We start from the raw sequence: 1,153,433 nt of genomic DNA, 5'->3' as shown, positions 1-1,153,433 counted from the left end.
TAAGATAGTGAAATAAATGTGAAACAAATTCATAAATTCCTCCCATGCAAAATTCTATGTAATGACAGAAAGATATACGTGTATAAAGAATAAATAGTAAGAAAAAAAAAAACCCACTCACAGACCAGATTAGTGGTTTCCTAGGACTGAGCAGATAGTGGGGAGTGACTGCTAATGATACAGGGTTTCTTCTGGGGATGATAATGTTTCAAACTTAGATTGTAGTGATAGTTACACAAACCTGTGAATATACTAAATAATGTTTAGTTGGACATTTCAAGTAGGTGAATTGCATGGTATGAAATTACATCTCTTATAATAAAGCTGTTAACAGATGTGTATTGTAATCTCTAAAGTAACAATGAAAGAAAAATTAAAAATTGAATAAATACAAACTAAGAGAAGGGGTAAAATAAAATAATAAAAAATTTAATTAACCCAAAAGAAAACATGAAAGGAGGTTAAAAAGGATAAAGAACATATTCAACAAATAGGAAAAAAAAATTAGATGGTAGATTTGAGCCCAAATACACTGCACTTACATGAACGTAAATAGACTAACAACTCCCTTTAAAAGAGAGACTGTCTAAGTAAATTAAAAATAATCTACTTATTTATTGCCTATACAATATCCACCTTCATTATAAGGACACAGAAGAGTTGTAAGTAAGCAGGAAAAGACAGGCTATGCTGTTACCGACTGAATTGTGTCCCCTCAAATTCATATGGTAGAGTCCTACCCCCCACTACCTCAGAATGTGACTGTATTTGCAGACAGGACTTTACAAGAGTTAAAATGAGGCCATCAGGGTTAGCCCTAATCCAATCTGCTGGTGTCCTTAAAACAGGGGTCCCCAACCCCTGGGGACTGATACTGGTCCGGGGGCTGTTAGGAACCGGACAGCATAGCAGGAGGTGAGTGGCAGGTGAGGTGAGCGAAGCTTCATCTGCCTCTCCCCATCAGTCCCCATTGCTTGCATTACCGCCTGAACCTTCTCCCCCACCCCCCCACTCCATCCGTGGAAAAATTGTCTTCCACGAAACTTGTCCCTGGTGCCAAAAAGGTTGGGGACCACTGCCTTTAAAGAAGAGGAGATTGGGATTACAAGAGACACCAAGGATGTGCATTCACAGAGAAAAGGCCATGTGAGGGTACAGCAAGAAGGCAGTCATCTACAAGCTGAGGAGAGAGGCCTCAGGAGTAAACAAACCTGCCGACACCTTCATCTTGGACTTCCTGCCTCCAGAACTGTGAGGAAGTAAGTTTCTGTTGTTTAAGCCACCCAGTCTGTGGTATTCTGTTATGGTAGCCTTATCAAACTAATATACTAATGATAACAAAAAACAGTTGTTATAGCTCTAATAATATTAGACAAAGTAGAATTATCAATATTTGGAATGAAAAAAGGTACATAAATACATGGTACTGCAGATAAAAGAATCATGAAAAACTTTATGCCAAGAAGTTTGAAATTTTAAGTAAAATGGACAAACTCCTAGAAAAACACATACTACCGGTACTGACACAAGAAGATATAGAAAATATGACTTGTCCTATATCTACTAAAGAAACTAAATTATAATTTGAAACTTTCTCATAAAGAAAATTTCAGGCTCAGATGACCTCATCAGTGAATTTTCAAGTATTTAAGGAAGAAATAATATTACTCCAATGAAAAGCTTTTACAGAGAAAATAAAAAGAGAGATCATTTTCCAACTCATTTTATGAGGCCAGTATAATTGTGACAACAAAACTTGGCAAGGACATCATGAATAAAGAAAATTCCAGATCAGTCTCTCTCATAAATACAGAAAAAAGATCTACGCAAAATATTAGCAAAGCAAATCCATTGATATATAGAAAGGATGATCCATTTTGACCAAGTCTGGTTTATTCCAGGAATACAAGGTTGATTTAAAATTTGACAGTCAAATGATGTAATTCACACATTAACAGAATAAAGAAGAAAACTCATATGATCATCTTAATAGATGGAGAAAAAGCATTTGATAAAATTCAACATCCACTCTTGATTAAAAAAAAAAGAAACTCTTAATAAACTAGGAATATAAGGGAACCCTGTTAATCTGATAAAGAGTAAAAATTAACCAACCAAACAAATAAGAAAAGACACAGCAAATATATTTAATATATAAATATAAAATATATTTAATGGAGAAATATTGAAAGCTTTCCTCTTTAAATCAGGAACAAGACAAAAATATCTGCTATCACATCAGCCAACATTATACTGGAAGCCCTAGCTGCATAATAAGGCCAGAAAGAAAAAAAAGATACAAGGATTGGAATAAAAGAAATAAAACTATCATCATCCACAGATGACATGATTGCACATGCAGAATCCAAAAGAATCTACAGACAAACCATTAAATTGCTAGATATCAGATCAACATACAATACAAAAATATCCATTGTATTTTCATACACTAGAAATAAAAAATTAGAGAACACAAAATTTTAAATGATTATTTTAATATATATTTATAAATATAACATATATATTTATTTATAATATGAAAAAAATCAAATATCCAGGAAAAAAAACTAGCAAAATATGTGGAAGACTACACAGAAAAATACAAAACATTACTTAGAGGAATTAGAGAAGACCTAAATAAATAGAGGGATACACCATATTCATGGGTTGGTAGGTTCAATGTTGTAAACATACCAATTCTTCCACAATTGATACAACTCTAATTAAAAAGAAGGCTTTTTGTGGAAATTGACAAGGTGAAGGATAGGAGAGATAATTCTGAAGATGAATGTTGGAGGGCAAAGCTACTTGATAACAAGGTTCACTATAAAGCTACCATGATTCAGACAGTGTGGTATTTACAAAAAGATATGCCGATAAAACATAATAGAGAGTTCAGAAACAGACCTCCAGAGATTTATGATAAAATACCTAGGAAAAAAACCTAGGAATAAACCTAGCTGAGGAGGTAAAAGAGGGGATGCACCTATGTTCATAGCAGCACTACTTACAATAGCCAAGACATGGAAACAACCTAAATGTCCATCAACAGATGAATGGATAAAGAAGATGTGGTATATATGTGTGTGTGTATACATATATATGTAAATACACACACACACACACACACATATACACACACTGGAATATTACTCAACCATCAAAAAGAATGAAATAATGCCTTTGGCAGCAACATGGATGGACCTAGAGATTATCACACTAAGTGAAGTAAGTCAGAAAGAGAAAGACATATACCATATGATATCACTTATATGTGGAATCTAAAATACGATACAAATCAACATAACTATGAAAAAACAGACTCACAGATATAGAGAACAGACTTGTGGTTGTCATGGGGGAGGTGGTAGGGAAGGGACAGAATGGGAGTTTGGGATTAGCTGAGGCAAACTATTATATATAGGATGGATAAACAACAAGGTCCTACTGTATAGCACAGGGATCTACATTCAATATCCTGTGACAAACCATAATGGAAAAAAATATGAAAAAGTATATATATATATAACTGAGTCACTTTGCTGTACAGAAGAAATTAACAGGACATTGTAAAGCAACTATACTTTAACAAAATTAAAGAAAAAGAGGAGATGCAATTTAAAATAGGGTGGTCAGGGAAGGCCTTGCTTAGAGGGACAGTGTATGCTACACAATGGGAAGTCTTATATCATAGAGATGTCAGTTCTCCCACAAATAAATATGCAAATTCAAGGCCTTCCCAACCACAACGTCGAAAGACATTTCATGGAACTTGACAATTTGGCCCTAAGTTTCATATTGAAAAGGAAAAAATGCAAGAGAAAATAACTGAGATGACTTTGAAAAGGAAGAAAAGGCTGGGATTTTCCTAACACCATCAAAACATATTGTAAAGTTATAGTAATTAAAATGGTGTGACACTGGTCCACAAATTAGAAAATAGACTAATGGAATAAAACAAAGAGTAAACAGAAATGTGGCATGTTAAATAAGTGGGGGGAAAAGACCTAATTTCCTGCTTCTTAACTAAGTTCTCTAAATATTTGTAGTTTTCCATCAAGTCTCTTGGTTTCTCCCCAAAGAGATAATTTTTTGCTTCTTTACCAATTGTTATGCCTTCGGTTGGTTTCTCTTATCTAACAGCATTGACTAACACCGCCAATACCAGGTTAAATAATAATGGTGATTGTATTCACCCTGACTTTAGTGGGTGTGCCTTTGGTGTTTGCCATTAAATAAGATGGTAGCCTGGGGCCTGGGGTATCTCTAGTCTATATCTCTGTCTCTATCTTTATCTGTTTGTACTTTGCAAGTCTCATGCACTGCTCCATGCCAAGATTAGGTGCCCTCTGAAATTCCTTCCAATTTTAAGATTCAATTATTCTATATGTACATGTAAATTAGATTTAATTTTTTTTTTTTTTTTTAGTGAATGTTTCTCTCTGAAAGATTTTACAGCTCTCAAACAGAAAGCAAATGTCCTCATTCTGTGCCTCACATTTAGACTGACTGCCAGCAAGTAGAAAGCTTCTTGAATGAGGTGAGTTTAGAAAAAAGTGGAAGTAGCAAAAGTGCAGGAAATGGAATACAATTCTGACCGTTGCCAACCAGAGCCCCCTGCTTTCAGGACCACCACCCAGTGTCACTTCATCCTACTCAAGACACTTCACGCTGTGTTCAGAAATCACACGTATGGTTTACCTCTAGCAACAGGAATTATGCAGCAAGGACCCAACTGACTCCTATTCATACAATGACAACCTGAAAACACCCATGCCAGCGCCTTGCTTCTACCATTCAATAACCAACCATCTATATTTGGAAGAAGGCCACCACTGACAGCACAATTCAGAAGAAGCAAAGAGATTTTTTTTAAATTTTTTATTTATTTATTTTTGGCTGCGTTGGGTTTTCATTGCTGCGCACGGGCTTTCTCTAGTTGTGGCGAGCAGGGGCTGCTCTTTGTTGTGGTGCGCGGTCTTCTCATTGTGGTCGCTTCCCTTGCTGCAGAGCACGGGCTCTAGGTGTGCGAGCTTCAGTAGTTGTGGCGCATGGGCTTAGTTGCTCTGCGGCATGTGGGATCCTCCCCGACCAGGGCTCGAACCCATGTCTGCTGCATTGGCAGGCGCATTCTTAACCACTGCACCGCCAGGGAAATCCCGAAGCAAAGATATTGATGCTAGGTTTTGTGTTGTGTTTCAGGGTTCTGTTTGATCTCCTGAGTTCTATGTTCTGAGGGTTCACCAGGTGTTTTTCTCAGAAACACTGCTATGTTTCGCACTCTTTGATAATCACGTTATCCAGCTGGCACCTTGCTAGCATTTTACTCTTGGGTTGGTATGTGTCTACCAAAATCCAACTTTGGTTGCTTTGCTTCTTCCCAGTTTGGTTTCTAGCAGCCACACCCTTCCTCACAGTAGAGTGTGGAATCCTATGCTCAATTTAATATTGTATTTAAATACGGTATATTTAAAATGAATCACTTCTTTTCATATAGAGTTATGCCTTTCTCTCCGCCCTTCTCTCTCACGAGTCTGGGCTTTGAGGGTTTGTTAGGTGTTTGCTAGACCATAACACCTAACTCAGGGGCGGGGGTGGGAACTCTGGCTTGGCCCTCCTGTGGGTACACCAAGAGGCTCTGAACAACCACCAGTAGGAAGTCAGGCTTCCTATTTGTGCTTATCCATGATTACTTGTCACACAGTACTTTTCCTCAGTTCATTTGGATGTGGAACCTGGCATGAGGAGTCCCTCTTGCCACACTGCCATCTCTAAATGCTTATTGGTTGTTAAGAAGCTCCCTTTTCCGGAAGGAAAATACATGTATTTTGTGATCCTGGAAGATCCCATCTATTGAAGCCTTGAACTTCGTAACAGAAGAGAGAGACCTGAGAGGGCGTTAGTGACAAAACGACAATATGAAACACATTTTTAATCTTCTCTACACTTAGTCTTTGCAACCTTTCTTTAGACTGATCCTGTCACTTAGGGTGAATGTTTTAATTAAACTGATACTTCAAACAGCCAGTGGCCCCGAGGCTTAAAGCAATTGTAAGGAATAAAATACTGCCAAAGAGCCCAACCCCATTTTCTAAGGTACCCTCTTGTGGGACCCCTCCTGCCTGCCTTCCCTGGGCCGGAGGCAGTTGGCTCTGACCCAGAGGTGGGCATTGCAGCCACCCCTTGTCGCTCTGAGTGCTTTGGCCAACCCTGACTGTTGGTTGACAGTTCCTGACCTGTGCATCCCAGGGGGATCTTGATTTAAGCAGCTTCTACTTCTTCATTTTGATGATGGTTATAATATGACCTTAGCTCAGATTCAGCTAAACAGGAAGTCTAAAATCTTATATTTGAAGACAGGCTGGGTGAACAATCATCAGAGATGTTGTAGACTAGATAGCAGGGTTGGACTAGACCAGCGATAAACTGGTTTTTTAGACACTGGGCTTTCCATGCAAGGAATTCAGAGATGACCTTGGGGTAAAGGGACACTAATAAATAGTAATGGGGAACGATAATACAAAGTACTCACGGTCCTCCCTGTTGATGACAACCATTCACTCAGCAAGTTTTTAGAGTTATCTACAAATGGTCTACTTACAAATATAAGATAAATTTTAAAAAAGAAACAAGAAAGAAAAGACAAGAAAGCAAGTCCCTCCAGATATAATGATGTCCTTTGAAATGGCAGTTTTAGGGAAAAGGATCCTGTTGGGAATGTCCTCAGTTAATCTATGAACTTAGCTTAGGGCCACACTGGCTTCAGAAGTCTAAAGATGAGACACCAAGCCTTGATAAATCTCTGACCTACTCCCTTGTCTTGAGACCAACCATGGACCCATTTCTTTACCTTAGAACAGTAAAATAGATCCCAACAGAACAAACATGGAAGAGAAACTGAAATCCATAAACCATTCAATAGGAGAGAAACTTCTAGAAATTTCCTAAGGAAAAGTCATGTTTCACTCACAGTCTACTAGGAAGTAACAACTCTAGAAATAGGTAGCAAGTCCAGCTCAGGAGGCCACTCTGAAATCCTTATATCTGTAATTCTTTGATCCCACCCTACATGGGGCTTCCTGAGAGCCTAGGATTCCTTTGCCTGGGTTCATATGCTTCCTGCAGTCTGACCTGAGCATCTCTGCTGTAGCTCCCGAGAGGCCAATGTTTCTACTTCGTAGCTTTACTGAGTGGGCTCAGGCTGACATCTCCATGGTCCTGAGAGTCTTTTCTTCCATGGAGGCTTCACTTTCAACTGCCTATAGCATCTGATCTCTTCTGGAGGAATTTGTGAGGTGTCTCTTATTTTTATAATAATTTTACACTATAGTCACTTATTCACGTAGGAAAAAAAAGAGTACAGCATTATTATACATGAAAACCTTTGGAAATCAGTAACAGCGAGGGTCTGAAGATCAGAACAGTAAGTAATGACTCCTCTCAGAATCCGTTTTCTAACCCACCACTTAGCTGGATCCCCGTGTACTTTATTAGTTAACCATTTGTAACAACCTGTTCAACACCTACCTTCCCCATGAAGCTGCAAGCTCCATGATGGCAAAGCCTTTGTCTGTTTCATTCATCACTATATTCCCTAGCAGAATACCAGGCACATTGTAGATGATCAGTATATGTCTGTTGATCAATTGACCAGTGTTGGACTAATTGCTTAGTATTTTAGGTCTTTTAGTTTTTTCATCTATAAAATCAGTGGATAAATTAAATCATCCTCAAAGTCCTTACCAGATGGAACTAATTTGTATCATGATTTGTGAAGTGCACTGATGTCTGCTACTTACTGTGAAATGCATTAAAAACATAAGATTTTTTTGAATCTCATGCATTGTTGAATGCATAGAGGAATGGATAGATATGGGATAAAGCAAGCATAATACAATGTTAATTGTAGAATATAGGTAGTGAGTATACGGATGTTCACTGCCAGTTACTTCAACTTTCTATGTAGTTATAAAGTTTTTCATAATAAAATGTTTGGGAAAAAAATGGGGGGTTCAGAATAGCCTAAAACATGGACTTTGGTAGGAAAAAAAGCTGAAGAAAGTAATTCAATATAAAAGTCATCAACAAGGGTTCAAGATTAGAAAAAGAACAAAGAGACAAAATAGATGTACACATTTTAATAGACTTGTGTGAACTTGCAAAAAACTTATGTAAGTAGTAGAGGCAATACGTGTTCGGTAAGAGTTTAGAGGAGAGAGAGCAATCATGGGGGACTACCAAGATGGGCAGAAAGTGCTTCAAGGACTAGGTGATATCTCAGCAGGGCCTTGAAGGTTATGCATAATTTGAATGGGTAATGAGTTTAAGGAGGAATTTTTAAGGGGCTGAGGACAGCTGAAAATGATAAAGTGAGCATATGTGCGGAGCAAGAAAACAAGCAAGGACAGTGAATTTCACATTGGCTTAGCTGCAACTAAATAGGGAAAGTTAAGGTTGGAAAGTAATGATGATAAATAAAATTTATTAGGATCTTCTGTATATATTTGAGGTACCTGCACACAGCACTTTCCATGCATTCTCTCATTTAATTCTCACAACAAACATATAAAGTATTACAATTACAATAGTTGCTAGTAAGGAAACTAAGGTTTAGAGAAGTATATAGTCATTTGCCCAAGGTCACAGCTAACAAGCAGTAGAACCAGATTTGTCTGACCCCAAAGCCCAAATACCTAACCATTAGACATACTGCCTCCCTGGTAAAGTGAGGCTAGACTCTAGGGGGGCCTTAAATACCAAGGTAAAAAGTTTGGGCTCTACTCCCTAAGCCTGGAGATCCACTGAAAGATTTTTGATGATCAGAGATTTTTTTAAAGAAAATTGGCAGAAATAGGCAAGAGATTGAAGCTAGGAAGCCCAATTAGGGAGCTGTCACAATAAGGTGTGAATAAAAGCCCTAATCCAGAATAATTGCTATGGGGACAGAATAAAGGAATAAGAAGTCTTTAAGAAGAAATAATCTACTGACCTCTTCCTACTAATATTATATTGAACTATATTGAGACATTCACTGTTTTGGTATCAAATATTCAAGTTAAAAGTATCTTTAGATCCCACATGTTGTTTTGTATTAGCCCGGTGAGACTCCAAAGACAAATAAGCAGCCCAAATGTCACTGCAGTCCACTTGCCAAGCCACTCAGGCCTCCGGGATGGTTTGAGGGTCTTCAGAGTGTTGATAGGTTGATAGGCTTGTCTGAGCTGCCCACAGGGATCCTTTGGGCCTACTCTTGCAATTCTCTATCACTACTGATGGGCTCCAGAATGGATCCAAGAGGTCCAAACCTGGTTGTCCCATCAGTAATCTGATAGGGCTAATCTCTCTTCCCCAAGAACTGGATCTAGAGCAACTAGGGTTGGTTAGGCTGCCACTTAACCTGATCCACTGGGAGGGCTGTGGCTTTCTGCTGTGAGCTGCCTAGCGGAGTTAGCTGAAGGGTGGGAATTCTTATCAAAAGAGATGTGTGTGCATATGCAGGCGGATGAAAATGCCCAGGGAGGTGGTGTTCCCTGGGGAGCATCTGTTTACATGTGGGTTGGGGTCCCTGAAACAGCTCTCTGGTGTTCCCTCCTCCCCTGTCTCTCCAGTATTTCCCTGACAAAGTGACATGCTGGGGAGTACAGACCATGAAACAAGAGAAGAAAAGACTCCTGAGAATATAGACCAGTGGACAGGCACAAATATGTGTGTGTGTGTGTGTGCATGTGTGTGTGTGTGTGTGTGTGACTATATCAATAGCCAAGATGGAAAGCAAGTTCTCAGACAGTGAGAGGGTGTTGAATAAGAGGAGGGTCTACCAGAGGGAATGAAGAATTGCATTATTTTCCCACATGTTTACAACCAACAGGCTTTGAAGTCCAAGGAGATTTGCAGGAAGAAGAGTACTATTCAAGTATGAGCCCAAAGCTCAGACACTCAGAAGTCACTTATAATGAGGGTTAGTTAGGCTCAGGGGACTATTGTCAGAATCTAACAAATTGAGAGATGAATCAGTGCTTTATAAACTGTAAAGTGCCTTTAAATTACGAGGTGCTATATAAACTGTAAAATACTACACAAATGTAAGGGAGAATGATGACAATTATTTGGAGAGAAGAACATTTTTCTGAATGTAGTCTGTGACTTGAGAATTAGACAGTAAGAAAAATTTTTAAACAAACAACAGAATTTGCCTGTTGAAATGTATCTTCTCTCTTTCAGAATCAATAATCTTGATGGGGCTTGACATTTATTTCAAAGAGAAACTACTCAAAACATATGAGACTCCTTTTCTGGGATTAATTTCCTTCAGAACCAGCTTACAATCCACACAAAATTATCTCATTAATTTATAGTCACACTGTGTTTTGAACCTTACATATTATCTAGCTTAATCATTAGAGCTGACTCCAAAAGAATTTTAAGTGTTTTTTAAAAAATCAAAATTCACTCTCTAAAGCAATGATTCTTAATCTTTTGTGTGTGTGTGTTGAGGACCTGCCAAAATGCACAATGCACAGGACAGTTTGCATGGGAATTTCTAGATCCCAAGGTAAAGAACTCTTGATCTTCCAAGAGTTATAGAAATTCAAATTTGAGGGCTACAGATCTGAGGGCAATTATTTTCTGAACATAAGCAGCAGGTTTGTTGGAATAAATGTTTAGCCTCCCAAAGGAATTGGTTGAAGGAAACCACACCACTGTAGGAATGATCATATGGTATGAGTGTTTAAAAATTAGTCCGTTAGAGTCATATGGGGTTTGTGTCGTCATTTCTGTAGCTGCAGTGGTTTTTGCCGTGTGTGTGTGTGTGTGTGTGTGTGTGTGTGTTTGTGTTCATTGCTAGTAGGATGTTTAGGCAGCAGCATTTGCCTCCCCAGGTGTCTACCCTCAACTCAATTTAACCAACTCAACCTGAAAGAGCCATAGCCCTAGGAAAAGGAATCAGATGGGCTGAAATTGCCCTTGAGGCCCACCTGGTTACAGGAGAGGAAGAAAGGCATGATTGGCATTTGTGTAGCCGCTCTCGGAGGAGTCCTGCCCAAGCGGGTTTGGAGCTTACACTGCTGTTGTCTTTTTGAGACGGTGGGGATATCTTCTGATCCTCTCACATGCCAACCACTGTTAGAAACAGACTTTAGGTGAATTAGCTAATTTAACTCTTAACCTCCTCAGAAAGTTAGTATTGTTCTCATAGATGAGAAAACCAAGACACAGGAAAGCTAAGGGTCTTATAATCAAAGTCAATTAGCTAACAATTAGCAAAGCAAGCATTTAAACTCAGAACTCCTTCTGCTGCCCAACACTGACTCTTCCATTTCTTCCCAGCCTCTGGGAAATGTTGTCATGAGCTCTGCCCTCCGTGGGGGCCCCTGGAAATGAAAGCCATTCACTTATCTCACCAAGGACACTGTCCCGAAAGGCCTGCCCATCAGACACCTGGGACTAAGGCTCATTTGCTTCGATTACTAACTTCCTTCCTGACCTTGGCAAGCTCCTTAAGTTATCTGGGTTTTCTCATCTGTAAAATGCGAGGATAGAACCAGATGAAACTTCCAGCTGAAAAATTCAGTGACTGAATTCTGTGCGTTCACCCCATTCCCTGCAGCTGGCAGGCCTCCCGATCCTGTGGGCTGCTCACAGCTCCCCACTGGGTGCCACCTTCTCTGACCGCCCAGCTAGAAGGATGCTCCACTCCAACCACATGTACAGCTGCTGTCCACTTTACACTTACTTGGCTTATCTTTTCCATTTTAACTTCCATATCTTATCTGAATTCCTCAAATATTTTTGCTTATTTCTTTAACTCTTATGTAGTACTCCAATGTATGAATAAACCAATTTATGTTTTAATTCCTCCACGAGAGACAGTGGTTGTTTCCATTTTTCACTAACAATGCTGTGACTAACATTCTTTTAGTTGCCTCCTTGAGTACTTGTGCAAGAGGTTCTCCAGAATGAATGTCTAGAAATGGAATTGCTGAGTCATAGGGTTTGTGTATTAGGTACTGCCAAATTGTCCACTGAAGTGCCAGTACCGACAAACGTTCCCACTTGCAATGTGTACGAGTTCTGTTTCTCACATCCTCACCAATCCTATCAAGCTTCACATCTTTCCAAACTAGCATTTTGACTGCATTTGCCTTATGACACTCAGCACTTTCTACTTTATATCTGTTTATATGCTACCTCCCCTACTGGCTGTAAACTTTGTGAGGGCAGAATCCTTGCTTAATTCATTTTTATATTCGTCCCACAGAATTTATTGAGCTTAGTAAGTACACAATAGAGTTATGAACAGATAAATGATAAGCAAACTGAATTCATTTTGACCCAAGGAGATGGGGATTCCACGATGGCAGGGATAAAGTGTCTATCTCTATTCATCTGGGGTGAGGATGTGGGTAGGGAATCCCCATCAGCTGCAGTGATGGTTGCACAGTGGTCAGAACTGGCTGACAGACCAAAGGTTTCAAGATCTATAGAGGACTCTCTCCAACCTTTGGAGAGCCCAGCTTTAGAAAATTTTTTTATCATGGTATTCATCAGCTATTTATTGATTGTTGGGAGTAGCAAATTTCCCAGTCTCTGGGACCATCTTTTTATATACCAAGAGTGATGTTTCTGAATGGAACTCCCCCACCTCTGGCTCCACCCCATTACTAAGGGTTGGATAGAATCCATGTGTCCTTTGGACTAGGAAGCTGCATGACCTATGGTAAATGCCTCCCCCTTTTGACACCCCAGCAGTTCCAGGCTGACTCATTTTCTAAATAAGCCACTGTGGCTTTTGGTCTGACATCACATGTGGAAGAATGAGTAATTTTTCAAGAACCAGAGTTATATTCGATCAGAATAAGATACATTGTGTATGTTACTCATGGTTCTAGGACAAGGGGTCAACACTGGTAACAAGTACCCTAACCTTCTCCCACCCCTCCTTTCCCTGGGGCCAAGGGATAGAGAAAAGGCGAAGGAGAGGTGGTATGGATGTGAAGAATTTTTGTGTACATCTCTAATTTTGTTATCACATTATGTACAGTTTAATAAAATTGTCTTGTTGCCTCTGCTAGATTAAATAAAAGTAATATAGCAAAGTAGGCAAGGCCATGGGGCTCCGCTGCTTGGGTTCAAATCCCAGCTCCACCACATACCAGTTGGGTGACCTTGGGCAAGTTATTGACTCTTGATTTGCTTCCATTTCCTCATTTGTAAAATAATAATAAAATAATAATAGTGCCTATAATGTAGGGTTGTTGCGAGGAATAAATGAACTGATATACATGGATCACTTAGGATTGTGCCTGGAACTTAGTATGCACTATGGAAATATTAGTCAATATTTCCTTGAATCCATCACAATGTTTATGCTCATGTTAAATGCTCAATAAATGCTTTTTGATGAAATGAATTCATCTTATTAAAACATATTTGGAACTGGGAGATAGAAGTGACTACAAGTGGTAGACTCTTGGTTGGAAATGGAAGGAACCATAAAGATCAATTCCCTTGAGCACAGGTATTACCTGCCTTGCCCCGCTTTTGTTTTGTTGGTTGTTTGTTCCCCAGTTATGTGCACTGTGGTGGGATAAGGGCTGCCCCCACCAGGTGTCACTTAATGGAGGTTCTACCTGCTGTTTTTTAAGTGTAGGAAAAAGGCACAAGTCTACATCCTCCAACCCTGGAAGCATGGGCTGAGTTAGAAAGGAGACCCTGGCACCAGAGAACTTCATTCTCTGACTTCTCAGCACCTACTGCTTGTGAGGAGTTAGCAAGACAGCAGCATTAGGATGGGTGTTATTTTGTTGAGTTGTTAGTAGGATGGGAACACGTGTAGGAAATTATTTAGATAAGATGTTAATATCAATGCAGACATGGTATGCATTCTCACAGCATTTGTGGTTTTTTTGGAACATACTCCTGAGTACCGAGAGTCACGAAGAAGCCATGGAGAAATCCCTCGAAACCCGCCCTCTGTCACAGACTTCTTCAGGATGCCGGGGGAGTGGCGGACCCCATTCGTGAGAGCAGGCCCATCCTGCCTCATTGGCACCTCCGTGTGGGTTTTAGGTGAGGAGACTGATGGGCCAGACAAGTACCTCCAACTGGGCCACTACAGAAGCAAGGATGCTATGCTTATTCGAAAGGCTCCACGTTCAGTACAACTGGTAGAACTGCTGAGTTACCAGGGCGGTGTCAGGAAGCGCAGCCTGGGGGGCATCTACAGGACAGCCGTATTCTCAACCACTTGCAAAGACAGTCACACACACACCGACACAAACAGCTTCACCCTCCTGGGTTTTTCCCTTCCCTATACTCACGCGCACACACACGCGCATGCCTCACGTACACTCTCTCAGTCAAAAGGGTGGCCTAGGGGAGACCTCATGGCTGAATCAAATGCTGGTTAATGCTGCTGCTTTTATTACACCAAAGGTCTTAACATTTATTTGGAGAGGAACACAAAACTTGGCATACTGGCATGCATTCTCTACAGCACAGTTTCGGAGGAGCTCAAGATCACTGCGCCCCACACAGGAGAACGGCGCCGGAGGTGGCAGGGGGACTGTAGGTCCTTGATCTCTCCGGTCAGCAGACTACAGGTGCTTCACTACCACAGCAACTGAGGAATCGTCTGTGCTGGGCAGGTGTGTTTTCAACAGCTAAACAGGTGTGGCAAGGGATCCAGGTGTGGGTGAGTCCCTAACACTTAGAGCCGAGAGTTATTTTGGGGTAAGTATATTCTCCCCAAACAGGTAGCACTGACTACAGGGGGGCATGCTTAGCACTGCATCTGAGCTCGGTTAAGCAACCAGGTGTCCTCAGTGAAGGGAATCCTGGTTTCAAAGAAAGAATAAGACATGATGGCACTATCACAATAAGGCCACTAAAGTCACAGCGAACGAGGATCTCAGAGGAAGCTCTCACGACTACAGGAAAGCAGCTCTATCCTCTCTGACATCAGGTGCCCCTCACTGGGTAGGCGGCTGCTCTGAGACCTTCACCTGGTCCTTTCTGAGCTGCACCACATCACTGAGCACAACAGAGCAGAGGAGGGGGCCACACACGTCAAGGTCATGGGACATCACCACCAAGTGTGGCTGACTGTTGTTGGCAAACGCCTTGGATGCCTTTCCCGGTTGGGCCGGGTGCCCCTGTGTGTCTGGAGAGCTAATCTGAAAAGAGGCTGGCAAAGGACTTCCTCAAGCTCCGGATGGTCTCTGCCTTGGCTTCATCCTCACTGGCTGAAGACCGGAAGAAGGAGGACTCAGAGAAGCTGAAGGCATTTGTCAGGGACTGCGACTTGCTTGAAGATAAAAACCAGAGAGAACGTGAGAGGGTGGTGTTCCCAGTGAGGCAGGGAAGGACGGTGACACGAGGATACACGACCGGAACGCCCACTCCCACCCCAGGGAGACTGGGTGACAGAGGAGAAAGCCAGCGTGGGGCATGCTAGCGGCCCCTGGGAGGTCCCTGTGCTCTTTTCTTCACCTGCAGTGCTGCTCAAACGGGAAAGGATGGAGGCAGCGTGGGAGAGAGGGAGAAGGGGGAAAGAGAGAAGAGAAGGAAGGAGAAGGGAAAGAGGAAGAAGGGGTGGCTCAAGGCTCTTTCTTTTACTTAATGCGAAAGGGCCCACAGGCTAAATTTCAGAGCCCCAACTTGGTGAGAACTAATCCAGGAATCTCACACCCTTCCCCTTGGATGAAATGTAGCAACCAGGGGCCGGTGGACTCTTGTGCTCTCTTTCTCATCAACTGTCCAGTAGTAGAGCCAGCATCGGAAGACCTGGGTCAAAGTCTTGGTCCCGCCTCTCACTCACTCTTGACCTTAGGAAGCCACGTGCCTCTCTGAGACTCGGTTTCTTGTTTCGTTTCTTAATTGTGTTATGTAGATGTCTGGTAAAATGATCTCTAGGCCTTTTCAGCTCTTTCTTTTTTGCTTTTTTCTCTGATTCCAAAAGAGCCTTTTGTCTTGGCACGAACTCTAACAACTCTATTTACCGTCCTTACAATGGGCGTAATCGCCCTGGCAGCCTTCCTCAGAGGAGCCTAATGTGAGGTCTGTGAGTTTCAGGGTGTCCAGGGGCAACAGAGATACACATCAGGCCTACACAAGGTTACTGGGTAGTTTTCTAATGAAAAACCCCAAACTGCACACATTTTAGGGACCAATTTTTCCCTTGAGACACTAGTGAGTCAGAGAGAAAAACCATGAAGGCAAGAAGGTGGAGGGGAGGCCAGGCCCAACACTGCAGGAGAGGACACGTGGTCTGGCGTCTCCATGGCCGTCTTCTCTCCTTCTTGACTTCTGCTTGTCTCCTTCCTGCTGGTTCCTGGCTCCAGAACTCCTCTCCTGGTATCTCAGCTCTCCCAGCCCTCCCCTGAACTTGGACACAGCCCCAGAAACTCCCTTCTGCATGGGCATGAGCCTGTCTCTTCTCCCGCAGTGGCTGAACAGGTGCCCTGCCTTTCACTGGGCCTGGGATGAGCCCCAACATGCTGGCCTCTGGGAGCGGGGACTCCTCGGCATGCACAGGCCGAGGGCACAGGTACAAGCCTCCCGCTTGTCATCAGAGGCTGGCTCGATTCAACAGCTTCAGCCCAAAGGCAGTGACAGCCCACAGATCTGTCCTCAGACTGGGGCCAGAGTTGGCTCAAGAGAAGGTAGGCGAGATTAAAAAGTCAGCTGAAGAAAACGACTGGGTTGAGGGGAGGTTGTGAGGCAGGCGAGACATGAAATGTACCCTTGGCCAGAGCTGCGGAGCAAGGCCGGGGGACGGCCCTCCCATCATACAGGACTGGAAGACCCAGAGAAGGTGGTCATCCGGACCACCCGAGCCCTCATCCCGGCTCTGCCGCTAACTAGCAGAAGGGCTTTGACAAAATCAGATCTCTCTCAGCAGTGTTTTCTCATCTGTGTAGTGACTAGAGATGATCTCTGAGTGGCTCATTTGAGCCCCAAACTCCACAGCTCCCTGTTCTCTGTCCCTGAGAGTTTCATCTCTTTACTGAGATGCACTCACGGAACGCTTCCAATCCCCCAGGCTGCAGCTGTCCGTGCTGACAGTCATGACAGAGGTCTGTGGTTGGGGACCTTGAAGAGAGCCGTCTCTGGTTCTGGGGGAGGGTGGAGCTGAGCACCCAGGTGCTGTCCCTACCAAGTGCAGCTATACTGTTTCCTAGGGGCCCTCAGTTCTGCCCTCTGAAGCAGGATAGTGTGACAGGGGTCTCTAGGGTTACTGTTGGGAATGAGGGAACCCAGGAGGATGGAGTTCCTCAGGGTCTCTATATGGGCCTCTGCTCTGATGACCACACCAGAACCCAACCTCCTTCTGACAAAGTTGAAGGTAGAAAGTTAGAATGGATGTAACTACTTCCCCCTTTTCCTTCTGGGCAGACTTGCTGATTGGCACACCCTAAACTGTGAGTCAGAGGCAGAAAAGAGAATTAAATTTTTTTTTTTTTTTAAGAAAGAGAAAGACACATATACACACAGAGAAAAGGAATGGAAAAAAGAGTGGGAGAGAGGATTAAAAAAAAAAAAAACAACGCAAACCCTAAGCTCGTACAAGAATGGGAGGGGGGTAGTAACTGCCTTACTGCCACTCCCCAGGAAGAAAGGGGAGGGTTTGAGCTTCTAGCTAGACCTTAAGACTTTCACTTCCCTCTTTCTTGCCCTCCCCAATCAACCCAACCATGCCCCCCACAAAAAAACCCACCAAAACCCAAACCCCCAAAAAACCCCACAAAAATATCTTTAGGAGGAGGTCTGATTGAAGGTGCTTCCTAGCAGCTCTGGAGCCCAAGGCCTGAGAGGAGGGGCAGGAAGAGGGGAGGGGAAGGCGCTGCTGAGTCGTCTCTTACTTGAGCTGTGGGTGAGGCTGGGGCTTCTGTGGTGGAGCAGCCGGGGGTGGCTGGACCTCTGCCAGGGAGCTGCTGCTGGAGGGTGCATCTCCGTGGGTGGTGGGGCCGCCCGGCCGCTGAGGAGCCGAGAAGGAGGAAGAGGAGGAGGAGGAGGAAGAAGAGGAAGGTGGCAGTGATGGTCCAGGGGGGAGCCGGCGTGGACGCAGCACCTTGCCTGGGGGTTGCATTCCTTGGGGTTGCCCAGGGCCCCCTAGGTTCAGTACAAGAAAAACTTCATAATTTAACCATATCAGAGGGTTTCCTTATTAGAATCTACGTCTCAAAGGGTGTGGTTATTTAATTACCAAAGGATAAGCTCTATGGCAAGAAGCCACCCGAGGCTCTGAAGGGCTCCAGAGCGGGTCCCTGGCTACCCTCAGACATTGCCACTACGAGCTCCTCCTCAGACTCACAGCGACTCAGTCACAACAGAGGGCAGAGCACGGGGGAGAAACCATGGGATGAGCGGCCCCCATCAGAGGTGAGCTCTCTTACGGAAGGCCCCCAGACCACAGGGACCACCCCTCTCCCCCAGAGGTTCCTCAGGTACAGGCCAACCTGGCCCACGGTGTACTAGGAGGTCTCAAGTTCCACACGGCAGACACGGTACAGGGCACTGGAAAGAGCCCTGGTCTGGGGGTCAGAAAACCCAAGACATAGTCTATCAGCAACTCCCTGAGCAAGTCAGCAAACTTCTCTGGACCTCGGTGTTTACAACCATAAAACTGTTAAAAATTAAGACCTAGTCTTAGTTATCTTTCAAGATAGTAGTGTTTCAAAGATGACAATGGACAAGAAAGTTCTTCAAAAAGTATTCTGTGCCTCATGATCATCGATGATCACTGACTTACATTGTTTTTTTGGAGTTGGCCTTAGTCTGTCCCGCTCCACGCCTGCATGTCTGATTGCCGTACCCCCAGCAGGGCTTCCTTTCAGCATTAACTCATGCCCATGACTAGGACCTTTCATGTCCAGTTGCCTCTTAGTACCATCCTCAGGGGCTCCAGTCCCTCCCAGGTGTATGTGGTGAAATCCTCCAGAAATCCAAGTCCCATTCTCTCCCTGGAGATGTTGTGAGCACCATTTGGCAAAGAAGAGGCCCCCCCAAAAGGACCAGGATCCCCTTCTCCCAGCATGAGACAGAAAACCATCTGGTGACCTGGAGATCTCATTTCTCAGTCTCAATCCCAGAGTCCACGTTCACGTGCCCACTGGGAGGCGTGGGCTTACAGAAACGCCAGGACACCTGTACCCTCTGGAGAGGCAGAACTGTATGTCTATACCATAGTACATCCATGATTGTAAGCCAGTTTCCCCTCTACACGGCATGGACTCCACTTTATCATCAATGACCAATTAATACCAGGGTGAGTTACACATAAATAAGGAAATAAGTAAATTAATGGAATTTTGCATGTTGAAGAAGTTCTAAGTTCAAATCAGGTAACTAGTGAAGATGATAGATTAGCAGAGCATTTCATATTAACCAGTTTTTGCCTTTTCCAAAGTTTGACATCATTTGTATCTGCATTTTCTTGTAAAGTACTGCAGGTTGATAGCTCAGCTTCTTGTACCAGAAACCTGAGTGCTTTCCCAACTGTACAGAGATGCTTGAATAGCCAGAAACTTTACAACTTAACACTGAAGACAGATATAACTTTTCCTTTATTGCACATTAAGCTGTACAAGAGTCACAAAAGAGAGGTACTTCAATCACACTTCCAGCATTGGCTGAGGTTCTCCCAGCTGGATTGGTACAAAAAAAGGCGACAACATCAGAAAAGAAATGGGTACAAAACACCTGAACGGCAATCCTATACTGTGACACGGATGCCCCAGGCCACAGAGTTGTCCTTAGCATGCTGCCTGAGGGCAGAGGACAGTCAGGGTGTGCTGTCTGCTTGTGTTTGGCACTGGGAGGGAGCCCTAGTCCCTTTCTCCCTCACCTGACAGACCGTGGCTGACACCACCCTGGAGCCTGACTAAATTCAAACGGCAACTTCGTATTTGTGGCTCACAAATGTCACATGAAAAGCACCTGAATGTTCACACTGATCACATGCAAAGAAGCAACACCACCGTCAGCTCACCGCTTGGACAAAAATAAATTAAAAAAATAAAATGTATTCCTCCATTCTGGGAAATGTTTCTTTATTCCTTTCTATCATTTCATCAGATTGGGAGGTATTTACGGACCTGATTCTTATGCAACCCACCTGGAAGTGCTTAACTGCATATATATGTATATATTTACAACAGACCGACTACCATCGGCATCTACATCGTCTAAGGGAGGAATCGCGGACAAGAACATTCACACTCAGTGCATTTCCCTGTAGCTCAGAATTTGCCAGCAATCAAGACAGAAACCAGGGCACGTGCCCCTTGACACAGAAATCATGTAACACACCACTAACACCAGTTATTCCTCAAACCTGGCAATCCACAGAGGTGACATGTCAGTACAGAAGTGAGAGGGAATGCAAAAGTAGAGCTAGAAGCACTTCTTCTAAAAGGCAAACTGCTGGCGTGAACTCCCACAGCCCATGGTGCTAGAGGAGGCCACTTGGTGCCCGATCCTGGCCTGGCCAGGACACGGCAAGATGAGGCACTGACCCGAGGCCTGGTCTGGTAACTGCCTCATCCCTGCCCAGGAGCTGCATGTCGGAGGAAAGAGGACAAACGGGTGAGGGCTCTTTAAGAGCCACCGCTGTGGAACCACAGCCCCAAACACACAAGCTAAAATCTGAGACAGTCCCTCTCAGGAAAGATAAAGCTCTTCATTCTCTGGACTCTGGAGGGCTTTTGGAACAGCTGACAACTAAAGCAGGTGCCCACCTCAGAGTTCTGGAGGCAGTGTACCCACTCGAGGGAAACGGGACAGTTTCGATTCGCTCCCGTGTCGTGATGCCTCAGGAGAGGCCAAGAGAAGAATGGTTGAATCCTTCCCAGACTTTCAGTAGCTCCCTGCATTCTATGTCCCAAGTTGCTAAAGAATCATCTCTGTATACAGTAAGCTTTGGGGAAAACGAAGCAGCCTCAGTTCCACAGAAGCGCACAGATGGCCAATGCAGAAACGGCAAAGTAGAAACAACTTAGAGGGACTAAGATGAACACAGGGAAAGTACTCACAAGTTCACTTTGATATTGCACATCAGCGGCCCCATTTTTTTTTTTTTTTTTTGTCTAATCTCATAGCTAATTAGTTAATAATAAAACGAAGGGTACACTGGAATGTCAAATACAGAACACATTCCTGGAAATAGCTTATTCTTTATATTTCATGTCATCACTAAAAACACAAGAGCTCTACAGGCACGGCCAGCCTATTCACATAAACTCAAATGCACCAAATTTTAGCAAATGGAGAAAAAGATGGATGCCTTCAGATTCAACGGATGAAGCTACGGAAATCAGACCTCGAAAATCTCTTAAACTTCTATCTATTTACCCTAGTCATGCAGAAAGGAAGCAAAAAGCACAGTTCATTGAAGATCCCAAGCACACTCATGGAGGTAAGCAGGGGGTGGGGGGCGGTTTATCTGAGTCTGGGGGGAGAAGGAGGGGAGTTGGGTTTTATTTTTGTGGTCTTTGTTTCTCCCCTGTCCACCCCCCCCAGTCCTATTTCACCCCACATTATGTAATTAAAATATACTATCAAACCACCCAGAAGCTAGTCACACTGAACTTGGGAGAGGCACAATTCTTTTGTACACTGTTGACAAACAGCCCTGGAGTCACAAGGTATACAGAGAAACATAAGTGAGCGTTACAAGCACGAACAGGAACAGGTAAACAACCAGACAGAGGCGCTGACACTGCATAGGAAAAACACAGTCCAGTCAGCCTTGAAAAAACGCAGAAATGGCACCAATGGGAGGGTCTGTTGCTCCCCTCCCCGCTTTCCTTTCTTTCCTTGTTTGTTTTTGGCTTAAAATTTCTGCTTTGAAAAATTAACTACCAATCGCTTTAAGAAGCTTGGACTTGTTTTGGCCCTACTGCAATGCCATTACAGTCGAGAATATACTGTAAACAACCTTGGGGGGCTGGCCGCTGAGGTGGGGTCTTGCTCGAGTCCGGATCCTTAAGTGTTCCACTCTGGAAGACAAAAATGCAAAAGAGATAAAAACAAAACTCCAAGCAGATTCCAAAGAGAAACCCTGTGGCTCTGTGGCATGGCTGCAGAGGGATCCGGTGGGATCCAGCAGGATCTGGCCCAGGGGTTTCTGCTGTTCCGGAAACGCCTTAAAGGGATTCTCAGCCTCTGGGTCATTGCCGGGGCCGAAGTGTACGCAGTCTGGGGCTCAGAGCCACTCTGACAGGAGTGTCTGACACCTCCTTACCCTCTTTTCATTTCACTCCCTTGCAGACACTCTTTCTAGAAGCTTTGAGACTTCCAACAGCATCTGGTTTCTTCTCTGGGGGCTGCCCAAGGTCCAGCTCCCCTGGTACTCACAGGCCCAGCTTCCTGAGGAAGGATCAACACCTAACTCCCGAGAGAGTGGCTGGAGTGCCAGCGGGGGCTGCACCAGGTGACTAGCCTAGACTTGGCTCACTTCTCCTGTGGAGTTAACCCTGGGGTGGGATCAGCTCTGGGGCTGACTCAGGGGTCAGAGCCACTCTTTGGGCTGGGCTGGAACTCCCACAGGGAGGGACTTGAAGGAGGGGGCAGTCTTTTGTTTCCCAGGACCCTCCTTAAGCAGAGGGAAGGAGTAAGATGTTAATGTTTGTAAAAGTGCTCAAGGCCAAGCTGTTTTTCCCTCTCAAACAGCATAATTGCATTTTACCCAACAACATGGCTCTACTCCCAGGCTTCCTCTCCTCCCAGCTGTGATTCTGATTATGCCCCGACAGGATCAAAGATGCACGTGACTTCAGTTTGTCTAACATTTGTACCAAAGGCAGTGAGCATTTGGAGCTTGAATTTGGCAAGGGGGAAACGCTCTATGAAGCCTGGGGGCTGCCGAGTGTGCAGATGGTGATGTCAAAGAGGGAGATTCGGAGGCAAGGCTGTGAGAGGCTCAGCGTGTCTTCAGCACACCCCACTTCCTCTTTCACTGCTCCTCTCCCTTGTGACAGGCCCCCCAGCCCTACTCCCACATTAAAACTGTTCCCCATTCCCATGGGCCTCCGATCTGGCCTTCAGGCCCTTTTTCAGCTCCACTACCGGGAGAGCAGAAGTGCTACCCTCTCCAGTATTATGGTCTGTTAATGACAGCACTGCCTAAAATTGTTCTACCAAGAGGATTTCAGATAGGAGGAGGCAGGGGGCCTTTGAAATGTCCTTGGTGCCACTGCATCAGAGGGTGCCCATTCCGTCTACAATCCCGACCTCTCACAGATCACAGCAAGAACACCCACACTTCCTTTCCTTTCTTCCAAGGACTTTCATGGGATCCACGAGGTGGGTCTGAACCCCAGCAATGAAACACTCACACCCAATAAGCCAGCTAGAGCCCACACCATCCAGTCAGCAATCAAGACCCATCAGTTTTTCCTTCTTGGCATCTAAGATTCGCCATCTCTTCTTGACCAGCTCTGGTCAGGCCTGTATCATTTCCTGTTTAGACTACTAGAATAGTCTCTCAAATCTTTAGTCTCTTCTCCAATCGATGTTCTGGATACCTATTATCCTCTGAAACCCCTTCTCTAACTGTATCAGTTTACTGCTCTAAATAATTTATAGCTAACACTATATAGTGCTGGGTAACATGATGGACAACTTTATGCAGTATTTCCCTTAAACCTCACAACAGCTCTACGGGGTATCAACATCCCTAATTTTTAGATAAGGAAACTGAGGGCCAACTAAGCAGGTAATTTGCCCAGGGTCATACAGAGGCAACTGGCAGGTGAGCCCAGGCAGTTTGACCTTCTCTTCCCATTGCCCACTGGATGACGTCCACATTCTTCAGGCTGACACCAGAAACTTGCTTCAGCATGGCTGGACTGGCCCTTCTAGCCTCTCCCCCTCATGTTCTAAACTTACCTGACCCTTTACTGTTTATTCTCTAGTCTAGGCCACTCCAATGTTTATGCTAAGTACCCTCCAGAAATACCTTTTCTCCTTTTCTACCAATCCAACCCAACATATCCTGGAGGTCTAAGTCAAATTCTACCTCATCCATGAAATCTCTCCTCTAATTGCCCCTTTCAATTCTGATCTCCTCTCTGAAATCCTGTAATAGCACTTAATAGACTGTCTCGTTTTCCTGAAGACTCCAGATGATGCTTCTAGGGCGGCTGCCAGATCCTTGAGGGCATGCGCTGTGAGTCTTCATCTTCTCATGAATTCCTAACAATTACAGTGCCCATTTTTTTCCAAAGAAAAGTTGGGATATATGGTCTGATATGGTAACTATTTATTAAAAAGGTAAAAATACTTAAAATTGGGAGTATTTTGGAAAAATTTAAGACTATCGCCATTTTACCAATGTCATCAAGCACAGGACTGAGCACATAAGAGGTCTTTAATAAATGCTTATTAGATAAATGACTGTGCAACAACAGTGAAGTCCAAAACGGAGTAGAGTATAAATAAGTCTTTTATGAGAAAAACGTTGTTAAACCATAGATGTTAAACCACACTGTATCTGATATCGACTCTGATTAGCAGCTCTGAAAATGCTCAGGTTAGCGATTTAAACATGAGGCCTGCTACATGTGCCTGCATATTAGGTGCAGAAGGGAAAGTCAAAACAAGTCTCGAAGAAGCAGAAATTGTTTCCTTTTCTTACATCAAGCCTGAGTAATCCAGTCATGGTAGGGATACTTCAGTTCCAAGAGTTCTTTCCCATTGTGAGCTCTTCTTTCTCTTGGCCTGGCTGCCAACTGGAAGAGAAGTCTGCAGGATGGTGTTTGGTAATGGGCGCACAGGATACCAGGGCTGCCTTTTTACCCAAGCTGGGTGTCAACCCCACCCAACACACACACACACACACACACACACACACTGCTGTTGGGTCTCCAATAGTAAGTCTTTAAGATTGGGCAGCAGAGTGACTGAGGAATTTGGGCTTTGGGGTTAGGAAGACGGTGGGTTAAATCTAAATCTCCCACTTACTAGCTTTGTGACATCGGGCAAGTCATTTTCCCCCCTGTACCTGCCTTTCTTCAAATGGTTTCAATGATATAAAGTGAGGTTGCCTATTTATCTACCTACCTACCTGCCTACCTATCTATCGAGACATCTATTGAGATATCTATAAGTACCTGTTCCTGGCAGGTGCTACAAAAGATACGACAGATGATGGTAATGGTGATGCTGACGGGGCCTTTTCCTCTGAAGCTTTGTTGCTTCTTAGGTGTCACTCTCATAATGGAATAACCCCTTATACAGTTTGTGGAGCCACTAGGGGCACTTGCCAGTCCCCTCCCCCAGGGCCTCACCTTGTACCACTGACAGCTGCCAATGATTCACCTCAGACATTGATCAAGAGCAGCTTAAGATGCTCTCCTCCCAGAGAACTGTTATTTTCAGAGACGGTTATGGAAGACCATAGGGCACAAGGGCAGAAGAAGGGCCAGTGGGCAAAAGCTCCAAAAGGTAGACTTTCACTTACAGGAAGAACTTCCTATAGTAAAAACAGTGGGAGAGGCTGTCTTGGGAGATGCCTATGCTCGTGCAGGGGCTAGAGAATTGCCTGACAAAGATACAGTAGGGAATGTACCTTTATTGAATATGAGATAGATTAGATGAACACTACAGTTTATCTTCCAACTCTGAGAACCTATGAGTCCAGGGAAAACTTTAAAAATCCCACAGATTAAGCGCTGATGGGGAAACTCACAGCATGAGCTGATAGGGGTAGTCATACCATGAAGCCTGGTCCTGGCTCTCCTCAGCCTCAGAAATACACAAACGAGACACCCAAGGATGAACCGAGCCCAAAAGTTCCCTTCCAAAAGCTTCATGGGGAGAGCTCCCAGAAACTTCCTTTGCACTGGAGCCTGGGAATGTGCCTTGGCCACCCTTGTCTGGCGCCTAGGGAGCTTCTCCTGCTCCCGCCCCCTGGAGCTTGTGGACTGAAGACTTCCCAGGGGTTATGGGAGCCAGGAGAGTCCCCCAGGACTGTCCCTTGCCAGGCTGAGACTCTCTGGCCCTGCCTACAAGCCTTCTGTCTGCTGGGGCTGGGGGCCTATTCCCTATGGGGTTTGGCTACCATGGAATCTGTCTCCAGTCACCAAGAGCCGCCTGGGATGCCGCATTCCACAGAAGTCTGGCCACTCTGGCGTCACTGCCAAAGTCTGGCCTGTAGCCAGCCCACAGCAGGAACTCAGGGCCACACTGAGCTGCAGCATTTCCCTCAGGAAGCTGAGTTGACTCAAACAGGTAAGAATGTGAGGTCCAATGCTTGTGCCCAGCTGCACACAAAAAAGGAGAATAAATGGCCTTAGAGCGGCATAAGGAAAACCCCCAAACAACCCTGGGCTTAGAGAAAGACGACAGGCTCAGAGGGTGTCAGCTTGTAATGCTGCTGCCAAAAATGTGATGCAGCTGGAGGTGCATCAGTGTCCCAGCGAGGGGAGGTCACAGGTCCGCTGCTCTTGTGGCTGAGAAGCCTCACAAGAGAGCACTGCGATCATCAGTGCTGGGTACCTTTTTTAAGGTGGACACCAGTGGAATAAAACGGGTACATGGAGCGGAGAGGATGGTGAAAAGTGTGAAATGGCATCTTTCCTCATGGGACTTTGGGCAAGTTACTTAATCTCTGAGTCTCAGTTTCCCAAATGAGCCAAGTCTAAGGATTAAATGCGGTAACTGGGGAAGCCTCCAGGATTGAATAGAAGATCAAAGTTAGTCAAATGTAAATCTGATCAAGGTCAAGGGCTGGTGTGGGTAGTAGTGAGCCTCCTGGCATTAGTGTTTAAGCAGGGCCTGGACAAACTGTCAGAGATGCTGTGGATGGGCTCGTGCAGTCGCAGGCAGGCGACTTCTACAGGCTCTTCTGGCTCTGGGCTTCCATTAAGTCCTTCCTACATTTTTCGGTTCTTTAGGTGTCTGAGGTATGAGACAAGCCCTCCTTAGCTGTGGAGTCTGGAGCCCAGCAAGAACCCCCGGAGGTGTCCTGCAGGCACAGGCTTTCAGGAGAGTGTGCTGGGGCTCCCCATCCAAGCCGACTGGGCTCGGGTCCCGCTGTGCTGAGGCCACTGGCCTTAGTGACCAGGGAAGCCAGGGAGAGTGGAGCAGGAGAGAGCTGGTGAAGCACGGGTGCCTCCAGGTTGGGAGGTTCAGCGCGGGGCTGTATGAGGAGGAGGGCGAGGGTTCCCCCCCACGCAGCACAAGGGCCAGCTCTCTCCATTCTTACCATCCGTATGCTCTGGTGGAGCATCAAAAGGGCACAGTGCAGGTTGCTGCAGAGCGTTCTTGGAACTGGGGACCAGAAGATCCAGCTTTCCTGCGTATAAGCTGTGTGACCTTGGACAAATCATTGACATTCTCTTTGCTGATATGTAAAACAGAGTCAGAAATACCAGCTCAAACCGTCTCACGTAAAGGTTGTGAGGCTCAAAATAATGGCTGTGCTTTGTAAGTCATAAAGTGCCAGGTAAAGTAATGATATGAGCATCATTACTATTATTTGAATAATAATAAATATCAATCCAAAGGAATGACGCTTTAATGGTAGGATTTCATGCATCAGTGGAGAAGATATTGTTGGGTGGTTTCCTGTCACCTGGTGCACAGTAGTTTAGGGTGGGCGGGGTAGGGTGTGGACTCTGGGCTAAGCTATGCCATGCCCTCTGTATATCACTGACTTGTTCCAGCGAGGTCCCTGAAGATGCAGAAAAGTCACTTCAAAAGCAGTAAATGTCAGCTCTTGAGCTGACTGGAAAGGAAATCACGGGTCTGGGCGAGAAACCAAGTCCATGGTTGAGAGTTTGCGGGGTTTTGCCAAAGACACCTTTAATTTGCCATCCTGTGGCTTTCAGCAGACAAGCTGGGAAAGAGGAGCTCCTATCTGAGGTCCCAGCAGGCTGGAAAGCTGAGGAAGGAAAGACATTGACTCAACTCTTGAGAGTTGCTGGCCTGAGTCCAGCTGCCCCACCATGGAGGAAAGCCTGTGCTTGCTCAGCATATCTGAGACAGGAAATTGAGAAAGGGTCTCAGGGTCTGGCCCCAGGAAAGAGGCCAGGCCAAGCGCCTCGCCGGACACGCCACAGAGCTATTCTGATCAGCTCCCCAGGCCCCACTCCCCCGGTCCAGGACCCCAGGGGGAATGAGGCAGCGGGAAGGAATGTGGTCGGGAGGCTGTAGGTTCAGCCAGAGCAAAGGGGACAGTATGTTTTCAGGCACCTTGGGACCTTTCTGGGATCACTCCTGCAGTCCCCAGTGCCCAACTGCCTTCTTCTGAAAGGGTATAAAAGGCACCCAAGGATGAGCTCCTCCTCCTTTTGTGAGGGGAATTGCTGCTCCAAGGGCAGAGCTCATCGGATTGGAGCCCTCCCATAATCAGTGATTTCCTAACGACACAAGAAATGTCCTGTGGGGCGGTCCATGAGACCTGTGGGGACCCAGAGGGCCAGGTCACCCGAGGTCAGAATGTCAGCTACAAGTGATTAAAGATGTCCCTTAAAAGTTATGACAGCCCCAAAATAGTCAGTTTCCCTGAATAGTCTGTTAAGGGACCTGGTCACTACTGACTTTATCTGAACCTGCCTCAAATCTCACATTTTCAGCTTATACTCACAGGGGAACAAATTCCCTAACGCAGTCCAGCTGTGGGAAGCAGGAAGGCCTTTCTTTGAAATTTACTTCTTCTAAACTGAATGAAGCCCTCTTATAGTCCCGTGTTTGGGATCTGAGTTGTGTTTCCTCCTTAACTGCATGGCCCTTTAGACTCCATTGAAACCCCTTCTCAATCTTGGTCTCCTTGTACTCAAGAGACTTCATCTTTATGAGCCCTCTGTAGCTAGAAAGACCTGGCTGGAAAGGTTTTTGAGTATCTCTTTAGACCAGAGAGCCAGTGAAAAAGGACTTGCATAATGCCCCGGCAGAGGCCAGAGGTTATCAGGCCTCAGTCCTTCAATTCGGAACACTCATCACTGCCTTTCCCAGTTCTGTGGCTAGCACACGGCCTGGATCACAGCATCTTAGATCTGGAAGGAGATTTTTAAAAGTTGCCTGTTCCAACAGCCCTAGCCCCCAGCCCAGCCTTTCACAATGTGCCTGACAAGTGGCTTGGAAATCAGCAGTGACGTGGCAGCCACATACCGCTTTCCCGAGCAGCCATTTCCTCTCTTAGCATCAGAGACTTTGCTCACGTCTTCCAGTAGGTTTGCCTTTGGCACCAGTTCTGCCCCATGACAGCTGTTGGAGAGCTGAAGATACTGAGTCATGGGCTCCTTGAGACTACTGCTGCTTCACGGCAGTCCCTTTAACTTTTACTCATAGAACAGATCTGCCAAATGCCCCAACCTCTAGGTCTCTCTCCTCCGAGCACCGTCCAGTTAGAGTTCGTCCTTGTTGTGCTGTGACCCTCAGACTGGAAGCAACATGGGAGGTGTGCTCTGATCCGCTCAAGATCGGGGAGGAGCCTCATCTTCCTCCTGGACACAGTATGTGTATTAATGTCTCCAAAGGCTGAATCTTAGAATCACTCCTCATGGGTCTAACCCATAGCCAAAGAGAAAGCCCATGGTGTCCGAAATCCCTTCATTAGCAATTCAGCCCTTTGGCTCTGGAAGATTTTACAGGAAAATAAAAAGGGAACCATGTAATGGGAAATGAAAACAGACTAGCCACATGAAGAGCCCTAGGACACCACCTCTGCAGGCATGACCTGAAAGCTCTGTCCACCTGCAGTTCTCTCCCTGGTTCCCGGGAGTCTCAGGAGTAGCACCTCTCCAGAGCCCCAGGATGTAAGGCCCAGCTCAGATTCCAGACGACAGAGCCCAGGATCAGTGAGTGTGATGGAGAGGGGAGAGCAGGCCTACAGGGAGGAGGTTCTGTAGGTAAATAGCCTAGAGGCTTTGGCCACCACTGGCCACCAGGTGTCACTGCCACCTTGAGAACAGTATCCTAAGGCACTCCAGAGTAGAGGGTCCTTTGCCGTGGCCAACTCTCAGGGCAGCCCTAAAGCCGGCAGGCCAGCCAGGCTGAGGCCAAGCTGTCATCAGCCAGATAAGGCTTTGCCGCTTACCCCCTCCCTGCTCTCAGAGACTTAGCGCCTCTTACACCCTCAGAACTGGGCACAGCAGGTGGCCTGGGCCCAGCCCCATAACTTTGCTCTCTGTTTTCTATAATCAAGCCACTTTGGTCTAGGCGGTTGGCTGACAACAAGGTAAGGGAGGCCCTCTGCTCACCTCCCCTGTCCCTAACCTCCTTTAGGCTCTCTTTTAGAGTCAAAGAAATGAAAGCTTTAACGGGGGAGCTGTAGGCAAGGATAGAGAGGGAGAAAGAGAGAAAGGTAGACAAATGTCTAGTCATAAGTCTGTCCTGGTCTTGACCTAGAATACTGGGCAAGAAGCAGCATCTAGGGCTTGTGACTCAGGCCAGAAGCTCTCGCAGCCTGAGCTGCCAGAGCCACAGAAGACAGAGGCCAGCAAGAGGGGCCTGACTGTGAGGAGTGGAATGTGAGTTAGTGGCAGCACCTGAGGGCTCAGTTCGCCATTCAAAGTCCTGGCTGGGACCTAGGTAACGGGCTTTGGTTTACATCTCTTCCATTCGCACTCTACTAAAATTGTTCATAGAATCCCGACACCAACTCCAATATGCTGCTAGGGCTGTTAAAGACACTTATTCCAACTGGGAACTCGTCCAACAAATATGTATTGCGATGGCAAATCAAGAGAGGGGTAGGTGGGAGTGGTTTATCACTGTTGTTTATATAGAATTGCTGTCACATGGTGACAATAAAAAGCAGACAGATTAGTTTTGTTATTGTTGTTCGACTTTTCTACCCACAATTGACTGTACCTGGGCAGACCATGCCCCCACCCCTCCTTAGTGTACCCAGGGTACATCCAGTGGCTGCCAGGGGCTGGCTACTCTGCCAGACCTGAGGGACACAGCAGTGAACAAGCCCTACTCTTGAGGCGCCGACATTCTAGTGGAAGAGACAAAGAAACACAGATGAGAATGATCGTGGCTGATAGCAAGTGATGTGCAGAGAATTAAAGAAGGGAGGGGTGGTAGCCAGTGACTAGGTGGCAACTTTGGATTGGAGGGTTTAGGAAATATGTTATACAATCATGAAAGAGCCAGCCATGCAAAAATATGGGAAGCGCACTTCAGAGAGAGGACACAGCTAATGCAAAGGCCTCACCAGCATGGCGAGGGCACAGTGAGCTAGGATGGTATGAGGGCACTGCATTTATCACTGTGGCCTTAAGTTTATTAACTAATTTTAAGCACATACTTTGGGGTAGGCCTGTGCTAGTCAGTGAAAACACAGACAAATAAGGCTTGAAAGTATCTGAGAGACATTTGCTAAATTAATTTAATTATGTATGTAGTAAAGAATTTGGCGGGGCTTCCCTGGTGGCGCAGTGGTTGAGAGTCTGCCTGCCAGTGCAGGGGACACGGGTTCGAGCCCTGGTCTGGGAAGATCCCACATGCCGCGGAGCAACTGGGCCCGTGAGCCACAATTACTGAGCCTGCGCGTCTGGAGCTTGTGCTCCGCAGCAAGAGAGGCCACGATAGTGAGAGGCCCGCGCACCGCGATGAAGAGTGGCCCCCGCTTGCCACAACTAGAGAAAGCCCTCGCACAGAAACGAAAACCCAACACAGCCATAAATAAACAAATAAATAAATTAAAAAAAAAAAAAAAAAAAAAAAGACAATGTGAGAAAGGAGAAAAAAAAAAAAAAAAAAAAAAGAATTTGGCCTTGCCCAAAGAGAGATCTGGCCTTTACTCACAACCCCCTCCCCCCTTGGAAAGTAGCCTCTAAACTCTTGGAATTTCCTGAGTGACAGGAGTGTCTCTGTTATTCAAGGTGGGGGCCCCTTAGCCCACCTGATGGTGCATGATAATGAGGTGACTCATGGTGGGCCCCTCAGGCCCCTTGGTATTAGACTGACCTCCAGGGAGGGGAAAGTTGGAGACTGAGTTCAAGGAGGTGATCAATCAATCAAGCAAGCCTACAAGATGAAACCCCAACAAAAACTCTGAACACTGAAATTCAGGTGAGCTTCCCTGGTTGGCAACACTCCATGTGCCTTATCACATATGGATGCCAGAGGATAATGCATCTTAAGGACAAAAGAAGCTTTGTGTTTGGGACCCTCCCAGACTCTGCCTTATGCATCCTTCTTTCACTTATTTTTGACCTGTATCCTTTCCCATAATACACCTGTGAGTATAATAGCTTTCAAGGAGTTCTGTGAGTTCTTCCAGAGAATTATTGAACCCGAGGGTGGTTTGGGGAACTATCTGAACTTCCTGCTGCTGTCAGGAGTGAGGGTAGTCTTGTGGAGGACTTAAGGGCCTTTAGACTTTGCAGCTGGGCTGACTCCAGGTATCATGTGACCTTAGAATTGAAAGGGATCTAAAGATCATCTAATCCAATTCCATTTTATAGGTGAGGAAACAGGTCTAGAGATGGGAACTGACTTACCCACAGTCACGTGATGTCATGGCAGAGTGAGACTAGCCCCTGAGTGTCTTGACTCCCAGCGTGGTGTGCTTTCCACAGTTTTATAGTTTCTGTTGTAACTTCAAATGTGAAGCTCAGCAGAGAAAAACTTACCCTGAAGCCACACTGGCTTTGCTACAAGGAAGTTTTGCAGGTGTGCCTATATTTAGGGAAGCTCATTCCCTACCAGGTTTCCTGCCTTGACTCTGACATATTTCTCTTTAAAATATTTGAGTTGAAATATTTAATGTTTACAAAGTAAGGGGGTTATATGAAAGAAGAATCAATGCTTTCATTGGGTGAAAACACTTTTTTTGGTAAATTCTTTCTTTGTTATTGAACTTCTATCATTTTCATATTATCTAAATTTTATTGTTAGAAGAGATCTTAGCGATTTTTTTTGTTCAACCCTTCATTATACATGCAAAGATGCTGGGGCAGAGAAATAGAAAGAAATCTACCAAGGTGACCTGGTGAGTCAGTGGCAAGGACAGGCTGAACTCAGGTCTCCTGACTTTCAGCATAGCCTTCATTCAAGTCAGGATGATTTCCCTTTAGGAGGCCAAGACAGTGTTGCACACATTTATAAAAGTACTTAAGCAACCCTCACAGAATCCCAGAGAAGCCCATTTTTGTTTATCTTGCCTGGGCAGCATCAGGCTCTCTTACTCTGTCATAAATTCTTTAAGCAGCTACCAGATATTCTCTGTATTTCTCAGTGGGTAAGGGGGGAAGGGGGCTCTTGTCACTTTTCCTCTAGAGCAGGAATGAACATCAATCTGCCAATCCCATCACTGAGACAGTGTGGACTAAAAGGCAAGACTAGGACTCAAACACCTTGATTCCATCAGATTTACAAAATCATAAAATCTACTGCGGGCCTCATATTATTTTAACCGGGAAAATCTTTTTATCACCTCTAGTTAAGTACAATATTTAAATAATGGGCTTGTATCTCTAACAAGCAACTAAGGTGTGTTCTCCTAATTACCCTACCTAATTATCTAGTGACTACATTCCTGAAGCACAGGAACAGATTCTTGCACTTGGTCAGAGGCCCCCAGAGCGTGAGCCACCTATAGAAGGTGTGAAACAAACACAAGAGCTAATCTATGGTAACATCCCGCCACATGGGGCCACTCCCAACTTAGATACCCAAAGACAGCACAGATGTTTCTATGTTTCTATGCTATGATTCTGTGATGTTCAAATGATGAGAAGATAAATGTGGGCTATTTTGCTTCTATACTAAATAATCCAGACTATTTTATCTTGTTTTTTTTTTTTTTTTTTTTTTGCCCTCTCCCCCTCCTTTTCTTCTTTCTTACTGAAAGATTTCAAGAATCCAATTACTTGGCTTCTGATTGCAGTATAATCCCAGCACTGATCTTTAGAAAAGGGAGTGATGATCTCAAAGCCTAAGGCTGTAGGGAACCCACACCCAGAGGCTGCTTACGTAACAAGACAGGTAGCCTTTACTGAGCATTTACCACGTGCTATGCCATGTGTTAGGTTCTTTACTTCATCTGATCCTTGTAACAACCCTAGAAAATAAGGGCTGTTGTTTAGATCTCTCCTGAGCCACAGATACGGTCATCGTTCAAGGTCACAAAGCCAGTAAATGGAGGGTCCAGGATTCAAATTTGGATAGTTCCTGCTTCAAAGCCCACATTCTGAATCACTATCCTATTCCACCTCCCTAACTGAAGTAGGATCTCGAAAGCAAGATTGCTGAGAGATTTTCATTATAAGGGATAAAACCTGAGCCCTGGAAAGGGTAGTAACTTCCCCCCAGAGTCACACAGCTGTTTAGGGGAAGAGCTAGTCTAGGACTCAGTTCTTGGATTCATTGTCCCAAGTTCTTACTACTCTATTATATGGTGGAGAGACGAGTTTGGCGACATTTTTGAAAAATGAGCTACCTCCTAGATGACTGTCTTTAGCCCACTATAGTGCCACAGGGCCTGAGGTTTCACAAAAACCTCAGTGTGGATTTCCCACTAGACCTGCAGCTGGAATACTGTCACTGTGAATGTGACTACCCGGAGTCACACACCACAGTCAACTGGAGAAAGCTGCCTCGTCTCCCTTAGGAAGGAAAGCAAAACTCGAATATGAGTTTTACCTTGTCACTCCCGCTCAGAATGAGGGACCTGACTCTCCCCTCTCTCCAGACTAGGAGATTTCTCAGAATCACCCTTGTTTCTCTACAAATGCGGCAGACCTCTCAGGCAGTGAACAGCTAATGAGAGATCTGATCCAGCCCTTCCTCAGATACCTCCCAGTTTAAAAGTCCCAGGGGAAACAGGTTCTGGTTCCCTGGAGTCTTCAAGTTCAGAGGGAAGGGATCCAGTACTCCATCTCTGGACAGTTCTATAGCTGATCCTGCAGCTTGCTAATGAGAAGGTTTCTATAAGGAGTGGTAGAAGATAATCAGGTGTCCAAAGGGGAGGGAAGGGAAAGAGAGGGAGAAGGAAAAGACTACATAAAGCCCATGCAGGCCTGTAGGTATCTGACCTCTGCTCCATCCTAGAGCCACCAGTCTAGAGCAGTGGGCTTGGCAATGGTTCTTGGCTCTCCTCTGTCTCTTCCCTGCTTACCTGTGGCTGCTGAGTGGTTAAGGGTCTCTGAGGAGACAGGACAGGGGTCCTGGACAGCAGCTGGTTCATCTTGCTGATGGCCAGGTCGGTGATGAGCTGCCTGTCCTCCACTTGGTGTTCCCCCATCAGCGGCATACTACAGTCCATGACCTGGTGGAGGAAGTGGCCCAGATTAGGAAAGGGACTGGAAACATCCAAGGCCTGGTACAGTCTTTCAGAATGAGCAGGACTTAAGCCAGCAGAGAGAGGTTGGGGTGAAGTTGGTGCTTTTGTCTTCGGCTGGAAGCATGTTCCTTTGCATATATTGGCCTTTATCCCCTTCTCCTGCAAGCCTTTGCCTTGGGCCTCCCCCAGACTTCACCCATGCCAGGGCTCAGTGAGACTTCAGTCTGGTGGCTGAAGGTGGTGGGGAGAAAGAGAGAGCAAGGAGAGAGGATGCCTTCTCTTTTCACCACCCATCCAATTTTTCCCGTACCTCAAGGTCCAGATCAGTATTTTCCTCCTTTAGGGAGTGTCTGCTTGCCCAGGATCATAGACTCTGTAGTCCAACTCTCTCATTCATGGATAAGAAAACTGAGGCCCACCGAGAGGCAGAAGGTATGACCATCCAGAAGTTATATGCCAAGCAGACTATGTAGTAGATGCCGAAGCCCACTTTGGGCTCCTGACATGAATCCTCTGCAAATACCACCAATTCTTGGCAAGGAGACTCTCCTGCTCCTGGGAAGACTGTATGGGAATGTGTGTGAAAGACCATATGGCCACTGACTCTCCCTTTAATACAGGAAAAGTGTCAGCAAAATTGTGCCAGAGGCTCAGGCTGAGTCAAGTGTCTCCAGGCTCCGAGAAGGGCTACGGAGAACCTCCTGCACCCGGGAGACCTGAGTTCTAGTCCAGGCCGAGACATCGATTCACTGCGTAGCCTTGGGCACATGTTCATGGCATTAGGCCTCAGTTGCTTCACTGGCAAAATGAGCAGACTGGACCAAATGATTCCCAAGACCAGCTTCCTGAGACCAAGAATGGCAAAACCACTAAAGTCTTCCCAGAGGAGTGGCAGGCTAGGACCCAGGAACCCAAGTCTGGCATCTCTTACCAATGGTGTGGGTCAGCCTAGCTGGTTAGAAATAACATCTCCCACTGGCAGGTGTGTTTTTGCTATGCATACCCCCTGGCTGTGTCATCTGGAAACCTTCCCAGGGCTCAGGAGACTCTAACATAAATGCAGTCCGTGCTGCCCATGTAGGTCTCAAGCCAAAAGCCCGGCCTCCAGCCTCGGGGGTTGTCTCGTACTGAGATACTGTGTGGGCCAGACTCACCTCAAAAATGTAGTCTTTCCCATCTTTGCCATGTACAGCTTTGACAGCACAGATGTCCAGGCCACCAAACATCTCAGAGCAGGTGTCTACCCACAGCTTGTACCTGGAGGGGAGGGGAAGGTGTCCCGAGGCTGGGGCATTAGTCCCATGCTCTCCTTGCTGTCTCTACCTCTCCCAGCCCCCGCCCCATCCTTCCCGCCCTCCACCACCATCAAATACACTGCCTTGTCTACAGGGCCCTCCTGCTTTGCTTTCCAGATCCTACCTACCTTCCCAAGCTCAGAGCAGGTCTCACCTACTCCAGGTGGCCTTCCTTGGCCATGCCAGCCCACAGTAACTCCTCCTTTCCTGGACCTTCTATGGCATGTCCAGTCTTTATCTCCACAATTCAGCACATAACCCATTCCTGCCTGATCTTGTTAACTGGGTGCTTGGGCCTTTGTGTTCCATCTGTCCGGCCTGATCAGAGGCTCCCTTTGGGCAGGGCTCATTTCTTACACCTCCTCATCTACAGAGGCCTCCCCTTACTTACCTGTCTGACATGGCGATCTGTTCCAGCATTGCAGAGCCAGTGTTTGTCTTCCAGTTCCCTGAGATCGACGTCCTCCTACAACAAGGTCCCGCCAGGACAGGACAGACAGTGAGCCGGGCCAGCAAGAGGAGGGCTCACCGCCACTTTCCCCACCTGCTTCTCCCGCAAATAGCCGGGGGCCTGTCTGCTGAGCCTGGAGCCTGGCTGCGTCTGCCAACCCCCGCCTGCAATGCCCTCCTTTCTACACGAGTCCCACCCAGACTGCTCTGGCTCCACGGGGCCTTCACTGATCCTTTCAACCGGATGAGCGCTTGCTCTCTTTAGAACACCTAGGGGACTCGGCCTGCACCTCACTTAAAATCCTGCGTCTACTTTTTACTTTAGTTATTTGAGCTTAGTCTTCTGTCCACAAGTCTATTAATCACTTGAGGGTATATATTTTGTCTTGTATTCCCAGCAGCCTACCCACTTGGTATCTGGGCTGAGTTGGTATATACAAACTGAATTCTATTGATCCTGGAAATACCCTCAGGGTTCCTGTGAATATCTCCCCGTGGCTTCCTTACTAGCTCACTTATTCATTCAGTAGTTAATTTTGAGGGCCTACAGTATCAGCAACATGACTCTCGACAAGTCAGTTAACCTCTTCAGGCTTAGGCTGCCTCATCCATCACATGGAGCTGATGGAATCAAGTCCCCAACCCCTTCTCTTCCGTGCCCTCTGCGCCCTCCCTCCAAGAGCATGTGTTAGAGTCAACTAGTCTTGGACTAAATAGGAGGCAGGTGACCTGGTTTCTGGTTCTGGATTTGCTCTTGACTGGCTGGATGACCTTGGGTGAATCACTTCACCTCTCTGCGCCTCCCTTATCCCTATGTAAACACAGGGTTGTCATGAGGACCAACTGATACAGTTTTAAATAAACTGTAAAATACCAAAAATATGGCTTTTAAATTATTAGTCTTTGCTCAGACATAGTCAAGAGGAAGGGGATGGCCTAGGGGACAGAAAAGCCCTGCTCAACTACTGACAGAGCCCTTCACCTGCTGTCTTTATCACTCACTATGACTGAAGACTGGATGATGTGCTTCTCTGCTCAGCAGTTCTCAGGAGTATTCTCTCAGAGATCTGATTTCAGACACTGAGAAGCCGAGACACACGGCTGGTACTTCAGAGCCCGAGCCAGCCCAGTGAGCCGACCAATATGGTAGAAACAACCCCTCACATTTGTATAGTACTGACTACCTTCCAAGGTTCTTCCTTTCCCAAATCCCTCGCCAGAGCCTCACTGCAACCACCCTGTTTTGAGTAGGCTGCGATTCTTGCCCCCATTTTACAGACAAGGAGATTAAGACGCAGAAAGGTTAGAGGACTTGTCCAGGATTGTATATCTAGTCAAAGTGGATACAAGATAAAAACTCAGGACTCTTGGTTCCTTCATTGTGCTGCGCTTTTCCCTACACCCCACTACCTAGTTCAGAAAAGACAAACAACTGACAGCTGAGTGGCTTGCAAAATATGAATAGAAACACAAAGGCAGATCATAGTAAAAATAATGCTGTCTTCCTAACACTGGTGGTTCACAGGTGTGTTCCTGTGGTGACGCTGGACTCCTCAAGGACAGGGGCAGAGAGTCCCTCACTTCCATGTCCCCAGCACAAGGCCACGGTACATAATAGGGTCTCAGAAACTTTGAGTAATAATAATGTCCCTTATACTTTACACCTTTCTCTAACAACGGGATGCAGGGCGCAGATCCGTGCAGGCTACCTGGAGCATGTGGGAGCAGAGGGGAAACTGAGAAGCCGTTTAGGGAGGCTCACAGGTCATCCGACCTCCACAGAGGGACCCACATTATTGCCTGCTGACAGCGCAGCAGGAGCAGCGCATTCTTCCCACCAACCGTGGCTGTCTCTAGGTCTCTAGGTCTCTAGGGTGAGGGCTGGGGGAGAAGGGAAGAATCTCAAACCTTATCTTGACTACTGCCAAGTCAATTCCTTCTTCTGAGAGCAAGAGAATGGCCAAAACTTTGGGGAAGAGGAGCTGAGAGGGCCTAAACATTCCCTCAAATAACTGACGGTCCCTTGCAAATAAAAAAGTAAGTAAATGGTCATCATCAAAAAATCTACCAACAATAAATGCTGGAGAGGGTGTGGAGAAAAGGGAACCCTCCTGCACTGTTGGTGGGAATGTAAATTGATACAGCCACTATGGAGAACAGTATGGAGGTTCTTTAAAAAACTAAAAATAGAACTACCAGACGACCCAGCAATCCCACTCCTGGGCATATACCCTGAGAAAACCATCATTCAAAGAGTCATGTACCACAATGTTCATGGCAGCACTATTTACAATAGCCAGGTCATGAAAGCAACCTAAATGTCCATCGACAGATGAATGGATAAAGAAGATGTGGCACATATACATAATGGAATATTACTCAGTCATAAAAAGAAATGAAATTGAGTTCTTTGTAGTGAGGTGGATGGACCTACAGTCTGTCATACAGAGTGAAGTAAGTCAGAAAGAGAAAAACAAATACCGTATGCTAACATATATATGGAATCTAAAAAAAAAAAAAGGTTCTGAAGAACCTAGGGGCAGGACAGGAATAAAGATGCAGACATAGAGAAGGACTTGAGGACATGGGGAGGGGGAAGGGTAAGCTGGGACGAAGTGAGAGAGTGGCATGGACTTATATATATTACCAAATGTAAAATAGATAGCTAGTGGGAAGCAGCTGCATAGCACAGGAAGATCAGCTCAGTGCTTTGTGACCACCAAGAGAGGTGGGATAGGGAGGGGGGGGAGGGAGACGCAAGAGGGAAGAGATATGGGGATATATGTATATGTATAGTTGATTCACTTTGTTATAAAGCAGAAACTAGCACACCATTGTAAAGCAATTATACTTCAATAAAGATGTTAAAAAAAAAAAAGGTAAGTAAATGTTTTCTAAAGCTGCTCCAGTCACCCACCCCTCATCAATGGTTGGGGATTCTTTTTTTTTAAAATGTTGATTCTGGCCATTTAATTAATTAATTTATTTACTTTAAAAATATTTATTTATTTATTTGGGTGTGTCAGGCACGAGGGATGTTTGTTGCAGCATGCGGCATCTTTCTTTGCAGCATGTGGGCTTCTCTCCTGCTGTGGCGTGTGGGCTCAGTAGTTGTGGTGCGTGGGCTTAGTTGCCCCGCGGCATGTGGGATCTTAGTTCCCTGACCAGGGATCAAACCCGTGTCCCTCCCTGCATTGGAAGGCAGATTCTTAACCACTGGACCACCAGGGAAGTCCCCTATTTTTTTTGGCTGCGCTTTGCGGCATGCAGGATCTTAATTCCCTCACCAAGGATAGAGCCTGTGCCCCGTGCAGTGGAAGCACGGAGTCTTAACCACTGGACTGCCAGGGAAGTCCCTGACTCTCTTATCTTATGCTTCATTTAAATTGTTTTCAGAAACCCCAACCTTTAAAAATGTGGTGTCTCTTTTTAAGGATGAAGACATTCTTGCTCCACTGTCATAACTGTTTTGAATTTATTTAGGGGATTTTAAAATTAAAGGATAGGATACCTGCTTTCCTAGGTGCCGAAGTCATCAATTTTTCTGCTTCTTTTAGCTAGTTTTTATAATGGTCTTTTAAATTATCCTGTCTTACATTGTGCATAATTTTAAAGCAACCTTAAATTCCTTTCTGAAGCAGAAAGGCTTTAAATAAAAAATTATAACTGTATGCTAACGCATATATATGGAATCAAAAAAAAAAATGGTACTGATGAACCTAGTTGCAGGGCCGGAATAAAGAGGTAGACATAGAGAATGGACTTGAGGACATGGGGTGGGAGGGCGAAGCAAGACATATACCCTACCGAATGTAAAATAGTTGGCTGGTGGGAAGCAGCAGCATAGCACAGGGAGATCAGCTCAGTGCTTTGTGATGACCTAGAGGGGTGGGATAGGGAGGGTGGGAGGGAGGCTCAAGAGGAGGAGGATATGGGGAAGTGTATGCATATGACTGATTCGCTTTGTTGTGCAACAGAAACTAACACAGTATTGTGAAGCAATTATACTCCAATAAAGGTTTACTAAAAAAAAAATTATAAACTTAAAAAAGTAGGAATCGGGTGAATAAAGGTAAAAAAGATTCTGTGCTTCAGTTCTTCACAAGGGCTCTTCCCTGCATACTTATTGGGGGCTACTACACGCCTGCTACTGTACAAGGAAGCAGGGCCACAGAGATGACTCCGGTTCCGCCCAGAGAGCTCAGAGGAGCGTGGTACAAATACCCAACGTGTGAAAAGCCCTCAACTAGAAGTGTGCGAAGGGTTACAAGAAGGGAGTGCAGGGAAGGGACTCCTAACTAACTCCAGGGGTGGGGAGTATACACACTAAAAGGAAAGATGAAGGAAGAAAAATGAAAATAGATGGTGAGAGAGGGAAGCTGCTCAACCCTGACGTCTGCTCAAGTCCTGAGTGGCAAAGATCAAATTCATATATTGTAATGTTCTCTCTTTGTAAAGAAGAACACTACCTTAACATTTTTTACAGTGTGAAGTTAATATTTCCAAAATTGGACTTGTAAGCCATTTTTATTCTTATGTATTTTATGGAAGATCAGGTAGTCTTGAAATCTTTTCTTTTTCTAAATTGTATTGGAGGAAACCTTTACCTTTCCATTCTGGCAAATGGACACAGTTACATGGAGAAATCATCTATTCTCATAACCACTAGGCTTTTAATGTTCTGTAGTGTTTGCAAGGCTATATCGCTACGTCAGGAGTTTTTAACTTTTTCTGTGCTCTGGCCGCCTAGTGAAGCCTATGGATTCCTTTCAATGTGTAAAATATATAAGACGTGTGAATGTAAAATAAACTACACAGGACAACAAAGGAACTCAATTATTTAAAATAATTTACCAGAAGAGTTATCAAAAATAACAAACAAATCTCAGATTAGTAAAAAATATGTTTCTTCATAAATAACAAATGTATTCACAGGTGTGAATGCAGTGGCAAGTCTAACTACCATGATTCTTAAATAGTGATAAAAGTAACTGGAATTTAGAGAGATCTGTCACAAGTGTATGTGAAACAAAAGCCTCTGTGATGACCATTAGTGACAAATCACACGTGCTGCTGCTGATACTCCAGTCTGCTCATAACTGAGGAGAACGTCAGATTCCACTTAGAGGCTAAAATGAAAATAAATACTCATTTTATTTCTCATCTTAGTTCAGGAACCCCTTCTCTGCCTTGAAAGGAAGCCAGGCTAAGACTCCCTTGACTTGAATGGCGCCCTCTCTCTGTTCTCTGCCTTGTGGGCCAGAGGAGGCTAAACTGAGAGGTGGCTACTACCTGGAGGCCGAGAGTCTCCCCAGAGCTGAGGAGACAGCGAAGAGCATCTTTGGGGACCCCACCCCCACTCACATGTAAGCCTTGTAGTTGTTGCCTATCTTCTGGACCCGGATGTCATACTTGGCGTCAATGAAAGGCTCTGCTGTGGCGTAGGTCTGGGTGAGGGCCACCACGCTAGCAATGTCCTGGAAATCGTAGTGGTTTTCCACTTTGACCTAATGTTGGAGGAAGGCAGAGAGGGAGAAAGGGACACATACACACACACACACACACACACACTGAGAGTCACAAGAGCCCTGAGCCCCCAAACCCATCAAGATGTTTCCATCCAGATGCAGACCTGAGTGCCACATCTCCCTAGGAAGTCCCTACTCTTGAGCTTCCCTTCCCAGGGCTCAGGAGCCACATTTGCTGCAAAGAACACAGGGACCAGTCAGGTGGCCTGCACTCTGCTTGCTGCAAGAGGACCGTTTGGGTAACACTCATGGCTTCAGAGGGGCCAAATGGTCTTCTCCTTGAAAAGAAGTCATCAGCAACAGAGGCAGAAGAATAGTCCACAACCAGGCTCTCTGAAAAGTGCCCTTTTTGGCCTCAACCCCAGAGCACAGCAGCCCCAGCCTTACCTTGCCCATGCCCGAGTGAGCATGGCCGATCTTTACCACCACAGGGAACGTGGGCAGAGTCAGCTGAAAGCAGAGGAGAAAGGAATGAATTGGTCAGAGTGTACATGTGGAATCTTACAAATATTTTTCCTGGGAACACCCTTGGAAGGGGTCTTTAAAGAACTAGTGCAACCTACTTGCCTCACAAATTAAAAAACTGAGGCCCATAGGGTGACAGTGACTTGCTTAAGGTCACAGCATATTAGTAGCAGAACTATAAGGACCCTGCTCTCCGACTTGGTACTCTCTACATCTTTAAAACTTATTGCTTCATCCTTCATGTGTCCAGCTTTCCTGTACTGAACCTGGCTTTTCTCCCCTCTTTCACACTCTCTTCCTTGCTCACCAACACCCCAAACTCACCACCAAACACAGCTTAGTATGCGAAGGCCCATTTCTGCCCAGCTTGGGGTTTGGAAGAGAGCTGACATAAGAATTCAACATGTTTATCACTCAAAAGAGATCCTTAAGAGAGTAAACATTACCTTGAGGTAGCCGTATTTTACCAGAGGAACTATGAAAACTTAAAAGAAGAACTACCCTCCAAAGGCAGGATTTCAAGCTGTTACAAAATGGCGATGGAAGAAATAACATGGTGGAGGGGAAAGAGCGCTGGACCAGACGTCAGGAGACTGGCATCCCAGTCTCTCTGCAAGTCCCTTTACCTCCCTGGGCCTCAGCCTTCACGTCTGCCGAGTGAAGAGCCTGGACTGGATGCTTTTGAGATCCCGTGCAATAACACCTCAGACTCTATCTTGGTCGGGTGTTGCATGAAGAACCAACCTGGACACCAGATCTCATCCTTCTCAGTCAGGCTCAGCTCTCTTTCAGTTTCCTTCTTTTCAAACATCACCACCACATCAAGATGAAAACATGTCTTTCAAAGGGAATAATGTTGACTCTGAAGAAAAGTCAGATTCCCATGGGAATCCTGAATGTGTGACCAGATACTGGGAGTACCTGACCGGAGGATTTCAGTGTTTCTGGCTGAGGCCAGTTGAGACTGGGGCAAAATCATGTAGTTCAATCCTACTTTACGGAGCAGGAAGTGAGGCCCAGAGAGGCAAAGGTTGCCAAGCTACCTAGTGACAGAATCAGTACCCAGCCTGCTACCTTCTGGTGGAACACTGTGTGGAAACATCCTACGACAATAATCCCATGGGTTTCTTTCTGTTTGGAGGCTCGGAGCACTATGCCTTCTGTCGAACAGTGGACAGGACTCCAGTCCCTGGCCCCAAGTGCTTTGCTTCTTTGTTTTCTAAGCTGCCCCACCCTCTATAACAAGATGTAGTCTCTCAGCTGAGTAGGGGCCTGAGACAGGAACCAGGGTGGCCTAGGGTCTGGAGAGAGCTTTGAGAACCCAGGTTTGCCCTAAGTGATGGGCTACCCCGTGCTTTGAGCCCCCAGCAAGAGCACGGTCCTCAGCCATCTGCAGAGTCTGAGCTCTGGGCACGGGAAAGCGTTTCTAAAGCACTGGCTGCTTTCTCGGACATCTCTCCCCACCCCCCAGCCGACAGAGCCAAGACACACACACACACCCCAACTTTCTCTGTCCTATTCCATTACTGTTTGCTGTTGCTTTGGAGCCTCATAAATAGGGCATTGAAAACACTTCCTGCAGCTGAAAGAAGAAGCCCTGAGTAGCTCGTCTCATTCCCAGCGTGCAGCTCAGCAAGAGATCCGTCCTTCTCTGTCACTGTCTCTTTTGCCTGTTGTAATTCCGTCTGCCTCTCTCTGACTCCGCCTGTCTCTTCCTGTTTGTGCCTCTCTACACTCTTGTCCTTTCTGCCTGAATCACAGTCGCTTGGTCTCTGTGTACCGGTGCATTTGTCTTTGTTGCCCTGTCTTTCAGTCCTTACATCATCCCCTTTCCCAGCCCTCCCTCTACTTCCAGAAGGCTCAGGCAAGGAAATAGAGACTAGGAGACTCTCCTGGCTTCCCTCTTCATCTTGCTGAGCCTGCCACTGAGCCCGCCGGCCAGGAGGGCCGCTGGTCCCGCAGCCGCGGATGGCCTACAGCCAAAGGAGGGCGGAGCCCATCGGGGCGGGACTGGCCCTAGGTCCACCTCATAAAGCCAGGGGCGAGGGGCGCGACGAGTTCTGGAGAAGCCCTGGAGGGGCTGCTTGGTCCGACAGTCCCCAGAGGCTGAGTCAGGGCGCTGCCGTGACATGCCTTGGAGCCCCCGGACCGCGCCGAGCTGGGCGCTGCTGCTGCGGTTGCTGGCGCTGCTACGGCCGCCGGGGCTGGGCGAGGCGTGCAGCTGCGCCCCCGCACACCCCCAGCGGCACGTCTGCCACTCGGCGCTAGGTGAGTCCGGGGGAGCCCTCGAGGTCCAAGGCAGGGGGTGGCTGTGTGGGGTCGAGGCGGGCCCAGCGGCAGACCCGGAGTCTGGAGGGAAGGGGAGGGGCTCCAATCCCGCACCAGTTGCCTCCTGCTGGGGCCCCGTGGGTCGGGCAGGGCCGGCGCCACAGCCACCTTGCAAGCGCTGCGACCCGCAGACTTGCGAGGAAACAGGCAGCGTAAAGGGCCTCCGCAGCGACCCCCTCTCCCCTGCCTACTGCCGTTACGGGGCGGGGGGGGGGGGTCACTGAACAACAAGTCTCCGGAACTCTCCGGGGATTATTCTGATCTACTGGATGGGGGGAGGGAAAGCCAGGGGCCAGGGACTTGCGCTTTCATTATAAACATCCTTGGGTGTCCAAGCTTATAACTGAGGTTGTCACCACGCCCTGACCTCAACACACACCTTTTGCCCTCTCTCTCCCTCTGCCTGGAATGCCCTTCCTTGAAACCCTTAAATTCCTGGCAAACTCCTATTCATCCTTCAAGATCTTACTCAGGTGTCTCCTCTTCTCTGAAGGCTTCCTGACTCCTTGGTGCTACCACAGCACCTCTGTGCTCCTACCATGCTGTGCTGTTGGTCTTTCTAAGGGTGTTCTCCACCACACCAAGAGTTCTGCAGGATGCGGACCCTGTCTTAATCATGTCTGTGGGTCTAGTATCCAGCGTTAGGCCAGGCACAGAGGAGGAACTCATAAACAGGTTTTGATTAATACCCAAGTGGCAAGAGATGAACTACCTCTGTGCAGGGTCAGGACATTTATTAATTCACTAAACATTTACCAATATCAACTCGGTCAGTCTCTCTCTGAGGCCTTGGGCTACAGCAGTAGATGACCACACACCAACTGCCCTCAAGTGGCTCCTCCTTCCTCCTCTACCTGCCGCACACCTCCACCCCACTGCACCCTGGGCTGTGGAGAACCAGACTTCCCAAACCAGCAGGTAAAGTGCAGGACCCAACAGGCCCGAGGGTTTTGGAACTTCCAGTAGCTGCAGAGGAGATTCCCTCACATGCAGCATTCTCCCCATAACCCACCAAGACCTAAACCCAGAATTCCCCTGCAAAATTCTCCAGGGGCGCCACGTCATCCAGATCCCAGATGGACTGCTCCCACGTGTTGCTGCAAGTTCCCTCTTTTCTCTTCCTATGCAGCGATCCGGGCCAAAATCTCCAGTGAGAAGGTAGTTCCTGCCAGTGCAAACCCTGCTGACACTCAAAAAATGATCCGGTATGAAATCAAACAGATAAAGGTACATGGGGACAGGCCAGGGCATTTACCCCCTTGGGCTGTTAGAAGGAGTGGGGTCTGTGATCTGGGAGGGGTGGGGCTGGTAGGTGAGGCGGCCTGGCTCAGCGGTGTTGGGGTACAGATGCTCAAGTGCAGGGGATGACATGTAGGCAACAGGACCACAGGAGCCAAGGGACAGTGCAGGACAGGCCCTCAGCGCTTGTGCATAGGGCTGCTAGAGGCACCTCCCTTCCCACTGGAATCAACCAAGGTTTAGATTGTTTTAGAGAGGAAAGACCCAGTTGGGCCATCTGTGTGCAACAAATCCTGAACTAGACTTTCGCTTAATTTTTTTAGATTAAGAAAAAGTTTTTCCTGTTAAGATATAAAGTACACTCACTGACCCAGTACTGCTCTTTTGTAAATGCTTTCAGATGTTCAAAGGGTTTGAGAAAGTCAACAATATTCAGTATATCTATACACCTTTTGATTCCTCCCTCTGTGGGGTGAAACTAGAAGCTAACAGCCAGAAGCAGTATCTCCTGACTGGTAAGTTAAAGACCAGCAAGCGGCCCTAAGAGTCTCTGCCCTGGACTTCCCTGGTGGCGCAGTGGTTAAGAATCCGCCTGCCAGTGCAGGGGACACGGGTTCGAGCCCTGGTCCGGGAAGATCCCACGTGCTGCGGAGCAACTAAGCCCGTGCGCCACAACTACTGAGCCCGTATGCTGCAACTACTGAAGCCTGTGTGCTGAGAGCCTGTGCTCCGCAATGAGAAGCCCGTGCACCGCAACGAAGAGTAGCCCCCACTCGCTGCAAATAGAGAAAGCCCGTGCGTAGCAACGAAGACCCAACGCAGACAAAAATTAAAAGATAAATAAATAAATAAATAAATTTATTAAAAAAAAAAAAAAAAGAGTCTCTGCCCTAAGGAAGGCAGTCAAGGAGGAGCCAGGGCTGACCCTGGGTAGTGAGCTGAGCCAGGTGGCATTTTCTTGGCATAAAACAGAGCTGTGTTACGAAGAGGCAGCCTAGGTCGGGAGGAGCCTTGGTAATGTCCCTTTCAGTGCAAGAGTCCTCGCTGCCATTGCCTTGCTAGTTCACAGGTTGCTCTCCCAGCCTAGGGCAACTGGTTCCATTTCCAAACAGCTTTAATTGGTATAAGATTTTTGGTATCTTGAGCCAAATTCTGCTATTCTGAAACTCTCCCTTATGGGTTCAGCTCTGCCCTCTATTCTACAATGACCCTTCAGAGGGCTGAGGACGATAGATACATGCACTCTAGCTCCAGGTCTACTGGCTGTGGTTCCCAGACCCCTTCCTGCCCTGGCCACCTTCAATGGGATATAGCCTGTCCCTGTCCCTCCCCAGCACAGGACCCCGAACTGGACACCACACTGCAGGGGAGGTCTTAGTTACACAGAGTAAAGGAGGATTGTGCGTTTGCAAACTCCCCCTGCAATACACACATAATAGTCACTGTAGCCTACAATTGTATTAGCTTTAGACAGCCACGACAGGTCATACTCTTGGCTCGTGGCTGACTCACATCCAAGGCCCTATTCTGGGGGTGCAGTAAAGCACAGGCACTAACAGGAGCCTTGACTCTAACGTGATTCTGTCTCCATGACCTTGGGCCCAGGCAGATCCCTCATACTGAACTGGCTGGGATAGAACAGTTAAAGAACCTCACAAGAATATAATCCATAAGTGAATGAATGCAACACTGAATTATTTTGCAGTTCAGGGAAAGGTATTTGTGTGGTTGTAAACAGTTAGGGAAGCTTCATTGTGTAAGAGGGATCTGAATTGGCCCTAAAGGATGAAAAATATTTAGAAAGAAGGCCAGGAAGAGAAAAACATAGCAGGTGGGGAGGACAGGAGGAGGAATTCCACTATCTGTCCATCCCCTTAGCAATGAATGACCACCTACTCACTGCCTGGCCTGGGGCAGGAGAGTGGAGACTCAGTAACAAGTTGCAGTCCTCAAAGAGCTCACAGTTCAAACTTCTGAGAAGTCACAGGCATTGGAGGCCACACTGGTAGGGGCCCCCAGCTCTGAGCATGTGCGGATCGGGGCGCCTCTGGGTGGGAGAGGCAAAGGCAGAGGCAGGGCATGCCCCTGAGCCCTCCAGGTCCCAGGACTAGCCAACGAGGCCACCTCCTTCCGGAGCACCTGCCCTCTGCCTGCCTAGCCCTCTCCTAGGTACGGTGGTGCATCAGGGGAAGCAGGAAATGTGCTGGCTGCCCTCACAGAGGTCAAGTCTAAAGGAAGGTGGGGTTAGGTGACGAAGCACAGGCGCACTGAAAAGTCATCAGTGGCGCCTGCAGGAGAAGGCACAAGCTCTTCTGCCTAACACTGAATGCCCTCTGTGACCAGACCCTGCTGACCTCTCCAGCCTTGCCTCCTGCCACTTCAGTGACCGTTCCCAGCCCCTCGCTTCCCCTAGAGCTGAATGAAACTACTTGTGGTTGCAGTAGGTATACTGCTGAGCTACGCCCCTCTGTCCCAACATCCAGAAGTTCTTCCCCACTTGTCTGGCAAGTGAACTCCTACCCATCCCTTCAAGGCCCAACGCAAGCATCATCTGCTCTTAGACACCCTTCTTGCCCCCAGCCCTTCCACAGACAGAGATAGTTGTTCTTTCCTTTGTTCTTATACTGCATCTTGTATATAATCACACAACAGTGTCATTTTTGCCTACTTATCTGTCTTCCTTACTAGTTTTTAAGCTCCTTGGGGGCAGAGATCCCGTCATATTTATTTCTGTATTCCTGGTACCAGGTCATAGTAGTTGCTCAGTCAGTAAATGACTGAGCGACTGAAGTTCTAAGAGAGGTGTGGGCTAGCGGGGTCAGGGATGGCTTTGCGGACGAGATAGTACTAAAAAGGGTCTTTGGAGATAGGAAAGAGTTTGATAAGTAAAGAAGGGGAAGGGGAAAGACTCACCAAGATAGGTATCACTGGGGCAAGAGACTGGCCTGTGTAGATACTGGGAAGGGTTGGAAAGGGTTGAAAAGGAAGAAAGACCTACTATCTATTGAACATCTTCTGTGGGCCCACAACTGTGCTGGGAACTTCACAGACATTCTCTCATTTAATCCTGCCAATCACCTCATTATTCTCATCTTTCAGCAGAGAAGTTACGTGGCTTTCTTAAGGTCACATACTAGTAAATGATAGAAAAGAAGGGGGTTCCACCAAGATTCTGACTTAAAGCCCACATCCCTCTGTCTACACCATGCTAACGTAAAGGCCTTCACCCCACAATTCTCCCTCATACAAACATCATCTGGTAACAGCTTTGATATAAAGACAATAGAGGTATTTCTGGTTCCTTCATTGAGCCCCATATCACCACTGCCACCAAAAGATATTGAAGAGGCTGTGATTTGGGGCTCCTTCAAGAATCCGGGCTCCTGGAGCTCCATGAGCAGATTCCTTATGCTAAGCTCTCCTCTATCTCCCCTTGAAGGTCAGATCCTCAGTGATGGGAAAGTCTTCATCCATCTGTGCAACTACATCGAGCCCTGGGAGAACCTGTCCTTTTTGCAGAGAGAAAGTCTGAATCACCACTACCATCTGAACTGTGGCTGCCAAGTAAGGAATGTCCATTTCCAAGGTCTTTTGGGGGTGGGGGAAGGGTCTTGAGCCGTGCAGCCTCACCTTTCATGTATTCCTTCCTTCATGCATGCATGATCTATTCACTTGCTGTACTATACTTGAGATCTGCGATGGACCAGGCATCGTATGAAGCTGGGGATGGGAAAGCGAGATGGCCCATAGTCCCTGATCTCAGAGTACTTACATTTTAGCTGGGAAGGCAGCCATCATATTAGGCAGACTGGGATAACACACTACCATTTAAAGAGAGTCTACTCTTTTTGCCAGGACCTGTAATCGTTAATTTATTTAAAATATTTAATTTAGTCTTTAAAACAAATCTTTGAAGACTTAAGATTTCCATATTAAGGTGAAGAAATTAATGCTGTGGGAAGTGAAGTGACTTGCTTAAGGTCAGTGGTAGAGTAAGGACCTTCAGGTCTTTCTGACTCCAGAGATGCCATTAAGGAGGCAATACTATAATATATACATGCAGAGCACAGGGGGAAGGAGAACTAAGGGAGAAATTTGGAGACTAGGAAAGGCTTCATAAGGGAGGGGGCGTTTGAGTTAGGCTGTAGGAGAACATGTAGGAGTCTGAAAGGCAATAATGGAAAAAGGACATCCTACTCACTTTGACGTTGTGTGGCTATGGCTCTAGATCACCACCTGCTATACGGTGCCCTGTACCATCTCGGCTCCCAACGAGTGCCTCTGGACAGACTGGCTATTGGAACGGAAGCTCTATGGGTACCAGGCCCGGCATTATGTCTGCGTGAAGCATGTTGATGGCGCCTGCAGCTGGTACCAGGGACGCCTGCCCCTCAGGAAGGAGTTTGTTGATATCATCGAGCCCTAGGAGGGACCACCACATACCTTCAAGAATCCTGAAAACCAAGTCATTTTCCTTCCCTCAGAGCTCTGGCTGTCACCACCTGCCTCATCACTGCCAGACAATGGGAAATAACAAGTGGATGGTCTGGCCAGCATTAGGGCAGGGATGGGGCATATTGCAGCTTGTGTCCAAGACCCCAGTCCAGAACCTGTCAAGGGCTAGGGAAAGTAGCATGACTTTTCTCTCCTGTCCTCAGCCCTTCATCCCTGCCTCCCAAACCCTTTTAGCTGAGCTGGTATTTGTTATTGATTCTGGCTTAGTTTCTTTTCCAAAGCTAGGACTATTCCTTTTTCTCCCCAGATAAATGTGCTTTCTTTTTGTCTTAACTGATCTGACAGGGGAGAGATGGTGACTATTATACATATGAGATGGTGTGGCAGCCTTGTGATGTACAAGAACAGAAGGTGGGTTGACAGTATGATAAACAGGCTGATTTGGAGAAATGAAAAGAACAACATCCTTTGGCTGTGTATCCTCTACTCCTCCTGTCTCAACTCATTCTGATCCTCTGATACACTTTCATCTGTTTGGGGGAGTGACTTGGGGACACGGAATCATCCAGTGTGAAGCCTACAATGGCCTAACCTCCCTCCATGTGCTGTAATCCCCTCTTATCTTGCTAATTGGGCCAGAAGGCCTGGCCCAATTAGCAAGATAAGAACAGACTTGGGTATTGTCTCTCTAGGTTAACTATACTTAATGCCCTCAACTGATGTCCAAAAGGCTTCTCCTCTGTCTCTTTTAGAAAGTCCTTCTCTACTAGATTACTAATGTTTTCATTCCTACTTCAAAACTTTTTTTTAAGCTAAAAAAAGCCTTTCTCTTATAGAGTTGAAATTCCCACTTAGCTTTTGACACCTCAGAGAGATCTTAGGGGTCCTCTCTTGAAGGCAAATATCAGGATAGAGGACGGGAGAAAAGTAACACAAGGGCCCTTGGGGCAAAAGGATGGTAGATGAGGAATACACTTTGCACGTGTTGCAGTTTTTTTCAGTGGTCAGCCTGCTAGATGCTGCAGCAGGAAAAAGCCAGCTTTGAGAGCCCCTTCAGTCTTCAGCTCAGTCCCCTCTTGGACTCCCTGAAATCGCCAAGCACAGACCCCTAGGGTTCCTCAGCCTCTACAAGGCTTCCTGACTTGTCCTAAAAGAGAAAGCCCTGATGAGGGTCTCAAGGATTTATTAAACACAAGGGCTTAAGGTTCCAGGGCCTCTCCTGGGGAAGCTCTGACAAAAATGAAGGAGGCAGTTCTTTTCGAGGCCCAGGGCTGTTATTCATCTTCCGTGCGTGGCTTGCTAATAAGCTGGGCCACGCACAAAATGCCAGGACCAGGCTCCTCATTCACAGAAATGGTGCAAACGGAGATTCCTTCTGGAGGTCTCTGTCCCAGAGCACCAGACTTGGAAAGCTATGGCAGAGAGAGTCTCCACTGGTGGGTTAAGGAGGACCACCAACTGACCATGCAGGCCTGGGGCAGAGTACGTGGGGCCAGAGAAGAAGAAGGAGGTTAAGCCCCAGGTCACCACGAGGGAAAAACATTAGTAACAGCCTCTGTACCAACCATCCATCCCATTTATCTGCTCCTTCTGCCACCCTAAGATGGCCTCAGAGAAGGCACAGTGCAACCCTAGTCTTATCGAAATTTGGAGGAAGCCAAGGGAATGGAAGGGTCTGATGAATAATAACAGGAACAACACCTTACATCTGAAGGGCACTTCACACTCTTCACAGACTATTATGTAAAGAATTCTCACTTAAATTATGCAAGTACCATATTAAATGTCCTGGCCAGGAATAATTATGCCCACTTGCCTTTCGCATTGGGAGACTGACATGCAGTGAGGGAATGCAACCATCCCTGACTTGTGGTGCGGCTGGGCTAGGACCCCAAGCAGCTGGATCTTCTGATTGTTGATCCATGGGTTTGTTGCTTGATAAAATGCCCTTGTTTCTGCTCTTTCCTACGCTGTCTCCAGGGTTTGGAGACAAAGGGCTGTCAGCTAAAACCCAGCCACCCTGACTTCACAAAGCAGGTCTGCAGTTCAACCTCAACAGAGTCTCTGGGGTTGGGAGGCTAAGGCCCTCTTCAGAGCCCCATAGTCACCACGTGGCTAAGCTCAGAGTGCGAAAAGCAGAGAGACTGAAGCCCGCACTCAGTCACCTACCATTTCTTTGTGGTTGGGGTAGTATGTCTGCTCAATGAGTGGGAACTTTTCTCCTCCCAGTGTCTTGTAGACGGCCACCAGCTGGGCAAACTGCAAAAGAGAAGCAAAGGTTTCGGTTTACCTAAACAGCTCTGGAACAGACAGACAAAATGTCAATCCAACAAATATTTGTCTGTCAATCAAACAATTATTTATTGAGTATTTGCTCACTGACGACTTTGTGCAAAGCGCTCTGAGGATATAAAAGAGGTGTCCCATTCCTATTCTCCAGGAACGTATGCTTTAGTTGGGGAAGGGAGAGAGTGAGCTAACATTCATTCAGTGCCTACTCAATTTTAATGATATTTCATTTAATCCTCATATCAAATTGATGAACTAGGTTCTTTATCATCTTCATTTTACATATGAAGCTCAGGGAGGGTAGGAAACTTGCCTAAAGTCACAGAGCTGCAAAGAGCTTGTAAAGCTGGGATTGAAATTTGGGTCTCTAACTCTAAACACCTTCGTCTCTAGAGATGGCAAGTGATGAAGCTGGATAGCTAACGTGGGGCCCAGTCTCGGAAGTTCAAATGCCAAGCAAAGGAATGGTAGCTTTTTCCTGTAGGGAGAATGGAGTCATGGAATGCAGGAGAGACAGATCCAGTCTTCTAGGACGTACTACTCATCTACGAACTGAACTCACTGGACCTTCACCTATGAGAAGCCAGAACAGCTCCATGGTGAAGAGATGAAGTACACATACTTAAGTGTCAGGGTTTGCCTTTGGCAAACATGTAGCACCCCTTGGTGCCCCCTGCCCCCCACACTTTATAAGTGAAGAAACTGAGGCCCAGAGAGGTCACTTGCCCAAGGTCACACAGTAGTTGAGCCAGATTCATAGCCAGGCTCCTTTATTCCTAACCCATAACTCTCCCTACTCCTTGACATAGCAGCCTTTCAGGCTCTAAAGAGATCACGCTCTTCCCACAGGAAACTTTCCAGTTCCGCCCACTCACACACAAGCTCCCCACATCCACCCCAGTGTCCTGGCAGCAGGGGTAATCCAGCTGCTTCTCTCTAGTGCTACTGGGTTCACGCTCTAAGCCACTGATATCTGGAACTGCTAGTAGGAAAAGTTGCCAGATCAAATCTACCTTCTATTTATTAGAGAAAGGAAAGCTAGAACATTTTTCAAAAGCTCGGGTCCTGTTTTTGATCAGGGATGTTAGCGCATGAGTCAGTGCGGGGAGACGATAAAAGCCAGAACTGGGTTGTTAGACAACTACAGTCTTCTGATTCTTCTTGTTCTGCTCGAACTTGCTAGGTGTCCTTAGGCAAATGATTTCTCCTCTCCAGGCCTCCTTTTCTTCATATATAAAAAGAGAGAACTGAATTTGATCAGTTCCTCAAACTTTTTACCACAAAAGAACATCTTTTTTATTACATTTCCTCCCAAACTCCATGATCAAACTGTTGTTTAAGTGATCATCTGCTGTGGTCCTTTTGTGAGTAGAGATAGAATCTGTTATTCTTGAAATGCTGAAAAACACTGGAATTTCTGGGTCACTTCCCTTAGTCACACGCAGTTGGTGACTCTAGATCTCTAAGGCCTCCTCCAGGGCTGCAAGTATGATCGATGGACTCTCAAGGTCCAAAGATTTTATTATTGTCAGAGACTTGAGAGAGTCTCTAGGCCAGACATCTCATTTTACAAATGAGGAGACTGAGGCTACAGAAGCAAAGGGAAGCGCAGGCTCCCACATCATGCCTGGACTTGGGGCTGCACTGGGACAGCGCCCAGATCTCCTCCTGCCCAGTGCATTCTCCACTGTACCCTGCTGTCCTCGCCATTCTCTGGTTCTTCAACCTTCTCTGACTGTCAAGACCACCCCTCAGACCTTTCCTGCCTTCTCTGATTCTCTCCACCACCTCATCTGACCTTTAAGTCCTGCCTGCCCACCTTGGCCTGGCTGGACTCCTGCTCTGTGTCTGGATACCTGCCTGAGCTCCCAAGGCTCTCCAGCCTCCCGGGAGAGCTGATACCAGCCCTGCCTCACAACCTCTGTCCTGCTGCAGCCCACGTCCTGGCATGGCACCAAGGCATGTGGGGCCCTATCTTCCCAGCACGTGGGATTGTTAAACAGACACCACACCGATGCCAAGAAGGCCCACGGCAGGTTCTCAGAGTCCCAGCACAGCCAAGACTAAAATGGCAGCCAGTTCCCGGGCACTAGCTGGGTCTCTGGGAGCTCATGCTACCCTCCTCCACCTCCTGCAGTCCCTTCTGCTCAAAGTACTGGGCTTGGCATCTAACCCCTGCCTCCTTGGAAACTTAGACTCAGTCACAAGCACACAGTCACCAAGTAAACAAAAGGAATATCCGATAAGGGTTATTTCCACTATGCCTAGACAAAAGAATGGATTTGGGAGCTGGGGGTGGTATTGGCAATGAATAGGAAGATAATGTTCAATATAACCACTTATCCAGTGTATCAGGAAAGACTTCTTGGATGAAATGGGATTTCAAGATCAGTCTGAATTTAATATGTTATCCTTATCCCTCCTGGAAATAAAATGCTTTAATTCAACTCATGTGCATCTGTCTCTAAAAACACCCAGAGTGACCGGATTTTCAGATAAATTTGCAGCAATATGGGATGGTGGCATTCTTGCACTCTCTGGAATGCTACTTTCATTGGTAGGTCTACTTCTGCTTCCAAAATCCCAGTGTGCCTGCCCTGATCAATTTATGAGATAGTGGATATGCTCAGAGACACTGTGATAGAGACAAGGTAGAGCCTTTCCCAATCCAGCCGAGGCCTCTCCTCACACCAAGAGCAGCCACAATAAAGAAATTTAGAAAATACGCACCAAAGTCATCATCTCAGAGGGACCCTCCCCTCACAGTCACCAAATTTGTTCATTCGCATTAACAGACAGAGAACGATATATAAAATGCCAGCAGTGTGGTGGCTGCTTAGTGAAAACGAAGGGAGAACTTGGTGTCTTGCCAGGGGGCCCCCCGCTGTTCTCACGCGATGCCAACGGCAATGTGCTGGATTGTGAACGGGTGAGAATGTGAACCCTCACCAGATCCCAAATCCCAGGAGGGGCAAAGCCCCAGGCACAGGCTTTCTGATCTGCCCCTCCCTGGCCTCTGGCACAGTTTTGGAACGTAAAGCAGGGAATTAGTTTCTTTCAGATCCCCAATACTAGGGGACTGTAACACCAGGCTGGCAAGCTGGTGGAAGGTACTATGATTATTCCTAGTTTACAGACAAAGAAACCAGAGCACAGAGAGGTTCAGTCAGAAGGCTGATTAGTGAGGGCGCCCAGAAAAAAAGCTGGTAATAGCAGAATCGCCCTGTGTGGCTATGAGGGAGCCAAATTCTAACAGGTATTGAAGGGGCGAGGGCGGAAAGGGCTAGGACATGAGTGCAGTAGGAAAGGTCATGTGACTAAGGGGAAACCTGGTGAAGGCCTCATATATGCTCTTCTGTGATTAGCAACTCATTCAAATCATACAATTCCTGTAGCCTGTTTCTGCACAACTTTAGGACTCCGGATCCTCAGGCCAGACAGAGGGAAAGGCTGAACAAGTGGCAACTACAGCAGCTCCCAGATCTTTCTACTCCTTGCTCATTGGTCTTTCTCTCACACTGTCAGGTCTCCCTAGCTTCCAATGGAACAGGAAAACTGAGTTCAGGTGTAAAAGTAGAGATGATGGATCCATTTAGTTAAAAAACACCCCCTCCAGCCCCCTGAGTCTGGGAGCTTGGGGTCTGGGAACTTCACAATCAGCCACCAGTGCCATGACCCTTGGCAAGCCAGTATGTGAGACCTGAAATGATTTTTGAAAAACAAGAAGAGGAGGATGTGATTAAGGGCAGGTGTTTCCTTCCAAGAGGACCAGCCTGGAGCAGCAAAGTTATAGGAACTGGATCCCCCAGCTGTCAGAGGGGAGGCCAGAGAAGCCCAGGACCATCACAGGCCACTTTCCCTCCTAGCGTCACTCTTCTCTCTGCTCAAACGTTTCTACTGCCTCCAAGACTTCCAGACTAGCCAAGGAGGAGAACACCAGACCAGCTTCTTCCTCACATGATAACCCAATTTATGCGAGAGAGAGTGTCATCTAGAGAAATCCTTGCCCTGAAACTTTGGTAAGTTACTTAATCCTTTCTGGGTCTCATTTCTCTGTAATAAGTGATAATAATGATAATAACTTCCTTGTAAGGTTATTGTGAGGATTAAATGAAGTTAATGTAGGAAAATCTCAGATGATGGCATCACATAGTAAGTGGTTTTATACTCTTTACCTTCCTTCTTTAATTTTCACATCTCTACGTGAAGGGGGGAGAGCTGATGATCTCTAAGGGCAGTTCCCGCACATATAAGTGTCTGATTGATATATGTGTGGATGAATCTCATTTTAAGGTTGTTCACACACTTGGTAGGACTCTGACACGAACATCCCTCTGAGCTGGACCATCCCCTTGGTCCCCACTGGCCTCAGGCCTTTCCAATGGGTAGACCTTTCACAGACAAGAAACTGGTATTTTTATTGCTGTATCCTATGGCTAAGGGCAGAGCCTACAGACCTGTAAGGGCGTCTTCACAGAATCTTTGGTGTGACTTCGCTGTGAGGCCAAAGGTCCACTCTGCAGCAAAGGCGGCCCAGCCCGTGATGACAAAGTCCTACTGTGAGAGCCTACCCTACCCTGTGTCCCAGCTGAAGCTCCTCCCACATCTTCTCAGCTGGCACCTACTGCACCTGGATCACCAGTGGTCCTCCTAGGGACTGGGAGATAAGAGGACCAGGGTCCTACCCTTTTACCTGGCGGAAGGGTAACTCACTCACCACCCACGGCTTGTCACAGAAGTTGTAAATGGATTCCAGGGAGTTGATGCTGGGGAGGCCTGCATACTGCATGCCAATGATCAGGTGGCGGAAGTCCTCATTCTCTGCCATGCCAAACGCATGCTGCCGGATGAGCACAAAGTCTGGTCGAAAGGACCTGGTAAGAACGTAGAAGTCTGCCATCAACCAGAACCTCAGGTCATACATCCTCTTGTCTCCCATCTCCAAAGACCAAGACAGGGAAGGAGTCTTAGGGGTTACCTGAGCCAAGCCCCTCATTTTATCATTACTATTCTTTTATGGACTAGGAAATGAGGTATTATGTTTGGCACTTCTCAAAGGAGATTTGAACAGATTTCTGAAATTCTCTTATTCTTCTGGGTTAAGCATTGTCTTTTTCTAAGGTGCAAAAGCCCTCAGGAGGGAAGAAACACTTTAGACCCTCACACCTCAGGTCAACAAGAATTTTCCCTGTCCCTATGGGGCACGACAAGAGCTGAAGCTCCTGTGGCTCCAGAGTTGGTACCCCAAGGGGGTCCCAGCAGACTCCGAAGACAACACACTTGGCTGACTTCACTGCCCAGCCGTGTAGATCCCTGATCTCAGCATCCTGCTCTGACTCTTTAAAGCTGCTCCTTAAAATAGGCAGTGCCCTCATCAGGTCCCCTGGTGAGCAAGGGTCCAGGCTGGCTGAGGACAGATACCAGACGTCCCCATGTTATTCTTCCAAAGAGGATGCTAGGGAGGGGTGCAAATACTTTTTGCAGAACTGAGGTTGAGCAACTGGCTACAGGAAGCACTGAGAGTACACAGTGTTCCCACGCATGGGAAGGCTCCTTGCGTTTCACCTCTAGCCAGCAGAGCTGCCAGCCCCAGCTGCTCCACAGGACCAGGGCCCCCATCTTCATGCCCTGATTCCAGAGGAACCCCACCTTCCTGGAGAGTCAGTTCTGTGGCAGCATCTGCTCTCAAGGCTCTAGGCCTTGGCCATTTCACACATGTGTAATGACCTACCCGGTTCCCTTCCCAGGCACCCAACCAATCCCCACCTACAGCTCCAGCCCCACCTGGGCTCAGAGATCAGTCTTTTAAAGTGGGGGTGGAAGGACCTCTCCTCAGTCACTCGGGGGAGCTAGCATCAAGTCAGGTGGCATGTGCTCTGACCTCCTTGTGCCCTAGTTCTGGGAAACTGGCTCCGGCTGTATGCCTGAGACCAAACCTTATATCCCAGTTACACGCACTGAGCTCTAGGCTTGCGGTCAGCTACTGAGTCCCCACACTGCAACTGGAAGGGCCTGCCTTATTTTTGCCAGATCCCTCCCAGCACCCTGACATGGGCCTTCCTGTCACCACCCGCTTGCGTCATGCATCCCTGTGATTCAGTCCATTTGCAGTTGGAGGAGCCCACCATTCTCTCTAGAAGGAGCTTCCTGAGCTCACCCCCACGTGGACAGACGTCTCTTTTTCTGTCCTCCTCAGTCTCCAGGATGGATGAGCTCACATTTCCTGACTTGAGGCTCCAGACACCTGAGTTCTGCCTTCCCTGTCACGGGCCCAGGTCCTGTTGGACACTGGCGGCCTCAGTGTCAGGGTAGCATAGACTGAGTTAGGGAAAAGGGTGAAGTGAACACTCTTCCTGGAGCAATACCCTGATGTCTGAAAACCTGAAGCCACACTGTGCCCCAGGGAAGAAGAAAACTGTGGGAACCTTTCTCCCTCATCTGGAATCCTCATCACTTCCCGCACAGAACTGTTGTGTTACAATTGATGATGTCTGTAAGTCACCCAGCACCCCACCTGGCATGTAAGTGCTTTGTAATTGCAAATTTTCTTCCACCCACAATGTCCCTTCCCACCCCAGGCTTTCCTATCAGACTTATGAGTTCCCAGGAATTTGGAATACAGAAAGAACACAGGGCTGGGAGTTAAGAGAATTCACATAGAACACAGGGCTCTGCTACCAACTTACTGAGGGAATCTAAGCAAATCAATGTAAAAAAGGAGGCTGAACCAGAGCAGAGGTTTCCAAACTTTTTTTAAAAAGCAATGGAACCCTGTTTTCCAGGGGAAATATATTCAGAGATAAAAGCCCAGAGCTGCACTGGCTGAGGTAGGGCCGGAGTCTTGGAACACCTCTTACAGTTACCGCTCAGAGAGCTCTGAGCCCATGGAGCTTTCTCTACCATTGGCCTACGACCTCCCTAAAGGCAGGAGCTGGCTTCCTCTGCCTTCCTCTACCACTGCCGCACAGCACACATCATCAACTTCTGTACACTATACATAGCAATGCTATCCCACTGCAGGCCAGAGATGGTAACTGTGGTGACAGTGACAGTGACCCAGAGGACAGAAAGGACCTTACCGGACAACCTTTGTGCCATTCCGGAGCACCTGCATATCCACAGCATAGGTCCCATCTGCATGGGCCACCAGGTTGAGCTCTGAAAATTCTGCCTGGAAAATAACAGGAGGAGATTAAGAGCGTAGATTTCATGCTATGTGTTTTTTACTATGATAAAAAATGAATAAATAAAAATAACCGTGGGGGAATAAGCCCACAGTCCTGATTCTGCGAGGCCCTCCGCAGAGCAGCAACAGCATCCCTTCCACCAAACATTTATTTACCGTTTGCAAAGCATTTTCCCAAACTGATCTCAACTAACTCTCACAGCTACTCTACGAGGCAGGAGGGGCAGAGATAATTATCCTTATTTACCAAAGGAGCAGTTAAGTGACTTTTCTGGACAAACAAAACTTATTGTTGGCAGAGACAGGAGCAAAACTCAGGCCTTCAGACTCCCCACCCAGCATCCTTTGTGCTGCCTCTACAGAGCGGGAATGCAAACTGGGGCAAACATGCCCTTTATCAATTTCAACATAAATGCATTAAGTTTTAGTTTAGGCAACTGGGTTTTTAGTTCTGCTCCGGCCCAACTAGCTGCATAAGATGTTCAGGCAAGTTACTTGTTCTCTCTGGGTGGACAGTTTCTCCCATCTATAAAATGGGAATAATTTTTTTATCAACCTTGCCTATCTAATAAGTTATTTTAAGAACTGAATGCAACAATGGATAGGAAAGGTACTCTGTAAATCACAGCACACCATGTAAGGAATGATGAGTAACTTCTATCATTACATAGAAAATACATGCATTGTTTAAACTGGACATCCCCCTATCCACTCGAATAGACCTAATCTCTATTTATCATGAAGCAAAGGGTACAGGAAGATAAAAAATGAGTCTTTCAGGACTTCACTGCATTAAGACCAGGAGGTGTTCTTTTCTAAGTTCTCTTTGAAGTGTAGCCTCAGGCGCAGAGGAGGCACCACTGGAGGCCACACACCTGAATGGCAGATGTGTGCCTACCCAGCAAGACCATGCCACCAGCAATATGTAGGTGTGGCCATGTCCTAGGAAGACATTCCTCTAAAGTGTTCCTCAGCCTGAGAACCCTGCACCCCCAGAGGGCCCCAAGAGCCACGCTGCTTGCCTCTCTACGGACACCAGAGCCATGAAGAGAAATCAGCGAAGTTGAAAGATGCAGCCTTCAGGACCATGTCTCATAGAAAAGTCCTGGAAAGGGCTGGGGGAGGAGATGGAGAGCCTAGAAGCTAGTGATGGACACTTATCTCCACTTGGCAGAACTAAATGGTTCATTCTGGAATGTCAAGAGGGGCCAACAATGATGCAGATGTAACCCTGGGCTCCAGGCTGGTTACCTGTTCCACTTTGATATCATAATCTCCAAGGACTTTTTTGCCCCGAAAGCACTTGGCCCTGGAAAAAAGGGAAAAAAAACCCACACAAATTAGTTCTGTACAGGTGTTTGCGGTCAGAAATTCACTCTCACAAAGACGAGGACCATGGCAGACAGAATCCCAAAATGCGAGTCAAGAGACCTGGGTCAGGGTTAGACCCTAAGTCTGCTATTGGATCACCATGAGACAGCCTCAGGCAAACCACGGCCTCCCCTCTATAAAATAAACCGAAAGGCCTTTCACTCTCAGGCATTGTGATTTTTTTTTTTTAAATTGGGGAATGTGCAGCCATTGCTTTTTTTTTTTTTTTAAACTTTTTGGGTTTTATTTATTTATTTATTTATTTATGGCTGTGTTGGGTCTTCGTTTCTGTGCGAGGGCTTTCTCTAGTTGCGGCAAGTGGGGGCTGCTCTTCATCGCGGTGCGCGGGCCTCTCATTATCGTGGCCTCTCTTGTTGCAGAGCACCGGCTCCAGATGCGCAGGTTCAGTAGTTGTGGCTCACGGGCCTAGTTGCTCCGCGGCATGTGGGATCTTCCCAGACCAGGGCTCGAACCCGTGTGCCCTGCATTGGCAGGCAGATTCTCAACCACTGCGCCACCAGGGAAGCCCAGGCATTGTGATTTTATGATAACATCCTTGGTCTTTCTGCTACAAAAGGAGTCTAGAACTAGCAATTTCCCTAATGTTACTCCTGGTAAAGACTAGGTCAACTTTATACATCCCTATAGTTTCCTTATCTTCCCCCATCTTGCGTTTCACTCTGATTTTCTAGTTGGTTTCCACCCTTGGAATTTTAGTTTCTAAGGAAACTGTTATTATTTTACCTCTTCATACCCATACTTCCAAAAAGGATTTGAGACAATAATTTAAAAAGCAAATATATCCAACAAAACAAGGATTAAAGGACAATCAATGAATGAAGGAGAGTTAATTATACCAGAAAAAAAGCAGGGGGCAGGGGGAGAGGCTGAGGAAAGCTTCTATAATTGAACACAAAACCTATCCTGTGTTTCTGAGCAGTCAAGAGAATGAGTCAAGCCTAGATACACTGTACTTATTATCTTCCCGTTTTGTCACGGAGCTGGAGGAACCTCACATTACAGCTGCTGGTAAGGGGACTGTTTATGCTTATATTTATAGCCATTGCTACGTTGCTCTTCACCTCCCCTTCCTCTCATAAGAGTTTCTTATCTGCCTTTATAGGCTGCTTCTCTATCTGTAAAAAGGACCTGTCCACATGCTACCTAGGTTGGGCTTGCTTTCCCAGTGCTTGAAATTTCAAATTAGTTATGTTTCACTGGAGGTTTTCTAAAAGTCCCTCTCCAAAACAAAGGGATAAACTAACATTTATTGGGCATCATGTTCTAGGAATTATGTGCTAGTTGCTTTCAAGAACGTCTCATTTAGTCCTCATAACAACTTATGAGATAGGGAGAAAGGCATTCATTTTCGAGATGAGGAAACAAAGACTCGGGATGAAAATGGAACATTCAAGGTCATACGGCAAGTTAGTGACGGAACCAATATTCACACCCAAGTCTGAGTCCAGAGTCTTTGGCGCTGCACAGCACTGTCTCCCTCTGCTCATTCATTCTCGCCATCCTTATTCCCACCATTACAAAAACTGACTTGTCATGTATGCTGCGTTGCATGTGTCTTTTCCCATTTTCTTTCTTCTGTGCAAAAGGGACTTGATGTTGTGAGCACTAGTTCCACTACAAATACTTCCTACACCAGTTCCTGTGAACTACCCAGGACGAGGCCAGGCTATTTCCTTTCCGATCTGGTTCTGGAACAGTCTGTTCTAGGAAGTTGTCATTTGTCCTATCCAAGTCCCTGGCTCCCCTCAAATTGCTCCTCAGAGGCATTCAGCCGTCCTGGAGCTGGATCGCTGAAGTCCATCCCCCTACCTCTGCCCCAGTTCCTTACTAAGCTTCATCAGCCTGCTTCCGGAGCCCTGTTCAACACACAGCTCAGCAAGCCCCTTGGGCAAGGGGCCTGTAGCACATCCCATCCCTTTTAGGGTTCCACCTTACTCATGGGTTTAAGTAATAGTCTATGCATGGCACTATCACTGCTCTGCAGATCTTGAGGACTCCGTAGGTCTTCGTCCACGACTATAAACAGAAGGAACTGGAGTAAATGATCCAAGAGGTTCCTTCCCTGTGTTGGTGAGGTGTGCCTACCTTGTTACCAGCAATGCTTTTCTGATGCTTCCTCCCATCTTCCTGTCTCAAAATAGCTCTCCTTCTGTGAGGTAAGTCTCAGCAGCATTAACGATAACCTCTCATTCTGTATGATGCCTTGCGTTTTCAAAGCACATTCTTACCTTATTTGTTCCTTACGACTCTGTGAAGCAGCCAGGACAGACAGTGCTGTCCATTTAACCAATGGGGAAAGAAACCCAGAGCAGCTAAACAATATGCTCAAATCACAGAGAAGTTCATAGGAGCTAAGCTTAGAACTAAGAGCTTATGTCTAGGTACTTAGATGCTGCCAAGGTTTTTAATTCACTCATTTATTTTGTGGGTTTTGAACACTGATATTGAAGTATAAATATAGATTCTGTCTGCATTTATCTGTCACTTTCTGCACCTGCCCATTGACCAAGTTGGCTAATGATACTGTTTTCAGGCCTTCTGCCCACCCCCAACTCTCTAATTATCTTAATGCCTTTTCCTTAAGGTAATCTGTCCTCTTGGAAATCTTAGTTTGTGTTTCCTGGCTCTGGGTGACGGACCTCTCTTGGCTGAGCCACAGTCTTATAGAAAAGGAGCCAAGATGGCAGGTGATAGAGCACAGAGTCTTCTTCTGGAGAATGAGAACATTCTCCCAGGTATTTTCATGAAAAATTTTGTAACTTACAAGCAAGTGACAGAATTACTTCCTGATCCTAAGAGAGCACTGTTAGGAAGCAGTGTGCTAGAATTCAGAGGGGTTCTGGATCACAGGGCTCTGGAATCACAGTCTGCACGGGAATCCTAGCTGTACACTTTCTTGGTTGTGTGACCGCAGGCAAGTGGCTTAAAAAAAAAAGTATGTCACATGGTTAAACCAATAAATCTAACTATCTTCAAAAGAATAAGATGGATAAGATGAAAAATACATTTTTCCTTTCCCATTTCTCTTTCATCACACACACTCCCCATTATCAGTTGCAAGCATATCCTTCCAGTGTGGGGAAATTGTGTGCATATATCTGCATACATATATGTTTCAAACATACATATGGCATCATGCTATATAAACTCTTCTTTTTTGAACCTTAATTTTTTGTTGCACTTAAAAATATACCAGTCCTTTGGGTAGGGTAGACATTTTAAAATATTAATTCTTCCCAATCCATGAACACGGGATATCTTTCCATTTACTACTTTATAATAACTTTGTATAGAATATAACCTATAAAAATATTGAATTACTATGTTGTGTGCATGAAACTAATATTGTAAGTCAGCTCTACTGCAATTTAAAAAATACATCTTAGTGATATGCTTTCAGCACATACTGATAGACGTCTTTCTTTGTAATAGTTGCATGAAATTCCATTTGAAGGTCATACAGTAATTTAACCAATATTTACTGGTGATATGGAGGTTCCTTAAAAAACTAAAAATAGAACTACCATATGACCCAGCAATCCCACTACTGGGCATATACCTGAGAAAACCATAATTCAAAAAGAGTCATGTACCACAATGTTCACTACAGCTCTATTTACAATAGCCAGGACATGGAAGCAACCTAAGTGTTCATCAACAGATGAATGGATAAAGAAGGTGTGGCACATATATACAATGGAATATTACTCAGCCATAAAAAGAAACAAAATTGAGTTATTTGTAGTGAGGTGGATGGACCTAGAGTCTGTCATACAGGGTGAAGTAAGTCAGAAAGAGAAAAACAAATACCATATGCTAACACATATATATGGACTCTAAAAAACAAACAAAAAAAGGTCATGAAGAACCTAGGGGCAAGACGGGAATAAAGACGCAGACCTACTAGAGAATGGACTTGAGGATACAGGGAGGGGGAGGGTAAGCTGGGACGAAGTGAGAGAGTAGCAGGACATATATACACCACCAAATGTAAAATAGATAGCTAGTGGGAAGCAGCCGCATAGCACAGGGAGATCAGCTCGGTGCTTTTTGACCACCTAGAGGGGTGGGATAGGGAGGGTGGGGGGGAGGGAGCCGCAAGAGGGAAGAGATATGGGGATATATGTATATGTATAACTGATTCACTTTGTTATAAAGCAGAAACTAACACATCATTGTAAAGCAGTTATACTCCAATAAAGATGTTAAAAAAAAACAAACAAAAAAAGTATAGGGACTTCCCCGGTGGTCCAGTGGTTAAGAATCCACCTTCCAACGCAGGGGACACGGGATCGACCCTGGCCGGGGAACTAAGATCCCACATGCCACGGGGCAACTGAACCCGGGCACCTGAACTAGAGAGCCTGCGTGCCGCAAACTACAGAGCCCACGCCCCCTGGAGCCTGCACGCCATAACTAGAGAGAAGCCTGAGCACCACAATGAAGAGCCCGCATGCTGCAACAAAAGATCCTGCACGCCTCAACAAAGATCGCGTGTGCCGCAGCTAAGACCCGACACAGCCATAAATAAATAATAAATAAATAAATCTTGAAAAAAAAAAAATTTACTGGTGAGTGTTTAGATTTCCAGTGTTTGGATTGTTTTTGCTATTACAAACAGAGCTACAATGGCTTACATTTAAGAATATATTCATAAGATAAATTATTTTTTCCAGCTTTATTATATTATAACTGACAAACAAAATTGTAATATTTTAAGTGTACACCATGATGATTTCATACATGTATACTTTGTGAAATGGGATAAGCACAGATTAATTACCACACCCATCACCTCACATTACTAACTTTTGTGTGTGTGTGTGTGTGTTGTGTGCGTGTGTGTGGTGAGAACACTTCAGATCTACTCTCTTATTAGCAAATTTCAAGCATACAATACAGTATCATCCACTACAGTCACCACATTGTACATTAGAAGGATAAATAATTTATTGCAGAATTGCTGGTGTAAGGAAGAGTTTTTACTGATATCAGCACACTGCCCCCCCACCCAAGAAAAAGATCATTATATCACTCTCCCCAGTGTTTGAAAGTTTGGGAAAGTCACTTCCCTTAGTTACCCCCCCCCCCACAATCCCTTGCTTAAGCTGGGCACAGAGAAGGTGCTCAGTAAGGACTTTCCGACTGCCAGTCTTGCCAAATCAATCCAAATTCACCCCCTGGTGCTCAGTCTAAACAGAAACCAACATGTACATCCTTGAAGCACAGACTAAAAATATCCATGGTGCGTGTGTTGTCAATTTCCCCCTATTGTAACATTTTCTTAACAAGCCTACCAGCTGAGGATCTTTGTGAGTTTAATGGCTTGCCCAGGCAATGAACCACCTCCCCTTACTGCTAAAATGAGTAGAGGCTTCTAGGTTTAACTCGTCTTACTCAAGGCACAGAATACCCTCAGGAATTCCCATCCTCTTGCAAACTAGGGCTCATGAGGATGAGGAGACATCATCAGAGACTTCTCTGCTAAGGCTGCCTCAAAACTTGGCCCAACCTTGCTAAGCCCAGCTTAAATACTCCCTCTTTATGCATGGGGAAATGGAGAAAGGTCTAGAATTAGGAACCAGGGGAACTGAGTTCAGGCCTAGTTCTACCACTTCTCAGCTGTGTGACTTTGGGCAAGTAACAGCCTCTCTGAGCCTCAGTTTCATCATGTATAAAATAGGGCTAATAATGATTTTAATAATAATAGCTAACATTCACTACGTACTAACCACTATCTTAAGTATTCTATGTATCTTACCTCATTTAATAATACCTGACTCACAGGTTGCTGTGAAGACTTAATGAAGCCAGATAAGAATAAATGACATGAAAGTGTTTTGGAAACTCTTAAATATTATGCAAATATAAAGTACTATTAGCAAAATGCAACAAACATTCATGTACCAGGTATTATTGCTGTTTTACTATGACCAGAGCCAACATGCCTTCTTCCTCTTCTGAACTTGCATCCCATTTATTGTCTACTCATGATATTTGGCTTATAGCATCATCATCTGATACCACCTTTCAAACTCAGTTGTCTAATAATCTGTGATACCCCTCCCCCACACCAGCCTCAGATCACTGGATTATGTAAGAATACTTAAGAGCAAGGAGTATCCATATGAGCCCTGGATTTTCCATCATTTTGGATTTAAAATATTGATTATGTCCTACTGTCATATTACATGCTCTGAGCTAAGGCTTGTACAAATATAATCAACATATCTATAAATTTCCAACTAATTCCCTAAACTGTGTACTTATTCACAATCAGGGCTTGCTTACTGACTGGAGATGTTAGGAGTGATGGTGCTGGCTGGACAGATGTAGAAAACCAGAAGAGGCCACCCTCAAGACTGAGTGGACTGAGTGTGTCTCTGCAGGCCCAGCCGTCTTCTCCTTTCTTCTTGCAGGTGCACGTCCCAGGGTGTCATGTTCTTTCTTCTCTCTTCTTCCCCACATGAAAATCTGTTCTCAATCTCCATCCACACCGGAACTAAAGGACCTAAAAACAGCCTAGAGTGTAAATCCTCCCTGGGTGCCTGAGGCTCGCACAGGGATCAAAACCTCAAGCTAGAAGATGAAAGCACTAACAATGCACCTAGTAAATGCCTAGCACTGGTTAGAGATAAATGTCCAGACAAGGTGCTTAGTTTCTGGGTCTTATTGTCTATAACTCAGGCCCTATTCTTTTGGTCAAGCATCTCAAGGCATCAAGAAATTAGAAAATAAACTAGAAATAGTAGAGGAATCTATTCCCTACCCTACACTCAAAGGGTAAATCAGGCCTGCCGGTCTTGGAGAGAGTTTGTGAGCGCCTGCTGCCACCCCCTGGCAGGATGTGTACTGCAGACACACCGTAGTCCTAGCTCACTCACCCACTGAGCTGACTCCACTGGCTGAGTGACAGCCCTCCAGGTGCTTATTTGCTGCTCTGACAAACCATGCCTGAAAATTCACTATTTCTCCTAAAAAGTGTGTGTCCACATACCCCAAGCTAGACAGTTGGCTTTTTGCCATCTGTAGAAAGAAAGGATGTGATTTATCAATAAATTCAGCAACAATTTCCTGAACACCCAGTGGTAGGTGCTGGAAATGTAAAAATGCATTAGTAGGTGCCAAGTAGAGAAAGCACAGTCTAGAAAGGGAGACCAATATACATGTCGGTAATTGCTAAGGACCCTTTCAACTCTTAAGATTTATAGCTAATATTCACATTCCCACCTTTCAATCTTTTCCTTTAAAAAAAGAATTTAATGCACACGACTAAAACAACAGCAACAAAAGTTTCATCTAGCTCAGAAAGATGTTCAGTGAAAAGTAAGTTTCCTCTACCTTCATGAAGCTCACAGGTTAGTGGTGGGCAGAAGCATAAATAAAAGGTCATAATACAGGGTATAAGCTGTAGCAGGGGTGTGGACAAGGCACTGTGGGAACCCAAAGGAGGGAGTTCTCTGCCTGGAGGAGTCTGGGAAGGCTCCAGGGACGCAGCTGAGTCTTAAAGAATGAGGAGGAATTTGCCACACAAGAAGCAGAGAGCAGAATTGAAAGGCACAGAGGCTGCCTGAGCACAGAGCGCTGCAGCGGCCCAGCTGACTGGGGGAAGGGCACGCAGGCTGAGCAGCAAGAGCCGAGGCTCCTGAGAAAGGGAAGCGATGGACTGTCAACTTCACATGTCAGGCTGAGTAGTTGGGACGTTATGGCTAGCTTCCAAAAGATTTTTTTAAAACTTTTTATTATGAAAAATTCTATCCTCAGTAATCAACATTTTGCCAGTCTTTTTCATTTATCACCCTCACTGTTGTTGTTAGGACTATCGTTTGATTGTTTTAAAGCAAATCCCAGATATCATGTTATTTCTCGTGTAGAATTTTAAGTAATATCTCTAACTGGTAATGCCTTAAAATTTTTCTTTACTGTGGCAAAATATATATAACAAAATTTGCCATTTTAACCATTTTCAAGTGTACAATTCAGTGGCATTTAGTGCATTCACAATGTTGTGCAACCAACATCGCTACTTCCAAAACTTTTTCATCATCCAAAACAGAAACTCTGTGGCCATTAGGCAGTAACTGCCCATTCCCCACCATGTCCACCCCCCAGTCCCTGGTAACCTCTAATTTACTTTCTCTTTATGGATTTGCCTATCCCAGGGTAATGACTTTTTAATAATAATTATTATTTAATAATTAATAATAACTTAAAACATCTTTACTGAGTCTATATTCAAGTTTTCCCAACTGTCTCCCAAAACACTGTCAAAGATTTTAAGCAAAGAGGTGACATGATCAGATGTGCCTAAGATCTGATAGGCCACGTTGTCTGGGACACAGAAGAGATGGCAGGGAGCCAACCAGGGCTTGAGATCATTTGGGAAGCTGGTGCAGTAATTAGACTTCAGGACTTGCTGTTTTCCCGGTGTATGGCAAACCAACAGCTACTGTCCAACACTCATCAGGCAACTCAATTGATCATTTGATTGATTAGGGCTCGGAATTTAGAAGCTAGCTGGGAAACGACAGTGATAGAAAGTGGCATAGGACAGACACCTCATATAGATGTTCTGGAACAAAGCCATAAATGAGACGTAAAATAGGCAGGCCTTACATTGGTAAAGGGGCTCTTAACTCAAATTTGGATTTGTAATCTAATTCATAAACCATAAAACTTTCCTTTAGGGCTTCTCTGGTGGCACAGTGGTTGAGAGTATGCCTGCCAATGCAGGGGACACGGGTTCAAGCCCTGGTCTGGGAAGATCCCACATGCCGCGGAGCAACTGGGCCCGTGAGCCACAACTACTGAGCCTGCGCGTCTGGAGCCTGTGCTCCGCAACAAGAGAGGCCGCGATAGTGAGAGGCCCGCGCACCACGATGAAGAGTGGCCCCCGCTTGGCGCAACTAGAAAAAGCCCTCGCACAGAAACGAAGACCCAACACAGCCATAAATAAATAAATAAACAAACAAAATTAAAACAAAACAAAACAAAAACTTTCTTTTAGTACATGGAGAAATGCTTGTTATAGATAACTGGTTTAGGAATAAGATACAAAGCATAGGAAGAAGGGAACAGTTTTCTGGATAAAAGCAACGTTCTGTGGCTGGTCCTTGATATTATTAATTCAGTGATTAAGTAGTTAAATCAAATTCTCTGCTACTTCTTAGATAGAAAGCAAGCTGCATGGCGTCTTAGTTAACATTCATATAAATGATCTGGAAAAGAGTGCATGGGGAAATTGCCAAGTTTGCAGATGGCATTCAGCACTTCCAGGGATTAAAATGCCAAGTTGATTAGATATAAAGTGAAAGAAGATGTGGACGTGGGCAGAAAAGTGGCAGAGGAGTTTTAATGTGACTAAGTGTAAGAAAACATATTATATTCAATGGGAAATGACTTTACCAGGGGATCATGAGTGTTCAACTACAATCCAAAAAAGAACCTGAAATAACAGAAAATTGTTTCCTTGAGATATTAGTCCTGTGAGATGTAACAGAAAAACACAAAAAGACTGAGAGAGTGAAAGGTGAAAAATAATGTTGATTAGCATCAGAAAGTTTATTGGAAACTCAACATAAAGGGTTTCTTATACTCTGAACTCATCTTGTACAAGTCATAGTACTTTCATATTTGTGATACAGCATTATCATGTCCACTTGTCTAAACACAAATGACATGATGAAAGTAGAAATGGCCCAGAGAAAAACAGAACAAAATAAAAAGGTTCTGATTTTAGGAGAGGCTGATATAATGAGTCTTCTTCAGTCTGTAAAGGTAAAGATCCAACGGGGACAGAAGGGTGTAAAGGAGGGAAAGAGAACTTGAGAGACTACATACTACACACATTATTCATCCCAGATAACCAAATTAATCTCACAATATTTCATGCCTTACAGGAACGTCATTTCAATGTTACTGGTTTTATAGGAAAAGGAAGCTCAGATAAATTAAGTGACTTGCTTAAAAGTAGCAGTGAGTAGGTGGCAGAGCTAGTAAAATTAAATTTCAGCACTTCTGATGATCAAGTTTAGAAATCGTATATTTTAGATGGGAACTGTCTCTACTCATTTTTGCAGCCTCAATGCCTGTCTTACTCTTCAACACACAGTAGATGCTAAGAAAATGTTTATGGAGTTATTAAAATGAATACAGCTAGACATTTGGAGGTTAATATCAGAGAGAGTAACCATGCTCAATCTGATAGAGTCCTGGGCTTGTAGATCTCTGAGGATACCTACTTAGTCCTTCTCTGGAGTTTATAAAATTCCCTCAAGTGATCTGCAGAAGGGCTTCAACAGACTTAGATGGCAGATGAGACCCCTTAAGAAAAACAGCAATCTCAAAGTTCTGAAAATGACTAATTACTGAGTAAACACACCAGCTGTGACTTCAGTTGGGAACAGCAAATCACTTTTTCTGAGCAGATTTTCTGAAGATCTCTATTTTGGGGAATAATTAAATGATGCAGTATCACAAGATAACAAGATTATCAAACACAGAAAAAAAAAAAAAGAATCCTGTAACTCAGGAGAACACATGATGGGAAGATTAGATGCATTTGTCTGTAATTATAGTGGAGCTACAGAACAGAATGCTTTGGAGTCATGGGACAGATTCACTTTCCATGACTGGCTTATAAAATTAAATCAGGCTGATTTGATATTAGAGTAAAGTAGGTCAGTATTAAAGTTTGCTTTGGAGAAATATCAAGCAAGTATAATTTTTGAAAGATATGGATTTCTTTTATACCAGAAAAACAGGGATCCTAGCATTGACAAATGTCTAGGTTTAATTCCACTGCCAGGTCACAAATCATACCCATAATCACCACTACCATCAAAGCCATCCATCTCTAGATACACAGAAATGTCCTCTATGATCTGACCCCATCCTTCTATTCTAATCTCTCACTGTTTCCCTCCTGCAAGACTGCTGCAGAGTCTGTGTGAATTAGAAAAAGGCATTCCTTCCTCCAGGTGGACACTCCTACACCAGGGTTCTTGGCTTGGCAAGCAGAGTGTGGGTCTGCATTTCACCCCGACTTGTCTCCTCAGTCAAATGCCCTTGTGCGGTGAACAACCTGAACAAGCATACGCAGGCACCCTGTCCTACTAGCATTCAGACACTGAATGGTACTACTAGGTCAAACTGCCATTCAGACACTGTTTCCCAACTATCTCTTGTCAAACTACTGCTTCTGTGTATTGGTCCATTTAGAAATCACCCTTTTCTATGGAAACAACCTAAATGTCCATTGACGAACAAATGGATAAAGAAAATGTGATATATACATACGATGGAATATTGTTCAGCCATAAAAAAAAGGGAAATACTGCCATTTGTAGCAACACGGATCAACCTGGAGGACATTATGCTAAGTGAAATAAGTCAGACACAGAATGATAAATACTGCATGACCTCATATGTGGAATCTAAAATAGTCAAACTCAGAAGCAGAGAATAGAATGGTAGTTGTCAGGGGCTGGAGGAGGGGGAAATGAAGAGATGTTGATCAAAGAATCCAAAGTTTCAGTTATGCAAGCTGAATGAGTTTTGGAGATCTGATGTATATGGCATGATAGTTAACAATACTGTATGGTAAACTTGAAATGTGCTGAGTTCTCACAGAAGAAGGAGAAGGAGAAGAAGAAGAGGAAGGAGGGGAAGAGGAGGAAGAAGAGGAAGGGGAAGAGGGAGGGGGAGGGGAAGAGGGAGGGGAAGGGGACGGGGAAAGAGAAGGGGAAGGAGAAGAAGAAGGAAAAGCAGAAGAAGGAGAAGAATAAGGTAATCTCAAAGGCTTTGTTTTTCTTATTACATTTGCTTGTGTGGTAAATCACACTGATTGATATTCAAATGTTACATGAAACGTGAGTTCCTGGGATGAACTCCACTGGGCCATGATGCATGATCCTTTTTATATATCATGGGATCCAATTTGCTAAAATGCTGTTAAGAACTGTTGCAACTATGTTTATTGGGGATTTTGGTTTGTGGTTTTCTATTCTTATGGTGTCTTCGGTTTGGTGTCAAAAGTAATAATTTTGGCTTCACGGAAGGAGTTGGGAAGTAAGAAATTTTGTGGAACTTGTATTATCTCTACTATAAATGTTTGAGAGAGTTCATCTGTGAAGCGATCATAGGTTTTCTACTTTGGGTCCAGGAATTAATCTTACTTTATCATATAATGTGCTTTCTAATACTTAATTAGATTCTATTAGTTAATATGTGACAAAGAATGAATGCATCTAGATTTTTAAGTGCACTGGGACATATATTGTTTTCTTATTGCTCTTATCCAAATCATTGTCAAGGTTATTCTAGCCTCAAGAAAATTGGATGGAGAGTCTTCCATTTTCTTTTCTGGTACAAATTTTATGAATTATTTTAGCAAGTATCCTCAAGCTTATTAAAGTAACATTTAAAAAAGAAATCACCTCTCTCCTCATTTTTAAAGGTCCCAAACAAGTTCTGCCTCCCTTTTGAAATCTTCCCTGTCCTCCCCTCTGTGGTGGTTTCTCCTTCCTCTGAAAGCTTAGTCTGAAACCTATTCACTTGTCATTTTAAATAGACTCAGCTTAGTATCATCTGCTGATTTTCTTTATTTGTGCCTCTTCCTCCCTACCGTATCACCCTCTGAGGGTGCACACTGTCTTATACTTCCTTCCGAGTCCCCCACTACTCACCCTCACGCTCACCACTGCCTTATACAGAGCATACCTGGGATAGTTCATTTTATGTGTAAACTTGAGAGGGCCACAGGTGTCCAGATATTTGCCTAAACATTATTCTGGGTGTGTCTGTGAAGGTGTTTCTGGATGAGATTAACATTTGAATCAGGACTGAGTAAAGCAGATCGCCCTCCCCAATGTGAGCGGGCCTCATCCAATCCACCGAAGGCCTGACTAGAACAAAAAGGTGGAGTAAGGGAGAATTTACTCTCTCTGTCTTTGAACTGAGACATCAGTCTTCTGCCTTTAGTCTCAGACTGAAAGATATAGCATTCCTGGTCCTCAGGCCTTCAGAATTGGACTGGAACTATACCTTCGGCTCTCTTGGGTCTCCAGTTTGCCAAGAGATCTTAGAACTTCTCAGCCTCTATAAATGCGTGAGTCAATTCCTCATGATAAATCTCTTTCTCTCTCTTTCTATATATATCTATAATCTTATCTCTCTCTCTTGCTCTCTCTCTCTATATCTATATAAATAGATATATACAGAAAGAATATATATAATCTATTATCTATTATCTATATGTTATCTATGTGTTATCTATATATAGATAATAGATGGATGGATATAGATATAGAGCTCCTCGACTGCTATAACAAAATACCACAGACTGGATGCTTAAACAGCAGACATTTATTTCTAACAGTTCTAGAGGCTGACCAGTCCAGATCAAGGTGCTGGCCTGGTAAGACTCTTCCTGGCTTGCGGACTGCCACCTTCTTGCTGTGTTTTCACATGGTCGAGAAAGAGAAAGAGCTCTGGTCTCTCTTCCTCTTCTTATAAGGACACTAATTCCATCACTGGGTCACTACCCTCATGACCTCATCGAAACCTAATTACCTCCCAAAGGCCCCACCTCCAAATACCATCACACTGGGAGTTAGAGTTTCAACATATGAATTGGTAGGGGGGCGGGGGGTGGAGACACACAAACATTCACCCCATAACAGCACCATTAATAAAGACCTATTGCTTGATTCCTGGCAGAGGACACCCACTCAACCTGGGACTTGAGGGAATGAGGAACCACAATACATAAAAGAGTATCACAAGAATACACAATAGTATATGTTCCACAAATGCCAAAAACAAATAGCCATTTACCTCCTTTCAGGTGGGATATACACTCCCTGAATCAAAAGGAAGAAAGAGAACCTTCTCCACCATGTCACATAGAAACGAGTCAGTTATTCAAGCCAACTCAGAAACTTTGCATTTTAATCAATTGCTGAGTGGCATGGCACAGTGGAAAGAACATGGATTTTAGGGTCAGACTAACCTGGGTTTAAATCTCAGGTCACCAACTTACTACCTAAACTTGGGCTCTTTACCTCTCTGTATTTGCATCTGTAAGATAAGGATAATACCCATTTCTAAAGTTTGTTAGATTCAAATGACGCTGCCTTTACCATACTCCTCAAACATGCTAAACGCACCATCTCTTCTGGGCTTTTGCACTTGCTGTCAGATACTTCCTTCCCCTGGATCTTTGCATGTCCTGCTCCTTCTCACTAATTGAGTCTCAGCTCAAACATTACTTCCTCAGTTTTTTTCTGACTACCTGAGCTAGGTAGTCCCCACCCCTCCCAATCATTCTCTTTATATAATCTTCATAGATATCATCTTTATTTCAAAATTACCTTGACTATGTATTATTCATTTCCCCAACCAAAATGTAAGTTCTCTGAGAGGAGAGACCTTGCTGTTGTGATAACTGCTGTGTCAATCCCGTGTCCAGCTCTATTATAATGCCTGGTACATATTAGGTGCCCAATAATATTTGTTGAAAGAATTAATGAGTATATAAATGTGTATCTGGTATATAAATGTGTATCTAGCACAGCACCCATTCACACATTTCAGATTCTTTTCTTCCCCCTTTTTATGTAAAAATCACTGGGTTAAACAATGTGCCTGTGTGAGTCCTTTGAAATGGAGAGCACTTCAACAAAATGAATTCACTGAATGCTGATCAGGCATTTATAAATGTAGACAGAAATACGGTCATTTATTTCCATGTGCAATGAGACTATCCCCCATCTTAATGTTCTATTTTAGGTACAAATCAACATACCAGTTATTGAAGTGTTTATAGATTTTACTCTCATATGAGACGTTAATAACATAATATTCCCTCAGCCTTCTGAGAGGGAAGATTTTGCTTAGAGGTCTTTTATTTATAAGGAAACAGAGGCCCAGAGAGAGGAAACACTTGATAGTTCAAGGTCAAACACCTAGTCAGAGGCAGGTGCATTCTACCATGCTGCCTCCTTACAGCAAGAACTGCAAGTCTTCCAAAAATTGAATAACAGTGGAATTCAAAGACAGAGATCCCTAAATGATATTATAGGATGTGGAAATTGAGGATTTGATTTCCATTTGGAGTGCTTGTGAGATCAAGTATGATAAAGTAGATAAACAGCTAAGCATTACAGAAGCATAAGAAATTTTTTATTTTTATTACTTTGCTGATGCATTGATTCTGTTTGTGATACTGCATCACCAGGGCATGGTTCATACAGCAAATTGCTGGAAGGAAATAAGAAAAGAGCTCTCCCCTCATTCTGCTCTCATTAGCAAAGGAGACTTGACCGTCTTTTCCCAGTCCAAGTGCAAACTGCCATGACTGGTATTATCAGCCTACTCACCACCATGGCTGGGCAGAAACATCCTCGTACCTCAAGGCAACAACACTCTGGATTTCCAAATCCAAACCCAAGTGGCACATTCCATTCTATAATTTTCCAACTGGCACCAATTCAGAGGGAGATATTATTCACCAGAATAGGCACTAACAACTGAATTTTGGCAGGTTGGGAGACGAACACATGCCACAGGCTCCCAGATACACCCAGGTTTAGCAACATGGTACCAAATGTGTTCTGAATGGAAAAATGGACCTTAGATGCTATACTCTCATTTTTATAGGTGAAAAAACTGAGGCTTAAGGGGAAAAGTGGCCCAAGGTCATGAGGTGGTAACCCTCATCTCTTCTCAACAGTGCTCTTTTCGTTACACCAAGTTGAGCTCACAGTGGATCTGGATTGAAGCTCATGCCTTAGAAAATCGAAGCACAAAGATATATGGTACTGACCTGGTTCTATTCTCCTCAGTGAATTTGTCTATCCTCTCAACCACCTCTAATGAGCCATTGAGGATACATGGTCCTCACATTCAACAAGCCCAAAGAATAATTTTAAAAACCAACCCAAACTGATTTGCCTGAAAACCTGGTTAATTTTATCCTTAGTGTCTCCATATATTCCTTTGAAATAGAGTTTACTATCCAGTGTTTTTATAATGAAATATATTCTATCAACCTTTAAAAATATTCTCATCATTTATTCATTCAACAAAGATTCATTAGAGTAGGTACCTACTATTTTCCCAGCAGTATGCAAAGCACTGGGTGGAGGGTAGGAGAAGGAAAGACTATACACCTCACCCAGTTCTGCCACAAAGAATAAAAATAGTGTTAACAGAAGTACAGGAGATTATTTATCCCAGAGTTCAGGTATCAAAATTATATCAACTACAGTAAAATTGATAACAGCTAATATTTATTAAGTACTTAGTAAGCACTAGTTACTGTGCTGACTTTAAACACCTTATTCAATTAATCCTCACATCAGTCATACAAGCCAGTTAGCATTATCTCCTAATCTTACAGATAAGATAACTAAGGCACAGAGAGACTAATTAACTTGTTCAAGGTCATACAACTACTGAGTGGTGGATTCAGGATCTGAGACCATGCAAACTGACTCCAGAGCAGATCTTATTCATCACTTCACACTACTTCTGAAATATGGAATTATTCAAAAAATTTTAAAAGGGGATTCATATTTTAATACTCACACAGGACAGTAAAGACGACCAATACCTTTAGATACAGTTTGGTAGATTTCTCACTAATAATCAACCACTATAAATATTAATCCTCTTCTTTTCTCCCATAGTGGCTTTCAGAAGAAAAATCTTTTCTTCATCAGGCTCCTAAATAACTCTCCAACTTTTGAAATTAAAGTTTTCAGTTTCTTTTTAATTAAGACATACAGACTTTTAAAATTTCTTTATTTCTTTTATCACACCTTACATGATAAAACATCTCTTCACAATTCCTTGTGCTCTGTGGGGATTTGTTGTTTGATGGACATAGAGATTCAGTTTTGCAAGATGAAGAGAGTTCTGGAGATTGGCTGCACAACAATGTGAATGTACTTAACACTACTGAACATTAAAAATGGTTAAGATGGTAAATTTTACGTTATGTGTGTTTTACCACAATTAAAAATAAAAATTTCTTGTGCTCTTTTAGAGTTAGAATATGTAAACTTCAAAGATATTGTTAACTTAGAACAGATAAGGTCCCAGACATTCTACATATATGATTTTCTGTTTGTGTTACAGTACAGAGAAAGGAGTGATAAATTTTGATTATAGGGTAAATAATAGAAATTTTGTGTAGCTTAGGAATTCATCTGAATTGCATTTTCTTCATATGCAATTGATAAAATTTAACCACATGGTTTCTTTCTTTTTTAAATTGAAGTATAGTTGATTTACAATGTTATATTAGTTTCAGGTGTACAACATAGTGATTCAATATTTTTATAGGTTATACTCTGTTTAAAGTTATAAGACATTGGTTATATTCCCTGTGCTGTACATTACACCTTTGTATCTTATTTATTTTACACCTAGTAGTTTGTACCTTTTAATCCCCTTCCCCTACCTTGCCCCTGCCTTAACCACATGGTTTCTAAAGGCATTTTTAGATTCTGACAGTCTGGGAGTTAAACAGTTAGTAGGATTTCAATATGTGATGTGGAAAGGACACTTCAAAAAGAAAAGTGGCTTAAACAGAAGTATCGCAGCATGAAAGTATAATTCACAAAGCCCTGCTAAGTGGTGGTGCAGTTATGGTATAACATAGGATATACATATGGCAGAGGGGGAGTGAGGATAAGGTTGAAAGGTAGGACGGAGCCAGTTCCTTGCTTCCTGGTTTGCCAATAACTAGGAGAGGGGCCTCTGAAGACCTGTGAAGCCAATAATTTGGAATCTTGAGAATGATGAAACAGAAACCTTAACAAGTACTCTCTTGAAGACAGATTTCTACTTGAATGTTGTTTATTTCCCGGGTTCTTGATTTTGTACTTTGGGGATTTTTTTTCTAAGATAAAGCTGAAATCCTGAGGCCAAAAGTAGCTTCCCCCTTTGCGTCAACAATTCTGATATGTGGCGATGTTCATTTGAATGGCTTAGAGACTTAATAGTCTGTCTCTCTAACATTCACGTGTAGGAAACTTAAAACTAGGTCATCAAATCCCAACTCCCATCCCAATGCAAGAATCTACACTATAATGTTCATAACAAGGGGTCATCAGAAAAATTACTATTTTTCAGGTTTTTCTGTTTTTTGTTTTTTTCATTTTCAGACAGCTGATGGGACAAAATTTGAGGGCTTTATTACACATTTTATTTCTATCCTTGGTGTGGTTACCATTAACTTTTTTTTTTTAAACATGCACACTTTAATTACCAAGTATAAATTTAATCAGTAGCTCTACTGTCCTCCCAAGTTTTAGTATGTTTTAAGACTGATCACTCCTCTTTTCTCTTTACTCCCTTGCCATGTCACATATTACTGCCCAGTATCTTAATTTCACCTTGTTTTTATACTCCCTAAATTAATCATTATTTTTGTTGTTATTCTGTAAAGTCAAGTTTTTTCTGTTTTTGTTTGTTTTAGATTTACTCACATGTTTACCAATTTCTCTAGTCTCTATTGCTTTTTTCATGTCACTATTTCCTTTTGGATTCAATTTCTTGCTTCTTGAAGAATATCTGTTTTTAGCAGTCCTTTCAGAAATGATCTCTGAGATGTAAATTTGATGCCTCTATCTGTCTAAAATTGTCTCTATTTGACCCTTGCTCTTGAATAAAGGTTTACCTAGGTGGAAAATTCTAGATTGGGTGCGATTTCTTTTTTTCTCTCAGCTTTTGAGGGCATTATTCTTTTGTTTATTTTGCCACTGTTCTTGGTTTAATTGTGATTTCTTGTAGGGTATCTCTTTTATCTTTGGATGCTCTTAAGACCTACTTTTTTTTTTAAATTGTGTAATTTTAATTAATTAATTTATTTATTTATTCATGTAATATCTTTATTGGAGTATAATTGCTTTACAATGTTCTGTTAGTTTCTGCTGTATAACAAAGTGAATCAGCTATATGTATACATATATCCCCATATCCCCCTCTCTTGAGCCTCCCTCCCGCCCTCCCTATCCCACCCCTCTAGGTTGTCACAGAGCACCGAGCTGATCTCCCTGTGCTATGCAGCAGCTTCCCACTAGCCATCCATTTTACATTTGGTAGTGTATACATGTTAAGACCTACTTTTAATCTTTGCTGCTATGCAGTTTCACTACAGTATGTCTAGAAGTGGCCTTCTTTTAATTTATCCTTTGGAACTCAGTGTGCTTCCTAATTGAGGTCTTTCATCAATTTTGGAAAAATTTCAACCATTACCTCTGAGTATTGTCTTTTTCCATTCTTTCTATTCTCTCCTTCTAGAACTATTACTAAACATGTATTGAGGATAGTATTCTCATTCTATCCTCCATGTCTCTTAACTTTGCTTTCATAGTTTTCTTTTGTCTCCTTGAGAGGCATCATGGGTCATTTCCGCCTTATCTTCCAGTTCATCCATTTTTCTCTTCAGCAGTGTCTCATCTCCTGTTTAAACAGCCCATTATGTTTTTTAATTTCGATGACTATGTTTTTTTATTTCTGAAAGCTCTATTTGTCATATCTACCTTGTATTATTCATAGTATCCAGTTCTAAACTCATGTTTTTAGCTCTTTATTTGTTCTTAATCATTTAAAAATATTAATTTTACAGATTTTTAAAAATCATCTCATAGTTTTAGATCTTTTATCATCTTAAGAGGGTTTTGCGGTTTCTTCTGCGAGGCACCTCAGGTGGGTATCACTGGCTGGGTATACTTTTTATGTTAATTAATCAGTTTGCAGGACCTCAGACCACACAGGGAGTAGAAATCTAAACTCCGAACCCACCTGAAGATAGACCTATCATTCTGAATTCTGAGAGAGAGACTTTTTTCTTTCCAGAGACTAGGCTAAGACAACTTTCTTGTGTCCATGTATTAATGAGAAGATTTTTTTTTCTAACTACCATGTTACTGAAAGTCCCATCTCACTTGTGGGTTTCAGCTTTAATGCCTGTCTTGTGAAGACTCAAGTCTTCATTTTCTCTTCCTGTGTGGGTATTTAAATCCAAGTCCCAAGATTACCAAGACAGATAATCCCAAGAGGCCTGATACAACATCATCTTACAGACTTACTGCTCAGTCTGTCTTTATTTTCAGCCTCTGGAGAGTCCCTTACTTTCTTGCAAGTTCAGTTATGCATTAGAATGTTGTTACTTTTTATTCAGAGCTGTTAGGAGTTTAGTGGTAGAAGATTTTCAGGTTATTGAGTCCAAATTACTGTTGGAAAAAGAAGTAAGACTGTTCTCTTTTTCTGAGCTTCAGATAAGAAGCTCAAAAGCATACTTCAATTCAGCAAACATTTACTGGTCACTTATTGTGATGATTAAATTTTTACGTGTCAACTTGGCTAGGCTATGGTGCCCTGCTGTTTGGTTAAACACTACTTTAGAAGTCAGGTACAAATAGATAAAATATAGCATGTAAGTACCCAGATACAGATAGGTGTATTCTATTATGTGACTAGCCTGACTTAGCTTGGAGGCGTCAGGGAAGTCATCTTGGAAGAAGTGATGCCTGAGCCCATCCTAAATTTAAATCGGACTTAGCTAGGCAAAGTGAAATAAAAATTAAAGCAGGGGGGCTTCCCTGGTGGCGCAGTGGTTAGGAATCCGCCTGCCAATGCAGGGGACACGGGTTCGAGCCCTGGTCTGGGAAGATCCCACATGCCGCGGAGCAACTAGGCCCGTGAGCCACAATTACTGAGCCTGCGCGTCTGGAGCCTGTGCTCCGCAACGGGAGAGGCCGTGACAGTGAGAGGCCCGTGCACCGCGATGAAGAGTGGCCCCCGCTCGCCGCAACTGGAAAAAGCCCTTGCACAGAAACGAAGACCCAACACAGCCAAAAATAAATTAATTAATTAAAAAAAAAAAAGTAATACATGTTCTAAGATCGTCTCAATGGATGTTATGGAATGAACAAACTTCAAAATGAGGATATTGGAGCAAATAGATCACCAAGAAACACTCTAATTAAAAAAAAAAAAAAAAATTAAAGCAGGGATTCTGGGCAACCGGACAGCATTAGCAAAGGTAAGGAAGTGAGAAATAACATGGTGCAAAGTTGCAGTATATAAAATATGAGGCAGGGAATGATGGGAGACGGGGCTAAAAAGTTATAACACTGCAACAGAGGGAGAGAGAATAAGCGTGGAAGTTTTTGAAAAAGACTTCTTGAAGTGGTGTTTAAGCTTACTCTGGAGAAATGAGTAATATTTTAATAGGTGAAGATGAGGAGGAAGGGTAGAAAACATAGTACTCTGGGAGAAAACGCAGGATGCGTGAAGGGGACTCTGGGAAATAAGAATACAGAGGTAGATTATGGCTAGACTACGGAGAGCTTTGAATGACTGATGACTCCCAGAGTAGACGCTTAGATGTATTCCCTCAGGTAGTGGCTAGAGGCCTGTGGAAAACAGAAGCTAATCAGGAAATTGTGGTTATAAACACCCACCACCTCCAAGGGCCTGGAAGACCCTGAAAGACACACCTGGCCATGGCATTCAGCTGCCTCTGAAAGACACAGCCAGACTAGCCAAGGGACAGGAAACATCTGTGCCACCCTGACCTGTCTGAATCTGCTCTCTCCCCTAACCTTGGCACTATAAAAACTGGGAACAGAACAAAGGCTAAGGCAAGCCCCAGCCTGGGTTCTAGAGAAAAACAATAACAAGAGGAGGGCCAACCTGATTTACTAGCAGAGAAGAAGAGGTGGACCCTGTCAGGTCTCATCAAGGAGAATATAATAAAAGACCCATTGTTATTGTTTTCTCCCCCTGTGAAATGACTCTCTAAACGGTAAATTGTGGTGGAACGAGCACTGACCTGGAAAGGAAACCCGGGTGCTAGTCCAGATCCTGTCACTAGCTTGCTGTGTGGATTAGGCAAGTTGTTTTACTTCTCTGGGTCTCTGTTTCTCCATTTGTATTGTGAGGGAGTTGAACTAGACTAGTGGAGTTATGCGGACCCCAGACTATCTCTGGGAACCCTAACCCCATTTCAACTAAAGCAGATGCACTTTAACCAGTTTTATATATAATGAGTTCTGCCTAAAGCTTTGTTTGAAAAAGAAAATTCAACTACTTAACAAAATATAAGACCCTTGGATTTGAATCTTTAAGACCCTCTCTGACTTCAGTGGTCTATGAATTTGTGGTTTCATGATAAGCTGTTGTTAGGGAGCTCCCACCTTAACGTCTATTTTATCTGATATGAGTATTGCTACTCCAGCTTTCTTTTGATTTCCATTTGCATGGAATATCTTTTTCCATCCCCTCACTTTCAGTCTGTATGTGTCCCTAGGTCTGAAGCGGGTCTCTTGTAGACAGCAAATATATGGGTCTTGTTTTTGTGTCCATTCAGTGAGCTTGTGTCTTTTGGTTGGAGCATTTAATCCATTTACATTTAAGGTAATTATCAATATGTATGTTCCTATTACCATTTTCTTATTTATTTATTTATTTATTTATGGCTGTGTTGGGTCTTCGTTTCTGTACGAGGGCTTTCTCTAGTTGCGGCAAGTGGGGGCCACTCTTCATCGCAGTGCGCAGGCCTCTCATTATCGCGGCCTCTCTTGTTGCGGAGCACAGGCTCCAGACGCGCAGGCTCAGTAATTGTGGCTCACGGGCCTAGTTGCTCCGCGGCATGTGGGATCTTCCCAGACCAGGGCTCGAACCCGTGTCCCCTGCATTGGCAGGCAGATTCTCAACCACTGCACCACCAGGGAAGCCCTATTACCATTTTCTTAATTGTTATGGATTTGTTTTTGTAGGTCTTTTTCTTCTCTTGTGTTTCTCACTTAGAGAAGTTCCTTTACCATTTGTTGTAGAGCTGGTTTGGTGGTGCTGAATTCTCTTAGCTTTTGCTTGTCTGTAAAGCTTTTGATTTCTCCATCAAATCTGAATGAGATCCTTGCTGGGTAGAGTAATCTTGGTTGTAGGTTCTTCCCTTTCATCACTTTAAATATATCGTGCCACTCCCTTCTGGCTTGTAGAGTTTCTGCTGAGAAATCAGCTGTTAACCTTATGGGAGGGAGTTCCCTTGTATGTTATTTGTCGTTTTTCCCTTGTTGCTTTCAATAATTTTTCTTTGTCTTTAATTTTTGTCAATTTGATTGCTATGTGTTCGGCATGTTTCTCCTTGGGTTTATCCTGCCTGGGACTCTCTGTGCTTCCTGGACTTGGGTGGCTATTTCCTTTCCCGTGTTAGGGAAGTTTTCGACTATAATCTCTTCAAATATTTTCTCAGGTCCTTTCTCTCTCTCTTTTCCTTCTGGGACCCCTATAATGAGAATGTTGTTGTGTTTAATGTTGTCCCAGAGGTCTCTTAGGCTGTCTTCATTTCTTTTCATTCTTTTTTCTTTATTATGTTCCACGGCACTGAATTCCACCATTCTGTCTTGCAGGTCACTTATCCGTTCTTCTGCCTCAGTTATTCTGCTATTGATTCCTTCTACTGTATTTTTCATTTCAGTTATTGTATTGTTCATATCTCTGTTTGTTTGTTCTTTAATTGTTCTAGGTGCTTTTTCTTTAATTCTTCTAGGTCTTTGTTAAACATTTCTTGCAACTTCTCGATCTTTGCCTCCATCTTTTTCTGAGGTCCTGGATCATCTTCACTATCATTATTCTGAATTCTTTTTCTGGAACCTTGCCTATCTCCACTTCATTTAGTTGTTTTTCTGGGGTTTTATCTTGTTCCTTCATCTGGTACAAAGTCCTCTGCCTTTTCATTTTGTCTGTCTTTTTGTGAATGTGGTTTTCCTTCCACAGGCTGCAGAATTGTAGTTCTTGTTTCTGCTGTCTGCCCTCTGGAAGGGCAAGTTTCTTGGGGGGCATATGTAGAGGAGAGACTCTGGGTGACAACATAGAAGGAGTCACAGGCTGACACAGGAGTTAGGGTTAATAGAAAGTTGGTTTGCTAGCTTGGAGCCTCGTAAGTGAATTCCTGCTACATTCATCTTATCTTTCATTTGCCTTTATCTCATTATGTCCGTCTTATGAAGCTGAAGAGAAGGTGGGTAGGAGAGGGGGCTCAAAGAGGAACTAATAGATTTCCAAATTTGGTTTCCTTCCCTCCCTAAACTTTTTATTATGAAGAATTTCAAACATACAGCAAAATTGAGAGTTGAAAGAATTTTATAGAGAACTTACCACCTAGACTCTACCATTAACATTATACCATACTTGCTTTATGACGTATCTGCCTAGCTGTCTATATCTCTGCCTATCCATTAACCCATCTTATTTTTTTGATCAGTGTCAAAGTAAATTCAAACATCTGTACACTTCCTCCTAAATACTTCAGCATGCATATCATTAACTAAGTTTAATACTTGATTCTTTTCTTTTTTTGGTATAAAATTTACACACAATGAAATGCCTAAGTATTAAGTGCATTTGCTGAGTTTTTATAAGAACACATGTTTCTGTAACCCAAACCCCTATAAACATATAGAATATTACTGTCACCTCACAAAACCTCTTCATACCCTCTTCCTGTCAATTCCCATCCCAACACTCCTGGAGGCTATCAGTGATATGATTTTTTCCATAATAGATTAGTTTGTCTCTTCTAGAACTTCATATAAATGAAATAAGATAGTAAGCCTTCTTTTTACTCAGCATAATCTCTTAAAGATTATTTGTGTTGCTCTATGCATCAATAATGTTTTCCTTTTTGTTGCTGAGTAATATTCCGGTATATGAATATAAGAGTTTGTTTGTTTAGTCTCCTTAAATGGGATATTTCCAGTTTGGAGCTTTATGAATAAAGATGCTATGAACATTCTTGTATGAGTCTTTTTTGTGAACATACATTGGTTTCATTTTTTGTTTTACTGCATACTGACCCTAACCACAGAATTGTCAAGGTCATAAGAAAGGTCTCTCAAGTTCATAAGAAAACTACTGTGTCCCAAAAGTTCTAACGACTACAGGAAAAATATGAAGGAATTAGAGTTCAATCAAAAGAGTGTTGGATCTCTAGGGAGAAGACCTCAGCTCTAATTAAGTTTATGTGAGCCTTCAATAAACCATTAAACTTGCTGAGAGCCTCAGTGTCCTTATCTGTAAAATGAGATATTATTTTGAGCCACCTTGTTATTAAAAGAATAATGAACCACCTTGTTATTAAAAGAAAAATGAGCCACTTTGTTACTAAAAGAATAAAATTAGATGTAAAAGCACTTTGCAAATTTCTTTTGTAAAAACAAAAGAAATATGTTACACTGTTTCTCACACTGGGATAATGTGTACTCCCAGTGAAGTGAAATCATATAATGCAATGGGTAATATTTTTTTAAAAGCAGGGAGGGAAGTAATTCACAGATATGATCTTATATTTAAGAAACTTTAAAGAATCCACCAAAAAATTAGACATAATAAATGAATTCAGCAAAGTCAAAGAATATAAGATAAGCATGCAAGATCAGTTGTATTTCTATACACTAGCAATGAACAATCTGAAAAGGAAATTAAGGAAAGTCCATTTATAAAACCATCAAGAAAAATAAAATACTTAGGAATGAATTTAACCAAGGAGGTGCATGCTTGTACCTCTTAAAACTATAAAACATTGCTAAAAGAAATTAAAGATGACCTAAATAAATGGAAAGACATAATATTAAGATGGCGATACTCTCCTAAATGTTCTACAGATTCAACACAATCCCTACTGAAAACCTAACGGCCTTTTGTCAGAAATGCAAAAGCTGATCCAAATTGTCAGATGGAATTTCAAGGTACCACAAATAGCTAAAACAATATTGCAAAAGAAGAACAAAATTGGAGGACTCACACTCCAACTTACTACAAAGTCACAGTAATCAAGATAGTGTGGTACTGACATAAGGACAGACATACATATCAATGCAGTAAAATGGATAGTCCAGAAATAAACCCAAATATTTATGGCTAATTGATTTTAGACAATGGTGCCAAGACTAGTCAATGGGGGAAAGAATAGCCTTTTCAATAAATGGTGCTGAGACAGCTGGATATCCACATGTAAAAGAGTAAAGTTGGACCTTTACCTCAGACTGTATACAAAATTAACTCAAAATGGATCATAGCCTTAAGTGTAAGATATAAAATTATAAAACTGTTAAAAGAAAACATAGAGATAAATATTCATGATGTTGGATTAGGCAATATTTTTTTAGATATGTACCAAAAGCATAAGTAACCAAAGAAAAAATAAATTTGACTTCATGAAGAACTTTTGTGCATCAAAGGACACCATCAAGGAAGTGAAAGACAACCCACGGAATGAAAGAGAATATTTGCAAACATATACCTGCTAAGTACCAGATTACATAAAGAACTTTTACAACAAAACAACAGAAAGACAACCCATTCTTTTAAATGGGCAAAGGACTTGAATAGACATTTCTCCAAAGAACACGTATAAATGGCCAACAAGCATATGAAAAGATGTTCGACATCATTAGTCATTAGAGGAATGCAAATCAAAACCACAATGAACTATTTCTTCATACCCACTAGGATGGCTGTAATAAAAAAAGAGAGACAATAGCAAGTGTTGGCAAGCATGTGGAGAAATGGAAACTCTCGTATATTGCTGATGGGAAGGTAAAATGGTGCTGCCACTTTGGAAAACATTTTGGCAGTTCCTCACAAAATTAAACATAGAGTTACCATATGACTCAGTAATTCCACTCCTTGGTATACACCCAAAAGAATTGAAAACAGGTGTTCAAAAAAATCTTTTACATGAATGTTCATAGCAACACTATTTTCCATAGGAAGAAGATGGAAACAGCTCCAAAGTTCATCAACCAATGAATGAATAAACAAAATGTGGTATACCCATACAATGGAATATTATTCAGCCATTAAAAGGAATGAAGTACTGATACATACTACAACACAAATGAACCTTGAAAACATGCTAAGTGAAAGAAATCAGACACAAAAGACCACACTGGAGGATTTCATTTACATTAAATATACAGAATAAGCAAATCCACAGAAACAGAAAGCAGATTAATGGTTGTCAGGGTTAGGAAATGGAGAGCAAATGCTCAATGGGTACAGGGTTTCCTTTTGGGGTGATGAAAATGTTCTGGAGCTAGATGGTGGCGATGATTGCACAACATTGTGAATGTCAAGGATTCTCTGATTCTTCAGCAGGGAACAGTAGTCAATATCCTCAGAGATGAATGGTTCAATGCAGTGAACTGATGGGTAAAGAGTTCCAGATTTCCCTTCCTTAAAAAAAAAAAGCCCACTAACTAGGACCATTTGGTAGGTTGGTAGAGTGGGCAATATATTGACAACAAAAGCAAATTCAAAGCTTTTGAGTCAGAATTCCCATTTAAGATAAAGAAGAGGAAGATCTAAAAAGGAAGACGGCCTAAAAGATGAAGACCACTTTCTCTGAGCTGTTCTACAGGACTGCTTAGGAATTGCCAGTTCTTTAAAAGTTCATTTAGGGTTGTCTAAGGACCTGAAGAGGATCTGTACGGGACGATGATAATAACAACAATGGCAACTAACACTGACTGAGCATCATAATGTACCAGGTACCATGCTAAGTATATACACACCACAACTTATTAGGTAAGTGTTATAAATATTGCCATTTTAAAAAGGAAAAAACCAGAAGTTTCATCAAATTAACTTGCCTTAGCTTACTCAGCTAGTAAATGATAGGAGCCAGGATACAAATTCATACCTGAATTTCTCCCAGGCTTGAGTCCTTAATCTATATACTCTGTGGCCTCTCACAGAAAGCCCAGATAGGCAGAGTTCCCTCCTCTCATCCTACATTTACCTCAAACCCTTGAGGGGAGTCATCTGTAAAGATGGGTCTTATTCTCTTCCCTACAGAGAAAAGAGCTGGTATCAGGGAAAAAAATCAAGAAGTTTGGCAGTGGGGAAGGAAGGAAAGGAGAGATGAAAAGATAACTAACTGACCACTTAGCAAATGTCAGGTACTTATGTATTTCCTTTTATCAATACATTAAAGCAAAAATATCTTTACTGGTTTTCTGATACCACATAATTATCATAAAAAGTTCAAATAAAAAAGAGAAAGTAAAAAAATTTCTCAATCTCATTTCCCAAAGGCAAACTCGAATTGCTGTGATGAACATAATACAACATAATATAATAAACACTTGTACTTTGATTTACGTAATCTTCATAATCCTGAAGATAGGTAGCATTGTCTTCATTTTAGAGATCAGATAACAAGCCTAGAGAGATTAAATACCTTATCCAAGATGACATAGCTCAAAACCAGGAAGTGTGGTAACTTCAAAGTCCAGGTCCTTTTCACTGCTGTGCCTCTGGCAGCTGTATCTTCTGTGCCTGTTTCCTGCCTTACACTTCTCCAAGTCCCCAGACCTCCAATCGTGTTCCAATACTGCCTCCACTCTATTCCATTTCCTATAAAATACTCCCTTAATTTCTGATAATGGCACTTTCTGATAAGACAAAGCAAGGATAAAAAATCTTCAGCATGTATAAGAAATAGGTATTTAGGGATGGAATTACAGGCTACAAGCAGGAGCAACCTGCAAACCTCATTGAGTCTTTATGGCTTTTTTCAATTGAACAGCCCAATATTGAGAATAGGTATTTGAGTTTTCTCCATATGAACTCTTTCCCCCCTACTTTCCATCTATTTCCTCCCTCTTTCTCTTTTAAGTAGATGGTCAGGAAAAGCTCTGGGAGAATTGGCTCCTAAATGGATTGTATCTTAAAAAACACCCAATCAAACAAACAAAAAACCAAAAATAAAAAAACCGACTAATGTGTGAAGAATGCAAGTCCCCACTTGTGACATGCATTCCTATAGTGCAGACGTTAGAAAAGAACATGGCGGGGCTTCCCTGGTGGCGCAGTGGTTGAGAATCTGCCTGCCAATGCAGGGGACAGAGGTTCAAGCCCTAGTCTGGGAAGATCCCACATGCCGCAGAGCTACTAGGCCTGTGAGCCACAATTGCTGAGTCTGCGCGTCTGGAGCCTGTGCTCCGCAACAAGAGAGGCCGCGATAGTGAGAGGCCCGCGTACCGCGATGAAGAGTGGCCCCCGCTTGCCACACCTAGAGAACGTCCTCGCACAGAAACGAAGACCCAACACAGCCATAAATAAATAAATAAATAAATAAAATTTAAAAAGAAAAGAAAAGAAAAGAACATGGCTGGAGCCTTATAACTTAGTAAGAGTTTTTTTTTTTTTTAATAAATTTATTAATTTATTTAATTTTGGCTGCGTTGGGTCTTCGTTGCCGCGCACAGGCCCCCTCCAACTGCGGCGAGCGGGGGCCACTCTTCGTTGTGGTGCGCAGGCCTCTCACTGCAGTGGCCTCTACTGCCGTGGAGCATGGGCTCTAGGCACGTGGGCCTCAGCAGTTGTGGCACGCGGGCTCAGTACTTGTGGCGCATGGGCCCAGCTGCTCTGTGGCATGTGGGATCCTCCCAGACCAGGGCTCGAACCCGTGTCCCCTGCATTGGCAGGCGGACTCCCAACCACCGCACCACCAGGGAAGTCCCATTAGTAAGAGTTTTTACTCCTGAAGGGAGAAGGGAAGATAAGAAGCCTTTACTTAAAACAGGGACTCTGCACACAAAAAGAATGGAACTAGAGTTGAAAAGAGCTATTTTATGACATTCTTTAAAAAACAAACAAACAAACTCCAGTGTATTCTTTAAGTCAAAGCCCTCTTCTCACTCCTACCCCCAAACTGAAGCCCAGTCAATGTTAAAGTTATGGTCATCTTTAGCAAAAAAGGTCTTATGGCTCACAGTTGCTAGGTGAGCTTATCAGTTTGCTAAGAACTGCATTATAGTAAGAAAAGCACAGAAGTGGGAGACAAGACATCTGAATAGTTTTCATCCAAGCTTTGCCACCAACTCACTATCCTAGGTAAGTCTCTTCAACCCTCCAGAGCCTCAGATTCTCCAGCTGTAATATGGTAGTTCAACCAAATGACGTCTAAAGCTACTTGTAATAAAAGTACTCTATAATGCTCCTTAGAGTTGGTCTTAGTTTCTTAGATTATAAAAAATCAGCCTTTCCCAAACTGTTTTCTATGAAATTTATTGGGTGTTCAGTGGCAGGGCTTCTGTAGTCAAATGATTTTAGAAAATGTTGGGTTAAAATCCATCCTGCACTGAAAAGTCAGAGATGATGAATAAGTCATATTGTTCCTCCTTACATGGTATTCTTTGAAATACAGTATTGTATTCCAGAAGCCTCCACATGAGTCATCTCAAATAGGAATGACCTCTCTGGATGACCATTAGCAGCTGAGCTAAGCAGAAAATTACATTACCCAGTCTGATTACAGTGACATCATTACACAGACAAGCTCTCTGATGGGATAAGTATCCACTAATCTATTTTTTGAACAGATTATCAATAAGGGCTGAGCAAATGTCATTAAATTGCAACAATAATACCCATCACTCAAAACTACAGGTTAAAAAGCTACTCAAGCAGGAAGGAAAACATTAACATTAGATAGTCCCAGGGTAATAGACTTTCAAATCCAAAGATAAACTTGTCCTGGAACCTACTGTTGGCATCCATCTGGATACCAGGAGGAAATGGTTAATCCCTCTGATACCTAACTTCAAGTATTTCTTTCTTCACTTGGAATACTTCTGCTGGGTATCTGGAATCAAAATGTATAAGGCACAGGGCTTCCCTGGTGGCACAGTGGTTAAGAATCCGCCTGCCAATGCAGGGGACACGGGTTCGAGCCCTGGTCCAGGAAGATCCCACATGCCGTGGAGCAGCTAAGCCGGGGTGCCACAACTACTGAGCCTGCGCTCTAGAGCCTGCGAGCCACAACTACTGAAGCCCGCGTGCTTAGAGCCCGTGCTCCGCAACAAGAGAAGCCACCGCAGTGAGAAGCCCGTGCACCGCAACGAAGAGTAGCCCCCGCTCGCCAAAACTAGAGAAAGCCTGCCTGCAGCAACGAAGACCCAAGGCAGCCAAAATAAATTAATTAATTAAAAAAAAAGGATAAAGCACAGAGTTATGTGAAATAGTATGTTTGAAAAATATAGAAGATATTTATGTGAAAAAGCAGTTTGCAAAATTTTGCTTTTAAAGCAGCAATTAAAAAATAACTAGGAGACTCTATCTGTACTCTATCATTTTATTAAAACTACAAAAAAACTACAAACTGAACTACACATGATTTTAGAAAAATATACCATGCTACATAATAATCAGAATAGTGTTCATAGCCCTGAATTATACAATTAGTTATTCATTCTTTCATTAATTCATCTAAATATTTGCTAAAACTATAGTATAAATCATACACTATGTCAGACACTAGGGATTTAAACATGAATAAGATTATACATCTCATACATAACCTCTAACATTAATTTTTAGTCACTGATGATGTAAATATCAGTATTTACTAACTGTTATTATGTGCAAGGACTCCTAAGAGTTCTCAAGACTCTTAGGACCTAGTAAATGAGATAAAATATACATACAAATGCGGTAGGCATAATTCTAAGATGGCCCCATTCCCGCCCTAATCCCAGGATTGTTGAATATGATGGATTTTATTCCCATGAACAGCTGACTTTAACAGAGGGAGTTTATTCAGGTGGGCCTAACCTAATCACACGAGCTCTTTAAAAGCACAGTTTTCCCCAGCTTGTGGCAGTAGAAGAAGTCAGAGGTTTGAAGCACAATTAAGATTTGATGTGCCACTGCTGGGTTGAAGATTGAGAAGGCCACATGTTAAGGAATGCAAGTGGACACTAGGAACTGAGAGTGGCCCCTGGCTGACAGCTAGCAAGGAAACAGGGATCTCTCAGTCCTATAACTGCAAGGAAATGAATTCTGCCAACAAGAGTGAGACTGGAAGCAGATTTCTCTAGACGAGAACCCAGCCCAGCCAACGCCTTTATTTTGACTTTATAGTACTCTATGCAGAGAATCTAGCTACCCTGTCAGACTACTGACCTACAGAACTGTGAGCTAATAAATGGATGTTGTTATGCAGCAACAGAAAACTAACACAACAAACTATTACCATAGGAATTGTATGAGTTCAGAGTGTCTGCTAAGGTGGCAAGGTTGGTCTGGAATAATACATAGCTTCCCTTCAAGCTAGGCTAGAAAAATTTCCCTGTACTATAACAGAGTCCATGTGTTCTCCAAAAATCTTGAGAGAAAATTTTCAAGTGTCACTATATGAATTCTACAGCTAAAGGACTTTGAGAATATTATGGATTGTTTCATTAGGAGGCTTCTGATGCTTTCCTTCTTCATGGAGCACCAGATTTGCCTTAGAGCAAGGCTGTTTTCTCATAAGTCAGTTCTCTTTCCTCTCCTGGGCTACCCAGGACCAAACCCCCTGGAAAGCATGGATCTTCTTTCTCCCTCTTTCCCTTCTATTTTCTCATTCAAATGCTTTTTAGATGACCACTTCATGCCAAACACTGTGCATAGATAAAAGACTGCAGTGACTCAGAGGAGGTGGAGGTTACTTCTGGCTATAAGGGGGTGGGGTATATTGGAAAGGCCAAAAATTACTTTACCAGGCTTTTGCATACGCAAAGAAGTCGAAATTCAGGAGTCAAGAATGCTGAAAGAAGGGTTCTGCCCCAGAATTCCAAAATCTCTATTCCTCTCATTCTAGTGACTGGATGCAAAGCCCTTGCCTAACACTGCAGCTGCTGCATGAGTTGGCATTCTCCTAATTTAAACCTGATGAACAGATGAAATCAGATTGCTCATACAATTCAATTTTGTTGTCAAAGACACAAGCAGTTCCCTCTCAATTCATGGCAGGGCTTGAAAATTTAAAATATAGATGAGTTTCACAGGGATGATCAAGGCTTCAGAAACAGTGATTACATGTATTGTGCTCACTTAGTGCTAGCAGTGCTCAAAATAAATCAAAGATTTAGAAGGAAAATCTTTTGAAGCCCATCTTATCTATAATACACCTATCTGTACCACCAATCTCTTCCTTCTTAGTTATTTTAAGTTTTGTTTTGTTTTGAAAACTGTTTCATACGTGCTTAAGAAGGATGTATAGTGACCCTGGAACCATGTGGGGGGTTACGGGCACCAATCCTTCCACTCCCCAGCTCAGTGGAAACTGCGAATAACAGTCAGCCCTCCTAACCGAATCCGAGGTTCCACATCTGAGGATTCAACCAACCACGGTAGTACTTGTGTAGTACTGTAGTAAGTACTTATCGAAAAAAATCTGTGTGTAAGTGGACCTGCACAGTTCAAACTCGTGTTGTTTAAGGGTCAACTATATATTCTCTAATTGTTGGGTGCAGGATCTGTATATGTGCCTATTAGATCATGCAAATATGTTGTTCAAGTGTTCTATATCTTTACTGCTTTTTTGATGCTTGACCTTCAAATAATTAAGAAAGATGTAGTAAAACCTCTTAGCAAATATACTGCATTATACATTTCTCCCTGTGGTCCTATCAATTTTGCTTTATATATTTTGAGGTCATTTTAGTATTATTAAATCTTCTTAGTTGAACCTTTTTGCCTTAAAATATGTTTTATCTGATATTAATATGAATATACTAACATTCTTTTTTTTACTTTCTAAACAGTTTTATTGAGGTACTATTGCTCCCCTAACATTCTTTTGTTTTTGTTTTTGTTTTGATAGTAGCCCTCTAATGGATGTGAGGTGATACCTCATTGCAGTTTTTAACAAAAAAATTTTTTTTAATTTAAAAAAAAATTTAAAAAATTTTTTATTTCCCCTAGCATTCTTATCTTTAGTGTTTGTCTGGTATATCTTTTTGATATTTTTATTTTCATGACCTTATGTTTTGGGTGTTTCTTGTAAAAAGGATATAGTTGAATTATCTTAAAATCCTATTTGATAAACTCTCTCTTTTAACTGGTTAATTTTGGCCACTGACATTTATTGGAATTACTGTTATGTTTCAACTCAACTGTGTTTTGTTTTGTTTTTTTTTTTCAACTGTGTTTTTTATTTGCCTTGTACGTCTTTTTTTTCTCTTTTCCTGCCTCCTTCTTTCTTAATTTGTTAATTTTCTGAGTCAAGTTTTCTGAGTCCTGTGCTGATTTGGAAGTTATATACATGCTAATTCTTTTTTTAGTGATTATTCTTGAAATTATATTGTTGACTTTAAGTACATTTGAAGTTAATTGATATCATAATCTCCATCCCAACAATTCATGGACGTTGGAAGAGTGCTTCTCAATTTTTAGTGTACATATGAATCATTTGGGGAGTGTTAAAATGCAGATTCCAATTAAGTGTGAGGTAAGCCTTGCATTCTGCATTTCTAAGCTCCCAAGTGATGCAATACCACGGAGAAACACAACCTTAGAATACTTCAATTATCCCCCTTTAGTCTGACATGCTATTGTTGTCTGGGATTTTGTCTTTTTTTTTTTTTTAATATTTATTTATTTATTTGTTTGCGCTGGGTCTTGGTTGCAGCAAGTGGGGTCCTTAGTTGTGGCTTGCTGGCTCCTTAGTTGTGGCATGTGAACTCTTAGTTGTGGCATGCATGTGGGATCTAGTTCCCTGACCAAGGATCAAACCCAGGCCCCCTGCATTGGGAGCGTGGAGTCTTAACCACTGTGCCACCAGGGAAGTCCCTTTAATTGTCTTTTTTAAATTCCATGATTATACATTATTTTTTTACAATGTTCAGTTAGACTTACAGAGAAAAGTTTATTCATTTCTTTGCTCACCTCTCTTTCTTACATCTCAGACTTTCCTTATGGGATTTTTGCTTTCTTTATTCCTGAAGTTCCTTAAACAAAGCTCTGCTAGATGGTTCACTCTCATTCTTGAAAGACAGACTACCTGAGTTTGGATCCCTGTTCTGTTAGTTACTAATTGTAGACTTAAGGAAATTGACCTCACTTCTCTGGTTCTCAGTTTCCTCATCTGTAAAATGAGGATAATAATAGCATTTACTTCAGAGAGTTGTCGTGAGGAGTCAATGAATTAATATAAAGCTCTTATAACTGTATTTCACACGTTGTAAATTCTAAATAAGTATTAGTCATTATTGGTACATAATTCTAAATTGTCAGTTATATTCTCTCATCACTTTGGAAATACCATTTCAGTTCTTCTGGCTCTTATTATCACTTTTGAGAAGTCTATTATCTGTATCAACTAGGATAGGCTAGGTTTTGCTTCAGTAATAAACAATCCCCCAAGCTCTGTGGCTTAACACAACAAAAGTTTATTTCGTGCTCACACTATGTTTTCTACACAAGTTACAGAAGGTCCTGTCCCTCACAGTCACCCAGGGACTCAGGCTTTTAAAGGTTCTGTCTTGGCACATGCTTCTGTAATAGCTTATACAGGAAAAATGAAAGTGCTGACTCACATACAGGTCCTTCAGGGAGTGACATCATTTTTATTCATATTTCATTCATCAAAGAAAGTCACATGCTACACTTAACTTCAAGGAATAGAGAACTGCAATCCTACTATATGGCCCAAAGAAAGAAATGAAGTATTTGTAAAGACGTTGCTGCCTACAAGTCTAACTGTAGTTCTTTTATCACTTAAATTCTGGTTGTTTCAAAGATATTCTCTTTTTCTTTAATATTCTACTTTCACTACAATGTGTATAGGTGTAAGATTTTGGGTTTTTTGTTTGTTTGTTTTTTAGTATTTAAAAAAAATCCTGTTTTGTGATTCCTCTGCAGATTTTTTTTATCAGCTCAAATTCTTACTATTATCTTTTTGGATAATGCCTCTCTTTTATCTCTTCATGCCTGGGACATCAATTTAGATGTATTTTAGATCTTTAATTCTATTCTCCATATCACATAGCTTCTCTTTCATATTTTCCATCTCCTTGTCTGTGTCCTTTATTTTAGGCAATTTCTTTAGATCAACATTCTAAATCATTAATTTTCTTCACAGCTGTATTTAATCAGCTATTCAATCCAATCCATTTTTTTTTCCACTGACGGTTTGTCTATTCTGTTTAACTCTCATACTGCATTATTTAACTTTTCAAATCACTATTGCATGTCTCAGTTGAGTTCAGCATGTGTTTACTAAGAGTCTACTATGGGCCAGACTGACATCTGCTCTCTCCCTACCACTCTTGTGAAGTATCTAAAACACAAACACAGAACCTTGAAGCCTTATTATTTTTCTTTTTACAAAAATTTTATATTGGAGTATATTTGATTTACAATGTCGTGTTAGTTTCAGGTGTACAGCAAATTGATTTAGTTATACATATACATATATCTATTCTTTTTCAGATTCTTTTCCAATATAGATTATTACAGAGTATTGAGTAGAGTTCCCTGTGCTATACAGTAGGTCCTTGTTGATTATCTATTTTATATATAGTAGTGTGTATATGTTAATCGCAACCCCCTTCCCTCCCCTTTGGTAACCCTAAGTTTGTTTTCTAAGTCTGTGAGTCTGTTTCTGTTTTGTAAATAAGTTCACTTGTATCATTTTTTTAGATTCCACATAGGAGTGATATCATATGGTATTTGTCTTTCTCTGTCTGACTTACTTCACTTAGTATGATAATCTCTAGATCCACCCATGTTGCTGCAAATGGCATTATTTCATTCTTTTTTATGGCTGAGTAATATTCCATTCTATGTATGTACCACACCTTCTTTATCCATTCATCTGTCAATGGATCAATCCAATATATTGAGTTTTTTTTCAATGATAAGAATTTTTATTTCTAAAAGTTCTATTTGGATTTTTTTCCAAATCTTTCTGGTAATGTCTTATTATATTTCCTTAAACATGTCTTTCGTAAAGATTTTACTTTCTTTACTTGAAATTTCTAATATCTGAAATCCTTGGGAGTCTGAATTGGATGTTTGTTATTTATGATTGTCTCACTCATGGTGCCTTGCTTCCTCGTATGTTTAGTAATCTTTGATTGTGAGCTCATATTTGGTTGAACTTAATCTGTGGAAATCCTGAAAACCTAAATTAAGGATGTTTTCCTCCAAAAGAGGCTTTACATTTATAGCTTTCAGGAGTTGGGGAGGAGGAGGGGAGTGTGTGACCAATCTTACCATTTTAGCTTCCTTTGAGATACTATCTTAATGTGAGTCAGCAGTAAAGTTTCAGGGTCAGCATCCACCTTTCAGAGGACAGAAGGTTTAGTCTGTGCATCCCAGTGTTGATATTAGCATTCTTCCCAAGGGTAATCCAACTTTCAGGTTCATTTATTGCTTGCACTCAAATTTAGCTTGCATTCACTTTTAAATTTTTTCTTTCAATTTTTAAAAATTATTTTTTAATTGACATAACACTGATTTATAACATTATATGTTTCATGTGTATAGCATTATATTTCTATTTCTGTATACCTACTACACGCTCACCATCAAAAATTTATTTTCCATTTGTCACCATACAGTTGCTCCTCTTTACCCCTTATGCCTTTCCCCCCACCCTTCCACTATGGTAACCACTACTCTGTTCTCTGTATCTATGTGTTTTTGTCGGTTTGTTCATTTGTTTTCTTTTGCTTGTTTTATTAGTTTTTTATATTCTATATGTGAGTGAAATCATGCAGTTTTTGTCTTTCTCCATTCGACTTTTTTCACTTAGCATAATACTTTAAGGTCCATCCATGTTGTCACAAATGGCAAGAGTTCATCGTTCTTATGGCTGAATAGTATTCAACTGTGTGTGTGTGTGTGTGCGTGTGTGCATGTGTGTGACATCTTCTTTGTCATCTGTCAATGGGCACTTAGATTGTTTTCATATCTTGGATATCATGAATAATGCCACTGATGAACATGTGGGTGCAGATATCTTTTTGGATTAGTGTTTTCATAGTCTTTGCATGAATACCCAGAAGTGGGATAGCTGGATCATATGGTAGTCAGATTCTTTATTTTTTGAGGAATCTCCACATTGTCTTCCATTGTAGCTGCACTGATTTACATTCCCACCAACAGCGTATGAGGGTTCCTTTTTTTCCACATCCTTACCAACACTTGTTATTTATTGCCGTTTTTGATAATAGCCATTCTGACAGGTGGGAGGTGATATCTCATTGTTGTTTTGATTTGCACTTTCCTAATAATTAGTGATATTTTATGTCTTTTCATGTGCCTGTTGGTGATCTGTATATCTTCTTTGGAAAAATATCTATTCAGCTCTTCTACCCATTTTAAAATTGGGTGGTTTTTGTTGTTGAGTTGTAAGAATTCTTTATATTTTTGAGGTATTAATCTCTTATCAGATATATCATCTGATATCTTCTCCAGTTTCATAGGCTGTCTTTTATTGATGGTTTTCTTTGCTGTGCAGAAGCTTTTCAGTTTGAAATAATCCCATTTGTTTATTTTTGCTTTTGTTTCCCTTGCCTGAGGAGACATATCTAGAAAGATATTGCTAAGACTAATGTTAAAGAGCATACTGCCTATGTTTTCTTTTATGAGTTTTATGGTTTCAGGTCTTATATTCAAGTCTTTGATCCATTTTGAGCTAACTGTTGTGTATGGTGTGAGACAGTGGTCTTGTTTTTTTGTTTGTTTCTTTTTTATTTTTATTTTTTTGCATGTGACTGTCCAGTTTTCCCAATGCCATTTATTGAAGAGCCTATACTTTCTTGATTGTCTGTTCTTTGCTCCTTTGTAGTAAATTATTTGCCCATAGATGCATGAGTTTATTTCTGGGCTCTCAATTCTGTTCCATTGATATGTATCTGTTTCTGCTGGTACCATGCTGTTTTGATTACTATGGCTTTGTAGTATAGTTTGAAATCAGGGAGTATAATACCTCCAGCTTTGTTATTTTTTTTTCTCAGGACTGCTTTGGATATTCAGGGTCTTTGTGGTTCCATATAAATTTTAGAATTTTTTGTTCTATTTCTGTGACAATGTCTTTGGGATTCTGACAGGGATTGCATTGAATCTGTAGATTGCTTTAGGTAATAAGGACATTTTGACAATGTTAACTCTTCCAATCCATGAGCATGGAATATCTTTACATTTATTTGTGTCTTCTTCAATATTTTTGAACAATGTCTTATAGTTTTCAGTGTAATGTTCTTTCACTTCCTTGATAAATTTATTCCTAAATATTTTATTCTTTTCATTGCAGTTGTAAGTAGGATTGATTTCTTAATTTTTCTTTCTGCTAGCTCACTGTTAACATATAGGAATGTAACAGATTTCTGTATATTGGTTTTGTATTCATCAACATTATTCATTTATTATTTCTAATAGTTTTTTTGGTAGAATCTTGAGGGTTTTCTACATATAAAATCATGTCATCCGCAAATAGTGACAATTTTACCTCTTCCTTTCCAACTTGGATTCCTTTCCTTTCTTTTTGTTGCACAATTACTCTGTCTAGGGCTTCCTATGTTGAACAGGAGTAGTGAGAGTGAACATCCTTGTCTCGTTCCTGATCTTAGAGGGATAGCTTTCAATATTTCACCATTGAGTATGATGTTTGCTGTGGGTTTGTCATACATGGCTTTTATTATGTTGAGGTACATCCCTTCTATACTCACTTTATGAGAGTTTTTATCATAAATGGGTGTTGAATCTTGTCAAATTCTTTTTCTGCATCTACTGACATGATCAATAACAAGATGAAAGTTTTTATCCTTCATCTTGTTAACGTGGGGTATCACGTTGATTGATTTGCAGATGCTGAATCATTCTTGTGTCCCTGGAATAAATCCCACTTACCCATGGTGTATGATCTTTTGGATGTTTTGTTGAATTCAGTTTGCTAATATTTTGTTAAGCATTTTTATATCTATGTTCATCAGAGATAGTGGCCTGTAATTTTCTTATTTGTGTTGACTTTGTCTGGTTTTGGTATCAGGGTGATGTTTGCCTCATGAAATGAGTTAGGAATTGTTCCATTCTCTTTAATTTTTTGGAATAGTTTGAGAAGGCTAGGTATTAAATATTCTTTGAACGTTTGGTAGAATTCACCTGGGAAGCAGTCTGGTCCTGGACTTTTGTTTTTTGGGGAGTTTTTTTTTTTTTTTTAATTTATTTTTGGCTGTGTTGGGTCTCTGTTGCTGCGCACAGGCTTTCTCTAGTTGCGGCAAGTGGGGGCTACTCTTCGCTGCGGTGCATGGGCTTCTCATTGCAGTGGCAATTCTCATTGCCGAACACGGGCTCTAGGCACACGGGCTTCAGTAGTTGTGGCACACAGGCTCAGTCATTGTAGCTCACGGGCTTAGTTGTGGCTCGTGGGCTTAGTTGCTCTGTGGCATGTGGAATCTTGCTGGACCAGGGATTGAACCCGTGTCCCCTGCATTGGCAGGAGGATTCTTAACCACTGCGCCACCAGGGAAGTCCTTTAGGGAGCTTTTTGATTACTGTTTCAATCTCTGTGCTAGTGATTGGTCTTTTTGGATTTTCTATTCCTTCCTGATTGGGTCTTGGAAGGTTGTATGATTCTAAAAATTTGTTCATTTCTTGTAGGTTGTCCAATTTGTTGGTGTATAGCTGTTCATAATATTCTCCTATAATCCTTTCTATTTCTGTGGTATATGTTGTTATTTCTTCTCTTTCATTTCTGATTTTTCTCTTTTTTTCTTAGTGAATAGCCGTTGGTCTTATATTCAGGTCTTTGTTTTTTCCTGAATCTTTTTTTTTTTTTTTTTTTTGGCTGCGTTGGGTCTTTGTTGTTGGGCATGGGCTTTCTCTAGTTGCGGTGAGCAGGAGCTACTCTTCGCTGCAGTGCACAGGCTTCTCACTGTGGTGGCTTCTCTTGTTGCGGAGCACGGGCTCTAGGCATGTGGGCTTCAGTAGTTGTGGCATGTGGGCTCATTAGTTGTGGCTCGCAGGCTCTAGAGCACAGGCTCAGTAGTTGTGGCACACAAGCTTAGTTGCTCCACGGCATGTGGGATCTTCCTGGACTAGGGATTGAACCTGTATCCTCTGCATTGGCAGGCGGATTCTTAACCACTGCACCACCAGGGAAGTCCCTTATATTCAGGTCTTATATTCAAGTCTTTTATCCATTTTGAGTTAATTGTTGTGTATGGTGTGAGACAGTGGTCTTGTTTGTTTGATTGTTTCTTTTTTCTTGGTGAATCTTGCCAATGGTTTGTCAGTTTTGTTGATCTTTTCAAAGAACCAGATTTTAGTTTCATTGATCTTTTCTACTGTTCTTTTAATCTCTATTTCATTTATTTCTGCTCTGATCTTTATTATTTCCTTCCTTCTACAATTTGGTCTTTGTTCTTTCATTTCTAGTCCCTTTAGGTGTAAGATTAGATTGTTTATTTGAGATTTTTCTAGTTTCTTGAGGTGGATCTGTATTGCTATAAACTGCCCTCTTAGTACCATTTCTTCTGTATCCCATTGATTTTGCTATGTCATATTTTCATTTGTCTTCAGGTAATTTTTAAACTTCTCCTTTGATTTCTTTGTTGACCCAGGAGTTATTCATTGGCATGTTTTTCAGTCTCCACAGATATGTGATTTTTCCAGTTTTCTTCTTGTGGTTGATTTCTAATTTCATTCCACAGCTCTTTTTCTTTTTCCCAATTCAGTTTGCACTCACTTTATTTTTTCCTTTAAAAAAAAAAATTCATGGAGGGATATGAAGAAGGGGAGTTTAGAGACTTCCATTATGTTTTTGAGGGCCTAGCAATGATTAAAAATGATATTTTAACTGTAGATTATCAAGGACCTAGTTATATAATGGGAAGAATCTTTAAAATCTCCTGTAACATGCTGGAAGTTATTACAGTAAAAAGTCTTCCACATCCCCCACCACTGTCCCATCTATCTGGGTCCCATCCCCAAAGTCAACAAATGTTTTCAGCTTCTTTGCCTCTTTCCAGAGATATTCTATGCTTATGTAAGTAATTGAATTTATAATTTTTCCTCTTTTTATGCAAATGGTAACAGACTGTATATACTCTTTGTACTTCATCTCTTTTTAAATTTAAAAAGATATCTTAGAAATTGTTCCATATCAGTACATAAAGAGCTTCTTCATCTTCTTTATGGCTTCATTTTATCCCATTTTATGGGCCATCTAAAATCTCACCTGTTTCCTCAATGCTCTTTACTCCATCAGAACAATGTCCTCATAAGACTTTTTATCTACTTGTTGGTCATGTGTTTATGTTCTTTAGAGAAACGTCTATTCAAATCCTTTGAACATTTTTTTCATTGCATTGACTTTTCATTTTCAAATTTTAAGAGTTCTTTTCATATTCTATTTATTAGATGCTTATCAGATAAATAATTTGTAAATATTTTCTCTCATTCGGTGGGTTGTCTTTTCACTTTATTGATAGGGTCCTGTGAAGCACAAACATTTTTAATCTTGATGAAAGTTTATCAAATTTTTTCCTTTATTGCTTGTGCTTTTAGTATTGTATCTAAAAAACACAGACTGTCTAATCCAAGGTCACAAAGACTAACATGTATAGTTTCTTCTAAGAGTCTTATAGTTTTTAGCTTTTATACTTGAGTCCCTGACCATTCTGAGTTAGTTTTTCATATAGTGTGAGGCAGAGGTCCAATCTAGTTCTTTTGCATGTGGATATTTAGTTGTGCTAGCATCATTTATTGACCATACTCTTCTTTCCCCCATTGAATTGTCTTTGCATCCTTGTTGAAAATCAACTGACCATAGATGTATGGGTTTAGTTTCTGGGCAATCAATTCTATTTCATTGATCCATATGTCTGTCTAATGTCAGTTCCACACTGTTTTGATCTCAGTAGCTTTGTAATCAAGCTTTGAAGCAACTTTTGAAATCAGGAATTGTGATTCCTCCAACTGTCCTTTTTAAAATTGTTTTGGCTATTCTGGGTCCCTCAAATTTCCATATGATATTAAAATCAGCTTCTTAATTCCTTTAAAAAAGCCAGATGGAATTTGGATATGGATTGCATTGAATCCAAAGACTGATATGAAGAGTAATGCCATCTTAACAATGTCTTCCAATCCATGAGCATGTAATGAATTTCCATTTATTTAGATCTTTAATTTCTTTCAACAGTGTTTTGTAGTTTTCAGTGTTCAAGTCTTGCACTTTTGTTAAATTTATTCTGGAGTATTTTATCACTTTTGATGCTGTTATAAATGAAACTGTTCTCTAAATTTCATTTTCAGATTATTCATTGCTAGCATATAAAAACACAACTGAATTTTTCCTCTCCAACCTGGATGCCTTTTCTTTCTTTTTCTTGCCTAATTGCCCCAGCTAGAAATTCCAGTAAAAAGTTGAGTAGAAAATGGTGAGAGTGGACATCCTTATTGTGTTCCTGATCTTAGGAAAGCTTTCATTCTTTCACCATTAGTATGAGGTTAGCTGTGTGTGTGGTTTTTTTTTAATAGATTCCCTTTATCAGGTTGTAGAAATTCCCTTTGATTCCTACATTGTTGAGTGTTTTTATCTTGAAAAGGTGTTGGATTTTGTCAAATGCTTTTTCTGTGTCTACTGAGATAATCATGTGGGGTTTTTTCTTTTATTCTATTAATATGATATATTACATTGGCTGATTTTTTTCAATGTTGAACCAACCTTACATTCCTGGGATATATCCCGTTTGGTCATGATGTATAATCCTTTTTATATAGTGCTAAATTCAATTTGCTATTATTTTGCTGAGCATGTTTGTGTGTATATATACATTCATTAGGAATATTGGTCTGTAGTTTTCTTTTCTTGTAATGTGTTATCTGGGTTTGGTATCAGGGTAATATTGGCCTCATGAATTGAGTTAGAAAATGTTCCCTTCTCATATTTTTTGAAAGAGTTTGTGAAGAATCAGTGTTAATTCTTTTTTAAATGTCTGCTAGAAATCACCAGTGAAGCTATCTGGTCCTGGCTTTACTTTGTTGGATTTGAAATTATTATTGTTAATTCAATCTCTAATTTTACGGGTCTCTTTAGATATTTCATTTCTTCTTGAGTCAGTTTCAGCACTCTGTCTTTCCCAGAATTTGTCCATTTCTAACTAGGTTATCTATTATATTGGCATATAATTCCCCCATAACCCTTTTTATTTCTCTCAGATCAACAGTAATGTCCCCTTTTTCATTCTTGATTTTAGTCATGAGTCTTCTATCTTTTGTTTTCCTTGGTCAGTCTAGCTAAAGATTTGTCAATTTTATTGATCTTTCTGAAGAACCAACTTGTGGTTTCAATAATTTTTCTCTATTGTTTTTCTATTCTCTATTTCATTTCTTTCCACTCTAATCTTCATTTTCTTCCTTCTGCTTGCTTTGGATTTAGTTTGCTCTTCTTTTCTAGTTTTTTAAAGTCAGAGGTTAGGTTACTGATTTAAAATCATCCTTTTTAAATATAGGTGTGCATAGCCATAAATTTCCCTCTAAGCACTGTTTTAACTACATCCCATAAATTCTGGTACACTGTGTTTTTTGTTTTCATTAATCTTAAAGTAATTTCTAATTTCCGTTGTGATTTCTGCTTTAACTCATTGGTTATTTTAAAATGTGTTGTTTAATTTCCACATATTTGTGAATTTCTTAGATTTCCTTCTGTTATTGATTTCTAATTTCATTTCACTGCAGTTGAAGAACATGTTGAAAATCATACATGTATGATTTAAACCTTTAAAATTTACCGAGACTTGCTTTATGAACTAACTTATGGTCTATCTTCATTAATGGTTAATGTGTATTTGAGAAAAACAGACATTCAGCTATCCTTGGGCAAAGTGTTCTACAGGTTTCTGTTAGGTTTCTGGTTTCTGGAATCATTCAAGTCCTGTGTTTCCTTATTGATCTGTTCAGATGATATATTCATTTTTTTTAACATCTTTATTAGAGTATAATAGCTTTACAATGGTGTGTTAGTTTCTGCTTTATAATGATTTATTCATTTTTGAAAGTGAAGTACTGAAGTCCTCAAGTATTACTGTTGACTTGTCAATTTCTCCCTTCAATTCTGTCTGTTTCATTTTTTTTTCAGTCTCTGTATATGTAGGTGCATATATATTTATAATTACATTTTATTGACAGAAAAACCTTTAATCTATATATAATGTCGTTCTTTGTCTTACTAGAGATCTAGTAACAATTTTTGTCTAAAGTCTATTTCATCTATTAGTATAGCCACTCCAGCTCTCATTTGGTTACTATTTGCATGGTATGTATTTTTCATGGTTTTAACTTTTAACCTATATGTGACTTTGAATCTAAAGTCTATCTCTTGTAGACCGCGTATAGTTGAATCACGGTTTTTTTTTTAATTCATTCTGAAATTATCTGCCTCTTGATTGGAGTGTTTAATCTATTAATGCTTAATGTAATTACTGTTAAAATAGGATTTGCATCTGCCATTTTCTTACTTGTTTTCTCTATACCTTATGTATTTTTTGTCCCTTTATTCCTTCATTATTATCTTCTTTTATGCAAAATACGTACTGTCTACTGTACCATTTTAATACCCTTGTCATTTCTTTTACTTTAAAAAAAATATTTTCTTAGTCATTGCCCAGGGGTTTACAATTAACATCTTAATTTGTAAATCTTGTTTGGATTAATATCAACTTATTGCAATAGTATATAGAAACTTTGCTCCTATATAGCTCCATTCTTTTCCCCCAATCCTTTGTGCTGTTATTATCATACAAAGTATATCTTTATACATTATATGCTCATCAACACAAATTTATAAGTATTGCTAGCAATAAATTCTGTCATTTTTGTTTATCTGGGAATACCTTATTTTCTCCATTTTTGAAGAATAATGTTGGATATTGAGTTCTTGATTCACATTCTTTCTTTTAATATTTTGAATGTGTCATCCCACTGCCTTCTGACCTTCATCATTTCTGATGAAAAATAAGCTGTTAATCTTTTTAATGACCCCTTATAAACTGATGAGTCACTTCTCTTTTGCCACTTTCAAGATTGTCTTTGGGTTTGGCTTTCAACAATTGGATTATGATGTGTCAAGGTGTAGATCTCTTTTAAGAGTTTACCCTACTTGGAATTTTTTGAGCTTCTTGAATGTATAAATTCCTGTATTTCTTCAAATTTGAGTTTTCTGGCTTTATTTCTTCAAACATTCTTTCTGTTCCTTTTTCTCTCACCTTTAAGAATGCCCATTATGTTTACGTTGGTACACTTGTTGATGCTCCACAAGACTCTGAGGCTCTGTTCATTTTTCTTCTTTCTTTTTAATTTCTGTTCCCCAGACTGTATAACTTCAACTGACCAATCTTCAAGTTCAGTTCCCTAGACTGTATAATTTCAATTGACCAATCTTCAAGTTCACTGATTTATGCTTGCTTAAATCTGCCATCGAACCTCTCTAGTGAATTTTTCATTTCAGTTACTGTACTTTTAAGCTGCAGAATTTCTTTATATGTGTATACACAGACACATGGCGTGCACACACATTTTCTATCTTTTTTTTATTCCCTATTTGGGGAGACATCATCCTCATATTTTCCTTTAATTCTTTATACATAATTAGCTTTAGTTATTTAACCATATTTAGGGCTTCCCTGATGGCGCAGTGGTTAAGAATCTGCCTGCCAATGCAGGGGTCACGGGTTCAAGCCCTGGTCCGGGAAGATCCCACATGCCGTGTGCACCACAACTACTGAGGCTGCGTGCCACAACTACTGAAGCCCGTGCACCTAGAGCCCATGCTCCACAACAAGAGAAGCCACTGCAATGAGAAGCCCGCACCCTGCAATGAAGAGTAGCCCCCACTAGCTGCAACCAGAGAAAAGCCTGTGCGCAGCAACGAAGACCCAACACAGCCAAAAATAAATAGATAAATAAAACAAAAATTAATTTAAAAAATATTTAAAATAGCTGACTAAAGTGTTTGTCTGTTAAATGTCCCACAACTGGGGTTCTTCAAGGATAGTTTCTATTGAGTGCTTTTTTTCTCCCCCTGCGTATGGCCCATACTTTTCTGCTTATTTGCATGTCTTGCAAGTTTTTTTTGAAAAGCAGACATTTTAAATAATATAATGTGGCAACTCTAGAAATCAGAATCTCTCATGTCTCCAGGGTTAGTTGTTGTTGCTGCTGCTGTTTTCTTCTGTTTGTTTGTTTAGTGATTTTGATGAACAATATCTGTACTCTTTGTTTTGTGTGGCCAGTGAAGTCACTGTTTGGTTAGCTTAGTGGTCTCCTAATGATTGGAGATTTCCTTAAATGCCTGGAACCAATAAGTCTCCTAGTCTTTGCTGAGGGTCTGTGTGTTTTGGGGAAGGACTTCAAAACTCAGCCAGTCTGTTTACAACTCTGATCTAGTCTATACATCCTGTTTGTACTAAGCCTCATGTCAGCTAGAGGTGAGAGATTAGGGCCTTCTCAGGTATTTCTGGTACATGAACGCAGCCCTGCATATGTGCATGGCCTTCTAGATTCCCAGAAATGTGTCAGAGCTTTTCAAAGTCCTTTATGGACATCTCATTCCTGAACTTTCCCTTTTAAGTTTGTTTCACCTCAAGCAGCCATGATGTTAAACTGCCACTGATTGCTTTTAACAAATGCCCCCAGGGAGAAGGCTTTTCTCACTGGGCAATTTTCCAATCAGGCAAGCCTTGCAAGTGAAGTCTTACAGGGAACCATAAGACAAGTCAAATAATGACAATTCTCTGGGAATAGGGCTTTGAAGGAACTCCATCCTCATTCTGTCCATCCAGTGGCTGACAGTCTGCTGGTTTTAATGGTGATTGTAGGCTACTGGTTTTTAAGGCTACAGTGGAGCTGGGGAGTGAGGATTGGAATAGGGCAAGTTACAACACCACAAGGCTTTCTGTTCTTATTGAGATTTAGCCATTTCTTAAATGCTCTCTGGATTGCTGCAGGCCTTTAGTTAATTTCCATAGTTTTGACAAAGTTGATTCTGACAATTTTTGCCACTACTCTCACTGCTTTTATGGAGAGGATTGTCAGAGGTCTTCACTCCATCATTCTCACTGAGGCAACTCTTAACTTCCTTCCTGACTTGGGCACTTCTTCTTAACTTGACCCACTCTTCACCTTTCTTTATTCCTGTTTCATCAGAGTCTCCATCTTCTAGTGCACAATTTCTTTCCTCTTGGATCTAGAGTCACTGTGCACTTTTATGAGACATTTCCAAGTCATTCTCTGATGTATTCTTACACCTATGGGCATTTTCTCTTCCTAAATACCCTCTTCCTGTTACGGCACACAGATTCATTCTTTATGATCTAGTTCAAATATCAACTCCTCTGTTAGGTCCTCCTCACTCCATTTAGCCATGAACCAAATCATTCATTCCTGCCCCTTCTCCTATAGCCCTCTTTACATGCATCTATTATAGCTAATGTTTAATGTATCCTATCTCCTTTACTAGACTGCAAATCTTTTAGAACAGATACTATACCTTATTCATCTTTGTACACTTAAAATCTAATACAGAGAAGGTATTGAGAAAATATGTTTTGAACTGATTCTCAGTAAAGAAGTCATCACTCCACTGGTAGTAAGAACCAACTTCATCAAAGGCACTGAGCCCTCAGACCTAAGCTGAAGCTGATGATCACAACTGAATTTTATAACACAAATCTAATAGCAGAAGTCTTATAATTAACAGAATAAACAGAAAAGCCGTGTACCTTCTTTTTATTTAACTTTGAGAAAATGTCACTTGGAATCAGATTAGTGAGAATGTCCTTCTGGTGCTCTGGACACCTGGGTTCTCTTCCAAGCCACCCCCTGACCTGCTGTAGGATTCTGAAGAAGCCAAAAAGAATCTGCCCTTTAATGTGAAAGTGATTAATTTCATCTTTAACTCGTACATGCTCAATCATATTTATATTTTTAAGGGTTCTCTTTCCCTGCTGTATGGAGAAAGCATTACAAGAAGACAAGTAGGAAGTAGGAAGAGTAGATAGGAGGCTACTTCAAAAGTCTAGTTGAAAACTGATAGTGACCTGGACCAAAGTGAAATGAGGTGATGTGAGAAATTCTGGAGACAGAACATATTTGATCTGGTGTTAGATTAGATGTCAAGAATGAGGGAGAAAGAGTCAAAGCTCATCCCAAAGTTTTAGCTTGAATGATTAGATGGTGGTATTATTTATTAAGATGGGAAAAAAAGTGTTGAGGAAGAGACAGGTTTCAAGGGGAAAATATTTAAGGGCTCTGTTTTGGACATGAATATAAGACATGTAAATGGAGATGCCATGCAGATAATTGAAACTCAAAGGACAGGTCTTAACAGAGATAAAAATTTGGAAGTTATAAGATCAAGATAGTATAAAATCTACAGCATTGGTTGAGATAACCTAAGAAAATAATTTACAGAGCCTGAGGAATGCCAACATTTAGGGATCAGGTAGAGTGGGAATAACTAGGAAAGGTACTCCAAAAGAACAGCCACTGGGGTAGGGGAAGGAAAGAGGGAATGGCCAGCTGTGCTGAATGCTGCTGACAGGGCAAGTTCAATGAGGAGAGCGAAATGCCCACTAAATTTGTCCAGTTAGGAGTGCTGGTCCTTATAAAACAGTCATTTTAGTGCAGTGGAAGGGGATGGTGCAGAAGCCAGACTGTACTGAGTTGAAGAGTAAATGGAAGGTGAGAAAGAGAAGACATCATGAACAGACAAATTGCTTGAAATGTTTTTTCCCCTTGGCTTCAGTGACACTGTACTTTCCTGATTCTCCAACCTATCTGGCTGCCTTTTTTTTCAGTCATCTTTGCTGGGTTATCCTCTACTTACCTTTAAATGTTGAAGTTGGGGCTTCCCTGGTGGTGCACTGGTTGAGAGTCCGCCTGCCAAGGCAGGGGACACTGGTTCAAGCCCTTGTCTGGGAAGATTCCACGTGCCGCGGAGCAACTGGGCCCGTGAGCCACAACTGCTGAGCCTGCGCGTTTGGAGCATGTGCTCCGCAACAAGAGAGGCCGCGATAGTGAGAGGCCCGTGCACCGCGATGAAGAGTGGCCCCCGCTTGCCGCAACTGGAGAAAGCCCTCGCACAGAAACGAAGACCCAACGCACCCAAAAATAAATAAAGAAATAAATTTAAATGTTGAAGTTGTTCAGAATTTAGGTCATCTAATTCTGTTCTCTCTCTTCCACCTAAGGGCTTCAGTTATCACATGTATGCTAGTAACTCCCAGATTCTATTCTGTATCTTTGTCTCAGACCTCTCTGAGCTCTAGAATTGCATATTCAATTGCCTATTCAAGATCTCAAAATTAAACTCAATATTCCCCTTCCACACCTGTTTTTCTTCCAGTGTGCCAGATTCTCTGTAAATTATATCATTATCTTCTCAGTAGTTCAAGATAGACACCTGGGAGTCATGCTTCATTTTTTCTCTCCCTGTGTACCACACTAATCCAATAGGAAGTCCTGTTCATTCTACCTTCAAATATGTCTCCTTTATAGACTGTCTACAGGCCAAACATCCAAAGGCTCTTTATTACATTATCTTTCTCCTTAAGGTTCACAAATACCCAGTAGGGTAGGTATCATCCCCATCTTGAAACTGAAGCTCAGAAAGGTTAAGTAACTTACTGTGATAACACAAAAAGTAAATGGCAGAGAAGAGTGATTTAATACTAAATACTCTGACTCCACACTACCTCTGACTCCCACTACTCAACCTCTCTGAGGCCAAGTCTCTTCAGGAGTAAAATGGACCTAATATTTCCAATCTTTAGGCTATTATAAAATTTTTCAAATGAACTATAAGGTACATATACCTAGTACTGGGTATCCATTCAATAAATGTTAAGTTCCTTTACAGTCTTTTACTCCTTCCTCTATATGTTTTTTTCCCCTGGGGCCAATTCAGCAATGTTAGGATTACAGAGATGAACAAAGATTGCTCCTGACTTCAAGAAGCAAATAATTTAAGGAGACAAAATGAACATGAATAAAACAATGAGATAATAATATAAGACAGTAGATAACTAATCATTACATTGCATTGCAGAGGCTTCTTATAAAATTTCAGAGAAAGGAGAAAGGGCAGTTGGGGGAAGGGGATTGGAGTGGGCTTTTGGAAAGGTCTATTAGAACAGTTAGGATATATAGTAAGGATATCAACAAAGAGGGGCAGGACACTCAGAAAAAAAAGATACTGACGTGGAAATGAGAACAATACGCTCAGGGTCAATGATGAGAGCAAACGGATTTCAGCAAAAGGTACTTATTTTTCCCCACATCGAAGTATTTTTACTACCAAGTTTCCTTGAAACGATTTAAGTTCCCAATGGAACAAAGGAAAATTTGGGCCTATTATTAAGACCAAATGTCCTGGCAGGCAGAGCCATCATTAAACTGTCTACCCGCCTTCCCAGGGAATAGGAACAAGCCCTAGACTCTAACCCACATGAGATAAAAATAACTCACATGCTGGGGTATGCTTTGAGAATAAAATCACACTGTCAAAATGGGTCTAATGAAGTCAATCACCTTTTCCTAGCTTTCATCTCTCAATTGACACCAACAAACATCACCATTCCTATGTCCAAAGTATCCTTGGATAAAAACCCAGAGAGACCACCAATACTAATATACCCGCTACATCTGGGGTTTGGATTAAGAAGTTTTAATTCTCCAGAGCCTGTTCAATAAACCAATTTGGCTTCTATGACAATGAAATGTGATACATAATTTGTTCCACCATTCAGCAGAGCTTCTGGACAATGGCATCATAGAATATTAGAGCTGGAAAGAAACTTAACGATTACTTTGGTCTTATTTTACTAATGAAGACACAGAGGCTCAAAGGGGATAAGTGATAAGTTCAAGGTCAAAGGGACCCTGCAGGAGAGAAGGTCATCAGGATGGCCAACAGACCTTGGAGAAGGAGAGTCACATAGGGCCCCTGGTGAGAACAGTAATGAAAATGGGGGAAAAGTAAAAATATTATAGAGCTACTCGCAGAGCTCCAGTGGTTCTTTGGTACTGATGAAGAAACGTAAAAGATTATTCTGAAGTCACCTCAGATTCTGGCCCAACAATCCCTTTCCCTAACTCCCCATAAGCTGCTGCCTTATATTTGATGGTCAAGCCCTCTGTTCCAGTAATCAGCAAGCAGAGATGTTGAGTCATGGGCAAAATATAGAGGCTAGACCACTGTTAAGTTCCCACTAAATCTTGATGTTTCATTATTTTGACAGAAGTAAATACATAGCATAAATAATACCCATAATCCAATTTAAGTTTTTAAAAAATCCCCCCAAATTAAGTACAAAATAAGAGCCCTGTGACAAATCAAAAGGCATGGCTACAAGTCCTAGTTCTTCTGCTTACATAGGAAGTGATCTCAGATAAGTCACCTTCCCTGTGTAGGGTCTCCCTTATAAAATAAGGACGAGATCAGCTGAGCTGTGAGGATCACAAAACAGACCTTGAATATGAAAGCTCTTTGAAAGGAATAAAGTGTTTCCTCAATAAGAAGAAAGAAGCAAGGAAAAAAACATTTAAGTGTTTAAATGCCAAGCGCTAAGTGCTAAGTGCTATGCTGGGTACTTACACATATCTTACTTAATTTTCACAACAACCTTAAAGAGGGGGTAGGGATCATCTCTGAATAAAGCCATGGAAGTTCACAGAAGTTAGATATCTTGCCAAGGCCTCATAACACATAAATAGAACTCAAGTTTCTTTGCTTTTGGTTTTTGCATAGAGATAGATTTTTTTTTTAAATCCAAAACCCAGTCCTTGTCCTGTTACATCATGCTGCCTCTCAAAAATACTGTAACCATCATACCTCCTCTCCATACCCACCCAGCTGAAATAATCAAACTTGCCCATACATATCACAGTAAACAGTTTGGGAAACATTAACATTAAAAGTTATCACTCAGCCTAAACTGTCAAAATATTTCTGAAAGAAGGTTAGGCCAAAGTTGTCATCTCCTCTTAGTCCCACGCCCCTTAAATTGGAATAATGTGTCCAAAGTACATATCTCCACAGAATGTGCATAGAGATTCTTCCTGCAGTACCAATTTTACACAATGATTTTTGGGCAGAAAGGTGGTTATTTTTTAAAATCCTACTTTTTTTGAGTATATACTGGTAATAAATTCAATATAAAAATATAAACTTAAATGAAAGTCCTCATCAATGTCTCCTCTGAAGATAAACTACTAAAGACAGTTTAATGTTTATCGTTATTCCAAACTTAACCTTTCTATCTACCAAGATTATGAGGGGAAGAGACAGAGGAAATAAGTTTTTAATTTTCTTTTCCCTAAAAATAATTTAAAACACAATGTTGATATTTAAAATATATATATATTATGGAATAGATTTTTAAAATTTTACTTGACCTTGCCTTAATATAACATTTAAAATATATATCTATCACTCAACTTGAAGTAAACTGTTTAGTGCTATACTGTTCCCCTCTCCCACAAAACCTTGCGGTTCATCTTCCTCTGTCATTTGGGATATCGGTGGAGGAAAAGTTAGAAAAGCACTACCTGGCCAGTCGGTCAGGGGTGCAATCAGATACAGCACCTTGACTTCAACTAGGCCAAAGTACAATTGTAAGTAAAGCTCCATTTTCAGGATCTTGGCCAGGAACATCCTGCTATCCCTGCTGTCACCCCACATGACCTTCTGTCCAGAGGCTTCCAGCTCTGGTCCCTTATTTCTGAGTTGCTAAGTTGCAGTTAATAAAACTTGAAACATAGTCCAACTATCTTATTTTACAGCTGAAGATCCTGAGGCACAGAGAAGTAAACTCAGTAGCTCAAGGACTTATTGATAAGTATGTGGCAGAGCCAGGACTTAAGTCCTCAGACTCTCAATTCAATATTCGTTCTGCCCCATTGTGTCATCTTTCTTTTTGAGTCCTCTAACTCACATGAACTCACTGTTTGTATTTAACGCTTCCATGTGACCTTGGGTATGTCCTGTTTCAGTTACGTGGTCATAAAGTCTACCCCAAACCTGGCAAGTGCTGCCTAGCTATTCAGAGACAAGCTAGAGTTTCCTCATGGTCCTTTATAAATAACAACACATTTGCAATAAAATGGCTTAAGCTTTCTGAAGGCCACAGCCAGAGACTTCCTTTCTTCATCAGTTCTGGGTAAAGATCTCTTAAGGAGCTGTTGATTTTATAACCCATAAGGACCAAGGGGCCCGTCAAAAGGACAAAAAAAAGTTCGGGAATACATTCGCTAGTGTCAAAGATATGTGTCCCCTGGAGGCCAAGTCTAGGCAGAAGTTTTCTTTAAATGCAGTTAGTCTATTTCCTGGTAATCACAGCCTAGAGTGCTTTCAGGCTACCTAGTGCTTATTAAATTCTCTAATCTAACTACCTCACACTATAGATAAGAAAACTAAACACCAGAAGTGACTGCGCAGAACTACAGAACTTGTCTGGAACCAAGGCAAGATCCAGGACTCTTGAATCCAGCCCAGGATTTCCTCCTGTCCCCCACTGATCTTCATGTAACAAGCAACTGCTAGGACACCTTGTCTACCTCTCTACACCCTCTACCACTCTCCAACTATTTCCCCCTAATTCCCCTGGACACCTCATGCCCTTAGGCTTCCTATAGGCTGCAGCTGTGTTGTAACACAATTCACCCAGGATTGCTCTAAAATCTATGATCCCTTCTAGATTCTCATCCGATTCACTGTCTAGGAGGAAAGAATCTGATTAATTTGCATATGGATTTAATGGATTACACTTCCCAGAGGCATCTGCAGAGTACAAGAGAACAGCAATTAACAAAAAGAGAATAAAACTCTTTAAAATTTTGAAAGGCTCTTCACAAAATAATGGAGTAGTCTGAATGACATCAACAGACATAATTAAGAAAATTAGAAATGAGAAGATATTATAGGGAAGCAGCATTCACCTTAACATTATAGATAATATTCAAAGTGACCCAGGGGGGAATTCCCTGGCGGCCCAGTGGTTAGGACTCTGCCCTTTCACTACCAAGGCCCCAGGTTCAGTCCCTGGTGGGGGAACTAAGATCCCACAAGACTCGCAGCACGATCAAAAAAACAAAACAAAAACAAATAAACAAAACCCCCAAACAAACAAAAAACCAAGGTGACCCAACGGATTATCTCAAGGGGCAGAAATAAACTCAAGGAATAGTTTTAATTAAAACCTGATGATTGGGCTTCCCTGGTGGCGCAGTGGTTGAGAATCTGCCTGCCAATGCAGGGGACACGGGTTCGAGCCCTGGTCTGGGAAGATCCCACATGCCGCGGAGCAAGTAGGCCCGTGAGCCACAATTACTGAGCCTGCGCGTCTGGAGCCTGTGCTCCGCAACAAGAGAGGCCGCGATAGTGAGAGGCCCGCGCACTGTGATGAAGAGTGGCCCCCACTTGCCACAACTAGAGAAAGCCCTCACACAGAAACGAAGACCCACCCAACACAGCCATAAATAAATAAATAAATACTTTAAAAAAAAAAAAGAGAGAAACAGGAAGTTGTTTTAAAAAAAAAATAAAATAAAATAAAACCTGATGATTACCTAATAGGGATGCCATAAATAGGATTTCTGAATTACATCAGTGAGGAGAGACATCTCTGGACAAAGGACGATCCCAGTGCTCTCCTTTGCCCCACTCCAACCCATGAAAAATATTACACAGCCTCTACGGATTTCTTGCTCCCTAGCTTTGGTCATTTTCTACTTGGTTGAGTATTGGCAACACATGGGGGTAAAATTCAGATGTTGTAGTAATTCTGCTAAGTAGATGGAGGGGTTAGGTTTTCCTCACCCCCAATGGGCTCCTATTTCCAGACAGATTAAAACTAGCAGATGGCTGGGCTCTGCACCATCCTAACCAGAGACCACTGGTGGAACAGATGATGAAGGGTCATCTTCACTGGGAGCAGCAGCCCACCTATAGGCTCTTTATGCTCAGGGAGAGTCACGACAGTTCACAGAAACAGAAGTTATAGGGACATAAAGAGTTCCAGAAAAATACAGCACTTCTAGTATTTTCTGAGTGTTTTCCTAAACCTGAAGACTTTCCAAATCTAAGGGGGAATTGTTGGGGGAAAAAATAAACATTTCTATTGTCCTTAGCTCTCCCCTTGAATTTTCCCATTCCTCAATGCCCCAGTTCCACCAACCAGGTGTAAGATGCTAAACTCAAACTTTAGTCTGCAAGATTTGTTAGCACCAACGGCACAGGTGGTGAGACTCTTAGTCACAAGGATTCTAGGTGAAAAATGGAGATGTGTCCAAAAGACATAATTAAGAACAGGAATGGTTAGACATTATACGTAAGTAGATATTTACCTCAATATCATCAAGAACTTTGTAACCATCAAAGTAATCCAACAGACTCCCTCAAGGTGGCAGAGATAAGAGAGCTAGGCAGAACCTTCGAGATCAAAAACTTCAAGTCCTTTCTAAACAGATAAGAAAAATTAGGGAGACAAGTCAAGCGTTAAGTCAAGCACTAAGTCAGTCAAAATTCAGGTCTTTTGATTTCTAATCCAGTGCCATTCCCCAGTATAATAAGGGACTAACACATGGAACAAAGAACCTACAAAATAACATATATTATGGGACTATAAAAGTCCCAGAATTGTAGAGCAGCAATATATATCTGCTGTAGGATATATCTCCTACAAAATGTCTCATGGAGGTTTCTATCCAATTTACTTGTAAATACCTTTCATTAACAAGTTAATATTTATCTCCTAAGTTAGCCTATTTCACCTTCTGACAGCACTTTTTAAAAGTCTTCCTAATATCATACAGAAAAGAGTTAACATAGCAGGTCTGAGACTGCTATACTGAGAAATGCCTGCTTGCAAGGTTGGCCCTTGGCTGGCATCTAGGAACCTGGATTTCAGGAGGATATCAACATTCTCAGAATTCATAAGAATGGATCACTGTGCCTAAACTGTTAGTACAAACAATGTGGTTTATGCTGAACACTTGCTTTCCTTCTAGGGGCCTAGGATTATGTATGTGCTAAGCAGAGGGTGCCCATGTGACCAGGCCCAGTAAAACCTTTGGGCACTGAGTCTCTAACGAGCTCTCTTGGAAGACAACATTTCACATTTGGCACAACATGTGCTGTAGGAATTAAGTATATCCTGGGTGACTCCACCAAGGAGGACTCTGGGAAGCTTGCACATACTTTCCTCCAGTCTTCATCTGTGCACCTTCTCCCTTAGCTGATAACTGCTTTGTATCCTTTTGCTATAATACATCTTCGCTGTGAGTATGACTATACGCTGAGGCCTGGGAATCTTCCCTCCTAGCAAATCACCAAAACTGGGGGTGGTCTTGGGGACACCTGACACATAGATGGAGCGTAATTCTCCCTTCCTTAGTTTCTGTCCATTGGTTCTTCAGTTCTACACCTTAGAACAAATGCTAAAGTTAATGACAAACCAGGAAGCATATCAAGAAAGAACAGCATGAGCTATAGGAAAGCTTGCTAGAGGAAATAATACTTGTGTCGGGCCTTGAAGAAAGAGTGGCATACAGATAGGTGGAAAATAAATTACAAATCAATCCATTTAGACAGTCGGGCAAGCACTCTGACATAGTATAAGGCTGGGGATTGGTGGGGGAGGGGCATATTTGGTGGCAGAAGGATGGGTGAGATGGCTACTGAAAAAATACATCTCAGATTCTCACCCTCTAATTTTTGAGCACTGTTAGAAAATCATCAATTCAATTGCAGAACATTTCCTAACCCAGAAATGTACAGAACATATTCTTTGGGTCTATTACAAAGGATGGATCGATCACTACTAAATTTTCTTCTCAAGTATTCTTTCAGTACACTTGCGATTTGCATAGGTAACAAAGGTAAATTAAGGGAAGAAGCTAAAAGCTCAAATGTCTAAAATGAACAATTAGATAATGTGCACTAAAATAAGGTATGCTAAAAAAGCAAATCATCTTTCAGTTACATTTTTATTGTAGAAATGCAAAATATCTGGAACAATAGCTCATTCCTTCAGAAACCAACAGAAGGTTATATTACATATTCCATTTTCCTTTCAAGTAGTTCTTTTTGTGATTTGATATTATGGACATACTTATGGCATTGCATTAGAAAAGACAATTGTGTGTGCTTAAATAAAAGGCAGCTTTTCACTTGTTTATTCAATGAGCATTCATCAAGCATCTACATGCCAAGTACTACCAGGCTAACAGTACAGATTAACCTTTGACTAAACTTCGTTGTTTGTTGTCTAAAAATGCTCTAAAATCCAGATATGATAAATCCTCTCATCAGTGAACATACACTAACAGGTGATGCTATTTACTTTCTTCATACTATTTACAATTTAATTCTTTCCTCTAAACTATCCGTCTTCAAATTCTTATAGTTGAACAATTTTCTTCCACCACAGTTAGGATAGCAAAAACCCTAAAACACCTTATTCCAATTTTGTTTGAAATCTGTAGCCAGGTTTGGAGGTTATTCTTACATGAATTTTCCTGAGAGTGAATTCATCTCTCCCTGGGCTATAAGGATGATGCCAGTTTGTTTCCAGAGCAGTGTAAAGGGAGGTTCGAGGACTTTGTAATGACACAGATATAGGTTCAAAATACAGCTCTACTACTAAGGAACCATGTGACACTAGACAAGTTACTAAACCTTTCTTAGCCTTGGCAGGAAATAATACTTACCCAATAGGATTGTTGTGAGGATTAATCAATACAGGTAAAACACTTGGCAGAGTGCCTGGCACCTAGTAATCACTATTAGCAATATTCCCTTGAAATTATTTTTTTCTTCAGTCTCACTCCTCATGGTGATCATGTTATCAGACTAAAAAATTGGTACACATGGTCTGATTTTTTAAAAATGCTATTTCTAGGTTCAAAAAGCAACCTGAGAAATGTATTTTACATGCCCAAACACTGGATTTTGCCTAACATTTTCATGGCTCATGGGATAAGGAGACTATTTGAAATCAGTACTGAGAAAATTTGAGAGCTATGGTAACACAGGCACTTATCAACTCACACTGGGATTCCTTCATTTGCCTCCTTACGAGCCTGCTTTTTCCCACCATGGAAGGCAGCATAGCATAATGAGAAAAGCATGAACTTCAGAATGTCAGACACGTATTCTAGTCCTGGCTCTACCCAGTTATGTGACTTGAGCTTGTTACTACTTTAGTGGCTGTCTATAGCTGAGAAGGTGAGGGGTGACAGGATGGCTGCTAATGGGTACACAGTTTCTTTTAGGGGTAATGAAAATATTCTAAAATTGATTATGGTGATGGCTGCACAACTCTGTGGACATACTAGAAACCACTGAAATGTACAGTTTAAATAGGGTGTTTTTTTTTTTTTTTTAAACATCTTTATTGAAGTATAATTGCCTTACAATAGTGTGTTAGCTTCTGCTTTATAACAAAGTGAATCAGTTATACATATACAATATGTTCCCATTTCTCTTCCCTCTTGCATCTCCCTCCCTCCCACCCTCCCCATCCCACCCCTCTAGGTGGTCACAAAGCACCGAGCTGATCTCCCTGTGCTATGCGGCTGCTTCCCACTAGCTATCTATTTTACATTTGGTAGTGTATATATGTCCATGACACTCTCTTACCCTGTCACATCTCACCCCACCCCCTCCCCATATCCTCAAGTCCATTCTCTAGTAGGTCTGTGTCTTTATTCCCGTCTTGCCACTAGGTTCTTCATGGCCTTTTTTTTTTTTTTTTCCTTAGATTCCGTATATATGTGTTAGCGGGTGTTTTTTTTTTAAGAGAAAAAAAAATAGTATCACTGAAAAAAAAATAGGAAGGTTAGAAGAAAAGTCGAGGAAATCTTCCTAAAAATACATTTAAAAAAAACCTCAGAGATGGAAACGAGAAGAGAAAAAAATTAAGAAATTAGCTGATTGGTTCACAAGGTTCAACATCCAAATAACAGTAGTTCCAGAGAGACCAGAAAAATATGGGTTGGAAATGAACAATGAAATAATTCAAGAAAATGTCACAGAATCGAAGGACTTGTTTTCCAGATTGAAAGGGCTCCAGAGAGCCCAGCACAACGAATGAAGATAGATTCTTACATGAAGGTTCAGCATTATAAATTTCAGAAGAGCAAGCCGAAGAGAAAATTCTTAAAACATTCAGGGAAGAAGGTGGGAACAGATCACATACAAAAGATCAGGAATCAAAGTGACTTTGAACTTTCCAGGAACAATACTGGAATCCAGAAAATAACTGAGCAATGCCTTCAACATTCTAAGGGAAAATGACTTCCAACCTAAAATTCTAAAGTCAGCTAACTATCAATTAAGTACAAGGGTAGTATAAAGATATTTTCAGACATGAAAAGTGGAAATTTAAATGTTTCTATAAAGAGAGAGAGAGATCAAGTACATGCCAAAAAAGCTTATTACACTTCAGTTCATTCAAACTTTAATTTAAAAAATTTAGGGGAGACCTTCAACATGGCAGAGGAGTAAGACATGGGGATCGCCTTCCTCCCCGTAAATACAGCAAAAATACATCTATATGTGGAACAGCTCCTACAGAACACCTACTGAATGCTGGCAGAAGACCTCAGACTTCCCAAAAGGCAAGAAAATCCCCACTTACCTGGGTAGGGCAAAAGAAAAAAGAAAAAACAGCAACAAAAGAATAGGGACGGGATCTGCACCTCTGGGAGGGAGCTGTGAAGGAGGAAAAGTTTCCACACACTAGAGAGACCCTTCACTGGCAGAGACGGGAGGTGGGTTGGGGGAAGCCTTGGAGCCACAGAGGAGAGTGCAGCAACAGGGGTGCAGAGGGCAAAGCAGAGAGATTTCCGCACAGAGGATCAGTGCAGACCAGCACTCACCAACCTGAGAGGCTTGTCTGCTCACCTGCCAGGGCAGGTGGGGGCTGGGAGCTGAGGCTCGGGCTTCGGAGGTCAGACCCCAGGGAGAGGACTGGGGTTGCCTGTGTGAAGACAGCCTGAAGGGGGCTAGTGCGCCACAGCTAGCCAGGAGGGAGTCCAGGAAAAAGTCTGGACCTGCCAGAGAGGCAAGAGACCTTTGTTTCGGGGTGCACGAGGAGAGGGGATTCCTTCCCAGTGTGCCCACAGAAGGCAGAGCACTGCCTAAACGAGCTTCAGAGACGGGTGCAAGCCACGGCTATCAGCTCAGACCCCAGAGACAGGCATGAACCGCTAACTCTGCGGCCGCTGCCACCAAGAATCCTGTGTGCAAGCACAGGTCACTATCCACACCCCCCCCGGGGAGGCTGTGCAGCCCGCCACTGCCAGGGTCCCGTGATCGAGGGCCAACTACCCCGGGAGAACACACGGCGTGCCTCAGGCTGGTGCAACATCAGTCCAGCCTCTGCCGCCGCAGGTTCCCCTCACATTGCAATTATGACTACCGTACCCCTCCCTCCCCCCAGCCTGAGTGAGCAACAGAGCTCTAATCAGCTGCTGCTTTAACTCCCTCCTGTCTGGGCGGGTAACAGACTCCTGAGGGTGGCCTACATGCAGAGACGGGGCCAAAACCAAAGCTGAACCCCAGGAGCTGTGTGAACAAAGAAGAGAAAGGGAAATTTCTCCGTGCAGCCTCAGGAGCAGCAGATTAAATCCCCACAATCAACTTGATAAACTCTGCATCCAAAGAATACCTGAATAGACAACAAATATTCCCAAAATTGAGGTGGTGGACTTTGGGAGCAACTGTGGACTTGGGGTTTGCTTTCTGTGTCTAAGTTGTTTCTGGTTTTATGTTTATCTTAGTTTAGTATTTAGTGTTTATTATAATTGGTGGATTTGTTTATTGGTTTGGTTGCTCTCTTACTTTTTTATATATATATTTTTTTTTCTCCTTTTTTCTTTTTCTGAGTATGTATGTGTATGCTTCTTTGTGTGATTTTGTCTGTATAGGTTTGCTTTTACCATTTCTCCTAGGGTTCTGTCTGTTCATTTTTTTGTTTTTGTTTTTGTTTCTTCTTTCTCCCTTTTCTTCTGAGCTGTGTGGCTGGCAGGGTCTTGGTGCTCCGGCCGGGTGTCAGGTCGAGCCTCCAAGGTGGGAGGGCCGAGTCCAGGACATTGGACCTCCAGAAACCTCCTGGCCCCATGTAATATCAATCAGTGAGAGCTCTCCCGGAGATCTTCGTCTCAACACTAAGACCCAGCTCCACCCAATGGCCAGCAAGCTCCAGGGCTGGATGCCCCATGCCAAACAACTAGCAAGACAGGAACACAACACCACCAATTAGCAGAGAGGCTGCCTAAAGTAATATTAACTTCACAGACACTCCAAAACACACCACTGGACGTGGCCCTGCCCACCAGGAGGACAAGATACAGCCCCACCCAGCAGAACAGAGGCACCAGTCCCCTCCACCAGGAAGCCTACACAAGCTACTGAACCAATCTGACCCACTGGGGGAAGACACCAAAAATAACGGTAACTACGAACCTGCAGCCTGAGAAAAGGAGACCTCAAACACAGTAAGTTAAATAAAATGAGAAAACATGGAAATATGCAGCAGATGAAAGAGCAAGGTAAAAACCCACCAGACCAAACAAATGAAGAGGAAACAGGCAGTCTACCTGAAAAAGAATTCAGAGTAATGATAGTAAAGACGACCCAAAATGTTGGAAATAGAATGGAGAAAATACAAGAAACATATAACAAGGACCGAGAATAACTAAAGAACAAACAATGATGAACAACACAATAAATGAAATTAAAAATATGCTAGAAGGAATCAATAGCAGAATAACTGAGGCAGAAGAACGGATAAGTGACCTGGAAGATAAAACAGGGGAAATAACTGCCACAGAGCAGAATAAAGAAAAAAGAATGAAAAGAATTGAGGACAGTCTCAGAGACCTCTGGGACAACATTAAACGTACCAACATTCAAATTACAGGGGTCTCAGAAGGAGAAGAGAAAAAGAAAGGGTCTGAGAAAATATTTGAAGAGATTATAGTTGAAAACTTCCCTAACATGGGAAAGTAAAGAGTCATCCAAGTCCAGGAAGCCCAGAGAGTCCCATACAGGATAAATCCAAGAAGAAACACACCAGGACAGATATTAATCAAACTAGCAAAAATTAAATTCAAAGAAAAAATATTAAAAACAGCAAGGGAAGAGCAACAAATAATATACAAGGGAAACCCCATGAAGTTAACAGCTGAACTTTCAGCAGAAACTCTGCAAGCCAGAAGGGAGTGGCATGATATATTTAAAGTGATGAAAGGGAGAAACCTACAACCAACATTACTCTACCCAGCAAGGATCTCATTAAGATTTGATGGAGAAATTAAAACATTTACAGACAAGCAAAAGTTAAGAGAGTTCAGCACCACCAAAACCAGCTTTACAACAAATGCTAAAGGAACTTCTCTAGGCAGGAAACACAAGAGAAAGAAAAGACCTACAAAAACAAATCCAAAACAATTCAGAAAATGGTAATAGGAACATTCATATCAATAATTACCTTAAATGTAAATGGATTAAATGCTCCAACCAAAAGACACAGGCTCGCTGAATGGACACAAAAACAAGACCCATATATATGCTGTCTACAAGAGACCCACTTCAGACCTAGGGACACATACAGACTGAAAGTGAGGGGATGGAAAAAGATATTCCATGCAAATGGAAATCAAAAGAAAGCTGGAGTACCAATTCTCATATCAGACAAAATAGACTTTAAAATAAAGACTATTACAGGAGACAAAGAAGGACACTACATAATGATCAAGGGATCAATCCAAGAAGAAGATATAACAACTGTAAATATTTATGCACACAACATAGGAGCACCTCAATACATAAGGCAAATGCTAACAGCCATAAAAGGGGAAATTGACAGTAACACAATAATAGTAGGGGACTTTAACACCCCATTTTCACCAATGGACAGATCATCCAAAATGAAAATAAATAAGGAAACACAAGCTTTAAGAGACACATTAGACCAGATAGACTTAATTGATATTTACAGGACACTCCAACCAAAAACAACAGAATACACTTTCTTCTCAGGTGCTCATGGAACATTCTCCAGGACAGATCATATCTTGGTTCACAAATCAAGACTCAGTAAATTCAAGAAAGTTGAAATTGTATCAAGTATCTTTTCCGACCACAACGTTATGAGATTAGATATCAATTACAGGAAAATAACTGTAAAAAATACAAACACGTGGAGGCTAAACAATACACTACTTAACAACCAAGAGATCAGTGAAGAAATCAAAGAGGAAATAAAAAAATATCTAGAAACAAATGACAATGAAAACACGACCCAACACCTATGGGATGCAGCAAAAGTAGTTCTAAGAGGGAAGTTTATAGCAATACAATCCTACCGCAAGAAACAAGAAACATCTCAAATAAACAACCTAACCTTATACCTAAAGCAATTAGAGAAAGAAGAACAAAGAAACCCCAAAATAAGCAGAAGGAAAGAAATCATAAAGATCAGATCAGAAATAAATGAAAAAGAAATGAAGAAACAATAGCAAAGATCAATAAAACTAAAAGCTGGTTGTTTGAGAAGATAAACAAAATTGATAAACCGTTAGCCAGACTCATCACGAAAAAAAGGGAGAAGATTCAAATCAAGAGAATTAGAAATGAAAAAGGAGAAGTAACAACTGACACTGCAGAAATACAAAGGATCATGAGAGATTACTACAAGCAACTCTATGCCAATAATATGGACAACCTGGAAGAAATGGACAAATTCTTAGAAAAGTACAACCTTCCAAGACTGAACCAGGAAGAAACAGAAAATATGAACAGACCAATCACAAGCACTGAAATGGAAACTGTGATTAAAAAATCTTCCAACAAACAAAAGTCCAGGACCAGATGGCTTCACAGGTGATTTCTATCAAACATTTAGAGAAGAGCTAACACCTATCCTTCTCATACTCTTCCAAAATATAGCAGAGGAAGGAACACTCCCAAACTCATTCTATGAGGCCACCCTCACCCTGATACCAAAACCAGACAAGGATGTAACAAAAAAAGAAAACTGCAGACCAATATCACTGATGAATATAGATGCAAAAATCCTCAACAAAATACTAGCAAACAGAATCCAACAACACATTAAAAGGATCATACACCATGATCGAATGGGGTTTATCCCAGGAATGCAAGGATTCTTCAGTGTACACGAATCAATCAATGTGATACACCATATTAACAAATTGAAGGATAAAAACCGTATGATCATCTCAAGAGATGCAGAAAAAGCTTTTGACAAAATTCAACACCCATTTATGATAAAAACTCCCCAGAAAGTGGGCATAGAGGGAACCTACCTCAACATAATAAAGGCCATATATGACAAACCCACAGCCAACATCATTCTCAATGGTGAAAAACCGAAGCCATTTCCTCTAAGATCAGGAACAAGACAAGGTTGTCCACTCTCACCATTCTTATTCAACATAGTCCTGAAAGTTTTAGTCACAGCAGTCAGACGAAAAAGAAATAAAAGGAATCCAAACTGGAAAAGAAGAAGTAAAACTGTCACTGTTGGCAGATGACATAATACTATACATAGAGAATCCTAAATATGCTACCAGAAGACTACTACAGCTAATCAATGAATTTGGTAAAGTAGCAGGATACAAAAATTAATGCACAGAAATCTCTTGCATTGCTATACACGAATGATGAAAAATCTGAAAGAGAAATTAAGGAAACACTTCCATTTACCACTGCAAGAAAAAGAATAAAATACCTAGGAATAAACCTACCTAGGGAGACAAAAGACCTGTATGCAGAAAACTATAAGACACTGATGAAAGAAATTAAAGATGATACAAACAAATGGAGAGATATACCATGTTCTTGGATTGGTAATATCAACATTGTGAAAATGACTATACTATCCAAAGCAGTCTACAGATTCAATGCAATCCCTACCATCAAACTACCAATGGCATTTTTCACAGAACTAGAACAAAAAATTTCAAAATTTGTATAGAAACACAGAAGACCCTGAATAGCCAAAGCAATCTTGAGAAAGAAAAACAGAGCTGGAGGAATCAGGCTCCCTGACTTCAGACTATACTACAAAGCTACAGTAATCAAGACAGTATGGTACTGGCACAAAAACAGAAATACAGATCAATGGAACACGATAGAAAGCCCAGAGATAAACCCATGCACATATGGTCACCTTATGTTTGATAAAGGAGGCAAGAATATACAGTGGAGAAAAGACAGCCTCTTCAATAAGTGGTGCTGGGAAAGCTGGACAGCTACATGTAAAAGAATGAAATTAGAACACTCCCTAACACCATACACAAAAAGAAACTCAAAATGGATTAAAGACCTAAATGTAAGGCCAGACACTATAAAACTCTTAGAGGAAAACATAGGCAGAACACTCTATGACATAAATCACAGCAAGATCCTTTTTGACCCACCTCCTAGAGAAATGGAAATACAAACAAAAATAAACAAATGGGACCTAATGAAACTTAAAAGCTTTTGCACAGCAAAGGAAACCATAAACAAGATGAAAAGACAACCCTCAGAATGGGAGAAAATATTTGCAAATGAAGCAACTGACAAAGGATTAATCTCCAAAATATACAAGCAACTCATGCAGCTCAATATCAAAAAAACAAACAACCCAATAAAAAATGGGCTGAAGGCCTAAACAGACATTTCTCCAAAGAAGATATACAGATTGCCAACAAACACATGAAAGGATGCTCAACATCACTAATCATTAGAGAAATGCAAATCAAAACCACAATGAGGTATCACCTCACACTGGTCAGAATAGCCATCATCAAAAATCTACAAACAATAAATGCTGGAGAGGGTGTGGAGAAAAGGGAACCCTTCTTCACTGTTGGCGGGAATGTAAATTAATACAGCCACGATGGAGAACAGTATGGAGGTTTCTTAAAAAACTAAAAATAGAACTACCATATGACCCAGCAATCCCACTAATGGGTATATATACCCAGAGAAAACCATAATTCAAAAAGACACATGTACCACAGTGTTCATTGCAGCACTATTTACTATAGCCAGGACATGGAAGCAACCTAAGTGTCCATCGACAGATGAATGGATAAAGAAGATGTGGCATATATATATGTACAATGGAATATTACTCAGCCATAAAAAGAAACGAAATTGAGTTATTTGTAGTGAGGTGGATGGACCTAGAGTCTGTCATACAGGGTGAAGTAAGTCAGAAAGAGAAAAACAAATACCGTATGCTAACAAATATATATGGAATCTAAAAAAAAAAAAAAAAGGTTCTTATGAACCTAGGGGCAGGACATGAATAAAGATGCAGACATAGAGAATGGACTTGAGGACACGGGGAGGGGGAAGCGTAAGCTGGGATGAAGTGAGAGAGTAGCACAGACATATATACACTACCAAATGTAAAACAGATAGCTAGTGGGAGGCAGCTGCATAGCACAGGGAGATCAGCTCAGTGCTTTGTGACCACCTAGAGGGGTGGGATAGGGAGGGTGGGAGGGAGGTGCAAGAGGGAGGGGATACGGGGATATATGTACACATATAGCTGATTCACTTTCTTATACAGCAGAAACTAACACAACATTATAAAGCAATTATACTCCAATAAAGATGTTAACAATTTTTTTAAAAATAAAATAAAATCGTGATATTGTTAAATTCTAAAAAAAAATATTTATAGAATGCTTGAAAGGTGAAGACATGAAGACAGAATAAGTTCAAGGATTTTCTTCTAGGAAAGGAACAGGAAATTGGGTGGTAGCTATATGCAGTATGGGAGTCAAGGAAGTTTTTGTTTGTTTGTTTGTTTTAAGATAAGTTGAGTCTAGAGCCTTTATATACTGATGGAAATGATTCAGTAGAGAGGAAAAAAATGATGCTACTTGGAATGCCCCTTCCATCAGCTCTATGAGGTCTCTTTTATAGCAGCATAAAGCTTCCAAAGGAGCTAAGTAGATACCCTCTAAATCTCTGACAATCCTCTGAATATATCAGCACCAACTGCAATCAGATCCTTAGGCTGGACCTGTGTGACTTCATATAAACCTTCCTGTGTACAGCTGCAAAGGCTCTGAAGTGAATCTATCTGGGAGGTAATACTGCTCATAGTGCCTAAAGCACTAGAGGCAATCATTACAAATAATCTGGGAGAAAATCTTGATTCTTTCAGTGCTCTGGGCTCAAGCTATGAATGTGACTGTGATTCTTGAAACTTTTATCACCCATCAGGAGCTCCAAGCAAAGCCTATCATCTTCAACCAAATACTTAAGCCATACAAGCCCTGGAATGTTAGCTCTGCAAAGGACTGCAAGAATCATCTTGTCCAGCTCCTCAGGGTGAAGATGAAGAATCTAAAGACCTGAGAGGTATAGTGATTTTCCTAAGGTTAAAAGAAGGTTAAAAAAAAGAATTCTGTAAAATGATTTGGGACCAATAATGTTGGGATTAGATTAAAAAACAACTTTATTGTTTCAAAAATAAAAATCAGAGGCAGAGCCAGAACCAGAACTTAGAACTCTTAAGTTTGATTCTCTTACATGTCCTCCTATCTGCCTTTCATCAATGATAACACCTTCGTATACTTGCTATCTCCTCCCTGAATGCCTGACAATCCTATATTACTACATCAATGTATACTACAGAGGTTACAGTAACTCAGCTGATAAATGGGCCAAACAGAACATCAATGATACTGGCACAAGTGCAGCCACTTACTTGCCAAGGCCCTACAGAAGGCCCCAGGATATGTGCAAACAGTTTACAATGCCTGCAGCATAGAAAAGTCTGCACTCTTTAGTGTTATGTGAAATAAATGTACCTTCTCATCTTTTACTAAGAATGACTGTGATATCAACTTGAAAATATAAATAACAATGACTCTGCACACAGAAACAGTGCCTGGAAAAATGTTTAATTAAAAAAAAAATTAGGGCTTCCCTGGTGGCGCAGTGGTTGAGAATCTGCCTGCCAATGCAGGGGACACGCGTTCGAGCCCTGGTCTGGGAAGATCCCACATGCCGCGGAGCAACCAGGCCCGTGAGCCACAACTACTGAGCCTGTGCGTCTGGAGCCTGTGCTCCGCAACAAGAGAGGCCACGATAATGAGAGGCCCGCGCACCGCGATGAAGAGTGGTCCCCACTTGCTGCAACTAGAGAAAGCCCTCGCACAGAAACGAAGACCCAACACAGCCAAAAATAAATAAATAAATAAATAAATAAACCCCCCCCAAAAAAGAAAAAAAAATTATTAATATCCTAACAGGTATTCAGCCCTGTGTAAAATGCTCTGCAAGATATGAGACGAAAGACAATTTCTGCCGTCAGAGACTTTCACAAAGTGGGATGAGACTGACATACATGATTATTTTATATCAGGAAATGACCTTAGAAATCGTATGAGACAGTTCTTTCATATTGCAAGTGGGGAAATGGAAGCTAGGAAATGCAAATGACTAGTTAATGTCCCAGATCACATGAGAACCCAAGTCTACTGACTTTCTAATTACTGTCCTTATCATACCAGCTATAACCACACACCCACAAGTAATTTTAATGTTTAAATCCTTTTACAAAGGATTTAAGAGTGCTTCCTAACATACATACAATAGAGGAGAATGAAAAATAAATTACTGATGGTGTTAAGCAAGGAAAATTGCAGCAGCAGAAAATAATGAAGCCAGGAGGAAGAACAGTTCAGATGCATGCCCTAAGATCCTACATACAGTTGCGAGTGATGGACAATAAACTTGGCACTCTGTTTCTGTAAAATAAAGCAATGAGCAAAAATCAATGACTTGTAGCATCATTAAATGAAAACAAATCTGTTAGTTGGAAATCTATGGCAGGTGGATTCTTAACCACTGTGCCACCAGGGAAGCCCACCCTAGGTGTTTTTGATGTAGGTAGTCAGACTACCACACTTTGAGAAACCACGCTCTGAAATGATCAAAACTAACAATATATTTATATAATTATTTTTAGTTTTTAAATTTTAACACGCTTTTAAAATTAAAAAACCAACTCAATTTACATGCTTATTTTAAGTATTTTCATAAACTCTTACCTGATTGTCTTATAGTAACAATAAAGGCATGCCAAGGGAATGGAAAAGCAGAACAACAGAGAGAGTAGAAGAGATCAGTTCCCTGTAAGCTAAGAGTACAAATAAAGTTATCAACAGATAAAATGCTAAGAGAAATAAATCTAAGTCAAAATTAAATATAAAACAAACTTTCTAAAATCAAGCTGCAGCCAGAAAAATAACAGTTTGAATCCTGGTCAATCTACAGGCAAGTCTAATCCAACTTTATACAGTGTTCAGGGCTAAAATCAACACAAAATATTAAAAATAAAATCTCTCCTGATACATATATTTCTATATGTTTAAGACTGTTCTGGTACTGTTCAGCTACTGGACTAAATTTGAAACTCATTCCAAATTTCAAATATCTTTTTTTTCATGTTTCACTAGAAAATTCCCCTAAAAACAGGAGATTTAAAGGTAACACTGTATGATACTTACGATACTTATGTTATCTTCTTAGAAATATCTTTTTTTTTCTGTTAGAATGAATAATATAACTGGTCTTTCTGTATCATAGATCATCTGGAGAAAGAGAATTTAACATACATGTTTCCATAAAATTTTTCATATACATGAAACACACAACTTTTCAGAAGGGTGACTAATTTAAGGATAGATACTGTAGACACTGAATTTAGAGAGAAATCAGTGTACCACCCACACTTCTGCTTGCCAATAGCAGTCAATGAGAAAAGTAGAAGTAATATGTACTTTGGAACCAGGTCAAGTTTGGGCTTTAATTTCTACTCTGCTACTCACTACCATGAGTAAGTTATTTAACCTCTATAACACTCGGTAAAACAGGGATAGTCGGTTTTGAATATTAAGATATTATCTGTGAGGACTTCCCTGGTGGCGCAGTGGTTGGGATTCCGCCTGCCAGCGTGGGGGACGCGGGTTCGAGCCCTGGGCCGGGGGGATCCCACATGCCGCGAAGCAACTAGGCCTGTGCGCCACGGCTGCTGAGCCTGCGCTCTGGAGCCCGCGAGCCACAACTACTGAAGCCCACGTGCCTGGAGCCTGTGTCCCGCAGCAAGGAGAGGCCACCGCAGTGAGAGGCCGCGCGCGCCGCCACGAAGAGTGGCCCCCCCCTCGCCGCAACTGGAGAGAGCCCATGCGCGGCAACGAAGGCCCAACGCAGCCAATAAATAAATAAATTTATAAAAAAAAAAAAAGATATTATCTGTGAAACGCCCTAGCACAGAGCTCAGCATATAGTAAAAAAAAAAAAAAAATGTTTTTATAAAGCTCCCTTCTTTTCTCCTCTGTGCCCACTAATCCTCTTGTTCATTAGCTCAGACCACAGAAAACATTCTTTTCTTTAAACTTTATATTGTAAAATAAAACAAAGGGACAGAAAGTCACACCAAAAAATGTATTGCTTAATGAGTTTAATGAGTTGTTAAAGGTAAACACTCATGTATTCACCATCCAGGTTAAGAAACAGAATTTTGCCTGCTATCCCAGCAGCTCCCACAGTCCCCTGTCCCAAACTTAGACTCCTCCCTTCCCCTAAAAGTAATCTCTATCCTGACTTTTATAATGATCGCTCCATTATGTTTGCAACCAAGTATACATTCTTAGACACTATAGTTTACAGCTGCCCATTTGAAAAAAACAAAAACAAAAACAAAAACTTTATGTGTCTTCTAAATCCCTTTTAATCCACAGGTTTCCCCCTTCATCTGTTTTTTTTCCCCCTTATGGCTGCTATGTTGAAGAACTTGGAGCCCTGGACATAAAGGCAGAATTTTCCGAGAGGAAGATAAACGTGTTCCTTGGGCCTCTGTGTTCCCTGCAAATTGGCAGCTGGATCCAGAGGCTTGATCAGACTCATGTTAGGTCCCTTTATGTTCTTTTATCAGGAGCTCATAATGTCTGCAGTCTCTCTTTTTGTGATGTTAACAGCTGTTGGTGGTCAATGCCTAGTTACATTAATTCACTAGGAGTTGCAGAATAGAAATATTCTAATTGTCTTTTTTTTTTTTTTTTGTAAAAACTTACTTGTCTCTAGGTGCCAGCAACCAATAAATAAAAAATGAAATTCAAAGAATAATGCCGTTTACAATAGCATCAAAAGAACCACCAAACACCCAGGGATAAAGGCAATGAAATATGTGAAAGGCTTCCACACTGAAAAACCACATAATGAAATTTAGAGAAGTTAGAGAAGCAACAAATAAATGGTGGGATACATCATGTTTATGAACTAGAAGATTCATAATTGCAAAGATGTCATTTCTCCCAAAATTGGTCTGCAGAGCCAACACAATCACAAAATCCCAGAAGGTCTTTTCTGTGTGTATGGTAATCCATGCTTTTTTCTGTATTTCTTTTTTCCTTTCAGTTTATTCTTTTCATTTCCTAACTTCATAAAATGGACACTTAGGGCATTCACTTTAAAGTTTTCTTACCTAATTTATGTATTTAAGATTTAAATTTTCTTCAAAACTCTACCTTTGCTTTATCCCTCAAATACTGCTGTGTAATGTTTTCACTGTCATTCAGTTCTAGGTATTTTAAATTTGTGTTACTTATTTAGCAGTATGCTTTTTAAAAAATTTTTATTTTATATTGGACTATAGTTGATTAACAATGTTGTGTTAGTTTCAGGTGTACAGCAAAGTGATTCAGCTATACGTATACATGTATCTATTCCTTTTCTTTTTAAAATTTTTTAATTATTAAAAAATTTTTTATTTTATATTGGAGTATAGTTGATTAACAACATTGTGTTAGTTTCAGGTGTACAGCAAAGTGATTCAGCTATAGATATACATCTATCTATTCTTTTTCTTTTTTTAATTTTTAAATTATTTTAAAAATTTTTATTTTATATTGGATTATAGTTGATTAACAATGTTGTGTTAGTTTCAGGTATACAGCAAAGTGATTCGGTTATACATATACATGTATCTATTCTTTTTCAAATTCTTTTCCCATTTAGGTTATTACAGAATACTGAGCGGAGTACTCTGTGCTCTACAGTAGGCTAACAGTATGCTTTTAAATTTTCAAAATACATGGGGAATTTAAAAAATTTATCATTTTGTATTAACTTCTAATTTCATTGTGTTGTAGTCGAAGATCATTCTTTATAATTTCTATTTTTGAAATCTGTTAATGTGTTCTCTAGGACTTGTTCATATTAATTTTTATAAATGTTCCATGTAAATATATCCTTAAATTGTTTGATATAAAAATCTATATAATCTAAAGTTCAAGCATCAAGCTTTTTATTTTTTAATTCTGCCTTCTTAACCTATCAACATTAAACTTCTCAAAGTAATACGAGATGGCAGAAGACAGAGCGATAATTTTCTAAATTTGGGGGAAAAATTACTATTTTCAATCTAGAATTCTGTATTCTAGTAAACTGTAAACCAAATGTATGAGTAGAATAACATTTTTGAACATGCAATTCTCAGAAGATTCATCTCTTAGGCACTCTTTCTTAAAAACCTCCTGGAAGATGTGTTCCTGTAGAATGAGGGAATAAAAGTAAAGCAAAAAAGAAAAAAGTGGGATCCATGAAACAGTAGCTACTCCCCAGGAGAGCAGTTAAAAAAAAAAAACTCCCAAGATGCAATAGGCCTAGGTAGCAAATAGTACAGATTGAAACAGAATAGAGGGTTCTGGGAGGGAGATCTCCAGACAGGGGATGGGAGAGGAGAGTATCAGTAGATTTTTCAGATATTGTTAGCAACTGATTATATTAGACACATATCTGAGGCCAACTAGCTACATTCCCTGAGTCTCTGACTCCTCCCACAACTTCCAGATTCAGACAAGGTGTCACACTACAGAAGGTAGGATCTTGCTTCCCTCTAAATTGCCAAAGACACATCTGATGATGCAACCAGGAAAGGGGAGGTTATTCTTCATGTGGAAAATTATAACCAATGGGAAACAGAAAACAGAGGGAAGTCAATAGACAAAATCTCTTTCCCTCTTTCTAACAGACTATTCTAACAATTTTCAGTACAGCCCATATGGAAATGTCCTGAGTGGGTGAGTAGGTGAACCTGTCAAATGACCAGCTGTTATCTCTTTACGGCTTGTTGTTAAGCAGTAGCCAGTGCAGTAATGCATCACCTTGCATTTGCTTCCCATTCTTGCTGCCTCATTTCCCCTTACCCTCACTCTTGCTGCCCTGGTATTGCACCTCTCAGTCAGCATTTAATGCTCACCTCAAGCTCTGTTTACTAGAGAACATGGACCAAGTTACAGGTGTATGATGAATTCTGATGAAACAGTATGAAAATTTAAAACTTAGATTTATAAAATTTATTCAAGGAAAAAAACATCAGAATACTGTTAACTCTAGAAAAAAAGGTGTACGGGAAGCATTACAATCAGAGTACGATATATCATCTAGCTCTGCAGAAAACAATATTTACGTAATTATAATAATGTAAACACTGATCACTGATATAAGTACAAATTGTGGAATAATTAAATTTGATGGATGGAGAGTAGACGGGGAGTGTGAGAGCTAAGTTTACCTCTACCAGGTAATGAGAAAAAACTATCACTCATCAGAATCCTATTCCCAGCTCTAAGGTACTTTAATGTGTGATCTTGTACAAATTGTCTAATTTACGTTGGTCTTGGTCTCTTCATTTATCAAATGGGAATAACATCTGCCAGGCCTTTTGCAGCACAACTATTGTAAAAGTAAAATGAAACAATGTGTATGGAAGGTGTTGAGAAACAGAAAGGTCATCTTTCAGAAGAGGCATGGGAACCAGCAGCAAGTTCAAAGCAGCATTTTGGGGTCAAAGGAAGAGAAGAGGGATATGAGTCCAAATTCCCTAACCTACCACTTCTTTGAAGGCTAAACTGCAGGGGCAAAGCTAAGAATTTCAAGAATGCTATGATCCTTTGCATTAAAAAAAATTCCCTTAGAAGTAGAAAGACATGACCAGGCCTGGCTCCTATGGGTAATCTAGATTAAAACAATCTCCTAGCTTGTTTTCTGGCCTCTAATCTCTCTTCCCACTAATCTCTCTAGCTAGCTTCACATTCCCAACCTAACTCTTTACCACCTTATCCACGGATCAGGGACCTATAATGGCTCCAGATCCCTCAATTTAGGTTCTATCTTCTCTTCAAAAAATTGTATTCGTTTCTTTGGTCCACTCTGATTTTTCTTGCCCTCTTCTAACAGTTCAACTTAATTTTTTTTCTTGAACGTATAACCAACAATTAACTCTTAACACTTGATTAAGTTCTACACTGTCTTTACAAATCTTGACTCCCTCAGACACTCCCACATGAGTTCTGGAGAACAGCAAACATGTCTTTTACTTCTCTTAAGTGCTAAGGACAGTTCTAATCGGTGGTAGGTATAAAAAAACCAAAAATGAATGGAATAGAAGTTGCTTAATCTCTTTAAGATTCTATTTCTCTTCTCTAAAATGTAGATAACACTTTACAGAGATGTTTAAAAATGATATATGTGAAAGACTAGCACAATGTCTAGCATGTATCTAGCATTCACAAATGTTTGCTAAATCTAAATACTAAAATGTGTATAATACCTATCTTATATGATTGGTGGGAGGATTAAATAAGGATGTGTCAACAATTTTAAAACCAAAACACCTGTCAAAGGCAAAGAATTATCGTCATTAAAAAGAACAACATAAAGAAACAGAATGGAAGAGGAAACTAGCAGAAAGCCAGCCCAGAGGCAGTAACCCACATGGGAAATATATAGTGGATTTAATAAGATTTCTGGCCTCCAAAAAACTTCTCTCTGGGAGAAGCTGAATGAATACCTGAGAAAGTTTTTGCCTGAAGAAGTGAGATCCTAACACATAAGGCCAGATGCTGTTCCAGAGTGTGCTTCAAAGGATGTTCTCTGCAATTGATCCATTTAAGGTAGATTCCCTCTGGTCCAGAGAAGATCTCTGGTAAAGAATTTCCAAGTGGGCTAATGCAAGAACAAGCCTCAATGTACAGTTTCAGAGCTCTGAGACATACTTAATGTTGAAGAATAGCTCAGAACTAAAAGTAATCCGTAAAATAAAGGAGGCAGACCAAAGGTAAGACCCTTCAGCTCTGCCATTTGGGTATTTATTTGTACCAGGAAAACTTACTGGGGCTGCAGCAGTGTGAAGAACAGACCACCACCACCCAGAACTAGAAGCCCAGCAGCAGCTCTGGAGAAGAAATTATCAGAGCTTGTGCCTCTTGCAGAGATGTAGAACAATGTAGCAACTCATCTCTCAGCACAATACCCTCTGCTTATGTTCCAATTAAAAATATATATATATCCATTAAAAGCCACCAAGAGAATCTAAAGAAACTGACACTATATATCCCTTTGCCTCCGTCCTATGAGGCCATCTTAAATCCCTGTCCATCCAGAAAACTATATTTTTTTGCTAAAAATATTGTGTAGGATTTATTACTTCTTTTATTCTTATAATCTGAACTGCTTTTATTAAGAAGACACTTAAAGACAGGTAGATCCATCATCACACACGAAGCACTGGTCTGTCACTCAAAAGACTTGGATTCTTGTCCAGTCTTTTCTAATGACTTGCTGTGCTCTCTTTGACAAGGCACTTGTCCTTTTGCTATTCTCGTTCTGGGTCTCTGTTTTCTCTATATTTAAAATGAAGAAGTTAGATGAGGTGACCCCAAAGATCTTTCCAAGTCTACAAACCTACAAAATCAGTCCAAACTGGAGCCATCATTGTCAAGGAATCTACACTAAATGAAGGGAATAACTTCAGGATCTGCTCACATTCTAAGATTCTTGCAGAGAATTATAATCATTGACAGCCTAAGGACTGGTTTGTTGCTTGGATCTCCTGCCTGCTTGGAGCTCTCCAGGGTACTGATTCCATCTCTGGCTGGTATCTGCTCTCCCAATCCTCTGGATACAAGCATGTTTCCAAATCCATCAACCACCCAGGCAGAGGTGTGGCACAAACATATGCGCTGCCCAATGGATATATAAATAAACAAAAGAGAAGAATTTCGTAACAGAAAACATCACAGGACGCAAAACAAAATTAGTTCCAAACCATGGTTTTCATTCAACATGTTCTAGCCACTTTACACGAAGTACTGTACCATTTCCTATACATCACCCAAGCCGTCTATAGCACTCTGGTACTAGACTTGAACCCAGATCTCTCAAGCTTCAATCTAATGTTCTTCTCACAATTCCTCTCTGCTTCTCTTTTGAGCCCCAATGTTAAATTTCCCAAAGTTATGCTAAACCAGTAAGAATTCAGACTATCTTATATACCATACACCTAGCACAATGTCCTGACATACCCTAAGTCTTCAATAAGTTTTTGTTAAATGAATGATAAAGATGGGGCCATGAACATTTCTAAACTTCAAGTGCCTCCAGTCTCATCTGCATATTCATAAACCCTGACAATACCTTCTTATATAGAACTCAAAAAGATGGGCACACAAGCTCCCAGAGCTTAAGTCTGCATGTAATAGCAAAATTAGTAAACCAGCTGACTTAATGACCAAAAGTAGACACTACTATGTTGATTGCTGCAATTCTAGTATAGTGATTATGAACAGGGGTATGGAATTGGACAACCTTGGCTTTGAACCCCAGCTATCACTTAGAAGCTGCATGACTTGGGCATATCACTTACCTAAGCCTTACTTATCTGTAAAATAGGGGAAACATAGTTTATACCCTCATAAGACTGCTGAAAGGATTAAATGAAATACTGTATTAAAACACTAAGTAGGCACTTCCTTAGACTGTCCTATTTACTGTGTAACTGGCACAATGCCTGGCACACAATTAATGCTCAATAAATGTTAGCTATCATCATCATCTTTATAACAAATCACCAGATTCTATAACTAAAATGAAGACTTTTCGTTATATGTGAAAAACAGTCTCAAAACAATGCAAAAAAATTGTAGTTAAAAAATAATGAAAAAAAATAATGAAATCTCATACTATCCTCATGGGAAAGTAAAAACAATGCAAATATTGATTGCCTCATTTTAAAAAGGCACAGAGAGGCTAAATCTTTCACTTGGGATCACAGAAAATGCTCAGTCCACTAGAGACAAATAATGGGCATTTTGCCTGTAAGTCAGAAGCAAAAGGCTGCAATACACAAAGTGTGTAAACTGTATGTAATAAGGTACCTAGGAAACTAAAGTATTCTTATACCAAGAGTTACTTGCTAATTTATTGAACCTCCTTAAATCTGAATGCCTTACCGCAAAAAGCATGTTAATAGCTCTCTTCAAATTAAAGAGAACATTCACATGCTGCCTCCGTAACACCCTACCACAATCAAATGAGAAAGGCATCAGAACTTACCCTCCTATTTTACAAATGAAAGCAATCTATGTCTTCACAAATCCTCCAAATGATTCTGATGCAGACTAAAGTTTGAGAACCACTACCTCAGTCCATTGCTCCTTTCCTATCTTCTTCTGCCTCTTGATTCCATGACCTAGTATTTCAATAACCTATATTTCCTTTGCTTTTCATCGTTTCTACTTGGTAAAACCTCAAAAACCCCTGATAAGCTCAATTACACACCTTCTCCAAATATGTCCCCAAGTTGCTGAGGAATGCCAAAACACACAACAGTGCAGAAAGGCACCTCAACAAGGCCTTTGACTGTCGATAAATCATGCGTTTGTATGGTCAAAAGACAATGGTGATTTCAAATCTTATTCATTCCCTTCAAATAGCACCCCTTCCTTCTTCCTTCTCAGTAGATGACCTAGCCTCCTACTTAACAAAGAAAATAGAATCCACCAGATGGATACATCCTCAACTTCCCACCATTCAATCTACACAACTTTCTGTATCTTCCCTCCATCCCTCTGTATAGTCTCCTCTATCCCTTCTGTTAAAATAATAAGTCAGGTGGCCCTCCTCTAATCTAAGACCAAAACCACCTGTTAGCTGGACCTCATTTCCCCTTTCTCTTAAAGGAAACTCACATTTATAAATTACTCTTCTCTCCCATCCAAGTACTAACCAGGCCCAACCCTGCTGAGCTTCCAAGATTGGACAAGATCGGGCAGGGCGCCTTCATGGTGGAACTATATTCAGTATCTTGTTATAACCTATATTGGAAAATAATCTGAAAAAGAATATATATATGTATAACAATCACTTTGCTGTACACCTAAAACTAACACAACATTGTATATCAACTATACTTCAACTAAAAAAAAAAAAGGTCTGGGCAAAAAACAAAAAAATTACTCTTCTCTCTCCATATTATTTACCTTTTCCTTAGGTTAATTATGCCACATAATTGGTACCTTAGTATTTACACATGCAGTCATGAAAAAAAGAATAAGGTAGTTCTTTCTGTCCTCATAGTCACAGAATACAATATGCTTTCCTGAAGTTCAAACCCATATACCTAACTGCCCATAGTCATCCCCTACTTGGACGTCTCATAAGCACTTGAAACACAGTCAAACACATGTCTAAAATAACACTCATCTTCTCGCTCTAAAATCTGTTTCTTCAGGCTCCTCCAGTGTTCCTCATCTCAGTAAATGGCCCAGGATCTACGCAGGTGCCCAATCAGACACCTATCAGACATACTTTGCTACCTCCCTCTCCTTCATCTCACATCCAATTAATCATCAAGACCTGATAATCTTATCTAGCAAGTATTTCTTATATTATTCCACCTCCTTTCATCTCCACTGCCACTATCTTTGTCCAAGCCACCATCATCTCTCACCTGGGCTTCTCAAAGCATTTTAATGGTTTCCCAGCATCCACATTTCCCCTCCTCCAATCCAGTCCCCACTAGATAGCAGCTAGGACAGTCATTTCAAAAGGAACATCTATCATGGCTCTCCTCTGTGAAAACTCTTACAGCATCCCATTTCTATTAGAATCAAGTGCAAACGCCTTAACAAAGCCTATAAGCCTCTGCATGATCTAGCCTCTGCTTACTCCAGTTTCATTTCACACCACCTTCCCCCTCCCTGCATTCCAGTCACACAGGGATGTGTTTCTTCAAACTAACTAGGCTCTTTCCCTTTCCCAGATGTTTTTTCCCCTCAGAACATTTTCCTCATTATTTCCCTAGCCAACTCCCGTTCACCCTTCAAGTCTCAATTTAAATGTAACATCCTCAATGAAAAATTTTCCAACTCCTCAGATTCAGTCAAGCCAATTTTAATCCCCCTTGTCCCAATTTAACAGATTTATTCATTCAATAAATATTTATTAAGCACCTAAACTGTATCAGTTGCTGTGCTAGGTGTAGAGACTATAATTGTGACGAATACTGACAGTCTCTCTCCTGATTAAATTTGTATACTAGTGGAAAATATAATCATTAAACAAATCATTATTTAATTACAACCGCAATAAATACTACTGAGGAGAAGTACAAGGGTGCTTTGAGAATGAATGTCTGGTAAATAGGGGAAGGAATTCAAATCCAGATCTTTTGAGTCCAAATTCTATGCTTTTTCCCTGCTATGCTATGCTATAAATAGAAGCTTCATTTTTATTTCTAAGCAAACTGATTTTAACTTTTTTCTTAACTCCAACAGATTCAAAGTTTATATCGTTCTGGGAGGCAGCTCTGAGCTCCCCTCCACTCAACATGGCAGTACTAACTCCACAGGGCCCACAAATCAGTTCCCCAGGAACACTGTTCTGGAGACTATAGTTGGGTGGGGAGTAAATAACACACAAAACATGTTACAATACAGTGCAGGGCTCTGTGCAGAGGACTATGGGAACACAAAGATGGAAAGACTAATGTTGTTTGGGCAATAACCTAAGTGAAAGTACTCTGTAAAATGTAAAACATTACTCAAATGATTGTTATTAGTGCTGGTGGTCTCCCTAAGTAACGTAATCCTCCAAGGACAAAAAAAAAACCAAAACCCCACCCACTCAAATAGAAAAATAGCATAGCCACTTAACCCAGGAAAAAAACGTGAAATATATTTCTCCTCATTCATTCTTAGCATCTCATTTTAAATCACTTAAAATACAAAACTCTTATTTGCAGTAAAGGGAAAATTAATTTATGCATTTTGCTTTTTATTTACTCTCTTTTATTGCATCAGAAAAATCTTAAAATGCTGAAAGTCCTAATTTATTATAATCATATCTCAGTCATTAAGCAGTCACTGAAGTTAAAATTAAAAAGAAAAAACACTAAAATACTAAATGTAGTAAACGCCCTCTAAATTTCATTTTTAGCACAGATTTTGTTACACCACAAGTACCGCCCCCTGGTAGTGGTACAGTGGAATGACACCGGCTGGAAAGGGGACTGTGACTCTAGATTACGAGGAGCCCAGGCTGGGAGCCCCCAGACCACATAACCTTTAAGGCATACAATTACAGATTTTTAATTATTCTGGCTCTGCCACTTCTTAGCTGCATGACCTGGGGGTACATTTCTTAACCTGTTAATCTTCAATCTCCTCACTCATAAAATAGGAATGATATATACACCTGAAACACTGTAAATCAACTATACTTCAATTTTAAAAAATAGGAATGATAATTGTACCTATTTTATAGGGTAACTGTGAGAATTAGTCACAGATGGTCTCCAAATTATGATGGTTTCACAATTTTTTGATTTTACGATGGTGCAAGAACAATACACATTCAGTAGAAACCATACATCGAATTCTGAATTTTGATCTTTTCCCAGGCTAGCGACAGGTAGGATGCTCTCCCACGATGCTGGGCAGCAGTAACGAGCCACAGCTCCCAAAACCAGTCAGCGACAGGAACACGAGAGTAAACAAATGATGCACTTACAACCATTCTGTACCTAGAGACCATTCTGTTTTTCACTTTCAGTATAGTATTCAATTACATAAGATATTCAACACTTTATTATAAAATAGGCTTTGTGTGACATGATTTTGCTCAACTGTAGGCTAACGTAAGTGTTCTAAGGACATTTATGGCAGGCTAGGCTGTGATGTTTAGTAGGTTAGGTGTATTAAATGCATTTTCAGCTTACAATATTTTCAACTTACCACAAGTTTATCGAGATGTAACCCCATCATAAGTTGAGGAAGATCTTTAATATATGTAAAGAAATTAGCACAGTGGATAGCACACAACTAGTACTCAATAAACATTTGCTCTATTATTCTTACTATCTCTTTCAGCTCTAAAGTCCCATGAATTCCATATGCCTAATGCCATAAAGTACAATAAAATATAGAAAACTTGTTTATAGGTATTGTTCTTATTCCCCAATAGCAGAAATATCTGTAGTTCATGACAAGAACCACAACCAGGTAGACTTATAGTTAAAAGGGATGCCAAATGCTCATCTAGAAACCTCAGTGCCTCCAAGTATTTCCATAAAACTAGATGATCATGACTCAAGATAAAGAGAGTCCTCCTATTTTGAGGGGCTCTAATGTTTAACCAAATGTCTTCATTAGACTCCAAATATCTCATACCAATTCGCCTAGTTCTCTCCTCTGAAAGAATGGAAAAACCATTGCTCCGAATTGTTTCGACAGAGCAAGATAATTATAGACAGTTACTAAGTTTTCAGTCATATTTCTGGAACACTTTACTTTTCCACAAAGATCTCATTTCAAATCTTTCAGTACCCTAATTATTCATGTAGTGGGAAAGACAGAATGAAATACAATGTTCCACCAGGAATGTGAACAAGTTTGACTTACAGAAGAATTCTCATTATTTTTTGCCTTTGCTCACATCATTCATGTTCATGCCTTACCTCTCTTCTCATCTGAATCCTACCTATCCTCTACAGTCAAAATTATACTTCTCTTCTGACCCTCTGATTTCATTCCACCATTTGACTTTGTGAGTTGAACAAGACAGCTATCAGCATCAGCACCCTAAAAGGGGAAACTAAAACTCAGAGGCTAAAATATGTGGTCAAGTTTACAGACATAAGTGACAATGCTATCATTTTATAAATCCACTGAAATATCAGTAGTCAGATTTAACAACAGGGAAACACAACTTAGTAGCACCAAGAACATCCAGACCACCAACCTGGGTTATTCCAATGGAAAAAAATCTAGTTTATTTCAAACAGGTATCAACATAGAAGTAAATCTACCTCTTAATGAGCCCAGTGTACTCATTTTAAAAATACTAAAATAAAGGCTCAGAAAAGCTTGTTTGTTTTTTAATAAATTTATTTATTTATTTATTTTTGGCTGTGTTGGGTCTTCGTTGCTGCGTGTGGGCTTTCTCTAGTTGCAGCAAGCGGCGGCTACTCTTCGTTGTGGTGTGCGGGCTTCTCACTGCGGTGGCTTCTCCTATTGTGGAGCACAGGCTCTAGGCGCGTGGGCTTCAGTAGTTGTGTCACGTAGGCTTCAGTAGTTGTGGCTCCTGGGCTCTAGAGCACAGGCTCAGTAGTTGTGGTGCACAGGCGTAGCTGCTCCGTGCCATGTGGGATCTTCCCGGACCAGGGCTCGAACCCGTGTCCCCTGCATTGGCAGGCGGATCCTTAACCACTGCGTCACCAGGGAAGTCCTGAAAAGCTTGTTTAAAGTCACCTTTTCAGGTGACTTGCAAAAGTAAACTAGGCAAAAACAAAATTACTAATTTACATATATGAAAAGTCCAGGTTTTGAGTTCAACAGATTTTAGGAGTTCAGAGGATCTGGTTGCTTTTCATCTCTGTTTGGCTTCATTCCCAGGCAGAACTTCTCCGGAGGACCCCAGTCTTACATCTTCCCAGGTTCATATCCAATATAAAAAGAATACATACTTTCTCTAAAAAAAATTGATCAAAAGTCAGTCATAGATCCAAATTGAGATTGCTGCTCATTCCTAAATCAATCTCCATGATCAGAAAAATATAATGCTCTAATTAGCAAGGCATGAATCACATGTCCATCCTTGAAGCCAGGGATGAAGTGGGCTCTGCCCAAAGCACAAGACCTGAGTTCTAGGGAGAAGATGGCTCTCCAGAGGAAAATCTGGGCATTGGTATTAAAAGAAGGGGAAATGGACACTGGAAGGCAAAAACAACAGAAGTCCACTATAATCATATAACTAATTACACTCATATCTGGGACCAGAACTTGCACTGTGACCCCCATGTCAGTGTTCTTTCTCTCATGCTACGTTACTCCCCTAGAAGAAGAAACTATAAAAGAGGATCTCGGCTTCCCTGGTGGCACAGTGGTTGAGAGTATGCCTGCCAATGCAGGGGACACGGGTTCGAGCCCTGGTCTGGGAAGATCCCACATGCCACGGAGCAACTAGGCCCGTGAGCCACAACTACTGAGCCTGCGCGTCTGGAGCCTGTGCTCCGCAACAAGAGAGGCCGCGATAGTGAGAGGCCCGCGCACCGCGATGAAGAGTGGACCCCGCTTGCCACAACTAGAGAAAGCCCTCGCACAGAAACGAAGACCCAACACAGCCAAAAATAAATAAATAATTAATTAATTAAAAAAAAAAAAAGATCTCAACCACCTCTAAGCCTTGAATTATCTGAAGCTTAAAATGTTGTGCTTTGCTTCTTAAAAGCTATTTTCATGAAAAGACAGCTTCACAAAACTCTCCAGGAAATAAGTCTGCTCCATATGGAGAGTTTCAGCATCAGTTTTCAAGGTGATCTTGGCCTTATGATCTACTTCACATCTATACCTGGCAGGACCAGCCATCTAAAATAGAGGATAACCTATAAGGTTGAATATTAGGGGAATCAAAAGGCTCCCAACCCAGACCTCTACATCAATACTTGTTAATATTTTTAAAAATTCTACCACCAAATTCAACTGGATTTGGAAGGCCTATCAGGCTACCAGTTTTCCTAGAAAAATACAGACATCCTAGGAAGTAAAACACCATTAATCTACTCACTCAACCAACATTTAATGAATGTGAAGCAAAAAACTAGGCATTTTGGGTATTAGAATGGGCAAGAAAAACCCTTCTTTTAGAGAAATTTGTAGTTTGGGAGGCAGGCATCTAACATGATTATAACATTGTGAAAATGTTATGATAGACCTCTTATAAACTTATTTAGAATACAGCATAGCAACACTTCAGAACAGAATTAAATGAGAGTCAGCAGACAACAAGGCCCAGAGAGGGTATGACGTACACAAGGATAATAACGTCACTGAAAAGTAAGATAGGAAGAAACCAAAGATGAACTTTGCCTTCCAAAAGTTGGCACTGGAACCTGAAAACTGGGGAAGAGGGAGAAGAGGAAAACAGAAATCCAACTAACAATTAATTAGTAGATGTTATGAGTAAGGATTCCCAGTAGGTAATACGGAAGATATAAAAAGGAACAAGACAAGATCCTCATCCTCAAGAAGCTGACAATGTACCTGGGAGAGTAAGACACAGGCAGAAATCACATAATAAAATATAGACTATGATAAGCGTAATAAAATTCAGTAGATAAACGGTTATGGAGTTTCAGATGAAAGAGAGAGAAAGAGAAAGAGAGAGAGAAAATTATTAGGTAAAGAGGAATCTAGGAAAGTTTCATGAAGGCTGAGTGAATATGTAGGTAAAGATGTTGGGGGAGAGAGGCTAAAAGTCAGGCCCAGAAGAAAGGTCATATGAGACTTCCGGCCCTCTTTTGACTAATCCACCATTCACATCTTTAACTAATCTAGTAGGGACAGACCATCACAATTCAGTGCCCAGTCACTGTGAGGACCACAAAGTAAGTTCCTCAGGCAACCAACAGAAGAAGAAAGTATTGATATATAGCTGAAAACAGAATGATAGAATATTTTTGAAACATGAGTTTTCTATTTTACCTTTCTGAATCTTATTTTTCTGATCATAAAATATGGATAAATAACCCCTACCTGCATAAAGCTGTTGAGAGATAAAGTAAAATAACATATTATAGTACCTAGAACAAGGCTGGTATATAAGAGACTTTTGGTAATCATTTTTTCTTCCCTTCTGTATTAGTTTCCTAAGGCTGCTGTAACAAATCAGCACAAACATCATTGCTTAAAACAGTCAAAATTTATTCTCTCACAGTTTTGGAGGCTAGAAATCTGAAATCAAGGTGTTGGCAGGGCTATGTTCCCTCTGAAAGCTGCAGGGGACCATCGGTTCCTTGCTCCTTCCAGCTTCTAGTGGCTATCAGCAATCCTTGCTGTTCCCTGGCGTGTAGCTACCTAGCGCCAATCTCTGCCTCTAACTTCACATGGGCTTTACGTCCCTGTTCCTCTCTGTGTCCTCTCTTCTCCTTATAAGGACACCAGTCATTGAATTTAGAGCCCACCCTAAATCTAGGATGATTTCATCTCAAAGTCCTTAACTAATCACTTCTGCAAAGATCTTACTTCCAAAAAAGGTCACATTCTGAGGTGATGGGTAGATATGAGGGACACTATTCAACCCACTACACCTTCCTTCTTCAGATCCACTTGAGTCTGAAACATTCATAACATCTTTTATAACTGTCTAGTTCACAGGAAGACAGTACTTTTTCATTGCACTCCCAGCATATTTCCATGGTATTGAATAACAATGTCTACAAATCCCTTAAAGAAAACTGGGATTTTAAGAAAACCTGAGGTAAGTCGGCATTTTCAACAGAACTAAAAACTTGGACTCCAGTTCTGTCTACCAGTTAGCAACTGTGAGACCTTGGACAAATTATATCAAGTCTTTTTTTTTTTTTTTTAGTAGTAAGTTATTTTTATTCCTTTTAGTTCACCTTCTTACCCTCTAAAAGTAATACACAATTAAAGAATTTATGAAAATTAAAAAGCTGAAAATAAATCACCTGTAATCCCTAAACAAAGCTTATTTTAACAGTCTTTTAATGTATTTTTCTTATTTTTTTTCTAAGTATGATTGTATTTTTACCAATGCAATAATACTAAATGTGTGATTTTTTTGTTTGTTTGTTTTTTGTTTTTGTTTTTTCGGAGTATAATTGCTTTACAGTGCTGTGTTAGTTTCTGCTGTACAATGAAGTGAATCAGCTATATGTATACATATCTCCCCTCCCTCCTGGACCTCCCTCCCCACCCCCATCCCACCCATCTAGGTTGTCACAGAGCACCGAGCTGAGCTTCATCTCTTTAAGAGTCAATTTCTTCATCTTTAAATGGGACTATCACAAAATTTCTGGAAGAATTAAGTGAGATGATAAATGTAAAAGCATTTGTAAACTCTAAAATAATATACAAACACTAGTTATTACTTACAAAACTTTCAGTGTTTAATAATTTAACAAAATGTACTGACATGTGCCCAGCGCCACCTTAAATACCATGGGGAAGAGGAGGAAACATGGTCCATAACTTCAAAGGGCTCATAGTCCAACACTAACATACAAATAACCATTATGAAACAATTTATCACTACATTATTTAGAAATTACTATATATGGTTGATAGAGCACAAAAGACGGTGATCGATGCTAGCTTGAAGGAGGAAGAAATTGAGCTAAGACTTACAGGACAGGTAGGTAGGTTTTAGCTAGAGCAGAAGGCCATATATAACACATTTCAAAGCCAGACAGCATGCCTAGACTTGATGCAGAGCGGCAGCTACTGGAGCTTACCTGAATGGAGAGTGCCATGATGAAAGTAGGCTTTCAGGGAAAAAAGCCTGGCAGCATTTGTAGTCTAAATTGGCAGGGGAGAGACTAAAGGCAAGAACACCAACTAAAAGGCTGTGGCCCTAATGCAGCACATGTTCATCTTCACTGGTTGCTAAAATCGTGACTGGCAGCAAGATCTGTCATTTCCGGAAAGCTGTTTACATCTTAGGCAATAATTCTAAGTCTTTCCCAGGGTTTTTTCCTATGCTGACCTCACTAAACCAATCATGGACTATATAGAAGCTTCCAATTCACATTTCTCATAATCTCCAGGCAGAAAAGAAGCTTGGAGAACACACAGGCAATCCAATTCAATGTAAATATCCTCCCTAAAGCAACATGGATTGAGGGAGTCATCCACCGGGAGTTAACAGCCTCTGTTTAAACACTTCAATCTAAGAAATGTCCATTCCACCAAAGCCACTGTCCCTGCAAACAACAGAGGTCAGATATCAATACTCAGCTCCTTGCCCAAACACTTGGTCTGCCTGAGTCCTGGGCAGCTCTTCGTCCAGGAAGGTTAGAGTTTGCCACTGCTAGAGTCGAAGGAGAAATAACATGATCCTGCAGCTTTTGACAGAGATTCAAGCCATCCCCAATAGTGGCTGCCTGCAAGGAGGCAGGTCTGAGTCAGTCTGTCAGGCTGTGAAATCCTCACTCCATCTGCTCCGAGGGAGCTGTCTGCCAAGTTTGGTGCCTGGACACATGAGCTCCCACTCCCACACCTACCACTTTCTCCCCTGAGAAACAGAAACAAAATCTGTTTCAAAGCTTCATTTTCTTCTCCTCTTCCCAAAGCTTAGCTCTAGGAAATTACCTTTTACTTATAAGTCATGGAAGCGAAGAGAGAAACATATATTCCCCTAATAACTCTAAATGGGCAAGATCACTATAACACGACATATATTAAGCAAAGGCTGCCTGGCATTAGTTCCTTGCTGGGACTTGATTCTCTTCCTTTATTTTTCCACCTGTTTTTCTTTCATGTCCCCCTTTTTTGAAGAGATATTGGATATATTTTAAAATGTGATATACAGAGAAGTTATAAAGCCTACTAATAAAAAGAACACTCATGGATCTACCACTCATTTTAAGAAATAGAACCTACCAATACCATTAAAGCTCTTTACCATACCCTCCTGCCTCACCTTGGCTTCCATCGGAAGTAATCACTATGCAGAATTTTGTGTTAACCATTTTTCTCTCATATTCATCAGAACTAGATTAATTTGCTAATACGAAGACCTCCTACCGCCAACTTTTCCACTCTAAAGTCTACTTTCACTGCCTTTTCTGTCTGCAACTACACACTTGCCAGGCAATCTCTCATTAAATTCCAATCATCTTTGGAAGCTGAATCCCCATGAAATACTAATTCATGGTAATCCAGCTGTTGAACACCCAGGGAATCTCTGCTCCCCAAACACGGGCACAAATCTCCCAAATCATCAACTGGTGTCCCAAATCGGCATACTTTATACTTAATCATTCCATCCTTTATTATTATTAACCAAGTATACAATAAGGATTCCAGGCTCCCCCAACACCAATGCCCATCTGGTTAATGTGGGCATTGCTAGAGGCCCAGAACATCACTGTACAGCTTACATGTCATCCACACTACAACACTAACTACTTACAGGCAGGAAAAGTGTCTTCTTTAACCCTGAGGCTTAAAGATGGTTTTCATTTAAGGGTTAAGGCCTGATCCTATCTGATATCAAAAAAGGGTGGCCATACAACCAAGAAAAACTTGTATTTCTTTCTATGCCCAGCCCTTCACCTTATATAAGATCTCTAGCCTATGATTATACCCACGATGGGTCCAGTTCTGTTATTACATACATAAAAGTAGCTTTATAACTTATAACACACCTTCAAAAAACCGGCTGCTTCATCTGGCTATTTGGCTCTGCCTTACTTCTTTTCCTTGCAGTATCAATCCCCATTTAAGAGAAGATAAGTGCTAAACCAAAACAAAAATTTTTTTTGCCTCTTTGTTTTCTCATCTGCAAGACAGGGACACCACTACCTAGAAGTTTAAATAAGAGCGCATATGTAAGGCCTTTAGCATGGTAGCAGCACACAGCAGTTGGTAAAATGTGAGGCACCTTCTATTTCTCTCTGTATAATGTCAGATCTATTAAAAACACTTTGCAAAAAGCTCCAGCTACAAACAGTATGCTAACAAACCAAATCTAGCAATATATAAAAAGAATTATATATAGCCAATATTTTATAATAATTATAAATGGAATACAGTTTTAAAAATTTTGAATCACTTTGTTGTATATCTGAAATTTACATAATATTGTACATCAACTAGACCTCAATTAAAAAAAAAAACACCTCAGGGGGAAAAACGGATTATATATGATGACTAAGTGAGATTCATGCCAGCAACGCAAGGTTGGTTCAACACATAAATATCAATATAATACACAATATTAATAAAGGACAAAAACCACATGATCATAGACACAGACAAAGCATTTAACAAAACCCAATACATTTTCATCATAAAAAACTCTCAGCAACCTAGGAATCAAAAGGAAATTCCTCAACTTGATAAAAGGCATCTATGAAAAAAACCACAGTTAACATTATACTAATGGTGAAAGACTGAAAGTTTTCCCCCAAAGACCAGGAATAAGACAAAGATGTCTGCTCTCTCCACTTTTACTAAGCATTGTACTAGAGATTTTAGCCAGGACAATTAGGCAAGAAAAAGAAATAAAAGGCTTCCAGATTGGAAAGGAAGAGGTAAAACTACTGCTATCTGTAGATGACATGATCTTGCATATAAAAAATTCTAAGGAATACACATATACACACACATTCTATTAGAGCTAATAAACGAGTTCGGCAAGGTTGCACGATACACAAATATAAAAAAATCAGTCGTATTTCCATATACTAGTAATGACTAATTAAAAAATTAAGAAAGCAACTCCATTTATAACAGCATCAAAAAGAATAAAATTATTGGTAACAAACGTTTAAAGGAAGACTACTGAAAACTACAAAACATTATTGAAAGAAGCTAAAGAAGATCAAAACAAATGGAAAGACAGCAGTGTTCATGGACTGGAAGACTTAAAAATGCCAATATTCTTCAAATTAATCTGCAGATTCAACGCAATCCCTATCAAATTCCCCATTGCCTTTTTAAAAGAAATTAACAGGGAATTCCCTGGCGGCGCAGTGGTTAGGACTCAGCGCTTTCACTGCCAGGCCCCAGGTTCAATCCCTGGTCAGGGAACTGAGCTCCCACAAGCCACATGGCACAGTCAAAAAAAATAAAAATAAAAATAAATAAAAGACAAACTGACCCTAAAATCCATAAGAAAATTCAATGAACCAAGAATAGCCAAAAATCTTAGAAAAGAACAAAAAGAACAAAGTTGGAGGACTCACGCTTGCCAATTTCAAAGCTTACTACAAAGCTACAGTAATGAAGACTGTGGTAGTGGTATAAGGATAGACAGTAGATCACTGGAATCCATCTCATCAACAGAATAGAACTGAAAATCCAAAAATGAATCCATAATTCTATAATGAGTTGATTTTTCAACAAGGGTGCCAAAACAATTCAATGGGGAGAGAAGAGTCTTTTTCAATGAATGTGCCAGGAAATATAGATATCCACATGTATAAGAATGAAGTGGGACTCCTACCTTATACCATAAAATTTATACTTATAAAAATTAATGCAGAATGGATCAAAGACCTAACTGTAAGAGATAAAACTATAAAACTCTTAGAAGAAAACAGATGACTTTGAATTAGGCAATGATTTCCTAGACATAAACCAAAAGCACAAGCAACAGAAAAAATAGATAAACTGGACTTTATCAAAGTTTTAAAATTTTGCTTGTGCTTCAAAAAACACTATCAAAAGTAAAAAGATAACCCACTGAGTGGGAGAAAATATTTGCAAATCATATTCTGGTAAGGTACTTATAACTAGAACATATAAAGAAAACTCTTACAACTCACCAACAAAAAGACTCAAACCAACCCAATTAACCCAATTAAAAATAAGAAAGTATTTCAATAGGCATTTCTCCATATAAGATATACAAATAGTCAATAATCACATGAAAAGATGCTCAGCATCATTAATCATTAGGGAAATGCAAATAAATAACATAATGAGATACCACTTTATACACACTAAGATGGCTAGAATAATAATTTTTTAAAGTACAATAACAATGTTTTCGAGGATGTGGAAAAAAAATGGAACCATCACGGGACGTCCCTGGTGGCGCAGTGGTTAAGAATCCGCCTGCCAATGCCGGGGACACGGGTTCAAGCTCTGGTCCAGGAAGATCCCACATGCCACGGAGCAACTAAACCCGTGTGCCGCAGCTACTGAGCCTGCGCTCTAGAGCCCGCGAGCCACAACTACTGAGCCGGTGTGCCACAACTACTGAAGCCCACATGCCTGGAGCCCATGCTGCAACAAGAGAAGCCACGGCAATGAGACGCCAGCGCACTGCAATAAGACACCTGCGCACCGCAGTGAAGAGTAGCCCCCCCTCACCGCAACTAGAGAAAGCCTGCGTGCAGCAACAAAGACCCAACACAGCCATAAATAAATAAATAAATAAATTTATTTTTTTTAAAAAGTGGAACCATCATACATTACTGGTGGGAATGTAAAATGGCACAGCAAAAAATAAATAAATAAATAAAAATAAAAAATAAAATGGCGCAGCAGCTTTGGAAAACTGTTTGGCAGTCCCTCAAAAAGTTAAACATAGAGTTACTCCTATTCCACTCCTGGGTATATACATAAGAAAACTGAAGGGGGAAGGGTAAGATGTGACAAAGAGAGAGAGTGGCATGGACATATATACACTACCAAATGTAAAATAGATAGCTAGTGGGAAGCAACTGCATAGCACAGGGAGATCAGCTTGGTGCTTCGTGACCACCTAGAGGTGCGGGATAGGGAGGGCGGGAGTGAGGGAGATGCAAGAGGGAAGAGATATGGGAACATATGTATATGTATAACTGATTCACTTTGTTATAAAGCAGAAACTAACACACCATTGTAAAGCAATTACACTCCAATAAAGATGTTAAAAAAAAAAAAAAGAAAACTGAAAACATGTTCACATAACAACTTGTACACAAATGTTCATAGCAGCATTATTCATAATAGCACAGAAGTGGAAAAAACCCAAATATCCATCAACTGATGAATGGATAAATAAAATACGGTACATCCATACAATGGAATATTACAAAAAGGAATAGAGGAATAAAATTCCATAAAAAAGAACTAAGTACTACTAAGTGCTATTTACTTAGTTCTTTCTTATGTCCATGCTACAATGCGGATAAACCTTGAAAACATTATGTTAAGAGAAAGAAGCTGGACACAGAAGAAGAAAAAGTCACATGTTATATAATTCCATTTATATCCAATGTCTAGAATAGGCAAATCCATAGAGACAAAAAGTAGATAATCAGTTGCCTGGGGCTGGGGGAAGGGGGTTTGGGGAATGACTGCTAATGGGTATGGGGTTTCTTTTTGGAGTGATGAAGACAGTATGGAATTAGATAGTGGTGATGGTTATGCAATCTCATAAGTATACTAAAAACCAATGAATTGTACACTTCAGAACGGTGAATTTTATGGCATGCAAATTATATCTCAGTGTTTAAAAAAAGCCCCAGCTATGTATCATATCACTCTCTTGCTTCCTACTCTGCCTCACACCTGGATATTATCTAAACTTACCACTGGCCACAGCATAATGTGTTTCATTCCCAAAGTGAGGAAAGTACTAGAATTGCTTTAACTCTTTACACTCTATACTTTATAAGGCTACTCTTCTGATTAGCCTTTAGTGTTGATTCTCCAAAGTCTCTTTTCTGGCTCTAATGCCTAAAGGTCCCCCACCTATAATTTTTCCATTGAGCTACAAAATTGCTATGACTCTATTAGCAGAATTATTCTGCTTTCAGAGTCATGAAATGGACAAAACATGAGTTTTGAATTCAGACAAAGATTCAAATCCTCACTTACCACTTTCCAGCTATATGCAACTTTGGGGAAGTTACTTAACTATCTTTTCATATGTAAAATGGTGATAACAGCTCTTTTAAGGTGTAAGGAGTCAATGAGGTAATGTATGTGAAGTGCCTGCTCATAGTGACTTTTCAGTCAATGTCAGCTCACTCCTTCTCGCTATTTTGTAAAATGGATGAAGCTGACAATGGCGCCAACTGGGCAGATACTGTGCCCCAATCTGAAACCTGTCCTCAACCAGGATAGGACTCATGGGATATAGGGACATCTCAAGGGCACAAACGAGAAAAAGAGGGCAAATGGGTGAGACACCCTTCATACATGTTTAACTGGGAACCTGATTCCTAACCTAATGCAATTCATAGGCTCATTATTATCAGGCTCTGAGGCTCTCTAGGCAGGGAGACGAGTGTTTGACAGGAGAATGAAAAGCCACGCTGCTCCAATTACCACGAATGTAATACATTACAAATAAACATACGTTTCCAGGGACAGAATGAGGAGATCCATTATGGAGAAGAGCTGGGAAGTTGGAGCCACAAGCCTGACTCTAATTTTTCACACAGGAGGTAAAATTACAATCTTCCACTTCCACCCCTGATGATGAGTTTAAATGGAAAGGACACCACTGAGTTTATCACAGTGTGGAAAGTCACTGCCCAGCAGCAGAGCCTCCCCCACCCCCTACCCTTTCGTTTCACACAAGTATTACACATATATATCCAGCACTCTGAGCCAATTAAGAAGAAGAAATTAATGTAGACCCAGGCCACCAAGGTTCCCTCTATTCAAAGTCACTTCTGAGTATGTGAGCATCACTGCTGCCAGAGCTCCTATGCAGAAACACTGCTGTGTGGATCAGGGATCCTGAGTCTAAAGGAGCCCCAAATGAATGAAGCAGGGCTAATTCAAATGATACTTACACTTCTTCATTAGCCCTCAAATGTTCAAGTCCCTTTACAAAGAGGCCTCGTCGCCTAGCTTTCCTCCTTCTTTCCCTTTCCATCATATACAATATCTATACCAAGAACACAATATTTCCAAAATAGCAATGTTTTTTCATGTCTTCCTGCCTTATTTCTCTACCTGAAATGCCTTATCTCCCCAATCTCCTAATCCACCTAGTGAAACTCTACTCTTCCTTTAAGTCCAGCTTAGATGCCTCCTCTTTGGTGAATCCTTCCCCAACCTCCTACCCTAGGCAAAATTCATTATACCCCCTCCATTCCCTCACAGTGGTCAGAGGAAAGCATGACCACAGAGGAAAGAGGAAACCTTGTATACATATTTTTTAAAAATGTAAAGGGTGAAAATTTTGCTCGTTTCAGTTTTGTCACTCATTATCTTTCATAAGGTTTTCACAAAGTGATACACTGACTTAGTAGATATCACCTAGTCTAGTGTATTTCAAGCATGTACTTGTCATATAATCTTTCACTTTAAAATCTCAGGAGGAAGCTCAATACATACACAACAAATAAAACCAGAGCTGCTCTGTTTATAATAATATACAGAGGATTCAAAGTATCTTCTGCTTGAGTCTTCCCACAGTAAACCTTAAGGACGGCCCACATAACCACTAACCCCAGTCCAATGCCCTCTTTCTACAAATTAGAAAACCCGTGACTTCCCTGGTGGTGCAGTGGTTAAGAATCCACCTGCCAATGCAGGGGACATGGGTTCGAGCCCTGGTCCGGGGAGATCCCATATGCCGAGGAGCAAGTAAGCCCATGCGCCACAACTACTGAGCCTGCGCTCTAGAGCCCACGGGCCACAACTACTGAAGCCCGCGCGCCTAGAGCCCGTGCTCCGCAACAAGAGAAGCCACTTCAATGAGAAGCCCCCACCTGTCGCAACCAGAGAAAGCCTGCACACAGCAACGTAGACCCAATGCAGCCAAAAATATAAAATAAATTTTAAAAATAAATAATAGAGGAAAACAACCTTGACAAATTGACAAATTATAAAAAAAAAAAAAAAAAAAAGCAAAAAAAACCCCGGGTCAAGAGCAGGTAGATGTGATATTCAAAAGCATACAATTTAGTATTAGGGTCAGGACCTAGGTCTCCTGCCTTCTAGCTCTTTCTATGATATGTCATTCCTGTCTTCCTAGTCTTGAGGGGGAAAAAAGCTACAGGAAGAAAGCTGGTAAGAGAGAGAAATAAGAGGCTTGGCTAGGGTTAAAAATTCCATGGGAGCTTCTTCCATCATCCTGCCAGCTGGAGCAGAGGGTGTGCCAGTATAATATCTACCTTGAGACAGTCTTAATGATCGGCTGCTAAGTGATTCAGTGGGGAAGCAGAGAGGGCACAAGGCGGGGGAGGTGCCTGGTTGGGAGGCTGCTGTTTACAGGGTCAGCTAAGTACTAAGTCTCAGAAGGGGACTACCTATATGATGGGACTTCAGGGTCCCCAAGAAGAGCCTCCTCTATCCACCAAAAAACCGAAAACACCTCACTGACAAACTGCAGTTTTATGTGATGTCATTGTTTGGATTCAAGCAGATCTAGATTGGATTCTAGACAGCAAATATGAGCTGCCGAACCTGTGAGTCTCAGTTTTCTGGCCTGTAAAATCAATATGATAACACTGATCACACAGTTTACATGAGTATTATCTTGATTAAATGAGACAATGTAAGTAAAAGCACCTAGGCAGTATCTAGTATGTGTCAGGCCTTCAATAACCAGTACAGTCGGCCCTCTGTATCTGAGATTCTGCATCTGCAGATTCAACCAACGGGGGATCAAAAATATTTTGGAAAAAAATTCCAGAAATTTCCAAAAAGCAAAACTTGAATTTGCCATGCAGCAGCTATTTACATAGCATTTATATTGTGCTAGGTATTATACGTAATCTAGAGATGATTTAAGGTATACAGAAGGATGTGCATAGGTTATATGTAAATACTTCACCTTTTTATACAAGGGAGTTGAGCATCCATGGATTTTGCTGGGGGGGAGAGGGGGCTGGAACCAATCCCCTGTGGATACAGAGGGAAGAATGTAGTTCTTTTCTTCCTTTATGCTAGATATAGCCCTCTCTGTTCAAGTTTCTTATAACATAAAAGCCTTTGACATTTAAAATACTACAATACTGAGTTATTATGGACTGAATCTTTTTGTCCCTTGCCAAAATCCATATGTTGAAGCCCTAATCCTTAATGTGATAGTATTTGGAGGTGGGGAGTTTGGGAGGTAATCAGATTTAGATAAGCTTGTAAGGATGGAGCCCCTATGATGGAATTGGTGCCCTCATAAGGAGTTGAAGAGACCAGAGCTCTCTCTCTCTCTGCCATGTGAGAATAAGGAAAGACGGCATCTACAAGCCAGGCAGAGGACTTTCAACAGAACTTGATCATGCTGGCATCCTGATCTGGGAGTTTTAGCCTCCAGAACTGTTAGAAATAAGTAATTGTTCATTAAGCCACCCAGCCTATGGTATTTATTATAGCAGCCCAACCTAACTAAGACACAAGTATTGGTGAGGAACTCTTAAACTCTGCTAACAGCAGTGTAAGCTGGTAAACTCTGTAAAACTCTATAAAGTATTTGGTAGTATCTACTAAAGCTGAACTTGCATATGCCCTATAACCCAGCAGATTCTACTCCTGGGTAGGAAACAAGAGCTTATATTCACCGGAAGACATGTAAAGGAACTGTTCATAGCAGCATTATTCATAGTTGTTCCCAAACTGGGAACAACTTAAGCATCCATCAACAGCAGAATGCATAAATAAATTGTGATATATTCATACAATGAAATACAAATGAGCACTGAAAAAGAATGAACTAATGCTCCGTACCAGAAAACAGAAAAATCTCATAAACGTGATGTCAAACAAAAGAAGCCAGACATAAAAGAGTTTGTACTGCATGATTCTATTTATAGAAAGCTCAAAACCAGGCAAAATTAACATATATTGAAGGAAGCCAAAATAGTGGTTACCTGTTGAGGAAGGACAAATAATGACCGAAGCGGGTTATAAGCTTAGCAGGTGCTGGATATGTTGTATATCTCGACTTGGGTCATACTTTATACTTTGTAAACACTCATTGAACTATTAGTATTTGTGCACTTTTATACTTCAACTTTTAAAAAGTTTACAGGGAAAACAAACCTCTGGGAGATATAACAGACTGAAGGTCATAAGGTCCCAGAGCTCCTTCAGCCTGGGACTATACTCTCTGACATCCTTGTATCCACTCCTTCTTTTCCACGGCCATGGTCCTATTAGAAGCCTCCAGTCTCTCATAGATGGAAAACCAAAACATGCCTCTAAATTGGTCTCCAGCCCTGCCCAAGTTCTTCCTCCTCCCCATTTTCTACAGTGTCCCCAGATAAACCTTACTAAGCACGGCATTGATCAAATCACTCCCCTGTTCCAAAACCTTCACTATTCCCCACTGACTACCTCTGAGTTTTGCATTCAAGGTTGTCCTTATTGGATCCTAATCTACTATTCCAGGATCAGCTCATGATTCCTCCATATCTTAACCCACTGCCTCAATCAAATCACTTACTGCCTCTGAACACGGCCCATGCTTTTGCCATGTTCATGTTGTTTTTACTCTTCTTTTTGCTGTGCTTCATTCTCTAGGAAAAGGACTTGGGCAGAAAGAAACTAATCATTTGGTAAAGTGATAAAAAGCTTAACAAAGTCTATTCAATCCCTAAAGCTACCCAACCACATCCTCCATCCTCCCTCACTATTTCCTTGGGGGGAAAATAATACTTTAGAAACTTCTATTTCATCTTCAAATGATAAAGATTGACTGCAAAATATGAAGACTAAATCTAGCTCCTGGCAAAAAATAAAAGTAACTTTATCCCTCTGCTCCTTGGTTACCTACATGATGGTGATGATAACAATGATTTTTTTATTCACATAGCACTTTACAGTTTACAAAGCACTTTTATAACCTACTTTATTTAAATAAAGTCTCACAACAACCCTGGAAAGTATGCATTCTCATCCACATTTACACATAAGGACACCAAAGCTCAGGTGACCACTAAGATTACATTCCTGTTCTCATATTCCTGGGATTCTCTGCAATAGATGAGGTTTATTCTTGACAACTTCCTACTACTCTTCTGAGCATCTCTCTCACCCCCTCTCCACTCCTCCATCACCAGGTATCTATTTTTTATTCCACCCCTATAGAGTATTGCTCTCGTATTGTGGTTATTTATAATCTCCGATATGTTGCCTGAGACCACCACGGCATTGATGGTATTTATAAATCCTAGAAGTATTTATAAATTCCAGGAGGTATCCTTTACAGGTATTTATAAATTCCTAGAGGCCTCCAAGATTAGAAAGTCATTGAGAACCAAAGAATGAATTTTAAATGGTGAAGATGTGAGAATGATATTTAGAGAAGGAGACTGTCCCAAGAAAGTCATATTCCTTCAACAATTTTTTGAGGCCTATTATTGGCCAGGCTGCTAAATGCTGAGTCAAAGAGTAAAACATGGCCCTTGCCCTGAAGGAATTCACAGCCCAGTACAGACCCCACAGGTGTCAGTCCTACACAGAGTACTGACTCTAGCTCAAAGAATCTGACCCTTAACGCCACAATCACAGAAGTTTTTTGTCAAATTAGAGCAAATCCCCAAGAAGACAGTCTACGCACTGTTATCCATTCCTCTTCATTGACAATGAATATCCCATTCAAAATCAAGCTGTCAAGTTAGCAAATCAACCAGTAAAATGCCAAAAAACCAGAGCAATCATTTCACATAATATATTTATAAACAAACATTAGGGAAAACATTCAACTCATCTGTACTCGTAGAAATACATGGTAAAATAGCCAAATACTGCTTTTATACCTATTATATTAACACTTAAAAAGATAATATTGTATGCTGAAAAGTGAAGTGAATATAGTTGATGGACTGCAAACTGAAAAAACCTTTTACAGGAAGCAATATAGCAGTATCTATCAAAAGCTACATATATCATCATAATTTTTTTTTTAAGCAACCCTCAGAAAGGCATAGCCCCAGTGTCCCAAAGGCTTTCGAAGTGTCAGTGATCAATGTGTCCTGCAATTCTCATTAATTCTGGAAACTAATTGCGTTCTTCATTTAGGTTTGCGCCAAGAGATCCAACGTTAAGAGTCGTATTATCATAATCTTTGATCAAATAGTTCATTTCCTGAAAACTGAGAACGCCTATGGTATTACTACGTAATAATGTTGAAAAATTGGAAGTCAACAGTTCTCTAATAGAAACATAATTGAATAAATCATGGTACAACAGTTATTAAAATACATAATAATTATTAAGACTATATTACAATATGTAAACATTATTTACAAGTAGAAAAAACAAAATATGAAATTATAGCTAGATAACAATCACAATTATGTAAAAATATGCCTGCCTTTGGACAAATATTGGAAGAGAACATAAAAATGTGGCAGCAGCTGCTCTATTGCTATGGTGAAATTATGAGACAAACATGTTCTATTTAAAACTTCGTTTAATCATGTTGATATAATAATAAATCATCCTTCATTACACTGCTTGTTTAATTGACTATCTTCCCAAATAAACCATAAGCTTTGTGAAGACAGAACAACGTCTCTTGTGTTCAGCATTATAGCACTAGTTCCCATGGAATACTTCATGAAAGAATTAATGAGATAAATGGGAAACCTCAAAATAATCCCCAAGAAGGAGAAAGGAAGTAGACCAGTAAAAACAAACAAAAGGTGGGAATTCCCTGGCAGTCCAGTGGTTAGGACTTTGCGCTTTCACTGCCGAGGGCCCGGGGTTCCATCCCTGGTCGGGGAACTAAGATCCCACATGCTCGAGGCCAAAAAACCCAAAACAAAACAAAAGGCTGATCTCTATGCCTGTTTTTAAGCTCTAACTATGGGAAAAACCAAATCAACTCATTGAAGAATCTCTGGGAAGTCTTTCTTCCCTCAAGGCCACCGCCCAGACCTTTGCTCTTGAAGGGTCTGGAGAAAGGCACAGGGTTCTGCTAAGTAGACACAGCAGCAGGGTGCTTCCACGATATTCAGGGAACATGTGGAGTCAGAAGGGACAGGAGCTTCAGGTTCTTTCTCTACCCCAAACTCACTGCCCTTTGACTCCCAGAATCTTGCAAATAACTATAGCTAGAATTAACGGGAAGAGGGAGGGGGATGTAGCGAGAGGGACCGGCTATGTGGGAAAAAAAATAAGGGCAGAAAAAAATTGATCGGCGGGGAACAGTCTTTTTAGTAGGAACTTAAGTCTGATGCCACCCAGAGCTCTGGCTAAGAAATAAATTTCCAGGTACAAAAGGAAAATAAGAAGCTTTAAAGGAATTGAGCTCTGGAGTGAAAATCCCCTCTCCTGACAACTTAAAATCAGTCTGAAATACACCAGAGGCACCAGAAGGACTCTAAGTCATCAGAGTATTACAAGCATTAACAAAAAACACATAGGGAAAGGAGACAATCTTTAAGTTATTTTTCAACCAACCTACGCAGCACCTGTCACAGACCACACAGGCACTTTCCAGCTTAAGCAATTTCTTATCTGTTCTTGGTGCTTTGAGGCAAAGGGATCATAATTGATTAATGCAGAGCTCAGAAAGTTTAGCTGCACAGAGAAAAGGGGCACTGAGTAAGGAGAAAAGGGTACAGAGAAAGAAGAATCTAAATTTTACATACAGCTCTACCTATTTCATGTTGTAATTCTAAGCAAACCACACTCTCTTTGAGCCTTGGTTTCCTAATCAAAACAGGCAACTATACCAACTTACCTCACAAGGTTAAGGTGACAATTAAATGAGATGACACATGCAAGTCGAAGTATATAATAAATTATAAAGTTTTACTTAAACATGTGACCTAACTACAGAATCACATATGCTACAGTTTCCTTCCAGGATGAAAGTTCAGTTCAGTGCATTTTTCAACCTGATCTGACTGTATACGTCATCTGGTGGCTACAGGAAAATCAATCTCATCCCCCTTTGCCAAGTTTTTTCTTTTAAAGAGTAGACTTTTCATGTGGGTGCAGGGCAATAAAGAATGATTCTCTTTGTCCCCCAATCTTAATGCTAAAACTGCACTATTCATTACTTAGGGTCAGAGAAGATTTTTTATTTTCCAGCTTCTTCTATGAAAATGCAAAAACTTGTGAAAAGGGATTGCCAACAGCCATTAACAACTCACACTGAGCAAAGATTAACTCAGCCTGCTGAAAACAAAAAGCTAGGAAATAAGGATGCCAACAACAATTTGGTCAATTCCCAGGAACCTCTGGATTTCAAGAAGGTTCCAACCACCAACCACCAAAATTTCCCCCCAATTCCCATATTGCAGCATCTAAAAATCTCTCAGACTATTTCTTACACTGAAAAACAAGACCTCATGTCCCAATTTTGTTTTAGAAAATATGTTCACCTCTGGAATGGGTCCCAGGTCACAGGAGTCCATGGACACAAAGTGAAAGGCATCAGTGGGGGGAGAAGACACAGAAAAGTGAAAAAACAAAATTCACCATTTCCACAGCTCTGACTAGAATCAGCAGCCCTGATACTAGGGAAAAACCTATTTTCTCCCCTAAATTTTTACTCCTAATTAACTAGAAAAACTTCCCATGACAATACTTAAGAGGAAATTAAGTGGGGAATTCCTCCTCTTATCTACACTCAGTCCCACCTGTTGCTACAGTTTCAGTCCATATATATTTAAATCTGTTGTGTATGTTACAGTTTGCAATCTGACCTCACAACAATCCTATGAAGAAAGTAGGGCAGCTTTTATTACTCCAATTTTAAGGATGAGGAAACTGAGATTCAGAGAAGAATAGAAGCTTGCTATGGCTGAATTAAACCCAGACCTTCTGACTCCCAATCTCCTATGCTGTCCAAAACACCACGATGTTTCTTGAGGTCTTTTGGCTCCAGTCTTGCCAGAGAAGATAAATACCAGTCCCATCCTTCCTGTGACCACCTTCCATGGCTCTGTTCACTGGCTTTTTGTGTCAAATCTAGCAGTTTCTGCAAGAGAATCCCAAGGTAGCACTAAAGGGAAATCATTAAGCTAAACACCCATGGAAAACAAAGTTTAATAAATGGCTGGAAGAGCTAATATTATTGTTCACTTAATACAAGCTTCCAACTAAATTAGCTCACCATCTAGCTCTATGGCACCTGCAACTCAGTCTAGGAAGCCCACAGCAAAACACAGAAGATCCAAAGGCAGAGACCTGGGTGGGAGTCCTGACTCTGTCACTTCCTGACTATGTGACCTTGGGTAACCTCCCCATCTTAATTCCTTCATATGTAAATGAAAATAACATTAATTACTGCCCCACAAATACTGTTGTATGGAGGATTAAATGAGACAATGGATGTGACAGTGCTCAAAGTATAAAGTTTCTACAAACAAGCCATCTCAAAAACATCTTCCCCCAAGACTGTTTCAAAACATTAGTAATCAGTGTTTTCTAAACTATGTGCAACAAACTACTCCAACCAAAATGAAGGAATATTCATCTAGGCTTGTCCTATTTTTCAAATTTACTTTTAGTGTCATAGAAACCTGTCTACAAATGACTTTACTTGACTTGAAGGCTCCTATAAAGACTCATATGGTAAGCTGTTGCCTCAAAGTTGCTATGAAAATCTGCTTGTCATGGTGGAACTTTTATTGAACATTTCCCAGGTCCCAGTCACATTAGGCATTTTGAGAGTTTATGTCAATTGATTCTCATAAGAATGAGAAATACTTTATCTCCTCTTTATAGATGAAGAAACTGAAGTTCACAAAGAACAAGAAATTGCTCGAGGTAAAACAGGTGTCCGTGTCACTGAGGAAAAGAAACACCAAGGTGTTTAGTGGCAAGGAGAAATTTGGAACACTGTTACCTAGTGATTATAGAGCATGGTGGATAAGCGCGTGGTCTCGGAGCTGCACTACCTGGATTCAAATCCTGAATTCACTATGCGTTTCCTCATTTGCAAAATTAGGTTAATAATAGTAATCTATTTCATAACTCAGTAAATCAGTTAATACATCTACTTGGAACACCTACCTATCACACTGTATACTCGACACATTAGATATTATTGCCATCATTTCTCCCACCCCGCTTATCCAAACCTCACTCCCTCTTTTCCCTGCCCTGAAACCTGTGTGCTGACTAGCCTAAAGCTCCCTTACACACATTTTACTCACTGTTGTTTATGATTTTGCTCTTTCTCTTCCTTTTAACTGAAATGCCTCTCTCCTTCCTCACCAATCTAAATCTCCCTCAGCCTTGAAAGCCTAGCTCAGACCTAGCCCCTTCTGTGAAATATTTTCTGACTTCACCAGCCCACAGTGATTTCTTCTTTCTCTGAACAACTCTTTATACTGTCAAACTATCTAACCTTTAGAAATCACTTGATTTCTAAAGTGGTTTCTAAAGGACTCTGAAGATAAATGATTTAGCTCAAATCCCTAATTTTTGAAATAGAAAAAGAGGCTTAAAGAGTTAAACTGCCTACGGTGACACAAAAAGTTACACGGCAGAGTAGAGGCTTGACCCAGATATTTTAAATGTTTGCGATGCTCTTACCACTAGACAATGCTAATTTTGCCTGCCTTGAGATTCCCTACAAGTTCTCAAAAGTGAAAGCATGTATTATATAATTGTCTGATTCCAAGTATTTCACTTACTTTGTAGCCTTCATGGAAACTAACACACTGGAGTTAGTAGCTCTTTGCTAACTGATTAGAGATCAATCTTTCACTGCTGCCCTTTTGCCCCGCAGTTAAAATGTTAGTAAACATAGGACTCTATAGAACTTAAATTCTCATCATCAGCAGTTGCCCCGCAGTTAAAATGTTAGTAAACATAGGACTCTATAGAACTTAAATTCTCATCATCAGCTATTCCTCAGGGGGTAACAAGGACTGCAGAGGGAATTATATCCATATGTGTCCCTGAGTCACATCACAGGGTCCAACAAGAACAACAAAAAACTCATTCTATATCACTGAAACCTGGAAGTATAAAAGAAAACAGTTTTCAGCTGTGCTACTATTAATATTAGGGCCCTCTAAGGATTCAAGTCCACAATAGAGAAAAGGGACTTCAATTTCCCCCCCGCAAGGCCCAAGCCTCTTTTTGTAGGATTAAATCGGGCTAAAGTTACTGCATAAAGTTGTTAGACCCCTTGAGTGGAGAAATAGATGAGAGGTATATATCCTGGAAAGGGATTAAAGCTGTGTTTGGGAGGAGTGGAATGGAAGAATGGTCCTAGGCAGAAAGAAAAAAGAAAGAACAGACTCTAAAATCTGAGAAAGGCTCCAGTAAACAAAGACATCTTAGTGCCTAGGCTGAGAGAGGGGAAGAAGCAGAGAGCACAATAGCTGTTCTCCAGAAAGGAAGGAAGTGCAAGCGTGGGGTGTTCATGCACATCAGAAAAGGGCAAGCTGGAGAGCTTAATAGCTATTTAATATTTGGAAAGCGACTACTTTTATGAGTCTGCTTTTTCATCATTTGAAGATAAAATGAGACATTGGGTGTGAATATGTTGTGCAAACTGTACAACACAGTGCACATGCCAGGGATCAGGAAATAAATGCTGTTAGCCAACACTTCAACATATGTATACAAAAGTTCTTAGAGCTATCAGGGAGAGAGGAATTCAACCACAAGTCCACAATTCCCATTACTGAGTAGGAAACATACACAGTGGGTATTACAGGATTAGCCCCTTTTTTTCAGGATACCACATGGTAGCAACACTGTAAGAAAGGGGTACTGAATGGAGAGTACTCGAAGATGAGCTTTTCATCCAAGGACATGTTTAGCCATGTACTGACCTATGCCTCCCCTTCCAAAGATTTACAAACATTACCACATAGAATAAATCATAGAGCTAAAGCTTTTGAAAGAAAATGGCACAAAAACTGTAACATGGAAATAATGTAGTGCTGTAAAGGATCTTAGAGAATGTTTCAATCCTCTCATTTGACAGAGTTTAGAAAATCAAACTCCAAAGAGGCAAAGTGGTTTATCAAAGAATACACAGTGGCACATTTTTAATGGTACAAACATTTCTAACCGCAACATCTTCATTCCTCTCTGCTCCCACAGCATCCTATGCATACTAATTACCATACTGTACTAAAATCCTATTTAAATGTCTGTCCTCTCCCCTGCTGGACTGGAAGATCCCAGGGGACAAGGCCTATGCCCAACTTAACCTTATATCCCCAGCACCTGGCTTGTGTTTAGATGCTCCACTGCACTGAACATATTCCAGTTAAAACTGTTTTGTAAATTTGAGGGGAAGGTAGGCAATTCTGGAAAACTTGCTAATTAGGCCTCCATTACATTTTGCTTAGCAAGATATTGAAAAGGCTAATGTTACCATAGACCTGAACTTGGGTACAGAAAGACAGTAAGCAATCTTAGGCAGACAGGGACACTAAGGTAAAAATGGGTCCCTGAAAGCAAGGTCATCATAGTAGCGCAGTCCTACTAACTTTATTATATATTGTTGGAGTTTGATGACTAGGTCTCTAATTAAGAGTCTCCTTCAACCATTTTACAATGACCTTTGTTGAAACAACAATAACACAAATAAGACAGTGAAACTGCTAGTGGGGATATAGTGCAATATGCTCATGTGGTTCTTTTTTAAGCACTTACAACTCCACAGTGACTCTTTAAAAGCAGCAGACACAAACAGAATTTTCAAAGAGAAAAAAGGTTAAATTTAAAGAATCTACTCATAGAGTAACTTAAGAGTCAGAAGATGCAAATTCTGGTTTCCATTCTCTCACTAACTTCTTATTTGACTTTGGGCACATTGTTCCATTTCTCTGGGCTTAGAAGAAAGACTGAAGTTCTAGATCCTAGTTCTGAGTAAATTTGAACAAGCCACTCTGCTTCTTCAGAACAAGATTTCCCCCATTTATGGGACTTCCCTGCTGGCGCAGTCGTTAAGAATCCACCTGCCAATGCAGGGGACACGGGTTCGAGCCCTGGTCCTGGAAGATCCCACATGCCGCGGAGCAACTAAGCTCCTGCACCACAACTACTGAGCCTGTGTGCCACAACTACTGAAGCCCGCACACCTAGAGCCTGTGCTCCACAACAAGAGAAGCCACCGCAATGAGAAGTCTGCACACCAAAACGAAGAGTAGCCCCCGCTCTCCGCAACTAGAGAAAGCCCGTGTGCAGCAACAAAGACCCATCGCAGCCAAAAAAATAAATAAATAAATTTATTTTAAAAATTTCCCCCATTTATAAAGTAACCCGGATTATCTTCCAGCTCTAATAACCTAGAATTCTAAGCTATAAGCTACTGTTGCTATGAACAATGAAATTCAATGTAATCAGTATGTTTGTGTTAGAAACAGGACATGTAGATAAAATATTTGGCAGAGAGAAGCCTCAAACCTCACTGGAGCTTTTCCCCCAAGTTTCAATTCAAATATTTTTCTAGAACTACACACAAGCACTGGTCCAGACTTCTGTACTTCCCCTATTCTTAATGAAATGCCCAAAGACTGACCAGAAAAGAATGGGAACCGGCGCTTCCCAGATAATGCATCAATCGAGTCTCTTGGTTGTCTCCCTCTTTCCTACCAGTGCACTTTCCTTATACCATCCACTGTCTGGACTGAGCCAACCTATCCCTTTTGATTTAAATTCTTCAAGGCTCAGTTCAAATCTCACTACTTCCATGAAGCATTCCCTTCCCATTCTAGCCCACATCCATCTCTCCCTCTTTTAAACGTCTACAGTACAATACACTGTTGTGGTAGGGATTAAATGATATTTGTAAAGAACTCGGTACCACATGTGACATATAGCAGTTACTCAAAAAGTGATAGTACTTGGTGTTGTTGCTACATCTCTAGCACTAATCACATACCCTTTAGTTCAGTGCATCTTAAATTTAATGTGCATGTGAATCACCTGGAGATCTTATTCAAATGCAAAGTGTGATTCAGTAGGCGTCAGGTGGGACCCGATAATCTGCATTTCAAAAAGCTCCTGGTTGATGCCTATTCTGCTGATCCAAGGACCACAGTTCAAATACAAGGGGAAGTTTTTAGTAAACTTTTTTTTAACGTATTTATCTTGTCTATCCAGCCAGATGGAAAGATCTTAGAAGAGAGATACTATGTCTCATTTTTCTTAGCATATATACTCTATACAGAGGTGTTCAATAAACATCTGTGGACTTATCAAATCTGCAATCTCTAGGTACTCTAGATAATCTCTAGAATGCCTGTAATACTGATTTTCAAATTCAAACATTGAGACATTCGAGGTTGAAAAAGCTCACTTGGTCACTGGAATTGGAATCACTGGAACAGAGAAAGGGGAGAATCTGAGAGAAAACTTACCTTATAACCAGTGAGAAGGTAAAACACAGAAAAAACAACATATACAAATGGACGCTTGTTCCTTGTTTAAGCACAAAGATTGTTAAAATGCAATCTTAACTGCACTTCTAATTTAGGTACGAACCTTGAAAGAAGACATGCATTTTCAGGCATATATATATATATATATATATTTTAAAACTAGTAATAATTAACTAAAAAGGTATATAATGAACTTGATATCACGTTTTAGTGGAACAGAAATATTTTTCAGTGATCCATTAATGTGCAATTAACCTAAAGATCTCAGGCAACCAATGAAAACACATTTCAAGCAAAAGAAAGAGAGAAACACCCTCCGATTTTCCCATCAACCTGGCCAGTGATAAGATCCCCAGATTCCATTGCCCACAGTTACACTACAGAAATTCAAAAGAATCTGCTGTGTATCAAGGCTGCTCTGAGAGGCTGCCTATTTTAAGCCCTCCTTTAAATCTCCAATTATTTAAATAGTTGTTAAAACCCTCCGTATTTTAGCATTCCATAATTCAAATGGGACCAATATTCTTAAATTTTACTGGGAGGCTATACTCTGACTTCCTATTCAAGTACCAGGAAAATAATATCGGGCATGTATGACACCTGCTCACAGAATACTATCTAGGTAGCTTAAACTGTGAGACAAATCTATTAAAATCAGTCTTTAGAGCAAAAAGCACCTTTTTAAGTCACTGAGCTTGTCATAAACAGGCATCTGCGCCTTAACTCATAGAGACCTTTCAATAAAACCACTCACCAATATTTAACTGAGATATTTTTAACAAATACAGACACCTTAAGACAGACTCTGCAAAATTCTGAGAACTGCCATTAAGCACAGAAACACAGAAGCACAGAACTGCTGTCAAGCACTAGACTCAAACTGGGTTTATGAGTTTTAATAAATCCATGTTATTACTTTAGAGAAAATCAGAAAACAGCTGGGAGTCAGCCTACAGGAAAGTGGCTTCTATTTCTTCCATCAGAAGTCTAGTCTCCTGGGCAAGGCAAGTTCTGTGGTTCATGCCAGGCAGGCAGTCTTCCTCGAGAATAATACTATCCAAGGAGAGTTTCAAATCCCAAGACACTGAAGCAGTTATAAACACATACCCATACAAATGAGTGTCTTCCTACCTGCGGGTACCTAACTAGTAATTACACCCAAAACAAACGCCTTCAGCAGGAAAGGAGATCAGGACCAGGTATAGGAGGGTCAGATTCTTGCATAAAAAATGAAGCACCAATTTCATTCTCATTTCTCCCCTCCTTTTCCTGGTCTTTCTTCAAGACTCATCCTTTGTGAAGCTTTCTCCAATAACTCTGACCCTCACTCTCAATAACTCTAATCACTTCATTTATTGAAAGCCTGAAACACCAGTCTCAACTAATTATTCTAGATTCCTTTTTGTTAACTGTTTCAAGTTTTCATTTTGTCTCCCAAATTTGAGTGAGTTCTCTGTAAGGCCAGTACACTGCCTAGCCCCTAGAGGGGGCCAATTATTAATATTGCTAATAATATAATAATAATAATGAGGCAATATAACATAAGGGAGTGGCAAAAGTGGAGTCAAATAGGCCTAAGTTCAAATTCTGGTTCTACCATTTGACTGTGAACACATTACTTATTTTCTCTAAGCCTCAGTTTGGTGGTGAAAATTCAACAAGATATATATTAGTGCACCTAGTACAGGGTTTGGCATATAACAGATGCTCAATAAAGCTTAGCTACCTTCACTTCCCACTTAATAAGCACTTGTTGATTTGAACTGAGTTAGAGTAATTCTCCTAGGGGACTGCCAATGGCACCATCATATACTCTCTTACTTTCCCCATTACACTCTTGCGTGTGCCTGTGTCATTTCCTTACAAAGGTCCCTTCAGGTTTTCTACTCTGCTGTCCTAAGAAAAAGCCAACTACACAAGTCAGCAGGAGGGCATCTCCACATCTACATCTCACTTTTATCACAGCCACGCCAGCACTCTCTCCGTCCGGGTCTCCCAGTGAGAAAATGATAGAGAGAGAAAACCAGGGAAGCAGCCAGAAGAGGAAATGGAGATAAACAGCTCTGTGGTCCCTCTGTGCCTCCCTCTTGGGAGGAAAGACTTAGGTCTAGTCTCCAACCCCAACTCTTGTGAGGAAAAAAAAAAAAAACCCTTGCCATGTTCCAGAAGAAAAAGCAACCCCTTTTCCTCACCTCTTCACTTCTTCAAGCCCTTCACCAGTCAATTCCACTATCACCTCCCACCCTAACCATCCCCTGGGTCAACTTCCTCCTCCATAAAACAAAGCCTCTTTTAACTAATTTGTCTTAAATAGACCTCATTCATGCTTTTATCGACTAGAGGTCACATATTCCCTCAGCCTTCACCATTCCAAGTTGGAATATCCCTTAAAAAAAAAAAAGAAGAATTTTTTAAGTTTCCCATCTTCTGCATTAAGGCACATCTCTTTTTATTTGTGTCCCTTTAATGATCCAGAATATTGAATGATGCAGAATACCTCGGTCATCATTCTTCCAGCTGGAAAAAGCCACCATCACTTCCACCCCAAAACACATACTCCCCCACCCCCCAAAATTTTTTTTAATCCACAAATTGGGGATTTGGAAAACCACAAGAATATTTGGGGCTGCAGAAAATACAAGAATTGTATTATTCTTAAACGAGTTCACCACGCTGCACGGGAACAAGTCCATGTACACCTGGGCTCCCACACCTGTGATATGATCAACTTTGATGTCAGTACTGACACCAGCCTTAATCGGACCAGGTGAAAAAATACCCCCTCGCCCTCTCCCTTCCCCGCCCCCAAATACCCATCTCCATTCCTGATTCGCCCCGGGGCCCATAAAGCAGAACCTTTCTTATTGGCCTTAATGTCCCTCGGAGGATCTGGGACCCTTTTCACCTCAGCTTTGATGTATCGAGGCAGAAAAGTCTGTTCCCTCCACCCCTCCCTCAAAAAAAAAAAAAAAAAGACTATTTCTTAAGACTCTTCCCTGTTGGATAGTAGCTCCAGCATTTATGTGTTGGGGGATTTGAGTCAACTGAGGGGCTATTTTACCGCAGGCTTCACCTTTCCAGGCTGACCAGTGCCTCCCCCCGCCCTCGACACACACACGCTCGCTGGACCCCCTCTCCTCGCGGCGGGACCCCAGACCCTCCTTTTCGTTGCTCTGACACCTCCCTGGGAGCCGGAGCATCCTCGGAGCGGCCCCGAGCCCCGGGCGGCGGCGGCCGGGCACCTACCAGTCGGTGTGCGGCTCGTCGACGACCAGCAGCACCTTGGCCTTCCTGGCGGCGGCGGGCGCGGGCGCGGGCGCGTCCACCAGCCCGGCCGAGGCTGCCGTTTGCTTCACCGCCTGGGAGAGCGAGCTGAAGAAGCTGCTGCCCACCGACGGCGCCGGGGCCGGCTGCGGCGCGGGCTGCGGCGCGGGCGCCGGGGCGGGCGGCGGCCTCCGCTCGGGGCCCGGCGAGGCGACCGGGGGCTTAGACGAGGCCGAGGCCGCGCCCGGGCCGGGGGGCGGCGGCTGCTGGGGCTCCGGCCGCTGCAGGTCAGTCATGTAGCCATTGGGCAGGTTGGCGATGAAGCTGCTGTCGGACAGCCGGCGCCGCAGGAAGTTCATCATCTGGCTTGAGGGGCTGAGGGCGCGCGGGGCGGCGGAGCCGGGAGGCGCTGAGGGCGAGACGGAAGCGGCGGCGGGGGCTGAGGCGGCTGAGGCGGCTGAGGCTTGGTGCGCGGCGCGCGAGCCAAGCAGACAGCCACGGCCGACTGGGCTGGGCGGGCGGGGAGGTGCGAGGCTCAGAGCCAGGGAGAGGGCGGAGCCGGGGGCGGGGCCACGGGTTGTCCCGCCCCGCGCCGCAGAGCCGGCGCCGCCCCAGACTCGCAGTGGGTGCCGCCGGCTGTGAGCAGCGGGCCTAAGGGGGCTGAGGGCGCGCGGTCTGGGGAGGACCAGGCCTCCTGCGACCTGAGCGTGGCTCTCTGGGGAGGGCGTGGAAGCTAGTCCTGCTCCCCAAGAATAGGGACAAGGGAGCCCAGAGCCCCTACCACCTTTTTGATTGGGGGAGAAAAGAACCGTGTCCCACCCGAGATGGAGGAGAGGGAAACTGTCCCCACTCCCTTTGGAGGAAAGAAAGGTGTCAACCTCCCCACCCTGAGGTGTGAAAGAATCCATTCCCCTCGCGCGCGCGGACATGCACACACACACACACACACACACACACACACACACGCTGTAGTGAGAAATAAAAGAACCACTTTCTTTCCCAAAGCTGAATGAAAGGTGCCATCCTCCCAACCCCCAGGTGAGGGAGGAAGGGATAATCCGCCCCCACTAACACACACACACACACACACACACACACACACACACACACACACCCTATGGTGAGATGAAAAAGAACTATCCCTTCCTCAGTGCTGGGAGAGAAAGACATCCCCCTACCCTAAGGTGACAAGACAAGACCTAGTGGGGAAGCGAAGGGTCACCTCCTCTACTTTGGGGAGAAAGGGGGTGGGAGACAGACTTTCTCCACCTGCCTTGGAAGGATGTGTGGGATGCACATTCAGCACCTGCACCTCAGGGATGGCTCACCTCAGAGCACCTACTCCTCTCCCCCATCTCTTGCACAAGAGAGAGGAAACATGTGCAAGTCTGGAGATCCCCCCCTGCAGGACCCCTGAGTGGGATATCTAAGGCTCCCCCACCCCTTCTGCGTCCTTGCTTACAGGCATTGGTGCATCCTACGTAGTATCAAGAAGGTCACGTCTTCAAGATCTTTCTGTTTGTTTTTTCCAGTTCATTCATTGGCCAGATCTGCCTCGACCTCCATGAAGGCTTTCTGATTACCACCTTCCCATGGGCACTCCCTGAATCTTGTATGCCCCCTGAACCTTTGTTTTCACCTCTCAGGAGATATGCTTTTAATCCCTATGTTGAATTGGAGCAGGACGCAGCAGATATACCTTACATTCAGACCACTCTGCGTGATATGTGACCTTGGGCAAATCAGCCCTCTGAGCTTCTTTTCTGGGCTAGTAAAAGGAGATAATACTTTTCAAAGTTGTTACACAGAGTAAGTGAGATCATGTATGTAAAGCACCTGGCACACAGTAGGTATTCTAGTAGTGGTGGCAAGATTCTTATTCGTATTGGAACTAGTTCTCAGTAAGTATTTATTGGGCTGAATGGAATCAATGAGCAGCTTGTCACTAATGGTGGCAGGCAGTTCTTGCTTCCTACATCCCAGCTGGCACTCAGCTTGGGAGCTGGAGATGCACAATCCAGCCCTGAGCCAGAGACCCAGTGATGTCCGAGAGGTCTTGGGTCAACTATAGTAATGCAGTGGTCCTCCCATCTCCCATGTCCCAGGCATGGTTAGAGCTGGATAGACTGACATGAATGGAAAGTATCCTGTGTTTGCGAGTTCACCATCTATGTGGGCTAGAGGGGGAGAGTAGGGAGGACAGACAAAGAAACAATCACCACAATAAGATGGGCGGGGTGTTTTAGGAGCACCAGAGAGCGAGGGATTCATTCTGCCTGTGAGGCTTAGGGATGGCTTCTCAGAAGACGTGATATTTGAGATGGGTCTTGAGGCACCTGAAAGGGTTTACAAGCAGAGAAGAGGGAAAGCACTCAGACAGAGAAGGCCTGCAGGAATGTTCCTTGATGACTCCTCCAGGAAGCCTCCCCTCAATCCTCCAGGGTGGGCTGTTTCAACGCCTGTGCTTGGTTTCGTCATAGCCCCTGAAGAAATGATAATAAAATATTCTGGTGACTAGAATATAAGCTTTTCAAGGATGGGATTGTGTCTCAGTCATCTTTGGACCCCAACACCAAGCACAGTGCCTGATACATAGCAAGGACTCTGCTGTTTGAGAATCCAGCTCTACTCTTACCCAACTCAGTTCTTGTGTCTATTGGAGAATAAAACTGATGTCACTAATAATTTAAGTAAATAAACTCAGTTTAATGTATTAAACTGAGTATTTTTTAGAAAATGAGAGGAATCTTTTCCAAAGGCATGAATCTCTACTGATGAGATTTCAGACACTGTATCACTTTAAGTTTTTTGAATGAGTGGGTTGTCTTTTTTTATATATATTTCACAAATTCCCCCTAACAATTAAGCTTGTAGTGCACGTATAATATTTAAAAATCAACCAATTAACAAACATGTTTTGAGTACCTAATACACACAGGGCATCATGCTAGGCACTGGAGGGTAAAGGAGATTCAAGGATGAAGAAAATCCAAGTTCTGCCCATAAGAAGATGACTCAGAAACACGTGAACACATAATTAGCAATAGCAGAGCATCTGTGTGTGACCAGAAAGTGGAGCAGGCAGTGAGGGTTAAAGGAGCCAGAGGAAGAAGAGATCTCTGGGGTAGGAGGAGATTTCACAGGAGCGGTAGAGCCCAGGCCATGTAAAATGGGTGGAATTCAGATAACCAGGACAGCATAGGGGAGACAGTCAAGACGGAAGAGATGGCAAGAGCAAAGTCAGGGAAATGGGATTGGATAAGTCATAAGAATGTATAGATCTACTCCTTGAAGGCAAAGACCTTCCCTGTATTATCACTATACTCCTTAAGCCTTAGAATAGCACCTGGCATGTAGAATGCACTCAAATATTTGTAAGAGGGGCTCCGAGAGGCTGTACTTGTGTGTGTGTTTATTTTGTTGGTGTCTATCCAGCTATATTTTTAGACGGCAAGAACCTCACAGTGAGGAATTCTGTCTGCTGCTTCTCTCAGAAAGATCTGCAAAGCCTGATGTAACATTCAACACACAGGAAGTATCCCAGTCTTGGGTGCTAGATCAGAACGTTCCCAGAGAACTGCTTACCTATAGATTTCTTCACTGATACAATGGAGGCCCACAAGACCATTAAAAATATTTATCAAATATTCCACTAATTTATAAGTATTTTCTGGTTGGTTTTAGTAAGAATATTACTCTTATGGAAGAACAGAATATTTTCTTATGATTGGGCATGGGTGGTTATTAATCACTTGAATATAATCAGAAGATTTTCATTAGTTGGCACAAATGTAAATCACATCCGATTAAAACAATATCCTCCGTGTTCCACTGAGTCCTTGCCAATAAGTGTCTGCAGCGTGCAAAGACACTGTATTATAAATGGGCTTGGGTTTTTAATAAGCTGTAATGAAAATCTTTCCCGTATCCTTACCTGTGGATCTAGGTTCCAGATGCAAGGAGAATATAGCCCTCTTCATCTATCTTATATCCTGCCTTTTCTCTGGAATTGAAGAGGGAGCAGGATTGGGAAATGCTATAAAATATAAAATTCTGGTGCAGTTAGGGCCTTTTCTACCTATCTCCCTCTGAGACCAACCAGCCGTTCCCCATCTCCAGGTAGAAGGCATTTCTCCCAGAACAATCAGTGAAGAAGGGGGGACGGGGGATCTCTCCCATCTTTCTTTTTTTTTTTTTTTTAACATCTTTATTGGAGTATAATTGCTTTACAATGGTGTCTTAGTTTCTGCTGTATAACAAAATGAATCAGCTATACATATACATATCTCCCCATATCCCCTCCCTCTCACATCTCCCTCCCACCCTCCCTATCCCACCCGTCTAGGTGGTCGCAAAGCACCGAGCTGATCTCCCTGTGCTAATCATTCAGTGACTGACTAAGCCCTGACTGACTATTCTGATTCTGACTATCAGAATTTCGGAAGTCTCTTCTAGTTCTGGAAGCCTGGCACTCTTTGAGGTCCTTCCTTGTGTAATCTTTATCTTCCCACTGAATTGTAAACACAAGTAAACATCTGGCGACTGCAGATGAAAGAATCCTGCTAAACTCAGGAACCAATTTAAATGCTTTACCGCCCCTCTGATTTCTCTCTTCCCCTTGAGCAACAGTGCGGCAGAGAAGGCTCACAGGGAGCCAGACTGGGTACAGGTCGGAGGAGCAATTGAAGTGCCTTCTGCAGGCAGAGCTCAAAAACAGAGCTTAAAGGGAAACCTCGGCACACTGTCTTGGTTCCTCCCAAACAAGGAAGTTTGCTGGAACATGCCACCCTTGGCCCTTGCTCATGCCTCAGGATCAGAGACCCCATTCAGACCCAGCTGCCCTAAAAAGAAGTAGAAAGACTTTGGGATTGAGGAACTGTGGGTTCTCGTCCTGGCTCCATCACTCATTGGCTTTGCAGATTTTCAACAAGTTGCTCGGCTCCCTGGGCCTCTTATGTAAACCGGCAGGATTAGATCTTCCTCGGGCCTCTCATGAGATAATATGAGACCACTTTGAAGGTGACAAAGTTTTACTGGAAGAGGCATCATTATTGCTCCCATACTATCTTGTTACCTGCCGTTTGGAGAACCCAGATGAATTGAGGGTTTGCCATCTCTATTCAGGTGGGCCTCGGTGACCATCAGCCCTGGGGATGCCCTCCTCCTCCACCTCTGCACAGAAGACGGCTACGTCCCGAACTTTGAATTCTCTGAATGTGGCACATCAGCTGGGCCACTTTGCTATACTTACGAGTCACACAAATATAAGTTCAACTCCTAAATCTGCCTAGTGGTAACTGCGTCACTCTGAACAAGTCACGTTCAGCCTCAGTTTCCTGAGCTGTAAAAGAATGGCGATAATTATCATAACGACCTGGAAGGACTATTTCAAGGGCTAAATAAGATCAAGTATATGAGTGTATTTTATCAGCCATAAAGCACTGTGCAAATGTTAGCTATTAATATTTCTGATGCCAGGGGAATCACAGAACTTGCCAGTAGCACAACTAAATAAAAAAAGGACTCTCCTCATACATACGTATCCCCACGTTACACACCCAAGAGAATTCATAGAAGGCACGTGGTCGACCTCTGCCACTACTCCCAGGCTTAGTCATACCTGCCCAAAATAAATGCAACAACCACTTCAACTATTGGCTTCTACCTTTCTGGATAACCTTGAGAAGGCACTTCACTTCTGTCTCCAGGCTTCCATTTCCTGTCCTGGAAGATGAGGGAGAGGGAGCTAAGCTGGGCGATCCTCAAGGTCTGGTGTTGTGGGATTCTCTGGGTGGGGCCCCTCAGGGAGAAATAAGCACCTGACGTCACCAGGCTGAGCCAGGGAACACAGGGGAAAACACTGAATGCTGGCAGATGGCTTTAGGAAGAGAGAGAAGCCGGGGCGCCCAGAAGAAACACAGGTGGCATGAATTCTAATTCCAATACCCCTGACTTAAGGGAGTCAGAGATGGTGCCCTTGCCAAGTCTCCATTTCTCTGACAGTACTGGGGACATCATAATAACTACAACTGATTAGTTGCTGACCAGATGCCAGAAACTGCCCACGTGTCATCTCATTTAATCTCCCACAAGAGAGGTGTTAAATATCCCCCTTTTCCCAATGAAGCAATTAGACTTCAGAGAGGATACACCAACTAACATGAGATCTTCGAACTAAAAAGTTACAGAGCTAGAAGTCAGGTCTCGTTGTCTGCAAAGCCCATGAAATTCTGCATTAGGGTATACTGACAGCCCCTTTAGAAAGGTGCCATCCATCAGCAGCTTGCCTAATAAACACATTTATTGGAAGCCATGGAAAATATAATATGCCCCCTGGACCCTCCTCAGCTTCCCTGCCATCTCCCTTTGCCCAGATTCCTGCAGACACAGGAGGCTTGGAATCCTGTATAAACATTCCTGCCCCAGCAACAAGCTAGCCTCAAGCAAGAAGAATCTAGCTGATGAGACACTCCTCCCCCCATGCACCCCACTCCTACTCCCACCAAGCTTGGACCACAGCTCCCCACAGAGCAGCTCTGGCCTCTTGTGGGATGCTGGTGTATTGGCTGTTGCCATGGTGATAGAGGAACATTTCTGTCATGCACGCAGGAGCAGCACAGAGTGGGTTTCCCTGCCTGGGAAGCTCAGAGGATTCATCAGAGGTTGCTTTTTAGCAGCATTTGCACACCACTTCCCAGATAAGTAAAAGAGCATCCCTTCCACTTAGCATTTAATCCCACCGCAGGGAAGGAGCTGAGCTTTCTGTACCAAGTCGGTGCAGAAGGCAACCCCTTCCTTCTACCTCTGGTACAGTTCCTCTTCAGGGAGGTGCCTTCCAGGTGGTAGGAAGAGATATTTACAAGATGCCAGTAAATGAGCTGTTTACAGAAACAGTGGGCAGCCCTTGACTCCCCATCCTGCTCGACCACGCCCAGACTGTGGATCAATTAGATCTTTAGTGTCAGACCCATGCAGGTTTATCCTCTGCCTCAGCCACCTATTAGCAAGGCAGCCTCATACAATTTCTTTAATGAGACTCAGTTTATTTATCTGTAAAGTGGGGTTAACCATTTTTTGCAGAGTCATTGAAGAATATCGAGATCATGTAAAAATACTGCCCAGTACAGTGTCTGGCACATGGTAAGTGCATATTCATGATAGCAGTTATTTTTTCAAAAGAAATGTAATGAAACTTATGTTCTGATTTGGAGACAGACTAATATTTGAATCCCTGGCTCACCACTTAATAGCTCAAGAGCTATGTAATATTCTGCAGTCAATTTTTTTTTGAGTCTCCCATTTCCTGAAGAGGTCAGGATGAGATTCATAGACTCAGACTCTATGTGAAGATTTTATTTAGAAGGTATGGTTATAATATCTCTGCTGAGAACCTGAGGATCTGGGCTAAAAAGAAAAAGACATCTTCTCTTTTGGTGAAATGGCATGAGGCATTGATGGCATTACTCCTTAACGTAAATATCCATACACTGAGAAGAACCTTTCCCACCTCCAACACATTGTATGAGTTCCTGCATGGCTGTCCCCCAGGGAAAGGTTCCTCGGTGGCAGGGCCAGCTCGGAGCAGATGGCCCCATTTCTTCTTCTCTTGAAAACAGCCAGCTCCAGGGACTGGAGAAAAAGAGAGTCATAGTTCAAGGTCAAACACTTGACTGTCGTTTTAATGAGTGTGATTCAGCCTGAAAGTCCATCAGTACTCTCTCTCCATCCCCTCCCCTTCACCCTGCACATCTGCAGGACTCTGCCAGCACTAGAGGCCCTCTCGAGGGCTGAAGACACCTGGCTGGCTTGCCTGTCTCCTGTTCCTGATCAGGAGTGGGTCAGTATTCCTATTTCTTTGTTTTTATCTTCTCCCTACACTGCCACTGTCAAGAGAATGTCTTTTCTCATCTCCAAAAGAGCATCTGGTCCATTTGAAGCAGACTAGCAGTAGGCTCTCTGCCAGCACCCTCATTTCTTGGAAGATGGAAGGCATCCCCCATCCAATTATCTAAAAGTCCCTTTGCCTGGTGATTCAGCCAACCCCTCCAACAAGAGCCAGCCCTGGGTGTCCTAAAGTCACCTTGAACAGACTGATTGTAATTCAGTGCTTCACACGTTGCTTTGAATTCTTACAGCAACTCTACAAGGTAGGAATCACATGCTCATTTAAACAAATGAGGAAACAGAGGCTCAGAGAGGGGAAGGGACTTCCCCAAGGTCATACAGCCTGTCACAGAAGAGCTGAGATGCAAACTCTAATTTCCAGCTCTAGGAGGAAGTGTTGAACACTCACTTGCCACTTGCTTTTCTTACAAGCCATAGTGAATGCTTTGGAAAGTCCTAGAGTTTAGAGAGCGTGGCAGCTGAGGGTTCCAGAAAATCAGCCCCCGTGTCATCCCTAGTGTGCCCCCAAGCCTTTGCTCAAGCTTTTCTCTCTGCTTGGGATACCCTTCCCCATGCCTTGTAGCGTGGCATGGTGGAGCAACCACAGGCTTTGCAATAGACAGAGCTCTTTTGGAATCCTGTCTGTACCACTTGCAGCTTTATGATCTCAGACAATTTATCCAATCTCTCTGAGGTTTTCTTCCTCTGTAAAGCAGGGCTGTCTACCTCATAGTATTGTCATGAGGATTCTCGCAGAAAGGGCCTGCCTAGCATGGTACCTGGCAGTTAGCAGGTGCTAGTGACTATAACCAGCCCTTCCCAATGAGCTCAGGCACCTCCATCTCTGTGAAGTCCTCCCTGACTGCAACTCCTGTCTCCATGCCCTAACATTCATTCATTTTTTTCTTCTTTCTTCATTCAACAAATATTTGAAATACATAAATAACTCAATCATAGTACTCAGCACACCATACTGTAATTATCGGGTCATCATGCTCTGTTTCCCTCATTAGACTGGGATCTTTCTGAGGGCAAGGATTTCAACTGAGTCATTTCTGAATCCTGAATGCCTAGGCCAGGGCCTGGCAGGAGAAAGGAAGGGGAAAAGAAAGAAAAAGGAAAGAATAAAAGGAAAGACAGAAGGAAAAGGAAACAAGGCACAGGACTGCTTATGACAACCTGCTCCCCCAAAACGCCTCGTCTCCGTATCCAGGCAGACAGGAAAGGCACCTGGTCCCCCCCAGCCTCCTCTGAGAACGCATCCCGATTCCTCCATTGACAGGAGCCAACAACTAGATGAGAATATCAAGGACCGCCAGAGTAGGAGGCCTCCAATGAGCCTCGCATTGAGAGTGGAGCCGGTGGGAAGGCGCAGCTGCAGAAAGGAAAATTCCGTCTGTGCCGCCGCTGGGGACAGAGTGCCATCCCAGGCCTGGTAACGGCGCGTGCGGGCTGCGAGCCGCGCCCCGCGCCCCGCCCACCTCCGGCCCCGGCAGCTGCAGCCCTGGCGCTCGCTCAGCCCGGCGGGCGGGGGAGGCATCTACCGTCTCAGCCGGAAGGCTGGAGGCTCGCCCGTGTCGGCTGGCGCGAGTGGAGTGTGCTGAGCCCCAGAGCGGGAGCTGGGAGCCCCAACCCTTGGGCAAAAGCATCAGGGAGGGGAGAGGAGAGGAGAGGAGTGGAGGGTCCTCTTCTCCCTGCTCCCCAGACAGTTTCCCTGCCCACCACCAGATGGGCAGGGGGGACTTCTAAAAAATTCCATTCTAATCCCACCCCCCTTTCTCCGCAAAGGGTCAAGCCACTTGGTATCCGTGATTCTCCACACCACCTGACTAGCTCATCTCCTGGTCTTCCTTGAATGGCTCTGCAGCCATATTCACCTTCTTTCTGGTCCCCAAACAAGGCATGCTCTGTCATACCTCTGGGCCTTTCTGATGCTGTTTCCTCTTCCAGGAATGCCCTCTGCCCATGCTTCGCTGTGTGGGGTCAGTTTCCCAGAGGCAGACCCTGAGACTAGGATTTGAGCACAAACAGTTTGCTTAAGAGGTGACCTAGGAAGCACCATTGGGGACATGGACGAGCAGGACCAGGAAGGGAAGGAAGCCAGGAAAATGTGCATTAGGGAGCAAGTTATCCCTTTGAGCAGCTGGGGCCCAATCCCACGGAGCAACGCTGGTAGATAGTGTAGAACACATCTCGGAGCTGTCCCACTCAATGGGTGAGAAACTAGGGCATTTATCCACCAAATTCCATTCCAGATTGGTTGAGTACTGCTCCTGGGAGCATTAACTACCACCACCCCCCCTCCCCCACGCCCTGGCATCCTGCCCTGTGCAAGAGCCAGGCCCATCCCACCAACAGTGCTAGCTCTCAAGTAGAGCCTTACAGGGCACTAGTACCGTCTGCTACTCTTGCCAAACTAGCTAACTACTCCTTATCTTTTAAGGCCTAGCTCAAAAGCCAATACCTCTAATCCCAAATAAATTCCACAGCCCCCTCCTCTGCGTTCCCATGGCATGTTGAACACAAGTCTATTGAATATTTGTCCTTATTCATTATAGTGATTTTCTGCCTATCTTCCCCACTGGATGGCAGGCTCCTCTAGGGCAGGATTTGTGACTTTATTCATTTCTGTGTCCTCAACTCCCAGCACAAGATGGCACATAGATAATAGGTGCTCATTAAATATTAGTGATGGTCAAGAATGCTAACGAATATTGACGAGTTGCAATACCAGCACAAGATTCAGTTTCTCTGGGAGGATGCCTGACACCCTATCGCCTTTTGTGATTTGAGAAAAAAATAAAGTCTCATCTTAAAAAGTATAATACTGAATGCTGCCTCAGTTTCCTCAAGTTGATCAACTGTCAGGACACCAAAGATAAGTCTATCCAAAGAGTCTCAGACTGAAGCAACATAAGCTTTACTTTGCCATCTTCTGCCCTGGTGTAGACGGACACCCCACAGAGGATAAAAAGGCATTGGATTCATACAGATTTGTAGTTGTTTATGACATGCATAACATCATCAACCTATTTTAGTATACATGGCACCCATCCTAGAGGTGCTTAGCTGTATGGATAGGGCATTCCTCCTGCCAGAACCCTCAGACACCATCTTTATCCCAAGGGGTCTGGGTCTTGCCTGCAGGCTGATGGCAGGAACTGGAACCCAAGTCAAGTCAGATGTGAAGTTTCCCAAAACAACTTGAGGCAATACTGCCAGAGTGGAGTATTGTTGTCAGTTATTCCAACAATGTTGGAATATTGTTGGAAGTATTGTTGTTACAATTGTTGCCAAAACAATATCCAGTTAGGAAATATGAGGGAAGGGAAAAAATATTTATAATAGCAATAAAAAAGATACATTATCCATCAGTAAACCTAACAAGATGTATGCAAATTCTATTTGAAAAAAAATTAACATTACTGAGGGACATCAAAGAACACTTAAAAAAAGAAAGGTATCTCTTTTTCTTGGGTAGGAAGACTCAACTCCTAAAGATGTCACTTCTCCCTAAATTAATCTGTAAATTTAATGCAATTCCAATAGAAAAAATACCAACAGATTTTGGGGTGGCAGGGGTGGGGAGGGAACTAGACAAATGGATTCTGAAATTCACATGGAAAAATAAACAATCAGGAATAGCTAGGTGAATTCTGAAAAGGAAGAGCAGAAAGAGAGGGACTGACTCTCCCAGATATTAAAACATGGTATTAAGCTGCAGTAATTTAAACAGTGTGGTACTTGGGCATGGAGAGACAAATAGATCAATAACATAAAGCTCAGAAATAAACCTAAATATGTCGAGAGATCTAGTATAGAATAAATATGGCATTTCAAATCAGTGAGGAACTAGATTATTCAATAAATATTGTTGGAATGACTGGTTTGCTATTATGGGAAAAACTTAAATTGGATCCATATCTCACTCATTACAGCAAAAAATTTACAGCAAAAACCCATAACAGTAATAGAAGAAAAAGTAGGGAACTTTGTTTTATAAACTTGGGGTAATTAATAGCTGTCTAAGAATGACATACCCCACTCATAAAATATAAAAATTGACAAACTCGACTGCCATAATGTTTCTCCATGGAAAAAACCTTTGCATTTTTAAAAGGCAAAAGACAAACTGGGAAAAATATTGGCAATTCATACCACAGGCATAGGACTAATTCCCTTAATATATTAAAAGCTTCTATGTATCAATAAGGAAAAAAATCCAATAATTCTAAAGCAAAATAGGTAATAGACATGAAAGAAAGAAAATACAAATGACTTCTAAACTTCATCATAATAAGAGACTGGGTAACAGGGAAATACCTGGATGCTCTTTTGTATCTCTAAATTTTGTACCATTTGGCTATATTACCCAGTTTTGTTTTTTTTTTAAAGCACCCAAGCTCAAAAAAAAAAAAGAAAAGAACAAACAAAAATTATTTTAAAATAATAATAAGATTCTGGGTACTAGCTGAAAGGACCACTGTGGACATCAAAGTCATACGTGGGAAAACAAGTAATAAAGTTGATAACTGAGGACTTTAAAATTAGAAGCAAGGGTGGGGGAGTATAGTGGGGTGATCAATCACACAAGCTTTGGTGTTCAAGTTCCAGATCTGTTTTGTCCTAGCTGTGTGACTTTGGCAATTAACTTCATTCTATGATCATCAATTTTCTCATCTGTGAAATGGGAACAATCGTAGATTTTCTGAGGTTCAAAGAGGATATGCACAAAAAATGCTTAGGGCAATGTCTGATATACAGTAAATGCATGAAGGGCACCTTGCGTGTGCTAGAAAAGAGTGGGTGTCACAGCTTAGTGGCTGAGCAGGATAGGTACAGAGTCCTAGATCTCTGACTCCCTCAACTTGTCCCCTGTCAGGCTATGTCTGTACTCCGCCGACAGTCACAAAGTCACCTCCTTTTATCTCAGAAGATCCATGAGAAACAAATACCCCATATCCTCTTCTGTAGTTATTTCCTTTATTTCCCAAAGCCTCTGATACCCAAGAATTACAGATTTCTGTTGACATACACAGGGCTCTCCGGCCCTGAGTTCTCCTGGAAAATTCCATTAAGGCTCCAGATGTACTAATCTATAATTGTGGCTCAATTCAGCTCGTGGTAAGATTTCAATGTGTGCATTTTGCACTGTGCCTCGACCATTCCACCCTGGGACTTTTCAATAAGACCATCCCACGCACTCATCATATTCCTGCCAGACCTTAAAAGCAAGGTATAAAGGGTGGCTGGTACGTCAGGCAATCCCACAATGCCAGTCGATCCCTACTGCTATCTGATCCCAACCCTCCGCAATCGATCTGCCTCCCAGATCTGAACCCCCGGCTCCATTTCCGGATTTCAGTCCCTGCCTCTGGCCCCTTCCAGATTTTTGTATCTTGTGCCTCCCCTGGCATTTAGACCTCTGGGCTCCTAAACTGTTTATTATTTGCATAGCCATTATAGTAGTTAAGGCCTGTACCTTTGTTCCCCCATTAAGGGGAATCCAGATACAGCTGGCAGAATTGGGAAGAAGATACAAGTTTGCCTCTAATTCCTTCCTACTCCTATTTCAGGGACCTTGGCCCAGCCTTAATGATGCTAGTCTCTTCTGGGCACTTTCCATAAAGCTTCTCTTTGAGTTGACTCATCAGTACCCTTACGACACCAGCCAATAAGGTTTAAGAATGAGTCTTCCCAACCCCTTTTGCCATGGACTTTCCAAAGAGTTCTGAAAACCTGCAATGCCTCCAAGACCCTGTGGAAATTTTTTTTTTTTATGGTTGTGCTGGGTCTTCGTTTCTGTGCGAGGGCTTTCTCTAGTTGTGGCAAGCGGGGGCCACACTTCATCGCGGTGCGCGGGCCTCTCATTGTCACGGCCTCTCTTGTTGCGGAGCACAGTCTCCAGACGCGCAGGCTCAGTAATTGTGGCTCACAGGCCTAGTTGTTCCGCGGCATGTGAGATCCTCCCAGACCAGGGCTCGAACCCGTGTGCCCTGCATTGGCAGGCAGATTCTCAACCACTGCGCCACCAGGGAAGCCCGAAATTTTTTATTGTATTATCATCTGGCATCCTCTTCCCCAACCTTTTCTTGGGAAATTTTCCCCCATAATCCATCCACATGGCTGCCATGTTTTCACATGACTCACTCTCTTGACTATAGTTAATTGGTTTACCTGACTCAGGCCAAGCCAATTGGTCTTTCTCTGGGAGATTAAAAAAAAAAAAAAAAAACTGGATTAAAGAATAATAACTAGTCTTTATGGTGGTAGGAACTCTAAGGTGAAATGCAAGACTTACCCAAACTCTTTTTATTACTTATGTCAGTTCAAGTCTTCTGAAAAGCTTGTACCAAGTGGGATTCGACATAGAAGAGATTTCTTAGGGAAACACCTGTGAAGGATAAAGGGGAGCAAGCAGGAGTAGGAGAGGGAGAGCCTGGATTGCAATGCAGGTCTGACACCTGTGAAAGGAGAGAGAGAAGGAAAGAGGACTGATTAGGAAAGTCTCAGACTACAGCACAGTTCTAAGAAAGTTTGGGCCAGGCCTATGGGGAGTCACCAAGCCAACATTGCCCAGTAGAGGAACAGACCAGCATTAGACACCCACCTGCTCAGTTACTGCCTGGAAACTGTCTGGGGGAAATGTGGCCTCAGCAAAATGCTATTGTGGGTCCAGAGGTACACAGCAAGGCCTCTCAGTCACCCCTGCTCCCCACGACAGGCTCTCTTGAAGGCGTCTGTTCCTCCAGTCCTCCGAGGGGCAGACACTAGAACAGGATTAAATGTTCAAGGAGTTTATTAGGCAAGTCATCTCTGAGAGAATAGGGGAAAGGAGCCAGGGAAGGCTGGGAGGATCATCAGACTGCCTTGCAAGTCTGACTCCAGGGGAAGGACAGAGGAAGGTAGCATCCTAGACCGCCATGCAGTCCAGGGAAGATGTGCTAAGCTGTAGGAAAGTCCTCAAGCCATATCAGTCATCAAGGGATTCTGGTTTTCCAGGAATGGGCCTGCCTTAGTATCCTTAACACACTCTCTCCCTGGCTTGGAGCAGCTCATGAAAAGGTCTGTCACTGCTTCCCAAGCTGAGTCACATCCTAAGGTAACTGTGTTAAGAAGGATTTCACCGTGGGATTAATTGGGGGAAATTCCTAAACATTAACATCTTTTACTAGGTTCCTCAGAGTCACCCTCTTCCCAATCTGTGTCATCGGTGAAAAAGCACTCATTATCTCTGCTTTAAAACCTGAAGTTCTCTTTCAATGTGTTCTTTAAAGTTATGCTCTGATAAGCTCGGATCTATAACTGAAAGCTCTCTGGCTGGAAAAAAAAAATTTGGTAACAACTTCCCAGCTAGCTGTCAGAAAATGTGGTAATTGGAGAAAAAATGAGTTTGAGGCATCGGTGCAATCACACCATTACGTAAACTGTTTCTTTCTCCTTCTGCTTCACCCAGAGGTGAGAAAGGACCCTTCCAGGAAAAGGACCTTGGCAGAGATTTCTGTGGTCAAACAAGAATTTGAAGAAGGAGAACTGAGGCTGCTCCACTAATGATCACAAGCAGGAGAGGGATATGAACCAGAGGAGCCACTGGGGATTGAGAAGTCTCTAGAAGGATGTTTAATGTCAACCTTCTTTGAAGCCCATCCAGCATGGAGAAGCTGTAGGAGGATTTAATGCTAGGAGAGATTCAGAGTGTTGCAAAAACACGTCTATGCCACAGCCAAATCAGTTCTCAGTTCTGACCCTTCCTTGCTTGCCCCACCTGACAGCAACTCTTAAAAGTAAAGCCGGGTGGGAGTAGGGGTGAGGCAACTTGCTCAGGGTCACAAGAACAAGGAAGCGTCTGATTCCGGCCCTTTGTAGCTAAGCTCCACATCTGCATTGGATCTGTAAGTGATCTTAGTGAGAGAAATCAGGTCTGCTCAGTGTCATCTTTATCCCCATTCAAAACAAAAATTTCTCATGAACCCCGCGTGTCCCCTTTCGTCTAAATCAGTTCTTCCGCAAAATACTTAGATTTGTCATCCAGACCCTCAGAGCTGCACCACCCCAACCGCCTTTTTTTCATGTTTTTCCTTATTTCTCTTTTGCTTGCCCCAAGACTCATGTCAGTCTGTTCCTATTCTCTCTCCTGGTTCCCTCTCTCCAATTAAAATCTGCTCTCAGGAAAGGGTGCACACATCCACATCGGAATGCTTGAGCAACTGCATTTTAACAAAAATATGAGAATGGCTTAAGTGAGAGGAATTAATACTTCATGGTAGAACCTCAGATACCATCTAATGGGGAGGGGAATCATATCTTGGGGAAAACAAAGTCTTCCCAGGGCTCTTAAAGTCACACCAATAGGGAACCACCTATCCATTATAAACAGATCAATTTCACCAACTTTATAGATTTGGGTCCATTTCATTAAAAGGCAGTTGGTACATTAGAAACCACACTGGACAAAGAATCATCCGAACTTTGCTTTCCTCATATGTAAGCACTGGAGGTTGTATCTTACAACCTCTGCTTGACATGCTAGAATTCAGTGGTGGATTTTTAAGGATCATGGCTCTGTAAACAGTCAGACCTGGATTAGGGTGTCATGTCTGTCACTTACCATCTGGGAGAACTTGGCAAGTCACTAAACCTCGCTAAGCCTTATTTTCCCCATCTATATAATGGGAATTAAAAGTACCTACCTCAGAGTATTGTGAAGAATTCAACAAATCGTGTGATACATGAGAGGGCTCAATAAATATTAGTTATTATAATCATTGCCTCTCCTTAAAGGGTGATCAACTCTTCCTCAGTCAGCAGTCTGTCACTTGATATTGGATATTCTTTCAATAAAGCTTGAGGATGAACTTTCCTTTAGTTTTAGTGAATTCTCTAACCTAACTTCAGAGAGAAATTTATGTCCAAAACAACCGGAAGTCTATGGAGAAGAAGGAAAATAGTTCCTTTCTTAAACAAATGGAGCTCTAATATTCTAATTTTTCACCCTAGCATTTATGTCACTCAAATTAATTGGGTTCAGTATTGAAAGAAGCACATTATCCTCCTTATATTTCCATAATCAGCTGCCTGGAAAGTATTTTTAAAGAGAAATCAGTATGTCACACCTGGTCAGTGTTATAACATGATTAGTACTTTAATTAACAAGGGGGCAGGAAAATATCACATTTTATTAAGTCTTCTTGGGAATAAAGTTGGATTCTAGCAGCTCAAAACTTTGCAATAATTCAGCACGGCCCACACCCAAGAAACTATTCAACAGAAAAGTATACATATATTTTATTCATCAAAATTTAAAACGTTTAAAATACCTCCTTACTTACCTGAGCTCCTTACACTATCATTGATTTCTTTTCCATCTCTTCCCTTTAAGGCACAAGTAAATGCAGTTTCTTTATAAGAAATAAAGATCAGCAAAAAGAAAAGAAAATCCCCCAATCCAGCCATGCCTGAAGCCAGTGTTATTCCTCGAGCCAATGGATTTCATTTAAGTCAGCTAGAGGCCCATCTCTTATCACTGACTTCCTAGACTGACACAGGCAAGAAGCATAGCTGGGGAATCCAGGAAGTCATTCTCTTTCTTACTTTCTCTTTCTCCAAAGGCCCATTCATCTCTGTTTCTTTCCCTGTGTCTGCCTCATTCTTTTCTGCCTTTGTGTGTATATGACCATTAAGGACCACCCGCTCTCTCCCTAGTTTACATGTCTTCATTTTGAGTGACCAACGGAGACTATCAAGCATCCAAATCCAATCCCCAAATTTCTGGGAGAGAGAATCTGAGTCACCCAGCTAGGATCAGCTGTCCAATCCTGATCCAGACAGCTAAGGCTTAGGGGGCTATGGCAATTTACGTAACTTTCTGGGACCTCAGTTTCTTCATCAGTAAAATGAGGATAATAGTAGTACCTCCTTGTAAGTTTACTGGGGGGACTAAATGAGATCACACTTGAAGTTCTAAGCATAGTACCTGGTGTGTAATAAATGTAAGCCATGAAAATGCTGTTTCATTGGTAATGCTGTTGCTGCTCTGTCCTTGGTCTCCTTAGATACTGCCTGAAGTCGTGGTGGTGCTGAGGCTGCAGGGGGTGATGGAGATCTCAGCTGTGGATATGAGAAGGATTTGAGGCAGGAAGCCAGACAGGCGATTACAGTGGTACAGCATTCCACCCAGGAGGCAGCCTCTGAGTATGCTGAGTGAGAGAGAATTCTTGAAATTCGGCCAAAACTCTCCTCTCTCCAGCCTAGAGAAGCTCATTGAAATAAGCTCTTCTCCCCAAACTGATGCTGCTGCCTTTTGAGACATTCTCAATCAGCTCAGCCCTATCACCTGGTTTTCCCTTGGGCTTGTCTACACTAACAAGCAGATTAAAGAATTCACACAGACTCGCAACGGTAGCGTTTGAAGCACTATCTCATTGAATCCTCACAACAACCCCCGAGATAGGTATCACTGTCATTCCTTTCTCATAAATGAGAACACAGAGGCTCAAAGGGGTTTCGTAGCTTGGCCATACCGTAAGTGTACAATTCAGTGGGTTTTAGTATATTCACAAAATCGTGCAACCATCACTACTATCTAATTCCAGAACATTTTTATCATCTGTAAACCCTTTTCTGATCCTTTCTCTCCAGACAGTAGTTTTGGGTGACGGGTGGGCTTTAGTTCCTCGTTTTGCTTTGCCCCTGTAGCTAGGGTGACCCCCCCTCATCCTGATTTGTCTGGGACCTTGCTAGCTTAATACTGAAAGCCCCACATCCCAGGAACCCCCTTAATGCTGGGTGTTCACCTTACCTGTAGGATACATTGTCAATGTCATGCCTGTAACCCTTACCACTGGGTGTGTACCAGCTGCCTTTCCACTGCCAGTTCCTGCATCTCTTTGTCTAATGGCTTTCTCCAAAGCCTTGGAAGTCTGCTCTGCTCACAACCGCAGGACGGAATTAAACCCTGCCATACAAGAGTGGCCCTGATGGCAACTGGAATATCAGTACCCCAGCTCTGTCACCTCTTGGGTGGGGTACCTCAGAAGGTGAGAGTTTTACACTTGCTCCCCATAGTTTCCCCAGCAAGATCAGCTCCGTTCACCCACAACGGTAGCTGGCTGGATAACGTGCCCTTATTGACTGCCTCCCCTTGTTTGTTTCACTTCTCCATTCTTTTTTTTTTTTTTTTTGATATATTTATTTATGTATTTATTTATTTTATTTTTGGCTGCGTTGGGTCTTTGTCACTGTACGCGGGCTTTCTCTAGTTGCGGTGAGTGGGGGCTACTCTTCGTTGTGGTGCGCAGGCTTCTCATTGCGGTGGCTTCTCTTGTTGCAGAGCACAGGCTCTAGGCACGTGGGCTTCAGTAGTTGTGGCTCGCAGGCTCAGTAGTTGTGGCTCCCGGGCTCTACAGCACAGGCTCAGTAGTTGTGGTGCATGGGCTTAGTTGCTCCGCGGCACGTAAGATCTTCCTGGACCAGGGCTCAAACCCGTGTCCCCTGCATTGGCAGGCGGATTCTTAACCACTGCGCCACCAAGGAAGCCCACATTTCTCCATTCTTGAATCTTTATCTCAGGGTCTGCTTGTGGTCAAATCCAGACTAAGACACCTCCCCTTCCCAAATCTTTGAAATAGACAACTAACGCTTTCTCAAACATACATAAAGTGTTATGCCAGTGGAAATTCCAGTCCCTTCTGCTAACCAGATTTGCTGCCCATAAAGCACCCCCCCCTAATATAGGAATTCTGGAACTGCCGCCACTTTGCGGGACAGATCTTGATAACCCCCGCCCTGCAATACACACAATCCCTTACCTGGAGCTCAGCCCACCTTCAGCCTTTAAATTCCTCCTTGGGGACCAGGGAAGGCCTGCTCCAAAGCAGGAAACTTTCTAGTCATTGTTGGCCCGGGCTCCATCCAATGGCACAGAAGCAGACCAACATTTTTTATTCCTATTTATTTTCAATGTCAGGTCCTCTTGGCAGGCAAGATCATGCCCCTGCCTATCAGTCATGAGGGCTGTCTGAACCTTTTGAGAAAAATGGATCATAAACTAACTGCAGTGTAAGTGCAGAGCAGAGGAAAGCAGAATTACAAATGCAGGAAGCTAGAGCAAAGAGACCCCAGGGATCAATGCGATCTGACGGGAGCCACAAGGAAAGGACCCTCTCCCAAGCCCACCACCCAAGGTCTGTTCCCACAAACCTACCTGACCTGTGTGTGAGATCCCACTGTTAGAAAGTTGTGCCAGATGGTATTTTCCAAAGACAGCTACACCAGTACATGTCCATCCCACGTGTTCTCCTTATAATGTGACATTGACATTCCTGCATTGAGAAGTGGGTGGACCTTTGGTACTGCCTCAGCCAGTGGGATGAGGCAGAAGTGACACTGCACGAACTCCAAGACTAGATCATAAAAGGCAATGAGTTCTGTCTGACTCTCTTTTGGGTTACGTGCCCCGGGAACTCAGTTACCGTGTTGAGAGGAAGTTCAGGCCACATGGAGAGGCCATGAGGGGGGGGGGGGGTTCCAGATAACAGCCAGCCCCAGCCACCAGACTTGTGAGTGAATAAGTCCTCCTTCTGCCCTCAGCCTTTGAGTCCTGCAGCAGAGGACCAAGACATCGTGGAACAGTCAAGACTTCACCTTTCTGCCCTGGCTGGGTTCCTGACTCACAGAGCTTATGAGAGATGATAAATGATTGTTGTTGCATCAAGCCACCAGGTCTTAGGGTAATTTTTTATATAGCAATAGATTACAAATATAGGAATGAACCCTCAGTTGCAGTAGAGAGCACTCTAAGTGCAGACACACCCAGACGGAGAAACATCTAGCCCTAGGTATAGTCATTCACACTTCAGTATGAATCACCCATACTTGGCACCACCATCCCAACGAGAAAAGAGACAGAATTAAAAGTCTTAGGAAATGAGAGAGAGGACCTGGGAAACTGAAGAGGCAGAAATGGATATGGGTTATTTTGTAGAAAGAGATCTGGACTTAAAGCCAGACAGGACTGTGTTCTAGTCCTAATCACGCCCCTTCCTGACAGAATTTCCTCTGAGGTACGGAACGGGCTCTGCCACTTTTTAGCTATGTGACTTGGGCACAGCCTCAGCTTTCTCATTTGTAAATCATTCACAGCAATACCTACCTGTCTCTCAAGATTGCTGGGAAAAGCAACTAAGACAGTTGTTATGAAGACAACTTGTTTATGTAATTGAGAAAGCTGCAGGATGTGGTGGACCAAGCAGGACTCAGCAGATCTGGGCTCTAGTCCAGGCTTTGCCAGTAACCCACTCTGCAAGCCTTGGCAAACTCACTCCCCTCTGCACTGTAGTCCCCACAAAGCTCATGCCAATGTAATACTCACCTGTAGACCCAAGCACCCCTGGTGCAAGAAAGCCTACAGCCATCAGTGCCAGCAGAAAGTTGCAGAGTCTCAGTCACCAGTCCAGGTAACAAGGAAAGGTCAAGGTTAAATCAAGGTCAAAGCAGGGTCAATCTAGCAGAGTGAGAAGCCAGTTACAAACAGGGTTAAAGGGGTCCAAAGTGAGTCCCATTGTCGAAAGATACCTTTCCAGCCCTGAGAATGAGATGCAACCAGGGACGCAGCTGATAACTAGTCACAGGACCATCCACCGCCGTATAAAATGTTATTTAGGAGCTTAAACTCTGCAGCCAGCACACCTGAGTTCCAAATTCCAGCCTTACTGTCGATTAACTATAGCGATCGTGGGCGTGTTATTAACCATTCTATGCCTCAGTTTCATCCACTGTAAAATGGAGGTGATAATTACTTACAGCACCCTGTTGATGGGGTTATTGAGAAGATTACATGGACACGTGCAGTAAGAGTTCTTTCACACCTGGGAAGCTGGCCCTCAGTGAGGCAATTCTGGCTCATGTTTCCTAAACTGAAGAAAATGGTTATAGGGCAATCTTAGGAGGTAAATTCACAGGTCCTTCAACATAAAATCACATGTCCCCCTCCACTCCCACTAAAATCAGTTTTCAATGCTCTCTTGATCCTTCTGACTATACCAAAGAGAAAGTGTCAGCTTGGTGCAAGTAAATCTTAACACCTCTCTGGCTCCTACTAATTTGCTAATCCCCCTCCAACAAAGTAAAGTGCAGGGCCTGTAGCTCAGAGCCTTCCCAGGCAACAGCGTCTAGCTACAATTCAATAATATTTTGCTTCTGTCATATTTATTTTTACAGTTAATTTCTTTTTACTTGAGTGATTCTGGTTTTACACTTATAGTCATGATTTAAAGTTCTCTTTTAAAGTAAACGTATTTTTTAAGTAAGTCTTTTTTTTTTTTAAGTTTAATTTTTATTTATTTATTTATTTATTTATGGCTGTGTTGGGTCTTCGTTTCTGTGCGAGGGCGTTCTCTAGTTGCGGCAAGTTGGGGCCACTCTTCATCGTGGTGCGCGGGCCTCTCATTATCGCGGCCTCTCGTGTTGCGGAGCACAGGCTCCAGACGCGCAGGCTCAGTAATTGTGGCTCACAAGCCTAGTTGCTCCGCGGCATGTGGGATCTTCCCAGACCAGGGCTCGAACCCGTGTCCCCTGCATTGGCAGGCAGATTCTCAACCACTGCGCCACCAGGGAAGCCCCTAAGTAAGTCTTTTTTGATATTAAACATTATGGTATATATGGTTCTTCGATATGGAAAATAATCATGCAGGTGGGAAACGTGGTATCAGGTTGCATGGGCAGACATGGCATCTGCAGGGAGCTACATGGATCTACTGACAGCTAAAGTACATGTCCTAGTCCTAAGTTGCGTCCCCAGACACCCCGGTTTTGTTTCCAGGACCCCAGAGACTCACGCTGCTCTCCAGTCCTTCCAAATGCTGCCAGAATGTAAATTGGTACAAACTCTGGATAATTTGGCAAGTGTATCCTCTATACATCGGCAAATCCGTTGTTAGGAATTTAATAAAATAACCAGAGATATGCCCAAAGATACATGGTTGCGAATATTTGTGGTCACATTATCTATGACAGGGAAAAATTGGAAATCATCTAAAAGGCCAACAATAGGGGACTGGCTTTGCAAATTACAGTATTTTCACAAAATGGACTGATCTAAAAATAGTAATATGACAAACACTCTGCACAAGGTAGATGTTATTATTATTAACTCCACTTTACAGATGGAAAAACTCAAGCACAGAGAGGTTAATTATCTTGCCCAAGGTCACAGAGCTAGTAAGTGGTAGAGCTGACATTTGAACACAGGCCACCTAGATCCAGAGTCCATGTTCTTAACCGCTAGGTTGTAGTCCTGTCATTGAAGCTGACATTGTAGACGAACATTTATTGCCATGGGAAATTGTTCCCTCAATGTATCGGTAAGAGAAAAACAGATGGGAAAAAAACAATCTGGAACATACACCATATGTCAAAAGAGGTTATTTCTGGTTGGTGGAATTATTTTATTTTTGTTGTTTGGTTTGTTTGTTTTTTTAATTTATTTATTTTATTTATTTATGTTTGGCTATGTTGGGTCTTCGTTGCTGCATGTGGGCTTTCTCTAGTTGCGGCGAGTGGAGGCTACTCTTCGTTTCGGCGCACGGGCTTACTGCGGTGGCTACTCTTGTTGCAGAGCGCGGGCTCTAGGCACGCGGGCTCCAGTAGTTGTGGCTCACGGGCTCTAGAGCGCAGGCTCAGTAGTTGTGGCGCACGGGCTTAGTTGCTCGGCGGCATGTGGGATCTTCCAGGACCAGGGATTGAACCCGTGTCCCCTGCATTGGCAGGTGGATTCTTAACCACTGCGCCACCAGGGAATTCTGTTTGGTTTGTTTTTATGTGTGTTTTCCAGGTTTTCTGTTCCGAATGCCTATTACCTTCATAATAGAAATGAAACATGAAAATATGACTTTTCTCCTCAGTTCTCCCATTCCTTTCTGCTTCTAAAGACAAGACAATTGGTTCTTCATGATGACAATAAAAATGACAATGATGATAATAATAGCCAACATTTACTTTTCTTTTAGTATGCTAAAGGAATGACAAGCACAATTTCATTTAACTCATCACTGCCACTTCCTGTGTACGGCCTCCCAGTCTGTGCACTGCACAACTCCGGGGAGTACCACTCATATATCATCTACATTATGGACTGAGCTGTGAATGGTGCTTCTGGGAGCCATGCGACAAGGCCACCCTGTCAACAACCCTCAGGGGTAGGTACTCTGATCATCTCCATCTGATACAAGAAGAAATTGAGGCACAAAAAAATGCTAATTAACTTGCCCCATATCACCCAGCTAGTGAGTGGAACCGGTATTGAAACTCAGGCAGTCTGGCTTCAGGATCTGGTCTCTTTTTCTTTTTGGCTATGAGGCTTGTGGGATCTTAGTTCCCCGACCAGGGATCGAACATGGGCCCTAGGCAGTGAAAGCACGGAGTCCCAACCACTGGACCGCCAGGGAATTCCCTGGTCTCTTATTTTTAATCGCAGAGGGAAGGTAGGGCATGACAAAGAAGATACAGTAAAATCTGGACATCTAGACAAAGATTACAGATCCAACAGGACATTGTGGCAACATGAAGAGAGCACTGGTGTGAGAGGGAGGACGTTGACATTCTGTCCCTTGCTCTGTCCCCACCTAGCTAGTGACCTTAGCAACTTAGCAAAGTTCCTTTTTTTTTTTTTTTTTTTTCTTGCTCTGGGCTCAGCTTCCCCATGTGTAAACTGAAGGAATTAGATCTTTAAGATCTCTTGCAGCTCTGAGTGTCTGCAATTACAGATGGCATCCCAATATGGGCCCAGAGCCGTGGCCTCCCACTCAGCACAGCCATTCTCCCACCTGCTCAGGGAAGCATCTCTCAAGCTGACCTACTTTGTGTATGGGGGAGAGAAGGGCAGAGAGGAGGCCTAAGGCAGGGGCGAAAAACCAAAGGTTTGCCCTCCTGAGCAGCCAGGCTCCTCTCCAGCTGCTAATGATTCAGTCAGGGCCCCCTCAGAGGCTTCTGGGGCCTCTCTCCCTGCTCCGCAGAAGGCAGCAGGCTTAAAATATCTGACAGGGTGGCAAAGCTGTTTTAATGCATTGCTTTTAGTTTTTAATCATGCTGGTGATTCACCAGGGTATTTCTCTGACTTTCCAAACATGCTTTGTTAAAGTCATTCTAGCAGGATCTTTAGAATGTTTTATTAAACAAAAAACCAAGGTGCAGAACAGTGTGTATAAGGTGAGAAAAATTGTTTAGATATACAGTTGTGTCTGTTTGTGAAGGGAGAAAGAATGAATAACTCTGGGAGGAAACAAGAGAGATTGGTAACCATTCACCTCCCAGGAGGGAAACCAGGTGGGTTGGGGGAGGGGCGGAGGTAGGAAGGAGACTTTATGCCTTTTACACGTGGATGTATTATTACCTAGACAATTTCCCATCTCAACAGTGTTTAGTTCTGACTTCTCTTCTTCAAAGATATTCCTGGCTGTATTAGTTTGCTAGGCTGCCATAACAAAGTACAGTAGACTGGGTGCCTTAAACAATGGAAATGTATTTTCCGATACATTCTAGAGGCTAGAAGTGCAAGATCAAGGTGTCTGAAGGGTTGGTTTCTCCTGAAGCCTCTCCACTTGGCTTGTAGATGGCTGTCTTCTCCCTTTGTCCTCACCTGGTCTTCCCTCTGTGCATGTCTGGATCCTAATCTCGTCTTATAAGGACACCAGTCATGTTGGATTAGGGCCCACCCATACAACCTGATTTTAATTTAATTACCTCTTCAAAGATCGTATCTCCAAATACAGTCAGTTTCTGAGGGCTGGGAGTCAGGACTTCAACACATGAATTTTGGAGGCTGCAACTCAGCCCATAACCCTGCCCTACACCAATGAACTCACCCCTTCAGACCAGTGGCCTCTGAGGAACGAGTACAGGTTCTTATATTCATCCAACTTTAATTGAGCATCTCTTGAGAGGGAAGCAATGTTTTAGGGTTGGAGGTGATATCCAACTGAGTTAGATTTGACTCTGGCCAGAAATAAATAGGAAAATGAGAAAGTGCAAGACTAAAAATCAGAAGACCTGATCATCCAATCCCAGCTCCCCCTCTTACGAGCTGAGTTAGTCTGGACACGGCTTTTAGCCACCATTTTTATCAACAAGGGCAGGTTGTAATACATACCTCAAAGGGTTGGGGAGAGGATTAAAGGAGAAAAGACAGGTAAAATACCTTGTCTATAGTACTTGTTCCAGGTACAGTGCTTGTTCACCTCAGCTCCTCCCTGGGTTGGGGCTCGGGGAGCAGGGTCCACACCCTTTCATCCTTATGGCCCTGGAGTGGAGCAGTGAACAGCGGGGTGCTGGCTGGACGGCTTTGCCGGAGCAGCAGCCCAGATGGATATGTGAGGCCATGTGAATATACCCCAGAGGGACTTTCAGAAATATCATAGAGGCTGCCTTTAAAAGCAGTTTTTCAAAATGAAAAAATTTGAGTATTAATGTTAATACGACCTCCTTAGGAATCACAGGCTGATGAAGCCCAGGAAGATTTGAGCTATATTTGGAACTTCTGTCTTTCATGCCACACAGATCTCCCCAGGATAACAGGAAGCACATAAGATTTGTAGTGGACATTTGCTATTTTGATCTGCCAAGCACAGATCCTTCTTCCTCTGGTAACAGAATTCCACTGTTCTTTTGGGGAACCACCCTCCAACATTCCCAGTCCATGTGGTTTAGACCAGCAGACCACATCTCCAGCTCCAGGAAGGAGCACATGACTCAGGCCTGCCATCGAGAGTTCTACGTTCTCTGGTTAACCGTGGCTGACTCGGCAACTAGCACGTGACCCCAACTGGGCAAATCAGCAATTCCTGGGAGTTTGACAGGCTCTGTCAGGAAAGAAGTGCTCTTTTCACTAGGGTTGCTAAACTAAAACTTCTAATGACCATTTTGCCACCACCTGGGGAAAGTCTGCCTGAGATCCTGGTGACATTGTTTGAACTCCTGGATTTAGCCTTGCCGGAATCCAGCACAACCCTGAACCTCATGTTGATGTGAGCCAATAAACTTTCCTCATTTCTTAAATCAGTTTGACTCGGGGTTCTGTCACTTATCAACCAAAAAAATGGCACGTACAGGATTAGTTCTCGGTAACATCTTTCCATGTGTAACTTTGATCCTCTCTTTGCGGGCTTAGAACTATTCATTACTAGAAATCAATTCATCAAACAACTTGCATGTAAACTCCCTCTGGAGTTTACAGACACCTTTCACAAATCAAGGGGTATGTGTGAAAAGAGATATTGGAGATGGGGAGGAGATAAAATGAGAGCTGACTGGTAACTACACCTGCCAGCTGGATCCAGATTGCTGACTCTGGCCCAACCAGCACACTTGGCTACAAGGTGGCTGATTCTGTGCTCTGGGCCAGCCGCGTGCTGAAGCTGGCTTGTACCCGCTAACAAGAGGATTTGTTAAATAACTGGGAATTTTGCAGCTGGTTTTAAACCACTGGTAGTTTGAAATTGGCCATGGTGAGAGTATTTATACCATGGATATCACCAAACACTAAAAATTAAGTTAATTTTTTCCCCTTGGAGAGTTTGTTTATCAACAAACCACAGGCTTTGGCCTTGATTCAACAGGTCTGAAAATGGCCCATAAGAATGAGGGCTAAACAGCAAAGATAACCAAAATTTATATTCCACTTCACAGCACTTTCTCACCCAAAACCTCATGTTGCCCCTCTAGCAATGCTGTAAAGTAGAAATTATTATTCACATCCTACAAGTAAGGAATCCAAGGCCTGGAGAAATGTCTTCCTTGTGGTCAGATGGCACAGCTAAGAAATAAACTCAGGTCTTTGGACCCCATGCCTAATGTTGTTTCCCTGACATCCCAGTAGGAGGTGACTGAAGCATCAAAACAGGGTCTAAACAAGTAATTTTGTCACTGGGTATGGAAAGGCTGTTTCCAAAAAAAAGAGCTTTTTAACAATGTATTTCTGAACAGAGGTGACCAATTAGCAAGGCAGTTGCCCGGAGATTAGCAATAATACTACATATTCAATCTTCTAAGAAAACACAGCATCACTTCTAATAAATTATATAGCTCACATTTGTACAGAATATTTGGTTGGTTTATAAAACCCTTTCAAGTATGTTGCCTCTGTAGATCAACTCCTTTAAAATATTCAGAAACTTAGGCCCTGCGTGGCATACTGATTAACCTAAAACTAACCATCAACACTCTTCTCCCTTAACTGCCTCCACTAAAACATCTGGAAAAAAGGAATATTTACTTTTTCAGCCTCCCTTAGAGACCTACAGACATGTGATCTAGTTCTGGCTATTGAGACTTAAGCAAAAGTCGTCCTTCCTGATAAAAAGTATTGCCTTTGCCCCTCTTCATCCTGTCTCAAACAAGGACATGATAATGGTACTGCAGCAGCCATTTTGTAACCATGAGGTGACAAGACAAAAAGCCAAGCAGAGCAGAAATAGAGCAAAAGTATGGGTCCTTGATGGCATTATTGAGTCTGCACCAGGCTGCTTCCTCTGAATCTTTTATAATGGGAGAAAAACAAACCATTGTCATTTGACTATTCTGCTACCTACAGTGGAAACATTCCTAATATAACTAGAAATTCTACTTCTAGGAATTTATCATAAAGATCATCTATAATAGAGGCAAACTGGAGTCTCAATGTGCAACAATAGGAAGTTGATGAAACATAACACAGGGTGGCTATATAATGTATACTATTCAGTTATTGAAAATTATATTGCAGGCAAGAGATTCTTAAACTTGTGTTCTTAAACAACTAACCCTAAATACATACAGACATTAAATACATACAGACATTTTGTGTGGATGCAGATATGCATTTTTCTAGGTACATAATTATTTTCAGATTCTCAAAGCTTTCAAAAAAAAGTTTAAGTATCACTATTTCAAATTAATATTTGTAGACATGGAAAAATGTTCACAATATATTGGGGGGACAGAAATTGACAAAACAGCATGTTCAATATTCTTCCATACTGGAAAAAATTACATATATATTATAAATGCAGTATGCATGGTGGTGAGCTGAAATTTACAGAATACATACTTGTGAGCCCCCCCCAAAAAAACCCACAAACTTTATTTCTGTAAACTTAGCTTAGCCTACTATCCCACATTCTTGCTGATTACAGAAAACTTAATCTTGCAATTCAAAGTAACTCAGACACTTCCTGATTTAAGATGGTCAGTTCAAGATCCTTCCAATTTCTTCCTCCTCCCCTGCTTCTCTAGTTCTTCCATGGACAGATGCATTGTCCTGGAATCCAGAGGAGTGGCATCTGGTCCTATGTTACCCTCTGTTCTTCCCTTGGCCTCTGCAGTTCATCTTTTCTGGTCCCCATCATGAAGCTCTGGCATCTGCTACTAATGTCTGTGGTCTTGTCCTCACTGTTAGTTGAGAAATCTATGCACTCCTGATCTACCTGGTCCCAATTTATTCCCAGCCCGTTTAGTACCCTTCACAGGGGTCCATGGGGACCGTTCTTAGATGCTTTCCCACATCTGAAATGATGCCCTCAGCCTCACCACCCCCACCCAAGCAATGGCTGCTTTGCCCCTCAAGGTACCAGGTTTGACATGGACTTTAATGGACTCACATCCTGGGAAGAGAGACTCAAGTGCCTCCTGTTTGCTGGTTCTCCCTAAACTTATTTAGGATTCCTAAGGCCCACTCCCAGTCTCAGGTGTGGGGCAGAACTCTGAGCCCCTTCTCAGAACCGAGGTAATGTGTCAGCTCTGATCTCATCCTTCCAATGTTCCCTTTTCTCTCCAGATATTCCAACTCTTATCTCTTTCTTCAGACCTGCATTCTTCTTCACTCTGGGGTTTATCTTCCAAACACAGTGCTCTGAGGCTCCCAGGTTTGCTCTTTTATATACAAAGCCAGGCTATTGCAAATCCGAAGATAAACTTTTTGTTTTCTCTCAAAATCCTGGCTCTTGTGAAGCAAAAGTACTCTCTGGCTTCCAAACTTTTGTCCCTGCTGTAAGTTTTCAAGTCACCCTAGGGGTAGCCAAGAATTTGGCTTTTCGTTTTTGTAACTCTTCATTGTCCCTCATGGGTAGTGCCTGAAAAATGCCCAGATGGTGAGTGTAGAACACAAGGTACAAGGTAGCATGTGTTAGGAGGAAACTTCTTAATGTCTCAAATTATTTTCCTGATGCATATGCATCGGAAAAGACCTGAAAAGATGCAAACTGAGATGTCATCATTTATGATCCCTGGATGATGAGAGTATATTAATGTAATAGTTATGATGGAAGTTACAGAAAACCCAACTAACAGTGGCTTAAAATAACAAGGGTTTATTCTTCTCACAAGATAAGAAGTCTGGAGGTGGGCATCTGCTGGCATTGGCTCGGCAGCCCAACACTGTCAGGGCCAGCATCTGTAGTGTTCCCTCGGCCTTTCTCCATGGTCTCAAGATGGTTGCAACACCACACGTTACATCCCACATTCAAAAGGGAGAAGGGATGGCATGAGCCCCATCTGTTCCTCTGAGCCAGAAAAGCCAAAGCCTTACACTTTCATCTCATTGGCCAGAAATGGGTCACATGGCCACCCCAGCTGCAAGGGAAGCTGGGAAGACCCCAGGGACCAGTTGGCATGGGTTTAGCCAGCTGATGGTGCCTACCACAAGGGATAGCTACAGTCTTTTTTCTTCTTGCTTCTCTGTGTCTCCTAATTTTTCCACTATTGACAAATATTACATTTATAGTAAGTGCAATATTTATTTATTTATTATTATTTTTTAAAAGAATGAGAATTTTTTTAATTTTTATTTTATTTTTGGCTGTGCTGGGTCTTCGTTGCTGCACATGGGTTTTCTCTAGTTGCGGCGGACGGGGGCTATTCTTCGCTGCAGTACGCGGGCTTCTCATTGCGGTGGCTTCTTGTCACAGAGCACGGGCTCTAGGCATGCAGGCTCAGTAGTTGTGGCTTGTGGGCTTAGTTGCTCCGCGGTGTGCAGGATCTTCCTGGACCAGGTATCGAACCGAACCTGTGTCTCCTGCATTGGCAGGTGGATTCTTAACCACTGTGCCACCAGGGAAGTCCCAATACGTGCAATATTTAATTAAACAAATAGACAATGCTTAGAAACCAAATACATTGCCTCATTTGATCCTCCCAACACCTTGCCCTGGATAATCTTACCCTTGTTTCAGGAAAAAGTGAAGATCAGAAGTAAAATGACTTCCAAAGTCACACAGCAAATGATTGATAACACTGAAGAAAGAAAGCAGGTATCCAGACTCCAAATCCTCTGATTTTTCTCTACACCAACTTGCTGCTAAAGATCAGGAAGCTTATAAATGAAACTTCACAGTTACAGTTACACTGAGAGAGAGGCGAGTAGAGATTAGTGAAGCACAGCACAAAAGGCCTATTCCCCACGTTTCAAGCAATGTCCCGTAAGGCCCCTCCTGACCGTCCAAGCCTCTCCACCTCCTCCTGCCTCCTCTGTCCTCAGCCCTCCCTCCTCACACTCTCCGCCCAGCCTTTCCCACCTGCCACCCCCAGCAGAGTGTCACCCAGTGGAAGTGTGCCAGCTGTGCCTTCAGGTACTCCTGAGTCTGAGTCCCCGTTCCACCAATTAACTACCCAACTTGAGCAAGTTGCTTAACTCTCTGGGTCCCCAATTCTTCATCTGCTAAATGAAATAGTATTACTTGTCTCATAGGACTAATTTGTTAATTTTACGTAACAACATAAGTGAAAGCTTCTTGGGTGGTATCAGACGCTTAGTACATGCTCAATTAATGCCAACATTAGTAATTATTGTCATAATATGGAAGCTCAACGACATTTGAAATCTCAGCCTATAATCCTGCATTATTATGAACTAGGGCAAACATATGCCAGAGCAGAAGGTCATCAACTGTGCTGTCTGTCAACAAAGCAGTCACTTGTACGTGTCACTTAGGATTAAAGCAAGTGGATTTAGGAGCCGACTTTGAGGACCCACTCAGTTTGCTGAGTGGAGGAATTCTTAGTAGCACATAGTTTTGAGCAGAGATGGTTGAAATCATGGCTCTCACACTTATCAGCTGTGACCTGGGTCAAGTGACCTACAGTCTCTGTGCCACAGTTTGCTCATTTAGAAAGTGGGGATAATAATAGTATTTACCTTTAAGGGTTGTTGTGAGGATTCAAGGAGTTAAAATATGTAAAGCACCTAGAAGAGTGCCTGACATATCAGATCAAATGTGTTACATAACTCTACTATTAATGCTATTATTATATCATATTGAACACCTGCTATGAGCCCAAGGTCATGAGTGAAGACAGGATTTAACCTCAGCACTCTCTGAGCCTGAATCAGCACTTTTAACCCCTAACCAGCCTTCATCCATCATCTCTAATTTCCTCCCCTCCCCCATTGCTTCCCCTTCCCTTCACAATCCAACCCTTCCCTTGTGTTCCTAGGATACAGGTCCTTGTCTCCTCTTTATCCATTCTTGCCACCTTTTATCTCTACTTCTCCTTCTCCACCTCTTTCCCCCTGTGACAAGCCTGGAGCTGAGGACAGACTATAACACCAGCTATATCAGAGACCCAACTCCACTGCCTTAAACACATTTTTATTTTCTCTTCTCTTTCTCTTACATAAAAGAAGTCTGGAAATGGGTAGTTCAGGGCAGTTGTGATAGCTCAGTCATCAAGCTGTGTTGCTTATCTAATGGCTTCCATCATCAAACTCACCTCATGGTGACAAGAGTGATGCTGCATTTCTAGCCATCACATCTATACTCCAAGTAGTAGGAAGGGGTAAGATTATAAGAGGTAACCTTGTTGACTCAGCACAGTCAACATCCTGGAAAGAGCTTTCCTTGAAGTCCCACTTAAGTACTGTCATCTGGCCATTCTTATCTTCAGGGGAGACTGAGAAATACAGTTTTTCATGTGGGCACATTGTTACTCCCAACAGAGAACTGTTATTAAGGAAAAGAAGGAAAATTGTAACTGGGTAAGTAGCTAGCTCTCACTGATATCCTATCTTCAGAAAGAAGAAAAGGAGACTGGATGTTGGGTAGACAGTTAACCATCTCTACTGCTCCATCCTTAGAATTCCTTCCAAGGAGAGTACTGTGCGTGGTTGGGAACGATTCTCTGATGAACCACTTAGACACATGATAAGACACCCAGGAAGCATGGTCCAAAAATTATGGGTCCCTAACTCATCTTTCAGGAAAGAGGTTCAGATTAATTCTGGCCTTTGTTCTGCTGAATGGAGATGTGAGTTTGAATCGAGAGCCGTTTTGCTTGGACAACAGAGAGACTAAATACTGCCAAGAGGACTCATTTGTTTTCATTCTTAACACACAACAACATTCAGCCTCTTCTCTAAATATCTTTTTAGCAAATATTTGAAGACTAATGGTTTGAGGGATACCAAATTATTAACCTGCCTGGGATAGACATTACTTGTGCTCACCGGGTTCTGGTTTTCCTTTTCCTCTTTCTGAGTGCACAGGGAGACTACACTCTTGCAACTCTACAGGGCCATGTGGCTAGTTCTGGCCGGCAGGCTTCAGCAGAGGTGACATATGTCACTTCCAGGGCTAAGCACCCAAGAGCTGATGTGAGTTCTCTTTGCTTCTCTCACCCCACATCCTGGTCAGTGCAGAGGTCTTGGGTTGAGATGGTGGAGCCACAAAACTGAAGCAGCCTAGGGCACGTGGAGGACGCTGCCCTAGGGGTTTGTAGGGGGGTCCCAGTGAACTCTGACCAACCAAGAAACAAATTTTTCATAATAGCTGAAAAGTATAACTGTTTCTTTCTGTGTAAGATGTAGACACTCATTCAGAGCGTGCACAAAACAGCTAGTATCATGTCACATAATAGTTACCCTCAATGTATGACAAAAACAAAAAGAGCTTTATTTTCTCACTTAATCGTGACGATAATCCCTTGAGGATTAGAACTCCGTGTTTCCCTTGGGACTTCCCTGGTGGTCCAGCGGTTAAGAGTCCGCCTTCCAATACAGGGGATGCGGTTCGATCCCTGGTTGGGGAACTAAGATCCCACATGCTGCGGAGCAACTAAGCCCGCGCGCCTCAACTAGAGTGAAGCTCGCATGCCATGATGAAGAGCCTGCGTGCCACAATTGAGACCCGACGCAGCCAAAAATAAATTAAAAAAAAAAACAACTCAGTGTTTCCCAAACGTGCCTGGTTATAAGAACCACCAGGAGGGAACATGGTATAATTATAGATTCACAAACTCTCGCCCTGGACATTCTGATCCAGTGGGACTGAGGTAAGGCCTAATGATTCTGTATTTTCATCAGGTGTTCCGAGGACTCTTGTGAGCAGGTAAGTTCGAGAAACACAGCGGGTGTTACTATTACTTTACTGATAAGAAAAGCGAGTTTTGGATGAGTGCATCTTCTGAGCATTGTAATGGGCAGGAGAATCACCTGGGGATTCTGATTCAGTAGGCCTGGGTTGGGGCCTGGGGTCCAGGAGTGCTAGCAAGTTCCCAGGGGATGTCCGCACCGCAGCCTGAGGACCACACCTAGCGGAAGGGCGAGCCTGGAGGGTGAACTCACTGGTCCTCAGGCAGCTGATCTTTGGTGTCAACTAAAAATGCTGATGCCCGAGTCCTGCCCCCACAGATTCCGATGTAATTAGTAGGGGTGTGGCCTGGACATTGGAATTTTTTTTTTTTTTTTAAAGGGAACCCTATTTATTTATTTGGCTGTGTTGGGTCTTCGTTTCTGTGCAAGGGCTTTCTCTAGTTGCGGCGAGCGGGGGCCACTCTTCATCGCAGTGCGCGGGCCTCTCACTGTTGCGGCCTCTCTTGTTGCGGAGCACAGGCTCCAGACGCGCAGGCTCAGTAGTTGTGGCTCACGGGCCCAGTTGCTCCGCGGCATGTGGATCTTCCCAGACCAGGGCTCGAACCCGTGTCCCCTGCATTGGCAGACAGATTCTCAACCACTGTGCCACCAGGGAAGCCCCTGGAATTTTTAAAACCTCCCCAGATGATTCTACTCTACAGCAAAGTTGGAGAACCATCGGTTTAGGTAAGTCATATAGTTTGAGTTCACAGAGCTAATAAATGGCCAAGCCATTTTTTTTCTTTTTTTAAAATTGAAGTATTGTTAATTTACAATGTTGTGTTAATTTCTGCTATAGAGCAAAGTGATTCAGTTATACATATATGCATTCTTTTTTATTTTCTTTTCCATTATGGTTTATCACAGGATATTGAATATAGTTCCCTCTGCTCTACAGCAGGACCTTGTTGTTTATCCATCCTATACATACTAGTTTGTATCTGCTAATCCTATCCTATATATGCTAGTTTGTATCCCAGTACTTCTGTCCCCCACCCCCCTCCCCCTTGGCAACCACAGTTCTGTTCTCTACGTCTATGAGTCTGTTTCTGTTTCGTAGATAAGTTCATTTGTGTCCTTTTTTAGATTCCGCATATAAGTGATGTCATATGATATCCATCCACGTTGCTGCAAACGCAAGCTAAGTATCTTGTGAGAAGAGTATACAAAATGGTAACTGATATTATTACTAATATTATTATTATGGGGGGGACCCTAGAAGTATGGCACAAAAAGGTAGCATAAGGCTGGGGTCAGAATCTGTAATTGGCCAGCACCAAGTGGGCCAGGCCAGCGGTTCGAGCAGCCTACAGTCTAGGCACGAGCTCCCTGCCTTGACTCTCCCAGCTGCAGGCAGACAAACGTGGGCGTGGGCCACCCCCTCTCTTGCTGGCAACCCTCCAAATGGCATGAGCAGCTGCTGAGGCCTGAGCTCACCTCACACCCACACTGACAGCTTTTTGAAGATGGAGACAAAAGCCAGGCTGCCCTGGCCCCGAAATGAGAGGCACGATCCATCAGCCTTGAGAAAAGGGCAGCAGCCCCTAACTCAATTTCTTACCAATTATCCCAGCAAAACGTCTCCAAGGGACAGATGTCCATGGCCTGATTAACTATAACGCCAGACCACCAGAGACAGACAAATATTCCAACCACAAAATTCATTTGGAAGACTCAAATAGAGAAGGGATGTCAAAAGAGACTGACTGTAATTTCAGAAGCCGTGAGTGGTACCACTTGACATGAATAATAACAAATAAAAGCTACCATTTATCGAGGGCCCGCCGTGCGCCAGACTCCAGGCTAGGTACTCTCCATGCATTATCTCATTTAATCCTCACCACCGTGCTATCAAATAGGTACTCTTGGACCCTCTGAATAGGCAAGGAGATTCAAGTTCACAAGCCCCAAGTTCACACAGCTAGTAAGTGACAGAGCTGTGGTTTGAAGGTTTAAACCCCACCCTAGCTCTTACCCACTTTATATTTTCCTTCTCACTCTGTGTAGCTGGGCCTCATAGATCACTGTCTACTTTGGCCTTTAAACAAAGAAAGAAATATTCTTTCTCTGATTCTGCATCGTAATAATTATTCACCTCCACTAAGCCGTGGCGACACAGAGCCCAGCTGTTCCTTGTACCCATATCCATCTCTCCAAGTGCCTGCTCTCCAGCGAGGAGAGGGACTGGCTCTGCGATCCTGCAGGGCCCCAAAGGAGGGACGAATATACTCGGCTTTGCAGGGCGCCAGTAACAGAGCAAGTGAGGTTGTTCTGAGTCCTTGTCTTTAGTTTTTCATCAGAGCTTTCTGCTGTTTTAATTTGCCCCAGGGATCTGGAAAGACAAGCCCTCTGTTCTAAAGGCTTCATGCAGAAACAACTACAGGTGTGGTCATTTAATTTCCTGTCTTTAAAAAAAAGAAAAAAGGATCCAGTGACATTTTGAACCAGCTGGCAGAATTTTGTTCTGAAGAGCAGGATCGTTGCTAGTTCTTATTTTATGCTCTGCACCGCAGGGCATACCATGGTCCTCTGTCCTCTATCAAGGTGATTCCGGGATACAGCGTTATCTACCCCCCTATCTGAACTCTGAAGCCTGAAAACCCTTTCACAGGGGGACAAAAGCTTTTCTTCCATTAGAGACCAGGGTGACAGGCAGATGGCCAGGAGAAAGGCAAGGTGAGGGCTTTCCAGCCTATCTGCAAGCAAAGACCTAGAATCACCAGGAATCAGGCCCTTTGGCAACTCACAACCAGGAATGCCTTGGGAGGGCAACTGTAGGCAAAAAGCTGGGAGCAGTCTTCAATCGTAGGCTTTTAGCTAGCTGACAAATTAGTGAACAAAGAATCTGAATTCTTTTCTTCTTTTTCTTTTCCTTTTTTTTCTTTTAACTTGCGCGCTAATGAGGAAACCTCTTCCTTCAAAGTTCAGAGCTAGCTAACAAGCTAGGGAATAAATGGACTCCATGGTGGATTTCAAGCTCTTTTGTTGGCTCGGATTCAACTTGGTTTGGAAACTATTTAGCTAGCAAGCATGCAAGCAAATAATTTGAGGGACCATCTTGATTTTTTATCATTTTGGCTACAAAACCCAAACACAGATCCTTCACCAGTTCTTTCCCTAGCTATCAGCAGGCTTAGGTTCCACTATCATTATTATTGGAATAAAGTACCCAGTATTGATAGAGGACTTACCATTTGCCAGAGACGGTTTTGAAGGGTTTACAGGTCTTAACTGATTTGCCTCTTTTCATTCCAATTTACATGTGAAGAAACTGAGACACAGACACTAGTATCTTCTCCAAGGACACAGACAATAAGAGGCCAACTAGTCTGATTTCTGAGCCCACACTCTTTAATATTTTAAATTGTGAACATTTTATAGAAGGATAACAGACAGAGATCAAGAAACAGAATATGGTCAGACCCAAGTGACTTCCTGCTCAGTTCCAATCCCTTCCTGCCACCCCAAGGTAACTACTATCCTGATTTAATACCATGAATCACTTTGCCCGTTTTGAACTTTATATAAATCTAAGTATACAATATGTAACTTTTCATGTTTATCTTCTTTCATTCCTCATAATTGTGAGATTCACAATTGCCTCTCTATCCCATTCTGTCAGTCTGTCCGTCCTTGGGCCAATACCACACTGTCCTAATTACTATAGTTTTTCAGTGCATCTTCACATCTGATAGTAACAAAAAGCTATAATAATTAAGACAGCTTTATTCTTCTTCAAAATTGTTTTGGCTATTCTTAGCTCTTTGCCAAGCTTGTCAATCTCCACCAAAATACTTGTTGGGATTTTTTTTTTTTTTTGTCGTCGGGATTGCATTAAAATTATGAATAAATGTGGTGAGAATTGTCATCTTCACAACAGAGAGTCTTTTGAATGAAATATCCTTTCATTTTTTTTAAGATGTTCTTTTTCTCAGTAATGTTTTGTAGGGTTTAAGGTATTATACATCTTTCATTCAATTTATTCCTAGGTATTTGATGTCTTTTATGTCATTATATATAGATTTTAAAAATTTTTCCTTTTTGATTTGTTTGTTGTTAGCATTTAGAAATAAAATGATTTTTGTACATGGACCTTGTATCCAGTGACCTTGCTAAATTCACTTATTAATTTAATCATTTTGTGTAGATTCTTTAGAATTTTTCACATACACAATTATAATATCTACAAATGTTCACATTTTTGCTGCTTCCTTTCCAGTAACTATGGCTCGTATTAATCTTTCTTCCTTCAGAGCTCATTACCTAAGTACTATGCTAGAACCCAAATCGCCATGCAGAACAACAGAGCTCTCTGTAGAACCTGCTTTCCTCTCAAGTTAAACATTCCTGGGAACCCACAGCAGGTATTCTTTTCTTGGGTTCACTTACCAAGTTAAGAATGCTTTGTGCCCCAAAGGACAGAAAACCTGATCTTTGTGGCATAAGCAAATAGGAGAGTGTTTTGTTTTCTTTTGTTTTGCCTGAACCATTTATGGAGATTCTAAATAAATGGCTGCTGCAGCTCCAGCCATCAAATCACATTCCCGGCAGGAAGTAAAAGGAAAGGGACCAGGGCACCTCGTGTTTATATCCTGAATACTTTCTCAGAAGTATCCAGAGCGGATTGCCCCTTAGGTTGCATTGACCAGAACTAGGGCACATGGTCATTCCTTAACTTCAAGGGAACCTGGGAAGGTGGGGTATGGACTTATTAGAAATCCATCATCTGGGCCAGATTCACTGCCTCTTTGAACAAGATGTTAGTTCAGCTGGCAAAGAGGAAATGGTTTTGGCTAGACAACTAGCCACGTCCACTACAACTTGAATAGACTCACCTCCACCGTAACAGGCTTCCACGTGCCCTCTCTCCCTATCTCCCCTCTTCTGCACGACACCATCTCCTCCCACAACTGAAGCCTCCAGGTGGTCAAGCTGCCCTGTGTGTAGCAGCCAAGTGGAGCGAATGCTTCTCGCCTCCTTTCCCGCTACCCTCTGTTTGAATTGTCACAGAGTAGTGCTGGTCATGCTCAAAACGTTATAGAATTGTGAGTAAAACAGATTGCTTACAATCCTCTCCTTTGCAAGGACCTCGACACAGGTGTCTGGGGCTGAGCCAAAGCTGAGTGGGAACCACCATGCGTGCACATGGCCCCATGTGAAGATCGGAATTTGCTGGCCAGCCAAGCTCCTTATGCTAGGCGCCCTCTCCCCTTAGGATGAGCTCTTTCCCAGGAGGCACTGGCCTTCAAGTGAGCCAGGATTCTGATCTGAATCCCCTCTCAGGCTTGAGCTGGAACCCGGGCTACTCACATAAGTGAGCTAAAAACTAGGAAACCCTTTTGGCTTTGGAGCACTTTTGAGCGTGGATGACAAAGCAGTTTTGCATTTTTTTTAGCAAGCTGGCTAGTCAAAAAACCTGGGTCTGGACCCAATCCTGGTAGTAATTGGCAAATTAGTCTCAGGCAATTCCAAGCCCCTCTCTGGGCCTCGGTGCCCCCCTGAAAACATAAGAGAGCTAGCTGGACCAAACGGCCTCTCATATTCGACCCACCTCAGCTCTTCAAGCCCACCCGATGAGAATGTGCTAGGGCAGTAGTCCCCAACTGGTCCCTGGTGCCGGTCCCTGGCACCAGGGACCAGTTTCATGGAAGACAATTTTTCCACGGGGTAAGGGGGAAGGTTCAGGTGGTAATACGAGCGATGGGGAGTGATGGGGAGTGATGGAGAGTGATGGGGAGTGATGGGGAGTGGCAGATGAAGCTTTGCTCACTGGCCCGCCACTCACTTCCTGCCGAGCGGCCAGGTTCCTAAGAAGCCTGAGGGTTAGGGACCCCTGTGCTAGGGGAATGCCCCGTGAGCCCTCAGTATTTGTCCCTCAGTGTTTGTCGGCTTAGACCACGAGTACCCTAAGAGGATTCCAATACCATCCCACGTTAAAGATGGGGAAACTGTGCGGCTCAAAGGTGAGGCAAACTGTCAAGATGGCACAGTTAGTAAGCAGTGATCAGGGTTTGAACCCAGATCTATCTGACTCCCTTCCAGGCTCCAGATCACAGCAGGTGGCCTCTACGATACTGGTCCCACACCCCCTGGGAATGGGGCCTCTGGAGCCACTGTGCAAAGCCTCGGCTGCAGGGAAGATTCTCTTGCTTCTGGGTGAGTTGAAAGAGCTCCCAGGTGAGGGGCAGGGCTGTCATCTGCCCACCCATCCTTCCTGTGCATCAGCTGCCTACATGATTACAATTCTCCGCTAAGCCTTCGGCTTTTCTCTGCTTTCCCCTACCATAGGCTTCTTATTTCATGATTTCCATATAAATGATTTCCTGGGAATTGTCATTCCCTACAGTGCTCAGCTGCTACAGAAATCAGATTGCCCAAATCTACAGTTAGGTTGAACAGAGGAGGTAAACGTACCCTTAGCTCTAAGGATGCAGGACTGAGCCAGTAGGCAGCCTCCGCACGTGCACCATGTCATTCGCCCTCCATACATGCATCCCTGGACCAGCCACGCAGGCGGGCTGCAAAGACCCTCGCATGTGTGCATGCTCTTCCCAGAGTCTCCACGGGAGCCCGTATGCACTCCAACAATTCCACCTTGAAAAGTTTTTGTGAGAACTTATGTCATATTTGTTGAGCTGCCTCAGTTTTCCCCAAAGCAATCAACCTTTGGGAGGACGAAAGGCAAAAAAGCAAATGGGAGTTTTTGGTTTCTGGATCATTCTCTGAGGCAAAGGCAGCCAAGACTGCAAACTTCTGAACTCTCCACCAGCTGCTTACCACTACAGGTTCCTGAGGGATGGCTGTGGAAATCTCAGCAGTACCCGCTCCTCGTTACCTTCTTGTCTCCTATTCTAATAAGCGTGGAACAGAAAGGACCCCTTTTCCCCCTTTTTGCCTGAAGCTCTCAGCAAGTGCTTCTCAAAGTCTCCTTGGTGAAGGACCACTTCCTCCAATCTGTCATGGATAGATAATTTTATAAAATACAATAAAAGTGAACTACTAGAAAAAAAGTAAGGAAAAAACATGCAAATAAAAGCCTAAATGTTTTATTATTAGATTCAATAGATTTGATAAAATTACTGTGCCAAATTGCTACAAATTTTTTTTGAACACTTACTCTCAATTTCATTTCTTACCTTGTTGCAGACCAGTTTCAGACAGCCCACAGATCAGCCCTGGTCCGTGGACCGTAATTGAATAGCACTTGTCAGACCACTGAGGGGCAAATAGGTGGCATAAGTGCCCTCAGTCTCCTATCCCACAACTACAGCAGACACTGCTAACTGATCACAACATTCGTTCTTGAATGCAATCCCAGACTCCTTCTCTTTCACCTACTCCCAAAATCAGACTGAGGGTGCAAAAGGAAAACTATTTGCTATCCCTGGTTCGCTTTTTCCAGCCCCACGTTCTGATCCTGGATCATCTGACTCTGTGCAGAGCCGCTGTCCTGAGTCATCCACTCCACCCCTCTTTGCCACTCTCTCCAACACGGATAGGTCTTCCAAGGGGCCAGAGCTTGCCTGCAGAGGAGACAGCCCAGCACTGGATTCACTGGAAAGGAGAGAGAGCAGTGCAATCCTGAAATTTCAAGGAAAGAAAAATCTAAGGATGTTTTCCCCGCAACCAGTGCTTTTAATGATCTCTTTACACCCCCCCAGCAGTATGTACTAATCACATGCTCTGAATCTAGAGACGCCATCTGTGGAGCACCTGCAATGGATCAGACCTTATTTTAGGTGGTTACTTTTGCTGTCTCAATTCAAAACACCCGTATGAAATAGCCATTATTTTATCCCCATTTTAACAGAGGATGAAACTCAGAGAGAGAGTGACTGCTCAAAGTCACGGAGCTGTGAGTGATAGAGCTTGGAGTTCAAGGAGGTCTGTCTCATTCCAAGGTCTGTGTTTTGATTCACTTTACCTTCTCATCTCCATCCAGACCCAGTTTCGGAGTCGGGGAAGACGAGCTTGAGCTCCCTCTAGAGGTGACACTATGCAATCCACCGTCTTCTCCAGAAGCTACCACCAGGCAGGAGAGGCAGCACTTCCCCTCCCCACCCCTAGGCGGCAGTGGAGGGCAGACTGAGGCGCAGCCCCAAACCCAGCGTTTTATCTTAAAGACCATGTATGAACGTGTATTGAGGAACTGCAGTGTCCACTCTCACAGTCCATGGGCGTTGCTAAGGCAGTTAATTGGACATTGTTCATTTGCTTCTCTGGGTCCTGGAATCTTGACATTTTAAGGTGGGAGGCTACAGAATGTCCACCCAAAAAAAAACTGATGGAATGAGTCAGTCAGTATGTAAAATAGATAGCTAGTGGGAGATCAGCTCGGTGCTTTGTGACCACCTAGAGGGGTGGGATAGGGAGGGTGGGAGGGAGACGCAAGAGGGAGGGGATATGGGGATATATGTATACGTATAGCTGATTCACTTTGTTATACAGCAGAAACTAACACACTATTGTAAAGCAATTATACTCCAATAAATATGTTAAAAAAAAAAAAAAAAAAGCATTGGCTGGAGAATTCACCCATCTGGCCTCCTAGACAACTGCGGAAATAAATAAAACCAAATAAGAAAATGGGGATAACAACTGCTACTATTTATTGAGCTCCATATGCTGAGCTCCGTGATAAGCATATATGTATTCCAAAATACATATATTCCAAAACTTCAAACAACATTCCTTTGCCATTTCTTCATGAAGGAAAAATTTTCATACTTTGGGAGAGTGATTTTTCACCAGACTCTAAAGTCATTTGATATACATGCCGTTGAATTAGGTGGGTGATGGAACCAAATAACGGCTTTTTTTGGATCCAAAATGAAATGATGACTATAGAGTAATATAATCAATTTCCTGTGGGTCTCAGAAACTAGCTCTTAAGACTGCTAGAGACGGGGCTCTGGAAGATTTTGAGTAGTGGCAGCCTTCCAAAAAAATATTTGTAGTCAAGGTGACTTCTTTTTCCCTTTTCAAAAAAAGCAACGTTTATTTGTTTTCTGAATTGCAAAGGCTATTTAACTTTACTGTAGAAAGTAGAAAATAGAAAAGATTAAAAACAAAAACATAAATTATTTGTAATGTCCTGTTATTGTTTTGTTGTTTCCAATTTTGTTGCTATTAAAATTATGATGCAGTAATATTCTCCTATTCATCTACTTTTTGCACATCTCTGATTATTTCCTTCATACAAATTTTTAGACGTAGACTCTCTGGATCAAAGAGGATGTATATTTTTGAAACTTTCGAAATTCATTGCCAAGTTGGTAAGTGAAAATGTTATCTTATTTTAAGATGAATGTTTTAATTATTAATAAGATGGAATTTTTAATAGGTTTATTTGTATTTGTTCTTTTATGTGTTGCCCATTTATAACTTTGGCTTATTTTCTTATTGAAGTATTTAGCTTTTCCTTTTTTCTTTTTTGGAAGGAATGCTTATCCGGTGAGGAGCCAACCCTTTGTGTCTCTTGTTGCTTTCCCTAATTTGTCACTTGCTTTTCAATCTTTAATGATTTTTTAGCATCCTGGTTTTTACTTTCATGTAGTCAAATACATATTGATAGATCTTTTTCTATGTGTTATCTGTCTTTGCTAGTATACTTTAAAAGCCTTTTCCTAAATGGAGGTAAATATTCATTAAGGAGATTGCTTTGCAGGGAACAATATGGTTTTGGATGTATAAACACCGGTATATTGTTTTTAAAGTCTTGGTGCTTTATAGTCACACTTCTTAATGTATTCATTCAATCATGTTTTTCAACCAACATCAGATGAATACCTCTATTTTCCAGGCTCTATGCCTATAGTTGGGTCATATATTTTCACAGATCATGAAAATATTTTCACGGATCACCTGACCTCACTCTACTTTGGCTGAAGCCAAACTTGGCAACCCATGAGGCACAGGAAGAAAAAAGCAGGGTCGCTCTCCTCAGTCTCCTGTCCTTGACCTCAGTATGTCCCTTAGATTCAGTGCTTCTTGGAGTTCTAGTCTAGGTCTTCTTTTCCTCTCACTCCTTACAAGGTCCCTAGATGATCACCTCCGATGACTGTGGGGTCACCCTCCTGAACATCAGGATATATGTTACCTTCATCAACACCCGTGGGTCCCACAGGCACCTCAAACTCAACTCATCATCTTACCCACAATCCTCACTCGCCTGTTCAGCTCAGTAATGGCCCCACTGTCTACTCAAAGTTCAAGCCAGCAACCTGGGCTCACCCTTCATTCCTAACCTCTGTTTTCTAACCAATCACCAAATCCTGACAATTCTACCTCCTGTCATATTTCATCTCCACCCCCTTCTTTCCAAACCCACTACCATGACCTTACGCTGGGCCCTCTCATCTTGCACCTGCATGATGTCCCAGCCTCCTAACTAAACTCCATGCGTCCCGTCTGGTCCCCTTCCAGCCCACCTTCCACATGGCAACCAAAATGATTATTCTAAAGAGCAGCTCCGACCACAACACGTCCCTCCTTCAGTTGGTTCTCCCTGGCCTCAGGATAAAGTCCATGCTCCTTAGCTGGCCCTACAAAACCCCCTGTGATGTGGCCCCTGCCTGACCTCTCTAAACTCATCTGCCGTATTCCTTGCCCTCCGCCCTTCCTCATTCCGACTACATAAACTACTCACAGATCCCTGAATGTACCAAACTTTTTGTTGCCTCTAGCGCTCTTCACATGCTGTTCCCTCTGCTTGGACCTTTTCCTCCCGCATCTCCACCTGGCTAACTCCCATTTTTCCACAGGGCTCAGTTTAGATATCACTTTCTCTGAGAAGCCTTATGTGAAATCCACCTCCATGTCCAATGACTTACATACCCCTCCTCTCTGCTCCCACAGTCTCCCTCCTTACTTACCTTAAATACAGTACCACAATGGCCTGTTTACTGGTTTGCCTTCCTCTCTAGACTGTGGCATAGCTGCATGGGTTATACATTGCACAACTCACAAGAGACAATGATGTAGAGAGCGGCCCCTGAAGTTATGCAGCATCTGGCAGTCCTACCTGTGACCCCTTGAGGAGGACTCTCTCTGTTCACTCTCGTATAACACATGTGCTCGGAAAATAATTGTTGAATTGATGGATGGAGAGATGGATGATGAATGGGTTGATGGACGGATAGGTAGATACAGAGCTTCCTCCTTGGTCTCCATGTCTGCTGGCCAATGAAAGTTCACATCTTTATCCTTGTCGCCTCCCATCTGCTCTGCTCACCTCTAACCAATTCACCTTCTCACCAAGCTTCCAAGCAAAACCTTATTTATGGGGTTTAGTCCTTATATTGCTTAAAATCAAGACTCATTGCTCTTTAGTTGCCACCCCAACTCCTGAGTCTCCTGAAGGTTTAATCAGGAGTGACTGATGACCTAGGGTTATGTGGGTTTTTGTCTTTGACATTATGAAAATTAACTAGCCTGTCTGCTGTGTTTCCTAAGGCATAGAAGATTTAAAGAGAAAACAACTCAAATGCTCCTTCCTCCCCCACCCCTTTTCCCACTGTTTAAAGAGAAATTTCCTTTGGAAAATTACAGAGTTGTTTTTTTTTCCCTGCATCCTAAGGAAGGAAAAAAAAAACTTTATAAGAATTATAACCAAAGGACTGTGCCTAGGAAATATGTGAAGGTATACTATGCAGATATACCAACTGAAATAAGCCAGACTCAAAAGGCCAAATATTATATAATTCCATTTATATGACATTCTTGCAATGGCAAAACTGTAAGTTCAGAAAACAGATTAGTAGTTGCCGGGAGTTGAGGGGCTGGGGAATTTGGGGGCGGGGCAGGGATAGAACTGTTCCATATCTTGATTGTGTTGGTGATTATACAACTGTATACATTTGTCAAAACTTGCAGAACTGTACACTAGACAGGATGAATTTTACTGTAAGTAAATTATACTTTAAGTTTTAAAAATGAAAAAGGTTGTAACATCCAGAGACCATTAACACCATGTAAATGTGAAGAATGCAGAAGGCAATGTATGGTAAATTTAATTCTGTTCATTTCTATTCAGTTTCTACCTCTGGAAATCCACTGAGAACGTCATTTTTTCTCACCCTTTACTCCCCCCCCTTTTCTCAAACAAAAACAGACTTAGGTTTGAAACTCACTTTGCTACTTCCCAGTACACGAATCCTGGACAAATCACTCAACCTCACTGAGTCTCATTTCGGGGTTTCCTTATCTTTAGACCAGGAAAAATCGTATCCATCTTTGAGAGGGTTTCTGTGAGTGCAAAAAAAAAGATGATGTAAATTCAGGCAGGTACAGTGTCCTGGGATAACCCGTAGGATAGGTGAAGTGCCATTCCATCCACCCATCCATCCACCCATTCATCCATCCATCCATCCATCCATCCATCCACCCATTCATCCATCCATCCATCCATCCTCTACTGATCACTTAGGGATTAAGGAGAAAAAGGACCAGTGAATTCACTTTGTTAAGGGTCTACTGGTACTGTAGACCAAACACTTTCATTTAAAATTTCTCATTTAATCCTCCCAATCTCATGATGAATCTCAGATTCAGAATATCAGGCTGCATCCCCAGGAAAAGGAGTCAAAAGGATGCAAATTTTTCTGAGTCCACCCACTCCTTCCCCAGCTGTCAGAAATTCTGTTTTTCAAATGTCATCTCCTTTGGGCCTCACAACAACCCTACAGGGCACCCAATCTCATCCCATCTTATAGCTGTGGAAACTGAGTCGTTGTCTGTCCCTTGCCCAAGAACACATGAGGCTAGTGAGTGACTTTCTTCTACAGCTCCAGTCCAGCTCTTGTCACTGCTAACTGGTCCTGGTCATGTTGCCAAGCATGGCAGCCACCCTCTTTTGCCAGGCGAACACCTGGGCTGTGTGTGATGCAGTGCACGGTCAGGGCACATAGGAGGAGAGGTTATCACTGCCCTGAGGGGTGGGAGACACTTGGGAGTTAAAACCACCCTGACAGGTAAAGAGTCTTCATAGTATGCGGGCTTTTCCATTATTCAGAGTGTGACCCTGTACCTATTACTTCCACCTTTGGAATCCCCATGGCCTCCTCTGTTAAATGAGATTGTATCATGCATACCTGTCAGAGTGTGATGGGGATTTAATGAGATACGTATGTGAAATCACCTGGCACGGAGATGGTCCATAGTAGCTGCTCAATAAAATGTAGCATTTCTCTCCCTTCCTTTTCGCAGTCCCTGCCCTCCCAAAGCTTAATCCCCCTGTGAGCAAGTAGTGATGATATTTATGGCTCGTTTATGTGCAATGGTGGAGGGGAACTCAAATCAGCAGCACCTGTTAATATGATTAGAATGGAATGGAATCATCTTAGACTTGGAAGAAGAAATCTAAGGAGACAAGTTTATGGGGTTACACATGGATGTTGGGCATTCAGATCAAGGCCTCTACCCTCCATGTGAGAAGGATCAGGAGTGTCCTTCCTTAGATGTGGAAAGGGGAGTAGTTGCTGTAGTTACCATGTGCCCTGGACAACGCAGTTGGATGGGACCCAGCCAAGTCTTGGGGCCCAGGTGGGCATTACTCCTGCAGGACCCTGCTGGGTGCTGTTGAAGGAGGTCTTCACTCCTCACCAGCAAGACAGCAGAGCCCTTAAAACAGAGGCTGGGAAGCCCCAGGGCTCCTGCTGGCAGCTGAGGGCGAGCATTCACGCAGGTAGAAGCTGGATGGTGGGCAGAGCCTGGCTCAGCGCCTCTCCATGGGGTCCTTTCAGGCCCACACCCACAGACTCCCCACCTCCTCATGCCCTGTCTGTCTCTCTCCTCCTCTCTAGCACAGAGAGTCATTCTGTAGTTCTGAGGACAGGAGGCCTTGGTCAAGAGGCCTTAAATTTTTCTCTCAAATGTATTGAATATGCCCTGAGTTCTTTTCATTCTCTTGAAAGTCTAGGCTTTGGGGACTCAAAACCCAGGAGCTCAAAACGCTCTTTCCTCCGCCAACGTATCCCCTCCCTGGGATAATCTGTCCCAGAATAATCTAACCCACCCCTCAAAGTGATTAGCAGTAAATGCATCACTAGGAAATTTGTTGCAGGTACAAGTTCTGGGGCCTCACCCCTGACGTACAAGTGGGCATCTCGGGGTGGGGGGGAGGGTACCGCTCAGTAATCTGCTGGAACATCCCTCTAGGCTTTGCTGACACAAGATACAGTTTGAAAAGTATTGCTTAGCTGATGGCTCAGAGCCGAGGTGAAGTGGGTTGGGAAGGAGTCGAGGAGGAAATAAAAATACTAAGAGGAACCAAAGCAGTTATTATTTTAAATATGTTCTTCTCTTATAATAATGGCTAATAATTGTATTTGTAACGACTAAGGCACTTGACTGCTTACTGTGTACCAAGCACTAAAGCAAGCGCCTGACCTGCGTTGCTCACAACATCCTTGTGAGGTAGGCACGCTCGTAATTCCCATTTTCCAGATAAGGAAACTGAGGCTTAGAGAGACGATTAGGACTTTGCCTTTGGTTATATAGGAAGTAGTGGGGTCAACATTGGGATCTTGTGTGTGTGGGTGAACAAAATGAATGAAGGAGATCGAAAGGTACAAACTTCCAGATATAAGATGAATGAGTCCTAGAGCTGTAATGTACAACTAGACTAGAGTTCATAATACTGGTGACTAGAGTTCACAATGCTGTGTATTATATTTGAAAGCTGCTAAGAGAGTAGATCTTAATGGTCCTCATCACAAGGAACAAAACTGTGTAACTTTGTGTGGTGATGGATATCAACTAAACTTCTTCGGGTAATCATTTTGCAATACATACATATATGAAATGATTATGTCATACACCTAAAACTAATGTGATGTTATATATCAATTAGATTGCAATAAAAAAGATGAGGATCATGTAAATATTCAAGAGCTCCATTTGAGCCCTAACTTAAAAATATCAGATTACAAAACAGTCACTAGTATGGAAAGTAGCATTACAGATGACTTTTATTTTCTTCTTTCTAATTTTCTATATTTTCCACATCTCTCCATGAACATGTGTTGCTTTTTAATCAGAAAAAGCGTTGCTCTTTAAAAACAAAAAAAACAATTTGTACCCTATGGTCCCTTATTGGTAAAAGAAAACCCATAAGACATATAATTATATATAAATGCACATATGTATTTACATAAATAGATATATTGATAGTTATTTATTCATAAAAGACTAGAAGGCTCGCATAAAATGTTAGCAGTGATTATCTCTGTGTGGTAGGCATCTAAATGATTGTAATTTTCTTCTATTTGCTGCTCAGTATTCTTGTATAATAAACATAAATTACTTTTGTAATTGGAAAGAAAAATATCTTAAAAAGTCAAAAGGCTTTTTTTTTTTTTTTTTGGCGCTTTGGGTCTTCATTGCTGCCCATGGGCTTTCTCTAGCTGCGGCGAGCGGGGGCTACTCTTCGTTGCGGTGCATGGGCTTCTCATTGCGGTGGCTTCTCTTGCTGTGGAGCACGGGCTCTAGGCACGCGGGCTTCAGTAGTTGTGACACGTGGGCTCAGTAGTTGTGGCGCACAGGCTTAGTTGCTCCGCGGCATGTGGGATCTTCCCGGACCAGGGCTTGAACCCGTGCCCCCTGCATTAGCAGGCGGATTCTTAACCACAGTGCCACCAGGGAAGCCCTACTCTCTGTTTTTATGAGCTTGGCTTTTTTAGATTACACATACAAGTGATATCATACAGTATTTGTCTTTCTCTGTTTGACTTATCTCACTTAGCGTAATGTCCTCAAAGTCCATCTGTGTCATTGCAAATGGCAGGATTTTCCTTTTTCCATTGTGTGTAATATATATAAACAGCATCATCTTTATCCATTCATCTGTTGACAGGCACTTAAGCTGTTTTCATATCCTGGCTATTGTGAATAAAGCTGCAATAAACATGGAGGTGCATCTGTATCTTCAATATCCTGTTCTAATTTTCTTTGGTGTATATCCAGAAGTGGAACGGCTGGATCCTTACTAGCAGATCTTGTTTCTGTCCAGGGGATTTACTTCTCCCCCAGGGAAGGGGGAAGCTGATACCACCCTCAGCTCTAGGAGACCATGTAGGAGATGAGACAATCCACCTTGCCGGTGATTGGCTCAGGTACCCAGGCTCAAGCCAATCAGTGCATGCTGTTCTCTCATCAACTGTTATTGGTCCAGGGGTGGGCATGTGACCCAGTCAGGATGAAAGGAATAAGGAGGGTGAAGAGAGTTTTGATCTGTCCCACCAGAGGTGGAGTGAGGAAGCATGCTGGTCCAGTTGATACCAGCAACCATCTTGAAACCAAGAAGCCAAGCTAGAGGAGGCTAGAACCTAGAGGAGAAGAGAAAAATAGAACGAGAGCACTGTTCTGTACCTGAAGCCTACTTAACCCCTGAATTTATTTTAAGCTACTTTGTATCCAGACCTGTTATGTGTAGAGAAAGAAGCCAAATGGATACACCTCTCAAAGCATAAGGGTGGGAGCAGAAATTGTTTGTTTGCTAATCCTGTGGCCACCCTCTTACCCCAAGGGTTCTACAGATAAAGAAATAGAGTTACACTTAATAAATGCAGTTTGTGATAGAAGTTATTTCAAGTTTCCACAGGGTGTGGCTGTAGTACATTATAAATTTTAATTTTTACATTTTATATTTTGTATTTTATAGTACATTTTAATTCTAATTTTTTTCGCTGTTTTAAGACCCAGGGTCCAGCCAGTGCTTGGCACACACACACACTCATAAAATATGTGTTGAATGAATACATCACAAGAAACTCATAAAAATGGGTCCTTAGTGGTGAGAGGGTTGGGAAGTTATTTAACCACTGTAAACACAGAAACATTGTATGCTTTAGGTTAAATAAGACAGTGTACCTAAAATGCCTAGCACAGGATCTGGCACCTAGTAAATAAATGAGAACTGACATTAAGATTATTGGAGTCAACTAAGCCAGTCCATCTTGAAGGTTCCTTTTTTTTTTTTTTTTTTTTTTTTAAACTTAACTTGCAACTCTCACATTGTGCTTTTTTTTTTTTTTTTTTAATTTTATAGCTACTTTATTTATTTATTTATTTATTTTTGGCTGTGTTGGGTCTTCGGTTCGTGCGAGGGCTTTCTCCAGTTACGGCAAGTGGGGGCCACTCTTCATCGCGGTGCGGGGACCGCTCTTCATCGCGTTGCACGGGCCTTTCACCATCGCGGCCCCTCCCGTTGCGGGGCACAGGCTCCAGACGCGCAGGCTCAGCAGTTGTGGCTCACGGGCCCAGCCGCTCCGCGGCATGTGGGATCCTCCCAGACCAGGGCCCGAACCCGTGTCCCCTGCATTAGCAGGCAGATTCTCAACCACTGCGCCACCAGGGAAGCCCGAAGGTTCCTTTTAAATTTAATTATGTTGTTGTTCTAGGACATACAGTATAGTGACTAAGAATGTAGCCTTCATTCATAATTTTCTAAAACCAGAAACAATCTAATCCAAATTCCATCAGCAGGGGAATGGATAAACAAATTGTGGTATAGCCATATAACAGGATACTACTCAGCAATAAAAAGGAACAAGATACTCATACATACACAACATGAATGAATCTCAAAAGTATTAATGTCAAGTGAAAGAAGCAAGAGACAAAAAACTACATTCCATGTGATTCTGTTTTTTAGCATTACGTAACATTCTCAAAAAGACAAAACTATAGAGACAGAAACCATATCAGACATTGCCAAGAGCTGGGGATATGAGTAGGAAATTAACTAGAAAGGAGTATGGTGGAGCTTTCTGGAGTGATGGAAATATTCTATATATTATTTGCAGTGGTGGTTAAACAATCATATATTTATCACAACTCACTGAACAGTACACCCAAAAAAAGTGACTTTTACTATAATTGTATCATACCTCAATAAACCTGGCTTTAAAAAAAAAGTAACATGCAGACTGTTTGTACAGACTGAATTCACACAGACTTGGTTTCATATCCTGGCTTCATCACTTTCTGTGTAACTTCAAAGATGTTTCCTTAATCTCTTGGGGCCTAAGTTCACCACCTAAATAATATCAGAGGAGATTTTGTTCTGGGTAAGATGGAGTAGACACATTCTACCCTCTCTCACTCACTGAATACAGCTATAAAACTTAGGCATGATGATTGGCACAGATATTTGAGGTCTCTGAAAAGTAAATACTAGCAGTCAAATTAGGAAAGAAGACTAGAATTCGAAGTACCACTACACTGAAATATAACTTTTTTTTTTTTAATTTATTTATTTATTTATGGCTGTGTTGGGTCTTCGTTGCTGTGCGAGGGCTTTCTCTAGTTGTGGCGAGCGGGGGCCACTCCTCATCGCGGTGCGCGGGTCTCTCACTATCACGGCCTCTCTTGTTGCAGAGCACAGGCTCCAGACGCGCAGGCTCAGTAGTTGTGGCTCACGGGCCTAGTTGCTCCACGGCATGTGGGATCTTCCCAGACCAGAGCTCGAACCCGTGTCCCCTGCCCTGGCAGGCAGATTCTCAACCACTGCGCCACCAGGGAAGCCCCAACTTTTTTTTTAACTCCAATATCTCCCAGCGTGGTCTCAGTATAGCCTCAGCCTGCAAGTGGACATCCACGTGGACAGGGAGAAGTCCTCTAGTTATGGTTCTGGGAGCAGGATAAGGGTGTCCTGGTGTTCAGAGAAAGTGAGGGAAATCTCCTGGGGGTTTTAACTTCCTTTTTTTTCCCTTTTTCTCAGCTCCTGTGTATTCATCCCCAAGCAATTGCATGGCAGTGGCAGTGATGTCATTGGCAAAAGGGACTCACAGGTGCTTAAAATTCTGAGAGGGGAAAATTCCTCTCTGATTATAGCAGAAGTGGTCCCAAAGAGGTGGGGCAAACTTGTTTATTTTTCTCTTTCTTGATCCCAGATATGGGCAGTAGAACAGGATAAATAAATCCCCAGCTTTCTGACTAAGGGCCAGAAAATATTTAAAGTGTTAAAAGAAAGAAACTACAAAAGAAAACTGAATAAACGGAGACACTGACATACCATGTTAATGGATCAGAAGATCCAACATAATAAAGAAGTCAATTCTTCCCATACTGTTCTATGGATTTAACATAATCCCAGTAAAAATCCCACTGGGATTTTTGAAGAAAAAAAAAAAAAAAAAAGACAAGCTGATTCTAAAATATAGGGAAAGGCAAAAGAACTAGACTACAAACCAATTTTGAAAAAGAAGAATAAAATTGAAGAAAACACACTATCCAATTTTTTAATTATTATTTTATTTATTTTATTTTATTATTTTGGCCGTGCTGCGCGGCATTCAGGATCTTAGTTCCCCGACCAGGGATCAAACCGATGCCCCCTGCAGTGAAAGCACCTCCAGCGAAGTCCCCAGTTTTAAAATATTGTAAATCTCCATTAATCAAGACAACTTTTTAGTGGTACTAGAGAAGGAACAGACATATAGATCAATGGAACAAAAAAGAGTGTCCAGAGATACACATAAAATATAACCAATTGATTTTTCACAAAAGTGCAAAGGCAACTCAGTGGAGAAATGACAATCTTTTCAACAATCGGTGCTGGGTAAATTATATATCCATCTTTTTCAGATTCTTTTTCATTATAGGTTATTACAAGATATTGAATATAGTTCCCTGCACTATACAGTAGGTTCTTGCTGTTTATCTATCTTATATATAGCAGTGTGTATCTTTTAATCCCAAATTCCTAATTTATCCCTCCCCCTTTCCCCTTTGGTAACCATTAAGTTTGTTTTCTATGTCAGTGAGTCTATTTCTGTTTTGTAAATAAGTTCATTTGTATCATTTTTTAAGATTCCACATATAAGCGATATCATATGGTATTTATATTTCTCTTTCTGACTTATTTCACTTATTATGATAATCTCTAGGTCCATCCATGTTGCTGCACATGGCATTATTTCATTATTTTTTATGGCTGAGTAGTATTCCATTGTATATATATACCACATCTTCTTTATTCATTCATCTGTCAGTGGACATTTAGGTTGCTTCCATGTCTTGACTACACCGTGCATATTAATATATTAATGCTCTGAGAAATCCCACAGCAAAGAAATCTATTTACCTCTACTTAATCTGATTTCCCAAACTTAGGTGACTATGGAATTTTTTTTCAAATAACTCCAAATAATAATTCAATGAAACCCACTTTGAGACATGCTGCTCTACACCAAATCCAGATTGCAGACTTTGCTGGCTAGAGATAGACTAGGTATATAGTAATGAATTCTTTCTTCTCTAACTGGGTTCTTTGCCAATTCAATTTCTCCCAAAATTCAGGGCCAGTTTTACAAAGAGATAAAGTAGACAGTTGCTGACTTGCTTGAAATTCAGGGACAGTATATGATGATGATGATGATGATGATAATAATAATGGCAAATGCATACATAGTAGTCACTACATGTCAAGTATTTTTCTAAGCACTTTATGTATGTTAACGAGTTTAGTCATTGTGACAACCCAGTGAAGTAAGCACGACTATTATCCCCATTTTATACATGTGAAAACTGAGGCACAGAGCTACTTGCCCAAGGTCACACAGATAATATGTGGCTGAGCTAGGATTCAAACCAGGCAGTCTGGATCCAGGGTCCATACTCTTGACCACTGTATTATACTACCTCTCAGATGAGACACCTGTTCTGTTCCCTGAAATTCTACTATTATTCATTCATTTCTTTAGTACTTTAAGAGTGTGATCTTCCAGAACTTCATTGGAAAACACAGTGCCAAGAAGCTTTCCCAGAAACCTTGAAGAGCTGTCTTACCACAGGTATGGTACAGACCATCTCTGTATTTTACTGTACTTGGTTTGTATACATGTCTATGACGTTCTCAATTGCAGAAATTTTGTTTCAGGCACTGTGCTAGGTACTAAAGGATAGAAATATGAATAAGATATGGCCCCTGACCTTGGAGAGTCCCCAAGCCTTTTATAACTCTTCCTTTTTTTTTTAATTAATTAATTAATTTTTTATATTGTTTTTGGCTGTGTTGGGTCTTCGTTTCTGTGTGAGGGCTTTCTCTAGCCGTGGCAAGTGGGGGCCACTCTTCATCGCGGCGCGCGGGCCTCTCACTATCGCGGCCTCTCTTGTTGTGGAGCACAGGCTCCAGACGCGCAGGCTCAGTAGTTGTGGCTCATGGACCTAGTTGCTCCGTGGCATGTGGGATCTTCCCAGACCAGGGCTCGAACCCGTGTCCCCTGCATTAGCAGGCAGATTCTCAACCACTGCGCCACCAGGGAAGCCCTATAACTCTTCTTGATGGACACATTTCGTATTTAAGACCAGGGCTGGAGAGCTATAAGCAAAGAGTTACATGTGGGCATGGAGGACAGAACAGTTACTTCTGATTAGAAGGGGGTGATATTTGAACTGAGGGTAAAGGAAGAGGAAGATTTCAATGGGAGAATGAATGAATGAATGAATCCCTTGGGAAAATAAATGGTTTGTGTTATTTTTATGGTACAAGAGGAAAAGAATTAGATTTGGCACCGTATTGGGACTTCAAGCAAATGACTTCATTTTTCTACACTTCAATTTATCCATCTGTAAAATTGGACTAGTAACCACTAATTTCCCAGGATTTGTTTTAAGAATTAAATAAAACCATGTCTGGAAAAGTTCTTTGTGTGAAATGCTAAGTGCCATAAAGATATTAGGTATACTTATGCTTCTTAATCCCTCTTGTACATTGTCTCTTCAGAATCCAATACGACAGAGAACATTTTCTGAGAGCTTGCTCTGTGGCAGGCACTTTCTGGATACTATTTTATTGGCTGTCCCAACGATGCTAAAAGGTAGGTATTATTCGTATGCCCATCCTACAAATGAGGAAAAGAAGGCACAGAGATCTTCAGCTGTCTTACTCAAGGTCACACAGCTATTAACTCCTGGGGCCCTGATTCAAACTCAGGTGGTCTCTCAGCGCCCCGATGAGAGACTAAAAATGTATTAAAGATGCTCTCAATCTGGCCCAGTTTTGACACGTCCTTCAGCTGAGAATGGACAGATGTGGCAGGTGACCCACCTCTGATGAGACAGATCCAGACCTTTCTCCTTTACGTCCATCAGCAGGTCAACTGAAAATATGGTTAATTGTAAGGATCACAGAACCTGAAGTTTCTTTTCCCAAACACTTTATGCCTTTTACTTAAACACTGATTAGAAGAAAAACTAAGGCATAAAAGTTTTAGAGATTTCACAGGATTTTTCAGAAAATGGAATAGGTGAACATTCTCCTGGTGAAACCTAGCCTGACAAGGTCATTGTTAAGGAGCACAAAGCCAACAGCGGGATAAGTCAGGAAAATGAGATCCAACATGCAGTCAAATCAAGTGGTATTTATCTATATTTTAAAATGGCTCTCTAATGTTTTTATTTCATTGGTATGAGAGTTCCAATAGAACCCTAAAGTGATTATATAGAACACTAGAGCTTTTTAATAGCTTCTAACTTAGCAAGCTACGGTAATTTAAAAGGAAGTGGATGAGCTGCTAGGAGCAGGGAGAATTCTGATGAAGAATACAAATGTGTTCTTGCTACATTGCTTCTGCCTCTTTCTGGGGAGAGGCGAAATGCACACAGGAACGTGATGGAACTTTCCAGTTGGTGCTTTTGCATTATCAGGAAAGAAAGTGTTTATGAAAATGAAAATTACTGATAATTACGTGTGAAAGCCTGCAAGGGAAAAAAATGGAGAAACGTTGCAGAATCTTTATTTATATCCAGGGCTGAACTCCATTGGTGGGAGTGGAAATTGGTACAATTTTTTGGAGGAGACTTTAGCAACGTCCTGACACTTTGACCCAGCAAGTCCCCTTCTAGGAATCTCCTTTTTAGCAATACTTGCATATATTCCAAAGCTCTATGTAAAAGGATGTTCACTGTAGCATTGTTTGCATGTACAAAAAAATGGCAATAATCTATATCCATCAACATGAAAATGTTTAAACAAATGATGGCATATCCATATTTTAGAAAATTTTGCTAATAAATGGAATGAGATAGATCTATATATTCTGATATGGAAAGGTGTCCCTGATATTTTAAATGAAAAAAAGCAAATTGCAAAAGAGTATCTATCATATGCTTCCATTTTAAAATGTTTTTAATGTTCATATATTCATAGAAAAATATGTGGAGGAATATGTACCAAAGATTACCAGTGGTGATCTCTGGGGGATGGTATCCATATTTTTGTAATGTTTACATTTTTATGAGTATGGATTACTTTTGCAAAGAGAGGGGGGAAAAAAAAGCTGAATTATTTCCTCAAGGGAAGAAAGAAAAAAAAGAAAAGAAATATGCCGGCAGAGATTTATTCACTACCTTTAGGTGAAAGGTTTCAGTGTAATTCCACGGTGAGTGCATCTCAGATTCTGGCCATCGGGGCAAGGGTAGTGTTTAGTCAGAATGAACCAAAATGCCTGTGTTCCCAGAGGGAGACTGAGCCGCACTGTGTCTCCCTTCTGCCATCCTCTTTCTGGCCTTGTGGTGGCCATGGCAGCTGCTCCTCAACCTTGGTTGATGGAGTAAAACCAGCTGGTTTCCCATGCCCTTCCCTTGCCTCACAAGCTGCCCACTTTAGAAGGCTCTGAAACAAGGTGGTAAAGAGCTCGGCCTTTGGAGCTCAGGAGCCCTGGGTTCAAACCCTGACTTTGCCACACTCCTAACTGTGGGATTGGGGAAATCTGCTTCTCCTCTTAGGTGGTCTGTTTCCTCTTGTGAAAAATGATAGTCTAAGAGAACCTGCCTCAGGGGTCTTTGGAATGAAAAGAATAGATAAGTATAGAGAATGCTTGGAATAGAAAATAAACAATTGTCACTTATTATTATTGTCCTATTGATTGATCCTTCCTTGGTAGAATCTCCCATCTGTCTTCTGCTTGATAATCTCCTACCCATCCTTTAAGGCCTGGCTCAAATGCCATCACTGCAAAATCTCCTCTGGTCTCTCCCTGCACCTCCAGAACTGATTGACGCTCCCTCATCATAGGTCCTGCAGGGCACTGGGTACCCAGCTTCACCACCGCACGTTATATTCTGGGTTTGCTTGTCTGTCTCCTCCATAGACCCTGAGTGCCTGCAAAGCAGCATTCCTAGTCATCTTGATCCTCAGCACTAACCTCAGAGTTTGAATTCCAATAATCATTTTTCAAATTGAATTAATCCCATCCCTGCCTCTATCACCCCAGGCCAGGCAACTTAATTCACAATGAAACTATGGTAACAGCTTCCTAACTGGTCTCCCTGCCTCTCTTTCCCCACTCTGATCCAGGCTAACATTTGAGCCTGACAGGTCCCTGCTCAAAACCCTTCAAGGACCGAGTGGAATTGTAGGACATGGAGCCAGATTCTTCATTCCAGTTTTGCCACAGGCTGATGTGATCCCAAGCACATTGCTTTCTCTAACGCTTAGCTGCTTCATCTGTAAAATGAAGGCAATCACTTCCTCCCACAAGGCAGTAGAGGGAACTCAATGAAAAATGCATGTGAGTGCATCACCGTTACCCAAGTTTAGCTATTACTACTTCTGTTATTGTTGAGAGGACATGATCATCAGGGAAGAAGGGAAGAGTATCTGAAAAGTCTCTGTCTGGGGACTCAGACTACATGCTGAATGGCCCTGTGACCTGGAGCAAGTTTCTCTAGTTATACACAAAGAGGTGAGCTCTTCACCTGGGGTCCCGTTTCCACCAGAAACTGCATTTAAGGTGCCCTTTTGTGAGCCCAGTCCCCCAAACGAAGGGGCAAATACTCCTCCCCATCCTTAAGATTAAATACAAATATCAGAGAACTTTGGTGCCGGCTTTTTGTTATTGTTGTTGTTGTTTTTGTTTTTACCATTTATGGAACACTTTCATACCCATTATCGGATTTGAAAAGGGGTTTAATGGGAAGAAGACACAGCAAACTCTTAACAGTAATAATCTCTGGATGGTGGGATTGGGGGTGATTTTAATCTTATTTGTGTTTTCCTAAACCTTCAAAATCTTCTGCAGTTTTGGAGCTGCATAGAGACATGGTTACACACGTTGCGAATGCAGTAAATGCCACTGAATAGTAAAGCGTACAATTTTAGGTTATATGAATTTCACCTCATCAAAAAGATCGTCTGCAATACTACACGCATGATTTCCTAGTCACTTATTAAAATGTGGTTTGAGGCGAGAACAAAAAAGAATTATTAAGGTTCAAAAGCAGTTCAATCAGCTGTTACTTTCCCCCACTCATGCCCAGGTCACCGTCCCAGGCTGCCAGCCTGCAGTGCGATCCTCCGACCACCAGGGGTCTCTGCGAAGGCCTCGCGTCCCCGCTCGCGCGCGAGCGCCTGCTCTTACTCTTGCGCCTTCGGAGCACGTGTGCGTGTAGGAGGCGTGGCCCGGGGTGGGCGCTAGACCAGCCTGACCGACGCCCACTCGGTTCCCTGCCGGGTGCCTACCGGCCTCGTGTCTGACTGGTCTGCAGCCCCGAGTCCTTGCCGGCTTCTCCACTCCCCGCCCCCGGCTCCAGCCTTCTCCCTTCTGGGCCGGTCTCCGGCTTCCATCTCCCACCCTGAGCGGGTACTCGTTCCCCGCCTGCTGTCCTCCAAGGGTCCCTGTCTGAGCCCCGGCCCCATGGCTCTTCAGGCTTTGCAGAGCTCGGGGGTGGCCTTTCGCAAGATCCTGTCTCACTTCCCCGAGGAGCTGAGCCTGGCTTTCGCCTACGGCTCGGGGGTGTACCGCCAGGCGGGGCCCAGCTCAGACCAGAAGGTGAGCCCGGGCCGGCCCCACGCTGGGAATGTTCTCACGAGTTCCCTTTGCCTTCGGTCCCTCCAGAGCCCTAGAGCTGCCTGTCTGCTCTGCGCACTCCACGTATCAACTGGCAAAGTACAAACCGTACAGAAGTGCTCCTAGTAGAACGACAGCGTGAGCTGAGTTTTGAAGATACGTAGGAGTCAGCTTAGGTCTAGAGCGGGAGGTGCAATCATGCGGAGGGAAGAGCTAATGCGGGGACAAGATGGAAGAAAGGAAAAGAAATATTTGCCAGGAGCTAGTTCAGTGTTCCTAGCCTTGGCTGAACATTGGAGTTTTCTGGGAAGTTTAAAAAAATACTGATATCTGGGTTCCAGCTGCGGAGATTGAGATTTAATTGGTCTGAGATGAGCCTGGGCTTCAGGAATTTTTAAAACTTCCCAGGTGATTCTACTACGCAGCCAAGCTTGAGAATCACGTCTCTGGCTGTAGGAGAAAATACAAAATGATTCTCCTGACTTCGGGAAGCTGACGGACTGATTGTAGGGTCAGGGGATGTGCAGTGACGTTAACTAACAGCAGAAGTTAGTGATGACCAGTATATTTGCCCCTGCTCAGGACATTTAACAAGAGTCTGTTTAGGGCTAGGCATTGTTCTCTTCGGAGTTGGCTGAGCACAACAGTAGTGAGGGTACAGTTTTCCTTGTGATTGCAGGTTTTTTTTTTTTTTCTTCTGCAAATGGAAAAAAAACTGCTTCCAAGGTGGCGACAAGATTCAAGACATAGCAGACAAGTGGCAGGCAGATATTTTTCATTTAAATGAGGCTTTTAATTGACTTTGATACAGCTTTTGAACTCTTGCTGAATTAATGTAAAAGGAGCAGGAGTCTAGATAGAGATGTTTTCTGTCTGTGCAACTCGTGTTCTGGACTGGGTTTCTTTAATAAATGAAGGAAATGGTAGTGTGCAGTTTGCAGTAGGGCCTCGTGGATTTGGACACCTGGCTGTAATATGTCTTTCAGTTAACCTTCGTCTGTTCGCTTCCTGGTGAGGCCATCTGTACTGTTGCTTGGATTTCCTGTTTCCCACCTATACTAGTATTTAAGTAATAGTTTTCCCTAAATTGACAGCATATGAGAAATTACAGATTTGGGGCATATAGTTTGGGCAACCTAATTGTAGTTTGCAATAGGCTAGTTATTTTCTTGTAACATACATTAACATAAATTTTTAAAAAATATGTCCACCCCAACTCTTAAGTATCACCACTGATTTGTGGATCACACTGTGGGAAACTCAGAACAGGCCTTGGCCTCCTGATTCTATAGCCGCCTCTTCATTTTCCTGTGTAGATTTTCCGTTGAGCAGACCTGGAATTCCCTCCAAGAAAAGGTCCTTCTTTTTCCCTCACCCTCATTCCCTACAAGTTAACAAGTAAACTCCAGCACCTAAGTCTCTCCCAGATGGGCCCCTGCCCTCAGTGCCTTAGTGACAGTTAGCCTCATGTGGTGTTCCATCCTTTAGTCTCTCCTCCTCCCTTTCTACTGCAGGAACATTTCTTAGCGTGGCAACCAGCCTCCCTCTCTGGTCCCATCTCCCGCCACTCCCCTGCCTACGTCCCATTCCAGTCCTGCCGGCTCTCATCTCCACAAGAGTGTTTTCCTCTAACAGTACTCCCTCCCTTCCTCAGGCCTCCTAGTACTTCACCAAGCCCACTTAACTCTTGCACATTCTTTTAAGACTCAGACTTATCGGAGTCTGGAAGAATATGAACCTGTAGGAAAATTCCTCCTTCTCTGACCCCATTCTGTGTGAAATTAGTGCATTTTGTGTTCTCCTACCAAGTCCTTTTGCTAGCAACCTGTCTATTCTCCCCAGTAGACTTTGAGGCCTTTACCTCTATCCCAGGACCTATCAGAGCTCATCGTAGGTGCTCAGTGAGTGGTTGGCGAATGGGTGAGAGTTAAAATAACATTTCCCTTTACATAACGCTTTATAGAGCTTGTCCATATGGTGTTATTTGATCTAGGAGAAAAGTAGAGCATGTTTAACTAGATTTAGGTGAAAGACAGTGTAGCATAGTGGTCCAGCACAGAATTTGGAACCAGATTATGTCTGTCACTCATTAGCCATGTGTCCTTGGGCAAGGAAATTACTCTGTGCCTTGGTTTCCTTTCCTATGAAAATGGGATAATGACAGTACCTACCTTGTAGGATTGTTATGAGGCTAAAAAGAGTTACTATAGGTATAATATATAAAGTGTTTAAAAGAGGTCTGGAACATCACTTCAATAAGTGTTACTGTTATTATGTGCGTTGACAAAAACGAAGCTCAGATTGGTTCCAGAGACTTGCTTAAGTTTCTGATGACAACCCTGGGTCTGCTGTTAATCACAGCAGCATAGAGTCTTGGAGCTTTCCGCTCTGCCTAGGTGCTTTTCTAGGAATTAAAACTAAAATTATTCTCTTTCCTTCTCCTCCCAGAATGCCATGCTGGACTTCGTGTTCACTGTTGATGACCCTGTTGCATGGCATTCAAAAAACCTGAAGAAAAATTGGAACCATTACTCTTTCCTAAAAGTTTTGGGGCCCAGGTTTATCACCACTGTCCAGAATAACTACGGCGCCGGGGTTTACTACAACCCATTGATCATGTGTGATGGGAGGGTAAGTGACAGCGGGCCTTTGTCTTACTTGGGTGGTTATTAATCTGTGTTAATAGAATACCAGCTAAATAAATGTGTTCTTACAGTTAGGAAATGTTCACACTTTTGCTGGATGAAGGTGGTGAATGTGACTGTTTTTATTTTTTGCCTTTGGCCAAATTTTTTCTGGTTCTCAAATTTTAGTGTGCATCAAAATCACCTGGAGTGCCTTTAGGACACACAGATGGCTGGGTCCCACCCCCAGAGTTCCTGATTCAGTAGGTCTGGGGTAGGGTTTGAGGATTTGCATTTTTTAAAAACTGAGCGGTAATTGTCATATAACATTGTAGTAGTTTTAGGTGTGCAACGTAATGATTTGATATTTATATATATATAGTGAGGTGATCACCACAATAAGTCTAGGTCACATCCATCACCACATGTATTTACAATTTTTTTTTTTCTGGTGATGAGAACTTTTAAGGTTTACTCTCTTAGCAACAAAGATTTGCATTTCTAACAAGCTTTCAAGTGTTGCTGATGCTACTGGCCTGAAACAAACTTTGAGAACCACTGGTCTGGGCAGTGGGAGGAATAGGCAGGCCCACTGTGGATCAGGGTGGAAATTAATCTTATCTACATACAGAGGGGCAGACACTCCCAGAAAGAAGTTGGAAGTGAAGAGGGTATCCTAGGAGAGGGTTTCATAGGTAGATGGGAGCATGTGGTGCCTCTTGTTGCCATCGGGTGGGTGGAATTTGATGAGGGGTATTGGAGAGCAGGTGAGAACCCAGATCCCAGCAGAGGGTTGTGTGACAGCAGGAACCCTGCCCAGCCGTCTTTCATATGGAGGGCCCAGGCTCTAAAAGGGCTTCCAGGAACTAGGCAGGACCCCAGTCTGAGAGGACCAATGGGGAACTGAGTCAGACGCCTCCTAGAGGTCAGCTGGGCTGAGGATGACTTGCTGTGCCAGCTTTGCTCCCTGCTGCTGATGGCTTAGAGCAGTCATCCTTTGATGTACAGACGAGTCACCTGAGGCTCTTTTTGAAATGCAGATTCTGATTCAGTTGGTCTGGACTGGAGCCTGATATTCTGCATCTGGTGATGCTGGTGCTACTGGTCAATGGACCACACTTTGAAGGGCAGGAGGTTGGAGTACTGACTTGAGAAGGATTTTGAAGACCTATCTGAACGTGGCAGGAATGAGTGCTGTGATTGATTGGTGACATCTTTGGGCCATACATTTACTTTTCTGGTCAAGGTCCCATCCGACACCACCTGTGGTTTGCAGCTGAGGAAACCAAGGTTCAGAGAGAGGAAATGACCTCCCTAGTTATTTAGTGACAGACCCATTACCTCTCAGCTGTTACGCGCCTGCAGCAAGAAGGGCTGTCTGCAATACTATGGCCAGAGTGGAGGGAAGAAGGTTATTCAGCCCAACCTTGCACATCCACTCTAGTCCTGCCGGACGCGTAGCTTTGTTCTTTCTCCGTATTAACATTATGCTGAGCCGATCTCTAATTAGTAGTTTCAAATCATATTACAAGCTCCAGTAACCCAACGTTTGGGCATAATTATGTGCCAAAGGGACTGTACTTTTTAATTGAAATTCTTTAGCTACTTTTTAGATATTTGCAGCCTGAGAAGGCTGTTTGGGTACTGAAGTTCAATGAAGTGAGTCTGAAGATATTTGTTGAAGCAAATGGGATTTCATAACCTGGAACAACTGCATTCAGGGTTTGTGTGAATTACTATTGAAATGAGCTTGACCATAATTCCATGTGTTCAGCACTGATAAAGAGGTTTTATTTTTGAATGTTGCTTTGTGATTGTAAAAGTGTTTGAAATAGTCTATAGTGAAAGAGAAATTCACCATGTAAAGGATGTCAGTGAAAACGTTAAAGAAAATTTCTTGTGCTTTGTAATGAAACAAACATTGGAAGCCCAGACTGAAATTCAGGGACCTAGTTTAACTCTGCTATCTGTGGTGCCATCTTGGGCACATCATTTATTCTCTCTGAGCTTCAGGTTTCTTATTTCTCAAATGAGAAACGTGAACTATATTATCACTTCTCGAAGTGTCTGTGGTGAAGGACCAGTTTTTTTATTTCCAGTCCACTGAGAACCAGTACCAGACAGCCTCTAAGAGCCACTCTGCCTCTAACGTCACAAGAGCCTGAGTTAAAACAGTGGTCACTTCACCTTGAATACCTGAGGAAACACACAGTCTTGGAAACTAATCCTTTGCAAAAGATTTTGTGGAGATGTGTATTTTTACAAGGTAGGCAGTTTGAGTGGCTTTGGAAATCAAGCTTCTGCTCTGGTCAGAAATTTATTTTATTTCTTTATGTTTTGTACTTGCATAAGGATCAGTGTGGTATTTTGCTATTTTTCATGCCCATTTCTTTTCTTTTCCAGCTTATCAAATATGGCATCATTAGCACTAGTGTTTTGATTGAAGATCTCCTCACCTGGAATAACTTATACATTGCTGGACGACTCCAAAAACCGGTGAGTGAGTGTTTTATTAGGGATGCCTGTCCTCTCTGAACCTCACCTTCCTTTGATCTTTGTGACTGCGATGACATAGAAATGAGTTTCACACTCCTTTCCCTCCCTACAGAATTTGTTGCCAACCAGTATCCAGGTATTTCCTACCCTGCTCCCTCCCTCCCTCTCAAGATTCTCCAGTTGTCTGAATGGATCAGGTTCAGGGTCAGTCCGTTTGGCCGGGGAGGATGGCAGAAGAGGTGTCCAGTGCCTTGGTGGAGCCTCTGTCAGCCTCCCTAGATCGCCGCCTCTTCTGGAATGCAAGGGCCATGGGGCACTGTTTGTCCAGTGATTTGTCCCAACAGTGCCTGGGACGATGCCTGGCATGTAGTATGCATTCAGCAAATATTTGTTGAATAAATGAATGAGACAGGTCATCATTCTGAGGCGAGTGGACTCTGATCCCCTTTATTCTCCTCCTCAGGCCCTACCCTCGTTTGGGGCGTTGCTGGAGGAGGCTGTAGGGGCAGGCTTCTCCTCCGGCTTTACTAGAAATGGAAACAAACAGAAAACAGGAAAAAAGTCGAGTGGACTTGAACTTTTTTTTTTTTTTTTAAATATTGATTGATTGATTGATTGATTGCTATGTTGGGTCTTCGTTTCTGTGCGAGGGCTTTCTCTAGTTGCGGCAAGTGGGGGCCACTCTTCATCGCGGTGCGCGGGCCTCTCACTATCGTGGCCTCTCTTGTTGCGGAGCACAGGCTCCAGACGCGCAGGCTCAGTAGTTGTGGCTCACGGGCCTAGTTGCTCTGTGGCATGTGGGATCTTCCCAGACCAGGGCTCGAACCCGTGTCCCCTGCATTAGCAGGCAGATTCTCAACCACTGCGCCACCAGGGAAGCCCGGACTTGAACTTTTGACTCGCATTCGCAAATATCAGGTTTCTTCTTTTTTGCAGTTGTAGAGTCTGTTTTCTGAGAAGGGGTATTTTCGTAGTTTAAGAACTATTTGAGGATTTCCCTGGTGGTCCAGTGGTAAAGAATTCACTTTCCAATGAAGGGGACTCAGGTTTGATCCCTGATCGGGGAACTAAGATCCCACATGCCGCAGGGCAACTAAGCCCGCGTGCCACAACTGTTGAGCTCGCACGCCTCAACAAGAGAGCCCGCGTGCTGCAAACTACAGAGTCCACACGCTCTGGAGCCCGCGCTCCACAACTAGAGAGAGAAAACCCGCATGCCACAACTAGAGAGAAGCCTGCACGCTGCAATGAAAGATCCTGCATGCCGCAGTGAGGATCCCACGTGCCACAACTAAGACCCAGTGCAGCCAAAAAAATTTAAAAAATAAAATTTAAAAAAAAAAAAAAGAACTATTCGCAGTTGTCACAGTTGCTAATCTCCCAGCAAGGAAGAATTTTCTCTGTGCTGTCAGAGGGTCTTAGGTCCCAAAGAGCGTTCAGGAATTATTCCCAAATGCCTCTCATGGGTGACTATGCTGCTTCTTTTTTGTCAGCTATGGCAAGAAATTAGAGAAGTTTACACAGTCCTAGCTTACTTGGTTGTGTCATAAAATCTGTTGATATATGTGGGAGGTTCAGATTCTCTTGCCTTGTATCTGGGCTTAAAGTTTAACAGTGCAGGTCATTAAGACATACAGAAGCATTTGATCAGGGTGATAGTTAAATGGGTACATCCATGTGTAAAAATTTGTCAAGCCGTGCTGATTAGATTTGTTTGCTTTACTGTACAGTATATAATTTTTACTTCAGTAAAAACACGTTTTAAGTCTGGAAACAATAGGCTTACTGATTTAATTTCATATTTATGTAGATGAATTTCTCATTTCTAGGCTGGATAACTAGTAAGCCTCATAATTAAGCAAATAAATGTAATTGGAAATTTGTAGATATTCCTTTTCTTTCCAAGTTTCTTTTTAAATATACAAAATATGTAGTTTGATGGGAAGATTAATGAACGTGGAATTAGAAGCCTTGGGCCTTATTCATTCCTGCTACTTATTAGCTGTTTATGTGATCTTAGGCAAGTTGTTTTACCTTTCTGAACCTCAGGTAGTTTCTCTGTAGAATGGGAATAGCAATCCTTGCCCTGCCTACTTCACAAAGGTGTTGAAAATTGGAAGCAGAATGGTAATGCTGGAAAGGACACAGGTGTTTTAGAATCAGACAGAACTGGGGTTTGGGTCCCAGCTCTGACACTCCCCAGCTGTGTGACCCTGCACCAGTGACTTAATCTCCGTGGGCCTTGTGACACCCTCACCTGGGGACAAGGCCAGTGACACCGACCTCAAAAGGTGTTTGAGAAATGCCTAGATCTAAAATGTCCGGCATCTAGTAGACACTCAGGAAACAATCTTTCTCTTCTCTCTGTCCTCACCTGTCTCAGAGTTATTTTGAGATAAAATGAGATATTGAATGTGAAAATGTTATATTATTCTCTGTACTATGTTTTGTGCTTGGAATAGTTCAAGTTTTTTTAGAAATAGGCTGTAGAAAACTATAATGCCATGAAATCTCAGAATGTAAGCACTGGAAATGACTTCACATTTCATCTAAATGTCATGTATCCTACAAAAATAAAAACATCAATTCAAGGCAAGTAGTGACAGCTGCACTCAGATCATACAAAACTGCATTTCTCAGCTAACTTGGAGAAGAAAATGTTCTTTATAACAGTGACTGCCCCTCAGACTTATTAAGAAGCTTCTAGCACAAGAAAATTAAACAATCTTAAAAACCGTTTGAGGTGTTGAACATGACACGATTTTGAAAAATCAAAAATCATAAATGGGTGAATTAACTCTTCCACCCACACCTGCCTCCAGTTTCCCTTTCCCACAGAAATCACTGTTAACTGGAGAATTCTTAGGATAACTATCTTTAAACTAACTATTTTTACCTCTAGGTGGCAGCAAATATTAATCAAACTCTATGAAACAAATCCGATGAAAAGAAAGGGTTGGTAGCATTTTGGACAAAAATAATGGGTGACTATCTTAAGAAAGAATTGTGAGAATGAGTGTGAATTTTTTGTTTTTATGTGTTTTAAAACGAGTTACATTAAATTATATTGTCTAAAGCTCTAAAATTATCTTCCATATTGCAAATAGAGTAGAATTTCTCAGTCACTAGCAATTTAAGTCTTTAAAAGGAATATGCAGAGGATATATGGGGACTCTCTGTACTTTCCATTTGGTTTTGCTGTGAACCTTAACCTGCTCTAAAACATAAAGTTTACTATCAAAAAAATATATAAAGGAGTACTTTGATTAAAAAGATGGCTATTTCTGGAAAAAGTTGAGTGCAAATTAAATTTCTACCATACTTTACCATTACCTTACCTCATAATTGAGGAGATAACCCATTTTTAATTCTAGTGCAGCTTTAAGTTTGAGTTATTTACCAAGCAGTTTCCCAAGTCAAGAAACATGAAAAGTATTTAATAGAGCCTTGTTGTGGCCAATCTTTTTTTAAGTCAGAAGAAGTCTAAAGTAGTATTTTCACTTCTCTAATTTATTTAATGTAAGTTGGATTTTTGTATTTCATGTTGTTTTGTATTTCATGTATAGATAATATGGCTTGAATTTTTAAAGCATTCACATTGGCAAACAATGGTATTTTGCCACCTTGTTAAGAGGATTTTAATTTATTTTAATGTATTCATTCCAATATACTTTCTCTTTTACTTGCTAGTCATATAGCTTTTTATAACAGGTTTACTGAGATATAATCACATACCATATAATTCAGCGCTTTAAAGTGTACAATTCAGTGGTTGTTAGTATATTCACAGTTTGCAAGCATCACCATGTTGTAACTTTGTTGATTTACTTTTTTGTAGATAGTAAAATCCCAGTGGTATAAAAGGTCCCTGAATGGGACTTGGAAAGCCTGGCTTACTAGTCTTGGCTCTGCCCGGCTGAGATCAAATCTTTGGACTTCTAGCCTTGGAAATGAAAAGATTAAGCCATTCATTTACTTATTCAACAGACAACTAAGTTTTTTTCTCTGTGCATGCCAAAAGAATTTTTTTTAAAAACCACCACATTGCTAGCCTCAAGAGCCCATAGTCCAACAGGTAGATGATAAGGTTTTTTTTAATCCAGCTCAAATGTTCACTGTTTCTTTTTGGTCCTTAAGCAAAAATTAGCCTTTCTGTTCATTTGGAATGGAAAACTACTTCAGGAAGTGTCATTTGGTTAATGGTCGAGTATTTGAACACGAGGTAGGACTGTGTTCTTTGTGACTATAACTTCACTCTTTGCAATTCAAGCTCTGTCTCCATGTGACTATTATAGAGGAGACCACATGTGACTTTCTCTTTTTTTCTATCTTGAAAGGTACTCACAAATCTCTCAAGTTGGGCTTTTGAAAGTCCCTTCAAGTGTTGCCCCTTCCTCTCTCCAGTAAAGATTTTCCCCTTGGCAGTAGTGCTAATGCTATATCTGTGGTTCAGTTCGGGGCATTCCCAGTAAGATACAAACAGCTATTCACAAATCTGAGGACTTTCTTTTTTTCCCAGGCCTCTCTGGCAGTGTCCCAAGAGTTCACTGGCTTTTCACTCTGAACAACAAATAACAGTGCTTCTGAGACAAGTTCCTAGTTCACCTTACACTGGAGAACCAGATCAGCACAGTAGCAGAGTCTTCTGAATTGACATTTTTCCTTTGAGTAAGGATGCTTTTATTTTCACTCTCTTAACCTTAAGTAGCAAACAGACTGCCTTTTTTTTTTTTTTTTTTTAACAACCTTACGTAGACACTTTCTTGGAGAACGAGGGTATTTCATTGAAAAGGAAAATTTCCCCAAACTTACTCTTTCCTTTGCATCTTTGTTAGTATCTCAAAATAGCTTCTATTTTCATTGAGTTTCTGTAAAAAGTCCCCCCCCCCCACACACACACACACAAAAGAGGGTGAAGAATTATTGAGCAGGACCTGGTGAATGAGGATGAAGAATAGGAATTTGGAAGTAAACAGGCTTCACAGGCTCACTTCACGAATCCTGGGTCCTGGTACGGTGTGCCACTGTTCCTCGTGGGGAGATCTTTTAACCCTCTGGGCCTCAGTTTCCCCGTTAGTGAGATGAGGAGGTTGCCCTCCTAGATCCTTGATTCTGTATAGAGTATAAGGCTTGGGAACGTTATTCAAGGAATAGACATAGGAATTCTTATAGGACCTTAAATTTTGTTTTAATCATCTTTCAAAATTAAAAGTTAACAAGAACAGAATGCATGAGGATAACTCAAAATATTTAGAGCTGGATTTGCCAAGTACAAGGGTGTTACCCTGATTTTTGCCATCAACTCATTATGCAACCTTGGGCAGATCATGCTTCTGGACTGCTCCTTGCTTTGACTATCTGCAGGTGTTCGCAATAGTACTGAACTCACCCAAGTGCTGCAAGGCTTAATTCAGGGCCATTAAGTCCTTGTAATTAAGAGGCAGGAGGCAGTAGTATGGAATTAAGTAGCTTACCTATCACATGAGAGGTTAGTACGTTATAAATATTCCCTTAAAAAAAAGTAGGGACAAAAGGTAAAAGACAGATTTTAGGTTCTTAAGCCAGATTTATAAAATAGGTATGTTTTCTAATATTGCTTTTCACAATTAATAAAAAAAATTAGAGAAGAAACTGTACTTGGGGATATACATCATTCCTGTCTTTCCTTGCTATCTAATAAAATTTTAGTTTGGAGTTTCTCATACTGTATGTGTCTTTTATGTGCCATCTGAATTTTGTCAGAAATTATCTATATTTGATAAATAAAAGGCAATTTAAGCCCTACTTTCTAGAACACGAGAAAAATGTGGTGACAGCACTAAATGATTTAGAGATGGTGGTTACATTTCAGATACATGCGTGTCCTTATTAGGGATTTCTAGACCCTTTGCTTGTTGAGAAAATCAATCAGAAGCAACATGATAGTTTAAGATTATGTCAGGAGTGCAAATTGGCACAATCGCTACAAAGAGCGATTTGGCAATTCTAGTTCAAAGTAAATATACACCTTAGAGCAGTGGTTCTCAAAATGTGGACCCTGAACCAGCAGCATCAACATTACTTGGGAACCTGTTAGAAATGTACATTTTCAGGCCTCATCCAGGCCTACTGAGTCAGAAACACTGGAGGATGGGCCTGATAATATGTGGTTGTTTTTTTTTTTTTTGGCTGCGTTGTGTCTTTGTTGCTGTGCACAGGCTTTCTCTAGTTGCAGTGCACGGGCCTCTCACTGCGGTGGCTTCTCGTTTTGGAGCACGGGTTCTAGGCGCGCGGGCTTCAGTAGTTGCGGCATGTGGGCTCTGGAGCGCAGGCTCAGTATTTGTGGCACACAGGCTTAGTTGCTCCGTGGCATGTGGGATCTTCCCGGACCAGGGATCAAACCCATGTCCCTTGCATTGGCAGGCAGATTCTTAACTACTGCGCCACCAGGGAAGTCCCATAATATGTGGTTTAACAAGCCCTGCAGGAGATTATGATGCTTACTAAAGGTGAGAACCCCTGGCTCAGAGAAACGCTTGCGTTGTGCACCAAGAAACACACAAGGAATCTCACTTCAGCTGCGGCTTCAGATGAAACATCTCATTTAATCTTCCCAGCAACCTTATAAGCATTCCTTATAAGGAATGATGCCCATAGTCACAGAGCTAGTAAGAGATGGAGCTAGGACTTGAACACATTCTCTTACCTGCAGTGCAGTCTTTAAAACCAATCAGAACACACTGGAGCAAATTGTATCTTGATGGATTGGGAGAAGTCTGCAGTCTTTAAAACGAATCAGAACACACTGGAGCAATTTGTATCTTGATGGGAGAAGTCAAAGACAGCAGATTCTACTACAGCTAATTTTCTTTCCCTTTTCCTTAGTCACATTCAAAATCAGCTCAAAATAGAGCATGACCTGCTTAGGTTATGTATGGTTAAGAACAGAGGTGAGTTCTAAATAAAGAAGTAAAATGCCTTTGTCCACCATAAAATTAAGTGAAGAACAATGAGATTAAAAAATAAAAAAATACTAAATTTCCCAAAGGTCATTTATTCCATTTTGTGCTGACTTCTTTTTCAAAACTCACGTTGAGTTTCCTCATTTACGAACAATATTTGTTTTTCTTTCCTATGTCACGAGTTCTCTGATTTGGACTTAAAACAGGAGACTCCGGAATTGCTTATTAGAATAATATTTCATGTCAACTGGCCTAATACTCAAAGATCTTCAGGGCTAAGTGTTTAGGACAGTTTCAGTGTATGTATAAACACATAGATTGGGCAATACTCCACTTCTGGAATTTTTCTTCTGAATGTTCTGCTTTTTCCAGGTGAAAATCGTAGCAATGAATGAGAATGTCACTCTCAGGTCAGCCCTGGATAAAAATCTGAAGAGTGCTGTGACTGCTGCTTTCCTCATGCTCCCCGAAAGCTTTTCTGAGGAAGACCTGTTTATAGAGATTGCCAGACTCTCATATTCAGGTCAGTAGGCTTCATGCCCGTACTTTCTACAGGAAGGAGATTCGCTGTTGGAAGACTGTGCAGGCCAGACACCCCGCCCCTCGCCCTGCCCTGGAGCTGCAGCAGCTGAGGCTTGAATCCCACCACCTCTTTGAAGGTCGCTGCAGGAGTTCTTTGATTTGCCTCCTTGCCCCCAGGGTCTCTTCCTTTCCACATCTCTACGTAGGATAACCTTTTTGTTGTTGTTATTGTTCAATTTTATTTTGAAACAATTTCAAAGGTACAGAGAAGTTTCAGTAATGATCCAGAAAACTGCCATATGCCCTTTCCCCAGAAATGTTTCGCCACACTTGTTTTATCATTTTGTATCCGTGGTTTTCAAAAGCTAGTGAGCAGCAGAATCCTCTGGAGGGCTTGTTAGAACAGACAAGACAGCTGATCTGGGAGGTCTGGGATGGGGCCCAAGAATCTGTATTTCTGGCAAGTTGCTGGTGATGCTGATGCCCCTCCCAAAGGGATCCCACCTTGAGAACCACTGCTCCCTCTGTATGTGTAAATACGCCATATTATATATTTTTTTCTGAACTATTAGAGAGTAGGTCACAGATATCACGTCCCCTTTAGGCCAGATACTTCAGTACATGTTTCCTAAGAACACGGACATTCTCTTACATAACCACAGTACAGTCACCAAATTCAGGAAATTTAACATCAGTACAGTACTTCCATCAAATTGATGATCCTTATTCCAAATGTTGTCAGTTGTCCCAATAATGTCCTTTATACTATTTTTTTCCTTCAAGTACATGATCCAGTCAAGGATCGTATATTGTACTTAGATGCCATGTCTCTTTTATCTTTTAATTTGTAATGTTTCCTCAGCCTTTCTTTGTCTTGCATGACATTCACATATTTGAAGTCTGCAGACCAGTGATGTTGGTGCCCTGACAAGCAGCCTTTTCTCCTTTCTAAGCGAACTCTGGGGAGACTTTTGAAGGTGAGGCAAATACGCTGCTTCTTACCAAACTTGCCCTCCTAGTGTGAGTTTCCACTGATGGTCCGTGCTTGAGCCAGTCTTCACTATGATGGGCACAAAGTGGAGACTTGCCCACTCCGTCTTGCCTCGCATTAAGGAGAGCTTGCCCTCCTTCCCCATTCATCTCTTTATTTATCTCACTATTAACTTCCTTTCCCCTTAAACCAGTTGTGCTCCTCAGAGATGTCAGGGCGCAGGGGAGGCCGAGAGGGCGGAGCCCGACCCCTCACCGCAGCCCACTGATCTTTTTAATGTGTTAAGGGTCCATGTAAAACTCCGTTTACAAAAAAGTAGCCTGCTACTTAAAAAATAGTTTGAAAACCACTATCTTAAATAAATATCCACTTTCCCAACTTTTAAGTATGAGTCAAAGAACTCTATACCCAAAAAATTGCAAAGGCAGTTGACTCATTTTCTGAATCCCTGTACAGATAAGATTTCATGGAAACGCAATGCTGAAAGAGACCTGAAAGGTCTTGTTCTTCAGTCTTTTTCCCAAAATGTGTGTGCTGTGACCACAGCTGTCATTGCAGCATGGCCGAGAAAGGAGGTGACATAACCTTGGTCTTGGTTGCTTCCAGCTTCTCATGGCAAAGGCAGGGGAGCAAGCGTGGCGTGGCTGCCTCCAGGATGAACATGTGGGGAGGGCCTCTGGGTACCTCCCTCCCCACGCTCCCCTGTGAGACAAGGGGGACCAGAAGCCTTTTGTCGACTTTGTGGGAGAAGATGCGGAGCCGTTCTCTGCTCTGCCCACGTTGTCAGGATCAGCATAGTGTTAGGTGGATTCCAGTTCTCTGTAAATTCAGAACACTGACTAAAGACGTTTATTGAATCTTGTAACTGCTCCCACCTATTTGCAGACTTCAAGTCAGCATTCAAGCTGCTCTCAGTCTTGAGCTGAGTGTTGCTCTGCCTCCTGGAAGGACTGTGTCTCATGCTCCTGGTTTCTCCTGTTGTTCAGTAAACACTTGCTGATTCATAGCAGTATCCTCCTCTGTTTCGCTTCTTCTATAATATTTATTAAGGGCTGCTGTATAGAGACGCTGTTCCAGACACAGATAAGGAGGTCAAAGTAGGTAGATAGATAGTAGGTAGGTGGATGGATCATTTGTTCCTATATTCCATTACTGAATCCTCGTACTACAGCCCTGTTTGTTCAACAAATGTGTGTTGTGTTGTGTGTCTTCCCTGTGGCACACACTGTGGTAGGCCTGGGTGCACACTAGCAAGCGTGACGCGACTGAAACTCCTCGTGGAGTTTCCGGTCTTTTAGGGAGAGGCAGACAGTAAAGAAGCAATAAGGCAGTTTCAGATCACGCTAAGTGCCATGAAGAGAAGAAAGTATATCAGGCTGAGGGTAAGGCTGTCTCGCAGTGGGTAGTCCGGGAAGGCACTCTGAGGTGATGACATGGAGCGTAGGTGGAAATAGTGACAAGGAGCCGGCCCTGGGCTGTTGGGGGAAGAGCTGGCGGAGGAAGCGGGCTGCTCCCCACAGCCGGGTCTCGCGCCTCACTGTGTCTGACTCCAGCCCCTCAGCCTCCGGTCACTTCCATTTCTCATCTCGCCGCCTCCTGTTATTTGTAATTGCTTAACCCAGATTTGGATCTGAGAATTTGGCCAAGTAGCCTACATTACTCATTTCAAAGAGGTTGGCTTCTTTTTCCCGCAAAACTTAGGACACAATACTTGGCAAATTCTCTCCAGAGGGACTAATTCCACAACTGTGTAGTCCCTACCTTGTGAATGAGACATTTTCCAAAAAGTCTTCTGTAAGCCAGTTGTTTAGACTGGGGATATATTTTCCCATTGAAACAACATTGTATATGATGGTTGTTCCAGCCAGGACACAGTATAATTAATGCTTACCTACCCCATAATATGATGGAACTATACTAGGAGAGTGCAGATGGGGAAGGATCTAGGCCCTGCAGGCAGGTGTCCTTCATAGGTATGAGAGTTGCCCCAGGCGATGTGTTGAAAGGCAAGCTTTTCTACCTGCCTTTCTTAGGCTTCTGAGAACCCAGTATCCTTGAATTGATCAGATTCTATCCCTTGGGCAAACTACCTAAACCTCCCAAGCCCTCAGAATATTCCAGACTTCAAATTACCCACCAATCTATTTTTATTTCCAACTTAGACATTTATTTTCCACCTGGTTCCAGTTGAGAGAGAGAATATGTTGTCCCTAACCTGTGAAATTCAACATTTCTCCCAGGCAGGGTCGGGAGGGACACAGAAAAAACAGTGTCTCCGTGTTATTGGACACGTTCCTGCCAGTAACTACTGGCAGAGGCAAGATCTGTCAGTATTGCTAGTAGTAATAATAACCCCTATATTTTATGCAGTATTTAAGGATCACTTTAACTGCCCTGGGGTCAGTATTTATGGCATTATTGTTATAAATGATGGTGAGAAAGGAGTAGGTGGATGATGAGAGCCTGTAAAATTGGGGAGGAGAAAGCTTTCTCATCCTTCAGTTATTCTTAGAAGTCAGCATTTAAGTATCAGAAAAGGAAAACCAAATGAACTTTAAAGGGCCACCTTGAACATTCTTATGGAAGTACAAACTATTAAAATGACTAATTTTAGGTAATGATCCTGGTTTAACATTTATCAAGTGAATCAGTGTCGCATAACTTATGAAGAACTAAAGCTACAGTTTCTGCTGTAAAGAACTGCACATTAATAAACATATACAGTCATGGTGAGTCAATGGTAGATTTAAAAAACAGCCCATGTGGAAAAGGCAGGGGAGTGTGAAAAGCATGGCTTGTTTAGGGAAGAAGGAGCAGATTGACGTGACTCAGGTCCATGGCTTACGGCAGGAGAAAGTCACATTTTTTATTGTGTACCAGGAATGACTCTCAATACTTTTGATCTAATAACTAGCTTAATCCTCACCACAACCCTTTGACTGGGTGCTCTATTATTGTCGCCATTTAATAGGTGAGAAAACCAAGGCCCAAGTCTGTCTCAGGTCACTTGTCTGGTAGATTAGTAGGTGGTGGAGCTGGAATCTTAGCCCACACTCTTAACCATTTAAATTCACTGCCTCTCTGGTATTTTGGAGAAGAGGTTAGGCCGGGGTTGGGCAGGGCATTGAATACAAAGTGAAGAGGTGGGAATTTGACAAGCAATACACAACTAAGAGCCACAGAAGTTTTCAAGCATTGAAAGTTGGTCCAAGATTTGTTGTTGTGGAAAGATAATTTTGCCAGCAGTGTGCAGGAGGGAAAGAGACTAAAAACAGGAAAGTTTTTTCATTCAGCATATAATTAGGGGAGTCTTCTCTGCCCGGCGCCCTTGTAAGCTCTGTGGATGAAGGAAATAAACAAGGCAGGCACGGTCCCTGCCCTCGTGGGGCTTTCTTTGTAGTTAAAAAAACAGCAAACACGTGGCAGCACAGACTAGGGGAGGAAGGAGAACGTTACTTTAGCGTAACCAGGGAAGGCCTCTCCCAAGGTGACGCTGGAACTGAGCACCAGCCTCTGAGGACCTGTGAGCAGAGCCCGGGTGAGAGCTGACCAGGCAGAGAGGAGTCTGTGGGAAGGATAGTTAGGACCGAGTCTGTGTCAGTTGCCCTGTATCCTTGGCCTCCGGAACTCTGCCGTGGCTCATGGCAGGCATCTGTGCATGTGTGTTGGGTGGATGGACAGAGCCCAGCAAGTCTGGATGGTGATGAGGGCTCGAACTAGGGCAGTGCCTCAGAGATGTGAACAGTTTCACGTGAAAATAATCAAGGTCAAACCATTAACTGCTTCAATTAAGTATTCTATTGATATTTAGTACTTTGCTTTTTTTTTTTTTTCCTAAATCATAATATTACTTCATGGAAGGGAGCATTAGTAAAGTGTTAAAGACCCAGTCAGACTCCTGGGTTCACATCTTAGCTGTAACCTTAATTAACTTTCTGCCTCCTTGTGACTCAGTTTCTTTTAAAAAAAAAAAAAAGAAGTTCTCTCTAAAAAAGTTCTCTCTAAAAAAGGTTTTTATAGGGATTAAATTAAATCATACATGTAAAGTGCTTAGCCCAGTGCCTGGCACATAGTAAATGCTCAGTAAATGTTAGCCCTTATTATTCTGGATACATGTTTGCTTGTATTAACACAGCCACTTAGAAAGGGCAAGACTACAGTCAGACCTGAGTTTGAACACCAGCCTCGTGGAGGTGCTGGAACCTTTCTGAGCCTGTTTTCTTCTTTGTAAAACAGAAATAACTATCTCATAAAAAGGTTTTCAATGAGATAATATTTATAAAAGCCCCCAGCTTCATACCTCATTGATGGTTGGGGCTCAAAAAGTGACTGCTATTATTATTTATTACTATTATTGTGTACTATTGCTGGCTACAGAGGTTTTCCTCAGGCTGAGACACCTTTATTTGCTCGATCATTCAGTGATTGGTGGGCGCTCAGCCTGCCTCCGTCCATCATTGTTTTATTAATGACACTGCTGCGAATCACTCTGGCCAAATTACTTTGGTATGGAAGGGGGCAGAGTTGGAAGTTGTCTAACTTCCTTGGACACATTCTCCAAATTGGAATTATGTTGTCAGTTATAATAATCATAGAACTTGTTGCATGTTGACAAATAATGCCTGTTTAAGTGAGCAGAGTACTTAAATCAGGTGGATTCACTTGGCCCTTTACAGTTCTTAGGAAACAAAAAACACCTTCAAGCACTGTCAGTAAGAGAGATAATGGGTTTGTTTTGATGCCAGATTGTCTGAACGCAGTCTCAGCTGCTTCTAGGAATAAGACAAAGCAGTGAGGAAGTGCCAGTTGAGAGATTCTTGGAGAAAAAAATTAGAAATGGGTGCCCGAACTCTAAAGTGTGAGTAAACATCCCCATTTCTGGATCCTGGTCAAAGCCAGTAAAGAAACATTTTCTCTGGGGTGAGAGTGTTAAGATTTATTCCATGACAGTCACACCATCTGTGACCTTGCAAGCAGTGTCATTGAATGACTTGCATGTTAGGGATTGACTCTTTGAATAATTTGGAAGCATACTTCTCCAGGCTTGGCAAGCTTGAGCTTTTGCTGAAGCCTCACTTGGAACTCTTTTTACTCAGTCACTTGCTAATTTCTGAGCATGCAACACTCCTGAAGGGATATTAATCACCAGTCATATCTAATGTTTCTGGATTACTTACTGTGTGTCAGGTATTGTTGTAAGTGCTTTGCATGTATTAACTCATTTAATCCTGGAAACTTGTAAACTAACAACTACTGCTGCTTCCATTTTACATTTGAGGATACCGAAACCCAGAGAAGTAAGTAGCTTGTCCTGGGTCATATAGCTTCTAGTCCTGAGCTTGGATTAGAACACAGCCACTCTGGTTCCAGAACCATTTCTCTTAGCCCTTCACTGCTCTACAAAGTGTCTGTGAGGCATGTGTCATTCCTGGTTTACACCTGGGACACTCTTCCCCAGGGCCCCTTGTGTCTCGCTCCCCATTTCCGGTGAGCTTTTTCAGCTTGTGTTTTCTTCGGTGCACTTTCCATCATCTGAAGTACTGTTCATTTGTTGGGATTCTTGTCTCTGGTCCTTGTTCTACCACTAGGATGCTGAGGGCAGACGTTCTTGCCTGCTTTGCTTACTGTCCTCCAGGGCTTACAGTGGTACCTGACGTGTACTAGGTGCTCAGTAAATACTTGATGAATGAATGCATGGATGGTTGTGACATTGGTTCCTTCCCGAACCAGTATCATAAATCTGATTCCTCCCCGTCCCTCCCTGCACCTCTCTGTTATGTGTTCTCTAAAGGAAGAGAAAATTTTATTTATTGATTGATTTATTGATTTATTTATTTTAAATAAATTTATTTATTTATTATTGGCTGTGTTGGGTCTTCGTTGTTGGGTCTTCGTTGCTGCGTGCAGGCTTTCTCTAGTTGCGGTGAGCGGGGGCTACTCTTCATTGCGGTGCGCGGGCTTCTCATTGCGGTGGCTTCTCTTGTTGTGGAGCACAGGCTCTAGGTGCACGGGCTTCACTAGCTGTGGCACGCAGGCTTCAGTAGTTGTGACTCACAGGCTGTAGAGTGCAGGCTCAATAGTTGTGACGCATGGACTTAGTTGCTCCGTGGCACGTGGGATCTTCCCGGACCAGGGCTCGAACCCGTGTCCCCTGCATTGGCAGGTGGATTCTTAACCATTGTGCCACCAGGGAAGTCCCAAAAAATTTATATATGATTCAAATTTATATCACTGAGTACATCAGCTATTTATTCTTATCTCATTCTCTTCCACGTGCAGTGATGGTATGTTTTCTGCAGCCATGGAGGTATTTTGGGGATGTATTTCGAATGATGTGTTAGGCTACCTCCTAGAAATACTGCCTTAGTCATCTTTTTTAAAATAAGAATTATTTTGTCCACATGCAAAAGAATGAAGTTGGACCCCCTAACATACACCCTACACAAAATGAACTCAAAATGAATCATGGATATAAGAGCTAAAACTGTAAGACTTTTAGAAGAGTCACTTTGGGTTATGCAGTGGTTTCTTAGGTATACACCAAAAGCACAAGCAACAAAAGAAGAAATAGATAAATAGGACTATATAAAAATTAAACTTCTGTGCTGCAAACGAAACTGTCAAGAAAGTGAAAAGGCAACCAACAAAATGGGAGAAAATACTTACAAATTATGTATCTGATAAGGGACTAAGTATCCAGAATGTATGAAGAATTCTTAGAATGCAGTAAAAAGACAAATAACCTAATATAGAAATGGGCAAAGGACATTTTTTCAAAGAAAGTATACAAATAGCAAATAAGCACATGAAAAGATGCTCAGCATCATTCGTCATTAGGGAAATGTCAAACAAACCATAGAGACCCTGTTTCATACCCACTACAATGGCTACAATCAAAACGACAGATGAGAACGGGTGCTTACGAGGATGTGGAGAAGCTGAAACCCTCATACATTGCTGGTAGCATGTAAAATGGCACAGCCGCTTTGGAAAAACAGTTTGGCAGTCCCTCAAAATATTAAACTTAGAGTAACTATATGACCCAACAGTTCTACTCCTGGGTATCTACCCAAGAGAGATGAAAACATATATCCAGACAAAAAGTCATACACAAATGGTCATAGCAGCGTTATTCATAAAAAATGGCCAAAAAGTAAAAACAACCCAAATACCCATCAACTGAGAGATGGATAAATAAAATGTGGTACATCCATCCAGTGGAATATTATTTAGTCATAAACAGGAATAAGTACTGATAAGTGCTACAACATGATGAACTTTGAAAACATTATGCTAATCATAAGAGACCATAAGTTGTGCAATTCCACTTATATAAAATGTCCAGGATAGGCAAATCTATAGAGACAGAAAGCAGATTAGTCTTTACCTGGGGCTGGGGGTGGATGGGTGGAGGGAGAGTGACTGTTGGTACAGGGTTTCTTTTAGGGAGGCTGAAATGGTCTAAAATTAGATGGTTGCATAGCCCTGTAAATATACTAAAAAGCATGGAATTATGTACTTGACATAGATGAATTGTATGGTATGTGAATTACATCTCAAAAAAAAAAAAAAACTGTTTAAAGTGAGTATTACTTTGCCATGTCGACTTCCAGTTTGGTCTCCTATTCCTGAACACTTTCACGTTGGGAGTCCCACGTTGTAACCTGCACTGAAATGCTCTGTTTTCATGTCACTTGCCGCCTGGGCAGAGCCTGTATCTTTGTATCACCAGAGTCCAGCATGGCTCCTGGCACTTAGAAACCACCCAGATATTTATTGAACTGAGATGACAGCAGTAATGCAGTTAGTCTAAGAGGGGTAAGTTACCCAGTCAGTATCTTAAAAACTCAGGGCTTCCTGCACCCTCTATCCTTGCCCTTCCCATATACACGTCGTCACAACAATATCTGCTTCACTATTTACAAAGCATTTTCTAATACCTTAATCATTTGAACCTAAAAGCAATTTTGTGAGGTTAGTATGACTATTACAGACATTTTGCAGAGGAGGAAACTGATTCAGAAAGGTTAAGTAACTCAACCGCAGCCACCCTGGGACATTGCCAGACTTGAGAGCCGGGGCCTTTCCACTCACATCCCTACCTTTGTAATAACGTCCCTGACCGCTGCGGACATGCTGGAATCATAGAGCAGGCCAGCTACAGATGGGTTATAAGCCTCTGAGTTTGTCTTATTTCAGATCAAGGAGAGGTTACCCTTTTGGTTACCCATTGAATTAGACTGGCAGTTCTCTGGCTTGAGCAGTTAAGAGTTAAACCCACCAGTAGAGGCATAAAATAAAAGTCAGCAGTCAGTTTTTCTCAGTCCCTGTATTTTGTTGTAAACATGTATCTGCAGGTAAGAAAAATTGATTCTTATGATCAGATGCTGGTTCATGCTGTGCTCACGATTTTATTCATTTTGTTCTGAAGCAGCGGGTAATAAGCCCATTTGCTTGCTGTTCCCCATGGCTGAGCCGGTTCTGCTGCACAGCAGTTGGAGAAATTCAGTTCAGCAGACATTTATTGATGTGCCTTCATGTGCCAGGCAGCGCGTGAGGAGCTGGGGGTTCAGGGACAAATAAGCTTCAGTCCTCGTTCTCAGAAAGTCCATAGTATTTTCCAGCTCCTTTCATCATGGCATGCAGTTGTTCTTTGGGGAGGATTTGGATTTGTATACCCATACATTTTGGTAACGTACAGTCCCTCTCTGAGAAAGTTACTATCTAAAATATAAGAACTTTTTGTTTGTGGAATGTACAGGGGAGAAGAAATGGCACAAATATTTAGAACTCAACAGTGATGCAATTTGATCTTTCACTTCTGAGCCAGCCTGTTAGATTCAGAGTTTGATGACATTTCATCCCTTCAGAGATTAATAGAAAACATTTATAGGCTCTGAATAAAAGCGTAAGGATTTACACAATTGAAAGTTAACCCAGCTGCCTCTCCATTCACATTTGCTGAGACATCATGTCTGTGCTTCTGTGAACTTATTTTAAAATGCTAGAAGTAGTGTGCCAACATTACAGAAGTGAGGGAAATGGAGGAAAATTACAGAGTGAAGTAAAACTAGTACCTAAGACATCACTGCCCTGATACTAAGAGGTGGCTGGGCCTTGGGCAAGCTGTCTTTGCAACTCCATCTCCTCATCATTGAAATTGAGAACAATTAGTACCCTCTTTTTTTAAAAAATTTATTTATGTATTTATTTTTGGCTGTGTTGGGTCTTCATTGCCGTGCACAGGCTTTCTCTGGTTGCGGCGAGCGGGGGCTACTCTTCATTGCGGTGCACAGGCTTCTCATCGCTGTGGCTTCTCTCGTTGCGGAGCATGGGCTCTAGGCTCGTGGGCTTCAGTAGTTGTAGCACGTGGGCTCAGTAGTTGTGGCTCACAGGCTCTAGAGCGCAGGCTCAGTAGTTGTGGCGCACGGGCTTAGCTGCTCCGAGGCATGTGGGTTCTTCCCAGACCAGGGCTTGAATACGTGTCCCCGGCTCTGATAGGCAGATTCTTAACCACTGTGCCACCAGGGAAGTCCCAATCAGTACCTTCTTTACGAGGCTTTGCCAGCCCTGAGCGAGACAGCCAGTGTGAAGCACAGGCCATTAAAAAGCCCACAATAAATGTGTATCTTATTAGAGCAAACGTAACCATTTTAAAATAGTCCTTTTGTCTTCTTTTTCCTGTTTTTCTACAGTTGTTTCCTTCTTGTACTTTTGTATCCTGGTTTCTTAGCTGCACATTATTACATGGTCATTTTCCATCTCACAGTGTGTTGTTCCTGTAATTTTTAGTGGTTGCACCCTGCTCCGTGGTAGGTGTGGGTGCACCGTTCCCCTGTCTTGGGGCATTTGGTTGCTGCGAGGATTTCAGTGTTATAAATAGTGCTTCAGTGAACAGTTGTGTGTGTGGAATGTATTCAGTTGCTTCTTGGGAAACCTCAGGCGGGTTCCATCATCCCTGTGTCTCTGTTGCCTTCGTGCTAGATCGGGATAGGGCAGCATCCACCTGAGAGGACAGGTGCGTGGACAAATGAGGTAATATGACAAAGCAGACGCTCAGTGAACTTTGCCTCCTAACCTCTGTTTGGGTTTGTTGCTTGGGGCTTCCTCTCCAGAGATGAGGTTTCATCATTCACCGCTTCCAGAAGTATGTTAGCAGTTTATAAAGTCAAAAGCATTATGTGAAAGAACCAATTTCTCTACACCCTCACTAGCAGTCGTCCCAGGGTTTAACTATGTAACTCTCTTCCCTTTAAAATAATAGTGAAAAAACAGTCTCGTCTGTATTTGAGCAGCTTGTTAGGACAGGACTCACTTGAGCTCACTGCCCTAACCAGTCCCGACCTCATCTCACAAAGGTCGGGTTCCAGAGGCTGTTTGTAAGGCTTTTTCCAAAGCTTATAGTCCTCACATGCTTTCTACCAAATTGTAGTGTAAGTTGGTCCTTTGAAGCTTAAAAATCCAGTGTATTTTATTCCTTACTGAAGTATATACTTACTATTGGATGTCTTTTTATTTTTCCAAACAGACCAGTAGTTTGCTCCAGAAGATCTGCTGTGGCTGGTCATAATTTTGATGATTCCCTTCCCTGCTCCCAAGAAAAGAAATCGGTGAGGGTAACCACATGTCCTGGTTTGCCCAGTTTATACTTGTCCTGATGACTTTGCATTTCCCACTTCACCCTCAAAAGTGACCTAGTTTGGATGATAAGTTACATTGTCACCCTCCCCCCAGGGGATTCCTCAGCAGCTGAGGTATCTGCCTGCTCTTTCCACCTCACTCCTCCACCAGACGACTTTCTATCTGCCCAGCAAAGGGTTCAGCCACATGGCTTTCTCCAAGCTTCCCCAGAGGGTCCTCACGTGTGCCCAGCCTCTTCTGAGTTAACATTAGCCCAATAGGCGTTCACACAAGTTTTCCCATTTCCTCACTCTTTTGCCCCCATATCTTGCTGATGGTCGCCAGTGGCATGGGCAGGGTAGGGCACTTTAAGTTTGCTTCAAAAGTTGTTCTTTGTCCTTTGGAATTAGTATTTTGCAGCTCAGTTCATCCCACAGGCAAATGTAAGGTTCCTCATTTCTCACCACTTGCAATTTTTTTTAACTTTAAACTGAGCGTAGTCTTTTTTTTTTTAAACTAAATTTCATACTTTTTTTCCAGATGCTTTGGCATCATATAGAGGCAGCCTTTGGTGCTTTATTTTTTAATTGAAGTATAATTGACACAGTATTATATTAGTTTCAGTGTACAACACAGTGATTTTATATTTTTATAAATTACAAAATGATCACCATGGTAAGTCTAGTTATCGTCTGTCACCATACGTAGTTATTACAACGTTACTGACTATATTCCCTATGCTGTATATTACATCCCTGTGACATTTCTTTTATAACTGGAAGTTTATACTTCTTAATCTCTCTCACCTATCTCACTCATCTCTCTACCCCCGTCCCCTTTGGCAACCATACGTTTGTTCTCTGTATCTGTGAGTCTGTTTCAGTTTTGTTGTTTGTTTTGTTTTTTAGTTTCCACATATAAGTGAAATCATACAGTATTTGTCTTTCTCTGACTTATTTTGCTTAGCATAATACCCTATAGGTCAATCCATGTTGTCGCAAATGGCAAGATTTCCTTCTTTTTTTATGGCTAATATTCCATTGTGTGTGTGTGTGTGTGTGTGTGTGTGTATGTGTGTATGTGTGTGTGTGTATATATATATATATATATATATATATATATATATATCCCATCTTCTTTATCCATCCATCCATCAGTGGGCACTTAGGTTGCTTCCATATCTTGGCAGTTGTAAATAATTCTGCAGTGAACATAGAAGTGCATATATCTTTTCAAATTAGTGTTTTGTTTTCTTTGGGAAAATACCCAGAAGTGGGATTCCTGGATCATACAGTAGTTCTATTTTTAATTTTTTGAGGAACCTTCATACTGTTTTCTGTAGTGGCTGTACTAATTTACATTCCTGAATGAGGGTTCCCTTTTTTCCACATCCTTGCCAACACTTGTTACTTGTAGTCTTTTTGATGATAGCCATTCTGACAGGTGTAAGGTGGTATCTCATTGTGGCTTTATTTTGCATTTGCCTAATGATTAGTGATTTGAGCATCTCTTCATGTGTCTATTGGCCATCTGTATAAAACTTCTTTGGAAAAATGTCTATTCAGATCTGCTGCCCATTTTTTTTTTTAATTTTTATTTATTTGTTTATTTATTTATGGCTTGTGCTGGGTCCTCGTTTCTGTGCGAGGGCTTTCTCCAGTTGCGGCAAGCGGAGGCCACTCCTCATCGCGGTGCGTGGGCCTCTCACTATCGCGGCCTCTCTCGTTGCGGAGCACAGGCTCCAGACGTGCAGGCTCAGTAATTGTGGCTCACGGGCCCAGCTGCTCCGCAGCATGTGGGATCCTCCCAGACCAGGGCTCGAACCCATGTCCCCTGCACTGGCAGGCAGACTCCCAACCACTGCGCCACCAGGGAAGCCCCTGCTGCCCATTTTTTAATCAGGTTGTTTGGGTTTTTTTTGTTGTTGAGTTGTATAAGTTGCACATATCATTTGCAAGTATCTTCTCCCATTAAATAGACTGCTATTTTGTTGATCGTTTCCTTCGCTGTGCAAAAGCTTTTTAGTTCGATGTAGTCCCATTTGTTTATTTTTGCTTTTATGTCCCTTGCCTGAGGAGACAAAGCCCCCCAAAATATTGCTAAGACTGGTATTAAAGCTCATACTGACAGAGTTTTATGGTTTCAGGTCTTACTTTTAAGTCTTTAATCCATTTTGAGTTTATTTTTGTATGTGGTGTGAGAAAGAAGTCCAGTTTCATTCTTTTGCATGTAGCTATCCAGTTTTCCAATACCATTTATTTATTTATTTTAATTTTATTTATTTATTTATTTATTTATTTATTTATTTATTTTTGGCTGTGTTGGGTCTTTGTTGCTGGGCATGGGCTTTCTCTAGTTGCAGTGGGCGGGGACTACTCTTCATTGCAGTGCGCGGGCTTCTCACTGTGGTGGCTTCTCTTGTTGTGGAGCACAGGCTCTAGGCATGCGGGCTTCAGTAGTTGTGGCACTTGGGCTCAGTAGTTGTGGCTCGCGGGCTCTAGAGCACTGTCTCAGTAGTTGTGGTGTATGGGCTCAGTAGCTGTGGTGCACGGGCTTAGTTGCTCCGCAGCATGTGGGATCTTCCCAGACCAGGGCTCGAACCCGTGTCCCCTGCGTTGGCAGGTGGATTCTTAACCACTGCGCCACGAGGGAAGCCCTCCAATACCATTTATTGAAGAGACTGTCTTTTCCCCATGGTATATTCTTGCCTTCTTTGTCATAGATTAATTGAACGTATAAGTGCGGGTCTATTTCTGCACTCTCTGTTCTGTTCCTTTGATCTATGTGTCTGTTTTTGTGCCAGTGCCATACTGTTTTAATTTCTGTAGCTTTGTAGTGTAATTGGAAATCAGGAAGCATGATACCTCCAGCTTTGTTCTTCTTTCTCAAGGTTGCTTTGGCTTTTTGGGGTCTTTTGTGTTTCCATATAAATTTTAGAATTATTCATTCTAGTTCTGTGAAAAATGCCACTGGTACTTTGATAGGGATTGCACTGAATCTGTAGGTTGCCTTGGGTAGTATGGTCATTTTAACAATATTAACTCTTCCAATCAATGAGCATGGTTTATCTTTCCGTTTGTTTGTGTAGTCTTCAGTTTATTTCATCAATGTCTTATAGTTTTCTGAGTACAAGTCCTTTACCTCCTTGGTTAGATTTATTCCTAGGTATTTTATTCTTTTTGATGGCAGTGTAAATGGGATTGTTTTCTTAATTTATCTTTCTGATATTTCATTGTTAGTATATAGAAATGCAACAGATTTCTGTATATTAATTTTGTATCCTTCAACTTTAGTCAATTCATTTGTTCTAATAGTTTTTTTTGGTGGCATCTTTAGGATTTTCTATGTGTAGTATCATGTCATCTGCAAACACTGACCGTAAAAGAAGTTTTACTTCTTCCTTTCTAATTTGGATTCCCTTTACCTCTTTTTCTTGTCTGATTGCTGTGGCTAGGACTTCCAATGCCAGGTTGAATCAAAGTGGCGACTGTGGGCATCCTTGTCTTATTCCTGATCTTAGAGGAAATGCTTTCAGCTTTTCACCATTGAGTATGATGTTGGCTGTATGTTTATCATATATGTCCTTTATTATGTTGAGTGTATTTCCTCTATACCTACTTTGTTGAGAGTTTTGATCATAAATGGATGTTGAATTTTGTCAAAAACTTTTTCTGCATCAATTGAGATGATCATATGATTTTTATTTTTCAATTTGTTAATCTGGTATATCACATTGATTAATTTGCAGATATTGAACCATTGTTGCATCCCTAGGATAAATCCCACTTGATCATGGTGTGTGATCCTTTTAGTATATTGTTAAATTCGATTTGGTGATATTTTGTTGAGGATTTTTACATCTAAGTTTATCATTGATATTGGCCTGTATTTTTCTTTTCTTTTCTTTTTTTTGTGGCATGTTTGTCTGGTTTTGGTATCAGGGTGATGCTTCCTGCTTGTGTGGTTTGGCATCAGGGTGATGCTGGATGTTTCCCAATCTTGGAGGAGTGGCCTTATGTAGGAGATGTCCTATGGGTCCCAGCAGCACTCCCTTCTGGTCACCAGGACTATATAGGGGTGCCCCCTGTATGGGCCACATGGGCCCTTCTCTTGTGGTGGGGCTGACTTCTTTGGGCATGCTCATAGGCAGGGCTGGTCCCTGCCAGTTAGCTGCCAGGCCCTGCCTGTGTGGTGGCCACTGGCCTGCTGGTGGTTGGGGCTTGTCCAAGGGTGATTGGATGTAGGACCTGGGGCTGGTTCTGACCCAGTAGTGAGCAGGCCTGGTGCTAATAGGCTAGAGGGAGGACTCCAAGATGTCACTTGCCAGCACCAGTGTCCTCATGGAAGAATTAGCTCCTCAGAATGGCCGCCATCAGTGTCTGTGTCCCCAGGAGTCCCAGTTGCCTCTTGGCTTCTCTAGAAGATCAGCAAGTTCACCACTTGCAATTTTTTAAATTATATCAGCTTTAAAGTTTATCTTAAATGTAAACCTTGCCCTTATCAAATATAATAAGGTTATTTATATTCATAAAGCGCCTCAAAAGCCCTCATGCAAACAGCAAGCAGGGCCAAGCTGAGTAAGCAGTACCAAGGACACAGCTATGGTGAGGCACACGACCCCATCTCTGTGATTGGTCACAGACAGAGTTTTGTTCACAAGATGAAAGTTTATAAATACAGAAGCTTCTGCATTGGAAAAGCAAACACATATTAACCTCTCAGTGGTGACTACCTTTTGTACTTAGGTAACTATATTTTAACTGGCTAAAGGGCTTTGTGATTTGAGAGGCTCTCTTTCCCCCCAAACATGTGCCTGTGTTTCTGGGGTACTGTGTTCACGGTTTTAAGGTGGAAAAGCAAGTGTTTTGAATGAGAGATCCTGCCAGGTTGAACTAGTGCAGTGTCAGCTGGGGGACTGTAGTTCACAGGTCAGAATGTGAATTCGCAGTGGAAAATTTGTTTTTCTGTTTGTTTTAACCAGGTGACTTTCGGATGGTGGTCGGAGAGGATAAGGCAAAAGTGTTGAATATTGTGAAGCCCAACATAGCCCACTTTCGTGAGCTCTATGGCAGCATTTTACAGGAGAATCCCCAAGTGGTGTATAAAATCCAGCAAGGCAGCCTGGAGGTAAACTATCTGTGGGAAATCCTGTGGATTTATGTTCTTCCATATATTTGAAATAAGGCTAAAAGGTACACAAATGACTAGTAAGTGACTAGTAATAAGAGTCTGCCTTTGGAGAAGGGGACCAAGGGCTGACATGAGGCAGGGGGTGGGGACTGGTCTTCACCATGTGTCTTTTTTGCCATTTGAAGTTCTTACTATGTATGTTAATTATTAATCAAAAATGAGTGAAAATCAACTCTGAAATTACCTTCTTTCCATCCCCAAGCCCATCTGCCTCCCCAGAGGTAGCCTTATTAACAGTTTGGCATGTTTTCTTCCAGATCTTGTTGCATGTACTTTTGTATGTATTTGTACATATACACATGTATGAAGCAGTTTGGTCTTTTTTGTTTGGTTTTATTTTACATAAATGTATTCATACCAGTTATTCTGAAGCTTGTTTTTTCCCCACTTGTTATATGTATCATGTCTTGGAACTTTTCTTTTGATACATCAAACAAAACTTTCTTTCAAGGCATTCTTCAAATTATTAAATTTTTTGAAAAGAAAAATCAAAGAGCCTTTCCTTTGAGAAAAATAATTTGCATTTAAGATTTTTTAAACTATAGAATTCATAGTTTTTTATCTTTAAGATAAGGAACACTATTTTACTTTTTAAATGCTCTTCCTCTTCCACATAATAGGGGCAATTAATATTATGTTGAATGACAAATTAATGGCATTTCTAGAACTGAAAGGGAACTTTTAAAAAGTAGGAATTATTTTAAATGTAATATTGGAGAATAACATGAATGCCCAGAATACCCACCACTCAGGTTAACAGATTTTGCCATGTTTGCTTTAGATTGAGGTGTTTTGTTTTTAATTTTTACTTTTCTCAAAGTAATGCATGCATATTGTTTAAAAACCAAGTGGCACCCCAAGGTTTGTAACAAAAAGCAGCAGTTCCCTGCTGTACACTTTCCTACTTGTCTGTGCTACTTCCCAGAGCAACTGCTTTTGTCTCCTTCACTGATTCTTCTTATGTTTACCTCCATATTTCTAAGTAATATGATTTGATTGTTATTATTGATTTTTTTCAATTTGTACTTTATTTTTGTCATCTTTCTATGGAAAATGAGGATTTTTTACTCTCTTATGCACTGCAATCAACCCACATACATTCTCTCTCTCTCTTTCTCTCTCTCCTCCTCTCCCCCCCCTCCCCTCCACCGCTTATGCTCCATGTATAGTTATTACATAATTTTGGGTTAGGGTAATAGTCGATATTTACTTTATTATGACAACTGACTTTCTTCATTGCTAAGTTATACTACTATGAAATTTCCTTTCCTGTACAACTTTCTTTTTCTTGGAGTTAATCACTGTCTCATTTCTTTCACTTGCTTAGTTTCTACGTACCTGTAACTAATTCACCCTCAAATTCTGCTACAAATCTGTAAAACATCTCCCACTGTAGACAGACACATCAGGTGTGTTCTCTGTTTCTTGCTTTTCTCGGGGACGTTCTTCCTGTAGCCCTGTGTCCCCTGTTCCTTTCGGGGCTGGTTGTGTTCTAGGCTTGATGCACAGCTCTTCTCCTGAAACTTGCTTTCATTAATACCAGAGAATTTCTTCCCCTCTCCTTTGCTAGTTTTTGGTTTTCTGGATCTTTTCCTCTTTCACGGTTTACACTTTAATTTTGATGAAGTATACCTTTTAGTACTTCCTAACATAGGTTGTGAAGGAGGTAAATTTTTTGAGACCATGTACATCTGAAAATTGTACCCTCACACTGATTGATAGTTTGAGCTAGATATCAAATTCTAGGCTGGAAGTAATTTTCCCTCAGAAGTTTTAATTCATAGCTTCATTTATTCTAGCTTCTAGTGTTGCAGTCAAAAGTCCAGCACTAGAGACTGTCATACAGAGTGAAGTAAGTCAGAAAGAGAAAACCAAATATCATATATTAACGCATGTTTGTGGAACCTAGAAAAATGGTACAGATGAACCGGTTTGCAGGGCAGAAGTTGAGACACAGATGTAGAGAACAAACGTATGGATACCAAGGGGGGAAAACCGTGGTGGGGTGGGGATGGTGGTGTGCTGAATTGGGCGATTGGGATTGACTTGTATACACTGATGTGTATAAAACTGAAGATTAATAAGAACCTGCAGTATAAACAAACAAACAAACAAACAAACAAACAAAACACAACTAATACTAAACTTTCTTTGGGTTATTTGTATGGAAATATGTTAATATAAATGTTTCAGACATTACATGAAATTTCTAAAAATCTTATATGTTCTGGTATAATGTTATAAGTCATAATTCTACTTATTACTTTGAATTGTATATCTCAGAAATAAATAAATTTCCTTCTCAAGTGCATTATTATGAACTTTCATCAAATCTTTAACCGTGGTCATTTTTAAGTCTTTTGTCATTTACAGACAGTTCTGGGTGTACTCTGATGCTTTTGCAAAAATGTTCCTATAAAAGGGTTTCATCTTCAAGGAATTCATGGAAAAGACTCTGACTAGTACAGGTTTCTGGTAACTGACTATACTGCTGAACTGAATGAATAAGCATTTTTAGAGCTCTAATGGAAAACTGATGAATTCATAAAAGTGCTAGCAAAAGATCAAGACTGAAAAAAGAAATTAATTACATGGGACTGAGTGAACTGATGAGGATGATTATAATTTTTGTGACTTTCTGTTTGAAATAAAAAAAAAAAAAGTCCAACACTATTCAGATTCCCTATCCTTTGGCTGTGACCTTTTTTATCTCTCTGACAGTATTTAGGATCTTTTCCTTTTTTCCAGTATTCTTAAATTTCATGATGATTTGCCTTTGTCTTTGTGTATATGTTTTTCATTTATTTTTTAATTATTATTATTTTTTTGGCTGCACCACGCAGCTTATGGGATCTTAGTTCCCCAACCAGGGATCAAACCCTTGCCCCCTGCAGTGGAAGTGTGGAGTCCTAACTGCTGGAATGCCAGGGAATTCACATGTTTTTCATTTATTACTCTGGCATTTCATGAGCCTCTTTTGGAAATTCACGAGCTTCAATTCTAGGAAATTTTCTTTTATCATTTCTGTAATGAAATTTTCTTTTATAATTTCTTCATATCCATTTTCTTAGTTTGTTCTTTCTAGAATTCCTGTTAGTTGGTTGTTGGACCTCCTTGTTCGATTGTTTCTTTCCCTCATTCCTGTTTCTTCGGGTTTTTGTTCTGTTTTCCAGAAGAATTTTTTGAATTGATCTTCTAACACTTCTGTTGAATTTTTAATTTCCTCCGAATGTTCTTTTTTATAGCATCCTGTTCTTGTTGTATGAATGCATTATCTTTCCTCATCTCTTTAATGATCCTTATTATAATTTTTGAAGTTTTTTCTTGCTCTCTATATTGTCTCTGTTTGTCTTAGTTCCTTTCTTTCTATGGATTCACTCTCATCTGTTGTGTTAGAAGCTTTTCTCAAATGTTTGCACATCCTTTGTGGCCTGTTTTTTAAAGAGCAAGGCAGTTTAAAAAATGCAGACTGGGAGTTCTTTGTGATGGATAGAGCTTGTCAGCTGGTGAGCTTCACTGTAGGATTTGGGACAAGGACTTGGCTGTTTCATTGGAGGACCCCAACTTTCAGTATCTGTAGAATTTCTCCAGAGAGACATCATCTACTCTCTGGTTAGAGGCTAGGGAAAGATAATGTGTCTAGCTGACAACTTTTAGAACTGAGCAAGGGAAAAGAGCTGGGAATTTCCTTTAACTGTGAAAATAAACTTCCAAATCCCTCAGTATGGCCTCTGAAAGCCTGGATGGTCTATCTAGGTTCTACTGGCTTCTTGTTGTGGGGAAATGCACAAGAATAAGATTAGTGAGCTGAGCTTCAGTTCCCAGAGCTGCATCTAATCTTAAAGCTGCCACTGATACCCAACTTCTCCCTCCTCTGCTGCCCATTCCAAATTCCCCTCACCCTTTCTAGCATTTCGGCTGGTCTAGGTGAGGTGGCTCAGACCCTCATCCCTGAGGAGTCTGAGACCTGGGTCACCATGCTCATCTTGGACTGTAGCTACTGCACTTTCCATTTACCATCAAAGTTGGGCAAGAGGTAGTAAGAGATGTGTACCAGCAGCCCTACCTCCTGATGGTCAGGTTTAATTATTTCTACCAGTATGGTGATTCATTTCTTTGTCTTCTGGACTTCTTGTCTGCCTGGGATTCTAAAGTGATTGGACTGCAGTTATAGCTTTAAGTTGTTTTTTTTTTTTTAATTAGTTATCCATTTTATACATATTAGTGTATATATGTCAATCCCAATGTCCCAATTCATCACACCACCATCACCCCCCTGTGACTTTCCCCCTTGGTATCCATACTTTTGTTCTCTACATCTGTGTCTCTATTTCTGCCGTGCAAACCGGTTCATCTGTGCCATTTTTCTAGGTTCCATATATATGCGTTAATATACGATATTTGTTTTTCTCTTTCTGACTTACTTCACTCTGTATGACAGTCTCTAGGTCCATCCACGTCTCTACAAATGACCCAAGTTTGTTCCTTTTTATGGCTGAGTAACATTCCATTGTATATATGTACCACATCTTCTTTATCCATTCGTCTGTTGATGGGCATTTAGGTTGCTTCCATGACCTGGCTATTGTAAATAGTGCTGTAGTGAACATTGAGGTGCATGTGTCTTTTTGAATTACGGTTTTCTCTGGGTATATGCCCAGGAGTGGGATGGCTGGTTCATATGGTAATTTTATTTTTAGTTTTTTAAGTAACCTCCATACTGTTCTCCATAGTGGCTGTATCAATTTACATTCCCACCAACAGTGCAAGAGGGTTCCCTTTTCTCCACACCCTCTCCAGCATTTGTTGTTTGTAGATTTTCTGATGATGCCCATTCTAACTGGTGTGAGGTGATACCTCATTGTAGTTTTGATTTGCATTTCTCTAATAATTAGTGATGTTGAGCAGCTTTGCATGTGCTTCTTGGCCATCTGTATGTCTTCTTTGGAGAAATGTCTATTTAGGTCTTCTACCCATTTTTTATTGGGTTGTTTGTTTTTTTAATATTGAACTGCATGAGCTGTTTATGTATTTTGAAGATTAATGCTTTGTCTGTTGATTCGTTTGCAAATATTTTCTCCCATTCTGAGGGTTGTCTTTTTGTCTTGTTTATGTTTTCCTTTGCTGTGCAAAAGCTTTGAAGTTTAATTAGGTCCCATTTGTTTATTTTTGGTTTTATTTCCATTACTCTAGGAGGTGGGTCAAAAAAGATCTTGCACTGATTTATGTCAAACAGTGTTCTTCCTATGTTTTCCTCTAAGAGTTTTATAGTGTCTGGTCTTACATTTAGGTCTCTAATCCATTTTGAGTTTATTTTTGTGTATGGTGTTAGGGAGTGTTCTAATTTCATTCTTTTACATGGAGCTGTCCAGTTTTCCCAGCACCACTTATTGAAGAGACTGTCTTTTCTCCATTGTATATCCTTACCTCCTTTGTCATAGATTAGTTGACCATAGGTGCATGGGTTCATCTCTGGGCTTTCTATCCTGTTCCATTGATCTATATTTCTGTTTTTGTTCCAGTACCATATTGTCTTGATTACTGTAGCTTTGTCTTATAATCTGAAGTCAGGGAGTCTGATTCCTCCAGCTCTGTTTTTTTCCCTCAAGACTGCTTTGGCTATTCAGGATCTTCTGTGTCTCCATAGGAATTTTAAGATTTTTTTGTTCTAGTTCTGTAAAAAATGCCATTGGTAATTTGATAGGGATTACACTGAATCTGTAGATTGCTTTGGGTAGTATAGTCATTTTCACAGTATTGATTCTTCCAATCCAAGAACATGGTATATCTATCCAACTGTTTGTATCATCTTTAATTTCTTTCATCAGTGTCTTATAGATTTCTGCATACAGGTCTTTTGTCTCCCTAGGTAGGTTTATTCCTAGGTATTTTATTCTTTTTGTTGCAGTGGTAAATGGGAGTGTTTCCTTAATTTCTCTTTCAGATTTTTCATCATTAGTATATAGGAATGCAAGAGATTTCTGTGCATTAATTTTGTATCCTGCAACTTTATCAAATTCACTGATGAGCTCTGGTAGTTTCCTGGTGGCATCTTTAGGATTCTCTATGTGTAGTATCATGTCATCTGCAAACAGTGACAGTTTTACTTCTTCTTTTCCAATTTGTATTCCTTTTATTTCTTTTTTCTTCTCTGATTGCCGTGGCTAGGACTTCCAAAACTATGGTGAATAAGAGTGGCGAGAGTGGATATCCTTGGCTTGTTCCTGATCTTAGAGGAAATGCTTTCAGTTTTTCACCATTGAGAATGATGTTTGCTGTGGGTTTGTCGTATATGGCCTTTACTATGTTGAGGTAGGTTCCCTCTGTGCACAGTTTCTGGAGGGTTTTTATCAAAAATGGGTGTTGAATTTTCTCAAAAGCTTTTTCTGCATCTATTGAGATGATCATATAGTTTTTATTCTTCAATTTGTTAATATGGTGTATCACATTGATTGATTTGCGTATATTGAAGAATCTTTGCATCCCTGGGATAAATCCCACTTGATCATGGTGTATGATCCTTTTAATGTGTTGTTGGATTCTGTTTGCTAGTATTTTGTTGAGGATTTTTGCATCTATATTCATCAGTGATATTGGTTGGTAGTTTTCTTTTTTTGTAGTATCTTTCTCTGGTTTTGGTATCAGGGTGATGGTGACCTCATAGAATGAGTTTGGGAGTGTTCCTTCCTCTGCAATTTTTTGGAAGAGTTTAAGAAGGATGGGTGTTAGCTCTTCTCTACATGTTTGATGGAATTCACCTGTGAAGCCATCTGGTCCTGGACTTTTGTTTCTTGGAAGATTTTTAATCACAGTTTCAATTTCATTACTTGTGATTGGTCTGTTCATATTTTCTATTTCTTTCTGGTTCAGTCTTTCAAGGTTATACCTTTCAAAGAATTTGTCCGTTTCTTCCAGATTGTCCGTTTTATTCGCATAGAGTTGTTTGTAGTAGTCTCTTAGGATGCTTTGTATTTCTGCGGTGTCCATTGTAACTTCTCCTTTTTCATTTCTAATTTTATTGACTTGAGTCCTCTTCCTCTTTTTCTTGATGAGTCTAGCCAATGGTTTATCAATTTTGTTTATCTTCTCAAAGAACCAGCTTTTAGTTTTATTGATCTTTGCTATTGTTTTCTTTGTTTCTATTTCATTTATTTCTGCTCTGATCTTTATGATTTCTTCCTTCTACTAACTTTGGGTTTTGTTCGTTCTTCTTTCTCTAGTTCCTTTAGGTGTAAGGTTAGATTGTTTATTTGAGATTTTTCTTGTTTCTTGAGGTAGGCTTGTATTGCTATAAACGTCCCTCTTAGAACTGCTTTTGCTGCATCCCATAGATTTTGGATCGTCGTGTTTTCGTTGTCATTTATCTCTAGGTTTTTTTTTATTTCCTTTTTTATTTCTTCAGTGATCTCTTGGTTATTTAATAATGTATTGTTTAGCCTCCATGTGTTTGTGTTTTTTACGTTTTTTTCCCTGTAATTGATTTCTAATCTCATAGCGTTGTGGTCAGAAAACATGCTTCATATGATTTCAAATTTCTTAGATTTACTGAGGCTTGATTTGTGACCCAAGATGCGATCTATCCTGGAGAATGTTCCATGTGCACTTGAGAAGGAAGTGTAATCTGCTGTTTTTGGATGGAGTGTCCTATAAATATCAATTAAATCTGTCTGGTCTATTATGTCATTTAAAGCTTGTGTTTCCTTACTAATTTTCTGTTTGGATGATCTGTCCATTGGTGTAAGTGAGGTGTTAAAGTCCCCCACTATTATTGTGTTACTGTCGATTTCCTCTTTTATAGCTGTTAGCAGTTGCCTTATGTTGAGGTGCTCTTATGTTGGGTGTATATATGTTTATAGTTGTTATATTCTCCTCTTGGATTGATCCCTTGATCATTATGTAATGTCCTTCCTTGTGTCTTGTAACAGTCTTTATTTTAACATCTAGTTTATCTGATACAAGTATTGCTACTCCAGCTTTCTTTTGATTTCCATTTGCATGGATATCTTTTTCCATCCCCTCACTTTCAGTCTGTATGTGTCCCTAGGTCTGAAGTGGGTCTCTTGTAGACAGCATATATATTGGTCTTGTTTTTGTATCCCTTCAGCGAGCCTGTGTCTTTTGGTTGGACCATTTAATCCATTCACGTTTAAGGTAATTATCGATATGTATGTTCCTGTTACCATTTTCTTAATTGTTTTGAGTTTGTTTGTGTAGGTCCTTTTCTTCTCTTGTGTTTCCACTTAGAGAAGTTCCTTTAGCATTTGTTGTAGAGCTGGATTGGTGGTGTTGAATTCTCTTAGCTTTTGCTTATCTGTAAAGCTTTTGATTTTTCCGTCAAATCTGAATGAGATCCTTGCCAGGTAGAGTAACCGTGGTTGTAAGTTCTTCCCTTTCATCACTTTAAATATATCATGCCACTCCCTCTGGCATGTAGAGTTTCTGCTGAGAAATCAGCTGTTAACCTTAGAGTTCCCTTGTATGTTATTTGTCATTTTTCCCTTATTGATTTCAGTAATTTTTCTTTGTCTTTAATTTTTGTCAGTTTGATTACTGCGTGTCTCAGTGTGTTTCTCCTTGGGTTTATCCTTCCTGGGACTCTCTGCACTTCTTGGACTTGGATGGCTATTTCCTTTCCCATGTTAGGGAAGTTTTCAACTATAATCTCTTAAAATATTTTCTCAGGTCTTTTCTCTCTCTCTTCTCCTTCTGGGACCCCTATAATGCAAATGTTGTTGCGTTTAATGTTGTCCCAGTGGTCTCTTAGGCTGTCTCCAGTTCTTTTCATTCTTTTTTCTTTATTCTGTTCTGCGGCAGTGAACTCCACCATTCTGTCTTCCAGATCACTTATCCATTCTTCTGCCTCAGTTATTCTGCTATTGATTCCTTCTAGTGTATTTTTCATTTCAGTTATTGTATTGTTCATTTCTGTTTGTTTGTTCTTTAATTCTTTTAGGTGTTTGTTCTTTAATTCTTCTAGGTCTTTGTTAAACATTTCTTGCGTCTTCTCGATCTTTGCCTTCATTCTTTTTCTGAGGTCCTGGATCATCTTCACTATCGTTATTCTGAATTCTTTTTCTGGAAGGTTTCCTATCTCCACTTCATTTAGTTGTTTTTCTGGGGTTTTATCTTGTTGCTTCATCTGGTACATAGCCCTCTGCCTTTTCATCTTGTCTGTCTTTCTGTGAATGTGGTTTTTGTTCTACAGGCTGCAGGAATGTAGTTCTTGTTGCTTCTGCTGTCTGCCCTCTCATAGCTTTAAGTTTAATAGGATGCTTACTGTGTCCTCTGGGAGAAGCATTTCTTCTTTGGAAACTAGGATCTCTAGACCCACAGTCCTAAAGGTTTTGAGATGGGAAGCACAGATTGCCCAGGTGGTCCCTGGGAATGACAGTAAGCAAGGCTGTTTCTCCTTTTACCCTGTGGTTCCCAGACTCATGTAGTCTAGCAGTTGGGAACATAGTACTCTATAACGGCCATTAATTTAGGGCATATACTGTGCCCCACTATCACAGGGTATCATCTCTAAGCTATTGCTCAGCTCTTCTTCAAAGCTCTTTCATTGGGTTTTTCAACAGTGACACTATTGACATTTTAGGCTGAATAATTCTTTGTTGTGGGGGCCAAAAATGTCCCCTTTTTGAGAACTACTGCTCTCCCAGGCTGGCAGCTCTGGCTCACTGTGTGGTAGGAACAGTGGAGCCGTGATCCTGTGCCCGTCCTGCACCACTGCACCTCCTTTGCTCTAACGTGGGTCCCATAATTATGTTGCATGGTACAGCCATGCCAGTGAATCACACATTCTATGAGCCCTGTACAGTAGCCCTGTATTGGCTGAATCCTGTGGGCAGGAAAGGCATGCCCACGCTCAGAATATGAGTCACTTCCAGGCAAGATGAGTTGCTGCCCGTTCCCAGGTGGAAGGGATCCAGTGTAGTCAACTTATCACCAAGTGGCTGGTTAGTCTCAGGAGATGGTCGTGTTTTGAGGATCTCAGTGTTGGCCTCTGTTGCTGTCAGGATAGACTTTCAACCGCAGCAGTGGCTCAGTCAGCCTTGGTGAGTAGAAGCCCCTGATATTGGATCTAGGCAGAGCCTCTCTCCCCACCGCCCACTACTCCTGCTACAAGCCATTATGCCATCACTGAGATGACAGTGGCTGTTGAATCAACTGGCTAAATTGTTCTTTTGGTTGTTGTTGCTTCTGTGTTGGATGCTCTCTGAAGGAAGCATTAACGTACAATACAAAGATCTTCATACTTTGTGTCCCCTCCCATAGGTCCATCCACATACCTCTTCCCCCAAATCCTGTCTTCCACCTTCTAATGTTTTTCCTTTTAGGTCCCTAACCAACCAATGAACCATTGTCCACTCTTTGAGTCTTTATATATTCTTATCTTGGGCCACTTTTTCCATGTAAAGTGGGTAACCAGGTGTGCCACCTGCAGCTTACTCATTGGGACGATAGCCCCTCATCAGTGTCTTCCAGGGCTATCCCTGGGTGCGGCTGTAATGCATCATTCTCACCCCGTACATACTACAAGCCAAATCATCCATGAAGCAAGCTCAGCCTTTATCCTCCTCCTTGTAGCCATGTGCATGAGCCAGTGGAGAAGTAGAACATTATGTGCTGGTGCAACAGTGGAAATTATGGGGTTCTGGGTTTCCCGTTTGTGCAGCTGACTTGTGCCCTCTGGCTTTGCTCACGTCCAATGCTGGTGTATCTCTTATATCCTACAGTGGATTTCTCTTGAGCTTCCTGACATTATGACTTGGTGAATCTGGCAGATCCCAGTTCATAATGGGCAGTTCTTGATACATGGTCATTTGATGTCCCATGGTTAGAAGCTCCATCTCTGCCAGGGTGTAGCATCTAGGAGCTGATTTCAAATGGTGTGTGGTTCTTCACTACAGATGGCGTGGCCTTGCTCCAGAACCGTAGCAGTCTACATTGTGATCTCCTACTGGGAGCCCACCATAACTTCCCACGGCTTCTGTGTACACCGAGGATACCTTTAGTACCATAGTTTACAGGAAGGTGTGGCCCACGTGGTGGAGGGCTGCTTCCCCTGCTGCCTGTATCCGTTGCAGAGCTCGTTTTTGCTCTGGCCCCTCACAGACCTGGCATCCTTTTATATCACTGGGTAAATGGCTCTGAGCATTATTCCCAAGTGTGGAATATGCTGCCTCTAGAACCTGAAGAGGCCTATCAGGCAGTGTGCTTCTTTCTTAGTGGTGAGAGGTACGAGATGCCGTAAGTTGATCTTTACTTTGGAGAGGATGTCCCAGAGTGCTCCAGACCACTTGACCCCTAAAAACCTCCCTGATGCGGTGGGCTCCTCAAAATTCATGAGGTTTCTCTTTTACCCTCTGGGGTGCGTGTATCTACCAAGGCCTCCATTGTACTTGCCCTTTAGTGGTCACCAGGTGATAGTAGCAACATGTCATTGATGTAGTGGACCAGTGAGATTATACAGAATATCCAAATAGTCTGGTTTTCTTTGAATATCTTATGACAGAGGGTGGGGGAGTTCACGTAGCCCTGAGGCAGGTCACAAGGTGTACTCTTGTCTGTCCTGTGTGAATGTGAGCTGTTTCTGATCCTGCTTCCGCTATGGATGGCAGAGAGTGCATTCGCCAGGCCTGTGGCCCCATCCAGGCACCTGAGGTTCTGTTGATGCGCTTCAGCAGACTTACCACATCTGGCACAGCCGATACAACGGGGCTTCTACTTGGTTGAGTTTGTGGTGGTCTGCTACAATCTGCCAGAATCCATTTGGATTTTGTGAAGACCAGACTCAATGGAGATATGATGGGACCATCAGCTCTAGTATTAGTCAGGGTTCTCCAGAGAAACAGGACCCATAGGATATATAGAGAAAGATTTATTTTAGGGAATTAACTTGCAGAGTTGTGAGGGTTGGCAAGTTTGAAATTTGCAGGGCAAGCCAGCAGGCCAGAGACCCAGGGAAGAGCGTGTTGTACTCTTGAGTCCGAGGGCAAGCTGGAGGCAGACTTCCGACTTCCTCAGGAAACTTTAGTCTTTTTTCACAAGGCCTTCAACTGACTGGATGAGGCCCATCCGTATTAACGGGGGTCATCTGCTACTCAGAGTCTACTGACCTAAAAAGATACCTTTACAGTAACATCTGGACTAACGTTTAACCAAGCAACTGGGCCCTGTAGCCTAGCCAAGTTGACATACAAAATTAAACATCACACCCCTGCATCCTTCAGGTCTATAGGTGGCATTAATCTCTGCCATTCCTCCTGTGATGTGGTTTTGTTTTTTCATTGCTCTTTTGGCCAGGGGGTGAGAACGGCAGCTTCAGAGGCTTCCATTTGGCCTTCTACACTGTGATAGCTCCAAAATGCTGTCTGAGAATGTGCTTTCTAGGACCACTCTTGGTACCAATTGTGTAGGATCAGGATTGGGGAGATTAGAAACAAAGACTTCATCTGATCCTGTGATGCCACAATGGAGCTCGATGGCCCTTCCTAGCTCTCCGCACTTGGGGCAGAGAGGCCAGGTCTTTGTACTCCTGCATTTTCCAGTCTTTGGATACAGGCAGCTCCCTTTGCCTGAGGACAGTTCTGGGAGGGACTCTGAGAGAGGGCGTCAGCCAACTTTCCCAGCAGCTAGCAGAATGAGTACCTTGCCCCCAAAGCCAGGATCTGGTCGATACAACACAGCATCCACTATCATATGACCATATCTGCTTTTTTAAAACATCAGCCTTATTGAGATATAATTTACATAGCATACAATTCGGTGGTTTTTAGTCTATTTACAGAGTTGTGCAACCATCAGCACAATCTAGTTTTACAACATTTTCATCACAAAAAGAAACCCCATTCCCAGTAGCAGTACCTAGCTTCCCCTCCCGCCAGGCAGCCACTAATCTACTTTCTGACTCCGTGGATTTGCCTATTCTAGACACTTCCTGTAAATGGAATCATAGAACATGTGGTCTTTTCCATGTCTGCTTTTAAAATGCAATTTGACTCATAATTTAACTGAATGCTTTCACTTTTGTGTTTTAATGAGAATTAAAGAGTAAGGATAATTAGAATTTTGCAATTTATTTGAACATGTCACCTAATATTTTGTCTTTAAACACATGCTTTCAAACAAAAACTCCAGTGCATTCTTTTCTTCAAGAGAAAGCAGTGGCAAATACTGTTTTCTAATTCCTCGTATTACTCAGCCATTTTGGCATCTCTAAAATTCCTGGAAGTTTCATAGGTAAATCCTTGAAATATAAGATCCTAGTGACCTAATCTCAATACTTGGCCCCAAAATATGAGTCTATAAATGTCATTTCTAGCATATTTTACAGAAATATTCACATTTTTTGTCATTTATCTAGCCAAAGCTAAGTAGAGGTTGAATCCTGTGAATTTAGGACCATCTCAATGATAAATATGAAATATTTAGGTTAAAAAAACTTCACCTTGGGGCTTCCCTGGTGGCGCAGTGGTTGAGAATCCGCCTGCCAATGCAGGGGGCACGGGTTAGAGCCCTGGTCTGGGAAGATCCCACATGCCGCGGAGCAACTGGGCCCGTGAGCCACAATTACTGAGCCTGCGCGTCTGGAGCCTGTGCTCCGCAACAAGAGAGGCCGCGATAGTGAGAGGCCCGCGCACCGCGATGAAGAGTGGCCCCCACTTGCCACACCTAGAGAAAGCCCTTACACAGAAACAAAGACCCAACACAGCCAAAAATAAGAAAATAAATTAATTAATTAAAAAAAAAAAAAAAAAAAACTTCACCTTATTGGAGCCACTAAATAATAGCATTTTCTTCTTTTTTGCATAGATTTTATAGATAAAACTAGAAAATCTAGACATTGGCATATACTCAGTAAATATTTGTTGAATGAAAAAAATGGTAGAATGAAAGAATTCTAATTATTAAGAAAGTTGGTCATATCTGGAAAATCCAAATCTAAAATTTAATACATTCATTTATCTAATTTTTTTTCTTACTGTTCTCTTAAAGTTACAACCTAAACATTTGTTAAAAGAATACAAGACAGATTCTTACTGGGAGAATAATGTGATGAGCTGCCGAGGGCAGTGGTACTGGTTTTCACCTTGGCAGGCAGTCGATGTTTACATGATTTTGGAAAAATTTAGTTCCATGACGTAAAATATATTAGACTAGGAGTTAGGGAAGCTGGGTGTGGGCTTAGCTCTATGGATAACTTTTGATTCACAGGTTTCCAAGTAAAGTCTAATGCATAGTTTTATATATGTTTTATTTCTGTATTTTTCTTTAAATTTGATGTATTTTAGAATACACTGGGAACAGAAACCCTTGGTATAACTTACTGCTATTTAAGAAATAATGACAACTAAGTTTTATTGGTGCAGTTATTCATCCTCTTATTCAACCGATGTTTTTTGAGTACCTACTATGTGCCAGGGGATTAAAAGTAAATAAAGATTAGTCTCTGTCATCAGTTTATTCCTACAGTTTATGAAATACAGCATGGTACATAAAAGGCCCTACAGACAGGAGACACAAATTTAGATCCCACTCTGATTGGCTGCATGTTACTGGCTATGTTACTTTGTGCCCCTGTGTTTAAAATGAGTACTTGGGGAACTTCCCTGGTGGCGCAGAGGTTAAGAATCCGCCTGCCAATGCAGGGGACACGGGTTCGAGCCCCCGTCTGGGAAGATCCCACATGCCGTGGAGCATCTAAGCCTGGGCACCACAACTACTGAGCCTGCACTCTAGACCCCGTGAGCCACAACTGCAGAGCCCACATGTCACAACTACTGAAGCCCGGGCTCCTAGAGCCCGTGCTCCACAACAAGAGAAGCCACCGCAATGAGAAGCCCACACACCACAACAAAGAGTAGCCTCCGCTCGCTGCAACTAGAGAGCTCCCGCGCGCAGCAACGAAGACCCAATGCAGCCAAAAATAAATAAATAAATAAGTAAAATTTAAATAAATAAAGAAAAGAAAATGAGTACTTGGATGTGCCGGTGTGTCAATGAATCTTAGCTGAAGCTTTATTTTCTTTAACTACTGGATTTAGAACAAATAGAAATTTTAAAACTGAGAGTCAAAAATTGATTATTGAAAGAGATTTCTATTCCTAAGTACAAATAGAATATCATAGGAAAAGAATTCACTTGTTCGAAGGAACTTAGAATCCTTAACACCTAGGCACTCAGTTTCAGAAAGGAGAAAGTGTCTTTAGCACGCTGCCTAGTCTACTAGGCGTGAGTTCATATATGTTAGTGTGGTTTTAAGGAGAAGCCATGTGCTTTGAATATTTATAGAATTCAAAGCACTTTCCATAGACATCATCTTTTTTTTTTCCTTAGATCGATAAAAGCCCAGAAGGACAGTTCACTCAGCTAATGACATTGCCCAAAACCTTACAGCAGCAAATAAATCATATTATGGACCCTCCTGGAAAAAACAGAGATGTGGAAGAAACTTTATTACAAGTGGCTCATGACCCCGACTGTGGAGACGTGGTGCGTCTAGGTACGTGCATGAATCTGACGGGGAGGAAGTGTTGGCCGGAGGGGGTCGGGGGGAGCAAACTTTGTTTGTGGCTGAGACGGGTTCTCTCTTCTTTCTTGCCTAGTGAGATAGAGAGATTTCCTCTCAGAATAAGAAAGCACTAACAGTCTGGGGGTTTTCCCAACCTAAATTCTTGTTTGTTTGAAGTAGGGTGCTGAAAGTACTTCTATTTTCAGATCCCTGGGTCCTAAATCACTGACAGAGAGGGAAACAATGATTCTTTTGGTCCCAAGGGCATAACTTTTAGAAGTTATTTCAAAGACATGTGTTTGTTCTTCATGGTGGTCTGAGGAGGATGGAGACTGGTGACATTTTTAATGCTTTTATAACATCAAGAACACCACTCTCCTCGGCCGACGCCCCCTCCATGTGGCTCCTGTGCGCACAGTAGGTCTGCTCCAACACGGCCCATGTTCCTCACGTCATCCCCAATGTGGGCCAAAAATCAGCCTGATCTTCAGAGACTTGCTGCCTTTTGAGGTGTTATAGGTAATTTACAAGGTCAGTCAGTAAGTAAGGAAATCATGAAATTGGAAATGATGCCCTCCCTCAGATGAGCACACCGTTTACCGTTGAGTAGGTGTTTGCTGAGCTTCCCCAGGGAGCAGCCCGGCCACCTGGCAGGATGCGAGTCACCGTGACGGTGTCGCGTGAAGAGACCTGCCCGGCGGGCAGAGCGGAGCATGTGCCTAGGGCGCCGGGTACCTCTTCTGAAGATACATGTGGAGGCGTGTCTTTTCTGGTCGTGGTGTGAGTTCTTCTGCCTTTCTGAGGGCCTGAAGGATTGTCCCGCTGTCCTCACCGAGGAGTCCTCTGAGTGATTTCAGAATAAGTTTTCCTCCTAGGCAGAAACATTTGGTGTTTTTTTTCCCCAATCTTTTCACATCTTGGAATTGAGAACCAGCAGACTTAAGCAGATTTTAAAGTGAAAAAAATGACCTTCGAGCGTCACCTAACCCACTGGTTGTAAGATGAGGCATCCCAGGCCCAGAGTGGGGTGGTCATTTGCTTGTGTTCACACAGCTGGTCAGCGACACAGCTGGTCGTTGACACAGCTGGCAGCTCCAGTCTCCTGGACCTCGATCCTGATACTCTTTTCACTGTCACTCTGACACCAGAGATAGATTTGCTGGTTTTATTGGATAGCTGGAAAGAATATTTAGTTTCAAGTTTTAAAAGTGTTAGGATGACTCACATCTGGCTTTTTTGGCATCGTTATTGTTTTTTTCTCACAGGGCTCTCAGCAATCGTGAGACCTTCCAGTATGAGACAGAGCACCAAAGGCATTTTCACTGCTGGTAAGAATTGTTAAAAATCCACACTTAACGTACCTGCTGGATTGAGCAGCCTCAGTGCTCCTGGTTAAAATGTAAAGCTTTATCTGTATCTGCAAGTACTTGTGAAATGCTGAATTTTGATGGTCATAACCTAGGACACAGCAGTAACGTATAGACAGGCAGACAGTGCTGTAATCCGGAGTCTGAGGTGCTGCTGGGAGGATTTGCTGCCACTCTGCGTTTTCCCACTTACTCCTTATGTGCAGGTTTCCCCTTGCGTTTTTATATCTATAGGAGTTACACATGATATTGTTGCAAAAACAGCAGTACCTTGCCCTCCCCCCGCCCAATGTTCCTCTCCAGAGACAACCACTGCTGACTCTCCTGGTGGGTTATTTTTGTTTTCACTGCTGTTTCTCTGGATAATGAGCTTATATTGCTGCTTCTCTCCTTTTAATTTTAGGCATCATCTGTGGACTTCTCACTCTAGCAGATTAGAATTCAACTGCCCCCTCCCATCGCGTGCGCGCGCGCACACACGCACACACGCGCACGCACACACACACACACACCCACCCATCCCTCTGTGTTCCAAATATGGTTGTGCCGTAGCTTTAGCGAAGCCAATCTTGAATTTCCATTGTCTGACTGTATTACTGTGATTCATAGCTGAGCCACGTGATACACTTTTCCTTGCCTGCACAGCTTTCTTTTCCCACAGAGGCTGTCGTCACCTGTCTCATGTGAGGAACCCTGTTTCCTGTATCTGGTGTCTTTGATTTTTGTGGCACACAGCCTCATTTTGGTGAGGCACACCATCCAGGAACTTCGTGGGAAAGGGTGCAGGGGAGGCAGATTTGGAGCCCATGTGTGGCCAAGTGTATCTTTAGTCCACCCTCATGCCTGACTGAGACTTAGGCTGGAGATGATTAGAAATAGTTGTCCTTTAGAATTTTGATACCGTTGCTCCGATTATCTTCTCACTTCTAGGATTGCTGTCGAAGTCCAAAGCCGTTCTGATTCTTAATCCTTTGTGTATGTTCTTTCTGGAAGCCTTTTAGGCCTTCTTTTAACCCCAGGGCTCTGAAGTTTCTCAGTGGTGTGTTTCGATGTGAGTCTGTTTTTATCTGTTACACTGAATACTCAATTGCCCTTCAGTTTGGAAACTCAGAGTATAAGAATATAGGAAAAATTTATTGTATTCGTTCCTCCCATCTGTTTTCTCTCTTCTCTTTCTGGAACTCCTTTTATTCAAACATTGGACCTCCTAGACTGGTCCTTTGGTTTTCTTTCTTTCGTATCCTTTTTTTGATCTCTTTGTCCTTTTGCTTTGCTTTCTCCACTTTAGTTTCCATTGAGTTGTTTTATTTTTGTTATTTTAATTTCTAGGAGCTCTTTTCCTTTTTTGTTCTCTGAATATTCCTTTTTTTTTTTTTTAATTTAAAACATCCTGTTCTTGTGTTATGGGCTTAAACATTTGAACATATCTTTGGATATTGCCAAGTTGCCAAAGTGGTTTATCATTTTATCATCCCACTAGGAGTAAACGAAAGTTCTTGTTTCTCCCCATTCTTTCCAATGCTTGGTATTGTCTGATGACGGACTTTTCCAGTTCAGTCTCTCTTTATGCAGCTGTCTACTGAGCATCCCTTCTGTGCTCGCCACGCAGGATACAGGATGAACCCTGTACCATCCTGCCTTCAGGGGCTTCGTCATCTAGAAGGGGAGACAGACACATAAATAGAAGTTTGCAGCGCTAGGGATAAATGGCATAGAGGGAACCTGAAGAAGGGAGTGGTCTTTCAGCCTGATTCTGATGCCTGGGTTGAGATTGCCAGGGAGCTGCACGATCACACCTCTTAACGCCTCGCTCCGGCTGCCTGGGGATACAGCCAAGTGTTGCCGTCCTGAATCTTTGGAAAGATTCAGCCCGTCAACAAAGGTTTAGTAGCACGTGTGCCAAATCTACTCAGCTGAAGATTGTCCTACCACTCAGGGGTGCATAGCTTTGCATTTCCAATTAAGATATTTATTTAATCTGTTCTCTTGCTGATTTATCCTGGCAAGGCTGAAGATGAGGTGCTTTTGTTTGCTTGGGTGGCTCAGGCTATTAATCTGTGTTCTGCATGATTGCAGCTCCCTTACCATAATCCTCCTTGGGTGAGGCTGGATGCTTTGGCTTTTTTAATTTTTGGCTTCCTGTACTATAAGCAACTACTAGATTTATTGATTTTTTTTTTTAGTTGTGATAATGGTGGTGTTATGGGGTTAAAACATCATTTTCTTGTAGAAATACATACTAAAATATTTACAGATGAAATGACAGGATGTCTAAGAATTGCTTCAAAAGAAAACATGTTGGAGGGAAGTGGGTAAGGGGGGGATGACTCAAGATTGGCTGTGAGTTGATACGTTGTTGACGCTGGTGAAGATACATGGGAACATATTATGCTGTTCTTTTATAAGCTTGAATTCATCTCTAATAAAAGGTTTTTAAAAATCCACCCTCATCATCTCTTTTTTTTTTTTTTTTTAATCTATTTTTGGCTGCGTTGGGTCTTCATTGCTGCATGTGGGCTTTCTCTAGTTGCGGCGAGCAGGGGCTACTCTTCTGTTACGGTGCGTGGGCTTCTCAATGTGGTGGCTTCTCCTTTTGCGGAGCACGGGCTCTAGGTGTGCGGGCTTCAGTAGTTGTGGCACGCGGGCTCAGTAGTTGTGGTGCATGGGCTTAGTTGCTCCACGACATGTGGGATCTTCCTGGACCAGGGCTCAAACCCATGTCCCCTGCATTGGCAGGCGGATTCTTAACCACTGCGCCACCAAGGAAGTTCCATCCACCCTCATCATCTCTTGACACGTCAACGTGAAATGGATCTTTGGTCCTCTTTCCTCTTGTTCTTCCTGGTTGCCAGCAGAGGGCAGTGGGTATCATCTCATGGAACCCTCAGCCCAGATTTCCTTGTGGCGGAGGAGTGCCCAGTGCTGCCTCCTCTGAGTGCTCACTGCTTTTCTCCCTTCCCCTCTAAAGATGCCTCATTGGATTGTGGAACCAGAGTGACAGAATGTCAGCAGCCTGCCCTGAGGTTGCAGGAATTGTGGAAGGTGATACGCATTCCTTCAGATTCGCTGGGTTTGCTTACCCTGTGCTCTGGCTTCTCTGGTTTATGGTGGTTGAGGGCTATGATGAAGGTGGCCCAGGCCAAGGGCAGGGGTTTGTGAGCCTCAGAGATTAGGGTTCGAACTGCAGCTTAACTACTGTGACTTGGGTAAGTTACCTGATTTTTCTTAGTTTTAATTTCATAGGGATAATTATGCCTGCCTCACTGGGTTGTGAAAATTATATCTTAAGACATGTAAGAGCACCAGCGCTGTGCCTGGTCTTTCCTCTTTGGTATCATTACCTAAAAGCTCCCTGACATCTCTTTAGAACATGCCTCCTTGCATTTTCCTATTCAACGAGCAGTAGCCCCGTCACTAGGTCTCCAGCTGGAGTAAACTAGCAACCGTAGGCCCTGAGTGGCTGGTTTACTCTTTCTCTGTCCTCTGACTTCACAGCAAGCTTCAGAACCTCTCTCCTCCTGTGCGCTGCTCCTTAGAAGTCCTCTGGAGGTGGTCATAATTGCTGTTGTTGTGCCTGGCTTGTGCTGGGTGCATCTTCCTGAAATCTCCCAAGTTCTGCCTCTGGTCAGGTTTTCAGCCAGCTGATATATCTATCACCTGCAGGGTGAGAAAACCCCAGGTTATTTGGTTGCACTTTTCCTCCTTTGTAGCCCTTATCATTCCTCCCCTCTGCAACCAGCCACTCGTAGTGGGGGTAAAAAGGAGGGGTCTCCTTAGCTAGTGAATAACTTTTATATTCAAATATTGTTAAATTCAGAGAGAGCGAAGCTAAGATTGTGATAAGAAGGCCTTGGCTCAAGGTCGTAGTTCATGTCTTTGCTCTGTAACCTTGGTATGTTAACAGCCCTTCTTCCTTGAAGTGGAGGGGATACTAATACCCAACTCGTGTCATGTTGTGAGAGTGTCCAGTATGTACCCGGTACCTAGTAGGTGCTTTATAAACTTGAGTGAGTCTAGATCTAAGTATCAGTCTCTTCCTGGAAGAGACGGAAGCCAGGCTCTGTGTCAGCCCGAAGGGTTGCCCTTTCTAATGAACTGTGCTGGGTGACACGGCAGGTGTCCTCATGTGGTCTGACGCTCCGTCTGTGTTAGTTTCCCGAAACTCCCCTACCATCAGGTATACCCATGTTCCAAGGTGAGTACAGAACTACTTCCAAAACCAAGCACTGCTTTCCCTTTAGCCTGGGAGTTGGTTCTTGGGAAGACAGTACTGACTGCTTCGACTGTGCTGTCACTGGAGCAGCCGGTTTTTATCAGGGTCTCGGGGCAGCAGCTGCAGCCAGGCAGCTCGGGGGAGCAGGAGACTGTTCAGCCTCCGGGCCCCTGCCTGCGCCGCCCTGCAGGGCAGCCGCACACGGCGTCACGGCTCAGCCCGGCCAAGCGAGCAGCATGTTCGGATCAGCCACAGCTGTTTATGTGTCTAACCTGAATGAGTAGAGAGGAGTGGAACTATTTGCATCTTTGGGGGACGGCGGGGGGGAGCTTGGGGAGAAATGGGTCAGGGGCTTAGCAGTTAGACTGAGAAGCAAGCAGGAGCCAGACAGGGGAAGGCCTGTAAAAGCCTGAAGGGGAATCCAGAGTTTCACTGAGGGGAGAGGGAAGCCGCTGAAGGATTGTCGCAGACTGCTGTAGCGAGAGGATAGAGAGCAGCTTGGAGGGAGATGACGCAGTTGCTTGGGAAACTGATCAGCTATGGCTGCAGCCCGCCAGGCGAGGAGGCCTGGCCGCCCTGACTCAGGGTTTTGCAGGAGAGGCAGAGGAGAGATGCAGGCAGTACTTGGAAGGTGCATCCCCAGGTCTTGGTGATGGGAGGGATTCGGGCAGTGAAGCAGAGAGGAGCCAGAGAAGCTCCCAGGTTTCTGGCTTGGGGAGCGGAGACGGAGGTGCCCTTCCTGGAGGTGAGGGAACGTGGGGGAGGATGACAAGTTTAATCTTTGAAATCTTGCTTTATTTTTCCCCACCTGACTTTCTGGTCAATCAGAATTAACTTTGGGGTCAAATACCTATTTACCTTTGTAGCTTCAAAAGATTCAACTTTAACAAGACAGGTTTACTCTTCTTTCTAAAAAGATTCCGGCATGCCTCGGTTGGTCCTTACCAGCCCTTTCTTGAAAGTGATAGAATGGATCATTGATTATCCTCTCCTTCTCATCTCTTATAACTGAAACATTTTATCCCCATTTTTTGGTACCTACATGTTTCAATAAGAAGAACACATGATAATAAAGATTTTTCTGGTGATGTATTTATCATTTAAACCTGAAAGTTTTGAAAGTAAAACTGCCTCAGAAGAGATTTTCTTTGTAGATGTAGCTAAGTGTGGTTGGAAATTAATTCAAACTATGTTTGGGGCTTGCTGATTTTCTCTCCTAAAAATCTGAAATATAGGATTATGGGAAGGTAGAGACCTCTCACAACCTGGTCTCATCTCTGCCTCACATTGTTTCCTGGAGAATTTTGTCTGTCACTGGACCTATCAGTTTAAGGTCACACAGGGAATTCATAGTCTTACATATGTAGTGATTTTGCTGTAGGTAACATGAAACATGCTAGAAATCAACAGAAGAAAAACCTTAGGAGCCAGTATATTAGAGTAGATTTCCGTTTGCTTCCAAAACAAAATCCTGACTTTGGATACTAATCAGTGTTCATAACGACCAGCTTTAGGTAAATAAGGATCTGCCTAAACAGGATGTCACTGAGGAGATGTTTGCACCTTTATCCACTGGGGAAGGAGCAAAGTCAACAATGATGGTTCTTAGAGTACAGTTTCTCTCTTAGCAGGCTGTCTTCCTTCAAGATGCATTCTAAATGCAGACTTCCTAAATCACCATCCTCTTCTTTAGAAAGGAAGCAGAAACCGAACAAAAGCTCAGTGTCAGCCAAGTAGAAGTCTGTGGATTATAAACTCTGTGAGGGCAGAGACCAGGACTGTTGTTCATACCGGTGCCCCCAGCAACTAGCTCCATGTCCCGTATGTGTTGGTGCCCGAGAAATGCCTGTTCAGTGTATTTCAGTGACTGAATAAATGGAAGATTCTGAATTTTCTGGTAGTAGGGAAAGTCTCCATATATACAGAAAAGTACACAAATCCTAAATTTGGTGAATTTTCACAAAGTGAACAGACTCGTGAACCCAGTGCCCAGATGAAGGACTAGAATAGGGCCAGTTCCTCCAGAACCCCACTGTGCCCCCATCCAGTCACTGCTCCTCTGAGGGTACCTACTGTCCTGACCTCTAATGCCACGCTTCTGTTTTGCCCATTTTTGAACTTTGTGTAAATACGTACTTTGTCATGTCTTTCACTCCTTGTAACAGCAGTGAGATTCCTCGTGGTGTTGGGAGTGGTCCCTTTATTCTCATTGCAACTCATCCATCGTCTGACTAGAGCACGGTTCATCAATTCTACTGTTGATGATTTCCCGGGTTGTTTCCAGTTTGGGGCTATTTCAAAGAGTCCTGCTCTGCATGTTTTGGTACCTGTCTTCGAGTGAGCGTAGGTATGCATTTCTGTTAGGTTTTTAGTTACGGGTGGAATTACTGTATCATAAAGTGTGTGAATGTCCAGCTGTGGTAGATACTACCTAACAAGTGTCTAGGTTACACTCCAAGCAGCAGAGTTCCTGCTGCAGTACCTCCGTGACCAGTGCTTGATAGTAGGTCTTTTTGTTTTTAGGCTCTCTCGTAGGTGAGTAGACGTATCATATTGGAGTTTTAACTTACACTTACTTTCCTGATGACCAATAAAGTTGAGCATTTGTTCACATGCTTACATGGATATCCTCTTTTGTGAAGTGCCTATTCTACTTTTGCTCATTTTTCTTTTGAATTGTCTGCCTTTTTTTTGTTTTTTTTACACTGAAATCTCTGTATAGTGTGGATACGGGTGCTTCGTTGGACAAGTGGAATGCAAAAGTCCCCCACTCTGGGGCTTGTCGTCTCACTCTCTTAATGGTGTCTTTTGATGAAAAGTTCTTAATCTTACTTACTCCAGTTTATCAGTTTTGTCCTGTAAGGTTAGCAGCTTTTTGTGTCCTGTTTAGGAAATATTGCCTACTCCAAGTTCGTGAAGTTTAGTCCTCCACCTTTGTTGCAACTAGAATATTAAGGCAGGATCCTTCCTTCTAATCTCTTGGTTCTTAACCTTTTGAAAATCCTGGCTCCCAGTGAGACTCTGACTAAAACTCTGGGCCCTCTGCACAGACGTGCACACGTGCGCACACTCAGCAAACCTCCCTGCAGCTTCAGGAAGTTCTCAGACTGAGGCCTGTCTGTGGGCCCCTCGTTGGAGAACCCGTAACCTAGTCCAGCCTGTCAGCTTGCAGATGAGGAAGTCGATGCCCAGAGACGGGGAGTCTCCCTGTCCCCAGCGGGGACTAACATCCTGCTCTCCTGACTCCCATTCCAGTGCCCTCCCCATATCAGTCCCCTGCTGCAGCCATCCTGAGAATATGTCTATGGCAAAGCTGTCGAAGGGAGAGACTTTTTAATTAAGGGAGGTTTCTATCCACTAGCAGCAAAAAATGGCTCCACGATGCCGCTCGTGGACTGTGGTGTATTTACCTTAAACGTTAAGCTCCCCGGAGTCTGTGAGGAAGGTTTGTGAAGCTGAGCTGGGACTCATTACGGTCGATGCCTCTTCCTCTCGCTGTGACTCAGTGCCCTGGGGTTGCCGTGTTGAGCCTTACTGTGTGCAGCTACCTTGGTATCTTGATCGGTTCTGCCTGGAATTTTAAAAAGCACCTTACGTAATAAGATTCCAGTCCCAGTGCTCGAGTGGGTGAGGTTTACCAGAGTGGTTGCTCCAGGGAGAAAATTAAAAGGGGTGGAGGCAGGAAAAGGAGCTCTGAGTTTCTTGACGAGTCTCGGTTTGCAGGAGTCAGTCAGTGGACAAGCGAGGCCACAGCTTCTAGAAGCATTCACTAATGACTTTATCGGTACCCTGCCTTTTTACCTGCCGCTGCCTGCAGTGGCCTTGTAAAAGGTCCTAAGTGCATGAGGCGGCCTACAGGTAACATGATCAGGTATTTTTGAGAGCGCTTACGCGCCAGTGCTCAGAACCTCCGGAACCGGTCCTGTTATACCTCGTGAGCGGTGCCCACACTACATGTCACACCTGCAGCGCAGACCACGGTCTGGATCCCAGGGTGAAAAAGACTGTTCGGATCTTTGGGCCACACCCTGAAACACAGACTGAATGATCTCATCCTCAACACAAAGGAGGTCAAGCCCGTAACACCATCTGCAAATAGGATCCTGTGAGATCTGACAGACAGCAGCACCCCGCTTAGTCCATGCCGTCGGACTTCTTTCCCGTAAACCCCCCGAGAACCTCTCCTCTCGTTTCATCAGGCACTTGTGACTCAGTAGATGGGGTGCTGGAAGGGCAGGTGTCTGAACAAGGTGCATCTGTTCTGTCACTGCAGGTGTTTACTGAGCACCTGCTGTGTGCCGGGTGCTGCACTAGGTGATGGGGAACCCGGGATGAATAGGACAAGGTCCCTGTCCTCAAGGAGCTCCCGGGGTAGGCGGAGGGACAGGAGAGCACTGTGCAGTGTGGTGAGTGCTGAGCTGGGCGTCAGCACAGGTGCCGTGGGACCAGGAGGAACAGTGTCTGAATTGGCTGGGGAGCCCGGTGCTTCCAGAGGAAAAATCTGAACGGGATCTCGGCGTCTACCAGGCAGGGCGTGATGGGAACGCCCTTCACCGCGGGCAGACCGGCGTCACACGCAGGGACGTGGCAGCAGTGCGCTGGGGGTGGTTGGGAGGCATCGGGGGCTAGAAAGGGGGCCAAGGACGCTCACTTACATACGACGTCTTGTCTTTGCCTTCCTTTCTCCTCCTTTTTCAAAGAGCTGCTAAATTCAAAGGTTGCAGCATGCTCCTATCTGAAAGGACTCCCTTACCGCAGAAGCTTGGGTGCCTTTGGCATCCGTATCACTGCTTCAGCAGATGCGGAAATCAGTCTTTTCCCTCCCGTTGATCACGATGGCCCCCAGGGTCTCCTGGACCCCCAGTCAGCCCATCGCTGTTCTACTGCAAGGATGAGTCTGATCCGAATACCACAGGACCTCCACTGAGCATCCACTCAGTAAGCCTCAGTGTTCTTACTCGCTCTTCTTTTCTCTTTTAGGCCTGAAGAAATCAGTGATGTATAGTTCTCTAAAACTGCATAAAATGTGGAAAGGATGGCTGAGAAAAACATCCTGATTTTGCTTGCTTTTATCTGTGTTACGTGTAGCTGAATAAAATGATCCTTTTTGACAGAACACCGTCTGTTACTCTGACCTATTTGGTTGAATTTGAAGATATCTTGGTGTGCATGATACTGTACTGGATTTTGGAAATGTATGCATCAGACATTTATCCGGGGGGAACCAATACCTTTGAGGACTCAGCGTGAGAAGAGTCCTCTTTACACACAGCACCATCTGGGCCCTGCTTTCCTGAGAGCTTCGGCTGTGGTCTGTTTGGCACACGAGGGTCGGAGGTCTGAGAGGTGGTGCCTGTGCTGCGGACCGGCAGCCCCGTGCTAGGGCTGGAGGTTTGGCTCTGTCTGCCTCGGCTCCATCCGCTCACTCGGTTTTCTGCAGTGAGAGCTCCAGTCAGCATCTTCCTGGATCTGGGTGTTTAACATTTCTCCTTGTTCTCCATGAGGGTGTGTGGCGGTGACTCAAGTGAGGAACGTGCAACAGACCGGTGCAGAGCTTTCCCATGTAACAGGAGTGTTTGGGGAGCAGGAAATGACAAAGCACTCATTAGCTCAAAGAACTGGGAAGTCAGAGGTTGGTGGGCTTCAGAGTTGGTTTGATTCAGGGGGTTAACAGACCAATTTCCCTCCTTTCTCCATCCTTTGCCACGTTGACATCACACTAAGGCCAGCTCTCCTCTTAACTCTGAGACCCCTGACAACAGCCTCAAGGGCTGTGTGCACCCCCATCTGCATCTGGGGAGACAGAGGGAGTTCCTTTCAGAAGCCCTCTTAGAAAAGCAAGGGAACTCCAGCAGTTCCCAGCAAGCCTCTGTCTGGATTCCTGGGCCCTCATGGGTAACTTGCCCATCCCTGCACCAGGAATGGCCAGGGGAAACCAGGCCAAGGAGCTTGGACCTGAGCCTGCCTCCCCTCCAGCTCATGGGCTGCAGGAGGAGCCGACAGACGGATGGAAATGGGGGTATGGGGGGGAGGCAGCATCTGTCCCCTCGCCCGGCGCATCGTCTCTTCAGTTCAATCTCAGGCTTTGTCTTTCTTTTCTCAGATTGTCTCTACCTCACCCTGTTTCCATTGCCCAGTGCTCTAGTGCACACCCTTAGGTTCTTTTGAAAATTTGAACAATAGTTTTCTACCAATTTTTTCTACCTTTGGGTTCAGCTCATTCCAACCCAAAAGAGCTCAGGCTTAAGATATGACCAAACTGGGTTGAATCTTCACTCCACTACTGACTAGCTGTGTGACTTTGGGCAAGTTATTTAGTGTCTCTGAACAGTTTTACCATCTCTGAAAAGGGAATAACACTACAGACCTCCTTGGGCTGTAGTGAAGGTCCTGCAAGCCAAGTGTCCTATGTACTAGGACACTGCCTGGTAGCATTCAGTAAATGTCACTTCTGTCATTACTTTCTATTATTGTTTTTGTTACTGTTTTCTTCTGCAAGTGTTTTTGTTTTGTTGGGTCAGGTTCTTCCTCAAGAAGCTAAAATGATTCCCCACTGCTTATGGGATAAAATAAGTATTTCTCATCAGCCTTGGTCAGTTGGGCTGCCGTAACAGATACCACACATTGGTTGGCTTATAAAGAGCAGAAATTGATATTTCACAGTTCTGGGGCCTGGAAGTCTGAGACCAGGGTTGCTGATATGGCCGGTTTCTGGTGAGAGCTTCTTCCTAGTTGCAGAGGCCTGTTTTCCCAGTGTCTCCTCTCACAGTGGAGCCAGCAGACCAAAAGCAAGGTCTCATGTTTCTTCTTTTAAGGATACTAATCCCATTCATGAGGGTTCCACCCTCATGACCATGTTACCTGCCAAAGGCCCCACCTCTGAGCATCATCACATTGGGGGTGGGGGCGGTGAGAGAATTCTGAGGGGACACAAACATTCAATCCATAACAAGCCTATTCAAGACCTGTAAGCTGCAAAATTGGTTCAAGATGGTGGAGTAGAAGAACGTGTGCTCACTCCCTCTCGCGAGAGCACCAGAATCACAACTAACTGCTGAACAGTCATCTACAGGAAGACACTGGAACTCACCAAAAAAGATACCCCACATCCAAAGACAAAGGAGAACCGCAGTGAGATGGTAGGAGGGGCGCAATCACAATAAAATCAAATCCCATAACCGCTGGGTGGTGACTCACAAACTGGAGAACACTTATACCACAGAAGTCCACCCACTGGAGTGAAGGTTCTGAGCCCCACATCAGGCTTCGCAACCTGGGGTTCCAGCAACGGGAGGAGGAATTCCTAGAGAATCAGACTTTGAAGGCTAGCGGGATTTGATTGCAGGACTTCGACAGGACTGGGGGAAACAGAGACTCCCCTCTTGGAGGGCACACACAAAGTAGTGTGTGCATCGGGACCCAGGGGAGGGAGCAGTGACACCATAGGAGTCTGAACCAACCTACCAGCTAGTGTTGGAGGGTCTCCTGCAGAGGCGGGGGGTGGCTGTGTATCACCGTGGGGACAAGGACACTGGCAGCAGAAGCTCTGGGAAGTACTCCTTGGCATGAGCCCTCCCGGACTCGAGTCTGCCATTAGCCCCACCAAAGAGCCTGTAGCCTCCAGTGCTGAGTCACCTCAGGCCAAACAACCAACAGGGAGGGAATGCAGCCCCACCCATCAGCAGACAAGTGGATTAAAGTTTTACTGAGCTCTGGCCACCACCAGTCCCTCCCATCAGGAAGCTTGCACAAGCCTCTTAGATAGCCTTATCCACCAGAGGGCAGACCACAAAAGCAAGAAGAACTAGAATCCTGCAGCCTGTGAATGAAAACCACATTCACAGAGAGACAGACAAAATGAAAAGGTGGAGGACTATGTACCAGATGAAGCAACAAGATAAAACCCCAGAAAAACAACTAAATGAAGTGGAGATAGGAAACCTTCCAGAAAAAGAATTCAGAATAATGATAGTGAAGATGATCCAGGACCTCGGAAAAAGAATGGAGGCAAAGATTGAGAACATGCAAGAAATGTTTAACAAAGACCTGGAAGAATTACAGAACAAACACCTAGAAGAATTAAAGAACAAACAAACAGAGATAAACAATACAATAACTGAAATGAAAAATACACTAGAAGGGATCAATAGAATAACTGAGGCAGAAGAACAGGTAAGTGACTTGGAAGACAGAATGGTGGAATTCACTGCCATGGAACAGTATAAAGAAAAAAGAATGAAAAGAAATGAAGACAGCCTAAGAGACCTTGGGGACAGCATTGAACGCACCAACATTCTCATTATTGGGGTCCCAGAAGGAGAAGAGAGAGAGAGAAAGGACCTGAGAAAATATTTGAAGAGGTTATAGTCGAAAACTTCCCTAACATGGGAAAGGAAATAGCCACCCAAGTCCAGGAAATTCAGAGAGTCCCAGGCAGGATAAACCCAAGGAGAAACACACCAAGACACATAGTAATCAAACTGACAAAGAAAAATTATTAAAAGCAACAAGGGAAAAATGACAGACAACATACATGGGAACTCTCATAAGGCTAACAGCTGATTTCTCAGCAGAAACTCTACAAGCCAGAAGGGAGTGGCATGATATACTTAAAGTGATGAAAGGGAACAACTTACAACCAGGATTACTCTACCCGGCAAGAATCTCATTCAGATTTGACGGAAAATTCAAAAGCTTTACAGATAAACAAAAGCTAAGAGAATTCAGCACCACCAAACCAGCTCTACAACAAATGCTAAAGGAATCTCTCTAAGTGGGAAACACAAGAGAAGAAAAGGACCTACACAAACAAACTCAAAACAATTAGAAAATGGTAATAAGAACATACATATCAATAATTACCTTAAACGTGAATGGATTAAATGCTCCAACTAAAAGACACAGGCTCACTGAATGGATATAAAAACAAGACCCATATATATGCTGTCTACAAGAGACCCACTTCAGACCTAGGGATACATACAGACTGAAAGTGAGGGGATGGAAAAAGATATTCCATGCAAATGGAAATCAAAAGAAAGCTGGAGTAGCAATACTCATATCAGATAAAATAGATGTTAAAATAAAGAATGTTACAAAAGACACTACATAATTATCAAGGGATCGATCCAAGAAGAAGATATAACAATTATAAATATTATATGCACCCAACATAGGAGCACCTCAATACATAAGGCAACTGCTAACAGCTATAAAAGAGGAAATCGACAGTGACACAATAATAGTGGGGGACTTTAACACCTCACTTACACCAATGGACAGGTCATCCAGACAGAAAATAAATAAGGAAACACAAGCTTTAAATGACACAATAGACCAGATAGATTTAATTGATATTTATAGGACATTCCATCCAAAAACAGCAGATTACACTTCTCAAGTACACACGGAACATTCTCCAGGATAGATCACATCTTGGGTCACAAATCAAGCCTCAGTAAATTTAAGGAAATTGAAATCATATCAAGCATCTTTTCTGACCACAATGCTATGAGATTAGAAATAAATTACAGGGGAAAAAAATGTAAAAAACACAAATATATGGAGGCTAAACAATACGCTACTAAATAACCAAGAGATCACTGAAGAAATCTAAGAGGAAATCAAAAAATACCTCAAGACAAATGACAATGAAAACATGATGATCCAAAACCTGTGGGATGCAGCAAAAGCAGTTCTAAGAGGGAAGTTTATAGCATTACAGTGCTACCTCAAGAAAAAGAAAAATCTCAAATAAACAATCTAACCTTACACCTAAAAAACTACAGAAAGAAGAACAAACAAAACCCAAAGATAGTAGAAGGTAAGAAATCATAAAGATCAGAGCAGAAATCAATGAAATAGAAACAAAGAAAAAAATAGCAAAGATCAATAAAACTAAAAGCCGGTTCTTTGAGAAGATATACAAAATTGATAAACCTTTAGCCAGACTCATCAAGAAAAAGAGAGGACTGAAATCAATAAAATTAGAAATGAAAAAGGAGATGTTACAATGGACACCGCAGAAATACAAAGCATCCTAAGATTCTACTACAAGCAACTCTATGCAAATAAAATGGACAACCTGGAAGAAATGGACAAATTCTTAGAAAGGTATAACCTTGCAAGACTGAACCAGAAAGAAATAGAAAATCTGAACAGACCAATCACAAGTAATGAAATTGAAACTGTGATTAAAAATCTTCCAACAAACAAAAGTCCAGGACCAGATGGCTGCACAGGTGAATTCCATCAAACATTTAGAGAAGGGCTAACTAACACCCATCCTTCTCAAACTCTTCCAACAAATTGCAGAGGAAGGAACACTCCCAAACTCATTCTACAAGGCCACCATCACCCTGATACCAAAACCAGACAAAGATACTACAAAAAAAGAAAATTACAGACCAGTATTACTGATGAATATAGATGCAAAAATCCTCAACAAAATACTAGCAAACAGAATCCAACAACACATTAAAAGGATCATACACCATGATCAAGTGGGATTTATCCCAGGGATGCAAGGATTCTTCAATATACGCAAATCAATAAGTGTGATACACCGTATTAACAAACTGAAGAATAAAAACCATATGATCATCTCAATAGATGCGGAAAAAGCTTTTGAGAAAATTGAACACCCATTTATGATAAAAACTCTCCAGAAAGTGGGCATAGAGGGAACCTACCTCAACATAATAAAGGCCATGTATGACAAACCCACAGCAAACATCATTCTCAATGGTGAAAAACTGAAAGCATTTCCTCTAAGATCAGGAACAACAGAAGGATGTCCACTCTCACCACTCTTATTCAACATAGTTTTGGAAGTCCTAGCCACGGCAATCAGAGAAGAAAAAGAAATAAAAGGAATACAAATTGGAAAAGAAGAAGTAAAACTGTCACTGTTTGCAGATGACATGATACTATACATACAGAATCCTAAAGATGCCACCAGAAAACTAATAGAGCTAATCAGTGAATTTGGTAAAGTTGCAGGGTACAAAATTAATGCACAGAAATGTCTTGCATTCCTAGGGACTTCCCTGGTGGTGCAGTGGTTAAGAATCCGCCTGCCAATGCAGGGGACATGGGTTCGATCCCTGGTCTGGGAAGATCCCACATGCCACAGAGCAATTAAGCCTGTGTGCCACAACTACTGAGCCTGCACTCTAGAGCCCGCGAGCCACAACTACTGAGCCCACGTGCCTAGAGCCCGTGCTCCGCAACAAGAGAAGCCAACGCCATGAGAAGCACGCGCACCACAACACAGAGTAGCCCCCACTCGCCACAACTAGAGAAAGACTGCGCACAGCAACGAAGACCCAACACAGCCAAAACTAAATAAATAAATGTATTTAAAATAAATAAATAAATAAAAAAAATCTCTTGCATTCCTATACACTAACAATGAAAGATCAGAAAGAGAAATTAAGGAAACAATCCCATTCACCATTGCAACAAAAAGAATAAAATATCCAGGAATAAATTTACCTAAGGAGGTAAAAGACCTGTACTCAGAAAACTGTAAGACACTTATGAAAGAAATCAAAGATGGCACAAACAGATGGAGAGATATACCATGTTCTTGGATTGGAAGAATCAATATTGTGAAAATGACTATACTCCCCAAAGCAATCTACAGATTCAATGCAATCCCTATCAAATTACCAATGGCATTTTTTACAGAACTAGAACAAAAAATCTTAAAATTTGTATGGAGACACAAAAAACCCCGAATAGCCAAAGCAGTCTTGAGGGAAAAAAATGAAGCTGGAGGAATCAGACTCCCTGACTTCAGACTACACTACAAAGCTACAGTAATCAAGACAATATGGTACTGGCACAAAAACAGAAATATAGATCAATGGAACAGGATAGAAAGCCCAGAGATGAACCCACACACCCATGGTCAACTAATCTATGACAAAGGAGACAAGGATATACAATGGAGAAAAGACAGTGTGTTTAATAAGTGGTGCTGGGAAAACTGGACAGCTCCATGTAAAAGAATGAACTTAGAACACTCCCTAACACCATACACAAAAATAAACTCAAAATGGATTAAAGACCTAAATGTAAGACCGGATACTATAAAACTCTTAGAGGAAAGCATAGGAAGAGCACTGTTTGACATAAATCACAGCAAGATCTTTTTTGACCCACCTCCTAGAGTAATGGAAATAAAAACAAAAATAAACAATTGGGACCTAATGAAACTTAAAAGCTTCTGCACAGCAAAGGAAACTATAAACCAGACAAAAAGACAACCCTCAGAATGGGAGAAAATATTTGCAAATGAATCAACAGACAAAGGATTAATCTCCAAAATATATAAACAGCTCATGCAACTCAATATTAAAAAAACAACCCAATTAAAAAATGGTCAGCTGACCTAAATAGACATTTCTCCAAAGAAGACATACAGATGGCCAAGAGGCACATGAAAACTGCTCAACATCACTAATTATTAGAGAAATGCAAATCAAAACTACGAGGTATCACCTCACACCAGTTAGGATGGCCATCATCAGAAAATCTACAAACAACAAATGCTGGAGAGGGTGTGGAGAAAAGGGAACCCTCTTGCACTGTTGGTGGGAATGTAAATCGATATAACCACTATGGAGAACAGTATGGAGCTTCCTTAAAAAACTAAAAATAAAATTACTGTATGACCCAGCAATCCCACTACTGGGCATATACCCAGAGAATACCATAAGTCAAAAAGACACATGCGCCCCAATGTTCATTGCAGCACTATTTACAATAGCCAGGTCATGGAAGCAACCTAAATACCCATCAACAGATGAATGGATAAAGAAGATGTGGTACATATATACAGTGGAATATTACCAGCCATAAAAAGGAATGAAATTGGATCATTTGTAGAGACGTGGCTGGACCTAGAGACTGTCATACAGAGTGAAGTAAGTCAGAAATAGAAAAACAAATATCGTATATTAATGCATATATGTAGAATCTAGAAAAATGATACAGATGAACTGGTTCGCAAGGCAGTAATAGAGGTACAGATGTAGAGAACAAACGTATGGACACTAAGGGGGGAAAGCAGGGGTGGGGGCCTGGGGGGGGTGGGATGAATTGGGAGCTTGGGATTGACATATATACAGTAATATGTATAAAATAGATAACTAATAAGAACCTCCTGTATTAAAAAATAATAAAATAAAAAAATTTTTAAAAGCCCTATAAGCTGGCTTTATTTTAACTTTAACTTGTTCCCCCTGTATCTAATATAGCCTTTTATGTCCCCAACTAGTTTAGACAGTAAATACTCAGAAGAGCACAGAATATCAGGGTCATTTTCCAGTGTGGGAATACCTGAGGCCCCAAGAGAGAAAATGACAGCTGAGGGTCAGAATGCACATGAGCATCGTGACTGAGGCTTGACGCAGGCCTGCAGACTCCCTGGTCTGGTGCCTTTTCCTACACACCCCGTAGCTTTCATAATTGATGAATGCTTGAGTCTTTGTGTTCCACTTCTCCTAGATGTATTCTTATCTTCCTTTTCCTCAATGCATTTTGAAGTATAGATATCTAAGTTGGGAGTCATCAAACAGGTATATAAGGATGAGGGCTGAGACTTCCTCTGAGGAAAAAGGAATTCTATGGCAGGAAGTAGCTCTTCTCGAACTCCAGAAGACCCAAAAAATAAATGTACTTGAGAGTCAGACTTCCTTCCAGCCATGTTCTTGGGCAAGTTATTTAACCTTTCTGTGCTTCAGTTTCTGTGCTGTGAGGTAGGTACACTCATACCTCTCTGGCAGGGCTGGTATTAGAATTAAATGAGGAAACATATGTTCAGCACCTAGCATGGTTCTTGGCACATGATAATAGTTCATGTTTCTACAAGTCACTCTACTATTCAATTCAGATAGTGAGTTTGGATAGCTAGGGATAGCCTGCATATATCCGTCAGGAAAAGAGAAACAGTCCTGGGTATATCAAACAGAGGGGATTTTATCAAGGGAATTAGTTACAAAAGAGAGAAGGAGGAAGGGATGACTCCCAAGGATCAGCAAGCGGCTAACATCCCAGGGCTGCAATCTCCAAGCTGACCTGCTTGCTGTGAACCAGAGATGCTGCCTGTGGTGGTTTCAAAATATGTTTGCAAATTCTTTGGCCGTCTTCCCATCAGTAGGTGGACTCTTAATTCTCCTTCCCTGAATATGGGCTGGCCTCAGTGACTTGTTTCTAACAGATAGAATGCAGCAGATGAGATACCCTGACTTACAAGATGAGGTCCTAAAATGTGGCACACCTTCCCCTTGCCTCTCAGGACACTCGCTCTTAGAGCCCAGCCGCCATGTTGTGAGGAAGCCCAGGCCACACGGAGAGGACGTATAACTGCTCTGGCCAACAGCACCAGCTGCCAGACAAGTGAGTGTGTGACCGCGACCAAGCATGAGACCCCAAGCCGGGACCACCAGTCAAACTCCCAGAACTCTGAGGGGGAATCACAAAATGATTATTGTTAAAAGTTACTAAGTTTGGGGGAGGCTTGTTATGCAGCATTAGATAATTGGCCCAATGCCCCTGCCACTGCGGGAGCTGCTAAAGCGGTCCCACCACTGCCCAGAGGCCACAGGGGACCACGAATGTTGGAGGCAAACCCGGGAACTTCGCTCTTCCCTCACCCTCCAACCTCCTGCCACCGTCTCCAACTGGCAAAACCTGATAGAAAGTCACCAGGTAAGAAAGCCTGAGAAAGGTAGTTTACATTCCAGAGTGGAGTGCAAAGAATAGGCGTGTGTCTGGGTCCTACCAGATAAAAACTGCCACGTCCACTCCAGTGACGGCATCCATGCACACCATTTAATCCATATGTGACCTTCCCACGGTAACAGCAGCACCCCCAGCTCCACCGACACCAGGCACTATCCTTGGTACAAAAGAAAATGCTCTTGCTTTCTGGCGGAAAAGAACATTATATCCATCTCTGGGTGATGCTAATTCCTCTTGCAATCACAGTGTCACCTGACTGTCGTGTAACCTAGAAACTAACCTGTGAAGTTCAGCACCGCTTCTTACAGAAAATAACAGAGGAGAATAAAGGGGGTTAAAAATACATACGAGCCGGTCAGTGAGTGAGTGTGTGTACTACACATTATCAAGCAAGGAAGAAAACACACCCATCTCATTTTCCTGAACTGGTCAGGGTGTCACAGCAGACACGTCCAGCATCTTTCATCACCCGTTCCGTGTTTCTGCTGTCCTACGGGGGTGACCCAATCTTCCTTCCTGCAGGACCTGCATCCTTAGTGGTCCTGTCTTTATTGGGTCGTTCTAGGCTTTTATTAACTTTCACTGTTGAACATGGTTCCAAGTTTTGTATGTTGAGTAGTGAGAATTTGATAATGCTTACTGTGCTAAGGACTGTTTCTTGCATTAACTCATTTACCCTCACGGCAACCCTATAAGGTCGGTACAATTACTATCCTACAAATGAGGAAACTGAGGCTCAGAGAGGTTAAATAATTTACCCAAAGTCACACAGCTAGTTAAGCGGTAGAGCCAAGATCCACACACACGTTTGAATAGTCTGAATCCAGTCTCAGTGCCCGTAACCACTGTGCTTATCCAGAGCTGGGCACACAGAAGGTACACGGTCAACGGTAGCTGTTATCATTCACGTTGCTTCCATTTGACTAATACTTGACTTGTGGGGAAGCTTTTACTCTCTGCCCTATAAAAATGACTAGTTGACTAAATAAAGCCTAAATAAAGAAACCTCCCTGATATCTGGCTAGAATTCCTTGAAACACTCTTTGAGAATTCACAACTGTCTAATGCAAAGCCTGATTCCCAAAGCAGCGTCCCCTAGAATTGAGTCATGGCTTCCGGTCATAACATGTCTCTTTCTCAGCCGGGCAACCTCAGAAAAAGTTTGGGACTTGGTGACCCAAGACTCATGAGCAAATCCCAGGTGAGCTCTGCCCCAGACCAGCCGGGAGACATTGGGCCTACCTGAGGGTGGCAATGGCTGAGCTTGCTCATGTGGTTGCAGGAGGAGCAGTCTTTGGGGGATGGGAGAAAAAATGGCAAGGGTACAAGTACAGGGCAGTGCGGCACTGGAGGGCTGCCTCTGCACACTGCGTGTGCCCACATGATCCCCAGGCGAGCGTCGGGAGAGCCGCGTGCTGAGAGGCCTTCTGTACTCTGTCACGTGAGCAGAACTCCTTACAAGTAAGAGGTAGTCCTGTCGTTCCTAAGGTGTCTCCATGGCCACAGTCCTGGGTTGCGGCTCCAGCTGAATCGTGGATTCCTGCTCCACTGAGGTACTGTGTGGCCCTGTGTCTCCCCCCTGAGCCCTGCCCTCCAGGACCCCTGGAGCTGGTGGTCCCCTAACTACCAGAACACCCTCAGTGAACAGAAAGAAGCGGGAGTATGAATTTGATCAGACTCACTGTATCTGACTAAGAGAAGATGCTCGTCGACCCAGGCACTCTGTCTGGTCCTGACCAAAAAGTTCCCGAGTTCATCTAACCCACGGAAATGCCCACTGCCAACCTGTGCTGAGGAGCAAGTGGGTCCAGTGGCACAGGTACCAGTGAGTGTGCAAGTCCTTTAAATTAATGGAGGATGGAACGGAACAGGGAAATGACCCAACATTTACCAAAGGCCTGTGAACACCAGGGGTCATACATAAACCGCTTCCTTTAATCCTTACCCTGCTTCAACAGCATCCATGTGATTCCTGTTTTTTTTTTTTTTACAACCAAGGAAACTCAGGGTTAAAGAGGTTTCATAGCGGGCCCACCACCCCGCAGCTAGTACGTGGCAAGGCTGGGGTTTGCATTCGGGTCTGTCCGACTCAGAAGTCCACTTGCGGTTCGGCATCACACCCCACTTTGGGCCTTGCCTGCAAGAGGTGGGTAATTCTCTCCAAGTTCATCCAGATGATCTCTCCTGTGATTATTTTCAGGCATCACTAGCCATGGGACTAAAGTCGTCTGGTTTAGTTTCTCCTACACTATTTCTATTTCTTCTGAGACCAAGTGGAATGATAAAAACATTCCTTCCTAGAATGAGCTCCTTCTGGAGAGACGATGCATGAAATGTCAGAGTCGCTGGGGAGCCTAGAGACCGTTTACCCTCCCTCACTGTCCAGGTGGGATGAGGAGGTCCCAGACAGGTTGCAGCTTCCAAGGCCACATGTATTTGTTGACAGCCTGGGCTAAAACCTGCAGCTTTTACATCCCACTTAATCCCCCTTTCACTTCAGCCTGCTCTTCTACCCACCCAGCAGGTAGGTCAATTATAACAGCACCTGGGGTTTTAGTAGCTTTTAGGAGATCAAGAAGAACAAAATCTCTAGGCTCATATTCTTTTCAAAAATTACAGGACACCCCACCTAAATGTAACTCCTAACTCTAACTTGAGTTTCATTATCCTCAACCCCTTCCTATATGACTGACCAACTATAATGTTTGGGCTACAGATAAAAGAAAGTCTTTCCCTGGAATTCCAGGTTACCATGGGTTACGTGGAAGTATTATACATCAGGGACTGTAGCAGGTGGAAAAGCAGGAAAAGGCTAAAGGCTCTCAAGAGAATTGAATTCAACTGATAGTAATTCAATGTTGCTTAGCGATGTGGGGCTGGGGGGAGATGGAATCCCGCCCTCCGTAAGATTAGCAAGTAGGGAGGACAGAGTTCATCCTCATATCATAATACAAGATGAGAAGGGATCAATGCCATGAAGAGAAGTTCATGAATTAATTGACTTAGTACTTAACAAATGTTTAATAAATGCTAAGTACATGTCAACCCAACTCTAAGGATCTTGCAATGCAGAAAAGTAGTCAGGTCAGTAAATTGTGAATTATGTTTGTCTGATAAATGCTGAATTATAGGGGTCACTATAGGCTGCTGTGAAGATATATAAAAGTAAAGGCAAGTATTGTTCGAGTCCTCCCAGTGTGTCAGGCGCTATTCTCAGCATTCTCTCTGTGTTTATTCGGATAAAAGCCCTGAGTGAAGTCATCACCATGCATTTAGGGAACTAAAGTTAGCTCAAGAGCAATAAAATGTCAGGCTGATTCCGTACAGAAGTGAGGCTGGAGAGATGACTGAAGCCAGATCATGAAAGGTCTTACAAGGCCTGTTAGTGTATTAATCATTATCCCCAGAGCAATGAAGAGCCAGCAGGGATTTTGAGCTGGAGAGTGGAAAGCGATTTTCATTTTATGGAAATGATTATGGCCTCAGCATGGAGAATGGATCTGAAGGGACAGGACTCCGATCGTCCAGTGGAGAGACAATGGTGGTCTAGGGCACAGTCACCAAGAATGGACCCAGAGAGACAACTTCAACTGATGTTTAGGAAGCAGACTCAGTACAGCTTGATGGTTGAATATGGAGAAGGTGGTGTCAAGGTTCTGGCTGGGGCAACCAGGAGAATGGGGTGCTGTTTCCCAAGTCGGGGATTCAGGAGGAGGAGGAGCAGATTTTGGGGTGGCATGAGGACGGTGATAAATTCAGGTCCTGGCATGCTGAGTTCGGAAAGAAAACCAGGAGGAGAACAAGGCATCAAGTCATACAGGGGATAGTGAGGAAGTGTTCAATGGTATTCCTGTTCCCATGAATGATCAGTGTTTCCTCCTTGGAGTGCCTGCCCTATGGGAGGATTAATTTTCTTCCCCCATAGACATCAGATTTAGCCTTATGACTTGTTTTGGCCAATGAAGTGAGAATGGAAGAGACACATGTCACTTCTGGACAGAAAAGGAGTCAGCCCAGAGTCTATCCTGTCTTGTTTCCCCCTGCCATAGGACTGGCAGTGTTCCAGGGAGAGGCAGCACCAACAGTCTTGGTCACAGAGTGAAGAAAACGTGGAGCAGAGCCACAGCTGACCCACGATGCACTCTTAGCATGAGTGGAAAACAAACATTTGTGGTTGTAGCCTCTGAGATTTGGGAAATACTTGTTACTGCAATATAACCTAGCCTATCCTGACTGACAAAGTGGGAAAGGTCACACTCAATTGGGAGGGTCAAAAAAGCTGAACCCTTACCTCACACCATACCAAAATTAACTCAAATGGATCAAAGCCTAAGTGTAACAGCAAAAAATATATAACTCTTAGAAGAAAACATGAGTAAAGCATAACCTTGAATTAGTCAACGGTTTCTTAGACATAACACCAAAAGCACAAGCAACAAAAGAAAAAAATATACTAGACATCATCAAAATTTTAAACTTTTGTGCTTCAACGGACACCATCAAGAAAGTGAAAAGACAACCCACAGAATGGGAGAAAATATTTGCAAATCATATATTGGGGAAGGTCCTTGTACCTAGGATATATAAAGAACTATTTAATTCAATAATAAGAAGACAGCTATATTTTAAAATGGGCAAAGGATCTGAATAGACATTTTCCCAAAGAAGATAAACAGCCAATAAGCACATGAAAAGATGCTCGACATCATTAGTCATCAGGAAAATGCAAATCAAACCACAATGAGCTACCACTTTACACCCACTAGGGTGGCCCAAATCAAAAAAAAAGAAAATGGCAAGCATTGGTGAAGATGTGGAGAATCAGAACCCTCAGCCACTGATTGTGGGAATTGAGGGTGCAGCTGCTGTGGAAAACCATCTGGCACTTCCTCAAATGGTGAAACAGTTACCACATCATCCAACAACCCCACTTTAAGCTATGCACCCAAGAGAAATGAAAACAGATGCCCAAACAAAAACGTGTATGTAAATACTCAACAGCACCGTGATCCACAATAGCCAAGAAGTGGAAACATCCCAGTGTCCATCATGATGAGTGGATAAAGAAAATGTGGTATATCCCTTACAATGGAATATTACTCAGCAATAGGAAAGAATGAAGTGCTGACACATGCTGCAACGTGCGTGCACCTTGAGCACATTATGCTCAGGGGAAGAAGCCACACACAAAAGACCCCATATTGTGTGACTCAGTGTCTGTTGAATACCCAGAATAGACAAATGTATAGAGAAAGTAGGTGAGTGGTTACCTGAGGCCGGAGGTGGGTCATCGAGGGGGCTTGGGAATGACAGCTAAGAGATGAGGGGTTTCTTTTTGGGTTATTGAAAATGTTCTAAAACTGATCGTGGTTATGGTTGCAGAACTCTGTGAATACACTAAAAACCATTGAATTGTACTTAAGTTCAGTGGTTTAAGTGCATTAAACAGTGAATTGTATGGTATGTGAATTATATCTCAATAAAACTTTTAAAAATAGAAGAAAGGTCTTATGGAGAAGTCCCTTGAGATGGCCTTAGAGGAATGGTGGGAGTTAAGGAGTTGACAGGGAACAGCAAGTAGGGCTTTAATTTTTTTGCCTGAGAATTTAGAGTTTAGTTTTAGGGTCTCAAACCAGGGCTGCCTCTCATCTCTAAGCCAAGCTAGACCTTAGGATGCAGGGACAACTCAGAGGAGGTCCTACTCCGTTTGGCTGCCCTCCAGTGCAATGCCGAGAAATGCCTGGGTACGTTGCTTCCAGCCCTCTGCTGGAGAGTAGGACTCCTCAGCCTGCCCCAGAGCCGGTGGTGCTCTCAGAAGAGCTGCTGGGACCTTCGACTTGAGTATCTACACGCCTCACATGTGAGGCAGCAGTGCCGAAACGGGGGGCCCATCGTGATGTCCGATGACATCCAGTCTTACCACAGTCGCATACTGAGTGGCAAGTTTCTCAATGTCTTATAGAAATTAGAGAAGTAAGTACGATTCCTGAGACTGGAGGGACTTCTAAGAGGGGATTTGCAGTGATGACGTATTTTCCTCATTTGCTGCAGAGATGTAGCTAATCATCCTGCAAGAGGCCCACAGACCTCCATGTCCTTGGGCAACTATGGCAGGCAAAAGTCTCAGTCTGTTGATAGAGTCGTTTCCCTCGAGAAGGACGATGTAGCACTGAGGATGTAAGTCGTAGGCGGGTTCCCTGGGAAACAGACTCTGAGAAGGGGATTGGCCTGCAGGAGGTTTATCAGAGAGTGGAGGAGGAACAGCCCCTGGAAGAAAGCGAGGGCAGCGAGGGCAGGCAGAGGGAGAAGCTGGGCTGGGATGCAGCTTTGATAGCGGCCTCCGCTGGTCCTCCAGGGAAGCTCTGGGGCCGCGTGGCCTTGCAGAGTACTCCCAGATTGGAGCACGGCAGCCGGGTCTGTGTTCCAAGGCAACAACGCTTTTCAGAACAGTTTCTTTCCTTTTCAGTTGTCTGGAACAACTCTCTTCCAGATCTTTTCAGCTATAACACCTCAGAGCCCCTGTAATATAGAACAAACATTCAAATATTGGCTGTTTATATGTTAACACTTTTTTTAGCCGTTTTCTCCAAAGATCTCACAGACCTGTGCAGTCCAGCATGGTGGCCACTAGACATGTGGCCATAGAGCCCTTGACATATGACCGCTCCAAAGTGAGATGTGATGTGAGTGTAGAATTTATGCCAGATTTCGAAGACTTAGCATGAAAAAAAGAATGTAGGATGGCTCATGAATAATTTTTAATATTGATTGTATATTGAGATGATAATATTTTGGATACCTTGGCTAAATATATCATTAATGCTAGTATTAATACTAATTTCACCTGTTCCTTTTTACTTTTTTAAGTTTTTTTTTTTTTTTGATATGGACCATTTTAAAAGTCTTTATTGAATTTGTTACAATATTGCTTCTGTTTTCTGTTTTGGTTTTTTGGCCATGAGGCATGTGGGATCTTAGCTCCCCGACCAGGGATTGAACCCACACCCCCTACATTGGAAGGTGAAGTGTTAACCACTGGACCGCCAGGGAAGTCCCTACTTTTTTTGTTTTCATGTGCCACTGAACAGTTTAAAATTGTGGCTTCCACGATGTCTCCCCTGGGCAGTGCTCCCCTGGACCTTTTCGGACAGTCTGTACCTTGGTTTCTTTCTGAAGTGCGATGAAGACTGTTCTCTCTTCATGGGATGCCCGGTAAGAACTCTATTCCTTTCTTCTAGTCACGCATGCCTTGCCCATGGAAGCTCTCACAAAAGTTTGTTGAGGAAAATGATGAAGCAGAAACATCCCACTTTGTTTGACTTCCCTCTTTTAGATGTTCCTGTGCCATTTTATCAGCTTCATCACAGATGGGAAAGAAGAAAGATTGTGGGTGTGTCGAGGGTGTGTAAAAGAAAGAGTAGCTTATTAGGACATCGTGATGTCATTCACAGAAAGCAGATTATACAAACACAATGGCCACTCTTTGTGCAGAGTCTTAACAGCTATATACATGTCTCTGAATCCTTTTTCACGGGCATTATCTAACTTAAGCCTCATAACAGTGCTGTGAGACATATATTTTTATTATTCTCATTTTGCAGGTGAGGGAACTCATCTCTCCAAACTCTGGTTTATATTACCTGCCTGGCCCTGTGGGATCTGAGGTTTTGACACCCTGTTCCTTGGCCAATTACATATTTTTATATTGAAAACTTAATTGAAACCAAATGAGTAAGGTTCCAATGTATGCTTTAGTCCAAAAACCTTGATTGAAAATTTTAATCAAATGCATTTACATTGTGATTTAAATATTTATTTAGACTTGATTCCATCCCTGGTATAGGAGATTCCATTTCAGTTTTTCTTTTGTAACTATACTCTAGTTGTTTAACATAACCTTATTATGCATCCTTCATAACTCAAAGATAATTTTAAGGTTTCCTTTTTGGGAGGACCAGATGCTGAAAGCAGTTTGTTTTTCAAATTTTGGAGCTCTTCCAGAATCCAATGCTAATCGAAGCACATAACTGTGAATTCACTGGGAGGTGACCTATTTCCAAGTCAGCAGGTCAGGGAGGGGCTTGGGTAATATTTTCATTATTTTTATTAAGAGTACAGCCACAGCCACCACAAATGTAGAGCTGTCAGTGGTTTTATTTAACTAGAACAACAAACATATGTTTCCCAGATATCTTTATTCAAGACAAAAGAAACAGATTTTCTTCCAACAAAAGAATGAAAGTTTTAGAAATGTTTAACTCATTTATAAATGTAAAATACATTTATTTTTAAAATATGCAATAAGCATATTTTATGATGTTTCTATCAGAATATTTTTACGCTTTATTTTTAAATATATTTTTATGTTTCCATCAGGTTTGCGTGTGAACCATAAACTACATGATTATTTTACTCGATTACGTACGTACATACGATTATGTAGGGAACACTTCTCAGTTTCTCTTTCCTTTTTACTCACAGAACAGAAGAGAAAGCGTTTCTACTTTCCAATTCCCAAATGATATTTCCACATAGTATTAATTTATCTAAAGGAAATACATATTCCTTCTATGCTTATTGCTGTTAGAAGCTTAATTATCGACTCAGAAAGTGCGTGGTTTAACGGGAAAGGTGTGACCTCTGGGGGTCGTTAGACTGGGGTTCAAATCCCAACCCTGCTGCTTGTCAGCTGAGAGGCCCCAAGAGGTCATTCATCCTCTAAAAAGTTGGGTTTCCTCGTCTGGAAAATGGGGATAATGCCTACTTTGCAAGGGTTGGCATGAAGCTCAAATTAAATGACTGTGGTAGTATTTTATCCACTGTAAAGCTGATGTATAATATCCTCTCTGATGGCCTGCGGTGATGAGGAGGCAGAGTGGTATAACGGACAGAGCTCAGAACCTGAAGATGGAGGGGAAGGAAGGCAACATTGCTGCTGCTCTCCTCCCCTTCACATAAATTGTATCATTTTCCTACAATAACCCTGCCAGGTGGATGTTAATATTCCCATTTTGCACTCTGTTCTTCTCACTATACCTCTTAGATTTAAGTTCAAGTTTCCATTATACCAATTACTATGTAGCCTTGGGGACAACATTTATTCTAAGTCTCAGGGTTTGTTTGTTTTTTAATTAATTGATTGCTTAATTAATTAATTAATTTGGCTGTGTCGGGACTTAATTGCTGCATGCGGGATATTTAGTTGTGGCATTCGGATTCTTAGTTGCGGCATGCGGACTCTTAGTTGTGGCATGCGGGATCTAGTTCCCCTACCAAGGATCGAACCTGGGCCCCCTGCCTTGGGAGTGCAGAGTCCTACCCACTGGACCACCAGGGAAGTCCCGTCAGGGTTTTTTTTTTTAATCTGTAAAACTGTAGTGATATTAATCCTGACATCACATAGTAGCACCGCAACTGCTTTTTTAGAGATGCCCAAACCCTTTTTAGAGCTAGATTAACTATAAATACAAAAGTAAATGTTCAAATGCTTACCTTTAGGATCCAGTGGGATAATATGCATCGTAACACCTCGCTTTCAGTAGGAGTTCAGTAAAAGTCTGGATCTGTACTAAGATTCCTGCACCAGCACGCTGGCTTGACTTTATTTTAAGACTTCTCAGCACACACGTCTCTTAAAATTTGTAGCAGTTTACATAGTGGAGATGGGACTGCAGAACGATTAGACCCTGGCCACCTTCCTGAAACAGCAATGCTGTCCTGAGAAACATAGTTGAAGGGTGAGTTGTGCACGTAGATGTCAGAAATCGCCAGGACAGCAGCAGGGAATGTGATCCTGGGGGCGCTGGTGAGCAGGGCTCCAAGGCCTGCAGCGAATGTCGGAGGTCAGCAAGAGGAAAAGTGTTCTGGCTCGTGGCCTGAGCCTCAAAGGGAGAGAGGTGAGGTCCGAGGGCAGCTGTGGGAGTCAGGAGATGGCGGGCTCCACCGCCTGGGCCTGTGGCGCGTGGTCCCTTCATGGCAAGTGCCCCCCTTCTGTCCGTGGTCCCGCTACTCCATCCGTGCTAACCCCGCCAGCTAGTCAACAGCCACCCTGGATCTCAGTGACTGCTCTTGTTGGCAGGGTGGAGGGCCTGCCTGTGTCAGTCTGCTTTGATAGAGAACTTTCCAGGTGCACATTTAAAGGGAAAGGACATCTTCTGACTCCCAGGGAAGAGAAGCAGACACCTCGCAGGGCTGGGTTTTCTAAGGTGCTGAGAGAGCTCTCCCTCACTCTGTTCGTCCAGGAAGTTTTCCTGCCCGTAAATTGCACCTTCATGGAGTCAGAACCAGGGTGCTCAAACCTGTTTTCAGTCGCAGAGCACCTGGAAGTCAGCTTCCTTTGCAGAAGATGATGAAACACCTGCATTTCTATGTCTCATACGAACCATGATTTAGCTGAGAATACGTTGATGTACTTAGCATCTAGTTGGGTCAGAAATGTTCTGCTTGATTAAACTTGCACACTGATGTGCCTCAAGCAGACTGGTTCATGAAGGAGACAAGCTGCTGAGGCTCCAGACGGGTTTCCTCAGGATCCAGTTTCCAAGAGTCTCCAGTACATTCATTTCATTTCCAGTATTCATTTTCCAAGAGGTTTGGGTGTTCTGCTACTATTTGACAGTAGTCATCAAAGAAAAATACTGGGAGAAAAACTTAAAATTGACCAAGTACTAGTCATTAGCTTTTTTTTTTTTTTTTTTAGCAAATCAAAAAGGAAAAAAATAATTATATTTGGGGGACTTTGCAGTCAGAAAGACCCGGGTTCAAATTAAGAGTATTAGCTGTGGGACGGTGGACAGGTTAGTCAATCTCTTGGAACCTGCTTCCTCTTCTAAAATGGAGACGATACCTACTTGGCAGGATTATTCTCAAGATTAGCATTAGTGTCTGTAAAGCCCCCGGCACAGCACCTGCCCCATAGTAGGAAGCTTAATAAACACCAGGCATTGTTAATACTATTGGTGTGGGAACACCTCATTTTGCCCCTGGAACACCAGTGTTCCGTAAGCCTGAGATGGAAAAGGCCTGGAGATGATTGGATTGTATCCCGCATCCCACAGGGGAGGCAACAGAGACTCAGAGAGGAGCCCAAAAATCACACAGCAAGTTTGCAGCACATCAGGGGTAGAATCCCAACCTCAACGGCTTCCCTGCCACGTTGTGCTGTTCCCTTCTGCAAACCCAGAGCCTTTCTAAAATGCCCCACACACTGTCCCTTGAGGCCACCGGCTGTTTTGCCTGCGTTCTCTTCTCCTCTGGTCGCCGCCTGCCAAGGGCAGAGGATGTGCAGTGACTCCCCTGGTGAGCCCGGCCCCAGCCCCTGTTGTGTTAAAGCAAACAGTCCTCTCCCAGCTGGGCCGACACGTTCGTGCTTCTCGTCCTGTTCATTGCTCCCGCTGTGGCTTTGCTCTGTTGGAGAATTTGTCAAGGAAGCTGCCTGCCCCAGCACCAGGGCACAGCTGGAGACGCTGCAGGCATGGCTGCTGGAGCAGGGAAAGCCCCGGGGGCTCAGCCGGCCTGGGCTGCCCGCCTCGGGGCTGCAGAGAGCAGGTTTGGGCAGGGAGAGGGGGACTGGGAGTGGAGGGGGACCTGTCGGCACTTGCCTGCAAGTCTCCAGGGAGAGAGAGGGTGAGACACCTGGGACGGGGGAGGCAGAAGCAACACAACGGAACCCAGGTACACCTTAGGGACCATGCAGAGATATCACTATCTTGAACACCATCTTTATTATTTAAAACAGGAACCCGATGCTTTAAAATGTGTTGGTTGGTGGCTTTCCTCCCCCACCCCACTCCCTGTTCCTTTTTTAGGTTCACGGCTCAGCAGCCGTGCCTGGCCCACCAGTCACCTTCCTGAACTTCTATTATGTCACCAGCAGCCAATCAGAGAGACTGGTGAGTGTGCGATTCCAGTGTTACTGCCTAGGTTGACTTAATCCCGGCCAAGAGCAAAGAAGCTTGACAGTTTTCATCAGCAGGCCGAGCCTTTTAAACGGATTTTTGAAAAGCCTGCCTATTTTTTTAGGGCCACTTACAAACTTTCTCTGTGTCTCCACCCCAGGCTTATGGATGAGCCCTCCACACACCGAGGTAGAAAGCCGGCTTACAAAGCCTGCAGCAGACACTGAAATAAACAGGCACCTGCTTCCAACTATGCAGCTCCCGGCTCTGGTCCAGGACCACCTGTGCGTCCCACCTCTGGGTTCCAGGGGGTGCCCTGAACAAATTCTTCTCTAAATTACCTGGAATCAAGCCTTCCTGTCCCAGACCAAGTTATGCTTCACCAGGACTTTCTACCTTGTTATCCAGGCTCCTTCTTCCCAGACTGTGGTTCCTTGGCAGGATGGTCCCTGATTTAGGCTCCATATCTCCCACGTGGCTAACACAGGGGCCGGCAGAGAACTCCAGTGGCCTGAAGGAATGGTGTGCTTTGGCAGAGCCTCGGAGTTCTGCCTTGCCTCGTACCAAATGCTGGCTGAGGGTTGGATGGGGCTGGGAGGCAGAGTTCCACTCTCCAGCCCAGCCCATGTTGAGGACCTGACTCTTCTGGCACTCTGAAGGTAGCATCTGCCTCACCTAAAACTTCCCTTGTGGAAAAACAAAAAATAACATGCAGAGGAATCCCCATAACGTTATCAGCTGATTTTTCAGTGGAAACTCTGCAGGCCAGAAGGTAGTGGCAGGATACACTTAAAGTGATGAAAGAGAAAAACCTACAACCAAGATTACTCTACCCAGCAAGGATCTCATTCAGATTCGACAGAGAAGTCAAAAGCTTTTCAGACAAACAAAACCTGAGAGAATTCAGCACCACCAAACCAGCTTTACAACAAATGCTAAAGAAACTTCTCTAAGCAGGAAACACAAGAGAAGAAAAAGACCCACAAAAACAAACCCAAAACAATTAAGAAAATGGTCATAGGAACATACATATCGATATTAACCTTGAATGTAAATGGATTAAATGCCCCAACCAAAAGACACAGATTGGCTGAATGGATACAAAAACAAAACCCATATATATGCTGTCTACAAGAGACCCACTTAAGACCTAGGGACACATACAGACTGAAAGTGAAGGGATGGAAAAAGATATTCCATGCAAATGAAATCAAAAGAAAGCTGGAGTAGCAATACTCATATCAGGTAAAATAGACTTTAAAATAAAGACTGTTACAAGAGATAAGGAGGGACACTACATAATGATCAAAGGGTCAATCCAAGAAGAAGATAATAACAATTATAAATAAACACCCAACATAGGAGCACCTCAATACATAAGGCAAATGCTAACAGCCATGAAAGGAGAAATCGACAGTAACACAATAATAGTAGGCAACTTTAACACCCCACTTACACCAATGGACAGATCATCCAAACAGAAAATAAGTAAGGAAACACAAGCTTTACATGACACAATAGACCAGATAGATCTAAATAATATTTATAGAACATTCCACCCAAAAGTGGCAGAATACACTTTCTTCTCAAGTGCACATGGAACATTCTCCAGGATAGATCACATCTTGGGTCACAATCAAGCCTCGGAAAATTTAAGAAAATTGAAATCGTATCAAGCATCTTTTCTGACCACAACGCTATGAGATTGGAAATCAATTACAGGAAAAAACTGTAAAAAACACAAATACCTGGAGGCTAAACAGTGCGCTACTAAATAACCAAGAGATCACTGAAGAAATCAAAGAAGAAATAAAAGAATACATAGAAACAAATGACAACGAATACACGAAGACCCAAAACCTATGGGTTGCAGCAAAAGCAGTTCTAAGAGGGAAGTTTACAGCAATTCAATCTCACCTCAAGAAACAAGAAAAATCTCAATCTAACCCTACAGTTAAAACAGGTAGAGAAAGAAGAACAAAGAAAACCCAAAGTCAGTAGAAGGAAAGAAATCAAAGATCAGAGCAGAAATAAATGAAATAGAAATGAAGAAAACAATAGCAAAGATCAATAAAACTAAAAGCTGGTTCTTTGAGAAGATAAACCAAATTGATAAACCCTTAGCCAGACTCATCAAGAAAAAAAGGGAGAGGATGCAAATCAATAAAATTAGAAATGAAGAAGGAGAAATCACATCTGACACTGCAGAAATCCAAAGGATTAGAAGAGACTACTACAAACAACTATATGCCAATAAAATGGACAACCACGAAGAAATGGACAAATTCTTGGAAAGGCACAATTTTCCAAGACCGAACCAGGAAGAATTAGAAAATATAAACAGACCTATCACAGGTAATGAAATTGAAACCATAATTAAAAATTTTCCAACAAACAAAAGTCCAGGACCAGATGGCTTCACAGGCAAATTCTATCAAACATTTAGAGAAGACCTAACAACCATCCTTCTCAAACTCTTCCAAAAAATTGCAGAGGGAGAAACACTCCCAAATTCATTCTATGAAGCCACCATCACCCTGATACCAAAACCAGAAAAAGATATCACAAAAAAAGAAAATTATAGATCAATATCACTGATGAACATAGATGCAAAAATGCTGAACAAAATACTGGCAAACAGAATCCAACAGCACATTAAAAGGATCGTACACGATGATCAAGTGGGATTTATCCCAAGGATGCAAGGATTCTTCAATATACGCAAATCAATCAATGAGATACACCACATTAACAAATTAAGGAATAAAAACCATATGATCATCTCAATAGATGCAGGAAAACTTTTGACAAAATTCAACACCCATTTATGATAAAAACTCTCCAGAAAATGGGCATAGAGGGAACGTACCTCAACATATAAAGGCCCTATATGACAAACCCACAGCAAGCATCATACTCAATGGTGAAAAACTGAAAGCATTTCCACTAGGATCAGGAACAAGACAAGGATGTCCACTCTCACCACTCTTATTCAACATAGTTTTGGAAGTCTTAGCCACAGCAATCAGAGAAGAAAAAGAAATAAAAGGATACAAATTGGAAAAGAAGAAGTAAAATTGTCACTGTTTGCCAATGACATGATACTATACATAGAGAATCCTAAAGATGCCACTAGAAAACTACTAGAACTAATCAATGAATTTGGTAAGATTACAGGATACAAAATTAATGCACAGAAATCTCTGGCATTCCTATACACCAACAACGAAAAATCAGAGAAATTAAGGAAACACTCCCATTTACTACTGCAACAAGAAGAATAAAATACCTAGGAATAAACCTGCCTAAGGAGGCGAAAGACTTGTACTCAGAAAACTGTAAAATGCTGATGAAAGAAATCAAAGATGACATAAACAGTTGGAGATATATACCATGTTCTTGGATTGGAAGAATCAATATTGTGAAAATGACTATACTACCCAAAGCAATCTACAGATTCACTGCAATTCCTATCAAACTACCAATGGCATTCTTCACAGAATTAGAGCAAAAAATCTTACAATTCGTATGGAAACACAAAAGACCTGAATAGCCAAAGCAATCTTGAGAAAGAAAAATGGAGTTGGAGGAATCAGGCTCCCCGACTTCAAACTATACCACAAAGCTACAGTAATCAAGACAGTATGGTACTGGCACAAAAACAGAAATATAGATCAATGGTACAGGATAGAATGCCCAGAGATAAACCCACGCATATATGGTCAACTAATTTACGACAAAGGAGGTAAGGATATACAATGGAGAAAAGACAGTCTGTTCAATAAGTGGTGCTGGGAAAACTGGACAGCTACATGTAAAAGAATAAAAGTAGAACACCTAACACTATAACCAAAAATAAACTCAAAATGGATTAAAGACTTAAATGTAAGACCAGACACTATAAAACTTTTAGAGGAAAACATAGGAAGAACACTGTTTGACATAAACCACAGCAAGATCTTTTTTGACCCACCTCCTAGGTAACAGAAATAAAAACAAAAATAAACAAATGGGACTTAATTAAACTTAAAAGCTTTTGCACAGCAAAGGAAACCATCAACAAGACAAAAAGACAACACTCAGAGTTGGATAAAATATTTGCAAATGAAACAACAGACAAAGGATTAATCTCCAAAATATACAAACAGCTCATGGAGCTCAATATCAAAAAAACAAACAATCCTGTTAAAAAATGGGCAGAAGACCTAAATAGACATTTCACCGAGGAAGACATATAGATGGCCAAGAGGAACATGAAAAGATGCTCAACATCAGTAATTATTAGAGAAATAGACATCAAAACTACAGTGAGGTATCACCTCACACCAGTCAGAATGGCTATTATCAAAAAAGCTAGAAACAATAAATGCTGGAAAGGGTGTGGTGAAAAGGGAACCCTCCTACACTGTTGGTGGGAATGTAAATTGATACAACCACTATGGAAAACAGTATGGAGGTTCTGTAAAAAACTAAAACTAGAACTACCATATGACCCAGCAATCCCACTACTGGGCATATACCCTGAGAAAACCATAATTCAAAAAGAGACATGCACCCCAGTGTTCATTGCAACAGTATTTACAATAGCCAGGACAAGGAACCAACCTAAATGTCCATCGACAGATGAATGGATAAAGAAGATGTGGCACATATATACAATGGAATATTACTCAGCCATAAAAAGAAACAAAATTGAGTTATTTGTAGTGAGGTGGATGGACCTAGAGACTGTCATACCTAGTGAAGTAAGTCATAAAGAGAAAAACAAATTCCGTATGCTAACGCATATATATGGAATCTAAAAAAAAAAAAAAAATGGTACTGATGAACCTAGTTAGAGGGCAGGAATAAAGAGGTAGACGTAGAGAATGGACTTGAGGATATAGGGTGGGAGAGCAAAGCTGGGGCGAAGTGAGAGTAGCATCGACATATATACACTACCGAATGTAAAATAGTTGGCTGGTGGGAAGCAGCAGCATAGCACAGGGAGATCAGCTTTGTGCTTTGCGATGACCTAGAGGAGTGGGATAGGGAGGATGGGAGGGAGGCTCAAGAGGGAGGGGATTTGGGGACATGTGTATGCATATGCTGATTCTCTTTGTTGTGCCACAGAAGCTAACACAGTATTGTGAGCAATTATACTCCAATAAAGATCTATTAAAACAAAAACAAAAACTTCCCTAGTTTGGTTTTGATTTTCACCACCAATAAGAGAACTTCTGGATAGTCAGGGGCCTACTTACTTTCATTCTTCCCTTGGCCTAATCTAGCAGTCAGTAAACCGTGCAAATAGACTCTGCCTTGTTTTGTAAATGAGCTGTATTTGGACACAGCCAGGCTTATACATGTAAGTATTGTCTATGGCTGCTTTCACGCTACAATAGTGGAGCTGAGAAGCTGGGATGAAGATCATATTTTGTCAAGGCAAAAAATGTTTACTATTTGACCCTTTAGAGAGTTTGCCAGCCTCTTAAATCATCTACCTGACTGCCCCACACTGATCACTTAAGCCTCAGATTCAATCACACCATTCTTCTGCTTTAAAAAAATCTCCAAATTTACACTGTGTAGACAGAAGCTCCTTTGTGCGGCTCTACACAGCCCGGCCCTCACTCCCTTCCATCTTGACTTTGCACCCTCCGCCTCTGCTCATGATCAGCCCTGATGTCATGCCTTTGTCCAGCCTAGAACACCCTTCCGCTTTCTCCATCTGCCAAGCCTCTAGACATCCTTTAACACCAAATTCAAATGTCATCTCCCCTATGCACCCTTCCTAGATGCTTAGCAGAATTAATTGCTCCCTGCTCTGTGCTCCCATGCCTCTTTGGACAGACAACCGCCACTGTCTTGACCATATGGGATGGCAGTGGTGTCTTTCTGTGCTTGTCTCCCCCACTAGACAGTGAGCTACTAGCGATCAGGGATCTTGTCTCATTGGCTTTCTGCCCCTGCCAGGGACGAAGATGAATCATCTGGATGATATGTTAAGTCAGAAGCAGACCTTTATAAAAGTGCCAGGAACCTGACTGCAACATCTTATCCATGCCACCTCTCATGATTGACGGTAGGGTTTTTTCTTATCTCTGTACCTCCTGGTAGCTGGAATATCATAGGTGCTCAGAAAATGTCTCAATAGTGAGTGTGTAAGTACATATATTTTTTTTCTTCTATTGCAACATCAAAATGCAGTAAACACATTGTTACATTCCCTTTATCATCAAGTACCTTCAGGACTTTTAAAAGTAGCCTATCTCCACCCAAAGATATACAAATGGGCAATAAGCACATTAAAAGATGCTCGGTATTATTAGTCATTAAGAAAATGCAAATCAAAACTACAATGAGATACTTCACACCCACTCGGATGGCCATAATCAAAAAGACAGATAAGCGTTGGTGAGAATGTGGAGTAATTAGAAGCCTCATACACTGCTGGTGGGAGTGAAACATGGTACAGATGCTGTAGAAAACAGTCTGGCAGTTCCATCGAGTTACCAAATGACCCAGTAAATGTGCCTCCACACAAAAACACACACAACAGTATTCACAGCAGCATTATTCATAATAGCAAAGAACTAGAAATGACATAAATGTCCATCGACTGATAAATGGATACATAAAATTTGTATCCCATGCAATGAAATATTATTCAGCCTTAAAAAGGAATGAAATTCTAGTATGTTCTATGAGATGGATGACCCTTGAAACATTAAGCTAAGTGAAAGAAGCCAATCACAAAAGGCCACATAGCATATGATTGCATTTATATGAAATGTCCAGAAAAGGCAAATCCACAGAGACAGAAAGTTGATTAGTAGTGGCCTAGGTTTAGTGGGGATGGAGGTGGGGGAAGAGATGAGCAGTAACTGCTAATGGGCCGGGAATTTCTTTTTGGGTTGATAAAAATGTTCTGGAATTAGATAGTGGTGATAGTTGTACCAGTTTGTGAATATAATAAAATAATTGAACTGTACACTTTAAATGGGCTTATTTCATGGTAATGGATTATAACTGCACTGTGAGTTATAATCCATTATATAACTGGATTATATAATGTGTGTGTGTGTGTGTGTGTGTGTGTGTGTGTGTGTTTTAAGTACTCTACATTGAATAGAGCTAAAATTGGTGAATTCTATCAATATCCAAATTGTACTATAATTTTTTTCATTGTACTATAGTTGATGTACAATATTATATAATTTCAAGTGTACAATATAGTGATTCACAATTTTTAAAGTTATGCTCCATTTATAGTTATTATAAAATTGGCTGTATTCCCTCTATTGTACAATATGTCATTGTAGCTAATTTTATTTAATTTTTATCTTTTGGCCATGCCGCATAACATGTAGGATCGTAGTTCCCCGACCAGGGATCGAACCTGCGCCCCCTGCAGTGCGAGCGTGGAGTCCTAACCAGTGGACCGCCAGGGAAGTCCCTAATTTTATACATAGTAGTTTGTACCTCTGAATCCCCTACACCCATGTTGCCCCTCCCTACTTCCCTCTCCTCACTAGTAACTGCTAATTTGTTCTCTATATCTGTGAGTCTGTTTCTTTTTTATTATATTCATTTGTATTTTTTAGATTAAGGGATATCATACAGTATTTGTCTTTCTCTGTCTGACTTATTTCACTTAGCATAATACCCTCCAAGTCCATCCATGCTCTTGCAAGTGGCAAGATTTCATTCTTTCTTATGGCTGAGTAATATTCCATTTTGTGTGTGTGTGTGTGTGTGTGTGTGTGTGTCACATCTTCTTTATGCATTCATCTGTTGATGGACACTTAGGTTGCTTCCATATCTTGGCAACTGTAAATAATGCTGCAGTGAACATTGGGGTGCATGTATCCTTTTGAACCAAGTTTTTCTTCAGATATCTGCCCAGGAGTGGGATTGCTGGGTCACACGGTAGCTCTATTTTCCGTTTTCAGGTACATGTATCTTTTCGATTTAGCATTCTTGTTTCCTTCAGATATATGCCCAGGAGTGGAATTACTGGGTAGTTCTATTTTTAGTTTTCTGAGTAACATTCATACTGTTTCCACAGTGACTGCACTGATTTACTGTCCCTCCAATGGTGTATGAGGGTTCCCTTTTCTCCACATCCTCATCAACATTTGTTGTTTGTGTTCTTTTTGATGATAACTATTCTGGCTGATGTGTGGTGATCTCTCACTGTGGTTTGGATTTGCATTTTCCTGGTGATTAGTGATGTTGAGCATCTTTTTATGTGTCTGTTGGCCATGTGCATCTCCTCTTTGGAAAAATGTCTATTCAGATCTTCTGCCCATTTTTTAATCAGGTTGTTTGTTTTTTTGATGTTGAGTTGTATGAGCTGTGTATATGTTTTGGATGTTAACCCCTTATCAGTCATATCATTTGCAAATATTTTCTCCCATTCTGTAGAGTGTCTTTTCATTTTGTGGATGGTTTCCTTTGCTGTACAAAGGCTTTTAAGTTTAATTAGGTACCATTTGCTTATTTTTGCTTTTGTTTCCTTTGCTTTAGGAGACGGATCCAAAAAAAATATTGCTATGATTTGTGTCAAAGAGTGTTCTGCCTGTGTTTTCCTTTAGGAGTTTTATGGTTTCTGGTCTTACTTTTCGGTCTTTAATCCACTTTGAGTTTATTTTTGTATATGGTGTTAGAGCATGTTCTAATTTCATTCTTTTATATGTAGCTGTCCAGTTTTTCCAGCATCACTTACTGAAGAGATTGTCTTTTCTCCATTGAATATTCTTGCCTCCTTTGTCATAGATTAATTGATCATATGTGTGTGGGTTCATTTATGGGTTTCTTATCCTGTTCTATTGATCTATATGTCTGTTTCTGTGCCAGTGCCATACTGTTTTGATCACTGTAGCTTTGTAATGTAGTCTGAAGTCAGGGAGCATTATTCCTCCAGCTATGTTGTTCTTTCTCAAGATTGTTTTGGCTATTCAAGGTCTTTTGAAATCGAGACTCAAAGAAGTTAAGAAACGTATCCAAAGCCACAGAGCTACAAGAGGTAAAGACAGGATTCCAAACCAGGTCACCTCTGGGTTTCAGATTCTCATGAAACCCCACATTAAATATTAAGTATGTATGATACACACACACACACACACACACACACACACACACATTCATGCACACACACACACAGAAGTATATGAGCTGAGTTGAGTTACAGCTGACTGTTCGATGTAGGATCATAGTTTGTAGATATGTAAACATTTGTCAATGATTTTGTGGTTTTCTTTTCACCTTTTGGAGTCAATAAACATTTTTGGTGCATCCAACACTTTGGTCAGCTCTTGAAAAATTCATAGTGTCAATGAACTGGGCCTGTGGTTTCCAAAAGTAAAAGATGCCACGAAATAGCAACATCATTTAAAGAACAGGGACATGCTGCTCCTGGAAAAATTCTTATTTGGGGAGGAAAGGAACAGGAAAGAGATTGAGTATGTTTTTAAATTATATTTTGTATTTTTAGATCACTGTAAATTCCATGCAGTTGTAATAAATAAAAGAGAGAGATCCATGTGCCTTTTATCCAGTTTCTCCCAGTGGTAACACCTTGCAAAACTATAGTACAAACTAGAACAAATAATTTAAAAATGCAATCATACGCTATGTGGCCTTTTGTGATTGGCTTCTTTCACTTAGCTTAATGATTTCATTATCTGTGTAAAGAAAATTGCAGTATCTGCTCCATAGAGGTGTTGTGAAAGTTAAAATTACATGAATAACTAATTCATGTAAAAGACTCAGTAGATTACATGCCCCATAGTAAGGAAGTTATTATGATGATGATGTTACACAGGACAGTGATTTACTCACTGTTGACCCTGATGGATATTTGTAGGTCACTGGGGCTGATGATAAAAGCCCTGAGCCCAGGAGGTCCTTGGGTCCACTTGACAATGGCTTTGTACTTAAGCAGAGCCAGAGTGACGGCTTCTATTGTCAGCTCTGCTGGAGGAACAGTTGAAGCAGGAGAACAATGACCTGGTTATAGTGGAGGCTCCAGCTGACATTATTTTAAATGAAAGCTACAAAAACAGTGTGGAAAACCCACAGGAGGGGTAGAGCCAGCTAAGGTTTGCATCCTGAGGTCAGCTGGTAGTTGATCGAGTCACAAAGCATTTCATACAAATCATGATCTGACAACGACTGTATTTTCCTTGCTAAAACACAGGATACCTATTTTTTTAAAGTTATTTTTAGAAATCTGTGTGATTTGTGGTGTCTGACCTATGAAAAGGCTTGCGTAGAACTTAAATCAAATGTGGTTATACATTTACTCAGTCATCTTCATTAAAAAAGTAAGATTATGTGCCGTGGGACCTCCTTGCCAAGCCTGAGCTTTAAGGTTGTGTCACCTTTGGGATCACAGTTTGGGACAGCTCTGAAAACATGTGTCAGGGGCTGGCACCTCACTGAGCACTGAGGACGCAGAACAGCAACTCTGGCACTCACAGTACCATACGTATAAAATGTAAAAGGCAAACAACGATAAAGCAAAACAAAACAATACAAAATACAAAAAGAGATCTTTAACAAATAAAAATCAGTGATTCTGTGAATGTTTTATCCTATTAGTCAAAGATAATGTTGAAACAAAAATGATTATGAAGGTCATATTCATGTTTCTGGCACTTGAAAAGTATTGTTCTAGAAAAACAAAAGAACAGTAGAAATGCACTGATAAAGTAGGCAATACAAAGATTAGATATGAAAAGATCTGGGCTGTGTTACAGGTTCTGCCACTTACCTACTGTGCAACTTTAGCCAAGTCACTTAACCTCTCTGAGCTTCATTTTCCTCATCGGTAAAAAATGAACAATACTCACCTCACTGGTTTGGTGTGAAACTAAGTAAGAGAAATTGAACCTTACTCAAATATAAGCAACATTATGGGAAGTTATAGCAAATGTTCTCAGTTGTGGGCTGTTTACAGATAACCAGGACCACAGAATTGTATTATTTCTAAATGTGTTTGTTTTTCAGGTTTTAGGCCAAAATTAGAGTACGAAGTAAAAATTCCAGGGCAATAGAAGGAGACCACTGCATGAAACTAATTTATAAAATTTTCCTGTTTTGTTTTTCAAGAGATTTAGGACCTTCAGTTGATAAAAGAAAAATTTGTGTCTCCTCTGGGAGGCCAAATGCTCATCAACTAATAGTGAGTGTCTGAAGTGCTGGGAAAGGAGGGGTCATGCATCAAGGTCTGGGCTATAAGAGAGAGTCTGACCAATTGTAATGTTTGCTCTGCGCATGGGAAGGGCAGGATAGGTAAGAATTAGGCGTTCACTGACCTTGCATTTCTAAGGAGAGGGATACAGTGTTAGCTTAGGGAAGAAAAAACAAAGGAGGATTATGATAAATCTACAAGATAGCAATGGGAGTCTAACATTAAGTCACTCAACAAACATCAACTGAGCACCTGTTTTGTGCCAGTTGTTTATTCCTCAGTGTTCTAGACAAGAGGCCTTGGAGTCAGTAGACTGAAGTTCAAATCCTGGCTCTGCTACTTGACCTATGGCTTTGGGCAAGCTGCGGAGTCAGCCGTGTAAACGCTTTTAATACCAGGTAGCTAGCGGGCTAACAGAAGTGTGTGCAGAGGACCTGGGAGGCTTCTGCTTGAGGTGGTGTCATCAGGTCATGCTTTGAGGCTTTCCGCTGCTCCAAATATATGAAATGACAGAAAAAGTATGAAAAGAGAGAGAAAAAACATAGCCACATTAAAAGACATAATAAATATCTCTGTGGAGCATAAATGGAACACAGCGAGTGACAAATGGGCCAGCAGGGCTCTGGGTGGGAAAGCGGGCAGAGGTGACCAGGAATCGGCCTTTTGTGTAGTGACAGGAGAGGCAGGGGCACGAAGCAAGGGGAAGGGCCGGGCTCAAGCTCCCTGGGGAAGGGTGTCCTCTTTGTTCACGCACGTGCACACACACACGTGCACACACACATACACCCAGGAAGGGAGGCTAAGAAATCCGCAGCTCTCTGGACGTGTGGCTTGTGAAGGTGTGCTCCCTGGGAGACGGAGAGGCCAAGACCTGGGCGGCCTTTCCAGGGACTTGTGCTTGGATTGGCATTTCCCCTGTGTGGGTGGAGAGCCCAATGTGGACACCCAAGGCACCAACATGACACTTGATTCTGGACTAGGAGCCCGAGGGGCTGGATGGAGGCCACCAGAAACCTGGACAGGGAAGAAGGAAGGAGAAAAGCAGAGAGACCGGGCCGGGGGCGGGGGGTCAGGAGGGGAAATGCGGCCTCAGGATGAGCATGCAAACCAGAATCCCAAAGTCTATAAGGAAAATCAATGCTAAGACACAGAGCCAAAGAAAATATATTTCTTTACTTCGGGAAGCTTCCTGGGAGGGCAGCAACTCGCCCATCCAGAATGACTGAAGTTGTGTGTTATGGAAATATTATTAGGTCCATCAACTTGTGGGTTTTCTACTGAGGAATGTTTTCTTAAACCTGATTTATAGAATTTGGTTTTAGTCTAGCTACTTAACCCTGGAGAGAGGAAGAGCTGGGCTGGGGTGGTGGGAGTGAACATTTATTGAGTCACACACTGCCCTTGTTTTCCATACACTTCTCATTAATCTCCACACCAACTCTGGATGTTGAGTGTTTTGATCCCCGTGTTACGAACTGAGGCTCCAAAAGGTTAAAGGACTTCAAATTTTCCCTGGAGCCCAGGAGGTGGTGAGGCGGGAATTTGAACCCATGTCTGCCTGTTCCAATGCTCTTTCCACTTCAAAATACTGTGTCACATTTTGTTTGTATTTCTGGTGCCTAGCACAGTGGTTGGCACATGAAACATGCCTAATAAGTGTTGGCCCAAAGAATGGAAGCCCCGTTGATCAACCCATAGGTTTCTAAACGGGCAATCAGTCCTTCTCCTGAGTAGTACAGACAGGAGCTGATTAATACCAAGCACAGGGACTTCCCTGGTGGCGCAGTGGTTAAGAATCCGCCTGCCAATGCAGGGGACACGGGTTTGAGCCCTGGTCCGGGAAGATCCCACATGCTGCAGAGCAACTAAGCCCGTGCACCACAACTACTGAGCCTGCGCTCTAGAGCCCACAAGCCACAACTACTGAGCCCGTGAGTCACAACTACTGAAGCCCGCGCACCTAGAGCCCGTGCTCTGCAACAAGAGAAGCCACCGCAATGAGAAGCCCGTGCACCGCAACGAAGAGTAGCCCCTGCTCGCCACAACTAGAGAAAGATCGCGCGCAGCAACGAAGACCCAAAGCAGCCAAAAATAAAATTAATTAATTAATAAATAATAAAATTTAAAAAAAAATAGATAATACCAAGCACAGGCTGGTGAATCCCTGATGGATATCTTTTATGAGAAAGACGAAAAGTAGTTGCTGTTCCATCATTACACTCTGTAATCTCACCAAATCTTGCTAATCCTCACTCTTAAATCTCTCTCAAACCATTCACTCCTCTTCACGCCCACCACCTCCATCCCAGCCCGAGACACCCCGGTTTCCCACCTCCACGGCCGCAGTGGCCTCTCACCTGCCTGCCCTCTTCTCCCTTCCGTCCATCCCACACTGCCGAGACGGTGGGATGCTTAAAACCCTTGAATGTCTTCATCACCCTTAAAAAACGAAAAGCCCTGAAACCGTTCATGCCTTAACCTGGCCTACGGAGTCCTGTACAATCTGCTGTTACCCGGTGTCCTCTTCGCCTTACAGCGCCCTCCCTCTGGCTCTCTACCCTTCAGGCAACTGGAATTGTCTCCGTTCCTTGGACGTGCTGTCTCCTGCCTTCGTACGTGCTGTTCTTCCCTCACTTTACCTGCCTCGCTCCTACTCTACCCCAGCCTCAGTTAGACATCGACTCTGCGGGGCAGCATCCTTTGTCCTCCCAGGACTGAGTGGGGACCTGTGTTGTGCACGCCCAGGGCTCTCTGTTCACCTCCTTTAGAAACTCCTAATACAACTCTGTTTCTTAAATGTCCCCCTTCCCACCTTGACTCAGTTACTAGCCCACGGGGACTGTCCCATCCTTATTCACCATCATCTCCTGAGCACCTTCTCGGTGAATGGGCATGAAACTCTCCATGAATACATGTTTGTCTGCATGGATGATTTTCACACCGCGCTGAAGAAGTGGTGACACGCCAAGTGATTGAAGGGAAGTGACACAGAATTGCTGCTAAATCGCAGAATCAGAGCAAAGATTAAACAACCCTGTGATTTACTTCTGAGTGACTTTTAGCTGGGGAGCTACTGATGGTCTGAAGAATAAGTTTAAAAGCATTGTCGTTTTGCTCTCTGCAGCTGGCGGTTAATCAAGCCCCAGTGGGGCCCGATTCCCACGAGGGGAATAAACAAGGTGACATCATGGTGACACACTCCCGAGGGACTGTGCAAGTTGTCCGCGCTGTTTGCTGGTTGCAAGAGTCTGTGCCTGCTCTCTTGGGCTGCTCATCATCTTTGTATGGCTTCTGACTCTGTAGGTCTCCAGGGATGGGTGACAAACTTCATCTCCCGGTTCCTTTGCCCTCCTCGTGACCCTCAGGATCTAGCCCGCCCTTCTGTGGTGGTGGCCTCCACTGCACATGCAGAGTTCCAGGAAAACAGTGCCTCTGTACACAGGCTTTCAAACCCTAAGCACACTCGGTATTGCCCCTCCCCTGAATTTCAGCATAACAGCTAACATCAAGGTGTGTAAATCTTACCCACTTATTCCCTCTCTCATTTGATTGTGGGTCTTATGCTCCTTGAAGAAAAAAGATAAACTGAAGAGTGTGGGGTTCCGCATGTTATATCTACAAACAGATTCTGCTCACGGTCTGGACAAGTCATCTCATCTCCTATGCTTCAGTTCTTCTCTGAAAAACTGGATAATAATAGTTCATAGGGTGTTTGCAGAAGTTAATTAAATTAATACATGTTCAGAGTTATAACAATTCCCAGGAAGTAAGTAATCACTAAGAGCTAACTATTTCTATTACTATTATTGTTATATTGTAATTTTCATGAGAGGAAATGTGGTCTATTTATAAGGATACGGGCTTTGGAATCCAGAAGACTGGCTTTCTATCTTGACTCTCTCAATTACTGGCTGTGTGACTTCAGGGAAGTTATTTAACTTAGAGCCTCAACTTGGTCAGAGTAGGATAGAGATTAATACTACTGACCCCCAACAGTCATTGTGAATATTAACTGAGGGACTGTCTAGAAAACACCTGGTGAAGGTCAGACACAGAGTAGACACCTAGTAAGTGATAGCTCCTGCATGTTACTCTGCATGGAAAATACATCATTTCCAATACATAATAAATGAAAATTGCACACGTTAACCTGTAAAGGGAGGTCAAGGAAGAAGGGAAAGGCAGTGCTCTGAGACACTGTAGGTAGCATCCCACAGACTAGCTGTTCGGTGACTCTAGAATTAGGACCAACATTTTATTGAGTGCCTCGAGGGCAAGAAAGAGAGCTAACATTTACTGAACACCTACAATGTGCCAGGCACTTTAAATAAGTGCATTTGAGCCTCAGAAAGACCCACAAGGAAGGGTTTGTCTAGTTTCCTGGTAATAAGACAGACAAAATGCTTGCTAAGGTCTCACACTGAGTAAACAGTGTAGCTGGAGCTCTAATCCGGGACTGTGTGATGCGCAAACATGGCTTTCCTCCCCCTTACGTAATACTCAGACATGCAATGGCAGTCGTAAGGATGAGCAGAGCATAGCCAGGAGATGGGCAGGGGTGAAGTCGTTGCAGGTATGAGAACAGCGCACAGGAGAAGCAAGAGCCGCAGAGGCTCACAGGAGGGTCCGAGTCCTTTCCAGGAAGGTAACAGAGGAGGTGGGAGAGGTGTGTGGGAGGAGGGCGGCCGCGGAGCATCCTGCGCGGCGGCGACCCCTTCACGGTGAGAGGAGGACACAGGATCCAGCAGCTGTAGTGCTGGCCAGCGAGGGCACATCGGTCACAGGGCCACGCAAAGTGGTCCTTCTCTTCAGGTTCAAGCTGAATGTTCCCACCCGACGGTACCCAGAGCGCTCAGGGGCCTCCCATGCTTGTCCTGTCCAGATGCCTTTTCCCATCTCCTTGACCCGCCTGTGTCCTCAAAACCTAGATAGCGACCCTCTTTGCATATCTCGAGTCTCTGTGATGTTATGCTGGGTCTCTCCCTCTACCCTGAATCCCATCCTCAAGGCTTCCTTTTGTTATCCTGGCTTAGGCATCTGCCAAGGTCAAGAAGAACAGGGCTGGGGGGTGGGGGGAGGGAGAAAAAGTAGATCCCACCATACACTGGGAGGAATTCGGACTTTTCCAGGTTCATCCCCAGCAGACTTACACTTTAGCAAGTTCAGAGAGAAGAACGTAGTTGAGGGGACAGGACTGGGGGAGGGGGACGATGCGGGGCGACTGCAGCTGCCCAGGGAGAGCTGTGGCCCTCTGGTTTAGGACTGCCATTAGGCAGGATAGTGAGGAAAAGAGAGATCTGAGACATAGTCACGAGGTTAGAATAAATCGGTAATTGGCTGTGGAGGTGAGAGAGAGGGAGGGACTCAGGAGGACCCTCTGGTTTCTAGGTGGTTGTCTGGGTAGCAGGGAGCGTTGTTACCTGCTGGGGATACGGGGGTGGAGCCGATTGAAGGGGAGGCTACCGAGGACCTTGCACAAGTTTGAGGGGCCTCTGGGCTGGATGGGGGGTCCAGCTGCATCTGACACATGAGCACGAGACCCAGGAGAGGTCTTGATGGCCAACTGAGAGCAATCAAGATCCCCCCACCTCCCTGGGTAGAATGAGAAAAACAAGGGGCAGGGAGAGAAGCTGGGAGAACAGCAAAGCTTAAGAGGCAGGTGGAGAGAAAGCAGCTCTCAGAAAACCCAGAGATGCACAAGAATACGGGGAGTATATGAGGCTTCCCGCTGCTTTGAGAGTAAGTCTGAACTCCTTACTGCTGCCCACAGGGCCCTGCCTCCTTGATCTCCTGCCTCCTGCCCCTCCTGCCTGGATGAACACCCGACCTTCCTCTTTCCTCCGGTGCACCAAGCTCATTCCTGTCTTGGGTCTGTCCTTCTGACCTTCCCCACCTTCCGGGGCAGCCATTTATTAAACCACTTTATTGAGGTATGATTGACATGCAAAAAAGCTGTGCGGATTTAATGTACACAACTCAGTGGGTTTGGGGATAAGTATACACCTGTGAAACCATCCCCCATCAAGGCTATAAACGTATCCATCACCTCCCCATTATTATCATTGGGTTCCTCCGCCCCCCTTAATTAGTAGTATTTTGCGTGTGTGTGTGTGTGTGTGTGTGTGTGTGTGTGTGTGTGGTAAGCACACTGAACATAAGATCTATCCTCTCAGCAAATTTTAGGTATGCAATATGATACTGTTAGCTCCAGGCACTATGCTGTATAACAGATCACCAGAAATTATTTATCCTGCCTAACTGCAGTCTGTACCCTTTGATCATCACCTCATTTTCTCCCTCACCAGCCCCTGGTAACCACCACTCTACTCTTTCCTTCCATGAGTTTGACTATTTCAGATTCCTCATGTCACTGGAATCCTACATTATTTGTCTTTGTCTGGCTTATTTCACTTAGCGCAGTGTCCTCTAGGTTCATGCATCTTGGCACAAAAGGCAGGATTTCCTTCTTTTTTTAAGGCTGAACAATATTCCATTGTATATATGTGCATATATCCATTTGTCCATCGATGGACCCTTAGTTTGCTTCCATGCCTTGGCTGGTGTGAATCATGCAGGGCAGACACTCTCGACCATCCTGTCTCAGGTAGCTCTTTTTATTCCTACTCACTTCATCCTGAGTTACTTCCTTTCTAGCTCGTAGCACCATCTGAAATCTCTGGAACAGAAGTAATTATTTGTCTCTTTTCCCATCCCCCATTAAGACATAAGCTCCATAAAGACGTGAGCTTGTCTGCCTTGTTCGTCTCCAGATGCTCGGCACCTACCTGAGCGCCTGGCACCTAGTGCACACTCAGTACATACCTGCAGAGAGAATGAACGGACCGGCAGGGGTGATGTCACAGCAGCCTAGGGCGGTGGTTCTCCATCAGGGCTGCTTGCATCAAAGTCACCCATGAGGTTTTGTAAACGTGCAGATGTCTGTCCCCTGCCCCAACCTCATACCTGTGAAATCTGGATCCCCTGGGCATGGGTAATGTAAAATTCTCCACTTTGATGTACTCTGCTGACAGCCAGGTCGGGGAACCTGTAGAGTAGAGAATTTCAAGGATCAACAGTGCCAAATGCAGCAGGGAGTTTCATGGGTCTAAGAACTGAACAATGTCCAGACTTGACATGTTTTAGGGTTAAGCCAGTCAGTTCAAAGTATGGAGGAAGCTACTCAGGAGGGAATGTACCCCCATCTTCTCCTACCACCCATGTGGTTTAGAGGGTCTGACCCCCTCCTCCTCCAGAGCAGGCACTTACTGGTCACAGCGATGGGCTTGGCTTCTGCAGTGTACAGCTCAGGGCTGGACACAGCCAAGGACTTCCAAGAGGATGCTTGCTCGGGCTCCTGAGTAAGTCTCTTCTGGAAACTCCTGGAAAAGACTCTTCCTCTTCCTCTGGATGTTGTGGTGTGAGAGTGTGGGACCTGGACCTGCAGTAGCCATTTCACTGCCACAGAAGCAGAGAAGCTCGGAGCCTGCAGATAAACTAGGTCCCCCGGGAAGGGAGAGCTGAGGGAGGGAGAAACCGGGCCCTGTCTGGAGCCCGTCCCCTCCGAAGCTTCGGTTCCACGACTCAGTACACTAGAGGGAGCCTGACCGAGCCAACCAGGATGTCAGCCTGCACGTGTGCTGAGTTGACAGTGAACCAGGCCTTTGTTGTTTTTGTTGTTGTTGTTTTATAAATTTATTTATTTTATTTATTTTTGGCTGCGTTGGGTCTTCGTTGCTGTGCATGGGCTTTCTGTAGTTGCAGCGAGCGGGGGCTACTCTTCATTGCGGTGTGCAGGCTTCTTATTGCGGTGGCTTCTCTTGTTGCAGAGCATGGGCTCTAGGCACGCGGGCTTCAGTAGTTGTGGCTCGAGGGCTCTAGAGCGCAGGCTCAGTAGTTGTGGCTCAGGGGCTTAGTTGCTCCGTGGCATGTGGGATCTTCCCGGACCAGGGCTTGAACCCGTGTCCCCTGCGTTGGCAGGCGGATTCTTAACCACTTTGCCACCAGGGAAGCCCAACCAGGCCTTTGTTGATGCGCAGACCCTTCAACAGACTTTCTTGAAGCAGGATAGGAATCTAAGCCGTGGGCTTCAGTCAGCAGAGTGACATGAGCAATCACAACACCCATCACAATCTGTCCATATTTTTAGAGGGTTAGAACATGGGTCTAAAGGGTTGGAAGCCTAACATAGCCTGATTCTGGGAAGTAGATCTTTTACATCCGATACAGGGAAAGCTATTTAGAAATAGACACTCTGTGAAGACTTTTATCTTGTGGTCACACAGCAACGCCAAGATGTTCCAAGATCCAGGACGGCCTCAGTAGTCTTCACAACCAAAGTCAAGTCTTGCCATCTTTAGAAACCAACATGGGAACAAGCAGAACCAACAGGTCTCAAGCTACTGTGGGTGTGAATGAACATTCCCTTTTGCTTCATGGCCCGAAAGCTGTACATCTGTCTTGGATTGTACATTGTGTCTGTGCTTTGATCCACAGTAACTTCTCATGTTATGGAATTGATTTGCATTGAACACCACTGTACATAAAAAGAAATACGTGTCTGAAAAAGAAAGCAACCTGCCAGCAGACCTGACCAACAGTAGTAACACTGGACTGTTTGTCCTATGTAGGTTGGAGTTGCACAGAATTCAGGGGCTCTCCTGGGGACCCTCATCATTGTAAAGCAAAGGAAATGGGCTTTGGTGGCAGGACCCACAGCATATGACCATAGGATTCCAGTTTCGGGGTTTGTGGTCAAAGGAGTATGGACTTTGGAGACAGATTTAAGTTCAAACCCTAGTTCCACCACAAGTAAGTTATTTAACAACTGGAAACATGAGTGCAGTCAAATCTACTTCTTGGGTATTGAGGATCAAATGGTAATAGATATCATTTGAAGGTGCCTTGCAGGCCCCCTCTGGGCTCTCAGACTTTTCATGGTAACAAAATAGTGGCCACAGTTTCAAATGTCAGGCTCTCCACCATACCATCCAGATGACCCCTCTGGATCCTCTTCTCCCCCTTCAAAGAGAAAACTCTGGAAAGTGTCAGTTTTTGCTTCTTTTCTTTCTCTATCGTTTTACTGCTGCGTTATAAGAGTACCCAAAACATTTATAACATTAATGTGAGACATTCTAATTACTTTGAGGCTGAAAAGTGAGATCTAATGTTTGAAACATAGATACTGAGTACACTTTCTCATCTGCGTCCTCCTAACATTCTTTCAACTTTATCGATGTAAAATTTAGATCTGTTTTAGGTGCACGCCTCAAGGACTTTTGACAAATGTATGCACATATGTAACCACCAATAAAGTATAAATGATTTCTACCACTCCAGAAAGTTCCGTCATGCCTCTTTGCAGTCAATCCCTCCTCAGCTCTATCGCAGGCAACCACTGACTGCATCTCCATCACCATAGATTAGATGTGTCTTTTCTAGAATTTCATAGAGATGAAGTCACACATGTAGTCCTTTGTATCTGGTTTCTTTTTTTCACCATAATGTTTTTGAGATTCATCCCTGCTGTTGCATGTATCAGTAGGTTATTCCTTTTATTGCTAAGAAGTAATCCATTGTGTCAATCTATCTCAATTTGTTTATCTTTTTACCTATTGAGGGACATTTAATTTTTATTATTAAAAAGTTTTAATAGTTTTTTGCAGTTTTTTACTATTATAAGTAAAGCTGCTCTGACGTTTGTGTGCAAGTCTTTTTGTAACATTTCATTTCTCTTGGGTATCTATCTAGCAGTAGAATCACAGAGTCATGTGATAAGTATATGTTTAAATTTTTAAATGTTTATAAAATGTGCCCAACAGTGTATGAGAGTTCCAGTTGCTTCACAGTCTTTGCCAGCACTTGATACTCTTTTAGCCATTCTAGTGGAAATGAAGTGGTAACATTGTGGTTTGTTACTAACCTTTTAAAAAATTTGTGGAAAAATACATATAGCGTAAAGTTTACCATCTTAACCATTTTTAAGTGTACAGTTCAGTGACATTAAGTACATTCACATTATTGTGCAACCGTCACCACCATCCATCTCTAGAACTCTTTTCGTCTTGCAAAACTGAAACTCTGCCCCCATTAAATACTATCTCCTCATTCCCCCTCCCCCCAGCCCTTGGCAATCACCAGTTTACTTTCTGTCTTTATGAATTTGACTAGTACTCTAGGTACCTCGTATAGTGGGGTTGTACAGTGTTTGTCCTTTTGTGACTGACTTATTTCACTTCGCATAATGTCCTCAAGGTTTCTCCATGTTGTAGCATGTGTCAGAATTGCCTTCCTTTCAGTTCTTTAGGGTAAATATCCAAAAGTGGGATTGCAGGATCATATGATAGTTATATTTTAAAATTTTGAGTAATCACCATACTGTTTTCCATAGAGGCTGCACCATTTTACATTCCCAGTGTCAGTGTACAAGGGTTCCAATTCCTCCACATCCTCACCAACACTTGTTTTCTGTCTTCTGGGTTTTTTTTTTTTCTTCTTCTTTTTTAAAAAAACAGCTATCCTAATGGGTGTGAGGTGTAGCTCGCTGTGATTTTGATTTTCATTTCCTCAGTGATTAGTAGTGTTGAGCATCTTTTCATGTGCTTATTCACCACTTGTATGTCTTCTTTGGAGAAATGTCTATTCAAGTCCTTGGCCAATTTTTTTTTTAATAAATTTATTTATTTTGTTTTTATCTTTGGCTGCGTTGGGTCTTCGTTGCTGCACGCGGGCTTTCTCTAGTTGCGGTGAGCGGAGGCTACTCTTTGTCACGGTGCGCGGGCTTCTCATTGCGGTGGCTTCTCTTGTTGCGGAGCACGGGCTCTAGGCGTGCGGGCTTCAGTAGTTGTGGCACGCGGGCTCTAGAGCACAGGCTCAGTAGTTGTGGCGCACGGGCTTAGTTGCTCTGCAGCGTGTGTGATCTTCCCGGACCGGGGCTCGAACCCGTGTCCCCTGAATTGGCAGGCGGATTCTTAACCACTGTGCCACCAGGCAAGTTCCCCTTGACTAGTTTTTAAAATTGGGATGTTGGTTTTCTGTTGTTGTCGCCACTGACTTTTCAACTGTCCTTCTCTTAGTGGTGTTATTCCATTTTATAGATGAGGAAACTTTAGTTCAGAGGGGCAAAGTGACCATAATAGTACTAGTCACAGGCATTGTTCTTATCTCATCAAAGATAAAGATGAGCAATCATTTGAATAATCATTTGAAGATTGATTGAACATATACTAAGGGCAATAGAAGTGTGACACAGGCTGGAGATACCAGTTTACAGTTCCTGGAGGGAGACAGATAAGTAAACAGGCAATGTTAGTACAGTGTGACAAGCACCGTAATAGGGGAAGTACGTGCCACTCTGAATATTTGGGAACCTGGAGGGAGTTTAGTAGAGCTGGAGCACTAAGTTTAGGAGTGGCTAGCAGTGAGGCTAGGGAGGGGGATTGGTTACAGCTCTTAATCGCAAATAACAGAATCCACTCAAGCTTATTTAAGCCGAAAATAAATTTGTAAAAGAATATTAGAAATTTGCAAGAGGCCCAGAGGGTGGGGCTTGGAGGCTACAGGACCAGAAACAATGCCCAAACCACCCCACGGGACTTTCAGCAAAGACCCCACTGCCACAGCCCAGCTGGTACAGTCACTGAAGCTCACCAGCTGCAGTGACGTGGACACCCAGCCCCACCCGCGCTGCCCCCAAAGCCGGTTGCCTCTGCTCTCATCCTCATCTTAACGTGATTCCCTGGAGTGCCTGCTTCCTCGCACTGCTCACTTGTGAACAAAACCTTGCATGGCTGTGTCTGGTGGACAGAACTTGCTCCCCAGATGCAAGTTGGGAAAATGAGTTTTTCTGGCTGTGTCTTCAGTGCGCAGGACTCTAAAGGAGGGAATTCCCCAGTCACAGAAAGGGTTCACCAACAGCGGGCAGGTTCACACAAACAAACACTTGTGCAGGAACGTTCACAGCAACTTTGTTTGTAGCAGCCAATAACTGGAGAGAGTCCAGATGTCCTTCAACATGTGAATGGTTAAACAAACTCTGTTCCGTCCACACCGTGGAGTATTCCTCAGCAGTAAAAGGAATGGGCTATTAATACACACAGCAGCTTGGATGGTTCTCCAGGGAATCATGCTGAGTGCAAGAAGCCAGTACCCAAGGGCTGCATGCTGTGTGTGATGGAAGTATGACAAATAGGCTGCAAAGCTGCAAATCCAGCCTCGAGGCAATCAGGGAAGGCTCCACCAAGAAAGAGATCTTTTGAAGAAATGCTCGTAGAGGGAACTGCACTGCAGGTACCAAGGCCTAAAAGGGCCTGTCAAGTTTAAGACAGAGAGGAAAGTCTAATGGTGTTGGAGCATAAGAGTGTTTTAGGAATGTTAGAAGAAAAGGCTAGAGAAATGGGCTGGGACCAGAACAGGAAGAGCCTTGAATGCCATGCTAAGTCTGGACTTGTTTCTATAAAGCAGCAATTCTCAGACCATAGCATGCTTCAGGATCATCCGGGGGGCTTGTTAAAATGCAGATTGCTGGGCCCCACTGCCAGAGTTTCTGACTGAGTCTGTCTGGGATGGGGCCTGAGAATTTGCGTTTGTCTCTGCTGATGAGGGGACCCCATTTGGAGAACCACAGGTGTAACGAATAGGAGATAGACGTTTTCAAGCAGGGGAATAATGAGATCAGTCTTTTTAGAAAGGTCTTCAATGGAATTAACCTGGGGACTGAGTGACTTCCTGCAGTGTAAATCCCTCACATGATCCACACAGATGGTATTAAAAGCAATGGGCTAGGTGTTGAGAAAATTCGGGTTCCAGTTCTGTCTCTGTGACTAGCTGGCTGTCTGAACTGGGGCAAATATGTTAACCAATCTGAATGTCAATTACGATGCCAATAACAATAATTACTAACATTTATTGAATAGTTACGTAATCATCTTGTGAACTACAGCTGTTCTAAGAGATAGGTATTATTGTTCTGTTTTACAGGTGAGAAAATTAAGACTCAAAGGAGTTAACTTGCCCAGGATTCCAAGACTATTAAAGGGTGGGGTTAGGATTCAAAACTAGGATTTTTTTTAAACTCTAAAGCTTGTGCTCCTAACTACTTTGTCATGATTTCTGAAACTGAGGTTTACAAATGTAGTCTTAGGAAGTTATGAGTTTCCTATGAGAATTTTTAAACTCTAGTATTTTTTATGTTAATCTTTAAAAATTTGATATAAACAAATACTGGGTCATCTGGATGACCTTTCTAGCTGGTTTCAGGCCCTGCATTTGCATATGTGTTTACAGTGGCATTTAAGCGGAGTAGAATCATTGTAATTGTCCCAGCCAAAGCCAAAGGAACATCAGTGGTCCTCAGTAGTGAATGATGTGCCCATGCAAAATAAAGAGCCAAGGACCCCAGGACAAGCTGGATGAATGAGGCGTTCATGGTGGTTTGAATGGAGAAAAGTCAGGAGAGTTAAGTCGCCAAGGGGCCCACGGTAGTAAGAAAATACAAACACATGAGCCCAGAGGTGAGTTCCACATTCACACTGCTAACATATTTAGTTTCACAGAACAACATCATCTGTCGTATTAAGTTAATGCTGTTAATTTCAACATTGCTGATTTAGTGGCATTGCCTATATTTAGCTTGCAAATACGTTTGTGTTTTATAATTGCTTAAAAGCTACAAGCCAGGGAATTCCCTGGCGGTCCAGTCGTTAGGATTTAGCACTTTCACTGCCGAGGGTCCGGGTTCAACCCCTGATCAGGGAACTAAGATCCCACAAGCAGCACAGTGTGGCCAAAAAAAAAAAAAAAAAAAAACTACAAGCCTTTTAAAAAGGTACAAATCCTAAGAGTTCTCATCACAAGGAAAAAGTTTTTTTTTTCCTGTTTCTTTAACGTTGTTTCTGTATGAGACGACGGATGTTCAACATGTACTGTGGTCATCATTTCATGATGTATGTCACTCAAATCTGTGCTGTACACCTTGAACTTATACATATAGGTCAATGATATCTCAGTGAGACTGGAAGAAAAAAAAAGCTGCAAGCCTCTAAGGGACTTACGTTGAGTTTTATGGTGTCCATATTCGAGTGACATGAGAACAAAAACAATAAAAGTGAACTCTGGGAGTCCAGGGAATTTTTGTTCATGAATGGGGGTCTGCAGATGACTTAAGAGTAGGCCAGGGTTCTGGGTTGTAGTCAACAGAAAAGGTCTCTGGTTAACATAAGCAGAGAGAGAGGTTATAAGGTGGGTATTGGGTGACCAAAGAATAGATGGGAGGCTAGAGATGCAGACTCAGAATGTGGTCAGGAGCTCGGGAAGGGAAGAAGCCCTGGCTGTCCCGGCACTGCGTTCACCACTTCAGCCCGGGCACTGGTGTCCCAGGACTCTTGACACGGCTGCCACCACCAAGCCTTCAAATCACTGTCTCAAGCATGAAGAACCCCGGCGGGAACATCCAGTTGGCTGAGCCTTGCTCATTCCCCTACCTCCTGGCTGCCAGGGAGGGACCACGTGGCCCCCTTTGGTTTCTGTAGACCCAGCCAATGGAGAGTTTCCCCCAAATAGGATAAAACTCTAGACGCTGGGGAACCAAAACCCAGTCCAGTGTACACACTCCACTGTGGGTCAGAGAAAACGGGCCCAGTTCTAGGGATGTCAGCGTTAAATAAGACCACCTCAGGAGCATCCGCTAGAAAGCCCTGCCCACATGTTTGCAGTTACTGCCTGCAGCGGCAGTGTCCTGCCAGGTCCCACCAAGATCAAGAGCACAGATAAAACGCCCAGCCTCCACCGTGGCTATTTTGGTTTCACGGCCTCACTGCAGTGGGCAGATCAGGAGGGAACCATGCACAGTAATTGAACAGAGAAAACAGAAAATTTTTTTCTTCCTGGAAAAAATTTTTTCTCATTTAAATCAGCTTCTTCTGATGTTTATAAAAACAAGCCAACAAAAGGCCTCTAGCTCAGATTTTGGAGCTGAAATTCAGAAAACATAGTATTTATCATCGCAGCACTTTTCTGTTCCCGTCCTCCTGGGCTGATCACACAACTGGTTTTGCTGGGAGCAGGAGCGCTGGGGGGTGTTTGTCCGGGTCTCTGATGGCGCTGGCTTCAAACACTCCCCTGCAGCGCTTCACATGTGGCTGCAATTAACTGTGCAGCAAACCTGCTGCAGGAGGAGAGATTGTGTGTCTTATACTTCGCAGTAGGAAACTGTGACCCTTTCTCATTTTGGTCGCAAATCCTCCACTTTGAAGGTGTTTCATTTGGGGAACTGCACAGGAAGTCCTTGATTGTGTGTTACTTTTTTTGCAAAGATTTCTGCACCCGGAAATAGTGTTTTTCTCCCTCCTTCTCCAGTTACATGAAGGTGTTGGGGGGGAAAAAGCCTGTTTTGGCTACTGCATGACCTGCCTCCTGCCCACCTCTCTGACCTCATCGCTACCAGTCTTCCCCTCCCACCCCTCTCCAGCTACACTGGCCTCCTGGCTGGTTTCAAAACATGCCAGGCCCTCTTCTGCCTCTGGGTCTTTGCACCTGCTTGGTCCTTGCTTTGGCACATCCTCCCCCCTTAGAGACACACGATTTGCTCCCTCAACTTCCTTCCAGTTTCTACTCACGTATTTCTTACTATAGAAGTCCTCCTGCTTCTAGTATTTTCTTACTCACCCTGCCCTGTTTCTCTTCAGTGTACCTGACGCCCTATACTTACTTCTTTATTTGTTTATTATCTATCTTCTCCTACTAGAATCAATCTTCATGAGGCAGAGACTATGTCTTCTTCCTTGCTAATCACTAGTGGTCAGCACATAATAGACACTCAATAAAGTGTTGGATGAGTGAATGCATGTAATAGTAAAAGCTATCATTTCATGCGTAGTGGAATTATAAACATTATCTCTAAGGAGGAGTGAATTTATGCTGATGTAGTTAGTGCATTGAGGATCAAGGGCAATGGGGGACCCGTACCAGTATCAGAAGGCACCAGGAAAAGGGGAAATGCAATATTTAAATCTTCACTCTTGACACCTCCTTTGCTGTCCTGACTCATATACCCAACTGCCTTTCCAACAGTCCCTTTTGGATATCTCAGAGGCAGCTCACACTACATACGTCCAAAGTGGAAGTCTTAATTCCTCCTGCTCCCAGTATAAATCTCCTCCTTCCCGAAGTTCCCATTTCACTTAATGCCCACCTTTCACCTTGCTCATGCCAAAAGCCAAGGAGTCATCTTGGGTACCTTGCTTTCCTCCAACCCCTACGTGCAATCCACCAAAAAGTCTGCCAACTCTGCCATGACAGAAATGGCCAGCTGGACGCAAATCTGTGTCCCCTTTCCACAGTGTAGGACCATTGATGGGAAGTAGTTGCCCAAACAGGGACTACATTTCCTAGCTCCTGTCATTTGGGTGAAGTCACGTGACTAGCTCTCATCAAGAGATATAAGTGGAACGATCTGTGCCACAGCAGGCCCACGTGTCCTTCTCCATCTGTCTGCTGGATGAAGAGGATCCTCAAAGGATTCTGGGGCCCCAGGGGTTGGCAGAGTCACAAGATGAGGATCCTGGGTCCCCGAGTCACCACTTGGAGGAGAGCCACTTGCTCTTCTAGAACTGCTCACTGTTTGGACTTTATGTCAAAAACCACCAAGTTTTTGGGGTCATTCGGTTCAGGAGCTGGCGTTACCTTAACTAGTACATCTATCTCCAAACTATACCTCAGATCTGTCCACTTGTCTTCATTAGTCTCTTATTTTATTTGGAACCTCCATCCTCTCTCATGAGAAAGATTGCAGAAGTCCCCTAACTTATCTCCTTCCTCTATCCCTGCCAGCTATAGACTGAATGCTTATGCCCTCTCCCCCAGTTCATATGTGGAGACCTACTCCCCAGTGTGATGGCATTTGGAGGTAGGGCCTTAGGGAGGTGATCAGGTCATGAGAGCGGAGCCTTCATTAATGGGATTAGTGCTCTTATATGAGACTCCAGATAGCTCCCCTGCCCCTTCTGCCATGTGAGGGTACACCAAAAAGATGCCCATCTAAGAACAGAGAAGCCAGGCCTCGCCAGACACCAAATATGCCAGTGCCTTGACCTTGGACTTGCCAGGCTCCAGAACTGTGAGAAATAAACGTTTGTCATTTAAGCCACCCGGTCTATGGTATTTGTGTTATAGCAGCCCGGAAGGACTAAGACCACCCCCCCCCCCCCACCCCCGATAGTCTATTCTCTACACAGCCATCAGAGAGACCTTTTAAGAACCCAAATCATGTCACCCCCTCAAATAGCTTCCCTTTGCATGTAGAATAAAGTCTGAACTCCTTCCCATAGCCAGTCCACTGCCCCAGCTTTATCTCAAACCTCTCTTCTCCCCCGTTTATTATGGTCCAGCCACCCTGGCCTTCACTCAGTTCTTCAAACACAGCAGACTTGCTCCTGCCCCAGAGCCTTTGCACTTGCTAATCCTTCTGCTTGGAAATCTTTCCCCCAGATCGTGGCATGACTGGTTCCTTGTCATCATTCAGGTCTCAACTCAAACACTACCTCCTCATAGGAGTCCTCCCTGATCACACTGTCAGATTGATGCCACTCTGCTGCCACAACGGGTCATTCTCTATTTCATTCCCTGTTGTATTTTCTTCATTGATCTTATCACTATTTTAAATGATCTCTTTTAAGTTAACTTACATGACTTAAACCATGTTTCCTGGCTAATCATGTCTCTCCCACCTCCTCCCCAGCACCCCTCCATTAGAGCATTAGCTCCGCGGGAGCAGGACCTTGTCTGAGTTATTGGCAGTTGAATCTTCAATATCTAGAACAGTAAGACAGAAGGTGCTCTAGATCGAAGGAAGAAAGGGAGGGAAGGAGGGAAAAAGCGGGGCGGGGGCGGGGCGTGGAAGGGAGAGAGGAAGAATTGCCCTAATCAGATCAAGGACCCTCACAGCACAACCCCAGGGTCCACACAAAGTTGCTGGAGAGGAGGAGTGAGCTGGGGAGAGGCAGAGGGAAGGCGGCTGGGCAGCCCTTCTGAAGCAGCCTCCAAGGTACAGAAACGGCATCACCTACCATCCCAGGCCATCAGCTTCCCATTCTTTGGGAAGCTCTCTCCCCCTTTGGAAGGAAAAAAAAAAACCCACATACCTTTGCCCTTCCTTTTTCTCTCTGTACAGAAACCTTATCTATTTTGGACCCAAACCCACTTTCCCTGCTGCCAGTAAGCACTGGAAAGGTTATAGTGCCTCCTTGTCTGTGTGATTCAGAAGGCTATGAAGCTGTAACTGTAGTATAAAGAAGACGTGGTTTGTCCAAGGTAACTAATTATTTATCAATATATCTCAAATTCTTCAAGAAGTTTTGTACGTTATGATGCCCTAAATACTAACACAGTCAGCTTACTGGGTATTCCAGGGCTGCCTGCAGTGGGGTCACATTGGACTTTGAAATGGGACCCACTTCTATTGATTATGCGACTGTTCCAATGTATACAAACACTTTTTTAAAAAAATACGAGCTAATACAAATTCATCAGTCTAAGCAAGGTTGACCTGGATTTTAAAGCTGTCCTAAGTAATCAGCTGTAGGGTCAATCAGACGAATGATGAAGTGGAAGAAAAAGAAGCCATTAAAGAATTTTAATACTTTTTAAAGTACTTAATAATTTTAAAAGCCCTGTCTTTTTTGTCACTTAGGGCTTTTTCTTTTTCTTTTTTTCCCCAGTTTTACTGAGATGTAATTAACATACAGCACTGAATAAGTTTCAGGTGTACAGCAGAAGGACTTGACTTACGTATATTGTGAAACGATTTCCACAAGTTTAGTTAACATCCATCATCTCAAATAGATTTTTAAAAAGGAAAAAAAATGTGTTTTTTTGACTCAGGATGAGAAGTCTTAGGATTTACTCTCCTGACAGCTTTCAAATACTCTATACAGCAGTGTTAATTATATGGATCACGCTGTGTGCGTTACATCCCTAGTACTCATGTACCTTACAACTGGAAGTCTGGACCTTTTGACCCCCTTCACCCCATTCCCCCTCCCCCCCACCCACCTCTGGTAACCACACATCTGATCTCTTTTTTATGAGTTTGGTTCCTTTCTTTTCTTTTCTTTTTTTTTTAAGATTCCACATATAAGGGAGATCATACAATATTTGTCTTTCTCTGTATCTGTCTGTCAGTATTCGTCTTATAAGCACCTTTCTAAGTGGGAATCATCCCTGTTATATAGTTGAGAAAATGAAAGTTTGAGCAGGGTCCACGTTTGTGCCCGGTGTCATGCAGCTAGAAAATGGTGGAACCAAGGTTTGAACTCTGGTCTGTCTGATGCTGAAGTCTCAGCCATTCTCATGTGCCAAGGGCTTCTCCATCCTTTGACAAACAATGTCAGAAATGATGTTAAGACCCTACTAAATTCCATTTCCACATGGTAGCCCACAGGGAATGGGAAACCGGGAGGAGATACTTCCCTTCAGAATTGAAGTGTTGGTCTAGGAGTGTAGATTCAGTGATTTATTTAGGGATTATCAAAGGGGTCTTTTCTGGGTGAACTGAATGATATTGTTGAAAGATTATTGAATGAGGAGTCAGGCCAGATGGTTTGAATCCTGGTTTGGCACTGCTCAAGTAGTTGCACTAAGGCAAATGTTCTACCTGCTCTGAGCCCCCATTTCCTCATCCGCCAATTGGGGTCATCAGTGCTCCCTCACAGGATCACACTGCATTAAATAAGAATGCGCAGCACAGCACAGTGCCTTGCACGTGGTTGGCACCCAATATGCTGATCTCCTTCCTTCCCTGTTTACTTTCTTCTTGCCTGTGTACAGCATATGCTTGTACGAGTTGATGCCAAAGCAGCAATTGGAGCCAAGAGAGACATGGCAATCTTGGTTTGAAGAATTTCTTTCTGAGGTGTGTGTGTCCACCCTCAGAAGAAAAACCCATGCTTATTTTTGGTGAAGTTCCCCAGCTCAAACCATTCTCCATCTGAGAGGTAGGTAGTTAACTGTGGCCAAACTCTAGCCGGCCTTGAATCCAGCATCTGCAACATTCTTTTCTATGGAAAATGGCTCTTCTTACCTCCCGCCCCAGCCCACCAAAGTCTGTGTCTAAGAAAGACAACAAGAATAGATTGCCAGGCGCAATCATCCTTACAGTATTCGAAGGAAAATTCCTTGTGCGAGGACAAAGCCAATCTTTGGACCAGTGTTGAACATCACTTAGAGATCCGAGGTCTGAGCAATTGTTCTGGCCATAAATCTGGTCTTGCTTAAGGGGACTCATTCAGATCCATGCTGTGAAAAGAGCTGACATTCAGAAAAAAGCTCACCACTGACTCCTTGACAGGTTTCAGATGGTACGTTCCGCTGGAACAGAGCCCTCGAGCAAGGCTCTCCATGGAATTCGACATGGGGCTGGAGGCTCAGGTTACTACCACTCCAGCGGCCCCACCATGGGATTCCATCCAGGTGTGTGGGGGGTAAAATCCCTGTTGGGTCATGGTGGAGGTGAGGCTCACTTCTGCGCTCTGAGATGGAAAAGAAGAAAGGGGACTGAGTGCTTATTTCCTGTCTGGCACTGTTAGAGGCCTTCATATACATCTGCCTAGAAATTTTGCAAATGTTTTAACCATTCACAGCTCTGTTATTTACCACGTTGTGATCCTGTGACCATATCTCTGAAATCTGGGCACTAGAGGACTTGGCAAGCAGCTCTGGGTTTGAATTCTGACTGCCCACCCAGGAATGATAGCTCAATGAGGGCAATGTGTTCACTGCTGTAGCCAGCCTCCTAGCACATAGGAGGGCCTCCATACTTATTTGTTAAGTTGAATTACCCTGGGCCTGCTTACTTAGCCTCTCTAAAGCTTCTGTTTCCTCGACAATAAAAGTAGGAAAAATAAAACCTAGATCATAGGATTTTTAAATTATGCTTTAAATTGTGAGGTTGTTGTAGATTCATATGCGATTGTCAGAAATAATACAGAGAGATCCCATATATCCTTTACCCCACCAGTAACATCTTGCAAAACGACAGCACTATGTCACAACCAGGATGTTGACATTGATCAATCCATTGATTTTGTAGGATTTCCCTTCTAGGACTTTTATGTGGATTCATTGCAATTATGCAGGCATAATGTTTAGCAAAGTGCACGAGTACTGTAAACATTTAACAAAGGCAGCTAATATCCTTCTAGGAGACAATATGATGTAGACCAGTGCTGCTCAAAACATAACGTGAATATGAATCATCTGGGGGGCTTGTTGACGTGCAGATTCTAATTCAGTAGGCCTGAGTGGGCCTGAGAGTGTGCATTACTAGCAAGTTCCCAGGGGGTGTCTGCTGTGGCTGACAGGCTAAACACGTGGACTCCAGAATCAGACTGCCAGGGCTCAATTCTAATTGTGCCCTTGTTATCTTTAAGACCTCGGACAAGTTATTTAACCTCTCAATGCTTCAGTTTCTTTATTTGCTTCATAGGGGTATTTACAGTCCCTACCTCACAGGGCTGTTGTGAGGCTTAATTGTCTTAAAGCACTTAGTGCCTGGGCCTTAGTAAGTGCTCATTAAGTGTTAGGTATCATTATTATCTTAGATTATTTCTTATTCTGTACTCTCTCACTGAAATAAGACCACTTGGGTTTTTCCACTAGTTACTTTGGCCCCCAGAAAAGTAGAAATTCACCTGTTCTCTATGAGAAAAGAGAGAAGTTATTGCTAGAAGGTATTTGTAGAGCTCTTCTAGATCAAAAATGGCAAACATCTGATTCACCAGTTCCTATTCCCCACGCACAGCAGACATTACTAATCAATCTTGACATTCTTTTTTCATTGAACCTCAACAATAGCTTCAGAGGCCTTCTTAAGGGATGGCTCCAGGCACAGCTGGTGCTCAAGATGAAACCTGTGTGCCGAAAGTGATCTGGTCTAAGCTCCTCCCAGAAGTGGAGGCTTAGCCCCAGGGCTGCAAACTGACGTCCAAGGCTCACACTGTTACCCGGAGACTGAGTGTGAACTAGAACCCACATCTGTGCTCTCTGCGGAACGAGTTGGAGTGAAGAAAGCGAGAAAGGAAGACCAGGAGAGATTCACAAGAGCACGTTAGAAGCAAAGGGATACAGGTAGAGAAAGACTTTCTTCATAGACAGGTTAGTGCATCTAGAAGAACAATAAGAGTCCCTGTGCACTGCGACCATTTCAGATTGGCAGCCATTGGGGTTTCCCTTATGACCCCCATGGAGTATGACATGGGAGGACACCCTGAAAAATGAACTACTTATCGGGAATGTGGTGTGGAAAAGAAAACTGTCTTTACACTACTAACTGGGGGGGGGGGGCCTTAAAAAACCAAAAGGAGCAAATGGAAAGGCAAAGACCTTATTCCCACTTAACTGAACTCCTGAGGGCTTTTCCATGTGTGAGTTATATCTGTCTTGATGGGGCAGCCGTGCGCTCCACCCTGTAATTCTGCCTCTCCCTGCTCTCAGTTTTCATCACTGGACCGCGCTTGACTTCACAGACCGTCGTGGACCCAGGACTTCAAGGTAGATCAGATTGTGGCCATTTTTGTAGATTGGTAGAAAGACATGAATCAGATCTTCTCTTTGAGCAGTTTGAATGATGAAGGTATGAAAGGAGTGAGTTACTGGTGGGGGCAAAAGCCAAAAGGGGGAGTAGGGGCAGTAATAAGGGAGCCAAAGTGATGAGGAGGCTCCTTGGTAGGTAAATGAGGAAGAATTGAACTGCGAGGAGGCCCAGGGAAATGGAGAGGGAGTCTGGGTAACGACTTTGTGGCCCGTGGGGGAGGCAGAACCGTGGTTCCCAGAGCAGCCTTTTCCTGCACTTTCTTCTCCTTTTAATTAATATGGAAAATTTCAAGTCTATGCAAGATTAGACAGAACAGGGACTTCCCTGGCAGTCCAGGCTTCCACTGCAGGGGGCGTGGGTTCCATCCCCGGTGCGTCGGTCGGGGAACTAGGATCCTGCATGCTGCCGGGCTTAAAAAAAAGAAACGAGTAGACAGAATAGTATAACCCCCCGCCCCCATACCCATCCCTCCGCTTCAATCGTGATCAACTCAGGGCCCATCTTTTTTCTTCTCTATCTCCACTCACTCACCTTCTCGATTATTTTTATTTATTTTAAATAAACTTCTGGTGCACTTATAAAATCCTTGCTTTGAAACACATTCTTATCAGTGGTCCATGCACAGCCTGCCTTATTATCTTTTTTAGTTACTTACTTAGTTTTTTTGTTTGTTTGTTTTTCAATTTAGAAGTTTGCCCGATTTTTTCTTTTACCTCCTTAAATATATTTTTTATTATGGTAAAATATACATAACATAAAATTTACTATTTTAACCATTTTAAGTGTGTAGTTCAGTGGCATTCACACTGTTGTGCAACTATCACTTAAGTAGTTAATTTTAATAGTGAACCCGTGAACCCGTCAACCAAAAACTAAGACTTTGACAATGACCTACATCTAACCAATGGTTCCCTCCCATCCACCCCGTGCAGTTCCCCTCCCCAGGTAACCATCATTCTGAATTCTCTCATCATCCTTCCCTTACTTCTTTTTTACATAGTTTTATTGCAGGTGCATGTACTACCACAATTATTTTTCATGCTATTTGTAACATTACAAATAGGATACTATGCTGCGTGTAATCTTTGCGGACTTGCTTTTTTCACTCACTATTGTCAAGATTCCTCTCTATTGCTGCAGGCCTCTGTGTAAGTCACTCGTTTAGGCTGCTGTCTACATTCCCTTGTGTGGACAGTCCGTGTCTGACACATTCCACCTCCAGCACACTTCTGTCTTGACAGCATACCTTCCTTTTCTTACGGTAGCTTGAGCGTGTCTCTCATCTGCTTGATCAAGACATTCAGACTGAAACCACCCTGGTTAGATGTGGCCACGGAGAAGTCACACTAATGCTGATGTAAGGGAAGCAGCGAGATTAATCCTTGGAAAGGTTGAAGACTGGTCACATCCATGAGAAAAGGCCCTCTGTCCCCATGATTTATCTGCAGAGTAAGGCTCACTCTAAGCAGTGATGGAAATTAAAGAGGCAGCTTTAGGACCTCCACCCTGACCCCAAATGGAAATCATTTTGCAGTACACAAATGGCAGAGCTGTCATACAGATCAAATGAGATAATGATATGTGGGGACACTTTGTAAACCCCAGAGCCGTTTTATAAATGTGCAGTTGCATGGTGATTGTTATCATTACTCATTTGCATTATCTGGACAAGTCATTTTCCTGTCCCTCCATGATTACGGTGGCTGTCTGCTTATACAGTGCCCCAGCAAGACTGGGTTTAAGGGAGGTAGAGAGAAGGGGAGAGAGGTGAATGTTCACCAGATATTCTGTCTGGTCTTTAGTCCCTGCAACGGCTCTTCAAGTTAAGAACTGTCTCTGTTTTACAGATGAGAAAACTGGGCTTGATAACATGCCCAAAGTTATAACTTTGGGCATGTTATAACTTCATAACTGACAGAGGTGGGGTTTGATTCAAATTCAGGTTTATTCAAATCCCAAGCCCTTCCTCTATTGTCACACTTCCCGAAATCTGCCCCAGCAATCCTCACCCTTTCCTCATTCCACGTCCTAATCTGGCAGGATGAAACCTCCTCTCTATGATCTTTCTCAGGATTTTTTTCCCCTAGTCTGAGACTATTGATGAACTAAAATGGAGTCTAAGTAAAAATCTCTTTGGGAAGACTGGGAGCCTTCCCGAGCTTTAATCTGTGCACTTTAATCTGGGAACCAGGAAAGCAGGCGTGGTTATGCTTGGGTCAACTTGTCACCTGGGTCATCCTATCTCCATTGGCCCTGTGTGGACAGCAGGAGAGTGTATTTCACAGGGGGCCGCAAGACCGTGCCTCGGGTTCAGGCAATGCCTCTCCGCGGTTTAGGTAAACCTAATCTCGCTGTAAAATGGAACTATCTATACCTGTCCTGCTCCCCAACCCGGGGCTAAGATCAAATGAGATAACAGGCTGTGACCCGATATAATTGGATGAGGTAATAGATAGGAAAACAGTTTGAAAACTGCAAAGCATTTCCCCCCAGCATTAATGTAAGCCGGTATTTGTTTCTGTTATCCTTCCATCTCAGCAGAGCCATCTCCCAGGGAAAGCCCTATAGCAGGAGCCCCTAATAATGACTGAGGTTTGAGAACAGCCAGAAGGCAAGCAACATGAAGCCATTTCAAGCAAACCAGAGGAAGTCCAGTCCCTGACTATTTATTTTATGAAGTTAGCGGCTGGATACGTTAAGCAAATGTTTTCTTAATTGTGGCAGTATGGGAGAACAATGGGGCAAGGGCTGCCGGGGACCAGGGAGAATCAGGCCTCCACCCCTCCTACCCACACCCCGAAATCTCCAGAGAATGACAGGAAAAAATTAAAGACAGGGCTTTTCTTTTCGTGGTCACATGTCTACGCTGCTGCTGTAATAAGAACCTGCACCGATTAGAAATGTTTCGCCCCCTCCTCTCCGCCCCTTCCCGGGCACGTTCCGGAGCAGACCGGGCTGTGGACTCCGGGAGTGTGCCAGACACAGCAAACACCGGTGTGTGAGCGGCTGGAGGGGGCTCTTTCCACCCCGAACTCTCTGCCTTCCTCCTCGGTTCCCTCCCTTCCACACTGACTTCATTTACTAGGACTTCCTCCTCCGGGCGAGGGAGGGGGAGGAAAGACGCTGCCGTGCGCCTGTGGGGTGTGTGTGGAGTGCGGGGTGTAAAATGCTGTAATGAGAGGCAGCCGAGCGGCGTCTGAGAGCCCTGGACTGCAGCAGCCGTTCTGATCGCGGTGGCACCTGAGCGCTCACCTCCCCAAGCAAGTGCGACCTGTCCCTTCAGGTGCGTGTGTGGTCGCCGGCCTGTCGGGCAGAGCGGCTGGGGGTGTGCGGGTCACGAGAGGGCGAACCAGTGCCCCAGGTCGGCGGCCCGTGGAGCGTGGAGCCCGGGAAGCGGGAAGCGCCGGCGTGCGCGGCGCTCCGGCGGCTGAGCGGGCGTGGACGCCGACCCCCGGGCGCCTTCCCTGGGCAGCTGAGCGAGCCGGTCTGCGTGATAGGCGGGGACGCGTGCGGGTCTGGAGCCGAGGGCGGCGGAGGTGCCGCAGGTCCGGCGCGAATGCGCGGGCACTTGGCCGGCTGCGTGGCGGTTTAGGGGCAGGGAGGTTAAGGGACAGCGGGTAAGGGATTGGGTCGACTGTGGTCGTCGTGGTCACGTGTGCTGTGTCCACCGGATGCGAGAGCCTACTGTGTGCGTGCGGGGGGGGCGGGGAGGCGTGCTGGCCCGCAGCTGCGAGCCCCTGGGCGCGCACGAGAGGTTCGTTTATGTTCGTGCGTGTGCACCAAAGCTGTGTTCCCGCTGCCTGGGCCTCTGGGGTCCGGTCCGGTGTGTGTCAGAGGCTGGTACACACCGCGTGCGCCGGGTCCACGCGCTCCCCCGGGTCGAGCGCAGCCCGGGCCCCCTGCGGACGTTGGCCGCCCGAGCGCGTCTGCATCCGTTGGGTGGGTGCGAGCTGCCGCCAGGCGCGGGGCGGGTGGGGGAGGGGAAATGAGCCTCCCCCGGGCGCGCGAGGCCCCGCCCCCGCCTCCCCGCTGGCTCACCTGGGCCCGGCCCCCACCTGCTGGGCCGGAGGGGCGGGCCAGGGGGCGTGGCCCGGCGGAGCCCGGCGGAGCCCGGGAGAGGGCGGGCGGCGCCTCATTCCAGGGATTCCTCGCGCTCCCGCGCTCGCGTCCGCCGCGGAGCCGGCTCGGCGCGCGCCGCCCGTGTGTGCGTGTGGGTGTGCGGAGCGGCGGGGGTCGGTGCGGGAGCGCGGGCGCGAGGGCGCCTGCGCGTCGGCGCGCCCCCGGAGTGCGCCCGGTCCCGCGCGCCCCGTTGTCCCGCCCCTGTCCCCAGCGGGGCCGGCCGGCCCGAGGCGGGCGCGCCCAGAGCCGCCCGGCGGTGAGTGCGGGAGAAGGGGGCAGGGCGAGGGCTGGCTTGCGGGGAGCTCAGGGGTGGACTGGCTCGGAGCGGGACGGGGGCGTCCTCCTGGAAGGACGGACGAGGCGGCTTGTTCTTGCGGGGCAACTTGAGGCTCCTGGTGGGAACCGAAGCGCCAGGACTCCCGGAGGGAGAGGTCTAGCGTCTGGAGTGGAAGCTGTCCTGGGAGTCGGCGGCGAGGGGCCGGGCGGGGGGGCCCGCGGCCTGTAGCCCCTTGGTCGTGGCCAGCGGCAAAGGACGGCTGTGGTGCGGGACCGCGGGATATGGCAGAGGATGGGCAGCTGGGATCGGCTCTTTCCACTCTGTATCCTTCCTGCCCCCTTTCCAAAACAAAACGGCACACTCTTCCTGCAGTGAGTGCAGGCCTCGCCGCAAAGCAAAGGTCTTGCCCTTTTGGGTTTTGCTTAAAGTCTCCTTTAATTTATCGCCCTAGACCTTTAAATCTCTTAGGTTAGGATGACAGCACTGTTGGGGCCGCTGGTCTTTATGCGCTTTAGTTGGCATGTGTTCGTCTGTTCAAGCCAGCTGACTTAAAAAAATCGGTTTCACTTTGATCATTGGTGCTGTGTGTTTGCTAGTCGTTATTTCCTTCTCTGCGGTTAATAAGAACCAGCAGCCTGGGGGGAGGGGGTGGAGGCGGCTCTTCTAGTTTTTACCAGCGGTTGGTTGCCCCCTCTATTTGAAAGGTACTGTCTCCTGTAGAGTTTATCTTTCTTTTACAAACCCAAGCCTACTTTGACGAAAATGAAGGCTCTCATTTGTTTCCTCTGAACTTTCTCGAAGACAAAGGCAACAAATGTTAATTTTCCTATTAGTATTTGAAGGTCAGTTTTGCGTTCCATTTTAGCATACCAAACTTTTAACTCTATGCACTAGCCTCCCAGTCCGCAGACTTGCAATGTTCATTGTTTCCTGCTTGCAGCTGATGAAGTCTGCGCATGAGCGTGAGGGGAGTAGCGTGGGTCGTTTAAAGAGCGCTTAGGGGTCAGCGCCTCAAGGCTGTACTGGGGGCGCGATCTTGGAACAAGTTATTTATCATCTATCTCTAAATCTCCGTGCTCTCATTTAAATAATGGGTTTAGGAATACTCAGAAGTTTGTTGTCTTGTACTCAAGACAGTTTGTGTGTGTGTGTGTGTGTGTGTGTGTGTGTGTTTTCTGTGTGTTTCCTGATGCATCTGGCTGAAAAGTCATCTCCGTCCTGGTAGAAATGAGGTAAACCCCTCAATTTGTTGTTTGACTTTGGCAACATTTTAATCCCAGGCTAATTTCCCCCGCCACGGTTTTTTCACACTTCTGGGCAGCCTGCCTTTGCTTTCCATTTGGAAGGGAATGCAAACTAATTTTTATGTTGACCAAAACACAATACAATTAAGAAGATAATTCTGCTATAAATAACCATGAACTACATTCCAAAACTGTGAATGTTGTAGTAAAAACAGCTCTGGCTTATTTCTGGAGACACGAGTTCAAGTCCTATCCCTGTCACCTACTAAGTTTGTGACCAGAAAAAGTTACTTCTAGTTAACATTTGTGCTTTATTTTCCTCTGTAAGAGGGTGATAAAATCTGTTCTGATACATCACAGAGTTAATTACAGGGAATAGTGTGCTTTGAAAAGTATTTTGTGTTATGTTATTTATAAAAGTCTTTGAAGACTTGAAAGAGCTTCATAAAACACAGTTGTCACCACTTTTCCCACCCGATTTAGAACTATGACTTTACATTAAGATTTTAACACTTCTTACAAAACGATAATTATGAGATGAAAACTTTCCCTTTCAAATGGTCTGTTTGACAAGAGTTCTGCAGTGTGAAATTCCTTTTAACTCCTTAGGGAGTCAGCCTTGTCATCAACCTCTTGTGGTTGCCCAAACAAATCCAAAGGAAGATTTTACTTTGTGTTTCTTCCAGGTATCTCTCCTGGATAGTTTTGTTGTGCAACTTTTAGTTGGCCTTAATAAAATAATAAGTCATATAACCATACTCAAAGTTGCTTTGCTTTGCAACTTTGAGTATGACTTAATAAAATAATGAGTTGTCATAAGTTTAGGAGGTAATAGTCAAATACATTGGGAAAATTCTAATATAACTAAAATGATGACACTATGCGGCAATTTTAACATATCAAGTTGTCTCTTCATTGCTTGTGTTAGACAAGCTGTTGCAGTTATGGGAACCTGGTGAAAGGGGTTTTTTTTTTTTTTTTTTTTTTTTTGGTTAAGAAGTTTCTGTAAGGTATGTTGACTGAGGCTCGTTTGTGATTCTTTTAGGGAGCCTCTCTGAAGTTAATCAAGTCTATATGTGGGAGCTTAAGAGAAGAGACAAGGGGATGATATCAATCAGTCTCTAGGCATTTAGGATCTGTCCACGTTAAAACAACAAACAAAAAACCCAACAACTTAGAAATCAGACTGCCAAATCTTGATACTATAAACTGCCAAGGTGGGGAAGGAAGGAGTGTATGCATGAAGTGCTGAAATCAGAAAAATTCTTTCAACCTGGGCTACACCGTAGTAGCTCTTTTGCAAAAGAAGAAACCCTTGTAGAATGTGCTTTCAGTATCTCAGGCCTCAGGTCTTATAACCAGATACGTCAATCCTCATTGTTTGTGGATTCCTGTATTTGTGAATTTGTCTCCTCACTAAAATTTATTTGTATCTCCAAATCAGTACTTGGGGCAGTTTCTTCCTAGGCACAGTGGTTCAGTACTCACTAATTTAGAGGTCTCAGAGGCTTTATAGAATATAATGACTGCAAATGATGAGAATTTACCATATTTAATGATGCCGATAATGAAAGAGCTTCCTAGTGATGCAACGTGTCATGGGTTAGAAGACTTTTCTAGGCTACTGATAGGCTGGGAGTTGAGATTTTGGTACAGTGGGGAGCTCGACCTGGGTATTATGGGAAGTTTGCCAACTTGGGCTGTGATGCAGGTCCCTGTGTGTCATTCTTGGGTGTAACAGGTCCCTAAGAGGACCTGGCGCCTCAGTACTTCTGAATAGGAGATTCTAAGTATCCAAGTAAAATAAATGGCAAGAACAAGCATATCCAGAGTAAACTAGAAATGCCAGGGAGTTTCTTTTATTTCCTATGAGGTGCTGTAGGAGGCCGAGGTATTGAAAATGAAGAGACAGGTTCACAATAGCCTAAATATGAGAAAGAAAAGGATAGTTCATTGTTTGTTTGACAACCATGTTGAAAAATCGTGGCAATTGGTGGTCTGCTCAAAAAGTCCAGATTTGAATTTTATTTTCCCTCTTTGGACAGAGTGGTGGTGTCAGTGTGGGCCCACATACAGGCACTTTCCAGGGGGCACTTCAGGGAGATGGATGAACTTCAGCCAGCAGTAAGAATGTTACACCAGCGTTGGGCAGCCTCACATAAAGGACATGAAATACGCTATAACCTGAGTTTGGTTTTGCAGCTTTAAGTCTATACAGGTGACCCCGACAGGCACACGATTGCTTTCGTACAGTCCGTGTGTTTGCACAGCTGACACTGATGCCAGACTGTGTTACAGTAATTAAGGATTGTACTTACTGTGTGGTAGCACCGTTGGGCAGCTTCTGTTGCCAGGGTCATCAAGATGACTAAATGTCACATCCCTGCAGTCCCCACCTCGGGGGGAGGGGGTTGCTGAGGAGGCCCATAGAGCCTTGGGCCATTTTAGCCTCAGAAAACCTAAGGTGGTTGAGTTGAGCATTTGTGCAAGGATTTCATCCAGACTGGTACTCGTTTTTCCGCCCAGCTAACTCTGTGTTGATGTGATGGGAGGTGGAGATGAGCAGGAGACAGAGCTAAGTTGATGGCAGGCACCTGAGGTTACCTTGTTCCTGATACCTGATGTGTCCCACCGGTGGGGAAAGAGACGGATGGCTGCCTAGCCTATAGACCTGCCCTATTGAGGGTTCACGGAGGGGCGAGGGGCGTTAAACCCTTACGGGAAGGGTACACACCCTGTACTAACTTACTGAATTCTTTAGTTTTCTAGGATGGGGCTGGGGGGTGGGGTGGGGGAGGAATTGCCAACACAGCTGGCTCTCATCCTGGGACTTATGCTTGAGGTTGACAAGCACCTGAAAGAAGCCTAACAAGGCGTTTTACACAGATATATTTTTAATTCTCTGGAAATAAGCATAGAACATGTAGATGTGTTGTTCAGATTTCAGACATTTGGCCTTCAAATGAATTTTCAGAAATGATTATGTGTAGAAATAAGGAATTGGATATAAGGGGAAGTCAGGCAAGTCCTTCTGACCTTGTACCTGGTAGGATGCTTCAAATTACAGCAAGACAGGTCTATAATTCATGTCTGGCACATGTCTCGATAAGGAAAGCTAGACAAGCAAAGGGTCCAGACCATTGAAGGAGTATTTTGAATAAGAACTGGTTTCTATTTAGGAGTGTGACATACAATTTAAGGTTGTGAGAAATACAAACAACACGGTGAAAGTTTTCAAATACCATTCATTGAACCTTCGGAGTTATCCCCTGGAGTGTAATAGCAGGTTGTCTTGAACATGACTAAGTAGGAACCATCCTTCCTGAATGCTGAACTGGCTCTTGGAGCTTGAAGTCCTCAGGGCTGATATTAATTCCTTTGTGCCCGGGGCCCCGGGGATCCTATGGCATTGCTGCCTGTGTTGTCTGCCCCAGTCTCACCAACCAACTTGGTGTGAGAATCTTCTTACCTGCCTTGGTTACTGTTCCTGTGACTCTGTGCCGCGCTCTTTTCAAAGAAAGTGAAACATGTCCTGGTTTTTGTGTTCCTAGGAGAGGAGGGTTTGTCTTCCTTTGCTTTCTTTAGAAATTATCAGATTATTGCTTCATCTGTATCTCAAGGTGTAGGGGAAAGAGCACAGGGCTAGAAGTCTAGCTGGAAGGTATTCTTTATTTTTGGGGTTTTTTCTTAGATAAGCTAAAAAATTGCTTTCCTCCAAAAGGTCTGTATGAAAATCAGCTGAAAAATAGTTAAAATAGCGTTGGATGGTGAGTCAGGCGACTTGGATTCTAGAGTTAGCTTCTTCAGTAAGTCACTTATATTCTTGGCACCTTGCTTTTTCATCTGTAGAAAAATATAATAATCCTATCTGTGAGGATCAGTAAGCTAATGTATGTGAGTGTGTCACTAGAAGCATAGGCCGCACAGCTGTAAGGTGGCAGAATGTGAGTGTATTTCTCACTTGAGTTGATTGGGCATTGTCAGTTACGTTGTATCATTTAATCCACAAGCCAAGCTCGTGACCTTGGGAAGCAGGCACCGTTGTTACCATTTTCTTTAGGTGCGAACTTGTGCCCAGAGGGGTTAAATGGGCCCCGCGATTGGTGTCAGGCATTTAGAGCAAAGTCTAGAGCATCATCGGCTGTCCGCGATGATTGATTGAATGAGTTCAACGTATTAAAATAGGGCTCAGACTTAGGTTTTCTGATGCTCAAGTCCCAGCTCTGCTGATTTAACAGATGGTAAAGTGCGAGAAGAAAAAAGGGTTACACCAATGAGAGAGGTTTTGAGCAAGAAGAACAGAGGGATGACCTGAGAATTGGATGGATGTTAACAGGGACAATCTGTGTGTGTTGCGGGAAGTTAGTGGGGCATCAGTTGGACACGCTGTGGAGAAGGAACAGCCAGGAGGTTAATTCACGTCTACTTGATGTGCCTGAAGCTATGCTTGTGCGTGGCCACCAGAATCTGGTGACGATTGGGTATGAAATTTCATTTCACTTAACCTCATTGAGACTCACAGCTAGCCACATCGGCCACAGAGTGATCCGCATTTGGTGTAAGTTGCTCAGGGCAGGGGGTTCATGTTTTCTTTTCTGCAAAGTCTCTATGTAGTGTTTGCCAGACATAGGAGATACCCAGTGAAAGCCTCTGAATTCCTGATGGCCCCAAGGGCCACACACCCCCTGCCATAGTGAGATACTTCATACTGTAGGCTTGTCCTACAGTTATATTTCTTAGCTGAGGCCAAGTTAGATTAGCTCAGGAAGTGGTCCTGATAGAGTGATGGGACAGGGCCAGCAGGAATTAGGGATACTGAAGAGTGTGCCTCTGGGAGTTGGATGTGCCATCAGGATCCCAGGATAGTGATATCTTCCTGTTTCAGGTTTTTGGTCAAGTGACAGTGTGGCAGGGACATCAGGAGGTTTGAATGGGCCTCTCCCAGCCTCCACTGGTTTCTACCTCTGGCCAAGACTCGCACTCTTTCCTAAATTACACTGTAGTTGGGTCAGCATTACTGGAGGAGCTGTGTGCAGTGAGCCAAGCTTGGTGCTGTAGTTTTCACCTTGGAAATCTCCTTGGAACACTTCTATGACGTATCTTAAAATTCTGTTCCCTGGCCTGAAAAAAACAAAACAAGACTAATACACCCCATAATTCTATTCCCAAGATAGAAGTTCATGTCCTCTTGTTGATCAAAAAAAAAAAAAAAGACGGTCCTTTGTGGAAGTCTAGAATAATGGTGTTCAAATTTAGAGCTGAGCTTTTCATTAGCACCGAATATCCCTAAAATGTAGTAGCTTTATCACCGATACCTATTATTCCCTAATTCTCACTCTTAAGCTATTTGGAAGAATGTATTATCGGGGATAAGGGAGCTTCAGGAAAGGAATATGGGCTGGCAGAGAAAATACCGACCATTGCCTGGAAAAAAAAAACAAACCCAAAAAACAAAATATGTGTTCTCTTCACCATGAGTTATGTTCATGATTGACAGCAACCACGAAAAAAAGATGAATGGATAGACCAGAGACGGCTTGCAGTGCAGTAGAACCCTTGCAGATGAACTTGATGTCTTTTTCCAGAAGCACGTTCCTCTCCCTTTTATGGGGTTATTATGTTCCAGGTGTCAGCGTTTCAAGTGATTATGTTTTCGGTGATCACGATATTGTAAAAACTGTCACGCTGATGGGAACACATCACCGGCTTTACTTAGATTGATTTTCCAGATGCCGTGTAATCTTTTGCAAAAGCTCATAGATGATTTATGGTTCATAAAGGATATAAAATAAACCAGACATGTCGCTCCCCTGTTTAAAACCACTCAGACCATTCAAGGACTTTTCACTGACTAAAGAATAAGATCTCAGCTTTGTCACACCCTGCAGAGAACGCATGATCCGGCCCGTGCCCACTTCCCCGCCTCGCCCAGTCCTCTCCCTGTGGTCATGGGAGCTCCCCGCGTCCACAGGGCCAGCTTGGTCTCCCCCCCACGTCCCCCTTTACAAGCCCAGTTCCTCTCATCCTTTAGGTCTCTCATCTCAGAGGAATCTTCTCTGTCTCAAGTAGTGGCCAGTGCCATTTTTCTAGTATGTTTACCAGCATTTGCAGTTTATTTAATATGTTTGCCTTTGTTTGGACACATAATTATTATTATTTTTTTAAATAAATTTATTTATTTTATTTATTTTTGGCTGTGTCGGGTCTTTGTTGCTGTGCATGGATTTTCCCTAGTTGCGGCAAGCGGGGGCTACTCTGCGTTGTAGTATGCGGGCTTCTCATTGTGGTGGCTTCTCTTGTTGCGGAGCACGGCTCTAGGTGCGCGGGCTTCAGTAGTTGTGGCACGTGGGCTCAGTAGTTGTGGCTCATGGGCTCTAGAGCGCAGGCTCAGTAGTTGTGGCGCACAACTATGTTGTGGCTTAGTTGCTCCGCGGCATGTGGGATCTTCCCAGACCAGGGAGCGAACCTGTGTCCCCCGCATTGGCAGGCGGATGCCTAACCACTGCGCCACCAGGGAAGTCCCAGGCATGTAATTATTTTAATACATATAAAGCCCATTCACTTCTGACACCCTATGAGGGAGGTAACATCAACATCCCCATTTTACAGATGAGGAAGCAGACACACAGACAAAGTCAGTTCCCAGGTCACACAGGTAGGAAGTGGCTGTGCTCATTCAAGCTCACACGGTTAGTGTCCAGAGACCCCCCTCTTAAACCACCGTGATGCTCATTTCCCTCTCAGCAGACTGTGACCCTCCATCAAATACTATGACCGTAGTTTTTTCCCACATGTTACTCACATGTCTCACATGTTTTATTGGGTTTCTTGGACTGCGGATATTGTACAAGATGTAAAATTCAGAGGTTTTTTTTTTTTTTCTTTTTTACTGTCATCTTCCACCTTTATTTGCTTAGGCCTTTTGTGGCTAAGTAATGCCTGGTCCCTGGTCCTCCTCTCCCACCTGTATCACTGTACCCGCTCTTGTGGTCCTAATCTCACACCTGGTTCCTACAGAAGCCTCCTAGCTGATCCGCGTGACTCCTGACTTCATCCCTGCAGGTCAAACCATCCTCCCCACACCTGCTAAACTAAAACATCCTTGACATCACCTCCCCAGCCTGCTCAGGGACTCACCACTGCCCGTTGCCTGCTCCAGTAAGTGGACACCGGTCCGGCCAGCCTTGCGCTGTCCCCTGAGCTCACCCACATCGTGCTCCCCGCACTTAGCAGCTGCAAGCGTCCTCGATCCTGCCTGGGTGGGTCTCAGTCTCCCTCCCGGGCTCTCATACCTGCCGCTGTGCCTTCCCTCAGGCTGTGGACCCAACAGGACTGTACATGTAAGGGTCAGACAGGGTACTTGCACCCAGGAAATACTCAGACCGTGTGATCCAGGTGAGTAGGAGAGGTCAGAGAGTAGAGACTGCCCAGGGGAGAGGAATGGGGAGGAAACCTTTGAAGTGGCTTTTTAAAACACACACACACACACACACACCAAACTGAGAAAAAAATGCATGTTCATGAGGTGAACACTTTAGCTGACACTGATCTCTCTTTTATAACACACTACTCATTTCAGTGTTAAATTATATTTTGTCTTTTACTGTGCTCTTAAATTTGTCTATTGTTATCCCATGCCATATACTTTAGGTTCACGAACAAGGTCGTAGTTCCTTAAAAGCAGGGATCATGTCTTCTATTCCTCTGTGACCTCTCCCGAATACTTTGCTGAACTCAATAATTGTGTAATAAAAATTGGTCACATTAATAAGGTTGCAGCAGATGGCAGTTGCCTCATAGAGGAACCTTAAACACCTAATCTCTTATCTACCTACTTTGAATCTAAGTTGCTTGGAGTGAGTGAACTTAAATAATCTTCCACATGCTAGAATTCTGGGTCTACTTTTGTGTCATTTGGTATTTTTATGCTTTGATCTTTTGCTTCTATGCACATACTTTGCATAAGAGGCACATGTTAACATGTATCTTTTTGGGTTTAGAATTTTGAAAGCATTGTCCTTCAACTTAATGAGGCAATTAATTTAAGGAATTGTGAGTCCAAATACTGCTAAAGCAGGCATTTACTTAAAATAAAAGACTTTAAAGTCAGGGACTTCCCTGGTGGCACAGTGGTAAAGAATCCGCCTGCCAATGCAGAGGACACGGGTTCAAGCCCTGGTCTGGGAAGATCCCACATGCCACGGAGCAGGTAAGCCCGTGCGCCACAACTACTGAGCCCTGTGTTCGAGAGCCCGTGAGCCGCAACTACTGAGCCCACGTGCTGCAACTACTGAAGCCTATGTGCTCTAGGGCCCGCGTGCTGTAACTACTGAAGCTCGCACGCCTAGAGCCCATGCTCCACACAAGAGAAGCCACTGCAGTGAGAAGCCTGAGCACCGTATTGAAGAGTAGCCCCAGCTCGCCACAGCTAGAGAAAGCCCGCGCGTAGCAATGAAGACCCGATGCAGCCAAAAAAAAAGACTTTAATCTCAAATCTTGCCTGAATAGGAAACTGGCTTGTGTGACGAGAATGTAACTGAGTTCTTGTGAGTTCAGCAAACCTTTTCCTGTCAGTCTGTCCCAAACTTTTGTTTTCTATGCCTTTGAACAAGTTCCCAAATCCTTACTGTCGGGAGGTGATCTTTTCTAGCTTACAAGGAAGACAAGGATCATGAATGTCGTTCATTTTTCTCTCCTATGCCTCTGATTTTACTCACCTCCTCCTTGTCTCTGAAAAAGAAGAAATTTACTGTTTGCTTTACAACCTCACTGTCCTCCCTGTCACTCGGCGTCCTCTTGGACTCTCCTCTGACACCTTGAGACCTCCCAAGCTCCATCACTTCTGTCTGTGTTTTCTCTTATCCCCGCTGCCCCCGACACACGCCCCTCATTACTTCCTGCCCGCTGTATCCCTGTATCTTTCAGGTTGTCCCCTGCCTTTGGCTTGCTATTCTGTAGGCTGCGACTACAGGGCCCTACCAGGATAACTTCCCTGGAACACATCAATGGCCAAGGTATTGCTCGCCTCAGAGATTTCAGTGGCTCCTTAATGCGGACAAAATCCAGCCCAAATCCCGTTGAGGCCCTCGGTCCTCCCATGCTGTGGCGCCGGTCCAAGTTTCCATCCTCGTCACTTCCTGTCCCCACATTGCTTGTCTTCTGGCTGATTTGTGCAGCTTGTTCTTGAATGGATTCTGCTTCTGTTCTTCCCTTGTGTGCTTTTGCATTTATTCTTCAGAGGCTCAGCTCGTCTTCTGTTTTCTCCACAGAGCCTTTCAGAATTCATTGATATTTCTATGGGATTTTGTTTATAGCACTCTTTTGGCACTGAGCACATTTTGCCTTAATGCATGATTTCCAAGTGTCCCCTAAGAGGTGTTTCAGGTTAAAAGAAAGGCCAATGAAGTTTGAGAGACTTCAAGTATATAGAGCTGCCCTCCCTACTGCCTCTGCCCCTGCAGAAGGCACAGCAGCCTATCAAAAGCACAGGAAGGAAGAGAAACTGCTTAATTTGGTTTATTCCAGTGTTTTCCCAACTTATTTATCATAGAAAAAATTTTTTCTTACAAAATATGAACATCCAGTGCAACACTTGGGGAAAACACTGCCTTAAACTAGATTTCTTGCAGGCATGTCTACTGTATAAATTGAAAGCTCTTTGAAGGCAACTGTTGGGCTCTGTTTATTTTTCCTGCCTTAGTACATAGTAGATAATGTTTGTTGAATGAAATCACATTGCAAGATCAAGAGCTGATGTTTCTTTGGAGGCCTGAGGTATGAATATTGTAAAGTAAAGCTGGTCTGCTATGTCTTGTAACTGGCACATGCATAGTAGGTACTCAGTAAAGGCTGAAGAATGCTGAGTAAATGCTGAGCATCTCTAAAGAGTGCACTTAAAGTGTTTTCTCTCAGTTGTTGAACTAATAGGGTGTGTCTCTTTTCCTAATAACTGTGTGTGCGTGCACGCATGTGTGCGTGTATATATTTAAATAATCCAAAAAAGGAAAACTGGGTAAAAGGAGCCTGATTCTCTAGGTTTTCCACCATCTTTAACTCTTTTTCAGTGTTTGCTTTTATAGGTGTGCTGTAATTTAAGAAAACAGAATTAAAAATAAAAATCCAGGTTTTATAAAAAAAAAAAAAACGTCGGTGTTAGGTGGTGGTGACAGCGATAAAACATGACATTTAGAAATAAAGATTCCTATTGGACTCAAAATACCATTTAACTCACCAGTGGAATTCACACACTTTTCATGAGTACATTGCCTATTTTAAGCTACACAGTTTTGCAGAGTCTCAGCTAAGGAGGCAAAAGGACAGAATGGTTCAATCTTAGTAATTTTTGTTAAAACTAATAAACCAGCAACAACGACAACTACCACCACAATCTCAGACTGGTATAATGCTGTGTTCATAGAGTAGCCTTTGTTCTGAGAACTGTTTTTTACTGGGTATGTCTGGACAGGCATGTTGTTACGTACGCACATAAACATTTATAAGCACGAATAACATGGGCATGAATATTCACAATATCCCTTCTTTCAGTTCTGACTTGAGCTGCTTCCTGGAATTGGCAAGGTTTGGCTGAGTAGACAGAATGGAATTTAACCCCTTTCTCTATCTGTTCCTGAACCACGTCCGTTGGATCTCGTCACAGGCTGGGAAGACTTTCATCTTCAGCATTGTGATTTGCATTTGGTGGAGGCGTCATTCTAATGGTTAACTGCCAAAATTCTAAAAAAAGTCTTTGGAATTCCATTTAAATTCTTTTTTTCTCTCTTTTTTTTCCTTCTGGGCTCCAACCAGGAATGGAGACGCCATTGGATGTCTTGTCAAGGGCAGCATCCCTGGTGCATGCTGACGATGAAAAACGTAAGTCAGGAATCCATTTTAAGTGGGTTTTTTTTCACCTATACCCCCTTGTCTCCTGGAGTATAAGAAAATCACGTGTTTTTCCACATGGTTTTGTGGCTATAGGCTGTTAATTTTGGTTGTTTTCTTCAGAGGTAACAGCTTGGCATCCTAATTTTGGTTTTCGAGTGCCAGAACATGTAAGTCTTCTGTTATCTTTGGATGCTAGGGCTTGAGCTGTAAACTCAGCAAGTTCTTTTCCTCCGCAGCTTACTCTAGCGGGATCTGGAGTGGAGATACTCCTTATGTGTCTCTAGAAGTTTAGATAAATAGGTGTTTGTTGATAGACTAATTGAGCAGCAGAGAACTAGAGATGCGAAAAATCATCCAAGATCATTCATGTCATTGGAAGTGTGCATATAACGGGAAATAGTCGTGCAAATTCCATTTGCATAGCTAAAAGAGAACAAATACTGGGGGGAGAGCGCGCGCTAGTGTGGTGGGGAAGGGGCACAAGAAGAGAGAACACTGACATTGGAAGGTCATTTGCCACTGTGTGAAAGTGATTTTCCTGCTCGTCCTAAGGTATATTTGTTTTTAAATGTTACTGTTCACAGTTGATATTTGCAAGAATGACTGTTTTCTGTGGAAGCAAGGTTGAGTGTTCTTTTGTAAGCACTAAAATGCTACTGACAGAAGATTTGGTGAGATTGAGCTTTTATACATGGTAAGTTCTTGAAGATGAGCAACTTTCCAGTTTAGTTCTTAATAAATTGGCAGCTGAAGTGCCTGTTCCTTAAGATGTAAGGTCTGCCTTTCTACTAGCTGGTAGGACTTCTATTTGTCTAAGGCTCAGTTTCCTCATTAGTAACCCGGAAATAATAGTTGCTACTTACAAAACATATGTGAAGATTAACTGGACTTTGTGTGTACAGTACTTACCTTAACTGTCAACTCCTGGGGCGACTGCCTTGCCCTGTTCTCTCTAGGCACCTTGTTGGCCCTCTGGTAGGACTTTCTCCAGTCCCTTATGTCATCCCTGTGCCTGCGGCTTCCTCTCTTCCCCCACTACCACCACTCACACAATATCATCTTTAGATGACTGACTGAATGAAATAGCCATTGAAGTTTTTTTTTCCCCAACCTCTTTTGTAATTTACATTTATTTAGCTTATGATTGTTGGGAAGTATAATTATCCTTTCCTAAGGAAACTGAAGCTCAGGGATGTGAAGTGTCATTCCCAGGGACATTGAGCTCGGGAGAGGCAGCTCAGGTTGTAGGCTTTTATTGAAACAACAAGAAACTCCTTTATACCTCTAAGATTGCAGTAAGCGTTACTGACTTGAGTAGCTAGTTACAGATTTCGTTAAACATTAATATAGCTAATTTAGAAGTTTTTTATGTAAGACAGTATTTTGAATTTCTCTGTTTTATAATGCCCACATTTAGTTAGGATCAGTAAAACAAAATCGTGTTTGTATAAATGAAAAATAAGTAATGACCTCAGGGTAGCTTTTTGTGTCCTGAGTGAAGAGAGTAAAAGTTTCTCCTCTTTTTCTGCTGCCTTCTCAGGTTCTCTCCTGGAGCCCAGCTTCAGGATCAGTCTGCTCAGGTTGGAAGCCTGAATAGTTACCAATTCAGTGAGCAGTGATTGAAGGCTTATGGAAAAAGGGGTCTTTCTGGGGGGGCAAGTGGCAGTCCTGCCTTCATGGAGCTTATGAACTGATGTATGCATTGACTCTTGCAGCTGTAAAATGTATGTCGGGAGACTGGGTGTACTTGTGACATAGATGCAGGGCCTCCGTGGAGCCTACAGTTTGAGAGAGCTGTTTTTCATAGAAACAGAACGATACTGCCAAGGGAGAGAGGAATTCTTACTTTCCTCCTGCGTTGAACACAGTATTAGCGTTTTACAGAGGAAGGATATATACATATGTAAGGTCAAAGTGATCACAGGGTAGACTTTATTCTGAACTCCAATTCATTTAGGAATGGGCTGGCATGATTCTGGAATCCCTCTATAATGGTTTCAGCATCTCAGGATCATTTTTTACATTTAAAGAAAAGTAAAAAAAAAATAAAATAAAATAAAGCCCAAAGATGTCTGTAATCATTAACACGGAGGCGACATTTTTGAGAAACTGTTTCACTGTGGTGCTCTGTGTACCACCCAAAGAACAGAACCCAAGAACCAGGGATTCACCATATTTTCTATTACCTAACAATGTAAGAATGTGAAAATTCAGGCAGTTTATAGACAAAGTTGAACATTAAGTTCACAGCCTTTCGGTAGATTTTTCAGACCTACTTGTGCTTGTTCAGCCTGATTCAGCTTTCTCTGCCCTAGATTAATTCTATTTTAGCTTTTGTTGAAAATTGCTCTTATACTTCACGTTCTCCTCAACTTTAAAAAAGTCTTGTGTATGTAATCTGATTTGGGTGTCTTATTACAAACAGAAAAATGTTCTACGACTTGAGATCAGTTTTCCAACTTGTGTTGGTGACCTAAATGGTTCTCTTTCCTTTTGCTCCTGGAGAACCAGTAACTGAGGCATTTTTGAAGATGCTATTGTTTTAGCATTTGGAGGAGAACAGTGTCTGTTAGGAACTGAGTATTTAATACCTGATAGCCTTAAGGCTTCATTATGTCTACCAGCAAAGAATCAAAGAAATATCTCAATAGTACGCTGCAGAGCTGAAGTCAATAGTGAAATGGTGGTTTTGTAGTAACACAATAGCCACTTATCTGGATGGCCTAGAAGGAATACACTTACTTAAAATAATCATTCCACTGCTCATGAGACATTGATTTAATCAGCATCCCGGGTAATCCTGGAAGGTACTTAATGAAAATACAACATGAGATGGCCGATTTTCCATGTGCTTGAGGAATCTCTCCTTTCAGGGATCATTAATACTGGTGCTGGGAAGACCTTAACCTTTGTCCAAGTCTATTTTTTAGGAGTCAAAATGGAACAGAATTTGTGGACAGGACACGTAGGCACCTACGTTTATAACGTCACCTGGGTGTGTCTTTAACGTGATACTGCACTTCATCATGATATGTACAGAATGTTTTCTTTTTGGTAATTTTGTTCTTATATCTTCTAAGTTCCTGTATCTGCTGACTTCCTTACTTAGGCTGAAATAGTTTTAAGAAGCATGTAGCTTTGTTTTTGAGGATTTTGGTGGAGGGGGTAGTGCTTTTGATCTGGTCTAACGATTATGTGTGTGATCAGAACAAGCTGGGTAAGGTCGGCGTGAGTGACACAGAGCAGCAGGGGAAGAAGGCGGCTTTTGCAGTGTTGCTGTTGCATCTGCTCCTAGAAATTCACAAACTCCTTGTTTGGTGAAGGTCACTGAATGTTGAGTAACTGATGAAGCATAAATTAACCATCATTCTCCAGGGAAAGCATTCCTAGGAGCATAAGCTCTAGTTATTATGGGGGCCAATGCCTCAGATGTGTGGAACATTTTCATGTGTATAGGTTGTGTTCTGTTTTGCCTTAAAAAGGGAAGAAAGAAACCTATATGCTTCATTATAACATAAAGATGAGCTGCGCTCACATACTGTCTTCTCAGATGGACTTCTGTCCTCCTAGATCACCATCACTTCATGCCAGCCTCCTCATCAATCAGGTCACTGTGTGTATAGGTTACGGTGCTTTAGCCACTTTCCTGTGACCAGGGCTGCTCCTGATTTTTTTTTCCCATTCTCTCCTTCCCTCTTATTCTCTTGCCTTTCCTCTCAGCACCTGACACAGTGGCTTTCAAACATTTTGGCCATGGCCCAGCGTAAAAAAGCATTTACCTTGTGACCTTTGTACTCATATTGACATAATTGATACAAAAGCTTCATGAAACAATTCCTACCCTGGCTTTGTACAGTGTAGCTTGATTTGCCTGTATTTCTTTGCGTTTTACTTTGTCCAAATAAAAGTTGGGTCATGACTCATTAAGTTGACTTTAGGATCCACAAATGAATTGGGACCTGCAGGTGAAAAAAACATGATTTGGTTTATGTATCTCTTTCATTGGGTAAACTTGCTTCTGGCTCCTGCATGTATGTACTGGGGAGATTTGACTAACCCGTGGGGCATGAAGGTACAGTGAGCCAGGGTATTCAGATGAGCTGGAATCCATCGGTGGCTGGACAGGGGTGACGTCCTCACATTGTTCTCGGCCAAGAGCAGTGGAGGACTTGGCATACCCACTGGGAGCAAACAGGACTGCCCCGTTAGAGGCAGTTCCTCTCTGTCCTAAGCCTGTATTGTTCCTGATTTTTAGAGTCAGTGCTCAAGAAAATGGTCACTCCCCTTTGGTTAAACCTACTTAGGTCCCTCTTGCTTCCAAAAGGGTGTTCCATTGAGACTGCCTAACAGACACTGATGGAGAGCCTACCGATCGGATCCTTTGCAGCCTAATTTGATGGCTCCGGTCACTGCATTTATGATTTTTATCCTTTATATCCTAACACCTGTAGAGAGATCATGTATCCAAGACAGGGGCTCACCGTGGCAGTGATTCCCAGAGAGAGGAGGAAGGAGTATTTGTAAGCATTTTGCAAACGCCTACCCAGGTGATTCTGATGTTCGGTCCCTTCCCCCAGATGTGAGTTACTGAGTCCCTGGTCTAATAATACTCCTTCGGGAGTTCTGGATCTGCGTCTTTAAGAAGGAGGGGCTAGAACTTCTAGGTATGAGACGCTGTAATTCTTTGGCTATCATAATCCTTTAACCAGGTTGTTTATATTTTGTTCCATTTCCTTCTCTCTCTCTCTCCCTCTCTCTCTAAATATATATATATGTATAATATATATGTATGTATGTATATATGTATGTAGTGTATGTGTATGTATACACGTATACACACATATATATGTGGATTATTTTTACTGAAACATTTGAGAGTAAATGGGAGATATCATGCCTCTTTACTCCTAAATACTTAAGTATGTATTTCCTATGAATAAGAACGTTCTGTTGCATAACCACAGTTCGGTTCTTTATTACAGTGTTACTTAAAAATGTGTAAGCAGAACACTGGGCATAAAATGTTTATGCTTACAGTTCTTTTACAGCTGCATAGCCAGGATATGAACTTATCATTTAAATGTAGCCCGTAAAAGTTAACCATAATCCAATAGATGATGATCTGCTACGGCTGAATTCTGTCCCCCTGGCGTATGGTGCCACTCCTGCTGCGCTGCGCTTGATTCTTTTAACGTCACCGTGCCTGTACTGCCATGTGTCCTTTGACGCAATTTCCCCACCATTTTTATCTGTGCAAACTCTTGTAAAATATGTCATTGCATGCGTTATGGTGACATAAACTGGTTTTCTTTTAGTGCAAATACCTCAATCTCATACTAGGTCTGTTTCTGTATTTTTCTCATTAGACCAGAAAAAAAAATGCAAACACAGTCACCAAAATCATGTGCCAACACTTGGTTATATTTATAGTAGGTGTCTGATACAGGATATACTTACGTTCGATTTTTTAAAAAAGATTCTCAGTGAAATAACAGCACAAGTGAAAACTCCTTCCAGATCCCTCAGCATTTGCCTGTGGACCTCAGTTTAAGGGTTACTGTGTTATCTCATTCAGTTCTCACAACAACCCGACACAGGAGGCACTATAATTAGTCCCATTTTATGACCAAGGAAACAGAGATGTACAGCACTGAAATAATTTGCCTAAGGATGCTTAGCTGGTCATGGCGGTGCTGAGGTTTGAACTCAGCAGCCTGACTCTGAAGCCTAAGCCCTCATTCATCTGCTCTGTGCGTCCTCAGGTGGGAGGCCATTGAAGACATGGTTGCAGATTAAAAACAAGCAAAACTGTATATGCCCCCTCCACTAATAAGTCAGCAAGGAGGTTTTCATTTGGAAAAGGTTTCCCAACCAGTGAAACAGCATTTCCTAGGTATGAAGTAGCCGTCATCAGCCACATGTGGAGGACGGGTGTCAGCACATGTGCAGGGGCTGCCCGGACTCCCCTCACGCGTGCCGGTGGCTCAGCTGCCTGCCGCCCCAGAACCTCTCTTCACCCTGAGCTTTCTTGTCCTGTAAGCACCTCAGTGGACACAAGGAGAGGCTCTCGGCTCTGACGACACGGGCTGCTTACAGAGTAACAAGATCCCTCATTGCCAGAGTGCCCAGGCAGAGATGAGGTGACAGCTGTTCAGAGGCGGTGAGGAAGGGAATAGGCATTGGGTGAGTGGCTGGGCTTGAGGACCTAAGGTTCTGTGGGTCGGTGTTAGACCCCAGACCTGTTCACGGCAAGGGTTCTGCACTATTCTGCTTCGTATTCCACGCGTGGACCATTTGGTGCATCTGATCAGCCTTTAATCAACATCTGTAGGTAATAAAGTAACTGCTGGAGTGAAAGGCTCATCTCTAAGGAATTAATTTATTGAACACTAGCAAAAATGACCCACTCTAATTATCACTGTTACTACTAATAACATACAAATTCAAAGGAGTACTGATTCCCTCTTGATAATACTTCATAGTTTGCAAAACATTTTCATTTGATTCTTATAACAAGAACCTTTGCAGTAGGCTGAGTGGGAGGCGTCAGAGAAAAAATGAAGCTTTAAGACTTTGGATGCCTAAGTCAAGATTAAAGTTTAAAAAAAAACTTGAGGTGCTTCCCCCACCCGCCCCAGTATCTTGATGTGCCATCGCATGCTACGATCATCAGAATAGCAATTAATAACTGAGTGTCAGCTGTTGCTGGGTAGTGCAGAGTCCTCCAGGCGAGGAACTCACAGGTCCTGGGGAGCTGTCTTCTTCTCTGGCTTAATGTTCCCAAGACTCCTTTTGATTTTCAAAATAAGGAGACTGAATTTACTGCCTTTTCTAAAGGTTGGAGTCACTAATAATTTGTTTTCTGCATTCAGTTATTTACCTTTCATGAACAATGGCATTGAAAAGATCATTGCCCAGTAGCCCATTTTACTTTAAAAAGCTTCAGAAAACATAAGGCGGGATAGTATTATGTGCTTATTTAAGACACTCTCTAGGTGTGGTCAGATGCTTTCATCACCGTTTGCTTCCCAGGGTAGGCACCTGGCATCTAATCAGAAGGGCTACCCCCCAGAGACAGCTACTACAAATGTCTCTGCTATTTTTGTAGTTTTATATCAGATCAAATTAGCATATTAAATGTTAGAAATGGATCTCACTGGTGAAAATAATGGCTTGTTAATTAGCATAATGGATGTTGGAACTAGATTCTTCCACTGAATAGCTCTTTAGACACTTGAGGATGGTTTATTATTTCCTTTCAATGAATATTTTTCAGTCTTTAGAAATCCCTGCTTTCCTTTAATACACATAAAAATGTTTTGAACTGTTTTAACGTCATTCGCAATTCAATTAAAAATATCAGTCAAAAATCCTTGGCTGATAAACCCACGCACATATGGTCACCTTATTTTTGACACAGGAGGAAAGAATATACAATGGAGAAAAGACAGCCTTTTCAATAAGTGGTGCTGGGAAAACTGGACAGCTACATGTAAAAGAATGAAATTAGAACACTCCCTAACACCATACACAAAAAGAAACTCAAAATGGATTAAAGACCTAAATGTAAGGCCAGACACTATAAAACTCTTAGAGGAAAACATAGGCAGAACACTCTATGACATACGTCACAGCAAGATCCTTTTTGACCCACCTCCTAGAGAAATGGAAATAAAAACAAAAATAAACAAATGGGACCTAATGAAACTTAAAAGCTTTTGCACAGCAAAGGAAACCATAAACAAGATGAAAAGACAACCCTCAGAATGGGAGAAAATATTTGCAAGCGAAGCAACTGACCAAGGATTAATCTCCAGAATTTACAAGCAGCTCATGCAGCTCAATATCAAAAACAAACAACCCAATCCAAAAATGGGCAGAAGACCTAAATATAGACATTTCTCCAAGGAAGATATACAGATTGCCAACAAACACATGAAAGGATGCTCAACATCACGAATCATTAGAGAAATGCAAACCAAAACTACAATGAGGTATCACCTCACACCAGTCAGAATGGCCATCATCAAAAAATCTACAAACAGTAAATGCTGGAGAGGGTATAGAGAAAAGGGAACCCTCTTGCTCTGTTGGTGGGAATGTAAATTGATGCAACCACTATGGAGAACATTATGGAGGTTCCATAAAAAACTAAAAATAGAACTACCATATGACCCAGCAATCCCACTCCTGGGCCTATGCCCTGAGAAAACCATAATTCAAAAAGAGTCATGTACCACAATGTTCATTGCAGCTCTATTTACAGTAGGCAGGACATGGAAGCAACTTAAGTGTCCATCGACAGATGAATGGATAAAGAAAGTGTGGCACATATATACAATGGAATATTACTCAGCCATAAAAAGAAACAAAATTGAGTTATTTGTAGTGAGGTGGATGGACCTAGAGTCTGTCCTACAGAGTGAAGTAAGTCAGAAAGAGAAAAACAAATACCGTATGCTAACACATATATATGGAATCTAAAAAAAAAAAAAAGGTTATGAAGAACCTAGGGGCAGGACAAGAATAAAGACGCAGATGTAGAGAATGGACTTGAGGACACGGGGAGGGGGAAGGGTAAGCTGGGACCAAGTGAGGAGTGGCATGGATATATATACACTACCAAACGTAAAATAGCTAGTGGGAAGCAGCCGCGTAGCACAGGGAGATCAGCTCCGTGCTTTGTGACCACCTAGAGGGGTGGGATAAGGAGGGTGGGAGGGAGACGCAAGAGGGAGGGGATATGGGGATATATGTATACGTATAGCTGATGCACTTTGTTATAAAGCAAACTAACACACCATTGTAAAGCAATTATACTCCAATAAAGATGTTAAAAAAAAAAGAAAAGAATCTTTGGCTGAAGTACTTACCTTTTTTCATTTGATACATACCTTTCTCCACATTCCTCCCTCCCCATCCTCTCCTCCCCTCCCTGCATCTTGAGAAAATCCTTGCCCTCCCTAATCAGTATCTTGTCCAGACACCCCCAGCACAAGGACCGTTCTTTGTTGGATGTCTTCCAAACCATCATTTGAAGTTGCTGTCTTCACCCACCCTGGCTCATCAGTCTCCCTCCTGTAAGATGGAACATTCACACCTGAACAGTGATCTGTGTGTGTGATCTGGGTACAGTGAACTGAGGACCACCACCAACCTTGTCTTAGTCATGAGTCCTTGGGGGTGAAGGGACAGAGGGAGCCGGGTGGGTTGGTGACAGGTGCCTGAAGCGGCCAAGTGTGAGATTGCAGGGTGCAGGGACCCCTGGAGAACAGAAACTCTTCCTCCTTTTCAGGGGGCGGCCCCCACCCAGCTCCAGCCACTGCTGTGCCAGAGCTGGCTCACGGGAGCCACTTGTGCGGGTCTCCTCCCAACCTTGAATCACGTTGGGAGCTTGAAATCAGCCCTGGTGGGAGTATTTACACCAGATCCTGGCTTTTTTGTTTTCCCTCCTTACAGAGCCAGTTGTTACCACTGGCTCCAGCTGACTACTTTTACATGTGAATGTGGAGCTCTGATTGTTCAAGACACGATGAAGGCTGGATTTTTATATAAAATTTCTAGATACTTAAAGTTCCATGTGAGGCCAACAGTAGTTCCTTTGCCAAGATGGAACCTATAAGTATCTATCTAGTATGTGCTTTCTAGTCTAGTCCCAATACTTCTATTAATACAACCTAAAAGAACAGATTTTTAAAAAAATCTCAGAAATAACTAATTTTCTTGTCAACTGCATTATTATGAACTTTCATCAAATCTTTAACCGTGGTAATTTTTAAGTCTTTTGTCATTTACAGACAGTTCTGGGTGTACTCTGATGCTTTTGCAAATATGTTCCTATAAAAGGGTTTCATCTTCAAGAAATTCATGGAAAAGACTCTGACAAGTACAGGTTTCTGGTAACTGTGCTGCTGAACTGAATGAATAAGCATTTTCAGAACTCTAATGAAAAACTGACGAACTCATAAAAGTGCTAACAAAAGATCAAGATGAAAAAAAAATTAATTACATGGGACTGAGTGAACTGATGAGGATGAGTATAATTTTTGTGACTTTCTGTTTGAATTAAAAAAAAAAAATCCCACAAGGACTCAGAGGCAAAGAATATACAAATCGATTTTCACTGCAAAGTAAAGGAGCTGTTACAGTGGAGGATTACTGGACTGAATGTCAATATTATGACATAGTATGAGTGTGTTTCATGTTTGGTAATTGCAATCATTGTTGCTTTTGTTGTGGTCATCCATGTACAATGCTTGGTGTCAGTCTGTTTATCTCTTGTAAAAATAAAATACAGTCTGTGTGTGTGGAAAAAAAAAAAAGCAACTTCCGTCAGCTTCTCTCCCCTCCCCCTTTGTAGTTGTGAATTCCTATAGCAATTCTTTAAGAGCTGGAAAAGGTGATATTTAATATTGAAACATCGCCAAGTATCTATCATGATCTCAGTGTGGACATGAATCTGGGTATGTGTGTATTTCTCCTTCCATTCAGATTGTTTATTTTTAAAAGACAAAAGGCCACATCTTTTCTTCATCTTCTTTTGTTTTCTTAAAGATTTATGTTACACAGTTATGAAATGCTTGTTGACTTGGCATTGTATGTGGATATAATTTGTAGAAGCAATAAGTGTGGGATTTACACTTTTAGAGAAATCAAATTCAGTTTGAAAAATCAAACTGTTACTTCCTCAGTGGCTTTTTGATTTATTGTAACTGCTTTTTATTGGATCAAACTCTTGATTCCTTGTAAATGAAATGAGTACATCTTCTTTCCATTTGAAATCGGGGGAAGTTACCATTTCTTTCTCTAGGACTGCCTTTTTCCTCAGACTTTACATACATGTGTTTTTTTTCTCCCTCTGAAAAATACTGCTTAAAAGTCCCTTCTCTCATGAAACTTACCTCGTTTAACTGGGCTGTAGTCACTTCTTAAATGAACCAGACAAGGCAGAAATCCGTTTTGTTCACCGGTAAGCAGGGGTTGAGAAGAATGATTTTTTTCAGTTCCCCAGCAAAGTGCTAGCTTAGGGTGCTTTGAATAAAACATTTTAAATTACAAAGGAATGTTTCATTCAGGAATTCAGGGGGACATACTGGATGTTTGGAGTAAAATGACAGCCTGAACACACGCATCAGGCTCCCCTCTTAACGAAAATCCTTTAAAATAAGAAAGTACACTATACATTTAAAAAAAAAAAATCTGTAACACTGCGGAAAACTAGCAAGGGTGCCTACCTTCGTTAGACTAAAAGTTATAAAGAATTCCTGGAAAACTGAAAACAGATGGGATTAGATTGACAAAAGAAAACAAAAACAAAAGTAAAAAATCATAACCCCAAACACAGGTGCAAAGCTGAATTAAAAGCAGAACTTACAGTGACTAACACCTGCCAGTGGGAAGGGGCCCCGGAGCAAAATTCAGGAAAATAAAGTATTCCATTTATAACAGTGATCCCCTGGCTAAGAACTGACTGTGTTCACAAAAAGTCAACATCCTGTTTGGGAGGGTTCCTCAAGTAGGTTTAGGGACCTGAGAGAGAAGCAGAGTAGAGTTTAAGATCACCATGGGCACCCACAGCAAAAAGGGTGCTGGGGAAGGAAGTCTGAGCCTTCTAATAGGCAGTATGTACTAAAATCCTTCACACTAGAGGCAAGACTTTCTTATTTTGGCGGGTCTGTGTACTTGTCTCCCAACCTGCCTGCTGCTTGTTCCTCACTCCTATACCCTAAGGCAAAGCCCATCATCAGACGCTTCCTGTACTCTTTACGTAGAGCCCTACAGTTGAGCCTCCCCAAGGAGAGACCTCATACTAGAGAGGAAACAGGCATTAGTTGCCCTTGTGGATCAACCCAGTCTTTTATTCTTAAGTATGAATGAATATCAAGGGATCATCAGACATTTGAGGAAAACAAATAGGATGAAAGAGAAGAACCTGAGTCAGAAGACTCTGGGGAATATGGGAGAAGTAAAAACATGTTAGATCTTCAAAGAGATTTGACAGTATGAATATATTAAATAAAAGTACCCTGCTATGAAGAAAAAGATCATTTAGAACAACAAAGTTTATGGAGATTAAAGCTATGATTATTGAATTTAAAAGATTAAGGAAGATCAGCTTGAGAATTGAATGGATATGATTGAAGACAAAATTAGGGGTTTGGAAGATAGGCAACAAAATGTTGCAGAATTTTACAGAGATATTAGGATCTTATACATCTGCCAGATTGAAGTTCTGGTGGGATGAGGCCAAAGCAGTACTGAGAAGAGGATGCATTTATTAGGAAAATAGGAAATAAGTGAGTCAAATGGACAACCAAAACAACAACAACAACAATAATAATAACAAAAGTAGAAAGAAAAATTTATATCTGCTTTTATCTTTATAAATGAAAATGAAAATAAACCAGCAAACCCAAACGGTAAAACCCCAAACTGTGTTTTTTTAAGTATAGTTTATTTACAATGTTGTGTCAGTTTCAAAGGTATATACTGCAAGTGATTCAGTTATATACTGAATATGTTTGTTATTATTAGAAAACTAGCCATCCTTTAAAAGAAACAGCCTTGTAGAGGTTTATGTATTTCGGAAACATTTAGAGAAGTCAAACTAAGACCAGTGAACAATAAAATTCAAAAAATGTAGAGTCTGTAAGCTCCTGGGCTCTGTGATAAAGAGTCCAACTAAAGAAATTTGATCTAGACGGTTCTAATATAATTCTTCCTCTGGTGAAAGCAGTGAGGGGATTTACAGGATTTCATTCATTCAAAAAATATTATTGAGGGCCAAGTTTGTGCAGAGAACCATGCTAGATTTGAACAGAACACATTAAAATGTGTAAGACTCAACATTTGCTTGAAAGCTAGCAAAGGATAGATGTTAATAAACAATTGTGTTAGTTTTCACTTGCTACTGTGATAATCACTGCAAACTTAGCAGCTCAAAGTCCCACCTGTTTATTTTATTGTTCCCTTGATCTTAATTTGGTTTCTCTAAATCTTCCTGAATTAAGCAATTTTTGTTTTGACTGTAGTACTGTAGGTCTACTTTTCCTTGTTATTTTCCTTCTCTCTGAGCTTTCAGAAGAATTTCAGAGATAAATCGCAAGAAGCTACTTTACCTTTGTGTGACTAGACCATTAAAAAAATCTTTCTGTATTAAATTTTAAACTTTTTTTCCTCTAAAAATGGGTCAGTCTGGTTACCAAGGAGGTGGCCTTTTAGATAATTCAGTGTGAGGGCAGGCCCTGCTTGCCTTTGTCCACATCACTTTTTTGTGTGTTGTGTAAATATACACTTCATGAGCAAAAGGAAAGCCTTGTTAATATTTGTATCATAACTGAGCATATGCTCCATCAGCAGCATTTTAACCAGAGTAAATTATTCTTGAGACTTGTTGAAAACCCAGCTGCACTAATTGTAGAAGACTAGATATTATTCACCTATTTTTCAAGAGTAATGAATTAAAATATAAAATAATTGTTAATTGTACTTGAAGTATATGCATAGAGCATATTTAGAGAGTGAGTCAAATTTTGTTTTCTTCTGTGGGATTGGGTATTTTTCATGGTATTGAACCTGAATTTCAGTTGAGATGTATGGAAGTCTCATTATTTGATATTCCCATTTCATATGTGTGGCGCAGGTAATTTTATAAATTAATATCCTAGTATTAATAGCATGAAGGAATAGCATGGTGAAAGGTTATCAGTTAGAAGATAACCAATGAGTAAAGGAATTGTTTACATCTTGGAGGAGAGGAAAGGGTTTAAAAACGTTTAGTTTTACATTTAATTTGAATATTACTGGTTAATTTTGGCTGTCAAACCTCAAAACCATAGTGTCCTAGTTGAGGATTCTCAACCCCCTAAATTTTGCCTGTGGAGATTGGGATGGGATATTTCTATAATAAGAATGAAACTTGGTTTTTCTTTTATTAGATTTGTTTGTAAATATAATGATATTTATGTGCTGTGATGTTTTCAAGCGAGACCAGTGAGCTACTACTAAATATTTTACAGCGCAATGTTGTGAAGTGCCAGCATTTGGTTTTGGCATTTGATGTATGTTATCCTACTGAAATAATTGATACACAAAAATTTTACGTAATGCTTTGTAATAGATGCCAATGCTGCTGATTGTGTGCCCCCTGGCAGCTCTCAGCCAATGGGAGCCTCCCTCCCAAGGTCATGCCCCTTCCCCGGTGCAGCCTGCAGGCAGTGACTGGTGGGTAAGGGGTGTAAAGGTCCAGCCAGCCCTCTTGCCCTGACTCCGAAGGTCGCTGTGGCCCTTGTGACTGCATTGAAGGCCAACTTCTCCCTCTCTGACTTCTTCCCTTACCCCACGGGGATGATCCTGAGAGAACCCCCCAGCAAACTTCCTGCACACTCTCTCCTCTCAGTCTGCTTTCTGGGGAACTCACCTTGCAGCAGACCTCTACTTCCCTTTGAGGACTTCTGTGCAAACAGATGCTAATTTAGGACCATTAACAGATGCTAATTTAGGACTTTTCTATATAGATAGGACTTTGATTATATCCTCTTGTTCTTATATCCTCTAATGCAGAGATACCCTAGCAATGTTCCTGACGTTTGCCTCTCTATCCTCTGCTTGGATGTAAGAGTTTATTACTTCACTGCATTGTCAGTTGTTAAACACTTTGAGGAGCTAGGGCAGTTTTATTATTGAGTGGAAATCTACATTGCTATAACTTTCACTCCTTGGACACATTTCTACTCCCAGCTACTTAGAACATTTAATCCTTGGAATTGTTTGTTTCCATCCTTGCAGTATTTGAAGAAAATTATCACATTCCCTTTAAGTTTTCTTTCTAATCCTGAGATGCCTCGTTTCTCACTTATTTCGTATATGATGTGCTTCCTTTCTTTTTTCCCCAGCTTTATTGAGGTATGATTGACAAAAGTTGTATCGGGACTTCCCTGGCAGTCCAGCGGTTAAGACGCCACACTTCTAATGCAGGGGGCGTGGGTTTGATCCCTGGTCAGGGAACTAAGATCCCACATGCTGCGCGGCCAGAAAAGTTTTTTTAAAAGTTGTTTATTTACTTGAGGTGTACAGCATCATGGTTTGATATACGTATACATTGTGAAATGATGACCACGATCAAGTTAATTAACACATCCATCACCTCACATTGTTACCAGTTTTGGGTTTGTTTGGTTTTTTTTTTGGTGGAGTGAACACTCAAGATCTACTGTTAGCAAATTTCAGGTATATAATACAGTATTATTAACTTTAGTCACCATGTTGTGCATTAGATCCTCAGAACTTATTCATCTTTATAACTGAAATTTGTACCCTTTGACCAACATTTCCCCATTCCCTAACCCCCAACCCCTGGCATCTACTTTTTCTGTTTTTTGTTTCTGTGTGTTCAACTTTTTTATTTTTATTTTCTATTATTTACTTATTTATTTTTCTTCTGGTTTTATTGAGATATAATTGACATGTAGCACTGTATAAGTTTAAGGTGTACAGCATGAGGATTTGACTCACATACGTCACGAAATGATGATCACATAGGTTTCGTAAACATCCATCACCTCATGTAGATACAAAAGGAAAGAAGAAAAATTTTTTTTCCTTGTGATGAGAACTCTTAGGATTTAGTCTTTTAACAACTTGCATACGTAACATGCAGCAGTGTTAATTATATTCCTCATGTTGTACATTACATCCCTAGTACTTATTTGTCTTATAATTGGAAGTTTGTACCTTTTGACCAGCTTCATCCAATTCCTCCGACCCCGACCCCACCCCCGCCTCTGGTAATCACAAATCTGCTCTCTTTTTCTGTGAGTTTATTTATTTGTTTTTGAAGTATAATTGACCTATAACACCGTGTTAGTTCCTGGTGCACAACATAGTGGTTTGATATTTCTATACATTACAAAATGATCACCACGATAAGTCTAGTTACCATCTGTCACCGTACAAAGATATCACATTTTTATTGACTCTGCTCCCCACACTGTACATTTCATACCTGTTTCTCATTTATTTTGTAATTGAAAGTTTGTACCTCTTTTTTTTTGATTGAGATATAGTTGATGTATAATATTATGTAAAGTTCAGGTGTACAACATAATGATTCACAATTTTTTAAGGTTATATTCCATTTTTAATTATTATAAAATATTGGCTATATTCCCTGCATTGTACAATATATCCTTAATGCTTATTTATTTTATACATAGTTTGTGCCTCTTAATCTCCCTCACCTATTTCTCTCATTCCCTACCCCACCCTTGCCGGCAATCACCTGTTTGTTCTCTGTATCTATGACTCTGTTTCTCTTGTTATGTTTGTTCATTTGTTCTGTTTTTCAGATTCCACATGTAAGTGAGATCATATGGTATTTGTCTTTCCCTGTCTGGCTTATTTCAGTTAGCATAAGGTCCTCCAGCTTCATCATGTTGTTGCGAATGGCAGGATTTCCGTCTTTCTTGTGACTGAATAATATTCATATATATATTTATATAAATATATAATATCTCATTTTCTTACATTAATATATATTCATATATTCTCACTATTTCTCACAGTAATATCTACAAATATAATGTATATTAACATATAAATGTCTTACATTTTTCACATTGATATCATATATATTATATATACACGCACATATATATCACATTTTCTTTATCCATGCATCTGTTGAGCGACATTTAGGTTGTTTCCGTATCTTGGCTATTGTGGATAATGCTGCATTGAACATGGCAGTGTAGCTATCTCTTTGAGATACTGATCATTTCATTTGGGTATATACCCAGCAGCGGAATTGCTGGCTCATATGGTAGTTCTATTTTTAATTTTGGGGGGAACTTGCATACTGTTTTCCGTAGTAGCTGCACCAATTTACATTCCTATCAACAGTTCGCAAGTGTTCCCTTTTCTCCACACCCTTGCCAACACTTGTTATCTCACCTTTTTGATAATAGTCATCCTAACGGGTGACATCTCTCTGTGGTTTTGATTTGCATTTCCCTGATGATACAAAGGTGTAGTTGAGCACCTTTTTATATACCTGTTGACCATTCATATGTCTTCTTTGGAAAAATGTCTATTCACCTCCTTTGCCCATTTTTAAATTTCGTTGTTGTTGGTGGTTTTTTTTTTTTTTGCTGTTGCGTATTGAGTATTACAATACTAAATATTAACCCCTTTATATAAAGGGAATTATATAATATTAACCCCCGATATTAACTCATAATATTAACCCCTTACTAGATACATAGTTTGACATTTTTTTTCTATTCCATGGGTTGCCTTTTTATTTTGTTGATTGTTTCCTTTGTTCTGCAGAAGCTTTTTAGTTTGATGTAGACTCAGTTGTTTATTTTTGCTTTTGTTGTGTGTCCTTTGCATGTCATATCCAAAAAACTCATTGCCAAGACCACCGTCAAGGAGCTTATCCTTTATGTTTTCTTCTAGGAATTTTGTGGTTTTAGGTCTTAACTTAAGTCTTTAATCCATTTGGAGTTGATTTTTGTATATGGTATAAGGGTCCAGTTTCATTCTTTTGAATGTGGATATCCAGTTTTCCCAGCATTGTTATTGAAGAGACTGTCCCTTCCGCATTGTGTATCCTTGGCAGTCTTGTGATAGATTAGTTGAACTGTATTTGCATGGGTTTATTTCTGGGTTCTCGATTCTGTTCCACTGGTCCTTGTGTCTGTTTTTATGCCAATACTATACTGTCTTTATTATTCTAGTTTGTAATATAGTTTGAAATGAGGAAGTGTGATGCCTCCAACTTTGTTCTTCTTTCTCAAGATTGCTTTGGCTCTTCAGGGTTCCATATAAAATTTAGGATTGTTTGTTTTATTTCTGTGAAAAACGCCAATGGAATTTTAATAGAGATTGCTTTGAATCTATGGATTGCTCTGGATAGTATGGACATTTTAATAATGTTAATTCTTCCAATCCATGAATATGAGACATCTTTCCATTCATTTGTGTTGTCAATTTCTTTTATCCATGTCTTACAGTTTTCAGTGTACAGATCTTTTACCTCCTTGGTTAAATTTCTAAACCCCTTATCATTCTTAATTATATTCCAGCTTGTCTTTATTTTAAAATGTGGTTCAGACCAGGCCTTGTCATGGTATTACATTTTCCATATATGCTGTTACCCCATTTGAGAACCTTTGCACAACCTGCTGTCTCTGCTTGAAATACTCTCCTCCCCCATCTGAGTTGCTGGCTCCTCCTTCACCGTCAGTCTTCACCTTGAACGTCCCCAGGGCCGCAGTTTGACTTTCATGAGCCTGAGGCACGTTTGCTCTTGTAGGCGCCTGCCTTCATCAAAAATGTTTTAAAAATTATATTTTACAACTGCTTTGGTATAAAGATGAATATATTGATATTATACATTAAAACATACTCTTCAACCTAATGGTTCATTTTTTCCTTCTGATTTTGAAAACAATTAAACCATTCTCATGGGCGACCCCTGCTCTGCCACATGATGCTACGGTGCGTAACGTATTTACCTCTGTAACCTCAGTGTGTAGAGCAGAGCCAAGCTCATGAATGAATGAAGAAAGATACCCTGGGCTCCAAGTAAAGAATTCTCTGACCAGAGTACATGAGAATTGTATATTTTTAAAATGTTTCAACCCGTATTAAGTTTTTATTATCTACCTAATACCTGCTCATTGTGGAAAGTCTGATAAATTCAGAAAAGTAGGAAGAAAAAACTCATAATCCCACCATCCAGAACATCACGTGTCTCTTCTGCTTTGTTTCTTCTCATCAGTTTTCTGTGCCTGCTTTCTTGTTTCATACGATCACTGTTAGATGCTGGATGCACTCTTTTTTTTTTTTTTTTTTAAAGAGGTTTATTGCATAATGCGTACAATCTATGGGTATTTATAAGATGGGACTTGACTAACAAAGGTGAAATGGGAAGCTTAGATGGTTAAAGAGGTCTCCCTAAAGACATGATATTTTTTATTTATTTATTTATTTATTTATTTATTATTTATGGCTGTGTTGGGTCTTCGTTTCTGCGCGAGGGCTTTCTCTAGTTGTGGCAAGTGGGGGCCACTCTTCATCGCGGTGCGCGGGCCTCTCATTATCGCGGCCTCTCTTGTTGCAGAGCACAGGCTCCAGACGCGCAGGCTCAGTAGTTGTGGCTCACGGGCCCAGCCGCTCCGCGGCATGTGGGATCTTCCCAGACCAGGGCTCGAACCCGTGTCCCCTGCATTAGCAGGCAGATTCTCAACCACTGCGCCACCAGGGAAGCCCTGGATGCACTCTTTAATATCCCTTTCCACTTAACATAATGTAATCATTTTTTAACGTGAGGAAATGTTCCCAAATGCTTTAACGGTTGTATAATATGCCATCCAGTGCATAGGCCAAAACAGATGCTCCTTTATTGTTGGAGTTTAAAGTTATTTCTAATTTTTCCCTTTTATACATAATACTGCAGTGAATGTCATTTATTCAGGCAGCTTCTTCTTCCCTTTTCCCCCCTTTTTAGGGTTATTTCTTTATGGTGAGTTCCCAAACATGAATTACTGGGTCCAAGAATGCATGTATGCTGTTATCACTACTTCTATCCTGGCTGTCCTGGGGTCTTTTCTTTTTCTTGTTTTCTTTCTTTTTTTTTTTTAACTTTTCCCTGGCTCCTATCTTTAACACATAGAGCTGAATTTTCAGTTAAATGAATTTTTAATGGGTGGAATTAATACTTTGCTATTTATAGTTTATTGTTTCACACGTTTTAGCTTATTATTTCCAAGTAGGTATATAATTTTGAAGGTAGGATTTCATATTCTCAATATTTCATTGTGTCCAGCACAGTATAGAATTCATAGTGGGTCCTTAGTTTCGGTTGATTGGTTGAGAAAAAGAGAATTTTAAAAGGGGACCTAATGCTGGGGAAAGATGACACAGTTTTATTGCTGTCAGATCAGATTGTCAGTTCTAGACATATGAGTTTGGAATTTATTCTAGTAATAAGAATAATAGTAATAATTGACTCCATGGGACTGGATCATCTCTGAAGGAGAGGAAACCACAGCAGCTGAGAACAAGGCAGGGGACCGAGCCCTGGGGAGGGGAGGAGGGCTGCTGCCCTCTACTGAACACCTGCTGTAATGGTGTGAGCATTTCCACGTTTAATTCCCACCCATCCATCCATTCGTCCAACAAATACTTATTGAAAGCTTATGAAGTGTCCGATGTCGTGCAAAGTAGTGAGATGGAGAGTATTGTCTCCGCCTGGCAAAGATTGGGAGATATGGGGTGAGAAACCAGAGTTGACTGACTCCACAGTGCATATCCTTTCCACTGGGCTGTTTCAGTGTAGATGGAGATTATTAAATTGACTATTAGGAGTTCACCATGCAAGTTTTTTTTTTTTTTTTATAATAAACATGTGTATACTTTTTTTTAAAAATTAATTAATTAATTTTTGGCTGTGTTGGGTCTTCGTTTCTGTGCGAGGACTTTCTCTAGTTGCGGCGAGCGGGGGCCGCTCTTCATCGCGGTGCGCAGGCCTCTCACTATCACGGCCTCTCTTGTTGCGGAGCACAGGCTCCAGACGCGCAGGCTCAGTAGTTGTGGCTCACGGGCCCAGCCGCTCCGCGGCATGTGGCATCCTCCCAGACCAGGGATCGAACCCGTGTCCCATGCATTGGCAGGCAGACTCTCAATCACTGCACCACCAGGGAAGCCCCTGATGTGAGTCTTTACGGAGCCTCTATTCTTGAGAACTACCATCTGAGAACAGTGGCTTTCATTGAAGCAAGCCCATAGAATTGTTGATTTAAATTGTAAACAATATGACTTCAACGTTAAGCGAAATTTTAAAAAATGACTGCCTGTGTATTCTCTCCTTTGTGTTCGCATATATTCTACTCATTATAGCACTAAAAAAATTTGCAGTCTATTTTTTTTTTTTGGATTCTAGCAAATCATATGCATAGTCACTGATGGGAGTACAGATTAGCAGACTGTTCATACTTATTAATTCAGTAGTTCTGCTTCTAGGAATTTATCCTAAGAAAATAATCTGAGGCTTACACAATGATGCTTATGGTGGTATCACATGATATAGAAAACAACCTAAATATTTAACAGTAAAACTATACATGCGGTATGACACTAATTCTGCCAGAAATGTGTCTCACGTAGGTAAAAACTCGTGTCAGTTTTAGCTGTAGTTATCTTTTGATCCATAATATTGGAGATGCAGTAAGCCCCTTGTATCTGGAAACTCATTCCTGGGGAAATTTCTTACATAATTTCATTGGTAATTCTTCTTATCTCTGTTTTTTTTTTTTTTCTTCTTTTCTCCTTCTGGCAGTTTTATTTTTCAGATGTTGGGCTTCCTGGACTGGTCTTCTCATTTTTCCACCCCGTTCTCCCTTTTTTCCTTCTTAACTTTTTATTTTACTTTCTGGAAGACGTTTCTCAACTTTATTTTCCAATTCTTCTATTACTTTTAAAACTTCTGCTATCATGTTTTTAGTTGCTAGAGCTCTTTTGAAAAATCACACCCTCTTTCAGGGCTGCTATATCTCTGAGGCAATTGATAGAGTATTTTTAAAAGTTTTCCTTCTTGCATAGTCTTCGTGTCCTTGGGACGCTTTTGGGGTTTGATTTGGCCTCTATCTTCCATCTTAGTGGCTTTCCTAAGATAAATACCTGCATGTCTACTCATGGTTAAGGTCAGAGAAGAAATCACAGAGTTGAATAAAAGGTGAGGGGTGGCGGCTTGTACTCTGAGCCCCACTGTAGAGGGACCTCTGGGGGCCACCTGTCTGTTAGGAGAACCTGCAGTCTCAATATAGTGGGTCTTTCATCTTGGGCTGGTCATGTCTCAGAGCTTCCCAGAGTTTAGAAGTCTGGCTGCTGGCATTGTGGAAGCCAAGAGGGGGATGTGTAATCAGCCTGCCAAGTGAACTTGGCTAGGTGCTCAGCTAGCACAAAACTGTGTCGTTTTATACCCGACCCCTTGTTCGCTATCCCTTTACTCTGCATTTTTAAAGACAGCTTTATTGAGATACTTAGATTGATGTACCATACAATCGACCAATTTAAAGTGTACAGTTCGATGGTGTTAGAATGTTCCCAGGTAGTATATTTGTAGCTTTGTGTAAATATGCTTTTTTCTTTTTTTAAGTTGAAACATATTTGACATATAACATTGTGTAAATTTAAAGTATACAACACGTTTAATACATTTATATATTGTGATATGATGGCCATTGTAGTGACGGCACCTCTATCACATCACATAAATACCATTTCTTTTTTCGTGATGGGAATAATTAAGATCTAGACTCTTAGCAATATTGTATTATGATACAGTATTGTCTGTATTCACCATACTGTGCACTAGATCTCTAGGACTTACTATCTACTCGTTGCAAGTTTGCACCCCGAAACACCATCTCTCCTATCCCCCCATCCCAACCCCTGGTAACCACTATTTTACTTTCTGTTTTTATGAGTTTGCCTTTTTTAGATTCCACAGGTAAGTGAATCCTGCATTTCTTTTTAGAGCACTTATTTCTTCCTGATATTATCTTATGTACTTGTGCACTGTCTGTGTCCCTCACTGGAATGCTAGCTCCTCAAGGGCTGGGACTTTGTTCACTGCCAAGGCCCGGCATCTACAACAGCACCTGGTCTGTGGAGGCTCTCAACAGTGTATGTTATCGCGTGGAGTTCTGCTTGGAAGGCTTGTATGGGCTTCCTTCCCTTTCCAAACCCCTCTGTACTCTCAGCTTTTGTCAATGATTGCGAGACTGCTTGTTGAAGTAGAAAAACATTGAACTAATGATGGTGTTTTGGACTAAATATGTTTCAGAGACCTGTTTCACTTCTTGCTCTGGCAATAACTGTGTTATTTATTTTATCTTTTTTGTATTCCCTTTTTCTTAATGGGACTAATACCTGCTCTGCCTGCTTCCCATGAGTTGATCTTGTGAAAGTGCTTTTAAAAAGTATACAGTGCTGTTGTAACTCAGGGCATTTAAAAATTAGGAACAAATTTGTTGACTAATTTTCAAGCCCTTAACTTTGGAAAGTTGGCCATTGTTACCATTGTCTATTACCATTGTTAATGGTAATAGAATAGCCTTGAAGGCAATTAGAACAAGTAATGTACAAGCTGAGTTCATGAATAATAGTGGAGTCTCTTTGGGGATTAGGGCAGGCGATGGAGGGAATATTGTGATAATACAATATTAGGAAGGTGATAATACAATATGGGTAGAGAATATGATGTTTATGTTCTGGGTATTTAAAAAAAAACTCTTAAGTGGCCAAATTTGTGTAGTTAACTTAGTGACAGCTGGCTAAGGAGACAGTGCCGTGTTGCTCCTGAGAGCCAGCCGCAGTGCTGTTTGTTTTCAACCTGAGGTTAATTCACGTGAACTTGAAAATGTGCACTTTTTTTTCTTTTTTTAAAATGGGATATAGGTAAATGGGATTCCAAGATTCCTTCTTTCCAAACTAATAATTATTATTTGGAATTGAACTCCCTGTTGAGTGACACTTACTAATACATATTGGTCAGTAAGCAGGAACCGGGAGCCTAAAGGCAGGTGTTGGTCCTCAGCTTGGTTTTTTCAGGCCTGGGAGATGGAGGGGTCGGTTGCTAATGCTTGAAACTGGTCATTCTTCTCCATCCCAACCTTTTCCTGTCCCCGCCCAGGGCTTTTCTCTTTCCCTTGGCTGAACCTCAACTCATGGCTTATTATCTGTCATTGATCCACACACAGCTCAGCTCTGATTAATCTATTTATCACACTTCATCCTCATTTTCCATCCATTCCCCATAAACAGCCATCCTAGTTTGCTCAGTGTTTGTGTCCATGTGCTGCAACTTTCTTCTCTTTTTTCCCTTTTCTCTTTTGAGTCATTAATTCAACAAATATGTGTTGAGCATCCGTCCTGTGCTTGGCACTCTTTTGGGTACCGGGACCCAGCAGCAAACACCCCCAAACCCTGTCCTCGTGGAGTTACATGGACTGTCTTCCATCTGGGATGCCTCTTTTAATTGCCTCCAGTGTAAAGTAAAAGTATGTAATGAAACAATCCATGAATAAAGTTTATTGGTCTTTGTTCATATTTTAAAAAGTTAATTGCATGTGATAAATTTTTCTGAAAAATTAAGCTTTAATTCTTTGACTTACGAATGATCCTTTGTTGACTTTTTTTTTTTTTGTCCTGCTTGGGTCAACGGTACTCAATAAGGAAGGATTTCTCTACTCTGGGTAATATGCTATCAAACAGCATTGTCACAACCTCCACCCTGATCAGTCAGCAGAATCAACTTTGAGGCAAGAGCCTCCACCGGAAAAAAAAAATTATGATTTGCTGAAGGCTCTGATGATGCTTAGTACTTTTAGCAATAAAGTATTTTTAATTGAGGTCTGTACACTGATTTTTTAGGCATAATGCTATTGCACACTTAGTACACTACAATATAGTGTAAATATAACTTTTATGTGCACTGGGACGCCGAAAAAATTGTGTGACTCACTTTATCGCAACATTCCATTTATTGTGGCGGTCTGTAACCAAACCTGCATTATCTCCAAGGCATGCCTGTACTATTCTTTCTGTGCATTATTTATTTGCATTTATCAATACTATTATTTTATTAAGAATCTTCAAGATTGTTGGCATAATTAAGATTGGTCTACAATTTTGTCGTTGTTTGCTGTCGTTCACTTAACTTTTTTTCAACATTTAGAATTGATGTTATGTTTGCCACACAAAATGAATAAGAAACTGTTACTTTTTGTAAATCATTCAGGAATAATAAAACAGTTTTCATGGTAAATAAAGAAAGAAAGAAAGAAAGATTTCCTCCCTCTACTGAATAGTGGAGATTTGCTGTGAAACCTGGCCTGGTAGAATAGATGAGAGAGTACTTGCTGTTGTAAATTCAGTTGTAGGAGTAGTGGCCTGAGAATTCACCATGATGTTTGCCCTTTCTTTTCCCATTAAGGTAAAGCGCTCTGCATTCTCTTTTTATTCATTTTATAGAATTTTTTATCGGTAACTTCTTAAGTAAATGTTTATAAATAGAGAGCTTTTATTTCTCATAATTGGCTGTCTCTGCAGGTCTGTAGATTATTAGAAAGTGCACAAATGAAGATGCTAGGGGACTTGGTTTCCATAGCAGTGTGGCTTTGAACCTGTTTGCTTCTCTGTGGTCTCACCGGTAAAAGGAAGGGGCTGCAGGAGGCTGTTTGCAAGGGTCTTGCTCTGCTAAGAAATTTAGCACAGCCTCAGCAAGGGAGCGATGATAGAGGTCAGGATGCAGATGACACTTCCTTGCAAAAGTTTGACAGGTGATGTTTGTACAAACTTTGACTTGGAAACCCACAGCTGTGCTGGAAAATTCATGGGGAAATATGAAAAATTTGCCAGGATATTGAATGAGAATGAAGATGTTTTTAAAAATAAGAAAATAACAGGACAGTAAAATTTACAACAGGAAGAAAAAAACACTAAGTAGAAGCATATGTTTTCTTATTGAGCTATTTTATTTTTTTTTGAAATCCCCTTCTCTCTCTCTTTTTTTTTTTTGTCTGTGCTGTGTCTTCACTGTTGCACGCGGGCTTTCTCTAGTTGCGGTGAGCGGGGGCTACTCTTCGTTGCGGTGCGCGGGCTTCTCATTGCGGTGGCTTCTCTGCTGCTGAGCATGGGCTCTAGGTGTGCGGGCTTCATTATTTGTGGCCTGAGGGCTCAGTAGTTGTGACTCAAGGGCTCTAGAGCACAGGCTCAGTAGCTGTGGCACACGGGCTTAGTTGCTCCGCGACATGTGGGATCTTCCCGGACCAGGGCTCGAACCCGTGTCCCCAGCATTGGCAGGTGGATTCTTAACCACTGCGCCACCAGGGCAGTCCCTTCTTGAGCTATTTTAATGCTGAGAATACAGTTTTAGAAAATCAAGTTACTGCCTGGATGCCTGAAAGATCTTTGCATCCTAAATTCCTTTGAAGTTGACCTTCTAACTTAAATTCTAGTTGTGTAGCATCTTTGCTCAGCAAAGAGGACCTTTCCATGGGATGATGATTTGAAGCAATTACAAACATTGAGAAAGTACAAAAGTTCTTGTTGGTTTCCTGATTCCGTAACTCTGCTGCATGATACTGTGTGCCACTGGGAATCTTAAAGAATTTAGAGCAATAGGGAGAGGTTGGTAAAAAGGTTCCAGCTTTCAGCTATGAGATGAATAAGGTCTGAACATGTGATGTGAAGCGTGGTGACTATAGTTGATAACTCTGTATTGTATAATCGAAATTTGCTAAGAGAGTAGAACTTAAATGTCCTCATTAAAAAAAAAAGATATGTGAGGTGATGGATGTGTTAATTAGCTGCATGGGGAGGATCCTTTCACCATGTACATGTATATCAAATCACCACTGTGTACACTTTAAATATCTATTTTATATGTCAGTTATACCTCAGTAAAGTTGAAATAGAAATAAATAAATGAAAGAATTTAGAAAACTTGCCAGGAAAGAAATCTTTCTCTGTTTTGCAGGAGATAAGCAAATGGCAAAAGGGGTTTCATATACGTGGCAAACAAGAACAGGGATTTGGCAATTTTGCGACACAGTTTAATGCCATGGTAGAGCAGGAAGTGAAAATTGAAAGAAGGATGAAGTTAATAAAAAAAATAATAGGGACTTCCCTGGTGGTCCAGTGGTTAAGACTCCACATTCGCAATGCAGGGGGCCCAGGTTCAATCCCTGGTCAGGGAACTAGATCACACATGCATGCTGCAACTAAGACCCGGCATAGCCAAATAAATAAATAAATATTTAAAAAAATTTTTTTAAAAAGTAATCGGATTGGTGAGTATCAAGAACTTTGCCAGAATTTTAGGCAAATATCCTATTCTTTTTAAAAAAAATGCTAGGCATTTTGCAAACCTATTTTTAAGAGGCATGTGGCTGGGATCCTGGGCTCTGAGCCAGGGTCTGGCTGCATAGAATTTTCCCAGTTGAAGTTTAAAAAAAAAAAAAATGCATTTTTAGATTACATATTTTCAGAATGCATCTGTTTAGGAAGCTTGTTACTGTGTAGAGTATGTTCTCTATCTCTTTACACCTCCGGCGTGGTCCATGGTGTCACCTGGGAGCTTATTAGAAACGCAGCATCACGGCCTTCATAACAGGGCTACTGATGGAGAGACTGCATCATGACCACTTCCCTGAGTGAGTCCTGTGCACGCTCAAATTTGAGAAGCACAGCTTTACACCAGGGTAAAATGTTCTCTTTACTTCCACCTTTTCTTTCTTTTTGGGGGGAGCAGGAGAGGAAACTCAACCATTTTTTTTTTCCCAGCATGAGGTATAATTGGCCAAAGTGTGTATATTTAAAGTGTACAGCGTGATGATTTGATATCTGTATACTTTGTGAAATGATGACCACAATTAAGTTAATTAATACATCCATCACCTCACTTAGTTACCACTTAAAATTTTTTTTTTTTTACATATTCTTATTGACCTGGCAAAATGGTATTGCAATGGTTTTCTTAAAAAAAAAAGTTTGATATGTTCATGTGAATGTCTCATTACTTCATAGAAACACTATTTGTGCTTGAGGCCAGATTGTAATCTTAAGGACAGGGGCTCTTGCCACGATTATTATCTCTCCTCCGCACAGGGCAGGGGCTCATTAATATCCATGATGGTCTCTCCGTCAGGGGGCTCCAGGGACAGTAAGTTTTATTTATATTTATTTTTGTCTAAAAAAGAAAGTGAGCTTTACTAATATGAAATATAGATATTGATGACATTACTTATATGTACTTTTTAAATGAATATACGTATTTGGGGTGTGAATGTTGGACATTTTTAATGATGGGTCACTTGATGAAATCAAATCCAGGTACTAACCATGAGTCTGCATCCTGAAAGGGACCATGGGATTCAGGTAAATTAACATGTTCTCTGTTAACAGAGATGAGGATATTTGAAAATGATAGCATTTTAAATGGGAAGGAACCCAGGCTTTCCTTATTTTCATATAAAGAAACTGAGACCCAAACAGTAGAAGTACTTTCCTAAGGTTATAATACTGGGGACTGGGACAGAAGTTTTCCAGCCTATACTTCAGTTTTCTTTCCATTGTTCCTTTGGCTCCTGAATGTCTCCGAGGGAACCTAGGGGTTACGTGCCGGTGCCTCAGATGCCCAGTTGTGGACGGAAGGAGGAAGGGCGATAGGAGGGGTGTCAGGTAGCCTTTCTCTAATCTGAACACTTTTACTTTATCTGCTTTAGAAACAGGCTCTCGCTTTTGCACATAGTTCATTCCTGAAAACTCGTCTTAACAGACTTACCTGCTGGAAGAGGGATTCTGTTTTCCTATTTAGTTTTAAAGATGCATGCCAGAATTGATATATTCAAAAGAATGTTATTCTAAACATTACTCTAGAATAAAAAATATTACAGTGATACTGTCACTGTTTAAGACATTTTTTGAGTTGCCTTGGGAAAGAGTTTATAAAATGCACCAAAATAATCGATTTTATTAATATGTGAGCTCTGTTTTGTAATTGCAGTTGTATTACCTGTCTTAGCCACCCCTTTCATTCACACCACTTATATATATGTATAGTTATATTGATTAAAGAAATTTTTACACCACTTATATTTAAATGATTAGGTATTTCTTAAAATTCTAATTGTGCCTTCAAAGGACATTTTCCATCAGTTAAATGAATGCCATTAAAAAGGAAGGTCATAGTAAGGATTTCCAAAGCATTTTGAACAAAGAAAATTCTGTCTCTGATTTGCTTTTTAGAAAACATTTAATTAAATGCCTATTTATTCCAAGCCATGTGCTAGGTGCCATGGCTACAAAGATGAATCATATTTGATCCTGCCCTTGAGGTGCACGCTGCCTCGTGAAGGAGAAAGAGATGTTTAAATACAAATCACAATTTAGGGATGACGCCCTTGCTGTGTTGGAGGATAATTGGAAGCCCAGAGAAAGGAGGGATTGTTTCAGCCTGATTGGTATTGAGTCAAGGACAGGGCGTAGGGTCGGTGGAAGCGACTTTGTTAATGACCAAGTGGGGAAGAAATTCTAGGTAGCAGAAACCGCGTGAACCTGGCATCAAGTCGATACAATGCATGGGTGTGTTTGGAGAAGGCTGGGTAAGGTCGCCTGACTAGAACACGCAGGTGATGGGGTTGATGGGAATTGAGTCCTGAGAGCAGATCCCCCCACTGGAAGGTAAGCTGTGTGGGAGCAGGGACCTCGGTTGCCTCCTTGCTACCTGCCAACGTGCCTGGTGTGTAGCAGCGCGTCAACATGTGTCTATTGATTTAATGGGAAGGTTGTTGCAATTAAATTATGAAGACACTTCACTTTTTGCTAAGGTGTTTGGACTTTATCCTGTGGCCATTTGAAGGTTTTTTGTGAGGCATATGACATGTTGAGGTGTGTTTTCAAAATGTAACTCCGCCAGCGGGATAGATGGGGTAGAATTGTCCTTCTCCAGTGTTTTACCTAAAGAGCGGGTCTGATGGAGCGGGTCTGATGCAGCGGGTCTGGGGAGGCCCCATTAATTTGCATTCCTGACAAGTTGCCAGGTGGCGCTGATCCTGCTGGTAGCCTCACTTTTAGTAGCAAGGGGAGAACGGATGGGATCGTTGCAGTAAGGAAGTTTCCAGGAGCCACAGTGAGCACGACCCATTTAGAAATAGTGGTTACTCTAAAAGACTGTCTTTGGGATTTAGAGGAGGAGAGTGCAGCTGTTTTGATGTTTAAAATTCTGTCTGCCTTCAAAATACTACTCTTGAGTTTGGTTTGTTTGTCTGTCTGTCTGTCTACATGTGGAAGAAATGGATTGTTTCCTGTGGCTTAAAGATAGGAAGTTGAGGCTCTCACGAAATGTGTCAGGCAGGTTCCCTAGTTGTAAGGAACCTTTGCTAATTGCAGAATGAAGAAAACACAACCAAAGTGATAACGATATTTAGAGAGTTCTAAAGGAAGTGACTTTAAGAAAGTTTTTTGAGTTGGCTTTGATGTTTGGTCACTTTCCATTGTCTTCTATACATTTGTTTGTGATACAACGAATTAAATATTTGTGGCCCTTCTATGTGCAAAGTCTGTATACCGGTACTAGGCAGAAGTTACAGAAAGTGAATCAGTAGGTCCTGAATGATTGTGTAGTGTAGCAGGGAATATAAAGCAATCAGATTAATGAAAACCTGTGTGTGTGTATGTGTGTGTTATATAGATATATAAATAGATCTGTCACTTTTTACTTTTATGTCAGGTCAAAAGTAACATGAACCATAAAAAGAAGACAGATAACATGTTATGTAAATTCAGAGGAAAGATAAGGAACGATTATCAGGAGACTCACTGATCTCATTTTGCTCCTTGTTAGTCATTGAATGAAGCCCAAGATGTGGTGCCTGTCACTCAAAATCTCACTCCCCTGGCTTTAGCCAAAGAGAACAGTGAAGATTAGATGCTCAGTTTAGGACTTTGTGAATTTGAGAGGCTGCAGGGTACTAAGACGTGTCAAGGATGCAGCGTGAAGTAGGAAACTGTGGCCCAAAGAGAGTCAGGCTGGAGTTGCACAATTTGTGTGCCCTCCACTTTGAAGGGATTGTTGCGCGAAGTGATTACAATTGCTGAGTGAAAGACTGTGGAGACAGGAAGAAACAGACGAGGATAGATCTTTGGAAGAGATCAGCTTCTGGTGTGTCAAGTGAGGAAGTGGGATCAGGGAAGGACTCGGGAAGGCACGGGTACCGGGAAGGCACGGGTACCGCAGGAGAGCATCGCAGAGGCTGCGAGGGGAATTTCATCAAGGAGGGGGTCAGCAGTCTTTACTGCACAGAGAGGTTCAGCAGTCTTTACTGCACAGAGACGTTAAGAAGACAGTGAGAATTAAAGAATATGTTGTTAGTGATTTATGAGAATAAATAAATTTCTCATAAATGTATATGAATCTCTACAAACAATAGAGTGGGAATAAGTAGAAGTATAGTAGCTTAACGTTTTGTAAGTGACTAGTATTGCAGTGAATTTCTTTTGTAGGTTTGGTGTTACGGAGCCTTAGAAACTGTAGGTTTATAGTTCCCTGTTGATGACCTTTTATAGCTTGCCGGGTCTCCTTGGCTCTGGATTCCAAACCTGTTCTCAGTGTGAGTAGTAGTCATACCCAAATATATGTTTTTGAAAATCTTATATGGAGGCCAAAAAGCTTAGAGTCACTCTTGACTCTGTTTCTCTCACAAACTGTCTGCCCACAAATTCTGTTGGGCCTGCCTTCTGATAAATTCCACATCTGACCTCATTCCACTGCCACTGTTGCTGCCAGCCTAGTCCGCAGACACTCAGATCTTTTTTCTTTAACTGAGCTGTAGTTGATGTACAGCATTATGTAAGTTACAGGTGTACAACATAGTGATTCACACTTTTTAAAGGTCATAGTCCATTTGTAGTTGTTATAAATATTGGCTGTATTCCCTGTGTTGTACAATATATCCCTGTAGCATTTTTTAAAATTAATTAATTAATTTATTTATGGCTGTGTTGGGTCTTCGTTTCTGTGCGAGGGCTTTCTCTAGTTGCGGCAAGTGGGGGCCACTCTTCATCGCGGTGCGCGGGCCTCTCACTATCGCGGCCTCTCTTGTTGCGGAGCACAGGCTCCAGATGCGCAGGCTCAGCAGTTGTGGCTCACGGGCCTAGTTGCTCCGTGGCATGTGGGATCTTCCCAGACCAGGGCTCGAACCCGCGTCCCCTGCATTGGCAGGCAGATTCTCAACCGTTGCGCCACCAGGGAAGCCCATGTAGCATATTTTATACCTAATTGTTTGTACCCCTTATTCCCCTACCCCTATTTCACCCCTCCCCCTTCCCACTGGTAACCACTAGTTTATTCTCTGTATCTGTGAGTCTGCTTCTTTTTGGTTATATTCACTAGATTGTTGTATTTTTTTAGATTCCACATATATGTGATATTATACAGTATTTGTCTTTCTCTTTCTAGCTTATTTCACTTAGCATTATACCCTCCAGGTCCATCCATGTTGTTGCAAATAGCAACATTTCATTCTTTTTCATGGCCGAGTAGTATTCCTCTGTGTGTGTGTGTGTGTGTGTGTGTGTGTGTGTGTGTGTGTGTGTCTCACAGCTTCTTTATCCATTTGTCTATTGATGGATACTTAGGTTGCTTCCATATTCTGGCATTTGTAAATAATGCTGCTGTGAACATTGGGGTACATGTATCTTTTTGAATTAGTTTTTATTTTTTGTTTTTTTTCCAGATAAATACCCAGGAGTGGAATTGCTGGGTCATATGGTAGTTCTGTTTTTAGTTTTTTGAGAAACACTCATTTCTTTTTTTTTTTTTTTTTTTAATATTTATTTATTTATTTATTTGGCTGCATTGGGTCTTAGTTGCGGCACAAGGGATCTTCGCTGTGGCATGAGAACTCTTAGTTGCAGCATGTGGGATCTAGGTCCCTGACCAGGGATTGAACCCAGGCCCCCTGCCTTGGAAGTGTGGAGTCTTAGTCACTGGACCACCAGGGAAGTCCTGAGAGACACTCATTTCTTGCTTGGATTATTGCAGAAGCTTCCCAGCTGCTATCACTACTTCTAAGCTTTTTCCCTTTCAGCCTATTCTTAACTAGAATAGTGATCCTTTAAAAATGTAAATCAGATGACATTGGGCTGTTCAGGGTGGTATGGCCATAGACTAAAAATGTAAATCTGATTATGTCACTCCTCTGTTCAGAAACCTTCCAGTGGCTTTCCATCTCATGCAGAGATAAGAGCTGATGTTCTTATACAACCTCTAAGCTAAGCTGACCTCCTTACGGTTCCTGGAAAGCTTGCCCCCTCTCCGGCCTCAGGGCCTTTGCACTTGCTGGTCCCTCAGATATCCTCCTGGACTGCATCCTCCCTTCCCTCACTCAGATGCACCTTCCCAGAACAGCCTTTCTTGTCCCCTGCCTCCCCCCTGCCATTATCTGTGACTTGACTGCACTTTTATGCTTTATTTATCTTGTTTCTCTCTCACTTCATTACAGTGTATGATCCATGAGAGCAGGGATTTTTTTTTTTAACAGTTTGAGGAATGTCCTTCATATTTTATTTTTTTAATTATTATTTTCATTGAAGTATAGTTGATTTACAATATTGTGTTAGTTTCGGGTGTATAGCATAGTGATTCATTTTGTTTTGGTTTGTTTTTGCAGGTTATATTCCATTGTAGGTTAGTGCAAGACATTAGGTATAGCTCCCTGTGCCATACAGTAAATCCTCGTTGCTTATCTGTTTTGTGTATAGTAGTTTGTATCTGTTAATCCCATACTCCTAATTTGTTCCTCCATCCCTTCCTCTCCCCTTAGGTAACCATAAGTTTGTTTTCTATGTCTGTGAGTCTGTTTCTCTTTTGAATATAGATTCATTTGTATTATTTTTTAGATTTCACATATAAGTGATATCATATAGTGTTTGTCTTTCTCTGTCTAACTTATTTCACTAAGCATAATATTCTCCAGGTACATCCATGTTGCTGCGAATGACATCATTTCATTCTTTTTGGTGGCTAATATTCCATTGTATATATATACCACATCTTAAGCCAGTCGTCTGTTGATAGGCACTTGAGGTGCTTCCGTGTCCTGGCTGTTGTCAATAGTGAGAGCAGGGATTTCCATCTTGTTCTGTTCACTGTAGAATCTCCAGTGCCTGGGACAGTGCCTGGCCCGGGGTAGGCAATCAGTGACACGTGCGGACTGCAGGAATGCCGTCTCTTCCTCCCCTCACTGCTGGTGCCTGGGTGGGTTGGGTGGGCGGGATGTGCATGGGCAGGACGGGGCTGCTTTCCTGGGGCAGCATCCTGAGTTCCTCCCCCCTCTGCAGCTGCTCAGCCAGCGCTTCCTGCCCGCATAGAAGTTACTCATCCTCCAGGCTGCAGGCTGGCAGCGTGCTGTAAATTGGCTTTGGCAAAGTTACAGGTAGATGAAGGCATGTTGGGATTTGAATACGGTGGAATTTTAGAGTAGATGAGGACATTCAGATGTCTTTCATTTTGGTAGGCAGTGTTTGGAACTTTATTTTGGAATTAATCATACGTATTAAAAAAGGTAAGGGGAGACATTCAAGAAAACCTCCAATAGTGGCCACAAAGGGCCTGCATCCTGAAAGAAATGCAGGAAGAGGCTGCCCGGCTTTGAGGATAACAGAATGGGAACGTACTTTGGCTAATTGGGGCTGTGGCTATTTTGTTGTTTGGGGTCAGTTTTGTTTTCTGAGCGAGAATTCTATGGATTGCGGGGATCTGCGGCTGTATAGATTGAACATGGAAGAAGCACACTTTGGAAAGATCTCAAGGATTGATGTTTATTCTCTTCCACTTATTTCTGGTGAGACCTGTGTTGTTTTTGAGGAAATTGCTCCTGTCATAACCCTTGACAAACCTGTCTCTATCTCCTAAGTCTAGACCAGTGTCTCTTTTATGTGGGAAGCGTTTCACCTCTGGGCGTATCAGAAACCCCTGCAGGAGTTTTTTACCAACGACACTGTGTGCGTGTGTGTGTGCGTGTGTGTGTGTGTGTGTGTGTGTATGTGTATACATGTATGTCTTCAGAGATTTTAATACAATACACTTCTGTATCTTCTAGGTAAGAGACAAATGACAGAAAAGAAACCAATATTAGGGATTTAAAAATACGATTACAAGTTTATTGTCATTTGCTTCTTGCTCATTCACTGAAAATTAGAAGATATATAAAAAACAATCAAAGAAACCACCTGAAGTCCTCCCTCCTGCTCACAAGATAACTTGCTATTAGTTTTGGTGTGCAGGCTTCAAACATTTTCCTGTACAAGTGTATAATATATCACAAAAATAGAATAATATCTAATGTAATAATATTTATATGTTGTTAGCTAGGTATACAATTATATACACTGTTTATGAAACAAAAATGGAATCATACGTATATAAACAAAACTGGGGTTAACACCATAGATATTGCCTGCTTTTTTTCACTTAGAATTATTGTGAACATTTTTCCATATCACTAAATATAGATCTACGTTATCATTTTAAATGACTACATTATATAGATGTATTCATTAGTTTATAAGTTCAGGTCATTTTCAGTTTTTTTTCAATTATAACAATGCTATTATGAATATTTTTGTGTATAGACATTTCTGTGTTTATTATATATGTGTTTTTTAATGGCAGTTTGCTAGATATCTGATAGGTATAATCGTTTTTCTTTAAATAAAATACTAAGACATGTGGTCACACACTTTTTTTCTCTGATTTGTGAAGATGTTACCTAAGTATTAACAATAAGATAGAGAAATCTAGTTATATTTAGCTGTACTTTAAAAGAATTGCGAATACTGGAAAAAAATACATGAAGTTGGAATTGTCGTAGAAACTTGGGAGAGATGGTTACTAGTTATTAGTATGTGTTGGCTTAAGCCCATTACCTGCTTTATATGCAGCCCTGGGCTAAGGTAATTCATCTTCCCAGTGATGACCTGCTTCAAGCATTCCAGTATGTCAAAGGGAGGCTGAGTTATCTTGTATAGTTATGGTTCTACAGGTGCTTTGATCTGAGTGTTTATTAAGGTATTTGTTCTGTGATTGTCTTACAAGTAATTGAAAATTAATTATTTACACTTGGTAGCTTTCAGTTAGCCAGAGCATTTACTTAATACTCTTGTTTCTCCCAAACTTCAAATAAATAGGAGTTTACTGAAATTTCTTCTTATATTAAAACTACACAGTATAGGTAAGTCTGTGTATGTCTGTGTTATTGAGTCTAGATGTTTAGGTAATTTAAATTGACAAGAAGTTAAAATGTTTATCTTGATGAGATAACACTAATTTTTAAGGAATCTATTTCTAAACATTACACCATAGATTTACTTGGCAGAATTCCACAAGCAAACAGAATTTCAATTATGAGGTAACTTAGTCTCTGGATTCTGATGCATATGAGTTCTCTGTTCAGACAGGTCCTACCAGTTCTGATTTTTCTCAAACACACTTTAAAAACTTACCTAGTAAATAATATCAATGCCATGTGGGTTTTTTGTTTGTTTTGATTTTGCTTTGTTTTGGTTTATTTCAGTTGCTCCTGGGAGCAAGGGACAAAGGAATCTAAAGGAGAGAATTAAGGGGATGTAATAAAAAACTAAAGAATCACTAGTAAAGAAGTGTCAGATCACAGGAAGCAATAATCCCATTCTACCGGCCAGTTCTCTTCTGAAATATTGTGTTCAGTTGTGCACTATTTTTTTTTCTTTGCTTTTTTTTTTTTTTTTTTAAAGTTTAGTGGTATTTTTATGGAGGAATTTTTTTTAATTGATTAATTAATTTATTTTGGCTGTGTTGGGTCTCCCTTTTCTGTGTGAGGGCTTTCTCTAGTTGCAGTGAGTGGGGGCCACTCTTCATCGCCGTGCGCGGGCCTCACTGTCGCGGCCTCTCTTGTTGCGAAGCACAGGCTCCAGACGTGCAGGCTCAGTAGTTGTGGCTCACGGGCCTAGTTGCTCCGTGGCATGTGGGACCTTCCCAGACCAGGGCTCGAACCCATGTCCCCTGCATTGGCAGGCAGATTCTCAACCACTGCGCCACCAGGGAAGCCCTGTGCACTATTTTTAAAAGAATGTCACTAACAATCTAAACTCGCATGAGGAAGGAAATTAAATGGAATGATGTAGGGTTAAGGCTATGAAATCCTTTTTCTTCTCCAGAATTGAGAGAAGAGCCAGCTGCTAAATGACAATTATCCTCATTTTAGATGAAGGATTAGGCTTATCAGTGTTGCTCCAGTGGACTCCACTAGGATCTGTGGGCAGAAATTCTAGGAGTTGATTTTAGTTCCCTGAAAATAAGAACTGTCTAACATGAAGAGCGGTCCAGCAATGAAATAACAGGCTCCCAGGTGAGAGTGAGCCCAGAGCTGGAGCTGAAAGGGACCACCATCTACAGGTCTTCTGTACAGTGATTTTTTTTTTTTTAATTCAAACAACCGAGCTGATTTTGATAAGATCAGAAAAGCGATAGCACACTTAATGTTACATGTTGATGGGGAAATTCAGATTCTAAACATATAAAGAGAAATATAATCTCCCTAGACAAACAAATAAGTAGACCATCATATTTAAAGTAGAATCTCATAAGATTGCTTTGTTCAAGTCAGGCAGTCTCAATTTTATGATGACAGATATCAAATAAGTATAAATCAGTAAACCATCTTCACTTCAGCCTGGCTTACCCTTAGTGTCCTCAAGATAGCTGACTTGTAAATACTCTTCCACTTCTATCCTTTTCTATAAAACAAGATATAATGGCTAGCCAAGTGTTTTGTATAATTTTTTAATCAAAAGGATTTTATTTGATATCGTCAGAGAAGATATAAGGAAAGACATAGTAATATCAAAAGAAAAAGAATGATGAAACCATACTAATTCACATCTGCCTTTTGTACAATGATTTCTTGAACTCTGGTGAGGAGGTGAAATTTAGACAGCCCATATAGGTCCCTTCTAATTCTGAAATGTTAGGATTTTATACATTGGCTAGTGAAATGCCCAAACCAAATGCTTAGTCATAAAAGTCTATTTCCTGTCATTTAGTTAAAAAAATTTAAATGCTTTTCTATTGAAACTTCTGGTGGCTCTGCAGCTGCTTTCTGCAATGACACAATTACTTACTTGAGCCTGGGTTGTGTCCTGGTGCTATAAACATTCTTCTCCAATCCAAAAATTTCTTTTTTAAAAAAAAATTTTAATACCTTTATTAAGGTACCTGAGGATGTACATTACAAAAGAGAATATCTCAGTGTAAGAATTCTATCATTGCATTAATTTAAGTAACAATGAAAATTCACAGTTAATTTCTAAGAAGTTGATGATGTAAAGATAGTGCTGACTGAAAAGCTGAATATAAAAAGATAATTTCTGTAATTTATTCAAATGGTATATTCACCTAAAGGCATAAAGACGTATTTACTAGGTGATTCATCACAGCAATGTGTATAGAAACAAAAAATATTATAGTGAATAATATTCCTCAATATGTATTATTGGTGCTTTTAAATTTTGGAAAGAACAATTAACATGAAATCTACTCTCTTAACAGATTTTTAAATGCACGCTATAGTATTATTCACTATAGGTACAGTGTTGAACAGCAGATCTGTAGAACTTGCTCACTTTAGGTAGCTCAGACTTTATACCTTCAGACAGCAACTTCCAATCTCCCCCGGCCCCTGGCAACCACCATTCTACTCTGGGTTTCCATGAGTTTGCCTGTTTTAGAGTCCTCGTCTCAGTGGAATCGTGCAGTTTTTGTCCTGTGACTGGCTGACTTCACTGAGCATAATGTCCTCCAGGTTCAGCCATGGTGTCGCATATGGCAGGATTTCCTGCTTTTAAAAGGCTGAATAGTATTCCATTTGCAGGTATATACCACATTTTCTTATTGTGCAAAGAAATAGAAGGGAACCGTCTAGGATGAAAACTGGAAACCATTTATGCATTAAGATGATGGTATTCTGGGTGAATTTTTACTTTTTGTGTATCAAGTTGCTAATTATACAATGTTTCAAAAGTTATATATATAGTATATAATGTATTTTATAGTTACTCTAGGATTAAGGATTTAAGGATTATTAAGGATTCCCCCCACCCCACCCCACCAAGGCAAATATGAAGTTGGGTAGTACAGGTTCCTAAGTGTAGGACTTTTGAACTATTCAGGAAGTTTGAAACAGCATGATTAGATTGCTGTGTGCTCGGGTGTCATGGGTAACCTGTTACCAGATAGTCTCAGTTACTCACTTCCAGGTCTCCAGCTCTGGTCCCAGATTCTCTTAGCTGCCATTGATGCCAGCTCCGAGGTTAAAGTAGGCACAGAGCTGTAGACTTAAAAAGGACACTTTTGGTCCAGTTCCTTTATTTAGTCGATGGGAGTGCTGAGCTTCGGAAAGAGGAGGTGACCGCCTAGGACCGCAGACTTGAGACCAGAAGCCAGGTCTGCAGACTCCTCACTGTGTGCTCTTCATTACTTCACTGTGCAGACGTGGTAAATTGGACTCTGGCTGCCTTCCTTCTAGGGGATGGTCTATGTCCAACTACTGTTCTTTTTGGAGCTGTTTGGGTGGAATTTATACCTGAAATGAAATGGAAAAAGAAATGGCAAATGTATTCTCTTACATTACAGTTCAACATTGAGACATTAAATCCATCATTTTGCTGGTCTCAGAAATAATATGTAAAGAAATAGTGTGTAATATTAGAACTGTCCAAATTCTTTATCATATGCAACAACAGAATTCCTTTTATCAAGTTCTGCTAATTTAATTTTGAAACCTGAGGAGAGAGGTGGGAGAATAACAGCTAGAGAGGAGGGCAGGGGCCAGATCAGAAGAGACCATGAAGGCCTTGGAAGAAGTTTGGGTTTTTATTCTAAACACAGTAGGAAGCCATTGGAAGGTCTCAGTCAGAGAAGGAGCACATTTAATTCTTTAAAGATTTCAGCTTCTCACTAAAGGACTCATAAATGGAGGGGGCGGAGTCAAGATGGGGTACTAGGAGGACGCGGAATTCGCGTCTCCTCACAACTAGGGCACCTACCAGGCACCGGCGGGGGACCATGGACACCTAACGGGACGGGAGGAACCCCAGCCACTGGTTGTTTCAATTATAGTTATATTTTTCCTTATATATTTTTTATCTTTCTAATTTTATTTTGTTTTTTATTCTTTGATATTGTACTGCTCCATTTTTTCTTTCTTTCTTCCCCCCCTTTTTTTTTTTTAAACCGCGCCACGAAACTTGCGGGATCTTGGTTCCCAGGCCGGAGGTCGGGCCTGAGCTCCTGTGGTGGGAGCTCAGAGTCCAAACTGCTGGACTAACAGAGAACCTCAGACCCCAGGGAATATCAGTCGGACTGAGGCCTCCCGGAGGTCCTCATCTCGGCACCAAGACCCAGCTCTATCCAGCTGTTTGCAAACTCCAGTGCTGGACGTCTCAGGCCAAACAACCAGCAAGGCAGGAATACAGCACCACCCATCAGAAAATAATTTTGAAACCTGAGAATTGAGTTGGATGAATTGGTTGTGATTTTCACTTCATTTTTCTTTTGCTTCTTTCTCTCCCAACTTATTTTGTATCCTGGACTGATCTTTAAACATTGTTTTTACTGTATTACTCCCTCCCTTTCCTCAAAACGAACCCATGGGACTCTTCACTGCTGTGCGTTACTGCACAAAGTCGAATTTGATTTCTCTCTGATTTATTGCTGGTCCTCAACCTCTGGCTGACTTTATCTTTTCAGTTATATTTTCTATTACTTTCCTCTCCCCCAAGCCCTTTGCTTCAGTAGACTCATGACTCGTGTCATTTTGATTGCCTGAACACCTTATCTTCTGCTCTTTTGCTTACCCAACCTTTACTTGTCCCCTCTTTAAAACTTCCTAAGTACTCTGAGTGACCCCTAATAACCTTTGCTTCTGTATTTCTTAAAAAAAAAAACTTTATTTACCAGTTTTTGTTATAAAATGTGCTTTTAAAAAGAGATTCAGGAAAGAGAAAAACAAATACTGTATGCTAACACATATATGTGGAATCTAAAAAAAAAAAAGGTTCTGATGAACCTAGGGGCAGGACAGGAATAAAGACACAGACACAGAGAATGGACTTGAGGACACGGGGAGGGGGAAGGGTAAGCTGGGATGAAGTGAGAGAGTGGCACTGACATATACACACTACCAGATGTAAAATAGATAGCTAGTGGGAAGCAGCTGCATGGCACAGGGAGATCAGCTCAGAGCTTTGCGACCACCTAGAGGAGTGGGATAAGGAGGGTGGGAGGGAGACGCAATAGGGAGTGGATGTGGAGATCTACGTATGCATATAGCTGATTCACTTTGTTATACAGGAGAAACTAACACAACACTGTAAAGCAATTATACTCCAATAAAGATGTTAAAAAAAAAAAAAAAGAGATTCAGGCAGTGAAGAAAATCCCTCTTATCTCAAATTCCTAGTTCTTCTGAGGTAACCACTGTTAAGTTTCCTTTGTAGCCTTCTCATGTTTTTTGCTCATGGTCACAAAATGGCTGCCTTATCTCTAGGCATCACATTTGCATTAAGACAGTAAGTCAGGGAAGGGAGAAAAAAATGGTGTCATGACCCATATCTGAATTTTTTTTTTTAAAGCAAGAGCTTTCCCAGAAGCCCAAAGCAGACTTCTGTTTATGTCTCACTGGCCAGGTCTGTGTTACATGGCTATTCCTGGCTATAAGAAACTCTGGTATACAGAGTATGTATTTAGTTTTCTCAGTCCCTCCAGTGGAGGTAATAAGGAAGAGAAGGGAGTTGGGAGTGTATTTTGAATGAGCCACCAGATTGTGTCTACCACACATAAAATGTTAATTTTATATTGGATTTTGATAAGTTAATTTTACAACAAGTCATTTTGCTATATTCTCTTATTGTTTTGAATAACTTTTCAGCTGTTTCTCTTTTGTCTTTGTGGTATGTTATTTTAAAAATATGAAAAACTTTCCTTTTTCTATTTTAGTATTAAAAAACTCTTATATGAAGAAGCTTACGATGTAGATAATGGAAAACTCAATCAAAATGAGTTTAAAGACAAAAAGAATTTATTAATTCACTTAGCGGGACAGTGTGAAGGTAGGGTGGGCTTCAGGTGCAGTTTGATTAAAAGGATCCGGTGTTTTCAGGTTCTGGCTTAATTTCTCTGTGATTTTCTTGGTATGTGGCTTTGTCCTTGGCTGACCTCCTTTGTAGTAGCAGAATGGTTGCACCCTGTTCACCAGAGAAGAATGTCTCTTCTGATAGCTCTCCTAGGCTTCTTTCCAGAAAGTCTACAGAAAACATGGACAAGGTGTCTGTTCATCCTTGAACCAATCCCGGTGATTTCCTGAAGCCTGCCTGTCCTTCATAGACTGAATTGAGTTTTCATCAATGTCTCTGTTTCTTTTATTGTTTTTAATGTGGTATCCATTTCTATCGTAGCCTAATTCTTCTTTTCTATTTCTTCCCTGAACTTTGCTAGCTCTCTTCATTTCCCCTTGTTGTCTTACTGTTTCCTCTTTGAGCTCTTACTTCAAAGAGGTTACGCCTTTTTTTTTTAATCTCATAGAGAAACGTTGGTTCATAAAATTCAAATTCTTTGCAGCATGATTTCTCTGGTGTGTTTTCTTTAACTGGTTGTTATTTGTAACTGTCCTTTCTTTTATCTTGCACATTACTTGCATCATTCAGTGATGGTTCCTTTCTCGTTATTTCTCAGTTTTAAATGAGATTGTTCTTTCCTTTCTCGTTATTTCTCAGTTTTAAATGAGATTGTTCTTTCCTTTCTCATTATTTCTCAGTTTTAAATGAGATTGTTCTTTCCGGGGTAGCAATTTGCTGCATGATGTGTTTGGAGTGCAGGGGCTACAGGCAGCTGCCTCAGAGTACTTGCTTAGCAGCACTCCATCCTGAGGGTCCTTCTCTCCGGTATGGCAGGAATTTTGGCTGTGAAATCAGTGTGCTCAGGTCCTTCTCACTTAGTGTCCGAAGAGAAACAAGCAGGGTATATGTGTCCATTTTTGGGAAGACTGTAGTGTGTGATCATGTTGCTGTTTGGTGCCACTTCTGCCCTGAGGAAGTGAAGTGTGCGGTGGTCTGGTCGCCCTTTGGTGTTCTGCGTTTTCCTTGATTTGTGGGAGCAAAGCTGAAATGCAAGTTCAGTTAACATAATGCTTAAAAGTCTTCTCTTAGGATCCCACAGTTACTTAATTTTTAATTCTGAGAACTAAATTCAAATGGTTTTCCACTGGCATTTCGTATACCCAAGTCCCCAAAGAAATATATATATATTTTAAAACTGTAACATTAATCAAACAAAAAACCCTAGTGGGATAGAGATGTGCTGACGAGTGCCAGGTAAAACTCAGATTTTGAAATTGGCATATTTCACAACTTGAAGAACAAAGGAAAGTATTTGCATAGTAAATAGAAATTCAGTAGAAGGAGGAGAATTTGGCAATTATGGGGTGTCTGCTAGTACTAGCACTGTGCTGAGTGTTTCAGACTAAGCAGAGGACCCCAGGAAGCTCTTGGTCTATAGGGGAGGTAAAGCCATTTGAGACCAGAGCAGGCTGTGTTTAGTGCCCTGCTAAGAGTGCTGGCATCCAAGGAGAGGATCTGCCTTTTGGGGGTGCCAGCATCATCCCCATTTTCCGAAGATGGAGAACTAGACCAGAGAGGTTAAGTTATATGCCTCGACTCACAGAGCTAGTTCGTAGCAGAACCAAGATTGGAACCTACTTCTGACTAACTCCTGGCCTCCAGGACTACACATTTCAAATATTTCTATCATTTAATTTACCTTTGTCCACAGTAATCAAAATTCACTTCATATGCCTCTGGAATAATTGATCAGTTATATCAAATATTTACTTTTGTTTGTGTCTAACGAAGTACTCAACCCCGCCTTGGAATGCTGTTCTTTTAAGGGCCCAGACAAATGCCACTTTCTTCATGAAGCTCACCCCTAAGTCCCTTCAGAAAATAGGATTTCTCCCTCCTCTGCCTTCTGTTTTTGTTTGTGGTTCCTGTGGTCTGTCGTCAATTATGAGCTCTTCAGGGACAGGGACCGTGTTGGCTTCATCTTTGGACCCCATCCTGTTCTAGGCCAGTGAAGTGGTACCTGGGTTAACATGGCACCCTGTCCGTACTGTTTATTGGGTGTCTTGCATGCCATATGTCTAGGGTTCTGAAGACAAGTGCATACTTCTTGGAGGCATGAAAATTGTATCTGTGTTGGGTTTAAATTCTAGATGTTTACCTCTCTGCTGACCCTGGACAGGATAAATTTGTGTCTGAGGCTTGGCAATAAGAGGTATGTATGGGGAGCATCGCTAGGTGCCTCTGCCTCTGGGGCTCAGCGTCACCCTTTTAGCAGTAGTAATAATAATAAACTCTGGGTGGTACATTTTGTGTAGTGCCTTCTATCAACAGCCAAATAGCAAACCTTCTGGGTCTTGAAAATATTTCCACATTCATGTACTAAGTGCACACTGTAGGCATTTAAACATTTTATAAGTGCCTATGGGGCAAGTTACTCAGATGCTCTTTTCATTCAGTGAGTTTACGAGTGAAAATTGAGGGCATGATTTTTCTCTTTCATGAAGAATAGCGGGCCACGTGCCAGATGAATAAGAGGAAAGGTCCAGAGAGAGTTCATGTATTCTTTTTCCTCTGTGGCCTTTCCAGTTTATTAAAACTGGCAGCCGATTCTTTCATTAATCATGACATTAAGACAGCAAACACACTGCGATGCTCTGTCAGAAGATGATTGGAAGGTTCGCTTCGGTAAGAGGAAGAAGGGGACTTCCCTGGTGGTCCAGTGGTAAAGAATCCACCTTCCAGTGCAGGGCACAGGGGTTCGGTCCCTGATAGGGGAACTAAGATCCCACATGCCGCAGGGTAACTGAGCCTGCCCACCACAACTACTGAGCTTGCACACCTCAACGAGAGAGCCTGTGAGCCACAACTACAGAGCCCACGCGCCCTGGAACCCGTGAGCCACAACTAGAGAGAGAAACCCACACGTCACAACTAGAGAGAAGCCCACATGCCGCAACGAAACATCCTGCATGCCGCAACTAAGACCCAGCGCAGCCAAAAATAAATAAAATAAACAAATAAATAATAAATACATCTTAAAAAAAAAAAAAAGAGGAAGGAGGCTTCTGTTTTGCGTGTCAGCCCTCCAGAGGAAAGCGTGTCAGTTACCTTTCCTTGGTGGTTGCAGGTCAAACTAGAAGTGGTTCACAATGAGGTATCACCTCACACTGGGCAGAATGGGTATCATCAAAAAATCTACAAACGATAAATGCTGGAGAGGGTGTGGAGAGAAGGGAACCCTCTTGCACTGTTGGTGGGAATGTAAATTGATACAGCCACTATGGAGAACAGTATAGAGGTTCCTTAAAAAACTAAAAATAGAACTACCATACGACCCAGCAATCCCACTACTGGGCATATACCCTGAGAAAACCATAATTCAGAAAGATAGGTACTTCCCTCGTGGTGCAGTGGTTAGGAATCCACCTGCCTATGCTGGGGACACGGGTTTGATCCCTGGTCCAGGAAGATCCCACATGCCGCGGGGCAACTAAGCCCGTGTGCCGCAACTACTGAGCCTGCACTCTATATAGCCCGTGGTCTGCAACAAGAGAAGCCACTGCAATGAGAAGCCCACGCACCACAACTAAGAGTAGCCCCTGCTCGCTGCAACTAGAGAAAGCCTGCGCACAGAAATGAAGACCCAATGCAGCCAAAAATAAGTAAATAAATAATAATAAATAAATAATTAATTTATTTTTTAAAAAAAGAAAGATACATGTACCACAATGTTCATTGCAGCACTATTTACAATAGCCAGGACATGGAAGCAACCTAAATGTCCATCAACAGATGAATGGATAAAGAAGATGTGGCACATATATACAATGGAATATTTCTCAGCCATAAAAAGGAACGAAATTGAGTTATTTGTAGTGAGGTGTATGGACCTAGAGTCTGTCATACAGAGTGAAGTAAGTCAGAAGGAGAAAAACAAATACTGTATGCTAACACATATATATGGAATCTAAGAAAACAGTACTGATGAACCTAGTGACAGGGCAGGAATAAAGACGCAGATGTAGAGAATGGACTTGAGGACCCAGGGGAAGGGGAAGCTGGGACGAAGTGAGAGAGTAGCAGGACATATATACACTACCAAATGTAAAATGATGGCTAGTGGGAAGCAGCCGCATAGCACAGGGAGATCAGCTCGATGCTTTGTGACGACCTAGAGGGGTGGGATAGGGAGGGTGGGAGGGAGGCTCAAGAGGGAGGGCATATGAAGCTATATGTCTACATATAGCTGATTCACTTTGTTGTACAGCAGAAACTAAGACAACATTGTAAAGCAACTATACTCTAATAAAGATGTGAAAAAAACAAAAAAGAACCCCAAAAAACTAGAAGTGGTTCAGCGTGTGCTCCAAGCCGTTTGTACCTTTAGCACGTCTGCAAATAAAGTAAGGCCATTTGGTTGTTGCTTTGGGGAGTAGACACCACTAAGTGTGCAGGTGCAGTGCGGTTCTTTCTCGTGTTTCCCTCTCTCTTTTTAAAACTTGTTTTACTGGGGAAATGGGGAAGAGAGAGAGAGCAGGAAGAAGCATTTACTTAGATGCAGTGTAAATTGGCATTACTGCAACGAGGGTCATAATTTTCTTCTTGGCAGCTCGTAGCTCAGGGCTGGTAGCACAGATATCCTGTCGCGGTGATCCTTGAATAACCGGACTGTCACAGAACACCGATAGGCATTCAGAAGTAATAGGATTATACCTGACACTTTAATGGGTGAAGTGGTCAGGCTCCGTAACCCTCTCGTAACTAGCCTCACCTAGAACTAGAGACAACTGGTAATTTTAGTTTTTCTCATTCTTTTTTTGGAGAGAAAAGCCAGATTTCTTCTAGGTAGCCTCAGTGTTCTCCCCAAAGAAATGTAAAACGGGCACGTGGAGGCCTCTCACAGTCACTGTTGCTGAAAATGACCTAAACAATATTCTTCATGTCTATTGTGATAAAAAATGTCTCTCTCTAGTTCTCTGTCTCTTTTTGGCCCTGGAGGGACAGCTCTAATTCACTCTTCACATCCCTTCAGTAACAAAAACCAAAGAGAAACTCATTAGCTCATCCAGAAACAACCATCTCTAAATAATAATCACCGTCATTTATTATATAAAATATGAAACTATTGAGATTGCAAATGAAAGTGGCAGCCTGCAGTTGGATGGGGGTGAGGGGCAAAAGGGAAGAGAGGAATTGTCCAGAACCTGAGAATTTTAGGGCTGATTCTGATACGATAGAGGAAGAGGAGAGAAGAGTGTGTCTGTGAAGCCGGGTGGACGGGAGAGGGGAGGCGAGGCCTGGGGAGGGTGTGGTAACCGTGGTGCATCTTGTGTTCCACCAGCAGAGTAACTCGTGTCGAGTACTAGACCCTGTTTTTAATGCCGTCTTCAGGATGTGCTTTTGTTTCATTTAAGTGATGGATGAGTAGTTCATGTGATTTTTGAATATTTGACAGCTTGTAGGGTAAGAATGCTAAATTTAACTGAGCATGCATTATGATCATATTTTTAAAGTTTAAAAAAAAAAAAAAAAGGTGTGTGCAGATACCTTCACAGGTCCCCTGCCGGCTTGAATTACTGAAATGCCTCAGGACTGCTGGCCTCTCCTTTCAGAAAGCCACGTACTATGGCCTTATTAAGCTGAAGGAAAGGGCTACTAAGACCTTTGTTCCCGCTTCTTTTTTATGGATGTTGTTTCTGTTTGAGGTTCTTGGGGTGGGGCAGGGTGGGGCAGTCTCCTTGTCTGAACAGGCCCCGCTTCTCCTCATGGGATACAGAGAAAGCCTCGTCTTAAGGAAGAATGGTGGCCGTCGTTCCCTACATTTGTGCGCACTTTGTGGTTATGGACCGCTGTGATAGCCGGGTCTGTGCTGGGCAGGGGAGGTTCGATCTACCCCTTTTGCAGATGAGGAAACTGAGGCCGGGAGGTAGATTTCCTTGATCACCATCCCTTGATCGTGGGTCCGAGCAGGATAGGACCCTGGTGGTTCTGACTCTGGGTCTGGTGCTCTCTTGTGCTGGGAAACCAGCGTGAGGTGCTGAGAGCTCAGGAAACTGGGATTCCTGACCCCCTCAGCTTCTAGCTTCTTTTTCCTCCTTTGGGGGAGGGGAGCCACCGCTGGCTGCACCTGTAAGTGGCCATGGTCACCTGCAGCCCTTTCCTGCTCAGGTTAGTCCCAGGCCCTCCTCTCTCCTTCCCTAGGGTCTGACTCCCTCCCCAGGGCTGTGGTTCCTGTTACTGGGGCCACAGTCGTTGGTAGTTGGCGCTTCCCTGGGAGGCTGGGATGTCGCCCGTCTGCTAAGCCTACTTGGAAACCTAGTTCCGCAGAGCCCCCCAGCTGTCCACGCGCTCTCTGCCCGACTCCCCTAGACTCCATCCAGAACTCGGGGCGTCCCAGCCTTCCTGGCTTTCCTCCAGGCCCAGCTTAGGTTCTAAAGTCCTTCCTTCTCATTTTTTCTTTCAACAAATCTTCATTCATCACCTACCGGGTGCCAGGCATTGTGTCAGGTGCTGGGGAAGCAGTGATACGGGAGCTGGGGGGAGGTGGGCATCAATCAGAGGCGCACATGTGCCACTAAGTCCTCTGATGGGAGGTTCCTGGTGCCGCGAGTCACTAAAAACTCACCACCATCAGCCGTTACTGGACACGCGCTGGCGACCCTGCTCTGCTCCTCCAGTGAGTGCTCTGTCTCCTTCCCAGGACCCCTCACACCACAAATCCTACCCACGTGGGGATAAGCAGGAATCCTGGTGCGTACATTTCTGGTGTTAGTACAGTTGAGTATTGATAGTTTATAAAGCTCTAGTCCTATTCTGGCTACAGAGCGTTGGTAGTTAAAAGAGAGGCTGAGAATGTAAAGCATTCCCTTCCGTGTAAAGCAAGATTGGAGCTGTGCGAATTCGAAGGAGGGGATCACTTCCTCGTGGGGAGGAAGTTGAGCTGTTTCTTAGGTGGGCTTATGTCACCCCCTGGTACTGCCCATGGGTAGCTCACTGGGATGCCCTTGAGCTCTGGAAGGGGTGGAAGGGCTGGAAGGCAGGGGGTACGAAATTCAGTTCAGAATCCCCAGTGCAGTGGTCTGATACTCAGGGGTGGGGAGTGTGTCAGAATTACCTGGGGAGCTGTTTCCAAACTGGTCTGAGTATAGTCGTTTCCTGGGTATAAGTTCAAAATATGTCTTTCCGGGCCCCCCCGGGCCCCACCCCACCCCAGCTTTGCTCAATCAACTGCCAGGTCCGGGGCCTGGCATCCGTGGCTTTCAAGGCTTCCTGGGTGATTCTAATGCACAGCCAGGGTTGTAAACCTCTCTTTCAGTGAATGGATTTCTGGTGAGCCTATGATTGCAATGTCCTCACTATCAGAAGCGTCAGTAAATAACATCCAGAGGATGACGACAAGGCCATGCTGGCAAATCCATCCTTGGAAAAATTGAATTGTTTGTGTTGTGAAAAGAATTTGATGGTATTGACCTTTATTCGATTTAATCGAACATCTTCAACCAAAACATCTAATTCTGTTTTATGTTACTAAAATATACTTGACTAGGTGAAAAAAATAAAATAAAATCTGAACCATCTGCTTGCTTTTTGAAGACCCTTTCTTCCCTCTTTGGTGTTTCTAGGTCAGTAATTAATCCAGGAAACTTTAAATGTCTACTCCTATAGGCACTGGGGCATATACAAAGAAAAGTAAGGCACAGATCTAACTTTAAAGAGATCACAGTGTGGTGAAGAAGATGAATTTGTTGAAAAAGTTTAGGGTACAGTTCTTACAGGTGCTTGTTGACTTAACATTGCAGATGATCTCGTTTTCATACCTAGTTTTTATTCAGCTGCTTTTTGCAAATCTGGAGTGAAACTCGCCCCCTTGCAAGATAAATCATTGTAGACTTTAAAAACTCTTCTTATTTTTGGTTAAAAGTAAGACCCTGGGTGGAGTGGAAAATCACAGCTTCAGATCCCAGTTCTACACTCTTTGTGTGAGTTTGGACAAGCTTCTCAGCCTGATATGTTTCCTCATTTATAAAATGGTGAGAGTACCTCCCAGCATTGTTGTGAGGATTTAACAAGAAACAAGATACCTGAGAGAACCTGGCGCTCTGCCATGTGCCACGCCCAGCACGTAGTAAGTATCCTTTGTCTTTCTGTTCCTTCAGCTTGAGGAAATTGAAGACAGTAGGAAATTGACCTCTTGAGCTGTACCGGCCATCGATTACATTGATCACATGACTAAGGGGGATGAGTCTAACAACGGTCCGCTTAGATCATGGTTTCTTGGCAGCAGCATTACTGCCGTTTTGGTCCCGAAAATTCTTCGCTCAGGGAGGCTGTCCTGTGCATTGTAGTGTCTTTGGCAACATCCCTGGCCTCCATCCACTAGATGCCCGTGGTACCGCCAAGTTGTGACAACCAGACATTGCCAAAGGTCCCCTGGGTTGAGGGAAGCAAAATGGTTCTGTTTGAGAGCCAGTGGATTAGACCCTTACCCCACTGTTCTGTGTGGTGAATCCTATCCCTCTGCCTCTTATGAGCATTTAAATGTTTTTACTCTCGGTCAGAGAAGTGTGAAGTAAAACCACAGCGAGGCTGCTCTGTACCTACCCATGTAGTAGGAATGAAAAGATGAAAAAGTGCTGGCAAGGGCATGCAGCAACCTAAAATCCCATACACGGCTGGCAGGAGTATAATTGGTACAAATACTTTGGAAAACTATTTGACAGTATCTACTCAAGCTGAATGTATACTCGCTCTATGACAAATACTTTGGAAACTATTTGAGTATCTACTCAAGCTGAATGTATGCTCACTCTGTGACCTAACGTATCTACTCAAGCTGAATGTATGCAGCAGAAATGCAGTCCGTGCTCACCAAAGACAGAGACTAGAATATTTGTAGCAGCGCTATTTATAATATCCTCCAGATAGAAACTACCTAAATATCCATCAGCTGTAGAATGAAGTGTGGTCCATTAGAGCAATGGAATACTATACAGCCATGAAAAGGAATGATTTTCACCTTCACTTAAAAATAAGGATAACATTCATAAACATAATGTTGAATGCAAGAATCCAGTCACATAAAGTTACATACCATATGATTCTATTTGTATTAAGTGGTCAAACTAATCTAATGCTCTTAAAAGTTAGGATAGTAGTTACCTCATGAGGGTAGTTACTGGAAGGGGGCACAGGTTGGGAGGAAGCATTAAAATTCTATTAAAAAACAGGTGTGTTGTCTGTTTTCTAGACTGGATCCTAGTTGGTGGGAAGGGTGATTCTGGAGGTAGAAAAATGGTGCCTAATGAATGAAATACTGTGAAGGCAAATTGAACTGCTAGGTGAAGATTGAATCAGAAATTGGGACTGTCAGTTCAGTGACCTTGACCTTCAGATGTTAAATATTTAGGACTTTTCCTCCATTGGACTTCTCCTGTTTTTACCATGGCAGTAAGTGCTAGCCAACCTGGTAAGAATACGTCTGTGGATAATTATAATTGGTGAGAATGTGAATATCAGAATAATATTTTATTTATGAAGGTTCTTTGAATGGGATTTACTGAACTAAATTGTCTGCAATAATGAAAACCACTAAAATAATCGTTTTTGTTAATAAGGAAACATTTGTTTCAAGCATATAAGGCACTAGTTTAAAACTAGTAAGTTATAGTGTTTTGCAAGAGATTTCTCCTTTCTTGGGAATGCTAATTAATTATATTCCCTTCCCCAGTACTGATTTATTCTGATTTATTTAAAACATCAATCCTAGTCTGAACTTTTAAATGCTATTTTTATCTTAAATTCATGTTAGTAAAGCAGATTTCCTATTCACTCATTTGATATCAAGTGAATTGGTTTTGTTAGGATATTTTAAATTTTTGCAAAGTTTAATGAGAATGGAACTGTTTGTTAAAAGATACTCGCTGTGACTTTTTTTTGTTGTTGTTGCTGTTTGTTTATTTATTTATTTATGGCTCTGTTGGGTCTTTGTTTCTGGGCAAGGGCTTTCTCTAGTTGCGGCAAGTGGGGGCCACTCTTCATCGCAGTGCGCGGGCTTCTCATTATCGCGGCCTCTCTCGTTGCGGATGCGGAGCACAGGCTCCAGACGCGCAGACTCAGCAGTTGTGGCTCACGGGCCCAGTTGCTCCGCGGTATGTGGGATCTTCCCAGACCAGGGCTCGAACCCGTGTCCCCTGCATTGGCAGGCAGATTCTCAACCACTGCGCCACCAGGGAATTCTCTTCACTGTGACTTTTTAAGTTAAATAAGAGGCTAACTGTGTTTGAACTCAGGTGAGAAATTAGGCAATTTGCTTTCCCGAAGTTGTCTTTGCAATTTAAAATTCACCCTTAGAGGGTGCTGTTGTATTGAAAGTTTAAATCTTTGCTTTGAAGAACCATTTTAAGTTTTTTAAAAAGTACATATATCTGTGTTAAAATCCCATTATATTACAGTACATAATCTAGTCATACTTAATAGAAGTTGAGAGTGTTTTAGCTTAGAAATGTTACTATTTTATAAACAATAAAAGTCAAGATATACAGCTTAATGGCATTTGCTTTTGTGAAAAAATTGACAAAATACTGTCTATTTTTCATCGTCATTTCAGTGTGAGCAACTCCAAGTTAGAGAAATAAGCAATGTTTTGTGATATGTTTAGGAATTCTTTCCTTGAGAGAAAATGTAAAAAACACAGAGAACTTAATAGATATTCAGGTTTACATCCTTGATACTTGAGGCATTTGAAAATTGTTTTGTTTTGGTGTCTTCTTTAATTCAACAGCTACACTGTTGAAGACCTACTGTGTGCAAAACAGTCTTTATAATCAGGTAGGGGAGAGATGCATAAATCATCTCGTAGTCTGCCTTGTTTTAGAATTAAGTGCAGTGTAAACCTAAAATACAGTGGACTCGTAAAGAGATTAATCCTAGCTAATGGGGTTCTTGTGAAAGGTGGGATTTTAGCTGAGCTTTTGAAGAGCCACAGAACTTTGCATTCTAAACAATATTTAAAAGAAAAAGTTTCGTTCCTTAAGTCTTCTTTCTTACCACTCAGTGCTAAGTTTGTTTTCACTTAAACCCTCTTCTATGCTTTCCTTCTCTTACAACCTTGTCTTAGTAATTAAGATAATATAAAAAAGTGAGAGTGCCTTGACCAATGAAGTATTTAACAAACATTATCATCACCATTGTTACTGTTGCTGTTCATATTATACTGAAGAATGTGCCCGTAGATTGCAGTGGGGTCTAGAGATGCTCTTAAACATGGCACTTTTGCACATCCAACTTTTTGGTTAGTTGATAATGTAGATCAAGTTACAGTCAGACTTAACTTTCTTCCTTTGGTAGGGTTTTTGATTATTAGTCACATATAAGGTTAAAGTGATTTGAAAAAATAAATGTGTGGTAAGGAGAAAAATAAACTTAAAAATGAAAGCATTAGTTAAATACATTGGTTACTTAGCATCCTGGAAAGAAGAGGGCAATTGAATCCATTGCGGGGGGACCAAGTAGCCCTGTAGGGTTATTTACATTTCCTGGTGTCTGTGAAAAAATAATTGTTAGACTTAACATTAAAATATTCCTTGCTTGGTAAGTGTGCTAATGAAAGCATTTTATTTTATTTCTTTATTTAAATTTTATTTATTTATGTATTTATTTGTGGCTGCGTTGGGTCTTTGTTGCCACATGCGGGCTTTCTCTAGTTGTGGCGAGCAGGGGCTACTCTTCGTTGCAGTGCGTGGGCTTCTCATTGCGGTGGCTTCTCTTGTTGCAGAGCACGGGCTCTAGGCGTGTGGGCTTCAGTAGTTGTGGCACAGGGGCTCAGTAGTTGTGGTGCACGGGCTTAGTTGCTCTGCGGCATGTGGGATCTTCCCGGACCAGGGCTCGAACCCGTGTCCCCTGCGTTGGCAGTTGGATTCTTTTTTTTTTTTTTTTTTAATGTAAAAAGTCTTAGTTTATTAACTCTCTCATGAAAAATCTGCACAATCACCACAGACACAGTCACTGCAGAGTCTTTATTCCTTCCGTTGTCCAATCTCCAGCTCACTTCTTTTTGCCAGCACCAGCATTGGCCTTTGCAGTCCCCCTGACTTTCTTCATTCTGTTCTTGCGTTCCTTTCGCTGTTTTCTCGAGGTCTTTTTCTTCTCATACAGGCCATGTCTTGCAAGCCTGTGTTTGGGCTCATTCTTCTTTGCGTAATCCAAGGAATCATAAATCATGCCAAAGCCAGTTGTCTTGCCACCACCAAAATGGGTTCGGAATCCGAACACAAAGATGACATCTGGTGTGGTCTTGTACATTTTGGCTAGTTTTTCCCGAACTTCTGTCTTAGGTACTGTTGCCTTCCCAGGATGAAGGACATCGATGACCATTTGTTTCCGCTGAAGTAGTCGGTTGGTCATGAACTTCCTTGTCCGGATAGTTACCGTGTCGTTCATAATGGCGGCTGATCTTCAAGCAGCCAGGAAGGAAAAGAGCGGCAGTTGGATTCTTAACCACTGCACCACCAGGGAAGTCCCAGCATTTTATCTTTTAATAAGTGTCTCGAGAGTGATTTTGATCATTTGGCTTTTATGAAGCAGCTCACAGTTTTGCTGATTCTATTCTAAACTGGTAGTCAACTCTCTAGCAAGTAGAACCGTTTAACCTAGTAATTAGCCTGGGCTTCCTACTGTCATCATTTTGCCATCATTATTCCACAAAGATGTTGAGACGCTGCCATAATGAACATTTATGGAGCCCTTATTTTATACTGTGGGGAGCTTTATACCAAGAACTGAAGCTTAGTTTTCCTTTTCTCCAAAGCTTATGGTCTAGTTCGGGGTATTGTTACTAATACATGAAATAATTAGTAAATAATAGAAGAGAAAAGCATATGCATACATGTCTACATTCTCTGAAAGTTTAAAGTACAGGGAGCTTCTCCTTGTAGGCTGTTTTCCTTAGCCCCCAGTTTTACTGAGATATAATTGACATACACCGCCATATTGTAGACTGTTCTTTAGGACAGATACCTCATTATAAACATCTTTAAATCTTACAGAGTTCTAAATAAATGTTTGGAATTTTTAAATCTTTAGCTGTTAAATCTAAATGAAAAGGACATATCACGGTGTTCAAAAATTAGATATAAATGATCCATTGCTTATGTCTCACCAGGGCATATTTTCTCGTATGTCCCTGCTTTTTAAAAAGTGAGGACCTTCCTTCACCCTCACATTGATTATATAAGGAATATAGTCTTTGCAGGTAAATTAGAAACACAGGAAAATATAAAAAATGCCCACCCCTCCAAGATAGGCACTGGTAACATTTTGGTATGCTTTCCAATCATTTATTTATTTTTATTTATTTTTTTCCTTTTTTTTTCTTGTTTTTTTTTTAAAAATTAATTTTTATTGGAGTATAGTTGCTTTACAATGCTGTGCTAGTTTCTGCTCTACAGCAAAGTGAATCAACTATAGCTATACATATATCCCCTCTTTTTTGGATTTCCTTCCCATTTAGGTCACCACAGAGCATTGAGTAGAGTTCCCTGTGCTGTACAATAGGTTCTCATCAGTAATCTATTTTATACACAGTGGTGTATATATGTCAATCCCAATCTCCCAGTTCATCCCACCCTCCCCTTCCAACCCTGGTATCCATATGTCCATTCTCTAAGTCTGTGTCTCTATTTCTGCTTTGCAGATAAGTTCATCTGTATCATTTTTCTAGATTCCACATATAAGAGGTATTACACACTATTTGTTTTTCTCTTTCTGACTTACTTCACTCTGTATGACAGTCTCTAGGTCCATCCACGTCTCTGCAAATTGCACAGTTTCGTTCCTTTTTATGGCTGAGTAATATTCCATTGTATGTATGTACCACATCTTCTTTATCCATTCTTCTATTGATGGACATTTAGGTTGCTTCCATGTCCTGTCTACTGTAAATGGTGCTGCAGTGAACATTGAGGTGCGCATGTATCTTTCTGAATTATTGTTTTCTCTAGTACAGTCTTTTAAATACATGTGTGTGTATATTATTTTCTGCATATGTGTGTATACTTATAAATACATAAGCAAAATTGGTGTTTAGTGTACATACTATTTTTATATTTTTTATTTGCTTGTTTTCATTTAACATATGTAGTTCCATTAGCATATGTTTTGAGTATATCATTTTCTCCTGTCATTATATTTTTTAGAAGGAATTATAATGGTTGCATACTATTCTGTCATTGATATACCACAGTTTTCATGCATTCCTTATTTTTGGACTTTTAGGTTTTCAAATTTTCATTATTATAAATAGAAGCATGATAAGCATCTTTATGTAATTCTTTGACCAAATCTTATTATTTTCTTAAGACAGAGTTCTAGAACTAGAGTCCAGAGCAAGGAAAGGATGTGAACATTTTCAACACTACAGACAGCTTGATGCGTATGTTGACTACTTTGTAGAAAGGCATTGACTGCTTACACTTTTACTAGCAGTGACACAAATTCCAATGGCAGCTCACCTCACCAGCATTAAATAAGATTGAAATGCTTTCTCTTTTTGTTAATTTGGCAGGTAGAGAATCAGTTAATTTTTTTTAATTTGTATTTTTACTATTTTTAATGAGGTTGAATAGGCTTGTTTTTAAGAAAAAAAATTTAAAGTGTATTTATTTTATCTTTTTTTTTTTTTTTTTTTTTTTTTTTTTAAATATTTATTTATTTATTTATTTATTTATGGCTGTGTTGGGTCTTCGTTTCTGTGCGAGGGCTTTCTCCAGTTGCGGCAAGTGGGGGCCACTCTTCATCGCGGTGCGCGGGCCTCTCGCTATCGCGGCCTCTCTTGTTGCGGAGCACAGGCTCCAGACGCGCAGGCTCAGTAGTTGTGGCTCACGGGCCCAGTCGCTCCGCGGCATGTGGGATCTTCCCAGACCAGGGCTCGAACCCGTGTCCCCTGCATTGGCAGGCAGATTCTCAACCGCTGCGCCACCAGGGAAGCCCCTTTTATCTTTTATTTGTTTATATTTTTGGCCGTGCTGCGTGGCTTGCGGGATCTTCCCCGCGACCAGGGCTCGAACTTGTGCCCCCTGCAGTGGAAGCATGGAGTCTTAACCACTGAACCGCCAGGGAAGTCCCTCGAATAGGCTTTTTAAAACTGTATTGGCCATTTGTTTCTCATGTTCTTTGCTCATTTAAAAATAATTTAGATTAAGTTTTTTCTTATTTTCTATTTTTTAATGTTTATATACCAAGAACATTCATCCTTCATCCACCATAGTATATGTCACAAATATATTCTTCCATTTTGTGTTTTGCCTCTCTACCTGGTTTTGGTGTTTTCAGATGTACAAAACATAAAATTTGTATATTCAGTCAAATTCTACAGTAGTTTCCTCTGTGACTTCTTTCTTTGATTTAATTCTTTTTCAGGCTTAGAAAGTGTTTCCCTATTCCAAATTAGATAGTCTGAACATTTTCTTACAGTTTTTAAAGTTTTTACTATATGACAATATCTGTTTCACTTTTCTTATTCTCTTCCCAGTTCCACCCCAGAAATGTTCTTTGCTTTATGTTTTATTTATTTATTTTATTTTATTGAAGTAGAGTTGATTTACAATGTTGTGTTAGTTTCAGGTGTACAGCAAAGTGATTCAGTTATATGTGTACATATATATATGTATATATATGATTCTTCTTCAGGTTCTTTCCCATATAGGTTATTACAAAATATCAAGTATAGTTTCCTATGCTATACAGTAGCTTTATGTTTTAAATATCTGATAGATCAAATTTCTTCATCCAAAAAAACCCAACTTTCTTCCTGATTTTTTTTTTTTTTTTTTTTTTGGTGGATAAAATTTAGAACCATCCTTCCAGTTTCCTTAAGAAGAATCCTGTTGGTAGTTTAATTATGACAATGTTAGTCTGTGAATGAGCTTGAGAAGCACTGACATTTTCCAGCGCTTGGATTTTTTCAGTGGATATGTTGACCATAATCTGAAGCCTGATCAGAATCTAGATGAGTTTCCCTCAGATGTGAGGACTTGTGTCCCCAGAAGATGCTGACAGAATCCAGTAGGAGAGACATTGAGTTAGATAATCTGGTATGTGCTGGGAGCAGGGAGGGGGAGATGGAGAGTCTACCTTTGAGGTGTTTTCATCTTAGAGATTTTATTCAACAGGAATTTATTGATGGCCTACCATGTGCCAGGCTCCTGCCAGACCAACCCTGCAGAGGTACAGAAGGCACAGCCCTTGCTCCTAAAGCCTAGATGTGCCTAGGATGGAAGCATGTCTGTGGGCAAATGATGGCAGAGGCCTGGGAGTGAGGACTCAGAAGGACGGGGGTCCCACAGGACAAAGGAGACGTGTGCCAAGTCCTGAGGGAAGAATGAGTGTTTGCTGGGAGAGGGGCTGGAAGAGTCTTGCACAAAGAGGGAATGTGTGCACTGAGACGTGAAATAATTTGGTTTTCGAGAGTAACTGTAGGTAGTTCACTGCTTGAAGCGGAAGGTGGACGGTGTGGGGAGCTGTGATGGGATAGGTCCAGCCGCAGGAACTGGCTACCCCGTGGAGTCGGCGGGTGTGGCCGCCACCCTTCAGGGCGGGGCTTCTCAGACTGTCTGCCTGGAAGATTTACAGGACCTAAGATGACTCTGTCAAATTGCTATCAACGTTTCTACCTGTTCACTCTCCTGGTCTGTAGCTCTAAGCAGGACCACAGTAGCGTCCAGATCAGTGGGAAACACGCGGTGGGGGCTGGGGATTTTATTTTCCTACAGCTCATTGCAAACACAGGTCAAGGTGTACCTGTGGGCCTGTGTCCACATGGGTGGTTGCCTCTTGGAGACTGAAAACTACATTGTAAGTGACACTGAGTCATTAAAGGGAAGTTACTAAATATTTTACTCCTATCGTTACCACTGGATTGTTTGGATCTGGTTAAATCACTGTACTTTAAAAAGAAAACTTTCCTTCTCAAAATAAGTTGTGTAAAATGAAGTATCTGAAGGCAGGTGATTTTTTTCCCTCTGAGATAAAAGCAGTGGTTCTCAATCTTGGGCGCATGTTAGAATCGCCTGGGACTCTTTAAAATCAATCCCAACACTGGGCCCCACCCCTTCAGATTATTTTGAGGTGCACCCACAGCCTTAGGATTTTTAAAAACTCCACACTGATTCCAAGGTGCAGCCAGCTTTCTCCCGTATGGGGTGTGCTAATGACTCATAACGTTTTCTGATTGAGAAATTACGTCAAAGAATGTAGCACAGTAATTGTTCTCCACAACCAACTGGGTAATTGAATTTGAACCAAAACTATCAGTTGAACTTGAATCTGTACCCAAAGATATTAAGATTAAGTACAATAATATATATTAGATGCTGTAAGAGTTTTCTTCTGACCCTCCCCGTCAGGTACCATCAAGTACTTTAATTACAAGTGATGGTGTACATACCTTTCAGTATAGCTTATTCGGATTCTAGAACATGTAATCTAGCATTAATAAATAGCCTTGTAAATTAAAGCTTGTGAAATCTCGATTTTTCTATTGCCTCCTTCACCTGCTGCTATGCCAGTTACTACTATTGCAGCAGGGACGGCAGCAGTATTGGCTGTTGTATTTATCTCCAAATAGGATTCAATTAGAACAACTTGTCATGAACATGCCTGTTACCCAAAGTGCAACTGCTAATCTTTTAACATATAAGCCCTTGAAATTATTTATCCAGTTCTTATTTTAGGGTATTACAATGTCAAGTCTTGGTCTACAGTATAGCACACCCCTTGGTATTTCCTAAATCTCCAAATAGCATACAATAGTATTAGTATAGAAACACCTCCTGTGGTGAATTACTAGTCTATTCATGGTGCCAAAAGCTAGGCGCCATCTCCAAAGAGAAAACTATTTTTTTCCCTTTATTTTGCTAGCGTGTTCTTCATGTGCTGAAGATTCTGAACTTTCAGTGATTTACTGATTCAGTAAATAGCTTTTGGGCACCACTTGTGCTGGATATTGGAGGTGTGAAGTTTAAGGCCCAAGTCCTTACAATAAGGCGTGACGTGGCGGCATGCTACTCTGTTAGCCTCTAATACACAGATGGAACAGCTTTCCTATGTGCAAAATGAAAATAATTTTATCCCTCCCACCCATCGTGTCAGGTAGGCTTTGTGTTTTGGATATGTAGTCTTACCTCCTTAAACTCTCTCTCTTTCTCTTTCTCTCTTCCTGTTTCTCCTTATCTTTCTCTCTCCCTCTTCCCCTCCTTATTTTTTAGAAGGTTATAAGGGAATAAAACACTCTAAAAGTAGTTCTACCAACTATTTTGGGAGCCATATACCATTATTTAATTCCTCTGAGCCCCAGTTTCTGCTGCTGTAAAAAGGTGATACCATCCCTGCCCTGTTTATGTGAGTTGTTATGAGAATTATGAGAGAAGTTATATGTAACATGACATCGAAATTTTAAATATACAGTTAAAGTGTAAATGGACCTTGTAAAACGACTTTTAAAAGAGAAGGAAGGAAAGAAAAGAAAAGAAATATGTGGTATATGTACCACAGCAAAGCACTTTGGGTTTCTGAAACCCAAAAGTGAAGCTACACCGGAGTTAAATTCCATGGAAGTTTGCTTCCATGATGGATTTTTGACTTTGTACTCAGCTCCTGAAAAAGCGACTTCCTGGGTTTTCTCTTCCCTCCTCCGGTTTTGCAGCGGCAGGGCTGCTTCCTGTCAAGAGCCGCTCTGCCCCGGCCCCTCCTGCAGACTCTCCACCTCCTCCTCCTCTTTCTTTCAAACACTTTAGTACATTTAGAGCCTGATCTTGTGCAGAAAACATCCCTGACATGTGAAGAGCCCCGGGGATTCAGTGAGCATGCTCCGCGCTCCCTCCCGCTGGGAAGAGGAAGCTCGTCCACATACGAGTCATTCCAGGCATAGTCGGCGTGTCAGCGCAGTGAACTCGCAGCGGGCTGTGAGCGGCGCGAGCGCGGCTTTGTCCTAGGAAATGGGCTTCGGGTTTTCCTTCCTTGCTCCTTTCTTACGTCGAAGAAAGACCCGTAAAGACTTCTGAAACGATTTTTTAAATGCTCGATTGAGGATCCAGGACGTATACCGTCTGCCCACGAACCCTTGAAGGGTTTTCTGCAAGTTCGATTTTGTGTGCGTCTTTTTTTTTTTTTTACTTTTACTTTGTTTTGATCCGAGGCCGGGCCTCCGTCTTTGTGAAGTTTAAGAGAAGAGCCAGGAGCTGCTCAGCACTAGTTGATTTTGGAAACGTACTTTTTCGGGGCGAAAGCAAAGAGCTGGTTTTCTGTGCTAGCCCAATAAATGCTATTTATGAAGATGGACCTGTTGAACTACCAGTACTTGGACAAGATGAACAGCAATATCGGGATTCTGTGCTATGAAGGTAGATGTTCCCTTCTAGAAACTGCTACCCTATTGCTTTGGTCAAGGCCACTCCTCCTTTCCGGTTCTGATTGCCTTCTGTGCATTTTGTTCTCTTTCTTGAGGCTTTAGGGTGCTTTGAAAGGCAAGCGGTTCTTAGGTACTGTTTTCAGTACAAAGTTTGTTGTTTGTATCTTAGCCTTCAGGGGTTACAGTGGAGAGGGCGGGGGCGGGGAGGTGGTAAAATATACATTGTTAAAAGTTTGCTTTATGCTTGCAGCATACTAACTCCTCACATTTTAAAGTCTTTTAAATTGTATTTCTTTTTTGATTTCTGTTGGTGTTTTCTTTAGTGGAGGAACTTCTGGACCCAAGTAAAAAGTTAAACATGCCGGGTTTTCTCTCTCTCACTCTCTTTTTTTTTTTTTGCTTTGATACTTATTTTAAACATACACTATCTACATACAGTATTCCTGTTGTAGTCTAACAGCCAACAAGAGCTTTGGATTTTCATGTAGAGGGGAACAGAAAGTTACAGTGCGTTTTTGTGTTCAAGAGCGATTGTCCCAAACAATGAAGAATTTTTCTATTCAGTTTGGGGGCCTGGAAGGGCACCCATGTCACAGAGCACAGACTGGCTCTTTGTCTGATTTCCCATTTCCTGTACAGCTCTGGGAGAGTTCTGACATTGAAGGATGTTCCCTCCACACTCCTGTCCCTTGTGGAAGTGATTGCACAACCCACCAACCAGAAAGCTAAATTAAAAAAAAAAAAAAAAAAGAGCTCTGAAATCTTATCATTTATTACCTCCTACTAAACCATGAGGTATTTCCCCACTGCCCTGTAGTATTTCAAGCTGTCTCTGTTAGTAGTAAGAAGAGAAAAGGGAATTTCTTAATCCAACATTATCTACGTGCGATTTGAAAAAGTGGTAATGGTCTGAGTCTGAGTAGCCGGAGACACATCTCCGGGGGAATTCAGCTTGGCAGGGGAAGTGTTTTTTGTTGTAACCACATACAAATCAAGGAGACATATCCCTTCTGATTCAGCAGGAGAAGTTTCCATGTCTCTGCCTATAGTGAACTGAACATTGCTCTAGAAAAAGAAAACATGGAAGAAACTTGGGAGGGTGAGCTGATCCACTTGTATTTTTCGTGTAAAAACTTTAGCCCTGTTGCCCAAGCAGTCAAAAACTTACCCTTTCCCCTTCAAGGAAAAATCTCATTCTTATTGTTTTTTATGTAACTTTGTGGATAAGAATCTCATATTTAAAGTAGTCTTTCTTTTTTTCTTTTTTAAATTCTACTTGTTCCAGGAATGCGAATTTTGGTGAATTGCTTTCTTTGAATCTGCTGCTTTAGGTATCATCCTGCTTCTAAAGTCACTCATTTAAAAGGCAGACTTTTTTTTTTTTTAACATCTTTATTGGAGTATAATTGCTTTACAATGTTGTGTTGGTTTCTGCTGTACAACAAAGTGAATCAGCTAGATGTATCCATATACTCCTATATCCCCTGCCTCTCGAGCCTCCCTCCACCCTCCCTATCCCACCCCTCTAAGTGTCATAAAGCACCGAACTGATCTCCCTGTGCTGTGCAGCTGCTTCCCACTAGCTATCTATTTTACATTTGGTAGTGTGTATATGTCCATGCCACTCTCTCACTTCATCCCAGCTTCCCCTTCCCGCCCCCCCTGTGTCCTCAAGTCCCTTTTAGAGTGGTCTAAGCAGCAAGCCACCAGGCGTGTTTCCTGTGAAATTAACACTGCAGTTAGTTTAAAAGAATTTTTTTTCAGTGAACAAGAAACTGAAAACTTTTAAGGCACTTTCTGTTGGATTGTCTTTGTCATTGAGTAATAAGATATTTTCAAAATAAAGCATAATAATCAGCCTGAGAGAAGAATATAGGGATTATTAGGAAATGGATACCACATTAATTTTTTATGTCTGCAGCTGGTGAGGAAAAGCTTACGGAAAGCTTGTCCAGGTTGATCTGTTGTTTAGTAGGTACCATACACAAGAGTGGTCTTCTAGGCTCCCTCCTTAATTGGGAGGAAGAAACTTTGATTCTGAAAGTTGAGTAGATGTGTGGGATGATGTGTGTCTGTTTGGTTTAAACATCTGCTGCTATTTTCCTTATTATGAAAGTTAACATTATTTTAACACCAAAATAAATACACTGGAAATGAAGAAAAGCACAGCAAAATCTGAGTGGTGTTTATAGTGGGTTGTTTATGTCCTAGTGGTTTTCTCAGTGTAAACATTGCACACATCTGCTCTGAACTCAAAAGGGTGTTTAGAAGATGGGCATAAATCTTAGATGGGATTTTTTTGGGGGGGGGGGTAAGAAAAGTTGGAATAGTTATTGTTCCTTTTAAGTCCAGCACTTTGAGAATATTCGTATTAAATCTATCAGCTCACCAGCATTCCAGGGAAGTTATTTGGAAAATGGAATGTACAGTTGGTGGGCAGTGTTTGATTTCACTTAGGGCCCAGGCATGTTTCACGTGTCTTAAAAATAAGGGACAAAATAATTGTATGAATTTTTAGTTTTAAGAAGGTGAGATGTTGACGGTTAATTATTCTCTAGGTTAGTTGTACTGTTTTCCTTATTTGTGTTAGAGCTCTACTCCACAAAATAAACCATGTGTCTGCACCATCTTTCCTCAACCTCTCTAGCAACTTATACACAAACAGGTCTTTTTTAGCCGATTATCTCATAGCATACAAGGTCTTCCTAAAACCCCACATTTAAGGTAGACTCCAGATGGCTTAGATATGGACTCTCTGCTTGGTGTCTGCTCCTGACTTTCACCATAGAAATCCACAAGCATAATTGAAAAGAGAATTAAGGGAAAAAAATGAACCACAAATAGATTTGGGGTGGGGACCTGTTGGGATAGGAGAAGATGATTGGCAAAGGGCAGGAAGAATCTGCATTTGGCTAACTCATGGAAACTAATTACCTTCATTGGTGATAAGCCAATTAGCAGAACTCTGCTTGGGTATTAATATGTCTTTTCAAAAATCTCTGGTTTATTACTGAAATTCTCAACAGTTAGCCAGTCCATCATTCATCACCCTTCCTACTGTATGTTCAAATTATACCCACTTGAATCCCAGTTTTGCCTCTATCTCCTTGAAAAGGAGCCTTCATTTTTTCCCCTCTGAACTCCTGAGAATGCGCCACTGGTAGACCGAAAGCCTCATGAAGGCGGGGCTTTGTCTTGGTCGCTGTATCCCTGAGTCCTGGCACAGTGCCTGGTGTGGCTCTCAGGAAGTGGTGGACTGAGAAATCAATGAAATCTCTCTGTCGGCAGCTGTGGTCGCTACTGTATAATTTAGCACTTAATTTTATACTGTCTCATGTTCTCTAATTATCTAATTATTGCAGAGCTATCCAGGGCCTTAGATATAGCTAATACATTTGCCTTGTTTTTGCCAAGAAAACTGAGACCTAGAGAGGTGAATTGTCCATCCAAGTTTATTCAGAAAGTTTGTAACAGAATTGAATTGAGGAACAAAGTGGTCTCAGTTAGTCTGTGATTCTTCTATACCATACCACCTCTCCAAAATTATTTGATGTCTTGCCTCCTTAATTAATCATCACCTCCTTGATGTTAGGGGCCACGCTGTGTCCCGGGGACCTTCACAGCCCGCAGCACAGGGACAGCATCTTGGATCACGATGCACAGTTGAGTCTGACCTGGATTCTTCTTTGCTCTGAAACCAGTTGTTGGTCTAGGTTCCCAAACTGTTGTGATAATCAGGGAAGATGGTGATCAGGGCTCTAGGCAAGGAGCATGGTCGGAATTCGCCTTCCTTGCTCCTCTGGCACGTAGCTTTGCTTAACTTTGTTCTGACTGCAGGGGAGGAGGCCCTGCGTAGATGCCAGTCACAGAGAGTTTCCTCAAGGGACCAGGGAGCTGGTTCGACCATGGACTTTTCTCAAGATGGCTGATGGTTCTATTTACATAATTACTTAGTGCTGAAAACTTAGGTCCTAATAAATGTACTCACGGTTGGCTGTGGCTTTAAGCTCCTGTTAGTGATACTTTAATTATGGGTTAAGAGCCATTAAGGTGTAATTTGGTAGAAGAATTCTCCCCTTTTAGTTTAATGGTATGATTTATATTGGGAGAAAGGAAGAATAGATTGTATCTTCAGATCTTCTGAAAGCTTAAGAGAAGAGTGTTATAGGTTCCTGGACTTTTAGGGCTGATCATTGTTTCAGAACTTAATTATCACTTGTTTCATCACAGGCTACATATACATTAATTTTCTGGAATTGAAAGGAAAATGTACACAACAAGGGTGGTTGAGTGGAGTGAGACCCTGCTAGGGATGTGAGCAAGGCCCATGCCTGGCTGACAGATTTCTTTTGTTTTCTGCCAGTTTAACCAGCAGCAGTTTAATGGAGTCCTGGTTTCATTGTTCTTTGTCTAATGAGCTCAGAGGCATCAGGAAACTTAGGAGTGTCGGTACTAGTGAGTTGAAAAGGGCACAGAGCAGAGCCGTTTTGTACTGGCTGTATTCTGTCCCCAGCCCCGAGCACCAAGTGACCAGCTCTTCACCCAGGGGTGGGGTAGAATATCTGTAGCTGTTTTGCTGTGGAAATTCATTTTACTGTAGCTTTTAATTTGTAGGAGAGGGTCGGGAGTGAGGGGGAAGGGGGGAAGGAGAGATGGAGAGAGGGGGAGAGGGGGTGAGAGGAGGAGAGGTTGGGAGGAGCTTGGTTAATAAAACAAGCCCAGGTGAACCCAAGAGCTCTCCTGCGAGGACCTGGCCAGTTTGTATTCCTTCTATCTACAGTTTGGGAGGGAAGGTGTGATTATCCTCTCCTTCCTTCCGGCTCCCCTCCCTTGTTTCTCTACCCTTTTCTGGAAGGATTATTTTACTTGGCTGTTTCTTGGAACCTACACCAGCTTTGTTTTGGAAGGCGGATTTCTCTTCCTTCCTTCCTCCTTACTTCCCTATTGTCCACAGGGCCTTCAATTCCTAGGGTGTTTGGATTCGTTGCTGTGAAGGAAGAGTATTTTAAAAACACACCGTAAGATATGAAGAAATTCCCCCTCTGCATATGAGAAGATTCAGTACCTCTCCTTAATAGTTTGGTTCTGCTTTATTGTGAGGATGTTGCAGAAAACTGGGCTTTGTTGTGAAGAAATTAGATCCAGATTTAGCACTTCTGCATGTACACAAAGATATAAAATCAGTCTTACCAGGGATTGTTTCTGACTGTATCTGTTTTATCTCTCTGTATCTGCACATTTATTCCGTGACTGTTTATATTTAGTGGTATCTATGTATATACTGGGCTCCTTGGAGCTGAGCTCCAGCCTTGCTCAGCAGTGTCAGTTTGTCTTACAAAATAGCCCCTCTCCCTTTTATTTTTTAATGAACTCATATATCAGCGCCACCCCCCCCACCCCCCGCCCCGGCCCAAAAAAAACTTCAACCACTTTATTTTAAAAGCAGAGTCTGAAATTTTTATTTTCTCTCTTTTGCTTTCTTTCTCTCTACCTTCCTGAATGTTACATGTTCTACTAAGTTCTAAGGGATTATTGCCAGTTTGCTTTCTTATCTTGCCTTTTCTGCATTCTCTTTCTTAGAATTCTGTAGATTGTTTTAATTTCATGGTATTGTATACAGGATATGTTTTAATCCTAACAATGTGAATCACTGCTAGTTGAAAGAATGTTTATTTATGCTAAATAAAATAGAAAATCCATTCTGAAAGTTGTCTTTAATTTGTGGCTATTTATATGATCTTTTCTGAACTCTTAACATTTCACCCATCTGTTTGCAAAGAAGTCTGTAAACATAACAAACTGAAAAATATTTAGTAAGTGATTGGAGAAGACTCAGTACTGTGCTTTTGTAACCCAGTATCCATTCTCTTAAACATGTATGGAATGCCTCTGCTCTGCTAAGGAATGTGTTAGGTCTTGGGTTGATCTTTCTCTGTCTGTGTGTGTCTGTCTCTCTCTGTGTGTCTCTGTCTCTTAACATTTTTTATTATGAAACATATCATATAGACATAGAAGTACATAAAACATATGTGTAATTTATAGTTAAAAAATAATCAACCTTGTAATCATCACCAGGTGAAGAAGTATTCAATCGCCTCCTTCAAGTATTCTCTCCCAGTCAGAATTCCTCCCGACCCCAAGAGGGCGTCGCAGTTGTAACTTGCTTTTCTTTATACGTTTACTACCTATGTGTGCCATTCTAGACAAATTAGCTTAATTTTGTCTGGTGGGTTTTTTTTGTATTTTTGTTTTTTTTTTAAAGCCCTATATAATTGGAATTGTCCTGTAAGTCTTCTCTGTGTCTTGTTTATGAGATCTTTTAAAGTAGTGGCCACGTCCTAAGAGGTTGTCTTCTCCATATGAAGCCTCCTTCTCGGGTTGGGGGCGGGGCCAGGGGCGGCTTCACCCTGGAACTTTCGCAGATGTCCCAGCCTCCCTTTTCACTCACCCGCTGCTCCCCTGTTAACAGACGTGGTGTTGCTTTGGTCTGAACTTTTTTTTCAGTCAGTATTTTGGTCACAGTCTTCACCACTGTTAAAGCCCACCAGCATCCATGTGTAATGGAAAATTGTGTGTTAGAAAAATTCTGCCCAGCACAGATGTAGAGAACAAACGTATGGACACCAAGGGGGGAAAGTGGCGGGGGGTGGTGAGGGGGTGGGATGAATTGGGAGATTGGAATTGACATGTATACACTGATGTGTATAAAATGGATAACTAATAACAACCTGCTGTATAAAAAAATAAATAAAATAAAATTCAAAAAAAAAATTCTGCCCAGTTTCGGAGAGCGCAGAACTGGGGGTGGGTGGGGGGATGCTTCTGGAGATACATAGGTTAATTAGGGTCTGAACAGAAACTTTAGTTGTGCATTAATGAGCAATTTGCTTAAAGGCTGAGGCTTGTTACAAGTCAACTTTGTCTCAGCGCCAGGTTTCTTTGGAGGGTAATCCAGGGACTTTTAGATATACAGAAAAAGCTAAAGTTGTTTGTTCCAGTACTCAAACAATACTCTACATTGTATAGAGGTGGCTGCTGGAGAGCAACAAAGAGCTGAAACAATAGTCGGCCTTATGCACCATCTAAAATGATGAATGAAGGATCATCCGTATGTATCGCTCTTGGTATTTATTTTATATCTGTTTTGCGTGAAAAGAGTTGCCTGTTAATGCTTCTTGGCTAATGATTAGATTTTAATAGAGTGAATTCCCGAATTTAATGGTTTGATGCAGATGCTTTCTGCTGAGCAGTTTCGCACGGTGTTCACACTCGCTCACCTTCTGCTGGACAGAGCCTGTGCCGTTTCCCTGTTAACAGTCGAGGGAGTGATGAGTGCAGATTTCTGCATGTTTTCCCCCCTTTGAAAACAAACACATCTTCCATGATGTGGCAGCCCTATTAAAGTGACAAGGGATTAATTTAAAATTTTATTTCATTGTCGGCGGCTTCCTCCTGTACCCATTTTCTCCCTTTCTTACTGTGCGTGTCCTTTTCAACTATTGTTTTTTTGATGAGCAACTGATAAACTATTGGCTGACCCCACAGAGAACCCGTGTTTTATTTCCTTGCTGAAAAGCCCTGACCTCTTTGCCAGTGCTTAAAATCACCCAGGAGAGTGATTTGGGTAGCTTTTTAAAGAAATATGTAATAGCAGCTATAGTACCAGGCTTGAAATTCTATTGAGTGGAGGGTAAAAGGGATGGAAAATAGTAGTCATTCTCGGTGTGAAACCTATGTAAAGTTTTGTAACATGGCCCCACTGAATTCCCAATTGGGAACAATTACCACCAATTTCTGGAGATGATGATGGAGCCCTTTTTCTGTTAGAGGCTTTATTTCAATACAGAGAGGGAAGCGGTAGAGTGAAGTAGAATTCCAGGACTAACAGCAGACATCAAATATTGCTCTTAGTGTCCAATAATAAATATAACACATAAAATATATATATAATGTATATATATATAAAAATATACTTTTACATATTCTATATATATAAATATATAAAATATACACACATGTGTATACCATACATGGTTTTATATTTTGTTTGACAGAGAGAGAGAATGAGAGAGCGCCTTCTTGTAGAGTTGGAAGGATCCTTATGTACCATTTAAGGAGAGAATAGCGGAACCACCACATCTCCGTGGCTTTCCTGCCTGCAGGCTGTTCAGAATCTGACTCCATCCTTCTCTCCTTTCCCCTCGGCTCAGTGAAAGGCTGGTTCTTCCATTTATGCTCACAGGTCCCTACCCTGTGGCCTCAGGGACTTAGCAGTGATTGGTTTCTTTTCTGATTTCCTTTCTTCCTCTCTTGGGTCTTTCTCTTCATCATGTGCTTACTACGCACAAGTCTCTCCCAACTTTAAAACAAAAACTAACCCATCCCTAAACCTTGTGTTCCCTTTTTACCTATTAGATCTCTTTTCCTTGCCGTCCAGGTTATCAGAAGAAGGTCAGTGTTCTCTGTTTACCGTCTGTCCATTTGCTCCTCATTCCACTGTGATCTGATTTCTGTTCCCACGACTCCATTGAAATTGCTTTGGACAAGGTCACTAAATGATACCCTCGTGGCACGTTCAGTGGACACTTTTTAGTCCTTAGTTGAGTCTCTGCCTGTGGTGCTGACTCCTTCCAAATTCTTAAAATTCTTACATCCCTTGGCTCAAAGGCTTATCGGATCCCCACTCCATCGTGAATGAGGTGCTGTGTGCCGCATCAACAGGGGCTTTATGTGCTCCTGGGGGTGGGTAGGAGGGTATATAAGAGGGAGGCAGGCTGATAAACATTTGTTCTTAGCTTGAGAACAGATTGGAAGGCAAGAGGAGAAATAGGAGAGGACGTGACTGTGCAGTGCTTTGGGCAAGAGGTGGCGGAAACCCAAGTCACGGCGGTGGTAGTGAAGAAGGAGAAGGGGGTAGGTCTTAGAGATGTTTGGAGAGAAGACGGAAGGGCGTGGTTCTGGATGGGAGCAGGGGAAGAGGCGGATGACGGAGAGGGCAGTGAGGCTGCTTCCCCAGCTTCCGGCTTGTCCGCGTGGAGGGACGGTGCTGCCGTTTGCAGAGGCGGGAAACACGGGGAGAAGACTGGCTTCTGTGGTGAGATTGTGAGTTTCATGAGTTTAGTTTCGGGTATGTTGAGTTTGAAGGATCTTTGGAATTTCAAAGGAGAGATAAGTATTAGAAAGTTGAGTATATGGGTCTAGAGCTCAGAGAAGTGGCCGCTGCCGGAGATAGTAATTTGGAATAGAGAATAAGAATGGTCACCTAGGAACAAAGACTAGAATAAGAAGTTGAAGAGGTCCTAGGAACTCTTCTCTTAGTCAGGTCTCCATGGGTTTTCTTCATTATCACTAAAATAACCGCATCACTGACCCCACCTCTCATCACGTTCCCTCTGGGCCTTGGTCTGTAACGTCACGGGAGTGTCATTCCTCACGTACCCCTCCGGCCTCATCCTCCAGTACTCCATCGCCCACGTCATGTCTCCCATCGCTCCTTCACCCGCACCTGTGGTCCAGACACACCCGACTCCTTCCTTCCGGTGAGCCGTGGCCTCTTCCTGAAATTCCACCTGTTCTTTTTCATGACTCCTGTTAGCCTCTCCCTCACGGGCAGAGGCTTCTTCTGGAAAGTGACCCTCTTCACCCCTACCTTCTTGGCAGGGTTAGGTGTTGTGTTTGTGTCTGCATGGCCTGCCACGTGTGCTTCTGTCAGAGCATTTGTACTCACCTGTCTGCCTTGCTGTAAGCTCTGGGAGGGCCAGGCCTTTGTCTTTCGTCTCTGTTCTTAGCATCAAGCACCGTGGTGTCTGCTTATGGGTGAATCCGCTCCACTGTCTTTTCATTAAGGATAAAGAGACACTGGAATTGTGTGACTAGCCCAGGGATGCTCAGTCAGTTGAGAACACAAGGGAGTTTGTTAATTCTTAGGATGTTCTTAGAGGGGGGACAGAGAGGCAGGAAAAGGAGGCGTGTGAAGGTGGGGGGGGGCACTCTTTAAGGCTCAGTGTCTGTAGAGAAACATTTTGAAGTGGGCTGGTTGCTTAGAAATAACTGCCCCTACTCATCTGTTTTTTGTTTTGTTTTGTTTTTAATAGAAGGGGGACAGCCCACTGGGGAGACACATCAATCTCATCATTTTATTTTTATATTTATTTATTTGTTTGTTTGTTTTTGGCTGTGTTGGGTCTCTGTTGCTGTGCACAGGCTTTCTCTAGTTGCAATGAGCGGGGGCTACTCTTTGTTGCGGTGCTTGGGCTTCTCATTGCTGCGGTACGCGGGCTTCTCATTGCGGTGGCTTCTCTTGTTGTGGAGCACGGGCTCTAGGTGCGCGGGCTTCAGTAGTTGTGGCGCATGGGCTCAGTAGTTGTGGCACGTGGGCTCAGTAGTTGTGGCGCACGGGCTTAGTTGCTCTGCGGCATGTGGGATCTTCCCGGACCAGGGCTCGAACCCGTGTCCCCTGCATTGGCAGGTGGATTCTTAACCACTGCGCCACCAGGGAAGCCCCTCATCTTGTTTTCTAATCACTTGCCTTTAGTCTATGAAGTGAACTGATCATTTATGGGAAAATATTTAATACCTGTTATTATATATATATAATGCCAGGCACTGTTGTATGTGCTGGGGATGTAGATATCAACAAAATAGACAGCAGGATCCCTGAGTTTTTGGAGCTTAACAGCGAAGATGGGAGGCAAACAATGAAGATGTAAATAAAGAAAGAAGGTAATTACAGATTATGAAAAGTGTTATTATTACAGGTTGCTGTGTCTTAGCTGACTTACTGTTTACAGTAGTTTTATCCATTCTCAAAAAGTGACTGCTTTCAGTTCCAAGCTTTGAGTGGATGATTTCCCTTATTGTCTTGTGAAGGACTTAAACGTATGTTGAGGAAACTTGAAAAAAGTTTCCTTTGGAATCTTAGAAGTGTGGAGTCTCCTACTTGGTTTATTCACTGTAATCAGAGTCAGACTGCCTTGCTCCATCGTACCTGTCTGTTATATTGGGAACTAGTGTTTATTGCAGTCTTATCAACTTAAAAAAACCCAAGATAGTCAAATGGTTCATTTGGGTCCTAATAGGAATAAAATATATATTTAGAATTTACAAATTCAGTGAATTAAGAAAAAAAAAAGCCCAGGAAATCAATGGATTAGTTGTATGTTCTTTTTAAACTACTCTAGTCAGACCTTAAAAGATATTGCCCTGTCTGGGATAGATCCTACAACAACCCAAAGGAATTTTTATTGTGAGCTCTTATTTCGTGATAACAGAGTATTTGCTGAGGGCTAGACAAAAAGTCAATCTTGGACTTAATGTGGATAATGGACTGGAGTGTCCCACCTGTTTGGTTTTCTTTTTTCTTTTGTTTGCATTGAGACATAATTAATTACGGTGAAATATTAAGGGCATGGGTTCATGAATTTTCCTCCTGTGTTTTTACTTTTTGTAACCACTACCCAGATCAAGACATAGCACGTTTTCATCACCACAGAAAGTTCCTTCATGCCTCCTTGCTCGGCAGTCCCCATCCCGCAGCGGTACTGTGACCACTGATGTGACTCAGTCGTCATAAATTAGTGTTGCCTGCTCTTGGGCTTCATGTCAGTAGAATCATTTGATTCCCACTTCTTGTGCTTGGCATAATATTTCTGAGATTGGTCCACGTTGTTGCCCAGATAAGTAGTTTGTTCTTTTGGATTGCCCTGCTATAGTCTGTCATACGAGTATATCACAGTTTGCTTCTCTGTTCTCAGGTTGATGGACATTTGTCTTGTTTCCAGGTTTTAACCATTGTGAATAAAGATGCTCTAAACAGTTGTTTTACTGTGGTAAAAGTATACCATAACATTTGTTATTTTAGCCGTTTTTAGGGTGCAGGTCAGTGGTATTCAGTCTATTCACTTTGTGGTGCAGCCTCCGAACATTTTTATACAGGCCTTTTTGTGGACATATGTGCTCCTTTCTCTTGGATAAATACTCATGGGTGGAATTGCTGGGTCATTGGGTAAGCTGAACTTTTTTTAGAAACTGCTTAACTGTTTTCCAAAGTGGTTGTACCATCTGACACTCCCACCAGCAGCACCTAAGGGCTCCGGGAACTCTATGTCCTCACTAGTACGTGGTGTCGCCGGTCTTAAATTTTAGCCCTGCTGGGGGTTTATCGTTGGGCAATATCCAGGTGTTTTTCACTGTTAACTTATAATCCATTACTTATTGGAATACCTACTGTGACACTGCTGATTGGTATGATGTGCCAAAATACATAGTCTCTGCTTTGGATGAGTTGATGGCCTCAGTTAGAGGCTGGAATATGTATGTTTGTTGTCTAATTGCAGGGCAGAGGTAGTGATTTTGGTATTGTTCAAAGGAGGGGTTGTTTTTCCAAGTGGGTAAATCCAAAGCCATGGAAACCAGCAGGCAGCCAGATTGAGAGATGTGAACAAACACCAACGTGGCACAGAGGACTCTTTTTTTTGGGAACACTTTCCTGTAGTATAGTGTTGCTTTGCTTTAGTTCATGTTGGGTAATGATTCATCCACCCACTGGCCTGTTAAAACAAAGCTCAGGGATTAAGCTCTCTCAGCTCCAGTTTGATTTATCTCCTGGTTTGCCTACCATTCCCTCTTTAGGTTCTTTTAATCTGTGCCCCCGCCCCCCCGCCGCCTTTAGAATGCCCTCCACGCTCCGTTCCAGCAACATGAATTGTATAGATCCTTCAGCCTCCATTTATAAAACTTTACCTGAAACTTTTTATAGGCAGGAATAGTACTGTAACCTGTTAAATTCTCAATTCCTGGCAAGATGCCTTGTTGTCTTTCAATGTGTGATGATGTTTATATCCTGTTCTTTTGAGCTTCTGTAGAGTTTACAGTCTGTATTATTCATTTAGCAGTTATATCACCTTGTATTTTGTTATCTTTAATGTAAATACAGCGTGACATTGAAAGCAAACAAATGTAACAGCTCCCATCTAAATAAGTAAGGTGCTGAAGCTTGTCTTCAAAATAGTTACCCTGGAAAATTACACACTTAACACTGTGATGATCTCATTCCCAGAACACTGCTGGTGATTTAGAAGTTGCCTTCATGGTCTGAGGTACATTCTTTTGAATATTTTAAACAGTTACCGGTAATTAAATGTATACATTAGATACTTGTAGAGGACTTACTCTCTGCCAGGCTCAGTTCTGTGTAAGTGTGCCTATGACATGATGAGCTGGGTTTTCCTGTCATTCCAAAGCCAGTTCCACAAGTGGAGTTTGAAAATATATTTTAATCAGTGACAGTTTTCTTTGGAATAAGTAGGTTCAAGTCATTCCAGAATGACTGCCTTGAAAATGACAACACTCATTTGCATGCTTACCAATAATTTTTAAAATTCAGTTTTATTGGTGTGTGTGTGTTTGTGTGTGTGTGTGTGTGTGTGTGTGTGTACACATACGCAAGGCAAGGAGTCTACTATCTTTTGTGTATCCCGCTGCTAGTAAGTAGCACATCTTGTTGTGACGTGGCAGACACTAAGTGAATGCGTGGTGATTTGAGATCACAGAGCCCTTATTGTAGAGGGCTGAGATAATTTGGCTGTTACGTGAGGTAGACTGACAATCTCTGGCTTTATCTGTGTACTGTTCAGCTTTGCTCACTCATTTGTATGTTTGTGAAGTTCTAGCAACATGTTCTTCAGCTCACTTTATAGAAGATTTGAATGCTGCCTAGTTTGCCTGTGAGGGATTTTCTGTAGAATGACTCCCCCATTCCCATCGCTGATGGGGGATAATCACAGCTTATAGTGGCCACAATGGTGTCTAGAGTGCAGTTCAGGGAGTGGTTGGTGCACCTTAAAATACTTATTGCTGCCTTTAAAGGTTTTGAAATCTTCAGCTGTGCTAGGTCTTATGTGTCATGAGAAAAAAAAAAAAAAAAAAAAAATCAAGTTCCTGCCCTTCCCAGGGCTTATCTTTTAAGTAACAAGAGGAGAGTGAGAGAAACTCTGGTGACATGAGTGACACTGAGACACATATATGCCCACACAGGGACTCATGTTGTTTTGATTTTGTGGTGTGTATGTGTTTGTAGTGTGTTTTGCACAGTTTATTTCTTTGGGTTTAGAAACTTTCCCTTTTGTGTTTGATTCATCTCACTTTGGTTACATTGCAGCCATGATGGTTGATGGACTAATTCTGCTAATGCGCAGGGTTTATCTTGAGAATCTTGGAAAGATAAGGCGCCACCATATTTACTGTCTTCCATGTTGGCTCTGTTTCTGCTATAGCTTTTTAAAGATGATAGGTTTTTTCTTTAATCTAGTGTTTTTTAACAGCTTTACTGAGATATAATTTGCGTATCATAAAATTCTCCCATTTAAAGTGTATACAGCTCAGTGGTTTTTTGTATATTCACAGAATTGTGCAACCATCACCACGATCTAAGATTAGAACATTTTCATCAGTGTCAAAAGAAATCTTGTTCCCATTGGCAGTCCCTCGCCATTCCTTCTCTTCCTCCCAGGCCCTGGTAACTACTAGTTTACTTTCTGTCTCTATAGAGCTGCATATTCTGGATATTTCATATAAATGGAATCATATAATATATGGTTTTTTGTGACTGGCTTCTTGCACTTAGCATAATGAAAGGCTCACTCATGCTGTAGCAGGTGTCACTACTTCATTCTTTTCTATGGCTGAATAATAGTCCCTTGTATGGATAAATCACATTTTATTTTTCCAAACGTTAATGTTTTTTAAGAAGCAGTAATAGCTCCTGGATAAAGGTTAGGCTGAATAGTTATACAGACTATGATGTCTTCTTCAGCCCTGAAAAGCAGAAGAAAAACAAACCATTTTGTTTGCTCATCTGCACTTGAACCCCAGCAAAATGTCATGGTCACAATCCTATGGTATAACCCCCTGGAGCAGTAGCATGGTTTATTTTCAGTATCTGAGTGATAATTTCTGCTCGCAGGTAGACTGACAGTCTCTGCCTTTGTCTTTATTCTATTCAGTTTTGGTCACTCACTTATACATTGCACAGATGGCTCTAGAGGAAGATGGTAAATTCTTTGCTGTCAAGTAATTTGCACTTTAGATGTGGTGATTTATATACACACATCTCAGTGTGTGTGTGTGTTTATGTATGGCAGTGAAATTGGAGTTTCTATGTTAGACCTCTAATTTTACATGGATGTCTATCGATAGATATGTATGTATATTTAGAACATTTCTATTATATATAAAGTTAAAAAATATATATATCTGTACATATGTACCCAGATAGATAGATAGATAGGTAGGTAGGTAGAAGGAAGGTCTTTGGCATTTCAAAGACTTCAGAACCAAAATGTCATTCAGCCTAAGCCGTAATGGATTATCAACTAAGTGTTCGGTAGTTCTGTTCTCAGTTATCGTGGGGTTAGATAAGATAGACTGCTGAATGCTAGCAGTCCTACCTAGGAGGCCCACTCATAGGATAAAAGAAATGTGCTACTGACATTCACACGTTAAGTCCTGCATACTGTGTTTAATGATGTCACCTGGTTATTCAATTTATTTGTGCTTTTTAATAAACTTCATATATCTAGACATTTGCAGGTTTCTTTAAAAGAAAAACAACAACCTTGTAATCAGATCTCTGCAAGATAACTTCTAGTATAAGTGTTTCCCTCGGTACAGATTCTCTTTGAATTTTTGTTAAAAAGCTTTCACATATTTAAAATATCTAAAAAGGTTCTGTACTTTGTGTCTCTGACATTCACGGAAACATCACCTCTTGTTAAAGCCTTCCATAGATGTTGCAGTCTTTGTGATTATTCCCTTTTAGAGTGTTCTAATATGAGTCCAACTGGTATAAAAAAGATTTCTGAATGCTTAGGATACTGATAGGACTTTCTCACTCATGTGAGCTTTTTGGATGTCTAAATGATGGCTACCCTGACAGATATTTCCTGACATTCATTTTACTTACAGGATTTCTCTCACGTGGTTTCTATGTTGTACAATAAAGTATGACTTATGGGAAAAAAAGAAAGAAATGTGTGGCCGCAGGTCAGGAGCCATCCCTCTGTCATGAAGTAGCGTTGGAAAAGCAATCTGGGACAACAGAAAGAGCCTCTGGCACTTCTGAATTTTGGGAGACAGAAACCTTTAGAAGTTAGCATGAGATTCTTTGTAAATTAGTTTATTTCTTATTTTATGAATATCCCCAGCATGAAATGAGATGTCTTAAAAGGCAGATCTGGCAAAGGGCGTTTTGATCTCCTCCTCTGACGCCACTTACCCCGGGCTGTTCTTAACTCAGCCCGCAGCTTGCCCGGGAGTGAGCACCGTGGCCTGGAGTTAATCCTGGGAGCCAGCTGGGCGCACGCTGGCACCGTCCTGCTCAGCGAGCTGAGACTGGTGTCTGCAGTTAGAGTACAAGTTCCTCTGCTTCCCTGCCCCTCTCAGTTTTCTAGGCTTGGAGAAATTTACAAATCAGTAGCCGTGGACTCCGGCTGCAAAGCTTTTATCGAACATCTCACGGTCCTAATTCAAAGCTTTTGGGGGAATGAGTTGTTTTATTATGTAAAAGACATGTAGGAACTATATGGCAGTATAAGCATTACAGGGAATATAGGGCAGCAGATGGTGAACCCATGTTCCTTATGGGGAAATTGAGGTATTGGTGAGGGTCCCCTCGCTAAGGTTCTGACCTCTAAAGAGGTGAACATTTAAAATAATTAGGTAGAGAAGTATCAATACATCATTGTTTGAAAACACGGTCTCCTAAAGGTGGTTTTTAGGTATTTGACCTGTTACCGTTGGCTGGAGGAACCAGGACGGCCTAAGTCTTGCTCTCTGTACCCCTGGTTCTTCGGGCATTTCCTGATCAGATGCTTGAGCCTTGAGATACTCAGTCATCAGTTCTCCTTTCCACCAACCGCATCACTGTACAAACACCCCTTAGGCAGTTGGAAATGTTTGATCAGAATATTGATCGATCATAGTATTGATCAGTTTTGAAAGTGGAAGAGGCACAAGAGAAGATACCCGCTAGCGTGCATGGGAACGTCTGGGGGGCATGCTTAATGACAGATTTTGAGGGTCCCTGGACCCACTGGGACTGGGTTCGGGCCTAGGAATATGCATTTTAAACAAGCATCTCAGGGGATTCTGATATAGGTGGTCCGGGGACCACACTTTGAAAAACATTGTACAAAGTGGTGAGTAGGAGCAGCTGAATGAGAGACAATATGGAAAATTCCCCCAATTGATGAACGTAAACTGAGAACCACTTTTGCTTTAAGTAGGAGCTTGGTGTAGATCATGATCAGACTTAACCAAAAGTTAATTTACTCCCAAATTTTCAGGAATACATTTGTCACATGAAGTCAGTTTCACCTGATAAATATTCAGCATCAGCATCTTACAGAAAACCCCGAGAGAAAGAATGTAATTTTTCCTTAGTATACAACACCTTTTTTTATTTTTGGCTGCGTTGGGTCTTCGTTGCTGCGCACGGGCTTTTCTCTGGTTGCGGTGAGCAGGGGCTACTCTTCGTTGCATTGCATGGGCTTCTCACTGCGGTGGCTTCTCTTTTTGCGGAGCGTGGGCTCTAGGCGCACGGACTTCAGTAGTTGCAGCACGTGGGCTCAGTAGTTGCGGCACACGGGCCCTAGAGCCTGTGGGTTCAGTAGTTGCGGCACGTGGGCTCAGTAGTTGTGGTGCATGGGCTTAGTTGCTCCGTGGCATGTGGGATCTTCCTGGACCAGAGATCGAACCCGTGTCCCCTGCATTGGCAGGTGGATTCTTAACCACTGCGCCACCAGGGAAGTCCCTACAACACCTATTTTAAACTTTTTACTAAAATAAGATCCTTTGCTGCTTCTGCTTCATAGATCCTTCCTCTTATTCCTCCCAAGCAAGTCCCCGGTGCCTTGACAGTGTCCCGGTAGACGATCTGTGGTCTCAGTGGGGTACCCTGATAATGTGTGGGTGAATGTGGAAGCAAGGATTTGGATGTGAATGAGTTGGCATCCCTTTCTCCATCTCGGTTTATCACCTCTGGGCTTTCAGCCACCTTTGGGATTCATAATAGGTCTAACGTGAGAATCTTCAGTGAATGTCCATCCGCCTTTGGCAAGAGAGGTTGAAGCATTAGCCATTTAAGTTATTTGCCGAAATACCGAGTGCTTATGTTAATTGGGTCATCAAAGACTGAACATCCCTGAATGAGTATAAGAAAGAAAATGCAAGTCTTTCAGGCCTCAGTTCTCAAGGCAACAGATGGAAACCTCTCAATTACATGAGCTCACATCTGTCCCTCTGATTTGACTGGGTCTGTGCCACAATGTGCTATGGAATTAGTGATTCTGTAATCCCTGGAAAGCACGGTTGAAGTGAGATTGACAAAGAGCTAGACCCTCAAGGTTAATGGCACAGGGAGAACAAGAAGCCTGGAGAACGAATAGCGAAATACAAATGTCAGTGGTTGCAAACTGCTCATCCATGTAATTTGCTGGAAGTTAGTATAGTCTAGTAGACCCCAAATTAAAATGTTTCAGTATTGCTTTGTTTCTTCATTAGTCTAATTCCCATTGACCTTATGTCAAGGCTAAAACAATTTAGAAGCACGCTAGCATGGGAACAGTTTTAATGACTATTGTCAGCATGGTTTTAAAGAAAATAGGTTGGCAAAACACATGTAGGTTCTTAAATCTATTAATAGTGTGAAATTTTATTTCTTTGTTTTGTTAAACCATTAAAATAAGGCTTTGGGAGATGGATTGAATTTCTGAAATGCCAGAATGTCCATGGTGAATATCACTGTTATTTATTATTTAGGAGTTTGCTACCCAGGTGTATGCAGTGGGTATTTAGCAATGGATGGGGCCTCATTCTACATAGGCCGGCCTATCAAGAAACGGGATGGCAAGATAGTGGCTTTTAGGAGAGCATTTGTAATAAAATTTGCATACCTTATAAAAGAGGTAAGAGTACGGATCAGATTTTTGTTCCTATGCCTGAAGGACACAGATAAGGGGAAAAATAGATTTGAATAAAAAGACTGAATCAGAGGACATTTTTACAAATCAAATATCTGATAGGGGACTTGTGTGTAGAAGATATAAAAAAAACTCTGACACCTCAACTTTAAGAAGATATACAGATGGCCAATAGGCACATGAAAAGATGCTCAACATCATTAGTCATTAGGAAATTGCAAATCAAGACTACAGTGAGATACAACGTCATACGCACTAAAATGGCTAAAATAAAAAAAGACAATGACGTGTTGGTGAGGATCTGGAGAAGCTGGAACCCTCCTGTGTTACTGGTAGGAATTTAAAATGGTACAAGCCCCTTTGGAAAGCAGTTTGGCATTTTTCTCAAAATGTTAAACACAGAGTTGCCATTAGACCCAGCAGTTCCATTCCTAGGTGTATAGCCAAGAGGACTGAAAACATAGCCTCACAAAAATCTGTCCACGAACATCCACAGCAGCATTATTTATAATAGCCAAAAAGTAGAATCAATCCAAATGCCCGTCACCTGATAAATGGATAACTAGAATGTGGTATATCTCATATGATGGAATATTATTTGGCAGTAAAAACGAATGTATTGACGTATATCATGGATGAACCTTGAAAACACTATGCTAAGTAAAAGAAGTCTGACACACCAGACTACACGTGTGATTCTGTTTCTATGAAATATGTCCTGAATAGGCAGATCTATAGAGATAGAAAGTAGGTGCATGGTTGCCAGAGAGTAGGGGTCGGGGACAGCGTGGGGAGTGGCTGCTAAGGGGTGTGAGTTTCTTTCTGGGGGGATGAACTATTCTGCCCTCAGACTGTGGTGATTGTTGTACGACCCTATGAAGACACTAAAACACATTGAATCGGGCACTTTATTTAATTAATTAATTAATTTTTAAACGTCTTTATTGGAGTATAATTGCTTTACAACAGTGTGTTAGTTTCTGCTTTATAACAAAGTGAGTCAGTTATACATATACATATGTCCCCACATCTCTTCCCTCTTGCGTCTCCCTCCCACCGGAATCAGGCACTTTAAATGGGTGAATTTTATGGTATATGAATTGTATTTCAGTAAAGCTCTTGTAAAATTTGGAGATTTGAAGTGGAGAATATTGTTTGTTAGTTTTACTCCATTCATTTGATTCTTAGCAAAGTTCTACATGTGTGCATTTGCTCACATGAAAATAGTTTGCGAAGTACCGTTGGCTTGATTATGAGCCTCACTGATGGCACCTGTAGTCTGTGCAGTGGGTGTCTGAGAGCTAGGCTTTGTGTCTGGTGCTAAGAGACCTTCCCTGCCGAACACGATACAGCTTTTCTCAAGGAGCTGACAGTCAAGTATCGTGCTTTCTTTATAATCACTACTAGCTATCTTATAAAGCAACAAATCAGTGCCATGCATGTTGTAAATTAAGATAATCTTTACAGAGAATAAATTGTGTGTTTGTCAGGGCCGGGTGTTTGGAGGCTGGAGGTGAGGAGAGGAGGGGATGGAATTCCAGGGGAAGCACTTGACAAGGACAGGTGTGCAGATGGCCATGTGTCCATGTGAGTGTGCTGCTTTCCGGCTCGAGCCTAGCCGTTTGCTCCACGTGGCCTGCGGGATGAAGTCCACACTCTTTGCTGAGTGTGGCCAGTGAAACTGGCCGCTCCAGAACTTCCATGCAGGGCCGCTTCTGTGGGGGCAGTCTGATTGAAAGTGGGCGGAGGGAGGGCTCACGGACCTGATTGGCGCCCGCCTGCATAGCAAAATAAGTTTTTACTCACAGTCATTGATTTGAGGGGGCCTTGGAGATGCTAAAACCTTTGGACGGCCCAAGTCCAAGCTGTCCCCCCTACACCACTGTCTGTGGGGCTTTCTTTTCTCTGCCTTGTCCTCTCCTGTGCTTTCACCCGGCCCTGTGCGCTCCAGCAGCTCAGGGGTGCCATGCTGTTTCCCACCACCCTGTGCCCACCGGCAAACTCCTACTCATCCTTCAACACCCAGCTGGAGTGCACTTGGATCCACTAAGCCTCTCCAAAGGCCTGTGACGTTGGCCAAGTTGCCAAGCCACTTTTTGCTTCCATTTTCTCTTCTGAAAGATAAGACTAATAATAGTACCTACTCCATAGGTAATTAGGAAGATGAAATGAAATTCGTCCACATAAAGCTGTTAGAATACCTCTTGGCCCCAAGGAAATACTCCTGAATGTTTACCCATCCTCCTGATGATTCATTTCAGGCAGAGCGGGTGGCAGGCTCCCTCCTCTGCTTCCTGGGCACTAACATGCAAGTCCTTTACTAACAGTAAATTACAGGGGAAAACCTGTAAATTCCCTGAAAAGTCTGCAGTATGGCCACAGCTGTACAGGTAAGGCTGTTCCCTGTGTTAAAGGGGTTGGGTGGTGGGGTTCACAGTCACCTGTTTTAATAGTCACTCCAGAGAGTCTGTCTGAGGAAGGAGATTCGATTAAGTGACTTAAGGGCCCCTGAGAATGTAAGACCTTTCCTGCCCACAGGAGCTTCTGTCTGCCCAGGTGCCTGGTGTGGGTAGAGGGAGCGGTTGGGGTGAGCTGAGGGGGACTGTGGTGGAGCCAGAAATGGACCTGGTGTCCCTGCTCTTCCTCCACAGCCCATCGTGGCTCTAGACCAGCTCTGCTCCCACCCGAGGTCCTCGAGCAAGTCTGGGGGGCCCTCTGCCTCAAGGCACTAAGGATCCTTCATTAAACTCCTGGGGAAACCAGACTTCCTGCTACGGCCAAGATCTCTCAAAATTAAGATTTATTTCAGGACACACCTCAGGGGCATAAGGAAAAACTGTTTAAATATAATTGTACACCGCTTTAGACGTGCCAACTTCTTCAGCAGTCCTTGAACCTTGTTACATTTAAAACTTTTCATCTTTGCAAGTGCGGACCTGATGTACGTCACTTGATGTTTTGGGTTTACCTGCGCCCCTGTACATGCAGGAGGAAAACATTTGAAATTGTGTACGTTGTTGTGGTTCTACTGTGCATAACCGATCCCAGGTATCTGGCCCTCGGGAGGCCACCTCGTGTCCCTCGAAGCCGCCTGCCCTCGGGGCCCAGCCTCTCGCTGTTTGCGCACCTGAGCTCAGCTGCCCCTTTGAAGTGGAGGGCAGGCCTTTCATCTGCCTTCATTTTCACTTAAGGACAGCCCAGCCTTTGATCCGCTTCATTTTCCTCTTTCTTTTGCTTCTTAATGAGTCACTTGGAGGTGAGGAGAGACCTGAAGTATGGGCCCCCAAAGGCCACAACTTCTTAAGCACAATGGTTGTTTGACCTTCATATCTTAAGCAAACATGCCCCAGGGCGTCAGCCCTCCTTGGCCTCCCATTGATAAAATCCGATCACGGGGATAATGTAAACTTAAAAGGAGAGGTCGGGGTGGGGAGGGGAGCGAGAAGTAGAAGGAAAATGTCAACAGCACACGCCCCCAACATTTGAAGTTGTTTCATTTGGGGGACTTCCCCGCCTTCACACTGAGCAGCAAGTGGGCGTTTAGGGTTTTGGAAACATTAAATTCTACGTGCCGGTGACATATTTGTTTTCAGATGTACTTTTAGGACTTTTTAGATTAGTATCTAACAGTCTCTTTTCTTGGAACTTGGTGAAGATACAACAAGTTCTCCTTGGTTGGATATAATTTTTATAAGCATCTTATAATATTTCATAAGGAAATCAAAGATTTCCAATTAATATGAAAACCTAGGGGACAGATCTGCAGTAGTCCCTTCGAAAGCAGCTCTCACATTCCCATATTCTTTGGTTGTGCTGCACACCATGGCTATGCATTTTTCTTAATATGAAATAAAAATATGTTTCGACATTAAATACTCTTTTCTATATATGAAATTAGCGTGTGTGCCTCTCCAGTAAATCTCCAATAAGTGTTTTAGTGCTGTCTCAAGCTGGTCAGTATACTTTTAGACTTCAGTTTCAGTAGTCTCTTCGTTTTCAGTTGGGGAATGCAAACATCTTTTAATAATAGCTTATGCAAACTATAACTATTGAAATAAGTTTGCACGTAAAAGGACTCCAAAATATACTGGGTACTGTGAAAAAACCAACGTAACTGTATGTTAGCTTGGCATCAATTTATGAATGATGGTATGTGATAATTTTTTTAGGATTGGTTTATTTTAACACAGGGTAAGTTTCATATGAGTCTGTTTTAAATTACCATTACAAATTTTTCTTTTATAAATATGCATTATTATTTGAGGTGTTTGATAGTTGTTCTTCACAACTCAGTTGTTACCCAGAAAATATCTATTGAATGACTGTCAGTTAATCATGGGTAATCGGAAGATGTTAGCACAATCCCTGCCACTAAAACACTGGACATCAATATTATTTTACTTCAAGAAAATTTGGTATACTGATTTTTTTTCCTCCAACAATAAAAATAATCTTATTAGAATATTAAAAGTGTCCACTGACAGTGGATGTAGAAGGTTAATTAAACTTTGTTAGATCAACCTGTGGAACTTAACATATGGAGTTATACTGCTAACTCAATCTTTATTTTCCCTCTTATATGTTGATAAGTCAGAAAAAATGTAGCTCTCTGGCTTTTTCAATTCATTTTAGTTTCTCAGCTTATAAAGAAGCAAAGATCAGCGTGAGTGTTGGGGGAGTGATTAGGAAGAAGATGGGGGTGGCCTGTTTTGAAAAGATCAGGTGAAGGTACAGGCTGAAACACTGTCCAGTTCTCTGACCGTCCCTTAAAATGCCCCTTGGACCGGCCTCTTCTTCCCCCTCATGGGAATGAACATGGTGCCCCGCCCCACATGCATTGCTGCCCTGTCCCCTGGCTCAGGTGTGTCCATCCGAGCAATTCAGCGTCATCAGACCACCCTTCTCTGAAGCTCTTCTTCAGCTGTGTCGGCACTCACACTGGCTCCGTTCCGTTGTCTGCCATCTGGTCTGAACTCTGCCTGTGCTCAGAGCCCTTTATTATCTGACCCATCGACCTATTTAGCCTTAACTCTTTTTTTTTTTTTTTTTTTAATTTTTATTTATTATTTATTTATTATGTTTATTTTTGGCTGTGTTGGGTCTTCGTTTCTGTGCAAGGGCTTTCTCCAGTTGCGGCGAGTGGGGGCCACTCTTCATCGCGGTGCGCGGGCCTGTCACCATCGCGGCCTCTCCTGTTGCGGAGCACAGGCTCCAGACGCGCAGGCTCAGTAATTGTGGCTCACGGGCCTAGTTGCTCCGCGGCATGTGGGATCTTCCCAGACCAGGGCTCGAACCCGTGTCCCCTGCACCGGCAGGCAGACTCTCAACCACTGCGCCACCAGGGAAGCCCTAGCCTTAACTCTTAACCAACAGAAGAAACGAGCCCTTTGTTCCACTTAGATCGATCTCACACACACGTGAGGACGCCGTCCCTGCTTTCTGCCTTTATGTGTGTAGCTGTCCCCACCTGGAATGCCCATTCTCACCATTTCCAAGTGTCCAAATCCTACCTGTTTTTCCAATTCCACTCCTGGCTAGATTATTAGAGCTAGAATTGGTATCTTCCTCATCTAAAATGTTCATAGCTTCTCTATTTTTCTTTTTACATGTAATGAGTTTATTTCTGTCTTGAAATTAATATTTGAAAACTTTCTCCATTTTAATTCCTCATATGGTGATTATTGATAGAAATTACGTAAGCAAAAGTTCTTTGTGGTCCTCGGTAGTTTTTTTTTGGTAACAGCTTTATTGAGATATGATTCGTATACCATACAGTTCACCCACGTAAAGAGCATCTCTTTTGTTTTGGCATTTACGTTCTTCCTTATGATTATTTATCACCGTGACTTAACACTCCTACTAGAACTGTGGTTCGTGAGGCGAAGACCAGATCTCAGACATTCTTGTGTTCCCCTTAATGCTGGGCATAGTGCTACAAACATACCAGGCACTGAAATGCCTTTGAATGATCCACGTTTCCTCTCTTCTTCTGCCAGTTCTAAATTCCATACCTTCTTTAGGTGGGGACTAGATTCAGCAATTAGCAGGTAGCCTTTAACATAAGGGCTGTTACGTCAATTTCCAGGGCGATTCGGCAGGGATGCTCGTTTCACTTAACTATCATTTGGGGATGAGGACTATCTCAAGAAGAGAACTTGGGTGGCAGCTTTCAGAGCAAAGGATAATGCACTAGGGTTTGCCCCTCGAACTTGCCAGGTGATGGGGAGACGGAAGAGTGTTCGCAGCCTGAGTGAACAGCATGAGCGATGTAGCTTGGGAGGAGTTAGTTTGACGGGAAAGAGGGGGGTGAGGCCAGAGGGATGGGCTGTGGAGGTCTCCACCACCAGGCTGAGAACTGTTAGACTTTATTTTAGCAATCGAATCCATCAGGGACTTTAAACTCTCATGGTGGAAGGCTGGGTGACCATGTTGAAGGACTTTCTGCCAAGGTATGAGGTGATGTGAGAGGGATAATTGAGAGGATGAAGTTAGTGCCAGTAGTTTTATTTGCCCGAACTGTACAGGCTCCTAACACAGCATTATGTTTGTTGAATGCCTAGTGTATTTCAGGAAGTGCATAAGCCAGTCCCTGATCATGTCAGGTGTTTTCTTATATTTTTCTTTCAGTGTCTTTTATGTAAAAATACTGCGTGTCCCATGTCAGACCTGTGCCGATTTGTAATCAGCGGGAGGGGGGTGCCATGTTTTTTTTAATCCAGCTTAACTCTAGTCTCTTGCAGAATAAAAGTTGCTTAATAAATGAGCAAGAGATTGAGAGGGAGTGACAAGATGCTCACCCCCATATTACTATGAAAGGGAAAAGATTATTTTTTTAGGATAGAGAAATTCTGTGGGCATCACTGTAACCAAGTACTCAAGTTTAGTGGCACCTGCAGTGGGACACACGTGGCATCAGATGCCTTTGATGTGATGCCACGTGCTGTGCACATCACCTCTCGTATTCTTGCCGAAAATGTTCACCTCGAATCGAATCATGAGGAAGTGATCAGATCACCAAAAATTGTAGGGAAGTTAATTGGTCTGGATTATTTAAATACACCAATGTCATGGAAGAGGAAGAAAGATAGAAAAAGTTCCTTTAGGAAATTAAAGAGATGCAGCTATGCAGCTGCTTCCCACTAGCTATCTGTTTTAAATTTGGTAGTGTATATATGTCAATGCCACTCTCTCACTTTGTCCCAGCTTACCCTTCCCCCTCCCCACGTCCTCAAGTCCATTCTCTACGTCTGCGTCTTTATTCCTGTCCTGCCCCTAGTTTCATCAGAACCATTTTTTTTAAAATTCCATATATATATATATATGTGTTAGCATATGCTGTTTATTTTTCTCTTTCTGACTTACTTCACTCTGTATGACAGACTCTAGGTCCATCCACCTCACTACAAATAACTCAATTTCATTTCTTTTTATGGCTGAGTAATATTCTATTGTATATATCTGCCACATCTTCTTTATCCATTCATCTGTCGATGGACACTTAGGTTGCTTCCATGTCCTGGCTATTGTAAATAGAGCTGCAATGAACATTGTGGTACACGTCTCTTTTTGAATTATGGCTTTCTCAGGGTATATGCCCAGTAGTGGGATTGCTGGGTCACACAGTAGCATGCTTTGTGACCACCTAGAGGGGTGGGATAGGGAAGGTGGGAGGGAGACGCAAGAGGAAGGGGATATGGTGGTATATGTATACATATAGCTGATTTACTTTGTTATACAGCAGAAACTAACACAACATTGTAAAGCAATTATACTCCAGTAAAGGTGTTTAAAAAAAAAAAAGAGAAACTGATGAAAGAAATTAAAGACGATACAAACAGATGGGGGATATACCATGTTCTTGGATTGGAAGAATCAACATTGTAAAAATGACTATACTGCCCAAAGCAATCTACAGATTCAATGTAATCCCTATCAAACTACCACTGGCATTTTTCACAGAACTAGAACAAAAAATTTCAGTTTGTATGGAAACATAAAAGACCCTGAATAGCCGAAGCAATCTTGAGAAAAAAAAAACGAACTGGAGGAATCAGGCTCCCTGAGTTCAGACTATACTACAAAGCTACAGTAATCAAGACAATATGGTACTGGCACAAAAACAGGTATATAGATCAATGGAGCAAGATAGAAAACCCAGAGATAAACCCGTGCACATATGGTCACCTTATCTTTGATGAAGGAGGCAAGAATATAGAATATACAATGGAGAAAAGACAGCCTCTTCAATAAGTGGTGCTGGGAAAACTGGATAGCTACATGTAAAGGAATGAAATTAGAACACTCACTAACACCATACACAAAAAGAAACTGAAAATGGATTAAAGACCTAAATGTAAGGCCAGACACTATAAAACTCTTAGAGGAAAACATAGGCAGAACACTCTATGACATACATCACAGCAAGATCCTTTTTGACCCACCTCCTAGAGAAATGGAAATAAAAACAGAAATAAACAAACGGGACCTAATGAAACTTAAAAGATTTGCAGAGCAAAGGAAACCATAAACAAGATGAAAAGACAACCCTCAGAATGGGAGAAAATATTTGCAAACGAAGCAACTGACAAAGGATTAATCTCCAAAATATATAAGCAACTCATGCAACTCAGTACCAAAAAAACAAACAACCCAATCCAAAAATGGGCAGAAGACCTAAATAGACATTTCTCCAAAGAAGACATACAGATGGCTAAGAAGCACATGCAAAGCTGCTCAACATCACTAATTTTTAGAGAAATGCAAATCAAAACCACAATGAGGTATCACCTCACACCAGTCAGAATGGCCATCATCAAAAAATCTACAAACAGTAAATGCTGGGGAGGGTGTGGAGAAATGGGAACACTCTTGCGCTGTTGGTGGGAATGTAAATTGATACAGCCACTATGGAGAACAGTATGGAGGTTCCTTAAAAAACTACAAATAGAACTACCATACAACCCAGTAATCCCACTACTAGGCATAAACCCTGAGAAAACCATACTTCAGAAAGAGACATGTACCACAATGTTCATTGCAACACTATTTACAATAATCAGGACTTGGAAGCAACCTAAGTGTCCATCAACAGATGAATGGATAAAGAAGATGTGGCACATATATACAATGGAATATTACTCAGCCGTAAAAAGAAATGAAATTGAGTTATTTGTAGTGAGGTGGATGGACCTAGAGTCTGTCATACAGAGTGAAGTAAGTCAGAAAGAGAAAAACAAATACCGTATGCTAACGCATATATGTGGAATCTAAAAAAAGTTCTGATGGACCTAGGGACAGGACAGGAATAAAGATGCAGACGTAGAGAATGGACTTAAGGTCATGGGGAGGGGGAAGGGTAAGCTGGGATGAAGTGAGATAGTGGCATTGGGATATATACACTACCAAATGTAAAATAGATAGCTAGTGGGAAGCAGCTGCATAGCACAGGGAGGCCAGCTTTGTGCTTTGCGACCACCTAGAGGGGTGGGATAGGGAGGGGGGGAGGGAGACGCAAGAGGGAGGAGATATGGGGATATATGTATACATATAGCTGATCCACTTTGTTACGCAGCAGAAAGTAACACAACATTGTAAAGCAATTATACTCCAATAAAGATGTTTTTAAAAAAATATTCCACAAATGAAAAAAAAATAAAATAAAGAGATGCAGCGACTTCATCGACCAATGTGTGATTCTTGATTGGATCCTGGATTCTCTCCACTACCTCCCCCCAAAAGAGATAGTTCAGTTGAGGAAATTTGAACTTGGATTGGATATTAGATAATGATGATATATCAACTTTAACTTTCTTGGGTGTGATGACGGTTCTGTGTCTGTGAAGGAGAGTGCCTTCACTAGTAGAAGACACTTGAAGTATTTGGGGTATGATATGATGCCTGCAAGGTACCTTAAAAATTATAGCAATTATAGTTTAAAAGGTGCATGTGTGTAGACAGACGGAATGAATCAAGGGGAAGGGAATGGGATGTTCACTTATTAAACTTTTCGGTAGCTTTAAAATTATTTTAAGAATTGGAAAAAATAAACTTATGTACTTGGGCACTTGGCTCTTTGAGTGATAAGGCTGACAAAATCCTGCTTTAACTGGCTCCTTTTACCAGTCTTCACGGTGATGAGGCCCTTGGATCACGTGTGTGCCTGAGTGCCCAGTGCTGCTTTCACTCTCAGTATTGTGGAGTCTTTGAACTTTGTGTCCTATTTTAATCCTTGGAAAAATCACTCTGGCTTCTGAAACCAGCCCACTGAGCAGCAATAAGTAATACAGTGGGTTGCTGCCTCTGTGTGGGTTGGCAGAATGGCTTTCTGAGATGTCGGACTTAGGATGTTTGTCATGTCCCAGCGACCTGCCGGCTTCCACGCTGGAAGGGGTTTGGAGCTGACGTGAGATTCCGTGTTTGGGGTAGGCTGGCCCATCTGTGGCCTTCAGGAGTTCATATGCCAGTTTATGTATGAATTCTGAGTTGGTTCCTGGGAGCCTCATCTTATTCCTCCAGGTCTGGACTAGAATATATTGCAGAGAACAAGACTGCCTGTCTGTCTCTGGAGAGACAGCAGCAAACACGGTGGTATGGCTCAAAAATCTGTAGTTTGGGAGCTGGAGCCGGGCAGACTCCAGCCGGTGGTGTCAGAAGAGGTGCTCCTGGGCGGCAGGCCGCCTTGCGATTGCATGTTGAAAGTGGAGATGACTGAATTGGTCAGGAGGAATTCTAGTGGGGGGAAAGGCATCTGGAAACAAGCGAACGAGGGGAGCCTGTGTGTGTTGGGGGAGGGGGAGCCTGTGGGGGGGGAGGGGCACTAGAGCACCTGGCACTGTGCCAAGTGTCCTGTTTAACCCTTAAGATAGATCTGGGCCTCCATGTGGGTTCACGTGGTCCTTTTCACACACGTGGAAACAGTCACAGGCAGTCAGGTAGCTGCCCCGAGATCTCCCACTGGCTCTTGGTGGAGCAGGTTTGGAAGGTCACTGACCTGTGCTCCCGGCACTGTGTCTGATTTTTGACTAGTTGGTGGAACTTGTGCATGTGCTAACCTCTCGTGAACAGTGGGAGCGACCCTGGAGAAGTTCCTTTGCCCCCATCATTTCATCCTCTGGATGGGAGTCGTATCAAAGGATGGAATTGAACAGATGGTATAGTAACAGATGGCCCGTGCAGGGCTGGGAACTTCCTGGAAGTTTTCACTGGTTCTCACAAAAAAAGCTCTCAAGGTAGATGAAGAAATAGAGGCTTAAGAGAGACGAAGAGACTTTGCCAAGATCACACCTTTGATCCCAAAGCCCACCACGTCTCTCTGCACTGGGCCAGCATGGTCGGGGACACAGAAACGAGTCACGGGGCCACACTCTGACCACACGCAGGTGGGATAAAGAGGAGTGGGACCCAGGCAAGCTTGAGAGTAGCCAGGGTGTGAGAAGTCCATTCTAGAGGGTCAGTGTGATGGGAGGTCAGAGGAAGGAAAGATTAGTTTTCCAGTCTCTCCTTCCACTCCCCAAACTCTCTCTCTTTTTCCTCCTTCAGTGGTCAGTGACTGATTCTTAGGTTCAACCCTCCCAGGGCCCCCGGCCCTGGTCATACCCTCTAGAATTCCCTTAAATTTAAGAGTGTTTTGACAGTGCTGATACTAGCCTGTTACCTTAGATGTTTAACCTGTTGCATGCCAAAGGGCTGGAAGAGGGAGTTGCTTAGGGTATTTTTACCTACTTATACAATACATTGAAGAGGTGGTACCTTCCCCAGGTGGCTCTCCTCTTGAAGAGGTTAGGACAGCCTCTTTCTTGCTTCACGTCATTCAGCGATTCCTTCTGTAAGCTCTACTCGAAAGAAAGTCGAGTCCCCAGCAGAGTGCCTGATTCCAATACCACCTGCAGACACTTTGCTGTCATAATTCTCCTCTTTTTTATTAACAGAAACATGTTACAAAAGTAGATTTGCTAATAAACATAGTGAAGAATTTCTGGCGGGCTTAGAGAGTCTTTTCCATTAAGGAGGGTTCTGTGCACTTGGCATCCAAGGTACTTGGACTGCTCTTATCTCCTTGGGGTTCACAGGTCATGTGTCAGTGCTGGGGCCTCAGACAGGGACATGTGAGGGCGTGTGACTCACTGTACTGATGTTCTAATATCCAGACAGACACCATACAGTAAACGTAGGGCTTGTACTTTGAGGCTCAGCTTCTCTGATTTACTCTGAACCCTCTGCAGCTCCCATCAGAGCCACAGTCTGGGGTTCGAGGACCAAGAACAGAAGCCGGTGTGGTTACTAGGTCTGGCTCAGGAAACCAGGGATGCGAACGGGTGTTCAATCCTATTAAATCCCAGTTATGATTTATGAAGCCAAAACCCACCCTAACACTGAGATCTGTGGCTCTTCAGCCTGATTATCTCACTGTTAGGTACCTGAAATTTTCTTTAAGCTGAGATGATATATATGTGGTATCTATGTATAGATGATACAGATAGTAAGATTAATTTGAGTTCTCTTACTTTGTGATAATTTCACCCAGGTTAGTATTACATAATCTATGAAGATACAGTTCAGGTATAAAGTGAACTCAGTAGGGTCAATGAGATTGCACGGATTTTTTTTTAAACCCTTAGCACAACACAGTTATTTTAAATGATGTAGAACTTGCTAATTCAATGAATAGCAACATATGGATGCGAATATAACAATTTTTAATTTACTTTAAAATATTTTCAGTTAGTGCTTTTTGATATCAGGTTAACCTTTCTCTTCACCTTATTAAAACATCTTAGTGTGTATTTAGAATGGATATTGGGAATTTTAGGCATCTTACCATTTCTTTGGGATTATCTTTTTACCCTTTCTCCTCTTGCCCCTGGAGAATTACAGGTGTTTAAAACCATTAGGAACTGTCTACACTGTCCACCCCTGGCACACCGGCAGCTTCGGCACTGCCTGGGAGCAGCCTGGGTGAGACCCCCGCCTGGTCTCCTGGACCCTCCGCTTCACCTGTGCTTTCCAGAGGGAGCCCTGGTCTCTCCTGTGCGTTTGTTCTCGCCGAGACACAGCCTGAGTCTCTCTGCACTTTTCCTGGTACTGAGCCAGGAGTCCCCTTGCTTTCTGTGCCAGCCCATTGGTCTCCTCCCCTCCTGGGCAGGTTCTAATCCGGAAGTGGCCTCCAGGCATTAAATTGCTTCCATTTCTCCACTTATATGAGGTACCTAGAATAGTCAAACTCATAGAGTCGGAAAGTACATTGGTAGATGCCTGGTGCCGGGGGTTGGGGGTGGGGAATGGGGAGTTAGTGTTTAATGGGGACAGAGTTTCAGTTTAGGAAGGTGAAAAATTCAGGAGATGGATGATGGTGAGAGCTGCACAACAATGTGAATGCACTTAGTGCCACTGAACTCTACAGTTAAATAAGGTTAAAATAGTATGTTTTATATTATGTGACTTTTACCACAATAAAAAAACATTAAAAAAAAATTACTTCCATCTCGACCAGTCCCACTAGATTAGGTCAGTCAGGATAGACCAAGCGGTGGAAGTTGTTTGGTCCCAAAGTGAAGAGCTTTATCCTTTGTGTCAGACCCAAGTTTCAGCCCTATCCCTGCCTTCCCTGCTTCTTCCCTTTCTTCCCTCCTTATGTTAGTTAGCTGGGGCTGTGGGATCAAAGTACCCCAGACTGGGGGCTTACACAGCAGGCATCTATTCTCACAGTTTTGGAGGCTGGACTTTGAGATCAAGGTGTCGGCAGGGTTGGTTTCTCCTGAGGCCCCTCCTCTTGGCTCGTAGATGTCCGTCTTCATGTTTCCATGGTCTTTCCTCTGTGTGTGTACTTGTCTGTGTCCTAATCTCCTCTTATAAGGACACCGGTCCTGTTGGATTGGGGCCCACCCATAGGACCCTATCTCTACATACAGTCACATTCTGAGTACTGGGGTTAGGATTGCAACATATGAATTTGGGGGGCACAGTTCAGCCCATAAGTCCCCCTTCCCGCCCTCACCCTGCATCCCTCCTCGTCCTCTCCCTTCCCTTCCACTCTCTTTCCTACTTCCTCCCTTCAAGTGTCTTCTTCCCACTACTTTTCCTTAACCTGTAAAGCATCCTGCATAGCTAGAAAGATATGAAAGCTGGGAAATTGAAATGCCAGGTTTCTCCTTCCAGCCCTTCTATTAATCAGTTTTGTGACTTGAGCTATTCACCCATTATTATTATTTTTTTTAATATTTATTTATTTTGCTGTGTTGGGTCTTAGTTGTGGCACGCAGGCTCTTTGTTGCCCCACGGCATGTGGGATCTTAGTTACCCGACTAGGGGTCAAATTGGCATCCTCTGTGTTGCAAGATGGATTCTCACCCACTGGACCACCAGGGAAGTCCCTTCACCCATTCTTTTTTTTTTTTAAAAGGCTGAGGCTTTTTATTTATTTATTTATTTTTGGCTGTGTTGGGTCTTCGTTTCTGTGCGAGGGCTTTCTCTAGTTGCGGCGAGCGGGCCTCTCACTATCGCGGCCTCTCTTGTTGCGGAGCACAGGCTCCAGATCCACAGGCTCAGTAATTGTGGCTCACGGGCCCAGTTGCTCCACGGCATGTGGGATCTTCCCAGACCAGGGCTCGAACCCGTGTCCCCTGCACTGGCAGGCAGACTCCCAACCACTGCGCCACCAGGGAAGCCCCCTTTCACCCATTCTTGAAACATTAATTTCCTTGGTTGCAGGATGAGAGTTATTCTTCCTCTCTTCCCTTATAGGACTATAGTCAGGAAAACCCAGAATACCAGCTCAGATTTTTAAATGCTTTTAAAATAAAATATGCTGATATAAGATAGACGAAAGCTCTGACAAAGTGTAATGTCTACAAGATTATCTGGAGTACTTGAAATTCTAATTAAAACAGTGTGTGTTTCAATTCCACAAATTTTACTGTGGTGTTGTTATCCTTAATTATATTATTAGCAGTGAGTCATACAGGTTGTGGTTGTTTTGTTTTTTTTCTCTCTCTCAACAATCTCATTGCTCTAAAGAAAAGGTGAGAGCTGCTCAAACCAAGCTCAGGGCTCCCCTGAGCCCCCTGACCCTGGCTGACTGGACAAGAGTGACCTTTAGCTGAGGTTTGGCCTCCAGATGTACGATCGGGCTGCAGGTTTAGAGCCGTGAGTCTAGGGTGACAGTGGGGAGGGCACTTGGTGGGGCACCCCGAGCGGAGGTGGGAGGGGGCTCCGTCACTGAGTTGTAGAGTCCATGAAATCCTTGTGCCGCTGGCAGACGCTACGTCACATCTTTTATCTCTGCTGGCTCTCCTGGGTTTCATCGTATTGCCTAACAGCCTTCCTTTGAAAAAAGTCAAGAGTAGCCACAAGTTGTACTGTTTGAAAGAGGTTGACTTCTCTGTCTTCTCCCCAGCTGCTGGTCCGTGAGACAAAGAAGTATTCTTTGAAAGAAAATGAATAGGCCCCGGCTGCCTGCCGGGGCTTGTGAGATGGGAGATGGGTTGTGAAATGTAGAGTGCGTTTGTTTTATCAGGTGCTCCCTTGCCAGCAGGGTGATGTCAGTCTGTCGCCGTGGGCTGTGGTCAGACAAGAGGCGGATCCCATTGCTGGGCAGCTGGCTTGGGGGACTGAGCCGTGGTTTTACTTCTTTGGTTTAGGTTTAGAAACAATAAAAGGGGTGAGGAGGAGAGTAGAACATAAAATCTTGGACACAGCAGAGATTTAAATTGTGGCAGAAAACTCTCCGTTGGGCAAGGCATAGAGATTTTTGTGAAAAATCCTTAGAAGTTATAGCAGGAGACCCCTTAGTATAGCTGTCCCTTCCCCTTTCCCATAAACACAGACATTGTCATTTCAGCCTTGTGCTGTCTACCTCCATAAAACGACAATACATGCCCTTATTTTGATTAATTTCCCCCGAGTCATGCCCACCTCAAGTGCAGCCACAAATCCCTGTCTGGCCTTTGGCCCACAGAGCTGGTGGAGGCGTTGTGACGGGGGTTGAGCCGGGCTCTGACGCGGCCCCTGCTTTGTCCCGGGACCCGTCCGTCCCTCTGAAACCGGATCAGTTGTCTCCTCTCCGTGGTGAAGGTCTTAGTCTCCGCCATTCAGCTCAGTAAAAGTCAAGTCTGCTCTCTGTGGACCACATTGCATTTATCTCAGGCTTCAGTTGACTAAGGACAACTTTCTCGTAGCATTGGAATAAGTAAATGAAGCTGGGACACTGGGGCTGAGAAGGGTGCTTGGTTTTTAACTAAATCTCCTTCAATTATGAGGGGAACTGTTAGTCAGGAGTTCTTAGTTGAACCAGCTTTTGCTCCCACCATGTCAAGGGTGTCCTGTAAAAGTTCACTATTTCTCTATCAACCACCTTTGGAAGATGTACCTTATGGAGAATGTAGATTTGAGAAGCAAAGGTAGGCCTTCAAGATGAGCTAATGGAACCACTGAATTTTACAAATGAAGAAATCAAGGCTGAAGAGACAGGTGCTGTTTTGAAGGCCCTCCAGTCAGGTTCTGTATTGGGTCCAGTCTAAGATGAACCACTGTGTCATGTCCGCCAAAGGAAAACAGTCCTATCAAAATATGCCATTTGATGGGAGACAAACTTCAGTTTTAGCTGTGTTATAATGTAGGAAATAAGGAGTCTTAGAAGCTTTTAAATATGGCAAGAATGAGATTCTGAAACGAGGCTACAGATTCCTGGGTCTCATCCCTCTGCCTTGGTCTCTCTTCTCCTACTCCATTTCTGACTTTGAAAGCAGGATTTTCCTTCTAATATTTCAGCAGAATCATTATATAGCACATCATAAAGCTAAGTGGTTTTCTCTCTTTTAAACTTTTTTAAATTGAAATTAATATATGCTGATTCTTGTGAAATCTTGGGCCCAGATCCTTGCTCATCTTCAAAATTGGGAGAAACATTTAAGGAATATTTTTGATCCATATACTAGAACAGCTACCATGACTAAAAACAGCAATTAAGTAAATTTTTTGTATCCATTAGGCATTGTTCTCCAGCATCCCATACCTGGATTAGATTATCTTCTGTTTAAAAGGCCAAATACATTTTAAAAGTTGAGCTTCTTTAGTTATAATTGTAACTTAAAAAAAAAAAGTTAAATTGACAATTGTAGCTAAGCCAACTCGAGAAACTTAAAATACTGGGTTCCTCAGTTCAAACTCCCTCCTGTTGTTTGTTCTTGACAAAGAAAGATCATTTCTCCTTTTTCAATTACCAAACCATTGTGAGATTTAGAATACACATGAGCACAAAAGAAAGAAGTCTTTTATACACCAAGATAAGTTCCTTTTGGTGTGTATTTTTTTTCCTTCCCTGCTTGTGGTCAGGGTCTGTATAAGTTTCATCATTTGTTTTTCTGACAGCACTTTGCACAGCCTTCGGCATGTAATAGACACTCAAACACAATCTGATTAAAAGCTGAGCTGGAGCTTAATAGGACTCTGATGAATCCAAGTGCCTACATAACCTCAAGCACTTATGCTTTGATTTGTTTTAACTTGATAAATATTTAGAAAATTATCTGACTGACAGAGATATAGGTATAATAACAAAAGGTTTATTTTTATTTCAGGGAAAATTAATGGATGCTTGTTCTTATTTAACAGTTAATTGTGGAAAAACCTGAGAGAGAAAAGGATCTCGTAATACTGGGATCTTCTTTCATCTACTTATAAATACAGCTTTATTGAAATATAATTCACATTACCATGCAATTCACCCATTTAAAGTATACAATTCAGTGGATTTTAGTGTATTCACAGAGCTATGCAACCTTCACCACAATAAATTTTAGAGCATTTTCTTATCACCCCCAAGAGAAACCCTGCCCCCAGTAGCAGCCATGTCTCACCCCTCACTTCTCCCAGCCCCCAGCAACCACTAATCTACTTTCTGTCTCTATGCATTTGCCTTTCCTGGACGTTCCATAAAATGGAACCCGATGGCATGTGGGCTTTTGTGTTGGCTTCTTTCACTCAGCATACTGTTTTCTAGGTCCATCCATGTCGTAGCATGAACCAGTACTTCATTCCTTCTTGTAGCTGAATAACATTCCATCGTATGGATATACCACATTTTTTATATCTGTTCATTGTTGATGGATATTTGGGTTTGGGGCTATAATGAATAATGTTGCTATGAACATTCATGTATAAGTTTTATGTGAGTATATGTTTTCATTTCTTTTGGATATATACCTGGGAGAGTAGTTGCTGGGTCTGTGTTTAACCATTTGAGGAACTGCCCCAAGTGGTTTTCCCCAGCACCTGCACATTTCACATTTGCTCCAGGAAGACACAAGGGTTCTAATCTCTCCACACCCTCATCAACACTTGTCCTCTGTCTTTTCATCCTAGCCCTCCTAGTGGCTGCGAGGTGGTGTCTCATTGTGGTTCTGTTTTGTGTTTCCCTGATGTCTAGTGATGTTGAAGATCTTTCCTTGTGCTTCTTGGCCATTCTCTTCTTTGGAGCAAGTTCTTGTCAGATACTTTCCTATTTTTAAATCGGGTTATCTTTCTATTGTTGAGTTGTAAGAGTTCTTTATATGAATATATCCTTAAATAGATCTTTAAAAATTCCTTATTCTACGTTATCTTTTATCTTTAACATACCTCAAAACTCTATAACCTGGGCACCCCTTGCCTCATTTACTCATTGTCAGTGTATACTAACCATCTGCTGCATGGAATATATTGTGCTCTGTGTTCTAAGGATAGAAAATGAATAAAATGTCCCTTACTTCAAGGGGCACAGAACAAAGTGGGAAGGGAAGGGCCATAGTGATACATTTCTGTGGGTATTCAGGAAAAGAGATGACTTTCAGATTGAGGAATCAAGGAAGGCAACCTGACGGAGGTGGCATTTTAAGTGGCCTTTGCAGAATGTGTAGGATTCAACACAAGAAGATTAGGGGAAGAACCTGAGTAAAGATCTTTAGTTCTCTGTGGAATGGTGACTCGTCTAGTTTAACTTTTAGGGCTGAAATTTTCAGAGCTTAGAAAGAGGAATACTAGGAACACAGATCGGAAACATAGCTGGGACCAGATGTTGACTTTGAATGCTGAAGCAGTCTGGATAGTGTTTTATCAGTAATTGGCAAGCTCCTGGCTGTTTGGGTAAGGATGGGGTGATGTGCTCACAACGGAGCCTTGGAAGGCTGTGTCTACAGAAGGTGTAGGATGAATTGGGGGTGGGGTGATTGAAGGCAGCACTGCTGTGTTTCTCTCTTGGAAACTGACAGACACATGCATTGAAGACAAGAAGGAACTCCTGGGAAAATTATTTAATCTTGTGGTTTCCAAATTTATTTGACCATGGATTCACTTTTTTTTTTTTTTTTTTTTTACATATAAGATCTGAGGTACGTACTTTGGGTTTTGATGTCTTAGTTCAGTATTTCACAAGTAATAATTTCATAGTAAATGTTGGTTGATTGGTTACTTAATTGATTACAGGATTGTGGACCATAGAATTGGGTCTGAAGGAATATGAAATATTAGCTAGTCCGTCCCCTGGTTGGATAGAGGCCCGGAGGGGGGAAGTGCGTGCCCATATTTGCCTGTTTCTAAATAAAGGGAGGGTATCCCACAGGTGCCTTGACTCCCAGATCAAATGTACTCCTCGGGCTTCTCTGTTGGCGCAGTGGATAAGAATCTGCCCTCCAGTGCAGGGGACACAGGTTCGAGCCCTGGTCCGGAAAGATCCCACATGCCACAGAGCAAACTAAGCCTGTGAGCCACAACTACTGAGCCTACGCTCTAGAGCCCGTGAGCCACAGCTACTGAAGCCCGCGCGCCTAGAGCCTGTGCTCCGCAACAAGAGAAGCCACCGCAATGAGAAGCCCACGCACCACAACGAAGAGTAGCCCCCACTCGCCGCAACTAGAGAAAGCCCACGTGCAGCAACAAAGACTCAATGCGGCCAAAAATAAATTAAAATAAATAATTTTTTAAAATGTACTCCTCAGTTTTACTAAAATAATTTTAACCTTGTTTTGCTACGTACACACTGACAACAGCAAATCCTGCTCTACGATACCCCGTGTTGGGCCAGGGCCCTCTCCAGGGGGGCCCGGAGATGAATGAAGGCGTGTAACTGAGCAGACCTGCCTGCCCTTCTAACAGTAGCTCTTTTCCTTATGCCCCTGGTTCCTTTGTGCTGAGCCATGTGTGGGGCTTGCACAGTGTTTAGGAGGAGGTGTTAGCCTGATAGGCAGAGGGCATGGTTCTTGCTACCGTTAGCCTGTTCATGTGTGACCCTGAGTAGGTGACTCCATCTGTCACACCAGGGAATCCAGCACTCACGGCATGCATGTCCCCATCATCTCTAGAGGAGCCCCCCCTCCCCCCAGGGGAGGAGGACCACCTGTGGTTCCTTCGTGGGTCCTTGACCCGCCAGGTTACCAACCTCCAGTGTTTTCAAAGGATTCCTGTGGACTTTCTCTGCCAGACACCAGCAATTCAGTCTTAAGATAAGCAGTGCCTCCATTTGATGAACTTAAATGCAAACAAGCCCAAGAACTTGTACGAGGATGGAAACTGGGGAGGGAAGCAGGAACGTTATCCTTATCCCAAGAGGTTTGCTCTTCACGTAACAGTGATTGCTTGTGTAATCAGTGACTCTTCCTTTTTTGGGGTGATTCGACTCCGTTGATGTGGTGGCGATTTTCCATGGCAACTGTCATTGCCACACATCTGGCATCCGATGAAATGGCTCCCAAAGCCCAGGGGTCCACACAGAGTTCCCCTCATCCCACTGATCCTGCCAAGGATGTGCAGGAACACTGAGTGGGGGGTGTGCTGGCGCTGTGCCTCGTGGATGAGGCTTGATTTGCAGTTGTTGGGTTTCTCAGGGTATCACCAGGGCTCCTCCAGAAGTTAACCGGCTTACTGATGCTCTGTGGGGAAGGAGAGAATGAGAAGGAGGGGCAGATTTAGAAAGGGTATTTTCTAATTTATTAAGGTACAAATATTAGCACTGCTGTTTGTTTGTTTGTTTAAACCAAAAATGACTTAATAGGAAGTAGAGGTCAACCAAAATCCTACTGAGTTTCTGAGTGTAGCAGGCCAGCATAGGGCTTGTTTTTTAGGTGTTTCATTTAAAATGGAAAGTTCCAGTTTGCTTTGGGGCCAGAATCCTTAAAAGAAATCCTGACTGGAGGTGTATTATGGGTGACTGTATATTTGCTAGTTTATACCTTGCTGACTAAATTGGCAAAATTTTTATTTTTCCTGGTAAACATTAAGAAGGCATTTTTCCCTCCTTTCCCTAACAAAATCGTATTTGTCGTAAGTGTGTGAAGCAAACTGCTGGTAAAACTGTCCATGCATTCTGTGACGATATGAAAATTAGTGGTGGCAAACAAAGATTTCCTTTCTTAGGTACCACAGGCCTCAGATGAAGTCGACTTTATCCTAATGTGACTCTCAGATTGTGACCAAGTGGAAACAAAATTGGTCAGGCCTTAGAGACCAATATGGAAAGCACAACAAACAGGTTATTATTTGTGAAAATTTTAGGTACTCACCGCCCCCCCATGACTTAGAAAGCTTGATGTTTTTTTCTCTTAAAGTAACTATTACTCTTGCTTATAAATTTTAGAAAGTATATAACCATTCTTGTAATGAAAGGTTATGCTTATTTTAATTCATAACAAGGCACAAAGTTATCTCTTCGCACAAAGCCTTTCTAAAACGGGAATGAAAAACAGCAGGATGTCGAATCAGATCAAAATGTGAACTCTGATGTGTCTGACTTTGAAAATATTTTGAGAACAGCACATGTGCATTAAGCTGGTGACAAATTATCCACAGAAACTTAGTGCTGATAATAATCATATTTTTAACATGCCATTTTTAGTGTATCGTAAGAAAAAAATATGTATTTCCCATTAAACAATGTATTTTTGTTTGTTTTAACGTTGGGGGCAAACATGTGAACTATTAACCCATAAATTTTCCTCATTCTTAAAAGAAGTAACATACCAAAGACATAATAAAAGTGTAACACGCAAGAAAAGTGAGTTAAGTGGTTTAATGAACCCACGGTTAGGTCATCATACTGTTATAGGTATGCAGTTGAATACCCACAAATCAAAAGACCTCTGTTGTTTTCGGTTAACTTTTGAGATGGTTTATGGTTGATACTCCCTCTGTCCCCAGTTACTTTATTGCAACTTTTTATTTTAAACTCTCCCCTAAAAAGTTACTGAAGAAATGGTAGGTATGTGACGTGATGGAGGTGTTAGCTCTGGTGGTAACGTTTTGCAATATATAAGTGTATCACATCAACACGTTGTTCATCTTAAACTGACACAGTGATATATGTCAGTGATATCTCAATAACGCTGGGGGAGAAAAGAGCGACTGTGCTGGGAAACCATGTTTATGTAGAAGGGCTCACGCTTGGCAGCTGCCTGGGGCCCGGGCGCGTTTTGAGAATGGCAGCCCGTCCCGTTGCCGGAAACTTTCCCCCCGGGAGTCGTTTTGCGAGGGGCCGGGGTGGGGGCGTGTCTCCTGCTTGGTGACACGTGTCTCTCTCTCTCTGCTCAGGTGAAGCTGCTCTCAGGGGGGAGCCCCGGCTGCAGACCCTGCCCGTGGCCTCGGCCCTCACTAGTCACCGCACGGGGCCCCCGCCCATCAGTCCCAGCAAGAGGAAGTTCACCGTGGAGCCCGGCGACGACGAGCTGGACTGTGAAAGTGACCATGCTTCCAAGATGAGTCGCATCTTCGCCCCCCACCTGTAAGTGCCCCCCCCCCCTTGAAGCGGGTCCTGGGCCACGGTCCTCTTGCCACTCTGTGCCGCTGACTCGGAAGGGGAGAGATGCCCGCTACTCCCCCGCCGCCGGGAGCGGGCATTAAACCGGTGTTAATAACGCCAGGAGAGGTGACCTCTCATCTTCCGACGCACGTGTGCGGCCGTTCGAGTGTGTTCGCCAGAGGAGCTACTTTTCCCCAGAGCGGCTTGGGGACGTTGTCTGGAAGCCTTGGCTTCTCTTGCCTGGTCACTGCCGGCTGCTTGCGCGGGGGACCGGTCCCCGCCGAGTGTCCTTAGGGGCCGGGGCAGTGGCCGAAGGGGCGAGCGCCGGGCCACCGCCGCGAAATGTTGGCTCAGGAGCCCCAGTTGTGCCCCCTGAGCGGTAGGTGTGCGGCCGCAGCTGTGTGTCCCACGGTGGGGGGCGTGCTTTTCGTGCTGGGGATTCGGGGCTGCTCCGCACGGCTGGGGAGCCTCGTCCCGCGCCCAGAGGAGCGGTGCCCGGGCGGCGGCCCTGCTCTTCCATCGCCGCCCGCGCCTGCGGCCTCCGCGCGAGTTGCTTCAGCTCCCTGCGCCTCAGTGTCCTCCCCTGTTGAGATGAAAGTTCCCTGACCCGATGCGGCATCACCACGTTTGTATTTGGAAACCGGCGCGCTGTATCTGGGCTCCCTCGTTGTGTTTCTCACACGCACGCCTCGCGGAGGGAGCGGATGCTTCTTCGGAGGTTTGGCGGACGCGGCGCCCCCCAGGCAGCCGCGCGGGGAGGCTGGCCTGGCGGTTGGGCGGCCGGTGGGTAGCCTGGGCTCTTGGCAGAGGGCGGAGGCCGCTCTGACGGCCGGAAGGAGCAGCGCTGTCTGTCTGGGTAAAAGGCCCTGCTCCTTTCTCCTCCCCACACGTGAGTTACTGTGTAGTGATTACTCAGGATGCTCGGCCATCCCCAGTTCTTCGAGGATGCTCCCGTTTCTGGCAGGAACGTGGAGCTCCTAGTCCAGGCTCCTCGCTGGAGGCGGGGACCTAGCACGGTTCGAGGGGGCCGGGCGCGCCAGCAGCCCTCGGCATTGCCGGCATTCCAGCGCGCTGGCCCGTGTGTGTAGTCATAAGACATACTGACAGCGGTATTTATCCATCCTCAGTAAATCACTGTAGTGTTAGTCAGAGGCTGAGCCTGCAGTCTGGAGCCCTGGAATTTGCTACGATCAGGAATCCAGCAGCAAGGCTCTGCAAAACAATGACCTCTCGCAAAGAGGGAGAGGCTCATAATTTAGATCCTGGGCGTCCAACTGTTTGGAGTTCATTCTTTTGTTACTAGGAATCTCTTCCTCTCTCCAAACCCAAATAAGAGACATTTGGTCCTTTTTTTTTTTTTCTTTTTCTTTTCTCTCTCTCTCGCTCTTTTTTTTTTTTTTTTTTTTAATGAAGAAAGGGGGAGGTGGCTCTGAGATAGTAGGTTTTGTGATCAAACATGCCTTAGTTTAAATCCCAATTCTGCCACGTACCATCTTTGTGGCCTTGGACAATCACTTAATTTATCTGGGCCCGATATCCTTCTCTGTAAAATGGCCGCGCTGACAGTTCATGTGTAGAGCTGTTGTGAGCAGTAGAGTGGAAATACGCAAGGAGTCGGGCACCGTACAGTAGTCAGTTGATGACAGTTACTGCTTTTGTTATTAATGAGTCCATTGTTCAGATACCGGTAATGATAGGGAATAAGAGCGCTGTTACAGTGAATGTAATGTTCCGAAGTCATAATGTCTGTGTTCGCATCCCAGCTTCCTTATCTTTCAATGGGAGTAATAGTGGTTCCTTCCTCAAAGGATGATGGTAAGTGCTTAGTGCAGTGCCCGGCAGATAGTAAGCGGAGCTTTCGTCATTATTAGTTATTATTAGAATGTCAAAGCATTTAGAGAATGATTTTGTAACTCCTTGGGTGGTTACAAATGTGACCTCGATGCACAGCTCTGTGATGACACTGTAAATAATTTAAAGTGTAAGTAATAGGAATAGAACTGCAGAGTTCACGTGCAACTCACAGTGGAGGTCATCATGCACAGGTTTAGAAAAACAGAAACGGCAGCACCCCCTGGGCCAACTCCCTGGACTCAGAGAGGAAAGGTGGGCAGTGTCATTTGTTCGCCGCAGGTTGATTCCTCATCTCAATAACGTTACTGATGTTTCCACGTGTGTTTTCTAAGCGCTGAATGACCAGTTTCACAGGCAGGTTTAAAAGATGCTGCACCTCTTACTTCTTCATGGCTTAGGGTACTTAAGTGCATTGTTTGATTTGATGAAATGTTTCCTATTTGCACTATAGTGTGTCCCCTCCTTTTTATTTAAGATATCCAAGAAACTTTCTATACTAAATTACAGATACATATGAAGAGGGTCTCAGAGATGCATGCTTTGGCTGCATTTCACTGTAACCATCATATTGAGATATTTTCCAGTAGAGAGATGGAGAGATTGAGCCAGGGTAGGAAGCTACAGAGTATGACTAACTTTCATTTGATTTGATTCGGGGAGGAGGGGGAGAGAGAAGAGGTTTGCCTAGTGATTTCTCCAGAACTTGGAAATTGAGGATTCCTGGGTCATTTGAACTCTTTATTTTCTTATTGAAAGGGTGACCCTGAGAAATTTTTTTGTTTTGTTCCCTAAGTGTTAAGAACATGAATGTCTTATTTGGGAGTTGAAAAGTACTCTATCTGCCATAGAAATAAAGTAGATTAAGGTATGAGGCAAGGGGTAGAGTGGGATTCGTCTTGTGGAAATGTCAGTAAGTAATTTTTTCTACGACCTTGGTATTCAAGTGTGATCTGGTGAGGAAGAGCTCTCCCTTCCCCCTGTCTATCATCCATATGGACTCAGGGATTACCGTTTTATTTGGTTAGTTGAGCTGTCCCTGATGTGGCAGATAAGAGCCCCTTCAACTGACTCATGTGTCCTTCTTACATGCCTTCCCCCCCCCACCCCTTTTTTGAACACTTTCTTATTGTCTGGCAGACCAGATGTTCATCTTGTAACTTACCTGCTTTAGCCCTGGAATCGGCCATTTCTCCTGGGGACCCTAATTCCTTTCAGTGGGGAGTAGTATTTAGAAGCCAAGATCTGGGTGCTAAGTGTAACTGTGGTGTCATTGCCTCTAGACTTGAGTTGTCTAATACAGTAGACACAGTTGCATGTGGCAGATCACACTTAACATTAAATAAAGTTTAAAAAATCAGTTCCTCAGTTGCAGTAGCCACATTTCCAGCTCAGTAGCCACATGTGGCTAGTGGCTAGCACGTTGGACAGAACACACATAGAACATTTCTACCATCACAGAAAGTTCTGTTGAACAGCATGGTTTCTAGACTCTGTGGAAAGAGCCAGGGAATCATGAGTTCATTTTAATACTCCAGTTGTAATCCAATCCCACGGAGTTCTTCCTCACCCTCCCCTATTCCATATTTGTATCTCTCTGATTCCAACAACTTCAACCCATTTACTTAGTGTTCAGTCCCACAGTACACTTAAAAGAGTTTCAGGGCCGCGGTGGTGAGAGGCCTGCGCACCGCAATGAAGAGTGGCCCCCGCTTGCCACAACTGGAGAGAGCCCTCGCACAGAAACGAAGACCCAACACAGCCAAAAGTAAATAAATAAATAAATTAAAAAAAAAAACAAAAACAAAAAAAACAACACACACACACACACACACAAAAACCCCGGCATTCACTTTAAAAAAAAAAAAAAAAAAAAAGAGTTTCAGAATTGCTATGCCTGTACCACTCTGAAAAACAAACCTGCTAAAAAGAGTTCAAGATTTGTTGGTGTTTTTTTTCCCCTGGTGCTGAGGGTATAATAGTAGCCTCTTTTGAAGTACCGGCTTCAAAAGTTACCTCCCCTCCCCACTTCAGTGTTGTGTTAATTACAATCTATAATTAATTTCTGTTGGCACTCAGTCGGAGATTTTTTCCCATCCTTGTTGATTTCATTTTTTGAATATCTAAACTATTAACATGCTTCTAAAAGTCAAGACTGTGTAATCATATTGCCGTGTAAGTAAGTGAAGTCATTATGCTGTGCACCTTAAACTTACACAGTGCTATCTGTCAATTATTTCTTAATGAGACCGAAAGAAAAGAAAAAAGTCAGGCTTCCCTGGTGGCGCAGTGGTTGAGAGTCTGCCTGCCAATGCAGGGGACGCGGGTTCGAGCCCTGGTCTGGGAAGATCCCACATGCTGCGGAGCAACTCGGCCCGTGAGCCACAATTACTGAGCCTGCGCGTCTGGAGCCCGTGCTCCGCAACAAGAGAGGCCGCGACAGTGAGAGGCCCCCGCACCGCGATGAAGAGTGGCCCCCGCTTGCCACAACTAGAGAAAGCCCTCGCACAGAAACGAAGACCCAACAAAGCCATACATACATACATACATACATAAATTAAAAGAATGTAAGCAGACAAGAATAGCATGAAAAATAAAGAAAGAAAGAAAGAAAAAAGAAAAGAAAAAAGTCAAAACTATATTTAAAAGTACTAGAGGAGTATCATTCCCTTCCCTGTCTCCTTCACTGCTCTTGTTCCCTACCCCTGAAGGCAATTACCCTTCTTGTGTGTCTTTCTGATAATGTAAGCAGATACATGAATATTTTCTCATTCCCTTTCTTTCTTACACACAAGGTGCCATACTTTGTATACTCACTTGAGCTCAGGTGTTTTCAGTCAACCATGTATTGTGGAAATCGCTTCATGCCAGTTTCTCATCCTTGTTTGCAACTGCGTAGTACTCCATCGCATGCATGTGTCATGGTGGGTTCAGCTAATCCCCTTTGTTTGGACATTTAGATAATATTTTATAATAGTAATGCTGCAATGGATAATCTTGTGCATTTGTAATATCTTGTGTATTTGTAATACAATTTAAAACTCTTGAAGGCTAACAATTGATGCAGTATGACAACATGCTAAATTCATACTGCTTTTGAGACTACTTGGCTGGTAGAACCCGGTGAGAGTTTTGTGCTGAAGAGTACAGTCTACGATGGCTTTCAGTTTTCACCTCTGTGTGTGAGTGATGGATTTGTAGCTGAAGTGTTCACTCAGTTACCTGTGCAAGGAAGGGAACGTATATTGAGTGCTTACTCTATACTGGCCCTATGCCAGACACTTGAGGTGTGTTATCTCATTTAACCCTTACAGTAAATGTGTCCCTTTAAGATGGGGGGTGTGTGTGTGTGTATTACAGAAGCAGAAATTGAGAGCATAACGTGTCCAAAGTGATGGAGCTGGATTAACCCTGCTGTGTGTGACACCGAAACCAATCATCACGTGATTATGTCACAGCTGTATCTCACCTGAGACAGGATGATCTGCATCTTAAAGATGGACATCACATATTTAGGGTGACAATTGACCATTCTAGTGTCTGGCACATGGCAGGTGCTAAATAATTTCTGTGTTGAATTGAAAATTAGCCCCACTATCCAGAGAATGTGCTCTTTGAGCTCATTTCCCAGTTGGAAGCGGCATCCTCTTTTTGATCAGTGCTATATAAATGTGCAAAATAGCTGCCCCTGGCCTCAGAACAGGGCAAAACCCATAAGCTCACACTGAGATCAAAGCCACGGTCCCTGGCCTTGTGCTGTGACGGCTACGCTCGCCCCAGACGGCGTTAACGGTCCAAGCTGGAAGAGGCAGGGCCCGGCGAAAGAAAACACGACCCCTCTCGCTGGTGCTGCTCCTTTGAAATCCTTTCCTGGTGTGAAATATGTCCCCTGATGTTGTCTTTGCTTCTGTGGCCATGCCTTTGAAGTTTTTCTGATGGAGCCGATTCTGGTGTATCCTTGAGTATGTTCTCCAGGCTCGGGTCCTCTGTTCCCTTTGCTCCTCCCCTTTCTCTTCTTCCTTCTTCTTTCTCCTTTGCTTTCTTCTTCCCTTAACCTCCTATTCTTATTCTTTTTTTTTTTTTTCTCCCTTGGTCTCAGTCACTTCCCTCGTGACCCCGTAAGAGTGAACAGAAAAAGAGGGAAAAACAGACTCAAAACTAGTAATTCTTGCAGCTTGACAGAAGGTTGGAGGAAGCCTTTGAAATTACGTTCTGGGCGTGTAATAGAAACTCGGTTTAAAAAAAACCAAAACCTTATTGATTACTGACTAAAATGGACATTTTTTTCCCCCATAGGGATTGATTGTGTAGATGGTACCTCAGGGGTTCAGGAGTATCTAGTTTGTAAGGTATATGCATAATCGTTGGCTACATCATCATGCTCCGTTTGGTGATTCTCCATTTCCTGTATCTCTTTAGTACCTTTAGTAGGATGTGTATGAACATGCTTTATCAGGGGACTGTTAGTCCACAGACTTCATGAAAGTAGAGGAAGCAATTCCTCATTTCAATTTAAAACCAGACCCAGAGGGAATGTAAATTGGTGCAGCCACTATGGAAAACGGTATGGAGGTTCCTTAAAAAACTAAAGCTAGAGCTAGCATATGATGCAGCAATCCCACTCCTGGGCATATATCCAGAAAAGATGAAATCTCTAATTCGAAAAGACACATGCACCCCTATGTTCATAGCAGCACTATTTACAATAGCCAGGACATGGAAGCAACCTAAGTGTCCATCGACAGATGAATGGATAAAGAAGATGTGCTACATATATACCACTGAATATTACTCAGCCATAAAAAAGAATGAAATATTGCCATTGGCAGCAACATGGATGGACCTAGAGACTATCATACGAAGTGAAGTAAGTTGGACAGAGAAAGACAAATATTATATGATATCACTTACATGTGGAATCTAAAAATAATACAAATGAACTTATTTATAAAACAGAAACAGACTCACAGACATAGAAAACAAACTTATGGTTACCAAAGGGCAAAGGTGTGGGGAGAGGGATAAATTAGGAGTATGGGATTAACAGATACACAGTACTGTATACAAAATAGATAGACAACAAGGATTTACTGTATAGCCCAGGGAACTATATTCAATATCTTGTAATAACCTATAATGGAAAAGAATCTGAAAAAGATTATTTATATATGTGTGTATGTATATATATATAGTTTTATATATATATATATATATATATATATATAAATAAAACCTAGTTGCCTTGTTGTACACCTGAAACTAACACAATATTGTAAATCAGCTATAGTTTAAATAAAAAAAAAACCCAACTAGACCCAGAGGAAATTGAAAAGTTGGGGTTATTTTAGTACCTTGACCTATCAGCAGCTGAGACTTTAAAAGGTAAACAGAAATGTGTTTTTATTAGGTAGACAGTAATGCGTATTTATAGGCAGAGCATGTTATTGCTGTGTCCATGTCTACATAAGCCTTAGAGGGGGTCAGAATTCTCCTCGCTGAGAATGGTGATAGATCAGGATTCCCAGCATCCAGAGAATCAAGAGAGCCTTTGTATCAGGGCTTATTCATGACCGCGACTGTCTGTTGAGCCTGATTGCGTACCAAGCACTGTGCTGAATGTTTCATGGGCGTGATCTCCTTGCGTCTCTCAACCCTGTGATGTGGATGCTATGATTATCCCTCTTTTGCAGGTGGTAAAACTGAGGCTCAGAGAGGTTTGTAACTTGCTCAAGGTCACAGAGCTAGCTAGTTGGTAACGGAGCCAGGAATCAAAACCCGGGCTGGCTGTTCCTGGAGCCAGCGCTGTTAGGAACCATGTTGCATTGATATTGAAGAGCGCATGCATCCAGCTGCTGTGAGTTGTTCGATACAGGAGCTTAACGCCTTGTGGTTTTGGATGATCTGCCGTGTGAGCATTCTCCACACAGCGGAATGACGCTTTGGAGATGACGGCTGGAGAGTGGTCGGTGGAGCACGCGGTGACGGGATGCAGGGGCGTAAGTGTGGCAGGGCTCTGAGAGCGCTAGGCAGGTCCATCCGCCCTGCACGGCGAGGCTTCCCCGCAGGGATGATGGGAGGAAGAGCAGCTGTTGAGCTTCCCCTGAAGAGGCTGAAAGGGCATCTCTGTGCAGGTGAGAGCCCCACGTGAACAGAGGAGGGTTGCCTTCATGCTCAGGGAAGTGCTTTTGAAATTGTGTTCTGGGGACTTCCCTGGTGGTCCAGTGGTAAAGAATCCGCCTTCCAATGCAGGGGACGCGGGTTCGATCCCTGGTCGGGGAATTAGGTTCCCACATGCCGTGGGGTGGCTAGGCTCGTGCGCCACAACTGTTGAGCTCGCGTGCCTCAGTGAGAGAGCCCGCGTGCCGCAACTACAGAGCCCACGCACCCTGGAGCCTGTGCGCCACAACTAGAGAGAGAAACAACCCGCACGCCACCACTAGAGAGAAGCCCGCGTGCCGCAACGAAAGATCCCGCATGCCTCAATGAAGATCCCGCGTGCTGCAACTAAGACCCAAGGCAGCCAAGGAAAAAAAAAAAAAAAAGAAGAAATTGTGTTCTGGTTTAAAATCTCTGACCCAATATTAAGTTAGTGGCACAGGCCAATAGTAACGTTAGTCTAAAGACACAGACTGGGGCATTTTAAAATTTGCTTTAAATATATGAAGACATTTCCACCCCACCCCCCTCTACAGATTTCATAAATCAAGGACTTTTGAAATAGAATCCCTCAGACTACGTGCTTTCTCTCTTTTTCTCCCACATCCTTTTTGGCATCGTCTGAACTTGGGAAGTTTTAGCCCCGAAATTCTCTCCTCTTCTGCGCTTTCACACACAATCGTGTAAGTCTTCCCACAAGCGTTCTGGGATTTAAGAGGATATTTTATAGCCTTAATTTTAGTTATCCTAAATAACTAACTCAGAAACTGAGATACTGTTAATTTTTTTTTTAAATCCCCCCAACGTACAGCAAGTACGCGTATTTATTTTGAAAAGCAAATGAGAAGGGAGCCTGGGTCCTTAATGAGCGCTTCTGTGGGGACGTAGAGTGTCAGAAGGGCTTCGTGTGAGGCTGACTTTGCCCTGCACTGGAGCTAGGGCTGCGGGTCAGCCCTAACGGGGGTGGAAATGAAGCTGGTTTTTACAGCCACTCCGTGTGACATTAAAGGCGCATCTGTGTGTTGCATGTGAGTGTTTTGCTAATGAAGTGTGGTACCTTTAAATAAAGGTCACGGGCCTGACCTCTGTTGTGTGGGTTTCTTGTTTGTCAGGCTAGAGGCATTTTCTCATTTTCACAGTTCAGCCGAAAACAAAGACCTCCTTATCCGAGCAGGGCGCTATGCTCTTAAGAGCTGACATCAGCCTTTTCCCAGCAGGCATCATTTCTGCCTTAAGAGTCTTTGCAGAGAGCTCGGAAGGCGGAGAACCGTCCTGCTACTGGCGTTGTTCTGGCCAAATGACACACGGGGTGAAGAAATGCCAAGCGTGCCAACAGTCAAGGCAGCAGAATAAAGGACCGTCATCGCGTGTCTGTTCTCATCTGCTCTGGGGACCTCTGGGCTCTTCCGTATCACAGAGCTTATAGAAGTGGGACGAGAACCTTGAAAAAGGGGGACTTCTTTACTAGAGAGGCATTAAAGAACCTTTGGGATCCATCAGAGAACTTTCATTAGCATGTGTAAAGACACTTTTTAAGAGGACACACTAAGATGGAAAAAAAGAAAAAGAGTGTTTTTAGGTTGATGGATTAAGTCAAAGGCGTTTGTTCAGAAGTTGAGGAAACAACACAACATAGGGTTTGGCCGGTTCCCCCTCCTGCCCTGATTCTCCAGGCGCCTCAGCCCTTTTTAGAGCGCTGTCTCCATGAAGGTGCATCTGTGCCGGGGACACAAACGGCAGCTATATTTACACACAGAGGATCAGTCTTGTTGCTTTGTGGCCACACAGACCTCGTCTTGTTGCAGCATGGAGCCGGCCTGTTCTGAGAGCATATCAAGTGCTGTCACTTCAGTAGATCCGACTGAGGACCAGAAGGAGGACTGCTCAGAAGTGTGCTTCGTGTGAGTGTCAGTGGTTCTTTGATTTTCCTCTCAGGTCTTGCTTGTAAACCCACCGTCTCCTGTGCTACCAGCGGCTGGCACACGGTGAGGTGGCGTCCAAGTCCCGCGTGCTGTGTTTGGTGTAATTTTTGTTTCATGACTGCCAGTGCTTTGGTCCCTTATCTTCTTTGCTAAATCTTTGGGTACACACACACACACGCACTCATGCAGCACACATTCTCTCTCCCTCTCTCCCTCCCTCTCCCTCTCTCTCCCTCCGCCTCTCTCTCTCTCTCTCTCTCTCTCTCTCTCTCTCTCTCTCTCTCTCTCTCTCTCTCGAAATTTCTCCACAGATTGTCTCCAAAGCATAATTAAAGAGCTCAGTGTTGCAGTAAGGGTTTGGGTCTGGCAGGAGCTAGAAACCTTGGCGAACAAGGGATCTGGATTCTGGATCCGAGCCTCCATGGCCCCAGCAGAGGCCCCGTGCACCGCAGACGAGAGGGGGATGGATTTCGCTACCGTGCTCTCCTCTGATTTCTCTGCCTCCTGCCTTGCTTTCCTTGAAGAGACCTAAGAATACAACTAACAGATCCACAGAGAAACCGGATCAGGGTCAAGTGGAAGCAACAAACCAACTCCTAGTTGGTCAGGTCGCTTTAGAAGCACGTCTGAGGCTGAACCCTCTTTGCTCCCCCAAACCTGTCCCTGTCGTTGAACCCGTCGAGGGAGGGTCGTGGGCTTTTCTAACTCATCGGAAGCCGTTTCCTTGTGACCACCAAGGTGACCCCTCAGGGGTGCGGGGCACTGCTGCCCGTCGAGTGCCTCAGGGCCCTCTTACCTCAAGATGCTCGAAGGACAGAGAGTGTTCCCCGGCCAGAGTTTGGGAAGCACCCAACCCGATCTCCTGAGTCTGCCTGTGTGGTTGGCGCCAGTCAGGCTCTGAGAGTCTGAGGTACAGAGACGTGGTTTAGCCCAGGGTTTCTCAAACGTAACTCGCCAGGGGATCCTCGGTTCCTTTCTCACGAGCCCTGTTAGCAGTATTCCCGGGGGGCATACTTGCCTAACAAAATGAGCGTTTTATTTGGTTTCAAGATTCTATTCTGAATGTGCAGACTCCCAGGGCTCTGGTGCCGCACAGCCTAGGTATGTGATGGCAGGATTGTGTGATCCCTTGATCTGGGGCTGTAGGGTGCCAGCTTTCATGCTCAGGGCTTTCAGCGAAGTTCAGTGAGGCCAGAGAGGTTGAGGAAGCCCGGGGCTCCGTTCTCCCTTGACCGTGTGCCCCTCACCTTCCTTCCTTACCCACCTCCTTCCCTCCGAGCTGTTTCTAGGGAGTGGATTGTCTCCACTTCCGTATCCATTCCTCAGTCCAGTGCCGTGATCCGGACCCTCAGCGTTAATGAAACTTCTCTCCCTCCCTCACTGGTGCCCTGCCGATCGCCAGATGCGGGGGGAACCTGATCCAGGTTATCTTATTTGACTTCCTGTTCCATGGAAGCCTCTTCTCCCTTGGTTTCCTTGGCCCCCTTCTTGCTTTCATTGGTTCCCCTCCTAGTTCTCTGGCTCCTCCATTCAGGATCTCTCAAAGGCTCGTCATTAATCCATCCTCCAGGGCTCCGTCCTTCTCACTGCACAGACCCTGGAAAGAAGTCACACGCCAGCTCATGGCTTGAATTACCACTAGAGGTGGAGGGTTCCTAGATCTTTATGTCTGACTGAGGCCAGACCTCCACACCCACAGAGCCGTCTGCCTTCCGGATAGTGTATGTGCCCCTCAGGCTCAGAGCTGCTCCACCAGACGTGACTTTATAGGCTCTTTCTCCTCCAGCGCTTGCCCAGGTCTGTCCCCCATCTTCATGGCAGGGCAGCCGTCCATCTTTCCACTTGCCCTGAAGTCACCTCTCTCTTCTTCGATCTGGTCTCCCATGTGTACTCTATCTCTGCCCCCTGTCAAATCAGTCTGCTGAATCTTTTCCACGAAGCTCCTGGCCTCGGCCATGGCTTAGACCCCCGTTCCCATGGCAGTGCCCTCCCTACTGGTCTTGGCACTTTGGTGCAGAAGAAGGTTCCCGAAGTCTTCCTCTCTGCGTGGAATTCTCCCGCGGCCCCCAGTCAGCTCCTGGGAGCGCTGAGCAGACCCCCGCCTGCAGGAGCTTCTGCGCTGCCTGCTGAGGTGCCGCCCACTGCTGTCCTTCCTCACTTTTCTTGCCTCCTTCTCTTGGCAAAGGGCGGTTCCTTCTGCTTCAAGGCGAACAGTTCTATGCATAGAATGATCACACTTTGCTGTCCCTTATCGTGTCTGTCCCACCGGGGCACCCAGCATAGTGCCCTGTGCCTTCTAGGTGCCAAGTAAATGTTTCCATGAAAAATGTGCCACTCTGAGGGCACTGTCAATGCTCTACCCTTTGGAAAGGATGGTAAGAATTGCTTTCTTTTTTAAAAAAAAAAAAATTATTTATTTATTTATTTATTTATGGCTGTGACGGGGCTTAGTTGCCCCACGGCATGTGGGATCTTAGTTCCCCGACCAGGGATCGAACCCGCGTCTCCTGCATTTGAAGGCGGACTCCTAACCACTGGACCACCAGGGAAATCCCAAGAATTGCTTTCAAATATGCAGTAAGCCCTGAGTGGCACCACTTCCTGTACGTCTGTTTTTTCTGTGTAGGCCTGATGTTTCATTCAGGGAACCCCTGGAACAGAGAATCGCACCGCCACCACTTGTCCTGCCTTCCTCCCCGGACCCCTGTTCCCCCCAGACAGAAACATGCAAATCCCTAGTCCCTGGGCACGTGCACGCTTAATAATCTGAATCACTGGCTCTGCCTGAGATGCTGGCTTTGGGTCAAATGCTCTTATCCCAGTGCTGACCCTGAGTAATAAGCCTTCAGAGTTTACTGTATGAATGAATTTTCCCCCGCTCCCCCCTCTGTTTATATTTCTTCCTGTGCGTCTTGCTCTGATCCCAGGGTGAGCATCAGGTAAGGTGTATAGAAATGAGAAATCCAGTTCAGGTGGGTGCACCTCGCAGGTCAGAGGGATGGCCAGACACTTGTGGGTGTAAAGAATAGTTCTGTCCATGCTAGAAAAGCCAGCAGATCTCTGCTCGGGTGTTTATTACTTCTGGAGTTTTTCAAATCTACCTAAAAAGTTCTCAAAGCCAAAGCGTTTTCCAGCCATCTCATAATAGAGCTGTGGTGTGCATTTTATTTGTGTGCGACCACTTTGGGTGCTAGCTCTAGGGCAAGTTATGTCAAGTGAGCGCAGTGCAGGGGCCCCGTGTTCTAACCGTGTAACACGGGTACATGGTGCTGATGCCCTGCGGCTCTGTGATCGGCGTGCATTTCTTGAGAGCCTCCGTGGAGGGCACGGCAACGCTCGCTGAGGGGCAATGGCTCTGGCTCATTTTTGACGGTAAGATAAAGTCCGCGTTACGTAGGGTGACCTTCAGGCACTTTGGTGACCTGTCCTAAACTCCCTTTCCCAGAATTATTCTCAGTAGATGGCCCTCTTGGACTATCCATTGTCAGAAGCCTCCTTTACCATCATTATGTTAAAAAGAAGTTATCTGAATCCCCGCCATTATACGCCTTTGAGCAAGCTCCACGTGGTGTGAGAAGCGATTCTCCCCCAACTCACGGTGGGCAGTCTGGGTTGTTCACCTGCTTTGGAACTTCCATTCTGAGGCTAATATTTGAAACCAGCATTTTCACTGCCCGGGGCATCTTAATGTGTGCCGTGTGGCCCTCGCCGTGTCCCAGGTTCCTCTTCACACCCCCTGTGTCAGGGTTCCCAGCCTCCCTGGTTGCCTGTACTTTAAATCTTTCTAAACGTGCCACCAAATTTGGTGAGCGTCTGACCTGCCATCCTCCCCAACATTTCATTTTGGGAAAAGTTCAGATCTACAGAAACATTAAACAACTGGTACCATGAGCACCCACGTATCGTTCACTAGCTTCACTAGTTGTGAATATTCTGCCACATTTGCTTTCTCTTTTGTACGTGTCGTAGACAGTGGTGCGATCTAACGTAGTACATGTGTTCACATTCGAGAATGCCCTCTATGGATGTTTTCCTTCACATTCAGGGTGCAGTTGGGCGCCACACGTTGCATTTTGTTGTTGTGCCTCCCAGTGATCTTTGATCTAGGAGAGCTTTCCCCATGCTGCGGGGTGGATGGTGGTGGTGTTGGGGGACGAGGGAGGCGGGGTCCCAGGCAGGGGCAGCCCTGATGTCACTCCTTGGGAAAGTCGCCCTTTGGAACCAGCCAGACCGACAGCAGGGGCCTCTCTGTCCACACTGGGAGGGATGACGTTGTACGTGATAAATAAAGCACGTATTCAGGATGTGCGTGTGGTTGTTACGTGGGGGCAAGGGTGAGTTCAGAAATGGACAAGGCAGAGGGAGAGAAGTCAAGTTGAAGGAGGAGACGAAGCGACTGGAACAGGATGTGGCTGAGCTGTAAGGAACAGATGTAAATGTCCCTGCCTGCTCCGAGATAACTCAGCAGCTTTTCATATATTTTTATCGCTGCCCCACAGGCTTATTTCTGTTTCTAGCCAACAATCCCAGTGGTTTTACTTACAAAAAAAAAAAAAAAAAGCAACAACCCAGCACCTTCCCTCATTCGCGGCAAAGGTGGGGCGTTGCCCTACTCTCCTCCTCCCTAAACCTGCAAAACTCTAATAGACCGCTTTCCTGTGAGACCCTCGGTTTCTTAGATATAATTGATTCGAAGCTCAGGTGAAGTCTCTTAACTGTGAAAACTGGTAGCATTTGGGGGAGTGGAGAGAGGGTTCTTCTGATTTTCAGTAGCGAATTTGATGTCTAATAAAACCGACCTAAGAATTTCTGAGACTCGACGTTAACTCCTTGGGGGTGCCATGATGGAGACCTAGACAGTGGCTGTGGGGTTTCTCACCCGAACTTGGAGCGCCTATTGGGCTGGGTGGGTGGCAGGGTCTCCCAGGCGGGCACCTCGCCCCGGTGTGGGGCTGGGGGCAGGGGGTGCCTTCCTCCTCCTGTTGCCCAGGTCCCGGGACACCTTATTTTTTCCTTTTTGAGCATTGGTTGTTTGACTCTTCTTTCATTTCCAAGAAATGTAGCAGAGTATCCTTCCAGTAAATTCCCCCACTTAGCCTAAGCTAGCCGGCCTTGTTTTATGTTGCTTGTGACCAAAAGAACTTGTTAACAAATACAGATAGTGGGGCTGTTTACAATGTTTCGCTATTATTTGTGATACTTCTGGGGCTGTCTCTGTACATCCATCCTTGTTCACATCTCGTATTCCCCCTGTTTCTAGAAGTGGAATTTCTGGGTCGGACGGCGCCCATTTCTGCTTCCGTGCACCCTGCCAGCTCGTCTCTAGTAGGTTAGCTGACTGACATTCCACTGGCAACTCTGTGCATGTGCCTGTCACCCACAGCGTCACAAAGGTGACTGTTAATGTGTATTTAATTTTTGCAGGTTTCATAGGAGAATCATTGTGGTAACTTGTCTTTTTTTTTTTTTTTTTCTTTCTGCTACTAGGAAACTTGAATGGTCTTTTCATATTTTCATTGACCATTTGGATTTCTTCTTTTGTGACTGTTTCTATCTTCTTTTTAAAAAAATTTAGGGCATTCATCTTGTTTCTATTGCTGTGTTATAACTCTGCTTATTAAGGACCCTCCATCAGATGAGTTAGGAAAATAACCACTCCTAATTTGTTATTTGCTTTTCACCTTTTCTGTGTTTTTGGAATACAGATTCTTTAAAATTTGGAAGTGGTCGAATCATTAAACCTTTTCTTTAATGGAAAAGGCTTCTAAAGTGTACTAGAAGGGAGCGAAATGTGCTGCCTAGTACCTTGGGACACACGCCTAGGCTGTGTGTGTTGACGGTGGGATGATTGTATGTGCTTAATACATGTTAGTTGTGCAACGAAGAGATGTATATTGTGTGTACGTTGCTTCATTCCTTCACTTACCCAGCACTTCCTGGGTGCCTGCTTCTCTGGCGGCATTCGGTGGGGGGAATGAGGGTGGGCTTGGAGGAGCCCTCCCGGGCCTGAGGAAATTTTGGGGGCGGCGATGTGCAGGGCAGAGCCCCAGGAACGGGGGCCCTGCCACCCCCCACCCCCGCCAGCGTTTCTGGATTGTCTGCTTATTCTCCCCTCCCACTTCGAGGACATTTTCCACAGTTGCACTGAGCATCCTGAGTGGGCAGAGGGCTTTTGGTGTTTGTTTTAATGGTCTCTTGTTGGGTACCATCAGCAAGCTCTGAAATCAAACGTTTCAATTCTGGTTTTATTTAACCATTTTACCAGATGTTTCCTGTGGTTCGATAGATGTACCATTTACTTGAAAGTTACACTCCTGAGAGTTTGAATGTTATGGACACCGTTGCTATAGACAATGATTCGGTCAGGGCAGGATCTGGGAGACAACTTTCGCATCATTTTGGGGTTGAAGATGTGTTTTTCCCCAGAACAGTAATGCCATCTTCATCATCAGCTTTTATCTTCTCTGTTACCGTTCTGATCTCTAGTTTATAAGAGACTGTAACCGGTTGCTCGGAATTTATTCCCCTAAACACCACTGTGCCGCCGCGGGTAGTACTTTCTGAAAGCAGCTGGACCCGGGTACATCTAGGTTTTGTCTGTAAAACTCACCTGGGTCGGAAAGAACTCAGGTAGCGGGCAGGCGAAAGTTCGAATTGGCCAGAAATGGGACTGAGGCTGTCTCCTGAGGGCTCCCTGATGCTGGGCGGGGTGAGAAAGCTGCAGACGTGGCATCTTTTGCACCCACCCCAGGCCTGCGGAGACAGACCCGGGACCGCGGTGGCACCTTTACCGTCCCCGGCTCTCTGCGGCCTGAGCCCCCGCAGAGCGGAGCCTCTCAGCCAGGCTTCTGCCGGCGGGAGGAAAGCAGAAGGAAGTCGCTCCCGACCAGGCACGAGGGAACCTGGGGCATTTCGACCCTCCTGCCGTGGGGGGGTGGGGGGGGACCGTGCGGGGCGGCGCTGCTCCTCGCCCCCTCCCCCCGCAGCAGCCCGCCGGCCTCTCTGGGTTCTGCTGGGCCTCGATTTAGAGAGTTTTATAAAAGCCTGATGTTCTGGCAGACGGGGAGACAAAGAAAGAGGAAATGGCATGCTGTCCTCCTGACAGCGGATCTCTTTTCTCACGGACTGGGACCGTAACGATGCGTGTCGCCTTCTGGCAGGAAAGCCTCTGTGAACGAACCTCGGCCCGGCCCGGCCCGGCCCCCGAGCCTGGCCCTCGCGCGCGGGCGGCGGCCCTCACCTTGCCGCCTCCCCCGGCGGGGACTTTTATTCTGACGAGCCTCCCGCCCATCCAGTTTTGCGCCTGGACCGCCTGCCAAGTTTGGGAGGCCCAAGGCTTTCTTGTGGGAGGACGCTGGGCTGTCTTCATGCTCTTTGGCAATGATTAAAGTGAGGTTAGTACCAAAAACCCTTTCATTTTATTCCCTTATCCTTGCTTTTGCAAACCAGATGGCAACCCTGTATTTTCAGCTGTAATTAATTTAAACTCTGCGGCAGCAAGGCTGGGAGAGGCGGCACTGCCTGTGCTCAGAAGGGCAGCAGTGACTTTCCTGCTCATCTCTCTCCCCTCACCAGGCGGCCCCTTGTCCCAATCAGATCCCCGTCGTATCCGGTTTCTTCTGCGAGGGGCCTGGAGAGAGAGGGCTCTTAAAGGGGCCGCAGCCCCGCCACTGCGAGCCGAGGGGCTAACGCACATGGGTAATTGTTGCCTTAATGGGGTGGAAGCAGCCAGGTTCCAGGTGACCGCTGACCTGCTGTTGCCGGGCCGGGCCATCACCTTGACCGACTGCAGACAATGATGCACGGTTGGTGAGGCTGCAGCTTCGGGGAGGACAGAGTGCTTTTTCTTCCCACTCAGTTCAGCCGCCAGGATCGCCTCCAAAAGGGGGTATGTTTTATGTTTAACATTTATTCTTAAAGAAAATGACAAGGCAAATGAAAGCACTTGGGCACAGTTGAAGTCTGGAGGTTCCGACCTCAGCTGTGTGACCACTGCCCTCCGTGGAGAGGGTGCTGGAGGCCCTCCTCTGTGAGTTGCTTTAGGGCATGGGACCCACTGGAGAGGAGGCCCCTCCACAGGCCTCAGGACACGGGGCTCTTGTCCCGTCTCTCGGGAACTTGCCACGTAACTCGGCAGCGGCAGCGAGCAGCCTCCTCCCTCCTGGCCCTGAAAGGAAGCTGAGGTTCAGATGCAGACCGAGAGGTCGCCCGCCGGCCCGGGAGCCGGTGTCCAGGCGCCCTCACCTGTCCGCACGGCAGGCCATTTGAGGGCCACACTTGCAGGGCAGCGAGGAGGGGCTGCAGATTGAGGCAGATCTGTTAACAATGACATGTGTGCGGGACACTCTGTAGAACTGTACGCTGATGTCACACAAATGGTAGCTATTACTGTTCTTAACACTAGCCATCCTTAGATGGCTTGAAGTCATTTTCAGAGGCCCATAGTGAGAAATGAGAACCGCAAATGTGTAGCTTGTGAGTCTCCAAATGCTCCCTGGCGCTGACCACACCCCTGACTGCAGTCCCCCGAGTGTGTGCCTGGAGCTGCAGGGTTGGGTGAGCTGGTGATGGATGGTGTTTGTTTATTTAACTTTTCACGTCAAATGCTTACATTATTCTTGAGCATTTCTCTCATGAACCACTTGCACTGTGTTTACAGAGACTTGTGTTTGTGTTGTTGTTGTGAGCCAGACGTATCCTTTCGGAAACCTATCATTTTTCTCGAGTAGAGAGGGACATTTACTACCAATGATTTGTCAAAACGCCTAAGGACTGAGAATTAAACACAGAATTACCATGTGATCCAGCAAGTCCACACGTGGGTGTAGACCCACAAGAAGTGAAGGCAGGGACCTGAAACCGGTATCTGTACACCTGCCCGTGTTCACAGAAGCATGATTCATGGCAGCTGGAAGGTGGGAGCAACCCAGTGCCCGTCAAGGAATTAATAGATCCATACCATGGATTATTATTCAGCCTTAAAAAAGGAACATGCGGTTCTGGCACTTGCCACCGCATGGATGAACCTTGAAGACATTATGCAGAGTGAAATGTGCCAGTCACAAAAGCACAAAGAGCGTGTGATTCTTCTTGAGTGAGTGTCACATTCGTAGAAGCAGTGAAGAGAATGTGGTTGCCAGGTGATGAGGGAGGGAGAACGGGGAGTTCGTGTTTAATGGGTACAGGGTTTCACTTCGGAAAGATGAAAAATTTCTCGATATGATATGGGTGGTGGAGATGGTTGCACATTCAGTGTGAATGTGTTTAATGCCACTGAACTGTATATTTTCAAATGACTAAAATGGTAAATTTTATGTGTGTTTTGCCACAGTTTTTAAAAAAGATTTTAAAACCTTCCAAAGACTAATGATTAACTTTGGTTCAATTGAATAAACAATAACGCATCTATTATGTGTTCAGCCTTCGTATTCCGTGCTCGGCTGGGATGAACATTGTGTCAAGAGGGGGTAAGAACTTGAAGGACAGACGTTCAGCTGTCAGGATGTGACCTTTGGGGCCTCATGGTGGGGAGTGGCAATGTGAGGACTCTGGGGCGTGGTCATTTTAATTTAAAGGGTGGTTGGGAGTCACCATTGCCATTTGGTGTGGGAGGTGCTTGTGAAAAGGAAAGGGGTGCGTCACTTGAGGTATTTGGGGATGGCAGTCCTGGATTCTCCGAAGACATTTTTAGAATCATCCACTCAGGAGTTTGCGGGGGAGATGCTATTTCAGTGTTGACCAGTCATGAGGTTCCCCTGGGTTCCTTTTCCAGGTCCCAGGTTTGGGATTAAATATGATTTTAATAGCCAGGTGTTGGGGACGTTACAGTAAAACTAAGCAGACACTATAGGGAAAGTCAGTTCTGAATCCTCTGAAGAGTTTGAAAATAAGAATATTTGTCAAGAAATGCATTTTTGTAACTTGGAAAATGAAGTAAGCCATCAGTATTGGTTTTTTTTTAGATCCCTTGGGAACTTTGCTTCAAGAATAGAGATTGGTTGGTAATTTGCCTATCAGTTGCCAATACATTAGTAGCCTTTCTAAGCACCGGAGAGTCCTCGAAATAACCTTTAAGAAATTCAAATCATGTTCTTATCCTGTAATCTAAGTAAAGAGAAACAATGGCTTAGCTAACCTTTTCCTCTAGTTTTTGAAAAGATGGAGTTCAGCCCAGACCACACGGATGCTCAGAGGGGATTAATGCAGTACATAATGTGCTCTCAGATGGAAGGTCCCGAAGGCCCTTTACTAATGATAATTTTATTATTAATAATCATAATAACTAATAATTTAATAGTAACAGTAGTAACTATTTTAAAGAATATTTGGTAGATGCCTCAGTATCTTCTATTAAATGAATATTTAATTACTTTATATACTCAATACTTAAATTCTCAAACTTTTTAATATAGTTTTGTAGTAATTTAATTCAGTAAGTAATTTAATTTTGCCTGCAAAGTTTCTGATGTCAGTCAGGGTAGGTGGGTGGTTTTAAAAGAAAAACTCGCTTTCTAATTTTTGTTCAGTGTAGAATGAATATGTTGAATTAGAGCTTATCCTCTATTGTCAAGAAGTCCACGGCTCCAAAATATACAAACAGCTCATGCAGCTCTGTATCAAAAAAAAACAAACAACCCAATCAAAAAATGGGCAGAAGATCTGAATAGACATTTCTCCAAAGAAGACATACAGATAGATGGCCAAAAAGCACATGAAAAGATGCTCAACATCACTAATATCAGAGAAATGTAAATCAAAAGTACAGTGAGGTATCACCTTGCATCATTCAGAATGGCCATCATCAAAAAGTCTAAAACCGAATGCTGGAGAGGGTGTGGAGAAAAGGGAACTCTCCTACACTGTTGGTGGGAATGCAATTTGGTAACAGCCACTGTGGAAAACAATATGGAGATTCCTTAAAAAACTAAAAATAGAACTACCATATGATCCAGCAATCCCACTCCTGGGCATGTATCTGGAGAAAACCATAATTCAAAAAGACACATGCACCCCAACGTTGATTGCAGCACTGTTTACAATCGCCAAGATATGTAAGCAATCAAAATATCCTTCGACGGATGAATGGATAAAGGAGATGTGGTACATATATACAATGGAATATTACTCAGCCATAAAAAAAGAACAAAATAATGCCATTTGCAGCAACATGGATGGACCTAGGGATGATCATACTAAGTGAAGTAAGTCAGAGAAAGACAAATATATGATATCACTCGTATGTGGAATCTAATTTTTTAAAAATTGGTACCAATTAACTTATTTACAAAACAGAAACAGACTTACAGATATCGAAAACAAACTTATGGTTACCAAAGGGGGAACATGGGTGGGGGGGAGGGATAAATCAGGAGCTTAGGATGAACACAGACACACTAATATATATGAGATAGATAACCAACAAGGACCTACTGTACAGCACAGGGAATGCTACTCAGTATTCTGTGATAACCTATATATATGTTTAACTGAATCACTTTGCTGTATACCTGAAACTAACACAACATTGTAAATCAACTATACTGCAATAAAATTAAAATTAAAACAATAAAGAAGTCCACAGAATAATTTGGAACTGGTTACCGCCACCGTCGGGGCTGGACGCTGGGAAGGTACTTGCATTCAGGTGTAGGAATGCGACTGTGTGTGGGTATGTGAAGGGCAGGAGGGAATTGCAGCAAACCAAATAGCACATGGATGAAATGTGCTGCTCTGTCTTTGGCAGGCATTCGCATGTGATGCAGACGTGTGCAGTAACTCATTTATCTCTCTCTTTAGCCAATACAGGGCCACAAGTATAGCTGAATTTAATTAAAAAAAAAAAAAAAAACGAGTAGGAGGATTTTAGGAGACTACACATTACTATGGGACCAGGCTGCTGGCAGAACTGTTGTGTCTTGGGTCGTGCTGTTCCGGGTGGAGTCCTAGTTGACTACAGGTCTCAGAATCATCCTGATTTCGATGTTCTATTCTGTTGACCTTGTTTCTTATTAGACCTTCTGCACTGACTTTTGGTTTAAAATGTGCTACGTAAATTGAAGGGAGTTATCTTTTCTTGTGCGCTCTGTTCTTTAGATTTCCTCTGGAGTATTATACCTAGTTCTGGGTACCACACTTAAAGATGGATGTTACTTTGGAGAGTGCGTGGAGGTGGGTGACAGGATGGTAAGGTGTTAGGATGGTATTAGGGTCATTGGGAGGGATTCTTGTTGGGTGAAGAGAATTCTAGGCATGGCAGGGCTGACACAGAAGCAGTTTTCCAGTAGTTGGAAGAAGAAATAGACTTCGTTGAATTTTTCCAAAGAGCAGACCGTCAGTCAAAGAATCGTACTGGAACGTCGATAGTAGGGGAGGGCCTTTCATCGAACCCTTCCAGGAGTTGAGTGAATTGCGCGGAGGGGGAGTAAGCGAGTGCCCTACCCTGGGGGTGTGTGAGAAGCAGCCGCAGGGCGCCATGTGAGGACGCCGATGTTCGCAGCCCGCTCTGGGGTTCACAGACGACCCAGCACGAAGCTCTCTTCCTCTGAGTAGGACAAAGCATCCACTCTCTTCACTAAACAGTGTGTAATGGCTTCCAGCGATTTGTCACAGAATGTGGAGTAAAAGCTAAGAGTGAGCCTTCGGGAGAATTTGAATGGAATCAGAAAGCGGGCCCGGTCCCCACCCAGAAGAAGGGAGCGGAAATGACACTGGAGGTGTTTGCAGACCGCTCCTTCCTGGTGGCCTTGCGGGGGCTGGGATTGGTTCTCCAGTGACCCTTGGGCCAGATGCCGCCCTGAAGCTTCATAGGTTCCTGTCTTATTCAGACCAGTTGGTGCTGCTTTTTCCTAAGAATCCGTTTGCTTTTTGGTTGGTTCATTCATGAGTCAGATACTGTGTGTCCGGCACTGTTCTCCACGCTGACTCGTGGGGGCTTCGGAGCAGGGCGCTGGGCAGGAGGTCTGTGGGTCTCAATGTAGGCATGTCTGGAAGGGCCACCGTGTCTCCGCTCTGAGTCCCGGGCTGGTGGACGGCTCGGAAGGCGAGTGCACCTGCCTTCCTCCTGCCTGAGCAGTTGGTTCCACGCTCCACATTTCCAGCATAAGGAAGGCTTTGTCAGGGGATCTTAGAATCGGGCTGAGGGCTGTGTGTGGGTGCAGGGAGCTGCGTGTGGGTGCGGGGAGCTGCTGCCTTGACCCCAGCAAAGCTGCTGCAGACACCGTCCATTTAAAAGCCGCTCTGGGACTTCCCTGGTGGCGCAGTGGTTAAGAATCCGCCTGCCAATTCAGGGGACATGGGTTTGAGTCCTGGTCCGGGAAGATCCCACATGCCGTGGAGCAACTAAGCCTGTGCGCCACAACTACTGAGCCTGTGCTCTAGAGCCCGCGAGCCACAACTACTGAGCCTGAGCACCACAACTACTGAAGCCCGCGCGCCTAGAGCCTGTGCTCTGCAACAAGAGAAGCCACCGCAGTGGGAAGCCCACGCACCGCAACGAAGAGTAGCCCCCGCTCGCCACAACTAGAGAAAGCCCGCGCGCACCAACAAAGACCCAACGCAGCCCAAAAAAATTAAAATATAAATAAATAAATAAATTTATTAAAAAAAGAAAAAGCCACTCTGGACCGTCTCTGTGGGCAGATGCCTCAGCGTCACCCCTTTCTCCCTCACCCAGCCGTCCCAAGTGGTTGGATAGCCGAGCAGAGCAGCGCCGCAGTGACACCCCTGCCGCTGTGCGGCGGGACAGACGCGCTGCCCCAGGTCTGTGTGCGTTGCAGACACTGTAGCTGTTGTGCGGAAGGAGAGACACGATGTTTCTATCCCGTCTCTGGTGCAAGGACTTCGATGCCAAAAACAGGAGAGTGGTTGTATTTTTTTTTTATATCATTCATCGAGAGTATACATAATGACAAAAATGACTTACACATTTAGTAGCAGTAGGAGTTTTAAATTAATTTGTATTTTATTCGTCTCAGCAACATCTCCCTTCATCTGAAATGAATGAGTGTACACGTGTGGCCCGCGTGATCCGTTGAGTCCGTAAGCAGAGCTCAGGCTGCACGTGGTCCCGTGCTGCTCCCGCCGCCCGCGGGTGGGCGCCCGCCGTGCTCGTGGCAGCCGCGGCCCACCCAGGTTGGGGGAGGAGGGGCGGGGGGCTTTCCCCGTCGCCTTCTCAGGGTTGACCTCTTTTCTAAAACTTCGGCTTCTCCTCTTGTCTCAGCTAACGGTGGAAAACATGCACAGACTGTCCTAGTCGAAGAAAACTAGTCCCTTATCTTCATAGAGTTGAGCTGCTGGCAGAGGGGCTCCGGGTGGTGGGCCGACATCCCGGGTCTCGCCCTCTCTGCGCGGCAGGTTGGGGAGCCCTGACCCCCCAGGCGAAGCAGGCGCGAGTGCTGGCCCTGTTCTCGGGGCCGGAGCGCAGCATCTGGCTGCCTGGCCTCGGGGCCCACCGCGAGGAGAAGGGAAAGCAGAGGCCGAGCAGACGACCAGGGAGGAAACCGAAACACGAGGGGAGCGGACCCAGCACCGGCAGCCGCTGGCCAGCTGAGGAGCCCCAGCACAGGACAGACGGGCCTGCCGCGGGCGTCACATCCCGAAATAACGTTTATAATAAAGATCCCAAGGCACCAAGAAAGAAAAGAAGTCAACTGTAGGATGTTTCAGACGGGTTTCTAACTACAACAGTTTTAAAATATCTTGTGTCTTAAGACTTACGTGTCGGTTATTTAGAAGCTTCACAGAAGTGGCCGCCGTGGGCCCAGGTGACGGCTGTCGGGTGTCCTGGGCGCCCTGGGTCCCCACGCGGGTCTGCGCAGTGACTGTGCCCGAGGGGAGAGAGAGCCACTGTCTGGGGGACAGAGCAGGGCAGGAGGAGCGGGAGGAGCAACCACAAAACGCCCACTGGAGGCCAGGGCGGCCACGGCGTCTCGGGGCCGGACACTGTGGGGCCGTCGGTGGTGCTCTCTCAGTGCCGCTCGGTCTTGAGGGCGGCGATTGGAGACCCTTGACTCAGCTACAGAGACAGGGTCCAGTGAGGACGGCCGAAGCCTTCCTCAGACACGCCTGTCCTCTCCCTTACCCAGAGCTGGTCATGCTCCCTCCAGCACCGAACAGCGGGCAGCAATTGAGGCAGGAGGGGGAGGGCTGGCCTGATGGGAGCCCCCGTCCCGCCCCCGCCAGCCTGTGCCCTGGGTGCGCCGCTTCTCGGCTCCGTCTCCCTCCTCCTGCCCTGGGAAGGGTTCGGGCACCCCTGAGGCTGGCGCGGGCGGTGGGGAGAGAAGGCGGGCGTCGAACGCAGCTGGCCCGGGCCTTGGGGTTGGTTATCGACGGGCCCATCCGCGCAGGACTGAGGAGAAGGTGTGCTGGTTCGTTCTCTCTCTGCCTGCAGTGGTCCTGAGCTGCACGGCTGGGAGGATGGCGTGGCTGATGAGGGTCTGCGGTCCTGTACATCGGGGCGGGCGGATGCCTTTTCCTGGCTTCCTGAATTGCACTTGGAGGAGCAGTCGGGGGGGGCAGCTGGCCCTCCAGCTTCTCACCGGCAGGCCTGGCCTCACCCACTTTGTCACCTCTCAGTGCTGATTAAATGTCCTTGTGATGACAGGCATGTGTGACTAGGACACCTCAGGTCTGGTGGATCTTAGGGGCCTCTGAAAATGTCCAGAGCAAGCTTCAAAAAAACTGGGGGGGCGTGGAGGAAGAGATTAATTACAGATGAAGCAGAAAAAACATGGATGTGGAGAATATCTAAAGAAGTAAAAGCATTGGGGGTAAAAGCCATGGAAACTGTATTAGTTTCTGGGGCTGCCGTGACCAAGTACCACAGACTGGGTGTCTTCAACAAGAGGAATGTATTTCCTCCCGGTTATGGAGGCTGAAGTCTGAGATGGCGCTGAGGGCAGGGTTGCCCCTTCCGAGCGCTGTGAGGACGGCTTGTCCCAGGCCTCTCTCTCAGCTTCCGGTGGCCTCGGGCATTCCTTGGCTTATAGATTGCATTCTCCCTACGTCTTCACATCTCACGTCATCTTTTCTTGGTGCATGTCTGTCACTTTGTCCAATTTCCCCTTTTTAGAAGGACACCAGTCATTGGCTGAGGGCCCACCTTAATGCCCTCATCTTAACGTGATTCTCTGCAAAGACCTTGTTTCCAAATAAAAGCACAGGCACTAGGGTTGGGTCTTCAGCATCTTTTGGGGGCAGGGGACACAATTCAACCCATAACTGATAAAAGGTAATTGAAAGAAGAAAGTGGAATGGCTAACAAATGTATGAAGAGGCCCTCAGTTGCGCTGGTGCCAGACGTGACCGAGGACGCAGTGGTGGCAGGAGGGCAGTGGATGCCGGGTCCTAAGGGGCTCCGGCAGCACCTGCTGGCCCTGAAGGCGGGGCGCCCTGCAGCCAGAAGCCTTCCCTCCGAAGATGCACCTGGCGGCACCCAGACGCAGGAATGTAAACGCCGTGGGATTGTTGATAACTAGGAAAACCCGACACGGCCAAACCGCCTCTCGGGCAACAGTGGATCAACAAACTGGTGGATTCCTGTGAAGGAATCCTGTATGGCAGGTGACGAACATGAATGAACCGGATCTCTAGGCCAGAAACACGTGAGGGGAAAAAGCCCGGCTGTTAAGTACATACAGTGATGGGAGTGTAAAATGTGCTGCTCAGATTGACAGATACGTTCACAGGTGGTCAGAGGACAAAGGCTCAGATGGGAAGAATCTCCAAATACAGGCCAGCGGGTGTATCTAGGGATGAAGAAGGGGCAGGGGCCTGGGGGGCGTGAAGGAGGACCATGCTCTGCGGCTTTGATCCTTAGAGAGGGAAGGAAAGATCTGAAGCAAATGGGATGGTGCGGTTTCATCTGTCAGTTCTGGGTGGTGGGTACAGGGGTCTTCGTAGTTTTCTCTGCATCCCTCTCTCGAGACGGGGAGGTGAAAAGGAGAGGCTTTGGAGCCAAATATAAATAGAACCCTTGTACTGTGCTAGTTTTGCAACCTTAGACAAGTGACTTAACCGCTCTGAATCTCAGTGTACACGTCTATACGATGGAGATGCCGATGCTTGCTTTGCAGCGTTGTGGTGGATTTAATACGGTGATAACGGTAACCACCGTCAGTAAAGCGTAGCTGATGATAATAAAGATAATCCAGGTAAGCAGTTTACTCGGAGGGATTCGCCAGCTCGTAACGCTCTCTCTTCCTGGGCAGGTCTTTCTGAGGGCAGCGATGCAATGGATGTGCTTCTCCCTGGCACTGCAGGCCACACATGTCATGGGGCAGAGCCAGTGAGGAGTGTGCCGCTTAGTTCCAGGTAGTGCGTTTTGAAATATGAACTAGCAGAAAGGGGGGTGCTACCTTTGTGAGAGTTAGTGGGGGGGGGGGTGGCGTGTCACTCGGGTGGAAAGATGGGGCAGGGATGTAATCAGCCAACTGCACGGCCCTCCGTGCTCAGGTCGGGTTCCCTTGAACCTTGGATGCAGTAGGGCTGTGGCTTTTTTCTTGATTATTAAGTGAAGTTAAGTGGTGGCAGGTGTCATGTATGACACAGTCTTCCCCCCAGTCAAAGGCAGAGACAGGTGCCCCCGTGTCACTGCCGAGCCGGACGTGCTGGGCACTGCAGCAGACAGACCCCAGTCCCTCTGTGTCTTCAGGATGCTCTCTCTGAATGCCAGTATTTCTCAGCTTTTTCCGGCCCATGACACACAGCTCACCATTCTGTACCAGGAAGGGCACTTCTGCCTCGCCTCCCACCCCCTCGCCATGCCAACGCCTTCCCTCCACACCACACACCCTGGCGGCGCTGTCTTGCCCCGCCGCTTCCCGTCTGAAATTGGTACCTTGGAGTGACGACACTGAACCAGGATGTCCTGGACACACCCACGCGCCCTCCCGCCTGGTTGGAAAGCAGTGAATTCTGCTCACAAGGAGAAAGAGGGAGTGATGCGGGAGGTTTGGATGACCTGGGGGACATTTAGATGCGGGGGGAGGGGAAACAAAAGATGGGGAAGGTAGTGAAAGGGAGAAACTATTTCACAGCTATTTATGGCTGATGTTTAAATGCTCCCTAAATTCTGCATTTTTCAGAAAAAAGTCTTTCCTGTTGGGAATTTCCTCTGAAATTGCCTTAATTCCCTTTCGTTCACCGAAGATCCTAACTGTACTCACACATGATATGTGTACTTTAATAGTTCACTTAGGGGCTTCCCTGGTGGCGCAGTGGTTAAGAATCCGCCTGCCAATGCAGGGGACACGGGTTCGATCCCTGGTCCCAGAAGACCCCACATGCCACGGAGCATCTAAGCCTGTGCGCCACAACTACTGAGCCTGCGCTGTAGAGCCTGCGCGCCACAACTGCTGAGCCCGCGTGCCACAACTACTGAAGCCTGTGCGCCTAGAGCCCGTGCTCTGCAACAAGAGAAGCCCGCGCGCCGCAATGAAGAGCAGCCCCCGCTCACTGCAACTAGAGAAAACCCGCGCACAGCGACGAAGACCCAATGCAGCCAAAAATTAAATAAATTAATTAATTAAAAAAAAAAAAAGTTCACTTAGTGAATGGTGGTTAAAACACCCTCTCTGTGCTCAGCCCCGTGCCTTGCACTGGGGACCGCGCAGAGCGTGCGGGGTAGGGGGCCTTGCAGGGCTGTCCCCTCACGCACGCGCAGGCCCCCACCATGCCCTCCGGCGCTGCGGTTTGGGGGGTCAGGGAGGGCCTCCTGGAAGCTGGGGATGGAGGGGTGGGTGATGCAGGGCCTGGGGTGAGGATGGTAAGCGTTTATCGTCCTCACCTCGGGCCTCTTTTCTGTGAGACAGGGACGGGGCCATCTACTTGATCCACGTCACAGACCCAGCAACTCAGCAAGTAATGGCGGGGGAGAGACATTTTCTGGTTTTAATTTTTTAAAATTATTATTGTTTTTAATTGTAGTGCATACAGTGTACCATTTTAGCCGTTTTTAAGTGTACAGTTCAGTGGCATTAAGTATCTTCTCTGAGGAAGCTTTCTAAACTTAAAGATGCTTTAACAACTTTATTGTGATTCGTGTTGGGCCGTGAGGGTGAAGGTTTGTTACCATCCTGTCGGTTCCCAGAGGGCGACGCTTGCGTGAGGGATGCAGAGGAGAGGGAAGGTGGGTGAGTCGGAGTCGGGGCTCGGTCTTTGCCGTGACCCTCATGGGCCCTGCTCCCTCCTTCCTTGAACCTCCATATACACCTCACCCTCGTGCACAGTGGGTGTTGCCAACACCTCACCCTCGTGCACAGTGGGTGTTGCCAACACCTCACCCTCGTGCACAGTGGGTGTTGCCAACACCTCACCCTCGTGCACAGTGGGTGTTGCCAACACCTCACCCTCGTGCACAGTGGGTGTTGCCAACACCTCACCCTCGTGCACAGTGGGTGTTGCCACAGACCTTCAGTCCACTCCTGCCGGGGGTGTTCTGCGTCCCATTGGCCGGGACACCCTGTCACCTCCGGGATGTTCCTGTTTTACGGGAGCCTGGGCCCGCGCGGGGGACACGGGGGCCGGGCTGGGCCGAGGGGCCTACAGCATGGGGACCCCCGGGGCCCCAGAACATTTCCTCCAAAGCACTAAGTAAAATGCCTCATCCCCACATCCCTCCCCTGTGCTAAGAATTCAGACTCCCTTTGGTTTAGTTAATTGCTGGCAGGAGGTAAGGAATTTAGTTGAGGCCCGAGATTGTCAAGTAAGACCTTCCCAAGGGTTTCCTTCAGCTCTGAGCCCCGCTTGGTTGAAGGGCGGGAAAACCTCACGTTGATGAGTGTGCAAGTGGATGCACTTTCCTCAGTTTCAGTGCCTGGAGTTGAGTCTACTTTTCCCTGGACACTGGGGACATTGCTGGCTTCTCGCCTCAGGGCAGAGCGGCAGCACGTGGCACCCATTTCCCGGACACCTTTTTGCTTTTGAGCCCCTTCCCATTTTCTCTGTGGAAACGCCCTCCCCAGGGTGAGGATGGGTCCCGGGAGGGGCCGTGGACCCCAAGCCTCCTGTCATCGGCTGCTCCTCCGCGTCCGGCCCCCCGTGCGAGCCCTCTGGACTCTTTCCCGAGCAAACGTCGTCTTTAACGAGAACGGAGGCGCCGCGGGGCTCGCAGGCAGGAAGCGTGTGGTTTGGGTCCGGGAGCACATGACGCCCCGGGAAGCAGCGGAGCCCGGGGTATGAGTCACTGGGGGAAGGAAAACAACGTCTGTCTTCAAGCTCCGGGAACCGGGAAAATGAGCTGGAAATCTGAGTAATGTATAATTTTACTAAAATTAACCAGCGAGGTCTTCAGATGGTTTCTGGGTGTTTCATTGTCTTTTCCGGTCCTTGATGCCTGCTGCGTCCTGCCTGCAGGGGCCCATTCTCCCGTTCGCTCCCCGCGGGTTGACCTGGGACAGTCCCCTCCGCTCCTCGGGCACCCGGCTGCGCCGTGCAGTGTCGCAGCGCTGCGTGGTGCCGGGTGTGAGCACCGGCGCCGCCCGGGCGACTCCCAGCCTTCTGCCCGCTCCTCCCCTCCCGGTGCTGCGGTTGTCACGGGGGAGCTTGTCGCCCCTGCCCATGGTCGTGAGCCCATGAGAAGGGCTGAGTCTTCCTCTCTGTAACCGTCAGAAAATAGGGGCTCAGTTAACATTGGTTGAATATCGTGGGGCCTGAACTGGACGGAGGCGTGTTCCGAGTGACCTGTCCAGCCCCTGAGTTTGCAGAGTTCGTGACGTGACCTCTAGAAACCTCATTTTGGGGGGGAGGTTCCCTGACACAATGACGGACCTCACTGTGTCAGGGAAGCAATTCACATAGCTCATCAAACACTGAATTTTATTCAAATTTAGATGGCAACCTGATGCTGGAGATAACTCTGTGTGACAACGTAGTCTTTTCAGACACTGGTCACCTGTATATTCAGTAATAAATACCCGTTCAGGGAAAAGCCAGCTTATCTTGGGTTTGAGGGGCCTGAAGCCCGTCGAGCCAGACGTCCCTGCTCTGTGACGTTCTGCAGGGGCGTTCGGTGTTTGCGGTCACGACCGCGCAGCCCTTCACCGCAAAGGCCTGTAATGTCATCTGAATCGTCACAGGAAGATGAAATTATGGACAGGCTGGTTTCAGAATTAAGTGCTTTTTTTCTTTTCTTTTTCTGTTTTTGCTATTGTAATTCTTTGAGAATCGCCAGGATCCGTGTGGTGTGTGTGGGACATCTCATCTAGACTGTGACCAGAACATACTTCTTTGATTGTCTTCATGGGTTGGAAGTTTATTCTCTGATTGCTTCTAAGTCATTTTGTATAGTCGACCAGAGAATAGTGCGGGGCCGGCGGGGGTGGGGTGGGGGGACACACCCATAAATTACATGCTGTGCCTTATGCGGGTCGTTGCCCTGTAGTTGATGAACTGAACTTACAGCTGATTTGGTTCCACTAATGTCCATTGATCCCTCCACTGTCACAGAAGTCATTGCCACATTTTTAGTTAAAATACTTGCTCCTTTGTTATGAAAGAAAGACTGCTCTGGCAGCAGAGAACACGGCGGATTTAAGGGCTGAGACCTGAGGCACAAAGAACCCCTGGGCGGGGGGTGAGACCTGGGCCGCGAGTTCCTGGGCTTCTACCGCGAGGCCCACCTCTACCGGGCGGAGTCATTCTCGTTCTCAAGGAGACGCAGCGTGTGACGTTGCCCCTAGACGAGATCCATCAGGTTGCAGGCAGGGCCCGTGCTACCGCCTCATCTGGGTCCCACTCGGTACCTGCCCGTGGTTGGACTTTCCTACGGCAGGGCCCTCCCGCTGGCGCGCCAGGCTCTCTACGCTCCACACCAGCCTGATCGCCACACCGTGAGCCAAACACCACGGCTCGCGGGCCAGTAGCCTCGGCCAGTGACAAGACTGCACTGGGTCTCGGTCCCCTCGTCTGGGGCGGGGGTGTTTACAGCCTCCCCTTCTCAGTGCTGTTGGGAAGACTGAATGAGCTGAGGCCAGTGGAGCCTTAGAACAGGACCCGGCAGGTAGGAGGCATTGGGTTACTGTGGCATCATCACCACCTTCATCCTTCTGAAGGCAGATCCTGGTCAAACCAAGCCAGCCTGGAGCACACAGGTGAGTGGAGTTTGTTGGAGAAGCGCTCAGCCAGACCGCCGAGCGGGGGCTGCCGTCTCGTCTGGGTGGAGCTGTGGAGCTGACTCTGGACCCTGGGAAGGTGCTTCTCCTCAGCACCCACCTGGGTTAGCATCCTGGGCCCTCAGTTACCGGTAGGCTATTCGATCAGAGCCTCAGGCGGCGGGGTGATGACTGTGAAATATTTACCCACACCAAAGTGAGGGATGAGATGATCAGTGTGAGTGTCTCACCACGGTCGCCAGCCCCCTTGCCTCCCAGAAGCGGCCAGGTTTTCCTGTCTGAGCGCTCACTCCTCTCTCTCAGGAACAAGACGGCCAACGGGGACTGCCGGAAAGACCCCCGGGAACGGAGCCGCAGCCCCATTGAGCGAGCCGTGGCCCCCGCTGCGAGCCTGCACGGCAGCCAGCTGTACGCGTCCCTCCCCAGCCTCGGCATGGAGCAGCCCCTCGCGCTGACCAAGAACAGCCTGGACGCCGGCAGGCCGGCCGGCCTCTCGCCCACCCTGACCCCGGTGGAGCGGCAGCAGGTACGCCCTTGTCCAGCGGGGCTCGGCCGGCGGCCGGCAGTGGGTGCGGGGGCTTGGGGGACGGAGGGCGGCGTGGAAGGAGGGCGGTGAGAGACGTGGGGAGTAACCCCGCCCTCGGTTCTGTACTGAGGGTGGTTTTATTTCTGACCTGGGCCTGCCTAGGCCTCGCCCCTTGGGACTAATGGCCTCAGGCGAGACTTAATGTCTTTGGGGCTTAGTTTCTTTGCACGAGGCGGGGTTGGTCCAGACTAGCTGTGTTTCTAGCAGTCTTCCTCGGCAGCCGTGTTTAGGGGTCAATGTAATAATCCTAATAGGAATCCTACGTTAACCCGTTACAAGGCCGCATGGATGGAGTTCAATGCCAGGTTGCTTTGCTTTGGGCTGGAATCCTATAAAGTCAGTGGTCACAGTGGCTCTTAGCTCCTGCTGGTCAGAAACCTGTGATTGGCAGACAAGGATTTTTTTTTTTTTTTAAGGAAATTAAGTTGTTACTTAATAAACACAGATTGCTTGGTACGAAAAAAGACTTTAAAAAATGGGGTTCCTGGGGGAAGAGCTAATAAAAGGAGGCATTAACCTTGAGGTTCAGAAACACTGCATGAACCCACGGCTTTCCTCTCTGAACCTTGGGGGCCTGTGACCCCGTAGGTCCTCACTCAGTGTTTGCTTGAGACTCTGGGACGCAGACAGCGAGCAGAGGAGGTGCTGGGGCAGCCGCTGTGTCCCCTGCCCGCCCCTGGTGCTGACCCAGTCTGTGGCCCCTGCTTGGGAGGGGCCCCGGGCGTCGGGCGAGGTTGCGCTGGTGCCTGTGGTTCCCAGTGAGGCCGAGGAGCGGTTGCGCTTCCTACCCTGGAGCCCAAAATCACAACCCTGTTTGTTTCCTTTGTTCTTTTAACAAAACTGCGTGGACACTTGCTTTGTGTAGGGAGTGTGTTAGAAACTGGTCAAGCTGGATGCGGGCGCTCACAGTTTGAGTCTGGAGGAGGCAGGGAGTCAAATAACTGAACTCTTACTGTATGAATTGGTGAGAACCAGGGTGAGTTATCACGCAGTGAACACTCCCCAGTGCTGCTGCGCCCCGGCGCTGGGAGGCCCTGGAGCTACAGGAAGGAAGGGAGTTATACTGGGAGGGCCCGGGGCGTCTCCCGGACCCAGGGTCGTGGGTACAGCCAGGCTCAGGAAGCAAGGGCCGGCTCTTGCCTGGGCGAGCAGATAGGAGGCAGGACCCTCCTTCCTCCCCTGGCCCCGTGCCTGTCTCTGCATCCTTTTCTCTCTCTGCTTCTGGATCACATGGCCAGCTCGGCGTGGCCGTCCCCCAGCTCCTGAGCTCAACTTGAATCTCCTCCTGAGTCGGCCTCGGTAGTTGAGCCGCAGCCTGAGGCAGATCTCCAACCTGGCCACGGGGCGAGGTCACTTATGAACATGGCTGCACAGCCCCATCTCGAGGGTGGAGGGCACGTCACTACAAGAGGGCTGGCGGGGAGATCACGGGCTCGGGGGTTGAAACAGACCCTTCAAAAGGTGGGCTGCACACTGCAGGCTGTCCTTCAGGTGCGGCATGACCAGCACCTGCAGGGCGGGACTCCTGGACGTGACCACGGGCCAGGCCCCCACACCCATCTCAGGCGATGCTCCACGCCCCTCAGGTACGAGTCTTCCTGTTTCATACGCAAAGAAATGGAAGCTTAGAGGGCTGAAGGTCCTGCCTGCTGACTAGAGCTGGTTCACCCAGGTCCACCCGGCCTCAAAGCCATATTCTCTCCTCTCTGCCATTGTCGTCCACAGGGGGGGGGGGTGTCACACCGACTCTCTTGGTGGCTCCGTCCCATTGCTCATGTGTGGAATTAATAAAGCCCCAGATTCTTTGTTCACGTGCTGCTGCTAAGCTGCATCTTCCCCCATCCTGGATGTGTGGAATTTCTTGTTAGACCCAAGCACATCCCCGCTCACCTGTGTGGGTACAGATCTTCATCACAGACGTGTTCTTATCATTCCTGTTCACTTCCCATCACAGGAAGGTTTGATGTGCAGACTTCACAGTGGCTACTGATCAGACTGTTTACGGGAAAGGCGGGGGGGGTGGACAAGGCCCAATTCCCTGTTGACACTGCCTTTGGGGTGACCCTTCAGCCAGCTCCTGCTAGCTGTCTCGTCGTCCGGGTTTTCAGGAGTTAAGTTTCCTGGCTGGAACCTAAGGGAGCTCAGTTGGTTCACAGATGTTTTCTGTCCGGGTCTGGGGATCCAGACACTCGCTGGTCCCTGCTCTGAAGTGTGTGTGGTCGAGGAGACAGGTGCCTCCGGAAGGGCTGGTTTACTGGCCGGGTGTGGGGCGGGCAGGGGGCGGGTCATGCTTCACAGAGATGATATTTGAACGGGGTTTTAAAGGACGAGTGGAGTTTGCCAGGCAGACTGTGCGGTGGTTTCGGGGAAGGAGGGCGAGTGTGGGCAGGCGCATGGGGTGAGGGTGCTTTGTGTGTAATTCAGGCACTTGGATAGATTCCTGTGTTTCTGTCTCCATCGTGACTTGCATGGTCGTAACAGAAGCCGACTTGAGCTGGCTTGGCTTGAGAAAAACCAGGAGTATATTAGAAGGGTCCTGGGATGGCCCAGAGAACCCGGTGCAGGGTGGGGGGGGGGGATCCGAGGATACACTCTGAGAAGGGCAGGGCCAGGCGCTCTCAGGACCGTGACGGTAGGAGCCGTGGTCTCTTTACAGCCCTCTGCCATCTACACGCTGGTCTCCCGACTCGGCGATGGTCTCATTTCAGATCCGAGAGTTGGGACAGGCCAGCTCCCAACAGCCGAGCCTCTGTGCCACGTCCCTCACCGATCCACACTGCCACTGCCTCACACTGAGGGTCACTGCTCAGAGAACGGAGAGCTTGGGAGGGGGCCGAGCGCACACCCCCAAGACTCTCGTTCACGGTGGGTTCCGGGTCGTTGAGCGGTGTGGCCCGCAACGTGAAGCAGCAGGCGGCGCCTGGGCTTGACTGGATCTGCCATTGGGCCGGCAGGTCTCCAGGAGGGCCTCCCACAGAGCGTGGGTACTGGTGAGGCCCCGCGCCGAGGCACCACTCCAACGCCGAGGCCGCTGGCACTTGGTTCTCCAGGCGGGACCGGTGCCCGGCCGGGGGCTGAGGGGCGCCGGGGTGGCCGCCCAGCCGGCCTCGGAGCTGGGCGGGGATATGAGGATGGGGTCGCCGGTTGGGGCAGGGGAGCCGAACCGCTGCTGCCGCCTGTGTGCTCGCACTGACGCCAGCCCCCTCCTCCCGCAGAACCGGCCCTCAGTGATCACGTGTGCCTCCGCCAGCGCCCGGAACTGCAACCTCTCCCACTGCCCCATCGCGCACAGCGGCTGCGCGGCCGGCCCGGCCAGCTACCGGAGGGCCCCGAGCTGTAAGTGCCCCGCTCAGACCACTGCAGGGAACTGAGGGCTCCTTCTGTGTCCTCTTGGTCCCAGGAGTGGCTGGCCTCTGGGCCCATTTCTGAAGGAGGTCGACACCCCGTTCTTTGAGCCCCGGTGCAGCGGCCTTGTGCTTGGCGTGGGGGGGGCGGGCGGGCGAGCAGCACGTTGGCCCCGCCCTCCAGGCCCCCCTCTAGCGGGGCCCACCGGCTGCCGCACGGGGGGTCTGAACGCGTCCACGGCCCGGCGCAGCAGGCGTGCCGCCCCGTGGCAGGCTCAGAGAGGTGACCCACGCGGGGGCCCCCTGGTGTCCCCAGGTCCCAGCCCTGACCGCTGTCCTCCCCCCCCACAGCCGCCACCACCTGCGACCCCGTGGTGGAGGAGCATTTCCGCAGGAGCCTGGGCAAGAACTACAAGGAGCCCGAGCCGGCGCCCAACTCCGTGTCCATCACGGGCTCCGTGGACGACCACTTCGCCAAAGCCCTGGGCGACACGTGGCTCCAGATCAAGGCGGCCAAGGACGGCGCGTCGAGCAGCCCCGAGTCGGCCTCTCGCAGGGGCCAGCCCGCCAGCCCCTCTGCCCACATGGTCAGCCACAGCCACTCCCCGTCTGTGGCCTCCTGAAGGGAGCACCGCCCTCTAACGCCACGTCCATCTGCATGGTTTGCCTGAGCTTCGAACAGTCAGTGCTTAAAAAAATGGAAAAATGAAAAAAAAAAATCGTGGGGGTGGGGGGAGGGAGGGATGGTTTATTCGCAAAAACCACGTCGTCGGGATTTTTGTTCTGTTTTGTACTTGCTTGGTATCCGTATCCGGGGCCCTCAGACGTGATAGCAGCACCTGCGCGTGGAACCTCTGTCCGCTGTCGCCCCCCCAGTCCCTGCCTTGGTTACCAAAGAAGCCTCAATGCAGGTCAGCTGCCCGACAGGGCCTGGACTCCACGGCTTGCGCTTTCTCAGTCACAGGCCAGGCCACCGGTGACCCAGACGCTTTGTGCTTTTTCATTTGCTTCTCGAGACCGGGGCGTGTGCGGCTCAGCTTCCAGCCCACGTGTGTGTGTGCGCGCTTGTGTGTGTGCGTCTACTTGAAGAGAACAGAACTGTCGTGTCTGATTTGCACTATGGGAGGAGGACTCAAGTTGCCTGCCTGACAACTTTGTGCGAGATGATAGTACTCTGAGGGCAAACTGCTGAAAAACGGAGGGTTTAAGGATGACATTTCTGACCATGGGTGTGTTTTTTTGTTTGTTGTTGTATTAATTAATTTAGACAAAACTGCTTTGGAAGGGGAAGTCTCATGCAGGTTTATAGGTCTTTCTCTGTCTGTCTAGATTTTCAGGTGCTTGCAACTGGACTGCAGATTCTACCAATCACGGGCATTTTACCTTTTCTAAACACTGCAGTTTGTTAGACTAGAGCTGAAGTTGGAGGATTCTGTAGTGCTTTAAACGTGATGCATGTTTTAATGGATAAAAATAGCTGGTTTCTATTAATTGTATAGACAGTAAACAAAAAGCTTAATACTTACTAGCTTCTTTTCAGAATTCGTTTATTTTTGTCAGTTACAGTCCTAGATATACTTACTGCTGGTACAGTTGTACTCTAAGATTTGTGTTTGATATTCACGTTACTCCCAAGTAGCGTGGGGCCAGTCGGTCCCTGGCAGGCCCTGGACACGGGCGGGCGAGTGGCTGGTCAGCTGCAGAGTCGGATGCTGGACTTGTGGCTGCAGGCTGACAGCATCAGTTATTTTTTGCATCCCTGTCTGCTTCTTAACTCGCTCCCAGGGGAGTTGGGACTCGTGTCTTCCAACTTCCCTCGATGCAGAAACTGCTCCCTCTGAACTCTTGGCTGAACAGCAGATTCCTGACTATCTGTGAGATGGTGTTTTGTATGCTTCCTCGTACGCTGGGGCCAAGGCAGTATACATTCCTCTGACTTTATACAGTTATTACTGCATTTATTATCGTTTGCTATAGTAATAGCTACTAACTAGAAATTAGGTGAAGAAGAAAGCATGACAGACCCAGCTGTGGATGTTCGACAGCTGCTCTTCTTTCTGGTAAACGTTTCTATGCCCCTGCCCCTCCCCTGTGCTACCACCCTCCAGCCTTGCCCACCACAGGGCTTGAGCAGTCACCTGGCCAGGTGACTCGGGCACGACCACCTCACCCGCGAGGCACCGTGGACTCACCGGAGCTCTCGAGGCTGGTTGTCAGTATGAGAAAAGTACAGGTTCGCTGGTTGGCATTGGGTGAACAGGCAGGAGGATGGGCTCTTGTGGCCACAGGGTGGCTGTAGTTATTTGAAAAGGCGGGAGGAAAGCCTCCCCTTTGGCCCCCGCACACGTTTCCCTCCCACTTAACTGGGCTTCCAGGCTTCTGCATTCAGGCCCCTATATTTTCTGTAGGAAAAATCGTTGAGAACACTTTTTTTATATAGGTAACTTTAAGACCATCATTACGCTGTGCGTAAAGAATGTACAGAGAAATTTGTAGGTATTTTTTGAAGAACAATTAATTTGTTAATGATATGTAGCTATTTAATTTTTCCCTTTCCTATTGTAATCATTCATATTTTTTTTGTTGTTCGGAAAAAAAAGTTGATCTTTTTTTTTGTCGTAGATTTGTCTGTAAAAGTGCAGGAACACAGTTATTCTATGAGAACACTGCATCTGCCTTAATAGCCACTAGTTTGTTATTGCTACAGGCTACTGAGCGTCGCCCCAGGAAAACAACCCCACTGCCGGCGGCTCTGTGCAGACCGGGCTCCTCACACGCCCGCGTCCACCAGCGAGGCCATCGCTTTGGGAGGGACGGTGGCACTGAGGGCCGGGTCCCTGGTGCGCTGACCTATCTGGGATAGGCAGCACCTGGGAGGGGCCTCGGGCAGGAAACCAAACGGTCACCAGGAAGGGACACTCCCAGGCCTCAGGAGGCACAGAGAGGTTCTTCACAGAGCCACGCCATCTGCAGTGCGTTCTGACCATTCTCTCCATGTTTGTAAATCTGTAATATACCATTCTCTGTGGCCTGTTTTTCCTGGAAGAAGAAGAAAAAAAAAGGTTTGGCAGGCCATCTTTTTTTTGTACTTAAAAGTAGCCTTAAGAACAATAATAAAGTGCTCTTAAACCACAGACTGTCTGTGTGATCCTTGGGTCCTGCAGTGACAGAGCCAGGCTGGGCGGGGCCTCTGCCTGAAGCCCTGGAGAGGGCGGGGCAGGCTCAGCAGCCCTGCCCTGTTGTACAGTGGCCTCCGATTTAAGCCCTGCACAGGCTGGAAAGCTGTAATTTTAACTCTCTAGGAGAAACGTCATTTAAAACCTAACTAACTAACTTACAGAAATCCAACTCTGGTACGACTCAGACTCAATTCTGACTTCGGTTCCAGGCCCAAGACAAAAGATGACACCACAGAAATAAAAGTGTGGAAAGGGCCCCTCTGCTGGGTTCCATGCCCAGCTCTGAGGCTGGCACGGACGTGCTCACCCAGGAGGAGGAGGAAAATCAGCCTGAGGGGCCCATGGCAGAGCCCTCCCACCACCCCGATGGGCACCTGGCCACAGGCTGAGGCAGACACACCACGGGCTCCACCCCACACGGCGTTGGGGCTTCCAGGCCACCACCAGGGAGGAGCCTGGGGCAGGAGGCGCGGCCGCCCCTGCTTGCGGCCGGAGGGCAGGCTCTCACGTGGGGTCTGAAGCCTTCTCTGGGCCTCGGGTGTCCTGTACAGAGGCAGGAGGGGCCCCACGCAGGCAGCTTCGAGGATCTGTCCCTGGGCCCTGCCACCAGCCCGAAGCAGCAGACACTTGTGTCCTCCCCTGAGCCCGCGGCTGAGGACAGGCCCGCAGGTGGAGGGGCTGTCTGGGCAACAGACTCCGTCCTCAGCGGGGGTCTGGGTTCACTGGGACAAGTGTGGTCCCTTCTGTCCCGCACGTGGCTCCGCTCTCCTGCCTCCCACGCCCGCAGGCCAAGCTGACAGCGCTGACGAGGACCCCAGCCCTCACACGTGCCCAGGGCCGCTCTGGGGGCTTTGTGGCGCTGCCCCCGCGATGGCTGCTGGAAGGAGCTGACTTCTCACTTGCCTACCTGCTCTGTGTTGGGCCAACTCCTCCCTGTCCTCATTCCACCCCATGGGGGCCATGGCCAGGAGAATCCCGGGAGCCTGACTACCAAACACCCGTGACAACAACAAGAAAGAACTGCTCGTGGAGGGAACCAAGTCCCAGATCACTGGCAAGGCCGAAGCCAAGGTTATTATTTAGCTGAGAACTGGTGGGACCATGAATCATAAGAAACGGAGAAGCTCCCGGGCAGCCGAGGGAGGGCCCCAGTCCTTAAGGTATGGAGATGAGGGGACCACAAAGGTTGGAGGGGCCCAGAATCACCGGTCCTAGGGGTGGCGTCCTGCTCCGGAGACTGAGAGCCCCTCAGTGGGCCGGCAGCCAGGGTGGGGGGCGTGTCAGACGGTCTCGTCGTCGCTCATGTCCCAGATCTGCGTGGAGAACAGGAGACGTTCAGAGCGTTCATTCACCCGGCGCCGCCCATGATGCTGTCTCAAAGCCGTGCAGCTGTGGCAACAGCAAAAGGAACACGGCTGCCACCTGCAGTGCCTCACAGCCCCCTTGTCACCAAGGGACTGACACCCCATTTCCTGTGTAATGAAACCACGTCTCCGAGCCCTGCGGTCACTTGCGCAAGGCCTCCGGGTGAGGGAGCCCCCGGTGGCCGAGCTGGGGGAGCTGGGATTTGGACCGGGCCGTGCGGACCCTCCCACTGCCGCAGCGTCCCTGCCCTGCCCAGTCCCCCACTCACTCCCATTTCTGTGGCGCTGACCACTGCCGCCCCTCCAGAGTAAGCCCTCTGGCCACCACCGGCTTTGAGGAACAAGAGGAATGGGGGGGGGGGCCCTGCCCGCTGGCCCCCACAGGCCCGGCTTTGTCTCTGCACCCTCAGCGCGAACCCCCGGGAGAAGGCCCAAGGCCAGCATGGAACCCCCAGGCGCTCCTCGCACCCTGGGCACCTGGTCCCTGAACTTACGCCTACAGACTTTCAAAATTCCTAGAATTGGTTGCAAAAGGCCACCTCAATGCTGGCAGAGCCGAGAAAAGGAACATCGTGTTTACGCGAGGCTGGCCCAGAGAGATGGGGAGTCCCGGCCAAGGTAAATATCAACACCAGCTTGGCTTTCAGTGTCGGGGATGTGGAAAATAAATACAGAGAAGGAAATTTCCCCTCTCCTGAGGACCAACCGCCTGGGGCCGAGGGCCGGCGGTGGGTGTGCCTCTCACACACACCCTCACTTTTACATGCACCCTGCTGTCCAAGGACAGTGGGATGAGACCACCAAGGTCCAGACGCCCGAAGCAGCGGGGATGGTGTGGAGGGACTGGGGCTGGGGCCCAGCAGCCTGCGGGTGGCCTGGCGGGCCTGCCCCCTCGGGTGGGATGGGGGCTGGTGGTGGAGGAGTGGGCGCCTTCCCGACGAAGGCTGCATCTGACGCTCCTCCAGTTCTAACCATCTGAGTGGGGGAAGGAGCCCCCAGAGGGCTCGCTGACACACTTCATTTCTTTTTTCACTCTCATTCAATAAACACACGCTTATGGAGCCCGTCCCAGTGCCGCGGGCTGTGCCGACCTGGTGCAGATGCTCCCTCCTTCACTCCTCACAACAGCCTGTGAGGAGGTGTAGATGGAAACAGGCTCAGAAGAGGGGAGTCAACTAGCCCAGGATCACACAGCCAGTAAGGTACAGAGCTGGGAACACAGGTGAGAGGGAAAGGGTTATGGGAGTAAAAAGGCTGCCTGGGCTTGGAGGAGGGGGCCAGGCCAAGACGAGGGGGGTGAGCCCGGTGGGCCACGGCCCTCTCCATCCTCCCGCCCAGCCTCCGGGGAGGGGGGCCGCCAGCCAGGGCCGGGCAGTCAGTGAGCAACGCCCTCCTGCAGGTGGGTAGCCAGGGCTGTTCACAGGACCCTGGGGGGCCAGGCCCTGGGAAGGGCTTTAATGGGAAAGCAGGAGCCTCAATCCATTCTGTCATCCATCTTACTGGCTCTCAGGTCTGGGGAAGAATCCTCAGCACCTGGCCCTACCTCTGCACACAGCAGGGCAGGCAGAGAGCTGGCTTGAGCATGGGCAGCGGGGAGGGATCCTGGCTCTTCCCCTTGTTCCTGGCACTGCCCAGGCTGCGTAGGGGATCAAGTAAGGCACCGAAAGGGCTGATCATGACGGGACTCTGCAAAAGGGGGGTTGGGGGGAGGCAATGGATTTTACAGAACTGCTCAGGGATTTTCCAGAACGCGTTCTCTGGGCCGGACATGGGGTTTCTCTGCTAGGGCAGCCAGTCCTTTTGCCATTGGCTGGGCTCAGGAGGGCAGCAGCAGTCTTAATTGTAAACCTCCAGAAACTTCAGCCCCAACAAATACTGTATGATATCACTTAACGTGTAGAATCTAAAAAAGCCAAACTCATAGAACCAGAGAGTAGATGATGGATGGTTGCCAGGTCCTGGAGGGGATGGGGAGATGGTCACAGCGTACAAGCTTTCAGTTATAGGAAGCATAAATTCTGAGGATCTAGTGTATAGCCTACTGACTATAGTTTATAATACTGTATACTTTTAAAATTTGCTAAGAGGGTAGATCTTAAGTGTTCTTACCACAAATAAAAAAAGGGTTGTGAGGTGAAGGATGTGTTAATTAACTTGACTGTGGTCATCATTTCAAAAGTATACGCATATTAAAATGATCACACTGTATACCTTTAAAAAATCACAGGTACAACCTAAATATATACAGTTTTCATTTGTTAGCCATTCCTCAATAAAGTTGGGTGCAGGGGAGAAGCTTAAGCCTCAGCTCCTCTTAGACTGTGGACTCCCAGGTTAGTCTGTTCCCTGGCTAGGCCCTCAGCCTTCCGCCCACCACCTGGGGAAGATGAGGCCATGTCCCCTTAATGAATAAAGGTTGTAATAAACTGGCAAAGATTTTTAAAATGTTAACACTCAGGGCTGGCAAGGGTATGGTGAAACACTTCCAGGAGGAGTATAAATTGGTACCGTATTTTTTTAAAAGAAGAGATTTGGCAATATGTAACCCGAAGCTTTAAAAATGTTCGTACCCTAAGGAAGAGATAAATGATCTTTTTTGCAGATGATATGCAAGTATACCTAGAAAACCCAAGAAAATAAATGCTAAGATGAATACAGACAATAACGAGTATTCAGTAAGATAGCAAGATATGAAATTAATGACACAAAATTATAGCCTTCCTGTATACAAACAACATCCAGTTAGAAAACATAATGAAAGAGAAGAACCCATTGTAAGAGCAATGAAAAAGATAAATTACTAGGGAATAAACCTAACATGAAATGTACAACATCTTTAGGGAGAAAATCCTTCAAAACAGTCCTGTAACAGTCCTCACAAGCATTGTATGAAAACTAAACTGGGATAAATGGGGATACACCCTGTGTTTTTTGCACGGGACAATTCAACATCAGTAAAGATGTCAACTTTCCCAAGTAAACATATAAATTTAACACAATCTCAGTTTTTAAAAAATCAAGTATCTTTCCTGGAGCTAGACAAGCTGGTTTTAAAGTTTATGTGGAAAAGGAAGTAAGCAAGACTATCTAAGAAAACCTTTTGAGTATGAAAAGAGCAGTGAGGCAGTTCCCCTACTCTGTGTTTAAACATGTCATAAAGCCTGTAATTTAGAGGATTGTGTCAGCAGGAGCACAGATGGGCCAGTGGAACCAAATGAGTCGAGAAACAGAACAGAATAAAATGTCCAAATACACATGGACATTTAGTATTTTAATAATAAAGGTCTGAGGAATGTGATCTCAAATCATTAGAAAAATATGAGCTTTTAAATAAACGACATAGGGACAACTGGAGAGTCATTTGCAAAAAGATAAAATTGATTCCATGCCTCACTGTATATCAGAATCAACGCCAAATGGAGCAGAGATGTAAGTGTAAAAAAATGAAACCATTCAAATACTGGACGCAAACATGGGTGAATTTCTTTATAACTTGGGAGTGGGAAGCCAATGATCCAAAATCTATAAACAATAAAAACAGATACAGTGGATGATGTAAAGACACACGTGAGGAATTTTGCATGGAAAAAACACTGTAAGCAACGTTGAAAGGACAAATGACACACTGGGTGAAAACATCACAACACACCATGAAGGGCTCATCCCCCTAACATATAAATAGCTCTTAAAATCAAGAAGAAAAAGACCAATAAAATGATTTTAAAAAAAAAACAAAACAAAACAGGCCAAAGACATGGGCAGTTTACAGAAAAAGACAAGCAAATAGCTTTTATACATAAGAAAAGGTGTTCAACCTTACTTAAAAGAAAAGAAATGCTAAAATTTATTAGGACACAAAATTCAAAATTTCTGGTCTCTGAAAGCCACCACTATGAAAATGAAAAGGCAAACGACAGACTAGGAGAAAATATCCACACTGTACATAAAGAGGACTCACATCCAGAATATACAAAGAACTCTTCCAGCTCAATAATAAAGAGACAAATAACCTGATTTTTTTAAAGTGAGCAAAAGGTTTGAATAGATATTTCACAGAAGAGGAAATACAATGCTAATAAGAACCTGAAAAGATGCTCAGCATCCTTAGTCTTCAGGGAAATGCAAATCCAAAGCACAAAGAGATGGCCAAAGAGCACATGAAAAGATGCTCAATATCACTATTATAGAAATGCAAATCAAAACTACAATGACATACCACCTCACACTGGTCAGAATGGCCATCATCAAAAAATCTACAGGGGCTTCCCTGGTGGCGCAGTGGTTGAGAGTCTGCCTGCCAATGCAGGGGACACGGGTTTGGGCCCTGGTCTGGGAGGATCCCACGTGCCGCGGAGCGGCTGGGCCCGTGAGCCACAGCTACTGAGCCTGCGTGTCTGGAGCTTGTGCTCCGCAACGGGAGAGGCCACGATGGTGAGAGGCCCGCGCACCACAATGAGGAGTGGCCCCCACTTGCCGCAACTGGAGAAAGCCCTCGCACAGAAACGAAGACCCCACACAGCCATAAATAAAATAAATAAATAAATAAATAACCCAAAGTTTAAAAAAAAAAAAAATCTACAAACAGGGCTTCCTGGTGGCATGGTCGTTAAGAATCCGCCTGCCAATGCAGGGGAGACGGGTTCAAGCCCTGGCCCGGGAAGATCACACATGCCGCGGAGCAACTAAGCCCGTGTGCCACAACTACTGAGCCTGCGCTCTAGAGCCTGCGCACCACAACTACTGAAGCCCGCAAGCTTAGAGCCCATGCTCCACAACGAGAAGCCACCGCAATAAGAAACCCGCGCACCGCAAGGAACAGTAGCCCCTGCTCACCGCAACTAGAGAAAGCCCGCACGCAGCAACGAAGACCCAACTCAGCCATAAATAAATAAATTAAATAAATAAATAAATAAAATTTAAATCTACAAACAATAAATGCTGGAGAGGGCGTGGAGAAAAGGGAACCCTCCTACACTGTTGGTAGGAATGTAAATTGGTAGCGCCACTAAGGAGAAGAGTACGGAGATTCCTTAAAAAACTAAATATAGAACTACCATATCATCCAGCAATCTCACTCCTGGGCATATATCCGTAGAAGAGCATAATTCGAAAAGATACATGCACCCCAATGTTCATTGCAGCACTGTTTACAGGAGCCAAGACATGGAAGCAACCAACATGTCCATCAACAGAGGAGTGGATAAAGATGTGGTACATATATACAATGGAATATTACTCAGCCATAAAAAAGAACGAAATAATGCCATCTGCAGCAACATGGATGGACCTAGAGATTGTCATACTGAGTGAAATCAGTCAGACAGAGAAAAATAAATATATCACTTATATGTGGAATCTAAAAAAAAGGGTACAAATGAACTTATTTACAAAACAGATGTAGAGTCACGGATGTAGAAAACAAACTTATGGTTACCAGAGGATGGGGGGGAGGGATAAATTGGGAGACTGGGATTGACATATACACACTACTATATATAAAACTGATAACTAATAAGGACCTACTGTATAACACAGGGAACTCTACTCAATACTCTGTAATGACCTATATGGGAAAAGAATCTAAAAAAGATTGGATATATGTATAGCTGATTCACTTAGCTGTATACCTGAAACTAACACAACATTGTAAATCAACTATACTGCAATAAAAATTTTAAATTTTAAAAAATAAACAAACCACAAAGAGACAGCATACCTTACCTTCTAGAATGGCCAAAATGAAAAATTGTGGCTGGCAACACCAAAGGTCTGCGAGAATGTGGAGCAGCAGGAACGCACCGGCTGCTGCTAGTGGGAATGGAAATGGCACAGCCCAAGGAGAAAGGCCTGGCAACTCACAGAGTCCACATACACATCACATGTGCCCCAGCGACTCCACTCCCATTCACCCCAAGGAATGCAAACACGGGTCTGCAAAAAGACTGTGCAAGAATGCTCATGGCAGCTTTAGTCCTAATAGGCACGGACTAGGCTCAATCCGAACGTCCATCAACAGGTAAACAGTGACACCCATCTAGTGGACACTGCTCCCCATCAAAGGAACCAGCCACCAAGGCACACAGCAATGTGTATACATCTCAGAATCTCTATGCTGAGTCACGGGAGTCTGACACAAGTCTACATAAATCCATTTATATGAAATTCTGGAAAGGGCAAGACTAACCTACGGTGACAGAAAGTAGATCACTTGCCACACTCACCAAACTATACACTTTACACGCGTGTGTTTTATTATATGTAAATTGTACTTTAATAAAGTTGACATTTTTTAAAAAGCTACACAGAACATTTTTCACCTCTCAGATTGGCAAAACCCCAATACAAGTGCTGTGGGAAATACAAGCGCTTGGGAAAACAGCACTCTCCTGTAACACTGCTAGGACAGAAGTGGTATGACCCACAGATGAAAATGTGGCAATATCCAACAGAACTGTTTAGGTCTCAACTCTTGACCCAACAAGCTCACTCTTCATAAAATTTGCAAAAATAAACAGGAATGATAAGCCAGAAATTAAAGTAAATGGCTACCTATGGGGTGGGTGGAATGGGCGTGAGGCTACTCTGAGCATACCTTTTCACTTTAGAATCAAGTAACTGTTCTGTGTATTTGAAAAAAAAAAAAAAAAAACAACCTAAAGCACAGCAACAAAACCATAATAGATAAATTGGGATTAATCAAAATAAAAAATTTTTGTGCATCAAAGGACACTATAAAGAAAGGGGAAAGAACTCAGAGTGAGAGAAACATATCTGGTAAGGAACCTGTATCTAGACCATTGACAACTCAATAATAAAAAGACAACCCAGTTTTTTAAGATGGGCAAAGGAGCTGAATAGACATTTCTCAAAAAAGATAACTGGTTGAGAAGCACATAAAAGACACTTGATCATCATTAGGCATCAGGAGAATGCAAGTCAAAAGCACAAAGAGATAACACTTTGCACCCATTAGGATGGCTTTAATCAAAAAGTCAGATAGTAACAAGTGTTGGTGAAGATTTGGAGACACTGGAACCCTCATACGTTGCTACTGGAAGTGTAAAATGGTGCAGCCACTTTGGAAAGCAGTCTGGCAGTTCATCAGTTAAACATAGAGTTGCCAAATGGCCCAGAAATTCCACTCCTGGGTGTATACCCAAGAGAAATGAAAACCCATGTCCACATAAAAACTTGTACACGAATGTTCGTAGCACTATTCATAACAGTCAAAAAGTGGAAACAACCCAATTGCCCACCAAGCGATGAATGGAAAATGTGGTCTCTCCCTACAGTGGAATATTATTTGGCCAAACACCTGCCTACACTCCGTCTTCTCAAGAGCCTGAGGGCGCGGGGGTGACTGTCCCCTTTTACCAAGTAGGCAACTCAAGTGCAGAGGAAGTTATGTAACCTGTCAAGGAGGCCAAGCTAGTAAGGGGTAGAGCAGAGGCTTCTTCCACTTTCTTTCTCCATTTCCTTACTGTTGAGCATAATTCCTTCCAAAAAACAGTGAAGGGCAGAAGCTGACATTCTGTTAGCCTGGCACCCAGTGAGTGGCCCCACGGCCAACGCACACACAGTACCCACAGCTAACCCAGGGCAGTAAAAGCCAGAGCAGCTGGCGCTGGCTCCCAGGGGCCCTCACCTCTGTCCTCCAACACTGTTCAGAAGGCGGAGCCTAAGCTCCTGCCCCTTGGCTCGGCCTTTGGGCCCCCCGAGGAGAGGACTGGCGGTAGCCTGTGCTGGCTGGGGGGCCGGGGCAGTCTCCGACCCGGGCCCCTCATCCTCTCCCCCAGCCCCCGTCCTGCAGCAGTGACAGGGCACCCAGAGGAGGCGCTGCGGCCCTCAGGCCAGTGTAGGGGTGTAGTTGGCAGGGCTGGGGCCACCACTGTGCATGCGGGGAAGGGGGGCCTTCCAACCGCTGGGGCCCGCCACACGGGGTCAGGGAGCACGAGCGCTGGACCTCACACACCCAGAGGGCCTCAAGGTTTCCCTTTCCACTCTCCCAGCGAGACGGATGCATTTCAGAGGAGCCATCTGTCTTTCAATTTCGAACTTGTGTCCCATTTCTGGAGCACACTGCCTGGAGCCTGCCATGGACCAAGGGTTTTCTTTTATAAACACTGTAATTATCCCGTAAATGGCACGGTTATATTTGTGTGTGTGTGTGTGTGTTAAAAGTGTTCATTTGTTAAATGTAAACATTTAAAATCTACCACCGTTTTTGAAACCTAGTTTTAGCATTTCTCTATTTTTAAGATAAAAATTAAAATATCCAATCTCTCTGGGCCTCTGAGCAGCCCTGCTCCCCATACCTCCTCAGTGGGATCCTCACAGGTACGATTCGTTCTACTGGGAAGGACTGAGAACAGAGGGGTCTGGGGGTGGCATATGCTGGGGACCAGGTAAGGACACTGGATTGGGCTTCCCCGGCAGACTTCCCAGCCAGGGCTCCGTCCACTTGGGGGGAAGCATGAAGGTCCCATCATGTTTCCAAGCGGGTAACACTATAGCCATCCATTCATTCACTCCGTATGTTCACTCATTCAGAAACGTTTACTGGGTAGTGCGGCATTAGGTGAGAGGAGGGGAGGGGGTTCCTTCATTCCCTGCCTTTCCAGGTGGTCAGTACTTGCCTTCAACTTACGGGAAACAACGGTGGGCCGGGGTCTGGTGGTCAGTGAGCCCTGACTGAGCACTTCCAGGGGACCGCTGGGGCCAGAGGAGGAAGGGGACAGGAGGCACCCAGAAAAAGGCTCCAAACAGGTTCAGCCAGAGAGACACATGCCCACAGGAGGGCCGGGCCAGGCAGGGCTGCTTGGGACAGAGGACCCGATCATGGCCGAGGCCCAGGGAGAGAGCAGGGCTTGCCGGGCTCCCCCGGCCAGTGGACTGTGGGCCTGTGCTTGGTCCCCAACATTCTAGGTCAGAGTCACGGACAAGGAAGGTAGGGGAGGAGGTGACCGGGCAGGAGGAGGGAAGAGTGGGGCGGAACGGAGGGCAGGCTGCAGGCCAGACCCCAGGCAATACCCCTCCCTGACCCCGGGCAGCCCCACAGGCCTCCACTTTGTCCCCCTGGGTGGAGACACTGGGCTGGGATCCCAAGGAGGAAGGCAGGGCTGCTTCCAGGGTCACTCTTCCACCCTAGGTGCCCACCAGAGAACAGGGCCTCCTGTCCACAGGCATCATTGGCCCCTGGGGGCTCTTCTGGGTCTCCACAGACCCAATGGTGCTGTCTACACAGGAAGAGTGCAATCCGTGCTCGTCTCCGGGCCACTGGGCTCCACACCTCTCCAAGCTCACCTCCCACGACCCTCCCTCCAGCTCACCAGATTCTAGCGGCCCCAGCTCTCGAGCTCTTCCCGTCCTCTGGGCAAGGGAGACCCCTCCCCTCGATTCTGCGCTGCCGGGCTGGCTCCTGCTCCGGGCGTCTTCCCTAATCACTCATCTCAGACAAACAGCCTGTTCGGTTCCTCCCGACTCCTCCCGTCACCGCGTTTTAGTTTGTGCATCTGCCCGACCCCCCAGAGGGCAGCGAGCCGCCTGAGGGTGGGCCCCCAGCCCTGGTGCAGAGTCTGGCCCGATACGTGGCTTTTGAACGAACAGTGATTCAGCACCATCTGCCCTGGGTGCGATTCCACGGTGGAAAAAAGAAAGGGGGATTCTGGGTGTGAACATAATATCCAAGAATCAAGCAGTAAAGAAGGGGTCCCTCAGTCCACCTGCTCGCTGGGGATCCTGGCAGGTCAAGCCTTTGGCCTCCACGCCCACAGAACGATGGGGCAGGGCTGTGGGCATCTCCTGCCGGGCAGGCGGGCGGTAGAGCCAACTTTCCAGGGAGGCCTTGACTCCAGACCACTGACGCCCTATTCTCCTCCCTGGGCCCCGCCCCGCATCGAGCCACACGCCAGGCTCCGGGAGTGCAGAGTGGTGGGCAGTTCTTGCTTCTGGACTCCCAGAAGCCTGGGGGCGGGACTGGTGCTGGCTGGTGACTGTGCCCGGTGTGCAGCAGCCGTGGGGCTGTCCAAGGGCGCCTCTCGGGCTAACCTGACTGCCCCGGGGCTGTTCGTGTCACATCTGGGGAGGGTAGCAGGAGGGGCCCCTGGGTAAGGGCCCAGGTTCTGAGCCCACTCCCAGATTTCCACCTGGAGCTCCGGTCACACCACGGGAATAACCCTGCCCTTTCACCGTAAGTCCAGAACCTAAGAGCACAGAGCACATGCCCCAGCGTCCGTGGAGGCACCATGTGATCTGAGAGCGTCAAGGTCCTTCTGCCCCTCCGACGAGGTGACTGAAGGGAACGGCCTAGGCTGCCTGGTGTGAGCAGAGGACAGCTGTGGGGCGAACGAGAGGGAAGAGAGAGGGCACGGCATCTGTGCGAGGAAGCCGGGGCAGATGATGAGGGCTCCCAGGGCACTGCCAGGGGCCCCTGCTGTCTGTCGCCGGCTGTCACGGCCCCTGGCTCACACTCCATCCACCTGCCTTTCACCCTCCTTCAGTGGAGATGAAGCAGTCCCCCCATGTGCCATCCTCAGGGGTCTGCAGGCCCCTCTGATGCACCACCACTTTGGTGCCTCCCTTTTGAAAGACACTCACCTGCCACTCCATCCTTGTGTCCCAAACACTCTCGACCTCCTCTAGCCTGGACTCTGCTGGACGCCAGATCTGGGAGAGGAATTAAGGCCCAGCTCCTCTTCTTGGGGAACCCCAGCCCCAAACTCAGCCTTCCAGAGACCAGGCAGTGGAAGGCTAGTGGAGGGGAGGGGGATGGAGACACAGCTAGAACTTGTGTGGCAGCATGGAGCTCTCGAGGCTTCTGGTGGAGAACTCACCAGCCTTTCCCATTCCCCCCCGGCGGCCCCCCACCGGCGCCAAATCAGGGGCCCTGCGTGCACTGCCTCACGGTTCCAGGAACAAGGTTAAGGTTTCACTAGAAAGAAACTGTGGTGGCCAAGGGAGCTGACAGGATGCAAATAATGATTTATAGCAAGTACACTGGGCAGCCGATGGGGAGGGAGGAAAGGCGAAAGGCAATGCTTTCTGGGGGCTGCAGCAGTGGCAGGAGTGGGGTCTGTCCCCCCTCCGTGTGGCTGCAGCCCCCGCAGCTGATCAGAGGCACACGGAGGGAGCAGGCAGGGCCCGTGCACACAGGCGGCCTGCACGCCACCTTCAGGGCCTCTGCCCCCGTCCTCCCTGCTCCTCCCACCCACAGAGATGCTCTGGGCTCCGAGTGACAAGAGGAGATGATCTGAAGAAGACAGCCTCGTGCCTCAGAACCTGGATCCAGAGAAAAAGGCCAACATGCCAGGCCAGCACTCAGGAATGCTGGGTGGCGCCTGGCCAGTCCTCACTTCACTGCTCCAGGCACCAAGAACTCAGCTGACATGGGATACAGGGATAGGATGCCCTGGAAGGGGTGCCAGGGGGCCATCACCTTAAAGGAGGCACAGGAGGGAAGCCGAGGAAAAGAGGCTGCTGCGAGCAGCGACCAGACTGGAGATGCAGACCTCAGGTGACACCACCCGGTGACAGTGCACCCAGGCTTGTTTCCACCTTCTGGGGCTCCTTGGGCCTCAAAGCTAGGGCAGAGGGACATGGGTGGCAGGGGGAGAAGGTATAGCCCATGGGGGGCAGGGGGCTCAAGTTGCCCCCTGGGCCAGAAAAGAGAAACTGGTGGCCTCCCCACACCATGGGGGGGACTGGGCGGGAGAGCGTGGCCAGGCACCGGAGGGAGTACTTAGGCAGGCGTTAAACATGTTTTCAAGCAAGTTTTAATGATGTGAGAAAATGATCAGAAATCTCTGAAAAGAGAAAATAAAACTGTATGCTCAGTCTGACCCCACTGACATACATGCTTGGTGAAAAAAAAGTGCTAGGAGTAAAAAGCAAATCAGAACAATAGCCTCTGAGTGGTGGAATCATGGGAGTGAGTTTTGTTCTTTATTTTCAAATTTTTTTTATAATCCTCACGACTTCCATGATCAGAAAAAAAGGTTGTGTAAAGAGGGGGGAATCCTGACACTCCCCAGGGAGTGCGGAGGTGAGGCTGTGGCTCTGTGCACAGGGACTCAGTGCCTGTTGGTTTCTTGTGTTTTTCCCTCCCAGGAAGTGCTGAGAAGCAAAATAAGAAACCTCCCGCTAACGGTGGGGGTGGGGGGGGAATGCTGCCATTTAACCGTGGACCCCCAGTGAGATTTAAGTGGAAGACCCCGGCCGGAATTCCCAGCCCACAGTGCAGGCTGCCCACCACCTCCCCCTGTGATTAGTCTGGAAAACGGGGCTCAGGGCCCTGCTATAATATTTAGCCCCCTCCCTCCAGGCATGTCCTTAAATGAGGACCAACATCTAAGAGCTCTAAGGAGGGTTTACGGCCGAAAGACGGAGGTGTGACTGAGCTCTGCTGTGGGGAGGGCCAAGGACGGGTAGCAGCGGGTTTGGGCTCTCAACCCCTCATCTCTAAGGCTCTCAAACAGCAGCAGCAGCAGCGACTGACAACAGGGTGTGGATTCTCCACTCAGACTGGGGAGTAGCGGGGATTCACTTTGGAGACGACATGGGGCGTGAAGGAAGGGGACGTGCGGGAGAAGGGTGGCCAGGCCCCAGGCCTGCTTGCTTTCTTCCTGGATTCAAAACACATTTTTCAAATTAGGTGGTAAGAATACAGGGCAATTTCTGTGGCACCAACATACTTTCTTTCAAGATATGATTTATACGTTTGGCCCACATTTTAAATGAAACGGTTACTGAGATAAATGGCCGTGCTGGAGGCTGCAAAATGTTTTCCATTATGTAGTTCTTCTTTTCAGTTCCTTAGAAAACTTTCTGAAAAGGGCCCCATAAAAAGGCGGACACTTTGGCATTTTTGTTCTCTACCTCAAAGTGCTTTTGGGGTCAACACTGGAGAGGGGGAGATGGAAGGGAGGAAAGCGTGAGAGCTCAGAGCTCCAGCATGAAGTGAATGCAGCATCTAAACAGACTCAGACCAGACTTGACTTGGTACCAAGAGAGAACTTTGAAACTTTAAATATGCAAATACAGGTGCCCTGGGCTATCCGCAGAGGGCCAAGATTCAAACCCCCCCCCCACCCCCGCAGGCTTTCTCCTGAGGGCCCAGCCTCTGGGCCTGACCACCAGAGACCTCGAGATGAGGCAGAAGCTGTCCCCTGGATTTTGTACCAAGCTACAGGAACCCGAGAGTGCAGTACTGACATAAGGGTGGAAAAAAGTAGAGAGTGAGAAACAGACGCACACATATATGGGTCGAATGACTTTCAACAAAGGTGCCGAGGTAACTTAAGGGGAAAGGAGAGTTGTTTCAACACATGGTGCTTGAACGATTAGATATCCACATGGAGAGAAACGAACCTTGACCTTTATCTCAAATCATATGTAGAAATTAATTTGAAATGAATCATGGACATATATGTAAAAGCAAAAAGCATAAAACTACTTCTAGAAAAGAACATTAAAAAAATTAATGAGACTTAGAGGTAGGCAAAGAATTCTTAGAATACCAAAAGTATGGACCATAAAATAAAAAATTAATAAAATGGGTTTCATCAAAATTCAATGCTTTTTGAAAGACAACATTAAGAAAATGAAAAGGCAAGCCAAAGATATTGAGAAAACACATGCAATGCATATATCTGACAAAGGACCTATGTCCAGAAAATATAAAGAACTCTTACAGTTCAATAAGAAGATAAATAACCAATTGGAAACATGGGCAAAAGATCTGAAAGAAATGTCACAAAAGAAGATATATGGACAGCAAATAAGTACATGAAAAGATGTTCAACATCCACTATCACTAGAATACTGAAATAAAAACCATATACCCACTCAAATGGCCAAAATTAAAAAGACTGCCAGCTCTAAGTGTTGGCCAAGATGCAGAACAACCAGAACTCTCACACACTGATGATGGGAAGAGATGGTACAGACACTTTGATAAACAGTTCGACAACTTCTTAAAAATTAAATATACACTTATATGATAACCCAGCAATTCCAGTCCTAGGTAATCACTCAGAGAAATGGAAACAAATGTCCACATGAAGACTTGTTTAACAAGCACACATTGGAGCTTTATTTTCAATAGTCCCAAACTGGAAACAAATACTCATCAATAGATGAGTGAATAAACAATTATGATATAAAATGGGATACTATTCAGCAATATGAAAGGACAAACTGCTGAACCATGCAACAAAATGGATAAATCTCAAAAATTTACTGAACAAAAGAAGCCAGACAAAAGAGTATTCAATATATGATTCCAAAAAACAATCCTAAAATTTGTATGGAACCACAGAAGGCCCCAAATAGCCACAGCAATCTTGAGAAAGAAGAGCAAAGTTGGAGTCCTCATACTTCCTGATTTCAAACTATACTACAAACTACAGTAATCAAACCAGTATGGTACTGGCATAAAAACAGACACACAGACCAACGGAACAGAATAGAGAGCTATTATTTGACAAGGGAGCCAAGAACACTCTATGGGAAAAGGAGAGTCTCTTCAATAAATGGTTTTAGGAAAACTGGATAACCACATGCAGAAGAATGAGACTGGATCCCTATCTTACATCGCTCACAAAAATTAACTCAAAACGGATTAAAAACTTAAACATAAGATCTGAAACTAAAAACCTGACATGGAAGAAGCTCCTTGACATTGGTCTTGGCAATGATTCTTTTTATATGACACCAAAAGGGCAAGCAACAAAAGCAAAATTCAACAAGTAGGACTACATCAAACTAAAAAGTTTCTGCCCAGCTAAAAAAACATACAATAAAAAGGCAATCTACAGAATGGAAGAAAATATTTGCAAATCATATATGAGATAAGGGGTTAATATCCAAAATATATAAAGAATTCATACAACTCAGTAACGACCACCACCACAACAAAACCAAACAATAAACCAAACAATCTGATTAAAAAATGGGCAGAGGAACTAAACAGACATTTGTCCAAAGACATCCAGATGTCCAACAGGTATATGAAAAGATGCTTAACATCACTAATCATCAGGAAAATGCAAATCAAAACCACAATGAGATATCACCTCACACCTGTTAGAATGGCTATCATCAAAAAGACAAGAAATAACAAATGTTGGCAAGGATGTGGAAAAAAAGAGAACCCTTGTGCACTGTTGATGGGAATGCAAATTGGTTCAGTCACTATGGAAAACAGTATAGTGGTTCCTCAAAAAATTTAAGAAGAGAACTACTTTATGATCCAGCAATTCCACTCCTGGGTATCTATCCAAAGGAAATGAAAACAGGATATCAAAAAGATACATGCACTCCTGTGTTTACTGCAGCATTATTCACAATAGCCAAGATATGAAAACAACGTGTCTGTCAACTGATGAACATGTAAAGAAGATATGCTGTATATATACTATTCAGCCATGAGAAAGAAGGAAATACTGCCATCTTCAACAATAAGGATGAACCTTGAGGGCATTATGCTAAGTGAGATAAGACACACAGAGAAAGACAAATACTGGATGATATCACATATGTGGCATCTAAAAAAGCCGAACTTGTTAAAACAGAGAATGGAATGATGGTTACCAGAGGCCGAGGGGCTGGAGAATTGGAGAGATGTTGTTTAAGGGTACAAGCTTGGAACTAGTAGATAAATAAGTCCTGAAGAGCTAGCTCACAGCACAGTGTTATACAAAATGATACTGTATCATAAACTTCAAAGCTGCTAAGAGAATAGGTCATAATTGGTCTCAACACAAAGAAATGATAATTATGGGACATGATGGGGGGCGGTTAGCTAACACTGACATTGCAAAAATAAATGTATCAAATCAACAGGCTGTATACCTTAAACTTACACAATGTTTTATGTCAATTACATCTCAATAAAAATAAATTTAAAAAATAAAAATAAAACAAAAAATATGTTGCATTTATATGAAACCCTAGAAAATACAGATGGAATCTGTAATGGCAGAAAACAGACCCTTGATTGCCTGGGGCTGGGTGGTGGAGGATCTGAGTGTGAAGGGCCCCAAGGAAATCTTTACCTTTTGGGGTGATAGACATTGTCCATATTTTGATTGTGGCAGTAGTTACACAGGTGTGTAAATTTGTCAAAAATCATAGAAAGGTACCCTTTTACATATATTTTACTGTATGTAAATTACACCTCAATAAATGTGATTTTTAAAAATTCAGCAAAAAAAAAAAGCTAAAAGGTATGTGTGTGGGTTCACAGACTATAAATACATATTTATAATAATTGCCAAAATATATAATAAGAGGAATACTGTGACTTTTCCAAAATGGGCAAGAAGGCAGAGGGTGGGCAGTCCCCAAGTGGGGCCCCCTCCCACCCTTGCAGCACGCAGACTGTTTCCCAACCGCTTTACTCCGAGTGTAATTTTCCAACCACTTTGAGCGGAATAGAATCATTACGGTCTAGCATCCTTGCTTCCTCAGCTAGATGGCAGGCCTTCTCTTACCCTGGGTAGGATTTCCCCTTTAGTCACCAATCAACACGCCATGGTTTAGCCGAGGGGTAACAAGCTCTGCCTCTGAAGCCAGACTTCTCCGACTGCATCCCTGCTCTGCCACTTACTAGCTGGGTGACCTTGGGCTATTTACCTAATCTCTCTGTTCCTCTGTTTTCTCATCTGAAAAACGAAGACAAAAACAGCATCTCCCTCATAAGGTTGTTGTGACAAAGGATTTAAAGTGCTCAGAATAGTACCCGACATTGGGTACACAGTAGTTGCTGTTATTTGTTTGAAATTATTAAGAACACAACTTAACAACCTGGAAAAAAAAAAAAATCCCTGTTGACATCATGAACATTTTTTGGTAAGCTCTTATAAGCTGTGGGTAACTGATCTCATAGAAGAGCCTAATTAAAGCTTTTCATGCTGAAAATACTTTTCATGCTGGAAACAAACCTGTTTCCTCCTGTCTGTGATGTCATTCCTTCACCTGCTCAGTCACAAGAATTATCCAGGGCCAATTCTGTGTCATATTCAAATATGACCCTCTTTAATCTCTACCACACCACGGTGTCTTTACAGACAAAAAGGTGATGGCTCAGAGGGCAGATGACTCAGCCAGGGTCACACAGCTAGACAACAGCAGAGCCAAGATTCAAACCCAGGTCTCTCTGCTTCCATGCCCCACGCTGTCTCGCCACTGTGGCTTCTGGCAATAAGTCACTGTGAGGCTCCTAGGGAGTATCTTGCCGGGAGAACTATCCTCTGAAGGGTAACTGTATGACAGAGTCTGTGCTCGCCTCAGAAAGGCCTTCTTGGGACTTCCCTGGTGGCACGGTGGTTAAGAATCCATCTGCCAATGCAGGGGACATGGGTTTGAGCCCTGGTCCGGGAAGATCCCACATGCTGCAGAGCAACTAAGCCCATGTGCAACAACTACTGAGCCTGTGTTCTAGAGCCCATGAGCCACAACTACTGAGCCCATGTGCTGCAACTACTGAAGCCCGCACCTAGAGCCCGTGCTCTGCAACAAGAGAAGCCACCGCAGTGAGAAGCCCACACCCCGCAACAGAGTAGCCCCTGCTCGCCGCAACTAGAGAAAGCCCGCGCGCAGCAACGAAGACCCAATGCAGCCAAAAATTTTTAAAAAAATAGAAAGAAAGAAAGAAAAGAAAGGCCTTCCTGAAGTAGCTAACAGGTCACGCAGAGAGGGCAGGATCACTGGGCCTGTCCTCTGGGCTCTCAGCTAACACTCATCCCAACAGAGCCCCCATGCTCTGTATGACACCGGGGCTAGATATGCCACAGACCTTCTGTCAGGTTCCTGTGATGCTCCGCATGGTCAGTCAACCCTGGGCTCCAGGTTCCTCCTAGTGGGGTGGATAATAGAGGCCATCTGAGGTCACACACACCCTTCCCAGGCCGCTGCTCTGTTACGGCTACAGCTCGGCTCGGCGGCATTGGGTAGGAAGGGAGTGAGGTGCTCCCAAGTTCAGATCTGGGCTCTCCCACTGAACCGCTCTGTGATCTCAGGCGAGGTTACTTAATCTGTCTGAGACTTAGTTTCCACCACCACCCTCACAAAGGTTGTCACGGGTAAATAAAATACGAACGGAAAGCACTCACCCAGAACCTGGCATCAGGCAGGCCCCTAAGAAATGTTAAATGAATCTGAGTCCAACTGCGCTGAAGCCACAGGAACACAAACCATCTTGGCTACTGGCTGAGGACTTCATAATGGACACTTGTTTTACATAACATCTCCCTCATTGCTACATTCAGACCCTTGAGGGAGAATGGTGCCTGAGACTGAGAGATCAGGAAGAAAAACGATACTCTTTATGGAGTATCCATCCAGCCAGACACTCATCCATTCAACAAACAGGGAACACCCACTGCATCCCAGGCCCGATGCTAGGCTCTGGGTGTGCAGCAGTGATCGGGACAGATACGGCTCCCACTCTCAGGAGGCCTCTGATTGTGTGAAGCTCACATTCTAGTGGAGGCGACAAGAGACTAACACACAACCAGAACTAAGAAAATAGCTCCAAGACATCTAAGTACCATGAAGGAGAGTAAACACGGAGTGTGAGATGGAGTAACAGAGGAGCACTTGCTTTAGACAGGGATTTTCTGTAAGGCCTCTTGGAGGCAACATTTAAGCTGAGATCCGAAAATGGGAAGGAGCCAGCCCATCAAAGAGCAGAGGGAGGGTGGCTCTTGGTGGAGGGACCGGCAGGCGCAGAGATCTGAAGGCAGGAACGGGCGCGTGTGCTCCAGGGACTGACGGCAGAGGATGTGGCTGGGGTGGGAAAGCTCAGGGCAGAGGGTCTGCGACGAGAGGGTCCATGGTGAGGAGTCCGGGTTTATTCTAAGCCACTGAACTTAAGCAGGAAGCAACATGATCACCGACGGTGCCAGGAGAAACAGAGAGCAGTGTGCATATCTGAAGTCTATCTTGGAAGGAGAACCAGCAGGCTGAGCATAAATAGCTAGGATCAGAGTCCTTAAATGTCAGAGCTGGAAATCATCTTACACACGTCAGGTCCCCCCGCCCGCTGTTACAGAAGGGGAAACCGAGGCCCAGAGAGGGGACACAGCCTAAGCAAGGTCATAGGCGGAGCTGGGTGTGGAACCCTAGACACCAGGGTGGTCCTCGGCTGCCCTGTTCCGGGTCAGAGCCACAGGCTCGGTCCACGCCCGTGGAAGGAGAGGTGAGAGGGGCCGCTCTCCCCGGAGGCCCCCCACCGGGTGCGCTCACACAAACGTTTCCTCTGAAAACAAGGGCAGTGACCTCCGCGGAACACAGACATCCTCCCTAGGTGCGTGTGAAACTCTGCACCTCTCTTGCGAAATGGAGGTTTTGGCTTTCTTCCTCTGCAGTCCCGGTGAAGGTCCTGGGAAGGCACAGACCCATCCTGAAGTGCAGGCTCCGTGGCCAGGACAAAACTCCAAGCGTCAGCGGCGATGGTCACTTTGCTGGAGCAGGGTGCGGGCAGGGTGGGGCCCGCGCCCGGCCCTGCTGTCTGCAGGCCACCGGCTGCACATTTCCCAGAGGGTTTATGAGAAGCTGGCTGTGCTCACTAATGGCAGTCCACCAAGGCATTCCTCTTGCTACCTACCTTGCCTCTAATGAGCTACTTCCCAGCTCACCAGAAGGCCCTCAGTTCCCCTCCAGTCCTGCTCACCTGGGTCCTGGGGACAGTCCTTCCAAACCCCCACTACCCAGGCACCAGCCCTGAGAGGCCCAGAGAAGCCAGGGCCTGGCTGACCTGCTCAGTGGAGGGGTCTCATTCCCAGCCGGCCAGTCTGGGCAGCAGGCTTGGTGGGGGGTGGTTTGGGGGCTCTGCCCCTCCCACATGGAACCGCTTTTTCTCTGCTGAGGGTGACAAGCTTCGGGCTCATTTTTTGGTGGGATCAGCAGAAATTCTTTACAAGGGACAGATGCGTTTCACCCTGAGAGCAAGGGTACGAGGCTAGCGGGAGCCCTGGTCCCGGGGGTTCCGAGGTGCTCTGAAGGCCCTGGGAAGGCAGGCTCGAGAACGGCCGCACGGCTCCTCCAGAGACAGAACGAACCGTGCCTCATTCTGGGCTCCCCCACGTCTGTGCCAAGGACGCTGTGAATCTGAAAACTGAGAGGGCCGAGCCCTCCTCAGAGGAAGCCTGCGTGCCTCAAATGCCAAATCCACCTGCAGAGCTGGGTCCTCCCGCTGGGCGTACAGCTGCCCCCTCAGTCCGCGGGCCTGAGAGCCCCTATCAGGGCGGCTGTTCCATCACCACCTCCCACAGCCTGTCCAGCTCTGCGAGGGGCCGATGCAGGACAGTCTTAGGGTGACATAAGTTGGGACTCCACCTTAGGGACCTGGGAGCTGTGCTAGGTGCCTCTGGGGATAGAACGAAGACTAAGATGGGAGGGCCCCGCCCCTCCCCGCCCCTCCCCGCCCCTCCCCTCCCCTCCCCTCCCCTCCCCTCGGCAGTCTTCAGTCTGGCCAGGAGGGTAAGGCACAGCAGGCAGGGTGTCTGACAGACGTCCCAGGGGAACGGCCTGAGCGAGGGGCAAATGGCCAGGCACTCCGCTAAGGCTCTGCACAGGATGGTCTGGATCTAAGCCCTGAAGGATGGAACATTCCAGAAGGAATGCCAGCCTGGCCTCGAGGGAGGCCCCCATGTAGGGAATCCCAGGAAGAAATCAATCAGCCCTTTTACAAAAGCCTTCCTGGGAGAGGTGATTCAGAAGCAAATGGGGGTGTGAACTGGACGTGCAGCCGGGGTGACACCAGGCAGCCAAGGCGCTGGGGCGAGGAGTGCAGGCCAGGAATGAGGCCTGCAGCGAGGGCAGGGAGGGCTTCCGGGATGGGGGCTCGAGGCCGGGAGAAGCCTCCGGGCTGCTGGTTGGCTAAGGCCCGCTGAGCTGGGCCACCCTTCGGCAGGTGGGAGGTTCTTAGGTGGTCCCGAGGTGGCCAGGTACGTGATGGCAGGCAGTGACTGGGGCTCTGTCTCCACGTGGCCAGCAGGCCCGGCAGACGGAGCTGGGAGAGAGCAGCTGCTCGCTGCGGGTTAAAGGACTACTGCTTCAGAGAGGCAGGCGATGGGCCACTGGACACCCCGGGTCATCTGGGGCTCCACCACACGGCCTGCTAACAAACAGTGCGGCAACCTCAGTGTCCAGTCCCTGCCGGGCGGCACGTACCACCAGCATGAAGGACCGTTCAGGAAGGGCGCTGCCACCTTCCAAACTGCTGGGCTCTGGGGAGATGCCTTCTCCTCGGTGAGAATGTCTAACCCTGGGGGCAACACAGGGCCTGGCTGTGAGCAGAAGATGTGGGGACAGGCGGTGTGGGCCTCTGTTCCAAGACAAACAGCGTGCTGAGGCGACACGGACCATGCCTTTCTTTACCTTGGCAACGTCCTGCCCACACCTAAATATAGACGCCTGTGCAGAACGCGCATCTGCCTGCTGCCACAGCATCGGTACGGCCCGACTCAGAGCAGAAAGGCTCAGTGTTAAGACTCTAGAAGCTTTTCACTGTGGGTCGCTGGAATCTCAAGTTCCTTTCTTGTTTGGCTTGACCATCCTCAGAGGCAGGTGAAACTGACAGCCCGCCTGGCCGAGGGGCACAGCCACGCCAATGGGCTGGAGAAGCCCGGAGGCCCACGGCCCCAGCTCTAGGCTTTCCTCTGGTCAGTACTTTTCCAGCCCAGACAGCTCAGAAGTGCAATTCTTGACCTCTCCTTTGTGGCTACACATTTCTGATGGTGAGAAATCTGGGCCTCGAGATGCGCTCCAGGTTTTTTCTAATTGGCCATAACTTGAAAGAGTTTAAATGTTTAAGGGTGAAAAAGAAACAACGGTTCATTCTCTTAATATTTTTTAAAAACCCACTTCATAAACCGTTCAGAGTTTTCCGCTTCAAGCCTCTTTCATTTTTCTCTTTTCTCTCTCTTGGTCTGATGATAAACAGCAGGCACTACGTTCAGAAATTTTGGTTAACAGAGAAGCAAGAACTGTGGCTACAAAAAAATAACATCTTCAAAGAATCAGCTCCATGTATTCCCTCCCATCTCTTCTCTCTTCTCAGAAAGTAGTCTGTAGTGATAGTTTTCAGTCATCTCAGAAAAGTTTCTGCCTCAGTGTGTTTATGTAATGGCTATTTTTTACAGAATGGGGATTTTTCTCAGTAGTCCCAAACCATCAGGAGAAGAAGGTAAATCTAAGTTCATTCTGGGAACAACATCAAACCCAAGCAGAACAACCACAGAAAGCAAGCTATGTATGGGCCTAACTCCTTTAAAATCACACTTAAAAATCACTTTATCTTGCTTAATAAATTACTGCAAGCTGGACTGGGAAAAAAATCGCTCCAGAGGAGGTTTACAATATAAATAACCGCTAAGAGATCATTTTCTTTGTTTTTCTTGGCAAGGGTCTTGCTGGGTCTAAACGAACACGCAGAGCCATGCTGAGAGGCGCTGGGGATGAGGGCAGGGGGCTAAACAGCTCAGCCCGGGCCAGCCCAGACCAACCGGCCCCGCAGGCGGCACCGCGCTGAGTCTGTGCGGGGGTCGGGGCGGGGGGGTGGGCGGCGATTCCGGGTCCGGGACTCCAGGTGAAAAGCCCACTCTCTGCTCTGCCTCCAGGCTGTGCCTGTCTCGGGCCCCTTCTTCCAGTCCTCCCCCAGCCTGGGGCCTGCTCCCCTCCCCACCCCTCCGGGAAAGCCTCCAGGTGGGCATCCAGGTACCAAGCCGGGTGTGCGAGGCAACGCCGACACCGGGGGCCGGGGGCCGGGGGCCGGGGGCCAACGTGCAGGCAAAGCAACGGACTCAGGGCTCTTCCAAAGCCCTTTCACTCCATTAACAAAGTAGATACATCTTGCTGCCTGCTGACTGCCTGTCAGGCACTGTTGGTAAACATGCCATATGTTATCTAGATGGTTCCTCACCCCGTGGGGAGATTATCATTAACCTTGGGAGAGAAGCCTGTTCTTAACTACCAGCTCACATCCCTCCTTGTACCTCCCACTCGTCCTTCCAGACTAGCCCTCTCTTTCGGGGCCCAGCACACCGCACTTCTGGTTTCTTCGTTGCAGATGATGCGCTCCTTAAGACCAGTGTCTGCGGCGTCTCACACAGCGCTCAGCACCAATAAATCATAAACCAGGCATAAATCAACAATCAGGCTCAATAAATGCCTGCTGAATGAGGGAATAAAAGAACAAGCCTATTCTTAGCACCAAATCAGCTATGTGAATTCTCTCACCATTTTGAATCTCAAGCACCTGGAGGGCAGGGACCAGATGCCCCCTGCAGTCTCTGCGTCCCTCACAGAGCCTAGCTTAGTGATGGATTGATCAGTGTGTTGGTATAAAATGCAATCTTTTCGTTTCACTTTTTTTTTTTTTTTTTTTTTGGCCGCACCGCACAGCTTGTGGGATCTTAGTTCTCTGACCAGGGATTGAAGCTGGGCCCTCAGCAGTGGAAGCAGTAAGTTCTAACTACTGGACTGCCAGGGAATTCCCCGTTTCACTATGTCTTAAGTGATCCCTTTCTAAAGTGATGATTCTGGGGAAGATTAAATAAATTTGATGATTAAATTAAATGATGCCAACAAAGTATATGTGTGTTTGGCACACAGTAAGCACCGGATAAATGTTAGCTGCTGTTATTATTATTACTAGACCATTTTTAACCATTTAATAAACTTCAAAATGCTTTGTTGTCAGGGTGGAGCTTACTGAAAGCCAATGCACGGGCTTGGGGACGTTTACAAATGAATGAGCACCCCTGGGGGCATCCAGCAAAGGACTGGGGCCAGGAGGTGGGGAGTCCTGTGAGGAGTGGCTCGGCCTCCCCAGGCGGCTGCACCCAGCTGCTCACCTCAGGCGGAGAGGAACCGCCAAGCATCAAGCGAGAGTGAGGCCGCTCCTGCTGCACGCTCCCCCCCCCCTCAGGCTGATGCGACAGGAGTCCCGTGAGGAGTGGCTCGGCCTCCCCAGGCGGCTGCACCCAGCTGCTCACCTCAGGCTGAGAGGAACCGCCAAGCGTCAAGCGAGAGTGAGGCCGCTCCTGCTGCACGCTCCGCCCCCCCCAGGCTGATGCGACAGGAGTCCCAGCTCCCCGCCCTCACGCTCCCCCGGCCCCTCACCCCGCTCCACTGGCTGGGCCCCTCGCACAGCCTCCCTCTCCCAGGGGGCCGGGATGACTAGGTTCTCCACGCGCTGCAACCTACTAGCTGAGAGCACTGCCCTGCCCTGCCCTGCCCTGCCCTGCCCTGCCCTGCGGTGAGGGGGCTCTCACCTGGGACCACGGGAGGAAGGCACTCCTCATTTTCAAGAGTAAAACAAACGTGAAGGGTTACTATTCATTACTCAGAAGAGCCAGAGAGACAAAGATCACAGCTAGACGGGGTCACAGATGGAGGTGGTGATCAGGAGGGCGACGATCTATCTCAGGGGTGGGGGGCACATTTCATGAGGAGGTCCAGGTTGGGTGCCAGTGGGAAGAATTTGCATTCTTCTTACATTTCCGTTTACAACTAAAGCAAACCTTTACTTCACAGTTCAGCATCCAAGTTTCTCAGAAAACCATGAAAGGAGGGACGGAAGTGACTCCTGGACCAAGATGCAGCTCAGGTCATTATGACTCTTTAAATTCAAAAGTTTATCTTAGTGAAGGGATAAAGAAGATGTGGCACATATATACAATGGAATATCACTCAGCCATAAAAAGAAACGAAATTGAGTTATTTGTAGTGATGGACCTAGAGTCTGTCATACAGAGTGAAGTAAGTCAGAAAGAGAAAAATAAATAGCATATGGTAACACATATATATGGAATCTTAAAAAAAAAAAAAAAAAAAGGTTCTGATGAACCTAAGGGCAGGACAGGAATAAAGACACAGACGTAGAGAATGGACTTGAGGACACGGGGAGGGGGAAGGGTAAGTTGGGATGAAGTGAGAGAGTAGCATGGACACATATACACTGTCAAATGTAGAACAGATAGCTAGTGGGAAGCAGCTGCATAGCACAGGGAGATCAGCTCAGCGCTTTGTGACCACCTAGAGCGGTGGGGTAGGGAGGGTGGGAGGGAGACGCAAGAGGGAGGGGATATGGGGATATACGTATGCATATAGCTGATTCACTTTGTTATACAGCAGAAACTAACACAACACTGTAAAGCAATTATACTCCAATAAAGATGTTAAAAAAGAAAAAGTTTATCTTAGGACGTTCAACACATTGACTGCCAACCCGTACAGCAGAAGGAAGCCTGTGGACGCACAGCCAGGACTTTTCCTGCTGAGAACGTGCCGTTTGCTCACTCACCCTGTGAGCGGCTCTGACAAACGAATGAACTGTTCACAGCAGACAGAGTGTGTTTCGTCATGTCTGCAGACGTGGGAAGGATATTACAGCACACCTGTGGCAGCTCTTTCTGCGCGGGTCATCCAGGCCTCAGGCCTGCCTCTGCCCCACTCCCTCCAGCCAGGGCCAGAGGGTCCCCCACAGGCCAGCACCTCCCAGTGAAAAAGGAGTAAGCATGAGGGAAGTCGGCAGGAGGGGATGGTGAAGGACAGTCAGTGCAAGGGAAGAAAATGAGAGAGACCCGGCCTGTGGCTGACTGACCAGCACAGAGCTGCCCCGGCCCCAGCACCCTCGGGTGGAAACGCACCCGCACCCAGGCCAGCTCTCCATTCCTTGTCCTTCCTTCCATCCCTCTTCAGGTGCCTTCTTATCCAGCTACACTGGCTGGTCACCACTGTCACCTGGCTGTACCATTCCCTGTTATCAACCGTGCTTGCGATGCAGTATTTTGCTGACCTGAAATGCCCCCCAGGCCCACCTTTGAAATGCCTATCCATTTTGCAGAAACCCTCCTCCCTACCTCTCTCATCCCCACCAACAGTCTGACGGGTTATGTGGTTGTGAGTCTGACAACATTTTACATATGCCTCCTCTGCTACTGTGTCCTCGAAGTGTGAGTTTATTCTTGTAATGTTGTTTTTAAGTCTCCATGTGTGCTTTGTATTGTCTCCCCTACTGGACTGGACGCTGGGCCATGGTGTCAGAGATGAGCTTTTTTTGCTGTGGTCTCACGGTCTCTGGCGGTGGCCGCCACACAGGAAGTGCACATCCGTCCAACTTACTGGATATTAGTGCTAATAAATGGCCGACTGTAAGCTTTCTGAAGGCAGGACAGATGATGGGTGTTTTTTGTAAGGTATGTGCCATTATAACTCGATATACCTGGACATATTAACAGGGCCTGATACTTGCTGACTTAATAACAGCAGCTCAAGAAATATTTGTTGAATGAAGTCAACATTCTCATGGGCTGAAAACAAGAATCAGTACAGAAAACCTTGCCTTGTGAAATGATTACCTTTCAAACTACAAGTAAGCAGGACCTTGCTTCACTAATGTGTTTGTTTTCTTTGCCATGCATATTCCCATGGTCCCCCGAATAAGAAGACAACAGAAAGCCCACAGCTGAAGCAGAAATTATTGCGTGGGTGATCCTCAACCAACAGGCAAAGTAGGAAAGATTTTATGATTCAAACCAATAGGCAGGGAAAGAGGAGTTACCCCAAATCAGTTCACTGATGCATTTCTGTGTAGATAAGGGTGATAAATCCTAAAGCAGGAAGGTAGTATACTGCTTCCTACGCAGTTAAAGTCCTTTGTAGGATAGAAGTTTCTTAAACTTTGATATGTTTGCTTCCTGAGTAAACTCTGTGGGGTGTACATGGTAACAATCATGCTCGTGAACACAAATCCCAGTGTTCCTTCCCACACAATCCTAACACACCCAGCTGAATGTTGTAAGGCACTGGTGTAACATGAAAAATAGTCCGGTGTCACTAATATCCTGGGAGTTAGTTCTTAGGAATGCAAATTCTTAACTACAGGAAATAGTCACTCTGGGAAAAAGGGAAGAGAATATTATCTCAGAAGTGCAAAGATGGTTCAACATTTTTTCTAAAAATCTAGTAATTTAATATACCACACTACTACTTTTTACAAAAGGACAAAAAAATAAACATCTCAATAGACGCAAGAAGTGTTTCTAACATTGAGTCATAATTTTAATACAACTGCAAATCTAAAACCAAAAGGAGCTTCCTTAACCTAATAAAACCTATGGTGAGTATCACAATAAATGGTAAAACTTTAGAAGCATTCTCAGTAAAGTTAGGAACAATTCAAGGAATCTACTATTAGGGCTTTAATTCAACATTATTTTGGCAGCCTTAGCCAAAGGGGGAAAAAAAAACCAAGAAAAAGAAATGAGGTATACAAGTTGGAAGAGAAGAGCCCAAACTATTTCTACTTGCAAAAGATACGATGATCTACATAGAAAATCTGAAAGAATTCTCAAACTATTAAAACTAATAAGAAAGGTCAACAATGTTGTTAGATATACAATCAACATACAAAAATCAATTTTGCTGTATACCAATAATAATTAGCAATGTGAAAAAATGTAATAGAAAGAGTCAGGGACATGATTAACAATCCTACTGTTTATAAGGATTATTATTGTTTAGCAACTTAAAATATAGTCAAAACTCTACCATGGCAGGGGTTCCTGAGTGCAGGTTATGGTCCAAGAATCTCATACTCTGCCTGTGAATCTAGGAAACAGCAGCAGTAATCACGTTTGTATCAGCATAGTGCTTTACAGTATACTGAGTGTGATACTGTGATATAACAAGAAATATATTGAGTGAAAGAAGGAAGAGTTGAGTGACCGTTAATAGGTATGGGATTTCTTTTGGGGGTGATAAAAATGTTCCAAAATTGATTGTGGTAATGGTTGCACAACTCTGTGAAAATACTAAAAACCACTGAATTGTACACCGTAAGTGGGTAAATTGTATGGTATGTGAATTATATTTTAATAAAGCTGTTATTAGAAAACAACAAAAAATAAAACAAAAAAGAATTTCTCTAGGCAAACACATCTTAGAACTGACAGTAAAATGTCACCTGCTTAATACCTTTTTCCTAAAGGTATACAGTCTTTTTTTCTTTTCTGCTTTAACCTCACAACAATCTTTGGAAATACTGTTAGCTCCCTTTGGGCTTTATTTTACAATTGGAGAAAGAGAAACACACAGCCCAGGTTGGCCTGGAAAAACCCCATGAAGAAAGGGAAACTCGGGTTGACTCTTGCTTGCTCTAGAAAGTGAGGAATCTAAAGAAGGAAACAGTATTGGAGGATAAAAGTTGACAGCTTTATTAAGGAAGGAAAAAAGTGAATGAGATGGTTAGGCTTCAAACTCCCCGAAGGCAAGAATTCTCTTTCATCTGTGGCCACAGTACCTAGTCAGAGTCTAGCCTAAAGAAAGGTTCAGTAAATATTTGTTTAATGCATAAATGAACAAGTGGGTGAATAAACAAACAAAAAAGAAATATATTTTTTGGTCTTTGTCCTTGGCTCCTGGCCAAGCTCTTAAAACCTTCATAATTTCCTATGTGATACAGGCGCTAGGAGCATCTTTTGTTCTAATATTTGGTCCTTGACTCAGGTTCCTGACACAGAGCTCCTAAATCCCTCGGAATTTCCTGGGCGACAGGAGTACTTTTTGTCCTAATGAGGTGACTCTTGGTGTTCTCCTGGACGGCTTCAGGATGGGGGCTGGTCCCCAGAAAGACCATGCCAGGATTATAAGCTGGTAACTTTCAGCCTCGCCCCCATCCTCTGGGGAAGGGAGAGGGGCTGGAGATTGAGTTAATAACTGATCATGTCTACAAGATGAAGCCTCCATAAAAGTCCCTAAAGTACAGGGTTTGGAAATCTTTGAGTTGGTGAACACCTGGGAGGTGCTGAGAGGGTGGGAGAGGGCATGAGGCTCCGTGCCCGCTCTCCCATACCTTGCTCTACGCGTCTCTTCCACTTTGTTGTTCTTGAGTTGTGTCCTTGTATCCTGAGTTCTGAGAGCCATTCTAGCAAATTATGAACCTGAGGAGGGGGTCGTGGGAACTCTCGATTTGTAGCCAAGTCGGACAGAAGTCGTGGGTCACCTGAGGAGAGTCTTGTTGGAGGGGGAGAGTCTTGCAGGCCTGAGCCCTTAACCTGTGGCATCTGATGCTACCTCCAGGTAGATGGTGTCAGAATGGAATGGAATTGTAGGACACCCAGCTGGTGTCTGCAGAGAATTAGAGAATTTCTTGGTGTGGGAAAAAAACCTGCACACATTTGGAATACCGAAGTTTTCTGTCAGTAGGGAGAAACGGAATTTTTCCTTTCCCTGGGTCTAGTCAGCTATCATAATAGCACTTCTGATCTTTGAAACAGTCTTGTGAGAGAGGTAGAATCTCTATTTTATACACAAAGTACGCTACAAAATTTCTCAGTACCTGGTCATCTGATTCAAAAAATGACTATACCTAAATATTCATACCAGCTGAATAAAAGGTGCTCAATCCAACAACAACCAAGTAAGTATCTATCGAATACAAGGACAGGGAGTAAAAAAACCCACCAGTGATTTCCTGTGACCCTCTATGAGTAAGTCAGTCACTCAGGCTGGAGAGGAGAGCAGTCTGTCTCCTCCTCAGGAAATAACTCACGTGAGATTTGAGCAGACAGAGGGATAAATGCCCCTACAAATTCCACCCCAATCCTGAAGCAGCGAGGGGAAACGCAGAATACATGGAGTTTGTTTCTGTGTTGTCGTTTGAAGTATCTGTTCACTGACAGAGAGTCATGTTCTTAATGATCTGCAAAGTACAGACCCTCACCTGGAAGATGACAGGATAATAGGGGGTCTGCTATAGACTCAGAATGCACGGTATTTATTAGGAGCATTAAAAATAGACCGTACATTCTTTATTAGAATTCTTCGGCTTTTCTGAGACGTGGAGCAGCTGCCACTTTACGCGGTGCTTTTCTACTTCGTAACCCGCCACAGTTGCAGGGAACCCCTGCACCCCCGTTCGCAGCGCTCCGGCTCGGGTTTCCCTCTGGTGACAGCAGCAGAACAGGCTGCGCTGCCCATGGCTGGCAGGAAATGCCTTCCTTCATTTTACGTGCTTCAAATTCAGCTTAACTGAGCCACGGTTCACCCAGGGGAGCCAGTTAACTGGGTTAGTCAGTGAACCTGGGGGAGCCTGCCAGGTAGGCAATCAGAGGAGGGGCACACAGGACAGTGGAGAGATTTGGGGTTCCTTTTGGTGGAGACATTCACATGAGAAAAAGAGAGAATGTTTCAAACTGCTTTTGAACTGAGACTTTTAAAAATTGTTTTGTCTGTTTCGGCCTGGGGCTGCAACTCGACATGATAAAAGCAGTTCTTTCAACTTGACTTTAAGTCACCGAGTTCCCACAGCCAGTGTCCACACGCGGCGGCTGCCTGGGGCCACACCCGGCAAGTGGAAACACAAGACTGTGTCCCACCACTGCCCCCTCTCTCCGTCCCTGGCCATGGGTTTGGCTGATTTTCCCTCTTCTTTTCTAGTTTTTCCATGTTAGCTGGATTTAGCAACTGTTGTTTTAGCTGTAATCGGAGATCAAGTGTGGTTCAATCATCCTAACATCACAAGGTGCAGTTTTGTTTCCAGAGCTGACGTTTTAAACCCTTTGTTACTTGCTCAGTGCCAATATCACCAGAGCACTTCCTTTAGAGTATGTGAAAGGAAATCAGTACCAGGGTGATGCTGTAAATCAGGTTTCACCGAAACCCCCGCCCTCCCAAAGGCAAATCAACGTTTAGGGCTCCCCGAGGAACAGCGGGGTGGATTTCCCGATGACTCGAAATCAAACACCAGAGCCCTCACCTCTGCCTAAACGTGGACTGGAAACGGGTCACACACATGGTAAAAATTAAAAAGCATCCTCCCCCTTCCTCCCTCTAGGCCTAGAGATAGGCTAAATGGATATGCCTCATATGAGATGGGTCACCAGGATAGAGGGTAAAATAATCTTCGGGTAAGAATTTTCTGAAGATCATCTTAACAGAAGTGAACACCCACCATCACGCACTCCAAAAATGAGAAGGGAAAGATGCTGATTTTATTTTATAGGTCAAACATGTACAAAACCACCATCACAGAGCTTCCCTCGTGAAACAGTGGTTAAGAATCCACCTGCCAATGCAGGGGACATGGGTTCGAGCCCTGGTCTGGGAAGATCCCACATGCCGTGGAGCAACTAAGCCCGTGCACCACAACCACTGAGCCTGCGTTCTAGGGCCCGCGAGCCATAACTACTGAGCCCGCGTTCTAGGGCCTGCGAGCCACAACTACTGAGCCCGTGTGCCACAACTACTGAAGCCCGTGCGCCTAGAGCCCATGCTCCACAACAAGAGAAGCCACTGCAACGAGAAGCCCGTGCACCGCAACAAACAGTAGCTCCCGCTCGCCGCAGCTAGAGAAAGCCCGTGCAGCAATGAAGACCCAACGTGGACAAAAATAAATAAAATAAAAAAACAAAACAAACCAAAAAAACTACCATCACAACTTTTGGTTGATCCTTACAACTTAGGGATGCTCTCGGGAAGGACTTGAGTTGGGTGTTACAAACACCAAGGAAGCATTTCCTATATGACACAAAATTGCTGGCAACATTTACAACAAGGTGCTTCACAAAGTGTGGCCACACAATTTCATTAACCCCTCTGAAGAACCCTAAATGTGTGTCCATTTTACAGGCGAGGAAACAAAGCTGAGAGAGGAAAAGCGAGTGGCTAGAGGCCACAGGGCTGGTAGGTGGCTGCCTGGGACTGGATCTCTGCTCTATGTGACTGCAGATCCAGGGACGTCTATTAATTTGTGAAAAGGCGCCTTCAAACACCAAATCAAAACAGTGCGGGGATTCACAGCCTGCCTACGTCTCCCAGCAGCCCCGCCACGATGCGGCCACGCTTAAGTGCAGGCACGTCAGGCTTGGTGTGGAGGATACACAGTGGGCGTTCACAGGCTAGTGTGAATATTGTGCCTTGTTTGAATCCATTGTTCACAGTCACAGGGAACTGCCCAGTAAACACTGGTAAAACTGGCTGCAGCATTTTGATATAAAAGAGCACTAGAGTCTAGTCTCAATTCCATGAAGAATGATGTCTGTCACCTTGGGGCATGACTGCTTCTGTCCCCAGCCATCCCAGCCCCGTGCAGCCACTCAGGAGGCCTTGCCCTCCCCCTGCCGACTCCCTTGGCCAGGTGGAGCTGTGGACTCCGCTGTGATGCTCATGGGCTTCTCTGATTGATTAGTAGGTCCCGAGCTTATTCAGGAATTCCCCAGGGTCTCCTAGCACAGAATCATCTTCCACATTTCTGTAAAACCACCTCTAGTTAGGAAAAAGGAGTGAGGACACAAAAGGGGAAGGTGGGAAGTTCCCAAAAGACATGACTCCTGGCTTCAGGATGTCAGGGCTCCCAGATGCTACACCAAGGACATGTGCTGTCTCCACTGGTTGAACCCTCCACAGGGAAGTTCCCACACAGAGGAGACCCAGATGGAAGCAGGCGAACAGGCTGGGGAGGCACGAAAATCTTCTCCTCCCAAGAACCACCTTATACTGCTGGGTTAAGGGCTTGCATTCTGGGGAGAGACAGATCTAAATGGAACCCTAGCTTGGCCACTTACTAGCTGATGACCCGGGGGCAAGTCAGGCAAGCTCTTTGTCCCTCGGTGTCGCTTTCTATAAAACGAGGATAACGACGGTAGCCCCTCGTGGGTTAGCGGTGACACCAGTGACATAAAGAGTTAGCACAACACCAGGAGGCACTCAGACGGTCACCGACTTTGTCACTGTTGGTACAGCCGCCATCTAGAGCCACTAGATGCCTGGAAAATGCCCACAAAGCTTCCTGGGACGAGCATCAAAGTTCATCCCATGGCAGGCCCTGGGGGCATTAGAAAGAGACCATTTGGGTGCCAAGTCTGGCATCTGAGGGTCTTGAACGCCCCCCACTCAGCGTGCTCCCTCCCGCTCCCCTGCCACCAGTGTGCCTTCCCCGCCCAGAGCCCAGACTGTCTGCCCGTCCCACCCCAACGCACACCCACGCTCGGCTGACGAGTCACCACTCCGCCACCGCTCCTCTCAGCCAGCCTTTCCCAGGCTGGGCCCAGCCCCCGTGGGATTTCTGTTAGCACTGTCAGCCTGTGGCCTGCACAGCCAGCGCTCTCATGCATCTAGCTGTTTCCTGTGCCGCAGGCCCTCCCCACTCGTTATCAGTAATGGCAACCAAGCTCTGCTGAGTGCTCTACAGATCTCACACGCGCTACGCCTGCCATCCCATGATCGGCTATCCCCCCAACACCTCTGTTAGGCAAGCATTTCTACCATCATCCCCATGTGACAGAAGAGGCCGCCATGCGGCTGTCCACTTGGCTCTCCTCCCTCTCCCATCCCCGGTGTGGCCTGGAGCAACAGTTCCCTCCCCTGATGCCAACAAGGCAGCCACAAGTGCTAGAAAATGCTCACCTGCCTGCAGAATGTTGACCCCCGAGGACTCACAACAACTGTGCCTAATTCTTGGGGGTGGGGTGGGGTGGGAGATGCAGGGAAGACGGGAGGCAGAGGAGGGGGAGGGCTCCCACTAAATGCTGTTTAAGGACTTTTTAAACACACTGTTGGTCGCTGACACGCCAAGGCCCAGATCCACAGGGTGATTTCCGTGACTGAGCTTGTCAGGTCCACGTCACCTCTGCTGCGAGGGAAGTGGGCGACGTCAGAGATGCAGAGGCTGTGAGCTGAGGTTCCGCTTTCGCTTGTTATTTGTTTTGGAGCCATTTCCTCCTCTGCTAGCTCCTCCAGGGCAGGGGGAGGACGCGGCCACCTCAGTCTGATTCCCCCAGCCTGTCTGGTCCAGAGCCTGGCACAGAAGCCACCGTTAGTAGCCATAAAAACTACCGTTGAGCAGGCATTTACTGCCCAGTTATAAACGAAAACTCTTATAGGAATTACCTCTCTTCAATCCTTAAAATGTCCTCATGAGGGAGGTGGATGCGTCATCTCCACTTGTTCGTTCAATGAACGAACGCTAGGAAGACAGTGGCATTTCAGACATGCTGGTTCTCTACCGGAACACTGCTGGAGGAGGGATTCTAACCAGGGTCCCCTAATCACGGTAGAGCAGCACGCTGAGTGGTGGGGTCTGCCCAGAGTGGGTTCAAGTCCCAGCTCTGCCCCCTTTCAGCTGTGTGATCCTGGGTAAGTTTATTGAATTTCGCTGAGCCTCAGCTTCCTGATCTCACAACATTCTTATGAAAATCAGATGAATTTATGTGCAGAAGTCTCAAGCACAGAGCTGCCATTTAGGCATCTGGCAGGCTCCCTCCTTCCCTTACTCACTGCAAGACCAGCACAGCCTCAAGCTGTATGAATGTGGCCCCCAAACTATTTCCCTTTTAAAATGCCCCCCAAAAGTGTCATTATCTGAAAGTGGGGATGGGAAGGAGAAAGTGAAGATAATTGTGTTGAAACAAAAAATGTTTCAGGTAGTAGGAAAACTCCTCTCACCGACTGACTTCAGTGGTGACAACAGACGATACTCTGAGCATGAGTGTAAGATAGCTCGTCCCCAGACCTCTGTCTGCTCTGAGAAAGGGAGCTGGGGGCGACTGCTTCTCAAGCCAATTCCAAGAGTAGCATCAGAACAGAATCTGAGTAAGATTCACTATCCAGACATATTCCGCCAAGGAAGCACAGGGTCTGAAATAATCACCTGCACCTATATATTTCTTCACTAATAAAATGGAGATTATAATTGTATCCGGGTTCCTTATATGACACAAGATAGCTGTTAGCTTTGCATTGTATTAGTATCAGGAAATTCATTGCTGAAAATGTGGAACTTTATTGCCTTCCTCCCTTCCTTCCTCTCTCCTTGCCTTGTAAACTCAGAGCTTCAGAGGCTACAGTGTTTTCAAATAATAACACTTTACTGGTCAGGGGATTTATACTCCGGGAAATCTGGCAAGTTGGAGTTTCAAGATTAAAATTTTGGATTAAAAAATGTTTGAAGCTCAGTAAGCGATAGCAATGTACTCTGTGCGCTTATTCACATGAGTCTTTTTTTTTAAAATCCTGGTGAAAATTTTTATTAGGCTAGAATTTCAGAGCTGGAAGGGAACTCTGAGATCAACAGGTCTTCCTTCATTTACCAGATGAGAAAACGGGGGTCAAGAGAGATTAAGATTGTTTCTATTGTTTGCCTTACTGTTTAAATTCAATATTTTAAGAAATAATTGTTAGAATTCAACAAAAGGTATTCTCTTTTAACCACCTGCATTGGCTCTGAGGCTCACGTCAAGTTTCTCTCCACACTTCAGCAAGCCCCCGATTGTCAGTTTGGGTGCAGGCCACTTTAGGACTGCAAAGGCTGTCAAATGTTTATTCTGGAATCTAACAATTCCCAGATGTCCATCTATGTTCCAGGTTCTGGCTGAAGTCTGATGTGTCAAAGAGAAGAGTGCTAACAACAGAACAGTGATTTGCAGCAAGACCGTGCCTTCCGTGGGTCTTAATACAAATTCTCTGTGCTGGCGTTCAGCTCCGTCACAGCACAGCCCTAACCAACCTCACTAGCTTTAGTCCCTCACCTTCCTCTCCCAGATGCTCATCCTCCTCTTTGTGCCACCCCCACCAACTATCTGAGCGAGACCCAGAACCCAGGGAGGTCCCACCACCTCACCACCCACCCACCCGGTCATCGGGGCCTGGAGATTCTACCCTCTCACTTCCTCCACTTCCCTCCGGCCTGCTCTTAGACAAACCACTGTCCCTCTTGGGCCAGCGCATCATCTCCAGTCTGTCCTGCACTCCAGGGCCATCGTTCTGAAGCAGCGATCTGATCATGTCGCCCTGCTCAAAGCCCTCCAGTCCCCACAGCTCTCCACGTGAAGTCCCCATGTCCTCGTGTAGCCGACCAAGCCCTGCGTGGCTCAGCCGTCCGGTCTCAGCCTCCCCGCCCAGGCTCCTAGCTCTGCTGAGCCATCTGAGTCACATACGGTTTGTCCTCCTTTCTCTCACCTAGTCTAGGCCTTTCCACGTGCAGTTTCTGTGGCGTAGAATGGTCTTCTTGCTTTCTTTCTGTTTGCCGCTCTTTCTAGTCACATCTTAGATGTGTCTCTTCCTCTAGAATTCGCTGGGAGCCCCCAAGGCCGGTCAGTTTCCTCCTTTGACTTCTTCTAGGAACAGAGGAAGAATCCATAGTTCCTCTGCTCCCTCTGCACTGTCTCTGTGTCCCCAGCTGGACAGACGTCCTTAAGGACAGGGATGGAGTCTTTTTTTCCTCCACTGCCCTAAAAATCCTCTGTGCTCTGCCAACTTATTTATCCTCTCTGTCCCCTGGCCCTTGGCAACCAATGAGCTTTTAATGCCTCCATAGTTTTGCCTCTTCCAGACTGTAATATCATTGGAATCATACAGTGCATAGCCTTTTCAGACTGGCTTCTTTCACTCAGTAACATGCACTTAAGTTTTCCTTCATGGCTTGATAGCTCATTCCTTTCTAGCACTGAATAATATTCCATTATCTGGATGTATCACAGTTTGCTTACCCATTCACCTATTGAAGGACATCTTGGTGCCTCCAAGTTCTGGCAATTATGAATAAAGCTGCTATAAATACCTGTGTGCAGGCTTTTGTATGGACATAAGTTTTCAGTTCATGTGGGGAGACACCAAGGAGTGTGATTGCTGGATGGATGGTAAGAGCCTGTTAGTTTTGTAAGAAGCCACCAAACTGTCTTCCAAACTGGCTGCACCATTTTGCATTCCCACCAGCGATGAATGTTCCTGTTATTCCACATCCTTGCCAACATTTGGAGTTGTCAGTGTTTTGGATTTGGGCCATTCTAATGGGTGTGTGATAGTATCTCATTATTGCTATAAATTACAATTCTCCGATGACAGATGATGCGGAACATCTTTTCATGTGCTTATCTGCCACCTGTATATCTTACTTGGTGAGGAAACGTGAGCTGTCCCAAGACACGCCCCTGCTCCCGCGCCTCTATTCTGACCACCCTCCACTCTAAGATCACACCGCACAGGCCACCCAGCCGTCAGGACAGGTGAGGCTTCCCACAGCCAGCAGCGCTCCACACTGGCTTCAACACCCCCCAACATTCTTTTGTTCAACCTCTCTCGTGGCAGAGACCGTACTTAACTACGCAAGACAGTTGACTACCTGATCTCGCGTGAAGCTGTAAGCTCTTTGAGGGGAAGGATCCATCTTTCACACTTTAAAGAAATAATTATTTTTAAAACTTACATATGGTAAAACCCCCGATTTTCTGGTGAATAACTCTATGAGCTTTAACACACACGTGTCTAACACACACCACCACAACCTTGCTCACTTTCACTTCCCTCCTACAACTATTCAGTTAAGACACTGAAGAAAATTGCACCATGTCTCACCTAAGACATGAACACTCTACAAAGTGGCAAGTTTTATCATGTGCCTTTTCTTGAATTAAGATTAAAATGCAAATTCTATCAAGTCCTCTCAGGAACATTGACCAGAGACACTTGGGTGTTTCTCTCACTGGGAATATCCTTCTCTCCTCACAATTCTACCCATATACGCCAGCGCCAGATCAAACGCTCTTTCCTGGGGGCTTCCCCAGAGCCTGTATCCATCTCTCCCCTCTCGGAATTCTCCGTTGATGCACCTTGTCCTTCACTGCCGAATATACACACACACTGATGAGTCACAGGGCCTGTTCCGTCTTTTCTGTAGGATGGGGGCTTTGTGTCTGACTCTCCGTGTGGCTGGCCACGAGCTCTGCCAGGAGCTTGATGAACTCACACCTGCCCCAAGGCTCTTAAAAGGAGAGTGGTTCTAAATGCCCTACACGGTCCATTGCCCATCCCCCGCCCCGGGCACAGAAATGCAGTGGCACTTTCTGAGCCTTAGTCATTTTGACAGCTAGCGGCTTACACAAGAGCCGTCGTTGCGTTGGCTGAGGTACAGTCAGTGCACTGGGAGGTGCAGTGTGGGCGACGAGCGGGCAGCGTCTCCTGGAACAAGCAGCCACGTCTCAAGCCTCCCTCTCCCAGTGGGAAAAATCACCGAGTTCCTTCTGCTGAAGGGATTAGGGGTTGAGCACAAGAAACTGCTTGTTGATCTGAAAATGGAAGGTAAAATAGGTATCCCAAGGAAAAGAACTATAAATGCCCATCTTGAAAGTTAATTATGCTTCTCTTACCAATCCTGAAATGGGGAGGGGAAAATTCTACTTAATAGCTGAAAGCACGGGCCGTAAAGTCAATTGGCCAGACTCAAATTTTGATTCTATCACTTTCCCGAGGTATGGGATCCTGACCAATAACTTCATCTTTTTGAACCTCACTTTCCTTTCTATAAAACAGGCATACTGGGACTTCCCTGGTGTTGCAATGGATAAGACTCCGCACTACCAATGCAGGGGGCCCAGGTTCGATCCCTGGTCAGGGAACTAGATCCCACTTGCATGCTGTTACTAACAGTTTGCATGCCACAACTAAGGAGCCCGCCTGCCGCAACTAAGGAGCCCATGTGCTGCAACTAAGGAGCCTGCCTTACTAACACCCAGCACAACCAAATAAAAAAACCAAAACCACAACAAAAAAAACCTGGCATACTAATACTTTTAAAAAATAGTTGTCAAGATTAAATTAAATGAGATGGATCCTGTGGAGCACTAAACACAGTACTTGGGACACAATAGATACTTATAAAACAGTAGCTACTATATTTATTCTTGCTGTTGTTATGCTCTCTACCTTTCATAAGGCATTTCAAGCATTAATACATTATTTCATTTGATCTTCATAGTTATTCTGAGATGGAACATTAATCCTATGCCAAGGCAGAACCAAAGCTCAGAGCATCATTGGTGACCTGGTTTTGTGGTCCCTCTGGCCAGACCACAGCACCAGACTCTGAGCTTCTGGTGGAACTCAGAAATCGAAAACAGTCTCTCTACTTCCAGCACTTGGCCCAGGAAGGGAGAAGGGGTCCAACACTCAGGGCTGGCTGGCGGGTGCAAGGGTGGGGGAGCTCCAAGAGCCAAGCCAGTTGTAAAGTTAAGAAGACACTCAAGGCCACTGGGTGGGTGAAGCCACAGATGCTGGTAAATTATCCAAGGGAGCTAAGACTCCAAACGGCATTTTGCCAACCAATTCAACATTTACACTTTAAGCTATCAATTCTACCCCCAAGCCTGGAAGTTTGACTGCCAAGAACAGCATGGTCAGAAACACAAGGTGAAAAAGAGAGCAGAATCAATTTTTGTTTCATGTTGAGAATGTGCTGTTTTCAGCATGAAAACCTGGGAAAAGGAAGCAAAGAACGGCAAGCTTCTCCCAGCTGACAGCGCGCTTACTGTGGTGGATGTGGGCAGGGGGGAGGCGCCCACAGGAGGGAAGAGAGCTGTGGAGGCCCAGTGGGGCAAAGATGTCCTCTGGGAAGGCCTGACCAGGCACCACTGCCTCTGCATCACTTGGGGTGGGCATGCAAGGCTGGGCACAGGGAGGCTGGGGTAGGGAAAAAGTAGGGGACCTCAAGGGAGGCAGTTTGGTTCATTAGCAGTAGCTCTACTTAGGATCTTTTTTAAAAACTTGGGGCAGGGGCAAACCTGCAAAGACAAACAAGAGGTAATATTGTAAAATATATGTTCAGATATGAAGTAGGGAATTGTTCTGCTTGAGAGCCGGTGGATATCTATTTCAGACAAGGCATCCAGTCCCAGAGATCCTGTGGCCTGATGGGCGGGGCAGGTGCCATTCTTGGACCCGATAAAAGAAAGATGATCCTGAAAGGGGGTGAAGATATTCAATTTCAGGCAACTCTGTGTCAGGCACGTACCTTCCTTCTGATTTCTGCAGACACCAGCTGGCTGGGGGAGGGGAAAGATAGGCAGGAAGAATGAAGAGAGGATCTCCCCAGCCGTGGAGGAAAACAGGGGAAGCCAGAGGGAGGAAGTCATTCTGGGTTCAAAGAGATCAACTTAGAAAGCTTCCTTTATAAAAATAGCCATTGGCAAATCCTAGTCTATTTATATCACCCGTCCAAGATCACTATCAGGATCCTGGGCTGAATCACAAGACCCAGTAAATAATCCTCACAAGTATGGGGTGCTGGCTGCCTGATTTATGGGAAGCTATTTGAAACACCACGGGAGCAACTAAGTCAGGGAAAATTTGAGCGCTGGCACCAAAAGGTACACTTGCAAGTGGATCTCACTTTACATAAATAGATAGGTTCCTGAAAAGTTGGCTCTAAAATGAATTCAATTAACGGAGTCATATTTTCCTAGTGAATCACATTTTAAAACCAGAGATGGATTAGGGTAGGGGTGGCCGAACAAACACAACAAAACAACGATGACCTTAAGACTAAATAAAAACCACCCTTCATTCACCAAACTTTAAAATGGCACTTACTTAAAAGGCCATTATAAATGCTCATAAAATACGAACGATTTGTCAGCAAACATACGCCTAGCGCCTGTCACACACAAGAGTTTGCACCAGGCTTTGTGAGGGCTCCGAAGGCTCCAGTGCCTGCCCCTTGGGAGCTCACAATCTGGGACTTTACAGAAAGTGACACTAAACAGTCATGTTCCATCAGAAAAACATCCCCCTGGATGGAGACGAGTGGTGTGCAAGGGGTCGGTTGGCCCTTTAAGTGCTATCTGGCCTTGGAACAGCTCTGCCTCCTTCCTGACAGGAGAAGCCAGACCAAGCTGGCCTCTAAATACGCCTTTTCAAACGCTCCGTTTATAAGTTAAAAGCTGCTGGCCATGTGGTACTGCGTCATAACTGCTATTTATTTAACTAACTTGAAAAAAAAGAAAAGGAAAAAAAACCATGATCTGGGCACTTTATAAATAAGAAGAGTTAAGGTACTTAAAGCTCTCTGAGAAGTTAAAGGCCGTACAACCCAAGGGGCTGTTATTTTAAACTTTAAAGGGTATTTGCTCAAGGATCTGTTTGTTTGGAAAAGGCCTGCCTCCTTCTACTTGATGTTCTCTTGCACACAGAATACTGGTCATTGGTGACAGGAACAGACACCTAATTTGTTATTAGTTCCATAAGTGCAGATCAGGGCATACTGAGTTTAAACAAGGGACGACACACTTCTGGCACTGATAAAAATGGTATCTCTGTGCTAATGACAATGTTGCCAGCAACTACAGGCATGTGCACAGAATTGGGGGACATTAGCTCAAAATGTGCTATATCCCTTAGACACTGCATGCCCCAGGAACTGGTACCACACTGGGGGCCTGTCAATAGCTAGTAAAAGTGAAACTTTTCCTGGCATTTTTGACTTAGCCCTGAAAGTGTACGAAATAAGCAGTGCAATTTTTGAAAAAATACTTTCTGTTTCATAATTATGAACAAAGCTATGGCAGAGACTGCTGGTTATCCTAATATCCATTCTTTCCTTCTTCCTTTAACTGATAGAATTCCTCCCAGTTTTTTACTAGCAAGATACAGGGCTGCCCTAGAGACTACATTTCCCAGCCTGCCTTACACTACTGATGGTCATGTGACTAACTGTCGGCCAATGGGAGGCAAGCAACTTTCAGGTCATGCCCTTTAAAAGGGAAATCATTTGCCCTCAACTTCCTCTCTTTCCCCCTTTCCAGAGTGTAGACTTGGCATAGCCAAGCCAGCTTTGACAACACCCAGCAGGGTTTCTTAATCCTGGAGTCCACAGACTGCAGAGGGGTCCATAAATAGAATTGCTGGCCTATAAACTTGGATGGGGAAAAAAGCTATACAACTTTATTTTCACTAACTTCTATTTGAAATTTATCATTTCCTTCAGTTATCAGGTAGGGAAAAAAATATAGTATATTAGCAGTATCCAAGACTCTGCCAGCAACAGACATTTACAGATATTCTCATACCACATGATACTTGTTATGGATTATCTTGAAATATTATATGAACTCATCAGTATTTTTAAATTTTTTTAAATAAATTTATTTATTTATTATTGGCTACGTTGGGTCTTCATTGCTGCACACGGGCTTTCTCTAGTTGCGGCTAGCGGGGGCTACTCTTCATTGCAGTGCGCGGGTTTCTCATTGCTGTGGCTTCTCTTCTTGCGGAGCACGGGCTCTAGGCCCGTGGGCTTCAGTAGTTGTGGCTCGCGGGCTCTAGAGTGCAGGCTCAGTAGTTGTGGCGCACGGGCTTAGTTGCTCTGCGGCATGTGGGATCTTCCTGGACCAGGGCTGGAACCCGTGTCCCCTGCATTGGCAGGCGGATTCGTAATCACTGCAGCACCAGGGAAGTCCACTCATCAATATTTTGAAATTATAGTAGTCATTATACTTGCCCCCAGATCATTATTTGATGTATTAATAAAGCATATATTACTATATTATGAGCTTGTTTCATTTTTTTATTACCTTGACAATTGTATTTCAACATAATTACTTTCCTTTGTAGTTCTATGTATTTTATCTTACACATTTAAAAATATTACTCAAAAAAAATATTATTCTGTGAAGTGGTCTGTAGGCTTTGTCACACTGCCAAAGGGATCCATCGCACACACACAAAATATTATGAAGCCTTACCTAGGGAGTGGCAGAGCAGTAATATTTAAGGGACTCAGGTCCATGGATGACCTGGTACAGCAGAGCCACCCTTCAAGTTCTGGACCACTCCTCTAGAGCAGGGCTGCCCAACAGAACTTTCTGTGATGACAGAAATGTTCTATATGTGCGTTTCAATACAACGGCCTCAGTCAAGTGGCTACTGAGCATTTGAAATGAGGCCACTACAATGCGCCCTTCGATACCTCAGCTGGTAGAGCGGAGGACTGCAGAGGTGAAATGAGGCCAGTACAACTGAGGACCTAAATTTTAAATTTTATTTAATTTTAATCCATTTAAATGCAAACAGCCACATGTACCTAGGGGCTACCATGCGGGATAACACAGCTCTAGACTGTTATATGAGAGAGAAGCACATTTCTGTCTGGTTTGAATTGCCATATTTTGGGGTCTCTCTGTTACAGTACTTTAACCTATACCTTAACTAATACAGAAGCTTACCTGGAGTCAATAATAATAAATATACTAGGGATGGAAGGCACATTTGTAGATACAACAGGTAAAGAAACTCATAACTGAAACCAAGATTTAGAACAGGAAATTTCTATTTACAAAGCATTCCCGTGCACATTATTTTACCTGCTACCTCTAATCACCCTGCGCTTATTATTGCACCTGTCTTACTCTCAAAGAGGTTAGGAACTTTGTTGAAGTTACAAAGATGGTAGAGCCAGAAGTCAACTCCAGATCTTACCACCACACCTTGTGCTTTCTAGCACTTCAAAGGCCTCTGGATGGCGGTCGGCAGTCAGCAGTCAGCAGTGACCCAGCAGCTGCAAAAGACCTACAGCCAGCACTTCGCCACCCCACCCCTCTCCTAGATGTCCATTTGCCTCTAGGGCACACACAGCTGCCAAGTCCTTTTTCTGGCCCTGTGGGCTGTGGGATGCTGCAGGCATCTGAATTTCCCAAATTCCTGGCAAAGTGCCCATTTCCCTTGGAGTCTATTGTCTTACAAGGACTTCTGAGTTCTGGGAATGGTGGCTAAAACACTCTTTCTCAAGTCCAGGTAAGGACTTGGAAATGACACGGCCTTTTCAGCAAACCTTAACTGCAAGTCATTTCAATGACAGCTCATTTTCTTCCCTTTGAAATTAGTTCAAAGAACACTATTATTTTAGAACAACAACCAAACATAGTAATACGCTATAATTTTATCAGTTAACAAAAGGGCCATGTCTTAAATTCTCAACAACCTAGACACCAAAAGGAGAAAAGCCAATACTGAGGTGTGACTACACCCCACATCTCAAGCTTCCATGTGGAGGCCAGGCAACAGCCACCCTGCTTGCTGCCGGTCTTGGTTCTCTCTATCTGCCAGCACACCCCTCTGTTCCCTAGGCCCACAGAACTCCTACTTATCCTTCAAAAACCCAGTCTGTCCATTCTCGTTATCACTTCTTCCATTTTGTTTTGTTCTTTTAAAAAAGTTTTCATTTGATTCTAAGTTATATATGAGCAAAGTTTAAAAAGCCAAATAATTCCAAGACTTGTTATGAAAAATAGCAGGCCTCCACCTTCTACTCCCCATGGTGAGTTACCTGATGCTATTCAAGTATTTACCTCTATGTTAAAATAATACGTCTATAATATTGTGACATAAGAAATATATATTTGGTCACTCCAATGACTGAAATATATTTCTCATACATATTTGGTCTTCATCCATGGTTCTTGGCTCACAGCTCCCAAAAACCTTGGAATTTCCTGAGTGATAAGAGCAATGGGAGCACCTTTTCTTATAATATTTGGTCTCTTGTCCTCAGTTCCTGAAAACTCTTCAGAACCGTAAAGGTGAAATGGGTATCAAGTCCCTTTCCACCGTAACTGGGTTCATGTTTTGTTTTGTTTTAATTTATTTTTTGGCCACGCTGCGCAGCCTGGGAGATCTTAGCTCCCCCACCGGGGACTGAACCCAGGCCACTGCAGTGAAAGCACCGAGTCTTAACCACTGGACAGCCAGGGAATTCTGGGTTCATGTTAATAAGGTGACTTGTGGAAATCTCCTAAAGATGGGGGCAGGGGACTGGTTGCCAGGGGAACTAACCATGAATAGAGGACTGTAATTTTCAGTTCCACCCCCTGATTTCCAGGGAGAGGAGGAGCGGCTGGAGGCTGAATCGTTCACCAATGGCTAATGATTTAATCAATCAAGCCTATGTAATGAAGCCTCCATAAAAACCCAGGAGGAGGGGGCTCAGAGAGCTTCCATGGTTGGTAAACCAGATTGCTTCCATGTGCCAGCATGCCAGGCCCCATACTCCACAAGGACAGAAGCTCCTTTGTTTAGGACCTCATTCTATGTATCTATTCTTCTGGCTGTTGATTCATATCCTTTAATATCCTTTGTAATAAACTGGTAACCTAGTAAGCTGGTTTCTTGAGTCCTGTGAGCTGCTCTAGCAAATTAACTGAACCCAAGGAGGGGGTTGTGGGAACCTCTGATGTAGAGCCAGTCAGTCGGAAGTACAGGTAACAACCTGGACTTGTGATTGGCATCTGAAGCAGGGGGCAGTCTTATGGGACTGAACCCTTAACCTGTGTAAAAACAGTGTCAGAATTGAGATGAATTGTAGGACACCCAGCTGGTGTTGGAGAATTGCTTAGTGTGGGGAAACCATCACCCCGCATTGGAATTGGGTACAAAATCTTTAATGTCTGTATTGTTACTTCTTGACTTCTTGTTTTGTTTTTTTTTTTCAGGTTTAAGCATTATATGTCTATTTCTCTTTTTGGTAAATGAGGATTTAGCTCTCTTCTACTGTTAAGCACGCCCTTACCCCTGTGATCACAAATTCTTACCTTCCTATCTTCTCATCCTTACAACATAATTAGAATTCCAATTAGATCAATGTCTAATCACTATATCTAGGTGAACTGTGTAATATGCTAGGATTACTTTTTTTTCCCTTCTACAACACTGCTTTCTCTGGAGTTAACAATTGCCTTTTTTTGTTTGTTTTACTTCCTTCCTAAGTACTTTTCCGTAATTTAATCCTAAACTTTCTGCAATTATCTAAATCTCCTAACTATATGCTCAGACACATTAGGTATTCAAGCAATTTCATTTCCTTAACAAAATCTGTGCTAGAGACTTACGGCCTGATCCAATCTGTTCTAGTTGCCCTTAGTGCTTCAGGCACAACTGTAATCCTGAGCTTTCCCTTCACCATTATTCTGAGGATTCCTGTGACTCTCTCCTGTATACCATTCCCCACTTCCTACATTCCATGTCATCCTCTTCCTTGGTTCACTCTTGTTTTTCTGGAGTTCGTCCTTCAGTGGTTTCCTCAGAAAGGGTGAACAGAAGGTAAATTTTTTGAGATCTTACATATTTGAAAATATCTTTACCTTCACACTCAATTAACAGTTTGGCTGGATATAGAATTGTAGATTAGAAATAATTTTCCTTCACGGTTTGAAAGCACTGTTTCATTGACCTCTGGTTTCCAATGTAGTTACTGAGAAGGAAAAAGCTATTCAGATTTTAAAAATTCTTTGTATATGACCTTTTCTTTCTTTAAACCATAGGTATTTTTTGACCCCACTGTTCGGAAATTTCACTGTGATGGGCCTTGGTGTTAGCCTATTGTTATTCTCTGTTCTGGGCAGTCAGTAGACTCTTCCAATCTAGAAACTGTATTTCTCAATTTTCAGAAATTTTATTTAATTGCTTTTTTATTTTTTCTGGTCTGTTTCCTCTTTCTTTCTGGAACCTATATTATTTGGATGTTGGCACTCCTAGCCTGACCCACTAATTTGCTTATCTTTTCTCCCCTATCTTTCATTTCTTTGTCCTTTTGTTTTAATTTCTAGAAGATATTCTGAATTTCATTGTCAAATTCTTCTACTGAATTTTAAACTTATATTTTTAATTGCTGAGAGCTCTTTTTAATTATCTGAATATCCATTTTTATAGCCTTTTACTCTTGTTTCATGAATATAATATCTCTTTTATCTCACTGAGGACCTAAATGATGGTGGAATTTTTAGGAATCCATGAAATTTTCATCTCCTGGCATAATCTATTTCCTTCAAATTTAGTTTAGTCTCTGTCTTTCACCTCAGATGTCAAGTAATACTTGGTTTCTGCTTCTGTTCAAGGAGGTACTTGATTTTGATTTTAAGTCCCCCGTGGACCTCACTGTGGGGCTGTCTCGCTGAGCTCTCATGTCAGAGCTCCTGACGTTTTCTCTTTAGTGTTGGTCAGATTCCCAGGAGGAGGATCATCCACTCTCCCACCTGGAAGGTACTGAAGCTGGAGGACCTGTGTGGTGGGAGCCCAGGATGAGGAGAAGGTCTGACCTCTCTGTATTTGATATGTAAACATTCATTTAATCCCACGTTTTCAGTGATACATCCTATTTTCAACTTTGGCTGATGTGTCCTAGTCTAGAAACCCTGTTTTACTCTGACCAGAAAGTAAAATTTCAGCTTCTTAACCAAAGTTGTGCAAAGCTAGGGTGGGGATCTAATTGCTTCTTATGACAGACTTTCAACTAACCCTCCTGTTTTAAGTCTCATATTTACTTCCCATTTTCAGATGTATCTACTGTCCCCAATTCCCAAGTCTTCAGGTGGTTCTGAGGAAAATATTGGCTTTCCCTACTGGCTGGCTTAGAATTTAACCTTCTTGTTGTCCATTTGTCTTGGTCAGTTCAGGCTGCTATAGCAAAGACACTATAGATTCGGTGGCTTAACCAACAAATTTTTATTTCTCATAGACCTGGAGGCTGAGAAAATCCAAGATCAAGGTACCAGCAGATTTGGTGTCTGGTGATAGCCTACTTCCTAGTTTACTGATGGCCCTCTTCTCACTTTGTCCTCACAAGGTAGAAGGGGCAAGGGAGCCCTCTAGGGTCTCTTTTAGAAGGGACTAATCCCATTCATGAAAGCCCCACCCTCATGATCTAATCGCCTCCCAAAGGCCCCACCTCCAAATACTATCACACTGGGGACTGGGTTACAACATATCAATTCTGGGGGAACGTTCAGTCTATAGCACCACCTTTCCAGATTCCAAATTTTTTGTTGTTATTTGCTCTCCCATTCTTACTCTCTTTGAAAGTTTTAAAAAATATTCTCTTTACTGTGATTTTAGGACATTACAGGAGAAATAATAAATAAATAAATATGCTTAATCAACTTTTTTTGAGTATTCACATGGTTCAAGTTTCAGAAGGAAAAAAAGCATATATAATTATGTCTCCCTCCCATCCTTAATGACCAGCCACCCAAGATCCCTCTCAGGAAGAAAACAATGTTATTGATTTCTGGTGTCCTTCCAGCCTACCTTTATCATTTTAGATCCTACTCTATATTATCAGCCTATTTGTATCATTTTAGACTTTGCTTTATTACAAAAGTACTTTTCACAATGCACTAAGAACTTCTTGAGGAAATAGATAAAAGAAACCTAGCTCCTTGGGGAGGATTAGAACAATGACAAAGTTTATCTTTATAGTTCCTTCCACTTTATGTACATTTTCCCACTTTTTATGGCCCTTTTCACTGCCTCAGACACTAAGAAGTGACCACAAAAGCTTCTCCCCACCTATTATTAAACTAGCTCCGCAAGAAAGGATCTGATAAACTCTTCTCATGTGAATGACTAATACAGCCTACTCTGTCAATCTTCCCCAAAGTGGCTGAACTTTCAGAGGAGATAAAACTTAAGGCCAAAGGAATCAAACTCTAGCAGCTGCCATTTCGAGAGCTGCCCAAGACAACAGGTCAGTTCTGCCAAGACGTGCTGTTACTAGGACTATGCTTACCAGGAAAATTAGGTCAAGCCAGAGTGGACTCTCAACACTAGACAATTTCAAACCAAGCAAACACCAAAGAAGCTATCTCTTAATATAATGAGCAACAAAGCTGAATAGGCCAATTTAAACCTTCATACATTATAAAAAATAATCATTTTCCATCTAAATGATAATGGGAAACATTACTGAATAACAAAATTACCATGAAGTAAATTTAAATCAAAATAAAAATAATCCACAAATTATGCCTTTTAAAATGAGTATAAAGAAATGTACCTGAAACCAAGATAGCAAAATGCTGACTTCCAGCTCTGACTATAATAAAGTAGATGGTATCAGACTTACTTTCTTGCCATAAACAATAATAAAAACAACAACTACATAAAATAACTGTTACCAGTCTCAGAGAGCAACCAATACAGGAACTCCAGCAGAGAGCAATGGTTTTGATAGAGGGACAAGGCAAAAATCAAAGTTTGATGCTGCTGAGGCAGCTGGGATTTGGGGAGCAGGTAGCAGGGATGCGTAAAACTTAGAAAGGGAACCCGAAACCTACATGGAAATTGCCCTTGGATCCCTGGCTAACTCTTGGGCTGCAGAGTGAAGAGTGAGACTCCTAAAAGTCTGGAAGAAAGCTGGGATGCTGAAGCTGAGACAGAGTGAAAATGCCAGATGTTAAACGTACTGGAGAGATGTTGGATTTTGGCCCAAGTCAGAGTGGAAGACATAGGTGAATACACCAAACATTTATTTAGAACTCAGAAAGACCTCCTCCAAGATTATCAACCATACTTAGGATTTAAGGGGAACACTAAAATAGATCTTCCCTAAGAAGCCCAAAGCAGACCTTAGCAGAACCAAAGTGAACTTCTAGTAACTTAGCTGACTGTCTGAACAAATTTAAACACCCTAGAATACTATAACATAATGTAGGGCAAATCTATCATTCACAGTGTATGGCATATAATAAAAAATTATTAAATATAGCCCCCTGCAAAAAAATTATAAAAAATGACCCAATTATCAAGAGAGAAAATGGTGACTAGAAACAGATCAGAGATAATCCAGATATTAGATTTAGCAGACAAGGAGTTCAAAATAACACAATTAATATATTTTAAAAAGATAGAAAAGCTGGATGAAAAGACAGAATATTTGAACTTAAAATTTACCAAAAAAAAAAAAAAAAAGTCCAAAAAAACTTTCCAGAATTTCCAAAGACAATAACTGAAATTGAGAACTCATTGGCTGCATTAACAGTGGACTGGATACAGCAGTAAACAGGATTAGTGAGCCAGTAGATAACTCAATATTAAATATCAAAAATAAAGCACAGAGGGAAAAAACCCAGAATTACAATTACATCTAAAAGAAAAACCTATACTCTGAAAACTATAAGACACTGATGAACGAAACTGAAGATATCACAAATAAATGGAAAGAAACACCATGCTCATGGATTGGAAGAATTAATATTGTAAAAATGAACATACTACCTAAAGAAATCTACAGATTCAATGTAGCCCCTATCAAAATACCTATGGCATTCTTCACAGAACTAGAATAATCCAAAAATTTGTATGGAACTACAAAAGACCCCAAATAGCTAAAGCAATCTTGAGAAAGAAGAACAAAGCTGGAAGTTTCACATGCCCTGACTTCAAACTATACTACAAAGCTACAGTAATCAAAACAGTATGGTACTGGCACGAAAACAGACACAAAGATCAATGGAACAGAATAAAGAGCCCAGAAATAAACCCACACACATACGGTCAATTAATCTACAACAAAGGAGGCAAGAATAGACAATAGGGAAAGGAAAGTTTCTTCAATAAATGGTGCTGGGAAAACGGAACAGGTACATGAAAAAGAATAAAACTACACCATTTGCTTATACCACACAAAAAATAAAGTCAAAATGGATTAAAGATTTAAATGTAAAACCTGAAATGATAAAACTCCTAGAACAAAACAGGCAGTATGCTCTTTGACACTGGCCTTAGCAATATATTTCTGAATCTATCTCCTCAGACAAGGGAAACAGAATAAAAAATAAAGAAATAGGACCACATAAAACTAAAAAGCTTTTTCATAGCAAAAGAAACCATCAACAAAACAAAAAGGTAACCTACTGAATAGGAGAAAATATTTGCAAATCAGATGTCCGATAAGGGGTTAATATCCAAAATATATAAATAACTCATACAACACAATAAAAAGAACACAAATTACCTGATTAAAAAATGGGAAGAGGATCTGAATAGACCGTTTTCCAAAGAAGACATACAGTTGGCCAACAGGCACATGAAAAGATTCTCAACATCACTAATCATCAGGGAAATGCAAATCAAAACCACAATGAGGTATCACCTCACGCCAGTTAGAATGGCTATCAAAAAGACAAGAAATAACAAGTGTTGGTGAGAAAGTAGAGAAGAGGAAACCCTTGTGCACTGTTACTGGGAATGTAAATTGATAGAGCCACTATGGAAAACAGTATGGAGGTTCCTCAAAAAATTAAAAATAGAACTACCATCCAATCCAGAAATCCCACTTCTGGATATTTATCCAAAGGAAACAAAAACACTAATTTACAAAAATATATGTAATCCCTATGTTCATTGCAGCATTAATTACAACAGCCAAGATATGGAAGCAACCTAAGTGTCCATCAACAGATGAATGGATAAAGAAGATGTGGTATGTATGTATGCGTTTGCGTATACATACATACACACACACACACACACACACACACACACACACAAATGGAGTATTTCTCAGGGATAAAAAAGAATGAAATCTTGCCATTTGTGACAACATGGATGGACTTAGAGGATATTAGGCTAAGTGAAACAAGTCAGAAAGGATGACAAATACTGTATGTTTTGACTTATGTGTGGAATCTGAAAAAAATAAAATAAAACAAAAATAGACTCATAGATACAGAGAACCACCTAGTGGTTGCCAGAAGTGAGGGGGTGGGAAGACAGAAAAAAATAAGTGAAGGGGATTAAGAGGTACAAACTATCAGTTATAAAATAAATAAGTCATGAGGATGTAAAGTACAGCACAGGGAAAATAGTCAATAATATTGTAATAACTTTGTGTGGTGTGCAATCACTATGTTGTATACCTGAAATTAATATAATATTGTAAGTCAGCTACACTTCAATTAGAAAACTGTTTATATATTTTTGAATTCTATAATATTCATTGTATGTTATAATCTGTTTAAAAGAAAAATATCTCTGTCTATTCATTATTATCTTTCAAGCAAATAGCTACTTATGCTATAATATGGAAATTATACACTCTTCAAGCCAGAAGAATATGAAACTGATCAAAATGCAACAGTGATAATAAATTCAATTAGTGGCATCTACTTTTCATTGGATAACACATGAAATAACAAATTAAGTGATACAAAAAATGAATTATGTTTTGCTAAGAATTTTTCAAACTGACTTGTTTTAATACTGTACTGATATAATATCGTAATGGTTTCTGAACATATTATATTTGAATAAGCCACAATAAAATGTCAACCATTAAAAAAAGAAAGTAATACAGATTTGAGACATGGTCAAATGATCTAACATGCATGTAATTAGACTCTTATACAGGAAAAAGAGAAAAGGGGAAAGAAACCAAATTTGAAAAAATAATGGCAAATAATATTCCAAGCCTGAGGAAACATATCTACCCCACAGATTCAAGCTCAGTGATTCTCAGGCAAGATAAATATAAAGAAAACCAAACCCAGGTACACTACTTAATGATAAAAAGTAAAGATAAAGTCTTAAAAGTAGCCAATGGAAAAAAAAGACAGTACCTTTTGGGAAACAATAATACAAAAAAATATTGATTTCTTAAGAGAAATGACATAAGGCAAAAGATTTGAAAAGTTCTGAAAGAAAAAAAAGTCAGCCAAAAATTCTATACCCAAGGAGAATGACCTTTAAAAAGGAATGCAAAGTAAAGACGCTCTCAGAAAAACAAAAACTGAGAGCACTCATCATTTCTTGCAGAGAACTGCTCTACAAGTAATACTACAGGATATTTAATATGATGAATATGTTATAGGCTGTTTTTCAGGTTCAAAGGCAAGTGATCTGATATGGAAGTATACAGTCATAAGAAGGAATCAACAGCTCTAAAATGGTAAATATATGGATAAATATAAAGATTAATGACTATTAAAAGCAACAATGATAATAAAGTCTTGTGGGGTTTGTTACTTATGTAGAAATAAAGTATACGGCAATTATAGCAAAAAAAATGGTAAAAAGTAAACAGAATGCACTACTTTAAGTATCTTGCATTGTTTAAAAAATGATAAGGTAAGCTGTAAAAGACTGATTTGGAAATTTCTACAGTAACCACTAATAGATTGATATATAAAGGTATAACAAAAATGTCAGTAGAAAAGATAAAATAGAATTAAAAAATTCTTGACTAGTTAAAATAAAGCCAGAGAAAAAGGAATAAAGGAAAATACAAAACGAACAAATATAAAAGAAATGACAAGAAAATTAAACCTAACTATACCAGTAATTACATTAAATGTAAATGAAATAAACAATCTCATGAAAAGACAAACACTGGTTGGTTTAAAAAAAACATACAACTGCAACTAAAAAAAACCGCCAGCAGCTGGCAGTTTACAAGAAATACAGTCAAATGTTTTTTACAAGAAATACACTTTAAATACAAAGGTTGAAAGTAAATGATTTATATCATGCAAATAATAACAACAAAAGTTTTGTCATTATATTAATATTAGATAAATACATGTTAAAGTAAGAAATATTATGACAGGTAATGAGGCGTTTCACAATGATAAAAGGGTCAATGCAACAGAAAGATATCACTACCTGGAACATGTATCCATCAAATAATATAGCTTTAAAAGAAATAAAACAATGTTGAGAAGAAAAAACAAGGTATAGACAAATCTACAGTCATAGCTGGAGATTTTAACACACCTCTCTAACTGACAGAATAAACACACAAAAAACTTCTAACAAAAGAAGCTAGAAAAAGAATTAAATTAAAAAAAAAAAATAGAAGGAAGATAATAATAAACATAAGAGCAGAAATCAATGAAAGAGAAAACAGAAATAACAGAAAATCAAGAGGGCCCAAAATAGGTTATTCTAAAAGATTAATAATTCAACAAAGTTGCAGGACACAAAATCAACACTCAAAAACCAGTTGCATTTCTATACATTAACAATGAATAATCCAAAAAGAAAATTAAGAAAACAACTTCATTTAAAATATCATCAAATGGCAGAGTAGAAGGACGTGCTCTCACTCCCTCTCATGAGAGCACCAGAATCAAAACTAACTGCTGAACAATCATCGACAGGAAGACACTGGAACTCACCAAAAAAGATACCCCACATCCAAAGACAAAGGAGAAGCCACAATGAGACTATAGGAGGGGCGCAATCACAATAAAATCAAATCCCGTAACTGCTGGGTGGGTGACTCACAAACTGGAGAACACTTATACCACAGAAGTCCACCCACTGGAGTGAAGGTTCTGAGCCCCATGTCAGGCTTCCCAACCTGGGGTTCTGGCAATGGGAGGAGGAATTCCTAGAGAATCGGACTTTGAAGGCTAGTGGGATTTGATTGCAGGACTTTGACAGGACTGGGGGAAACAGAGACTCGACTCTTGGAGGGCACACACTAACTAGTGTGCGCATGGGGACCCAGGGGAAGGAGCAGTGACCCCACAGGAGACTGAACCAGACCTACCTGCTAGTGTTGGAGGGTCTCCTGCAAAGGTGGTGGGTAGCTGTCTCTCACTGTGAGGACAAGGACACTGGCAGCAGAAATTCTGGTAAGTACTCCTTGGCGTGAGCCCTGCCAGAGTCTGCCATTAGCCCCACCAAAGACCAGGTAGGCTCCAGTGTTGGGTCACCTCAGGCCAAACAACCAACAGGGAGGGAACCCAGCCCCACCCATCAGCAGACAAGCGGATTAAAGTTTTACTGAGCTCTGCCCACCAGAGCAACACCCAGCTCTACCCGCCACCACTCCCTCCCATCAGGAAGCCTGCACGAGCATCTTAGACAGCCTCATCCACCAGAGGGCAGACAGCAGAAGCAAGAAGAACTACAATCCTGCAGCCTATGGAACAAAAACCACATTCATAGAAAGACAGACAAGATGAAAAGGCAGAGGTCTTTGTACCAGATGAAGGAACAAGATAAAACCCCAGAAAAACAACTAAATGAAGTGGAGATAGGCAACCTTCCAGAAAAAGAATTCAGAATAATGATAGTGAAGATGATCCAGGACCTCGGAATAAGAATGGAGGCAAAGCTCGAGAAGATGCAAGAAATGTTTAACAAAGACCTAGAAGAACTGAAGAACAAACAGAGATGAACAATACAATAACTGAAATGAAAAACACACTAGAAGGAATCAATAGCCAAATCACTGAGGCAGAAGAACGGATAAGTGACCTGGAAGACAGAATGGTGGAATTCACTGCTGCAGAACAGAATAAAGAAAAAAGACTGAAAAGAAATGAAGACAGCCTAAGAGACCTCTGGGACAACATTAAATGCAACAACATTCGCATTGTAGGGGTCCCAGAAGGAGAAGAGAGAGAGAAAGGACCCAAGAAAATAACTGAAGAGATTATAGTCGAAAACTTCCCTAACATGGGAAAGGAAATAGCCGCCCAAGTCCAGGAAGCGCAGAGAGTCCCATACAGGATAAACCCAAGGAGAAACACGCCGAGACACATAGTAATCAAATTGGCAAAAATTAAAGACAAAGAAAAGTTATTGAAAGCAGCAAGGGAAAAACGACAAATAACATACAAGGGAACTCTGATAAGGTTAACAGCTGATTTCTCAGCAGAAATTCTACAAGCCAGAAGGGAGTGGCATGACATATTTAAAGTGATGAAAGGGAAGAACCTACAACCAAGATTACTCTACCCGGCAAGGATCTCATTCAGATTTGATGGAGAAATCAAAAGCTTTACAGACAAGCAAAAGCTAAGAGAATTCAGCACCACCAAACCAGCTCTACAACAAATGCTAAAGGAACTTCTCAAAGTGGGAAACACAAGAGAAGAAAAGGACCTACAAAGCAAACCCAAAACAATTAAGAAAATGGTAATAGGAACATACATATCGATAATTACCTTAAACATGAATGGATTAAATGCTCCAACCAAAAGACACAGGCTCGCTGAATGGACACAAGAACAAGACCCATATATATACTGTCTACAAGAGACCCACTTCAGACCTAGGGACACATACAGACTGAAAGTTAGGGGATGGAAAAAGATATTCCATGCAAATGGAAATCAAAAGAAAGCTGGAGTAGCAATACTCATATCAGATAAAATAGACTTTAAAATAATGAATGTTACAAGAGACAAGGAAGGACACTACATAATGATGAAGGGATCGATCCAAGAAGAAGATATGACAATTATAAATATATATGTACCCAACACAGGAGAACCTCGATACATAAGGCAACTGCTAACAGCTATAAAAGAGGAAATCGACAGTAACACAATAATAGTGGGGGACTTTAACACCTCACTTACACCAATGGACAGATCATCCAAACAGAAAATTAGTAAGGAAACACAAGCTTTAAATGACACAATAGACCAGACAGATTTAATTGATATTTATAGGACACTCCATCCAAAAACAGCAGATTACACTTCCTTCTCAAGTGCGCACGTAACATTCTCCAGGATAGATCACATCTTGGGTCACAAATCAAGCCTCAGTAAATTAAAAAAAACTGAAATCATATCAAGCATCTTTTCCGACCACAACGCTATAAGATTAGAAATCAATTACAGGGGAAAAAAATGTAAAAAACACAAATACATGGAGGCTAAACAATACGTTACTAAATAACCAAGAGATCACTGAAGAAATCAAAGAAGAAATCAAAAAATACCTAGAGACAAATGACAATGAAAACACGACAACCCAAAACCTATGGGATGCAGCAAAAGCAGTTCTAAGAGGGAAGTTTACAGCTATACAAGCCTACCTAAAGAAACAAGAAAAATCTCAAATAAACAACCTATCCTTACACCTAAAGCAGAGTCAGACCTCGACACATGGAGATGGAACCAAGCTGAGCAGTCAGCTGGCAGCCTGAGAAACCTCTATCTCATCACATCTGTAACACAACTGTAGTCTTCAAGGACAGGGCAGCATTCTGAAGCAGGCACACCTAAGGGTGTCTTGTCATGTTCTTTCTGTCCCACTTTCATCGTTAGATGCCAGTTAAAGCATAATCCCTCTTCAGAGTTCACTAGCTTTTTATATTAGCTCCTTAGCCAAAAGATAAGGCCAAGTATACCACCATCTGTTTCGTGAATCCTTTAGAAGCTTTCTTGCTCCTAAACCAATGTGGGTCAGATTGAGAACTGAATCATATGACTCATGGAAGTAGTTTACAGAAATTCAGGAAGCAGTTTCTCTTTTTGGAGAAGTAAAGGTGAGTGGTATCCAGAAAGACATGCCCAAGGCGGGAGGCCTAAAGTGCTGTCAGCAGCGTCTGTAGAACATTAGGTCTGGAAGGGATCCCGGGGCAACAGAGAAACCCTGTTTTAAGATGGAAGGGACCGCAGGGTAGAAAGGTCCAGTGGCTTGTACAAGGTCTCACAGTCAATAGGCACAGCAGGGACACTAAATGCTGGCTCCCTGAGTCGGAATGCGGAGGACTTCTCTCGTTTCCTGACTTCAGCACGTGCAGAAATCAACACACAAAAAGTTAAGACATACGGGATGGCTGTTTAATATTTTTAATTGACACTCATTTCTTTCATATGCCTCAAACTCTTGTCCTTATTTAGATGTCTTGGCAATTATTTCCACATTATACTCCATTTTGTTTTCCCTTATTTTCATAGCCTTGAGTATTGACACAAATATTGCTGCTATTTACCTTTCATCTGACCCCAGTTTGACAAAATGAGTAGAAACAGAAAAGGAATAAGTAAGCAAAGCTGCCCTCTGTCTATCAACCTGCATTTTGCTTACCCCTGACAGAGTAGCTGCCTTCAAATTCACCCTTTCCTTTGCTTTTTTCTATTGCTGTGCCTCTTCCTGTCTCCTGATCAGGCTTCCCGCTCTCCCTTTGCAATGAGTGCCTTTCCCGGCTGCCAAAGGCATTTTTCTAACAGTCCCTACCACGCCTCTCATGAGTCCCCCCCATCTTCAGGATAAATTCCATTCAAAATGCTCCTCAGCCTAGCCTCAACCCGCCTACCTTCCTATCTTTCAAGTTCATCTCTCTGCATCATCCCGACATGCACCCTATTCTCCAGTTACCTGAAAAAGGCAAATCTGTGCCTTTGAACCTACTGTTCTCATGTTCATCTGCTCTGTTAAAATCCTACTACGGCCCCTCTTCTGTGAAGTCTTCCCCATCCCCCAAACTAGAATCATTCCCTCTTTGACACTCTGTATCTCTCCTTTATATGTGTCCAGTGATCTTTATATTATTTCTTGGGTTACAGTTATAAATGTATATATGTGCAGCCTTTAGCACCAAAACACAGTCTCACTGAAGGCAGGCTATAACCCCTATATTCAGCATGATACTGGGATAAAGTGACTGCCCTAGTATTTGGGGTCAACGAGGTTAAGCCTTTTCCAACACAGAAGGAAGAAATACAAACATCATCCAACCTGCCATGAATTCAGGCGCCTGAAAGGGATGTTAGAGATGGAAGTCAAACGGCAAAACCGGCAGGGCAGGACCGCACCACAGTGGCGTCCACCTTCACAGTGGTTACTCTGATGAAAGGCCACTTCCTCTCATGGGGTGGTCCCACTTTCTAGAGGGCTACGACCAGAGTCTACTGAGACGTAGTCAGGGACGGACGTGACTTACCTCCTCAGCTGTGCAGAGAATAGCCTGCCTGAGTCCAGCTGGGGTGGTAAATCAATGGACGGCCCCTGTCACTAGGAACTTCTCCAACAGGACCTCTTCTTCCCCCCAAGAAATGTCAAGTTCTCTAGGTCTGAGGTAAAGTCCTGAGTTTATTTTCAAGGAAAAAAAAACAAAAACAAAAACAAACTCCCAGGTGACTTTAATGTACCACTCTCTAAGTTAAAACTCCTGAGGTAAACCAACATGCCACCTCTCAGATAAACTCCCACCTTTATGAATCATGAGTTTCTGGAGTAGAAAGAGACCTAACCCATTCATTCCGGGTGTTGATAAATGAAGGATACAGTGATAGTGAGAAAAGGCTCAAACCCTTTGTTGGGGCATGATTTTTATCCAAAGCTTGGAAACAAACTCCATGTTTTTCAACAGAAGAATGGATGGCTTTTCAAACTAGTATACACGCGGTAGAAGTGGCTGAACTGGAGCTGCATGCAGCAACACGGAGATGTTTCAAAAACTACGCTCTTGAATGAAAAAACGTTAAGTCGTGGAAGGATATGTACAACCTGACACCATCTATCGATATATAAAATTTTAAAATATGGAAAACAAGGTGATACACTGTCTAAGGAGACAGCACACATGCGGTCAGAGTATGAAGCCAGCACAGATGGGCGATGGTGGTGGGGCTTCCACTCAGTATCTCCCTTCAGTCTGTGGCTCAGCGGTAGTATGCAGGCATTCAGGATCTTCCCTAAGTCCTTTTGCACGTCTGAAGTATTCCATAACAAAGACAGTGGTTAAGAAAAAGCTCTCAAGTGTTTTATGTAAAAATCTCCAGCGTTAGGTATTTTAATGCACTGAGGGCAAAGGACAAAATCCCCCACAAATTTATCAGTCTTTTCCTGGTAGGAGGTGATTCAGGTTCCTGGCCAGGCCTTGCATGGGCAAAACTCAGTTTTCATGAACCTTGCCTCCCTTCTCATCCCCCCTCCCTCCCTGCCTCCTCAGCTGTATGCCTCACTCCGCCCTTTTCTTCTGGAAGCAAACAAGCACATCAGCTGCAGCACCATCTGTCCAGGGTCAACCTGTCTAAGGTCTGTAGGAGGTCTCGGAGCCCGGACTCCCTGAGGGCTTCTCAGGCGCTGCAGTGTCATGGAAGCACCGGACATGGCTCAGGGGACATGTGGGTACTAGCTGTGTCACTCAGCCAAGTCAGTGGACCTCTCCTGACCTAGGTGTCTTCATCTGTAAAGCAACCGGTTCGGACCCCTCAGGATAGTCCCTTCCAGCTCTGAAATCGCTGGCACCACAAGCCACATCCAAAAGACGTGGTTCTCTCCACAGCGGAACCTCAAGGATCAGTGCCTCTCGCCCTGAATTCTAACTCTGACACTAGGGAGTCTCCTTGGTGTCAGGGTAAACAAGTTATTTATTAAGAGTATTCTGCAGAAACGCTCTCCCACATGCCTGAGTCACAGTGAAAACAGGAAGACCACACCTTTTTCTTCTAAGGACCGTCCCATGTGCCCACCGCCTTCCACCAGCTGTAAAAATGCCTTCATGAAAACCCCACAGGGCCAAGGCCAGGGGGCTGCTCCTTGTGGGTAGGGGCGGGAAGCACACAGGCTGCTCAGAGCAGCAGACCCCTGACTCCAAAGACAAACCATCTGCCTTGAGGGAAGGCATTTCCTAAGTAGTTCTCGGCAGCCCCAGCCCCCAGGCATTCTTCATTTATGGCACAACAGTGAAACTGAGCACAGGACATAGAGTTATATATTTCTTTTAAATGTATTATTAGCTCTTTTTTTTTTTTAAGACAGAAAATGTAACCACATAGTACAAGTTTCAAAAGCTAAGTCTCCTTCCACTCCTTTTCCCCAGCAGCAACCACTGTTCTCAATTTCTAGTACATCCTTTAGAGACAGTTCATGCATGTACAAGCCTGTGAACACACAACCACACACATATACATACACGTGATTTTAAAAGCATACTATATATGTTCTATACCTTGGTTTTTTGGTAATAATATTTGTTCTTTCACTTTTGAAAAGTTTCAAACTTAGAGAAAACTTGAATGATCACCTCTATGCTATTTACCTAAATATACTGATTAATATTTTCCCACATTTTTCTCTTAATATATGTTTATTTCTCCCCCCTGAACCTCTGAAAAGTATACAGTACTGCAGGTATCATGACACTCATCTTCTGAATACATCAGGATATAACCTCTAAGAATAAGGGCATCCTCCTGTGCACCCACAACAACATGATCACACCTATGAAAATTAACATTAATTCAATAACATCGCCTAACACGGAGTCTGTATTCAAATGGTCCCAGCTGTCTCAAAAATGAAACTTGCTTTTTAAAATTAGCACTCGATCCTGGAGATTTTCCTGTACCATTCAAATAGAGACTCCTCACTATTTTTGATAACTAAATAATAATAAAGACTAACATCTATTAAGTGCTTAATGTGTGTCAGGCACTTTTAAAAGATTTTTCTTGTGCCATCCCTGGGTTAATTTTCTTGTTCTTTTTATAACTTTGTAAGTTTAGTGCATAATTTCTTTTATTTTCATTCATTTTTGTTATTCATATAAGAACTTATGTTGATGAATTTTCCTAAGCTGTATTAGCTGTATCAAAAAAGTATTTATGTGTAGAATTTTCACATTATTTTCTAGAGAGTCTACAGTTTTGATTTTGGTTTCGTTACTGACCCCAAGGGGAGTTTTTAAATTTTCCAGTGATGTTTTGTTTTAAATTTTTAAAATTTGTATTTTTCAGTTATATTACATAGTGATTGATCAGATACGGTTTTTGTGCTATTTCTACTTTTTTGGTATGTACTGTCGTTTTCTCAGTGTCCTACTATATGGTCAATTTCTGTGACAACTGAAAAGAAGAAAGTTTTTCAATTAATCTACCTTATGAATTAAGTGGAACAGCAGTTTTATGTCTCTACCTCTTTCCTCCACACCAAATTCATGTTAAAACTCAAATATTTTTATATTTTTGGCATGGGGGTTTAGGACATTTCATCCTCACCACTGTCATGCAATTGTGCTCATATTGGTCTTATATGGCATGTCACTGTCAATGAATTAAAGAGGCTTAGCAATGAAAGGGAATTTAAAAGGCATCTAAGCTAACCTCCACTCAGGAATTTCCTTCACAGCATCCTCAAAAGATGTTCAAGTGGATTTAACTTGAATTATTACCATGCCAGAGAACTCAGCACATTGCTGAAGTTGTGGCATGTGTGGCCTCTATCAGGCACTCAAGGATTAAGATTGTATTAACTGGCTACCACCATGAGGACTGCACTACCCAACACACTTTGGGGACACACAAGAGAAGGATGATATTACATGTGTGCTCTAGAGCTGTGGTCCCCAAACTGTGTGCCTTCAGGCACTGCAGTGAATTTCCACCATGAGGTATTTAAGATTTTTGAAACATGATATACAACATCTGTCAGGCCCCACACAAACTACTAGATCAAAGTAGTTTACAGCTTCCACATTAGTTTGTGCTAACAATCATTCTGATGATCTCATATCTTTGCAAAATTAGGGTTTTGGCAGTCATTTTATAAAAGCAAGTATTATGTGAAAATCAACACAGAACAGCAAAGGAGTTTGGCAGTGTCCCATCTGATTCCAAGGTTTGGGAAGCTGTGCAGTGCCCAACACGAGCAAACATCCTATTAGTAAATAACTGGTTATTTCAGAATAAAATGATATTTTCTTCCGATTTATGTGCAGTATTTTTTCGAGTAGTTACTCAATTGTTAGGACATAGCTGCTTGTTAAGTTGTTTGGTCCTAACTACTTAATGAATGGAACTGTTATGTTTTTCTTTTGGCCTAGGGATTCCATGAAGTAACTCCTGAGACTCCAAGAGCACCGTGAACCGAGAGAGCTGGAGAACTCCGGTGGCTCACACCTGAGTTTCAGAGACCAGAAGTCACGCCAGTGATGTCAGCGGGATGTGAACAGGTAGCCTTACACATTCACTGAAACAGCAGACATTTCAGGAGTTACACTGGAGGAAGCGCAGCTTAGGACAGAGTCTCACAGGTGGGACTGGCCTGCCGGCTGAGAAGTGGGAAGGGCTGAACACAGACAAGAGAAGGGCCTTTACAAGACCAAAGAGGGTTGGGAATGAATATGGCCTGTTCTGGTGACAGTGAAGACACTGGTCTGGCCCGGGGGCCTTGGAAGAGCAGCTGAGGACATGGTGGGGTGGCGTTTGGTCACAGGAACGATGCAGTAGAAACCAGTGTTTTAGGAAGATTAATCCTAGTGGGGGTAGTAGATGGACTGGAGAGATGAGAGGTAGGACATTCTATCACCTGAAACAGCAATTCTCCTGCATAGTCCAAGCCTGATATAATTCAGAGCAGGTGGTGGTCCCTTCCTTCAACGCAGCATGACATAGGGGACCACACTGCAGAGCTCCCCAAACTGTAGTTCTTGACTGCTAGAATTGCATTCCTTGATTGTGTGCTTGGAAAATTGCTGTTTAAGGATTCTCTCTAACTGGGGCATGCTGGAATCAACTGTTTAGAAACCCTGCTTGGAGACCATAGCCTTCCTTCTAGGAAAGCAGGTAAAATGAGGGACTAAATATGGAATAGAGAAAAAAATACTGGATAGAGACTTGGAGTTGAATCTCGATTTGACTACAAAGAGTGGGCCGAGGCCCTGGCTTCTTTATTCTTAAAATGAGGGTTCTATGATTTGAGATGCAAAGAAATACAAAATTGGCAAAGAGGGCTCCGATCCACCTGATGGCTGAGGTTCAATTTCTTTGTGTACTGATAAGGAGAGCCAAAATTGTGGTTTTAATATTTCATTTAGATTTGCATGAAGCATTTATACCAACAAAGGACTCTATATTATTGAAATATCATAACCTGGGCTCCTGTAAACTATTATTACTGTAATAGCAGTGAATCTATACAACAGACAGGAATATTGGCAGAGACTTCTGGGGAACAAATATCAGCCTCATGTACCAAAGTTGCCCCACGATGATGACTCACAGACATTTAAAATAAAAATTAAGCCACTGATCTGCTTTGTATCTTGAGGGAACAAACATGATCTGTACAACCTACGTTAAGACAGGGTAGGAATGTCCAGGTATGGCGGGGTGAAGACGGTGGAAACTCAGTGGGGGCAGAAAAACTTAGAACTTGAAATAATTATGAACACAAGAAATAAAGGCTGCGTCAGAAAGGACATGAAGAAAGTCCTATGGAGTTTTGTTTAATTCAAGGAGTAACTTTATTTTTCCTTTCTAGCTTCAGGAGGAATGGCACTGTGTCTTAGAGAATTTGCCCATAAAGCACTCCTGATTCTTTACTCAAACTGCATATAAGGTCAAATGAGACGGTATTTGGGACCCCCTACGGTGATAGGATTCTTAAATGTCAGGACTTGGTGATGAGTCATAGAAGCGGCCTCTGGTTTTTTCAATAGCCACCGGATATTCCAGTCTCTTTGATAGCCCTGACATGTCTTTTTAGAGTCACTGGTCTAGTGGCAGCACGAAGCCCCAGCCTCAGCAGCCCCCAGAGAAGACCAGGGTAAACATGGCCACAGTCAGCCTTTGCTGCAGTAGGGAGGCCGTGGTTGCTTTACAGAGGAGGAGGAGGGGGAAGAGAAAACATTCTCTCATCCTTGGGAAACTTGCAAAATGACTTCCCTCCAGGAGTTTGTGCAAGGAAACTCTCTACCTCCCGCCCCTGCTCCCAGGTCAGTGAACCCATTCATGGATTAGGAAGTGACCCGCAAGCACCAGTGTGAGGAGAGGGGCGCGGCGGGGGAAACGCTCGGAGAGAATGCTGTATCCTGTTTAACTTGGCCTTGCCAACGCCAAACCCTTTCTCTGTGAATGTTTCTTTAGTTAAAGAGCGATAACATCCTCCTTCCAGTGGCCTCTGCTCTCACAAAACGGGCTATTCTCCATTCTCGTGAAAACACTCACCATCACTCAGCCGCTCCTACAGCCACCGCCAGACGGGGAGGAGGCCCTGACTGACTCGCATCTCAGGGCCGCCTTGTGCAAGTCGCTGGAAGCACACGTGCGATGCACACGCACAAGCTCAGACTGACAGGCAGCCTGGGTCCTTACGGTGCAACGTCCACTACATGCACTTTGCATCTCGCTGTTGCCCGTTCAGTGAAGGGGAAATGATGGGTGAATGGGGGAAGTAAAACTAAACTAGATAAAGTGTGCTGGTGGCCTGAACTAAGGAAGAGTTCTCGAGAGCCATGCTTACGAACAAGAGCAAAACTGACACTCGGTACCTGCGGCTGCTAGAAAGACGGCAGAGAGTTTAGAGAGTTAGCGATAGTAGAAACCCCAGACCCCCCCATGTGGCTGCAGGTGGAAAAGGAAGCCCAGTTCCTCGTGTCCTAAGAAGGCGCCTTTCTCCCAGAGTCTTTAGGAACTTGCCTGCGGTTTGGTCTGGGCACCTTACTCTCTATCGACCAACACAAAAGGGAGCTGACATCTCCAAGGCTGTGGGATCAGGGTCTCTGCCACCTGTCTCCCTGCATGAGACCACGTGAGAGCACGGGGGTCCAAGGACTTCAGTGCCTGTCTCCCCGCAGGATTATGCACCTTACCTCACCCCCAGTAAAAACCCTGAGCAGCGCACGATGGCCTGCAGCAGCAAACCCGTCTGCATCTCCAGCCTGGGCCTTCTCTGTCGCCCCACCTTATCAATCCGAACTTCTCTCTCATCATCTCCCACCCCTCACCGCACCCCCATGCATGTCTATCTCCGAGCCTTCAATCACTTTGTGCTCCTTAATTCTGTCCACATGTCAAGATCCATGAGAATCCCTGCCCCCTTCCAGCCCAGGGTCGGCGTACCAGAGCCTGGATTGTGCGCTACCGTGGAAGAGCAGGCGTGGATGAGGCCTTGCAGAGCATCTGTTCCACACCTCCACGGAGGGCACGCACTGCCCCCACAGTCCCTCTGGCGAGCGGCTGCCGGTGCTCTACGACTGGCGTGCGGCACGTCCTCCACACCCGCAGGGCCACGAGCCCTCCTCCTCCATTCTGCCCGACAACTTCAAGGGCGGGTAACAGAACCACAGAGTCTTCTCTGGGAGCGCCCCCTACTCCCTGCTCGGCCCCTGGGGCACAAGCCGCACTTGCCCTGCAGGTGGGACAGCCGTCTGGTATCTGAGGATGGGACAAGGGCACCCCTCTGGCTTCCTCTTCCTCCACCTAACTGCTCATTCTTTTATCTGAGGATGTTCCTGGTAACATGGTTCCCGATCCCGGTCCTCCACGTCCCTCGCTTCTGCAGGTGTGGTGATCTGAAGTCAACCCGCGAGGTGTGGGTTCTGGCCACTCGGTTCCTAGAGACGGAGCTTCACGGTGCAGAAGCGATCTGTGACGCCCCTTCACACTGCTTCACTCGTACTGTGCTCACGAGTGTTGAAAACCTCTTTTCACTGGTTCTGTTTATTGCATCTCCCCATCCTATGCTCATGGAAACTTTTTTTAAAAAAAAGATCTAAGGACTTACACATCTGCCTGTTGTACTTCAACTTTTTAGGTTCAGCCTCATGTCTGTCATGATATCTTTAGATCGTGATTTTAGTGTTCTTTCCTGGCTTAGCATCACCCATGAATTTGGTAGATGTACCAATTTTGTCCTAATCTAAATCATGGATGAAAACGCTGAAAAAGACAGTTTTTGAGGACTGAACCTTTTTGGCATATCACCTTCCCTTTAGGTTGTGAACTGTGCTTTGTGCAATACTGTGCATATAATAAATGATTAAATATAACTGTTGAATTACACCAAATTCTACTCCACATCAAAGAATATTATAATATATCTTTATGGTAATGATGGAATCAATCTTGATTCTTTCTTGCTGGTTTCATCTTCTCTTTCTCTCTCTAAGCCTCCCTCTCTCTTTAGCCCTCAGAACTCTGGGAACACGATGTAGCCTGCAAAGCCCAAGGAATAAACATTATGTCAATAACATGTTCCTTCAATCCTTTTGTAGAGTCTATCCTGACTGGCTGCAAAGTCAGTCTGTAGGAAACCCATTGCATTAAAGCAGATAACATCTGTGAATCCTCTGGTTTCCTGTTTGGCTCCAGTGTCAATATAATAATAGCTTCTTGTAGATATTTTTACTGTAGGATAAACAGACTAAGCTCCACTTTTAAATATAAGGATTTGAGTGTGGCAGTACACGCCGAAATGGGGGCTTCTGTGTGCCTCCTGTAAAATAATCCTCCCATCGTATTCCTCAAGATGGTCAACAGTAACATGTTAAAAGGGGAGTGTAACGTCGCTGGCACTCTTCAAATGCATTTCCCATCCCCAAGAAAACGCAAAACGTAAGCAGGGGAAAGAAGAACCCTCCTCTGACAGAAAATGGAAAGCAGGAATCTATGCACATTGGGAGCTCAGTCGATACTGGATGATTCTAAGAACCATACTCTTATTTAGCTTAGAAAACACTCTACTGTGAGGTTTGAGCACCAGGAAAACAGGACTAAGGTCCCGGGGGCCTGTTTCTCTTCTCTTCCAGATTCTGGGATTAAGCATGACTGACCAGAAAGGAGGAAGACGGGTGCTGGATGGGGGCGAGAGGGTGTACTAGAACATGTGGCGGAGGAGAGGGCAGGAAAAGCATTTCTAAAATGATCACTACTTTCTTTTTGGTCACAATAGGCAATAATTAATCTTGAATTCTTAAATGATATTAAGTAGGAAGGTGAGTAGGACTTAGGGGTGGGCATAGGTGGAAAAAAGTTGAGAACCCAAACTAAGGTGATTAGTCAGATTAGTGATCCTTGGGGGACTGAGTGCAGAGGGTTCACGGGAAGCTCTGGAGTAACTAGAAATGTGCTGAATCTCAACTTGGATGGTATTTACACAAGTGTATAGCTAATAAAAATTCATTGAGGTGTACACCTAAGATTTATACATAATTGAGATTTAATTGTATATACATTATAGAATCCTCAATAAAAAGGTTAAAAAAAATAATAGAAGGATTGAGAAGCACTGGCTTAGTAGCCCGGCACTAGCTGTCCCCTTTAACTCATGGAAGGGTGTTTACAAGATGGAAAAGGATATTATTAACTTGGGAGGCTGGTAAATTGTACCACCAATCAAAGTCATCTTCCAACAAACCGAATAGTAGCTCTTGGTGAGGCCTGATGCAAGGCCAGACTGTCCCCTGGGGCTGGGAGGAGCAGTGTGGACCCACAAGGAAGGAAGGGTGACAGTCGCCAGACACAGCTTTTCACACCTTGGGGACGAGGGGCCCACTGGGGTCAAGCTACCTGCCACAAAGACAGGTCTGAGCTAACCATATCTTTCTTTGCTGCTGGCTTTAGACTGAGGGACAAAGAGGTCAAATCAAAGGGTACCAAGGGGAAGAGATTCTAATCCCAGGGAAAGGTGGTGGGTCTGGTGGGAAGCGAGACGGTGAGGCCTTGGTTCCTAAGAGAGCAAGAGGCCCAGACGTCAGACACTGAGCACCACTGTGATTCCACAGCTGTCGCTAGCGCCGGGCCGGGGGCTGAGGGGTGGGCCGCTTCCCCTCTCACACAGCATCAATATATTCATAGCATGAACTTCCCAGCCCAGTGCAAAGGCAGGCAGAGCGGGAGCACAGTCTAGAGAGGGACCAGAGAGGGGACTTGGTACCAGGAGAGGGAGAAAGGATCTCAGGAGGTGGTCGCGTGGTCCACATATGCAGGAGCAAGGGCTCTCTGGAGCCTGGCTCAGACATCCATTGCGGTATGGTCCTTGGACTGTCACGAAAGTCTCACAAATGTTTGTACGTTTGGCCTGACAACCCTCCAAGGTGGGCATCTTCACTGCCATTTTGTGGATAAAGACATGGCAGTCCACGAAGATGAGATGATTGACCCTGTCATACTACTGGCCGAAGGCAGAAGCAGGAACCAGGGCCTGCAGGCCAGGGTTTTCTCCACTTTAGCAAGCCTCAAAACAGGATCTGAATCTCTGTTCTCCAGGCTCAACGAAGCTCCAGTCATTTTTGGGCACTGCGGTATGGACATGAAGTCTGAGGCCTAACTCAGGAGTTCAGTTCATTAGTTCACAGTTCATTAGTTGAGACTCTGTTTTTACTTCTGTTGTAGAGGATAATTATTTGTTAATTACGATCTTATAAAGTATTCTGATAATAGGAGATATCAGTGGAATCATGACCTCAGAACTTGCTATGTGAAATACAAGAAATGTGGAATTCTAGGTTTTTGTGGTGAATCACACACACATATTTTGATATAGAATATATGAGAAGCTTATAACTTATAGCAAATAATTAATCTTGACTAAAAGAAAAATGCAAGAACCCTAATTTTTTTATACTGGTAAACTATATGTAACAAAATCTATCATTTTGGCCATTTTTAAGTGCACAGTTCAGTGGTAAGTATACTCTGACACTGCTGTGCAACCATCACCACTCTCCAGCTCCAGAACTTTTTCATCATCTCAAACTGACACTCTGCCCCCTTTAAACGCAAACTCCCGTTATCTGTTCTCAAGTAGTGGCTTCCACAGCACTTTGCCCAGAGCACATGCTTAGGAAATGCTTGTTGAAGAAGAGTGAGATTTATAGGCGTACAAGAAGACCAACTATCTTATAAATAAAAGAGATTAAAGGGAATATATTTTTCCATAACTAAAGACTAACAGCATCGTAGCCAAGAAGCATTAAGAGTAATTTACAACTTGTTTACACTTCTGGCATCAACTCTACTCATCTATTGTGACCAAGGCCTCCTGCTCTCTTTAGATGCACCAGCAGGAGACGGGGACATCTAATGACGGGGGTGGGAGAGAAGAGACACCTGGCCAGCCGGCACTCGGGGCTAGTTGTTGAACTGTCACCTAGTGGACAGGGACACGGTTCTCTCCTAGGCAAGCCTCCTTTGACAGATTTGTGTGACTTGGCAGTGACCCTGTGATGGAAATTCACCGAGATGCCTGGATTTCAAGTCCTGGTGAGCAGAGCTTTCAGAGGTCTTCTGTACAGGAGCAGCCTAGTGAGGAGGCAAGGCTTCCCAATCCCCTTTGGGTGAAGTCAGAGAAGCAAAGAAACACGGATTGCAAGGCTTCTTACTGACTCTGGCACGGCAGAAGCATGGGAAGCCTGAACACATGGCCCCTTCACTTCCGAATCTCCTAATCTGGTAAAGGCACACGGCCCTAACTGAAAAGAGTTGGAGGCAGACAATTTGTTGGAGGGAGGTTAGCTAGGTTTTCAAAAACTGACCAAGGGACCAGGCAGGCACACATACAGCAAATGGCCACTGTGCCACTGGTTGGCCTCCCTTGACTTTCTTTGGCTAAAGAATAATTAAAGAAACAAATTTTACTGGAAAAAAAATTATCCATTTGGATCTGTGGTGCTCTCTGTGGTCTGTGACTCATCTGACAATTGCTCTTCAACAGCTTTTCCTTTGCTTCCTGGAGAACACGCCTTACCCGATGCTTCATACTCAAAACCCTAGGCTGGGAAGGTGATTCTGAGCTGGCGGACTTGGACTGGTTCAGAGATGCTCTGTTCCAAGAGACGGGACCGATAAATATCTGGGCTTTGGAAGTAACTTTATGATGTTTGGATTTTGTGCTGGCACCAGCCTCTGGGTTTTAAGCACTTTGCTGTCATACGGTGTGCAGCCTTTCCAAGAAAAACTCTATAAAATGAAAATACTTTATTGCCACGGCCTTTGACTTCTTGAGAGTCACACAAATACTGTAATCTCTTGCAACATTTAATTTAATTTAAACTCGGTTCACCTAAATAAAAAAATTAGTTCTGAATCTGCCCATTTCACGTCTTAAAAAGCACCAGTCTTCTCTATGTTTCACTGTTTTGTTTGCTACGTGCCAAACTGTTATTTCACATATGTGAAAAGAAAATTGGCATCAAGTCCACATGAACTAAACTACTGGCAAAGGCGATGCTGGAGCTTGCCATTGAGAAGATTACATTCCCAAGAAACTCCTCTAGCAGCATCCAATATCCACAAACTGAAAAGTGTGTGTGTAAATACACACACACTCATTCAACTGCAAGAAGCTACCTCCCCGCCTCCGAGTTCAGGTAGTATCCTATCAGTGGTTTAATTTACCCTGAGCTTCAATATCGCAGTTGTACAAATAAATACATTGAAAAAATGTGCATTGATTAATAAGATAAATAGGAAATTGAGAATTTATTTTTATTCAAGTGTGAGCTTGCCCATTTCAGTCATCTTTCTTATTTGCTTAATAAACAGGATGATTCACACTTTCCCCGTAAATAAGATCAGGTTAGGGTGGGGGGTGCAGGTAGGAGGGACACTTTTCTTTTGAATTTTCAATTAATGTTTTCCTTTACTTTAAAGGCTTTTTTCTCTTGAAGTCTGCTACTTTGCAGACTGCTTTGCCTTTGCACTCACAGATTCAAATATGGAGCTAAACCAGGAGGGAAATGGAAAATTTTATTATCCAGAACTGTGGTAAATAAATGGTTGAATACTTCAAGGTAGTTGAAAACTGTGCTCCCTGGAACCCTGGATCCTGAGTTGCTTGTGATAACGCAGCCGTAGTGGCCATGCCACCAGAGCAGGCATCTTTTATTTGTGCCTTTCCCATCTCTTCAGCGCCCTGCCCTTAGATCACACTATTAAGGGGTCTCTGGTGCGCAAGAATGACTACAAGTAAGGTTAGGCAATCAGTTGAAACTCAGACAGACACTTTTTCAACTCAGTCTCACAAAGGTGGAATATTTCTAAAAGAAACATGGAGATCCACACTTTGGGGAAACGTAGAGAATGTTGTTTAAGTTTGGCTCCTTCAGATTTTCACATTCATTTTCTTTTTTTAAAAAAATTAATTAATTTATTAATTTATTAATTTATTTATGGCTGTGTTGGGTCTTCGTTCCTGTGCGAGGGCTTTCTCTAGTTGTGGCAAGCGGGGGCCACTCTTCATCACAGTGCGCGGGCCTCTCACTATCGCGGCCTCTCTTGTTGCGGAGCACAGGCTCCAGACGCGCAGGCTCAGTAGTTGTGGCTCACGGGCCCAGTTGCTCCGCGGCATGTGGGATCTTCCCAGACCAGGGCTCGAACCCGTGTCCCCTGCATTGGCAGGCAGATTCTCAACCACTGCGCCACCAGGGAAGCCCTCATTTTCTTTTTTAAAAAATATTTATTTATTTTTGGCTGCATTAGGTCTTTGTTGCTGCGCGCGGGCTTCTCATTGTGGTGGCTTCTCTTGTTGCAGAGCACAGGCTCTTGGCACACAGGCTTCAGTAGTTGTGGCACATGTGCTGAGCAGTTGTAGCTCGCAGGCTCTAGAGTGCAGGCTCACTATTTGTGGCGCATGGGCTTAGTTGCTCTGTGGCATGTGGGATCTTCCCGGACCAGGGCTCAAACCTGTGTCCCCTACATTGGCAGGTGGATTCTTAACCACTGCGCCACCACGGAAGTCCCTCATTTTCTCAAATAATCGTTGGTTTTCTTAGTCATTGGGGTACCACCTATAGGGACATATCAATGTCTCTGACAGGATTGTTAACCACAGGACTTTATCTTCTCTACCTTACACCCAGGGTAACATGTGATCCAAGTTTGGCCCATCACATGGTGCCATTTCCTTGGCAACAGTAATTAGTCCAGGGGGTGGGTGTATGACCCACGTAGAACCAATCAGAGTCCTTCCCTGAGACTGATTTATGAACGATGGAAGACACAGTGTTGCTTTCCACTGGAGTTGTTCAGCTAAGAAGGTGGGAATCTGGGGCGACTAAGGGCCATGGTTCCTGACACAGAGAGAAGCTGGAAGCCCATCCTCAGAATGAAGCCAAGCACAGGCAGGCTCAGCTGAGAAATGGACAGAAAGTCTCAGAGGGACTGAATCCTAGTTCCTAACCCTGAGGCCTGGTTCCTGCAGCTCTTCCTTTAATCCTATAAGCAGTTCCAGTGACATTCCAGCTACATAAGCCGGGAAAGTTCCTCTTTGTTAAGGTTGGTTAGGATTAGGTCTTTGACACTTACAACTAAAAGAGTTCTGAATAACGCAGGGGCCCTTCTTAACCTGGGAATCACACCGTCACTAAGTTCTTCAGTGATTAATGGCTTCCCAGCTGTCTGTTAATGAAAGCCACTTATCTTTTATACCAACTTTTTGTTAGCGGCATCTCATGTCAATGTATATGTCAAGAAAGAAATGCTGAAACTTTAGAGTGGGAAAAAATGCTTGTGTTAAAAAAAAAAAGCAGAATTATATTAATATACTTCTGCACATTTAGCATTTCTCAGCACATGGGGAAACATTCATTACTGAGTATATTTACTGATTCAGGAGGTTGTAGCATGAAAATTCTAATCCACATCTTATTTTATCACCATTGTTCATCTACCTTGTGAAACAAAAGAGGCCGAGAACCACACTGGGGAAGAATAAAAGAGAAGCTTCCATTCACAGGAGTGCTTGATTCTTCCTGTCCCTATGTTTAGGTTCTGCTTCTTCCCCTCCAGAGCTGAACACCATAGAGATGCTGGCAGGTACTAACATGCTCCCTTTTAATTATACCACCAAATTGCTGCAATAACTGATTGCCAGTTAAATAATTATAATCAAGTGGCCATTGTGCATAACAATCATTTAATGACTGCCATCCCAAAACACTATAATAAAGAGAGCTTTAATGAAGAAATCTGGAAAGGGGCCAGGGTTTTATGGCGGATTGCTTAAAGGGAAAGACAGCCATAATCTGTATTTAAGATTAAAAGAAGCCTTTAATCCAGATGCTCGACATTAAACAAGGGAGTGGAGTCATGTTTTGATCAAAAGTTACTGCATGCATAAAAGAAGTAATGTAAATGTTCTTTTAGGAATTAAAAAAAAAAGCCTCCAGTAAATTATATAAAGGAAGTGTTCTTAACCATTTGCTTTGGAAAAAAATGAAAAGGAAGAACATATGATTTTCATTTTAGACAACAATACTTAGCTAAAATAAAATAAAAAGGAACAGGATTTTATTTGATTTGTATAATATCACTGAAAACAAGGGAGCTGCCATTCAAGCTACCTTATACCAGTAATCATTCTCCTACTGACTCTATTTTTTACCCTCACTTTCCTAGGCCAGGCCTGAATCTTTGGGAGGTGTAATTACATTCTCACACAAAGTCCTAACTGAAATGGTTTTGATGATCTCAGCTCTAGCAAACAGTAGTTCTCATCTGAGGGGAAAAAAACAAAACAAAACAAAACAAAAATCTCACCACATAAAACTCAGATCAACTGGCAGCTACCGCCACTGCTGATGCATGGAATATTTGGCTAACAAATTAAGACTGCAATTCCTGGAATTGCAGCCATTTTCTACAAACTGCTACGTAGCCTGGCCAATGATAAACACCAGAGCCTCCAGATTTTGCTAGAGTGATTGCTGGGAGAAAACTAAAAGCAACATAAGTCCTCTCAAGGAAGAATAAGAGGGAAAAAGCAAAACCAAACCAAAATCGTTCCTAGAGATATAAATAGATATAGACCAGATTTGGGCTCCAACAGCTTTCCTAATACCCCAGCATAAAGGAACAGGACCTGACCCTAGTTAGGTGCCCACAGAACACCCCAGCCCTTAGGAAATCCTGATGATGGCTTGGGGCTATGGAAAGACCCTGAGAGTCTGAGGGAAACAAACCACACCTGGCATCATTCTTGTCCCAAGGTGAACATGCAGAATGGAAGAAAACGGCTCTGGAGCTCTTGAGGTGCCCCAGCCTGTCCGGGTTCTGGGGTGTGTGTGACAGAGACAGATGAACCAGGGTTAGGAAAATATCCCCACCGGCCTGCCTGTCTGGGGTAGAGGACACAGGTCAGGACAGATTTCCTAAGACCATTTCAGCTTAAAATTGACCTAGGAGAAGGTGTAGGATTTCAATTATGACATCAGAACTTTTCCTGATATTCTAAGTTAAGGGTATTAACAACTTCTCCTTCAAGAAGTCCCCGATTTTGAACCTTCTTACACTGTTGGTGGGAATGTAAGTTGATGCAGCCACTATGGAAAACAGTATGGAGATTCCTCAAAAAACTAAAAATAGAGTTGCCATATGACCCAGCAATCGCATTCCTGGGCACATATCTGGACAAAACTATAATTCAAAAAGACACATGCACCCCAACGTTCACTGCAGCACTATTTACAATAACCAGGACATGGAAACAACCTAAATGTCCATCGACAGATGAATGGATAAAGATGATGTGGTACACAGATACAATGGATACTACTCAGCCATAAAAAAAAACCAAAATGATGCCGTCTGCAGCAACATGGATGGATCTAGAGATTATCATACTAAGTGAAATAAGTCAGAAAGAGAAAGACAAATACCATATGATATCACGTATACATGGAATCTAAAATATGCCACAAATAAACTTATCTATGAAAGAGACTCACAGACAGAGAACAGACTTGTAGTTGCCAAGGGGGAGGGGTGGTGTGGGAGGGATGGAGTGGGAGGATGGGGTGAGCAGATGCAAACTATTATATATAAAATGAATAAACAACAAGGTCCTACTGTATAGCACAGGGAACTATAGTCAATATCCTGTGATAAACCACAATGGAAAAGAATATGAAAAAGAATGTATATATACATATAACTGAATCACTTTGCTGTAGAGCAGAAAGTTAACACCACACTGTAAATTAACTACACTTCAATTTAAAAAATAAATAAATAAAATTGAAGAGAAAGAAGTCCCCGATTTTTAGTCTGCGTTAGAGGTGCTCCCTCAGCCGCCCGGCTCCTCCCCCAGATGCTCACAGGTCTGGCTGCCTCCTCTACATTCAGGTCTCAGTTCGGAAGCCGCCTTCTCACAGGGACCGCCACCAACCCACCAGTCTAAGTTGTCTAACTCCTGACCTCTATTCTCTCCACTTCCCTCCCCACCCCAATTCATTCTAACCCAACACCCTGTTTTGTTTTCATCTTTGTGCTCACCACTAGCTGAAGGTTTCTTTTTCCGCTTGTTTGTGGAACTAGGATGTGAGCTCCTGCAAAACATGGAGCCTTGTGTGCCTTGACTACCACTGTATCCCCAGAGCTTGGAAGGGGCCCAGCACTTAAATGAACATGCTGTCTCCTCCACAGCCTTGCACACAGGCTACCACTTCCCAGGCACTCAGCCAGCTGCAGCTGAACTGAACTGCACTGAATTCAACCAAGGGGCAGATAACTAGGGCACAGATAAAAATCTAGCTTTGGCCACTGTCTCGCCGTATCAGATGTATAATGAAGGGCTCATAACTGGGACTTGTGCTTATCAAGGAGTTCATAGGACCGAAAAGGCAGTGGACATGAGGGTGAACATATGTAAAGATATTTAGGGCCCACCAATATTTCTGGGTTCAAAAGAAGTGCGAGGAGACACAAATGTCTAAATTCACAGCACAAAACAGCTGATTAGCACACTGTGAAACCGGGGCCAAGGTTACATTTAAAACAAAGTCTTGATTTAAATTTATATATATACGCCAGTCAAGTTCAGATAGAAGGAGAGTGGGAACTGGAGGCAGAATTCACCATTTTCTGAACTTGAATGGCACCATAAACTACACTGTATCACACAGCACTTAGCAATGATCCTATCTTAAATTTACTCTCATTGTTTCAAATGTGTTAGTCTTATTCCTTCCACTTCAGGTAAGAAACTGGATCTTATATTTTTCCAGTATGTTAGCACTCCTAGCCTAATTTGTGGAGAATTAACTTTGAAGGTTACCAGACTCAGAACTGAATTCCAAGGTCTTCTACCAGTTCTAAGACATTTGGCAAATTATTTATCCTCTCTTAACCTTAATTTCCACATCTTTTAAATAGTGATAATGATACCCATCCCACAAAGGGTTGCTATGAGAAATAAATGGGATTATTTGCAAAAAAGAAGTCCTACTGATATACTTAACAGAAAGTAGGTACTCAAAAAATTAAAATTTCCATATGGGTAGATGGCAGGAGCTCAAAATACACTAAATAGGTGGCAACCAAATTGGGGTGGAAAGCATGCCAGGAAACAAGTATATGAAGAGTGGCAGGAAAAAAAACAAGTTATCAATTGGAAGACACAAAACATGGCCCAAACTGCTATGGTGTTTTGTTATTATTCCCCACATAAGCAGGATCTGCAAATATTCGTACTTTATGGCTTGATCACAGTGACATGTGGCAGTCAGAGCTGAGTATCAATCAGAAAGTCACTGAATATGAGAAATCATTGGTTAACGGTCAAAAGAAAGTAATAGGAAAGTATGTTCCTGAGAACAGTATTTATTTATTTATTTAATTTATTATTATTATTATTATTATTATTATTATTATTATTTTTGCTGTGCTGCAGCTTGTGGGATCTTAGCTCCCTGACCAGGATTTGAACCCAGGGCCATGGCAGTAAAAGTGCCAAGTCCTCACCACTGGACTGCCAAGGGAACTCCCAAACAGTATTTACTTTAAATCTATATAGTATCAGAGAACTCATGGCAGGATTCCAATTTAAAAAACACTGGGATTCCTTGATCTTATCAAGAAACGCAAGTCATCATGAAAAACTCTTGTGTTCACATCACTCCATTTGGCATTCCAAGGCTCCGACACAAACACTGGAGCTGCTGGACCCATCACAAAGTCTAGGGTGAAAAGTCAGTCAAAGAAAGCAGTAAACTGGCTATTTTTAATAATCCTGGGGGACAGATATTTACAAAAAAAAAAAAGAAGACAAGGCCACCTGCTTGGGGTCCATCATACCATTTAGCTCTTGGAAATAAGAGAAATATTAGCAACAAAAAAAAAAGGAAAAGTAACCGTAGTGGACAGCTATCACTCTGCCTACTCAGGCTGCAGCATCTTTATCCCTGTGAAAATCACACCACTTTTCTAATTTCTTACCGATTTCTCCCTGACCCTCAGGGCATGTGATTTAGGTGGGTCATTCACCCCATGTACCACTGGTGATGGGAACATATCCCAGAGCTGACCAGGGAGAGTTACCCCCTGCCCCACCACTGTGACTGAGCCATCAGTGACCAGTAAAGCAGGACATGAGCCAGCGCCACTGGGAACAAGGCTCCCTTTCCATGGGAGTCGCTAAGCCCGGGGCTCCCAGTGCCAACTTGCTCTCATGAGGAGACAGCCTGCCTCAGAACAAAGCAATGCAGAAAACAGCCAGGCAAAGGAAAGAGGGCAGAAAGGTCACTATTGACATTTTTTGAAAACTTGGATCTAGTAGTGCCTAAGGCTAGAACTATCTATGAATTTTTCAGTTACTTGAACATATAAATCCCCATGTTTGCTTAAATCTCTTTGAATTAGTGTCTAACTTTCAACCAAGAGAGTGTGACTGATACAGGAAATAATCTTGTAGAGTTTAATCCTAAAGGACTTATCTAAAAATGCAGCCTGTGAAGCACTTTTCTGAGTTCTCTTAAAAAAAAAAGAGTAGAACATGTGAGATGCTGGAGAACCATCAGCATTTCTTTCTTTTTTAATTTATTTTTAAAATGTATTTATTTTTGGCTGCATTGGGTCTTCGTTGCTGCACGTGGGCTTTCTCTAGTTGCGGCGAGTGGGGGCTACTCTTAGTTGAGGTGCGTGGGCTTCTCATTGCGGTGGCTTCTCTTGTTGCAGAGCATGGCCTCTAGGCGCGCCGGCTTCAGTAGTTCTGGCTCGCAGGCTCAGTAGCTGTGGCGCACAGGTTTAGCTGCTCCATGGCATGTGGGATCTTCCCGGACCAGGGCTCGAACCCGTGTCCCCTGCATTGGCAGGCGGATTCTTAACCACTGCACTACCAGGGAAGTCCCCACCAGCATTTCTTGAGCCAACAATTCCATTTAACCAAATACAAACGGGATATAAATGAGACAAGTGCACTGTGAGGTCACTGTGGACAGAAGGAGAACTTCTATTCACTACGTCCCTGATCCTTCATCTTCACCTCCCATCAAACACATTCACTCATTGTTTCAAAAATGTTCTTAGTAAGCACCAAACATGTGTCAGGTATTATGCTAGGTACTGAGGATAGAGAGATGATTAAGACATAGTTCTCATTCTTAGGTAGCTAATGAATAATTATGATCCAGGGTGACAAATGTGAGAAGGGACCCTTCAGAAAGGGTTGAGTATGTGTTTGCCAGGTGGGGAAAACAAGAGCAAAGGGGCAGTGGGAAGCGTGGGAGGTCCAGGGTGGGAGGTAGGCTGGAGCCGGGCTGTAAGGGCGTCTGCGACTGCCCTGTGAGGGGCTGACCTGATCCTGAAGCCAAACTGAGCCTCTGGAAGTCCCTGAGTAACTGTGTGTGCCACCAAAGGCCTGGAGACCTTTGTGGAGGGCGGACTGGAGGGGACAGAGACTGAAGGCAGGTCTTACTGGAGCCCGTGGTCATCAATGGGAAACGGCCACGCGACTCTGGTGGAGAAAAGCCAGACTGGAGTAGAAGGCAAGAGTCTACAATCCTAACTCACAAAGCACTGAAAACCAATCCCATGCCGATGACTTGAGAAGAACTCTGGTCCAGGGGATTATCTGCATCTAAAACGACAAAGACTGAGTCAGAGTAATATGGGGAGAGGGTAATAAATGCCTGTGCCTTCTCAGACTCTGGGTCTCAGCTCCTCCATCGTAAGTTCTCTCCCCACCCTAAATCCCATCCACCCACAGAGCTCTGCTTCAGGGAATGCCACTGCTCCATATCTGCTGGTAGCCTGTTGGGTGCCCCCTTGCCACGGATCCTACACTTGTATTTTAGACCTGATCACTCACGACATTTCTCCGAACCACAGCTTCCTCATCTTGAAAATGGGAAGACTGTCATTTATCTCAGGATAAGGATCAAAATAGGAAAAATTTCATAGAGCGCTCTGCACAGAACCTGGCATGTGATAAACACCCCGTACACAGAAGCTGCCACACACCTGCAGAAGAAGAAGTAGGCTGCGCTGCGCACTACGAAGACTCAAAGACATCCTCACGCCAAGCAGCGGTTTCTCACTTGCCAGGGATTTCCAGATCGTACAGTTAACAGAATGTCGCTCTAAGAACAAGGCAGAAGCCCTTTCATGGTAGTTAAAGCATGTGGACTAACACAAGTGCACAGTGAACCAGCACTTCCACGGGCGAGACGGTCAAATGTATCACGGTTCCTCGTCCAAGAGTGTGGGAACGGCCAGGGAGTGTTTTGTGACTGAAGGGAGAAACTCCAGACTAAAAGATAGGGTTGTTGGTGGTGTGGCTCTGTCTTATCCTTGAAGCTGAATCCAGAGATACCTTGTTCATAGAATCGCCTACTACCTTCTTCAACTGGGCCCTCTGCCGACAAGTCAGGACTTGGTTTCCAACGCGCCTGACTTCATCGTTCGTGCAAACAGCAGACTCAGTAAGACATGAGCGAGCCATAATGCAAAAGCCCAACAAGATTGGGCAGCTGTGCACTGCTTCTGCATTTCCATCCTCAACCCACCCACATAGAGCTTTGAGTGCCAGGGGGCAAAGCTGCAGAGTTTGCAAACACTATAAAAATATATTAGGTCCACTTAAGGCAGGGGTTCCAAACCTATTTTAGACCAAAGATATCTCTTGAGAATTTAATGACACAAATCCTTCCCCCATAAAACACACACATGCGACCTTTTGTATACGACCCCTGGGGGTTCAGGAACCATCCCCACCCCACCCCCTAAGCCCATCTTAGCCCAACAGGAATTTAGAAGAACCAGTTCATAGGTCTTCAAAGAATGAGGTAGGAGAGTCAAGAGTTCCTCTTCTCGGGGCTCAGTTTTCTCCATGACACAGTTCGTTGCCGTGAATGCCACCTCTTCATAGGGAGAGGGCTAATGATGTGACACTCAGAGCCTGAACATTTATCTGTCTGCAGTGCCGACCTCTGAGTGACTGTGGAAAACCTTGGAATCTTAGTGGTTTCCAAGGTGTTGAGTAGATAAAAGTCAAAGTGGATGCTCTGGGGGGTCTGGGGTGGAGAGCGGGGCAAGTGTGGTCCAGGCCCTGGAGAAAGATGCCAGGTTCCCCGGGAAGCGGCAGGGAAGCCTGTTCTCCCCTCAGCTCCCCTCTGTGCTTCCACTCTCATTCCTCACTTATGCAGAGGCTGCAGATTCCTCGGGTGATCTGTACCAAATCCAGATGGTTAAAAATAATTCGCTAAATACCTTCCTAGATAAATTGAAATCCAAGACCTTTTTGAGTCCTGTCCAGCCATCCCTCAAAGGGCGAGCTGGGCTGAAAGTCATGTTCTTTTCTAGCTGAATCCCTGAGTCAGACTCCTGCCTGTCAATCTTCTGATGTCACAAGTCAAACTGTGCCATCCAAGGCTGAGTAAGCACCTTCAGGAAAGAGAAACTCGACTGTAAGAACACAGGTATTTCCAAACAGAAAACAACTCTTCCCGGTTTCTAATCAGCTACTGTATATAAATTTAGCCATGACACTGGGAGGGGAACTTTTTAAACACAGAAGTCAAAGGCGAAAAGAATAAATAACAGTAATGTACCAGTCACTATCTTTGGCAAGACATATAAAATGGTAAACAAGACATTATAAAGTCTTTGCCCTTATGGGGATTGTATCTGAGTGAGGGCTGGAGTGGGAGACAGAAAATAAACAGAAATTTCAGATAGTGATAAATGTCATTTAGAAAATAAAACAGCGTAAAGGGATAAAGAATGCTTGAGGGACTATTTTTATATACAAATAAAAATACACAGATGAGGAAATGGGGATAACAGAAGTTAGGTAAATTGTTCAAGGCTTCATAGCTAGTAAGTAGTGAATTTAAACTCAGGTCTTTCTGATTCCTCAGTTGTTCGTAACTACTACCCTATGCTATCTCTGTAGCATCCAGAGAAACCGAAGAATCTGCAGAATAGGTAAGGTGAGAGGCCACCTTTATTTTTTAAAAGTCCCTTCTTTTGGGACATTAGCAAAATTCTGAGATCTATGAACTCATATGAGTGTGCTACAGGTACCATTTTGATGGTATTGCAACTAACATTTGAGTTTCTATACGTGATATTTAACATACTTTAAACCTTAGAGCCACCCTCTGAGATGGGAATTACCATTCCTATATTTCATAAAAGGACACAAAGGCTCAGAGAGTGTAACCTGTTGAAAAATCATAGAGCTTATAAGTGTGGAAGCTGCAATCCAGGCCTCATGCCTCCGAGTACATTGCTTTTTCCATTACACCATGCTGCCTTCCAGAAGACTCCCCAGGGAGCTACATTTTTCTCCCACTGGGAGACAGGGCAGTAACTATCTTGGCAGTGCAGACAGAAAGGAGTGACTGTTCTGCGTCTCCGCCAAGCAAGTATTCATGCCCTTTGCAATATGACTTGGACACAACACCCAACCGAGCTCTAGGAGCTAAGCATTCTAAAATTTGCTGAAGAATTTTTTCACCTTCTCCGTATGGGGTCCAAAATTAAAAGGGGAAAAGCACATTTATGTCTCATTCAGAATTCAAAAAGTAATAAATCCTTCAAGGCCCTGGCAAGTTTCTCTAATCCACTGTAATCATGTTTCCTTGTATAACAAGTCTTGTGATGTCTGAAGCAGCGTCTCACTATAGTAACGGCAGCCTAAATGCTGGAGTTCTTCTTCTCAGGCCTGGGGGATTATTCCATTTTCCACATTAGGAATAAGCCGCAGACTTTAGGTTCTAAAACGGAGCCAGAAATGCTGACTAGAATCCAGATGCCCTAAATGTAATTAGAACTAAATTTTACTGCCTTCTGTGAAAGACACAAATGAAAAGAATGTAGCAACTTCTAGAATACTGGTCCAGAAAGCAAAGCTATGAATAGAGCCAACACGGGTTCTCATGCACTTAGAGGCTTCTTAAAACTACCTGGAGACTTTCCAAATCTCCTCTGCTTCATATCCTTGGCTTTCTAACTTTTACAAAAGCCAAACGTACTAGGGATGAAGGATGTACTACAGACTCATCCTAATAAACCATGTTTTCATGGGGGTAGCCTTTTACTTTTTTTTTTTAATTTATTTTTTATTTTTTAAAACTTTTTGTTGGAGTATAGTTGATTTACAATGTTGTGTTAGTTTCTGCTGTACAGCAAAGTGAATCAGAGGTAGGCTTTTACATTAAAAAAATTATTTAGGTTTTCAGAAACTGATTTGATAAAAAATGATTTATCTCTATGGTCAGACAATTACCTCTCTCTGTTATTAAAAGAAATACATTTGGGACTTCCCTGGTGGTCCAGTGGTTGAGAATCCACCTTCCAGTGCAAGGGACGGGGTTCAATCCCTGGTTCCGGAAGATCCCACATGCCACGGAGCAACTAAGCCTGAGTGCCACAACTTCTGAAGCCCGCGCGCCTAGACCCCGTGAGCCACAACAAGAGAAGCCACCGCAACGAGAAGCCCGTGCACCACGACAAAGAGCGGCCCCCCGCTCGCCACAACTAGAGAAAGCCCGCGCGCAGCAACAAAGACCCAACGCAGCCATAAATAACTAAATAAATAAGTTAATTAATTAATTTTAAAAAAGAAATACATTTATTAAATTCTTTAACGGAAATGACACCCTCTTATTATACCATTTAACATGAGCAGTGTGAAACAGTATAAATATGTATGTCTCACTTCAAATTGCGATTGTTAATTATAATGATGATGATGATGGCAGGCGTCCCAGGTTTGAGTGCCTACTATGTGCCAGGAACTGTGTTAAGTGCTGTAAATACATCATCTTATTTAATGCTCAGAATTCCCCAACAAAGTTGTTATTATTTCCTTTTTACAGTAAAGGGGCTATGTCTCAGGAAGATTCCACCTCTTGCCCAGGGTTACAAAGCTAGTTAGTGGTGAGCTAGAATGTGTATATAGGGGATCAGACTGCAGAACCTATTCTGGAATGAAAGGTAAAAGCCCTCTCCCCACTGCAGAAGAGCCACTGCTTCTAGCTACTGTCATCGAATCTTCCTGAACTAAACTTGATTTTCATAGAAATAACTTTCTTTTTGCATTTTTTCACTTGGGGGGATATTTACTTAAATGGTATAATTACAACAGTAAGTCCCTCTGGCATTCCCAGGTCTGGCAAGAAACACGAATGACTCTTGGAAAGCGTATGCCTCAACTGGTGGGAGCAGAAATGTGCAGGTGTCCTAGAAACCAGCCTGCTGGCTGGGAGCATCCAGCCTCCCATGGGCACCAGATCCTGCTGTAACAAGGGAGTGCAGAGTTAATCAATCAGGAGGGTCAATGAAGGGAAAGCTGGTTAGGGAAGCTTTATTGAATATGTTTTATTTTTCAAAAGCATATTATGCCTCTTGCTACTCAAATCACTTAATCATCCCTCTCCTGAGGGACTCAGGTTTGCACCAGACACCTTTAGCTCTGTTTGCCCAGCACCTCCTGTCTCCTGGTAACGGCAAATACCTTCTAATGGGAACTGCTCCTTCCCCTCATGCCAACCATGTTCCTTTACAGACCCTGCCTCTCTGGCCCAACTCGACTGACTCCAAAATAAGCAAGAGACGCAAGCTGGGCCCTGAGTTTTGAATCTGGGTCGTGGGCCAGTCCACGTCAGGTGAATGAAGCCATGAATTAGGAGGAGCTGCCAGCAGCCATGCTTCCTGCCTTGTGGAAGAAGCCTATCTCCAGGGGAGAACACCTGTTCCTCCTAAACTGCAGCTTTTCCCAAGGTTTGCTTGATCTACCTTTCTTTTAATTGTGTTCAAGGCTCCATTATTTCCATTTGCCTCTGATAATTCAAGTTGGGTGCGTGTCACTTGAAACCAACAGCGTTCTGAATAATTTAGAAATGGTACCAGCAATGGAGAGTTGAAGGCGACCAAGTCTAAATGCAGAAAAGGATGAGAAATACTCCACCCGGGGTGGAAAAATTTACCCACAATTGCTGTTACAAGGTGGTAAAACAATTGGTTTAACAAGGCTGAAGGTTTAGGGGACTTAGGGAAGCATCCAGTTATTGGAGACACTGTCTGTTTCTTGCAACATTACAAAAGGGGCAGAGAGAGATGCTTCAGTGCAAGCTGGCCCATCCGGAAGCTGTTATATACCAGCTGAACTGGTATATAACACCTTAAAAGGAGGCCTCTTCTGCTTTTGGTCAGCAATCTGAGTACTTTTGAACTGCAAAGTCTGAATTTTCTGCTGCAAACTGAAGTCAGTGGTTGTTAGGGAGATGGCGAGAGTCTCATAAATGGGCGGGGGACAGGGAGCCAGGAGGGCCCTTAGCAATGGCAAAGGGAAGGCCCTAGTCTCAGATGCAGACTGAGGGCAGGCGGACCTTCCAGGGCCCCAGCAGATGTCTTAAAGTGAGTTCCCAGAAGGATGAGCAGAGACTCTTGCACCGTTCCTGGAGGCATTTCTAGTTAGAAAAGGAAACCATGAGGGCTGAGTAGGTTTAACACCTGGACCCCTCGAGTTATTTGGAGCTGTCCCTTGGATTCAGATTCCACATCTTAGAACATGAGCACCAGATGAGATGATTTCCAAAGTGTCCCCTTGGTAGAAATGTTTTGTTTCTTGGTGATTAAATATAGTATAAAGCTTTATTATTTTCTTAAAACCACTGAGGAGAATTCTCCTCATTCTAAGCATTAAATTGAAGAGCAAATGTGGGGTAAGAGAGATTAAACACTTTCTTGTGAGTCTTTGTTCAATTCACTGTGGGATCTCAGACCACAGGTTTGATTTCCTCACCTGAAGACGGGGATTTTGGATGCCTGTCTTCACAAGGCAGGGAGAAGGGAAAAGTGAAAGCCTTTGACTTCTCTTCAGAAAATATTCTGTGGAAATCCTACACAGGATTAGGGCAAAGCTCTCTCTGAAATCAAAGGTTAGCTCCAAAATGACTTTATTTGGGGTTTTTCGGCCCCAGGGACGCCATTTCCGACCCCAATCACTGCCCCCTGTGGTTCTCACGTGTCTGGAGAGAACGTATTTCCTAACGGACACAGAACAGGCGTTGGTGGAAACACCAGGGCTGGCTCACCTCTGGCATTTCTGACTTTCCCTTTTAGCATCTGACTCCACCTGACCGGGACTGACTCCCTAGATCCCTGAAGACCTTACTCATAGCCAAACTTGAAAAATACTGACTAATCATGATAAATTCCTTTCATCCTCTCTTCCTGGGTGTGTAACTGCATCAAGACCCAAAGAGACAGCTTACTAATGGTGGCGCTGTACGTACTGTGAATATGACAGTTGCCAAAAAACCTGGGGACGCTGGTCATGCCAGGTGGCTATCAAAACATCCTCCCTCACAGGCTCCATACACAGGGACTGAACCAGGGTTTGGACTCACTGGCACCATCTCTGTGATGCCTGTCTGCCCTTATTACAGCACTTTATAAGAATAATTATTACCTCACTGTATGGAAATGATTTGTTAAAATTTATGTTTGTAGCTAGAATAATATTTTTGGAGAGACTTTGACTTATTCATCTTTCTATTGTTTGTCTTGTACAAAGAGAGAATTCATTAGATTTTTGTAGAATGAATTAATGAATTACGTGAAGCCATTCAGGGTAGAGGGAAGCCCTGATCTTGAACTAGACCATCGCTGGCAAAGACACGCACTCGTGCTTGCCCATGGCAGATGTTACTGCTAAGCCATGAACCTCTCTCATCACGTCTGAACCAGACCTGAGACCCCTTCTCAACACGGTTTCCCAGGCAGCAACCTTCCCTGAATGAGCTGGCTGATTAGCACCTGTGATGTATATAAATGAACGATACCCGAGGACAAGAGGGTGGGTGGCTGATGTATGATGCAGCCACACCAACAGTGAGATGTGTGAAAGAATGCTTAGATAGAGCTTACACTGTTCCTTTAAAATTCAGCATGCCACCTTAAAGCAATGCAAAAAGAACTGCTTAACTCAGTGAGCAAACAACTGATCCACTCAGTTTGGTAGCACTGCAGCTGCCTCATTTTTAACTAGTAATTGCTGCTTTAAGTGAGACATTCTGTCCTGCGATGGCTCGGAGCCGGGGAGCTGAGCTGTATAACTGGTGGTAAGTTAAATCTCTGCGTGACTTCAGACATGTGAGAGGCAGCATGGTGCAGTGGTTAAGACCACAAGCCTCAGAGCTCCTAACTCACAGAGCTATTGTAAGGATTTGATATATTAATGTAGATGAAGTGCTTAGAACAGTGTCTAGCACATAAGCACCTAAAAAGTAAGCATCAGCTACTATTATTATGTGTGGCCTGGTTAAAGTCTACCACACAACTAGTAAAATAGCCATTATTGATTAAATAAGGCTTGGCCTATGTTGTCACTCTTGTTTGCAATTCAATGTTTCATTATTAACTGATGGCTCTTGCCTTGGTAACAGGCTATTAGAACAGGCCTGGCAGGCTGACGAATTTTGCCTGCATTTTCTTTTCTTCCCCCAAAGCCAATCACCCTGGCTGTTACCAGACAACTAAAACTAGGTAGCCCAGGAGCCATGGAGTTACACTTCACATTCAACTTTGGAAGCTTTCCTTAGTTTAAGTTTCCTAAAATAATGACTTTAAAAACACAAAACTGGGCTTCCCTAGTGGCACAGTAGTTAAGAATCCGCCTACCAATGCAGGGGACACAGGTCCGAGCCCTGGTCCAGGAAGATCCCACATGGTGCGGAGCAACTAAGCCCGTGCGCCACAACTACTGAGCCTGCGCTCTAGAGCCCGTGCTCCACAACGAGAAGCCACCGCAATGAGAAGCCTATGTACCACAACCAAGAGTAGCCTCCGCTCACCGCAACGAAGACCCAACGCAGCCAAAAATAAAATAAATAGAATAAAATAAATAAATAAATAAAAACAACACAAAACTTCGCTCTTGTCCTTTTAGTCTTATTCTAAAGGTTTTTAGATTTAATTATGTCTATGGTTTTGACTGTAACTATCTTAAATCTTTTTTTGGAATCAGGCAGAATGTACATAAATATTAAAACATAGTTGTCAGATTCTTGATGCTGAATGTCAGCCAAGACATGTGTTTGAGGTGATACATTATGTTTTCATACATTACATGTACCACAATCATCTTGGAATATAGGGCAAATCTCATGGAACATTCTGCAGAGATAACAAAAAAGGCTTTCATTATGTTGATGTTCTACTGCTGTGGTCATCATTAAAAATGTCACTCTCCTACCTTGTCCCAGGATCACTGCTCCTTGGACAGAAAGTGAATCTCGAATCAAAGAAGCTATCAGCTAGGCTGAAGGCAGATTATATAGTTGAAACCAGTTCCCTTTTTCATCCTCCATCCTGATTCACAGAATCAAAGAGCTCATTGACTTCAACTGTCTCATTTTATAGAGGACACTGAGACCCAGAGAGGAGAAGTGACTATCTTAAGGTCACACAGTAGGTTAATGGTTGAGCTGTAAGTAAAACCCAAAACTGACTTCCAGGCCTGTGTTCTAAGATGCCAAGATTCTTCTCTAGACCACTGAAATAGAAAATGAAGAAATTTACTTAGAGTAGCCAGTGTAAGTTGAAATTCTTGAAATACATTATCTTGTTGTAGCAAAACAGAGGGCTTTTTTGAAAACATCAAGGCAATAGCTCCAAAAAAATCAAAGTTCTCTGGGAAACACTCTGCTGCAAAAATTCATTTACTGTTATGGCCTTTAGTGTGTGTCATTTACTTAGAATCATGCGCCCATTCTAAAACTAGGAAATCAAGTCACTCATTCAACCAATGTATACTTAATGGTTAATTACTACATACAGGCAATGTGCTGGGTCCTGAGGATATGCTATTAAGACACTGTCGTTGTCTTCACAGAGCTCAAGGTCTAGGACAAATATTCAACACAATATGCCATCCTTAGTATCTTAGGCGTCATGACAAGAGACTGTCTTTCCTCGCTTATATGACCATGTTTCTTGCTGACCCTGAAACTGGCCTCAAAAATCCTTCCCAACACAACCCTCTAAGTGGCCGAGAGCAACTGATAAGAGGGGCATGAAATGAAATCTACCCATCACCCCTGAACTAGTATAGTTATTACTCTGTGCCTATTAAACGCTACACAATGTGAAGTTCTTATTGTATCTACTAGAATGCTGATTTCCCCCCATACAGAAGAGAAGAATGTAAATCCTTTCATTCATTTAGCATTGATTAAACTGGGAAGAACAATTCTTTTAGGTACTGGGAGAACCCTTGATAACAGCTCATGAAAGACCAATTATACCCCAACAAGAGACCCCGGTTCTCTCTCACTTGAAATTTCCCTTTCATCCTGGGAAGCACAGCCCTCTATCTCCTGTCCGTCATCACCCACAGCTGCCATCTGCTGCTGGAGAATCAAACAGAGGTGCTACACCACTCACTTCAAAGCAGCTGCTTATCATGCCCAGTGATTTACCAACTGAGAAAAGAACCGGTCACTGACAATGCTGCTGAGTACAGTTCTTCCTGCCAGCAAGAGTTTGGGGAAAAAAAATACTTCTGATCTCACCTCAAGGTGGACCCAAAGACAGCTGCAGGGCCTCCATTTTATAAACCTGGCATCATTCCTCTCCTTTGTTTAAGCTGTCTTCTTAGGGTCTGATCGAGGGAGAAAAAGCAGGAAGACGTCTTTTCCTCCTAATGGCTTTTACTGTGTCTTTAAACATTTTAATTATTGGTGATGAATGAGCAATGACCCTGTGAAGCCCTGCCGGTAGAGGTCCGCTAATGCCCCACAGCTGACCCGTCTCCACAGCACAGAGCACTGCGCAGTGTCGTCCGGGAGGAGACACGGTGGAAGCTGACCCTCCTTCGTGCTCCCAGAGTACATCCCCCTCGGGACGCTCAGACCTGCGGGAGCTGTACACTAATTACCTGCATTTGCACATTGGTCCCCCTCCGCTACCTAGGCCTTGGACAGGCCAGACACTTTTAGAAAAGAGAGCAGATGCAGCACAAACAGAAAAAGGTGACAAAAATCAGGGTTAAACAAGGAAGAGAACTTTACAAGTCTCTACCTCTTTGCATTACATTTTCACATCCAAATAGCGGTTGTGTTTCTTGTTGAGCAGACATGGTGGTGGGTACTGGGTGGAGTAAAAAGAAAAGTGGGCTTTTTTTTCCTACTCCCAAGGGTTTAGGTCTCCTAAGGAAGCCAAGATGTAGTAGTGAAAAACTAAGTACCATGGGATTTAAACACTGGAATATTTGATGTTGCCAAAAGAATGGTACAAAACACAGTTACCATATGACTCAGCAATTCCACTCCTAAGTATATACCCAAAAGAACAGAAAACGTATATTTACACAACAACTTGTGCACCAATGTTCATAGCGTCATTGTTCATAATAGCCAAAAAGCAGAAACCATCCAAATGCCCAATGACTAATGAATGGATCAACAAAATGTGGTGTAGCTATACAATGGAATGTTACTTGGCCTTAATAAGGAATGAAGTACTCATTTATGCTACAACATGGATGAACCTTAAAAATACTATGCTAAGGAGAAGCAGTCAGTCACCAAAGATCACATATTATAGGATTTCATTTATATGAAATGTCCAGAATAGGCGAATCTACAGAGACAGAAAGTAGATTAGTCATTGCTTAGGGCTTGGAGAATGAGGGCTGAAGGTTTCTTCCTGGGGTGATGAAAATGTTCTAAACAGATGATAGTGATGGTTGCTACCCTGTGAATACATTAAAAAAAAAACAAAAACACATTGACTTGTACATTTAAAAAGGGTGAACTGTAGGATATGTGAATTATATCTCAATAAAACTGTTACCAAAAAACCAGTAGCACAGACCATGATGTTAAGGCTTAAAGGAGGGATCAGAATTTCTGGCTTGGATGGTTTGAAAGACCATCATAACAACAGGTATCTGAGCCAAGTTTTGAGGAGAAATTAGTACCTGGAGGCGGGGGAGATGGGTAGGGACTCAGTGTAAGCCAAAGGACAGAGGTGCTCTGGGACTGTGAGTAACCAGTGTGGTTAGGCTGAGAGCCTTCAGTGGGGAACGGAGGGGACAAGGCTGAAAATGCAGTCTGGCCAGCGTGGGCTAAACCTGAGACGCTGATGGTGCCCCTGGCGAGGGCAGAATCTCTCACGCCGACAGCCTCACGGTCAGCTTCTCTCAGGGCTGTTAGGAGAACTAGACACCCCTGGAGGAGGGCACTGTGGGGAGGCTTTCATCCTCTCCGGAATGAGCACATCACAGGTCTGAGTATGCTTCAGACACCCTGCAGTGGAGGAGGGGGACAGCAGAGGGCCGGACGTGGGACACAACAGAGCAGAAGAGGAGCGCTAGGTTGCCCGGGAGCACCTGCCAGAGACAGACCCCTCTGCTCTCACCGCTTCGGCATCGTCGCCATCACGAGAGAGAAGGAACAAGCTCTCCGAGGAAGTTTAGGACTTTGCTACCTGAGTGAAAGTCCAATGACTTAAAGTTAAACCAATGACTTATTTCCTGAAAAGGCTCCAAAAATCAACACGGCATTCTATTCTACATATCTTCCGTTTCCAGGCCCAGTAAATGCTAGTTCCTCTTGCATGAAAGAACATTTAAGCGAACCACACTTTGTATAATGTGTGGCTCTATGTAGCAACTTTTTTCATTAAACTACTTCGTCAGAATTTATATGTAAACAGCTATACATGGGAAAAATAAAGCTGGCCTTTTATAAATGAGTCTTTTCACTAAGTCAGACTACCATTCTGTATGTGATGCTTTCTATGGTTATAATTTGAAAGCAAACAACTGCAAAAACTGTAGCTTCTTGGAGGCATGTTCTGAGTCCTGCGCATGTTTGTATTTTCTGCAGTAGCGCTGTCTTCCAGAACTTTCTGCAATGATGGAAATGTTCTATATCTGTATTGTCCAATACGGCGGCCACCAGCCACCTGTGGCTATTGAGCGCTTGAGATGTGGGTGGTGTGACTTAGAAACTGAAGTTTTTTAAAAATTATTTTTCACCAATTTAAATGTACAGTTAAAGAGCCACATGTGGCTAGCGGCTGCTGTATCGGACAGTGCAGCCCTATAAGATCCAGAACAAGACTTTGTTCTTCATAAGTGTTCAATAAACAGCTGTTCAACTGAATGAGAATTTATGCAATAAACACATACTCGACTTCCTCTGCATGCCAGGCACTCTGCTAGATGCTGGGGCTGAGTGAATGAGTTAGAACTCCTGGTTGCAAGCGATAGGAAACTCATCTGAGCTTTACTCAAGCCAAAAGGGGACTCGGCTCACAGGTCAAGAAAGACCAGGATAATGGTGCCTTCAGGGTAGCTTGGTTCAGGGCTTAGAGGATAAGGCCATGACTGTCCTCACCCTCTCCCTCCTCAGCTAGACTCAGCTCTCTTCCATGCATAGTGTCCCTGCGCAAACTGTCTCTCCACTCATAAGTGCTAGAAGGCCGCGCCAGGCCAGACCTCACGGTGGCAAAGCCCCGAGTCCTATCCCAGCCTCCTAGCCAAAGTCTCATTGGATCCCACTGGCTATGACTGGGTAATCATTATGACCAGGGAAATAAGACGCGTTGAATGTCTTGGGCCACAATTACATGCTCCAACCCTGAGCCAAGGGTGGAGTCAACTGCACCAGAAAAGCACATGGGATGAGAGCATGGTCCAGGATGGTCTCTTAGAGTAAAATCAAGGTAATCATTAGGGAAGAGGAAATTTTGCTAGGCAGCAGAAACAACATATATCCATTCTAGTCTCTACTTTAAAGAGCTCAGTGTCTCTCTAGGGAAATTTTAAATAAGAATGCTGGTTGGTCAGATCTGCTGGCCAGATAGTGAAGAAAATACTAAGAAGGAAAAGCTAAATTTGGCAAGATCCAGGCTGAAATGTTAGTAACATTTATTGACCCAGAATTTCCTCTGATGTTGTCTACTTTTTCATAGATAATTCTTACAAAACCCTGTGGCAAAGGTTACATCTATGAAATCTAGAAACCTTTAGGAGGAAGCCATCAGTGGGCGGGGGCCCACTCTCTGCAGCCTGACTCAGCTTCAGAGTCCGGACGTCTCCCTCTGTACTCCCCTGTCAGCCAGCAGGCACACTGAGGGTGTGCTCAGACCTTAGAAGCCCTGACATGTGTGGATGCAGGCAGAGCAGACGCAGCACAGCCCACCCAGGGAAGGGACACACAATCGCCAATTCACACAATGCAATGTGAACTGTCTATTTTCATAAGGGCTACTCCAAGAGAGATTATTTGTGGGCAGGATGACTCATGAGAGAGCCAAATGAATTCGCCCCACATAGAAGACAAAGAGCTTGGAACATCGCTGAGATGAGAAAAATTAGCCAAAACAGCTGCAGCACTTTAGGATCTTTTAAATAGCCTCCTTCTGCCTACTTCTCCACCCATTTCTAGCTGTTCTCTCTCACTCATTAAACAGTGACTGAGGTCTTGCTTTTGTTGGCTCAAAGGGCCAGCAGAGGCTGGGAAATACTCTTTTTAGCAAGCGTTATCTTTTTATCCCTCTGAGCTTTCTGGTATTATCTTTTGTGAAGATGATTCTGGATTATTCTGAGAATTACTCAGAAACTTCTTGGCTTCTTTCTAGGTGGAAAAGAAGTTAATAAAGGTTGTGGACAGGACTTTCCACACTTCAAGGACATTCAGTGCTCAGGCCACATGGCAAGAAGGCCCACGACTCCGTCCGTTCTCTTCTCCTGGGAATTGAGAGAACCCTCAGCCTGCTCAACATCAAACTGACCACCCCTCCTTTAACTGTACAACGAACCTTCCAATTTGAGTGCGGCTCTCTTTTAGACTATCTACAGAGCTGTAGATAGTCATGCTTGGTAAGAATTGAGAGTTGTAAAACAAAAAAACAAACGAACAAAAAAGAATGAAGAGTTGTTTGTTTTCAATATGCTTTCTGGGTTTTAACAGAGTGTTCAGTTCAGCAGTAAGTGGACCTGCCCCCGCTGGACTGGCACTGGAGCCCAGGGGATCAGACGCTCCTGGCAGACAAGAACTGGTTCTCCCTCGGGTTGGCAACTGGCACATAGTAGATGCTTAGTGAATGCTGGTGAATTGTGGAATATTGTTGGTAACTTGGAGATGTTACTGTGCATAAAAAATACTAAAGAGAATGGGTCTGAACACTAATATCTGCAGTACTTGTGTTCTAGAAAAATGTTTATCTCTTCTACTCGACTCTATAAACCTCAGTCCCCCAGTCCTAACAAATTTTCAACCCTAAGGTGACTCAACTTTTAAAATGGTCCTTATTATGGATCTCAAGCCTATGTAACTAGTTAACTGATTATGTACACATAAGCTAGTTAACTGGTTCTCTATTCCTCAAGGGTTAACACCCCAGGACTCCAGTAGATCAGATTAGCATGAATGAATCTGCTTTTCAAAATGCCCCTTGTCTTATCCCTATCATATCATTTGCTTGATGTCTAGTGGGACTTCTTATGGGTTTCACCTTCTCATTCATTTTCTTTATGTCAAAAAAATTATTGCAGCATTGGCAGTAATAACATAACATCAGAAATAATCTAAACATCCATCAATAGAGAAATGGAAAAATAACATAAAGTAACATATATACAACAGAATATGATATTACAGTTAAAAAAGATTTTTATAAAAGATAAAAGCATTAAATCTATATTTAGCAACATGGACAGATCTTTAAAGCATCAGGTTGAATGAAAAATGCAAGTTGCAAAACACTGTTATAGTTTATGCAACTTATGTATTGTTTTTAAACACCTGAAAAATAATGCAATTTATTCAATATAAAAATATTAAAGCGAGGACATGTACTAGTAATAGTGGTTTCCTCTGGGGAGGGTGAGGGATGTCAAGGGGGGGTTTCACCTGTAATACTTTATTTCTTTTACTTAGAAAAAGTTGAAGCAAATAATACAAATGTCAGTACTGCACGGTAGGAACATGAGTGTTTGCCATATTGTTTGTACTTTATTTTTTTTTAATTAATAGACTATTAATTTAGAGAAGTTTTAGATTTACAAAAAACTGAGCAGAAATTAGAGTTCCAATTAGAGAAATTAGTTTTCTCTCCTCGACCCTCAGTTTCCTAAGTAACATCTTGCATTAGGGCAGTATATTTGTTACAACTGATGAAACCATCGTGATACGTTATTATTGTTAACTAAAGTCCATAATTTACATTAGGGTTCACTCTTTGGGTTTTACAGTTCTCTGGGGGTTGACATGTACCCTTCGTTACCGTGTCACACAGGATATGCCGCAGAAACTTCCTTAGCTCCACCTATTCATCCCTTCCTTCCTCCTCCTGAGCCCCTGGCAACCACTGATCTTTTTACTATTTCTGTAGTTTTGCCTTTTCCAGAATGTCATATAATTGGAATTATACAATATGCAGCCTTCTCAGACTGAATCCTTTCTCTTAGCAATATGCATTTAGATTTCCTCCCTATCTTTTTGTCATTTAATAGTTCATCTCTTTTTACTGCCAAATAATATCCCATTGTATGACTGCAACACTGCTTTTTTTTTTTTTTAAATCCATTCACCTATTGAAGGACACCTTGGTTGCTTCCAGTTTGGAAGATTATATTATACAACTCCCCTAAGCACTCATGTGCAGATTTTTGCGTGGACATTAGTTCCCAGCTCATTTGAGTAAATACCTAGGAACACAATCCTGAATCACATAGTAAGACTATGACTAGTTTTGTAAGAAAGGTGCCCAACTGTCTTCCAAAATGGTTGTACTATTTTACATTCCCACCAGCAAGAAATTCTCATTCATTTTAAAATTAAATTTACTGAGATATAATTCACATGCTATATAATTCACAGACCATACAATTCACCCATTTAAAGTGTAAAATTTTGTGGTTTCAGTATATTCACAGAAGTGTGCAACCACCATCACTATCCAATTCCAGGACATTTGCATCATCCTCCAAAGAAACCCATTAGTAGTCACTCCCGATTTTTCCCTAACTCTCCCTTCACCTCTAAGCCCCACCCCACCAGCTCCTGGCGACCACTAATCTACTATATGTCACTATAGATTTGCTTACCGTGGATATTTCATTTAAATGGAATCTCATTCATTAAAAAAAAAAAGAATTATTGTGTTTTCTGTGGCATGCCAGCTCTCATGCCAGATACCGGAATCACAGACTGGAGTAAAATCTAGTGTCTGCCTTCTAGTTGCTCACGGTCCAATAATAAACATTTGCTGAGTGCAGACATCCCAGGCTTTTCTCTTGGGCATGACAGCCACACACACATTAGCTGGCGGAGGCCCTTTGTACCAGTGGGACGCTCAGGCCAAGAGGCCCATCATTTCCCTTTGGTTTCAGCTCTACTGGGTAGATGCTACCCAGTGCTCCATCTCGTGTGCTGATCAGGCCTACAGATGTTTACCTTTAGTCCTACTCATCAAGTACCTGTACTTGACCTGTCCTCTTCAAAAGACACCCTTCTTGGTAACGATTGAGAAGTTTTAGTCTGTTTTTAAATGCACCCAGTTTGTCATCTTCTTTCCATTAAGATCAAAGGAACCATTTGTCCTAGGGTTCTGTCTGTCGGTTTTTTTGTTTTTTTTACTTTTTAAAAAATTTTTTTCTTAATAATTATTTTTTATTTTAATAACTTTATTTCATTTTAACTTACTTTATTTTATCCTCTTTCTTTCTTTCTATTTTTTCTCCCTTTTATTCTGAGCCGTGTGGATGAAAGGCTCTTGGTGCTCCAGCCAGGAGTCAGTGCTGTGCCTCCGAGGTGGGAGAGCCAACTCTTCAGGACACTGGTCCACAAGAGACCTCCCAGCTCCACGTAATATCAAACGGCGAAAATCTCTCAGAGATCTGCATCTCAACATCAAGACGCAGCTTCACTCAATGACCAGCAAGCTACAGTGCTGGACACCCTATGCCAAACAACTAGCAAGACAGGAACACAACCCCATCCATTAGCAGAGAGGCTGCCTAAAATCATAATAAGGCCACAGACACCCCAAAACACACTACCAGACGTGGACCTGCCCACCAGAAAGACAAGATCCAGCCTCATCCACCAGAACACAGGCACTAGTCCCCTCCACCAGGAAGCCTACACAACCCACTGAACCAACCTTAGCCACTGGGGACAGACACCAAAAACAACGGGAACTACGAACCTGCAGCCTGCAAAAAGGAGACCCCAAACACAGTAAGATAAGCAAAATGAGAAGACAGAAAAACACACAGCAGATGAAGGAGCAAGGTAAACACCCACCAGACCTAACAAATGAAGAAGAAATAGGCAGTATACCTGAAAAAGAATTCAGAATAATGATAGTAAAGATGATCCAAAATCTTGGAAACAGAATGGAGAAAATGCAAGAAACATTTAACAAGGACCTAGAAGAACTAAAGAGGAAACAAGCAACGATGAACAACAATAAATGAAATTAAAAATACTCTACAAGGGATCAATAGCAGAAAAACTGAGGCAGAAGAATGGATAAGTGACCTGGAAGATAAAACAGTGGAAATAACTACTGCAGAGCAGAATAAAGAAAAAAGAATGAAAAGAACTGAGGACAGTCTCAGAGACCTCTGGGACAACATTAAACGCACCAACATTCGAATTATAGGGGTCCCAGAAGAAGAAGAGAAAAAGAAGGGGACTGAGAAAATATTTGAAGAGATTATAGTTGAAAACTTCCCTAATATGGGAAAGGAAATAGTCAATCAAGTCCAGGAAGCACAGAGAGTCCCATACAGGATAAATCCAAGGAGAAACACACCAAGACACATATTAATCAAACTATCAAAAATTAAATACAAAGAAAACATATTAAAAGCAGCAAGGGAAAAACAACAAATAACACATAAGGGAATCCCCATAAGGTTAACAGCTGATCTTTCAGCAGAAACTCTGCAAGCCAGAAGGGAGGGGCAGGACATATTTAAAGTGATGAAGGAGAAAAACCTACAACCAAGATTACTCTACCCAGCAAGGATCTCATTCAGATTTGATGGAGAAATTAAAACCTTTACAGACAAGCAAAAGCTGAGAGAGTTCAGCACCACCAAACCAGCTTTACAACAAATGCTAAAGGAACTCTCTAGGCAAGAAACATAAGAGAAGGAAAAGACCTACAATAACAAATCCAAAATAATTAAGAAAATGGTAATAGGAACATACATATCGATAATTACCTTAAATGTAAATGGATTAAATGCTCCCACCAAAAGACACAGACTGGCTGAATGCATACAAAAACAAGACCCATATATATGCTGTCTACAAGAGACCCACTTCAGACCTAGGGACACATACAGACTGAAAGTGAGAGGATGGAAAAAGATATTCCATGCAAATGGAAATCAAAAGAAAGCTGGAGTAGCAATTCTCATATCAGACAAAATAGACTTTAAAACAAAGACTATTACAAGAGACAAAGAAGGACACTACATCATGATAAAGGGATCGATCCAAGAAGAAGATATAACAATTGTAAATATTTATGCACCCAACATAGGAGCACCTCAATACATAAGGCAAATACTAACAGCCATAAAAGGGGAAATAGACAGTAACACAATCATAGTAGGGGACTTTAACACGTCACTTTCACCAATGGACAGATCATCCAAAATGAAAATAAATAAGGAAACACAAGCTTTAAATGATACATTAAACAAGATGGACTTAACTGATATTTATAGGACATTCCATCCAAAAACAACAGAATACACATTTTTCTCAAGTGCTCATGGAACATTCTCCAGGATAGATCATATCTTGGGTCACAAATCAAGCCTTGGTAAATTTAAGAAAACTGAAATCGTATCAAGTATCTTTTCCGACCACAACGCTATGAGACTAGATAGCAATTACAGGAAAAGATCTGTAAAAAATACAAACACATGGAGGCTAAACAATACACTACTTAATAACCAAGTGATCACTGAAGAAATCAAAGGGGAAATCAAAAAATACCTAGAAACAAATGACAATGGAGACACGACAACCCAAAACCTATCGGATGCAGCAAAAGCAGTTCTAAGAGGGAAGTTTATAGCAATACAATCCTACCTTAAGAAACAGGAAACATCTCAAATAAACAACCTAACCTTGCACCTAAAGCAATTAGAGAAAGAAGAACAAAAAAACCCCAAAGTTAGCAGAAGGAAAGAAATCATAAAGATCAGATCAGAAATAAATGAAAAAGAAATGAAGGAAACGATAGCAAAGATCAATAAAACTAAAAGCTGGTTCTCTGAGAAGATAAACAAAATTGATAAACCATTAGCCAGACTCATCAAGAAAAAAAGAGAGAAGACTCAAATCAGTAGAATTAGAAATGAAAAAGGAGAAGTAACCACTGACACTGCAGAAATACAGACGATCATGAGAGATTACTACAAGCAACTCTATGCCAATAAAATGGACAATCTGGAAGAAATGGACAAATTCTTAGAAATGCACAACCTTCCGAGACTGAACCAGGAAGAAATAGAAAATATGAACAGACCAATCACAAGCACTGAAATGGAAACTGTGATTAAAAATCTTCCAACAAAAAAAACCCAGGACCAGATGGCTTCACAGGTGAATTCTATCAAACATTTAGAGAAGAGCTAACACCTATCCTTCTCAAACTCTTCCAAAATATAGCAGAGGGAGGAACACTCCCAAACTCATTCTACGAGGCCACCATCACCCTGATACCAAAGCCAGATAAAGATGTCACAAAGAAAGAAAACTACAGGCCAATATCACTGATGAACACAGATGCAAAAATCCTCAACAAAATACTAGCTAACAGAATCCAACAGCACATTAAAAGGATCATACACCATGATCAAGTGGGGTTTATTCCAGGAATGCAAGGATTCTTCAATATATGCAAATCAATCAACGTGATACACCATATTAACAAATTGAAGGAGAAAAACCATATGATCATCTCAATAGATGCAGAGAAAGCTTTCGACAAAATTCAACACCCATTTATGATAAAAACCCTGCAGAAAGTAGGCATAGAGGGAACTTTCCTCAACATAATAAAGGCCATATATGACAAACCCACAGCCAACATCGTCCTCAATGGTGAAAAATTGAAACCATTTCCACTAAGATCAGGAACAAGACAAGGTTGCCCACTCTCACCACTATTATGCAACATAGTTTTGGAAGTGTTAGCCACAGCAATCAGAGAAGAAAAAGAAATAAAAGGAATCCAAATCGGAAAAGAAGAAGTAAAGCTGTCACTGTTTGCAGATGACATGATACTCTACATAGAGAATCCTAAAGATGCTACCAGAAAACTACTAGAGCTAATCAATGAATTTGGTAAAGTAGCAGGATACAAAATTAATGCACAGACATCTCTGGCATTCCTATACACTAATGATGAAAAATCTGAAAGTGAAACTAAGAAAACACTCCCATTTACCAATGCAACAAAAAGAATAAAATATCTAGGAATAAACCTACCTAAGGAGGGAAAAGACCTGTATGCAGAAAATTATGACACTGATGAAAGAAATTAAAGATGACACAAATAGATGGAGAGATATACCATGTTCTTGGATTGGAAGAATCAACATTGTGAAAATGACTCTACTACCCAAAGCAATCTACAGATTCAATGCAATCCCTATCAAACTACCACTGGCATTTTTCACAGAACTAGAAAAAAAATTTCACAATTTGTATGGAAACACAAAAGACCCTGAATAGCCAAAGCAATCTTGAGAACGAAAAATGGAGCTGGAGGAATCAGGCTCCCTGACTTCAGACTATACTACAAAGCTACAGTAATCAAGACAGTATGGTACTGGCACAAAAACAGAAATATAGATCAATGGAACAGGATAGAAAGCCCAGAGGTAAATCCACACACATATGATCACCTTATCTTTGATAAAGGAGGCAAGAATATACAGTGGAGAAAAGACAGCCTCTTCAATAAGTGGTGCTGGGAAAATTGGACAGGTACATGTAAAAGTATGAAATTAGAACACTCCCTAACACCATACACAAAAATAAACTCAAAATGGATTAAAGACCTAAGTGTAAGGCCAAAGACACTATAAAACACTTAGAGGAAAACATAGGCAGAACACTCTGACATAAATCACAGCAAGATCCTTTTTGACCCACCTCCTAGAGAAATGGAAATAAAAACAAAAATAAATAAATGGGACCTAATGAAACTTAAAAGCTTTTGCACAGCAAAGGAAACCATAAACAAGACCAAAAGACAACCCTCAGAATGGGAGAAAATATTTGCAAATGAAGCAACTGACAAAGGGTTAATCTCCAAGATTTACAAGCAGCTCATGCAGCTGAATAACAAAAAAACAAGCAACCCAATCCAAAAATGGGCAGAAGACCTAAATAGACATTTCTCCAAAGAAGATATACAGATTGCCAACAAACACATGAAAGAATGCTCAACATCATTAATCATTAGAGAAATGCAAATCAAAACTACAATGAGATATCATCTCACACCAGTCAGAATGGCCATCATCAAAAAATCTAGAAACAATAAATGCTGGGGAGGGTGTGGAGAAAAGGGAACACTCTTGCACTGTTGGTGGGAATGTAAATTGATACAGCCACTATGGAGAACAGTATGGAGGTTCCTTAAAAAACTAAAAATAGAACTACCATATGACCCAGCAATCCCACTACTGGGCATATACCCTGAGAAAACCATAATTCAAAAAGAGTCATGTACCAAAATGTTCATTGCAGCTCTATTTACAATAGCCAGGACGTGGAAGCAACCTAAGTGTCCATCATCGGATGAATGGATAAAGAAGATGTGGCACATATATATATGATGGAATATTACTCAGCCATAAAAAGAAACGAAATTGAGTTATTTGTAGTGAGGTGGATGGACCTAGAGTCTGTCATACAGAGTGAAGTAAGTCAGAAAGAGAAAAACAAACAGCATATGCTAACACATATATATGGAATCTAAGAAAAAAAAAAAGGTCATGAAGAACCTAGGGGTAAGACGGGAATAAAGACACAGACCCACTAGAGAATGGACTTGAGGATATGGGGAGGGGGAAGGGTAAGCTGTGACAAAGTGAGAGAGTGGCATGGACATATATTACACTACCAAAAGTAAAAGAGATAGCTAGTGGGAAGCAGCCACATAGCACAGGGAGATCAGCTCGGTGCTTTGTGACCACCTAGAGGGGTGGGATGGGGAGGGTGGGAGGGAGGGAGACGCAAGAGGGAAGAGATATGGGAACATATGTATATGTATAACTGATTCACTTTGTTATAAAGCAGAAACTAACACACCATTGTAAAGCAATTATACTCCAAAAAGATGTTAAAGAAAAAAAAAAAAGATCAAAGGAATGTTTCTGCCGGGTTTCCAACAAGGTATTTGTGATGTTCCCCTGTGATAATGACTATACTTAGCACATATGAGGAGATATACTGAGGTCTCTCTGAAGATCTTGAAAATAAGGTTAGCTTTAGAGAATGGAATTAGTAGAACTGACACGCACTGAAGGATATTGGCCATGTGTGGAAGTTAGTCATCTGAAGAGACTGTAGAAAAGCAGTTGGGGAGATGGGGAATTTCCAAAGTGACAAAGGAGTGATCTCAGAAGACATATTTTACCTAAGAAATCTAAAATCTACATAACTCTAGAAGATTGTTCATATATGGTATCAGGTTCCACATGGAGTTTGAAAAGGGAACCCAGAATTTCTGCAACAATTTGTTAATGTCTCTACCTTTGTCCAGAAATTAGCAAGATGATCTCACTGGAAAGCAAATCCCTTCAGTTCTTCAGGTTGTCACAGTTCCATGAGGTGATCGTGAAGCCTTCCAACTACCAACTGTCTCCCCATGTATGTATGGGGAGTGGCAGGCAGAACAAACTTAACAAGCTAGTTTATACATCAATCTCTTATGAGTTTGGCTATTGGGAGTTAGCCCTCATGCTCTGGCAAAATTGAGTTTCTGACCCAAAGGGGTAGGATCCATACACCATGATGGTCTACCGAAGCACAAATCTGGAGAACAGATGTTTGGGGAATGTGAAAACCATGGCCAAACATACAAAGGCCTGCCATGTAGAAGAGGAATTTAACTAACTCTAGGCAGGTCCAACAAACAGAAATACTGCAAGGTAGTAGTTAAAAACACAGGCTCTGGAGCCAAACTACTTGGCTCCAACACTTACTAGCTACATAAACTTGGGCAACTTAGCCTCCAGGCACCTCAATTTCCTCATCTGTGAAATAAAATGGTTGTGAAGACTAAACGAGATAACCCAAATAAATGCTTAGTATGACATCTGGAACACAGAAAGTTCTCAGAAGTTAGCCAACACATCATCATTATCCAAAGGAGGAACAGACCACCCTTTGAGACGGGGAGCCCCCCAGAGCTCAGCTGGCAGAGATTTGTCAACTGAGGGCCAAATGTTGAATTTACTTCAACTCCAGGACTTCCAATTAGCTCCATGCCCCTACAACACTTACACACAATTCAAAACAAAAATGTGGTCTCAGTAGTTGATGTGTTTTCATGTAAAACTTTTTTTTTTTTTTTTGCTGTTCAACCAATGTATACTTTTCTGATTACTTATGTGCAAAGCACCTGTTAGTCGATGAGAATGGGAAAGGTAGTCCTTTCCTTCAAGAAGCCGAACATCTAACTGAGAAAAGCAGATTAGAGAAGCAGACAGTGATGCAAACGTGTGCTGGATTTAGGCCAACCATCCATTCGGTGCTTGCCTTTTTATTAGAGTGGCATAACCAAGAGAAGGGTCAGGGAAACCTCTATATCTAGAATCACTCTATTCTAAGGAACATGAGAAGCTTGTTAGTAACTTAAACTGAAATCAGCCACATTCCCTCTCCCTCCCTCTCTCAATCTCAGTCTCTCCTTTCCATTCCCGTCAAGGTACAACAAAGTGGCACGATGGCTCTGGGACCTTTCAGTCTCAGATTCTCAGGCCGTGCTGGACGCCCCACGGCAGCAGTTGGTGAAGGTAGACAAGCAGCTTCCATGCTGCAAGTCCATGGGACACTAAAGGCTGTCCATTATTTATTTGTAACTACTGCTCTAATGCCCCTCTTCCTCTCATCTGTAAGTTCAATGGGAGAAAGAAAGTGGGCTTTCCTCATGTGGCACAGGAGGCTCTCAAATATTCATTGACTGAAGCAGGTTCATCCTGTGGCTTTTACAGTTAGCATGTGTAGGAAAAACCCCTGATTCTCGTTCTCTTAAAGCAACCTCCCCGCCCCCCACCCCCAGTGACACTTTCTTTTTGTGACATTCGAACCACAGTTCCAGACTTCTTTTAGGTTCCATGGGATCTGGTTGCTGCATTTTAAGTATATTACTCTCCTTTAAAATATCAGCTAGGGGAGAGAGGCCCCTGGGGTCTGCCTTGCACTTTGTGGACAAGCATCCAGGGCCAGGGACACCAGGAAACTACTCACAGTGGGACAGCTGCCAGTTAACTGATTGCTCTGTTGCCTCAAGAAATTCACAGCACCTTCGGGCAAGGGAACAGCAGTGTGGTGTTTATTGAAATCTACATCTGGTAGCAATTTGTCCAACAGCAACCAGCTTTCCCTCCTCCTTTTCTTGAGTCAAATAATCCACAGGGGCCCATAATACTCCACAACTGTTCGTCTGTGCAAGACCTGTATTGTGTCATTTATGTTCCTAATTACAGATCTGGGTTTATCAACAAGTTTCAGCATGGTAAGTAATTTTTTAGACTGCGGTGGAGACTGAAGGCACATGTCCTGAGGCAGTGACACGTACGGACCATCACCATCTGGGCTGAAAGACGAAGCCTCATGCTGGCCTCTGGGCCCACACTTGGTCGGCACAGACGGCCAGAGCACTCCCCATCCCCACCCTATGAGGTATGGCCTGACAACGGTGTGTGGAAGCTTGCAATAGCTGAGCCTTAACCTACAATGAGAGATCTGTACGCTGTAGAGAAAGGGAGAAGCCCTATACTCCATTCTCGGAGAAAATTCTTTCCTCCTTTGGAGCGGGGGGTGGTGGTGAGGGAGACTGAGCAGGGGGTCTGCTAAAGGACTCAATGAATAAAGAGTTCTTTTATGGAACCTGTGGTTAGGTGAGAAGATGGCATAAATCTAGAAAGCAGAGTAACTCAAGCTTGGGGGGCAAATCTGGTGACTGGAGTTTCCAGCTTTACAATAAAGTCTTCAGAGAAAAGCAGAACTGTTTAGGAGGGATGAGAACAGACACAGGAATAGAATTAAGAGTAGGGTGGACTTAGAATGGACTTTTGTACATACGCCCAACACCCATCCACCCACACCAGCCCCTCCTCTGGGGGCGGGGGGACTGTGCCCCTCTTACCCTAATGGTGTGGTTCTAATCACCGCCCCTGCCTGTGACCCAAGGTGGCCAATCACGGCAGCCCATGCCTGCCGGCTGCAAGTGGTCCAGAGAAGGCATGTGACTAGGGCTTGGTCAATCACAGTCTGGGTCTGGGGTTTTCCTTTTAGAGTCACTGGGGAAGATGCTCTCAAAGGAAAAATGAGATTTTGGAACTTCCTGAGGCCATGGTTTTTGCTAAATGGGAGGGAAAAAAAAAACAAAACCGGTTTGCAATCAGAGAGAATGAAGCCAACAGAGAACAGAGATGAGCAGTAACTACAAAGGTGGCTGCAACATGAAAAGCCCCAATCTAGAATCCTTGGGGCCAGGGTTCCATGGCCTCGTTACAAATTCCTCGTTTATGTTAAAGCCAGTTTGAGCTTTTGGTTTCTGCCACCATAACCAGGGTCTGGATGGCTACAGAAGACTTTTCATTGAAAACGATTGCTATCCCACAGCAATTCACTGTATTTGTAATGGGGAACTCAATGCTTTTGTTCTGCAACAAGATATAAATATTTCTAGTTTATCACTTACTTTTTAAATCAGATAGCTAAATAACCGCAAGTGGGGGCAAGCTCTTAATTTCCCTTTACAATTTAGGAAAAAAGGCCAGGAAGAAAGAAGTTCTCTCTTACCTGCCCTTTTCCCATTGGTATGTCTGGAGATGGAAACATGAATGAGTATAAACCTCATTCCCACAGAGTTTATTAAAAGCCAGTCTATTCTTAAAAACTGTTCAGAAGTAAGAAATAACAGTGATGCTGGTTTCCTAGGCCCTGGGATGGATGGTACAGTGCAAGAAACCATGCTACCCAAGGACACGGTTGTTAAGGAAACAGACAAAAAAGCAAAACTGCTTTCTTAAAACTGCTCAGCGCTGATGTAGTGGTACTCTCTACAAAGCAGAGCACATCCATGTCTCTCCTCGTCCACCTCCCTCTCTGCTCCCAGGCTTGTGAGTGTCCTGTAAGCCTCAAGATGCAAACACTGAGCATAGCTATGTTTAACTAGTCAAGTTAGCAAATCAATTCACTTCTCCGAGCCTTGACCACCACATCCACAAAATGGGGTCAGAGCCACCTCATAAGATTGTTTTGAGCGTCAAAAGGCTAGGTACCAAAGTGCCATGAAAATGTCGGCTGATGTAATCAATGGTGGTTGCTATGCTTCTTATGGTACTTTCTGTCAGAGATCCAGGCTGCACCCTGGGCCATGGGCCATTCTGGAGTGGCTTCTCTCATTCTCCTTTCCTGCACTCGGAGTCCCACCTGTGAGGCCCGGCTCAAAACCCACCTCTCGCCCAGAGCCCTCTCGCTGTAGCTGATGCCCTGAAATCCTGCAGGTCTTGCTGTACCACGTGCTCAGCTCCTGGGCATGCCCAGCGCCCCGCAGTCATCCTGCACACACACCGCGGGCTACCCACTATCCGTCTCGTGAAGGCCGGGCTTGTACCTCTTTGAATCCCCACCCGACCATGAAATTGGAAAGGGGCCAATAAATATTTGTTGACCAACAGAAGCCATGATTAAATATGAACAGTATTTTTAACAATATACACCTTAGAATATTTCATATTCCCTTCCCTCCCTGCTCTCCCACAGCTAAGTGAGAAGCAAGACGGAGCAAAACTAAGATTTCAGAACCAAGAATCAATTTAATTTTACAGTATCAAAACATGGAAATCCCCCAAATTCAACACATAGCAGCTGTTATGTTTGCAAGTGAGAAGGGTCAGCTGTAAAAACATAGCCCCTAGAATCATGGTCACAGGGCAGACTGCAAGAACACCTCCCCAGGACCCTCCACTGCAGACGCATCAGGAAGTCCGCGCAGGCGCGCCCTGGGCCAGCAGCTCTCTACTTCCTAATCCCCACTTTCTCTTTCACAGACTGAAAAACCCCTCCTACCCAACAAAATGCACTATCTTTTTTTTTTTTTTTTTTAATTCAAAGTCACACATAACTGCCAAGCAGAGCTTCGGAATGGGTCAAGCTGTTCAGTATTCTATTCTACTCAGAGACGACAGAATTCAGGGGGCAGAGATGGTGGTGCGGCAACAACCTGATGGTTTAGCTGGTCGATGTAATCTCATGGTTTAAATGTTTTATTTCTGTTTGGCTTTTCCAAACATCAAAAATAAGCTCCACAGTCCCATTCCTACCTCCTCAAAGCCTCAAGCACTGGAGGGTGGATTGGCTATCAGGGCTGCTTCAATCAGACCAGGATGCTCAGGTAATAGCTGGAGATAACCTCACCTGGAAGAGGCCTGCCTGGGGCAGCAGGACGGCTGGGGCACCTGCCTAACAGAAGAACTGTGTCTCCTCATGTAGAGATGAGGGTGCCAAGAGAGCTTAATAGATGTGCTCAAGTTTATATACCAAGTGACTGATGCTTAATTATTCTTTAAAAACTGTTTATGTATAAAGTTACAAACTCAAGGAGAAAGCAAACAGTGGCTTAAAGGGTGCCTTTAAAATCCTGTGGACTATTGGGAAATTTTGAATATGTGCTGGATTTTGGGTGGTGTTATGGAATTATCATTCACTGTTCTGTGACGATAACAGTATTCTACTTACACAGAAGAGTGTCTGTATGACTAGCAGATTCATGATAAAAACTTAGGGGGGAGGTGTCACTGTATATGGAACTTGCTTTCAAATGGTTCAGGAAAAGAGAAATTGTGTGAATATGTATGTGGTGTGTGTGTGGAAAGAGAGCGCAAGAGAGAAACTAGGTGTGGCAAGACGCTAATAGAGGAATCCAAGGGGAAGGTATTGCGGTACTCATCTTACTTTTCTTTAAACTTTTCTGTATGTTTGAGAATTTTCAAAATAAAAAGTCTTGGGAAAAAATAAAATCCTGTGGTAAAGAGGGAAGTTAAAAACATTCAGAGCCAGGTTGGGATGTGGATCTGTCGAACACGTGCTTCAACTCACAACAACAGAGTGCTCTCCCCTTCCTCTCACCCCTCCATGAGGGGCTGACATTTTGACAATCTTCTCCCAGAAAGCCCACAAGGGAGGCACTTGGCCAGTGGGCCCCTTTAGCATCCCACCCTCAACAGAGTATTCACTGGCTATCCGTGTTGCAGGAAAGGGTTAAATGAGGTGCACAGAGACTAAGGCTTTGAAAACTAAGACGCAATAAGAACATGAGAAATCACTGTTGCATCTACACCAAGTTCATTCCTACAAACAGCGAGCACACTGTCACCAAGAGAAAATCACCACTACCACCAGGAACTGGACAGAGAAAGGAGAGGAGGCAGAAGCCCAGAGAGCCCCAGCTATGTGCCTTGGGGCTGTGCGCTTGCTTTCTTTTCTTTTTAAAACATCTTTATGGAGAAGTAATTCACATTACCACACAATTCACCCATTAAAGTGTATAATTCATTGGTTTTAGTACATTCACAGTGTGCAACCATTATCACAACCCAAGATTAGAACACTTCATCACCTCAGAAAGAAACCCTTACCCATAAGTGGTCACTCCTCATTTTCCCCCCAAATCCCCACGCCCACTCCTCGGCAACCACTAATCTGCTCTCTGACTCTACGGATTTTTAAATTCTGGACGTTTCATATAAATGAAATACTATAACATGTGGCCTTTTATGACTGGCTTCCTTCACTTAGCATAATTTCAACCTTCATCCGCGTTGTAGCTGTCTTTCCTTTTTATTACCAAATAACGTTCCATTATGATTCCAAATGTAATATCCACATTATATTGATCCATTTACCAGTTGATGGGCCTGTGGGTTGTCTCTACCTTTTAGCTATTATGATAAATAATGCTGTTATAAACATTTGCATACAAGTTTCTGTGTGAACGTATGTTTTCATTTCTCTTGCTTACATACCTAGAAGTGGAAGAGCACAACCATATGGTAACTCTATTTAACTTTGTGAGGAACTGCCAGACTGTTTTCCAAAGTGACTGCACCGTTTTACATTTCTACTAACAGTGAGTGAGGGTTCCAATTTCTCCACATTTCGCCAACACTTATTACTGTCATCTTTTTGATTATAGCCATCTTAGTGGGTGTGCAGTGGTATCTCACAGTGGTTTTGATCTGTATTTCTCTGATGGCTAATGATGCTGAGCATCTTTTCATGGACTTACTGGACATCTGTACATCTTTGAAGAAACAGCTATTTATTTTTTTAAATAATATACATATATTTATTTATTTATTTATTTTGGCTGTGTTGGGTCTTCGTTGCTGCACACGGGCTTCCTCTAGTTGCAGCGAGCAGGGGCTACTCTTCGTTGTGGTGCATGGGCTTCTCATTGCGGTGGCTTCTCTTGTTGCGGAGCAGGGGCTCTAGGCGCATAGGGTTCAGTAGTTGTGGCACGTGGGCTCAAGAGTTGTGGCTCATGGCTCTAGAGCACAGGCTCAGTAGTTGTGGCGCACGGGCTTAGCTGCCCCACGGCATGTGGGATCTTCCCGGACCAGGGCTCGAACCCGTGTCCCCTGCACTGGCAGGCGGATTCTTAACCACTGCGCCACCAGGCAAGTCCCAAGAAACGGCTATTTAAATCCACTGCCCATTTTTAAATTGAGCTAGATGTCTTTATATTACTGAGTTGTAAGAGTTGCCTATATATTCTGGATACCGGTTCCTCATCAGATAAATGAACTGCAAAAAACTTTTTTCTCTAATTCTGTAGGCTGTCTTTTCACTTTCTTGATAGCATCCTTTGAAGCACAAAGTTTTAAATTTTGATGGAGCCCAATTAATGTCTTTTTTGTTAGGTGCTTTCTTATTTAATGCTCACAGTAACTGTGAGGAGTAGAAACTACTGATCCCATCCTACAAATAAGGAAAATGAAGCTCACTGAAGTAAATGACCCAAGGTCTCACATAGGGCCACTGCACATGGTTCTGCCCTGCACAACCCGTAAGGGTGAACAGAGCAGTCCTGGTCATTTGTTGGAGCTGGGCTATGAACTCAGGCCTCTGACCAAGCCAGGGTTCAGGCACTCATACACTCTATGAATGTTATGGTGTAATATGGCCGATTTTTAGACAAGCTCCTCACATATTATACATTTAACATTCTAAGGATGCTGCCATTACTTAAAACTACAGGATTCTGGAGTCTGTCTTTGGAAGCTGTATGAAAAGGTAGTGAGTGGCATGTTTTATAAACATATTTAATTAAAGTGAGGGGAGACTTGAGTTTATGAAGAAGCCAAAAGTCCTCAGTACCGAAGTCTGGAGAATAAGTTATTTGGCCAGATTGCACCATTTTGGATTTATATACTGCTACACAAACCAACCAATACCAAGTATGAGAAGTGATTAAAAGGTTCAAAGTACAGGTAGATCTAAGTCTCAGAAGAATGCAACCAGAACTGTTTCTAGCAATGACAGCCAGATATGAAAGATACTAGAGAATATTTGTATAATGTATAAAAAGGAATCAGTCTGATGCATTTGAAAACATTTTGATATAAAAATTGGCCCTCTTTTTACTTCTTGGTCATACCAGGTATACTGAATCACAATCACTGAATTACTACAGCTAAAAAGGATTTCACATTTGGTTCAATCTCCTTACTTTAATTTGGTAAACCGATGCACAAAATGTTCTCATGACTCAAGTACTCGTGAGAACACTAGCAGAAGAGGGACTAAAATGTAAGGAGGATGCAGTTCCCATGTTCTATTTCTTAATATTAGCTGTTAGAACTCAGCATTTATGGTTCTTCCCCTCTCTCTCCCACAGACCTCCAAGAGGACTGTACCATCCAAGATTCCTCTTCTAAAGGGTGGGGAACTCTGCCCAGGCTTCACTGTCCATCCTCCAACTGGATCTTTCCCTAATACCAACTTAACTAAACATCTCAAATCCATGTAGATAGCTCTGACAGCAAATAGAAGTGACTCATTTTATAAAGTGAGTTCTGAAGGGATACTGTCAAGCCTTATTTCAAAAACCAGGCTCTAGTTTCCAATGTAAGAATTAAATGGCTTTCTGCCTGCTGTTTCTGCCTTTCCCCCCTCACTTAAGGAAAGAAAGCCAAAGCTGTGTCTTGAGGGATTGCTCCATAAGGAAAAATCAAGGCAGGATACAGTCTCAGGATGGGCCAGTGCAGGTTGGAAGTGGGCTAGCAGAAGGCTTGGGAAAAGAGAAGTGGATTCACGAGCAGGCTAGGTCAGTCCCCAGAGTGATTTCTCTGCACTGGAAACAGGTTTAAGTGCTGACACGGGGGTTTCCCACAGCTTCTACTGGCCTCCAAAGGCATATTTGTCATCGGAGGCTCTTGATGAAGCTGTACATAAATATCTGACTGTTGTTAAATACAAAACAAAACAAAACAAAAATATTCCACGGGAACCAAATCAAAACCAGCTGTAAGGGGGAGAGGCCAAAAACTCAGTGTAAGTGCAAAAGTCCCAGCAGAAACACTTGTTAATTGTGCTATTTACTTTGCTAAATAGTAAACTCTCATGCCAATGAAGTTGTATCACATGACTATAATGTTTTTCATATGACTTTCCTGCTATGAGAGAAATGGGCATTTTATTTTCTAGAATTCTGTATTCTGTAGTGGATGAGTCAAAATCTGAGTTTTAATTCAAAAATCAACCCATCGGCCCAGCCCTGTTCATTTCTAGTCTGTTTATGATTTTACATCCTATGTTATAGCTGGTGTGCTAAACTTACTTTACAAATGATCATTCATTAATCCCCAATTCTGCAGAAAGCAAGTTCTGCTTAGCAAAAATGCAATTCTTTTGAAAGAATGCTGTAACTGTAATCCTAAAAACATAACTGTATGATACAGCATCAGTCAAGGGGAGAAAACATAGCCTAAAATTAATCTTGGAGTCATGAAACTTGCAAACTTTCAAGAATGAGAATGAAATATTTCAGGAAAGTTGGGTCATGGAATTTTAGAATTTGAGTATCTCAAGGATATACCAATATAGCTTGTTTCATTGACTCTTATAATCAGTGTTTTCTCTCTAGTTAGATAGAATTTGAAAATTATTTGGGGTTTCCCACAGCACAATGTTGAACTCACAGTTGGAACTAAATCAGTACATGTGAACTGATACTTGATGAAAAATAACCCTAAGAAGATAAGTCACAGCACATTTTATGAAAAGATGGCTAAGTCCTTCACATGTTTGGTTTAGACTAAGCCTTTCTTCAACAAATTCAGCAATTTAAACAGTATTTGGTGAGCACTTCAACAGCTTCGTGACTTGGATATCTTGTGTTTCATCAACTTTAAGGCCACTTCCTTTGGTTCCAACTGGGATAAACAGCCATCTAGGAGCCATATGGACCTGGGGTCAATCTCCAAATATCCAAACCCATTCTCAATAAGGGTCTTGAAAGGAAAGGTCAGAACTCCATGCAAAATTCCCTACTCAGACAGCAACATTTTACGAGGGTAAAAAGCTGAGTGGGGTCTTTTAATACCTCATGGGCAGATGCACCTACAGTTTGGCAGCTAGATGGGCTACAAAGAACACGAATCTCTGTCCAATACCCTTTCCTTATGAAATGTTAGCATTACCAAAAACATTTCTGATGGGAGTATTTAAAATTTTTTAACCTACAGCTCAAGATAAAATTAATATAATTCTCATTTAAGTATTTTTCTTGCATCCTAGCTCTATAGCTTCTCCTCATTGCGCTAAATGAAACAGAATAATTTTATCTGCAAAATCAATCTACCGGTTCTGTTCTTTTTCTCCAAACTCTATCTCCATCCTATCTCTAATACCATCTAGTCGTTTTCACTCATTTATTCCACTACCTCAAAATCATCACACCCCAAGACAAACTTACTTTTGTGAGTCTGGCACCCCCTCCACCCCACTGCCAGTCCCCACTCTGCACCTTGCTCCTCGACCCCTCCTCCAACAGAAACCAACCTGGCAATTTGTTAATCTCAACAGCACTATCATTAAACTAGTAACCTGGACTAAAATAATGGCAATCATTTTTGTATACTTGATGATGGAAGGGAGATGGGTGCAAAAAACTGGGTTGCACTGGTCAATCTCACTAAATCTGGATGATTCTGTCTTGAATATCTCTCTCAATCCATTCTCTCTGTGCCCCTTTCTATGAAAATAAAGGGATTTGTAGTCTCTAGCGGGATCACCTTTGTATTCATCCTTCATAAAGGGGATATATTTAGGGAGATAGACCACAGGTGTTAAGGGATAGGAAAAAGTTTAATAGCATCCAAACATTTTTTTTCTTTAAACTGAGAAGAATTACCTTGCTACAATATGGATGAACCTAGAAAACATCATGCTAAGTTACAGACATCAGACACAAAGGCCATGCATTGTTTGGTTTCATTTATGTGACATGTCCAGAATAGGCAAATCCATCGAGACAGAAGGGAGATGAGTGGTTAGCAGGGCTGGAAGGAGCAGGTGGGAATAAGGAGTGAGAGCTCAATGGGTACAGAGTTCCTTTTTGTGGGCGTGAGAATGTACTAAACTTAGGAATAACAGTAGCATAACAACTCTGTGAATGCACTAAAAACTACTGGATTGTATACTCTTAAAGGGTAAATTTCATGGTATGTGAATTATAGGTCAATAAAACTGTTACTAAAAAGTACATTATCTGATTTCAGGTAACTCCAACTAAATGCTCACAACCTGAGTAACACACTAAAGACTCCTGGCCTCTGAGTCCTTTATCCCTAGGATGCCCTGGCCCTCCTCTCCTGTCCGACTCCTTCCGTACACTTTCCCTGCCCAAATCCAACTCTTATTTTTAGAGAGCGCCTACTCATCCTTTAAAACTAAATGGAATATTTGGTCCCTGGGAAGTTTTCCTTGACATCCCTACTCCCCCAGGGAGTAACTTCCCCACAGTAAAGTAACGTCCACTGCTCCCTCAGCACCTAATATATAAATGACTAAAACATTTCTGATGATACTAGAGTTCACTATTTACGTCTCTGCTTCGCACACTAGACTGTGAGCTCATTTCATTAACTTCTGTATTCAGTCACTAGCATAGCACCTTGCTACCAAGTTTTCAAAAGATGTTCAGTAAAGGTTTTTTTTTTTAAGCTAGTATTTGTACAAATACATATTTTGTAAACAATGTATCAAATGATACTGTCACATATCTTTTGCAATTCCAGTGTTGATGGGTGAAAACAGTTAGCCCAAGATGAGAATTAATTGGGCATTCCTGATTGCACTGCTAAAATAAGTTGGGACCTTTCTATATGGGACGCAGACGTTTGTATTTTTATTACTGAACATCTGTAAATGCACTGGGAATCAACTATGCAAATCAAAACACTACCTTTACACAGTGTATATGGGTATATTTTTTGATATTCATATTTATTTATTTACACACACATTTTTCACAGTAAAGTAAAATAGGCAAGACAATGATTTTTGTTGCTCTGAGGTCTGCTGGTGAGAATTATCTTTTTAAAACACAGTCCTATTTAGAGCTTTTTAAGAAAAAAGAATAATCCTTTCCTAAGACAGGAGTTGCAAATTCCAATACCAATAAGGGTCATCAACTGAAGAACATCTTTTTTTTTTTTTTTAACATCTTTATTGGAGTATAATTGCTTTACAATGGTGTGTTAGTTTCTGCTTTATAACAAAGTGAATCAGCTATACGTATACATATATCCCCATATCCCCTCCCTCTTGCGTCTGCCTCCCACCCTCCCTATCCCACCCCTCTAGGTGGTCGCAAAGCACAGAGCTGATCTCCCTGTGCTATGCGGCTGCTTCTCACTAGCTATCTATTTTATATTTGGTAGTGTATATATGTCCATGTCACTCCTCACTTTGTCCCAGCTTACCCTTCCCCCTCCCCGTGTCCTCAAGTCCATTCTCTAGTAGGTCTGCGTCTTTACTCCCGTCCTGCCCCTAGGTTCTTCATAACCTTTTTTTTTTTAATTCCTTATGTATGTGTTAGCATACGGTATTTCTTTTTCTCTTTCTGACTTACTTCACTCTGTATGACAGACTCTAGGTCCATCCACCTCACTACAAATAACTCAATTTCATTTCTTTTTATGGCTGAGTAATATTCCATTGTATATATGTGCCACATCTTCTTTATCCATTCACCTGTTGATGGACACTTAGGTTGCTTCCATGTCCTGGCTATTGTAAATAGAGCTTCAGTGAACACTGAGGTACATGACTCTTTTTGAATGATGGTTTTCTCAGGGTATCTGCCCAGTAGTGGGATTGCTGGGTCGTGTGGTAGTTCTATTTTTAGTTTTTTAAGGAACCTCCATACTGTGAAGAACATCTTCTAAACAGAGCATCCTCACCTAAAGAATACCTTTGGGCAAGAAACTAACAGCAGTGTTTGTCTCCAGGAAGAGAACTGGGTGTTAAGGGACAGGTGCAGAAGGAAGGTTTCCTTTCCACACAGGATATTTTTATGCCTTTAAAACTTTGTATGAAGTGCATTATTTATCTATAAAATTTTCTTCTTGGCTCCAGCTAACATCACTATTAAGGAATGCAGGCCTGGGGTTGCCAGATCTGATTTTTCAAAGAAGCTGGAAATGGGAACATTCATATTTTTAGGTAAAACGCATAATTTTTAAATGTTGGCTTTATTCAGAATTTAACACATAGGGTAGGCCAAACAAAACACACCTGTAAGCCATATCTGGCTCATAGGCCAACCAGTTTACCATCTCTAATCTGTGATGTGTAACTTATCATTCCAAAACTATAAATGTAATTTAACAGAGGAGAACTTCAGAAAGAAAGCTAAGGCTTGCGGATGACATCACACCCCCTTCCGCCCTACCACCTAGCTGCTACTGCTCTCAAGCTTCCCCTTCTCCTTCTGGGTCTTTGAAAAGACTACAAATGTTTGACCAACCAAAACGCAAAACAAGCCAGGTTTAATGAAGGAATCTGCCCATTATCCTAGCATCTGCTCTGTTTTTAAAGAGTGAAGCGTGGGATCAATTTCAAGTTGCAATTCTTCTAGGCAGTTAAAGAGAAGTATGTGAATTATTTCTAGCTGGGTGGAAAAATTCTCCCAGCCAACTAGTCAAATGACTGCGTGGTTGAAAAGACCCATAAGTTATTTTTCCCTTGCCATCAGCGCTGCTCAAAAGAAAAAAATGGGGGCTTCCCTGGTGGCGCAGTGGTTGAGAATGGGCCTGCCAATGCAGGGGACACGGGTTCGAGCCCTGGTCTGGGAGGATCCCACATGCCGCAGAGCAACTAGGCCCATGAGCCACAACTACTGAGCCTGCGCATCTGGAGCTTGTGCTCCGCAACAAGAGAGGCCGCGACAGTAAGAGGCCCGCGCACCGCGATGAAGAGTGGCCCCTGCTCGCCGCAACTAGAGAAAGCCCTCGCACAGAAACGAAGACCCAACACAGCCAAAAATAAAGAAAGAAAGAAAGAAAGAAAGAAAGAAAGAAAGAAAGAAAGAAAGAAAGAAAGAAAGAAAGAAAAAAATGGCAGCCATGATCAACATGATACTCTGAACCGTGTCTGGGAAGCCAATCACAGCTCTAAGGAAAATCTCAACGTCTCTTAAAGTCCTGTAGAGATGCCATTCATCTCCTGAAAATGAAGCTAAGACACCCTATGTGGGTCTAACTATTGGTCATAAGTGGAAGATTGCATCTGCTGAATGCCCAGAGGACACCAAAGCAAGTCAAAGAAGAATCAGTTTCAGCTCTAAGTCTAGCACTACAGGAGCACTCTCATGATTCTCTGGGGTGGCTGAAACTCTTGCTCCGGTCTGCTGAAAGCTTCACAAGATTTCATTCTGCTACTTCTACATGGTTTTCCTATACTCAGTGCTAGTTCCAGTCTTCCAAACACCAGCCTTTTCACCACCAGCTAGCGCAGTATTGGGCTTGACCATCACTCACTGACCACTGGGGCTTCCCCCAATGTTGAGCATACAAAACCCCAGGCAGAAATCAATGAACTATGTTACTCAACATCTGTTACTCAACAGAGGAACTGTTACTCTCAACATCAGTTACTACGGAACTGATGGTAACTTTGCAAGTGTTCCATTCCGATAGGATACAGGCACTCAAGGTTTTCCTTATACAGCTTACGGAAACGCTATGACAGGCCACATTTTTCCTAAGAGCTTCTTTACCTAGGCTACTGGGTGGGGGTGGGGTGGAGTCGGGGGTGGAGGTGGGAAGGGAATGGCGGGGGGAGATGTTGGTTTAATCTCATTTAATCTCATTCATCCATTTTGAGGAACTGTCTGTTTGGCCAAGTGACCCAACGGTGCCACACATACACAGCATACCTTTTTCTAAGAACAGTGAGCATTTGGAAAAGCAAAATGATAATCTATTTTGTAATTCCAGTCTTAAAAAACACACACACACCCACACAATGGTAGCAACCCAGGAAATTACGATTTGCAAAATATTCTAAATGACAAGCAAAACCAAACTCTCTTAGGTTGTCACTGAGGAAGCCATTTCGTGGCGAGGTTCCGTGGCCTACAAAGATGGGCTCAGTTGTGAAATCAAAGACATGGCCAGAGTCCAATGTCTTCCCTGACTTGCATTTTGATGTATGGACATCACAGCCAACTGTCCAAGGGCCACAGGCATGCTGTTGTTCAGTAAGGACCAGAGGTGCTTGGAAATCAATAACCTGTACTTCCTTTATCAGCAATTTCGTACATCTGGAACCTACCACACAATAACCTGCACAATGCATCATCCAGCAACTGCAGAAGGTTCATTTTCTGACAACTAGCAGACTTACTTAGCGATTTTGTTCTAAGGAAAAAATTGTCATAAACCGCTTCCTTCCTTTTCCATAAATCCGATTATCAAACAGGTTTGAAATACATCAGTCTTCTGAACAAAATGCTGGTTTTAGTCTTACCTCAGCAGCCTGGGTCTCTTGATGCAGCAACGTAAGACCAGTCAAATCCTCTAAGAAGGAATGTGAAGAATTAAACACCTTCACCAGGAAATTAAATCCTTCTCGTTCATACTGATCAAGAACCTGTAAGATAATTATACATATAGATGTATTTAAGGGGGCTGTAGGCTTTAAATGCATATTAAGAGAGTTTCACTAATAATCACTTGTCAAAAATGGAACTAAAGCTAGAATTAAAAATTAAATATGGGAAAAATCAACATGGTAGGCAAAAAACTGTGAGGGCTTAGGATTTATTATTTTCTCTTTCTTAGAAAGAATGACAATATCATCTTCCAATTTAGATGATGGTATTTCTCAAACAAAGTAAGTTACATGCAAATTCACTAAAACTTCTAGAAGAGTTGAGGTTGCTGATTCTAAAGTTCACTTTTTAGGAGAAAAATAACAGTCAAGAGAAGAGCCAAGAAAAAATTTTTTTAAGGATAAAGGGAAAGCGGGGGGGACAAAAGGGTGGAAAATGTGGCCTACCAGCTAGTCAAATGCATTTAAAAATTTTTTTTTAATGTAAAAATGAATTTCACCAGGCATATCACAAAAGAAGTTGCCCAAATAGTCAATAAACATATGAAAAGTTGCTCAACATTACAAGTTATCAGGGAAATGACAACTAAAACCACAATGAACTACTACTTCATACCTACCAGAATGGCTAAAATGAGAAAGACAAAAAATACCAAGTACTGGCAAAGATGTGGAACAACCAGTATTCTCATGGGAAGGCAAAATGAGATAACTGTTTTAGAGGTTTAACATGTATATGCCCTGTGATCATGAAATTCTACTCCTAGATATATACATCCAACAAAAAATATATACATATGTGCATCAGAAGACCTGAACAAAAGTATCCATAGCAGCACTATTCATGATAGCCTCAAACTAGGAACTACTCAAGTGTCCATCAACAGCAGAATGAGTTAACAAACTGCGGTTTATTCATGCAATGGAATAACATACAGAAATAAAAACACAGACAACTACATGCAACAATATACATAATTCTCACAAACATAATGTTAAAAAATAGAAGGGAGAAGCAGTATGTGCTACAGGATTACAATTACATAAAGTTTTTTTAAAAAAATGAATGTGTGGTGTAAAAGTCAGGAGAGTGGTTATCCATTGAAGGACTGTAATTGGAATGGTGCACAGGAGAGGTCCTGAGATGTTGGTAATATTTGTTCCTTTATCTGGGTTCTGGTTACAAAGGTATACTTTGTGAAAAACTATCAAGCATGTTTTCATATACATGTTGTCCTTCAACAAAAAGATCAAAAGATAGGAGACCACTAGGCTTCTGAGAACAATGTAAGAACATATGACTACTTAAAAGCAAACCACAAAAAAAAAAAAAATGACTATCACGTTTAGAAATTCAACTATCATAAGAACTGTGAACTGCAGAAAGCAAACACTGAACCATAATGCCTTGGAAATTCTCTCAAAACTCAGAATAAATAAAGAGATGAAAGTTTCAAAAAGATAGCAGACATTGAAGATAAATCTAAGAAATCAACACATGAACAGAAAGGTTGGAGAAGCAATAACACACGATATAGAAAAAAGAATTAGAAAATTTTTTTCTCCATTCAGAAATGAACACGTATAAGCCCTTCAATCCAGCAATTCCACTTCAAAGACTTTTCAAAGACTTTTTGTTGTTGTTGAGGGTTGGGGAACTGTGATTCCCTTTTTTTCAATATTCTTCAATATTCAATTATCTTTTCGTTTACACAGTGAACATTTTAAAGAAAACCTGATGATGAGAATGTTGACTCTTAAGCAGCATGCCCACATCATTCCTGCTTTTACCCTGCTTGCATGGGCACAAAGACTGATGTGTAAGGACACTCACTGCAACACCGTTTGCAGCAACAAAAGATTAAGAATAACTACCCTTTTAAAGGGGACTGATTAACTAAATTGTGGTATATTTACAATCAAGGACATAATCAGGATCCATTAAAAGAATGAGGCAGTTCTGTTTTTAGTTTTTTAAGGAGCCTCCATACTGTTCTCCATAGTGGTTGTATCAATTTACATTCCCACCAACAGTGCAGGAGGGTTCCCTTTTCACCACACCCTTTCCAGCATTTACTGTTTCTAGATTTTTTGATGGTGGCCATTCTGACCGGTGTGAGGTGATACCTCATTGTAGTGCTAACACATATATATGGAATCTAAAAAAGAAAAAAAAAATGGTACTGATGAACCTAGTGGCAGGGCGGAATAAAGACGCAGACGTAGAGAATGGACTGAGGACACGGTGGGGGGGGGGGCAGGAAGCTGGGGTGAAGTGACAGCAGCATCAACATATATACACTACCGAATGTAAAATAGCTAGCGGGAAGCAGCAGCAGAGCACAGGCAGATCAGCTAGGTGCTTTGTGACCACAGGGTGGGAGGGAGATGCAAGAGGGAGGAGATATGGGGATATATGTATGCATATGGCTGATTCACCTTCTGTACAACAGAAACTAACACAGTATTGTGAAGTAATTATACTCCAATAAAGATTAAAAAAAAAAAAGAATGAGGTAGTTCTATAGTACTAACATAAACTGATTTCCAAGACAGAGATATATTAAAGAGCAATGTCCAGACCATGTGTCTAGTGTTAATATTTTTAAAATAAAGGTGGAGGAGGAGAGAGGAAGAAAGGGCAATGCACATACGCATAGGCTTGTTTTTGCATATATCATCTCTGGAAGAATATACACACACACACACACACACACACACTCACACACCCCTGACATCAAGTAGTTGCCTCTGTACATTCTTCTACACTACTTGAATTTTTAAAACCATGTGCACATATTACTTAGTCAAATAATATTAAAATCTCAATTTAATTTTTATTTTTTTCTTCAGTGCTGGAGAAAGTTCCCAGAAGAAGAGGAAGAAGAACTCTAAAGTCCTAATGAAGAAGTTGGAGCTAGAAGCGAGGGGTGGCTCTGCCCCGGACACAGAAATGTGTAGGTAGGGACGAGCAAAGCAGTTGAAGTGTTAAGTTAGGAGAGTAGGGAACTGGGGGCCGAGGAACTCTAGGGTCTGAACAGCAGGCAGCAAGGTCATCTGCTGCCAGAAAAGGGGATGGAGTGGGACATGGAGCTTGAGGGGGGTGATGACAGTCTGGGGCAGCTGGGTGGGGAATGTGAGAAGGGCAGCTGATCAGCAGCGCATGAAGAGCGCTAAACAATCTAAAGCCCCTGCTCAGGACAGAAAATATAAGTTTGGGGAGAAAGGTAGTTAAGGACCGATCTAATAAGCTTGAGGACTGGCCAGAAAGGGTCAAAGAATTTGAGGGGCTAGTTAGTAGCGATGAAGGGACCTCAGGCTCGTGAGGAAAGACCTGCAGGCTGGAGGGACAGAGAGGGAACCGTGGAGAGCTGGAGGAACAGGGGATGACTGTTACGCCCCAAGGCATTAACGAAGTACAGTCTTTGGCTGATTAGCCACAGTAAATTAATTTGACAATCCAATGCCTGGATAAAAAGGCACTTAATAATTGAATTCCTCAGTAATTATGGGAGTCCTTACAAACCAGAATGTTATCTCAGGAAAAATGTGCATAGAAAGTAAGTGATCTTTTTTGAAATGCTAAATGCTGTGTGTTTAGTGAACTTACTTTTTTTTTTTAAGAGGCATGATATTAATAGTGCTGTTTTTATTTTTTTAATTTATTTTTTAATTGACATATAGTTCATTTACGATGTGTTACTTTCAGGTATTCAGCAAAGTGATTCATATATATATTCTTTTTTAGATTCTTTCCCCATACAGGTTATTACAGAATATTGAGTATAATTCCCTGTGCTATAGAGTTGGTCCTTGTTGGTTATCTATTTTATATATAGTAGTATGTATATGTTGATGTCAAACTCCTAATTTATCCCTCCTCTCTTTTCCCCCTTGGTAACTATATGTTAGTTTTCTCTGCCTGTGGGTCTATTTCCATTTTGTAAGTAAGTTCATTTGTATTTTTTTTTAGACCCCACATAAGTGATATCATATGGTATTTGTCTTTCTCTTTCTGTCTTAATTCATTTAGTATGATAATCCTAGGTCAATCCAGTGATCACTTATTCCTGAGTGAACTACTAAACTAATTAAACAGCTACTTTGTGCTAGGTTTCCAGTAAGGTTAAAAAAAGAAGACGACGTGGGAGTGAAAAACGGGCAAAAACTTTGAAAAAAAATTTGGAGTAACTCCAGAGATGGCACTTTATCAGACCTTAATTATTCTCTGAGATTTCAAGACTACGTTTCCACAGCTAATTTTGTAGAGCTACAAACCTGGACAGTGAAAAAACTAACAGCAAGGGCAGAATGAGTGAAGGCCTCCCCCATAATCAGGATGTACAGCAAGTTTAAGGCTGAAACATTATTAATAGCTCTGGCTTGAAAAATATGTGGAAAAACTTAATCCCCTAGGGGCATATTTAATCATGCAAGAGTTTTCCAGTATTCCCTTTATGTGCAGGGAAGTTAATCTGTGTTACAAGTATAAGCAGCTTATAAAACGTAGGAGTTTTTTTTCCTCTACAAACATCTCAACCTTCTTAAAGGGGAAAAATGTGTTTTAAATTATCAAAAAAAAAAAAAAAAGATACTATCACAATGAATTTGAGCACTGCAACAACCTGTCATAAAACATATAACACCTCTTAAGTAAATTATATAATATGTGGTCTTGTACACATTACATTTTGGAAGGTTGTAAGTATTCTAAAGGTACTTTGCTAAGTAGAGAAATAATAATGACTCTTTCAGTATAAAGATACAGATCCTTTCCTAATGGACACAATTTTCCTTACTTAACTATTCTGTAAGGCTAGGTTCTTTATTCATGATGTACACGAGCACATATCCCTGGACAAAGACGGTAGAATCTCTTCTTAAAACATGATTTTAGGAATATCACTTCTCTTGCTGAGACTCTTCGGTGGCTACTAGATCAAAACTATACTCTCCAGCTAGGCATTTAAGTCCCTCCAGAATCCTCCAATTGTTGGACGGCTCTCTGCAGAATGCCTTTCATAGAGTCTAAGATCTCCTGACTACACCATGCAGTGACTTTCACTTCATGAGAAGCAGAATGGATTCACAGTTTGCAACTCTTGTCTGTTATTCTTAAACAAGGACACGAGGAACTGTGTGCCCTACCTAAAAAAAAAAGCTAATATATTTTCAAAAGGGGATGGGAACACACAGTGTCTGCAAAACTCTTATTTAAAGTCTTTGTTGTTTAGAAATTGTACTTATTTGCTCTTGATGATTTAAAAATATACATGGGTCATGATTTCTAAAAAAAACTTAGGAAAAGCTTGCCCAATATCCCAGATAGGGTAATAAAAGTGTATCGCTAGAAGCCACCAGGACCCTTAGTTCCCATCCTATGAGAATCCATGAAAGAAGAGTCAAAACACTCCCTTCTGAGGGACAGTCACCCAGTCGTCTGCAGAGACTTTACTTCAAGTTGAGGGCAAAACTCTGTTTTCCAGTCCTTTTGCTGAGGGAGCCATGCCAGGGTAGAGAAGCCCCCACGTTGGATAATGAGCTGGAAGCACTGCTAGTAACACGAGGAAGCCCCTTGATCAGTTTTTGTCTCTTGGTGCCCTGGGATTTCTCTCATCATCATAAAAAAGAATCAAAGAAGAGGGAAAAAGCCCTGATTTCAGCAGCCCTTACAACACGACTGTTCCACCTTCACTACTCCCAGCTCCTCCCTGGGACCATCACCTTGGAAAAGCTTCAGCTCCCTTCTCATTACCTCTTGGTGCTGGCCTACCTAGAATGATCTCTTGTCTTTCCTATCAAATGAGGTCTTGCACTTCAAAGTTCAGCTCAACTATCAACTGCAAGAAGTCTTCCTTGATTAATTCCACTCCCGATGATCTTTTTTCCCTTTTGTATTCTCTGACCCCACTCTCCATGGCACACTGAGTTGCCAAAGGGATTGAAAGAAATACTCTGCCTCACTGTCCCTGGTAATCAGCAGTTGATGGCATTTTCAAATATCAACCAGATGTTCAGTAACTTTGTTCCTATTTCTATATACGTCAGTGATATAAAGCAGATAATGGATGAGAAAACGGCTTCATATGGAAACATGTAGCTATCATCCTAACTAAACCAGTTGCTATTAACTTACTCTATTTAGACACAGGTAGGATTTATAAGGTCAAACTTTAAAAAAGGAGGGCAGCTCTGAGTTCAAGACATTTAATAGCAGGGGCAATACAGGGGTGAAGTGGGAGGTACAAAGTATTGGGTGTAAGACAGGTTATAAGGACGTATTGTACAACACGGGGAATATAGCCAATATTTTGCAATAACTGTAAATGGAGTGTAACCTTTAAGAATTGTATAAAAATGTTTAAAAAGTGAGTCTGAAAAGACATAAATGAGATTTTTAAGGTTAATTAGTTCTTCTTTCCTATAAATTGATCTAATTTCATAATATAAATAAAAATAAAAGCAAAGTTAAAGAAACATATAATAGCATGTCAAAAAGTATAGCATTAATCAGGATAATTATTGGCATGTCAAAAATATAAAACAGATAAGTCTCTTGTCCTTTCCCTAAAGTCACTGTATAGTGTACATTTTTCTTAGGCATCCAAATGTAAAATGGGCACAATGGTAATTTAAAGGATACAGGAGATTTTAAATCAAAACACTGAATAGCTTTCAAATTGAGATAGTTGACAATGGTATGAAAGTTCCAACACTTTAGTATTTTAACTAAACTTCTTATGGTGCAACATACAACTGTACTAAAAAAAGCCAAATAATATTACATCTTGGTACCTTCACGTACCAAAATCACAAATTCACTGAGGTCAACTGAGTAGAAGGAAAGAAACTGAAAACTGGGAGTCAAAATGCAATGGGCAGTAATTTGGCAACACTAGGCAAAACACTTCATCTTTCTGAGTCTGCTCACTTCTATAATGGGGATCCAACTCCATGCCTATCTCCCCACTTAGATTAAAAAAAAGATTATGACTTCAATCACTGACTAAGAATGGTTTACAAAGAGCAACAGAAATGCTATTCATTTATTACCATTTTTTGCATTTATTACTCAGAATACAATTATTATCACTAAATAGGGCTTGACAAGTACAGAAAAGATGACACACAGTGACGTCAGTGAAAATAGTGGAGTAAGGACCTCTGAAAATGCTCTCTTCCATAAAAGAAAAGAGAATACTAACAAGATCTGAGGAGTAATTAAGAAAAGCAGCTGATTCACAGTAAAAACAATAAGGTTTGTGGTATTTTAACTTGCCCCATTTCCATTCCTTTTCCCCTTCTAGCTTGACTGTAGCCTTGAAAACCAACACACTACCACAGTGAAAACCAGGCTGGCAGCCACTGGAGGAGGCAATTTGGAGTTCCAAAGGAGCTCTGACCCCACATTTGGAAAACTGTCACCTGTTTGGAAGGAAGACCCTACTTGCTTGTTGCTTGTTGTCTTTATTCGACCAAACTCAGAACTCACCCTGTGTGAAAGCCTTTTTCCTGGGACCAGTTGTTGAAAAGTATCAGGAGCAACTGTTTAACACTGTGATCTCCTGAGATGGTAAATAACAGTTGAAGCAACAATAAGCTGACTAAAAAGCTTAAAAGGAAAATCTGGGGGAATTCCATAATCTTAGGAATCTAGAAGACTGTGCACAGGCACAGAGCTAGGAGCATGCTCAAAGTCATGCACATGCTCAGGAAAGATCTGAGAAGGCCTTCGGCTCTCACCTCCAGCTGATCGTGAGGATGTGTGCAAGTAGGACATGAAGGGTAAGGCAGAGTTCTTAACTGCCCATCTGAGCACAGAAGGCATGCCCCAATATGCACACAGAGCCCCCCAGCAAACACTGGGGGACTTACTGGTTCCAGGCATTTAAGAAAATCTCTATCCAATCATTAGATGACCACTAAGCTAACTGAGCAGAAACTTGATGGCCACACAGGACAAAGAATACAAACTTAATGAAATTAGTTTAGAGAAGTCACTAAATCAAAATCAACAAGAGCAGCAAGGAATGACAGTAAACCACAGAGAAGGGGGAGAATCTGATTCCCAGAATTATGGCATTATATTATTGAAAATGTCCAGTTCTCAACAAAAAATTACAAAGAAACAAGAAAGTATGTCCCTCACAAAACAAAAACAAAATCAGTCTATAAAAACTGTCCCCGAGGAACCTACTAGACAAAGACTTTAAAACAGTTATTTTAAGTATGTTCAAAGAACTAAAAAAAACATGTACAAGTAACTAAAAGAAAGTATGAGAAAATACCTCACTAAAATACAGAATACCAATAGAGAAATTATAAAAAAGAACCCAAGAGACATTCTGGAGTTAAAAAGTACAACTGAAAAATTCATGAGAGACACTCAACAGTAGATTTGGGCAAGTTGAAGAAAGAATCATTGAACATGAAGATAGGTCAGTTGAGACTATCCAGTCTGAGAACAGAAAGAAAAAAGAATGAAGAAAAATGAATACAGCCTCAAATATCCATCAAGCATACCAACATATGCATAAGGGGAGTTTCAGAAGACAGGAGAGACAGAAAAGGGCAGAAAGAATACTTGAGGAAATAATGGGAGAAAACGTCCCAAATTTGATGAAAAACATTAATCTATACATCCAAGAAGCTCAACTCCAAGTAGAATAAACTCAACGAGATCCACACCTACATACCACATAACCAAACTGTAAAAAGACAAAGGGAGACTCTTGTAAACACAAGAAAGAGCCTATCATGTAAAAGGAATCATTAACAGCCAATTTCTCATCAGAAACCACAGGGGTCAAAAGTAGTGTAATTAAATACTCAAAGTGCTGAAAGAAAAAGAAACTCTCAACCAAGGATTCCATGTCCAGCAAAACTAACATTCAAAAATGAAGGAGAAATTAACACATTCCAAGATAAACAGAAAACAAAGAATTCATCACTAGCAAACCTGCCCTGTCAGAAACACTAAAGGGATTCCTTCAGGCTGAAATGAAAGGATACTAGACAGTAACTCAAATCCACATTTAGAAAAGAACACAGGTAAAGGTAACTGTATAGATAAATATAAAAGACTAAATATATTTCTGTTGTAATTTTTTTCTCCTATGTGATTTAAAATACAAATGCATAAAGCAATAATTATAAATCTGTGGTGTCATATAATGTATAAAGATGTAATTTGGAAGGAAATTACACAAAGGAAGGAAAGAGAAACAGATGTATACAGCAGCAAAGTTTTTCTATACTAATGAAATTAAGTTGATGTTAAACCAAATTACACTGTTATAAATTAAGATGTTAACTGTGATTCCCAGGGCAGCCACTGAGAAATTAACTAAAAAAAAAAAGAAAATACAAGGGAATTAAAATGGTATATTAGAAAATATCTATTAACACAAAAGAAGGTGGTAATTGAGAAATACAGAAAGAAAAAAGACATGAGACACATAGAAAACAAATAGCAACATTGCAAATGTAAATTTTATCAGTAATTACATTAAATGTAAATGAATTAGACTCCAACTAAAAGGCAGACACAGCAAAATGCATTAAAAAAGCGTGATCCAACCGTATGCTGTCTACTTGAGATTCATTTTGGATTCAAAGACACAAATAAGTTGAAAGTAAAAGAAGAGAAAAAGATATTCCATGCACTTTCAATTATGCAAGATGAGTAAGCTCTAGAGATCTAATGTATGGCACAGTGATGACAGTTAACAATACTATATTGTAGGGCTTCCCTGGTGGCGCAGTGGTTGAGAATCTGCCTGCCAATGCAGGGGACACGGGTTCGAGCCCTGGTCTGGGAAGATCCCACATGCTGGGGAGCAACTAGGCCCGTGAGCCACAACTACTGAGCCTGCGCGTCTGGAGCCTGTGCTCCGCAGCGAGAGAGGCCCCGATAGTGAGAGGCCCGCGCATCGCGATGAAGAGTGGCCCCCACTTGCCCCAACTAGAGAAAGCCCTCGTACAGAAACGAAGACCCAACACAGCCATAAATAAATAAATAAATAAATTTAAAGTCCAAATTTAAAAAAAAAAACAAAACAATACTATATTGTATACTTGAGATGTGCTAATAGGATAGATCTTAAATTAAACTTCTCAACACACACACACACGTAATGGTAACTACTGGTGCTGGAGGTGATGGATATGTTGATTAGCTTGACTGTGGTGATTATTTCACTATATATATACATATATATATCAAAACATTAACTTGTATACCTTAAATATATATAATTTTTATATATCAATGATATCTCAATGAAGTCTTTTTTTCTTTTTTTTGGCCGAGCAGCATGGCTTCCAGGATTGTAGTTCCCCAGCCAGGGATGGAACCCAGCCCCAGCAGTGAAAGCACCAAGTCCTAACTACTGGACCGGCAGGGAATTCCCTAAAGTTGCTTTTTAAAAAAAGATATGGGCTTCCCTGGTGGCGCAGTGGTTGAGAATCTGCCTGCCAATGCAGGGGACATGGGTTCGAGCCCTGGTCTGGGAAGATCCCACATGCCACAGAGCAACTGGGCCCGTGAGCCACAACTACTGAGCCTGCGCGTCTGGAGCCTGTGCTCCGCAGCAGGAGAGGCCGCGACAGTGAGACGCCTGTGCACCGCGATGAAGAGTGGCCCCCACTCGCCGCAACTAGAGAAAGCCCTTGCACAGAAACAAAGACCCAACACAGCTAAAAAAATAAATAAATAAATAAATTTATAAAAAAAAAAAAAGATATTCCATGCAAATAGGAGCCAAAAGAGAGCTGAAGAGACTATACTAATATCAGACAAAATAGACTTCAACATTGTTAAGAGACAAAGAAGGGCATTATCTAATGATAAAAGGGTCAGTCTATCAAAAATGTATAATTATAATCATACATGTACCTATCAAACAGCCTCAAAACACATGAAGCAAAAACTGACAGAACTGAAGGGAAAAATATAAGTAAACAATAATAGTTGGAGACGTCAATACTGCATGTTCAATAATGGACATAACAAGACAGAAGATCAGCAAGGAAACAGAAGACTTGAACAAAACTATATATGAACTAGATCTAACAGAAATCTATAGAACACTATATCCAGTGATAGTAGAACACATATTCTCCTCAAATGCACATGAAGCATTCTTCAGGATACACCATGTGTTAGACCATAAAAAAATGAAGTCATACATTATATGTTCTCTAACTACAATGGAATGAAAGTAGATATCAATAACAGAAAGAAATCTGGGAAACTCACAAATATGTGGATATTAAAAAACACACTCCTAAAAGCAGTGAATCAAAGAAAAAATCAAGGGAAATTAGAAAACACTTTGAGATGAAAATAATAAACACAACATACCAAAATGTATGAGATGCAGTGAACGCACTGCTTAGAGAACAATTTATAACTATAAATGTCTATAATAAAGAACAATTTTAGGTACTTCCCTGATGGCACAGTGGTTAAGAATCCACCTGCAAATGCAGGGGACACAGGTTTGAGCCCTGGTCCAGGAAGGTCCCACATGCCGCGGAGCAACTAAGCCCACGCGCCACAACTACTGACCCTGCACCCTAGAGCCTGCGAGACACAACTACTGAGCCTGTGCGCTAGAGCCCGTGAGCCACAACTACTGAAGCCCGCATGCCTAGAGCCCATACTCCACAACAAGAGAAGCCACAGCAATGAGAAGCCTGAGTACCGCAACGAAGAGTAGCCCCCGCTCACTGCAACTAGGCAGCCAAAAATATATAAATAATTTTTAAAAATCTCTAAAAAAAAAAAAAAAAAAGAACAATTTTAAATCAACAACTTAACCTTTCATGCTAACAACAAAACAAAGCAAAAAGCAAACTAAATACAAAGCAAGCAGAAGGAAGGAAATATAAAGAATTGAGCATAAATAAAATGCTGGTTTCTTGAAAATATCAACAAAACTGACAAATCTTTATCTAGACTAACCAAAAATAAAAGAAGACTCAAATCACTAATATCAAGAGTGACAGAGGGGACAATACTATCAATCTTAGAGAAATAAAATTGATTATAATACCATAAACGACCATATGCCAATAAACTAGAAAACCCAGATGAAATGGACACACTTCTAGAAAGACACGAAGTACTGAAACTGACTTAAAAAGAAACAGAGGGACTTCCCCGGTGGCACAGTGGTTAAGAATCCACCTGCCAATGCAGGGGACATGGGTTTGAGCCCTGGTTGGGGAAGATCCCACATGCTGCGGAGCAGCTAAGCCCGGGTGCCACAACTACTGAGCCTGTGCTCTAGAGCCTCTAAGCCACAACTACTGAAGCCTGGGCGCCTAGAGCCCATGCTCCACAACAAGAAAAGCCACTGCAATGAGAAGCCCGCACACCACAACAAAGAGTAGCCCCTGCTCGCCACAACTAGAGAAAGCCCGCGCGCAGCAACGAAGACCCAAAGCAGCCAAAAATAAATTTTAAAAAAATTTTTAAAAATTTTAAAAAAAGAAATAGAAAATCTGAATAGACTTATGAAAAGTAAAAAGAGCGAATGAGCAATCATAAAACTTCCCACAAAAAAAAAACTAGGATCAAGTGGCTTTGTTGGTGAATTCTACTAAACATTTAAAGAAGAATTAACCAAACTTTCACAAACTCCCAGAAAACAAAAAAGGAGGAAACATGTCTTAACTCACTCTCTGAGGCCAGTAGTATCCTGATACTAAAACCAGAAAAGACATCACAAAGAAATGTCCCTTATGAATATAAATGCAAAAATCTTCAGTACAGTACTAGCAAACTGAATCCAGCAACATATAAAAAGAATTATACACCATGAGAAAGTGGGATTTATCCCTGGAAAGCAAGGTTAGTTCAATATACGAAAATAAATCAATGTAATGCACCATATTAATAGAATAAAGAGGGCTTCCCTGGTGGCGCAGTGGTTGAGAATCTGCCTGCCAATGCAGGGGACACGGGTTCGAGCCCTGGTCTGGGAAGATCCCACATGCCGTGGAGCAACTAGGCCTGTGAGCCACAACTACTGAGCCTGCACGTCTGGAGCTTGTGCTCCGCAACAAGAGATGCCGCGACAGTGAGAGGCCCGTGCACCGCGATGAAGAGTGGCCCCCGCTCGCCGCAACTAGAGAAAGCCCTCACACAGAAATGAAGACCCAACACAGCCAAAAGTAAATAAATAAATAAATAAATTTTTAAAAATTAAAAAAAAAAAGAATAAAGAACAAAAACCACATGATCGTCTCAACAGAGACAGAAAAAGCATTCAACAAATTCCAACACCTTTTCATGACAATAAACACTCAAAAAGCTAGAAACAGAAGAGAATTTCCTCAACCTGTTGAAGAGCATCAATAATCATCAACATTATACTTAATGGTGAAAGACTCAAAGTTTTCCTATTAATATCAGGAACAAGACAAGGATGTCTACTTTCACCACTGCTACTCAACGTTGTATTGGAGGTTTGACTCTGGGTAACAGGCAAGAAAAAGAAATAAAAGGCATCTATCTAGATTGAACCTGGGGAATTCCCTGGCGGTCCAGTGGTTATGACTCAGCACTTTCACTGCCATGACCCATGTTCAACCCCTGGTTGGGGAACTAAGATCTCACAAGCCACACACAGCACAGCCAAAAAAACAAAAAACAAAAACAAAACAATCTGGATTCTAAAGGGAGAAGTAAAACTACCTCTATTTGCAGATGACATGGTCTTGTATGTAGAAAAGCCAAAGGAAACCACACACACAAAACCCCTTAGAACAAAATAAGTACAGCTGGGTTGCAGGATACAAGAGCCATATACAAAAATCAATTGTATTTCTACACACTAGCAATGAACAATTCAAAGAAGAAATTAAGGGCATCCCTGGTGGCGCAGTGGTTGAGAACCTGCCTGCCAATGCAGGGGACACGGGTTCGAGCCCTGGTCTGGGAAGATCCCACATGCTGCAGAGCAACTAGGCCCGTGAGCCACAACTACTGAGCCTGCGCGTCTGGAGCCTGTGCTCCACAACAAGAGAGGCCGTGATAGTGAGAGGCCTGCACACCACGATGAAGAGTGGCCCCTGCTTGCCACAACTAGAGAAAGCCCTCGCACAGAAACGAAGACCCAACACAGCCAAAAAAAAATTAATTAAAAAACAAAAACTTAAAAAAAAAAAGAAATTAAGAAAACAACTCCACTTTCAATAGCATCAAAAAACAATAAAATATCTAAGAATAACTTTAACAAAATAATTGTAATACATGTACACTTAAAACTACAAAACTCCATTGAAAAAAATTAAAGAACAAAATAAATACAAAGACATCCCAAGTTCAATGGATTGCAAAACTTAATACTAGTAAAATGGTAACACTGCCCAAACTGGTCTACTATTCAATGCAATCCCAGCTGGCTTTTAGTAGGGATGGTGGATATTGAAAAACTGATCCTCAAATTCATATGGAAATGTAAGGGACCTAGAATAGCCAAAATAATCTTGAAAAAGAACAAAGTTGGAGATCTCACACTTCATGATTTCAAAACTTACTAGAAAGATACAATAATCAGTACTACGTGGCATTAGCATAAGGACAGACGTACAGATCAATGGAATAGAACTGAGAGTCCAAAAATAAACCCTTTTTTTTTTTTTAACAAGAGTGACAAGATAATTTAATGGAGGAAAGAATAGTCTCTTTAACAAATAGTGCTGAAACAACTGAGTATCTACATGCAGAAGAATGAGGTTGGACCCATACCATAGACCGTTATACAAAAATTAACTGAAAATGGATTATAGATCTAAACATAAGAGCTAAAACAATTACACTCTTAGAAGAAATCATAGTAAATCTTTATGACCTTGGGTGGGACAAAGTTTCTTAGCTATGACAACAAAACCATAGCCAACCAAAGGAAACAAAAATTAAGACTTCATCAAAATTAAAAACTACTGTGCCTCAAAGGATACGTTAACAAAGTGAAAAGACAAGCTACCTGAGAAAATATTTATAAATTATGTACCTGACAAGAGTCCAGTATCCAGAATAGATCAAAACCCCTTACAACTTATCAATAAAAAGACAAACAACTCAATTTAAAAATAGGCAAAGGAATTTAATAGACACTTCTCAAAAAAAAAAAAAAAAGCTATACAAATAGCCAACAAGTACATGAAAAGATGTTCAACATCATTTGTCTTTAGGGAAATGCAAATCAAAACCACTATGAGATACCACTTCATACTCAGTAGGATAGTTATAATAAAAAGGAGACGATAACAAGTGTCGATGAGGAAGAGGAGTATCGAAACCCTCCTACACTGCTGATGGGAATTTAAAATGGTACCGGTTGTGGAAAACAGTTTTGGCAGTTTCACAAAATGTTAAGCATAGAGTTACCATGTGACCCAATAATTATACTCCTAGGTACATAGCCAGAACAATTGAGAAGATTTGTTCACACAAAAACTTGTACACAAATGTTTATAGCAGCATTATCCATAGTAGCCAAAAACTTCATAATAGTCAAATATCCATCAATTGTTGAATGGATAAACATATGGTATATCTGTACAATGGAGTATTATTCACCCATGAAAAGGAATGAAGTGCTGACACATGCTACAACATAAACAAACCTTGAAAGCATTATGCTAAGTGAAAGAAGCCATTCACAAAAGACCATGTTATAATTTCCTTTATACGAAATGTCCAGAATAGGAAAATCCATAGAGATAGAATATCCTTGCCAGGGTCTAGGGGAAGGTTGTGAATGGGGATACAGTTTTGTTTTGGGGGTGAAATTATTCTGGAATTAGATAGCTTCATGGCTGCACAAACTCGTGAATATACTAAAAAACCAATGAATTTTACACTTTAAAATGGTGAATTTTATGGTATATGAATTTTACCTTAACTTAAAAAAAGAAAGACATACAATCAGCTGTTAGTATGAGGATTCAACGTAGGGTGTCTATAAAGCAGCCTGAGTAATTAAAAACACTATTTGGATGGCTGCAGGGAGGGAGGGTCAGAGAGATGAACTTAACCCTGCCCCCATCAATCTGTGGACTGCAAGGGAATGCTTACTCAACAATGGGTCATTTCCAATGAGAGTTTTTTGGAGCTAAATAAGTACCAAGTCTAGTTTATCATTTTAAAAGAGTAACAATACTTCTGAAGATTCTTGGGAAAATAAAGAAATGCATATGGTGATGAGAAAGGGAGAGAAGAAAGAGTAAGTTCTCTTGAGGAGGTTTCATAACCTTCAAGTTTTGGTTAGTAGAAGAGGATCAAAGAACTAGTGGAGATCCTTTGTAGAAAATCTAACCTGCACCCTACGCCCCGGACAAAAGAAAAAAAGGAAAAAATAGAAAATATGCCAAGAGCAACTTTATCCAAATCTATAAAAATAACTCTTTTTAATTCTCAAAATAAGATTTTCTCAAATAATCTGACATTACAAAATTGAACTGATTAAAAAATTGAGTTGGTTAATGAACAGGATATTATAATGACCAAAATATTTACAAAAGGATGCTCTGACCAATTAATCTACTCTTCTAAAACTTATTGTAGGTCGTAAATTTGAGGAGGGCTTATTTTAAATACTGATAGAAATCGACAAGAAGGCAAATTGGAAAAATGCAAAAGAAGCCACTCCAAGAATAATTACAGCCCAAATCACTCAATACATTTATTCAAGTATTTACAAAGAGCCTGCTCTAGGTTACAGCTTTCTTCTGGAAATTCAGTGTTTCTGTATAAGGGGTACCATCTTTTTTTCCCCAGTGTTTATTGGGGTAAAATGTATATAACATAAATTTACCATCTTAACCATTTTTAAGTATACAGTTTAGTATTAAGTACCTTCACACTGTTGTGCAGTCATCACCACCATCCATCTCCAGAACTCTTTTCATCTTGCAAAACTGAAATTCTACACTCATTAAACTCCCATTTCCCCCTACCCCCACCCACCAGGCAACCACCACTCTACGAGTTGGACTACTACTTTAAGTACCTTATTTAAGTGGAGTCATACAATATTTGTCTTTTTGTGACTGAGTTATTTCACTTAGCCTAATGTCCTCAAGTTTTATCCATGTTGTAGCATGTCAGAATTTCCTTCCTTTTTAAGGCTGAATAATATTCTGTTGTATGTATAGACCACATTTTGTTTATCCATTTATCTGTTGATGGACACTTGGTTTGCTTCCATGTTTTAGCTATAGTGAGTAATGCTGCTATGAACAGGGGTGTTCAGGGGTGCCATCTCTTGTCAAGGAGATGGCCAAACATCCACTGTAACACACAGTGCAAGCAGAACTATTTCTGCATTTGTAATATTTATTGTTAGGTCTCAGGTTTGCTTATACACTAACGTTTTGTTGGTTTGTTTTTATTTTTTATTTTCTTTGCTATTTCATTAACACTCTCACGAATTTCTAAAATCAAGTCAAGGAAAAGGAACCAGGCTACCTTACGTACTTAAGTATTAATTAACAGTAACATATTAAAGGAAGATTTTTTCCCCCAATTAAATGCAAGTAACTCACAGGTGGAAAAAAATATTTAAAAATACCTAAGTTAAAAGTTTACATTAGGTACAAGTTGTATTTCCTAAATGACTTCTTTTCATCCTTCATTATCTAAACAGAAGGAATCAGACAAGAAGTATCCCTTCTTAACATTTTCATCTGAACACAAACAAGCTGAAATGCCTACCATTAAAAAAACAAAAACCAAAAAACTCTCTTACTTCCTTCCCCCTAATGCCCTTAACAATAAAAAAATACCCTTGAAAAATACATCTCTCTACTTAAGCATATGAGTATCGGACAAGAAAGGCAGAAAGAGGATATAATTGCATCTATTGTCATACAAATCTCACTTTAAAATGGAATTTTTAGGGATGCAACTTTTCTTAGTCATCTTTTTAAATGACTCTAACATCCTGGAGATATTCTTTGAAGGATCATTTGGAGGATTCCAAGACTTAAAAAAAAAAAAAAATACACTTGAGGGACTTCCCTGGTGGCACAGTGGTTAAGAATCCACCTGCCAATGCAGGGGACACGGGTTTGATCCATGGTCTGGGAAGATCCCACATGCCGCGGAGCGGCTAAGCCTGTGTGCCACAGCTACCGAGCCTGCGCTCTAGAGCCCATGAGCCACAACTACTGAGCCAGCGTGCCACAACTACTGAAGCGCACATGCCTAGAGCCCATGCTCCGCAACAAGAGAAGCCACCGCAGTGAGAAGCCCGCGCACCACAACGAAGAGTAGCCCCCCGCTCACCGCAACTAGAGAAAGCCCACACACAGCAACGAAGACCCAACGCAGCCAAAAATAAATAAATAAAATATAAATAAATTTATAAAAAAATAAATGGGTGAATTGTATGGTATGTAAATATGCAAAAAAAAGCTGTAATAAAAGTTAATTTAAAAAAATACACTTGCAACCTTAATATAACAAAGTAAAACTTTCTAAATTCATTCTTCAAAATAAGTCACAAAGCACAAAAACTACAGAGCAGTGATTCTCAAACTGGAGCACGCATCAGAATCCCCTGGAGAGCTTGTTAAAACAGAGATGGGTTCCACCCCCAGAGTCTGTGATTAATTAGGTCTAGGGTGGGATCTAAGAATATGCATTGCTAGTGAGTTCTCAGATGACACAGATGCCGTGGGTCCGTTTGAAAACACCTGCTGTATCCAAACAGGAGCACATTCTCTTGAGACTCAACCCTTGAAGAAGCATGTATGTTCCCTTTAAATTAACGTTAAAAACTCATTTTTAGCTATTCCTCCTAAAAGAAATTACTTTGTGTGATATTACTGTTTATTTAGCAGTTTTAGTCAATCCCTTTAATAAATTCTTTATGATAAAAAGTTTTTAGTACCCCTGCAGAGAGAGCCAGGTCTCATTAAAGAAACTTATTACCCCAAGTGAGTCTTGTAATGTGTGAATTTTGGTTCAGCGAATTTCTTTTAATTTGGGGGCTGATAATTATACTAGCACATATTTGGCAAGCAAGCTCCATTGAGAAAAATTAGGTACTTGATTATATTGAATTATTTTATACATTATTCTCTATCTCTATCTGCATGGCCCTTGAGGTTACTGCCATAAACTAACAGCCACTGGATGGAAATAGCCCAGACACAGATTTGGTTTGATACATGGAATACTTGTGGGAGGGGGAAGTTATGCTTGATCCAACACTTAAAAGTCAGGTGCTTTCACATTAAAATTCAGATTTCCACGTACCCTTAAAATTAAAAAAAAAAAAAAAATCAGAAAATCTGGCAACGTCATTCCCAATTTTGCACGTAAACAATCAGCCAGAGTTGGGCCACAGCTGCCCTTCATAGAGAATTCGAGCTCTAGCTGGCCACAGTCCCCATTCATTTCCTGTCATCTTCAACCTAGTCTTCACCACTCTATTTATCGGTCTAGCCTCTGTAGGCATGTGTATTTGAGTGCTGGGCCTAGGAGGAAACAGTAGTCTCCATTTCAAAAAGTAGATATAAACTGGCTTAAACTCAGTGTGGTGTAGGTAGTTCCTTTGGACACCATCTCTTATGGCCTAAGGTTGTTGAGTTGTGTGATCTACCAGTAGGCCACCTCTGCTCTCTGGAAATTCTTACATTAGAAACTTTGAGGCGAATGACCATTCTCTGAAAAGCAGTGTTATCAGGTTGAGACCCTTTGTATGTGGCAAAAAGAACAGTGTAAATGATGGCTGTGCCTGCAAAAACCTGCATGCAGAATGCCTATTTATTATTTTAACCTTTTTTCTTGTGAAATAACACAGAAAAGTAAAATGGAATACATAGCTTAAAATACTGTAGAGTACTCTACAGTATACCTCTACCACCCAGTCAAGAACATCAGCACATCAGGAGTCCCTACAAAGCCACCTCCCAAACACGACACCCTACCTGCCTTTCTGAGGTAAACACTGACTTGTATAATTTTTCCACCTAAACCTGCTTCCCCAACAATATCACTTAATTCTGCCTGTTTCTAAAAGCCAAGTTTATAAATTTTGTCTCTTGTAAATGAATTTAAAATTTCAATTCTATGTTTTTAAGATACATGTTAATGTGCCTTCTTTTTCCTCTCGATCAGCCTCACCAGAGATTTATCAACTTTATAGGTCCTTCCAAAGAGCCAACTCCTAGCTTTGTTGATCTTCTTTCTGCTCTTGTCTTTAGTAGTTTCTACCTTCTACTTTTTTTTTATTGTGCTGCTTTTTTGACTTCTTGAGATAATATTTGCTAGTTACTTTGGGGTCTTTTTTCTTTTAAGGCTATACATTTTTCTATTAAGTACTGTTTATCTATATGCTATAAATTTTATATGAAATATTTTTATCATTTATTTAAAATACTTCTTAATTTCCATTGCAGCTTCTTTAACTCATTAGTTATTTAGGGTTATATATTTCAGTTTCCAAACATATGGAGATAATATTCTATTTATCTATTACTGATTTCCAGCATAATTACACTGGAATCAGAGTACATATTGGGTATAATATCAATCTTTGAAATTTGTTGAGGATTAACAATCCAGCCTATCATAAATTCTTGTAAGATATTATGTGCCTGCTTAAAAAGAATATGTACTTCAGTTTGGTGTAGTGTGTTCACTAGAATATGTTTATAAATCATGTTGATCAAATTTTCAATAACCTTTACAGATTTTTTTCATACGCTTCTATCATCAGTTATTGAGAAAGATCTGTTAAAATTTTCCACTGTGATTACATATTGTCTATTCCTCCTATAGTTCTGTAAAATTTTGCTTTATATATTTTGCAGCCATGTTATTAGGTACATACAAATATAGAATTCTATCTTCCTGGTGAATTAAAACTGATCATTGAAAAGTAATAGTAATACATAGTGATGCTTTTTGGCTTGAAGTCTATTTTGTCTACTACTAACATAGCTACACCAGCTTTCTTGTGATTAGTGTTTATATTGTACACATTTTTACATCTTTTTATCTCCAATCATTCTGTATCCATAGATTTAAGATATACTGCTGGTATAATGCATAAAACTGACAAAATCTAGTCTGAAAAATCTTTGTCTTTCAACCACAATAGTTAACCAATTTATGTTTAATGTAATTACTGATGTATGAGTTTAAGTCTACCACCTCTTCATGTGTTTTATGTATTTCACTTGTTCTCTGTTCCTTTTTTCTTCCTTTAAATTGCTTTCTCATTAGGGTGTTCCCTTTGTTAGAAGTTATAAAATTTTTCTATTTGTTTAATGTTTACTGTATTACAACATATATCCTTCATTTATCAAGGTGAAAAGTTAATTGACACCTTTACCCTCCTCCAAAACAATGCACAAATCTTAGAACAGACTAATTCCACTTACCGCCTCCCAACTTTTATGCTATGTTTGCCCTGTATTTTAAATCTCTCTGTATTATAAAAAATCTACCACTGTATTATCTTACACAGTCAATGTTCACTTTGAGTTACCCACATATTCACCACTTTGTTTTCATTTTTTTCTACACTTTTGACCTCCCATTTGGATTACTTTTCTCCTACTTGAAGAATACCCATTAGGAATTCCTTTTGTGCAAACAACTGGTGGTAGGCTCTGTTTTTTTTTATATAAAATACCTTTAACCTTCACTTTTACCTCTTTCTTTTCATTCTTGAACACTATTTTTTGCTGGGTCTAAAATTTGGGGCTGGCAGTTCTTTCTTTCAGCACACTGAAAACATTATTCCACTGCCCTTTGCTATATACTCTGTGACAGAAAAGTCAACTGTCAGTCTGACCATCACTCTTCTAAAGTTAATGACATTTCCCCCACTCACTGCTTTAAGGTTTCCCTTTGTATTCTGTTTGCAGAAGTTTCACTGTGATGAGTCTAGGTGTGGATTTCATTTTATCTATACTGTTTGGGCTTTGTGGGGCTTCTTGGATCTTAAGTTTGAGGTCATTCATCTGTTCCAAAATGTTTAGCAATGATCCTTCCAATATTGCACTCTTTTTCTCCTCCCGTTTCTAAGATTCCAACTACATGATAGGCCTCACTCTATCTTCTCTTACCTTCTCTTTTACATATTTCACTTTTCCCCCCTCTCTCTGTGCTTCACTTTGAATAGTTTCTTCTAACCAATTCTTCAGTTCACTATTTGCTTTTCAGCTGTGTCCAACTGCCTATAAACTTGTTCATTTTGTTCTTACATTTTCAGTTCTGGAATTTGTTTCTTAATCTGCAAAGCCACAATTTAGAGTTTTCAGTCCTTGCTGAAAATAAAATTTGGTTTTTATTTCCTTTAATACTGTAAGCATAGTATTTTATACTCTGCATCTGATAAGTCCAATATCTACAATCTCTGTGAGTCTATTTCTGTTGTCTGTTGCTTTTGCTGGTTCTCACATATGGTGTCTTCTCTTTTTGTGTGCCTGGTTATCTATAATTGTGGCCAGATGCTGTAACTGGATATTTATTTGTAGAAATCATTTGAGAATAGAATCATTACACCTTTCTCTGAGAATATTTCGTTGCTTTTACCTGTTACCTATGGGCATTAGCTAAATGGAATCATCTTATTCCAAGTAAGCCTTATGGTTTCTGGGCCACTCAGATAATGTGAAACTCAGCTGCAGCCAATGTGAGAGTTGGTTTACTACTAGTTCACCCTTACTCCTAGACATATCTCTTCAGGGAGTCCCAATCCAAACTAAGGAATAGTTCAAACCAGGTTTCCCAGGTTTCAAAGACTCAGACTACAATTTTTATCTCCCTAACTTTGAAAGGACACCAAAGGTGAGCTCAGACTTTCAACTTCCTTTTCCTGGTCAGCAAATGACCACAAGACAAAAGTGATGCCAGTGCTAGGCTCACTCCTCTGTGTTTACATTCTCTCCCAAATCTTAACTCATCTCCTCACAATTTATTAGTTCTTAAATGTTTAAGATTAAACAAATTTTTATCTAGCTTCTTTAAGTGACTTCAGTAAGAGAGCTGTTTGAATTACATGACTTACCACTAGCTAAAGCAGAAACCTCCCAGCATTCTGTTATATAACGTTGGTACATGGCCTTAGCTTGACAACACCTACCTCAAGGTGAAAAGTAAAAAGTCCTATGATATTCTTTGAAGAATACTGACAGTTCTTCTTGGTAGCAACTCACCCCTATAGTGCAGTGCAACTATAAAGGATGAGATTTCAAGTTATAGTTCCCTTCCATCAACAGATGAATGGATAAAGAAGATGTGGTATGTGTCTGTGTATACAATGGAATATTACTCAGCCATAAAAAAAATGAAATCATGCCATTTTTAGCAACATGGTTGGACCTAGAGATTATCATACTAAGTAAAGTCAGACAAAGAAAGACAAATATCATATGATATCACTTATATGTGGAATCTAAAAAATAGTACAAATGAACTTATTTACAAAACAGACTCCCAGATATAGAAAACAAACCTCATTACCAAAGGGGAAGCGGGGAGGGATAAATTGGGAGTAGGGGATTAACAGATGCACGGTACCATATATAAAATAGATAAACAACAACGATTTACTGTATAGCCCAGGGAACTATATTCAATATCTTATAATAACCTATAATAGAAATACATACACCTGAACCTAACATAATATTATAAATCAACTATACTTTTAAAAACAAAGTTATAGTTCCTGTAATTTATTCACTCTATGACCCTGGACAAAGATTTGCCTGCAAAATTGGGTAGGGAAATAATACTTCCACACTTACCAGAATATCAAGTGAAGGAACACAAAAGAACTTGAAAAAGCCTATAAAACCAACTAAAATTATAAATCTCTTCCCTCCTTTCTCTGCTCCATGGGTGAGCCACTCATCCATGGCTCTGGGTAATTTATCATGGCAGGCTAGTGCTCAACTGGTAACTCAGGTCACTCGTCACTGGCTGGCAACATTACACAAGACACAGTATTCCAGGAGCCAATCAAGAGCTACCTATTACTATACTATCTATGTTTTTAAATACTTCAGTATACATAGTGTGCTCACAGATGATGTACACACACACTCTTAACCACTAGGGGTAGGTAGGCAGTATTTCAGGTACCTTAATAAAAAAAAAAATGCATACTCCAGGTGTGGTTGGTTCACATTTGAAAGACTAGAAGTCCAACCTTCAGAGTCAGGCTATCTTAAGTGTATCAACTACAGCTATCTAAATCTATATTAGAGGGTTCCCTAATAAGAAAAGAAGGGTAGAAATAATTTTCCTGATTAAACTAATAGTGTTCAATATATATATGGGTTTGCTGGAACGATTGTACAGGGGCACTGAACCTTGTGTGTACATGTGGGTTGTAAGAATCTGGCAAAGCAGGCAACCTAACACTCTTTTCAGTGGCCCTCTGGGCCTAGGGCTCTGGTCCTGGGTCTGGACACTTAACAGAGAATTCCATCACCTGATCCAATGGAAAGGTTAGATATATCCTGTAATGAGAATATGTCTGCACCTGTCTCTACTGAACTTCTGATGCGGGCTACACAGCCAAAGCAAAAAGGTTGGGGCTTTTGTCTGTAAGAACAGGTTGAATGACTAACTTTTGTGCCTGCTTGCTAATAAATATTCATATGTGTGGCAAAATGTGGTCTGAGTCTTGATTTTATTGTTGCAGACCACATGGTAGCATAACAACCTCTAATTATTGGAAGCTACCGATTTCTACCAAAAAGATTTGGACTGTCGGGAGCAGTGAGACTGGCTCAGTTCAGTTTGCAACAATTGTGGTGCATCCAATTTCCCAGATGAATACTGCTGGGACAGAACCTCACAGCAGGAACATCACGCTGATCGAGGTGATGTACTAACTTGCCAGCCTGGACCCTCTAAGAGAAAGGCTGTTTCTCTTCAGTGGGAAAACCACAGGAAGCCACGAAGACAGCCTCGGGGTGTGGGTTTTGCTGGGAGCCTGCCAAAAATACCATCATTCTGTTTCTTGGCCCCTAGAATGCAATGATACCCAAGCTTTTTCGTTTTCTTTTTTTTTTTTGCCTCCAATGATTTCCCCCAAACCACCTGGACTCAGTACTCTACACAAAATGATGTCACTTAAACAGTATCTGTATTCAAAGGAATATATTAGAGGCAACTATCCTACTTGCTGAAGTAAAGGCAAAACAGAAGCATTTGTACTTTCAAAACAGCACTTGTCTTGGATTCTTAACAGCTGTACGTCCCTACACTCCAAATATTTTTAAAAATTTAAGCTAAAAATTTACCAAAATGGGAAAGTGAACTATGTTTGTCATAAACAGTTTTTTGAGGAAAACCTTGGAAATTTTCACCATCCACCCTGCATCTGGGCGGTGGGGCACTAGACGTTGCTCTAGCCCACACAATGTTCCTGATGGTACAGTCTGAAGACACAACCCTCGGAAACACATTCCTCTTGGTATCAGGATTCCCCTTTAAAAAGACAAGTCCCCCAAGGGTAGTCAACCAACTGTTTCACCAAGGAGCTTAACCAATCTGTCCTTGAAACTGCTGAAAATGTGAAGTGGCTGAGTAATATTCCATTGTATATATGTGCCACATCTTCTTTATCCATTCATCTGTCGATGGACACTTAGGTTGCTTCCATGTCCTGGCTATTGTAAATAGAGCTGCAATGAACATTGGGGTACATGACTCTTTTTGAATTATGGTTTTCTCAGGGTATACGCCCAGTAGTGGGATTGCTGGGTCATATGGTAGCATGATCTGTGACCACCTAGAGGGGTGGGATAGGGAGGGTGACTCAAGAGGGAGGGGATATGGTGGTATATGTATATATATAGCCGATTCACTTTGTTATACAGCAGAAACTAACACAACATTGTAAAGCAATTATACTCCGATAAGGACGTAAAAAATAAAAAAATAAAAAATCTAAAGTGGGATCTTCCTCCAACCCCAAATGAACACACTGGAATTCTCTGAGTGTGAATTAATCCTACCACCTCATTGTCTGAGAGGTGTTTAATACGGCAGGTAAGTGAAGTGGGAGTTGGGAATCCTGGACTCTCATGCAATTTCTCTGAATCTAGTGATCTCTCTACCTGATAGACTGGTAAGCCCCCTTGCTAGCACCTTCACAGGAAGCTTGAAAGAGAGATTGGGAAAACACCCATCAAGTGATGCCAAAGGAAGGCAGAAATGCCACAGCCAAGGCAGCTGATCCTCTCTGCTCGTGTTGCACTGGCCCACTCACGGTACGGCTCCAGCAAGAGGCGGCAAGATGAATGAGGCTGGAGACAGGCCTGTGAGCAGCAGTGTGGGGCAGGGACCAGAACAACCGCACGAACAGGCAGCAACCTGGTGCTGTCACAGAAGTGCCATCCACACTCTCACGTCCTGGCCTCAAAGAGCACAGAGAAACTCAGAATTCAGAGGGAACACAGGCAAGAAGTCTTTACCCTAGGTTCACCTCAGCTCCTCTCAAGTTATAGGCCCAACACTGGCCACAGATTACCTGCACAGATCTTCAGGAAATAAGAGGATTCACCCCTGCCCAGAGCGCACACTCCTGGGAACATTAAATCTCATTTCATTTTGGTTAATAATTAAACCCCTAGATTAAGAGCTTACTTGAAAAGGAAAGAAAAAGACAAAGAATCTAATAGCCTGCACATTTAATATTTGCTGACCTCTTGAGGCCATGCCCCTTTTAAAAGAATTGCTCATCCTTTTTTATTCCCCTCCTTTTTTGTCAACTTCTAAAGATGGCAAGTTTTTTATGGCTGTAAATTACAAAATGAGTGCATTTATAAAGGACACGGGAATGGCACCGGACCTCTGCTCGTACGAAGGAGCAATCGAAAGCATTTACAGAGTGCCGCGCCCATGACACTCGGCATACCGGCTCTTGTTTAATCTTCACCGCCACGAAAAAAGAATTTTTAACTATTTTCTACCTGAGGAAACTGAAGCTCAGGAACTTCAAGAAACTTGTCATAGGTCACGTAGTTAGTAGGTGGCATCGTCTCAAAAGCCAGTGCTCATTTCTAGCGTACAAACCATGTCCAAGTGTCCTGTTACCTTTCTGCCAGCTTGTAGTCAAAGGCTGGTATACTTGGAGTTCCCTGGTACTGGGGCTCTCACTTGTTCAGACCTGCAAGCCATTTGAAGCCTCTGCAGTTCTTTAAAAAATTTTTAAACTTTTTCTTGCAAATGGCTCGTTCCCTTTATTCAACGCACAGCTTCAAATTACTCTTGGCCTTTTCCAAAAAAAATCAAACCCACTCTCAAAGGTCAAGAATTCACCACTGCTGAGGCTACTAAGAGGAAAATATTGTGAGATCTGAAGCAATTTCCCAAGAAGAACTTGTCAACTGTTTTGAGCTACCACAGCAGAACTGAAACAAGTACAATGCCCCGCCAACCACACCCCGCCCCCAGGGGTCACTGAAAGGGCCCATTTCTTGGGACTTGCAGTCCTTTTGCAGAGAGCATGATATTGTGATGCAGGACTCATTTTTCAGGTATTAAGTGCCCACTGGAACATTCTCAATAATAGGAAGCAGTGAGTGATTAGGCAAAGAAAAGCAGATGTTGTGAAATAAAACTCTTACTCCTCCAGTAGGGCCAAGTGCTGCGTATGTGTTTTTGCTTTCTTACTTATGCATGTTATTCTACCAGGAAGTCATTTTGCTCTCAATTATTATTATTATTTTTAAATCCACTTGCATTGTGACTGAAGTCAAGTTTGTCAGGTCAGACTGAACTAACAGAAAATCTAGATATGGGTACAGTAGCAATCCCACGGACGGTTTCTAGTCAGGCTTTCTTCTTTAAGAAAGAGCGACGTGGAGCTCACGTTCCATGCTGGGGATGTGTGAGGAGTTTTAATGCAACAGAGAAACACTGCCACTTCCTTCAATCCCACTTTTGTTATCATCTTCCTTTAGGGTCCTTCGTGAAAAAGTTGACATAAAAGGAAAGGGAAATGTGAAGTTCAACTGAGAACTGGGAAAAACCCAAGTTTTCTCTCCCGCCTTTACAAACAACACAAAAATATACTTTTGCACAGATTTCTGTTCCAAGTTGGAGTACTGATAAAGGTCTTAAAAATATCCAAATGCTTCAGTAACTCGAGTCAACTGCCAAGACACTTAGGTTGTCTGGAGTTCTGACTGTGGGCCTTGTGACCATTCAACACACCCTTCAAAGCAGTCCTCACGGGGACGGGGCAATCACCCCAGTGATGCCGCCGTTCCTTACAACTCTGTTGGATGCACACTTACTTAGTGTCAAGATAGTTCTTCTAATTTACAAGATTTGCTATGTCTGTTCTCCCATTGACTGTTCACCTTTGGCACGCTTGCAGCCCTGTCAGGACCACAGAGCAGCTATTTTCCCAGTTTCAGTCTGATAGTTATAAATTTAAGGTATCTATCTTTGGTGTGTGCTTTAGCCAGCCCTTAGATACTCCAGAAAACAGAAATATGTAGTCTTTTCTTCCTTGTTAAGAAAAAAAGTTTAATAAAACTTTTATGCTGGAAAAATTACTTAAAACCAGGGAAGGCCGGATACTTTAGAATTTATCACTATCACCACATAAGATGTTATATAAACAAGTTATAACAACAGTAACTTTGGGAATAGGATGTTCTCAAACAGTTCTTTCAATCTTCTATGGCAAGAAAGGCTGTAGTGACAAGTACTTTTAGAAATACCTGGACAGGATATTGGAAGACCTTTTAGAAAAAATAAAATGGACTTTTAAAAATCCTGCAGGAGAGCAACCAAAACCCTGCAAAAAGCTCACTGCCAGAATGTGTCCTTTCATAAAATGTTGTCATCTCTGATGAATCCCAAAGGCTCCTTATTCTAATATACTTTGGAAATGATCTTCCTACACAATAACAAATCATCGAAAGCATCAACTACAGCAAATGAGATAGTAAAAGCTGGAAAGAAGCTCAGCTGAACAAATATTCAGAGCACTGAAATGTAACATTCAATTATAGCTACCACGTATGGCTTCATGATAAATCATGCCTCTGCACGAGTAGGCAAAGAGCGTCTGCTACCAAGCCTTAGCTTCCTACCCGACTGAGTTCCTGGAGGGCACAGCCTATCTTCCCATTCTTCCTGTTGTGCTGTTCATTTATTCACATACAAAAACACTCACTAGTTTTTCTCACCATTCAAAACATATTTAACCAGTTCCTACCTTTTGCTAGGAACTAATTATCCCTTCTAAGCTTAGGAACATTTCTTGGGTCAAGATGTTTAAATAAGTTGATGTGCTTGAGGTATATAATCGTATAGTATAATTTTCCTATATTGTCCAGAAGGATATCATCAGAAACTTCAGAGAATGTCCTACTGACCTCTGTATCATCCAAAAATATATCATGAAACAGAAGCTCCAATGTTTGTTGAATTGCTATGACAAAAGTCATTAAAATAAACAACCAAACATATATTTACATGAGTTTAAGTACTCAATTTAAACAGTTATATATATATATATATATTATATGCAACCTGTGTATGTATAAGCATGTACATCCATAAAATGTTTCCCAATTCAAGCTGATGGCACCCTTATTTCAAAAAACCAGCAGTTACTACCATGTTCTTCCCTCCCTACCTTACAAAGGTACTAAGGGTGGAGGGAGGAGGGAAGAAGACAAATGTATTACATAAATAAGAAGAAAAGAAGGAACATGAACAGATGACAGCTGGGGCTCTTTGCCCATCAGGAGTCAAATCAATGCACCACTAGAGAAAGGACAAATAGCCCTTAGAACTCTGAGCAGCTTCGCTGTCTCTCCCCTCCCCCACCTGGATGCCGCTTGGCCTAAAGAAACAAAGCAGCTGATCAAGAGACTACAACAATGTCAGAGTCATGTAACAAAACCCAGTGGTAGATCAGCACAGGCATCTCCCTTTACTACAGTTGAGGAAAATGAGTCCCCAAAGAGAGAGGGCTACTTTCCCAAGCCACACAGAGAGGTCACGGTGGGGCTGTGGCTGGCTGCACCCACATCCCCCAGGGTCTTGTCTGGGAGAGCGTGGGAATGGTACCAAAGAAAAACTCAGAGCAAGGATGCCTTCCTAGGATCCACAGGCATGTTTCAGGGACTTCACGAAGCCAATGAAATTGTCTGCAAAACTGTGTGGCTTCCATTTTTCAGGGGAGCAGGTTTACTGCTTTTATCAGTCTGAACGAGGTCCATGACTCAAAAAATTTAAGAACCACTATGTCAAGGGTTGGGCTTGGGGGAAAGGCTAAAAGCGAATGAGATTAATTCCAAACTAAATTCCAAACTAAAAGGAACTCAGATTTTCAATAACCTTCAGGTTATCTTCAGACTATGCTTGGGCCAGGCAGCCAGTGGAACCATCTAAGGAGAACACAGCCCTAAATTTTCTGGTCTGGATGTTAGAGACCCTCTAAGGGAAAAAAAAAAAAATGTGTTTGGACAGGCGAGGCATGTCTTTGTGACCTCAGGTGACACAGAAAGGAGTAAGCAGCACGAACTTTAACTACCGATTAGGTGGTCTCAGGTTCTCAGGCAAGACTGGGTTCTCTGGAATCACAGAAAAGGTTTTGGCAGTAACAGTAACCATGTAACCATGATGGAAGGTTTCTGCAGCCTTTCAAAGCCAAGGCAGACTTGACTTTCAATCAGGCCTTTCACTGTACCTGCTTGTGAACAGTGACCCCAGAAAGGGTGCCACACACCCCGGAAGACCTAATGCAATCACAGGGGTCTTTGTTTTCCTCTTATTTCTGATGTCAACATCAGTCCCAGGAGTGGGCAAAGGCCTTGGTACTTGGTCACAGGGAACTGGATACACGTCAGCCATTGCAATTTCCCTGGGAAACAGAAAATATTTTCCCCACTCTATGGATGAGGAAATTGAAGCAAAGGGAGAAACGTCCAAGGTTTTTCAAGGAGGTGAAGAGCCAAGAGCTCTGAGGTTAGGGCTTGTAGCTAAATACTCCACACTGGCTCTGGCTGGATATTCCATCTCCTTTTGGGAACCAAGCAGTTCTGGAAGTTGGTGGAACTCTAGTTGCTAAGGACAAGATGTGAGATACAGTTTACACCACACAACTATCCATATGGAATCCATCGCACATTAAAGCAGGAGACTTGAGGCCTCACTAGGTAAATGAGATAGAAAAAGGGAACCTGGGGGTTACTCATCATTTTCCAAATCGGAGATTTATGTCCCTTTTGGAAAGAAGAAGGAACACCTGGCTGCAGCCCAGTTTTGAGTAATATCTGCCACTGAGAAGCTGTATGCAAAAATTCCTGGCACAACTTTGGAGAGCTCTTCCGATGGGGCTCTGGCCAGTCCTTGTAAATGATTGAGATTTAAAACCCTATCAAATCAGAGAAGCAGAGAGTATGCTTGATGCAGCACCATAAATCCCTCTCTCTAAAGCTAATTTCAAACTTACAATAGCAATGTTCAGAGAGAAAAATTATCTGCACATACCCATAAGAGATAGGTTTTTTTTTTTTTAAGCCAAGAAGGGCAGACATCAATGCCTAACAATGATCTGCGGGGCTGGAATACAGTCGATTACTTCCTTAAATATATTTTCTGATTTTTCTGCAACGAAAATGCACTGCTTGGGGAATAAATAATTAAATAAAAGTAAGTAAAGGAAATATAAAAGCTAGCAACTTCAAGTGTCAATAGACAGTCAGAGCTTATCTCATCCGACTGACTCATTTAACAAAAGAAAGGGAGGTGGGCAGAGGGGGGAGCGCCTTGCTGTGGTCCCTCAGCTGGCCAGCAAGGGATGGAGAGCCAGGACCTGGAAATCCCCGCCTGCCTTCCTGTCCTCTGCGCCCCGCCCCCCGCCTCCCCCCCAACGGGCTGCAGCTGCTGGATTCCTCAGGCTAGGAAACCCCTAAGCCTGATGCAAGGTGAGAAACAGCCTCAAGTGTTAGGCGAAGTACAGCCAGATTCCAACTCAAGAAGAGCTGAAATGAAAATGGCACTCACCAAGACAAGAGGACAATCTGAAGGGAACTAGGTGTCCCAGGCTCTGTCACAACTACACAGGACTTCATAAATGTGCCATGTTTTCTTGCCTCTGGCTGTCACACATGTGATCCCCCCACGCCTGGAATACCTTCCTCTTGTCCTCTCTCCCATGTATTTCTACAAATTCCTACTCATTCTTTAACATCAACTTAGAAGTCCCTTGCAAGACCTTCCCTGGTCTTCCCCATTTACAAAGCTAATTGGTACCAGGACACCTTAAGAAGAGGATATACCTTGACTGTAGAGCATATAACAATGTTAGGGAGATCAGCATTGGTTTATAGGTCTCCCTCACTCTCTTGATAGTGTTCTTTGAAGGAGTGGCTATTTTAATCACCTCCATATCTCTGGTACACAGCAGGGACTCAAATGTCAGTTGAATAAACGTATGTCTGCTAACAGACATACAGTAAGAGTTTAACCTCTCCTTCCAAATCTATCATTTGTCTTACTCTCCTCAACGGTGCATCTGCATAACTTTTAGGTAAGAAGTTGCTTTGGGATAGAGGTTTTTCTTTAAAGAAAGTTTAAATACTTGAGTTTAATTTTTGGCATTTCATGCTTCTCTTTTCTTAACAAAGAGAAGAGAAATGAGAGAAGAAAGGTAGGATTATAATAATATCAAAAGATAAATGGACAGGCTGACTATGACAAAGGCAAAAAGAAAGCACAGTTTACCATATGATGATACCAGCTGACATATATCCTACACCACCCTCTCCCTATCACTCCAAGACACACATACACAGGTGCACATAAAAAGCTAATAACAAGTCACTCTGGGAAGTTTAGTCATAACCTATCAACAGAAGACCCCATCGTATAGTAAACACCAGAATGAGTATATTATTAGGGTTGCTAATGGCTAATTAAAATCTGAAGATCAGGTTTCTGGGCACATCTTGCTACATTTGTGCACTAGGCAGTCCCAGATGGTATGAAAACCAAGTTTGGGGCCTGCTTCTTCATAATAGGCTGTTCCTGCAATATTGTCAAGGTTGTGACAGAATTGTGCAACAAGAGCAACAATCCTCTGCCTGCAGTCTCCTCAGGCACAGCCCTCCTCCTGACTCTGCACATCGGACAGAAGTTTCCAGTCAACTTCTGGGTCCCAGGAACAAGGCTACTGTTACATAAAACACCAGAAGGGGCCTAGTTTTACTCCTTCTAGGGAAAGAGAACGGTCACAATACTCAACATACTGCTTCCCTCCCCCAAGACTGACTGGGAAGGGGTACAAGGGGACTTTCTGGGGTAATGGAAACATTCTATGTCTTGATTGAAATGTAGGTTACATGGGTGTATGTGTTTGTCAAAATTATAGTATTGTCCTCTTAAGATTCACGCATTTCACCGTATATAAATTTTGCCTAGAAAAAAAAGAACCATGCACAACGATCAAACTCTAGGTAATAGGTTTACTATCTGCAGTAGTGTGGACTAGCAACTTTGGAACTACTTTCTGTGTATTCTAGGCTTGAGCAAGTAAGTGAATATATGCAGGATACTGGGAGCCAGGTTTCTCACTGTTGGGCAAGGTAGTTACAAATATGGAAAGGGGAAAGTTAACGTTACCAAAGGGGATAAAATACATCATGTGCCTCCTGACATGAGGATACATCATCATTTCTTTGGTATTCCTGCCAAAAATTCATAACCTGAATCTAATCATAAGGAAACATTAGACAAATCCAAATCGAGGGAAATTCTACAAAATAACTGGCAAAATGTCAAAGTGGTGAAGTTAAGAAAGACAAAGAAAGGCTAAGGAACTTTTCCGTATTGAGGGAAGCCAAAGAGACATGACAACTAAATGCCCGATCCTGAACTGGATTCTTGTCTGGAGAAAAAACTTATAAAGAACATTCCTGGTACAAATAACAACATCTGAAATATAGACCGTGTATTAGATAACAGTATTACACAAACATTAAACTGCCTGAATTTGATAAGTGCATTGTGCTTAGGTAAGATAAGAACCTTTTTCTTAGGAAACATATGTGGAAGTATTTAGCTATAAACAATCACAATGTCTCCAATTCACTCTCAAAGTTTCAAGAAAAACAGGAGAGGCAGGGAGGGAGAAGAACACATACACACAAATGGGGAAAAATGTAAACACACGGGGGATCTGGGTAAAGGAGTTCCTTGTACTATTTCTGCAACTTGTAAGGTTAAAATTATATCAAAATAGAAAGGTACCCCTCCAAATACCCTAACTTCCCCCAAATTACTTAGGTGAAAATCTGAAAACAACAAATTAACTCAATGTATTATAAGAAATTCTTTCAAGAATATCGGTTTCAAATTTATACTTTTCCCTTTGGTAGCAATTCCACAAAACTATTTGGCTCTGAATTCCTTTTTAAAACGAAAAAAGGACTCATATACCTTCAAATAGGGTTTTTTGAAATTCTAGTGACAGATACTATCATTTTGTAAAGTCTTACAAGGCAATAAATAGAAATCGGAATGAAAGCGACTCCTCACCACCCTCCTCCCTCCAGATTCTTCAGTATTTTTTCTGGAAGATGGAACAATTCACCTGGCTGTATGCCAAGCTAAAATCAAATAGGATAAGGAACAATTTGCGTGTTGATGATTTAGCCTTCCCTGCCACAGAAGCAGAGAACTGTACTCTTCCCCACCTCAGGCCTTCCTTATAAAAGGTCAATATTTTATTTATATAAATAAGGTAATGAAGGCATTTTTACTCAGCATAGTTTATTCTACCTCCCCAATCTTTCTGTACTTGTGCTTAAATCAAGACACGAGTATGGCCTTAGTGCTAGGGGGGAAAAAAAGCAAAAATACTGAAAATTACCAAAGGAAAAAATTACTTCATGGATGTCAAAGGAGAAATTTTTAAAAGTCATTTTTAGCCTCAAAGAATTTTTTTGAAACAATAACAACTATGATATGACTCAGTTTAAAAAATATTATGCTAAGTATGCATTAAGAAAAATTCACATGCACAGAGATGAAAATGTAATTGGATTTGTCATTTCAAAGTATTAATGCTGGGTTTGCAGATAATAGAGAATGACATTCTCCTAAGCGAATAAATAAGTTAGCCAAGTAAGTAAATGCTGTGTTTCTACTGTAAGGAAATACATGCACCAATGAAGCAACCTTTTCAGCACAAAAGAAATTTAATACCCAGACCACATGAAAAGTGATCGCTATGGGAATAGCACAGCTGTTAAAATCCAAGTCAGTTTGTATTAAATCGTCCAGCATGTTTATGTAAAGCAGGACTCTCAGAATGACCACCAAGGGGAAATAATTTTGCTAACAAAAAAGTAATACCTATAATTAATTTAATGCTTACAATAAGTGTGAAAGAAAAATGCAAAGCTATTCTCTTTCAAAGAACATAAGGGACCTCAGCTAGCTGGTATGCTTGTGATCCTTTTGTAAACAGTATCTCAAGGGCTAATTTAATTAGAAATAGAACAAGAAAAAAATGAGTGTTTGCATTTCACTTAGAGAACCCAATTATCGTTATTTCATTGACTAACCAGATTTACATAAAGCCACAGAAAAACCTCTGACACCGGTGCCAAACAATTTCAACATGAAAATTAATACTGCCGAGTTATTTTGAGACCTATTAGCTTAGCCATTCAAAGAAAAAAATGTGCTCCACTGAAGAGCATATAATCCTAAAACCTGCATTTCTGAAGACAGAAGTGCACACAGACGTCCTTGAAGCCTTGACTCGAGCAGATATAAGATGCCTTAAAGAACCTACAGAAAAAAGGAGCTCACAGATAACTACTAACAAACAGCTTTAAATCTCAACATAGATACTTGGGATGCATAACGATAGAACAGGAGCTTAGTTTACTTTTGAAGAAAAGAGAGAAAGAGTTACTCTAAGTTTTTGAGCACTTAAAATTAACCAAATTTATCAACATTGTCTGTCAAATCTGAGTTAACTTTTTTTTTGGCTGTGCCACCCGGCATGTGGGATCTTAGTTTCCTGACCAGGGATTGAACCCGTGCCCCCTGCATTGGTAACTCAGGGTCTTAACCACTTAACCACTTAACCAGGGAAGCCCCCTGAGTTAACTTTTTAGAGAGACTGGTCAGGATTGTGCTTCTCATAAGACAAGACTCAGGTAAAGTTTTCAAAGAAAGCTTGTCATCTCAGAGTGGAGAGACTATCCCTAGAATTCAATCCCTTTCAGAGTGCCAGATGTAGGCTACACAGCAAAGTTTCAAATTATAACTAAGAGGCCAGAGTTTGGGATTAATGACCCCAACGCTATTTTGCATAACACTTGAACATGAAAGTCTTATCAAGAATCATGAGTTTTAAAAGTCCAGGTTAAATCACTGGGCATTAGAAGGCTTAAAGAGGTATCTAAAAGGAAATCAGCTATAACACACAGTGTATATGTAAAAATAACTCAGACTATCTCAAAGCCTATTAAAAAATGAGATGCCATCACTGTAGTTTTGAGATACATCAGCCGTTTCCCATTACAATGGAGGACATACCAGCTCTATTTTTAGAGCCTCTGGAAAGATCAAAGCTGAATGTGCCCTTTTATTGGCTCCCCATCCAGGGCCCTAATCTCTGTTTACTCTTTCTTTGTCATTATGTAGATCTCCGAAAGACACACCACCAGGACCGCCTGCTACCCCTCATCCTCAGAGTAACACTTAAAAATTGCTCTGTGACGGCTGGTACCAGCCAGGAGCCCTCTGGGGAGGAACAAAGACGAGCAAAGTTCAAATTCGAGTCAAAATTACCATCGTGATGCAAGTACTGATACAGAACTACAGTAATCTAATTCAGTCTCTCTCTCTACACTATAAACCACACTTTCGCAGGCTGGTTTCTCTGTGAGAATGAAAACAGATAAATGAAAACACAATCCTTTCTGGTTTGGTTTTTTAGGCCCTCCCCTCCCCCACAGGAAGCCCTCAGTTGGTTTCAGTGCCTCTGGCTAGTAAGGCTGAAGAGCTCATTTTAAACAACAAGTCCCATGAGTGTAGAACGACTTACTTTGGAAGAACAAGCTGTACATTTGTCAAACGCCAGGCTGACCGGAAGGACATTATCAAATCGCGACAGAAATCCTCGTATCTAAAAACAAACACAACAATGCACATCAAGCCCAGAATGACACACCTGTGAAGTACGTGTGTAGCTTCTGACAAGAAGTGGGAAACAACTAATAGGGTGCTCTTGGTACAGATTAACAAAAATGAAGTTCAATGCGGATATTTTCCCTCGTACTATATAATCAGTTTGAGGAAGAACTATATTAGGTCCTTTATTCCGTTAAGAACTGGTCTACAAGCTTTGCACATATTTGAGACCTAAACACAAATTGACTCCAAAATATAAAAAGAAAGCTGTAAAATCTGAAGTATTGTTTTCATAAATGTCTTCAAATACATAACCAGTCAACTAGTTTATTATTGACAATTCTCATGTATGTTACAGTGAATATAGGACAAGTGTGCATTTTTAGGATGTGGTATTGGGTGGGGCCTCACTAGGTAAGAAGGGCTGGGGACTATAGAAGGCAGAAATGGTCCTAAATATAGATCCAGTTACTTGCCTGAGTTGGAACAGATACGGATAAAATGCAGCGCATTACCAAGTTTATGGGGAAACAGCGCCACCTTGAGCACCTCAGTTATAATTTCTGAATTACAACTCATTTCCATTTACGGGGTATCAGTTATAACCAGGTTTTGCAAACTATGATTTAAGTAATTCAGACACTACACTTCCAGAACTACACTGACACCAAAAGGGGACTTTAAACTGTTGCATATATCATTTAAACATTATTACTAAAAATATGTATGGTGAAATCTCTAAAGTCTCCATAGGACTCAACATTTATAATAAGCCAAACAACACCAATCTTCTCATGAGTTAATTTATTTGATCTTGACAACTACCCCACTGATGAAACTCCGGCTGGGAAGGGTGAAGCATCTTGGCTCAGGTAAACAGAAAGTGACAACGCTAAGATTCAGAAGCGGGCCCCTGATGCCAAACCTGGCCAGGCCCTGGCCTGGGCTCCCTCTCTCCTTCCTTTCCCTTCCCTTCCTCTCAGGACTGCACAGCTTTTGTCTTCAATGTGAGGGCTCACCACACATTTAACAGCCTCACTTGAATACAGCAAAAGAACCGAACCCCCCACCTACTCTCCCCCCCAAGTCCTTGTTGCCTTTAGCCACCCTACCAACACTCCCCCAAAACAAAACCAAGGAAACCTGGCAGACTCTTTAAAGAGACAGGCTTCCTTCTGAGTGTGGGTAACTCCACCTTTAAACCCACACTGCAACTAGTCTAGTTACATCGGCATACTTATTGCTGGAAGATCTAACCTTAAAGGAAACGCCTAGAGCAATCTTTTAAATGTCGTTATCTATATGTTATGAGATTTCAATGTAATCCAAGATCAAAAGAGTGTTTGGTAGAAATGATAAGCTAGATAGTTGGGATAAGTTAGCTGGCCTCACGGTGAATCTCTGAAAATGTGACAATATTTAGTTCTCTGTATCTCAGGAAGGTGGTGACCATTTCCTAATACAGTGCTTGAGGCACAAGCAGGGTCCTAAGTTTGCTCTCCAGGTCACCAAAACAAGAGACGGCAAACCAGCAGAAAAGACTATAACGGCAGGTCACAAATGGATATGTTGAGATCCTCATGAGATGTGGAAGTTACAGGCCCAAAGAATTTTCATAGTGAGTCTCCTTCTATCTCAATGGCTTTAATATTAAATTTACCTAGAAAAATATTTATCATATGTAGCATACTTTGCATTAAAATGTTCACTGATATGGCCTACAGGTTAATGTCTCCATATAGGCTTCATGAAAAGGTCTCCTGATTCTCTTTTCTCTCATACAGGTAATAAACTTTCTTTGTGTTGTGCAAAGAAATACTGGTATTTTTCTCTGCTAAACTGTTTCACGATCGGAGGTGCGGAGTTAAAGGCAAAGGGAAGGGAGACAGTAGACCCAGTTAGGAGCAGAAAGGAAGGGAGAAAAAGGAGAGGAAGGAAGGAAGGAAGGAAAGAGAAAATATAAACCAAAAACACAGGTGGTGAGCAACAGAAAGGAGCCGAAGTGAATGGGGTGGCCAAGCAGGGGCACCCACACCATTGTTTAGCACCCCAGACAGCTCTTTACCAGGAAACTGACTCATTTTCCTAGGAAATGAAGTAGAATAACATCTGTGTGTGAGGCCTTTCAAATTCCCCAAGTTGGTATCAGAAGGCTCAGAACTCCACCAAACTAATTCCAGTTTTAGGAAATTTAAAAGAGGAAGGCCTGTTCTCACACCAACTGCGACAGACTCCTAACAGGCACCTCCACAGGTGAGCTCTCTCCCTCCCACTGAATCCAACACTCTGCTATGGATTAATTTTCCTAAGACACAGCTCTGAGGTGTGTCACTTTTTATCAGCTTCCTAGAGCTGACCAAAATAGCAGAGCATTCCTCATGCTGGCACTCAAGGTCCCCCCTCATCTGGGCCCATTTTGCCTCTCTGATCTTTTCACAGGCTTCATACAACTACTAAGCTCAAGTACAATGTCCCTCCCAAAGACATTCTTGCGTTGCTAACTTTGTCTCATGCCGAATTCTGCGACTCAGAGCTCTTCCTTTTGCAACCAGCTATATAACCAAATCTATATCTTCCATAATAGTCACTCAAGCTCAAACACACCTCTTTCATAAATACTCAATCCACCCACCACTTGACTTAGAGATAACGCCTTCATTATGTGAAATCCTTTTTTGGTATTTATCACCAAAATAACTTATGTAATAGTTATTTCTTTAAAAAATAACAGGTTTGGGGCTTCCCTGGTGGCGCAGCGGTTGAGAATCTGCCTGCCAATGCAGGGGACACGGGTTCGAGCCCTGGTCTGGGAAGATCCCACATGCCACGGAGCAACTGGGTCCGTGAGCCACAATTACTGAGCCTGCGCGTCTGGAGCCTGTGCTCCACAGCAAGAGAGGCCGCGATAGTGAGAGGCCCACGCACCGCGATGAGGAGAGGCCCCCGCTTGCCACAACTAGAGAAAGCCCTCGCACAGAAACGAAGACCCAACACAGCAAAAATAAATAAATAAATAAATTTAAGAAGTGTTGTTAGAAAGGTTTAAAAAAAAAAAAATAACAGGTTTACTGAGATAAAATTCATGTACCATAAACTTATTTTAGAGTATACAATTCAGTGGCTTTTAGTATATTCATGGAATTTTGTAAACATCACCAATATCTAATTTCAGAACATTTTCATCACCCCCAAAAGAAACTCAGAGCCCCTAAGAAATTAGTCCCCATTCTCCACTTTTCCCAGACCCTGGCAACTACTAATCTACTTTCTATTTCTATTGATTTGCCTTATTTACTATAAATGGAATCATACATGACTGGCTTCACTTACCATATTGTATCATGTGTCTGTATTTCATTGCTTTTTATTGCTAAATACTATTCAATTATATGGATATACCATATTTTGTTTATTCATAAGTTGAATAACTTTTGGGTATATAGAGTGGAATTAATGGATCTCATGGTAACTATATGTTTAACATTTTGAGGACCAAAGTAACTGCACCATAATACTTTCCTGCCAGCAACATACAAGGGTTCCAGTTTCTCCACCTTCTTGTCTCTTTGAGGTAGCCATCCTAATGAATGTGAAGTGGTAGCTCACTGTGGTTTTGATTTGCATTTCTCTAATGACTAATAGTGTTGAGCATTTTTTCATGTGCTTCTTGACCATTCATATTATCTTTCTTCAGAGAAATGTAGATTCAAATTCTTGGCCAAATTTTAAATTGGGTTTTCTTTTTATTGTTGAATGTTAAGAGTTCTTTATATATTCTAGATAGGAGTCTCTTTCAGATATGATTTTGCAAATATTTTCTCCCATTCTGTGGGGTGTCTTTTCACTTTCTTGATGGGTGTCCTTTGAAGCACAGAACTTTACTTTCTTGGTGTCCTATTTATTTTTCCTTTGGTTGCTTGGCCTTTTGGTATCATAGATAACAAACCAATTCTCACCCAAGGTTAAGAAGAGTTGGTATGTTTTCTTATTTAATAGTTTTAGCTCTTACATTTAGGTCTGCGATCCATTTTGAGGTGTTTTTTTTTATACGGTGTGACATAAGGGTCCAAATTCACTGTTTGGTATGTGGAAATCCAGTTGTTCCAATACTTTGTTGAAAAGGCTCTTCTCCCCCCATTTTAATTGGCAAGAAATGACCGTAAATGTCAGGGTTCATTTCTGGACTCTCAATTCTATTCTGTTGATCTATATGTCTACCTTTATGACAGTACTACACTGTCTTGATTATAGTAGCTTTGTAGTAAGTTTGGAAACTGGGAAGTATGAGTCTTCCAACTTTGTTCTTCTTTTTCAAGATTATTTTAACTATTCTGGGTCCTTTGCCTTACCAAATGAGTTTTAGAATCAGCTTGTGTAATATAATTACTTAAAAATTATTTTTAAATCTCTCTTGCTTTCAGAGGGCAAGATATAGGTTGAACTATTTGCATCTGTCCATAGCACAGTGATTTGCTCATAACAAATACTAATTATTATGAAATGAGTGGATGAGAAAAACACAAACATCCCAAAGCAAACCAAATTATTCATACCTGAAGTATTCAGAGAAAACACATCCCAAATAAACCACAAGAAAAACTCCATCTTACCACCATTCACATATTCCAGGCAATATGAAGCCCTTCCCCATCAACAACTCTTTAAATCCCCTGTATTACAAATGCACTGAGCTTCCACAATATGCTCTGTATTCCCTAAAATCTTACAAGAGATGCATAAAATTTGAAGAGCAGAAGTTGCTACTTAAAATTTCAGCACCTTCCTTAGACATGCATAGAAATCCCAGAGCAAATCTAAAATCCAGGCACCTGATGCAAAATCCTAATAAATATATTCTACCGATTTAGAGAGGCCAGGCACCAATTCACAATCAAAGAAGTTATAAGGATTTGTCCCCTGCTTGGGTGGAGAAAAATTCACCATCACCTTCCTACTTAGAAGTGTGCAAAGTATATGAAGCAATATGTTCATTTGGTGTTTTTCGAAGCCTGCCTGATCAGAAGAATCCCCTGGAACTTGACTGAAAAGATCTGAAGTAAGGCCAGAGCATCTGCATGTTTAACAAGAGCCCAGGTGATTCAGAGCCTTTGGAAGAAGATGCTTTCAGTTACCAACCTCATTTACCCCTTCCCATGGTTTAATCTATACACTCAGCATCACCTGTTGGATGTCAGAAAGCAGATGGAAACACTTAGCAAGCCTCTCCCTCCTTTCCACGTTTTTTATGCATAGCACCACCACACCCGGCTAATTTAGCCACATCTAAATTAACATCTAAATGACAAGATTTTATAAAGTGATTTCTCCATCCACTCTAAGGCCTCTTGACACTGCTCAAGGCACAGTCTTCCAACTTTAGGGACTACACACAGCTTACTCTAAACCCTTATTTGATTACTAATATTTGCTGTCAATCCTTCCTTACAGGAGGGTAAGTATTAAATGGCTATTTTTAAAAAATTTAATTCGACGTATTATAAAAATAATAAGCATGACAGAAAACAAAAGAGCAAACAAAAAAATAACCTGTACTCCCATAGCATTATTTACTCCTGTTTTCCTATTTTTTAAAATATATTTAAATACTTAACTTCCTTTTAAACAGCCTCCCGAATACTATTGGCTTCTCAATTTCTCCCCTCCCTAGAGGGGGAAAAACTGCCAATTCCACAAACACACACACATGCGCCTCTAATAGAGGGGCCAAACTTTGCCTGCCTCGCTGCATATTTTATTTTCTAAATTACATTGATGAAGTTTTTTTTCCTCTTAATGCTGAAAAGAATAAAGAAGATATTAAAATGGCCTGCATGAAAATCCAATCAGTGGTTGCCTGGGGCTGAGGGTAGGGATATTACCATAGAAAAGGCAAAGTCAGTTTTGGGGGTGGATGGAAATGCTCTGGACCTCATTTGCGGTGGTGGTGGTCATATGCAAGTGTACACACTCGTCTAAGCTCATTAAAATGCACGTTTAAACGGGTACATTTGACTGTACATAAGTTATGCCTCAAAAAAGGTGACTAAAAAAAGTTCATAACCTCATTAACATTTTCCAAACAATACAGAAAGGTACAAAATGAAAGCATAAATTCCCTATTGCCCCCAATCCCTCTAACTCAAAAAAAAACAAAAAAACAAAAAAAGCCCCTCCAGCATCAGTTTCCAATGTAGCCTTCCAGGGAAAGAAAAAGCGTTTATATGAATAGACCAGCTCTACAACATGCGTCTCTTTGCTACCCCCTGAATATTTAAAAACCCCACCTGGGAAGCTGGGAGAAGGACAATTACCTGCGGTTTCCTGGCTCCCTTCCCTCTCTTCACCCCCAGGCCCCACAAAGGGCAGAAGGAGCTTGAGTTGAATCCCCGTCTTCAAATACCAGCGAGGCCCCTGGTTGTACTTGCGCTTGGCTAACAAGGCCTCACGCCCGCTCACCCACCGGAAGGAGTAAAGATGAGCGCAGAGTTGACGCAAAAAGCCTCAGAGCAGGGCCTATATAGGCTCCCGGCCTCCCTCCTCCCTCGGGGCGGTTCCCAGGCGGACAGTGGGCGGTCCCGGCCGGATTCATTAGGCGCACCTGTGCGCATCTAATTAGCGTCCAAAGGTTGGAAGGCAGGAACACCTGTTTGGGGGCTGTGTGCTAGGGACTAGGAGTCCAGGGCCCTTTTGGAAAGAGAACTAGGGCCGGTGGGAGCACAAAACTCAAAAGCCATGATCAACGAGCAGGATTTGGTCTGTGTTAACTTGACGAGTTATGTACTTTGTCCCATAGGATGCCATCAAGAAACCATCTTTATAGAATGAAGTCGTTGTTCTCAAACACCTAACGTCCCTGGAGGTTGTCATTCAGTGGATCTGGAACAGGGCTGGGAAATGTGTATTCTGGAACGGCTCCCGAGGTGATTCTGATGCACCATCCCTGGATTAGGCTGTCTTCCACTTAAAGGCTCAAGGACTCCAATTCTATGCCCAGATCCTCTGATATCTCCTCCGGTCTATTCTCTGTACAGCAGCCAAACCTGATCACGTCACAGCTCCGCTTATGACTTTTCAACGGCTCTCCGCTGCCCCTGGGTTTAAGATGGCCTGTGAGGTCCTGCCTCTCCTCCTCTTCCATTGTGCTCTCCCAATTCTCTGCGTTACAGGGACACTGGTCGCCTTTCAGATTCTCAAACTCACCCATCTTCTCCGCCTCTCCTGTGCCTCCCCTAAAGTGCTTACCCCTCTCCCTTCTCCCTCCATAGAAACAACTGCTCCCTCCTAACCTTGGAAGCTGTGCAGGAGGGCATGTCCTGGCATCCTGTGGAAATGGTGGCCTAGGGGACTGAGCAGAGGACCAACATCTGCTACGTGCCATCCCTGTGTCTGGCTCTCTGGAGTGTCTTCACATACTCATCTCATGTTGGCCTCACTACCATCCTGTGACTTTCCCCTGTATTCTAGATAAAGAAATCGAGGCTCAGGGAAGTGGCTTGGCTCGCCCAAGATTCCACAACTACCAAGTGGTAAAGCCAGGCATCTGAGTTCTGTTCCTTCTCTCCAAAATCTAGGGGAAAAGGCTGAAAATCAAGGAGAAGGTAAAAAGAAAGGAAGAAAGAAAGAGAAAACCAGAGGAATTAAAAAACAAACACCCCCTCAAAACCAAAAACTCAATATCAAGATGGCTGCCATCAGGGTCTGAGTGGATTAAATTATCTTCAGTCATTTATGCCCAGTCAGCTACAAAATAAATAGATCAGGAATAGAAAGGGGTCTCTTCCATTCTGGGCAGCCCCTCATGGTGTTTACATCTAAGCTGAGTGAAAGCGGCTTGAGCCCCAAGCCCACCATGAGGCGGGAGATAGATGGGCTCCAGGTTAGACATTTACAACTGGCCTTCTGTTAACTAACATTTCATGGGGCAGGAAAAAATGGGCTTCAGGCCGGACACTTACAACTAGCCTCCTGTTTGCATTTCCTGAGACAGGAGATAGGTGGGCTTCAGGTTAGACATTTAAAATCAGCCTCCTGTTTGCTCTCCGAAATGGAAGCAATGACAGAGACAGGGTAAAAAGCCAAGCTTTGTCTCTTCTGGATGCCTTAAGATAACAGTCATCGCAAAAACGAAGAGGGGCAAAACCTTGTTTGAGTAAAGGATCAAGGGATCTCTGCTTTGCCCCTCCTTGGGGCAAGGGAGACACTACACGTGTAGAAAGGCTCCTTGGGGGTCAAAAGTCGGGACAACTCCAGGCCATGGTGACTCTTGCTTCTCCCAGATGCCTTCATGTCGGGGTCCATCTTGGCTGTGGGGTGCGTGCGCACCTAAGGGGAGGGTCCGGAGACAAATTGGCCAGGGGGGGACATTGCAAGATGACTGGCCAGAATGGAGACAAAAACCTGGAAAACTGCCCCCTTCTAAAGGATTTAAACTTCCTAAAGGCGCTACTCTCTCTCTGAGTTCTCCCGTGCGTCTTTCCGCACGTACTTTGCTTTTCCAATAAACTTTCTACTTTTCTCTTTACTTTCTGCCTCCTTGCCTGAATTCTTTCTTGACAAGGCAGGCAAGAACTGTGGGTTTGGGCCCTAGCCACTGGCCTCTGTGGTCTAGCAGTTAGGACTCCCGGTCCGGGGACTAAGATATTGCTTCCAGCTACCGCTCACTGCTGCTTGCTGCAAGTTGCCGCTTACTGCTGCGTGCATCCAAAATCAACCTCCCCTGGATGGGAAGTGAAGATCCAATGCCCAGAAATAAACAGCCATTCTGAGAAGGCACAGTTGCAGCCACAGCAGAAACCTGCTGCTTTGACTTCACACCGGTTTCCAGCAGGCCTGGCAGTATTTCTAGAGCTTGGAGTTTGCATAAATAAGAGCTAACTCCAAACTCCGCATTGCTCTTGGATGTTGAAGAGAGTCTTAACCAAATTCAACGCCAAAATAAAGTTTAGCAATTGCAAAACCTCAGGCGCACCACAGAGGTCTTTGTTTCAGACAACAGCTTCAGCTACCATCACTGAACCACCTCTCACTGTCAAACAGGGGCCACCAAGGGGCAGAAGAAGCAAGCTGGAAATGAGCCAGCGCCATCCTTAGAGAAACAGTGCAGGATGGAACTAATCCTTCCAACCCTCCCCTGCACACTCACTGCTTCCAGAATTTTACGAGACTCCTTGTAACTTTCTTTTTAGGAAGCTAGATAGGCGCCCACTTTACCATTTTAATTAAAAGTGAAAGAGAAAGATAAAAACAACATTTACAAGTGTCCCTTAGGTGCCCAGAACTGTGCTAATGTAATCTATAATGTAATTTAATCTGCACATGAATCCCAGTTGTTTAGTATATTATTATGCCCGTTTTAGTAATTTAAAATATGAAGTTCAGAAAGGATCAGTAACCTGCCCAAGGTCACACAGTGACAAGTGGCAAGAACTGCCTTGAACCCTTTTGTCAAATGGATGAAAATGAAATTAACAGGCAAAGCTGGGATTCTAATCGGATCTGTATGATCACAGAGCCTTCTGGTTCCCTCCCACGCGGGCCTCCCAAACAGGACAGCCCCATCGGGTGAGCAAAACTCGTGGGGCACAAGTGACGTCCTTCAACTGATAAAATTATGTCCAAGTCCTCTTGGGCCAAGAGATGCTGCCTGAGATGCTCTGGAACTCTGGCACTGTGTGTAATTTATCCCCACTTTGTGTGCCACGAGAGGGGAATGCCCCTCTCTTCTTCTGGGGCCTTGCACACAGGGAAGCCCACACCTTGTCGGATCTTGTACCCAAGTCCCTCCTGTATTCAGGGGCCTCCCCACTGGAATGAGACTTCACCACATCTGAGTGGCTTGGGGTACATCCACCACCTTAGAAACGCCAAAGGCAAGTGGAACCAAACGCTTGTGCTGCGTGCCGATCACAGAACTTCTCTGAACCTAACGGCGCTTTGGCACAGCGTCAGCTTAGTGCTTATCTTCTTAACCTCCTTCCTCAGCAGTCAGTCCGTCCACACCCTAGAGGCACACTGAGATCAGCATTTCGGAGCGCGGTAAAGAGACCTTACTGAAAGCGAATGGCCTGAGGATTTGTGGGGCACAGCCTGTGCAGACAGGCCAAGTCAAGAGCAGGCCGAGGCTTGGCTAGAGACCACAGCTCTAGCTCAGCTTTCGTCTCACTGGGAGATTTCCCAGGCTGGTCCCTGCCCAGGTCCTGTCCTAGTTTGGGCTTTGTTCTACTCTTCTGAAAGTAACTAAAACAAAGAACTTGAAAGCCCAAGGGAACTATGGGGTTGGCAAGTCCAAATCCCTAGGAGGGGCGTACCCATCCAGGGTCTTCATTCAGTAGTACTTGAGGACCAAGAGTCCATTTGCCCAAAGACAAAAAACGTGAACTGCCTGGTCCATGGTGGGATCAATGCAGGACTGCTATATTCATGACCGTGGTTTTCAGACAACTACTGAATTGCCACGATGCTTTCCGTTCTCTGAGGGATGTCCAGTCAAATGATCAGCAGCTACATCGGCTGTTCATTTGTCACATTTCTGTCTCACCAGCCTGCACACCAACTTCCTGGAGACATCAGGAGTGGCCTCTACATTTGATAACTCCTGAACTGTGCCTCCCACCACAGAACCAGAAAAAGGGGTCTGGCCTCACCGAACAGTCACCACCCCAGGAGCCAGGAAAAGACAACCCCACCACCTTTTTTTTTTTTTTTTAAATAAAAGAGCTCACTTGCTGGGAAGCAGAGGGAATAATAGTATGCGCTAAGATCTACAGTGAAAAAGTTCTCTCTATCAAAGAAGCCAGACTCCAAAGACCATGTATTATATTATTTCATTTACAGAAAGTTCAAAATTAGACAAAAGTCTCCCAAGGTGTTCAGAGCCAAGAGCTGCGTGTCTCTGTGTGGGAAGGAGGCAGTGATAATTGAGGAAGCATGGGGGGATGTCGGGGTACTTGATAACACTTCATTTTGATCTGTGTGCTGGGTACATGAGTGGTGTTCATTTTGTGAGAATCCAAGTTGTATACTTAATGATTTGTGTGATTGTGTATATTTTATATATAGATAAAAATGACAAATTAAAAAACCATTCCCTTTATAGACAGAAAGTGGCTTATACTCATTGCTGCCTGCTTGCAGAATCCCATCCACACACAGTGGGCCAGAGACTTTTTAAAAAGAACAAACCCATAAGCCGATTTTCTCACCTTCAAATGGTTTTTTTCACGGTTTTCAAATGCAATAAGAGGTTGTTTCAGGCTGAATATCACTGAATTTCAGGGACTAATCAAGCCTTTTTCTGCACTTGGCCAATCTCTGGATAAGCCAAATTCTGCCTGTGGTCCTACGGAGAGATGGACTAAGTAATCCTCAAGCCTCCCAGGTCTGACACCGGGGAGAGCTGAGAAGCAGAGAGCATGGGCGAAGTTAAGCAACTTTCCCCAGATTACACAATGAGTTGCTGGTGGGGGGCCTTGTGATTCTCCGTCCAAGGACTATCACTTTTCTACTACATCTCATTCCACAGGGGCCAATTAATAAACACTGTCCTTTGAGGAATGGAGAAAAAACGAGCCCAGGGAACGTCACTGGCTATTCTCTGTATACAAAGCACACAAAGGGGTTTACCGAGTTCCTCTCCGACAGGAAGTCATTTGTCTCACAGAGCCAGGAAAAGGAGGGGGTAAGTGCTGAGTCTGCATTGCAACACAGCCCAGTGTTTTTGTGGAAACGGTGGTCCCCTAATCAAAACACAGTTGCATAAATGCACTCACTCCACTTCAAAAAGAAAAAAAAAAGAAGAAATTTAAAGCCTTATAAAATAGGGACCACACAACCCTGACTAATTTTAAAGCTCTTTCTCTGCTGTCTTTTTTAGAAAGTAGCTAAAAATAAAGGCTTGAAACTTGAAATAATGTAAGCAAGTAATCACACACACACACGCACACACACACACGCACGCACTGGGCTTTTCCCATATATGGCTGCATTATTCTTCAGACTTTGAAAAGGCCAAATGAAGAGATGGCCAACAACCAAAATAATCCTTCAGACATTTGAAAACGAGGAGAAAGAACTAGAAGAGTGGGTGAATGACAAACAATTGCAAGGCTCCACGGGGGTAAATAACACTGAGAGGGATTAGTTGCCATAGTACTTTAAAAACATGGGCACATGCATTTTGACACCAGACCCCTTCTATAAAGAGACTGCTTTGCCCTCTGGCCTCAGCACTGAGAAAACTACAACTGCGGTAATTTAACATAAAGGACTTAAAGAAGGAAACCAGTGCAGGGGCATGACTGAAAATTTAATTAAGGCCCTTCTCAGCATGAAATCTGTAAAGGAGATGAGGGCACATCTCAAGGTCAGAAGAAAGGGAAGGAGACATGTGAGAAGGGACGAGGGTGCGGATTCAAATGAGCGCGTCCACAGAAGAGGCTGGCTCTGGGGGACAGCTTCCTCATGATGGGGGCTTATTACAGGGCCTAGTGGGTCCTACTTGAAGTGTTTCTGCAGAAAAGATTAACCCATTCATGTCAAATAAATGCCACCTTGAGTGAGGCAGGCTGGAAAAGTCACATTTGCATGGTGTTGTGTGCTTTACCAAGCCTCGTCATAGACAATTCTGGACACAAGGTAAAGCACCTGCTTTTACTGATACAGAAACTGAGGCCCAGGGAGGTAAGTGACCTAACACAAATCCATGACAGGTGACGTAGTGCAAGTGGCCCAGAGCAGGGATTCGAAGCAAACTCTCCCAAAATGCAGGCCGGGGCTATTTCCACTCACAAAACCTCATATGTAGCCCTGGTCAGAGTGCCGAGTTTAGGTATGGATTTCGGCATATCCACTACCTCTATGACCGTGGACAAGTAATTTCCCCTCTTCTGATTCAGACCCTCAACCAGAAAATGACAGGGCAGGTGTGCGGAGGCAGAGAGAGAGAGAGACGAACGCGACCTGCGTGAGTTACCCCGCTCTCTGCACGCGTCTGTGAGTCTGTCCTCACAAGCCCCCAGATGGGACTGTCGCGTGCTCTCACTGCTCCGCTAACTAGACAGCCTTCCTGCTACAGACTGAGATACGCACACGGAACCCAGAGAAATGATTTCCGAAAAGTAAGACCAGAAAACCTCCAAAAGCATAGTGACAAAAACTGGTGAAGAGGCAACACGAATTTAACATTTTCATTCCACTGCTTTTTTTCTCTCTCACTCTCTATGGGTGGACCTTCCCTATGATGCTTCAGATTCTTTTTCTGAAAAGACACCCCACTGTCTGGTGACACTGTGCACTTCTAATGGCCTTCCCATGCATGCCCAGAAAGGCTTCTATTATTTATTATTTCTTAATTATTATTAAGGAGTCAGTAATAATAAACAACAGCAACAAAACTAGCAGCACCATTTACTGAGGGCTGTGACGTACCAGGCACTGTCGCTGAGCCTTTTGTATATAACATCTCTCGTCTCTACTGCTACCAGCTGAGGTCGGTATTCTTGCCTCCATTTTCTAGATAAGAAAACTAAGGCTCAGATAAGTTTAATGACTTGGCCAAGGAAGGCCATCTTAATAGCTGCAGGGCTGGGATTTAAGCCGCTGTCTGGTTGGTTCCAAAGCCCGTTCTCTCTTGTTCTACTCCATCGCTAGGCCCCTAGTCAACATGCTAAATGCTAAATCAAGACTCTGGGTAATGCTGCTTGTTCAGGATTTCACCTCGACACCATCCTGCAGAATGGGATCTCCTCCAGGTGCTCATAAGGAACTCCCACTGAAATTCCAGTGAAGCTGGAGGGTAGAGAGGGTGGAGAAGAGGTGGGCAGGGATGACCCCAAATACTTTCCCACTGCACCACTGGGATCGGGTCCAGAGTTGTGGTTTCACTCCCAGTCACTAACCTGGTGAGGCACGAGCCCGAGAGAGGTTGGAGGCTCATTCATGCGGTCGTCACTGCTGCTGGCAATGGCGTAGCCCCTGAGGAAAGGAAACCATCAGAGCTGCTCATTTCATAAAAATCTATGCTTAATTCCTGTGAGGACGATCTGGAGGAGGTCCACATAAGATTTATAAGGATAACCGAAACGCCCCTTGCTAGGCAGCATAAGCTAGGAAAAAAACCCCTAATTTCCCTGGGAGGAAGGCAGAAGAATAGTTTAAAAAAAAAAAAAAAAGCTTGTGTTTTAGAGTCAGAAAGACCAGAGCTTGTGAGCACAGGCAAGTTGCTTAATCTCTCTGTGCTTCAGGTCCATCACCTATAAAATAGGAATAAGACAGTTGTGAGAAATGAATTAGGAATAAGTTAGATAAATTGCCAAGTGCAACGTCTGGCTAATGTTAATTCCCTTACTCTGAAATAGTCTTGTAAAACACCGCAGCACATTGTTGAATTGAATTGAAATTTTGAAACAGAAAACGTTCCAACCTTAACTTGCTGAGGTGATGTAAATGCTACCACGATGGAGGAAGCAGAAAGAAAAGCGAGGGACTAATTGGGCAGAACGAATACTCCCTCCGGAATAACAGTCTGATGTTTACTTATGTAACAGAAGAGACGTGACACAGACCCTGGTTTTAGCCTATGACCAAGGCAAATGTGGAAGACAGAGTGGTCAGTGTCAAGGACTCAGAGCCAGCTCTGAAAGATTTTAACCCAAATGCTTCCTGTCAGGGGGCCACAATAAACATAGGTGCCAGGGGGATGACAAAGATGAGAGGAAGACAAAAAAAGCTGCTTATTTTCATTTAGCTCTGAAGCATCTATACTGTTACGTATGCTACCAACATTGTACAGAGGCTGTCTTTTCAACTTCGGAGAAGAACTCTGAGTTATACAGTAAATAGAATATTCATGTTGATTTCTGAGAACTGGAAAAGCAAATCTTTCAAAAATTCAATTCTTTCCTGCCTGTATTACAAACAGCATAGCAGAGTGATTAAAAACAGAGTTTGGAGCCAAACTGGGCTGTGCTTAATCCCAGCTTTACTACTTATCAGCTACGTGAATTTCAGCAACTTAGTTATCTTCGCTATGCCTCAATTTCCCCATCAAAAATGGGACAGATAAGAGTTCTTTCCTAATCTGTTTGCTATGAGGATTAAATGAATTACTATTTGTAAAGTGCTTAGAATAATGCCTAGCACAACGTAAGCACTATGTAAGGGTTGAAAATAAGATAAATCACAATGCGTTTGTCACACAGTCAGGTGTAAATACCTGTTTGGCTCCACTCTGCCTTCACTATATCACACTCGACAGCACAGTCTCCAGCGGATATTGAGAGAGTCTTAAGTTGTTTATTAAGTTTTCTTTTGCTTCTCTCTTTTCTTCATTTTCTTTCCTTTCCTTTTCTCTTCTTTTCCTTCCTTCTTTCTTTTTCTAAATTACTGACTCTATTTTTTACAATTAATTTAATTTTTGTCTCACTTTTATTTATTATAAGATGAATTACTTCTGTTGTTTATAAGTCATAAAGTAAGATCTTCTCCTTGCTTGGAGAAGAGAGGGTGTCTAGACCACAATTGTGCTAATTTTTATATCTGTAATATAACATATATACAATGCGTTACACATAGAGACTACCGAAAGGCCCAAGGTCAAGTTGAAACAAAACACACCAGCCTACTCCCTGCCTTCCTCTCACATGCAAGCCTAACCCTATGAGTGCTTAATAAATTAAAAAATATTTTTATAACTGGTGTGGCATTGGTGGACTAAGTGGTCAGGACCAGTCCCCCCATTGAGAACAAATGGGAAAGCCAGACAAAGTATACAAACCTCTGTTTGAAAGCATCAGAGAGCTACCACAGCAGGGGAGAATTACAGAGCTAAGGTTTATAAGAGGAGGGAAGCCCACAGAGGTAAACCAGGCATTTGCAAGGGGAGTTTTCCCCCATAAAATGATTGCCAATGTCCAAAAGCAGTGGCCACAAGATCAGAAGCTGAACAGTGATACTCACTGACTCATGAGGCTGATGGGAAAATCCAGAGTTGAGGTCTGCCAATAAGGAGGAACCATGGAAAATATCCCAGGCTTTGGGTTGGGATCATACAGGGGTGCATCCTCAGACTAACGGTGAACCGGAAATAGATAAGCCCTAATTGGATAAAATGTTCTAGGATGGTAGTCCCCTTGGCCTAGCAGTTTGCCAGAAAGAAATGTAAATCACATCTCTGTAATTTTTCAAATATAATGTCCAGTACTCAATCAAATATAGCCAAGAAGATACAAGGAATTGAGGAAATTTAAATATTGATTGGATATGTGGTAATATTAGGGAATTGCCTTTTATTTGTATTTATATGTAAAAATAGTAAAGATACATACTAAAAAGATATATTTTTATGAATGAAAAGCTATGTCTTGGACTTGCTTTAAAATAAGTCAGTGGAAGGAGAAAAACTGTGGACAGTAGTACAGATAAATGATGACTGGTAATTGTTGAAGCTGGATGGTGCATACAAGGTGGTTTCTACATATATACACAAATTGTGTGTGTGTGTGTGTGTGTGAGAAAGAAGATATCTATATCTATCTATCTATATCTATCTATCTATATATCTTTTCATATATATTTGAAATTTCCATAATGAAAAGGTTTTGTTTTTTAAAAAAAAAACCAAAACCAGGTATATGAGGAGACAATACATAACCAAAAGCCAATAAAAACAATAGACAATAGGAACAGGCTCATAGGAGATCCCATCAATGGACATAACTGATAAGGACTTAAAAGAAAAACACGATCAAATGTGTTCAAAGAATGAAAAAGACCAAAAATCACAATTTTAGCAGAGAAGGGGGGAATGTATAAAATAAGATCAGATGGAAACTCTAAGAGTGAAACATATAATTATGAAATTTAAAACTCAATGGATGGTTTAAAACATAGACACAGAAGAAGGAAGAATTAGTAAACTGGAAGATAAGCCAAAACCAAGTAGCCAGACTGAAGTAAGGAAAGACAAAATTATGGAAAGTACAGAAAAGAGCATAGGCTGATTCTAACATGCAACTGGGGACTCAAAAGGAAAGAATCAAGAAAGGGGCAGAAGCAGTGTTTTAGGAGATAATGGCTGAAAGTTGTCCACAGTGGGCGAAAAACATCAAGCCACGGATTCAAGGGGCACTAAAAAGCACAATCAGAATAAATACAGAAATAGGTATACAATAATAAATAACAGAATTAGGTATGTATTCCCAACTTCTGAAAACCAAAAACAATGAGAAAATCTTAAAAGCAACTGAGGGTAGGGGAAGAGGGAGAAAAACAAATTGTATCAAAGGAGTAGCAACGAGATACACACCTTACTCCTCAACCAGGATAAGGGCAGCCAGAGACCACAGGAGTACACTCTCAACTTGCTAAAGGGAAATTACCACCAGTCTGGAATTCTGTACGCAGCAAAAATAGCTTTCAAGCATAAAGATAAAGACATTTTTGGACAAACAAAAACTGAAATATCTTGGTCACTAGCATTTCTAAAGGCAATAATAAAGGGTATTCTTCAGGCAGAAGGAAATGCCCTTGGATGGAAGCTCAAGGTCACAGAAAGAAATGAAAAGTAACAAAAAGGAAAATACTAGCAAAATGAAATGAATACCAACTATATAACAATAATAATATCTTCTAGGGTTTAAAATACATACAGAATTTTTTTAAATGAATGTGCAGACAGTACTGGGCGCCTGCCCAATCTATTCTCCACTTCTATCTCATCACAGTTTCATTGAGAGAGGCAACATGCCCAGCCAAAGGACTACATTTGTCCGTCTTCCTTGCAGTTACGAGTGCAAGGTCATGTGATATAGGAGTTTTAGAATCAATAAGTAAGTCTTCCCGGAGAGCCTTTTAAAAGGGGGCAGGCTCAGCTGAGCACAACTTTCATCCTTTGGTCATTCCTTTCCTCTTAAGTGTAACACAGAAGCAACACTGTTGGCAGAGCAGTCATCTTGTGACTACAGGTGACAAGCATAAGGAAGGGAGCTAAGAGTGGCCGAGTGAATGCTAAGGAAACAGTCCCTAATGGCATATCGGAGCCTTTGTACCAGCCCTGGAAGCTGCCTCTGAGCTTCTTGCCGCATGAGAAAAATCAAGCTGTACCCTTTTGGCTAAGTCACTTTAGATGGATCTGTTACATACAGCTAAATGCAATTTCTATCATACGTGATTCACGTATTGCCTTACAAATGCTCAGGGCTAAGGAGATCAAAACATATTAAGAGAATAGATGCATGAAGGTCCTAAGGCCACTACCAAAATTTTTATCCTTCCTTATTATCAATTACCAATTAACTCTAGGAGAGTTCAGTTCCAGAAGGATGCAGAGATACAGCTCCAAAGATCACAATGACAAGTTCTCCAGGCCAAAGAATCAGACTGGTTTTTTTAAAATCTTGTTTTTTTGAGGATGGAAAGAGCAATAGAATTCTCAGAAAATTCAGACTGAGAAAAAGCCAAAGGAGATACAAAAGCTTTCTTTGTTTAAACACCCATCTCTAAAAGGCAAACTCACCCTTCTGGATGCTGCAAAACGGAAACCATCAATTCCACCGCCAGGGCTCCTGCAATCATGGCCAGTCCCGGACGACTCACAGTGCACTGCTGGTCCAAGGTCCGGTCTCTGGTTGACTACAGAGAAACAGTCACTGACGTGAATGCAAAGTTCTGTTCCGCCCAATGCCAGCTGAGTGAAGCATCAAACTCCTCCACAATAAAGCTCTATCACATACCAGACGCTCACTGTTGGCAAAGATCAGTCAGCCTCACATAATACCATTTCTTGCAAGTACCAAGAAAAACAAAATATACAAGTTAGGTAACTAAATAAGGTAATACGCTAAAGAGGATTAGCAGTTATAAACAATTAAAGATGGGGGGCCTAGCTGCCTCATACACGGAGTGGCATCATGCACTCTTAACCGACTCAACTCTACTGTGCTTGTGAGTTGAGAGCCAGAGGCACAGAGAGGAAGAACGTTTGAACAGAGCAAATGGTCCTGCTCTGCCACCGTGACTGCGCTAACCCTCGGAGTGCCCGGGAGGCAGGAGCACTGCTCTGCTGTCCCCGCCATCCTCTGTTTCCATGTGCCCCTCACAGTGGAGGCATCTTGTCACCCTGAGCGTGATCTCAGGGCTTAAGAACAAGTATTTTTGCTACAATGTGGCTCCAAACACAAGCCTTCGTTAGTTCAACCTAAGAAATTCTAATTTTCCAACTCTGGGCAAATTTAAGGGGTTGTTAGGGATAACTTTGACTCTGAAATTTTTGCCTTGTGAACAGATGTAACTTTACTGCAGCTGATCCTTAATCCTACTTGTTGGTAATAACGAAATAACAGGGTCAGCTGTATATTATAACCCATGATGGAAATAAAGCCACCCTTCTTCACATAAGAGGATATTTTTTTCTTTATACTGGGAAGACACAAAAGCCAGTCATCCAAAAGAGGTGTAAATTAGTAAGGAACAAGTTTTAATAGAAGGTGAAAATGGAGGGGAGGGTACAGACAACACCTCTGCTTTGTTTTACTGGAAGTGATCGCCTTTTCAGATGAAAGACCATTCCTGCTCACCCTGCTTCCATGGCAGCATTAAGAACACAGAACCTTACGTTGGAACAGTGTAGCGCTTGCTGCTCAGAGCACTTCCATGTTTGAACCACCGTGCACTGTTAATAGTCAGGGAAAGTATTCGTCCCCCACCCCTACTGGGGTTGGCAGATAAAATACAAGATGCCCGGTTAAATTTGAACTTTAAATAAACAACAAATAATCTTTTAGTATAAACAGATCTCGAATATTGCATGGGACATACTTATACTAAAATATTATTCGCTATTTACCTGAAATTCAGAGTTAACTGGAAATCCTGTATTTTGACATGCTGAGTCTGACAACCTTCTGGGCCTCCGTCCCATCCCGCAGAAGCACAGGGAGCCTAACAGACTTATTTGGAATTATCCCGTGAGGCAGTGTCCAAGCCTGGACTGCAGTCTGGGTCTTCAGACTCCTCATTTAACGCCCTCTTCACTAAGATACACACAGGATACAGCGCTAAGCGCTGCCAGGAACCAGTCTAGCCTGCAGTTTCCTTGCTGAGCTTTCCATAAAAATGGTTTGTTGCTGCGTTTACATTGGTGAACAGGGAAGAGCTGTACACAGTCGATGATGTCAAACAAGGCTCATAGAGGGATAAGGCCATGCCCCGCCCCCTCCCAAATGGAGAATTTTTCTCTTTGTTAAAAGACAATATCTGAATAGTTGTAAAGGAAAGAACTGGGTCTCTCCACTCTAGTGGGCAAGATGGTTGTAGGAAATATTTGTAATAACAAAGAAATCCACTTACATCTCCCGGGGCCACCACATCATTGCAGAAATAGCAGCCAAGTTTGTAGCCAGGGATGTTGGCAAAAAGTGATGGGCCCAGGAGGTCGGCAGGTGCCACAGGGTGGCTGGGACACAAGTCCCCGGCTCCCTGCTGCTTAGGTTTCTTCAGGCCATGTCTCATGACAACAAATGTGTCAAATCCCAAGGCAGCATTGATGACCAGCTGTGAGTTTCAAGGAATAAAATGCTAGAGTTAAGAGACACATATTTTAAGCCATGGTTAACTTCATATTTGGTCCACTTAAAAAATTTGTTTTATAAGTGTTTGCAATAAATGTTTGCATATGACTATAATTAGATTCTAGAAGCTAATGTTGGTAAAAGTTACCCAAGACTGAGGGCTTATTAAGTGCAAAAGACTTAACAAGTTATTAACATAAATTATCTCATTTGGTTTCATTTAAAATTCCCAGCAAACATTTCCTATGGACAGATGAGGATACTGAAAGTCAGAGAGGTTACTTCCATAACTTGCCCAAGGTCGCTTAGCTGGTAAAAGGTAGGTGTATAAAACTGTCTCGATAGTTCTCAAACCCATTCTTTCCAGCATTATGCTGTCCTCTGTCATTTCTACAGAGATTTTTTTTCATAATAGCTTTATTGAGATATAATTCACATACCATATAATTCACCCTCCACATAGGATTTTTCTTTTGAATATTTTCTTTCTTTCTTTTTTTTTATTAATTAATTTATTTATTTATTTTTGGCTGCATTGGGTCCTGGTTGCTGCGTGCAGGTTTTCTCTAGTTGCGGCAAGCGGGGGCCACTCCTCGCTGCGGTGCACGGGCCTCTCATTGCGGCGGCCTCCCCCGTTGCGGAGCATGGGCTCCAGGCGTGCGGGCTTCAGTAGTTGTGGCTCGCGGGCTCTAGAGCGCAGGCTCAGTAGTTGTGGCACATGGGCTTCGTTGCTCCGTGGCGTGTGGGATCCTCCCAGACCAGGGCACGAACCCATGTTCCCTGCATTGGCAGGCGGATTCCCAACCACTGGGCCACCAGGGAAGCCGCCCACATAGGTTTTTGAGGACAATTTTTTTCATTTATACTGTAAGAAATTCTCTTAGTTGTAATTTAACTTATTCTCCCAAATTTATGGTTAGAGAGAAAGCTGGAAAAAAATCAAGGAAAACCATACCAGAAAAGAAAACAAAAATCACTCACAATCTCACAGCTCAATTACTATTAATAGTTTGAGGTATTTCCCTGTTATTTTCTCTCTTTCTCTCCCATTCCCTTCCTCCCTTTCTCCCTTCTTCTTGCCATCCTTTGATAAACATAGATATCTTTACATATATAAACATAGTTGATAAAAAATATATATAATATTATATCTTGCTTATTTAACATAATGTGGTATTTTCCGTGTTATTAAAATTCTTTGAAGACATAACTGTGAACGGCTGCATACTATTCCGTCACACATATGTACCATGATTTATGGGGTTGACCAAAAGGTTCGTTCCGTTTTTTCCTTAAGATGGCTCTAGGAGCACTTAGTTGTCTTTAACGTCATTCGAAACAATTTTGTTAGACTGTATGTGACAGCTGTCATATCAGCATGCGTTTAAAAATAGACTTATCAAAATTGGTGAATTTTTGTGTAGCCATTTTAATATTGAAGATGGAATAAAAAAGGAACATTTTCAGCATATTATGCTTTGTCATTTCAAGAAAGGTAAAAACACAACCGAAACGCAAAAAAAAAGATCTATGCAGGGTATGGAGAAGGTGCTGTGACTGATCAAATGTGTCAAAAGTGGTTTGAGAAGTTTTGTGCTGGAGATTTCTTGCTGGACGACGCTCCACGGTCTGGTAAACCAGTTGAAGTTGATAGCGATCAAATTAAGACATTAATTGAGAACAGTCAACGTTATACCACGCGGGAGATAGCCAACATACTCAAAATATCCAAATCAAGTGTTGAAAGTCATTTGCACCAGCTTGGTTATGTGAATCGCTCTGATGTTTGGGTTCCACGTAAGTTAAGCGAAAAAAACCTTCTTGACTGTATTTCCGCATGTGATTCTCTACTTAAACGTAATGAAAACGTTCCGTTTTTAAAACAAATTGTGACAGGCGATGAAAAGTAGATACTGTACAATAATGTGGAATGGAAGAGATCGTGGGCAAGCAAAATGAACCACCACCAACCACACCAAAGGCCGGTCTTCATCCAAAGAAGGTGATGTTGTGTATATGGTGGGATTGGAAGGGAGTCCTCTATTATGAGCTCCTTCTGGAAAACCAAACAATTAATTCCAACAAGTACTGCTCCCAGTTAGACCAACTGAAAGCAGCACTCAACGAAAAGCATCTGGAATTAGTCAACAGAAAACGCATAATCTTCCATCAGGATAACTCAAGACTGCATGTTTCTTTGATGACCAGGTGAAAACGGTTACAGCTTGGCTGGGAAGTTCTGATTCATCTGCCATATTCACCAGACATTGACCTTCGGATTTCCATTTATTTAGGTCTTTACAAAATTCTCTTAATGGAAAATTTCAATTCTGTGGAAGACTATAAAAGGCACCTGGAACAGTTCTTTGCTCAAAAAGATAAAAAGTTTTAGGAAGATGGAATTACGAAGTTGCCTGAAAAATGGCAGAAGGTAGTGGAACAAAAGGGTGAATACGTTGTTCAATAAAGTTCTTGGTGAAAATGAAAAATGTGTCTTTTATTTTTACTTAAAACTGAAGGCACTTTTTGGCCAACCCAGTGTTTAACCCTTCAGTTCTTTTGGCCCTTGAAGCTGTCACTGACCCAACAGTAGTGAATGAGGCAAAATCTTTGCCCTCTTGGAGCTTACATTCTATTGTAAGTAGAGTGTCCCTTCCAGTAAAGGACCTCACAGGGTGGTTATGAAAATTAAACAGTAAAGGGTAACAATTATGCTGGATGATGGTGCATAAGGCAGAGACAGTCTCTGGAGAAAGCCCTCTTGTACCAGGTCACTAGGCCACACAAAGCACCCTCTGCTCTGGAGGATTGGGTACACTTCCCCCTGGGGAGATGATGCATTAAGTCACCACCAGAGGACCCACACTCTACCTTTCTCTTGCTCGCGGCGATGACGGCGGGCAGCCATCGGCTCTCCCGGGTGTCCATCAGCAGGAACACGACATCATGGCCTTCAACGAGCTGCTCCAGCCGCTCTACATCCCTGCGGGCCTGCTCCAGGGTGACGCTGGAGAAGTTCACTGGGTGTCCCGGCATGGGGATGCTCATGTTGAACCCTCTGGCGTTCTGGGGACACACCAGAGAGAGGGGGGTCTGAAGCAAAGGGACAGGCGGGATCTCAGAGCCCGCATCTCCCGGTCGCCGCAGGCGTGCACGCACGGTCGCTTACAGCCTGAAGTCTCTCCGTCATGACCACTCTGCCTTAGCCTTCTGCTGCCTGTGCCTCCAACCCTCTTCACCTCTTCAACCTAGACCACTCTTTCCTGTCACCCAGGGTCCCTGAAGCTGGACAGAGCAGCAAACAGAGACACACGGATCCTAGTTCCAAAGTGGGTGGGGGGCACCTCCCATGTGAGAAAAGGTGAACACTGGAGAAAACTGTGTACCTTTGGCTCTTTCCTACAATCTGAGGCCAAGAAACTTCATCAAAATGCCCTCTGCCTGCCTAAGTCCCTCCATCCAGCCAGGCTGTCTCTCCCCACTTGTTCCCAAGCTGCCCTCCCCTCCCCTTCCTTATGGTAGAATACCTCCAAATGGGATGTTAGAACAAAAATAATTTAATAAATTCATGTAAGATTAGAATGACTGCTAGTCTTGCCTGAATCTTCTTAGGGGTATACGCACTAAAAACAAACAAAACCCTCAAAACCAAAAAACTCTACTTGCTGCCTTGAACTAGAAAACTGACTTAGGAGTGTATAGATATTTGTTTGGGGGGTGGGTGACAGCTATGTGTGGTAGTGAAGCTTCATTTCCTGTCCAAAAGCAGAAGCTGCCCAGCAACCTGGGTTCTCTTTGAGTGTGGGGACTCAGGATTTCTCATGGGGGCTTTAGAACAGCTCTATAATTTACCTTTTGTCCCCTGCTGGCTCCACAATGTCTTGGCAGATGAATTGTGAGTCACAAAGGAGTGCCAATGGGCTAAAAAGTGTCTGCATGCAATAAATTGGGACAAACACTTCTTTCTGAGACCACAGTCTTTCACTACATATTGTTCAGTGTCTGAAGAGTCATTTTATATAGTCTATCCAGGTGCAGAACGTTTAGGTGCATAATGGTAGGAGAGCTAGTCTATCAGTTACTCTTCAGGGTTGGAAGCAGATGTCCAGAGCTGGGTTTTAAAACCCCTAGTGTGGCTCCACAATCCTACATTTTATTGCCTTACCTTTGGGGGAAAAAAAATGGTGACTTCAAATAGTTATTTGATTTATTAAAGTCAGGTTTTTTCCTATTCAATTAATTCAACCCCAGGATTAGGCATGGTATTTGTAGCCGAGCAGTTCTTTTCATGTCTTCTTCACTTAGGACTAGCCTTCTGTCCATGGCCTGGTGTAAGGAGGGTGATGAGTAAATATTTGTTGAATGAAAATATCAACAATATTGATTGTTGAACACTAAGTTGAACATACAAAGAAAATTACATAAGCCTGGCTAACCAATAAGTGAAACAGTTTCACAAGTACTTTTCACGAACTTGAGGAACTACACTAGTACTTAGATGCATTCTGTGTTATCTATTATTACTTATAAGGCATGAAGGATAAAAGTATAAGAGACCTGGCTCCCAGTGGTAAGGAATGCATAATCCAATAGGTAAGATGGAGTAACATGATGTAAGTGCTGAGGAAGAGGCTTGATCCTGGTAGGCTGATGTTTTCAGGAAAAGGTGAACTTGATCTCTAAGGCCCAGCACGACCTGGCCTTTGCTGACGCCCTAGCTCTGTGTCTTTCTTGACCTCCATGCTTCAGCTAGCCTGGTTTTCTTTCAGTCCACAAAGGCAGCATGCTGCTTCCTACCTCAGGCCTCTGCACAAACAGCTCTGCCCCCCCCTTGGTCTAGCTAACTCCCACCCATGCTTCAGGACTTAGCTTCCTCAAGGAAGCCTGGTTTAGGTCAGGCCTACCTGTTAAACAGTCTCACAGCAACTGAGCTCCTGCCTCGTGCACTTATTACAAGTGTAACCGTTTAGGAAATTAGTTTATTGACCATGACCCCATCTAGACTTGAAGTTCTATGCAAGGGAGGGGGAACTTCGTCTGCCTTGTTCCCCAGTCCCTAGCACACAGTAGGCCTTAAATAAATATGTGACAAGTGAGCAAGTCATAGAATAACTGAACAAATAAATAGGGGGAACTGCATTGGGTCATAGACCATGGCTAGGATTTGGGCAAGCAAAACTTTCAGGCAGAGCTCAGATTCAAAGCCAGGTCTGTCTGGGCCCAGAGGGCAGTTCACGATACTCTCTGGTGATAGAATGAATTATTCTTCCTGACTGTGCACTGCCTCCCTCTAATAGAATTATATGTCCATGCCCTTTGCCATACGACTTTGCAGGACCTCCCACTAGGAAGGCAGGGTATACTGACCAACCCCATTGACTTAGGGCCTGGCCCTGTGACTAGCTCTGGCAATGGAGACGGAGGACACTGCACAGTGCCATTTCTGAGCTGAGACTTTAACAGGTATAGGTATGGTAAGCCTCACCAACTCCTTTACACTTCTACCTTCCACCATGAGAAGAGTAGGACCAGCTGACTGTTGCTCCTGGAGCGTAGATTTTGAAATAATGACATATAGGGCAGATTGGAACCTGACTCGAAGCCTGAGTCCAGCCTAGCCTACAGCTAAGCTATGGCTAACCTGCAGACCCATGAGCATGAAATAATGTTTATGATCGTAAGCCATTTAGATGTTGGGAGTATGTGATATGCAATATTGTCACGGCAGAAACCTAACTAAGATGCCTCCTCAGTGATGGGGTGTAACTTACTCTTATCTCTTCTGGCATCCAGCACCTCACTGGGTACAGTGGGTGTTCAATCAATACTGTTCAATTAAACCCAATAAATGACATTCCTCTGGTACACTGATGAAATGGGCAAAACAGTCAAAGTTGCTTTTAAAGCAAAGACTGTTAAAATGAATGAATCTAATGCTGAGTGACTAAACAGAGAAATTTTGAGAAAGCAGGTTTTTTATTTTTAGCCAGGGCCAAGAGTCTCTTGTGGCACTTTAAGTACAAACAGATACTTCGGAGACACCTAATCTAACCTCTGTCACATAAATTGATTAAGCATGCAAGATGCAGAATGTCTTTTGCTGGATGACCTCAAAAACATTGGCAAGATTTTGAATCAAATGAGCTGAATGACTTGCCTCACTGTTTTTAAAGTAAACGATGAAAGTCAAAAATAAGAAGCAGCTGGAATAAAAAGCTAAACATTAGCCAGATCTTTCTTCTGCAGACTTACATTCAATTTAATTTCATAAACCTGTACTAACTATCAAGTATTCTGGTGATGAGGAAAATAATATCTTACATCTGAGTCACCATAAATCCCTTTGGAACAAGGCAGTATCTAAAAATATTCGTACCCCAAATTCCTCAACTCAGATAATGCTTTGCAACTTATAAAACATTCTTTTCATGTACTCTTCATTTTATTTTCATAATAATATATGAGAGTTTTGTTTTGTTATTGTAATCTGCACCTCTGAGATGAGGAAACAGAGGTTCGGCCACATGATGAGGGCCTGGTAGTAAGTGACAGATGTCTGACTCCCTTTCACCAATACCACAGGGCCTCATTCCCCAAGACTTAAACACTGAAAGATCCAGGAGAAAACCTCAGACATTCTCAAACAGCATCGACGTACCACTCCGGGGAATATTTTCTGGAGCCGGTCTGCTGCAGCCAGGGCCTTGGGCTTACCACCCGCCAGGCAATCTTCAAATTCATACAGAGGCTGCCTCACAGGGTTGGAATAGGAGATCTTGGCATTGTCCACAAATGTGATGTGTCTGACGCCCCAACCCTGCATGGAAACAGGAGATCATCGTGTGTTTCTGATGAACATTTCACAGGGTGTCTCCCTTGAAATCCCTAAAAGGGGTTTTATTTTGGAGCAGCTTGGGAACCTCGAAATACAGGAAACTCCAGAAATTGAATTGTGCAAATTCAGTTTTTGACAGTGTCAACTTCCTTTAAAAGACAAAATAATTATACACACAGTGTATAATTACACTGGCTTCCTACAGTAACGGGACTAAGAAATGTCATTGTGGGTCTGACTAATAATTCATTATTTTTGACAGTGGCACCAGAGGAAGCTTTGGGGGTGAGTCCCATAAGAACTGTTCCTGTTACTGTCTTAAAAGGATTAGCAAGAGCCACCCAACGTCCTTGTTTCCTTGAATGACTAAGTAAGCATAAGTAACGGCTCATCCTAAAATTCACTTAAAGCCTGAATTAGCTCCTCGTAAAAGTGACTTATAAGTTATTTCCAATTGTATAACATCATAGAAGATTTTGTACTTTTTCTCCAAGAGGCAAAGCCCTTATTAATATTCTGGAATGTAGGGGACAATTCTACATTCTCAGAAATAGTTTTCATGATTTCATACACTTCAATTCCATCTCCTATGAAGTCTTATAGAACCACATGATTTTAAAATTAGATAGGCTCTTTAAAATCTTTAGTTCAATTACTTTATTTTACAGATACAGAAACTGAAGCCCAGAAAAGATAAGCGACTTATCTTAGGTCATAGATCTGGTTAATGGTGGGGAGGAAATGAGATCCCCAGAGTGGCAACCAAAGGAAGATGCCTACTTTCTGGGGTGAGATGGGGTATGTGTATTTCGGTAAATCATAAACAAGCACAGTGATGTAAGAGAAGCCCTGCCAGGATTGGCTGCAGAGTTAAGAGTCTGATCTCTGTCTTATTTCAATATCATTCCATTAGGGACTTTGAAATTCAGTTAGTCTGATGATTCCAGGGGCACAGTCAACAACAACCCAAGACTCACTGTCGGGGTGGAGGATGATGGGCCAGAATCCACTCTTTTGAAAGCATAGTTTAAGTCGGCTGTTTGTTTTGAAGCCCACTGGTAACTTTGGTCTACCCACCCAGTTTTATAAGTGACTTTCACCAGGTAAGCAAACTACCATGGAGGGGGAATAAAGGTATGGAAAATCCAAAAGTCACTGGTGCTTGGCTTGGGGATATTTATTTTGGGAGTATTTTTGCATTCCTTAAAGCAATGCTGAGTGGAGAGCAAGGAAGGCAGTCTGGGAACATGCTTGGCGGTGGGAAGAAAGCTACGTAAATTACAAACATGCCACAGGTTAGTCACATGCATGTGGACTCTCACACTTAACTTTCGGTTTCCTGGAATGCTACACAGTTTAAATGGCTAATCTGTAAAGATTAAAGAAAATTACAATACTCAATGCTGGTGAGGATGGGGTGATGAAAAAACTATTTTACTGATTGAGAATGTAAACTGGTATAATTCTTCTGGAAAGCAATTTGGTAATAGGTTTCTAGAACTTTTTAAATGTTCATATCCTTTGACCTACTTCCAGCAATCTATTTTAGGAAATAATCTGAAATACTGACAAAAATGCAATCACAAAGATGTTCTCTGTAACATAATTTAGAGTTGTAAAAAACTAGAAACAATGTTAATGTCTAACATTAGGGGAATGTCACAGTAAATCATGTTTCATCATACAAGAAGGCATATTCTACAACCATTAAGAAAGCTTTTTAGGTATCCTTTTTAATGACATGAGAAAGTGTTTACAATGTTAATTGGTAAAAGCAACGGGCATTTTTATATATCAAATAAGATTTTTAAATATACATTAAACAAACACTGAAAAGAAATAAGTGAAAATGTAGTCAAAAAATGGGTCTTCTTTTCTTGCTTTACAACTCTTATACTCTACAAATTTTCTACAATGGGTCTATAATGACTTTATAATTTTAAAAATGCTAAGAAAACTTAAGTACCTAATTCTGGAAGTTAGGAAAAGAATGAAATAAATTCCACAAAACAGAAGGAGGAAATGAATAAAGATAAAAGTAAATATTAATGAATCTGGAAGCAAAACAAAACAAAAACAAAAATTATGGAATAAAGAGATCAAGGATTTAGTTCTCTGGAAAGACTGATAAAATAGACAAGCCTCTCTGGCAAGTCTGAAAAAGAGAAAAAAAGAGAAAACACAAATATTCAACATTAGGAATAAGGAGAGATAAAAAAGAGGATAAAGAGAAGATTTAAAAGTTGGTAAGAAGGACTTCCCTGGTGGCGCAGTGGTTTAAGAATCCGCCTGCCAATGCAGGGGACATGGGTTCAAGCCCTGGTCCAGGAAGATCCCTCATGCCGTGGAGCAACTAAGCCCGTGTGCCACAACTACTGAGCCTGCACTCTAGAGCCCATGAGCCACAACTACTGAAGCCCGCGTGCCTAAAGCCCGTTCTCCGCAACAAGGGAAGCCACTGCAATAAGAAGCCTGCGCACCACAACGAAGAGTAGCCCCTGCTCTCTGCAACTAGAGAAAGCCTGTGCGCAGCAACGAAGACCCAACACAGCCAAAAAAGAAATAGAGAAATAAATTTATTTTAAAAAAATGAAATAAAATAAAAGATGGTAAGAGAATACCACATGTATTTTATATCAATTAATTTTCAAATTTAGATGAAATGGATGATTTTCTAGGAAAACAACACATGACTAAACTGACTCAAAAGAGGTATAAAATCTAAAAAGGTCAATGACTATAGAAACATTTGTAAAAGTTCCCAAAGATTCCCTGCCCTCACTGCCAACAAAATTCCAAAAGGCACCAGGCCCAGATGGATTTATAACTGAATTTTACCAAACTATCAAGGAACTGATAAGTCATACACTTAAACTGTCCTGGAGCATAGAAAAAGGCAGAAAGTTTTATTTTATAAAAGTAGCATAACTCAGCTCTAAGATACACGACACCACAAAGAAAAGGAAAAAACATTACTATAAACCAACTTGACTTATGAATGCATATGTAAAACCTAGCAATAAAACATTATCAGTTGAATCCCATAGTATATTAGAAGAATAACATACCATGAACAAATAGGGTTTTTTCCAGGAATGCTCAACATTAGAATACTATTATCTTGATAGATGTATTTGATAAAGCTCAACCATCATTTCTGATGTAAACTCATAGTAAACTAGAAATAAAAATCTGCCTCCTTAATTTATAAAAGAGCATTAGCAGAAACCAATATCACATATCAAAATTAAAGGGAAAAACAAGAAGTTTCTCATTAAAGTCAGTAACAAAATGAGGACGCCAACTCTCCCCACTATTCCTCAGCAAAACCATGGAGTCCTAGCCAATCCTAGAAATAGGTATAAACGTTGGTGAGGAATACTTATCAACCTAGAAAATTCTGAAGAATCAACCAAACAACTAATATAACTAAGAAAGTTTAGAAAGATAGCCAGATAGAATATCTTTCCTATATATCCCAATAATAGTCAACTGGAAAATTTAGTGGGAGGAACATATCTTTAAAAGAAAAAAAACAATTAAACATGTGAACATAAACTAAATAAGGCATGTGTGAGACCTAAATAAAGAAAATGCTACAAAGATGATCTAAATAATTTAAGAGATATACAATGCTTCTGGAACTAAGGATCAATATTGTAAAGATGTCAATCCTTCCCAATTTATCTATAAATTCATTGTAATTTGAGTTAAAGCTGTGAGTAATAATGCAGGAACAAACAAATGGAATGATGGAACAAAACAGAATCCAAAAAGAGACTCAGGTACATAAGGAGATTTAGTATTTGATAAAGGTGGAAAAATGATGATTTGTATTATTGAACGAATGCCATTCAATCAAATGACTATCCACTTTGTGGAAAAAAAGTTAGATATTTAACTCTCATCATAAAACAAAAATAAATTCCACATTGATGAAGATCTAAACATAAAAACAAGAGTTCTGTAAACCATAAAGAAAAAGATTGACATATTTAATAACATCAAATTTTTAAAAACCTTTATGTGGCTAAAGGTAACTTAAATTGAGAAAAATATTTGCATTATATTACAGAAAAAAGGTTAATATCCATTAAAAAAAGAACTCCTAGTCAATATATAAGAAACAAAGCCCAAAGGACATGAATAGAAGAAATAAAATTCACAAAAGAAATAAAATTAAATACTAACCCTCACTAATTAAAGAAATGCAAATTTAAAAGCTCTGTTTTACATTCTCTCTAACAGTAATTCTACTTCTAGGGCTTTTTTCCTAAAGAAATAATCCCATGGACATGTAAAGATATAAGAATGTTCATTTCAACAGCATCTCTAAAAGAAAAATATGCTGAAATTGATTAAATAAATTGAGGACAAGACACATAATAAAATCCTACATATACATAATATGGAATACATAGAAAGAGAACCACAATTATTGTTATATTAAGTTAAAAATAAAAGCATGCTATAGACAGTATGCTATGATCCAATTTTTGTAAATATAAATAAATAAATAAGTAAGAGCAAAGATGACAAATCTCTCTCGCTGCATTTGCACATACCTACGAAAACTTCAGGGAAAGACGCTGTGTAATAATCTGTGAAGTCTGCTTAATTCTGGTAAGTGACTTGGGATGGGAGTGGAGGGAGAGTTCCTGTTTCTACCTTATAATAAAAGCATGTATTCCTTTTATACTTAAAGAGATACTGAGAAAAAAAAGGGAGGGAGACAGGGAGGAAAAAGAGAAGGGAGGGAGGGAGAGAGAATAGGGGGAGTCTGGGAGAGAGAAGGCACTCAGGTGTAGTCGTCGCTTGGTATCCGTGGGGGACTGGTTCCAGGAGCCCCTGGGGATACCAAAATCCACAGATGCTCAAGTCCCTTACATAAAATACAAGGCCCTCCAAGTCTTCGGATGTGAAACCCACAGGTATGGAAGGTGGACTGTATAGTGAAATAAGAAGAGAAGCCACAGCTTTAGAGGTAACATCTGACAAACTTACCATCAATGTCCTGGCTACATTACAACCCAAGGTGCCAGCTCCGAGCAGCAGACACTTGACAGACACAACCTTGTCTAAGTCCAAAGTAGGGACCAATCTCCAACACATCAATTTGAGATTTAGATCCACTGATGACTCAGCTAACCTAGAAAATGAGAGAATTACTTATTTATTTAGTCAGTCACTCATTTATGCCCCAATCTTGTCCTTTTTAGATAGAAAGTAGCTGTATGAGAAAATAAGAAACAAATACTATGGAAATTAGTATCGAAGGAAAAGTAAAACAAAGCTTGAGGGTGAGCGAGGAGGAGAAAGGTGACCACACAGAACGCATGCCACCATTATCCTCTGCAATTGCACAGTGATGGGCCACCAATCTGATCCTGAGCTCCCAGCAGCCAAGGTGAAATGGGAAGCATGACCAGGTGTAGGAGTTACTGTGTCCAGGAATAAAAACACACCAGCCGCTTCTGAGGAAAGATTTTCCTAATACTGAAAACAGAGAAATTTCCGTCTCCTCAATAAAGGGGGTACTTACATCATGCCTTCAATACAGTACTGGTTTCTGTGAAATTTCTTATAATGTCCTTCAGTGTAGGCTAATGGACAAAATCAAAGGGCAATGAATAAAGAACTAAAAGGTGGTGTAGGTACACAGGTCTGAGAGTCTGAGCTTGAAGCAAGAACGAAATTTAGAATGTCTAGAGAAACATGAATTGTGTGTCCTTCAGGATATCCATCATTAATATTAATTCTCACAACCAAACGTAAATCAAGAGGCAGCCAAGAGTGGATTAACACTCGTCGTCAGTGTGAAGGCACCCCCTGACTGAACTGGGCAATGCTCTTGGCCTGACAGAACCTGGTGTGCACCCTGGAGAAAACGGCTTCCAAAGTATACCTTTTAGGGTCCATACATTCGCTGAGGTTCACCATCCTTGGTCCCATGCCTCCTTTCTGGTTCTTTTCCCATCCAACTGCCTTGGGACAATCTTAAGGCAAATCAAACAGTAAGTTTAGGGAAGGAGGGAAAACTAAAAAATAAGTCAAAGCAGCAAGATGGCTCACGCATTGATAAGCTTTTAGTTCACTTCTTTTTCAAGGTTTGCAGGCCCGAATTTGCATCTACTTGCCTCAGTTGCCTCATTTTCCTGAGCCACTAGGAATCTTGTTTAGAGACCCTCAGACCCAAGCACTGTCTTCCCGCAGAAGAGCTTCTGAAATAGCCCTGGTCTCTGGCCCGAGTTGCCTTAACTTCTGTAGTTACTGGAAGTTGCTCCAAAAAAAGAATGTATCTGGAGCGGGTCTAAGCCTGTGAAGGGCTTTCTACCTTAGGAAGACAAGCCAGTGTGACTGCAGCACACCTTCTGCTGAGCTCCCACCCGGACCTGTACCTCTCCGTTGAGCGCGCCCCTTCCGTTCCTCATCCTTACGTTACGCTTCCACCCAGCCTCTCAGTTCCATCACTGCGCCTACCTGTCTCCAGACCTCAGTGCAAGGGAATGCTCTTCTGTTAAGCTGCCCTCTCCTTTAGGCACATCCTTATCCATTCAGACTTTCCTCTCCTCTGACTTTTCCCTTTTCCGCGGACCTCTTTTAACCTCTGCAATGGGTGCCTCTGTAACTCCAATTCCAGCTGTTCTCAAAATGTGCTCCATGCAAAGCTCTGAGAGGATAAAGATCCCATGGCTGACGGGCCTGGGAAATGCTTCTGTACACCTACCTGTGTTCTCCACCTGCCCCACCACCACCCAAACCTGGAGCGTCACATCACACATGAGGGAGATAAAGCTCTGAGAAACCTGCAGTAAAGGAGCCACTTTGTCTGATTTGGCTTTGAGCTTCCCAATCTTACCTGGCTCTCCATTATCTCCCTCAACCAGTAACACCAATTAAAATCTCACAGGACACATTCAGGGTAATGCTGCTCTATTCCACTGTTGCAAAATCCTCTTAAAAATCTCAATTGCTTTGCAGAATACTTCTGCTACCTCCTCACCTTAATGGAAACCTGGCTTCCTTGGTGGAAACCTGGCTTCCTTGGTGGAAACCCGGCCTTGTAAATCCTGCTAATGGGGGCCACCCAGTCTTACACTCCCCACACCATGGGACCTCAGTCGCTCTCCCTTCCTCACTGAATTCCCAAAATTCACAATAAAGCCTCAACTCCTTAGCAGGGAATTCACTTAGCTACCTACTCTTCCAGCATCACCTCCAATATCTGCTTGAAATAACAGTCCCTGAAGGAACAGAAGCTCCTTGACTTAAGGTTAAGAGATACAGGGCTATGGCAGGAATTTTACATTGGTCTCTAATTGTACACTGGTTTTCTTTGGACATTCTCCTACTTTTATTTCTATCAACACCTCTATTTTCCTTTCCTTGGGAACTTTTTAGCTTTCAACCTTTGTTTCTTAAAATAATAGTGCTCAATATAATTATGGGACCTAGAGGTATTGATTTGCTTTACACAATTTTTTATTTCTGGGACAGGACGACCAATGGGAAACGAGGGGGTCAGTTATCTTCAAAAGCTACTTGGCTGGGGGTATCTTTCACAGCAAGGAGCCGAAAAACAAATGACCCTTCCTGTTTTAACTCAGGTGCTCTGGTGTGGTCCTTTTTCACATCACAAAAAATTAAAACTGAAATAATAGATTTGAGTTCTTAAAGAGGATAAGAACTCCAAAATCATTTTTCTGGGGGAAAAAAAGAGTTCAAACCAGTTACTAACTCATATTTTGTTGGATTTTCTTACTATTCTCATGTTAAATTTAAAAATGCTTCTCTAACACATGTACAGAAATTTGACAAGAAATTCAGAAACACAGTCTAGTACTATAATTAATAACTCCAGCCTCAGCTTTCTCCTGTTACAGATAAGAAATTATAAGACAAACACAAAATGTCATTGCAAATTAAAACATCTCTGTACTCAAGATGTTACAGCCATTTTAAGAAAATTAGATGTACTTTAAACTTACTGATAATTTTTTAAAATACTATAGGTGACCATAATATTTAGTCTATCATATCTGCTTCCACATAATCTACATCCATTAGACATACCCCAAGTTAACGAGAAAATATTTTTTAGGGGAAAGTTAGGCCCTGTCTTCCCCTAGCTGGACAAAGAGGAGGAGCACGTCAAGGACAGAAACTGAAAGCAGGGCTCTCAGCAGGGCTCTCGGGTGAGGGCTCCCACCTCAGCAGTGTCTGCTGCTTCCCTCAGCCAGCTGCTCCAACACTCTGTATCAGCAAAGGGGAGTGAGCTTGGCTGCACCACCAAGAGCAGAAGAAGACACAGGATATTCAAAATTGCATTTCTTATAACACTGTCATTGCAACTATGGGATGCCTCAGAAATATTAAAAGACACTACCATACGAATACCTTCAGTTCACATTACGATACAGAATAACTTTACAAAGTTTTATTTTTTATAAGGTTTTATTTACAGCTAAGAGGGAAAACATTAATTTACATGAAAAAAGAGGAACATCTACCTTTCTTAAACTAAATAATCTACACTCAATATCAAGCGTAAAGACTTGACAGCACTACTGCGCTACAGAAAACCTCTTTTTCAAGTGGAATTGCACGGTGTTTCCTGGGTTTGCCAGCTTCACCAAGCATCAGTGATATATCACTGGGAGCAGGGAGTAAGAGTAATTCAGTGACTTTATCTTTAAAAATGGAAAGAAAAGTGCCTCCCCCCAAAGGTGGTTGGCAGGATTAAGTGAGTGACATGTGGAAATAGTTGGTGGCCTGCCAGGTGGAGACCAGGCCGCATTACTGGTTAGTTCACGCTCACCTCATTCCCCTGGAGCTACCTTCCAGTGGCGGCTTAATGAAACATCACATGGGAGCTATTTTAGAATGTGCCAGAAGAGGGTGCTAAATCAAATGTATTAAATATCTAAAGACGGCAGAGAGGCGACAGATATTTTAAGGCTCTAAACTAACAAGTAAACAGCTTCTTCTTTTGCCTGACGAAGCAGAGATTTTAACACCCCTCACCCCCAAAACACACACTCACATTAAGGCACATGATCCACGGATTAAAGAAAGCAATGTTCCTTGGAACAATGCAGGTGCTGTAAGGCGCAAATTAAACCATGTAGGTATATAAAAGTACTCTGGACAGCAAGTAAGACATAGAAATCTGAGGGATCATCTTGGAAAGGGTTCTTGGCTATGGGTAAGATAGGAAATTACCATAAATTAGCATTTATTAAGCAACTATAATATGCCACCATTGCGTCTGTCTTTTACATAGGAGTCAGATTCCTCATAAGGGGTACTCCATGAGGTGGGTATTATTACCTTTATTTTACTCAAATTTGGGTATGTTATTCTGTCTTTGTGATGTGTACATAAATATAAATATATAAATAAATGCAGGTATCTATATCTACACACACACACACACACACACACACACACATCTATCTATATATATAACATTATCTGTGAGCCCAAGTTTCCTAACTTATGAAACACGGAGAACAGCTGATGCCTACCACACAGGATCAGATGAAGAATATTAAACGTGGAAGGAGAAATGGCACTTTTGCTGACTGGCTTACTATACGGAGATTAAGATCACACACAACTTTTTGTAACAAATAAATATGTAGGTGCATTAATACTTCATTCTTCCTGTAAGAAGGGTAAGGAATAAAGATTTTATGTTAAGCAAAAACAAAAAATAGAGGGGAAAAAAATTCTCAGGACTGAAAAAACTGCCTCTAGGAAATTTCCTGAGGACAATCTCTGCCTTTGTTCCTGTCTGAATAGCAGAGCATGCCCTCTGTTCCAGGGAAGAGCTCCTAGTGGCAAAGAGGTAGGAGCTGTACTTTTCTCTATCTCCATTGCCATTGTGAAGGGATGAAAGAAAAGTTAAACCTAATTTGGTTTCTGGTACATGGTAAGTATATGCATTCTCAAAGACCAGCAAGTTACCTGGGCTAAATGCCATTTCTGGAAGCTTCACTTCGAAGATGATGCTGTGGGTGACGTCTCTCACCCCCTGCAGAGTGCGGTCCCGGAAGCAGAGGACTTCAACAGACTGGAAACTGCTACTCCTGATGTCGGGCCCAGATTTTTATTTTTTATTTTTTTTAAGGAAGGAAAAGAAAGAGCTCACGTAAGAGCTTCGGCAAACCCAGGTGGAGAGGATTCAATTCATTGTACTTATGCCTCCCTGACACCCTTGGGGGATGATCTTAACCTCTGAGAGATTCTGAACATATCCACGCAGGCTTCCTTTGTCCAAGCGTTTAGAGGCTGAGCGCTGAACTGGCTATGATTTCTTTTTAGGTGAGTTTTATGTAACAATTTCACATTGCACATGAATATTTCTGACAAATGAATCTTAAATGCAGAAAAAGAAAAAAAAGCTCACAAGATATTAAAAAGAAACTCCAAGACAAGCATGGGTTCCTCTGATCCCCCTTCTCCCACCTGAACGTACAGTCTACGACACGGCAGCTCGGGCAGTGGTGAGGAAGCCCACAGCTCTACAGACTCCCCACCAGGACAAGCAAGTACAACACTCTCCCTCTGGGGATGATCTATAATCTAGCTATCTTTAGTGAACATTGTTATTCAAGTAAAGCAGACACAAAGGTAAATACCCAAACCCTAAATATAAAGGAGCTTGTCTCATGCCTCCTCCCAGTCAATAACCAGCCCCTTCAAAAGTAACTCTTACTCCAACTTCTAAGTCCAGACATGGGTTTTGCCTGTTTTGACCTTTACATACATGGAACCAGGGAGCACGTACTATCTCAGGTCCAGACTCCTTCACTCAACATTATGTTTTTTAAAATTCATCCATGTTGATATGTGTATCAGTAGTTCATTCAGATTCACTACAGCATCGCATTCCATTGCAGTGAATACACCACTATTGATTGTCCATTTCATTGTTCAAGGACAGCTGGGTTATTCCCAGTGTTTGGTTATTAAGAATAATGCTGCTATAAACATTCCCGTATATGTTTTGCTTGCATCTGAGTATTCATTTCTGTGCTGTATATACCCGAGAGGGAAACTGCTGAGCTATAGATATTTTTAACTTTGGTGGATACTGACAAACAGTTTTCCAGCAGTGTTTGAGGGTTCCAATTCATCCACATCTTCGACAACACTTGGTATTCTCATCTTTTTAAACTCATTCTGGCGAGTATCTCATTATCTGGTGAGTATGTAGTAGTATTTCATAATGGTATCTTATTATCTTTATTAATGAGTAGTATCTAGTTATACTTCATTTCCTTGATGACTAATGATGTTGAGCATCTTTTCAAATGTATATTACCCTCTGTTTTATTTAGTCCAAGGTTGAGAAAAAGGGCAGATGGTAGCAACAGGAAAATCCTATCTGAACCTGACTCAGATAGCTGAAGGGAGGGCTAGAGAATTTCAGGATGGGGACCTCCAGCTGTTGGCCCTGCCCTACTCTAAAATATCTTTAGGGCTGTATGGTCGGAGTCTGAAGCTCCATAACAGACCTGCTTAGAGGCTCACCACTGATGGAAACTGGATCATGACTGATTTATTGATTTATTATCTGGTTTCTACGCCAGCAGTGAAAAAAATCCATTTGGGAAAACAGAAATATAGATATAGTTAGGCACAATGTCAAAAACATATAGACAAAGACAGACACAGACACAGACAGACACACACACACACACACACACACACACACACACACACACACGTAAATACCATCTGTGGGCTGCTAGGACCAAAAAATTCCTCAAAGGCCATCCAGGGTACTGGGCTAAGTTACAGGGATCATATACACCAATAGTTATCTGTGAACAGAAAAGATTTTCTGAGTGAGGCAAGTATCATGTCACATTCACAACACAAACACTGCTAATCCCTCCTCTTTCCTATTTATGCTCTTTTGCAAAAGCATCAACAATTAGACACTTGGTGAAGGGCTAGAGGCAAGAGAAGAAAGCCAAAGGACCTCACACCAGACAAGAGAACTTCTTGATGGCAGGGGCTGTCAGATTCTTCTCTGCACGTCCCCTGTGCCTCGCATTAGGCCTGGCAGAGAGTAGGAACTAGATACATTCAGAAGGAAGAAAGACTGAAAGGAAAACTGGGAGGGAGGAAGGGCAGTCAACTGTCAGGGCTCACACAGAGAAAATCCTCTCACAAAGAGACATCATCTGCGAAAATTGCTAATTTTCATGTAATGAGAAAATCAAGGAAGGGTCACTACCATTGTAAATCCAGTGAGACCAAATTAAAAAGCCGGATGTCTTTGATATTGCTAACATATATTTCCTCCCATTCCTCCCTCCTCCAGCTCCCCCAACCCTGATCTCCAACTGGAAAACTCAACTGAACTTCAAACACCATGTCTTCAGTGAAGACTGCCCCTGGTGGAGGTTATCACCCTGTCCTCTCTGCTTCCATATCCCTCTGTACGATATACATAACATCTTTCACTTTTTCTGTCTCCTTCCTCTCAAAAGACAATGAGATCTTGATTTCTAAATACCATTCTCCTGCAAAAGGAAATCAGGGCTCCACGGCTACGTGGCTAATTCTAGGGCTGCAGCAAGGAAAATACAAGATGAGCCTGAAGCACCTTCTACACCAGAAAGTAAGGAAGTGCTCAATAAACAGAAGGACGGTGGGCATGTCAAGTGGGCACCCGAGACACCTGAAAGAGCTCTCAATGGCCAAGGCGGGGACAATCTGATCAACAAAATAAATAACGTGGTATTGGATTATAACCTAAAGTATAAAACAAGTATCTATGAGTCCATACTGATATAAATGATGAGATAAATAAATACGAAGGTGAAGGGACAAATCTTTCTTACAGAAGATTTCCAAACAACATATGTAGATACCTCCCCCTCCAGGAGTAGAGCTGAATCGTTCTCCTCCTTGAGTGTGGGCTCGACTTAGTGACTCGCTCCCAAAAGAAAAAAATAGTAGTTTTGCAGTGGAGAAAGCTGGCAAATTCTACCTTAAACAAGTGATCAAGTTCAAGACCATCAGGGATGCCATGTAAGTATCAGGTAGCTTGGATATAATGATGACAAGGGCACTTCACCTTAGTGGTATTCTTTCCAAAAATAACCCCATCTAATATAACCCAGCTAATCATAAGTAAACATCAGACGAACCCAAATTAAGAGGCATTAGACCAAAATAACTGAACCAGTACTCTTCAAAACTGTCAAGGTCAAGGACACTAAAAACAACAAAAGTCTGAGGAACTGCTACAGACCAGAGCTGATGAAGGAGACATGACAACAGAATGCATCTGGGATTCTCCTGGGTGAGAAGGTGAGAGCATGGTCTAAGAGACAGGTTCCTATGAGAAGCAAGAGAGCCCTGAGAATGAGGCCTCTAGCCTAGCGCTCCCTCTGAATGGAGACACTGTCTCCCTGGAGCTCTTCTGGTCCAGCTGGCCACCGCCACCACGTGGGGCACCTTTTTATTTTGTTCCCCTCTATCGATTGTGACAGAGGGCATCTGCCAGGCATACTATATGATTAAGTAATCACTGCTTCAACTTCACATTTTAAAAAATTCACCAAAGGCATTTACCTCTCTGTTATCCAGCAGAGAAGAGAAGAGAAGAGAATGGCCTGACGCAGTGAAAAAAGCACTGGCTGGGGCGCCAGCGGGCATACGTTCTAATCCTGCAGCTAACTGATTTTAAGACCTTGGGGAAGGTCTTCCCTCACCTGTAAAATGAAGCAGTAAAATAATTTCATCTCAAAGGATTCCTTCTAGCTCCAGAATTATAGAGCTTTATAGACCATTAAAGAGAAAAAAAATCCTATATAGCTTACAAAACAACACAGTCTCTATTAAGGCTCAATCTTACCAGGTGTCTAAAGGCTCTTCAATTTTTATTTGGGAAGAACCCAGATAGTATCAATCCAGGAAATGCCATTCATATAGAGATGCTGAGTTTCAGTTTTCAAGTATGACTCCATAAACCTAGGCTCTTATCTAATGTCCTGTCACTTACTCTCATTTGGCCTTCAGCAATTTACTTCACCTCTCTATGCCTTAATTTTCTCATCTAGAGGGTAACTCTCACCTGCACTTAGCACAGAGACTGGGAGCAAGACAAGCGGCTCAACAAATGGTAACTGTAACAACAATAGAAATAAACTCTATTGTGGTAGATTGACTGACGTCTTTGTTCAGTTCAGTCTATCACCCTTACACAGTTACCTACCTTCAGTTTCAAGGTTATCTTTTCTTAACCAGCAGAGAAAAAGGAGGCTAAGTTCTAGTTTATCAAATATTCTCTGGATCTAGGTTTTACCATCTGCAATTGTAGAGTTGGGACCAAATGATGTTTAAATTATATAAATTAGAACGTTACTTTAGATACCACAAGTGGACGCCTAATTTCAAAGAATGAGCATATTTCTGCCACTAAATACAAAGGCAATGAGGCAGGAAGGTAATAAGAAAAAGAAAATCTTTTTCGAGAAGACCAGGAATAAATTTCTTAGAGCAACCTGACCTAAAATGAGCTACAGAGAAGGAATGAACCACTAAAGAGAAATTTATCACTTACTCGTAAAGGGAGGTCGGCTTGAAAATGCCTTAAAGTAACTCTCCTACCCACATGAGGCACGCTTGGGTACAAAGAGCGAGCACCCGGACTGGAAAATGACAGAATCCATTCGACACTAGGCTGAATACCATTTAATTTTCCTTTGATGATTCAAAAGTGACTCCAAGATCTTCAAGTGCTTTAGGAACCAAATCCGGAACCTCAATCATTGTAGGAATTAGTCCACACAAGGCTGGGTAAGCCAGTTTAACTATATGGGTAAACAGATTTTATAAATGGCAGTCAGAAATAACCATTGGCTTGGAGATCTGGATTCTAGAACTGGCTTTGCCACAAATTCATTGTGTGAACTTGGGCAAATCTCTTCCTTTTACAATACATCAGCAGAAAGAAACAAAATGTCATTGCAAAAAAACCCTTTGTTTAGAAGGTTTATGAAATAAACACTCTTTTCTCCTTGGCTGAGGGCATACAATTCATTGAAGTTGTTCAGTAATGATCTGGCTACAATCCACCCAGCAATTTGCTGAAAAAGTACAAAGTGAGAAAGAAATGAGGGCAAAATTGTCAACTTGAGTGTGTGGAGAAATTTCCACACTGATGCCAAAAAACATGCTTATCTGACAAATGGCTGTCTATTACCCAAACACTCAATATAACGGGAAATGCACGAGGGAGATTATGTGTCTTAAAAGTATAGGGAAAAAGTTCAGATATCTAATGCACGGCGATGTCACAGATGGCTGCCAAGATGCCGAGATCACTAAGAGAAGAAAGAGCCCCGCTAACAGCAGACCAATTATTGCTCCTTCGCTATTTATTGCTCTTGTCCAAAGATTTTACAGCCCTAGAATTAAAGGCTAATGCTGTCAAAATTACAAAATATTTCCCAAACATTTAATCTTCAATAATTGCTCTGAAGAAAGAAGTAAAACTCAATCAAGCAAGCTTTCCTTAAGGACTGGCAACGGGATAGTGACAGGGGCTGTTTCAGTGTAACCACCAGAACTGCTCCAATAGTGCAGTGGCCCCGTGACCCAGAGTGGAGTCATTTCTTTGAGGGAAAGGAGAACTTAAACAAGGCCCATTTTCAGCCAACCAAATGTGTGGCAATGTACAGAACGTTCAATGCGGCAGGAGAAAAAGTCGGCGGCTTGTGGCCACAGTTACTGCAAGCAGTGGTGCTAGAGGGGCCCCAAGGCTTGGGAGAGCCGACCGGTCCAATCTCTCCCCAGCTCCGCAGCCTGTGACTTCACACTGGGAGCCCGAAATGGGCCACGGTGGGAGAGCTGAGACCACAGAAGTAAGCAGACACTACAAAATCAGGGTACCCCCATCGCCAAGAGCCCGCTGTCAAACATTTACCAGCACACAACCGATTACAAACCTTAAAATGTTCAAACTCTTAACCCAGTAATTCCACATCTAGAAATTTTTCCTAAGGAAATAAATAATTCAAAATACAAGGGGAGGGGAGTATGGGATTTCATGCACAAAGAAGCTCCTAAAAGTGAAGAATTATGAGAAACCTAAAAGTCAAAAACTTGGTAAATACATTATCATACAAATTTATTAAAAAGGATGTTAATGTAGAGTTTCATATTATGCTAAAATACTAAAATAAAACAGAATATAGTAGAATCTTAGCCTTTAGAAAAATGCACATAAGATTAGAAGGAAATACACAAAATGTTTACTTAAAAAAAATTCCAAAAACTTAATTGAAGAGCTTTGTGAGATTTTAAAAACAGAAAGATATAGCTGGACATAAAAATAATGAATGGAACCACACCAAGTGCAGCTCATTTATCTGCCAGTATTCTCGAAGTGGGCACACAGCACTGTCCAAACTCTACGCGATGAGCTATTCGTGAGTCCTAAATCATTCACTGGGTCTCAACTAGCATTTTTCAAAAAGATAGAATAGGATAGAAAACAGAGTGCATGGCCCCTAGCAAAGTATTATTTTGTGAAAGTTTTGCTTCAGTTTTCTATGCGTGTGTATATACATCTAAAGACACACATAAATATGATTATTGAATCATAAAGCAACAGGTATTTTTAACTACAAGTAACAGTCAAAGGAGTTTGGCATTAAGTGATCCCCTAGTGATCACCTTTAACAACCGTAAGTCATCCAAGAAACGAGAAGAAACCAACCAAAGATGCACTTGCTACTCAGCTTTACTTTAGAGAAAGCATCATTAGTGAACTGGTCAAACCTTCCTGGATGCTCCGGGGCCTTCTGAACCGGTTACCCTGCAAATTTCCGGAAGGGCTTCTCTTGCAGGCAGGCCATGCCTAATTTCTCCAGGTTTCTGTTAAAACCAAAAAGGCAAGAAAGTGTGCCTTTCTTTGGTAAAGGCAAAGTTGGCTGCCTGACTCAGGACCTCAAAATTTCATCTATATAGAATAGCAGGAGATGGAGGTCAGTCCACAGAAAATCATTTTCCTTTGAAAATGAAAGCTGACAAATGTATTCTAAGAAAATACAATGAGAACAGTTATAACATGTGATTAAAACCTAACAAAGCCTGTTTATATCCATCACCTCTTAATTCTCACAACCATCTACGAGGAAGACGGGGAGGACACTGAGACTCAGAGGTCACAGCCCACGAGGTCGCAGGTGGACCCAACGTCTGGCCTTGCTACTCTGTCATGTCGTGCTGTGAGCTACCGATAAAAACGTGGATGTTCTTTTTCCCACTGTGGGAGGCATTCTGACTATAGGAGGTAAGATAATTCACATGTGAAGGGGCCGCCATTCCCCAGACTCATTTCCATTCTCCTTACCTATAAAATGAGAACGATACTACTCACTCTGCAGGGTGTTGGAAGGATTACTGATACCACGTGTGAGTGACCAGCTCTGTGCTGGACACACAGTCAGAGCTCAGAACGTGGTAACCGCAGCCGCTGCTGACTGAGTGGACAGTGCGCCCTCTTCAGGGACAGGCACCCACTCCCTCCCAGCGAGCTGGGGCTCCAGACCTGAACAGGCAGTATCTCCAGATGCAAAGGTCCCAGCTCTGGCCGGGAACAGAGATGGGCCACCCACCTCCAGATCGCAGCAATCCCACAGCCTTCTCTCCCCACCGGGGCAGGCTAACTCCTGTCCTTCCCTTCATGTTCCTCTAAATCAGGGACCCAAAGAGGATCCAGGAATGCGTTTCAGTGTTCTGTGGATCCCCTGAAGTTAGATATTAGACGCTTATTTTTTGGTGGGCAAGGATTGACTGCTTCCACCAAATTCTCAGAGGTTATACATTTGACCATCATCCCTTCCTCAAATTAAGAACTACTGCTCTAAATTACCCACAACAGATCACACACCTCTCCCATAATCTGTCTCCTGTCAGACCACCAAGCACGTCTACGACTCATACTACATATTGACTTCAGGTGCACAGACAATTTGGGAAAGACTTTATAAGCAACATAGCCTTAATCAGAGAGCAAAAGACCATATAAAGAGACACTTATAATGAGCCCTACTAGGCGTAACCTACCGCTTGCTGAAGGCCTCCTATGTAAGGGGCACTGACCCAGGTACTTCACATATGTGAGCTCCAATCCTCACAACTCATGCACTCATGCCCTCAGTCCCCCTCTGTATTTACACACCAGACATAATACTACGGGATGTAGATGCAATGGTGAAAAATGAGACAGGATACCTGCCCTCATGGAGCTTACGCTGACATGGGAGATGAAGATCAAAGGTCACTCAAGAAAATGTACAATACAATTGTGCTAAATATTACAAAGAGGAGCCATACAGCGCTATGAGAACCCGTTATGGGCAGAATAAACCTCTTTACAGAGGTCAGGGAGGGCTTCCCCAAGGAATCATGAGTAAGTTTCAATCTGAAGAAAGAGTGAACACTTCACTGGGCAAAGGGGAGGTGTGGAGGTGGGGAGAGAAGAGGCAGAAGAAGAGAAAGGAGACAGGAGTTCCGGGCAAAAGGCACGTGCAAAAGCCCTGCAGCAGGAGGGCACGCAGCACTCCTGAGGGGAGCACAGAAGGACTTGGGGCTGGATACACACAGGGGCCAGGCCATGCAGAGTCCTGTACACCACGTGAAGGAATTCGGTGTCTATCCTTAGAGCATGGGAGAGAAAGCATTGCTATGCTTCATTCTGAGAGTGACATGATCAGATTTGCTTCTCAGAGGACTGCCTGGGGTGATGTGGGGATGGACTTGGGGGAGGTCTGAGCAGCACAAGGAGCCCCGTTAGGAGGCACTGCAGGAAAGCAGAGGAAAGACCATGAAGCTCAGATTGGGGTGGTGGCAGAAGAAACGCAAAGGCGGCAGACCGACAGAAGTTTAGGACACGAAATCTATGGGACACGGGGGTGGGAAAGGACGGAGAGGTGTCTAGCAGGCTGCCCAGATTTCTGGCTCTCGTGACTGGATGGATGACGGTGTCATCGAGACAGCGATGCCCAGAAGAGGGCCAGACCTGGGCGAAGATCATGAGTTCAGCTTGGAGATAATGAATTCGAGGAGCTGGAGAAGGCAGCAGGGGGTTGGATAACGCAGTCCAGGGTCCAGAGGAGGTTCAGGCTGGAGAATGTGGTCACTAGGGTCGTGGGCACCAGACTCCCCCAGAAGAGAAAACAAACTGAAAAGAGAGAAACCTGGAGGGATTCCAACAGTTCTCCATCTTATCCGTGAGGGCACCAGGGCTTACAGAGGAAGAGTGGCTTCTCAGGAGTCAAAGTCCTGGTAAGAGGAGGCAGGAAATAAAATGTGAAGCCAGACCACAACTGCAGGAGCTCACACTGAAAACAATGCCTATTTCTGGAAGAAGAGGATAAAAAAATTCAAAGAAACTTCATGACTCAAGGAACACGAAAGAGCAACTGGAATTATGTGAAAGCAAGTGAACAAGATCCACGCCATAAAGGCCAGAGTGACCTCAAGTGAAGTGATACGTAGGTTTCACAGAAATCATTTCTTCAGTGCTCTGCTCAAGTCCACAAGTGACTCTGCCTGTCCACAGGAACTCTCTCCTCTCTACATGCACACACCACGTGCCCATTAAGTGTCTGGCATTACGCTAAATGCAGAGGATGCGCTGTGGGGTACGACACGGTCTCTGTGCTAATGCTGCTCACGGGCTGGTCGGTGATACGGGCAAGGCAGACAAGCAGCAAACCAGAATTACACGCGAGCCCAGTCACTGCCAGGAGACAGGCTGCTACCAGGACACAGAAGAGGGATATCAAACAGTATAAGGAATCTGCCAGCGCTTCCCAGGGGTGATGAACCGGAAAGGGGGTTGGGTGAGGCATTAGCCAAGTGCAGGAAGGACAACGGACAGGTGTGACTGAAGGTGGGAAGATGGGGGAAGATGGGGGGATCAGGGGCGTCTGGAGGTCACAGTTGCAGCCGCAGCACAGGATGCATCTTGGGGAGCATCAGAAGGTGAGGCTAGAGGGATAGGCAGGCGCCAGGTTTGAGGAGGCGCCGAATGCTAATTATTTCTGACTTTATCTTGAAGTCAACAGGAACCACAGAAGGGTTTTAAGTACAAGAGTGACACAATGCAATTTCTGTGTTAGAAAACGTGTTTGGGCAGCAGTGTGGGGAATGGATGGGACATTCAGGACCACAGAAGGGAGGTCTGCCAGGAGGCCATGAAACTCCTAAGAGCCCACCAATCTGCACAGCTTCTGGTGATCCTGTCTACAAGAAGACTGGGCACAGGTGCACAGATAAACAACCAAAAGTATCATCCATATTATTTCGTTGGCACTTCTCTTCCGTGACTTGAGTTTCTAGTTAACTTTCCACAAGTCAATGTCTCATCTCCCCTAGAAGGCAAGAACAGGTATAATCATATTTCATACTTTCTGGATCACAGGAGGTGCTCAGTATATGGGCTGAGCCATGCCAGGCTTTCCTGAGATCGACCTTAACCAAGCGAAGGATCTGTGTCTGACTTGGCCAGTGGCTGGCCTCCAGGTCAGGGCCCTGGCAAACTCGCCAAGACCGCCTCAAAGGAGACTCCAGAGAGTCGTCCGGTCTTTAAAAACTGGCTGCTGCTGAGAAAGAAAGAAAGTGAGCACCTGCTGTATGCTGGGCATTTTATACACATCATCATGTTTCACCTTCAGCAGCCGTGTAGGAGGCAGGATTAGCACCACAGAACAGGTAGACCCGGGTGAAGAAAGGGTGTGCGAATTCCCCAAGGTCACAGAGCTACGAGGTGGCAATGCTGGGTATCAAAGCCAGACTTATTTGATTCCAAATGTCAAGCAGGGACCGCCTCTCCCCCAGTGACATGAGAATGGGATGGAAGAAAGTGCAAAGGCTTTGGAATGAGACAATTCGGCCGTGTGACTGAGTCTCATTTTTGTCAAACAGAAAATGCAGATACTGAGAATACCTATTTCACCAAGTTATTACATGACCCAGTACATGAAAGCCCCTTTTAAACTGTCACGTGCTCTGCAAATTGTTATTTCAGTAGAGCTGCCCTCTGGGGAGGACCAGGTGTTCACCACACACAACATGAAATCCAGCTGCTTTGACACCCGGGCCGTTCCGCCCCGCCTGCCGTCACAACACGGCCTCGCCCTTGACTGGGCTTCACATCATCAGTGGTTGGTCTCACGGCTACTAATTTAGCTACAGTTCCGTGAACATGCCTGGGGTGGTGGTGGCGGGGAGAATTTTAATAAAAATCCAGTCCTCAGTCATCAATTTAAACAGGGCTCCCTCTGAAAAACAAAATGCTAATGTGTTTGAGAAAAAAAGTGTACTTAAAAAAAGGTATCTGAAGTTCAGGCTAAGGAAGAGTCAGGGCACCAGTGAGAGGCCTGTCTCTTCTCAGCTCTGATATATCTACACAGCAACTGAAATTCTCCCACTTAATTTCAAAACTGCATAATACTCATCATCAATTTTTTTATTTTGAACTTTCAGGGTCCAATATGGCTAAGACGGCTTACTATGTATCTCATCACATCTAAATGACACAGTACTCTTTCCCTCATTCAGAAGAATTGTATTCAGGGCCTGGGACAAGGGCTGGCCATTACGATGACACAGATACATCAGACTTGGTCCCTGCCCTCTGAGAGCTTACAGTCTAACAGCACAAAAGGCAGTGTATGCAAGCGAGTGAGTGGAGCAGGCAAGGGGGGGGTCAGGGGGCAAGGGCAGTGAGTTCAGAGGAGACAGTCACACCTGCCACACCATGAGAAGGCCTCACCGTGGAGGCGGGGTTTCAACAAGGGGAGAGAGTTTCTTAGAATCCCCACAGGCAGGACCTATTTCAGGAAGATGATACAACACAAGGACAAAGAGAGATGTAGGAAAAGTTCTAGGTGTATTTGCTTAGGGGGAATGTCTGGTGGAAAACAGAGAAGCTTAGCTGGAGCAACGGTTTGTGAGGAAAATAGTGGAAGATGAGGCAGGCAAGGTGGTCTGGAGGCAGAAGGAAGACACCGTGAACTCTTGATCCGTGAGCGACACAGGGAACGTGAGGGGTCTGAGGGAGATCCTTCCCATGGGGAAGCGAGAGACTCTCACTGTCCAGGAGTGAGAGGACCAGGACCTGAACTACCATGGGAGCTCTGGCAATAAGCGAAAATATAGATACAAAATGTATCAGGAAGAAAAACTGAAATAACTTTACCACCAAGAGGAAGTGAGGAATCCAAAATTACTCTGAGGTGCCACAGAGCTAAGAAAATCTGGCGGAGGAGCTGATTTGGGAACTGCAGGGGTGGAAGAGGGTAAAGATAAAGAAATGTTCTGAAATGTTCTTTGGAGGGCTTAAGAAACCTAATAAACGAGTACAAATCTTGCAGTGGTCTATCATAACATGAACATCAGATTTTCTTACTGGATAATAAAATGGTACTCAAAAGTTTCTCTGACCTTGGTCCTTTGACCTTGGAAGAAATCACTGTAGTGTTTAAGCAAGGAAACCAGCACCATGTTCTCATCATACTTGATTAAGAAGTAAGGCAGTGCTGGGACTCCTTCTGTTTGACAAAGATCATCATATGCTCGTTCAAGGGCTTGAATCTGAAAACAGGAAACACTGAGTTATTCTCTAGACAATTATATACCTAGCTCTGAGCTAAAAATTAACATAAAATAAAAGGTATTACTTTCAAGCCAGAAGACTGTAAAAGACTGATCACACTTTTGCAGCAAACAAACGTAAGAGTGCCCCAAATCATACCACCTCACTTTTATATAATGCTTTCCATGTGCATGGTGAAGGGTCTCAGACAGGGGCACAAAGGGACATTGTATGGAACAGCATGATGGCTCCCGGTTCCCTAAGATGTCACCACAAAGGTTTAGAGAGGTAGCCGAATATTATCTCTCCTGTGATAGCCAAGCATGAATCTACCACAGATGAATTTTTTCCTGACCCTTTCTATAATTTTTAACAGCTTTATTGACACATGCTTACTTCACTTACAATACAGTTGACTCATTCACAGTGCACAATTCAATGTTGTTTTTAGCATGTTCACAGGAATTTGCAACCATCACCCCAGTAACTTGAGAACATTTTTGTCCCCATTAAAAGAAACCTCTAACCCATCACCAGTCAATCCCCAGGTATACTCTTTTTCTCCCACTTACATTTCTCCTTAGAAAATTAATTCCACAAAACCACAACCTTTGACTTGTCTTAGTAACTGAGCTTATTATTGTTTTTAATTAATAAGGTCTTCTCCCTGGCTTCGGAATTCAGGGTTTTAGCGAATGATGCGCTTCATGAACTCAAGTCATCTTGCCACTCAATCTTTGCCTCAACAACAATCAGAATTTGGGGCTTGAGGGTCTGTGTCCTACCAACCTGATTATTTCCATTGCTCTCCTGGGAACCATCTCTAATGACCTTATCATCTTTCTTCAACTGCAAAGACTAGCTCTGCATGTACTGTTCTTAATGTAGAAGCTCTGCAACTTGGCACAAAGGAAGGAGGATATCTCCTATTTGGTTTCAAAGACTCCCTCCCCAAAGTATATTGCCTCATGATCCCCACACTGAGAGTGGAGACCACACTTTGGCAAACTCCTGCAGTCTTTCAAAATGTTTCTGTAATTCCTCCCTACTGGCTTTTAGCATTTCAACAAATGTTGCTGAGAACCTGGAGGAGTGTTGCTCGCTACTCTTCAAAACGTGCTTACAGACATTGTGCAAGTAAGTCTGCTTCCAGTACCAGCTCTGGAGGATTCCACAGGAACCACCTCTTCATCCAGACAAGTGCCAGTGTGTCTTTAGAATGAGCTAGATAAACTATTCATGCACGTTAAACCCAGTTTTACCTGCGTTTTGTTTTATTTGTTGATACCTGTTGTGGTGAGAACCTTTGATCCAAGTCCACTGGCCCCCGAATGAGGGGTATACTCTCTGGAAGGCAGAGAGCGGGGGAGCAAAACCAATAGTAGAAGTGGTACTTCTTTAGATCCTAGAAGAAGCAATATAACATGTCAGAACAGCGCCCATGGTTAAACTGAAATGCACCTATTAATTTAACTTCCCAGTAGCTACATAAGACAGAAAAATTTAATGCACGCAAGATACAACCAGCTTGTCAGAAATTCTCATCTCCAGCAGAACTCATGATAGGATATGGAAACTCTGTGTTCATCCAAAATATTCCCACACACCACACACTAATATATCATGATAGACATAATATATTTTATCGGCCACTTGCTAACAGGAAGTATTCAGTAAGTAACTGACATTGTCGGCATCATTGTTTAATACACAAAATCACCCTGGGAGGTAACTGTTATCATCCCATTTTATAGACAGGAAACTGAAGCTTAGAGAGGGGTGAAAAAGCCTGAACAAAACAAAGATACTAAGTGGCAGAGAGGAGAGCAGAATTCTCCTTCCAACACTTAGGCTCCTGTCCACGGTTCCACACGTACATAGTGTGCCATCGGTGGAGGTACGACCTCCAGTTACCACTCTTTTCACAACTGAATGAACTAAGCATGCTATTAAAGTTATTAAAATGTGCTATTCATAACCTATATATGCCTGAGATAATATAATGCTGTTTTCAGAAATGCCATGTTGGTGAAATTCAAGTCAACGACTAAGCACTTGCTGTGTACAAGGCAAAATGTTAGACACTCTGACAATAAGAAGATGAATAAAACCCAGTCCAGCCCTCGGGCAGCTCAGTCTCTGCAGGGAGCAGAGATAAAGTAAGTACATGATTAGCTGTATGAGTCACAGAAGAGGTTCTCCGAGCTAAGGAGCATAGATGATAGAAGAGGTCACATCTTCAGGGGTGTATGTGGCTGTCCCCTGACCAGGGGAGGCGATGCAGGGGCAGTGACCTGTGAGGCTGTTCTAGATGCCATTCCCACTCAGGTCAAAGGCTCTCGCCTCTGAATTCCTGCACCAGGTGTGGCCTGAGTCACTCACATGGGAGGACCCCGTGGTTATGTGGGTATCTGACAGCTTCCCCGCCAGTCCGTTACCACTGACCACTATGCAGTTTATTTGGCTACTTAATATTTCCTCTCGAATCTTGCTAAGAATAAAGAGGGGATGGCTGGTTGATGACTTTTCATTGAGATACAATTCATGTACCATGAAAGTCGCCATGTTAAAGCGTACGAGTGGTTTTCTACTATAGTGACAAGGTTGTGTCACTATCCCCACCAATTTCAGAACATACACATCACCCCAAAAAGAAACCCCAACAGCAGAAGCTCCCCATTGGTTTATTAGTTAGAAATACCATTCACAGAAACTCTTCATTTACCTCACTCTCGTCCCCTGGAAACTCCTAGTCTGTTTTCTGTCTCTATGGATTTGCCTGTTCTGGGCTTTTCAAGTAAATGGAGTCATACTAGATGACTTTTTAAATATAAACTTACACATAAACGTGTGTCCAGATGAAAAAGTCTAGTAATTATAGTTTCCACAGTCTTTAATTCTGCCCACTAATTGATCAACTAAGAACAAATTCCCTTTGACAACAGCAAAGCAAACTGCAAAACTGAAATTAATAAAGTGTCTGTACCTTTGAGTCCTAAAAAGAGTAGAAAGGAAGGCAGAAAACACCTCCAGAGATTATTCTCTCTTCTTTGTATTTAAATGATTTGTCATAATTGATCTTTAGTAAAAGGTTAAACAATTCAAGATGAAGGACTTCACAGTTTCTAAGAAGCTTCATCGAGTCATCTTCAAAAGTCAAAAGGCTTGAATTTCTTAGAATTTTTTTGGGATACAAAGGATCTCGATTACATTAAACATAAAGCCCTTTGTGTCTGATGATTTTTTAAGACAGAGACTTTTAATTGTTTTAAAGTCAGGCTAAGAATGCTCAGTAGAAAGGGCAACAGGGCCAATGCACATAATGACTCTGGGAAATGCCTTAAAACTTTAAGTGGGAGCTAATACTATTTTCTCAGTTAAATGCAAATTGTCAATTAGATTATACTAACTAGAATTCTTGGTACAGAAAATGTATTGATGTTAAAGTAAAAAAACCAAAAGTCTTTAATTAGCACTGCTTATATTTATCCTAGTAGTGACCTTACGAAATTACTCAAATTTACAAATTATCAGTGCCAAATTGGGCATAGTAATCCCTTGAAGAATTTGAACCTTTTTCTATCTCCCCACTATCACACAGAAAGCATTTTAACTTGTTGGAAAATGTGCTCCTTGTAGATGGCCCCCCGGGGTATCGCCTCCAGTTTGGACCCTGTCTCTCTCTCCTTTGCCTTGGGCAGTACATCAGAGAGGCAGCATGAGGAAGAAATGGAGGACTAGTTCGTGGGGGACGAAGAAGGCAAGACCTATAACTTGGCAAACGAAAAAAAAGAAGAAAAATGTAGGGAAGAGGGTTAATATCTGAAGCGGATGAAGTTGGGGTGAAACAGCCAACACACTTAATACGCGTCAACATCAGTATGCTTACATGCCCACCCCAAAGAATGTATTATAAAGAAATAAAGAGGAAAAGAAAATCAGCGTGGCCGACATCGTTCACTGTAACATTTTTTTATAATAGTGAAGACTGAAAACAACCTAGACGTCCCCAAGTCTGAAGAACATACACTTGACAGAATATTATACTGTCAACATAATCATAAAGGATAAATTAGTTTTATATGTAGATACATGGATACACACACATATGCATATATATGTATATACACACATACGCGTGTGTGCACATGTGCATGTAGCTGGTACTTCTACAATCAGCCCTTACCTTCCTCCCACTTTCCCCATCACCACGACCAGATCCTTTCCCTGCTTCCCTAGGCAGCAGATGTTACCCTAATGTGATTTTTTTCTCCTCTTCAAGGCTGCCCTTAAGGTTCACTTTAATTAGGTCTCACTTGCATAAAATATTTTTCTTTCTTAAAAAAACAGTTGTGTGGACAATCTATGTAGGGTGATCCCCTCTCATCTAGAAGCCACCTGGGGATGGCTAAGATCCCCGAGTCGTCACCTGTTCCTCGTGTCGATGGACCCAGCAACTGAGCTCTGTGGCGCTGAACTTAACAAAGACGTTAGCAATGATGAACTGTTGCTCTGGAACCCGACTCTGTCACATCCTAAATGATGAGAGTCGGGCAACAACCACCAATACGATCAGTAAGAATGAATTACTTCTGCATCAGTGGAAAGCGCCAGCACCATCCGGCCACTAACAGAGCACTTCTTTAACAGCCATGACTTGACTAACACAAGGGAAAAGCTTCGGGGAGAAGAGAGCAGACTGCCCCCCTGGCGCACTGGGCCTGGCCAGGGCAGTCAGCAGTCTAGATGCCGCCGAGGCCGTGGACTTACCGCAAACGTCAAGAGGAGGAACTTGTTGAGGAGGACAGGGTGGTCGAGAGCAGCCCCCGATCTGATGGAGTCCCAGATCTGCCAGAAGAAGGGAAAGCATCACGGTAGGCTCCAGGGTCTCCTCCCTCCCAGGCACACGTGGAGCTGCCCGGCAGCAAGCCCTCCTGCCCGCAGGCCCAGCCCCACTCATCATGGGCGCTGACGTGCGTCACCGCTCACTCTGCCCCCTTCCCACTGCCTCTCCCCCAGCCCCACTCCCTGCAGAGACTGAGGAAAGTCAGAGAACCCAGAAGCCTCCTCTCAGTGGGGCTCAGCATCAGAGGAGGCAACCAGCCTGTTTACAGCTTCGTTACTTCCTCCAACAAGTATTTACTTATTCTCAACTACAGAGCAAGCACATCGGGGCCACAGAAAGAGGAGACACAGCCCCCACCCTCAAGAAGCTAACAGGCTGTGAGAGAGCCAGGCGTCCATGTCTGTACACCACTAGGCAGCAGGTGCCCTCACAGGAGGGCGGACAGTTCCTGGGAGGAGCCCTGACCTCGGCTAAGGACACGGGAGGGAAAGGAGCCAGGGAGGCGCTCCGGAGGCAGTGATCTGAGCTAGGTACAGGGATTTCTTAAAAGTCTTCTTTGGGATTATCTTTCCCTGAAGAAGAAAACAATCCAGTTTATGGACACTCAGCAAGGGCTGTGACTGGAAGCAGAAGCCGGTCCTGGTCAGCGGCTGCGACTGCAAGACGCTTTAGTGGCTAAGATTAGTTGCTAAACTTCGTGGCACTAAGCAAGACAAACAGTTGTGTCAATAAGAGCCACTGCCCACATGTGAGTGGAAGAGGGAAACAGGGAAAGAGAAGTTCCTGCTATTGAAATAATAACCTTGGAGGAGCTGGACTGCAGGAGAGCAGGCCCCCCTTCTGAAAAACCAGGGTGGGGCGGGAACTGCTGGGGGTGGGGGAGGCTGAGCCCCGGACGAGGGATGGGGGTAGGATTCCTGTGGGGCGCAACGTGCTTTTTTCGATGAGGGCCTAAGACCTGACCCACCTCTTTGGAGTCAGCCTTTGACATGTGCAGCCAAAGCAGGAGCCCAGGAGCAGTCGAGCCGCAGGCCAAGTTAATCAACCATGGTCACCCATCCCAAGGGACGGGAAGGACTTCCTCCTCAGGCCAAAGGCAGGAGACTTCCCTCTCTGACCACGACCCTCACATAAATCAGACTCTTTTCTAAGACTAGTGTGAAGACCATCGACTAAGTGGGTGTTAGAGGGGCTGGGATAAACTGCCCCTCATTTATTCCTCACACTAACTCAGACGTGAAGAAGTAAAAGAAAGACATTCCAGGCAGAGAGAACATCATGTCCCAAGGAGAGAGGAGAGAACAAAAAGTGGTGAAGGAAGGAATTCTAAGTGATTTGCTATGACTGGGTCAAAGACAGCGAGGGCAAGAGTGACAGGACAGAAAGGCCACAGGGCCACAGAGGCCAGGCCACAGGGAGCCTTGTAAATGAGATGGAGCCATTTAGATTCAGCCCTGAGGATACTGGAGAGACTACATGATCAGCTATGACAGCATTACAGTGCTTAGGACTAGAAAGCCTCTTCAAGGGGCACAAAGAACAGAGAACCCAAATGCATTCAGACACAGGAACAGAACTCTCTCACAGAGAGAGCTCAGGCTGCTGCAGAATGCTAACTGGAGGTCAGCAGCAGAGCTTTCACACCCTGCCCTGCCCTGACCCTCCAGCCTATCCCCAGGCGAGGGCCTGGCTGTCTCCTCCCGTCAACACAGAAGCCCACAGTTATATACTGGCTATATACCAGCTTCTATGACAGACTCATGCACCTCACGATCAGAGGCATCATGCCTGCGGGACCATGGAAAATACGACAGGTACCTCTTGTTTCCCAGCTAACCTCGTTTGCTGCCTGTTCCAGAAGTAGCTTCTTATCTGCAGCCTTGAAAGCCTCGAGTGTGTTGGTGTTACACAGCGTTCCAACCGCGGGGCAGCAGCGGGCTGGTGTGGGAGCATTCCTGGATACGGAGAAACACGGTTAACACGCACAGCTGGGACTCAGAGAGCCAGGGACTGACAAACAAACCAGACTACAGCGGGAGACAAGGACAGCGCTCTGCAGGGCAAAGGGAAGACTGATTCATATTTCCCTGGAAAAAGATGAATATCATTGCTTCAGAGGTAAAAACAGGCACTATACCCACCCCAAAGCCTCTATATTCCCCTTCCCCTAATCCCTTGGCATGCTCTTCTTCCACTGCCCCCAAATATAAGTTATTTTCCCATTTTAAAAAATTCTTTCCCATCTCTCACCTGAAAGGGAAACATGATTTATGGAGCTTCTACTGTGCCAAGAACTATACAAGGTTTCAGTTCTCAGAAGAGTTGTTCTCTGACTTCAGGTTTAAGTAACTTGCTTACGGTCACATAACAGAACTGCTCTCAAATCAGAACTGGTTGACTCTAAGGTACTGTGTTGCCCACTTCCCACTCAAGCACTCCCAGGCATCAACGCCCTGCTGCAAACCCTCCTCTTCCAGGAAGCCATCCGTCCTCCCTTTCTCTGGTAACAAGCATAATTTATTTTAGAGTGTTTTCAAGACCAACATTCACACACCCACCCTGAGGACCGTAAGCTCCTTGAGGGCAGGGGCACTCCTCCCTCCTCTGCCTGCCCCATGCCCTCTCCTGCCGAAAACAGGCTGTGCATGGAGCTGCTGCGGGGCACGGCCCCGTGGGCGTCGGAGCCAAACAGTGCGATGAGACACGCTGCACCCGGGCCACCTGTGTGGCCATGTCTTGCCACATGTGTGTCACATTCTGCACTGTCGCCAAAGGCCTCAGAGTAATCAAGGTCAGGGGAGGAGAAGGATGAGATGATTCTGAACACAAACTCAGATGTGGAAAAACCTGGTCTCATCTCTAACATGATTAACTTGTGTTTCAGAGGTTACAGATGCTAAATGAAAACAGTACTCGTTTCATTAGTAGTTGAATACTGTGGTCACAACTACTGCAGAGAGGATGCATTTTTACTGATTACACTGATGGTAGCTGTACGGTTTAAAAGACCCAGCGTTTCTTCCTTTGGAGTCTGAGTAAAATTGGGTTGGGAGCGGGGGAGTGCTGCAAGGAGAGATCTAAACCTAGAACAGGTGTGGAGGTTCCACCAAATGCTAGGTCCTGGGAGAGAAGTAACTTCCAAAGGCCAGAGCCTTCCTTTGGGAGCTGATGAGTCAGCGGATCACAGGCTGTTTGTCACCACTCTACTCCAATGGAAGAATATTCTTCATCCAGGTGAGATAAGGACATCAAGGATAGTCTTGAGGAGAAAAAGAAATCACAAAGGGACAAGATTAAGCCTAGAGGGAAGAAGAAGGAAGCAGAGTAGTTGGTAAACTAGGCCTTCCACATTCGGACGTGGCTTTATGAAATGACTGCTGAAACAGAGGGAAGGATGCTCTGATCGAATCTGGTTCCCTTCCTCTTAGAGTCCAGATGTCCCGGGTGTGCAAATGCCAGGCCAAAGTCTTGCTCTGAGAGCGGAGGAAACTAAGCAGAAGAATGCAAGCAGCTGCCAGGACGGCGACACTCCTAGGACAACAGCCCTCGTGCGAGTTAATTACTGAGGACAAGCTGAGTTTCAAAGGAGAAGCATTTTTCATGACTAAAGTTCCACCAGGGGAGGTGGCCAAGAGAAAGAATTTAGGAAGTGATAATTCGAGGGAAAGCCATTCTAGCAGTTTCTCCAGGTTCAAGTTCCACTCGTTCTACAAAGAGGTGGTTCAGATAAGGACTGGAAAGAGCCCTAGACTTGGAAACTACAGAATTTAGTCCAAATCCTGATCCTGGATATTTATGAGTTTAGTTTCCTATGATTCCATTTCTATGAAATATCCAGAAGAGCCAAATCCATAAAGCGAGAAAGTAGATTCATGGTTGCCTAGTGCTGAGGAAAGGGAGAAGGGAGGAATGGAGAGTGACTGCTAAGGGGCACAGGGCTCCTCTCTGGGCTGATGAAAATGTTCTGGAATTAGACAGTGGTGGTGGCTGCACAACCTCATGAGTATACGAAAAAGTGCTGAATTGTACATTTTAAAAGGGTTAATTTTATGGTATGTGAAGTGTATCTCAATAAAGCTATTTTAAAAAACCAGAATTAGAAATCTTCCCCAGCTCTTAAAGCCAACAGTGAACTCTCAAAAATGTACACACTAACCAGGTAAAGAATGGATCCTACAAAGGCCTGAAGCCTGGGCCTGCCTGGGGATGTTCCATCTGGACATTTGACCTTCATGTCTCTCAGTCTCACAGTGATAACTCAGGAAAGCACCTCGGCTGTTCTGGAATCTCTTGGACAAAGGCAGGCATGCGGCCAGAGCCTCCAGGACAGACAGGCAGTGGGGGCGGCCGGGATGGAATAGATTCCCCCAAAAGAAGCACAGAGGTCGCTTTTCACACCCGGAGAAAGCTTTGCTACGTGTGCACAGCTTCGCATGTCCGTGGGGAGCTTTGGGAACCTAAGTCACACCCGGCCTGGGGGCACGACTGCATTACTTACTGCGTTCTGTAACAGTGTCTGAGTTTCTGTCCGTCACATCTTGTAACAGAGTCCATTGGTGCCTTTCCACCAACCACACCATATCCCGTTTGGACAGCCAGGGCCTCAGACTGCTTGTGCAACTGACTCTAGCAACTACCTGAGCAACCAGTACACGTTAGACCTGAGTTAGGTGCTAGCGAGACAGCGGAGAATAAGGGAGCCTGTGCCCTGCACAGATGATTTCACATCTGAGTCTTATTTCCTCAGCTACTGCTTAAGTTCTTTGATGGCAAGCGTTATGCCTTCTATTTCTCTTATTAAGTCCAACTTGAGGCTTAGAAAAGAAAAATCTTTCTTATGACTACATAGATAAATGTTCCTCAATGGACTTTTTTTTTTTTACCAGCTTCAAATCTGTATAGAGATTGTCCACCAAAATCTATTTTCCCTTCCTTCAACAGAAATAATTCTCTGATGCTTGTAGCTCAGCACCATCTCTCCCAGTCTTCCCTGCGAGAAAGGTGAGGCCTCGAGCTCTCCCTGATGGAATCTGAGGGGGTGATGCACGGCCCCACCCCGCGAGGGCCTTTAAGAGGGTGGGTGTGTCTCTTCTGATTTTCACTCTGGATCTCCTCCACCTCTATCTATTGCTACCAGAAGGCGACACTTCAGTTTTCAGCAGCACACAAAGGCAAGCCCTCCAGGACGATGGAGCCGTAAGAGGGAAGAAGACCGGACCCCCACCCTGGACTACTGAAGGGGTACGAAACGGACTTCCTCTGTGTCTGGGCCGCTACGTGCTGGGGCCTGGCTCATCAGCACGCCCTGCCCTGAGACAGCGCCCTCCAGTGCAAGACGGTTGGCGCCTGATGAAATACCACTTGACTGACAATTCACCTAAAACAATGTAGAGGACGGGATCCTGTACTGCTAACTGCTGGCAGAGACCCGTCAGGCTTCCAGGGTCTCAGAGTAAAAGAGATTTATCTGGTCCTGCGCAAAGCTGAGGTATACTTGGCATCTATAAAAGAGTACTAGGACTGTTAGCTCTTCGACTGTATCTTATTCTTCTCTGTATGTCCAGGGCCCATCACAGTCTGTTATCAAGACACAGAGGAAGCAATCAATAAGTATTTCTGAAATGACTATTAGCTCTCCACGTTTATTCCAGCAGTGCTTTCACTGTAATGCCAATACCTGTCTTCTACCTCCATCCAGAGCTCCTCTAGAGTTCCCCATTTCTTAAGGCTTTTTATTCCTAACACCTACACATCCTGCATACAAGAAGCATTCGGTGTTGGATGAATAAGTTCACAAAGATTTTCCCTACAAACCCATGCAGATGTTCAGCAATAAAAGCAAAGACAGAACAATAATAATGAAAATAATTTGGATACAAAGACCTCGTTTCTCCTGAGGAGCCCCAAGTGTCTCTATTAAACTTCCTAACTGTCTTGGTCTGCCTGAGTGGCTGTTAACACGACACCGCAGACTGGGTGGCTACTAAGCATTAGACATTTATCCCTCACAGTTCTGAAGCTGAAAGTCCAAGATCAAGGGGTCTGCACAGTCAGGTTCTGGTGAAGATCCTCTTCCTGTTGCAGACTGCCTGCTTCCAGTTATGGCCTTGCAGGGTGGAGGGGGCGAGCTAGCTCTCCGGGGCCTCTGTTAGAAGGACGCTAATCCCATTCACGAGAGCCCTGCCCTCATGCCCTCACCACCTCCCAAAGCCCTACTTCCTCAGACGATAACCCTGGGCACTGGCTTTTCAACATATGCATTTTTGAAGAACACAAACATTCGAACCGCAGCACCAACCATCCTAAGAAAAGGGGACCCAGGAAATCACAAACTTTTAAAACTGGAAGGAATATTAGAAGCTGGGAGTTACAGATGAGGAAACTGAAGCTGAGAAAATGAAAAGGACTTATTCCAGGTAACACAGTTAATCAGCTGCAGATACCAGGCCTTCAGGCTTCCAATCCAGGGCTCCTATGTCTTATTCTTGCTCATCTCCCCCAGTGCCTACCACGGAGCCTCACACGAGTATTCAAAAGCCAAATCACAAATTATGACCAGGAAAATAGAGCAATCTGTGTGAAAGCCATAGCTGCAGGATCACAGATTTTCTTACCTCCTTCAACTAAAATTTCTGGATTGCTAAAGTTTAAGATGCTTGGACTTTGAAACAAGATCAAACCTAACTTCTGTGAACTGCATTTTTCTATAATTAATTGTGCCAAAGAATAAAATTATTGCAACTCAAAAAATAACAACTTTCAGTCTAGTATCAGAATAGACGGGAGCGAGGGTAGCTTGCAATAAACGTTGGACTCTCCAGATTAATGTAGCAGACTACACTGCTGCTATTCCCCCTCTACCAGCTCCAGATAATTCAACCCTGTACAATGAATATACTTTCCTCATTATCTGTTAATTGCTCCAAAAGTAAGTTAGTCTTTGCCAACACAGGAGAGAGATAACTAAGATTTAATTTGTTTTCAGAAGCAATCACAAGGACTTATTATGGAGCAAGAAAGCTCTGAAGGGAACGAGAAGCATCAACACATACCTTTTAAAGATATAAAGACTAACATCATTTTCGATTCATGTTGTACAATTCAATTTCACAATTTGATTGTGATAGAGGAATAAAATGTATTGACTTCTGAAGAGATTTTTGTTTTCTAATTCTAGGGAGACTTTATTTGAGACGCCCTAACCTTTGACTACCGCCATGTTCAGGCGGTCCTCAGCAAACACCTCTTCCCTTTCCCCAGACCCCCCACCCTGACACAGCGACACATGCAGGAGCAGGAAAAAGCGGCCCTCCCCCCCTGAAGCCTTTAACCCTTCAACTCTCAGTTATCCTAAAGCCTCTCAGCATGGTTTCTGCAGAATTTACTTTCTCAAACAACCCAATCAACAATTCCAGCAACCCTAGCACTGAACTCTGATGCTTCTGCTTCTGATGCTGTTGACCCTCTCTTCCCTTCCTGAAAACACCTTCTCCGGTTCTACTTCTCTGACAAGTCCCATCTCTTTGGTGAGTTCTGTGTCCCCTTGCCAACCCTAATCAGGTCCATTCACTATTCCAGCCCTTCGCTCTTCTTACGCTATAGTCTCTTCCCCTCTTACAGCCTCAGGACCTCTACGTGAATGACCCTCCCTCCTGGACGCCAGTGCTCCCTGGACATTTCTACTGGACGCTGTCATCTCAAACTCAACATGTTCCAAAACAAGCTTACCTCCTGCCCAAACTGTATCTCCCTCCTGGCTTCTCAGTTTCTACAGAAGACAGCAAAATGCCCCCAGCTACTCAGACTGCAACTTCAGAAATACAGTTTATTTCTCTCTTACCCTTGCTTCCTAAATTTAGCCACGTGTAACCTTGGGCAAGCCATTTTACCTTTGAACCCATGGTTTCCTCATCTGTAAAAGAGAGAAGAACCACACCTGGCAGGTCTGAAAGGATTATGTATGGAAAATAAGTCAATAATTAAGTCAATAAATGTCTCTCTTCTCTCCAGCAACTCCCCACGGCTCCCAATTAGTCAAAAAAATCTCTTTGAGGGCATATGTCATGTTTCTTTGTATATCCCTACAATGCCTTGCACAGTGACTTGTATACAAAAGTAGCCTAATAAATATTCATTGATGTACCTAATAGGCTGCAATAAATATCTGCTGAAAAAATGAATCAGATAGTCCTAAGCCTCTAGCACTTGTCTCTGTGCCATGGGAGGTACAAGAGAATCATGAGAAGCTGGCCCTGCTCACTGGAAGCTTCTGTAGTGCCCCACGTGGCCCACCTACGATGAAGGTTAAGAACGCTCATTCCTTGCAAAAAACAGTGTTCTTTATTTTAGATTTTGAGCAAAATATACTCACATGTCGAAAGCACTGAACTCCAAGGTTAAGCGAGCTGGCAGCCCAGCAGAATCACCTGGACGGAAGCATTATCAAACAGTCAATCATGAGTCGGTCACAGGGGCATTTGTAACAAAAACGTTTGTGAGTAATTTTGCTCTTTTGGTTGAGCCCAAAGTGCCCCATCCAATACCTGGTCATCCAAACTAAACAGGGACATAGCAGAAGAAGACAGATTTCATGAATTCAAGGAATTTGCCAAGAATACAAAAAAAGACTCACTGGGAAAAATATTTCCAATCCCATCTCCCAGCAATACTAAGTAATCGGTATTAATTCTCTGGATTAATAAATTAGGTTCTCCCTTTCTTTTCCCCACAGGAGAAAAGAAGTGAAAGTGAACTTGGGTCAAAAGTCAGGAAGTAAAACAGAAACCAGTGAATAGTATTAATTATAAAAGTCAAGGACATCCCTTCCTGAAGGAAAGCTGACCCTATACTGGGCAGAGAAGGTAAAAGAAGAGGGCAGAAGATGGAGTTCCCCATCGCCTACCATTGTAGTAATAACCCTTAATGTCCTTGGGAGCTTCGTCCAACCGATACTCATTCAGCTTCTTCTGGGTCAACTCATGCCAGAATCCAACATCCAAGGCACTGCTGAAGGGGGCAAACTGCAATTTGGAGAGTCCGGGATCCCCCATAACTGCCGCCATTATTTACTGCCTGCTAAAACCAAAACAGAACACAGCAACAATGCACAAAACATGGTGAGAAACGACATTTGTAATCATGGGCTTAATCAAAACAAACAAACAGAAAGTAAAAAGAGGTAGACGGGCTGCCTGAAGACACAACTTTGGAAATCAACCTGAGGAATCTGGCTATGTTGCCAAGTTTAGTCTCCTTATGACACAACTGAACTTCCTGGCCTTCACTTTGGTGCATCTCTCTTTCTCATTAAAGTCAGTCTGACTGATGCACTAGTGTTATTCCTTCTTCGACACGGTCATAGTCTCAGAAGTTTCTGCCAACCTGTGTTGTCCTAGGGGACTTTACAAGCACAAAACCCGAAGTCCAGACGGTTGGCATCACAGCCATGCAAACTGTCTGGATTCTGAGTGAGGCAGTGCTTGGGCACCGCAGCTGAGGAGGATGAAGAAGTTTCCCCCACCCTAACCACAGTACCAGAATTTCTTCGAAATTTCATGTTTTGTCTTTCAAATGCAGAAAACTTGCATTTTACTCTACCATATATATTTTAATATTTCATTCTCCCCCTCAAATCATCAAATAAATTTGACTGTCCTGGCAATCAGGCATGTGTACACTGTTAACTCCCTACATACCCTGCACACTCTCAGGGGTACACAGACCCCAGGGGGAGAAGCACAACACTAGAGGAACTTCGCAGTTCCAAAAGCACAAGTTGATGAGGTCACTTTCCATCCTGTCCAACTGCCCCAAGACAGATGAATATTTCTGCAGTAGAATGTATGAAAATTCACAACAGACGGATAAATCCAAAAAAAAAAAGACAGTTCACATATACTCAGAGAGGTTTTGTATGAGTTTTGTGCCGAGGTTATTAAACACCTTTCAGTTTTCTAAACTTGTTAGATATTGGAATTAGAGACAAGGAGCTTTGGTCCAATGGTGACTATATGGTAAAATGCAAAGTGAGCACTACATAAACACGCTAAAAATCAAGAAAGAGGAGCCAAGCGTGGGTCAGAGCAGGGCGAAAGCCTCTGTGAAGGGGCTGGGCACATGGCTGTCCTTAAACCCTCTGCTGCCTCAGTACGGATTTGTGGCATCACGCACCAGACAATGCCCGACTGTTTTCAAACTCTCACCACCTTGAGGGCTTATTAAAAAATGAAGATGCGGGACTTCCCTGGTGGGGCAGTGGTTAAGAATCCACCTGCCAACACAGGGGATATGGGTTCGAGCCCTGGTCTGGGAAGATCCCACATGCCGCAGAGCAACTAAGCCCATGTGCTGCAACTACTGAGCCTGCGCTCTAGGGCCCGCGAGCCACAACTACTGAGCCCCTGTGCCACAGCTACTGAAGCCCACGTGCCTAGAGCCCGTGTTCCACAACAAGAGAAGCCACCGCCGTGAGAAGCCTGCGCACCGCAACGAAGAGTAGCCCCCGCTCGCTGCAACTAGAGAAAGCCCATGCGCAACAATGAAGACCCAACACAGCAAAAAATAAATAAATTAAATAAATAAATTTTTTAAAAAAATGATGTCTGGGCTCCACCTGCTGGGGGGCGGGGGAGAAAGGATGGTGAGGGTGGCCGGGACTAGGGCCCCAGGGTGATTCTGATTCGAGTTTGACGCTGTCTTGAAGCCTTCAGGCCATTGTCACTCTTACTTTTGGAGTCTCCACCTCTAAATCATTTCAAACATATTTAAATGAACCCTCGTCCCACATTAAGTAATTTCTGGCTTTTATTCGAAAGAATCTTTATAATTTTGCACTCTCAAAATGTTCATCTTTTTGGGTCACCCTGGGTTCAGAGGTCCCAGAAAAGTTTGTGAATCCTATGTACTGTGGCTTCAGAGCCCAGTGGAGAAACAGACCCTCATGCAGATGGCCCAGGGCCCACACTTTGAGAAACGCCGGTCTAGAACACCGTAACAGCCTCCTGCTTGGTTTAGCAGGCCTCCATTGCTGCTTTCTCCTCTCTTCCTCCACAACACAGCTAGCATTTTCCTTCTACTGTTGGTTTTTGAAAGTTCCCATGCTCAGCCCTCTCCTTAGTCTATAAACTTTCCCCAAAGCAAAATTATTCATTTTCTACATCCATTTCCATCTATATGCCAATGAATCCCAGGACTGTATTTCTAGTGCTAACCTCCAACCATATATTTAAGTGTCTTCCAAAGCCAGGACGTGAATTTCTCACAGATACCTCGAGTTTGACAAATCCAAAACTGAACGCACCTTTCATTAAAATTCGGCCCATTTTCCTATATGTCCTAGTTTACTAGATAGTACCACCATCCAGCCACGAAGAAACCTCAAAGTCATCTTCAATTTTTCTCTCTCTCACATCCAATAAATCACTAAATGTTAGAGGCTCAACTGTAAACAGTCCTCTGGCACTGAGATGAAGGTGGCAGCTATTGAGTATTGGCCAGGAGCAGGCACTGCAGCAGGGGTGTGTGCCTGAATTTTCTCCTCCCCGAAGCCCTAAGAGGAGACAGTTCCAATTTCACAGAAGAAGAAACTGAGGTTCAGAGAGATAAGAATCAACAGAGCAGCAGGCAGTGGTACCAGTGGATCTCATCTGAAATCCTCCGTGGGACAGGTCATCAGGCTCCTACACACTTCAATCATTCACAACTTAGTCTTAAAAGTCAACAGTAACTCGTCATCATTTTGATGACCTGCTGAGGTCACCACGATGGAATTTTACCACTGCCAGCGACAAAAGAGAAAATTCTATTCCATTTTTCTATTCAGCAGCTAGGAAAAAGTGACTCAGGAGTACCACAGAAGAGAATGGACGGGCATGCCAAGAAAGAAATTTGCATAAGAGGCATATCCTTCATTTTCTGACATATTTGGTCTTTGAGAAATTCTGAACAGAAGCCAAGAGCCTATTTCACAAGAGGATGTGGTTGTGTCCGGCTGCTAAAGTGTTGCCTGACTGGTTAAGGCAACGGAAAGGTCTTAAGCAACAGCAGCAACAAGTGGTTAGGAATCTGCTGGCAACATCTAACTAAATAGGATACTCAATATAAAGGTATCACTTAGGAACCTATACATCTATGTCACATTGCCATCTTCCTCAAATTAGAAGGGAAGACTTAAGAAGTAATGATCAGAAGGGAATTCTGGTGGAAGAGGAAGTGAGTCTCAGGTGCAAAGTCATCCATGTGTAACTAACCTAGATCCAAACATTACCTGTGTCCTGAAAAGTAAGGCTTGCCCATATAACCCTGAACAGTGCAGATGAGACTTGAGGCCTCTGCTTAGCTTAGAAAACTAAAAGATTATTTCTATCACACTTCAACATTGTATTCAGGATGTGAAACCCAAGTGTTACACAAGACGGGATTGTGTCACTTCTGATGAAAGAGGAAAGGCTCTGAGGATTTGAAATTGTAATGAACAAGAACCGCAGCAGTAGAAGAAACCCAGCAGTAACCAAAATATCCAGTTAGGATTTAACTGAAATAGCAGGTGGAAGTAAAGCAATACAAACCTGCTGGGGCTGCGTCTACCACCCAAACTTATAAATTTCAGGATTTTATGGAAATAAAACTAAGTCACGCTCGGCAACTTAAACAAGCAAGAGCTCAAAAAAAAACGCCACTGTATGTTACTTATCAGAAGTTCCTGTCGAAATGGACCTAACCCTTGTTGTTAGTGCTGTTCTTCACCATCAAATCCCTACAGGAAATGTGTAACAGTGGTTGCCTCCCAGGAAAGAAGCTCTGGGGTCAGGAGACCGGGGTGTGGACAGACTTACTTTCATTGCATAACCTTTTTGCCTTTTGAATTTTATACTGTCTGTGTGAAATAATAATACAGAAATAAGTAAAATAATGGAAAAAAAAAAAAAGCCCTAACCCAATGGCAAGAAGAGAGGGAATGACAGATGTAAGATGACCAGCTCAACTGCTTTGGTTTCAAGAAATAACACCTGGGAAACCCTGATGCAAGAACCTTGTCTTATTCATCTCTGTTCAGCACTTAGCACAGTGCCTAGAATAGATTAGGAGTTCAGTAAATGTAGACATGAAACAGCTTTCTTCTCCCAAAAATGGCCAAAGAATGGATGCTACAGTGAGACAAGATTTCAGCAGAGTTTAAAAACTACTAATGGCCTGTCCAAATAGGAAGTAAACTGACCAAAGAGATGATGAATTTTCCATTAGTGGAAGTGTTCAAGCATATATTAGGCAATCATTTGCCAAGTAATACTGCAGAGAGGATTACTGTATCAGGCAGTCAGATGAGAACAGTGGTTGGCAAGCTTTTTCTGAAAAGGGCCAACTAGTAAATATTTTAGGCACTGCAGGCCAAAACAGTTTGTCAAATTTTCTTCTTCCACTCTTCAAAAAAATAAAAAAGACATTCTTAGCTCATGGACTGCACAAAAAAAAGGCCTTGGGCAGGGCCATATTTGCCGACCTTGGACTAGAAGATCTTTGAAGCCTGCTGTTTTTATGATTCTTAGAAAGTGTCAATAATGTATTTTGTTTCTAGGGAGACTGACCTCTTCGGCAGAATCTTTTAAGAGGGCAGTAGAGATCTGCAAGGGCTGCTGAGGGTGAAGCAGATTTTAAGACCAGATTCCGATGCCACGTCTGCCATCCATGACACAAACCCGTCTTGATGGACCGGCAAATGTGGTCTCCACAGAACTCTCACACAGATGTGGGCATCACTAAGCCAAGACGAAGCTCATTCGGCATTTCCCGAAGCTCATCACACGTGCGAAAGCTCGCAGCCGCAGCACTCCACCGCCCAGGCAGGCGCATGACCACACCCAGGGCGGTTTCCTTCACACTTTCTCCTGGACCCCTGCTACTGCCTCCCAACTTCTCTAGTGCCGCCCTGGGGGACCTGCCCCTCCTCACCTCTGACCTGATGCTGCAGAAACATCGAGCTGCTTTGTGCTCCGCTAACTCACCTGCTGTCTTGCCTCTGCAGCCCTGTCTGAAAGGCGCCCCCGCCCCCCGTGACTGCCTGGCCCTCTCCAAATCCCAGCACAGAGGTGACCTGCTCTAGAAAGCCTTCCCAGAGCTGCCGCTCACTCTTCACTCCTGTCCTGTGCCTCCCGGCAGCCACAGTTAACCACTTCCACCCCCCGGCCACCTGAACAGTGAGTATCGTTCAACTCTGCGTACCTGCCTGCCTCCATCAACCTGACTGTAAATTCCACAAACACAGATCCTGGTTCACATTCCTCTCGATATATCCTAGTCCCTTTCAGAGTGGCTCTCAAATGTTACTAAGATGAATTCTGGAAACTTTTTATGGGTACCTTCCCCAAGAGAAACAAGAGAAACAAGAGAAAGAAAGAACCCAGGCTTCGTGATTGGGAGGACAAACTCCAGGCTTATTACCATGTAAGATGGAGACTGGAGTAAAAAAGTCATGAAGAACATATGGAGATACGCCATGTGACAGAAAGGGTCTCTAAACCTATGACTTTTTCAGGACTAAGATCTTAGACGACAGGAAATATGGACATACAAATCAATTTTTTAAATTAATTTTTATTGGAGTATGGTTGCTTTACAATGTTGTGTTAGCCTCCACTGCACAACAAAATGAATCAGCCATACACATACAGATATCCCTACCCTTTTGGACTTCCCTCCCATTTCGGTTACCACAGTGCATTAGGTAGAGTTCCCTGTGCTATACAGTATGTTCCCATCAGTTGTCTATTTTATACATAGTATCAATAATGTATATATGTCAATCCCAGTCTCCCAATTCCTCCCTCCCCACCCCTTTCCCCCTTGGTAGCCATACATTTGTTCTCTACATCTATGTCTCTATTTCTGCTTTGCAAATAAGATCATCTATATCATTTTTCTAGATTCTGCACAGATGTGTTATTATACGATATTTGCTTTTCTCTTTCTGACTTACTTCACTCTGTATGACACTCTCTAGGTATATCCACGTCTCTGCAAATGACCCGATTTGATTCCTTTTTATGGCTGAGTAATATTCCATTGTATTATGTACCACATCTTTATCCATTCATCTGTCAATGGACATTTAGGTTGCTTCCAGAACCTGGCTATTGTAAACAGTGCTGCTATGAACATTGGGGTGCATGTGGTTTTTTGAATTATGGTTTTCTCTGGGTATTGCCCAGGAGTGGGATCGTTGGGTCATATGGTAGTTCTATTTTTAGTTTTTCAAGGAACCTGCATACAGTTTTCCATAGTGGCTGTATCAATTTACATTCACACCAACAGTGTATGAGGGTTCCCTTTTCTCCACACCCTCTCCAGCATTTTTTTTTAACATCTTTATTGGAGTATAATTGCTTTACAATGGTGTGTTAGTTTCTGCTTTATGACAAAGTGAATCTGTTATACATATACATATGTTCCCATGTCTCTTCCCTCTTGCGTCTCCCTCCCTCCCACCCTCCCTATCCCATCCCTCTAGGTGGTCACAAAGCACCGAGCTGATCTCCCTGTGCTATGCGGTTACTTCCCACTAGCTATCTATTTTACATTTGGTAGTGTATATATGTCCATGCCACTCTCTCACTTTGTCACAGCTTACCCTTCCCCCTCCCCATATCCTCAAGTCCATTTTCTAGTAGGTCTGTGTCTTTATTCCCATCTTGCCACTAGGTTCTTCATGACTTTTTTTTTTTCCCCTTAGATTCCATATACATGTGTTAGCATACTGTATTTGTTTTTCTCTTTCTGACTTACTTCACTCTGTGTGACAGACTCTAGGTCCATCCACATCACTACAAATAACTCAATTTTGTTTCTTTTTATGGCTGAGTAATATTCCACTGTATATATGTGCCACATCTTCTTTATCCATTCATCCGATGATGGACACTTAGGTTGCTTCCATGTCCTGGCTATTGTGAATAGAGCTGCAATGAACATTTTGGTACATGACTCTTTTTGAATTATGGTTTTCTCAGGGTATATGCCCAGTAGTGGGATTGCTGGGTCATATGGTAATTCTATTTTTAGTTTTTTAAGGAACCTCCATACTGTTCTCCATAGTGGCTGTATCAATTTACATTCCCACCAACAGCGCAAGAGGGTTCCCTTTTCTCCACACCCTCCCCAGCATTTATTGTTTCTAGATTTTTTGATGATGGCCATTCTGACCGGTGTGAGATGATATCTCATTGTAGTTTTGACTTGCATTTCTCTAATGATTAATGATGTTGAGCATTCTTTCATGTGTTTGTTGGCAATCTGTATATCTTCTTTGGAGAAATGTCTATTTAGGTCTTCTCCCCATTTTTGGATTGTGTTGTTTTTTTTTTTTTTTTGTTATTCAGCTGCATCAGCTGCTTGTAAATCTTGGAGATTAATTCTCTGTCAGTTGCTTCATTTGCAAATATTTTCTCCCATTCTGAGGGTTGTCTTTTGGTCTTGTTTATGGTTTCCTTTGCTGTGCAAAAGCTTTTAAGTTTCATTAGGTCCCATTTGTTTGTGTTTTTATTTCCATTTCTCTAGGAGCTGGGTCAAAAAGGATCTTGCTGTGATTTATGTCATAGAGTGTTCTGCCTATGTTTTCCTCTAAGAGTTGGATAGTGTCTGGCCTTACATTTAGGTCTTTAATCCATTTTGCATTTATTTTTGTGTATGCTGTTAGGAAGTGTTCTAATTTCATTCTTTTACATGTAGCTGTCCAGTTTTCCCAGCACCACTTATTAAAGAGGCTGTCTTTTCTCCACTGTATATTTTTGCCTCCTTTGTCATAGATTAGGTGACCATAGGTGCGTGGGTTTACCTCTGGGCTTTCTATCCTGTTCCACTGATCTATATTTCTGTTTTTGTGCCAGTACCATACTGTCTTGATTACTGTAGCTTTGTAGTATAGTCTGAAGTCAGGGAGTCTGATTCCTCCAGCTCCGTTTTTCTTTCTCAAGATTGCTTTGGCTATTTGGGGTCTTTTGTGTTTCCATACAAATTGTAAATTTTTTTGTTCTAGTTCCATACAAATCAATTTAAATGAAACTTTACTTAACCAAATACAAAAGTAGTAAAGAAGGGAATTCCCTGGCAGTCCAGTGGTTAGGACTCTGTGCTTCCACTGCAGGGGGCACGGGTTCAATCCCTGGTTGGGGAACTAAGATCCTGCATGCCGTGCAGTGTGGCCAAAAATAAAAATAAAAATAAATAAAAGTAGTAAAGAATAAGTCTCCCTGAAAGGTTTCCCATGGTTATGTAAGTTAAAAGCTACACTCACAGTCTCAAAGTATCTCTTCACACACACACACACACACACACACACACACACGCAAACACACAATTAACTACAAAAAAGAAGTGACTCTAAAGTGACAAAATGTGGCAGACACCATCTTAATGAAGGGGGATCAAAGTTAACCAGCAGTGATGGGACCAACAGACACTGTGTGCTGATAGAAGGCAACGAAAAGAACATAGCATCTATGGTATTCGGCTGAAAACAGTGGACCTGGGTCTAGTCAGGAGGAAACACAAGATAAACCCAAACTGAAAAACATTCTACAGAATGACTGGGACTGGCTTATAATCTTCAAAAGTGTCAAGGTCTTAAAAGTCAGGGGAAGACTAAGGAACTGTCCCAGGGATTAGAAAGACTTGACAACTGGGGGCAATTCGTGATCCTGCTTTGACTCTCTGCTATGAAAGATGTTACCAGGATAAAATTGGAATGCAGTCCCTGGGAGAAGGGTATATGGAAGGTCTTTGACTTATTCTTGTAAGGTTTCTGTAAGTTTGAAAAGGTAATAAAATAAAATATGAAGATGCGCCTGCACAGACACAGCTTATTCTATATTCAACAGGCAAAACCAATCAATGTGATAGAAGTTAGAATAGTAATGACAGGGTGGCGTGGGGCTATTGACCGGGAAGGGGCATGAGGAAGCCTCCAGGGGAGCTGGAAATATTCTTTTTTTTTTTTTTTCTTATAAATTTAATTAATTTATTTATTTATTTATGGCTGTGTTGGGTCTTCGTTTCTGTGCGAGGGCTTTCTCTAGTTGCGGCGAGCGGGGGTCACTCTTCATCGCGGTGCGCGGGCCTCATCGTGGCCTCTCTTGTTGCGGAGCACAGGCTCCAGACGCGCAGGCTCAGTAGTTGTGGCTCACGGGCTTAGTTGCTCCGCGGCATGTGGGATCTTCCCAGACCAGGGCTCGAACCCGTGTGCCCTGCATTGGCAGGCAGATTCTCAACCACTGCGCCACCAGGGAAGCCCCTGGAAATATTCTATATACCTCAAGCTGGGCAGTGGTTACAAACCATGTGCATATATAAAAATCCATGGGCTACATATATACGATCAGTGTACTTTACTATATGTATGCTATACCTGAACAAAAAACCCCAGAAGATCCCATATTCAAGCTATACCAATCCCACAAAGAACCTTTCTCATTCAACAGTTAATAGATGACCTATTTAAATCTAGCTTTGTGGAAAAGAAATTCATTGCTCTAAATAAGGAGTGGAAATGAAATATCACTTCCATAAATTTTCTGGCATTTTGTTATTAAAGATGCTGAAGATGAAAGTATTTTTGTTTTGCTGCTTATAAAATTAATTGGAGCATAAGTGCTTCCTAGAGTGAGTCTGCCCAACCGTTTTCCCTCTGCGGGGCACCGATAGGATTGGACACAGCAAATATCAAGCCAGTATAGGACTTCTGGAAAGGAAGAAGTAAAATTGGTAGAAAACAAGCAACAATCATAGAGATTAAAAAACAAACAAACCTGTCTTTAGGGACACTAGACCCTTGGCGGGGAGAGAAACAGACCAGCCCGACTATCCAAAACATCTCTCACTATAATTTTTCATGCGTGCATTCTTGGGGTTTTGTTTGTCTGCTTTGGGAGGGCAGAGGAGCTTTGAACGGTTCAGAGAACTCTAAGATGCTAAAAGCTAAGGTAGTTGGGAGCCTGGTCTTCAGTCAGATAAACCCACCTTTGAGTTCCGACTCCACCTCTCCCTGGCTGAGTAGCCTTGGGCAGGTAACTTCATCCCCTGTGCCTCCATTTCCTCTTCTGTAAGATGAGGATAATCATACCGAACCCACAAGGTTGTTGGGAGGGCTAAATGAGAAAGTGTGTGACATACCTGTGCCGGTGCCTGGCTTACAGTCAGTAGTCAATACATGGCAGTTGCTCTTAGTCTCTGTCACCTCGCCCTCCCTCACCCCCCCATCAGCCAACAGTGCCTGAGAATGTGGTCGCCCTTCCCCACGCTCATCACGAAAACTTCCTCTGCCTCAAGCAGGCCTCATATAAGTCTTCCCTCCCTCACAGGAGCACTGCAGACACAGCAGAGGTTTAATTAAAACCTGCAGGATGACCTCCTGCTCTAGGTCATCCAGGGGAAGTCCAGAGGAGCAAGTGCTAAGGGGTTAGGAGCGCTCTGTGTTCAACTTCTCCGAGGCTGCATGGGGCCATTCACTTAGCAGAAGTGCCAGAATAACCACGATTTGGCCCTGAAGTACCATCTTTGGGCCAAAACGGAGCACGTAGAGCAGACTTCTGTTCTCATTTTCCCAGCTGCAGGGCTGCGAGCTCTGGCAGCCATTAAGATAAGCACCAAACCACATGACCAAGTCCCACTGACAAAGAGAATATGTTCTTAGCTGCTGATGGGTATAAAGGCAGTGGACATCGCCAGGAGTGGGAAGAGGGCTCCGCTGGCATGCAGAGCCAGTGCCCGTTTTGTAGGGCAATGACGTTTTTGCAACTTCAGGAGTTTTGGAAATAATTTGCAAGGCTGCTGAAGAAGGAGGTTTAAAAAGCCTTCCCTTCCAAAAGGAGGGGGGAAAAGTTCCAAACATAGAAGAAAGAGTAGGCTTTACCAGAAGATGAAAACCCAGGACTCCTACAGGGGAACCAGCTGGGTACAGAAGCCTCAATTCTTTTTAAAAATTGCATTAGAGTCAAGATGCCCCTGAGCCAGACTGATGCCTCTGCAAGACACCAAGTCACCCAAGATGGCTTTTTTGGTGACTGTGCTCTTAGGTGGTAACAACTGATATGAGCAGGCAGGATAACTGCTCTTATGGACGGGTTGTCTCCCCCACCCCCGTGGGCCACCTCTGCCCCAACAGGATCCACGTTATTTGCTTCTTCAGGAGGTCAGCCAGGGAGCTGGCAATCGCCTCCATAAGCTCAAACTGTAACCTTCATTCTCAATAGTTACTTCTGGGAGTTGTTCTTCTTTTGTTTTATTTTGTTTTCCCTCTGCGATAATAACTTCAACCTTCACATACAATCTGCTGTCTCATTCAGCCTCAGTTTTTGAGCATGGATACCCTGGATACCAGTATTGTGGGGTGTGGCAAGCCTATGAGAGAGTGAGAGTGAAAGCTGAGAAAATATGGGCAGGAGGAGAGAGGAGATCATACAAGGAAGATGGAGAACACTGTGCCCATTTCTGAGTCCTCTGTGTTACGTTCACCAACCAACAGTGTCACCTTGGTCCATTCTGTACATGAGGGACAGCCACCTGGATTCACTTGAATCACTAAGGAGCCTTTAGGTCAACCAACAACTAAAATCCATGATGGTTTCCTAAAAGCTGGCTGAAGTATGAAAGCTTGCTTCTGATTAACAGTCTTTATGGTTTTCATTTCTGGGGATCTTTAAGGAGTCCTGGAAAATGAGAGGTGCTGAAAAACTGGGCCAAGCAAACACTTGATTTCAGATTTTTAAAATATTTGATTTCCAAAGATGAGAACATAGATGGATTCTACAGCCCACTGGACAGAGAATCGGCTCCCAGGAAAGGTGTCATATAGTCCATTCTGGTTCACATGGCATCTTTGTACAATAAGAAAATTGCACACCTTCCTCAAGACATTTTACCTCATCTTCTGAGAAAATTGTTGTTTAATATATTAATTAAGTTAGCTCAAGATATCTTTACCCTTGCCTGCCAGAAAACTGTCACTACAAAACACACCCATGACGCCTGTGATCTAAATGGAACCCTCTTAGATCTGGCCTCTTGTGCAGTGTACCACCTGCACAACTGTATGTAGCAACCCTGAGTATTCACAAAAGACCACTATGGTTTCTCCAAGAACAAGTCATGACAGAGTTACTGCATTTCTGCCTTGATTATGGAAGAACCATAGACAAAGAAGATAGACTATGTGGACCTCAGCAAGGTCTCTGACAAGTCTTCTTCAGATAGCCTAGTAGACAAGATGAAGATGTAGGAATTGGACACTGACATAATTAGAAGGATTTTAAACTGGTAAAAATAATCTTATTCAAACGGTGTTGCTTAAGGAATGAACTGATGTTAATAAGAAAGGAGCTAACGGATGTCTTTGGCTCAGTCTCGGGCCTAGCCAATTTATTTTTATTTTACTTATCTATGTGAATGAATATTCATCAATATTTACCAAGTATTTTATGCATGCTGAACCTTGTTACAGCAGGGAAGCTGACACATAAACAAATACATTCAGTAAGATATTCTTATAGCCACATATTACCAGTGACTTGGATAACGATACAGGTTTGCTTATCAACTCTACATATGACATGAAGCAAGAAGGAACAAGCACTATAACAGATAACATAATTCAGAGTAAAAGATTCTGACCACCTGGAATGACAGGTCTATTTAACAAGATTAAAATTTTCACAGAGGGAAATCTAGGGTCTTAAATCTCAGTCCAAAAAAACAACTGGACAACAATGTAGTCTGATACGCTGGAGTTGGTATGGTAGACAGAAGGGTGTAGCTTCATGGGCCAGAGAGACCTGGGTTCAAAGCCCACCTCTGCTACTTCAAGCCACACAACCTTGGGCAAGTCATTTTCCTTCTCTGAGCCTGTTTCCTCATCTGTAAGATGGGACACCACCTGTGGTGCAGAATTATTGACAGGATTCAACTAGAAAATGCATGTATCTGGCACACAGGAGGCACTCAAAAGGAAAATTAATACCATCAACAAAGCACATGCCAAAAACACTGGGGTTTCCATTTCGTTATTACTTCAGTAAACATTTATATGACCTACTAGTCCCTATGCTGTATCTCAGGACTCAATGGCAAAAAGCCATGGTCCCCGCCTTTAAGGAGCTAACAGTTTTGAGGGTAAGACAAACGAGGAATGACAACAGAGCAAGCTGTGGGTAACACGAGCACAGTAAGTGTGGTGAAAGCGTTTCGGCAGGGTGTTGTGGGAGGAGGAGGAAACCCTCGAGCCCAGATTTCAAAAAGAACTGGCAGTGGGGCTTCCCTGTTGGCACAGTGGTTGAGAGTCTGCCTGCTAATGCGGGGCACAGGGGTTCGAGCCCTGGTCTGGGAGGATCCCACATGCCGCGGAGCAACTGGGCCCGTGAGCCACAGCTGCTGAGCCTGCGCGTCTGGAGCCTGTGCTCCGCGGAGAGAGCCGCGATGGTGAGAGGCCCGCGCACCGCGATGAGGAGTGGCCCTCGCCTGCTGCAGCTGGAGAGGGCCCTCGCACAGCAGCGAAGACCCAACACAGCCATAAATAAATAAATAAATAAAAATATAAATTAAAAAAAAAAAAGCCAAGCCTCTTAAAAAAAAAAAAAAAAAAAAAGAAGAACTGGCAGTGGATTCTCAACAGGGACACCACTTGACATGTTGGGTGGGACAATTCTTTTTCATTTGCTGCTAGCCCCACACATTGCAGAATGTCTAGCACCCCTGGTACCCTCTTAAATGCAGTAATGCCCCGTGGTCATGTCACAAAATACAACAGCTCCACACACTTCCAAATGTCCTTTGGATGGTTGGGAGAGGGGGTGGTCAGCAGCACCAGCCCAAGCCAGTCCCACTGGATGAGGAAGGCTACAGTGGGGAGTAGGGACACTCCAGGCAAAAGGAGGAAGCTCTCTCAGTTCCACGTCTCCAATTCTAGAAACACCCCCATGGCCTCTGCACAAGCTTAGAATGTTCTTGTCCATCCACATGCCCAGCGTCTACTTAATTCCTCTTCTCCCATCAAATCTGAGCTCAACCATCAGTAGAGGGAAGGCTTCCCTGACTCCCTCGTCTCCTGCTTAGGTCAGTTCTCCTGTATCCTACCGACAAAAAGCACCATTACCTCCCACTTCACAGCACATGCACAGTTATTTTATACATACTGATGAATGTCAGTCTTCCTTACTAGGAGAAAAGCTCTTTGAGAAAGGAACTGTGTCAGTTTCTCATTGTCCTCCATCAGTCATTGTTTTCCCAGCACCTGACTCAGTCCTAGCACCTCACAGGTGCCCAAAAAATACCTGCTGATGACTGAATCTATGAACAAAGGAAATAGCATGGTATGTTTCAGAAAACACAAAGAGTTCTGTATGGCGAGAAGAAAAGGTTCATGTGGCAGAGTAGCTGGAAACCACACCAGAAAAGTAGGTGAATGCCAAATCATGAAAGGTCTTCCATGAAAAGCTACTGATTTGTATTTTAGCAAAGGTCTGCATTTTAGAAAGGGCACTCCAGCACCAGCTAGGGCCAGACTGCTGAGGCAGGGCAACCAGCTCAGAGGTTGGGCAGGAATATAGGCAGGAAGTGAGAAGGGCCTGAACTAAGGCAGTGGGAGAGGAAATGGAAGCGAAAACGTATCAGGAGATATCAAGGAAGAAGAACCTGTAGAACTCTGATGACTGCCCAGGCTGGGAAGGAGGAAGGGAGGGATGGGATGAGAGGGAAAAGTCCAAGATGACTCCCAGGGTTCATAACGTTTACTCATTGGAATGAATAAATGCAGAAAGTGAATGAGCGAGCGTAAAGAATGGAGAGAGAATCACAGGTTTGGAGAGAAGATGATGAGCTTAGTTTTGGACTCGCAGAGTTTTAGGGCTGGCACTCAGGAGAGCTCTGGACTCAAGATCCAGAGCAGCGGTCACTGGCACAGAAATGAGAGTTCACACTGTGGTTGAGAAGAGCAATGAGTAGAAGGCAGGGCCTTGAGGAAAACTAGCATTTAAAGGACAAAAGGAGGAAAAGAGCCCACAATGGAAACTGAGGGGAAATGGCCAGAGAGAGAGCTCAAAGCAGGAGTGGATTTTATAAGTGAAGGAGTATCAGCAGTGTCAGACGTGCTGAGAACGCAAAAGATAAGGAAGGAAAAGAGTTCCTTCTGTTGCCAGGGGTTCTGGCAACACCAAGGCCTGATGACTTTGAGGAGAGCAGTTTTGGGGGAGGGGTGATGCAGAAGTAGAATTTCAGTGAATGATGACTTCAGGAAGTAGAGGTGGCACCTTGTCCAAGAAAAGTGGCTGGGAAAAGGAGGTGTGACAGGGTACAGCAGAGGTTAATGGGAGGGTGCTTTGTTTTTTTGAAAATTAGAGTAAACAGAGGATACTTAAATTAGAGGGATAAGTTAAACAGGAAAGAAATGGGACAAATGATGGAACCAGGTCCTGAGGAAAAGGAGGAGACAGGATCTCAGCATACGCAAAGGAACTAACCTTAGAACAAACACCATTTTTTCACAGAATTAGAATAAAAGGCAAAGCAATAGGGTCAGCTGGAGATAAGTTTGTAACGCCAGAAGTTGAGGAGCCTTGACTGATGGCTGCAACTCAGTGAAGTCAAAGGCAGGGTAGGAAGCCGGGAGAGGGATGAAGACGTGAGAGACAAGGAGGGACGTGTGGGCAGTGCTGAGAGCCCGGCTGGCTCTCAGATAGTGTGACAGTGTCAAGAGCGTGAAGCGTCTACAACGAGGCCCAGCAGAGCCGCGCAGGGCCTTAGGTTATGGAAAGAAGAGTACAGTCCTGCTGTGCATGGCCAGACTCCCGGAGGAAAGAGGACTTGCTTTCTATGCTACACAGTCACAAAGAGACCGACACACAGGAACAAGTTCAAAGGACGGTAACCAGAAAGAAGAAGGTGTGAAAGTCCCAGAGGCGATCATTCTGTGGCTGGACTGAGACCAGGCAGACAGGTTGTCACCCAGCCTAACGAGACCATGGAGATGCATGCCGTCGGCCTGGCAACAAAGCAGCACCTATTCATTCTCCCTTGAACACACAGTGGGGCTTTACTTACACTGGAGAAAGCCAGGAGGCTTTATCTGGAGATAGACAGCAGGAAGGCATTAGTGAATCTTACTTCCCTGGGTAAAAGTGGAGGACAGAGGCCATTCTGACTTCCAAATAAAATCTCTGAGGTCAGGGATAACCAATCAGGGACCACTGATCAAAGAACTTATTATTTATTTCCACAAAGAGGATTCATTCCCCACTCCACCCCCAATATCCTGACTCCTGACTCGAGGTATCATCCAATCAGTTACCAGTCCAGCAAATCCCACTTCCTTGGTCTCTCAAATCCACCCAGCCCTCTCCATCCACATAGCCGCTGCCTTGGTTCTGGCCTCCCTCCTCTGTCACCTGGACCATGGCAAAACTGCCCTGACTGGTTTCCCTGTGGGTCCTTCCCCACCCAGTGTAATCAGCACATCATTGCCTGGGTAATTTGAAACAGATGAGACCATGTCAGACCCCTGTGTAAAATTCCACAGGACTCCACTCTTCACAGCCACACTTTCAAATAAAGCTTCTTAACATGGCAATTGTAACTGCTACAGCTTATTGTTTACCATCTACTAGTGCCAAGTGAGTAACACATCATCTCATTTGCTTCTCACAGCAACCCTAGGAGGTAGGTTAATGTTTGCCCTTTTTTTGTTGTTGTTTTGTTTTTTATTCTTTGTTGCTGTTGTTTTGTTTTGGGGTTTTGTTTTGTTGTGTTTTGTTTTTTGCAACACCACACGGCTTGTGGGCTCTCCGTTTCCCGACCAGGGATTGAACCCGGGCCACGGCAGTGAAAGCCCATAATCCTAACCACTAGGCCACCAGGGAGCTCCCTGTTTGTCCTTTTTATAGATGAGGAAACTGAAGCTAAGAAAGGAAGTGACTTGCCCAAGGTCATGAAACTAGCTCAGGGGCAAAGCCAGAAATGGCATACAAGTATCACAACTTCCAAAGTCTGCTCCTCACATGCTATCACCCACAAGATCCTTCATGATCTGGCTTTCTAGAATCACCTCTTTTACAACTGGACACTCCAACTTGGGTGAACTACTTGCAGGTCATTCATTGTACAGGCTTCTGTTTATGCCACTCCCAGTGTCTGCGATATGGTCCCAGCTACCAGCCCTCTTCACCTGACTAAACCTGCTCAACCTTCAGGACCTGGATAAAGCAACACCTCCTCACAGAAGCCTACTGATGCCTCGGCCTGACTTACAAGCACCCTAAGTCCTCCTCCAGCAAACTTCTACAATAGCTTCATTCTATAGTGCTGCTATCTCCTTGACTTAAAAAAAAAAAAAAATTAACTCCTTGAAGACAGGGATGTGTACCTTACTTACTTTGGTATTCCCAGCTTGCAGAGCAGTGGCAGGCATGCAGCAGAAGCTCAATCAGTGTTTACGCTTATTCTCTATTATGAGAAGCTGGCTGAGAACAGAAAAAGGACCCTGTGGTTGAATGAGAGCCCTGTATTCAACTCCTTAAAGGGTTTCAAAATCATGTCACATAAGGAGAAGAGAGGAGTTGGCCAGAAAAGACGCGCCAGTCACACAGCAGAACCGGCAAAGCCAGGAGGAGAGCCCAGGCGGCCTGTCTCCCGTGTTCCAACACTGGAGATTCGGAGCACTTGCTGACAGGGGACAGGCGGGAATGACTTCGTTAATCAGCAGGAGCTTCCTAGTCAGAAGACCCCGCGCTGAACCAGTCTGAGGGGACGTGACCGGAGACAGAAGGCGAGAGCCGGAGTCAGTGACTCCCTCGAGGAGGGAGGACCAGGATCCTCAGACCCGCCGTGACCCTCGCCCTCACCGCCGAGCTCGCCCCTTCTCCCCGGGGCTCCAAAACCGACCGCGCAGGACCCCACTCCTCCCTCACCAACGCGGCTCACTTACCGCCGCCCAACTTCCGGCAACCACGGCGCTGTCCGCCGCGCGCGCCCCGATGACGCAATGTGGCCCCGCCCCCGCCAGCCGGGAAGGGAGGGGTGTGTGGGTGGGTTTGGAGGAAGTGCGCACATGCGCACCCGGAGCCACGAGCCCGCCAGGTAAAGGAGCCCCTAGCACCCAGCTGAGTGGGAGGAACTTGAGCCGTGGGCAAGGCGGGGCCTCAGGAGGTGGGCTAGGACCCCTTGTGAGAGCTGATGGAGAGACTTTCTCTTATCAGATGTGGGAATGTGTGTATGCCCCTCAGGCTGTTAAAAAAGTGCTCATCCTTCTCTCCAGTGATTTCAGAGGATGACAGGAATTATCATTTCCGTTTTCCAGGAGAGGCAGCATCAAATGTATCACAGGGACCGTTAGGGAGGCAGGTGTGGAGAGACGGCCCTTTTTAATACGTAAAGGCTGGATGAAAGTCAACAGTGACCAACCTGCTCTTTCTAAACCAGGTATTATTTTCAAACCCCACCCCCGCCCGCTATCAGTGGGATAAAGGTATTCATTCTAAATTCTTTACTGAGCCAAGTGCCAAGCATTGGACAGGTGTGGAAGAGACAATAGTGAGTGTAAACCTAATCTGACATGTAAGGCCGTGACTCTGATGTAACTCTATTGACTCCTATTTATTGACTATCATATTTTCATGGTTTCCTGTCTTTAGTGGTCACAAAGGTCCTACAAGGTAAAGGTTATATTATCCCCATTTTACACATGAAAGAACAGAGGCTAGGAGAAGTTGTGGCTTGTTGAAGGTTAAAGAGCTTTTGGGCTAGGATTCTAACGTAAGCCTGTTTGCTAAATAAGAAAACAAATCCAGACTTATTAAGTACTTTATTCAGAAGGATTATTGCAAAGGGTGGGGGAGGGGAAGGGGCAAGACTATAGCCGTGGGGAGACCACTCCAGCCGAAAGCTCTGCAGGTGTCTCAAGGGTTATGCAAAAAGAGTTCTTCCTTCTCAGGAAGACTGAAGAAAGCTAGAGAGAACTGGATGTGGAAAAGTGGGAAGAAAGGGTGGCTTGATCCCATAGTAGTAAATCGGAGAATGTTTTACCTTGAGGCCAGTTATATGCTGGCTCAGGCTGAGGGTGGGTCAAAAGAGCCTGGGGAAATGAGAGAAGTTTAAACTTTGGTTGATCAGCATTTTGTTCTGATTGATCAGTGGAGAGCAGTAGTTCAGCAAATCATTTATAAGGTAAAGAACAGGAATTCAGAAGGACTGTGTCTAGCCTTGCCACAGGTAAACAAGGGAAGCATCTCCAAATCTTACGTAGGTCCTATGGGAATGGATGTCTCTTGGCAGTAAACCATTTCCGGAGCACAAAAGAGTGGGGGGATTTCTTCACCATCACTGTTTCTCAAGAGTGCAGGGCTCAGGGAGAATTCAACTTTGTCAACTCTTTCCATTTTATCAGGCTCCTCTCCTGCCACTGCCCCCTCGGACCGCATGCTCGGGTCACACAAAACTAATTCTGCTGTTTAAAGCACACTCTACTCATTCTGCTCTTTTACGTCTCCATCCCTGCAGTATCCTCATTCTTCCTCTTAGTCTTCAAAACACAGTTTTGAAATGTCGGTGAATCTTAGACAAAATGTTGAAGGAAAAAGAGTCCATACAATATGATTCCACATATGGAAAGTTCTAGAATCAGCAAAACTAATCTATAGTGATAGAAGTCAGATCAGGGGTTGCCTAGGGTATAAAGGGGAGCACTGTCTGCAAAGTGCCATGAGAAACTTTCTGAGGTGATAGAAATGTTCTATATCTTGACTGAGATCGGGATGACATGGGCGTTCACATTTCTGAAAACTCATTGAACTGCACATTTAAAATGGGTGCATTTTACTGTATATATTGAATGTAATAAACTTGGTTTAAAAAAAAAAAAACAGTGGGGATGTCACCTCCTAGGTGAAGGCATGCCTGACATCCACCTACCCCTGTGTTTCACTTGATAAAGCACCTGTGAGGCTGAGTTGAAGTTAGTTCTTTATAAGGTTTCCTCTGCTGGACTTTGAGATCCTTGTAATGAATACATTTTTTGGAGTTTCCACCCAGCTCACAATGATTCCTGCTTCTCTGGGAACTGTTCCTCCAGCCATGTTTGGACCACATGTGCCAACTGGCCCCCACCTCCCTTTACAGTTGATTGCATCAGAGGTGGATATAAGATGATTCTTCACCCTCAGCTTTGGACTTTTGAACTGATACTCACAGCGAGTAGGAACAGGAATAATTCACATAGGTCAACAGCAGCAGTCTAGCAGGAACTTCCTTGGACTCTGGTTGTTGAGGTTCCTGTGGCTGCCTTGGCTCAAGCCTTTCAGGGGTGAGGTCATCCAAAGTGTTACTGGATTCGGTTAAGAATCCGCCAGTGCAGGGGACATGGGTTGGAGCCCTGGTCCGGGAAGATCCCACATGCTGCAGAGCAACCAAGCCCATGTGCCACAACTACTGAGCCTGCGCTCTAGACCCCGTGAGCCACAGCTACTGAGCCCTTGTGCCACAACTACTGAGCCTGTGCTCCTAGAACCCGTGCTCCACAACAAGGGAAGCCACCGCCATGAGAAACCCATGCACCACAACGAAGAGTAGCTCCCGCTCACCGCAACTAGAGAAAGCCCGTGCGCAGCAACGAAGACCCAACGCAGCCAAAAATAAATAATTTAAAAACCAGAAAAGACATATTCACCCAAGTGTGCACTGCACCACCAGTTAAAAAAAAAAAAAGTGTTACTGGATTCCACAAAACACCCCAGTAGCCATTCACAAAGCTGGTTTCTGTCGCTTGCAACCCTGCAGTAGGTCCATGAGGTGGAAGCCATGTCTGTATGTCATCCACTGTCTCCTAAGGCCTGGCCCCAAGGACTGGCCCAAGAAGTGCTCAAAAGTGTGTGTTATATTATTAGATGCGGTCTGGGCATCCAAAGTAGATGGTCACTTAGGTCACAGATGTGGCCTCCATGTTAGCATGGAATTAGGGTGAGGCTCAGAGCAGAAGATCTGCCCCTGCTGCCCAGCATGGGGGAGACAGACAACTGGGGAACCAAGATGATGGAGCATCAAAAAAGATGCAAGACCAGGAACCATAAAAAGGCAGAGAATGTTCTCAGACACAGTAGGGCAACGAGGCCCATGACACTTATTCAAGACCACAGAGATCCAGGTCAATGTACTTTCATCACTTGTCTTGCAGCTCAGTTGAAGACCCATTCCCCCCCCCCAGTGGGAACCACTGCACAACCTAGACTTTGAAAGCCCACGAAATTGTGGCATGATATGCTGGCAAATTAGGTCTTAACAGCATTGTTTCTTTACAGCACTTAGAATGCGTCACAGCCAGGAGAGCCCTGCATCTTCTTCGCCTTGCTGTTAAGACTTGAATCTACCTTCCAGAAGACCCATCTTCAAAAGAGAGACAAGCGATTTTCTGCCAGCCAAGTAACCAAATGACAAAGTTATCAAATGGCTAATCTACAGACTCATGGATTTTCTAAATGGACATTTTGCTAATGTAAGCAGATAGGGTAGGGGGTCCCCAGAGAAAGAGAACTAGGCCTGGCTTTCCTGACATAAGAGAAGCCATTTTTGGCCTAAGCCATTTTGTGATCTGAGCCTGGCCACAATGCTTATCTTTGAACAGGTCTCTGTAATTAATGATCTTAAAGGAACAACAACAACAAAAAATGCAGGAACAAATGACTGTTATCAGGCAAGAGAAGCAACAACAGCAAAAATAACATATCATTTGTAAAGACTCCCACTTCTGTTCCAATGGTAGAGACTAGCCCTGAAGCACTTTCTTGAGCTGTTTTGCAGAATTTAATTCGCCCCCACCCTCAGATGCTCAACCACCAGATCAACTGGAACCTAACGGCTGATGATGTGGACCTTTTAGGACCCTTGTGACTTCATTCAACGCCCACGCTCCTCCATGAATATACATGTACCCCTAGCTTAAAACTTCCCAGTTTTGCTGTTGGGGAGGCACTGCTTTGGGAAAGATCCCCGGGGTTCTCCTTACTTGCTGCAAGGAATAAATACTTCCTTCTCCTGCTCTTGGGCTTGGCTGTATCTTTCAGATTGATATGCACCAAGAGGCAAACTCAGTTTTTCGCGTAACACTAACTTACCAATGTCTAAAGTTTATGGCGATTTCTACTGGATGGAATGGCTTTGCAAGCTTTTATAGATTTATATGATGTTGTAGTTGATGGTTTTCATGTTGCCTTCAGAGACGCATTTGAAAGAATTTTCTCTTTACCAAAAATTAAGGATGGCTTTATTCTTCCTTTGACTATATTTAACTTATGAACACATTAATGAAGAATATATTCTTGAATGTAGGTTTTTCTTGAGTGTATTAATATCATGCCACTCAGTTTATGCTCTGTCTCCTGCTTTTCACTTCTCCTTCTGTCTCCTTTCCCATTCCTCAGTTTCTCACTTTGTCTTCCCCTAAATGTCTCCATCTCTCTGCCTCTTAATCTCTCCCCATCTCTGTCCCTCTACACTTCATTTCCCCCTTCCTCCCTCTTCTGTTCCTTGGTGTCCCCCATCTCTTCCCCTAGATCCCTCCTCTCTGACCCCCCCAACCCCGTAACAGGGAAGAACCTTTGTATTCTATTACAAATTAATCACTAAAGGGATGTTGCCTATAGGCTTAAATTATACATAATGGCCCACCTCTGGGAACCCTGCCTCCCACGTAATGAGCATTAAGTGAAAATACTTTTGTTTAGCTCACAGGAAGCATCCTGACCAGGCCCACCTGCGAATGGCTGCAGGAAGGAAGAAATGAACACATCCCCTCTGAAGTCTGGCCGGAACTAGGACCTTATCCCCTCTCCTTTTAGTATAAAATAAGCCTGAATTCTAACTCGGGAAGATGGCTCTTTGGGACACTAGTCCACCTTCTTTTTGGTCCGCTGGCTTCCCAGATGAAGTCACCATTCCCAGCTCCCACAGCTCGTCTCTTGATTTACTGGCCTGTCCTGCAGGAGCAATAGGAGCTTGGGCTCGGTAACACCCCTGCCTCCCCTAGTTTCCTCTTATTTCTACGCCTTGTTTTCCCCTCTGTCACCTGAAGTCTCTTCACCTCTATTTCTCCCCTCTCTGCAACTTGGTCTCTCCCTGCAACAGCAGTGATCTGGGAACAAAGCATATTGAACCTTCTTCAATATGTGGCTGTGAAGAAAAACAAAAATCTGTTACTCTAACTTCACAACAATTGCAGAAAACGTCTCTTAAAAACCTCACCCAACATGCATTGCTGTAAACCTTGTAAATAGTTAAAAAGAAGCCAACATTTGGTCAATTTGGCAAATTGGTCAGTGGAGGAATTGGCTTTAAGCTCATCAGCTTTAAGTCCATAAAAAGAAACCCAAAGGGGCTTCTGAGTCTGCAAGTTTTAATCTATAATCAAGGTCTCTGACAGCCTTTTCCAAGAAGGTATTTATTTTCATATTTTGGGCAGAGAGCCTGGTTTCAACTGGATTTTGTGTAAGCCATCAGCCACTGATTCTTTCCTGAGTGGGCTAGGGCTGAGTTACGTCTGCACCATAGTCCCTTGTCTTTCATGAATTTAAGAATTAATTCAAGCATACAGACAGGCGTAGGAAGAGCAGGCTGATACCGTGGAAAGGAAGCCCATTCCACAATCAGATCTTGGACCTGGTCCTTATTAATCCCTCTGCGCTTTGGTTTGCCTGTTTGTAAAAATACAGAAATCTGCCTCACGAGGTGTTGTAGAGATTAGATTAGATAACAGTGGTAGAGCACGAAAGTATACGCTCAGTATATTTTAAAACTACTTGAGTCCCCACTGGGTACCATTCACTCTGCAAGCACCATAAACACTGTACACAATAATCCATGGACCTTGTTTATTATGCTCTGGCAATTTATATTGACCATTTTTTGTTCTTGTCAGATTCAAATCCAAGTCTCGTTGACCCAAAGTCAGGGCTCGTAACCACTAGTTGCCTCAACTGTTCATCAACATCAATAACAGGCACTTAGCCATTTGTCTGCGTGGGGTAGTCCTTAAAAGTGCTCCTGGGTCCTGAGGGGTCCCGGGAAGTAACTCTTCCTGGTTTCTGACCTGGAAACAGACCAGCTGCAGGATAACCTAAACCAGCCTAAAGATGTTTACAAATGTGAATGTATATGTCCTTACAAAACCAAAGAGAAACCTTGTATCAGATCTTGTAACATTTGACATTACATTTCAATACATCTTCTCAGTCCAAGAGACTCAGAAAGGTAGTATTAAATCAATCAAACTTGTAACAGTATAGTTTCAAAGATCATATTTTAGGTAGGTAAAAAATCTCTCATTTTAACAGATCATGCAAACAGGAACATACGACATAAAATACCAGCTTGTACAGGCACTCCCACTAGCTACATAGATTACAGTTTAGCATGAAGTTTTAAAATATAAATCATAACCAGATTGCAATATAAACACCAAGTAAAACTGCGTGTTCCCATGCCTTTGCTAGTTTTGACTTAAGAGGTTTGCCTATAAAAGAACATGATGACTCTTCTTGGATAAACAGCAAAACTCACAGATGAAAATGCACACTGTCCCTTCAAAAGTATCACCTCTGTGGCCACAAACATCTATGTCAGCTCTTCCTGCTCTCAATATACGCTTTTTTTAAAAAATAAATTTATTTATTTATTTATTTTTGGCTGTGTTGGGTCCTCATTGCTGCACGCAGGCTTTCTCTCGTTGTGGTGAGCGGGGACTACTCTTCGTTGCGGTGCGCGGACTTCTCATTGCAGTGGCTTCTCTTGTTGTGGAGCACGGGCTCTAGGTGCGTGGGCTCAGTAGTTGTGGCTCGCAGGCTCTAGAGTGCAGGCTCAGTAGCCGTGGCGCACGGGCTTAGCTGCTCCGCGGCATGTGGGATCTTCCCTGACCAGGGCTCGAACCCATGTCGCCTGTGTTGGCAGGCGGATTCTTAACCACTGCGCCACCAGGGAAGCCCTCAATATACTCCTGAGAATTGCCACCACTCTCAGGAATTTGTGTGTGTGTGTGTGTGCTGAATAGAACAAATTTTTGCCTTTAGTAGAAAATGTGTTACAATGAGCTGAAACCACAGGATGTTCACTCTAGCTCTCCTATAACTAGCTGTGTGATCTCAGGCACCTTATTTCACCTTGCTGCACTTCAATTTGCTTCTCTTGTACTACCACCCTCCTGTTGTGGGGTGTCATGGGGCTTAAATGACATCAACCTGGCACAGCCCTCAAGAAATATGGCTTTCTTCTCTCCACTCCCCTTTTTGGTTTTTAATGAACAACCATTTAAAAAATATTCTTTTCTCTTTGAGGGCAGCATTTAGCTTTTTTCTTTAATAGCAAAAAAGGAATTTGGGTTTGAAAATGATGGATATGCGGACTGCATAATTTCCTATCAACTCTAAGATGTGCGTGAGTGAGAAATAATAAGGCAGAATTTCCAAGGTGGTTCAAACACTGGGTCTGGAGAAAGCTGTAAAAGAGGCTCAGAGGAGAGGTGTTCTGAGAAGTGGCAGTCACAGTGGAATAGCTGTCCTGCCTCTCAAGGTGACCCCTGGCAGGGGACAGCATCTGTCTGTGTGTATCAATATAAGGTCTCTGCACAGTCGTATAGCTCCATTCCAGGAAGGCTCCAGAGTTCTGTCTACTTCTCTACTGGAACTCTACCCACGTATCCCTTCAGTTGCCCATTAATTCGAGTCTGAAAGCTTGAATTACAATGTGAGTCTGAGGCGCCCACATTTCCCTAGGAGCAGGAGAGCTCAACCAGATCCGATTCTCTTGGAAATATTCTGCTCTCAGGGTATAGTCTCTCTGCTGACCACCGCCATCTGCTGTTCTTCCAATGGTGCCTATGAACTTTCCAAACTACCCAGCCCCTAAGGCTATTCTTTTGGCTCCAGAAAGCCCAGGTGTCTGGCAATGCACAGGCTTCCTCCTCTGTTTCCTTCAGGAACATCATAAGCATCACTTAGTTACATCCCCTTGTAGCCTCCCTTAGGAGTGAATGTGCAGAATTTTCTTGAACGTCTTCTTGAAGTTCTCGTTGCACAGGGGGTAGATGAGGGGGTTCAGCGTGGAGTTGATGTAGCCCAGCCAGATGGTGAACATGTGCACATATTGGTTACAGCAGCTCTCGCAGAAGGCAATGACCATGAAGAAGATGAAGTAAGGAATCCAGCAAATGATGAAGGCCACCATGATAAAACCCAGTTGTTTGGCGGCCTTCCGTTCTCGGTTCATGTGCAACCCAGACACGTACTGTCTTGAATGTGAGCAAAGCCTCTTCCAGGTGAACTTGATATAATCCAGGCCTGTGCTAGACTCACTTTTCGATTTAGCTTTCCCGGGTGCCACCTCTGGGGGGGTGTCTGAGTCTGTCCGGGAGAAGGACTGGCTGTCACCTAGGATCTGATCCTCTAATACCTCCTTGGCCCCATGCATGTTCAGGCCCTGCTCACCCATCTCAAGCTGGCTCTGGCTCTGGTTGATGGCTACGTATTCCCTGCCACTCCCGTCTGCCTCCATCTGCATCTGCACAATGTTAAGTGGGGAGCAATGGAATTTGTCCAGTTCTCCATCCTTCTCTTGGCTGAAGACACCTGGAGACTTTATCTCCTTCGGGTCTTGGGATGCTGGCTTCAAGACAGGTCCACCACCGGCATCTTTCGGCTTCCTTTTCAGAACCTCCCAGGGAGACTGCTTCCCTGGTTTCTTAGCACCCACGCTGAGGTCCTCTGGCTTCAGCTTATCTTCAGAGAAGGACGGGAGGGATCCACGGATGAGCTCCCGGTGCTGACAGTGCTGCTGTACAGCCTTGTAGATCTTAGCATAGAACCAGAGCATGAGCAAGGTGGGCAGGTAGAAGTTGATGATGGCAGTCACGACCTTGAACCAGGTGACATCGTAGAAGTCCGTCTCGCACTTGTCCTCCCGGTGCCCTGACGTCTTCGACATGAAGCGATGCCAGCCCAGAATGGGAATAACCCACAGGAAGGAGAGAAACCAGGCCACCAAGATGGTGGCCGATGCTCGGGTCTTGGTACGATACCTCAGGTATCTGAGGGGCTGCTGCACAGAGCGGTAGCGATCAACGCACAAGATGAAGATGCTGAAAATGGATGCTGTGCTGGCCACATAGTCCATGGAAAGCCAAAAGAGGCAGAGAGGGCGCCCCAGGGACCACCTGGACATGAGGAGGTAGAGGATGTTCATGGGCATGACGACGGCCCCCACGATCAGATCGGCCACCGAGAGGCTGATGATGTACAGATTCCCCACCGTGTGTAGCTTCCGCTCGCTGCGCACAGCATACAGGACCAGCAGGTTGAGTCCCACTGTGACCAAGGAGATGGCGCTCAGGACCACCACCAGGGGCATCATTTGGGGGTTGGGCGTGGTGGTCTTGTTCCTCTCACACATCTTGTCTTCCAAGACGCTGGAGGAATTGGGAAGGGTCATTGGCACAAGAGTAGCCTCCAGCTATGGCTCACTCCCTGGGAGGAAAGACACAAGGATTCAGGTCAGAGCCCCGGTGATCAGTAGTCACTCGGTGCTATCACAGTGATCAAGCTAGGGTTGTATACTGTAGGGGCTGATAGACACTGCTGGTTACCTACAGCCTATATCCCCTGCTTCTTTAGCCATTCCTTCCTCCCTTCCTTCACTTGATGACTATTTACTGCATTCCTGGGCATTGTTCTAGGTATTGGGAACAGAGCAGTGAACAAAACAAAAACCTCTGTCCTCAAGGAGCTCACATTCTAGTGAGGGGAGGGGTGAGCAAAAACAAGGGGAGGTTTGTACAAGTCCCATGTTGCACATGTCCTGGGAGATGGGCTGCATCATGATTGGTCTCAGCTGCATATGCCCCCTTGTTCCTCTTTGCCAGTGGCTGGTCTAAGAGTGGGTTTGAAACACAACTCCTAGAGGCCAAGGAAGTAGATGGGGAAGTCTCATGGCAGAGATGCGGTTCTGGAAAGTTCTTCCTCTCTGACAAATGAGCAAAACAAGTAAAAGTGTGTTTCCCACTTGCCCTCTTCTTTGTGACAGGAAGTGATGCACGGGGCTATGGCAATCATCTTAGGGCCATCAGGGAAGCACCACTGAGACGCCAGCCCAGAGACCTGTTATTACTGAGCTGCTGAACTGACCCTGGAATCATCTTCCTCAAGGCTGGTTATTATGGGAAATAATTAAATATCTTTTTTGCTTAAGTCACTGTTGTGGGAGTTTTTACTTGCATCTAAAAGCACTCCCAACCAATACAGAAGAGGTTACCAGGACACACAAAGCATGAAATAAATCTAGAAAATCTCCTTAGATGAATGGTTCTCAAATGGGAAGAGGATTATGTTAATTGAGAAAGCATATTCATTATTTCACTTTTGTGTTTGAAATCTTTTTTCGTTACATAAAATATGCAAAGTCATATGTAACAAAACCTTTGCTAGTAGGACTATACTGAAAACAGATTGGATCCTGCTATAGGTGATCCTCAATTGGGGAGGGAGGTCAAAGTAGGTATTAAAACTTCCAGAAGGCATTGTTAGATTTTTATATTAATCAAAAAGTGGTAGGAGTTTAAAGAAAACTGAGAAATACTAACAGAGTGTAAATGTCTCTTTAGCAAAAACATTATTTTTACATTAAGACAAAGCCAGATAAATTCTTGAGTAGAAAGCCAAATTCTTATGATTTTTTAAAGGTAAAAAGCAAGACCCCAAATAAGCAAATGGACCTAATTAAACTTAAAAGCTTTTGCACAGCAAAGGGAACCATCAACAAAATGAAAAGACAACCTACTGAATGGGAGAAAATATTTGCAAATGATATGACTGATAAGGGGTTAATATCCAATATATATAATTAGCTCATACAACTCAACATCAAAAAAACAACGAGGGCTTCCCTGGTGGCTCAGTGGTTAAGAATCCACCTGCCAATGCAGGGGACATGGGTTCGAGCCCAGGTCCAGGAAGATCCCACATGCTGCGGAGCAACTAAGCCTGTGCGCCACAACTACTGAGCCTGCGCTCTAGAGCCCGCAAGCCACAACTACTGAGCCCACGCGCCTAAAGCCCGTGCTCCGCAACAAAAGAAGCCACTGCAATGAGAAGCCCGCGCACTGCAACGAAGAGTAGCCCCCGCTTGCCACAACTAGAGAAAGCCCATGTGCAACAATGAAGACCCAATGCAGTCAAAAATAAATAAATAAATAAATTTAAAAAAGAAAAAACAAAAACAAAGAATCTGATTAAAAAATGGGTAGAAGACCTGAATAGACATTTTTCCAAAGAGGACATGCAGCTGGCCAACAAGCACATGAAAAGATGCTCAACATCGCTAATCATCAGGGAAACGCAAATCAAAACCACAATGAGATATCACCTCACACCTATCAGAATGGTTACCATCAAAAAAAAAAAAAACCACAAATAACAAATGTTGGTGAGGATGTGGAGAAACGGGAACCCTTGTACACTGTTGGTGGGAATGTAAATTGGTGCAACCATTATGGAGAACAGTATGGAGGTTCTTAAAAAACTAAAAATAGAACTACCATATGACCCAGCAATTCCACACCTGGGTATATATCTGAAAAAAAACAAAAACACTGATTCAAAAAGATAAATGTACCCCAATGTTCACAGCAGCATTATTTACAATTGCCAAGATATGGAAGCAACCTAAGTGTCCATCAACAGATGAATGGATAAAGAAGATTGTGGTATATATATATATATATATATATATATATGTAATGGAATATTACTCAGCCATATAAAAGAATGAAATTTTGCCATTTGCAACAACATGGATGGACTTAGAGGGCATTATGCTTAGTGAAGTAAGTCAGACAGAGAAAGACAAATACTGTATGATATCACTTATATGTGGAATCCAGAAAATAAAACAAACTAGTGAATATAATAGAAAAAATGCGGATTCACAGATAGAAAGAAATAGTGGTTACCAGTGAGGAGAGGGAAGGGGGAAGAGACAAAATAGGGGTAGGGGATTAAGAGGTACAAACTACTGTGTATAAAATAAATAAGCTACAAGGATATATTGTACAACACAGGGAATATAGCCAATATTTTATTATAACTATAAATAACCTATAAAAATATTGAATCACTATGTTGTATGCCTGTGACTTTTACCCATAACAAATATAATATACTTCAACTAAAAAAGAAAAAGCAAGACCCCAAGGCATTTGATCCTTGTGGAAGGAACCCTTTGAGTTACTTTGTTGGAAAAGCACCACTTGGATAGTACGGATTTTGCTCCAGCTCTATCACTAATTTTCTGAGTGATCTCTCAGCCTGCATCTTCTCCCGTGGCATATGTGAGAGGTGGGGAGGTGATCGCTTAAAGACTTTCAGGTCTCCTTTTTTTTTTTTTTTTTTTTAATTTTATAGCTACTTTATTTATTTATTTATTATTTATTTTTGGCTGTGTTGGGTCTTCGGTTCATGCGAGGGCCTTCTCTAGTTGCGGCAAGCGGGGGCCACTCTTCATCGCGGTGCGGGGACCGCTCTTCATCGCGGTGCGCGGGCCTTTCACTATCGCGGCCCCTCCCCTTGCGGGGCACAGGCTCCAGACGCGCAGGCTCAGCAGTTGTGGCTCACGGGCCCAGCCGCTCCGTGGCATGTGGGATCTTCCCAGACCAGGGCTCGAACCCGTGTCCCCTGCATTAACAGGCAGATTCTCAACCACTGCGCCACCAGGGAAGCCCCAGGTCTCCTTTTTAGAAGCTCGCTTTAGGTGTTTTTCCAAGTTCTCCTCCAGCTCTGCACTGCCACAGCCAGGGTAGCCGTCCGACTCCTCCTAGTGTGCCTCCTCTGACTGCTTCAACAGCATCACCTTCTCTTTCTGTGACGCGGTCCTGCCCTCTGCTCCCGTCACTTCCTGCTGTCAGCCTCAGGGGTCTCACCCACTCGCCCCACTCCACTCCAGCCATTACCTCTGTCAGGACAACCCCTGAATCTGTAGCTTCAGCCTGTACCTTTCTCCACTCCTAAAGCCAACACCCAATACCTTACAGCTTCCCCTTCAGCCCTGCCCAAGTCCAATTGCTTGGAACTGTCCACAGTCACCTCGGGAAGAAGGAAAGAAGGCTAGGGCCGTATCGTCTCAGGGATTTCTATTTTTTATTTTGGTTGGGAGGAAGCAGGAAGCACTTCCCTAAAATACTCCCAGCTTGGCATTCCCCAGGTAGCTCTCACCTCCCACTTCCACAGGAGTGTCTCATTTCTCTCTTTCCTCATCGCCTTGAGGAAATTCCTCTCTTTTCTTATTTCTCTTTTTTCTCTTTGCCTCATACACACAGAGGAAAACAAATAATTTTTTTCATTGTGCATATATACTATTTATCATCCCACAATTCTATTTGACAGAAAATGATTTGTTTTTATATAAAAATCTATGTATTTTTTTTCCTTTTTGATTAAAAACAAGTTTTCTTGATTGAAATGAGATCACTGAAATGAAAATTAGTGTGAAATTGTTTAGTGGTGAAGTCTACTGCTGTCTGCAACTTACTTGCAATTAATCAAAAAGTAAGTTGGATGGATGATTGGTTAGAAGAATGGATAAATGAATAGATATATGATAAAGCAAAAAGAGCAAAATGTTAATTTATGACCTGGGTGGTAGATATATGGGTGTTCACTGTACAATGCTTCTAACTTTTCTATTTCATTGATACTTTTCATAATAAAATGTGGGAGAATATATAACAGATAAACAACAAGGTCCTACTGTATAGCACAGGGAATGATATTCACTATCCTGTAATAAACGATAATGGAAAAGAATATGAAAAAGAATATGTATTTATATGTATAACTGGATCACTTTGCCATAAACTAGAAACTAACACAACATTATAAATCAACTATACTTCAATTTAAAAAAAGGTAATATGTTGGAGAAAATTAATACAGCATAAGTTTATCTTCCTCACTTAACTATCACTATAAGCTCCCATTCTTTATCACATTTTCTCCTTCATAGCTTCGGCATGTTATTTTGCATAAAGCTAAAAGCAGAAAAAAGATCAAGAAATATTTGTTAAGTGAATAAATAAGTGAGCGAGAGGCAGAGTGCTCTGAAATATCTCAGCTCAGAACTTATTCATTCAACAGATATTTACTGGTGAAAGGTTCCTTTTCAGCTCAGTGATCTGTTTTAGGAGCAAGAAAACCCACTTTTGTTCTCTGAAACCACGCAATTCAGAAGAAAGATTCCTGGAAAGACAAGTGCAGCACCCACGTTGCTAGAGCAGCATGTGGAACTGCTGCTGGGGGCCTGGCGGGTCCCACTGGGAGTGAGGCCAAGAGGGCAGCAGGGGCGGCCACATCTGCATCTCCTGCATGTCCCACTCAGGACCTGCTGCATAATTTGCGGGGCCCAGTGCAAAATGACAAACTAAAAAATTATTAATCATTTCAAGACGGAGGCAGCAGAACATTGAACCAAGCGTGGGGCCCTCCTGAGTGCAGGACCTGTGTGACTGCCATTCTGATCTCTTTTCTCTCACCCAGACACTGAAAAGGCTCCACTCAGTGACACAGCTAACGTAAGGCGCTTTCCTCTCCCTTCGGGATCTGCGTTCCTTGGAACGATCCATGAACAGTTTTCCTTCTCTAAATGCCAGAGGGATGCCAGGCACTCCAGCAGAGGGTGGAAGGTATCTGAGGACACAGATTCTCATTTCACCCCATGCTGCATAGGATGCCACACTCCCCTCGGGCTGCCCAGAGCCCATGGGGCTCTGAGGTGTCCTCTCTGGGGTCAAGGTCGAGCCTACAGAGAGGATGTGCCCCGGGGAGAGAGAACTGAACCTAAGGAGGAACTTGGGACAGGGCATTTTGAGAAGAAAGAACCAGGGCACCAAGGGGTCTTTATAGTACCATGTCCCTCAAGGAGCGGGTCCTGGAAGAGAGAGTTCTCAGCCGGCTCTGCCGCTCGATGGGTTGTGTGGAGCCTGGGAAAACAGCCAGATCTCCAATTTCCTCACCTGTAAAGTAGGGAAAATAGTATCACCTCCCTCCCGGGGCTGTTGGGAGCCTCAGTTGAGACAATGGGGTGGGAGAGCTCTGCTAACCCCCCGTGATGACAACTTGGTGACAAGCAGAAATGGATCCTTTCTCTCTAAGAGGCTCACGTACACAAGCAAGCCATCATTTTTGAGTTAAGGCAGTGGCTCCATTCCAAAACCAGGGAACTTCCCTGGTGGTCCAGTGGTTAAGACTCCGAGCTCCCAATACAGGTGGCCCGGGTTCGAGCCCTGGTCAGGGAACTAGATCCCGCATGCCGCAACTAAGAGACTGCACGCGCCGCAACTAAAGATCGCACATGCTGCAACGAAGATCCTGCATGCCGCAACTAAGACCCGGTGCAGCCGGGGGGGCGGGGAGGGGAAAGACCATGCTTATTCAAAAAAAAAAAAAATTTGCTGCAGTGGAATTTTTACTAGAGTGATTACAAGTCTAATCCAATCTGGTCCATGTGCCAGCAAATAAACAAAGGTAGCCAACAGTCCATCCACAGCCTGGGAGCGACGCCTGTGGCAGCTAAGATGGTAAGTCAAGCTCTGGGCTTTTCAGATATCGGTTATCTGAAGCCCATAGCGAGGTCTTCTGATGATCCCAAGGTACAGAGGAGGAAACGGTGAGCTCAGGCTCAGAGGGGTGAAGCAACTTACTCAAGGTCACACAGCTAGAAGTGGTTGGTGAAGCCAAGATTCAAAACTAGGTCTAACTCAGAATTTTTCAACCTTCGTTCTACTGACATTTTGAGCTGGATAATTCTTTGTTGTGAAGGGGTGTCCTGTGCATGGTTGGATGTTTAGCAGCATCCCTGGCTTCTACTCAGTAGATGCCAGTAGCACCCTCCCCCCATTCCCAGACATGACAACCAAAAATATCTCTAGACATTTCCAGATATCCACTGGGAAGCAAAATGATCCGTAGTTGAGAATCACTGATCTAACTGAAGAATATGCCAAAGAAAACAGCTTTCAGCTCAAAGTAAGGAAGGAGTTTCTAAAAATAGATGTTATCTAACAGTGCAATGAATTGCCTCGAGAGATACTAAGCGCCCCATCACGGGAGGTATCCAAGAAGAGGTGGCTCTGGCTCCAAATTAGAAATACTCCTGCTTTCTCAGTGGCAACTGTTGGTTTTAGATAAAAGGAGTTGATGGGCAGGAATTTCTGTTGACAGCCAGGAAGGGAAGGCAAGAGGAACTGGAGGATTTGGAGAGATACTACTAGGAAATGAGGTTCCCGGTGGCCTCACCCTCTCCACTTTCCTTCTCATTTCAGCAGTGCTCGTCCACGGAAGGCTTGGAGCTCATTTGGGTAGTAGAATAGTGCAGCAGTTAAGAAGCCAGGCTTTGTAAATCAGCAAACCTCTGCTCTCATCCTGCTTCTGCCCTAATTAGCTGGGCAAGATATTTCACTTCAAGAAGCTTCAGTACTCCTCACCTCTAAAATGGGGATAAACACCTAGTACAGAGCCTGCCATATAAGAAGTGCTCATTTAAAAGCGGCTGTTGTGTTTTCTTCCATTTCTCGGTGAGTGACACACCGACCCCACAGCCAGCCCTGTTGAGCTCAGAAGAATCATCCTTGACCTCTCCCTGTTTTTCACTATGGCAGAAACTGCTAATAGTTTCCCAGTATCAGTTCTCTTCTATTTAGAAATAGACTTCTGTTATTTAACTGAAAACATGGCTGCCTGGAATAAAGACTACATTTCCCAGGCTCCATTGTGGCTGGGTATGACCACGTGACTAAGTTCCAAAGAAATGGAAATGGAAATGTAGTTTGCAACTTCCAGAAAGCAACCCTAAAGGGAGGATGTGTTCTTTTCTTTGGCTCTTCTTTCTTCCAGCTGGCTGGAATGTTGACAGGATGAATAGAGCTTAAGCAGCCATCTTGGGACCATGAGGAAGAGGCTCAAAATGAGGAAGGTGAAGCAGTAATTTGGAAGGAGTTGAGGTCCCTGATGATCATGGAGCTGCCATACCAGCCAGAACCACATCTGGATTAGCTCGGCTTTTCTATCATGCACACCCAAACCGAATCCTAACTGATACACTGCCCCTGACTTCAAGGAATTTGTCAATTAGGATGAGAATAAAGGCAAAAGATAAACAAACAGCATCAGAAAAATTAAATTAAAAATTCTACAATGCAACTGGGACAAGTGTGATAACTGAGGTAAGATCAAAGCAGGTGGCAGGACAGGGGAGGGAGGAACAACCTCTCCCAAGGTACAGTGGGAATGTCAAGAAGGACATCACAGAATGGGTGATGTGTGACTGGGCTTTGAAGGATGAGTAGAAGTTTGCAGGGAGGAAAGAGGAATTTAAGGATGAGTAAAAGAAAGAATAAATGTACAGAGCTGAGTTCGAGGAGCTGGGAGGGAATTGCTGGAAGTGACTGGATCACAGAATGAGGAGTCTGGAGACGCAGGCTGGGGCCTAGGTATAAGGATTCACTTTTACCCTCTATGCCTTTGCCTGTGCTGTTTCCCCTGCCTGGAGCACCCTCTTGCCTTGAAGCTCTTAGCTGCTCCTCTTTCTGTGTTCCACAACAGTTCTAACACTCCCCTTTACATCAGCTATCTTATCATTCTTTCTTTACTTGGTTCTCTCCAACTACAAGGGGGTACCTCTAGGACATGGAGTGTGCCCACTGTTTCTGAAGGTCAACACCCAGGGCCATAAAGGGGACACACCCTCCTTGACGGTAGGGGCCACACCTTTTCCTCGCTGCCATTCTCCTGTGCTAGCACATGATGGATGCTCAAAAGAAGTTTACTGGATGAGCTCTGAAAAAAAGACACACACGGATAAAGCACAGCAGAAGACACAGGAAGTAGGACCTAAATGCAGAAGGTGTGGGCATATTTTTCACAGGGATCTTTAAACCAACAAAAATTTGAGATAAGATTTGTCCTATTGATGAGTATTAATACCTTCCAGCAAACTTTCTTACGTTTTCTCGGAAACCTCTGGAAATTCCTTTCATGTTAATCCAAAACATGAATACAGATCTATGCACAAAAATGCTTACTGCAACATTATTCATGGTAGGAAATAAAAGGAAATAATCTAACATTTGGGAACTACACATATTATGGGATAGCTACAGTCATCGATAATCACATTTATGGGGCACCAGTAATGATATGGGAAAATGCTTATGATGAAATTAAATTTACAACAGACATTGTTTGTACAATGATGTCAACTCTATTAACAGGCTTAGAGAGACAGTGAGTCTCTGCTATGTTATGTTAACAGTGGTTTCCTCGGGGTAGTAAATGATGTTTATCATCTTTGGTATTTTCCAAGATTTCAACAACGAAGACATCTTAGTTTTATAATAGGGAGAATAAGAACTAACTGCACTCCTTTTAGAAAACAAAATAAAATAGATTTATTCCACTGGAAAAAAATGTTTTTAATGTCTTCCACATCCTTAGAACATCTTTTATTTTCTTTAGTAAAAAGTGAGAGTTTGGGATTCCTTTCTTGATACCTTCTAAACTGCCTCACCCATCACTCCCCATTCCAAACTTCTCTGCCCTCTGCCCCATTTGCATTGGACGGTTATTGTGGTCAAGTAAGCCAGAACATTAAATTCTTTGCTCTAATTCTAAGAAAGAGATGCCATGCACGAGGGGGCCCCAAGGACTGCCTATTCTCATCGAGTCTGTCCCGAATATCATTTCCATAAAACACCCAGGTTTATCAATGCCACTGGCAGTAGTGCAGAGAGCTGAATGCAAATAGCAAAATTCCGTTAGGAGCCCAGTGCTGCGGGAATGTGGCTGACTCGGAATCTAGGGCAATGCTGGGCCCGCAGTTTGCTTCTGGGTAAGACACAAGAGGCAGATGACCTTGTGGGCAGGCAGTGGCCCTGAAGATTTTTCAGGGGTGGGTGGAGGTACATATTCAAATGTCTACAGAGTCAGGCAGGAAAAGTTAGTAAGAACAGAGGACTGTGTGTGGAGCACGACAGAGTGATGGGGACTGGGGCAACCAGGAGAGGATATCCTTTGTCTAAAGAGGACAGCTGCCACTCAGATGCCACCAACTGCAGCAGGCCCAGATCTGCCTAATTTTAAAATGAAGCCTAAAAACTGGATTTTTGCATGAAATCTTTTAGTTTTTAAACGTTGTCAATTAGTCAGTTGTTTCATTTGTTTTCTTGGACACTTAAACACAGGTCAAGCAAAAACACATTTGGGGGATCTGACCTGTGAGCCTGAACTGGAAGTGTGAATCTAGTTCACAGGGGATCCAGGGTGCTGAATATGAGATAATGACCCTGGAGAGACACCTTTGGGGTATTTGCCCAGCTCACACCAAGCCTCCTCTCTGAGAACCCCCACCCACATAGGGATGGGCCCTGGCAGCCAAAGTCACATCATGTAAACTCGACGCCTAGGCACACGTGACTGGACCAAAGGTTGTCTTCTGATCCCAAATGGGCCAATCAGTCCAATTCTTCTTCCAGAAAACTGGAATCAGAGTTGTGTAGTCAAGATAGTCTGTTGGTCTCGTGAACTGAAGTGACAGGGAAGTGAGGGCTGAGGCTGCCGCTGGGGGGCAGTGTTGCTCACCTCCAGGCAGAAGGAGAGGAGGTGACAGAAGGCAGCAGACAAATGCAATAATGCACGTGCTAGAATAGCTGATATCTCCGTGCACAAAGATGAACTTAGACCTTTCCCTCACACCATACACAAAGATTAACCCAATACAGACCAATGTCCTAAATGTAAGAGCCAAACCTCTTAAAAATTTTAGAAGAAAAGAAAATCTTTATGACCTTGAGTTAGCCAAAGATTTCTTAGACACAACACCAAAGGCACAACCAATAAAGGAAAAAAATTGCTAAACTGGACTTCATCACAACTAAAAAAATTCCCTAAGAAACTGCAAAGCTACAGAATGGGAGAAAATGTTTGTATATAATATATTTGATGATCATATATCTGACATATCCAGAGTATATAAAGAACTCTTATAACTCGATAATAAGAAGACAAATAACCCAATGTAAAAATGGGAAAAGGATTTGAATAGATATTTCACCAAAGAAGATATAGAAATGGCTCACAAGCGCATGAAAAGATGTTCAACATCGTTAGTCATTAGGGAAATGCAAATCGAAACCACGATGAGATACCACAGCACACCCACCAGGATGACTATAATTTTAAAAGACAGACAGTAATAAATACTGATGAGGATGTAGAGAAACCAGAAGCCTCAGATACTATTGCTGGGAATGTAAAATGGAACAGCCACTGTGGAAAGTCTGGCAGTTCCTTAACAGTTAAACATGGTTACCAGATGGTTCTGCGATTCCATATCTAGACATATGCCCAAGAGAACTGAAGATATATGTCCATGTATTTGTGTGTGAATATTTCTAGCTCTATTCATAACAGCCAAAAAGTGAAAACAACCCAAATGTCTATCAACTGGTGAGTGGATAATCAAAATATGATATATCCATATATTATTTGTCAATAAAAGGAACAAAGTACTAATCCATTCTATAATACAGATGAACTGCCAAAACATCATGCTAAATGAAAGAATCCAGACACAAAAGGTCACATATTGTAGGATTCCATTTATATGAAATGTCCAGAATAGGCAAATCCATAGAGATAAAAAGTGGATTAGTGGTTGCCTAGGGTTTTTTATTAGTGGTTGACTAGGGATGGGAACGGAAGGAGTCTTTGGAAGTGTTGACAACGTTCTAAAATTGGATTCTGATGATGACTGTATAACTCTGTACATTTGCAAAAAATAATTGAATTGTACGATTCACTTAGAATGGGTGAACTTCATGGCATGTAAATTATACCTCAATAAAGTTGTTTAAAAAGAAATTCAGTGGTCCAGGAAAGAAGCTGCCTGGGTTTCCAGATCTGTCTGTCTGTTTTAAAAATCTATTTTGGTGCACTAGTGTTGCACCCCAAAATACCTACCACAGGATTTTTTTTTTTAAGGAAATAAAGACTTGTTAGACAAAGAAGGATGAAACTAAAGGTGGGTCCTAAAGAACCACCATAGTTGGGCCACAGTTTTGACTCTGAGTTTCCCAGGAGCCACAGCAAAGAGGAAAACGGGATCAATTACAAGATTCTAGTGTCATTTAAATGAAAGCAAACTAGTTGCTTAGCAGAAGGACAACTTTAGCTGGTACTAAGTTCTAGACAAAATGTATCTCATGGTTTCTTATAAAGGAAGCAGAGTGGAATGCTACACATAACTTCGTAGTTAATCATCAGAAGTGGAAATACAGAAATGGTTTAGCTACATCATCCCTTTCTTGGTGTACCTCTATGGTTTTCTCTCCTTGTATAATTTGGTTTAAGAGTTTTGGAAGGTTGGACTTGCTTGATTGTTTGTCTGCCCCTTCCATCCCCTACCCCTGGTGTGACAGGCTGGGATTTTTTTAATTAGGTACAGGAAAGGGAAGCTGAAGGTTAATCATCACTAAATGGCCAAGAAAAGAAGTATAAAAAGTCCAGCTCCATTATCCATTATCCTCTGGCCTAGAAAAGCAATGGAGAAACAGAAAAGTAATATTTCAAAGACTTTCTACATACCTGCACTGGGCTGGGAGGTTTTCCTCAGGTAATCCTCACAGTGCTTGTAACCTCATAAGAAAGGAATCAGTCTTGCCCCCATTTTAGAGATGTGCAAACAGAGACTTCTACAGTTTATTGGTTGCCCTGCACTAAGCTCCAAGGGTGACTGAAGAGCAAGTTTCATTTAAAGGCCCAAGTGATACCCACCTGCTAAGACATTTGAATAAGCTGCAGACACCCCCCTCCCCACCCTCACTAACCCTCCTTTTCACTACAGTGAGAAAGAGAGGAAAGCGAATAAATGCTTTAAATAATGATTTCATGGAACTGGAAATATGAACATCCATGCTGACATGAGTCAAGGACGCGGCAAACATGGTATCAGGCCCAGCACATGCACACGTATCATTTCAGGACATGAAAAATGTTTTCTTTCTGTTCCAAATCCCTGGAGGTTAAGCTGTGAGAAAGACTTTTCAAAGATCAAAGTTATCCAGACTGTCCTCTTCTTAAGAAAAAAAATTTACAATGTAAATAAAAGAGCTAGCAGAAGAGAAAGGAGAGGCAGACGTGGTGTTTACAAGCGAGAGCTCCCAGGTGATCAGGACTTTCTTTAATGTCTCTTTCTCCTTCAATCAGGTGACCGGGTGCCTGACTGTGCAGGGGCCACCCCAACCCCACACCAGGGCTCTTCAGCGCCACCAGCTGGTCAAGCCCTCCCACTGGTTCGAGGGCCAGACTTGTCAGTGACAAGTATGTACTGGGGTACAGGTGTGTGTGTGAAACAGTCTGGCTGCTGGTTCCATTCTGCCATTCATTCATTCACTCATCCATCCATCCATCTATCTACCCACCCATTCTCCCTTCCTTCCATCCATCCATCCATCCGTCTGTCCAAAAAGTCTATGTATCAAGGGATCAGGTACAAATGTTATGACAGGTGAAGGATAAACACAATCCCTGTCCTCATGGAGCTTACAGCCTATACCAGTGGTTCTCAACCTTGGCCTGGAGAGCTTTTAAAACATACCAAGATCCTGGGAAGCTTTTACAACATACAAAGACATCTGCTTCAAGGAAGACGGGGTACAGGTACTTCCCCCTTTTCTTCCGCTAAGTACAATTAGAAAACCCTGGACATCACATTTAAAATAAACATACGATGACTCTGAAAAATGGACAGGCAAAGGCACACTAGTTATTCTTTGGACTTCTTTGGAATCCAGGACCCAAAGAATGACACAGCAATGAGTCCCATGGGTTTTCATTTGGCCAAATATATCTGAGACTTTGAGCTAAAACAGTTGGCAACTCAAAACACCAAAGGGCACAGACCAAAAAAAAAGCCACAATAAAAGCCTGCTGTGTCTAGACAAAAACACAGGAAAGGTGCAGGCCAGGAAAATAGAAAACTTCTAGACAATAACTGCTCTACTGCAGCCAAACACCACAGAAAACACTGGAGCCCTGTTCCCATCCTCACCAGCAAAGGCTGAGTGGGGAGCCAAGATTTCTACCCTTGTCAGGCTCTGACAAGGTGACCCCCCCCACTGGGGTGGTGTCCCTACAATCCCTAGTAGGGACTTTCATCCCCATCAGGTGGAGACAAGCCCTGCATCCACCTCCACAGTGCAAGTGGAAGCACATCAACCCCTCCCAGCCAGGGAGTTATCCCTGGGGGCCTGGTGGGGAGCCAGAACTCCTCCCCGCCCACCCCACTTAACAGTAATGAAGACCCCCTCCCCCTTCAACTGTCACAGAAGCCAAGTGGGGAAGCTGGACTTCTATTCCCACCTGGAAGTAATGAGCCAGTGATGACAGAGACTTTCGGATTATCTGACAAATATTTTAAAGTAATCAACATAAAAATACTCAATGTCCAAATAGGAACATGTTTGAAACAAATGAAAAAGTAACAAGTCCCAGCAAAGAAACAGAAGATAAAAAGAAGAACCACATGGAAATTTTTGAACTGAAAAATCTAATAACTGAAAAAAAAACAAACCCTCAATGGAAGGGTTCAACATCAGGATGGAGGAAGCTGAGGAAAGAATCAATGAACTAGAAGACAGAACAATAGAAATTACCAAATCTGAACATCAGAAGAAAAAGAGACTGAAAAAAACCAAAAACCAAAAACCAAAACAAAACAAAAAACCCATAGTCCCAGGGACCTGCGGGACAGTAACAAAAGAGCTAACATTCCTGTAATCATAGTCTTGGAAGCTGATGAAAAATAGGGTGGGGATGAAAAGATACTTGAAGACATAATGGCTGAAATTTGACAAGAGACATAAACCTACAGAATCAAGAAGGTAAATGAACCTCAAACAGGATAACCTCCCACCCCCCCCAAAAAAAACACCCACACCAAAACACATAATAATTAAACCTCTGAAAATTAAAGACAAAGAAAGAAATCTTGAAAGCTGCCAGTGAAAAAACATCTTACCATAATAAGAATGACAGCAGATTTCTCCTCAGAAAATATGGAGATGGGCAGGAAGTGACACAATGCTTCTCAGATGCTGAAAGAAAAGAACTGTCAACCCAGAATCTTACACTCAATGAAAATATCCTTAAGGAATAAAGGAAAGTCAATACATTCTCATATGAAGAACCTGTACAGGAGTTTTATGCTGAAAACTACAAAACGCTAATGAAAGAAATAAAAGATCTAAACAAATGGAGAGATACACATGTCCACAGCTTAGAAGATTCATAGTAAATAAGTAAGCATAGTAAATAAGTCAGTTCTCCTCAAACTGATGTACAGATTTAATGCAATTTCTTTTTTTTTTTTCTATTGCAGAAGTCCGACATCTTAAAACGTTGCTCAACAAGTTGCAGAGAAACATGTCTGGAAGCAACATATAATTGAAAAGAAACTACTTGTGTTTTTACCATTTTACATTATTACCGTCTGTAGTATTTTCTCCTTCCCAAATAGAAATTCACATCCTCTATACTGTTGCTCTTGAATCAGCCATTCTGCACAGTCGCCACTTGCATGTTTCCAAAATCATCTTCTTCTTCATGTATACTCTTCAAACTGCCTGTGGTGCCAGAATGAACAGATAACGACCTTTCTGTCTGAAGTGGTGACATCATCTGTATTGTTAATTTCGCTAGGTAGATGGCTTCATATTCCTGAAGCTGATGGACAAATCCAGCATTAGGATTAATACAAAATCTTCTTTCTTGAATGTAAGCAAATGCATCTCTCCTGGAGATCCCTGCATTCCCATGGACAAGAACTTTTCCTCCACTTTGTAAGCTCCCATCAATAAATTCTTTAGTCATGGGGAAAAAACGTATTATATTTTCAACTGGATTATCTGCAAAATCCAAGACTAAATATCTGAATAATTGTTGAAAGTTGGGTTTAATAAAGTTTGCTTCAATATTTTGTCTTATACATATTATATGAGTTATTCCATGTTTCTGTAGTATAGGTAGCTTGCTTTTCATGGCAGAAGAATATGGGCCTAAAAATAATCCAGGCAAAATTTCCTGCATCTCTGTCTCATAGGGTAGGTCCACTCCCATATGATCACCACTCAGATGAAGATTTCCATCATCCCAGAAAGTTCCCTCATTCTTCTTCTCAGTCAATATCTCCTGTTTTCAGAGGTGACCACTGACTTCCATCACTACAGATTTTAGTTTTGTCTGTTCTGGAACTTCATGTAAATGGAATCATACAGCAGTACTATTTTATGTCTGGTTTATCTCACTCAGCCCAATGTCCGTGAGATCCATCATGTTGTTGTGTATGTCAGTAGTTTGTTCCTTTTCACTGCTGTGCAGTACACTATTGTATAAATATTCCACAATTTACTCATCTCCTTTTGGTGGAGATTTAAATAGCTTCCAGGTTTTGGCAATTATGAATAAAGGTGCAATGAAAACTCTTTTCTATGCTCTTTGGTGGACATATGCATTCATTGCTCTTGGATATATAAGTGGCAATGGAATGACTAAATCACAGAGTAGGCCTATATTTGGCTTTACTAGACACTGTCAAAAGTTTTAGAAGAGCAACTTACACTCCCACCAGGAATATATGGGAGTTCTAGTTGTTCCACATCCTCATGATGGCCTTAATTTTAAATGGCACGGCACATGAGACAAAGCCTAGGACCTGCTCAAAGTCAGATCATGACCAAAAAGCTGGGACCCCCCAAAGGGCAACACCCTCAGTGAAAGATAAAGTGGAGGGAGTGGGGCCTCACTTCATCCCCATAAAAATGAGTACTCTTGCCTTTCCTAGCTTTGGTTCTGAGTAGGTGGTGGTGGTGGTAGTAGTGGGGTGGAGTCTTCCTAACCAATCTGGTCTTCACTCAGGTTTGGCATTAGAATGCAATTATCTTTGTGAGGCCAAGTGAAAATTTAATGTCAAGTGGTCCTGGGTAAATAGTGTCCATGGGTTCCTGGGAGAAGCAAATGCATTTTCTCTCTGGAGGAACATACCCTAAACCTCGGCGTCTTCTTTGCACTGTGGGAGCGAGGGGAACTCCAGCTTCACGTCCTCCACGGTCCCGGCCCGCAGGCTGGTGGGTGGGGTGGGGTGGGTTGGGAGTGGGAGTTACCCACCGGCCCGACACTCGGGCTGGCAGTGGCGGTGAAAGGAAGGAGGGAGGGTAGACCGGAGGAGTGACGGGGAGGCAGCGGGCTTACAACTAACACATGCAGACTAAAGGGTCCCAGCGACTCCGGCGGCGGCGGTGGCGGCGACGACAGCCGGGAAGAGGAGGGCTGGGCGGCTCGTGCCCGGCCGCCATGCTGCTGCCGCCTCCCCCGCCACGCCGAGTCTCCTAATGCAATTTCTATCCAGATCTCAGCAAGATGTCTTCCAGAGAAGGACAAGACTATTCTAAAATCTATATGGAAAGGCAAAGGAACTAGAAATAGCTAAAATAATCTTAAACAAGAAAAATAAAATGGAAGAAATCAGTCTATGTGATTTCAAGACTTATTATATAGCTACAGTAATCAAGACTGTGGTATCAGTGGAGAATAATGGAACAGAATAGAGAACCAAGAAAGACTCACACAAATATGCCCAAGAGATTTTTGACAAAGATGCAAAATCAATTTAACTGAGGAAAGGGTATTTTCAACAAACGGTGCTGGAGCAATTGGACATCCATAGGAAAAAACTGAAATCTCATACTTCATTAAAAAAATGCACTCAAAATGGTTCACAGACATAAAGGTAAAACATAAAACTTTTAGAAAAGCACATTAGAGAACATCTTCAGGGTCCAGGCCAAGGCAAAGAGTTCTTAGATCTGACACCGAAAGCATGAACCATAAAAAGAAAAACTGATGAATTTGCTCTCTCCTTCAGTTATTTACCTACCCCCATCATAATCTTCACTGGATCTATGTGTCTCTTATACCATCATTTCCTTTGTATATTTTCTAATGGATCCACCTTTTTTTTTTTAGCTTAAATTCATTTTACTATATATGAAAAACTAGTCATCTGTTTTTTGTCATCTATAGAAACTTTCCATAAGAATAAATAGAGTGGCAAAAAAACAGTGTGACTGAATTCTGGCCAGACATTTCGAGGAAGGCTCTGCTTTGTTAAAAAAAAAGATGAGCAGGTGTAAGACAGGTGTTAAAGACCTACCAGCACCAAATGGAGACTCTCCTGGATGTAATCAGAAGGACTGCAAGCCCATGTGAGTCAGTGTTAATTAAGGCCACATCTGAGTACCATTTAGAGTCATAAAGTACCACCTAAAAAGCAGTAAATACTGTTTTAAATCTCATCATACAATTGTTTTGCTCCTAAATGCCTCTAAGGAAACATGCAAACTCTTCAGGCCGCTGGCATGACATTTCCTTTGTGTCTGACCCACTCAACTCCAGTAAAAATGAGTTCACTATCCCCAAACGCTCAGGTTCTTTCAGCCTTTGGGCTCTGTACATGTTACTCCCTCCTCCTGGAAGAGAATGTGCCTTGAGAGTTGGGACCACATCATTGTTTACTATTGTCTCCTTCTGGGCCTACTTCAGAGCCTGCCTGGAACAAAGTAGGTGAGAAGGGTGAAAAGGGAGGGGGTGTGTGTGGAAAGGTTGATAAAGAAGATAGGAAGAAAAGAGAAAGGAAGGGAGGAAGGTGGGAACAAAGGGAGGGAAGGATGGAGGGAGGGAGGGACACAGAGAGGGAGGAAGGGAGTTATTGATGAACTTCTATTTATTGTACAAAACCCATCTTAAAAGTTCCTTCCTCTTTGAAGCTTTCCCATATCATTTAGCCACCTCTAAGCATTCCTTCCTCTGGGATCCCACAGTATTGTTTCCATATCTCTATCAAGGCATTTAAATCTCTGTCTTCTACTGAAGGAATAAATGAATGAATGAATGAAATCAGGTCTCCTTCATTAGACTGATCCTTACAAGGGCAGAGGGAATATGATATTCACTTATAATTCAGCACTTAGCCCAATGGTTTTCAACCTTGGCTACACGTTGGACTCACACGGGGAGCTTTAAAAAAATACTAATGCCTAGGTCCCACCCTTGGACACGATTCTGATTTAATTGGTCTGGAGTGTGGTCTGGGTCTTAGGATTTTCAAAAGCTCTCCCGGTGCAGCCAAGATTTCGAACCATTGTCCTAACCCAAAGCAGAGTGGTAGGAGGAGCTCAGTAAATGATGAATGAGTAAATGGAGGAATCCTGCCTTTAGCACATAAGAGTCCTGGCTCAACATGACCGTTTTCAGGGTTTCATGTGATGCTAATTCATTAATATATTCAGGAACTATTAATTAAGCAATAACGCGGTACCAGGTGTTACGCAAGGCCAAGCTGCTGGAGATGCAAACATGACTAAGGCGCCCACTTCTCCCCCTCGTTCCAAAGTGCTTTAGGGAATGCTGGGCTGGGTCCGAGTCCATCCAGGAACTTTCTGTCTTCCTGATTAACTGGCCAGTCCACAGCCGTCACCTCCCGAGTGACTGACAGCAAACCTTACTTCGGGCTGTTTCCTTCGGCAAATGTAAGCACAGACTCTATTCACTCCCAGTGGGAGAGTTCCTGGAGGGTGTGTGTGAGTCAAGAGACCAAAAAAAAAAGTGTTTCTCTCTAGACTTCTCCAAACCCTTCAGAAGACAAAGGCAAGTCTCAAGGGGCAGACCAAAGTCCTGTGCTGCTCAAATTTCTTTCTGGGTGTGTATTTACACAAAGACAATCCAGGGCCTTAGGATATGATTAAGATCTTAATTACCCCAGGGTAAAGGGACTTTCCCTCCCAGCTGCTGCCCCCTCACTGCTTTAAGATTTTGCACCACAGATTACTGAAGGGTGGAGGTAATGACCATCAGTACTACCTTCTGTGGTGTAGACTTTGATAACACCCTATCGGGATGGCCAGGATTGGCCATCCCGATTCTGGTCTTGGCCCCTTCAGCCCATCCTACACACTAAAGCCAGATAATCTTCCTAAAACCACTAGTTCAACCACTTCTTCCTCCTATTTGAAACTCTTTTAGTGACTTGCCACTGCTGTCAGGATGTAACAGGATACATAGGGTAAGCCCCCTAGGTATCATTCACGTGTAACCCAAATAAAACTGGGCTGCCTTGTGTCCAGTCCAACCATGGTATTACATTCAGAAGAAACTCAAGTCCAACATCCAGGAAAAAAAAAAAAGAAAGATGGAAAATAACTTAAACCTTTACTGAAGACTCTCAAGGGGGCAAAAAATAAAAAAATTCTAAGGAATCTCTTCTCCCATCTGTCATGCCATAGTGCCACTTCCTGTGTCAGCTGCTTGCCCTCAAATCTCCCTTCCCCCCAGCAAAAAACTTGAGCTTGCATTGGCTCTGCTCTACTCTTACCCACTCTCAATCTCTCTGACCTGTTGAAGGGCACCATAAATCCACTTAGCTGTCCCAGTGCCTTCTCTTCTTTATTCATTCCTGCAATAAGCACAACAAAAGCCCAAGAGACAAACGTTCAGAAACAGATCCTACTCTGGAAACTGAGGCAGAGGGCCAGGCAGTGACTGGTTATATGTTAAAGCCTTTGACCCTACCATACAAGGACCTTTTTCATCTGGACCCAACTGACTGGGTAGCCTCACCGTTTGACGCTCCTCTTTCCCTGAGTAGGCCTGGCTCCTTCACCCCTTATACCTCTGCAAATGCTGTTCTTCCTGCTAGGGATGCCCGACTCTATAGCCACACCTGGTTCTCACCCAGTCAAGACCAAAAGGAGTTAAAAGCAATGCAGAAACAAGGCATGGAGACAAAATAAAGGCATTTAAACTTGAAGGAAGATGTAAAACTGTCTCTATTTGCAGACAACACCATCTTGCACATAGAAAATCCTGAGGACTCTCCAAGACAGCTATTAGAGCTAACAAGTGACTTCAGGAGGCCCAGGTGCTCAGTTTGGGATGCGAGGGGCCCCTCTGTCGCCTGGATCCACTTTGCCCAGCCATCTCCCACGCACTCCCTTTCCTCTGCTCTCAGCACAAGTGGATGGAGCATCCCGTTCGACACTGCTCGCTCCCCCCTCTCTGCTCTGTGCCTGGCTGGTGCCTTTATCTGCAGTGCTTCTCTCCCACCATCACCTTATCTCTAAAGCCTAGAAGTAAGAGCCACGTTTACTGAGGCTGAGTTGGACATGCATCATCTCATTTAATCCTCACAGCATCCCCCTGAGGGAGGAACTATTATTATCACCCACATTTTTTCAGCTGAGACTCTGTCGCCATCCCTTGCCCAAGCCCACACTATTATATGGCCCTGCTGGGCTGCCTGACTCTGACATCCGAATTCCGAACCTAGAAGTTGGGAAGACAAGACAGGCCCAGCTCCAATGCCACCTCCCCTGGCTACATAGGTCTCTTCTCTCCCCCAGCCAAACACCAAGGCTGCAAAGGTATCAGTGCCTCCTTAGGACGTTTAGTGCTGACTCCGTAATGCGGTCATTTAAGTAGAGCTTTTCTCTCTTTAAGCGGGAAGTTACTCGGAAGCAGAGCCGTGTCTGGATCAGCCTGGAGCCTCCCATGCTGGCACAGCTTGGCACACAGTAGGTACACATAGCACACGAAACAGTACGGGGGGAGGGGAACGACAACACACTAAAGAGAAGGCGTGTCTGTTCCCTCTGGCGTGTCCGGGAGAGACGGTGTCACCGCTGTGGGGCGTGAGGGTCGCACGCCGTGGCTGGGGAAGGCTGCTGCGGAGTCACCCTGGACGGAAGAGCCCGCTCTTCATGGCACGGGATGTGTGCGCACACCTTTGTCTACTGTGTATTTGGCCCAAAGCAGGTGCTCGGTGAGTATCTGTTGAATGAATTTGCTGTGAGACTTTGAACCCTTCTCTCAACTTCTCTGCCTCTCCTCTGTCAAACAAGGGGTTTGCGCTAGATCAGAGGCTGTCAAACTCCCCCCACACCCCCTTCCTTGGGAGTGCAACTACTGGTTCTCGTAAAAATTTGTCAAACAGATAAAAGCTGACCGCTCTGGTTGGAGTGAAGAAGCAGTGGACCCGCAGCCCCATCTGCCACAGCCTCTCCCTTTCTCTTTGCCCCAAACTCCCCAGAAGCCCCTCAGAGCACAGTTTGATAACCACCAAGCTAGGTGAACCCAGAAAGTCCTTATTGCTTGAAAATTCAGTTTGCTCTTTATGGAGCATCTGCATTTTAAGAAAGTAGCTCCGAAAAGGGAAAATTCTTTCTGACGCATTTGAACAACTATTACTGCTCAAAGGGTGGAAGGCGAGGCACCTTGACTGGGAGAAGGAGAGAGGGTTGTTTCAGGGTGGCGGGTGGAGGCTCCCCAGTGCCTAGAAACCGCCCTGGATATAGGGGACCACTTGCTCAGCTTTGACACGCATGTAAGTCGCCTGCCACACCGCACTTGAGCAGTCGGCAACTTGGACCACCGTTGCTTTCTGCCAGCCTGCTGTCTTTTTCCTAAATGTGCATCTGCTTCAGTCCTGCTGTTCTCCACCAATTTTTCCCTCTCCTTGTTTTCTAGAACTCACTAGAACCTCCACAGGTTATAAGCAATTTAAATAGTGCCGTGAACTCGGAGGAAGTTGAACAAAGAGATAAGTGACAGGCAAAGAGCCTTAGATTTTGGTATTTTAGTTAAAATTCCACACGACACCTGGGATTTGTAATCACACGTAAACCACTTGGCTTCTTATGAAAACAATCACGGACACCATGAAAAGGAAAATAATCACAGTTTTCATAAATGGCTGTCAAGAGAAACTTCCCAATCCAGGGAAATTCCAGATGGGAATGTACCCCATGCTCTGGTTCCTTTGTCCCTCACCCCAACCTGGCCCCTGCCTCCTGCTACTTTGCTATTTCTCCAGTTCCTAAGCCCAGGGTGTAAGCGTTAAAGAGACGTGTTAGCAAACTCTGAGTACCTATTCATACCCCACAGAATCACAACAACTACCCAATAACTGGAATAAGGGATTGATGAACAATTTTAAGGAAAAACTTATATACCCATGTTCACAGCAGCATTATTCACAATAGCCAAAGGGTGGAACCGATGCAAGTATCCATCAATGGATAAATGGATAAACAAAACATGGGTATCCATACAATGGAATATTATTCAGCCTGAAAAAGGAATGGAATTCTGACACCTGCTACGACATGGATGAACTTTGAGGACATTATGCTAAGTGGCATAGCCAGTCACAAAAAGACAAACACTATGATTCCATTCATACGTAGAAGAGTCAAATTCATAGAGACAGAAAGTAGAATGGTGGTTGCCAGGGGCTGGAGGTGGGGGAATGGGGAGTCAATGTTTAATGGGTACAGAGTTTCAGTTTTGCAAGATGAAAAAATTTCTAGAGATGGATGGTGGTGACAGTTGTACAGCAATGTGAATGCACCTAATGCCACTGAACTGGACACTTTAAAAATGATGAAAATAGTAAATTTTATGCTATGTATATTTTACCACAATAATTAATAAATAAGTAAATAAATAAGAAACCAGGCAGCTCCTTACAGCATTCGAGATGGAGTGGGGGTGGGAGGGGTTTCCTAACATGAAAGGATTTGCCAGTTGAAAGGGATCTTTAGAGGGAATCTTCCTGGGAATCCAGGATAGGGTGAGTGGAGGTGTCTAGTAGCTGCCAGTACATGGACTGAACTGTTAGACGTAAAATTAAATTTTCTTGCAAACATATTCCTTTGTCCAGATACTTCAGGGAGTGGCGACTCCAGGCTCTCCGTGTGACTTGATTTCCCCCATTAGCTCAGTTAAGCAATCAAGGACTGGCCGTCCCTTTCACGCTACCGGGGAAGCAGGATTCTGTCCAAAGCGGCTCTGATGGGCAGGTAACCCTCCCCCGAGGTTGTTGTCATTGTCCTCCACTCGGCTGTTCTTCATGTTCACCCAGCCTGATAAAGGCAGTAGAGGGCAACCGATGCTTATGGGAGACAGCCCAAGCCTACTAGGGTAAAAACAGCATGATTCTCCCTGCAGAGAACGACAGAAAGCAATTTACTGTCTCGGTCCTGTGTCTGGGGCTGCATTTTCACCTGTTGGTGACATGGGAAGCGTTGACAATTCCACACCTCTCCTCGCCTGCTGCTTCCTGGGATGACCGAGGCTTTGTTGGAGGAAACGCAAGCTTGGGCAGGCTCAGCCTCGAGCTCCACAGGTCCCAGCAAGCAACCTACAATCTTACACACGACAGGGGATTATCAGGGAAAGGAGGCATCCAACCGCAGAGAAGCAACTTTACCAGGATGACGCAGCAGGTAGGAGTGGGGATGAGAATGGCATTTGGGGCTTCTTATCTCCAGGAGTGCAACCACTCACATTCACAGCACTTGCTCTGGGCCAGACATGGTGCTAGGAATTGCATGCATTGTCTTATTAAAAGGGCAGCACAGTGCTAGGAGCTTAAGTACTATTATAACTTCTTTTCCAGATGAGGGCACTGTGAGGTTAAGTGACTCCCCACAGGTCACGGAGCTGACAGGAGGCAGAACCTGGGTTTTATCCAGATCAGTGACTCTTCTCTCTGTCTGTATCCAAAATCTCCTCCTTTCCCTTTTTTTTTTTTTTTTCTTTTAAAAAACATTTATTTTTGGCTGCGTTGGGTCTTCGTTGCTGCACGCGGGCTTTCTCTAGCTGCAGTGAGCGGGGGCTACTCTTCGTTGCGGTGCGCAGGCTTCTCATTGCGGTGGCTTCTCATGTTGCGGAGCACGGGCTCTAGGTATGTGGGCTTCAGTGTTGTGGCACGCGGGCTCAGTAGTTGTGGCTCGCGGGCTCTAGAGCACAGGCTCAGTAGTTGTGGCGCACGGGCTTAGTTGCTCCGCGGCATGTGGGATCTTCCCAGACCAGGGCTTGAACCCGTGTCCCCTGCATTGGCAGGCAGATTCTTAACCACTGCGCCACCAGGGAAGCCCCTGTCCTCCCTTCCTTTTAAAAAGGGTTTTTTGGGGTTTTTTTTTGGTGGTTGTTGTTGTAAAATAAAACATAAACACAGAAAACCACACATCTAGCATATGAATTAGTGGATTATCATAAGGCAAACACCACACAGAAAAGAAACAGCACTTTGCCCCCAACCCTGGAAGCCCAGTGCACATGTCCCATCCCACTCACAGCCCGCACGGTAACCACTATCCTGACTTTTAAGGAATCACTTCCTATGTCTTTTTTTGGTTTAAATTATTTTATTACCCAAATGTGCATCTCTGGACACTACATTCTGGCCCATCTGAAAAATCTGATCTGTCTCTTAGGTCTCTTTTAATTTATGGGTTCCTCATCCATCCTTTTCATTTCCTTTCACGTGTTCACTGGAAGAGCCTGGGAGTTTGCAGCACCTCCCAGTCTGACGTTGCCAAATGCACACCCAGGGTCCAGTTTAATGGCTCCTCTGTCCCTCTGCAAACTGGCAGCTGGTTCCAGAGACTGGATCAGACTCAGGTGCTTCTTTAGGTGGTACACAATGTCTGCTTGCCTCATTTTTGGATAATCTTAGCAGCTGTGGATACTTAATGTCTACATCTACTCACATGTTTCCTTTAAAAAAACTTTTTCTAAATTGTGGTAAAATATACGTAACATAGAATTTACCATCTTAACCATTTTTAAGTGTAAAGTTCAGTAGTGTTAAGTATATTCATACTGTTCCACAACCAATCTCCAGAACTCTTTTCATCTTGCAAAACTGAAACTCTGTCCCCATTAAATGACATCTCCCCACCCCCCCTCCCCAGCCTCTGGCAACCACCCTTCTACTTTCTGTCTCTAGGAATTTGACTGTTCTAGGAACCTCAGATAAGTAAAATCTTATGCAGTATTTGTCCTTTGTGACTGGCTTATTTCACTTCACATAATGTCCTCAAGGTTCATCCATGTTATGTCACGTGTCAGAATTTCCCTCCTTTTTATGGCTGAATAATATTCCACTGTATGTATAGACCACACTTTGTTTATCCATTCATCTGTCACTGGACACTGGGTTGCTTTCACCCTTTTGCCATCGTGAATAATGTTGCTATGAACACAGGTGTACAAGTATGTCTTCAAGACACTGCTTTCAGTCCTTTCAGACAAATACCCAGAAGTGGAGTTGCTGGTCATATGGTGAGTCTATATTTAGTTTTTTGAGCAACTGCCATACTGTTTTCCACAGAGGCTGCACCATTTTACATTCCCGTCTCCCATTCCCTTTTCCTGTCCATCTCTGCTCCTCACCACCCTCACTGTACACAGCTCTCCACTACCCACTGGAGGAGCTGAAAGGCAACGTTCCCTGTAACAGTCCCAAACTGGAGACTACATAAAGGTCCAACAAAAAGGGATCAATTTAATGGTAGATCCCTATCACTGAATCCCAGGTAGCCATCTATAATACTGTTGTGAGAGAGTATTTGATGACATAAAAAGATGCCTCTACTCTTTGCTTAAGGGGAAAATAATGGTTACAAAACAGAATATGAAGAGTGAATCCTTTTTTTTTAAAGACAACTATTTGTTTACAGGAGAAGCTCTCTTCACTAACCTCCACTTAACTGATTCACTGGATTAACCAAAATTCGCCACCCTCCACCCTCAAGTAAACACAGTGACCCAATACATCTAGTTTTACACCTTCCGTTCCCAACCACTGTGTTGTACAAAAACTAAGAGTTAGCTCTGTTTCCAAATTTGCGTGTTCTGATTGCATTTACTGTATACCAATTAGCAAATTACATATGACACAGGAAGGTGAAATATGAGTGCAAAAAGAATGCTTCTATGAGAACAAAGTTTAATGCTTGGGGAAGATGCATTAAGCATCAGTGTCCACTGAGAGGTGGATGAGACAACTGTAAAAGTCTGGGGACACCACCCCTTTGAGGGGACCTACCTTTCTGAGTTACCATCCTGGGGCACCAATTCCTCCCCCTTTGTTGTCCTGAGTGCCCACAGCTCTCCATGGTGAGTTATCAGCCACATCACCCTCACCAACTGTGCAGACTCAAGAAATTATTTTCTTCTGTTGCAGACCCTCAGGTCAGCATATTATAGGTGTATACACATCTCGTTCCTGCAAATGAGTGGTATTTGACCTACTATTCTCCCACTTAGACCCATGGCAGACATTACTAATCAATCACCAGATTCCTTTCTGCCGAGTCCACACTGTTGTCTCAGAAACCCTCTCTGGGTAGCCATAATAAATCAATTGGAGTTGACATTTGAGATGAAACCTGTGCTGCCTCCCCAACTTCCCTTAAGTTACAGAAACTTTTTCCATCAGGTAGAAAATTAAACACATACAAAGTGTCTGAAGTCTTGGCCACTGGGCCCTTGGCCTGAATATACTGTCTCGTGCATGTAAGTGCTCAGTGTTCATTGAATGAATGAATGAATGAATGAATGAAAAATGCTAGTCCTCCTGTTTTCTTAAGTTAACCATTTAGTCTTTCTGCCTCACACCTTCCTTCTTGGTTTCCCCTTACACCTGTGCTTTGAATTTCTTCCTAGTCTACAAGACAGAAGGATAGCACCGTGCCCAGAAATTCCACCATAACCAATAGGTATCTTAGGGATGTGATACTACTCCATTCACGCTTATTTGCAGGTGACCTCCAGAGTAGAAATACAAACACCTAATAAATCCTGCCTCCCTGGAGAAGGAATTGTGGGGAGCCAAAAAAATGATGCCCAGGGATTGCTTTACTGACTGCAAAGCCCTCTACCCTAAAAAGGAGACTGAAGATCAGACTTTGTCTTAGTTCTATTGTTGCACTCGCTGGTTTCTCTTCTTCCAGGGACAAAAAAAAAAAAATGCTTCCACCTCCTTATTCTGCTTCCCCCACCCTCCCCGTGTTTTGCAGTCCCTGAGGTTCAGGAGGCATGCCTGACCACTTTTGCCTCTTCGCTCACACTGCTCCTTCTTCCTGTACTATCACTTCGCAATCTGAGTATGACCTGCTGAGAGCCTGTCCAACCCAGAGGCCCGGCTCAAATGCCATCCCCGCTGAGAAGCCTTTCTTGATTCCAGCCATCTGGGCGGAACTGCTGTCGCCTCTCAACACAACAGCCCTTCTGCACATCTCTTTCATTTTCTTTAGCACATTCTGTCTCACTTTGTTGGTCTAAGTAAGGATAGTCTAAGGTCAGTCATCATTTACTGAGGACTTTGAGTGTGCTGGTCTCCATGCTAAGCTCTTATGCACTGTCTCACTTACAATGCAAACCCCCATAACCTTGCTCATTTTATAGACTTGGAAACTGAGGCTCAGAGATGCTAAGGAGCTCCAGGTCACACAGCTAGCAAGGAAGAGAGCCAGGCATTCATTCATTCAATCAACTGATCATTACTTATTAAGGGCTTAAAATGCACTTGACATATTCCAGATGTTGGGAAAACAGCAGTAACCAAGTCAGAGTTCCCATCCACAAGGAGCTATCATTCTGATGGGGAGAGACAGATCATTAAAAAAAAAAAAAAAAAACAAGTAAATAAATACTATGTGAGGTGTTGATAAATGCTCTGAGGAAAACAGGGGGTTAGTGACATTTGGGGTGAGTGCTATTTTATTTAGGATGGTCAGGGTAATGTGGTGACTTCTAAGCAGAGACCTAAAGGAAGTGAGGGAATGAGTCTTGCAGAGATCTGGGGTAAAGAGCATCACAGGAGGAGGAAACAGCCTGTGCAAAGGTCCTGGGGTGGATACATCCTTGATGTGTTCAATAAACAGCAAGGAAGTTAGTAGTATGGCTAGGGCTGAGTGAGAGGGAGATGAAGTTAGAGAGGTGACAGGGATTAGATCACAGAGGGCCTTGCAGATGTGGGAGGGACTTTAGCTCTGACTTCGAGTGAGATGGAAAGCCACTGGAGGATGGCTCCCAGAACCCGTGCTCTAATTACTATGCTACACAACTGATGGATGCATGAATGAATGTCAGAAGGTACTTGGGAATGTTTTCTCATTAAAACCAGCAGGATGGCAACCAGACAGTCTGAAAACAAGACAAGAGAGGGCAAGATCTGAGCTAAAAAGGATGGCTGATTATTAAGGGGAGCACGACCATCCCCTCGGTTGTCAGGAGTCTCTGTGGCTCCTCCACAGCACAGGACTGGGTGAGGCTCTCTGATGGCCTCACTGGATCCTCTAACTGGACTTGGTGAAGGGTAAATTTCCCAGTCCTGTCCCTGGGAGGTTTCAGCCTCTCCCTGAAATGTGTCCTTTGTTCCTAAGAGGCAGCGAGAAAAAGGCAACTTCTACAATGACTCACCAGAGAGAAATAAAAATTGTGTCCAGGCTGGAAAGAGTCCATTTGAAAGTGACACATTTGCCTCCAGAATATATATATCAAGTTCTTTTTTTCTTCTCATTCGAAGTATGGTAGAGCCTTCTCACACACACTGCCTCACAGCATGACAGACACCAACTTCTGAAATTCCTGCCTTTATTCCTGCCGCAGTTCTCTCCGAGGCAAAAACATGTAAAATATATACCGTGGGATGTAGCCAGCCTCCCTCCCCCCGCCCCACCCCACCACCAACCTGGCTGGGAAGTGCCACCTGCCAGCAGGACAGCAAGCGCGTGCCCTGGCAGTCCCAGGACAGTCCCAATTACAAATATTCTTCTGATGGGTGCCCTGACCCGTCCACCGTCCCCCAACTTTGCAGTGCATGAGAACCACTGGGGAGCTTGTTAAACGCAGATTCCAGGGACCTGCACTCAGGAGGTCGGGGACAAGGCCTGGAAGCTGCATTTTTAATAAGGAGTCCCAGATAATTCTGTTGTCGGTGGTCAAAGAAACACTGTCCCAAACAACAGAGATTGGCCAAGAGCCCAACCTTTCTGCATCTAAGCCTACAGGACAAAGAGGCCCCCAGTCCTTTCTCAGACCATGAGAAGCACACTTAGGCTCCAGGTGGGGTTGTGAACCCTCCCGGGCAAATGAGAACAGAAGAGGATCTTGAAATCCTAGTCTCTGTCAGTGTTCATCTAAATCCTCTGCGTGTTTCATCCTAACTTGAGCTGCCCAGGGTTTGCTCTCTGGTCCTACCTGGGAAAGCCCAAGCCCTGCGGTTTGCAGCTGCCCTGGATGTAGCCATAACTGGAGAGGGTGCCAGACCCAGCTGTGATCATGAAAGATAACAAAAAGAGGCCTACTTGTGATTATGAAATACTGTTTCATTTCTCAATTTGTCAAATTTACATGTTGACAGTAGGTACTCCCGTAAGAGTTGGAAATAAAAGAGCTGGGCATCTACAGTTATAATTCACTGGAGTAGGAGCCCACATATAGTGCCTGGCTGCAGTCTTTCCTCATAACTTGACAACGCTGGCTTGAGGGCCCTGTTAGCTGCCTGCTTTGGGCGCAAAATTGCTAATTAAAACCTTCCCACGGTGCACTCCACCTCGTTCAGATCTCTGCTCAGATGCCACATTCCTTGTCCGTTTGGTCTAAATAATTCTCCTCCCTAAGCCCTCTCTCTTGTCATATCTAATCTCTTAGCCTGCTTGATTTTTCTTCATAGCCCCCAGCTCTCATGCAGGGGCTCCTGATGCACTCCCCCGACCCCTCACCCTGGCCAGCAAGAGGAAGCAGTTTGTGCTGCTTAACAGTTCACTCCGTAGAAACTGTGCTCTGTTTTTGTGCATCTCCTCACAACTACCCTAGGAGAGAGGCCTTTTGATTATTCCTCCTCCATTTTATAGATGAAGAAACCAAGGCTCAGAGAGGTAAAGGGTCTTGTCCAAGGTCACACAGCAGGCAAGTGGAGAAGCTCAGACTCCAGGCCACCACTCCCTACCTCTAGTCAGTTCTGACTTAGCCTGGCCTTTGACGCTCAGCATGACGTGGCCTCTACCCACCCTTCCTGCCTCACCCTCCCGCTGCTGCTCCCTGCCCACTGGCGATCCCCGGCCCCTAAACTTCAACGCACCCCAGTGCCTCACGCCTCAGTGCCACTGCGCCTGCCGCGCCTTCCTCCAGTCACGCCCTTTCCACTGCAAACCTCCAGAGACTTCCACTCTTCTTCAACTCTCAGGCCAACTGTTCTCTCCTCTGAGATCCCTTCTTTCCTTGACTCCTCCCTAGGAAGACTAAGGTCCTCTCCAGGCTCCCGCACACGCCACTCCCGAGTTCCCTCCACCACCACACTTCCACCCTGCTCTGTCACTGTCTGTCCCCTCCTTCAAGTCTTTGTGCTCCTTGAGGATAAACACAGCTGTCTCTCCGCCTCGGGCGCAGGGCACAGGGCCTGGCACACAGCAGGCACTTGGGAATTGAAGAGCAGCTTGACTAGAGGGCTTACAAATGAGGTTAGGAGTCAGACAGAAATGGTTTGAGCTCCAGTTCTACCCTATACCAGCTGTGTGACCTTGGGCAAGTCACTCGCTGAGCCTCAGTTTCTACACCCTGTAAATTGTGGTGATGGTGCAATAACATAATTAAAGGTAAAGAGCTCGACACAGGGAACACTCCAAAAATATCAGCTCTAATAATGATGATGTCAGTTGAATAATTTATTTATAAATAAATACATCTGGCCACAGGTAGAGGGACCATAGAGGTGGTGGTGGGAGGGAGTGGGGTCGGGTGCCAGGGGTAAGTCCAGGTTAACAGGCCAATTCTGACATCTAAAATGGGAAAACAGCCAACCAACAGGTGGCCATCCATGCAAAAGGGCAGGTACTGGGTGTACCCCAGCTTTACAGCCAGATGGACCACAAGGACGGGGCATCCAGGACCTGAAGAAAGCCTAACTCTAAGACAGTGGGCCTCTGACAGCAGCAAAAAAGAACTCTATTAGCCTAGGGTTTGGGGGTAGAACTGCCCATACGGAATCTGCGGAACTGGCAGAGCTAATGAAAACGTCCAACATTCATGGGCCAGGTGCTTGCCAAGTGCTTTCCATGCACTATCTCATTTCATCTTCACAGCAGCCTTATCAGGTGATGCTATCAGTGTCTCATTTCATGGAGGAGGAAACTGAAGCCCAGAGAGGTTAAGAAACTTGCCCAAAGACACACAGCCAATGAGTGGTAGAGCTGGGATTTGAACCCAGGTGGTCTGGTTCCAGAGAACTGCCTCAACCCCTCCTTGCCCACATCAAGAGGCCAGGGCAGGGCAGAGCCTGCAGGTGGGGGTCATGGGGCCCAGAGGAGAGGAAGGTGGCAGGAGCCCGGAACTTTGTGCTCCCTACATCAGGGGTCACGTGGTCCGAGCAGTTTCTGCACAATGTGTTCTTCCTGAGGTGGGTTATCTTGCTCCAGCAGGAAAAATTTACCCCCGGAGCCCAGCCAGATGCAGCTTGGTGGGTGGTAGCGCATACACTTCCCCTATCCTCAGACCTACCTACCAAGCAGAGAGGCACCGACAAGAGTCCCGTGTCACCGGTGAAATTGCCTCCAAATTGCCTTCTTCATTAACTGTACAAATTTGCATCTTAATTAGGCTTAATGGAATACAATTACCAGACACCAAGTTTCTTTCTCTTATTCCAAGCAAGGATGCCACAGAGACAGACCAGAAGCCAAAAGCCGGGGCCGAGCAGAGCTCGGCTGGGCTCTCCCTGCAGGAAATCTCACACCTGGAAAAGGAGGGTTGAGGTACTGCGAGGGAGGGCTGGCTGCTGGTGGGTCCAGGCCTGAGCTGGGGAGCTGAGGAGGGCCCGGGCTGTGGGTCAGGGAAGGCTGGCTCTGCCTCTGACTAGCGGCGTGACCCGCAGTCACCTGCCCTCTCTGAGCCTCAATTCCCCCATGTGGAAATGGGATGGGTGGCTTGGGGGAGCAGATGAGATCACACATATGACAGCCTGGCACACAGTGGGTTCTCTTTCTCTGTGTCCTCTCTATGCACTCAAGGCCCACGAGGTTGACTGGAGCTGATCCCCGCCTACCTCTTCAATGACTCACTGAGCGGCACCTTACATCACCCCCTCGCCACACACACCTCTTAGTCCTTGGGAAACTCTAAGCTCCTTCTTGTCTCAAGGGCTCTGTAAGTGCTGTTCCCTCTGCTTGGATCACCTGGCCCATCCCTCTGCCTGGTTAATACCTACTCATGCTTCCAATCTTGGCTCAAACATCACCTCCTTCAGGAAGCTCTCCCTAGCCCAAACTAACTTCTCCTAACACCATTTATCTGTGGGGTGATTTCATCAGGGCCCTCTCTCCCCTCCTAGACAGTAAGCTCCAGGAGTGTACGGAACACTTTTATTCTGTTCTCCGTTGTTATCTCCAGCTTCCAGCTCAGGACTCATCATATACCAGGTCCTTAATTCATATTTGTCTAATGGATGAATGTGCACATCTCACTGAGCCTCAGTGAATGCATCTGTCAAATGGGAATCATGATCCCAACCCCCCCCCCCATGGTATAGTGAAATGATTAAATGATTTTTGGCACATCGAGGTCAATAGGTCCTCGACAGACCACCTCCCCATCTCCCCATTCCGTTTGATTAAGGAAGAGGCAGAAGCAGGAGTGTAACTAGCTCAAAGACCAGCCTGGCCCTGGATGGAGGTGGGCGGGGAGCCCGGGGTCCAACACCGCAAAGGGTCGGGATGCTAAAAACTGGAAGGAACCCTAGAAATGATCTAGTTAATTGGTTGCCAAACAAAGGCTTCTTTTAATCTTTCCTGTATGAAATAATTTCATCCACCACAAAACTAAATGTATTAAGGGAGACTCCACTTTCCCAGCTTTGAATTACTCAAAGGCATCCTGTTCCATCCGCCCAGCACCGACCCAGTGTGAGGGCGCCGTGCGGAGACGCCATGCCGAGGCAATTCCAGCAAAATTGGAGGCCTCGGCAGCAGGTAAATGATTTCCTTTAACTTCCTGAAATGTTAACAACAGCCCCTGGAAGCTGGGTACGGGGGGCCCGTGTTAAGAGCCGCCACGTGACCACACAAAGCGAGAAGGTTTCTGCTTTTATTTTTCCAAGCTGGGCAAGCTACCTGTGGGCAGCTCAGCGGGCTCAGGACAAAGCCTGGATAGGAGAGCTTTCTTCCCCGGGTGGTTCCCTCTCAGTGGGGCAGTTCCCTCTCAACGACCCTTGACCGACAGAGCCCGAGGTCGCGTTGATTTTTCAGTCTGGTTTCCGGAAGCCCGCGTCTGATGTTAGGTCCTTACAAACATCTGTAGAGATTTCCCACCCTGCTTTCCACCCTTGGCACATCCCAAAGCACCCTGTATCCAGCCCCCTCCTCTGGGCTCCTCTCCCATGTGGAATTCCGCCCCTTCCCTGCCCTCCACCACCTCCCCTGCCCACCTCTCCAGTCTCCTGTCCCGCTTTGTTCTGGGGCACAATTACTCACATTCCATAATACACGGTGCCTTCCCCACCTTGGGGTGTGTGCCTTCCTCCCTCTGGGCACCTGTCGAACTCCTACACCAGCAGCAGGGCCTTCCCCTGAATTCCCAGGCAGCTCCAGTCCCTCTCCTGGAGTCACCAGGGCTTGCCTCTGTCAGCACCTCTGGAAGTGGAGACGCTGCCTCCCCTTCTGCCCAGAGGGCCTCTCTGGAAGGATCGTATTCTTCCTTTGTTTCCCCTGTTCCAGCTCAGACAGGGCTGGAAGGCAAGGGTGGGCCTCGGCATGCCTTTTTCTAGTTGAATGGATCCCCTACAACTATCCACAGAATTTTGAGGGCAGCAGCAGTTTTCTGGGAAGAGGCCACCAAAGGGGGTCTGTTCCCCCCCTTAAAGGTAAAGAACCTCCACCCTAGACCCTGAGCATCTCAACAGACGAAAATGTGTCTAATTCCCTGTATCGCACAGCCTGGCACATAGCAGTCATTTACTGTATAATGCTATCAAGTCATGGGGTCTCTTTGAGCTGAAGATCTAGTCCAACTTTCCCATTTTACAGATGAAGCAGCTGAGCCTCAGAGCCAGGAAACGATTACTCTTCTGTCAGCCAGACGGAATGCTTAGGGGAAATATCTTCTCTCTTATGAATTAGGAAGTAGCAATGTTAATATTAATTTACTCATCCTTCCACTTAATGCCCAATGATTTTTCAAGCACCTACTATGTGCAAGGTACAACCATGGGGATACAGAAATGACAAACGCACAAGCCCCGCTCTCAGAGAGCCCATGAGCCGCAGGGAGAGAAGACGCAAGCAGGGGTCATGGAGACACACAGACAGATGAACCCAGAGGAGGGAGGACCCACCTCCTGGTGGGCCTCTGGGAAGGCTTTGTGAAGAAGTGGCATCCGAGCTTTGCACAAAGAGGTCCCAGGCCATCAATGCCAGAGCTGGAGCCCACATCCCTGCTCTGTTCTCCACCAGGTCTCAGACTGTACTATCTCTCCACCACAGTGTAATTGTTAGGATGATTTAGGCTAAAAGGAATAGAAAACCCCAACTCACTTGGCTGTAGTAATAAGGAAATGTATCCTCCCTCTAACAAGAAATCCCAAGTTAGGGCAGCTCCAGGGTTGGTTAATTCAGCTCCTCAAGGACGTCATCAATGACTCCTTTTCCACCTTTTGGCTCTGCCATCCTCCGTGTCTGTCAGGAATGTCCTTAGAGCAGATCACCTCTTGGTCACAAGATGGCTGCCCAGGCCTGGAGGTCACACCCAGACATGACAACATCCTGCTCTTTGAGTTTCTTCCCTAAGATCAAGGAGATCTTTTCTAGAAACACCCAGATCCCAGCCCCACTAACTTTCCTCACTTCTTAAGTCCACTACTGAGTGAATCACCAGCAATGGGGGTAGATTTCCCAGTATTGGCTGAGCTAAAAACAGGATCACATTCCCTGAGGGGTAGTTACCCAAACAAAATGAGGGTTCTATTTGCCAGGAAACAGGGGAATGGCTGCCAATTGTGACTATTACACATATCAACCACAGTGACTGTTTCTAAGGTTCCTTATCTGGGGAACATCTGTAACAGAACCCACAGTGGTGGTCAATTGTGGATGTCTTCAGCCAGGCAGCATCTTGGATCCATAACAGCATGTGACAAATATGCCCGGGTCCCTCCCATGTGCCAGGCTCTGTGCTACGCTGGGAGGACTGTGATGGGCCAGACAGACACAGTCCTCTCCCTAGGAGGGGAAGAGACAGGTAAACAGGCAATTACAGCATGGCATGATGAGTGCTATGGCAGGGGAACAGGGATACCAGGGATGCTGGGAAGGTGGCTCACCCTGCCCAAGATGGGGAGGATGTATGTGGGGAAGGCTTCCTGGAGGAGGCATAGTCCAAACCATGACCTGAAGGAAAAGTGGGAGTTAGCCAGGCAGGGCGGGGGCACTGAAGGCAGAGGGAAAAGCACGTGCAAACGCCCTGAGGTGAATGAGAATGTGTGTCTCCTGGGGCTGGCAGTATGTTTCATGGATGAACACAAGACCTGAGTCAAAGAGATCTGCACTGGAATCCTGGAGTCACCACTAATAGGGAACAGGACTATAGGCGAGCTGCTGAAACTTTCAGTGCCTGAACTGTTTCACCTGTAGAATAGGGATAACAGTACATATCTCACAGGGTGGGTGTGAGGCTCAAATAAGACCTTGCCTATAAAGCTCACACCACAGTGTAAATTCTCCAGTATTGTAATTATCTTACTCTGAGGCTTGGACCCTACAATGAAGATCTGACCAGTAGAGGTGGGTGGGGGCTGAACTCCCCCCTGTGGCTCTCCAGGGCAGGCAGCCTGGGCTTGCGCCACCAGCCACATGTGACTGGTGAGTTCTTGAATGTGGTGGGTCTGAACTGAGATCTGCTGTAAGTGTAAAGTACACACTACAGTCTGAAGAATGAGTCCCTCCAACCACCTCCATGAAAAATATCTCATTCAAAGTTGTTTATGTTGATTACATGCTGAAATGATAATATTTGGGATATACTGAAGATAAAACATATTAGGGAAATGAATGGCACTTGCTTCTCTTTACTTTTTAAAATGTGGCTACTAGATATTTACAATTACATTTGTGGCTCGCGTATATTTCTGTAAGGTTGTGCTGGCCTAGGCATGTTATCCCACCGCAAATATAAAGAAACAGAAATGCAGACCCATTCAACAGCCTGCCTGGTCTGTGGCTGAGGATGCATCGGGGACAGGGGCCTGGCACCAACTCCTCGTCCTTCGCTCATTCACTCGCGCTCCTCTCTGCACAAGCCTCTCCTCCGACTCCTGGAAACCCACTTAGCGTTGCCAATGTCATGCGCTCCCCACCCCAACCCGGCACTCTTGTCTTTCGATCTGCAGATTGTCCTCGAATGGACCTATCTTCTCCCAGGCCCCCAGCTTCCTCTTTGCTAAATGAGCCCCATTTCTTGGAACTGTTGACAAGTGGTGCTCTCGATACAGAAGGAGGGAGAGCAGAGGTGCAGAAACAGCCGAGGCCTATTCTTCGGGAAGGGAACTGAAGGCTGAAGCATGGGCTCTGCAGCCAGCCCAGGGAGGGGAGATGAGTGTGCATGGCGGGTCTGACCAGACCATGGACATTCAAGGGCCCTCAACAAGCATGAACACCCATCCTTCCAGGGCACAGCATCCAGGGCTCCTTGGTGGCTACTACAGTGTCACCACCATCTGCCTGGGGACATCTCGAGCTGGAAGTCTCAGATGCCTGGGACTCAACCCACCCGAGCTGTCTCATCACCTGTCGCAAACCTAGCAGACTCCTTGGTCTCCTCTGAGACAGCTGTGTATTCTGACAGGGGCTCTCCTCCTGAGGACGTTTTCTACCCACCCCCCGCTGCGCAGCAGGCTGCAAGTGCTGGAGAGTTAACCAGCCCCCCAGGAGTGATGCTCAACCAGCTTCAGGTGTGGCCCACAGGGTCTCAGCAGGTCCCCAGGAGGGCTGAGACTCCGTTGCCCACAGCAGTAATCTGTGCATTAACACTTTTCATCAGTATCCTCCTTTCCCACTCCCCTCCCTAATAAACTCCTTACATCCAAATCCTTGCTTCGAGGTCTGCTTTGGGGACATTGCAAACTAAGCCATCATCTCTCCCCCAAAACTGCTTCTTATCCCATGGACTGCACTGCCCTCCTCTCAGATGCTGTGGCATCTGGAACACAGGGAGTCAACTTTGATTTTTACCCCCATCTCATCTTCCACATCCCAACCACCTCTAAGTGCTGCCCATTTTACCTCCTAAATGCTTCTCAATTCTATCCACTCTTCTAGATCATTTTGCCACTGCTTCTGGGCCGGGCCACCATCATCTCTCATCTGGACAGCAGCTCTAGCCTTCTGTAACCCTGCCTCAACCCCCCAAACCTGCCCAGATCTGCCAAGCCCAGGCCCACATACCCAAACACCTCCTGGACTACTCCTCTTGGAGTGGCACCTCACGCCTGGCATTTCCCAGCCTCCTCCTGGGGCACCTATGACCATACCAGCCACACACCTGTAAAGCAGGAAGTCATCCTCAGTCATCCTCTTTCCTCACCATCCCGCTTCTGCCTTGGAAAGTTCTTACACGTTAATCCCCCTTCATTTCACGTCACTGCCTTGGTTCCGGTGGCAGGAATGCTATGACCCCCTCCTAACTGGGCTGCCCTCCTCCAGTCTTGCCCTTTCTGATCCTTTCTCGATGTTGTTATGAGAGGGACTGTCCTAAGATGCCATCAGATCATTCCAGCATCCTGTTTCACTCCTCACTGGCTCGCCATGTCCCACGGGACAAACTCTGTCTTTGACATGAAAGACCCCTTACAATTTGGCTCCACACAACCTCAATTCCCACCCCACGCCCCCAAAACCCATGACTGCAGCCACTCCTAGACCATTTGTACTCTTTCCTGCCTTGGGCTCCATACCCATTAGGGGTGGGCCCAGGGGTGGCATCTCCCTTGAAAGCTCAATCAGCCATCTTGGTAGGAAGCCCCACTTTCCTCTTCTCCACCCCAGAGAACAGCACTGCCAGCCACCTGCACATCCAACCCAGAAGCCAGGCAAAACCAGGTGTCCAGTACAGAGCGGCAACTGCTATTATAATAAGAGATGGGCCTTCAAGTCATTCATATACTTTTGTCATCCAGTTCCTTCATTAAATAAAATTCTGGCAGCAGGGCCCTGACAAAACGGGAATGAGATCGGAGAGAGAAATGTCTGGAGCGTGGGGAATCGGAAAGTGAGGGTGGGGAATGGAAGCTGGTTTGGGGCGGACTTTGTGGAGAGAGCAGTGAGCAAGCACTGTGGGCGTGCAAGGTGGAGGGTGTGCAAGGTGGAGGGTGTGCAGGAACAGGAGGCGTGAGGGCACAGAGGACCAACTGCAGCTCTTATGACCTACAGCTTTGCTCCCGTGCTTTAGATATAAGAGGCTACAGGTAGTGAAGGAGGGTAGTGACCGAGGGTCCTGGGGTGTAGCTGGACGACTGACGCTTCAGCTACACGCTGGAATAAATGATGTCGAAAGACAAGTGGACTCAGAGAGCAGCATCCCCATTTTCCAGGCACAGAACGAAGGCTGAATTTGAAAACTCGCCTGCAATCACCAGTTTGTAAAGGCAGAGCAAGGGCTTCCCAGTCACAACCTCCAAACGTGGTCCTCCTAGCTCTGTCCCTAAGAGCTAACGCTGTGGTGTTAGAGACTGTGCAGATAGGAGGGCAGCCTTCAGTGAGCAGTCTTGTTTTTCTAAGTTAATTCTGTGGATCCAGGTTGTGACCCCACAGCATAAGCACACACTTCTAAAGATGATCTTCAAAGGGCACGCGTACAGCGATACACAGCAGTTACAGCTGTGAAGTCACACGGATCAGAAATGACAACTAAATCGGGTCGCATTTCTTTACCTATTTTTTATGGCAACCACTGCATGACCGCTAGAAACATCCAAACTAGCACTGAGGTCATTTTCAGATAATGTGCCTTTCCCAGACAATAGTTTTTGTTCAAAACAAAATAATTTATAGAGCATCCTATAATATGAAAGGCCTTGTGTGGACCTTTCCTGGGGGATAATTTTAGGGAAAAATATCTTTGCCTATATACACCAGACCATGTACCTGGCCCTGAGGTCTTCCAGGGTCCCAGCCTTCAGGAAGCTCACAGTGTACAAGAGAAGCCCAACACTAAAGCAGCAGTGAGAAATGGAAAGAAATCAAGGGAGGTTATAGGAACGTATAAAAGTGTGTCCTAACCCAGTGCTTCTCAAACTTTAATTGCACATGAATCACTACTTGTGAAAATACAGATTCCCAATGAGTAGGGCTGGGGTCGAGCCTGAGATTCTGCGTTTTTAACCAGCTCCCCAGTGATGCCGATGCCGCTGGTCCGTGGACCACACTTTGAGTAGCTGAATGGCTCCTTGTGATTTGGAATATAATTCCCTATGCCAGCATCACATGCAGTTTCCAAAAGGGCAGCATCTCAAACGCACTACACGGGTTTGAAGTTCAGATACTCTGAAAGGCTCGGGGAGACGAGGCGATTAGGCTGAAGCATCAGCGCTGCCGTTTCTGAGGTGCACTGCCTGCACACTAGGGGAGTCAACAGACACGTCTCCATCCCGGAGGAGTGAGCAGCTGAATGGGGGTAGACACGTAAAAATCAAAGACTCATAATACGTGCATCTGTGAAATGTAAACGTGCATCTGTGACAAAGGTCATGAGTGTCTGTAACAGGGAGCATGACCTGGTCGGGGAGGCTGGAGGCAGGGAGAGGAGAGAACAGCACAGCAAAGGCCTGGCTGAGGATCGAGGGGATCCCAGTGAGGCTGGGCAGAGGGAGTGAAGGATGAGGCTGGAGAGTCACGCAGGACTCCATGAAGAGTTTCGCGTTCATCCTAAGAGTGCGAGGGGCCCCTGAAGTGTCTTACTGGGAAGGAAGAATATAATCAGATTTGCATTTTGAAAACATCCCTCTGGCTGTAGGGAGGAGGATGGGCTGGAGGGGCCAGAGGGTGTAGTTCCTTCCCTGGGAGTACGGGAGGCATCAGGCCTGACGGAGACAGCATTTCAGTCTCTCTCTGGGTGGCACAACACTCTAAAGCTATGGATGGCCACTTTCTGCCCCATGGATGCTGGAAGCAGGACAGTCCGTCTGTTCAGACACACAGGAGTGAATCAGACACCCAGGAAGTAACTGGGAGAGAGAGGGCTTGCAGGGAAGGAGAGGGGGCTTCTGCTGCATTTCGGCTCATGGTTCCAGCCCTTCCTGAGGCTCCTCTGCCACCCTGCCCTGATTTCCTTGGGATGCCTCTGTATCCTTATGAGGAGTTCCTTGATTGAGGCGGTTTCTGTTCCTTGCCACCCAGAGAGTCCTAGCGAACTCAGCAGCACACTTGCACTGAGGATTTCAAAAGTGCGAGAGCACCACACACGCTGTAGCAGCGCCCCAGGATTAGTCTCCAGACACCCCATAATTTGAGGTAATGCCCTGGTAAAGTCACTAGGTTCTGAAGATTACATGCAGATTCCTGAGCTCCGGCAGAGACACAAGAGGTCATTCCCACCCACTGCACTGAGGTGGACAGGATTTCCAGCCAACCCAGGAGTGGGAGGGTGTGGGGCAGGTTGTCGAGGGACCACATGGCAGATATGCCTAAATATGTCCCCAGCTTCGAAGGTCACCTCCAGGCCTGTCCAGCCAGCTCCGTTCAAAGCTGTTTATGGTTTCCCCTCACACTGGAGGTTTGGGTTTGATTTACAAGGGACGGAGATGAATGTGAATCTTTTCAAAAAGAACAACCACCTTGCAGGAATCTGCAGGGTCCAGGAACCACTCGCTACAGTGTTTTGCTCTTTTTGGTGACAGGCAAGGAGATTCAGGATCTGAAAGATCCGCTTAAGAAGAAAATGTCTTGAAGAAATGTCAAACTGACCTCTGAAAGCTACCAAGTTGATGTCTGGTTAATCGGGAAATCCATTTCTTTATCTCAAACAGGGGGTACTTCTCTTGACAGGACATCTTGAGGATTACACATGGACATCTGGGGTGTCCCAAAGTGTGCTGTGCAGATAAATGTTGGAAGGCACAGTGATTCTTTTCTTTTTTGTCTCACACAAAGAAAATTATTGTTTTAATGGTTATGTATATATTTTAAGGCATGAGAAAAAAAAGCACATCAAGCCCATAATTTCATGGCTACTATTGCTCAGGATGAGGCTTAAATTAAAAAGTGAGTTGAGGATGAACAGCAAGCTCTTACTATTATAGCACCGGGAACTACATTCAATATCCTGTGATACACCATAATGGAAAAGAATATGAAAAAGAATGCATATATGTATAACTGAGTCACTTTGCTGTACAGCAGAAATTAACACAACATTGTAAATCAACTATACTTCAACAAAATTAAAAAATATATTACTGGAGAATTCCATCATGCAGCTTATGAGTACAAAATGTTTGCCACCTAATTTTCTAAAATAAAAAATGTTATATACTGGCAAAAAAAGTGAATTGACTTAGAAAGTAAGTAAACAATAGTGCGGTTAGTGTACGAGGAAGGCCAAGGTTGTGAAATTTGCAGAACACTGAGATGAAGAGTAGGCAAGCCTCTGGCATACAGCCTGGTACAGACCAGGAGCCCCAACATGACAGCCACCATTTCACAAGTACCTACGTCATCTCTAATCCTTATAACAAGCAGGTAGGACTTATCATTCCTATTTTAGAGTTGATACATGGAGGCTTGGAGAAATGAGAACACTTGTCCAAATGCATACAACTAGAAAACGCCAAGGTTGCGATTTGAACATAGGTCTGCTTGCCTTCAGGTTCCAGATTCCCTAACTGCACCACATCACCCTTAACAATACATCATTCTCTCTCTCCTCTAGAAAACACAAGTGTCTTTCATAAAAGACCCCATAAAGACCCCAGATTTGGGGCCTGGCCCATTTTATCCCAACCCATACGGGTACACTATGTATCTATTTGCATTTGTGCTTGGACAACTCCTACCAAACCAACAAATTTCAAGACTAGCTCTTTCTTCCATGTGGTTGGCCCACTGCCCTGCCCTCAGGAGGCCTGAGGTAACCAGCCTGGGTCAGCTTGGCCTTGGCGCAGCATGTGATGGCCGGGTCTCTTCTCAGTATTGGGGTGGGAAGAGTTCAGGTCCAAGTGAGGACCAGGGAAGTGGGCAGAGGCCTTCCAGTCTGGTCCAGTCATGCTCATTTGGGGTCCTGGTGGGTTGCTGGAGCCACCGTTGCAGAAAGACCCTCTGCTCAGTGTCCTCTGGGCACTTATATTCCCTCTTGGGACTTGCAGGGCACAAGTGGGTGTTCCTGGGCCCCTGGCTAAATACCACCTGGATGATACCCTTCTACCAACATCCATAAGAGTTTCCCAAAGTCTCCCCATAAGGCACCAGAGAGACTCCTTTCTCCCTACACACATTCTAGAGGCACAGGCTTCCTGCCCGACTCTCATCCAGCTACCTGGATTTGCACCATTCTCACTCCTTTAGTGGCCATTTTTCACAAAGTGGTGTGTGTTTAAATTATCATCATAATACCATTCCATGTGAGTCATTAACTTCTGTCTCAGCAAAACAACAAACTGTTACACATCATGGACCACTAAGGTCCCTGAGAAGTGCCAAACGATCCATCCACCTCTGCCCGGAATCTCATTAGGGTCCTGGCTGATGCTGACCGAGCACTGTGTCCCTAGAACTATTCTAAGACCATCGTACGTATTAGCTTACTTAATTCTTCTTGAGGTACTATTACCTTCCTAATTTTACAGATGAAGAAACTGAGTCACAGAAGGATCAAATGGCTGGGTTATGAATGCAGAGCCATGCCCGTCACCACTGGGCTGGTCTATGACAGGAACTTGTCCCCTGGATTTGGAAGGATCACAGGTTTATCTGAGAGTAAAGAGATCTGGGTTGCAGTTACACAGAGCTGTGTGACCTTGGACAATTCACTCCATCTCGCTGAGACTTCCTCATCGGTACAACGCGGACAAGACCTGCTTCGCTCACTCAGAGGGTTCCTGTGAAGGTCAGAAGAGATAACTGATGTGAGAATACTTAGATTTTGGCAAATGTGTGCATGAAGGGACAGGGACAAGTGGATAAGTCCTATGCCACTCCTGCCTTCAGGAAGCATTAGGATCTTACAGAGCAGACAAGCATTTTCTTCCGTGGGCTCCTGCCAACGCTCAGTGTTTGAGGCACAGCTGAGAGGGCTGCTGGGAACGCACCGTGTGATCTGAAACGGGAGACTTCCCATCTCTGGGCTTCACCCTCCTCCACCCAAAAAGTGAGGGCCTCTCACAGGAGGTCCCTTCCTGTTCTAATGTTTTTACAACTTTGGCCTTGTTTCTGGGTTAAAATACTTGTGAAACAGCAAACAGCTTATATTAGGAATTCTTCCTGCTGGTGGGAGCAAACAGCAGGGATGTGTCTGACAGATATTAACGTCATCTACACATGCAACACATAAGCAATGTTTAAAATGGCATTTCTGTCTCTAAAACACCAGCGTTCTGATTGAGGATCTTGAACCTCGATGTTCCTCCTCATCGGAAACTAAGGACCTCCCCTTCGTCCCACTCCCCTAGCCTCCAACCTTCACCTGCAGAATACATTTTCTTGTCTAAGGTCTCTTGAACTTGAAACTAGTTTAGGAGGAAACAGCAACCTCGAAGTCAGACAGACCTGAGGTTGAATGCTGATTCTGCAACTTACTAGCTGCGTGACACTGGGCAAGACTCTCTGAACTGCTCCTCGTCTGAGAAATGGAGATGTTAATAGCTCTCACAGGGCTGCAGTGAGGATTAAATGAAATGAAACAAGTTAAGTTCTTGGGCATACAGTAGGCATTCAGCAAATGGTAGCTCTTATTACTGAGAGTAGGGACTGTATTAGTCAGCCTAGGCTAGGTTATGCTGCAGAAACAAATTCACACCCAAATCTCAGAGGTATAACAAAGCAAATGGCCAGTCCTGGTCAGCAGGGCATTCTGCTCCACGTGGTGACTCAGGAAGCCAGGATGAAGAGGCTTCATCATCTGAAACATTGCTGATCAACACCACAGGGGAAGTGAGTGCTGGAGGGTCTCCAAAAGCCAATTAAGTGTTATGGACTTGACTGGTTTGAACTAGTTACTGGCCCTGATTGGCTGCCAGGGCCTGGGAAATGTTGGGGAGTGCGTGGAATATTAGATGATCATTACTCTCTATGTGATATGGAGCCAAATTCTGTTCACCTTTGGTTCTCCCACAGTGCTTAGCACAATGCCAGGCTTATTAGAGAAATTAAGGCACAAGTCAAAAAGAAGCCTTCTCTGATGATGTAATAATTCTCTAGCCAAAAGAATTTTCTCTCTTTTTTTTCCCCTTTAATCAGATGCTTATTCTCATCCTGCAGTTTATCACTGAAACAAGTATTTCAGAAGTTTTATAAATAATGTTCATTTTGAGGAAGTCCAATGCGCTTCGAATTAAGGTAAAACTCCAGGTCATGTCTAGGCCATGAGTTTACACTTGGAAGAGGAAAAAGAGAGGAGCAGATTGGACTGCCAAGGATAAGATGACAAGAAGTTTGCATTTCTTAACAATACTTCCAGCCCTTCTCAGGACCCTTGAGTGACATGAGGGTAGGTGGGTGGTTCATGGCACGGAAATTAGTGCAAGGAGGCAGTATGGCTTGCCCATGAGTCCCAAATGAGTCAAGCGTAGACCAGTGTTCCTTCCATACTTCCCCCTTCTTCCCAAACCCTTGCATTCTGCAAAGTCCTCCTTCCTGCCCTACACTCACTGAAACTACTGTGGGTCACGACACATGGATACATCTACCCAAGAGAACTCCTGAGAGTTGCTGCTGATCCCCCCCATTACCCTGGGTGGAGAAAGTGGAGCTCAGGAAAGATCCTTTTCCACGGAAGGAATGGCCTGCCACCATGTTCTCTTCTGGGCTCAGAGATGTACTCTGGTCCTGGCTCTGCCACCACGTCACTGGGTCACCTTGGACAACACACCGCTCTTTTCTGGGCATCCCTTTTCTCACCTGTAAACTCATTTAACAAGCATGCAGTGCAGCCTAAGAGGAGGGCTAGGAACATGCAGGTAACTAAGCCGTGAACCTGACCTCCAAGCAGAGGAGCAGGGCGACCAGGGGTCATGAGGACTTCCTATGCCAGCAGGCTAGGCGTGGACAACAGGGATGGTGGAGGCCAGTGAACGGGGGAGGGCTGTGGACAGTTTGCGTGCATGCTGCAATCAAATGGGCCAGCTGCCTCTCAGCTCCGGCCACACTCGCCAAGTGGGAATGTGGGCCCGGTATTGGCAAATCTCTTGATTTTTTTCAAAAGAAGCAGGAAAGACAAAATTATATATGAAATGTGAGCAGACCAACCAAATCAGCTTCATCTGTTGTCTGGCTGAAGCCCATGGCCCTCGCATTTGCAACTCCTAATGGATGTCAATCAGAGGACTTTATGAGATTATAAGATTATATAATCCTATTTGATCTGATAATCTGATTAGTTTTCATATGATCAGGCTTCTAAAAAATATGCATTGTTTTACTCTAAAAGGAAAAGAATTACTACGGAAAATTGAAAAAAGGTATAAAAAGAAAATTAAAATACTCTTAATTATTCCTAATCCCATTCCCCCAAAGTTAACATTTTGATGTATATTTTGGTACGTTTCCTGCCAGCCTTTTCTCTGTGCATAAATTATATAAATAACATTATATGTGTGTATATGTTTATGCGTGTGTGTATATATGTATATATAACGTTACATAAGTAAAATGTATAACATGAATCTCTTCTAAAATTAGGACAACAGTATTTTGACTGTTTGGCTTTGCATCCTCATGACATTGTGTCATTATGGATTCTTCAAAAGCATGATTTTTAACAGCTACATAAAAATTCCATAATACAGATTTACCGTAATTTATACCTAAAACTTACACCTAAACATTTGAAGGTGTTTCTAATTTTTTACTATATAAATAGAATTGCAATGCACATTCTTATATATAAATATTTGTGGAGGTATCTGATTATTTCTTTAGGTAAATTTCCACAAGTGGAATTACAGGGTCTAAAGGTATGAACGCTTGTAAGGTTGTTGATATATATATACTCAATTGCTCTTCATAAACCCTACAGTACTTTATGCTTTCACTATATTCTTACTGACACTGGATACTGTCATTTTCAAAACTGAATGTTAATTTGATGAAATTAAACAAGTGATATTTCATAGGTATCCTAATTTTATCAGTGAAGTTGGATATTTTCCCTCCAAATGCTTTCTGGCCATTTATATCTCTTTTCTGACTTGTTCTAAGGCCCCTTGAAAAAACCATTTTCTGTATTATATGCAGGAAATCTTTGTATCACATATTTTTATAATAGGAAAAATGAGATGAAATCTAAATGTCCAGCAACAGGGAAATATTAAATCAGTAAAGGCACAAGTAGTTGATGGAATATTATGTAGTTATTACAATTTGAGGATACAGAAGCATTGTGGGAAAACACTCATGACATATGTTAAATGAAAAAGAGCAGCTATAAAACTAAATGTGTACCATGTCCCATGTTAACAACCACATAAAAATAACAGTTATGGTAGGAGCTGTATTTAAGGGTTGGGATTTCTGAAGACATTCTTTTTTTCCTTTTATGTTTCAAAATGTTTTGCGATTCTGTTATATAACCTTTGTAGTTAAGAGAAAAAATACTTGAAAGACAAATTTTCAGTTGACTTTCCAAATGCGCCTTCCTAGTTTCTTAGGAGTCCCCTGTATCCATTTAAAAACATCTATGTTTGTGTCACAGAAGATTAAAAACTTTTCATTTACTTAAATCTGTTGGCATTTTAATCAGCAGAGAAAAAGACAGCTTTGTTATCAGTAGCAAGCAGGGCTCACAGTAATGACCTTGAGGTTGGGTTATTCCAGGCCTTTGGGTCCCCTCCATCCTCACCTTACTCTGAGGTTTGGGAAGAAGGCAGTTCTGAAATTGCATAGACCTGAGGGGCCTCCAGTAAATAGGGGGCGGGGGGAGAGGAGTTGGGCAGCTCCTGTTGAAAACGAGGAAGCCTTCCAGACCTGCAGGGTCAGGAATCACCCACATTAGACCCAGATGGGCCCACTTTACAGATGATAAAATTGAAGCCCATAGAGGAAGAATTTCAGGACAAGCAGACCAAGGCTGCGGGATGCCCAGAAAAACCTTAAACCACAACAACATCATCATTATTACTACTAATGTTCCAGCATCAGAAACCTTTCAAGCCATGTTCTTTTTTTTTTTTTCTTATTGGAGTATAATTGCTTTACAATGTTGTGTTAGTTTCTGCTGTACAACAACGTGAATCAGCTATATGTATATATATATATATCCCCTCCCTCTTGGACCTCCCTGCCACATACCCCCCTCCCACCCATCTAGGCCATCACAGAGCATCTAGCTGAGCTCCCTGTGCTATACCTCAGGTTCCCACTAGCTATCTATTTAACACATGGTAGTGTATTTATGTCAAACCTAATCTCCCAATTCAGCCCACCCTCCCCTTCCTCCTCTGTGTCCACACGTCTGTTCTCTACGTCTGTGTCTCTATTCCTGCCCTGCTAATTATTAGAGAAATGCAAATCAAAACTACAATGAGGTATCACCTCATACCGGTCAGAATGGTCATCATCAAATAATCTACAAACAGTAAATGCTGGAGAGGGTGTGGAGAAAAGGGAACCCTCTTGCACTGTTGATGGGAATGTAAATTGATACAGCCACTATGGAGAACAGTATGGAGGTTCCTTAAAAAACTAAAAATAGAACTACCACTACTGGGCACATACCCTGAGAAAACCATAATTCAAAAAGACACATGCACCCCCATGTTCACTGCAGCACTATTTACAAGAGCCAAGACATGGAAGCAACATAAATGTCCATGGACAGATGAATGAATAAAGAAGATGTGGTGTGTGTATGTGTATATATATATATATATATATATATATATACATACACACACACACACACACACACACACACACACACACAATGGAATATTACTCAGCCATAAAAAGGAACGAAATTGGGTCATTTGTAGAGACGTGGATGGACATAGAGTCTGTCATACAGAGTGAGGTAAGTCAGAAAGAGAAAAACAAATACCGTGTATTAACACATATATGTGGAAACTAGAAAAATGGTACAGATGAACCATGTTCTCTTTTGATGGTTGCACCTGTTATTCACAACGGCTCAGTGAGGATGGCAGCACTGGGATTCAGCATTCCACTTTAGCAGAAGGGGAAACTCAGGTTCAGTGAGGGGGAGGGGAACAGATATATTAAACACCTCTTATGTGTCAGGTGTTTGTGTGTTGTTTTGTTCTTTTATTTATTTATTTGGACATGTGATAAATAAATTTATGAACTGGGTTAGAAAAAAATGATACTAAAGAAAACCGAGTAAAAACCAAGCCCTGGGGGCTTCCCTGGTGGCGCAGTGGTTGAGAATCCACCTGCCAATGCAGGGGACACGGGTTCGAGCCCTGGTCTGGGAAGATCCCACATGCCACAGAGCAACTGGGCCCGTGAGCCACAACTACTGAGCCTGCGCGTCTGGAGCCTGTGCTCTGCAACAAGAGAGGCCGCGATAGTGAGAGGCCCGCGCACCGTGATGAACAGTGGCCCCCACTCGCCACAACTAGAGAAAGCCCTCGCACAGAAACGAAGACCCAGCACAGCCAAAAAATAAATAAATAAATAAATAAAAACCCATTTAGCCATCCATTTCAAAACAAAATAAAAAAACCAAGCCCTATCCCCCACCCACTCAGATCTTATTCCCAGAGCATCTATCACTAGTATCCTGTGTGCCCTTCCAGGGCCAGGCTAAGTGCACACACGCATATGCATCGTATGCTCTTCGCTTCCTCCTTCCTCCCTTTCTTTCTTTTCTCCTCTCTTACTCATGCCTTCCTTTCTTTCTTTTGAAGAAATGGTCCTGGGGAAGCATTCTATATCAGTTTATATGGGCTGGCCTCATTCTTTTCCATAGATGCACAGTAAGCCATATATGGATAGATGACCATTTATTTAGCCAGTGCCCTAGAGGTGGCTATTTATGGTTGTTTCCAAGCTTTTGTCACTTCAGACTCTCCTCATACAATCATCGCTTCACACATGTGCAAGTTTGTCTGCAGAATGGACTTCTAGAAGTGGAATTGCTGGGTCAAAGGATTTGTGCATTTAAAAATTTGTAAGATCCAAAGTAATCTCCACAGAGTCTGTAGTATTTGTGCAGCATTTGAAATTTATGAGGGTGTCTGTTTCTGCACAACCTTGACAACAGGATGTCTTGTCTAACTTTAAAATTTCTGCCAATCTGATATGTTATAATTATACCTCATTGTAGTTTAATTTACACTTATAATAAGGGAAGTTGAATATCATTTCACATGCTTAAATGCCATTTGTATTTCCTTTTCTGTTCACTTTCTTTGACCATTTTTTCCTGTGAGGTTAGATCTTTTTTTTTTATTGATTAGTAGGAACTCTTTATATATTAAGAAAATTAGCTCATGTCTGGGATATCTGTTTATCACTATTTTTTCCAAGTAACTCATTTGTCTTTTGACTTTGCTTATAGTATTGTGATGAAGACATTTAAAATATTTAGGTATTAGAATTTACCAAAAATTTGGTATATTTTTGATTATACATTATACTTAGGAAGGTCTTCCCCACTTTGAGATTATTTTCAAAATCTCTTATTTCTTCAAATAGTTGTATTTAAGCTTTTAAAAAAATGTACATGTTGATCCATCTGGAGTTAATTCTGGTGAAAGGACTGAGTTGCATCCAGGTGGTTCTCCAATTGTTCCAACACCATTTATTGAGTAATCTATCTTTTCTCCAGTGATTTTCCATGTCACCTTACTATTTCTGGACTCTCTTCTGTTCTGTGTAACTGTCTGCCTATTTATTCTAGAGCCACTTTTATACATGATCACATTAAACCAAAGCACCCTAGTGGTGTAGGTGAGGCCAGAACCAGGTCTCCCAGCCTGTGCTACTTTACCTCCCATAACTAGGTGGTCTCCTAACTCTAGGGTGGGTTGGGGAAAGTCAGAGAGGTCCCAGATCCTGATCCTCCAAAGCAGGGAGATAAACAAGCATAACACACAGCATTTCCCTCCCCTTCACTCACTCAGAGGCAGTGAGTGGCCTCTGCCAGCTCCAAGCTGGACTCCAGCTTTCTCGAGAGTGAAGTGGCTTGCCCTTGGGTAAGTCAGCTCCTCTCTTAGAGCCTCAGTTTCCCAACTGCAAAACGGTAATAGTAACACTTATATCATGTTTCGAGGATGCAATCATCTGATGCTGGACAAAGATGCCATAGTAAAAAGCCCCAGTTACGATGACAGAGGACACTGCACCATGGCAGAGCCACTCTCCCTCCTTCTGAGGCAAATAACGCCCATCACTTGGGCTATGATTTAGCAGGGACTGAGCTATGCAGCTTGCTGAGAGCCGGTCAGTCAGTCTAAAGGTCTGGCTGTCCACACCCCAAGGACACAGGACTTGCAAGGCCAGGTCCTCCAAAGAGAGGAGGGCGAATCAACTCTGACCTCAGAGCCACTGAGGTGTAAAGGGCTCAGTGTAGGGCCCCATCCTGCTCGGCAGGGGCCCAGGAACCCTTGAGGAGCCCTTCAAGGTGGGCAGGAAAGGCAGGGAAGCTGGGCAGAGTAGGAATGCTGGGAAGGTGGTTGGAGGTTGAGTCTTCCACACAACACCCAAGACCCAGCGGTGCTGTTCCCCAGAACCGTCACCTGCTTCTTTTTGGAACTTCCACCCGCCCTCACCAAGTGCTGTGAGCCCAGGGAAAACCAGGCCCAGAGCCCAGAAGTCGTGTGAACAACATCTCTCGGAGCACCCACATTCCAGAACAGGAACAACACAGCCCCCAGGCCACCCGCTCCCACACATACCAGCACCACACCTCGGGTTTAAGCACCATTGCACTGTTTGCCTGTATCAGCTGAGCTCCTCCAAGAGGGAGGGATTAATATTATCCCCATTTTCCAGATGAGCAAACTGAGACTCAGATGGAGCACATGAGCGGCCCAAAGTCAAAACGACAGCAAGTGGCAAAGTCAGAAATCAGGTCTTTTCAGCCTGAAAGCCTGACCACGATGCGCTCCAAACAGGGGCTGCAGTGGACTGTTGAGTCATCTGTTTGTTCAACAAACATTCATTGAGCACCAACTTTATATTTGGCAGCAGAATAGGTGCTGGGTGTACAGAGGCACATAAGACACAATTCTTGTTCAAAAGGACCAAATACAATAGCTATTCTATGATGTCAAGTCTGATGGGTATACAAAGGGCTGTGGGAGGTCAGGGAATAAGTGATTAGCTACTTTGAATCAGGGCAGGCTTCCCAGAGGAGGCAACCTGTAGGATGGAACTTGAATCATGTTTCCATTGTCAAGGGTGAGCAGGAGTTTTATTCCTCAGTGGCTGAAAATGGAGGTTCCTGGGCTCCAGTGCTATGTTCCAGGCTCCTGCCCTCTCTGGTGGACTTTAGAATTTCCAGGGAAGCTTGTTAGAAATACCCATTTCTAGGCCTCTCCTCAGACCTTCTGAATCCGAATTGCAGCCCTAGCATCCAAGCACTTGCATTTTTTCACAGCCCCCTAGTTTTTTTTTTTTTAATTTAATTAATTTATTTTTTATACAACAGGTTCTTATTAGTTATCTATCTTATACATATTAGTGTATATATGTCAATCCCAATCTCCCAATTCATCCCACCACCACCACCACCACCACCACCCCACCGCTTTCTCCCCTTGGTGTCCATACGTTCGCTCTCTACATCTGTGTCTCTATTTCTGCCTTGCAAACCGGTTCATTTGTATAGCTGATTCACTTTGTTATAAAGCAGAAACTAGCACACCACTGTAAAGCAATTATACTCCAATAAAAATGTTAAAAACAAACAAACAGAAAAACTAAAAACAGAATTACCATATGACACAGCAATCCCACTACTGGGCATATACCCAGAAAAAAACATAATTCAAAAAGACACATGCACCCCAATGTTCATTGCAGCACTATTTACAATAGCCAGGTCATGGAAGCAACCTAAATGCCCATCGACAGATGAATGGATAAAGAAGATGTGGTACATACATTCAATGGAATATTACTCAGCCATAAAAAGGAATGAAATTGGGTCATTTGTAGAGATGTGGATAGACCTAGAGCCCCCTCGTTTTTTATTGAAGGATGTGTATTTGGGACCTGCCATCCAATGGGCAGCTATTGGCAGGTGTTTTTTTTTTCTTTTATGAATGTTGTTCATTTTAAGAAAAACTCTAAACGCAATGGAAAAATAAAGCCAGAAGCCCCAGGGACAAAGCCCGCACCCAGTTAGCCTGTCATAATGAGTCTGATTCTCTCTCTCCCTTGTGCTTAGAAATCATTATCTGAGCACCTTAGGAAACTGCTTCCTCCCCTCCTACTGTTAATGCCTGACATTGTGAGAGAGGCTCTTTCTCCCATGCCTGCCTGGGAGAAAGGGGGCCTCCTTTCAAGACACAAGGGAGGGAGGGCAGGTTGTGTTTCACTGGCAGTTTTTAAGAAAGGGAGCAAAACATTCAGTGGTAAAGAGCATGGAGCCAGACCGCTTGTGTTCAGATTCTGCCTCTATTACTTCTGAGCTGTGCAATTTCAGGAAAGTGACTTAACCTCTCTGTTTCAGTTTCTTCATCTGTAAAATGGGGATAACAGTAATATCTATCTTATAGGTTGTGTGAAGACTAACTGAGTTAATATATGTAAAGGACTTATGAATAGTGCCAATCAGATATAGTCAATTTTATATAACTATTTGCTTTCATTATATTAACATGCCAGTTGGAGGTGGAAAGTCAGGGGCTGACCACAGTTAAGACTTAATCAGCAGAAGGCAACTTCTCTGACCAACTCTTATCATTCACCAAGTGCTGCCTGAGAACCAGCTATGATGGTTTACAGTGCTGGGCACTGGTGATACAGAAGAGAAGGAAGCAGAGCACCTGCCCCAAGAGACTCCACCTCCACCCCCAGTGAGGAAGCAGATTTGCCTGACTTCTAGAAGGAAAGGCCCAATGGATCTTTGCCCCCAAACTCAGCACAATCTAGGCTGGGGTTGGCCTTGGAGATGGTTAAACTTCTGGCCTCCCCAGGTCATCACTTTAAAAAGGTGGGACTCAGCTAGGCCTGTATTGCATTTGAAAGTATCAGGTCAGGAGATCTAAGAAGTGATAAAAGCATTTCTCTTCCCTTAGGTTTCCTCTGTGGTTATTAGAAAGTTTATGATATAACCACAATAAATATCAGAAAAGGAAGAAAAAGGGAAAAGTGCTTCCCAGGAGGCACAGCAGAAGAGAGGACAGGTGTTGGTGTTGGAAAATCCTGGGACTGAATCCTGATGCAGTCACTTCCTAGACATGAGCCCCTGGGCAAGGGACTTTCACTTCTCTGAGTATCGGTTTCCACATCTGTAAAATGGGCAGGTGGGAACACCTACAACTTAGTGAAGTTGGGAGGACTGAGCAAGATTACATTTTTCAGACAGTCCTTGCACATATGAGATGCTCAGTGCCAGCTAGCTGTAACCCCCTCCCTCACCTCCATTTTGCAAATGAAACCACTGAGGTGCAAGGAGAGGAGGTGACCTGCCCACATGGTCTGGGCTCCATCTCAGATCTGATTTAAGCCATTACTGAAGCCAAGAGAAGGAAGTAACCTCTCTCTGGCCTGAGTTGCTTCATCTGTGAAATGGGTAGATAGAAGGGAGGGTCAGATCAGATAATACCTAGAGGCTTATCTGGCCCTGTGAATTAAAAGAATGTTCTAGTAATGATAACAGCTAACAGCTACCCAGGATGTGTCAGGCACCTTACATACTCTGTGCCTAATTTGGGGAACACAGCAAGTCACAAACAAAGGAACTGAGGCCTCATGTAGCTGATGAGGGAAAAATATCCAGAAAATATAAAGGACTCATACAAATCAACAATAAAAATACATTTAACCCAATTATAAAATGAGCAAAGACTCTGAATGGACATTTCTCCAAAAAAGATATATAAATGGCCAATAAGCACATGAAAAGATGCTCAACATCATTAGCTATCAGTGAAATGCAAATTAAAACCACAGTGAGATACCACTTCACACCCACCAGGATGGCGACAATCAAAAAGACAATAACAGGTGCTGTCGATGCTGTCGAAGATGTGGAGAAATTGGAAACTTCAAACATGCTGATGAGATTGTAAAATGGTGCAGCCTCTTTGGAAAACAGGCAATCCCTCAAAAAGTTAAAAATGCAGTTACCGTATAACACAGAAATTCTACTCCTAAATATATACATATATGTCTGAGAGAAATAAAAACGTTTGTCCATACAAAAACCTGTTCACAGCAGCACTATTAACAATAGCCAAAAAATGGAAACAACCCAAATGTCCATCAACAGATGAATGCATAAACAAAATGTGGTATATCCATACAGTGGAATATTATTCAACCATGAAAAGGAATGGAGTACTGACACATGATACAACATGGATGAACCTTGAAAACATCATGCTGAGTGAAAGAAGCCAGCCATCATCAAAGACCACATATTATATGACCATACTTATATGAAATGTCCCGAATAGGGAAATCTGTAGACACAGAAAGTAGATCAGTGGTTGTCATGGGTTTGGGGTGGGGTGGGAGGAAATGGGGAGTAACTGTAATGGGTAGGGGCTTTCTTTCTGGGGTGATGAAAATGTTCTAAAATTAGATTGTAGTGATGGTAGTACATCTCTGTGAACATACTGGAAACCCCTGAATTGTTTACTTTAAATGGGTGAATTGCACACTGTGTACATTACATCTTAATAAAGCTGTTGAAAGAAGGAAGGAAGGAAGGAAGGAAGAAAGGAAGGAAGGAAGGAAGGAAGGAAGAGAAAGAAAGAAAAAGAAAGAAAGAAAAAGAAAGAAAAAAAGAAAGAAAGAGAGAAAGAAAGAAAGAAACTGAGGCTTAGGGAGGCAAAGATATTTACTAAAGGATGATCAGCGATTTTAGAACAAGAGTCAGGCCTCCCATTCCCAGGCCAACGCCCCTCTGGCTGACTTTCTGAAAAGAGGGATCACTAAGAGGAACTGTGCACTCACTACTTGCCCCATGCCAGGCACTTCGCATACTATTTTATCTAATCCTGCCAACAAGCCTAAGAAGTATACACGACTAACCCCAAGTTACAGATGAGAAAACCGAGGCTCCAAAATGTACAGCGACCTGCCCAAGTCACTGTCTTAATTCAGGTTCCCGAGAAGCAGACCCAGAGACAAGAGATGCATGAAGGACGTGCTCCGAGGAAAAGGCAGAAAAGGGGTGGGTGGGGAGGGAGCGGAGCATGCGGGCATCTCAGGCAGAGTCCTGCCCACCCTACAGTGTGAGTCACCCCCAGGCTTGGCCCCAGCCAGGCAAGGGAGAGGGGCTCTCCGACTCCCGTACTCCACAGCCTTTGGTAATGGGCATCGGGGATGGGGGTGGGAGGTGTAAATTCCTGGGCATGTCTAGACTTCTGCATTTGTGGACAAATGGCTCACAGCCCATCAGCAGCCTCCAGAGGAGGGTTGCAGGTGCAAGCCTTTGGTGGCAAAAGCACAGCTGAGTTGGAGGAGGGTTCCCCAGAAACTGCAAAGGACCCAAGGGGCTGTGGGTGAAGCACCAACACCATCTGCCCAGGCACCTAACTAGAAAATTAGGGATCTGGGATTTGTACCCAGGTCTGCCCACAAAGCCCATGACCTCCTCACCCTCTTCAAGAGGGATGCGTCCATAGACTGAGCTGGGGAAGTGCATGGCCCACAGGGGTGAGGATGACAAGCAGAGCTAGAGGAAAAGGAGGACGGTGCCTCTCCTGGGCTGGAGAGGGTTATGAGCCTGGATCCCAAGGAAGACAGAAGAGGAAAAAGCAGACATGAGGTGGGAGTTGGGTGCTATGGGTGACGACAGGGTCAGGTGAGCAGCACCTCCTCCCTCCGTGGCCTGGAGCTAAATGCAGTCCAACCCCCTCTTCTTGGCTGCTGAGAGCTCTGGTTAGGGGGTGGAGGGACCCAGATAACAGAGACAACTGCAGGATGCAGACGTGTTTGAAAGAAACCCCGTGGAGGGAAACCATGGGGTCTCCCCATGGAAACAAACTTCTTCAGAGGGAGGCTGGATTGAGGCAGGGACACGCTGACTCCGGTCTCCATCTGCACCGGTAGAGAAGCTGCAGTGTTTAAAGAGAGGCCATCAACAGCTGGTAAATCCCAGGTGACTGTGACCTGTTCCACTTAGTCACCCAGTACGAAGGGTCTGCTCTGAGAGCAGCTCAGCAGGCAAAGTGAGTTGATTCAATCAAACACTCCTTCATTCTGCACTTACTCATGCCTGTGATGCACCCGGCTGGCATTATGTTGGACACTGGGGGTGAAGGGAAGGCGCTGGGGGTCTTAAAAATGAATCAGATAAGGTCTCTACTCTCAAGGAGCTCATCATCAAGTAAGGGAGACAGAGCAGGAATCACAACATAGGGTGCTAAGTGCCATGGTGAGAGTTATGGATGGGAGCTTAGGAGCCCAGAAGAGGCAATACTCCCTCGTCCTGGAGGAGTTGGGGATAACTCACAAACAAGGTGAAGTTTGAGTTGGGTTTTGAGGGATGAATAGGAGTTTACCAGAAAGAATGAGAGAAATGCCATTTCAAAGTTACTTGGCTGACAAAGAGTAGGATTGGGGTTGTGCTTGAATCCAAGTTGTGCTCTGAACACTATACAGTACTATCTATCTTGAGACTCCCATTCCATTAATCCCCCAAGTTACAACCTTAACTTTTTAAAGCATGATAGAAATCATCCCCTTTCGAGTCAGTCCTGTTTGAATCCTGGCTTCACCACTCATTAATCATATGACCTTGGGCCCAGCTGAGAGTAAACAGTGTTCATTAGTTTTCCCCCCCTTTCTTACTTGGCTACAGGCTTAGCCTGCCCACTCCTTGGCCACTTTCAGGTTCACCAGGAGGTGGCACCTGAAGCTGTGGCCAGAGGGCCTGGAAGTCACTGTTTGTTGGAGGGGTGGGAACTGTGGGTGCCACTGTGCCTCTCTAAACCTCAGACCCCCACCTAGCCCCACCATGCAAGCCTAGGAGAGTAGTTTCAAGCGGGGGGGCAGGGGGGGTACCACCTTCTATAGTGCATCTGGAAACAGAGGGGGCGTTCTGAGTTATCACAATGATGTGGAAGACATAACTGGCATTAGTGGGCAGTGGCCAGTGGAGTTCCACACAACGGAGCATTGTCCTCTGTCCTGCCACCTTCTAAACGTCCCCTGGAAGACACGTAGGTGGAAAAACCTGTTTATAACTATCTAAATCCAACCCCCAGTCCATTTACATATGAACACAGAAGCTCACTGCACAGCTCTAATCTGCTCTAAATTGTCTAAGATTGCTCCAATGATGTAAACTGAGGGAAGGTGATGTACTCTTCTGTTTGGAGCTTTCCCATCAGTTGAATCACTTGATGGTGTTTGCCACTTCAACACATCTGTACCCATCTGCATTGGTAGCTGTGTATTTACTCGATTCTAGATGTGACTACAGGCAATGACTGCTTCAGAAAATCTTCAAGTGTGGGCGTGCCCAAGCATTTATGTAGTGGAATATATATTATTATTTTATTACAAATGGCTTTCTGGGCTTCCTTGGTGGCGCAGTGGTTAAGAATCCGTCTGCCAATGCAGGGGGACACGGGTTTGAGCCCTGGTCCAGGAGGATCCCACATGCCGCGGAGCAACTAAGCCCGTGCGCCACAACTACTGAGCCTGTGCTCTACAGCCCACGAGCCACAACTATTGAAGCCCGAGCGCCTAGAGCCCGTGCTCCGCAACAAGAGAAGCCACCGCAATGAGAAGCCCGCGCACCGCAAGGAAGAGTAGCCCCCGCTCGCCACAACTAGATAAAGCCCGCGCGCAGCAACGAAGACCCAATGCAGCCAAAAAAAAACACAAACAAAAAAATGGCTTTCCTTTTATTTCTCCTTTACCATGTGATTAGCGTATTATTATTATTACTATTTTTAGTATTTGTAGATAGATTATATGATCTATGCATGAACTGCGTTTCAGGATTGTAAAGAGGGCATCACAAACTATTTGTTATAAAGGTAACATTGAGACTGAAGGATTCAGACCCACTGGCCTGGTCTAGACAACTGGGAATCTATCCAGTTTCCCTTGGGATGACAGACAGTACAGCCTAAGGATCAGAGCCAGGGTCTGGGAGCCAGAAAGACTGAAATCTGAAACCCACTGCTGTTGCTTACTAGCTATATGACCTGGGGGAATATGTATAATCTTGCTAATTCTTAGCATCCTCATCTGCAAAATGGGGATAAAACACCCACCTCAGAGGGTTGTAGTGGGGGTTATATGAGGTCGACTGTAGAAAGACACCAATTAAGTGCTCAGTGATAATAGAAGCTGCTGTCACCCTTATTGTTGCTGTTATTATCATTTCTCCAGGGAATCCTCCCCAGCTGGGACCATGAAGTGTGACCGGGCCCTGGCATCCCCCACCCTCACCGCCCACATCCAGTCTGGCTCAGCACCCTGATCTCCAGACACTGATGGGGGGATGGGTCCTGATCCGCATGAACCATGAAACTAAGCCTCCCCCATCGGGACCCTATTCGACCCAGGCCTGAATCAGGCCTCACCCTCTACTGAACGTTGCCCTGGGTGGTGACGGGGGAGCAGACTACTGCCCAACAGCTCCCTGAGTCTCCACGCTGGCTTCCAGCTCACCTTCCCTGCTTTTCCCACCGCTGCTGGGGCCCTGGTGTGCCCTGCGCTGAGCCCCTCGGCTGTGGGGGCAGCAGGGTCCGTCCCCTGGTTCCAGCTTTGGCCTCTGAGCCTCCGGATCAGCCCCTCTGCACTAGGCCCGCCCCTGGCCTGCAGAGCTGTCTCCTTCCAAGGTTAAGCATCCACAGGGCCCTCACCTAGCTCTCAACAAACCACCAACATGACAGGTCATGGTGTATGAACTCTGGAGTGGGCGCTGGGAGCTGCCCTTTTTTTAAAAAAAAAACCACTTATTTATTTATTTAGGCTGCACCGGGTCTTAGTTGCGGCATGAGGGATCTTTTTTCAGTTACAACATGCGGGCTTCTTAGTTGTGGCATGCGGACTCTTAGTTGCAGCATGCATGCGGGATCTAGTTCCCCGACCAGGAATCGAACTCAGGGCGCCTGCATTGGGAGCGCAGAGTCTTACCCACTGCACCACCAGGGAAGTCCCAGGGAGCTCCCTTTTCTTATCATCATTCCTCTGTGGTTCTCTCTGCCCTTCCACAGCAGGAATCCCAGTGTTCATCTCTGCTCCCTGGGCCTCTGCACTCAGGGACCCCAGGAAGGTCTTGAACCGTGCATTTGGCAGTCAGAGGGAACTGATTCTTTCCCCCAAGGCAATGGGAACCAGCAGAGTTGTCAGAGCTGAGATGGCATTCCCCAGCCTCATAAGACCCAGAGCTACCTCTTCATTCCTCCTGTCTTTGGCGGAGTCGTTAGGAATCCCTAGAAGGTGATGGATGAAATCTGGTCTTGATCTAGCGCTGCCTGAGAGTACTGAGATGACACACACGATGCCCACCCTGAAGAAGTTCACAGTCCAGCTGGGAGAGACAGTCATGTAACAGATAACTGCGGTTTTCACATGGTCCGTGTTGAGTGTGAGGTATGCACTAGAGGCCATTGGCCTTCTTATGTGGGAATGGCCAACTAAGTCTGCCTGGGCAAGGTGGGAAGGCTTCTGAGCAAAGTTAACATTGGAATGGGGTACTGAAGGATGAGCAGGAGTTTTCCAAGGTCTGGGCTACTCTCAAGCCTCACTGCCTATTTCTAAGCCCTACAATCCTGGCATGGTTAGCCCATGCCTTTCTTCCTGAATGACAATCTTGGGGGAAGAGGAGATAGAGGAGAAACTGAGGATGGAACACAGCTCTTTACACCCCGAAGGATCCATGTTTGGACTGGATCCTGGTTCAGAGACATTGGCTTCCCCAGACTATTCCTAAAACACAAAAATCAGTATTTCCCAGAGTCCCAAAGAGCATGAATTCCTTAGGAAAGTCCTATATGTAATGTGAAAAAGGAGACTCCAAGATCAAATACATTTCAGAAACACTGAGCAAGCAAAGCCAAGCAGATTTTACTACAGGGCTTCTCAGAGCCTTTAAAGGTAAAATAAGATAATAATTTACATGTTTAAAATAAATTTTGATAATAATTTAATAAATATTAAAAATATAATTTTACAGCTACCTTTTATTTGGTGTTTCCTAATGTGCAAGACATGTGCTGTGCATTATCTCATGAATCCCCATAAAACTTTATGTCATCAGTACTGTCATTATCCCCATTATCCCCATTCAGAGAGGCTGAATCAACCCAAGAAGTGAAGTTCACTGCCCAAGATCACACAGTAAATGGTGGAGCTGAGATTCAGTCAAGTTCTGTCTGACCCAAAGTCTCCACCCTTTCCTGGGTATTGTGAATCCCTAAGAAGGGGATGCGATATACAGCATTTCCAAACATCTTCAGCCATGGACCCTCCTTATACCTAGGGTTCCACAGAGCAACTTTGGGAAACACTGCTCTAGTTTGTTCCCAGAAGATTCACCAAAAGCAACAAAAGGACTTCTGAGGCTCTGCTTCTCCTCTTCCTCCACACTCCACAGCTGGGCCCCGGGTCAAAGTCCCTCAACAGGCCCTCTGTGTTCACTCCAGGGGCTGGTGTGAGAATTAGGAGGGGTTCCCAGGAGAGGCTGGGATTCCAGCCGACAGCTCCTAATCTGTCCAGATCTAAACAGCTGACATCACTGGCCACATATGACCCACAGAGGGTTCCAAATTTTATTCCCAGCCAGTTCTGAGTTGCTGCTTCAAACTTAGCTGCTGCTTGATTGCCAGCAAACTAGATAGGTTATGAACTCAGAATCATTGAACCACTGCCCACTTAGCAAGAAAAAGGATGGGCCCTCTGAGGCCTAATGCAGTTGACCAAAGAAGGCCACTGGCTGAACCCAGGCCTTGTCTTTCACACTTGGGCCCCTATGTGGCCTCTGCACTCATGTCTCCAGACCCTTCTCACCACCTCCTCACTGCTGGCAGAGTGATCTTTCAACAGGCAACATTCAACTTGTCACTCCTCAGAACTCTTCTATGGCTCCCTAGCGCCCCCAGCAGAAGTCTAGATCACTGCGCCTGATTTTCAAGGTCTTTGGAAATGGGGGAGACTTTGCAGTCATTTTCCATTTCTCAAGAGAACACGTAGATGAACAAATGGGGGCCGTCAAGCAAGTGACACTCACAAGGTCTGGATGCCCTGTCCTTGAAGATAAGCCATCTCATGGAAGGAGCCAAGTAGCACTTGCCGACTCTCTTGCCCAAATATCTTTTATCTGGAGACTGTTTTTATCAAGGAGCAGAGAAAAGATTTCCCTTAACTGAATAAGTAAGAAAGTTGTGTTTAGATGTCCCACTTGACCCTGCTTTAGATGAGGCAAGAGACCCCAGGGAGGTAATAAAAAGGGTTCAAAATCTTCCCTTTCAGAGCAGTCCCAGAGTTGGGGCAATCCTTCGAGTCCTCCCCTAAGGCCAATGGCACATGCCTATTCAGTGGTCCTGGATGGCTTGAGGAGCAAAAAGCCCACCTTACCAGCGGGCTGGAAGCAGACTGGGCGATGTCCGCATGCCTCTTGGCATCACGTGCACCTCAATCTGTAAGGTGCATCCGTGTCACCTTGTTAAAATGCAGGTTCTGATTTTGCAGGTCTGAGTGAGGCCTGAGAGTCTGCATTTCCAACAATCTCCCAAGTGATGTCAGTGCTGCTGGTCCTAGGACAACCCCACAAAGAGCAAGGTTCCTCCCACAACCCTTGGTCCCATGGTGACCCTGAAACTATCACTCATTGCCATTAACATATTCCAGGTCTGGGGACTTCCCTGGCGGTCCAGTGGTTAAGACTCCACGCTTCGAGTGAAGGGGGCGTGGGTTCAATCCCTGGTCGGGGAACTAAGATCCCACAGGCTGTGCAGCGCAGGCAAATTAAAAAACTAATTAAATTAAATTAAATTAAAATATTCCAAGTTAGACCAAGACAGGGAGGGAGGCGATCCCTGATGACCCTGCTTACCTCTCTAGGAGGGTCCATTTCCCCCAACCCCTACCCTTAGGCTTTACTTTATGCCCTGGCAAAACCTAATCCCTTACGATTTCCTGCGCACATCACACTATTGTGGATGCTACGTTGCTCGGCTCAGGCTGTACCTTCTGCCTGTAAAGCTCTTGTCACCTTACTTTGCTGAATTAAGACCTACTCATCTTTGAAAACCCTGCTGGCACATCCTCAGGCTGAGATCAGTGCCCCACCCCTCCACCCCTACCCCCGTTTCTGCACACACATAACCCTTGTGAACATCTAGACCATAATGCGTATCTTACTATATGGAGACTGCCTGAGTCTGGGTTTCCCTCCCCCCACAGGCTTTAAGTTCAAAAGCACGGATCATGCCTTGTCCCCTCTGTCTCCTCGGTGCCTAGCACACAGCTTGGCACACAGCAGGTGCACAATAAATGTTTGCCGAACTGATCCAAAGCTGGCAACATCGCTAAGGGAAGAGTTTAGTAGATTCTCTCCATCTCAAAGAAAAACGATTTAATTTTATAAACAAAATGTGTGTGTGTGTATGTGTGTGTTTTCTGCTTCCTTCTTTGTTCCTGAGTTTAAAGAAAGGTGTGAAGTGATAATAATAGTAATGCAGTTTGCAGGTGCCTAACCTGGGTTAACCCATCGAATCCTGTGATGGGGGTCCTGCTATCAACCCCCTGGAACAGATAAGAAAACTGAGACTCACAGGGACCAGTGAGCTGTCAATAGCACCTAAGTGGCCGAGCACATGGGGATTCCAACATAGCTCTGTGTGACACCAAGCGAAGGGGCCCTTCTGCTGAGTTCCCAAAGCTGCAAAGCTTGAGGTCTGCATTTGAAATGGGGGAGGTGCAGGCCTGACAATGGTTACATGCTGCAGAAGAGAAGGTGGTGAGAGTAGAAGGACACTGGGATGGGGGACCAGGTCCTCAAACAGAGCTGTTCCTGCCTGCAAGGCAGTGAGCACCTCACTTGGACATCTATTCAGAGAAGCAGCCAGAAGTGTCATGGCTATGACCTGATGGAGATGGGGCGGGGAGGCTGTTTCAAAGGGAAAGACAGTGAATGCATCTCCTCTTGAAGAGGGACGGGCAGAGGGACAGGGATTCTAGAATGAGTCACATCCCACTCCAGCCGGCCCAAGCCTCGGGGGCCTGGGAGGTGGCCGCACGTGGCCCTACAGCTGGGACCCTGTATTCCACACTCTCTACAGGAACCAAGCCTCCAGGGGAGCCCAGCGGCCTCTGTCTCCATCACCGCCTCGATGCCCGTCCGCACTCTGTTCCTCTGAGCCATCACTGCTGTAACGAGGCAGCCGAGGTGGGCCAGAGGGTGAGCGCGGGAAGGACGTCCCCTCCCCCACACCTCCCCTGGGCCTCTCCTATTCCCCCATCCCTTGGTTTCCATGGCAGCGTCTGGCAACGAGGTGTCTACTTCAAAATGCTGGCAGGGATGCCAGGCAGGAGCCACAGAGACACAGGCCTGGGGGTGAGGGGAGGGAGCTCTCATCTGTTGAGTGCCTACTCCGAGCGGGTCCTGTCCAAGGCTTCACATCCATCGCCTCCCTTACTCCTCATCCCAGCTAGGCGAGGAACCTACTATTATCTCATTTTACAGATAAGGAGACTGAGACACAGAAGGGTAAAGGCCATGCCCAGGGTCATACAGCCAGTCAGTGGCAGAGCCAGGATTCAAACTCAGATTTCTGTGGTTCAAGCCCAGGCCTTTAATCACTTCCTGCCTCTTGGCCAGGGCTCAAGCTGTTCAGGCTGGAGCTCTGCCTCGTGCTGCAGGCCCTTGGGTGAATCCCTTCGCCTCTCTGAGACTCTGTAAAATGGGGTGGTGAGTCCCATTGCTCTGAGGGGCTGGGAGGACTGAAGCAAGTTGGGGGAAGCCCCGAGCTCCTGGCTGGGGTTCGGTAAAGGGGTCTGCTCCTCCATCTCCAACTGGAGAGCCTCCCATCCCAGGATTCCTGGACAAGCAGAGCCACAGCTGCCCGGATCCACTGGGAGAAGTCGGCCCAGAAGCCCCCCTGGCGTGCCGCCCCCGACCCAGTGCTCCTGACAATAACAGCTCTGGTCCGCTGGACATCCACTTTGTGCCAGGAGCCCCACTAGGGCCCTGCACACTCCCAGTGACCCTGGGAGGGAGACACGCTTACTATCCTCTTGTTATAGATCAGGAAACCCAGTGGTGGCACCCACACGGAGCACCCCAGGAGCAGAAAGGGGGTGGTACTTGCACCGACCTGGGTGACTGGAGGAAAGTGCCTCAGAGAGACACCCGCTACGTTCAGTTCTACCTTCAAAATGGACCTGCAAGCTGATCCCTTCCCTTCATGTCCAAGTTATACCCTGGCCTGACTACCTCGGCCCCTGCTCAAAGGACGGCAAGCCTCCCTCGGAGTCACTCGGCCACTGTTCCCCTTCGTGTTTCGTCCACACAGAGGGCTGGGCGATGCTTCTCATCACACAGTTGATCCTGTCATCGGAGGTCCCAAACCCTCCGGTGGCTCACAATGTCTTCCGAACAAAAGCCAGGTCCTCACGATGGCCGACAAGGGGACATCCGGCCCGTGACCTCTCTGACCCTATCCCCTACACTCACCCTGGTTCACTCTGCTGCAGCCACTGAGGCTTCCTCACTCTTTCTAGAACATTCCAAACCACCTGCAGCCCAGGACCTTGCTGTTCCCTCTGCCCAGAATGCTTCTCCCTCGACACAAACATGATTCAATTCCTCACGTGATGCAGAGGCCATGCCTCCCATCCAATGTAAACGATCCCTCCCATTCTCCCACACTGCTCATCATCAACAACTGCTCAACAGTTTACATTCATTTGTCGACGTACTTCTTGCCTGGCTCCCACGAGAGTGAAAGCTCTAGGAAGGCAGGACTGTCCATCTTGTTCATCCCTGTCCCTCACCACCTACAAGAGTCCTTGACCCCCATTCATGGGTTATCTGTGGAGTGGCCTGGGGCAAAATTTTTGAGCAACCAGGTGCTGGCTACTGAACTAGTAAGATTCCCTCTAGAAAGGCTGAGTGTGAAACGCACAAAGCAGTAGCAGTTGCTAGGAATCAGGGGCAGAAATCAAAAGCCATGAGGCTGCAGAAGCCAGGAGCCACAGAAACCACGAGACAGCAGATGTCATGGGCCAGGAGATAGAAATAGGCTCCACCTGGGCAGGCATCTTTGTCTGCTTTCTTCTGCAGAAAATCTCAAGGGCCTGGAGGAGGGCCTGGTGCACACAGGCGCTCAATAAATGTTTGCTGAATAAATGAAAGGTGGAGCGGAGAAAAGAGAAGAGTTAGTTGGCATAAGCAGGAACAGGCAAAGTGGGGAAAGGAGTGGAGACGCCGCGGACACGGCTGCAGGGAAGACAGGGTAACAGGCTCCAGTGGATCCGGACAAGCCTCCAGTCTCTGTGGGGCTTGGCAGTGTGATGGCGACACTGCTTTCCGTCTTTACTACATCCCCCTATATCCAGGCAATAAAGCCCCATTAACTGAGGCTAACTTGGACATGTCTCTAGTCCCTGCAACCCCAAACAACCTGCTAACAGGGAGGTCTCCCTGGAAGAGGCACCACGGAAGGGGGAACTTGGAACAGGCACCCCCAGACCCCTCTTCTTCCTTTCTTTTTTTTAAACAGCTGTACTGAGATATAATTTACATACCATGAGATTTACTTATTTTGCTATGTATATTTTATCACAATTAAAAAAACCTCAGAATAAAACTCTTGGGGACTTAGGGTTTCAGTGGGCAGAGGAGGCAGGAGGGTATGCTGGCAGCAAAGTCACGGTGATGAGGAAGCACGAGGTGTGCCTGGGGAAGGGCGAGGTGTCCCACATGGACGGGCAGATGGAGAGTACGGGGGTGGGGGGTGAAAGGCAGCCAGGGCCAGCCTGCCAAGAGCCTATGTATAAAACCCTGGCTCAGGGTCTGGATCGGCTGTGATGAGCCTCGGAAGGAGAACGGTCTGCCCAAAGCCAGTTGTGTTGCCCGCAGAGGTCAGCAGAGCTGGGTTCTAGAGCCGGCTCTGCTGTTACAGCAGGTGTGGCCCCGGGCAGGTCACCCTCCCTCTCCTGGCCCCTTGCTCCTCCCTCTGGCATCTCTCAAAGTCCCTTGCGGCTCTAATTTCCCCTAAACAAACGTGGTAAGGAGCACGGGGCTGGCAGCCAGACCTGGCTTAGAAGCCCGGGTCCTTCACTTTCTAGCTGCATGACCCTGGGTTCCTCATCCCTAGGACGGGGACAACAGTTCCGACCACACACGGCTGCTTAGAGGGCCAAATGGGGCAACAAATAGAGAGGGCTTGGCACGAGGCCCTCACATGCTAGCGCCATCAGTATCACCGCCTCGTGTTAGCCGATGCTGATGAGATGCTTGAGGGCAATCCTGTAAACCAGCAAGCACAGAAGCGGAGACCTGCTCCCAGCTGCAGTGTTTTCAAAGTTAACACTTAGTGCATGGATAGACACACAGCTTGGTGCCTGGGATGAAAGGGAGTAAAAGGCATTCGTTAGAAAAATGCTTGGTTTCCCTTAGTGACCAAGGACGCAGAGAAAGCCCTGGGTGTTCAGAACCGGCACGTGTCCTTGCTGTTATGGAGCCCAGCACCAATGGGGCAACCAGGCCCCGCATCAGCCTGAACGAACCTGGGGTGTCCATCCTGTAACTCACTCAACCTTTCCCTTCAATCCACAGAGCCAAATGCTCACTTGATTTTTCTTCCCTGTTCACCTGTGTGTGTTTTTTCTGCTTGTAACAGAGAGAAAACAACAACATCTCTGGGTATCAGTGAGCATTCAACATTGGAAACCCAAGGCTTAGTTTTGTGACTTATTCCTACTATGTAGCCTGGAACTCAGGAAAAAGGGTACGGACAGGGTCTAGCATCTAGAAACACCCCCTTTTTATATTTATAGGACGGACTGAATGGACAAATGCAACGTAAGCTACCAAGCGAAAAACTGGGTTACCTAACGCTGAGCAATTTCCAAAAACACTTCAGGCAATTAGCATCTCACCGTGAGGGGCTTCCTAGCACAGAAGAAAGGGATCCGAGTATCTCAGTTCAAACCCCAGCTCAGCTAAGCTAGCTGTGTGACCTTGGGCCAGCCACTTAGCCTCTCCGAGCCTCTGTCAGCCCTGTGCTTCCCCATCTGAGAACATCACATCCCACTTTGTTATTCTTCCAGCATCTGTCTTCATCACCCTGCAAAGCTGTGTCTGCCTGTCCACTGTAGTGTCACCTGTGCACAGCAGGGACACGATCCCTACGAACTCTCCAAATACAGCTCTGCCTTCCCACTCCTCTGCTGCTGGCCCGGACGTTGCCTCTTTGGGTTTGGCAAAGATTTCGTTCAGCCCCAAGAACTTAAGTGAGGACTTTGTCTTCTGCAGGCCACTGGTCAAAGGCCAATGTCATTGTCTGACCCAGTAATGAACTGCAAGGCTGTTCTTGTTTCTGGCTTGATTTAAGAACTCCATAAAGGAAGCAGAGTCAGGTGAATGGTTCGATTAAGTGGAGAAGCTATAAATCATCTACTCCCAGAAGAACTGGAGTGACTTCTACTAGGATCCCGATATCAGAACACACAACACTATCTATGTCTGTACCCCTACGTGGCAGAGAAGAAGCAGGGGTGGACGAGGAAACGGCCTGTCTTTATGGGCAAGAAGAGTTTTAGAAAAAAGAGGGGGAAAACACCATACATTTCCATCTCTCGAGGAGTTTACAATCTGCTGATGGAAAGAGACAGGTAAAGCAGGTACTTATTTTACATTATGATGAGTGCATGGTGTCACAGAAGCACCTGGCCAGTCTGGGGGAGCAGGCAGAAATGAGAGAAGGGGATGGCGGCCCTATAGATCCCTTCCTTGCCCATGCCCACCCCTACTACATCTGCTTCCCCTACACAGAACATCTCTCCTGCCCCCTGCCCACCTTGCCCGCCTTAATTGCTTCCTGTTACCCTCCCTAATCACACGCTATGATGTGGCCTGACCAGGTCACCTGCTGGATGACCACAGGCCTTCCCACCTCTGCCCGGAATATCTTTCCTTCACATGTCTACCCCTCAAAACCTTATGTTTCAAAGCCCTGCTCACGCTCATTCATTCTTTCATTCAACAAGTATTTCTGAGGGCTTACCATGTCCCTGACACTGTGATGGGCACTACGGATATAATGGGGAAGCCGCAGGCCATGTCCTCAAGCTACTTAAAGCCGTGGGGAGACAGACAGTCACAATAAGGAGTAATACGTGTGTGGTAGATGTGAGTCCAGAGAAGGGTCCTAGCCCAGCCCTGGTGGGGTGTGTTCAGGGAAGCCTTCCTGGAAGAGACTTCTGAGCCCTTACAAATGAGGTTAAAATGGAGAGGGGTGCCTATTAATGTACGTGAACCTATATAGTTATAATAATAGCTGACATTTATGGATGCTACTAGGAGCCAAGCATTGGGCTAAGCACTGCACACATATTAACTCCTTTTCAGTCCTTACAACCCTATGGGAGTGAGTACTGTTATCATTCCCATTGCCAGATGAGGAATCTGAGGCACAGAGAAGTTAAGAACTTGCTCCTGGTCACACAGCTACTAAGTGGCAGAGCTGGGGTTCAAACTCAGTGCAGCCCAGAGCCCAGGCTTCTGACCACTGCATTCTGTTGTCTCAGGCTGTCAGTGTTATTCTGACATTTCCTCTTTTCATTTAACCATGAACTTATCACAGACATCCTTCTAAATGGTGCAACCCAGGCCCCATTCTACTTAATGGCTGCAGAGGGAGGATGTCACTGGAATTTGAGCAGGGAAGTGATTTGATCAGATTCTTCCCTGGGAAACAGGCAGGGGGCCACCTAGGGGCAGGGGAGCTCTCTTGGGGTCCTGGGGAGGGAGGACCTAAGCTTAGGACCTATCCTAAGCTCAGGCTGGGATAGGGAGGACGCTGAGGGGAGCTGGGCTCCGGGAACATGACCGGGCAGCAGGGTGCAGCACTGCACCTCTCAGGGGATTGCGGAAGTGGAAGAAGGGGTCCTGAGACCCCCCCCCACCCCGCCACCTTCTGCTTACAAGCCTCTTACAGACCCAGCATCTTTCCCTCTCACCCCACCCTAGCCCGGCGTGTCTGATTCTCCCTGAGCACACCCCAGCTGGCACTTCCAATTAAGAGTTATCGACCATCGGGGCTTCCCTGGTGGCGCAGTGGTTGAGAATCCACCTGCCATTGCAGGGGACACAGGTTCGAGCCCTGGTCCGGGAAGATCCCACATGCCATGGAGCAACTAAGCCCATGCACCACAACTACTGAGACTGCGCTCTAGAGCCCGCGAGCGACAACTACTGAGCCCACGTGCCACAACTACTGAAGCCCGCGCACCAAGAGCCCATGCTCCACAACAAGAGAAGACACCGCAAGGAGAAGCCCGTGCACCACAATGAAGAGTAGCACCCGCTCACCGCAACTAGAGAAAGCCCGCACGCAGCAATGGAGACCCAAAGCAGCCAAAAATAAATAAATAAAATAAATAAATAAAATGTTTAAAAAAGAGTGAATGATCATCAGTTTCAGTTCAGCTGACATGTGCAGATGTGGTGTCTATGGAATTCTTAATTCACTGAATATTCTTTGCCCAGGAGGGTCACATCTATTCTATCCAAAGTGCAAAAAACAAAACAAAAACACCACAAGTTACCCAGAAGCACTGCTTTAACACCGTCCTCTAGTACCACCCCATCCAGCCCCACCACATTCAGCTACCTGTCAGTCCTATTGCACCTGCCCCAAACAGTCTTAGTCTGTCCACTTCTCTCCAGGGCCACCACCGCTGGTCTGAGTGACCTTCCTCTCTCATCTGGACGACTGCAATAGCCTCGTTCTTGGTCTCCCAGCTCCACTCTAGCATAAGTTAGTCCACATCTCTAGCCTCAGTTTTCTTATCTCTAAAATGGGCACACTGACACTTCTCTCACAGGGCTGTGAAGAGGACAGGGTGACATAATGAACCAAAAGCCCTGGCCGGGAGTGCCTTCTCAATAGATGACAGTTCCTTTCCTCCATCAGCTGGCTGGGAGGGATGAGAAAGGTGAGGGACTCTTCTGCTTTCATACTCTGCTGGTGCACATACAAAGCAGGCACCAGTGGCCTCTGCACCTCCCTGCCTCTCTTGACCTCACTCCCCCAGCTACAGGGCTTCTTGCCTGTTTCCTGCCTCTTGTTTCCTTCCATATAGTGGGAGCTCCTCTAGCTTCAGACCCTGGCCTCTCTCCCACTCCTCATTCACTCTCCGGGGCCTGTGCACGGTGCCACGTATTTATAATAGAGTTTGAGAGATGAAATAGGCAAGTCATACTCAGGCTCTTCTGGGCTGCTCTTAGGAGCCAGCCTGCCTGCTGGGAGCCTGCATCCGACTGGGCTCTCAGTCAGCCAACCGAGCCTAGGAGAAAGACCTAGGCTCTGCAGGGACCCAGCCCTGCCCACCCCTGGGGCAGGTGGGAAACCCATCCGATTCTAGCCTTCAGCATTAGCCGGCCCACATGCTCCAATGCCACTCAGATCAGTAATAACGGTGACATTTTGTTCTCCGGCTACTTTGCTTTTTGTCTTAATACTCAGTTGGTCCAGAACTCAGGCCGGGCAGAGGAGTTCTATTTACTGGCCCCTCCCGCCCCCCAACAGGACTGAGCAGTGGGAGAACACCCTGTCCTCTATCCCTACCTTGTTAATGGAGATTCTCAGGGCCTCCCTCATCAAGCCCGGTGCTGGGTACTGTGAGAACCAATCAATAAATGACTGACAAATACTTACTGAGCTCCTGATACAACCGTGAAAATAACTCATCTTTGCTCAGTGTTACTTACTACTTTTGAGATGCCTAAAAAGCATTTTCAGGTACGCGAACGCTACGAAGTGCTGCTTTCTTCACCAACTTGGTGGTCTTTACTGCAATTTGCATGATCAGGGTATGCGCTTGTCTTTTAGGATCTAGCTGTGAACTCACTTCCTTCATCCAGTAAGTTTTCATTGCACACCTACTAGGTGCCAGGTGCTATTAACGAAGGCACTGCAGGTATAGCTGTCAACCAGGCAGATGACACCCCTACACTCCTGTACTGGTGATCTGGTAGCAGTGATGAAGAAAATCAACAGACAGGGACTGGATTGGGCAGGGGTCAAAACAGGGTAGTCGGGGAAGGGCTCTCCAAGGAGGGAACATCTGAGTCCTCAGTGATGGGAAGGTGCCAGACGTTGCAAGACCTGGGGGAAGAGGCTCTCAATAACGCTGTGAGTGGTGGTACTATTATTACTATTAATATTAGGATTCCCCTTTTACAGATGTGGAAACTGAGGCCAGGGAGGTTAAAACGCTTCCTCCGAGGCCAAAAAGGTAACTATTTATGGCACCAGGTCAAAACTCTGAAACCCCAACTATTGCCACCAAACCCACTTGCCTGTAGGTTCTAGAACTTTTAAAAAGAATCTTAACCTCGGAGATCTTCAACAAAGTAGCATGCAGCACACCCTCAAGGAGCCTCCAGTTTAATTTGAGAGAACATCTTTACACAAAAACACTCATCACACAAGGTGGGTCACAAATTAATGTATAGGATTAATACAGTTTCAAAAATTTTAAATCCAGTGGGATTTACTTTGAAACCTGACAAAATGACCCCCAATTTCTTGGGGAAAAAGAAATCCATGTAAGATAGTTATCTATTCATCGGTTTGTTTAATAAACACTTATGAGTTGCCAGGCTCTGCTGTCAATGCTTTTCAAATATTAATTCTTTCAAACCTCATGACTCATTTAATACTCATAACAATCCTGTAAGTTAATACAGTCACTAACCCCACTTTCTAATCAAGGGAATCAAGGCAAAGACAGGGTGGATGGCCTGCCTGAGACACACTGCAAAGTGGTGGAGCCAAGATCCAAACCTACGTCGTCTGGCCCTGGAACCTTTGCTCTTTGCCGTAAACTGAATTTACACGTATCATTTACACAATTGAATTGATATGTACAATTACATTTTGTCTCTTTGTCTCTTTCTACCTGACATGAACTTGCTTTCAGAAGGTCTGACTTAAATGCAAAATTCATGGTTTCCCCCAAATTTTCTGTGGGGAGCCCTTGAGAGGCTCTTGGAAAAGTTAGACCGTCATCCTCCAGGGAGGCGGAAACTAGCTCTATCAGGGGCCCATTAGGCTCCGCAGGGTGGACGTGCCATACGAACAGTTAGATGCTTCGGACAAAGGAAAGAAAACAGGCTTCCACTGGGGGCCAGCATCAACAGTCACACCGGCAGACACTCGGGATCACATGTGTGCGATGGCGATGGAACTGGGCTTCACTTGCACTGCGGGAGAGGGCCAGCGGGATGGATTTATTTAGTGATGATTCTCTCCAACAACAGAGAAAAGCCATCTAGTAAATAAATGAAGTTCTCCTAAAAGAATAAACCGAGTGAGAACTGCCTAGGAAGTTTGAAAGAAAGAAAAAAAAGAGAGAAATAGAAGGGGAAAGCAGATGCGTTTGGGAGCTGTTAACATTTATGCTCCGCAGAGAATCCCCCGAGCAGCATGGCACAGACCTTTATTATAATTACTTTATTATAATTACTCTCCTCCACCTGCGTGCCGCCCAGCCAGCGTCTGCCCTGGTCCTGCCATGACCCTGTCTGATGCTCGGCCGCCCGAATCAGCAGAAACTTCAACACCTGAACAGCTTGGAAGGAGACCCGTTGCTGAGGAGTGGGTGTCCAGGTTGCAAACCCTGAAATAGAAAACCACATGAATGGTGCTCCCTGGAGTTGTACGGGGCTGCAGCTCTGCCTCTGAAGATGCAGAGCAATTGAGGATCCGATGCAGGTGGCAGAGGCGAGAAAACGAAGAGCGAGCCAGTAGATGGGATGGGGACAACTAGAGAAATATGTGAAAAGAGAACTGAGTGAGACCTTCACCTTACACCCAAACCCAGACAGGTTAGACATCGATAACTTACTGTGAAAGATGAAACTATTAAAACAATTCACAACTAGAAACCTTGTCTTCCTAGTCTGAATAATGGGGGTAAGAGTAGCTACCTCATGGCCTTGTTATGGAGATTAAGAGATGATCCAAATTAGCACAGGGCCTTGCATTTCAGTCAAAGAGGACTGAGGGATGATTCAGCTGAGAAACTTGCCCAAATCTAGCCACCCCGGGGGTCAGAGGGAAATGGCTGGAGGGGTGTGGCCCCAGGTCATAATCTGGGGATTTCAGGCAAACTGATATCACAGAGGGGGAAAGAGGACGTGTGCATGGATGGAGTCAAGTCCCTTCATCGCGGGCACCGGAGAGTAGTAATTCACAGCGTACACTGTCTGCAGACGCAGCAATTTTAGAAGCAGGAGGAGACAGGTACCAGACTTTCACCCTGGGCTGAACTTCCTTCATCTGGGATCCTTGGCTGGAAGAACCCTACCCAGAGCCCAAGGCGGGCTCTCCCCACAGCACTCAGGACAGCTGGGTTCACAGACTCTGCCCACTTCCCCCTGAGGCAGCCCGAGCATCTCCCTGTTGGAAAGTTCTGCATTGGACTGAGCTGAAACCAGCTGTCCTCCCCACCCTGCACTTACCTTCCACCCAGTGGGGGTCCTACTGGTCCATTCTACCAAACTCTCAACAAGAACAACACCCAGCTTACATAATCTCTTCTAGAGAACCAAGGAAATGGGAACACAGCTCACCTTGTTTTATGAGGCCAGCATAACAGTGATACCAAAGTCTGACAAGTAAACACCAAAAAGGAAAATGGCCAGTGAATCTCACTGATGAACTCATGATGTTAAAGTCCTCAGCAAAAAGGTGATGAGAAATAGCCCAGCAAAAAAGATGCAACAGGACAACCCAAGTTGGGTTTATTCCAGAAATGCAAAAATCAATGTAGTTCACCATCTTAACAGATTGAAAAAGAAAAATCACGACCATCTGAGCAGAAGCAGGAAAAACATCTACTTCCATTTATGACTAAAAAGAAAAGAAACTCGGCAAACTGGCAATAGAAAGGAGCTTCTTTACTCTGGTAAAGATTACCTGCCAAGGAAATTCCCTGGCCGTTCAGTGGCTAGGGCTCGGCGCTTTCACTGCCGGGACCTGGATTCAATCCCTGGTCGGGGAACTAAGATCTCACAAGATTATCTGCCAAAACCCTAGATAAACATTATACCTAACTGTCAAATGTAGACAGCTCTTCCATGAGAGAGAGAGAGAGAGAGAGAGAAACCCCAAAGGGAAGAAAGGATTGGAAAGGAAGAAACAAAACTTATTTGCACCTCCTATAATTGTATACACAGTATCTCCAAAATAATCTACAAATACATTTTTTTTGAATTAGAGAGTTTAGCAAGATTTCTGGATACAAAATCAATGTGCAAAATGCAAAAACATTTCTCCAAAAAGCAACCAACATAGCATAATTTTAAAAAATATATATGTGTAGATAGATATAGATATACCATTTAAAATAGCATATAAAATATCAAATAACTAGGAATATATCTAACAAAAAATGTGCAAGACCACCAAGGGACATTAGGACACTGGATCTAAACTGTATCCTAAATAATGAAGAGAGATACCATGTTCATGGAAGTCTAAATACTGCACCCTCCACCCCCAAGGGGCAATAGAGAGCTCAGCAGGAACATCTGGCAGATCAGAGTAACCTGGGCTTATATTCTACCTCCTGTTGCTTCTAAAATGTGTGACTCTGTTGTGTTCGACCAAGCCCTCTGAACCCCAGTTTCCTCACCTGTAAAACATGGATAGCCATTCCTGTCTAGTTGTGAGGAGTCAATAGATAATAAAGCACTTTGTGGGGGGAGGAGAGGGATAAATTTGGAATTTGGGATTAACAGAAACACACTACTATATATAAAATAAATAAAGAACAAGGACTTAATAGGAAACTATATTCAATACCTGTTTTATATATATATATATGACTGAATCACTATGCTGTACACCTGAAACATTGTAAATCAACTATACTTAAAAAAAAAAAGGAAAGAAAGCACTTTGCAGAGTGTTGTATAAAAACAGGGATTCTTATGACTAGCATTTTTGCCCCTTGTTGGTCTAAGGGTAGGGAAAAAGCTCTCTCTCCCAGATTAGGCCAGCTGTGTCTTTGCTTTCGCTCATCAACTTGTCATCTAAAGGTACTGTTGAGTGCTTATTCTGTATACAACATTTTTTCATTCAGTGCTCACAGCAACCTATAAGGCGAGTGCTATGTTAGCCCCATTTTACAGATGAGAAAGCTGAGGCTCAAACAAGCAACTTGTCATTCATATATTCATTCATTCATTAGACATTCATGAGCCCCTTCTATGTACCAAGAGCTGTGAATACCCTGGTGAGTAAGATGGACATGGTCCCTGCTCTTTTAGAACTGACAGTCGAGGTGGGAAGACAGACAAAAATCATACCACAACTAACAAGCTGGCAGAACTAAGATTCAAACTCAGGTCTGCTGGACATGAGAATCCATGCTTTTAACCACCCCCGAGGTGCCTTCCTCAACTTCCTCTGTTCCATCCTCTCTGTTGTGATGCAATGGTTTCTAACGTCCACTCTGCTGGCAGCAACAAGTTTCAGTGGGTCTTGCCATCCAAGGTGCTGCACAAATTGAGAGCTGTCAGCTTCGATCCTGGCCCATGTGACTCTCATGCACTATCACTGCAGAACTACAGCAGGGAAGATGAACGCATAGAGAGGAGAGGCATCCTGTACCCGCCCCCCCCCCCCAGCATCAGCAGCATTGTTCCCAATGAGTGTGCGCCTGAGTCCTCTGCCACCAATAACGGCAGAAGTGAGTCACTCATAAGTAAGATACAGGAGCTTTATTGTAATTACATCCCGAGATTCAGAAATGCTCAGCGTCACTGTGAAAGGGAGGGCAGCAGGTGACTGGGCTTGAATGATCCTCTGCCAGGTACGTCTTTCAGATAAAACGTCTTGGATCAGGAGCAATTACAGCTAATGCCCAGCCTGAATGCTAATGAGAAATACTTACAATTGCTTGTAATTCTTTGCCATTTATACTACCTGCTTTTTTCCTTTTCTTTTCCACCCTGGCATTAACCCTGAGAAACAGACACTAGAAGATATGATTAATGGCCATTTTGCAGATGAGGAAATTGATGCTCAAGGTCACTCAGCTCAAAGGGCCAGGGCTGGGGTTCTAATCCTGAACTTTTTTTACTACACCATTCTGTCTTTAAGGGGGAAAAAACCCCAGAACTCTGGATATGTCTTCTCCACCAGGAAGGTGCACAAAATATCAATCTGAAAGGCAGCTGGGGTGGCGTGTTCTGCTGACGTGTTTGCCTTGGTGATGACAGGGCAGACCTTATGAAATGAACTTCACACCTACCTTCTGCCCTCCCACAACCATCAAGAGGCCCACACTTGTCCCTGAGAAATGACCACCAAGAGGCCCACGCTTGTCCCTGAGAAATGACCACGAACCTGAGCAGAAAGATAAGAAGAATCCTTCTCGTGCCCCACAAGCCAGAAAACTGTCCCAAATCCATGCCCCTCAGAAACATGCCAGAGCATCAAGTTCAAGCTGCAGTGTGAAGGAGTGAGGTTTGCCGCAACAGTGGTAATCATGGTAATGCCCAGCATTTGCTGAGCACCTCATAGAGCACCAGAAGTTTTAAATAAGTTTGCACTGGGACTTGAGGTTTTAGGCTATTTAAAGCTTGAGCCTACACTAAGGCTTCTTACATTACATCTAACACTAGACTACTCGCACTTTATAGACGAAAAAGCAAGAGTCTTAAGGAAGGCAGGCAGGCAGCTCGCAGGTGGCAGAGCCAGGTTACCAAGCTGGGCCTGTCTGACCTTAACAGTAACAACAGTGACAACTAACATTTAAATAGCATTTTTATATACTGCCTCATAAAAGTGTATTGTATCTAGGTGCTTTATGTGCATGAACACAATTAGTTCTCTCACCAACCCAGTGAGGAATGTGCTAGGAATACTCCCATCCTAAAAATGGAACAGAGAGGTGTAGCAACCTGCTCAAGGCCACAGGGCCCATAAGTGACAGTGCTGGGATCTGAGCCAGCTCCAGAATCCACACTTTTGATCTCTTTGCCATGTCTCCTCTTTGTTATAGAAAGGCCACACCCTTTCCACCAGGCACTCCTGGATTGTAAAAAGGAAAGCACAAACAGGAACATGGAATTCTGAGAGAGTCCGAGGAAAGGAACTTCAGATACAAGTTCTTCCTACCTCGGACAGTCGGCCAAGGGGGGAGCACTCCCAGCCCAGCGCTGTCCAAACTCCTCTGGGCTGCAGGGGCTTGGAGGCAGCTCCCGCCTCCACCCAGCTCTGAAACCCTGTTCAGGCAGTGCTGAGCCATCTCCACCATCTATCCTGGAGGGATTCTCTCTGACACAGGAAAATGGTATCAGGCTTCCCTACAGACTTTCCCTCCATCAGGGGAAATACCTCTTGAGACAGCAGGGTAGCCTCAGGCAGCCTCAGGCAGCCTCAGGCTTCCATGTGAGGGTCCAACCAGCCCTGGGTCAGATTAGGGAATTTACGTGGGGCTGTCAGGGATTCCTGTGAGTGATAACCACTCAGCAGCAGGCCTCCTACACGACACCTATCACAGAGAAAGGAGAGCGGTGCAGGGGCATCAGGGACCCTGTTGCCTGGCATCTCTCTCTTTTCACCTTTGTTGCTGCCAGTCACAAGCAGGAGGGACCTAAGGTCCCATCTACAGCCTGAGTGTCACTGACAATCTGGAAGGAGTCAAGGAAGACCTGTGTTCAAATCCCAACTCCTCCACGGACCAGGTGGGCAACCCCAGGCAAGCTATTTAACCTCTCTGAGCCTCAAAAGACAATCTGTTCAATGAGTCTAGTAATAATAGTGCCCACTTTGCAAGGCTGCTGTGAAAACTAAGTGGGATAATGCATAATGATACTCTGACGGGTCCATTCTCTCTCTCTCTCCCAGTCTCTGTTGGTCCCTGCCTGACTCCAAGATTAAAGCTAAGATTGGGGCATTCAAGACCTCCCTATCAGATCCCCAGCTCTGCTCTCCTTCATGCTCTGCAGACACACTCCATCTGTGCTCCCGTCACAGCAACTTAGCCCCCATCATGGAATGAGTGCCCCAAGTACCTTCCGGCCGGGGGACCTGGTTCACATAGTACTTACCCCCAGCACCATTCCTTCATCGTCGGGTTCCCGGCCTGAGGTGGGAGCCCCCTGCCGGAGGACAGCGACCCTGACTGGAGCATCTCTGCATTACCAGCTCCCAGGCGGAGCGGACACCTCAGAGAGATTAAGGGATTGGGGTGGGGTCTCTTTGGGGGGCGGGGGGCGGGGAGGGGAGAGTCACCCAGAGAAGGAAAGAGGTTTCCGTGAAGAACTGCTGCGCTCCAGCTCCTGACTTCCTTGGCTCCTTCCAGAAAAATCGAGAGTAACTTCTGAAATTTGGCTCTCACCTGAAAGGGCAGCCCAACGGGCTTCTGCCATCAGAGTCCACTCCCTGAAAGTAAGGGCCACTCATCTTTCCAAAGGATCCTCCGTGAGGCACAATGAGGAGGTGGTGGTCCGCCCTGGGTTTGCAGCCATGCTGTAGGAGCGTGGGCAGTGGTCTCCACACTTCCCACACCAGACCCCTGGTGACGCTGAACCTGGGGCTTGCCCGCATGTGATTAAGTGGTTTGGGTCAGGCTGACTCGGGTTCAAAATCCTGGCTCTCTCCTTAACTCGGTGGTGCTCCTGGTCACAACTTTCCCTCTCTGAGCCTCTTTCCTTCTCTGTAAAATGGGTATAATAATGCCGGTTCATCAAGTTAAAGGGAGAACCGAAAGAGATCACGGATACCCAGTGCCTGGCACATTCAACGCACTCAAGAGATGGGCTCGGACTGTGGGGAACATCAAACTCAGAGCCTAGGGCAGCTCTGGGAAAAATGGAGACTCGCCCTCCCCTGTCGGAGCCGGAGGCAGACGCCTGGGGCGCGCACGGTGGTGAACCCAGGCAAAGCCACTGGTGTGTGCGCGTCGGGGCGGGGGCCAGAGCTGGGTATCAGACAGGGTGCCGCGGAGCCAGCCGCGCTCCGGGACCCTACCCGCGCCGCCCACGGTCGCCAAGGCCCCGGAGCGCGCCCACCCCACGCCGGCGGCTCCAGGAGCTCTGCGGCTCCGTGGGGATGCCCAGACCCAAGCCCGGCCACGCACAGCCTCGCCCCGCAGCCGCGGCCGCACTCCAGCCCCTGCCCGCGCCCTGCCCGCGCTCCGCTCCGACTCACCGGCGCCGGCTCCCGGGAAAGTTTGGCGGCGAGGCGGCCGCGGCAGCCAGGCTACTCGGTGCTTGGCGACGGCGGCGGGGGCGCCGAGGGAGCGGACCCGGAGGCGGGGCGCGGTAGGAGGAGTCGCGCCGAGGGGCGCCAGCCCGGAAGGCGGGAGGGAGGCGGAGACCTGGGCCCCCGGGCCCGCAGTGCCCCCGCCTCCCGCTCTGTGCTCCTAGGCCGCCCCCTCTCCGCGCACGCTGGAAGGGGAGCGAGGGGGCGCCACAGGCTCGGACCCCTTCTCCCACACCTGCCCCAGGGTCAAAGCTGCTCCCGCAGAGCGCCCCGGCCTCCGGCTCTGCACGGTGCGGAGGTTCCTCGGGTCTGGAGGGAGAGGTTGAAAGCAGGGTCAGAACCCTGGCGAGAACGTTCTCCCCGCCACACACACACACCTGAGGGCAGACAGAAATAGATGAGTCAAACTAAAGAAGCAGAGAGAGAGAGAGAGAGAGTCACAGATGCGATGAACCACAGCCCGACAGACAAAGACATCTAGTGACACCCCACTTCTCCGTGTCCCTGCCAGAGAGGCCAAACTAGGAAAAGACAGACAAAGCCAGGCAAAGACTGGGATTGACAGATAGGGACCCTCCCCCTAGAGCTTCCACGGGGAACTAGAGAGACCCCCAAGGTCTAGAACCCCACACCCCTCCCCTGTTTCTCCCCAGCCGCTCAAATGAGCTCGTTTCAAAATTCAGTGTGTTCCAATTAGCATCCTGAAGCCTAAGGATGGGGGTGTGGTTCTTCTGCAGGTCTCCTCTGCCCCTGACTCTAGAAGCCTGAGAATTCTTACTGGCTGCCTTCATTTCCAGAGCTGGGGAAGAGAAGTAGATTTTCCCCTCTCTCCTCAGCGCCAGGAAAACTCCACTGGAACCGCTCAACTGTTATCTTATCTCAACACTCCAAAAGAGACACTCAAACTGAGTGGGGGAGGTGGGTGTTTGAGAAGGAGGGAGGGAATTCCCTGGCGGTCCAGCGGTTAGGACTCCCTGCTTTTACTGCAGGGGGCACGGGTTTGATCCCTGGTCTGGGAACTGAGATCCCACATGGCCCGCCTCGCGTCCAAAAAAAAACAAAAACAAAACAAAAAGAAGAAGGAGGGAACTGGGAGGGGTGGCTGTGTGTGGGTTTGGAGATATTTCATTTCATGGGGGTATCTTAGCCTCTTCTGAGTAGAGGGAAATTCCACTCAGTGGTGGTGAAATGGTGTAGAGCCAGTTTGAGGCCCAGCTTCATGAGCTGTGTATGGTACATGAGTGATCTCTCTTTCCCGCCTCAGTATCCACATCTGTAAAATGAGGGTTAATTAAAACAGCTGCCACCGTGCCATGCACTTTTCTAAATGCTGCAGGTGCTTACTCATTTAATCCTCACAACACCCTGAAAAGGCAGGAACTATTATTATCACTATTTTGCAGAGAAGAAAACTGGGGTACAGAGAGGTTAAGTAACTTACTCAAGGTCACACAGGAGAACTGGGAATCCAACCTATGCAGCCTGGCTACAAGATCCAAAGTCGTAATTAGTGTACTGTAATCTTCAACTTGATGGGGCTGCTGGTAAGTTCCATGAGGTCATTTATGTAAAGGACTTAGCAAGTGCTCCATAAATGGTAGCTGACAGACCACTAAGCCTGTCTACAAGGTGGGGATTAAAGGGCTGATGGTAATGCCCAGAAACAGGAGACTTTGGATTCTGGATAACTGACAGACCATGTTACTATCCTGGGCCCCAGCTCTGACTTTCATGAATCTGAGAGGCAAAGGATTCCCCATTTGTTCCTCTGACCAGCCCCCTGTGCATGAGCATAACCCCACAACCAGGACTCACCCTGAATCCACAGTAAGCCCCCTCCCATTCCCTGGTGAGTCTCCAGGGCCCCCATATTTTACACTTTACCAGACTGATACACCCTTTGGAACTGAGTTAGCACTTGTGGTAGCAACTGTTATGAGCTTTTTAAATTTCTTAAAATTTTATTTATTTTTTTATACAGCAGGTTATTAGTTATCCATTTTATACATATTAGTGTATACATGTCAATCCCAATCTCCAAATTCATCACATACACACACCCCCTCCCCCCCGCCCCGCTGCTTTCCCCCCTTGGTGACCATACGTTTGTTCTCTATATCTATGTCTCAATTTCTGCCCTGCAAACCAGTTCATCTGTATGATTTTTCTAGGTTCCACATATATGCGTTAATATACGATATTTGTTTTTCTCTTTCTGACTTACTTCACTTTGCATGACACAGTCTCTAGATTCATCCACGTCTCAACAAATGACCCAATTTCGTTCCTTTTTATGGTTGAGTAATATTCCATTGTATATATGTACCACAACTTCTTTATCCATTCGTCTGTTGATGGGCATTTAGGTTGCTTCCATGACCTGGTTATTGTAAACAGTGCTGCAATGAACATTGGGGTGCATGTGTCTTTTTGAATTATGGTTTTCTCTGGGTATATGCCCAGTAGTGGGATTGCTGAGTCATGTGGTAATTCTACTTTTAGTTTCTTAAGGAACCTCCATACTGTTCTCCATAGTGGCTGTATCCATTTACATTCCCACCAACAGTGCAAGAGGGTTCCCTTTTCTCCACACCCTCTCCAGCATTTGTTGTTTGTAGATTTTATGATGATGCCCATTCTAAGTGGTGTGAGATGATACCGCACTGTAGTTTTGATTTGCATTTCTCTAATAATTAGTGATGTTGAGCAGCTTTTCATGTGTTTCTTGGCCATCTGTATGTCCTCTTTGGAGAAATGTCTATTTAGGTCTTCTGCCCATTTTTGGATTGGGTTGCTTGGTTTTTTTAATATTGAGTTGCATGAGCTATTTATATATTTTGGAGATTAATCCTTTGTTGATTCGTTTGCAAATATTTTCTCCCATTCTGAGGGTTGTCTTTTCGTCTTGTTTATGGTTTCCTTTGCTTTGCAAAAGCTTTTAAGTTTCATTAGGTCCCATTTGTTTATTTTTGTTTTTATTTCCATTACTCTAGGAGGTGGATCAAAAAAGATCTTGCTGTGATTTATGTCAAAGAGTGTTCTTCCTATGTTTTCCTCTAAGAGTTCTACAGTGTCTGATCTTGCATTTAGGTCTCTAATCCATTTTGAGTTTATTTTTGTGTATGGTGTTAGGGAGTGTTCTAAGTTCATTCTTTTACATGGAGCTGTCCAGTTTTCCCAGCACCACTTATTGAAGAGACTGTCTTTTCTCCATTGGATATTTTTGCCTCCTTTGTCATAGATTAGTTGACCATAAGTGTGTGGGTTTATCTCTGGGCTTTCTATCCTGTTCCATTGATCTATATTTCGGTTTTTGTACCAGTGGCATATTGTCTTGATTACTGTAGCTTTGTAGTATAGTCTGAAGTCAGGGAGTCTGATTCCTCCAGCTCCATTTTTTCCCCTGAAGACTGCTTTAGCTATTCGAGGTATTTTGTGTCTCCATACAAATTTTAAGAGTTTTTGTTCTAGTTCTGTAAAAACTGCCATTGGTAATTTGATAGGAATTGCATTGAATCTGTAGATTGCTTTGGGTGGTGTAGTCATTTTCACAATATTGATTCTTCCAATCCAAGAACATGGTATGTCTCTCCATCTGTTCGTATCATCTTTAATTTCTTTCATCAGTGTCATAGTTTTCTGCATACAGGTCTTTTGTCTCCCTAGGTAGGTTTATTCCTAGGTATTTTATTCTTTTTGTTGCAATGGTAAATGGGAGTGTTTCCTTAATTGCTCTTTCAGATTCTTCATCATTAGTGTATAGGAATGCAAGAGATTTCTGTGCATTCATTTTGTATCCTGCAACTTTACCAAATTCATTGATTAGCTCTAGTAGTGTTCTGGTGGCATCTTTAGGATTCTCTATGTATAGCATCATGTCATCCGCAAACAGTGACAGTTTTACTTCTTCTTTTCCAATTTGTATTCCTTTTATTTCTTTTTCTTCTCTGATTGCCGTGGCTAGGACTTCCAAAACTATGTTGAATAACAGTGGGTGAGAGTGGACATCCTTGTCTGGTTCCAGATCTTAGAAGAAATGCTTTCAGTTTTTCACCATTGAGAATGATGTTTGCTGTGGGTTTGTCATATATGGCCTTTATTATGTTGAGGTAGGTTCCCTCTGTGCCCACCTTCTGGAGAGTTTTTATCATAAATGGGTGTTGAATTTTGTCAAAAGCTTTTTCTGCATCTATTGAGATGATCATACGGTTTTTCTTCTTCAATTTGTTAATATGGTGTATCACATTGATTGATTTGCATATATTGAAGAATCCTTGCATCCCTGGGATAAATCCCACTTGCTCATGGTGTATGATCCTTTTAATGTGTTGTTGGATTCTGTTTGCTAGTATTTTGTTGAGGATTTTTGCATCTATATTCATCAGTGTTATTGGTCTGTAATTTTCTTTTTTTGTAGTATCTTTGTCTGGTTTTGGTATCAGGGTGATGGTGGCCTCATAGAATGAGTTTGGGAGTGTTCCTTCCTCTGCAATTTTTTGGAAGAATTTGAGAAGGATGGGTGTTAGCTCTTCTCTAAATGTTTGATAGAATTTGCCTGTGAAGCCATCTGGTCCTGGACTTTTTTTTGTTGGAAGATTGTTAATCACAGTTTCAATTTCATTACTTGTGATTGGTCTGTTCATATTTTCTATTTATTCCTGGTTCAGTCTTGGAACGTTATACCTTTCTAAGAATTTGTCCATTTCTTCCAGGTTGTCCATTTTATTGGCATAAGAGTTGCTTGTAGTAGTCTCTTACGATGCTTTGTATTTCTGCAGTGTCTGTCGTAACTTCTCCTTTTTCATTTCTAATTTTATTGATTTGAGTCCTCTCCCTCTTTTTCTTGATGAGTCTAATCATTTATCAATTTTGTTTATCTTCTCAAAGAACCAGCTTTTAGTTTTATTGATCTTTGCTATTGTTTTCTTTGTTTCTATTTCATTTATTTCTGCTCTGATCTTTATGATTTCTTTCCTTCTACTATCTTTGGGTTTTGTATCTTCTTCTTTCTCTAGTTCCTTTAGGTGTAAGGTGAGATTGTTTATTTGAGATTTTTCTTGTTTATTGAGGTAGGCTTGTATTGCTACAAACGTCCCTCTTAGAACTGTTTTTGCTGCATCCCATAGGTTTTGGATCATCATATTTTCATTGTCATTTGTCTCTAGGTATTTTCTGATTTCCTCTTTGATTTCTTCAGCGATCTCTTGGTTATTTAGTAACGTATTGTTTAGCTTCCATGTATTTGTGTTTTTTACGTTTTTTTCCCTGTAACTGATTTCTAATCTCATAGTGTTATGGTCAGAAAAGATGCTTGATATGATTTCAATTTTCTTAAATTTACTGAGGCTTGATTTGTGACCCAAGATGTGATCTATCCTGGAGAATGTTCTGTGCGCACTTGAGAAGAAAGTGTAATCTGCTGTTTTTGGATGGAATGTCCTATAAATATCAATTAAATCTATCTGGTCTATCTATGTCATTTAAAGCTTGTGTTTCCTTATTTATTTTCATTTTGGATGATCTGTCCATTGGTGTAAGTGAGGAGTCAAAGTCCCCCACTATTATTGTGTTATTGTCGATTTCCCTTTTATAGCTGTTAGCAGTTGCCTTATGTATTGAGGTGCTCCTATTTTGGGTGCATATATATTTATAATTGTTATATCTTCTTCTTGGATCAATCCCTTGATCATTACATAGTGTCCTTCCTTGTCTCTTGTAACATTCTTTATTTTAAAGTCTATTTTATCTGATATGAGTATTGCTACTCCAGCTTTCTTTTGATTTCCATTTGCATGGAATATCTTTTTCCATCCCCTCACTTTCAGTCTGTATGTGTCCCTAGGTCTGAAGTGGGTCTCTTGTATGTAGACAGCATATATATGGGTCTTGTTTTTGTATCCATTCACCGAGCCTGTGTCTTTTGGTTGGAGCATTTAATCCATTCACGTTTAAGGTAATTATTGATATGTATGTTCCTATGACCATTTTCTTAATTGTTTCCGGTTTGTTTTTGTAGGTCCTTTTCTTCTCTTGTGTTTCCCACTTTGAGAAATTCCTTTAGCATTTGTTGTAGAGCTGGTTTGGTGGTGCTGAATTCTCTTAGCTTTTGCTTGTCTGTAAAGCTTTTGATTTCTCCATCGAATCTGAATGAGATCCTTGCTGGGTAGAGTAATCTTGGTTGTAGGTTCTTCCCTTTCATCACTTTAGATATGTCATGCCACTCCCTTCTGGCTTGTAGAGTTTCTGCTGAGAAATCAGCTGTTAACCTTATGGGAGTTCCCTTGTATGTTATTTGTCGTTTTTCCCTTGCTGCTTTCAATAATTTTTCTTTGTCTTTAATTTTTGCCAATTTGATTACTATGTGTCTCGGCGTGTTTCTCCTTGGGTTTATCCTGTATGGGACTCTCTGCGCTTCCTGGACTTGAGTGGCTATCTCCTTTCCCATGTTAGGGAAGTTTTCGACTATAATCTCTTCAAATATTTTCTCGGGTCCTTTCTCTCTCTCTTCTCCTTCTGGGACCCCTACAATGTGAATGTTGTTGCATTTAATGTTGTCCCAGAGGTCTCTTAGGCTGTCTTCATTTCTTTTCATTCTTTTTTCTTTATTCCGTTCCATAGCAGTGAATTCCACCATTCTGTCTTCCAGGTCACTTATTCGTTCTTCTGCCTCAGTTATTCTGCTATTGATTCCTTCTAGTGTAGTTTTCATTTCAGTTATTGTATTGTTCATCTCTGTTTGTTTGTTCTTTAGTTCTTCTAGGTCTTTGTTAAACATTTCTTGCATCTTCTCGATCTTTGCCTCCATTCTTTTTCCGAGGTCCTGGATCATCTTCACTATCATTATTCTGAATTCTTTTTCTGGAAGGTTGCCTATCTCCACTTCATTTAGTTGTTTTTCTGGGGTTTTATCTTGTTCCTTCATCTGGTACATAGCCCTCTGCCTTTTCATCTTGTCTTTCTGTGAATGTGGTTTTTGTTCCACAGGCTGCAGGATTGTAGTTCTTCTTGCTTCTGCTGTCTGCCCTCTGGTGGATGAGGCTATCTAAGAGGTTTGTGCAAGTTTCCTGATGGGAGGGACTGGTGGTGGGTAGAGAGGGGTGTTGCTCTGGTGGGCAGAGCTCAATAAAACTTTAATCCGTTTGTCTGCTGATGGGTGGGGCTGGGTTCCCTCCCTGTTGGCTGTTTGGCCTGAGGCGACCCAACACTGGAGCTTACCCAGGCTCTTTGGTGGGGCTAATGGTGGACTCTGGGAAGGCTCACACCAAGGAGTACTTCCCAGACTTCTGCTGCCAGTGTCCTTATCCTCACGGTGAGACAAAGCCACCCCCTGCCTCTGCAGGAGACCCTCCAACACTAGCAGGTAGGTCTGGTTCAGTCTCCTGTGGTATCACTGCTCCTTCCCCTGGGTCCTGATGCACACACTCCTTTGTGTGTGCCCTCTAAGAGTGGAATCTCTGTTTCCCCCAGTCCTATCATAAAGTCCTGCATCAAATCCCGCTAGCCTTCAAAGTCTGATTCTCTAGGAATTCCTCTGCCTGTTGCCGGACCCTCAGGTTGGGAAGCCTGACGTGGGGCTCAGAACCTTCACTCCAGTGGGTGGACTTCTGTGGTATAAGTATTCTCCAGTTTGTGTCACCCACCCAGCAGTTATGGGATTTGATTGTATTGTGATTGCACCCCTCCTACTGTCTCACTGTGGCTTCTCCTTTGTCTTTGGATGTGGGGTATCTTTTTTGGTGAGTTCCAGTGTCTTCCTGTCAATGATTGTTCAGCAGGTAGTTGCGATTCCAGTGCTCTTGCAAGAAGGAGTGAGAGCACATCCTTCTACTCCGCCATCTTGAACCAATCACAACTGTTATATAAACTCTTGAGGAAATGCATTTCTGCTCTCTACATCTGATAGGAGTGAAGGGGGAAAAAATACCTCGGAAATGGCTGGGTCTATATCCATCCCCTCTCTCCTTTCTGCAACTCAGCAAAGGCTTGATTATTTGGAATTCCTCTCCAAAGTTTCACTTCCTGGGCTGGTTTTAGGCCCGCTAAGTCCATAGTGATCAGCATTTTTAGAAACATCAGCCTTTGAGAAACAGTATGTCAGACATTATTTGAAGCCCCTGGTGACCAGGGTATGTGTTGTTTTCTTGTGCCATTTGAAACTGATGTATCATGAGATAACTCAGGCCATATCCTGGGTGTGTGGGGTGGAGAGGGAGTAGCCAACTTACTAAGAATATACAGACAGCAGAAGAAGAATGGTTAGCCCTTTTGTCAGACTTACTCTGTGTCAGGCTATTCTAAGAGTGTTACATAATCTAATTTATCTGCTCACAACAATCCCATGAGGTAGGTACTATTATCATCCTATTTTGCAGATGAGAAAACTGAGGCACAAAGAGATGAGGAGACTTGTTCAGAGAATACAGCCAGTGAGTCACTTCAAGATCAGACAGGTAGGAAGCAGCTGAACCGGGTCTGGAACCTGGATCAGTCTGGCTCCACAAGCCTATTCCTACTTCTGTGGTTTGTGAAAGAAAACTAAAAAGGGGGAACCACTTGAGCCCCTGCGTAGAGACTAGAGGTATGGATTAAAAAGAAGTAGAGATAAATTACAAGTTTGGGATTAACATATACACACCATTATATATAAAATAGGTAAAAAACAAGGACCTACTGTATAGCACAGGGAACTATACGCAATATCCTGTAATAACTTCTAATGGAAAAGAATCTGAAAAAGAATATATGTATAATGAATCACTTTGCTCTACACTTGAAACTAACACAACATTGTAAGTTAATTATACTTTAATTTTAAAAAGAAGCAGATTAAAAATATCTACTCTGCTACTTGTTAGTTCTCTGCTTACTTTGCTTCTCTGAGCCTCAGTTTCCTCACCTGTAAATGAGAATAATAACGCCTATGCCACGTCCAGGATTTTAGTGATGATCTTTTGGTTGCAGGGTACATTAAACCCACTTACAACTAGCTTTAGCCAAAAGGGGCTTTAAACTGAAAACTGCAGGAAGTCATTCTGGATTCAGACACAGTCCATGTCAGAAGCTTAAGGGAAGTTGTCATAAATCTGTATCCCTCTATCTCTTGACTGTTTGCTTTTGTATCAGTTTTATTAGCAGGCTGGGTCTCTCCACAGGGACGCAGAAATGGCCAGTTAAGCAATCGCAAGCCAAGAGATCACTTCCTTCCCCAAACCTCCAGCAAAAATCCTAGGGTTGACTCCCATTGGCCTGGCTTGGGTCACATGCCCAGCCCTGAAACCGTCATGGTTGCTCTGATTGGCCAAACCTGAGTCACATGCTTACAACTGGAGGGGGGGGGTCAGCCCCTCCCAAGTCACAAGGACTAGAAGTGGGTAAGGGATGGTTTTGTAAAAGAAAATCAGGGTGCTATTAGCAAAACAACAGGGCATCGGTGCTGGACAGGCACAGATGTCTACTTCCTCACAGAGCCATTGTGTGTTAAATTCTCTTATGTGTGCAAAGTATTTGGCTCTGGTGGGTGCTCAGGAACTGAGTCCCTCCATTCTTTCCTCTCCTCTAAGAAACAGTATACACATCCCACCAAATCTAGGCCAACTGCTTCCTTGTTCACGTGGGGAAACTAAGAAGGTCCAGAGAAGGGAGGGGACTTGCCCAAGGTGACCCAGCAACCAGCCACAGAACCCAGCTGATCAGTCATAGAATCTGTGTCTTTTGACCTGAAACAAATCTCAGTTAAAGTCTTGGCTGAGAACACTGAGAACCCCTACTAACCAAGGGAGCTGTCTTCTCATTTGCACAGGGGAGACTGGAAAACTGCAAAGCGCTTAAGGCCCAGAGGAAATGATGCCACTCACACTGGGCTCCAACTGTGCACCACGCTGTGGACTGGCAGATCTGGCAGAGTGCCAGTCCAGCTCCCCACCCATCACATTAGGAATCTGGCCACTTCCTCAGGAGACTGCGCTCTGGAGGCTGAGAGACCCAAGTGGGCATTTTTCATACGCCTGCCCAAAGTAGGCAAGATGGCCCTTCCCTTGTTTACTTTCCTGGTTAGTTTGTGAGAGCAGCTGTGCCTCCTTCAGGGCTAAAGTGGACCAAGTAGCAAGCATGTGATTTAGAGTTGTCAAAATTGATCCTTTCAACTTGACCCTTGACTCAGTTCTAGAGTTTCTGGCCTTGGGCAGGTAGTCTAACGTCTCCACTCTAAATTAATTAGACTGGCATGCTGTGAAGCTCTCTGTGTCAAGGAATGTGAGCAAGAATGGCACACATCAAGCTGGAATGACAAGACCGCTCCCTCCATCCCCCCTCAAGTAAAGCACATCGGTTTTGTGTACACACTGCTGCGGGAGTGTACCTTGCTACAGGCTTCCTGGAGGGTAATTTGGAGCCAGATGTTGAGAGCTTTAAAAATGTTCAGACTATTATTCCATAGTCTAAGCATGTTTCCTGAGAAAATAATCATGGCTATCACCAAGATATGCATAAAGATGTTCATCGCAGGATTGCATATAATAGTAAAAGACTGAAAAGAATCCAGATGTCTAACCATAGGGGATTGGTCAAATAAATTATGGTACATCGATAGAGTGAGCTATTACACAGATAAGATCATATTAGAGAATACAGAATTATGTGAAAACTGATTATAATATGAATGTTAAAGGAGCAAGTTATAAGTGACTAGGTATGCATAAACTCATTTTGTGAAAAAATATACATATTTATGTATTAAAGAGCTTAAAGTGCCGTATCAGGGATAGATGGGAAGGAGAGAAAAATTTGTGGGTGCTTTCGGTTTTCACTTATCTGTATGTTTTCTAACATTTCATTAATAAATTTGTATTACTTTGTTAATTAGGAAAAATGCCCAGTAATTTTTATAAAAGGGTTTGTGTTGGTTTCCTTTTTAAAAAGCACTTTCACTTATTAAAAGATCACAATCAGAAGTGAGGTTAGATTGATATCTCTCCCCCCCCCCCTCTCTGTTTCTCTATCTCTGGCTAGGACGTGTGGAGAGGAATGGGGAACTGAAGGCTGGAAGAGCAGCAACAGCTACGGAGCGATACAGTGCAAGAAGGGGTTGCACCAGGAGGCTGTACCCATTTGCTGTATGACCCTGGGCAAGTCACTCAACATCTCTGGGCCTCAGTTGCTACCTCCACAAAATGAAGTGTTTGGTTACATTATCTCTGGAGTTCTTTCCAATGCGGACATTCTAGTATGGATAAGTTCTGTGACCTCCAGTGAACGTTCATATATGCTCCAGGGGAACATGTAATGGCCCAGAAATGTGTTCAGCATAAATTATTTTTGTCTCTCCAGCCCTGTGAGACTGTGGAAAACTCTGCTTGGCCTCTCTGTGGCTTAGCATCTGCTTTCTGCTCAGTCTCTCCATCCAGCTACTTTGAAATTGGCAAATTCATGGAAAAGCACCTAGAATATCGGGCTCACCTCCACGTGTTTCTCTTACTCTGGGATCTTGATCCCTCAAGTCCTGGCTTCCTGGATAGCTCTTTGAAGCCTTCTAACAGATTTTATTTTTCTTTTCAACAATTTTATCTAGGTTTTCTAGTTGTTTATTGAGAGGATTGATCTCTACAAGCTAGTATGTCATGGACGGAAGCACAAATCACTTCATATGTTAGTAAGTGAAACAGCTGTTTATAGAATGGTATGTACAGTGGGTTCTATTTATATGCGAAGTATATATATGTGTTTATACAGAAGAATCAGAGAAAGAACAAAAGCTATACACAGTACCTAACTGGCAAGGTTTTCATTTTTTAACATAAATATTTCCAATTTTATATAACGAACACTGAGTATGTCCAAACTGGGATTGACTTTTGAGGTCATTTATACCCATTTTGAAAATGAGGAAATTGAGGACAAGAACATTTAAATTTATTTCATTTTAACAATTACTGGAGGCTTGTTGTGGGCAGAGAACCATACAAGGGGAATCAGGACTTCCAAAAAAATGTAATACCTAGTTACCTATTCCTCCATTAGAAGTGTCTCCAATGTGTGCTAGACTTTGGGATATGAGGATGCAGATGACAAGAATCTGCCCTCAAGAAATTCTAGCTGTGGAGATAGATATTCAAATAAACCATCCCAGATATGATGTGATAAATGCTAAACTGATGATATGGCAAAGACTGATTTTCTTCTTAATAGCCATTCTCTCAACATCCAACTAAAAGACTGTATTTCCCAGCCTCCCTTGTAGTGAGTTGTGGTCATGTGACAAAATTTTGGTCCATGAGATGTAAGGGGAAATGTTGTGGGGGTTTCTGGGAAGTCTTTTTAAAGGTCACAGCCAATCTCCTTTTCTTTTCTCTGCTACTTGGAATGTAGATGCAATGGCTGGAGCTTTAGTAACCCTTTTGACCTACACTGTCACCTTGTGAAGGGATCCCAATACTAGGATGATGGAACAGATAAAATAGCCTTAGTCACCAACACAATGGAGCTGCTCTATCAGCCCTGGATAATATATCTTTATGCTTATTTTACATAAGAAAGAAACAAACTTCTTATTTCTTATGCCACTATCATTTAGGATTTTCTCTTACATGCAGATAAACAAAATCCTTACTTATACAAATCCTAAAAATAAAGTGTTATGGGAGCAAAGGAGTGAAGGAGGGAAGAATGAATATTTCCATTCTTGAGCATCAAGGAAGTCAGGGTAGGTGTGGAGGTTGTGAAGAGTTCACCAGTGAGATGGGCAGGGATTAAAGAGGAAGAGTGGACCATGCAAGGAGCACGGGCACAGGGCTGGGAATGGGCACAGGGGTGTTGGAATCATGCAGCCTGGATTCAAATCCCATCACAATCACGTCAGTGCTCTATGCCTCAGTTTCCCCATCTGTAAAATGGGGGTAATAATAGTGTCAGCCTCATCGGCTTGTAGTGAGGATTACATGAGTTAATATCTGTAAAGTGCCTGGTGCCTGGTGCCTGGTGAGTGCTCAGTAAATTCTGGCTGTAAATGCGCTTATCTGCAAAATGGGATAATCATAGTCTGACCTCTTATGGCAGCCAATGTGGATAACATAGCACAGGGCTTTACCCATAGTAGGTGCTCAGCCGCATAGCCCTCTTTCTTTCCTTGCCCTCAGGGAGCTTACAATCAATATTTAACAAATTTTCACCAAGCCCCTACTCTGGGCCAGGAGGTCGCTGATTCCAGGATGAATCAGACCTTATCCCTGACCTCCAGTTACTCACAGTCTCAAGGAGAGGAAAGGAATATAAAGAGACAAGCATAATACCATGTGGAAAGTGCAACAGTGGTCCAAGTTCAGTCCATGAGCTCAGGTGAGCAAGAAAGTTAACTTTATTTTGGTTAAATGAGCTCAGTCTCTGCTATGATCTCCCATACTGGGTGGGAAACCTTAATCTCAGGAGAGTTGAGATTTTCCTATTTCTCTGGGGGTGGTGTCTCCGTTCTAGGGATCTTGTGGGGAGCATCTGGGGTGCATCGTCACTTATCCACGCTGACATCTGTTGAGACATCTTTATTCCTATCTGAGAAGGGGTCACCCACCCACGCAGGCCACTGCTAAGTTGTCCCTTGTTCTGAAGTCTCATCCCCTCTCTCAGCTGCTTCCAGGGCCCTTCCAAGTGCACAGGAACCATTGCTCAGCTCCCATGGCCCCCAGGGCACAGGGAACTCTGTTAGACATATGAAGATTCTTCTGCCCAGCCACACACAGCCATTTTTCTACTAAAGAGTCTACCTAGGAGAAGAAGAGCACAGGTCCTTTCCACATTTAATTTCCTTGAACTTATCTGGGGATTCTGTGGTCTCTCCAAGTTTAGGGCTGTGCCCCTAGAAGAGGCAGGTTCTACTCTTACTTTCCTCAGGGGTTACACCATCCGTATCCCCCTTTGCTGATGCTCCAGCCCTCTCCTCACTCTTCTCTAGAAACTTTTGTCTAGTTTCAGGGCGGCAGAACCTCATCTTAAACCCCCTGCATTTTCCCATATCAATCATGTCATCAATGCACAAAAGCCTTTTCCTGTTGCCCTGAGACCCTAGATTTTTGAAACTCAAAAACCAGGAAAAGATTCTGGTTTCTCTTTTTCTGCAGGGCCAGAAAAGGACAGTAGCCTTGAAACAATAGCTTACTATTTTTTTGTTGTAATGGTGGCAGCAGGGGGTTACATGTAAGGCTTCTGGGTAACAGAAATTAGCAAGAATGAAAAACAACCCAATGAGCTCCCTCCATTTCCCCCTGCCCCCAGAATAGCTGGAAGTAAGAAGACTGACAACACCAAGTGTTGGCCAGGATGTGGAGCCACTGGAACTCTGGGAATGCGAAATGGTATAGGCACTTTGGAACACCACTTGGCAACTTTAATAAACGTAGATTTACCTTATGATCCAGAAATTCCACTCCTAGGTATATCTCCAAGAGAAATGAAAACATATGTCTACAAAAGACAGTGCATAAATCATAACAACTTTATTCATAATAGCCCAAACTAGAAACCACCCAAATATCCATCAACAGGAGTTTGAAAAACCAAGTTTTGGTAAGTTCATACTATGGGATACCACACAACCATAAAAGTAGGTGAACTATTGCTGTCCACAAAACACAAAAGTCAAAATCATCATTCTGAATAAAAGAAACCAAACACAAAAGAGTAAATATTATATAATTCTATCAATACTTATATGAAGTCCAGTAACTGGCAGAACTAGTCTATAGATTTAGAAGTGGTTACCTCTTGGGGAGAAGGAGGGTGACTGTTATTGACCTAGGAGGGGCACTGGAAGTGAGTGCTGGAAAAGTTCTAAACTTTGATCTTTGGGATGGTAACACAGGTATATAGATAGGTAAAATTTTTAATATTTGTGCATTTTACCATATGTAAATTATACCTCAGTTTTAAGAAATCAAATTTTCCTTTAAAACACAGAGGCTAACATTTCAAAAATAATATGCTACGCTGGTGCCACAAAGAGGTAAGCCCACAGCACTCTTTGAAAGCCCAGGAGAGGCAGTAACCACACAAAAAGAAAGAGATGTGTGTGCCTGATGATATTGCTTGGGTTCCTAGATCCAGCCACGCCTGAAGACTAACCTGGACTTTTCATCTATGTGAGCCAGTGGATTCTATTCCTAGAATAATTGTTTGAGTTGGCTTTTTGCCACTTGTAACTGAAAGAGTTCTAATGAATATAGGCTCCACTAAAAAGCTTTTATATGGATACAGAGCATCTATTTGGGATGATTTAAATTTATGGAAATGGATAGTGGGGATATGAATTGTGAATGTACTTAATGCCAGTGAATTGTACACTTAAAAATGGATAAATGATAAATTTAATGTTATGTATATTTTACCATAATAAAAAATGGTAATAAAAACCTTTAAAAATATGCAAATAGAGAGACAGGCAATGTCATTATGAAAGATATGCATTTTGAGATGGAGCTTGAAAGATAACTGAACAAGATTTGGTTCAGAGAGGCAAAGTATTTCAGGTGAAGGAACAGGGTGAACAAACCCTTGGAGGGAGGAAAGTAAAGAGAGCATTCAGGGATGGTGAGAAGCTGAGATGTCCTGAGCAAGCTGGAGATCATGGGAGATGGGTCTGGAAGGTAGACTGGGGCCCAGATTGGGAGGGCCTTGAATGCCAGGGTGAGGGAGTTTATGTTAACCCAACCAGAGGTCAATTCCCATTGTCTAGAAAAGGCATGGGAAGTTCCAAGGCTGTTTGGGAAAACTTCATGGAGAATTTAAGGAATGGCTTCTGGGGCCCAAGCTCCAGGTTGCCTTTCCTGGCAACCGGCTCCCCTGGAGCCAACTTCCATGTCCCACTGGCCCTGCAAGATAGATGGCTGGTGAGCTCAGGGACTGGTGATACAGGGTGTCCCTGCCTTCCACGTCCCAGTCTGGGTTGTCTGGAGGTCTTGGCCAAAAATTACCCAGACCCTTGCCCTCTGCAACCCACTCCCCACACAACAGGAAGAGGGCCCTTTTGACACACAGCAAGCCGCTCTTATTGAAAACCCTCCAAAGGATTCCCAACCCACTTAGAATTCAGCCCACATACCTCCTACACCCCTCTGTCCTCATCTCTCACCCTTGTGCCTGGACTTACTCCCTCCAACCAACCTGGCATCCCTGTTGTAAGCAAACACAGCAAACTTTTGTCCTGACTTGGGGCCTTTGCCTTCTGTTCCCTCTGCCTGGGATGCTTGTACTCCCATCTCCCCAGAGACACCTCATCATCATTCAGTCTGTGCTCAGTTGTTGCTCTTTGGAGAAGGCTTCCCTGGATAAAGTCATGCTCCACAAATCGCTTCACCCTTCATAGTTCACAGGCTGTCTGTAGTGATCTTTTTCCTGGTTTGTTTATTGTCTCTCAGCCTCCATTTGGACGTGAACAGCTGGAAGGTAGGGATTCTGTCATGTTCTAGCTCTGTCTCCAGCACTTAGCACAGTGCTAGGCCCATAGTAGGTACTCAATAAATGATAACTGAATGAATGAACTATTCACACAGTCAAGGGCCTTACAGGCAATTCTGCAAATGGGGAAGTTGAGCCCAGAGAGGAAGAGGGACTTATCAAAGGCATTCTGCAAATCAGTGTCAGAGATAGATCTTGACCCAGGATTTCTGGCTGCAAGTTCAGTTCATTTTCTGTAATTCCCCTCCACCTCCTTTTGCTAAAAGAGTTGCCAAGCTTCAGTGATTTCCCCCTGTGATGCAAGCATCCCAGAACAGAAAAGGTAGTGAACTAGAAGCCAGGATGCTTCGGAGCTAGATCTAGCTCTGCCACCCACACACCTTCCAGACTGTGAGTCTCCTTGAGGGCAAAGGCATCACCAGCATCTAGCACACTCATAGTACAGCAGGTGCTTAGACAAGGGTTGTTGAATGAATAAGTGATTGCTTACATGGAGATCATGGGTGTGAGCATAGGGTAATGGTTAAGATCTTGGAGTCTGAGCTAGACACACTTGAATTCAAATCCTGGATGTGCCACTTTCTAGTGGCTGGACACTTGGTCTCCCATGAAGAATATACTGTGGTAGCTAGTCCCAAGATGGGCCTCAATGACCCTCACCTGCTGGTATTTACGTTCATGTAGAGCCCACATTAAATTAGGGCTGACCTGTGTGACCAACAGAATACTGCAGAAGTGACAGTGTGCGACTTCTGAATCTAGATCATAAAAAGTATTGCAGCTTCCCCCTTGGACTCAGATCGTTCGCTGGGTAAGCCAGAAGCCATGTTGTAAGGACACTCAAACAGCTCCGTGGAGAAGCCCACCTGGAGAGGAACCAAGCCTCCAGCACGAATTTGGGGACATATGAGTGAGACACTTGGAAATGAATCCTTCCACCAAGTCAAACCTTCAGATTGGACTTCCCTGGTGGCACAGTGGTTAAGAATCCACCTGCCAATGCCGGGGACACAGGTTTGAACCCTGGTCTGGGAAGATCCCACATGCCGTGGAGCAACGAAGCCTGTGTGCCACAACTACTAAGCCTGCGCTCTAAAGCCCGCGTACCACAACTACTGAGCCCGCGTGCCACAACTACTGAAGCCTATGCGCCTAGAGCCCATGCTGCGCATCAAGAGAAGCCACCACAATGAGAAGCCCACGCACCGCAATGAAGAGTAGCCCCCGCTCACCGCAACTAGAGAAAGCCCGTGCACAGCAACGAAGACCCAATGCAGCCAAAAAATAAATAAATTAATAAATTAATTTTTTTTAAAAAGTGGCTGTACCATTAAAAAAAAAAAAAAAAAAAAAGCCTTCAGATGACTAAAACTCAGCCTCGTGAGAGAACGTGGGATAGAACTGCCCAGCCCAGGTGCTCCTGAATTCTTCACCCATGAAAACCATGAGAGAGAAAAAGTGATTATTAATGTTTTGAGTTACTACATGTCAGAGTGATTTGTTAGGTAGCAAGAGACAACTAATTCATCAACTATATCTTTTTCTTTTTTCATCTTTATCTTCATCACCAACATTTATTGCGAGCTTACCATGTGGTTTTTCATTTAACCCCTCCCTCCAATAATGCTATGAGATAGGTACTCTTATTATCCCCATTTATAGACAAGAAAACTGAGGTTTAGAACTGTGAAGTCTCTCCCTGCAGAACCCCTGACCTTAAGGACTTTATGCTCAGGCCTGAGAGTCAGAAACTCAAATACCTATGATCCAAGGCAAAACACGGCTCTAGGATCCCAGGAGGGAGAGAATTTTGGATTCTGTCTTCTGGTAGTCAAGCCTCATAGGTTGAGAGAACACTCCAAAAGCAGCAGACACATCCCCTGCCCTTGAGCACCAGACTAGTAGACGTCAGATGCTTGCAAAGAGTGTTCGGTATTTCCCTGAAGGGAAACACGTGCATGTCTATACATTAATGATGAAAAATAATAAGCCTTCATAGGGGTCTGGCACTTTGCACTTACAAAGCTTTACACATCCATAATTCCATGGAATCCCATCTGGCAGATAAGCATAGCATTATGGACTGAATGTTTGTGCCTCCCCCCCTCCCAATTTTATATGTCGAAGTCCTAACCCCCAATATGATGGTATATGGATGTGGGGCTTTTGGGAGGTAATTAGGGTTAGATGAGGTCATGAGGGTGGGGCCTCATCATGGGATTAGTGGCCTTATAAGAGACAGCAGGGAGCTTGTTTTCTCTCTCTCCATGCACATACACAGAGAGAAGGCCATGTGAGGACACAGTGGGAAGACAGCTATCTGCCACAAGCCAGGAAGAGAGTTCTCACCAGAACCCAACCATGCTTGCACCCTGATCTCAGATTCCAGCCTCCAGAACTGAGAAAAGGTAAGTATATGTTGTTTAAGCCACCCAGGCTTTGGTATTTTATGGCAGCACGAGCAGACTAAGACACATGGCAATGTGCATTTTATAGATGAGGACACTGAGACCCAGAGAAGTTATATGATTCTCACAAAGTCACACAGGCTTTAAGTGGCAGAGCCCAGGGTAAAACCTGGCAATTGGGTGTTTTTACAAGTGCAAACGGTTGATGGGAGGTCAGTGGGTTTCCTGTAAGAGAGGTTCCAGGAAGAGGTGAGCAGGCAGCAGGGTTTTAAAATGGGGAGGTGGTTTAGTGGAAAGGGTGGGGGCATGGGAGGGTCTGAAGGGGCAGAGTGAGTCCCCGGGAGGTTCCCAGGGTATGTGAAGTCAAAAAAGGAGCATAGCTGGAGTGACAAGAATGAGCAAGTCTGGGTGTGTGGAAGAGGCTTGGTTAGGGAATTTGTGTTGGTGGAATTTCAGCTGGAGGACTGTGCAGAGAGATCTTGGAGCTGGCGCCAAAGTCAACCATGTGCCTAAAGGGGAAGAAGGGCTTCTTTTGCTCCTTGAGTGGCTTTAGTACATTCACAATTTTGTGCAACCATCTCCACTATCCATTTCCAGAACATTTCCATCACCCCCCCCAAATAACTCCGTATCTCCCAATTCCCCTCTTCCCCCATTCCTTCACAACCACTAATCTACTTTCTGTCTCTATAGATTTCCCTATTCTGCACTTTCATATAAATGGAATCAACTCCACAATGTTGTCTGATGTGACGGTCTTCTTTTATTTAGCATAACGTTTTCGAGGTTTATCTATGTTGCAGCATATATAGGCACCTCATTCCTTTTTATGGCTGTATAATATTCCATTGTGTGGATATTCCACATTTTGTGTATTCATTCATCAGTTGAGGGACACACAAGTTGTTACCTCTTTTTGGCTGTCATGCAAAATGCTGCTATGAATGTTCTTGTATGCTTGTATGAGTTTCTATATGAACCTATGTTTTTTATTCTCTTAGATGTATACCTGGGAATGGAATTGCTGGATCATATGGTGATTCTAGGCTTAATTTTTCGAGGAATCACCAAACTGCTTTCCAGGGCAGCTGCACCATTCTACATTTCCATCAGCAATGTTCAAGGGTTCCAAAGTCTCCACATCTTTGCCAACTTATCTGTTTTTTGTTTTGTTTTGTTTTGTTTTTCCTTTTACATATCCATCCTAGTGGGTGTGAAGTGATATCTCATTGGTTTTGATTTGCATTTCCCTAATGACTAATGATGCTGAGCATCTTTGCAAGTGCTTATTGGCTGTTTGTATATCTTCTTTGGAGAAATGTCTACTCAGATCTTTTGTCCATCTGTTTTTTTAAAGTTGGGTTGTTTGCTTTTTAGCATTAATTTTAAGAATTTTTAACATATTCTAGATACTAGACCCATATCAGACATTTGATTTGCAAATATTTTCTCACATTCTCTGGGGGTCACCTTTTTCTAATTCATACCAGGGTTCCTGTGGGTCTGATGGGGACCTTAACCCTGGTGCCACAGCCCTGGTCACTCTCCTGCCATGAAAACAGAAACAGTCTCTCCGAGGTCTCACCAAGAGGACATGGAAGCACCTCAGCACCTTTACAACCGGTCTGCCACGTGCTTGGCACTAGGGGCTTAAATATGGAGATAACATGGTCCCTTTCCTCCGCTTTCCCATCTCCTCAAACAGAATCTACAATCAATCACCCAGGCTCTCAAGCCAGATACTCGGGCGCCCTTGACTCCGCCCCCTCGCGTCACCAGCCAATCAACTACCACAGCTGTCACCTCTTCTTCCTCCTCCTCCCCACACCCCAGCCTACGCCGCGGTTACCTGAATGGTCTCAGGCTTCACAGTCGTGTGCAGACCTCAAGGCTGGCTTCTTCCAGTCCATCCCCCCTCCATCGACGCAGGAGCAGAGTGACTTTTCTTAAGTAAAAATCCGTCCTGGGGTTCCCCTGGCCGACAACTTCGCCACGGCTATTGTCAGGACAAAAGACGCACAGGAAGCGACCTTTGGCTGGGACTGCTCTCCCCACCCCCCTCTTGAAGTGACTTAGCCAGGTCGAGTCTTCTTCCAGTTTGCCAATTCACCCCACCACCATGCTGTACAGAAACCATCCCCTCTGAAATAGGGGACAGTAAAGAGATGGCAGTGGAGATTTCCAAAAGAAATCACAGGATGGGCAACAACTGGTCAGGGAGGAGCGGGGGTTTGTGTGGGGAAGGGGAAGCGTGCCCGTGAGGGGAGGGAACCTCCCTGAGTGTGTGCAGTGACACCCTTGGACACCCGGCCCGCCGGGGACTCAATCCAGTCACCTGAGAGGCTCCTGGGGGTGTGAGAGCCTAAGTCAGCCCCAAGCATCAGGAGGCAGAGTCCTCTGGCCCACTTGGGTCCTCTTAGACTCCTCAGACCAAGGACTGGAGAAGCTGTCAGGCCACCTCTTCATCCCTTTGCCTCCATAAACCTCCATCTAGCCTCTTGCACTAACTTTGATATCAAATGGGGAAACCGAGGCTCAAAGAGAGGAATGGGCAGTTTCCAACCTTGGCTGTGTCTTAGGATCACCAGGGGAATTTGAGGGAAATAAGCTTCCCTAGATCCTACTGCCAGCTTGGGGTAGGGGCCCTGTCATCTGCAATTTTTAACAGGTGATTCTGCTGGGAACGGGGGAGCAGCTGAGTGCTTGGCGGACACACAGAAAACTGTGGGATCTTGGGGGGGGGCCCCATCTCCTGACGGCATCTGGCTCTCTTCCCAGAATGCCGAGGTGTGCTTCTGGTGAGGGGTCACTAAGCCTGGGGTGTGCATGGCTGGACCGAATTTGCTGGGAATGCTTCTCGCCTCTGTGCTCTGGACTTTTGTTACGGATGTTCTGTGGAGAGAAGTCTCCTGGGAGGAAGCCCGGCTCCTCTGAGGAGCTTTCTCCTCGGAAACCTGAGAAGGGGAGATTTGGGGGCCTGAGGGATAAGTGAGAGAGAAACAGAAACTCCACCCCAGGGCAAGTAGTACTGAACCGAAATTAAAAAGGAGCCTGTTTGTCACCTGGCGGGGTGGGGACGTGAGAGGAGGTGGCGCAGGCAGGTGAGTCAGCTGCCAGCTCCACTCCTGCCCCAGGCTCCCAGCACCCTCCTTGCTCCCTGCCCGCCCTTCCCATCACAACGTGTTCCCTGCGCAGGAGCTGAAACACATCCACACTTCAGTGCAATTGCCTAATAACGCTGATCCAAAACATGACCATATTCCCCTCTTTCTTTTCTTCTCTCTCTTCCCTTCTTCCCTCCCTCCCTCCCCCTCCACGTGCTGCTTTCTCATTTTGTCCCTGGTCTTGAGCTTTTAATCTGAGTTGCATTTCCTCAGGTCTTTATTTCTTCATTATTTGTGTTTTCCACACTCACTTGGCAAAACCACAACTCTGGTCACGTGCACTCTCAGCCACCCCTGCCCCACCCCCGCACAGCTACCGCTGGGTGAGGCTGGAGAAGAGCTCACAACCACCCTGGCTGCGCTCGCTTTAAATTTGTGACCTCGAGTGTTAAGAGAGCCCTCCGTGCCGTCTGGCAATTGGACTCTACCTCCCTATTCATTCACTCTGCAGCTCTGCTCCACGGCTGTTCTCACTCCTCCGCTCCCTGAACCCTCAGGGCCTCCTCCCCCATCCTCACTCTTGGCTTCCTGTCCACTGAGAAAATCAAAGCAATCAGAACAGAAGACGGAAATAGACATTTCTCCAAAGAAGACATACAGATGGCCAACAAACACGTGAAAAGATGCTCAACATCGCTAATTATTAGAGAAATGCAAATCAAAACTATAATGAGGTATCACCTCACACCTATCAGAATGGCCATCATCAAAAAATCTACAAACAACAAATGCTGGAGAGGGTGTGGAGAAAAGGAAACCCTCCTGCACTGTTGGTGGGAATGTAAATGGATACAGCCACTATGGAGAGCAGTATGGAGGTTCCTTAAAAAACTAAAAATAGAGCTATCATATGTCCCAGCAATCCCACTACTGGGCATATACCCAGAGAAAACCATAATTCAAAAAGATATATGCACCCCAATGTTCATTGCAGCACTATTTACGATAGCCAGGACGTGGAAGCAACCTAAGTGTCCAACAACAGAGGAATGGATAAAGAAGATATGGTACATATATACAATGGAATATTACTCAGCCAGAAAAAGGAACGAAATTGTGTCATTTGCAGAGATGTGGATGCACTTAGAGACTGTCATACAGAGTGAAGTAAGTCAGAAAGAGAAAAACAAATATCGTATATTAACGCATATATGTAGAATCTAGAAAAATAGTATAGATGATCTTATTTGCAAAGCAGAAATAGTGACACAGACATAGAGAACAAACATGGGTACCAAGGGGGAAGGGGGGGTGGGATGAATTGGGAGATTGGGATTGACATATATACACTACTATGTATAAAATAGCTAACTAATGAGAACTTACTGTATAGCACAGGAAACTCTACTCACTGCTCTGTGGTGACCTAAATGGGAAGGAAATCCAAAAAAGAGGGGGATATGTGTATATGTATAGCTGATTCCCTTTGCTGTACAGCAGAAACTAACACAACACTGTAAAGCAATTATACTCCAATAAAAATTAATTAAAAACAAACAAACAAAAAAACCCAAAGCCATCGGAACATCCACAGACCATACACCGACCCTCCCACCAGCATCTCCACCCACTACTCAGGCTTCCTACCTGTTGCCATGGGTGAGCTGGTCACTCTCTTATGCATCTGTTCTGTGCACTGGACCCCATCCCCCTTCCTCTGCTCAAGGACATCTCTCCAGCAACCCTCTCTCTTCTTCCCCAGCATCATTTTTAACCTCCTGTGGATCATTCTCATCAGCATACAAACACACCATTATTTTTCCCATCTTTAAAACAATAACAACAACAACATAACAATCTTCTTGACTCCTCTTTCCCTTCTAGCTACCCCTTTACGTCTCCCTGTTTGGGTTAGTTATTGCTGTGTAATGATCCACCCTAAACTTAATGGCTTTCAAACAATCACCATTTTATTATCTCCTCAGTGCCATGAAATCCTATTGGATCTACCTTCAGAATATATCCAGACTCCAACCACTTCCCATCTCTTTGGCTGCCACCACCCCGGTGTGAGCTCGCATCCCCGCTTAGCTGGATGCCTTCTCATTGCTCTTTCTATTTCCACCCTAACCTCCTAAAGCCTGCTGATTTATAACAGAGTGGCCAGAGGGAACCTTTTAAAATCTAAGCCAGATCACAGCCCTCCCCTGCCCTACACCCTACTAGGACTCCCTTGTTACTCAGCAAAAATGCCAAAGTCCTCACCATCACTTACAAGACGCTCTGTGGCCACCCCGTGACCTCTGACCCCCTTCTACTCTCCCCTTCACTCCCTCTGCTCCAGCTGCTTAGCCTCTGATACTATCCTTCAAACTCAGCTGGCACACCGTCACCCAGAGCCTTTGCACAGGCCCTTCCCCCAGCTGGGATGCTCTCCCCCTAGATCTCTGCAGGGCTCCCTCCTTCGCCTCCTTCAAGTCTTTGCTCAGAGGTCACCTCCTCCATGAGGCCTTCCTTGATCTCTCCATTTAGAACTGCATCCCAACCCTGCCTCTCTGGCTTTTCCAGTCTCCCTTTCCCTGTCCTCTTCTCTCACCAATAGCTCTTAGCCTTCTAACATACTCTATAATTTACTCATTTATTATCTTTATTGTTTATTGTCTGTCTCATACTGCTCATATGTAAGGTTCACAAGGGGACACACCTTTGCCTCTTGTTCATGGATGTGTTCTAATGCCTAGAGCAGAGCCAAGTACCAAGAGGGTGCTAAAATTTTATTTTTTAATTTTACTATAAGTATCTCAAGTCCTTTTAAGTATGTCAAATCCTTTGTGACACAAGGCAGGGTGTAGACACATTTATTCTTGCATTCACTCATCTATCCATCCACCCATCCATCCATCCACCCATCCATCCAACCATTCAATCGACTGCCCATCCATTCATTTGTATCCATTTATCCGCTTATCATCATCCATTTATGTCTGTCTCTCTGTGTATCCATCTAATCATTCGTCCTGTCTGGTATGTATCTAAACAATCCTTCAACAAACATTTCTAAAGCATCGAATTTCGGCCAGCCCCGTGCTGGGCTCTGCACTCAAATCCATGACAATAACATTCTGACCCCTGAGATGGCTGCTGTAAATAACTGCTCCAGGATGTCTGCATATGTTAAACAAAATGGAACAAAACAGGCCCTCCAGCCTTAATGTAAAGAATGGCACCATAAGTGCCAGCTGTGAATTGCTTGGGTGGAGGTGGACTGGGGGAGGGAGAGGAAGTTTGCCTCCTCCTCTGTCTCTGCTCCAGGCTGCCCCTGCCCAGTACCAGACACAGACCTGGGACATCTGGGTTCTACTTTCTCCAGGTCCCTGAGCCCCAGGTTCCTCATTTGCAAAATGAAATAGTATTGCTCATCTGACCAAATTAACCAAAGCATGTGTGAAACTTCTTGTATCACTGGATCTTAACCCTGGTTGCACATTCTAATCCCACAGGAAGCAGATGCCCAGGCCCCCTTTCCAAACAATGAAATCTAAAAATCTTGGAATGGGGCCTGGGCATCAGCGTTTTAATTGTTCAGCTGTGGGGCCTGGGCATTGATTGCTGTTTTTAGGAAGTTTCCAGGGGATTCTAATGTGCAGCCAGGCTTCTGTACCACCAGAGCTAGAGCTGTTTAATCAATGCCCTTTATCTATTTAATTGATCTTGAATATTGCAGCTGGAGAAAAGCAGATTTAATTAGAGGAGGCGCGACATTTGTGAAGATGCTGATGACAATGTCTGGACATTTTCAAGGGCTTCCCAAGTTGTATGTTGCTTGTTATTTTACTCTTAGTTGTTTCAGATTTAGGTTACGTCACAGGAAAATCTCATGTTCATAAGGCTAATTTTTGGAGGGAGCAGTTAGAGAAAGAGTTGGAAACTATCAGTGGTTGAGCCCATGGGGAAGAAGATAAAGTGAGAGAAACAGAGACAGAGACACAGAGAGAGAGGAGAGAAGTTGAGGAAGAAATTTTCCTGAGCTAATTGGGCAAAGAGTAAGTAGAGAAATGGCAAAGAAAAATCTGTGAAAGCACAAGAGAACTGGCCCGAGGTCATGTTCTCCAGCCGCTGACTATGAGCAATGGGAGAGCAGGCTGGGCTGGGGCTCACCTCCTTCCAAGGGAAGGGGTGTGTCTTGGTGGGGACAGAACAGTGGACCCTGGTTCCCACTTCACAGTCTTACTGTGATGGAACACCTGTTCAGGTCCTCCAAGAAGCAGACCTCAAGACAAGAGGCATGCAAGGGATTTATTGGGGAGCTCCTCGTGAGGAATAAAGCAGAAAGAGAGCACAAAGTAGACAGGAGAGCCTCAGGTTGCAGTGGTGGTTGGACACCTGTGAAAGGAGAGAGGGAAGAAGAGGATTGGGGAGAAGGAGCCTCAGGCTGCCGTGTGGCATTGAGAAAACGCTGGCTGGGCCATCGGGGGTGGGGGCCCCGAAGAAAAGACTGGCTGTTAGAGGAGCCCTCACTGGGAGGGGAAGGCCCAGCTCTGGTACCCGCCCCCCATATGCAGTCATGGTCTGGGAGCAGCTGGGGCAGCAGCTGGAGGCTATTGGCCAAATACACTCTTCCCAGGAGGGAATCTTCAAGGGGCAGCTCCACTGCCACCATAGACACTTACAAAGTAATGAAAATACTCATTATCTAACCAATATTTGTTGAGCTCACATTAAACATAAAGCACTGTGCTAGGCACTGTGGATATAACAGTGCACTTGACAGGCATGTCCCTGCCCTCGGGAGCTTTCACACCACAGCTGGGAGACAGACATTATATGATATCTTAGTCACAATTAAGAGACGCTCAGAGAATCTGTAATAGGTGGGATGAACATATGGTTTAACTTTGAAACCTGGAACCCTTTGAGATGAAAGTGAGTGCTACTAATAACTATGCCTGGACAAATGGCATAAACTGGGACTATCCTGGGCAAACTGGGATATATGGTGATTCTGAAATAGAGAAACATGATCTAGTCCAGGAAATCAGGGAAGACTTCCTTGAGAAAGGGATGTTGGAGCTCGGATCTGAAGGGTGTGTAGGAGTTAACTAGTTGCTCAGATCCCATTATATGTTATCAGAACCTGTTGATCGCTCCTAGATGGCTGTCACCACAGGTGTTCATTGACCATTTGATGGTTAATTTCTCACTGTCTCAGGGACTCCCATATTGGGGATATCACTGTTGTCTGAAAAAGCCCTGCCTGGGATTCTTCTGATGGCACCAAAAAGGAAATGCAGGCACTGAGAGAGAGTCTGTCCATGGCTTTCCCTCTGCCTTGGATGATGTCATTCTGGACAGAGAATATGGAAACCTGATAACATGGATTATTACCCACTTTTACCTTTTTCGAGACATGGGTGGACCTGCTTCTCCCTAATGTCTTTTACTGTTGTAAAACACGTAACATAAAATTTACCACCTTAGTCATTTTTAAGTGTACAGTTAAATGACACTAAATGCATTCACACTGTTGTGCAACCATCACCACCATCCACCTCCAGAACATTTTCATCTTCCCCAACCTGAAACTCGGTACCCATTAAAGACTGAGTCCCCATTATACCCTCTCCCAGCCCCCAGCACCCACCACTCTACTCTCTGTCTCTATGAATTTAACCACACTAGGGACCTCACATAAGTGGAATCATATGATATTTGTCCTATCATGTCTGGCTTATTTCACTTAGCATATTTACCACATTTTATTTATCCATTCACCTGTCTGTGGACATTTGGATCATTTCCACCCTTTGGTTATTGTGAATAATGCTGCTATGAGCATGGGTGTACAAACACCTCTTCGAGTTCCCACTTTCAGTACACCTGGATATATGCAGAAGTGGAATTGTTGGATCATACGGTAATGCTGTGTTTAAGCTGTTGAGGAATTGCCTTACTGTTTTTAACAGTGTCCTCACCATTTCACATTCCCACCAACAATGCAACAGGGTTCCGATTTCTCCACATCCTTACCAACACTTATTTTCTCCTCTAATCTTTTACAGGGATTTGAATTTTTTTAAATTTTGAGATAACTGTTGATTCACATGCAATTGTAAGAAGTACTGTGGGGAGGTCCCACGTACTCTTCACCATTTCCCCCCAGTGGTGACATCCTTCATAACTTTAGCATAATATCATGACTAGGATATCAACAGTGACACAACCCACTGACCTTATTCAGATGTCACCACTTTTACATGTACTCGTTTGTGTGCGTGTGTGTGTGTAGAATCAGTTTTTTGCAAATGTATCCCATGCATGGATTCATGTGACCACTGCCACAGTCAAGACACAGAACAGTTCCACCACAAGGATCCACAAAAAGGATTTTAAAAATCTTTTATTTTGGAAAAACTAAAGCTACACCGGAGTAGAGAGTGGAGTGTAACGAACACCCATGTACCATCGCCCAACTCCAGCAGCTCTCAATTTATGGCCGATTTCGTTTCCTCTATAGCCTCACCCACTCCCATGTTACTACGCAGTAAATCTCAGGCTTCTTATCGTTTCATTGTAACCAAGCATTTCAGACTGCAACTCTAAGAGACTCATCACTTTTAAGCAGAACCATAACACTATCATTATGCTCTATCCCCTCCCCACAGCCAACAGTAATCCCCAGAGGCTTCACAGAGAATTTGCGGATATCCTAGGTTCTCCTTCCCCAAGCGACTTCCTAGAAAGGGCGCTCGTGGGCTGTAAATAAGTTGCTGAAGGATAATAGACAAGAGTAACAAGTTCTTTTTCTCCCACCTCCCACAGCCAATCCATCAGAAAACTCCATTCCACCACCTGCAAAACAGAATCAGCATCCAATCCCGTGTCACCACCTCTGCTCCCATCACCCCCGTCCCAGCAACCATGTCTCTCACCTGGGCTGCTGCCGGCCTCCTCCCTGCTCTCCCTGCCTCCACCTCTGCTCCACTCCGCCTGGTCTCTGCCCTGAGCCACAGGGATGCTGTCAAAACCGAAGCCAGAGCACGCCCTCCTCTGCTCCGCACCCTCCAGGGCTGCTCATCACATCAAGAGCCTAGACAATCAGTCTCTTCCCAGCACCCCTGCCATCTTGGGATTTCACGCACTCCTCTCTCTCTCTTTGCTGCCGCGTAGACATGCCAACCACTCTCCCACCACAGGGTCTTTGCCCACGCTCTGTCCTCTACCTGGAATACTCTACTCCAGATATCCATTTGACCTTGCTTCCTTCAGGTCTCTGCTCAAATATCACTGTGCGAGTATCTTCTATTTGCACACCTGGATCTGCTCAACACCTATTTCTACCCTGCTCTGTCCCCCAGGTGCTGACTATAGGGACTAAACCCACAGACTCCTTCGTCCTCTGGCTCCCACTGGGTTTGGCCCGTGGCGGGGACCGTGAGAAGGTTGATGAGGGGAGAATAGAGTGAGGTCGGGTATTTATTCCCCAGGCTCCCTTCCCAGATGACTGTTGCAGGCCGTGTGCACACAGCCTTCCTCCTCTTTGTCCTCTGTCCTGTCTCCTCTTCTCCCACCCTCAGGGGGACGGTAGCCCCACGCCACTATCCCCGTGGTTTTCCTCCATCCTGCCCATATTGTTGTAAGTAGTCCCTCTGCTAACTCTCCTCCTGTGACCCCCTTGTCGTGCCAGCTGTTCCCTGCCGGGATGCTGACTGATGTAGTCATTTTCTCAGTGAGCCTGTCCCTGGCTATGCCAGCCTCCAGGACCACACCCTCCCTGTATTCTCTGCCTTGTGTTCCTCGGCATTTCTCACCATCTAACGTGGTACATACTCTACTCACCTATGTTTATTGTCTGTCTCCCCCAACTGGGTCAGCTGTGTCCTGTTGCACAGGCTGTGCACTACATGGTTCCTGAGGTCACCATTTACACAGACTACAGTGTGATAGGGCAACGTCACCTCCTGGAGATGCACAACTGGGTGGCCCTGCTACCCACTGGAATATAAGCTCTGCCTTTTTCTTTTTTCCACTACTGTATCTCAAGTGCTTAGAACAGTGCTTAGCACATAGCAGTTCCCACAACATTGTCTTTAATGACAATTCATCCTTTCTTACTTCCCATGAGAAGTGTAAGTATCCTTATAGGGTGGTGTCAGGAGGTCTTAGTGAGTTTTGGGAGGGTTTCGCTTGATATTTACCCCTGGACTGTAAGGCCCTGACTGTTTTCCTCACCTACTGTATACCTGCTGTAATGTGTGCTCTTACTGCCCTTCTCAGTTCTCCTGAGAGCTGCCCTTGGCCAAGGAGGAGCCCCCTTGCCTTCCACACCTAGGATAGCCCATGGCCAATGACGGACACAGGTACAAAATCCTGCCTGCTTGCCTCAAGGTGAGACCGACTCGGTGGTGCCGCCCTACAGGGCCAGGCATCCTCACTTAGTACCCACCCCACAGGCATAAGCACCCTGACTCGGGCTCCCCTTCCCGGGAACCTGCCCTAGGACACCTGTGCACCCTCCATGCCTGGCACACTGTGCAGTGCACAGCAGGACTGTAAACATTTCTGAGTGAATGAATAAAGCAGTATGGGTTGGCTTTCCAGCTCTATAACCTTCCTGAGTCATTCTTGATCCTGAGCCTCAGTTTCCCAAAAGGCCTGGTGGAGATAATCCTATTCACCGAGATGACCCTACAGAACTGTGAGGGACCAACGCTTGTTGGGAGCATTTAGACACACCAGCAGAGTGCCGAGAAAGTCACATCCCCGAATTTCTCCGACAACTTTGGGAGGCGGGTGCAGCAGACTCCATCACCCTGGCCTGCTCTGCTCTTCCCTCCTCTCTGAATGGTAAATCTCGTCTGGCCAACTTACTTGTTAGCTCCTGGTAGGGTGGCTTTGTCTCATGGCCTCTTCCCCCCAGGGGCTAGGGCTCAGAAGCTCTATGTGGATGCTCTCTGCCTGATTGAAAGTGCTTCGGGAACCAGGAGGGACTCGGGGAAAGACAGCAATTAGAATGTACCATTAGGTATTAATGCCACCTGCCATCAGTGCGCCGGCCAGACTGGCTTCCCTTGAGTCTGCCGGGCTGAGGTTAATTAGTTTTTGGATTTCTTAGCTGTGGGGTGTCTCTTTAATCATCTGCCACCTGGCCCCAGCTCAGCCCCCGCGGGAGAGAGGCCTCTAGAAGCATGAGCTGATGGGAGGCCATTCTTGCGGAGGGAGAGCCCCTCAGAGCTGAAGCCATGCCCACCTGCTCACCCCACTTGAGGAAATGGAGGCCTCCGGAGGTGGGAGTGACCCTCAGCACAGAGCAGAGCCAGATGAGAGCTCAGGCTTCCTGTGTTATGGTCTGGGGTCTTGTGCACTTCTGAATCCCTCCATCCCTTCCCCAAATTCTTCCGCAGAACCTCCGCAGGCTGGGACGCTGGGATTTCATGGCTGACTAAGCCAGAGTAGCCCTCCCGTCCCAGGCTTACACAGCAGTGGAAGCCCCCGCCAATCAACAGGCAAGCAAGCTAATACATTGATAATGACAAATGGCGAAAAGGCCATGGAGGAGACAACAGCACAGTGAAAGAATCTACCATGGATCGCCTTACACAGGGACATCGGGGAAGACCTCTCTGAGGGGCTGACTATTCACTTAAGAATTTTCGTCATAGAATGGCAGTGAATACACAGATGAAACAATAGAACAAGAAAATCATAATTTTGCAACCCCTATTAGTGGATCCAGGCTTTGGGCACCAGTGGTTGCAAACATCACAAGAAGGGAGGCCAGCAGACACTAAGTGCCTCGTGATGGAAGAACACCACAGGGCTCTGAAATTGCCATAAAATTAAACGGAATCTGATCAAGTCCCTAGCCCAGCACTATCCAGTGAAATACACACGGAGACGAATCAACTTATCACATATGTAAGTTAAAATTTTCTAGGAAGCCCATTGAAAAAAAAGTAAAAAGAAACCGGTGGACTTAATTTTAATAGTATGCCTTATTTAACCCAATCTATCCAAAATATTATCATTTCAATATATAATCAATATGAAAAATGATCAGTGAAATAGTTTCCATGCTTTTTTCAGGGTTAATTTTTGAAATATGGTGTGTATTTGACACAGCACGTCTCAGTTTGGACGGGCCACATTTCAAGTGCTCAGTAGCCATAAGTGGCTGGTGACAGCTGTCCCGGACAGCACAGCTCTAAGTCAGCTATCAGTTTCCAGGAAATTCAGAGGACAAAGGAATATGTGAAACAACACCATGCTGATGCAATCAGCAAAATCCAGATACTCCGGATTTCTGGAAAACTACAGAACAAGCAACCCAGCTTTTTTTTTTTTCTTTAAAGAAATGCAGGGGCTTCCCTGGTGGCGCAGTGGTTGAGAGTCTGCCTGCCGGTGCGGGGGACACGGGTTCGAGCCCTGGTCTGGGAGGATCCCACATGCCACGGAGCGGCTGGGCCCGTGTGCCACAACTGCTGAGCCTGCGCGTCTGGAGCCTGTGCTCCGCAACGAGAGAGGCCGCGATAGTGAGAGGCCCACGCACCGCGACAAGGAGTGGTCCCCGCTTGCCGCAACTGGAGAAAGCCCTCGCACAGAAACGAAGACCCAACACAGCCAAAAATTAAAAAAAAATTTAAAAAAAGAAGAAATGCATTGTAAGTGGGAAAAATAACGGAGAGATAATCCATAAATTAACAGTCTTCAGAGACATACATATCAACCAGTCACAATGTGTAACCAATTCCAAACAATACATAAAACATTTTATAGTGTTTATGAAATAATTGGATATCTGAACACTGAATGTTTGATGCTATTAAATGGTAGTTATTTGTTGTAGGTGTGATAATGATATTGTGGTTATTTATTTTTTTGAGAGAGTCATTGTCTTTTAGAGAGATATACTGAAATATTTATGAAGGCATACTGAAAATAATATGAAGTCTGGAATTTGCTTCAGAATAATACAGGACGAGGGAGAAGAACGGAGGTGGGGGTAAAATGAAACAAGCTTGATAATGGGTGATGCTAGGTGATGGATACATGGATTTTATTATACTATCCTGTCTACTTTTGTGTATGTTTAAAATTTTCCATAGTGAAAAAATTTTAAGGAAACTGGGATGATATTGGAAAGGAATAAGGATAGTGGAGGCCACAAAACAACCAATTCCATGAGGGCAGGGATGTCTGCCTTATCCATCAGTGTTTCATAGCAACTCACACAGACATGACACATGGTAGATACTTAGCACATTATTTTTCTTTTTTGCAGTTATTTTTGTCCTTAGGCCTCTTTGGGTATATCCCACCAGAGATGTACAAATTACTCTGTTTTTTAAGAAATAATTCTTCTCTATGCAGTTATATCACCAACTTTTGCAAAGGTTTATTTGTTACATTTTATTTTTTACTTAGTGATTTTTTTTAACTTTGTTTCATAATTGCGTAAAATATTTGAATGTTTCCCAAGTCAAATCTACAAAGGAAGGCACAAAGGAGCTCAACTTCAATCCTGACAATTTCCTTTCGAGGATTTATCTCTACTCTTTGGCTACAGCTAATGGGAGTGAAGTCACGGACTCCTAGCTAAAGGGGGTTGACCCATGGCCCATCAACTAGCCCACTGGTCACACCCCTTTGGAATTTGAGACTCTAACAGAGGGACAAAGAGATGAAAGTGGTTGGATTTTACTCATCGGGGATGGTGTACTGACCAGAATGCCCTTGCTCTGGTCTCACTCCCAAGGTCCCGGCATCCAGCCCTCTGACATTGCTTTGGATCCTGCATGGGTCCCAGGCAGGTCCTCCAGCCTTCACGAAGTTCTGAGCCTCTGATATGAATTCACCAAATTCCCTCTGCCTTAACGTTAGCCTGAGTCTGTTTCTGTTGCTTGCACCTTAAGAAACCAAACTCATGCCATTAGCCATTAGCAGACTCCTGTGTTGGGGTCCACGAGAGTCACACCCACCCCTATGCGGAGCTGCCAGATTCTGTTCTTGGAATAGTGCTTCTGAGCACTCACTCCGCCCTGGGTGAGGGACTGCATTCCTTGGTCCACAAAGCTTACTGTCTGGTTACTCAGGTCTGAGGGCCCGAGGGCTATGGCTTCCTGTGCTTTCCCGCTTTGCCTGGCCTCTGAGTATCTCTCTGCCCCCAGCCCCAGGAGGGAAGCAGCCTACCTGGCCCCCACCAGTCTCAGCCCAAGGAATGGAAGTCACAGCGGCTGGGCCAGGATGGGGCAGGGAGGGGGTCTTCCCTTGGTCTGCCCCCATTTGCTTCCTGCTGGCTTCCTTTGAGGAGCTTCTTCCTCCCCTGCTTCGCTGCCCACTTGGCTGTGAGGACACAAGAAGGCTCATCAGTTGCTATAACAACACCCACCAACTTCCTCTGCACTTAGCCAGGCTGTTTATTCCCTCTCAGATAATGGATCTGCCTGCAGTGACCAGTCTCCCTTTGGCCTCAGAGCTGGGTTTGAGCAATTATTATTATTACTGTCAGTCGTGTTATTGTTATTGTTGGTTTGGAGCTGCCATTTACTGAGAGCTCACTATGATGACTCAGCATAAGCTCACTATGACGAGCTCAGGATGATAACTAAGCCTTCACAAGCACTAGCTCATTTAATCTGCACAGTGACACTATGAGTCAGGGAATACTGCTCCCAATTTATGGCTAAGGAGAAAGTCAGTATGGTCTAGTTTATAACAGCAGGGGCCCTGTACCTGACTGCCCAGGTTCAAATCCTAACTCTGCTAGATGCTAGCTGTGAGGGCAAATTACATATCTGCTCCCTGCCTCAGTTAACCCTTCTGCAAAATAGAGATAATAATGGTGCCTGGAGTAGTGCCTGTCATATAGCAAGGGCTTGTCTTGGTTATCCCAGAAGCATTTCCTGAGACAAGGATACCAGCAGAAGTATAGTTTGGGAGAGATCTGAGACCGGGAGTAGGGAATGAGGCAGGGAAAGGAAAGCAGCCCAGAAAGTGTGCTCTATTAATTAAGTGACCGCTGTGGACAACTGGAGATGAAGCCTGCTGGGAGCAAGCGAAGACACACATGGAGTTACAGCATCTCAAGAGTGATGGACTTGGGATATTTATCCACCAGCTCCCGTCAGCTATAGGTTGAGGATTGCTCCTGGGTGGGTATGAATTCCCCAGCACTTCTGTCCTTCTCTATGGGCTCTGCAAAGTTACTCTGACAGCTGGAGAAAGCCTCCAACCAGGTGATGCAGGTGGTGGCAGCAGGAAGCTGGGGTGGGCATGTACTGAAGGCACCAATGGTGTCTGCTACAAAGCTAATAAACACTTGTCGAATGAATGAACAAAGGAAAGGAAACTGCAGTCGGTCGGTCGCCAGAATGTACCACCCCAGCCCCATCCAAAGATGTCAGTGGTCTAATCCCATCATGAATATGTGAATATGTTATGTTACATGGCAAAGGGACTTTGTAGATGTAATTAAATTTACAGATCCTAAAATAGGGAGATTATCCTGGTGGACTCAATCTGATTACATGAACCGTTAAAAGCAGACTTTCCCTGGTTGGAGTAGGAAAGGAACCACAGGAGAAGCTGGAGAGTTTCAAAGCATGAGAAAGACTTGACCTGCATGAGAAGGAATGTGGGTGGCCCCAGGAGCAGAGACTAGCTCCCAGGTGACCACTGGCAAGGAAACAGGGCCTCAGTCCTACAGTCACAGGATCTGGATTCTGCCTACAACCTGACTCTACTTGGAAGCGTGTTCTTTCCCAGAGCCTCCAGGTAAGGGCCTGGGCTGGCCGACACCTCTATTTCAGCCTGTGAGACTCTAAGCAGAATAGCCAGCTGAGCCCCCTGGACTTCTGACCTACAGACTGCGAGATAACAAATTTATGTTGTTTTAAGCCACCGAGTTTGTGGGAATTCGTTACAGCAGCCCTAGGAAACTAGCACAGAAACTAAGGCTCGAAATGCGCCAGTGACTTGCTTGACGCCACACAGCCAATAAATGACAGAGCTGGGACGTGGACACAGAGTTGCTTATCTTCAGTTCCCAGGTTCCTGACCTCTACGTAATGCTGCCTCCTGCTCCTTGAGGGGAAGGAGGGGAGAAGGGATCCCTGAGAAAGGGGAAAGGGGGAAGAGTGAGGAGAGCCCAGGTGAACAATGTAGCATCAGCTAAGAGCACAAATTCTGAGCCGGACAGGTTTGTGTTTCAAGTCTGCTCTGTAACTAATTAGCTGGGTCACTTTGGGCAAAATCTCGTTGCTTCCCTAAGCCTTAGTTTCCTCATCTATAAAATGGGGATGATACTCCCTGATGGAGTACATTGTGACGGTTAAATGAGATTGTGCTTGTACAGTGACGGTTAAATGAGATTGTGCTTGTACACAGCTGTGTGTAATGCCTAGCACGCAGGAAGCGCTCAGTAAACTTTACCTATTATTATAGTCATGTGTTCAGCATCTATTTTGTGTCAGGTGCCTTAGAGGTACCCCAATGCACACGACCACTCTCTGAGGTAAGTGCTGTTGTGCTCACTTTACAGATGAGGCAACAAGGCTCATGGAGATGAAGGGACTTGTCGAAAGTCACATAAATGGTGTCAGAGCTGGACTCAAATCCAGCTCTGCTTGGGTCCCAGACCCTGTGTCTTTCTCCTGCACTTCCCGGCAGTCCTGACCTCTCTGTTCGGGGCCTGAGCAGTGAGCCTGGGGAACCATCAGAGACTTCCTCTCTCTGCCCTGAGTGCAGCCATGTCAAGTCCAGAGGTTCACAGAAAGCTTTCACCTCCCAGTTTCATTTTGGTCTGGCTGTCTGATTCACGGTCCCTATCTGGGGCCAGAACAGGGCCTCCTGGCTTCACGAAGCAAACACTCAGAGGGTCCTTGGCCGTGTCACACCCTGTCCTGGGCACTGGGGGGCACTTAGCTCGGACAGCCCTGGGCACACCCAGCCCTTGAAGAGCACCCAGTCTCATGAAGGAGACAGACATGGGAATAACGACAGCACCACGTGCCCAGGTTATAAACCAGGTCTGAACAGCGGGTGGTGATGACGATGATGGTAATAATAACACACTGTATTGGGATTGTTTTCAGAGCTGGCTAGTGAGATAACAGAAACTCAAGAGGAATAATGCAATTCCAGGGCATTGTATGTTTGTGAGAGGTGATAGGGATTTAAGAAAAAAAAGGAAGGAAACAGGAATGATTTGGAAAGGGTGTTGAAATTTAGACTGTTTCTAGAGGAGGCCTTACAGAGAAGATCCATCGAAATGAAGTCCTGAGGAAGTGATGGAGTGAGCTATGAAGATACCTAGGAAGAGTTCCCCAAGGAGAGGCAAGAGCCAGCTCAAAGCTCCAAGACAGATGTTAAACCAGCATGTGAAAAGATGCTCCACATCATTTGTTGTTAGGTAAATATAAGTTATTCAAAGTGTGGTATTGAAGTCTCTGACATTATTGAGTTTTCTGTTTCTTCCTTCAATCCCGTCAGTTTTTGCTTCATGTATTTTAGGACTCTCTTGTTAGGTACATATATGTTTATAATCATTACATCTTCTTGATGCATGGACCCTTTTATTATTATAAAATGTCCTTCTTTGCCTCTACTAACAGGTTTTTTCTTAAAGTCTATTTTTTTCTCATATTAGTATAGCCACTCAAGCTCTGTTTTGATTATGGTTTGCATGATAGAGCCTTTCCCATCTTTTTATTTTCAACATATTTTTTTTCTTTGAATCTCAAAAAACAGCACAAAGTTGGACCATAGTAGGCCTTAAAACAAGTCTTTATACACTTTTAAAAGATTGAAAATCATATAAAACATGTCCTCTGACCACAGTGGAATAATATTAGAAATCATCATAGCTGTAAATGCCTACAAAAAAGGAGAAAGATCTCAAATCAATAACCTAACTTTACACCTTAAGAAACTAGAAAAAGAAGAGCCAACTGAACCAAAAGCAAGCAGAAGGAAAGAGGAGGGAAGGAAAGAAGGAAGGAATTATTAGAGCTAATAATTAAATTCAGGAAGGTTGCAGGACACAAGATCTGTATCTGAAAATCAGCTGTATTTCTATGGACTAGCAATGAATGGTCCAGAAGTGAAATTAAGAAAACAATTCCATTTACAACCAAAAGATTAAAATACTTAGAAATAAATTTAACAAAAGAGGTGAAAGACTTCTTTTACACTGAAAACTACAAAGCACCTTTGAAAGTGACCAAAGATGTAAATAAATGGAAAGACATTTGTGTTCATGGACTGGAAGATTTAATACTCTTATGATGGCAATACTGCCCAAATTTATCTATAGATTCATTGCATTCCCTATCAAAATTATAGTTGCCTTCTTTTTTTTTTTTTTTGCAGAAAATAACAAGCTGGTCCTAAAATTCATATGGAAATGCAAGAGACCCAGAATAGTCAAAACAATCTTGAAAAAGAATAACAAAGTTGGGAAGAATCAAACTTCCTAACTTCAAAACTTAATTCAAACCTATCAAGCAATCAAGACTGTGATGCTGGCATAAGGGTAGACATACATTTGGAATAGAATTGACAGTCCAAAAATAAACCTCTGTCTTTATGATCAATTGATTTCTGACAGGGTGCCAAGACAATTCAACAGGAAAAGAACAGTCTTTTCAACAAAAGGTACTAAGAGAACTGGATATCCACATGCAAAATGAATCATAGACCCACGTGTAAGAGCTAAAACTGGAAAACTCTTAGAGGGAACATAGGTGTTAATTTTAGTGACCTTGGATTAGACAACAGTTTCTTAGATATGATACAAAAAGCACAAGCAAAAAAAGAAAAAAAAAATTGGACTTTATCAAAATTAAACCCTTTTGTGCTTCAAAGGACACCATCAAGGAAGTGAAGAGACAATGCACAGAAAGGGACAAAATATTTGCAAATCGTATATCTAATAAAGGGTCTAATGTTCAAAATACATAAAAACTCTTAGAACTCAACAATAAAAGACAAATAATCCAATTTAAAAATGGACAAAGGATTGAATAGACATTTCTCCAAAGAAAATATAAAAACGATCAATAAGCACATGAAACAATGCTCAACATTTGGGAAATGCAAATCAAAACTACAATGAGATACCATTCCACATCAATTATGACGACTATAATAAAAGAGGAAAAACCAGCAACAGCAAGTGTTGGCAAGGATGTGGGGAACCTGGAACTCTTATACGTTTCTAGTTGGAATGGAAATGGTGCAGCTGCTGTAGAAAACAGAGTGGCAATTCCTCCAAAAGTTAAACACAGAATTACCACAAAACCCAAAGATTTCACTCCTAGGTATATGCCCAAGACAACTGAAGACATATGTTCACAAGAAAACCTTTACACAAATGTTCATAACAGCATTATTCAAAAAAGCCAAAGAGTAGAAACAACCCAAATGTTCAGCAACTGATGAACTGATAAACAAAATGTGGTATATCCATACAAAAGAATATTATTCAGTCATAAAAAGGAATGAAGTACTTACACATGCTCAACATGGATGAACCTTGAAAATATTATGCCAAGTAAAAGAAGCCAGATAGAAAATGTCACTTATTGTATGATTTTATATATATATATACACATACATATATATGTCAGAATACACAAATTCAGATTCCAAAAGTAGATTAACAGTTGCCAGGAGCTGTGGGGAGAGGGGAATTTGGAATGACTGCTAATGGGTACAGGTTTCCTTTTGGAGGATGAAAATGTTCCGGAATTAAATATTGGGGATAGTTGTACAACCTTGTGAATATACTGAAAACATTGATTGTGTACTTCAAATGTTATATAGTTTAATAAAAACAATTAAAAGAATAGCATGCATACCCAGCACTTGTATTAGGACCCTTTTAGCTGCGGATAACAGAAATACAACCTCCACTAATCTAATCAGAAAGTTCACTGGCTCGTGAAACTTGGAGTCCAGAGGCAGAAGGAGCCTTCCGGATTCACTGATCCAGTAACTGCGTGTTGGTTTCATGAGTCCTGACTTCTTAAATCTCTCTGCTCGTAGTCATCAGTGTCAGATTTCCTTCAGGCTGGTAGGAAGATATCTCAAGTTACTCCGGGCAGCACCTCACAAAGCACCATCCAAGGCAAAAAAGAGAGCTCATCTTCTTAAAAGTTTTCTCTTAAGAAAGAGGAAACTTCCCCCAAAGCCCCCAGCAGACAGGCCCTCACGGCTCACAGTCAGAATTGGCTCGTGTGCTCATCCTAAGGCAATCACTGCAAACAGGAAGAGGATTACTTTCAGACCACTGAGGTTCACTCTGGATCTTGGGGTGCAGCAGTTGGCTGGGTGGGGAAGGAGTGGATACCGAACATAGTAAAAATTAGGAAGGAAGGGGAAAATGGATGCTTGATAGGAAGCCAAGAGCTTAATTAAGTTATCTCAACAGAATATGATTGATTCAATTTTTATAAACTTGATTAACCTAATATTAATATATTCAATCAATGAGCTAGAAAGAAGTGCATGGACAATGTGGAATCCAGTATTCTCTACAGAGATTTAAGATGTAATAGTACCAACCAAGGATGCATCATGACCTCCATCCTCACTGCCAGAGAATCTCCTGAGAGGTTCCATCTCCCAATAGCTGGAAATCCCCTAGCAAGAGACCTTAGCTACAGAATAAGAGGAACCCTTTGGAACTACCTACGTGTGTCTCAACAGCACAGATGAGTTAATTTCTAATCATTCCTCTCTAAGAAAGGGTGATTTGCAGAATATTTCTCTCCTATTTATAAATGGAAAAATAGTTAACAAAAATAAAAATAAACACATTTTTTAAAAGTAGGCAAGGGACTTCCCTGGTGGTGCAGTGGTTAAGAATCCGCCTGCCAACGCAGGGGACACAGGTTCAAGTCCTGGTCCAAGAAGATCCCACATGCTGCAGAGCAACTAAGCCCATGAGCCACAACTACTGAGCCTGTGCTCTAGAGCCCGTGAGCCACAATTACTGAGCCCACGTGCCACAACTACTGAAGCCCATGTACCTAGAGCCCATGCTCCGCAACAAGAGAAGCCACCACAATGAGAAGCCTGCGCACCGCAACGAAGAGTAGCCCCTGCTCACTGCAACTAGAGAAAGCCCGCGTGCAGCAACGAAGACCCAACGACCCAACACAGCCAAAAATAAATAAATAAATTTATTTTTAAAATAAATAAATAAATAAATAAAAATAGGCAAAAGACTTGAATAGACGCTTCACAGAATAATATATACCAATGGCCAATGAGCATGTGCAGAAGTGCTTGACTTCATACGTCAACAGGGAAACGCCATTTCTAAAATTAAAGGCACTGAAAAGCCAAATGTTTGTGAGGCTATAAAGCAGCTCAAAAATGTCAAACATTGCTGGTGGGAGTGTAGAATGATATGTCCACTTTAGAGAACAGTTTGTTAGTTTCCTGTAAAGTTAGCAATACCACTTCCATGACCCACCAATTCTTCTCCTAGTTATTAATCCATGGGAAATGAAAACATATGTCCACAGAGTTATTCAAGAATGTTCATAGCAGTTTTATTCTTAATAGCCAAAAAGTAGAAACAACCCAAACGTCCCTCAACAGGACAATGGAGGAATAATTGAAGTGTATTCACACAATGGAATACCACTCAGTAAAAGACAGGAGTCACGACTGCTGCCTGCCCAGCATGGACGAATTTCACAGAAAAGATGTTGAGTGAAAGATGCCAGACCCCCAAAAGTACATACTGTGTGGTTCCATTTATAAGATGTTCAAGAACAGGTACGTCGAATTCATGGTGATAGAAATCAGAACAGTGATTGCCTACAGGGGTTAATCAGAAAGGAACACGAAAAACCTTCTGGAGTGATGGAAATGTTCTATATGCTGAGAAGTGTGTTCATTACACAGGCACACATTTATCCAAATTCACTTACTGGCACACCCACGACTGGTACATTTCAGTGTATGTAAATTTGACTTCAATTAAAAGAATGAAAAAGTTGAGAGCCAGAAGTTGTGACTGGAGGGAGGGTGTCTGGAGCCAAATCGGATGAAGCAGGGATTCAGGGCTCAAGAGTTTGCCTCTGATGTTCTGGGCCCTGGGGACATGCAGGGGTGTGTGGCTCAGCCTTTGCTGCATGTTCTGGGGACATTGTCTCCTGTCACCCTGCTGTGCAGCTTTGGTGGCTGAGTCAACCGAGCTCCTGGTATCTGGGCTTTGCCATTTGCCCCATCCTCCCTGAAACACCTTGGATAGTCTGTCTCTGAGGAGAGGCTCAGGTGGAGGCAGAGCAGCCTCTGGGTCTCCCTGCCTCCGATCCTGAAGCAACCAAGCGTGGGAGGAGCATCCTGCACAGCCCCTGCTTTCCTGAGCAGAGCTGGATGGAGGCTTCTGAGAAATCTCATTTCAAGTGCCTGCTGCCCGCCCAGTCCTGCTCCATGATTTCTCACCGCCCTGCATGGGTGATGACTCAGTGCGGGGGAGGGAAACAGGACCCGCGCTCTGCCCGAGGAAGCCTGGGCTGCAGCTGGGGGAGGAGAAGCTGCCCATCCCTGCCAGGACTTGTGGTTTCCCCTCCTGATCTGTCTGCTGTCCATTCTGTCCAGGCAGGACGAAGGAACAGAAAGGGCTTGAACTTTGGGGACAGACTAAGCTGGGGGGGGGCATCCTATTTAAGCCTCAGTTTCCTGTTCTGTAAAATAGGGTGGGGATATCTTAGGAAATCGGGTGATTTATTGAGGAAGAGCACTTAAGAAAAACCTTTAAGGGGTGAGGGAAACAGGATAGGGAAGCGGGGAGCCAAGCGGGGAAGTGGCCACAGATAAGGTCCAGCCTTAGCCTGATCCACTGTGGGCTGTGGGACTGATCATGTCACAAAGTTGTTACCCACTCCAGATGCATCCCCATGTCAGCATTGACTGTGGGGTGCTCTTGAAAGGACACAACCACCTGGTGAGGTTCCTGTCAACAGACGGCAATTCTCTGGAGAAGGGGGGTGGCTGTGAGCTCTTGGCAGCCAACGTGCTGGAGAGTGGGCATGCTGGCCTGGCGACGGAGACCTACTGGTGCTGGGACCCCAACAGCAACTACTCTAGGGGTAAAATACCCGTCGCCCAGGGCTTTTGTGAGTTCACACAATAGGCAGTGAAGAAACAGTAACTATTTCTTAGCTGCGTGAGAAAGTGTACCTAGTAGCATAAATGTGTATGCTCTGCCTACTGCAGATTCAACATTTTTTAGGGATCAGGGCAGAGTGAGAACCCAATATCTATGTATCTAAGCATGAGCAATATAAAGAAACACTAAGCAGATGCGAACTATTGTATATAGAATGGATAAACAACAAGGTCATACTGTATAGCACAGGGAACTATATTCAGTATCCTCTGATAAACCATAATGGAAAAGAATATGAAAAAGAATGTGTGTGTGTGTGTGCGTGTGTGTGTGTGTATATATATATATATATATATATATATATATATATACGAATTACTTTGCTGTACAGCAGAAATTAACACAACATTGTAAATCAACTACACTTCAGTACAATAAATTAAAAAAAAAAAAAAAGAAACACAACAGCCAGAAGTTGGCAGAGCAGCTGTGTCCTGAAGACCCCCTTTTATTCCTGGATCACAGGAAAGTTTGGGGTTCCCAAGGAAGGTAGCTGGAGCAGTGCGGGGGACCCTTTGGGGACCTGGGGCAGTGGCTGCCTACCATCTGGTCTTACTGCCTTGCCACATAATTCTGCCTTCCTTCCACGTACCTGGAAGATCTTCATGCACACCTACCTGAGCCTCTGGTCATCTGTATCAACTCCTCCCCTTAACATTTCTCTATTTTGTGCTTCTAAGAACTTGAGAATTGACCACTAGGTACCATCACCTGGTCCATCCAACCCAAGACTCTGCTTTTGACGGGGCTTTCCAGAAACAGTGAGTTGGAAATGTTCCTGGGATGTCCACATTTCCTCTAATAATGTACGTCATGGGAGGAAAGAACACTGACTTTAGAGTCAGACACACGTGGGTTTCAATCCAGCTCTGCCATTTGATGGCTGTGTGCTCTTGATCAAGTTGCTTTACCTCTCTGAGCCTCGGATTCTCCCTCTGTAAAAATGTATAAATTAATGTTCTTGCTCAGAACGGTGATTAGGAAGATTAAGAGCCTCATCACGTGAGGTGCTCAGCACATAGTAAGCCCTTGATAAATATTGACTCTTTGCCCCTTGTCTCCTCTGGAATGATGTTATGTGTTCGGTCCTGTCACCCCTGGGGGAGCAGCTTTCCTAGGTTAATCACCTGCACTAGGGGGTCTGGCTTGTTTAGCCTAATGAACTTCTTTACCCTCTGGGAAGAGGCCCTCATCCTGTCGGTTTCTGGCCCCAGTTCCAGGAACTGCCCCACAAAGCCTCAATTATTTCCTCTCAGCTGTTTCTTGCATCTCCCAGAAGACTATCTCTTTTACGAGCATCCTCTTTGTTCCCTCATCCAGCCGCCCTTTCCTTGTAAAGATCGTTTGGCCAAGGTGGTGCCTTTGCCAGTAAGCTGTGTCTTTTGTTTGGAATCCTGGTAAGATGGTATGGAGCCCTAGTGGAATTTGCCATCACAGATGAGGACTTGAAAGGCGCCAGTGGTCGGGTGCCTGAGCACCTGTTTCCTCCCTGTATTAGAGGTGCCTCTGCAGGCGAGGAGGGACTTCTAGGTCTAAAATGTCAGGGCACAGACAGCAATATCCCAGCCTGACCTTGGGGTAGCTAACAACTAAAATGTGTCTTTTGACACAGTCTGGGGGTTCAGAGAAAGTGGGAGAGAGGCCCAAGCATGGAGGGGCCCTGCCCTGAGTTCTGGGACTATCACATGCAGGGGGAGGGGATCTGGGTTCAAGTTCTGACATGGCCACTTACCAGCTATGTGATGTAGGGCATTTTATTGAACCACTTTGTGCCTCAGTTTCTAATCCTATAAAATGGGTATGATAATGACAGTGAGCATTTTCCCCCAACACTGGGTTTTTAACTCCTTTACACATGTGCATCATCACCTCTACAATAGCACCTGCTCTCCCTGGGGAAAAGCCCCTGCACACCCAGGCCCTGTGTTGGGAAAGATTGGCCTTAACCTCCAGCCTTCAAGTTGGGCATGTATTTCAGCCCTAGCCTATGAGCACATTCCACCCTCACACCCTCCTTGATAGTTCAGATATGGATGCTAGACCCCTGGGGGCTCAATGAGACTCCAGGGCTTCTGTTGGAAGTTGAAAAACGGAAGGTCTCTTTCCCCAGGGATTTCAGAGAGATCAGGGTTTCTGCTCGGAGCTGCTCATGGTCATTTTGCCTCCACAAAAGGAGAACATGATTGAGAAAGAAGCCAACACAAAGCCAGGAGATGAAGAGACAAAGGTTCTTCTTTTTTTTAAGGCATTTTAAAAAATTAATTAATTAATTTATTTATTTATTTATTTTTGGCTGTGTTGGGTCTTCATTGCTGCACACGGGCTTTCTCTTGCTGCGGTGAGCGGGGGCTACTCTTCATTGTGGTGCACAGGCTTCTCATTGTGGTGCTTCCCTTGTTGCGGAGCACGGGCTTTAGGCACGCGGGCTTCCGTAGTTGTGGTACATGGGCTCAGTAGTTGTGGCTTGCGGGCTCTAGAGCACAGGCTCAGTAGTTGTGGTGCACGGGCTCAGCTGCTCTGCGGCATATGAGATCTTCCCAGACCAGGGCTCGAACCCATGTCCCTTGCATTGGCAGGTGGATTCTTAACCACCGCGCCATCAGGGAAGTCCTGAGACAAAGGTTCTTGATAACATCCATTGAACGCCTGGATCCAGCTGGGCCTGAAGATCAACCTCAGGGTTTTTAATCACTGTTTTTTGCTAAAGCCAGTTTATGCTGGGTTTTCTGTCCCTTGCAACTGCAGAGTCCTTCAGCCGTATTGTATATACAATAGTATTGTACATCCCTCTCTGGTTGTTTGGAGAATTAAGGGAGACAAGCCATGTGAGGCTCTTAGCACAGGGCCTGGCATGCAGCAGGCACTTAATAAATGCCCCTTTCTCCCAGGGCTTCAGTTTTCTCATCTGTCAGATGGGTGCATTAAACTATATCCTATCACTTGTTAGTGGAGGTGGAGACCCTGAAGGAGAAGTCTGGGCAGTTCTTTTAAAGTAACAATGAAGCACTGTGGTAGGAAGAGCAATGGTCCCACACAATGTCCACATCCTAAACCCTGTACCTGAGAGTAAGTTATGTTATGTGGCAAAAGGGCTTTTGTAGATGTGACTTAATTAAGGATTTTGAGATGAAGCGATTCTTCTAGATTATCTGGGTGGGTCCAACCTAATCACATGAGTTCTTAAAAGAACGTAAGAATTAGGTCAGAGAGATGCAACATTGCTGACCTTGAAGATAGAGGAAAGGGGCCTTGAAGCAACGAATGTGGGCAGCCTCTAGAAGCTGGAAAATGTAAGGGGATGAACTCCCACTACATCCTCCAGGAAAACATGCAGCCCTGCCAACACACTGATTTTAGTCCAGGGAGAATGGCGTCAGACTCCTAACCTCCAGAACTGTCAGATAATCCATTTGTGTTGTTTTTAGCCACTGAGTTTATGGTAATTTGTGTTAAAAAAGAGATAACAGGCCCAAAATGGAGTCACTTATACTAAGTTCCATGTCACCAAACTGAGACTTACTACCTAATTTAATTATAATTTCAGACTCTCCCAGGAATAGAATCTTAAACCAGTCAGGAATGACCCGGTCAGCACTACTGAACCTGCCTGATAGAAGCCTGTGCCCCCGCTAAAGGAAGGTGACCTTGCATATCCAATTGTTTTGTGCTAGTATACTTCCTTGTCCTGCTCCCTTCATAAAAGCCTTTCATTTTGTGCAGCTCCTCAGAGCCCCTTTCTGTCTGCTGGATGGGATACTACCTGGTTCATGAATCACTGAATAAAGGCAATAAGATCTTTAAAGTTTACTCAGGCGAATTTTGTTTTTTAATTTTGTAGCAGCAATGGGATCTGGAGGAAACTCCCAACAACTTTGGGGGCAACAAGAAACACAGGCAGTGGTACCCACAAATGCTTTTAGTTCTCTGTCTTTCTTGCCATTTCCAAGGGTTCTCCTTGGTTCACAGCTATGTTCCCTTTGCATTGAGCCACTGATGTAATTGGCCTTCTAGCCCAGGGCAGGTCAGCTTGAGTTAGCAGACAGTTCTACTAGAATCCAAGTCCCAAGCTCTTGGCCCAGTCCCTGGTTCCACTTTGGGACATGCTGGTGGTTTAGTCCGCAGTGCCCCATTTGACTGGAATCCCAGTCCACAGTCCCCATTTGTTGGGGATGTGCTGGCTCAGTCCTTTCCCAAGTTCTATACCGGAATTGCTGGTGGTGCACACAAGGCCTTCTGTTGGCCAGTCCACAGTAACAGCTCTTTGGTTACTGCTGGTGTGTTAACACGCACAGGAGGGAAAGGCTATTTCTAATGGGAACCTCAGAAGCCAAAAGCTGCAACACTGGTGGACATGGATTGAGTACTTCAAAGCTGTTAGAGCACTCACCACCTAACTCCAAGACTCACCACCTAACTCCAAGACTCACCACCTAACTCCAAGACTCCTGTGTTAAAATACGTTGATCACAGAATAGGTTAGATTAACACTAGGTCACTCAACATCCTCAAGAAAATTTCCGTGCAGCGAGATACACTGTAAAACACCACACAATCCCCAACCCAGTGGCACATGCTTCTTAGGTATTAATTTGGCTCCAAGAGACCCAAGGCTTAGCTGAAGAAATAGGATCCTGAAATTCCCAAGAACCGAGCACACCTTCTGGCACACCCGCTTGTTTATGTCTAAGAACTGTGGTCCCAGGAGCTGTGGATATCCACAAAAACGGCAGAATCTTACCAAGACAACCTAGAATTATAATGGCCTTTATGAGGAATGTTCCAAGACAAGATCAATTAAGAAATGCACTTTAAAACAAGGGCTCCCAAATCAAACAAGCAGAATAGGTTACCTAATTTACTTGTCATGCAGAAGCCTCCAGAGGGCTTCAAAACCACAAAATAGTTTCATTAAAAGAGTCATTGCCAAAAGCTAATGAAAAATTAAAGATATAAGATGCACATAAAATAAGAGACTATGACATAACTCATGCCACTCCCCTCCATCCCTCTTTATTTGCCGTCTTCACCAAGCACCCTGGCCAAGGCTGGCGGGCTGGAAGTGGCCAGACGCTGCCCTCTCCTCAGCTTCCTTTCACTTCTGCTGACCGTGGGCCCTGCCCAGGGCTGGAACGACTTAGACAGAATATTGTTGTGGGATGTAAAAGCTCTTACCCTCCACTAGGACCGCTATACCACTTCTCGTGGGTTGGCTCCAATCCCACAGTGAAATGTATTGGAGGCATAGCTGGATGGGATGCTTATACCCCCAAATTCATACAGTGTCAGAACAAAGGGTGGGATGGTTATGATGTACAGTGGGAATGTAAGACTGATTTAGATATCAAGTACAAATTTGGAAAAACTGCCAGGCTGTAAAAGCTATGAATCCTCTGAAGGTATATACTAAGAGGCTCCTATAGCTTGGAGTATAACTTAGATCACATGGAACTTGGCCTGAAGAAATTGAGAGAGTCTAGGGAAAACCATGGCTTTAACTCTTTCTCTGATTATTATAATAAGTTGTACTCCCCAGATTCATGTGGCATCAGTGGAGTGATTTCCATCGTGGTGCTACTTGCTATTGACTTTGGAGTTTATATATTGTTCCTTAGTGATGGCCAAGATTCTCCTCTACCATATTCTGAGTATACTCCACATTCCCATCATTATCAGAGATTCACCAACTCAGCAGGAGCCCCTCCTGTGGGCTTTAAGGCTGAGTTCACAGGTCAACATGGTGCAACCTCTGGTTTTGGCAGTGCTTGCATGGACAGCAAGGAAATGAACATTCAGGACCAGGGTTCTGGACTGGCTTGGGAACTGGAGGAATATTAGAATATTTGGCAGCAATAGAGCAGCAACACCCTTCTCAGACTCATGGTACCACCCATCTCACCCTCCCTCACACTCCAGCACGTGGAAGAGCCCTGCTTACCACTTCTTGGAGGCACAGGTAGCTCTTTGGCATGTTCAAGCTCAGAGACCAGACCCAGAACAGCAGCAGGATATGGTGGTACTAGAAGATGATAAAGTAAAAAGTTGAAGTCAAACACTGGTTGCAAAATTTCTGATTTTTCATCACATTCTTTTTAAAGCAGTGCTACCTGCTAACAACTGGGGAAAGGGAATATACAAAAGTTCTGTGGTGTTTTGTTCTGTATAGATTTTTGTATTATTTGAGGCTAAGAAGTGATATATGACAAAATGCTTATGTAGAGAATTATATGTTTGTGTAACATGCAGATGTATATTACAGTTTTTGAAAGTGATGATTACTGTGGAATGCTAAAAATGTATTGTTTAATTTATAAAACCTGTGATGCCATAAGAAGCATTAAGAATGAAGTCTTTATACTAATAGACACTGAGTACAGAAAATTTCAGACTTAGGTGGTTTTAGTTTATGAGTCATTACCTCATAGAAACAATGATAATATACTTGGTATTTATTACTGGATGTTTCCTGTTCTTCAAATATTTAAACCAAGCTTTGGACTACTAATTATACCTATCTGTGTGTTTTGATCACTTTTGAGCTCAGGAGCTTTGAATTCTTCAGTGGTGGGTGAGATTCTAGTAAATGAGAATTACCTTTTTTGGAAAAGTAGAAAACAAGTATCTAGAAGGTTGTTGTGAATGTTTGTGTGCTGAAAAAAACACCTGAAACTTCCATTTCATTTTAAAAATCGAAATATTTCAATTTTTACAATATTGATTTACAATATTATATTAGTTCCAGATATACAACATAGTGATTCAATATTTTTATATATTATACTCCATTTCAAGTTATTATAAATTATTGGCTATATTCCCAGTGCTGTACAATATATCCTTTTAGCTTAATTAATTAATTAATTAATTTATGGCCACGCAGCATGGCTTGTGGGATCTTAACTCCCTGATCAGGGACTGAACCCAGGCCCTCGGCAGTGAGAGCACAGAGTCCTAACCTCTGGACTGCCAATGAATTCCCTAGCTTATTTATTTTATAGATAGGATTTTGTGCCTCTTAATCTCCTAACCCTGTTTTGTCCCTCTCACCTTCCCTCTCCCCACTGGTAACCACTAGCTTGTTCTCTATACCTGTGAGTTTTTTGTTATATTCATTCATTTGTTTTATTTTTTAGATTCCACATATACGTGGTAACATACAGTATTTGTCTTTCTCTGTCTGACTTATTTCACTAAGTATAATACTCTCTAGGTCCATCCACATTGTTGCAAATGGGAGAATTTCATTCTTTTTTATGGCTACTCTGTTGTAGACATTTTATTTATATATGTATATATATATATGTATATATATATATATATATATATACACACACACACACACACACACACACACACCACATCTTCTTTATTCATTCATCTGTTGTTGATGGACCATATTCATTTTTTTAAAGAGGTAAAGTTCAAATACTTCAACAAATGTCTTCTAATAGCAAAATCATGCAGTTCTCTGTGGAATCTCAAGTGTTGTTGTAGCAGTCTGTTCAATCTTACATTAAAATGACAGAAAAATAAAATAAAATAAGACCACCTGTGGCTGCAGGTGATCCTCTTCACTTCTTGGTCAAGGACCGAACTAAGGATTAAAGAATTTTCTAAACCAAGGGAGGATTCCCAAAAGTTTTCTGAAACATTTAGAGCCCTTATTGAGGCCTATGACCCCAGGCTGCCAGGTCTTTATCAGCTTGTGCAGATGCTGGTAGGACCTGATGAAGCCCAAAAATGGATGCGGGAAGCAGAACGGCACGACCCAAGGATGACATTTGAGATCCTCAGTCTTCAACACGGTCTCCTTATGGACCAGGAAAAGCTTGCAAAATAGCAACTGATCTTTTAAAAGCTATTTCTAGAGTCTTCCCTGCCTGCACTGATTGGTCAAACATGCAAACAGAAGGAAGATAAATCTGTAGCGGACTTTAAAGCCCATCTGGAAGATCTCTTCCTATGGCGTTCTGGGTTCCATACAATAAATGATGTCAACCAACCTGCTCTAGCTGCCTTATTTGTAAATGGATTATCTCTTGAGGTTAGTGGTTTGATAAAAGGCAGAAAGAAGGATGGGAGGCCCTTGGCCTGACTGGACTTGTGACTATAGCTGAGCACTTTGAAAGGATTGTAAACAAAAGTCCATCAAGCTGCAATCACCCCAAGGCCAGAAACCTAAAATAATACCCAGGCCTCCTCCACTGTAATCTGCTAGGGGTCCATCATCAAAATGCTGGCCCATGGGTCAATGTCTCATTTGTAAACACCTGGGACAGTGGGAAAATATTTTCCTCAAAGGTTTTATGCAAATCCTTCCACATCACGTTGAATGCCCCCACATACCTACCATTGGAGGACTCCCAAATGGGTCACTCCCAGGGTTGATGGGTCTCTGAAGGATTTTCTGATAAACTGCTATGCTATTCCCTTAAATAGCCTAGGGAAACTATAATTAAAATTAATGGAAAACCATGCCAAATTCTGGTAGATACTGGAGCCTGCAGATGGGATCCAGGGAAAACTCGCAGAAACCAGTGAAGGGTGAGAATTCTTACCAAAAACAGCTCTCCTGAATCTCTGCCTGTAGTGCTTGGTGGAAAGAGGAAAATACAATTTCACACTGTCCCTTTCCAAATCCAGACCCATTGGTTATTGGTCCTTTCTCTCCCAGGGACAGCTGTAACCTTGTTTGTCTTCTTTTGTGTCCTGTCAGCTTGGCTTGGTAACTGCCAGGCTGGGGGCCTCAAAAATATGGCCAGACAGAAATGTGGGTTGAACATTTGTGGCTAGGGTCCATTGCCAGCCCTCCAGGGAATTGTCTAGGTCCTTCTTTCTTTTGGCTATCTTTGGGAGTGGCTCTAGATCTTGGGAGAGTATTATATTTTGCACCCTCTTTGAGGATGCCTCTTGTATCCATGGGATTGTTCAATACTGCCAGAAATATTTACTGTTGGTCCCAGCTGAAACCTGGCAAGATATTTGAAAAGATTTTTAATGTAGCTCTATTGTCAGAAGTTGGCCAAATTGGAAGCTAATATTCAGAGCCTGACAGGAACTTTTTTTAGGCCTCTTCCCTTAAGCTAAATGTATCTAGAGAGAAAGTAAAACCTTCTGAAGCCCTTATGGAAAAATTTACTAAAACATTCCAAAGACAAACAGCCCTATACCCAGAACATAGAACTCATTTAATTTCCATCTTAGTTCTCCCTGATATAAAGAAGCAAATTGAAGATAATGTAGTTGGAAGGGCAGATCAGCCCCTAGATATCATTTAGGTTACAGCCCATTCTTTGAAGAATTAAAAGTCCTTGGCTTTCAAATTTTTGCAAAACCAGAAACCCAGCTCTAGAAACAATTCAAAGTCCACTTATCCTTACCATCTCCAATTCCTAAGATTGAAAAAAAGAGAGAAAGAGACTTTTTAAAAATACAAACTGCCAGGGACTTCCCTGGTGGTCCAGTGGCAAAGAATCCACCTACCAATGCAGGGAATGCAGGTTCGATCCCTGGTCAAGGAACTAACATCCCACATGCCGCAGGGCAACTAAGCTCACGTGCCACAACTACTGAGCCTGCACACCACAGCTACTGAGTTCGCGCACCTCAACTAGAGCCTGTGGGCTGCAAACTACAGAGCCCACGTGCCCTGGAGTCTGTGCACCACAACTAGAGAAGAGAAAACCCACACGCCACAACTAGAGAGCAGCCTGTGCGCCGCAACAAAGAGCCCACGCACCACAACAAAAGATCCCACATGCCTCAATAAAGATCCCGCATGCCACAACTAAAACCCAATGCAGCCAAAAATAAATGAATAAATAAATCTTTTTTTAAAAAAATAAAAATACAAATACAAACTGCCAGAGAAGCTCCCTTGCCCAAAATCTAGTCCACAGCTTCCATAAGATTACTTGCCAAGGATGAATACAAATCTTAAGTGTCTTCTCTAAAAATATTAATAAAAAAAACTTTAGCCATCCTAGCAGGTACACTTAACTTATTCCTACCGCCCAAAAAGAAAAAAAAGTTTGAATCCAACTGTTCTTTTATAAGCTAGCGAGTTTTGCATTATCATACCCATTTCACAGCTAAAAATGTTAAGTTAAAGCTATAAGATCTCTGCTTGCATTTGTCTAAATGTTTATGTATGTCTATGAATGTATGTTGTAGCTGTGTGATATTTTTCTACCTTTGGGTGGCATTGCTAAGAGCAATTTGTAAAAGAACTTTATTTAATTCACTTAAAGGAAAATAAATGCTTCTAGACTCTCAAAAATATAGAAATTAACCCAAATGTTTTTCAACTTAACATGATTTAGGATAAATCTTTAGTAAATAAAAGCTAGTTTAAATTTTTTGGTTTAATTAAAAGAGGCCTGTCTTTAGACTTATCAGCATTAAATATAAAGCTTTTATTCTACTTAAGTTTACTAAAGTCAAATAAGCTCATGTTATCTTTGTTACAGAATTTGTCAGCAAGGAAAATAGCTTGGGATGACAGCAGACCTTGTCCAATGTCCCGAGAAGTTTTCGTGGATAGTTAAAACATGATTCTTAAGAACAACTGATGTAGACAGATATAAATGAGATAAAAGTTTTTAGGTGAACTTTCAGCAGTAACTATGTGTAAAAGGATGTCTACTAAAAAATAGTTTGCCAAATAGTTTTATAAACTGAAACTTTAAAGTTTTGATAAGTTAACTTAAATGATGGAAATTCATTGAAAATCTAGATCATTTCCAAATACAGAAACATTCATTACTGAATACAGATTTATCCACTTTTAGCTTTTTATCAGAGGAACTAAAGATATTTGGGTCTACCAGTAAACATGTCTTCTTCCACATTTAAAAAATTGTACTGTGAGAAAGCATATGCTTCTAGAGGTTATTCATGTATTCATCAATTTGCCAATCTAAAGAACGCTAGTGTAAGAGACAATCTACAATTGCTTACTTCTTAGTTTTCCCTAGAAATTAAAGTTCTTAGAGTTAAGAATTGTAATCAATATATGTACTTAAAACTACTTAGAAATAATAAGGATGAAAGGAAACAAGTGTTTATGGTTAGGTAAGAAAGCAAAATTAGGTAAAGAAAGCAAAATGATTGATCCAGGATGAGAAAGAGGAAAAACATAGGACAAAATCTGAAGGGATATTAAAAATTAGGTAAAGAAAGAAAAATAATTGATCCAGGATGAGAAAGAGGAAAAACATAGGACAAAATCTGAAGGGATATTAAAAAAAACACTTGTGGAAGTTTTGTGGAAAAGGAATCTTAGGAATTTTATGCATGGTCAAGCTAAGACTGGAATGAATTAATTTAAAAAGGGAGTTTTTATATCAAAAGTATACTGGTACAAAATCAGAATTTGGTTTTCTCTTTCAAAGTTGTGTTTTTTTTTTTTTTTTTGACTTTTGGTCTGCTTTTGATAAGAATGATATTGTGAAAGGTTTTTCTTTACCTTTTGAGTAATCTGCCTAGAAAGCAAAGATTTTATGTCTTACCAAAATAATTTCCTGTGCTTCACGTTGTCTTAGCTCTTTGAATATTTAAGAAAACTGAGTTTTCTCAATTGTAAAAGAGCTAAGTTTTGCTTACAACTATGTAACCTTTTGTATATGCCTTGGAAATCTTTTACTGTCACTTTGGTTAAATATCTAAGCATTGTTTCATGACGATCTGTGATCTTTATTTAGTCAAGGGTCAAAAACTTTCTATATTTATTTACAAACTTCGCCAAATTCCAAATGAAGTCTTTTTGACTTAGAAGTAACTTTGGGATTTTTCCAGAGGATCCCTGGAACATCTCAGAAGATGTGTTCTCTCTCCTTATATTGATAAAAAAGAAGATGTTGAGCTAATTAGGCTTATTTAATATGTTAAATTATATGGGAAGCATTGTTAAATAAAAAGTAATACCAAGCCTTCTTTATGTTGTACTCATAAAGGTATAAGTTATAAGTGTTCCAGAAATTATATGAAATTCCTAAAATTCTGATGTGTCCTGGAACAATGTTATCAGTCATAATTCTAGTTATTATTTTAAAATATTATATGTCTCAGAAGTAACCAAATTTCTATATCAATTGCATTATAATGAACTCTAATCAGATCTTTAACTATAGCCATTATTAAAATCTTCTGTCATTTACAGGCAGTTATTGCTCTACTCTGATGCTTTTGTAAAAGTGAGATTCATGGAAAGGACCCTACCAAGTATTCTTGACCACTGCACTACAGCCAAATTACGAGGTTTTGAAACTTTGGGACATATTTCACAGCTGAAGAAGACCCCATCTGACATCTGGTCTTGTGTAAATGCCAGAGACCTCAAAATCAAATTGACTAGGAAGAGAAGTAGTCAACATTGAGGTAGACTGCTTCCTCCCAAAACGTCAGATCAAGGGGATCAAGCACGTTTCCTTCCATTCCTCCTTCCTTTCCTGACCATTCTTTTCTTAATTCTTACACCATGAAGTGCTTTATGATTCTTTTGTCCACCTTTTTCCTTGCTCTGGCCTGAAAAGTTTACTGTTCACATATCTCAGGCCACTGTAAATGAGGATAAACTGACTGTTGGATTTGCTTTGATGCTGGTGATCCTGTAGTTCTTTCTGCCTGTCACAAATGTCTTCCTGATTTCCAACACCTCAGTTTCTCAAAAAAAAAAAAAAAACCACACAAAAAACAAAAAGCAAAACTCATCCCCGTCTCTATATTGTGTCAGACTCTCTGACCTTGGGAGTCCATTTCCTTGTCTCTGGTCAACAACCCCAAACCCAGAGAACCTCGCATCCAGGCTGTGTATAAGGAAAGGAACCCAAGGCAAAGGTAAGTAGAATAAAACCTCCTGTGTAGTCTACCGACTCGTAAATTTTACTGACCTGGCTGTCGCTTTCTAGGCCTGAGCCACAGACTCAAACAGGAATTACCAGGGGGCATTCGTGATTCAAAATTAGCTTCCTTTGGTAGATCACACCTCCCCTTGCTCAGAGTAAATGCAAACGAAGCTATGATCAGAAACCTCTCCTTAACTTTTGAAGATTTTGTAGAATCTGCCGCTAAAGCAATAGCTGCCCCACAAAAATTCTTAAATTCTCTGGCCACAGCTGTTCTTGCTAACAGGCTAGCCCTTGATTATCTTCTAGCTGAGCAAGGAGGTGCTTGTGCAATGGCCAACACCACTTGCTGAAACTGGATTAATACTTCTGGACAAATTGAAACTCAGCTACATAAAATCACTGAACAAGGCACTTGGCTTAAGAAATTGACTCCTTTCTTTGACTTATTTGATTCTGATTGGTTTGGGTCTCGGGGAACACGGCTCTGAAGTGCACGCCAGACATTGAGAATTATCCTGCTTATAATCATAGTAGTTCCCCTGGTGTACTGTATTCTCTCAGAAGCTTTAAATTCAGGTTTGCAACTGCCAGTCACCAAGCAAATGATCTCCCTAAGACTAGAATGTCAGAAAAGGAATGAAGAGAATGACCACCCAAAGGAATGAAGAAATGAAGAGAATGACTGAAGTTGTGACCTGTGAATACCACAGAGATCCAGCAAAAAGATGTCATGACCTGTAAATACCACACAGAGGGTCAGGAAAAACTGTGAGAACTCCAGAGAGGTAGCTGGGAGTAGTGCTAATGGCTTAAATTTTGATAGCATCTCTGTTAGACTGAGAGCTTGACCAAAAGGGGGATATTGTTAAAAAAGAGACAACAGGCCCCAAATGGAGTCACTTATACTAAGCACCACATAACCAAATTGAGACTTAATACCTAACTTTATTATAGTTTCAGCCTTTCCCAGGAATGGAAACTTAAACCAGTCAATCAGGAATTACCTGGTCAGCACTAGTGAGGTCATCTACTTGACAGACAACTGCCATCCTCTCTAGGAAGATGACCTTGCCATAACCAGTCCACTTGTTGTTAGTATAACTTCCTTGTCCAATCCCTTTCTGCCTATAAAATCTTTCATTTCATACAGCTCCTTGGATCTCCCTTTTATCTGCTAGATGGGATGCTGCCCAATTCATGAATTATTGAATAAAGCAAGTAAAATCTTTAAAATTTACTCAGTTGAATTTTGCTTTTTAACATTTGTTACAGCAGCAACAGGAACTCATATAAGCATTCACATATATTCTTATTCTTTTCTTTCATTCATTCATTCATTCATCATTCAACAACTATGTGCCAGGCCCTATTAGTAAAACATAATTTCTGCTCATAATCTACGTGGGGACACAGATAATTAATACCCACTTTGAAAATCTCTGTAATGGAAAAATTAAAGCTCAGTTTGATGAGCACTACAACAAAGGGCAGACAGATTTCTATGGCAACACAGAGGAGGCACCTAACACAGCTTGGGAGTGGGGCTGATGGTGGTCAGGGAAGACTTCCTGTAGGAAATGCCATTTAAGCAGAGACCTAAAAGGATGAGCAGAATCAACCAGAATATGAGCAGTGTGGCCTGGGGCATGCTGTATGGTGGTGTATTAGTTATGGTTCTCCAGAGAAACAGAATGTGTACATATGTATATAGAGAGGTTTATTTTAAGGAATTGGCTCACATAATTGTGCAGGCTTGATAATTCTACAATCTGCAAAGTAGGCCTGTGGGCTAGAGGCCCAGGGAAGAACTGCAGTTTGAGTCCAAGGGCCAACTGCTGGCAGAATTCCTTCTTGCTTGGTGGAGGTCAGTCTTTATTTTATGAAGGCCTTCAACTGATTGGATGAGGCCCACCCCCACTATGGAGAGCAATCTGCTTTACCCAGAGTCGACCAATTTAAATGTTGATTTCATCCAAAAAATGCAAACATCCAGAATAATGTTCAACCAAATATCTGTAGTCCAGCCAAACTTACATATAAAACTGACCATCACAGGTAGGCACCAATTTGCTCCACAACATATGGACACACAAAACACCACATTATCTTATTTGTCTCAATCGCGTAAGGGTGTCCCTCTGCCCACACTCACCAGATTGGCAAGCACTCAGTCTCAGGCATGGTTTTGTGGGCTACTCTGTTTTAGGCTCAAATAAGAATCAAGGATGGGGGCTTTCTGTGACAATGGGAAAACAGGGATGGGAAACAGGGATGGGACCTGTTCTCCAGCCCACTGAGAGGCTACTGTGGTCATTTATTCTTCTGCTCCCCTTAGCAGCTGTTTAGCCTGCTTCTCTGTGCTCCACTGACCAGCCCCTGTTGACTCCAAAAGTTTCCCTCACCACCAGCCACATACCTGGCCGTGGAAACCCACCTGCCTCAAGCTCTCTGGGCAGTCTCTTCAGCCTCCCCAGGCATTCTGGAACCACAAAGACACTCCCTGTCTTCCTGCTTTGCAAAACCAACAACGCTGAGAAACCCTCCCTTCCCTTCCAGCCCCTTCCTCCCCAGTCAGATCTCTGCCTCTGCCACCACCTCTCTCCATGGACCCCCTCCCACCCCCACATTTGAAGTCTGGCACAGGTGAGGGCCCTTCCATAGGCCTGGAAAGTTCTGAGGCACTGAAACACAAGAGTTCCTGGAGGTATCAGAATCCACATTGAGAATTATAAAGGGGTTTGGGGGAGAGAGGAGGAATTAATAAAGGCTTCTCATTTTTTGAGCCATGTGCAGGGGTGAGAATCAGTCAGAGATGAGTTCCTCAAGACACATGGGGACATCAGACAAAAGGACTGCTTGTGCAAAGGCCCCAGGGCAGGGGCGGGGCAGCAAGGAGGCGGGAGTAGAGAACGAGGGAGAATGGTTAAGAGATGAGGAGGGTGCAGGAGGCAGGGCCGGACCACTGTTGGGCCTTGAGCCAGGGTGAGAAATTTGAAATGTATCCTGAGGATTGAGGGGAGACATGGAATATTTCTGAGTGGGAAGCAACACAATTAACATTTGTGCTTTGGAAATCTCCCTTTGGCAACTGGACAGAAAGTGTCCTTGATGGGTGTTATGGGCTGAATCGTGTCCCCTTAAAACCCACATGCTGGGGACTTCCCTGGTGGTGCAGTGGTTAAGACTCCACGCTCCCAATGCAGGGAGCCCGGGTTCAACCCCTGGTCAGGGAACTAGATCTCACATGCATGCCACAACTAAGAGTTCACATGCCACAACTAAGGAGCCTGCATACCGCAACTAAGGAGCCGGCGAGCCACAACTAAGGAGCCCGCCTGCCGCAACTAAGGAGCTGGCAAGCCACAACTAAGACCTGGTGCAACCAAAAAATAAAAAAACCCGTGGGCTGAAGTCCTAACCCCAGTACCTCTTAATGGGACTGCATTTGGAGATAGGGCTTTTAAAGAAGTGATTTAGTCAAAATCAGCTCACGTGGGTGGGCCCTAATCTAAGATTTCTGGTGTCCTTATAAGAAGAGGAAATTTGGACACACACACATGGAGAAGACAGTCACGTACAAGGAAGGAGAGAGGCCTCAGCACCTTGATCTTGGACTTCCAATCTGCAGAACTGTGAAGAGATACATTTCTGCAGATTAAGCCCTCCGGTCTGTGGCCCTTTGTCACGGCAGCCTGAGCTGATTCATACACTGGGGCAAGAGCAGCCGCCAGGACACCACCGAGGCAGCTGCTGTGGTTTCTCAGATGAGAACTGACTGTGACTCAGGGTGGGGCTCGGCCTGGGGGTGATGAGCAGATGGTCCTTGGAGGTGCTCAGAGGCCTGCAGCTGGGCAGGGCCTGGACCAATCACATGGCTTTCCCTTAAAGGATTTGAGAAAGGCGGAGTTTGGTGGTGATTCGGCCACATCTGGAAAACAAGTCTCCCAGCCCCAGTCCCACCATGACTTGCTGAGTGGGCTCCCCTGAGCCTTAAGCAGACTTCCTCAAACCTGAAGCTTCCTCTTCTCTCGTCTCTTGGACAAAGTGGCATTTTCCAAAGCTTGGTCATACCGAGAATATGACCAAGTTCTTATCAAAAAACATCAGATTGTTTTTCTTCCTTTTAGAGCATGAGCACACCCAGGGGTATACTTTGTTAATTGTTTTGTGAAAACTTGGCATTTGGACACTTCTAGTGGTTTTTATTGTGGACAGTTCTAGAAGCAAAATACACACATGTATGATTATATATATGTATATATACACATACATAATATTTGTGTATTAAGATTTATATAATTATATATTAATAGTGTTTTATTGAGTTGTTATTGAAGTACAGAAAAATGCATAAATCTTAGGTGTACAGCTTGATGAACTTTCACCTGTTTATACTGCTGTAACCCCCACCCAGATCAAGGTGTTGAACACCTTCATCCCCCTCAAAAGTTCCCCATGCTCCTTCATAGTCAATAACCACCACCCCTCCACACACACAAAGCAACCCCTCTATTATCACTACAATTAAGTTTCATCTGTTTTTAACTTTGTATAATGGACTCTTACAATCTGTAGTCTTTTGTGTCTAGCTTCTTTCACTTGATATAATATTTTTGAGGTTCATCTATGATGTTGCATTTACCGGCAGCCATTCTTTTTTATTGCTGAATAACATACCATTATATGACTGGACCTCAATGCATTTACCCAGTCTCCAGCTGATGGACAAGGGCCAACTTATTTTGAACAAAACAGACATAGGTCATGTTGAATTTCAATGAACAAAATGTCAGGGCTGAGTAGAGGGAACCACAGAGATCATCTGTTTCTACTTTCTTATTTTGCACATGAGGCCCAGTGAAGGAAGATGACTAGCCCAAGGCCCCACAGCTTTGTCAAGGCACAAATAACATCCAAACCAAGTCTTCTTCTCTGGCCAATAGAGGCTCTTTTTTTTATTCAACTCCATATCTCACCATATCTCTTAAACAAATGTGAAAAAATCAATCTTTTACATCCTAAATGGACACATCTTTTAGGCATGTAATGGCAAAAAAATGGGAATTTGGTCTGGAGTGTGTGAAACACAATTTTCTCCCTATAAAGTTTGACATTTTCCTTGGCAAGAGCTGCAAGCCTTTCAAGCCTCTGGTGCCTGGCTTTGTCTATCTGCTTTGCTCTCCCCAGGGTTCCATCTAGAAAGGGAGGCTGGAAAAAGGGCAAGGTTCCCGTTGTCGGGAGGGCATACGGCCGGGCAAAGACAGCCTTGGTGTACAGCCCTCGCCTGGCACTGAGCCTGGTGAGGGTCAAGCAGCAGGAAAAAAGGAAGAGAAAGGCCCCAAGTAGGTGACTGATGTGTTTTGGTTTTTTTTAAATAAATTTATTTATTTTATTTATTTATTTTTGGCTGCGTTGGGTCTTCGTTGCTGCGCGTGGGCTTTCTCTAGTTGCGGCAAGCGGGGGCTACTCTTTGTTGTGGTGCGCGGGCTTCTCATCGTGGAGGCTTCTCTTGTTGTGGAGCACGGGATCTTCAGTAGCTGTGGCACGCGGCTCAGTAGTTGTGGCACATGGGCTTTGTTGCTCTGCGGGATGTGGGATCTTCCCAAACCAGGGCTCGAACTCATGTCCCCTGAATTGGCAGGCGGATTCTTAACCACTGCGTTACCAGGGAAGTCCCCAAATTAAATTCAATAAATCTTAGACAGAGATAAGAATATTCCAGAGCCACATTCTGTGACAGTTAGAATCCCCTTCAGGCAACCAGAATTGCCCTGCATCGGTGGCCAGATGCAGATGCAGAGGAAGCAGCCTGGACTGCCATCCCGAGAGCTCATGGAGTCTTACACCCTCTTCATGCCAGGGGAGGGAGTGTCTCTAAAATGCTTTAGCCAAGCTACATACTCTCAATGCCATCAATTTCATCAACAAGTGCCTGTTTCTAGCATTCATTAAGCTGGCTAACAAGCCACTGATTTCACCTATGAAAACCCATTTATGTTTTTATTTTTATTTTTTGAATTTTACTTATTTTTTATACAGCAGGTTCTTATTAGTTACCTATTTTATACATATTTGTGTATATATGTCAATCCCAATCTCCCAACTCATCCCAACACCCACCCCCCTTTCCCCCCTTGGTGTCCACACGGTTGTTCTATACATCTGTGTCTCTATTTCTGCCTTGCAAACCAGTTCATCTGTACCATTTTTCTAGATTCCACATATGTGTGTTAATATACAATATTTGTTTTTCTCTTTCTGGCTTCCTTCACTCTGTATGACAGTCTCTAGGTCCATCCACATCTCTACAAATGACCCAATTTCATTCCTTTTTATGGCTGAGTAATATTCCATTGTATATATGTGCCACATCTTCTTTATCCATTCATCTGTCAATGGGCATTTAGGTTGCTTCCATGACCTGGCTATTTTGTAAATAGTGCTGCAGTGAACATTGGGGTGCATGTGTCTTTTTGAATTATGGTTTTCTCTGGGTATATGCCCAGTAGAGGGATTGCTGGGTCATATGGTAATTCTATTTCTAGTTTTTTAAGGAACCTCCATACTGTTCTCCACAGTGGCTGTATTAATTTACATTCCCACCAATAGTGCAAGAGGGTTCCCTTTTCTCCACACCCTCTCCAGCATTTGTTGTTTGTAGATCTTCTGATGATACCCATTCTAACCGGTGTGAGGTGATACCTCACTGTGGTTTTGATTTGCATTTCTCTAACAGTTAGTGATGTTGAGCAGCTTCTCATGTGCCTCTTGGCCATCTGTATGTCTTCTTTGGAGAAATGTCTATTTAGGTCTTCTGCCCTTTTTATGATTGGTTTCTTTTTTTAAATAGATCTTTATTGGAGTATAACTACTTCACAATACTGTGTTAGTTTCTGTTGTACAACAAAGTGAATCAGCCATATGCATACATATATCCCCATATATATACATATATCCCCATATCCCCTCCCTCTTGAGCCTCCCTCCCACCCTCCCTATCTCACCTCTCTAGTTCATCGCAAAGCACCGAGCTGATCACCCTGTGCTATGCTGCTGCTTCCCACTAGTTAACTATTTTACATTCAGTAGTGTATATATGTCGATGCTACTCTCACTTTGCCCCAGCTTCCCCCTCCCCACCCCGTGTCCTCAAGTCCATTATATATGTCTATGTGTTTATTCCTGCCCTGCCACTAGATTCATCAATACCATTTCTTTTTTTAAGATTCCATATATATGTGTTAGCATATGCTATTTGTTTTTCTCTTTCTGACTTACTTCAATCTGATGACAGACTCTAGGTCCATCCACCTCACTACAACTAACTTAATTTTATTTCTTTTTAAGGCTAATATTCCATTGTATGTATGTGCCACATCCATTCATCTGTCGATGGACATTTAGGTTGGTTCCATGTCTTGGCTATTGTAAATAGTGTTGCAGTGAACACTGTGGTACATGTCTCTTTTTGAATTATGCTTTTCTCAGGGTATAGGCCCAGTAGTGGGATTGCTGGGTCATATGGTAGTTCTATTTTTAGTTTTTTAAGGAACCTCCACACAATTCTCCATAGTGATTGTATCAACTTACATTCCCACCAACAGTGCAGGAGGGTTCCCTTTTCACCACACCCTTTCCAGCAATTATTTTTTCTAGATTTTTTGAGAATGGCCATTCTGACCCATGTGAGGTGATACCTCATTATAGTTGTGATTTGCATTTCTCTAATAATCAGTGATGGTGAGCATCTTTTCATGTGCCTCTTGGCCATCTGTATGTCTTCTTTGGTGAAATGTCTATTTAGGTCTTCTGCCCATTTTTTAATTGAATTGTTTGTTTTTTTGATATTTAGCTCCATGCACTGTTTGTATATTTTGGAGATTAATCCTTTGTCCATTGTTTCATTTGCAAATATTTTCTCCCATTCTGAGGACTGTCTTTTCGTCTTGTTTATGGTTTCCTTTGCTGTGCAAAAGCTTTGAAGTTTATTTAGGTCCCATTTGTTTTTTTTGTTTGTTTGTTTTTATTTCCATTACTCTAGGAGGTGAGTCAAAAAAGATCTTTCTGTGGTTTATGTCAAAGTGTTTTTCCTCTAAGAGTTTTATAGTGTCCAGTCTTACATTTAGATCTTTAACATTTGGAGTTTATTTTTATTTTTGTGCATGGTGTTAGGGAGTGTTCTAATGTCATTCTTTTACATGTAGCTGTCCATTTTTCCTAGCACCACTTATTGAAGAGACTATCTTTTCTCCATTGTATATCCTTGCCTCTTTTGTCATAGATTAGTTGACCATAGGTGCATGGGTTTATCTCTGGGCTTTCTATCCTGTACCATTGATCTATATTTCTGTTTTTGTGCCAGTACCATATTGTCTTGATTACTGTAGCTTTGTAGTATAGTCTGAAGTCAGGGAGTCTGATTCCGCCAGCTCCATTTTCTTCCCTCAAGATTGCTTTGGCTATTGACGGTCTTTTGTGTTTCCATACGAATTGTAAAATTTTTTGTTCTAATTCTGTGAAGAATGCCGTTGATAGTTTGATAGGGATTGCATTGAATCTGTGGATTGCTTTGGGTAGTATAGTCATTTCACAATATTGATTCTTCCAATCCAAGAAAATGGTATATTTCTCCCTCTGTTTATGATCTTTGATTTCTTTCATCAGTGTTTTATAGTTTTCTGACTACAGTTCTTTTCCCTCCTTAGGTAGCTTTATTCCTAGGTGTTTTATTCTTTTTGTTGTGATGGTAAATGGGATTGTTTCCTTAATTTCTCTTTCTGATTTTTCGTTGTTGGTGTATAGGAATGCCAGAGATTTCTGTGCATTAATTTTGTATCATGCAATCTTACCAAATTCACTGATTAGTTCTAGTAGTTTTCTGGTGGCTTCTTTAGGATTTTCTATGTATAGTATCATGTCATCTGCAAACAGTGCCAGTTTTACTTCTTTTCCAATTTGGATTCCTCTTATTTCTTTTTCTTCCCTGATTGCCATGGCTAGGACTTGCAAAACTATGTTGAATAAGAGTGGTGAGAGTGGACATCCTTGTCTTGTTCCTGATCTTAGAGGAAATGCTTTCAGTTTTTCACCACTGAGTATGATGTTTGCTGTGGGTTTGTCATATAAAGCCTTTATTATGTTGAGGTAGGTTCCCTCTATGCCCATTTTCTGGAGAGTTTTTATCATAAATTGGTGTTGAATTTTGTCAAAAGCTTTTCGTGCATCTATTGAGATGATCACATGTTTTTTTCCCCTTAATTTGTTAATGTGGTGTATCACATTGATTAATTTGCATATACTGAAGAATCCTTGCATCCCTGGGATAAATCCCACTGGATCATGGTGAATGATCCTTTTAATATGTTTGATTCTGTCTGCTAGTATTTTGTTCAGAATTTTTGCATCTATGTTCATCAGTGATATTGGTCTATAATTTTCTTTTTTTGTGATATCTTTTTCTGGTTTTGGTATCAGGGTGATGGTGGCTTCGTAGAATGAATTTGGGAGTGTTACTCCCTCTGCAATTTTTTGGAAAAGTTTGAGAAGGATCAGTGTTAGCTTTTCTCTAAATGTTTGATAGAATTTGCCTGTGAAGCCATCTGGTCCTGGACTTTTGTTTTTTGGAAGATTCTTAATTACAGTTTCAATTTTATTACTTGTGATAGGTCTGTTTATATTTTCTAATTCTTCCTGGTTCAGTCTTGGAAAATTGTACCCTTCCAAGAATTTGTCCATTTCTTCGTGGTTGTCCATTTTATTGGCATATAGTTGTTTGTAGTAGTCTCTTACAATCCTTTGTATTTCTGCAGTGTCAGTTGTGATTTCTCCATTTTCATTTCTAATTTTATTGATTTGTGTCCTCTCCCTTTTTTTCTTGATGAGTCTGGCTAAGGGTTTATCAATTTTGTTTATCTTCTCAAAGAACCAACTTTTAGTTTTATTGATCTTTGCGATTTTTTTTTTGTTTCTATTTCATCTTCTTCTGCTCTGATCTTTATGATTTCTTTCCTTCTACTGACTTTGGGTTTTCTTTGTTCTTTCTCTATTTGCTTTAGGTGTAGGGTTAGATTGTTTATTTGAGATTTTTCTTGTTTCTTGAGGTGAGACTGAATTGCTAGAAACTTCCCTCTTAGAACTGCTTTTGCTGTGTCCCATACGTTTTGGATCGTTGTGTTTTCATTGTCATTTGTTTCTATGTATTTTTTGATTTCTTCTTTGATTTCTTCAGTGATCTCTTGGTTATTTAGTAGCATACTGTTTAGCCTCCATGTATTTGTGGTTTTTACAGTTCTTTTCCTGTAATTGATTTCCAATCTCATACTGTTGTGGTCAGAAAAGATGCTTGATATGACTTCAATTTTCTTAAAATTTCCGAGGCTTGATTGTGACCCAAGATTTGATCTATCCTGGAGAATGTTCCGTGTGCACTTGAGAAGAAAGTGTATTCTGCCGCTTTCAGGTGGAATGTTCTATAAATATCAATTAAATCTATCTGGTCTATTGTGTCATTTAAAGCTTTGTTTCCTTATTTATTTTCTGTTTGGATGATCTGTCCATTGGTGTAAGTGGGGTGTTAAAGTCCCCTACTATTATTGTGTTACTGTCCATTTCCCCTTTCATGGTTGTTAGCATTTTCCTTATGTATTGAGGTGCTCCTATGTTGGGTGCATAAACATTTATAATTGTTACATCTTCTTCTTGGATTGATCCCTTGATCATTATCTAGTGTCCTTCCTTATCTCTTGTAACAGTCTTTATTTTAAAGTCTATTTTATCTGATATGAGTATTGCTACTCCAGCTTTCTTTTGATTTCCATTTGCGTGGAATATCTTTTTCCATCCCTTCACTTTCAGTCTGTATGTGTCCCTAGGTCTGAAGTGGGTCTCTCGTAGACAGCATATATATGGGTTTTGTTTTTGTATGCATTCAGCCAGTCTGTGTCTTTTGGTTGGGGCATGTAATCCATTTACATTCAAGGTTATTATCGATATGTATGTTCCTATTACCATTTTCTGAATTGTTTTGGGTTTGTTTTTGTGGGTCTTCTTCTTCTCTTGTGTTTCCCGCCTACAGTAGTTTCTTTAGTATTTTTGTAAAGGTGGTGTGGTGGAGCTGAATTCTCTAGCTTTTGCTTGTCTGAAAAGCTTCTGATTTCTCTGTCGAATCTGAATGAGATCCTTATTGGGTAGAGTAATCTTGGTTGTAGGTTTTTCTCTTTCATCACTTTAAGTATATCCTGCCACTCCCTTCTGGCTTGTAGAGTTTCTGCTGAAAAATCAGCTGATAACCTTATGGGGATTCCTTTGTACGTTATTTTTTGTTTTTCCCTTGCTGCTTTTAATATTTTTTCTTTGAATTTAATTTTTGTTAGTTTGATTAATATATGTCTTGGTGTGTTTCTCCTAGGGTTTACCCTGCATGGGACTCTCTGTGCTTCCTGGATTTGGGTGACTATTCCCTTTCCCACATTAGGGAAATTTTCCACTATAATCTCTTCAAATATTTTGTTAGATCCTTTCTTTTTCTCCTCTTTTTCTGGGACCCCAATTCAAATGTTGGTGCGTTCAGTGTTGTCCCAGAGGTCTCTGAGATTGTCTTCAATTCTCTTCATTCTTTTTTCTTTATTCTGCTCCTCGGCAGTTATTTCCACCATTTTGTCTTCCAGCTCACTTATTCATTCTTCTGCCTCAAGTTATTCTGTTATTGATTCCTTCTAGTGTATTTTCCATTTCAGTTATTGTGTTGTTCACCTCTGTTTGTTTGTTCTTTAGTTCTTCTACATCTCTGTTAAACATTTCTTGTATTTTCTCAATCCGGCCCTGCATTCTATTTCCGAGATTCTGGTTCATCTTTACTAACATTATTCTGAATTCTTTTTCAGGTAAGTTGCCTATTTCCTCTGCATTTATTTGGTTTTACAGGTTTTTACCTCGCTCCTTCATCTGTGACATATATTTTTGCCATCTCACTTTTTTTTCCCCATTTTTTAATGAGTGGGATTGTGTTCCTGTCTTACTGATTGTTTGGCCTGAGGCTTCCAACAGTGGAGTTCGTAGGCTGTTGGTTAGAGCTGGGTCTTGGTGCTGAGATGAAGACCTCTGGGAAACCTCACTCCAATGAATATTCCTCAGGGTCTGAGGTTCTCTGTTAGTCCAGTTGTTCGGACTCGGAGCTCCCACTGCAGGAACTATGACCCGACCCCTGGTTTGTGAACCAAGATCCTGCAAGCCATATGGGGTGGCAAAAGGAAAAAAAAAAAAAAAAGAACAATAACAAAGTAAAAAATAAGATTAGACTAGGAAACTAACAGCTATGTTAGAAAAAATATAAAAATAAAAATACATATGAAACAACAACCGGAAGGTAAAACAGAACCACAATAGTGAAAAAGAGGAGGAAAAAGAAAAAAAAAGGTGGAAAAGGTCTTGGCTGTGGAGGGCGGGGCCTAAGCAGGGGTGTGGTTTGGGCAGTGGGCAGGGCTTATGCTTAGGACCCACAGGGAGAGAAAAGGCCCAGAGGTGGGTGTGTGTGTGTGGGGGGCTTACACTCAACAGAACAGAAGGGGCCCAGGTGAGCCTCCCGCTTCTGGTCTCAGAGGGCGGGAGACCCCACCTGGGAGCCCAGCAGGCTTCCTGGGCTTGAGTGGGCGGGGCAAACACCCTCTGCTCCTTTCCTGCTCCTCTGGTCCTGGAGTCCCCCTCCCGCCTGCCTCTCCTGTTCTCTCCTGGCCTCCCTCCTATGCCCCCAGGACCAACCCGGCCGGGAGAGGACCTCTGAGGGTGTAGGACCCAGCCCGAGAGCTGGGCAGACTTCCCCAGCCAATTGGGCAGGGGAAACACTGGGCCCACTCCACCCTGAGCTGAGCCCCCAAGGGTCCCTCCAGGCGTGGGAACCCCTCCCCCCTCTCAGCCACCCCTCAGGGGTGCTGGTCCTTCCATTTCTCCTCCCCCCTCAGTTCCCCACATCCTACTGGTTTGCTTGGGGGTTCTTCCCATCTCCCTGGTCATAGGGGTCTCCCGCCAGCATCCGGCAGGCACCCTAGTTGTGGGGAGATGCAAACTCTGTGCCATTTTGACTCCACCCTCCGGGTTGTTTGTTTTTTTAATATTAAGCTGTATGAGCTGTTTATATATTTTGGAGATTAATCCTTTGTCCATTGATTCATTTGCAAATAGTTTCTCCCACTCTGAGGGTTGTCTTTTCATCTTGTTTATGGCTTCCTTTGCTGTGCAAAAGCTTTGAAGTGTCATTAGGTCCCATTTATTTATTTTTGTTTTTATTTCCATTACTCTAGGAGGTGGGTCAAAAAAGATCTTGCTGTGGTTTATGTCAAAGAGTGTTCTTCCTATGTTTTGCTCTAAGAGTTTTATAGTGCCTAGTCTTACATTTAGGTCTTTAATCCATTTTGAATTTATTTTTGTGTATGGTGTTAGGGAGTGTTCTAATGTAGCTGTCCAGTGTTCCCAGCACCACTTATTGAAGAGACTGTCTTTTCTCCATTGTATACCCTTGCCTCCTTTGTCATAGATTAGTTGACCACAGGTGTGTGGGTTTATCTCTGGGCTTTCTATCTTGTTCCATTGATCTATATTTCTGTTTTTGTGCCAGTACCATATTGTCTTGATTACTGTAGCTGTGTAGTATAGTCTGAAGTCAGGGAGTCTGATTCCTCCAGCTCCATTTTCTTCCCTCAAGATTGCTTTGGCTATTTGGGGTCTTTGGTGTCTGCATACAAATTTTAAGATTTTTTTGTTCTAGTTCTGTAAAAAATACCATTGGCAATTTGATAGGGATTGCACTGAATCTGTAGATTGCTTTGGGTAGTGTAGTCATTTTCACAATATTGATTCTTCCAATCCAAGAACATGGTATATATCTCACCATCTGGAAAACTCATTTATTTTTAACAGTCATTATGCTAATCAGCAAAGTCTCTGGTGTTGATCAACACTGAAGGTAAAGCTCTTGTCCGAGTGGCTTCTGGAGCCAGCAAGGCTTTGCTGGAGAGGATGCCAGCTGGACTGTGAATTCCGGAATAAGCAACTGAAAACTCCTCTGGAGCTGTAGCTTGAACACAAACACATGTTCATATCACATTATCTTCTCTGAAGTGTTTTAGACTTGACATCTGACATCATGGTGGTAAACTTCTGACAGTCAGCTCCCCCAGTGGGCCTCAAAGTCCCCATCTCTAAGGCAGAGCTTTGGGCAAGGCTGGTTCCAGGCTCCCTGTGCACAAGCCTGGGCATTTTTCAACACCTACCTTTCTTCCTTCTTCCCTTCCTTCCCTCCCTCCCTTCCTTCCTTCCTTCCTTCTTCCCTCCCTCCTTCCCTCTCTTTCTGAGATATCATTGATGTATAACATTTTATTAGTTTCAAGTGTACCACATAATGATTCAATATTTGTATATATTTTGAAATGATCACCACAGTAAGTCTAGTTAACATCCATCACCAGTTAGAATTTTTTTTCTTGTGATGAGAACTTTTAACACTCTCTTAGCAACTTTCAAATATCCAACACAGTATTGTTAACTATAGTCACCATGCTGTACATTACATCCCATGACTTACTTAATTTACAAACTGGAGGTCTGTACCTTTTGATGCCCTTTACTCATTTCTCCCACCTCTCACCTCACCCACCTCTGGCAACAATCGATTTGTTCTCTGTATCCGTGAGCTTGGTTTTGTTTGTTTAGATTCCACATATAAGTGAGATCATACAGTATTTGTCTTTCTCTGACTTATTTCACTTAGCATAATGACCTTAAGACCCATCCATGCTGTAGCGAATGGCAAGATATCCTTCGTTTTTATGGCTGAATAATATTTCATTGTGCGTGTATTATATATGTCAAAAAATAAAATGTGACATATGTATATATCACATATCAACATCACATTTTCTTTATCCATTCACTCATTGATGGATACTTAGATTGTTTCTAAATCTTGGCTATTGTAAGTAATGCTGTAAGGAACATAGGGGTGCAGATATCTTTTTGAATTAATGTTTTTGTTTCCTTCAGATAAATACCCAAACATGGAATTGCTGGGTCGTTTGGTAGTTCTTTTTTTATTTTTTGAGGGCCTCCATACTGTTTTCCATAGATGCTACACCAAATTATATTCCCACCAACAGTGCATGAGGGTTCCCTTTTTTCCACATCCTCACAAACACTTGTAGTTTCTTGTCTTTTGTGTGATAGCCATTCTAACAGGTGTGAGGTGATATCTCATTGTGGTTTTGATTTGCATTTTCCTGATGATCAATGATGTTGAGCACCTTTTCATGTACCTGTTGGCCATCTGTAGGTCTTCTTTGGGAAACTGTCTATTCAGATCCTCTGCCCATTTTTTTTTAAATTAATTAATTTATTTATTTTTGGCTGCATTGGGTCTTTGTTGCTGTGCACGGGCTTTCTCTAGTTGTGGTGAGTGGGGGCTACTCTTTGTTGCGGTGCATGGGTTTCTCATTGCTGTGGCTTCTCTTGTTGTGGAGCACGGGCTCTAGGCGCATGTGCTTCAGTAGTTGTGGCACGTGGCTCAGTAGTTATGGCTTGCGGGCTCTAGACCTCAGACTCAGTAGCTGTGGCACACAGGCTTAGTTGCTCTGCAGCATGTGGGATCTTCCCAGACCAGGGCTTGAACCCATGTCCCCTGCATTGGCAGGCGGATTCTTAACCACTGCACCACCAGGGAAGCCCCCTCTGCCCATTTTTAAGTCAGATTCTTTGTTAACACCTTTCGTTTTGGAACAGCAGTCCTGCCAGCCAGTTGGGCCTCCCTTTGTCAGAGGTCATAGTTGGTCATCCAGAGGCTTCCATCCCAGAGTGCTCATCCTTAGGAAAATGTGCCTGATGGCTGCTGGAAGAACCAAGCCTTACCTCCAACACTCTTGTTCAACGAATCATTTGTTCATTAATAATTTGGGGGGTTATTTTCCATGTGCCAGTGACTGTGCTGGTGTTAATTTTCTGTCTCCCCTGCTAGACCATATGCTGCACCCTCTGTGCCTAGTACAGTGCCGGCGCTCAGGAAATATCGAACTAGAGCGTGAATGAATGGCAGAATAGGAGAAAGGGCTGTGGATGAGGGGAGCAGAGGTGTGGGTGCAAGCTGCTGCCACCCCTGCCTCTCTATGAGGTTTCCTTGGCCCCTCTGTCTTAATGCTTCTCCCAGGTTGGGTTAAGCCTTGAGAGAGAGGTAGAATTAAGTGTGAAGCTTCCTTCACTGAGTGCCCTGGAAGAGCTATGACAATTAGCTGATGGCCAGAGCGAGAGGCAGTTTTCCTCGTCTGACTCCCCTGGGACTCTGAAAAGCCGAGGCCTGGTGAGGTTTCATGGATAGAGGGAGACAGAGGAAAAGGAAAAGCAAGGGCAGATTGAGAGACAGAGTCAGAGCCAACTAATACCAGCTGAGATCTCACTCCATGTCAGTCATGCTGGGAGGACCTAGAGGTCTGTTGGTAAAAAATAATCAGGCCCTGCCTTAATAGAGCTTGGAGTCTAGAGCAGAGGCTGGCAATCTCCAACCAGTGGTCCAACTCTGGCCCACAGATTGTTCTTATAGATTAAGTTCTATTGAAACACAGCCATGTTCATTCGAGTACTGTTTATGACTGCTTTCATCCAGTGACAGCACTGAGTATTTGCAGCAGGGACTGTGTGTGGCCCACCAAACCAGAAGACTGACAGTCTGGCCCTCCACAGAAAAAGCCTTCCAGACCCTGGTGTAGAGCCCAAGCAAACACGCAATCATAAAGAGAAGCAGAGAGAAGAGTGAGGGAAGTGAAAGTACACACAGCCAGAAAACTGGGAGAGAACAGGAGACACCTGCCCATGTGACGTGATGCGGGAGGACAGCAGTTCCCCAAATATTACACTTGCCAGGACAAAACTCCACCATCTGGAGGCTGCTCCTTTGGGATGAGCAATGCTTTCAAATATCCCCCTGGGGAGGGTCGTTCACTCTCACCTTACACCCTGATTGTGGGTTAGCGGACGAGATCTTGCAGGTGGAGACAAGGCTGCCAGAGGTTTCCAGAAGACTGGAAGAAGGGAGAGGGAAAGCCAGCAGCACTGTAAGCAAAAGCAACTGTGTTGATCAGAGATGAGCCAGTGCTGGAGCGTCTCTAAGCCACCCTGGGGTTTCTGAAAGGTGGGACTGCATTTGTGACTTAGGGGTCACTTGCCTCCTAAAAGCAGAGCTGCAATTCCTCCTCCCCTCCCTGACCTTGGAGAGAGCCTGCCTGGGGTGCTTGCAGGCATGTGGATGCCAAGATCTGCACACACGTGCAGGCACGCATACAACCTGTACACTAGTGTGGGCTACGGATGTGCCCACATTCTGTTTTTTTTTGGGGGGGGGGTTAAAGTTTATACAATTTGGGAGACCTTCATTAAGACAAAGATTTCAAAACTGTCAATACAAATTTAGGTACACATGTACATACGTATTTAGAATTTTTAAAGATCACATTTTAAAAAAACTGACAAATACCAGAAACATCACAAAAGCTAGAAAATTCACATATATCTTAACTCCCTGATACCACTGGAAATGCATTTTCTACTCTTTTTTGGGGGGGCTGTAAACTCTTTGACAGCCTCTTCATATGTGCAGGATTTTTATATTTTTATATTTTCTATAGAGAGAAAAGAAAGATAACCCAGTCTTTTGTCTGGCATGGTGGTTGCAATTTACTTTTATTAACAGAATGTAAATTGGTACAGCCACTATGGAAAATAGTATGGAGGTTCCTCAAAAAACTTAAAATAGAGTTTCCATATGATCCAGCAATCCCACTCCTGGGCATATATCCAGACAAAACCAGAATTCAAAAAGACACATGCACCCCTATGTTCATAACAGCAGCACTATTCACAATAGCCAAGACATGGAAGCAACCTAAATGTCCACTGACAGAGGAATGGGTAAAGAAGATGTGGTACATATATACAATGGAATACTACTCAGCCATAAAAAGAATGAAATCATGCCATTTGCAGCAACATGGATGGACCTACAGATTATCATACTGAGTGAAGTAAGTCAGAAAGAAAAAGACAAATACCATATGATATCACTTATATGTGGAATCTAAAATATGACAGAAATGAACATATCTAATAGACTCACATACATAGAGAACAGCCTTGTGGTTGCCAAGGGGGAGGAGGGGTGGGGGAGGGATGAAGTGGGAGATTGGTGTTAGCAGATGTAAGTTTTTGTAAATAGAATGGATGAACAACAAGGTCCTACTGTATAACACAGGGAACTATATTCAATATCCAGTGATAAACCATTATGGAAAAGAATTTTTAAAAAGAATATATACATATGTATAACTGAATCACTTTGCTGTATAGCAGAAACTAACACAACACTGTAAATCAACTATACTTCAACTAAAAAAATTTTTATAAAGAATTAGAATGCGTAAAACAGGACTTCGTTCAGGTATTTGCTGCTTAGCGTGGCTTTTCATTTGGGCCCTATAGACACAGGGATTCTGATCAGCTTTATTTTGTATGTTTCCTATCACATACTTGGATGTATACTTGGAGTGATATATGTTGCATATTTGGGCATATGCTGCATTATCAAACATACACCCAAAAAATTTTTGACTAGGTGTCAATGAGAACTGAATCCAACTATAATACTACATGTCTGATGATTAGAAGAATCTTTCACTTCCATTTCCAAGACTAACTTCTGGCTCTGTACCTTTCCAATCTTGCTTCCTTTACCCACGTATTCCTGGCATGTGAGGCACCAGAGCACATACTGAGATAGCTCAGCCCAACCTCAGGCCTCACTCCTCCATGTCCTGATGCAGTGGGAGTTGGCACCGAGCAGCAGAGCTATGCCTGGAGGCCACTGCTATGCCAGGATGGCTAATGATAAACTGTCTATAGGGTAGACAATGAACCCCACACATACACCACACGGTCCCATGTACCCTCAACTCAGCTTCCCCCAAATGCTGCTGTCATGACGGAAGTATAGCCGAGGGGAAGGCAGAGCAGTCTTAACCAACTGTGGGATGTGTTACTTTTCCCGAATGTTCATCAACTGATGAATGCATAAAGAAAACGTGGTCTATCCATACAACAGGATATTATTCAGTCATAAAAAGAATGAAGTACTGAGGATTAACCAAGATGGCGGAGTAGAAGGACGTGCTCTCACTCCCTCTTGCGAGAGCACCAGAATCACAACTGGCTGCTGGACAATCATCGACAGGAAGACACTGGAACTCACCAAGGAGGATACCCCATGTCCAAGGACAGAGGAGAAGCCACAGTGAGATGGTAGGAGGGGCGCAATCAGAGTAAAATCAAATCCCATAACTGCTGGGTGGGTGACTCACAGACTGGCGAACACTTATACCACAGAAGTCCACCCACTGGAGTGAAGCTTCTGAGCCCCACGTCAGGCTTCCCAACCTGGGGGTCCGGCAACGGGAGGAGGAATTCCTAGAGAATCAGACTTTGAAGCCTAGTGGGAATTGATTGCAGGACTTTGACAGGACTGGGGGAAACAGAGACCCCACTCTTGGAGGGCACACACAAAGTAGTGTGCGCATCGGGACCCAGGGGAAGGAGCAGTGACCCTGGGGGAGACTGAACCAGACCTACCTGCTGGTGTTGGGGGGTCTCCTGCAGAGGCGGGAGGTGGCTCTGTTTCACCGTGGGGACAAGGACACTGGCAGCGGAGGTTCTGGGAAGTACTCCTTGGCGTGAGCCCTCCCAGAGTCTGCCATTAACCCCATCAAAGAGCCCAGGTAGGCTCCAGTGTTGGGTTGCCTCAGGCAAAACAACCAACAGGGAGGGAACCCAGCCCCACCCATCAACAGTCAAGTGGATTAAAGTTTTACTGAGCTCTGACCGCCACAGCAACAGTCAGCTCTACCCACCACCAGAGCCTCCCATCAAGCCTCTTAGATAGCCTCAACCACCAGAGGGCAGACAGCAGAAGCAAGAAAAACTACAATCCTGCAGCCTGTGGGCCAAAACCCACAGTTACAGAAAGATAGACAAGATGAAAAGGCAGAGGGCTATATATCAGATGAAGGAACAAGAAAAAACCCCAGAAAAACAACTAAATGAAGTGGAGACAGGCAACCTTCCAGAAAAAGAATTTAGAATAATGATAGTGAAGATGATCCAGGACCTCGGAATAAGAATGGAGGCAAAGATTGAGAACATGCAAGAAATGATTAACAAAGACCTAGAAGAATTAAAGAACAAACAAACAGAGATGACCAATACAATAACTGAAATGAAAACTACACTAGAAGGAATCAATAGCAGAATAACTGAGGCAGAAGAACGGATAAGTCATCTGGAAGACAGAATGGTGGAATTCACTGCTGCGGAACAGACTAAAGAAAAAAGAATGAAAAGAAATGAAGACAGCCTAAGAGACCTCTGGGACAACATTAAACGCAACAACATTCGCATTATAGGGGTCCCAGAAGGAGAAGAGAGAGAGAAAGGACCAGAGAAAATATTTGAAGAGATTATAGTCGAAAACTTCCCTAACATGGGAAAGGAAATAGCCACCCAAGTCCAGGAAGCGCAGAGAGTCCCATACAGGATAAACCCAAGGAGAAACACGCCGAGACACATAGTAATCAAAATGGCAAAAATTAAAGACAAAGAAAAATTATTGAAAGCAGCAAGGGAAAAACGACAAATAACATACAAGGGAACTCCCATAAGGTTAACAGCTGATTTCTCAGCAGAAACTCTACAAGCCAGAAGGGAGTGGCATGATATACTTAAAGTGATGAAAGGGAAGAACCTACAACCAAGATTACTCTACCCAGCAAGGATCTCATTTAGATTTGATGGAGAAATCAAAAGCTTTACAGACAAGCAAAAGCTAAGAGAATTCAGCACCACCAAACCAGCTCTACAACAAATGCTAAAGGAATTTCTCAAAGTGGGAAACACAAGAGAAGAAAAGGACCTACAAAAACAAACCGGAAACAATTAAGAAAATGGTCATAGGAACATACATATCGATAATTACCTTAAACGTGAATGGATTAAATGCTCCAACCAAAAGACACAGGCTTGCTGAATGGATACAAAAACAAAACCCATATATATGCTGTCTACAAGAGACCCACTTTAGACCTAGGGACACATACAGACTGAAAGTGAGGGGATGGAAAAAGATATTCCATGCAAATGGAAATCAAAAGAAAGCTGGAGTAGCAATACTCATATCAGATAAAATAGACTTTAAAGTAAAGAATGTTACAAGAGACAAAGAAGGACACTACATAATGATCAAGGGATCAATCCAAGAAGAAGATATAACAATTATAAATATATATGCACCCAACATAGGAGCACCTCAATACATAAGGCAACTGCTAACAGCCATAAAAGAGGAAATTGACAGTAACACAATAATAGTGGAGGACTTTAACACCTCACTTACACCAATGGACAGATCATCCAAAATGAAAATAAATAAGGAAACAGAAGCTTTAAATGACACAATAGACCAGATAGATTTAATTGATATTTATAGGACATTCCATCCAAAAACAGCAGATTACACGTTCTTCTCAAGTGCGCACGGAACATTCTCCAGGATAGATCACATCTTGGGTCACAAATCAAGCCTCAGTAAATTTAAGAAAATTGAAATCATATCAAGCATCTTTTCTGACTACAATGCTATGAGATTAGAAATGAATTACAGGGAAAAAAACGTAAAAAAGACAAACACATGGAGGCTAAACAATACGTTACTAAATAACCAAGAGATCACTGAAGAAATCAAAGAAGAAATCAAAAAATACCTAGAGACAAATGACAATGAAAACACGACAACCCAAAACCTATGGGATGCAGCAAAAGCAGTTCTAAGAGGGAAGTTTATAGCTATACAAGCCTACCTAAAGAAACAAGAAAAATCTCAAGTAAACAATCTAACCTTACACCTAAAGAAACTAGAGAAAGAAGAACAAACAAAACCCAAAGTTAGCAGAAGGAAAGAAATCATAAAGATCAGAGCAGAAATAAATGAAATAGAAACAAAGAAAACAATAGCAAAGATCAATAAAACTAAAAGCTGGTTCTTTGAGAAGATAAACAAAATTGATAAGCCATTAGCCAGACTCATCAAGAAAAAGAGGGAGAGATAAACAAAATTGATAAGCCATTAGCCAGACTCATCAAGAAAAAGAGGGAGAGGACTCAAATCAATAAAATCAGAAATGAAAAAGGAGAAGTTACAACAGACACTGCAGAAATACAAAGCATCCTAAGAGACTACGACAAGCAACTTTATGCCAATAAAATGGACAACCTGGAAGAAATGGACAAATTCTTAGAAAGGTATAACCTTCCAAGACTGAACCAGGAAGAAACAGAAAATATGAACAGACCAATCACAAGTAATGAAATTGAAACTGTGATTAAAAATCTTCCAACAAACAAAAGTCCAGGACCAGATGGCTTCACAGGTGAATTCTATCAAACATTTAGAGAAGAGCTAACACCTATCCTTCTCAAACTCTTCCAAAAAATTGCAGAGGAAGGAACCCTCCCAAACTCATTCTATGAGGCCACCATCACCCTGATACCAAAACCAGACAAAGACACTACAAAGAAAGAAAATTACAGACCAATATCACTGATGAATATAGATGCAAAAATCCTCAACAAAATACTAGCAAACAGAAACCAACAACACATTAAAAGGATCATACACCACAATCAAGTGGGATTTATCCCAGGGATGCAAGGATTCTTCAATATACGCAAATCAATCAATGTGATACACCATATTAACAAATTGAAGAAGAAAAACCATATGATCATCTCAATAGATGCAGAAAAGACTTTTGACAAAATTCAACACCCATTTATGATAAAAACTCTCCAGAAAGTGGGCATAGAGGGAACCTACCTCAACATAATAAAGGCCATATATGACAAACCCACAGCAAACATCATTCTCAATGGTGAAAAACTGAAAGCATTTCCTCTAAGATCAGGAACGAGACAAGGATGTCCACTCTCACCACTATTATTCAACATAGTTCTGGAAGTCTTAGCCACGGCAATCAGAGAAGAAAAAGAAATAAAAGGAATACAAATTGGAAAAGAAGAAGTAAAACTGTCACTGTTTGCGGATGACATGATATTATACATAGAGAATCCTAAAACTGCCACCAGAAAACTGCTAGAGCTAATTAATGAATTTGGTAAAGTTGCAGGATACAAAATTAATGCACAGAAATCTCTTGCATTCCTATACACTAATGACGAAAAATCTGAAAGAGAAATTATGGAAACACTCCCATTTACCATTGCAACAAAAAGAATAAAATACCTAGGAATAAACCTACCTAGGGAGACAAAAGACCTGTATGCAGAAAACTATAAGACACTGATGAAAGAAATTAAAGATGATACCAACAGATGGAGAGATATACCATGTTCTTGGATTGGAAGAATCAACATTGTGAAAATGACTATACTACCCAAAGCAATCTACAGATTCAATGCAATCCCTATCAAATTACCAATGGCATTTTTCACGGAGCTAGAACAAATCATCTTAAAATTTGTATGGAGACACAAAAGACCCCGAATAGCCAAAGCAGTCTTGAGGGAAAAAAACGGAGCTGGAGGAATCAGACTCCCTGACTTCAGACTATACTACATAGCTACAGTAATCAAGACAATATGGTACTGGCACAAAAACAGAAACATAGATCAATGGAACAAGATAGAAAGCCCAGAGATAAACCCACGCACCTATGGTCAACTAATCTATGACAAAGGAGGCAAAGATATACAATGGAGAAAAGACAGTCTCTTCAATAAGTGGTGCTGGGAAAACTGGACAGCTACATGTAAAAGAATGAAATTAGAATACTCCCTAACACCATACACAAAAATAAACTCAAAATGGATTAGAGACCTAAATGTAAGACTGGACACTATAAAACTCTTAGAGGAAAACATAGGAAGAACACTCTTTGACATAAATCACAGCAAGATCTTTTTTGATCCACCTCCTAGAGTAATGGAAATAAAAACAAAAATAAACAAATGGGACCTAATGAAACTTCAAAGCTTTTGCACAGCAAAGGAAACCATAAACAAGACGAAAAGACAACCCTCAGAATGGGAGAAAATATTTGCAAACGAATCAACGGACAAAGGATTAATCTCCAAAATATATAAACAGCTCATTCAGCTCAATATTAAAGAAACAAACACCCCAATCCAAAAATGGGCAGAAGACCTAAATAGACATTTCTCCAAAGAAGACATACAGACGGCCACGAAGCACATGAAAAGATGCTCAACATCACTAATTATTAGAGAAATGCAAATCAAAACTACAGTGAGGTATCACCTCACACCAGTTAGAATGGGCATCATCAGAAAATCTACAAACAACAAATGCTGGAGAGGGTGTGGAGAAAAGGGAACCCTCTTGCACTGTTGGTGGGAATGTAAATGGATACAGCCACTATGGAGAACAATATGGAGGTTCCTTAAAAAACTAAAAATAGAATTACCATATGACCCAGCAATCCCACTACTGGGCATATACCCAGAGAAAACCGTAATTCAAAAAGACACATGCACCCGAATGTTCATTGCAGCACTATTTACAATAGCCAGGTCATGGAAGCAACCTAAATGCCCATCAACAGACGAATGGATAAAGAAGTTGTGGTACATATATACAATGGAATATTACTCAGCCATAAAAAGGAACGAAATTGAGTCATTTGTTGAGACGTGGATGGATCTAGAGACTGTCATACAGAGTGATGTAAGTCAGAAAGAGAAAAACAAATATCGTATATTAACACATATATGTGGAACCTAGAAAAATGGTACAGATGAGCCAGTTTGCAGGGCAGAGGTTGAGACACAGATGTAGAGAACGGACATATGGACACCAAGGGGGGAAAACTGCGGTGGGGTGGGGATGGTGTTGTGCTGAACTGGGCGATTGGGATTGACATGTATACACTGATGTGTATAAAATTGATGCCTAATAAGAACCTGCAGTATAAAAAAACAAACAAACAAAACAACTAATACTAAACTTTGATTGGGTTATTTGTATGGAAATATGTTAATATAAATGTTGCAGACATTACATGAAATTTCTAAAAATCTTATATGTTCTGGTATAATGTTATAAGTCATAATCCTAGTTATTACCTTAAATTGTATATCTCAGAAATAACTAATTTTCTTGTCAACTGCATTATTATGAACTTTCATCAAATTTTTAACTGTGGTCATTTTTAAGTCTTTTGTCATTTACAGACAGTTCTGTGTGTACTATGATGCTTTTGCAAATATGTTCCTATAAAAGGGTTTCATCTTTAAGAAATTCATGGAAAAGACTCTGACAAGTACAGGTTTCTGGTAACTGACTGTACTGCTGAACTGAATGAATAAGCATTTTCAGAACTCTAATGAAAAACTGATGAACTCATAAAAGTGCTAACAAAAGATCAAGATGAAAAAAAAAATTAATTACATGGGACTGAGTGAACTGATGAGGATGAGTATAATTTTTGTGACTTTGTCTGAATTTAAAAAAAAAAAATCCAACAAGGACTCAGAGGCAAAGAATATACAAATCAATTTTCACTGCAAAGTAAAGGAGCTGTTACAGTGGAGGATTACTGGACTGAATGTCAATATTATGACATAGTATGAGTGTGTTTCATGTTTGGTAATTGCAATCATTGTTGCTTTTGTTGTGGTCATCCATGTACAATGCTTGGTGTCAGTCTATTTATCTCTTGTAAAAATAAAATACAGTGTGTGTGTGTGGAAAAAAAAAAAGTTATTTTAATGGCAGAGCAGAATATTTAGGAAAAGTTATAGGACCAAGGAACGTGACAGAACTAAATGAACACCCACACATCTTTACAATGTAATCTAAACATCACGTGAATGTTTTTAAAATCACAATAAAGTGAAATTCTCAGAAAAAAAAAAAAAGAATGAAGTACTGATACATGTTCAACATGGATGAACCTTGAAAACATTATGCTCAGTGAAAGGAGCCCAACACAAAAAACCACATATTGCATAATTCCATTGATACGAAATGTCCAGAAGAGGCAAACCCGTCGAGTCAGAAGGTAGATTAGTGGTTGCCAGGGGCTGGAAGGAGAGGAATGGAGAGTGACAGCTAATAGGTATGGGGTTTCTTTTGGGGTGATAAAAAAGTTCTGGAGTAAGATAGTAGTGATGGTTGTACAACTCTGAATATGCTAAAAAAAATACTGAATTGTACACTTTAGCTGAGTCTAATGGTATGTGAATTTAATCTCAAGCTGTTATTTAAAAAAGAAGATCACTTTTGCAAATTTTATGAAACCATATCATCAGGTGAACACATTGCTAGGGTGCCCTCCCAGCTCTCTTAAAAGGCCAATGCACATCACCATAAATTCTCCTTTGGTATATATACGTATCCGTTATCTACTGGTACAGTAATGCTGTGTAACAAACAACCGCAAAACCTCAGTGGCACCTAACAATAAATATTTATTTGGCTCATGAGTCGTCTGTGCTCCGCTGGGTGGTTCTTCTGGTTTTATTTAGCTAGTGTCCCACTTGTGATGGTTGGCCACGGGCTGGCTGATCTAGGTTGGATTCAGCTGGAACCACTGGGGTGACCTGGTTCTGCACCATGTGTCTTGTCTTCTAACATTCTAGGCATGTTTTCACAGTGAAGGCAAAGAGCAAGAGCAAGAAGAACCACACAAGCACTTTTTCAAGGGTCTACTTGAATTGTGTCTGCTGCCATTCCAATGGCTAAAGCAAGCCCCACGGCTGAGCCCAAATTCAATGGGTAGGGAAACAGATCCCCCTCTTAGAGGAGAGGAACTCAAAGCCCCAGGTCAGAAAAAGTGGATACATGGAGGGATGGTAACTCAGGACCATTAAGGCAATCAATTCTATGTGTGCTTCTATGTATATACAGGTATGTGCCTGCTTATGCATTTGCAGGTATATGTCCATGTGAACCTGCTTCTGTACGTTACATTTTCTTTGACTGTGTATACATGTGCTACATGCATGTATGTATGGACACATTCTGGAAGCTTTTCTGCTTGTTGGTCTGTGCAAGTGTGAACTCTCCTAGATAAGTGCCAGGTATAGTGGGCCACAGATAGTGTCAAGTCAATGCATGTGCCCCCCAACCCCAATCCCCATGGGGATTCTGGAGTCTCTGTGTCCTTGCCTGTCAGTTCCCCAAGATGGGCAACTATTAGAGGAACAAGAGCACAGCCTTTGAAACCAAATGCCAATCCTGCCACTCACTGACTGGCTTAGCAAGTGACTCCAGCCCCAGTTTTCTGATCTGTAAAATGGGGACACCACTTCCTAGCTTCCTTGTGAGTACCCCGTGAGGTAATGCTTGTGAAAGGGCTTTGTAACAGTCACTGTGCTATGGCTTTGTTAGTTACAAGGATGCTGGGGGAGTGATTTCCCTCCCTCCTCCATGTCCCAAAGGCTTGACCCTTTCCAGATGCTGCAACTGGAGGTGGCTCTGCATCTCTGAATGTGCAGCCATGGCAACCACTGCCTCCTGCTCGTATGTCAACAGTGCAGGATGGGGTTCTGTCACCCCATCACTGCTGGGCCTGGGCGTGGCAGAGGAGCAGGCTCACGGGAAGGCCTCCCTTCCTTCCCTTCCGAGGTGGTCAGGGAAAGGTTCAGGGAGACTCGTATCTATCTTTGTCTGCTCTGCTCCTTCTGCTCTGCCCCCTCCAACAGCAGCTCAGTTTGGTGCTGGAGCAATATCTTCAAACTTTAGCACACTTCAAAATCAACTGGGCAGCTTTCAAAAATGCAGACTCCTGTGCCTCACTCCAGAAAGTCTGATTCAACAGGTCTGAGAGGGTACTGGGCACCTGCATTCTTACTATGCTCCCCTGGAGCCATACCTGCAAAAACCCTGCACAGTGGGGCAACCCACTGGCTTATACTGCTAGTCTCCACAACATGGTCAGTCACTGCATTATTCATTCACTCTTTCATCCACTTATTCACTCATCAGTTTATTTGCTTAATCATTCAATTATTCATTCATCCACTCACATGTAAATAATCATTCCCTCACTTGTTTTCTTACTTATTTAAAGACATTTATTAATGTCTTAAGCTCTGGGAGATGAGGAGAGAATTAAGGTTGCAACCCCTGCAACCCTGCAGGAGGTTCCAGGCAGAGTTTTTCAGACTGCAGCAAAATGAATTTAATGGATCCACTAGCATATTTTAAAAAGTGAAACAGAATAGGCTATAATACAAAATATTAGTGTGCATAGCAGTTAGCAAGGGAAAATAGTGTTTGGGAAACTTTTGCATCCAGTGTACATGTGGGTGTGGGTACTGGATTTTAGTGTGAAATGTATTTTCCGCTGGGGGGGCTGGTGTCATGGAAATAAATGTCAATGCTGCATGCTGGTTGCTATGGGGGGTGTGCTGGGGGGCAGCACAGCTCAATCTCTCTGCCAGGGTGGCACTGGGAGGCTTCACACAGAAGGTGACATTTGAGCTGGGTCTTGAACCATGAGCAGGAGTTTTTCCACTGAAGAAGGAGGAAGGGGGTTGCAGGTGGAGGGAACAGGATGTGCAAAAGCACAGAGGCATGGAAAAGCAGAGAGAAGAGCCAGGTGACCAGTGGGCCTGCAGTGTGGAAGGTGTAGGTGGAAATGGAGCGAGTGGAGGCTGGAGAGTAAGAGAAGACTGGATCCCAAAGGACCTGAATGCCAGGGAAAGCGCTTGGGTTTTAGTATGATACCATCAGACCCCCTGGGGAGAGAGCCAGGAAGTGACGTGGTCAGAGCGGCCATCTGGAGAGACCATACCAGCAAGGCTGGGGCAGGGAGGCCAGCGGACAACTGAGGCTGTTAAGTGGTGTGAGGTGGTGATATTAAGAGCCAGGCAGTGGTCTGTGCTTGGGGTTGGGAGGTAAGGATGAGAAGGACGTGATGACTGGCCAGGTGGAGAGAGCATTCGGAAGAGTCTGCAGTGATGCCTGGCTTCCTGTTGTGGGAAGCTGGGTGGATGGAGAAACCGCTGATTCTCCTCCTCTTAAGTGTCCCCACGTGATCTCAGCACAGACACTCTCCCCGGGAAATGGAGGTAGTCGCTCAGTCCTCCAATCGGGAGAGAAGGTTTTATAGCCTCATAATTAAAAAAATTAAGTTGGCAATAGAGGCTCATTATAGGAATCATAAGAGCAGTGTGGTGTCCATTGCTAACCCTACTTCCCCTACTCTGAGCATCTGGAGGATTACACTTCCCCTCACCCTTGGGATGGCTAATTTTATATATTAACTTGACTGGGCCATGGGGGTGCCCAGATATCTGGCCAAACATTATTTCTGGGTATGTTTGTAAGGGTGTTTCCAGAAGAGATTCACATTTGTGTTGGTGGGCTTCACCCAACCTGTGAAGGGCTTGAATAGAACAAAAAGTAAGAGAAAGAGAGTATTTTCTCCCTCTGCCTGATTGCTGGAGCTGGGACCTTGTTCTTCTCCTGCCTTCAGACTGGGGCTCACACCATTGGCTCTCCTGGTTCTTAGGACTCTGGACTCAGACTAGAAATATACCATCAGCTTTCCTGGGGCTCCAGCTTGCAGACAGAAAATTGTGGAACTTCTCAGCTTCCATAATAGCACGAACCAATTATTATAATAAATCTCTTTAGACAGATAGATAAATAGATACAGATGCAGATAGTTATCTATATATCTCCTATGGGTTCTGTTTGTCTAGAGAACCCTGACCAATGCACCCTTAAAGTGGGGCATGGGCCTATGACTCATTCTGATCAATGATTTAGGCAGTGAGAGGCAGTGTTGTGTCATTTCTATCCAGAAGCATCTAGTTGCTACTGCTGCTGCTCAGCTTTGCACTACTCGCTTCCCCTGGCTCAGTAACCCTGAAGTCCTATGTTGAAACATCAGTGTCATAAATGGTTGGCCCCTCAGTCAGTTGGATCCCTAAGTGAAGGGCCCCCCCCCCAACCACCTGGGCCAACCCTTTGCTGGACATGTAGTGTGAGCAAGAAATACATCTTTGTTGCTTTAAGCTGCTGAGATGTGGGGTTATTTGTTACCCAGCATAACACAGGCTGTCCTGACTGGTATAAAAAGCCACCATTTATTGAGTATCTACTATGTGCCAGGCTCTTTCCTTATCAAATAGTTAGAAGGACCCTATTACTATTTAAGAGTCCTGGCACTCCATGTTGAAAGCCTTCTTGGCTTCCCATCTCATTTAGAGGGAAAGCCTGATCCTTTCCACCAGGACCTAGAAAGCCCTTCATCGTCTGGTGCCTGCTCTGCCCTCCCCTCCTCCTAGCCCTGCCAGCCTCTTTGCTATTCCTCCAGCACGCCAAGCACGCTCCCACCTCAGGCCTTTGCCTTTGCTATTCCTTCCACCTGGAATGCTGTTCTTTTGCATATCCTCACAGTTTGCCATCTCACCTCCTTTGCCCAAACGTCACTTTCTCAGCGAGGTGTTCGTGGGCTAAATGCTTAACCCACTGACTACACACTTTGCAACTGCTTTCTCTTCTTTATTGTTTTTCCTTATCACCTTCCCCTGATTTAACACGTACCTTATTTCTCTTGTTTACTCTCTCTCTCACCACTGGAATGGGGTCTCCCTGGGGCAGGGATTTTTGTTGGCTTTGATGCCTGCTGAATCCCCAAGGCCTGGCACATAGGAGGTTCTCAAGAAATTTCATTTGAATGAATGAATGCATGAGCTCCTCACATCTTCCCAACAATCTGTGAGGAAGGGATTTTTAGTTCCATCTTCAGAGGGGAAGCAGAGACTCGGCATCTGCCCAAGGTCACTCAGCTGTATGACTCACAGGGCTGATGTTCTAAAGCTGGCCTGTCTGTCTCACACAAAAGGTGATAGCAATACTGTGTGAGGATTCTCATCTTTATCTGGAGTGTCTGGAGGCCTGTCACTTCAGACTGGTCCTACTGCCCAGGTCCCCCTTCCCAGCCTGGCAAAGACTGATCTGCGGGGTGGAGGGCTCTGGACTGTCGCTTCTGGGGCTTCTGAGTCAGGCAGCAGTGCCACCTGCTGGACATATGAATCCCTCTGCATCTCTTGCTGCCTGGTGGTGGGGAGGGAAGGGGCCAGGCAAGCTCTGGGACTTAGCCCTGAGGCCCTCAAAGATTTGAAGTATGTGCCTACAGGGCATGAGCGGAGAGACCCCATCATTCCCACATTTATTCACAGCATGGTTAAGAGCTCCAGAGCTGGGCTCTGACAGACCTGGGTTCAGTTCCTAGCTGGACCATTTTCTAGCTGTGGAACCCTGAGCGACCCCCGAGCCTCAGGTGCCTCATGTGTAAAACGAGTGTGATCATAACACCTACCTCATGGGTGTGGTGAGGGTCAACCTGGTAATGCCCACATAACACGCCTCAGAAAGGCCTTCCCAGACTCTGCCCTCCTGAGGGTTCCCCCATCTCCCTCCAAGCCATTTTTATCCTTTTACTTTGCCTTGTTTTTTTCATTCTATATATACAGCACGTACCACCATCTGACATTTTAATATTCCTTGTTCACTATCTTTCCCACAAAATGGCACATCTGTCATGGTAAAGACTTCATTCACTGCTGTATCCCAAGAGCCTCCTGCAGGGCTGGGTATGTCGTACAGCTAAACAAAAATATTTATGTGTTGAAACATACTTTGTATTTTAACACTAAGTATTCAGTAAACATTACTATTACTGTGATCATGCATTCATTTATGCATTTATGCATTTATTCGTTTGCTCATCTCTTAGTTGATTCACTCACTCACACATATTTTTTTTTAATCATGGTAAAACATATGTAACACAAAACTTACCATTTTAACCATTTTTTTCTATTTTTTTTATTGGAGTATAATTGCTTTACATTGTTGTGTTAGTTTCTGCTGTACAATGAAGTGAATCAGCTATATGTATACATATCTCCCCTCCCTCTTGGACCTCCCTCCACGCCCCCATCCCACCCATCTAGGTCATCACAGAGCACAGAGCTGAGCTCCCTGTGCTATACAGCAAGTTCCCACTAGCTATTTATTTTACACATGGCAGTGTATTTATGTCAAACCTAATCTCCCAATTCGTCCCACCTTCCCCTTCCCCGCCCTGTGTCCACACGTCCATTCTCTATGCCTGCGTCTCTATTCCCGCCTGTAAATAGGTTCATCTGTACCATTTTTCTAGGTTCCACATATATGTGTTAATATACGATATTTGTTTTTCTCTTTCTGACTTACTTCACTCTGTATGACAGTCTCTAGGTCCATCCACATCTCTACAAATGACCCAATTTCGTTCCTTTTTATGGCTGAGTAATATTCCATTATATACATGTACCACATCTTCTTTATCCATTCATCTGTCAGTGGACATTTAGGTTGTCTCCATGTCCTGGCCATTGTAAATAGTGCTGCAATGAACATTGTGGTACATGACTCTTTTTGAATTATGGTTTCTCAGGGTATATGCCCAGTAGTGGGATTGCTGGGTCATATGGTAGTTCTATTTTTAGTTTTTTAAGGAACCTCCATACTGTTCTCCACAGTGGATTTATCAATTTACATTCCCACCAACATTGCAAGAGGGTTCCCTTTTCTCCACACCCTCTCCAGCATTTATTGTTTGTAGATTTTTTGGTGATGGCCATTCTGACCTGTGAGGTGACACCTCACTGTAGTTGTGATTTGCATTTCTCTAATAATTAGTGATGTTTAACATATTTTCATGTGCCTCTTGGCCATCTGTATGTCTTCTTTGGAGAAATGTCTATTTAGGTCTTCTGCCCATTTTTTTTATTGGATTTTTTGTTGTTTTGATATTGAACTGCATAAGTTGTTTGTACATTTTGGAGATTAATCCTTTGTCCATTGCTTTATTTGCAAATATTGGGGTGGCCAAAAAGTGCCTTTGGTTTTTAAGTAAAAATAAAAGACACATTTTTAATTTTCACCAAGAAGTTTATTGAATAACGTATTCACCCTTTTGTTCCACTACCTTCTGTCATCTTTCAGGCAACTTCATAATTCGATCTTCCCAAAATTTTTATCTTTTTGAGCAAAGAACTGTTCCAGGTGCCTTTTATAGTCTTCCAGTGAATTGAAATTTTTTCCATTAAGAGAATTTGGTAAAGACCAAAATAAATGGAAATCCAAAGGTGCAATGTTTGGTGAGTAAGATGGATGAATCAGAACTTCCCAGCCAAACTGTAACAGACTTTGCCTGGTCATCAAAGAAACACACGGTCTTGCATTATCCTGATGGAAGATTATGTGTTTTCTGTTGATTAATTCCGGACACTTTTCGTCGAGTGCTGCTTTCATTTGGTCTAATTGGGAGCAGTACTTGTTGGAATTAATCGTTTGGTTTTCTGGAAGGAGCTCATAATAGAGGACTCCCTTCCAATCCCACCACTTACACAACATCACCTTCTTTGGATGAAGACCAGCATTTGGTGTGGTTGGTGGTGGTTCATTTCACTTGCCCCACGATCTCTTTCGTTCCTCATTATTGTACAGTATCCACTTTTCATCACCTGTCACAATTTGTCTTAAAAATGAAATGTTTTCATTACGTTTAAATAAAGAATCGCATGTAGAAATAAGGCCAAGAAGGTTTTTTTCACTTAACCTAAACATCAAAGCGATGAACATAACCAAGCTGGTGCAAACGATTTTCAACACTTGATTTGTATATTTTGAGTATGTCGGCTATCTCGCACGTGGTATAACGTTGATTGTTCTCAATGTCTCAATTTGATCGCTATCAACTTCAACTGGTCTACCCGACTGTGGAGCATCATCCAGCAAGAAATCTCCAGCATGAAACTTTGCAAACCACTTTTGACACGTCTGATCAGTCACAGCACCTTCTCCATACACTGCACAAATCTCGGTTGTGTTTTTACCTTTCCCGAAATAATCAAACATAATATGTTGGAAATATTGCTTTTTTTCTTCCATTTTCAATATTAAAATGGCTACACAAAAATTCACCAATTTTGATAAGTCTTTGTTTAAATGCATGCTGATATGACAGCTGTCACAATCTAACAAAATTGTTTCAAATGAAGTTAAAGACAACTAAGTATTACTAGAGCCATATTACGGAAAAAAACAAACAAATCTTTTGACCAACCCAATATTTTCTCCCATTATGATGGTTATCTTTTCGTCTTGTTTATGGTTTCCTTTGATGTGCAAAAGCTTTGAAGTTTAATTAAGTCCCATTTGCTTATTTTTGTTTTAATTTTCATTACTCTAGGAGGTGGGTCAAAAAAGATCTTCATGTGATTTATGTCAGAGAGCGTTTTTCCTATGTTTTCCTCTAAGAGTTTTACAGTGGCTGGTCTTACATTTAGGTCTTTAATCCATCTTGAGTTTATTTTTGTCTATGGTGTTAGGGAGTGTTCTAATTTCATTCTTTTACATGGAGCTGTCCGGTCTTCCCAGCACCACTTACTGAAGAGACTGTCTTTTCTCCATTGTATATCCTTGCCTCCTTTGTCATAGATTAGTTGACCACAAGTGTGTGGGTTTATCTCTGGGCTTTCTATCCTGTTCCATTGATCTGTATTTCTGTTGTTTGTGCCAGTACCATACTGTCTTGATTGCTGTAGCTTTGTAGTATAGTCTGAAGTCGGGGAGCATGATTCCTCCAGCTCCATTTTTTTCCCTCAAGATTGCTTTGGCTATTCAGGGTCTTTTGTGTTTCCATACAAATTGTAAAATTTTTTGTCTAATTCTCTGAAAAATGCCATTGGTAATTTGGTAGGGATTGCATTGAATCTGTAGATTGCTTTGCGTAGTATTGTCATTTTCACAATATTGATCCTTCTAATCCAAGAACATGGTATATCTCTCCATCTGTTTGTGTCATCTTTGATTTCTTTCATCAGTGTTTTATAGTTTTCTGAGTACAGTTCTTTTGCCTCCTTAGGTAGGTTTATTCCTAGGTATTTTATTCTTTTTGTTGCAATGGTAAATGTGATTGTTTTCTTAATTTCTCTTTCTGATCTTCTGTTGTTAGTGTATAGGAATGCAAGAGATTTCTGTGCATTAATTTCGTATCCTGCCACTTTACCAAATTCATTGATTAGCTCTAGTAGTTTTCTGGTGGCATCTTTAGGATTTTCTATGTACAGTACCATGCCATCTGCAAACAGTTACAGTTTTACTTCTTCTTTTCCAATTTGGATTCCTTTTATTTCTTCTTCTTCTCTGATTGCCGTGGCTAGGACTTCCAAAACTATGTTGAGTAAGAGTGGTGAGAGTGGACATCCTTGTCTTGTTCCTGACCTTAGAGGAAATACGTTCAGTTTTTCACCATTGAGAGTGATGTTTGCTGTGGGTTTGTCATATACGGCCTTTATCATGTTGAGGTAGGTTCCCTCTATGCCTACTTTCTGGAGAGTGGGTGTTGAACTTTGTCAAAAGCTTTTTGTGCATCTGAGATGATCATATGGTTTTTATTCTGTAATTTTTTAAGTGTGCAGTTCAAGTGCATTAAGTATGTTCACACTGTCGTGCAGCCAGCACCACCATCATCTCCAGAACTTTCTCATCTTCCCAAACTGAAACTTTGTCCCCACTGAACACTAACTCCCCACCGCCCACCCCCAGGCCCTGGAAACCACCATTTTACCTTCTGTCTCTATGATTTTGGATACTCTAGGGACCTCATGCAAGAGGAATCACCATTTTATCTTTTTGTCACATGTATTTCTGAGTCCCTACTACATACACAGGAAGTGGTTCTTGTAATGTTACAGTGAGGGTTAGATGAGATCAATGCAGGTAAACCACCTGGAACAGGGCCCGTCACAGGAGCTGTGAGGTGCTGCAGCCTGGGCAGAGAATTAATTCTCAGACTCCTGTCTCTATTTTTCTCTGTGGCTGCTATACTCAGCACGGACACCAGGTGGCAGCCTCTCGCCATGAAGAGGCCTTTGGTTGCTGCCTTTAGGGGAGCAGAGATGCTGGCAGAAGAGGGGGCCTGTCTGGGCTCCAGGGGCAGCAGGAAGTGGTTAAGAAGAAGATTGCAGGGGGTGGGATACAGGGCCCTATGTCCTTCAGGGTTTGAACCCAATGCAGACAGGTGGCAAGGCCCCAACAAGGAGCAGGCGGAGGAGAAGAGAGGAAGGGGCAGCATGTTGTAGGGGAAAGTGCACGGGCTGGCACGGGACACATGTGGGCTCAAGCCCAGCTCAGCCACTTTTCTGCTGTGTGGTGTTAGGTGAGTCTCTTCACCTCTTTGAGCCTCCACTTCAGCATCTGTAAAATAGGTCTCCTGATAGACCCTCTGCAGGGTGGTCAGGAAAAGTGAAAACACAGCAAGTGTTACTTGTTTATTGGCATTTATTTGTGTTTACTGATGTGGAGGAGAGAAAGTTTCTCTCTGTGACCATCGCAGAGCCAGGAGGTGAGGGGAATCTTTATACCTCTTGCTGCCGTTCACTAAAGGTCACCCTGGTCCCTACTTACTAAGTTCTCACTGCCCACCAGCCCCTGAGCCCGGTGCTTGGCCGCCCTGGGAGGTCAGCAGTTCTCCAAACTACTTTATAGCCTGTGGCTCTGGAGGCTCTCCTGCCTGCTTCTCAGGCAGGAGAGCTGCCTTTTGTAAAATGGGGATATGACCACTCCTGTAAAATGGGGATATGACCACTCCTGCGTGGTCACTCTTGCTCAGAAAGAAAAAAGCTCTTTTTCTTTCCAAGCAAGAGCTACCAGGCAGAAGTGCTCATATCCCCATTTTACAGATTCCTTGCTAATCTCAGAAACTAGTTTTTATTGCCCACAAGAAGCCTGATTTAAGAACCAGACACACAAACTCACATATGGTATGATTCCATTTATATGAAATGTCCAGAGATGGTACATCCATAGAGACAGAAAGTAGGTTAGTGGTTACCAGGGCCTGGGGGAGGGGAGGATGAGGAGAAACTGTTTAGTGGGGTTTTATTTTGGAGTGATGAAATGTTTTGGAACAAGATACAGGTGGTTGTATAATGTTGTGAATGGACTAAACAACACTGAATTGTTCTCTATAAAATGGTTGATTTTTTGGTAATTTCACCTCAATTTAAAAAAAAAGAAGTCTGATTTAAGAATATGTTACTGTTATTGTGACTATCAGAGATAAGGCTGGTGGACAGGCGCAGTGGCCTTCCAAACCTTGAAATCCAAGACTAGAGCTTTACTCCCTCTAATAATTGAGGAAGGACCAGCATCCATTCATCTGTCTATGTGTCCACTAGCCTTCCAATCATTCATCTATCCACCCACTCACCTACTCATCCACAATTTACAATTAATCTATCTATACTCTTATTATTCATCCACCAATATATCACTCCCTCTTGCCACTCAGCTACTTGTCTGTTCATCCACCTACCCATCCATCCATCCATCCATCCACGCATCAATCCATCCATCCACCCATTCATCCACTCAGCAATCCATCTACCCCACTCATCCACCAACCACCCATTCATCCACTCAGCAACCCATCTACCCACTCATTCACCAACCGCCTATTCATCCATCCATCCATCCATCCACTCACTCGCCCATCCATCAGACCTTAAGCACCTTCTCAGTTCCAGGCACCATTATTTTAATGATAAGCAGCCCCAATTTAGTCCCTATCCTCAAGGAGTTCCCTAAGCCCAATGGATGAGACACATTTTTAAGCAATTACAACAGAGTATGATAAACGCTCAAGCAGGGAAGCTTAGAAGTTGTGGAAACCCGGAGCAGGAGCAGCTAACTCAGCTTGGAGTTAGGGGAGTGTTAGGGAGGGTTCCCCAAGTGCAGTTTTCAGGTGGGGTGGGGTGGAGGAGGAGCAGGAAGGGAGCTTCTTGCAGAGGGAACTGCACAGTCAAGTGTGGAGGTGAGACAGCACGGCAAAGAAACGTTCAGTGAGGTCGGAGTTAGTTAACAGTTGACGTGAGGGAGGGCAGTGACCAGAAAGGACAGAAGAGGGACCACAGCCCCAGACCAGGTGGATGCGGGCTTCCCGGGTCAAGGCAAAGAGTCTGGGCTTCATACGGAGGGAGGGAGGGGGATGGGGAGCCTTGGAGGGTTTTAGGCAAGAGAGTGACAAGATTAAATCAGATCTGCATCCTAGACAGATCCCTCTGCTGCAGCTGGAGGCTGGGTTGGAGGGAGCGGGACTCGAGGAGGAAGGCGGGGAAGAGCCAGACGAGGGGGTCTTGGGCTGCCTAGTTGTCTGTGGAAGTGACAGGACTGCAGTGGCCGGTGTGGTGGGGTTCTCACTCGCTGCCTCCCAGCCCCAGCTGCCCTCAGCAGGCCCCCCTTCCCTCCTCTAAGCCCAGCTGACTGGGCCCCTGCTGAGATCTCAAGTGATGGGAGCCTCATGCTTCATCACTTTGCATGAAGTGGTGGCTACGGGGTCCAGGGTTTGCCTCTGGCTGTTCTGTGGACTCGGGACCACAGAGAGGGGCAGAGAGTGGAGGAGGGAGGAGGATCCCCTTCCAGGGGCAGGGGTCCAGGATCCACAGGGGACAGGTCCTTCTTCTGGTGGCCATACCCTCCCCACCCCATGTCACAACCCTGCACAGGGGCTGTTCCTGCAGTGCCTCTTACTCTATTGCCTCCTTGAGAAGGGGCAGGGATCCCATTTCACAGACAAGGAAATGGAGGCACAGAGAGGCCAAGTGACTTGCCCAAAGGCACACACCGAGAAAGCAGCCCCATGGAGGCTTGAACACACTTGCCTGACCCCTGAGCCTCCGCCCTTTCAACTCGTATAGCCACTCCCTTAATATTTGTCATCTTAAAAAAAACTGCTACAAAGTACAATCCATACCTACATTTCCACACCCACATGTCCACACTGAGAAGCAGAATAAACTGAGGACCAAGCGTGCAGGCCAGGAGCCCTAGCGCCTGGCCCTGAATCCTGCTCCTCTCCTTACTAGAAGAGCTGTGTGACCTTGGGCAGGTTACCTAGCCTCCCTGTGCCTCTGTGTATTCATTTGCCAAACGGGATAATGAAAGTGACTACCAGGTGAGATACTGGGATGGACCAATGAATTAACTTGTATAAATGTTCTAATAACAGTTAACATTTATTGAGTGCAGGTCATGTACCAGGCACTGTTCTTACAGTTCACACATATTTATTAATTTAATTCTCACAACAGCCTTATGAGACAGGACTCACTATTAACCCTATTTTACAGATGAGGAAACAGAGGCTCAGAGAGGTGGATCACATTGCCCTCGGTCATACAGCTAGGGAGAGCAGAGGCTGAGCTCTTCAGTGCGTTCTCTCACTGGTGCACCCTGAGGGACAACCATGTTCAATAATTGTTGGCCACAATGACTGCACCCATCACCACCACCAGCACCATCATCACCTACCATCACCTGAACCTCCAGCCCTGCTACCAGGCCTCTGGGAAGATGGCTCAAGAGAAGGGACAAACATGAGCAGGGAGGGTCCTTCCTCCCCTTCATCTTGTCTTAGTAAACAACCCGAGAAGCCAGGCTGGCCAGCAAGTGGGGCAAGAGGGAGCAGGAGAAGGAGCAAGGAGGCCTGGAGACCCAGAGCCCCTGTTCGCCGGTGTGGCCCACACCACATTCTCCTGCCTCCCCTACACTACTAACAGCTAGTATTCACAGTAATCTCATCTCTGGGGAGGGGCCCTCTCGGGGGGTCCTGGGTTCTGAGATCAGCCACGCTTCCTCACTGCAATTAGAAGATCCCAGTCCACGGTCTTCCCTGGTGGCACAGCGGTTGAGAATCTGCCTGCCAATGCAGGGGACACGGGTTCGAGCCCTGGTCTGGGAAGAACCCACATGCCGCGGAGCAACTAGGCCCGTGAGCCACAACTACTGAGCCTGCGCGTCTGGAGCCTGTGCTCCATAACAGGAGAGGCCGCGATAGTGAGAGGCCCGCGCACCGCGATGAAGAGTGGCCCCCGCTTGCCGCAGCTGGAGAAAGCCCTCGCACGGAAACGAAGACCCAACACAGCCATAAATAAATAAATAAATAAATATAAAAGCGATTTAAAAAAAAAAGAAGACCCCAGTCCTGCAGGGACCTCAGGAGGGAGCTGCAGGGATAGGAGGCGGCTCCCTCCCCACACCCCTGCTCCCTCCGACCTCCACCCCTGCCTGCCCTGCCCTCCCTGGCCAACTTCACCGTTCAGCAGACAGGGGTTTCAGAGCCACCCTGATCCTCACTTTAGTTAAAAGGAAATGTCCTCCCCGGAGCTGCTGGGCTGGTTTTTCTTCTCCTCCTCGGCACACTGGCTCAGCCTCTGAGCCGGAGCCTGGTGCCTGGTTAATTGAAAGTTACAGATGAGCAAGGACACAGCCCTCTTGGGAGGGAAGGAGGAGAGACACAAGCTGGTGTTGGCATTTTTCCTGCAGGGAGGAGCGGGCCATAGCCCGGGCTGGGGGGCAGAAGGCGAGCAGGGGGCTGGAGGCACCAACCCCGCCCCCCCTCAGAGCAGGCCCCCTCCAGCTGCTGCAGACCCTGTGGAAGCCCCAGACACCAAACATATCCCAACTCTAAATAATGCCTGTGCTCACTTTCTACAGAGAAAATGACAAAACAGAGCAAGATAAAGAGACCAGAATGCTCTAGTTCTCCCACCAGCTGGAGATAATTGTTGCAAACACCTGGGTATGTACAGCCTTCCAGAACTTTCTAGACACTTTGTCTAAACAAATCATTTTATTGCCTTCCCCCTCTTGATTATATAAGTGATAGATGCTCATAGTAAACAGCTTAGAAAATAAGTTTTAAAAGCATACAAAAAGTTTTAACCACCTACCCATAAAGGCACACCAAGAGACTGTGTATAGAGAAGAGTGTAGAAAATGTGGGCTCTGGAGTCGGACAGTCTTGGCCTTGATGAGAAACTTAGTTTCTTGTGCCTCAATGGTCCCATCTGTGGAATAGGAATCATAAAAGTGGCCATCTCAGGGGTTGTTATGAAGAGGAATGAGATCAATGCATATCCTGCCTTGCCCTGCTCAGTAAATTTAGCCAGTATTGCTGCACACAGTGTTAACCTTTGGGGAGATTTCCTTCCAGGCATACAATACAATACAATACAACCCAACCCAGCCCAAATGAATACAATGTGAATGACACTATGTATATATAATTTTGTATCCTATTTATTTTTACTCATCATTGAATTTTCGACACTTTCAGAAAAGTGACACTGACTTTTCTTTTACCACATCACTTTTAATGGCTGGGTCATGTTTCATGGGCTGGGTGTGCCATCATTTAACCCACCAACGCTATTGCTGAACTTATGGGTGAATTCCTTTCTTTTGTTGTTGTTATATATAATACTGTAATGAAAAACTTTTAATGCAAATTTTGCCCAGCATTTCTGAGTATTTTCTAAGAGATTCCTAGAAGTGGAATTGCTGAGTCAAAAAGAATGAATATTCTTACTATATTGCCAAATTATGTTCAGAAACTTTAAAAAAATCAATTTAGGTATCTGTCCTACATCTATAAATGTGTTCATTTCCCTGCATCCTTGCTGATACTGCCATTTATGATTTTTTTTTAAATTTTGCAGATTTAATGGATGAGGAAGATTCCCTATAGAAGCTTTTTCAGTTACTAGGGGAAAAGATGAGTATCTTGGTATTTGGTGTTGAGTGTTTGGTAGCTAACAGAGCAAGTGTCTCATCTGTCTGCGCTTCTGGTCCCTTAACTGTAAACTGGGGATAATAATAATGTCTATTTCATAGGGTTGTTGTGAAGATAAAATGAGTTAATACATATAAACCTGCTAGAGTTCTTCTTGATAAATGTCAAATAAACCTCAGCAAGTATCATTATCTTTGTTGCTGTTGCTGCCAAATTTCACAGGCATAATTCAGGGCCTGTCTGCTAAAGGAAAGAAGACTGTGTGATTTTGTGTAGGTCTCATGTCCTCTCTGGTCCTCAGTTTCTCGATCTGTCAAGTGGGGCTGAGAATGCCTGCCTTGTCCATCTTGGATGGTTGTTGGAAGAAATCAATGAGGGTTTCCCTCTCAGAGGGCTGGGCACATGTGAGGGTTTATGGCCTCTCTTCTTGCTTTATGGGCCTCATATTCCAAAAAGAGGTGCAGACAGTCCAGGAAGTCTGCCTGCAGGAAGGGCACCAAAGCCAAGACTTGAAAGAGAAGTTGGAGTCAGCCAGCTGGACATAAGGAGGAGGGAGCTCCAGGCAGAGCAAACAGCATGTGCAAAGGTCGCGAAGGTTAGAAGAGCCTCAGGAGTTGGGGGAAGCAGATGTTGAGAGAGAGGATGGGAGCCTGAAAATGCGACTTGTGACTGAACATTTGATCATTTCAGTCTTGGGCTGTTACAAACAGTGCTTCTATGAACATTCTTATACACACCTTTGGGTGAACATGAGCATGCATTTCTGTTCTACCTAGGATAAAAATGGTTGGGTCATAGAGTATGCATATATTCAGCTTTAGTTGATACTCAGGCTTCATTTTTTAAAACATTTTGCTGTGAAAAATTTCAAACATACAGAAAAGCTGATAGTATAGTGAGCACCTACATACCACCACCTAGATTCTATCATTAACATTTTATTATACTTGTTTTATCATATCTCCATCAATCCATCCATCTTCCATCCATTCATCCAACCATTTTTTTTTTTCCAGCATCTATATATTTTCAAGAACCAAAAAACTCCCCTACCCCTCTCACCATCTGGCTCCTCACACCTCATTGGCCATAACTGCTCCCATGCCTATGACTCTACCAATCACTACCCAGGAGAAGAGAATCACATGATTGACACAGACCAATCAAGATTTACCCTCTGGAGCTGGGGAATAGGATCAGGGTTTGGTACTGAGGAAGAAGCAGGGAAATGGCTGTTAGTTCACTGTCTCCAGACACCACCTTTGCAGACAGAAAAATGGGCTGTGTGGAAGCTGAGCATCCCCCAAGGAAGGGAGCATCCCATATGGCTGAGAGCTGGGTGCCTCCAGTTGGCCGCCTTGCCTCATTTACTCCTAGTTGTGACCCCTTTGGGTGTTGGCAGGCCTTGGGGGCCCTGGAAGCAGGGGATAGATCTGCTTCTTCCATCAGGGTATGGGAGAAGCAGGAATACTGGTCTAGCTGAGTTGGAGCTGAGCTGCCATCAGGGACCTCCCATCCCTAGGTTCTGTTGACTGAAAAAAAAAAAAAGCACAACCTAAAAGTTGAGGATTCTGTTTCATTTGGGGCATTACTGAGGACTTAAGCCTGAGATAGCCTCTCAGATAGTTCTCGGGGACTGTTCCGAAGAGTTAAGTGAGAAGTCAGGATATATAGAAGTTTAAAAAAAAAAACAAAAAAACCCCCAAAAAAAACCAGGTAGTTAAACATCAAAAGATTACTGCTAATTAAAGAAAAACCAGACATCTCAAGTTAATGAATTTAGCGCTTTTCTATCAATGGGAAGATGCAAGAGTCTGGGCCTACTGAAATTATTCCTTTGATATGAACCTTAACTAGACAGGCCCAGTATCCTGTTTTTCTCCCTTCTGAATCCCATCAGGGTGCACCATCGGGGTGGCTGCAGTGGCTGAAAGCTTGATGGCCACAACATCCTTTGTTTACTGAAATGGCAGGTGACATTCTTTGTCCACAGTTACAACCTTGGGGTGCCTGTGTCAAACTGGAAGAGGGCAGGTCTGGGTTAAGAGGCCTGCCCCCCAGTTCAGAACCATGCCTGGCACATAGTAAGTACTCAATAAATATGCCATTAAATCAATTTTTAAAAAGATTTGATTCTAGGCTTTGGGCAAATTACAAATCCTCCACAGGCCTCAGCTTCCTCATCATGAAAATGGTAAAGTAAAGAAAAAGGAGAAAAATTGATAGAGCAATCCCTGTCCCCCCCCTTACGTAGCTTCCTGCCCCAGGCCTGCACGCATTACTTGTCACCCCCTCCCATCCTTCTTTCTCTATAAAGGACTGGAGAGAAAGGGCTTCTAGAACCCTGGGCCTCCAAGGGCACCCCAGCCACTAGCACCAGCAGCATCTGGGACCCACCCCAGGCTTCCGAAATCAGGTGATTATCATGCTCATGTTGGAGAAACACCGATTTCCCAGGTAAAGCGGATGCTGCTGGTCCAGGGACCGCATTCTGACAACCTCTCAGCCCTGGCTGCATGTTAGAATCGCCAGGGGCTTTAAAAAGTCTGAAGCCTCAGCCTCCCCACTAGAGATTCTGAGTTAATTGATCCGAGATGGGGCCTGCCAGGATATTTTAAAAGCTCCCCAGGTGATTCCAACATGTAGCCAGGGTTGAGAACCATTGCTTTAAACGATTTGGGGGAATGTTCTGTCACTTATTTACTTACATTTATGTATTCATCTATTTAATCATTCCTTTGTGTTTATATTTGCTGGTTTGTTTCTGCCAGGAATACTGTTTAATCTCTCTTCCTGTATTCTCACTGGTTCATCCATCCCCCCATTTCAATCACCACATGGTTACTGAACTTTACAACCTGACAGGCATGTGCTTGGTGCTGGGGAAACAGTAGCGGAACAGTTCCTGTCCTCGTGGGACTGACAGTGTCTCTGGGGAATGAGAATGGGAGGGGACATATCAATACAGTGCATTTGTGCACAGCCAGGCAGGTCTGGAGGCCCCCAGGGCATGCATGCAAGGGGTGTGGCTCAGAAAAGGGTTCTGGGGGAAGAGGACGCCCCAGAGGGCTCTTGAAGTATAAGCAGGAGTTTACAAAGCAGAGCACAGTGAGGCACAGGACATACCTGGCAAAGGACAGGCACGTGCAAGGCCATATGAGTGTGCAGAGGACCAGGAGCAGCTGGATGTGGCCAAAGGTGGGAGACCAGGTCAGACAGGCCCTTGCGGGGTACAGCCAGGAGCTTGAACTTAATTCTCAGCACAGCAGGAGGCTGTTGGAGGGTTTTCAGCAGGTGAGTCTCATGACTTGTGTAAGCTTTAGAAAGAGCTGACAATGTGTGGACAGTGGGTTAGAGAGTCAAGAGTGGAAGCCACAGACCAGTGAGGTGGCCATTGCAGCCACCAGGTGAATCGTGAGATGGGGGAAAGGAGAGGTCTGAGCTGAGCTATATTTGGAGAGGGGAACTCCCAGATCAAGGGCTGGTGGGGGTCTGGGGTGGGAGAGCTGGGTGGGGTGGAGGTTGAGAGCCCGATCCTGCCTGAGGCTCAGAAGATGCAATTTTCAGTGTCCCAGTTGGCTCTCAAGCCCCAGATGGGACCAGCTGCGGGCCCCATGTGACCCTATTAGTCTCACTGGGGGTTGGCTCCCTTGCTTCAAACGAAGTCTAATGAGGCCATCGTTTTATTAAAAGGCTTCAGCTTGAAAATATTCTTAGTGCAAGGGCCAATTTTTCAAATTAATGTTTTAATGGGCCAGGACTTGGCAACAAGCCCTTGGGGGAGTGTTATTCTTCGAGTGGGGGTAGCGGGATGAGGAAAGAGAGTAAATGCTTATCTTCAGGAATCTGGTGTCCCAAGTTCCTTTTCCTACTGGACCATTTCAGAAATCATCTCTGCCGGGAGAATCATAGAATCAGCCCCGCCCAGGTGTGCAACCAACTCTCATCTTCCTTTCATCCCTATCAAGTGGAGCCCTCTGCTTGCACACCTCCAGGGATGGGGAGCTCACTCACTACCAAGGCAGCTTGTTCTATTGTTGGAGAGTCCTGACCAGGGGAATGTGCTTCCTTCAGTTGAACTGGAGTCTGTCACCCACCCACCCCTAATACACACACCTTTGGCCCCTCTGGGGTCACAGAACACTCTGACCTTCTACCTTATTTGCTTATTCATTTATTCAATAAATGTTTTCTTTAAAGCAAATCACTTCATTTTTCTAAGCATTATTTTTTCATCCATCAAATGGGAGTAATCAGGCCTACTGTCACCAGCAAAACCTGTGAACAATTCCTGGGGAATATAAATGGAATCTGGGTAATGAAAAAGTCTAACCTTTTTAAAAATTTTCCTTTGCCCTTAGTTTAGTTTCACTTGCTCATAGAGTGTTGCATGCAGAGATCTTGCACCCAGTTCCTCAGACCAGAGCTCCTACTGCGACAAGGCTGCACCTGACACTTCTGCACACGACACTGCATTCAAGATGGTGATGTCAGGCTGTGTGCAGAGATGCGACGCCTGGCACCTGGATCTGAAGCCGTGAGCAGCACAACTGCGCCCAACCAGTAAGAACTCCGCCCCCTCTCTGCTGGGGAGAACCCTATAAAGCAGCCCCACAGATGGCCTTTTGGGGAGAGCGTGTGCTCTAGATCCCGAGCTCACACCTCTCCATTCTTTGATCAAAGAATAAAACTTTCCTTTGGTCCTGAACCAAACTCAGTCTCGTTCTATTGACGCAAGTGACTCTGGGCAGGAGGACCCTTGTTGGGGCCTGACTCAGAAGGGCTGGTAATAAGTTTTGGTGACCCAGATGGGCTGGACCATGGCCTTTTGCCTGCACCTATCCACTAGGCTCCGGGCTTGCCCCGACTCCAGCAGAAGGACGGCAGAGGCTTTGGGAGGTTCACATGGGAATGATCGCCTCTGACTTGAGGACACTGATGGGGTCGGATGGCAGTAGCCTTCTGCTGAATACAGAGCAACTCTGCCCAGCAACCCAATACCCAGGTGTGGCGCACACACGGTATAGCCCCAGCGTCATCTGGACTGTGCCCCCTTGAGGATCACACTGTGGCATCACTGGGATCAGAGTGAAACTCAGGCGTGTCTGCCTCCTGCCTCTGGATGGCCTTCCAGTGGCACCAAACGCCCCGGGAAGGCGGGGCCTGTGGATGAGAGGGCGCCACGGCAGCCTTGCCCACTGTCTCACAAAGAGTCAACGCTGGCGCCACTTACTCGGTTCTGAACACCAGATCAGGCAAACTCGGTCACAAGAGTCGTAAAATTATTGGGTAGCAGAAAAGGCCCAAGAACAGGCGTGCACAGAGCCATTAGAATGTAAAATGGATGAACACACTCTCAACCATTTCTTCCTATATGTCCCCAAATGCCCTATACCCCCTGCTAGGAAGCGATATCTTACATAAATTGGGGGCTACTATCCACCTAACGGGAGACAAACTGGAGACTGTTGTCCCCTTAGACAAGGGGCACAGGATGATAATGTTAATGACTGAGGACAAACCATCCCGGACAGAGCAAGTCAACCTCCCTGGAGTAAATCTTGAGGTCTGGGCCCAGGGATGGGTGGGATGAACTGTAGGAGCCAGTCCCATGATAGTCCATCTAAAACCCAGTAGAAAACAGTACCCTCTGTTGGGAGGCCTTGTTGGGCATCGCCCCTGTGATACAGGGCCTAATCAACCAGGGCCTTTTTAGGCCAGGCCAATCAGCCTGTAATACCCTCAATCTCCCCATAAAGAAACCCAGGGTGGAATATCTGATGGTAGAGGACCTCAGGGTAGTCAATGAAACCACTGAGAATACACATCCAGTAGTCCTTAATCCCTACACACTGCTGGTCACTCTACGGTCCACCAGGACCTGATATTCTGTATTAGATTTAAAAGATGCTGCCTTCTGTTACCCATTAGCACCAGAGTCATGAGAAATTTTTGCGTGGCAGGACCCAAAAACGCAACAAAAACAACAATACTGCTGGACAGTCCTGCCCCAAGCGTTCGAAAACTCCCCCACCATCTTTGGGGAGACTTTAGCTAAAGACCTAAAAGATACACTCCAACAAAAATACTGTAACCACCCTGAACCACCTAGCTGATAAAGGATATAATGTGTCCAAGAAAAAGGCTCAAATGTCACAAACTAGGGTGACCTACCTGGGCTTCATTCTCACAGGTCAGAGGAGCCACCCCAGGAACAAAAAGAAGCCATTTGCAGCGTCACCCCTCCTAAAACTAGAAGACAGCTTACAGGTTTCCTGGGGATGGCTGGGTTTTGCCGCATCTGGATCCCTAACTACGATCTAATAGCTAGGCCTGTATATGAAAAGTTTAAAGGAGAGGATGATGACTCTTTTGAATGGAATTCAGAATGCAAAGGGACCTTTTAAGAATTGAAAAAGCAATTACATCAGGCCCTGGCCCTGGCCCTCCCAGATTTAACTAAACCCTTTAACCTTTACGTTCAAGAGAGAAGGGGAAACCCCTTGGAGTGTTAGCTCAAAAACTGGGATCCCTTACTCAGGTGGTTGCTTTTTTCTCTAAACAATCAGATCAAACCACTAGGGGCGGGGGGGAGGGGGCTTCCCTGGTGGCGCAGTGGTTAAGAATCTGCCTGCCAATGCAGGGCACATGGGTTCGAGCCCTGGTCTGGGAAGATCCCACATGCTGCGGAGCAACTAGGCCCGTGAGCCACAACTACTGAGCCTGCGCGTCTGGAGCCTGTGCTCCGCAACAAGAGAGGCCGCGACAGTAAGAGGCGACAGTAAGAGGCCCGCGCACCGCAATGAAGAGTGGCCCCCGCTTGCCGCAACTAGAGAAAGCCCTCACACAGAAACGAGGACCCAACACAGCCAAAAATAAATAAATAAATTAATTAATTAATTTAAAAAACAAAACAAAACCAAAAAAACCACTAAGGGGTGGCCTCCTTGCCTATGGGCAGTAGCAGTTACTACAACCCTGCTCAAGGAGGCTTTAGTTAAAAGTTAATGTTTGGCCAGCCAATCACTATATGGACCACACACCAAGTTCAGGCTTTAGTTAGTTCCAAGAGAACAGAATGGCTATCCCCCAGAAGGCCAGTTCAGATACAGGCTATGCTTTTAGACAACCCAATAGCGACCACAAAAACTTGTCACAAGCTAAATCCTGCCACCCTGCTACCCACAGAAACGCAGCCCCTGGAGCATGAAAGTATGGAAACCATAGACACGACCTATTCCAGCCACCCCAACCTCGGAAGTGAGCCTCTCCCAAACCCCAAAGAGGAATGATTCACAGATGGGAGAAGCTTTATGAGCAGGGAAAAATGCTGGTGGGACACGCAGTGACCTCCCAGACCCAAGTCATAGAAGCAAGAAGCTTACCTCCAGGGATTTTGCCCAAAAACTGCGCTGATAGCCCTCACCCGAGCTTTAGAGCTCGGTGATCTTAAATGTTTACACAGATTCCCGGTACGCGTATGCCAACCTACATACACACGGGGCTATTTGTAAGGAAAGAGGTATGCTTACTACAGAGAAGAAACAGTGAAACCTGGCTTAAGCATATTGAAGCTCTTAGCACTAGTACAGCTTCCAAAAATCACGTGGCAGTGATTCATTGCAGGGGTCACAGGGGGATGCAGAATTAATAAAGGGAAACAACAAGGTGGACGGAACTGCCAAAAGCGTGGCCCTAGAACCAGTAACTTGGCGACCGCTCCTCATACCCCGAAAGCCAGATCCATCCAATTATTCCCCAGACTACACAAAGGAAGAATTAGACACAGCCCCCAAATGGGACTTCAATAGAGATCTAGGGGTGGCTAGTTAAAGAACATGGGCAATCCTTCTTTCCCCAAACTGCAGCTTGTCAAGCCATCAGGGAGGCTCATCAAGGAACGCACTATGGGAGGAAAGCCCGTTATAACTGCTTAGTTGAGGTCATGGTAACTCCTGGCATGAAAGGTAACACCCCCAACACAAGACCCCCAAGAGGCCCCCAGATAAGGCCCATTCAGACCAGAGGAACATATCCTGGAGAAGACTGGCAGATTGACTGCACCGTCAGGCCGAGGGCACTGGGCAATTTCAGGTATCTCTCGGTGCTAGTAGACACATTTTCTGGGTGGATAGAAGCATTCCCCGTTAGAACTGAAACGGCAGCTGAAGTGGTTAAGGCATTATTAAAAGAAATAATCCCCAGGTCTGGGCTCCCAGGATCCCTACAAAGTGATAATGGCCCAGCATTTGTGTCTGAAGTGACAAAGGGGATAATGAGTGCCCTGGGCAAAGGATGGACCTTTCATTCAGTCACTGGGGAACGGCGAGAGATCCCATCAGACCCTGAAATGGGCCTTAGCCAAGCTATGTCAGGAAACTCAAGAAAACTGGATTAAGTTGCTTCTGATTGCCCTGCGCCTTGTGCAATCAGCCCCAAGGGATGAGTTAAAGTTAAGTGCATTTGAACTCATGTACGGTAGACCCATTCCCCAAGCCCGAGAGATGGGGCATCTTAACCTCCTTGCAATCGAACAACCCAAGTGTGCCCTCCAGGTAGGAGAAACCAGGAAGCTCTCACGGCATATGGTGACCAGGTGCTGCCCGCACCCACCCACCAGGCCCCCAGCCCACCCGGCCAGGAGACCAAGTGCACCTAAAGCCCTGGAAAACCGGCGGCCCGCCAGCCCAGCTCGCCCCTGAGCAGATGGACCCCACTCGGTGACCCTAACAACCCGTCACACCGGAAGTCACAGGGATCACTCCATGGGTGCCTCACACTCGAGGGAAGAGACCCCCCAACCTCCACAGAGACGACCTGGAGCAACGGCCCCTCGACTACCTGGGGGAACCTCTCTCTGACCTGAAGCTTCTCTTCCGAAAAACGACCAAAGTGTGATCAGGGAGATTCAGCGCCAGCAGAGCCTCGACGTCAGGGCACGCTCGCCCACGGGCCGAAGACTGAGAGACCCGCATTTTCAGGAAAAACTTGACATGCGACCATTATTCTCTTGCTAATATTTGGGCCACGGATCTTAAATTGTCTGGTGTCCTTTGTCTCCAAAAGGTTAGACAAATGGGGGTCGCTCAGGGATGCGAACAGTCAGGGCTGAGGCCTGCGGGCAACCAAACGTACCAAGCAGTTCCGCGCCTCCACCGGGGCGATGGTGATGCCCCAAACCAGCAGGAAGCAGCCACAGAAGATGAACCAGGGCCCCTCGGCGCCCCTCGACAGTGAGGAGCAGGACACAAGACACAGGAGGGATTTGTCACCAGCAAAGCCCATTAACAATTCCCGGGGAATAAAAATAGAATCTGGGTAATAAAATCAAGTCTAACCGTTTTTCTTTTTTTTTTCCTTTGCGCTTTGTCTAGCTTCACCTGCTCAGAGGGCGCCGCATGCAGACGCTTCACACCCGGCTCGTCAGAGCAGTTACTGGTACAAAATGGCGACACCGACACCTCCGCTTGCGGGCCGTGTGCAGAGGCGCTGCGCCCCGCACTGCGACCTGGAGCCGAGAGCCCGCGAGAACTCCGCCTCCTCCCCTCCCCCGCCCAGGAGATCCCTGTGAAGCAGCCCCGCCCACGGTCTGTCGGGAAGAGCACTCTCACTAGAGCGAGTTCGCACCTCGCCACGCTTTGGTCAAAGAAGAAAGCTTTCTTCTGCTTATGAGCTGAACTGGGTCTTGTTCTATTGGCTTGAACAACACCAGGCAGGAGGACCCTTGTTGGGGCCCGACTCGAAAGGGTCGGCACCTTATAGGTTTTGTGGGTATTAATGAGATAGAGGCTAGGCAGGGCTTAGCTAGTGTGTATTGTGAAATGCTGGATTTCAGGAATCAGCAACCAAAAGTGGATCTCGTTTGAGCACTGGCGTGTGATAAACTTCATGCCAGGACTAGGGACCCCAAAGACCCATGAGACACAGCCATCCCCCTCCGGCCCCCAGAGGTTCGTGGGCCGGTGGGGAGACAGTGCGTGAGCAGCGAGGGGAGGACCCTGCCCCGCAGCTCTGACAGAAGCGAGGGGCCCCCCACGCAGCCTAGGAGGTGGTGAGCCTGGTAGGATCCAAGGAGGTGACTTCTGGGCTGAGACCTGAAGGCTTTCCAGAAGAAGAGGGGCAATTACAGCCGTGGGAGTGCATGCGTGAGGAGTGGTCCTGGTCCAAACCAAAGACTGTGTCCTTTTCTCCGCCCCCCTCACCCCGGCAGGAAACCCCATCCCCACAGCCCTGTACAGCGCTAATCAAATGAAGGTGACACCCAGGCCCTTCCTAGATTGGTTGTTTGAATAATTTCACACTTAGAAGTTGCAAAACTAGTCTAAAGAGTTTCTGCACAACCTTCACGCAGATTCCTCAGGTGTTATTTCTCCACATTTGCCTGTTTCATCACTCTCCCACTCGACACATACAGCACACACATACGCATACCACATATGAGTAAGTTATTTTTCCTCAATCATTTCAGAATAAATTGTAGACAAGATATTCCTTCACCCCTGAATATTTCCTAAAAGCAAGGACATTCTCTTACGTATCCACAATGCATTGATCAAAATCAGGAAATTAACACTGATAAAATATTATTATCTAATCTACATATCTTATTCAAATCTCACCTAGTGTCCCACTAATGCCCTTTATAACAAAAGAAAAAAATTTTTTTTCCTCTGGCCCAGTGTCTAATTCAGGATCAGGCATTGCATTCAGTTGTCATATCTCCTTCATCTGAAACTCTTCCACTTTGTCTTTTATGACCTTGACATTTCTTAAGAGCATAGGTCGGTTGTTTTGTAAAATGTCCCTCAATTTGGGTTCCTGGATTCTTTTCAACAGTGTTTCTTGATGTGATTAGCTACCAACTTTCTCCATCAGAAAGGCTTGGAGTGCTTTTTAGAAGGCAATTCCTGAGCCCCGGCCCAGACTTCCTGCATCAGAATGTTTGAGATGGGGCTGGTGCCTTGTGCATTTCTCTGCCCAGGTAGACTGCTGTGGTGTCCAGTCCTGTGACTTAGAGCTGTGTGGCCTTGGGGGAGTTGCTGTCCCTCTCTGAGCCTTAGCATACTCATCTATAAATGGAAATAATAGCCTGCACCTTTTTGCAGGTTGGTGGTGGGGAGTTAACAGCATTCCAGGAGAAAGTGCTGGGCAGGTAGAAGGCCTTCAGAAATGCAGACATCCTTTCCTTGTCCCTGCACTCCTGGAGAACCGCTGAGGGGAGTGCAGCTGGCTAGCGGTCTCCAGCTGCAGCTGTAGCATTTGCACAAGTCCACTTTCCCCTGGCAGCCCGGTCAGGACCCAGCATGGTGGAGGTGCTGTGGCCTGGGCACTTCTCCATGTGGGGCTCCTTTCATGACAGCCGTGGCACTGGGGCTGTCCTTTGGTCTGGCTGACACCATCCCAGCCCTGCCCCATAGCCTGAGGCTCTTCCTACTCAAGCCTCCTTCCGTTTCTCTCTCCTGGCACAGGTGCCCGAGTGTTTCCCTGCTGGCTCCTGCCCTTTCTCCTCTGTACCATTTAAAGACATTTACCTCCCCCCTCAGATCCCTTGCACTTCTAGCTCCGTCTTTGGTGTCTTCTTCTTTCAGACCTGAGCGGACCCAAACCTCAAGGAAAACACCAACAAATCCCCTTGAAAACATCAGGCGACACCTCCAGCAAGCAGGTCTCCGGAGCCCCTGATTTCTCCTTAGTCGGTGTTATGATGTTATTGTCTTCATCGTGGCTGGGCTCTCCACTCCGTGTCCCCATTAGCATTTTGTTTAGCACAAGAAGACTTTCCTTCAAGAGCAAAATGTTCACAGTCCTTAACTGTATGTGCATCATGATGAGATGTTGTCAGTAAATTGTCCTCCTCCACACTGGCAAGCCCACGTGGCTTTGTGGTTTTTTTTAAAAATACCGTTTGTTATGTATTTCCCATTATGAAAGGTAATAGCCACATTTGTGGCACAGACAGGAGGTGGTGGATATTGGAGCCGGTGCACACAAAAAACGGAAACGGGAAGGGAGCCGGAGCAGGGGTGAGGCCAGGGCATGAGCGTGAGAGCGTCGACACGTCATGGGGGTGTCTTGACGGTCAGATGAGAAAATGCTTGGGAGGAGTTGGTGCAGGGCCTGCTGCTTAGTGGAACCACAATGGATCTGTTATCATCATCACTGTTGTGACCATCCCCACGGCCAACCGCCCACAGGGCAGCTCTCCCAAGCAGCCCCACAACAGCTCAGTGAGCCTGAGGCGCGTCCCGGGGGAGGGTCTATGAGGACCACAAAAGGGATGGTTTGCCAGGACCGAGAGGGGAGTAATCTGCTGGCACTATCGTGGGCGCTCACAAAGCCGGTCATCAGAATGGCCCCATCTGAGCATTGATGTGTACCAGGCCCGCTCCTACCTCTTCTGCCCACCTGGTTAGTGACTTTCCCCTGATCTCCCGACTCTCTCTTTCAGACCCTTACTTCCTACCTTCTCCCACAACTGTATAAGGCTTGTTCCTCTAATAAACCCCTTATTCCATAATACTCATAGTGGTTCTGCTTCCCAGACTGAACCTTGACGGACAGACTTAAGGTGGCAACATGTCAAAAACTGGTGAACCTGGGTGACTGTTGAACTTTTCTTACAACTTCTCTGTAGAATTCAAATTTTAAATAAGATTTTAAAATTAAATATTTTGAGGAATGAGTCACGAGGGAGCAAATGTTGTTAACTCAATGTGCTTCTATTATCCTAGTTTTAGACCTTCATTTAGTTGACCACATTTAAGTTTCTTACAACAGTGAAAGCACCTCTCTTCTGTGGCTCAGAATCATTTTCTATCCACTCATTCCAAGACTTCTGGGGAAGTCCAGTTCCATGTCCCTGGATTTTGAGCCCAAATCTCTCTCTGTTGGGGAAAAATGTTTTGTGTGTATCTATCGTTGTTTTGATGAAAGAGGCTATTGTGACCCCCACCCCAAAGAATTGAAGGTCTGCCATTGTATATCATAGAACCTTTATTATTTTTCCTCTATATTCTTAGAAACGTACATAACGCCCGTGCTCTAGTTATAACACCATTTATAGACATTTAAAATGCATCTTCATGTATAAATATTTTACATTTGGTCCATAGAACAGATAATTTTACTAAATAATACTGTAATTTTTTTTTAAAACAGGCTCTGTATATAGTTTGAATATGTATATATTACATATATTTTTTTAATATAGAGATAGATTTACTTGGTGTTCTGAGAATAAATCCTTATTGCAAAAAAAAGCATATATGATAATACAATATCTTTCCCGCCCCAGGGCAAATACTAAAAAAAGTTACACATATTCACAGTTCTCACAGTAACTGTACGACACATAATATTGTGCTATGTAAGTAGGTTTGGATGGAAATCAGTTAAGGGATTTCTTGCCAAACATCTCACTTAGATTTGATTACAAACATTAAATACGCTGCATTTGTCTTCGAAAGACTTGTTCTTAGTTTCAGAATGAAGAACAAAGAGAAAGTTCAAAGTCTTCCTGCCCTTATTCTAAAGGAATTCACACAAAGGATGCGGGGTGGGACCATGAGACACAGTGAAGGGTTCCTTTTGTTCTAAACCCTATAATTTAACAATACATATGCATTTTGATCCTGGATTCACCAGTTGGCATTTGGGATGCCTTAGTAATGAGACTATTTTACAGATGACTTCAGGAAAAGCTTTTAGATTTCCTACACAATATCAAATGAGACCCTATGTACCACGCGTGAGGATGAATGTACATATGTGTGCATTTATATGTGTACGCAGACTTTTTGTTTTTTCTCTACAAGAATGTGCTTAATATTCTGAGAGTAATACCTTATTGCAAGAACCGGTATGCTGGTCGCGGATGACTTTTGGACGCGGATGACAGATTAAAAAACCCACAGTCACAGTTATTTACCATAGTTATTAAGGATTAGTCGTAAAACACAACTCGTGAGTTAACTAGCTAAGGAGTACAGGGCACAACATACGATTTGCTACATGGGAACCCATGTTCCTGGCAAATGAGAAGCGCTGAGTTGCAAGAAACTGTCTTCACCCGATTTGCTGCCACCACTGTGGAGCCCAGTTCTGGAACGGTACAAATACTACTTCCCGACGAAGCAGCTTTCATCTCGGAAGCACTTGGCGGGGCAGGTCTGGATTAACACTAGCTCCTCAGTTACTGGGCTGGTAGATTTTAGTGGCAGTGAGGAGGTTCTCATTGGGGAACTTCAGAGAAGGGGAGAGAGCAGCAGCCTTGACTGGGGTTGCAGTGAGGGAGACATTTTAAGAAGGAGACAGAAAGATCACTGGATCCACTTTGCCTCAAGGACAGAGCCTCACTTTGATTTCCTCTGCAACTGTTCTGTGCTCTGCAAAGCCGGGCGGCCTAAGAGAAACTGGGGCTCCTGATTAGGGAATTTCCCCAGCGGGATCTGAGGTCCCCGGAATGGTGATAAAAAAATCAATTGTGCTTGTGGCAGTTTTCCGAGGAGCAGCGCCCATCGGGAATGATCGCTGTTGGGCCAGGCGCAATCAGAATGGCCTGGTGCGGAGCGGGGGGTGGGGCAGGGAAGCTTAGTGCAGAGATGCTCATTCCGCCGGGCGGCAGGGAAACAGGACACGGGGCGGAGTGCTTGAGAAAGCAGTTCTGGGAATACCGAAGGGGCTGGGGGTTGTCAAGCTGCCTCGGGAAGGAGAAAACCAAAAAATGAAAGAGCTCTGCTGGCTCTCTGCTCTTAAGAGTGAGCTCTCCCTGGAAATGTCCGTTATACAAAATGCCCTTTTCATGTGCACAGAGCAGTGTTCCGACGGAACCGAACTCCTGCCAAGTCCGAGATAACAGTCATGGGTTTCGGCAGTAAGAGAACAGTCAGGAATACAACTAAAAGCCAGGAGTGTGCGGCCTCTCCGCATCACACTCGCTGGCGGGATAAAAATGATCTATCACAGCGGTCACACAGGCCGACTGCTTGATGCTGATGGGGCCCAGATTAAAAAGGTCACCAGCCCGCAGGTGCTGGAGCCATCGGGCATCTTCTTTGCCCACGGCGGGGCCCACGGGGGTGTGACTGTCCCCACCTCCCTCTCTTTGCATGGTGATGGTGTCTGGACTCGCCACTCGAGGTAGGTTGAGATAGACGGTATCTTCAGACATCAAGTGGTGGTCGTGTGCAGCCAGGGTGGGGTGAGAGTGTGGGTGGGCGAGCCGCCCTGCACCCCTAGATGTAGGCCTCTTTGCTGGCTGAGCTGCTGGCCTGGGGCTGCTCTGGACCATTCTCGGGGCGGACGATGTCTTCGCTGGGCTGGATCATGACCTGGATGCGCTGTGGACAGCGGGAGGATTCAGGCTGGGATGGAAGGAGGCTGGCCTCTTGTTGGCCCACCCTCTTCTCAAGTCTCCCCTGTTTGTTCTGCCTGTGAGGTGCTCCCAGGTGCCAGCCCCCTCCTGCACACCTTCCAAAGCTCCCCTGGGCCACACCCACTCCCTCTCACTTGGGTCATTGCAGTAACTGCCCCCGGCCCTCCACTTCCATTCTAGCCCCTCATCCCCTTCATTCTATTCTCAACACCCCAGCCAGAGGGGTTATGTGAAAACAGAAGTCAGATCACATCCCTCTGTTCCTCAGGACCCCACAACGGCTCCCATTTCACCAAAGTCCTACAAGTCCCCACAGGACCCGGCGCCCATCACCGCAGACCTCAGTGTTCTCCCCTCACCCCCTTGCTCACTACCCTGCAGCCACACTGCCCTCCTCACTGCCCCTCACAAGCACCAAGCAAGCACCTGTCCCAGGGCCTTTGCACTTGCCGTACCCTCCTCCAGGGACATCCCTCCTTCCAGACAGTGACACAGCTCGGTCTCTATCTCCTTAGGTCTTGGCTCAGCGTTATCTCCTCAGCGAGGGCTTGCCCAGCACCCCCTACACCCTCTTTCTCCATAGTCCTCATCCCCATCAAATGTGACTTTATTTTGTTAATTGCTGATCTTCCCCTCTCAGAATGTAAGGTCCATGAGGGTGGGACTTTTGCTCATGGCTGTGTCCCCAGCACTGACAATAGTGTCTGGCACATAGCAGGTGTTCAATGCATGTTTGCTGAAGGGGTGCAACCCCCCCACCTTCTCTGCACACACCCCCTGCCATCCTGCCCCATCAGCGCACTGTCCTCAGACGAGTCTTCCCTTTCCCACCGCTGGGCCTTTGCACAGGCTCTGCTCCCTTCCACAAATGCACCCTTTCTGCCTCTCTGCCACTCTAAGACCTGACTATCTTTTGAGACACAGCAGCGAATCATGGTAAACAAAAGTGTTGGACCTGGAGTTGGAAGAAAGGGCTGTAAGGCCCCAGCTCTGCTAACACCTGACTGCAAGGGGTGGGGAAGCAGCTTCCCCAGCCGGCGCCTCACGTGCTCTTTCTGTGAAGGGAGGAGGCTGGCCCAGCAAGTCGGGGCCTGCGCACAACACACCACCCCTATGATGCAGACCTTACAGACCCTCCTTCTGGCTCGGAGTGTGTCTGGCAGGGACATCTTGGTGGGGAATAAGGCTGAGAGGCACAGATCTAGGTCCTCCCAGCTGTGGCCTTCCACCCCTCCTCAGTGAAATCTCCCCAGGCTACACTTACTTCATCAAAATCTCACCACCTGGACCTCCAGCACTGCCTTGTTTCACTCAAGAATTCAATATAATTTAACCAAGAGCTGACGTGGACCTCTGTGCCAGTGGGTCCCTGCTGGGGGCAGCGTGCCTTACATGAGGTCTAGAGTTAAGCTCTTAACACATCTGATCCCACCCTTCATCTGCTCTGAAGCCACAACGGCTCCCCATTTGCCGTTGGATAAACTCAGGATAAAGTCCAAAGTTCTTGTCCTGATTTTCAAAGCCGTTCATGATCTGGTCCAGCCTTCTTACATTCCCAGCCTCATGTCTTATCACCTCCCTGCACCCTTCCCCACTCTACCCTCCAGCCACACTGATCAGTTTATACCCCTGGGACTTTGCACATGCTTCCCATCCTCTTCCAGGAACATTCTCTCTGCTTCTACTTTTATTATTTATTTATTTATTTTTTAATTGAAGTAGAGTTGATTTTATGTGTACAGCACAGTGATTCGGTTTTATTTATATATATATGTGTATATATATATTCTTATATATATATATATATATATATATACACACATTCTTTTTCAAATTCTTTTCCCGTATAGGTTATTACAAAATATTGAGTATAGTTCCCTGTGTTATAGTATGTCCTTGTTGTTTATCTATTTTATATATAGTAGTGTGTATATGTTAATCTCAACCTCTTAATTTACCTCCCTTTGGTAACCATAAGTTTGTTTTCTATGTCTGTAAGTCTACTTCTGTCTTGTAAATAACTTCATTTGTATCTTTTTTTTTCCCCTGCTTCTACTTTTAAGTCTGGCTGGTCCTTAGTCCTCTTCTTTGCTGTCCCCTCTTTAGGAAGCCTTCTCTAACCCTCCACAATGCAGGAGAATGTCTCCCTGGTCCACCCCAATCGTGACCTCTGACACTCTACTTTCACTGGCTATCAACTTGTCTGTCTCCCCAAATAGACTGTGCTCCACGAGGGTAGGCGTGGTGCCCAACACAGCGGGGAAGGGGCCCAGCGACAAGAAGGGCGAAGAAGGGACTTACCTGCTTCAGGGAGCCCTTTAAGGTGAGGAACATGTAGGCCATGTACCCGGGGATGAGGACCATGGAAGACAGGGCCATGAGCCAGCCCACACCCTGGCCCCACTTGGGAAAAACGTAGCTTCCCATGGTGAGAGGGGTCATCTGCACAGCACTGAAAATGAACACACCCTGGGGAGGGAGAGGAGAGAGGAGCGGGGCAGGCAGTCACCCAGACTGGACTCCCAAGGCCCCTCCCTAGACCCTGCAGCTGACAGGTCCACTGCCCTCCACCCCTGCCCTGGGGCTGACCCTCACAGGGGCCCAGCATCTTGGGAATCCTGCACCCAAGGCCACTGCTAGGACATAAGGCGCCTTTGTGTATAACAGAAGAAGCCACTGTTTCTGGGAGGACCAACAGAAAAAGGTGCCTTCTCTGTGGCAACCAATAGAAAAGGGCATCCCTTCTGGGAGAGCCAATATGAAGAAGGTGCCCTCTCTGGAAGGACCAATAGCAAAAGGTAGCTTCTCCGGGAGGACCAATAGAAAAAGGCATCCCCTCCTCCAGGTTAACCAGTTTGTCAAGCAGAACAAGGGTGGGAGGTCGCCCCCAGTCGGCCATTGGCTGAGTGTCCCTGTGCAGGACACAACATATGCAGTGGCCCAGCCCCACTGCAAAGACCTGGGCAGCCCCTCCCAGGCCTGCTCGTGCCTCGGCTTCCCCTTGCAGGAGGGAATGGGGGACGCTGAGGATAAGAGGCCTCTCCGTGTGACTGGTTTGGCTTCAGAATCAGGTTTGAGCGCAGCACCAGCCCACTGGGTGATGCTGGCTGGTGAGCCCCGGTCCGACAGCAGTAAAGTGGGGCAATAATGCCTATTGTGCTGATGTTTGAGGATGCTGCAGCATGTCTGGTACCATGCAGGGCACAGAGTAGATGCTCAGCACAAATGAGAGAATAGTATTACTAGGAAACAGAGGTCTGTGGGCTTCTTCCACCTGCCTTTGGCTCCAGAAGTTTCTCTCTGGACCTGAGTCACCCCAGGGCCCGGTCTGGCCCTGCCCTTACCGCCACAATGATGGGGGTGAAGAAGGACCAGCAGAGCTTCCACCAGATACAGGGCCTGGAGCCAACCATCTCTTGGATGTTGTCATAGAATCGGTTGACACCTGTGACAATTGGAGCAAGAGCAGGAGGGATGAGCGAGCTGTGGGGGCTGCAGGCTCAAGGCCCCGACTTGCTGTTTTCTCACAGTGTGACCACGGGCAAGTCACCTAACCTCTCTGAGCCTCAGTTTCCTCATCTGTAACATGGGGCTAATGCTCTGGGGTGGGGGTGGGGGTCCTTATTAGCTAAGTATTCAATAACCAAATCCCCCAGCAAACGAGTCGTATGGGAAAGCAAGTCACCTGAATGTGAAAACATCCACCAACAAAAAGATGTACTTACAAAAAGCACCCCCGTCACTCTCAGTGTCCCTCCCACCCAACATCTCTCCCAGCCATTCCTTCAAAGCTTTGCTGGGCAGGGGCGGTTTTCCCTGCTGATCTGATGCATAAGCAACTGGTGATAGATTGCAAATTGCAAAGAAGAACTGCCAATCTTGCAAAAAAAAAAAAAAAACAACACTGCAGATGTCCTAAAGTTCATGAGAGTGACACTGGGCACTGGGCACTGCTCAGATTATCAGCAAAGTCACTGACAGTGAGGACCTGACAGCACTAGACCAGTTAGAAAGCAAGAAGAAAATGATGAGGAGGGTGAGGTGGCAGGACTGCAAACAACATACACAGAATACCAAGGACCCAGAGGGACCCTGGAGAACACTTCTTCCAAAAACACCATCTTGCTGTGACAACAAAAGTGCCCGGAAGGACAGCCTTTTCACTATCACGCAGTTGGGTCTGGAAACTTAGGCCACAAAATCAACAAATAAAAATCATCATGTCCTACATTCTAAGATAGTGCATACTTTTAATTATAGCCTAGCTTTTAAAAAATATTTAACTTTAGAACTTTTTTATAGTTTCAGTTTCCTTTTTCTAGATAAAATCTCAAACAACTCTTTTATGGCAAAATTTATGAAGAAGTTTTGACTCCCATTTTAAATGAGTTTATTTAACTCTTCTTCTTACGGTATCTTCTAAACACGGTACGTCCTGTGCTAACTTCATCGAACTGCAGTGAGGACCAAATAAATTAATGTATGGAGAGGGCCTGGTGTTCAAGTCGTATTTGCTGAATGATGACTGAAGAAAGGGATGAATGAATGAATGAACAAATGAACGAGGGAGGGAGGGAGGAGGGGTTGGTGCTTACCATAAAACCAGGAAATGGAGACACATTCAAAGAACACGAGGAACAGCAGGCTCATGCCGCTGGCGGAGTAGTAATCAAAGAGTTTGAAGACATAAATGCCCCCCTGCGAAAGCAAAAGAGGTGAGAGAGGGTCCACTTCCCCTGGGGACCAGGGCATTCAGTTCACGGTCAACACAGGCTGTGTAGGTTGGGATTAGGCTACACTGCAGCAAGAAGGCTTGAGGGTAGATTAGAGGAAGCACAGAGGTCTTTGTGACCCTGCAAGGATGTGGGCATGGACTCTGGGGACTGGGAAGAAAATGCCCAGGTGGCGGAGGGAAATGCCCCATTTCTGGGAGGGCTGGAGGGTAGAAAGAGGAGCTGGTCATCCGAGCCATCTGTTCACAATGTTAAACCAGTCATGTCTCTCTCCATAAGCTCTTCCATAGCTTAAATAAGACTGTAATGTAATATATAAAATGTAAAGAGATATAAAGTAAAATAAAATAAAATAAAATCCAAATGCCCGCCCTGGAAGGTCCTGCATGATCTGGTTCTGCATCCACTACTTACTCTCCCACTCCCTCTGTTGCTACCACGCTGGCCTTGTTCCTGTCCGTCAAGCTTGCCAAGCCCATTCCCACCCCAGGGCCTTTGCACCTGCTGTGCTTTCCTCCCCTAGCTAGATCTTCCCCTGGCTGGCTCTTCCTCGCCATGTGAGTTCCAGCTCAAATGTCACTTCCTCAGAGGGACTGCCCTGACTACTCTGTCCAAGGCACTGTCCTTCCCACCCCTGCTATTCATGCTCTGTCCCACTATCCTCTGTTCTTCGTGACATTTAATGATCTAAGTTGCATGTCAGTCTTGTCCACCAAAATGAAAGGTGGGATGGGACAAGGCTGGGGCACAGAGGGCCTGGGAGTGGCCCCGGGCAGGCAGCAGCAGAGATGTGCCAGGTGCTGACGCGCTCACCTGGGTGATGTTAGACAGGCCAATCAGGTAGGAGACGATGCAGACGGCGGCGATGAAGAGCTCCCTGCGGTTGCGGAGCAGCCTGGGGTACTCGTCCACCAGGGCAGTGATGAAGCCTTCCACTGTGCAGAACTGTGGGGGGTGGAGGTCAGCCACCCCAGGCAGCCCCAGCCCCACCCACCCAAAGCCTCACCCTGTGGGGACGGCAGGGCCAGGGGAAACCTGGGTTCCAGGCCTGACTCTCCCTCTGCCTCCCTCTGTGACCTCGGGAGAATCCCTTCCCCCTGGGCATCCATTTCCCCATCTGGAAAATGGGGAAGGTAGCTGAGCTGATCCCTGAAGTCTCATGTGGTAGAACATCCTAGGGGTTTGAAACTCTTGGCCAGTTTCTAGGGGGCCTAAGACAATGGGTTCCTCTCCCTGCTTGGTCCTGGACCAGTGAGGCTGGGTGGGGGCTCCTCAAGGTGCCAGGGAGGGCATCCTCACCTGGCTGTCAATGCCCAGCATGAGCAGCATGGAGAAGAAGAGGATGGCCCAGAGGGGAGAGATGGGCAGCTGTGTCACCGCCTCCGGATATGCCAGGAACGCCAGCCCAGGGCCTGTGGCAGGAAGGGCAGAAGAGGAAAAAATACAAGGCGCCGAGCACCTGCGGCATCCCCAGCGCACCCACTTCCTAAGCTTTATTTCATCTCATCTTCAGAGTAAACGTTTCGGTGAGTGTTATCAGCCTCCTTTTCCAGACAAGGAAACAGTTGGGGGGAGGGGCTGAGGAAGGGGGAAGCAGGAGGCTACAGAGTTGGGTTCAGAGGCAAGGGGACCAATGAGATAAGAGGAGGGATTGCAGTGGCCTGGCCAGCGGTGGGGACTGGGGACAGTGCAGGCGCAGACAGGGGGCCGGATGGAGAGATACTCAGAAGGCAGAGTGGGCAGGCCCTGGTTTTGGCTGGTTTGCGAGGGAAGGTGAGGGAAGACGAAGGAAGGGTCCAGGATGATGCTGGGGGTCTGGCCTGGGCACTAGACACTGGAACCCTTTGCTACGATGGGAGAACAGGGTAGGAGAAGGCTTGAGGAGTTTGGGACACTGTGTTTGAGTGTCTGGGGGCGGGTATTCAGGAGATCAGGGAAAACTGTGGAAGAAGGAAAGAGACTGTAACCTCTCTGGGGTCTGGCTCTGGAAAGGGGGTTGGCTGGGAAGTTCCAGAGAAATGAGATGGTACGCTGCCCGTGCAAGGGAGAGCAAACCCTTGGAGGGGAATATTCCTTTCTGCACGACACGCCCAGCTCCCCACGACAGAGAAGGGACAGGTCACATTGCCTCCCTGAGCCTCTGCTGAGCACACAGTGGGTCCCCCGTGTTTGAGCAGGGAAGGGGGTGTGCCTGGGGCTGTCCTTGGACCCTGTGGCATGGATGACTGTGGGGAGCAGAGTGGGCACAGCCCACTTGGTGAGAAACTTTTTGGAACTGGGACAAAAGCACCGATGGGGGTGCTTTGAGCCACGATGGTGAAGGTGTCTGGGTTGGACCGAAGTTGATATCCCAGGGGGCAAGAGTAGGTCTGCTCCCCCCAGATGTCCAGGATCGTGCTGGAGGTGCCAGTATGGCCTGGCTTTGCAACCAGCCAGGTCTGGGGTCAACTCCAGTCCTACCACCTTTGAGCTCTGTTAATTTGGGTAGGTGACCTTGGTGAGTCTCGGTTTCCTCACCTATGAGATGAGGATAACAAGAGCACTGACCCCATAGTGTTGGGAAGATTCAGGGACACTGTCCATGTAAATGCTCAGGGCACTGCTGGCAGGTAGGGACACTCAACGCCAGCGAGCCACGGTGGTGATGACGGTGACAGCGATGAAGATCGCAAAGCCGGTGCGGGGTTAGCCCCTCCCCCCAGCCCTCCCCAGTGCGATGCTGACCTGAGGCCGCCACATCAGCAATGGACCTCTTGGTGACATGGGCCATGAAGCCCACGATGGAGAAGATAACAAATCCTGCAAACATGCTGGTGCAGGAATTGATGCAGCAGACGATGATGGAGTCCCTGCAGAGAGGGAGGGGTGGGGTCAGGAAGGGTGGGGCTGGCGGGAAGGTGAGCTAGTGGGCTGTGGTTATCAAGGGGCCAGGCGGAGGAGGGTACCTGTGAGCCGAGCTACTAGTGTGCCCCCCCCCCGCCCCCCAAGGGAAGGGGCGGAACCGGAAGAAGTGGCCAGAAGGTTTTGGCTCAGAGATGGGTGGAGTTGACCGGCCAGGGGAGGGGCGTGGTCTCGGAGGGGCGTGGCCGCGGGGAAGCACCTGTAGACATTGTTGTGGAAAGAGTTGTAGCTGCCGAGAGCGATCAGGGATCCCAGGCCCAGCCCATAGGAGAAAAAGATCTGGGTAGCCGCATCCAGCCACACCTATAGGCAGAATGATTAAAAAAAAAAAAAAAAGTCAAAATCATAATCATAGCCCGGAACGTCCCAGGGCCTTTTACACGTGCTAACCAGCTCTAACAGGCAGCAACCCCAGGTTACATAACGGGGTCCGAGAGGTGCGATAACTTATCCTAAAAGTGGTAAACGATGCCTCAGGACTCAGATGTGCTCTTAACCCAGCGGGGGGCGCTCCAGGACCAGGTCGGGAGGTCGCTCACCTCAGAGTCCGACAGCTTGCGGAAGTTGGGTGTGATGTAGAAGAGGATGCCCTCCTTGGCCCCAGGGAGCGTCACTCCGCGGAAGAACAGGATAATCAGCATGATGTAGGGATACGTGGCAGAGAAGTAGACCACCTGGGAGGAAAGGGAGCGAAGGGTTACGCCCCTTCCAGCGCACCCATGCTTTCCTTAACCACTTTACCTACATCCCTACCTGTTGTGGCTCTGGGCTTGGTTCCAATTCATCTTCCTCCAGGAAGCCTTCCTGGATTCCTAACCTGCTCCTCTTGGCCACTTTTCTGAAGCTGCTCCTTGGTGTCTGAATCAACCAGCTCAGCACCCATTTTTTCCCCTTTCCCTACCCTTCCTATTTTTTAATTTTTATTTAAAGTATTCAAATAATATATGTGGTGACAAGGAAAATTTTAAATTACACATGAATACACACACAAATTAAAGTTCCTTTCAACAGCCCGTAGAATACAAGTTACATGAGGGACAGGGCTTGTCGTGTTCACTTCTCTGTTTTCCCAGTGCCTAGAACAGTCCATGGTATATAGTAGACACTCAGTAACTGCCTGACAAATACATAAGTGAATGGATGTTAATATTTTAATGTTCTCTTTTGAGACTTTCCTTTGCATATATGATTACATTTTCTTACAAATGAGGTGCAAATTATATACTTGCCTTTTCATTTAACATGTTTAAAGTTAAAAAACACAGTACATACAGCTTGTTTCTTGTTTAGTTTACTGAATGCTGTTTTACTGTCTCATAACGCTATGATTTTTAATTATACAAAACAGTCCCTCAGGAGGTCCCACCACCCTTTTTAAAATTTCCCCTACTGTTATCCATTCAGGTTATTTCCAATTTTATGTGAGTCTCAATATTACTACACCGGACACCCTGTAGATAAAACTTTGTCTACAAAATTATTATACTATTCTCGAGAAAAATTCTTAGAAGTGGAACTACTGAGTAAAAAGGAATAAACTTCTCAAGGCTTTTTGATCCACATTGCCTAATTACCTCCCAGAAACTGAACTTCGTCCAGTACTACAGAGAGTGCCTTTCCCACAAAGGGGCCAGCACTGAGGATAATCACCTTACAAATTATTTTAAATTGATAATCAAGAGACTGACGTCACTGTCTGAAATGGCATTTCTTTGCTCACCAGTGTGAAAGAGCAACTTTCAAGTTCAATGACCTCTGTACCTCCAAGTCTGATGTGCCCCTACTTCCCGGTCAGCATGAATTGTTCTCTGGGTTAGTCTCATCTCCCTGACAACTCTGAGACTCTTCAGGCTTAGGAAAGGCAGCCACGATCCAGCAGAAAAACCACTGTACTTGGAATTAGGAAAAGGGGATTTAAAACCACCTGTGTCACCTACAAGCTGTGTGACACTGGGTCAATTTCTTATCCTCTCTGAACCTAGCTTTTTCTTGTCTGGGTACAATCAACCTTTTTGCTCAGAAAGGTGGGGTGTATGAGGACATACAACATGCTTAATCCATGTCATCTGTGTCTTGCTCTTCACTGGGTCTTTGGCATGGAGCCAGGTATATAGTAGGAGCTCAGTAAATGCTCATTGATAGACTGGTTGACTCACTCAAAAGATGCAGTGAGAGGGGCTCTACTCTCTGTCCCCAAGAAGTAGTCAGTCTCCTAAGGTAGCAGGAACTTTAGGTACCACCCTCAAATAATTATAATAGACACAATGTATTGAGTGCCGACTGTGTGGTAGGCATACGCTCTACATTCTATACAGACTGATTATCTCACTTAGTCTTTGAGACAACCCTGTAAGGCACTATTATTGTGACCATTTAGCAGATGAGGAAACTGAGGCTCGGAAAAGTGAAGTGACTTGCCCAAGTGCACACAGCTAGGGCCCAGGGGACTGACATTCAAGTTCAGCTCTGTCTCCTCCAAAGCCCTTGGGCCCTACATTCTTCTGCTACCTGAAGTTGGGCTGGGAGACACCTGTGCCCTCCTCCTGCTCACCTAGCCTAGGGACAAAACAGAGATATTTGACAGCGGCCTTGGTTCTGAGAACCCGGTGGGTCCAAAGGTCCCACCTGACTGCAACTGGGCAGCTTTTCGTTAGCTGGGTCCGTGCCCAAGTGTGTAATTCACTAAGGTTCTGTTTTGCTCGTTTCAGCTTTTTGGGCAGTCTGGACCTCCCTGTCTGATCCTTACTCAGTTCAATTCCTTTCTTTCCCTTACTTGCTCTAAGACCTCAGACAATACCCTTGCCCTCTGAGTTTCCTTCCGGTCCAGGCCAGTGAGAGACTTGGCCATCTTCTGTCCCCAGACTCCTGGGGTGGGGCTTGAAGACAGAAAGAGGTGGGGGTGAGGCCAGTCCCCACCTCACCCCCGATCTGATTGGCAATTTGATCCCCAGGTGTCCCCAGGCTGGCCATCCCAGCTTGGCACGGCTCTGCCTTTGCCAAAAATGAAAACAAAAACAATAACAACTCCTTTTGCTAGTTTCTGATTTCTTTACAAAATCACCAGCTCATTTGATTCACATAACAAACCAATGGATAAGCAGTTATTGATCCCATTTTACAGGAGAGGAAACTGAGCTTCAGAGAGGCAAAGTGATTTGTTCCAGGTCACACAGCCACATAAATGGCCAAGATGGGCCAGAACTGTTTGAACACAGGGCCTGAGTATTTAACCATTAACCAATCCATCTCTATTACCTCCTCAAAGGCCGGGATGTAACTGTGCTCACCTCTGGATCACCTGCACCTAGAACAAAGCTTGGAACAGAGGAGATCTCAGGGATGGTTTGTCAAATGGTCCAGGAGCCACACTTGCCCTCCACTTTGCGATGGCTCTGCCCGGCCCACGGGAATCTCGATCTCAAGGGACTCACCATGAGCCTGGCACTGCACTAAGAGCATGACTTGCAGTATTTCCTTTAATCCTTAAAACTGCCCAGAAGGTAGGTAATGATATTATTCCTATTTTACAGGAAAGGAAACCGAGGCACAGAGAGATGAAGGCACCTGCTTAAGTCAAAGTTGGATGGGGTTCCTGGGAGCTATCGCCTCCTCACCCAGAGCAGAGGTCCCTTTGTAGACCCGTCCCCCTTGGGTCCCCACTGTGCACACCTCTTACCTTTCCAGTCCAGCCAACACCCTTCCAGATACAGAAATACACAAGGATCCATGCGATGGCCAGGGTGATGGCCAGAGGCCAGCGGATCTGACCTGGCTTATCCAGCCCGTCTGTCATCTGATGCATGTTGCGCCTGGTGGAACATCGGAGGGAGGACAAAGTTACGTGGGGCTGGCGGGGGCTGGAGTGACCCGGGGGTGCCCAGGGCGTGATGGTGCTGATAGCTGTGATCACGGGGCTCCAAGAGCTGGGTGGGGACCATGGGCCTGTTACACTAATCGGGAGAAAGTGCTGTTTGCTCAAGGGACCTGCCAGTGACTTAGTTCTGCCACCATGGCTGCTCACCTGGATGTCTGCAGTGGCCTCCCAGCAGGACCCCCACCCCCCTTCACTTCTGCTCTGTCCCCACTCCAGCCCCTTCTAATGTCTGATCATGTCACTTTCCTGCTTAAAATCTTGCAGTGAATAGCTCGCTGTTGTTCTCACTGGCCCTGAGTGATACACCACCACCCCTGGGGATGGCCCCGCACTCACTCCCAGAACTCCACCACGGCGCTGGTCATGGTGGTGGTGTTGACGATGCTGTAGTTGGAGAAGCAGCGGTCTGTGTTCCAGGGGTTGTCACACTGTTTCCACGGCAGCGTCTGCAAAGACACAGCGGCACAGATAAACCACATAAGCCCCCAAGAGCTGGCAACAGTGGTCCCAGCACATCCCGTGCATCCTCATGGTCCTCTGAGCCTCCTCACAGCCATTATCTCACCTCCCATTCCCAACAGCTCCAGATGCAGGTCATGTTGTGATCCCCATTTTAGAGATCAGAGAGGGGCAGCAACTTGCTCAAGATCACACAGCTCCTACGTGCCAGGGCTGAAATTTGAACCTCAGCCTTTTCACTCTGAAAACCAGCTCTCTGAGCTGTACCATAAGGTCTCCTGTGTCCACCCTGGGGCCACTTCCCAGCTACGTGACCTTGGCTAAGTGACCGTGCCCGTCTGAGCCCATGCACGATGAAGTTAACCGTGAACACTTACAGTGCTTGTTCTTTGCTGGGTATGGTTCTAAGCACTTTACACATATTACTCCTTAATCCTCACACAACCGTATGAGGTGAGGTGAGTTTTAGCTTAAGCCCCATCTTATAAATGAGGGCACTGTGGCTCAGAGAGGTTAAGTCTCTTTCCTGAAGCGGCACAGTTGGTATAGACTAGGGTCAGGATTTGAACCCAGGCTGTCTGGGTCCATGTAATATGGGTGAATGGTGCTATGACGAGGACACAAGGGCTGCTGAAGACAAACCACGCCCGCCACCCGGAGGAATGGCCCTGTCGGCAGAACGGTGGTCCCAGTGGAGGGAGGGTGGGGTCTGGGTCTGGCTCCTTCTGGGGGGGCGGGCGGTCCAAGGGGCCACTCACTGTGGTGAAGGAATTGTACAGGTAGTAGATGGCCCAAGAGATGATGACAATGTAGTAGATGTTCAGCCAGAACGACAGCACAGCAGCGGCCAGGCCCACACCTGGGACCAGACACATCATCATGACCTTCATTTAATACAGTGATAATAATAACCATCCCAGCTCCTGTCATTGTTGTCATTTTCCAGGACATCTACAGTGTCACTGGACCTTGGAGAGAAGCAGGGACTTGGCTAAGGTCACACACACATGGCAAGTGAGGGAGCCAGGACTTGGTCTGGGACCCAGCACAGGCTGGTTGCAGGGCGGGCTGGGGCCTTGGCTTGCCAGGCAAGCACGACCCTCCACGTGTCCACCCGAGTGTCCGTCAGGCACTGAGCAAGGAAGCAAAGAAAGTCGCGCCCAGCCCCTGCTGGGGAAATGAGCTCACAGGACAGGGCGGGCTGATGTGCGTGCGGGGCCTCTGGACTGGGTCCTCCTCTGACCAGCATTGCCATGGGTCACCTGGCCCCTGCAAGGGCTCCCCGCTGCTCAGACGGGACCCAACAGCTCCCTCTGTCCAGGGCCCGGAGGTGTGGGCAGGAGCCCGACCACGACCCACAGCTCCACTCTGCACACTCACCCTTGAACATGGGGGCCAGCTTCCACACCCCCAGGCCCCCGATGGACGTGTACTGGCCCAGGGAGCACTCCAGCAGGAAGAGCGGGACCCCCGCAAAGATGAGCGTCAGGAAGTAGGGGATCAGGAAGGCCCCTGCGGGGTCGAGAAGAGAGATGCTCGTGGCCTTGGGCTTTGAGAAACCTGGTCAGTCAGAGAGAGCATCACAGCGGGGCGTTCTGGGGCCCCTGCCACGATTTCATTATATTCTGCCTGAAAAGCAGCACCCAAAGCCAAAGTGAGGCCCGAGGACGTCCTTTGCTCAAGACCCATGCCCTGCACTTTGCAGAATGAAGACGGGAACGTTTTGGCATCATTAACAGAGGACTACTGCCCTTTGGGAATCCTTTGGAAAAGGACAAGCAGCAGGACGTGGGGCCTGGCACTCCCATTGGAGTCTTTAGGGGACCCATTTCCCCAAGGTCACCCCAGAAAATGCCTAAGCAGGACACTCTCCGTGTGTGTGTGTCGGGAGGGGGGGTTGCAGACCCAGCAGGAGGTCGCCAGGCCAGCACCTACCGCCACCGTTCTTCCCGCAGAGATATGGGAACCTCCAGACGTTGCCCAGCCCGATGGCGTAGCCCACGCAGGACATGAGGAAGTCGAAGCGGCCCTTCCATGTGTCCCGGTCTGGAAGGTCCGCCGTCTTTTTCTGCACCTTGACCACCAGGGTTTTGGGCTTGTCATTGGCCACGGGGACCTCGCTGACCTCCGTGGAGATCTGCCCATCGGCCACCTTGCTGCCATTGGTCGCCATGTCTCGGAGTTTGGACGCAGGGGTCCTGGCAGACGGACGTGCGATGTCAGCCCTGGTCCACGTGGACAGCAGTTTTGCGGCTCAAGGTCACCCTAGGAGAACAGAGGGATAGTGTGACAGGCACTGAAGGTGTTAAGATCCTGGAATCACCCCAAAATAACAAAACAAAATAACCCACAAACCAAGGGACAAAGAGGGCTCTCCCTCTTTTTCCTGCCAGCTCCTGCTCCAGGAGGAAGGAAGATGCCTGTTGTTTCCGAGGTGAGCGTGTGAGAATGTGGTCTTGACGTCTCCTGGGCTAGCATCAACGCTGGCCATCTGTGTCACGTGCCCTCCGTTATGTGTCCAGGTCAGAGAGTAGCCCCAGGCAACCAAAATTCCAAACAGAAATATTATGTGCACTTCATCTTTGCCTCCCAGGATGCACTTGGGAGATTTTCCATTCCCTGAGGCCATAATAGCCGAGGCAGGGTAAGCAATGCAGGATTTTCCCGTGAGGCTGAATAGGGAGGTGTCCTGGCTGCAGGGGTAGGTGAAGGCGGTATGTGAGCACAGGCTCTGATCGTGATCAAAGTCCTCTTTGCCACTTTGGAGCTGTGTGACTTTGAGTAAGCTTCTTAACCTCTCTGGGCCTCACTCTCCCTATCTTCTAATTTGAGGATGATCGTAGTAGACCCCTTATCGGGCTGTTGTTCTTCACTCAGTGAGCACCCAGTGGCTGCAAACAGTGAGGATCTGCTACTATTTCACCAGCAGTCCCCAAGCCTGGCTGTGTTTCCAAGTCATTTAGGAAGCTCTACAAAGACACAGGTCCCCAGGTCCCTCCCCAGATGTGCCACATCAGAATCTCTAGGAGACAGCCCCGGATCTATACTTTTAACAAATCCCGATAAAGGAGATTCTTAGGCCGGGAGCCCAGCCCAGCCCTCAGGCAAGGAAGGACTACCAGCTTGGATGACCTCTCTGACCCTCGGTCTCCCCGAGATGTTCTACCTACATTCTGCACCCTTCTTAACTCTTTAGTTGCAGAGGCAGCATGGGGTAGAAGACAGCATATGACATTGGATCAGACCTGTCCTGGATTCAAATCTCCAGTCCACCTTTTACCAGCAGAGTGACCCTAAGTACTACTCTTGATTTCTCTGGCCTCAGTTTTTCCACCTATAAAATGGGGGGAATCCTATCTGGCTTGTAGAATTATGGCCAAAATAAACTTTAATGGCTGTGAGGGTGCTTTTCACCCAAATGGTTCAGAAAGGAACTCCATAGATGGTTATTTTGATTTTGGTTGTTGATGTTACCTGATGGTTTTCTGTGCTGGGTCAGCTCCAGAGCAGCTCCCTCTGCAACCCCTGGGTGAGAGCCTGCAAAGCAGAGGACAGGAGGGACGTTGAACGGACAGACGGGCTGATGGCAGCCCTGGGCTGACAGCAGCAGGGGTGCAGGAAGCCTGCCAGCATCTGAGCTGTGGATGGGCCACCCAGCAGGGGTGACCACAGCAAGTGCACACAGCAAGGTGCCAGTGCCCGGCGCTGGGAACATGCAGGAGTGGGCTTGCTGCCCTCGGGACAGTAGTGGGGGTGGGCATGAGGGTGACGTGAGGAAGACGTTCCATAATTTTACCAGAAGGAAAAGAGAAATCAAGAGAGGGGCTGCAGCTCCTCAGGGCCCTGTGGGGAGCCAATGAATGCAGCAGATATTTTTCTCCATCCTCCATGCAAACTTGCAGAAGTGTTGTCAAAGACCATGTACGAATATGGGAGAGAGTGAAGAAAGTAGGTTTCAAAACAGTTCATTTAGTGTGACCCCATTTTTGCTCCATCCCCCCAAAACTGTTCATTAAAAAAAAAAAAATCAAAACCTAAAATACCAGAAGCATATACCCTAAGACGTTCACAGTGAATAGTTTCTAAGTGAGTTGTATTTTCTTCTTTGTGCTTTTCTGGATTTCTATAATGTTCCACATTAAAAAAAAAATTAAAATACCAGAATAAACTTATGGAACCCTCAGAACAAACGGAGCACGTGAGCACTGTTCAGTGGGCTCTCAGGTATAGGAGCTGAGGCAAAGCAACGTGTGGCGTGGGCCTGGCCCTGTCCCAGTGGCCCCTCCCCTCAGCTCTGCCCCACCTGGGGGCACCCTGTTTGCTGTGCACTCATCCCCCTACCACATGCAGTCCCCGTTACCAAACTCCACTGTCTCTTCCTAGAGTTCACAGAGGACCAGACCACCTTCGAATAATCCAAACTTTACCGCCAACCCTGCTTCTTGTTCTCAAGGATGGTCTCAGATGCCCATCTAGATCCTGGCCTGAGCAGGGGAACATCACAGGGAACTCCAGACCCGGGTAGGGTGACTGCCTCCTGACATCAGGAATGGCAGGAGGCAGCCGATTCTATGTCCACCAGGGAATCTTGGGGACAGAGCAGCCTCAGGAAAGCGGGGAGAGGCTAAAGCAGACCCTCTTTTGGGGAGGAAGGGTCAACCATCAACTGTTAAGACAATGATGCCCTTAACTGTCTCCACGATTTAACCTTATGGGTACCAGCCTTCATATCTGTTCAAAATGATCCAACCACTTTGCACCAGGGCTGGTCACCTGACCCCGGCAAGTCAATCAAGCCTCCTTCCCTGGGAATCTGGTGCAGGGCCGAGAAAGAAGGCAGTCTCTCCAGCGACTTGGAAACTCTGAGGCAGCCACCTTTTGCCCACCTTGTCCGCAGAGCAGCAGAGAGAGTTGGTCTGCTGAGGATGTAGGAAAGCAGAGATCAAATGACAAAGAGAGGGTCTTCAAGGCATTCTACTCTGCGGTTCCAGGCTTTCTTAAGACTGGCTACGTTCCTGCTCTCAGAGTTTACAAAGCATCCCCATGGTTGTAAAACAAATTCCCCATTTTTGCAGGTTGGGTCCAGGGTTCCTGCTACAATCCTGAATCTCTGCACACACCCCTGTGTTCTGCAGCAACAGCAACTTCCGGCCTTCATTCTGGGTTTCCTTGTTGATTCTCAGGGAGACTCAAATCAAACGAAACTCTAAAATCTACTGGGCTTTGGAAACTGGTGTGTGCACTGGGCCACAGGATCATCTGACACCATTCAGAGAGAGAGGTAGAAAGATGGCAGGGCGTGTTGAGCCAGGTGGAACGGGCTGTGTATATCCTTTGAGGGAACCATTCAAGGCTGAGGGAGGAGAGCTCCGGCTCACCAGGAAGTTTATTCCGTCGTCTTCTCCATGAGTATATTGAAGCCCTCCGGAGAGATCAAAGAGGGTAGCTGCTCCAAAGAACTCACCACGAGGAAGACATATGTGCAATTTCCAGAACTAGGGAAAGTATTCAGATTCAGCCAAATGTCTGTAACTTCCCTATGAGGAGCCACACAACCATATGTGGAGTTTTCCAGGATCAAGAATGTAAAGCCAGGAGTTAATATAACTGATGCTTCTTTGAGGAATCAGACTGAGAAGGCCCTTCTTGCAAGGACCAGCCCAGGCCTAAATCAGACAGACCTTCGCTCCCTCTGACACTTATGTTGGGCGAGTTATGTCACCTCTTTGATCCTCATCTGTAAAGTGGGGGGAAAATAATGCCTCCCTCCAAGGGTTGTGGGAAGATTAAATGAGACATGCCCGTAAAGCATGGGAAAGAACACCCGGCTCACAGCGAGGGTGCAGGGAACCTCAGCCATTATCATCATTGTGATTGCTGCCATCTGTGTACGGATCGTGGCTCTTAATCTCGTGTTCTCAGTTTCCCAGAAGGCCACAGAGATGATGATGATGTAACAACAATAACTGTAATAAGAATAGCAGCTAACATTTATTGAGGGCTTATTATTCAGGCCCTGGAGAGACTTTCAGCATTTTCAGAAGCCAGATATAAATCAATCTTTTAGTCGTCATGGGGAATACTAGCTAATAAAAATGTCAAGCCCTTTGCTTTGGGCTGTCTTTATACCAGCTCAGAGTGGTCTAGCTGATCACCTTGGGCCAGTCAGAAGCCAGCAGCGGTACCTTTGTGTGTTTGGTTAATAAGAAAAAGTATTATTCTGTAGTAAATAAAATCTGGTAAGAAAAGAAATTCCAAAACATCTCAGCGATGGGAGGAAAATGATAAAGGGCCCCCATTAGTGAAAAAGCCTGGGACCCAGTGCTAACCCAGAGCGGCTCCAGGAAGCGGCCTCATTCACGCACTGCTCAGGGAACTTTAATTCCTGACCCGGCTGGTTCACCTGTCGCCCCCTCCCCCATGAAGAACAGCACACAGAAAGCACAGGCACATGCATGTTCATGGCAAGGGAACCCACTGTCTTTCTAGAAAATTAATGATCTCTGAAGCAGAAGCAACCTTTTCACCGGTGTTACTCTCTCTTTCCTGAAACTGGCACCTGTGCTCTGCAGTGCTGGTGTGGCTCGGGGTCGGAGGATGGCTCTGCGGGTCGGTGGCAGGGAGGCCCCACCTCTCTTTCCTCTTCCTCCTTTATCTGCTGGCAGGGCTGGTGGAAGGAGAGGCCTCACCACCTCATGATTTGAAGCATGTTTCCAAGAACTTCTTCTAGAGTCTCCCCATTCTTCCTCGTGAGATGGCAATATTCTGCAGACCAAGAATCCAGTCGTTCACGTGCCACCATTCACTGAACTCCACCAAAGCAACGTTCTAAATGGTACAGTTAACGTGAGACCACAAGCGACAAGTCCTCTGTATTCACTCACCTTCACACCTTCATTCATTCAACAAGCATTTACTGAGCTCGTTCCAAGAGCTGAACTGGCGATGGGACAGTTGTTCCAAGCGTTTTGCATCCTGAACTACACACTGGTCACCAGAGTTTGAACCAGTGATCTAACAAGTGCCAGCAGAAAGATTCTATTTTGTAACTACATACTGAGAGCCTAATGTGTGCACGGAGCTGGGCTGGATGGTCAGGTGGCAAGGATTAGTAAGACAAGGTTCCTGACCTTGATAAGGTCACAGCCTTTAAAGAGAAATAGCTCTGCTACAGTTATTCATAATACTCTGTGATAAGTGCTACAAGACTGTATGAACCAGACAGGCCTAGAAGGAATGATTTAATTCAGCCAAAGAAGGTATTCCACTTGAAGGGACATTTGAGCTGGGTTTTGAAGGTTGTATAGGTGTTCACAGGCTCAAAAAGAGGGAAAGGGCATCCCAAGTAGAGGGAAACACATGAACAAAGGTAGGGAGGTTTGAAGCTAGCAAGTTTAGTTTGTGAAGGGACTCAAAAGCCAGGCTAGGGAACTCAGGGACCAACTGCAGGGATGGGACAGGGGTGACAATGTGATCAAGTTCATATTATAGAAGAAGACTCACTCAGGGAGGCTCTGGGGAGATTGGAGTTAGAGAAAGAGATTTGAGACAGGAAGGTGCTAAAGATGTTCCCATGATGCCCCATCCTTCCTCAATGAGCACCATCGATAAAAATGGGGCCAAACCAAGCAGGAAGAATATGTCTGCCAATCCCTGAATGAGGAAATGCTTTGTAAGGAAAAGAAAACATGTGGAGTCTGGAAGCTCTAGATCAGGAGTGGCAAAATGGGTCAAAATTGGCCCTTGGGCTTGTTTTATTTGGCCTGAACAAAATTTTTTTTCAGTTTGAAATGTGATGCTCTAGGATACAGCATTTTAACGAGAGGGAATAGCAGCAAGTGCAAAGGCCCTGAGACAGGAATAAGTTTGGCATGTTTGAGAGACGGCATGGAGGCCAGGGTCGCGGGAGTCCCAGGGCAGGAGGGGACAGATCTAGTTAGAGGCAGGCAGGGGCTAGATCGTGCAAAGTCTCAGAGACCACGGCAAGGAGCTCAGATTTTATTCTAAAGGGGAAGGGAGAAAGTGGAGGGTTTAAGTGGTGGTGGTGGCCTGACTTACATTTATGAGTCTCACCCTGGCTGCCCAGGAGAGGCTGCCCAAGAGCAAGGGTGGGAGCAGGGAGGCTCCTTAAGAGCTGAGAGTCCACGCGAGGGATGATGGTGGCTTGAACGGTGGCAGCTAGGCCAGAGATGGTGAGGAGTGGACGGGGATCTATTTTGGAGGTGGGGCCCCGCAAGCCTTGCTGGAGGATTGGCTGTCAGCAGCCCAGCCCTAGGCCAGATGGCAGGCTGGGGGAGGGGAGCATGTGGCAGCTGCCTTGGACAATCCCCCTCTGTCCTACTGCATCAGAGGGATGGGTGGCTGCGTGGGGTAGGGACCTGGGCAGAGGCGGAAAGGCCAAGGCCAAGTCTCAGGCTGTCATTGTCTAGGGCCAGGGCTGGGCCCAGAACCCACTGGGAGCGAGTGGGGCACCGGGAAGAGCCAGAGGCGGGGAGGGGGAGCTGCGGGCCGGGAGGGGGCCGCTCCCTCCCGTGACGCTGTGCACACTCCTGCTTTGTTTGGCTCCCGTTCTGTAATTACAGAAATTACAGAGCCTTGCTTCAGACTGCAATCACTCTACTCCCTTTTATTTCTTTTTGAAACTCTGCGGTTCAAGAAAAAAAATTAATATTGGGTTTGGCAGCATGCCAAGCGGAAACATAATACAGTTTATTCTCTCCTTTAGGGAGAAACGCTAGGCTCAGTCCATTGGACAAGGCTTTATTGAGCGTCTGTTGTGCACCCAGACCCACGCCAGCTCCTGCCAAGGGAGAAGAGGCAGCATTTATTGAGCGCCTGTTGTGTGCCAGGCACTTCACAGGTGCTACGTCATCCAGTCCTCCTCCCACCTCTAGAAGCCAAGGGCTATTTCACCCATCTGACAGATGAGGAAACTAAGGCTTGCCAGCCTGAGGCTGCTGTAAAGGAGTCTCACGTGGCTCAGTGATTCAGAGCCTTGCTACTCAAAGTGTGGTTCTCCGTGGGCAGCAACAGCATCACTGGCAGCCTGTTAGAAATGCAGAGTCCTAGGCCCCACTCCAGACCCACAGAATCAGAAGCTGCACTTTAACAAGGTCCCAGGGATTCAGGCGCACACGGCAGCTTCAGAGGCTGTAGGTTATGGGTGACCCTGATTATTTCATGGAGCTTGATTCAAATCCCTGCGTGACCAGGGGCTAGATATTTAGCTCGCTTGAGCCTCAGTTTCCTTGCCTGCAAATATGGACCCTTATACTTCATAGGATTGTTGTGAAACTCTGAAGTGAGATAATGCATGGAATGAGGCCAGGGAAAGCAGAGGGCCTGGCACACAGGAAGCACTCAATAAATAGCAGCTCAGATTGCCATTCAAGGAGATGAATGCACGGAAGTGCTTTGTAATCGAAAAACGCCATACAAATGTGAGGACCAATTAATAGCTGATGATCCGGTGCAGAAGGGTAGAGGGAGGGTGGATTGTGCAGGTGGAGGGCAGGTGCTGTGGGCAGCCCTTGCCACGGATTGCCCTGGAGGTCAGCGACGGCTCCCTGGAGAAGGTGCTCTGATGGAGAAGGGGCAGCTGGAGAGGATCTCCAAGGCCTCAGGGCTTAGGCCTCAGAGGCCTGAGCCCAGTCTTGGGGTGAGGAGTCAACCTTTGCCAGGGTGCAAGCTGCAGGCAAAACGGATGGCTGCAGGTCCAGGAGTTAGGCTCTCATCCTTGGACCAGTGGGGCTTGGGGCCAGGACCAAGGCAGCCTCGTTCCTGGTTCAAGTCTGTTCCATGCCACATGGGTACACCTGGCCTATAGCAACAGTCTACAGATGGAAAAAAAGGCCCAGAAAGGGCTGGTGGCTGGTCCAAGGTCACATAGCACATGAGTCATATGACCCTTACAGACCCCCACCACCCCAAATCTCAGCCCCCTGCACACTCTTACTTAAGATATGAAGGAAAGAAGCTTCACATCTAGGTGCAAACCCCTCCGCTGCTTCAACAAACCTGAGAGGTCATCTGCAGCCCCAGGCGCATTTCCCAGTATTAAGTGTTGAATGCCTCTTCTCTACAACATCCCAGTGTGACTTTCATGTCAATTACATATTTTCTCCAACTGTTTGTTTTAACAGGAAATGTGGCCAATGGTCACCACTTTACACAGGCCCAGGGCTAGATTTAGATTTTCTAGCCCTTGGCCTGGCCCAGCAAGTGCTAAATACAGTGAAGCTAAAATGATTGTTCATCCCATTTTGCAGATAATGGTACTGGGGCTCAGAGAGGTCAAATAACCTGCCCAAGGTCACACAGGATTTAGCCCAGGCCCTCTGCTCACCTACCACCTGCCTCCCAGACACTGGCCTGGGTGAAACTCTCTGAAGCGTCTGCCTGCTGGGTTCTGGGGAGGAAGAGAAGTGACAGCATGGAAAGGGGTTTGCCTGGTCCCACAGCCCTCGACAGACGATGAAACCAAGATGCAAGCCCTTCCCCTCGGCCTGCAGCCTTGGAGAGCCTGGAAGTCTGGTTTTCTACGGTGCCCCCCAAACCAGAATGTACGAGAAGGTTAGAGGGCACCCCACACCAACAACCAGAGTGAGAAAAAAATCAGCTTTATAACAGCTGGAGGCTTCCTGGACTCATTCAAAGGTGAAATAAGTCATGCTGCTCTTTCCTCTGCGGCTGCACACAGGAAAAAGTGCCCAACTTTTCATTAAGAAAAAGGAAAGAGAAAGGAGAGCTCAGAGTACGAGAAAGAAGTCAGCTGAGTGCTTAACTAACAATGCCAGGGCCTGCTCTAAATGCTTTATGGATAGTAAACGGCCATTCTCACCCCTCTCTCACATTTTACTGATGGGTAAACCAAGGCAGAGGGAGGGAAAGGGAATTGCCAAAGGTCTCCCAGCTAGGAACATGCAGGGCCAGGACTGGAACCCAGGCAGCTGGGCTCCTGTGTCCACACTCAACCACTGTCTCTAGAGGGGTGCCTGTGGAACCCCTGAGCCCCACCTTTAGGGCGTGGGAGAATGGTAATTCCTTCCAGGGCAAACCCCCAAGGACAAGGCCTGCTGTTCTTTATAGGAAACCCAAGAGAGGCTGCTGACACTACATCGTCTGAGGTCTGGCTTCGTGAAAGGCTAACTGGTCCCCATGGTCATACTGGGCAAACCCTGCAGGGGTCCTGGGAGCCAACAAGACGTCATGTGGGATCCAGGCTGAGCAGCTCTCACCAGGCCCCTGGGGCTGGGGCCCTAATGAGAGTCCCCCAGGAGACAGCCAGCCCCAGGGGTGGCGATCCCCTCCGGGAGTCCCCAGCTGTCCTCCACCTGCAGACACGGCCTGTGCTTGCAGCAGGGAGAGGGCCTTTCTAGGGCCCAGGAGAGGAGGAAGCACAGTTAGCTTGAGACTCTGGAGTCTGCAGACCCCGGTCTGAATCCTCACTCCACACACTACCAGCTGTGTGATCTTGAGCCAGGCCCTTTCCCTCTCTGCGCCTGGGTTCCCTTCCGTGTGAGAGGAGAGGAGTCAGACTCCGGCCGGCAGCATCCTCCTGACTCCCATCCTCATTCTCATCTCAGCCCCGCTGCCTCGCTCACACAATCAGCGGTTTGCTAACATCTGCCTGGCCCCTAATTGTCCACAGTGCCCGACCGAGCGCCTTGCTTTGTCGAGGTGATTTTCAATCCGACCCAACCTGCATCCGCCTCGCACCTCCAGGGAGCCAGGTCCCACGCTGGGTGCAGAGGGATCGTCTGAGTCTGCCGCCACTGAGCGCTGGGGACAGCTGGGTGATGGGCCGCGTGGATAACCAACATCCACGCGGCAAGTTCTTCCATGGCCCAGATAAAGGGGGCCTGGGTTCAGGCAAGACACTGGGAGATGATGGCATTTGGGCTGGTGGAAAGGGGACAGAAATGGGGACATTCTCTTCATAATCACAGCTAGAGAAGCAGGACTAGAATCCTTGCTCCTAACCACAAGCCTAACTGCTTCTGGTCCATCTCAGGCAGAGAGGACGGGGGAAAAGCATAATGATTTTAGAGACAGTGAGGAGGCTGGCTTGGTTGGATAGAATCTGGGGTCATTTAGGGAGCATGGCTGGGGAGGTGGCAGTAGCAGCAAAGGGCTCCGAATGCAGGAAAAGGGGGTGCACTGTGTCCTGTAATAAGAAGAGTGATCATGCCAAAGGTTTAGTCAGTGCTTACTCTGTTCAGTGCATCTCACAGATGCTCGTATTTAATTCTCACAGATACGGAGAATGAGGCTCAGAGGAAGACAGCACCTTGCCCACGGTCTCAGATCTGGAGATAACAGCTCAACTCCGAAGCCGATACTTTTAATTGCCCCTCCCCACGGTGAGCACTGGGAAGGGGGGAGCTTGGGGACCTTGGAGCCTTTGAAGGTGGAGAGATTTGATCTGATGGTGATTTGGCAAGAACCCGTCAGCTGTGTATGTGGCGGGGACAGGGATGGAAGGACAGTGCCTGAGCTGGGACTGTGGGCGGGGTTGGGGGGCATGGGGAAGGCCCAGTCCCTCTACACAACTTGGCTCCTATCCTGACGCGTAACTAATTCTTCTGTCCTATCTCCCCAGCTCCCCTGTCCCCTCTGTACCAATGGGACCTGGGTCTTCAACTTGCTCTGCTTCCCCCACGGCAGCTCACACGGTGCCAGACTCACATGTGCTCTCCCGAGTTCTACCATGGTGGCAGGGGACGTTGTTATTACAAGTCCTCGAGAAATGTCTCCTTCCGAGGAGGTGGCACCTCCAAAGCAGTGGTGTGCCGGTAAGCTTTAACAAAGGTCTCTCCGGAAAGCAAGCGACAGGCCCGATTGGGGGCGTCTACTGATTCCTGTTCCCACCAAAGCCTGGTCAGGGTCCACCATGAGGTCACAGGGTCAGAAAGAGATGAGCAAACTCAGCAAGCCTCCCAGGCTCTTGACTGCTTCCTGTAAGGAAAGCCCTGGACATCAAAAATGAGAGACAGAAGGAGAGAGGGAGACTGGCGGGGAGCAGCAGAGTGATGGCGAGAAGGGGCAGGAGGTAGAGGGGAGGAAAGAGAAAAAGGAAGAAAGGAAGAAAAGAAGGAAGGAAGGGAGGGAGGGAGGAAGGAGAGAAGGAAGGAGACGCAGGTGTGCTGTTGATTTCCTCTGTGCTGCACTAGGCTCTGCTCTGTGATCTCACAGAACCTGCCCAAGACCCCAAGGACAGAGGGAGCCTATGTCTCAGAAACCCCCGGCAGAGCCCAAGGCCTCCCCTCCCCCCAGCTCCCTCCAGCCTTCCTAACTGGCTGTGCCAGGGCAGGCTCCAGCACCCCTGAGAACCACCCAGGGGCACAAGGGGACCTGCAGTGGAAGAGCCAAGGCTGCCGGCTTGCCGGCGGTCTGCGAGGGAGTCTCTCTTCCTCCCTTCCTCTGCCCGGTGTGGGGAATTCTGGAGAATTCTGCTCCAGGGGACGCCTCTGAAAAGACCCTGCTCCACCAGCCAGAAAGGATTAATTCAGATCAGGAAATAAGAGTGACAGGATACCCACCCAGCATTCTTTCACATTGCTCTTTGCCTTTTAAGACACACTTGTAAGAAAACCAGGGGGTTAAATAACCATTCTCTCCTGTTCAAGATGTTCTTCAAGGACTCTGAAGGGCATTAGGATTAAGACCCTTTAAGAACTCAGATTTGGGAAAAAGAAAAACATAATACTGCAGGGACTGGCTGAACTAAATGGTGATCCGTAACAAGCCATGGGCAGACGCGCAGCTGGAATGGAGAGCTGAGTCCGTGTCACGGAACGGTACTTTGGTGACGGTGGCCCTGGGCAGCTCCACGGTCCCTTACCAAGCGTCCACACCCGGGACTCCCTTTTCTCCTCTCGACAGCTCCGCAGCCTTTATCGGCCGCATTCTGGAGGTGCACACACTGAAGCCCCAAAGACAAACTGTCCGGACTAAGATCACACAAAGTCACAATAAGAACCACCAGGGATGTCAGACTGATGGCCTGCGGGCCGAATGGGTCCCACACGTGTGTGTGGTGGCGTGCTTTGGGGAGGGGGAGTAGGTATGTGTTTTCCAGTGTACTACAAGTCCCACCATGACTGTCACCTTGTTCCTGACCTCTTTACTCATTTCTTTGACCTGCATGGCCCTCCATGGCCTTTGAGTTTGCAATCCTAATATATAGCGAGCAGTCCAGTCACTCCAGAGAGCTCTTTTCTCAAAGTGGTAGAAGAAGGGGTTACTGTTGCCCCTTCCCTAGGAAATATGCAACATTTGGGGGGTGGTTAAAAAAGCGAGGTCAGCAATATGAGTTTATATTTGGGAAACAACAAATCCTATTGTTCTTTTAATACAGCTCAGTTAGATTTAAAAAAATGTTGAGAGACATTGCTTCAGAATATTTTGCAAGAATAAGGAGGGTGTGTATTTTCAGAGTCGAATAAGGGTCAGATTCCTGGGTCTCAAACACTTCCTACAAGAGAAAGCTAATTTTGTTTTTAAAAGACTCAAGTGAATGCTCACTTTAGCCAACACATCTGTTCTTGATTCATTCACCAAGCTTTCTAAAGGAATCTTTATAGCATGAATCCCCACTTCTTTGTCAAGCGAAAAATCCCATGTAGTGAGAAGCACCAATCCATTTGGGAAAGTGAGATTTTTATTAAGTAAATGTTCTTAAGTCCCACGAACAATGAAGAAATTCATGAGTAACTTCCACTTGAGAAGTCAAGGGTACTCAGAGGCTTATTTGTCATGAGCCAAGACAGAATAGGGCAGTGGTTAACGGCACTGGCCCTGAGGTCAAGAAAACGTGGTTTTGAGTCTCAGTTCGGATGCTGCGTGACTACAAAACCTCTCTAAGACAGAGGTGATGATATCTACTTTCACGGCCACTGTGAGAATTACATGGGAGACTGTGTAAAGTGGTTCATACAGAGCCTGGTACATAGTAATTGCTTGTTACCTGGCAGAAATTGTAATAAATCACCTGATTAGGGCTAGTATTATTATTTTTTAAGATAGCTATGGGAAAAAAGTCCTGGGCAGAATGCCACACTTATCTTAACGCACAGACAACCGATAAAAGGGAATGGTTGAGCCACTGGCAGATGCCAATCACATCAAATTCTCAGAGCAAACTGCTCATTAAACACGGTCCCTGAAGTGGTCATGGGTACCTATCCCTGTAATTAGCACGTTTGCTCAAACCTCGTTAAATGTCAACCGTCTTAATCTGTCCACAGAATGAATCTCCCCGACTCTCTCCCACCGGCCGACGATGGAGGGGTCAGAATCTGGGGGGCTTGGGCTCACTGCTTTCCATGCACCCTGCCATCCAGCCTCAGGAGCAGCAGCGAACAAACGACACTCCCTCTCCAGGAATCCAGGAACAGGTTGCTACTCTGGGGGTGGATTTGCTCAGACAGGTTTGTGACGTTCCCTCTCCAGGAATCCAGGAACAGGTTGCTACTCTGGGGGTGGATCTGCTCAGACAGGTTTGTGGTAACAAACAAAATGGTTGCTTGCCTCTAAGTAAGCAGGATCCCAGCTCTCACCACTGCTTTTGAAACAGCCAAACGCCTGAGTCCAGCACCCCCTTTCTGCTTCCAAAATGGAGTGGGGTTGTCTGCCAGCTTGCATCCCATCTTTGCCAGCATGCAAATGATGTACTTTGGGGTTTCTTGGGGTGTTAACCCCATGATCCCCAACCCCCAACTAGGGAAGTGAATATATTGCACCAGCAGTTTGGGATAGAGAAATGAAGAGTGTGGGTGAGAGTATTTATTTTCCACAGGGCTGCAGCGCAGGGTCATTTGGATAGCTGGCATAGAGCAAACACGGTTTCCCCCGATGTGGTTTGCAAATAGGCTTTTAGGGACAGTACATTTAAAGTGAGGTACACCAATCATGCCTTACAAAGACAAAATATTTATTTATATTTTTGGTGATGGGGACTGTTCATTTGTTCTGCTGATATTCACTAGCCTGGAATGAGGATCCCTGTTATTTATTGCTCTTGCACTTGTTTTAGCCAATTTTACTCTTCCAACACCACATCTTACAAGCTGATACATGGTTGGGAGCAGACCCTTCTCCAAGCCTCTTCTCTTTGGTTAATAACAGTGACTGTTGGTGCTCAGCAGTGGGGCTTGATGCTCTTCCTACCTTACCTTATTTGTTTTCATAACAATCATAAGAAGTAGGTCTGTTATTACCCATTTTACAGATGAGGACACTGAGGCCCAGAGAAGTGAAGTGACTTGCCCTGGGTCACACAGCTAGGATATGGGAGGGCGGGCTTCGACTTTGGACTTACTGTTTCCCATTCCTCTTGGGCTGGAATTGTTGCTCCTGGCCCACCAGAATCTTCATGTTTGAGACTCTTCTCAACAGTCTTTCGAGAGGTCCACGTGCTCCGAGTACACTGTGTCCCCAACTGCCCTCCTCCTCGCTGTGCCCCCTTACGGGCCCTCCGTAGCCTAGACTCCCTGCAGCCATTGGAGGTTTGAACCCCAGCTCTATCTCTTGCCCGGGTATGTGACCTGGGTGAAGTCACTTCCCCCCTCTGCACCTCACTGTGCACCTCTATGAAGTGAAGGAAATTATCCCTTTCTGCGAGGTTGTAGCAAGGATGCTTCCAGACAAAGCAAGTTTCCCCGCAGCTGCCCTCACTACCAGCCTCTTTCTTGGTGAAGCTCAAGCCCTAGACACAGTCCCCTCCACTCACTCGCTCGCTCTAGCAGCTCCTGAATCAGCATTCAACACACATCACTCTGCCTTGTGCAACGCCATTATCTCCTGAGGACACAGGCTCCGTTGCCATGGCAACCAGAGTCCTTCCAACAACTCTATTTAATGATTTCTCAGCAGCAGAGCTGGGCTGGCTTGGGGCAGGGGAAAGAGTACGGGGTTAGGGGTTAGGAGCTCTGGGTCCCAGCACCTGCAGGCCTTAGACCCCCTCCTCTCTAGGCCTCAGTTTACCCATCTGTAACAGAGGTGTCTGAAACGGGTGGCTTTTGTGACTTTCTCTGGCCTAGAAAAACCTGAGAAACAGATTTCGAGGTCCAGGAAGCAGGAGGCAGGGAACCAGAGTTACTGAAGAGGATTGAAGGTTTGAGTGACATTTTAAATCCACAAGAAGAACCAGAAGCTGCCTTTGGTGACCACGCTCTCTCCTGCTGAGTTGCCTCTAAAATGTCACTTTTCAGACATTCCTGCGATCTCTGTGACCTGCCACGATCAGAGCTAGGGTTGGTTCAGCGACGAAGTTTTGACTACAGCCATCACAGCCCTCGCTGCACCCAACTTGCAGATGTGCAAACTGAGGCTCAGGGAGGGCAAAGGGGTCCACGGGCACCAGCAACTAAAAAGTCCAGCTCCCGGAAAGGCAAGAAGGGTGGTGCCTAGGGAAGTGAGACAGTCCCCTGCCTGTCCCTCTGCTCCATTCAGCCCACGGCTGGTTTTGCTCTGGCCCCCACTTGTGTGGCCTCTTAAGGAGGCCACTTCAGGAGCCACGTAGACAATCACAAGCAAGAGCTAAGCACCTGCTATGCGTCCCCAACTATTCTGGGCACCAGAGACACCAGAAGACACGGCATTCCTGCTCCTGGTTTATCTCCATGACCCACAGTAGGGCCCAGCACACAGTAGGTGCTCAAAGTTTTATTTGGTCCAGTTGTTGGCCCACATCTGCCTCTGACCCCCCACAGGCCTCTAAGAAAATCTCCCAGAGCAGCTACCGATGTCCCAGCTCCAAGGAGCGGCTGCGGACCCCATGCTGGGGAGGGGGCCAGTGCGAACGAGGCTTTGTGACTCCTGGCTGGCTCCCGGGTTGGGGAGGGGGCGGTTCTGCCTTGGCGCAGGCTGATGGCACCGCTTTTAGGCACAGCCGTGGCCAGCCCAGTGGCACTATTTAACTCCTCCCGGGCTGGCGTTTTCGTTTAATACCCGCGGCATAATTAACAGTGCTGCATCTGCTCTGTCATTAGTGGCATTCACTGCCATTTGGAGAAAGGGCTCTTAGTTTCCCAGTCATTAGTCTCAGGGACGCTATTATGGGGAAATGGAGGAGGAAGTGGGGCATGCACCCCCCTTTACCCGCTTGGAGAGCTGGTGCCGGGCGCAGGGAGCAGCCAATCGATGTGTCCAGTCCAAACCCCTTGGCTTTATGGACTGAGAAAGTGACGCCCAGATTAGGGAAGGACCCGGCCCACTGTCCCCCAGGCTAATGGGCAGCCCGCATAGGAGGCAGCTATCCCACCACTTCCTGGGGTCTGCAAGCCCAGGCCTCGGGTCTCCCAGCACCTGTCAGTCAGGGGGGCAACCCAGGCAACCACAAGAGTGCCCTGGGCTCAGTGTCCTACTGAGGATCCTGGGACATGGCGTGTAAAGTGCTGGGCTCAGTGCCTGCATCAAAGTCAGAACTCAAAACTGGGGCTTGTACGCATCTGATGACTTGGTATCACAGTGCTGAAACGACCTGTTAGGAGCGTACATGCAATAAAATGAGTGCATTTAAATTCCTTCAGTAAAAAATAAATAAATAAATAAATTCCTTCGGTAAGACTGCTTCTTCTCCATCCCCAAGCCCACTTTAAAAAAAAAAAAAAAATCATAGGTGGGTCCTTGACCTCAAGCTCTGGAAACAGCCAACATGAGCGCTGAGAGGCTCGGGCGGCGGCGAGGGCTGGACGCAGGTTGGAGAGCACACAGCGCATGGGAAGCGGCGGCCTCTGGCTGTGGTCACTTTTGACTACACTCTCACTCAGGTACTCTCCAGAGGCAGCGGGTGGCGTGGGAAGGCACAGGGGGCTGGCATCAGCAAGTCCTGGGTTTGAACTCTGCTGTGTACCCCGGGGGGAGTGATTCCACCTCCCTCAGCCTCAGGGTCCTCCTCCGGCCCATGGGGACAGCAACACTGATCCCCTAGCACTGTCCTCACCAGCCTCGGGCGGCCCACGACTGATGCCTGGGAGGTGCTCCTGCCCCAGTGGTCAGGGCTGGGCTGGTCACGCAGCCAGGGGACATGTCAGACCCTCAAGTGTCCCTGCCACCCCCAGAAGGAAGCCCCCAGACCTCGTGATATTCCACAGTCCTCAGCACGGGCAGCAGTCCACGGGCAGACGGGAAGGGGGCACGGGCCAGGGTGAGTGGTTTGCATCCCATGCCCCCATCCCTTCCCTTCCCTCTTGGGTGGGCAAGACTCCAAGCCACAAAGCGGGTCCCAAACCACCCGAGGCTCACATACAAACACTTGCCCACACCTTTCCTGGTTACCAAGGCCCTTGATCTTTCTAGATGATCTCACAGGACCCCTGGTGTTCATTTTCATCTAAATCCATCCAGATACACACACGTGTGCGTGTGCCCGAGCATCTGAAAGCAACCATCCTTCCTTTCCCCTGGCGCTGTGACCGCTGGGGTGCCCTGGCCAGATGAGCACACTTCAGACCCCAAACTGGATGCGACGGAGGACATGTGAGCTGCTGGCCAGAGCTCAGGGGAGGCTAGACTAAGATCAGGGACCCTGTCCTTCAAACCTCACGCTGTGCCTTTCCACACTATCTGGCAGTCTTGACCCCGGTGCTGTGTTCTGCCTCCTACAAATCGAGGTTCCTCTGGGTTCCTTCCAAGGGGCTACCTGGTGAATTCGGATTCGGGCTTAGGAAAGGTGATTCCCCTCACCTGGGAAACCAGAGGTCAGGGTGAGGGTGTTCAGGGCTTGCAGAGCCCCTGTTTCCCCACCCAAAAGGTGGAGATAATAATAGTAGTAATAATAATAATAATATTGCTTTCACCTGGAGCTCCCAGGGCTAATGCAAACTTCAATGGAAAGCATTTTGTGAAATTCTCCTTAAGTGTTAAGTGTGTGTGTATTTCACGTGTGTGCAAAGAGGCCTCATTTGAGTCAAGGTCATTCTGATTTGGGCTTTTTGAGAAAAGTCACTTACAGAAGATGTCTCTTTTTGTTTGATAGAGGACTCTTCTCCAGGATGTCAGGGACCATATTTTCTTCCCCTGGCATACTTCATACAGGAGCAAAAGAAAGAACAGCCACAAGAGCTTTTTTTTTTGTAAACTGTGTTGTTCTGATGACTGGGAGAATTGTTATCAGCACTAAGTTCCAGAAAACTGCAATACTGATACCAAATGTCATTTCTCACCTTCTTGTGACTGCTGCCTTCTCCCTGCACAGAACCTCCTTACCAAACAATAAGGCCATGAAAGCAACCTGCTGTCAATGTCTTTCGGGGCATCTTTGACCTTGAATGTCCCTCTGGTCAGAACTCAGTTATCTCCAGAGTTGGCATGCGACACCAATCTTGCAGACACTGGGCAGCTGAGAGGTGGGCAGAGCTGCAGGTCACTGTCCGAAGCAGCCACTAACTCCTGCATCCTCCAGGCTGACCTGCATGCCAGGATCCCATCCAGCCCCGGAAGCTGGGAGCCCCTTTTGTAGCCAAGAGGGCCCCTGGCACCCTAATGTGGCCCGTTCCACCTAGCTGCACACCCCCTGCTTGCACAGGGCTCCAGCCAATCGCTCCGCAAGGCCTGGCCTCCTTGTAATTTCCAATTTGTGAAAAATGTAAAAATAGAAGGCCATTCGCTGCAGGCAGCTCTCATCAAATCGGATGCCACTTTCGTGTCATGTCAGATCATGGTACACAGAGCTGATGGCTTCCTCGGCTGCTCTCAATGGCTTCCAGAGCAGCAAGAGGGTGGTGACAAACTGGAGGGCACCGAGAGTTAGGGCAAGGTGGCTGGGTGCACAACATCAACACCCGCTTTAAATGAATCTAAAGCATAGGTCATGAATGTGCTGTACAGGGGGGCACCTGAGTGCAAATCCAGCAGAGGGATTAGCAACTGAGGGACACTGGGTACAAATTCATCTCTCTGCCTCAACCTCCCCAGCTAGCAAACAGCAGCTATCACGCTACTGGCCTCCTGAGCTGTGGCAAAGCTCAATTGATGGAACGAACTGGGAAGTGCTTTCTATTGCACAGCTCCTTAAACAGGGCATCGTGGTCCTTGCCAAGTGAGCAAGGCCAGGGCCTTTTCCGTGGCAGGGGTGTCAGCACGATGTGACCGCCGCTGGGCTCCAGGGCCATTTCCTAGGCCAGCGATCTTGCAGCAGGTGCCTAAACCTCTCTCTTCCTCAGTTTCCTCATCTGTACAGGGACAACTCCACTACGTAGCTCACGGGGTTTTGTGAAAATTAAATGCAATACTAGCAGGAAGGCACACAGCACACTCCCTGGCAGATCACCAACTTGCAATAACTCTTAGTTATAACTGTTATTGATCATATTAACATTGGAACAACATTTAGTGGGTTTTTCTTTCCTGTTTATGACTGAATCCAAGTCTGTGCTGAAATATCACAGCTTGCATTCACAGCTACGGTCTATGCCAGGCAACCCTATCTCCGCTATTAGCCAGCTTGCCGCTGACTCTCACCCCCTTCCCCTGCTCTGGAGGCCCTCAGGTGAGCTCGGAGTGAAGATGCTGGACATTCGTAAAGCTCACAGAGGCACGTTTTCTGGGAAGCCCTATTTTGGGGTCCACATCGGGCCTCCCAGCCTTTCACCGTCTCAAGTACCACCCTGTTTCCCACCACCTTCCAGCGACCTGCAGAGAATGGGGTAAAGGTGGCAGAAAGGCCCCTCGGTGCTGGGGCCATTGGGGGAGCTGGTGCCGAGGAATGCCACAGAGCAGTGGATGAACAGCTGATGATCTCCTCGCTGAGGGCGGGTGGGGGCGGGGGGGGGCGGCGGGGAGCGGCGGTAGGTTGTGGCTGCAGCTCTTTGCAATTGTTGTCGATTCAAGGTTGTTTTTATCGTGGCAGGTGTGCTCTGCCCGCCGTCCAGGCAACTTGGCCCGGCTGAGTGGAAGGGGCGGTTCTGACACGGGCAAAGTCAGGCCGGTTGATACATCTCTGTTTCCATCTGGGGAGCAGGGGGATTAAGAGTCTCTAAGTGGGTTTGGCCTTGAGGTGTGGCTGAGCTGGAGAGGGCTTAGGTGATCAAAGGGAAGGAGGTGCTAGGCACGCCTCAGGCCAGGTGACTCAGGCACCCCACCTGCTCCCAAGGACAAAGGGGATGGACTTTAGGATGCAGGGGCCTGGAGGCGACAGCAAGGCTTAATCAACCGGGGGTGATGCTCAGCCTGTGATCCACACCCCACATGAGAGGGACAAAACGACATCTCCAAATTCCAAGCGGCTTGGGATGTCTCTACCTCAGCTACTGAGCTCACAGCCAAGCGTAGGAACAGCATCTTTATGTGAAGGCAAGAAGCCGCCTGACACTGTGCTTTATTTAAGGTTGCTCTTAGCATATGCTGGGAAGGCAAGGGAGCAGCCACTGCTCAGACGGCAGTCCGGAGGGGTCTCACTGTCAGTCATCAAATCCTGACCATCGCCCCACCACCTCACTTTATGGAGGTGAAAACCAAGGCCCAGAGACCCATCAAGGGGGCAAAGCGTTGGCCTGGAAGTCAGAAGAGTGGGGTTCAAATCTCAAGCCCTGCCTCCTCCTGGCTGTGTGACCTTGGGCAAGTCACTTTGCCTCTCTGTATTGCAGTTTCCTCACCTCTGAAGGGGGGGATTAGAATAGTACCTGCTGCACAAGGTTACTGTAGGAATTATAAGCTGGATACATTGGCAGCTTTCAATACTGCATTCCTACCTTCCCATGCGGATGAGAACTTGCCCAAGGTCACCTGCAGAAAATGGCAGCAGCCCAGCTCCAAGCCAATCCTTCTAGGGCTCATTCCTGGCCAAGGTCTCAGAGGCTGTATTTTGTAGCCTTCCTGCTCGATGACACAGGGAGGTCCATGCTAGGCTGTCCTCACCTTCCATCTATGTAGGCTTTATTGCAAGACATTTACTGAGTGCCTGCTGGGTGCTGGGCCACGCGCAAACACATTCATAGCACTTGGAGCTCCTGGTTGCCATGCATATGAAATCCAGGGAGAGACAGATCTATTGTGCTTCTTTCAGCTTTGAGGGACTTGCTCTTTCCTTTACCCTCTGAGTTGCCTCCTCCTTGGCCTCTAGACGCCCCTCCCAGCCCCATCCTGAGTTCCTAGGGGACCCAGTTCTCACTGAGTCTCCAGCCTGGACTAAAGGGTAGAACATCAGCAGAGATGGTTCCCTCTTCTCTCCCACAGCGGCCGCCTCTCTACTGTAATTCTTAGGGATTGCCCCACTCTCTGGATGCTCTGGCAGACAAGCCGGGCTGCGTCCCACTGCCTGGGACTCACTGTTTGTCCTCTGAGGACTGGCCACTGAGCCAGCGCTTGGCTAGAGAGAGAGCGCTTTCTTTGTTTGCCGCCTGCCTGACAATTTCTTTCTGAGGCTCAAGGGAGGCTCAGCCATTTTGCCCCATTGCTGGGGGGGGGGGGTCCCTCTCACTTCTCCAGGGACTTGTATCATCCTCTGTGTGCGGAGAGGAGGGGGGGGGAGGGTCTGAGGCTGCTCTGACAAGGACCAGAGCAGGGGCTGGGTCAACGCTTCCCAGAGAGAGCATTCCAAGGAGAAAGAGAGAGTACAGATGCCTGTTGTTCCCACTGGCCTCCTTTGTTCTAGAATTTGGGAGTTGGGGTACCTTTTCACACTCCCTTATGAATGCATTTCCCCCAAAGTTCCCAAAGAGAGGATCTAAGCAATACCCAGCACCCAACACCCCCTCTCTTGCCAAACACCCACCTTGCCTGTCACAGATAAAGGTTGACCCCAAAGTCCACTCACTTAGTCTGACACAGTCTCTGATTTGGGGGTGTCACCGAAGCTCAGGAGCCATTTTATTCAGAGCCCCCAGTTCTTCACGAAGATAAGGCTGAGCTTCCTGGGAGAGGGAGAGATAGCTCAAGCCCCACATCGGGAAGACACTAAGCATCATCACTGGGCCTTTAAACACCCCATCTTCTCCTTGGGGTTCACATCTATTTGGGGAGTAGATTAGCTCAGAGCCTCAGGGCCAGGCAGCCAAGTCTAAGTTCCTTGTCCAAAAAGCAGGCTACGCTAGAACAGGGCATCTGTGGGTGCCAGCCGTGGGGATGTGTGGGTACAAAGGGACCACGCATGAAGACCCACTGGTCACTGCCCCCGGGCAACCTCGGGGAGCAGGGTCGTCCCTTCTTCCAATCCTCGGAAAGTAAATGCCAGGATGTAAGGCAAGAAGCTGAGAATGGTCCCTGCGGTAGCAAGGGGACACAGTCCTCAAACCCTCGGAGGGACCCCCCTCACCCCACATTCCTCGGGGAAAGGAGTGGGGAGAGCGCGTCGTGGGCTTCAGTGCGAAAGCTCAAGCCCAAGCTGTGGTGTGCTTTCTAGCCAACATTTCTTGACAGCTTAAGCTGCCCTAGGACAGAAAGGAGGTGTCCCATTCTCAAGTCGCCTGGTCCCCAGAGCCCGAAGAGAACAGAAGAGGGGCACAGCTCGACCTCGGCGCAGCTGACCCCAGACGGAGAAGTGGCGCACGACTAGCCAAACGTTATCATTCTTTCCCGGGTCCCCCGCCATCCCCTGGGGATGAACGCGGCGCTTCGACGGCTCCAGCAGAATTCAACACCAGCTGGGGGTCCAAGGGGCCCGCGACCAGGAAAAGGCAGGAGATTCTAGCGACCCTCGTGCGAGTTCCCCCGGTCCCCTACGCGTCCCATGGGGATGGCCGGGGTGCGCCTCGACTGTCGGAGCGGCACCTCACGCTCCTTCCTGTGGCCCGAGGCCGGGCGAGGCGCCGGGGCTGGAAACTCGGCGTGGCCGACCCCATCCCGCCCGGCCCGCGGCGGCGGCTCTGGGCGACCGTCCGCTCTGTCCAGCCGTCCCGGACTCTGCGCCCCGCGTCCCGAAGCCGGCAGCCCCTTCCTACCTGCGGCCGGGGCTGCGCTGCCCGCGGCGGGCGCTGCGCGGGCAGCTCGGCCGCTCCGGCGCGCTCCGGACGCAGGGCCGCTCCCGCCTCCGGCCGCGCTGCGCTCCCCGGCTCCTCGGTGCCTCAGCTCCGCGTTTCTCGCCCGCTATCTCGCCGCTCGTTCAGTCTTCCGAGGGCGGGCGGAGAGACACGGGGAAGAGAGGGGCGGGGAGTGCGGGGGGCGGGGCGCGGCGGGGGGCGGGGCGGAGGGCGCGCGGCGGGGGCGGGGGCGGGGCCGGGGCTCCGGAGCCCGCCCAGCCCGGGGAGGGGGGCTGCCGCGACCCCCCGCCAGCCGCGCGCCCCGTTCCCGCGGCTTCTTCGGCGTCCCTTCACCCCACTCCCTTCCTTCCACTCCTCGTCTTCTCTCCTTGTCTCTCCCGTTTCCCGCTTCCAGTTCTTCGCTCTCCATCTCCCCTCCCTCCCCCCTTTTCTCTCCTTTTCTTCTCTCTCTTCTCTTCCCCGCCCCATCCGCCTCGCCCGCTCCCCTCTCCCCTTTCTCCTCTCACTCTCTCCTTCCTTCGCCTTTCGTCTGGTGGCCTCTTCCCTGCCTTGGCCCGTCTGTCTGGGTCTCTGCGTCTCAGTCCTTTTCAACATGGATTTCCCTCTTGGCTTTTCTCTCTCCAGCCTTGCCGGTCTGCTTCTGTTGGTCTTTTTTGTTTCTCTTTCTCTGTTTCACCCTCTTCTCTCTCTGTAGGTCACAAGGCCCCCTCAGTGTGGGTGGGGTGTGGGCTCCTGCCCCCTCTCTGCTCCCCTGCCTGTTACACAGGGAACAGTTTCTGAGCTGAAGCAACAAGGCTTTTGATCCCAGGCAGGATGTGTGCATATGGCGGGGAGGGGCGGGTTGGTGAGGACTCCCTGTCTGCTGCCAGGGGGTGGTGGTGGAGACACAAGTGGCTATGCGTGTGGATGGACAGATGGATAAACAGATGATTAAAAAGAGAAACACAGCCTGCAACAACCCCTAGGGATGGCAGCAGAACACCCCCTCCCCCTCCCCCCCCCCACCCCATCCCCCAGGTACCCTCCTCCTTCCAGTTCTTGAGATTTGAGGGATTGTCCCAGAGAAGGCTCTCTCCCAGCCAATGCTCACCCAGTACCAGAGGACTCCCTCACTATCCCTTGCCAAGTCCTGACCCCTGACTCCTTTCACAAAGACTCCTGGTAATGGGGCCATGACTGCCCTTCCATCTGGGTTCCCCAAGGACTCACAGAAAGGATCCCTTCTCTCTACCCTTGACCTACTCTTTGCCTCCTCTCTCTGTCCCCAGGGCTGGCATTTGCCGATAGACTTGCCATCCCCCACCCCACATTGCCCGCCCATCATCCATCCTGGGTCCCACAACACACAGTGCTCCCCAAGGTGACCCTGACTGCTCCTGTCTCTTTCCCACACTCTCACCCACAAGCATGGAATCTTGATATCTTCCTTGACCCATCTATTCCTCCCCTCTACTGGTCACCACCTGGAGACACCATGGTGAACAAGACAGGCCACAGACCCCAAGGTGGTCCTGGTCCGGTGTGGGAGACAGGCTTCTGTCAAATAACCACACAGGCCCAGAGTGACAAGCTCTGCCAGGAGCACACATTTCAGGCGATCCAGTCTAGCTTGGGATGGTTGGGAAAGGTTTCCTCAAGGAAGTGCCATTTGAGCTGATGGCCAAAGGATGAATAGATGCTATCTGGATGGAGATGCGGGGCACAGATTTGAGCAAGGGTATGAGGGTAGCAAATATGGAAGCTATTTTTTCTTGCCTGACATTCATTTCAGCTTGTTCAGGCGATAGCACCTCAGTTTTGATTTGGGGAACTTCCCCTTCTCCACTCACATTCATATGGTTGGGTGGAGTTCCCTCCTTTCAGGGGTGGACATGTGACCCAGGCACAGCCAGAGCACATCACCCTGATCTCAATGGAAAGAACGTGTGACATATACTGCGTTGATGAGAACTCTTCCTGGGACTTTTGCTAAAACTACTGTCAAACACAAGTTTGATCTCCACCACAGTTCCTAAGCCTGGAACTGCTGGCAGCCGGCCTTGTCACTCCATGAACAGATCATATCTGAAAATGAAGCCGACACAGAGGAAGGCGGAACTGAGAGACGGAGAATGGACAGAGTCCTGATGAGTATTGTTTGAGTCCCTGGACTCAGCCGTGCCTGAAGGCAGTTTCATTATTTCAATCTCATTAAGTTCCTTTTTTGTCACTTACGCAAGTTTGAGTTCAGTTTATGTTGATTAAAACCAAAATAGTGCAATGAATCCAGTTTTGGATTGAGAAATAGGAAGCATTACTGATGTAAACGAATTATAGTAACCATTTCAACTCCCCTTTCTTCCTTCAAGTCTCCTCGATAATCTCACTTACAATCATCTCTCTTTTTTCTGTATTCCTATTCAGAAGTTAATTCCCCTCTATTTTCATTGCTCTAAATGTGTTTTGCAGGAGCTTCCCTGGTGGCGCAGTGGTTAAGAATCTGCCTGCCAACGCAGGGGACACGGGTTCAAGCCCTGGTCTGGGAAGATCCCACATGCTGCAGAGCAACTAAGCCCGTGCGCCGCAACTACTGAGCCTGCGCTCTAGAGCCTGCAAGCCACAACTACTGAAGCCCGTGCGCCTAGAGCCCATGCTCTGCAACAAGAGAGGCCACTGCAATTGGAAGCCCGCGCACGGCAACAAAGAGTAGCCCCCGCTCGCCGCAACCAGAGAAAGCCCGTGTGCAGCAACGAAGACCCAACGCACCTAAAAATAAATTAAATAAATAAATTTTTTTAAAAATGTGTTTTGCCTACATACGAAAGCAAAGTCTGGCTGTCAGGTCAGTTTCATAGACCGACCATCTACTGCTTGAATTATCTCCATAACATCCCCTGCTCCCCGCTCCCCTCCCCGCCCGCCCATGACTGTCTAGCATCTGTCTGCACATCTCCAGTGATGGGAAACTCATTATTCCACCACGCGGATGGTTTCAAACAACAAACTCTTATCTCACTGGTGTTCCAAGGACTGTCTCCTGTGAAGTGGGGAACTTCAGATAAGGGACCCTATACTATAAAGTTGAGATGTCTGATGCACCGTCCCCATGCCCTTCCTAAAAGCCCGGTTAAAGTCTTCCAGAGAACTCACATGCATCCCTCGTGGGCTAGAGAGATGGGTTCTGTTAGCAGAGTTCCCAAAATGCGGGCTGGCAACCATTGGTGGTAGCTAGGATAATTTTCAGTGAGGTGGAATAACTTGGTGCACAAAAGCTCTTCCATATTCATCTCCCTGTAACATCCTTGTGATTTCTGCCCATGGGCAAGTCTCAGGTTGGGGTAATTTGTCTTTAACACCTCTCACAGTACTGAGCCATCCCATTTTAACTAAGAGCGATAAGCCCTAGGACTGTAGCCCTGGTAGACACCAATATCTAGTTAGAATTGAACACATTGCTCATCTGTCCTTGTATCTATTTTAGTGGAGACCTATTTCTGGCAAGTGATACTGATCTTCTAGTTACAGTGTGATGTACAGTTTCCTTTTCAGATACATTTATTTAATCTAAAAAAAGGAAAATACTTAAGTAAATAAAAATAGACACAATGCACAGATTTTTGCAAAACTCTCGTGGCTGGTTTGCAAGTGACTAAAGTTTGCGTAGCCTAATTTAGAGAAACATTTCACCCATGTGTTCGTTCACTCAACAAATGTTCATTGAGCACCTCTGAGACGAGATACGGGGGAGGACTCGACAAAGAGACAACACGGCTGATAGGAGATTCCATTAAAGAGGGCAAGGCCTGACCATGGAAGGTTTAATCACCACATGGAAGAACTGGATTTGACCTTGTGGGGCACTGGGGAGCCATTGAATGTGCTGGAGCAGAAACAGTAAGGCAGGATTTAAGATTGTTGAGACTGGCCAGGTATGCAAGGTGGATTGAAGGGGAGAAGATTGGAAGCCGGGAGACCAGTAGGGGGCTGCTGTAATATTGGAGGCGTGACAGGAGGGGAACTGGCACCTAACAGTGGGCACTCAATAAATGGTTGAAACTATTATTGTTAATATTATTGCTGTAGTCCCCTCCCTTCCCTTGACTTGGGGTAGTTCAATGAGTCATAGACTTACAGGGCATCAGACTGGAGATGGCCCTGAGATATTACCTAGTCGAGTACCTTTATTTTAGAAATGCGTAAACTGAGGCCTGGAGAGACACAGTGAGTTGCCTGCAAGCACCTGGCTACCTGATAGCAGAGCCAGGAAGGTGATGACTGCCAGCTGTATTTTGGAGCACTGCTGCGTGCTAATCACTGACCCATGGGGAAACAGAGAGTCACTGGCCCAAAGTCACACAGTAGAAGAGGAGCAGAGCTGGGATCCCAAATGAAGCCTGGCCATCTCCAAAGGTGGCACCCTGGGCCATGAAGTTCATTAATCTCGCCCCTGCACCCCCAGGCAACCTCTCATCAGGCCACAGGTGATGCTGTGGGAAGAGACCTGATTTTGCGAGGGGCAGCGGCGGTTCGGGATGTCCAGATCTGTCATCAGTTCTCTGTGTGTCCTTGGGCAAGTCCCTTTCCCTCTCTGAGGCCCAGTTTCCTCACTTTCAAATTAAAGAGATTTCACTTCCCTTCTGACATCCCAAGTCCTCAGGCTGCTGGGTGAGGGGCTCAGGAGGAAGGCCACACCTGAGTCTGCTCCCCACACCTTGCCCAGGCCTCCTGTGCTGAACCCTTCAGCTGCTCCTAGCAGACTCTGTTTCCACAGACAACACAATTCCATCATCCAGCTTGTCCAAAATTCTAGTAACACTGACAAGCCTCCCTTCGACCTAAGAAAATATCCCCTGTAGGGAAACAGGGCTTCGTGTTTTGTTTTCAGAAGGGATGCTATTACCTTAACCGCACCCCCTCCATACCAGAAATTCCCCCATTAGCAAAAGAGCCACCACATTAATGTGTGTAACCACTTGAAAAACCACAATAAACCTCGCAGGGGATAATAGGACATAATATCATTTTGTTATCCTGTCCATGAGTCACGCTGGGGCAGATCCTTGGCAGCGGCCTTGTTGCTGAATGTTCAAATATTTGTGCATGTCATACCATGCTGGGCTCAATACTGCAACACCCTGATAGACTGCCACTTCCAAAGAGGCAACCCCCCACAAGATGGGGAGCAGGCTGTTCTCAGTGCAGACAGGGCCTGTCCCAAGGAGATGGCCCGATAAACATTTCTCCACAGTGTACAGTTTGTGGGTAATGTGTAGGCTTTGGAGCTAGACAGACCTTAGCCAAGTGACCTCACCTTCCTGGTCCTCAGTTTCCTCATCTATAGGATGGGAATAATAAAAATAGTTATAGCTTCTACCTGACAGCATTGCTGGGAGAAAGCCAGCTCATGTTCTGGTGCATGGTAAATGCTCAAATACTCTTATTATTCAGGGGCCATTTGTAATCTTCTCTACCCCCGAGTCAATAAGATTCTAATTGAGGATTGAAGGCAATCTCAAATGCCACCATCTCCAAGAATCTTGTCTGGCTTTTGCCCAACTGCATATGATTTCTTCATGCCTCCAATTCCCACACAGATCTCGTTCCTGCTTCCCTTTAAAGGTACTCACCACTCTCCCTTCAATGGGGGCACAGACTGCTGTTCCTTGGAGCCCTGCACACAATAGGGGCTCAATATTCATTGACACTTTGTATCTGCTCCCAGGGCAGAGAGCCCAGGGCTATTGGGTTCCTTCCACACTCATTGCCAACATCCAGATATATGAGGCTACTTTCAGTGCTCCTCAAGGGTCCCAACCTCTGGGCCTTTACATATGCTGTTCCCTCTGCCAGGAACACTGTTCCCTTATCCTCTTCTCTAGTGGACTTACCTTTACTCTGTAGGTTTTGGCTTGGATGCCAGTGGGATGACTCCTGCCCTCATGGCCCGGCCCCGTTCCCTGGTTGGATTCATCTGCACGTTTCCCCATCATAGAAACGCACACACTGAGTTGTTTAACTCCCGGTTTCATCCTCTCTCTCTCTCTCTCTGGACTGTAAGCTCTGCGAGGTCAGGAATGGGTACACAGCCCAGTGCTTGGCACACGGGAAGTGCTCACTAAATATCTGTTGAAGAGAGAAATGCACACATGAAAACCATGGGCTCACGTCTCACTCATGTGGCAGGTTCTTGAGGACCTGTCCGTTGGCCCCTCGGATAGACAGGGTGTGAGAAGGGCTCGGAGTTCTGAGAATTCTGACTTTTTCTCCCCTGAGCACTGCCAGGCTCCTGGAACTGAAAACCCTGCCTGCTGGCAAGCATCTCAGTCACTCTCAGGACGGATCTGAATGTCACTGTCACCTGCGGGCATCTGACAACCAAGCCAGGCTGGTTCCCATGTGTAGGGCACTGAGGACCCCCAGGAGGAGATGGGGGGAGTGTGGTGATTGTGCTGGAGGGAAACCAGAAGCCTGGAAGAAAGGCACCAAGAGGCAATTGGTGCTGCGAGAAGAACATGGGCCTCAGGGTGGGGCGACTAATTCACATCCCAGAAGTTGCATTACCATGGGCAAGCTCATGCCTTTAAAATTCTAAGTACTGTAACTACGTATTTATTGAGCTTCTACTTAGTGCCAGAGCCCTTCGCATGAATCATTGCGATCACCCTCCCAGTGACCCCACAGGATGGGAGGTGTTATACCAATTTTACAGCTTAAACTAAGATACAGAGGGTGTCTGGATCTTTTCTGGGTTCCCCAGAGGCCAAGCTGAGGACAAGGACTTGAGTGCAAGTGGGTTATTTGGGAGGCAGAGCTAACACAGTAGGCAAGTGGGATGTGAGAAAGGCAGGCAGCCGGCATAGGGTATTTGATCCAGCCAGCTACCAGGTGGGCAGCTGGCACTTAATTCCAGGGACAAAACTCTAGGAAACAGGGTAGCACATGCATCTCAGAGTTACCCTACCTGAGGGGAAAGGGAGCTGGGGTATTGATACACCAGTTCTTGCCAGACTTTGGTTGAAGACTGCTCCAAGGGTGCTAATTTCCTGGCACTTCTGCACTAGGAGGCACTTGGCCGAGCAGCCTTCTGGGGGTGCGGGGAAGCCCTCAGGCACAGCATTACAGGAAAGAGAGTGGGAGGTTGGCCAGAGCCCCTGGGAAAGGTCAGGTCCAGGGTTATGGGTGACACACTGTGTATCCTCCAGTGGGGAAGGGGTGGACACTGCAAAGGTAGCTGTTGCCTGATGGGGCTGAGGCATGGAGCATTATCCAGAGTCTGCTCAACCTTATTCACTTTCTGGAACTTTCACCTTCCAAGAGTGAGGGGCAGCTGGGGTAGATGTGTGAATCCTGATCTTAGACTCAGGAGCTCCTGGCTCGTTCTAGGACCTCATAGCTGAGTGACATACCTGGGCCACAGTTTCTTCCTCTGTTACACAGGCGCAGCCGTGATTACCTAGGAGAGCTGTTGAGAGGCAGAAGGAGTTCATGGCACTCAAACCCTGGCATGGAGTGGATGCCCCATCAGGGCTTTGGCATCCATACATCTATCTCTATCTTAGGAAATCCAGAAGCAGCAAATGCCTGCTCCACTTTCATTATCTGCCATCCAAATGGCAGCTAATCACAATATTGTTATTTATGAGAGAAATGGATTCAGCATTTTTATTCCAAACAGAAGCTATTGACATTCCTAGAATAGTCCCGGGAGAGGGAAAGCCCATTGCAAAATGCTCCTTCAGAAACAATTTGCAATCAGTGGCCCAGGCATGGGTCCAGAGATGTGGTCCTTGCTGGTTCTCACTGACTGATAAGGAGAATAAAGCACTCCACCGGAGGCCAGGGCTAGGGGCGGGCAGCAGCCAGGAGAGGGCTGACATCTTAATGGGAGAGAATATGGCAGAGCCCTGGGATTGCAGCTTGCCTGCCCAGGCTGATGTGGGCCGGAGACATCTTGGCAGGTGGGTAAAGAGGGGGCCACAGGGCCTTTCTGCTCTCTTCTGCTTCCCCCCTTGCCCTCCCCCTCCCTCCCTTTCTCTCTGACCCTCTCTTACTTCTCTTTTTACCTTCCTTTTCTCTCCCTCCCTCTCTTCTTTCTTTCCTTATTTTGTTTTCCTTCTTTTTTCCTCTTTAAAAAATATTATTAATTAGCCGAGTACTTCTGGTATTTCCACCCTATAAACGATCACAATATTTAAGACAAAAGTTCCCTTTGATCTTCCCATTTAATCCTCATTTACTCCTCCTCCACTTTGCAGATATAATACGAACAGTTTGCTGCATGTCCTTCCAGACATTTTTTTCTTCCCATTTGGGTACATCTATATATACCTAGTAAACATCTTTTTGTTTGTGTGTTTATATTATAAAAATAGCATTGTACTCTGGTTGTCATTCTGCCACTTGCTTTAAAACAACAACAACAACAACAAAACCTTTTTCAAAAATGTTTTCAGTTCATGCAAAATTAAGAGGAAGGGACAGACATTTCTCATATACCTCCTGCCCCCACACATGCACAGCTTCCCCCATGATCAACACCATCCCGCAAATTGGTACATTTGTTACGACCGATGAACTTACTTATATTGACACAACATTATCACCCTAAGTCCACAGTTTACCTTAGGGTTCACCCTTGGTGTTATTATATATGTTCCGTGGGTTTGGACAAACGTATAATGACATGTACCATTATTATGGTACCCACTGCCCTAAAAATTCTCAGTCCTCCACCTATTCAGCCCTCCCCTAGCCCCACTCTTGGGCAACCAGTAATTTTTTACTGTCTCCATAGTTTTGCCTTTTCCACAATGTCATATAGTCAAAATCACACAATATGTAGCCTTTTCAGATTGTCTTCTTTCACTTAGTAATACGCATTTAATATGTCTTTTTATGGCTTGATAGCTTATTTCTTTTCAGTGCTGAATAATGTTCCATTGTCTGGATGTACCACAATTTATGTTTCCATTCACCTACTGAATGGACATCTTGGTTGCTTCCAAGTTTTGGCAGTTATGAATAAAGCTGCTGTAAATATCTATGTTTGGTTTTTTTGTGGAGGTAAGTTTTCAACTCCTTTCGATAAATAACAATGAGTGGTGTTGCTGCATAGCATTGTAAGAGTATGGTTTTGTAAGAAACCAACAAAATGTCTTCCAAAGTGGCTGCACCATTTTGCAATCCCACCAGCAATGAATGAAAGCTCCCATTGCTCTAAATCCTTACCAGCATTTGAAGTTGTCAGTGTTCCAGATTTTAGCCATTCTAATAGGTGTGTAGTGGTATCACATTGTTGTTTTAATTTGCATTTCCCTGATGACATATGATGTGGGACATCTTTTCATATGCTTAGTTTTGATCTGCATATCTTCTTTGGTGAGGTGTCTGGTAAGATCTTTTGAGTTTCAAATTGGGTTGTTTGTTTTCTTATTGTTGAGTTTTAAGAGTTCTTTGTGTATTTTGGATATGTCTTTTGCAAATATTTTCTCCCAGTCTGTGGCTTGCCTTCTCATTCTTTTGATATCGTCTTCTGCAGAAGTTTTTAATTTTAATGAAGTCCAGCCTATCAATTATTTCTTTCTTGAATTGTTCCTTTGGTGTTATTTAAAAAGTCATCACCATACCTAAAGTTATATAGATTTTCTCCTACGTTATCTTCTACAAGTTTTCTCATTTTGCATTTTATATTTAGGTATATTTAGGGTCTATGATCCATTGTGAGTTAATTTTTGTGAAGGGTATAATGTCTGTGTCTGGATTCATGTTTTTGCGTGTGGACGTATAGTTGTCCCAGCACCATTTGTTGAAGAGACTATCATTGCTCCATTTCATTTCCTTTGCTCCTTTATCAAGGATCAGTTGATTCTATTTATCAGGATCTATTTCTGGGCTCTCCATTCTGTTCCATTGACCTATCTGTCTGTTCTTTCACCAATAGCACACTGTCTTGATTACTCTAACTTTATAGGACGTCTTGAAGTCAAGTAGTGTCTGTCCTCCAACTTTGTTCTTCTTCAATACTGAATTGTGTTCAAGGTCATACAGCTAGTGAACAGTGATGGCAACTCAAGTCTTGGACTCCTAGTCCAGCATAGAAGAGTGGAGGAGACAAGGCTGAGAAAAACAACTAAAGTGAGATCATAGGGGGCCTTGAGCACCAGACTGAGGCACGAGGACCTTTTCCTGACGGCACTGGGGAGCCAAGGAAAGTTCTTGAGCAGGGGACTTACTGGGAAGCCTTGGGAAGATTAATCTGGTGATGGTGTGTGGTGTGGGTTGGATGGAGAGTCGGGGGGACCAAGAGGCATTTAGGAGGTGGCTGCAGTTATCCAGGGAGGAATGATGACACCATGAGGAGAAAGCCTAAGGACAATCCCTGCACAAAGAACCCCCAACTGTCCACTGGGAGGGCCACATGGATGTCTCTTGGTGTCCACTCCCAAGGCCACTCCATATACTATGGTGCATGTCATATCGTGGAGCTGGACTTACCTTTGGCTCTAGAGATGCACACGTGACCCAGGCCTGGCCAATCAGGGTAAATTCATCATCCCCACTTGAGTGATTGGTTCAGGGAGGAGCACATGACCAAAGCTGGTCCAATCAGAATGAATCCCAGACCTCTGTTGATGAAGAGTGCCTGCCTAAAATCAAGGCCAAAATAGAGGCAAATGTAGTCAAGGAGTAGTGAGAGTGAAACTCAGTCATAATGAGTCCTGTTGATATCATCTGAGCCCCTGGATCCAGCAACGCCTGAAGCCCCATTGGGACTTTTTTTTTCTATGACCCAATAAGCCCCCTCCCCTAGACAATGTTTAGTGTAAGCCAGTATGCATTGGGATTCTTTTGCTTGCAACCTAAAGTGTCCTGACCAACACACCAGTAACCTAGATCAGGAGTCAGCAATCTATAGCCCATGGGCCAACATCCGCCTACCACCTGTTTTTATAAATAAAGTTTGTTTGGGAACACAGCCATGCCCATTTACTTACATATTGTCTATGGCTGTTCTTGCACTGCAAGGCAAGTTGAGTAGTTGTGACAGAGACCCTACAGCCCACAAAGCCTCGTATGTTTTTTATATGGTCGTTTACAAAAACATACATCAATGCCTGACCTAGATCAATCTCTCTCACCTCCTATTAAGGTGGAAACTGGGGCCCAGAGAAGGGCTGGCCTAACATTGGGGCAGAGCCAGGCCTAGAACCCAGGTTTTCTGACACCCAGGCTAGAGTCCTTGTCCCCAGACACTGCCCCAAAGTGTTCTGTGTCCTTCTGGAGGGTGTTTGATTCACTTGACAGGTGAATCCCCCTCATGGGCCCAGACAGAATCCTCCTCTGCAGCCTCCCTGTGGTGTTCCTGGGAGCCGCGGGGAGCACGGGAAACTGAATTCCATAAATAACCGAACCTGACAGTCCAGCCCCCCTCCCCTAGCGACCTGCTCACTGGAGCTGGAGCAGACATGGAGGACAGTTGTCCCGATAGGGACCCCATCCAAATCCCGCAGATGCTCTCCTGGCCACGGGACCCAGGACCAGAGGAAGGTCCACTTGCAAAATGCTTGTACATCATCCAAATAAGACGAGGCAGGGGTTTGAGACTCACCCATCGTAAGGGGGCTGAGAGGTGATTTGGGTCACATGGGGTAGGGCTGGGAGGGCTCAGAGGCACGAGGAATGTGCAGTCAGAGAAGGTTCTCTGGAGTAGGCAGTCTGGAGCATTCAAGGACAAAATTAAAAACGTTCAGGAAACCCTTTGCTACCTCTCTGAACCCTTCCCCTCCCCCAGCTGTCTACACTCCAGCCACATGAGCATGACCCAAACATGCCAAACCCACTCCTGCCTCAGGGCCTTTGTACTTGCTGTTCCCTCAGCCAGGAGATCCCGACTCTCAGACCTTCGCGTTGCGGGTTTCTTCCCATCATTCGGGCCTCAGCATACTTGTCACCACCTCTGAGAAGCCTTCCCTCGCCGCCTATCTTAAAGCTGCCGGCCGAGCCTAGGCGGTCTCCCTCTCATCCTCCTTTCTTGTTTTCTTGTATCTCTGGCCTCTAGAACAGTCCCTGGCCTGGGGCAGGGGGAGATCAATAACATCTGTTAAGTGAGTGACCGGGGAAGCACCATGTGCCCCAGGTACTTACAGTTCAGTGGGGGAGACACAAATCCCCTGTGGTGTGAGAGGCTCCACGAAGGGAAGGGGAGGGGAGGGCAGCTTGGAGACCGGATCTGCCGTGGCCTTGGGGGGACAGGGAAGACTTCTGTGAGGAGGGCAGGGTGGGCAGAAGTGAGCTGGGAAAGTGTGAAGGAGACTGGTGGAGGGAAAGCAAAGCATCAGAGGTGAAGGAGCGTGGTTGAGGAACTCAACGCAAGAGCGGAGGGGAGGTGGGGCTGTGAGGCCAGACATGGGGGCGAGGCCCAAGGCCAGGGCCAGCTGCGGCGTGTTAGGGAGGCTGGACTTCATTCCAAGCCAGGACGGTGGTTGAGCAGGGACATGACAAAAGCAGCCCTGGCTTGAGAGCCTCATTTCAAGGAACTGTTGGAATCAGAAGGCAGGACCAAGGGGGGAAGGTCTCTCTCCTGGGAAGGGGTAGGGTGGTCACCAGAGAAGAAGATGGGGTGACCTGGACCCTCTGTTCCACCGCCTCCCCCAGCATCCACATCCAGGGCTGCTGTCCTGCCACAGCCCAGGCCTGGCCCCTCCAGGCTGCTAGTTGGGCAGCTTCCTGGAAGAGGTAACCTGGAGCAGCCCTGGGCCCATTCGAACAGGGAGGCTTTAGCCCAAGACTTGGTTTTGCTACCAGTGGGCTGTGTGAACGTGTGCACCTCTCTGTGCCTCAGTTTCCTTATCTGTCGATCAGGGAGAAGAGCAGCCCCAACATCTTGGGTCTAAATGAGATAGTGCATGTCAAGCGCTTAGCACAGAGCCTCACACAGGATCAGCACCCGGAGAAGGTGACTATTAGGGGCTGGCTTGTTCTGGCTGGAGGTTCCCGTAGGGGGAGGAGGGGCGAGCTGGGAGTACGGGAGGGTTGCTGGAGGTTTGGGGGTGTCTAAGGCATTTTGGAGACCCCCAAATCCCTTCTGGAAGAGCCTTATCTTTGGGGATCGCTCAGGGCTGGGTCTGTCCCACCTGGGCCCCCATCCCCCAGGGCAGCTCTGAGAGAGTCAGTCCTGGGACTGGAAGGGGACCTCAGTCTCTGGAGCTGGTAGCTGAGGACAGAATCCCTGCCTGCTGTCCTGTCACCATTCCTCTGCAGCCACAGTGCGCAGGCCAGGTGGAGATAGCCCAGCTGCCGTGTGGAGGGTGACAGATGGCCACAAATGAGGGGTGAATGAACCTGCTAAATCATCAGCTGGGAAATTGAGCATCTCACCTCCCATCTGTGAGAGCTTCTTCCCTGTAGAAGGGAGCGTATGTTCGGGTGTGAGTGTGGGGGGCGTTTGCTGTACATACAGATGGACTCAGTGCCATGGCTAGGGCGTGTGGCATACACGTGCACACATGTGTACACATGCTTGCACACACACATATGAGCACGCATAATTTGCACACACATGCTCACACCCCTGACTCACATTCTTCCCATCACATGTGCACTCCCATTTGTCCATTCACCTACAGGCTCCTGTGCACACCACTTACACACTTGTTTTACATCCAGAAACACCTACCTACACCTGTCCACACCCAGAGCACAAGGTATCCCAAAAGGTAGATTTGTGCAGCTGCACTTTCTCACACTAACCAAGACCCACTGAGACGCACAGTTTCTCACACTGCTGAATCAGAGTGGGGTACGCTGGCTCCAGTTCAGGGGTGCCTCCTGGCTCTCCCTGAGGGAGGGGCCACTTCCCATGAGGACAGACTCAGTCACATGACCAGCTCCAGCCCCTGAAATTGGAGGGGAAGAGCTGTGTGTCCCTCTGGGTGGGAGCCTCCAGAGCCAGCTTCCAGGTCCTCCAGGCTCTCTTTTCCCTCTGCTGTGGTGACCTGCGGCACTCCGGGTAGAGGCTGCCCATTTACTCTGGGTCCCAGGGTGTTGCTGACAGGGAGCAGAGCCATAGGTGACCCTCGAAGTAATGTAGATGCTGAGAAGTAAATCTACATTGCTGTGAGCTATTGTGCTCTGGGGACCACTTGTTACTGCAGCATGGCACAGCCTTGGCTGAGAGAGACAACACACACACATACATACACACCCACTGTGAGATCATATAAAAAATATATATACTGATCTCTGCCCCCAGTTCCTGGCACAGTGCTCCTGAAACCCTTAGAATTTCCTGAATAATAGGAGTGATTTTTTCTAATGACGTGACACTTGGTGGGCTCCTGGATGGCTTCAGGATGGGGGCTGGTCCCCAGAAAGACCCAGCCATGATTAGAAGCTTGGAACTTTCAGCCTCGCCCCTCATCCTCCTGGAAGAGAAGAGGGGCTGGAGATTGAGTTAATGATTGGCCGTGCCTCTATGATGAAGGCTCCATAAAAACCTCAAAGTATGGGGTTCCTAGAGCTTCTGGTTGGTGAACGTATCCACATGTTGATGGTGCACTCCAACTCCACAGAGATAGAAGCTCCTCTACTTGAGACACTTCTGGACCATTCCGTACATACTTCTTCATCTGGCTGTTCACCCGCATCCGTTGTTATGCAATAAACTGGTAACCTAAGCAAGTGTTTCCCTGAGTTCTATGAGCCATTCTAGCAAATTATCAAAACCAACGAGGGGGTTATGGGGACCCTGACTTATATCTGGTTGGTCAGAAGTGCAGGCGATAACTCCGGACATGTGACTGATGTCTGAAGTGGGGGAAATCTTGTGGGACTGAGCCCTCAGCATGTGGAATCTGACGCTAACTCCAGGGAGACAGCGTCAGAACTAAGTTGAATTGTAGGACACCCAGCTGGGGTCACAGAATTGCTTGATGTGTGGAAAACCCACATGTCTGGTGTCAAAAGTGTGCGTGTGGTCGTAGTGTGAGAGCAAAGGAGAAACACAAGGGGCAGCATCTTTTCTTATGTACGCACACACTCACATTCCTGCAGGGTTCACACACACACACACACACACACACACACACACACACACCACACTCCCTGGGCTCACACACTCTCCACAGCACACTCCAGGCTAGTCTGACAAGCAGGGCGTCCAACCTCTGGTCAGTAACAGGGAAAGCAGCGGGAACAGGGTGAGGTGGGAACAGATGTGTGGTTCGGTGATGGAGCTGTGGTTGAATTATTTCCTTAGGGGATTTTCTGTTGTCAAAAGATGCAGAACTCAAGTGAGGCTGAGTGGGCAAGTTTCTGAGGGTCAGGGAGCACTTCCTGGGGAGTCCGGAGTCAGGAAACTTGGCTTTGGGCCTCATGTGGCCATGTGACCTTCTCTGGTCTGCACCTCCCTGGGGACAGGAATTGCTTTGAATCCAGGAAGGGAGGCTGGTTGAATCCAAATAATAATAAACAGCCCAACAGCAGCCTTCCCCCGGCACTAAGCCAGACTCTTCCTGACTGTCCACTCTTGGAATCCTCACAGCAGCCCTCTGAGATCTCAGGTTCCATGGATTAAAGTCCCCTTGACAAACATCTGTGGGTGGCTCCCAGCCTGCAAAGCCCAGTGCTGGGTGTGGGTGTGGGTGATGCCATGATGACCCCCTGCCCATAGACACAGCTGATCGCAGCCCACGGCAGGAGAGTCAGGCATGATGTTGGGATGGAGTGATGTGGGGGTCCCCAGGGGCGAGTGGCCACATCTTGGGGAGCTCTGGCAGGGCTAATTGAGCAGGGCCTTCAGATGCTGGTGAGAACATGAGTTTTGGTGACAGAAAGACCTGTATTCAAGTCTCAACTCCTTTGCTTCCTGGCCGTGGAACCTTGGGTAAAGGACTTAGCCTGACTGGGCCTCAGTTTCCTCATCTGTGAAGTAGATACGATCATTGCTATAATCATCGCTGGGTTGCTATCATGAGGATGAAATGAGAAGATGCTCAGAGCAGCCCCAGGCAGGACCAGTCTGTGCCTCTTTGCATAAAGGCCCATTTCTGATGTTCCTTCCTCCAGGAAGCCTTCCTTGATCTCTTTTTCCTCTGAGCTCATGGAGCAGTTTGTACCTGATTAAAACACCTGTTCCCACTGGACATGAATTAGAGTTCACTGAGTCATGAATTTGTTCCACATTTTATCAAGCACGTCTCCCTGTATCAGGACTAGGGCTGAGGGCTAGGGTGTGGAGTTGAATAAGAGATGCTGCCCTCCCCAAATGCCCCACCCATGTGCCTGTAGTCAGGCTTAGGGCCGTGGCCCTGCTGTGTCGTTTCCCACTGCTTGTGGAGCTCAGTGACTGGCACACAGGTCTGCATCAGGGGCCGGGAGACAGAAGAGTGGGGTGGGAAGGGCTCAGGCCTGGAGTCAAGTCCAAGCTCTGTTTCTTTCTTGCTCTGTGACCGTGGGCAAGTCCCTGCACCTCCCTGAGGCTTAGTGTCTCCGTCTGTGAAATGGTAGCGACTGGGCCTGATTGTCTCTAAGTGCCCCTGGGCGCTGGCCCTGCAGAGTTACTGAGCATGAGCTTGTCCTCGCATGGGAGTATGGTGGGTGGCCCAGAGCCAACCCCAGGCTCACCCCCTCCAGGCCCCAAGTGCATCCTGCAGGGGAAGCAAGGGAGGGTTAAGGCCGAGCTCTCAGGAGGCCGCCCTTTATTTGGAGTGGCTTGAATTAGCATCTGCAGGCCTATCAGAGTCCGGGTATTAATGAGCCATTGAGTCAGAGGCAGTTCTCCAGTGCACCGTGTTGTTGATGAATTAATCACTTCTGACAGCTCCGAACGCCAACTCCGTGCTTACCCCCAGCAAGCCTGGGGTGGCCACTGGCTGAGCCACCCAGGGCCCAGGTTGGCTGAGCTGCCCTTGCCACCCCCTGCCCCCAGCAGCATTTCAATAGTTCAGCTTGGGGTCTTGGCTTCTTAATCTGAATCCAGCCTCTTTCCTTTCTATCCATCACTTTTCCCTGATTCCTAATCCAGTCCCATCCAGGCCAAATCATTCAGCCTCCCCAGCTAGAACAGTGGGTGGCCTCTTTGACTCCTGTCCTCCCACTGCATGAAAAAACACTCTCATCTCTTGGGTAACAATGTGCTGAAAATCATATGCTCTCAGAAGCTCATTTTCTCCCTAGGAAGAGAGGTGTTTTATTTGGATGAATACTTGTATACTTTTGGGGGGTTGGGGGTGAGGTCTCCAACAGGAATGCAAATTGAGGGCAGAGCAGAATTGCTCCAGCAGTAAAGGGGATTTTTAGAGACTATGTGGGGAGAAGAGAAAGGAAGAGATGCAGACACGCTTTGGTTGCTCCTTCTGCCTTGACCTTTTGGCAATTTCCTGGCCACTCCATGACCTTTCATACCCCTTGGCCTTTGCTTGAGCTGTTCCCTCCACTTGGAATGCCCAGGTCTCTCTTCTTGGTTCGACACAACTCCTAATCATGCTTCAAAGCCCTCTCTACCTTCTCCAATCAACCCTTTCTGGGTTTCCACTCAACTCTGAAAAGATTGCCTCACAGGTGAAATTAAGGAAACAATCCCACTTACCATTGCATCAAAAAGAATAAAACACCTAGGAATAAACCTACCTATGGAGGCAAAAGACCTATACTCTGAAAACTACAAAACACTGATGAAAGAAATTGAAGGTGACACAAACAGATGGAAAGACATACCGTGTTCTTGGATGAAGAGTCAATATTGTCAAGGTGACTATACTACCCAAGGCAATCTACAGATTTAATGCAATCCCTATCAAATTACCAATGGCATTTTTCACAGAACTAGAATGAAAATTTTAAAAATTTGTATGGAAACACAAAAGACACTGAATAGCAAAAGCAATCCTGAGAAAGAAAAACAGAGCTGGAGGAATCAGGCTCCCTGATTTCAGACTATACTACAAAGCTACAGTAATCAAAACAGTATGGTACTGGTGCAAAAACAGAAATATAGATCAATGGAACAGGATAGAAAGCCCAGACATAAACCCACGCACCTATGGTCAACTAATCTATGACAAAGGAGGCAAGAATATACAATGGAGAAAAGACAGTCTCTTCAATAAGTGGTGCTGGGAAAACTGGACAGCTACATGTAAAAGAATGAAATTAGGACATTATCTAACACCATACACAAAAATAAACTCAAAATGGACCAAAGACCTAAATGTAAGGCTGGACACTATAAAACTCTTAGAGGAAAACATAGGCAGAACACTCTTTGACATAAATTGTAGCAATATCTTTTTTGATCCACCTCCTAGAGTAATGAAAATAAAACCAAAAATAAACAAATGGAACCTAATTAAACTTAAAAGCATTTTCACAGCAAAGGAAACCATAAACAAGATGAAAAGACAACCCATAGAATGGAAGAAAATATTTGCAAACAAAGTGACCGACAAGGGATTAATCCCCAAAATATACAAATAGCTCACACAGCTCTATGTCAAAAAACCAAACAATCAAATCAAAAAATAGGCAGAATATCTAAATAGGTATGTCTCCAAAGAAGACATACAAATGGCCAAAAAGCACATGAAAAGTTACTCAAAATCACTAATTATCAGAGAAATGCAAGTTAAAACTACAATGAGGTATCACCTCACATGGGTCAGAATGGCCATCATCAAAAAGTCTACAAACAATAAATGCTGGCGAGGGTGTGGAGAAAAGGAAAACTTCCTACACTGTTGGTAAGAATGGAAATTGGTATAACCATTATGGAGAACAGCATGGAGTTTCCTTAAAAAACTAAAAACAGAACTACCATATGATTCAGCGATCACACTCCCGGGTATACATCTGGAGAAAACAAAATCCAAAAATATACATGACTCCAATGTTCATTGCAGCACTATTTACAATAGCCAAGACATGGAAGCAACCTAAATGTCCATCGACAGAGGAATGGATAAAGAAGTTGTGGTACATATATACAACGGAATATTACTCAGCCATAAAAAAAGAACAAAATAATGCCATTTGCAGCAACATGGTTGGGCCTAGAGATTATCATACTAAGCGAAGTAAGTCAGACAGAGAAAGACAAATACCATATGATATCACTCATATGTGGAATCTAATTTAAAAATGGTACAAATGAACTTATTTATAAAACAGAAGCAGACTCACAGATTTCGAAAACAAACTTATGGTTACCAAAGGGGAAAGGGTGAGGGGAGGGATAAATTAGGAGCTTGGAATTAACATACACACACTACTATATACAAAATAGATAACCAACAAGGACCTACTGTATAGCACAGGGAACTCTACTCAGTATTCTGTAATAATCTATATGGGTAAAGAATCTAAAAAAGAATGAATATATGTATATGTATAACTGAATCACTTTGCTGTACACCTGAAACTAACACAACTTTGTAAATCAACTATACTCTAATTAAATTTTTTTAAAAAGATTGCCTCAGAGGCATTTATAAGCCTGCTCTGGATGTATGTGTGTACCCATCTGCCGCCGCTGGTAGCCTGGCTGAGAGCTCCTTGAGGGCAGGGACCTTGTCTTATTCATCACTGTAGCCCCAGGGGCAGGCACGGAGCCTGTCATAGGGAGGAGCTCAGGCCATGATAGGGAACGGATAGAATTAGTCAAATCCCCATTGATGGAAGAAGGCCCTTTGGGAGGAGTTGAAAGCTTCTACCTTGGTTTTTGGTCATGTGTGCCCCCTGGATTGGTAGCCTCATGAGGGCAGGGCTGAAGTCTGATTCCTCTCGGATTCCCCAGCATGGCCTTGTCCATGGGTGGTGGCCGAGTGGAAAAACATGGTTGCTTGGAGCTGAATGAGGCCTGGCGGCTGGACCCTACTCCTCTACCCCGCCTCCTTCCCTGTCCCTGGCTCCATGACTCACCTGGGCCTGGAGCCCGGGCTCCAGGGATCTCAGGCTGCCCAGTCCCGACCCTACACAAGGACCAGGCACAGAATGGGCCACTCATCAGATTGTCGTACGCAGGTAGCGTCAGCATTAGGATACAGAACCCCAGCTCTGCCACTTCCCCACTCTGTGTCCTTGGGCAGGTGATTTAACCTCTCTGAGCCACATTTGCACCTCTGCAGAATGGGCATATTAATAGGATCTGCTTCATAGGGCTGTTGTGTTGATTAAGTGAAATAGTGACTAGAAAGCCCAGGGTTGATGTTCACACAGGGTCTGCCATTCCTTTTCTTCTTTCCTGTTCTTCCTCTCTGCCTTCCTTCTTGTTCCTCCCCTTTCAGCTCCATCTCTTCCCTCCTCTCTGTCAACTTTCCCAATTTACGGTCCAAAGGTCGAAAGAGAAAGAGAGAGAGAGAGAGAAAGAGAGAGAGAGAACGAGAGAGAGAGGACACAGTGATGGTTCAAAGGATGGATGCCCTGTGGGGGTCAGGCGTCTGCGGCCACACTCTGACCAGCCTCTCCTGCAGCTATGGGCCTCCTCCCTTCAGAGCAGGGCTCCCTTCATCACAGTGTTAGTATTTCAGCAACTGCGGACTGTTTCTCCTGTTGGGTAGAAGGGTCACGGCCTCAGCCTGCTGCTTAGGGGGCCAGTAGGCAGCCCAGGGGGCTTGAGGAGGATGAAAAGGGCTGCCCAGATGGCCTGGGGCCTCTCAAAAGCGGTGTTCTGAGGGAAAACAGTTGTCGCAAGGCTTCTGATCATACCCCCTGCGTGGGGCTCCCTTTAATGTCTATGATCACACCAGTCCCCTGAGGCTCTGCTGGCGGTGGGAACACAGGGATGGTGGGGCAGCTGGACCACAGCAAAGACCATCAGCCTCCTGCCAGGCCCAGCTGCCTGTCTGCCGGGCCTGAATTCCAGACTCTGTGTGCGCTGTGGTCTCCACCAGCTCCTCATCCTCTCCTGCCTCCTGTCTCTCCATAAAGTAAGCGGTTAATCTGTGAAGAGGTACAAGGATGCTCACTCATTCACTCATTCATTCATTCACTCATTACTAAATTCTCTTCTCAACCTAGTAGCCAGAGGGATTCTGTTAAGAGACCAGACCCCTCCTCTGCTCGGAAGCCACCTCTCTCAGAGTAGAAATCAAAGTCCCTGCAATGGCCTTTGAGGCATGATCTCAAAGGGGTCCCCTCCTCTGGGAAGCCCACCCCTCGTCTCAGCCACACTGGCCTCCTGGCTGCTTCTGTTCACACACTGGCAGGCTCTTGCCTCAGCAGTTTATATCTACCATTACCTCTGCCTGGAACGTTGTTCCGTCACGCGAATCCTTCCTGCCCTCACCTCCTGTAAGTCCTTAAATGCTGCTGTCTCTGGAATCTTTCTCTCATCACTTTATTTCATTTCATACCCCTCCCCCAGCACGCCCAATCCTCTTTATTCTACATGTATATATATCTCTCTCAAGTTTTCTCCACAGCACTTGTTGCCTTTTAAAGCCCTATACATTTGCTTGTCTATCTACATCTCTGAGAATTTACGGGACATCAGGGCAGGAATTCTCATTGATTTTGTTCACTTTCTAGCTGTCCAACCATACAAAAGCCATGTAATCTCTATGCCTAGGTTTCCTCGTCTGTCAAGTGCAGACGACTGTTCGCACAACCGCACAACCTCACAGGGCTGTGTGAGGACTCCGAGACAGGATATGTAAGGGACAGATCCTGGCCCAGATGGTGGCCTTGCAAACCCATGGACACAGTCACGACCAGGACCCACATCACAGGGGGCTCCGCCCTCTCATGGGGGTAACCGAGGGTGCATTTCAGGTGGAGGGGGTGCAGGTAATTCCCACTGTGGGTCCTGTCACTCTCCACCCGACTGCTTTCTCTTGGCTGTGCAGGGCGGGCCGGGTGTGCTCCTGGAAGCAGCCCTGGCCAAAGACGGACAAGAGTGGGAGGATGGACCCCAGCTTGTTGCCCCTCCAGGGATGGCTCGGGGTGAACACTAAGCCCCAGCTGCCCACAGTGGGAACCTACTCAGCAGTGAGCTGTTTCTTTTCTCCCTTCCCTTCCCAGCTTCCTTGACTAGGGCTCCCTGGGGTCACCACCTAATAAGCTGCTTCCATTCAGATCCCTGTCTCAAGGTCTCTTTTTGGGGAGTCCATCCTGAGACAGGTGGATTCTTGGAGAGGTCTTCATGGGGCACCTCCATATCCCTCCTTTACCAGCCCAGCCAAGCCTTTCCATCCCAACAGTTGTCTCTGTGGTTTTCCTCAGAGTGTCCTTGGGGACTTCCCCGGTGGTCCAGTGGTTAAGACTCCGTGCTCCCAATGCAGGGGGTCTGGGTTTGATCCCTGTTCAGGGAATTAGATCCCTCATGCCACAACTAAGAGCCTGCATGCTACAGCTAAAGATTTCACATGCCGCAACTAAAAAAAAAAAAAAAAGGTCCCGCATGCTGCAACGAAGGTCTTGCACGTGGCAATGAAGGTCCCACATGCTGCAACTAAGATCCGGCGCAGACAAAAAAAAAGAAAAGTGTCCTTGGTGTTTTCCTTTGAAATTCCACCTGCCCCTGCAAAGGGGCGCCTGGTCAGGACCTGGGCTGCATGGGAGAGGAAGAACTAAGCAGAGTGGTGGAAGAAGAAATCTTCCCTCCAACTAGTGTTGTCACAGTCAGGGGAGTGTGTATTCAGCTGAGTCAGAAGGTGACTGGGAGGAAGATGCCTTGTACGTGTGGGAGATTCTTCCACAACATCCTCAGGCCAAACGTGGAGGGGGGACTTTGTCTGAAATAAATTGGGTCTAAAATACAGGAAGAGCTCAGCTGGCTCTTGTACTAGCTTATGGACTCAAGTGTTCATTCGTCTGTTCACCCATTTATTCACTCAACACACATTTAAGGAGTCCCTGCTCCATCTGTCAGGACCCAAGGATGCAGTGGAGAACAAGACAGATATGGCCCCAACCCCAACCCTAACTGAACCCTAACCCAACGAGGCCATCCCAAGTCTGTGATGGCTCCACGGCTTGGGGGGGGGGGTGTCTATGCAGTTGGGAATCAAGTGGATTTGGGCCCCAGTGAAGGGAGCGGAACCTGCCCTTTGAGGGTCCCTGCACTTCTGTGCAGCAATCAGTTGGCATCCTTGCTGATGGTGCTGGCTCCATCCTGGCCACGCTGGTCTTTTTACACTCCCTGGTCTTCTATGGTCTCCTGATTACACCTGGGAAGGGGCAGTAGAGCTGTGAGGTGGTCTGCTCACCCAAATAGAGAGACAAACCAAGCCCTGGCTTCTGTCTTTTGACGTAGAGCCCATGTGTCCCAGAGGAGGATCAAGGCTGCAGACACCCAAGTCTTGGATGGTAGTGAGGCCTCCACAGGCCAGCTAGCTGGCTGGATCTTCTTAGAGGGAGGAGGGAAGAGAAAGGGAGAGAGACAGAGACAGAGACAGAGAGAGAAAGAGAGAGAGAGAGATTCCCAAAATGAGAATTAATGTGTGTTGGTGGTATAGTGGTGAGCATAGCTGCCTTCCAAGATGAGAATCAAAGAGTAGCCTAGAGCCCATGAGCTGGAAACGAGAGGTCCTTGGGAGCAATTTACATTCCAAACTTCACTCCCAAAGCCGGAAACCTCTAGACACAGCTCTCTCTGGTTGTCTACACTCCACCAAATGAACTGTTTTCAGTAGAGTGGCTTGTGCATGTGCATGTGTGTGTGTGTGTGTGTGTTGGGAGGGTTGTGGCTGGGTAGGATAATGGCTAAGAGCTTTAGGCCTTTGGAGCTAGATAACCAATAGTAATAGTGAATCTTCGTTCAGTGTGTACTGTGTACCTGGACCATGCTGGATGTGTTACATGTGGGGTTTTTCTTAGCTTTCCCAGTAACTCCATGGGAGAGTGTATCAGGTGGGGTCCTGACAGGAAAGAGAAGGTACACACATAGGGAGAAATTCAGGAGAGTTTAACAAAAGGTTCAGGAAAACCAACAAAGGATGATGGTGCATCTGAAGTCAGCAACTAGGGGCCTAAGTGGACCAAGGGAAGGAGGTGTTACTGGAACACAGAGAGAGTGGCCATGGCTTCAGGAGCAGGCTGCCTGCCAGGGGATGTGCCTTCGATAGAGGAACGTAGGCAAACTGCAGTGACCCAACAGGGAGGGAGCCAGGAGAAACACCCCACTGAGGGATGGGTAGCATGCCCTTGAACCTGAGCACCCATTCTCCTCCTGCCCTCTCATCTCCTGCCAGGGTGTCCCATTGGCTTAACCCAACTGTTCATCAGAGGACAAGGGAGTCTAAGGGTTAGTCCTTATAAGCCAACCTTCTGGGCCACAGGGCAGGGGGAGAAGGCTGGAGAGTAGGCCCAGAGTGGAAAACAGAACTTGTCCAGTAGAGGGAGGTGCTATGATTATCATTCCCATGCAGGACTAAGGAGCTAAGTGAGTTTCAGGGCTCAGTGCAAAATGAAAATGCCGATCCCCCTGTTAAACAATTATTAAGAATTTCACGACAGTGACAGAAGAAAATTAAACCACATGACATGCCCATGAAACCAACCTTGGCCCCTTGTTACACATGAGGAAACTGAGGCGCAGAGATAAGCACCTTATCTAAGGCAGTTATACCCAGGCTTTGAGTCTGGCTCTGCCCTTCTAGCTGCAGCGCTTCAGACAAACCACTTTACTGACCTACAGGAGGGTCTCAAGACATCGATCTAACTGCTGTGGCAGTGTTGCTAACAAGGAGGGGGATGAAACCAGGCGAGGCAGGCCAAGCCTTTGGGAGCTGTCCGAGGTGCTGATACGGCATTGGGCTCCCTGGGCCCCGCACGGCCCTTGGATGCTTAGGTCAGCAACAGCTTTTGAAATAACCCATTTCTACTCTCAATCTGTCTCTGGGCTCCTCTAAGTGTCAGAGCACAGAGATCTGAAATGTTATTGTCTGGAGTTCGTGATGTGGTGAGCTGGAAACAGCATAGGAATCGGAGTCAGGAAATGGGGATTTAACAAGGGCAGTGTTGACACCATCTCATTTCATCCTCACGACCACCCCTCAGCATGACCACTGTAGCCACATCACAGGCTTTACTGAACACCTACTATTTGCCAGGCACAACCACTGCACAGTTACTCTGTCATGTAAGTGTCGTCAGCCTCACTTACAGATCAGGAATCTTAGGGCAAGAGAGAGTCACCACTGCAGTAGATTCCATTAGGGCATCACCCATTGTGCTTGCCCTGTGCACAGGGTAAGCTGAAAACACTGGAGTTGATGCCCATGGAAACATCTCTCAACCAATGATGGGCAAGGGTTGGATGGAGAAATACCCTTGCATCTTCACCTCAAGGTTGGGATGACACTGAGGCATGTTCTACACTGTCTTCCAGAGTCCCCTGTGGGGTTAAGCTCTAGCTGCCCACAGTGGGATCTGGCTTGATAACACACCCTCTACTGGCTTCCTTTGCTTTCCCTGTTTCACTTTCTGTCACAGCCAACCTCTAAGATGACCCATATGATCCTCACCTCCTGGTATTCACACCCTTGTAGCCCCTCCCATGCTGTATCAGGGTTGGTCTGTGTGACCAATAAAATATGACAAAAGTGATGGAATGTCACTTCTGATATTAGGTTATGAAAGACACTGTGGCTCCTGTCTGGAGATCTCTGTCTCTGTCTCTGTCTCTCTCCCCCATCACTCACTCTGGGGAGAGCCTGCTTCCATGTCATGGGAAGCAGTATGGAGAGGCCCACACTGTGAGGCACTGAGGTCCCCAGCCAGCGGCCAGCAAGGAATCTGGGCTGTCAACAACGATGAGAGGCAGCTCTGGAGTGAATCCTTCAGCCTCAGTCAATCCTTCAAATCGTCAGCCCTGGCTGACAGCTTGACTGAAACCTCATGAGAGACTCTGAGCCTGAACCATTCAGCTGAGCAACTTTCAGATTCCTGACCCTCAGAAACTATTAGATAATAGAAACTTGTTGTTTTATGCAGCTAAGTTTTGGGGTAATTTGTTACGGTGATAGTTAATTGATACACTTTCTTACTCCACTATCAAGGTTTCCTGGGTTCACCTCCCAAATGAACTATTTAAACTTGAATCTTCATTTCAGGCTCAGCTTCAAGAGGAACCCAAACTCAGACCTTTACCCAAGGGCATCTGCCTGGTAAGTGGAGGAGCCAGGATTCAAACCCACAGTATATGAAGCGGCTGCTCAAGAGTTCAGTGCTATATGTGTCGGTCACCCTTGGCTGCAGCCTGCAAGCACCTTGGTTATAGAGACCAGGTCTTGGCTCCCTTGGTGGTCTCCATACCCAGCTCAGAGCCTTCCACATACTAAGTGCTCAGTATATGTTACTTCCCTTCTGCTCCCTGCGCTGCCCTTTATTATGGATGTTTGACTTCAGAACATAACTTTCCAGTTTAGACTGATATTTAAGTACCTGAACCCTGGATTTAGGCTGTCTGTGTTCAAATTCTGACTCTGGAACTCACTAGCAGGGTAACTTTGGGCAGGTTATTTAATCATTTTGAGCGTCAATTTCTTCCTCTATAAAATGGGGTGATAACGGTACCTACCTCACTGATAGGACAGTACATACCTAAATAAATGTGTATATAGTATTGGTCAATGCCAAGCACTTGGGAAGTGTTGTATAAGCGTTTGTGTAACTAGGATCATTTCATGCCTGTCCCCACTCTCTCACCTGAAGGGCACACAACTCAGGCAGCAATTGATTTGGGAAATGACTTTGAGAGACATGAGAGCTGATTTCTTTCAATTCCCAGAGCCCCTTGGGGACCCTTACCAGACATGTATAACTTAGAATGAGCTCTCACCTTACCCTGACAACACAGAGAACAAAGCTCTTTGGGAGTGGGAGGGGAGATGAGGGGCTTGGGGGATGGGGAGCACACCCTGTGAACTTCAAAATTTTTTTTTTTTGCCAAGAATGAATCCTGGCTGCCTTCCCAGCAGGTTCTCAGTAAATACACATGAAAGGATGAATTGGAAAAATGCTAAGATGAACATCACTGCCTTGAAGACAGGGGTGCATTTTACATAAAACAACATCTCCTGGGGACAGTCACACAGCATCTCTCCTAACCACACACTTGCCCTCTTCTCCTCTACCTTCTGAACTGGTGACCCCAACCCCTAGCTGGTTTTGATAACTCTACCAGAGACCCTGAAGGCACCATAATTCATATTCATCTCCCATGTTGGGTTAGGAATATTGGCCATTTATGCCCTGATTATGCTAATTAACTGTTTTTTTTTTTTAAATAAAGGAGACAGTTATTACTTTCAGTTTGACAGCTTCTAACTGCATTAGCAGTCACAGCTGCCAACATCATGGTGCTGATTAGTTACCTTGAATTGCTTGGAGACAGACAATTCTCAACAGGGTGCACCCCCAGCGTCTCCTGCATTATGGGGGCGCCGGGCTCAATGATTTCAACAGTCTAGGGAGATGAGGCCACAGTCGGCATGGTCACCAGCTCTGATCGCGGTTTAGGCAAAGGCAATGAGTTTGGAGCAGGAGGCCACTAGAGTGGTGGTCCAGACAGCTGTGGTGGCTGCTCTAGGATCAGAGGAGCCATGGTGACAGGAGATCCACTTTCCCTCAACAACGTCGCTTTCCATGGTCCTGAAACACTCTGCACTGGGGTTCCTGGTTTCTCCTAACTCTTCGCTCCTGATTCTGGAAACTCATGGACTACTATTCCCACAGCTCATATATTTTCTTTTCTTTTTAAAACTCTTTACCTCTTGATAAACATTTTTTGTCTTTTTTTTATACTGTCACCGATTAGTTAGGCCCGTGACTTATTAATAATTCACGGGAGTGATTTCATATACCTTTGACAGTTCCATAATGCTTCTGACAGTTACACACTTTATTTTTGTCCCTGAGAGGCTGGGAGGGGAGTTCGTGTGACCTTAGCTGCCTTCCCTGAGGTTCTGCTTTTGAGCAGTGGGTGCACCTGGGGGAGGGCGAGGATGAGGCCTCGAGGAACGCTGACTTCCGACTTAGGGATCCGAGGGCAAAAGTCTGACCAGTGCCACCAAAGGGACAGGAATGAGGGAGAAGGAGGCCTTCAGCAGAAAATAGGAGTCAAATCTGCCAGCATCTTCCAAGCAGTTGTCCGTCAGAACTGTGTCCTCCCACTGGAGTTCCCTGGTGACCTAGTGGTTAGGATTCTGGACTTTTTACTGCTGTGGCCCAGGTTCAATCCCTGGTCGGAGAACTGAGACCCCGCAAGCTGCACGGCACGGCCAGAAAAAAAATAAAAGAACTGTGTCTTCCCAGAATTGCCCATTGACTCTGGTCCCCCATGTGTCAAGGGTTGCCTGGGATGGGGTGCTGATTCCCCAGAATCTCTGAGCTGCGTGTGCATGAGGTCCCTGTGAGCTCCATGGGCACCCCCTCATTTAGGCAAAGACTCTGGCATGTCCTTGAGCAAAGTGAAAAGGAGCCTGCACAGACAGCCATGGCTGAGATCGGGGCCGGGGTTGGGGGGGCAGTGAGGGGTGGAGAGCGTGTGAGTCAGAATCATTCCAGGCACCAAAATGCATCTGCCATTTACATTGGCTTCCTTTAGGTAGGTCCTTGATAATTCCCTGTCTGTGCTCCTTTCCCTAGCAGGACTGGTCACTCTGACAATATACCAGATAACACTCACTAAGCGTTGCTATGTGCAAGCCCTGTTCTCATTGCTTTACATCTGTGAACTCTTTTAAACTTCCCGACCATCCTGCAAGCTCAGTACTGTTATTGTTGTTGTTTCCATTTTACAGATGAGAAAACTGAGGTCCAGGTAGTAAGTGGTGTAAGTTGGATATAAATTTGGCCCTGAAATCTGTCTCTAACTATTCTCCAATGATACCCCAAATTCCAAGTTGCCTGACCCACCAGGAGGATATTTGGGATATTTCTACCTCAGCAGCACGTGGCTATCCACTGGCTCAGGTCACTTCCTGGGGAGGGCTTTTGGGCAGAGCAAGTTCCCAGGGGTGCTGGGGAGAATGGGGCTCAAAGCCTGGGGAAGGGTATTTTTTTTAACCCCTGCAGGCCTCCCCTGGGACTGCTTTTGCAGACCTTGCCCAGCCCTTTCCTCTGTCTCTAGCCATTAACCTGGGCCTGGGTCTCAACAGAACCTCATCTCACATCCTGGAGGTGTGGGCACAGAGCTGCCAATCAATAGCCACCCAGATCCAGTGGCCTCCACAGCTTGACTCCCAGCAGCTGTGGCAGGACAGCTGCTGGGTCATTGACAGCTGGGAATCTCTCCAAGCCACAAGTGCCTACTGATCGCTTCTGAATGCACTGCTCGAGGCCAGCTCCCCTCTGCCCACCCGAGGAGGGGCCACAGCTTATCAAGGGGAGCAGGGGTGGTGTGGGAGGCAGTGTGGTATCCTGGGTTACCTGGCCCCCCACCCCGGCTGGCTGACTGACTTGGGGTCCATCATCCTCCCTTGGACCTCTCTGGAGAGAAAAGAGATTGGGCTGCTACAGGTCTCCCCGCTCGGGGTCCCAGAGAATGGAGCAAGGTAATAACTTGCACTGGGATTGTTCATCCACTTGTCAGCAAGCTCTGCCTCTGGACCCAGAGCCAGATGTCTTCTTCCCTCCTAGATCCCAGTGCCGTGCACGCAGGTAAGTGCTCCATAAATGTGCAGTGAATAGATTCACATGCAGTTCCTGATTATCATTACTAATAGCTATCGCTGGCTGAGAGTTTACTCTGCACGAGGCTCCGTTACAACATCACTGCATGTGATCCTCACAGATCTGGGAGGGTCGGGTCTCCATTTTACAGATAAAGAAATGGAGGGTGAGAGAAGTTGAAGTCACTTGTCTCAAGTCTCACACTGCTCCAAGGGCCAGAGCCATGAGTCCAGCCTAGGTCTGGCCAGCTCCCAAGCCTGGTCCCCAGCCTCTGTTATACTAGAGTAAGAATCACAGCTGCTGTTTGTGGATCAGGCTTCTCAGCAAGTCCCCAAGTAAGGATGTGTATAGATACCATCTCATTTAACCTTTGCAACAGCCCATTTTATGGATGAGGAAACAGAGGCTCCGAAGAAACAAAGCCAATTGCACAGGAGCACAGAGGGCCTGGAAGTGGGGGAATTGGGTTTAGAGCCCACATCTGGCTGCCCTAAATCCTGTATTATTTTGACTACCATACTGCCCCCCCGTAACCCCCACTCCAAATAAAGTTGGGACACGTGGGTGACAAGCCCTTCTAGAATACCCAGCATAAACCATAAGGCCATCCCTGCAACCCCCATGGGCTATGCTCGAGTTGTTCAAGCCTGCGTCCCCCTCCACTGGCAAGAAGTAGAAAACGGGGTCAAAGTCTCTGGCAGAAGAGGAGCAAATGCAAGATGACAGCCCCGTGGCCGGCGGGCCTGCGGGCAGGAGGGAGTGGAAACGGGTCAGTGTCCAGGGCAGCACTGACCCACTTTGGGGCTCATTTCCTCTCTCTAAGCCTTGCTCAGGCCCCTCCTCCCCTGCCCATTGGGACTGGGTGAGTGGGCTGGCCCTACCCACAGGGGAGCCAGCGACATTGGGAAGATCCTTCCCTCTTTGCCTCTGTTGGGGAAATCATGTGCCTGGTACCCTCAGTGCCAAGGAGACCTGCCTGAGAGATTTCAGCACGCCCATCTGAGCAGGAACAAGGGGCTGGCTCGGCGGGCCCTGGGAATCATTCGGGCAGCCATTACAAGCTAGTGGTTTCTCTCTGAACATCCACAAGAAGGACATACCTCAAAGAAAACGGTGAAAACTCCTCCCCTTGATTAAGCACCGCTATGTGCCGGGAACATGACGTACCTCATAAAGAAACTGCAGTGGGTGGAGGGACCAGAGTTATATTCAATTTTCCCGTTATAGATGAGGAAAGCAAGGCTCAGAGAGGTTCAGCAATGTGCCCAGGATCCCACAATAGGTCTGCTAGGACGTTTCCCCGGCCTTTCTGCCTCCAGGGCCCCCAGCTTTCCCCTCTGTCCTGAGACTTGCCAGGTCTCTACTCCAGAGCAGTGGTTCCCAGTCACAAAGAAACTTGTTAAAAATACAGGATTCCCTAGAAAATTCTGAACTGGCAAGTCAGGGATGGGCCCTGGGAAGCTGGATTTCTTAGAAGTTTCTGGTGGGGTTGGGAGCCCCATTTTAAGGAGGCATTGATCTGGATGTGGAAGTTGAGTTCTAGGGGGTGGTCCCAGTAACTGGGGACTGGGTTTCCGGCTGCCTTCACCTTGTTTGATTCAACTGGATTGGGAGTCCAGGGGATCAAATGGCGGAACTCCTGGAATGTGAGGGACTTTGTTGTCTGAGCACCAGACCTCTTAAAAGCTCTTGTTTCAACCCCAGCAGGTGGGCCTCAGAGGAGCGTCTCTGCCTGGGGCCTGCATGCCTGGAGCGGCTGAGGGTCAGGTGAAGGCAGCAAGGAGGGGATATTTTTGCAGCTGCTGCCCTGAACAGCCGCCTGGGGCCCCATCGGGCCTGTGGACACAGTCTCCCGGCTGGGGGGCAGCCATGGACCACCCCTGACCACCACCAACTTGACGAGGTATCTGGGTCTGGGGCACAGTAGACCCTCAAAAAAACACAGCAGTGGTCTCCACTTGCCCAAGGCAGAAATCGACTGGTCCCTGATTCCATTTTCTCCCCAACACCCCTGGCTCCTGGCCGCCACACCTGTACCCTCACCAGGGCCTGCCCACCTGTCCCGCCTACGTCATGCCTCCTCACCTCACGCACCACCAGCCTCCTCTCTGTAATTCACACACACCTGGGCATTTTGCTCTTTCCTTTCCCGATCGATCATGCTGTTCTCTCCACTCTGCCTGGCCAGCTCCTTCTCCCGCTGGTGTCTCCTTCAGAGCAGTATTTCCTGACCACCGTCAGGAGCAACCCAACCCCAGCCTTAAGACTCACTGTCTCAGGCCATTGACCCCTTCCTAGCGCACATCATTGTCATTGTTTTGTTTACTTACAGATCGATATATTAAGGCATATACTCCACGCAGCAAGAACATGCATCTAGAGTGGTGGTTGGCTCATAGTAGGTGCTCAAGAAGGTTTTATTTAGTGAGTTAATGAATAATTAATGAATGGTCTCCAACCCGTGCTTCTAGCTGAATGTCTTCACTCCTGTTCCTGGCTCCCTGTCACTTCTGGATCTTTTGAAAATGGAAGATGAAAGGCACTGACAAAATCATAGTGAAAAGATGACTTAAACAAAATGTAAAGAGAAATCTGGGCAAGGGTGGTGCTGGTGAGAGTCCCCAAGCCCAGCAGAACAGACACACCAAGGCTGTGACAAAGTCCCCTCCCTCTAAATTAGGAGCGATGGGAACCAGTGCAGTTGGAGCAAGAGGCTGGGCGGAGACCAGACCAGCCAGACCACACTCAGGGGAGCCCCTCCGTCCCCCAGGAAGGACTTGGGTCCCTCCCTGCAAATAGGCCAAGCTCACCAAGCCCTGGGTCCCAGCAGAGCTGACCACCAGGGGCCCTAGTGCCTGCTCCCTGTGGTCACTCACCTACTCTCAGCACCCCCACATCCACAGGACCTGTGCTGCCAGCCTCAGCCCACTGCTGGAGGCCCTGGTGGTTGCTGCCCAATGTGGGAGCCGAGCCCCTGCGTTCCTTGGCCAAGTCAGAATGATCATATTCGAGATGAGACGATCAAGAAGACAATGGAAACATCTCAGGGGGAGAAAAAACCCGAACAGCTCTGCAGGAAAAGTCAGCATGTGTGTGTGTGCATGATGTGGTATGTGTGTGTGGTGTGGTGTGTGTCTGTGTGTGGTTTGGTGTGTGGTTTGTGTGTACACGCTCACGTGCAGGCACATTTCTCCCAGACCTTCTCATTTCAAGTCCCCCCGCTCCTGCTTAGAAAATCTTTACAAGAATCTCCTTCCAGCATGATTCTCCTCTGAACACCTCTCTCAACGCTCACCTCCTGGTCAACGGGGCAAACAATGCCATGATGTCCTTCCTCACTCAGGCAGAGGGCCTGTCCCTAGCAAAGGATGGACCAGGTGGACCCACACACCACAGCACTGGGGTGGGGTGACTCTCTCCCTCCCCTTCCCCACAGCAGCTGCTTCCTAATCCAGCTGCACGCAGAGGGCAGGTCTCGGGAGTTATAAATCACGTTCAAGGATGCTCTGAACTGCAGAACCCAAGCATCTATTCTGGATCCTTATTTGACAGATGAGAAACTGGGATCAGGGAGGGGAGGCACTTGCCCAAGGTCATACAGACAGCGACGGGCACACCCAGGGGCAGAACCCAGTCCCCTGACTCTCAGCTTAGTGCCTGAGCCAACACACAGCCCTGCTTTCAGGAAGGTTACAATCCAGCAGGCACGGAGCTGTGTTCGTTCATTCATCCATGCGTGCGTTCATTCGTGCATCGATTCATTCATTCATGCACGCGTGTGCACATTCAGCCCAAGCTCACTGAGGACCGCTACGTGAGCTTACTGTGTGCAAAAGCACCGACTGTGTGCTCTGGGTGTATCGCGCTGGCTAAGCCGAGAGCTGCCTTCAGGGGGCCCTGCCTGGCTGTGGAGACAGGACCAATGGTGGGTTTGCTGAGCACCCTCACCTTCCACGCTGAGGGCAGATGGGGGAGGGGCTCGCAGGTGGGTGGGATTGGTGGTGTGCTGGCGCCTAGTGTGTCCTGCATGGATTAGAGGAGCCAAGATGGGGCGGTCCAGTGGAAAGTTCCTGGTTCTGGGGCCAGTGACTCTTCCTGTGTCATAGGGTTGAATAAGCTCATTTGAGATGTATGCACGTGGGGGGTGTGTGTGTGTGTGCGGTATGTGTATATGGTATGTGTGTTGTGTGTGTGTGTGTGTGTTGTGGTGTGTGTATATATGCATGTGTGTGTGTATGTGTTGTGTATGTGTGTGTGTGTGTGTGTGTGTGTGTGTTTGAAGGGGGAGCCCTTGCTGGTTTCTCCCCCAGCAGCCATGACGAGGCAGAGCAGGGGTGGAGTCTGAGTCTGGGGGACGGAGAGAAAAAGAAGTTGAGGGAGGGAAGTTGCTGACTCCAAACCTGAGCAACCAGCCAGACACTCAAGGACCCCAGCGGCCAGGCAACCTTCCCCCTCCCCAGCCGATACCTGTCCCCCAGCCCCATCTTTTCTTTCCTCCTCCAGGGACACCAAGACCCAGGTGCTCAGTTCTGGCCCCTCTCTCTCTCCTCACACTTAACCCCACTTGCTGGGCAAACATCTGCCCCAGGAACGGAGCAGTTGGCAGAGCTGGGACTGAGGGACGTGTGTCCTGGGGAAGGGGATGCCTGGGTTTCAGCCCGGCTCCTGCCAAGCCCTGGAGGAGACAAACAAGAAAGGAAAGAACGGGTCAAAAATTCCTCAAACACCACCTCTGTGCCCAGGGCCTGGGGAGTGCTTGCACCCACTCCCTGGTTTAATTTTCACAGGCGGGGACTTGCTATCATCAAACCCATTCTACAACCGAGAGCCTGAGGTTCAGAGAGGTAAAGGGGCTTGCCCACGGTCACACAGCAAGACAGCACACGGCTTACACCTGAGCTTATCTGACTCCCAGGCCCCATGCATGTTTCATTCTGCCACATTTCTCTGGGCCTCAGTTTATCCATCTGTAAATGAGAGGGTCGGAGCACGTAAGAGGTAATAAATTGGTTTATCTTTCATGCCAACTCTGGTCCACTGTTAGAACTGCCTGACCACTGTTCTGAGAATTCTGAGCTAAGGCTGGGCTCGGTGGGAAGGAGTACGGTCATCCACTAGCAATGTCTGCCCTGGCTCAGGAATTGAGGGTTATAGCAAGCATGTTCTTTAAGAGCCGACTTTCTAAGGGTCCTGCCAGCTCTGGCGTTTTGGTGCTAGGATGAGCTAACCCTCATCTCTAGTGGTCTCGGGTAAGTCCCTGCACACCTCTGGGGCTCGGGTTCTCACTGGGTCTGGCCTGGGAACGGCTTCCACCAGCCCCTTTGTGAAGGACAGAGCCAGCTGCTCAGCCTCCCTCTACCCAACCTCTGCTTGTACCCTCAGCCTTGAGCAGCTGTTGCCTAGCAACAGGGGGTGGGAAACTTGGAGGGGTTTGCAGAATCCTGGAATCTGGGCAAACATTCTGCCTATCTCCCACATCCCAGGCATGGGCCTTGGAGACCCCAAAGTAGCCCCGTGATGGTCCCCAGAGCTGGGGCCCAGGACCAGGTAATGGAGGGAGACAGTTCTCCAGGGGCCATGCAGCTGAGCTCAAGCCCTGGCCTTGCTAGACCAACTGTAGATCTGGGGCTTGTGGCCTCACCTTCCTGAGATGGGTTTCTTCATGTATAACATTGGGGTGACTCATCCCAACCCGGCCGAGGCACAGGGAGGGTTACAAAGATGATGGATGTGAAGGTGCTTTATGATTCTTAACCCTCCAGACCCTTCTCCCTCTGAGGACCTATCTAGAAACTCAGAGAGTGGCTCAGATGTTCATTCCCCTGCCCAGAGGTCATGCCTGGGACCAAGGTCAGTCTCTAGCCATCTATTACAGTTCACAAGCACCACTGTGTGTCAGGCGGGTGCTTAGGACATCAGGGGAAGACTTGGGACTCGTGTCTCCCTCCTCAGGTTTGTGACATTGGGGTCCAGCCTGGCCTGGCCTGGCACTTGCAGCACTCCCTAGGACCCTAGGCAGGATGGACAGAGGTCCTCGGTTTCATACACAGATGGGAGCAGGGTCGGGGGAGGGGATCTGCAGAGAGATAACCGGGGACGAGGTCTTCAGACAAAGAGGGGTGTAAAATGATGGGGAGGGGAGAGGAGGCAGCAGGAGAGGCAAAAGCCTATGGGAGAGGGGGAGGGAGCAGAGATACCGAAGAGAAGAAGAAGAAGGGGGTAGGTGAAAGGCTGGGGGATGCTGGAGAGAGAAGGGGCCTCAGGGTAGTAGAGAGGAGAGGGGCGAGCTGATCTGCACACTCCTCGGAAACCTCTCGGGGCTGGAAGGGCTGCCAACCAGGAGTCCGAGTGTTCCACTCCCCAGAGCTGCCCAGGACCCAGTGACCAAGTGGGAAATAGAATGATAATTCCAGTCTCTTTGCCAGAGCTCTGGAGCCCCCGCTACTGCCAACAGGCCTTTGCTTAGGTTGCCTGGGATTCTGAGGACCAGGGCCAGGTCTCCACTGCCCCCTCGCTCCCCACACCCCAGGAGGGCAGGGCTGCCTTGTCCTAGAGGCCCACAGGCTCTCCCAGGTAGGGAGAGGGATCTAGGGCTCAGACCCAAAGCAGACATCCCCTCTATGACCTCCTTCCAAGTGGATACTCAGAATCTTCTTGCACTCTTCCCTGCACGGGGAGTTTACTATCCCCGGGGCAGCCCAGTCTCTCCCAGGATAGTCCCAGGAAGTGAGGCTTAGTTCCATCTAATGAATGGGCAGGAGTTAACTGGAAAAACAAGGGAGAGGAGGTGCTCTAAGAAGAAGAAACAGCGATGCAAAGGCCCTCTGGTGGACCTTTGACTCACACAGTGGGTCAAAGTCTGAAATCTGAAAGAAGACCCGGGCACTGCAGGGAGGGGCTGGGGGGTGGTATAAAATGAGGCTGGAGAGGGAGCAGGTGCCAGTCCCTGGAGGGACGTGTAGACCAAAGCGTGGGCTTCAGTCTTTGCGCCTGGAGCAATGAGGAGCCATTGATGGTTTAGGCTAGGAGGAGGTGCTGGTGTTTGGATTTGCATTTTAAGAAGATCCTTCAACCTGCAGTGTAGAAGATGGGTGAGAGGGGCCAGAGTGGCAGCAGGGAGTCCAGGGAAGAGGCTGCTGCAGTGCTTTGTGCACATGGTGATGGGAGCTTGGGTGGGGGCAGGGAGTACTGGGGGCGCAGAGAACCAGATGGATTGGAGGCCCATTTGGGAGAACAGATAGGTCCTGTGGATGGATGGGGCTGGGGCGGGGGCATGAGGAGTCTGGGGCAGAGCTGACTGCTGTCAGACAGAACAACTGACCCACACCTGTAGTGTCTTAAAACACTGCTTCCTGGGCCCATCCAGGCCTATTGATTTCAGATCTCTAATGACTGGGTCCAGAATCTACATTTTTAAAAGGTACTTTCAGATTATTCCAAGAATCAGTCCATTCATCATGGGCAATGGCTAGAATTTGGGATGCCCTGAGTTGATTCCCCATTTTAAGGAGGAAGAAACAGGCCCCTGAAGGGGAAAAATGCTTTTCCAGGATCACACAGGACTAGTATAGCAGAAACAACTAGCATTAGATGTCTGATCTATTATTCTTCTTCATGGTTTCCCTTAACCCTGGCCAAGAGCCCTGGGCAGGCTCTGGGGTGCTGGGAAGCACAGGCTTCGCCCTCACAACGACCTTGGGTTCAAATCCAGATTTCACCATTCCCTGGTTGGGTGGTGTGAGCAAGTCACATCACCTCTGGGAGCCTCAGGAACCTCATCTGCACAGGACATGAAATAGGTGCCTCAAAAGATGACTGAGGCGTTTGCACACGAGATAGTGTGCCCTAGGTGCCTAGCACGTGCTCAGTTCAGGGAAGCTCTGGTTATTAAAGTTCATCCCACTGCACCAAGGGCAGCCTCAAGTACAGGTGGGAGTGAGTTTGTGTGTGTGTGTGTGTGTGTGTGTGTGTGTGTGTGTGACAGAAAGAGAGAGAGACAGACAGAGACAGAGACAGAGAGAGATGGGGTGTTTTGAAGTCTTCCCCTGGCCAAAACTATGTTCCTTCTCCTCATGACAATCACAATCGCCATGTCTGAAAGCCCACCGTTAAAGCCACACTTCCCTAGGCACTATTTTTTTCCTTGCCTTCTTGAGCACAGAATTTTGCAGTGGAGGGAATAGAGGCTGGAGAGGGGGGAGGTGACCTCCGCAAGTCCCACAGGCGGTGGAGGCAGAGTGAGGACCCCAGCCTGGCTATGCTGCACCCCTCACGGGTCCAGGGCCCCTGGGTGCCGCGGGGCCACGGTCGGAGCAGGAGCACGGACTCCCCGCGGAGCCTGGGGAGGAGGTTGGGCTATGCATTCGCCATAATCAAGGCGCAATCAACGCTAATCAGCGTGTTCTTGAAATAGACCCAACTGGATGGGGGAAGCGAGCAGCCGCCTGGGTTTGTATAGCGGCAATCAGAGGGAGGCAATTTTAGATCTGCGGGAACAACAGCTCTTTGTCCGTGCGCAGGGACTCTGCCGAGCTCTGCGGAGCCCACTGCGGTTTGGGGATAAAAACACTCCAGTGGGGGCTGCAGCTGCCCCCGCCCAGGAAGGGGGGGGCGTTCAGGCAGTGGGTCCAGCTGCCTCCAGGGTGAAGTCCAAACTCTCTAGCACTGTGGCTGGGCACCTACTATGTGCTGGGTGCACGGACAGCTGCTTTTTTGGTGAGAGGTGGGCTCCCTTTTGCAGGAGAGGGGGTGGAGGCTCAGAGAGGTGGTAGCTTCACTGTGGGTCACTGGGCTAGTAAGTGGCTGAGCTGGGATGGGAATCCAGTCTGTCTGACTCCAGAGCTTGAGCCTATTCCTTTTATGGGGGACCATCAGACCCTAGGAGACCTTATCCTAAGTTAAGCGAACACCCTAATGGAACTCTCAGGTCTTGCAAAAATCACAAAGCCTGGGGATTATTGGTTCCAATTTGCAGATGAGGCAAATTGAGGCTCAGAGAGGCAAAGAGACTTGCTTGAGGTCACCAGATGGTGTAAGTGGTGGAGCCAGCATTCAAACCACATCTGTGAGATGCCAGAGCCCCCAGTTGAAATCACTAAGCTCTGGACTTCTTCAAGGGCCCAGTCCCCACCACCGCCTCCAGGAAGCCTTCCCTGCCAGCTCTGGGGCTGCCATTCTCTACCCCTCTGAATGACGCTTGGTTATGGAACTGGCCTGGTGGTTAGGTGTAGCTGGGGGATGCACTTTTGGGGCTTTTGGGGACCCAGCATCATTCCCCCCCCTCTGTTGGTGCTGGCACCCCCTGATTTCCCTTTGGGGTAGTAACTCTCAGGCAGAAGGAAAGCTCCCTGACAGCCGGTGCTGAGTGAGGTGGGAAGTGCTCCAGTCAGTCAGGGGCACTAACAGGTGTGAAGGGCCTGATGACAAGGAGGGAATGCACCGGGGAGGGGCGGTGCAGGCCAGGCAGGAAGCCACAGCAGCGGCCCAGGTGATGGCGGTTAGTCCAGCAGTGGCTGGAGTGGAGGAGTGAGTGAGTTTGAGAGGTACCGAGGAGGAGGAACGGGGAGGCTGGCTGACTGGTGGAATGTGGGGAGTGAGGAGGATTCTCGGGTGACCAGCTGGACCCACACGCCGGGCATCCTTGACTCCCCTCACACCCACTTCTAACCCCCCAGGAAATCCTACCTTCAAAATACGGCCACAATCTGACAACATCTGCCCTCTCTCTCCAGTCCAAGCCCCAAGATCTCTTGCCTGGATGACAACAGCTTCCTCACTGGTCTCCCTGCCTCCACCCAAGCCCCCCACAGCAGCCTATTAAAGCAGAAATCAGGTTATGTGCCTCTTCTGCTCAAAACCCTCCTGTAGCTCCTTATCTCACATCTACACCAGCCTCCCAGCTGGTGATCTGCCCACCACCTCTCTCACCTCCCTTCTACATGCTCCCCTTGTTCCCCTTGCTTCAGCCATCCTGGCCTCCTAGCTGCTCTGGGAACAGTGCAGATAAGCCCTCACCCCAGGGCCGTTGCACATGCTGTTTCCTCTGCCTGGAATGCTCTTCCCCAGACAGCCACAGGCTCCCCTGCCCTTCTCCCTCCCCCCTTCCCTGACCATCCTATTTAAAATTCCAACACAACTCCATACTCCCTGGCCCTCCCTATACCTCCTCCCCACTTTATTTCTAGCCCCATTATTTATCATCTTCTATACTGTATATTTTTACTCTTTAAAATATTCAGTCATCTTGTAATAACCTATAATGGAAAAGAATCTGAAAAAAATGTATATATGAATCATATATATATGATTCAGTTTTATAAATATATATAAAATTGAATCTCTTTGCTATACACTTGAAACATTGTAAATCAACCACACTTCAATTAAAAAATATTCATTGTCTTGTCCTCCCACTAGAATGTAAGCTCCGTGAGGGCAGAGTCATTGTGGGTCCTCAACCAATATTTGCTGAATGAAGGAAGTGGTTGGATGGTGGTGTCATTTATTGAGACAGGAGGAACAGACTGGTGGGTGTGGGGTTAGAGGAGATGAATTCAACTGGGAAACTTGAGTTTGAGATGCCCCAGTGGACTCCCAAAAGGAGCTGTTCAGAAAGCAAATATACAAGCACGGACCTTAGTTTCTTCATCTGTAAATTGGGCTAATAATCCCAGCTCCCTCAGTGGGTGTGTGTGGGGAGGGCAGGTCTGCTGAGATAAAAGGGCGGCAGTAATTAGCACACAGTCAGCCCTCAACAAAGAGTGGCTTCCTTGCTTGTGTGTTTCCTTCTCCCCTCAAACAGCTGTGAGAAGCTCGCTATAGACAAGTTCCCTGTGACAAGCTTGAAGCCGCTGGCATGTCCATAAATGTTTGGAGAATTATGTGGCCCAGAGGAGGGGTCTTGCCCCGTTTGCTTCTCCCTCCTCCTGAGGCTTAGCTCACTGGTTGCCCAGAGACCTCAGCAGAGGCTGGAGCCGAGGTTGAGGAACGTATGCAGTGGCAACATCCTCCCCTTCTCTCTCTTGCCATTTCTTCCAACCATATGAGAATCATTTTCCATTCCCTGCGGGCCTGCGTTTGTAACCAACCTCCCAGTGGTGAGGAGAGGATTTTTAAAAATAGCTTTATTGATTTTATTTTTTGGAATATAAAAGCAATAGATGTTCTTTGTTAAAGAAAAAATTAGATGGTATAGAAAAAAAGGAGAAAATTAAAATCAGCCCAAACCGTATCACCCAGAGATAATCATCATCTACATCTCAGTGTCTGGCCTTCTCATCTGTGTGCTATATTTTTGTGTCCAAATGGGTTTGGGGCAGGACACCAGGGCAGATGGAGCAAGGTAGGGACTAGGGGGAGGCCGGGAAGGTACCAAGGCAGGGCCTAGTGACGGGGCCTCTGTAATTGCTAGTACATAGTCAGAGCAAACCCATAGTCTGTCCCACGTCAGGTCCATCCCTGAGAGCTTCCCTGTGCTACTCATATGTTATCATCATTTGCATATTCACCTATCCACACTCCCCTGGAAATTTTCATATTTTTAACACCTTTCCTGTTTATTGGGAGCTCTATAAAACGAATGCCATATAGCCGTTATCTCATTTAATCCTTAGAATAACCAAAAGAGAACATTCCTGTGATTAGCCCCATTTTACAGATGAGGAAACTGAGGCCCAGGGAGGCAAAATGACTTTGTCCAAGGCACAGAGCAAGTTCAGAACCAGGATGCAGGTCTCCTGACTCCAGCATCCTGAGCAGAGTTACATGTAACAAGAAGCTCATTCTCTCCATGTGCCAGACACTTTAGGCGCACACCATTGTCTCCTTTAAGCCCCTCAATGTCCCTGACAGAGGGGCTTATTCTGTCCAGTTGCACAGATGAGGAAACTGACATCAGAGAGGTGAAGTCATTTGCCTAAGGCCACACAGCCAGTGAGTGAGGCTGTTGAGAATTGAAGGCAGGGGCATCTGGGTGTTGCGGTAGCACTGCAGACACAGCTCAGGATGGGGCGGGGTGAGAAGGGTGAATCGTGCCCTTCTGTCAAGGGCAGCCTCTTGGTCCCTCATCTGGAGCCTCTGGAACCCCTAGTCTCGAGTTCCAGTCTCTGCTCCAGTTCTGACCTCACTGGTCAGAGCCTGGATCCCAGGGACGGGGGTTGGGTTTAGCAGCAGCGCCACCTGGTGGCTGATTTGCTGCCACCAGAGCCCATCTGACCCCAGGATTCCGTGTGGTAGGGCAGTGATCAGGGGAGGGAGGTCCCCCAGCTCGTTCTTCCTTGTGGGAGCCACAGGTCACCCAATAGCCGCCTGGTATAGAGAAAAAAAAACCAAGGACTCTGGGTTTGATAGACTTGGCTTTGAATTCCAGCTCAGTCTGTGTGATGCTGGGCAAGTTCCCCCACTTACTTCTCTTGAGTTTGTTTCCACATCTGTAAAGTTGGAATGAATCGCAGTTGCAGGGTAGTTTTGAGGCTAATGGAAAATACTGACCCTATCCCAGGTGCATGGGAGGTGCTGAATAAATGATACTCTCAGCGATCAGTAAATGACACTTGCCTTTGCTCTGCTGTTTCCTCTGACCCCTCTCCCCACTGTTTGTTCACGGGGACCCACAGATGAGCCCCAGACCCTCTGCTGGGCTTCTCCTAAGTCACCCTTCTTTGGTTGGGCCCAAGCTCCTGTTCAGACCAGGCTACGAGTGTCTTTTCACTCTAGAAATGGTTCGCTTTGGGAAGATACTCAAAAGGAAGGCAGAGAAGATTCCTGGGAGAACAAGAAAAGCCAAGGGTTGGCTAGAATTAGTCTGACACACCTAGGTGGGGGGTGGGGGAGTCTCTCTGGAAGAGCAAAGCCTGCTCCACTCTCTCAAGGTCAAGGTCGTGGAGTCCTTAGCCCAGGCCCACCTGGCCCACCGCCTCCCGTGGTTTGCAGTTCAGGCTGGGCCTCCCCATCACTGCCGGGCTGCCCCCTGCCTTCATTCACATTCATGTCAGATTCACTGCCTTCCCCCGCCCCCCGGAAAGCATTTCTGAGCTCCCCTCCTCCCCTTTCCTCAAGGCTGCATCCTGCAGGGTGCTCTCCAGAAACACGCTTACCACAAGGTGACCCCAAGTGCCCCCTAGAACTCTGGATGGCTCCGTAGCCCTGCTGTAATGATCAGGGGCCCTGATATTTTTACAATCCTTGATGGCCCTCAGTAAATCTGACATACTCTCCGATGATCCTCCATGTTCCCCAGTGGTCCCCTATATACGGGAGTATGGGTACCATCCAGTACCCTCAACCCCTCCTAACTCCCAAAGGGCTCCATTTCTTGCTGATGGCTCCACATAATTCTACTGGATTCCTAGTACCCCCTAACTTGTCTTTTATGTCTCCAGGGGTCCCAGTGGTCCCTTCCACTATCAACACCTCACTGGCCCCAAACGTTCCCTTGTCCCTCTCAGGGAACCCCAGTGGCAGGATATCATTTCTGGGAAACTATGGAGACTTCTAGAGGTCTCTAGTGTCACCAGAGGTGTTTCAAGGCTCCTGAAAACCCTCAGATCTTTCCCACATGGCCTCCATCACCATCCGGTTCCCCATGGCCTTGAATGATCCATCAGTGCTCATGGTGGCACTCAGTGCCTTCCAAAGGTGGTCTATGGAAAGTGCATGGGCCTTGGAGCTGGAGACCCCAGGCCTGTTACCATAGCTCTGCAGCTATCCAGTTCTGGGACGTAGGGCAGCCAAATCGACTTCTCTGGGCCCATTTGCTCATTGGTAGAATGTGACCACCATGCCAACCTGCACAGGGAATGAGGGCAAGGTCCTACCGTTGGGGGGGCCAGCATGGTTTCCAGCACCAGGTAGGTCTTCAGTGCCTATTCATTCCCTTTCCCATAGCTCCCCACTCTCAGGCAAGCTGGGTGTTTATTCATCGAAGCCCCTGCCCCAGGAAGCATCTGCTCTGTGCCAGGACCTGCACTGATGCTGGTGTTACCCAAACCCCTTACTCTGAGAAACTGGGGAGGGCTCACCACAGCCACACAGCAGGTGAAGTTGCACGATGTGTTATAAGAGTAAACCAGGGCTGGGTGGGGGGGACTCTGGTTTTCACCATATTTCCCCAAAGACATTTTTCTGCCTCTGCCCTTGCTCAGGCTGTTCCCCCATCTCAAATGCGCTTCCCTGCCTGGCAAAGTCTTCCCATCCCTCAAGGTGCAACTCAAGTCTCCAGTCCTTGGTTAAGCGCTTTGGTACGTGGGCTCTAGGCAGACCCGGCAAACCTCGATCCTACTCAGCTCCTCCACTTTCCAGGAGGTGTATCCGGTATCATTTTTTGGCAAATTATTTATGGTCTCTAAACATTAGTCTTTTATATAAAAAAATGGGATGAATAACACTTACCTGTTCGGTTTGTTGTGAGGCTCTGATGAGGTAATGTAGGCATGACACCTGGAACATAGTAGGTGCTCAATAAACTGCTCTGATCCTGCCCTTGGCACTCCCTGAGCACTTGTCCCTGGCACATTCTGCCCTGGAGTTTCTCGTGGGGTGGTTCTGACAGTCCAGCTAGCCTGAAGCTCTGAGGGCAGTGCCTGTGTGGCTCCTCTCAGTATCCTTCGCGAAGTGGACCTTATTCAAAAGTGAGAGACAGAGAAGGCCAAGAGTTGGCAACAAAGACTGACTCTGCTCCCTAGCGGGTCATGAGGTGCCCAGGCCAAGGGCTCATTTGATTTTTCACAGCCTGAGAGGGTGCAGGGGGCTGAGTATGAGACGGGAGGGCAGAGGACTTCTAGGGGCATCTTGAGCCAGCTATATTTCCTCTCTGGGTCACATTTTCTTCATCATTCTACTAATGGCCAATCCAAGGCCCAGAGAAGTGGGCACACTTGCCCGGGGCCACACTGCAGAGCTCAAACTGTCTGGAGAAAACTAGGGAAGACACAGCAGCTTCTCCCCATGCACTTGCCTCTGTCCAGAGGAGTGTGGGCACCTCTCCTATTGACTAGGAAGGGCAGGAACACTCAAGACAAGGGGGCTGTTCCACTTTTCTCAATACCCCTAGTCCTGGGTCCAGGCAAGGAACACGGTGCATGCTCAGTAAAACCTACCGAATACATGACCCTATTTTCCAGAATTCGCAGTTCTCAGCCAAAAGTGCCAGCTATTTGCTGCCTGATCCCCTCCCTCACCCCAGAGAAAAATATCTTAGGCCTCCCCTCTCCTCTGGTTAATTGCAGCACCTAATAGAGCTAGGCTGCAGAGTCACACTTGGCCAGCAGGGGTTGCTAGACATACTGCAGTCTGCAAGGTCTACTGGGTGAATTAATGCCACAAGTTACCAATTCTGTAAGCTCGAGAGTCTGCAAATCAGACTTTCTGGGAATGAGGGAGACCCACATTTCCATGACGCAGCCTCTTTGTGTCTTGCTGCTGATCACTGCCTAACACAATATACTTTCAGACACGAGGAGGGCACGTGGGCAGGGGACAGGTGACTGAACCAATCCCCGTGGCTCTGTGAAGTTATAAGGTACTCAGGGACCCTCTGGGGAGTCACAGGGATTTTCTGAATTCTGGATCTTTGTGGGATGCTTTCCCTGTGAGCAGATGTTACCACCTCACAGATGGCAAGAGACCAAGACAGGTTCAGGTGGACCTGGATTTTAAGCAAAAGAGCCAACCAGACAGGAATGAGCAGACCCTATGTGTAGACGACCTTGCTGTGCCATGTGCTAGCAGGACAAAGCACACTCCATGGTCCTGAGCCACTGTTTGGAAATCTCAGACACAGATTTAGAGATTTTTGTCTAAGTTCTGAGCAACAACACACTTTGAGAGCTTAGGCACAATTCTTTCAGGATAATGATAACCAGTGTGAATACAAAGTTTTTACCATTCACACCCAGAGTTCATAGGATCTCACAGTCAACCCAAGTTTGAAGCAGGAGGTATTATCCCCATTTTAGAGATGAGAAAATTGAGGCTGCCAAAGGTGGATCCCAGAGCCCAAAGCAGAGCTGCATGCTCCAAATCCTTGTCTCCTTCCACCCCCTGTTGCCTGCCTCAGACACGCAGGGCTGCCCCCTAGGACAGGTGCATGAGCTTTGTGGCAACCATTGCTGCCATCACGAGGTGGCTCTCGCCTTCTCTGGGTCTTGCAGCCTGAGGGAGAGTAAGGCGTAGTGATAAGGGGACTGGGCTTTGGGTTCAGACAGAGCTGACTTCTCTTTCTGGTCCAGCTATTTACTAGCTGTGAGGCTCTGGGCAAATGGCTTGACTTCTCTGTGCCTCAATTTCCCCTGTCTGTAAAGTAGGGGAAGTAATAGACAAATAAAGTGGTACTGTGGTAGGATTAAAGAGAGAAATTTTGTAAAGCACTTAGCACACAGTAGACATTCAGTGCATGGGGATCACATGAAAGGCAGTGTGGGCTCCTGAAACAGCCCTGGGTGTTTCTAACTTGTAATCCCCAGTTGAAACAGCAACCTCCAAATGCCAAGATGGTTTGGCAGCAATATCACGGAAGTAATAAAACAGGAAGAAGCACCCGATGAATACCACTCTGCCAGGAACAGCCACAGAGAGTTTGTTCACTTCTTTAATTTTTAAAAATGAGTAAGCTGACAATCGTGTACCCTTTGAATACCCAATAAAAACGTTCATTATGCAAAACAGTACAACCTTTTTCATTTTTTAATAATACTGTAAATATTTCAGAAAGGATGTATTGTTTCTAATGAATATCAAAAAAGTCACTGCAACGACGTTTCACCTGCCCCCGCATTTCCCTCCCCTCCCCCCAAAGTTACCCAAATACTAGTAGGAAATTACAAAAAGCAAAGAACAAAACCCCCCCCTCCGCCCTGCACCATGAGTCCCATGAAGTAAGTGAAGTGCTAAGTGCCACAAGTACAATGCGGCACGTCCCCAGCTAGGCCGTGGGGCTGTGCGCTGGTGACAGTGGCTGGTGGAGAACCGGTAGCAGGAGCAGTGGGGAGACCCCCTCCCCGACCTGTTGGGAGAAGAGCAGACGAGGATGGACACAGGTGGGGGCTCAGCCGGAGCCCCACTCTTCCTGCATCCATTTCCTGGGTCCACCGGAGCAGACAGCTCATCCGACTTCCCTGGGGGGGCGCTTGGCATCCCCCTTAGCAAACGCGGGCTTCAGACGGGGGCTGGCCGGGGCAGAGAAGCTGGGCATTTGGGCCAACCAAACACGCAGGTTTATTACAGGAAACTAAATCCCCTGTTTGGAGAAAACTCGCATTTCCACCGAATAAGATAGGGAACATAAAGGAAAAGGATAAAGAACGCACCTTCCTCCCTGTCCCCAAATAACTCAGGATCCAAGGCAGAGGCTTGACGTCAAATCCAATCAAAGAAGAGAGGGGTCAGCCAGGGAGGCCTGCAGCAGCACCAAACACCCCCCCCAGACCCCAGGGCTGTACCGAGGGAGGGGTGGGAGCCCCCATCTCCCCAGCAGTGAGGCTGAGGCTTCTCAGCTCCCTGGCCAGAGAGGCAGGTGGGTTGGCTCCTGGGAAAAAGGTAGGGAAGAAGCCTTGTGAAAATTCCAGGGTTCTGCTGGTGACAGGAAGGATGGGGGGGGGGGATTGGAGGTCACAGGATGGCAGGAGAGGGAGGAGGGCAGCGGTGACAGCGAGAGGGAGGAAACGAGGCAGGGGGACAAAGAAGGGGCTGGAGGAGGAAACCAGGCTCCAGGCCCAGCCATAGCTCCCTCCCGGGAGGCTGGTGGAAGGTCCTACAATGCAGATCCCGGCGGGGGCAGTGGCAGGACAGACAGCCGCAAGCAGAATAGAGGCTGCTGCCTGGGCCCGAGAACCAGCGCGCAGGCAACTCCAGCCAGCCCTGCTGAGGAGGACAGAGAGGCAGAGCCGAGGGTGCGAGCAGACGGCCAGGAGGAGCCCCGCCACAGGGCCGAGGACCTGGCTGGTCTTGAGGATGGGAATGCTCATGGATGAAATCAAACCACATAGTTTCCATGATAAACTTGATTTTAAATAAGGGGGTGAGGGGCAAGGGACTGCCCACCTGCGAGTCTTCAGAAGAACCCAAGATCAACAGCAGGTCTGCAAGCCAAGGAGGCCCGCAGAATATCCCCAAGAGATGTAGCCGGGTGGGCAGAACCTCAGAAGTCACCTGATCCAGCCCTCCCCACTGGGGACACGCAGAAGCTGAGGCCCGAGAGGGGAGGGAAGTGCCCCAGATCACTCGGTGGGGCCAGGGAAGAGGAGGGCCTGCCACCCAGGAGTCCTGAGTCTGCTGGGACTTCTTCTCGGACACAGCCTTGCTGTCTGCAAACCCACCTCTAGGAAGCTGGGGATGGGAAAGGGAGGGGCTGAAGGGGAAGTATGGCAGCGCGGAGGAAGGGCAGCTGCGCGCGCGGTCAGGGTCAAAGGTGGGACACGAACCGGTCGGTTCAAAGGCTGATGGAGGGGGACAGGCATTGCTCCCGCCCACCTGCCCCACAGCCCGAGTATAAAAGTCTGACCCTATGATACAACTTCTTAACCCCTAGAAAATGCTGGTTAAAACCGTCCTAGCACAAGAGGATGATACTAGTCCCTGTACAGGATTATCTCTTCGTGTTGTTACTCACATGGCAACTGGGGGGCGAGGAGGGGATGTGACTTGAAACCAGAGTGGGTGCGGCCACCTTAAAATTAACTTGTTAATAAATCCTGTGCAAAACGAGCAAGCCTCTACCATAAGGTGAAGTACGTGGTTCAGGTATTCATTTGTACACAGGGCGGGGACGGCGGGGACGGCGGGGACGAGGAGGAGGAGAGGCATCAAGGTGGCAGGGGCGCTCAGAAGTGCGTCTCCTTCTCTGTGATAGCTGCAATGGTCCCGTCACCCTTGAGTTTGGCGTCACAGTCATTTACCGTCACCGTCCGTGGGGCTGCCCCAAGCTTGCCCCGCGTGTTCAGATCGGCGCTGGGGGTCGTCAACTTCCGGAATTTCTACATGGTTGGAGAGGAAAAGAGCTGTCTGAGAGTGGCTGCCAGGGTCCTGGGCCTGCCTTGGCGCCTCCCAACGGCACGGTGGACACCTCGGGGCAGTGGAGCCACCAGCCCCAGCCCTGCCACGCAGAGCTCTGTCCTGGACGACGCGTGGACCTCCGGGTCTCAGTTTCCCGCCCCCACCCCCGGACATGGGGACACCAGGGTACCCACTGCTATCACTGGATGAGGAGTAAGGAGACAGCGAGCGGAAGTGCCCACCCTGTACCTGGCCCGCTGCAGGTGGCCAGGACGTGAGAGCTGTACCCAGGGCTGCTTGCTGCATCCCTCCTCCCGTGGAGACAGGGAAGCTGGGGTGTGAGCCGCTGCTCAGCCTCACCACATGTGGGGCAAGTCACCTAACATCTCTGAGCTGTGTTTTCCCATCTGTGAAATGGGATAGGAGTACCTGCCCGAAGGGCTGCTGTGAGGATGAGCTACGGCACCTCCAGAGCCGTTCATATAATGATCGCTGGATAAACGGGTACGTTTCCCACAAAAGGCTGTCATCACGCTCCCCATCCAGGGGAACAGGCGGCGTGTGTCTGAAGACGGAAACGTTATCCCTAAGGCCGCAGCCTCACGCCGCCTGGCAGAGTGGCCGGCTCTGGGCTGGGCGCAGACAGGGTGGCCATCGTCTACTCTACCGATGAGGGAGTGGAGGCCACGGGCAGACCCTGGACACACGCTCCTGCCCCCTCGGCCCGGCCTCGGGTCCCACACCTCAGCCTCATGTGCACCTCCAGAAGACATCAGGCCAGGATTTGGGAGGCCTTTCCTGGGCATAAACCTTCTCCCCAGGAAGGCTGGGAAGACTTTGGGGTGGCTGGTTTCTTATGATCAAGGTTCTATTTTCTCTTTCAGATCCTGCCGTGCCTGAGAGAGGCTGGACCTATCCTGCCCGGGTGGGATTAACAGGCAGATCCCGCACCCCTGCCCACCCCTCGGCAATGCCGAGCACCTCCTGGGTGCCAGGCACGGTGCTAGGCTCCTGACACAGGACAGGAGCTGGGAGCACGGGTTCTGGAACCAGACACCTGGGCTTGACTCCCAGTCCCACCACTTAATTGGGGCAAGAACTTAACCCTCTGTGTCTCTTTCCCTCATCTGTCAAAGGGGGTCACAGTGGCACCTGCCTCTAGCGTTGTCATGAGGCGGCCTCAGATTTGTTGACCCATCCACAGCTCTTAGCACAGACTACCCACCCTCACAGCAATTCTCTGACCCCATTTTTCCTTCCAGATCCTTCCCATCAGCGGGCAGAACCTTCTGGAAATGGAGGGAGGTGAACTAACTGGCAGGGTCCTGCCATGGCCAAGGTGTTAGGCCTAGCTCCAGGGCTGCTCTCCTCTGGACACGTCTGGTCCCAAACCAGAATTAACAACTGCCCTTGACCTACATTCCCTGCAGAAGCGGAGGACCCTGACTTGCTCCGAGGGCACGAGCAGGCTGGAGAAATGGACCTTCCCTCTCAGCTTGCCCCTCCTGGCTGGATGTTGGCTTTTCTGGAGCTCAGGCCCCTGGGTGGGCAGGAGGGCTGGCTGGAGCCGACTCTGAGCTGGCTCTCACCCGTGGGTGTCTGCACACATGCCCCATGCTTGCGAGGCACAGGTCAGCCCCGAGAGCCCCGAGAGTTGGGGCAGGAACGAGGCGGCGGGGGGGGGCACAGGGTACCTGCTCCATCACTCAGAGGCTGTGTGCCCTTGGGTAACTTGCTTCACTTCTCTGTGCTCAGCTTCCTCACCTGTGACATGGGGACAGGAAGCTCCTCCACCTCACAGGACTGCTGTGAGGATTCAGTGGCCTAGTGCTTGTAGATGGCTTAGAGCAGCGTCAGGCACACAGCAGACAGTTTGCAAAATGGGCGAGAAGCTGACTCAGACCTTCTGATCTGCCAGCGGGTGGGAAAGGAGAGTGAAGAGAGAGTGGGTGCGGGGGGTATGACGGGTTGGGGTCCGAATTCACTCTGCTACCAAGAGACCACATACTGCAGGATTCCACTGGCAGGAAACGCCCATAAGAGGCACACACACAGAGACAGATTTGTGTGTTTCTGGGGTTGGGAACAGGGCTTACTGGGAATGGGCACCAGGGATCTTAAAAATAAATAAATAAATAAATAAATAAATAAATAAATAAAAATATTTGCAAACTGATTTATGGTGATGACTGCACTACACAGAAAGTTACTAAAAAAACCCCACTGAATTGTGTACCTGAAATGGGTGAATTTTATGATATGATATAGAAAACATACCTCAATAAAATTGTTAAAACATTTTGGTTTGCCAATTTTTGGCTGTGTGATCCTAGGCGAATGACTTAATTTCTCTGAGGACTAGAGGAGATGCAGCACGGAGAGAGCTTGGCACAGTGACGACACAGGATAGGTGTTCTGCAAATGTCAGACCCTCTCCCTGTGCCCTGGGAATGGGGTCCTTAATGAACAGAATCAACAGAGCAGTAAGAGCTAACACTTGGTCTCTCTCTCTCTCCCAGGTCCTGGTCTAAGTGCTTTCCCTCGGCATACTCACTGAGTCCTCAAACAACCTCTGTAAGTGAGGGACTGCTGTTGACCCATTCTACAGATGAGGAAACTGAGGCTGAGCTCATGGAAAACGTCTCAACCCCGAGGCCTCAGCACAGCAGTACTGACGAATACCCGCCAGGGAGGAGCTGGCCAGGCTTCCCCGGGAGACACACACGGGCATGTTCTCATCACACCCATTGCTCAGATGAGGAAGCGGGGACCCAGACGTGCCCATGGCTGTGCCCACACTCACCAGCCCTCCCAGCACAGCCAGCCGCACCCTGGCCATACCCCCCACCTCTGACCCGCCCTTGCTGACCCCTACTCCCAGGCTGCTCACCTCCGGCAGCGTCCCCTCCGTCTTCCACACTTTGATGAAGACCCAGAGTGGGATGCAGAGCATGGAGGACAGGGCCATGAGCCAGCCAATGCCATAGCCCCAGGCGGGGTAGGTGTAGATGTTGTTGTACTTGAGGGGCTTGTACTTGACCAGGAAGAAGATGAAGATGCCCTGCGGGGAGACGGGGAAAGGTCCCTGGGGCGGCCCTCAGCCTGCGTGCAGGCAGCCAGCAGGGGAGAGTCAACCCCATGTGGTGGCCTCGGAGAGGTGAGGCCCTGCTGGGTCCACAGCGAGAAACACGGGGAACTGACCCCCACAGATCCCAGGAGACCCTCCCCGACCCCCAGGAGCGTCATCTCCAGCCTCTGCCCAGTCAGGAATTTTTATTTTTCCTAGCTACTTCTCAGGGCTGGTTTCAAAGCTGCCTTTCAGAACTAAGATGGTTTGTGAAGATGCTCTGAGATACTTCCAGTGCCAAGAACGGGTGAAGAGCAGGGGGGTTTGTTTTTTTAATTAAACATCTTCTCACAAAGGCCTCTCCCGGTCTGATCTGAGGGGCAGAGCGTGAGCCCTCTTTACCCTCACGCTGTTGCTTCACTGTGAACAGCAGAGACAAATGCCTTTCATGGGACCCTCGGCCCCACAGAAGCAGGTCCCAGTCGCCTTCTATACATATGCAGGCATAGAACCTGAGGTCCCAAGAAGGGAGGTGATTTGCTCACAATCACACAGCAAGCTGGTTGCAGGGCTGGGGTCCTAGTGAGGCCCCCTGGCCAAGCCCAGAGACTGTCCCCACAATGCCAGCTTTGAAAGGTGTCAGGTGCCTAGGACTTTCTGAGGGCACAGAGGGTCCCCAGGGGGACATCACCTCCTCAGTCTCGGCCTCAACCAGGTCTGGGCTCTGGGGTGGAGAAGTACGTGGGTGGGTGGGTGGGCTGCAGGCGGCTCCTGGCAGGGCCCTTACCGCACAGATCCCGGGGGTCACGACTTTCCAGCACCATTTGATGAGCGACAACGGCCGGTAGCCAATCATGTCTTCGATGTTATCATAGAAGCGGTTGCTTCCTGTCCAGAATAAAGAAGACGGGCACACACACCCCAGAAGATTTCTGTACAAGACTCAGAGGGAAGGCTACGAGTGTCTGGTTTCCCCAGCCCAAGACAAATTGCGGCAGGAACCCTATTTAACGCTTAAAAACTACCAAGGTGTTACATATGTGACGTGTCAGGATAAACTGCAGTAGAAGGGACTCTGGTTCAATACTGGGAAGACCCCTTCTGACCTTGGGCAGTGAGGTCCAGGAAACGGGCAGGAGTTTCTGGGGGAAAGGAGGAAGGTGGTCCCTCTGAGGCAGGGCCAGGGGCTGGCTGACCTGCACGGGGGTGGGGTCAGGGCTCTGAAGGTGAGGGCCGGAGGGGTGGCCTGTGGGGTGTCTGTTCCCGAACCACACTTGGGAGTGTGCATCAACCAGCCCAGCAACCCTGACGCACTCATCATACGGTTTGGGGAACTGCAGGACCAGAAGGCATGTGCTGACTGAGGGCCAGGCACTGGGCTGGCTGCTTTGCCTACATTACCTCCTGCTCGGAGACATGGTGACTTTTTTTTTTTTATTTTTTTAGCAGTTTGGTTTTTTTTTTTTTTTTAATTTTATTTATTTTATTTTTGGCTGTGTTGGGTCTTCGTTTCTGTGTGAGGGCTTTCTCTAGTTGCGGCAAGCGGGGGCCACTCTTCATCGCGGTGCGCGGGCCTCTCACTATCGCGGCCTCTCTTGTTGCGGAGCACAGGCTCCAGACGCGCAGGCTCAGCAATTGTGGCTCACGGGCCTAGTCGCTCCACGGCATGTGGGATCTTCCCAGACCAGGGCTCGAACCCGTGTCCCCTGCACTGGCAGGCGGATTCTCAACCACTGCGCCACCAGGGAAGCCCCATGGTGACTTTTTATACTACTCCATTTTGCAGATGGGAAAACTGAGCATCAGGGGCAGAAGGACAGAATCAAGGTCACAGTGTCTGAGCCGGGAACCCCTCCCTCTGCTGCAGGGATATAAAAGCAGGAGGGTCTCCCGACAAGTGGGAAAGGACAAGAAGTCCCTGAGGGGAGGACGAAGAGGTTGATGCAGATGGAGACCAGCCACAGGGAAACCAGGCCCAGCCGGGTCCCGGGTGCCTGTGTGCTGGGCACCATGGTGGCCTCTGGGGTGTGGGAGGGCTCGGCCTCTACTCACCGTACACCCAGCCGATGCAGATGCACTCAAAGATGGCCACAAAGAGAAGGCACATCCCACTGGCGGCGTAGGAGTCAAAGAGCTGGAAGATGTACATGCCGCCCTGGGAAGTGAGAGGACAGAAATATGGACAGAGTGACAGACACACTGGAGAGCAGGGTCAGCCAGCTGGCCTTGGGAAGGGCCCTCTGCCCTGCGGCTACCACCAGCCGGGACTCACTTCCACCCGGACAGACTGGTCTCCCCAGGGTCCTGGAACACTGCGCCCACCACACCTGGGCGCCCCCTAAGACCACCCTCTGGGGGTTGCTGGGATTGCGATGGTTTGTCTTGTCCCTGCTCCCCAAACGTCAGAGACAACACAGAAGACCAGAGACTGGAGGTTGGACAGGCTCAGCACCTCTCTCCAGGTGGCTGTGACAGCCTCCCCACTGGCCTCCCTGCCTCCAGCCTCCCTCTCCTACCCTTCCACACACCAGCTTTCACAGGGACCTTTCCAACCTGCAAATCCAACCATGTCACCCTACAGTTTACAATTACCCCTTGGCTTCCTTCAGCCTGCCAGCCAGGGCCGCCCTCCTCACTGGGCCTCAGCTCCCCTTCCCACAGTCCCCCTCAACGTGCTCCCTCCTGGACACACCAAGGGACTGTCTCACTTCTGTGCCTTTGCACATGCTATTCCCTTTCACTGGGTAAGTTCCTTCAAAGCTCATCTCAAATGTCACCTCCTCCAAGAAGCCCTCCCTGACAGCCTCATTCTTTCTTTGGGCCTCCATAGCACATTTTAAGGATTCATAGTTTAAAAAAAAAAGTGTTCCGCCATTGGCTACTCTGTTAGCTCTGAGCTCCCGCTGGGAAGGCCGCCCCACTGGTCCTCTGTGTGTCTCCCACCCTCAGCGCAGGGCCCAGCTTGCAGTATGTCCCCGTAAGTGCAAGTTGAATCATATGGAGTGAGTGCCCCATTGGGGAGGGACTCTGAATGGCTTGTCCACAGCTGTGTCCCTGCTTCTGGACAAAGACTCGGCACACAGTAGGTGCGCAATCTTTGTGGGATGCAGGAACAAAGTGGGCCAGCTCTGTGATATGCAAATCTCTGATGATTAAGTTCAGTGGAAGGCCAGGGAGGTGCAAGCTTGGCTGGCCAAGGTGATCTGGGAGGATCTCTGGGAGGCAGGGGAGGTGTCTGGGTGGGCAGAGGAGGGGAGGCCAGATGCAGGTGTGGGAAGGCTTGGGATCCGTAAAGAAAATCCTACAACACAATGAGAGTCCTTAGCGGGACAATCAAAAGCAGCAGAAATAAAAGTACAAAAGGGAGGGAGGGTCGGGTTGGGGGAGGTGTTCCAAATGCCAGGACGGGGGTTAAGAGGCCAGGATGAAGCCTGGACAGCCTCCTTATGTGTCTGCCACGGGGACCTCTTGGGACTAAGCTTCTCTGTGTTCCCAAAGCCCCCGGGCCTCCTTCTGTCATGTGAAAGACCACACACCCTGGGACTATTTGTTTCCTCATTCATCTCCTCAACTAGATCAGGGGCAACATCTCAGTGCTGAGTCCAAGTGGTCCTAGTGTGTGACAGCAGGGAGTGGTGGGGACTGTGGCTAACTGGAGAGCAAAGGCCCCACGTGGCCACACAACTCCAGTCGATTGCTGCTGGGGGACGTAGGCCTGGGCAGCCACGTCTACAGATTTTCTGGAAGATGCCAAAAATCCAAATTTTCTTGAGAAATCTTTCTCTTTAATTTTGGTAACCTCTTAGTCTTCTTAAAAAATCACAGTGAGGGGGAAACAACATGGATGGCTGGGCCGTATCTGGTCTGGGGCCTCCTGTCTGTGACAGATATGGTAGGCGTTCAAGTCTCTGAGGGTAAGGAGCTTTCTGAGTTAAACCCAGGACTGCCCTCCTAATTGCTCTCCTGAGGGTCTCCTTCCACAAACATCATACATTAAAAAAACCCAGAAGGAAGCCTTAATGCAGTGCTCTCCAAGTGCCAGCTCTGTTGTAACTGGTCCCCAGGTCTCAGTCTAGCTGATCCTGCACAGTGTGACCACAGGGCAGGTGCTACAGTTATCCTCAGTGCTCACGTGGGGGAACCTGAGGCCCGGGCCAGTGAGATTACGCACCACAGGCCACCAGCTGCCCAGCCGTGGGGCTGAGGACTGAGCCCAAGTGTCCGGCTGCAGAGCCCGTGCCCTTCACCACCCACCACACTGCCTCAGTGGAAGATCAGATATTTGCGGACTATTTTTTCCCTAGAGCAGAGCTTTAAATGTGTTTAAATGAGGGAGAAGATCCTGCCAGCAATTACTGAGGCCGACAGGGCCCATTTGGCAGTTTGAACTTCCCGGTGTGATCACTCAAGGACACGCTGGTCCTGGGCAGACGCACGCAGCGCTGGCTCCCTGATGGGCTGGGGCCCCAGGTGCCCCGGGACAGACCCGAGGCCTGGAGGAGGGTGGGCTGGAAGGCTCTGTGACACGAGGGCCGGTGTCCAGGAGGGCCCTCCACCTGCCTGCTGCAAGCCGGGGATGCCCTCCAATGCCTGCTCTTCTTGTAGCGCCACCAGCCTTTTTAAGGCATCAGGTTAACCCCCCAATTTGTGCGTGACAAAAGACTCTACTTTGCATAATTAATCAGCACTTAATGAGGCCCTGCTCACTGCCTCGCTGGTTCTCCGTGTGCGGAGAGCAGAGGAGGAAACGAGAAGTGCTGCACCATTCATTTGCTCAAATGCTGATTATCACTCCCATTAATGTGACAATGACTAGGAGCAATAATAACACCAGCCACCACGCCCCAGAGCCCACCCCGTGCCAGGCCCCAAGGGTGCAGAGCAGGTCAAGGCCAGCTCTTGTTCTTGAGGACCTCGGGGCCTGGTGGGGGCAGCAGGTGAACAGACAGGTCATTGTAATGGCCAGAGGGAGGCTGAGCTGAGCTTAGAATGAAGTCCTGAGTGGGAAGGAAAGCAGAGGAGGCTTCCAGGAGGAGGTGGCATTTGAACTGAGAAGTGGAGCACGACGATCAACAGACGGACTTCAGTACCATATCAGCTGCTTTGACAGATTCTGAATTCCCTCATTTCTTTCCACGTTTCTTACAAAACCTCTTCTTGTCTCTAGACAACAGTTTTTAGGCTTTTTGGTGGGGGGTGGTTTGGCTTTTAAAATTAATTAATTTTGTGAGTGTGGATAAAAAGATATCTAATCTCACCTTCCCAAGGTACTTAAGAAAGTATTTATTAGACAGGATGGCTGCAGGAGGGAAGAGAATCATGGCTTTCTGAGACAGTCTTAATTTAGGGTCATGATGAGCCCCTCCTGACCCCAGGCAGAGACAAGAGGGTACACATGAAGGGCTGGGGCGGGAACACACAGCGCCTGAAGGTGCCCAATTCCTCACGCCTAATCTCAGTGATGCCCCAGAAGAGCCTCCTCTGAACTTGAGGTCGATAATAGTAACTAGTTGAGGGTTCCGTAGCTGACACTGTCCCCTTCACCCAGAAGTTACTAAAAGGGGTGGCCCCGGCATCCAGACGTTCATGATGACCAGGTAAACCCAGCCTTTCCCTCTGGGAGTTTTATTCCCTCTGGCGGTGAAGTGGAGACCTTGCGCTGAGCACTTACACACGCAGGACACTGAGCTAAGGCCTTAATGAGAACTTCCATGGAGTCTCACAGCAACCCATTACAAACGTAAGAACACGGAGTCCCCGAGAAGTGCTGGACCTGGAGCCAGGGTCACACAGCTAGTCAATGTCAGACCCGCTAACCCAAAGCCCAGGCACTTAACCCCTGTGCTACCCTGTTCACATCACTTACCTGTATCCTTATCACTCACCTCCGTTAACATCACGAGGCCCAGAAAATAGGAGGTGACCGACAGGGCCAGGATGAGCAGCTCCCGCCGATAGCCCCTCCGGAAGACCTTGGGGTACATGTCCACCACAGCGGTCACCAGGCTTTCCACACACACAAACTGGACAGGGTAGAAATGATGGTGTGAAACCCAAGAGAAAGGCCGTTCTTAGTGGCCCTGGCTCCAGGCAAGCACAGCAGCCTTAAACCCTGGGCTTCCTTTCCACTGGGTCTCACCTTCATTCCCACACTTACTCACCCTGATGGAGGACCCAAGAATAAAAACAATAATCCCGGCGTTTACAGAACTCCGGCAGGCCCATTTAACACATGAGGACCCTGAGGCTCAGAGAGGGAAAGTGACCTGTCCAAAGTCTCTCAGCAAGGAAGTGGCAGGGTCAGGACTTGAAATGAGGTCTCCTGACTCTAGAATTCCTTCTCCCCCCCATGCTGCCTGTCACGTGCCTATGTGCTGGGCCCTGTTCTGGGGTCAATGACTTAAATGAGACCCAGCCTCTGCCTGGGAAGCAAGATGGGAGTCCCTGTAACTGTCCTGAGAGCTGAGGGCTCTGCTGCTGGCAGGCTCTGGTCTGTGGGTGGGACTTGACTTGCTTTGTCCTCCAGGCCTGTGACATTTCCCCTGCCCTTTGCTTCTGGTGGGCAAGTGACCCTCTGCTGGGGGGAGGGCAGTCAGGTGAGCTAACACCCAGCTCTTGTGTTTGGGCTGGGCAGGCTTCAACGGCAGAGCCTGAGCCACTAAGCATCTGTGTCCCGCCATGCTGAGACAGGGCTGGGTACGGGATAAGTTACACTCCTACTCACCCATCAACACCCAGCCCAAATATCCCAGCACACCTCTACCCCCCTTGCCTGGGTTCTCCCAGCACTGTGGGCAGACCTCCTGCATGAGCCTTTTCCTGACTGCTCCTCCTTGCCTCCTACTTGGGCAGAACAGACCTCCCCTCTCTTCCCTGCCTAGTCCATATCCCTCATCTCGTGGGGCCCGTGATTGCCCTTGATCTGTCTCCTAGCAAGAAGGTGAGACCCTGGAGGGCAGAGGCCACATTGTTTTCGTCTATTTCCAGTGGCACAGAGGAGATGCTCAGAAAATGTTTAATAAATGAATAATAACAACAATGGCAAACACATGGTGCTTGTCGTGTGCCAGGCTCAGTTCTAAGCAGTTAACAGATATTAATTTATTTAATCTCTAGGTGTTAGGTCCTATTATTACCCGTTTTGTAAATGAAGACACGGAAGCACAGGGGTGTAAGCAACTTTCCCTGAGATCAGAGGTATAACATATTAGGGCCAGAATTTAACCAGGCAATCTTGTTCCAGAGGCTGGCTGTCACCACTGTGGGGCACTACCCCCCTTCCCTGGAGCCATTCTTTGGCTCCAAATCCTTTCTGGTTCATGTCCACCTCCTTAGGGTACGCATTTCTATCCTTATTGTGCAAAGGGACTGTAGCACAGAGAGGTGAAGTGACTAGCCCAGAGTCACACAGCTGGCCAGAGTCGTGCAGCTGGGACTCAAACCCAGCCCTGTCTGGCTTCAACATTTGGACTCTTAGCCTCCAGGCTGCCCTGCCTCTGCAGCAAGGCTGGCCGTGCTCGTCCTTTCTCCAGGGTCCCCAGGGAAGGAAGGAGATGCCAGGGAGCCTGTTGATCCAGCACCTAAACTGAAGTGACATCAGAGCAGGTGGGCTAAGAAGCACACAGACCTGGGTGCATGTCCCAGCAAGTCACTCAGCATTTCTGAGCCTCAGTTTCTTCCTCTGCAAAATGAGGATAACAAAAGGGGACCCCCAGCCCATGTCGTTATCATGATTGAGAACTGAGGACACAGCCCAGGCACAAAGCCCATGCCATATACACCTGGGGGTGGGCAGAGCAGCCATCCAGGCCAGACCTCTGGGCCCCCAGTTCCCCTTTGCAAACCAAGTGTCTCTGTCCTAATGCTGGCCTGGCTCAGCCCAGGGACTCACAGAGCCGAGGCCCAGACCCCACACCCCCTGCGGAGGCAGGCCTGTCACTGTCACACAAGCTGCCAATCCCTCCTGAGGCCTCTGCCCCCAACAATGGATGGGATGATTATCAGCAAAAACACCCGGTGCTTCCGCAGCTCGGCTTAGCAGTTTCTGAGAAACCATCCAGGGGAAGAAATAGGACTTGGCTGAATAGACAGACACACCAGCCACCGGGCTTGGGTGCTAAGTGACTCGCACAAGGTCACAGGTAGGGGGGTGGGAAGCACCTCGCCAAGAGAGCCCTGTCTGAGAGCAGAGCACCTGGCTTTGGCTGGAAAACCTTCTCTGGGGCTCTTAGGAAACCCAGCCACGATGGAGCAGCAGGGCAAGGGGCAGATATCCGGGACAGAAGAGAGACTGGAGGCCACAGGTTTCCGGCAGGAAAACCAAGGAGAGGACTGGAGGAGGGCGGGAGGGCGGGCTGGGTGGGTTTTACAGTGTGAGAAGGTGTAAGTGCACGTGTTCGTGTGGAGAGAAAGGAAAATGTGCACAGATAAATTGCTAGTTCTAACTCTACAGCCTTCACGGAGGAAGGCGGGCTGCCAAGTGGAGGGTGGGTTGGGAGAAGCCCACAGTGAGAAGAGAGGCAGGTAGGTGGAATGTCGGGGCAGCGGTAGCTGGTGGTGGTACCAAGGACCTATGTGGCTGCCAGCGGCATGACACGGGGGCCCCAATCCAGAGATAAAGAAAGGAAGAAGAAGATGCTCTTCCACATCCCCGTGTCCTTTAGGGTCTGGGTGGTTCTGACGACAAGGACCAGGACGTGGTGTGTAGGTCTCAGAGCTGTTCTGGAGAGCAATATACCTGGCTCCCTGCCCTTCCAGCCTGGGCTCCCCTCTTACCTGGCTGTCCAGGCCCAGGAAGATGAGCATCATGAAGAACAAGGTGGCCCACAGTGGGGAGAGGGGAATCATGGTGACGGCCTTGGGGTAGGCGATAAAGGCCAGGCCGGGGCCTGGAGAGGAAGGAGAGAGAAAGATGCTGAGTGGAGTTCAATGCCGCGTTCAATTGTTATTTTAATCCAACATGTATTGAGTGCTTCCTTTGTGCCAGGCGCTGTGACTAATTCTCACTCAAATCACGTAAATCTCCCAGCCACCTCATGCTATTGGTACTATTATGATGCCCATTGCACAGATGAGCAAGCTGAGGCAGAGAGAGGGAAGCAAGGGTCTGGAAGGGTCAGATTCAAGCCCAGGTTGGTCTGACACCCAGACCGTCCTCTGCACAGACCTGTCTCTACTCTTCCTACTGGGGTAGGTGGGGGTAGGAGGGGGACATTCTTATTAAAATGCAGGCTCTCAGGCCCATCCCAGGGATTCTAATTCAGTCGGTCTAGGGTGAGGCAAGGACCAGGCACCCGATGATTCCTATGTAAGTAGTTAGAAGTCCAGGCTTGGACAAATGCTGGTCCCCCCAGGCCACCTCTTCCTTTGGGCGTCTCCTCTCATTTCCCAGATCCACACTCACTTCTCTTGGCTGCTCCCAGTGGAGGGCTTGTTAGCACATCCTCAGGATGAGCTTTATTAATGTCAAGGGCGAGATTGTGACGTTCTAGCCCTGTAGCACAGTGGTCAAGGGTTCAGATCCTCATTCTTTACTGTGAGATGTACCTCTGTCTCCTCAGCTAGAAAATGGGAACAATGTAGTCCTACCTAATAGGGTGGTTTGGGGAATTCAGTGGGATGATACAGAATATGGAAAGCACTTAAAAAGGTAAATGTTCAAAAAACATTCATTCTGATTGTTTTCTACCTTAAAAACAGCCTTGTTAAAGTCTAATTTACCTATAATAAGCATTCATTTTAAGTGTACAGTTCAATGAGTTTTGAAAAGTGGATACACCCAGATAACCACCACTGCAATCAAGAAATCAAGATATAGAATATTGGGGCTTCCCTGGTGGCGCAGTAGTTGAGAATCTGTCTGCCAGTGCAGGGGATATGGGTTCGAGCCCTGGTCTGGGAAGATCCCACATGCCGCGGAGCAACTAGGCCCGTAAGCCACAACTACTGAGCCTGTGCATCTGGAGCCTGTGCTCTGCTACAAGAGAGGCTGCAACAGTGAGAGGCCTGTGCACCGCGATGAAGAGTGGCCCCCGCTCGCCACAACTAGAGAAAGCCCTCGCACAGAAACGGAGACCCAACACAGCCAAAAAAAAAAAAAAAAAAAGATATAGAATACTTCCATCATCCCCTGGGGCCCCTCTGCAGTCTCTCCACCCTCATTCCCTGTCTTTGCCCTGGTCAACCACTGATCTGATATTTTTTCACCTTAGATTAGCTTTATCCATCCTACCTGGAGTTACCAGGTCATATGGTAATTATACGTTTAACTTTCTAAGAAATGCCCAACTGACTTCCGAAGTTAACTGTGCCATTTTACATTCCTACCAGCAATGTTTGAGAGTTCCAGTGGCTCCACATCCTTGTCAACACTTGATGTTGTCATTTATTTATTTATTTATTTATTTATTTATTTATTTATTTAGGCTGCGCTGGGTCTTAGTTGTGGCACGCAGGATTTACATTGCAGCATGCGGGATCTTTTAGTTGCAGCATGCAGACTTCTTAGTTGCGGCATGTGGACTTCTTAGTTGTGGCATACAGGCTTCTTAGTTGTGGCATGCGAACTCTTAGTTGTGGCATGCACACGGGATCTAGCTCCCCGACCAGGGATCAAACCGGGCCCCCTGCATTGGGAATGTGGAGTCTTACCCACTGGACCACCAGGAAAGTCCCTGATGTTGTCAGTCTTTTAAATTTAAACATAGCAGGCCTGAAGTATTATTTTATCATTCTGTTTTTAATTTCTATTTCCCTGATGACTAACGATGTGGAGTATCTTCACATATCTTTATTGCCCGTTCATATATCTCCTTTTGTGAAATGCCTCTTGAGCCTTTGCCAGTTTTGGTTGGGTTGTCTCCTTTTTATTGAGTTGTGAGGCTTCTTTATAACATATTTGGGATATAAATCCTTTCTAAACATTTTTTTTTGGTATTTATTTATTTAGTCTGCACTGGGTCTTAGTGTGGCATGCGGGATCTTTAGTTGCAGCATGCAGGCTCTTAGTTGCGGCATGCATGCAGGATCTAGTTCCCTGACCAGGAATCGAACCCGGGCCCCCTGCATTGGGAGCTCGGAGTTTTATCCACTGGACCACCAGGGAAGTCCCTGGGATATAAATCCTTTATGAGAGAGAAGTATTATAAATATTTTCTCCAAGTCTGTGGCTTGCCTTTTCATTTTTTTAGTTGTGTCTTGTGAAAATCAGAAGTTTAAAATTTTCCAATTGTTTGTTGCTAGCATATACACAATACAATAGTTTTTTGTTTATTATCTTTTTATCCTGTGACCTTACTAAATTACTTAGTAATTTTTTTCTGTAGGTTTCTTAGGCCTTCTCTATGGGGTCAATCATGATGTTTATGAATGAAGACAGTTTTTATTCTTCCTTTCCAATCTTAATCTTTTTTATTTATTTTTCTTGCCTTATCACACTCTCTAGGAATTCCAGTATTATATGGAATAGAAGTAGAGACAGCATACATCTTTGCTTTGTTTCAGATTTTAGGGTAAAGCATTTAATATTTAATAGCTAGGAAACTGGTATAATACTATTAATTAAGCTACAGACTTTACTCATATTCCATCAGTTTTTCTCCTTATGTCCTTTATTCTGTCCCAGTATCCAATTCAGGATTCCACTTTGCACTTCACGGCTGTCTGTCTTTAGTCTCCTCCATCCTGTGACAGTTCCTCAGCCCTTTCCTGTCTTTCATGACCTTTTGATGAGTACTGGTCATTATTTTGCAGAATGCTCCTCAATGTGAGTTTGTCTGATGTTCTCATTACTAAACTGAGATTATGCATATTTTTGGCAAGAAAACTATAGAAGTGATATTGTGTCTTTCTCAGTTTATCATATAAGGGGACACAGGATGTCAATAAAACTTAGTACAGGAGATGTTTACCTTGATCATTTGGGTAAGTTGGTGAATGCCAGTTTTCTCCACTATAAAGTTACCATGTTTCCCTTTGTAATTGGTAACCATCTTGGGGAGGATACTTTGAGATCATGAAAATATCCTCTTTCAAGTCAAACCTTTACCCATTGATTTTATCATCCATTGGTGGACCTTGCCTGCAAAATTATCCCTATGGTGTTTGCCTAATGGGTTTATATTTTCTTCATTCCTTCTATATTTACTAATCAGAATTTTTCTGTAAGAAAGAGCTGCCCTGTCACATCCGCTTATTTATTCAATTTTTATTAATTTCAGGTATGGACTCCTGGGTACTTAGTTTATTCTAGGGGTCATAATCCATTATTCATTATTTATTTTGCTATTCAAATTATCCCTGGTTTGGCCATTGGGAACTTCTTCAGATTGATTCCTGTGTCTTTCTGACATACCTCCAACATTTTTCTGAGTACTTTCTTATTTTAGGGGCACCATAATATGTTCCGACTTCATCTTGTCCTTCCCCAGCACTCAAATCAATTGCTTCTCCAAGGGGCTCTGGTTCTTTTCTAAATAGCATTTAGAAACCAAGATCTGACCACTAGGTATGCTCATTGCTACTGGAGTATCTTTGTTCACAGACCAGCTCAGCACACAAAGCTAGGAAACACGTATATGTGTATTTACCCACACAAACATACATGCTTATGTGCCTCTATCTACCTGTATAAATATTAAAACCATAAGTCCATACTTATACCTCCAATTCTAATACAGTTCATTCTAGCTTCTTTACTTTCCTTATTTGTAACTTCTTTTTCAGGCAGTGAAAAATCTGCCTCGAATTATCTATATTGACTTGTTTGTTCAATCCTAACATACCCATGTAATAGTTTAGAATTGCTAACCCATTTCCTTTTACCAACAAGGGTACAGTAATTTTTTTTAGCCTTACAGTTTCCAGTCAACATACTGCTTCCTGAAATTCACTTATGTTAGCTCTCTTCTTCCCCATTCTCTTAAGTATGGTTGCATTGTTTGTTTGTAATATAGTTAAGTTCGTTTGTTACTATTTTCGTTACATTTTGGTTCCACCCACAAAAGGCAACTATTAATTTTGGGTGGTTTGTGAAATAATACTGTGACTCTAAGAGTCAGAACTAATAAAGATATATACTCAGAGAAGGGGTGCTTCCTTCTTGTCCTTACTTCTTATTCTTCCCGCTTTTCTATCCCTTTTCTACCCACCCCTTCAAGTAACCATGCTCTTTCTTTTCTAGTTTCTCCTATTTATTTTTAAATAAACAATAAGTTTATTATTAATAATTAATATTTAATAATATTATTTAGTAATTACTAATATTTAATAATTAACCATCAATAATTAAAATACTAATTATTAATATTTAAATATCGATACTTAATATTATTATTTATTAATAATATTTAATAATTATTAATAAATAATAAACAATTAATTATTAATAAAACTTAATAAGTTTTCTATTTATTTATTTTCTATTTATTTTTACACAAACACGCAGACATATTTTCTTTTATCTCCTTCTTTCTTACATGATGGGTGGACTATAATAGATACTTGCTTTTTAAACTTTGATATGCATACCTATTTAAAAAAATATGCTTCAATTTCCATTTACTTGATTTTTTTAATAGTGAATAAATGTTGACTTTTTCAAAGACTTTTTCAGTATCTATGGAGATAATTTTATGATTTATTTTATTTGGGCTATTAATATAGTGTGTGATATTAATGGCTTTCTTAGTGTTAAATCAACCTTACATTACTCCTATAATAAATCCTACTTGGACATGGTATATTACCTTCTTAATGTGATTTTGGATTCTAATAGTTTGGATTTGAGTTTGCTAATATTTTATCTAGTATTTCTGCATCAATACGCATGAGTGATATTAATCTGTAGTTTTCTTTCTTTGCATTTTCTATTTGGTTTAGGTATCAATATCATACTTTTCATATAATGAGTTAGGAAAGTTTCCTCCCCTTTCAATGCTCTGGAATAATTTATAGAGCACTGGGCCTAGCTGGTTCCAAAGGTTTGGTAGAATTCTTCTGAGAAACCATCTGGGCCTGTTGTTTTTTTGTGGGGTAGTTCCTCAATAACTTTCTCTATTTTTTTCTATGGAAATTGGCCTGTTTAAGCTTTCTAAATCAAATGGGGTCAATTTTAGCAATCTCTATTTCCCTAGGAAAATATTCATTTCATATAGGTCTTCAAATTTATATGCAAAGAGGATTGCAAAATAATCTCTTATGATTTTTAAAAATGTCTTCTGCTTCAATGCTTATTTCCCCTTTGTCATTTTTAATTTTGCTATTTGCATGTTCTCCCCCCCTTTCTTTTTCTTGATCATCTGGTGATTTGCCTATTTTTATTTCTAAAAACCTAGAATTTTAATTTATTATTATTATTATTATTTTAACTTTTATTAGAGCATAGTTGATTTACAATGTTGTGTTAGTTTCAGGTGTACAACAAAGTGAATCAGTTATACATATATTGATACATAAATCCACTCTTTTTTGATTCTTCTCCCAAATAGGCCATTACAGAGTATTGAGTAGAGTTCCCCATGCTATACAGTAGGTCCTTATTAGGTATCTATTTTATATATAATAGTGTGTATATGTCAATCTCAATATCCCAATTTATCCCTACCCCCTGATTCCCTGGTAACCATAAGTTTGTTTTCTATACCTGTAACTCAATTTCTCTTTTGTAGGCAAGTTCATTTGTACCCTTTTTTCAGATTTCACATATAAGCAATATCATATGATATTTGTCTTTCTCGGTCTGACTTACTTCACTCAGTATGACAATCTCTAGGTCCATCCATGTTGCTGCAAATGGCATTATTTCATTCTTTTTTATGGCTTAGTAATATTCCATTGTATATATGTACCACATCTTCTTTATCCATTCCTCTGTTGGTGGACATTTAGGTTGCTTAATTTATTATTTTTAAAAAACCAGATCTACTATTTTTCTATTTTCTACTTCATTACTTTCTGCTTTTATCTTTATTATTTCCTTCCTTGTGTTTTCTGTTAGTTCATTTTGTTGTTGTTTTTCTTATTTTTCTAAACAGGGGATGTAATTAATTTATTTTCATTCTTTCACTTTTATTGATAAATGTGTTTAGTAAAGTTTTCTTTTATTGTTAGTTTATTTCTATCTTTGTCTCCTTCCATCTCCTGCAGTTTTTGCTTCATAAAGATTATTGCTGTGTTATTTAGTACATACATTTTTGTGTGTGTTATATCTTCATTGTGAATTGTGGCTTTTAACATTAAAAAGCATCCTTTGTCATGCTTAATGCATTTGGGCTTGAATGCTACTTTGTCTGATATCAGAATTGTTATCATCATCTATCCCTTTAATTTTAGGCTTTGTGAATCATTTTGTTTTAGATGTGTCTCTTATATACTGCACACACAGGCACACCTCAAGAGATGCTGCAGGCTCAGTTCCAGACCACCACAACAAAGTGAATATCACAATAGAGTGAGTCACATGAATTTTTTTGGTTTCCCAGCAAATATAAAAGTTATGTTTACATTATACTGTAGTCTAAGTGTACAATACCATTATGCCTAAAAAAACAATACCTTAATTAAAAAATACGTTATTACTAAAAATGCTAACCATCATCCGAGCCTTCAGTGAGTCATAATTTTTTGGCTGGTGAAGGGTCTTGCCGCAATGTGGATGGCTGCTGACCGATCAGGTGGTTGATGCTGAAGGTTGGGGTCGCCGTGGCAATGTCTTAAAATAAGATGACAGTGAAGTCTGCGGCATCGGTTGACTCTTCTTTTCCAGAGCGATTTCTCTGTAGCATTCCGTGCTATTTGATAGCATTTTATCCGCAGTAAACGGGGTATGCAGGGTTGCCACAAAGCATTAATTTGTAAAAAATGCAGTATCTGCGAAGCACAACAAAGTGAAGCACAATAAAACAAAGTATGCCTGTGCATAGGTCTTATTTTGTGAGCCAAATTGAAAATCTTTTTCTTTTAATAATTAAGGTCATTCACATTTATTGATATGATTGATATATTTGGTCTTAATTGACAATATATTTTATAATTATGTATATTTTTATATGTATCTCTATGAGTTGTGTCTTCTTTGTTCTTTTTTTATAATTTTACTATTATTATTATTTTGGTATTTAGGAAGGTTTATGTTTTTATTCTAGTGGTTACTTTTATACTTGTACCTTTTTAAATGCTCTTAGGCCCTTGTTCTCTTATGTAAATCTTTACTATCTGGCTTTCCAGGTTTCACCCTCAGTATGTATCCTTTACTATCACCTATTGCTCGTACATCAGTGAGCTTTTTCTATTGATATTTTCTCTTGCCTCCTCTATTTTTTGGTTAATGATTTCTACTTTGTAACAGTATATAGCATATTTCTACATTAGTCCTCCATCTTTTTCCCCACCTTTGTTTTGGTCTTATATGTATACTTATATATATTTTAAGTGCTTACCATCAGTCCTTTTTCTGAAGTTTTCCCAGTCGTTAATGGGTTGGATGAAGTTCACCCTCTGGCAGATTCTTCCAAAGGGCTGAAGATTGTATAAGTCTCTGAGTTCTTGTATATTGAAAATGTTTTTTCTATAGCTTTAACATTTGAAGACATGGTCGGATATCAAATCTTTGGTTCACACTTATTTGTGTGAATTTAAAAAAAACGCTGCCCCATAGTTGTCTTGTATGTTAGTTTTGAAAAGTATGATGCCAGTTTAATACTTTTGCTGTTATAAGTTATTTGGTGTTTTTTTGCCTGGAAGGCTTGAGGATTTTATCTTTATCTTTGAAATCTAGTATCTTTACTAAGATGTCTTGGAGTTGATCACTCTGGGTTAATTTTCCCTAGTACCCAAGGAGTCCTTTCAATGTGTATATTCAGCTCTTTTCCTGTTTCTAAAAAGTTTTCTTGGATTATAGTTTTAAATATTACCTCTGTTCCATTGTTTTATTTATTTATTTTTCTTTAGGGGCTCTGATAATATGAATATTTTCTTCTTTGCTGGTCTTCCCTCTACTTTTTTGGAGGGATCATTTTTACTTCTTTATGTCATTTTCATTCACTTGGTTGTTTTCCTTCCTTTTAAAAATGCCTTTTATTGAGACTATTCTCCATTTGATACTTTGCAATTTATTCTTCATTTCTGAGATAACAATATCTTTCCTTTTTTCTCATTTTTTCCCTGATTTCAATCAACTCCCTTTTCATTCATTCCTGTTCTCTTCCTCATGCATTTGTTAAAATTTCTGGTTCAAAGAGTTTTTTCACATCCTCAGATGCTTGTTTGAGTATATTTAATTCTGTTTGGAGTGTTGACTTACAATTTTCTTCTATTTCATGGTTGGTTTTCAGAGGCACAGTGTGGTTCTTCATAGATACGTGGGAACTTTCTACTCCTGATTCGCTATAGTAGTTCTGCAGGGACTTGACTTTTCTCTTGTTCGTGTTCTTGGGTATTTTACAATAGTCCCAGCTTAACAGTGCCCTCTTCTGCCAGTACTGCAAAGTCCAGGCACATTAGCAGCCTTTTGTTCTGGTGATGGGGGAAGGGTGAGCTCCAATTTTCACACCCTGACTTTATGGTTCTCTTTTGTTTTGCAGGTATTTACATTTAATCCCCTTTTCTTGGTTTCCCTTCACCATCTCATTGTAAAAGGGTGTTTTCCCTTTCTTTTTGCCTTTTTTCTCCCCAAGAAGCCTTGTGTTTCAAATGGTACCTCCTTTAAAATGTGCCTGTCCCTTTAAATGGCCCATGCCCCTTGAAATCACACCTACCTTGAATCCCTTCTCTGTAGTCCCTGCTAAGGGATCTGTCTGGATCCTTTCCAGTACATTCAGGTTTAGAGTAGATTTAATCTTTCTGGTGGTTGCTCCAAATCACTCTTAGGTCCTTTCACTAGCCTCTATCTTCTGTCTGTCCACAGTTTTTCTCGGTTTGCCTTTGCGGTGGAGACTGTGAACTGGGATTGGTGATTTTTCTTTCTGCTACAGTTATCTGCAGCTTCAACATTTTCTGCTTCAGGTTATGCAGGGGGCATAGTTTTCTACAGAACATACTTTTCCCTTCTTGTTTTTTTCTTTTTTTAGGGAAAATGGGGAAATATGTAGCTATATAGCTGTCGTCCTCAGATACTCTTACTTCCTCTAATTTTTAAAAGAGTTTGTGTAAGAGTGATATTATTTATTCTTTAAACAGTTGGTAGAACTTGCCAGTGAAACCAGCAGGGCTTGGAGTCTTCTTGGTAGAAAGATTTTTGACAATGAATTCAGTTTCTTTTCAAAATATAGAGCCATTTAGTTTTTCTATTTCTTCTTGGGTCAGTTTAAGTAAATTATGTATTTTTAGGAATCTGTCCATTTAATTTACATTATCAAGTATATTTGCTTGAAGTTGTTCATGATATTTCCTTATTCTCATTTTTAATGTCTAGAGTATCTGTAGCCATATCTCCTCTTTCATTCCTGATATCAGTAATTTGTGTTTTCTCCCGTTTTTTTCCATGATTAGCCTTGCCAGGGTGTTATAAATTTTGCTATCTTTTCTAATACCAAATTTTGGCTTTGAAAATTTTCTCTATTGTTTATATGTCTTAACTTTATTATTTATTTATTTTTAAAATATGGAACGCTTCACGAATTTGCGTGTCATCCTTGCACAGGGGCCATGCTAATCTTCTCTGTATTGCTTCAATTTTAGTATATGTGCTGCCAAAGCGAGCACACCTTTATTATCTCTTTGCTTCTACTTACTCTGGGTTTAATTTGTACTTTTTTTTCAGCTTCTTCCGATAAAAACTTTAATTTTTTACTTTAAACCCTTCTTTCTAGTGAGAGAGTAGCATTGACATAGACACACTACCAAATGTAAAATAGATAGCTAGTGGGAAGCAGCCGCATAGCACAGGGAGATCAGCTCAGTGCTTTGTGACCACCTAGAGGGGTGGGATAGGGAAGGTGGGAGGGAGAGGCAACAGGGAGGGGATATGGGGATATATGTATATGTATAGCTGATTCACTTTGTTATACAGCAGAAACTAACACACCATTGTAAAGCAATTATACTGCAATAAAGATGTTAAAAAAAAAAAACACCTTCCTTCTAATTAGGTATTTAAAGTTGTAAATTTCCCTGCAAGAACATGCTGAGAAGGGTGACTGGGCTACAAACTTGCAACATGCAATTTATCCAAATGGCCGGAACTCCTAAAGGGGATCTTGGTCTGATTCACACCCCTAACCATAGAGCAGGCTTACCTGCTTGGCACCAGGAGTGACACAGTGCTGTAGATATCCTATAGCACTCAACACCTGAGGTGGGAATTAGTTTGCTCATTTTACAGAGGAGGAAGCAGATTCTCAGAGAGGGCAAAGGTCCCTCAGAGAGGGCAAAAGTCCCACAGAGAAGGTAATGCTGCCTCCTCACAGGGCTGCCCCATGGTTTAAAGCGAGGGAGGAACATGAATGTTTCGTGAAGTGCCAGGTGCCTGCCCCCAGTGGGCGACGGGATGGAGTGGTGAGAGCATGGCCTGGATTAAATCTAGCCCTGTTCTTTCCAGTCTGTGTGACCTTGGATAAGTGATGGCATGTCTCTGAGCCTCACCTTTCTCATCTGTAAAATGGGGGTAGCAAAACTGCCACCTTGGAGGGCTGAGTCGAGGATCATATGAGACGGTTCCTGCCCAGAGCAGGCGCTCGATGATTGAGAGCTTCGATCATATTAATATCCCCTGGTCCAGCTCTGGCCCCCTGATTTCAGCAGGGACTGTCTGTCCATGCAGAGGAAGGTGGAGCCCGAGTGGTCATGAAGCAGAGCTTGGCAACCAGCTTCCTGCTCCAGTGTCCACATCTACCACCCTGCCCAGTTTGGTGGGTCAGAGGGGTGCTTCCCTCTCTGTGCGCGTCAGGCAAAAGCAGCCACACCCCAGACTAGGGTACTCAGTGTAGGGAACGCAGCCCCAGGGGTGTGTCGTAACAAATGGACGGCATGACCGGCATTGAGTAGATGGAGGCCAGGGAGGCTGGGCCCCCTGTGACGCTCCTGACTAACTGTCCTACCACACATTCTTGCAGGTGAAAAACCTATTTAGATGTATTGGAAGTGAGAGGCTAACTCTGTTATGTAAATGCAAACTATTTTTGTACTTTTAACTATACACTGAATTTTGCCAGAATTCAAAAAAATGTAAATCAAGGGGAGAGTTATTCACCATTTTGCACAATTACCTTAGCAGCAATAACCCTACCTGTGGTGTGTTTGATACAAACACATGTCATCTTACACTAGGAATGTCGCACTCATGGTGATTCTACATCTAGAACAAGGAAAGGGAAAGAAGTCCTCCAAGCAGAGGGAACAGCGTGTGCAAAGGTCCTGGAGTGGCAGGGAGGGAGAGAGCGATGTTGCAGAAGTGAAAGCAGACCACAGTGTGGTGGGGCAGAGTGAGCACAGGGGAGTGAGGTGGAGGGTGAGACCGCAGGAGCTGGGCAGTGCAGGGCCTTGGGGGCCACACTGAGAGGTCAGCCCTAGGAGAAGCCAAAACAGGCTCTTCGTCAGGGAAGGACATGTCCAGGTTTGCATTTTGAAAAAAGAAATCATTCTGCAGGGTCAGAGGTGCATGGAACAGAGGGGACAATAGGGGAGGCAGGGAGGCCAGTGAAAGCTCCTGTGGTCGACCAGGTGACGGTTCTCTGGGCTGGTGGCTCCCTCCCAGGAGCCTGGTTTGTGGATGGACAGTGGGCCCCCTCCTGAGACCTGAGCCCGACCTGAGCCCAGGAGAAGACCAAGTTGAGGAGGAAGATCATAGTTTCTCTCTGGCAAACTTACCTGACTCTGCTACCTCGGCGATGGGCACCCCTTGCTCATATGCCATGAAGCCCAGGACCGAGAAGATGGCAAACCCTGCCATGAAGCTGGTGCCGCTGTTCAGGCAACAGAGCATGATGCAGTCCCTGTGGGGAAGCAGCGAGAGAAGCTCGGGTCAGGGCGGGTGGAACCGGTGCAGTACTGGAACATTCTGTCTGAGCACCATGGCTGTCCTGCTGCCTGAGGAAGCCCTCGTGGTTCAGAGAGGGTAGGTGGCTGGCCCATGATCACACAGCTTCTCCTGCATTTCTAGAAGGTAAGGTAGGTCACAGACCAGAAGCATGGAGAGGGGGTGGGAAGGAAGGGAAGCTGGCAAGTGGGAAAATGCACAACCGGTGAGGAAAGACTTGGAGACAAACCATCGCTCCTCCAAATTCCTGGTAGGAGAGAAAACCAAGGGAAGCAAGAGAGGATTGATTTTCTAGGAGCTCAAAACATGAGGATATAAGCCTCTGAGAGAAAGGACTGCTTCCCCGACAGTGGAGCAGCCTTGGGAGAGACACCCCTCCTGGCCCAGCTCTTTACCGGAGCGGCATCTCCCAGACCTCACTGCAAGCCTCTGCTCTTCTGCTGCGAGGGGCAGCCCCTCCCAGGCCAGACTCCTCATGGGGGCTTCACCAGAGCAGTGACTGTTCCCTGCTCTTGGGAAGGGCTCACAGCAAAGAAGCAGCAGCATAAAGCCGTGACCCAGGAGATTTCAGACTACAAATGACAGGGCTTTGCCAAGATGCAGAAGATGGAACCCTCACATCCGGGTCCCTTCAACCTCGGGCTGTGCATCCTCATGCAGATGGGTCAGGGAATCAGCCTCTCAGGATCTCAGACGCCACAGAGCGTGCACGTAGGAATCGGGCTTACAACACCCGAGATGCTCCACTTCAAAGGGAGGGGCTCTGGGTGTTCTGTCCAATCTCCTCCCTGAAGCATGACCAGCCTGGAGCATCCCTGCAATGGTGGCGAGCTGGCCTCGGCTCCCGCCCTCGCAAGCAGGACCAGTCACCTTGCTCCGTGGCGCTTTGCTTCCCCGACCGCTCTTGCCGCTCACAGTGTAAGAACTTCCTCATGCTGTGTTCGACCCAAATCCACCTCCTCTGGGGAGTTTTAGTTCTACCCTCCCTAACAGTCTAAAGATCTGAAGATATCCCCTTCAGATGCCCTTGAGGTTTTAGCTCTCTCATTTAGACCTCCCAGTTCCCTTATCAGTGTTCCTCATCCTGCTCGCGATCTGAAATTCACTCCAGCTTGTCCAGACCCTCTTCCAATGTCACATCCAGGACTGAGCACTCGACTCAAGAACAGAGCAGGACTCTCACCTCCTCTTCTCCTGACACCATACTTTGTGTAATGCAACCAAAGGTTACACTGATGTTGGTGACTGTGACCCCCAGTTGCATTGCACTGACCCTGGGAATCAAGGGCATGGTGGAAAGAGCATTAGACTGGGGGTCAGGAGCCTTGGGTTCCAACTCCCCTTGTAATACCTTCTCTCTGGGCCTGACCTTACCAGCTATATGACAAGGTGGCTTGGATAAGAGGGTCTCTTGGGCCTTGTGATTGATTAAGTCATTTTTCAGCAAGTGGTCACTTCCATACCTTCTTCCTTGGGGTAGAGTATATTTCCCTGCCCCAATGACTTTGGGCTTAGCCACGTGACTTGCTTTGGCCAATGAGCTATCAGCAAGTGTGACACAAGCGGAGGCTTGAGATGTGCTTGTGCAATTGGTCTTGTCCTTTATCCCTTCTGTGAGCTGCCATGAGAAGGACTTTTCCAGGGGAGCTGCTGTCCCTGCAGCCTGGACCCCAGAATGTACACATGGAGCTGGCCTGGACCCTGGAGCTAAACCTGCCCAACCCACAGCCTGAAGGAGAGAGTCCCCAACTGACCAGCAGACTGGTGAGCAATAAAAGCGAATGCTTGTTGTGGTGAGCTACTGAGTTCTGGGGCTGCTTGTTACACAGCATTTTTGTGGCAGTGAGTGACTGATACAGGTCCCTTTACAGAACTCTTCAGGCACTGTGGACAGAGGCTGGGCTGGCAGGCCTGGAGACTTTATCTGCAAGACTGATCACCTCCTCTCTAAGGGAAATTCAGCTCAGCCCAGGAGGGCAAAGTTATTCCTAAGGCTGGGGTAAATCTGCCCTGCATGCCTGTTTCTGGCCCCTGACTTATCTCACCAGTGCAGCACTGGTGAGCAAAGTGTTTTCTCCATAGCCTCTCCATTCTGGAATTCTCCTGTGTTTTTTGGACCTGCAGTGTTGAACATTGTCACTGAATCCCGAGGCCCAGGGAGGAGAGTCACACACTCAAACTTTTTTGTCATCTGCCGGGGAAGCTGGAATGTGAATCTAGCTGTCTCAAACACCAAAGCCCACTCTTTTTCTAGGAGCTACATAGTAACAATGCTCCCTAAGAATTCAGACTTCTAAATCCTGACTTTTGGAAAACAATCTTTGGGCGTCCATGTGGCTGTTGAAAACAAATGTCCCTTATTGCAAGGTTCCCTGCCCCCCCCACCCTGAGTGACGTCCTCATATCACAGAGGAACAGAAGCTCTGAGCAGACCCGAGGTGCTTCCAGTCCTGTGCCCTGCACCCCCTTCCTTGGAGCACCCCAACCTCCAAGCAGAGAGAGCTTAGCGGCCTGTGTTCTCAAGTGAGGATTTTCCCCGCCTGGTTTGCTCCATCTCCATCCCTCTAATTCCTTCCCCACGGGGCACCTTCTAGGTGAAAAGCTACGTAAGAAGCGCTTTGAAGTTGGCAGGAGCTGAGCTGGGCTTTGAAGACCTCCAGAAGCTATTATGCTGTCGGAAGAGAGGGTATTAATTTACTCCCTCTGAGTTGGGAAGATGTGCTCACAGAACAATTTGGAAACAGAAATAAAAGGAGCCCTCAGATTTTGTAATGTCACCTAGGGGATTTGCTTCCTGCTGCTGACAGGAGGGGAAAAAACCTGCCTGTTGGAGGGGAAAGCAGAAGGGATCTGGGGCAGTCAGCATATTTCACCCACGTGCTTGGCGAGGAAGAAAGTTGCTATTGCCACTGCCCTGAGACACAGCCTGATAACGAGGCATTCTCGGCCAAATCCTTGTTGACTGTAGTAGTTGGGGAAGAACTGGCCAGGCCTGGGAGTGAGGGATAGGGGTGCAGGAGCCAGAAAGGCCGAGGTTCAAAGCCACGTTCCATCGAGCAAGTGGCCTACCCCGGCCTCAGTTTCCTCATCTGTATAATGGTGTGGCTCCTTCCTTGCTTCCTTACACTTCAGCCAGCGCTCTCCTAGGCTTGAGGAATGGTGTTGAACAAGAGGACCCAGACTGTGTCCTCATGGAGCTGACGGCCGAGCTGGGGGTGATGGACAGTGACCTAGAAATTTCCGCAACGCCCAGCACAGAGGGCCCGCACTGGACGCTGGCTGCTGATGTGCTGACAGCTGTATGCAGACAGCACCCCCCTCCAGCATCCGGAGGGTGTCACACTCGACCCGGACCAGAGGTCTGCCCGCTGCCCTCCCTGTGCCTGCGCCCTTCTCTTCTTACCCGTGGTTCTATTTTGTATCATGGCTGACAGTGTGCTACACCTCATCCCCCAGACCCACCTCCCGTGAATGTCTTGAAGGATGAGAGGCTCTTCTGGACAACCTGGTCTGACCTCCCACCTCTCTAACATCCCTCTGTCCAACAGTACCCAATGACTTCTCTGCCTAACGGCCCAGGGACAGCAGAGCTCGCTGGCTTCCCCTGTGGCCTTTCCTCCAGCATGTTGGATCTGCCCCCTTTCATTGCCTTGGTTTCCCCAAGTGGCAGTCTCTATAGACTGGAGCTGTGTGTTATCTCCCAAGGTAGCGATTTGGGCACCTCACACTTAGTGACACATACAGCATACGGCTGACTTAACAAATGGGTTGGTAAAGCGATCACAAAGCCAGCTTTCAGGGAGGATGCAGCGGGGTGGTAGGATGGAGATTAGAAGACCGTGGCCAGAGTCCAGGTCTACCACACCTAGCTGGGGGGATGACATCCATGAGCCTCAATTTCCCCCCCTCGAAGATGGGGATAACATGGGAGGGACTTCATCACTGACGAAAGTTCTCTGAAATGATGCTCCCACTTGAGCCACACAACAACCAAGTGATGTAGCTGTCATGTCCAAGTTCCCATCCCACCAACAGACTGTGACATGGCCCCTCTCACTGTACCCTCACCTGCATCAAACAGGGGTCATTTTTAGACCACAGCTCATTTGCTAGTTAAGGAAAATAAGCTCATTATTTTAAGAGTGTGTTGCTGATTCTTCTCTTGGTGTTTTAGGGTTTTTCATACGGGCCTGTTTGTAATCTTTACATATTAGGGGTGCCAACCCTTTGAGTATCATATTATATGTCGTTAGTATGCCCTTTAATTTTGTAGATGATTTTCATAATGTTTTGTTTGGAGATGTAATGCAGAAGGTATATAGATAACATTTGTATTAATGTGACTTTTTAAAAATTATAAAAGCAATATGTACTCAAGAGTAAAGACAAGGCAAAACAAAACATTTAAATTGTACAGGAAGGTATAGGTAGAAAAAGCCTGTCTCCCTATCTCTAACTTCTCAGTGTCTCTCTTCAGAGGTGGTTCTTTTTAACAGTTTCCTGTGTACCTTTCCAGAAATTTAGAAGTTCTAGATATTTATGTGAATCAATCTGTCACTTCCTTCCTGATTTAATTATTTTGATGTTTCCATATCTTTCCCATGATGAAAACAATATTTTACTCCTCATTTTAGGATGGTTTTCTTTTAAAAAATATTTAACTGTTGAATCAATCTGACACTTATTATGGTGCATATGTGGGGCAAGGTGAGGATCTACCCTAATTACTTCCACCAAAATACTTATCCTATCTCAGAATCATTTGCTGAAAAACCCTTCCTTTTCCAATGAATCTGTGTTCAGGGACGGCTTCATTGCCATTAGCCCACGAGTTTCTACATTAGAATAAGGAGCTCTGGAACTCGGGGGCAGAGATGTGCTGTCCAGCCATCTCTGCGTATTCACCATCTGTGACCAGGCACTGATTCATGGGTGCAGCGACCTCAGCAAACAGGCCACTGGCCTAGAGTTAGAGACCAGGGTGCAAAGTTCACTTCCGCCAGGCACTGCTGGGTGACCTTGGCCAAGTCCCTGGGCCTCTGTGGACTCAGCCTCAGGGTAGAAACCAGGCTGCAGGCATGAGGACCAGGCAGCCAGGGTCACACAGCCTCAGGCTCACCTCCTCACGTGGGCCCCTTCCCCACGCTGGGTGCGGCCAGCTGCAGGCGGCCAGGGAGGGAGGGAGGCCTGTGAAGAGAGGGGCAGCAGGGCAAGTGGGACTGGACAGGACCCTACAGTCAAGTGAGAAGAAGCAGGAAAGAAATTCCTGAAGAGAAGGCAGAAGAACAAGGCCCTTGGCGTCAGAAGACCTGGGTTCAAGTCCCAGCATTGCCACTTACTAGCCGTGTAACCTTGGGCCGATCATTTACCCTGGGATAAAGCTCTGCTGTATAGGGTAGGATGGAGGCCTGAATACCATTCCCGGAGTAGACTCACTTTGCAGCCTGGAACGCACTCTGATCATTCAGAGCTAGTTATTCTCCTAGCTCCTCTGTTGGACCATTCTTTGACCCTGGGGTGGGGAGAGGCTGACAAATAGCCCAGGGTCCTCTCCAGTTCCACCTGGAATGGCTGGTGCCCTGCCGCCCCTCTCTTGATAGGCCTCTTTCCCTCACCCAGACCTGCAAGGTGGGAAGATGACCGTGAACTAGCCGGGCAGCATGGAGGGCTCTCGGGTTTGGTGGAGAGCTGGCAGGGCCTGGGGAAATGCTCACCTGTAGCAGTTGTTGTTATAATTGTTATAACTTCCCAGAGCAGTCAGACAACCCAGGCAGATGGCATAGGAGAAAAAGATCTGCGTCCCAGCATCTACCCAGACCTGTAGGAAGGCACAAAGAAGTTGGCAGAAAGAGAAATCAGATGTGCGGCGATGGGGTGGGTGGGTGGGATGGCCCTGCTCTCTGAAAGCCCCCACCCACACCCAACCTCCAAAAAGACTCCACAAAGGGACAATCAAATGTCCTCATCTCAGGAATGTGTTTTTTTAGAAGTTCTATTCTTGGGGTGATTAAATATAAACGGCCTTAGTTAAAACCAGAATTTTCTGGACTTTATCGACAGTAGTTCACCAAATAGCAAGAATTTGGGTTTTAGGACTCTGCTCCAGCTGTGTGACCTTGGAAAAGTTACTTAACCTCTCTGAGGCTTAGTCTCCTGAACTGCAAAGTGGGGAATAAACTTCCCTCTCAGGATTGCTGAAGCCAAAACAAGTGATTTTTCTGCTTTGTGATTAAGACCACCACGAGAAAAGCTCTCTCCGGTGTTTTTGAACTCACAGAGCTTATTTACCATGTATACCAGGGGACCATTCACCATGGGGCCCAGTTACAATGAAACCTCATTTTTCCTACAGGTCTGGAGGCTTCTCTCACTCTGCCCCATGCGCTCAGCCAGAGGACAGGGAAGTGAGATGGGGGAGGCCCTCCCACCAAATCTTTACCACCTTTCCAAAGAGGTGCATTTGGGCTTCCTGTGTGATACATGTGGAAACTACTTTCTTAGTCTCCAAGCTTCCCTCCAACAAAACCTGCCGTGGAAGGCCTGACACGTACAACAGGAATTATGGTGGTTTCTCTAACACTCCCCTGGGCTCTCTTTGAGCCCTGCTCCTAGAAGCTACCAAGGAAAAACCACAGCTAAAACCCAAATGCAGCTGATGAGACTGAAGCTTGAGAAGCGAGTGCCATCTAGAGAACGGGGCAACTTGCTCAAGACCACACAGCTGGGAGTGGCAGATGCAAGTCCAAGGAGACACACCTCTAGAGAAACATGTGTAACCAACCCCAGAATTTCAAAAAACCTCTGGTGTAACCCCCCACCCAACACAGGACTGTTTTCTGAGTACTTTTGACAGAATAGTCTCTGCTTGACTACCACCAGTGATGGGGAGCTCACTACCTTTTGACACAACCCCTTTCTTTTTCTTTAGAGAACTCTGACTATTAGAGCATTTCTTAAAATGAGAGAAAATCTCCCTTCCTGTTTTCCTAGATCTGGGGCCACCCAGGCCACATCTCCCTCTCCCATGTGGCAGCACTTTACAGATTTCAAGAACCCTCTAGAACACAGCCTTTTCCAGGCAAATTATCTTAACTTCCTCTCTCTTGGGGATTTGATTACACAGTACCAGTCACTCTACCTTGGATTTGCTTGCTTGTTAAATCATTCAAGAAATACTTATTAAAAGTGAAGATCACAATGCTGCTTCTCAACCTGAAAAGTGGTACATTGTCTTCCTCTAACAAAGAGCCTTTGGGATTAGTGTCTCAGCGCTAAATGAGAAACATAGGGAAAGCTCTTTCATGAAGTGTGTGTATGTGTGTGTGTGGAGGGGGTGCCAGCAGATCAGAGCGGGCTGAGACACGGTGAGAAGGAAATGGGAAGAGGGAATATTAAAAAACTTTTTCAAGAAAGGGGAGTTGGGGCTTCCCTGGTGGCGCAGTGGTTGAGAATCTGCCTGCCAATGCAGGGCACACGGGTTCGAGCCCTGGTCTGGGAAGATCCCACATGCCGCGGAGCAACTAGGCCCGTGAGCCACAACTACTGAGCCTGCGCGTCTGGAGCTTGTGCTCCGCAACAAGAGAGGCCGCGATAGTGAGAGGCCCGCACACCGCGATGAAGAGCGGCACCCGCTCGCCGTAACTAGAGAAAGCCCTCGCACAGAAACGAAGACCCAACACAGCCAAAAATAAATAAATTAATAAAAAAAAAAAAAGAAAGGGGAATTGGGAGACAGGGTGGTCGTGAGAGAGAAAATAATTTAGGGAGGATTTTTAAAAAATAGCAGAGAAACTTGAAGATGCTTAAATGTTGACAGGAAGGGCCCAATGCAAAAAAAAAAAAAAAAATGTTGAAGATTTGAGAGAGAAATGGATGTATTTTAATGTGCTCCTGCTCTGCCTCAGTCTCACCATTTGCCACCTCAGTGCACTCCCTTTTCTCCTCGGTAAGGCCAGTAAACCATATGGAGAAGCAAAACACAGGTCAGCTCCTAACCCGGAAAGCAAAGCCAGATCCCAGGAGCAAGGTGCTGGAATGCTCAGCAGTTGAACACGTGTGGTTTCTAAAGCCTCTGCAAACGGGGTGTCCCTCTCCCCAGAACCTTCACTGAGTGCACAGACCAGAGTGAGAGAAGCCTCCAGACCTGTGGGAAACCTGGGGGCTTCATCACAACTGGGCCCCATGGCACATGGTCCCACCCTCCCCACATGGTAAATAAACCCTCCGTGAGCTCAAAAACACCCAAGAGAGCTTTCCATGCACACGTCCCAAAGATGGGGCCTCAAACCATGCTTTCCACCTGCAGGGGATTTTTCTTGCAGTTTGCTCATTGCACCCAGCACTAAAACAGGCATCTGCTGTTTTTGCTCACCCGGCATCCATCTCCCCTTTTCAGGTAACAGCACCCCAATTTTACTTTGAGAAACCACCTCTTCCCCACCCAGGCCAATCAAAGCATTTCTCTTGGCCACAGTGACTGGTTCGGGGATGAGCATATGATGCAAACCAAGCCAATGAATCTCAACCCTGGGACTTTTAGTGGAGCTACTGCAAATGGGACACATTCTTTTCTCTTAGAGATATTAAGCTTCTAACTGCTGGGGGTCATCGCTGACCATGAGTGAAGAGCCTGCCTGAGAATAAAGCCAATGCAGAGGAAAGCAGAGTTTAGAGCAAAGAAAGACTAATATTGGAGATATGACTCAAGTCCCTGGATCCAGCCACACCTGAAATCAGGCCTACCTGAGAGTATTTCCGTTTCAGAGGCCTGTAATTCCTCTTTTTCTTAAGTCAGTTTGAATGGGACTGCTGTCACTTCAAGCAGAAAGAATTCTGACTAATAGCAACATTAAGATCTTAGAAAAACCCAGGGGCTCTAAGCCCAAATTCTTCAGTCAATCCTGAATTACCAATGACCCAGCACTTATTGAGTGCCTTCTGTATGCAGAACCCTGTGCCAGGCTCTGAAAGAGGTACTGCACAATTATTTATAGCACTCCATCTCTGTCTGCAGGTGAGATAAAATGAAACATTCAGAGAACAAGATACCCAGTACCTGGGAGTGGTAGAGGAGGGGAAAGATTAACATGTGCTAGGGCAATCAGAGAAGGCTGTCTGGAGGAGGTACACCTTTAAAGACTAGAGAAGTGATGAAAGAGGACACATTGGATATGGAGGTTCACGTGAGAGAGGAATGTGTTTTCAATGATTTTTTTTTTCTTGCTCCCCTACCTCTGTAGGAAAAAGGCTGTCATTTTTATTCTGATGCTTACCATTAAATCAACACCCTCATATAATACCCTTAGCCCTCCTCCTGCTGGTTCGCTACTATGAGGAATATTGAAATTAGCCACATCTTTTCTTTCTTCCCTTTCCTCTAGAATCTAATTTGAAGAAATATTCATTTGTTTCCAGTTAATACCTAAAGGCATTATGTGAATTTACTTTACTTTTCATATACACACTCCCTTCTATCCCAATTTTTAATACTTGTACTGTATCTGCATTATCAGAACATATGATAATGTTCTGATAACATTTCATATTATATTGTCCCCCTTTTGCCATTATTTAGTGTGAGTTCTACAGGTGATTATAAATTTAATGCTCACCCCCAGCCATTATGTTAATACCTCTCCAGTCAGTTTTGTTGTAGCTTGTTCTCTAGTAAATTCCTCTGGAAAGGCTTATGGGAAATATATTTCCTGGGTTCCTTCATGTTCCTAACAGTCGATCTGTGGCTTTTGTACCTGAAAGTCGGTTTGGCTGTATATAAAATCCTTGGTTCTCTTTTTCTCTTCCTGAGGACTTTGATGTTGCTTAGTTGTCTCCTGGCACAAAGTGATGCTGTAGAAAAGTCTGACGCCACTCTAATTTGTTTCCCCTTATAAAAGCATTTACTCTTTTTGTCTGAATTATCAACAGGTTTGTTGCTTTCTCTTGGAAGTCCAATAATTCTAATATTATTCTAATAATAACATGTCTTAATGTTGGTTATTCTGGGTTATTTTTCCCGGGCTTGTGATATACTTCTTCAAGATACAAATTCAAGTCTCCTCTTTTATTTGAGGGGGAAAAATTTCCTGAATAATTGTTTTTAGTATGTGTTCTCTTCCATTACCTTGGATTTCTCCTTTGGGGACTTGTCTGTATGTTGGATCTTCTTTATTTCTATACCTATCACTTTTTCTTACATTCTTTAACAACTTTCTTTTTTTTTTTTTGCTTTCATAAGCTGTCCTTCCTGTCAGCTCTCCTTTCAAATTTTCTTTTTGCCTAACAATTTCATTTATGCTAGCGTTTCATAGCATCTCTTGTTTCTTCATTTCTTTTAGCTTGTTGTGAAATATTAAGTTGCTGGGTCTTTGTGGAATGTGTTCATTATCTGTAGGAACACTATTCGGCTCCTAATTCTTTTTCTTATAATAGCTTTGTATGAGACTTGATCGCAATCCTTTTCTGGTGCTCACATGTAGGTGACATGCTTTTTTTTTTTTTTTTTTGGTACTCTTAGTAGGAGGTTTTCTTGTGTAGAGGATCCAGGGAGATTTTCTGGCCTCACAGGTCTAGGGTTGCCTCTTCCGACAGTACCAAAAAGTCTTTAAAACTACAGCCACGCAGAGAGTACTTTCTGAAATTACTGTTCTCCACTCTTATGCAGAATTTCTTTTTGTTTCCTCTACTGTCTTTGTCCTGCTCAATTTGGATTCTGCTTCCAGTGGTTTCTCCTCAATGTGGGGTTCCTCTCTGACCACAGAGCCTCAGCTGGTCAGTCTGTAGCGTTCCCAGGTCCCAGACCCCTGCCTGAACTTCCCACAGTCCTCTCACACTCACCTGTGACTTGCAGCCTGAATACATCCCTCCTAAGTTTCAGCTGACATTCTCAGATGGGTGCACCAACCTTCTACTCCCAGATCCCTCTCCTTCTATGGGTGAATACATGTTAGAGATTTATGGGTTTCCTGTCTCTCAGCCTTCTGTATCCCTTTGCCTTCCTCTTCCTCTTCCTCTTCATCTCATCCCATAGAGTGGATACCATGCAGATGTTATTGCTGTTGGTGTTTGACCCTACCTGTTCACCTTTTGTGGTTCATGGAGCCCCCTAGTTATGCTGAAGATACCATCCATAGGCTTTTTTGTTTACTATCCTAGTTTCTCTGTTTAGGTGTGGAGATTCTGGAAAATTAAAAAAAATTTTTTTTTGTTGCCGTCTTGTCTCCTTGGTTCTCAAGACATTTTCAAAGGGCAGATTAAAGAAGACTGGTCTTGACTGGAGGTGAGAGACGGAGCCCCAGAACTGAGGGATGTGGTGGATGGCGGTGTAACAATAGAGCATGAGCCAGTTTTTTAAAGGGAGGTTTGAGGTACAATGTGGGGGACATGGGTACGAGTATAGTCTAGACAAGGCACCAAATGAGCTGTTCAGGAGATAGGCAGAACGTCTAGGGCTAAATATTGCAGTCTGGGCTTGAGACACAGATTTGCAAGTCATCAGGATTTTAGTACTAACTTAACATCTCCTTGACTCCAGATCCAAAGCTTTCTCCACTGGCCTTTTCTATTTTCCACATTTGATAAAACAGTGTTGATTCAACTTTTCTGCTGAGATACATGCTTATTGGGCCTGCAGAGCCCGAGAACCTTCAGGATTAGATTTCTTGAAAAAGTCTCACAAAGAAGCATGATATGTCTTCATGTGGACTCTACACCATAGGACTCCTTAGCAGACAGGCATACCTGATGCACGTCTGTATTCTTAAACACACCTGTGGCTGCAAAAATGCCACAGGGTTCCAACTGTTAGCCTCTCTACAACCTTTGTTTAGGAAGAAACGAATGAACTCACTGGGGGAGCTGTATTTGTTAAGGCTACGCTGAAATAAACAATAACACCCCGAGTCTCAATGGCTTAGCACAACGGAAGTTTATTTCCCGCCTACACAAAGCACATGGCAGATTGTGGAGGGGCTGGCTCTCTTCCACCCAACGACAGCGAGCAAGCCCTCCTACCTTATCATGATACCCCCAGGTCAGCACAGCCTCTGACGCAGAGGAACAGACTACTGGAGCTTTGCTTGGGAAGGTGTTTTTTGTTTTTTTTTTAAAATTAATTAATTTATTTTTTGCTGCGTTGGGTCTTTGCTGCTGCGCGCGGGCTTTCTCTAGTTGTGGCGAGTGGGGGCTACTCTTCATTGCGATGCATGGGCTTCTCATTGCAGTGGTTTCTCTTGTTGTGGAGCACCAGCTCTAGGCACGTGGGCTTCAGTAGTTGTGGCTCGCAGGCTCTAGAGCACAGGCTCAGTAGTTTTGGCGCACGGGCTTAGTTGCTCCACGGCATGTGGGATCTTCCCGGACCAGGGCTCGAACCCATGTCCCCTCCATTGGCAGGCAGATTCTTAACTACTGCACCACCAGGGAAGTCCCATGCTTGGGAAGTTTTTAGAACCAGACTTGGGAATTACTAATACCACTCTGCCCACACACCACTGACCAGAACCAAGTCCCGTGATCCCAACTTAAAGACAAGGAAGTCTGGGAAAGTCTCTTCCCATTTCACTCAGGAAGAGAAAAAATAGATGGTTAGTGAACACAAAGCATTGTCTCTGCTACAGGCATTATCCCAAGTCTTTTTCATCTAAGGTGATTTCTTTCTTCAACTAGGAATTCCACAAACACCCAGAGATCAAACTAGATCATGGTGGCCACTGGAATGATCTGACAGAATGATTTGCAAAGAGAGGCTAATAAAACAGGCCAACAGGACATTCATGAACCTTCTACCAGTTTGGTGATACCTTAGGAAGTGGGAATCTTGAGTCACCATTTGTTGAAAACCTACTGTGTACGCAAGGCTCTCACGGAACAATCTCATAATTTACATAACCATCTCACTAGGCAGTACTGTCACCTCCATCTTTAGAGAAGAGGAAACGGATCCATAGATGGTCAAACAGCTAATAAGGGACAGAGTCAGGTTTGAAGCCCAGGCGTTCTGGCTCCACATTTTAAAGAGAAAAGCTGGGGCCTCCTGGTGCACTGAGCAGGCCCGGACTCTCGGCAGGGGTTTAAGCAGCTCTGTGGCTGCGAGGTCAACAGGACAAAGGCAACCCCACCTCCGTGAAAGGAAGACCAGGCAACTGAGCCCCACTGACCAGCATCTCCCAGGACGCCACAAAGGGGGCAGCTCAGTGGAGAAAGGGCTTCCTAGTTCTCAACACAATTTGAAGAGAAAATAGTCTCCACAGAACAAACCCTAAGGAAGCTGGGTCAGTAGCTGAGAAACGGATCGCTCCCCATGTTCTGCAGCAATGAATGGGGGGCGTTCTGGCCGCGCGGCAGGGGCGGTCCACATTCAGAGGTTTGGAGGACAGATTTGCATGGGAACCAGGGAGCAGAGCCCCTTTGGAAGAGAAGTGGTCCCGCCCTCCTAGCTCTGGGGCAACTTCACCTCTTTCAGAGCAACTTGTTCCGATGAGCCCTGGTGCACAGTAGGTGCAGAAAGCAATGGATCAGGGTGTAACCCTCCTTCCCAACTGGATCAGTGGGGCCCAGCTGGGAGAAGCAAGGAAGGATGGACGGACAAGGACTCACTCTTCCCTACCAAGCTCAGGAGCTACACTGTCAAGAGGGATGCTTAGTACCCGCTGCCCCTGTCCACACGGACAGCACTTTACAGTGTACAAGGCATCGTCCTACATCCTGTGACCTGCCCACTGCCCTGGGGTGGGCGTCATCACGCCCAGGTTAGAGACAGCTGTTGGCGGGGGCGGGGGGGCACGCGGAAAACGCCTGCCCTCTCTCCCTCTTCCCACTTTGACCTTATATGTAGAATGTCTATCTCCTAGAAGCTTGAGGGCAAAAGCATCACGTCTTTTTCTCACCCCTTAGAGAGAAGAGACTACCCTGATTGGGGAGACCTGGGAGAGGGTCAGTGTGCGTAGTGGTGAGTCCCTCCCTCCTCTTGCGCACAGAAGATTAAATAAGATGATGTGTGTGAAACAAATACTCAGCACAGAGCCCAGCTCTTGGAGAGCACTGAGGAAGTGCTCAGAAACCCAGCCGTAAGCTCCAACAGTAGGCACTTAGTCAATGTTAATCCCTTCTCAGGATCTACCGGTCTTCACAGATCTGGAGAAGAAGAAAAAAGACTCTTTTCCCTTTTCTCCCCACAATGCACAAGCACCGAGTGTCCACTATGTGCCAGGCGAAGTTCCAGGAGCTCCTGCCCTCAGGGAGCTTACCTTCTAGCAGGAGAGACAGACCATAAACACAGGCAGATACGCTGGAACACGGCATCTGGTGGAGACGAGCACGTGGGCGGACGGTGAGAGGCAGGGGCGTGGGGCGGCGGGGCCAGGGCCCTGCTCTGTGAAGGGGCAGCTGCAGATGTGACCTGCTGCAGTGTCTAAGGCAGCACGGGCTACAGAAAGAAGATCCCCCAGAAATGTGCTTTCATGTCTACAAACAGCCGCCAGTCAGAGCAGAAGGGCAGTACCTCTGCCAGGGATCGAAGCTGGCGCCAGCAGGTGGGCCTGGTCCATCTGTCCCTGTGCCCTGGAGGAGATGGTGTTCGCTGCACTGATGCTCTGAGGTCCCTGACAAACGCAGCGTTAACCCATCCTGCCCGGAAAGCACCAGTGAGAGAAGCCAGTCATCAGAGCTCCTGCTCACCTTTGGAAGCACCGATGACACACCAGGGGCTGTTCTACACACTTCACAAGTACTTGACTCACTGTTGAGGGCAGTGCAATTATTATCTCCCTTTTATGGATAAAAAACTAACACCCAGAGAGGGGGAGTTTGTCGTCTATTTAGCTTTGGAGAGATGTACACACTGGCCACTGTGTGAGGAGTCCCCTTGGGCTTAGGGACAAAACCTCCGGAACCTGGCCCGCCTTGGGGAGAAGGCACTGGAACATCATGTGAAGGGGACTAATTCAAACCTGGGCTTTTCCCCGGTGCCTGGTTCCGCACCTCACTGGGGCTTAATGGAAAGGGCATGAGCTTCGGGGTCAGGTAGACCCAGGCTGGAGCCCCACACTGCCATTTACCTGCTGTGCAACTCTGGTCAAGTTACTTCACTTCTCTGAGCCCCAACTTCCTTGTTCACAAAAGAAAGATACAATGAACGTAAAGTACGTAATGGGGTACCTGGTACAGCTCCCTTATCTGGTGGCTAATGGTTTTCCACTTCTAATGTGGCTAATGCTATACACAGCATGTATAGTAGCTTCTCCACTGTACATGTTATGAAAACAGGCTCCCAGGTCTTTCCCACCATCCCAGCCCCCTCCCTACCAGGTGAACTAATCAGATTTCTGAGCAGTACCAAATGCTGCCACCGTCCATCACTAAAGCAGAGTCACCTGCCCTTAGGGCCGTGAGCTAGGGTACAACAGGGAGGGGCGGAAGGAGCCAGCAGCCCACTGCTCCCGTGCTCCTTGCCCTGCCAAGAAGATGCTAAAACCTCCAGACCCAACAGCACATGCGGCATCTGGCTCTCGGATCCAAGTAGCCAGGACAGGGCTTGGTGGCCGTCCTGGGCTCATGACCCACAGCCTTTTCTTTCTTTAACATTTTCTTTTCAGACAGACAGCCACACACAGACACACAAACACACACACAACACCACTTTTGTAAGCAGAGCCTTCCACTGAGGTGAAAACATAACGTATATGGCCCGGCAGAAAATAGCTGAATTAAGCTCTTTCTTTTGGCCATTTATATTGGCAAATAGTCTCAGAAGATTAAAAGTAGGTTAGGAGAATAATACAACAGCTGTGTTTCCAGTGTGTACCTGACAACGGCTTTTGTAGAAGTGAATAATTACGTGAATATCACTTCCTTCCCATCTCTTTCGCAGCCCCCTCTGGGTTGCTAGGCGCCCTCTCTTCTCCGCTCAGCTAATGCCACATACAGACGCTGATGAATACAGTATGGCCATTATGAGGAAGGGAGTCGAGGCAGGAGGATTCAAGTGCTCCCTCCCTGGTGGATTCAGGGAGGGGACAGGGCTTCGGGGGAGATGACTCTGGATATATTTAAATGCTAATGTGCTGGGCCGCCGGGCAGGGCCAGCGGGAACAGTGGTGGGAAGGGGCAGAAGCTCTTGGCCTGGAAGCTCCACTGGAAATATGTTCTGCAGCCTCTGGCTCTGGTGCCAGCCCTTCCCCGGGCAGCCAGCCTTGCCCAGAGGCCCTGCCAGCAAAGTGTCACTGGGCTGAAGGGTGGCACCGTGGGCGGTGAGGGGAGCCTGGGTGTGTCGGCTGACCCTGGTGGCCCCTTTGTGTGGAGCAGGGAGCGGGGTCACTGTGCTGGGCCTTTGCCCGGAGGCTGGACGGCTGTGTCCTGGTCACAGAGTGTGGAGGGAGTGGACGAGCAGTTGCTGGCACTGGGCTGATGGCAATGACCTCCGTGCCTTATGTGGTAGAATCCTGGGGCCATGCACGTCTACCCCTTAGGCCATCGCATGAGAGAGTGGAGCCCCATTTTACTAAAGGGCTAAAGAGAGGAGGTTTGGAGCAATGGAGGGCATGAGCAAGGCCCGAAGACAGCACGTTCTTGGTGCTGCGCTATCCCCGGGACTGTCCACACAGCCTTGGGGGCTACGTTTTAGGGCAAGGTCTTCCCCCTAAAGTGTTCCTCTAAGAGGGTGCTCCTGGCCTTCTGGACAGGACATTCATTGTGCAGGACGGTCCTGTTCGTTGTAGGACGTTTAGCATCACCCAGTCCCACTCTCTAAATGCCAGAGGTGCCCCTGTCATAGAGGAAACCAGAATTACTCCCCAACGTGTTACTAAATGACCCCTGGGAAGTGGTCCCACCTCTCCCCCTGGGAGAACCAGTGAGGCAGAGGAGTCTGAGCTGGCATCAGCGGTGGGGCTGCAGAACCCATTGCTAGGAACACAAGGCCAGGGTCTTCTGGGCCAAACCGAGCCCCAAGCAGGTGCGTTCTCCTGTGTCATCCGAGCAAGCACTGAGATGGAAATGAAACCTTGTCATCTCCCGCCTTAACCACTTCTCTCCTAAGTACCATGGAGCTGGTACAGAGGCAGAGAGCCAGGGAAAAAAAGGGCACACAAGGAGGCTCCAGGCCTTGGGAGAGCCAAGCAGTGGTGTATACTCCAGTCTAGAGAAGGGACTTCCTCAAGAGGAAAACAAAACAGCAAGCAGCCACGGTTGGTGAAGGCAGCCGCCTCTGCGTATGCCCAGAGACAGAGAAGTCAATACATTTAATGACATCATTATATTTGTTGATTTTTGTCTGTCTCCCCCCAACTAGAACAGAAGTGCCAGGAGAGCAGGAAGTTCTGTTTTTTCACTGATGCATTCCCCAGCACTTTGCACATTGTCAGCACTCAAAAAATATGTATTGAATGCCACAGCTGCTTAGAGTCTCAAGTACATCGGAATGGGGAATTCAAGGCTTATGCAGACTCCTAGCTACCAGGCCAAGTGGAGAGTGTGTTAGACTGAGAGGGTCAGGACACCTGGTTCCAATTCTAGGTTGTCCTGAAAGTTCCTATGTGTTTTCCCTAAAGTTCTTTCTTTCCTCCTGGCCTCAGTTTTCTAGTCTTCAAAATAAGGAAACTGGAATGCAATGAGATGACAAATATATGGCATGCACATCCCATCCCTATTCCTGTCCATGGCAGACATTACTGATCAATCCCACCTATCATTCCTGCCCATGGCAGACATTGCTAATCAATCCCACCTATCATTCCTGCCCATGGCAGACATTGCTAATCAATCCCACCTATCATTCCTGCCCATGGCAGACATTGCTAATCAATCACACAGTTCTTTTGCCCCCAGCTATGGTGGAAAAAGTCCACCACCAGTCAGAGCTGGTAAGCGAGTTAAAACCTGACAGTGATGTACACCGCAGACCTACATAGCAAGGATATGTTTGGGGGTCAGCTGTGACTCATTTTCCTTGGGGTGTTTCAATCCTACAGTCTTGAAAGCCTAGGAAGACACTGTAACACCACGGGGTTTAAGCTCCTACCCCACATTAGGAACAAACTTCAAGTCAAATGCACAGGGCAGAGAGTCTTTATAAAAGCAAGAAGGAGAACAACACCATGCTCATGGAGATTCACATTTTCAATGGATTTTTGGTACTTGTCCTGGCCTGGAAGGCTGGAGGTAAGTGGCATAAGCAAAGGCCTGGAGGTAGGGAAAAGAAAGGACTGTCTGGAGTTTCCTAGTGGGAATGCTAAGGACTGAGAGAGGGGATGGAATGCTCCTTCCTGGATCCCATGGATTCATAGAGCTGGTATTTCATTCATCACTTTGTCTTTGGCTGAAGTGGGAAAATGCCTACGGTAGCCACAGGGTGGATGCAGAAGATGCTACTCAATTCTATGTGAAAATAATTCTGACGGGGCAAGGGAAAGTGCTCAAATTTCTGCCCTGAGCAGCCTCCCAGAGGGGATCCATGGTGGCGGGGGAGGGGTGTGGAGGTCAGTCACAGTCAACAGTGGAAGAGCTTCCTCCCTGGCTGAGATCCTCAGCCCTGGGATGAGTTCCCTGTTAGTAGAGGTAACCAAGCAGAGTTGGGGATGCAATTCTTGCATTGCCTTGGAAGTTTGGGCAGAAGATCTCTGAGGTTTTCTGCTGGTAAGAAACTTGATGGTCAGTGGGTCAATTCCCCTCAACAACGTTTTCTGAGCACCATATATATCTGCCAGGCATGGCCAATACGGAGATAATTCGGAACGCCGATCCCCTGCTCAGAGGCTAGCAATCTAGCAAGTGTATGTGGGAAAAGGAAGTCAGCCAAGTGCCTTCCCTGGTCACACAGATTCAGGCAGATCTGGCTGACTGCCAGCTCCACTGGGCAACTTCAAGGAGGTCACTCCTCGAGCCTCAGTTTCTTGTGGGCACAATGGGAACAACAACAGCTCCAGGGGGCTCTGGAGACATAAGTCAGCGTGTGTAGAGCACGTGCTGGCACCTGGCTCACAGTAAATGCTCATCCAGTGGGAGGGGCTGAGTGGCCACAGATGGCTCATGACTTCTGGCTTGAGAAGCATCTCTGAAGGGTCTGGGGCCTGAGTAGATCTGTCCCAGGAGGGTAAGCAGAAGAAAAGTCAGCTCTTCTCGGCACAGTCAGGGGCTGGTCCCAGAGCCCCGCCACCTCCCCACCTGGTATGAAAGCTCCACCAGGGGCAGGACCCTGGCCCCCTTGCAGAGGCTCAGAACTGCCCCGACAGCTGCCCAACAAGCCTCCTTCTTAATCACACCTCCTTCCTCCCCCAGGTCCACAGACGAACCCCAGGGAGCGGGGCTCTGAAGGCCTCAGGGCACCTCTCTGTCTCCCTGGGGCCATCGCCTCCAGGTGGCATTAGGAGTGAGAACAAAGGGGAAACCCACTGAGGCTGTGTGGGCCTTCATGGCTGCCTGTGTGAGCATCGCCTGGGGATGCAAAGACACCCTTTGCTCCTGAAAAAAGAAGGCGGGTGGGTTCTCTTGATCATCTCAGCCACAGAAATCCAGGATCCCAAGCCCCTGCAGACTCCCTCTCTGCTGGGAGCTTACGAAGCTGACTGTTCATCTCATGTGGTCCTCGCCACACCTCAAGTCAGGTGCTGTTATTATCTCCACTTACAGACCAGGAAACAGAGGCCCAGAGAGGCTATAGAAGTGGCCCTGGATCAGCCAGCCAGTAGGGGCAAGACCCAAACCCAGACTTGTTGACCCCAAAGCCCTCCCTTTAATCTCCCCAATAGACTTCCGCCATCTCAACCAAGAGGAGAGAGCCCCGGGCGACCAGCCTATCACCCGAGTCTCTGCTCCTCCCAGGCCCACGTCCCAGTGGATGTGGTGCTTGACATCCGTGGACCTGCCTGTGTCCGCTCACAAATTCCCCCTCCACCGCCCACCCCCACCCCACGTCCTTGCCAGCCTTCACGGTCACATAGCCATCTGCTCCACACTGCCTCTCCTCTGCTCATCTGAACGGAGAGGTGACAGCCTTAAACGACACCAGATGCTCGGGAGGCTGACTAACAGAGCAGCAAGCCCAGAGCGCCCAGGAAGAGGCCAGAAGCAGGTCCAGAGACTGTGTGAGTGCACGACCGTCACGATATGGCAGGCCGACCCCCACCCATAAGCTGCGAGCCCGTCTTCCTGACCGCGCAAGTCAAGGTCGTGGAGGGTGAGAAAACAGGAGGGACGGCTAACCTCGCGTGAGGACTCACAGGAGACAAGGCAGGCCGCCACAACACTCCCTCCCAAGTGATGCTACAGGAGGGTGGCCTCAGCTCTGGGCAAAGCCACCTGACAGAGGGACTGTCCTCACTCCTCACGCCTCTCTCAGTGACGTCCCCGGGCATCTGCTTGAGCAACAAAACCAAGAATGACAGAATGACCAGTTTAAAAATAAATCAAGACACGAATGTTGAAGTCTTTGGGGAGTGAAGCGTGCCAATGTCTGCAACTTACTCTGAAATGTATCCAAAGAAATAAAATGGATGGATGGATACAAGTCTTGGGAAGGTCTGTGATGAAGCCAACACAGCAAAATGTCAATGGCAGAATCTAGGTGGCGGGTAATACGTGAGTGTTCCCTGGGCAGGTAGAGCCAACAGGAGGCCGGAGAGAATGCTCCCATCCAGCAGTGGGAACGGTGGACTCACTGGGGAGATGGGTCCATAACTGCCAAGAGGGAGGGACACGCTTCCCAGGGACACGTCCAGGAGAAGACGTGTATTTTGTGGCCAGTACATCACGAGCACATCGGTGGGGACTAAACTGAGGAAATCCTAGCTCTGCCCAGGTGACAGTCAGGAGCCAAACCCAGTGTTCAGTCAGCGACCAGAAATCTAGGAGTCTTCTGGGATTCACAAGTCTCCTTGACCTCACCTCAAAGATTAAAAACACATCTGAATTCTTTAAATGCTCCAACTGCGATCTGTGGATTTATCTGAGCAGGGCTTAAACCTCACTGTCAGCCACAATTCCTTTCAGGCTGAGGTGGAACAACCTTCCAGGGTTCAAAAGAGGAGCAGGAGTGGTGACCAAGAAGGCACAAGGGCACACCCCCCCACCGTTGCCGTCTGCACGGTTTCACGGATCTATCTGATGCTCTGTCTCTGAGGCATTCACTAAGATGCCCATGTCTGTAACGTGTTTTCCTCATCTGTCTCTCTTAGAGAACCTTTACTTTCTTCCTCCCTTTGCGTCTTCTCTACTCTGTCACCTATTTCGAGGTATAAACAATGATCATGGCAGCCCCTTTCCGGGCAGGAGCCTAGTGCTGAGATGATGGCATTCTACAACAGGTGTTTAGTGAGCACGTACTGGGTGCTGGGCAGCATGGAAGCCCCCATGGGGGAGGCATGGCTGAAAGAGATGCTGTCTATGCTCTGGAAGGGTAGTCTTGGGTGGTGAGCCCGTGTAGTTTGGATTAAGCCCCCAAGGATGTTAATCACACATTTGCTTAGAATCGCGTTCATCCAACCCTCTTCCCCCACTTACTCACATGGCCTTGAGAACTCTTAATGTGCTATCATCTGTAACCTTGGAGACAAGTGGGTGATTTATAACATAAAAACATTCACATGCTCACAGATAAATCATCTCCAATCTCTGGGTCTAACTTTCATAGAAGGACATTTTAAAGACTAATTCCTGGGCTCTGGCACCTTTATTAATCATACACATACAACCGCTAACAGGAACTTCCTGTCAGCATGAAATAGCCCAGAATGGGTCATAAGGGGAGAAAGAAAAGTCAAGGGTCATTGATCGTGAAAAGACTGAAAACCAGTGATTTTACTTGATGCCCTCATTATGGCTGAGGGAACACAGCAGAAGGAGGGACAACGACCCTTCAAGGTCAGTGATGGAGCTGGGTCCCCTGATCCTGAGCCTAGGAGTTTCCCGCTGGGCAACAGTACCTCCTGCAGGCAGGAGAGGGTGGGAATGGCGTGGAGGGAGCAGCTGAGCCAAGTGGGTTGTCTCTCGGCGCTAATCAAGGAGCCGGAACAGCTTCCACCCTCTTTGTGAATGTCACGCAGGACTCAGTACTGGCCCTGCGGGTCTTTTCAGCTCTCGCGTGCACACGGGAAGTGAGGCAGGCAGAACATGAGATTCACACACCAGTGAGTTTTCAGCATCAAAAGTCCCAATCCCCAGCAAACTCAGATGTATCAAAGCCCTGTCACCTTGCTGCTCGCAGACAGAGGAAAGCCTTGCTCTCCTTGCTCCCATTTGTGCTGGGTCAGAAATCATCAGAGTATGTTGTGTTTGCAAAGCATGCGCCTTCCTCACTAAGGAGGTATCTCGGGAGGCAGTCTTAGCATCTTCCAGAAAAGAATGGCATACACCTCTTGGCAGCCCTGTGTTCCTCAGAGCTCTGTCGTACAGGTCAGCCCCAATGGTACTCTCAGCAGTCACTTGAGGTGGAGAGGGTTGGGCTTATAAAGATAGAAGCCCAGAGAGGTTAAGTGACATGCTCAAGGTTACAAAGCTAGTGAGTCAGGACCTTATTCCATGTCTGCTCTAACCTCCTGATTTCATAGTTGGGGAAACAGGCTCAAAGGGTGGAAAGATAATAGATGTTTCAAACTGGAGGTTCTATGTCCTCGTCCTGTTCTCCCCCAGCTGTGGCCATGGGTAAATCATGTCCTCTCTCTGGGACTCAGCAACTTGTCCACAATAGAAGAAGGTGAATCTAGAAACTGACTCTCAAATTTGTTAAAACAGCAAATAAGTGGAGCCCATGGGGCTTTTTGTCAAAAACCTTGACGAATATGACTTTACTCCATGTGCTAGAGACAAATTCACTGTCAGAAAACATAATCATGGATAGTATGAAATATGAAATCATCACCACAAACATATGACTTTATGAACAAAACTGAACTGTTGAATTAAGCACTCAGGGCTACTTCCTTTAATATTAATTTCCTGCTTAAACATTCAGTATGTCCTGTTCAAGACCAGCAGATGAAGAAAAGCAAATACCAAGGGTCCAACATATTTTTATGAGAGATACAGAAAACAAATAATTATGAAATATAATAGATATTGAAAATTCATAACCTGTCTGGAAAGGGAGATAGAAAATTCTTCCAGATGCCAGAAATGAGAGTCAAAGCTAAAAGATGAGGACTAGGAACAGACCCAGCAACCCATGGGGATATCCAAGTAGAGAGACACCTGAGGATCTAGAATTTAAATTCCTTCCCAAGGACAGAATTAAGATTTCAGGCCCTGGCAAGAATACACAAAGGAGGGGGCTTCCCTGGTGGTGCAGTGGTTGAGAGTCTGCCTGCCAACGCAGGGGACATGGGTTCGAGCCCTGGTCTGGGAAGATCCCACATGCCGCGGAGCAGCTGGGCCCGTGAGCCACAATTACTGAGCCTGCGCGTCTGGAGCCTGTGCTCCGCAACAGGAGAGGCCACGATAGTGAGAGGCCCGCGCACCGCGATGAAGAGTGGCCCCCGCTTGCCACAACTAGAGAAAGCCCTCGTACAGAAACGAAGACCCAACACAGCCATAAATAAATAAATAAATAAATTTAAAAAATAATCTGTTAAAAAAAAAAAAAAGAATACACAAAGGAGAAAAGACAGTCTCCTGAATAACTTGTGCTGGGAAAACTGGACAGCTACATGTAAAACAATGAAATTAGTATATTCTCTAACACCATGTACAAAAATAAACTCAAAATGGATTAAGGATCTAAATTTAAGACTGGAAACCATAAAATTCCTACAGGAAAACATAGGTAGATCATTGCTCGACATGAATCACAGCAATATAATTTTTGGATCTGTCTCCTAAAGTAAAGGAAATAAAAGCAAAAATAAATAAATGGGACCTGATTAAACGTAAAAGCTTTAAAGCAGAGGAAACCATCAACAAAATGAAAAGACAACCTACTGAATGGGAGAATATATTTGCAAATTATATGACCAAGAAGGGCTTCGTATTCAACATACACAAACAGTTCATACAACTCAACATCAAAAAAACCAAACAACCCAATTAAAAAATGGGCAGAGGGCTTCCCTGGTGGCACAGTGGTTGAGAATCTGCCTGCCAATACAGGAGACACGGGTTCGAGCCCTGGTCTGGGAAGATCCCACATGCTGCAGAGCAACTGGGCCCGCGAGCCACAATTACTGAGCCTGCGCGTCTGGAGCCTGTGCTCTGCAACAAGAGAGGCCACGATAGTGAGAGGCCCGCACACCGCGATGAAGAGTGGCCCCCACTTGCCGCAACTGGAGAAAGCCCTCACACAGAAACAAAGACCCAACACAGCCAAAAATAAATAAATAAATAAATAAATTTAAAAAAAAAAAAAAAAAAAAAGGGCAGAATAGACATTTTTCCAAAGAGGACATGCAGATGGCCAACAGGCACATGAAAAGATGTTCAACACCACTAATCATCAGGGAAATGCAAATCAAAACCACAATGAGATATAACTTCACAGCGGTTGGAATGGCTACCACCAAAAGAAACACAAATAACAAATGTTGGCGAGGATGTGGAGAAAAGAGAACCCTTGTACACTGTTGGCGGGAATGTAAATTGGTGCAGCCAATGCGGAACACGGTATGGAGGTTTCTCAAAAAGCTAAAAATAGAACTACCATATGACCCAGCAATTCCACTCTTGAGTACATATCTGAAAAAGACAAAAACACTAATTTGAAGAGATACATGCACCCCAATGTTCATAGCAGCATTATTTACAATTGCCAAGATATGGAAGCAACCTGTGTCCAACAACAGATGAATGGATAAAGAGGATGTGGTACGTTTATACAATGGAATACTACTCAGCCATAAAGAGAAGGAAATAATGCCATTTGCAGCAACATAGATGGACCTAGAGATGATCATACGAAGTGAAGTAAGTCAGACAGAGAAAGACAATAAATCCATGATATCACCTCTATGTGGAATCTAAAATATGATACAGAGACAAATATTGTATGATAGCACTTATATGTGGAATCTAAAAAATATAACAAACTAATGAATATAACAAAAAAGAAACAGACTAACAGATATAGAGAACCAACTAGTGGTTACCAGTGGGGAGAGGGAAGGGAGGCAACATAAGGGTAGGAGATTAAGAGGTACAAACTATCATATATAAAATAAACTACAAGGATATATTATACATCACAGGGAATATAGCCAGTATTTTATAAGTGGAGTATAAACTTTAAAAATCACTATATTGTGAATCACTATATTGTACACCTGTAACTTACATAATACCGTACATCAACTATACTTCAATAAAACAAATTATTTAAAAAAAAAGATTCCAGGCCCTGGGCATGACCAGAAACTGAGTGGGATTACTGCAAAAACCTAGGAGCCAGAAAGGGATTGTCTTATAGTGAACGAGGTGTCAGAAAACTCTGCCCCTCAGCCCAGGACTCGATATGGAAATATCAGGTATGGGTATGATCACACTGTGCTCCTGCAAAGTGGGCATCCAAGTTTAAACTGACACTTTAAAACTACTGTCCTAGAATTGCATACCCAGCTAAACTCCCATTCCAGGGTGACAGTGAAATAAATACTTTTTCAGATATGAACTAAGAGAGCTCAGTTCCCAAAGGCCAATGCTGAAAGAACTACTAAAGGATGTACTCCAACAAGAAGGAAGTTTAATCCATTAGAAAAGAGTAAAAATAACAGGAAGCAAAGAAATCAGTAAACACATTGTAAAATCCAAATAAGTATCAACTCTATACAGTAATAAAGCAGAATTTAGAAAGGGGTGGAAAACAATAACAAGGATGGGGAGAGCGTGGAAGCTGGAGGGAAATTTGTGTCCTATGATATTTCTTGCTCAGAAAGAGGAAAAAGCTAGTTAAGAGCCACTCTCACTAACTGGGCACCCGCGTCTTCTGTCTTCCCACTGCTCTCTGGGGAGACCCTTTCCTCCCATCCTGGGGCCACTGCAAATGCAGCTAGCACAGCCTCCTTGGCATGTCACTGGGTGGAACTCCACTGCAGTCCACTCTGCCCAAGACAGCTGTGGCCACAGTTTTGGTCCTGATTCTTCAATGTGCATTCTTCGAACTCTTCTGGAAATAACCAGGCCCCTAAGGGGTAGAGGAAAGAAACCCACAATGCCAACAGCATGCCTTCAGAGAGCCAGGGCTCACTTGGCACCCGGTGCAATTGAGTTTCCACAGACTCTTCTGCTTCTTGAGGCTTTATCCCTCTAGAGCACAAAAGTACAACAGAATGGTCTGCAATGATAGAAACATTCTATATCTGCTCTGTCCGATATGGGAGGAACCAGCCACATGTGGCTATTGAGCATCTGAAATCTGACTCTTGAACCTGAGGAACGGAACATTGACTTTAATTTCAATGACTTTATATTTAAATGGTTAGATATGGCTTGTGGCTCCTGTGCTGGACACTGTAGTTTTAGAGGGTGGGCGATCCCTGAAGGGATCCATTCCATTCTCAAATGATCCTGAGAGAGATGGGTACAGGAATTCCCAGAGTGATCTCTCCCAACCCTCTGCCCTGGAACATGAGCGAGAGCAGGTAGGTGGCCCCAACACCCAGGAAAACCTTGCTCACCTTACTTGGCCCCAGGACCTCTTCCTCCCCGACCACAGCCTTCACTGATGCGTCTGATACGTCTCAGCCAGCCCTGAATGCTCTTAGACCAGTGCTCCTCAAACTCCCACATCGTAAAACCAGTGAAGATGCTGCTGAGATGCAGACTCTGATGGGGCAGGTTGGGGATGGGGCCTGAGAATCTGCATTTCTAAAAACCTCCCAAATAAGGCTGATGCTACTGCTGGTCTGGGGACCACACTTGGAGTCATAAGGTTTTAGACAGTTGAATGTCAGACTTCAACTGTCTGATATTGTGACCACACTTGGAGTCATAAGGTTTCAGACTTCTTGAAATGTCAATTAGCTCTGCCTACATGTACGATGACAGCTAGCATAATAGCTTACATTAACATCTGTATCTGTTCTCTAAAGGCGTTTAAAAGCATATTCTGTGAGAACAAGATGGGTTAACAAGTTCATACTATGCAGCACCACAAAAATGCCTGAAGTTTTGGTCAAGAAAATAAAATTAAAGGCATATTCATCTCTTAAAGAAAATAACAGCTAACGTTTATTGAGCATTTACTATGTGGACACAATGCTATGCACACAGTGAATGAGCATTATCTCATTTAATCCTCACAACAACCCTTTTTACAGATGAGGAAATCAAGGCACAGAGAGGCTAAGTAATGTGCTCACGGTTACACAGTTAGTAAGCAGGTGAGCCATGAAATCCAAGCAGTCTGATGGGACCCCACACTGTACCTGCAGCTTTGGTTGAAAGCTCAAGAACAGGGATCTCTGTTGGGGGTGAATGGACTCTTTTTAAGAAAAAGATGCTAACGAAATACCTGCCCACAGATATTCATAGCAGCTTTATTCACAATGATCAAACTTGGAAGTACCCAAGATGTCCATCAATAGGTGAAAGGATAAACAAATTGTGCTTCATCCAGACAACAGAATATTATTCAGGGATAAAAAGAAAAGAGCTATCACGACACAAAAAGACATGCAGGAACCTTCAATGCATATTATTAAGTGAAAGAAGCCAATCTGAAAAGGTTACATAATGTATGGCATTCTGGAAAAGGCAAAACTATGGAGACAGTAAAGATCAGTGGTTGGCAGGGGTTTGGTGAGGAAGGAGGAGGGCTGACTAGGTAGAGCAAGTTTAAGGCAGTGAAACTGTCCTTCCTGTTTGATACCCTAATGCTGGATACATGACATGATGCATTTGTCAAAACTCACAGCCTGCGCAACACAAACAGTGCGCCCTAATGTAAACAATGGACTTATTTAGTAAATACTGCAATAATAATGTGTCAATACTGCCTCAACAATTTTAACAAATGTACCACAGAAATATAGGATGTTAATAATAGGGAAAAGTGGGACCAGAGGAGAGGAGATATATGGGAACTCTGTATTCTCTGATTAATTTTTCTGTAAAGCTAAACCTGCTTTAAAAAAGTTTATTAGTTGAAAAAGAACATGCTTAATATACAATATTTTATGTCTAACTTTGGGGAGGGGTGGCCAAAGACCCTCCCCCAATGAAAAAACTCCTGTCCTAGAATATATCGCTCATCCACCCCCTCCACCCCACTCCCACAGAGCCCAGCAAATGTCTGGCAAGAGTGGACACTTTGTACATTTCTGTTGATTCATTTTCAAAGCAAAGACCAGGCGCAACACCTGGCATACAGTATGTGTTCAGTGATACTTGCCGGATGAATAAACATAAGACTGGAATTCTAAAACATTGGCCTAAGAACCCCTGGAGACGGGCTTGCAGCTGTTCCTCTCCTGTGCTGTAGAGCTGGAGTCCTCACTCTCTGTGGCTCTCACCAGCCCCAGCTGTGGCCACTCCCGGTGACATCTCAAGGGTAAAACCAGTGCCTGATTCATCCCTCATACTTCCACCCCATGGGCAGGACTTGCACACAGTAGGTGCATCCTGAATGTTTGCTGACATCGGTCTCTTTTCTCTATAGTGCCTCTCGGGCTTCTGCAAGTAGCTAGACAAACTCACACAATGGCACTAACTCCAGCCACACCTGCCCATACACCTGTGACATCACAGCTGGAGGGCTGCTTCTCATATCCTCTAGGACATGGCAAAGCTTCCCCTCTCCCCCAGATCAAGGTCATCTGGTACGTATCTCTGCTTCTTCCTTCTTCATCTCCAAACCTACTCTATTTTCTCGCTCTTTCTATGCACCTGAAGAAGTTCCCCTGTGCTGTTTCATCTAATCTTACCACATCTACGAGGGGGCAGGAGGCGAGTAAAAGATGGGACCCTGCCTGCTAGAGGCTTACAAGAGAGGAAACTGAGTCTCAGAGAGAGTGAGTCACTTGTTCAAGGTCACACAGTGGGTGAGGGAGAGGCAGACACTCAAATGCAGCTCCGTTTGACTCTAAAGCTCTCTGATGGCAAGCTCTGCTGAGCCTCTCTTGTCTGCATAATCTTCTGACGTTACAGCTTTGTTCATGCCAGTCAACCTCTTGCCCCGAAATGCTCAACAGCTCCCTACTGACCACTGGATGAAATCTTCAGCTCTCTGGGCTTGACACATGATGTTCCCAAATGGAGTGGTCTCAGTCTACTGTCTCAACCTTATTTCCTGTGATTCCCTGTTACAAAACCTATCCTGTAGCCACACTGAACTACTTACCATTTCCTTCATATATGTAGACTTTCTGGTCTTTGCTTATCTCCAGATAGCCTTCCCTTCCCCATCCTTCAAGGATGAAATGAAAGGCTACCTTTTTCATAAAATCTTCTCTGGGACATATAATTGGAAATAATTTTGTTCTCCTCTGTTAGCAGTCCTTCATCTAAACCACCATATGACATCCACCCACCCACTCACCCATCCACCCACCTACTCATCCAGTATTGACTGGGAGCCTAACATATGCTAGACTCTGTGCCAGGTGCCTGGGAGTCCACATTCTAATTGAGGAAGGCTAACAGTGAGGCTTCAACAAATGAACACGCGATTGCTTCAGAGAGCCATCAGCCCCATGAATAAAATAAAACAGGGGCTTGGTTAAAGTCACGGGGTTTAGTGGGGATGTTTGAGCTCAGCTGATCAGAGATGACTTTGGAGCGGAGACCTGTAGGGTGAGAGGGAGCTGGACGTGGGAATATCTGATGGGGCAGTGGTCCAGACAGACAGGGTCTGTGGTAGCAAAGAGCCTGGGATGCCCAGGACCATGTGGGACATGGGACCAGGCCACGGAGGGCTCCTCAGCCTCGGCCATGGTGAGTAGTCCGGATTTTAATCCTAGTGCAAGGGGAAGCTGCTAGGGCTTGTAAGCAGGAGAGTCAGACTTCTGCTTCTGGTCCTGACTGAGTGACTGGTAAGGAATGGCCCTCCTGCCATAAGCAACTATCAGAGCAGACAAAAATATAACCATTTTCAGGCAGTAGATAACATGCAGGTCAAGACTGCTACCCCTGAGAGATGGGAAGATCCAAGAGCGGTGTGCTGAGCCCTCTGCCTGGGGACAAGAACTAGAGCCAAGCAGAACACACAGTCCCGTCAAGCTGAACAGGCAGGGCCAGAGAGCAGGGCAGCTGAGATAGCTGGAATCTACAGTGTGGGGCACAGGAAAGGGGGAACCGCGCAGAGCGGATGCCCCATGTGTCCATGTGGAGGTTCCCACGAGGCCGTGGCTGATGTAAACATCCAGGGTGAGACCAACAAGACTTCCCAGATAGCACCGCTTGGGGGTGAAAATGCAACAGAGACACTAGAGGCCAGACGCTGCCGGGGAAAAGAGCAGCGCCAGGGGATCGGGGCTCCCTCCCTGCCCGAGGAGACAGATCTGGTCAACACCAAGTACTCACCCTTGGTACCTGGCTGAGACACAGGAAGACCTTCCATTAGGGGGAAGAACCATGTCCTAAAGCAGGGTTTCTACACTGTGGCACTATGGACATTTGGGACCCGTAATTCTTTGTTGCAGGGGCTGTCCTGTGCATTGTAGAATGTTTAACAGCCTCCCTGGCCTCTACTCACTAGATGCCAGTAACCCCCCAAGTTGTAACAATCAATACTATTTGCAGACATTTCCAAGTGTCTCCTGGGAGGCAAAATTTCCCTGGTTGAGAACCATCACTCTAGAGTAATCACTACTCTAGCTCCATCCTAATAAAGCCTAAAGCCAAGCCCTGGCAAGATCTATAGGGGAGACAGAGTTCAGAATCCCATTAAGTCCTATCCAGTCCTATTAAATTAGAGGAGCCTGGGAAACAGCTTGGGATGTCCACAGATCCACACTAAAAAACAAAGTTGAACCTATATAAGTTTAAGGTGATCAGCCAGTAACGGAACTACTTATTAAAATAAAAAAAACAACACTCTGCAGAGGAAGATAACAAAATCCAGAGTGTGTACAACATATTATTCACAATATTCAGTCAAAAACTACCAGACATGCAAAAAAACAAAACAAAACAAAAAACCAGAAAAACATGATCTATATCCTAAAAAATGTCAGATTTAGCAAAGACTGTAAAGTAGTTATTATAGATATATTAAAAGCATTAAAGGAAAATACATTTGAAGAACAACATCAGGAAGTTGCATGATCCAGGATTCCTTTTTCAGAGCTCCCTGGGTCTGCTGTGTGAGGAAGAGAGTGAGTAAGTGAGTAAGAGGCCCACCTTGGAGGATGGGGCCCATCTTGGAGGCTATTCTATTAGCCCAGAGGAGGCTGGCTTGTGCCTCAGTAGTTTCGGCTCCATTTAAATTAGTGTGTTCAACCCTGGTGGGTACTCTCAAGGTGGGGGACTGACAACTTAGAGCAGATGAGTCAAGAAAGAATAAGCAAGTGAAAGAATAAATGAATATCTCAACATTGGGACCCAGGTGAGTAGAAAACTGTCCCAAAGTAGAGGTGAGGGGCTTCCATGTCACAGGAGGGGCCAATCAGTGGCTGACCAGGTTACTACAGAGGGGATTCCTGCACTGGGTACCTCGGGTGGGAATCTCACCCAATGCTGAGATTCTAGGATTCCTGCAAAATAGTCACATAGGTCTGGGATGCTCAAAGACCCCACAACCAGGACTGGGCAGGACTGTCAGCCCAGTGCTGGGCAGAGAGAGAGTGAGCCCAGGAAAATCAGATATGACAGAAAGTTTCAGCATTGAATCCTTTACATGGCTGAGTCAGACTCACCTGGGTTCAAGTGCTAGCTGTGTAAGCAAGACGCTAGTGCTTTAACCTCTTGGAGCCCTGACTCCTCATCTGAAAACCTTTAGGTCATGGGTTTTAAAATTCTCAGTTCCTGTAAGATAGGACTATTCCTCAGGCACAGAATCTAAGGACTTATCTTATTGGTCATCAGAATTTAAGGTACTTATATATAGCACTTAGCTCCTGAGTCTGGAACAGAATAATTTTCAACATCTGACTATTTGCTGATTGAGTGAATCGGATAAATTAAATGACAAGTTTGTAAAGCACAGTAACTGACATAGAGTCAGCCATCAAGAAATGATAAGCAGTAACCAGTATCACTACTCTTATGGATACCTGAGCAGCTCTTCAACCACCACGACTGCAGATTAATAAGGTGCCGCTAAAACTGCTGAAAACTAAAAAGCACAAACCTTCACCTTGAGCAAACCTGTGGCTGGAAGAATTTAGTGGGCGCCCAGCGATGTACAGAATCTCACTGGCGTGTACAGGAATTCTGATTCTAACAGCAGGCAATTCTTAAGGAATTTCAAGCAGTAAAGAAAGAAACATTCACTGTCTTTAAGTGTACATGATGTTAGATCAATAACACATCTCTAATTCCAGAGGCGTTTCCCTGATGACTGGAGGAGCACACCTGTGTCAGGTGAATTCCGACCACTGCACAGCCCTTCACCACTGACTTTATTGTTATTGTGTGTCTTTCCTAAGAGACTGCCATCTCCTTGAAGCTAAGAACAACGTGTGATCTGATTCTGCATCCCCCTGCTTGGTACTGAGAGGAAAACAAACCAGCATGGTGGAGCAGTGACCCTAACCCAGAATCAAACGTACCGAAAGGAGACCTTGGGGGATTTTCAGTCCCATGGCGTGAGGTTTGCAACCCCCATGTCAGTGAGGTTTGTAATCTTTTCCAAAACACATCCAATGTCTCTAAGTCTATATCAATTTTGTAAATATTGGTTTGAACGTCCAACAGCCAAGAGGCCCATTTTCCCTTGGGTCCCTGCCTGGAATCAGAGTACACTGCCAACAGGTGGCAGCAATTCCATGGTCCCATCCCTGAGGTTCATCAGGTAGGGTTTTCTTTTATTTATTTATTTATTTATTTTTATCATCTTTATTGGAGTATAATTGCTTTACAATGGTGTGTTAGTTTCTGCTTTATAACATAGTGAATCAGCTATACATTTACATATATCCCCATATCCCCTCCCTCTTGCGTCTTCCTCCCACCCTCCCTATCCCACCCCTCTAGGTGGTCACAAAGCACCAAGCTGATCTCCCTGTGCTATGCGGCTGCTTCCCACTAGTTATCTATTTTACATTTGGGAGTATATATAAGTCCATGCCACTCTCTCACTTCGTCCCAGCTGGGTAAGCAGGTAGGGTTTTAAACCGGGGTCTTGTTTCCCCTGATTTGTCCTCCTTTGTGGTGGGGAGGGGGATAGATTTGGTGTTCTACGGGCTCTCACTGTGTGGGCATCCTTGGACCCCATCCCCAGGATCTGACACCTTAGCTGCAGGCTCCAGTTCCCTCCAGAGAGGAGGCTGACTTGGGGAACTTGTACACGCCCTGGGAAAGTAGACCCCACGACTTGGATCTGTGACAGGCTTTTCTATTCTTGCCCTGAAAACACACACTTGAAACACAATGAAGAGTGAGAGTGGCAGGAATCTGGGGCAGGGAAAATGTGATTTCCTGCAGGAGCCCCTCCGCTCCCCAAAGACTGAAAAGGCAGAAAATAAAAATTTGAGGGAAAAAAAAATGGAGTGGAAGCACTTCACACTTCAGAGAGAACACAGAACTCACAGAGAAGACAAATAGATGTTTAGAAAGTTATAACAGACCACGGAATGCAAATTGCCAGGGGACAAAGGCGGCGAGTTGCTGTGTAGCTTCAAGGGCTTGACGAGAAACTTAATTTACTGGACCCATGATAAAAGCTCTCGGTTCTGAGTTCAAGGCCTCCCCTTTGGGCTGTGAGGCCTAGGCTTGCCCTGGCCAGCGCCAGTGGCGTGGACACAGAACGAGGAACACCGCCGACTTCCCGGCGCCCTCCTATGTGCCGGGCACCCAAACTGAAAACTAGAAGTGTGTTTGCATTCCCAGGCACACTGGCTTCACGGCTACTCTGTGCAGTAGATATTCATACCTGGACGGACAGGTGAGCGCCTTGAGCCCAGAGAAGTAAAGGGATGGGCTGAAGGCCGCCCAGCAGCTCAAGGGCAGTAGTGTCTCAAATTTCCTTCCCTCGACACCAGATTCCACTGCACTGAAAACCCCTCTCTCTGGAAAGCAGACCCCCAACCACAATGTATGCTATGTCACCGTAATGCAAAGTCACACAGGCTCTGGCAGGAATCGTCCTTCCTTCACTCATTCAAAAACTATTTATTGAGTGCGTACTGTGGGGCAGGCACAGTTCTGGGGGCTGGAGCTCTACAGCGAACGAAACAGATCAGTCACCTGTGCTCGCTCACAGAGCCTACACTGTAGCGTGTAGAGGACAGTGATACACAATGAACGACGTCTGAATGCTGGCGAGTGTCAAGGAGAAACCAAAGCCGGGAAGGTGGGCAGAATGCGTGGAGGGTGGCAGGGGGCTGCGGTTTTAAACCAGGTGGTCGGGAAGCCCTCATGGACACTACTGCCTTTTAGACCTGGAAACAACTTCCATGGCTCTCTCGACCCTGCGTTTTCCTGTGAGGAAGGTGTTCTCCCAGCTCCCAGGCTCCCACCACTTAGCTCTTTACCTACTTTCGCTTTCTGGAGTTCTCTCTCCTGCTTCACTAGCTGGGAGACAGGAAGAGGCGGCTGTTGTGAACGCTCCCTGACTCGGCCCGACAATCAGTTTTGATGGAGAATCTCTGCCACATGAGCCCAGAGGGGCCAGAAGCGTCCCTCAAAGGGAATTTTCCCTTGTCCAAGGCCCCGCGGAGCAGGGGTCCAGAGCTTTGCACCGGTCAGGCCCCCTGTGTCCCTTTGTAAATGTAAATGACACAGCAAATAGGCGTGTCTGAGCCCCTTGTAAGCAGGAGGGAAGGGGAGCTGGGCCCGGACCTGGAATTAATGGAGATGCTGGATCCTGGGGAGGCTGCAGGGCTGCATCTGAGCTCCTCATCATTCTGGTCGGGATGCCGGGAGAAGAGCGTCCTATGGGGCGGGAAGGCACCCTGGGGACCATCTTTCTCCTGTGGGTCACTGCCTCCCCTCCCCCTGATGACCTGCATGGGCACCACCCCTCCCACCCCAGGCCCCAGACTTCAGGGAACCCCCAACATGTCTGCAGAGAAGTGAAGCTCTGATGGTAATGTGCAGCCCCCCCAGTTATCACTGGAGCCCCAGGACAGGGCCGGTGCCTCAGGCTGCAGGAGAGACCAGGAGACTTGGGGGTTCTAACGCGTGCAGCCTCAGCCATCAGCACCCCCCGCCCCCGAGGCCCCCACCAAGTAAGCCTCTGGAAGGCATGAGAGGGAAAGCCATGGCAAGAGTGCAGCCGCTTCCCACCCCCTTGGATGTATGTATAAAAGGCTGAATCATTCGCTGGCTTTGGCGCAAGGATGGTTGTCGGTAACACGCTGCCACATTCTTCTCAACTGACTGGAAGGAAGGACGGGAAGCTGTGATCTCGCCCAGTCCCTCTCCCCTCTTCTTACAGGGAGAGGAACTCAGGCGAGGAGGGGTGACTCTGCCCTCTTACGCCAGACTGTGGGCCCCCTGCGGGGAAGGGGGGGGGTCTTACTCATTCTACACACTGATGTCCGGCACATAGATTCATGCAACGAGCACCTGGAATAACGTAAGGTGCAGCTTTGCCAGGCTCTGGTGACAGATGAGTGGTACACAGGACTATCGGGATGCCTGTCCTCGTGGGGTCTGCAGATCAGGAAGGACCCCCAACCAAGCGCTCACTTCACCCCCTGCTGACCCCTCAGTGCACCTGAGGTCACTGACCACCCCCCACTCCCCAGGGACCGGATGGAGCAGCCCAGGGGACCAATGACCTCCCTGTGGCTCACCTGCCCCCATCACCTCTCCTTTCCTGCTCTCCACCCAGGTGGCTCCAGAATCAACCCTTGAGTCCCTCACAGCCTGAACACTGCAACTTCTAGATCATCCCCACGAAACAAGTGTGTTCACACTCCGAGAGCAGCCAAACAACTAGACCGAGTGACACTTTCCAGGAACCTTCCTTCTTGGTGCAATTTGAAGTACAAATGGGAAACTAACTTAAGATGATTATTCAGAAGAAAAAAAATCAGGACTTGCTAAAAGGCGAGCACTACCAAGAGACACAAGACCGAGGCTTTTACTGACCTCCTGATAAAATATTTCCAGCCAGCAGCTCTCCGACCAACTTTCTCTAACTGTGAGAGCTGGCCTCTTGTGTTGAGCGGGAGCATGTGGCCACCTAAAGTCCTAATGCTACCCAGATGTCCCTCCAGCCCCGGTTGTGGCCCAGACTTCAGCCAACCATCTTTCACTTGCACTATTTTTGCCATGTCCATGTTTGTTCTAATATTTATTTAATACTGCCTTACTAACACAACACTGTAAAGCAATTATGCTCCAATAAAGATGTTAAAAAAAAGAATATAAGATAATAAACATAATTTGCAAAATAAAAAAAATTAACCTTGTTTATTTTATCATGCATATATATACACACACACACACATATATATATATATATTTTTACCAGTCATTATTTGATGGATATTTATTTCCAATGTTTCCTATGATAAACTCTTTTTTTTTTTTTTTTAAGCAAACCTCTCCGTGCATGCCTCCTTATGCACACGCATAAGGGATGTTCTGGGCGGCAACCTATGCTCACTTCTGGTTTTCAAAGTTCTTGCCAAATTACCCTTCAGAGTATGTGTGTTAGGTTGTGGGGAGGGGTGTCACATATATACATGTGAGTGTGTACACTGTCGGGCCTCTGTATTCACAGGTTCCACATCCTCGGATTCAACCAATTGCAGATGGAAAATACTACATGGTTTGTGGTTGGTTCAATCTGCAGATGCAGAACCTGTGGATATGGAGGGCCAACAGTAAGGGACTTGAGGATTTTTGGATTTTAGTATCTTCAGAAGACTGGCTCTAGGACTTGACACAGAAACCAAAATCTGCAGATGCTCAAGTCCCGTAGTCGGCCCTCTGTATCGGGGGCTCTGCATCCGGGGATTCAACCAACCACACATTGTACTGTAGCATTTACTGAAAAAAAAAAAAAAAAATCCATGTATAAGTGGACCCACACAGTTCAAACCCGTGTTGTTCAAGGGTCAACTCTGTGTGTGCGTGTGTGTATTTTGATTTGGTTGATATCCCAGATTTTTTTCTAATGCACATTAAAATAAGTACATAACTATAAAAGGAAAAGAATATTCCTCCACGGCTGGGTCATCATCCTAGACCTTCATGGTCATCTGATGGGGCAGGCAAGTACAGCCTGGGATCCTCATTCTAGAGAAGAGGGGACTCACCCAGAGAGGGGAGGAACCTTGCTTGAGGCCACATCTCCAATAACGGGAGAGTAGGAATCAAAACCAGTGGCCTCTGCTTCTTCATGGTCTGGAATATGTACAAATGGGAACAGTTGTAACTGGGTGGTGTGGACCTGTTTTCTTCTTAAGACGTCACCTCCCTTCATTTAGGAGTTGTCCTTCCCAGAACCCAGGAACCCTGGGCTCTAAGTCTTCACTGGGTTGCTAAGCTGCTGTGTGGCCACAGGCAAGTGGCTCAGCCTCTCTGACCTGGATCTCTCTATCTGTCGAGTAGACATTCCAGCTGGGGCATTGCGATTCTACTGACCTGCTCACATGCTGCCCTCCCTCCCCACAAGGAGACAAGCTTTGCGTGATGCACCAGCCTCCAAAGTTTGAGGAGCCATCAAAACCCTTATGCAGACTCATCATGACTGTACACTCCTCTGCCTGCCTTTCAGCCCCAAGAGCAGATCAAGAGCAGATTCAGGGCTGCTCCCACCTCCCCTTCCAGCCACGCTGAGCCCTTCCTGCAACACACCCCAGCTTCCAAAAAACACTAGCTACCTGGAGTTTTGTTTTCCTTTCCCTTTGGGGTCACTATCCGCATCTCTGTCCCAGACAATCAGCTATGACTATTGCTTTTTGGTGGAGGCACACACAAACGTATCCATTTTCTGGCCATTACTGAGAGAGAAACAAAAACATTACAGCTCACAGATCTGGTGAGCTGGAGGTTTTTAGACTTCTTGCTAAAGCAACAAAATCTTTCTTTAAAAACCAAAATAGCTCTGGCTCTTATATTCATTCAGCAAACATTTACTGAGCTATTATGTACCAGGCACTGAGCTATCCAGGGCCTAGGGACACAGTGGTGGGCAAGGCAGATACAGACCCAGCTTCCAAGGTGCCTTCTTAGAGACGCCCTTCCTGGCCACCTGTTGGGAATCACAGCCCTTTTCCCCAGCACTCTTTCCCCACGTCCATAGTTTGTCTCCATGGTTCTTGCCACCATCTAATGGATGGCATCTTTTACTTGATTTTGTTTACTGCTTTCTTCCCCAACCAGAATATAAATTCCATGGGGCGGGGATCACTGTTTTGTCCACTGTCTAATTCCATATGCCTAATACCTATAATAATCTCTGACACAAAGTAGGCACTCAGTAAATATCTGTTGCAAATAAATGGAAAATAAATAAATCATACAGGTCATACATATATATGACATATATATGTGATTATTTCACTGCAAACATGATAAGTGCTTTGGAAAGTCAGTCCAGGGGTGCATGGTTGGCAGTTGGGACAGACTTGCCTGACCAAATAATGTTTAAACTGAATCCTAAAGGGTGACTGCATATTGTTCAGGCAAGGTGGGGAAGGAGGGTCTCGGGGAGAAAGAGTGTTCCCAGTGGAGAAACAGCATGTGCGAAGGTCCTGGGGCAGAAAGGAGCCCAAGAATTCTAAGGTCTGGAATGATAGAGGAGGAGAGTGATGGGGGATGCAGCAAGGAGGCAGCTCACAGAGGACCTTAGAGGCCCCTCCACTTGGATCTTATTCCAAAGACCACAGGGAACCTCAGAATGGATTTAAACAAAGAGGTGCCCATCCGATTTATATTTCAAAAAGATCACTCTGCTGCTGGGTAGGGAGTAGCCTAGAGGGGTTAAGAGTCACTTCTGGAAGACCAGTTAGGAGGCTTCTGTAGTTGTCAAATGGGAGATGGTGGTGGCCTGAATGAGGCTGGTGGCAGTAGAGGCAGAGGGCAATAAGGATGGAGTGGGGGGATCAGGTCGGGGTCGGAGCCCATCAACCCTCCCCTCACAGGTATCTGAAGGTTCTTCAACTCAGTGGTCAGCAGACTTTCTCTAGAAAAGGCCAAACAGTAAATATTTAATGTTTTGCAGGCGTGCAGGAAAGCGTTACCTTAGCAGGCCTGATGCTGCTCTCCAGGAGGCATGGTTTGCCCTGGTGTCTGGGAACTCCGCTACGACATTCCCTATGATGCCAAGTGATGCGGTTGTCCATATGCCTGGGGCACTCGATTCTGCTGGACCAGCCTGCCTGGACTGTCCATACAAGCAATGCCATTTGCAGTGAATGCCTGCTTTCCTGCTGGGGGTCTGGAATCCAGAGGACTGTGATCGATCATGCACTTAATAAAATGCCCCCGTTAAAAACGCGGACTCCAAGTCCGGAGCAGTCTCCTCTAGGCAGAAGTGCTGCGCACGTGCTCCCGCATTTCGATACTGGAAGAAGGAGGACGCCCTGTGCAGCCTCCCCCGGCAGGAAGGGGAGCGACTGCTCTACGCCTGGTGTGGGTTCCTCCAGACTCTGCCTGATGTGTCTTTTTCTCCCACTGATGATGGAAATAAACCAAATCCAAGAGAATAACTTCTTCTACGTCTTGCAAGCCCTTCTAATAAATCACCGAATGTGGGGTGGTGATGGGGGGAGGTCTTGGAACCTTTGATACAGGGGGTCATATGGTTTCTGCCTCAACTACCCAGTTCTGCCTTTGAGTTATGCCTTTGAAGAGCCACAGACAATATGTTAAAAAAAAAAAAATACCATGGCCATGTTCCAATAAGACCTTATTTATAAAAATGAGCAGAGAGGGCTTCCCTGGTGGCACAGTGGTTGAGAATCTGCCTGCCAATGCAGGGGACACGGGTTCGAGCCCTGGTCTGGGAAGATCCCACATGCCGCAGAGCGACTAGGCCCATGAGCCAGAATTGCTGAGCCTGCGTGTCTGGAGCCTGTGCTCCGCAACAAGAGAGGCCACGACAGTGAGAGGCCCGCGCACCACGATGAAGAGTGGCCCCCACTTGCCGCAACTAGAAAAAGCCCTCGTACGGAAACGAAGACCCAACACAGCCATAAATAAATTAATTAATTAAAAAAAAAAATGGGCAGAGGGCTGAGTTTGGCGTGCAGGTCATAGTTTGCCGACTCATGCTCATGGAAAACTCAGGGCTCTCCAAATCTACTTTGAAAACCATTGACTGAATTCACCCTTTCATGTCATCAGCGGGGAACTGAGGCCAAGAAGGAGAAAGAGAGAAGGAACTTGTCGAAGGTCACTCAGGACCAGTGGCAGAACCAGCGGAAGAATCCATGTCCTGACTCCCAGCCCTGTGTGCTTTCCACCCCTCCAAGCAGCCGCTCCACAGAACAGCCTTGCAGATACGTCCTGGCCTGGGACCCAGAGGCCTAAAGGAAAGATCCGGTAGGAAGCTGGGATGATTAGGGCAGGTGGTCTGAATGGTGAACCGCCTGGCCTCACTTCTGTTCTGCGCGTGGAGGTGGGTGTGTCTGTGTGTGCACACGTGTCTGTGTGTAGGGCTCCAACGTTGTAGGTATCAGTTGGGTTTTTGCAAACTTTTCTGATCATCAGAATGGCCTCTGAAGCTTCTTAATAATACAGATGCCCAGGTGCCATCTCAGCCCCCTGAGAAAATGCATTTCAGCATGTGCCAAGGTGTTCTGAGGATCAGCCAGATTTGGAAACTCTGGGAGATGCTCGGACTGGCCAGCCCTGAGGACCAGGAGAAGGAAGCCGGTGGGCAGAGCAGAGAACAGGACGGCCATCCTGGATCAAGGCAGAATTTGTGGACCTGAAAAAAATGTACAGACTGGTGGGCTTCCCTGGTGGCGCAGTGGTTGAGAATCTGCCTGCCAATGCAGGGGACACGGGTTCGAGCCCTGGTCTGGGAAGATCCCACATGCCGCAGAGCAACTAGGCCCGTGAGCCACAATTACTGAGGCTGCGCGTCTGGAGCCTGTGCTCCGCAACAAGAGAGGCCGCGATAGTGAGAGGCCCGCGCACCGCGATGAAAAGTGGCCCCCGCTTGCCGCAACTGGAGAAAGCCCTCGCACAGAAACGAAGACCCAACACAGCCATAAATAAATAAATAAATAAATAAAATTTAAAAAGAATCCACCTTTCAATGCAGGGGACACGGGTTCAAGCCCTGGTCCAGGAAAAAAAAAAAAAAATGTACAGACCGGTGATTTTGGAAATCTGTTTTCCAAAACTGCTTCTTCAACTGAGACTTTGGCATCAGAGGTTGGAGTCAGTGAAGCCAACCGTCAGGAGCTAATTTCCTTCTTCCTAGGAATTCTGCTTGCAACTCAGGCTGCTGCTGTTGGGGCCTAAGCCTCGGGGCCCTCACGGCGGGGCAAACTGAGACAGAAACGAGCACACGGGCCCAGCCACCGTCCACTTTAACCCACCGTAATGAGCTACACCTGAGCTGCGCGAACCAGCACTCCTCACACCCCCATTCTCCTAATAGGGGGCAGCCGCAAGCCAGAGACGGAAGACTTGACATCTCTTGCAAGCCTCGTGATCAGCTGAAGGCAGATTCCACGCTCTACTGCACGATCTGTGTTTGTTTTCATAGAAAAATGAGCGCCTCTTCACCCACTAAGATATCTGTTGAGTATGTTATTTCACACATTGGAAATGCCAGGGGGCCTTTAAAAGATACTGAGACCTGAGACCCACCCCCAGAGAGTTTGTTTTAAATGGTTTGGGTTGTGCTCTGGGTGGGAATCAGGATTTTCAAAAGCTCCCCAGGAGTTTCTAACAAGTAGTGGAGGTTGAGAAGACATGGGCCCCTAAGATGCTGCGTTCATCTCTTGTCTAACACGCCCCCCAGGCACACCACCCCTACCCACCTGGAGAGGCTTCGGCATAAACAGTTCTACCCAGAATTCAGAACGGCTGACGCCTTTCCAAAGACAACTAACAGCTTAGCCAGGTCACCAGTTATTTTGTTTCTGTGACCTACCCCCGCAAAGAAAATCAGCAACAAAGACCCAGTTTCTCTCAGAGAAGCACGCCTGCAGAGATCTGTGTTCTTAGGTGGAGAAAATTGTGTATTTTTATTTTAAATGACCTCTAACTGAAATTTACCATTTCCTTCAATTACAAAGGCAGGCAACAGACCACAGTACTGTAATGGGTAGAAATCCCAGATATTTTCATATCACGGTACAGAGTTCTCCAAATATCACGTATGCTCACCACTGCTTTGAAATCATGGAAATTATTCACCTCATGCTGGATCTTGCTACATTACCATGTCATAAATCTTCCTTTTTTTTTTCATGTTTTGGTGATTGTATTTCAATGTACTTGATTCCCTGTGCATGTAATTTATGCATTGAAAAGTATTATTCTGAGAAGGGGCCACAGACTTCCCTCAATGGGTCGTCTGTGTAGTCTCGGTGTAGAAGGCTTCCCAGAGGTGGAGGGCCGCTGTGCACGGAGGCAGCGACTCTTACCTGTGGGTCGGAGAGCCGGGAGAGGTCGGGGTATAGGTAGAACTTGATGCCTTCGGAGGCCCCGGGCAGCGTGACCCCCCGGATTAGCAGGATCAGAAGCATGACGTAGGGGAACGTCGCAGTGACATACACCACCTGCCAGGAGAGGAGAGGAGAGAATCAAGAAGGAGTGACGGTGGCAGGCAACGTGGCAGGCCCCTAGCTTCTGGCTGGCAGCAAAGGGCCACCCAGCGCAGCGGTAAGAAGTGAGCCCTGACACAGCCTGTTCTCGCACCCACCCCCTCGAGGCTGGGTCTTGCAGTGAACATCTACTGAGAGCCCACAGCGGTGCTGTATCAGTGCTTTCCAATCTCTTTTTGACCAGAACGGAAGAAAGAAATACATACGATATCACAACTCATACACACATAGAGCTGAAACAGGAAGTCTCACAAACTCATGCTCATCTCACATGTGTGATGCACTCTAATATTTTCTATCATACTGTGTCATTTTTTAAAAACTGGTCATGACCCTTTAAATTCATGTCACAATTCACTAATGGGTCAAGACCCACATTTTTGAACATCACTGCTCTTAATGAAAATCAAGTTTTCATAGCCAAAGATGGAGAGGAGAGGAGAGGAGGGGAGGGGAGGGGAGGGGAGAGGAGAGGAGAGGAGGGGAGGGGAGGGGAGGGGAGAGGAGAGGAGGGGAGGGGAGGGGAGGGGAGGGGAGGGGAGAGGAGAGGAGAGGAGAGGAGAGGAGAGGATAAAACAGAAAAGGGGATGGGAGGGGGAGAGGAGGGTGGGGAGCTGTTTAGGGTGGGAAAGACCCAGTGTTTTCCTGGAATCATTTCGGCTTGGTCTGCTTGGAAGCAAGTGATTGGACCCAATGAACCTGAGAGACCCTTGCAGCCCATGGATTCTGTGCAAGAATCAAGGCAGTGAAAGAAACGAAATCTTCCCTAAGCTTCCTTGAACAAGAGCTGCATAGAAGGAAACAGCAACACCTTGACAGACCACAGGAGTTCCTGTTCTACCTGAGGTGCCCTCAGGACTCAGTGTCCCCTACTGGTCTTATTTTTTCTCCCTCGTCACATCCTCTCCTCCAATCACTTCATTCCTCCATCTATTTAGAGCAGCAACTTGTTAATATTTGGGGGCCACAGACAACTTCTGAGGATCTGATGACAGTTATGGACCCTCTCCCCCTTTCCCCCAAATGTGCACTTTCACAGATATGTGCACCAGCTTTTGGATGGTCCAGAGGCTCAGATTCCTCAAGTAAAGAACCTGTGCTCTAGGACCTAAGATCTTAATCCCTCCATCACTCTGGAGCCTCTCACCCCTTTGCAATGCACCGTTTCTTTCACTGGTGGCTCAGGCCTTCACTCCACTCATTTATTTATTTACTCACTCATTCACTCACACACCCTAAGCACTCCTATGTACCGAGCACTGAGCTAGACTCCTGAATGAATGGGAGTCACAGGATGACAGTTTCTGTTTCAAGAGCCTTCCCCACTGACAGAAAAGACAGGCGTGTATGTAGGTAGATAACTAATGCACTGTGTAATCGGGGGAACGCAAAGGATGGTGGAGCACAGAGAAGGGAGTAGCTGATCTCAGGGGTAGTCAGAGAGGGCTTCTCCAAGGAGGTGATCCAGGTGTTGTCCCATAAAGGATGAACAGGAGTTCAGGACATGGGAAATGGAGACAGAAGGAAGAAGGAACAAATAAAATCCTACTATATGCTGCGTACTTTACACATGACAATAGAAATTGCTATGTTTTATTCATCACTTCCACACACCAGGCATTCATTCTTCAGATAGTTATGATTATCGTCTTTTTAGATATGAGGAATGTCAGAGAGGTCACTGCTAACTCACCTAAGATGGCCCAGCTCAGGAATGGCAGATGTGGGATTCACAAGGAGGACTGTCTGACTTCAAGGTCATGCAATCAACCATGACGCTGTATATGTGACTCCCACGACAGCAATGCAAATTCAGTGTTATTTTCCCCATTTTTAGAGATGTGACTCTCAGAGAAGTTAAGTCATTTGGTTGGTAAGTGACAAAGCAGGAATTTAAACTCAGTCCTGAACAACAGGAAATAAGAACAAGCAGGGGGTGGTGTCCATGGGTCCTGCCAACACAACCTGGAAAGCTGGATGATCTCATCCAGACACTGTCCCTCACCTACCATGATGGCACCCACCTCAGGCCACCCACAACTCTGCCCCACAAATTTCGATGTCCATGTTCCCAGATCAACCACTGGCTCAATCGACAAGGCATATAATCAATACAAACAATTTCTTGCTGTCACATATATTGTAATCCAAAGAAGTTGAAAGCAAGTCAAATATATAACGACAGACCAGTAGAGGATACTAGTAATAATAATAATAATAAATTAGAGACCAGTAAGCAGTAAATGTCGATGGTTCCTGCCCAGAGAGCTAATTAAGAGTGCTATAAAATCTCCACTTCCCTTAGCTTTGTAGGCACAATCTATCATACATCTTCAGCATTTCACACAAATGCTTGATTCTCCTCCTTCAAAATGAACCCCCCTAGTCAACCAGCTTATGTCTATGAAGCTGGGAAGGCTAAAATCTATTGCTTTCATCGTATAATTTCCACTTTTGTCTCTGTTGTACGGCAGGAGATTAATTATCCAAAATGCCCAGGACCTGATTAATGATATTTCTGGAGCTTAACCCCCAATGCTCACAAAATTTAGGGAAAAGGATGTTATCCTGTAAAACATAAGAACAAACGAAAATCACAGACATTTGGCCTTCATCTGTGGGACCATCTTGATGTGACTAAACGTGCTGGCTGTGCTCTGTCTGGTCTGTGGTGAGTGGACTGGGCCACCGGCGTGTCATTAGGGGTCACTTATAACCTGGCCACACGCACCCTGCCGTGCCCCTGGCAGTACATAAAGCAGACTGCTCCTCAGTCAGCACATGGGCAGGATTTATTAAGTGGCTGATGATTATTCTGAAGCAATTCCAATGTTCAGAGTTCTAAATGGATGCTCTGCTTCTATCTGACATTTAGGAGAACTCCACTCTCTCCACTGGCACCCACACCCTCTTTTTTACACTCGTTTTGTAAAACCCTAAGGGAAATAAAATATTCAGGTAAATTGCCCAGAGACCACAGTGCGGACAACGAGTCAGGCTGCCAAAATGAAACCACTGGCTGTCAGGCGTTAGCTAGAACAATCCCTTTGTAAGCTGATGTTTGAGAGCCTGGAGCCAGGGTACAAAAGGTGGTTCAGGAGGATCATTATGTAATGCACGCAAGTGGACAGCAGTATGAAAATTGAGATGCATTGCTGGCCCAAGCTCTCCTAAAAGCCCCTTGCAACCTGTCTCTACCCTCAGCCATCCCAGACACGTGCATATCACCTTTGATTTTTCCCGAGGGCAGCTGTAGACTGTCCAAACAATACAGATCTTGTTATCGAGAACTTGCACGTAAATGGTACACCTGCTGCCACATCCCTCCTGTGCCCATGCCAGACATCACTAATTGATCATGATACCCTGCAGCGAAGCCTGGATGTGGCCCCAGAACCCTCCGCATGGGACTCCAGGCAGCCCCATCATCAGCTGGGAAGAACCCGCTATCTGCTCCCCTTGCTCTAGTTCATTTTTCACTCATGCCTTCACCATCCGCTGCAGGTCCTTAGTCCCGGCCCTCAGAAGGGTGAGACCAGGTGTTGTGCTCAAGGAAAGAACTGCTGGATGTGTGCACACGGATGAGGTGCCTAGGGTCATGAACCCACCACAGTAGCGTGAAACCAGGAAAGGAGTCTAGAGAGACAGGTTGGAGGGTCTCCAAGAGGGCTCTGGCCTTCTCCTGGCCGTGACAGCGGGGTTGGAGCTGGGTCTCCAAGGCTAAGCAGGAACAGGAGAGGTGAGTCAGGCGGGGAAGGTATGGAACCAGCCAAAGATGTGGAAATGAGCACAGATCTGGTCCCCTGGGATGTCTAGGCACCTCCAGGTTGTCCTGCGGGTGCTCAGGCTGCAGTCAGCCTCACCGAGGCTGCCCTCACATCCCAGCAGTAGCGTCAAGTCCTGCCAACTTGATCTCCAACTATATGCTGAAATTACACCCTGCCTTCATCCTCATCGTCAGGGCCCTTCATCACCTTTCTTCTGAGTCATGTGACAGCCCCATTCCGGAGCCCAGGTTTTAAAAATAAGAATCTGGCCTGTGTCTTCCTGCTCCTCTGAGCCCACCTCCCAGTCTCTCACTCAGGGTTGTGGGATACAGAGCGAAGGGCTGGGCTTCACGTCAGGGACCCTGTGCTCCAACCCTGGCGCTGCCCCCACTTGCTGTGCAACTCCATCAGTCTCCACCCCTCCCCCAACCACTCCGCTCTCGGCTGTGCCAGGTTCCTCGCCGCTGGGGCGCATGCCAGGCCTCCTTCAGGCCTCCCTGCCTTTTCATGCCTCCCTTTGTCCGAACGTCCATCCCCAGCTCCTGGGCCACCCAAGGCGTTAGTCCTGGGTACGCCTGAATCCTCACAGGGCTGAGGACTCCTCAAAGTCAGGGGCCCTGCCTTCCAGCTGCGATATCGTCCAATCTACTGTCCACGTCAGGCAGGGAGGCCACCGGTGGTGGGTTTGAAGTACCTCAGTCTTATGTCAGGAGCTGACCTCTTCACTATAAACCACTCCTGTCTGCCACGTCCTCCCTGACCCTCACCCCACATCCATCCCCCAGTCACGCCAGCATCTGCCCAGCACGGTAGCTGTTCTCTGTCAGCTCTTTTATTGTCTTGCAAGTTTATGATTTCTAAAATGTAAGTTCCACAGAAAAAGGGAGTTGGGCCTTTTACATTCCCTGCTGTATCCACAGTGCCCAGACTGGCATAAGGTACATATAATGTGCTCAATAAATATTTGTTAGAGAAACAAATCAGTAGTCTGACATCTGGACCCCGAGGTTAGAATGCAGGTCTTCAGAATAGCTCTTGTGCTTTGTCCATTTGAAATGCTAGAACCACATAAAATGGGGTTCAGAAAATTGCATCAGATGTTAGGGAGTGTTCATAAATAAGGAAACCACAGGAGATGTGGCTTTAAAAGACAGACCAGTCCAATGATGGAGGGCAAGGAAGTTCAGGTGCAAAGTTCAGTTTCAAGATGTCTGAGGCCCTAGGATCTGTCTGGAAGAGAGCCAAGCAGGGCTCAGGCATTATGCTAAATTATGCAGGGTCTGGTTACGGGCATAATAAGGTCACTGACAAGGTACCATCAAGCCTGGCTGTTCCTGGCCACTGCCAGTGGTGGTTTGGACCCAGAGAGGTGGGTGTGGGGGAAGGAGGGTCTCAGCTGTCAGACCTCTCAGGCCTCTGAAAGGAGACTCCTGACCAAAGCACACCCTTTGGTTCAGAAAGAGGTTGTGTTGGTTTTTGTTTTTTTTTTGTTTTTTTACTATTGTTTAATTTCCTTTTAGCAGGTCAAGTCCTACTGAATATAAAGGTTAGCACAATTGGTGGTAATTATACTGTATCCTGTTTTAATTGACTCTAATTGCTCATTTGCATTCCAATACTGGAATTGTGGGGTGTTTTCTCCCTACTTCCAGGACAAAGCTATTTATTTCACGGGGGGGAGGGGACGGTCGGATCACTGAGAATGCCACGAAAGTTGCAGAAGGGCTGCCCCTCCCCAAGTTTTCTAGGATAATGGAGTCAATTGGAAAGCTGAGCATTGTTCAAAAGGCAATGAGCTAGCAGGGTGGTGTTGGGGCAAGAACCCAAGACTGCAGGGTCAGAAGGTACAGTTTGCTGAGCAGTTTGGGCAAGTTCCGTACTCTCCCTGGCTGGCATTTTACCATCAACAATGAGGCGGGGTAAACTAATCCAAACTGTAATCACTCTTACCATCTTCCCAATTTTTTTTGCCATATACATGTATCATCTTTGCATTATTTACTTAATATTTTCTATAAATCAATATGCTCTTTTACATTAAATATTATGTAATAAGAAAACTGTAAATTGCCACGATAAACTGAAAACCATTATCTCTTACCACAAATAGAAGATAAATGCAAAAATAAATGCAATTAAGATAAAATGTGATTAAATTCTAGCCAAAGGTTCTGAGTCTGAGCTGTGTTCTCTCTTAGTTCAAAATCAAGAGTAGCAAGTGTCAGAGAGGTGCTAAAAAATAAGCCAGCTTACTGCACCTTTTGCCTTAAGACACATGAAAAGGGAATACTGTCTCATTATGTGACAGGATGTTCTTTAATCTGGGTTCATATATCACTAAAATTACCCTGTGGACCGCCAGGAGAAAGAACACTTCCCCTATTTGTGAGAAAGACAGGATGGATGAAGCTGAGGTCCATCCCAGCAACTGCAGTGTTTCCTAGAGCAACGGTCCCCAACCTTTTTGGCACCAGGGACCGGTTTCATGGAAGACAATTTTTTCACAGATGGCCGAGGTGGGGGTTGTGGGGGGGGTGGGTTGGGGGGCGGGGGGGGGTGCGTGGAGATGGTTCAGGTGGTAAATGCAAGCGATGAGGAGCGGCAGATGAAGCTTAGCTCACTCGCTCGCCCACTGCTCACCTCCTGCTGTGCAGACCGGTTCCTAACAGGCCGCGGACCGGTCGTGGTCCGTGGCCCCGGGTTTGGGGACCCCTGTCTAGAGCACAACCCTTTTCAAAGGTCCAGGACTCCCTGGAGCTCTCCCGGGTCCTGATCCTGACCTCAGCTGAACCTTCCGCGAGCCAGCTACCTGGAGCTTGGAAGACACTGAGGTTAACTGAGCACCTACTGGGTGCCTGAGATGTGTCACAGAGTATCTCTAACTGATCTTAATACCACTTGAATAAGTTCTATCCCCACTCTGCAGACAAAGAAGAAACTGAGGCTTGAGAGAGAAGTGGCATGTTCCAGGTCACAGAGCTGTCAGTGATCAGGGGTTTGCCCTCTCCACCACATGTGCTGGGCTCTCTGCTGCAAACCTGGCGACACAATACCTTCCTGTTTTCAACTCCTGTTCGCTCCTCTGTCTGTCCTTAACCTCAGGGGCCCAGCTTGCCTGACTTTTGGCAGCAACTCATCATTGCCTGCTACCCCAGCCATGTTTGCCTCTGTGTCTGGGGTACATCTGCTCATCCCATATGGCTGGAAAGCAGGGTACTGAACATCCAATCCTTAGAGAATCATTGTTTTGAACACCAACAGATTTTTCCCAGCTTTGGATTTTGAGAGAGCACTACCTGGACTCCTAGGAAAGAACGCTACAGCAGGCACCAAATAGTCTGGCATAGCTTCCATTAAGATGTTATTGATCTCTAGGAACAAGTTGCCAGGAGAATGAGAATCTGAAAAGTGAAGTCACCATGGACACATCTGGCCTCTTCATCATTTTTAGAGGTGTTCTTAGACCACTGTAGCAGAAACAGTAAACGAAGAAAAAACATTGTCTGTTTCAAGTAACCAAATTCTAAATAGGTGGAGGAAATCATGTTTTCAAAAGAAAATAGTTAAGGTATTCACTATTCAAGGAGGTAACAGTACTTTAGCAATGCACCAATATTTCCATGAGGAGCTAAAGTTTTAATTTTTGTGCAATGACAGTGGTTTGTCATTAGCACATGTGTGGAGCCTAAAAGAATATGCCAAAACATTGGCTTGCCTTGGGATCCAGGTAACATGGCATCAGCCCTGAGCTGGGCTGAGGAGTAAGTGAGGGAAAGTGACAAGGGACAGGATTAGAACTGAGAGGCAACAAGGTAGGGAGGGATACCTGGGTTCTAAGTCCCCATCCCACCACAACGGTAGAGACACTGAGCTGTCCCCCACCAAAGATCCACTCTCCCTTCTTCAGCAGTAACAAAACCCCTAAGTTTCGACCGGATCCATGGCTGCCTAGAATACAGACATTTCCCAGCCTCTCTTGCAGCTAGGTGTGACCATGTGACTACGTTCTGGCCAATCAGATACAAACAAAGGTGCCACGTACGACTTCCAGGTTGTATCCTTAAAGGGAAGGGCTGTACCCTTTCCTTTCCTTCTTGCCCTTCCCAGGGGCTGGAATGAAGACCAGGTAGTGAGTCATCTTAGACCATGGAAATAGGGACAACACCCATGGGAAGGCAGAGGGACAAAACAGAAGGAGCCTGGGTCCCCACAAGCAGGCAGCTTATGCCTGGACTGTTACAGGAGAGAGAAGTGAACCATCTTCTTCCTGCTATTGCTCTTTGAGGTCTTCATGACAAGGAGTCAAACACGTAACCTAAATATCTAGCCCTTGAATCTAACCCCGGACTACCTCTGTGACTGTGGGTAGGGCCTGCTCCCAATCTTAGTCTATGCCATCTTTCCTTAAGTGAATGCACCCGCCCAGATGATCCACACTATTCCTTTCTACTCAGAATGAAGCGAAGATGCTGAGGACAACCTGAGGATCTGAACGTGGACTCTTGAGAGCAACCATCCTACACCTGGGGTCAACCAGGAATAGGAATAAATAGAGTCAGGAAGCCTGCAAAAAGGTCCAGTCCATCATATTAAAAGAGAAGTTAGAACAGACCTGCCAGAGATCACCATTTCTTGGTAATCCACAGTTCCAACCTTCTCTGTCACAGTTTAGACTGACCTGACAGTGTGGACCCCATCACCAAGTACAAAGGTGAGTGTCTGGGTTAGAAGGTCTCTGTAGCCTTCCAGGGCCTCCATCTTCCTCAATGTAAAATGAGGATAACACCTGTTTCCAAGGTCGATGTGAAGATTAGAGATCACCACGCTAAGCACATGACACAGACACCGACCGCTCAGTAACTGAAAGGATTCTGACTGCCTTTGCTGGTATCACTGGGGCAAGACGCAATGCCCTCCAGCCCAGTGGCCTTGGCTGGCAAAGAACAACATATCTGGGGGCTCAAAAATGCAAACAGAGAGGCTGTCTTTAGCTATATGGGGAGGGACAGAGTGGTGTCTCCCGAAAATCCCTATGGGATCCCCTTACTGACAAAGGGAGTGACTGGCAATGTGGTGGCAGTGGAAGGCTGGTGTTAAGAGGTGCTTATTCATTGGCTGGAAAATCTGGGTGAACTGGGTGAACAGGATTCAGAGATTTAAAAAAAAAATCATCAGGACAGAGAGAAGTGTACACAGCCATCCTGAGGAGTTGTGTAGCAGCCAGACTCCGGGATAAAGGATGGAAGGCAGTGGGAGTGAGCCACAGTGGCCATTATGGACGGAATCCTCTGGAGTCCTAGCTCCAGCAGCAGCTGAGGGGCCAGGGTGCAGAGCGTGCTTAGATGGAATGGAAGACATTCTATCAGGCTGGACCAGTTAAGACAGAATTCCAATTTAAAAGAATAGAAGGGATTCAAAAGCTGAGCTGAAGGGAAGGATGGGTCCCAGATGTGTCATCACAGACATGTTTATATCAGGGATGAAGCCTGCCCTGCAAAGGGGGAAGCCAGACTTCTGGAGAAGCTGAGGTCAATGAGCATCACCAGCCTCTGTGGGGCTCCAGGAACCCAGCGAGGAAAGGGCTCAGGGGCTCCCCACTGAGGGGTACGTGGTTGCTGGGGGCTCAGGTGCAGCTCATGGAGAGGAACTTGCAGAGACTTCTCAGACATTGACCCCCAAATGCCACTCCCAGCCCTGGTAAGTCAGGAGGGAAGGAGTCACTCAGCACCTAATCTCATCATCCGGGTTGGGGCATTGTGGGCAAGAAACCCAACATCTTAGGAGGCCAGGGAATGGTGTTACTCTTTCTTCTTGCTGATGGTTGGCACCAAAAAGATCATCCACACCCATGGCCTATTCCAAACTTGAGATCCCATGGCTTTATTATTTAGTAGTCAGGGACCTCCTGGTTGAAAGCAGAGGGCTCAAGAGGGAAAGTGCTCAGTTTGGGAGAAATGGAAGATCAGGAGATACTCAGTAATGATATAATGATGGGATTAATATTTATTGTTGGCTCTACATGCTTTACTCTCATGCTATCCAATTCTAAAAGATAGAAACTAGTATTATCATTACCATTGCACAGAGGTGGAAATGGAGGCACCCAGAATTAGAGTATTTGGCCCACGGTTGCCCAGCTAGAAAAAGGTAGGATTCAAGCTCAGATCCATCCAACTCCAAAGCCGACACTCAACTACTACCCAGCCCCACAGGGAATTCAAGTGCAGCTTCATCTCACACCACAGCTCCCTGCGTTCCCTGAACAAACCCTGCACTTCCCCACGTGCAAGCCTTTGCTTCTGTCATCCCATTCACCCAGAAGCTCCTTTCCACCTTCTCTACTTACCACAATCTTGCCAATCTTCAAGACCAGTTCAGTTACTATGTCTTCCAGGTCTCAGCATGAGGCCATCCAGGAAGGACAGAATGCTCCTTCCATAGCCTACAGCACACTGGGCAATACAGCACACAGATACGGGATAGGCCTTGACTCCAGAAAATCCAAGTTCAAAACCCAGCCTCTGGTGCTTTCTATGTATGTGGCTGATTTTTGGCAAGTTGTCTTCCTAGGTCTTGATATTCTTTTCTGTAAAGTGGGGACAATAATGCAGCAGATTGACTCAATCCCTCTGAGCCGTGGGTTTTGTTTTGTTTTTCAATTAATTAATTAATTTATTTTTGGCTGCGTTGGGTCTTCGTTGCTACACGCGGGCTTTCTCTAGTTGCGACGAGCATGGGCTACTCTTCGTTGTGGTGCGTGGGCTTCTCATTGCAGTGGCTTCTCTTGTTGCGGAGCACAGGCTCTAGGTGCTCAGGCTTCAGTAGTTGTGGCTTGCGGGCTCTAGAGTGCAGGCTCAGTAGTTCTGGCGCACGGGCTTAGTTGCTCCGCGGCATGTGGGATCTTCCCAGGCCATGGCTCGAACCCGTGTCCCCTGCATTGGCAGGCGGATTCTTAACCACTGCACCAACAGGGAAGTCCCTGAGCTGTGGGTTCTTAAGTCCATGGAATGTGGATAACAGTTCCCACCTCTCAAGGCAGGGGTGAATTACACGAGCCAGTGTATACACAACACCAGGCACAGCAGCCCTTACTCAACAGCTCTCCTTCCTCCTGAGCCCTTTTGCATTCTACACTCTCGTGCACCTGCCTCTCCCTTACTGAGGGTAAGGGCCTTATCTTTGCGTGCTCTGCGTGCTTCTCGCTGAGGCCTATGAAGGCTGTAAACACTTGGTGAATGAGCTCATTCTGACCCCAATAACCCAGTGAGAATGAATGGGACAAAACAGGACATAAACCCATGTGTCTACAATGGGCTTTTGGTGCAAACAGTCTCTGCTCTCACTCGAGCCTCTCCATCTGAAAGTAAAGGACTTTCTGTCCAATTCAATTCACCAGCCATTTACTAAGCCCACTGGGTGCCAGGTCCTGTGCTGGTCTTAGAGATCATGCTGATGAATGAGCCAGACCCAGACAGTGACAGTCATGACGAAGGACCATTCGGGGGACAGCAGCAGTGGGAGCTCAGGGACACAGAGGCAGCTCAGGTGGCAATCTGTCACTAGAGAGGTCCTCCTGGAGCTGGGCTTTGAAGGGGAACAGGCTGTCCTGTTGCTCCAAGGAGTCCTGATCTAGAATGTGCTGTGTGAATAAATTCTTTAGAACAAGAAGGGTCAGCACACAGGGCGCTTCAGCCTAGGAACCTTACCTCTAGTAAAGAAACAAGATCTGCATGGTGGCAGGACAGCTGTGTCCGGAGGGGACAAGAGACTTAAAGAACCACCACATGCACAAAGATTGCTGAGCCCAATTCAAGTCCTGGTCCACAGGATACCTAAAAAAAAATCACTGGAAGGGGGAGTCTGGTGTTTAAGCCTATTTCATGGTGAATTAAGATTAGTGAGAGAGTCAATGTTACTGATTTTTACACAGCTCCACCACGAAGACCACAAAAATGAAAACGAATCCCCAGAATAGCCCAAGCAACATAAATATTCCATGCAGTGCCCAGCCAAGCTTCCACCAGCATTAGGAGTTATTATTTACTGCCTGGAAAACACACTGGTACCTTGGCTTATAGTGATTTAAACACCATCCATCTCTCTTGGACTAGAAGGCTGCCGTCACCATAGCAACCAAGGGCACCATGAAAGCACACCTTTAAATCCCGGGCAGGGGTTTACTGGCGCAGGGAGGCTGTCGAACAAGAAACACCACTCCATGTCCTCTTACTTTAGTCTTCAACACACTCTTAGTGATGGAGGGGAGAGGAGAGCGTCCATGCTCAGGGGCTGTGTCTGCAGCCAGAAAGGGCAAGGTGCTGCCTGGATCCTGTAAGCATCACTTGTTCCCTAAGACAGACTGCCTCCCATCCATCCCACAGGGCAACGACTGGGGCGCCCTCCTGGGCCCTTTCTCAGGCGTCCTGAGCAACACGGGTCCCTCCCAGACCACCTGTGCTAGCTGCAACATGCTCCTTCCAAAACAGCTTCATTGGTTGAAAGAAGAATCCATGCTTGCCTCCTGTTCTTGCCTCAGGGGATGGCCATCTGTCTTGTTTCCCAACTCTCCACGCAAGGGCCACTCCCCAAGGACACCAGGGCACCTCATTAAGGGACACCTTGTCTTTCTCCCAGTTCCCAGCTTAAAAACTTTCCCCCGTTAGATGCTTCTGCTATCCTGCTTCCTTTCCTCATGTTTTTTTTTAAGTCTTTTACCAATTCATTTTTTCACACATTCTTTCCATCAATTAATCAACCAGTCAGCCAACTCTGATTAGCATCTGTTATGTGCCAGATACTGCAGTAGGCATAGAGGATGCAAAGGTAGATCAGGAGCGAGCCCTGCCCTCTGGCTGTCGTGGTGGCTACTTGCCGGGTCTGCAGATTTCTAAGCTGTTTCCCCGAAGTCCGGCCTCCTCCCACATCTGTTCTTTCTCCACACACTCCCGTGGCTTTTCTTACCTACTCCTACGGTTCTTGGGGCCACTGATGTGCCAATGATCTTCAATGTCTCTCACCAGCCCAGTGGTATCTCTTGAGTTTAAGACCCATACTTTCAACACCCTTTTGTGTACATCCACCTGGATTTCCCACCTACAACCGCATGCTCAAAACAAAAACGGTTACTTTGTCCCCCAATCTGTTCCTCCTTCTGTGTCTCTTTCTTGGATAATAGTGTCACCTACACGACAACCTCACTGTGTCCTCTTTGAGTTCAACTTCTGAACTCAAATGAATAAAGCCTTTGAAAGGGAGAGACGCACAGTCGGGATCCGTTGCCCTGCAGCCCCAATGCTGCCCTCCCCGGGCGTGGCCAGCTGCAGGGGGCCCGCCCTCTCCTGCTCTCCTCCAGGTCCCCCCCCCCCCCCGCAACCAGCCTTTCTCTACTTCCCAGAGAACTCAGCTTCCTCCACCGCTCATCTCCCCAAGTCCCATGCCTTTACCCCTCCGTCCTTCTCTTGAATTCCCTCCCTGGGTATCCCACCCGTTCCCAGAGCTTTAATTCCATCAATTCTAAAATGCATGCTTTTAGCACTATTTATCTTGTTATCTCCGAAATCAGGATGCCCCCCCAGCTGGCATGTAGTTACCACTCTCTGAGTGTAAGGGACCTGGCTCAGAGCTGATCCTTTTATCATCACTTCGGCTGAGTTACGGGCTCTGTTGGTTAAAATATTTTTAAATCAATTGCTGTTTGATGTTTAGAACGTCTTTTTAGAAGATTACACTGTGTTTCACAGACAGAGGGTTAAAGTTGATACTGTAAAGCAAATATAAATCATTAGAGAAATGATCACGATCCTGTATTTTCTTGCAAAGAAACGACCAAGTACTTTATGGATCTGAGAAGATACACACCAGTAGACGAAGCTGGATTCTGCTGTTACCGCAGTACGTGCAAACTGATTGCTGTCGTACCTCAAACAATACACCTGCAGACAGGAGAACCTGCCAATTCCTTTGGGAGAGATAAATAATCTTCAAAGCAACAAGAGTCCGGTGTGGTTATTTCACGTGTCACAAAGGAATAACCACTGTTAAGGTAATGTAGAGCAGATTAACTAGTAGTATTTCTGCTTCTAATGTACATCCTTCTTAATTGGACGTATTATGTACCTTCTGGTATATAAAATAACAGTGTAACTTAGAACAGGTAAAATATGGCATGTCAGAGGTTTCTCATCTTTTGGGGGACACAGGTCCTTTTGAAAATCAGATGATAGCTATGGACTCATACCCTAGAAAAATGTACTTATTCACATGATCCCATCATTTTTTTTTAAGATTTCTTTTTTTTTTTTTTTGATGTGGACCAATTTTAAAGTCTTTATTGAATTTGTTACAATATTGCTTCTGTTTTTTTATGTTTTGGTTTTCTGGCCGCGAGGCACATGGGATCTTAGCTCCCCAACCAGGGATCGAACCCGCACCCCCTGCATTGAAAGGCGAAGTCTTAACCACTGGACTGCCAGGGAAGTCCCCTGATCCCATCATTTTTATACACTTCCAAGGGGTTTCAGGGGCCCCCCTGAAGCATCCCTGGGCCCCAGGTAAAGAAACCCTAACACACAAACTGATGACTCTACTCCACATCCCTCTGTCCGAGCTCCAGGCTTCCCGTCCACCACCCGGACATCTCCACTTGCAGTCTCAGAGGCACTGCACACGTAACGGGCCCCCAAAGAGAGGCATATCTCCCTCAGTTCCGGCCCAACCTCTCCCTCCCCTGACACCACCCCGTCTCACCCAACAGCTCCACCAAACATGGGCACTCAAGCCAGGAAGCTGCTTGGACTTCTCTGCCCCCGACACCCTCTGCGTTCAGTCACCGATGGTGGATTCTCACCCTTGCGTATTTCTCAAACCGTCCTCTTCTCTCCGAAAGCTGCCACCACCTCCTACCGAACGACTACTATGTGGAATGCAGCCTCGGGTCCCATGTACCCATTCCCCATGCCACAAGCACAGTGGCCTTTCTCTAAAGAAAGCCCGGTCACGACACCCCTCTGCTTTAAGCCCTTTGTGGCTCTCCACCACTTTCATCTCACTAGGATGCCTTCCTAAGCCACCACTGCCTGCCAGTCCAACCCATCTCCCTCTCTTCCCTCTCAAGGACTGTGCACTGGCCACCCTGAACTTCTTTCTGTTCCTTTCCTGAGCCATGACCCCCCACTCCACCCTCTCTGTGTACCAGCCCACACGTTGCACAGGGACCACATCTTAGATATTTGCCTCTGTGTCTCCAAGACTTACCAGGGTGCCTGTAATCCAGTAGGTGTTTAATAAATGCATGTTGAAGTAACCTTAAGGCACATGGTTCCATAAAACACTAATGCAGTACTAAATGCTCTGGTGAGGCAGAAAAACAGAGAGGGTTCTGGTCCCAGCTCTGGGGCCTTGAGCAGGTTACGGCACCTCTCCAAGCCTCAGTGTGCACATCCAGAAAATGGGAATGAAAACATCTACTTCAAAGGGTTGTTGCAAAGGTTAAACAATTTAATATAAGTTGGCAGTTGCTGCAAAAGGAGTATTGTCATCTAAAGGGCAACCTGGAGACACACAGGGCTATTTTAGGTGACCACAAAGACGGAAGGTCAGCATTTAATGACTGAGGCCTAGGAAAGCTGGCAATCCTGCATGCACGGGGACAGTCCCGCACAACAATACTGCCCTGTTTTTCATGATTTCTAAACGTGCCACCAGACACTCGTGTGTGTGGGTTGCTTATAATTCTTAAGCCTAGAATCTGATTCTGCTTTACATATAACCTCAAAGTATATTTCACCTCATTTTAATATAAACTGAATTTTCCAGAAATGCAATTACCATATAAATTGAAGGTGGATGGTACTATCTTTCATTCAGTGCTTTACCAAATGGTATCCATCATTTCAGAAAATCATGTCACTACCGGCGATGCCACCAGTGGAACCTGAGTAGCCAGTGCCATTCCCTTCTATCAGTCCATGTTCGTAGCCATGGCATTCACGGAGATTCTATAATAATGTAGGTGCTAGCTCTTATTTCAAGATGTAAAACGTAGAGGAAAAGTACGGACAACATTTGGCTCTCCCATCTCGCAGCCAAATGCAATCACTCCAGGGTGGTGCTGGTACCCGTCGACTCGACTATGTTTGTGTCTGAGCCTTTACATGTTGAAACACATGTTGTTTTATTTAAAGTTGCTTCCTTTCTGCTTTTCCTTTAAAATACAGCTGGGGTATTATATAGATTTTCTCAGACTTACCTGTGCTGCTAGATTATTTATGACTTGCATTTCCAGGTGGTAAAGGCAGTTTTACAATCCTCATCATCAACAGGGGTGCTGGGTCTATAAACGAGGCTCGTAAAGGCTGTGGTGCCAGTGCTGGCACACAGTCAGCACCGGTTTCCTGGTGTCAATACGGTAACTGTCAGAGCACCGGGCCAGTCATAACTGTGACACAACATACTTGTGATTCAGGACCACAGCAGTGTCTGGCTTCTGCAGAGTGAGTTACCATCTGCTCCGATGTTCTCACTGGAGGGGTCTCGTTTATTACCCACGGGGGGCTGTCAAACAGGAAGGAAGGCAGCTGCTGCCCAGCACAGAGTGCAATGTGAGGCCTGTCGGGGACCCCTCCACTCTCCTCAGATACACCCCTGCTCAAGAACTCTCAATGGCTCCCGATTGCCCACCTGCCCACGGGACCTAGTCTAGCCCGACCCTGGAGTCTGGCCCAGCCTATCGCTTCCAACCTCCACAGCCACGCTTGATGGTCCCTTTCCTTACCCCTCCTCCTCCACATGGCCATCCTTCAGCATGAAGCTCACATCCCACCTCTCCCAGGAGGACTTTCCAGACCGCTCTGGGCCACAGCAACTTCTTTATCCAAACTCTGTACCAGCACTGACCGAGCCATCGTTTGACAGTTCATCTATACTACAAAATGCTGTTAATTATCTTCAAGTGAGTGAATCCAGTCTTACTGCCCCACTAGACTGAAAACTCTTTTAAGCTGGAGAATGGGTTTATAGAAATTACAAGCCATAAAAACAATAGCGATTTGTGTGTTTACTGTGTGATAAGCAGATAATTTAAAGGCATCACCTCACTTAAGCTTCACAGCCACCCGACGAGATGGGTGCTCTTACTGCCCCCAGGGAAGGCCGAGGAAACAGCTCAGAGGCAAAGAAAGGCCCACTCCCAGGGTCATGCTGGAGGCAGAGCTGTGATGCAAACCCCTGTCCGCAGGGCTCTGCTCTCTCCCACCCTCCCACCACCACCGGCGGGCCCGGGGCTCTCTCCCACCCTCCCACCACCACCGGCGGGCCCGTGGTGAGCACTCGGGCCGGTGGGCGGCTGACGGTTCCCTTACTGAGGGCTCTGCATTCACCAGTGGGAAGAACAGTGGTTGGGGATCGGGATCCACCCTGGCAGACCTGGGTTCGAATCCTGCCTCTGCTAGCCACGTGACCCATGCCCATCACCGACGCCTCCGGGACTTAATTTATAAAGTGGGCATGCTGACCCTCACCTGACCGACTGTGTAAAGTTAAATTAGACAATGAACAGAGAGGGCCGAGCCCAATGTCAGGCACACAGTAGGCGCTCTGTAAAAGGCATTTCCTTCGCCTGGGGGAGGACCCGAGCTTTGAACCTGGGCAGCCCGACTCCTTAGCTTCTGTGCCCCCTGCTCATCTCCCTGCACCCCCTCGACCTGCAGTCACCCTCCATTTGCTCCTCATCCCCAGAGAGGGTCGTGCACCTACAGCTGCACACAGATCACACTCAATTGCCATCCACCCTGCCTCGTTTTCCACTTCTCTCCCCCGAGAAGGGTTTTCCCTCTGCTGTTTCTTTAGCCACAGGGAGGGCGGTGGGGGGGGGCGAAGAGAGCTTGGTTGTGTGACTGCCAGGAAATGCTTTAGAACTTTCACCTCAATCAATCAAACAGGTCCTAGCATGTGACAGGCATCACACACTTGTTGGCTGATTGAATCAACAAGCGATAGTTCCCAGCACCTACCACGTGGGTTACCCTGGGGACAGAGAAATGCACAAGGGCCCCCGACAAGCCATGGATGCTCTGTCAACATATACAAAGAGGAAGAAAGAGGGAAGGAAAAAGAGAGGAGGGAGGAAAAAGGATGTAAGCTAGCTTTCTGGCCTTTGTACGTGGTTCCTTTTACCTGGAATCTCCTTTCTTCTCTGCCTTTGGGTAATTAATAACCATCTGTACCTCCCCAGCCAGCGTGGATCCCACTGCTTCCTGGGGCCGCATTTATCCCCAGCACAGGGATATTTTGTAACTGCCTGTTTACTTGTCTTCTAAACTCTAGCCTCTAAACTTGTTTAGAGTTGATATCTGTGGTCCTGGGCACAGGACATGGTACACAGGACATGTTTAATAAATATTTGCCCTACAGGGTAAGAAATCACTCTGGGCCCACAAGCCCAGCAGTCATGAGACAACGAGAGGTAAACTCAGGACAGCTGGACGCTGCCAAGGCGAGAGCCATCAGGGGAGTGAAGAGAAGGCCGAGAAGGATGAGGGTGGGAGGGGCCCCTGAAGGCTTCCTGGAGGAGAAGAGACAGCAGGAGGGTGACGAAGCAAGAGCTTGAAGGGGGCAAAGTGCCCCCGGTCACCCTGCTCATCTGGCGAGTGAACATGGAGGAGGGAGTGCTGATGGAAAGTGGGGACAGGGAGGCGGGTCTGAGGGAACGGGTGTTTGGGGTGAAGGAGACTTACCTCTTTCATCCAATCCTAACACTTCCCAAATGCCAGGACCGGACTTGAGCTGGGCCTTCAACCATAAGCATCTGGGCATGAGGAGAGAGATGGTGGGGGGCCCAGCCTGGCTGGAAGCAGGGGGTGGGAAGGGAAAGTAGACAAAGATTTTTGGGGCAGATAAGACTGGTGATTCTGGCAGAGGTTTCACACCCTGTCACCTTCCTAACAAAATGATCTCCCATAGGGAAGGAAAGCCCCATGAATCAAGCGCTTCCATTAGCATTTTCAATGACTGGAAAAACTGTAAATATCTTGAATCCAATAAGTCATGGAAGAGTTTACGAGGTCATTAAAGATTTACTCAATGGAATTTAAAAATCGTCTTTTGGCAAAATGGGGGCAGCGGGAATGCTTTGTGACGAAAAAGGCAAAACATTCAATTCTATCATGTTATGATTAAATGAGGTACAAACTATGGTTATAAGAAACGTGTATAAGGATTGGAGGGCAGCAGGGAAGCGATTTGGGGGGACCATTTTTCACTTTGAAATAGCTATTGTTACAATATTGTTTGGGCAATTTTTAAGACTCAGAGTAGGTGCTATAGATGCTGGGAAGCTATGGTAGAGTTCTGAGGGAACAGGTGCACAACAAAAGCCATGGTTAAGAAAGCAGAGTCTGGCAGTGGTCAACACGCGGCCTGGGTCTGGGTGGCCTGCTGTGCCAACATCCAGGGGTGAGGTGGGGGCCACGTGGATGAAGGTGCTGGGAAGGCTCTGCTAGGTGGCTAGGCTACAGTCCCAGTTATTCAAGCAAACACTCATCTGGGTGTTGCTGTGAAGGTGTTTTATAGATGTGATTAAAGTCCATAATCAGTTGACTTTAAGTAAGGGAGATTATTCTAGATGATCTGGGTAGGCTGATTCAATCGGTTCAAAGGCCTTAAGAGCAGAACCAAGGTTTCCCTAATGGAGAACTCCCGCCTGTGGGCAGCGCCATCGTTTCCTGCAGAGAGCTGCAGCCCACCCTCTGGACACCAGACTTGCCCAGGCAGCCCTCACAACCACCAGTTCCTCAACGGAATCTCTGAATACGTATCTCCTGGTTCTGCTGCTCTGGTTGAATGCTGACAGACAAAGATGGCCACAGCGGTGGGGAGTAGGGGGGATCTGCAGACACCCTGGTGGGAGACAAGCGCAGTGGAGTGATGGACGCCTCCACAACACGCCAGTCCCCTGCTTAGCCCCCAGCCTGCATTCTGCACAGGCTCACACCATCCCTCACTGCTCCCCCAGATGCCTCTTTGGGCCTTTGCCTGTCACTGTTCCCACCACGTCTGTCAGAGCCAGCCCACACGTCACCTGCCCGGAGCCTCCTGGACATGCTGACCCCTCCCACCCAACCCCCGGCATGCTCTAGCTGCCAGGCCCCCAGGACTCAAAGGTTCTCTCCCTAGTGACACCAGCGCAGCCCCCAATTGTCACTGCACCTGTCACGCTACCGTTGAAAGAAGGGGAAACTGAGGCCCAGGGAAATGGAGTAACGTGAACAGCCAGAGAGGGCGGTGGTGGCCGCACTAACTCACGCAGCTGGCGAGTTGCGGGGCAGGACTCTGGACACCAAACGTCGGCTCATTCCATTCTTCATCACTAGCTCTGTCTTCAGCTTCTTTGCCCAATTCTGGAGGGCAGGGTACACAGCTAGCAATTCTTTTAAACGCCCCCTTGCAGTGCTCAGCCTGGTGCTAATATTCAGGAGGCACAACATAAATACTTCTGCCCGTTTCTGGTTCAGTCCATGACACCTCACTTGGTCTCATGTGGAATGCAAAGCCGGCTTGACTCCGTGACGCTGCCATGCGGGAGGGCGGCTCGTTTCCCAGGGAGACGGGCGCACGTGGATGGGCTGCGGGCAGGCCCGGGCTCCCCGGGGTGCTCCGGAAGGGTTAACAGCGCCCACTCCCCTTGGGCCCCCCTCTGTGCTCCGAGGGTTTTCTCAGGAGGCGGCCAGCCCCGCGGGACCCCTCCCACCCAGAAACCACTCAGACTTTGGGGGGCCTTTGTGCTTTAATAAAGACGGTATTACTGAGTCGCAAAGCTTCCCTCCTTTCCAACCCTCCTCGCTGCCAGGGTTCCTGCTAAAAGTGAAGCGCTGTCATTCAAGGCCAAAGAAAGGGCTGAATCAAGACGCTAAACTCTTTTGACTTAATGTTACAATCTACGGCTCTCCCCGGACCAGTTGTGTGAGAAGTGCTCCCAACTTTGCACAAAGGCCCCTCAGCAGTGGCTTGGGGTGTCCTCGGGCTCTGGGGGCGGAGGGCAGGGGATCTCCCTGTGGGGCTCTCTGCATGCATCTCATGAACGCTCTAGTTTCCTCTCTGAATGCAGACAGCAGCCGGGCGCTGGAAGAGCCCCACCACCAACGCCGTCCCCGCTTGCTTCGGGCTGCAACAAAGGCCACTTGAGGGCCGAGAGACAGCACTGCCCAGTTCCTTTCCTGGGCCTGTTCTCTCCCCTTTCACACATCTTTCCCTTTTATTCCCCCCTGCCCCCTTTACTCCTGCTTTATGGCTCATTGAATCCATTAGCCACTTTACAGGGTGCTCCTGAAGAATAAATTTTCTGTGGGGGGCTCCTGATGGTTTCCCTGCTGGCAGCTCCAAATCCCCTTGGTGGTAGTGGGAGGGAGGGAGAAAAAGGCACACACTCGAGGGAGGAGCCACTGATGGCCCCTCCAGGCTGCATCTCCATCTGGCAGGATAAGCTGGCTGGAGCAGGCACCCTCACCTGCCAAGAGGCCCCACCCTGCTCCTCCCTGCTCCCGAAGGGGTGTGATCCCTCATGGTCTTAGGGCAAGCAGCTTAAGCCCTGTGAGCCTTTGTCTTCTCATCTGTAAAATGGGGATAGCAATCGTACCTTTCTCATAGGGTTGTTGTAAGGGCTCAGTGGGTTAATGTAGCAAGCGCCTTAGAACAGGGCCTGGATCAAAGTGCCACTGAAACATCTGCTTTACCATTACCATCATGCAGAGGACGCGAGCTGTTTAAGAGCCCTTGCACAAATATAACAGAAACAGACTGTGGTTATCAGTGGGAAGACAGGTGAAGGGGATTAAGAGGTACAAACTACTAGGTATAAAATAAATAAGTTACAAGGATGTAAGTACAGCACAGGGAATATAGCCAATATTTCCCAATAACTTTATATGGAGTATAATCTATAAAAATATTGAATCACTATGTTGTACACCTGAAACTAATATTGTAAGTCAACTACACTTTAATAAAAGAAAGAGTCCTTGTACTACCTCCAACTCCTCTACTTGTTGGTGAATGAAGGAAGGAAAAGGAAAAAAAAAATCAATTCAAGGCTATTTGCAGCTGTTTCTGTGTGAGTGTGTCTGTCTGTGTGTGTTTTCTTTTTTCCTGCCTTGGTGTCCTGGAGCTCTGAAAAGAATAAAAACAGTGGCCTAAAGCAGTGAAAAGGCAGGATTCTTCTTAAAATCCCAGCTAATCCTGCAGCTTCCTTTAAAGTGGCACTAGGAGGAGGCAGGGAAGGGGCCAGAACTTTTTGTAGCACCCTCCCCTCCCAACCACTGCTCCTGGAGACCAGGAAACGAGGGGGAAAAATCCATAAATCATCCTCTGAGAGGAGGACAGAAGAAGGAACCGGCAGGGGGACAGAGCAAAGAACAGGAGCCAGCTGGGCAGGGAGTGCGGGCGGCATGAGGGGGCACCTGACTATCTGGTGGGCAGGGAGGGCTGCCTGCAGAGGGCAGAGCATCTAGGCAAGAGCTGGGCAAGTCACCCCATTCAAAACTCAAAAAAGAGAAAGGTCTTAAACTCCTGTGCAGCATCAGGTCCCACAGAAGGAGGATGCCACACCAAAAGGTGTCTCTGATCGGACACTTCTCTCCATCCTGCTGCACCTTCCCCCTGGTCACCCGCTACCACAGCTCCCCAGCCTCTCCACTCCCACCCGTCCATCGTCAACGAGTAGCCAGAGCCAGCTTTTAAGGATGAAAGTCAGATCATGCTACCCCTGCTTAAAAATTTTCAGTGGCTCTCCACTGCCCTTAGAATAAAATCCCCGACACTTCACCGTGGCTGTTAGTCTGTCCCCTGCCCCATCACATGCTAACATCGACTCCATCTGGCCCCCACCCTTACTTTGCCTCTCAAATTCACCAAGTCCTTCCCACTTGAGAATATCATCTGTGTTGCTCACCAGGCCAATCCCTTCCCATCCTTCCCATCACAGATGGGGGCCTCTCTCAGGGAGGCTTTCCTGACCCCCCCTGAGAGGGTCTCCTGCCCTAATTTTTCCCCCTCAAGGCCCCCGTCCTCCGCCCACAGCGTTTCTATAGCTGCTCGTTCTCCATCTCCCCCACCAACGGTCAGCTTCACAGTCTGACTCGCTCACCACCGAAAAGAGCCCCCAGCCTGGTACCTGGCACACAGTAGGTGAGCAATAAACATTTAATGAATGAATAGAAGAATCAATGAGTAACATCCATAGCAAGTGAGCATTTGGATACAAGAACCAGAACATTTAGGAGCTGGAAAGGCCGGGGTGAGATTTTAAGAATCCTTCAGAAAAGCTCTCCATTGCAAACCATCACTGTAGCTTTTCAGTATCTGAAGTGGTCCACGTTTTGGGTGACAGCAATTTAGGTGTTAGTTTCTTGTTACATGGCAAATAGTTTGCATTAATTAATTTAATAGATGAGAGATCCATGAACATTTTCTGTGAAGGGCCAGATAGTGAATATTTTAGCCTTTGTGGGTCACACCAACTCTGTTGCAACTACTCAGCTCTGCCATTGTAGTAGCACAAAAGCAGCTGAAGGCAACACAGAAAGATATGGATGTGGCTGTGTTCCAACAAAACTTTATTTACAAAAGCAGGCCATAAGTGAAATCTGGCCAAAGGCCAATGCTGACCGATCCCTGGGTCAGACTAAGGCCTAGCAAAGCCACAAGAGAAGGACACATAGTAAGGACCGGTTTTTTCAGTCTTCAACGAATATGCATAGCAGGTACTAGGAGATCACCATTCCCTAACGTTGCTTCCACGCTGTAGTATGACAACATAGAATAAAGACAGGAGCACCTTGAATTTATTTGAAATTATTGTTTCATAGAATATAAAGGATCTCAGTTGTGTCATTCTGCATGTCAGCAATATGTTTGTGCAAATGGGAAATTCTAAGAGCAATTTTCACTCTGGAGGTCCTGGGGAGCTATTGTTGAATGTCTAGGTGGGTGGGTGGGTGAGTGGATGGATGGACAATAAAAATGGAGAAGACAGGATATTTTCTAGGGTGATTACAAAGTAGACTTGGTCAACAACTGGAGAGGTTAGGTGAGAAGTTGTCAAAACAAGTTAGTGGTTTGAGGCCTATGAGACCAGAGGGAGGACCTGGTGGCGGCGATGGGCAAGATGGATTTCGTGGACAAATAAAAAAAACAAGGAAAGAGCAAAGACAGTCTTTTCAACAAATGGACATCCACATGCAAAAATGAATCGAGACACACACCTTACACCCTTCACAAAAATTAACTCAAAACGGGTCATAGATCTAAATGCACAACTATAAAACTCCTAGAAGATAACATAAGGGAAAACCTAGATGACTTTGGGTATGGCAAAGACTTTTAGATACAACACCAAAAGCACAATCTATGAAAGAGCTAGTTGATAGGCTGGACTTCATTGAATTAAAAACTTCTGTTCTGCAAAAGACAATGCCAAAAAAATGTGAAAACAAGCCACAGACCAGGAGAAAATATTTTCAAAAGATCCATCTGATAAAGGACTGTTATCCAAAGTACACAAAGAGCTCTTAAAACTCAACAATAAGAAAACAAACAACCGATTACAAAATGGGTCAAAGAACTTAACAGACACCTCACCAAAGAGATATAGACAGTAAATAAGCTTATGAAAAGATACTCCACATCACCTGTCATCAGGGAAATGCAAATTAAAACAATAAAGAGATACCACTACATATCTATTAGGATGGCCCAAATCCAAAACACCAACGATGCCAAATGCTGGCAAGGATGCAGACAACAGGCGTTCTCTCATACTGCTGGTGGGAATGCAAGATGGTACAGCCAGTTTGGAAGATAGTTCAGTGGTTTCATACAAAACTAAACATGCTCTTACCATAAGAACCAGCGGTCATGCTCCTTGGTATTAATACAAAGGAGTTGAAAACATATGCCCATACAAATGCTTGTACGCGAATGTTCATAGCAGCTTTACTCCTAATTGTCAAACTTGGAAGTACCCAAGACGTCCATCCATAGGTGAATGGATCAACAAACTGTGGTACATTCAGACAATGGAACATTACTCAGTGGTAAAAAGAAATGAGCGGGGCTTCCCTGGTGGCGCAGTGGTTGAGAATCTGCCTGCCAATGCAGGGGACACGGGTTCGAGCCCTGGTCTAGGAAGATCCCACATGCCGCGGAGCAACTAGGCCCGTGAGCCACAACTACTGAGCCTGCGCATCTGGAGCCTGTGCTCCGCAACAAGAGAGGCCACGATAGTGAGAGGCCCGCGCACCGCGATGAGGAGTGGCCCCCGCTTGCCGCAGCTAGAGGAAGCCCTCGCACAGAAACGAAGACCCAACACAGCCAAAAATAAATAAATAAATAATAATTAAAGGTGCTAATAATTAAAAAAAAAAAAAAAAAGAAATGAGCTATAAAGCCATGAAAAGACATGGAGGAAACTTAAATGCACATTACTAAGTGAAAGAAGTCAACCTAAAAAAGCTACATACAGTATAATTCCAATGATATGGCATTCTGGAAAAGTCAAAACTATGGAGACAGTAAAAGACTGTTTTTTTTTTGTGGTTGCCAGGGATGGGGAAGGGGGGAGATGAACAGGTAGTGCCCAGAGGATTTTTAGGGCAATGGGACTATTCTATATGATACTATAATGGTGGATCCATGTCATTATACATTTGTCCAAACCCATGGAATGTACAACACCAAAAGTGAACCCTAATGTAAATTATGGACTTTGGGAGATTATGATGTGTTTAAGTAGGTTCATGAGTTGTAACAAATGTACCACTCTGGCGGGGGATATTGATTATGGGGGAGGTTATACAGTGTTGGGGGCAGGGAGTGTATGAGAAATCCCTGTACTTTCTGCTTCATTTTGCTGTGAACCTAAAACTACTCTAAAAAATAAAATCTTTAAAAACAAAAAAACAAGGACACAAGAGAATCACAAAGATGTCTCCATGTCTTAGCCACTTGATTTCAATTGTCAATTGAAAGTGATTATCATCCAGAAGATGACCAGTTATACATAGCCTGGAAGTTTCCTCCTGAAGAAAGCAAGTGTTTCAGAATCCTATATTTTCTCAGGACTTAAGATACAATTGAGAAACGTTCTTATTTATTTTGTTAATCCACACTTCTGAGAATTTCCAATATTGTCCAGAGAGAGAAGAAAAATAACCTTGTAGAACTAAAACCAGGGCAAGAAAATAAATGGCTTACTAAGCCCCTGCCACGCGCTCAGAAATCGGATCCATGTGTTCTCTTTGAACCTGGACATGAACCCACAGCTGGAGGTATTAGAACAGATGAGGACCAGGCCTAGGGAAGGCAGACAGATCTGGATTTGGATCTCAGCTCTGCTCTTTCCAAGCGGGGTGGTCTTAGGCAAATCTTGTGGCCTCTCTGGGCCTCCACTTCCTTATTTGTATAATAGGGTTTGAACTTAAACCCTCCGAGCTCGGACAAGCTATATTCTAACATTCCAGAGCCAGTTCTCCGCCATTAGAACCCCCAAGTTCACAGGACCTGATTCTCTAACTGTTCCCCAGTGTGTCCCAGCACCTCGCAGGGAGCCCCTGCACAGGCAGGATTCATCCGTTCCTCAACTGTTTACTAAGCAACAGTCACGTGCCACTTGCTATGTACTGAAGCTGGAACCCAGCTACTCTCTCTCCAGCCAGAGCAGCTTTTTCTGAGAGTTCATGCTGCTCGCCCTGACACCGGGAGACCCTGCATGTGGGCCTCTGTGATGTCAGAAGGATGAAAAGCACTGAGGAAGGCGCAGGAGGAGATGGAGTGAAGGTCACATACAGCGATTGTCCTCGGTGGGAGTAATGATGCCAGCACAGCGTCGGGGCCCACACACCGCCCCTCGGGCCGCTGGAGAGCACTGCTACACCGTCACCTGTCGCCTTGCCACGGCCTCATCTGTGATCTACTTATCTGTGACGTGATCCGAAATCCCCGCTCACAGAGCCACCTGCCAAGAGGCTGAGCCTGCAGCGTCTGCGTGAACTCCTGAGCAGGGGATGGGCTCTCAATTGAGTTAAGGTTGGGGTTATAATTTTTGCCTTGGAGACAGGATGGGGCCGGGAACTTCTTCTCAAGTTAATGAAATTTCAGAAATTTCTGGTGAAGCCCAGGTATGGACAGCACGCTGGTACTTGGGATGAAGAGGAAGAGGCAACTCGGGCATGGGCTGGACAATAGCAGGAGGACGGAGTCCTTGCTGCTTCCTTTAACTGACCCTTGACAGCGGCTCTGGCCAGGGTCCCGCAGGCAGGTGGCAGGGGCAACCCCTGCCCACTCAGGAAGACTCAGATGACCCTGTGTTTATTTTTAGCTGTTTTTGTACAAAATCCGAAAAGCCTTTGGACACTGGGCTCATGTTCAAGGTGAGATGAATGATAAACAGCAACAAAAGCATCAGACCCTGCCCTGAGGAGCCCACATGCTGATCCGGGCTCTCCTGGTCTCCCCAAACTGTCAGATGTGACCTCCAGAACCTTGTCATTTATAAACAGCCAGGGAGCTGGGCCACCAGACCAGGTCCTAACCTGACACTTACTCACTGTGAGACCGTGGACAAGTCCCTTCTGCTCTCTGAGCCTCAGTTTTCTCATGCATAAAATACGGGTGCAGATGGACCAGATAATCTCTAAGGAACCTCGCAGGTCCAGCAAACCACATCTCATCCTGGACGTTTACCCTGGTCTTGGGCGTGAAACACGGGGAAGAGCCCATGAAACCCAGTCTGGAGGAAAATACTTAATTGTTCATGTGACTTCAGCATTTCCCTTAATAGCACCATTTAGATCCAGCTGCAACCAACAATCATGGAGCACCTACGATGTTCTAGACAGTCTCATTAACGGCCTCTTCATAACCAATCTGTAAGGAAATTGTCATTGTCCTCAGGTCACAGATGACAGGAATGACGGTACACTCACCCAGAGGCATGGGCTACGTGGTCACTGAGGCTTAGGGTTAATCCCAGCCCTCCCCTCCCTACCTGAGTGTCCTTGAGCAAGTTACGTAACCCCACGAAGCCTCAGTTTCCTCATCTGTAAAATGGAGATAATGCTAGCCCCTGTGTCTCATGGGGTTGTTTCAAGGTCTGAATGGAAGGGGCATGTGAAGCACTCAATAACCGTCATCTTGCCTTCCCTAAATCTCTTCTGAAATCTCTCGGAATGTAGTCTGCCAGTTCTTCCTTGGTACCTGGTCCCTGCCTTAGGATTCCCTGACACACAGGCTCGATGTCCCAGCCAATGGCAAGTGGCCCCACTTGGGGACTGAGCTTCCTCCTGAGGGCTGAGTGGAATGAAATTCTGCCATGGTCCAGGTCCACGCCCAAGAGCTCAAAGCCACACGTGCACGTGGACAGCCCATGCGTGCGCACGCACCAAGACCTCAGCCCTGCAGCCCTCACTGGCCCAGCGTGGACTCCCGGAAAGGTGGTCATCACAGTAATAAGAGCACCACCCATGATACCTCCTCCCTTTTTTCTATGGTTCACAAAGCACTTTCACATATGTCACCTGGGTAGGGTAGAGGCTGTGTTTTATTCATCTTTACATACCCACTGAATAATGCTAGGTATGAAGCAGACACTCAGAAACTACTTCTTGAATGAATAAGTTTTATAACAAGATGTTTTTAAATCACCATCTACTCAGCACGTAGGATCAGTTCCCCATTCTGCTGAGTGCTGAAATGTGCAGCCTTGCATTTCATTCCTACAACCATCCCTGAGACGAGCTCACTCATCAATCCCTGTTTTGCAGAAGAGGAAACAGGCTCAGAGAAGTTAAATGATGCACCCAAGGTCTCAGCCAGTGAGAGAGAGACCTGAGATGTGGACCCTGGTTCCAGACCCTGGTTCTCACCCCCTCCAGTCTTTCTCCTTTTCTTTAGCCAGAAGAGGCAGCAAGGGGGGCATGGGGGCAGGATGCATGTAGTCTGAAGTACTAGATCGATAATGCAGTGAATTTTATGTTTGGAAAAACAAAAAAAATCCTATTGTCTTTAAGATACAAACCAGAGAAAGCAAAGATCAGCAAAATCATCTTGGCTGAGGGGACATGAGAGTCTCTGTTCTACTCTCTGGTCCCTGAGGCACGTTTATGATGACTTTCTAGTCCATCCTTGGCCTCCTTATAGCCCACAGCACGGGGCTTGTTGGTATCTCTTCTGTGTTCTCCTAAGCCCCGTCCTGCAGGTCTGCCCACCTCCCACATTCTAGCAGTTTCCTCTTCATCTCACCTACCACTGTGGGAGCCAAGGGGACCATCTTTTGCAAAAGGTCCCGGAGTTATTAAGTTCCTATTTCCTTGGACGTTTTGTCTTCACCCACTGCCCCAGCCAATAACTTAGAATAAAGTTTATGAGCAACTGCTTACCAGAAGCAGGCAGGCGGGGAGTGACATGGTCAGGGTGACGCAGGCATTTAAAAAAAGCCTGATTTTCCTCTTTTCCACAAATGAGGAAACTAATGGCACTGACACTCAGCCACAGGATCAGGGGTGATGGAAATGGTGGGGACTGTGGTCAACGTAGTATCCCTAGAAGCAGGTGGCTGCTGCTCAACTCGGCCCAATGCCACCGGGTAGGCGTGCAAGCCCAGCGTGGCCCAATCTTCCGACTCGGCCCAATGCCACCGGGTAGGCGTGCAAGCCCAGCGTGGCCCAATCTTCCGACTCGGCCCAATGCCACCGGGTAGGCGTGCAAGCCCAGCGTGGCCCAATCTTCCGACTCGGCCCAATGCCACCGGGTAGGCGTGCAAGCCCAGCGTGGCCCAATCTTCCGACTCGGCCCAATGCCACCGGGTAGGCGTGCAAGCCCAGCGTGGCCCAATCTTCCAACTCGGCCCAATGCCACCGGGGAGGTAATCAATCCCAGCATGACCCAATCTTCCAACTTTCCGAGGGACGACAGAGTCCTATTTCTTTTTTCACATATTTCACATGAAACTTTCTTATTTCTGAATGTTGGTAACTAATTCTCCCCCACCTCTTTTCTTTTTAATATGATACATGAGTGGGCTGGACTTGGCCATGAGCTACACATTTATAACCTCTAGTGAGCCCTGTGGCACAGATGGCTGTACTCATCAGACGGCCCTTTGCTCCCCTCACTTCTAAGCCTCCCTGGCGGTTGGTAAGCCTGTGCCTTAGGCTCAGGCCAGTGGCCTGTGAGTAGAAGAGCCACAGTAACTTCCAGGCCAAGGCAGTTCAGAGCTGGCTGTCTCCCCCCATTTCTCCTCCCCTGTGAGGCACTGGCCCTGGAGGCCACCTGCTGCCGCCAGCACCGCAAGGCTACAAGATGGAGGCGGGTGAGATCTCGGGGTCCGTCAGCGTAGGCACCCAGCAACACCTGCCCTAGCGCACACCTGGAGTGCAGGTCTTCATTACAAAAACCCCATGGTAGTAGTTTAGCATTTCCTGGTTTCCAAAGCACCTTAACTCTACTTTCCTTATATGACTCTCAACCCAGTTGGAAAACAGGACAAGGTTTTATTACTTCACAGGTGAGCAAACTGAGGCTCAGAAGGTAGAACCCAACGGCCCCGAGGTGTGTGGCAAACAGATGGGGGACTGGGATTCCAGCTCTGAACTCCTTGTCTAGCGCTCCTCCTAGCCCCCAACTCAGGAGCTGGCCTTTGCAACGTGAGCCCCCTGGCATTCTCTGCGTCACCTGTGGCTTGTACAAGGACAACTCGCCCCTCCCCTGCCCGCGGCTAGCTAAAGATCCACCTCTTACTTTTCCTGTGGACTTGGTCCCCTTCCAGATGCAGAAGTAACAGATGGTCCAGGCTGCCAGCAGACACAAGGCCAGCTCCCAGCGAAGGTTCCCGATGTGCTCGATCCCATCTGAGATGGCCAGGACCCGGCGCCTGCAGAAGGGAGGGCAGAGAGTCACGGGGGTTGGAGATGGCCCACAATGACCCCACCATAGGCCAAGCTAGTGCTGCAGAGGGGCAAGGACGGCCCACGCACTCATTCGCCCACCATTCACCAAGCGTCTTCTCTGAGCCAGACTCAGGGCTGGGTGTGGGAGCCTCAGAAAGGAGCAAGACGCACCCGCAGCCTTCATGGATTCACTGCATGGGGGATAGGATGCGGGTTAGCGGATGGTTTACGGAAACAGTATGGTAAGAGCTGCAGTGGGAAGAAGCACAGGGACTTTGGGAAGACCGAGAAGCACCTAGCCCACCTCAGGGGTGCTGGAAGACGGCAGGACGGTCCATAGACATTCCAGGTCCCTCCCTCAGGGGAGACTACACAACCCTGCTGAACTCAACGGTGGCCAGAGGAGACTTGCTTTGGCCAGTGGCACACACTTCTCTCAGACGGAGGCGTTCAGAGGCAGGCGGTGTGGTCTGCCATGGGCTCTGTGCCCTAGTGCTGCTCTCATAACAGAAGCATGTGTCAAGGTGGACCTCTAGAAGCCCAAGTTCCTAAGTGAGTACATGAGCCCTCCTGCCACCCCACATGAGCGGGGTGGCTTGTTTTAAATGCCTGTGTCACCCTGACCATGTCACTCTCTGCTGCCACCCCACGTGAGAGCTGCTGTGTGAGCAAGAAGCAAACTCTGCTAAAAGACAAATGCTGGATGATATCACTCGTATGTGGAATCTAAAAAATGCAACCAACTAGTGAATAAAACAGAAAAGAAGCCGGCTTACAGATACAGAGAACAAACTAGTGGCTACCAGTGGGGAGAGGGAAGGGGGAGGGGCAAGACAGGGGTAGGGTTTTTTTTTTTTTTTTTTAAAGGGCTTATTATGGGATTATATAAAGTCATGGGTGTGAAAATTTTGAAAATTGCAAAGTACTGTAGAATTTAAATAACCTTTCATTCAAAAAAAAAAAAAAGCCACAAAAACAAAAAAAACCCAATTCTGTTGCTTCAAGCTACTAAGATCTTTGTTACTGCAGCATAACCCAAACTCTCCTGACTGCCACAGGCGTCAGAGAAAGCTTTCTGGAAGAAATGATATTTGAGCCAGATTTTGAAGGATGATAGAGTTTAGCCAGGAGAAGGAGGGGGTAAAGATTGTTTTAGGCCCAGGGACTCGCACGAGCAAAGGCCAGAAAACGGAGCATGGGATACTTGGGGAACGAGGAAGCCCAGAGACCAGGCGAAAAACAGGACAGATAAACAGAGGAGGCATCCTCGGGAGCCCTGAATAGTGTGCGAAGGGGCAGGGGTGTCCCAGAGGGCCCAGGCCACAGGAGAGGGGGACCCTGGGTGCGCTGAGCCAACGTGACCAGCCATGGCCCTCCCTCAGAATCCCCCAGTCCTTCAGGGCTGACACAGGCCTGGCTCCTACAGCCCAGCCTGGGGTTTGTGTTTCTCTAAAGTCAGACTCGCCACGCTCCATATTGTGCAGAACCATGGCACCAACACAAACCCCCTCCACGCTCGCTCCACGAACCCCGTGCCGGCTGCCAAGCCACCCCCACCGGACCACGCCAGTCGCCTGGGCGCTCTGGGAACGTCCTTTGAGAAAGCAGCTCCCATCCCACCAAGCATGAAAGCCTCCCTCAGTGTCTGTCTCCCTGGGAATCCACTTGGGGCCTGATTTTGCATTAATTACTCAATGACACCAATTAGCGCTGGTCTGCAGGCTCCCTCCAGCCCCAGCCCCTGCCGGAGAAATCAGGCAGGCCCCCAAATAAAATTGGGCTGTGTGCAGCCGGGGGTTTACTCGAAAGGAAGGCAGCTCTCACACCTATAGGCAGAAGGGGGAACATCTACTAAATATACATTTATTGAGCATGTACTAGGTACCAGGCACTATATTAATACTGAGGATAAAAAGGCACGCATGGTATGGTCCTTGCCCTGTACTAGGGTAAGTTGGGCAAAAAAGAAGTCCAAGTTATCTGAGAAAGAAAGGAGACAGCTGCTTAGCTATAACGGTTACTTTATTTGCTTCTTATGTCTTAGCGGTCTTCGGCTTTAATTCGTTTTAAAACAACAGGCTGTATTAAATGAAACCTTTAAGAGTATCTATCATTAAAACAGAGCAGCAGGACCCAGAGCATGGTCCTTGTGGGGTGCTTGCCAAAAATACAAAAATTCCTGTGGGCCCATCCTGGACCCACTGAGTCTGAATCCTTACAAAATGGTTCCCGGGAAGCTGCATTTTCCTTTGTTTCCCGGAGGATTGCTCATGCACAGCAAGGCTTGAGCAACACCGCAGAAGGAGAATTTCCTGGTGTTGGAGGAATGATGTACAGACTCCAAGGGTTTTGTTTTGTTTGTTTGTTTCTGAGAGGACGTGGAGAGGGACTTAGGGATCCTCTGAGAGGGTACGGAAGGGATGTACTTTCTCCCCAGAGAAATACCCTGATGCGCCCATTCACTCCCCAAATTCTGCAGGAACTTCAGGGTGCTCACCAACTCCCCTGTCTCCAGACTTAGAGCCTCGTAGCCGAGGACGCATAAGTACCACCTTACAAACCGCCCCCCGAGGCTTCCCAAACACCCATCGGGTGGCGAATGGGAAAGGACAACCCGGAGCAGGAAAGAAAGCGGCTTTGGCAGACGGAAATGCCCAGGTACTCTCTGTGCCTGTCACTGCAGCCTCGAAATCTCCATTAAAGAAACACTGAGACAGGTCTAGCAGGGCTGCATGCATACCCGTGCCCTCTTGCTGATGTTGTTGTTTCCTGAACAGACAATCTGAAAACTGGAAACAGCACAGGGACAGAGGGAGAAAGAAGGGGGCAGACCCGCCAGGAGAGAGCTGGTGCAGGCCCCCCTCTTCCACATTTTTGGATGCTGCAAACTTTTGAGTCATGCGGCTGGCTTCGGCACCCTCTCGCTTAATTGAACAATCTAATTCCCAAAATGGGAAGCAGATTACTAAAAGCTATGCAGGATGAATTGCTCTTTTGTTCCACCAGACATTATTTGAAAACATCCTCAAACTATTTTCTTTAGGTTTTACCAGCACTGACTCTAACTAGCAAGGGACATAGAGTTTCTGAAGAAAAGAGGCTCGGGGACCAGGTTCTCAGCCTGCAGGACTGCGGGGTTGTTTTCAAATCTACAAGGGCAGCCTTTGAGAGCATGGGGGCTGGGACACTCAACTCTGGAGACTTGGAGAAAGCACAGCTCTTCCTGGGAAAAAACTTTCTTAATGACCCTCCCCCGTGAAGTGCTGGGACAGAAGAAAGGTCTGAATAAGGAAGAGTTTGCTGCCAACACCCTGGCAAAAAAGGACCCAGGAACAGACCTCTCGACACCGTTCAGGGGGCGGGAAATGTTGAAGACTGGATGGGGCCCTTCGGAGGGATTCATTTACCCGAGTAATATTGTGCACCTACTACGAGCCAGGCATGAAAGCAGGTTCTTCATGAAGCATTTTTTTCAGGCCATAGGACTATTTCTGGAGATTTCCACCCAGCACTTGGAGGTGTAATGCCTCTGCTTCTCCAGCCCTGGGCACACACAGAGATGGCTGGGCTCAAAAGCCAGCTCTGCTCCTGACAAGCTGTGTGACCTTGGGGAAGGGACATCACCTCCTTTCCATAGGTTTTCAAGCAGGAACTCATCTCAGCCTCCCAACAATCCTCAAGGTAGATGCAATTGTTATCATCATTTCAAAGATGGGGAAACCGAGGTGCCAGGCGGTTAGGTAACTTGCCCAGAGTCATGCCGAGAGCAAGTGACGGGCGGGATCTGAACCCAGGGATCCTGGCTCCAGGGCCCAGACTTTCAGCTGCAGTGCTAGCTCCTAGACTCCCCCATGACACTAAAAGCACCCCTTCCTTCCTTCTTTACAAATTAAAACCATGGTGAATGCAACCCCCAAAGCTACCTCACGTGACTTTGTGCGCTGGGCAAAAGGAGTACACAGCACACATCCTTCACGCATTTATTAATTTATTCAAGTGATACTTATTAAGGTGTTTTCAGTGTGTCAGGTACTGTGCTACACCTGGGGTCCTTCAAGAGCTCGTGGTCCACGGGGGAAGACAGACAAGTGAACAGAACAGAGTGTGGAGAGGGTCAGGACAGGGAAAAGCAGGGGACCCTCACTACAGATCTGGCCGGTATCTGGACGTGGGAGTGGGGCTGGGGAGGCCCTGGAGGGTTAACAAAGAAGAGGGAGGCATTTGGGGCAGTAAGTCCACCAAAGGCAAAAGCCAGGAGGCTGGAACAAGGGCTCGGGAAGGCCAGACAAGGGCTCGATGTGCAGCAGGAAGCGGGGTGAGAAGTGGGGGCGAGGATGAGGCTGCAGTGATGGGCAAGAGCCGGACTCTGAGCCTTGCTGAGGAGCTGGGGCTTCATCCTGAGGGTGATGGAAGCCGAGAAGAATCTTAAAAAAGAGGAAGACTCCATCAGATGCATGTTTCCGAAAGCTCTCTTTGGCTGCACTGGAAAGATTGGACGGTAAGGGTGGAATGGAGCAAGGTGCCCAGTGTGGAGACTTTTGCCTTAATTTGGACAATCAAGAGGGAGGGGCTGGACTGAGGTAGGGAAATGGCCCTGGAGGGGAACAGATGGGCTGGGGTGCAAGGTGGCTGCCTGGGGGTGGCAGGTAGCAGGGAAGTTGGAGGTCCAGACTGACGCCAGGTTTGTACCTTCATGGATGGGGGGGCATTAGCTGAGCAGGAGTGAATTGTCAGTCGGGGTAGAGGAGGAGGAGGTGGAGAGTCAATCTTTTAGATAAGGTGATTTTGAGATGCTTGTGGAGCACCCAGGTGGCTGCAAGGCCCAGAGGCAGCTGGGTGTCTGGGTACAAAGCTCACAACAGAGATGCAGGGAGGAGATTCAGACCTGAGCCCTTGGCCATCAAGTGTCCTGGGAGAGCATGAGGCCGCCTGGGGAGAGCTGGAGAAACGGGAGGGAGAGGGCTGGCCACAGAGCCCCCGGAACCCCATCATTTACAGGGCAGATGGAGGATGGGAGGAGCCCTTTGAGGAGACAGAGGAGGGTTAGGCATCCCTGAAGAAGGTGGCATCCCCAGAGGCAGAGGGAGAGGGCGTTCCTGCAGGGGAAGCAACCCATCTGCCAACTGCCTCCAAGCAGCCTGGTGAGAGGGAGAGTGTTGCGGGATTCGGGACCAGAGTGGCAGGTGTAGCAAGGAGAGCTGCTCAGCTCTGGCGGGGCAGACTTCAGACAGCGGCACGCAGGGAGCAGAGGGGAGGTGAGACTTGGTGAGGCGGCTCTTTGGGGAAGTTGCTCTGATGAGGATGGGAGCTAGGAGTTCTTGGCCACAGGGCACCAGAGCTGTCTTACCTACATTTGTTTTATTTTCAGGTTGGCATGACTGGGATACTTAATGGGAAAGAGCCAGGAGGGAGGGGAAGTTTCAAATGCAGGAGGGAATGGGGGGCGAGGGAGGAAAGAAGCAGGTAGAAGTCTCTGAGACGGGCAGCAGGGAAAGAATCCATGGGTAGAGACGTCATTTCTACAGGAAGAAGAGGGAAGGAATTGGGGAATCCAAGAGGTGAGTTGAAAAGCAAACTATCCTCATTAGGAGACTCTCAGAGTAAGGAACAAGAAGGCGCTGGTAGCAGAGGGGACTTTGGCAGGTGCCACCCAAGAGCCCTCACATCTCACTGCATTCAGTCCTCACAGCAACATAACTACCGTGAGGGCATTCTTATACCCATTTTACAGGTGGGGAAACTGAGGTCCAGAATGGTGAAGCAACTGGCCCAGATTGGGACCTGAAACCAGGTTCTTCTGATGCCCACACATCCTTCTGTCTCGGCAGACGCTGACCCCAGAGAGAGGATGCCTCCTGCTCAAGGCTTCTGCTATGTCCTCCGCAGTCTGAGGGAAGTGGCTGGAATCCGATCCTGTAACACCCTCACTGTCCTCTCTGTGTCTCACATACACAGAGGGGCTGAGTCCAGAGGGAAGGAAACAGCCTCATACCTGGCGCTTCCCTTCCAAACACTAGCTTCCAGAGCCGAGAGTGGTTTGACCGGAGAAAGCAGAGATGGAGTAGACCCCTCTCTCCCACCACCGCAGAGGGCCCAGGAGAGGCGGTGTGGATACAGGTCCCAAGCCGACCGGGGAGGCCTCATCTTAATGTCCAGCATGGAGCCGGCAAACGCATCACCTTTCTTTAACCTGCCGTGGAGGAAAGCACTCCCAGGGATGCAGAGACCGCCCTAAAAGCTGGCGCTGAGGGCCTGCGCTATAAATAGCCTTGCTCAGGCCTCCTTTCTGGTCTCCCAAAGCAACAAACAAACAAAAGACAGCCCATCACCCAAACAAATGTGCCTTCCTTGCCCCCTCCATAATCCCTCCACCTTCGGGGTCCTGCTCTCACTTCCCCGGCCCAGTGCAGGCCCCCAACTCTCCCCGTGTATGGGGTCTGCTCCTGCAGAGCCCTCGGCCGAGGCCCTAAACCGAGCTGAGGACTCAGGGCAAGGGCCCTCCTAGGCCTCTGCATCATGCATTCGCTCAGGAGAGTGACTGGATGCCACCTGTGTGTTGCTGAGGGCCCTAAGAGCAGGGCCTGCAGGGATGAGGACGGCAGGTGAGTCCTGCCCTCAGGGAGGAGAAAGGTGATGGCAAGGTCAGTGACAGCTTGCACTTCCTTCATGCTTACTGAAGCCAGTGCAACCACGATTCCTACTTTACTGATGGGAAAACTGTAGCTTAGGGCAGCAACATGCCCAGAAAGGCAGAGGCAGAACCTGAAGCCACATCTATCCAACTTCAGAGACAGTGCTCAGACCCACGGCCCCATCTTGGGGAAGATGGACTAGAAATGTGTCACCCAGGGAAGACAACTAGGCAACGAAGCTGGTCTGTGGGGTCTGGAGCTCCCATGCCAACTTCTTCTGTCACTGCAGAAATCCTCCTCCCCGGTCGCGCGGAAGTCCCCTCCAGTCCCCTCCACTTTCCAGGATTCATTCCACGGTTCTCTCTGCCAAGAATGTCCCTCCAAATTCTCACATGCCTTAAAAATTCTGCCTGTCCTTCAAGCACCAGCTCAAATAATACAAAGCCTCACCAAGTGCTTCCTTGGTCCCCACCTGTACCCTGAGGACCGGTCCCTCCTTCCCCATGAAGGTGCAGTGAGCATCTACACGCACCAGGCCCTCCTAGGTCAGGGGTCAACAAACTGTTTTGGTAAAAGGCCAGATAGTACAGATTTAGGTTTCGCAAGGCATATGGTCTCTGTCCCAACTATTCAACTCTATCCTTGCAGTGTGAAAGCAGCCAGAGACAATATGTAAATGAACACTATGGCTGTCTTCCAATAAAACTTTATTTACAAAAACAGGCAGCAGATGGGATTTGGCCCATAGTTTCCTGACCTCTGTCCTAGGCTAATGCTTCCCAAAGAACACTAATCCTTTAAGACACCCTGAGGTCACACTGGGACCTCACTGAGAAATGGCTGCACATTATAGCCCTCCTTAGAGAGTCCCAATGCTCATTAGACTATTAAAGCCTCTGAGAAGTCCTGCAATAAAGACACTTCTATAGCTCTGTCTAACCCAATGTTTCCCAATCTTATTTAGAACTATTGCCCATTAAAGTGCAAATTAAAACCACTATGAGATACCACTTCACGCCCACTAGGGTGCACCCAAGAGGACGGCTGTAATCAAAAAGACAATAATAAGTGTCCTCAAGAATACAGAGAAATGGAACCCTCACATATTTCTGGTAGGAATATAAAATGTTCTAGTCACACTGGAAAAGTCTGGCAGTTTGTTAAAAATTTAAACATAAAACTCAGCCATTCCACTCCTAGGTTATTCAAAAATAGCCAAAGACTGAAAACCACCCAAATGTCCATCAACCAATAGACCAATTGTGGTCTATCCACACAATGGAATATTATTCAGCCACAAAAAGGAATAAAGCAGTGATACATGCTAGAATATGGATGAACCCTGGAAACATTATGCTAAGTTTAATGAGGAAGTGACAAAGACCACACATTGTATGATTCCACTGAATATGCAATGTCCAGACTACACAAATCCACAGCAACAGACAGAAGGTGAATGGTTGCCTGGCGGTGAGAGTGAGATTAACTATAAATGGCATGAGAGATCTTGCTAGGGCAATGGAAATAGTCCAAACCTATCTTGCGGTGACAATTTCACACGTGGCAAGTTTGCTCGAAAATCACCTACTTGTACACCTAAACAGCGTGCAGTTTATGGCATGTAAATTATACCACAAAGCTATTAAAAAGTTGTTAAGAAGGAAGTGCCCCACCACGTTTCTGCCTTTCCAAAGCGATACCTCCTAACTTTGTGCAGAACACACTTTGGCACAGAGCACCGGGCAGTCTCACATATGTTAACTTGTTTTACACCCACTGCCCAGAGCAGACTGAGGCTCCAAGTAGATATGGACCTTGCCATAGATCACAAACTGGAAAGTGGCAGAGCCTGGCCTTGCACATCAGTCTCCTGACCCCAAGTTCAATGCCTGTTCTGGTCCTGCATGGCTGGAGGGTAAGATCCAGCAAGATAGGAAGCAGTAAGGAGAGGTGTCTATAAGTAGGGATCCCACGCCACAGAAAGGGCCTCACTGCCCCGTGGCTGGAATCCCAGCGCCCTCGGGTTCCTGCCCTTCTCCTCCTTACCAGGACTCAGCACAGCCTTCCCAGACCCCCGGGTTCCCCTGGTACAGTAGCTCTGCGTTAGGAGTGGCTGAAAGCTCGGGGAGGGTCTGACACCTGGCGGGGTCGGCCCCTCCAAGACACTCTGTGTTAAGCCTGGCAGAGAGCCACTGTCTGCTACAGAGGGACTGCGGGCAGGAGAGGCACACATGACATCAGGAAAAGCCCTGGACGAGAGATCCAGAGCGGGAACGGGCATCTGCCCCCAGGTCCAGGGTATCCCACCAGGAGGCCTCTGGTTTTTGAATGACACCTCATCCACCTGAGCTGTGGGGCGGGAGGTGGGGACAGGCTGAGAAAGGGCAAGATGCAGGGGTGAGAAGAGCCACCATCGACTGGTCACTGCCCCCCTGCTTCCGTCACTTTATGCTGACTGCACCTGGAAGGGTGGTGAGGTGCACCCATTTGCCAGGGAGGAAACTGAGGCTCAGAATCACCTGCCCAGGGCCCCCATGAGTGGGTGGGAGAGTCAGGTCCCAGCTCTGGTGCTTCTTCCTCATCCTAGAGGTCTTCCAGGGAAAGCATGGAGCAGAGTGTGTGTGTGTGTGTGTGTAAATCTGGAGAGTTTCAAACATGTTCTCCTGGTTTGATTAGAAGTAATAAGGAATCAAGATAACACGCTAAAATTTGGGAACAGCCCCTTCTGAGTTACTCTCTGCCTGAGCCTGAATTCAAGGCATTCATTAACCTCTTGTGCCACCAGCTGCAGGGCCACAACATACTCCAGGAGGCCAGCATCAATTTCCAGCTGTCATCACAGCAGATCAGAGTCTGCTTGCCTCACACTCAACGCCTGGCTCAGCTGGAAACCACAGTATTCTGTTAAAAGCAAGGTTCAGGTCATTTCCTAAAGGTACCTCTTGAAATCCAACAAGACAAAAGCCAACAGGTTTTTTGTGTTTTGTTTGTGCTGGGCGCTGGAGACAAGTCATTCCTCATTCGTTCCTCCCTCCCTCCATCAATTATACATCTCCATCTACAGCAAAACTCTCTCTTCAAGAACCTAGGGCCACAGGGCTGCAGATAGAAGGGATACACCAGTTGGATGCTGCCCCGTGATAAAACAGGGAGCTGATGGTATTTCAGACACGGGCGGGAGGAGCATGTACGGAAGGGTGGAGGGATGCAGGTGGGATCAGAGGGGGCCGGCTCTCAGCCCAGCTCCAGCTCTTGCTAGCCAAGAGGGGCACTTTGGATAAGTCCCTTAACCTCTCCCTGCCGCAGAATCCCCTGAGTGAGATGGGAATCTGTTCAGTGATGCTGTACCATGTATCCCCTGGGTGGGTGGATTAAATGAAGCAACAGGCCTGGAGGGCCATGCTCAGGGCCAGGGTACACAGTAGCTGCTTAGCAACTAACTGCGACTTCCCTTCCTTTACTTCATCCATCAGGATGTAAAAGGAACCTCAGGCAGAACTCTTGTGGTTCAGTAAGTCACTGCTTCCCATTACTCGGTGTAAGACATCCACTATTTATGAAAACAAATGCCCTCGCAGCTGATTTTATATACAAGTATCTTTACTCTAATGATCAAGATTGGATAATAATAGGAGTTCTATAAAAGGGAGCTGATCTAAGAGATGAATTACGTTTCTGAGCCTGGGAACTTACACTCTTCAACAGACAGGGCAAAAGCAAAGTAAGAGGACGCAACTCCACGAGGTTAAAAAACATTCATTCATTCATTCATTCAATCTTCCATCCATGTGTTTGAATAAATATTTTTTGGGCACTTAGAATGTGCTGGCAAGACAACAGGGAACAAAACAGGACAGTCCTTGCTGGCATAGGGCTTATAGTCTAATGGAGGGAGAGACAGAATAAACTAGTAAAAAAGACACAAGGATAAGTCCTATGCAGGCAATAAAACAGACAGATGGGGTTGAGAGGGACTGGGGTGCTGATTCAGCTGATAAGTGGAAGCAACAGGATGGGTAGAGAGGGCTTCCCAAATGACACGTGAATTAAGACTCAATGATAAGAAAGAGCCAGACACACAAGGACTTGGTGAGGAAACTTCTAAGCAAAGGGACTCTTCTATACAAAAGCTGGACACTGAGCCTAGGACAAGCCCAGGACATACGAAAGACAGAAAGAAGGCCGGTGCGGAGGAGGGCAGAGGGGAAGACGAAGGAAGCAGGGGCGGCCCTGGGCCCACAGCAAGAATTAGAGTTTCACTTCAGCAACTTGGAGCCCAAATTTTGTGTCCAAATTAAAATCAATTCAAGTGGCCACATGATTTAGAAATAAACAATTTTTTAAAACCTCCTCCAGGAAAGATAAACCAGAAAGACAAGACTACATCCTTCTGAATAAAGACAGAGAACTGAATACCCTTAGAGCTTAATGCAGGCTCAGCACACAATATGCTCTCAACAAATGTGTGCTGAATGGATACCATGCAAAAGCAATTTCAACCGTATACATGGCAAGCATGCGGTTGCTTGCAAAACCCTGGACGAGAGGGATGAGAGGACCGAGAAAGGGAAGTGAAAATAGACCACAGCCCATCTGATGCTACAATGCCGGTTACACTCTTATAGCACTCAATCCCTCCAGAGGACACAGGCTCAAAATGGAGAACCGCAAACATATTGAGATAAACTCACGGGTGCCAGATGCATAATGAGATACTAAGGGAAACCAGGGTGGCCTGATTTTGAAATCTGACATGAGGAAGACAAGCCGCCCCTGCCCCACAGGCCCCCTGCCTGAGCCAGAACCCAGGACTGACCCAGAGCCTGAGCTGTTCTCACTGGCTAAGCCAGTAACATTAATTATTCCCTGAAAAGGAAAATGAACTTTCAAGATGCCAGATGCCCAAGGTCAGGATAAAGCCATCGGCAGCCCTGCGCAGGGAAACAGCACCTTGTAACTGACTTTATGGGAATCTACGGGCTTGTCTCTCCTCCGCTTCTAGAGGGCTAGAACCGCGTCTTACATTCCCACCACTCCCAATTACGCCAAGTGTCCTTCTTATGCACACAAGGAGCTCAGACATTTGTTGAATGAATGAACAAGCACACAACTGAGGCAGTCCATTCTGACCAAGCAACGTGGCCCTGAATAAGGTCCCTGGAGTTAGAGGCAGTGAGAAGACAAAAAGAGCACACTATAGATGGGAACCAGCCACACAAGGAAACAGCAAAGAGAACTAGGAAAGAAACATTTTTAAGGACACTTGATCCAATACTTGAAGGACTGTCACATGGGAAAGGAATTAGGCACTTTCTATCCAAAGCCCCAGAAGCCAAACTATGACTGAATTCAAGGAAGAACTTTCTCCTAGCAGAGCGTTTGCCAGGCTGTGTTTAGTGGAATGCTAGCATTCGGGGGTGGGGGATGGGTGGGGGATGAGGGGAAAGAGTCCAAATGATTGCACAGGAAAATATGTTGAGTTTGAGTTAATCAAAGGTAATGGATATTCTTACTGAAGGGCATGGTTTTCAGCCCTTCTCAAATTTATGTAGCTCCAAATAGCTTTTCCTAGGATGCTACAAACATCTCACAGAGTCTCTACATTCCAAGTTCACCTCTGAGGAGAAGATGAATTAGAGCTGTCTGATAAAAATACCTTATTAAGGAAGGAGTGTCACACCAGCATTTGAGTAGTTTTAGGATGCAGAATTCAACATTGCATAGATAATACAAATGCAATCAGAGTAGAAAACTAGAATCATGGGTTCATTCTCACAGTGACTTTCATTTTGAATGACCAAGTAGCAGACAAAAAGGCCCAGTTACAAGTGAGGACACAGACTCACCATCCCCTCCTACCACTTGGTGTCCAAATGAGTGGGTGACATGGATATGACAAAGGGATCCTCAAAGCCATCAGTGCTGTTCTGGGGAGCTTAGGGACAAGATGAATTCTTGCCAGAGCCCACTTTGACTCTCCTCACGTAGTATTTTCTAGAAAATATTGCCTGCCACCTTCCTCCCATGTACCTGTACATTCTGTAAATATTCACTGGGGGCCTTCCATTGACCAGCAGTAGTGAGCAAAACCAGAAAAGGTACTGCTTCATGACTGCCTCCTGGGGAATTCAGACAATAAACAAACATATTGCACAAATAATAATTTAATCGAGGTTTTCCATACATGTTACAAAGGAAATGAATGGTACAAAGCAACGTAAGTTACACAGAGAACTTATCCAGTGTAGGATTTGAGGTTGCATTCCCTAAGGGAGCACAGAGACCAGGTTTTGCAGACACTCAAATGTGCAGGTCCTAAACATTCCACTGGAAAACCATAGCCCAGTGAGGCTGGAAAAGGTCACACAGCACCACCTCCCACCCCGCAAGAGCAGCCTCTGCTCTAGCATAATGTCATATGGATGCTCTATTTGGGACTATGACTCAGTAGGCCTGGAGAGAGCTAGAGAGTTTGCATTTCTAACCAGGTGATTCTAATGCTTCTTCTCTGACAACCACATCAGGCAGCACTACTTCATCAGGCATTTTAAAAGACCTAAATAAATGGCGGGCTATACCATGTTCATGGACAGAGAGGCTGAATCACAAAGATGTCAGTTTTCCTCAAATTAACCTATAAGTTCAATATTCTCCCAACCAAAATCCCCCCAGAGTTGTTCTGTTCTTTATTATTGTTTTTTAACTTGACAAGCTGATTTAAAATTCATTTGGAAGACTAAAACAAGTTTGGAAAAGAGCAAAGTGAGGGACTTGCCTTACGAGGTCAAGGCTTAAAATTAAACTATAGGTATAGTATTGACGCACAGTTAGCAAAAGAGATGAGCAGAACAGAGAGCCCCTAAACAGACATGTGCTTGTAGGAAAACTTTATATGGAAGATGGCATTACAAATCAGTAAGGAAAGGATGAACAATTCAGCAAATACATATATATATATGGCTGGATTCCTACCTTGTACCATATGCAAAAAGAAAATTCCAGGTAGATTATATTCCTGAATGTGAAAAAACAAAACTTTAAAACTCTTAAAAGAACCCCCCCCAAAAAAAAAGAAAACCCAGAAAAAAAATTTTTTTTTACAACTTTGGGGTACAGAACTATATCTTAAATAACACACCAACTGTGCAAACCAAAAAGAAAAATATTGGCAAATTTAAATTCAATACAATTTATGCCATACATAAACAAGAAAGAAAAGCCACACACTAAGAAAAGCTATTTGTAGCATGGGTACAAATACCTACAATGTATCAAGAACTCCTACCTATGAGAAAAGAGAAAAGGATATGAGCAGGAAGTTAATGGATGAGGAAACCCAAATGGAGCAAAAAAAAAACATGAAAAGATGCTCAACCTCATAAAGTAATTAGAGAAATGCAAATTTAAAACAGTGGGATACAATTTCATATCCATTACACCGGCAGAACTTAAAAACAGAACAAGTGCCTAGGTCTAGAATGGGGAGTAGTAGAAATTCTCATTCTACTCTTATTTGGAGAGTAAATTAGAACAATTCCTTTAAAAAGCAATTTGACATAATCTGATAAAACTGACAATGCATGGACCCTACCTCCCAGTAATTCCACTCTTAGGTATATTGTCTAGAAAACTTCATTTGTGCAGAGAAACACAAACAAGACATTCACTCAGCGTGCTTAATCATAGTGGGAAATGGGAGACAGTCTAAATGCCCATCAAGAGGAGCCAGGTAAACACAATGTAGTCTCTTTATATATGGAAATACTATACAGCAGGAACAGAATGAATGAACCAAAGCTACATGTATCAGTATGGAGACCATCTCAAAACCAATACTGAGCAAAGAAACAAAGCTATAAGAAAAAAGTGAGTAATGGATACCATTAATATAAAATTTTAAAACATGCAAGAAAGACTTAGCTATTATTTGGGAGATATACATAATATGTATATATATGTATATATACACATAATATGTGTGTATGTATAGAGGGCAGTATTTTATTTACATTAATATTTATATAAATAAGTTATATTTATAATTATAAACTCATGTCCTTTACATTCATTTTATAGAATGATAAATCTAAATTCAGCATAATGACCTCTAGAGAGGGAAGGAGAAGAATGGTATCTGGGAATAGAATAAAAATCACTCATAAAACCACTGTCCCTCTACACTATCATTAAAGTAGGGGAGGGTCTTCAATGAAGCCAGACCTTTCCAGATTAAAAAGCCTCAGAAAGCCTTTAGCCAGGGCTTCCCTGGTGGCGCAGCAGTTGAGAATCTGCCTGCCAATGCAGGGGACATGGGTTCGAGCCCTGGTCTGGGAAGATCCCACATGCCACGGAGCAACTAGGCCCGTGAGCCACAACTACTGAGCCTGCGCATCTGGAGCTTGTGCTCCGCAACAAGAGAGGCCGCGACAGTGAGAGGCCCACGCACTGCGATGAAGAGTGGCCCCCGCTCGCCGCAACTAGAGAAGGCCCTCGCACAGAAACGAAGACCCAACACAGCCAAAAATAAATATAAATAAATAAAATTTAAAAAAAAAAAAAAAAAAAAAAGAAAGCCTTTAGCCATCCTTCAACCCACAGAGGAAACTTCTCTTCAATTCCTGGGCACTGCACAATTCTGCACATTCACAATGTAAATGATGTCCTCTAGGGTTGTGCAGTGAACAACTTATACAACCGTACGTGGCAGCTCTTGTAACTCCAGGGCCACAGACCCCTTTGGAACACTGATGAAAAATGCCCGTCTCTGGGAAAATGCCCACCCACACAACTACTGCCTATAATGTCTGTGGATTCGGGCACCTTCCCAGCAACCATCAGCAGCCCTACATTGGTCAAACTCTTCCAGGAACAAGGGCTCACAACCTTCGGAAGTACTTGCAGACAACTCTGTGAGACTAAAGCTCTTCCTAAGTACGTTGAAAACCTGCCTCTTTACAACCTCTACCCGTTAATGTTGATGTACTTCCTTTCGACATGACATTGCTGCTACTGAAAGAAAGCTAACCTGTCCCCCCGGAGACTTCCGCTTTCCAGGCTAAATATATTCTTGACTTAGTTTATTGCAAACACGCCAAATCTTCTCTTTTGTTAAAAATGAATTTTTAAACTGCCCATCATTTTACCAAGCACTTCTTGCCCCAGTAAGTAAACAGGCATGCTGACATGTCGTCAAAGAACAAGAAAGCATTTCTCTCAGCTGCCCCTTTGGGAAACCTCTCAAGATCTCCATTCTGGCTTCCAAAGCAGCCAGATGCCCACAGAAGCCAGGAAGTACAAGGCTGGAGGCAGGGTCAGGCTTTTTCCAAGGGTGGGGGCTACGTTAACTGAGCAGCACCAGGACAGAGCCCCCCACGGGCCAAAGGAGACAAGGTATTTCCACTTACTCCCAAAACTCCATGACGGGAGAGGTGGCATTCTGTAGGGACACGTGGCTGTGGTTGGTTGCGTTCAGTTTCTGGAACTCCACGCAGTTCTCTATAGCAGAAACAAGACAAGAAACACAGGAAAATTACCCTCCGCGAGGGCTGGATCTTGGAAAACCTTCAGGGCCGATGGTGCAACCAGGTGGTTTCACCCAGCCACCCCAGGTAAACATGCCTCAGAGAGCACTGTGGGGAAAATCAATCACTTACAAACAGTTTAAGAGGGAGGCTTGGCTTGATTCAAACAGGAGGAGAAGTTTTGGGGGCAGGGTACCTCCTCTCCCCTATTCCCATGAACACGGCCTTTCCAATTCTTTCCTCTGGCCTTGTTCTTGAATCTTTCACCTTTTCCACTTCCCTACCTAAGGCCTGTCCATAGCATTTACCTGTTCTGCTCAGTGGCCCCAGCAGGAACAAGGGGGCTAAAGGGGGGCGTCAGCCATGGTGTCCCTGGGCCAGTAATGCAGGTGAGACTCAGTTTTTCTTCATGGAAGAAGAGGCTAATGGCACAGCTGCCTCATAAAGACCTGATGACTGGATGAAATAACATCCAAATGTGTAAAGAATCCCTAATTCCTTCATCATTCCCTCAATCCAGGAAAGGATTTATTGAATATGTCTTCTCATTTCATGAAACTTGATGACCAAGAGAGATTTGAATCTCAAGTTTAAAACATCTGAGTGTTCATCCTTTAAGGCCCAGATCAGCCCATTAACCTCTCCTCCAAGAAGCCTTCCTTGATCTCCGTCTCCTGAATTCTAAGAAAGTTAGAATTTAAAGGTCCTCCAAGGAACCTCCTTCTCCACGCCCTTTATTTTGAAGAGGAGGAATCAGGGTTCAGAAGAAGTCAAGGGACCTCAACCACACCCGTTCCTCCCTCACAAGTCACCAGCCAGTTAGGGGAAGAAAACGGAATCAACTCCAGCCAAGGCTCCACCTCCTTTGCCATGGTTATCGCCTGGTTCTGTCTGCCACCATGGGATCTGGGTCTCCTTCCTGCACCTCCCTGTTCACAGAGCCACCTCAGTCACCAGACTGTGAGTTCCCAGAGGACAGGGCCTCCTGCACCCATGCGCTTCAAAGCCCGTGCACCCAGCACAGTGGCCAGCACGGAGCCCGTGTTCAGCCTCACTCTGGCCCTTCGCTCTCCTCATGTGTGCACGAGCCCTCCAACTCCATCTATAATCTCCAGAACAGGAAGCCTTCCTATATGTGATGTTTCACACAAGTGTTCACACGCCTTCAGAGAAAAGGGAATGCAATCAGTGGAAGAAAGCTTTGCAGCCCACTGGGGAAAAGTTCCCCAAGTGTCTGCGCCCTTCCCACTTCTCTGGGCAAGTGCTAACCATATTAGGAAAGGAGATGGTCTGTGGGGTCCACAGACAGTCCTAAGAGAGGTCTGGGAACCTAATATTATAGGCAAAATGCCTGAATGTACACTTGTGCCTTTTTCTGGAGAGGAGCCCTTAGCTTTGATCAGATTCTCTAAAACAGTGTTTCTCAAATTTTTTTTCTAGAGTAAAAAAATGTCTCAGACACCCAAGGTTGACATGGTATTTTTTATTAAAATGACATTTAATCTTTTACAAATAAATAATGAATTATAAAGTCTTTGTGATTATAGTATTCAAACACCTATAAAACCAGAATTTACAAGTTAAATACCAACTATACTATGGAACCAACACAATTCAAATTGATAGCATAAAATGGATGTGTATGATAATGCCATCTTGTGAAACTAAATCGATTTCCCAACAGAAAAACAGAACTGACAGGTAGGAGGCAGGGTCTATGGAATTAAGCTTGCGTATTTTTCCATGCACTATTTGAGATTCAATTCTACCACCATTTTTCTCCGGTCACACATTTGCAAAACCTTTGTTCCTACAGTTTGTTGCATTCTTGGCTGGACTTAGTATCAATGACCATTTATGAATTAAATCTCTCTGCTCTTTTTCCCTTGGCCACCATCATCCTGTTCACCAAGAATGCATCTTAAATGGTAAACATGGACAAAGTCAGGCACTGAGATCCCCCAACCGTCCTCATTTATGAGGTGGCTGGGCAGATGATCCAGAACATGCACAATTTTTTAGAGTATCCTCAAAATAAATATGCACAATTAAATTATCATGGAGGACTCACAGCCCTCCAAGAATATGTCCTTGAATTTTAGTTTGATAAACAAGACCCCACAAAATGTGGTGGATGGGGGGAAGCAAGGCAAAGTCATGCAGGGATAGAAGCTAGTTCACAGCATTTTCTTGGTCTAATGCCCACTGTTCCTTCTGCTGGTGACCAACATCCTACCCAGTCTTACTGTGTCTCAGCTTTCAGGATGACTGGCCACTTCCAGAGACAACCTAACCACAGGTTACAACACAGATGGCGAATAGGTTAAAGCATGTGTGTTGATTCCAGTCAAAAGGTGGTGGCTGCCTAGACTTCTGAGCAGAGTTCTGAGGCCAAGACTAGACTCAAAAGGAAAGCATTCTACAATCGACTAGTGATGTCTGCACTGAGCACAGCCTCCAAAGACAGGGGTTGAGAAGTATTTGCCTTCCCTAGATTGTAAGATTCAATCCTGACAGGATGACAAATTGATAAGTAAACAGTATATTAGAATCCAAAGTAATGTAAAAAGTTACCCATTCAAGGCAGGAGGAGGGTGGTGAATTCAAGTATCTACCTGGGTAGGACAGGTAGAGTAAATGAGCAATGTGAGCTGGGTGGGGACTGTGGCCAGCTTGAGGACAGAAGCTTCAAGCAAAGGCAACAGACGGTTCTCAGCTGCAGCCATTGCTGCCAAGTAAGAATGTGGGAATGTGGCTCTGGTTTTGCCAGATCTTTTAAATTTTTCAAGAGAAGCTGAAAATCTGGATTTTCATGTCAAGCCTTCTGATTTTTCAATTTTGACAACCAAATACATTTTTGAAATTTGCTGGTCACTGATCTAAAGCCTAACTGGCTGACAGACCCCCTGTCTGCAACCCTTGATCTAGTCTAACCCCTTCATTTTACAGAGGAGAACCTGACACTCAGAGGCAGGGCTGGAATTGCAGCCCAAACCCCTGAATCTCAGTTTAGTACTTCTTCCTTGCATCCCTACTCTGTGCAGGAAGGGTTCAGTCTCTGTATTTGGCATAGCGAGGAAAGAGCATCACAATTCTTCTCCCTGTGCCAATCCCTGGGCCAGTGCTCAGCTCAGGTTCAGAGCTGAAGAGTGTACAGACCAGGTACACTTGCAGTGGAATCTGGACTCATGGCAAGAGACATGACATACCACCAATCCCAGGTCCCCAGCAGGACCATCAGAGAGACCCTCCCTGGAGGCCATACCTGTGTTCCATTCGTGCCCACAGGTGGCCCAGGGGAGCTCGGTGGTGAAGCAGTTGCTCAGGTAGAAAATGGCCCACGCCAGGATGATGATGTAGTACACGTTTAGATGGGCCTCAATCACCTGTGTTGCATAGCCAATGCCTGAAAGAACAAAGGAAAGGCAGTGATTTGTCTCTCTCCGCCTTGTTAAAAGCTGCCCTTCACAACCTGACATCACCCAGGAACCCTTTATACTTTCTTATTAACTTCGCACTTACCTTCAAATAAAGGGCACACTTTCCTCCAACACGTAATGCCACCTTCACTAGTAAATTGTCCCAGAGCTGTTTCCAGGAAAAAAACAGGAATCCCACAGCATATAAAAAACACCACATAGGGAATCAGGAATGCCCCTGCAAGGATGCAAAGTAAGTGAATGAGGTTAAAATTGCCTCTACCACTTCACGTTCAGCCCTTTAATAAGCACCTACTAGAGGCAAGACATCATGTGCTCTGAGCTTGAGTTCAAGTTCCTCCTATGAGGACCAGAGTCAGAAAATGTGAGCCTGGGTTTGTGCTCTCTGCCACCTACTCCCTTGAGTAAGTTTATGTCACATCTCCCAGCCTCAACTTCCTCAACTGTAAAGTAGGGCTTTAATACTTAATATCTGCACCACTTATCTCACTTATCTCTCAAGACATCATGTGCTCTGAGCTTGAGTTCAAGTTCCTCCTATGAGGACCAGAGTCAGAAAATGTGAGCCTGGGTTTGTGCTCTCTGCCACCTACTCCCTTGAGTAAGTTTATGTCACATCTCCCAGCCTCAACTTCCTCAACTGTAAAGTAGGGCTTTAATACTTAATATCTGCACCACTTATCTCACAGAATTGTTGTGCAGCTAAGATGATAATGTAAAAGAAATTGTGTTATATGCTTGATTCTTTTATTTATGCATTCTACCCTCCAGCGCAGGTCAAATTCATTCCCTCCCTGAACGCTACATCCTTCTTTTTTATTCTAAAGTAACCTCAACAGGCCAGGGGAGGGGGACCTCTTCTTCTTACTTGGGAAGTGACCTGCAAAAAGTCTTCATAAAGAAAGGCATTCTCAAGGAGATATACAATGAGCAGTAACAGGCCCTTGTACATGAGCCCTAGGTATGAAGCTGAGTTATGAGCAGTTCGTAGCAAGAATCTGTCCAGAGAGGCTGGCTTTGAGTCAATCTGAGAAAAGACCACCGTAAGCTTTAGTGCTCCCATCTTGAAACACAATACCCACTGCCTGGGCCTTTCTGTGAAACAAATTAAATAACTGAGGTGAACATGAGCCATTACAAGAAGAAAGGGATTTTTCCAAATCCCTCATTCTCTCTCTCTCTCATCTAATAACAAAGCATGAAAACACACGCTATTCGCCACCATCTGAGCTCACAAATGAAGGCTTTCACTCAAAGTGCTTTTGGCTAAATGAAGTCCCTTTAACCACAGGATTAATAGCAACGATTTTGATCAATCCTGATAATAGGACAATATTTACCAGGTTTTGAAAAGGTCTTAGTTTTCTATTTTTACAAAGTTTCACATTGGGAAAGAAATACTAAACTATTGTTGCAATTTATGAGTAGAGCTGTGTAGATTTTTTTAAAAAGGTAAACAGTTGATAAGCAGATACCCCAACTATATTAGAAGGCAAAAAGTGTGTAAAAGAAGATAAGAGGGTCTGTGTGCTGAATATAAATCTAAGTGATTAAAACAAGCCACAGAAGTTTCCCGAATATGCTGTAATTTACCTGTGAATCCTCTAGAACCTAACAGATGACACTTTCTGAAAGCCTTGTGGCCTCTCTGTTCACAAAGCTAGTAATCCTTAAGATAACTAGCTCAATTAAACCAGGATATCTGTGCACCCAACGGAGACTCTTGTCTCATTAGAGTAAAAAGAAAATGACTCATTTTTAATCTTGACTCACAACAACCTTTTTTTCATCTGAGGCAGAGTTTGTAATTAATGCAACTTACACTATTTTCTGATTTTAGGAATGCATTTTTTGTTGTTGTTTTGGCATAAGAATTTCCCGTATTTTAAAAAAAAAAAAGAAAAAAGATGTTAAAACAGCTCTTGCCTGGGACTATCCTAAAGGGTTTCCACAGGCATCTAAGTGGACATGGCAGCTTACACAGGCTGAATGTGCAAAGAGAGGCGGATTCCCAGCTGAGGGCGCAGGGCACGTTCGGGGTCTCTGAGTCGGCTCCCTCTCTCCCCCTTGCCAAGCCACCAACACCGGCGGCCACTTCATTACCAGTGCAGGGCAGGCTTGGAGCAGCCTGTGCCTTCAGGATGAATGTCTCCAAAGAAAGGGCCCTGGCCAAGCAGTACCCTTTTCACTCTCCCTGCAGCTGCCCGCACAGGAAGTCCTGCTCCACGAAGCCTAACAGTGTGGTCCCTGCCAACCTCTGAGCCACCTTCATTGGGGTCTGGGGATCTGCTGGAGGGACACAGCAAAGAGAGGGAGGAATACATAGACACAGGCTTCTCCTTGCAGAAACTGTGCCACTCAAGGTTTCACAAAGTCCTTTGCCATGGAACTGCCAGCTGTCCTGCTGATATGACAGGTCGGGGGCTCCTAAAGTCTGGAGCCCCTTCCTTGGGCTGGGAGATTTGAGGACTCACTGCTGCATCTCCACCAAACTGACTCGGACACGTTGTCTCTAGAAACGACTCTCTCATCACCTTCCTTTCCCTGACCCCTGCAAGCTTTAAGCAACTTCTAAACATCCAATTATTATTGTTGCTATTTGTCATGAGTGACTCTGAGACCAGTAAAAGAAACTGGTGCCCACTTTCCCACCAGACAGTCCTGAAAAGAGGCCCTAGAAAAGGCCTTACGGGCAAATGAAAGGCAGGGAATCAAACAGCAATGTCTCACCTAAAAGTTCTCCCTGTTGTCATCCAATCCCACTTTAAAACCAGGCCTTTGGTGTCAGAATCCCATCTTTACCCCTTATTAAGTGAGTGACTTCTCTGGCCCTTAGTTTCCTCATCTGCAAAACGGGTATACCACTACCTACAAAGATGACTGTAGGATGAAACGAGATGATGTAAGTAAAGTTTAGTACGGAGGCTGGCATTTCAACAAGCGCTCAAAACCCGAGCCTACTCAGATTGAGTCCCTTTCCTTCATGCAGGTTTCCAGTCAGGAAAGCTGAGGCTCAAAGGCGCTGTCTCCTGCCCCAAACGTGAAGGGCTCCTGGTCTCGGTCTGCACCTCACGCTGGGTCAGAACACACCTGGCGGACAAGTCCCCGCGTGCTAGCAGGTGGTACACGCAGGTGCGAAGCACGCATGCGCACTGGGACGGCGCGCCTTACCCGGGGGTAAGCTCGCTCGTCAGGTGGCCCGGGCCGCCGTTCTCCGCGAGGGTCCCGCTACACGCAGGCGCGGGAGGGGTCTCGCGCTCACCCCGAGCTCCCCGCCCCCACAGGGCTGGCTTCCCCCAACCCATTCTCCTCAGGGCCGCGCGCCGCCTCACCTCCGCCGTTCTTGTAGCACAGGTAAGGGAAGCGCCACACGTTGCCCAGCCCGATGATTTCCCCTGCCACGCTCAGCACGAACTCCACCTTGTTATTCCAGTGGCCGCGCTCGTGGACTGCCTTGTCGCGCTTGTCGCGCGGGTCGCGGGCGGACGCCGCGCCCCCGCTGCCACCCAGCACCTCGGACTCCCTCGCCTCCTCGGCAGCCTTCCCGTTGCCCAGAGGCAGCGCCTTCTCCGCCGTCATGGCCGCGCTGGCTGCCTCGTGCGCCGGGCCGGCTCTGCGCCGCCGCCCCGGGCGGGCTGGCTTTTCAGGAGGCGCGAGCAGGCGGGAGGGGGAGGCAGGGGGTGGAGCTGAGGGGCCGGGCCGGGCCAGCGCAGGGACGGGGACGCTGCGCGGCGGCCCGGCGGCCCGGCCCGCCCGGCGCCCGCATCGCCTCAGCCCGGCTAGGCCCGGCCCGGGAGCCTCGCGAGCACCTTGCGCGCGCCGAGCACCTTGCGCGCGCCGAGCACCTTGCGCGCGCCGAGCACCTTGCGCGCGCCGAGCACCTTGCGCGCGCCGAGCACCTTGCGCGCGCCACCCCTTCCTCCTCATGTCCTACCCACATGGCCTCTTAAGAGTGGAAGGGTCCATTCAGGCCTAGGCTGGGCTCCAGGCACCAAGCCCTGAAGTTCCCCTGCTCTGTAACCTCCAACCTCCTGCGCCTCAGTTTCTCAACTCTAATAAGAGAAGTGGCTGTACAACAGGCTTCTCCGACTTTAACGTGAACACCAAGCACCTGCGGATCTTGTTAAACTGCAGATCCTGATCTAGTGGGTGGGGCTGGGCTGGAGCTTTGGCGTTTGGAACATGTGCCCAGGTGATGCTAATGTTGTTGACAGGGACCACACCTGGAGGAAGAACGGAGTAAATGAACTCTGGGTTTCTTCCCAGTGCTCAGAATGTGAGCTCCCCTAGGGAAGGGACACCTCCAGATCTTGTCCATCCTGGCGCCCACTGCTCTAAACACAGTGACTCAGGACAGTGTGGCAGTTAAGTGCTCCTGTCCAGACGGGCAAATCTAATTTGAATCTTATGCTCCACCTATCTTAGTCTTCTTAGTCTTGTGAAGAAGTCATCTGACCTCTCTGTGCCTCAGTTTACTGATTTGCAAAAAGGAATCCCAACAGTGCTTTTCTTATGAGTTTGTGTGTGTGTGTGTGTGTGTGTGAGTTAATAAGAAAATGCTTATAAAGTATTTAGTGTATTCGAAGTGCTCTATACAATGTGTAGTCACTCACAAATATATTTGTGCATATTCTTGTTTAATATCTGTCTTTCCACTCAATTGAAAGGATGATGTACACTGTCTTGTTTATTATAACAGGCACAGAAGCTAGCACAAGACCTAGCACATAGTAGATGCTTACTAAATATTTGTGGAGAGAAGAAGGAAAGGCCAGAGGAAGGAAGGGAGGAAAGAAAAAGAAAAGCAAAAGAAGATTAGGTCTGCAAGGGGCCACAGAGATAATCAGACCCACCTCTCATTTCACAGCCCTGAAGAAGCCCAGCCACATGAACTGTCGCTAACACCACCCACTGAGCTCTCCATCCATCCCTTGGAGCTCCCCCGAAGCTCTGAGGAAGAGCCTCCTTGTCTTGTGGCCTCAGCTTCTCCTTCATTCTAGCTAACAACTGCTCAAATCTCTCCCCACCTCCATGCCCCCCAGAAAACCCTTCCAGCCACCATCTTCCCCTTTCAAGCTGCCTTCCTCCCCTCCCCCTCACTATCATATTTCTTGAAAGAGTGAGTTTACATGCTGCCTGCCCTATCTTCACCTCCCACTCATTCCTCAGCCCACAGCAATCTGGCGCCCACCCCCGCCACTCCCCTGAAAATGCTGTCTGTGAAGTCCTGGAAGCACTCTTAAAGTGGCAAATCCTACAGTTCCTTGTCCATCGCCATCCTGCCTGGCCTCTAGGTAATTTTCTGCAACATTATTCCCATCTTTCCCTCTTAAAATTCACACCTGCTTGGTTTCCTTGGTACTGCCTGCCTCTGTTACTGTTTCTCTCTCTGCTTCTCTAGTCTTCCTCTCTTTCCACTTAAATTGGGTCTTTCTCACGCCGTTAGCCATCCAACTAAACGCTGACAGCTCCCAAACCTCCACTCCCAGGTGCTGTCCAGCATATACTCAAAAGCAGAGATCCTGCAGAGTGTTAGGGTGAGAGTGAACTGAACTCAGGTAGATGCAGGCTCTGCCCCTTATTAGCTGTGTTACCTCTGCCTCAGGCTCCTCCTCTGTAAAGTGGGGTTAATATTAATTCTGACCTCATGGGGTGGGTGTGAGGGATAGAAGCCTTGAGCACAGTAGGTGCCCTGTGAATAGTATTTATTATTCTTATTGTGATCATGATGATGATGATGGTGATGATGGTGATGTTGGTGATGATGATGTCATTCCCTTGCTTAGAAGTCTTCATTGGGCCTTCTTTTCCTACAGGATGAAATCAAATTGCGGACCCTGGCATTCTGAATTACCACCACAATCTGATTGTCCCAGACTTTCCTTCTAAATTAATTCCATCTTCTCCCATGCTAAAAGTCCACATCAGTATTTTCATTTTCTTTGTAGTGATCCTCAGCGCTGCATATAGAATGGGCAATCAAGATCATCTTCGATCTTGGTGGTCCCTGCGCATAATAGGCACCTAGGAGTTCATTTGTTAAATGAACAGCTACATCAGAAATTAGAGTTATATTCCTGGATTTTATTATTGCAATATTAGGCTATACCCCAGAATCTGTGTAAACCTCCTTTGAATCTAATTACATTTTCACTTTGTACAGCTGGTCAGCAAAATTAGCTACAGGAATTGACTTCCTCTGAGCAGCTATGATTTTACAAGGCCTGCTTGGGAAGTAACGTGAACCAGCAGCCCAAGAGGGCGGGGACCCCAGCTCAGTTCTGCTGACGAGTTCTGTGGCCTTGGGTACGTCCCCTAGCCTCTGAGCTTCGGTGTCAGTTCATAAAATGAGCCTGATTGTCGTCATCTCCCATGGTGGTCTTAAAGATGAAGCAAGACCATATGTGGAGAGCCTTGTACAAATACTAATGTCCCAAACTCACCTCTCACGTTTTAACATTTCCCTTTATGAAAGTTAAACAGGTCAGTGTCCTCCTGTTAGAATTTAGTAAATAAATATTTAAAGTCCATCCCCATGATTATTTCATGGCTCTTGAAAAGGCTTCGTCTTTTTCTCTGTCTTTATCCAAAAGAGACCACATCTCCCTTATCATTTCACAGCCTCAACTCTGGACCTTTTCTATTTGGTTATTTCTTTGTTTAGGTTCAGTGACCTGACGAGCACACACCATGTCCATGGGGTAGATGTGCTTAGGTTGGAGCACAGATGGGGTATGAGCCAAGTCTCATTTCCAGAGCTGGTCCTGATGCAGCATAGCATAGTGGTTAGGAACGTGGGCTCTGCAGTCATACTTCCTGGGTTCAAAGCCCAGCTCCACCACCTTGGCAAACTACTCTCAGCCTCAGTTTCCTTATCTGTAAAATGAGGGTCCTAATAGTATCTGCCTTTTAATTGCTACGAGGATTGAATGGGTCAGCATTTGCAAAGTACTTGGATTTGTGCCTGATATAGACATTTTGTTTAATAAATATAGAAATAGTCTTCAGAGAACAGAAATGTCATGACTCCCTATTCCCTTCTTGGGCCAAGCATTCAAAGTCTTTTATCTTCTAGAAACAGCAGTTGCTGTCCTGAAGGCTGTTTAAACTTCAGGATTGCTCATTCATTCATTCACCAAATACCTATGGCTCTTCAGTTGTTTTTCAGATACCGTATTGGTCATGAGGGGACAGGCACAAGGCCTGCCCCAGTGGGATGCTGGAACCAGCTCAGACCACCTGGTGAAAGCTGATGATTAAGTTTTCAGGGATTTTGCAAGCCACAGTTGTTGGTAGCTTGAACTCTGTCGTGGTGGTTGTATTTACACCACGGGAATCTGCCGACACTACAGACACTACCAATCAGCTCCACCCCACCCAACCAG

The 1,153,433-nt window shown here is 44.7% G+C and overlaps 9 protein-coding genes, 1 long non-coding RNA gene, 3 other non-coding genes and 1 pseudogene across 32 annotated transcripts; 4 read left to right on the top strand and 10 right to left on the bottom strand.

The window, feature by feature from the left end:
- Positions 1–15,141: 15,141 nt before the first annotated feature.
- On the bottom strand, positions 15,142–173,553 carry SYN2 (synapsin II). Its single transcript, XM_059940399.1, has 13 exons — positions 173,091–173,553; positions 61,732–61,789; positions 60,374–60,465; positions 58,012–58,168; positions 53,175–53,264; positions 42,906–42,968; positions 42,355–42,497; positions 36,932–37,006; positions 36,400–36,502; positions 35,081–35,230; positions 21,941–22,001; positions 17,865–18,114; positions 15,142–15,307 (listed from the first exon to the last, which is right to left on the bottom strand). The coding sequence occupies exons 1-13, from the start codon at positions 173,468–173,470 to the stop codon at positions 15,172–15,174; spliced, it is 1,758 nt and encodes a 585-aa protein (XP_059796382.1). The 5' UTR covers positions 173,471–173,553; the 3' UTR covers positions 15,142–15,171.
- On the top strand, positions 44,834–55,741 carry TIMP4 (TIMP metallopeptidase inhibitor 4). The gene is made up of 5 exons (XM_059940401.1): positions 44,834–45,251; positions 46,441–46,538; positions 46,951–47,065; positions 49,990–50,114; positions 50,779–55,741. Exons 1-5 carry the CDS (start codon positions 45,113–45,115, stop codon positions 50,974–50,976), a joined length of 675 nt encoding a protein of 224 aa, XP_059796384.1. The 5' UTR covers positions 44,834–45,112; the 3' UTR covers positions 50,977–55,741.
- A 13,846-nt stretch (positions 173,554–187,399) lies between the features above and the next one.
- On the bottom strand, positions 187,400–218,703 carry LOC132374206 (uncharacterized). The gene is made up of 3 exons (XR_009505601.1): positions 218,384–218,703; positions 187,603–187,762; positions 187,400–187,456 (listed from the first exon to the last, which is right to left on the bottom strand). It is a non-coding gene; the product is annotated as an uncharacterized LOC132374206 (long non-coding RNA).
- Positions 218,704–229,123: 10,420 nt separating this feature from the next.
- On the top strand, positions 229,124–502,528 carry VGLL4 (vestigial like family member 4). 13 transcript variants are annotated; one of them, XM_059940386.1, is made up of 12 exons: positions 229,124–229,181; positions 235,602–235,784; positions 238,181–238,273; positions 245,587–245,737; positions 262,329–262,474; positions 277,877–278,042; positions 279,317–279,379; positions 360,487–360,552; positions 463,219–463,408; positions 495,768–495,990; positions 499,266–499,386; positions 499,746–502,528. In XM_059940386.1, exons 2-12 carry the CDS (start codon positions 235,608–235,610, stop codon positions 500,015–500,017), a joined length of 1,668 nt encoding a protein of 555 aa, XP_059796369.1. In that variant the 5' UTR covers positions 229,124–229,181; positions 235,602–235,607; the 3' UTR covers positions 500,018–502,528. The 13 variants fall into 13 exon arrangements, with proteins under 13 accessions (XP_059796369.1, XP_059796368.1, XP_059796370.1 ...); XM_059940385.1 differs by lacking the exon at positions 229,124–229,181 and adding an exon at positions 232,779–233,135; XM_059940387.1 differs by lacking the exons at positions 229,124–229,181; positions 235,602–235,784 and adding an exon at positions 232,779–233,135.
- On the top strand, positions 387,260–387,332 carry TRNAA-CGC (transfer RNA alanine (anticodon CGC)). The gene has a single exon. It is a non-coding gene; the product is annotated as a tRNA-Ala (tRNA).
- LOC132374205 (small ribosomal subunit protein eS24-like) lies at positions 414,284–414,759 on the bottom strand. The gene has a single exon (XM_059937736.1). It carries the CDS (start codon positions 414,724–414,726, stop codon positions 414,331–414,333), a length of 396 nt encoding a protein of 131 aa, XP_059793719.1. The 5' UTR covers positions 414,727–414,759; the 3' UTR covers positions 414,284–414,330.
- A 1,086-nt stretch (positions 502,529–503,614) lies between the features above and the next one.
- ATG7 (autophagy related 7) lies at positions 503,615–830,366 on the bottom strand. 8 transcript variants are annotated; one of them, XM_059940379.1, is made up of 20 exons: positions 830,345–830,366; positions 722,553–722,722; positions 722,022–722,076; positions 715,488–715,605; positions 713,575–713,652; positions 710,093–710,209; positions 708,654–708,803; positions 702,978–703,073; positions 697,911–697,999; positions 696,138–696,259; positions 692,074–692,164; positions 691,173–691,317; positions 685,992–686,150; positions 682,205–682,399; positions 679,113–679,316; positions 677,281–677,396; positions 672,665–672,740; positions 658,684–658,764; positions 621,512–621,634; positions 503,615–503,886 (listed from the first exon to the last, which is right to left on the bottom strand). In XM_059940379.1, the coding sequence occupies exons 2-20, from the start codon at positions 722,710–722,712 to the stop codon at positions 503,854–503,856; spliced, it is 2,208 nt and encodes a 735-aa protein (XP_059796362.1). In that variant the 5' UTR covers positions 722,713–722,722; positions 830,345–830,366; the 3' UTR covers positions 503,615–503,853. The 8 variants fall into 8 exon arrangements, with proteins under 8 accessions (XP_059796362.1, XP_059796361.1, XP_059796359.1 ...); XM_059940378.1 differs by having other exon boundaries at positions 722,553–722,725; positions 830,345–830,363; XM_059940376.1 differs by lacking the exon at positions 830,345–830,366 and adding an exon at positions 740,604–740,640.
- Positions 580,639–580,712, bottom strand: TRNAK-UUU (transfer RNA lysine (anticodon UUU)). Its single transcript has one exon. It is a non-coding gene; the product is annotated as a tRNA-Lys (tRNA).
- Positions 748,649–750,139, bottom strand: HRH1 (histamine receptor H1). Its single transcript, XM_059937735.1, has one exon. The coding sequence runs from the start codon at positions 750,137–750,139 to the stop codon at positions 748,676–748,678; it is 1,464 nt and encodes a 487-aa protein (XP_059793718.1). The 3' UTR covers positions 748,649–748,675.
- LOC132375355 (serine/threonine/tyrosine-interacting protein-like) lies at positions 765,298–775,302 on the bottom strand. The gene is given in 5 exon segments (XM_059940609.1): positions 765,298–765,839; positions 765,842–765,857; positions 766,796–766,868; positions 773,612–773,720; positions 775,161–775,302. Coding segments are annotated over 5 exon segments (882 nt in total).
- On the top strand, positions 826,619–879,558 carry LOC132375353 (store-operated calcium entry-associated regulatory factor-like; annotated as a pseudogene).
- Positions 879,559–941,263: 61,705 nt separating this feature from the next.
- On the bottom strand, positions 941,264–980,410 carry SLC6A1 (solute carrier family 6 member 1). Its single transcript, XM_059937733.1, has 16 exons — positions 980,351–980,410; positions 958,944–959,006; positions 957,405–957,734; positions 956,850–956,981; positions 956,228–956,328; positions 955,347–955,456; positions 954,813–954,945; positions 951,676–951,810; positions 951,336–951,439; positions 950,960–951,084; positions 949,535–949,647; positions 949,049–949,180; positions 948,098–948,200; positions 946,847–946,947; positions 945,804–945,971; positions 941,264–943,467 (listed from the first exon to the last, which is right to left on the bottom strand). Exons 3-16 carry the CDS (start codon positions 957,640–957,642, stop codon positions 943,363–943,365), a joined length of 1,800 nt encoding a protein of 599 aa, XP_059793716.1. The 5' UTR covers positions 957,643–957,734; positions 958,944–959,006; positions 980,351–980,410; the 3' UTR covers positions 941,264–943,362.
- A 48,383-nt stretch (positions 980,411–1,028,793) lies between these two features.
- SLC6A11 (solute carrier family 6 member 11) lies at positions 1,028,794–1,149,679 on the bottom strand. Its single transcript, XM_059937732.1, has 14 exons — positions 1,149,381–1,149,679; positions 1,146,131–1,146,265; positions 1,145,874–1,146,014; positions 1,142,492–1,142,582; positions 1,126,307–1,126,439; positions 1,095,576–1,095,710; positions 1,058,718–1,058,821; positions 1,052,835–1,052,959; positions 1,040,808–1,040,920; positions 1,037,918–1,038,055; positions 1,034,085–1,034,187; positions 1,032,820–1,032,920; positions 1,031,856–1,032,026; positions 1,028,794–1,028,946 (listed from the first exon to the last, which is right to left on the bottom strand). Exons 1-14 carry the CDS (start codon positions 1,149,625–1,149,627, stop codon positions 1,028,794–1,028,796), a joined length of 1,890 nt encoding a protein of 629 aa, XP_059793715.1. The 5' UTR covers positions 1,149,628–1,149,679.
- LOC132375525 (U6 spliceosomal RNA) lies at positions 1,050,625–1,050,731 on the bottom strand. Its single transcript, XR_009506069.1, has one exon. It is a non-coding gene; the product is annotated as a U6 spliceosomal RNA (small nuclear RNA).
- Positions 1,149,680–1,153,433: the final 3,754 nt, after the last annotated feature.

This window comes from Balaenoptera ricei, chromosome 11 (assembly GCF_028023285.1).
Source record: "Balaenoptera ricei isolate mBalRic1 chromosome 11, mBalRic1.hap2, whole genome shotgun sequence".
Lineage (NCBI taxonomy): Eukaryota > Metazoa > Chordata > Mammalia > Artiodactyla > Balaenopteridae > Balaenoptera > Balaenoptera ricei.
The sequence above is the reverse complement of the archived record's forward strand: the minus strand, read 5'-3'. Positions and strand labels throughout refer to the sequence as shown.

Bases quoted from the DNA above. Each gene is read 5' to 3' on its own strand.
- TIMP4 (XM_059940401.1), top strand. From the start codon at position 45,113: ATGCCTTGGAGCCCCCGGACCGCGCCGAGCTGGGCGCTGCTGCTGCGG. The intron at 45,252-46,440 runs GTGAGTCCGGGG...CTTCCTATGCAG, and splicing joins CGTCTGCCACTCGGCGCTAG to CGATCCGGGCCAAAATCTCC. The intron at 46,539-46,950 runs GTACATGGGGAC...AAATGCTTTCAG, and splicing joins ATGAAATCAAACAGATAAAG to ATGTTCAAAGGGTTTGAGAA.
- SYN2 (XM_059940399.1), bottom strand. From the start codon at position 173,470: ATGATGAACTTCCTGCGGCGCCGGCTGTCCGACAGCAGCTTCATCGCC. The intron at 53,265-58,011 runs GTGAGTGAGTTA...TCTCTTTTGCAG, and splicing joins TCTGTGACAAGCCGTGGGTG to TTTGCCCAGCTGGTGGCCGT. The intron at 37,007-42,354 runs GTGAGTGGGGGT...ACCTTGTTGTAG, and splicing joins AACAACTACAAGGCTTACAT to GAGGACGTCGATCTCAGGGA.
- VGLL4 (XM_059940385.1), top strand. From the start codon at position 233,001: ATGGCTCTTCAGGCTTTGCAGAGCTCGGGGGTGGCCTTTCGCAAGATC. The intron at 233,136-235,601 runs GTGAGCCCGGGC...TTCTCCTCCCAG, and splicing joins GGCCCAGCTCAGACCAGAAG to AATGCCATGCTGGACTTCGT. The intron at 495,991-499,265 runs GTACGCCCTTGT...CTCCTCCCGCAG, and splicing joins CCCCGGTGGAGCGGCAGCAG to AACCGGCCCTCAGTGATCAC.
- LOC132374205 (XM_059937736.1), bottom strand. From the start codon at position 414,726: ATGAACGACACGGTAACTATCCGGACAAGGAAGTTCATGACCAACCGA.
- ATG7 (XM_059940379.1), bottom strand. From the start codon at position 722,712: ATGGCGGCAGTTATGGGGGATCCCGGACTCTCCAAATTGCAGTTTGCC. The intron at 713,653-715,487 runs GTTAGCTGGGAA...TTCTTCTGGCAG, and splicing joins TGGAACAGGCAGCAAACGAG to ATCTGGGACTCCATCAGATC. The intron at 686,151-691,172 runs GTAAGTTTGTCA...GTTTCCATGCAG, and splicing joins ATGTAGCCAGGACATTGATG to GGTTGGGGCGTCAGACACAT.
- HRH1 (XM_059937735.1), bottom strand. From the start codon at position 750,139: ATGACCCTTCCCAATTCCTCCAGCGTCTTGGAAGACAAGATGTGTGAG.
- SLC6A1 (XM_059937733.1), bottom strand. From the start codon at position 957,642: ATGGCGACCAATGGCAGCAAGGTGGCCGATGGGCAGATCTCCACGGAG. The intron at 956,329-956,849 runs GTGAGTGTGCAG...GTCTGGTCCCAG, and splicing joins GCTGGCCCCCATGTTCAAGG to GTGTGGGCCTGGCCGCTGCT. The intron at 946,948-948,097 runs GTAAGCACCAAC...CAATTGTCACAG, and splicing joins CTCCATTTCCTGGTTTTATG to GTGTCAACCGATTCTATGAC.
- SLC6A11 (XM_059937732.1), bottom strand. From the start codon at position 1,149,627: ATGACGGCGGAGAAGGCGCTGCCTCTGGGCAACGGGAAGGCTGCCGAG. The intron at 1,146,266-1,149,380 runs GTGAGGCGGCGC...GCATCCTTGCAG, and splicing joins GTGCTACAAGAACGGCGGAG to GGGCATTCCTGATTCCCTAT. The intron at 1,028,947-1,031,855 runs GTGAGCAGCCTG...CCAACCATGTAG, and splicing joins CGGAGGGGACGCTGCCGGAG to AAATTCCGGAAGTTGACGAC.